At 43.0% G+C, this 917,179-nt stretch overlaps 2 protein-coding genes, 7 long non-coding RNA genes, 1 other non-coding gene and 2 pseudogenes across 25 annotated transcripts; 4 read left to right on the forward strand and 8 right to left on the reverse strand.

Annotated features, from left to right (window-relative positions):
* Positions 1 to 30,386: 30,386 nt before the first annotated feature.
* On the reverse strand, positions 30,387 to 34,151 carry LOC143660745 (uncharacterized). Of its 3 annotated transcripts, none has more exons than XR_013164224.1 (3): positions 33,049 to 33,388; positions 32,183 to 32,305; positions 30,387 to 31,436 (listed from the first exon to the last, which is right to left on the reverse strand). It is a non-coding gene; the product is annotated as an uncharacterized LOC143660745 (long non-coding RNA). The 3 variants fall into 3 exon arrangements; XR_013164225.1 differs by having other exon boundaries at positions 31,897 to 32,305; positions 33,049 to 33,386; XR_013164226.1 differs by lacking the exon at positions 33,049 to 33,388 and adding an exon at positions 33,474 to 34,151 and having other exon boundaries at positions 30,387 to 32,305.
* On the forward strand, positions 32,920 to 98,421 carry LOC143660747 (uncharacterized). Its single transcript, XR_013164227.1, has 3 exons — positions 32,920 to 33,337; positions 97,297 to 97,348; positions 98,289 to 98,421. It is a non-coding gene; the product is annotated as an uncharacterized LOC143660747 (long non-coding RNA).
* On the forward strand, positions 33,223 to 33,315 carry TRNAI-UAU (transfer RNA isoleucine (anticodon UAU)). The gene is given in 2 exon segments: positions 33,223 to 33,260; positions 33,280 to 33,315. It is a non-coding gene; the product is annotated as a tRNA-Ile (tRNA).
* LOC143661650 (inhibitor of growth protein 1-like) lies at positions 33,551 to 50,017 on the reverse strand (annotated as a pseudogene).
* A 117,624-nt stretch (positions 98,422 to 216,045) lies between the features above and the next one.
* Positions 216,046 to 224,043, reverse strand: LOC143661498 (uncharacterized). The gene is made up of 3 exons (XR_013164639.1): positions 223,816 to 224,043; positions 218,768 to 218,863; positions 216,046 to 216,144 (listed from the first exon to the last, which is right to left on the reverse strand). It is a non-coding gene; the product is annotated as an uncharacterized LOC143661498 (long non-coding RNA).
* Positions 224,044 to 236,838: 12,795 nt separating this feature from the next.
* Positions 236,839 to 241,398, reverse strand: LOC143661499 (uncharacterized). The gene is made up of 3 exons (XR_013164641.1): positions 241,111 to 241,398; positions 237,717 to 237,820; positions 236,839 to 237,467 (listed from the first exon to the last, which is right to left on the reverse strand). It is a non-coding gene; the product is annotated as an uncharacterized LOC143661499 (long non-coding RNA).
* A 56,995-nt stretch (positions 241,399 to 298,393) lies between these two features.
* LOC143660748 (riboflavin kinase pseudogene) lies at positions 298,394 to 299,109 on the forward strand (annotated as a pseudogene).
* Positions 299,110 to 301,904: 2,795 nt separating this feature from the next.
* LOC143660751 (uncharacterized) lies at positions 301,905 to 396,726 on the reverse strand. 3 transcript variants are annotated; one of them, XR_013164231.1, is made up of 7 exons: positions 396,478 to 396,726; positions 394,886 to 394,942; positions 311,673 to 311,753; positions 310,927 to 311,090; positions 309,233 to 309,289; positions 308,772 to 309,141; positions 301,905 to 304,890 (listed from the first exon to the last, which is right to left on the reverse strand). It is a non-coding gene; the product is annotated as an uncharacterized LOC143660751 (long non-coding RNA). The 3 variants fall into 3 exon arrangements; XR_013164230.1 differs by lacking the exon at positions 396,478 to 396,726 and having other exon boundaries at positions 394,886 to 396,300; XR_013164229.1 differs by lacking the exons at positions 394,886 to 394,942; positions 396,478 to 396,726 and adding an exon at positions 311,915 to 312,167.
* On the forward strand, positions 349,458 to 352,279 carry LOC143661500 (uncharacterized). The gene is made up of 3 exons (XR_013164642.1): positions 349,458 to 350,758; positions 351,632 to 351,767; positions 352,096 to 352,279. It is a non-coding gene; the product is annotated as an uncharacterized LOC143661500 (long non-coding RNA).
* LOC143661501 (uncharacterized) lies at positions 387,251 to 388,308 on the reverse strand. The gene is made up of 2 exons (XR_013164643.1): positions 387,939 to 388,308; positions 387,251 to 387,568 (listed from the first exon to the last, which is right to left on the reverse strand). It is a non-coding gene; the product is annotated as an uncharacterized LOC143661501 (long non-coding RNA).
* Positions 396,727 to 399,822: 3,096 nt separating the features above from the next.
* ZFP36L2 (ZFP36 ring finger protein like 2) lies at positions 399,823 to 403,251 on the reverse strand. Its single transcript, XM_077134095.1, has 2 exons — positions 402,910 to 403,251; positions 399,823 to 402,388 (listed from the first exon to the last, which is right to left on the reverse strand). Exons 1-2 carry the CDS (start codon positions 402,958 to 402,960, stop codon positions 400,949 to 400,951), a joined length of 1,491 nt encoding a protein of 496 aa, XP_076990210.1. The 5' UTR covers positions 402,961 to 403,251; the 3' UTR covers positions 399,823 to 400,948.
* Positions 403,252 to 405,228: 1,977 nt separating this feature from the next.
* On the reverse strand, positions 405,229 to 861,879 carry THADA (THADA armadillo repeat containing). 12 transcript variants are annotated; one of them, XM_077134100.1, is made up of 38 exons: positions 861,720 to 861,879; positions 858,740 to 858,839; positions 858,358 to 858,452; positions 857,385 to 857,515; positions 854,476 to 854,624; positions 854,323 to 854,355; positions 852,086 to 852,134; positions 842,043 to 842,230; positions 837,711 to 837,805; positions 836,584 to 836,804; positions 834,561 to 835,252; positions 831,779 to 831,930; positions 830,745 to 830,900; positions 829,912 to 830,034; positions 826,642 to 826,765; positions 815,075 to 815,226; positions 810,245 to 810,458; positions 806,250 to 806,385; positions 805,177 to 805,310; positions 788,330 to 788,488; positions 785,804 to 785,961; positions 771,622 to 771,731; positions 754,389 to 754,521; positions 729,484 to 729,597; positions 723,215 to 723,337; positions 695,596 to 695,687; positions 653,287 to 653,376; positions 652,013 to 652,144; positions 582,722 to 582,890; positions 511,357 to 511,472; positions 491,211 to 491,305; positions 463,892 to 464,271; positions 463,198 to 463,316; positions 462,793 to 462,865; positions 460,434 to 460,584; positions 456,945 to 457,076; positions 408,726 to 408,895; positions 405,229 to 407,657 (listed from the first exon to the last, which is right to left on the reverse strand). In XM_077134100.1, the coding sequence occupies exons 2-38, from the start codon at positions 858,813 to 858,815 to the stop codon at positions 407,262 to 407,264; spliced, it is 5,832 nt and encodes a 1,943-aa protein (XP_076990215.1). In that variant the 5' UTR covers positions 858,816 to 858,839; positions 861,720 to 861,879; the 3' UTR covers positions 405,229 to 407,261. The 12 variants fall into 12 exon arrangements, 9 of the variants coding, with proteins under 9 accessions (XP_076990215.1, XP_076990214.1, XP_076990213.1 ...); XM_077134099.1 differs by having other exon boundaries at positions 805,177 to 805,313; positions 861,567 to 861,879; XM_077134098.1 differs by lacking the exon at positions 861,720 to 861,879 and adding an exon at positions 861,396 to 861,560 and having other exon boundaries at positions 805,177 to 805,313.
* Between the last annotated feature and the right edge of the window lie 55,300 nt (positions 861,880 to 917,179).

The following is a 917,179-nucleotide window of genomic DNA, read 5'->3' on the forward strand; positions in this document are numbered from 1 at the left end:
CCCTCCACAACCTATTCCCATGTGTTTGGTGGTTATTCTTTAAATAAATGCATACATTGGAACTGTAGATTTCTGATAATGTCTGTTGTTAATCAGCACGTGTGTCCACCCCTTCTGTAAAGAAGAGCAAAGGAGCTTGAGCAAGCTTTAATTTCCTTCTGGAATTCCCTGTCAGGAACTTCCATGTTGCTATTATTTGGGTTATTATTTAAAGTTTTTATACAAGCAATATCTAGATGTCATTATATATTTTACTAATGTATTTGTTTTTGATTGTTTCTTGCATCCCATTACTTTTTCCTGGATTCATTATTGTGTGTATGTCTTTCTTCAAGAACTTCTTGACTTTTTTTTTTTTAAACATCATTTCTTATCTATTCTGTTATCAACTTCTGGAATTCTGTGGATGAATGTCGGAAATTTTTCATCTTCATGTCATTTAACTCCTTTTTTTTCCTGTTTTCCCATCCCCTATTGTTTTGCATTCTGACAATATATTACCTAATCTTCCATCTTCTTGTTCTACTAGTCAGTCCATCTCCTAAGTTTCAAATTTCAATGGTTTCATGTTTTTATTTACAAAACTTCTCGTTGGTTCTGTTTCACACTTGGCTTTGGTTCATGGATGTGATAATCTTCTTTATTTCTTCAGGGAAATTATCTGTTTGAAAGTGTAAAGTCTATACTAGTGAAGGTTACCCTAGCTGCTATAACGGGGGGAGAAACATGCCAGACTCAGAGGTTTAACATAACGGAAGTTTATTATTTTCATATAGTCCAATGGGGCCGTGGCGGTGCTCCACACAGCCATTTAGGGACCCGATGGGACCGAAGCTGACGGAGAATCCTGACTCCTCCATCACGTCGCTTCCAGCTGGCAGAAAGGGGAAAAGAGAGAGTGACAGTTCTTATGGGCCAGGCCTGTGCAGAAGTGGTGTGCATCGCTTCTGCCCCCTTTCCTTTAGTCTCCCCAAACTTCAAAGGAGTCTGGGAAAGGTCCAGCTATGTTCCCAAGAGGAAAGTGAAATAGGTTTGGTGAACAACTTGCCAAATTTGCCACGTAGTCCTGTTCTGGTTGTTTTTTTAATCTTCGGCTCCCCCAGGTATATCTTTCATCTCTTGTCTCTCTCTCTTCCTCAAACGTTTAAAAGTTTAATGACACTTGTGCAAAGCCATCTTTAAGTTGATATTCTCTCTTAGACTATTTGTTGCTGCTACTTGCACAGCCCTCTTAGGAAAAGAGGCAAGGGTTGCACTCTGTGCTGTTTTCAGAGGGAGTGGTGACAGGCAAAATCTGCCACCAAGTAGGGCTTCTCGGCAGCTGGCCTTCTGGGCTTGGGCACTCCCAGCTTCTCCTGGGTGCTCCCAACCGGGTGTTTCTCTGTCTCTCTGCTCTACATTCACTGCTTCCTCCCAACACCCCAACACAGTTGCTGGACCATGAAGGGGACAGTGTGGGGGTCACACACAGTGTGACCTCCCTGCTCTGGCTTCAGTGCTCTAACTAGCCACCCTAGCAGCTGTCCCTGGATCCCCTTTCACATCTTCATCCTCCGTGGGTGTGGGCACCCTCACCGATGCTCCCATCCTCCTTGGGGGGCTCTCCTCTTGGTTCCCCTGTGCATTCTGGGCAGAAGTCTTTTTCTTCAATCTAATCTTGCCCTCTTTTAGTCATTCCTTGCAGTTTCAGTTCCTTAGTTTCTTACAGTTCTTGGTCTATTGAGATTTTTCCTCATGTTCTAGTACAGCTATGTATTTATTTTTAAGCCTTTCATTCATTGGATTTGGTGCAGAAGGGAAAGATTGCAGCATGTGCTCACCCTGCCATTTTTTTTTCAATAGAAAAATATATTTTTATCAACAAATCTTCACACACATATAGTCCATACATGGTGTACAATCAGTGGCTCACAATATCATCACATAGTTGTGTATTCATCACCATGATCATTTTTCAGAACATTTGCATCACACCAGAAAATGAAATAAGAAAGAAAAAAGAAAAAACCCATATATCTCATACCCCTTATCTCTCCCACACATTGACCAAGTATTTCAATCTACCCAATTGATTTTACCCCTTATCCCCCTTATTATTTATTTTTTACCCATATTTTTTTACTCATCTGTCCATGCCCTGGTGTTCACAATCACACAGGCACACTGTCAAAGCTATATCGTTATACAACCATCTTCAAGACTCAAGGCTAGGAGGCGGCCAATATGGCAGCTCAGCGCGGTGTGGGATTTAGTTTGTCCTCCAGAGCAGCTACTAAATAGCCAAGAACAGTACAGAACAACTGCTGGGGCCATGTCAGTGACCGGACACACAGCGTACCCCAGTCTGGACCAGCTGGACCGGCTGTGAGCCCCCCCAGAACCGTGAGTTCCCCAAGCTGTGGCAGCAGGCGCCCCTCCCCCACAGGGTGCTTCCCAGAGGGGAAAGGAAAGGGACTTTCCCAGCAGCAGGGGCTGAGTGCAACCAGGCTTCAAGTGTGAAATTAGTTCACAAATTCTGACTACTGAAAATAGGCCCCCAGCTCAGCTGAACCTTGACTAAAAGCTGAGGTTGCTGTTTTTCCCCTGGCCCAGAGGGGGCAGGGCAGATGGAAAAAAAAGAAAAAAAAAAGACTTTTTTTTGGATCGGACAGGACAAAATACCTGAAAGGGTCTGGGCCCTGAAGGAAAGGAAGGGGCACATAGGACCTGAAAATATACAGAGCAACCTATTAACACAAGCTCTTGATTGGCAGATCCGAGGAATGGGGGTCCTGCTGTAAAAGGACTTTTTTCTTTTGTTTTTTTGTGGCTGTGTTTCTATGGCTTGACTGCTCTTTGCATACAACTGCAGGGCTTCTCAGGCTCCAGCTGCCCCAGGCAAGGGCGGAATTAGCTTGCCTGAGAGGCAAAGAGGCTGGTCAAGGGAAAGGAAGTAATTCCCTGGAGGCTGTACCTTCCCAGGAGAAGAGCAGGGCCCAGCTCAGGTGGAATCCCTCCCTCAAAGAGTTCAGACCCAAGGGTCTGGAAAAGTGAAGTGATTAAAGCCAGCCTACAACCTCTCCTCTGTCTCGACCATGCCCCCAGTAGGGAGAGTCTGCTGAATTTAAAGATTCTGCATCAATTTAGGCTGGTGAGACCCGCAGGCAGACAAGTACCACATACTGGGCAGGATAGAAAAACCCATTCTAGACACTTCATAGGAAAGTCTTTCAACTGCTGGGTCTCATCCTCAGGGAAAACTGATGCAGGTGACTCTTCCCTCCTGCGAAGAGGCCAGTCTGGAATGGGAAAATCAGACTGGGGTCTGTAATACCTAAGTTGAACCTCCTAAGAGTGGGGGGGAATAAAAAGGCACCATACAGGCAGGGCAAGAAACAAGAACTGAAAAATTATGATCTGTTAATACCTAAGCTAGAGGTCCAGAAAAAGCTGAAATGAATGTCAAAATACAGATAGACAACAAACTCATCCAGCAAGAAAATCCTAGGTAAAAAAAAATGAAAACAATCTCCAGAATAAACTAATTAAGGAAATTGAATGTCTAGATGCCAGCAAAAAATAACAAATCATACTAGCAAAATTAAAGATAAGGCCCAGTCAAAGGAACAAACCAACAATTCAAGTGAGATACAGGAGTTGAAACAATTAATTCAGGATGTTCAAACAGGCATGGAAAACCTCGTCAAAAATCAAATCAGTTGTCTATAGATGAAAGGGTCTATATCTAAACACTCTATTCGATTCCACTGGTCAATATATCTATCAAATAGAGTGTTCAGATATAGACTCTCTCACTATGGACAATTAATCTTTGATAAGGCAGTCAAGCCAACTCACCTGGGACAGAGCAGCCTCTTCAATAAATGCTGCCTAGAGAACTGGATATCCATATGCAAAAGAATGAAAGAGGACCCATATCTCACACCCTATACAAAAGTTAACCCAAAATGGATCAAAGACCTAGGTCTAAGACCATAAAACAGTTAGAAGAAAATGTAGGGAAATATCTTATAAATCCTATACTTGGAGGTGGTTTTATAGATCTTTCACCCAAAGCAAGAGGACTGAAGAAATAAATAAATAAATGGGAACTCCTCAAAATTAAATACTTTTGCACATCAAAGAACTTCATCAAGAAAGTAAAAAGACAACCTACACAATGGGAGACAATATTTGGCAACGACAGATCAGATAAAGGTCTAGTATCCAGAATTTATAAAGAGGTTGTTCAACTCAACCACAAAAAGACAGCCAATCTAATTACAAAATGGGAAAAAGACTTGAACAGACATTTCTCAGAAGAGGAAATACAAATGGCCAAAAGGCACATTAAGAGATGCTCAAGTTCCCTGGCCATTAGAGAAATGCAAATCAAAACCACAATGAGATATCATCTCACACCCACCAGAATGGCCATTATCAACAAAACAGAAAATGACAAGTGCTGGAGAGGATGCGGAGAAAGAGGCACACTTATCCACTATTGGTGGGAATGTCAAATGGTACAACCACTGTGGAAGGCAGTTTGACAGTTCTTATTGAGGAATATAGAATTGTCATATGACCCGGCAATACCATTGCTAGGTAACTACTCAGAGGACGTGAGGGCAAGGGCACTAATGGACATTTTCACACCAATGTTTATAGCAGCATTATTTACGATTGCAAAGAGATGGAAACAGCCAAAATGTCCATCAACAGATGAGTGGCTAAACAAACAGTAGTATATACATATGATGGAATATTATGCAGCTGTAAGACAGAATAAAGTTATGAAGTAAGTAACAACATGGATGGACCTTGAGGTCATTATGCTGAGTGAGATTAGCCAAAAACAAAAGGACAAATACTGTATGGTCTCACTGATATGAACTGACATTAGTGAATAAACTTGGAATATTTCGTTGGTAACAGAGACCATCAGGAGATAGAAATAGGGTAAGATATTGGGTAACTGGAGCTGAAGGGATACAGATTGTGCAACAGGACTGAATATAAAAACTCAGAAATGGACAGCACAATATTACCTAACTGTAATACAATTATGTTAAAACACTGAATGAAGCTGCATGTGAGAATGATAGAGGGAGGAGGGCTGGGAACATAAATGAAATCAGAAAGAAGGATAGATGTTAAAGACTGAGATGGTATAATCTAGGAATGCCTAGAGTGTATAATAATAGTGACCAAATGTACAAATTTTAAAAATGTTTTTGCATGAGGAAGAACAAAGGAATGTCATTACTGCAGGGTGCTGAAAATAGATGGTAACTAATATTTTAAAATCTCACCTTATGTGTGAGACTAAAGCAAAAAATGTTTATTTGGTACAAAATTTATATTTTGACTAGTGCATTTCCTAACATAATTTATGTAAATAGTTTGATTGAACACCATAAATACTTGGAATCTCAGGTAGGACATGAGATTTTGTTGGTATGTCCAGAGTGATGCTCTGATGAATCACAGAGTGATCGATCAGTGAATGGAAAAGTATTTGCAAAGTCCCTTTTGGGGAATGGTGAGAATGGGGAGAAATTCAACTTCAAGTTGAATTCTTGATATTCTCACAAGCAGTATGGACAACCAAAGCTATAGGCTGAGCCCCCAGTCTTGGGGTTCGTTCATATGAAACTTAACCCCACAAAGGATAGGTCAAGTCTACTTAAAATTTAAGTAGGCCTAAGAGTCACCCCCAGAGAGCCTCTTTTGTTGCTCAAATGTGGCCCCTCTCCAGCCAACACAACAAGCAATCTCACCACCCTCCTCCTGTCTATGTGGAACATGACTCCCAGGGGTGTGAACCTTCCTGGCAACGTGGGACAGAAATCCTAGAATGAGCCTAGCCTCAGCATCAAGGGATTGAGAAAACCTTCTTGACCAAAAGGGGGAAGAGTGACATGAGACAAAGTGTCGATGGCTGAGAGATTCCAAATAGAGTCGAGAGGTTATCCTGGAGGTTATTCTTACACATTAAGTAGATATCACCTTGTTAGTCAAGATGTAATGGAGAGGCTGGAGGGAACTGCCTGAAAATGTAGAGCTGTGTTCCAGTAGGCTGTTTCATGAGGATGATTGAATAATGATATAGCTTTCATAATGTGACCGTGTGATTGTGAAAACCTTGTGTCTGATGCTCCTTTTATCTGCCTTGTCAGTAGACAAGTAGAACATATGGAATAAAAATAAATAATAGGGGGAACAAATGTTAAAATAAATTTAGTTTGAAATGCTAATGAAAGTGAGGGGTAAGGGGTATGGTATGTATAATCTTTTTTTTCTGTTTTTGTTTTGTTTCTTTTTCTGTTGTCTTTTTATTTCTTTTTCTGAATTGATACAAATGTTCTAAGAAATGATGAATATGCAACTAAGTGATGATATTGTGAATTTGTTAAATTTTTTAAATTAATAAATAAATTTTAAAAAGTGAGGAAAAAACAAAAATAAAAACAAAAAAAATCAAACCAGTGAATTGAGGGAGGATATAAAGAAGGCAAGGAATGAACAAAAAGAAGATATCAAAAGTCTGAAAAAACAAATCACAGAACTTATGGGAATGAAAGGCACAGTAGAAGAGATGAAAAAAATGGAAAACTACAATGTTAGATTTCAAGAGACAGAAGATAGGATTAGTGAACTGGAGGACCAAACATCTGAAATCTGACAAGCAAAAGAAATTATTGGGAAAAGAATGGAAAACTATGAGCAGGGACTCAGGGAATTGAATGACAAAATGAAGTACACAAATATATGTGTTGTGGGAGTCTCAGAAAAGAAGAGGAGGGAAAAGGAGGAGAAAGACTAATGGGGGTAATTATCACTGAAAATTTCCCATCTCTTATGAAAGACTTAAAATTACAGATCCAAGAAGTGCAGTATACCTCAAACAGAATAGATCTAAATAGACGTACTCCAAGACACTTACTAATCAGAATGTCAGATGTCAAAGAGAAAGAGAATTTTGAAAGCAGCAAGAGAAAAGCAATCCATCACATACAAGGGAAGCCCAATAAGACTATGCATAGATTTCTTAGCAGAAACCATGGAGGTGAGAAGACAGTGGGATGATATATTTAAATTACTAAAAGAGAAAAACTGCCAACCAAGAATTCTATATCCAGCAAAATTGTCCTTCAAAGATGAGGGAGAAATTAAAACATTTTCAGACAAAAAAATCACTGAGAGAATTTGTAGCCAAGAGATAGGCTCTGGAAGAAATACTAAAGGGAGCACTAGAGACAGATAGGAAAAGACAGCAGAGAGAGGTGTGGAGAAGAGTGTAGAAATGAAGACTATAAGTAAAGGTAAAAAGAAGAAAAATTAGATATGACATATAAAATCCAAAATGCAAAATGGTAGAGGAAAGTACTCCCCTTATAGTAATAACACTAAATGTTAATGGATTAAACTCCCCAATCATAAGTCATAGACTGGCAGAATGGATGAAAGAAACAGGACCCATCTATGTGCTGGTACAGGAGACACATTTTAGACCCAAGGATAAACATAGGTTGAAAGTGAAAGTTTGGGAAAAGATATTTCATGCAAACAACAATCAGAAAAGGGCAGCAGTATCTATACAAATATCCAACAAATTAGACTTCATATGTAAAACAATTAAAAGACACAAAGAAGGACACTATGTATTAATAAAAGGAATGATTGAATAAGAAGAAATAACAATCATAAATATTTATGCACTGAGCCACAGTGCTCCAAAATATGAGGCAAACACAGAAAAGAGAAATAGACACATCTACCATAATAGTTGGAGACTTCAATTCCCCACTTTTATCAACAGACAGAACATCTAGACAGAAGATCAATAAAGAAATGGAGAATTTGAATAATTCAATAAACAGACTACACTTAACAAACATTAGAACATTACATCCCATGACAGGGGGATACACCTTTTTCTCAAGTGCGACCAAATGTTGGGTCGCAAATCAATTCTCAATAAATTTTTAAAGTTGAAGTCATAAAAAACACTTTCTCAGATCATAAAGGAATGAAGTTGGAAATCAATAATAGGCAGGGTGCCAGAAAATTCACAAATATATGGAGGTTCAACAACACAGTCTTAAACAATCAGTGGGTCAAGGAAGAAATTACAAGAGAAATCAATAAAGATCTTGAGACAAATGAAAATGAGAACACAACATATCAAAATTTATGGAGTGCAGCAAAGGCAGAGGGAAATTTATTGCTCTAAATGCCTATATCAAAAAAGAAGGAGCAAAAATCGAGGAATTGACCGTTCACTTGGAAGAACTAGAGAAAGAACAGCAAACTAACCCCAAAGTAAGCAAAAGGAATGAAATAACAAATATTAGAGCAGAAATAAATGAAATTGAGAACATGAAAACAATCGAGAAAATCACACAACCAGAAGCTGGTTCTATGAGAAAATCAATAAGATTGATGGACCCTTAGCAAGGTTGACAAAAAGAAGAAGAGAGAGGATGCAAATAAATAAAATAAAAAAATGGAGGAGGAGACAGAACCACTGACCCCACAGAAATAAAGGAGGTAATGAGAGGTTACTATGTACAACTTTATGCTAATAAACTAGAGAATGTAGATGAAATGGACAACTTCTTAGAAAGGCATGAATAGCCAACACTGACTCAAGAAGAAATAGATGACCTCAACAAACCAATCACAAGTAAAGAAATTGAACGAGTCATTAAGAAGCTCCCAAAGAAGAAAAGTCTAGGACCAGATGGCTTCACATGTGAATTCTACCAAACACTCAAGAAAGAATTAGTAACAATCCTGCTCAAACTCCTCGAAAAATTTGAAGAGGTGGGAAGGCTACCTAACTCATTCTATAAAGCCAACATCACCCTCATACTAAAACCAGACAAAGACACTACAAGAAAAGAAAACTACAAACCATTCTCTCTAATGAATATAGATGCAAAATCCTCAACAAAAATCTGGCAAATTGAATCCAGCAGCACATTAAAAGAATTATACACCATGACCAAGTGGGATTTATCCCAGGTATGCAAGGATAGTTAAGCACAAGAAAATCGATTAATGTTATACACCATATCAACAAATCAAAGCAGAAAAACTACATGATCTTCTCAATTGATGCAGGAAAAGCATTTGACAAAATTCAGAATCCTTTCTTCTTGAAAACATTTCAAGGATAGGAGTAGAGGGAACTTCCTCAATATGATAAAGGGAATGTATGAAAAACCCACAGCTAACATCATCCTCAATGGGAAAAACTGAAAACTTTCCCTCTAACAGCAAGAACAAGAGAAGGATGTCGACTGTCACCATTGTTATTCAACATTGTGTTGGAAGTTCTAGTCAGAGCAATTAGACAAGAAAAAGAAATACAAGGCATGAAAATTGGAAAGGAAGAAGTAAAACTCTCACTGTTTGCAGATGATATGTTACTATATGATGAAAACCATGAAAAATCCATAGCAAAACTACTAGAGCTAATAAATGAGTACAGCAAAGTGACAGGTTACAAGAGCAACACTCAAAAATCTGTACTGTTTCTATACACTAGTAATGAGCAATCTGAGGGGGAAATCAAGAAAAAAAATTCCATTTACAATTTCAACCAGAAGTATAAAATATTTAGGAATAAATTTAACTAAGGATATAAAAGACCCATACAAAGAAAACTATAGGAACTTGCTAAAAGAAATCACAGAAGACCTAAATAAATGCACGGGCATACCATGTTCATGGATTGGAAGACTAAACATAGTTAAGATGTAAATTCTATCTAAATTGATTTATAGACTCAATGCAATACCAATTAAAATCCCAAAAACTAAGTTTTCAGAAATAGCAAAAACAGTAACCAAATTTATCTGGAAGGGCAGGGTTCCTTGAATAGCTAAAAATATCCTGAGAAAGAAAAATAAAGTCAGAGGTCTCACTCTACCTGACTTTAAGGCATATTGTGAAGCTACAGTGGTCAAAACATCATGGTACTGGCATAAAGATAGATATACTGATCAATGGAATTGAATAGACTGTTCAGATATAGATCCTCTCATCTCTGGACAATTGATCTCTTTTTTTTTTTTTTTTTGCTGTTAAAAGGAGGAATTTATTAAGTTGAAAGTTTACAGTTCTAAGGCCCAATCTAAGTGTCCCAATTAAAGCAAATCTATAAAGATGTCCCAATTAAGGCACCACCAAGAGGTTACTGTCACTCAAAAGAGGCCAATGAAGTTCAGGGTTTTCCTCTCAAATGGAAAGGCACGTGGCAAACATGGTGATAACAGCTGACTTTCTCTACAGGCTTCTTGTTTCATGAAGCTCCCCCAGGGGCATTTTCCTTTTTCATCTCCAAAGGTCTCTGGCTTTGTGCACTCACTCAGCTCTTGTAATTTTCTTGGCTCTGAAGCGTTCTCCAAAATGCTTCCTCATTTAAAGATCCCAGTAAACTAATCAAGACCCCCCTGGAATGTGTAGAGTCACATCTCCCTCTAATCAAAGGTTAAAACCTACAACTGGATGTGTCACACCTCTGTGGAGATAATATAATCAATTCTCCAACATACAGTGAATAGGGATTAAAAGAAATGGGTGCCTTCAAAGAAGGATCAAGATTAAAACATGCCTTTTTTATGCCACTTAATCCTTTCAAACTGGAACATGTAGAAACTGAATTTTACTTCAGATCCTGTGACATTCTAAAACTAATATATAGACTCCAGTTTTCTTTTAAAAACTGGATAGTCTCTATATACCTAACATGTCATCTTCAGTTTCCTTCTGTTCTCAAGTTTTCTGCTTTTTCTTTCCATTCTTAGACATACACAGGTCTTCTCATGTCTGTATGCAATGAAAGTTATGAAAAGTCAACCACTTCTTGGCCTTTTTTTAAAGGGAGATCAATCAGTTCTTCAACATTTCATAAAATATAAGCTGTAGTGCTGAGTACAGAAATACTTTTAGTGTCCCCAATTTCAGTTGGAAAGCATTCACCAGTCATAAAATTAGGAATATAGCTGGAGAATCTTCATATATGCATGCTCTGGACAATAATTCTTACAAAATTAATCTCAAAGACAGGATTTCCACATTTGGACTATTATAATGGCATTGCCTCTGGGATGTTGGAATCTATTAGCTCTTTGATTATTAAGATAATTATTTCAGCAGGTTTACACTGATACTCCCTAATGGGCCACTAGTGAGGGGAAATGGGAACTTTCTGGACCTCTGCTTGACTCAATGAACTACTGTGTGCAGAACACTTTCACCCTGATAAACACTGTTGTTACTTAAATAAAGTACTGTTTCCTTTAAGATCAGAAACAAAGCAAAAATATCTGCTCCTACTCTTCAGATACTTAATCACTAACCCCCCAAACTGCCCAGCATTGTTACATTAGACAATCAGAAAGCATATTTACTCTAGAAACTCCCAAATCACAGACTTCACATTGTCCTATCCCCAAACCTATAGAATTTTGACCACTGATCTCTATAACTCAGCCACCAAATATCCAATTTGTCATATCCCTCAAACAGTATTCCAATATTGAGACACAATAGCACAAGCCTACAACCTCCCCAATTCTTGAATAAATGATTTCTCAAGATTTTACATTGAATACATTCTCCATCATGAAATTTCTGGATCTCCCCCAAAGGGGTTCATTCTACCAATAAAGACTTTCTCCTTTAATTTCATGTTTTGGTGACTTTTCCATCTAATTTCCTATTATCACAGTTATCCATAAACTAAATTTTTTAGCATACCAAAGCTTGTGTTTCATTGAGTGACAGCACACCTAATTACTTGCCTAGTGATTCATTCCAATGGAGTTCATTCATTTTATTTAAAGCATAAATTACATATTAAGGTGCTCTACTATTAAGAGCATAGAATTCCTCACATGTAATTTATCTGGCTAGTTTTCAGAGACATACATTAGGATTTTCCATTTCTATTGGATTTATATTCTGAGTTCTCTCATATAATATATCATCAGGCCAACTACTAAACAGTTTGTTAATGGTATTCATATGGATGTTCTCCCATAAAAGTTTCCTTATTTTACCAACAATGGTACTGATGACTAAAGCCAATACCATGTTGATTTCAGGCAGTTTTTCTTCAGCATGTGTGTTTTAAGTTTAAAACTATGGCTGAAACTTCTTTAATTCTAGGTATGTGATGTGAGTTCTCTCATTCCAACTATAGTTAGAATATTATATAATATTGGAAGGCTTCCCCACATTGATGACATTCATAAGCTTCCTCTCAAGCTTGAATAATTTCACGTTGTCTAAGGTTATGGCTTCTGTTCATTGGGCATTATCCCATGTTGCCTAAGGGCAGAACTATGATTGAGAGCTTTCCTACATAGATGACATTCGTGGGGTTTTACTCTAGTCTGTGTTCTTTCACGTCATCTGAAGGTATATCAATCAATGAAGTCTTGCTCACATGTATGGCATTCATCAGGTTTCTCTCCAGTGTGAATTCTCTCATGTCATTTAAAATGAGAATATTGGCTGAAGGCTTTCCCACATTGAGGACATTCATAGGGTTTCTCTCCAGTGTGGGTTCTCTCATGTTGTCTGAGGACATGACAATGAATGAAGGCCTTTCCACATGTCTGGCATACATAGGGTTTCTCTCCAGTGTGAGTTCTCTTATGTTTTTGAAGATCATTAGATTGACTGAAGGCTTTTCCACATGTATGGCATACATAGGGTTTCTCTCCAGTATGAATTCTCTTATGTTTGTGAAGGTGGGAAAATTGGCTGAAGGCATTCCCACATAGATTACATTTATAGGGTTTCTCTCCAGTGTGAATTCTCCAATGTTGTCTAAGGTCAATAAATCTAATGAATGCTTTCCCACATAGAAGGCATTCACATAGCTTATCTCTACTTTGCGTTCCATTGTACTGTCTGTAGCCAGAGCTTGCAATGAAGGCTTTAGTACTTTGTAGGCATTCATTTGATTTACTTCTAATGTGAATCTGCTTATGTTCATTAAAAGATGACTGGTCACTGAGGACTCCTCCAAGTGGTTTGCTTAAATATGGTTTTCCTCTCATGGGAATTAATCCATCTGGAGTTACTGAGGATCTGAGAGTGGACTCTTCTCAAAAATAAATACATTTAAAGGAATTCTTTTGAGTGTGAGATATCTGCCATGACGTGATGTCAGAATTTCCATTCCTGTAGGTAAATTGCATTAATATTTCTTGATTTTCATAGGCAAAGTTCCTGCCTGGACTCTGGTTTTGGAGGAATTCCATTCCTTCTCTCCAGACTGTGTCTTCCTGTTGCAACTGGGAAAACACAACTGATTTGCAGACTTGACAACCCACTGAAACCAGATGACTGATATTCTCCTGCATCACTTCTCTGAACAGCTTTCTCTGGGATGTGTTTAGCAATGCCCACTCTTCCTGAGAGAAGTCTACGGCAACATCTTTGAAGGTCATCAACTCCTGTGTTGGCATTGTCAATAGCTCAACTGAAGAGGTTTTCCTTTGGATTTTCACTCAAAACCAGACCAACAGTAGGTGAGTAAAGTATTGAAAGGACAGTGATGTCATCTGGCTTTCCACCTCTCACATTCAATCCATTGTCACATGAGAACACTTTTCCCGGCACTTCTTTTGCAAAGGGGAGGTCAGGTTCTTAGGATGTGAGACTGAGGTGTTTTGGTAGTGAAGGGGGAGAGGTTTCCCAGGAAGCAAGAAGTTTTACAATTTGTAGTTTTCAACTTATTTAGCTGTGGGGAATATGCAGAAGTGCCCTGAACTCAAAAGATATAGCTGCCGTCACCATCATATGTCCACTGTAGCCGCCTTCCACGTCGAGCTGCTTAACTCCCTTGCTTAACTCATGCAATCTCCACAATTGATCTTTGATAAGGCAGTCAAGCCAGCCCACCTGGGACAGAACAAGCTCTTCAATAAAGGTGCCTGGAGAACTGGATATCCACATGCAAAAGGATGAAAGAGGATCCATATCTCACACCCTATACAAAAACTAACTCAAAATGGATCAAAGACCTAAGCATTAGATCTAAGACCATAAAACTTTTAGAATAAAATGTAGGGATATATCTTACAAATCTTATAATAGGATGCGGTTTCCTAGATCTTACACCCAAAGCAAGAGCACTGAAGAAAGAAATAGATAAATGAGAACTCCTCGGAATTAAAACACTTGTGTGCATCAAAGAACTTTGTCAAGAAAGTAAAAACAGCCTACATACACAATGGGAGACAATATTTGGAAACAATATATCACATAAGGGTCTAGTATCCAGAATATATAAAAAGATTGTTCAACTCAGCAACAAAAAGACAAACACCCCAATTACAAAATGGGCAAAAGACATGAACAGACACTTCTCAGAAGAGGAAATACAAATGGCTAAAAGGCACATGAAAAGATGCTCAACTTCCCTGTCTATTAGGGAAATGCAAATCAAAACCACAATGAGATATTATCTCACACCCACCAGAATGTCCATTATCAATAAAACAGAAAATGACAAGTGCTGGAGAGGATGTGGAGAAAGAGGCACACTTATTCAGTGTTGGCAGGAATGTAAAATGGTACAACCACTGTGGAAGGCAGTTTGATGGTTCCTCAGGAAGCGAGTATATATATATATATATATGATGGAATATTACACAGCTGTAAGACAGAATAAAGTCATAAAGCATATAATAACATGGATGGACCTTGAGGACATTATGCTGAGTGAGATTAGCCAGAAACAAAAGGACAAACACTGTATGGTCTCACTGATATGAACTAACATTAATGAATGAACTTGGAGAATTTCATTACAAACAGAGGCCATCAAGAGATAGAAATGGGGTAGATTTTGGGTAATTGGAGATGAAGGGATACAGATTATGCAAAAGGACTGATTTAAAAAATTCAGAAATGGATAGCACGATACTACCTAATTGTAGCACAATAATGTTAACACACTGAATGAAACTGAATGTGAGAATGATACAGGGAGGAGGGCTGGGGACACAAATGAAACCAAAGGAAGAGATAGATGATAAATACTGAGATGGTATAATCTAGGAATGCCTAGCGTGTACAATGATAGTGACTAAATATACAAATTAAAAAAATGTTTTTGCATGAGGAAGAACACAGGAATGTCAAAATTGCAGGGTGTTGAAAATAGATGATCATTCATATTTTAAAACTTTAACTTATGTGTGAGATTAAAGCAAAAAATGTTTATTTGGTACAAAATTTATATTTTGACTAGTGCATTTCCTAATATGACTTATATGGACAGTTTAATTGAACACCATAAGTACATGGAACCTTGAATAAGGCATGAGATTTTGTAGGTTTGTCTAGAGTGATACCCCTATAAATCCCAGAGTGATTTGAACAGTGAATAAAGAGTATTTGCAAAGTCCCCTTGGGGGAATAGTGAGAAAGGGGGAAAATTCAACTTCCCCATTTGGAGAATCCCTGATATTCTCACAAGCAGTGGGGACAACCAAATCAATAGGCCAAGCCCTCAATCTTGGGGTTTCTTCATATGAAACTTATCCCTGCAAGGGATAGGCTAAGCCTACTTAAAATTAGGCCTAAGAGTCACCCCCAGAGAACCTCTTTTGTTGCTCAGATGTGGGCTCTCTGTCTCTCAGCCAACATGGCAAGCAAACTCATCGTCCTGTGCCCCGCGCCCTGCCCCCGCCCCAGTCTATGTGGGACATGACTCCCAGGGGTGTAAACCTCCCTGGCGATGTGGGACAGAAATTCTATAATGAGCTGGGACTCAGCATCAAGGGATTGAGAAAACCTTCTTGACTGAAAGGGGGAAGAAAGAAATGAGACAAAATAAAATGTTAGTGGCTGAGCAATTTCAAACAGAGTTGAGAGGTTATCCTGGAGATTATTCTTATGCATTTTATAGATATCCCCTTTTTAGCTTAAGGTGTATTAGAGAGGCTAGAGGGAAGTGCCTGAAACTGTAGAGCTGTGTTCCAGTACCCATTTTTCTTGAAGATGGATGTATAATGATATAGCTTTTGCAATGTGACTGTGTGATTGTGAAAACCTTGTATCTGATGCTCCTTTTCTCTTCAATATTGACAGATGAATAAAACATATGGATTAAAAATAAATAAAAATAGGGGGAACAAATGTTAGAATAAATTGAGTAGATTGAATTACTAGTGAACAATGAAAGGGAGTGGTAAGGGGTATAGAAAAAAAATAGGGGCAACAAAGGTTAAAATCTATGGAGTTGATGGAAATGCTAGTGGTCAATGAGTGAGAGGGATAGGGGTGTGGTATGTGTGTTTTTCTTTTTTCTTTTTATGAAATGAAGCAAATATTCTAAAAAATTATCATGGTAATGAATTTACTACTATGTGAGGATATTGTGAGCCATTGATTGTACACCATACACGGAATGTTTGTATGTTAAGAATGTTCACGTTTGTATGTTGTTTTAGTTTGATAATACAAAATAAATTAAAATTAAAAAACCCCCTTTAACCACTGTAATGCTTCCCAAACACCTTCTATGCAATAAGTTAAACTATTTTAGCACCTTACTTTTACAAGGTGAAAGAACAAATTCTTTGTGACAGTTTTTTCCCTTGAAAGTGAGAAGACTTGTCTTCTGAAATAAAGGATGATAAAGCCAACATAAATAGTTAACAAGGAGATTATTTTAATGTAAAATCTTTGTCTTCTAGACAGAGTATTCACGTGATAAAGAAAAATTTTTTTAAAAAACTTTTTATTGAGAGCAGACTAACAATCCACATTATTTTAATATTTGAACAGAGAAAACTAAACATTAGTCTTGTATGAATACATTGTTTGATACAAAAGCCTATTAAAAATTATAAACAGGCTTATTAAATTTTTGGTCAGCACTGACTAGGACAGACAGAATCACTTTTATAAACCTTCTATAACTTTCTATATTCATTTAGGGTTTGTCCGCATACAAATGAAATTTACTTTAATCCAAGAATATGATCATCTTAGTATGGGAAATAATAAAAATAATATATATCCCAGCTATAGTTTTTATTTATCCAGCCTGCATCCAATCAGAAATAAATTTGATAACAAATTCACAAGCTCTTTGACAATGCACACTTCCTTCCAATAACTGTATTCATGAAGGGCAGAAGAGACAGAGATACGACATAATGGAAGAAGGAAGAAATTTATGCATGCATTTGGGTCACAGCCAGGCCTCTACATACTTTATACTCACAACACACAAATGATTACTTTGCAATGTGCCTAAAATCTCTCAGTCCAATCCAGCATTATTTTCAAAGTTCAGAAAAGCTCCAAATTTGAAATATAATCAGCTTTTCAATATTTAAGGAATTTATATCCAGAAAAAAATTCAATTTTTTTGTCAACATTATTCCCAAGTGCTAAATAATACCAGTAATATGTTAGTTTACAGAACTAAGTTATGGCTTCCAAAAAAAAAAAAAAAGTTCAGAACTGTTTTCAAATGCTGCTTCCTTATATAAAGGTCTTACAAGTGTCATCTTTTCTGTGAGGTCTTCTTAGGTCATTCTTTATCGATCTGCTTTTTAAATTCTTCCAGCACTTTTGTTCCTTTATTACTATTGTCTTATACTCTGCTCTGATACTAGTATATTTTAACTAGAATATAAACTCTCTGAAGCTAAAATGATGTCATCCCTATTCATGACAGCACTTACTAAAAAAAATGTACAGATTGACATTAACAAAGTCACTCCAAATTCAACTTTTTTCACATACAAAGGTAACAAATGGCAAAGTAACCAAAAAGCCAAATTATTTGAAATCCGGGTAATAAAGTTTATACAAAAATGTCATTTATATTCCTTACTAAACTTAACTGATTTCTTACATAAGGTATATTTGAAACATCAGCATATTTTCATTTTATTACTCAATTTAAAAATTCATCATAAAATTCCTTCTGTTGGAGGTGTAAAAAAACTCTTTATAATCCTAAAATTATGAGCAACCTTAAAAGTACATTGCTATCAAATTTTTGGAAACTATTCTGCTATTGTTTAATTTGTGCCAAGCCTAAATTCAGGAAAACTTTTCCACAGATCTCACAGACCTTTCATCTTATTTACTGAAATTTGGTAATTAGATATTATTCAGTTACTCCTATCCTAAGGCTATTCATATTTTAATAATGATCTGCTCACTACAATTACTATTGCAAAGGCATTACTAGAAAAAAGAATAATTTTAACAAACATGGCCTATTCTACAGCATTAAAAAAATTTTTTTTTAATTTATGAAAGGTAACCACATATAAACACATTCTTACCATATGATCATTCCATTCTTGTTATATAATCAATAACTCACAATATCATCACATAGTTGTATATCCTTCATCATGATCATTTCTTAGAATATTTGTGTCAATTCAGAAAAAGAAATAAAAAGAGAACAGAAAAAAATTCACACATACCATACCCCTTACCCCTCCCTTTCATTGATCACTAGCATTTCAATCTACTAAATTTATTTTAACATTTGTTCCTCTTATTATTTATTTTAATCCATATGTTTTACTTGTCTGTCGAAAAAATAGATCAAAGGAGCATCAGACACAAGGTTTTCACAACCACACCCTCACATTGCGAAAGCTATATCATTATACGATCATCTTCAAGAAACATGGCTACTGGAACACAGCTCTGCATTTTCAGGCAGTTCCCTCCAGCCTCTCCATCACACCTTAAGTAAAAAGGTGGTATCTATCTAATGTGTAAGAATAACCAGGATAACCTCTCGACTCTGTTTGGAACCTCTCAGTCATTGACACTTTATTTTGTCACATTTCCCTCTTCCCTCTTTTGGTTGAGATGGTTTTCTCAATCCCTTGATGCTGAGTCTCAGCTCATTCTAGGATTTCTTTCCACGTTGCCAGGAAGGTCCACACCCCTGGGAGTCATGTCCCACGTAGAGAGGGGGAGGGTGGTGAGACTGCTCATCATATTGGCTGGAGAAAGAGGCCACATCTGAGCAACAAAAGAGGTTCTCTTGGGGGTGACTCTTAGGCCTAATTTTAAGTAGGCTTAGCCTATCCTTTGTGGGGTTAAGTTTCTTACGAACAACCCCCAAGATTGGGGGCTCAGCCTATTGCTTTGGTTGTCCCCACTGCTTGTGAGAATATTAAGAATTCAACATGAGGAAGTTGAATTTTCCCCCTTTCTCACCATTCCCCGAAGGAGACTTTGCAAATACTTTTTTATTCACTGTTCAAATCACTCTGGGATTTATCGGGGCATCACTCTGGACTGCAGCATTTTTTATGCTCACCATTTCTAATCTCCAGGCCTTGTAAAAAGAATTCTAAGCCATACCTCCCTGATCTTTCTGCACCAGCCTTCTTCCCCATAGCTGCTTTTGGTCATTAGGCTCTGGGGGGCAGGGGTAAGTGAGACAGAAAGAATGGGGCCTGGCTTGCTGAACTTGGATTTAAAAAGTTTAGGTGAGGGTGGTGGGATTTACCTATGCCCTTTAATAATTTCCAATTATTAGATCTATTTCATTTAAAGCTGTGACCGGACAATTGGAAAAGATCTTTGCCTTTTTCAGAGGCATCCCTCTGACAGCCTTTTGCTGCCTTAGGGAAATTCCAGGGGTGGTTTCTTTCTAATGTTCAGGTCTGTTTACAGTAATTACAAAACCAAGGCTTTGAAACTTGCTGCCCAGAGGGCTTAAAAAAATTTTTTTTTTACTGAGAAATCTTCACACACATACAATCTATCCATAGTATACAATCAGTGGCTCATAATATCATCATATATTTGTGTATTAATCACCACCAGAAGGTTTTTCCACCTCCTCTTCAGAAGTACTAGTTTATATATTTATATAAAAATCCTTATTTATTTTTTAGGAATTTTAATAGAACTCTAAGAATTTTTTGTTAATTTGCTATTACCAACCAGAGGTATGAGAAAATGAGAATATACATTTAGCAAGCATATAGACACAAATAGAGGGTTAGTTACACAAGAAACAGAAATGCAGAAATACTTTTGAGAAGGACAAATAAGGGGTTGAATATACATCATCTCATCCTGTATCTGCCCTTTTGCAGACAACTTTAGTGTAATGTTTTTGGTTGTTTTTCTTCTTCTTCTTCTTCTTTTTTTTTGCTTTTTTTAAATTCCTTTTATTATTATTTTTGACTGTAATATTTTAACTTTAACTGTAATGGTAGTATCTTTCCATAGAGCCATTGTCAGACCATTTCTCTTTTGATTTTAAAGCTTGTTGAGGCCAGATTGTGTTATAGAAATAAACCTTTTTCTTATAGGCTCATAACTAAAATCTTTCCAATTTTCAGTGCAACCTAATCGTTCCCATTTAAAAACAGTTGTTTGCAATCAGTAACCAATCAGGAACAATTAAGCAATACAAATGCAGGAACATACCGACTAATAAATTTAAACAGACAGTTAAGCCATATTATATTTAAGATCACACCAATTAATGACTAGACCAAACACACCTACTAACGATTAAATACGCATTAAATGCTTAATATACTAACAATTAAACAAGCTTTAAACACTTACTATAACTAAGTTACACCAGCTAACAGTTAAACAGGCCTACTTAACTTCATTTAGCACCAATTAATTGTCTTACTTATTTTGCAGGAGTAAACGCGATAGACAAACTCAGGTCAGGGCCTCAAACCCTGTACAGAGTGGTACCCAAGAAACAGAAAGGGGTAGAGGTCAGGGGAAAGGGGATCGTTCTGGAAGCAGGACTGGGCCTCAAAGCCAGGTCCAGGGGGACTCGAACTGCCATATTAACTCCCTGACCCACCTTTACCCTGATCACCCACGTACCTGGCCAGATGTTCAAACTTGGAACTGGAAAAGATTTCTCTTTTTGATGCTTTTTTAAGACACCAAAAGGTTCTGGTGTGCCAGCAGAACAGAGGACAACCCAGCTGCCGGGCATCTAGATGAGGTACAGAGCAGTGGCTGCAGCAGGCTCAGCTGCGGTGCTTACCTGGGGTACCAGGCCCCAGAGCCTCAGCATCGTTCCTCTGGGGGTCGCCAGATTGTTACTGGACAAGGGCAGTGGATTATTTTGCCTGATGCACTCAAATAACCAATTCCTGAGACACCAGGGTTTCAAAGAGAGAAAAAGTTTTATTGCTAGGCACAAGACAGCAGATCAAATGTCCTGTTGGCCCCAAAATATGTCTCCCTGAATGGCAGTAAATCTGGTAGTTTTATAGTATCAAAAGGTGGGCAGGTTTTATGATAATGAGCACAATGGCCCCAGATGATGTAATGAGAGGTGATTTATTGAGCATGCACAGATTGATTGCATGCTTAGTCAGAGAACATGTGTAAGAAAATGGTGGACTTAGTATGATGATGGGCATGATTTTTAGTATTATAATGAGGGATAGGTGATTTATAAATTAGAGTCTAAGCTACTGTGCATGTCAGGCGGGCCCATTTTAGTTAAATTCAGCTTCAGTTATCAAGATCACCTTGGACTTGAGGTGGGTTCATTCTGAGCTGATCCAAGACCATTCATTAATAAACGTTAGGGGCTGGCCTTAGTGAGCACCAGACTCCTAAGCCGAAAAACCAGATAAAATGAGTAGTAAGGGTCAGTCACAAGGTTTTTGTAATCACAAGGTCACAAGATAAAGGCTACACAATCATTATTAGGGATCAAGGGACTTAGATTACAGTACAAAGATTTCAGGTATTTCCTTCTGTCTACTCCAGTATACCAGAAAGCAAAAAGGAATATCTATATAATGATTCAGCAACTATAATCATCCCTTAAATCCTAATTTATCAGTTACAGAACTTCATCTATGTTGCAACACTTACCAGTACTTCATTCCCTGTTATTCCTGAATAGTATTCCAGTTACTACATTTTATTTATCCTTTCACCAGCTGATGGACTTTTGGGTTGCTTCCATTTTTCAGTCATTGTGGATAATGCTGCTAAAGTCTTTTGTGGACATATATTTTCATTTCTCCTGGGTAGATACCTAGTGCAATTTCTTGGCCCTATGGTAACTGTATGTTTTAACATTTTGAAAAGCTGCCAAAGTGATTTTGAAAATGGCTGAGCCATTTTATATACTCACCAGTAGTGCATGAGTTCCACTTTCTCTGCAGCCTCGCCAACATTTGTTATTGTCTGTCTTTTGTGGTCCCAGCTTTTACACTCTTACACTTTCAATCCTATACTCACGTTTGGGAATTCAATGAAAACTGTCGAGAAACTGTTGCCATTGGACCTGCTAACTTAGTACTGCTTTCCTTAGCCTGTCCTCTCTTCAAGTAATCAGCAAGGCACAATTTCTCCCTGAGACCTGAATGTGACGTGAGGTCTAAGGATCATCACTACAACTGTAGTAGCAATAACTACTGTCTCTGGTTACTACTTATTGAGCAATTACTACCTGGCAGACCCTGTGCTAAGCACCGTGCATTGTCTCATTTAATCCCCCTTTCCAGATTAGAAACTGAATCCAGAAGCTTGAGTATTAACTAGCTGCTCAAGTTACACAGTTGATGGGCAAGAGCACCAGGATATAAAGAAACTTGTGCCTATATGGCACTGAAGCCTGCACTTCTCCCACCTCTGGGAAGCACTTATGTGCTGCCCTGTGAGAAGTGCTGCTTCTTAAAGATCTCTGCCTGTAGTTGAAGTCAGTGGGGTTATAGTATAGGGAAATCCTAGGGGAGCTGGGGAGTTGGTTCTAAAGTTTGTTCATGTGCCAGTTTGAAACTGTTGTGTACCCCAGAAAAGCCATGTCCTGTAATACTCCTTCAATATTCTTAGGTGGGATCTTTTTGAATTAAGTTGTTTCCATGGGGATGTGACCCACCCAATTGTGGATGGGACCTTTTAATTAGATGGTTTCAATGGAGATGTGTCTCCACCATTCAAGGTGGAGTTGCTTACTGGAGTCCTTTAAGAGGGAAGCATTTTGGAAAAAGCTTTAGAGCCCACACAACCAGAGACCTTTGGAGATGCAGATAGAAAACGCCCCCAGGGAAGCAGTTTGAAGAAGCCAGGAGAGAAAGCTAGCAGACGTGCCTTCTCAGCTGAGAGAGAACCCCCAAAAGTTATCGGTCCTTTCCCTGGATGCCTCAGTTTGGACATTTTCATGGCCTTAGAACTGTAAACTTGCAACTTTAATAAATTTCTTTTTAAAAAGCCCTTCCATTTTTGGTATATTGCATTCCAGTAGCTCTAACAAACCAAAACAGTAAGGCAAATGTCGCATATATTCAAAATTTAATTAGCAATTCTTTATATCACCCATAAAGTAGAGCATGCAGTAATTGTTAGACACTAGAGCTTGAGAGGCACTGAGCTAGAACCACCAAAGGAAGTGACAATAGGAAAGTCTATGTGGCAGATGGTTTATTTGGTTTATTCTTGCTCTTAAGGTAACTCTCACATTTCTAGGTGAATAAAGGATGGGTGAGTTAATCTAAAACCCCCCTTGTTTGCCTGCAGGTTTACTCCCTTCTATATCCTTTGCGCCAGTTATTAAGTTACTTACTCAGGTCCAAATTCACTTCCGATTTACTGCTCTACAGTGCTGGGACTGGAACTCTGCAACTACCCTTTGCCAGCTGGTTCTGTGTTAGGCTCTGACTAGAGGAGGTAGTAGAGGAAAACGTGCTCCTCCCCAATTGCTTCCTGTCTGCCAGTGGTTCCTGGGCTCATCATACCAGCTCTTTCGCTCAGCAATTTCTAAATACAATTTGCAGTTTTCCCAACACTTGCAGAATCACCTTTAAATACCCTTTCAGAAATATTAGCACCAGATGCTGGTGCCCCCTCCTCAGAGGTCTGAGTTTCAGTTCTGCAGAGCCCTTGCACCAAATTCTAAGTTTTAGTAACCGCCTCTTCCCTGTATTCCCTCAGCCCCCAGGGTGAAGCTTCCTGCAGTTGCTTCTTCTGTAATACGGCGGAATTCTCATCCGCACAGTGGTTAGTGCCAGCTTTTCAGGGGTCTCTTCAAATAGAACGGGGTGTTTATGGCTCCTTGTCATTTCACAGGCAGAAAATCCCTTGGGGAGACTTGCACAGGCCAGTGTGCTAAGAGCTTCTGATTAGGACTGTACATGTGCTATATTTCCATTCTTCTCCTGCTCCCTCCTTCCCTGCCTCCTTCCCTCCCTCCTTTCCCCCTCCTTCTCCTCCTCCTTCTCCCCCAACCCCCCCAACCACAGTGCATTTCCTTCATTTCCCACGTGCCTCAGGTGGGAGTGGTCATGCATGTTTCCTCGAGTCCAGGGCATCGTGGGCAGCGGCCAGGCTCGGCATTTCTTGCAGCCCCTTGCGTCACACTTGTGTAGACACTCGTAGCCCCAGACAGGTCACACCCGTCACTTACAAATGAGAAATATCAGTGACCTGCCCAAAGTCATTCAGCCACTCCTACAATTTAATAAAAAAATGACCAAAACAACAAAAACCCCAGCAAGACAATGGGCAAAAAAATTTTGAATGAACATTTCACAACATATGAATGGCCAATAAGCACATCCAAAAGTTGCTCAACATCATTTACCTTCGGCAATGTACAAATTAAATCTACAATGGGCTGCTATTATACACCCATTAGAATGGCCAACATTAAAAAGACTGAGAATAGCAAACATTAAAAAACTGATAATAACAAGGATGTAGGGCAACCAAGACTCTCCCACATTGCTGGTTTGAGGATAAAATGGTGCAGCCACTTTGGGAAAAGGTCTGGCAGTTTTTTAAAAACTAAACCTAAATGTGCTCTATCCCCCAGCAATTTGACTCCTGTATGGACCCAAGAGAGATGAAAACCAGAAGACTTGCACAAAATGCTCTTAGCAGCTTTATTCATAATAGCCCCAAACAGGATCCAGCTTAGATGTCCACCAACAGGAGAATGGCTAAGTCAATTGTGGTGCAGATGTATAATGAACCATTATTTAATTCACTCAGCTGGTTGTTGGCTGAGCAGAGACATGAACATGGGTAGTTTGACTCTGGTTCCTCGTCCTTCCTTGGCTCCACAGAGTGGTCTTTTCTACTCACACCCACAAATTCTGCCCTGAGTGAGACAGAGATGGTTCTGTCTGTTCGGACTCTTCATTCTTCCTCTCAAAGGGAAGTCCCCTCACTGTCTGTGCTGTTCTCTCCTAGAACTTGCCATAGTGCATCTGGTTCGTTAGGTTTGGGGTCCAGCCATCACCAGGACTGACAGAGGAACCACATGCGCTCACTCAGCAGGCAGGGGCTGGGCATTCGGGTACCCCGGTCTGCTGCCTGCTAGTTCTAGCTGATCTTCCCCGAATTTCAAGTTGGATCCTTTGGCCACCAAAATGTAGAGTCTCTGTGAGCCTGACCAGTGCTTCTATGACGACAACTCACGAGAGGCACAGTTCTCAATGCCAGACCCCCTTGCCGGCCTCCTTTCTCCAGACGGCAAATTGAGCAGTCTTTCCTGTATAGTGTTAAGGGCATGGGCACTTTTTACTTTTTAATTGTGGAAACAACATAAATACACACACATACGTATCTATACACACATACACACATATGCATGTGTACACATACCATAAAATTTCCCCTCTTAACCACTCTCAAGCATACAGTTCAGTGGCGTTAATCATATTCAGTGTTGTGCTACCTTCACCCCCATCCATGACTAAAACTTTTCCATCACCCCAAACAGAAACCCTGCACCATCAACTCTGCTTTCGCTCTCTCTGCCCCCCAGCACTCTACACTCTGTCTCTATGCAGTTGCATATCTGGTTATTTCATATGAGTGGAATCTTACAATATCTGTCCTTTTGTGTCTGGCTTGTTTCACTCAACGTAATGTCAAGGTACATCCATGTTGTAGTAAGTATCAGCGCTTTGTTATTTTACTATAGTTGCTTATTCTGTTGCATGTATATACCACTTTCTGTTTATCTGTTCACCTGCTTTTAAATATTGTGAATAATGCTGCTATGAACATAAGTGAATAAACATCTGTTTGAGTAAGGGCATGGACTCTTTTTTTCTAAAACATTTTTTATTGTGAAATACATATACAAAAAAGTAATAAATTTCAAAGTGCATTTTAATAAATAATTATAGAACAGATTTCAAAGTTTGGTATGTTCTACAGTTCCACAATTTCTGTTTTTTTCTTCTAGATGCTCAAAGACACTGGAGACTAAAAGAAATATCAGTGTAATGATTCAGCAGTTATTTGTTGAAGCCTATCTTCTCTGTTAAACTTCCTACTTCTCCTTTGTTCTTATCTCAATCTTTGGGTGTATTTGGGCCATGCTCGTCTAACTTTTTCACCTTGAAAAGGGGTATTGACAGTATGGGATAGAGGGATGGAACTAGTTGATGTTCTGGAGAGGCTGGCCCCTCTGGGCTTCAAGATTTATTTGGCCTAGGAACCAACGGAAGGTTTTAGGTTTCTGAAAAGTAAACTTAGTGTGTGGAACTTTTGTAGGATCTCAGGTAGAACCCGGGGTGTTCTTTAGGGCTAACAAAATTGATGTTGGTTGGAGTTTAGCAAACTGTGGCAATTAGCAATATCTAGCTGAAACTTGCATAAGAGTAGCCTCCAGAATAGCCTCTTGACTCTATTTGGATTCTCCTTGGCCACTGGTACTTCAATTTGTTACATGTCTTTTCCCTTTTTGGTCAGGATTTGTCAATCCCATAGTGCCAGGGCTCATCCCTGGTAGTCATGTCCTATGTTGCCAGGGAGATTTTCACCTTGAATTCATGTCCCACGTAGTGGGGGAGGGTAATGATTTTCCTCTCTCTAAATTGGGCTCAGAGAGAGAGAGAGAGAGGCCATATCTAAGCAACAGAAGAGTCTTTCTGGAAGTAATTGTTAGACACAATTATAGGTAGGCTTAGCTTCTCCGCTACAACAATAAGTTTCATAAGAGTAAGCCTCAAGATCAAGGGCTTAGCCTATTAACTCGGGAGTCCCTAATGTTTGAGACAGTATCAGAGGTTATCCAGGTGAATATGTTTAATAGTTCCATATTTTTTATCCAGTTCCTCAAGGGATTTAAGGGCATGGACTCTTAAGTCAAGTAATTTATAAATCTGTATTCGAGTCCCAACTCCACCATGCACCTGAGTAAATTATATAACTCACCAAATTTCTGTCTTCTTATCTGCAAAAGGAAATAATAGCGATACGTACTTCATAGGGTTGTTGTGAGCATCAGATTTTGTTAATAAGGTGTAAAGTTCTTAAAGCAGGTCTGGCACATGGCAAGCACTGAATAAATATTTGTTATTTTTACCCGCCTGCTACCATATCCCCCATATCCTTTAAAGGATGTTGTTATCAAACAACAAGGGAGAGAAAATAACGAATGCATCCTGTGTCATCCAGGATCCAGTCCGGAGACAGAAACCACAATAGTCAGAGCTTTTAACTAGTAAATGGGGATTATCTACCAGGAGGAGTAAATAGAACTCTAAAGAATCCAGGAATAACAGATAAAGCAAGCAGCCACTAGCTCTAGGACAGAGAGAACCCAAAGAAGGGGTACATTTGAAATAAATCCCTTCCCCTCCCCTGTCAAGGCTGAGGCTCGGAATTCATTGGCGAGGTGGTGGCTGTGGCCTGCTGGGTGGGAGAGCAGTTTGCTGAGGTGCTGCAGGCTGGAGCTGGCCAGCGGGAAGTTGTCTGCTGGGTGCTGGCAACAACGCCCTGGGAAGCCGCCCACTGGCATCTGTGCTGCAGGAACCGTGGACAGAAGCCTGGAACCGTCGAGAGAAGCCCCTTCAGTGTCCCTCTAGCACCCTCTACTGACAAGGCCTAACATCGGCACCGGAGAAAGAAGAAATGTTTCAGGGTCTAGCTAATGGAGAATGATGGGTGTACTTGGAGCAGAGAAGTGACACATTGATAACTGGCATATCACCCCATCTATATTCTTTTAATTAAAAAAACATTTTAACAGGCAACCACCTCTGTTTGTGTTTATGTATTTATAGTAGTACAAAAGTGAACTATGATTAGGATGACCATATGTTCCAGATTGTTTTAGGACAGTTTCAATTCATGCCTGTTGATCCAGTATTATTTTCAGTCCCCCCCCTTCACTATTGGAAATGTCACTATTTGGAGCATAATTATACGGCCATGCTACCTATGGATGCACTGCGTTAGTTTCTTGGGCTGTTGAAGCAAATACCGATGCAATCATGGTTCAGCTTAAACAATGGGAATTCGTTTGCTTATGGTTTTGAAGCTAAAAGACAAGTCAAGGCACCATAAAGGTGATGCTTTCTCCCCAAAGGCAGTGGGATTCTGGGGCTGGCTGCTGGGGATCCTGGGGTCCTTAGCTTGTCACATGGCACACGGCAGCGTCTCATCTCTGCCTTCTCTTCTGGCTCAGCTTCCTGTCTCCTGTAGTTTTGTCTCTCTTTCTCTGAATTTCATTCCCCTTATAAAACACTCAGTAATAGGATTAAGACCCATACTGATTGAGGTGGGCCACACTTTAACTGAAGTGACCTCATCAAAGGGTCCTACTTACTACCGGCTCAGGAATGGGCCAAATTTAAGAACATGTTTTCTGGGGTACCAACCACCACATGTACCAACTTCTATCAAACTAACCTTCCCACCAAGAGTAGCTGGAAATTCTGTAAGCGCACACACACACACACACACACACACACACACACACACACACACTTCTGTTTGAGGGGCCAAGTTTACAGGCGGAAGAGAAATACATTGAGGACAGCCTGATACCTCAAGCTGCTTTTCTCCTTGATGCATTTGCTGGTTTATAATGGGAGGATTCCAAGAAGCTGAAAATCTGAACAGAAAGCAGTGGCTTGCAAGAGCAATACATAATTTAAAAATGTACATCTGAGTCAGACTAAAAGAGCTCATTCAGGAAGTATAAAAATCCCGTCATATGAAAGCAGTGCATCAGAGTTAAAATGGCAGCATTTTTCTTTCCTAATGGTACATTACAATTTAGAACATCTTAGATTTGATGAAAAATGGCATATCTGTACACAAGTATGAGTGTTACTACAAGAAAGAGTCCTAGAAGTGGAACTGCTGGATCAAGGACATACGCTTGTAAAACTTTGAAAGATATTGTTAAATTACCTCACCAGTGTCCATTTCCCCACACACCCACCTGCACTGGGTGTTATTAATCTTTACACATTTTTCCATCTTATAGACTCTCACTGCTTCTTCATTTCAATTTCCTCCCAGAGTGAAGGGTTCTGTGCCTCCCCAAATTATTACTGTGCTCCACTCTTATGTGTAATTGGTTCAAATCTGCACCACACTTTCCTGGAGCACACCTAGGGATGCACACATCATTCTACTCCTAAGAGAAAAGAAAGCGTCATTTCCCCATCTGGTGCTGGTAGGGACAGGATGGCACCTGAGACACTGCCCAGCTCTGGAGGTTCTGAGAAGCGTGCAAAACGGTCCACACTGTTAAAGATGGCAGAGGCATATTTAGATACATATCATTTTAAAATAACAAGTCAGACATCCCCTGAATTAAAATGGAATCACTTTGGGAGGCTTTGAATCCATGTGGAGCAGCACATGGAGCTGAAGCCAGATATAGGTATATATATGTGTGTGTGTGTGTGTGTGTATGTGTGTGTGTGTGTGTGTGCAACTAGCTGCTCAGGTTCATCATGCAGGTTTTGACTACTCCACAGCAATATTTTAAAAGTCATATGCTGCTTAACATATGTCCATAATGGACCTCTGGCTAAAATATGAAATATAAAAAGTTTTCTGAAATAAAGTGCATGGGGACCATAAAATGATAAGTCTACAAATGTGAAGCAAGATGATCACTGGACCCACAAATTGCATTCGGCTGATTAAAGTGTTAATATGGGTCATCATGATGTCTCTTGTATGTCAGAAACCAAATTCATAAAGAGAAAATATAACGGCTATTCTATTCAATTTGGTCTTTCATTATAAGGAATAAAGAGAAGCGATATTCCCTAAGTGTTATTTGGATGGTGCTTGCATCACAAAGTAACAAAAATAAACCAGTTATTTCTTAAAGTGCAAAATGTATAATTCCAAGCATTCAGTAGGAAAGCAGTTTTTGTCTATTTTTGATAGCTACAATGAGTCATTAAATTTCATACATTTTAATATACATTTGTCCCCAAACCAAATATATTATTTTAAAAGTTATTTGTTAACAAAACATGATTTTTCTTACATAATTAATTTAAAGTAAATTAAACATTTTATATTACTTGGTAAATGGAAAAAGGCTAAGACTAGTCTTTTTATGTTATGGATATTATTCAAGATTGTTTTGAGATTATATACGGGTCTAAAATAAATTTTATTTTATTTAAAAATCACTTATTACACATCACATGTAAATTATTAAAATAATTTCAAGCTGTTGGAAAAAGTACCCATGTTGAAAGGGGTTCTCCAGTCAAAATAGTCTGGAAATAAAAAAGTTAAATGCAGAATTGCCACATGACTCAGCAAGTCTATTCTTAGATATACACCCCCAACAACTGAAAACAAGGACTCGAGCAGATACTTGCACACCAGTGTTCATAGCTGTGCTATTCACAAGACCAAAAGGCAGAAGCAACCTAAGTGTATATGAACAGATGAATGGATAAACAAATGTGGTATACCCATACAATGGAATATTATTCAGCTACAAAAATGAGTGAAGTTCTGATACATGCTACAATATGGATGACCCTTAAAGACATCTTGTTGAGTGAAATAAATCAGACACAAAAGAACAGATGTTGTGAGAAACCACTTATATGAAATGACCAGAATAGGCAAATTCATAGAGCAACGTTACCAGGCCCGGGGGAGGGGTGTGTGTGTGGGGGGGAAGGGTGAATGGGGAGTTATTACTTCATGGATACAGAGTTTCTGTTTGGGGCAGGAAAGTTTTGGTAACAGATGGTGGATGTAACTCATGCCACAATAGTACATTTGAAAATGGTTACAATGACAAATTTTGTTATATACATGTTACCAAAACAAACCAAAAAAAATAAAAAAGGCTGCAAAACTGATCTGGTCTAGATTCCACACTGTATATATGAAGAAACTGAGGCCCAGAGCAGATGAGAAGCTTACTCAAATTCAGCCCATGAGTGCTGGAGCTCAGCCTCCTAGTTCATTGCTCTTCAGAGTCAATCTGTGCAATCTGAAGTGATATGAAGGTGTCAGGAGACGTCTCCTTGCTGTAAAATATCCTGGCAGGAGAGCCAGGTTCAGCGCAGCCCGTAACGCGTTGCTCCCTTAGAGCTACAATGTCCTTGGGAGGCCAAGCTATTTAAGTTCCCAGTAGCTTTTTCAGGTGCTGCCTTCCCCTTGCTCACAGTCAGGGATCAGTCAGTTATCTGTTGAACCAAGAAAGGAGTGGATCCAGGAATGCCGCAGTGGGAGGCGGGACCACCAGAGGCCAACTTTGTTATTTATCTGGTGGGCTCTGCCTGGGGGACTCAGGAGGGAGGAAGGGCACATTCACGCAGCTACCTTAGAGAAGACACTGTGGGCCCACAACTTCCTAGTTTACCAGGAAATTAACCCCTTACAATTTAGAAGAGAAAAAACATTATATCCACCCACCTTATCCTCCTCTGCCCAGCAAACCATGTACTGACTCTTCAGCCCATTCCACTTTAGGGAGGAACTTATTTCAAAGGATCACTGTCTGCTGCCCTTGATTTATCCTGGACGTGCTCCCGCATTCTCCCAGGATCCCTAACCCTGCCATGCTGTCAATACTGCCTTCTCCCCTGCCTGGTTGGCCTGACCAGGTTTTGGGGGTTGGTGAGCCTCTCCTTCCTGAGCTCTCACCTTTCAGTGTATGTGTCTCACTGTTGACACAACCACCTGTCTTTTCTCTGGGTGGAAAATCTAGTCTGCACAAGACATGAAGCTTCCTTAAAACACCGCCTTCAAGAAGCCTGGTCCTTGTGTATAATCTAATGTTGTCTCTTCATTGTCTAGCTGATCACTGTAACTTCTTCCACTTGAATTTCAAGGCCATCTACAAGCTGGTACCATTGTACTGCGCCACACCCATCAACAACCCGCAACTGTGTGGCCCTGCTCCCATCACACCGACAATACACAGGCCTACATTGTGGCTCCATCGCTGGCTCAGGCCAGCTCCCCTGTCTGGTGCCATAATCCCAGGAGAGTAGAGGTCACCAAAGAGTGGCCAAGAGGGGTCCAGGAGACAGTCAAGATGAACGAGGCAAGCCTGGAAGAAGAGAAAGGGGGAAGTGGACGCTTTGAAGAGGTGGCTGCTGTAGAAAATCCATCTTCCCAGGAGGGGGAAAACAGGGTCCCACAAAATTATCAATTAGGTACAGCAGACACGGAGCCAACGGCCAACACAAATGTTTAAATATTACATTCTTTTGAAATTAGAAGGAAAAAAATGAATATTATGATGATGTATCATCGTGACTCCTGCCTGGATTATATCAGTCTTTATACCAGCACGGTGGTAAAACATAATTTATATTCATATAATTGAATGGCACAAGGAGCCGCAGAGCCCCTGGACGGGGCGCCCTGGGAAGGGAGGCCGTCACCAGTGCTCTGGGCCCGCGCCCCCGCCCCCGCCCGCCGCGCGGGAGGAGGGTTTTCCGGCTCCTGCAAGGGCGCGACGGCCGGGGCCGGGCGAGGAGTCTGCGTCGGGTCCTCGGCGTTTCCTCTTGCCTTGGGGCGCGGGGCGCGGAGCGGCAGCCCCCACCGCAGCAGCCAGCCCCGCCTCCCGGGTGCCGAGGCCCGCCCCCCCCCGGTGCGCCGTGCCCTTCGCGGGGCCGCTCCCGGGAAGGGAGGCCGCACGGAGGCTACGTCGGGGGCCGCCGGTGCTGGGCCCGCGCCTCCTGCGCGGCAGGGATGCGGGCTTTCAACTCTCCAATGGCCCGCCCGTCACGGCCATGCTAACCGGCAGCTCCACCTCTGAGCGAGACATTGGCCTCACGCCCAGCTCACCTCACAGGCCGGGACCTGCGGGCCGCGGCCGTATTCGCCGTGTCCGAAGTTCTCTAGGGCTGGGGGCCCGGGTTCTTTCCCGGGGACCCGTGAGCCCGAGTGCGCATGCTCCGTGGAGGCCAGCATTGGGCGAGGGAACCTCTGATACAGCCTTCGCGAGCCGGGTTTCGCGGAGCTCCAGTGGCGCAATCGGTTAGCGCGCGGTACTTATACAGCAGTACATGCAGAGCAATGCCGAGGTTGTGAGTTCGAGCCTCACCTGGAGCACGACGCTTTTGGATAAGCGTTGGTAACCTCTTTTATATCTTAGCCCGAAGAAGGAATTTCCCTTTCCCTTTCCCTTGTCTTAAATTCCTGCTTCCTACCGGCTTTGGGTGCAAGTTCCACTCGCCGCCGAGGGGAAGCAGCTCACTGGAATGCATTACCTCCTCATTCCAAGCCTTTTGGTGTCACCGCGCGTCTCCCAGCCGCTCGATCCCGGACATGGATTCATTTCTCTTTCCTAGTTCGCTTCTCGCGCGGGTTCGTTGTCGGCACCCGGGCCCGGCTCACAGTGCGGGGATGCGGGACGGAAGCCGGGGGCGCCGTACCGCCGTGCGGGGCCCTGCCTAGGCATCGGGATCGAACATCTCAGCGCGCTACCTTGGGCGGGGCGCGGCGCGTGCGGGGAGACGGGACCCACGACCGGCCGACCATTCCCGGGAGTTTGGGCCCGAAGCCCGTGGGGGCGCGGAGTGCAAGTAGAGGCTCCGATGCGCGATCGAGGCACCTCACCCCTCCCTTTTCATTATTAGTAACTAGTTATTACCCCTTTCCCTGGGTTGAGCAGAGACGCCTACACTGCAGGCCTTTCTTCCCTACCAGGCACCCAGTCCTCCGAGGGCAGAAGTGCAGAGTTTGGGAAATGTGCCAGGGGTGTTTCTTTTCTGCACCCTTTCTCCCTTGTGCCGCTTACTCCGCTGAGTGTGCAATAGTGGAATTGCCTGGCAGACCCGAGAGGAAGGGCTTCCTCCTGGTGGGTGTCATTCCATGCATGTCCTAGAACCCGGGTTCCGAAGGCTGCCCCGGGGTGAGGGTCGGGAGATCCGGCGTCTCCACCCGCACCCCCCGCCCCGACTCGGGAGGCCAGCCCAGGACAGCGCCACCGAAGCGCGGAGGCTACTTTTGCAAAGCATGGGTGGGGTGGGGCCTGCCCCATAGCCCCAGGAGGCGTGGGCCAGGTGGGGAGCAGAAGGGCTCAGAAAGGCTGTTTTCACGGCGTGGCAGTTGTTAAATTCTGGAATGATTCTACCGGGAGCGTTCAGAGAAAGTAGATGGACAGCTCAAACCCCAGCTTCCTCTCACCCACTCCAGCTGCAGACTCAGAAAGGAGAAAGAGCAGGCGGAACTGTGAGACTCGGCCTGTGTCCCGGGGCCTCGGCAGCCAGAGCTTTTCCCAACCAAAGGTTACCTGTGGCTTCTGGACTCACTGCCTCACCCTTTAGAAATCCACACACAGCCTGGAAACACAATCTCCATCTATTTTTGAATGATGCCGAAAATGTTGGGATTTCCAAAGAAAAGTTGCTGAACAGCCTGGAAACACAATCTCCATCTATTTTTGAATGATGCCAAAAATGTTGGGATTTCCAAAGAAAAGTTGCTGAAAACCGCTTTTAAAAACTTTTTTAAATTGTAAAATACAACATGTATAGAAAAAAAGAGAGAACGATAATTTTCAAAGCACATTTTGACAAGAAGTTACAGAGCAGATGTCAGAATCTGGTATGGGTTACCCTTCCACTCTTTCAGATTTTTCCTTCTAGCTGCCCGGAAACACTGGAGACTGAAAGAAATATCAGTATAGTGATTCAGCAGTCACACTCATTTGTTAAATCTTCTCTTTGTAATAGCTGCTCTTTCTCTTGTGATCCTTCTCCCGATCTATAGGAATCTTTGGGCAATGTCCATTCTAACTTTTTCATGTTAAAAAGGAGTGTCCACTGTTAGGGATAGGGGGAAGTAATTAGTTGGTAATCTTGGAGAGGCAGGTCTTTTTCTGGGTTTCAGGATTTATCTAACCTAGGAACCCTCCAGAGGTTATAGGTTTCAGGAAAATAAACTTAGTGCCTCAAACTTTTACAGAGTCTCATTAGAGCCCTACATGTTCTTAAGAGTTGACAGTAATGATGTTGGTTGGGGTTTGGCAAACCATAGGAATTAGCAATATCTAGCTGAAGTTTGCCTAAGAGTGGCCTACAGAATAGCCTCTTGACTCCTCCTGAACTATCTTAGCCACTGATGCCTTATTTTGGTACACTTCTCTTCCCCCTTTGTTCAGGAAGGCATTGTCAATCCACGATGTCAGGACCAGACCCATGCCTGGGAGTCATGTCCCACGTTGCCAGGGAGTCTTTTACCTCTGAATATCAGGTCCCACATTTAGGGGAGGGTAAGATTTTCCTTGCAGAGCTGAGCTTACAGAGAGAGAGAGAGAGGCCACATCCGAGCAACAAAAGAGTGAAAACCACTTTTAAAAGGGAATTAATTAAAAAATGTACAAAGCATAAGTGCAAGTTTTGACTTTCAGGGGATACTCCCTGCAGAAACTGGTCAGGTACTTCCCACAGCAGGTTGCCCACATGGACACAACTAAATGAATGGGATATCACTTTGCCCATCTTTCCAAAAGAGAAATCCCGTCTATTAAACCCCAGCTCCTGTTTGAAAACTTCTTGCATCAGAAGCTTGCTTATTCACAAGCCAACCCATTCCATTTTCTGACAACTCTCATGCTTAGAAAATTCTTCCTCTTAAATATTTTGTCTCCCTGCTGGTTACTGTGGGAACTGTTGAGGAAACTATTTTTTTTCTGGTAACATGGCGGGGTAGGGAAGAAGGTGACTAAACTAGTTGCCCTTTCTCTAATCTAGAAATCTCTGGTTAGGAAACAAGCAGACTCCTGGCAGGTTTGAAGCCTAACATCTTGATTGGGTTTTTTCGGGTTGTGGTGAGTGATAGAGATGGAGTCAGAAAATTATGGGAAAAATGCTTTGAAAACTGTAAAGTGCTATACAAATGTAAGGCAGTGGCATTATTATCACTGCAGGGCTAGTAGATTAAACCTGTGTACAATGCATGGTGGTTTCAAAGAGTGAATGGATATATAGGGGTAGACAAACTTAGAAAGTAGGTTGAAGTTTGAAAAGTCACAGACGCACAGTACACAAGGAGCCTGATGCATCTCAGGCTGACTTTAAGCCTTGTAGATGGCTTTGATAAAACCTCACTTATCAAAACTATGGGTGATACAAAGCTGGAATGTGGTGCAAATTCAGTGAAACTTGGAGGAAAAGTAGAGTCAATCAAAGGTCAAATGTTTCTGACAAGTGACAAGACTACAATTTAATGAACGTAATTGTAAGCCTATGTTTAGTGTAAAATTCGGTGTGGGTGGTGCCTGGCTGGACAGCTGTTTGCATGTAAAAGATCTGGGTATTTCAAATGCGTGCAACCCCAGTTGTGTCATCAGTGTGACCCAGCCACTAAGAATACCAACCAGTTAATTAATCTATCACTCAGAACATGGTGTGGTGTCAGAGATCACAAAACAGCAGTCTGTTGAACAAATCTAGCCTGCAGACTAGAACAAATCTAGTCTGGCCTTCCAGCATGACTTGCAAAGTGGTTAAAATGTTTTGAATATTTGCCTACATATGGGGGTATTTCTCATAAATGCCCAGATTCCCAGCTTCTAATGAAAAACCGTAAGTCCTAACCATCCAGCTCTTATCCCTACATGGCAACAACTGACTGCCCATTTTGGGTGGGTTTGTGATCTTTGGTTTGTCATAGTCTCCAACAGTCTCCATTAATACCCAGCCTGGAAGTAGGTGCCACCTCCAGTGAGCCTCCTGCTCGACTTGTTCTTTCCTTCACCTCTGACTCATTTCATTCCTTTGCACCCTGCAGATGTTGAGTGTATGGTCTCTATATGGATGAAGGGAGAGAACACTTCTGCTGAACTCTCAGTGTGTTCATGATCAAGGACATTTAAATTCAACCAAACCAAACCAAATCCCAATGCTTTATTAAATGAAAAAATTCAAGTGTGTACAAAAGTAGAGAGAAGAGTATGTTTTACCTCCACATATCCATCACCAGTTTCAAGAATTGCCCACATTACTTTATCTATCTTCTTTCCCACCATCATTATTGGAATATTTTAAAGGCAATCCCAGATACCACGTAATAGAACTTGTAAATACTTTGGTATGTATATCCAGCAGGTAAGCACTTTTAGAAACAGCATAATCACAGCATAGTTATTATACCTAATAAGATTTACAATAATTCCTTAATTATACCTAATACCTAGTCTATGTTCAAATTTCCACACTTGTCTCCAATAGGTATTTAAAAAAAATTTTTATTAATAAAACCAATCAACATACAATATGAACATTCTCTTTTTCTTTGATCACATACTTGTATATTCATTATCATGATCATTTCTTAGAATATTTGCATCAATTCAGAAAAAGAAATAAAAATAAAACAGAAAAAAATTCATACACATCAGACCCCTTACCCCTCCCTTTCATTGATCACTAGCATTTCAATCCACTAAATTTATTTTAACATTTGTTCCCCCATTATTTATTTTTAATCCATATGTTTTACTCATCTGTCCATAAGGTAGCTAAAAGGAGCACCAGACACAAGATTTTCACAGTCACACAGTCACATTGCAAAAGCTATATCATTACACAATCATCAAGAGACATGGCTACCAGAAAACAACTCTACATTTTCAGGCAGTTCCCTCCAGCCTCTCCATTACACCTTAACTAAAAAGGAGATATCTATTTAATGCGTAAGAATAACCTCCAGAATAACCTCTCGACTCTGTTTGGAATCTCTCAGCCATTGACAATTTATTTTGTCTTATTTAACTCTTCCCCCTTTTGGTCGACAAGGTTTTCTCAATCCCTTAGTTCTCAGTCCCAGCTATTCTAAGATTTCTGTCCCGCGTTGCCAGGAAGGTCCACACCCCTGGGAGTCATGTCCCACGTAGAGATGGGGAGGGCGGTGACTTTGCTTGTTGTGCTGGCTGAGAGAGAGAGGCCACATTTGAGCAACAGAAGAGGTTCTCTTAGGGGTGACTCTTAAGCCCAATTTTAAGTAGGCTTAGCCTATCCTTTGTGGGGTTAAGTTTCATATGAACAAACTCCAAGATTGGGGGCTTAGCCGATTGCTTTGGTTGTCCCCCCTGCTTGTGAGAATATCAAGAATTCTCCTCTTGGGGAAATTGAATTTTCCTCCTTTCTCACCATTCCCCCAAGGGGACTTTGCAAATACTTTTTTATTCACTGTTCAAATCACTCTGGGATCTATCGGGACATCACTCTGGACAAACCAACAAAATCTCATGCCCTACACAAGGTTCCATGTACTTATGGTGTTAGATTAACCTGTCCACATAAGTTATATTAGGAAATGCACTAGTCAAAATATACATTTTATACCAAATAATTTTTGCTTTAGACTTACACATAAGTCAAAGTTTTAACATTAAATCAATGTATCTTTTAAATCTCTTTAATCTGTACCAATTCCCTCTCACCTACCCCCTTTTTTGACAAATCACTTGTTGGCCTATAGAATTTCCTATAGAATTTGGCTAATTGCATCCCCAAGGCTTTCTTTAACATGCTTCTCGATCCCTCATACTTTCCATAAGGTGGTAAGTATGTCTAGAAGCTTGATAATATTCAGACTCAATTTTTTTTTTCAAGAATACCAGTGGTGCTGGGTACTATTGCCTCACAACAGGAGGTACATAATGTATGTTTGTCCCACATTTAATGACGTTAATTTTTTTTATTTGTTTTTCCTTTTAATAATTTTATTGTAAACAACAAACATACATTCTTTTTTTATTAATTAAAAAAAATTAACAAAACATTTAGAAATCATTCCATTCTACATGTACAATCAGTAATTCTTAATATCATCACATAGTTGCATATTCATCATTTCTTAGTACATTTGCATCGATTTGGAAAAAGAAACAAAAAGACAACAGAATAAGAATTAAAATGATAATAGAGAGAAAAAAAAAAAAAACCTATACCTCACATGCAGCTTCATTCAATGTTTTAACATAATTGCATTACAATTAGGTAGTATTGTGCTGTCCATTTCTGAGTTTTTATATCCAGTCCTGTTGCACAGTCTGTATCCCTTCAGCTCCAATTACCCCTTCTCTCTTTTTTTTTTTTTTAATTAAGGGAAAAAATGAAATTAACCCAACATTTAGAAATCATACCATTCTACATATGCAATCAGTAATTCTTAACCTCATCACATAGATGCATGATCATCGTTTCTTAGTACATTTGCATCGGTTTAGAAGAACTAGCAACACAACCGAAAAAGATATAGAATGTTAATATAGAGAAAAAAAAAGTAATAATAGTAAAAACAAAACAAAACAAAACAAAAACCTATAGCTCAGATGCAGCTTCATTCAGTGTTTTAACATGATTACTTTACAATTAGGTATTATTGTGCTGTCCATTTTTGAGTTTTTGTATCTAGTCCTGTTGCACAGTCTGTATCTCTTCAGCTCCAATTACCCATTATCTTACCCTGTTTCTAACTCCTGATGGACTCTGTTACCAATGACATATTCCAAGTTTATTCTCGAATGTCGGTTCACATCAGTGGGACCATACAGTATTTGTCCTTTAGTTTTTGGCTAGACTCACTCAGCATAATGTTCTCTAGGTCCATCCATGTTATTACATGCTTCATAAGTTTATCCTGTCTTAAAGCTGCATAATATTCCATCGTATGTATATACCCCAGTTTGTTTAGCCACTCTTCTGTTGATGGAGATTTTGGCTGTTTCCATCTCTTTGCAATTGTAAATAACGCTGCTATAAACACTGGTGTGCAAATGTCCGTTTGTGTCTTTGCCCTTAAGTCCTTTGAGTAGATTCCCAGCAATGATATTGCTGGGTTGTATGGCAATTCTATATTCAGCTTTTTGAGGAACCGCCAAACTGCCTTCCACAGTGGTTGCACCATTTGACATTCCCACCAACAGTGGATAAGTGTGCCTCTTTCTCCGCATCCTCTCCAGCACTTGTCATTTTCTGTTTTGTTGATAATGGCCATTCTGGTGGGTGTGAGATGATATCTCATTGTGGTTTTGATTTGCATTTCTCTAATGGCCAGGGACATTGAGCATCTCTTCATGTGCCTTTTGGCCATTTGTATTTCCTCTTCTGATAGGTATCTGTTCAAGTCTTTTTCCCATTTTGTAATTGGGTTGGCTGTCTTTTTGTTGTTGAGTTGAACAATCTCTTTATAAATTCTGGATACTAGACCTTTATCTGATATGTCATTTCCAAATATTGTCTCCCATTGTGTAGGCTGTCTTTCTACTTTCTTGATGAAGTTCTTTGATGCACAAAAGTGTTTAATTTTGAGGAGCTCCCATTTATTTATTTCCTTCTTCAGTGTTCTTGCTTTAGGTTTAAGGTCCATAAAACCGCCTCCAATTGTAAGATTCATAAGATATCTCCCAACATTTTCCTCTAACTGTTTTATGGTTTTAGACCTAATGTTTAGATCTTTGATCCATTTTGAGTTAACTTTTGTATAGGGTGTGAGACATGGGTCTTCTTTCATTCTTTTGCATATGGATATCCAGTTCTCTAGGCACCATTTATTGAAGAGACTGTTCTGTCCCAGGTGAGTTGGCTTGACTGCCTTATCAAAGATCAAATGTCCATAGATGAGAGGGTCTATTTCTGAGCACTCTATTCGATTCCATTGGTCGATATATCTATCTTTATGCCAATACCATGCTGTTTTGACCACTGTGGCTTCATAATATGCCTTAAAGTCAGGCAGCGCGAGACCTCCAGCTTCGTTTTTTTCCTCAAGATGTTTTTAGCAATTTGGGGCACCCTGCCCTTCCAGATAAATTTGCTTATTGGTTTTTCTATTTCTGAAAAATAAGTTGTTGGGATTTTGATTGGTATTGCATTGAATCTGTAAATCAATTTAGGTAGGATTGACATCTTAACTATATTTAGTCTTCCAATCCATGAACACGGTATGCCCTTCCATCTATTTAGGTCTTCTGTGATTTCTTTTAACAGTTTTTTGTAGTTTTCTTTATATAGGTTTTTTGTCTCTTTAGTTAAATTTATTCCTAGGTATTTTATTCTTTTAGTTGCAATTGTAAATGGAATTCGTTTCTTGATTTCCCCCTCAGCTTGTTCATTACTAGTGTATAGAAACGCTACAGATTTTTGAATGTTGATCTTGTAACCTGCTACTTTGCTGTACTCATTTATTAGCTCTAGTAGTTTTGTTGTGGATTTTTCCGGGTTTTCGACGTATAGTATCATATCGTCTGCAAACAGTGATAGTTTTACTTCTTCCTTTCCAATTTTGATGCCTTGTATTTCTTTTTCTTGTCTAATTACTCTGGCTAGAACCTCCAACACAATGTTGAATAATAGTGGTGGTAGTGGACATCCTTGTCTTGTTCCTGATCTTAGGGGGAAAGTTTTCAATTTTTCCCCATTGAGGATGATATTAGCTGTGGGTTTTTCATATATTCCCTCCATCATTTTAAGGAAGTTCCCTTGTATTCCTGTCTTTTGAAGTGTTTTCAACAGGAAAGGATGATGAATCTTGTCAAATGCCTTCTCTGCATCAATTGAGATGATCATGTGATTTTTCTGCTTTGATTTGTTGATATGGTGTATTCCATTAATTGATTTTCTTATGTTGAACCATCCTTGCATACCTGGGATGAATCCTACTTGGTCATGATGAATAATTCTTTTAATGTGTTGTTGGATACGATTTGCTAGAATTTTATTGAGGATTTTTGCATCTATATTCATTAGAGAGATTGGTCTGTAGTTTTATTTTTTTGTAATATCTTCGCCTGGTTTTGGTATGAGGGTGATGTTGGCTTCATAGAATGAATTAGGTAGTTTTCCCTCCACTTCGATTTTTTTGAAGAGTTTGAGGAGAGTTGGTACTAATTCTTTCTGGAATGTTTGGTAGAATTCACATGTGAAGCCATCTGGTCCTGGACTTTTCATTTTAGGAAGCTTTTGAATGACTGATTCAATTTCTTTACTTGTGATTGGTTTGTTGAGGTCATCTATTTCTTCTTGAGTCAAAGTTGGTTGCTCATGTCTTTCCAGGAACCCGTCCATTTCATCTAAATTGTTGTATTTATTAGCGTAAAGTTGTTCATAGTATGCTGTTATTACCTCCTTTATTTCTGTGAGGTCAGTAGTTATGTCTCCTCTTCCATTTCTGATCTTATTTATTTGCATCCTCTCTCTTCTTCTTTTTGTCAATCTTGCTAAGGGCCCATCAATCTTATTGATTTTCTCATAGAACCAACTTCTGGCCTTATTGATTTTCTCTATTGTTTTCATGTTTTCAATTTCATTTATTTGTGCTCTAATCTTTGTTATTTCTTTCCTTTTGCTTGCTTTGGGGTTAGCTTGCTGTTCTTTCTCCAGTTCTTCCAAATGGATAGTTAATTCCTGAATTTTTGCCTTTTCTTCTTTTCTGATATAGGCATTTAGAGCAATAAATTTCCCTCTTAGCACTGCCTTTGCTGCGTCCCATAAGTTTTGATATGTTGTGTTTTCATTTTCATTCGCCTCGAGGTATTTGCTAATTTCTCTAGCAATTTCTTCTTTGACCCACTCGTTGTTTAGGAGTGTGTTGTTGAGCCTCCACGTATTTGTGAATTTTCTGGCACTCTGCCTATTATTGATTTCCAACATCATTCCTTTATGGTCTGAGAAAGTGTTGTGTATGATTTCAATCTTTTTAAATTTGTTAAGACTTGCTTTGTGACCCAGCATATGTTCTATCTTTGAGAATGATCCATGAGCACTTGAGAAAAAGGTGTATCCTGCTGTTGTGGGATGTAATGTCCTATAAATGTCTATTAAGTCTAGTTCATTTATAGTAATATTCAGATTCTGTATTTCTTTGTTGATCCTCTGTCTAGATGTTCTGTCCATTGATGAGAGTGGTGAGTTGAAGTCTCCAACTATTATGGTATATGAGTCTATTTCACTTTTCAGTGTTTGCAGTGTATTCCTCACGTATTTTGGGGCATTCTGGTTCGGTGCGTAAATATTTATGATTGTTATGTCTTCTTGTTTAATTGTTCCTTTTATTAGTATATAGTGTCCTTCTTTGTCTCTTTTAACTGTTTTACATTTGAAGTCTAATTTGTTGGATATTAGTATAGCCACTCCTGCTCTTTTCTGGTTGTTATTTGCATGAAATATCTTTTCCCAACCTTTCACTTTCAACCTATGTTTATCTTTGGGTCTAAGATGTGTTTCCTGTAGACAGCATATAGAAGGATCCTGTTTTTTAATCCATTCTGCCAATCTATGTCTTTTGATTGGGGAATTCAGTCCATTGACATTTAGTGTTATTACTGTTTGGATAATATTTTCCTCTAACATTTTGCCTTTTGTATTATATATATCATATCTGATTTTCCTTCTTTCTACACTCTTTTCCATATCTCTCTCTTCTGTCTTTTTGTATCTGACTCTAGTGCTCCCTTTAGTATTTCTTGCAGAGCTGGTCTCTTGGTCACAAATTCTCTCAGTGACTTTTTGTCTGAGAATGTTTTAATTTCTCCCTCATTTTTGAAGGATAATTTTGCTGGATATAGGAGTCTTGGTTGGCAGTTTTTCTCTTTTAGTATTTTAAATATATCATCCCACTGTCTTCTAGCTTCCATGGTTTCTGCTGAGAAATCTACACATAGTCTTATTGGGTTTCCCTTGTATGTGATGGATTGTTTTTCTCTTGCTGCTTTCAAGATCCTCTCTTTCTCTTTGACCTCTGACATTCTAACTAGTAAGTGTCTTGGAGAACACCTATTTGGGTCTAGTCTCTTTGGGGTGCGATGCACTTCTTGGATCTGTAATTTCAGGTCTTTCATAAGAGTTGGGAAATTTTCAGTGATAATTTCTTCCATTAGTTTTTCTCCTCCTTTTCCCTTCTCTTCTCCTTCTGGGACACCCACAACACGTATATTTGTGCGGTTTATATTGTCCTTGAGTTCCCTGATACCCTGTTCAAATTTTTCCATTCTTTTCCCAATAGTTTCTGTTTGTTTTTGGAATTCAGATGTTCCATCCTCCAAATCACTAATTCTATCTTCTGTCTCTTTGAATCTATCATTGTAGGTATCCATTGTTTTTTCCATCTTTTCTACTTTGTCCTTCATTTCCATAAGTTCTGTGATTTGTTTTTTCAGTTTTTCTATTTCTTCTTTATGTTCAGCCCATGTCTTCTTCATGTCCTCCCTCAATTTATCGATTTCGTTTTTGAAGAGGTTTTCCATTTCTGTTCGTATATTCAGCATTAGTTGTCTCAGCTCCTGTATCTCATTTGAACTCTTGGTTTGTTCCTTTGACTGGGCCATATTTTCAATTTTTTGAGCGTGATCTGTTATCTTCTGCTGGCGTTTGCGCATTTAGACAGATTTCCCTGGGTGTTGGATCCAAAAGTTTGGAAGATTTTTCTGTGAAAACTCTGGGTTCTGTTTTTCTTATCCTGCCCAGTAGGTGGCGCTCGTGGCAAACGTTTGTCTGCAGGTCCCACCAGTAAAAGGTGCTGTGGGTCCTTTAACTTTGGAAAATTCTCGCCGTCTGGGAGGTTCGCTAGCCGAAGCGGCTTGGAAGAGTGCCAGCCGGCCCGGGGTCCGAATGCGGGGAGGGTCGCTGGCTGCCGCAGCCCGGGAAACCGCCCATCCGAATTTCCTAGTCGGCCCAGGGCACCAGGCGTGGCGGGAGGGCGCCAGCCGCAGCGGCCCGCCCGGGAGAGTGCACGTTCCCTGGGAATCACGGGTTTGGAAGGGGCCACCGCCCCGTCACCATTCTCCGCGGCCTGGGGATTTCCGATCCAATTCTCTCAGTTGGTCCGGGGGGCTGTGTGTGGTGTGGGCGCCAGCCGCCGTGGTTTGAGGGGACCGCCTGTCCAATTCTCCCAGCCGGCCCGGGGAGGGGCAAGGGAGTGACTCCGGCCGCTTGCCGCCCCGCCCGGTGAAGCCCGCCCCCCTCGGCGATCTCACCAGAGCGGTTTCTCTCAGCCAGCGAGACGTTCCAGGATGGGGTACGCTGTCTTTTTTATCTCTGTCGTGGCTTTGGGAGCTGTTCTGTATCGTTTCTACTCCCCTAGTAGCTGTTCTGGAGGAGAAACCAAGATCCGCGCATCTTACTAAGCCGCCATCTTCTCCGGAAGTCTAATGACGTTAATTTTGATCAGCGATTTCAGATCTGGTTGGTTTAATCCATCCATTATGAAATTCCTCATAAGCCTGTAACCTAATGATTTTAGCAGCCATTGATGATCTTTATTTATACCATGGTTGTTTTCTCATTCTATTATTCCTTCTGCATTTATGACTGTGGTTCTAAAAAACCCTTTCTGTCATTAACTATTTGTTTTCCTTAAACCACAATCAATAGAGAAAAGACTAGATAATTGCTTGATTTTTCTCTTCCTTTTTTTAAAAAAAATCTATCTTTAGTATAACAAGCTGATGCCCTAACAATTCCCAAAGGTGACCAGTTCTTTATTTTAAGCTCTTTTTTTGTTGTTGTTGACATATAATAAACTTCATAAATAATCTTGAGTAGCATTTCATGTGCAAATTAGACCTGTGTCTAATTAGACATGTGTCTATTCAAATCTTTCTTCTGTTTTTTATTGGGTAGTTTGCCTTTTTATTATTGAGCTAAAAGCACTTTTTTTTTTTGTATATTCTAGCTCTAAGTCCTTTTTTGGACCGAAGTTTGCGGCCTGGGTTTTTCACTTTCTTTCTTCTTACTCCTTCTCTTCCTCCTTCATCCTCTCCCCCTCCTCCTCCTTTACTTCTTCCTCCTCCTCTTCTTTCTCTCCTCCTCCTCTTCCTCCTTTTCCTTCTCCTTCTTTGACAATGAGGATCTGGAAGGACCTGAGTCTCTAGGGATTATGAAGCTGTCTTGCCCACTCTGGACTGCTTTAAATGGACACTTCTTTCCCACGAAAGAGAACTAACTTTTTTCCCCTTTTAAACAACTTTTATTTTGCAGTGTCCTGTCTTACCCCAAATTTAATCCTAATTAATATGGACCTATGTAGCTCTGTCCCTAGCTTCACCTTTACCCATCTCTAGCTTTATCTGTCTATATTGATGTAGTGATGGATATTTAAATTACTTGACATCAGGCACATAAGTTGAACCATGGTTTGAACCGATGTGTTTCTGGTGGTTCCTGAATTCATGCTCATTTCCATTGTTTTTTTTGTTTTTTTTTTAACTGCCACTCACCCTCAATTGAAGGAACTTCAGTTGATTACTTTATTGATTCCGTGATATTTTCTGTCTTTATGGGAGAAGGCAATGTAACACCGCAAACTCAGCTCCCAAATTTAAGGTTTCACAAAGTTTCTGTAATCCAAGCCCAGTTCTATATCGCAACATTATTAAAGTTCCTTCCAATTTAGCCTCACCCCTCCATACACACACACAAAGTAATAACATGTATCCCATGATAGGTTTGGTGACAGTTATTACGACATCTTGATAATGGGATAGAAAACCCAATTTCTAAGCCCATCTGAACAAAAATAGGACTTTTTTCATCATTTCAGATTCCCCCTTTTTAAGCAGTTCAAAATTTGTTATTGAGTGAAAAGTCAGGCACAAAACAATATATGTAATGCAATCCCATTAAATAATTTTTTTTACACTCTCCTTCCCCCCCCTCCAGCCCCAGCAACTTCTAATCTACTTGATACCTCTGCAAATCTGCTATTTCTAGTCATCTCTTATAAATGATTTTATACATTTTTTCCCTTATTTTCTTGCTCATTTCACTGAGTATAACGTTTTCAAGGTTCTTTCATGTTGCAGCATGTTGTATAGCTTTATTCTTTCTTATGGCTGAATAACATTCCATTGTATGTATACTACCTTTTGTTTATCCATCCATTTGTTGATGGGCACTTGGGTTGTTTCCAGCTTTTGGCTACTATGAATAATGCTGCTGTGAACCTTGGTGTACAAATTTTGGTTTGAGATTCTTTTTTCTCTTTCTTTGGGTATATACCTAGAAATGAAATTACTGGGTCATATGGTAATTCTATATTTCCACAGTGGCTGCACTATTTTATATTACCACCAACAATCCACTTGAGTCCCAATTCCCCACATTTATGTCTAACACTTACTTTCCATTTTAAAAATAATAGCCATCCCTGTGTGTGTGAAGTGATATCTTATTGTGGTTTTGATTAATATTTTTCTAAAAGCTAGTGATGTTGAACAACTTTGCATGTGCTTATTGGCCATTTGCATATCCGTTTTGGAGAGATGTCTATTCAAATACTTTTTCATTTTTTAACTGGGTTGTTATTCTTTTCATTGTTCAATTGTTAAAGTTTGTTTATATTTTAGATATTAAGATATATGATTTGCAACTGATATATGGTTTGCAACTATTTTCTCCCATTCTTTAAGTTATCTTTTCACATTCTTGATACTTTACTTTGATGCACAAAAGTTTTTAGTTTTTAATGAAATCAAATTTATCTATTGTTTCTTTTGTCACCCATGCTTTTGGTGTCATATTTAAGAATTCATTGCCAAATCTCAGGCCATGAAGATTTGTCACTATGTTATCTTCTGAGAATTTATTAATATTAGCTTTTTATACGTAGATCCTCCATGTTGAGTTGATTTTTATATAGTGTAGTAGGAATCTAACTTCATTCTTTTGCATGTGGATTTCCAGTTTTTCCAGAACCATTTCTTTTATTTTTTAATGAAAATGCATTGTTTAATTTTAAATCCTTTTACTACCTTTGACATTCCTCTTAGTAAACTATGAGAGCCAACTATGTTAGTATGAATTGTGAATTACAACACACTCACCTTTATTGAAGAATTTTTTAACAATTCAATGATAAGGGGGTGGGGAAGCTTTATTTTATGTATAGGAATACTGATGACATAGATTATCAAAACATTTCACATGTAAGAAGAACATAGAATTACTTTTTTTTTTTTTAAAGATGCCTAGTATAGTGTTTTTTGTTTTTTTTTTAACTGGCCAAGTTTCATTTATTTCTTAATGTCACATCAGTACAACTCTCATATGTACCAGAGGAAACACACATCTTGGTTTCACAATAGCATCTGGCTGTATTTCCAATTATAATACAGCCAAGGGCAAGTTCACTTGGAAATGTACATTTATACAGCTTATATAACTTAAAGACTGCTATGCTGTGATCTGTGATGTAAAAGCATGATTTGACAGGACAAGGCCACTTCCATTTGGCTTAATATAAAATGTACTCAAATCATTTAAACATGGCCATTTGGGAAATGGGCCAGTATATAAAGTATTTGTCAGTAAAATTTAACCATTTTTCCTTTTAGAGAATAATCTTCTAACTTCAAACCTTTGTTGCTGAAATATCATATGGATATACATTATGGCAGCAAGGAATGAATTTGCTATGGGTTTTATTTTTAGCAATTGGCTAATTAAAAAAATGTGTTCAGGAAATGACAGTACTATTTTTATTAAAATATCAAATGAAATCTTTTTCTTTCTGCATTTTAATGCATTAGGTTGCTTCTGGTCACACACACACACAAAGAAAAAAGGAAAAAAGAAAGAAAAATCAGTCTGAGATTCACTTGATTGTTTAATTCAAACTTATATTTGTAGTTTCTAAAATGTTGGTCCACAAGTCACTTTCTTGTTACACGTGTGTACCAGTGAAAACAAAAGGGGGAAAAAACCACAGCTATTTCTGTAAAAGAAATGGATCCTTTTCTAACATTCTTTAAAAATATACCTTTTAGATTTCTTACACCTCAACACAGGTGGCAATGTTGTAATAAATACACTGGTCTGTTTTGTTTTCCTTACTATTAAATGAATGTCTACAAACTCCCTGTTATATGCTCTCTCTGTTTTGGATTTCTCCAGTGCTTTGTCCATTGTTTTTTCATTTTCTCCTTTACGTTTGGGCCAGTACCACCTGCCCTTTGGTTTATGATTTAGTCCCTGAAGGAGAAATGAAACCACTCGGTGGGGCCCTCATCACTGTCCCGGCCTCCCATTGCTCCGTGGGGGGCCAGGCTGCACAGACAGCGGGTGCGTTCATTGGGGTGATGGGAAGATCGGCAGGGGATGCTTCCCTCTCTGCTTTGGCCTCAAAGCGTTTCTTTTCCTTTGACGTTTTTGCTTTCTTCTCCTTCGGCGTTCCCGAGGGGATGTCATCGGGATCCTGATTATTAGATGCATTCTCTCGATTCCCACTGTTGCGTGGTTGCCGAGATCTTTCACTATCGGGCTTTTGTGCTTGCGCGATGGTCTCGTTGTTGGACTCATCTTGGCTGGCTGTGGCACTGATGCCAGTCGGGTCGTTGATCTCTTGATGTGCCTCAAAAAGCTCCGCATGACTGTCCGCTTGTCGGGCCGGGTTCGCAGCGAGCTCTCCGCTCTGACTCACCGTCTCAATCTTTTCCTCCCTGGCTCCGAATCGGCGGTGCTCTCTGAACCCGTGAGAACTCCCCTGTGTACCGTCGGCCTCACGCTTGCATTTCTCTTACTATTCATCCACTCCCTTTAGAATCTCATTCTCGGGGTGGGAATGGCCGGCGCCAGTGATCGCGTCGGCAGTTGGATTTTGCTTGTCATTTTATCCTGGGTGGCTGAAGGGTCGTAGTGGGGCCAGCGGGCGGGCGGGGCGGACGGCGAACTTGCCCAGGAGTCTCGCGCTTGGTGGCACAGCTGGTCCCGTGGCTGCGTCTCCGCCGAAAGTGGACGGCCGTACACCCGCCGCCTCCGAGACCTTCGGATGTATCAGCCGCTACCTTCGCTCCAAAAAGCCCCCTCATTCTCCTCGAGAGGCCTAGTATGGTCTTTTTTTAAAAAATATATTTTTATTGAGAAATCCTAACACATACAGTCCAACCAAAGTATACCATCAGTGGCTCACAGTATAATCCCATGGTTGTGTTTTCTTCCCCATGATCATGTTTAGAACCTTTGCATCACTCCAGAAGAAGAAATAAAAAGAAAAAAGGAAAATTCATACATCCCATGCCCCTTACCCGTCCCTCTCGATGACCACCTGTATTTCAATCTAATCAACGTATTACCCTTTATCCCATCCTATTCTTTCTTTAGTTCTGTTTCTATTTATTTATTTAAAAGGAACATCAGACACAAGGTTTTCACAATCACCCAGTCATATTGTGAAAGGTATATAATTATACAGCTGTCTTCAAGAATCAAGGCCACTGGAACACAGCTCAACAGTTACAGGTACTTCCCTCCAGCTTCTTCAATGCATCATAAACTAAAAAAAAAGCTAACTATATAATGTGTAAGAATAACCTCCGTGATAACCTCTCCACTGTGTTTGCAATCTCTCAGCCACGGACACCTTGTCTCATTTCTCTCCTCCCCCTTTAGGCTTTCTCAACCCCATGGTGCGGCCCGGCTCATCCCCGAGAGTCCTGTCCCACGATGCCAGCAAGGGGTTTCTTCTGGGCACCTTCTGGAGGTACCTCTGGGGGTGCAGCCGCTCTCACCGCCTTCACTGTGGGTGCCCCGAGATTGAGAAGGGGGCCTGCCACTCCTGCACCTCGGGGAGGTCCCACAGGCGGTGCTTTCCGCACTCTCACCCCTCGGTGCTGAGTTCCCGTCTCAGATGTCGTAGTCACCGCTTCCCATCTCCCGAGGGCTGTCACCACTTCCACGTTGGGCTCGTTCGGTTTCTCTCTTACTACCCGGCTCCCGCTCCTTTCCCCCCATTTCTGAAAGAGCTCCTCTTTCCCCCCTGCATGCACTTAGTATCCTTGCTCTAAATCTATTGACCATAGATGTCTGGGTTATTTCTCAGCTGTCATTTCTGTTCCATTGGTCTATTTGTCTAACTTTATGCCATTATCACACCATTTTCATTACTATGGTTTTGGAGTACAATTTGAAATTGGGAAGTGTGAGTCTTCCAACTTTGCTTTTCATTTTCAAATTTGTCTTGGCTATTCAGAACTCCCCCTTTTTTTCCATTTCTGCAAAAATGGCTGCAGGAATTATGACTGGGATTGTACTGAATTTGTATACTGCCTTGGGAAATACTGACATCTTAATACAAAGATGAGCATGGGATATCTTCTCATTTATTTCAGCCTTTCATTTCTTTCACCAGTATTTTGTGGTTTTCAGTATACAAATATTTCATATCCTTGGTTAAATTCATTCCTAAATATTTTATTTTTTTAGTTGCTTTGTAAATGGAATTGTTCTCTTAATTTCCTTTCCTGAAATCTTAATTTCAGATTGTTCATTGCTAGTGTATAGGAACATAATTTGCTTTTGTGTATTGAACTTGTACCCTGCCACTTTGCCGAACTCATTTATTAGCTCTAATAGTCTTCTTGTGGATTCTTTTGGATTTTCTCTATATAAGACCATGTTGTTTGCAAATAGAGATAGTTTTACTTTTTCTTTTCCACTTTGGATACTGTGTATTTCTTTTTCTTGCCTAATTGCTCTGGCTAGAACTTCCAATATAATATTAAATAACAGTGGTGGAAGCAGGTATCCTTGTCTTCTTCCTGACCTTGGGAAAGTTTTCAGTCTTTTACCATTGAGTATGATATTAGCTGTGGGTTTTTCATAAGCGGACTATATTGTGTTTAGAAAATTTCCTTCTATTCTTGTTTTTCTGAGTGTTTTTTTATCAAGAAAGGTGCTGGCTTTTGTTGAATGACTTTTCTGCATCTATTGAAGTAATCATGTTCTTTTTCTTCCCTTCATCCTATTTATGTAGTGCATGTATTGAATGATTTGCATATGTTGAACCACCTTTGTATTCCTGGGATAAATCTCACTTAGTCATGGTTTATAATCTTTTAAATATGCTGGGAGATTCGGTTTGCTGATATTTTGTTAAGGATTTTTGCATCTATATTCATAAGGGAAATTGGTCTGTAATTTTCTTTTCTTGTTATGTATTTACCAGGCTTTGGGATGAGAGTAATGCTGGGCTCCTAGTATGAATTAGGAAATGTTCTCTCCTCTTGAATTGTTTGAAAGAGTTTGAGAAAGATTGGTGCTAATTCTTCTTGAAATATTTGGTAGAATGAAGACATCTAGTCCTGGACTTTAATTTGGTGAAAGGTTTTGGATGGTTGATTCAATTTCCGTACTTGTTATAAAGGTTTGTTGAAGTTTTCTATTTCTTTCTGAGTCAATTTAGGTAATTAGTGAATTTCTAGGACTTTTTCCAATTCTTCTAGATTATCTTATTTATTGGTGTACAATTGTTTATAGTATCCTCTTATAATCTTTTTTTTCCCCTTAGGGTCAGTAGTGATATCACCATTTTCCTATCTGATTGTAGCATTTTTGTGTCATTTCTTTCTTTGTCAGTCTAGCAAAAAGTTTGTCAGTTTTATTTTTTTTTAATGTGTCTGTTAAACAGCAAAACTTAAACATTTGTATGAAATTTGTTCATAAATTTTTTCTGTTATGGATTGTATTTTTGGTGTCGAATCTAAGAAATCTTTGCTTAACCCAATGTCACTAATACTCTATCCTATGTTTTAGCTCTTACATTAAATTTATAATTTTTGTGTATGATGTGAGGTAAGGATCTAAGTTCCATTTTTTCCACATTATTATCCAGTTTTGGCACCATTTGTTGAAGAGATTATTCTTTCTTGATCGATTGCTTTAGGATCTCTGTTGAAAATAAATTGACCATAAATGTGTGGGTTTAGTTCTGGACTCTCTATTCTGTTTCATTGATCTGTAGGTCTATACTTATGCCAGTGCCACAGTGTCTTGATTACTGTAGCTTTATAGTAAGTTTGAAAGGTAAGTTTTCTGTTTTCCTAGTAAAATAGATTCTATAATTATTGCCGGAGTTAAGTGTGTGGGAAGGGGCTCATCTCTCAATATTAATAACATTAATACACATTTATCAGATTTATAAATTCATATCTGTTTACATTTGTTGTCAGTGACTCATAAGCTACTTATTTAAATAAATGAAAGCATGTTTGAGTTTTCAAATGCTGTGATGAGAGCAGAATAAATTTTGCTGCAGAGAAACTACTCAGAAAACACTTGCTTGTACTACGAGTAAGTCCTCCAGCTTTGTTCTTTGTTTTCCAAAACTTTTTGGGTATTCTTGGTCCTTTGCATCCATACAAATTTTAAGCTTAGCTACCTAGTTTCTATGAAAATATTCAGTGATATTTTTATAGGGATCTGTAGAATCTATTGATCAATCCAAGGAGACTTGTCTTCTTAAGAATTTATGAATCTTTTGACACCATGAACCCACTATATCCATTCCCTTAGGCTTTCAATTTCTTTCAGCAATATTGTGTAGTTTTCAGTGTACAGGTGCATTGTTTGTGTCTTTATATGAACTGTCAGGTATCTCAAAGACAAGTGACATGAGAGATGCATGAAAGAATAATTCATTAGTACCCACAGGTCCTAGAACAGTGTTCTGATTTGAAAAGATTATGCGACCTAGAAAAGCCATGTTTTAATCCTGACCCATCTTGAGAAGGCAGCGTTTCTTTTAATCCCTAACAAGTACTGTAGGTTGGAAATTTGATCAGATTATCTCATGGAGATGTAACATACCCAATAGTGGGTATTAACCCAGATGGACTCCTTTAAAAGAGGGGGAAATGTATTCTCTCATAGTTCTGGTGGGTAGAAGCCTGAAATCAAGGTTTTGGCATGGCCATGTTGCCTCCAAAGGCTTTATAAGAGGATCCTTCTTTGCCTCTATCAGCTTCTGGTGGCAACGCTTGGTGTCCCATGACTTGTAACTACATCATCCCCATCTATGCCTTTGACTTCATATGGCCTTCTCCCTAGTGTATCTCTGTGTCTCTTTTCCTCTTCTGAAAAGGACACCAGTCATATTTAATTAAGATCTCACCCTACTACAGTGTGGCCCCATCTGAATGAAAATAATTACATCTAAAATGGTCCTGTTTCCAAATAAGTTCGTACTCTGAGGTAGTGGGGGTTAGGACTTTGTGATGGCTGACAGCTCTATGTACCCCAGAAAAAAACAGTGTTCTTAAAGTTAACCTTTTCTTGTGGGTGTGAACCCATTGTTCATAGAACTTTTTGATGAGACTACTTTAGTTGAGGTATGGCCCACCTGTGTCTTAATCTAGTTACTGGAGACCTTTATAGGAAAATGAATTTCAGACAGAGGGAAAACCACAGGAAGAAAGAAGAGAAAACAAAACTAGAAGAGGAGAGACCAGGAAATGCCACCATGTGCCATGCCACATGAGAGAGGAGCCAAGGATCTCCAGCAGCCAGCCCCAGAATGCCATAGTCTTTGGGGGGAAGCATCACTTTGATAATCTCTTTATTTGGGCATTTTTCCTGGTGAATAAATTCCCATTGTTTAAAATGGAGAAAAATAAATAAATAAAAGAGGAAACATTTTGGAAAAAGCTGTAGATCCACGAGAGCCACAAGTGCCCACGCAGTCAGCCCTTTGGAGATGAAGGAACATGCCCCTAGGGGAGTTTCATGAAACAAGATTGGAGAGAAAGCTAGCAGATGTTGCCGTGTTCGCTATGTGCCTTTCCAGTTGAGAGAGAAAACCCTGAATTCAAACGTCTTTCTTAAATGAAGACAATCTCTTGTTGGTACCTTAATTTAGACATTTTTATTGACTTGCTTAATTGGGACATTTCCATGGCCTTAGAACTGAAAACTAGCAACTTATTAAATTCCCCTTTAAAAAAAAGCCATTTAGTTTCCAGTATATTGCATTCTGGCAGCTATCAAACTAGAACAGGGTCCATCAATTTTATTGATTTTCTCAAAGAAAACAATTTTCAGTTTTGTTGATTCTTTCTATTGTTTCTATTGTTCCCCAGCTTGTTTATTTCTGCTTCAATCTTTGTTATTTCTCTCTCTCTCTCTCTCTTTTTCCTTTGGGGTTAGTTTGCTGTTTTTTAATTTCTCCAGGTGAGCAATAAAATCTTTGATTTTTCCTAGTTCTTGTTTTTTTAATATAGGCATTTATGGCAACAAATTTCCCTCTCAGCACTGCCTTTACCACATCCCATAAGTTCTGGTATGTTGTATTCTCATTATCATTTGTCTCCAGATATTTACCGAGTTTTCTAGCAATTTCTTCTTTGACCCCCTGATCATTTAAAAGTGTGTTATTTAATCTCCATATATTTGAGAAAGCTCTGGTTCTTTGGTGTGATTAATTTCAGGCTTCATTTGTTGTGGTCAGAGAAAGTTATTTGGATAATTTCAACCTTATTAAATTTATAAAGACTTGTTTTGTGTCCCAGTATATGATCTGTCCTGGTGAATGTTCCACGTGCACTAGAGAAGAATGTACATCCTGGTGTTTTGGGGTATAATGATCTATATATGTCTATTAGGTCTAATTCATTTATCACATTGTTTAAGTTCCCTATTTCCTTGATGATCCTCTTTTGCTTGTTCTATCTATAGAGGAGAGTAGTGTATTGACATCTTCCACTATGATTGGTGAAACATGTACAGCTCCCTTCAGTTTTACTAATGTTTGCCTTATGAACTTTGAAGCTCCTTGATTAGGAGAACAAACATTTATGATTGTTATTTCTTCTTGGTGAATTGTCCCTTTTATTAATATGTAGGGTCCTTCTTTGTCTCTTAAGATGTCTTTACACTTAAAGTCTATTTATCTCATAATTGTGTGGCTACTCCTGCTTTCTTTTGTTTACAGCTTGCATAGAACATCTTTCTCCATCCTTTCACTTTCAATCTGTTTGTGCCCTTGGGTCTAAGAGGCATCTGTTGTAAACAGCATATAGATGGATTATATTTTTTAATCCAATCTGCCAATGTGCATCTTTTAATTGGTGAGTTTAGTCCATTGATGTTCAAAGTTATTACTGTAAAAGCAGTTCTTGAATCTACTATCTTATCCTTTAGTTTTTTATTTGTCAGATCTATATATTCTTTTCCCTCTCTCTCTTTTTTCCTTCAAGTCACCTTACCTGTACTCTTCAATTCTGTGCTCTTCTCCAAACCTCTCTCTCCTGTCTTTTTTTTTTTTTTTCTTTTTTCAGCTGACAGGACTCCCTTTAGTATTTCTTGTATGACAGGTCTCTTGTTGACTAATTCTCTCAGTCTTTGTTTGGCTTTGAAGATTTTAATCTGTCCCTCAGTTTTGAAGGACAACTTGGCTGGATTAAGAATTCTTGACTAGATGCTTTTCTCATTCAGGATCTTAAATATATCACATCACTGCCATATTGCCTCCATGGTGCCTATTGAGTAGTCCAAACTCAGTCTTGTGCCTTTCCCTTTGAATGGAGTAGATCACTTTTCTCTTGCTGCTTTCAGGACTTTCTGCTTCTCTTCAACATTTGACAGTTTTATTAAGATGCGTCTTGGAGTAGGCTATTTGGATTTATTCTATTTGGGGTTTGTTGGACCTCTTTGATTTGCATATTTATGTCTTTATAAGGGTTCAAGGCTTCAACCCTTTGCGGGATCAAGGGTTGGGACATTTTCCCTGATTATATCTTCAACTAACCTTCCCATCTCTTTACTCTTCTCTTCTCCTTCTGGGACACCAATGTTTCTTATATTTGTGCACATTTTGTTGTCCTTCATTTCCTTAAGATACAGTTCCATTTTTTCATCTTTCTTGCCATTTGTTCTTTTGTGCACTCTAACTCAATTGTTCTGTCTTCTAGCTCACTTATTCTTCCTTCTACTTCTTCTTCCTTCTACTTCTTTGAATCTGCTATCATGTGCCTCTGGTATATTTCTAACTTGATCTACTGTATCTTTCATCTCTGTGAGACCTGCCATTTTTCTATTTAATCCTTCAAATTCTTCTTTTTGCTCTTCTAGTGTCTTCCTGATATCCTTTATTTCTTTAGAAATATTCTTGAGTAGTTGTTCTATATTCTGTGTTCCCTCCAGTGTTTTGATTTGGTTGTTTGGCTGGGCCATTTATGCTTGGATTTTCACATGCCTTGTGAGTTTCAAATCAGGGCAACTGATTGTCTTAATAAGTTTATTCATTTTTAAATTTTTTAAATTAATTTTTAAATTTTTAAAAAATATGACAACAAAGAAACACAAACATTCTTAAGATATGATCATTCTGTCTTACATATGTAATCAGTAATTCACGATATTATCATATAGTTGCATATTCATCATCATGATCATTTCTTAGAACATTTGCATCAATTCAGAAAAAGAAATAAAAAGACAACAGAAAAAAATTCATACATGCCATACCCCTTACTGCTCCCTTTTTAATTAATTAATTTTTTATTTATGAAACATAACCACATACAAACACAAACATTCTTATCATATGATCATTCCATTTTTGCTATATAATCAATAACTCACACTATCATCACATAGTTGTATATTCATCATCATGATCATTTCTTAGAACATCTGCATCAATTCAGAAAAAGCAATAAAAAGAAGACAGAAAAAAATTCATACGTACCATACCCTTTACCCCTCCCCTTCACCAATCACCAGCATTTCAATCTACTAAATTTATTTTAACATTTGTTCCCCCTATTATTTATTTATTTTTGATCCAGATGTTTTACTTGTCCATCAATAAGGTAGACAAAAGGAGCATCAAACACAAGGCTCTCACAATCACACAGTCACACTGCGACAACCATATCATCATGCAATTATCTTCAAGAAACATGGCCACTGGAACACAGCCCCACATTTACAGGCAGTTCCCTCCAGCTTCTCTGTTATCCCTTAAATAAAAAGGTGATATCTATTTAATGCATAAGAATAACCTCCAGGATAACCTCTCGACTCTGTTTGGGATCTCTCAGCCATTGACACTTAATTTTGTCTCATTTTGCTCTTCCCTCTTTTGCTTGAGAAGATTTTCTCAGTCCCTTGATGCTGAGTCCCAGCTCATTCTAGGATTTCTGTTCAATGTTGCCAGGAAGGTCCACACCCCTGGGAGTCAGGTCCCACATAGAGAAGGGGAGGGCAGTGAGTTTGCTAGCTGTGTCAGCTGAGAGAGAGGCCACATCTGAGCAACAGAAGAGGTTCTCTTGGGGCTGACCCTTGGGCCTAATTTTAGGTAGGCTTAGCCTCTCCTTTGCGGGATTAAGTTTCATATGAATAAACCCCAAGATTGGAAGGTTGGCCTATTGCTTTGCCTATCCCCACTGCCTGTGAGAGTATCAAGAATTCTCCACTTGGGGAGGTTGAATTTTCCCCCTTTCTCACCATTCCCCCTAGGGGACTCTGCAAATACTTCCCTATTCACTGTGCAAGTTGCTCTGGGTGTCACTCTGGACAAACCTACAAAATCTCATGCCCTATGCAAGGTTCCAAGTACTATGGCGTTCGATTAAGCTGTCCACATAAGTTATATTAAGAAATGCACTAGTCAAAATGTAAATTTTGTACCAAATAAACTTTTTTTTGCTTGTCTCACACATACGTTAAAGTTTTACAATATTAATTACCATCTATTTTCAACACCTTGCATTATTGACATTCCTATGTTCTTCCTCATGCAGAAACATTTTTAAATTTGCACATTTAGTCACTATCATTATCCACTCTAGGCGTTCCTAGGTTATACCATCTCAGTCTTTATTGTCTATCTTTCCTTCTGATTTAATTTGTGCCCCCAGGACTCCTCCCTCTATCATTCTCACATTCAGCTTCATTCAGTGTTCTAATATTATTGTATTACAGTTAGGTAGTATTGTGTTATCCATTTCTGAATTTTTAAAATCAGTCCTGTTGCACAATCTGTATCCCTTCAGCTCCAATTACCCAATATCTACCCTATTTCTATCTCCTGATGGTCTCTGTTACCAACTAAAATTTTCCAAGTTCATTCGCTAATGTCAGTTCGTATCAGTGAGACCATACAGTATTTGTCCTTTTGTTTCTGGCTAATCTCACTCAGCATAAAGTCCTTAAAGTCCATCCATGTCGTTACATGCTTCATGACTTTATCCTGTCTTATAGCTGCATAATATTCCATTGTATGTATATACCACAGCTTGCTTAGCCACTCATCTGTTGATGGACATTTTGGCTGTTTCCATCTCTTGGCAATTGTAAATAATGCTGCTATAAACATTGGTGTGCAAATGTCCATTTGTGTCCTTGCCCTCATATCTGCTGAGTAAATACCTAGCAATGGTATTGCTGGATCATATGGCAATTCTATACTTTGCTTCCTGAGGAACCGCCACACTGTCTTCCACAGCGGTTGTACCATTTGACATTCCCACCAACAGTGAATTAGTGTGCCTCTTTCTCCACATCCTCTCCAGTACTTGTCATTTTCTGTTTTTATTGATAAGGGCCATTTTGGGGGGTGTGAGATGATATCTCATTGTGGTTTTGATTTGCATTTCCCTAATAGCCAGGGAAGTTGGGCATCTTTTCATGTGCCTTTTAGCCATTTGTATTTCCTCTTCCGAGAAGTGTCTGTTCAGGTCTTTTGCCTGTTTTGTAATTGGGTTGTTTATCTTTTTGTTCTTGAGTTGAACAACCTCTTTAATATTCTGGATACGAGACCCTTATCTGATACGTCATTCCCAAATATCATCTCCCATTGTGTAGACTGTCTTTTTACTTTCTTGACAAAGTTCTTTGATGCACAAAAGTGTTTAATTTTGACGATTTCCCATTTATCTATTTCTTTCTTCAATGCTCGTGCTTTGGGTGTAAGATCTAGGTACCACCTCCTACTTTAAGATTTATAAGATATATCCTTATATTTTCTTCTAAAAGTTTTATGGTCTTAGATCTAATGTTTAGGTCTTTGATCCATTTTGAGTTAGTTTTTATATAGGATGTGAGATATGGATCCTCTTTCATTCTTTTTCATGTGGATATCCAGTTCTCCAGCCACCATTTATTGAAGAGACTGTTCTGTCCTAGGTGAGCTGGCTTGACTGCCTTATCAAACATCAATTGTCCATAGATGAGAGGGTCTATATCTGAACACTCTTTGATTCTATTGGTCAGTATATTTATCTTTATGCCAGTACCATGCTGTTTTGATGACTGTAGCTTCATAATATGCGTTAAAGTCAGGTAGTGTGAGACCTCCAACTTCATTTTTCTTTCTCAGGATATTTTTAGCTATCCTGGGCACCCTGCCCCTCCAGATAAATTTGGTTATTGGTTTTTCTATTTCTGAAAAGTAAGTTTTTGGGATTTTAATTGGTATTGTATTGAATCTGTAGATCAATTTAGGTAGAATTGACATCTTAATTATATTTAGTCTTCCAATCCATGAACACAGTATGCCCTTCCATTTATTTAGGTCTTCTGTGATTTCTTTTGACAATTTTCTTGTAGGTGTCTTTGTATAGGTCTTTTGTCTCTTTAGTTAAGTTTATTCCTAAATATTTTAGTCTTGTGGTTGTGATTGTAAATAGAATTTTTTTCTTGGTTTCCTCCTCAGATTGTTCATTACTAGTGTATAGAAACACTACAGATTTTTGAGTGTTGATCTTGTAACCGCCACTTTGCCGTAGTCATTTATTAGTTCTAGTAGTTTTGTTGTGGAGTTTTCAGGGTTTTCGAGATATAGTATCTTAATAAGTTTACTTTGTAAGTTGGTTTCCTTCACTCATCTAAAGTTTTGTATTTACTTGGTTTTGTGCTAAAGATTCCCTTTTGCACTCATTTTATCAGTAATTCCCCACCAAACCAAGGCCTGGATCTCATGTATGTGGACAATTCTACTTGAGGGTATATTAAAAACTAACAGGGGTGCACAGGTATATCAGTGGCAGAACCCCCCCCACACACACACACCATACGGAAGACCTGCCTGGCTTGATTCCTGGCCCATGCACTCCAAGTAATAATAATAATAATAGTAAAAGACAAAAACAAAAGCACATCTCAGCAGTTGTAGGCCCCAAAGTCAGAAGGAGACACCACAAGATATGTTGGAAATGAACTCAAACTGGTGCCCACAGAAGTGAGAGACATAAAAAAATAAATAAAAATCAACAAAATATAAATACATTAAAATATATAAATGAAAATAAATAAATAAAAGTAATAATGCTAACAGTAAAACATACAGAAAATTTTATTAAAAAAAAAAAACCTAGGCAGAGGTGTTTGCCAGACTGTACTTACTTCTTCTTTCCAGCTGGTGGCGCTCATGAGGCTCCTCCCCTCGGGCCTGCCCCTCCACCACTCTAGCCACTGGCTGCGAAGATGATGTGCGTGATGGGGGGGCTGCTCTGGATGCAGCCAGTCCGGGCCCGCGGGTAGGGGAGATGATTGCAGGGGAACAGCTGATCTGCAATGCCCAGTGCCAGGCGTATCCACCGTTCACCATGCCTGATGGGATGGCTGTTCGCGGCACCCAGCCAGGCAACAGATCCTGGCCCCCCCGGGGTGATGGGTGGCTAGGTGCACCTCTGGGCTCCCCACTGGTGCTGCCAGCTTCAGGGCCACACAGGGAGGTCTCCCCGGCCAGCAGCTGAAGCAGGCTAGAGCAAAGAGACCTCCCTGTGCGCTGCTGCTGGCCCTCAGTGGGGGGAATCACAGCCGACCAGCACCCCCTGCTCTCCCGGTCCTGAACTCTCTGCCTCTGTCCTCCCTATGAAATACTGGAGAGTGTCTCTGATCACTCACCCCTCAAGGACTGCTGTCTCGGTAATTTTTTTCCCCCATTCCCTATCTTGTCCTATGGAACAGGGGTGAATCCAGTCTACCCTACTCCACCATCTTCCCAGAACTCCCCCCAATTTATTTATTTATTTATTTATTTATTTATATTTTTAAATTAATTTTTAAATTGAAAAAAATTACAAGAAAGAAACAAACATTCTTAATATATGATCATTCTGTTCTACATATATAATCAGTAATTCACAATATCATCACATAATTGCATATTCATCATCATGATCATTTCTTAGAACATTTGTATCAATTTAGAAAAAGAAATAAAAAGACAACAGAAAAATAAAATTATATATACCATACCCCTTACCCCTTGCTTTCATTTATCACTAGCATTTCAAACTAAATTTATTTTAACATTTGTTCCCCCTATTATTTATTTTTATTCCGTATGTTCTACTCGTCTGTTGACCTGGTAGATAAAAGGAGCATCAGACACAAGGTTTTCACAATCACACAGTCACATTGTGAAAGCTATATCATTATTCAATCATCCTCAAGAAACATGGCTACTGGAACACAGCTCTACATTTTCAGGCAGTTCCCTCCAGCTTCTCCACTACATCTTGAATAACAGGGTGATATCTACTTAATGCCTAAGAATAACCTCCAGGATAACCTCTTGACTCTGTTTGGAATCTCTCAGCCATTGACACTTTGTCTCATTTCACTCTTCCCCCTTTTGGTGGAGAAGGTTTTCTCAATCCCTTGATGCTGAGTCTCAGCTCATTCTAGGGTTTTTCTCAATCCCTTGATGCTGAGTCTCAGCTCATTCCAGGATTTCTGTCCCACGTTGCCAGGAAGGTCCACACCCCTGGGAGTCATGTCCCACGTAGACAGGGGTAGGGTGTTGAGTTTGCTTGTTGTGTTGGCTGGAGAGAGAGGCCACATCTGAACAACAAAAGAGGTTCTCTTGTCCCCCCAATTTATTTTTAAATGATTATTTTAAAAATGTGCTGTTGAGAAATGGGATGTGTTGACTGGTGAAGGCGTGTGTTTTTCAGCTTTAAAAGTGATTGCGTAGAAGCTGGAATATTGTAGAATGGAGTTCTGGATTGGTTGGGAAATTGGTGAGGATTCCAATTCTCTTGGTTAGAAGATTCTTAGTTCTCTTTTTAGAAGAGTGATATTGTGCAGTATATTTTATTACTATCAGCCCAGCATCATTTTCATGTTTTTTTCTGATAAAACACCTAAGTCCCTGTGACTACAGGGAGCACATGACCAGCCTGGGCCAATCAGAGTGCATCATTCTTCTGGCCACACTGGTTGGTTTAGAGAGCATCATGTGACCAGAAATAAGCCAATCAGAATTCTTCCGCGAGATTTTTTTTTTTTTTTTTTTTTTTTGAGCTGGCAGGGAAGGCTCGCCTTTGCTCTCTGTTTAGAAGCATAAAGGATATAAATCCAGAGCTCCCTGGAGATCCCAGCAGCCACCTTTCAGGCTGGTTGAGATATTTGTCTGGGGAGAATGAAGGCTCTGTTCAGAGATCCAAAAATGTTTGTCTCTGATTCTTAAAACTAGCTTTACCCTTGCCCCTTCTGGGTTTTGATTATGTGAGAAAAAACAAAACCAACCTCTTTTTGCATAAAGCCATTTAGACTTGCTTGCCATCTGTAACCAAAGGAGTCTTGACTAATGCAGTTTTCATTGTGCAAAATGTCATTACTTTGATGATCAATTTTCTGAATAAGAATTCCTATCAGAAAGCAAAAGAAGCATTCTTTTCTGGCTAGACTAAAAGTTATTGTAACCTTGTCAATCTGTTAAACTGACCTGGGAATAAAGTTAACATCTGGGTATCTGTGCCCTTGAGCAAACTACAGCCCTCTCCATCTGTCCACTGGCCATCTCCACTTAATTGATTTATAATGGAACATATTCAAACAGAACTCTTGAATTTTTCCCTCTCAAATCTACCCCCTCCCCAAGTCTCTCATCCCTCACAAAATGACCCTGTCATTCATTCGCCTGAATTCTCAAGTGGAAAACTTAGGAGATGGCTTTGATTGTATGCTTTCACTCCCTTTCATCAGCAAGCCTTGTGTCTTCCTCCAGTATGTATGTGAATCTGTGCTTTTCTCCATCTGCTTGGACTATTGCAGTCACCTATTAACTTGCTCTCTATGTCCACTTCCTGGCCCCCTCTCCCATCCCTTCCCCACTGTGCTGGTTTGAAAGGAAGTATGCCCCCTAAGAAAAACCATGTTTTAATATAAATCCCATTTCATAAAGGTAGAATAATTAATATTCAATACTGTATATTTGAAACTGTAAATATACAGTTGATGTGATTTAGTCAAGAATGGTTGTTAAACTGGATTAGGGGATGACATGTCTCCACCCATTTGACTGGGTCTTGATTGGTTTATTGGAGTCCTATAAAAGAGGAAATATTTTGGAGAATGAGAGATTCAGAGAGAGAGCAGAACGATGTAGCCATGAGATGCAGAGAGTCCATGAGCCAGCAACCTTTGGAGATGAGGAAGGAAAACGCCTCCCAGGGAGCTTCATGAAACAGGAAGTCAGGAGAGAAAGCTAGCAGATGATGCCTTGCTCACCATGTGCCCTTCCAGCTGAGAGAGAAGCCCTGACTGTGTTCGCCATGTGCCTTCTCACTTGAGAGAGAAACCCTGAACTTCATCGGCCTTCTTGAACCAAGATATCTTTCCCTGGATGCCTTAGATTGGACAGTTCTATAGGCTTGTTTTAATTGGGACATTTTCTCGGCCTTAGAACTGTAAACCAGCAACTCATTAAAGTCCCCCTTTTAAAAGCTATTCCGTTTCTGGTATATTGCATTCCAGCAGCTAGCAAACTAGAACAGCCACACAGGAGCCTAAATGAACCTTCAATGACCCAGATAAAATCCTGTCACCCTCTTGTAACTGTTGATGACTTTCTATTGCACATAGAGTAAAATCCAAAGGTCTGCAATGGTCCACCTGGCCCCACGTGCCTGCACTGATTCCAGCGGCAGCCCCTGTCACTGTCCTGGATCACTCAACTTCCAGTCTTTCTATTCCTTGTTTCCGCTTTGGGGCTTTTGCAGTTGCCGTTCCTTCTGGAACACCTTCCCCCAAACCTCAGGGTGGCTGGCTCAGCAGCCTTCAGCTGTCAGCTCAAACATCACCTTCTCAAAGATGTCTTCTAATGTAGTCCCTTTTGTCTCTTTATTGTTCTACTTACTGCTATCTAAAATTATCAGGATTATAAAGTGTTTATTGTTTATCTCCCATCACTAAGGGTGTCAGCTCCTACTACGCTAAGCCTCGAGGTGCTCAACTAATACTGAATGAAAGAAAATACAGAAGCAACATGTGGGTACAGGCTCCAAGGCTGAGTAGAGAACATATAGCCGGTTGCTGCTCGTTTACTTTCCAACTGCAGATTTGGAGCCTGAGTTTTAGAAAGTTCTTTGGAGTATTGCCAAAGTCTCACCCCCGATGCTTGCTGTGTCTCGGGGAGCTTACGGTGTAGCTGAGGAACAGAGCTCATCCTAGAAACCAATGAGAAAACGCAAACCCAGAGTGTTGGATTAGGAGCTCGCAGATGTTTTTGTGAAAAGCGCATGGGGAGTTTGTTACAATGTGGATTCCTGGTCTGCAGCGGCAGGGGTTCTGTTGTCTATACTTAAGAAGCCCTAGAACTGGATGGTGAGGGCAGCTAGGGATGAGGGCAACCAGCTTGTTGCCCTTCCCCAATTTGAGGGCTCAAAGCCTGGCATCCCAGGAGCTCCTTCAGTTCCCAGCAAAATGGGTGCTTTGGTTGCCCTAAACTGAAGAGATTCAGAAACACAAATTGGGGATGGATGAAGGAGCTAGGAGTGGTTTCTTGGAGGAGCTGAGACAGAAAAATTTCTCACCCTAGGCCTTGGTTTTTGGCTGCCTCCTCGATCCTGCTTCCGAATGTGTCTAAGTTTCTCAGGCTCCAGCTCTGACACAGAAGGGAAAGGAAACCATTGTTTCCTGAATGCCTGCAAGGACCCAGGAACTACTCTGGGTTCTTTATTACCTGATCCCTCCAGCAGCCTTTTTATTACTCCCATTTTAGAGACCAGGGCGCGAAGGCTCAGCTGAAATTATGGAATTGTATAGCTCAGGCATCTGCTAAACGGAAGTAAGTGACTCAAAGTCCAGCCCTTCTTAGGTGTTTTGCTGTGGGTCTCGAAGGTGTGGCCGGGGCCTTAGCTTGACCACCGTCCCTCAGTGCTCGGGGCTGGGGCTCCCTTTCTCTCCCGGAAAGAGCCGGGTGTCGGGATGGAAAAGGGAAGGAGGCGGCGGCCCGGGCTGCGCAGGCGACTCTCCACCACCAGGTGGCGCTGAGGCCCTGCCTTAGGAGGCGCCTTTCCGCGCTGGAACCCGCGCAACGCACCTCCGGGCTGGCCACGGCGGGGAGCTTCCTTGGCAGCCTCCGGGGCAGCCTGGAGCCAGTCCGTAGATTACTCTCTTCTCCAGACTCCGCCAGGTCAAGATGAGAGGGGAGAGAAGGGCACCGGGTGGGATGGGTGCAAGGCCTTGGATGGGATGTTCCGGCAACCAGGTGCTTTGCGGCAGGGGGTCTGGAGTGGCGGAGGCTGGGTCGGGGGGTGGCCTGGCAGAGAGGTGACCCCCCGGCGCGGCTCGGCGGGACCGACAGCCGCATACGGCTGCCCCAACCCATCTCCCAGAGTGTGCAAAACGCTTCGGTGAAAGTGCCAGGTGGCCTCACTGTGGCGCGTGTGGATGAGCCGGGGCTCGGGCAACGAAGCGGCGCTCCCAGCCCCGGGCTTGCAGGCTGCTTCGGCGAAGTGACGGCCTGGGGATGCGAGAACCAGGGGAGCAAAGAGGAGAGTCGGGAATCCGGGGTGCCCTGAGTTGGGGAAGAGATGCCCCTCACCCCCACCCTCTGGCCGCCACTTGCTGACCACAGGGCACCCTCGGCTGTAGCTGCGGAAGAGGTGCCCAGATGTACTCCAGCTGGCCCTCCCATTTGGGAAAATGCCTCCACGGCCCCTCCTCTAGGGGTTGGCTTTACCACCTATTTTGTATCCCAGGCCTCATCCTATGGCCTGGCCCAGGACTCAGTCCTTCTAGTTTCTCATTAATAATAACAACAACAATAATAAATAAATAGCAGCAGATCTTCGCAGTCCGCCTTAGGGCCCGGTTGCGCCTTGCGGCGTATCTGGCTGGCAGGCCCCACCCGAGCGCTGATGCCCCAGGAGGAAGCGGGCCTGAGCCCAGGGGCGTCGCTTTGCTCTGACAGCCTGGTGAGCCCACCAGAGAGCAGGTTGTGATGGTAAAAGGTAGTGAAGGAGACTCGGGGGTGGGGGTGGGGGGCTTTGGGAAAGAGGAGTGCCTGGAACTGGGGCAGGGAAGCAGCAAGTAGAGGGTGGGGGCTGCTGAAGACAAGTTTTGTCAACTTTTTAAATATATTGTTCCCTGGTCTCTAGGCTGAAGAGTTGTGGCAGAAATTTCCCTTTGGAATATTATTATCATTATTATTTTGGGTATCGAAGTTTCATTCATTCAGTTCAAAAAGAATCAATTAAAATATTTTGTTTGATTTTATTTAAAATACATTCATCTTTTCTTTTTTTTTAATTCAATAGATAATACGATCAGTTTCAAAATTAAAATAGGTAACCTTTTGCAGTTTAATACAGAAACAAACCTAATATCCCCGATAAAAAAGCAGCAATGGCATTAAAAGACAATTAATGGGGCAAAATGTTGAGTGTTGCAAAAACTCTTATCCCGAAGGCTGCTGCCTTTAATTTTGACATATTTAGCATTTCCTGAAGCTTCAACTTTTCACTAAGGCATGCCTCTCCAGTGTGATCTTTTGACATATTTAGCATTTCCTGAAGCTTCAACTTTTCACTAAGGCATGCCTCTCCAGTGTGATCTTTTCCGTGCTTGGAAAGTCCTTGCCGGTCCTGAGATCGGTTAAACAGTCTTTGTCTTCAGTTGCTTTCTCATGGCTCCCTATTTCTGCCTCTAATCCCGCCCCCCCCCCCCCCCCCCCCCCCCCGCCCCGGGACTGAGTGGCCTAACTAAGGGATGGAGGTGGGGAGGGGCTGACTCCCTCAGGATGGGGCCTCGGGGGAAGTGGCCTCTGCCTGCAGCCCTGGCTCTGTCCACGCTGTTGCCCCTCGCCACTCGGCACTCGCTCATGGGGTGGCCCTCCCGGTGGGGAGCTGACTCAGCTGCGGGGACCAGGATGGGCAGACTCTGCTCATAGTCTGGGCAGACTCTGCTCATAGTCTGGGCGTCCTTGTCTGGGGGGTACAGGGCATGGGACTGAGTGTGGGGAGTCTGTGTAATTCCGAGGGTTCCTGTCCTCGGGTCTGCAGGGTCCAGCCAGGATGCAGACCCTGGGAGACGGGGGCCGGGGAGCAGGGCGCCCATAAGCCTGAGGTCTCTGAGAGGGGACCAAGGGGCCCAGGTTGGATGGCAGCGGCGCATATGGAGACCACGCATGCTCAGGGTCCCCTGGCCGCCTGCCCGTGTTGCATTTCAGAAGTCAGCGCTGGAGATGCTGAGGCGCCCTGTGCAGGGACAGGTGTGCCGATCCTTAGGAAGCAAAGTCACTCCGTGTGGCACCTGCAGGAGGGTGTCCGTGACACTGCCCCCTCACTTGGACTCCCTGGGTGTAGGGGATGCCGTCCTGTACCGCCCACTCCTCCAAGCCTCTTCCCTCCTTTGCTGCGAGGCAGGACGCCAAGTGTGAGCTTTAAGACACACTGGGGCCCGAGACCTCAGATGCATTCCGCTCTTTCTTGGGTCTCGGTTTCCTCATTCACAAAATGGGATGGTGATGTTGCACAGCCGATGACCTGATGGGGGAACAGGTGAGAAAGCGCTTTGCAAAAAGGGAGTGAAGTCTGCTGGAGGCTCAAGGCCCGTGGCTCCCTGGGCTGTGCCTCCACAGGGCGCCAGCAGGTGGCAGCATCGCCCTCCGCGTGCGCGAACCCCCCTACCGCCCGCCCTACCGCGTCCTCCCTCCGCCCCTCCCTGCGAGTGGCCCCTTGCAGCGGTTCTTCCCTCAATTCATGCCCCATATCCACCCTCCCTGGACAGGAAGGGGGTCAGGGGAAGGAGGGACCCACACAGCCTCTGAGGCAGCTGCCAGGGCTGGGAGTCCCATGCAAGCTCCCCTGGCTGGAGAGGAAGGGCCTAGAAAACATGGAATCGAAATCTCACTCCCCCACCCCACCCTGCACAGAAAGGCCGCTGACCCTGGAGCGAGGGGCCGCGGGGGTGTGGGAGCCAGGAAGGCTGAAGGGCAGCCATGGTCCACAGCCGTGTCTCCAGCACGTGGCGGGTGTGTGTGGGGGGCCCAGAAGGCCAGGCTTGCCCTCCTCTGGGGTCCTGCCTTAGCTGGGTCCTGCCTGCTGCGTTGGGGTGGGGGTGGGGCTCTAATTTTGTGTGCGAAACAGGGTGAAAATTTAACTCACACTGCAATTCGTCTGTGAGGGAAAAAAGGGTAATATCCTTATTTTATCAGTTATCTGGCCTGACTTCCAACCCCTTCACTTGACAAGTGGGGAGAAAAACAGTTACGCGTACAACCTGATTTCCACGCAGTGGGTCCAGAGACTTTAACCTTCCGCGTACATGGCGTTCACTTTCTCCCCAGTGAAATTGCTCGGTTCTCAGGTTGCCTCGCCTGGCTTCTCCCGCTGGGGCTGGGATGTGAGGGCGGATGAGCGCAGTGCACGTGGCACCTGGCAGGGGGAAGGAGTGGGGACTCTGGGGTGCGGTGGGCTCCCGTCCCCAGCAAGGCCCCTTCTCCCTGGGGCTGCTGATTGTGCCTGAAGTTGAGTTTCTAACTTGCGGTCTGGCCCCTCTTGGCCTGGCCAGAGCCCCGGCGCTGCCCCTGGCTGACAGCCCCTGCCCCAGGGCTTTTCCCGCTGCAGACTCAGGGGGTGTCCCCCCACCCCAGGCCCGGCGGCCCTGCCCGCCTCTCCCGTATTCCCCCACAGGCCTGTGGATGTCCCACACGGCTGCCAGGCCTCCGACACCTGACGGTGGCGGGAGAAACCTGAGCTTGGGGGCTCCTCGGCCTTGTCCCGAGCCCGCACTCTGAGGCCAGGCCTGTGCTGCCTGCTTCCTCCCCGAATTCCAGGGCCAGTGGGGTGTGAGTCCCTCCTCCTGGAGCGCCTTCTTTGGGAGCACAGCCTGGAGGAGGGAGAGGTGGCTGGAACCGCCTGCTTGGCTGCCCTGGTTTCCTTTCCTCCTGCTGCCACCACCCCTGGGCAGGCGGGAGGGGGGCCTGAAGCGCTTCCCCTTCTTGTCTGAGCCCCCACTGCACAAAGCCCCGTGGTCACACACGAGGAGGGTAATAAAGGAATCCTGAAGAAATACTCCCTCATGTTGCCCCCTGCATTCCATCTGAATCAGACCCTACTCCTAGTGTCTCTTTAGGCAGAGCTCAGTGTCTAAGGCTGTTGAAAATGAAGGTCGCATGCTCATGGCAAAAGAGAAAAGCACATTCACACTTTTTCAGATATCACCCCTTTATACTGAAACGTTGCAAACCCTGGGTAATGGAACCAAAGGAACCACAGCGCGTAACATGCGAGGCTTTATCCGCCTGAGAAGTCGCCGTCTTGCCAGCGTTAGACTCTGACCTTCCCCGGGTCGGCACCCAGCGAGGCGGAAGTGGGTGTCACATAGCAAAGAGCGGCCCACGCCGTTAGGGGACAGGCCGGCCCGGTGGGCACCTTCCCGGCGCGGGGACCTCGCCCGGGGCCCAGGCAAGACGGAGCCTTTCGCTCGCGGGTGAAGGGCGGGCCGCGCTGGGGGCGCCGCTGGTTTGGTTTCAGGCCCGGGTTTGCGCCTCCCTGTTGGGGGACGGAAGATGCCGGCAAGTGAGGCTGACAGGAGCCCCGGGGCGAGGGGCTGGCCGGTGGGCGCCCTCCGCAGTCTCCCCGCTGGCGCGGAGGCCCCGGCAGCCCGTGGTGCGTCGCTCCCACAGCGGGCAGGAAGGGGTGCGCTGGCACGTGGAGCCGGACACGCTCAGCCCTTCCCGCTCACACCTGTGTGCGTGTGTGTGTGTGTGTGTGCGCGCGTGTATGTGTGTGCGTCCCCGCGAATGCCTGCAGCACTCTCAGAGTAGTACCCGGCACCCGGCAGACTGTCCCTAGATGCCAGTCGTTCTTGTCACATGTGCACAGACACGGTCTCCTGGGCGTGGGCACGCGCGGGGAGACCCGGGCGCCCAGACACGCACGTCCTCGGCCTCGTAAAGACACCAGCTATCTTTGTGCGGGTCACTCATTTCTACACTCACAGATGTGGACATGCACACTGCTTCACTCATGACAACTTGAGGAGGTGGGTGCTCGTGTCTCCTCCTCTCGCGTGGGGGGTTGAGTCACGCAGAGGTGGGCAGCTCAAGGTCGCCAAAACGGCGGCTGGTAACGTCGGGGCTCAGCAGCAGCCTCCAGTCGCCACGAGGCCACACGCCCTTGCTCACAGGCGCCCCCCAATCGCAGCCCTCCGCTCACATGCAAAGAAACCCTTTTTGTACAGACAGACACACCCACACTCACAAGACAGGCGCGAACCTGCGCTGTGTGCAGGCTGGGGCCAGGCGGCTCGGAACCCGGCGGAATCTTCCCGGTCTTTGGCGGCGCTGGCGGCGGCCCTCGGCCAAGGTGTGCTTTTGCTTATTGCGTCCTCGCGCAGCCCCCAGCCCGCACTGGCTGCAGCAGCTGTGGGTTCACAACCCCGACTCTTTTTGGGGAGCCCAGTGCAGATTCGGGGAGGAGGCGGGACCTGCCTTCACTTTCAGTGGCTAAATCCAGCGCCAGCCTGGTCTGCGGACTTCAGGACACCTGACCTCTTCCCCGCCCTGTCACCCTTGGTGGGGGCTGCGAGTGCTGCCCACGGGGGTCTGTTGTACTTTCTCTTCCCTTGTGCCTGTTTAAGTGTGGCGCTTGTGCTTCACCTCCCTCTAGGGCTGGGTGCCCCCAGCAGGAGGCTTTGTGGTGGGCCCAGTTTGTACCTTGGGTTCCCTGGGGCTGGGGGAGGAGCCTGTGCACAGTGGGGAGGTGGGCAGGGCTCAGCCAGGCCCTGGAGACCCCCGGGCCGCCTTGATGTCCGCACGGGCACTGGGCTGGGTGCGGTCCTTTCTTCCGGCGGTCAGGCTGGGCAAATGGCAGCAGAGCCCCAGAATGTGAGGGTGAGTGTGTGTGTGTGGGGGCTTGGGGACCATCAGGCCAGCCCCCTCATTCTACAGGCGAGCAAATCACATCCCTGAAATGGGAAAGAATGTGGCTGAGGTCACCCCACACACGTCGTCACCCCCAAGCCTGAACCCCGGATCCATCGTTCAGTGCATCTTAGCATGAGGCTCTGTGGAGGCCCAGGTGAGAAAGGGGCAGAGAAAGGTCCCGGGTCTTGCACCAGGGTGAGCTGCCGCCCACCCCACCGCTCCCGCTGTGCCCCTGGAAAAGCCCGGAGAGTCTCACCCGCAAGCGGCTCCACAGACCAGGAAGGAGAGAGCAGAGCTGCGCATGGGCCAGCGCGGCCTGTCTCAGGGTTCGGATCAGGTGCCTGCCCTGCCCTGTGGAACGGAGGCTGACCTGCCACCCTGGCCACACACACGTCCTGGCTTCCTGGTCTTCAAGGAGTGGCTGCTCCCAGCGCCTCAACTCACCTCCCCTGTCCTGCTTTTCTCTCCTCTTCTCACTACGCTTTTGACTCAAGCCCGGAGAGATTTCTTTCCCCTTAATTTTGGCAAGAAAATGTTAGACTTTTTCAGAGATGACTCTCAGGAGGGAACTGCGGGCAAAGGAATCACTGTAAAATGGTTGAATGTGGATACCCAGCAGAAACAAATCCAGCTCGGATTGCCCGAGGACCTCCTCTGGGGCCTGGGCCCAGACGTGGGGGCCTTGGAAGGGTCAGATGTTCCCCAGCACGGGTCAGGCCTTACACTGGGTGGCGGGCACGGCCGGCCCTGTCGTGACCTCTCACCCGTCCGAGGCCAGGCCAAAGGCCTCTCAGACGCCCACTGGCTCTACAGATGGGGCAGAAGCTGACTTGGCATCCTGCTCCCACGCTTGTCTCTTCGGGGTGTCTGTCCAGGTGTTCATTCGGGTACCGCTGCATGCCTGCCTTCCCCGAGGGCTGCTGCAGCCCTGCTGTCCTCGCCTGGGTTAGGCACCATTTTGTTAGTTTAAGTGATATTGACTTTGGGGGAAGAGTATGAATGGAGGCCCACAGAACATATGTGTAAATATTTAAAAGTTATAAATCAAGCTAACAAACTATTAAAATAAAACACGTTCAACCCTCCAACCTTGACAAATGTCCTTCGGAACGATAAAATTGAAAAATGTGTGTAAAGTTATGATGTTTATATGACTGAAAGTCTGAAAAATATTGAAGACAACTGAATTTATTATTGAGTACCTCAGGGGTTCTGTTGATGAGCCAGTGATTGAAAGCAAAAGGAAATAAAGGCATTTATCTTTAATAAATTAGCATATATTTATTCTTTAAAAATTTGCTGGAATTTCAGTAAAATTATGAATTATTTTGTAATAGAGAGTTTTCATATAACCAGTGTTTTAGTGACAGTAATGATCTAAAGAATTAAAATAAAATGCCTTTGCATTCCAAACTGTTTCACTTATCTATTGCCACATAACAAAATGTAGTGGCTTAAATAAGTCATTTTATTATCCTTCTTGGTTCTGTGGGTTGATTGGGCTTAGCTGAGCACCTCTTCTGCTGACCTTGCTTGGGAATTCTCAGGTAGTTGTGGTTAGGTGGTGGATGGAACTGGAGTCAGCCGCAGGCTTGACTGGGATGCTGGGACAGCTGGTCCTTTCTCTCAGGTAATCTTGGAGAGATAATCCCTCTTCACGTGATTAGTCCAGTTGGGTGGATGGACTTCCTTCCTGGCAGCCCTGGACTCCCGGAAGTGAATATTCAAAAAGGAAGCAGTGGAAGCTGCCAGTCCTCTTAACGGCTATGTCCAAAACTTAGGCAATGTACTTCTACCACATTCCATCAGTTAACTTGAGTCACAGGCCAGCTTCGATTCATTGTGGGGGGACCACCCAAGACCATAAATACCAGGAGGTGGTATTCATGGGGCCTTCTTTGGAGACCAAGTACCGCAGTGCTGGAAGTGGTGTGTTGTAACTAAAACTTAAATCTGTGGCATTTGCTTCGGGTCAGATGGAGGGCAGTAGCTGGAGAACCTTGAGGAGATTGCTACTAAAGTCTTGAAAGAAAGTGGAGAAATTGTTGTTGAAGGCTGGAGAAAAGGTGACCTGAGAGATTCAAAGGCAGAAGAATTAAATGAGACCATAACCTTCAAGAATGTGAAAAATAAAATGGGTATCTAATGAACTTGTAGGACCTGGCTAAGGAGATTTCTGGGCATAATTTTGAAAGTGCTAGTTGATTTCTTTCAGGTGACGATGACAAAAGTAGGAAAATTTAGAGATGACCTAAGAAGGAACTGTTCAGATTTTGAGGAGAATTTAGGAAATCTAGGGAGCCCAGGACTATTGTTCCTACCAGCAAAAGGTTCTCAGAGTGAAAAACAGCCTCAAAGCAAAGATCAAAACCAGAGTTTTTGTGGTCAAGTGTGGTCTCAGGTAAAGTGTGGCTGCAAGAACCTTTGTTAAGACCTCAGAAAGATTTAAGGGCATGTGCCCTAGATTGTATGGATAAAAAGTAAGACTTCTAAAAATCTTACTAGCAGAGAGATACACCCAGTGTATCTCTGTGCCTGACAATAGGACTTCCAAGAATCCCATGACAATCTCATAGTTAGCCTAAAGTAGAGAAGGGCTTGTCTTAGAAAAAAATGGGGCTGTGAGTTTTGTCTAATGGAGTAGATTATAATTTTATATATAAGAAACCCACAAAATCTTTGAAAGAATTATGTTGGCTTGGATTGACAGGGACAGAGACAGTTTAAAATTAAGATTAACCTTTTTTATTAGACGTGAAGCAGACTGAGAAGTCTAGTTAGCTATGAATACTGGCCATTTATTATGGAAAACAAAGGGTGACTCAGAGTGTGAAACCAAGTGTCTAAAGGGCTGAGCCAAGAGCCACAACTATTCCCAGAGAGCAGGACTGGCGCTTAATGAGGGAACTGGCAACTTGTGCCTTGCTTGATCTCAGAGCTGCTCTGCCCAAGTTTCTCCTCTTCTGAATGGGGTGTCTATTGCTGTTACCTTTGTGCCTATCCCCTTGTTTTATTTTGGGTGTGTTGGGGAAGATGACTTATTTCTTTGGTTTATGGATCTTCAGCTCAAGAGGATACGTCTCTAATGACCCTCATCTGAAGACTCATCTATACCTGGACCTGATTTAGAGGTTGAGGCCTGTGCTGGTTTGAAAGGAAGTATGCCCCCTAAGAAAAGCCATGTTTTAATATGAATCCCATTTTGTAAAGGTAGAATAATCTCTATTCAATACTGTATATTTGAAACTGTAATGAGATCATCTCCCTGGTTGATGTGATTTAGTTAAGAATGGTTGTTAAACTGGATTAGGGGATGACATGTCTCCACCCATTTGAGTGGGTCTTGATTAGTTTCTGAAGTCCTATAAAAGAGGAAACATTTTGGAGAATGAGAGATTCAGAGAGAGCAGAGAATGCTGCAGCACCACGAAACGGAGAGTCCACCAACCAGTGACTGTTGGAGATAAAGAAGGAAGACGCCTCCCAGGGAGCTTCATGAAATAGGAAGCCAGGAGAGAAAGCTAGCGGATGATGCCGTGTTCGCCATGTGCCCTTCCAGCTCAGAGAGAAGCCCTGATTGTGCTCGCCATGTGCCTTCTCACTTGAGAGAGAAACACTGAACTTCATTGGCCTTCTTGAACCAAGGTATCTTTCCCTAGATGCCTTTGATTGGACATTTCTTTAGACTTGTTTTAATTGGGACATTTTCTCAGCCTTAGAACTATAAACTAGCAACTCATTAAATTCCCCTTTTTAAAAGCCATTCCGTTCTGGTATATTGCATTCCGGCAGCTAGCAAACTAGAACAAGGCCCTAGATTTGAAGGCTAAACTTGATGGCTTAAGGCGATGAGGCTTTGGGAGTCTTGGAGAGTGGGTGTGTTTTGCATGTTGGAGGGTATGTTTCCTTAGGGCTGGAGGGCAGACTGTGGTGGCTAATCTTCAAAGAGAGCCCCACATGAACCCCACTGTCAGTATTTATGACCTCATGTAGTCTCCTCCCTTTGAATCTGGGCTGTTCTTTTGACTCACTTTTGACCAACAGAAAGCAATGATAGTGGTGCTGCCTGACTTCTGAGGATATTTCATAGGAAGGCTTTTGGCAGTCTACTCCTCTGACACTGCCATGCTGTGAGAAAGCCGGGATAGCCAGGTAGAAAGCAATATTCTCACCCAGTACCCTATTGTTGCAACAATTCCAGCTGAGGGTGAGCCAGATAAGTGGGTGAAGATGCCGCCATCTTGGACGTCCAGCCGTGTTGAGCTTGTATTTGATTTTAGACCCTGCTGTCATGTGACTGCAACCACGTGAGAGACCTCCCCAAGCAGCCAAGCTCAGTCCACCCACTGAACTCTGAGCGAGAATAGTAATTCAGGTTACGCCATTAAGTTTTGGGGTTTGTTATGCAACAATAGATAACTGAAACAATACAACATTTGCATTTATTTTCATCAAAAAAGAAAATTAAGTACAGTGCAAAAGATAAAAAATTAATATTACTTTTCATGTTTTTAAAAGATATTTTTCTTTAAAATACACAAAAATATTAAAATTAAATTTAATTAACTGATATAACTAATAAATTCTATCTCATATATTCAGATTTTAAACAAAATATTCAAATAAAGCTGGCTTTTCAATTTGAGCTTTGAAAATTGAATTAGAGCATATTAAACATTTCTGTAAAAATAAAATTATTCATAGAGCTAGCATCCACTGTTTATCTAGTTGTCAATGTAAAGAATCAGTATCATACTTTATGCATGTTACAGCTTGACTTGCATATATGCAAACTTAGGAGAATTATGAATTATTTATACTGGAAAATGTTCCTTAGCTGCCATATGCAACTGTAGCATATACTGTGCTAATTTGTGAGTATCACTGGCACCTCAAAGAGAAGAAAGAAGATGCTTGCTTGCCACTATTGGGATATGCTACTTCTATTGCATTCTTGGTATCTGTAAGGAAGGATTTGACAAATTAATCTGTCTCTGTTCTTGCCTAAGTGCTTTTGCCATTCAATTCTTCTTTATACTCCAGAGCAGGCTCCATCTGTGATATTAGCAGCAGCAAAACCCTCAAATCTTCATAGCATTTAGATACGGCTTCCTTTTGATCCAAGGACATAACAAAAGAGATATGGAGAAGCATTTCCTGGGGGCCTGAATGGTTTTACTTAGGAGGGTGGAGGTTTAGGGTTGGAGATGGTACAGTGATAGTACTGAGTCCTCTATCTCAAGTGACAGAGGTGTCCATGCATTCTTTAAAAGTGTGTGTGCAGGCTTGCGCCTGTGCATTTGCATGTGAAATGTGAGCTTCCAAGGTGTGGGGCCCAGAGCAGCTGTCTCTTTTGCCTACATCTAAAGGCAGGACTGCTTCCAGCTATTCTGTACAGATCTGGCAGCAGCAGCCTCTCTTTTTCTTCTTTCCTGGAGGTCTCTGGAACTCTCTCACTCTTAGTTCTTTGGTTTGATCTATATTTCATAGCCTGGTGTAGTAGTCAGGACATTCCCAGCTACAAGTGACAGAAGACCAATTCAACAGACTTGAGCAAAAAGGGCTTGTGTTGGCTCCTACAACTGGGAAGTCCAAAAGCAGAGACCCAGGGCCCAAACTTTGTTTTCAGGGGTGGGAGATGGGGTGACATGTGAGTGCCAGAACAGAACTGGTGGCTCTCAGAGGTAGAAGTCACTTTTAGACGGCCTCTCACAGACGTTCACTTTACACAAAATCTCCAGGAGGAGCCCTCAGAAGCTCAATGAGTAGGACAGCTCACCCTCCCCAACGGTCCCCAGGGGCCCCTCTCCAGCGTTCCCTTCCCTCCATTCACTTCCCACTGGTTCTTCCAGCTGAATGTAAGTGCTGCTCCTTCCTCATCCCTCCCCGTGGGTCCAAAGTCCCCAGTGTCTTCCCAAGGCTTTCTTAGAGTCTTAAATCTGAGAGGAAAGAAAGGAGGGCCTGGGAAGGCAGGTCCTCAAGTCTGGTTGCCCAGGTGCCATCAGGCCCGCTGTCAGCCTGCAGGGCCTGGGCTCCACCTCAACCGTGGCTTGGGCTGAGGCTGACCTGATGGGCTGGGTCCTCTCCTCTGAGGCTCAAACCTCTGCTCAGGTGGGGCAATGCCTTCCCCCACCCTTCTTCTCTCTGTTTCAACCCTTCTCCTTTGTCCTCCTTGGGTCTGTCCCTATTTCCCTCCTCTCCTATCCATTTATTCTCTCTCAGTCTCTCCCTCTCCCTGCCTCCCCATTGTTTTCCCCAACTGTCATGGTCAGGTTCATGTGTCAACTTGGCCAGGTGGTGGTGCCTGGTTGTCTGGTCAGGTAGGTGCTGGACTGTCTGTTGCAACGAGGACATTTCATGGACTTAAGTCATGACCACATTGGCTGCATCCACAGCTGATCATATTTGTAATCAGCTAAGGGGAGTGTCTCCTGCAATGAGTGATGCTTAATCTAATCACCAGAAGGCTTTTAAGGAGGATTCAGAAGAGACAATCACTCCTCCAGCTTCACCAGCCTCTCCTGAGAGTTCACTGTGGACCTTCATTGGAGCTGCCAGTTTACGGCCTGCCCCACAGACCTGGGACTCTACATCCCCAAGGTTACATGAGATGCTTTTATAAATTTTGTATTTATGGATATCTCCTGCTGATTCTGTTTCTCTAGAGAACCCTAACTAATGCACCAACTGAAATGAGGTCGGTTAAACAGAAGGGGATTCACCCATGCCATGAGCATCCTAAGTCAGATTATGTTTTAGAAAGATGTCTGATGGCATGAAGTCATCCATGATGGACTGTGGAGGGAAGAGAGCGGCTCACAGCACATGGAGGAGTGAGCTCAGTTCTCTAACTCCTCTCCTTCCCAAAAGAGGCGCAATGAACCAACACCACCCAGAGTCCTAGCTGCATCTAAAATCACGTGTCCACTGTCTTTCAACTCTGCCCTTTGGGATCTGGGCCCAAGTGCTGGAGTCAAGGCCCCAGGAGGATCCCGAGGCACGGGACGGCAGACCCAGCTGGGTGGGAATGCGTTTCAAAGGCTCGCCTGTCCCTGGCCTGCTCGCCCCACTGTAGTGTTTGTCACTTCCTCCCCCGCGAGCATCCGGACAGCCTGGCCTTGGGGAGAGATGAAGGCAGAATTGTTGGTTCAAAGTCCAAACACATAATAAAGGCATCTCCCAGCCCCACCTAAGGACATGATAATGTGTGTTTACTCGTGCAAACACAGAGAGCAGCGGGCTGGCCCGCCATAAACCATCTCTTATTACCAAGCCAGAATCTTTTCCATCTGTGTTTAAGCTGCAGCCTATGAAATAATGTCTATAAAAATAAGTTTGGAAACGAAAATATCAACTGCAATAAATTATGGCTACATTGTGTTCCCTCCTAAGGGACACTCTGGCCAAAGAGCCTTCAATGCTTCTATCTAGGACTGTGCTTTGTGTTTGCCTCATAAAACATTCCATTTGTTAACAGGAGGAAAGGGCTTAGATGGCTGAGGTTTATTCAACAGGGCTGTGGTGCTTGGCTGCCTGTATCTGCCTGACATCTTGATTTCTCTTCCAAAGCAGAGTTGCTGTTGAACTGTGGAATGAAAGCCAAAAGGGAGGTTGTCCAGGGAAAGATTAGTTGGCAGGTTTCCAGCACGATTGCCCTCTCCTTCCTCCCCACCCCATCACCACATCCCAACCATGAGCATGACCATTTTCCCGGATACGGTCACCAGCTCCTTTGCTGGTCCCACACACCTACCATTTCCTAGGCACAGGATAAGGGCTGGGGAGGCAGGGGCACCTGGGGGTTCACACAGCATAGACATGCGAGCTTAAAATCTCAAGGCGAAGAGAAGCCAGGTATCCAAATTACGTGGAAGGAGAGGGAAAATGATCAGCAAGGTACTGAAAACTTCCCCCAGACTTTAACGGAGGGAGAGACGAGTCTCTCCGGAGGAAGTGACTTTTGACTGGAGCCTGGAAGGGTGGGTTGGCTCTCGACCTGCATAACTGGAAGGAAAGTCCCCACTGGAAGAGGGATTGATGTAAAGGAAATCACAAGACTGTAACAGATGGATGAGGAGGGGAGGGATGAATTCAGTTCACTTGGACCGCGAGGTGTGTGAGGAGCAGGGAGGAAATGAGGTTGGAGGGTGAGTGGGGTGAGATCAGGGAATATGATGGACAAAAGAAAAGACCCCTCTGTCTAAGGACTCTGGCCTCTTCCATGATGGAAAGTGGGAGGCCAACTGAAAGTTGGTGAACTCTGGAAGGACCGAGCTAGTTTTGTAGCTCATCACTGTAATGTGATTGTTGGGCCAGCAAACAGTCCCCTTTCCTTACTCTCTTCCCCGAAAAGCTCTCGTGTCTTCCCCTCTGTTCACTGTTTCAAAAATTCAACGGAAACCTTGAGTGTTTTCCATATGCTTCAGATTCTATGATTTTGTGGCAGAGAGGAGGGAGGGGGATAAGCATGAAACGTAGAAAGCATTAACTACCACTCATTCCTGGGGTGAACGGAGGCATCTTCCTAGAGTCCAGGCTTTGCTTGGGAAGGGCACGGAGCACAAGGGGGATTGGCAGGCACCATAGAAGTAGAAGCAGAGAGATGAAAGGGCAGACTTGGGGTCAGCTAACCTGTCCTGCCCTGTCCTTCTCTGTAGGGTCAGCAGCGATGTGGCTCTGAAATATTAAACTCAGAGGAGGGAAATCCAAGGGCCAAAGCCAAGGGCAGCCCCAAGGGCCCAACGGGGGAAGCCCAGCAACCTGGGCCCTGGATGACTGTCCAAGATTTCTGTCCCTTTCTGTGGTCCTTCCATTCATCTACTCCCCCAGCGATTCTCAGGTGGACCATTGGACTTGTATCAGGCAGGCGTTTCTAAGCGCGTTTTGAATTCCTTACTTGGCTATATTTAATAGCCCGGGTCCCAGTGCGTATATCCTCTATTCCCATCTCTTTGGGCCAGGTAAATGTGCATTCAATGCAGAGGGAGGAAAATGGACCAGCTGACGCACTGGAGTTGGCATCGGCCCTCATTCTCTGGCAGACATTTAGGATCTAGAAGTGGAATCTCACCCTCCAACTCCCTCCAAGCACCGAGCTTGAATCCAAGGAGTGAGGAACTATTGGAGAAGAGAGGCTTGCCCCCCCACCCCCCACCCCCACCTCATTATTCTCTGAAGACAGGCAGAAAGGGCTCGTCCAGGCCGCGTTTGTGGTAGGCCGTGTTTATGTGAACGCACAAATGTTTATGCAAGATTGCCAAGCGGTTATTTATGAGTCTCTCAGCCCTTCCCCAATAAAAGCTGTTCCCTCCGTGTTCTGACAGGTCCCGCATCTGTAACTAATGTGTCACTCCCCCGGCTAATGGAGTTCACTTGTGTTTATTTTTGCACAAAAGCAATTTATCCAGCCGCTCACAGAGAACGGCCCGCTGTCAGGGCGCCTTTTTTCGAGCAGAGTGTTTTTCCTCAAAAGAGACTCCAAATGGCTCCCAGAGCAGGGCAGGCTTCCGTGGCGTTTGTCTGTCTGGGCTTCTGGCCGTGTGTCCGAGGGTGTGTTCCCATGTGAGAGAGCGGGCCCTGGCTGCTGTCTCTGAGTGTATGGGTGTGTATCTTAGTTCTGTCCACCTGGGACCGTGCAGTTTGTGGGTCTGCCTCTGAACCCGTCAGCTCTGCCTGCCTGTGTTGGGATGGACTTCTAGAAAAAAGGTGTTGGGTGTGGGCTCTGGTCTCACTTGGCTCTCCCCCTAGCGGGCATACCTCAGTGCTGGCAAAGTGGATTGTTAGCAGTTAAGGGGGCTGGAGGCAGGAGGATGAGGCCGAAGGGTAAAAGGGAGATGGCCAGCTTCAGGCAGAGGCTCGGGCCTGTCACTATAAAGCTTGAGGAGATTGCTTCAAGTCCCTTCCCCTCTTTGTTAACATTGTCAGGCCTCTCTGCTTTCCTTCAGCTCTGGCTGCCAGACTTTGGAGGGAAAAGGCTGCGCTTTTCACAAGGACTCTTGTTTGGGGAGCAGGAAGAAAGGCAGCTGGTGGCTGCACCCCCAGATTTCTGGGGAAAGGACCACAGGGGCTGACGGCAGTGACCAGGTGGGCCTGGAGCCTGCCCGAGTGCTTGGGGACAGCCAGAGGGAAGGCGAGGCACCCACTGGGGCTTGCCCAGCAACTGGCGGCCTCTGTGCTCCCCCTCCCCACCCCGTAGGGGGTCACGTTGACCCTGGTCAGCCAATGAACCAATTGGGCTGGGCAGGAGAGCCCAGAAGGTTCCATACAGCCTCCACCTGCTGCTGGAAGCCCCCCCAGCAACCGGCACAGAGGGGAAGGCCCGGTGGCAGACATGTCCCTGGCTGTACCTCCCCACAGCCAAGCAGTCACCACAGACGGACCCAGGGAGCTGGCCGCCCATTAGCTGAAAGCTGTCTTCTCACCGCAAGACCAAATCGTGGCTGCTGTGTCTCATTGGCAGGAAAATATTTAGTTCATAGCTTGAAGTTTATCACTCTTGAGTTTCTCTCCAATTAAAAGTCATTAAGCTGTTGGCGTTTACCAAATGAATAGGAAGTAGATAGATATTTGTGTAAACAGAGAAGCAGACGACGGCGCCTGGCCCGGAAGCTTGTTTCTTGGGGACCTGGGCTGCCGCCGCCGCCATCTCCGTGCCTCCCAGGGCCATGGGCTGCGGTGGCCAGGCAGGGAAGCCGTCCGTCCATCTCTCTCTTTCTCCGGCCAAGTGACAGTCACAACCCACCCCTGGCCTCCATGTGCCCAGACCAAACGTGACTTTGGGGACAGCTTTTCCTTTGGCGGGGGCTGTGCCGGGTGGGGCACGGCGGGGACGGCCGTCTGTTCTCTGCTTGCCAGCCAGGGAGTTCCTGGGGCACGGCCGCGAGTGGGGGGGCCACCCTGCAGGCCCTGGGGGGGGGCGCTTCCTCTGACCCCCCTCGCCCCCGCCCCGTTGCCTCCCTGCGATGCGTGGGCCTTCTCTCTTGGAAACCTGCAGGGCAGACACAGGCCTCTGGCGAGGGTTGTAAGTTCCGGCGCCCCCCTTCTTCCCCAGGACCCCCCCCCCCCCCCCGCATATGGGGAGAATTTAAGTTGGGAGGTGGGGAAAGGAGGCTCAAGGGGTCGCGCGTACTCTGGGAAGCAGCTTACTTTAGAATCTAAAGAGAAATGGTTGATAATCTCACACAGTGAGAATTAAACCCCATCCCAGGGCCCTCACCTGGCCTAACCATCAACTCCCCCCAACCGTGACCCTCACGGCTTCCTGACTCTTGGCCGAGCACAGGTCTCCTTCCTCCTTGGCCTTGTGTTACCTCCCGAGGTTGTCTTCTCTAAGGTGCCTTGGAGTGGCCGCCATCCAAGCTGTCTCTCCTAATTCTCTGGCTCTCCCCTCCCACCCTCACTGCTGCAGGCTGGGGCACAGGTGCACCCCCCGGGCAGGGATCATGGAGCCATATTTTCCACAAGCAACGTTGTCCTCAGGTCCTGTGATGAGGCATCACATGTTCCGATGCCCAGAGGGGCTGGAGAAGTCATGTGGCGAGAGGAGGGGCGGCACCCAGGAAAGGTGATAAATGGCTCCGGGCCTTGGGGTGGAGAGCAGTGAGGCAGGGTGGGGACCGAGGCACACACTCCATCTAAAGGGGCCCCCACTTCTTTGGGGGAAGGGAGTTGCAACGGGGGAATGCTGGCCCTATGAGCTAGTTCTTCTATTTTGGAATTTGGATTTTAATGTGAACTCTCCTAATGTCGACTGTTGGCAAGAAATTCCTGTTTAAAACGTGGTGTGGACCCAGCAAAGGTGCCTGCTGGCTGGCTGTGGCTCGTGGCACTGTGTGCTGTAGTGGAACGTGGTAGAACTGTCGTTCTGGATATTCTGAGCTGTGCACCGAGTCCCAGCTCTATACCTCAGTAACCCGAGACCTTGGGCAACAGCTTCCCCTTCCCAAAGGGCTTCGGGACGCTCATCTGTAGACACATCCAGCCAGTTGATCTCTGAGCTTCCATCTAGCCTCTGGGTTCATGACAATGTCTGCTGCCTGCTGCTACCATCAGTCGATTTGTCACGTCTTTTAGTGCAAGGACTTGGACTGCTCCTTCGCCGCCCAATCCCCAACGTCCATGGTACTCAATACATGTTTATTGAATGAATGAACAAGATCAGATCCCTGACTGCAGGGTGAGGGGACATGAGTACGAACCAAAGGCAAGGCAGGCGGGAGGCCTGGGCAGACCCTGTAGGCAGGGAGCCCTCTTGCTGAGCCTCTACCCCAGCTATATGGGGGATGGGGGATGGGCCCTGTAGGACGGGGACCCATGGGCCTGGGGCCAAGAGGTCTCAGCCCAGCCCCTCCTATAGCCTGGTTGATGGGTGCACCCCCTCGGTGCCAACCTTTCCAAGTCCTTCCACGTCTCCGAATGGTTAAAGTTTTTCAAAAGCAAACCTTTAGGGGATTTGCTGGGAGAAGCTGGGTTCTGGGCCAGCTTTGGGGGTGCTGGAGAGGGAGACCCCAGCTAGGCCCGCAGGGAGTCGTTGGGTCTCTGGAGGAGGCAGGAAGGGAGCAGGCCCCAGGCCCAGACTCTCAGTTCTCGGGGGAGCAGAACAGGGGCAGGAGGTGGTCAGACCCTGGGGCCCTCTGGGTAGCTCTGGGTTGGCAGCTGCAGCCGCCCAGGCCTGGGTATGGGTCAGTATGGCCTGTGGGGCTCTGCGTTTTTGCATGGAGGGAGAGGGAGCTAGCACGAGCTGAGTGGGTCAGTTCGTGGGGTGACAGAAGAGCTCAGGGGCCTCTGGCAGGGATCCGGGGGCACCCTCCCTCACCTGGCCTTGAGCACAGTGGGGGCTTCGCGTGCTTGCTGCCAGCCCCTCTGAGTTCTCATCCCCTCCCAGGTGGGAGGCCTTTCCCAAGTACCTTCTTCGGTGCTAGAAGGGCAAAGTGGGTGTCCCCCGTGGGTGCATTTTCTTTCCCCCTGGGTGTTGACACGAGAGTCACTGAGACATGAGGCGGCTCCTTGGGGATTTTGAACCTGGGGCGATATGGGATGTGAAGCTGGACAATTTTCTTTCATCCTCTACCCCTCCCTCAGGTCTCACTTTTCTAAAAATATTGCTATTATAGAATAATTCAGGAATACGAAAACAAATATTGAAATAAGGAACACCCATGTAGCCACAAACCAGCTACAAAAATACAAGTACAAAACCTCCACATGCACACCTCAAATCTGCCTCCCTTCCCCTGCACCGTATTGTGGGGCTGCTACCTTATATTTGACATGTCTTTTCATCCTTGCAAATTTCTTTACCTTTTTTACTACTTATGCAAATATTCACCAAACATTTAGGGTGTTGTTTAGCATGCTTTGAAACTCTGCATAAAATGCACGGTCCTAAAATGTAGTCTGCAATTAGCTGTTTTTCTCCCCTTAGTATGTCTATGAGATTTGCTTCTCGACATGCATGACACTGGCTCATTTACTTTCAACGTGGCGTGGAATTCCATTGTGTGAAGTTGTCGTTTCTCCAAGGAGAGCTCCTGGGGCCTGGAGGGGGTGGAGGATGGGCGGGTTCCGGGGTGGGGGAGGTACCTCTGCTCACTGAGCCTCCGTGGAGCCCCCTCCCCCCAGCGGATGTTGGGGTCCCTCCCTCCCAGCACCATTGCTTCAGGAGGAGGAATTCAAGTGGCTTTCAGGCAACCTTGTGTTTCCCATAAATCAGTGGTAAGAGTGAAGGCCCAGCGTGGGGGCCAGCTGCGTGCAGACAGGAGGGCTGATTGGAGCCCGGCCTGGATGGAAGGACTTGAAGCTCCAACAGACACATGGCCAAGCCGTTCTCTGGAACCAAGGAGAGATCTTTTTCTCAGCCCCAGACTGTGTCCTAGCACCCCCGCCTTGTCTTGATGCAAGGGTCCCGCCCTCTTCTTTGCGCTGACCTTCTTGCTTTGCCCAGGAGGCGCTGGGGTGAATATTTTTATTCCTGAAAACCTTGTTTCCATTATGGAAAATTTCAAACACATCAAAGTAGAGAGGCTTTGACCCTAAGTACCCATAACTCGGCTTCGGTAATTATCAACACGGCAAATTCCTTAATATCATCAAGTAAAAATGTCCCCGTGGTCTCACTTGGCTTCCAGGGTGAGCTCTGCCTGGCGGGTGTCAGGCGGGAGTGAGGGGACACGTGCTGGGACCTGCTAGGGCCAGCGAGCCCCGCTGTCACCCAGACCCCGGCACTTTTGCCTGTGGGAGCCCCTTCCTCCAAAAAACAAAATATTTCATGATTGCATCAGCGTAGAGATGAGCAGCAATCCAGATTGGATTCACCATTGTATAGTCATTGTTATTAAATCCATTTATTTCTTCTGATTTTCAAAGAAATTAAAATGGAAACATTTTGGGGGGCCCTAAAACTCTTGTGGGCCCTCGGCTCTGGTCCTGCTGTGGCTGATGGGGAAGTGGGCCCCGACAGCTCGCACGGAGGCCTCTGTGGCGGCTGCAGCCCCTCTCCCCTTCCCTGCTGGCCTGGCGGGCCCCACCCTCCCCAGACCTCTCCTTCCACAGGTCGGGGGGCTCGGGTGCCACGTGACGTGACCAGCGAGCTCTGTGTCTGTGGCCTGCCTCAGGGGAGGGGGTGGGGGGCGGACGTCTGGGTGGGCCCGGCTCGGGGCTGCGTGGGGTTGGATGGCGCTGGGGGGTCGTCACCCGGAGCCCTGCCCCTCCCCATCCCCCTGGGCCGGGACTGTCAGAGCACTGTGGCCTGGGAGGGGACAGCTCTGCCCCAGGCATTTGCATTTACGGGGTGAGCGGATGGGCTCCCTCTTCCAAGGAGTTGCATTTTGAGGAAGGCCCTGGGTCTGTGTTGGGTTTGGGGGCCCAGGACTGTTGTGGTTATTAGGGAAGGGGTCAGAGCCCCTGCACAGGGCACCACGCCTAAGGGACACTGTTCATGGCGAATAGCATGCCTATTTTCATAACCATTTTGTCAACCCCAAAGGTGGATGATTTATGACCAATTTCCAGCCGTTAAGTGCTTATTCCAACAAAATTGGTGTATTGTGATTATTTTCTGCCCAATGCAAAAAAAGTGTCTTGGAAAAAGAGAGCCCTCTCCTGCATGCAGGTGCCGTGTTGGGCTGCTGGGGCCGGGCCGCGTGACGGCCGGCTCCGGGCTGGGGCGGAGGAGACCGTGTGCCTGTCAGACACAGCCAGATCCGCCGAGTTGGGGCCAGGCCACGTGCCTGCCGTATTTCCAGGTACTGAGTCTAAGGAGGGGGTCGCGTGACTCCGGCCGCCTGTGAACTGGGCTGGTCCTGTGACTCTGGCTTCTCTTGGCCTGGAAATGACCATGGTCTTGAACATATGGATAGGACCTACTCCTCCGGTAGAGTCCAGTCTGTGGAGGAAATAGGGGGCCGGCCCTAAACCATCCTCACTCGGTTCGTCCTGGGGCAGCCTGGTTGTCCTGGGCTGAGGCTGGAAGCCCGTCCGCTCCCCCCTGGGCCAACAAGGCTTCTGGAACCTGTATGTCATAGCTCTGTGGGCAGGGCCACCCATGTCCCTCATCACCCCAAACCCAGGGGCGGGCTAGTCCAAGGGAGGCTGGGAGATGAGCAGAAGTAAGGGGCAGAGGAGTCAGTGGAGCCAGGAGGGCTCCAGAGGGGGTGGCAGGGGCCGTGGGTGGGTGGGGGGAGATCTCCCCTTCCTCCCGGAGCTGACCCACAGTCCCCGGGGTGAGCGCCACGAGCCTGCCACGCAGAGGTGACCCCCGTGGCTTGTCTTCCTTGTCCTTGTCCTGATTACCCCAGCAAGGCCCACGGGCCTTCTGCAAAGCGGGGCCCAGGAGGGGAGAGCACGAGGCTTACAGAAGCTTCTCAGCACTTCTGGCTCCTGCAGAGAAGCACACCCCGTTGTCTCTCTGGGCTGAGGTTCTGATCTCCCCAACGCCAAAGGTCTGCTTCAATCAGATGTAGGTTCAGACACAAGCTCAGGCCGTGCTCCCTGCCCCAACCTCACGTCCTGGGAGGTGACTACTGTCGCCTTCATGTCAAGCAAGGCCAAACGCAGGCTGGGACCCAGCCCCATCTGACTCCAAAGCAGGGAGTGAGACGCCCGCTCGGTGCTGGAAGCAGCAGCTGGGACGGAATGAGCGCAACCAGGGGTGACGCCGAGGGTGTGTCCCCGCGTGCCGCCGCCCTGCCTCTACCTCCCTGTCCTGTCCCCTGGCTGCCCCGCTGGGCCACGGGCATCAGAGGCGGGAGATGCCACCACCTGTCCCCTATTTCTGCCTCTCTCCTGCCATTCCAGGAGGTGGGATCCTGACATTGTCACTTCCGAGCAGGGCAGACCGCACCCAGGTCCTGAGCACGTTTTGGGGGGACTCTGTGAGGCCCTTTCCGCAGTGCGGTCCGGGTCAGCTGCGCCTCGCGCCCTCCTGCTGCTGGCCTCGGGCCGGCTCCCTCTCCCCACGGCCTGCCTCTGACTGCGCGCGTCCAGTGTGGTGGCAGCTCTTATCCTGTCTTTGCTAAAACATACTCTGTCTCTCTGGCTGAGGTTGTTCGAAGGTGAACAGTGAAGAATGACTTTGCCATTCATTGCTGCCCCTTTCCCAACAATGCTCTGGAAGCGGGGGGAGGGCTTTCTGCCAGAGACTCGGCCCACCTCTGGGTGGGCTGGGGGTGGCAGTACAGTGCGTGGGTGTGTGCTGCTTCCGCGCGTGTGTCTGTTCAGTGTGTTTATATGAGTTTTGCCCAGGCATATGTGTTTGCACGCATGTTTGTGTCTGTGCCTGCGTGTGCTTGCACGTTTCCGCGTGTGCCTATGTGTGTCTGTGCCCGCATGGGCACTCCGGAGCTGGGACCGGGTGAAGACGAGATGGCCGAGGACAAGGCCTTAGGCCTTGACCCAGGTTTCCAAATAGCCCCAGATGCGTGCGACCCTTTGCCTCCTTCTGTGGCTGCCAAGTTCCTTGCCCCCAAGATGGAGAATTTCCTTTGGAACCACGGGGCCCTCGCTGCCTGGGCGGGTGAAAATCTGCTTCCCCAGCAAACAGGATCACCCTCGTCCTGGGGAGCTTGGAGCCGGCGGGCCCTTGTTTAATTCCGAAGGAATGTGTGTGGCTCCCACCCAGTGGGGCAGGTCCGGGCCTGACTGCAGCCGAATGCACCCGCCAGCAGGAGCTGCCTTTGAAACGGTCCTTCCTTTGCCAAGGGGAGCTTGGCAGGCCCGGATAAAACCATTCCAGGGAGAGATAGTCACACAGACTTGTGCGGCTGGACGGGGCTGGGGTGGGAGAGGCTGCAGGGATTTCTTTAGACCTTGCCGGCCAGTGTGTCCAGCACAGGGGATAACGGGTGTCAGGACAAGCAGGGAAGAGGAGACCGCACAGCCCCGAGGGAGTATGGGATCTGGCAGGGGAGAGCAAGTTCCCAGCAGTGGGCAGTCCAGGATGGTGTGTCATGGGGGACAACACGTAGTGCAGAGAGGAGTAATCCCTGGGGACCGTGATCATCAGGGAAGGCTTCTTGGAAGAGGTGGAGGCTTGGCTCAGCCTTGAAGGTGGGGAGGGTTTTGAGGGAAGAGGTTGTTCTGGGAGGGCTTTGCAAAAGATGCTGGGATGGGAAAAGGCAAGGTCTTTGTGGAATGACAGTGCAGGGAGTTTAGGAAGAGAGAAGGGGATAAGGCAGGAAAGTCAACTCCTGTCCATTGGCACTGGGGAGCTATTGAAGACTCTTGAGAGGAGGGTGTCTGATAACTCTGGGGTTTAAAGAAGAGAGATTGGCCTGAGGTTATATGGTGGGTGGGGAGGGAGGCTGCGAGAGCTGGAGGGAGAGGTGAAGGGGGAGCTGGAGGTGACGAAGCTTGGGGCTGTGAAAGGATGAGTAGCTGAGGCCTGGGGAGTGATGGTGGATTGGAAGCCACGTCACATTCTGTGACCACTGAAGATTCCCCAGGTCTTATCTCTGCATTTGGATCCCCTCGACCTGACAACAGTCAGCCCAAGCTGGAGCCAGTCTCTCACCCACGAGCCTGGGACAGATGAGCCTGGGAGACAGAGGCCTCTGGGCGTCTCACCTATTGACACCAAAAAGCAGCATCTGTTATTGGCGGCAAGGGCCTACCCCCGGGAAGGCAAAGGCAGGAAGCCAAGGGAACCCTGAGTGTGAACACAGCCAGTGTCAGCAAGTGTGTGGCGGTCAGCACAGCCCAGGCTGGCTGTGAGCACGACTAGTCCTCTGGAGAGTGTGCAGGACACTTCCCAGCCCAGATGTACACACGATGTGGTTTGAGCATGTGTGCAGCACATAGTGTGAGTGTGTGCACAGCCTGCCCTGGGCCCGCCCACAGCCTGGTTCATGGTGGGCACTCATCAATGTTTGTTGAGTGAATAAATGTGAAGGTAGGCACAGCTCAAAGCCCTGGGGTAGACAGAGCTCCAGAAAAGAGGCGCAGCCTGCAGAAACCGTCTCCACCAGAGGCCCATGTCTGTGCCTCCCGCTGGGTGCACACTGGGTTCTGCCCCACCCCTCCCCAGACACCCCGCGCTGGCCCGACAGGGCATCACTGGGGCAGGGGCCCTGATTCCATCTCGCCCCTCCCCAGCGCCCTGGCCCCTGAAGGCTGGAGGCTCGGCCTCCCCCGCCCTTCCTGAGCTCAGCGCTTCCTGACATCGTGAGCTAAGACAGTTGAGGACATCCCTGGACGACGGCCTTGGCTTTGAGGCGGGGTTGGCTCCTGCCGCGGGTAGGACCTGGGATTCTGGGGGAAGGAGTCCAGGCCTTCTCTGGTCTGGCTCAAGAGACACAGGTCGCCTTCTGGAGGTGAAGATGACTTTAAAGAGAATTTAAAAGGCAGTGTCAGGAGCCGGCTTGAACTTAAGGAATGGAGAACTCCTCTCTGGCAGGCGCGATGGGGTGTCCCTGGGTGGCTGTGTGCGCACAGGCCCCGCCCTGCTGGTTTGGCCACTCCTGGAAGCCCCACTGGCTCAGACTTGGGGGTCTGCTCAGCCCCTGGTGCCCACCCCTCCGTGGAAGGGGTCTTCAGGACCAGATGTCCTTTCCCTGAAGCACCCCGGTGGTCCTGGGGGAAATGGAGGGGGCATTTGACGTGAGCTCTTTGTGTCTTACCAGGCATGAGTTATCTGAGCGGGCCTGCCCCAGCAGGCTCAGGGACAGGGCCCAGGAAGAAAATACCACCCACCCCCCCCCACTTTCCCTCCTCCGCCGCTGCCGCTTGCCTCCCCTCCCTTCACAGGCACCCGTGGAAGCCGGAGTTTACAGCCTCGTCCTGGCCACATGCCAAAGTTCTATCAGGTTCTAGCTGCTTTCCGGGCTGTGTACTCTTGGGCCAGTGAGGCTAACTGAGCCCTTTCCCTTCGCGGGGGCAGCTGCACTGAAGGGCCTGGGGTGACAGTTTGCTCAGGTCCCCCTGCAGAACTCATCCTCTGGCCACGTCCGGAGCCTTCTTAAATCCACCCTGAGCGGTGTGTTACTTCATCCTTTTGAAACCATCTTGTGATGGCTTCATCTTGAAGTACAGTCAGTGCAATGCACCAGGCCGTGCCATGTTGGAGTCTGAGCAGAAGGAAAAATCAGTAATAAAACTGTGATATTTTGTTTGGAGAGGATTTTTTGATTTTTTAAAAAAAATATTGCACTAAAACATTATTTATCTTGACTCCTGAGGTTTTGGGTACACCTTTAAATTTTGTACCCGTGTCAATTGCCTCGCTTGCCTCACCCTAATACCAGCCCATTGACCAGAGTCAATGACAAGGCTAAGGAATGTCAAGAGAAAGGACCCTTTGGTCTATGCCCTGGTATGTCCAAAGTCAAAGATATTGAGGTCTTTGAGGGTTTTCCCTGCAGATTTGGGGTGGGATGTGCATTGCGTGGCGGGGGTGGGAGTGTGTGATATAGATAGTGGATTGAGGAAGAAGAGGAAGACTTAGAGAATTTCAGAGCTTCTGCCAATGTTTCGGTGGAGCCGAGCAGGGCCTTCTCCTGAAGACTCATGGTTTAGCAGAGCACATTAGTCAATCTGTGGAGGTGGGAAGAGAAGCAGGGAGCAGACTTGGGGTGGAGGAGAAGAAAGTTCTTTGCAATCAAGCAGAAGGAAATAGCTCCTGTGACGGGAGCTTGAGGGCACGGGACTGAAAAATGGGGAAGCTTTGAAAGATGACAGGGGACAGAGCAAAGTGGTGTCACAAACCCTCCTGCACCCAAGACCCTCAGTGCCGTCTGCGCCCCGCCTCCGCCCCCCACTATCACCTGCCTTGCGTGAGTGGCCCTTTGGCGGGGAATGAAGGGAAGGGGTGGGCTCCAGGTTTTGACCTGCCCTTAGGGCAGCGGGACCATACACACGGGTCAGCGTCAGCGACGTTACCACCCATGGAACAAATTTGGCAGACGCTGGTGCTAGGAAAAGCCTAAGTGATAGGATTTGAGTCAGTTCTCCTAGGACCGCAGAGGTCTTCTAGGTCAGCTGCGGTCTGCATCATGTCAGTTTGAGGACTCCCAGGGCCTCGGCTTGCTGCTTGCTTTCTGAGAGCTTTGCATGTTTTCTTCCCCATTAGCTCCTCCTCCAGGGGGCAGATGGGAATGCATCTGGGAGTCACAGGTCGAGCGCCAAGGGGACGAGGCAGCTGGTGGGGCCTGCATGGGGTGTGTGCTACTCCCCAGGGCCACGGCTGCTCCCCTGAGTGCTGGCCTGCTGGCCTACCCCGCTGCCCTGCATCCTCAGCTCCCAGCCCTGCCTGGGGCTGCAGACACAAGCACCCAGCTGTGACTGAGGAGCACCAGGAACTCTTGACCCCTGTACTCCACTGCTCTTTCCTCCGGCTGCTGCTCCCTCCTCCATCCACAGAGCTCCGGGCACACCAGCCAAGGGTCCCTCATGGTGCACCCTGCAGATGCTGAAGGTGAGGGGAGAGGCTGCCTCGGGCTTGGGGTGGAGGATTTTGGGGGCCTGGCTCCCATTTCCTCTGGTCGGATGCATCCAAGTCACCAAGCTTACGCCTTACCCTTCAGGCTCAAACCTCTCTCTCCACCTGGGGGATCCTCCTGACTTTGACCTGGGTTGGGAAGGAGGACCCCCCCTTCTGTCTCACCCTTGCACCCGCCCTGCTCATTGGCAGGCAGTCCCAGGCCTTGGCTCCGGCAGAATGAAAGGTCAGGCACATGCTCCACCCCTGGTCCACACATTTCCCATCTTCTGTTTAGTTTGATGTTTCCGGGGTTATAAGCCTTATTTATATTCATGTGGGAAGCATGGGGAATTCAGAAAGCATAAAAAAGGGAGCACAGGTGTGGCTTCACCCCTGCACTTAGAGAAGCGATGCCCCATGATGCCTGCCTTCCCCACGGTTCCTCTGTCCCCTCGCTTTTAGCAGCCCCCCCACCCTCATCAAAGTCACTCTCCTCGCAGGGCCTCAGCAGGACTCATCAGCAGTGGCAGGCTCTCCTTTGCAGAGGAGTGAGGACATGCCATGGGTCCGGTCAGCCGAGGCAGCCCAGGCCCCGACGGCACCGTCCAGTTGCAGGTCTGTGTGCCACTGAGCTGGGGGCCGCCAGCCCCCCTGCCCGGAGCCCACTCCTTCAGCAGCTGCGTCCCTCAGGGCCCAACGCCACAGGTGGGCTCCCTTCCCTGCCCCCTGCCTGCAGCCCACTTGGCCCCCTCCCTTGGGGTGCTGCAGCACAGGCTTCAACGTTCATGCTGGGGCCACCGGGAGGGGGCAGATTTCAACCACGTGCCTCCTGGAAACCACATCAAATGGAGCAGCTAGGAATTAATAAATAAATTTGGGAGACAAGTCAATTATCCTCCCCTGTGCCCCTGTCCCCAGAGGCAAACAGCAGCATGCGATCCCCAGCCCAAGCACGCCTTCCCCGGGGGCAGGCCCGGCGCTGCAGCTGGCTTCTGTCAGCTTAGCAGGGGCGAGACGCAACAGGCCTCTGTCCTCTGGGGCGATGGCACCCTTCCTAGGAGGTGGTGAGATCAGCCTCAGGTTGCCCTGCTCCCACCCTCTCCCTGCACCTTTCCCTGCCTCAGTCCCTTTACAGGCGCCCCAAGCAATGACCTCTTCACTCCCCACATGAAATCTCCCAATCAGCTTGTCACAATACCTGAGATTCCACCATTATAGTTCTCCCGGGTGAAATGGTGCCTTCAGAAGATACTTGCCAAATGCATACACTTGCAGGAGGACTGCCTTGCTAGCATCTTCCAGATGCATTAGCACTACTATTCTTATTTTAAAAATCGGATTAACTACTTGTTGCATTAGAAAACATTTATGCACTCAGCATAATGTCTATACTTAAAGTATTAAAGCCTGCTCAGTGGCAGAGCTTGCTGAGTCGTGGAGAAACAAAGCTGCTCCCCTGCCCCTACAGAGCAATATGCAGACATCATTCCATGGGGCACTTTGGGAGGGGAAGGGGGACTCTGAGCTCAGCCTGGAAGATTCCCCAGGGTGGAGATCCTGAGCTAATGATGCTTGGACCATGTCCTGAGGGATGAGTTATCATGAGTCGGGGAAGGAGGAAAGGGCTGTGTGAGATGGAGGGAACAGCATTGCAAAGGCTCAGAGGTAAGGGAGCGAGCTGAGGGGAAGAGCTGTGAAGAGACTCGTCTGGCTGGGTTACAAGGTCAGAGAGAGGCTGGAGGGGGTAGCAGAGGCCGGCTCATGTTAGATCTTGAGATGCAGGGTGTGTGTGTGTGTGTGTGTCTGCTTTCTATTTATATGCAACAACACAACTCTATGGAACTCAGCAGACAATGAAAAGAAAGTAAGTGGCCTTAGACCTATCAGAGGGAAGCATCATGGAAAATCAAGTCTCAGCCACTGAATTTTCTATGAGTTTATTAACTAGGTATGTCCTTTAGATGAGTACTTTTAAGTTGTAGTATGCATGAAGAGCACTTAGGAAATGTATTAAAAATACGGATGTTTGAGATCTGCCCTCGAGATGCTAATTCGGTGGGGTCCAGCAATGTGCATTTTTAACAAGTTTTCCTGGTAAATCAGATGCAGTTGGTTGGCAGGTTATGATTTGAAAAAACACCACCCAAGAACTTGATTATTTCCTCTTGGGGGAATTTGCTTGCAATTCAGAAGGCTGCCACCAGATGGCAGTGGTGCTTTGTGATAGAAGAGAAAACCAGCTGGGGCGAATTGCGGGAGACACAATTCTCCTTTATTGTAAGAATGGAAGGGGAGAGAATAAGTGATTTCTAAAAGGACTTGATCATGAAATCGTAAATTTCAGAGCTTAATTTTAAATTAGGGTTTAAATCTCAAACCATAGAGCTGCACGTTTCAATACTGTGTCCACAGTCATGTGTGGCTTTCGAACACCTGAAATGTGGTTAATCTGAATTGAGATGTGCCAAAAGTGTAAAAAACACGCTGGATTTCAGAGTCGAAAAGGGATGTAAAATATGTTAATTTTTTAATCTTCATTTTACAAAATATTTAGAATGAAATAAAATGACATTATTAAAATGGATTCCACGTGTTTCTTTTTACTTTTTTAATGAGTACCAAAAATAAAATTACATACGTGGCTTGTATTAGTGATTTGTATTCTATTTCTACTAGACAACACCGCGTTAGAAATCATCTAAATTAACTTCTTCATCTAGGAACTGAGGGAGTTTAAGAATTGCAGTGGCCTCGATTGACAAGAATGAAAAAGAGCTAGGGTTGATGTCAAAAGACCTGCCTTTATTGTCCCATCCAAAGGCTAACTACATGTCTTTGAGCGAGTAATGTAACTTCTCTTGCCCTCCATTTCATCATCTGTAAAGAAGGGATCATTACAGCAGCGCCACTTACTTAAAAGAATTATTTAAGAGACCAAGTGGGGCAACGGGTATGAAGGAGCTTGCGTTAAGACTAAAGCATCGAACAGGTATCAAACTACTGTTGTGCAATTACCAGAATCCAGGTCAAATAAATGTCACAATTAACCAAAGCACTCACTATGTGAAAGGTTCTTACAGAACCTTAGCAGTTTGCGACTGAGTTGAAGAGTTACTATATAAACGTATGAAATGTAAGATGGCAATTCATGATTAAAATAATAATCCAAACAAGTAATAGAAGACCTGTCAGAAGGCATATGTGTTTAACAGGGAGAGCCATTCCTTTCTTTTTGAAACAGGCATTTATTGAGCTGGGGCAGCAGGACTTTGGAAGGTTGGAGTAGGGGAAGAGGAAGTAACAAAAAAGAATGATGTGTCGTTTCTGTTTGCAAATGGGTCTGTCATCTGGGCGGGGAATAAATGCAGACATGAATGGGACAGGAGTGGGACGAGTGTGCAGGCCGCCAGCCTCAGGAGGCACTATTGGAACATCGGTGATAGGAATGTGTGACATGGGTTGCCAGCTCCTAATCTGCTCTCTACTCCCCTTACTAATAGTATCTTGTCTTTGCTGGGGGTTGGAAATTGGCCCAGTTAAAATGCCACATTTTCCAGCCTTGTTTGGAGATCAGGGTAGCCACGTGAGGCAGTTCTGGACAGTGTGATAGAAGCAGAAGTCATTGGATTGGACCTCTAGGAAAGCTCCTTAAAAAGGGGGCACATTCGGCTGGCTCCTGGCTGGACTGTGGACATGATGGCAGTGACTCCAGCAACCATCTTGTGAGTGTGAGTTCAAGAGTCACACCCTAGGGTAGCGAAAGAGAAAGCTGGAGTGAGCCCAGGACCTGGATGACATCACAGAGATGTTAGACTTCCCGGAATTTCCAGATTTTGATCATCCAACTATATGAAAGAAAACGAACCCCCATTTTGTGTAAGCCTCTTTTGTTTAGGTTGCCTGTTCTACTTAGCCAATTCAATGCCTGAATGACACTGAGCATGTTGATGCACGTCTCAGGGCTCCTGGCTTCCATGTGCCTGTGGCGGGGAGATCGTTAGAGGATCTTATTGGGGTCTGGGGCCAGAGGGTCACACAAGCCCTGTCCCGGCAGGCTGGGTGGTGGTGAGGGGCCCTTCTCCTCCTGATGAGGATGTAGGCGATAATTGCACTAAGACTCCCAAGGAAGAAGATAACAGAAATAGCACAAGGAGCAACATTTATGAGAAGAGAATATTTTAGGCTGGTGCCCGCCCACCCTACTTCACGTCCCTTCTGCATATGGATGTAGGCAATGTAAGGGGGAAATTGATTGGCAAATTATATTGATATTAAGCTGATTTTTTTTCTTTCAGATGTTGGCATGGGCAGGCTCTGGGAATTGAACCTGGGTCTCCAGCTTGGCAGGTAAGAGTTCCGCCATTGAACCAGGTTGTACCACCCTAAGCTGATTTCTTTTTAATATCATCCTCTGATTCACATTTTCTTGCAGCCTTCCACCTCTGTGAGGATTGTCACAGGAAGGACAGGGAAGGGGGTCATCTTTGGGGCTCAGAGTTGACTTTCTAGACCTCAGTATTGAAACAGTGGCCTGGGGGGTGGACAGGCTTTGTGGAAATGGAGGGACTGCTAACTGACCGTCTCCTCTAGCCTTGGTCTGGGGCGACTCAGGTAATGAAAAGGAGGACGGAGAGGTCCACCCCTCCCCGACTCAGGGATTGTGGGGAGCTTGGCAAGGGTGGCAGGGGTGAGATGTCGTTTCTGATTTCTTCCTCCCCGCCCCACACCCTGGCAGAAAGAGGCGTGCTATCCGGGTGAGGGGGCCTCTCATAGGGGCAGCACCTCGAGGTCTGCCCCTGCACCCATCTGTGGGTCCACATCAGAGTGGAGATGTACGCCAGGGGGTTAGGCAGAGGGACAGCTGCACCAGGAGTCTGCGCTGTGTGGATAGGATCTAGAAGTGCCCGTGTGCACCCAGGATGGGCTGGAAGTTAGCTGAGGGGGTGACTGGGGAGTAGACCAGGCTGCAGCAGTAGGGGGGAGTCGCCCTGGGGTCGGAGGGCAGTCACAGCTGGAGCTCAGAATCCGAGGCGGAGATGAGGCCTCTGCTCAGCACGAGGGGAAGAGAGCAGGAGTCTCTGGTCGTGAACTTCAGCCTTGAATGCCAGAAGGGGAGCCACCTCCAATGGATGAGAGACACGACACCGGATTAGTCAGCTCTGCCAGGTTGTGCTGCAGTGACACTGGATTAGTCAGCTCTGCCAGGTTGTGCTGCAGTAACAAATGGCCCCATGCCTCCATGTTTTAAAGCATAACCGTTTTTCTTCCCTTGGTTTGTTTTTCTCAGTCACAGACCCTGTTGATGGCTCTGGTCATCTGGGTCCTCTTGCTCTGGGACCCACTGAAGGAGCAGCTCCCATCTGGGATGTGCAAGGGGGAAGAGTGAGCGAGATGGTGGGTCTTTATCACAGGTCAGGGGCTGCCATCGGCCAAGGTAAGTCACAAGGTGGCCGCAGCAGAGGGGTCGGGGAGGCGCCTCCTCCCCCGCGGCCCCAGGCAGGGATGAGGGAGCCTGAGGGAGGACGAAGCCTCTTTCCTGGGGGGTGAGCGAGCAGTCGGCAACAGGACGCTGTGCCAGGGGGCCCGGCCTCTTCCCCCCGTACCCGCCCCTACCTGCAGCCCCCTCCCTCCCTCTCGAACACCCAGGCTTGCTGGAGGAGGGTGCTTGGAATTTGCCTGCAGAGGCTGAGCCCCTAAAAAGGACAGGCTGGGTCACTGGCGGGGCCGGAGTTTGTGGGGCGGGACCAGTGCGCGGAGAAGGGCCCCGGAGGGCCACACGGCCAAGAGCAAAGGGGCCTGCGGTCTCCTCACAGCAGGCTGCGGCCTGAGCTCCTGCTTCCGGCTGGAAGTGGGAGTCCAGGGCAGGTGGGGCCCGGTGGGTGTGTCCCCACCCCCACCCCCGCCCGCTGGGGGGCTGTCCGGTCCCTGTCACCCTGCCTCATGGGGCTCCCAAGTCCCTCCCCCCAGAGGCAGAAGCAGGCTCCATGGACTTCTATTGCTGCGGGACGTATTTTCCCCAAGTGGACAGAATCAACCTGTTCTTTACATCAAACCTGTCTTAAAAAGGGCTCTCCTGTCTGTTGGTTCTTTTCTTTCCTTAATTACAGAGCATTTTTATAATATGCTTGGAGCAATATGAGCAGAACCCAGCAAGCAGTTACTAAAGAACTGAAAATTGGTTTCCCCAAGCTTGCCGTCTTTTAGTCCTTCCCTGTTCAGATGCCCCAGGGTGGTCAGGGCTGTGTGGAGTCAGCCGTCTGCACCTGCACCTGGGGTGCACGGGGGAGCCCCAAGGCGGATGACCTGGGAGCTTGCGAGGGGACCTGGACAAGGAGCCTGGCATCCGGCCCTGAGTCCAAAGCAGCTGGGCACTCCCTGCCCCCCGGCCCTGCAGCAAACTCTCGCGCAGCCACTCTTTGTTGTTTAGATTGCAGAGAATGCTGAGCTCTCTGCTCCTGAGGCTGCAGGGCTGGGCTGATTTCACCCGGGGGTGCAGGTGGAAGCGGGGCCATCTCTTTTCCCTTCACTGCAGCCCCCCCGAATGCCATTCCCACCCCTCTTTCCGCCATTTCAGCCCTGGGCCTTTGGGTCTGGCCCTGCAGCTATGTCCTGGCTCCCTCTATGACAGTCCCCCGTTAAGCCACAGAGGCGTAATGGGGTCCCGTGACCATCAGAACCAGGGTCTCGGGAAGGCACTGGGGCTTTGGAGAAGGGTGGAGAGCTTCCCGGAGGCGGGAAAGGGGTGGGAGAGTGATGCAGGTGGGAGACCAACCCTGCTAACTGCTTCTCTTGACTCCAGCTGGTCCTGCCCCCCACCCCCAGCTGCACCCAATAGGGCCTGTGGATGAGTCAGCCTGGCCTGCATTTGCGTGAGGATGGAAGTCAGGACTGGGGGGCACCTGGGGGTTAGCTGAGTCTCCCTCCTCAGCCCACACCTCCTGGAAGGGTCTGAGCAGCCACAGTCCTTCCTCCCTGGTATGGTGTCCTTGCTCGGTGCAGGGGGCCGGGGAGCCAGACGCAGAGAACTCTCCCTGGCCGGCTGAGGTGTGTGGTCAGGGTGGGGGAGGCATGGCGGGGGGTGCTTCCCTGTTCTCAGTTGGCCCCATCCCCGGGCCTCCAGGGTGTAGAACTGAAGGGAAAACTTCCAGGGCACCTGCTGGGCAACACTTCACGTGGACGCTGCTGCCACTGTCCGCCGGGCACCTTCCTGAGCCCCAGGCAGCTGATGAACTCATTTACTCTGGGGAGCTCACGGCTCATAATGTTTTGAGGTTTCCCTTTGCCCAGGAGGATCTGCCCTTTGATAAAGTGAAACGACCCACTAGAAGTTAGAGGGAAGAGAGAGAGGGAATTTGGGCAGGAGCCCCTGTGCCCACTCCCAGTATGGGAGAGGATGTTAGAATTTACAAAGCCATTTCACACATGGCACCTTATTTGACTCTCCCATCACCTGACAGAGGTGGGGAAGCGAAGGACTATTGCCCTCATTTGCAAATGAAGAAACTGAGGCCCAGAGAGAACACAGGGGTTGCCCAAGGCCACACACCCAGATGGCGGCAGAGCTGCAACCGAGACTCCATCCTCCTGGCCCTAAGTGGTTCTCTTCCACGGTGCTGGCTGCAGAGGCTCAGCCTGGGCACGTGGGTGCAGGGAAGGCAGAGCCCAGAGAGGCCCGTGGAGATGGGGGACCAGGCAGGGCGTTTGACATCATGGAACCTGACTTAGGATCCTCACCTGATCACTCACCCATCAGTTAGTCAACAGTTCAGAGCCCTCAGCTTCCTCACCTGGAAGATGGGGATAAGGACCCCTTTCTCCCCTCCCCCCGACAGGGTTATTGTGAGGATGAAAATGAGATAATGCGGTTGGAAAAGACCGGCAGGCTGCAAAGTGCTGCACACATGCTGTATTCCAGGAAGCCGGGGCAGGCCTCCCTGCACTTCGTTCACGCCCTTCCTTTGGGGGAGGTGGCAGGCTCCGAAATAGCCTTCAGTCTTGTCCTCCCTGTTTCCCCTGGGATTAGAGCTGAGTGTTTTCTTATGGAAAAACAAAAAATCAAAACAGATGCAGAAAAACCCAAAGCCTGTTTCTGCTTCCCCTGGGCTGCCCTCCTGCTCTCTGAGTCCAAGAAGAGAGGCTGGGGCCTGCCAGAGCCCTCGCTGCCCCCCTAAGGGCCACAGGAGAGGCCTGCTGAGCATTCCCCATCTGTCCAGCTGGCCACAGAGGGCAGAGGCCAGCACCGCTACACCTCTGGGTCTGGGCCCCTGACCCACCTGGGGAGGTGGGGTAAGGAGGAGAGGAGCCCAGCTCCTTATGCCCAGGCCACCGCCGCCCGTGAGCCCCAAGGGATTGGCCTGGATGTGTCCCAAGGAAGGAATCCTGCCCTCTTAGCCAGAAATAATTAATTTCCACAGGCACCTTTCTGGCCATTTGCAAATGGAGTTCAGCATCCTGTGAGTCTCTTTTTCTCCCCTTTAATGAACAGCAGATGAGTTTTCAGGGCATGTTTACCTTTCTCTATGAGACAGGGAGAGACCAATTTGGGGGGGAAACAAACCCCACAGCACCCATGTTGTGGGGCACACCCAGGCAAGCACAGACGGGAGTGGGCCTGGTCCCAGCCCTCTGTGGCATGTGGGTGGCTGCTGGCCCTACCTGCTTGCTGAGGGCCCTAGATCCGGGGTTGAGATGGGGAGGTGGGTCTGCTCGCTGAGCCGTGTCTCCTCAACTATGGCTGAAGGAGGTCTTTTTACTCAGAACTTGGTAATTGCAGCAAAAGTGATGCATGGAGTAGAACCTAACCTATGTTACAGAATGAACTGCATATATCCACAAATATGTCCACACAACCTCAGATAACATAAAGTATGTGTCCAGTGGTAATTATCAATCCCTCCTCAATGAGAAGGGCTCAAAGGAATGTTCTAAGCCAGGTTCTAGCACAGACTTCCTTTCTGCTAGTGTCCAAGTTGTGTCCTTCCTTCTGACTGTCCCTTTGTCCCAATGCCTGTGAGTCCCATGTGGTTCCATTCCACCTGTTCCCTTTCCTCTAAGGAGACTCGGCTCAGGAGCTCTCAGTTTCTCTGTGGGTAATTTCCCAAGCTTAGACTTTTGAATACAGAGTTCAGCAGGCATGTTTTCATAGCTCTAGTTCTTTGCTATTTGTTCTACCACAGGCTTGTCTGAAGACTGGAAACACACTGGGTGGGGCACTCAGCCAGTGTACCTTCTGCTAAATGAGCTGGCTGTGCCAAGAATCTTCTTTCTGCTACTGCTGTGGTAGCTACAGTTCTACTGGCAGCCTTGGATTTTGATAGGAAAGGCATGACTTCTGAGATGAATACTGTATCAAAGAATTTCCTTCTATTTTACAATAAAATTTTTAAAACTAATTAACCTATGACTATTCACTGCCAGCCACCCACATGCATGTACACATACAATATGCAGACACACAAATGCCAGTTATGAGATGAAATGGGAAGCTATACATTTCTCTCTCAACACTTATTGTAAGGGCCAAGTAGAACATCACCAGAGACATGTCAGGAGGCCTGAGCATGTGGTCAGAGGATTTTGTTTGAGGGGCTTTGTAATTTGTTAGGGAATGTGAGATAGTGGCTGGCAAACACATCTACCTGATGGGGCTGCAAGAGGAACGATTAAGGCAAAACCCAGTATTTATTCAAGTCAATTCATTTGACAAATATAGGTGGGCATTTGTTCGGGAAACGGTCATAAACAAAACAGATAAAAATCAGTGCCCTCATGGGCTGAGTTTCCAGTACTGGCTTGTGACTCCATTCATTTGGCCCTGGGGTTTAGGTTTCAAGGTCCTCACCTCATCAGCCTGGTTGGTTGTAAATGACTTCCCTACCTCATTTCCATCTTCATCAATCCAACCAGGAGTTATCATCCTATTCTTCAGTGGTCAGGCCCAAGGATCTCCTTAGGCAAGACCCCATGTCCTGGTGGCCATCAGCATAGGGCTTCTAGGTATATGGTGACCATTTCTCAGGGGTTCCCTTAACCCTTATGAAGAGGAGATCTCTGGATCGGAACTCACTTCCCATGATTTCTTCTTGCCACTTCCAGGGAGACTGACTGCATGTTGAAAAGCAAACACCATGAAAAAATCTTAAAAGGGGATAGAAAGAAAGACACACAAGACTGACAACTGATTTCCCAATTAAAACAATGGAAGCCAGAAGACAATGAAACAATATCTTTAAAGCTCTCTCAGGGGGAAAAAACAACTAACAACTATAGTTCGATTGCAACAAAAATATTCTCCAGAAGTAAAGGGAAAATAAATATATTTTTAGAAAAACAAAATCTGAGAACTCTCATCCCAAGCTGAGCTGCACCAAAGGAACTACTAAAGGGTGTTCTTCAGGCAGAAAGAAAAAATGATCTCAAATGTAATCTGAAAGATGCAGGACAGAACGAAGAACAATAGAAATAGTAACTATGTTGGTTAATCTAAATGCTCAACCTCTTATACAACAACAGTGGTAGCTTGTGGGTTTAAAATGTATAGAGAATTAGGGGTGCAAGGACAGTTCAGTGGTAGGATTCTTGCCTGCCATACAGGAGATCCAGGTTCAATTCCTGGCCTGCATACTTCCAAAAAAAAAAATATTCAGCAAATGGTGCTGTAACAACAGCACAGTCACATGGAAAAAGAATGAAATGTGACCCCCACCACACAGTATATTAAAAAAATGTACAGAGAATTAAATTAATGTTAGAGGGTGGTGGTAAATAGAGTTAAATCAGTCTGAGGTCCTTGCATATTCCAGGAAGTGGTAAAAATAATTAATCGTATCAGACTTTGATAAAGTCAAAGATGTATATTATAATATCTCCAGTTATCTTTAAAAAGAAGCAAAAACACCTAAGAGTACTGATGTCAAAAGAGTGGGTCAAGATTGACTGTACCAATCCAAAAGAAGGCAAGAAAGGAGAGAAAAAGGCCCATAAAACAGGAAGGACAAATGTAAAATAAGTAAATTGTACATTTAAACACCATAAAATAGTAATTACAATAAATATAAAACGATTAAAGATCCCACTTAAGATACATAATTGTCAAAGCAAATAACATTGATGGAACCTAACTATATCCTGCTTACAAGAGACATGCCTTAAATATACGTATGCAGAAAGATTGAAAGAAAAATGATGAAAGATAATGTGTAAAGGAAAGTTGAGGGAGCTATTTATATATAAAATGAAATATATTTTAAGACATAATTCTATAACTAGGGTTTGTGATACTTCGTAAGTAATCAAAATCCAATTAATCAACCAAGAAGATAAAACAATTCTAAAGTTGTATGAATCTAATAATATTGTCTCAAAATAAATAAAGCAAAAAAAAGACAGAGCTAAAAGAAGAAATGGACAAATCACAATCATATGGTGGGATATTTCTATAACTTTCTCCCAGTACATAACCGATGGATAAAGCAGAAAAAACCCAGTAAGGAAACAGAGTATTTGAACATGATTAACAAACTTGAGCTCATTGATATGTTCATAACATAGCTTCCAATAACTGCAGAATATATATATTTTTCTAATGCAGATGGGACATTTATAAAAATTAACCAAATGTGAAGCCATAAAGCAAAATTTCATTTTTCTTAAATTTCAAATAATTAAAAAAAATAGAGTATATTCTCTGACCCCATAGGAATTAAGCTAAAAACTAGCAAAAAGAAAAAAAAAAAGACAGAAAATTCATAAATGTTTGGAGATTAAGGAAATAACTGATGGTCAAAGAAGAAAGCACAGAGCAAATCAGAAAATATTTTGAACTGAATGATGATGAAAATGCTACACTGTAAAGCATGTAGGTTGCAGTTAAAGCCAGACTTATAAGGAAATTTATAGCCTAAAATGCTTATATTAGAAAAGCAGACAGGCTGAAAATGAGTGATTTAACTATCCAATTCAGGAAGCTAGAAAAATAAGAGCAATCTAAACCCAAAGAAATATAATAAAAATATTAAAGATGAGAGCAAAAATCAATGAAATAGAGAACAAAGAATAGAGAGTATCCACAAAGCCAAAAAAAATTGGTCCTTTAAAAAGATTAATAATATTTACAAGTCCTGGTGAGATTAGCCAGGCAAAAAAAGAGGGAGAGAAAAGATATAGTTAATATTAGCCATGAAACAGAAGACATAAGTATAGATTCTACAGGCGTTAAAAAGATTAAAATGGAGATTATAAACAATGTTATGTCCATGCCTTTGAAAACTTAGATGAAATGGACAAAATACTTGAAAAATACAACTTTATCAAATCTGACCTAAGTAGAAAATCTGAACACTCATAACTTTTCAAGAAATTGAATTCTTACCAAATATTCTTCTCACAAAGAAAACACTAGACCCAGATGACCTCACCAGTGAATTATACTAAATGTTAAATAAAGAAATAATAGCAGTATCATCAATCTTTTCCAGGAAATAGGAAGAGGGAGCACTTCTTGACATCATTTATCAGGCCAGCAAAACCTCGATACCTAACAAGGACATTACAAGAAAGAAAAATTACAGGTCAATTTCCCTCATGTTGATGCATGCAAAATCCCCTAGTAAGACATTAGCAAACCAGATGCAGTAATATACAAAAAGGATGTTAAGTCATGACCAAATTGGGCTTGAGAACTACAAGTTTGGCTTAGCATTTGAAAGTCAATCAATTTAAGTCATCACATTAATGGAATAAAGGAGAAACAGCATAAGATCACCTTAATTGCTGTAAGAATATTATCTGGTAAATTTTAACATACATTAATGATAAAAATTCTCAGCAGAATAGGAGTAGAAAGGAACTTTCTTAATCTGAAAAGGAGAATCTTCAAAACACCCTCAGTAAAGAGTACACTTAACAGTGGAAAGTTGAAAATGTTTCCTCTCAGATCAGGAATGGGACAATGGTATCTTCCATCCCCACTTCTCTTTAACATTTTTCAAAGATCTGGGCAATGCAAAAAGACAAGCAAAAAATATATAATAGTTAAAAAAAAAAGCATGGAAAGGAAGAAATAAGAGTCATTATTACAAAACAATTATTTTATATATAGAAAATCCAAAAGTGAATCTACAGATAAATTATTAGAATTAGTAAGTGAATTTAGTGAAGCTGCTGGATACAAAGCCAAAATACAAAAATCAAATATATTTTTATATTCCAGAATATACAGAAAATGAAATTAATGAACAATAGGATTAGATAGATAGAATACCTAGGAGTAAATCTAATGAAATATGTATAGGCCTTCTTCACAAAAACCTATAAAACATTATTGGGAGGAAATAAAGAAGATCTAAACAAGTGAAAAGACATATTGTGCTCATGGATTGGGAGAATCAATATCAAAAATATGTTAATCCCTCCCCAAACTGGTCTATTGATTTAATGCAATTCTAATAAAAATCCCAGCAAGTCCTTTGTGTGGGTGGGAAATTGACAAGCTGATTCCAAAATGAATATGGAAATGCAAAGGGCCAGGTATAGCCAAAAAAATTTGAAGAACAAAATGGGAGGACATATTTGCTTGGATATCAAGACATTTCATAAACCTACAGTAATTAAGACAGTGAGGTATTGGTCCAAGAACCAAAAAGAGGTGAAAGGAACAAAACAAAGTGGCCAGAAACAGTTACTTGCATATGTGGGCAGGTGGTTTAGGAGAAAGTGGGCCTGCGGAGCTGTGGAAAATGGATGGACTTTTTAATAAATGATGCTGCAGCCCTAGAAAATCATTTTGAAAATGAAGAATCTAGATACCTCTCTCTTTCTGTACTTAAAAATCAATGCCAGGTGGATTAGAGATTGAAATGTGAAAGGTAAAACAATAAACATTTCTAGGAAGTAAACATAGGAATATTTTTTATGACTTTGGAGTAGGGATAGATTTCTTAAACAAAACAAAAAGCACCAGCCATAAAGGAACAGATCTATGAATTGGACTACATTAAAATAAAAACTTCTGTTGGTCTATTAGAATGCACAGGCAGGCGAGGAGTGGGAGAAGATCTATACAATGCATGTAACTGACAAAGGGCATGTTTCACCTAAGATATTTATGGAGCTTTTCAATAAATAAGGAAGAAACAGACATCCCGATGGAAGAAAGGGCAAGAAATCTGAACAAGAACTTTGCAAAAAAGGAAAAAGGATATCTAAATGCTCAATAAATACATGAAAAGATGCTCAACCTCCCTAGTGACCAGGGAATTGCAAATCAAAATGACAGGCGCTCCCTCTCTGTAATCACCAGAATGGCCACCAGGAGAATGTGTGACTTGTAATACCAAGTGCTGGCAAGGATGTGAGGCAATAGAACTCTTAGACATCGCTGGTGGAAGTGCAATTTGGTACAACCATTTTTTTTTTTTTGACATGGGCAGGCTCCAGGAATCGAACCCGGGTCTCCAGCATGGCAGGTGAGAATTCCATTTTTAAAAATTATCTGAGCATATACATACCCTATGACCCAGTCATCCCGCTCCTAGGTATATATCCCTCAGAAATGCATTCACAGGACACCAAAAGCCACATATCAAAATGTTCTTCTGAGCTTCACACAGTCACCCCAACCTGGAAACAATCTAAATGTCCATTCCAGGAGAATGGATAAATGAACTATGATATATCCATAGGACAGAGTACCATTCAGCAATGGGAATTAAAATAACCACACCCAACAACACAGAGGAAACCCACAAACACAATATTGAAAGACGCTAGATACAAAATCATAGTGTCCGGTTTCATTTATACAGCATTCAAAACAGGCAAAACTAATATCTGGTGTTAGCCGTCAGCTTTGTGGTCACCTTTGGGAGGGAGGTGGGCACTGGAGAGTGGGGAGGGGCTTTGAGGACCGGTCATGTTTTATTTCGTGATCCTTGTGTTGGTCACACGATGCGAATCCAGAAGGAGCAGCAGGGAAGTGGACTGGACATGGACAACTCTCTCTAGAAAGTTCGGTATAAAGGGGAACGGGTCAAAGGCAACTTTTTTCTTTCCTTTTTTTAGAATGGGAACAACGAGGACCGGTTTGTATGCTGATGAGAATAAACCAGTAGAGAGGGGGTGAACGGATGATACCGGAGGGAGAAGAAAACTGCTGGAGGGATACCTGTGAGTGACGAGTGGGAGTGGAATATAGCATGAGTGGAGGGTGGGGCCCACACAGGAACCTGGACCAGACACCCAGAGCCTCAGGGCAGGCAGGGTGGGCCGCAGGGACCTTGTGGGGGCTGCAGAGGGGCGCTCGCCCAGGGTTCCCCTTTCTTTGCGCTCAGGCCTCCTCCAGCCAGGGACCCTCCTGCACAGCTCTCATTCCCAGTCTAGGTCACCAGGTCTCTGCTTCCTGCAAGACAGACGGGGACTCGGAGGCCGGAGCTGGTGGCGGGGCCTGGGGGCCTTGGCAGAGACTCTGGAGGAGCGCCGGCCGCCCGGGAGCGGCTGGGGGAGTTGGAAGTGGACGTCTGCCGCCAGGAGCTTGTGTCCCGGGTGGCTGGTCCCGGCTCCCTGCCTTCTGCCCTCTGGCCTCTGTCCCTTCCCTGACCCGTTCTGGGGCAAGTGGCCAGTCGGCCACTCTCACAGGACCCCAGAGCTGCCCCTGTGAGCAAGGGGAGGGGACCTCGGCTTCAGGGAGGGCAGGAAACCAGCTTTAAAAAGCACATTCCTTGGCAGGTTAAAAACATTTTTTTTTTTTGTAAGTGTGAAGACTTAACCTCTGCTGGGAAACGGTTGCTGTATTTTCTTTAATTGAAAAGAGACCGTTGTGAGTTGCACTTTGGAAAATACACAGCATCCTGGGGCTGTCTCCAGGGCCGCACGCAGGCTGGGGGCTCTGGCCTCCCCCCCTGCACCCCGGGCCCCTTACAGTGTCCAAGCGAAAAGTGGGGCGCAGTCACTCAGGGCCACCCCCCCACCTCCATCCCAGAGACCGCTCGGCCCCTCCCCAGCAGGGGACCTCGGGCAGAGGGGCTTCTGGTCGCCTGTGCTGGCCTGTGCTCCGGCCGCCCCATGATCCGTGAGCCCAGTGCAAAGTAGGACCACGGGGCCTTGGTTGGCAAGGTAAGAATTTTCAGGCGGCGACCACGGCAGGTGGACCCGAGCACGGGCCCCTGGGAGTGTGCGCCCCCCCGGGCCTGGCAGGGGACGCCACTCTCCTTGTGCAGACCGGCCCACTACCAGCCCCTCCTGGGCTGCACGCAGACCTCAGAGGGTAGAGGTCAGGGCTCAGGGCTGCCTTTTGGGGACTGCCCCCACCCCCGGCACCCACACACCACCCCTGGCAGCGAGTTCCCAGCCTGGCCCTTCCCGCAGATTTGTTCCCCGGCACATTTCACAGACAGTGATCCCCAGTGGTGCTGTGCTGGCTGTCACTGGGGCGGGGTGGGCATGGGGAAATCCGAGAGCACAGGAATGCTGTGTTGAATGCTCCCTTACTTGCCGATCCTTGAGCTGTTTACAAACCTTCTGGTAGGATCTACTGTCAATAGGAAAGTGCAAACACATGCTGAGTTTGCAGCAAATTGGAGCTGGCCACTGCTTTCCCGAATCTTACCTCGTAGAGTTTGTGTTTTGCAGCGTGGATACCTTGCACGCCCCTTGGAGGCTTGCACAGGCCTCTGCTCAGCTGGGCCTTAGCATTTGGGCACTGAGGGTCTGGGACGCCCACCACCAGACTTCCCAGGTCAGCCGGACCTCAGAAATCTACGCCTCAGACAATGGCCCTTGGCCATGTGTGGCTCTTGATCAAGTGCAATGGCTGGAGTCAATTGAGATGGCTGTAGGCATAAAATAAACTTAGTCAACAAAAAAAAAAAAAAGAATTTTTAAGACAGTTAAAAAAAAGAATATACAATATCTTGCTAATTTTTTACATCATTATATGCTGAGATAATATTTCTTATATAATGGATTAAATAAAATATATTATTAAAATTATTTTCACAAGTCTCTTTTTACTTTTTAACGTAGCCACAGAAAAGTAAATTTATATATGTGGTTTGTCTTTGTGGCTTGCATCATATTTCTTTTGTACAGCACTGCTCCAAAGCCTCTGCTGGTGGTATTTCCATGTCCATGCATGCCTATGTGGGTTTCACACACACACACACGCGCACGCACGCACATACACACACACCCTGAGTGACTGGCAACCTTGGGAGGAAATCTAAGCCTAGTGAGATCATGTGACACAACAGGCAGTGCCATCTCCTCCAGGAAGACTTGTCAGGCTGTTCTGCTGCTGCCACTAAAACTGTCAACCAGGGGGCCTTTGTTGGCTTATTGGTGATTGGTCTGCCTTGTTTTTTTCGTCCAATACATATTTATTGAGCATCTACAGCTGCGAGGCAAGATAGCAGAGTGACTTCAGATGAGCTGGACTCTGGTGCATGCCTACTGTTTACATAGTCCCCTGTCCAAGAGCACATAGTGCTATGGACAGGGGACTATGTGCTCTTGGACAGGGGACTATCCTTTTCATGCCTCATTTGTAAGATGGGAGTGATACCCGGTGCAGAATCAGGACTGTGGCTCAGGTGTCTACCTCGCAGACTTGCTGGAGATGAAATAGGACACAGCACGTACAGCCCCCTGCATGGAGTCCTATCCCTACTGTGAGCCGCCTCCAGCAGCTGAGGGACCCTTCTGGCACCTGGACTTTCTCAGGGCTTGGCAGCCTCCAAAGAGGGAACAGGACGGAGGGTATCTGGAAAGGCACGTGTGGGGACCGTGATCCTGGGGAGGCTCCAAAGCAGAGTGGAGAGACCCTGTACTAGCCAGGACACGATGACAAATGTTGGAACCCAAGCTGTCCAGTTGGGGTGCCAAGCTGCAAGGCCCAGCATGGATGGGCTGGTGGGGCTGGGGTTGATGATGGGGTGTCAAAAGGGGCCTGAGGATTCCATTCTGTGCTTGGTTCTTTGAACTCTAAGCGTCCCCTCACTGGGTCACTCACTTGGTTACATACACAGAGCCCAGGGGTGCCAAACCAGTGGGCAAGGCTGAAGGCATGGGCTGGGCTCACCTCTCTAGTCCTAAATTGGGGTCAAGTAGGCCGTTATGGGGGGTTGGGCCCATTTTCTCCTTGTGGTCTTCTTGCCCCTAGAAGGCAAAAGAATTAGGGCAATACCTGTTAGCAAAACAAATAAATCCCAATTGTTCAGTGGCTAAACATAACAGACATTAGTTCTCACTCAGAGCAGCTCAGCGCGTGTTCCTGGCAGAGGGGCTTCCTGTGGTGGTTCGGGGGCCCATGCTCCTTGCACCCAGCACTTCTGTTCTCCCTGATGGCCTCAGCCCTCTGCAGACGGACAGGGAGGGGAGCGGAGGAGGCACATCCTCTTTAGCCACCTTGGCCTGGATGTAACATGTGTCATTTATGCTCATACTCCACCGGCAAGAACCAGCCTCGTGGCCCCACCTAGAAGTCTAACCCCTGGCTGGGCAGCAGCTTCCCAGGATGACTCTATGCAGCGGAGGGGAGGGCGCTCCTACTTGGGGGACCTCTCTGCCAGCTCCCACCCTGTGGGGAGACCTGACCCAGCAGCCAGGCCTCTGGCCGCTTCCCTCTGCTCCCTGCCGGTCACGGTACCCAGGCCAGGCTCCGAGAGGGCTTCTGCAGAGGAGCAGAGGGAAACCCACGGACATTCCCAAGGGGCCCACATGCCAAGGTCTGGCAGTTAGGGCATCCCCGGTGATTGCAGAGGATCCCTACTTCTCAGAGCTTCAAGCTGCCCTGGGCTCTGCCCTCTGGAGACACCCAGTTCATGAGCCAAAGGCCTGCAGTTTGGGTCTGATGAGGATGAGGGCTGATGGACACAGGACCCACGAAGGTTTCTAGAGCTTCTCGTGTTCTGGCCAAAGGCAGCTCAGAAGGAGCTTGGTGGGATCTCCTGGGATCTTCTGGCAGCCCTACCTGTGTCCCGGTTACTGTGCTGCCAAGTACCCACGTCCCACCGGTCAGGACCGGATCACAGGGGAGAGGTATGGAAAAGTCATGACTCATATCTGCCCAGGCCTTGTACCTTCAACCAGTGCTTTTTATACATTGACTGATGTGGAGATCATAAGAAATAAAAAGGCAGAACAGGCTTCAAGGAGCTTGTGATTTGATGGACAAGATGACTGGACATGTGACTATCCAACGCAGGGTAAGTGTAGAGCCCCTCACAGAGGGGTGAACTGTGAATGCCAGAGGGGCGCCCATGAGTGAATGAATCCTTCCTCTTGGGGCAACCAGGGAAGGCTTCCTGGAGGATGAGGCCTGGAGGCTGGGGCTTGAAGGATGGGGAGGGAAGAAACTCCCTGGGATTCCCAACAGTGCATCCACCTGGGTGGTGCTTTGTTATCTCCACAGCTAGCGAGGCAGGCAAGTCAGGAAGGAAGGCAGGGACAACCACCCCTGCTGGACAGTGGAGGAAGCAGAGGCCCAGAGAGGCTGAGCTCCCTGCCCCAAATTGCACAGGAGCTTGTGGGCGAGAAGGCAGATGCCCAGCCTCCCAGCTCTGGGCTCTTTGTATTAGCTTAGCATGTTTCCCCCTCAAGGCTGGTCAGGGCTGGTCTCCAGGTAGGGATGGGAGATGGCCACTCAGGGAGCAGGCCACCCTGGGAGCTTCTTGGGGCTGGGTGCTCAGCCTCCCCTGCAAAACATGTGTTTCCTGTTTTCCTTCCCCCTCTGGCTGAGGACAGAAAACAGGGTTTTCCTGAGCGGAAGAGTCTCAAAGCCCTGGCCTCGGACCAGCTCGTTCTGGCCTATCTGCCTGTCCACGGCGTTTTGCTCAGGGTGACAAAACCCCTCCCCTCCTTGTGCAGTGACATTTGGGGCCATTATCCCCTCACTTGCCCCAAACTCCTGAGACCTGGGGCTTTGATTCTCACCTGGGTGTTCTTTGAAGAGTCTTTACTGATCCATTAAGCTCCTTGGCAAAACCCAGGGGATTGGGCTGCTCTGGGACCGAGAAGTTAGGAATGGGGGGCAGGTCTCTGGGCCCCCCGGCCTGGGAGAGGCCAGCCAGGCCTTCGGCCAGCCCTGCAGCCCCAGGAGGTCTGCAGCCCCCCACAGTGCTTTCCCACGCGGCCCGGGCTGGCCAGCTGGCTGTGGCCCCCGGCTCCCCAGCCTGCGGCATGGTCCAGGGGCCGGGTGCCACAGTGCTGTGACCCACAGAGCCTTGGGATGCCAAGTGACCGTCTCTGCCCACTGTCTGGTCCAGGCCTGTCCCTACTTCTTGGATGGAAGAGACAGACTGAATGAGTGAAAGAGCGCATGAGTGCTCCCAGGTCTGCAGAGTCTTGGACAACCTTAGGTGCTGGGTGTGAGCTGGTCCGGCCGCCTGTGCTGGGCGAGGTGAGCTTCCGGCCCTGCCGTGGCCTGCAGCCCGTGGACAGGCCTGGCGCCCAGAACGGGAGAAAACCACCTCCCAGGGCCCCGCCTCGAGGCTTTGAAACCCTCCTTCCTAACGAGGGCCCCGGGGCACAGCGCGGGGTGGGGGTGGGGGTGTTAGCAGGTACAGGTTTATCTGAGGCTAATTTAACTAGTTCAGATAATTGTGTCAGAGGCCACGGCTCCAAGGCTGCCGAGGTAATTACACTTCTCCTGGTCTCTTTCATCTCTGCAGCCCCATTTGCAGAGCTTTGGGGGGCCCCTTACTTGCCCCACTCCCTGCAAGATCTGGGGAGGGGTCCCAGCAATGCTCTCCTACCCTCTTATGTTTTTATAAAATTTGCAAACATAAGTTATTTCAACCACAGCCATTTAGGGCTGCTGTTTCTTTTCACCCTGGCTTCTCCTCTGTCACATTTTCCCTCTTGTCAAGCGGTATTATTGGAATAATAGTGCAGTTTTGGGATCCAGTTGAGGGAAACCTGAGTCGGGCGAAGGGGATTGATGGCTGTGGGATGGAGTCTACATATATAGTATTTCATAATGTGACCTTGGCCACTTCTTTGTATCGTGACAGTTCCTGGGGAAGGAGCGGCTTCTGGAAACACAGGGTGCTGACCCGCCGTCTATGATGTGGTGCGAACACGTGCTCAGCTCCCCGAGCAGGAAGCTCGTGGGAAGTGGGAGACGCACGAGCTGTGAAACTTCCAGAACCAGTTTCTGGAAGGTTCTTTTAAATCTTACAGCTCATGTATGAAGCTCGCCAGGGGGTCACCCCCGGTTGACCACAACCCTCAGCATTTTAAAGGCATTGGTTGTGAAGCTGAAATAAACTTTTCTGAACCCCCAATTAACAAAAGACAAATTTGGACCAACTATTAGAGAAAAATCTATTCTGTTCTCTCTACAGAGAATGTGGTAGAATCATTGGCCTGTGATGAAGTGATTGAAGAACATGTACATCCAAAAATGTAGTTGCTAAGTGTGGCAGGGTGCTCATTGAGTGAAATATTACTTTTCTGGATTTTGCCGTATTTTCAGCTTTTAAGAATGTATGAGTTGATGTGGTTTCTAGAAAAGAATGAGGACCATTTTAAAGAAAGAAATATTCATTTTGGGGGCCTAATTTTGGGTTCTGTCTCTTAAAGAGGGCCCCATGAAACCTAGACCCACTGAAGGTGTGGCTGACGCACCCGTCGCCACGGGGAGGGAGAGGAAGTGGCCTTGAGATTTCCCGGGGTCAGGGAGGCAGGGCTGGGGACGGGCCGCGGGCTTGGCCGCTGTCGACGTGCTGTCTGGGGCCTCCAAGGCGCCCGGGGACCTGCTGCAGCAGCTGGGCCCCTTGGCAGGCCCCTCGGGCTGCAGGCAGAGGCTGGAGGAGGCGGCATCCCAAAGACCCTTCCTCCCCCCTGCCCCATATCCATGTGTGAGCAGGTCAGGAAGACCCAAGAGGGGGGAGGAGTCTTTTTTTGCCGTTACAGACAAGTTTTTGTGTCTAGTAATTCTTTTTATTTTGTTTTAATTTTTAACATTTTTTTCCGTAGGAGTATTTCTTCTAAGTCAGTCTCTCCTGCCAGACTCTGTCAGCTCCACGAGGACGGAGGTGTTGTTTCGTCTTGCTCACCACTGTATCTCCAAAACTTAGCACAGTGCCCGGCCCAGAGTTGTACTTAATACACTTTATCCAAGCAATGAATTGAGTAAATGAATGAATGAATGGCGGCAGGTGGAAGGAGCCAGGCAGGGCGGCAGGAGCCTCCCCTCCCTGAGTCAGGAGTTCAGGGAGCAGCCTTGCTTGTAAATGGAGTGTGTGTGTGCATGTACATGTGTGTCCACGGGGACAGCCTCCATAGGGACGCCGGTGCGGGGGCGATGGGAAGGCCGCAGCAGGTGGCGACGGTGGGGAAGTGAAGGTGGAGAGGAGAGTGACCGTCGGAGACGAGGAGGTCAGAGGGGATGAGGGACAGGGAAACCAGGAGGACCTATGGGTCCGTAAGAGGCCGACAGCAGTGATAGGGAGTTTCTGAGCTGGGTCTTGAAGGCACAACCTGTCTCATGGAAATTCAGAGCCTGGAGGGCCCCGGAGTTCCCCTAACATGTTGGGTTGCTCTCCATGGAGGCACCATGGGCATGCCCCCCTCCGCCACGTTAGTGTGTATGAGTGTGAGTGTGTGTAGGTGACGTTTGTGTGTAGCGGTGGGGAGGTGGCGTGGGAGCTGGGCCCTTTCACCCACTTGGTCAGGGAAGCCCCCTCTGCTGGTTCTGTACAGCCAGGTTCTACGGAGGGTCCTCACAGTAGGAAAACTGTGGAAACCATTGATCTAGAATAAGTCATCACAAAGCCAGTTTTTATTTGTGAGTGTGTGTTTTAAAGTATCCCAAACCAGTTCTTTTTTTTTTTTTTGGTGTAATGAATATTGGAAAAACGTTTAGATTCATATTTTGAAAAATCTAAAATCAGAGAAATTTTTGTCTTGAAACCACCAAGAGAGTTCTATGCTATGTTAAAATTTTAAATAGAGCAAAGGGGCACTAATTTAGAAGCTTGTACGTTTGTACATTTCCAAACTTCCCCAGAGAGGAGAGAAACCCATAATTAACACTGCAGAGCTTCTCCTGTGGCACTACCACGAATTCAAAGCTCTTCCATCAGGGACAAATGAAAAACCCCTGCAACCGATAGCATGAGGAGAGTAAAGCATATTTTGTTTTTTTTAACAAAAAGAAATGGTTACTATTAATAAGAAGGATCAGAGTCTCTGCTCACCCTTTCCCACCCACTCCCCCCAAAAGTTTAAAAGATTTTCTGTAACTTATTAACAAGGAAGAGATTTCTTTTCCACAATGATAGTGTCAAAGGAAGATATTAGGTGTTAGTTTATATCTCTCTCCTTGCAGTTCTCTGGAATGATGTAGAAGCAGAAAGAGCTTTTATAGCAGTGAGGAAGTTTTGCACAGAAAATATGCTTCCCTTAACAACCACGCCTTCAATTTTTTTTTTTAAGGATTGTGCTAAAAAAATCAAACAATAGCAAATTAAAAACTTTCATGGTTAATGACATTGTCCTCATTTTAACGTAGTGTTTATCTTGCCATCTTCTGAACACTCCTTTATTTTGATAATTTTTGACTCCCGAATGACTTGTGCTGATACAGTGTTTATACTTTTATAAATGTGTTTACTTCGTGTTTCATAACATGCTCATTCATTTTTTGAAACTAAAATGAACGAAATGCTTCGTTTCACTGGTTTAAAGCATTATTAATACTTCTGAACATTGAAAACAAAGTTCTGGTATGAACTCTGTGGTTTGGGGTTATACAAAGCTACGTACGGCCTGGATTGCAATGGCTGTGTGGAAAATAACCCCTCGTTACACAGGGGACAGAGCTGTGTCCCGGAGGAGTCAGGGGAGCTCACCCCAAGGCACAGGGCGGTTTGGTGAGGGCCGGAGGGTGGCCCCTGCGCCCGGCTCTTCCTAGGCCATGTCTAGAGTGTATGTCCCCCCAGCGCACTGCCCCTGCCCCCTGGCCCAGGACCCCAGGGCCAGTCCCAGCTGACAGCCCAGCAGAGCCTTGAGCCATTCCCGCTGCTCTCTGCGCCGCGAGACCCCAGGACCCGGCAGCCACTCTCTCTTGTCCACCAGTGTCCAGGAACCCACAGGGCCACGTCGGGGTGTCAGGGGTACAGGGGCCCAAGAGGAGGAAGACTTGGGGTCAACAGCCAGTAAGTCAAAGAGGCAGGTCTCCGCCTTCTGTGAGAGGGGCAGACGCGCCTGGCCTCTGCCTGCACGTGGTGTGGGGGGCGCTGCGGTGTGTGCTGCGGGGGCCACGCTCTCACCACAGGGTGTGTATGGCCGGGAGCGGGGGCCGTGGCTTGCTGCCCGGCAGGGCCCTCAGGAGCCACGTGGGTCCCTTGAGAGCCCTGGCCAAGAGCCCTTTCCCAGAGGCTCCCTGGGGCTGGTCCTGTGACCCTGATCTATGCCCCATGGCCCCTCCCGGCACGTCCCCCGCCCTGCACCCCCACTTCCTGAGCTCAGGGCCCCTTTCCCTCAGCCCCAGCTGCTGCCTGTCCTGCTAATTAATGCCTGTGATTGGCCCGAGAGGCGCACTCATTATGCCCAGGGAAGATCAAAGCCAGGCCCAATAATCTGCTAAACGAGATGTCAGATTAGGGCATTCTTCTGGGCCATTAGAAAGATTTTTCTCCCTCTGTAAAGGCCTGTCAGGGCATATGACCCTGTCACCCTCCCTGAGCTGAGCCAGTGGGCAGCTCGGCAGCCTTCCTCCTGCTTTGAATGCGGCTATTTAATGGGGTAGCCTCACCCCACGGGCCCAGGACTGGTCCGTGGGGAGGTGCCAAAGTGGGGAGACACCCCTCCCCAAGCTCCCCAAAAGTCAGGTTTGTCCAGGGCACCTCTACTTCTTCATTCCTGGGCCTGCTGGGTGATTAGGGGGTGCCACAGACCCCTCCCTGTGTCTCTGTGCTTTCAGCTAGATTATGGATATATTGCCTCAGTTTACCTCCTGGGGGCTGGGGATCAAGTTTTATGTTAGTAACGCCTTCTCCTCTCAGAAGCTAACCCCAGGCTGACATTCATTTCAAACTGAGAGCCCCAGCAGACCCTTCCTCACCCCAAGGTGGGAAATCAAGTTCCAGTAATTAGTTTTAGTGCTGATAGCAGATCAAATGCAGTACGTCACGCGCTATGCTAAGTGATGAAATGCTTATTTTATTTATTTGAAAACATTACAAGGTAGGTGTTATTCACATCCTCGTGATGGGAATGAGCCTTAGTAACTGTCCAGTCCTCCAGCTTCGATCAGCTGTGGCTCCAGGGATGGGTCCCGATCAGTTTAAGTCCATCAGTGTCTATCCACCTGGCCATAGTGTTTGGCTTAGACATGGGCACATGGCCTGATGTTAGGCAATGAGAGACCATGAATCACAGTGCTTGTGAGGGAGGCCCTGGGAAAGGAACTCCCTTACTCCCTGGATGGTGTGGCATGAGCCAGGGAGGTCTGGAATTGCAGAAGCCATGTTGCCAACAGCGGAGCCAGAGCTGTTGGGAGGAGAAGTGAAATGGGACCAGACACAGTCCACCCTGTGGGTCTTTGGAACCATAGTTTGATTGGTCAGGAAGGCATTGTCAATCCCATGGTATCAGGACCAGACTCATCCCTGGGAGTGATATCCCATGTTGCCAGGGACAGTTTCACCCCTGGTGTCATGTCCCACATGGCAGGGGAGGGTAATGATTTCACTTGCAGAGTTGAGCTTCGAGAGGGAGAGACCATATCTGAGCAACAAGAGAGGTCCTCCAGAAGTAACTCTTAAGGCATGCCTATAGGTCAGCTCTGGTAGCCCCTTACCCTGCTGGCCGCAGTCGTGCTGCCACCCCCAAAGCCAGCCTGGCTATGGCCTCATCTTTTACCTCTACTTCTCAAGGCCCACATTACCTGATCACTTGTACAGACTCTGTTAATTATCTCCCACCATCCTCCATCCTGTCTGGCCTAGTTTGGATGCCTTGACCCAGCTCTTGTCCGGCCCCCTTAGTTGGTTAGGATTAGGTTTGACCTCAAGAAACAGATATTCAAAGTGACAGTGGCTTAAAGGAGATAGAAGGCTATTTCTTTCCCATATAACAGTTCTGGAAATAGGGAGTCTGGGGCTGGTATGGCAACTTGCCTCCACAAAGGCAATTATAACTTCTCTATTTTTATATTGGTTAGCCGTGTCAGAGGTGTCTCTACTGAAAACAAAGAACCAGGTTTTGGTTTTGTCAATGCCTGCTATGCCTGTTTTCTCTTTCATTAGTCTCTGTACTCATCTTTATTATTTCTTTCCTTCTACTTTATTTGGGTTTATTTTGTTGTTTCTCTCCTCCCTAATTTCTTGAGCTGGACACTTAGCTAAGTTCTAAGTTCTTTTTCTGAAAGAAAAAGATTATCAACAAAGCATTCTATATCTAACAATACTATCTTCAAAAATGGAGAAATTAAGGCACCCCCAAATAAACACATATAACAGAAATCACAATAAATCTAAATGTTCAGAATCTTTTACCTTCATTTCTTTTCTTTTGTAAGCTATAAATGAAGATTACAAGTTTCCCTCCAACATCCCTGTAGCTACGTCAAGAAATCTAGAGATTTCCTTATTTTAATTATTGTTCATTTCTAAATATTTTCTAATTTCCATTATTATAGCTTCTTTAATACAAATTATTTAGGAGGTTATATATGAATTTACAAAATAATGTGGTTTTTGTTGTTGTTGTTTTTGTATGCTGTGTGGTGGGGCACATTTCATTCTTTTCCCATGTGAGTATCCCATTATTGCAGCACTATTTTTGAAATTTTTATTGTTTGTTTGTTTTTGTTGGTTTCTTTTGTTTATTTGTTTTGGGAAGTGCATGGGCCAGGAATTGAACTAGGGTCTCCCATGTGGCAGGTGAGAATTCTACCACTGAACTACCCTTGCATCCTCTCAAAGTAATGTTTTAAAAGTTATTTATTTGCTATCAGTTTCTAATTTGTGCACGATATATGATCAATTTTTCTAAATTTTCTAAGGGAAAAATATGAATTTTAAAATTACTAAGTAAAGGGCCCTTTATTTATCCATTATATGAAGATTTTTCATTTACATTATTGCTAATGTCTACTTGATCTCTCAGTTATAGAGAGATCTGAAATGATTGTGGCTCTATCAGTTTCTTTTTTGTTATTCTGTCTGGCTTTATATATTTTTAAATCATGTCATTAGGTGTCTGCAAACTTAAAATTGTCATGTCTTCCTGGTAAATTTCCTTTCATTATTATGTATTGACCCTCTATATCCCTAATTATACCTTTTGCCTTAAAGTTTATTTTACCTGATATTGCTATCACTGTAACAGCTGTCTTTCAGCTGTTATTTTTTTTTCTATTACATCTAATTACATCCTTTACTTCACCTTTTCCAGGTCCATATATTTTAGTTGTGTGTCTTAATAACATAGCTAGATTTTAAAAATCCAATTTGACAATCTCTAGCTAGATTGGTTCATTTATATTTATTGTGATTTCTGTTGTAAGTGTTTATTTGGGGATGCCTTAATTTCTCCATTTTTGAAGATAGTTTTGCTAGATATAGAATTCTCTGTTGATAATCTTTTTCTTTTGGAACTCTGACTATGATATCCCATTGCCCTCTGGCCTTCATGGTTCTAATGAGAACATAGCTGTTAATCTTATTGAGAAGTCATTATTTGTGATTAGCTATTTTTATCTTGCTGCTTTTAAGAGTCTGTCTTTAGCTTTCACCAGTTTGTCTATGATGTGTCTAGGTACAGCCCTCTTTCAGTTAATCCTAATTGGAATTTGCTGAGCTTCTTGGAGGTATTGATTAACATTTTTCATTACATTTGGGAACTTCTCAGTTGTCATTTCTTCAAATATCTTCCTGCGTCTTTCTCACTCAATTTTCCTTTTTGCATATGGTGCTACACTTGATGATGTGCCATAAGTCTCTGAGGCACTGTACATTTTTCTTCCTTATTTTTGCTTTTTCATTCTCAAACTGGAGAATCTCAATTCATCTACATTCAAATTTGCTGATTTGTTCGTCTGCCAGTTCAAATCTACTGTTGAACCTCTCTACTGAATTTTTCATTTTAGATATTATACTTTTGGACTCCAGAATTTCCATTTGTTTATTTCTCTAAATTTCTATTTCTTTATTGATATTCTCTATTTGATCATCAACAGAATATCAACATAAGTTCCTTTAACGCTTTGGCACAGTTTTCTTCTATTCTTTGAACATATTTAAATGGTTAAACTAAAGTCTTTTGTCTAGTTAAGTCCAACATCTGGGCCCTCTCAAGGACCATTACTATTGATTACATTTTTTTTTCCCTGTGTATGGGCCATATTTCTTGTTTCATTATCTGTCTGTAATTTTTATTGACAACTGGCCATTTTGGATAATATAATGTGGCAACTCTAGTAATCACATCCCCCTCTTTGCCCAGGATTTGCTGTTCCTATTTTGTTGTTGGTGTTGCTGCTGTTTGTTAGTGGTTTTCCTGGGATAATTCTGTAAAACCTGTTTCCCCTGTGTATACAGCCACTTAAGTTTTACTTGGCCAGTGATTTCTTTAAATGTCTTAATGATTGGTTAGAGACATCCTTAAATGCCTTAAACCAACAAGTCTTCCATGATTTTCCAAGGAGTGTGTGTATTGGAGCATGCTTTCAATGCTTAGCTAGTTTACAACTCTGACTAAGCCTTACTTCCTACTTACACAGGGCCTCAAGGTCAGCCAGAGGCGAGAGATTGGGATGCTCTCAGCTCTTTCCTGGTTATGTGCATAGCCCTACACATGTGTATAGCCTTATAGACCTCCAGATATATGTGAGAACTTTATAAAGACCCTGTTTTGGTTTGCTAAAGCTGCCAGAATGCAATATACCAGAAATGGGTTGGCTTTTACAATGGGGATTTATTGGTCTACAAATTTACAGTTCTAAGCACATTAAAAGGCTCCAGTTAAGGCATCAACAGGATGATAAGATTGCTGAAGAAAGGCTAATGGCATCTGGGAGTCCTCTGTCACATGGGAAGGCATGTGGCTGGTGTCTACTGGTCTTTCTCTCCTGGGTTCCTCTGTCACATGGGAAGGCATATGAACAGTGTCTGCTGATCCTGCATTGCTTTCAGAATCTGTTTCTCTTGGTTTCTGGGGTCCTTGCATGCTTCTCTGGGCATTCTCTTTCTCCAAGTTTTCTCAGCTTTTCTGTCTTTCATCTTCTTGTAAAGGACTCCAAAAAAGGATTAAGACCCCATCATGAATGTGCTGGGTTACATTTCAGTTGAAACAACCTAATTGAATGGCCTACCCACAATAGTTCTTCCCCCACAGGGTTGGATGGCCTTTCTGAAATATATAACAGCTTCAAACCTAGCAAACTCCACCTCTGGACCTCAAAAAGACATGTTCTTACTCTTTTATTGCTCAGATGTGGCCTCTCTCTCTAAGCCAACTTGGCAGGTGAACTCACTGCCCTCCCTCCTACATGGGACATGACTGCCAGGGGTGTAAGTCTCCCTAGCAATATGGGACAGAAATCCCAGGATAAGCTGGGACCTGGCATCAAGGGATTGAGAAAGACTTCTCAACCAAAAGGGGGAAGAAAGAAATGAAACAAAATTAAGTTTTGGTGGCTGAGAGATTTCAAACAGAGCAGAGAGGTTATCCTGGAGGTTATTCTTATGCATTATATAGATATCCCTTTTAAGTTTATGGTGTATTGGAGTGGGTGGAGGAAAGTATCTGAAAATATTGAGCTGTGTTCCAGTAGCCTTTATTCTTGAAAATGATTGTATAAAGATACAACATTTATAATGTGACTATGTGATTGTGAAAAAAAATTATTGAGTCTTTTTTGTTATCATAAATGATGTTGGAGTGAAAAAAAAGACATGTTCTTTCCATATGAAAAATACATTAATTTCATCACAATATCACAAAAGCATTAAATCACTTCAGTAATAATATTAAGTACAAGAGGGTGTGGCCAAGATGGCGGCTTTGCAATGTGCGCATTTTAGTTTGTCCTCCAGAACAACTACTAAATAACCAGAAACAATACAGAACAGCTCCTGGGGCCATGTCAGTGATTGGACACACAGCGTACCCCAGTTTGGACCAGCTGGACTGGCTGCAAGCCCCCCCAGAACTGTAAGTTCCCCAAGCCGTGGCGGCCGGTGCCCCTCCCCCACAGGCTGCTTCCCAGAGGGGAAAGGAAAGAGACTTTACCAGCAGCAGGGACTGAGTGCAACCAAATGCCAATTGTGGAATTAATTTAAAAATTCTGACTACTAAAAATAGGCCCCCAACTCAGTTCAACCTGGTCAAAGCAGAGGTCGCTCATTGGGCTGACAGAAAAAGAAAAAAAGAAAAGAAACAGAGGTTTTTGTGGCTGTGTTTCTACAAAGGCTTGACTGCCTTTGGATACAGTGGCAGGACTTCTCAGGCTGCAACTGCCCCAGGCATAGGCAGAAACAGCTCATTTGAGGGCTTGTCTGGAGCCTGTGCCTTCCCCAGGGGAAGGGTGAAGCCCAACTCAGGTGGAATCCCTCCCTCAAGGAATTCAGACACCAGAGCTTGGTAATTTGAAGCCATTAAAACCAGCCTACAACCTCTCCTCTCTCTCCACCATGCCCCCAACAGGGAGAGTCTGCCAAAGTTAAAGGTACCACATCATCTTATGCTGGTGGGACCCGCAGGCAGAAAAGCACCACATACTGGGCAGGATAAGAAAAACAGAGTCCAGAGACTTCACAGGAAAGTCTTTAAATTTGCTGGGTCTCATCCTACGGGAAAACTGATGCAGGTGACTCTTTCCTCCTCCTCCGGAGGCCAGTTTGGTATGGGAAAATTCGGCTGGGGTCTATAATACGTAAGTAGACCCTCCTAAGCATGGGGGTGGTGGGGGGGAAGGCACCATACAAGCAGGGCAAGAAACAAGAAAACAAGAACTGAAAAATTCTCCTCTGTTAACAAAACCTAAGCTAGAGGTCCAGAAAAAGCTGAACTGAATGTCAAAGAACAGATAGACAACAAATTCATCCAGCAAGAAAACACTAGGTAAAAGAGGTGAAAGCAATCTCCAGAACAAACCAGTTAAGGTAATTAAATGTCTAGACACTAGCAAAAAATGACAAATCACACCAGGAAAATTGAAGATATGGCCCAGTCAAAGGAACAAACCAACAACTCAAATGAGATACAGGAACTGAAACAATTAATTCAGAATATACGAACGAGACATGGAAAACCTCATCAAAAACCAAATCAATGAATTGAGGGAGGATATAAAGAAGGCAAGGAATGAAGAAAAAGAAGAAATGGAAAGTCTGAAAACAAATCACAGAACTTATGGGAATGAAAGGCACAGTAGAAGAGATGAAAAAAAAAACAATGGAAACCTACAATGGTAGATTTCGAGAGGCAGAAGATAGGATTAGTGAACTGGAGGATGGAACATCTGAAATCTGACAAGAAACAGAAACTATAGGGAAAAAAATGGAAAACTATGAGCAGGGAGGCAGGGAATTGAATGACAAAATGAAGCACATGAATGTACATGTTGTGGATGTCCCAGAAGGAGAAGAGAAGGGAAAAGGAGGAGAAAAACTAATGGAAGAAATTATCACTGAAAATTTCCCAACTCTTATGAAAGACTTAAAATTACAGATCCGAGGGGGGCCACGGTGGCTCAGCAGGCAAGAGTGCTTGCCTGGCATGCCAGAGGACCCGGGTTTGATTCCCGGTGCATGCCCATGTATAAAAAAAATAAAATAAAATAAATAAATAAAATTGGGGCAGTTCCATTTTTTAAAAAAAAATTACAGATCCAAGAAGTGCGGCGTACCCCAAAGAGAATAGATCCAAATAGACATACTCCAAGACACTAACTAATCAGAACGTCAGAGGTCAAAGAAAAGAGAGAATCTTGAAAGCAGCAAGAGAAAAACAATCTATCACATACAAGAGAAACCCAAGACTATGCATAGATTTCTCAGCAGAAACCATGGAGGCGAGAAGACAGTGGGACGATATATTTAAATTATTAAAAGAGAAAAACTGCCAACCAAGAATTCTATATCCAGCAAAGCTGTCCTTCAAAAATGAGGGAGAAATTAAAACATTTTCAGACAAAAAATCAGTGAGAGAATTTATAACCAAGAGACCAGCTCTACAAGAAATACTAAAGGGAGCACTAGAGACAGATATGAAAAGACAAAAGAGAGAGATGTGAAGAAGAGTGTAGAAAGGAAGACTATGAGTAAAGGTAAAAAGAAGAAAAATTATATATGACATATAAAATCCCAAAGGCAAAATGGTAGAAGAAAGTACTACCCACGCAGTAATAACACTAAATGTTAATGGATTAAATTCCCCCAATCAAAAGACATAGACTGGCAGAATGGATTAAAAAAAACAGGACCCATCTATATGGTGTCTACAGAAAACAAATCTTAGACCCAAAGATAAAGATAGGTTGAAACCAAAAGGTTGGGAAAAGATATTTCATGCAAATAACAATCAGAAAAGAGCAGGAGTAGCTATACTAATATCCAAAAAATTAGACTTCAAATGTAGAACAGTTAAAAGAGACAAAGAAGGATACTATGTACTAATAAAAGGAACAATTCAGCACAAAGATATAACAATCATAAATATTTATGCACTGAACCAGAATGCTCCAAAATACATGTGCCAAACACTGAAAACACTGAAAAGAGAAATAGACACATCTACCATAATAGTTGGAGACTTCAATTCCACACTCTCATCAATGGACAGAACATCTAGACAGAGGATCAATAAAGAAACAGATAATTTGAATAATATAATAAGTGAGCTAGACTTAACAGACATTTATAGGACGTTACACCCCACAACAGCAGGATACACCTTTTTCTCAAGTGCTCATGGATCATTCTCAAAGATAGACCATACATTGGGTCACAAAGCAAGTCTCAATAAATTTAAAAAGATTGAAATCATACAAAACACTTTCTCAGATCATAAAGGAATGAAGATGGAAAACAATATTAAGTACAAAGTCTCATCAAAATCGGTTACAGGCATGGTCTTTCCTCAGGGAAAATTCTCCTCTGGCTGTGGACCTGTGAAACTTAGAACAAGTTATCTTCTTCCAATATACAAAGAAGAGACAGTCATAGGATAAATGCTCCCATTTCCATAAGGAGATATTGGAAGGAAAACAGGGGTTACTGGATGCAAACAGTTCCAAAAACCTGCAGGACAGACTTCATTAGATTTCAAGGTTTGAGAGTCATCTATAGAATGGGGCTTTAGAGAGCAGCAATCACACCCTCTTAAAGGGCTTACACAATGGGCTTGTTTTCTCCAAACACTGGGGTGAGGGCTCTGACATCTCCAAACATTAGGGAGACCACCATGTTCTCCATTTTGTCTTCTTCTTCAAGCATTGGGGCAGCACCCATACTCTCTGCCATTTCTGAGACACAGACTCACCTCTCCCTGAACAGTGGGGCTGTGATTAGGCTCTCTCTAATCCCCAGGGAAGTGCTCCACCTTCTCTGAGGCCTGGGAGCATCAGCATTTGTCCTGAACAATGGGGAGGCCAAAGTCCCCTCAATTTCCCAGAAATCTGAGAGCTCTAGGATGGTAACACTCTTCCTGAGCAATGGTGTGGAAGGCCTACCCTCTGCAAACTTTGGAGCAAACTCACCCTTTCCACATGTCCAAGATTTCAGAACCTCAGCTTCCATGGTTCTGCCTTTGAAGTAATTTTTCCTTCAATCTGTCCCTTTTCTGTCTCTTTCAGTCCAGACTGTCAGTGGTTCCGTTTGTACAGACCCTGCAACAACTTGTTGGTTTCATGTGCAACATACAGGAGTCCCAACCATCAGACAATAGGACTTTCCACAAATCCTTTCTGGATAACTCCATTTCCAATCCCGTCTTGTCCTGAAATGGCTGGCTGGTGCTATGTTTGGTTAAATCCTCACATGGGACACTATTCCTCTGGGGACTTGCTCTCCAGAAACTCAAAATTTTCTGCTTTTTTTTTTGTATCCAAGAGTTCAATTCTCAGCTTGTCCCTTTCCTCTCATATTTTACTATAAGCTGCAAGGAGAAGCAAGGTTGCATTTTCCACATTTAATTTGGAAATCTCTTTGGCTAAGTATTCTAGCTCATCACTTTCAAGTTCTCATTTCCATCTGACATCAGGACTCAATTTTGCCCAATTCTCTGCCACTTTAAAACAAGGGTCACCTTTCATCCAGTTTGCGATGACACATTATCATTTATACCTAAGACCTCATTGGAAGTACCTTTAGCATACATATTTCTACCAAAAGCCTCTACAAAGCAGTCTAGGCCCTTTCTATCAAGCTTCTCATAATTCTTCCAGAATCTTCCCCTTATCCATTTATAAAGCAGGATGTTTTGGTTTTTGCAAATTGTAGCACTCCATTTCTCTGGTACCAAAATCTGTTTTGGTTTTCTAAAGCTGCCAAAATGCAATATTCCAGAAATGGGTTGGCTTTAACAATGAGGATTTATTGGTTTATGAATTTAGAGTTCTAAGCCTGTGAAAATGTCCCAATTAAGGCATCAACAGGATGATATCTTCTCTGAAGAAAGGCCAATGGCGTATGGGAAGGCACATGACTGGTGTCTGCTGGCCCTACTCTCCTGATAGTTTGGTTTGCTAAAGCTGCCAGAATGCAAAATACTAGAAACAGAATGGCTTTCAAAAGGGGATTTATTAAGTTGCAAATTTACAGTTCTAAGGCTAAAAATGTCCAAACTAAGGTGTCCAGAAAAAGATATTTTGGTTCAGGAAAGGCCGATAGGTCTGGAACACCTTTGTCAGCTGTGAAGGCACATGGTGATATCTGCTAGCTTTCTCTCCAGGCCTCTCATTTCATAAGGCTTGCCCGGGGGTATTTTCCTTCTGCATCTCCCAAGGTCTCTGGCTGTGTGGGCTCTGAAGCTTTTCCCAAAATGGTTCCCTTTTAAAGGACTTCAGTAAGTAACCCCACCTTGAATGGGTGGAGACACCTCTCCATGGAAACCACCTAATCAAGAGGTCCCACCCACAATTGGGTGGGTCACATCTCCATGGAAACAGCTAAATCAAAAGATCCCACCCAACAATATTGAATGAGGATTAAAGAACATGGCTTTTCTGGGGTACACAATAGTTTCAAACTGGCACCCCCAGGTTCCTCTGTTACTTTGGAAGGCACATGCACAGTGTCTGCTGTTCCTTCTCTCCCAGATTTCGCTGCTTTCGGGTTTTGGCTTCTTCAGTTTCTTGCTTGCTTCTCTGGGCATTCTCTTTCTCCAAGCTCTCTCAGCTATTTTATCTTTTATCCTCTCATTAGGAACCCCAATAAAGGATTAGGACTACTTTGAATGGGCTGGGTCACATCTCAATTGAAACAACCTAATCAAAAGGTCCCACCCACAACAGGTCTGCCCCCACGGGGATGGGTTAAAAGAACATGGCCTCTTCTGTGATAAATAACAACTTCAAACTGGCACAGTTTCAAACCCCTATGGACAGCTCATTCCCTAGATCATCGTTTCTTGCCAATCTCTTGTTTGACCCAGTTGTTGTCACAATTTCAGGCAGCTGTGGTGTTAAACACTTGCCGCTTACTGTTTTTAAAAAATGCTCTGAGGATAGGATTCTTTTCATCTCAGAGTCCAGACTAAGATTATTAAGTTTACAGGTTGTCTTCCTGTGCCAGAGACAGATGCCCTCCCTCAGTCCTCTGGAAGTATAATGCTGTAATGCCAGCTTAATGTGACTATCTCACTTTTAACAAGTTTAACTCTTTTTCCTTTGATTATCAAGACCTTGCCCCTCACCAGCCTCTGTAGCATCAACTCACCAGAGATTAAATTTTTGTTTTTCGTTGCTTTTTGCTTTTTTGTCTCCAGGAGAATTTTCTTTACTTTCTTGTGAGTTCAGCTATGTATTTTTTTTTTTAATGTAATATTTCACACAGCATTTCTAGAGAAATTACAAGACTTATTTTCTTAATGACTTTATTCCAAATATACAGAAAACAATGGATAATATAAAAAATCCATATACATATTCCCTAGCTTTAAAAATATTCATATTTAATTACAGCTAATTTAATTTTAAAAAGAATTAAAACATTAAAAGCACAATTGAAGTCTCCTTTATATTTTTCCTTATCTTATGCCTCTCCCTCTCTTCCCAGAGTGGTCAATATTCTGAGATTAATGGTAATGTTTTCTTCCTATATATTGATTTATTTGCTACATAAGCATGTTATTTTGTGTATTTAGAACTTTACACACATGGTATCATATTTTAAATATCCTCTGTAATTTTTTTTGTTCAAAATGGCTTTCTAGATCTCTCCATATTGATACATAAGCTTTAAAACGTTAACTTATGTATAGTACTTCAATATATTAAAAAAACCAAGTTTTTTCATCCTTTTAGTGGGCATCCTATTAGTGAACATTCAGGTCATTTATAATTTTTTGATATTACATAAATTATCTTTGTGCATGTTTCCTTGAGTTTGCATATGAGATCTTTCTACTGTACACACCTGGAAGTGTCATTGCATATCTTCAAGGACAGTAGATAGCACCAAATTGTTCTCCAAAGTAATTATATCCATTTATATATCCATTATTGGTATAACCTGTTTTTTTTTTTTAACTTGGCTTTAAAGCTTATCTCAAAAGTCTACTCCTTCATAGAGCCTTTCATGGTTCTATGGCTGAAAGTAATCTCTTTCTCCTGCGTCACTGTGGAATGTTGTTTATTTCTATTCTATTGCTTTACCTTCACTTTGTGTGTGCAATTATTAGTATGGATGTCCCCTCTCAGCTACCAGAATCGATATCCCTGGAGGTCATGGACCAAGGCTTATTCCTTGGAGCATCACCTCCCAGAGAACCAGGAACACAATAGTCATTGAATAAATACCTACCGAATTGAATTCTTCACTATGGCAATGCCTGTTCTCTGGCTCTGGTACAGGTCCAGTGCCATAGGGGAGCCTTTTGCTTTCCTTCTTTCTCCCCTGAGTATTTCAACTCAGCTAAGTTCATCAACTATTTTTGAGCACTGAAGTCTGGAGATGAGAACCTTCAGATAGGTTAGGGGTGGGATCAAGGTTGTCCATGTGGAAAATTTGGCTAAACTCTACTTCCTACTGTGAAATGCAAGCTTCCTCGTGAGCTTCCAACTCGGGTAAAGACCCCTGATTGCGGCGAGCTAGTCATCTGAGGTTTGAAATGATTTGGACGTGGCTGGGAGGAAGTTAGCCTCTGCTCAGCCAACGGAAACTCAAAAAGATAGTGAGAAAATGCTTTTGGAAGAGACATTCAAACAAGACGTTTAAAAACATATCTGAATGCTTACCCACTCCTGTATAAACAACTGCTTTGCTGGTTACAATTCATTCCTATGCAGTCCTTGAAGCGTTCCCCAAAGGACCTTTCTTGATCACACCTGGCTCCCATTACTATATCTACTTGTAGTAATAATACTGCTGTTCTTCAAAAGTATTGTAAAACCCAAAAATTCACTGTGACCTGCCCTTACGTTGTCCAGATAAGCTTGTCTGACAGATTCATGTAATCACAGTTATTCACAATCCCTCATGAAGGCATATTCTGTCTAGACGAAAACAATTGGCCTACTAGTTTAAAATGTCAATGGGATACAGTGCACGCCTCCTTGGGCAGATTGCCCTGCCCTGCACACTCTGTGGGCAGCCTCTGATCATGCTTCATCCCTGGGTGCAGGCAGGCACATCCCTCTTGGGTACAAATGGAACTGCTGCTGCTGCCTGGGTCCCTGGGTAGAGGAAGTTCCATGCTCCTGGTCAATACAAGAGTTGGGTGAGTAGGGATTTGGTGATCTCTGGGGGCATGTGCAGCTCTCATAAAGAGAGAGGCTATTCCTCTCCTTCCAATGGAGAAGGGAAGAGAGAACTTTCTCTTTCTTGAAGTCAGACAAGGAAGGGGCAGGCTCCAAAAACTTAAGAACTTAGGATGCTTACAAAATGAGAGAATGAAATTTCCAGTCCACCGCTGTGTGACTTGAGCAGAAGAGAGGAGAGTGAGAGAGAGATGGCAGAGTAGACGTGGAGGTGGTATAGAGCAGTACTTCTTCCACTAATTAGCAAGGTTGGGGTGTCTGCATTTCCTGGGGTTGAGTGGATGCTGGGAAGGTGGCTGGCTGTGAGTGCTGTGGCCAGCACATGCACTCTCACAGTGGGCTGCCTGTCAGATGAGAAGCACCAGCAGCAAAAGGCCGTAGTGGTGACTGCCTTGGGTGCTTGCAGGATTTCCTAAAGGGCCAGGACATGCACCCCATGGGAGAGCCAGCCTGTGGATTCCTGCACCACAGAGGGCACGAAAGGCCATTGGGCTTGACTAATAAGCAGTATTGACCAACTAGAAGACTGCACCCTAAGTTAGGAGGCATTCGTCTTTCTCCCTCTTTCCCTTCTTCGTCCTGAAACGCCAGAACAGCCGGGCCTAGGAGGTGGTGGAGGGAAGTGTATGGAGGTCAGACCAGGTCCCTTCTCCATTCCAAGTAGCTGTGGCCAGAACTCTGGCCTGTCCTGGGAGAAGGAGGAGAAGAGAAACAAACAGAACTGTGTCTTAATTATCAGAATTAGATTGTTCTAGAAACTCAAAGTAATTGAAAAGTTATGGATTTTACTCTCTAAGTTAAGAGAGAAAAGAAATTGGCTATAGCATACAGATGGGTTAAGATAGAAGAAATAAAAATATTTTCATGTTTATCCTCTACTAAATTGAGACTCTTCAATAAACCAGTTATATTTGTGGTTTCCTTAAGGATCAGCATATAGTTCTATAGATACCATAAACCCTGAACCTGATAACGGAGTCACAAATGTGAGGCTATGATGAAAAGTCAAGAACAGGTTATGGCTAAGTTTTTTAAAAAAACAAAACAAAACATTTTTATTGTAAAATATGACGTATGTACAAAGCAAAGAAACATTATTGTGCCACAATTAGGTAGTATTTTGCTATCCATTTCTGAATTTTTACAATAGTCCTGTTGCACAGTCTGTATCCCTTCAGCTCCAATTACCCAAAATCTACCCTATTTCTATCTCTTGATAGCCTCTGTTCTTAACTGAAATTCTCCAAGTTCATTCATTAATGTTAGTTTGTATCAGTGAGACCATACAGTGTTCATCCTTTTCTTTCTGGCTAATCTCATTCAGCATAATGTCCTCAAGGTCCATCCATGTTGTTATATGTTTATGAGTTTATTCTGTTTTACAGCTGCATAATATTCCATCGTATGTATATATCACAGCTTGTTTAACCATTCATCTGCTGATGGACATTTGGGCTGTTTCCATCTCTTGGCAATTGTAAATAATGCTTCTATAAACATTGGTGTGCAAATGTCCGCTTGTGTTCTTGCCCTCACATCCTCTAATAGATACCTAGCAATGGTATTGCCAGATCATATGGCAATTCTATACTTCGCTTCTTTAGGAACTGCCAAACTGCCTTCCACAGTGGTTGTGCCATTTTACATTCCCACCAGCAGTGGATAAGTGTGCCTCTTTCTCCACATCCTCTCCAGTACTTGTCATTTTCTGTTTTATTGATAATGGCCATTCTGGTGGGTGTGAGATGATATCTCATTGTGGTTTTGGTTTGCATTTCCCTAATAGCCAGGGAAGTTGAGCATCTTTTCATGTGCCTTTTGGCTATTTGTATTTCCTCTTCTGAGAAGTGTCTGTTCATGTCTTTTGCCCATTTTGTAATTGGGTTGTTTGTCTTTTTGTTGTTGAGTTGAACAATCTCTTTAATATTCTGGATACTAGACCCTTATCTGATACATCATTTCCAAATATCATCTCCCATCGTGTAGGCTGTCTTTTTACTTTCTTGACAAAGTTCTTTGATGCACAAAAGTGTTTAGTTTTGAGGATTTCCCATTTATCTATTTCTTTCTTCAATGCTCGTGCTTTGGGTGTAAGATCTAGGAGACCACCTCCTATTATAAGACTTATAAGATATATCCCTACATTTTCTTCTAAAAGTTTTATGGTCTTAGATCTAATGTTTAGGCCTTTGATCCATTTTGAGTTAGTTTTTGTATAGGGTGTGAGATATGGATCCTCTTTCATTCTTTTGCATGTGGATATCCAGTTCTCCGGGCCCCATTTATTGAAGAGAATGTTCTGTCCCAGGTGAGTTGGCTTGACTGTCTTATCAAAGGTCAATTGTCCATAGATGAGAGGGTCTATATCTGAACACCCTTAGATTCCATTGGTCAGTATATCTATCTTTATGCCAGTACCATGCTGTTTTGACCACAGTAGTGTCGTACTATGCCTTAAAATCAGGTTGTGAGACCTCCGACTTCATTTTTCTTTCTCAGGGTATTTTTAGCTATTCAGGGCACCCTGCCCTCCCAGATAAATTTGGTTATTGGTTTTTCTCTTTCTGAAAAGTAAGTTTTTGGGACTTTAATTGGTATTGCATTGAGTCTATTAATCAATTTAGGTAGACTTGACATGTTAACTATATTTAATCATCCAATCCATGAACATGGTATGCCTTTCATTTATTTAGGTCTTCTGTGATTTCTTTTGACAATTTCTTGTAGTTTTCTTTGCATAGGTCTTTTGCATCCTTAATTAAATTTATTCCTAAATATTTTATTCTTCTGGTTGCAATGTAAATGGGATTTTTTTTCTTGATTTCCCCCTCAGATTGCTCATTACTAGTGTATAGAAACAGTACAGATTTTTGAGTGTTGGCCTTGTAACCTGCCACTTTGCTGTACTCATTTATTAGCTCTAGTAGTTTTGCTGTGGATTTTTTAGGGTTTTTGACATATAGTATCATATCATCTGCAAAAAGTGATAGTTTTACTTCTTCCTTTCCAATTTTGTTGCCTTGTATTTCTTTTTCTTGTCTAATTACTCTGGCTAGAACTTCCAACACAATGTTGAATAACAATGGTGACAGTGGACATCCTTGTCTTGTTCCCGATCTTAGGGGGAAAGTTGTCAGTTTTTCCCCATTGAGGATGATGTTAGCTGTGGGTTTTCATATATTCCCATTATCATACTGAGAAAGTTCTCTTCTATTCCTATCCTTTGAAGTGTTTTCAACAAGAAAAGATGCTGAATTTTGTCAAATGCCTTTTCTGCATCAATGGAGATGATCATGTGGTTTTCCTGCTTTGATTTGTTGATATGGTATATTACATTAATTGATTTTCTTATGTTGAACCATCCTTGCATACCTGGGATCAATCCTACTTGGTCCTGCTGTAGGTGCTGGATTCGATTTGCATGAATTTTGTTGAGGATTTTTGCATCTATATTCATTAGAGAGATTGGTCTGCAATTTTCTTTTCTTGTAGTATCTTTGTCTGGCTTTGGTATGAGGGTGATGTTGGCTTCACAGAATGAGTTAGATAGCCTTCCCTCCTCTTCAATTTTTTTGAAGAGTTTGAATAGGATTGGTACAAATTCTTTCTTGAATGTTTGGTAGAATTCACATATGATGGCATCTGGTCCTGGACTTTTCTTTTTGTGGAGCTTCTTAATGACTAACACAATTTCTTTACTTGTGATTGGTTTGTTAAGGTCATCTATTTCTTCTTGAGTCAATGTTGGTTGTTCATACCTTTCTAGGAAGTTGTCCATCTCATCTATATTGTCTAGTTTATTAGCATAAAGTTGCTCATATTATCCTCCCATTGCCTCTTTTATTTCTGCAGGGTCAGTGGTTATGTCTTCTCTTCCATTTCTGATTTTATTTGCATCCTCTCTCTTCTTCTTTTTGTCAATCTCACTAAGGGTCTATCAATCTTATTGATTTTCTCATAAAACCAACTTTTGGTTTTGTTGATTTTCTTGATTGTTGTCATGTTCTCAATTTCATTTATTTCTGCTCTAATATTCATTATTTCTTTCCTTTTGCTTGCTTTGGGGTTAGTTTGCTGTTCCTTCTCTAGTTCTTCCAAGTGAACAGTTAATTCCTATATTTTTGCACTTTCTTCTTTTTTGACATAGGCATTTAGGGCAATAAATTTCCCTCTTAGCACTGCCTTTGCTGCATCCCATAAGTTTTGATATGTTGTGTTTTCATTTGCCTTGAGATATTTACTGCTTTATCTTGTAAGTTCTTCCTTGACCCACTGGTTGTTGAAGAGTGTGTTGTTGAGCCTCCATATATTTGTTAGTTTTCTGGCCCTCTGCCTTTTATTGATTTCCAACTTCATTCCTTTATGATCTGAGAAAGTATTTTGTATGATTTAAATCTTTTAAAATTTATTGAGAATTGCTTTGTGACCCAGCATGTGGTCTATTCTTGAGGATGATTCATGAGCACTTGAGAAAAAGGTGTATCCTGCTGTTGTGGGGTGTAATGTTCTATAAATCTCTGTTAAGTCTAACTCATTTATTGTATTATTCAAATTCTCTGTTTCTTTATTGATCCTCTGTCTAGATGTTCTGTCCATTGATGAGAGTGTGGAATTGAAGTCTCCAACTATTATGGTAGATGTGTCTATTTCTCTTTTCAGTGTTTGCATTATGTATTTTGGAGCACTCTCTCTTGGTGCATAAATATTTTTGATTGTTATGTCTTCTTGTTGAATTGTTCCTTTTATTAATACATAGTGTCCTTCACTGTCTCTTTTAATTGTCTTGCATATGAAGTCTAATTTGTTCGATATTAGTATAGCTACTCCTGCTCTTTTCTGATTCTTGTTTGCATGAAATATCTTTTCCCAACCTTTCACTTTCAACCTGCGCTTATCCTTGGGTCTGAAATGTATCTCCTGTAGACAGCATTAGATGGGTCCTGTTTTTAAATCCATTCTGCCAGTCTATGTCTTTTGATTGGGGAATTTAATCCATTAACATTTAGTGTTATTATTGTAAGGGCAGTACTTTCTTGTACCATTTTGCCTTTTGGGTTTTATATGTCATATCTAATTTTTCTTCTTTTTACTTTACTGATAGCCTTCATTTCTACACTCTTCTCTACACTTCTCTCTGCTCTCTTTTCCTATCTGTCTCTAGTGCTCCCTTTAGTATTTCTTACAGAGCCAATCTCTTGGTCACAAATTCTCTCAGTGATTTTTTCCGTGAAAATGTTTTAATTTCCCCCTCATTTTTGAAGGATGGTTTTTCTGGATGTAGAATTCTTGGTTGGCAGTTTTCTCTTTTAATACCTTAAACACGTCACACCACTGTCTTCCCACCTCCATGGTTTCTGCTAGAAATCTATGCATAGTCTTATTGGGCTTCCCTTGTATGTGATGGATTGCTTTTCTCTTGCTGCTTTCAAAATTCTCTGTTTCTCTTTGACCTCTGACATTCTGATTAGTAAGTGTCTTGGAGTATGTCTATTTGGATCTACCCTGTTTGGGGTATGCTGCACTTCTTGGATCTGTAATTTTAAGTCTTTCATAAGAGTTGGGAAATATTCAGTGATAATTTCCTCCAGTAATTTTTCTCCTCCTTTTCCCTTCTCTTCTCCTTCTGGGACACCCACAACATGTATATTTGTGTGCTTCATGATGTCATTCAATTCCCTGAAAACGTGCTCATAGTTTTCCATTCTTTTCCCTGTATTTTCTTTTGCTTGTCAGATTTCAGATATCTCACCCTCCGGCTCACTAATCCTATCTTCTGCCTCTTGAAATCTAACATTGTACGTTTCCATTGCTTTTTTTCATCTCTTCTACTGTGCCTTTCATTCCCATAAGTTCTGTGATTTGCTTTTTTCAGACTTTCAATTTCTTCTTTTTTGTTCATCCCTTGCCTTCTTTATATCCTCCCTCAATTCATTGTTTTAATTTTTTATGAGATTTTCCACATCTGTTTGAACATCCTGAATGAATTGTTTCAACTCCTGTATTTCATTTGAATTGTTGGTTTGTTCCTTTGACTGGGCCATATCTTCAATTTTCCTAGTATGATTTGTTATTTTTGCTCGCATCTAAGCATTTAATTACCTTAATTAGTTTATTCTGGAGATTGCTTTCACTTCTTTTACCTAGTGTTTCTTACTGGATGAATTTGTTGTCTATCTGTTCTTTGACATTCAATTCAGTTTATTCTAGACCTCTAGCTCAGGTTTTGATTAACAGATAAGAATTTTTCAGTTCTTGTTTTCTTGTTTCTTGCCCTGCCTGTATGGTACCTTTTTTTTCCCCTTAGGACAGTCTACTTAGGCATTATAGACCCCAGTTAGATTTCCCCTAACTGGCCTCCAGACTGGCCTCCTCTCAGGAGGAAAGAGTCACCTGCATCAGTTTTCCCTGAGAACAAGAGTTGCAAGTTGAGAGACTTTCCTATGAAGCATCTGGACTCTGTTTTTCCTATCCTGCCCAGGATGTGGTGCTTATCTGCCTGCGGGTCCCACCAGCATAAGATAATACAGTTCCTTTAACTTTAGCAGACTCTCCCTACTGGGATGTGGTTGAGACAGAGAAGAGGTTGTAGGCTGGCTTTAACCGCTTCAGTTTTCCAGATCTTGAGGTCTGAACTCCTTGAGGAAAGGATTCCACCTGAGCTGGGCCCTGTCCCTCTCCTGGGGAAGGCACAGCCTCTAGGGAATTACTTCCTTTCCCCTGACCAGCCTCTTTGCCCCTCCGGCAAGCTTAATTCCGCCCTTGCCTGAGGCAGCTGGAGCCTGAGAAGCCTGGCAGTCGTATGCAAAGAGCAGTCAAGCTGTAGAAACATAGCCACAAAACAGAAAAGAAAAAAAATCCTTTTCAGAGAAGGAACCCCATTCCTCGTGTTTGCCAATGAAGAGTTTAAGTTGGCATGTTGCTCTGTGTATCTCCAGGTCCCATGTGCCCCTCCTTCCCTTCAGGGCCTAGGCTTTTTCAAGTATTTTGTGCCGTCTGATCCAAAAAAAACTCTGTTTTTTGTTTGTTTTTGTTTTTTGTCTTTTTCTGTCAGCCCTGCTTCCTCTGTGCCAGGGAAAAATCCAGCAACCTCAGCTTTTACTCAAGGTTCAGCTGAGCTGGGGGTCTATTTTTAGTAGTCAGAATTTGTTAATTAATTCCACAGTTGGAGCTTGGTAGTGCTCAGCCTCTGCTGCCTAAAGTCCCTTTCCTTCCCCCTCTGGGAAGCAGCCTATGGGGGAGGGGCGCCGGCCCCCGTGGCTTCGGGGACTTATGGTTCTGGGGGACTTGAAGCTGGTCCAGCTGGTCCAGACTGGGGTACACTGTGTGTCCGGTCACTGATGTGGCCCCAGCAGTTGTTCTGTACTGCTCCTGGCTATTTACTAGCTGCTCTGGAGGACGAATTAAATCCCACACTGTGCTAAGTCCCCGTCTTGGACCGATTTTCCCCAGGTCTCCTTAGAGGTCAACAGGAGTGATGTTGATTAGGGTTTAGCAAACTATGGCAGTCAGCACTACTAACTGAAGCAAGCTCCAGAACACCCTCTTGTCTCCATTTGCTCTCTCTTGGCCACAGATGCCTTATTATTATTATTATTTTTGGCATGGGCAGGTTCTGGGAATCGAACCCAGGTCTCTGGCATGGTAGGTGAGAATTCTGTGACTGAGTCACCATACCACTCTGATGCCTTATTTTATTATACTTCTTTTCCCCTTTTTGGTCTGGAAGGCATAGTCTGCCAGAGCCAATTTCATCCCCAGGAGTCATGCCTCTTGTTGTCAGGGAAATTTTAACCCTTGAATGGCTTGTGTCACATAGTGGGGAGGGCAACGATTTTCCTTGCAGAATTGGCCTTAGAAAGAGAGAGAGAGAGAGAGGCCACATCTGAGCAACAAAAGAGGTTTCCTGAAAGCAACTCTTAGGCCTTGTTATATAGGTAGTCTTAACTTCTCCAATACAAAAATGTTTCACAAGGGCAAGCCTCAAAATTAAGGGTTGGCCTATTTTCTTGGGAGTCCCCAGTGGTTGAGAGAGAACCCAGGTTTCCCAGATGGGAAAGTTTAATAGTTTAATAACGTGGCTCTTTCGAACCAACACACCAAGGAACCAGACCGCTTGGCCACAGCTTTTTAAGTTTAATAGTTCCATATATATATGTATTTTTTTCCCTCCAGATTCTCAAGGGACTCTACCAATACTTTTTATTTATCAGCCCACCATAGTCTGAGATGTATCCTGTTATTAAGCTATACAGAATTACAAGGCCTCATTCCTGTCTGGACTCAGGAGTTTAGGCTGTTTAAATGTGCTATCCAGAAAGGTTGATTTAGATTATGTGTCACCTAAAATTTAGGTTCTAGACATAATAAACCTCTCTGCCTTTGGTCTCATACACAGTGGGTGGAGGTCTGGAGTACATACACTGTCATCTTTTTTTATTTTTATTATTTATTTTATTTTATTTTATTTTTCATCTTTTACCCTGCATGCTAATTTACCCTAGACCCAGCCAGATTGGCTTCATTTTTAACTCTAATGGAGGCCTGATCTCTTTTTCAGTTACTTTAACTGTTATTATATTTGTTTATGTTAACTTTCAGGGCTGCTAGGACTAAGTTTTAAAGATAAAAAAAAATTTTCCAGAAAGAGACTTAAAGGTTATAATGCGAGCAAAGCGGTTGAGTAGAAAGAGGAAAACATTGTGCAAAGAGAAGCCAAGAGGCCTCGAGAAGGAGGCTTGTCTCTGCTTTGCCTGCCCCAGTTGCCATTCCTTTCCATATCTACCTCCACAAATGCGATACTTAAAAAGCTGCGGCCAAGCGGTCTGGTTCCTTTGAGTGTTGGTTCGAAAGAGCAGAGTTCAGACACCAAATGCTGCGTTGTTATGCCTTCAGTTCTTTCTTTGCACGTCTCAAGCATCATGAAAGTGGATAACAGAGTGAGCCAATGCTTCTTAATCCACCCTCCATTTCTTTCTCAGTCTCTGGGCCTGTAGCCCCAGCCCTAGTCCAGCGACTCTCTGATCTAGTTCTCCTTTCTCCGCTTCCTATTCTGCATTTCGGAGGACCAAGGAACTATCAGGCAAAGCAGGGTCCCCTTCAAAGGTGGGAGGTGAAGAGACTGAGTGTAACAGTCGAAATTCCCTTAGCAGGAAAGGGAAGGGCCAGGCTGAAGGGAGTCACTGGCTAACCATTTCCAATCCCACCAAACAGTAAGTATGCAGGTTCTTTGCAATCTAATGACCCTGAAAAGGACACTGTGTGACCCAGAGTTAGTGCTTTAGCCTCTCTGAGACGTCGGCTCAGGGGACACAACTCCCTCAGCACCCCCATCCCACCCCAGGACTGAGGGGTCAGCCCCTGAATCCAGCGCCTCTGGGGCCAAGCCCTCCTCTCAGCAGCTCTGGGCTCTCTCTCTGCCTCTCCTACCCCTGCCTCAAGACCCAGCCCAGCTGTCTGGGAGATTTTCTCCTGCATTCCTCACATGTTGGAGGGAGCAGCTATTTTGCCTGATTTCCTGGTTAATTGGCTCATCGTGTCACCTCTTTTGTCTCTCTAGTCCTGTCCTAGGTCCTGCCATGGGAGCCTCAGACACTGGTTTTTAGAGGTATCAATGTGGGCGCCTGGTGGGGAGACCTTCCCTCTTGGACACCCAGGCAGAAGAGCTTCTTTGCTCTGGTCAGTGCCCCGAATCCTCAGGCCAACACCCTTCCCTGGGCCCAGGACCCCTGCACTTGCTGCTTCCCTTTCCCTGCTCTGCATTGGTCAGTTCACCTGGACCCTCCGAAGGCTGGGTCCCAGCTCCTGACCTCCCAGCACCCTTGCCTCCTGCCCAAGACAGGGGCCCTGAGGTCAGTGTTCCTCCCTCCTCTGACACTGCCCTGGGATTGCCTGGAGATGTGGCTTTTGGAATAAAAGTGGCAATCTGGAGGAAAGGAAGGAAGCCACCCGTCCATCACAGGGTTGTGATGTGAGGTTCACAAGATTCTCTCTGTAAAGGGCGAGCCCAGGACGTGGTACATAGTCAGCGCTCCACAAAAAAAAGGTAGCAGGGTGGTGATTGATCTAACTTGTCCGTTTATTCATTTATGTGAGTCAAAAGGGGGGAAATACCTGCAACACCCTTTCCTTGGTTTGGCTTAGGACAAACCACACAAGCCCAATAGCAAAACCGTGGAAGCTCTGCCATTCTGCAGGCGCTCAGCCAGGACGCAGAGCTCTTCTGCCCGGGCTGGGCATGAATTCCCCTTCTTGCGGCTGGGCTAGTGACAACAGGATGGGGAGGCCGGGAAGCTGCTCAGCCCGCCGAGTGAATCTGCTGCTTGGAAACAGAAAAATAATGAATGTGCTAATTACTAATGATAATAAGGTTTTACAGTTTTCAACATATATCAGTCATCTCATTTGAATCTCCCGGCAGCCTGTGAGAGAGGGCAAGTATTGTCCGTGTACCTGATTCATGGACGAGCTAACTGAAATCCGGAGAGGTTAGGAAACATGTGCAAGATGACACAGCTGAGCTCAAGTTCCAGCCCAGCTCCGTGTGTCACCACCTCCTGGGCCAGGCCGCTTTTGCTCGCCATCTGGGGACCTCATTCCAGCTGGTCCTCGGTCAGCAAGGGAGCTGGTGGGCCTTTGGCTTGTCGCTTTCTCCCGTTGGTACAGAGGTGACCACTCTCCACTGGGTGTGCAGATCCCACCCCAGGGTGGTCCCAGGATTTTCACCACCCTCAAGTCCCCAAAGGTGCCTCTCCCCTCCTGCTGGCCCCAGGCCCCTTATGCCCCGGTTGTCATTCTGTTGGTGAACTGGGGGCTCGGGGTGCTGCCGGGACAGGAGCACAGGCCTGGGGACCAGGCAGCCCTGAACTGTCCATACACAAGCTCTGCCGAGCTGTGACTTTAAGCAAGTTGCTTCCTGTGCCTGAACCTCTTTTCCTGTAAGATGGAGCAGGACGGGGGGTCGGGGGTGGGGGGTCGGGGGTGGGGGGTGGGGGGATGAGGGGGTGGAGGGAAGAGGCCTAAATATTCCAGTTTCTTATAGTTGTTGTGAGTGGGTACTCAGCAAAGCTTCTTTTATCTCTGTGGCCACAGAGACTTCTCAAGGCCACCCAAGAAGAGGCCGTGCGAGGAGGAGGCCTTATGTCTGATGGCAGGTGAGGAAACTGCTGAGGATACAAGGCGAAAGGGAATAACCTCCAGAATCCTCCACTGGGTAACTGTTTAATCTCATTTCCTGCTGAGGACACTGAGGCTCAGAGAAGGAGAACTTTTGCCCAAGGTCACACAGCTGCCAGAAGGTGGGAAGGAGGATTGATGGCTAGCAGGTGAATCTAACTATAAAACCTTTGCTCACTCTGCCCATGTGAGGCCAGGACAAGCACCCTGCTCCAGGCCAGCACTTTCCTTGGCCTTTATTCACCTTGCCTGCCCAGAAGCTTCAGAGGACACTAAGCAGGGAGCAGATGGCTTTGCTTTTGCCTCTTCGTGAGGTTGCCTTTTCCGTGGGCTCCCACTTGGTGCTGACTTGGCTTCTTGGAAAGAAAGGTCAGTGAAAAGTCAATGCTCCAAGGGCCGACACTGGAGCAGCTGAGCTCCGGGGGCTTGCTGCCTCCTTCTCGGGAAGAACCATCAAGTTTGCACAGCCCTGTTTCCCATCTAAAAGCCCTTCCACTTGGCAAGCGTTGGTCAGGTGGACCCAGCAGTGAAGCTGGGTGCCCCTCCGTTATCAGCTCCCGACCCTCCGGACTGCTGTCCCTGGATGGGTTAGGTGCTTTAGAGCAGGGGGAGAGGAGAAGAGGGTGAGAAAGAGTTAACTGGATTTTGGCAGTTATTCCTATTTGGCATCTGCAAGTCAACTTAATAGGATTTCAGCTTTCCTGTTGCCTCACCAATGAAACAGAAACCAGACCTCAAGGGGGTCTGGAGATGGTTAAATAGCATTGCCTCCTGGTGCGCAGGGGGGCCGCCCCTGAGATAGCGCCAGAAAATGGTCGTCCCCCAAAATGCCGTGCTGGGTTCCCCTGCCACCAGGGGGCGGGAAGGGGAAGGGAACTGGGGCTCCCCAGAGGGCTGGGTCCCAGGCAGAGGTGAAAGAAGGCAGGTGCAAGGGTCCACAGAGTTTTTCTGGGGTCCTGGCCCCACCACCAAGTGACTTTGCATCTTTGAGTCTCAGCCTGCTCACCAGCGTGGCATGGAGATGCTAGCTGGACGGCTGGCTGTCAGGGCTCCTGAACTTCTGGTTTTTCTTTCTCCCCATCCCGACTGCCCAGAGCCCCCCAGGCCTTTGTAAGTCCTCTTCTCTCTTCCTGAAGCACCCTTCCTTCTGTTCATTTCTCGGCCAGCTCCTACTTCAGACCCTAATTTGAATGTCACTTCCTCCAAGAAGCCCTCTGAAATCGGGCTAGAGACACTGAACTGTGGGTCTCACAGATTTGTCCTCCCCAAACCGTGTCACTCTGGTGCCTCTTCCCAGAGGCTGAAGCCCTGTGGGACAGGGGTTGAGAGACGCCCCTTGGCCTTGAAGCCCTGGCACCCGGCAGAGGGCCCCATAGGGATCCACTCCAACGGTGGATTTAGCCAACCCTGAGGTTGGGACTCTCCTGCTAGGATCACTTTTCTCTCCACATTGGTTTTCATTATTTTTCATTCCCAGACTATTTTGGAAGCTGGCTGTCATGGGAACTGAGTCTTTGGAAAGCCCCGGCCTCTTTTTTCCCTCCTCCCCCCATCCCCCAATCTCCATTCCCTCTTAATTGGTTTTTAGTTCCCTGGCTTTCAATCCGGTCTGTTTATTTTGATTGCAATGCTACAGAACAGATCTTTAATGAACCAGCTTGTGGGGAGAGCTATTAGCTGCCGCCCGCCTCGGGGGAGTGGGGAGAGGCGCCTGGCCAGGGGTGCAGTCTCGGCCTCCCCAGGGAGGGAGGCAGTGGCCAGGTATCGGGTGGCGGTTGGTGCTTCAGGCCCAATCTTCCTTCAGGTACAGTCCGGAGACGAGAAACCAGGGCTTGCCCTCTCCTAGCTGGCTGCAGCTTCTGCCAGAAAGACCTCACAGCTCCTTTGGGCACCCCAGGGCCTGCACATGGCTCCCCAGCTCTCCCACCAGCCCTGAGGGGTGCGCCTGCATACCCTTCCTCTGCAGATGATCCTCAGAGAAATGGAGGCCCACGTTACCGGGTCAGCAGGCCTGGGCTTCAGGAAGCCCTGATCTGGAGCCCCACCAACGCGCTGATGTTTTGCGTTGTTGTTGTTGTTTTTTCCAAATCGGTGGCTGAGTGTCCAGGCTGGGCTCCTTCAGGCGCTGGCTTCCTGGAGCAGATGCCTCCTTGTGTGTCTCAGTTTCTCCATCTGCAAAAAGAACTATCTGGGCCCTACACTACCTGTAGGACTTCTTCTTGGCCGAGATGAGATCCTTTGTGTCCAAGAGCCTGACAAACGGGAGAAAGTTGTACCGATGTGGGTTGTTGTTATGGGTGTAGAACACGGAACAAGGTAGGCAGCGTTTCCTAGATGGACTCCTGTGGCCTTGGACTAACTCCACCTCTGGGTGGCCTTAACAGACGTGGGCAATTTTCTCTTTCTTACTGGTCCCATTCTACCAGAGCCGTTGACTTTAGAAGCGAGCCCTATGGTTATGGGAGAGGGAAGTTGCTTCAGAGACGAAGCTGGTGGCTTTCCGACTGGTATAGAGAGTGCCGGGAACCCAGGGGTGGTCTCCAGCCTCCTCCCCACTAGAACTTCAGGCCAAGGGGCTCTGCTCTCATTTGTTCCATACCATAGGGTCAGGGGGCATTTGTTTAGCAAGGAGGGCTCCCTTGCTGTGGTGGTCATGGGGGACACTCCAACATATGGTCACACTAGGTGGCAGTTTTTTTCCTTTTCAGTAGCTGGCTTAGGAATAGGCTCTTCTGACCCATGAGAGGTAAATGGAAGTCTGGTGAGACTTAACGGGAAAGATTTCTTTTTCCTAAAAACAAAATATAAGAAAGAAGGACTCTTTTCTTCCTTGGCTAGTTGGCTGCCTGCTGGTGAAGTCTGGTACAGTGGCAGCCATTCTGACCCATGAAGGAAGTCAGGTTGAGGACAGAGCTAGTCCCTGGGGAACTGCAGAGTGCCTGATGACACGGGTGGGCGGCTGACCATACAGCCCCTGGAGTGGGCAGTCTCTGGACTTGTTGTCTTAAATGATAAGGTTTGAATATGCTGTTTTTTAGGGGGAAGAGTGTTTTTGTTTGCTTTTGTTCATTTGCTTGCTTTTGTTATTTACAGCTGAATGCAAACTAATTGATAAACTTTTAAAACTGCCCACCTGGCTCCGACTTCACATTTTATAGACAGGGTAACAGAGGCCCTGAGAGGTGGACAGGGACCTCAGGGCTCCTGAATGCTGGCTTCAGGCTCTTTCTTTGGATCTACAGTCTGGGATCTGGTGAACTGGGGTTGTCCCATTGATCACTGCCCCATGGCTCATGCTGGAGAATCTAGGCAAGCCAGGGAGGCCCTATAAGCCTGCGAGAGAGGCGGACAAAGGTGGGCAGCACAGACTGAGGGAGCTCTTCAGTTGTCCTTGTGGGCAGCTTCTGAGAAGCTCTAAGTGAATGCATGACCCATTCCTGCACTAAGTTGTAAGATCCTGAAAAGAGGGAGAAACTGAGGCATTCGGGGTTGCCTTGCATATCAGTTAATGATGACATTTGGCTACTTAAAATAAACCTTAAACAAATAATGCATTATTTTTCTCACATAGTAAGAAGTCTTGAGGTAGACAATCCAGGCTGGTATAGCTGTTTGGGGGTGTCGTTGAGACTCCCGCTAGCTTCCTGCTCTGCCTCCCTGGCTTGTGGCTTTTGTCCTCATAGTCCCAGATGCCTGCTCCACTTCCAGGCACCACGTCTGAGTTCTAGGCTGGAAGAAAGCGTGGAGAAAAAAATGTATGCCAGCTGGGCCTATATCTCTTTAATAAGAAAAAATTTTGGGAAAAATACTTTTTCCCAAAAGCCCCACCATAAATTTCTTTAGGCAACTCATTGGCCAGAAATGGGTTGTGTGAATATCTTTAGCTAGATTTGAGGGAGATGAATATTTTTAACAGGGGATTTTGCTGTCCCAAACAAACTGAGGATTCTGCCTGAAAGGAAAGAGGGGGAAATGGCTATTGGGAGGCAACCAGTGTGTCTTCCACAGCATGATTTGCAGTCTTACTCAGCGGGGCCACTGAGCCAGGAACGAAACTCAGAGGGTGTGAGCCCTTCTCTGAAAGCTCTGAAGCTGCTCCAGGCCTCAGTTGGCTGCGTCCAGGGCCCCTCCCTCCAGATGATCTCTCCCACAGATGCCAGAGTAATCCACAGCACCCTTTCTGTCACATGGGTTCCCGGCTTGAAATCTCCCTTTGGCCACAGGATGCGGCCCCAGTTCCTTGGACTGGTATCTCAGGTCCTCCCAGGTCAGGCTGCAAACCACCTTTCTGGCCCAGTTTGTGTCCACTCCCCATCCTCAGCTTGGCTTCTGCCCCATTTAGACAGGGCCCCTTAACTAGTTCTCCCGAGCCTTCTCCTGTCCTTTCTGCCTGATGGAATCCTGCACCTTAGGGCCTACCTCATTTCCAAAGTGTGCTCTGAACCTTCCCTGCAGTTCCCTAGAGCATGATGATTTGCGATATCCAGACTGTGCATTCAATACGTAAAAACCAGCTCGGAATTTAAGCTCCCTTAAGGGTGAAAATGGGCCCCGTCTGTTTATATAGCTGTGTCTTACATGTCGGAGATGCTCACTAAATATCCACATTTTCATTTAAAACTGTTCGTCTCTGACAACCTCAAGCCCGGGGGTCTCTGAGTACCCTTGGATTACTGGTTGGTTTCAAAATACAGAGTTGGCGGTATGCTCCCAGGAATTGAAAGCCTTGGCAGCATCAGAGTTTCCTTGAACCTTGCAGTCAGCTTGGTGACGGCAGGGAGCCCTTCTGTTGTGACCTCCTCTGTGTCCCCAGCACACAGCATTGCCTTCTGGCTTCACTCCTCGTCATGCCTCTCTTGACTCAATCTTTGCCTGAAGAAAAAGAATCATTCTAAATATTTGCCCCTCTTCTGATTAGTCACCTTTTCCTGGAATAATAAAAATTGTTGCCTTCCTTGTTTGAAGGAGACATGGTTTTGGGATTGCCTGTGTGATAGTCTCCCTTGTTGCAGTAAGTCAAGGAAACTCAGTAAGTCAAGGAAACTCATGTTTTGGGGGAGGACACTTTCCATGGGAGTTTTCTGCTTTAATATCTTACACATTTACCAATATCTGGCTTAGAAACCTCTGAAAAAAATCACATTCAGCGTCCATAGAATAGAAACAAGCATGAATTTCCCTTAGAAAAGAGCTGTGTGAATTTTGGACACACGGACGTACTGCAGCAGCAGGGTAAAGGGCGTCTGCTTGAATCCTGAAGGAGATCCAGTATATGTGCATTAATTAATTAGCCAATTAATTCACTTGTTTATGTAACAGGCATTTCAGGTACCTACTGCACACACGGCCCCAGGCTGGGTGACAGGAATACAGCCTGGAGCAGAACAGAAGTGGTGCTGGCCTCGGGCAGCGCACAGAGGTGTCCCTGGAAGCATGAGGGCAGTGTTTGGGCTTCCCAGTAGTTCAGCCAGCTCTGCCTGGCCCATGGCCCTCAGGACTTCCCAGGGGAAAATGCACTCCTTGCTCTCCAGCCCCTTTACCCTGCTGCTGCAGTAAGCTTGTGTATCCTGAATTTATTTTTAATTTCATAGAATTAAAGAGCTGAAAAGACCTTAGACATATTTTTCCAACTTCTTTATTTTATTGATTAGTAGCAAAGCCCAGAGATATTAAGAAATTTGTTCAGGATAGCAAAACGTGTGTGTGTGTGTGTGTGTGTGTGTGTTATGCAATTTTATATTTTAAATAAAATGAATCAGAATCAAGGAAATTAAAAGTGAACTTTCTGAAAGAGCTCTGATTGATTATGAACCCCTACGATTTTTTTTTTTTTAATAGAAGTTTGTTCCGTTTACATATTGAAACATCAGTGTTTCCGCTGCTTTGGAACATTAGGGTTTTAAAAGCTTGGATTAAAGAATATCATATCAATTGCTCAAGAGTGTCATCTGTTCTCTAAATAAAGCCCACATTTCTTGACCACAGTGGGTGGAGAGGAGGGTAAGACATTTTGGAGAGGCATCAGGCTTCTTCCCCCCAGGCAGACAGCCAGTTCTGACGAGAGCAGACCCCATGGAGACAGAGGCCCCTCTACCCACCTCCTCTCTGTGTACAGCGAGGGTCAGTCCTCTCAGACTTGCTGACCCTAAAGTGACCTTTCCAAATCCACATAATTCTCTCGGGGACAGCCCCAAAACACATCACTGGCAGCTCCGTCAGAGCCTGAGAATATCATGGGCTGGGGTGAAGGAAGACTGGGGGGAGCCTGAGACTGTCCCCCTCCTCATCAGTGGGGATGGTCTTTTGGGGCAGGTGGGGGGACCTGGCAAGAGGGGCACCCGGCCTTGGAGACAGGAGGCCCTCTTCTTTCCCACGTTGGGGCTGTTGAAGGAAAGGGAAATCCGCATAGGAGCCAGCCTGGACCAAAAGTTCCTTTGTTCTTTTGGGATCTCTTCTGCTTTGCCAAGAGGCACTCCAAATTGAAGGATGAAATGGCACGAGGGGGGTGGAAATTCACAGGAGAGGTTAAATCCTGGAGATGCAAAGCTGATCCCAGACAGGAGAGTGGGCTGGAGAGGGGACCAACAGAGACAAGCTGAATCCCTGTCCACAGAGAGACCTGCCCCGTGGGCTTTAGCAAAAGCCTCTGTGCTTTTTTCTCTGTTCCTGGAGAATTTAGATCAAATAGCCTCAAGCCCCATGGGATAGGGGGAATAAAAGGCCCTCTCCAGGCTGGATTGGCAGTCTTCGAGAATCTGATGGGCTTTGGGGTTGGGGTGAGCTGACGGGGGCTGGCAGGTGGGACCAGGCCCTTTTTTGGGGAGGGAGTCCGGAATGTCTGTAAGAGCTGGAAGGAAGCTTGGTGGTCATCTCACCCAACACCTCTGCGGTACAGGGATGGGTGCTGAAGAGCCAGAGGCAGAAGGGAGACCCTTCACATTTCCAGTGCAGGACTCCTGACTCCCAGGCTAGTCCTTTTCAGATCTCAGCCTGAGTGCAGGTTTAGGGTTCGCTGTGGATTTGTTTGTTTACTCCTTCATCATTCAATTATTCATGTGTTTATTGAGTAGCAGCTTTGTGCTTAGCCTATGGGCGAGATCTGTGCGAGAGTCAGAGGAGTTCTCCATGTAACCTTTATACTCCAGGAATTTAAACTGTAAACGCACACACACACAATTAAGTGTAATAGAGAGCAGTATATAGTCTCTTCCATAAGGAACCACATGGACAGAAAGTGTCAGGAAATCAAAGAATGAGGAATCAGGGTATGCAGGGGTAGGGGCCGCTCTGTAGTTCTCTAAGAACCTCAGTGAGTGGATTTTTTTTTTTGTGGGGAGGGTAGTTTACAATTCCGCACTTTTAGGCTTTATTTCTAGCTGCTCTAAGGTACTGGAACCTAAAAGAAATATCAGCGTAATGATGCAGCACTCATATTCATTTGTTAAACCCTACCTTCTCTGTATAACTCCACCATCACCTTTGACATTTTTCATGCTTTAGGGGCATTTGGGCTATGCCCATTCTCACTTTTTCACGTTGGAAGGGCTGTTGATAATATGGGATAGGGGGATGGAACTTGTTGATGTTCTGGAAAGGCTGGCTCCTCTGCATTTCAGGACTTATCTGGTCCAGGAACCCATCTAAAGGTTGTAGGTTTTGGAAAGTTACCCTAGTGCATGGAACCTTTATAGAATCTTATATAATGCCCTAAGTGTTCTTTAGAATTGGCAGGAATGGTTTTGGTTGGGGCTTGGCAAGTTATAATAGGTAGCAATGTCTAACTGAAGCATGCAGTGGGTCGATTTTATATGTTCTCTCTGTGCATCTCCCAGGCCCTGCCTTGCACCTTGCCAATATTGTTGGGATTGTTTTGAATTGAAGTGGGACTGCTCGAAGTGGAAATGAGTTCCCTTTTGAGTATGGGGAGGAGGCCATGGGAGGTGGAAGGGGGGAACTGAGGGGACTCTCTGCCTGGTCCCCGGGATCTCAGACCCTGTCTAGAGCATGGGGCCTTCCTCCTGGGGTCCCAGGCCCTGGTGAGATTGTAGAGGACCCAAAGGACATGAATGACAGTGGCTCCAATCTGCACCTGTGATGGCGGGTGGCCAGAGAGGGGCTTCTCCAAATGGGGGACCGTGGAGTTGACCAGATGGCACTTCTGAGTCATTTGCAGAATTGTGGCTATTCTCCAAGGTTCTCACTCAAGAGAAGGAGCATCTTTCATCCCCTCATTTGCCAAATGCTCACCAAGCACAGCAGTCAGCAAAGAGCCACAAAAGGAGGCAGCCTGGTCTTTTCCCAATTGTTAAGATAGGGGTCGTCTTTCATTCTTTTGGCTATTGACATCCAGTTCTCCAATTATTGAAAAAACAATTTTGTCCCAGTTCAGAGGATTTGGGGGCCTTGTCAAAAATCAGTTGAGCATAGATTTGGTGGTCTATTTCTGCACTCTCGATTCGATTCCGTTGGTCAGTGCTTCTATCTTTGTGCCAGTACCGTGCGTTTTGACCACTGTGGCTTTATATTAGGTTTTAAAGTCAGGGAGTGTTAATCCTCCCACTTTGTTCTTCTTTGTTAGGATGCTTTTAGCTATTCGGGGTCTCTTTCCCTTCCAGATGAATTTGGTAGTCGGCTTTTTCAAATCTTCAAAGTAGGTTGTTGGGATTTTGATTGGTACTGTGTTGAATCTGTAGATCAATTTGGGAAGAACTGACATCTTAACTATGTTTAGCCTTCTTATCCATGAGCGGGGAATGTCTTTGCACCTATTTAGATTTTCTTTGACTTCTTTTAGCAATGTTATATAGTTTTCTGTGTACAAGTTCTTTATGTCCCGAGTTAAGTTCATTCTTAAGTACTTGATTCTTTTAGTTGCTATTTTGAATGGAATTTTTTTCCTTAACTGACTCCTCAGCTAGCTCATTGCTGGTGTATAGAAATGTTGCTGATTTCTGCACATTAATTTTTATATCCCGCCATCTTGCTGAATTTGTTTATTAGCTAAAGTAACTTTGCTGTAGATTTCTCAGGATCTTCCAAGTACAGTATGATATACTCTGCAAACAATGAGAGTTCTACTTCTTCCTTTCCAATGTGGATGCCTTTTATTTCTTTGTTCTGCCTGATTGCTCTAGCTAGAACTTCTAGCACAATGTTGAATAGTAGTGGTGGGTCCTTTCCCAGTTGGAAAGAAAAAGAAAAAGTATCAAAAAGTGAAAGATATTGTGCTGTGCTTTGAAATTTATTGTTTCATATATATGTTATTTTTCACAAAAAAGTCGATTGTGGTGATAAAAGAAAATACTTATTCCTTCTAGCTTCCAGTGTTCTGGAGCAGCTAGAAGGAAAAATCTGAGATGATGGTATGATAGGCCATGACAAACTCTGGGAGCTGTCCTATTACTACTTGTTGAAGAGTGCTTTGAAAACTTATTTTTTCTTTCTCAGCTTTGTATACATGTTATAGTATACAATAAAAATTAAAAAAAAAAAGGTGAAAGAACAAATTGCAGATAAATAATTAAACAGGCTTTGGCTGGTGGCAGCTTTTCCTCCAGAGCGGAACTGACCCTACCTCGACTGTCCGGTGGGTGCCCCGAGAAGAGACACGGGGGCCATCTTTTTAAACATCATGAGTCTTATTTGGGGACTCGCCTTTCGAGCCTCAGCGCATTTTTTTGGTTATTCTCAAGAGCCCAATTTCTACCCTTTGTGGGTAAACAGAATTTTGGGAAGAAATCAGAAGTTGTCCATAGCCAAAGCAGGCCATTCAATTCAGTTCATTTCAAGTCAGCAAATGTTGATTGAGAGCCCGCGGCAGGAATTAGATGAAGACTGGCTCTTCCTGGTTGGAGATGACAGTTTGGTGGGAAAGACAGACACTCTGAGTGTAAGGACAAGCAAAGACACGTGTAGTGAGTCACAAGGGCGGGTGTGACGGGAACGTGGAGCAGGGTGTGGTCGTTGGGAAGGAGGAAGAGTGTTCTGGGTTAACAGGATAACAGAAAGGATAACAATGCCAGCCGTTATTTATTGAGCAGTAATTATGCACCAGGCACTCTTCTAAGTAATCTACCTAGAGGATTTCATTTGATCCTCACAATCCACTTATGGGAAGGTGCTATTATTTTCCCCAAATTATAGACGGAAAAAGAGAGGCACAGAGAGGACTCTTCCCATCAGTATGTGGCAGAACTGGCATTTGAGGCTGGGCATTGCTGGTTCCAGAGGCTTCTCTTAACTGCTGTGCTAGAGAGCTTCTGTGCTCTTGAAGTAAAAAGCACCGTTTGAGTTAGAAAACGAGAGCTCCTCTCAAGAGCACAGGGCAGGGCATCTGTGGAGGTATAAACTGGTACGCTCTTTCTGCAAAATGATGTGTTAACATGTGAGAGGCCCTTGATATTCTCCATCCTCTTTGTCTCAGTATTTCCACCTCCAGAAATGCATCCAAAGGGAATGATCAGAAATGTGCAGGACAGACTTGGGAAATGATCTAAATGCCCTCCAGGAGGGATTGGCTAAATAGATTATAGTATATTTACACAGCAAGTAAGCATGCACTCTTTAGAAAGTACAAAGTCACTATTTATAAGAAATCTTCTAGCAGCCTGAGTAGCACGCTACATGCTTAATATTATGATAGTAAATATTTTATTTCAATTGAATTGACTGATAATTTTCTATTAGTATGCCCTCTGTTCCACCTCAGTATATTGGATGATCTCTTTTACAACGCTGATTAAGTCAATCCATTGTTTTTTTGTTAATATTTAGATATAACATAGAGAATGAAATAAACCTTCGAGTATCTATAGGCAAGGGACTGTCCTCAGTCCCGTGAGCCCAGATTACAAGTATAATTAAGTCCTTGATTATAAGTGTCATGTCTCTCTCTAGGACAGTGGTTCCCAAAGTGTGGTTCCTGGACCAAAAGCATTGGCATTGTCCAGGAACTTGTTAGAAATGCAAACTCTCACCTCTCCCCCAGCCCTAGGCCAGGCCAACTAAATAAGAAACTTTGGGTGAGGATCTTGATAATAATCTGTACTTTTACAAGCCTTCCTGGACATTCTGGTGCACTGAAGTGGAAAAGCCACTGACCTAGAACATAAGCTTCACGAGGGCGGAGGCACATCTCTTTTATTCAACACTAAGTCCCCAGTCCCTAGAATAATGCTTGCATTTTTTAGACACTCAATAACGAGTCATTGAATAAGTGACTGGATCAATGGATGGCTTTATCAGTACCTTTGAGAGAGAATAATTTGCTCACAAATAGCAAAGAAAAAAGTAGGAGCGACAGCAAATATAATGGAAGATTGTAACAGAATCCCTATGTTTAAAGGGTGGATGGTATGATTTGGCAGGTCTGGTGAGAATCAATTTTAGCATGGATAAACATAGACGTTTAGATTTGGGTAAGAGAAAGAAAGGCTTCTGTACAAAAAAAAAAAAGTTAGGAAAATATGATTTGGATGCAGCATATAAAAAAGGAATTGGATTTTAATTTTAAAATGAATTTGATATGAGTCAATAGTGAGTAGAGTTGAAAAAATGCTGATTAATCCTGAGCTGCATTATAGAAAGTATGATATTCTGTCTTGACCAAGGAAGGGCCGGATCGTGCCTTTATAGAATTCATTTTTGAGAGGGAAAACAACACTTAAAGCATTGAAAGAGGAATAACTGGGATTCATCCATGTGTTTAAAAATAAATAACAACAAAAGTGCTATAATTGGGGCTGGGTGCTCAGAATGCAAAGATGAATGAGACCCCAGCACTAATTAAAAGAAAAAAATCACGTTTGTTTCTCTTGGGTTTGAGGGGTTCTCTGAGGAGGCTTGAGGTGGGTCTCTGTGTCAGGACAGCAAACGGCTGCAGCTAGGAGCCTGGGGAGCTCTGGGGGAGGCCGGGCGCCCAGGCAGGGGTGAGGCCCGCAGTGGGGTGAGACGCGACTCCAGGTCAGCCTGCGCTGGGCTGGGTGGGGGCAGCGGCCGGTGAAGTGCGGGGCGGCCTGGGCCCTGGCACAGACTCCAGGCTCGAAGTTTAAAGAGCTTTAAAAGCTTATTAAAAAGTTTCCTTAGACATCAAATGGCTCTTAAAAAATCAATATTTTGATGATTTAAGTGCAAGAGAATCAGAAACATATGGGTCAAATTATACACACTATGCAAAAATGTGTTGGTCTTTAGCAATCCCCAAATATTTGAAAAAGAGAGAGACCTCCTCCCCACCTCCAGACAGACTGGGTCGGCTTGAAGTTCCCAGAGAGGAGGTCGGAGGGGTGGGGCAGGCCTCGGGGAGGAAGCCTGGGGATTCCTCTTGCTGAAGACACCCATGTCTCTAGACCTGCAAGGGGCAGCTCGTGTGTGCGCAGGAGTGGGAGTGTGTGTGTGTGTGTGTGTGTGTGTGTGTGTGAGTGTGAGTCGACATGTGTGCACATTCACCCCTGGGTCTGTGGCCCACTTCCATGGCTGGCCTCTGCCCTCTGTGTCTTGCAGATGTATTGGTGCGTCCGTACTGGACTCACTGAGGTCTGAGGGGCACGCGCCCTTGCACAGCTTTCAGTCCGTGTTTCCTGGGTCTGCCCCTCGGCCCCGCAGCCCAGGTGCTCCTCCGCTGGACATGGGCTGCCCATTTTACAAGGTTCACGCTGGGAAGGCCGCAGGGGCCACCGGCCCAGTGGTGGCCCCGTGTTTCTCAGCTGTGGGCTGGGTCTGAAAGTGAAATCTGCAGAGGAGGCCTGGGGCATCACTGGTTCTCCCCCATAGAATGCTTGAGCTCCCAAGGAGAGTTTGAAAACTCTGGTTCTCACTCCAGATCCTCATTTCACCAAGGAGGAAACTGAGGACCAATAGGAAGGCCAAAGGCACGCCAGCAGGGCAGGCGGCAAATCCACCATGCAAATCAGTCCAGCTTCTCGCACTCCAAACCAGGGGATACTTACTGCCCTGACCCCTTCTGCCTCAGCACAACCCCCTGCCTGGGGTGGTGGGTGGCAGAGCCCATGGGACCTGGTCTGGTGGTGTCGGAGAGGTGGGGCGCACTGTCTTGGAGAGAACTTTGGCTATGAGGCCCCTCCTGTTCTCCTTTGTACCTCTGGGAGAAGGAGGTACAGGCAGTTGTGTTGGGATGGGGGCTCCAGCTTTTGAACTCTGTGTCTATCAGAAGAAGGAGGCAGCCGTGCCTGGAGGTCCTGGGCTTATGACAGAGTGGCTCCAGAGGGCACAGGAAGGGGGCCAGCTGCCTCCCCACCCCCAGCCCCCCAGCCTCTCCAGTAGGGGTCTTTCAGGTTCCCCATCCCTGTTGGCCAAGGGTATGTCCTCGTTGAGCTGTGCATAGGGAAGGGATGAGAATTTAGTGCCTGGGAAGGGAGGATTGTGACTCAGCAGGCCCCTAGGGGGATCCTTGGGGCACCCCACCTCCGTAGCTAGACCCATTTCTGGGCTGGGATTTGGCCCTTCCCAGGAGACCCCCTGAGCCTCTTTTATCTTGCCAAAGAATGTGCTGGGCCCCAGGCCTTGGGGCAGCTCAGGAGGTCAAGGGGCTAGCTTTCTCTTCCAGGCCCCCGAATGGCTTGGGGAGCACGGGCCTTTCTTCTGGGGGTCTCACCCACCCAGCCCATTAGTGCTGGCCCTGCTCTGTCTGCCTTCTCCCTCCTACCCACACCAGTAGCTGCAAAGGCTCATTAATTATTGCAATGATTTCCACCTCGATGGGCAGGTCTCATTGGCCAGAATCGAGGCTTGGGTCACTTGCCCTGCACCCCATACACACACGGGCGTCAGCTCAGCCTGAGATCGTGGGCGGTGGGGAGGCAGAAGGGACCCGGAAATGTGGATGACACAAGGACAGAATGGAGGGAAAGAGGGCAGGGCGGGTGCAAGTGTCACAAAGGGGCTGGGGCCAGCAGCTGGTACCTGAGGCTGCGTGAGGACAGGTCTGTGGGACAGAGAGGACCCAGCCAGCCACTCCTTAAGAGAGCTGGGAGGCGTGGGAGAAAATGGGCCGTGCCTGCTGGGCTGGTGGACTCTTTACAGCCCTTTCCTCCAGGCTGGCGTCGGAGAGAGTTCCAGGCTGGGTCACAGGCCTGCACTGGGTGGGAAAGCACCGGGCCCTGGGAGAAGGGCTCAGGAAGACAGGGTCCCTCGAGCTACACTGAGAGTTTCCAGAAAAGGGTCTGAGAGCTGGTGACAGATTCTTGAGGACCACCCCTACCGTGGCTGGGACAAGGTGGTGTGTGCAGCCTGCAGAATGCAAAGAGGGAAATGAAGAAAGCAGTCACGTTTTCTCTTCAACACTGAAGAAAGGACAGGGAGTGCAAAGTGATGCCCCGTTCGAAGTTCCCAGTTCTGGGCATGTGCTTTCTCCCTGTCGCATCCGTGCTTGATGCCTGGAGACCCCAAGGTGGAGAGAAACAAGAGACTGGGGATCCCAGGGCCCCGGGTTGGGCCAGACCCCCTCAGAGGGGCACCCCCTAAAGCCTCTGGTCACGGTGTCAGAGTGGGCAGAGGGGAGGGAGTCATCTCGGCATCTGGCCCTCGGCCCCTGGGGCTCCCAGTAGGCCCCTGAGCTGCAGCTGAGCCCGAGCGGGGGCTTCTGTTTGGAACAGCATCTCCTGAGTCCTGCCCTGCCCTGAGCTCCCTGTGGAAGGTCCTCTCCCCCATCCCGGTCTACCACCCTTCGAGGTTGGCGTGAGTTCCTCTCCGCCCCGTGTCCTTCCTGAGTGTTGTAGGCACGGCGTGGGAAGATGTGAGCCTTGAAGGATGCAAAGACCAGCGGACAGCGAGAGTGAGAGAGGGGCAGCTGTCTTTGGCCCTCTTGTCTTGCACCACTCCATCTGCCCGGCTGCCTTATCCTTTCTCCGGTACGGACCAATGTCAGGGTTCAGACAACCCCAGAGCTCCAGCCCAGGACCCTGCCCTGAGCTCTGGCCCCACCTTCCTAACAGCGGCCAGACCGGGTCCGGGGAGGACACACCCACCTCTCCCTCTGGTTCCTGCCAGCTGAGCTGACCAGAAACCTGACGTTGATGCTTGACAAAGCCCTTGTCCTCGTCCACCCAGGCCGGTTCACCACAAGCCTCCCCCACACCCTCCTAAACGTCTCATATCTGTCCCCTCACCTCCATCCCGGAGCCTCCTAACTTGTCCTGTCTTGCTTCCCACCAGCCTTTCCTCCACATTTCTAATACAGTGAGCTTTCTAAAAGTGTATGCCTTTCCCCTCTTAAAAGCCTTGGCAGGGGGCGTGCCGGGTAGTTCAGGGGTAGAATTCTTGCCTGCCATGCGGGAGACCTGGGTTCCATTCCCAGTCCATGCACTTCCCCCAAAAATAAGCAAATAAAAATTCAACAAATGTTGAATAAATGGGATACTCACGTGGAAAAATAATGAAATGTGACCCCGCCATATAGTATACAAAAAGTAAAAAAAAATTTTTTTTAAAGCCCTGGTAGGCTCTCCACTGCCAACCAGAGGAAGCCTTGGCTTTGGGAGCCAGGGACTTGCCCTCTGAAACTTGGCCCCAGCCCTTCTCCAGCTCCTTCTTCGGGTGCTCCCCTACCTGGACCTTCTGATCCCAGGCCCTCTCGGTTCTCTGTGCCTTTGCACATGCTGTTCCCTGTGCTGGCATGGGCCCCCTGCTCAGCCCCAGCCTCGGCCCTGGCCTGATCTACTTGCCATGTTGTCTCTGACATCCCCAGCAGAGGCAGGGCTCTCCCTCTCTGCTGAGACTGAGCACTAAACACCAGCATTGCTTCTTTGACCTGGGCACAGCCCGAGGGCAGCCACCACGTCCATGAACCCAGTGCAGTGGGGGTAAAATGTCCATGGAATGGGTGAGTAAATGGAAGTCTCCAAAGGGAGCACGTCACCCACCTCGCTGTGCCCTCCTCAGGGCAGGGCTGCTCCCCTCTCACCATCGGGGGTGAGCCTCGGGCACCCGTGCACCTGGTATCTGGTCCTTGCATAATCAGCAGGCAGTACAGCTGGTGCATCTGGCTTTTGTTTTAAGTTTAGGCTGTTGGGGGTACAGCTCAGGCCGAGTGCACCACTCGCCCCTGTCATGGAGGGATTTTGATGGGGTTGGGAGAAGCAAACACCAGGCCAGGTGGGGCCAAACAGTGAGAGACAGGGGTGAAGAGGTCAGGTCACTATAGGAGCTAAGTAGACATTCATTTATTTATTCATGTCACGGGTATTTATTGAGCACCTACTGTGTGCTCGGCACTCTCCCAGAGGCTGGGATACATGGCAAGCAAGCAAAAGAAACTCAAAACCCTTCCCTTCCCTGCTGTGGGAACAGGCGTCAAATAAACACCCAAAATCAGCTCGTGCCTGGAAGGAAAAGAACCGAGAAGTTGTGAGGGGCAGGCAGCTCTGACAGTCTATTTTGCTTGCATGGAGAATGTCACATCATTGTGCTAATGACAGGCTCAGCCACTCCTCCCTGAGGCTGTGATGAGGAGTCTCTCCCGAGAGCCAATTTTCACAGGACCAGAGGCGTGGGGCCTGGGACAGAGCTGGTCAGCCAAGACCCCCACTGACCGACCGGGACTCCCTCCAGGGTCACCCCCAGAGCCGGCACAGGGCCTGGCACCGAGCAGCCGCTCCTATAGGCTTGGGGAGGGAGCAAATGCCTTTACGTCCTCACTGCACAATTCCTACTTTCAGACATGAGACTCCCCTGGGGTCCCTTCTCCCTTCCTCTTGTCCGTTCTTTCTTCAGTTCTTCTTTTCAGCCTTTCCTCACTTTTCTCCAGCATTTTAGTGGTATTCGTTTTCTCACTTTCCCAGCAGACATTTGGCCAGGCCAGAGGGATTGTGTGTGTGTGTGTGTGTGTGTACACGCACACTTGTGTGCGTGTGTGTGCGAGCACAGTCTATGAGGGGGCTGGAGACAAAGGTCCCAGAGTGAGATTCAGGGCACAGCTGAACTGCCCCGAACTTTCTTTTTTGTTTTCAAGGAAATGCATAATCCAAGAACCACCCACGGCCCTGGCAGCCTTGCTAAGCAGGGCTGGAATGTGCTGCCTTTCCCGTTAGTAATTGTTTTTTCTGGTTAGCCTGTAACCCTTCCCCTGCCATTCCCTGCCGCCGGGGCAGGGCTCCCTCCTTTCCGCACAAGCAGGGGCCGGCGGGGGCAGAACCCACACTGCCTGTGCAGTGCCCCCTGAAACCCTACTGCCCCACTGAGCGGGCCCTGGCGGGGGGGGGGGGGGGGTCCCGGACCTGACCTTGACGGCCGCACCTGCCCGTACCGCTGCTCCCCTTTCCTCTCGCTGGAAGGCACCGGGCCGCCAAGGGCTCTGTCATCCCAGGAGGCCAGGTCGCCCTTCCTTACGTATCTGTCCGTAGCTGTGATGTGGTTGTGAACATGTGTCAGCACGAATGGTGTGGCAATGTAAGTTTGTGCTTGTGGCTGTCACCTGGGTCTCCAAGGGCCCACTTGTGGCCTTGAAGTGTGTGTATTTGTGTGACCACGCGAAGAAAACAGGAATAGATTTGCCAAAGCAAAAGTATGGATGTTTTTGCAAATGTGTGTGTAAGTTGGTGTGTGTGTGTGTGTGTGTGTGTGTGTCCCGGGGAGAGAGCAGAGGCCCTGCTCCCAGGCTGACCTAGCAGCTCTCGTACGTGCCCACCCCGGTTGCATGCCTGAGCTTTAGCTCCGTGGAGGGGGCAACACCCTCTGCCCCCACCCCTTGGGACAGGAGGGGCTAGCACAGGACCCCGGGCTCCGGGTGCAAGTGGGGATTAAAGAAGTCGGGGTTTAGGCTGTTTCCTCCTCCCTCCCCACCGACCTGGGGTGAGCCTGGAGCCCTTTGGCTTTCATCTCTCAAGGTGGCTGCAGCCCAGGCCCAGGCCGCACAGACACAACTTACTCCACAACTGCGGAGCAAGATGCCACCACCCCACCCTGTCCCCTGCACCCACAGCTGCCTCGTCCTTGGAGAGGACTGGCAGGGCATGGGGCTGGGGCAGGCCCAGTCCCCCCAGCCTCCCAGGGAGCTCTGCACCCTCCAAAAGCAGGGGCTCAGGGTCACGGAGAGGTTGGGCAGTCAGTTCACAAGGAGGGTGCAGCCTCCACCACTGAGTCCCAAGTCTCGGGGTCTCAGCCCCGGGGCAGAGGCCTGTGCCCTGAGCAGCTGGCAGGGGAGGCCGGGCTGAGGCCGGCCCAATGTGGCTGCTGAACATTTGGTGTGAATTAAGGGCCTTTTCCAGCCAGGAGATGAATGCTCCCGAACAGGATCTGGGAGCCGGCCTGGCAGGGCAAACACTGTCCTAATGGAGGCGCTTCTAGACTCTTAATTATAAGCAGTGTTTTCCCAGGCTTCCCAAAGTGACTGTGGAGACCCGCTAGTGTTCGTGCCCATGCCAGGGACAGAAAAAAAAAATGCTGTTGCAGCTTTTTCAGTGAGGTTCATTTTGGTGAATGTTTTGAGGTGGAAGAACTCATCCAAGGAGGAGACCAAGTCATTTTTCTCAGAGGGTCACGTACAGACCCAGAGACTGAGGCTCCCGGGAGTGACCTGATACACGGATAAACCAGCCCATGCACAGACACTCGTCCACAGGCACAGAGGCCTGTAGGGAAAGACACGGACAGACGGACGCAGCCCCAGGCCCAGCTGCAGATGCCCAAAACACCAGGCTGGAAGCCCGCCCAAGCCCCTGGAGCACTTTAGAAAGGAGCGCATGCTTTCCCGCTCCAGGGGCGTCCCCCCTTTCCCTCCTCCTGCCCACCCTCCCCTCCCAAAAGCTGGCCGGGCCTGGGCCTGCTTCTGAAGTTCCGTCCCCTCTGCAGGACCCAGCACGGTCTCAGCTCCCAGCTGGGTGGTCCTCAGGCCAGGGTCCCACCATCACAGAAGCCTTTGTCCCAAGTTTGCTCCAGTCTCCTGGGGAACGCTGCCTGTTTGGGAAGGCAGGCCACGCATGCATTTGTGGCCTGTGTTTGCGGAAGAAAGGACCCAAGTTTCCACATGCCAGCTGCAACTTTGGGTCACCTTCCATAGGATTCCAGGGAGCAGCCGTACAGGCTACAGGTGCAGAAAACCGAGCTGTTCTGGGAAACATGGTGCCCTGAGAGGAAGCTTCCCTGGAGCACTGATCGCCCAGATTTCATGATTCCCCAATAGCAACAAAATCAGGATCCCCACGGCCGAGGTCTGGGGGTCTGGGAATCTGTGCTTTATATTATGGCTCACCTTGTGTCTGGACACTGAGTGCTCATACGTGTTGGCTGGTCCAGGAAGGGCTCGTTCCCAGAGATGGAGCAGGTTCCCCCAACACGGGTGACCAGGGAGGTACCGAGGAGCCCCCTCGCACCCTCTGGAGACCCTGCCACTGGCACTCCCCCCCTGTGGGGCCTCCAGAATCCCCTCCCCTTGTCCAACAATGGGTCCAGGAAGGGCGCACAGTAGAAACGGGCAGGAAAAGGGTCCCCAAGAGGGAGGAGGCCAGAGACGACTCTGCCTGCTCGGACATCTCGCCAAGGGTCTGCTCGGGCCGGGGCGGTGCCCAGAGGCCGGGGTGGGGGTGGCTGTGCCGGCCAGGCCTCCAGCCGGGGCTCGGGCACACGGGCGTCGTGGCGGCCGTTACCGGCCGTTGCTATCGTCCCTTATCTGGGGCTCCGGGCTCTTACACCACGTCCCCAACGGACCCTGGACTCAGGGCCCCTGCTGCTCCCTCCCCAAGAGACCGTTACTCCGTTTCCGTTGCTGGGGGAGGAGGGGGTGCTGTCTGCTTAATTAATCATTTCAGGCCACGCTGGGAAACTCATTAAGCCTCCTCTGCGGGGTTGGGAGCAGGAACACCGCTCTCAGAGCTGGGACTTTCTGGTCTGCCCCATCGGGGTCCATTTTCCCTCCATGCATGTGTACACGACTGTGTTGAGAGTGTGACTGTGTGTGTGTGTGCGTGTGCTTGAGCGAGCAAGAGAGCGAGAGAGCAAGAGAGAGAGAGAGAGAGCGTGTACCCTCATCACTGCAATTGTGTGTGTTTGTGTTTCCTAGATTCTGCATGGAACTTCCCCTGATTCTTCTTAATTACTAGCCTAGAAGCAATTCAAGATGCTTAGAGCAAAGGTCAAACTCCACCTGTTTTCCCTGCATTTCATTTTCTGGCAGTTCCCACAATAGTACAGATAAGTAAAAGATTAAGGCAATCTTTTCTAATTAAAGTAATTAAAAAACGGCGATGATTGCACCTTTCATCTGAAAGGGAAAATATTTACTCATCCAAACTGCAGGCCTTTAAAAGCATCCAGGAGGTCTGTTCTGACAAACGGGCCTTCCTCTCCTCCTCCAGCCCACAGCTCCCTCCTCCCAGGCGTGAACACACACACACACACACACACACACACACACACGCACACGCACACACGCGCGCGCACGCACACACACACACACACACAGAGGCTGATTTATTTAGCAAGAGGTGGCTTGACAGGGGCACCTTGAAAGCTGGGCCAGGGAGGGTGGGAAGTTGGGGTGAGCTTTGAGCAAATGGGCACTTGAGCCCCACCTCTGCTGGGCCCTGGTGAGATGGTTTCTTGGGCCCTGGGAGTTCAATTTGGCCTGTCAGTGTTGTACCTTCTTCCTTCCCCAGGGGCAGACACCCAGGGGTCCCCTGCTGCCCTCCGACAGCTCTTCCCTCTGAACTGGCTGGGATGGGAACTGAAAAGAAAGACCGTGCGCTGACCTTCCCAGGTTCCTATCCTTTAATCCAACAAGTTGCTATAGTGCACAGTCCCATGTGCATGATCTAGAAATACTTAATCACCGCCAAAGGGGGTGCCAGGCGCCTGCGTGACCCCAAGAAGAGTAACTTCTGGCAGCCTATGGAGCAAACCACTGTCGACTGCCACAGGAGAAATCAAACTGAATGCAGGCCTCTGCAGCATTTCACTGTGAGTGCATGAAGCGAATATTAGGATCCCTCCTCAGTTTCTTGGAGAATGGGGCTGGAGTTCCCAAACTGGTGGAACTCCTTCGGTGACATGTGACACGAAGGACAGAGTTGTCCAGGCACTCCAGGGGCAGGACACTAGGGAGAGGGTCCTTTGGGGAGTGGGAACAGTGGAGATGCTAATCCTCACTCCCATTTGATGCACTCTCTGCCCCACACCCCCTCCTGCCTCATCCCCACAACCAGGGGATGGGACAGGCTTTGGAGCTTTGCAGCTGGAGCTTGGAGAAGACTCAATGGGCTAATCCCACTTAGAGGCTGTTCCCAAAATCCCAAGAATATGAAATGAAGGAACATTCTGGGAATCAGCTCCAGGAACAGCCGGACCCAGCTGTCCCTAGAGAAGGGCCTGGTTCCTCTGCCTGCCCCAGGCCAAGCTAGACAGTGTCCTCAGCATGACCCACAGCCCCCAGCTGTCCCCCATGCAGGAGCATAGCCGGAAAGGGCCAGTGTGGACAAATCCTTTTCTGCAGTGGAACCTGCTGTCCAGGGCGGGCACTGCGGGGAGAGGAATGGGACGTGTGTGTTCATGCGTGTCTGTGTGCACACATGACTGTGAGCGGATGTGTGTGCCATGTGTCTGGCCTGTTTGTGAACCCCAACAGCCTCATCAGAGGTTGGGGCCAAGCATCGGGCACTTTCCTCGTCCCGCGTGCTCACCCTGCCAGGGGCACCACTTCTGGACTCTGAATTATGGCAAAGTCACCTGGGACTCTCCCTCTCTCCTGGCCTTGCCTCTGTGGTCATCACCTCCAGAATGATATTCCTCATCATCACCTCCCAACCCAGCCCCCAACCGTGACTCCCCACAACAGGTGAAACAGATGCACTCATGCACCCAAAGCAGAGGGTCCCTATATCCCAACTTACATCTCGGGGGCAGCTTGGTTTGTAGCCTGACTTCAAGCATACTTTTCCTGCTCTGTTTCTAGCTTCTCCCGTACACCAGGAAAGCCCACTGGGCAGCTGTGGGAGCCGGGATTCGCTCTCTGGAAGGTGCATACCTGAGCATGCACAGCCACCACCCCCCACCACCACCCCCCACACACTATGTGCAACAACTGCAGGGGTCCGGGGAGCCTCAAAGCCCATAACTGCAGCCAAGGTTGGGAATGCTTGTCCCACAGGCCCAATGTGCTGCCTGGACACCCTCCCCACCCCACCCCCACCTCCCCCCCACCCCTGTCTCCTTCCCAACCGTAATCTAACCTCCTTCTCCCCGGGAAGCTTCCCAATGCCAGGCCCCTCTGCCCTAATCCCCTCAGGCCCCTCAGGAGACCCGGGGCTCCTTTCACAGCCTCAGCTGGACTCAGTGGATGTGTGTGACCCAACCCACGCAGTTGGCAGTTAGGGTGCTCAGTGGAAACGGTCCCCAGGGGACTGGAATCCTTATTGCGAAAATAAATTTTCCCTCTGGACCTCGCTTTCCTAAACTTGCTTTCTCTGCACTCTAGCTTTTCTTTCTTTCTTTCTTTCTTTTTTCTTCTAGTCTCCCTGTCTTTCTAGTATCCGGCCACTTTTATCTTCTTCCTTTTCTCCCACTGAGATCCAAACAAGCCTTGGGTAAACAGGCTCTCCAGCCACGGGAGGGGCCCTGGCCGGCTCTTAAAGCGACAGTGCATTTCTTCTCGCCCCCGGGACTCCCAGCTCTGCCTTCACTCTGCAGAGATGAGCCTGGCGGATGTGAGAGCTCAGTTAGGAGACTCTCGGGATGAAGTCTGCTAAAGCAGTTCACCAAAATAAAAGAATCACTCTAAGAGTTCCTCCAGCAAAATGAGCCTCTCCCTCCCCATACCTTTCTGGAGACACAGAACAGGCAGGGACAGTTTGGGGTTTCCTTACAGCAGAGTTTCCCTGCGTGGTGTGACTAGGGGACAGTTCCTGTTGGGGTTGTGCTCTGAGAAGGATTCTTTCCTTCTTAAGTGTGATTAAAAAATATATATTTTTTCACATCAACCTCCCCCTACCCCAAGGGAACACATCTCTGAAATGATAATATCAGACAAAGGGAATATAGGATAGGAGGGACAAATTTCATTGGCACACAACTTTTCTGGAACTTGGCTTCTTTGGCACTTGGCTCTGGTCTTCATATGTAATTGTTTGTGCGTTGTGGGTTGGGGGGGCCACAGTCCCTGTGGGGTGGGGGTGTCTGAGTGTGTGTGTGTGTGTGCATTTGTATGCACATCTGCAAGTGTGCCACACAGCTGCCTGGAGGGGTTTCTGCCCCTGCAGGGGCCCTCCCAGCTCTGGGTAGGTGGGCGATGTGAGGACAAACCTGAACCATCTGAGGATGCGCTTCATTTTCCTCCTGGCTTGTCTGAATCTCAAAGACCGCAGCTCCTGGGGGGCCAGGCTGCTCTGTTTGACCCCCCCAGTGGTAGAGCCCTTGGCCAGCCCAGATCCAGAAGGCACCCGGGTCAGGCCTTCTCGGACTTTCCTGGGCGCACGAAGCACCTGAGATCCCATTCAGTAGGTCTGGACAGGCGGAGGCTTGTGCATTTGTGACCAGCTCCCAGGCCCCCCCTCCCACATGGCGCCACGGCTCAGCTGCCCCGGAGGAGGCAGGGCCGCCCCCCGCACCCACCCTACCTGCCCGGTCCCCTCCTGGTCTCCCCCTGCCAGGCCCCGCCGCCCAGGCACCAGCACCTGGAGGGCAGGGCAGCCGACCTGACAACTCCTCCCACACCTGACACCCGGTGGAACAAACAAGACCTCACAAAGGTGGGGTTTTTTCCTTCCCTTTTAACAGAATACATTCCTCAGCGGGTCAGTTGCCCCCAAGAGCTTCTCTCCCACTCCCACTTGGAAGCCAGGCCGAAAAATTGCCTGATGGGCAGGATTAGGGGATTAATCAACTTTCCCAAAACAGACCCAGAGGCTCTGGGTCCGAAATGAGTTTTGGTGTGAGCCCTTCCCGGTGATTAGTGACAGATGTGTCAGTCGGGCCCCTGGCCCAGCCTTGCCTTCCCGCTATGCGCTCCTAACTCATTGTGTTGCCTCAATCGCAGGCTCCAGAAATTTGGGGGAAATATGTTCCAGAGAAAATTAGCCCCAAGCTCAAGGAGGGAGACATTTGTGCTTGAACCAACAGTCCAGCTTGGCCAACCCCTCCTGATTCTCCCAGAGAGCAGCAGCCCCACCCCCCAGCACACCTTCTTAGACTGTGAGGGGCCGTCCAGCTCTGGCCTCAGGTTTCTGCTGACCCTCTGTCCCCGCTCGCCTCTGGGCCCAGCTCCTAAGCCGTGGAAGGCTGGGCCGCCCGAGCTCTCCCTGACCTGGGCCCGCCCTGCAGTCTTAGTTAGTTTGTCTGCTGACCAGTCCCAGAGCTGGCGTTTCCCAGGAAACAGGCCCTAAAGACCTGGCAGCTTTGGCCACCGTGCTGGGACTGGGCCTTCTGAGGATGTCACTGTGGGCAGATCCGGGCTTGGCTCTAAGCCAGGGAGAATGTTGTGCCACTCTGTGCCTGGGCCTAGGGGCCTTGTCTGAGTTTAGAAATTCCTTGCCGAGATTCCATGCATTCATGGCTGGGGTAGCCACAGGGGACGCTCTCCTTGGAGCTTTCTTCTTTATGTACAGGCTGGCAGCAAGGAAATACAATTTTGGTTCTTTCAGTAATGCCTAGGATCCCTGGAGCCTGCCTGATTCCTTTCTAGCTCTTCAGCTGCTCAAAAACTTCCTGGCAGAGCTGACCTGCTGGTTTTTCTGGAGATATCTGCAGCCACAGGGGGCTGCCTGGTCTCGGCTCTTCTGGGTCAGTCCTGAGCCCAGGGCAGGGGCTGCCAGAGCAGCACAGGGACACTCAGCTTGGGCCAGCCATCACATACATTCAAGGAAAGGGCTGGTCCTTCATTCAGGGGCACTATATGCCTGTGAAGTAAATAGCTCTCACGGGTAAAAGAAATAAGACTCATAAACTGCAGGAGCTGGAGACGGGTTTCTGAATCCCTACCTTTGGCTTTTCTGTCCAAGTCACCTGGGGGCTCGTTTAAGATACCGATTGCTGGGCCCAGCCTGGGAGGGTCTGCCCCCGCAGTGCCGGCCTGAGGATCTGGCAGGCAAGAAGAGACATGCTTTGAGAACTAAGCCGCCAGTCCATTGCTGCCATTCTACAGATGCAGAAATCAAGGCCCAGTGGCGCGAGGCAGCCTGAGCCGGGGGGTCAGGGGTGCTGCTGGGAGTGGAGTTTGATCCCCAGCCCTGCCTCGTGGGCCGAGACCTGGGCGGCCCCACTGGCTGCCTCGGGTCACTGAGCACTGTGACTTCGGGTCTGGCCGCGACTTAGAAAATGGGGTGGTGCCTGTAGCACCCAGTGGGTGCTGGAAATGAAAGTGGCGTGTTTTGGCGCGTCCCGGCCTTCGGGCTGAGAGCAGTTTATTTGGACAATTAAGAACACGGCTTCAGTGAACCACAGAGTCAGCCGGAAGCCTTTATCTTGGGTGGCACGCTCCGGTTTCCTCCATGTCCTTGCAGGCTTGGGGCCCCGGTGGACAGGGTGGGTCTGGGAAGGGTTCCAGGGGCTGCGGCGAGCATCTGGAGAGATCAGCCAAGCGTGGCAGGAACGAGCTCTCACGGCCGCGCTTTGTGCGGACGATGGGGGTGAAGGGGGCTCTGCAATCAGGGGTGCTATAGGGCCTCTGGGGTCCCTTGAGGAGAGGGTGGGGCTTTTGTCCACAATTGACCACGGGATGTAGTATCTGTTGGGCCATCTTCCACTTGCCTCCGAGATTGTGATCTCGCAATAGCTCTTCTCCCTCCTCTAGCCAAGACGTGGGTGTGCTTACGTCGCCCCTCCCCCTCCTGCACCCCAGGGGGGGCCTCTGCTCTGGCACCACCTGTGCCACACATCGGCCCCCTGCCCCCTGGGCGTTCCTGCGCCTCCACCCCAGTGAGGGGCTCAGGGCCAGGTGAGCCAGACATTTGCTTATAGAGCCTCCTTGAGGTTTAAGCTTTTCTCATACCAGGAGTGAGGCCTGAGGCCCTGGGGCGTCCGCTGAGGATTACGGGTGGGGCCGGGGAACCAAAGATAACAGCCCCCTGCCCATCCACTCCCCCCGGACTCCCAAATCAAATCAAAACAAACAGAACAAACACCACAAAGCGAAGGGGAGCTGAAAGGACCTGTTCTGAGAATCTGCTTCCTTTGCTACACCCTGGCCTGACCACACCAGGCCTGTGGGGGCCACAGGGACGACCCAGACAGTGGGGAGGGAGCCCCAGAAATAACCACATGAGGAGCTGGCCCTGAGGTCCAGAAAAGGGGCCGTGGGTCAGATGAGGGCACGATTGCGTCAGTCTCAGGCTTGGCCAGAGGGGCTTAGAAGGGAAAAAAGAAACCGAACCCTCAGCTCCACCCCCGCTCTCCCTCCCACAGCGCAAATCCCCAGTGGCTCTGCCCAGGTCACAGCTGGTCATGGGCTGGTCACCATATTGAAACACAGTCTCATGACCCGGCACTGGGTCTGCGTGGGGGCTGCCCTCTCCCTCCAGCGCCCGTGCGCCCTCGTCCGGCCCCCCCTTCCCCACTGCAGGAGCAGAGCAGGCCCTACCCTGCTCTCACACCTTCCAGGGCTCCCTACTGATGGAGAACAAGTCCAGATGATTCAGCCACCTCCCTGCTCTCCCTCGGGCCTTATGCCTGAGCCTGTGCGCAGGTCACATCCTCCTGCTCACGGCCCATGACCTCAGGCCTGGCCCTCACCCAGGAGGCCCCCTGCTTCTCCTCCAAAGGATGCCGGACCTCCCTCCAGCTCCCCCGTCACGGTTTCCTGCTGGGCTCTCTGCAACAACAACAGAGCTTGCTTCCAGGCCCTTGGACTTTAACGTCCTGCATCCTATTCTGTTCCTAACAGATTCACACTGCCAAGCCTGCCTCCCTGGCTGCAGACTGCAACAGCTTCTTGAGCAGGAGCTGAGTCTCCTGCCAGGCACGAGCCCCCTCTACCAGCCCCTCCACGGCCACCCTGGGGTCTCTGTTGTGGCTGATGAGTGCCTGTGGCATCCACCACCTCGGCCGTGACCCTAGTCACAGGGTGTGCATGTGAACCTGGGGTGGGCTGGACCCAGGTGATGTCGCCGTGCTCCCTTGGGATGCCCTCACCCACCCACAGGCCCTCGGGGCGGGATACAAGAGGGTAATTTTCCCTTTGGGAAGCGCTTCACTCCAGAGGATTCCAGCAAAGGAGGCAGAGGTTGGGAATATCGACGGAAGCAATAAAATCCCCAAACAGTTTCCCCATCCTGGTTCCCATTCCACAAATTTTCAAAAAGAAAATAACTGCACCTGTGTTTGTAAAAGAGATGGGGGGCCCAGCCTGGGCCTGATTTGAGGGTGGGAGAGGTGTGCAGTCCAGGGAGGTAAAAATGAGCTACGAGTGTGAAGAATTCTGCATTGTGATAAAATTGGTAAATAGCTTCCATATCGATACGGGAAGGAAGATGTCAGGATAGAGTTGAGAAGAGACAACAAAACACAACATATACCTGGGGAGAAAACTGGCCAGAAGCCAGGAGGTGAGAGCACACCCCTGTCTGCTCTCTTCGCCTTTCCCAGCCCGCTGCTCCAGCCCCCTCCCCTGGGGCAGCCCGGAGGCTGCTCCCCACCACTGCCAGCAGAAGACATCCCCCTGCGCTGGGGCTTGCCCCCTCCCATCTCCTGGAGATGGGGGTAGTGGGAAGTTTTTCCAAACTGCTGGCTGAGGACATTGGGGACATGACGGAGGCCTGCCTGACAGTGGAGGCAGGGGACGGAGGGCTGAAGGGCTGTGGACTCTGTAGGCCCCTCTCGGGAAGGAGGTGAAGTGGGGCAAAGAGGCAAGAACTCAGCCCATCTCCTGAGGAGATGCAGCTGGATTGGCTCAGCCATTTCTGTCCTGGGACCTGACCCGTGGGAGGTGGCTCCCTCCACCCCTTGTGCTTCGGGGAAGAGGCCAGACTGCACCCAGTCGGTAATAATAACTGCTTGTGTAACTGAGGGAGCACAGCGTCCCGGGCCCTGGGCGCCGTGCTTGGCACAGCATCCCAACCACAGGTGAGGGTTGGTGCTGTCCTTTCAGAGCAAGAGGCAGTCGCAGGCCCAGGGCTGGCGCGTCGGGGTGCTGGGCCTGCAGGGGAGGCCCTCCCGCCCAGTCGGCCCCGATTACCCCTTTTGCAGGGGGGCTGCCCCACGGAACCTTCCAGGGTCGGCTGGGGAGATGCCGGCCCAGCTGTGGGCGGGTGGACTGACAATGGGCCTGGCCTCTCCCGAGGCAGGGTGGACGCTGCATGGCTGCTGGGAGGCAGCTGTGCTGTCCACGCGCTCATCACCCGCGTCTGGCCCCGCGCCTCGGAGGTGTGGACGCGCCCGGGTGGTGGGACTGTAACAGACGCCTTGAAATCCGTTTGCGAGCAGAAAATTGCCCCAGTCCCCGGGGCCATTTTCCATCATAAATCTAAACCATTTGACTTTGCAGATCCCCAGTGCTGGAGCTATATCTAGGGCAGCGGGAAGACTTGTGGGAGCTTGAACCGGGCCTGAGGCCCAGGGAGGTGGGTACAGAAGTCTGGCCCCAGTGTAGCGCCCTGCACCCTTGCCCTCCTCACACCCTCCCACCCTTGCCATGCCCAGTGTGAGGCTCTGCCCCCTCCTTAAAAGTCGGTTCTGGTCTTCTGGGGTGGGCACTTGGCCCATTCTCCTTGGACCATTAAGCTGGCTCCTTCCTGTCCCCTCCTGGCCACTAGTTGTACTGCCTCCCCCAGGTTCTATCTCAGGGTCTCACTTTTGGGGGTGTCACTTGTGCCCAGAGCTTCAGGGATCAGGATGACTTTAGAGCTGCGTCTCCAGTCCAGACTTCTCTTCCATGAGTCTGCCTGTAGGCTTCTCAGTCGGGGCGTCTCATGGGCACCCGAAATTCATCCTTCTCTTCTCACCCACCCCATCCCCCAGCAGGCTCAGGCTTCTCTGGTAGTGCTACTGGCTCCTTCCCCTGGTGGCCCCAGGCCTCACTTCTCTACCCCAAAAGGTTGTGCTCCCATCTTCTCTTCCCCATTCCTCTTGAAATCCCCAGTACTGCCAGATCCGCCTGTCTGCCTCCTGCCCACTTCCAGGAGCCCGGCTCCTGAGCGACCGCCCCGAAGTCAAGGCCAGAGCACGACGCTCCTCGTTTCAAACACTCTCGATGGCTCCCCAGTGCTTCCAAAGCAAAGCCCAGACTCCTTCCCCTCCTTGAATTCCCTCCCAACCCACTGTGGGCCTGCTAGCCCACTCTCCTTCCTCAGAACCCCTGGGCTGTGGCTGGCCCAGACTCCAAATCAGCCTTGTTCTTGCTGACAGCATGGCTTTGCATGCCCAATAAAATCCTTCCCTTTGTTCAAGATCTGGCCTGGACACCAAATACCCGAGTCAAAGGATGGTTCAGAGCATGGGATCGAGAGCCAGACTAGCCAGGTTCAAAATCCACCTCTACACTGCCTATTGCTTGATAGTTTGGGCAAGTTACTCCACCGTTCAGGGCCTGGGTTTACTCCCCTGTAAAATGAGGGTAGCAGTAGCTGCAGCTGCGTCACTGGGTATGGTGAAGATTAAATGAGACTGTATGCACAGCCCTGGGAAGGTGCCTGGCGTGTCGCCAGCCCTCTACTAGTCAGCTCCAACACAGACTGGAGAGGCTCCCCTGAGCTCCCGGGCCGAACCGGTCCCCGTCTCCTGTGAACCTCCATGGGATTTTCGTGGACATTGCTAGCACTCGCCACATTTGTGGCCTCCACTGCTGGAGTTAGAGTTCTCTGATGGCAATTGGGCAATTGGCAGAAACCCCCTGGAGCAAACGGGCACGCGGGCAGGACTGACAGCAGTCGAGGGCGGGAACACAGCGAGCACCTCAGGACGTCCCGCATGTGGACTGCTGGCAGGAGCTTGGCCAGTATCCTCTCTCTGAACTTCCATTTAATTATTCTCCTTGCAGACTGTCTCACAGACGTGGCTGGAATCAGTTGCCCACAGCACTCACGGGTATGGGACACAGGTCCAAGGGGCGGAGGCAGAATCTCTTTCTTAGTCCTGGTTCAGGAGGTCTGATCAGCCTCTCTTGGGTGAGGTGGGCAAGGAGAGCTATGGTTATATAGAATTATTGCTGGGGGTGCCCCATATGGCTGAAGGGGTGCATTTGGAGGGAGTGCGGGTAATCCATGGCAGAGACTGCAAGTTAGTGCCTAATAGCTGGTTCTCCAGCTTTCTTAGTGATAGAATTCAGTTTCTTGTAGCCTCAACGAAAAAACTACATTTCCCAGCCTCCCTTGCAGCTGAGTATGGCCATGTGAATAAGCTCTGGCCAAACTGTCATTGAAGGAGAAGGAATGCCCATTTCTTCCTGTTAGCTGGATGCTGGAACTACGTAGCCTGAGTTCAAATCTTAGCCTTGCCAACTATTAGATGTGTGACCTTGGGCAAGTAACTTAACTCCATCATGCCACCATTTTATTGTCTATAAATGGGAATAAAAAGAATATCTATGTAATAGGAGTACTGTGAGGATTACACGCATTGACATTTGAAGAGCAATTAGAGTGGTTCCTAGCACAAGGTGCATTCTCTATAAGTGTTGCCGTGATGAAAAGGATGATGTTAATGAGGATGAGGGTGGCAAGGCTGGAGCTCAAGCAGTCATGTCAGCTCATGAGGTAGAAGCCGTGTGTTGAGGATGACCTGGATCCTTAACGATTGTTGAGCCAGAAAAACCAGTCCTGGGCTGTTAACCGCCTGACTTAGAGAGGAAAATTCCACCTTAAGCCACTGCCATTTTGGCTTTTCAGTTACATACTTGTAGACTCCCCAGTCTTAAATGACACAGGCCTTGCATGTTCAACACACACCCGTGTCCACTGTACCATGTTGTAGATTTTGAGACTAAATCTTATTGATCTTACACATGTTGTGAGCTCCTTGAAGACAGGCAAGCTTTCCAAGCTATTTTCATTTCTCTATATATTCTTTTATAAATTCCTGCTGATAGTGGGTGCTCAGTAAATAAGAATCAAATCAATGGAAGAATGATGCTAAAATCGTGGTTCTCATTAGGTAGGTCCTGCTAATATTCTGAAATATCCAAAAGGTTCTTTAGGTTGGTTGGTTGCTGAAAATTGGTGATAATAATAGCAACATCTATCAAACAATGCCTGGTGTCCTGAGTCCTTCCTGTGCATTATCTCATGTGACCTTCTAAACACCCCTAGGAGAGAAATACCATCAGCAACCCCATTTCACAAACTGTGAAACTGGGCTTCAAGGAGATCAGGTCAAGGCCGAAGGTCCAGCCATTAGAACCGGGATTCAAATTCAGGCCCTCTGACTCCAGGGCCCAGGACCTGAATAATCTGACTGTGAAACTTTCTTTGGGGCTTTTTCTTCCGGGAGCCCTTTAGGACGGAGGTTGTAATCACTGAAAACCAGTATAGGCTGATAGGGACCACCACATCAGGTGGTCTTGCTTCTCTTGAGAGTTTTGAAGGTTTGTTTGGAGGGCCAAGCTGAAAGGAAACGCCAGGGTTTTCCAGAGGTTAATGGAGTGAAGAGCCACAGAGATTAGGAAGCTTCCCCTGATCCCTTGAGCCAAACCAATTTCCCTCTGCTCCCCAGCACCATAGCGGTTTCGTTGACACCACCGGTGGGTGGTCGAGCTGGCCGGTCTGTGGCAAAATGGTGGCTTTGGTAGACATTGCCTTCATCTGCTTCTCACCCGCCTGCTATTTGATTTACTGCAACTTACATCTCAGTAGGACCCTTACATGTGATCTCAGCAAGGAAAACGAAAATAGGGAAAGTAAAACCTAACCAAGTAAAATCTTAGTAGAGGGTCTTAAGGCATTAGAGATTTGGGGCTCTAGGAACTTCCTGTTGCCTCTTAAATCACTGGCGCCGACTTCTTCTTTCCTTTCCTCTCTTCCATCTTCTGCCCTTATTATTTATATTTTTTGAAACATTTCTCATCCTCCCTCGCTTCTTCCTGATCCCAGGGCCCGTGCATCCTTCACAACCTCATCCAGAGGCCTTCCCTGCCTTGGCCCGCCCCTCCGCCCTCCTGGTCACACTGCCATCCCTGCTACGGGCACAGAACCTGGGGCCACACCTGAGCTCCCGTGGTGCCCTGAGCCTGTGCTCCGAATGCTGCTGGAGAGAGACCAGTTTTTGTTTCGTTGACGTGTTAGCTCTCAGAGGGCCTCAACCTCATGCAACCCCGGGCCGCGGTTGCAGGAATTCCCGCTTGGAGAGAGTGTCTTGGCCAACGTGCCCTCTGCCCTAAGGAGTCTCGGCTCTCCCCGCAGTGGGGCACCAGGTAGGGGCCTGGGCAGGATTTATTGGCCTGTTAGAGTTTCCTCTTCCAGGAAACAAGCTTGAGACCAGGGTAGGAGGATAGTGAGACCAGAGTAGGAGGGTAGTGAGACCAGGGTAGGAGGCAGTGGTGGAGAAGCCCTCCCGTTTTCAAAGATCTCTGAACAAGGTCTTCCTGCCTCGAGCCCAGACGGCCCCTTTCTCCTCTCCTGAAGGGGAAGCAAGACCCTTCGGGGCTTCCAAATAGCATTTTCCACCCACCAGGCCTCAACATGACCAGCTCTTGGCTGCCCTGGAATGGAAGTTCTGGTGCCCCTGCCAGCCGGGCTGACCTCGGTGTGCCCCTCGGTCCAGTCTCCGGGTGGCTTTCTGGCCTGGCCTGGGAACCACAGTCAGTCCTTCCTGAAATGACACCACATCCACCTCCAGGTCCAACTCAACTCTAGTCTCCCCCGGCCCCAGGCGGCCAGTCTGCACACGGAGGTCCTGACTTCTCTCAGAAAGAGCCCGCCCACTGCCGACAGGGACAGCCGTGCCAGGAATTCCTTAAATTCCATAACGCGGTGGATTTGCATTGCCTGTCCCCATGGCCTCGCTCTGTGGCGCTCTGTGATGCTGACGTGGCACACAATGCGTATTTTCCCCTGACTTTTCCACCACGAACCTGCTGGGTGTGGGGCGGGGACAGAGGAGGCTGAGCCTCTGCAATTGGGGCCAGGGCCAAGCATCCTGCTCCCGTGGGTTCACCCTCGGCCCCAGCATCCTTGGAAAAACTCACTCCTCAAGGAGCAACATTCCAGACAGAGCCAGAGGAGATGTTTCTACCTGGGTTTGAGTTTGCATGGAGGCCTGCTGCCTTGGGACCTGGGGTTGAGTTTGCATGGACGCCTGTTGCCTTTGGTCCCCTAGGAGATGGAGCCCATATTGCCAGCCTTCAACTCAAGACCTTTCCATCTCCCATCTTCCTTTCTCCAGCACTTGGGACCACAGTGTGGACAGATTTATGACCGAAGATTCAGTGAAAGCAAAGAGCTCACTCTTCACATTTGCTTGACGCCCTATGACTTATCCCCTTAGCACCCTGAATCCCCTGCCTGCAACAGCTTCCAGGACCACTTTCCATCCAATTCCTCCCCTCCCAGCTCCCCCCGTGCAGCCATCCCATCCAGTCCTCCCACTAGCTCGCTGGATCCCGACACTGGATCCCTCGGGGTCCTCTTTCTCTCCCTCAAGTTTGTAACTCTGGCTGTCCAAACTGCTCCTGTGTGGCATTAGTCCACATCCAACATTGTGACCTGGTGGCCTCCTGGGCCCTGAGGTGGGCTAGGGGTGCGTCTTCCGTCCCAAGATGCCTTAAACCAGCACTGCCCGACAGCAATACAGTACGCGCTACACGTGTAATTTTAAATTTCCCATAGTCACATTAAAATAATACCAAGAAACATATGAAATTAATTTTAACAGCATTTTCTTTGGCCCAATAGATCCAAAATATTATCATTTCAACATGGCATCAATTTTTTAAAATTATTAATGAGATAATTTACATTCTTGGGTACAAAGTCTTCAAAACCTGGTATGTTTTACAGTCAAAGCACATGCCCATTTGGCTGCTAAATTTTCACAGAAACTCTTGATCTGTATTTAGATTTAATAGTGGCCTCTCCTTCTCTTCCAGCTGCCAAGAATCGGTCAGGAACCCCTCCTTGGTGGTCTCTAGATGGAATCACACGAGGAGAAGGTTCCTGAGAACGATAGTTCCCAGCTTCTCTCGGTGCCACAGAGGAGACCTTGGAAAGGGGTAGAGGACTTGCTGGGCTGACAGCAGAGCGTGTGGCCCATTGTGACATGGGTCGAGAGCTCCTAGGAGTAGGTGGGTGTGAGGTTTCAGGAGGGAAGAGCGGCAGATGCAGAGCACACAGGGAGGGTGGGCACAGGGGGCACTGGGCACCCGAGGGGCAGAAAGCAGAGGAGTCTTTGGAGTGGTAGGAGAAGCTGTCATAAGAGAAGCAGAGGAGGAGGTTGTCGTGGAAGGAGGAGGTCGGTGGGTGTCTGTGGGGCCCCCAAATGCTCTGGTATCTAGATGTTTTAGTGTCGTGTGGTAGCCAGGGCGCCATCTAATGACACCCACGTTGGGGACAGGGCTGCTTACAGCAATACCTCCACCTGCCTTTGGGTGCTGAAAGCAGCTGGGACGGGGGGTGACCTCCAAGGCCTCAGATGCTCTGTGGACTCGGGGGCCACAAAATCCCAGCAAGGCTTCCCCATCAGCCCTTATTTTGACTCTTGATTATGCATCTACCATCACGACTTGCTCATTGTAGTGCATGTGTCTCTCCCCCCACGCACCAGCCGTCCTTTGGGGCAGAGGCCCAGCCTCAGTATCCCAGAGGACGAGAGAACGTCTCTCTAGTAGCCATAGCTTGCATCTTAAGCAAGACTCACTGTGTCAGGTACCTATCTCCAACCAATCACTCGGCCGAGAGGGCTGTGTACTTGGAACGGCCACCTGGATTCCACACTTGTCATAAGAAACAGCTTCGCCAAGAAGTGGGATGGCTCCTCTAGTAAGAATGGGGAGCTATGACTAGGCAAAGAAGGCTCTGCACGGACAGACAGAAAGAGCAGGCACCCACCACAAATGGTGCTGGGAGCCCCACACAGCGCTGAAAGCTGCTCCATACACGAGCTGAGCCGGGAGAGGCTGCAAGGAAGGATCCAAGAGCAACGGCAGAGCCACCAAAGCTGCTCCCGTCTCTGAGGCCAATGCTCTGGAGAAGGGACAGAGAGGCCCAGCCAGGGACACGTCCCTGCATCCCCTGGCAGAGATGGAGGAACAAACCTTGCGGACATGGACCTCAGAGGCACAAAGGAAATCACAGATTGAGAGGCTGCTGAAAGGAGCCAGGCAAACAGCACATGCAGGGGTGGTGGGGGCCCTGAGGGCGAGAGGCTCCATGAGGCTGGGCCCGAGCAAGGATGGAGTACTTTAGGAGACGCTTTCCCGTCACACAGAGGCTGAACTGCCAGCAATGCGGAGACCCCTGATTGCCTCTACCTGCCAGACGCCTGTGAGGGCAACTGCTCCAGACCAGAAACTAGAGGGAGCACGACCTTCTTCTTAAGAATCGCAGGGTGAGGTGGGGGCTTGAGATCCCATCTGGTCCAATGCCATCATCTTACAGATGAGGAAACCAAAGCGAGTCCCAGTTCAGCTTAGAGGTAGTGTCTAGTCTTCTCGTGCCTCCTCGAGGGTTTTCCCTTCTTCTCCAAACTTCCTTTGGTCCTTTCCACTGGTCCTGCTGTGTATTCTTTCTTTCAGCTCCCCCCACCCCCGCTTCTGGCCCAGGGTCCCATGACTGGGGTATATTTTCCTTATATATCATCTTCGGAAGAGTTAGCACGCCCCACAGGTTAACTGATTTTAGCAGTATCAGAGCAAGTTCTGAGTACTTGGGGTATCTGATGGTCTAATGAGTGGTTAGTCAAGCTTTGTCTAGTGATCTGGAAGGGGCACACCTGGGGCAGATAATCAGACCCTTCATGCCTGTTGAGCCATCCAAAGTCAGATGGTAGTGCTTGAGGCAATGAGATGGGATTGATGTGACAAGTCCTGGAGGCAGATTCCTCCAGAGTTTGTACATGCAATTCCTATTTTTAACACCAGATGGCAGTGTTGCTCTGTTATGAATTACCACTATTTTGAGATTCAGAGAAAAGCATTTGATTTCATTTATTTATTTATTCAACAAGTTTTTATTGAAATTTACTATGTGCCAAGCATTCTTCCAGGTACTTGGGAAACAACTGTGACCTGAGTACAAAAAGCCTCCAGAACTGTGAGAGAATAATTTTGTTGTTGTTTTAAGCCACCCAGTTTAGGGCAATTTGTTATAGCAGCTTTAGGAAATGAACACACGTGCAGTTATCATGCAGCTAAGTCATGGTCAGTGGAATATCACACCGATTCCAAACCTGGCCACTAAAAATCTTCCTGTGCAATCCCCCTGTGTTTTCCCTTTCCCCATCTGTGCAGCTGAGAGTGCAGCACTTCACATCCGTAGAGAATGACGAAGCCACTAAAAGGAGGGAGAGCTTGGGGTCTGTATGGAGAAGATCCCCCCCCCCATCACCCTGCTTTGAGCTGTGACATGAGCGAGTTTGTTGTGTTAAGTTGCTCTTTGGGGGCTTTGTTATAGCAGCTAGCTTACCCTGATACACCCAGCATGAATGAACCAAACTTAGTACATGTCCTACTCAGCCTTAGCTGCCAGCACTGTTTGTGGTGTGTGCCTGCTCTTTCTGTCTGTCCGTGTGGAGCCTTCTTTGCCTGGTCACAGCTCCCCATTCTTACTAGAGGAGCCATCCCATTTCTTGGCGAAGCTGTTTCTTTGACAAGTGTGGAATCCAGGTGGCCGTTCCAAGTACACAGCCCTCTCGACCGAGTGATTGGTTGGAGATAGGTACCTGACACAGTGAGTCTTGCTTAAGATGCAAGCTATGGCTGCTAGGGGGAGGTTCTCTCATCCTCTGAGATACTGAGTGATGAAGACCAAGGGAGGCTGCGGCCGGTGCCCAAGGACAGATGGAAGAAGCACCTAGCCGTCCAAACCCAGCGAGGAAATCTGAGTCGACCGCATCATTCTGGTCTTGCCCGAAACTAGGCCTCCCTTCAGGTTTCCCGGTTACGATTGCCAGTAAATTATCTTTTTTTTTTAATTGATTCATTCTGGATTTCTGTTACTTAGGACAGAAAGAGTCCTGATTAATAAGTAATTATTGAACAAACATGTGTTGAGCTCCCACTGTTCGTGTTATGACCGAAAGACTGGGATAAACGATAAATGCTGAAATGATGAGCAGTTCAGACACCAGCTCCTACGGTCTCCTGCCTGCTGGGCAATTATAGTAGGATTCATTAAGAAAGCATGCAAAAATCCATGGCAGGCAGATTTGATGCGGATCTATAGTGGCAGAACGCTTGTTGAGAATTGGGTTCTCCTTTTTCCACTTTTTAAGTTGCTAGCTTAGCAGGTTAAAGGGGAAAATATGCACCTTTTCCATTACTCTTCTAGAGAGTCTGGCTTTTGAGTTCTTGAGGTTTGAGCTTTTCTCATCACCAGGAGGGAAGTCACGACCTTTAGTGTGTGTTTCTGGCCAAATGGAAAAGTTGCCAGGCTGCCCGTGATGTGGACGGCATTGGGTGGGTCAATGGGTGCCTGTCAGGCAGGGCCAGGGGACGAGCCAGACCTTGGAGTGGTGGGACCTCTTGCATTGAGTAGGGGTGTTGGGGTCCTGTGGGGCGCGGATGGGGACACCAGAAGCGTGCCCCCGTCCCCCATCGTTGCAGGGCCTGTAGAGAGCACCTGGGATCAGATGCTGGACCCAGACCAAACCTGGCTCAGGGTAGAGCCTGCCGCTCTCCGCGGACCGTGTGGGCAGCACCAGGGGCCAGCAGGGATTCCTAAATCCTGCCTGCCTGTTTTCATGGATGGAGCAAATCCTAGGGTCTCTTCATCAATCTTCTACAACCCTGACGAACGAGGGGTTTTAGCTGGATGTAACTTAATCTGGAAAATTTAAGAAGTGTAACATTTTTTGCATCCTAAATTTTGTGGAGTGATTAATATGTATGATACATTTAATTACAAATTTTCATATACTGCGATGGACTATCACTGGGCTCCATGAAGCCATATGGCAGGGGAACCCTATCTATTCAGTGGGAATAAAAACTGTTTTGCTCAAAGAGGGACTTACTCTTGGTTGCCATTTAGTCTTAGGTTAAATGGACTTTGGAGACTCACAGTTCCTGGAATTGATTTTTTATCAAGACAAACAATCACGACAAAAATTTATTATGTGCAAGAGCTTCGGGCTCTCTTGACCCTTAACACTGAATATCCTAGAGGAAGAGCGAGGCTTGCTCCAGCATCCATAGACCAAATCTTGAACAGGACTCCAGTGGTATCTGGAGCTGTGACCATCATTGAGATTGCAGGGGAAGATGGCAAGAAAAGGAGAGACCCGACCCAGAGACCTGGCATCTTAGAGTGGCAGAGCCAACTTGGAGACTGCCCCCTACCTCTAGAGCTCTTAGAGAGGAACCAGCAGCTCTCCTTCCAGCTGAGGCCCTTTCAGTCTGGGTGTCTGTTACTTGCACATAGGCCTGTGAAGCCAATGGGCTGGCACCATCCCTGGAGGACAGATGAGTCCTAGAGAGGTGATTGGGGACTTGTCTATGATTGGAAGGACATCCTGTCTCAGGGTTGGCTGAGCAGAGAGTGGGTGAGCGTGGGCCGGCTTGGAATGGGATAGAGAAGATGGCCTGGGACCGCAGGAGAGGAGTAAGGAGCCAATGAGAGTGTCTGAGCATGAGGGAAGAGGTCTCCGTCAGGGGCATGAGGCAGGTTGGGAGAACTTTGGCCCAAGGACCCACATGCAAGCTCACAAGTGAAATAACAAAGGACAAGGCCTCCTTCCAGCCTCCTGAGGGCTATGCTCCAGAGATCCTAGAGGAAGGAAGGAAAGGCCGTGGCCAGGATGCAATTTAGACTAGAAGGACCTAAATTTAGAGCAGGCATCAGGGAGATGCCAGGAAGCCCACTAATGATGATCCCTCAACTCTGGGCAAAGCTTTGCCCTATGGGGGGCATGTCCACTTACAGTTTCTTACTGGACCCCCCGCCAGGAGGCAGGGGTGAGGACATTCATTTACAGGTGCGGGAACAACAACAGCTCAAAGCAATACAGTGTCCACCAGCGGATGAAGGGACACAGAAAACACGATCCCTACACACAATGGAATATTATGCAGCTGCAACAAAGAATGATCTTCTGAGATGTACCGTAAGGGGGAAGAAACTTGAAAACATTATGCTTGGTGAAATAAGCAAGGCATATGGGACAAATATTGTGATGTCATATATAAGAGATGTCTAGAAATAGGAAATTCTCAGAGACAGAAAGTAGATTGGAAGTTACCAGGAGACAGGAGAAGAGGGGAAGGAGAAGTGTAGTTTTAGTGGGTACAGAGTGATTGTAACTAAAATTAGCAAAACAGTGAAAATGTAAAAGATAATGATTTAGGGCAAAATTGGGGAATTTAAAATAAAACGAGCCATACAGTGGAGAAAGACGAAACCCCTGGTCTGGGAGCCCGGTCTCAGCTGTCCCTCAGACCAGTCTCCTTGGAGGAAGGAGTGGTTGGGAAGGCCCCAGTTTGTAGCATTTGCTCATTTCCATGGTGTAAATACTCCCATCCTGACCTTACTTTCCCAACCTTTAAACAACTTTTAACAAAATGGCTGAATGTTGAACAGTAGGCCCTTCGCCCTGGCCCTGGGCGAAGTCAGCCCTGCGCCCTCACAGCCTCCACAGCTGCCCACTGTCCCCTCTCCCCTCCCCACCCAGCCCGCCCTCTGGGGTAGCGGCTCTTGACCCCACCACTCAGTGCTGCTCCCTGTCACTCTGGCCTCATCTCTGCCCTGCCGCATCTGCTTTCCCCTACTCCTGCCCCCGGCCCCGCTGGTAACTGCCCCGGAGGTTCGGGGTGGGGCCCCTTCCCTCCCACGGCCACCCCTCGGCCCCGCAGCCTGCCCAGTGGTCCTGACGCCTCACGTGGGGGATGCATTCACGGCCAGGACACGGCAGGGGCGCGTCCGGATGGCCACAGATAAAGAAGTCCTGGGAGCTCACTCACGATCTCGTATTCTCCAAACCCTCCTGTCTTCCCTCACAGAGTTCTGAGACCCGCTTATGGGCCGGATTCTCTCCCATCTTCTCTCTCTTTTTTTTTTTTTTTGAATATTGTTATTGATAAATCTTCGTACGCATACATTCCATACATAGTACACAATCAGTGGCTCACAGTGCCATCACATAGTTGTGTATTTATCACCATGATCATTTTTTAGAACATTTTCATCACTCCAGAAAAAGAAATGAAAAGAAAAGCTCATACATCCGATACCACTTACCCCTCTCTCTCATTGACCGCTAGTATTTCCAGCTACCAAATGTATTTTATCCTTTGCCCCCCCCCATTATTTATTTATTCTTTATCCATATTTTTTTACCTACCTGTCCATACCCTGGATAAAAAGAGCAACAGACACAAGCTTTTCACAATCACAGTCACACTGTAAAACCTTTATCATTATACAATCATCTTGAAGAATCAAGGCTACTGGAACACAGTTCGGTGGTTTCAGATACTTCCCTCCAGCCATAAACTAAAAAGGGATATCTATATAACACATAAGAATAACCTCCAGGATAACCTCGCAACTATGTTTGAAATCTCTCAGCCACTGAAGCTTTATTTTGTCTTATCTCTTTCTTCCCCCTTTTGGTCAAGAAGCCTGTCTGGTTCCCATGATGCTGGGTCCCGGCTCATCCTGGGATTTCTATCCCATGTTTCCAGGGAGCTTTACACCCCTGGGAGTCATGTCCCACCTAGCGGGGAGGGCAGTGATTCACCTGCCGAGTTGGCTTAGAGAGAGAGGCCACATCCAAGTGACAAAAGAGGTTCTCTGGGGTGACTTTAAGGCATAATGTTTAGTAGGCTTAGCCTATCCTTTGCAGTAATGAGTTTCGTAGGGGCTGCCCTTAAGAACGAGGGCTTGACGTATTGATTGGGTTGTCCCCAATGCCTCCTAGCTTCATAAGTGCAAGCCTAGATTCCTCAAATCTCTTCTGTTCCTTCCTTCCCCAAGCAAAAGCAAAACAAAACAAAACCATGACCCAACTTGACCCTAAGTTCTTCCTGCTCTCTGGGTCCCTTTGCCCTTCTCAGCCCTCACTTCTGGATGTGTCCTGTCTGGAATCTGCTGCCCTCTGTCCCCAGTCTATTCCTCAGTCTCCTTTCCTTACCTTTGAGATCTCCTCACCGTTGGTCCCAACCACCACCAAGGCTCAGGTCACATTCTGCCATCCCCAATCCCACCCTCTGAGCTCCTACTGTACTTCCAGCCAAACCCTGGCACCTTCAAGTGTCCCTTCCTCCAGGAAGCCTTCCCTGATCTCTTCCCCACTTCCCTGGGAGCTGGGTGCCCATTTCTGCATGCTGAACAGACGTTGAATGTAATGGCTGTCCAACTGCTATAGCCATTGGTTGCTGGTCTCTCCCATCAGGCATGGGGTTTGAGAGGAGAGCTGACTCTGGAGCCCCCTACAGAGCTTAGCACTCAGGAAGTGCCCTATATACCTGGGTCATTTCGTGACTCCGGGGTGAAGGGTCGTTTGCCTTTTAGCAGTCCCTATTTGCTTCCTCTGGGGGTGCCTCCTAGCTCCCCTCCCAGTATGGAAGTTTCTTGAGGCTGTGAATGTGCCCCATTTCTCAAGGCCCCTCGCAGTGCCCGGCCTCAGACAGGTCCTCCTGCCGGCGCAGGGGAGGCTGGGCAGACTTAGGGTGACTCGGCTTCCCTCAGGCATACCTGGCTGTTGACTGACGCCTCCCCAGAGGCAATAATGTTTAAAATAAAGTTTTTACTATGCTGACAAATCCTCCCCGATGGCGAAGACTGTTGGAGGGGCAGGGGGTGCAGCCGTCTTTGAAGGACAAACATCTGAGGTGGCCATGCACTTTCAATGGGAGCTGGGAGGCAAGACCGTCACTTTGAGCAAAGGCAGGAGGGTGGGGGCTGGGCAGACCCATTCCCAAATGACCCCCCCTTCCCCCAGACCTGAGCTCCACTGAGGGGTCGGAGGCCAGGGGACTCTTCAAATCTGTCCGGGGTGCTGGGAATGATCTTGAGAGGGGAGCAAGTCCTTGGCTCCATTCTGCTACGCCAGCACCCCACCCCCTCACCCCCAACATACACATGGCCTCCCTCCTTGGAGGCCGGTTGCGCCCACTGATCAGCCTCCTTAGTGGGGAATCTGGAATCAGGCTGCCAGCTGGAGCCTCATGGGCAGAAATGTTCTTTGGTTTTCCTGTTGGAATCCCACGAGCAAGAATGTTCTCGTGGTTTTCCTGCTGGAATCCTCGGGGCAGGAATGTTCTCGTGGGTTTCCTGTTGGAAGCCTATGAAAAGGGCTTTCATTCTTCCAGCTTCGCGGCCCTGAAACTTGGGGCGCAAGGGGTTCTGGGGAGTTCCCAAGCCCTGCTCCTCCCGGTCCTGGCCACAGCTTCTGGACATCTCATTAGTGTGGAAGCGGGTGGAAGGAGGGCACCTATGTCCCCAGATGCTGGTGGCGCCAGGATGCCCAAGCTAAGCTGTGGTCATTTCTATTCTGTTGCCAGCAACAGGGTCCACTTGAAGGTGGCCAGCCCCGATGTGGGGAGAAGAGGTAGGATGGGGTAGTGGTTAGATGGAACTGCGTTGCCCGGCTCTGAATCCTAGCTATTTGTTAGCTGACTGCACAATTACCTGAATTTCTCTGAACCTCAGTTTCTTCTTCTGGATGATAACAGTATCTGTGTCATACATAGAGCTGGGACAATAAATGAAGTAACTCTCCCCATCTCCTTCCGCTGGGCCCAGACCCACGTCCCCCCCAGCTGCACCCACGGTGTGGTTCAGTCACCTGCTGCCTTTGCTGGACAGACTCTCTCTTGCTCTTTCCTAACATCCTATCCAGCCCAAACTTCATGTTTCTGCAACCCGCTCCTGCTGCTTCCAGCTCCAACCAGGCGTCAAGGTCCCCCAAGGCTCCCCCCACCCCCCACCACGTGCAGACGCCTCCCCTGGAATGCTGGGCAGGCGGAGGGGTCTCCCCGGGATCACAGTTATTTGAGGAAAGGGGCCAGTGCAGAGGCCACTGCAAGCCGAGCCCAGTCGGTCTGTCTAACGTCACTGAGGCTCAGCTCCTGGGACGATGGCCCCGTTTTCCTAATCCCTCCCGAACCCTCATTAGGTAGATGGAACCCGGACCATTTTTTCTCATTTAGGGAAGAAACTGAAGCTCAGGCAGAACAATGATAGTAGTAACTCACATTGTTAATTTTTTAAAAGTTTCGGGATGGATAATGTGCTCACATGGTAAATGAATCAGAATTACGGGAAAAAGGTTTGCAGTAAAAAGTGTCCTTGCACCCTGCTTCCCTGTCGCCACCCCCGCACAAGATAACCACATCTGCTGGTGTCTTACGTATCTTTCCAGAATATGCTTATGTAAATCCAAGCAGCTATGACCACGCAGTCTGGTTTCCCCATTTCCTGCCCGGACAGCAGGTTCACACCTACTGTGGTGTCTCAAAGATAATTGAGACGAGGAGAGCTAAGCTTGTCCAGGTTGCATGTCATCTGGCTCTAGACTCAGTGCTCCCATCTGCCACGCTCACTCGAGGTTCTGGAAGGGCCGACCTTCGCTTTTGTCCGTGAGGATTTTGTCCAACCCGCAGTGAGCGGACTTGCCCTGTTCAGCCCAAGGCCACGGACAAACTGGGACTTTAGATTGTCCACTAACACACTCCCACTTGTGCTGTTTTTCCACCTACGAAAGGGACAGGTCAGGACGTTATCTAAGTGTTTATATATACATGTGCCATTGTTTCATGACTCCTCCGACATGTAAAAATTATTACCTCCGTTTTCCTGTTGAGGAAAAGGAGGTCAGAGAGGTTGAGCGGCGTTTACAAAGGGGCCGAGGCAGGGCTAAGTTCAGGTTTCTGGGCGGCCCCCCCCCCCCCCAGCAGCCGTGGAGCCCAGCTCCCCTCTCTACCTGGCTGCCGCCCCGTCCACCAAGATGCGGGAGGTATCCGCCGACAGGGCCCCCCTGGGAAGGGAGGTGGGGGCTGGGCCGGGGCCCCACGGTGGGCTGCTTGAGGAGGTGCAGGCCCTGGGCCGGCTCAGCGGGGTAGGGGGAGAAGCTTCTTGAAGTCTGGGAAAGGGACGCACCCCACTCCCCTCCGGAACCCTGATGGCGACACTGGGGCTGGCCAAACGGGTGCTGGGAACGATTCCTCCCCAGGTGTGGGCGTCTCCCAGGCAGCCAGCATGGTGGCCCTTCCTTGCCTCCTGCCTGCCCATGTGGATGTGTTGGGGTTTAGGGTGGGCCTTGTGTCCCGGCCTCTTGGTAATGGGCAGATGCTGCGCGGCCCCTGGCAGCTGAGCTGCTCCTCTAAATGCGGTGTTTCTCAAGCGCCTCATGGAAGGAACCATCCCTAGGGTGGGGAGCTTTAGGGCTCACAGAGCGAGGAGGCCTGGAGCCACGGAAATCTAGCCATCCCCAGGAGGGCCTGCTGCCCCCACCCTCTGGCCCCACAGGATGTCCCTGGGGGAGTCAGGGAGGTCTCAGGGCCCTCCAGGCTTTGGAACATTGGCCTCCCCTACCTCTGCAGTGTCTGCCGCACGTCTTCTCCCTGCCGGCTGCCTGCCCCTCTGTCCTCAACATCCCCTGCCCTGTTTCTCCCCAGAAACACCAGCCACGGCTGCTGTCTATTGGCCCCACCCCATGTGCTTTAGGGCTGCCATGGACCAAGCTCCTGGGTGCAGCAGGCATGTGGGAAGGGTTTCCCATACGCTCTGCAATGAACACTCCCCAGGAGGAAGGGGGAGTGGGGGGCACTGCTGCTCTCTCCATCTCACAGATTGGAAGACTGAGCAGCGGAGAGACTCAGCCAAGGTCCTCCAGCCTACAGGTTTAAGAAAAGCCTGTGGGACTCAAACTGGGCTCTGGCGGCTGTAGCCTGAGCTGGAGGTCGCAGGGGAGGGGAAGGAGACAGGAAGGTGGCTTCCCGTGGGCCTCCGGAGTCTCCCCTCCCCTGACTCCCCTAAGACCTGCCATCGCCCCTCACCCTGCTTGCACCCCACACTCAACTGTCCACGCTGCAGGGGGCCAGGAGGTGGGCCTGCCCAGATGGCCCTCGGGTCCCACCAACGGGGCCATTCCCCCAGGACCAGGCCCAGGACAAGGTGGGGTCCAGGGGTGATGGAGGTTTCCATGGACTGCGTCTCACTGTCTCTTTGTCTCTTTTCCTCTCTGTGAATCTTGCCCCGTCTCTGTCTTCCTCCATTCTCCCTCTGGCCCGCCCCCACCTCTCTGTCTCTCTCCTTTCCCCCTTTCTGGCTCTCTAGGCCTCTCTGTCCTGATGGGAGCTGGCGGGGGGTGGGGAGGGGACTTCTGAAGCCTGGGTGGGGTTGTGCTCCCCCAGCAAAAGGTCTCGGGGGGCCCCGAGAACAGAAAACCCCCGTGGTTACAGCTGGATTCTCTCAGCCGAGTAGGGGCTCTGCCCCAGATGAGGCAGGTCCAGCTGGCCGGCACCCTCTCTTAGCTGGGCAGCACCCTCTCAGCCCACTGTCCAAAGCGCTCCACCCCACAGGTTTGTAAGAGCCGGATAGCCATCATGAAACCATTTCTTCTGTGCCTGACCTCTCGCCCTTCTTTCCTGAGGGTCCCAAAGGGCTTGTTGCCTCATCACCCTGGGGCTCCCTCCGGGCAGGGTGTGTGACCCCCCCACCCCTCCAGTCAGGGACGCCATCCTCTCCTCTCTCATCTCACACGTCGGCCTTGCCCCCTTGCTCCTTCCTATGTCACGGCCTCTCCTTTCGGCCCCCTGGGCCTTTCATTCCGTATCTCTGGGACAATGGGGTGCTGCGGGGGGGGGGGGGGGTGCTGCTTTCCCAGACACACCCAAGCCAGCGTGCCCCGCACGACAGGCGGACAAGTCCAGCAAGAGAGATGACACTTTGAGAGCGTTGCCTTTTTGGCTTTTCTGAAAGTTGCAAAAATGTGGCTTTGTCTGAGCAAGTTAAAAAAAAAAAAAAATCCACGCCACCTCCCACAAATGGTACAGTTTCTCAGGCCTGGGAGCCGCAGTTGGTAGACAAATAGGATATTAAAAATAGCCTTGTGTTTCCCAACCTTACGGCCTCTGGGGGCTGCAGGGCGAGGCCTTGGCGAGTGGGGGTTTTCTGGCCCATTGTTTGCCTGCCCCGGGTTAGGGGTGGGCGTGCGGGCTGGTTGCTGGTTGCAGGAGCAGTCATTCCCCACGGAGAAGGGAGGGGAGGGAGTTCTTGGCGAGGATGAGCTAGATAACGCATACTTGAAGGGAGTAGCTGTTTGGTGTTTATTTTTCTTTTCCCAGGCCAAGAAATATAGCACACTCCATTTTGAACTTGCATTTCCACCAACTTTTTTTTTTTTTTTTTTCCTCTTCGTTTTCTTTTTTTTTAAGAGTGTGCAGGGGAGACTGAGATACAAGGTCTTATTTCCATCTGGGCTCTGGCCCAAGAGTCTCGACCAAAACGTTACTTAAGTCATATTTCCAGCATCTGCAGATGGCCATGTATTTATTTCTCACCAAAGTAAAATCCCAAATGGACTGCAGATATTTGCACGAGTCAAAACTGTTTCCTTCTGGCAGGGATGGGATGGGGCTTTGATCCTTCTGAGAAAACAGAAATGTTGGCCCTATACCCGGCAAAGATGGTGCATTTAGTTTCCCAGAACTACCTGTGAGCCGGGTCCAGAGGTGGGTGCGGGGCCTTTGAGAAGCAAACTGGAGGCGGCTGAGCGATGGGTCATGGGCTGGGGGCGGGTGAGAGACATCAAGGCAGGGAGGGCCGGCGGACAGGTGACCGGCCCAGAACATCCCCCCAGGGACAGCGCCGCGGCCTGAACTCTGGGGGCAGCACTGTGTGCCAAGGGAAAGCCGAACTGTGGAAAATTACCTGGGGAGAAAAAGCAGCCCCTGGACGCAGACAGAGCTCTGCAGTTAGGTCTGTGCTCGGCCGGCCCCCGCCCTTTTGCACCCCCGCGGCGCCCCAGGGCGCTGAGCCTGGCATGGGGAGGTGGCCCCTGGCCTGTGCGTGGCCCGGCTCAACCCTGGGTCAGACCCCAGACCCTGGCACCCGAGAGGAAGGGGCCGGGGGGAGGACGGTGAGGGGCTCTCAGCCGGGAAGGGGGCCGCTCAGAGGTCAAGGAGGGCAGAAGTGGAGAAACCAGGGACAAATAAAAGGCTGAAGCCAAAAGCCTGCTTTCTAATCTTTTCTCTCCTCTCCCCTTTCCTCGGTTTTCATTTTCACTGATGGCCACTGTGTGTTTCCACTGCTGCTGCTCTCTTTCCCGGCTTTTGTGCTTTGGGTGCCCCTCGCCTCAAAGAAAAGCTCCCTTTGGCAATCGATGTTTTAGAAAGTTCTGTAAAGTGGCTTGCACACCTTCAGGTGTGCTGCGTGGCCATGGGGGTTGCTGCGTGGCCGTGGGGGCTGCGGACCAGAGCTGCCTCCCCGCATGGGGTTGAAGACATCGGAGGAACAGACGCTACCCAGGGAGGAGACAGTGAACCGCGAGTGCCGTGGGACCACTTTCAGAACTTTCTATCCCTCCTCAGCCGCACCCTGTTTCAGCCCCACGCAGTTTCCCCAGGCCGGGGCTGTGTCTGTGTCACACTCCCTGCAGAGCCTGTCCGGGTCTGAATTCCGGGGTGGGGGCCCCTCGTGGTAAGGAGAGCGGCACAACCCAGTGGCCGGCGTCCCGCCTGCGTCCTCGCGGCCAGTCTGCAGGGCTGGCCTTGGCCCTCCCACCCGGGCCCTCGCGCTCCCCCACGGCGGGGCGCAGCACACTGTTTCCTCTGAGCCTTTCCCGGCGTGCAGGGGGGCCACCGCGTCCCACCGGCCCACCTTCAGGCCCGACCTTGATGCCCGGCCTGGCGGGCGCTCAGCCCTGGTCTAGAGAAGTCTGGGCTGCAGAGTCACCAGCCATCTGCGCCCTCGTCTGCCCCCCCGGACGTTATTTTTGTGTGTGGCTTTGTCCTCGCGGTTGCACGCGGCCTGGGTGAGGGCTGCTCATGGACACTTTGAGAAACGAGCTTCCCTCCAGGGCAGGGACAGGAACCAGGAGCTTGTTTCTAATGGGGGGGCTGAAGGCCGCAGATTTATCCTGCTTCGCACGGGGCTGATGCGTAAGGAAGCCAGGGGAAGGGGCCGGCGGAGGCACCCGCCGAGGCGGTTAAATAAAGCCTGTTTTGTGCACGCAGATTGTCGTGAGGGCAGGAAATTCTAAATCAACTGTGCTCCTGGGCCCTGGGGAGGAGACAGGCGGACAGGAGGGTCTGTGTGCCTGTGTGTGTGTGCATGTGTGTGCGTGTGTGTGCGAGTGTGTTGGCAGCCTGTCGTAGCTGCCCGTGAGAGACGTGGTGGCGTGTGCTGGCTGTGAGGAGACGGGACACAGGCCTGCTGCCCCCATGACGAGATTTGGTCATCTGTGAAATGGGACTAGCCCTTGCCTGCCTCCCTCACAGGGCCATGGCCCTGACCTGTGACATGAAGGTCAGCTCTGGATTCCTCCAGCTGGCTACATGGTTATGGTTCTCCTAAAGCTGAAAATGACACCTGTGAAAAAGGGAGAGGCCGACTTCGGGGTTTCACTCCTCCTCGGCTTCCCAGCCGCAGAGCCCCTGATTGCCCCCAGCCCCATGGATGCTCTGAGGAAGGGACCGGCTGGGGCAGGGCTGGGCCTGAGCTGAGCCCCGAGGGGCCACGGAGGGGCTGCGGGTATTTACAATCGGGACTCCACGCTCTGCCTCAAAAGTGCCATTGACGGGAGGGCCCAGGCCTGCGCTCCGCCAAGCTTCCTGTCAAAGCCGAAGGAGCCCAGAAAACAAAAAAATGTATTCACAGCCCTGAGCCTGCCCAGCTTCCCAGGCTAATTTCATTTAAAAATATTCAGAGTTGGAGAGCGGGGAGGAAAAGGAAATGGAGTCCAGCACGATTCCTTAGTGAGCGCATCTGCTGGGGGGCTGGGTGACTGCCCCAGCCTCACATCCATCAACTCACAGCTCACCCTGAGGAGTGGGGAGGGCCCCAGGGAGGGCAACTGGGGGGCGCCGAGAGGGTCCCCTCCTCCGGCCTCCTCTCCTTCCCTCCCTCTCTGTCCCATCCCTTCATAACGGCCCAGACAGCCCAGTATCTTTCAACAAACGGACCCAGATGGACCCAAACAATAACGAACCTTAAGCTGAACAGAATCCAAATATTCGTTTTTCAACCTGATTCGTTAACGAAGTGGAAGTCTGTGTGTGTGCGACGTTCTCAGCTGTGCGTTCACAAGCCCCCTGGTGGTTCTGAGGCAGGCTGGGGTGTGAGACCGCTGTTCTAGAGCATTCCTTTGCTCCGTGAGCCTGCAGGGAAATCATCTGTGATTTGGAGGGACCCTCTTCCCCATCCGGTGGGGCTCGGAGGGAGGCTCCTACATCCAGAGGGACCCAGGAGGGAGCGCTGGTGCCTCCTTTGGCCGCCTCCTCCCACTCCGGAGCTTCCCTTGACCTTTGTGGTCACTGAGCTCCGGACCGGGGAAGCTGCCTTCCCCTCTGGGAGTGGGGAGTTGAAGCCATCCTGGGGGCTCAGTGTGGGGCTCCCCTTTTTGGCCCACCTGCCTCCTCAGCCTTGAGGTCTGGAGAGGACCGAGGGTATTTGTCAAATGTTTCTCATCCAGGGCCCTCTCCCCCACGTCCCGGCCTGGGATCAGCAAAATAACCTGTGTCCCCAGCACCCTGGGGTCCCCAGCCTGCAGACACACCAGAATGGTCTGCTGCAAAGAACACTTTCTATACCTGGGCTGCCCAATTCAGTAGCCAGGCAAGATGCAGCTGCTGAGCACAAGAGATGGGGCTAGTCGCAGCTGAGAAATGAAATTTTTAATTTTCTTTCATTTAAATAAACAAAAATTTAAAGAGATACTTGCAGCTGCCATACTGGACAGTAACGTTCTAGAACCTCCTTCGATGGTTTGGCCTCTGAGCCTGCCATTTCTGCATCCTTAGCCTCTGCTCCAGTCCTACAGAATCCTCACCCATTTCATGGCAGGAAAACTGAGGCCCAACAAAGGGGAGCACACTGGGGTGTCCAGGAGGCTGGGGTGGGACTGGAACCCACGGCCTCCTCTGTCTCCCGGCCCAGGCCACTGGCCAGCCACCCCATCAGACCCTGGCCTCTGGCCGAGCGGTGGGGAGTGTGATATGATGAAACCCGAGCCCACTTGGCCGGCACCCAGCTGTGGTTTCACACCTCAGCTGCCAGGCGGAGGTGGCCGGAGATGACCGTCACAAGATGGGAATTCGGGTGGCCTGGCCCAAGAGGAGTTTCCGGGACACGTGGACTTCCAGGTTCTGGTGGTGCCTCCTGGTGGCCAAGGACCCTCCTGGAGGCCCCGCTGTGCGGAGGGACAGAGGGGACGGTGGAGTTGGGCAGGAGGACATGTGATTGTTTGAGGCTAGGGAAGAGTGAGTGATGGCACCAGCTCTTCAGGGGAGGAGACCAGCCAGCCCGCTCTTCCCCACACGTGTCAACACGGGGCTTAGGGCAAAATAAACACACGAGACCCCTTGTTAAGAAATTATTAAGAATTTCAGGACAGTGACACCAGAGTGTTAAGCCAAGCAGAGGGCCCTTCTGAGGTCACACAGCTGTCCTGCTGCCAATGCCTCAGACCTTAGAAGCTTTCAGAAGCAAGGGACACTTACCTTCCGGGCCAGGCTCAGGACAGAGGCAGCCCGTCCTGGCTTTGGCCTGTCTCAGAGGCCGACCAAGAAGTCTTTGAGCTGCTGCCCCATCTGCTCACGTGAGCCTTTGGGGGGTCCACTGCCCTCAAGCTGGGGGTGGAGGAGCCTTCGGAGGGTCATCTTCACATGTGCCCTGGTGCCTGGCGCCACTTTAAGGAGGGGGCAGGGAGACAAGGTGTGCCCCAAGGTGATGACAGGAATGCATGTCTGTTGGGTGCTTTCCTTGCTCAGGTGCTTTGCTAGGTGTCCTCGCTGGGGGAGGGCCTGTGCTCCTGCAGCACCCTGCAAGGAAGTGTGCTTTGTCTTCCCCTTTCACAGGTGGGAGAAGCAAGTACAGAGCGAGGGGTCATCTGGGGTCAGGGAAAGCCCTGCATCTTGGTTTTGGTTGTTAACCGAATATGCGCACTCATCAGAACTCATCAAACTGCACTTAAAATCTGTGCCTTTATCGGAGGCAAATTATCCCTCCATAAAGGTGATTTATTCAACAACATTTTTTCAGTCGAGGCACAGAGACTCCAAGCAGCCTCCCCAAGGTCACATTCCCCATGAGTGACAGAGCCAGGCGCTTTGACACAAGTCCTTGGGCGAGCCCCGTGCCTGTGCCAGGTTCCCAGATCGTGGGGTCAGAGGGACGAGCTTTCAGACCGATGTGGCTTCTTGTCCTTGAGGAAGTTACGGAGCCTCTCTGAGCCTCAGGCTCCTCATCTGTGGAATGGGGGCAAAGGGAGCACCCGCCTCGCAGGTTTTGGATCAGGACCATCAGGGACCCACTGGCCAGGGGCGACCCCACTGTCCTCTTCTGCTATTCATGCCTCTGGGCCGGGACAGAGCTAAGGGCGTGGAAACCCGGCAGCCTGTCCGTCCTGGCACCTCCTCGCACCTCCCAACGGCCCCCGGGGCTCTCCCAGCTCGGGCCCTGCCAAGTCACCAGGAAGTGGGGTGAGTGGGTGCCCAGGCAGAGGGGATGGGGGCATGACTGGGGGTCTCAGGGGCTGCATGTGAGGTTTGGATGTCCTTCTGTGGGAGTCACTGATGAAAGCTCAGAACAGGAACTGATTTGGGTTTGGGAATGCGGCCGGGTGGGGGGACGATGTCTGGGGGAGTGGGCTGAGGTCTCCATCTCTCTGGGAAGGACGATGGATTCACTGGCTTGCTGTGGACTTTGTTAGAAAAAATATCAAGAAAATCTTAAGGGCAGCCCCTAAAAGGGTAGAAATGGGATGTATTACTTCCATCCTCCATCCTCTCCCTGTCCACTCTGCTCTCTGCTCCATGGGGCTGTATCTGTTTATTTACTTGTGGACCCTTCTCTTTTCAGAGTCTTGGACACACAATGTGCTTAATAAATGCTGGGAGATAAAGACCAGAGACCTGGGGTTAGGCCCAACCAGCACTTAGGCCCACGCTCAGGTCCTACCAGGTGGAGGCCCTCCCTGATCCATTGTTCAGGCAGGAAAGGGACTCTGAGCCTCCACCACCTCCTGGCATAGGCCAACTCCGGTGGCCGCATCTCTCTTCGTTCTGTTTCTGGAAAATTCTGATACTTTTATCCCTAAGGAGCCACATTGATCCCAAAATCCTAATAATACCCCCATCAAATAGTAACACATTTCATGGATGAGAAAGCTGGGGCTCAGAGAGGTTAAGGGCCTCCCTGAAGGACACACAGCAAGGTCTTGACAGAACCAGCCCCAGAACCAAGGCCTCCAGACCCGAGTCCAGCTCCTCTGCACACGCCGTTGTCTTTCATGCTCTCTCAGCACCCCCCACCCCCACCCCCACCCCCGTCCTGGAGCCTGGCTGGGTGGGGTCTGCTGCTGAAAGGCTTGAGGCTGAGCTCGGGCCAGCAGCTCATGGAAATTGGGCCGTTTTCCTGGGGCGGAAATGAGAAGCAGATGTGGCTCCGGAGCTGGGGTGCAGACTCATGCCGCGTCAGGGGGCTCAGGTTACCAGAAGGGACACGTGACCACAGTTACCAAAACAGCCCCAAGAACCCAAGGCCCAGCCAGACCCCTCCCCATACCCCCTTCCCCTCCTGCCTGGCCCCTGTGATCCTGGAGGGGACTGGGGGAGAGGGGAGGGGATGGGGAGAGCAGAGGCCGTGCCCGCTGTGCCTTCCCCCAGCTGCCCCTGCGTCTGGAGCCCCAACACGACGCCCTGTCCTCAAGGGGTCCCAGGAAGGGCCAGACCCCCCTGCCGACGCCCAGCAGCCTCCTGGCCAACTCCTTTTATGGCCTCGCACCACACCTGATGATGACTCACTTCTTTGCTTCCATCGTTCAGGTTAATTCACATCATTTTCTAGGAGAGCACCAAGGGGGCTTATGCAGTTTTCAAACAGTCACTCGGTTTATCAACTCCTTCCAGGCAAACGGCCGCTGGGGACAGGTCCCCAAGGAGGAAGGGGTGCGGTGGGCTGTGGAGGAAGCGAGGTCCTGGCATGGGACAGCAACCCGACCGTTTGTGTGGAGGGGTCTCGGATCTGCCCAGGCCTCCTTCTCTCCCTCAGCCAGTGGGGCTCGGGCCAGGGCCACATCATTCATTCATTCATTCATTCATTCATTCAAGAAATGGCTCTCACACTCCCACTGAGCAGGGCAGTGCACTAAGCTCCGGAAGGGACTTAGCGTGGATTCCGTCTGACCACGGACTCCTCACTGGCCACCGAGGGTGTCCCCTAAGAGACAGCCAAGAGCTTTGATTCATTGCTTCGTCCATTCCAGGGCGACGGCAGTGGAGAGCCACGGCCACCCAGGCCCTGCTCTCAGCCGTAGGATACCTCAGTGGACACAGTAGGCAAAGCCCCTTGCTCATTTTTCAGGGGAGACAGACAATAAAATACAAAAGTTAGCAAGAACTAGTACATTCGGGAGGAAACATGAGGTGACAAGTTCTGTAGAAAGAAAAATGGAGCAGGGGGATCTGGAGGTGGGGGCAGTCGCTAGGGCAGGGGGTGGGCTCCACTGAGAAGCGAGGCTTGAAGCGAAGCATGGAAGCCGGTGAGGGAGAGGTGAGCTGGGCGGCCGGGGTGGCCGGGCAGGGGAGACAGGGAGGCCGGGAGGGTCTCTAAGATGCAGCTTCTCCTCTGAGTGACAGGGAGCCCCTGCAGGGTTGGGGGCACAGGCGTGGACGGGCCGGTGATTTTAAAGGGCCTTTGGGCTGTGGCATCAGCAGCGGCTGGTGGGGCTGGGCAGGGGCAGGGGACATGCGCAGGTGAGGGGGGCGCTCGGCGGGGCGGCGGCGGGGACAGCGCCCCTGGAGAGCCTGGACAGAGCTCTGCGGCCGCAGGGACAAGGGAAAGAGTAACTCTGACTAAGGACATTTTCCCAGAGGGGATGACTCAGTCCGGATTTTGAAAGATGAGCCGTTCAGCAAGCGCTCAAAGGGGCTGGAACATTCCAGCACCATGCGTGGCAGGGCCGAGGGGGCGCGGGCCAGGCCTGCTTGGAGAGAGCCCTGGGGTAGCTCATCACTGCTGGGGCAGGAGGCCCAGGCCGGGCTTGCCCGGGACTTGGTGAAGGATTTCAAACCTGGGGACTAGAGATTCTTAAGACCCGATTTCCAGTTAAGAAGCCACGAGGAGATTTCTTCGGGGTGTGTGTGGTGGGAGGGACCAAGTAGGACGGAGAAGTCGAGGACCTGACCCTGCGCTGTGGCAGAGAGAAGGAAAAGCTGAGACATATTTAGGTGGAACAGAGAGCCAGAGAGTTGTGGGAATGGTGCAAAGAGGAGCAGGCTGTTCGGGGCAAGAGGATGAGTCCATTTTGGCCAGGCTGATGACAGGTGTCCCTGGGAAAGCAGACAGAACTCCTGGAGGCAGCCGATCGTGTGTGGGGTGCAGCAGAGGAGATTCAAGAGCCCCCCAGGGAGACCCCAGCAGCCCGAGGCCATCTCCACTTTTTATTCTGAAGATCTGAAGAGAGGTATCCCTCCCCCTCTTTGCCTCAGCCCCGAGGTCCTTGAGAGCCGAGGTTACAAGAGTGACCTTGAGAGTGAAGAGGAAGGCTCCAGGAGAGGGTGGGACTCCTGCCCTAATGCTGAGGGCAGCTGCTTCCTGAGCAGGATGTTTGTAGGGTGGGCCTGCGGTGGGGGGGCCGCGGCTGCGCCCTGTCAGGGCCCTTGCATGAACGTTTGGGCCTCATGTATGCATGTGCCGTGAGATGACGTTTTTTAGAAGAGTGAAATGGTGTATTTTTCATGCCCCATAGTTCTAGTTCTCCTGTGGCCCTTCTCTGTGAGCCGGGGACGGGAGGTGGCATTTAAGACATGGAATAGGGATGAAGTAGGATGTGATGCAGAGAAGCAGCTGCTGAGGGCAGCGGGACAGGGAAGGGGCAAGACCCCAGGGAGGGGGGAGGACATGAGACGTGGAAGTCGGCGCTGTGCCCACCCAGGAAGGATCTCAGAGGCTGTGTGGGAAAAACTCTGGGCCAGGCGTGGGGGTGAATCTTGCTGCAAGGGAGCAGGGGGGCCTTGATGCCTAGACTGTAGCCATGGGAGAGCTTCGCAAAGCCCCTGTGATGGGTTGAATATTGTCCCACTATCAAAAGACACGTTCAACATCAGCTAGTTCCATCTCTCTACCCCATATTATCGACAGCCCCTTCCAACACAAAAAAGTTAGAATGGCCATAGCCCAAACACCCCTAAAGAGAGGGATGGAAAGATCAAAGGTGATGGTGGAGTTATAAAGAGAAGATAGGGTTTAACAAATGAATATGAAGGCTGAATCATTAAATTGGTATCTCTTTTAGTCTCCAGTATCTTAAAGAGGCTAGAAGTAAACACCTAAAATTGGGGACTTGTAACCCATGTCAAACTCTGAAATATCTCCAGCAACTAATTGTGGTGCTGTGCTTTGCAATTTATTGCTTTTTTGTATATATGTTATTTTTCACAAAAAAGAAAAAAAGTCATTTGTGATTATAAAAAGAAATATTTATGCCTTCTAGCCTCCTATATTTGGGAGGAGTTAGAAGGAAATATCTGAGAGGATTGGATGGTAGCCCATGACAGACTCAGGGATCTGTCCTGTAACTACTTGTTGAAGAACGCTTTGAGAACTATTGCTTTTTTATTTCTTTGTTTTCTATATATGTTATACTATACAATTAAAAAGTTGGGGGAAAAAAGATACATTTGAGTCCTTATCTTATTTCTCTGAACATGGCCTTAATTTGGAAATAGGGTCTTTAAAGATGTAATGAGTGAAAATGAGACCAAATTGGATTAGGGTAGGCCCTAATCCAATGTGGCCAGTGTCCTTGTACAAAGGGACATTTGGACGCACTGGCACAGACAACAGGGAAAGAGGCAGAGATTGAAGTGCTGTAGCACAAGCTAAGGAGTGTCAAAAATGGCCCGCAGATGACCCAATAAATCCCAGAGTGATTTGAACAGTGAATAAAAAAGTATTTGCAAAGTCCCCTTGGGGGAATGGTGAGAAAGGGGGAAAATTCAACTTCCCCAAGTGGAGAATTCCTGATAGTCTCACAAGCAGTGGGGACAACCAACGCAGTAGGCTGAGCCCCCAATCTTGGGGTTTGTTTGTATGAAACTTAACACCACAAAGGACAGGCTAAGCCTACTTAAAATTAGGCCTAAGGGTCACCCCCAAGAGAACCTCTTTTGTTGTTCAGATGTGGCCTCTCTCTCTCAACAAACATGACAAGCAAAGTCACTGCCCTCCACCTGTCTAGTGGGACATGACTCCCAGGGGTGTGGTCCTTCCTGGTAATGTGGGACAGAAATCCTAGAATGAGCTGAGACTCAGCACCAAGGATTGAGAAAACCTTCTCGACCAAAAGGGGAAAGAGCGAAATGAGACAAAGTGTCGATGGCTGAGAGATTCCAAACAGAGTCAAGAGGTTATCCTGGAGGTTATTCTTACACATTATATAGATATCACCTTGTTAGTTAAGGAGGAAAGTGCCTGAAATGTAGAGCTGTGCTCCAGTAGCCATGTTTCTTGAAGATGATTGTATAATGATACAGCTTTCGCACTGTGACAATGTGATTGTGAAAACCTTGTGTCTGATGTTCCTTTTATCTACATTATGGACAGATGTGTGAAAAATATGGATTAAAAATAAATAAATAATAGGGGAACAAATGTTAAAATAAATTTAGTAGATTGAAATGCTAGTGATCAATGTAAGGGAGGGGTAAGGGATATGGTATATATGAATTTTTTTCTGTTTTCTTTTTATTTCTTTTTCTGAATTGATGCAAATGTTTTAAGAAATGGTCATCATGATGAATATACAACTATGTGATGATATTGTGAATTACTGATTATATATGTAGAATGGAATGATCATATGGTAAGAATGTCTGTGTTTGTAGGTAGGAATGTTTAATAAATACAATACATTTTTTAAAAATTACAAAAAAAATTGCCCACAGACCACCGGAGGCTAGAAAGAGATAGGGAAAGACTCTCCCTACAGACTTCAGAGGGAGCATGGCTCTCCAACACCGTGATTTTGAACTTCTAGCTTGCAGATATGGGAGAGAAACATTTCTGTTGGGTTAAGCCTCATAGCTTGTGACACTTGGTTACAGCAGCCCTAGGAAACTGATGTATTTAGCAAAGCGGCGCCTGGGAATGTGCCAGTGTGATTTGGTGCTGCTGGGAGGTGATGTAGAAAGGGCTGAGGGGTGGGGCATCCCCTGGTGCTGGGGAGAAGGTAGTCCCATGTTCCCAGGTCCCAGGGGGTAGAGAGGAACTGAGGCCCGCAGAGGCAGGGTTTGCATGACAGGATATGGGAGGGGCCCACCCGCTCCAGCAGTCCCCTCTCCCCCCAAACCCCCAGCCCCACCGAGAAGCAGGCTCAGAGAGCTCCAGGGACCAGACCTCGCCCGCCCTGTCCCATCTACCTGTAGAAGAATGAGGACGCCACAAAGACCTTGGACCCCCTCTTCCAGCCACCACGAGGTATCACAAATGTCTCTGCATCAGAGAATTATGTTGGCTAGGAGAAATGGGGTGGGGCGAGGAAATCCTGGAAAATCGATCACTATACTCAAAGGAGATGGATTTAAGCATGCAGAAATGAAAGCACTTTGAATGGTCAAATTAAAGATTTCCCTTTTTCGGTGTTTTGCTTTTTGTTTTTTGTTTTGCCTCTATCACTAATAGAAATGGTCTCATCATATAACATGAATACAACATCCTACAAGTCAACAGCAAAAAGAAAAATGACCCAATTAAAAAGTGGTTGAAAGACTTGCATAGATATTTCTCCACAGAAAATATACAAATGACCCATAAACACATGTAAAGATGCTCAAAATCATTAGCCTTTAGGGAAATGCAAATTAAAACCACAAGGAGATACCACTTCACACACATGAAGATGGCATTATGGCTAGAACAAAAAATAATTGTGTTCTTCTTTTTTTTTTTCTGGTTCAGGATATATCTAAGATCTCTTGCTATACTTAGTAGTCATGCTTTCTTTCCTTTATTCTGGAACAGTTTGTCAGTCTTTCTTTCTTGTCTTTTTTTCCTTTTTTTAGTCTTTCTCTCTTTTTCCAGGTATTATTATTTTTTTATTACAGAAGTTGTAGGTTGATAGAAATATCATGCTGGAAATGCTCCTACCTATATCATATACTCCTCCCTATTCCCCAGCTTTCCCTATTATTAACCCTTTGTATCTGTGTGGTACTTTTGTTACAATTGATGAAACAGTATTATTATGATTGTAACATAAACCATAGTTTGCATTAGGGGTCTCTTTTTGTTTTGTACAGTCGTTTGGTTTTATTTAAAAATTTTTTGTTCTAGTAATAACCTAAAATTTCCCTTTAATCACATAAAAATACATAATCCACTGGTGTTAATTACATTCTCAATGCTGGGCTACCATCACCACCATCCATTACCCAAACTTCCCATCACCCAAATAGAAATTCTGCACCAATTAAGCATTAACCCCTCATTCTTCATTTCCCTGGATAACTCATATTCCAGTTTCTGACTCTATAAATTTATTTATTCTAATTATTTCATGTCAGCGAGATCATACAGAATTTGTCCTTTTGTATCTAGACTATTTCACTTAATATGTTGTCTTCAAGGTTCATCCACATTGTCGCATGTATCTGAGCTTCTTTCCTTTTTGTAGCTGAATAAAAATCCATTGCATTGGCATAACACATTTTGTTTATCAATTCAACTGCTGATGGACACTCGGGATGCTTTCATCTTTTGAATAATGCCACTGTGAACACTGATGTGTATTTAGCAAAAAATGGGATAAATGGATCGTACATTAACTCTATATTTAACTTTCTAAGGAACTGCCAAACTGTTTTCCACAGTGGCTGCACCATTTTACATTCCCACCAACAATGAGTGAGCGTTCCCATTTTTCCACATCCTCTCCAACACTTATAATTTTCTGTTTTCTTTTTGAATAAGTCATTCTAGTGGGTGTGCAATGGTATCTCCTAATGGCTAATGATTTGAACATCTTTTCATGTGCATTTTGGCCATTTGTGTATCTTCTTTGTAGAAATGTATACTCAATCTTTTGCCCATTTTTAAATAGGATTGTTTGTCTTTTTGTTGTTGAGTAATAGGATTTCTTTATATATTCTGAATATTAAACCCTTATCAAATATGTGGGCTCCAAATATTTTCTTCTATTCTGTAGGTCATCTTTTTACTTTCATGATGAAGTCCATTGATGCCCCACAGTTTTTAATTTTCATCTAATTCCATTTATCTGTTTTTTAAACTATTGCTTGTGCTTTTGGTGAAAAATCTAAGAAGCCATCGCCTAATGCAAATATCCTGAGGATATTTCCCTACATTTTCTTCTAAGAGTTTCATATTTCTGGCTCTTATATTTAGTTTTTTTTTAATCTATTTATAGTTAATTTTTGTATATGGTGTGAGGTAGAGTTTCTTTTTCATACTTTTGCATGTGGATTTCTGTTTTCATAGCACCAATTTTTTAAAAGATTATTCTTTTCCCACTGAGTTGACTTGGCACCTTTGTCAAAAAATCCATTGTTGGGAGAAGATGGCGGCTTAGTAAGACGCACGGGTCTTAGTTCCTCCTCCAGAAAAGCAACTAAAGAAACAGAAACAATACGAAACAGCTCCCGGAGACACGACAGAGACCAAAAAGACAGTGTACCCCATTCTGGAACAGCTGAACCGGCAGGGAGAATCTGCTGCGGTGAGATACCCGAGGGGCGCGCGTTTTCCCGGCCGGGGCGGCTGGCGACTGGGGTCCCCTCCACGCACGTGGCTCCCCGGTCTGACTGGGAACGTTGGATAGCGGGGCCCTCCCGTCACGCTTGGCGTTTCGGGCCAGCTGGGCAATTAGGACCGGCACTCTCCCAAGCCGCGGCGGCCAGCGACCCCCGCCTCCACGCGCGGTTTCCCAGGCCGACTGCCGTGCAGACAGACGAGCGCCATGAGTGCCACCTACTGGGCAGGAAAAGAAAAACAGAGCCCAGAGATTTCACAGAAAAACCTTTCAACCAGCTGGGTCCCACACCCAGGGAAATCTGATCAAATGCCCAGACACCAGCAGAAAATAATGGATGACGCTCGGAGAATTGAGGATATGGCCCAGTCAAAGGAACAAACCAATAGTTCAAATGAGATACAGGAGCTGAGACAACTAATGCTGAATATACGAACAGAAATGGAAAAACTCTTCAAAAACCAAATCAATAAATTGAGGGAGGACATGAAGAAGACATGGGCTGAACAAAAAGAAGAAATAGAAAATCTGAAAAAACAAATCACAGAACTTATGGGAGTGAAGGAGAAAGAAGAAAAAATGGAAAAAACAATGGATACCTACAATGGTAGATCTAAAGAGACAGAAGCTACAATTAGTGAACTGGAGGATGGAACATCTGAATTCCAAAAAGAAACAGAAACTATAGGGAAAAGAATGGAAAAACTTGAGCAGGGGATCAGGGAACTGAATGACAATATGAAGCGCACAAATATACGTGTTGTGGGTGTCCCAGAAGGAGAAGAGAAGGGAAAAGGAGGAGAAAAACTAATGGAAGAAATTATCACTGAAAATTTCCCAACTCTTATGAAAGACCTAAATTTGCAGATCCAAGAAGTGCAGCGCACCCCAAAGAGAATAGACCCAAATAGGCGTTCTCCAAGACACTTATTAGTTAGAATGTCAGAGGTCAAAGAGAAAGAGAGGATCTTGAAAGCAGCAAGAGAAAAACAATCCATCACATACAAGGGAAACCCAATAAGACTATGTGTAGATTTCTCAGCAGAAACCATGGAAGCTAGAAGACAGTGGGATGATATATTTAAATTACTAAAAGAGAAAAACTGCCAACCAAGACTCCTATATCCAGCAAAATTGTCCTTCAAAAATGAAGGAGAAATTAAAACATTTATAGACAAAAAGTCACTGAGAGAATTTGTGACCAAGAGACCAGCTCTGCAAGAAATACTAAAGGGAGCACTAGAGTCAGATACGAAAAGACAGAAGAGAGAGGTATGGAGTAAAGTGTAGAAAGAAGGAAAATCAGATATGATATATATAATACAAAAGGCAAAATGGTAGAGGAAAATATTATCCAAACAGTAATAATACTAAAAGTTAATGGACTGAATTTCCCAATCAAAAGACATAGAATGGCAGAATGGATTACGACCCAGCAATACCACTGCTAGGTATCTACTCAAGGGACTTAAGGGCAAAGACACAGACGGACATTTGCACACCAGCGTTTATAGCAGCATTATCTACAATTGCAAAGAGATGGAAACAGCCAAAATGTCCATCAACAGACGAGTGGCTAAACAAACTGTGGCGTATACCTACGATGGAATATTATGCAGCTTTAAGACAGACTAAACTTATGAAGCATGTAATAACATGGATGGACCTAGAGAACATTATGCTGAGTAAGTCTAGCCCAAAACTAAAGGACAAATACTGTAAGGTCCCACTGATGTGAACCGACATTCGAGAATCAGCTTGGAATATATCATTGGTAATAGAGACCAACAGGAGTTAGAAACAGGGTAAGATAATGGGTAATTGGAGCTGAAGGGATACAGACTGTGCAACAGGACTAGATACAAAAACTCAAAAATGGACAGCACAATAATACCTAAGTGTAATGTAACTAGGTTGGAACACTGAATGAAGCTGCACCTGAAATATGGTTTTTTGTTTGTTTGTGTGTTTGTATCTTTTGTTTTTGTTTTTTTTCTTTTTCCTTTTTTTATATATATATTAGTAGTATTATTATTTTAATTCTCTTCTCTATATTAACATTCTATATCTTTTTCTGCTGTTTTGCTAGTTCTTTTCCTAAATCGATGCAAATGTACTAAGAAATGATGATCACACATCTATGTGATGATACTAAGAATTACTGAGTGCATTTGTAGAATGGAATGATTTCTAAATGTTGTGTTAATTTCTTTTCTTTTTTTTGATTAATAAAAAAATTTAAAAAAAAATCCATTGTCCACAGATGTGAGGTTTTATTTCTAAACTCTCAGTTTGATTCCATTAGTCTATATGTGTGTCCTTGTGCCAGGACCATGGTGTTTTGATTTCTTTAGCTTTGCTATAAGCTTGAAAATCAAGACCTATGAGTCTTCCAACTTTGTGCTTCATTTTCAAGATGGCTTTGGGTATTCAGGGTCCCTTACCGTCCTATATAAATTTGGTGGTTGGCTTTTTCATTTCTGCAAAGAACGTTGTTGGAATTTTGATTGGGGTTGCATTGGTTCTGTAAATCGCTTTAGATAGAATTGACATCTTAACGATATTTTGTCTTTCAATCCATAAGCACAGAATTTATTTAGATTTCTTTTAGTAATGTTTTGTAGTTTTCTGTGTATAAGACCTTCGTATCCTTGGCTAAATTTATTCATAGATATTTGATTCTTTTCATTGTTACTGTAAATGCAATTTTTCTTCATTTCCTCTTCAGATTGTTCATTGCCAGTTTATAGAAACACACTACTGAATTTTGCCTATTCATCTTATACCCTGCCACTTGGTTGAGTTTATTAGCTCCAGTAGCTTTTTATTGATTTTACAGGATTTTCCATACATATAAGATCATGTCATCTGAAAATAGGGAAAGTTTATTTCTTCCTTTTCATTTGGATGTCTTTTAATTCTTTCTGTTGCTAATTGCTCAAGATAAAACTTTCAATGCCATGTTGAATAGCAGTGGTGACAGTGGGTTTTCCTAGTTCCTGGTCTTACAGGGAAAGAGTCCAGTCTTTCACCATTAAGTATGATGTTAGCGGTGGACTTTTCGTATATGCTCGTTATCATGTCGGGAACTTTCCTTCTATTCCTAGTTTCCTAAGTGTTTTTATCCAGAATGAGTGTTGGATTTTGTCAAATTACCTTTACTGAATCCATTGAAATGATCATAAGGGTTTTTCTCTTCATTCTATTATGATGCTGTATCACTTAAATTGATTTTCTTATATTGAATAACCCTTTCATCCTTAAGATAAATCCCACTTGATTTCCTCTTTGATCCTTTGATTAAGAGCATGTTGTTTAACATCTACGTATTTGTGAATTTTCTACTTCTCCCTCTGTTATTGATTTCTAATTTTATTTCATTGTGATCAGAGAAGATCACATTCAATATTTGAATTTATTGAGTCTTGTTTTATGACTTAAGATATGGTCTATCCTGTAAAATGATCCATGTGCCCTAGAGAACAATGTGTACTCTGCTATGGTTGGGTGAAGGGCTCTGCAATCCAACTAGACTAACAGACATGTATAAAATTATTAATGTGGAACTGTCTATTTCTGTCTTCAAATCCATTAATATTTCCTTCATGTATTTTGAGGCTCTGCCATTAGATGCATATATATTTATAATTGTGATGTCTTCTCATTGAATTGACCTCTTCACCAGTGTATGTGACCTTCTTTAACCTTTGTAACTGTTTTGACATAAAGTTTATTCTATCTAGTATTAGGAGAGCAACCCCAGCTCTCATTCGGTTGTGTGTATTTATAGTGTGTGTGTGTGTGTGTGTGTGTGTGTGTGTGTTTTGTTTTGTTTGCACGGGCAGGCACCAGGAATTGAACCCGGGTCTCTGGCATGGCAGGTGAGAATTCTGCCACTGAGCCACTGTCGCACTGCCCTAGTGTGTGGGTTTTTTTTTTTTTTTTCATCTTTTCACTTTCAACCTACTTTGACTTTGAATGTAAAATGAGTCTCTTGTAAACAGCTTAAAGTTGGGTTGTGCTTTTTTATACATGCTGCCCATTTCTGCCTTTTGTCTGGAAAGTTTGATTCATTTATATTTAAAGTAACTACGATTAGTCAGGGCTTACTTCTGCCATTTTGCTATTTGTAAGTCTTATACCTTCTTGTCCCTCGATTCTTCTATTAATACCTACTTCCTGCTGATTTGATTTTTTGTGTGTGTTGCACCATTTTGAGTAGCTTCTCATTTATTTCTGGATATATATTTTTTGTGGTTAACATGGGGCTTAAACAGAACATTCTAATTCTGTAGCAGGACTGTGTTATTTGATACTAACTTCAATAGCATACACAAATACTGTTCCTATACCCCTCTGTCCCTTCCCCTTTTTGTTGTACTTGTACAAATCATGTCTTTATACATTGCATGTCAAAACCATAAACATCATTTCTTTTTATGCATTTGCAGTTTAAAGCCTGCACAGAGTAAAAAGTAGAGTTACATACCAAAAAATACAACAGTACTGGCATTTATAATTCTCCATATGGTTATCTTTACTGGAGGTCTTTATATGTCACTTTGATCCATGGTCTAGTGTCCTTTCCTTTCGGTCTAGAGAACTCCCTTTAACATTACTTATAGGGCAGATTGAGTGGTAACAAACTTCTTCACCCTTTTTTTTTAAATCTACGAATGTCTTCATCGCGCCCTCATTTTTTTTTTGAATTGTGAAATGTAGCATATATACAAAAAAACAATAAATTTCAAAGTGCATTTTAACAAGTAGTTATAGAACAGATTTTAAAGTTTGGTATGGGTTACAGTTCGACAATTTCAGATTTTCCCTTCTAGCTGCTCCAAAACACTGGAGACTAAAAAGAGCTATCAATATAATGATTCAGTAGTCTTGTTCATTTGTTAAATCCTAACTTCTCTGTTATAACTCCTCCTTCTCCTCTAATCCTTTTTCCAATTTTTAGGGATATTTAGGTTATGCCCATTCTAACTTTCTCACGTTGAAAAGGAAGGTCAACAATATGGGATTGGGGATGGAACTGGTTGATCCTCTTGGAGGTATTGGTATCTCTGGCTTTCAGACTTATCTGGCCTAGGGACCATCTGAAGGTTTTAGGTTTCTGAAAAGTAGACTTAGTGCATGCAACTTTTGTAGGATCTCAGAGCCCTGGGTGTTCTCTAGGGTTAACAGGAATGATATTGGTTGGTGTGCTGGTTTGAAACTGTTGTGTACCCTAGAAAAGCTATGCTCTCTAATCCTCGTTCAATATTGTTGGGTGGGATTTTTTTTAATTAAGTTATTTCCATGAAGATGTGGGTGGGACCTTTTGATTAGGTGGTTTCCATGAAGCTGTGTCTCCACTCATTCAAGGTGGGGTTGCTTACTGGAGTTCTTAAGAGGGATCCATTTTGGAAAAAGCTTCAGAGCCAACACAGAGAGATGTTTGAAGACATAGAAAGAAAATACCCCCAGGGACGCTCTCTGAAAACCAGAAGCCATAAAACACCAGCAGATACCAGCCAGCCACGTGCCTTCCCAGCTGAAAGAGGTGTTCCGGACCCATCCACCTTTCTTGAGTCAAAGAATCTTTCTCTGGATGCCTTAGTTTGGACATTTTTATAGCCTTAGAACTGTAAACTTGCAACTTAATAAATTCCCTTTATAAAAAAGCTGTTCCATTTCTGGTATATTACATTCTGGCAGCTTTAACAAATCAAAACAGATGGGGTTTCACAAGCTGTAGCAATTAGCAATACCTAGCTGAAGTGTACGTAAGAATAGCCTCTGAATAGCCTCCCAATTCTGTTTGAACTCTCTTATTCACTGATACTTTCTTCTGATACCTTTCTTTCCCCCCTTTTGGTCAGGAATGCATTGTTGATCCCATGGTGCCAGATCAAGGCTCATCTCTGGGAGTCATGTCCCACATTGCTGGGGGCACTCACATCCTTGGGCGTCATGTCCCATCTAGCAGGGAGGGTAATGATTTTCCTTGCAGAGTTGAGCTGAGAGAAAGGGCACATCTGAGCAACAAAAGAGGTTCTCTGGAAGTAACTATTAGGCATAGTTATAGGTAGGCTTAGCTTCTCCACTAATAATAAGTTTCATAAGAACAAGCCTCAAGATCAGGGAACTTGGGAGTTCCTAGTGTTTGAGAGAATACCAGGGGTTTCCCAGGTGGGAAAGTTTAATAGTTCCATATTTTTTCTCCAGTCCCTCAAGGAACTTTGCCAATACTTTTTAATGATCTGCCCAATATACTCTGGGATATATCCAAGTGTTATCTTAAGCTATCTCCCTCATTTTTGAGAGAAAGTTTTGCCAGGTATAAAATTCCTGGTTGCCTTATTATCTTCATGGTTTCTGATGAGAAATCAGCACTTAGTCTTATTGGGACTCCCTTTGTACATAACACATTGCTTTCCTCTTGCAGCTTTCAGAATGCTCTCTTTGTTCTTAACATTTGACAGTTTGATTATGATGTGTCTGGGCATGTTTCTCCTCAAGTTAATCCTGTTAGGAGTTTGTTGAGCTTTTTGAATGTGCATTTTCATCTCTTTCATTGAATTTGGGAAATTTTCTGCCATTATTTCTGTGAATATTCTTTTCTCTCTTTCTTTTCCTTCTGGGACTCCCAAATTGCATGTGTCGGTACACTTGATGGTGTCCCACAGGTTTCTTAGGCTTTGTTTACTTTTTTATTCTTTTTTCTTTCAATGTCTCAGCCTGAATCATTTCAATTGTTTTGTCTTTGAATTCACTGATTTCGTTTGTCAGCTCCAGTGTGCTGTTGAAACCTTCTAAGATAGTTTTCATTTAAGTGTCTGTGGTCTTCAACTACAGTATTTCTATTTGGTTCCTTTTTAAAATTTCTATCTTTTTATTGAGATTCTCATATTTTTTATCCATCATTTTCCTGATATCTCTTAGTTCTTTCTTTGTTTTTTTTCCCTTTATCTCCTGAGCATATTGAGGTTCATTTTTTTTTTTGTCTTTGTATGTCCAAAGTATGGTCTTCTTTGTTGATGGTTTTTGAATTTTTATCTTGTTCTTTTGGATGGGCTATCATTTCCTCTTTCTTTGTTTGCCTTCAAATCATTTATTACATACTGTACATTTTAATATTTTAAAGTGGCATATCTGTGGTTTAGTACCTGGAGGTTTGTTCTTTGAGTTTGTATATAGCCACTGATATGACAGAGATTTCCTTCAGTGCCAGTAACTAACAAAAACAACCAAGCCAACCCCCCCTACCCCAACACACACACACACGCACACACACACACTCACTCACTCACACACTACATTTCAAGTCTTTGCAAATTGGTTCCACATTGGCTGGTGCTCTCCTTCAGAGTTTAGCCCTCCTACCAAGAAGATGAACCCAAGGTAAATGTGAAGTGCAGGGCCCTTTCTTTCTTTTCTGAGCCTTCATTTTGTCCTTGGCATGTACTTTTTTGTGGTCTTAGGAATTCCCCAGGCTTCAAGAATTTGAATGCTCTCTTTCCTCCTATGAAATAGACTTTTTCTCATCCTGGATCTTTTATTGTATGATTTAAAGCAGGTAATCCTTTGCCCCAGGATGTTTTGACTTGTTTCTTATACTGCTTTACTGTCTGAAAGTTGCTTTTGCCTGTAGGGCAAGTTGGGAAGATGACCTGCAGAGGTGTTTCCTGGCTCTGACTTTCAGGCTGCCACCTGATAGTTTTGGCACTGACATGCAGGCACTGCAGTATGTGCAGAGAGGTTGCTCTGCTCCCTCCAGAACAGGGCTGGGGATGCACAATGGAGCACAGGATGACTCCATATGTGCTTGGGAGGGGGTGGAGGAGGCGCCAGCCTTTCCTTAGTGGTAAGGGAGCTTCTCTTACCATTTTTTAAAGCTACCTTTTCTTGATTTGGCAATTTCCAAGGTACTGCAACCCTTTCACTGTTTACTGGAACTTTGAGGAACATGACTTTGCCAGTTTTTGCTTGTTGTTCAAACATTCTGTGAGGGAATGGCACTCTGGAGCATCCTACAGCACCATGTTGGTTGACCAGAAGCTCCCTACTGCTTTTAAGTAGCCATTTTCTTGATTTGGTCCTCATCCGTTACTGCAGTCCCTTAACTGATTCCTGAAGCTTTAAGAAAGATGTTTCTGCAAGTTCTTGCGAACTGGTCAAAGTTTCTTTTGTGGGACAGAGCCCTGAATTGTCTCATTCTGCCATCTTAAACAGAGCAGGGCCTCCAATATCTGTGTTTTTGATGGTTATCATCTTGAACTGTTTTTCCTTTCACCCGTTTGGTGGCTAATGAGTTAGAGACACTTGCTGAACCTCAGTCCAGTGTTTTAAAACTGACATCAACAATCTTCCCCTTTTCATCCACTTAACTCTATAATTTCATTATAGCATCACAAGCCAGAGCCCCCACCAACCCAGTTCTAATGTTTTGGTGGTCTTCAGAAGGCCTACATTTCTAGGAGTTTCATAATGATCACCAACCTCCTCATGATAGAACTGGGCTGGGGCTGACCGCTTCCGGGAAGGCAGGGGCTCCAGAGTGGCGGGGCTGATGCTGTCCACTCTAGGTGGCCCACTCCAGCCACCGCCATCTTACATTTCATAGTTTCTGCCAGTCATGAATTTGGAAACAGCTTTGCCAGAAGTTCTGCTCGAGGTCTCTCCTGAGATTGCAGTGAAGGCGTCAGCGGGGCAGCAGTCACCTAAAGCCTTGACTGGGGCTGGAGGATCTACTTCCAAGATAGAAATGAACTGGCTTTTAATAGTGGGGATATATTAGCTTACAAGTTTACAGTTCTGAGACAGTGCAAATGTTCAAGGGAGCAGCAGGAAGATACCTTCTTTCTGAAGAAGGGCTGCTGGCAATCCGGGGCTTCTCTGTCACACGGGAAGGCACGTGGCAGCATCTGCTGGTCCTTCTCTCTTGGATTTTGTTGCTTTCTGCTTCCAGCTGCTCTTTCTGTGGCTGTCTTTCTGAGCTTCTGCGTGTTTCTCTCCTGGCTTCTGTGTGTTCTCTCTCAGCGTCTCTGACTTTCCTCTCTGTTTCATGCTCTCACAAAGGCGGGGCACGCCTCAGCTGAAATAGCATAATCAAAAGGTCCCACCCACGATAGGTTTACACACACAGAAGTGGATTACCTTTAAGGACATGATCTTTTCTGAGGTCCGCAAGAGCTCCAAACCATCACAATTTGCCCGAGTGTCCTCATGACCTGGCATCTGGCTTCCTTCCAGGTCGAGGGACCTGAAGAGCAGGGAGGAAGCCACTGTGTCCTTTATGACCCAACCTTGGAAGTCACACTTTGACATTTCTGCCAACATGGTACCTGCGCTCAAAAAGGTTGTGACATGGCAGCCTCAAAACAAGACGTCCGAAGTCCAAGCCATGGGATGTGGGCTCTCTGAGGATGGAGCAAGCCACTCAGGTGGGAATCCAGCGAGGCTTCCTGAGACCAGGCAGAGGAGCCCCTTCCTTTGTCTTACCCTGAGTGGCCCCTCCATGCAGACACAGGCCTGGTGTCTGTGAACTGGCCAGATGGGGAAGCCCAAAGGGGCCCCTCCCTGTGAGAGCTCCTTCTCCAAGCGGTGGGGGTGGGATTCTTGGGTTTGGGAAGAGACCACAGGGAGCAACCAGAGGGGAGGGGGGGGACCCCTTTGGGATTTACTAATGAGGCGAGGAAGGGAGAGGTCAAGTGGGGGATAGATCTCAGAGAGGAAGGAAGAGGCAGGAAATCCAGGGCTGAATCTTATGGGTCTCCACTTAGGCTGTGCCAGTTTTGGGGGGCTGACATCCCTGGCCACAAATTCCATCCTTCATTCATTCCTTTACTCATTCCTGGATGCCTGCAGTGAACCAGCCCCTGTGCTAGGTCCAAAGCTGCAGAGAGAGAGGTCAGTTCCGTGTCCTCTGTGGACTTACAGTCTAGCGGGGAGAACACTAAGTACGAAGGTGCCTTCTGTGAAGTGAGAGAAGTGCAATGAAAGAGAGGAAGGAGCAAGGGGGCCCTGGGAGCATGAGGAGCACATCTGCCCCGGGGGCGGGGGGCTAAGGCGTGGTGTCAGGAAAGGCTTCTCACAGGAGGTGAGGTCTGGGCAGTTTCGTGAAGGAATTAGCTAAGCAAGGGAGCATGTTCTGGGCAGAGAAACCAGCAAATGCAGAGGTCAAGAGGTGAGCCAGAGCGCGAAGCCTCCCTGGCATGGCAGTCCCGGAGGGTGTCTGGAGCACGGCCCATATGCGAGTGTTGAGAGATGAAGAGGTGTGGCCCTGCTAGCTGGGTGGGGTGGTTTGGATTTCTTCCAGAAGACAGCATGGAGATTATGCAGGAATTTCGGCAGAGGCATGATGGGATCGGATTTGTAATTTGCAGCAGGGAGAATGGTTTGGAAAGAGTGAATCCCAAGGAAAACAACAGGCACCCAGCCTCCACCTGCAGAAGGAGAAGCAGGGATAGAAAGGAGACAAGTTTCAAAGGTCTTCAGAAGGACAAGCAGTCCCGGATCATGCTTAAAGGCTGACCCACAACCCAAACCACAGACTGATCCCCTGTCTTTGCCTCAGATGAGCTGATTCAGGCGAGGGACTGAGCCTCAGTTTACCCCACACTGGCCCAGCCCACCCCAGCCCCAATCTGCTGCCTTCACTCTGAAAGGGGGAAGCCCCTTGCTCTCCGCCCCCAGTGCTCACCCTTGTCCTCCTGGGGAAGCTCTTGGCTGCAGAAATGAGGCCTCATTCTGCTAAATCTTGACTGCCTAGCCTGCCAGGCATGGTGCTAAGTGCGGGGTCTTTGACTTGAGTAAGAAGATACGCTCCCACTCCAGTGGATGCGGAGTCTGGTATGACTCTACCTGGAAGGAGGTGAAGATCTGTGATGTCTGTGAGTCGGGGCAGACAGGGTCAGAGCTGGCAGGGGGCAGGGTTGCAAACACTGGAGGTGAGGCCACAGCCTGAGGACAGGAGGCACTGGGGGTGGGGGAGGGAGAGAGCCAGCCGAGACCAGAAATAGGGCAAGTTCCAGGGCCCTTTTAGGGCGGACCCGACTCGTGGTATGGAAACCTAGAGAGCGATGAGGAAGAGTCTGTCCATCCAGCACATTGGCTGGGGGAATGGGGGGGTGATCCCATATTGCAGAGCAGCTGCTATAATCCAAAACAGAGAGATGGGGAGCTACTCAGGACCTAAATTCTCAAACCCTCTCTGGACAAGATGTGCTGCCCCCTCCCCACAGCAGGTGGCGCCATCGAGCTGGAATTGGGGATTCAGGGGCCTGTGGGAGCCCAGGCTAGGGCAGCAGGAGAGAAGAACTGCAGCCTGCTGCCGGGAGCTGCTGGGGAGGGCACCCCCAGGCCTGCTCCCATAGGGCCCCACCTTTGCAGCCCTGGCAGCCTGCTGCTCCTGGGCCCTTCACCTCGTGCCTACCTGTTTGTCACACCTCCCCACAAGCCGACCTCATCTCCGCTCTCCCCACCTCTCCCTCTGTCCTTGCTTCCCTGCTCTCCTCTCCCCACCCCTCCATCCTTGTCCCCAGCTGGGGCTTAGGGAGAGGGTCTGGTGAGCTTTGAGGTATCATCACAGGATAAAGGACTCCAGGTCCATCCCGGGGAGGGGGCATAGTGGGGGTCGGTGTTTGGCAATGGGGATATTACTAGTGGTGTCTTCTCGGAGCGGCACTCAGCCCACGACACTTGCCCACATCTGGGTGCAGATATGCATATGCGGCAGGAGGTGCTCAAATTCCCTTAGCTAGGCAAGGAGGGTGCCAGGCACCAGGGACATTTGCTCGCGGCAGGGAGTGTGGGTGTGTGTGTGCATGCTTTCTTCGAATGAATGACAAAATAAATTTCAACAACCCTCAGTATGGTGGGAAAACTGCCGATGGACCTGCCTTCATCTTCTGATCCTCAGGTCTTCAGTCAAAAAGGAAAGCTTAGGGATCCCAGGACACCCCACTGGGCCTCACCAGCCCTCATGATGCCGCTTCTCCCCCCATTTCTTCATGTCTTGTCCTTGGGACTGGGTGGGGGTGTCCTACCCTGCTTCAGGTAGACACACCCACAGCCGCTGGTGTCGCTGATCGGGGAGCAGGCTGAGGGGTTGCGTCGAGCTGGGACGGGGCGGCAGGGAGGGCAGGTGGACGTGGCGCCGAGCTGGGACGGGGCTGCAGGGAGGGCAGGTGGACGTGGCGGCCGAAGGAGCTCACGGCAGAAGGACCCTGAGGAGGAGCAGAGGAGGGTTGAAGGGGAATCACTCAGAGAAAGTTCCCAAAGCACCCTGCAGTTCCTAGGTGGAGTCTTAGGGGCCTCTGGGGGGAGAAGGGCAGAGGGCAAGGAGCAAAGGGTCTGGCTGGTGTGTGAGTGTTTGCTCATCCAGAGAGGTCCTGTGCCCAGCTCAGGGACCCACGGCCCCCCTCCCGCACCTTCCCCATCCTGGACTCCTCATGGAATGCTGCCATGTTTCTTAGTCTCTAAATTGGGGTCGTTGGTCTAATGAGATCAAGGTGATTTATGAGACAACAGGGCGGAATATTTTAAAGAAGCGTTGTCAGGAGCGCAGGACGGTGCCCAGGAGGCTGCGGGGAGGGAAGCGTGAGCAGGGAGATGAGAGACTATCCAAGAAGGAAGGGCAGGCTGGACACCCAGGAAAGGCAGTGATGGGGCTGCCCAGGCAGAAGGGGATGAGGGTGCCCTCACAGCTGGGTCGGGTGCACAGCCATAGAGGTTAGTCAGAAGACTCCTCATCTGCTCCAAAAAGGGCAGCGAGCTGGGTTGGGCTGGGCTGGGGGTGCGGGAAGAAGGGGATGGTGGGTGATAAAGAATTCTTGGACATCTTGGGTAGCCAGCTCAGGGGGAGGACCTGGGCTGGCAAGGCAGATTTTGGAAACACTACCGTGCATCTGGAATCTTCTGACTGCCATTGAAGTTGTGTCCTAAACTGCAGTAAAGTAACTTCTTGCCTGACTTGTGCTGAGGGTAGCATTTTTCTGAATGACCTAACGTTGCCCACTGCCCATGGCGGGGAAGTCGTGGCTGCCAGCTTGCAAGGAGCTCAGCATGCAGCTGGGGGGGAGGGTGCAGCTAAGACATGTGACGAGAGGAGAAGCAGCAGGGGAATCCACCTGTAGGAAGTGCCGGGAGGATGGGATGAGGGTGGCCCAAGGAGAAATCTTGGAGGAAGGCCTTCCAGCAGGAAGCAGACAGAGGGAGAGGAGGCGTTCCCAGACGTGGGAATGCTGCGAGCAAGGGCACTGAGCCAGAAAGGAAGCTGGTGGGGGGGGTGTGGAGAGATGGGGGGCACTAAGGACGGGGCTCACAGAAGACACTCAGCACATTTGTAAGGAAGAAAGGGTAAGAGGAGGCAGAGGAAGGAGAGGCTGGCCAAAGAGCTGCTCTCAAGGAAGGTCAACCCCCCTCAATTCTAGCTGGTAGCCCTGTGGTACCCCCCTCCACCCAGTAGGCCTGTGGCACCCCCCTCCATCTGGTAGGCCTGTGGCAAACAGCCGCAAAGGCCCCCTGCACTTGGGGAGCCCCCGGTGGGCCTGCGCCCCGGCAGCCTCATCCTAAGCTTGGACAAGGGGAGCCAGGGGGAAACAAGAACATGACCCCGCCCTCCCCGTGGCCCTCCCCACTCAGGGGGCATCTTCCCCCAGATCCGTGGTGGGTAGGAGCAGACACCCCAGCTCCCCGCTGGAGGTGGGGACGTTTGCCACCTGAAGTGATTGAGCGGTTGGTAATTCTCCTCCCCCGTCCACTCCCCGCCCCCCCCCAAGATGGCAGCTCGGCCCGACAGCAGGGCCTTTGTCTGCTCCTGACCCTGCTGGGAGGCCCCTGCTTGCTCGGCGTTAATTATTGACCAGGTCCCCAGGGACCGGGCTCTGCAGCCAGCTGGATGGACGGCACCCGGGGCCGGGCCTTGCCTCCCATAGCTTCAGGTGTGGCTCACCCAGGGGAGGAGAGGGGCCCAAATGCCTCTCCACCTCTCCCCAGCCAGTGTTAACTGAGCGGCAGAGAGCGTCCAGCCCACCACGGGTGCAAGTCCTCTGTGGTGGGCCTCCTTGGTGCGGCCGTCCAGAAAGACAGGGAGGAGCAGGAGAAACACCTTTGGAGATGGAGAACAGAGAGAAGACTGGGGAGGAGGGCTTAGGGCCTCCTGGAGGGACGCAACTTCTCTCTTCGGTCCAGCGGCCCCAGCCCAGCTGCACGGGCCATCTGATGGAGGAGGTCGGCTCAGGAGGGCGTGGAGGGAAGGGCCGCGGCCGGAGAGATCCCACTTATTGGAGCCCTAGCTCCAAGTCCTGGTTAGAAGCACAAACAATCTTGTTTGATCCTCGGAAACAACCTTGTGAGCTGGGGCTGTGATTATCCTCATGTTACAAATAAGGAAACTGAGGCCCGTCGGTCCCCTGTCCACATCACAGAGCTGGGACACAGCAGGGCGGAGACCATCTGAGTCCAGACACATGAAAAATTCAACTTTGTTATCTGCTGGGGTTGGGGGGTGGCGGGAAAGGGACACAACCCCCGCCCCCAGCTCCTGCTACTGCAGCAGTGAGGAGAGGAGACCCGAGCCTGGGTCCTTGGCTCAGGGCAGGTCTTTGAGGTGGAGGCAGGGTTGGGAATCAGTTTCTTCAGATACCAAAGCTGGTCACCCAAAATCCTCCAGAAGGAAGAGGCTGGGTGGGTTGGCCCCTGGGGTCAGGCAAGTGAGTCTCAGCTTTCCCCCCTCCCCAGCCCCTGCTTTCCCTTCCCCTCTGGCTTTACCTGTGAGTAGTCAATATTAACATTTTATGACCCAGGATAAACACATTTTTCTCCTCCCATGGAGGGGTTATCTGGTCTAAAAGGTTAATCAGTGACCACTTCGGGGGTGGGGGGTGGCCTGAGAGAAGAAAGCAACTATTCAGTTCAGTCCCCTCAGCCCTATGGGTGGGGACAGGACATTTGGGAGTCAGAAGCAGGAGTCGTGTGGGTGCCTCTCCCCCACTGGGTCTTTTTTATGTTTGGGGGTTTCTTTTGCATGGGCAGGCACCGGGAATCGAACCTGGGTCCCCAGCATGGCAGGCGAGAACTCTGCCACTGAACCACGTGGCCCGCTCCCCCACTGGGTCTTACCATCCCTGAGTCTTGTACTTATAAAGAGAAGAAAATGCAAAGGCCATTGAGATCCCATGGATTTTATCCTCCTCTGCCTTCTGTGGGTAGGACATAATTCACCTAAGGGTAGATGGTCCTTCGGCTTAGGGAGACGCTGAGCTGGGCCTTTAGGGTTTGAAAGCCTGAGGTCCCCTGACAGCCAAGGCTGAGATGTAGCAAGAGCAGAAGTGCTCTGCACAAATGAAGCAAGAGGAATTTTTGATGCTTTGTGGGCAGCTCAGGAGAGTGTTGAGGAACCCAGGAATGGATGAAGGTAGAGAGCCAGCAGGCATCTGGCAAGAGGGGCCTGTGGGGGCAGAATACGAACACGCCGTGGGGGCAACATACGAACCAACGGAAGGACACAGCCAATGAGACGCTCCTGGGGGGTGGGAAATGATCGACCCACTTTTTGGCATGCAATGTGTGACCTGACCTTGAATTTGAAATTGCTTGCCACCCCATCCATCTCTCCTGCCCTCACTGAAACGGCTGCCACACTAGGGAGCCGAGGATTCGTGGTGTGCTGGGAGGGACAAGGGAGGTGAGCGGCACCAGCTTAAAGCAAGTCGGCACAGAGAGGGGATGACAGGCACAGGCTGAGGGCTATGACCAAGAGCCAAAAAACTGCAGCAAGGCAGGCGGAGTCAGGAGAAACAAAATATCCACCTTCAAAATCCCTCATGGGTTTTAGGACAGGGGTGGGTGATGGAACCACTGAGAGGAACACAAAGGTGATTCCATGGGTGACTCTACAAGGCTGGAGAACGTGAAGACGTGCAGGTGAGAGACACCTGAATTACAAACATGCAGATGCTTTTTGAAGCATGATTTGAATATCAGTTGTGATGGGATTGGATTATGGTCCAGGAAAACGGACTTTTAACGTAAATAGTCTCCTACCCTGTGCTGGACACTTGATTGGCCCTTCTGATGGTGCAGATGTCAAGTAACTCAAATGTTCTCTCAAGGGGAGGCAGGCTGGGGCAAAGGTGACGAATTGGCCCTTGTGTCTCTTTTTCTCCCTTTTTTCTCATCGTGATAGAATGCCCAAGTATTTATTCATGGTGGCCCAGAATAAAGAATGCATTTTACCAACTCCTTTGTAAAATTCAGTACACCATATGATGAAGTTGTAACCAAAAAGAGGTGAACAGAAGTGGTGGGCCCAACCTTGAAGTTGCATGCTCCCCACCCCCTCTCCCCATTCCTGTTCCCTGGTGGTGGGCTACAAGGGCCACGTGGATGAAGACAACACCCCAGAAATGGTGGAGCAATAAGACACAAGAAACCTGAGCCACCCCAAACTGCCATGCCAGCTCAGACTATCTTAGGAGAGAGAAGTAAACTTCCATCACGTTTAAGCTACTGTTATGTTTGAGCTCCCATTTAAAGCAGCCAAAATCTATACCATAACTCATTTAGAACACCTGGAAATAGAGTGCTGTCATAAAAGGTTCTAAATACGTGGCATTGACTTCAAGTCAGGTAGAAGGTGGGGCAAACACAGATAAAGCAGACTGGAAGGCTGGTGAGTGACCCTTGTGATGCTCTGGTAAATGATTTTGCAAAACTATTTTCTGACCTACCTTGACAGGAAGAGCACATGTCTGCTAAGCCTGTGTCTCTAGAAAAACTTGAGAGTTGGTGCGTACTGACCACTTCTGGATGCTTTCAGCAAATTCCTAGAAGAGAGAGGTGAGCTCATGTTAGATCTATTCAGTTTGCAAGCTGCAAAGGAAGGGAATCCAGCTCTGCACAGGGAGGACCTCTGCCTGCTGCCTGGAATCGAAATTGACTAGCAGTCTGGTCATTTGGAGCCTCGAAGAGTTTCAAAAGCCAACTGCTTCTGTACCCCCAGGCTGAGGCAGTGACCTATGTTGACTCTGAAGAGACGGACCTAGTAGGAGTTAAGGGTACGGCCCCAAGCCTTTCTCAAGCTTTCCCAGTTCTCTGCCAAACAGTGAGAGCCAGCTCAGCAGCCAAGATCAGATTAAGGGTGTTCAGATAAAGGGTATTCCTTTTCCACACAGCCTATTGTCTCAGATGGTCCAAAGATAACAGCCCTAAATAGAGAGAGAGGAGTATGAGCTGAGCATAGAGGCCAGTTAAAAAAAAAAAAAAGAAAAAGAAAAAAAAAAAAACAGCCTGAATTTTCAGACTAACAACTAACTCTGTCAAGACAAGATCTTTGGCTGGAGTTACCTGCACATGGAACATACTAGAAGCAAATGGGTTGGCGGAACCACGTGCGTGTGTATCCCTGCAAGCCTGGCCTTTAAAAGCCTGTGGTTATTGGACCCTGGCAAACCTGTGCTCTCAGCTGTGTAAACTGAGTGGTCCCCGAGGAAGGCGTGTTCTTCAATGGCCACTTCAGATATGGTTATGGAAGGTCCTGGAGCCTCCCGGAAGGCACAGCCAAGGGTCATTTAGGATAGTGGACAAGGGAGTTACTTCCAGAAAACACAAGTTCAGGGAGTCTTTAGAATGCCTAGCCAGCAGGATTTGGTCATTGCTAGGGAGAAAGGCCATCTGTATGGTTCCTAGTATTTTATTTTTCTTAAAATTGTGGAATGTAGTTTTTGTTCCATCACTGTGTGTTGGAGGTGGTGGCGGGGGGGCCAATAATTGTCTTTAGGTATGCTGGTCTCCAGGCCACAGGTAACCACATCTGATCTGATTAAGGTGTTGAGTGTAGGACATTTTAGTACTTGAGGTTGTTTGTCTTGTAAGGGGGCGATTGTGTTTTATGTATGGGAAAAAGGATGGTCACACTTTAGTTGGATGGCTAAAGGGTTGGACTGTGGCAGAAACTATTTTACCCCAAGTTCCATTCTTCCCTTCTTTCTTATAATACTACAACTCCCTGACTTTTATGGAAGCACATGGCCACCCAGAATAAAACTGCATTTTGTAGTGTCCTTTGAATCTAGATGTGGCTCTAAATCAGTACAGGCCAAGGGATGCAGGTAAAGTGACGTGTACACACTGTAAAAAGTCAGGGACCGCCCCCCTGCCCTTCCCCTTTTTGCTGTGCTGATTGCTGGAAGGCACACATGTGGGAAAGTCATCTGGGACCATGCCCGTGAGGGCAAAACCCTGAGGGTGGTGGAGCAACTAGATGGAAGGAGCTTGGAGCCCCACAGCATTGCCTGCCGAGCTGAGCCAGCATACGAGTCAGAACTTTTATGTGCGAGAGAAGTAAATGTGCTTAAACCACTGTTCCTTTGGGTTTCTTTCTGGAGCAGCTGAACTTCTAACCTAACTAATGCAGACGCATCTTAGTTACTGCAAAACACTGGGATGAGGGTTCTAGTAGAGGCATATGCAAGGCGCTATGGGAGAACAGTGGAAAGAGTGACTAATCCCGTCTAGGGAAACCTGGGAAGTCTTCGGAAATAGGGTGATATTTGAAATGAGCCTTGAAGGATGAGAGGTACAGTGAGGCGAAAGGGAAAGGCATACCCGCAGTTGGACAGTCTGAGAAAGGCTCAGAGAGGTGAAAACACCTGACAGATGGCTGAGATGCAGAAAGGAAAGGACAGGATCAGTTGGGAAAAGCCTTAATGCCAAGCTCTGGAGTTCACACTTTACCTTTTGGAACCACAGAAGTGTTTAACGGGGAAGTAACACAATCTGATTTTTGGTTTAAAAAGAAAGAGAGAGAGAGAGATGATAAGTCTAGCAACAGTGTGTAAGAAGGATTTGAGAAGAGAAAGCCTGGGGAACAAGGGAAGGCTCTATGCAAATGTAATGTAAGTCAATTCTGACTTTCCCAAAGAAACGATATTGTAATGGAGGATTATGTTCCTGGCCTTGGGCATGATATACAAATGTTTATGGTAACTGACCACAAAACCAAACACAAGTGGTTATAATGGTACATCCGTAATCTGTACATTATAAAGCTTTCTAAATAGTATATGAATAATTATATGAGGCCACACAGTAACTAACCACAAAAATGTATGTATATGGTAGAATACAATGTTCTTATTCTCATATTCTTGCCTTTTAAAATTTATTGTTACAAAAGTAGCCTCTTAATTTTTTACAGCTTTATTGAAATATAATCGACCTACAATAAACTGCACAGATTAAAGTGTACAACACAATAAGTTTTGACATATTTATACACCCTTGCAACCATCACCACAATTAAGAAAATGAATATTTCCATCACCCTAAAAGTTTCCTGTCATGTAAACCTCCTTCCTGTCCTTTCTCTTGACCCATCCCTAGGCAATCCCCAGTCCGTTCTCTGTTGCTATGGATTTGTTTGCATTTTCTGGAATTTTATATAAACGGAATCATGCAATTTGTACTCTTTGTTTTCAGCTTCTTTCTCTCAGCATACTTATTTTGAAAATTATCTAAGTTGTAACCTGTATCAATATAATTATTTTCTGATGCTGAGTAGTAGTCCATTGTATGGGTATATTATGAATTTGTTTAATCGTTCACCTATTAATGGACACTTGGGTTGTTTCCAGTTTGGGCTATGACGTATAAGTCTTTGTATGGACATATACTTTCCTTTCTTTGCATAAATACCTTGGAATGGGATGGCTGGATCACACGGTAGGTGTATGTTTACTTTTTAAGAAACTGTCAAAATGTTTTCCAAGGTGGTTGGTGGTATACCATCTCATGTCCTAAACAGCCATGCTTGAGCGTTCCAGTTTCTCCACCTCCAACTCACCAATTTGTTCTTTTATGGCTCATGCTTCTAGTGCTATATCTAAGAAATCTTCACCTAACCCATGGCCACATAGATTTTCTTCTAGTTTTACATTTTTAGATTTTACATTTAGGTCTGCAGAACATTTTGAGTTATATTTTGTATACAGCATCAAAGTGTGCATACGGAGCTTACTTTTCTGCTTGTGGATGTGTTATGCTTTCGGCACCATTTATTGGACGACTATCCTACATTCGCTGCATGGCCTTTATGCCTCTGTTGAAAACTGTTCGTGTAGGTGTAGGTCTATTTCTGGATTCTCTATCATGTCCCATTGACCTACTTGTCGATCTTTATGCCAGTACTATATGGCCTTGATTTCTGTAGCTTTCTAATGAGACTCAAGATCAGACAATGCTAGGCTTCCAGCTTTCCACCCCAGCTCCCAGTCTTGCCAAAACGCTTAGACCGAAAGCAATCCTTGGACGGAAAGACCTGTTTGAGGGGCTGTCTCAGGAAGTTTTCAGCTGCAAGCGATAGAAATCCTGACTTAGGCTGGTTTAAAAAATGAAGGCATTTATCAATCTATGTAACAGGAACTCCAAAAGTGCAACAGGCTCAACGCGGGCTGTTTCACAAGCTCAGGGAGGCTGTTGAGGGTCTTTCTATTAAAATGCTCACAACCGTGGCAGTGATTGAATACACCGCATTTTAAAGAATCGTGTTTAATGCACCGTGATAGAACAAGATGAGTGTCTGCTTCAATTTATTTTAAATCTTGGTTTTCAGAATGATTGTAGCTGAAAAAGATACTTCACCAAATGAGAGACTTGCACCCGTCAGATCGCGGCACTGCCATCCACCAAGTGTGTACTTTTGTTGACACTTTTCATATTTCCTGATATCAAACAGCTCTCCTGGCTAAATAATTTCAAGGTTTCACATTATTATGTTTTAAATAAGTGGTTGAAATGTCTCTGAAATTCCTTATTTGGAAAATTTTCCAAGCTTATTTTCTTAATTGTGTAGATAAGATTTTTATAGGTGACCTACTCACATAGTTTTCAGCAAGAGCGCCTTACGATAGAAACATTTCCAAAGAACCATTTCCGCTCCATAACGTCTTTCATTTAAAAAGCTGTTCCTGTCTCACTTATCGTTAAAATGTCCCCTCTAGCTCAATAGGACAGAATATTTTTGTCTGAGATATCCACTGGGGTCGCACACTAGTAATAGCCTCTTGTCATAGAAGTCAGCAAATCTAAAACCCATTCATCTCCCTGTGAGAGAAAAATGGCCAAATCCTCTTTAAATGGGATACCCAGAGGACCTCTGGTGGGCTCAGGAAAAGTTTCCCATTACACCTCTGTTATTTTATAAGGCATGTAAATCCCCCTCTGTTTAAGGCTTTCTTTTATAAAACCAACCACACCCGTGACAAGCAGTAAACACTGCCATGCGCTCAGAGTGAGCTGAAGTGCGAAGGTGCCACCAGACCCCCACTGAAGAGCTCATCCCTGGGATTCCTGGAGAACCTTCCAGAACTCAGGACGGTCTGAAACTGGGACCAAGGGAGGGTGCAATGTCTATCCATGTATTAAATATTTGAGAAGGCTTTTAAAATGTCTAGATAAAGAAATAAGTGGCTGATAATATTTTTTCACCTCACACATAGGATCATATTGCACCCTTCATTTTGGGGATCAAGATACAGGGAAAGACCTTCAATGGGATAAACCAGGAGATACCTGCCCCAGCATTCAACAGTTGCAGACCTGCCAGCTATGCTGGACTCTGAGGACAGTGGGGCCAGGCCCCTTGTGGAGGGAGTAATAGTTTTCCCTTCTAATAATGAGAAAAGCCCAGGTACCCAGATTCCTCGTACCACTCCTGAAATGCCCTGGTGGAATTCTCGGGAAGATTTCCATCAGCCATCCGTCCCCCTCTTCCAGTTACCTCTCAGAGCGATCCTTGGTGCCTGGCTGGTGCGAAGAGGGTAGCAGAGGTGGGAAGGGTTGCCAGTGCAGTGGGGGCTTACCTCTGGGAGACTCCCCAGGGCAACCCTCTCTGGAGAGGGTCTCAGTTTTGGGTCAATTGAAGGAGGTGGGAGCTGGGGGTCTGCAGCAGCTGGGGGTGTTGTTAGGGAGCAAAGCCTTAATGTGGGGCGTCCTTGCCCTGGTCCCTGGAGGCAGGGCCGGGAAAGGGCCTCTCCCAGTCCACCTAGCTTTACGAGCCTTGTGCTTGGAAGATCCTCTGCAAATATTTGTGGATTCAGTTGAATGGAGTTGAAATCTCATTTCCTGATTCCAGTAAAGTTGGAAGTTCAAGCTGGGCAGAGTAAGCTGGACTTTCTGGGTAGAGTGGGGCGAGAGGAATGCAAGGCCTAACTGGGGGCTCAGTCCCTGGAGGGATGGCTTAAACCCAGAAACTTTGGCCATTTGTGGCCTTCAGCCTGCTTCTACTTATCTAAGGGTCCCCACACCCAGCCAAGGGACCCCGATGTCCCAGGACACAGGGAAACAGCAGAGGGGAGAGGCCAAGGCCAAGGAGATGCTATGGGAAGGGGGCAGCCAGGCCCAGAGCCCCCAGGGGCATCTGGGCGCCTATTACCCTACCAAACCCCACTCCCTGGCCCTCTGCCCCTCCCCCCAGATGTGCGTGTGAACGTGTAAGAATTATGTGTATGCATCTGAGTGAGAGTGTGACTGTGTTTTTGTGTATATGGGTGTGTGAGTATGTATGCATGAGAGAGAGAGCAAGTGTGTGTCTCTGTGGGAGTGTGGGAATGTGTGCGTGTTTGCATGTTGCATGTGTGTGTGACGTGAGTGTTGCAGCAGAGCCTGAGTCTCAACTGGATGGAGCCTTGGGCCTCGTCTTGAGGCACTTTTCTTCGCAGCCAGTTCTGCCCTCCCTCGTCTGGTTCTTGGGGAGGACGCCCTGCTTTGGCAGCAGAGAAGATCTAGGTACGTGCGCTCCCCCGTGCACAGAAGCGTTACCTGCCCTGGGTGCACGCACAGCCCCTCGTGGATTTGTACCTGCAGACTCGCCAAGCAAGCCCCAGGCACGCTTGTCTCCACCTGCAGACATGTCGGCACACACGCTCCCCCGCACCCATCAGACCTCCTGGCGGGCACACGTGGGTGTGCACCTGCACAGCCAGTCCGCCCCAAACATGTCGGTCTCTCAGGCACAGAGGGCCAGTTCACAGGTCCCACTCGGAGGCCCGTGAAGCGGGCGCCCCAGGCCTGCGCGCCTCTCCAAGGCCGGTGTCTGCCACAGGCGGAGCCATGCACAGCTGCTGGCGCGACACAGGCTCCCATTGTGCCACCAAGGCCCAGGCGGACAATGGGGGCCTGTTTCCTCCAAGGAGCCCACACATCCCTCTCCCACAGCCACCCCCGCAGCCTGGGGTCTGGGAGCTTAGCAGCCTGTTTCAGGGGGTCGGGGAACCCCGCAGAGCCACCTCCCATCTGAGGAGCTCAAGGGGGAACCCCAGGCGGATGGGGGAGGTGGGACCCAGTGCGACACAGTGCTGGGTTCCTGTGCGAATGCCGGGCCTCTCTGCTCTTCAGGGGGGGTCGTGGAGAAGCAGAGCTGATACGTGGCCTGCCCCTGGGGGCAAGTCGGGTGGGGGCCTGGGGCAGAAGTCCCAGGGAAAGGTGGGCCTGGGAGCCCCCCCACCGCTGCCCCGCTTGCTGCCCGACGTGGGCCCAGCCCCTTACAATCTCTGGGGGAAGAAGTTTGGTTCTTCGTCAAATAGGACATGGCCACTCTGTGGGTCTGAGTTTTGGGGGTGCGGAGGCTGAGCCTGCTGGTTGTTCGACCCCTCAAATGCCCCCAACGAAAGCTACTCCAAGCCTCCATTCCTGTTTCGACATCTTTGCCTTTTTTGCTGGCATTTAACCTGCCCCCTCCCCATATGTCTATTTATTCAGTCTCTCAGTTACTATTCTTTGAGTACTTCCTAGGTGCTGTTCTGAGCACCGGGGTACCAGAATTTTCTTCTTTTCTTCTCCATGACATCACTGCACAAGTCTTATGTCCCAGGCAAATTGATTTTTCTTACTTTCTTCCAAATACACTACCTTGTCCTTTCTCTGTGCTTTTTGCTCCTTCTCATATTGATTAATGCAATAAACATTTACTGAGCATGGGGTTTACCGGATTAAATAAAGCAATATTTTTATTCATTCTTATGATTTCATTATTATATTCATTGTCTATCTGAAATTCAAATTTAGCTGGGCATCCCGTATTTTTATTGACTAAATTTGGCAGCCCTCGCTGAGCACCTGCTATGCTCTGGAGATGCAGGGGTGGCAGACCCCCCCCCCCATCTCAGGGAGCTCCACGTCTGTCGGGGAGACAGACGGTCCCTACCACAAGGAAGTGGGTGCTGTCATGGGGGAACTTCTGGGTGCTGTGGGTGCTCAGTGAAGGGGAGCCCAATCCGGCCTTGTGAGGTCAGAGAAGATTTCCTAGAGGAAGGGTAACTGAGCACCGGAATGGGGCAGACGGGGCACAATTCTGTGCAGCAGCCCAGGAACCCCCACCTAAATGGCTGTCAGCTGGGTGTGTCAACTGGTTCAGGTGTGTGAGAACGGGCAGGTGGAGAGGAAGGAAACAGAAACCGTGTGCTGGACACCACCTGGGCACCCTCCCTCCCACGAGCCCCCTAGCTAGCACCCGGTTAGCCAGCCCCTCGCCGGATGGGAGGGAGCTGTGGCCGGGCACAGGTGTGAGCCTGACATACAGGGGATGTATATGCGAGCGCACGTGGCTGTGTGACGCGGCTGGCTGCTGGCATGCACGACGCTGCTTTATGGCTTTGTTGGTTTGGGTTTGCAAGATTAGGGCAGCAAAGAATGTAATGGGCACAGGTGTGAGCACTAGAGAGACCCAAGTTCATATCCCAGCTCTACCGATTACCAGCTGGGTGTCCACCTTACCCCCAAAAACCAAAAAGACAACAAATAAGTAAGTAGAACTAACGCTAATTTTGTAGCATTTTATAACGATTAAGACAATACAGGCACACAGTAGGTTGCTTTCTCAGCGCCGCAGCTGCACTCGCCTGGCAGTGGCCATGTAATAATAACAGTAATGATATTTCTATAACGTCAACCAGCCAATGGAGATTCTCTAAGGTATTGATAATTAAGAGATGGAATGTAGTCCTCTTTTTCTGAGTGAGCTTTTTCTATAATTACAGCCTCTCCTACACTCAGACTGCTCACAGGTGGTAAAGATGTAAAGAAATGCAAACACCTGGGTACAGTCAGGTATCGCCATCATTAAGTGTTCACTGACAATCAGTGACTGCAGAAGCTGTTTGCCCCTATTCCAATTTTGGAATTTCTCCGGAAACTGTGCTCAGAGCTCCCAAGGGGCCATTTGCAGCTCTGCTTCTGCTGCCAGCGCTAATTGCCCCAGAAGGACTCTCCCTGGTCTGTTGCTAATCCGGGGAAAGGCCTTAGGTCCTTGCAGACTACATTCTCTTGCCTCTGCTTTGCACACTAAGAAGCCTCTGTGCTTCTCCTATGCCTCTTCTGCCCTTGGCAGCTTTCTTTGTGACCTGTGCTGGTGCATGACATGCATGTGGAGGGTGTGACTTCACTGCCGTGGCCCCTTTCTAATCAGCGGGTTTCCCCAGCAACCAACCTTCCACCATAGGGCCATTCCCGTCCCTCTAATCTTTATTGAATGGGCCTCTTTACGTGCAGCTCTGGGGGCAGCAGGTTCTACAAACTGGTACTCTCTGGGGACTTTTCATCTTTTGAGTGACCCATCTTGCTCTTTTTTTCCAATTCTGTATTTTAAAGCACGCTCAAAGCGCACAGCAGTTTTTAAGTGGTGCTGGCAGTCAGCGTCTGCCGAGCACTTTTGCTGTGCGCCCCAGGTCTCGACCCGGCAGGCGCCTCGCCATGGGGGTGGGTGAGGACGGACTGACACCTGCACCCCCGCCACAGGCCGGGCTCCTGGGGGGCTGCCACGCCTTCCACTCCTCAGGATCGCTTTCCCCACTCCCCACCAACTAGTCCCCTCCCAGGCTCGGGCCATCCTGCCATTGCCGCTTCTTGGCTCCCAGGTTAGATCATTGGCTGCCTGTGGGTGGTGGCAGCGCCAACCTCGCCTGGGTGAATGTGATTTACTGAGGACCCGCTATGCGCCGACAGGCTGGGTGCTGTGCTCCGTGCCGGCATGCACGTGTTCTCTCTTGCAGTGCTCAATATTAGCCCCCCACCGGGCATTTACTCCCATCATCCCCATTCTCATAGCAGAGCTGAAACGGCTCATTGAGAGCAGGAGAAGGAGCTGGGGTTCACAGTGGGCCTGTGAGGGGAGCATCCGCATTGCTCCCTCGGCTCCAGCCCAGCCCCAGCCCTAGAGGGAGGTGCCCTGAGCAGAGCCTTTCCCCACAGGCCTCCCCACCCCTCACCCAGGTGCCGTCTTCACAGCTTTCCGTGTTCTAGTACATCCCATTAGAACATCTCCAGCACCTTCCACAGAGCCTGCACCGTGATGGGTTGCCTACTACATCTGATGAAGGAATGAATCACTTCCCCCTAACTAGACAATGTGGGTGCCTGGCTCCTGCCACTGCACCCGGCGCCGGCCCCGGGCCCCTTCCCGCACCTGCTCCCCGCGTCTAGCCCTGCCTCCAGCTGCTTGTTGTTAGAAGCCCAGGGGGACAGAGCCATGCCCTTGACCCCTGCCCCTGCCGCTGGAACTGACTCCTGCCATGATTGTTATTATTTCTCTCCCTTTTAGAAATCTGGATCAACATTAGCTTTGCACCTCCCCTCCCTCTGCCCGATAAGTGTGGGGCGAGGCATCTGCACGAAGTTGGGGTGTGCTTTTCTTGCTTTGTCAGAACGGCAGCGCCTATCGGGCCGGCGATGGGCGGCGGGCCAGGCCCCGACAATGGAGGCCTTGTGTGGCGGCTGGGCGTGCTGGGAGCCGCGGCTCAGCACACACGGCCCTTCCTGGTGCCACCTTCTTATCTGCCGCACGAAGCCATCGCCAGTGCTGGGCTGTAACCCAACGCCCTGTAATTGCCTGTCCCAGATAGAGCATTCCTGGGCTCGGGCCACGTTTAAACATTGACTTAGGGTGCCGGCAGGCTTTCGCCACAGACGGTGGGTTCTCCCCCCTGGGGGAGGCGCTGCTGGGGGCCCCCCACTCTGCTCGCAATGGTCGTGGCCCGGTGGTAAGAAGCCCACTGCGTGGGGCGGGCCACCTCAGCTCCCCGCAGTCTGAGTCGGGGTGCTGGGGGGGCGTCCCCTGGCCCTGTCAGTAAGAATGGGGTCTCTTCTCCCTCCCCTCAGCCCACCGCCTCCTCTCCCCAGGTGCCTCCTTGTCTAGATTTCTCTTTCCAGCCTGGTCTTCCTTTGCCCATTTTATAGTCCTCTCTTTTTTCTCCAGCTGTCTTCTTCCTCCCTCTCCCCATCGTTCTCTCTCTCCCTGGCTCTCCTGGAAGGGCTGCTCTGGGCCTCTTGCCTTAGTCCCTGGGAGTCTCACCTCTTTGTGGAATGTGAGGGGTGGGGGGTGGGGATGGGGGCAGCAGCCAGCTTCCCCGCCCGCCCGTGCCTTGGCGTCTGTGACTGGGGGCTGGCCGAACTCTCCTGGGGCTCAGGGCCCTGCCCATGCACCCGCTCTGGGCAGCCTGGCCTGGGCTTCTGGTCCCTTCTATCTGGACTCGTTGGCCTAAGTCCTGGACCACCCCCACCAGGCCCTGCGCCCACCTTCGAGGTTCCCCAGTGGACTCAGGGTGGCTCTTCCTCCCCCAGTGCACAGTTAGCTCCATGGAAAGAGCGTCTCTCTCTTCTGTGCCTCCAGTGCTGGTCTGGGGACTGGGGCCGAGCCATGGGGTAAGCAAGAGACTCGGTGTATGAGGCATCTATTGCTGGGTAACAAGTACCTCAAAAATGAGTAGCTTAAAACAACGAGAAACATGTATTGTCTCCCAGTGTTTCTGCTGGTCAGAAATCCGGGAGCAGCTTGGCTGGTGATTCTGCTCAGGGTCTTTTTGAGTCGCAGTTAAAACGCCAGCCAGGGCGGTCCGTCTGCAGGCTTGACCAGGCTGCGACTTCCGTTTCCAAGATGGTGACTCTCATGTTGGCTCATGTGGCTGGTTTGGGGCAGGAGGCTCTGTCTCTGCCCGCACGGACCGCTGTTGTGCAGGAAAGGGACTGCGTACCTTGGGAGATTGTATTTTGCCTGGGGAAACAGGAAAGGCCTTTTCAGTATTTGACATCTAAGCCAAGACCTAAAGGGTGAGCCCAGAGTAGGTGACTGTGAGGGTGAGTGAAAGGGGCATAAAGCAAGCAGTGGGGAAGACATGCACCAAGGCCCTGAGGCAGGAGGGGATCTGTGAGGAAAGGAGAGAGGCTGGGTGTCTGGGGAGTAGTGACCAGAGGCAGGGAAAGGCTGAGGAGGGAGGCGGGGATTTGTCCTGGTGGGCAGTTTGGATTTAAGTACAAGAGGAGCGTACCTCAGGGTTTTAAACGGGGAAGCTGGGAGGTCATATATAAGTTTCGAAAAGATACCTCTGGAGGCTGTTATAAAAAAACAAAAACAAACCAACAACTAAAAGAAAACCAGCAGCAGGGTGAGAGAGAATGAAGGGAGACAGGGAAGAAGAGGCCATAGGAATGGTGCAGTGGCTGGCTCTGGCTGGGTGCTGGCAGTGGAGAAAATGGAGAAAAGGGACTGACTCAAGAGCTCTCGGGGTGTTAAATCCATCGGAAAAGTTGGGACGCTGGGAGTGGAGGGACAGAGGTCTTACAAGTAAGTGCCTTCCTGGCCTGAGCAGCTGGGTAGATAGAGTGTCATTTATCTATTCTGTAAAGAGCAGAGGTGGCACATTTTCATGGCTTCATGGGGAACCGAAAGTTCAGCTGTGGACATGTTAAGTTTGAGATGCCCAGGAGACAACCCAGCCTGCCTTACCCTCTTCTTTAGTAGCAGCAGCCCACTTTTCCTTAAGGGCATGGTGCATTCCCCACTGTGGTGACTCTCCATGGACTGTTGAGTCCATGGCCTCACTTTCCCCAGCACTAAGTAGGGCGTGAGTCAGGCTGGACACAGAGATCGGTCCTGGGGTGGGCACAGAGCCTCTTGGGGGATGCTGAAGAAGAGAGGGTGCATTTTTTTCTCTGAGGCTGTGAGATGTAAGAAAATGTAAACCTAGACCTGTCAGTAGACTCTCTGTCACCCCATGGCACGATGCAGCAGAAAACGAAGCCGAGATAGAGGAAAGTGGAGTCAGGAGATGGAGAGAGACTGAGTTCTGATGACATCATTTGAACCTTTGGATCCTTCCATGCCTAAAGCTAGACCCACTCTGATCAATTACATGAGCCAATAAAATCTTTGTATTTGCTGTGAGTCCATTTGAATACGGTTTCTTTCACATGCAACCCAAAGAGACCATCCAATACAACCAGCCCAGTGGCCAGGAGGAGACAGGTGAGCAACCTTGGGCAAAGGCAGTGGCAGAAGGTTCTGAGGAGGAGCAGACAAATGGGACAACGGCTGGAGAAGGACTTGTAAACAAGGGAGATGTGGCAGACACTCTCAGATGGCCCCGATATTCACTGTCTTCTTTCTCGGAGTCGGGGTTTTCAGCTGGGCTCTTGGCCCCTCAGCTAAAAGACTGCATTATCCTGTCTCCTTTCCAGGCAGGTGTGGCCATGTGGCTAAATCTGACCAATAAGCCAGGAGCAGAAGTGGTGTAGGGGCTTTCCATTTCTTTCTGATGGACAAACCCGATCGCGAGAGCCAGAGGCAGGCCAGTAGGCGCACTGCTCAGGTCCCCCATTCAAAACCGGGGCGCTCACTCCTCAGCTGCCAAGAATATTGTTTGCTGATGGCTCAGCTGAGTCTTTCCTCAGAGATAGTTCTGCCCAAAGCTATGCACCCTTTCTGGGATAGCCTGGTGAGGTACAATGGGTCAGCTCTTGGTCTTAATTGAGACAACTTTGAAGGGCACCCCAGTTCCAGAGCTCCCTGTGGGATTGGCTGAGGTCTTTACTGCAACTACATTCCTACATTTATATGGAAATGCAAGGGACAGTCCTTTGAATGAGTATATCCAGTTGTGCCAACACCATTTGCTGACAAGTCTGTTCTTTCCAGTTGAATTGTCGTGGCACCCTTATTGAAAATCGATTGACCAGAAATCTAGTCCGTTGATCCATACTTGCATGTCTCTCCTTATGCCAGTACCATATTGTCTTGATTACTATAACTATGTAGCAAGAGGGCTTGGATTTCGAGCTGTCTGCAGTAATGGATGGGATTTTGTGGATATCTGATTTAAGAAGGGGATTAGCATGCTCTGTGTTTGGGAAGGAGGTGTGCATTTATTTGGGAGGCCGGAGTCTGCCAAAATCTGGATTGTGGCAGAGATTGCTGGCTTTTCTTCAATATACATTCTCCTCTTCTTCCATTGTGGCGAAATTTTTAACTGCACTCATTGCTGCCTGGCTGAAGACGGTATTTCTCAACTTCGCTTGCAACTCGGTGTGTCTTATGACCAAGCCTGAGGCAATAGGACATGAGTGCACATGATGTATGCAACTTCCAGAATGCACCCTGCAAAGGAAGTAGGCATATCTTCTCCTTCCTCTTTTTCCCTTTCTTCTGGCTGGAAGGTAAGCATGTTGTCAGGGTCTAGGGCAGCCATCCTGGAGGGAAACTGAGAGGTAAAGATGGCAGTGCAACAGATAGAAGAAACCACCATGCTACCCCCTTCTTGGCTTCCTAAACTTTTCATGCAATAGATCAACTTCTACTTGTTTGAGACACTATCTTTGGGGCTTTTTTTGTTCAAGTAGCCTGACTTTTATCCTCCTTCAGGCAGCTTGTTTGTGCTTTTAAGATGGGAAAGACAACAGCATGTTTGGGTGCCGATGGAAATGGCCCATTTGAGACGGAGAAATTGATGAGAAAAGAGAGAGACGGGATGATCAAAAGAACAAAATCCTTGAGAGGATGAGAAGGAATGGGATCCAGGGAACGCGTGGTGGGATTTTCCTTGGACTGATGGGAAGGAAAAACGGAAAAGATGGCTGCAAATGCAGGGAGAGTTGTGCATTCAGTGATGGGAAGATGAGAGCCGTTAGGTACTTACAAGACCACTACACTCAACAAAAGCCTTGACAATGACCAATATCTCACTGTAGGGCTCCCCTCCCGGTCCCATTCCCTGGTTTCCCTTCACCCAGGATGGCCATCATCCTTCGCAGTGTGTACATCGCCCTGCTTTCCTTTTTATATAGTCATGGTGCGTATATATGTATTTTTTTAAGTTACATATATTTTTATATTAGTTGTTTTTAATCTCATGAAAAGAGTATCATGCTCCATGTCATCTTTGGGGACTTATAAATTTCTTTTAATTTCCTATTGCTGAAATTACACCCACGTCGTTGTATGTTGCTGTGGTTCATTTGTCTTACCTGCCGTATGATATTCATGGGTGAAAGCATCATGGTTTACTCATCCATGAGCCATAGATGCTGAGCTAGAGAAGGAAAGACATGAAGGCAGGAGGGGGCTGATGGATGGAGAGAAGGTGAAAGAATCAATGGACTGGAGGATTCTGTGAGGCCAGAGAGAAAAAATGCAGGAGCACTGAAATGCAGGAATAGAGAAACCTAGAGATTAGGGATGAATGGTGGAACGTGAGAATTTCTGATTTCAGAAGTGGAGAGGTATTTGGTGATCACAAAGTCCTCAGGGATAAATGAAGTAATGGCTATATAAGGTGGGAATTACCAGAGAAGCAGGTGAAGAAAGCAAGAGGTCAGGCAGTGGACACAGGGCATTCTATTAGTCCAGAATACTGGCAGGAGTTTGGTGTGGAGAAAAAGATGATGAGGCTGGAACTGGAGTCTTCGATGGGGAAGGGAGCATGCCTGAAGGGCTGGTAGATGACAAGGACAGAGGGAGAAGGACATAGCTGACAGCAGGAGCATCAGTGGCGCAGGGTTTTGCAAAAGGATGTGGAGTAATGGGCTAGAAGCGACAATGAGAAGCAAGAAGAATCCCAGGTCTTAGCCTAGAGGTGCAGAGAGTGTGTGAATAAGCAGCGGTGGCTCGGGGCCAGGAGAAGGAGGGAACATTCCAAGAACAGGCTGAAGATAGAGAGGAGCGTGCTGGCCACAGTGCAGGAGCAGCAGAGTGCACTGTGCAAGAGGAGAGGGGAGGGGGACAGGGGCCTTTGCCAGGGCTGTGGGGGAGGAGAGGTGATGCTGCTGCATCTCACACATGCGCAGCATCGGCCATATGTCACAAGCTAGGAGAAGCCACATGTTCCTCATAGAGGCATGGGATGGAAGGTCAATGTCCAGCCTCTTGTCCACTGCCATGGGGCCACCAGCCCTGCCTATCCTTCAGCTTTGATGTGCCTTACGGGACAGAGAACTGGAGAGTTGATGTTCCTCCCCTGAGAGCCGTGCTGGGGTCAGGGGAGACCAGAGTGGGGAGTTGTCCTCATTGGAGATGAGAAGAGGTCTTGGCTCCATCTCTGAGGATATCCAAGGATGCAGCCTGGAGACCCAACACTGTCTTCTTGAAGGTTCAGGTGAAACTTTATGGCTCCCATGGCTCTGGGATCCCAGCTTCCCTCTGAGCAGCCTTCTAACTCCAGTCTTAGAGATACCACCTTGTCTTCTGGGGCCCCCAATAAAAAGATAGAGATTTGAAGAGAGAAAAAGGGATGAAGCCAACCACTTGGGAGCCAAAGAAGGCTCTAAGAAGGACGTGGGCCTGCCCACCATTGTTCTTAAACACATCAGCACAGAAAGAAGAGCCCAGCTCAGCAGAACAGCCTGCTTCTGTAGTTCAAGTCCACATTTCCTTCTGGATTTTCCCAACTGGGCGCAACTCAATTGTCCTACAATTACCAGAGTTTGGAATGAGGATAAGGGATCATTAGATGCAAAATCACTCAATTATATTCTGTACTTCATCTCCTATACTGACCTCAAACATAGCACAGGCCTCATTTCCCAGCTCCAACCCCCAGAACCGCAGGATCGACTGGGCTATGCCCTCGAGGCCTCTGACCCTTGATCTTCCACCGTGGGCCTCAGTGGGTCAGGTGGGAGCCCAGGACCTGGAACATTCCCAGGCGGCAGAAGGAGAGGCAGTTATCAGTAGTTTCTCCTGAGCCCTCCATCGCTCAACTCCCAGGAGCTATAGGCCCCCAGCTCCCTGCCTCAGGGGGACAGGCTATCTGCTGTACTAGCTTTCAGATTGATAAGAGGATGTAGCACATATCTTAGGAGATGGAGGGACAATAGCTTTTCTATTTTTTTTAATTGTGTAATATAACATATATGCAAAGCAAAGAAAGAAAAAAGCAATAGTTTTCAGAGTACTCTTTAACAAGTAGCTACAGGACAGATCCCAGAGTTTGCATTGGGCTACCATACCATCATCTCAGATTTTTCCTTCTAGCTGCACCCAAATATAGGGGGCTAGAAGAAGTAAATATTTTTTATCATAACAATTGACTTTTTTTCTTTTTTTGTGAAAAATAGCATGTATGCAAAAAAGCAATAAATTTCAAAGCACAGCACAACAATTAGTTGTGGTACAGATTTCAGGGTTTGGTATGGGTTACAATTCCACAATTTTAGGTTTTTGCTTCTATCTGCTCTAAGCTACTGAAGAGTAAAGGAAATATCAATTTAATGATTCTGCAATCATATTTGTTTGTTAAACCCTACTTTCCCTATATAATTCCACCCATGACCTTTGATCTTGCTATCCCACTCTTTAGGGGTATTTGGGCTATGCCCATTCTAACTTTTTCATTTTGGAAGCGGCTGTCAATAATATGAGGTAGATGGATGGAACTAGCTGATGTTCTAGAGAGGCTGGGCCCTCTAGGTTTCAGGACTTATCTTGTCCAGGGACCCATCTGGAGATTGTAGATTTCTGGAAAGTTACCCTAGTGCATGGGACCTTTGTAGAATCTTATATATTGCCCTAGGTGTTCTTTAGGATTGGCTGGAATGATTTTGGTTGGGGGTTGGCAAGTTATGATAGGTAGCAGTGTCAACTGGAGCTTGCATAAGAGCGACCTCCAGAGTAGCTCTCAACTCTTTTTGAACTCTCTCAGCCACTGATATTTTATTAGTTACACTTCTTTTTCCCCCTTTTAGTCAAGATGGCATTGTTGATCACACAGTGCCAGGTCTGGACTCATCCCTGGGAGTCATCTCCAATGCCACCAGGGAGACTTCCATCCCTGGATGTCATGTCCCACATAAAGGGGAAGGCAACGATTTTACTTACAGAGTTGGGCTCAGAGAGAGTGAGGCCACATCTTAGCAACAACAGAGCTCCTCCAGAAGTACCTTAGGCATGTCTATAGGTAGGCTAAGCTTCTCCACAACCTACATAAGCTTCATAAGAATATACCTCAAGATCAAGGTCTTGGCCTATTGATTTTGGTGTCCTTGCTGTTTAATAGGCAGTGGTTTTATAATTCCCTGTGCTTCCAGCACTCAGGAGCCCCCAGTTTGATGAGGGACCCATGGCCTCCACCCTATAGAAGTTCCCCTGCTGGCACAGAGACTGGACTCGTCCACATGTAAATCACTTTGGGACACGAGCAGTGAGAGAGAGTCAGGATGTGAAGGGAAAATGAAAATAAAATAAATACCCTTCTCAGGGTAGAGAAGTACATCTGGCCTCGTGTGGTGTGTCTTGTGACACTCTCAGCAAATGTTGGGCTGGGCACAGGCAGAATTTTTCTGGGTCTGGAAGAAGGCACACAAGGGCAGGGAACAAATTTCTCACATACTTTTTCTCCATCAAGATGGTCACAGTTTTTTTTTTCCTTTTTTCTATTAATGTGGTATATTATATTGACTAATTTTCATATATTGAATCATGCTTGCACTTCTGGGATAACCCCCATTTGTTAATAATGTACAATCATTTTAATAAGCTGTTGGATTCAGTTTGCTAGTATTTTATTGAGAGTTTTTGCATCTATAGTCACAAGGGATATTGATCTGCACTCTTCTTATAATGTCTTTCTCTGGAATAGGGTAACGTGAGAGCTTTAGGGTGGGTTAGGAAGTAGTCCCTCCTCTTGAGGAGGCAACAATTTTGGTCCTTGATATAAGATATAGAGTTATCAACCCGCATCAGTTAGTACAAGAGAAAGTCCCAAGGTGTGTTAGGATATAAACCTAGCTGACGCAGCAGAGATCCAAAATGAGAGTGGGTCACACAAGATGGATGCTTATTGACTCTTGCATAACATTCCAGGCATAAAGAATTTGGGGCCAAAATGGCATCAGGGAGTCAGGCATCTCCCAGCTGGTTGGCTGCTGTGCCATCCCTACGATCCTGCTCTCACTTGTGTGATCCAAGATGGTTCACCAGCAACATGGGCTTCCAGCCTACATGAAGGGGTGAGGGGGGCTGAGAGGGGCCAGCCCCCTTCTTTTAAGGGCACCCGCTGTTAGTTGTACACGTTGCTTCAGCTCCCATCCCGTTGGCAGAACTCGCAGGCCCATGGCGATGCTTCACTGCAAGAGAGTCTGGGCAACCACGTGGCCAGTAACACCTTTTTTTTTCTATGAGAGAAAAGAGAGACATGGTTATAGGGGAACAATTAGCAGTTCTGCCATACAAGGAGACCTCAAAAGCACAGCGAGGCGGTCCTTAAATTGTACCCAATTGCCCCTGGCCTCAGGGTTGGACAGTCGGGACCATCAGGGACAGCCGCAGCCACGCATCCTCCTGGCCAAGGCAAGTGGTCCAGAATTGGAGCCACGTGCCTCAAGCAGAGCCCATCGGAGTCCTTCCCCAGGATGCTTCCTTACCAAATCTGGTAGCGGATGCTCTCATTTCCTTTCCGGTCACGAGGCTATACGGGTGTAATCGTGAACCACCCACGGTCATTTTCCCTGGCAGTGGCAGGTGGGGCCTGAATGGGAAAAGAGGGACAGCAGCCTCTGAGAGATGCAGAGAGGAGACAGAGGAAGGGTCCTGGGGGGCTGTGGAAGCCTTGCCCCCGGCCTCCTTGGGGCCTGCTCCATCCTTGCCCTGATGGGGCCAATTAATCAATGCCCCCTTTTTGCCAAGCTGATTCAAGTTGGGTTTTGGCCATTAGCTACCCAGAGTCCTGATTTAGACACCACTGAAAACGATGGCTTTTCTTCCTGAGGGGATGGATGGTTTGGGGAAGACCATACTGAGATTGCGAGAAAAGAATGTGGGCTCAGCCAAGCAGGATCTTTCTTCGGAACATTTGCCCCGAAGCATCTTAACGTTCCAACAAAGTATCTCACGGTTTGCAGGAGGCTGCTTGCTAGGTCTCTTTGCATTTTCCCAGTCAGCCCTGTCTCCTACAAAGCAGTGCTCCTCTGAGGCCTGCACGAGCCGGCCCGGCTGCGAGCGGGGGCCTCGGAAGAGGCAGCCCTCACAAAGAACCCATTCTCTGCTGGTGGGGGCTGTTATCAGCCAAACCTAAACTCTGCATCACCTGCATCAGTGGGCAGCCCCGTGGGTGGGGCTGCTCTGTTCCCCTCTGGGCCTCTCTTGTCGGGACCTGTGAGTGGGGGCGGACTCACTGGAGGTGCATTGTTTTCTGTGCCCTCGCACTGTGAAGGCTCCGTCCCAGGCCTTCCTGAGGCCCCTCACCCTCTCCCTGGTCCCTATCCGCCTGGCCACCATCCCGCCCCCACCCACCTTTCTTATCAGCATCAACCCCCCGGGGGAAACAGGCTGGGGGCTGAGGAAGGAGCTGGGTGCTCGTGGCACTGTCGGGATGGAGACCAAATCTGAAAATGTCCTGGGCTTCCGAACCACTAACTCCCCACTTCCCTGGGGCCTCCCGAGTCCCCTCGCCAGGCGCAGACAGCAACCAAGCTGCCCTGGGCCCGTGGTGTCACCTGCTGGCCAGCTGTGGGGACAAGCTGGCTCCCGGCAGGCTCCTCCACCCATCTTCCCTCCTGGGCTTGAGGAATGAGGCCACACATGCAACACAATCTCATTTTGGTTTGGTTTTCTCTGCTTCCTTCCTTCCTTCCTTCTTTCCCTTCCTTCCTTTCCTTCCTTCCTTCCTTCCTTCCTTCCTTCTTTCCCTTCCTTCCTTTCCTTCCTTCCTTCCTTCCTTCTTTCCCTTCCTTCCTTTCCTTCCTTCCTTCCTTCCTTCCTTCCTTCCTTCCTTCTTTCCTTCCTTCCTTCCTTCCTTTCCTTCCTTTCCTTCCTTCCTTTCCTTCCTTCCCTTCCTTCCTTCTTTCCTTCGTTCTTCCTTTCTTCCTCTCTCTCTCTCTTTCCTCTTTCTCTCCCTGTCTCCTTTTCTTTCTTCCCCACTATCAGTTCAATTCAGTTCTATCTTCTGAAGCCATCTTTAAAGTCCAAATTACACATGTTTGAACCCTCTTCCTTCATCCTCCATTCTCCCAGCTCTACCCCACAGACCTCAGGAGAACCTTTTCCGTGATTTATTCTCTATCTCTGCCCGAGTGAACCTGGCCGACTGAGGCTCAGAATAGCACAAAGGGACCCCTATGTCAACAAAAAGGAAGGCCAAAAGTCAGAAAAATAAACTTGAATATTGAAGAGCACAGGCTTTCCACTTCCAAAGCCCTTGAAAAACACCTTGAAGTTTCCTCAGAATCTCCTACTGGTCTCCTCATACTCTTCTAATAAACCCGCCTTCCCTCAAGCACCAGCTTTCAAGAGAAAACAAAGAGACTTTTCTAGATCAGCACAATTTTTGTCCCAGTTCTCCCTACAGGCTCGCAGCAGTCACGTTTTCTTTACTATTTCCCCCCATGCAGGTGTGTCACCTCAGCCTTATGACAGGACAAATGGGAATTTATGGTTCAGCTGGGGAAACTGGGCCCCAGCGATAACTCTGTGTCCTCAATTTTCTATTGGCCCATTGTCTGGAATGCCAAACTGCTTGACAAAAAAATAAAGTTTTAAATACAATGCATTGGTAAGTTGGGGTTGCCTGATTTTAGACATTTAATGGAAAGATAATGAAGGACTTTCTCAGACAAGATAATGACTGCTTGTTGTGGTTTTTGTTATGGTTGTTTTAAAACAAGATGATAGATGAGAATTATCTGATGTTTCAAGAAGTAGAAATTCTGACCCTGCTAGGAGCCCGGAGGCTTCCACAATGAGCTGGGCCCATGGGCTAACTGACGTGAGGGATGGCATGGGGTGGAATGGAAAACTAAGTGTTGCCATGGGCACCGAATCCCATGTAGGGAGGGTGTGAGAAGTCTTAGGGTCCAGACTGGAGAGGCAGACCCCTAGCATGTCTGTGCGCCTTCCATGTGCTGGGCAGGGTCTAGGGGAGACAGGTCGGTGCCTAAGTCAGGCTGATAATGTTGTATCCCTTCAAACCAACTGTCTTTTAGTATCAGTTTGACTTTAATTTAGTGGAGATCGATCACTGCTTGGAGGAATAGGAGAGTGGACAGAGAAGCAGCTCCGCATCGACGACACCCGGCTTCTCCCGAGCAATTCCACTCTGACCCCAGACTTGCATCCCCAGATTAGCCAAACAAAAGCCCTGCAGACATCCCGCTCCACTCTCTTTAGAAAACAGCTTAGAGACCACCTGTTGTTATTCTAGCTCTTTCAGGTCCCCTCCTACCCTCAATCACCCCATTGCAAGTAGCCTGTTAAAGCAGAACAGCCAACTTAGAGGAGTTCCGGACGTGGCTTTCTTTTCATCTCACTGTATTCGTGCTGATGTTTCAGCGCCTCTTAGAGACAGTGCTTAGGCAGCCTCCTGGCTGGCTCACCACTTAAGCCAGCTCTGGGGCTAGGCACTATGCACGTTATGTCATTTAGTCCCCCCAGCACCCTGCTGTTTAAGTATCATTGTCTCCATGCCACCTGATGGAACCGAGGTTGTGGGGGGTTAGGCTAGCTCCCAAGGGCCATAGCTGGTGATTCAATCCCACCTGTGAGCTGAGGCCTAATCCAGGTTCATTGTCTCATTCCAAAGCTCAGCTCTACTTCACTCTCCCCCACCCCCAGGAGGAAGGGGAAAGATGAAGGCATTGAGAGCAAAGGGTGGGACCTCCCCGGGCTAGAGGAGGTGGAGGTTTGAACAGGGAGCTACAAGCCGAGTCAGAAACCCAGTGGGTGGCGAGGCGGCTGGGTGCCCGGCAGTGCCACGAGGTAGTCCAGGTGGGGTGGCCGGAGCAGGGTTGGAAAAGCACAGGCTCTTTGCCAAAAAAATCTCACCTTTAGCCCTGGATTGGAGGCTGCAGGAAAATGATCCCAGTGGAGGCAGGAATGCTGAGTGCCTGGGAGCTGGCTCTGGTGTATCCCTCTTCTCTCCTTATTCCTGCAAGCCCAAGGCCCCTGCAGCTCCAGGGCTGAGGAGGGCCTGGCAGCCCCTTCCTGGCTTCACCAGCAGATGTCTCCAGAGCAGAGCTCGGAAGGGCTTAGGATGGGGGAGGGAGCCTCAGTCTCTCTCCCTGTAAGGAGCACAGGCAGCACCAGGTGCTCTGCCTTGCTCACCCAGGGCCCTGTGTCCCTGCGCCAGGCGGACTTACCGAGGTCTTTATTTAGGAGTGAGCCTGCGTATGTGTTTGCACTTCTGTGCATCCGTGGGCTTGTCTGGTAGGTGTAATTGTGTAAGTATACAATTATACAAAAATTACACAATTGAGCAATTGTGTAAAGCGGGTATATCTGTGTTTGTCTTCCTGTAGATGTCTGCAGTGCATGTGCACAAATGCAGATTTGTAAGTGAGTGGGGTGGCAGCTGTGCATGTGTATCTGTCCGCTTCCTCTTTGTACACATCAGTGCCGTTTGAGGCCCTGTGTATCTCGTGCGCACGTGGGTGTCTGTGTGATTTGCACATGGGTATTATTTGGGCTTGTAGTGAGAGAGAGTCAAAATCTGACCATTCTCAGGGATGTGGAGGTGGAGCATGCTGTGCTGCCACGTGTACACTCACCCCTGCCTGCCTCTCACTCCGCACGGCCCCTGCACGAGTTTGTTGAAACATTTACAGCAGGTGTTGCTGACATCCAGTCCCCAGGGAGCGGAGCCTCCCAGAGCTGAGTGCATCTCCACCCCCGCCTCTGATTCCTTCATTCGCTGCCTGTTGCCTTCAGGCGGAGTGGCGCCCCGGGACAGCACACGCCCGTGTAGGTTTCATTCCTGCATCCAGGAGGCCCGGCCGGGAGCCTGGGGGCCTGGACGGGGCCTCGCTCTGCCACCAGCCGGAGGCCCTGCTCGGTGGGAAGTGGCCCCCCAGGCCTCTGTAATGTGGTCTGCGCTGGCACCCAGCCCTGGGCTGTGGAGACAGGCCAGACTGGAAGCTGCCCCCACCCTGGGGTGCCATATTGAAAAGACCCTTGTAGCAGGAAGCGGGGCAGAGTCCGGTGCCCACTGAATGATGGTGTGTGTGCGTGAGTGTGAGTGTGTGTGTGCGTGTGCATTCGTGTGTGCATGTGTGTGTGTATCTGTTTGCTGTGGCTGCTTTAACGAATTGCCACAAACAGAGGGGCTTCAAACAATGCCACTTCATTCTCTTAAGAGTTCTGGATTCAGTCCCCCAGCAGTCTTGCTGGGCAAAAGTCAAGGCCTCAGTGGGGCGGCTCCCTCCGCAGCCCCAGGGCAGCGTCTGTCTCCTCGCCTCCTCGCCTCCTGGAGGCTGCCTGCTCCCCTTGGCCACGACCCCCTAACCCCACCTTCAAAGTGTATTTGTAGCATCTTCAAATCTCGTTCAGTCTCTGCTTCTGTCACCAGGCCCCCTTTCTCCTGCATCTCTCTTACAGAGACACTTCTGCACACATTTGGCCTACCCAGATCATTTTTCATGGGACAATCGCAGGCACAAGAGGAGGCACCCGGTGGGGACCCACACCCTTGCCGTAGGGCCTCCAGGCCCAGGCAGTCCCAGTCACCGGGACCAGGGCCCGCTGGCTGGGTGGATGGGGCGCACCCACCCCACCCCCCGCCACCCAGGAGCCCTTCCCTGGCTGGGCTCCAGTTAGTACCAGGCTCCGCCCGGGCCCTTGGCTCTCAGGGTCCCCCCACCCTCCCTGCTGGCCTCCCGATCCAGCGCCTCACCGAACCTCCCTTGGGTCCCCTTTCCCCCTCATAATTCCTTTCTTGGGAGGTGGGGCTCCCAGTCCCTACCCCAGAGGAACTCTGCCACCCCTTGCCTGGGGGGGTTCCAGCCTCCAGCTTCAGGAGCCCGCCCCACCCCCCCCCCCCCCCCCCCGCCTTCCCCACACGTGTGAAAACCGCACTCAGGAGCCCCCACAGAGAGCCCGACTGCAGCACCCAGCGCGGGGGAGAGGGGCCCCCGGGGGCGTGGGCCGCTGCGGAGGTCCGGGGTCTCGCTGGCCTCCCAGATGCCCTGCCAGGCACAGCGCCCCTCACAGAGTCAGCCCCACATCTGGAAGCAGGCTGGAAATTCCAACCGCACTCTGCTGCTAAGAAATGTGTCAAATCTTCCCAGCAATTTCGTGGAAACAGAAGCCGTGTGTTTGGGGGCGGGACTGGGTGAGGGGACTAACTCCCCAGGATCCAGAGAATTTTGGGGAAATCCAGGGGTCCCAGGGCGCCCCAGGCCCTCGGCCCTGCTGCCTACCCGGAGAAAATTAAAGATGCCTGGAGCCGGCGGGTGAGCACGTCTCTCACCCACAGCCACGTCTTGGGAGCGTGTGTGAAACTGTGACTTTTTTTTTGCTGGAAATTGAGTTATTTTTTCCTGGAGAGAAAAATGTTGACATGTCTTTGGAGGATCATCTGCCCAGAACCCCCCTGATGCGTGGAGAAGATGTGTTCTTCTCTTAGCACACACTCACACACTTACACACTCACACCCCCTAGACAGCTGGAATCTCACCACATAGGCTGTAGGCCCCCATGGGGGGCTCACCGCCTCCTCTAACCCAGCCCCCCCCCAGTGTGGGGTCGGGACAAGCCAGCCCCCTGCCTGCGGGTCCCAGAGGGGCCTTGGCCGCTGGCTCCTTCTGCATCTCTAGGCGAGTATGAGTTTTCTGTTGCTGCTGAAAGACCACACGTTTCATGGCTTAACACAACACAGAGTTATTATCTTACAGCTGTGAAGGGTAGAAGTCCTAAAATGAGTTTCCCTGGGCTAAAATCCAGGTGTAGGACAGGTCCCCACTGGAGGCTCTAGGGGGGAATCTGTTTCCTGGGTCTCTTTCAGCTTCTAGGAGCCACCTGTGTTCCTTGGCTTGTGGCCCCTTCCTCGGCCTCCAAAGAGCATCACTCCCAGCTCTGTTTCTGCAGCCCGCCGCCTCCTCCTCTGACCCCGACCCCTCCTGCGTCTCTGTTATAAGGGCCCACCTAGCTAATCCAGGCTCATCTCCCCGTCTCAAGATCCTTGACGTCCCCCCTTTCCCCATATGAGGCAGTGCTCACAGTGCTGAGGGCGGGGACAGGGATGTGTCTAGGCCCCTGTTCAGCCTGCCACAGCAAGTGAGCTTCTCTGGGCCTCAGTTTCCTCACCTGTCACTTCTGAGGGTTGCTGAGTCGCTGCCTCCCCGGACCTCTGGTGAAATGGGCCCAGCCCCTCTGCACCCTGCTCATTGCTGAGAGTCTGGACCTCGTCTCACCCTCTCCCGCCCTGGGCAGGGAAGCCCTCACTTCCTGCCTCCAGTGCCAGGAGCCTGATGTCCCCAGCAGGGCCTCACCCCGCCCCCCCGTCTAAACCCAAGGGGCAGCGCTGACCCCCAAGGAATTCACTCCAGCCCCAGCTTAGTTTAGGATTTTAATTACAACGCCGTCCAAGGCAGGGCCCTCAGCCGCCCATCTGTGACATGGGGAGCAGAGTCCTGGACTCTCGCCAAGGATGTTGGGTGGGTTTATAAAATGTCAGAAGGGGAGGGAGCAGGAGGTGGGAACTCTCTCCTGATCGACTCCCCATTGGCTCAGCCTCCCAGATTCAGGCCTGGCCTCAAAACTCACTCAGTGGGGAAAGCCAGAGATGGACGATAGGGTCTCATCCTGGACAGCCCCGTGGAGCCCAGTTGGAAAGACTGGTGCCCTCAGAGGCTCCCGGACGATGCTCCTCTTTGACCCATACCTTCCTTAATTTCCTTCCTTCCCTTTGCTTCTTTCCCTTCCCCCCACCCCTTCCCTTCCTTTCTTCCTATAGGAAGAAAGGTGTTTGCGCCTACGTCAGTCTCTGGGAATAGAGAGTGGAAAGGGTCAGCCTCCTGGCCTGCGGAGAGCCCACTGCCCAGTGGGGAGTTAACCAGGCAAATATCCTCTCCTTCAGCAGGGTGCTGGGCACTGCCTGTGGCAGCCGTGTGAGGCTGCTAGATGTGTCAGCAATGGCTTCTTGGGGCAGGTGGTTGTGTTCTTTATGCCCAGAAACACGGAAAGGCTGAGTCTACCTGCAAATACACATGGGGAGAGGCAATCATGGTTTGTCTCACGCCGTTTCTGCTGCTTGATATTTTCCCATGCTATTCTCCTGGATAACTCAGACTCAGGTGCCACCTCCTCCAGGAAGTCTTCCCTGAAGTCTCAGGAGGCTAAATCCCCTTCTTGATGCCCCCAGAATCCCTCAGAGAGACTTATTGTGTCTAACTGAGAGGCCAGACTTCATCCTGCAGAGAAGGGAAAACCACTGCCCTGGGGGGAATTAAAGTGGGGAGGGACAGTGTCTGGTAAGACAGCATCGAGTTCTTCTGAGTCTGTCCACAGAGCACCCCCACCCCACCCCAACTCATGCCTGGCAGAAGATGCCTCCCTACTGCCAAGAGGACCCAGGTGCTGGTGCAATGACTTGATGAGCTTGAAAAGACAGAGTTTGTTGGAGCTAGGGCTGGGTCGGTTTGCCTTCTCTTGTCTGTCAGACAAATGTTGCTGCCAAGTTGCTACAGAGCCTAAAGCTAGATGGATGGCTACCTGACTCCAGTACCAGGTACCAGCAGGGGAGCATCTCTCTGCCACAGGGCCTTTGCACCTGCTCTTCCCTCTGCCTAAAGTCTTCTTCTCACTCTGACCCCTACCTCCAGTTTCCTCTGGGCTCTTATTTATTCTTAGGTTTCAGATGAAATGTTTCTTCTGAAGAGAGGTCTCCATTGGTTTAGACTCAGTCTAAATCGGAGTCCCTCTCTACACCCCCAAACCACCCTATTAGTTGCCATTGGAGCACTCAACACAATTGCAATTAATTAATTAATCAGTGAATGGTCCTCCACCATCCTCTCCCATTAGACTATAAGCTCCATGAGGGTGGGGCTCTCTCTAGCTTCAGCATCATAGCTCAGTGCCTGGGGCTAGAAATACGTGCCCAACTCCCAACTGCTGATTCTCAATGAACAGTTGCCTCAGTGGGCACCTGCTCTGTGCCAGAACCTGAGTGGGAGGCTGGGAGCATATACAGGAGCGTGAAGCCACAGCCCATTGGCTCCTTGAACATAGATTTGTGTCAACAAGCCAGCACATGCGGAAATGTAGGAGCCGGAGCAATCAGATGGTCAGGGTCTGCCTTTTAAGAGCAGATGGGCCCCAAGAGATCACCACCGGCCAGTCCCCTCTTTGCACAGAAAGCGGGCTGAGGCCCTGCACAGCTCTGTGGGGTGGTGCTGGGACCAGAAGCCCCTCTCCTGTTCCTCTTATCCCTTCCGTGGCAGAGGAGTTATGTGAAATCTAAATCTGAGTCCAAACTAACTGTGTGAACCTTTTGTGCTTCCATTTCTTCATCAGTAAAATGGGGACAGTCTCTGGACTGGCAGCGGCGTCTAAGGCATGAGTCTGTGGGCGTTATTTTCTGGCACATCCCCCCTTTCCCCATTCTCTCTTCACTTCCTCATTCTACGGTTACAACTTTCTGGTATCAGGAGAGCAATCTGATTAAACTGAGGCACAGAGCTCCTGCCCTAGCTCTACCCAGAAAGATTCTTATTCACTGGGTCTGGGACGGACTCCAAAACCTTTTATTTTTATTCATCTTTATTTTTAATAAACATCCTGGGTAATCCTGATGTTTAGCCAGGTTTGGCCACCACCAGAATAAATGATCATGGGATTTTATTTCAGTAAAGGCCAGCTTGGGTCCTCAAAAGCTGGGGAGAAATTTCACATGAAGGTGCTTTCCCTTGGCTTCTGGAAACACAGCTGGGGCCCTGTCACCTCCCATGGGGAGGGTGGTGTTTCTCCAGCCCAGCTCTAGAGGAGGGGGCGGGCAGGTACCAGCTGTGTCGTCTCCTGCAGCTGTTTCGTGCCATGGCCCAGTGGGGATCACCGTGAGGTCCCCGTTCTCCACAGCTTCCAGAGCTGAACCAGGCAGCTGCTGGCTGGAGGAGCCGATCCCACCAGTCAAAGGGCCTCTGCAAGCCAAGGAAATAGATCCACCCAAATCCACCCAGCACAGGGCTCCCTTGAATCCTGCCTTCCTGGGCCAACACGTGCCTTTTGTCTCTAATCAGTGCATCCCCCTCACCAGGAGACTTCACTTCCTTTGGCACCAGGAGGCACCCAGCTCTCGCATCTCTGCATATATACTCAAGGCTGCTTGGCTTTGGAAGGTGGTCACGAGTGGGACCTTGGCTCAGGGAGACCACAGAGCTGCTTTGGAAAAAAATGTGAGGAGAGAAGAGTGCAGCTCGAGATTAGGGCTAGCACAGCCTCTGCAGATTTCACCCATCTCTGCGAATAACAGGGGCGGGAGTTCTCGCCGCATCAGGTAACAGCCTTTTTATTAGTTGCAGGGAGGTGCGGCAGCCAGGGGGAGGCCCAGAGTCCCGGCACTGCCCTTGGCCAAGGACGCGGCTGTTGACGGGGGAGAGCTGGGCGCAGCCTCTGGATCTAGTTCAAGCGGAGGAGGAAATGGTTTTCACTGAAAAACAAAGTTGAAAAACAGTTTACTGAAGGGAAGAGAAAGAAGGGGGGGAAAAAAACCCTCAAACTCTCTGATCATCAAAATCACCTGGGTAACTTGTTAAAAATACAGATTCCAAAACTTGTTCCAAATCAATAAAATATTATTCTTGGTAGTTCTGGGTTTCTTTTCCCGGTGCTTTAAAAATGTCGATCTCAACTAACAAAGTTGGGAAGACCCCCGCACGGCTGCGTGTCCTGGGGATCGGCAAGCGGTACCTTATGGAATCAATAAAATGGATTATGTTTCTGATTTTCCTGACTGGCTTTAGGGAAGGAGGGAGAGAAGAAGACACACGGGGGCCAGGAGAAAAAAAAATCTTTAAGAAGCCACTTCCCTCCAGCCAACCTGGGTCTTTAGCAAAATCAATCCCACCCCTCTTTTCTTTCTTACTTTCCTGATGAGAAATGAGTTTCTTGAGGGAATTGTGTCCACTTGCCCTCTTCCCTTCTCCCTCTTCTTCCTCCACCATCAGCCACTTGCCCTCTGTGATGGGCTGGGTAATGGCCCCCAAACTTCCCCATCCTAATCTGCAGAATCTGTGAACGTTACCTTACGTGGGACTCTGCAGCTGTGAGGTCCTGAGATGGGGAGACTGTCCTGGATTAGCCAGGTGGGTCGCATGCACTCACAGGGCCTCTGCTAAAGAGGAGGCAGGAGATCGAAGAGAAGGTGGCACTGTGGAGATAGAAGCAGGTCTTGGAGTGATGCCCTTTGGAGATGGAGGAAGGGGCCACAAGCCAAGGAACATGGGTGGCCACCAGAAGCTGAAAGAGGAAAGGAGATGGACAGTCCCCTAGAGCCTCCACAAGGAACCAGCCTGTGGACACCTTGACTTTAACCCAGGGAAACTGAGTTTTAAAAAAAGTAATAAAAAAAAAATTTTTTTTAATTAGTTCCAAACCAGTCCAAAAGTTTGACCCACTATTTAGGAAACAAGTGGGTCATTACTGAAATAAAAATATTTGCCTCTAGAAGAGGTAAAAAATAATATGAAGACAAATAAATAAATAATGCCACAGTTGGCATTAAATGTGTGTATGTGTATTCATGGGCATGTGTATACATGTGCGTGCATGTGCGTGCTTGTGTATGCTTGTAAACACCAATAGTGGTTATCTCAGTTTATTGGGATGAGTATGGGATATTTTTATTTTATTATTTATACTTTTCTGGGGTTTTCGTATTTTTTACAATGAGTCTATATCCAATTTTTAGTTGCTTTTAATTTTTTTAATGGGGTAAATAATTCATTGTTCATAGTGCCTTCGTTGGGGCAGAAATTTGGAGGAATGGTGCTAAGAAAAGATTGGGGAAAATCAAGCAAATGCATTTACTCCTCAAGTCTGTATGCGTCCTGAGTCCCTTATAAGTGTAAGTGTAATTCCATTGAAATTAATTCTCTGGCTTTGATGGTGCTTTGAGATATTTCTCTCAGCAAGCCTGAGCTGAGGACTAGCTCTCTCTCCCCTTGTATCATGAGTGGGGTCTCCCCGAAAGGAGAGGCCAACCTCAAGATCAGGTCCCTGGGGAAGAAATGGTCTTTCATGATGGAAAGGGGTCCTGGGGAGAAGAAGCTGAGGATTAAGGTAGGACAGAGAACTCAGAGGGTGAGGTCTCTGTGCCTACTGGGCCTTCCAGAGGATGTGATGGGACCTGGGAGCCCTCGGCAGGAGGCTTGCCAAGGTAGACCAGATGCCCTCTGCCTTAGGAAGCCTGATTGCTTTTAAGAGTTCTCCTGGACACCATGTTTACTTTCCTTTTATCTCCTCTTAGGATTTATGTTTTAGTTTCCTGGCTACTATAACAAATACCATACAATGGGTTGGCTTAGCAATAGGGATTTATTAGCCCACAGTTTCAGAGGCTAGAAGATTTGCTTCCTCTCTGGGTCAGTATCTTCTGGCTGGCCAGCAATCTTTGTGGTTCTTTGACTTTTCTGTCACATGCGAGGCACATGGTGGCATCCTCTCCTTTCTTTTCTGGGTTCTGTTGACTTCCAGCTTTTGGCTGCTCCCTGGGACTCTTTTTGTGTCCAATTTCCTTAGCTTCTAAGGACTTCAGCCACACTGGAGTTAGGCCCACCCTCATTCTGCTTGGGCACGCCCTAACTAGTTACATCTTCAAAGGTCCTATTTACAAATGGGCTCACACCCACGGGGCCAGGGGCTGGGACCTGAACATGCCTTTTGTGGGAGACATGATTCAATCCCCAACAATTTATTAAGGCCATCTGGTACGATCTTTCCAGATTTCTCAGCTGTGCTCCGCAAAAGGAGTCTAAATAATGGGTTTGTATCTATGCTTGAACCACCATATTTAAAAGACAGGGGTCCCCAGGGGCTAATCAGGGGGAGGTAGTGGCAATGAAGAAAAGAGACCCAAAGGGTGATGTGAGCAGGAGAAAAGGTTGGGGTTGTTTAATGCAGCTGTCCCTCCCCCTGGAAATTCTTTCTGAGAAGAATCTTAGAGGTTCTGGGTCCTGGTTTATAAAATAATAGCAATAATAACAACTTTTATTATTTTTCCCTTGTGTATAAGATAAGTACATGGGTATAAAACAGAAGGAAAAATCTAAGATTACCCATTATCTCACAACTACTCAATGTCGGAGTGTTTATCTTTCCAACATTTTAAATGAATAGATATATTTTTTCATTGGATTATTTTATATATTTATCAACTTTTTATTTTTATTCACCATACTATAAATTTATTTCTAGGTCATTAAATGTCCTTTTACAACATCATCTTTTAAAGGCTTCATTTTATTTTATTCTCTGGATGTTTCATAATTAATTTAACCAAATCCCCTCTTGTTGGACATTTAGCTGGCTTTGTTTTTCAGGCTTAAAAATAATACAGCAAATAACAATCTTGTGGCTAAATCTTTACAATGCCAAGCATATTCCCTCAGAATAGAGTTCCAGAAGTGGACTCCCTAAACTAAATGATACTAGGTTTTGCTTTATTTAGGCATGTGACATTCCCTTCCACCTCTTTCTCTAAAACAGGTGGATTCCCTTCTATCTCTTTCTCTAAATGTTTTCGCAGGGGAGCTAGAACAGGAAGCAAAGTGAGCGGATGGCCGATTAGGAGCCGTGTGAGCCTCTGAGAGATGCCCGGGCCAGGGAATGCCAGCTGTCCTGGCGGTCTCGGCGCGGGGCCTGCACACCACAGGTCCCCAGGGTCGCAGGTTTCACGGCCCCAAACCACACAGCTCTCCCCGTCCCCAGCCGCCCCAGCCTGCGGCTCACCCAGGAGAATGAACTGCACCCCCCAGCCAAACACGCGGCCATTTGTCTTGCACTCTGGAATCCTGAAGAGAGAAAATCTGGGCAGGGCACGTTTATTTATTGAATGCATTTCTGGGCCGGCCAGCCCTGGCCATCGGGATCACCTTCTCCCGACTTGGGTTTACAGTGGGGAGGAGCAGACAGCCCTCAGGGTGCACCCCATGCAGGCCAGAGGGGTGCTCCAACTTCCCCATCATGGGCCAACCCAGCCTCCCAAATCCTGCCTGTCCCCACCCATCCCGGGAGACTTCGGCCACCCGCGTCTCATCGTACAGCTCTGCCTGGCAGCAAGGATCCGGCTCCTCAGAGAAGGAACTGGGCACCCAACAATGCACCCACATCTCACCTCAGACCCCCACTCTTGGGTTCTGGCTATCTCTGGGGGACCTCTCTGGTGTAGGGCCCTGGAGACGGTCTGAAGCACGTACTGCCAGGACGCCCCACCTGTGGGGCTTTAGCCCTTGTTTTAGGCTCAAACTCTGCAAATGGCACCTTGAGACCCCCTCAAAGTCCCAGCATCCTCTTAGCCGCAGACACCAGAACCCACCTCCAGACCCTACCTGCTGCCCACCATCATCTGGCCTCTTCAGGTTCGGTGTCCCCAGGTGCTGCCTGGGGAGTGTGCTCCAGGCTAGGGGTCCCCCATGCCACCAGATCACCATGGAGCTTTGTAAATATGCAGATTCAGGGCCTCCCCCAACCCCAGACCGATTCTGTAGGTCGGGAGTGATGCCCAGGAACCTGTATTTTTACAAAGGGTGATCCTTCTGGCTCTCACAGGGAGTTGTCTTCTTATCCCTCGCCTCCCCTTGTGTGGGGGACAGGGGATCATGTCCTCGTGGGTAGAGCAGGCCCAAGGCAGGCCAAGTGATGAAACGCGGGACAGGGGGACAAAGCTGCTTCCTCAGGTAATCTGAGTTCAAGAGGTTTGGCAGCCAAAGCAGCTTCTCCTGGCGGACGAACTGGGCCAGAGGCAACCTGAGCAGCTGCACAAAGCCGTCCTCACAGGCAATCTGGCCGCCAGTCCCTGGTGCTTGCTCGCTTGCAGGGAGGGGTGGGGACATGCAGGAAGGGGCGGGGCATGCAGGGAGGGGGAGGATGCCGGGAGGGGTGGGGGATGCAGGGAGGGGTGGGGGATGCCCGGAGGGGTGGGGAGATGCAGGGAGGGGCGGGGGGATGCAGGGAGGGGTGGGGGATGCAGGGAGGGGCAGGGGGTTGCACAGGTACCCCTCTGGACCAGCCAGGCCTGGAGGGATTTGTGGCCGGGTGGACCCTGTGGCCGGGTGGACCCTGTGGCCGACCCCGCTCCTGCAGATACTTCCTCTAGAAGGCTCCAGTAACAGCACACCCAGGGTTGAGGAGAAAGGGCCTCTGTGGGCCAGAAGTGGGTCTGTGCAGACAGAGGCCCACACACCGGCCTCTCCCAGTCTAACCCTACCCCCTGCCTGGGCCTCAGGACTCCTGTGCCAGGGAAGGAGACTCAGGTGGGCCAAAGCCTGCTACACTGCCCTCCCCCACATGCCACCGCAGGCAGGAAAGTGAGCCTCCCTGTTCCTCCTCCCAGGGCTCCCAGGGCCTCTTAGGACTGGAGTAGGTGGTGTGAAGAGCCGGGGTCCTAGTGGACACTGACCCCACTGGTGCCCTACTCGGTTCTAGCTGTGTCTGGCTTTGGACTTTTGAGAATAAAAGCACTTGATTAAATGTATAGCAAATATGTTCCCATCCCAGCTAATAGCCTTGGAGTCACCCCTGACTCTCCTTTGCTCAGACCCCACGTCCAGTCCACCGTCAGCTCTGCCCTCAGGCCTAGTCCAGCATCCACCCCTCCCAGCATGGCCGCTAGGTCATTCCTGCCTGGGTTAAGGCAGCAGTCTCCTCCCTGGGGTCCCTGCTCCACAGGGCAGCCGGGGCAGGGGCGGGGGCAGGGGGCAGGGGCAGGGGATGGCTGAGTTGGGTGCTGGTAGGGAGAGGCCCCCCGGCCCACCCCAGGTAAAGCGCAGCCAGTGGCCCGTATGTGTTCAGGATCCCCCAACCCAGATTAGATTTCCTGCTGGCTCCTCTTATCACGAACAGCAGTTCATTAGTCACAGGACAAGGTCAGATTTCTTTGCACACCTTTATAAGGTATCACAAATCCCTAAAATTCCCTGTCAATCTCATATCCTAATATGGGGCTCATAAACTCTGCCACCCTCATAAGGACCCCTCTATGGCAACGGGACTTTGAGCTGTGATCCAAGAACGAGACGCTCTAGCTCCCTCCTCCCCCCAGCAACCCTGGGCCCCAGGTGACGCCGAGACCAGGGCCGGCCGGCAATCAGCTGGGGGTGACTCTGCAACAGATATGGCCGCCCCGTGAATGTCATGGGAGAGCTGGGTGCCACGCCTGTGGGGACACTGACCCTGTCCGCCATGCTGTGTCAGCAGGAGCTAGATCGTTCCAGGAGCTTGCAAAGGACCCATCCTTCTATGGGATCCCAGGCTCGGTGATGGAGGATACCATCAGAAAGAGGTTTTTCCTTCAACTCTGTGGTGTGTGTTTTTGTGTGGAGGTGGATAGAGGTGCATGGGGGGTTGTGGAGGTGTGTGTTTGTGTACAGAGGTGTGTGGAGGTGTGTGTTTGTGTGTTTGTGTGTGTAGGTGCGTGGAGGGGTGTAGAGGCAACAGTCACCAGGCTCGAATCTTGCCCTGCCCACCTCCTGCCCCTGCCCCACCTCCATTGAAGACCCAGCCTTGCAGGGGCCTCGGAGGGCAGCTCTCAGGCATCTCCCAGACAGGCTTCTGCTTAGCCTGGTTTCCCAGCTGCCACCATCAGATTGGATTCCCTGCTGTGGCTGAGCATCCCCCAGATTCAGGGCCAGGAGGAGTCAGGCCAACTGGTCCAAGTGATGGCTTGAGGCTCAGAGAGGAGAAGGCAGCAAGTCCATGTCACACAGCAGGTACACGGCAGAGGGGAGATCAGAACCCAGAGCTATCTTTCAGTCTAGGCCAGGCCTGCTGAGGAAAAGCAGAGGGCCAAGGAAGGAAGGAGGAGCAGACAGCTGGTCAGATTGGGGTGCTGGAGTGCTGGACGCAGGCGCTCTTACCACCCCAACTTAGCCCTGAATCTGCTCAGCCTCCCTACCCCCAGTGGAGCCTCCTCTGTCTTTTCCCTTTTGTAGTCTTGTGACCATCCCCTGCAGCTCCCTCCTCTTGGCTGCTGCCTTTGCAGGCTCCAGGCAAGTGAGTGAGGGCTGATGGGGGGAGGTTGTGCCAGACTCAGCCAGACTCACTTCCTGCCAGTCAGGCTGCCCCTCCCAACGCCAGACTGCCTAGAAAGCCCCCCCACCCCCAAACAGAGATCCCCCCACTCCGTTAGCCCTGACTCAGCCCATAAATTACCTGGGGATGGTCGCTGACTAAGACAGGAAGCCCAGAGCCCCCATCCCCACCCCCCCACCCCCAGCCTCGGCCCCACAGCTGGCTCTCATTCCAGCCTGCCTTGGCCCCCTCCTCTCAGGAAATTCCTGGAAAATATCAGGCTTCTGAGAGGAGAGATCTAACCACTGCCCCAGCAGGGAGGGGAACCCCCGGCAGCCCCATCCATCAGCCTGCGCCCTGCCCTCCTCCCCCAGCCATGTGTCTGTGTGGGGCTGGGCCGGGAGGCCACAGTCCCCATAAAGCGACAAGCACATGCTGCAGGGGGGTGGGGGACAGGGAGGGGGAGAGGCCAGCGTGGGAGGGGCTGGCAGGGCTAGCCCTAGAACAGATGGAGGGAATGACCTGAGCCGGGAGGGAGGAGGGAAAGAGCGAGCGGGAGGAGGGAGACTGGGAGGGGGCTGGGCAGGGGAGCCTGGGCTGATGAGGCTAGAGGAATTCGCGGTGGATCCCCAAAGCAAAGCCTGCGAGATTATTGGGGTCTTGTGAGCCCAGGAACTGAAGGGGACGGCTGGGGGCCTGAATCTGGGCAGAGGTGAATCTCTGCCAGCGAGCCCCAAGGAACTGGGCTCCCGGCGACTCCCGGGCTGCCCTGGACTCCCAGGGCCTGCTCAGATCTGCGGGGTGGGGGGGGGGACGGGGGGGGGGGGGCTCTGCATTTCCATGCTGCAGTCAGAGGGCAGAGGCAGGGGCCCGCAAGGAGCTGGTCTGAGAGAGGAGACGAGGCCCTGGCCCCAGGGGCGCCTGCAATCTGAGGGAGACCCCAGTCTAAGGAGAGAGAGGCCTCTTGCACCTTTACTCCCTCTCCTGGGCCCCAGCGCTCCCTTAGACCCGCCTCAGAAGTCCCATTGGCCTCGGAAGCCCCATTGGCCTCGGAAGTCCCATTGGCATGCGAGGGAAAGCCCAGTTCAGTCCTCAGAGAAAACGCCTCTTTTTTGGCTGCCTCCCCTCAGACAATAAAAACTTTTTAAAAAAAGTACAAAAATTCCTGCCAGCCTTCCCCCCAGGAAGGATGGTGTGGTGATGATGTGGCTGTTGCCACAGTAACAGAGGCAACAAGAAGAGAAACAAAATACTGTAGGTGACCCGGCTGCTCCACCCCTTCTGCCCTGGGGGGTGGGGGGATGGGCAGGGGGGTAGCCGGAGCACTGCCCTTCCCTTCCCCAGGCCTCGGTGACGGGGCACTCAGCCGGGGGGCTGCAGGGACAGTTCTACTGAGTTTCTAGCATTTATTCACCTTTCCTGGGAGTGACAATTCCATGGTGGCACGGCAGAGAATAAGGGATAGTGGGTACAGAGGCAGAGAGCAAGAGAAGGATGGAGCCAGTCAGATAATAAGAAGGGAAAGAAAGAGATGGAGAAGCAGAGGAGACAGGAAATTCCTTGAAAGCAAGAACTAAGCCCAGGGGCCTGAGCATTTCCTCAGCCCTTAAGCTGGGAGGGCCGCTCTCAGGGGTCTGCCCCAGGATGGCGGTCCCTACCCCCAGTCTGGACTAGGCACCTTCCTTAAACATCGTAGCCACATTCTCGGCTGCGTGTTGGACACCCCCTCCCCAACTGTCCCTCCCAGCTTCCCTCCCCCAGGACAGATCTACCCCGTTCACTGCGGGATCCCAGCACCTAGCGCTGGTCTGTTAAAGATACGAGAGCAAGACCCGGGGCTGGGGGAGCCCACACAGGCCCACCTCGGGGTTGGGCCTCTAGGGTGATGCGCGCCCCTCCTTTCCGGCCCACTCAAGACTCCTCCATACCAGTCCTGGAGGCTGAGGTGGGGAAGGGGCCCTGCTTTCGACCAGGGCAGGGCCGGCCTGTCGGAGTTCACCCTTCAACCTTGGCCAAAGCCCCCACAGTGGGGAGGGCGTTCGCCCAGCGTGGGCCTCTGCCCCCAAGGGGAGCTGGGCCTACCCTCATGCAGGCAGGCCTGGAAGAGGGGGTGCGGGTGGGGGGTCGAGGGATATACATCCTGCCTCATTGTCACTGGTCCAACTGTTTCCAGAAATTCTTCCCTCCAGTAAAAAGAGGAAAGAGAGGTCTGGGCAGCCTCGCTGTCGCCAGGAAGGGGGTCCCCACGTGGGAACCAGTTCTCCCAGAGCTCTCACGGGTAGGAGCGCTGGGACCAGTGGGATGGGTTCACCGTGGCCATCCTGGGCCGTGTCCACAGGTCAGAGGCGGGAAGAAATGGCCTGGAGGTCGCTGGGCTCCCCACAGGACTCATTTATCTCCCCACATGAGAGAAACTGAAGCTCATATTCAACGCAGAGGGTTTATTGCTGGTCCCCCCCATTTTGGGGTCTAGCCCCACACTGGGTCTTGAGGAGAAGACACGGCAAAATATTCCTACTGCCACGATGATTATGACAATGCGATTCCCCCTTGTGCTTTGTGCCACTCCAAGCTACAGGGGTGGCTCTTGAGAAAGTGGGCACGTCTGCAGGATCAGCATGCCAGGTGCCCTCCCAGAGGCTCCCAGGGCACTATGGAAATAGCAAAGGCTCAAAGAACTCTTGAAAAGACCCCATCCACTTTGGTTAATTAGATGTTTCTCAAACTTATTTGACCATAGACCTTTTTTTATTTTTTTTTTAATCTGACACCTAATCATGAGGTAGAATTCTCAGAAACATATTTTGGGAAAAGCTGCCGTAAAGCTTTTGTTGGGCACTTTTCTAACTTTGCTCCAGCCAAGTGCCCCAGGGTTGGCATAAGGAAAAAGGGGGGATGAGTCAGCTGAGCCCTGTGTCCCCATTCTACCCCGCACACCACAAGCCAACCGGCAGGCCCTCTTTTATTCTGCTGTAATTGGGCTTCCGTGAATACATTTTTATTTCCATGAAAGGGCTCTGCTGCTAAAACGAAGCTTGAGAGACATTACTTTATGGTGGCTATATGAAGAAAAAGAAAACAGTAGGCAGAATTACAAAAAACAATCTAGGAATGAAAAATGGTAGGTGACACAAAAAATGCAATAGATTCAACAACATAGAGTTCCAGGAAATCACCCAGGGTGTACATCGCAATCAGACTGCCTGGTTGTTTATAGCCCCATTTTACAGTTAAGAAAACAGGGGCAAGAGGGGTTGAGCTACTTGCCCAGGCCTCTAACCTGATCTCCCCACCCAGCACGGGCTGTCTCTCCCCTGCACGCTGGTTAGGACACGGTGTCTGCCCCCAGGAAGCCCCCAGCCATATGCGGGGGCAAAACTTTCCCACCCAGAATCACACTAAGACCCAGGATAGGGGAAAGGGTGCCGTGGCCAGGGCTGTAGGAGGTCAGAATAGAAGGATTTGGGGTGTAATGTTTAGGTGTTGAGGACACATCAGAAGGCTTGTCTTTGAGATCTAGAATCGCACCACGTCCCAGAGCCTGGCATGATTCTTTTCTCTGGAAACTGTCCTGGAATTCTACCTGCCGTACGGTGGACCTCATTCTATTCCCCACGTCTCTCAGACGCTCAGTCCTGTATTCCACTGACGCTGCATTTTACGTGAATTCTCAGTTCTCATTTTCCAGCTTTGTTTAACCCACTGAGGCTGTTGTTGTTGTTGTTTTAACCTCAGATATTTATTTTATTGTTAGAAGTACCACAGTCTGACTTTCAAAAGTCAGAATCCGAGAGTTCTAGCCCATTCCCGGAGGCAATAAAAGCTCAGTGGCCAAGCCCTGCCTGCCCAGGGGAAGGCTGGCAGCCTCAGCCGGGGTCCCAGCCCCTCCAGGAACCCCAGGTCCTCCCACCCTCTAGGCGTGCCCCAAAACAAACCAGCTAAGGGATGCAAGAAAACGTCAGGGGAAAGCACCGGGTAATATTTTTAAAACTCTTCTCCCACCATCCCACCATATACACGAGATCCTACGTGTGTTATCATCATTAATGTTTCCTGGTGGGCTCAGGGTGCCCCGTTCCTCTCTAAACTTTGGTTTCCCCACGGGGTGCGACCTCAGACGCATTTGAAGTTTGATTCTTTTCCTCCTGGGCCCCCCCAAACCTCTCCCACCCCCCCCACCCACCCCCACCCCAAGGCCTCCTTCTCCTTCCCTCTTCTCGGTGCAGGGTGGGATGCGGCCTGGCCCAGCCCAGCGCTGCTGGCACAGGGACCTGCACGAGGGCACGGGAAGTGCGTGGCCTTCGGGGTCGAGGGGCTGGAAAGGAGCAGGAGGAAGCACGACAGCCGGACAGGCAGACACGTCCGCCCCCAGCCCTGCCCTGGAAGCCCTGCCTGGCGGAGGGTGGAAATCCCTCTGTTTCTCTTGGACGGTGCCTCCCGGGCCACTCATTCATCCCCCGGTTATTTACTGGATGCCTACCGGGCCCAGGCCCTGGGCCAGGGACAACCCTGCCCCTCGGGACTGTCCCTTCCATGCTGCAAAAACACATCCATGGCCTCCCGGCTCACGGCACAGGCCTGGGGGGCAGGAAGGACGGACAGGCACAGCCTGTCTGGATGAGTTGGAAACTGAGGCTCAAAGGAGGCCGGTTCCGGTTCCCTTCCAAACCCCTGGTCTGGAGGCAGGTGAGAGAGGTGCATTTGGTTCCTACTCTCACCAGCACATTCCACCGAAAGAGTCATTTTGTGGCCTCCAGAGTTCTGGGGGCAACAATCCTTACCGTGGATAGTTGTGCGGGAAGCTCAGACTGTCAGTAAATTCTCATTTTTCTTAAACCTGCCCCTTGGCTGCCACAGAATGAACTTTTTTTTTTAAAGGAAGAAAAAAAAAGGCCCCAAATCCATCCCGGAAAGTACTCAACTTTCCAATGAAAGACTATTGGGAATCTTTTCCCGCTTTGCCCAAGGGGAGCAAAGGTCTGCGAGCTTGATGAGCCGTTTTTCTTGGGAACTGCAAGCTGCAAGCTTTTAAATCAGACTCCACGAGTTGGCGGCGGGGTTTCAGCTGGATTCCAGTCACTTTTCTGCTTGTTTGGATTGCACAGGGTGTGAAACAGACCACGGAAATTCCTGATTTTTCCTGGAGGAGCTAGTCCCCCCCCACACACACACACAAAATACAAAGCTCTTTGCTCTCATTTTTTGCTGTTGCTCCAGGGCAAGCTGCTTTAAACTCTGAGTTGCCTCACATCTTAGCCAGTCCTTGGTCAAGGCCAGCACGCCCCGGAGCAAGGACGCCACATGCTTACCTGGAGCACACGATGCCCACACAGTCATGCACATGCACGCCACACCGATCTATTCTGCGTATTGAGTATAAAGGATATGCCCACTGCATGCACCCCACGCCACTGACACCCAAACGCAGACACAGCTCCAGGTGGTGCAGACATACCTGCTGCTAACTCCCCACACACTCTAAACACACACACACACACACACACGCGCGCGCGTGCGCCACATTTATACTACACAAGCACATGTCTTGGGCATCAATGTGCATTATGTACATAGGCTGCATATAAACACATATACATCGAAATTCACACAAAGAAATACACACATGCCATAAAAATACCCTGTTTTCTGACGAAGATTCTTCTCAAGATTTCAGTCTCTATGTAAGTGCAATTATACGACAAATCAACTTCCCTTGGTCTTTTCTTTCTTGACAATACTTACAGATTTTTTCTGTTACAGCAAGCAACAGAAAACAAACAACAACTAACAGCAAAAAAGAAAATCATTTTTATTAGCCATAATAACTTTCTTATTTTATTAGCTAAAAACCTTCATATTAGCTATAAATAAAGGTAGCTGGGCCTGGGTAGGGGCAAAGCCTCCCTGGGGGCTGAAGGAGAAGGACCCCAGGGAAGCTTGGCCAGGCCCGAGACCCCCCTGGTCTAACCGCTGCCCACCCTCCGGACAAGCCAAGGGCCCCTGTGTCTCAGGTACAGCTCCCGGGGGCCTGGATCCTCTGGCCTCCAAAATGAAGGCGGGGAGCAGGGCCCTTCCAGGGTTCCTGGACGTCCTCCCTCTGCAGAGCTCTTCCCTCCTCCCCCCTGCCTCCCACCCCCTCCTCCAGCCCCTCCAGGGCTTGCGGACGCCCCTCCCAGTAGCCGCTCGGTGCTTTCCGGGCACCAGGCGCGGTCCTACCACAAGAACCGAAATATGCCTTCTGACCACCAGGGCTCTGCTCACCTCCTCCCCCTGCCTCCCACCCATCCCTTAAGACCCACCTCAGATGTCAGCCTGCCTCACCCCCAATGTACAGATGTGCCTCACACGAAGCCACCAGAACTGGGTCTCTGGGATTTTCTCTCCATCCTGATCAAGTCCTACGTGCTGTGGCCATCAGAGCTTATGGCATCCGTTCTTTCTCTCCTTAGTGCGGTGGTTTAGAACTCCTAGGAACCCACACCGCCCTCCTCGGCGGCGCCCTTCCCGCCCCCCACACCTCAGCAGCCCCCTAACAGCTGGGGTCTAGTACGGGAACTTCTGCTCACCCACACTGAAAGCTCCTTGGCCAGGCCTGGCTGGTTCTCCTCCGTGGCCCTGCTCCTGGCCACAGCGTAGGTGCTGAGGACACACCTGTACCCTGCCCTCTGGGGGTCTCCAGCTGATCGCGTGCCCACGGACTCACTGCCCGGCCTCACTGCCCGGCCTCCAGGCACTCCCTCATGGGGTAACCTGGCCCTCAGGGCAACGGCTGCTGCAGGTAGCACTATGGGGGACTTCAGAGGGCTGGGTGTCCACCCCCTGGGGTCCTGTCATGGAGCCAGCTGGACACAACACCCCCACCTGTGCTGCTGCTTCCAGCCTGGAGTGGGCGCTGCGGCTGCCAGGGACATTCTTTCCCCTGGGAATGCAGCTGCTTCGGGATTGCTGCAGGGCGATGGGGGTGGGGCCACGTGAGCCTCAGCATTTGAGTCACAGCCCACACAGACAGACAGATGCTTATGCACACAGACAGACGGACCAGCAAGCATGCTCATCACACACTCATGCAGGCACCCTCACCCAATTCCACACCACACAATGGCAACCCGCACTGCCAGCTCCACCAGGAGTCTGGGCAAACCCAACACACTGGAAGGAGCTGAAGTTGCTTCAGACGGTGAAGGACGAACACGTAGCAGTCCAAGGCCCAGCTGGAGCAACTGCGCCTTTACCAGTGGGACAAACACTCTCAGCCTATGGTTTCCATCTCGGCTCAGAGCCAGGGACTTTAAGGATTGTTCTCTGACTCCAGAGCCCTAGGGCCTGAGCTCAGCCCAGAAAGCTTCACGAGCTGCCCTGTGCCGACACGATGGGGAAAACGTCCGGAATCCAGGAAGCCTGGGCTCTCCAAGCTCAGCCAGGACCAGCTGTGTGACCTTGGACAAGTCCCTTAACTTTTCAGCTTCCGGGTCTCTCTGCAAAAGGCGGCTCCAAAGTTCTTTCAACTTTGAAGTTACGAGGAGTGGGTGGGGAGTGGGGGTGCAGAGCCAGAAGAAGGAGCGGGGGTGAGGGTGGGTGGGACGGGAGCTTAGTTAGAAAGGGGGAGCCTCTGAGGGTTGGGTTTGGGGATCACAGAGTGCACTGCAGACCGCCCTTGAAGATTTCCAACAGCAAAGACGGGCGGGCGGGGATGGAGGCTGCAGGGCGAGAGGGGATGGGGCACGGCCTCCCAGCCCTGGGGCACTGCTGTGAAGGCGGGGGTGGTTCCAGGGCTCTCCCTGCCTCCAGGACTGGGCTAAGAGGCTGCTTCCTGTGGGGATCCCCTGCTCCCAGCCCCCCAAGCCCCAGTTTGCTTCTAACCGAGAACCGACTCAGGCTGGGTCCCAGATTCAGGGTCAGCCTTTCATTGTTGTGGCACCTATTCTTACATGCCTCTGCTTTGTTATTCCCGGGAACTTGTCCACCCCCATCAGGGCTGGGGGCTTCCTGAGGTCAGCACCCCATCTGCTCTGTTCATAGCTCTATCCTAAATGGCACAGGGCTGGACACATGGCAGAGGGCAGAACCGAACTTCCTGTTGGAGGCTGTCCCGGGGAGTGCACCTGGGGGCAGAGGGAGGCTTTAAGCCTCACCTTCCCAAGCAGCCCGGGGCCCCCTGCCTGGGTGCCCTCCATGCCCCTCCCCGCTCCCCGGCTGTGATGGTGGACCCCCTCCAGGCCCCTCTGCTGGGTCAGTCCCCACCGGTTCTGTGGCTCGAGCCCTCAGAGCTCTAAGCCCCTTACCAGGCAATCTATGCTTGGGTTCCAGAGACCTTCCCGGCATCCCTGATCTCTTCCTAGGACCTGTGGGAACCTCAGCCCTAGTGTTGGTGGGCAGCGTCTCCCTCTTGGGACCTGGCCACTTGGGGATGCAGCGTGGAGACTCAGGTGGACTCATTGCAGAGCCAGACCACTGTGGGGGGGCAGGTAGAGCAGCAGGGTGGGCACCCGCCACCCCCACCCAGAAGGCAATGCTGGAGGGCGGAGGTGAGTTCCTGCTTTCACAGAGAGAGAGCTCAGTCTGCTCCAAGCTTCCACCAACAGATTTTTGCAATGTCATGTAGGAAATGATCATGCAACAATAACCACATAGGAGCAGCTGGTGGGCTTGTTGGCTGTTGGGTTGTTTTTAAGCATTTCCTCTGTGCCCAGATTACGCTACTTGTCTCATACACGATCACCTTTTATCTCTGCAGCACCCCTGCATTAGAAACCATTCTTCCCACTGTTTTAAAGGCAACACGCTGAGACCCAGAAAGGTTAGCCGCCTTGCCCCAGTTCACACAGTAAGTGACGAGCTCAGCACTCGAACCCAGGATCACAGACATCAGAGTCCATGCTGCGTCTCCACAACGGCAAGGGCAAGCATGCTTTAGAGGCGCCGGGGTGCTTTAGCAATATACCAACATGTTTCAGATCATTTGCTCCCTTGATTCTGCCAGAGCCTTGCATGGCAGGCATTACTTCCCCATCTGGCAGATGAAATGAAAACCTGGAGAAAATCACCCTTCTAGGGAATGGCAGCATGAGGATTTGAACCCCAGACATGGTTCAAATCACACGCTTCTTCCTTCTGCCAAGATAGTAGCCAATGTAAGAGAGAGCAAGAAACAGCCTCCCTGCCACAGACTGGCTTGTGGTGGCCTGTGAACCAGGGAGCCTCATAGGGGAAGCAGGGCTAACTTTTGAGGAGGGATGGCCAGCACTTGGTTTGCAGAGGGGTTGGGGGGGAAGAGCCAGGCTCTGTGCAAACCTTCTAAGCCCAATCACCTCGTTCCCAGGTCCCTGCAGCTGGGAGGGGTGGCCTCTGTCCATCTGAGAAGGGGCACAGGTTTCTCCCACCCCAACTTCTTTTTGTGCACAGTTCCTCAGGACACTTGGCCTCCTCTTCAGCATCTCTCACCCAGATTGGTACAGTTCATCAGAGCGCTCCTCTGTGCCTCCCCAAGGCTTTCCTTCTCCAAATTGCTGGGAAGGGTGATCCTGTAGTCAGCTATATAGGGAGAGGGGCATTAGAGAACACAACTGAAGAGGTGGGGCGTGGAGGGAGAGAAGGGAAAATGGAGGGGAAAGAGGAAGGGGAGAAAGAGATAAGGAAAAGGAGAGAAGAAGGAAAGAAAGGAGGAAGGTAAGGAGGATAGAAAAGAGGGAAGGAAGCAGAAGGGGAGAAAGCGGGGTGAGGGACTGTGTGCAAACTCACCACCTAGAAATAGCTACTCTTCACATTTTAGCGAATAACCTTTCAGACTTTTGCACATACAAATAAATACAAAAAATTATGTTCCTTTGTAAATAAAAACAAAATTAAATTATCACACCTTTAGAGTTCTGTGTTTTTGTTGTTGTAGTTGTTTTGTTTTGTTCTGCTTTTAGGGATCCAATCTTTAATAGGTACTAATGTATACTACTCACCATGCCAGAAAATTTATACAGACTACCTGCTTTATTTCTCATAACATCCTAATAAAGCATGATTCCCAATTTCCTGATAAATGAATTGTTTCAAAGTATAATAAGTAACACACCTAAATTCACACAGATGAAATGTCAATTTTTCCTCCTAGTTTCCTCTGGATTTCAAAATTACATCTTGATGATTAATTTGTTCTCACCCCCAGGATCTTTGAAAAGCATGGTTTTATGATTCTTTTTGTCAGAAAATATGCCCCTTAGATAAGCTAGTTTATACTACTTAACAATCTACCCCAAAACTTGGTAATTTAAGACACGCATTTATTAGTTTCTGATTCTGTGGGTCGGTGTTGGGACTGGGCTCAGCAAGGTGGCTCTTCTGTTGGTCTCACCTGGGCTCATTCTTATAGCTCCAGTCGGTGGGTGGGCCAATGGGGCCATTTGCTCTAGGATGTTCTCCCATGTCTGGGGATTGGAGCTGGCTATCTTTTGGTTATCTGCTGGGGTAATACGGTGACTGGACCACATGTCTCCAGCAGGTTAGCACGGGCTTGTTCACATGGCAGTTCTCACAAGTTTCCCAAAAGAGCAGCAAGTGGGGCAAGTCTCTCAAGCCTCTGCTCTCTTCACATTTGCTAGTAGCCCATTGGCCAAAGCAAGTCACAAGGTTGGGTCCAGATTCAAGGGGTGGGAAAATAGACCCTGCCTCTGGATGGGAAGGGCTGTGCGATCACATTGGGAAGGAGTATGCATGCAGGCATGGCAAGAGTTATTTTTACCCATTTTGCTAACAATTTCCTGCAAGTTTTTTGGTTCCTCTCCACATGCTACCTTATAAAAGTTTACCACTAGACCACAGGATTGAAAGTCTAGTCTTAGTTCTTCCCTATGTGACTCTGGCTCCATCACCCGCCCTTGCCACCAGACTTTTGAATCAAAGTTGGAAGGAATCTTGATGCGTAGCAATTCAGTATGCCACACAGTAGAGAACCTCTATGCGCTCTCTCTCACAAGGACCCCTTGTTTCTCTTTATAATGATGCAATCAGTATGAGAGCTCATTTACGTGGCTGGCCTTCAAATCCTTGAGAATAGCTGGATCTAAGTTTTCTCTTTTCCACATCAGATAGTCCTAATTTCTTTAATTGTTTCCATTTTATGTGATTCAATGAGGATTCTGCCTTATCGTGCTCCTCTGGATATGCTATATTTTTTTTTCCGGAGGAGACAGCAAAATTTGTAATCAGAAGCGACTTCAAAATGTTCAATAAAAGTAGTGATTAACATTTATCGAGTATTTTCTATGTGCCAGGCCTATGCTAAGCATTTTCCAAGCAGTTTCAGTGATTCTTTTTATTTTTTTTTTACCACACGAACATTCTTTTTTTTTTCATCACAGGGTTGTATATTCATCATCATGATCATTTCTTCGAACATTTGCATCAATTCAGAAAAAGAAATAAAAGGACAACAGAAAAAATTCATACATACCATACCCCTTGCCCCTCCCTTTCATTGATCACTAGCATTTCAATCTACTAAATTTATTTTAACATTTGTTCCCCCTATTATTTATTTTTAATTCATATGTTTTACTAATCTGTCCATAAGGTAGATAAAAGAAGCATCAGACACAAGGTTTTCACAATCACACAGTCACATTGTGAAAGCTGTATCATTATACAATCATCTTCAAAAAATATGGCTATTGGAACACAGCTCCACATTTTCAGGCAGTTCCTTCCAGCCTCTCTGTTATGCCTTAACTAAAAAGGTGGTATCTATTTAATGCATAAGAATAACCTCCAGGATAACCTCTCAACTCTGTTTGGAATTTCTCAGCCACTGACAATTTATTTTGTCTCATTTATTTCTTCCTCCTTTTGGTCGAGAAGGTTTTCTCAATCCCTTGGTGCTGAGTCCCAGCTCATTCTAGGATTTCTGTCCCACGTTGCCAGGAAGGTCCATACATCTGGGAGTCACGTCCCACGTAGAGAGGGGGGAGGGCAGTGAGTTTGCTTGTCGTGTTGACTGAGAGAGAGAAGCCACATCTGAGCAACAAAAGAGGTTCTCTTTGGGGTGACTCTTAGGCCTAATCTTAAGTAGGCTTAGTCTTGGATATGCTACATTTTTTCAGTCATTCAGGATGTAGTACTCAGAGCTATAATATTTAGTTTCCTCACAATATACAATTGAGTTATTTCTTATATTTGTGCAATGGCTTCTATCTACTTTGAATCCTTTTCAAAGAGTACCACTCTGAAAAAAATTTTTTTTTAATTAAAAAAAAGAGTACCATTCTGAATAAACTACATATATTAGGTTAGATTAATAAGAGGTATGTTGGCACATAAAAGGATGGTTAACATCACTAGTAGGCAGGGAAATGCAAATCAAAACCACAAGTAGATAATGCTTCATACCCACTAAGATGTCTTGAATTAAAAAGTAAGATGTTAATAAGGGGTGGCAAAGATGTGGAGAAATCGGAACCCTAATATACTTCAGTGGTAACACAAAATGGTGCAGTTGCTTTGAAAAACAGTCTGACAGTTCCACAAATAATTAGACACAGAATTACCATATATCTTAGCAACTCTACTCCTAGGTACATACCTCCAAAAAATGAAGACATATGATCACACAAAAAATTATACATGAGGCAGTATACGAGGGTGGCTCAGCAGGCAGAATTCTTGTCTGCCATGCTGGAGACCCTGGTTTAATTCCCGGGGCCTGCCCATGCAAAAAGAAAAAATATATATACATGAGTGATTATAGCAGTATTAGTCATGATAGCCAAAGATGGAAACAACCCAAACGTCCATCAACTGGCAAACTGATAAACTGTAGTATATACATACAATGGGATATTATTTAGCCATAAAAGTAATGAAGAACTAATAAACACTACAATAAGGATGTACCTTATTCAAAATGGAGACATTGTGCTAAGCGAAAGAAGCCAATCACAAAGACCATGTATTATATGATTCCATTTAAATGAAATGTTTGTCCAGAAGAGAGAAATCTATAGATATCAAAAGCAGATTCGTGGATGTTTAGGGCTAGAGATGGGGAGATGGGGAAGCTAGGGGGTGATAACTAAAGGGTACTGGGTTACTTTTTGAGATGATGAGAATGTTCTAAAGTTGACTACGGTGATGATTGCACGTGTCTGTACATGTACTAAAGAACATTGAAATTGTATACTTTAAACATTTGGATTTTATGATATGTGAATTATATCTCAAAAAACTGCTTTAAAAAATGAGATACTTTGGGTTCTCAGCAAGGAAGGACTTACTAAGGAAGCTCTAAAAATCCACTGAGTTTTGCAACCTGCCTTTTACACTGAATACATTTTGAACATACTTCCAGGTTAATCGATATAGATCTGTAACATTTCCTTTTTTGGGGGGTAAACATATATTTCAAAATTTCTATTGAGGTGTACATTGCATATGACAAAATGCGAAGTATTAAGTATCAGTTTGGTAAGTTTTTACATGTATTCACTTGTTAACCACTAACTAGATCAGGGTATTGAACATTTCCAACACTCCAGAAGGCTCCTTCACTCCTGTCCTAGTCGATACCTGTCCCCCAACAGGCAACTATTCTGACTTCTATTGTATTAGATTAGTTTTTGCCTGTCCTAGAATTTCACACAAATAGAATCATACAGTATGTATTCCCTAGCGTTCGATTTCTTTCACTCAACATAATATATTTTGAGATTCATCCATATGGTTGCATGCATCATTAGTTCCTTTTTATTGTTGTTTATTGTTTATTATTTTTTATTGTTTTATTATAGATTTCCATCATATAGACATACTGTGATTAGTTCATCTTTTTTCCTATTGACATAGATTTAGAAATGCAGACTAAAACCACAATGCAATACCTTTACTCCTCTACCAGAAGAGACCAAATGAATCAGTCTGATGACACTAAATGTTGAGGAAGATGGTGGAGCAACTGGACTCCTCAAAAACTGCTGTTAGGAGTGCTCGATGGAATGACCACTATTTCACAGAACCAACTCAAGTGGAATATACACATACCCTTTGACCCAGCAATTTCACTTAGGTATCTACCCCAGAGGAAGGCCTGTTTATGCCCCACCAAGACGTGTTCCAGAATGTTTAAGGCGGCTTCACTGATAATCTCATCAATGTGTAAATGGCTGCCAAGTTCTCCATTGTGTGTATGTGCCAATCTCCTGCTGACGGGTATCAGTTCTAAGCAAGGCTGAATAAGCATCCTTACACATATGCCTTCTGTGAATGCACTATTATTCCCTCGGATCAATTCCCAGAAGTGTGATTGTTGAGTCAGAAGGTATGTGCGTTCCTAGGGCTTGGGATCTACGTTGCAAAACTGTCCCTAGAGGGTTGCCCCAGGTCCCCTCCCACCGTTCACGTGTGTCAGGCCGAGGCTTTCACAAACCCAACAGTCGCGCCCTGTTTCCCTGTTTAAACATGTCTTGCCCCCTCCCTGGAGCCCAGGGAGCCACGGCTTTCCTGGCAGGGAGAGGAAGGAAGGTTTGGGGTAAACAGGCTGGACAGCACAATGGCCACAGCTCCCAGGACCAGTCCGCTGGGGCCACAAGGCCACCACCCTCCTTCCGTCTGCTGATCCCAGCCTTATCAGAGCAGCCACGGAGGCCAGAGTGTCCGCTGGAGCTGGGGGTCCCGGCCTCAGGGCCACCCCACAGGCTGGGCACAGGAAGCAGTGACCGTGCCACTTAATAAGCAACCAGCTACACTGGCCAGGGGCGCCGGGCAGGCCAGTACCCGGGAGGCTTAGCAGTTAGCAAATGCTCTTCCTCCTTCTCAGCTGTGGCCCTCAGCTGGACCCCTCCTCTCAGCCCCCTCCAGATTTCATTTCCCCAAATACCCAGCAGTGTGTCCCCAGATTCAGGCGGCCAGGAGGAGGCCAGGGTGGGCCTAGTGTCAAAGCCTTCCCCTCCTCTTTAAGTTCAGGGCAAGTAATATGTGAAGTGATGTGAAGTGCCTCTGCCCTGAGAGAGCCCCAGCTTGGCCAGTATTAACAGTGCCTGAAATGCATCCCCCTTCCACCCGGGCTTTTGTATCCAGTGCTGCACGGGCCACCTGCCCAACCTGGGAGGGGCCCAGCCAGCCTAAGGGAAGTTACGAGACCCTTCCTCCCAGCAGGAAAGGGGAAGGAAGGCTGCAGGAAGTCTGCTTCCCCAGCTTCACAGCTGTCAGCTGGGTGGGCCAGGCCAGCTGCTCCAGCCATTCTAACATGGTCAGACCCTTTCTCTACTCCAGGAGAAGGCCCGCGACTCTATTTCCTCCAGGTTCTTTTCTGCCAAGAGTCTGGCTCCTGCCAACTCTCCAGGGCAGGAACTGGGTGTTGGGGGGGGGGGCAGGGGAGGGGCAGTGAGATGGACACAAGCTTTGGAGTCTGGCAGGTGCATTCAATTCACTGGGTGAGCTGAGGTTTAGAGAGAGGACTATTTGGCCTTGGTCATTTCATCTGTAAAATAGGACCGATAATGTCTGGCTCCCAGAGGCCAGGGTCAGAGAGTGGCCCAAGGGAGATGAGAAGGGGTGAGCCCCTCCCCTGCCCAGGTCCCGGTCTCAGGATTCCCTCTGTCTGCTCTGAGCTCCTGCCACCAAGGGCAATGCATACCTTGACCAGCTCTTGCTGGCCGATGGGTACACACTCCGGGGGCAGCAAGGTCTTCCGACAGCTTGCAGGCCGTGCCTGCCATCTCACGTTAGAGTCCTAGGAGCAGAGCTTGAGATGGGGATCCAGTGGGGAATGCTGCAGGATCAGGGGAAGACATCGAAGCAGGGATGTGGCCCATGAGGAGCTCTGGAGCAGAACTTGCACCCCGGGATTGGTCCTACCTGGAGACAAGAGCCCAGCCTAGGCTACCCGGGCTCAGTCACTGACCGCAGGCTGTGGCAACTGCAGGGGGTCCCAGGGGAAGATAATCTCCTGGCCTGTTGGGCCAGAAAAGCAGACGGAAGTAAGCTAGGCTTAGCAGCCAGCTTGCACAGTAGCTGGGCCAAAGATCGCAGGCTGGTAAAGGGGAACTGGGCAAGGCGCCGACAGTGGCCGCTCCACCTACCCCACTCAGAGTGGGGAGCTCAATTCGGCCCGGCAAGGTGCCAGCCCACAGACTCCCCTCAACCAGTCCTTCCCGCCTCTAGATGAGCAAACTGAGAGCCTGGGAGCAGTCGAACACCCTTGCTTCTGGGGCCTCCCCTGAAACATCACACTGGCTGCAGTATGTGCACAGCAGGACTTCTGCAGAGAGGACTCAAAGGCAAGGAAACCTAATCAGAGACTCCTCCTTCGTGGTCCTCACCATCCCCACGAATAATTCCAGGGGGTGGGACACGGATTCTGAGCTCAGGCAATGCCCAGGGACCTGGTGGCAGGTTCCCCTCGGCGGTCCCCTCTGCCCTCCCTTCCAGGGCCTGGAGAGAGGACACGCAGGGCCCTCGCTCTCCAAGAGCTTGGCTGGCTTGGCTCCTCTCCTCACCCTGGGGTAGGGCCAGGCAGAGGCACCTCCGTGGGTGCCCTTGGGCCAAAGCCATGACGCCAGAAGGCAGAGCCTCCTCCCTGGTCCCAGCGTCCAGACCAGGCCACCACGTACACACACGACGCTCTTGTGCAAATTAGAAAAAGACACTCTCACCACAGGGACAAATCACAAAGAGCGAATTCCTCTAAGGCAATGAACTTCCACCATGCCCTGCCCCCTGCTCACAGCCGTCCCTCCCGCTGCCCTGTCCTGCCAGGTCTCTCCTCCTAGGCTGGTCCCTGACCATGCCCTGTGGGAACTACCCCTCTGTCCCTCCCTGACCCCCAGAAACTGAGGCATGTATGGCCAGGGAGAAGAGGGAGCGGGAAAAGGCCAATGGGTGATGCGAGGCCCTGAAATACGCAACTGGGGCAGTGCTGGGGCAGCATCTCAGCGAAGCTGCTGATGGTCTGGGCCCTGAGCCAGCGACAGGCCAGACCTCTGTGAAGAGCTGCCCAGAGGGCGCAGAGGCCGAGGGCTGAGGGTGGTGGGAGGCAGGGAGCCTGTGCTTCCCTCAGCGCTGGGACGGCGACTGAGCCCTGCCAGGGGAGGTGGCCGCCACGGAGATGCATCGACTCTGTACTGCCCCAAGGGAGCTGGACGTCTTGTCCCCTCACCTCACCACCCTGGCTGCCCACTCAGGGCTCCTGTGGGGGCCAGGGGACGTGCTAGCGGAGACCTCCGCCAAGTCTGGTTCCTTGGTTCTCACCCTGGCCTGCTCACAGAATCACGTAGGCTTTACCAACAACGCAGCTTCCGGGCCCCACCCAGAGGCTCTGATCCTGTTAGGCTGGAGTGGAGTCGCGCATGAGTAATCTTCTTTTGAGCTCCAGAGAATTCTCCTGCACAGCCAGAAGGGATGGAGAATTACTGAATTGGTCATCAGATCCAAGACAGCCTGCTCTCTCCACAAGAAAGGGACCTGAGGTCAAATAAGTTTGGGAAACACCTTATAGTTTATCTCCTCTTGTTGATTCACAGTGCACATTGATATAGGGAAGACCTTTTCAAGCAAAGAAATCTATATCTGGAAACTGTCTAGCCCAGCAGGTCCAGACCTTTCAGAAAACAGTGTTCCAAACTAGGGTCCCCTGACTTCAAGATGGGAAACCTGGGTCTAGGGTTACAGCTCCACGACCCCTGCCCCTCCCCATCCACTCATGTTTCAGCCAGTTGGTTGATCACTGAGGATGCTGGAGGGAGTCAGACCAGGGCAAGCTGAGGGCAGGCCATTGGAGAGAGAGCAGGGATGGAGCAGACAGGAGAGTTGGTCTGAGGGGACCCATCCAAGCTCCCCTCTCCTCTCCTCAGGCTCCTCCAGCCCCACTGCTATAGAGGCTGCCTCCCAAACATCTCTCCCCAGCTTTGCTCACTTCTCTGAGGTCCAGACCCTTACAGCCCACTGCCTCCTTGACGTGTCTTTTGGGGTGTCGCCGACACATCTCAGGCTCAACATGTCCCACTCAGAACCCTACAGATGTGACCCGCTTCTGGGGATGTAGCATAACCACCCATCCAGTGGCCACACCAGAAAAGCAACCTGTCACCTCTGAGTTTGCCTTCTGTCTCCAACACCACATCCAACCTGTCACTGGCTCCGTTCATTTCACCGCCTTCATGTCTCCTGAATCCATCTACCTCTCTCCATCATCACTTATGACCTCCCAGGCCCAGCCACCATCTTCTCTGGTCTGCACAACCTTCCTAACCAGTCTTGCTGCTTCCCCCAACCTGTTCCAGTCCTGCCCTGGATCCCTCCATTCCATTTGGCACACTTCACATAGAGAAGTTTCTTCCAAGACCAAACTCTGCTGAAGCTCTCTCCATGGCTTCCCACAGCCCGTGAGATGAAGATAAACTCCTTACTATGGCTAACTAGCCCTCCCTGCCCCTGGGGCTTCACGTGGCACTCCCCCACATTATTTCTCTGCCAGGCAAGCTCATCTCCTCTCAGCCTCTTCTACTCACCATGCACAGGGCCTTTGTACCTGCTGTTTCCTCTGCCTGTGATATCCTCTCCTCCTCTTCACCAGTTAAGTTGAACTCATCCTTCAGATCCCACCCCATGTAGCTCTGCCCCAGAAACACTTTCTCTGGCCCCCTTGGGAAGTCAAATCTTCCTCTTATAGGCTCCGAGCAGCACATGCCTCTCCTTGCTAGAACTGGTCACAATGGAGAATCAAAGTGTGTTGTGTCTCTGACTCTGTGAAGACAGGGCTATGTTGATCATTTTCATGGCTCTGTCCCATGTACCCACACAATGCCTTAGGGCTAAAGCGGGCATGTGGCAAAGACTTGTTACCCTTACCAGAGAAGAGTAGCAAATTGCCCAAAGTCGCTGAGCCTGTATGGGGTGGAGCTAAGAATCAGCTCTGCAGCTCTTTTCCCCACTGCCCGGTGGGGCTCATGATGGCTATGCATCGTCAGGTCCGGACTGTGCAGCAGCCCTCTCAGCCTCAGTTTCCTTATCTGTAAAGCAGATGTCTCTCATGGTCTTACTCATGGGTCAGGGCTTTCATGCAGTTGGTGAGGGGGGACACTGGCCTTGCCTTGCTGGCCTCCCAGCTCGCTTTAAACACCTCTGAACTGGCCTGGCCTGGCCTTGGCTTTTAGGCACCCTCACCTGTCCTTTAGCCCTTGACCTTGACGCAACTCAGGTTCCCTAATCTGCCAGCGCTGGGCCAGCTCCTACCAGCTGTTCTTCTGCTCAGCACCCCAGCAGCCCTACGGGGGTGGTAGGGATGGTGTGTGCGTATGCGTGTGTGTGCATGTGCATGTATGTGCACACACAATATTATCTCTACATTCTAAACAGAACCCCAGGAGGTTAAGGAATCTTCCCAATCTTGTCACCACGGTCAGCAGTGGCGATTTACACCAGGGGCTCTCTCCACTTCACACACTCCCCGCCCAACACACCCTACACCTCCAGAAACAGGGGGCCACAGCAACTTCTCCTGGGAGTCAGGTGGCCCATCTGGGGATGTGGCAGACTGCCTCACACTCGCTCTCCCAGCTGGACCGAGGCGCCTCCTCTTCCTGCAGCCAAGCAGGGTCCCACTTCCCGCCCAACCCACTCTGCTCGCTACCCTTCACCGGGCACAGCGGGCACTGCAAGGTGCTCAGTGCCCCCCACCGCCCAGGGCCTCCCAGCCAAGGATCTCAGCCCTCCTGCTCTCTGCCTCCCCCGAGGGGGTGGGAGGGGCGGATACCGTTTCCTAATTCTCTTCCTGCCGCGTCAGCATCACCAGCATGGTTTTCCCAGTATTCAGAAGTGGGTCACTCTTCCTGGTGGTGGAATCGGAGCCACCAGGGAAGACCCAGGGCCGAGCTGCTGGCGCGGGGCGGGCATCTCCAACAGCGCCCCGGGCCCGGCAGCTGTGAAACCCAGGCTGCTCTCACTGAGCCCCACCTGCTCCCCGTCTGCAGGGCTGCTGTGCCACCCCTCAGCCTGGGGCAGGGGGCAGGGGGCTCCCCTTTCCCGGGCCCCTTGTGCCTTTGGGGAATTTCAATCCCTTCCTCAAGGCCTGCCTTGGTTTGAAAGCTCTAAGAAGGGGGTGTCTCTGTTCCTATAGCAAAGGGGAGCCCCGAGAGCTGGTGAAACTCGGGTAGTGGGGTACAGGCTGAAGGCAAAGGATTCCTGAGCGCTCGAAACAGAAAGAAATATGCGGGAACATCACTTAGAGGATGTTTGCTTTCCTCTGGCTACACCTAATTAAGGGGAAACCCTAGCCTCCTGGGAAGCCTCTGCCTGCCATCAGGCCTGAGAAAGACTGGGTGAAAATGCTCCTGCTTCCCCGCAGCAAGGCTCCCCTGTAATGCACCTCTTTCTCTCTGGGCTATTTCAGCCACTAAATCGGCGTCTCCCCACAAGCTGCGTGGAGGACAGGGCTCCCGTTCCCCAGGGTCGTTTATGGACTGAGGCTGCCCCGTCCTCCAATGTGCATCCTCCTGGGAGCTGTTTCTTATTCCCAACAGCCCAGCCCGCGGGCAGGCAGAGCCAGCGAGGTGTGGCAGGAGCCAGGGGCCAGGGGGTCTGGTCAGGAGTGGCGAGGGAACAAGGCCCACCCCACAGGCAGAGCTTGGTCCCAGGGGACGACTGATAACACACGTCCAGCAAGGCTGGCTGGTGGGATCTGGAAATCTGATGGGAGCCCCTCAGCCCCAAGTGGCCAGGCCAGGGTTGTCACTCTAGAGACAAGCCCTGAAAGGAGGGCTCGGCAGGAGTGCCCGGAAGACTGACACCCTGGCTTCGTCGATTAAGCATGCACATGTCAGGTGCTTTCTGCAAATTAGCTCATTTAATCTTCACAGCTCTATGATAGCTACTACCATTAGCCCCATTCTGCAGATGAAATGACTGAGACCCAAAGAGTCTAGGGACTTGCCTAGACTCATACAATTGGTATGCAGTAGGGTCAGGATTTGAACCCAGCTGCCTGGTTCCAGAGTCCCTGTGCTAAACCCTCAGACCATGACTCAAGTACAGAAGAAAGTAGAGTCCTGGGCACAGTTAGCAGATGTCTGGGCTGCTACTGCCATGTAACAAATCACTCCAAAACTCAGTGGCCTAGAGCATCATCAATCACCTACAGTTTGGTGGGGAAGGGTCACTTCTGCTCTTGAAACATCAGCTGGGGCAGTTCAACTGAAGACTGTGGAATCCACTTCCAAGATAACTCACACTGCCAGCAAGCGACCACTGGCTGGCTGGCTCCATTCCTTCCTCATAGACCTCTCCACGGGCCACTCAAGATGCCTCCCAGCATGGCAGTGGGGTTCCAAGCATGAGAGTTCCCAGAGATGGGAAGTAGAAGGGTATTGTTTCTTTAAAAAATAAAACAAAACTTTTTTATTAAGTTGTAAAAAAATAAAACACAACTTTTTAATTAAATTGTAAAATACAACATAGATGCAAAGAAAGAAGCAATACTTTGCAAAGCACACTTCCACAAGCAGTTACAGAACAGATCCCAGAGTTTGTCATGGGCTGCCATTCCACCATCTCAGATTTTTCCTTCTCGCGGCTCCAAAACACTGGAGGCTGGAAGGAATACTAATATAGCAATTCAGCAGCCATACTCATTTGTTACAAGGAGACTGTTTCTGAAGGCCTTGCCTGGAAACTGACCTGGCTGCCTTTTCCCACATTGAATGGGTCAAAGCAGTCACACAGCCTGGATTCAGATGGAGGGAACATGGACCCTAAGTCTAGATGGGAGGAGGGTTAGAATGTGGGGGGCTGGGTTCTAGAACTGCCATATCAGGCCTGAATCCAGGGCAAGGACTGGACCCCAGGGATGAGGGAGAAGCAACCGGCTGTGAGATCTGCTAAGGGACAGGTCAGGAGGAAGGCAAACCGGCCAAAATCCTGGGTTCCCAGTGTACACCAGGCCCTGGGCCTCAAGAGTGTTGTCTTGACCTACCCCCTGATGCAGGTTTTCTCACCGCTTTATAGATGAGCACATTGAGGCTCAGAGAGGGTGTTACTCTTACCCAAGGTTACACAGCAGCTAAGTGGCTGAGCTTTTCTAACTCCAGAGTACTGCCTTTAACCCTTCTGCTGGGCTGCCCCGAGGTGAGAAGGAAGGCAGGTCCCAGAGGCATTATGGGGTCTGCTGGATGCAGGAAGGCAAAGGCCAGACTCTTACTCCTCACCCATGCACTCACCTCCTCCAGAAGCCCTCCAAGAACAGGAAAAGGCTCCAAGACACCTCTCCCACGTATCCTTTCCCTCTCAGCAGCTCCTTTCAGGCTGGGGCATGTATAGACCTTCCTCCTCGGCCCAGTGTTCCAAGCTATATTTCTCAATCTTGAGGTTCCCGAAATTCAATCTGTACTTCCTGGAAACCTCCCCAAAGGGCTCCCGATTCCACCTGTCTCAACTATACCAGGAGCCATAATCTTTGAATAACCACCAACAGAAAGAAGAGTCCTGGACACAGTTAGCAGATGTCGCAACATAAGCAGCCTTCCAGTTTTCAAAACTAAACTTTTGATTTTAGAATAATTTAAGATTTACAGAAGAATTATGAAAATAGTACACAGAGTTCCTGATAGCCCATGCCGAGATTCTCCAGGTTTGGGGGTGTCTGGGACCCTAAGCCTGGCTGGCCCTGCTTTGGCCTGGTGGGGTGGGGACCAGCCACGGTCCACCCACCACTGACCACCTCCCTGGGAGCAGGGTCGGCAGAGCTGGGCCAGGACCAGGCTGATGGGCTGGGCAGGTGAGCTGGGTGGAGAGGTGGAGAAAGGTCACACAGGCCTCTCTGTCCACCCAGATGCCACACACACCTCCTACACCTTCCACAGCACACACCATACTCACCTCACACACCATGGCCCACGCTCAGCAAACACACTCACAAAAACCCCAACTCCCAGCCTCGAAGCCACTGGGGGTCCTGCAACCTGTCCTTCTGACATGCTTCTCCTGTTTCCTCAGGCCCTCCTGCCCTGTGAGGCTAACACAAGCCCCCTGGAGGTCATATTTTGTCCCTTTACTCCTTTCTTGTCCTCTTAATCTGAGCAGCCACAACAACACTGTGTTAATCTGTGATTTATGAACTCACGGAACTCACTAAATTTCTCCCCTCAACCACCTCCGTGTAAAGGAGCCTTTGAGTTTCTCTGTAGGGTCAGGATGACCCTACGTCTCCTCCCCCAGAGATAGACCACCAGTCCCAGGCCGGAAACGCACCCCACCCCTTCCCCGGGGCGCGGCCGGGTTTAGTTGTGGTTTAGTTGCCGCTTGTTCTTCAATGGTCACTATTGAGGGAAAATCCCTGATGGTGGTAAGGAAAAGATAAGAAAAACAGGGACAAGAGGAGTTTCCCTGAGCTCAAGGCTTCCTGCCAGCCCCTTCCTGGCCACCGGCCCTGGGTGAGTGGTGCTGCCACCAGGCCTGGTGGGCCTCAGCATCTCCCGTGACCCAGGTCTAAGGGCCCCCCGGAGGCTCTGGTGGGAACTTGCCCCCCAACTCAGCCACTCGCCTGCGGTGGGAGCACCTGATGCGGCTTCGGGTTTCCACCCCAGCCGCACCAACTCGGGAGGCCTCCTCTGACCAACCCCAGCTCCCCACCCCCTTCCTGGCTTTACTTTCCCCACAGCCCCTTCCTTCACCTGGCAGCCTATCTTAGCTTGTTTCCTTGTCTGTCCCCTCGCTCTAGAAGGTAAGACAGGGATCTTGGTTTTGTCCATGGTTTCTGGACACATAGTAGTCACTCGATAAGTATTTGTTGAGTGAATGAATGAATGTTTCGCACCTTAAAATGTTCAAAGGGACCCATTCTGTGGCTGGCCCAGACTCCTCTGACCACGCACTCCAGTAGGCTCTAGAAGAGCAGCTGTCCGGACTCCATGGTGTCCAAAGCCCTACGCCAAGGACAATCCAGGCCCTCTCCGTGGCCACCCCCAGTGAGGCTCGGGGCCGCCCGCAGGCCCGGATTGAAGCGCTGCCCCTTTCTCTCCAGGCACAGGGCGCCATCAGCGGAGCCCCCTGCGCTCACACGCGGCCGCAGGACCCCCTTCCCTGGCTCAGCTCTGGACATCTCGGGGGTTTCTCACTACCTTGAGCCGCAGCCTCTAGAAAGGGCCTAGGCTTCCCCCAAAGCCCTCAAGGGGCACCGGAGCTGCCTTACAGGGAAGGGGCCCCGGCGGGCCTGAGGCGTGCTGCACCCGGGCAGCCGAGGCCCCCAGGGACCCCGGCCAAGGGGAAGACACCGGGAGCAGAGAGAGCGCGCCGGAGAGCACAGGCGGAGGGGGGCGGCGCAGAGCGGGGGCGACAGAGATAAAGTGACAGCGGGGCGGCCGGGGAGGGATGGAAGACGCGGAGCGGCGGCGGCGCGGCGAGGGGGGCCCCCGAGGGCGGAGGCGGGGCGCGGCGGGGGGCGCAGGGGGCCGCGGGGGCGGTGACCCGCGGGCCGGTCCCCGGGCCGCACTGAGGGGCCTTCTTCGCGGCCGTGGGAAAGCGGTGGGCGAGCGCGCGGCCCGCGTCGCCATGTGGACGCCGATTCGCCGCGCGGCCGGGCCGACCCGCCGGGAACAAAAGGCCCCTCTTTGCCCGCGCACACGGCGGGCCGCGGGGTCGGCGGGGCGGGCCCCCCAGGAGCGGGCGAGGGGCCGCGGCCCGGAGAATGGGGCCTCTGTGCACCTGGCGGCGCCCCCAGGGGGGCCGCAGCTCGGCTTCGGGGGGGCAGGAGGGGAGCAGGCGAGCAGAGAGGAGAGGGGCAGGGGCAGAGGACGGAGGCCAGAGGCAGAGAGACCACCCGGAGGAAGGGACCTGGACGCTCTTGTTAGAAATGGTACTGGTGGCATGGCCAACATTTATTGAGCACCTGCTGTGTACCATCTCCACGTCAAGGCCGGGACATACGCACACGTCTCATTTAATCCTCATAACAACTTCCTGAGGTGGATCCTGTAATATCCCCATTTCACAGACAAGAGAGGTAGGGCGCAGAGATTGTGACTTGCCCAAGATCACATGGTATAAGTGATGCCTCACACGTTCACTGGCGCTAGTAGGCACTGGACAATTATGTGTTGAATGAATGGATGGATGAAAAAGGTCGGCCATGTCTGGGAACGGCAGAGACACAGAAAGCCCCTAACCTCACCCTGTGGTCATTCACAGCCTGGGGAGGTTTGGGAGGTGGGCCCTCCCAGGCTAGCATGGAAGTTGCTCTGGGGCATTCCTGCTATCCCTAGACCCGCAGTGTGGGGAAGTCTGGGCACTGGAGACAGAGGTTCAAGGGGTGGAAGTATGACCACCTTACTTCTTTTCCAGCAGCCCCAGTAGAACCTTACCTCCCTCGAGGCCGCCTTGCAGTCCCTAGGCCCCTCCAATGCACAGGAGGGTTGAGTGTCCCTCATGGGGCAGGAAGAGGTGGACCTGGCACTTCAGAGGATCCCAAATGCTCCAATTTTAAATGAAGAACATTCTTTAGGACTGCAGGTATTAAGCCCCAGCTGACCAAGCATCTCCTCTTAGAGGAGGCGGTGGCAGATGGGAGGCTGGAGAGCACCAGCGGCCACACACTCCTGCCCACTGTGGCCAGCAGGTGATGATGGGAATGGGAGAAGTGGACGGGTGGACCCAGTGGGGACAGCAGCAGAGCCCATTACAAAGGTGGCAGTCACCGCTTGTGCTGACCCATTGGTGCCAGGCTGGAACTTTCCAGGGAAATAAGAAATCCAGCCTTTTAGGAGGCATTGCCAGGTTTGTAAGCGTGGCATGGGCCACCCTGACATGGGTATGGGCTGCATTCAGCCCGCAGGCTGCCAGCGTGCAGTCTCCTTCCTAAGAGCAGTGACATGGTGGAAATGCCCCCTGCACCCTGAGCCACAGAAAGAAGGGGCACCCCATCTTTCCATCTCCAGTTTCCTCAGCGTTAGGGATGGTGGTCGACGGTACCGGGCACCAGGCTGTCCCATGATGGAAATGCTGCCCTGGGAGACCCTCAGGCAAGAGGTCTCAAGGCCCCTTGGGTCTGGGTGGCCGGGCACCCAGCCAGGAGAACAAAGTCTGTCCTACCCAGCAGTCTGAGGAAAGCCCACTGAACCATAAAATGAGAGTTTTTCTCCTGGGACGGCAGCACGGAGAAGCAGGAGGAAATGCTTCCTTCTGCCCGGCTCTTCCTCACGCAGCTTTTCACCCCAGCTCTAGTCATCCTTGTCAGCGGTAGGATTATGGTCATCCCCCTTCTCAGATGAAGAAACTGAGGCACAGAGGACTGGTGTAATTGTCTAAAGGGAATGGAGATTGGGCGTCTGAGGGCAACAAGTTGGCTACGTTTTTGAAGCCTTGTCCTTTCTCAATAGCTGATGTGAGGTTTGCGTTCTACTTCGTAACATCCATGGGGCTATTTCAACATAAAAACCGTAGGGGCTTCTCCCCATAACCTGGTGAACCTGGCACTCAGGGACGTGAGCCTTGTCAGCCCCGGTGTGAACCAGGGAAGGGCACGGGCACGGGCATGAGGGAAGCGGTGTTGGGGGGCTTGTCCCGAGTCAGCTCATGGCAGAGGGGACCCGGTCCCCAGAGCCCTGGCCTCCTCGGGGGCATGAGAGACGTGAAGGACATTCTCTCACTGCTTATTGCTCTCTTCGGGCTCCTTTTTCCTCATGGAAAATTGGGAGGTGTTGGGGTGGGCAGCCAAGCCAGGCTCAGAGAGGAGTCCCTGACACCAGCAAAGCATGGCCAGTCTCCTCTTTCCTCCCCACCCAGCTACCTCCACGGTCTCTCCTTTTCACAGACCCAAACTTCTACCATGGCAACTGCTGCCTTTAGGGCTAGGCAGGGGCTGGACACGAGGAAGGCCAAGAGGTGGTGGTGAGGAGGGAAGGGTCCAGACAGACAGAGGCCAAACGAATGGGTAGCCAGAGGAAGCGAGGGAGGCATGAGGGGTGGCTGCCTTCAGAGAGGATCGGAACACCGGGTGGACACCACAGGGGCTGAGTGAAGGAGCTTCTGAGCCTGAGAAGCTGGAAGAACTTTCTCCCTTCTGAGAAACAACATCCATCACTGAACCTCCCCAGCCCAGTGGAGTGAGCTGGGTGGGGGGCGGCTGGGGGATGCTTTGCCTTCACTCTGCTCCCCAAGGCTTTTCCCACCTTCCATTCCGGTAGCTGGTGTGGTTTTTAGAGCCAGCCAGCCAGCATATTTAACAGTGTGGTGAATGCTGGCTTCCTGCCTCTCCCCTCACCCACCCACATCCCCCTCCCTTCAGGCTCAGGGACACATTTAGGGGGAAAGATTACTCAAAAGAAACTCAAGTTCTGGTGAGAAGGCCCTCAGAGAAATGTGGGAAACATTTGGAGCTGTTCTAGTCCCTGATCAAATTTCTGAACTCTCTGTTCCCAGCTGGGCCCAGAGCGGGGGACCCGCCGAGTCCCTCTCTTTCCCCCGCACATAACCAGCTCCTGGGCTCAGGTTCCTGCCTAAGCAGAAGGCAACAGCAGACAGGGAAGCATTCCATTCCGAGGTTTACACTTAATTAAATTGGCCACTTATTCAAACCTCCATCTTCGCAGAAAACCAAATTTCCACAGGCATTTCTCCTCCCCCAGCCCTCGGCGCCCCAACCCCCATCTTCTGGGTCAGACATGGAAGACATACTTGGGTCTCCTGGCCCAGAGCACTCAAGATGGCCCAACTGCAGCACAGATGCCAGGTTAGGCCCAATTCTTAGGAGAGGACACAGAGGGCAGCTGGCTCTGCCCACCAGAGAGCTTGCTGGCATGGAGCTAGGCACGCACACGGAAAGATAGGTTTGTGCATCCAAAATTCAGTAAGCAGTGAGCTCAGGGCCCCTTCCCATCCTGCTGAGCGGAGTTTCCCGAGGCTGGGTTCCGGCCAGCCTTTCACGGCACTCTTTTGGACCTGGGAGGGCAGAGGGTCCCGTGTGAAAGGCTCATGATGCCCCAGAGATGGCCTGTGGGTGCGTGGCAGCATGGAGGGACCTTCTTAGGAAGCCTTGGTCCTGGGCCCTCCAACCTGTATACAGATGTGCGCGGAGGATTTCTCCACACTGCGAAAGATAAAAGCTGAAAAGGTGGTGACTGCACCAAATGAAAAGAAACTTGGATCAGGAAAGATTTGGTCAGGCAGGGTGGACGGGCCATACTTAAAGCGGTGAGTCTGAAGGGAGTTAAGTGTAAGGATCTGCTTGTTGAGTCCAAGAAATAACTGCCTCAGCACATGTAAATATAAATAAATACATAAATAATCCAGGGGTTTTGGGTATTCGGCTCAGTGCCAATCAGCTGTGACGAATCTGCACAGATCAGCAGTGTGATCTGTGGGTGCACTAGGGCAGTCTCATCTTTAGCCAATTTCTTGTCAGGCCTCTGCCCAGCCACGGGGAAATCCTTTGGCGCTTGTCACGAATGCACATTTCTGGGCCTACCCCAGATTGTGCAATCAGACTCAAAAGGGATGGGGCCCAGGAATATGCATTTTCAAAAACCCCTCCAAGAGAATTAGTGAACATTTGCATCTCCTCCTCCCTCTTCAGCCCATGCTCGGCCCCTCCTGCCAAGACTGTCCCATCCTTGGCAAAGAAAGAAACCCCCCCTGTCTAGCAAAATGTCCCCCACTGCCAGAGCTTCCGCCCTCAGAGCTTTGCGCCTTTGGATTGGAACCTCGCCCCTGCAAAGGGCCTCATCAGCAAAGATTTTAGAAGATAAAGACAGCTGGCTTATAGCAAAATTTTGTTGGGGGCGCTGGGTGGGGACACAGGCTGAACTTCCCAGACAAAGAACAAGGCTTAATCACGCCGCCCGAGGGCCACAAATCTAGCTCAGCCTGGAGCCATGGAGAGACTGAGAAACAAGTTGTTTGTTCCCACTGGCGTGGGAAGAGCGCAAGCCTTGCGGAGACTGACCTGAGTGTAAATCCGAGCTCTGGCCCCTGCCAGCTGTGTGACCCTGAACAGTTACTTTCACTTCCCTGAGGGTCACAGTCCTCCTCTGAGATAGCAATGTTCCTTACACAGCTGTTGCGAGGGGTAGATGGAGTCACGAGTATAAAACCACCCTGGCTTTGGCGCACAGTAGGTGCTCAGCATTGCTTGTTGAATGCACGAGTGGATGAAAGGATGGACAGACAGATAAACACCCTCCCTGAATCATTCTTTCTTACTTGTGGATGATCAGCCTCAGCCTCTGAACTGATTGTCCCCACAGTTTGCCCATCCCAGGGTTTCCCTGGTGTCCCTGCCAGCTCACAGATTTTGGGTCCCTGTTGTGACTCCTAAGAAAAGCCCCTCTCTTTTTCCCATATCCTCCCCACAGTGCCCTTCTCCGACCCGCATCCTAAGTGCCCTTCTCTGAGCCCGCATCCTATTGCCTGGACATTCCTGCTGGGAGGGGCAAATCTCAGGGCATGATGCTCCACACTCCCCCGGAGCAGCCCCCAGCATGCTGCTGAAACCAGCTCCGTTCACACTTTCAGCTGGCTTCTAGGATCAGCTGGCCGGGACATGTCCGGGGAAATCAGCTCCATGCAGCGCAGCTCTTGCCCTCTTGGAACCTGGAGTCAGTCCAGGAGGAAAACTAGGAGATGGTTAAAAATGATCATTGCTGAGCATAAGAAAGTGTTCTAGGCTGGCAGGATTAGGGAAGACTTCGTGAAGGGGGAGACATTGGCGCTGGATCTTAAAAGATGGATACATTTTGACAGGAAGAGGTAGGGGAGAGAGCACTGCAGGAGAGGGAGCAGCCTAAGCAAAGGCCCAGAGAGGGCAAAGTAGAGGATGGCTCTTCCCAGCAAGAGGAAGGCAGAAGGTGAGGTCTGAGGCTGGTGGCAGTGGTCGGGGGAAGACATCAGGCAAGGCCAAGGGTTTCAAGCTGGGGCGTTTATTTGACTCCCCAGATGTCCATCGCAGCGGGAGCAGGGGCTGGGATTGGGTGGGGCCGTTCTCCCCCTCCCCGCCAAGCTCCATCCACAGCCTCCTTCTGTACTTGCTGCCTTCTCTCCAGGAAGGCAGGGAAGGATCATACCTTGGGCCTTCAGTGATTCATGGCTGCCCCTTCTGGGGCATTTGCAGTTACAAAGCTGCACACGTTGCCCACCGCTGGCCCCAAAGGAATGAATGGAGGAAGTACAGGGCTTACGCTGGCTGTGGGGGGTTCTATTGACGTCTGTGCTAAGGAGAGGGGCTTCTTGGTCCCAGGTGCGTGCAGCTGCTCTTTTAGTTGTAGGTCACCCCTACTCCCCACCCCCACCCCTCCCATCCCTCACCCCCCCTTCCCCCCCCCCTTCGCCCAACCTCTCCAAGCAGCCTGCAAGCGGCAAGTCTCACCCCTACAGCTTCCCCAGCTAATCCAAGCCACACAGAGAGCAGCCAGCCCACAGCGGGTCTTGTTTCACTGGAATGTTGGCATCAAACTTGAAATCGGAAATGAACTCATTATCTGATTATTTTTATTTATGAAAATGTAACTGCTCTGGGAGAGGCCTTTCTTGAGAAGTCCTCAGAGTAGATGAGTAATTCTCTCCCCTTCACACACATGCTCAGACACATGTTCAGGCACACACAAACACACACGTCCAGACCCTCCTTCAGACCCAAGCGTGCACACACGTAGAGGCAGAACACACTCCGGCACACACATGCCTTCAGGCATGCAGCCGCACACAAGCACATGGAGACGTGAAGCTCTTCCAAGGGCAGGGACCTGGGCTGTTATAGTTACTGCAGAATCCCCAGTGACCCATAATAAGCAACCAGTAAATATTTGTAGAATGAATGGCTAGATAGTGGATGCACACACAGCCATCACTCAGACACACACACCACACGTGCGTGCTTGCACATCCAGCCTCACTCCCTTCCTGGAGAAAAGCAAAATCAAAGATTAGAACAGAGATTAGCAAAGTCAGGGATTAGCTGGAATTCCTGATTCCATCGTCTGAAGGCTTCAGGCGATGAACTACCTCTGGTATTAGTTGTGAACCCACCAATCAGAACCTTCCAGTGGAGATGCCTGTTGCCAGTTCCCAGAAGGCCAAGGCAACCCCTCTGACCTGCTGAGGCCCCACCAGGTGCTCGGAGCCACTCCAGGCCTCACCAGCCTGAGACAACTGTGCTGTTCTGACCGAGAAATCTGGTGGTTGAGCAGGCAAACTGTTTTCCAGGAATGTTCTTTAAGGCCTGACCCTGCTTGCCTCTGGCTAGGACTCGCTGGCAGGTCCTGGCATGGGGTCTTGGGCTCTGCCAGCCCCCAATCCTACCTCTCTTCTCCAGCTCATGGCTATGGGTGTGGACGTCCTATGCCTGTGACTGTCTCCCTGGGAGGGGACTGGGCTGGGAGCAGAGCTGGTGGGCAGGCAGGGTTGGGGAGTCCAAGAGAGGGCTGCCTGAAGCCTGGTCTCAAGGCAGAGTCCCTAGCAGGTCCATGAGCCTAACTGGCCCTAAATGCCTCCCCCACAGAGAGGTAAGTCTGCTGTGGTAGACCAAAGGAGCACCTGACTCACATCTCTCCTTGACCACTTTCCGGCCAAGTGGCTTTGGACCGATCAGTGGTCCTAGAGCTGCAATTGCCTCCAGTGTCATTAGCCATTGCATCCTACCTGCCTCACAGCCCTTGGCTCCAGCCTCTCTTGACCTCCCTTCTGCCCCTGAATGAGAATCTACAATTCCTGTAGCATTTCAACAAGTGGCCTTTGGAGGCACAGAGCCCTCCGTGGTGGGCCATCCAACTCATCCTTGCGGTGTGCAAGAGCTGCCTGATCTTCCCAAAATAAGCACCTCAGAGGTGAGAGTGCACTGAGAGAAGGGGACCATTTAGCCAGTGAGAAGAAAGGACCATGAATTCTTAAAACTCCAAGACACCCAGAAATTCCACCTCTAGTTACATACTCAAGAGAAATCAATGCATGCATCCATGAAAACACATGTACATAAGTGATCATAGCAGCTTTATTCATTGTACCCCAAATAGCAAAAACTCAAATATCTATCTACAGAAGAATGGTTCAACAAACTGTGGTATATTCATATACTGGAAAACTACACAGCTATTAAAACAGCAACAACAAAAGACTTCAACAAAACAACTTCTGCTACATGCAATACCACTGATGAATCTCCCAGACATTATATTGAGTAAAATAAGACAAACACAAAGAAATACATGATACCATTTATATGAAGGTCAGCTACAGGCAAAATGAATCTAAGGTGATAGAACTCAGAACAGTGGTCACCTCTGGGGGTGGTATTTACTGGGGACCCTTCTGTGGGTCTGGAAATGTTTGCTATCTTGATCTGGTGTTTACAAGGGTATATGCACATAAGCAGCAACTCATTGAGCTGTATACTTAAGCCCTGCTAAGTTATCCTGGAGAAGGGGGGAGGCCCAAGTCACAAAGGATCTAACCCCGTGGAGAAAGGGAGACTGTCTTAGTTTGCCAGGGCTGCTACAACAAATATTACAGACTAGTTGACTCAATAGGAGTTGATTGACTCACAGTTTTGGAGGCTGGAAGTCCAAAATCAAATTGTCCACAGATTTGTGCTTTCTCTGAAGTCTGTAGGATTCTGGTGATGACCTGCTGGGAATCCAGAACCCAATAGCTGCTTCTGTCACATGGCATCTGTCTCCTTTACCTCTTATTCCTACTGTGTCCAATTTTCTCTGCTTATAAGGACTCCCCTACCATAAGGCCTACCCTGGTTTGGCCTCACTTTAACACATATCATTTTCAAAGACCCTATTTACAAATGAGTTCACACCCAAAGGCCCAGTGAACAGGGACAGGGTGAAATCAATAGAGGAAAAGAGAAGGGCACAGCCCAGCACGTTCTCCCCAGAGAGACTGAGTAATGGGCCAAGGAGGATTGCCATGACGGAGGCTGACCCAACGTGTGCCAGCCCAGGCTGCCCTTCACAGGCTCTTCTGCACAGGGTTGGTGATTGGGATGCAGACCTGGGGGCCCAAGGGGGAGGCAGCTCTTAGCTGTGCCCAATATAGTTCCCCTCTTTCTTCCCTGTCCACAAGCCTCTCTTTTAGCCCATTGATAGGTGAGTTCAATCTGCCCAAATGTGCTTAAATAAAAGATGTAAAAGAGAAAGCAAATTCATTCTGCCTTGCTTTATCCCAAACCAGACTCCTGGACAGAACCTCTCATAAGAAAGAACATTCAAGAAACCTACCTGCTGGCCTACAGCCCCTGGACCTCTTGATGATGCTCTGTGGGCCTGTGAGTAGGCAGGAATATACGTCTAGGTGTGTGTCTGCCTGTGAGCTTTGGGGATCCTTATCTCAGGGGCTTCTGGTTTTATTGTCACACTCCTTGGCCCCTCCTTGTTCTGCTCTCTTGCCCCTGTTCAGCACCCCTGCCCTCTTCCATGGACACCCCTATTCTTCCTGCCTTGACAGTGGGGTCTGATTACCTTTTCAGACTGATGTGGAGAGATTGAGTCTACATCCTTCTCAGGTATTTTTAAGGAACCCAGCAAAAGCAAAATTAACCCTAAGGCATTACTTCCAAGTGACAGGCAACTCAAAATCTCATCACCTTGTGGGCTTTGAAGGCTGATCCCTGGTGGCTGGCGGCATTTTAGGGCCAAGACGCTGAAGGTCATGGCACGCACAGCCCCACCCCAGGAGCCCCCACAAGGGCCGGACTCGCTGTTCCCTCCCTCCCCCCATCATCTGCATGAGTGACCAGATGAGTTCAGTGAAGGGAGGCTGCCAAGCCTTGGACTGGTCTGCACACATCTCCCCAGCCCCATCCTCTCTGGAATGATGGAGGAGAAAGGGGCCCTGGGACTCGGTTTCCTTTCCAGAGCAGCCCCTGCTCCAGCCAGACTTATCTCCTTCCAAGGCCCCAGTGGGCCTTTCTCCTCCCTCAATCCTGAGCCAATGAAGGCCTTTAGTGCACATTTACCATGGCGCCCAGCAGCAGTATGCGGTGAGTCATGTACCTATGAGGTAGGTGCTGTGATTGTGCTCACTCACAGGTGAGGAAACCTCCATTGAGAAATTGAGAGGCTTCCCTGAAATCACACAGCTGGTGGATTTGAACTCAGGCAGTCTGACTCCAGCGCCTAGCCCTGCCAACTCCCAATTGCTAACCCCTGCCCCAAAGCACAGTCTAGCTGGTCCTTTCCCAAGGGCTGTAGGGTGCATTGGTTAGTCAAGGGCACATGCCGAGGCATCTGGCTGCCTGGGTTCCTGTCCCAGCCCCTCCCCTGCCTGTGCAGCCTTAAACATATTCCCTAACCCCTCTGTACTTCAGTCCCCCGTGTGTCGTCTGAATGGGGATTGGGTTGGGTTGGGCAGTGGCTCCTGCCCACTCAGAGCTCCTGCCCAGACCACCTCCCCGAAGGCCGCCTCTGGCCCATCTGACACGTGTGAGAGCGGGTCAGAGGTATGCTGCAAGGCAACCATCTACAAGGCCCTGTTGTGCAGCTCTCTCCCAGCACCCAGCACCTGCAAACCTCTGTGCAAGAACCCTGGAGCTCACACCCACACTTCTCCAGCCCACAGCCAGCTCCTGTCCCTAGCCCCAGCACCACCACCACTTGCATCCACTGCACCCTGTAGTCTACTCTGCCTATACACATTTCCATGGATCTCATCCTTCTATTTTGTTTCCCTAGCTAAGCTGGTGAGCACCCAAGGGGCAAAAACCTTAGCTCCCCCTGCAGCTCCCTGACAGCCCCTCATAACAGGTGGGGGCACTTATCAGGCTTACAACTCACACCTGAGGCAGATGGCCTTTGCTTTGGGGCTTTGATGCTGCAACTTTGGAGTTGTGTATTAAATATTTAGTCTTAATAGAGGGATAAAAAAGCAGGGGGCAGGGATTGTGGGCTTGGATGCAAATGTATGCAAATCACTGTGCAACAATATACAGATGATGGGAATTCTGGGTCGGCACTGCTCTCTCAGGGGCTCCACGCCTGCTGGAGGTCTTGCATAGAGGTGCCGGGAGGGGCCCCTGTGACCATTCCAGCGGAGGGTAGAAACCATCTGGGGGTCAATGTCTGCTTCAGATCTTCCGTGAAGCTACTCCCACCCACCAGGGCAGACTAGCCCAAAAAAAGGGCACATAAAGCAGAGGCCTGTGCTGGGAAAGGGGTGGGAGTGGAGCTAGAGCTGAGGACAACACCCCTGGGTTCCCAGATACTGCTCACTGGAGTACAGTGTCTTTTCCTGGCTTCCCAACTCTGCCCCAGTGGCTGCCTGGAGCTTGCCACCACCACTCCCAGTCCTGAGCCGTGCTCCCTGCCAGAACTCAGCCTGTACCCGGGTGGTGGATGGGCCATATAACTGGGGAGTCTAGAGGCTACCCAACTCTCAGGCACCATGATGGGGCTCCCCTTCTGAGCCAGGCACTTTGGTTAAGCACTTTAACCATGTTTTATCACTTAATTCTGGTGACAGCCCTACCAGGAAGACACCTCATGACAGCCCATTTTACAGATGAAGGCACTGAGGCCAAGATCCCCAACCTGCAAGTTGCAGAGCTGGGATTCAAACCCAAGTCTGTCAAACCCCAAAAACGGCCTACTTAACCCCATTCCCTCCCCACCCGTGCCACAGTGACTACTGTGCACCCGGCTCCCAAGTCCAGGCTGGGTCACCAAGTCCAGGCCTGGGAGGGGGAAAGTTCCAGTGTCATGACCCTAGCTTCCCTCCATAAGATAAGCAGGCAACCATCGCGATGAAATATGCTGCCCACCCCCTAGGACCTCCCCACGCCACTACACGGGTGTTTGCAATCCCACCATTAGAACCTCGGGCCTTTGGGACAAGCACTGCTTTCCGTAGCCTCCTATTTTAAAAGACACATCCTCATGCAAGGCAGGAAGACTCAGGTCAGCAGGAGGCCCTGGTGCCCGCGGGTATCGAGGAGCTCGGGAGACGGTTCTGCCTTGCTGAAGGCTGACCCTGGGATGATGGCATCTGTGACCAGGACCTGCTGAACCTCCCCAGGGCACCACCTACTCTTTCCGAGCCGTGCCACATCATCTTTCACACCCAGTGGACACTTGATAAGTGGCTGTTACTCCAATTCTAAGTAGTTGTTCTAATTAGAAATAGTAGTGGGGTAACCCTGCAGGAAGTAGGTAGCAAGGGAATCATCGCCGCACCCCACCCAAGAGGCTGTGACCACCGCAGGCCACACAGCAGGTTGGGGTGGAAGCAGACGGGTGCCCAGGCATCTGGGGCTCGGGGCGGGGGGGGGCGCTCCTGACGGCCCGGGTGGGTGGGGTCCACGGGGCAGCACAGCCTGGGGGCCCCATTTCCTTCAGGGAAGCCCCGGGTGGGGAGGCTAAAGGAGAGGGTCAGAGCGAGGTGGGCACAGAGAGGTGGCTCAGTGGGGGCAGGCTGGGAGGGCAGGGGCGGGAGCCCCAGCGTTTGGGGAGCTTCAGGGGGCTTTGCCAGGCAGCCGGAAGTGGGGTTTCCACAGCGGCAGGTGCGCTCAGGCGGCCCGGGCCGGGCAGGGCTGGCACCAACTTGGCTGGGGTGGAGGCGCCAGCTCTGGCTCTCCCGCCGACTGCCGGGTGGGCACACTTAATTAGAATTCCTCAGCCCTCCGACCCCTTTTCTCCAGGCAACGGGATGGCCAACGGCCCCTGGGCCTGCTGGGGGGCGCAGGGGGCAGGGGGCGCCCTGACAAGCCCAGGCAGCGCTCCTCTGCCCTGTCTTGGGGTAGAGAACCAGCCCCCAGCGTGACCCCACATTTCCCCAAGTCAGAGACCGCCTGCCTGGCTGTCGGTCCGTTCCCTCGGGGCCCGGGGGAGGCTTGTGAGTGTGGACAGACAGACTCAGGCTGTGGGAAGCCTAGTGATTAATGGGTGATGAAAAGCAGACCCTGTCAGGATGGGGTGGGAACGGGGAGGCGGAGAGAGGCCGTCTGTTGAGCGCTTGGCTCGGCTTCCAGCCCGGGGCCGGGAGCGGGGGAGGGGAGGGGCCGAGGGCCGCGCCCTGCCCTGGCCACAGAGGCCCCCGCTGCCCGCCCGCCCGCCTGGCACCGCTTCCGCGCCCGTCCGCGGAGGCCTCCCTGACAGGAACTGGCTTTGCTCCCCGAGAGAGCCTCCTGCAGAGCGCCCCGAGACTCCATCTTCTCTGCGGGGAGCAGCAGAGAAAGCGCGGCCAGCCCACCCCTCCGTCCCTTCTGTCCCTTTCCTCGCCGTGGGGCCAACCGTCCTGGGCCCAGGCCCCGAGGCGCCCCCGGGCCCTCACGCCCCAGGCTCAGACAGCCCCGCGGCCTGCACCCCACCCTGAGCTCGCCCTTGGGACCTGCCCGCCGCTGTCCCGCACCAGGGCCACCAGAAAGTTCAAAGACACCCCACCGGCCCCACCCCCGCCAGAGACCCCCTGACAGCTGTGCGGAAGAGGAATTGGAGAAAAAGCCTCAAAGCTCCAGGCACGCATGAAGAGAAACCCAGGCAGGAGTGAGGTGTGCACAAGGCCGTCTCATCCTTTCCAGCACGCAGACACCTGGGGCCCTCCCCTGCCTGAGAATATTCCCGCCCTGCCTGCCTGGGCTGGGGGTCACCACCCTCTCCTCAGGGCCAGGGGCCACCTTCCCTCACGCTTGCTGAACTGTAAAGGCGCCTTCCAGAGGCTTCGCAGCTGGACACCTCCAGTGCCCTGGGGTCTGGAGAGGGAGACCCTGGAAGAAGGAAGCGGGATACAGATAGAGGAAGTGGCTTTGGGAGGGTGGAGCCCAAAGGCAGACTTTGCTGACTAAAGACTTTTGCTGCTGGCTAAAGCAGGCCCGCCTGCCATCAGAATAAAAATTATTCTCTGGTGGTCAAAAAAATATCTCCAAGGGTGGAACTTATGTTGTGGCAAGGCAGGCAGATAAGTGAAGTAATATTTATCGCTTCCCTCTTGCCTGCCAGGCACCAGATGTATGCTTGTTCTCTCACCACGTCTTAGGACATGTCCTTCTGAAGAAACTGAGGGTCAGGGCAGTTGCTGACCCCCTCAGGGGTAAGTGACAGAGCTGGGACCCCACAAAGCTTTGGGCCCTCCACAGTCCCACCCTGCCGAGACTGGGGAGAGAGAGCAGGGCAGCATCTGGGAAGAATTAGAGAAGATATTTTGAAAAGGCCTCATGTGGGAATGAGAAAACCTTTATTAGGGCATTTTAATCAATAAAGCAGAAACATAACCTTCCTCCTTTCAGGCATTTCTGGATGCCCAGGGGATGCCTGGCTGACTATATGCTCCAGATTATTAAGGAAAACATGTATAAAATTAAGAACTGACCATCCCGCCTGGCCACAGGATGCTTTTTTCTGGGGGTGGGGAGTGGAAGGCTGAGCTTTTTTTGCTCCTTAGACCGCAGCTCCCATCCCTTGTTTCAGCAAAGTCCAGATGGGAGGAAGGTGGAGGTGGTGGGCACTGCCCAGAGCTCTGCTCTCACTCTGAGAGTTCTTACAAAAGGGTTTGGGAGGTGTTGGTCCCTCTTACTGAGCTGGGAAGACACGACAGTCTTGGCCAAGGCCAGGAGCCTGGCTCATTTTTGGTCATCCAGGTGGGAGAACCGTGCATGACACAGAGCCTTCAAATCAGCCAGGCCCAGGCCCGCGCCCATTTCCAGGCTCAGTCCCTCACCTGGCCTGCCCCAGCTGCAAACGGGGAGTTATGGACCCTCCCCATCCACCTCCTCTGAGGATGAAATGAGAAATGAGAAGTTTATTCGTTTCTGTTATATTGCATTTTATTTCTGTTGTAACAAATGACCACAAATTTAGCAGCTTAAAATAATGCCTGCTTACTAATTCACAGATCTGTAGGTCAAAACTCTAGGAAGGGTCATCAGGACAAAATCAAGGTATGAGCTGGCTGGGCTGTTATCTGGAAGCTCTAGGGAAGGCTCTGCTTTCATGCTCATTCAGTTCCTGCAGATGCAGGATGAAGGGCCCTGCTTCCTTGCCAGCTGTCAGGGCCAGGGGTCACGCTCAGCTCCTAGAGGCTCCTAGAGGCTGCTTTCTCTCAGGTCTTTTCCGCACGACCCCCTCCAACTGCAACGGCACATCAAATCCCCCTTGTGCTTCAAATCTATGACTTCCTCTTCAGCCACCAGCCAGAGAAAACTCTCATCTCTTAAAGGACTCCTGTTATTCGATTAGGCCACCCAGATGATCTTCCTGTTGATTGACTCAATGTTACCTGATCAGTAACCTTAATTATATCTTCAAAATCCCTTTTGCCATGTGATGCCACATTGTGGACTTGATCTCATCATACCTGGGGATAGGGTGGGCCACGTGTAGAATTCTATCACAATGAACCAGAGCACTTTCTCATCTGTCAGGTGCAGGACTTACCATGGGGCCTCCTTCCGTCTCCCCAGAAACCCAGAGGATGGTGCTGGGCTGGGTAGCTGGGAGCCCCTACCCCTTTATTTTCTCCTCCACTTGGGCCAGCCTCTGGGGCTCTTCATCCCCTAAGGGAGGAGCCCAGCTCCAGGACACGGGGTCCTTGCTCCCAGTCCATGGTCCCTTCCAGAGCTCAGCCTCTCCATCCCACCCAAGGTCTTGCCTGGTCTCTGCCTTTCCCTCTTGCACTCCCTCAGCCTGGCACTAGCTCTGGAACCTGGGCTCCCCTGATCCCAGCTTCCTCAATCTGCTCTCCCTTAACCCAGTGCACACCTTCCCAGCTTTATTTTCCAGTCTTACTGCAAGGGCAGGGGAGGGGTCTGCCTTATACACCATTTTAGTCCCAACGCCCACCCAGAGCCGGGCATGCAACAGACATTCTTGTCGCTTCTCTGCACTCATGTATCTGTATCTGTGGGGTCCTTCTGCAGAAGTGCTCCTCTCCCTGCTCCAAGCACAGACATGTGTCCCCACCCATCTGCACCCGAGAGCTGCCCCATGTCACTCTTTCCTCACCCTAAAGCAAGGGGCTGAGTGTGTGTCCATCAGGATGAAATGAAATCGCTGACCCCTTCTGTCACACACATGTAAGATGCACACACGTGTGCATGTACATGCACACACACGCCAGAGATAGTTTACTCCCTTCGGCCCGCGGCGGCAAGGGCAATAGTCTCCCCCCCTCCCCCCAGGCCTTCTGCCCTCACTATACCTGGGCCTCAGCTCAGCCCGTCTCTCTAGGAGTATACTTGTGTTGGCCTTGATCTTTTTTCATTCTGTTTCTGACTTTGGGCCTGTGTTCTCCCCCCAAGAGACCCACCCACTTCCTCTTGGGAATCCAGCCGAGGACAGTGTGGTTTGAAGAATGTTCTAATCCCAACCCCAAAGCACTGAGAGAAAAAAATGACTAAAAACCCTGGAATGTGGAGCCTGCTGCTTCCTGCAAAGCATTTTCAATGAAACACGTAACCAACAGCTGCGGTGCAGAGAATGGAAACTCTGAGGGATGGCACGCTCCAGGCCCTCAAATAGCACGCTTGTGAGCAGAACAAGCTCTTTACTTCACTCCAGCCAGGACACCCTCGGTGCCCACCCCCGCCCTGCTCTCCTTCCAGGAACCAGGCCCTTCATTCCAAGGACACCCTCCTGTTGCTCACTTACTCCCGATACCGCGAGGCGCCCCAGTAGCCCCAGGCTTTGGGGTTGGGAGGGTGGGGTAAGGTTGGCTCCCCTCTCACCAGCTCCCAAGAGCGCCTAGCACCCCACAGCCAATGGCTCTGCCCTCTCTGAAGCAGGAGGTGCACACATCGCCCAGTGCAACCTCCATCCCTGAGCTGGACCCCCCACCAGGCCAGCTCATGTGTCTGTACCCAAGGCTGCTATCAGGGTGGGCTTCCTGGGCTGAGTTCATGGGCCCCATAAGGGTGCAAAAGGCCTGGGCTCCTGACAGAAGGGAGGACACCTAAGATTTCTCATCTTCTATTTATTGAGGTATAAACAGTGTAAAGTGCACTAATCTTTTTTTTTGTATGCTGTATGGCGAGGTCACATTTCATTATTTTTCCATGTGAGTATCTTGTTATTGCAGCACCACTTGTTGAATTTTTGTTTGCTTTTGCTTGTTTGTTTGTTTTTTGGGAAGTGCACCGACCAGGAATTGAACCTGGGTCTCTCGCTTGGCAGGTGAGAATTCTACCACTGAATTACCCTCACATCCCCTAAATGCACTAATCTTAAGAGCAGGGTTTGGTGAATGTTGCGTGCATATTCACCAGCTGGGTCAAAATACAGAACTTTTCCAATACTCCAGAAGTTTCCTCGGAAGCCCTTCCCAATCGACATTCCTCTTGTCATTTCTCTCACCATCAATTATTTGTCCTGTTTTGGGAAGTTCATTTCAATGGGGACACAGATAAAGAGGACGCACTCTTGTGCCCGGCTTCACAGCTCCACACGGTGCCCGCGGGACCCAGAGCTGTTGCAGGCACCCTGCGTCCCTCAGGCCCCTACCAGGTACCTCGCGCCGTGCAGAGGGCAGCATGTTTGTTTCCCACCCTCAACCCTTGATAGCCAACCATTTTGCAGACATGGAAGTTGGTTAACGCGCCAGCTCCATGTCACACCATCAGGGCGCAGGACGTGGAGGAGCTGGAATTCCAACCTAGGACAGGTAGGCTCCAGAGCCGATTCTCTCTTCTCTTTCCTTTTGGGAGCTGCTCCCGCTGCACTGGGAATCAAGAAAGCATTGTCCTAAAGATCAGCAGCCCAGAATTCCCTCAGAAAGGAAACTTCCCTGTCAGGCTTCAAGAGCACCTGTTTTAGTTTAGACCCTCTGCTCCAACAAGGAAAGTACAAAAGGAGAGGACGAGGGTGGCCAGGGGGCTAGAAGGGCATCTCAGAAGCACAAAGACCAGAAGGAAAAAGGTTTAGGAAGAAAGGAACAAAGAGGGTCATTCATTTATTCAAGCACCTACTATGTGTCAGGCACTGTCCTAGGCACTTACTTTCTGGTTATTATAACTGCTATGTAACTACCCTCCCTAAAACTAAGTGGCTTAAAATTAACAGCAAATATGTCTTCTCTCTCAAAAATCTGTGAGTTGACTGGGAAGTTCTTCTATTGATCTCACTGTAGGGTCTCATGCTGCTAGGGCAGCCAAATGGCAGCCAGAGTGCAGTCATCTGGGAGCCAGGCTGAGCTGGCGGATTCTAGATGGCTCATTCCCATTTCTGGCCCCTGGTAAGGATTCTGTAAGGCTGGGCTCAGAGGGACTCTGCGGTGGCAGGGGCTCCCTCGCCCTCCATGGACTCTCTCAAGGCCTCTCCCTCTCCACGTGGCATTTCCACTTAGAGGTAGTCTTTCTACGTGGCTTACAGCAGGGGATCCAGGCTTCTTACATAACAGCTCGATGCTCCCTCAAGTGCCCAAATGGAAGCCACTGAGCCTTAGAAAAGCTTGCATCACTCTGCCCATATTCTATTGGTTCAGGTGAGATTCAGTACGGGAGGAGATCACACAGGGCATGAGGGCGCTTCCTTGGGGACATCTCTGGGGACTAGCTACTACACACACCAAAAAAAAGTTTTTTTTTTCATTTATTCAACTAATAGCCACCGTTAGGCACATAATTTCTTCTTCAGTAACGCATACATAAACTAAATCTCACTTGTATTTGACTCCCTGTTAACATCCAGGATACCAGCCACTGGGAAACTCTCTAAAGGCTAAATGATATTCCTTGAGCCTGAATGAATAAACACAGACCCTGAGCTTGGGGATTTATAAAATTTAACTCACCTACTCCCTTTGAAGTAGGTATAACACTGGCTTTACTTTATAGATGAGGAAAACAAACAGGGCTTAAACACGTTGTCTATTGCTTAGTAACAAATCACCCTAAAACTTAGTGGCTTGAAAAAACAGCAATCATTCATTGCCATTCACTGTTTTGGGGGCTGAAGAGGTAGCTCAGCTGGCAGTTCTGGGTCAGGGTCTCATGAAACTGCAGTCAGACGGCGAAAGGGGCTGCAGTTATCTTACAGGCTTTCTGCACTCACATATCTGGGGAGGACTGGACAAAGCCAAGGCGGGAAGACCTGGGGCTACTCAAGCCTCTCTTTCTTTGAATGATCCCTACACCTTCTCTCTCCTGCACGGCAGCTTCACAACAGCTGAGCTTCTTCCATGGTAGCTCAGGGCTCCAGAGGCATGTGTCTTGACAGAGAGAGTGAGGCAGAAGCTGTGCCACCATTTCTCCCTTAGCCTTGGAAGTCATGAATTGCCAGTTCCAGCACATTCTATCTGTTGAGGCAGTTTCAGTGGCCTGCCCAGGGGAGGGGACATTGATTCTATCTCTTGATAGGATACATGTCAACAAATTTGAGGCCAAGTTTAATACCACCACAGTCCACCCTCTGAATAAAAAAGGTTTATATTCCTCCTACATGCAAAATACACTCATCCCCTGCAAAGATCTCCAAAAGTTTCTATTTTGGAGTCAGGGTCAAGGTAGAAGTCTAGGACACCATCTCTAAACCATAGAGAGGAGGTTCCTCAGATGCAATTAATTCAGGCACCACTCCTTGAATACTATTCCCCTTTAACTAAGGACATGTATGAACAAAAGAAATGTCATCTTCTCCATATCCACCCAATGTACATTGACGGAATAGCATAGGATAACCATTATAAACACTCTCATTCAAAAGGAGAAAAAAGGGCGGCACACAGCAATCACTGGCCCATAACAATTCTGAAATCCAGGCAGGCACATTGGCAATTTCCTGATTAGGACTTAGTTCTACTGCCTAGGAATGATTCTTTGTGGCTCTTGGCTCCATTCTCCGGGACGTTGGTTACATAATCTGTAATCCCTCCTTTTCCATTAAAAAAAATGGCTGGTGTTTGCAGATGAACAGTTTTCTCAGCTTGCCTTCTTCCCACAGAAGTTTGGGAATCCAAAGGTTTTTCATTTTGCACTACTCTGTGCCATTTAGTTCAAGCTGGTGGTGTTCCTGACGATATAGTTCTGTTTCAAACTTTGTGAGTTTCCCATGACACTTACTGAGGTTCACTCAAATAGTCAGACTATTCCACAAATCTCATCAAGATAAGTGCTTCTCGGCCGAGACGCAACCTTTCGAGCACCCGGTAGCTTCCGCTGGGTCAGCGCCGTGAGGGACCCGCCGCGGCGCATGGTCGTAGCCACGCGGCCAGTTGTGCGCGCGAGTGGCCGAGCTCCCTTCCGTGTCTTCTCGTGGGTTCGGGAGGCTCCGGGCACCGCCTAGACGGCGACTCCGCCGGAGGCGCAGACTGGGCCGCACCCCGCCCCGCAAGCGGGTGGCGTCATGAGGCACCTACCCTATTTCTGTCGCGGCCAGGTTGTGCGGGGCTTCGATCGCGGCTCCAAGCAGCTGGGCATCCCTACTGCTAACTTTCCTGAACAAGTAGTCGATAATCTTCCAACTGATCTATCCACTGGCATTTACTATGGTTGGGCCAGTGTTGGAAGTGGAAATGTCCATAAGATGGTGGTGAGCATAGGATGGAACCCATACTACAAGAATACGAAAAAGTCCGTGGAAACTCACATCATACATACCTTTAAAGAGGACTTCTATGGAGAAATGCTCAATGTGGCTATCATTGGTTACCTCAGACCAGAAAAGAACTTTGATTCTTTAGAATCACTTATTTCAGCAATTCAGGGTGATATTGAAGAAGCTAAGAAACGACTAGAATTACCAGAACACTTGAAAGTAAAAGAAGACACTTTCTTCCATGTTCCTAATCGCAAAATAATGAATGGCCACTGCTGAGAAAACATCTTACTTATTCATTCACTGTTTTCTTGTATTTCACTGCTCATAACTACATAGTCTCATGTTGGTGATATTTTCAAAATCAATCATTTTCCTGTAGCTATGAATTAGTTTAAACAGTACAATGTAATTACTATATTTATGCTTCAGCTATTAAATTAAAGCCATCATGCCACAGTAATAAAAAGATTTCATGTAAAATTCAAGATTGTTTTTATGTAATATGTTAATTAAAAACCCAAAAGCATCCTAAAATGTACCACTTAGGAAGGTCTTAAGTTTCTTATGTTGAAAATAAAACATATATATAATAAGTGTGGGCCACAGTGGCTCAGCAGGCAGAGTTCTTGCCTGCCATGATGGAGACCCAGGTTCTATTCCCGGTGCCTGCCCATGCAAAACAACAACGTATATATAATGGGTAAAAAGTTTGAGATGAGGCATGATTCTTAAAATACCAGTATGTAAGTAGGTACTTGTAGAGCATATGCTGCAAAACAGAGAGGCTTGTACAAGTAAATGCATTAAACAGGTTTGGTAGTCTATTATGAACCTAAGAGGAAAAAATTCAGACTTTGTATTTTTGATAATTGTGTACTGATATTTTTTCACATTAATATAGTTTATTATAGGTATGAAGACTTGTAAAATTTCATTTCAGTCATTTCCTTCATGAGATGAAATCATTGTACTCCATTTTCCATTTTTATATTAATCTGCCTCAGTTGTAAATGGTCTTCCTCCATCCACTATTTTTTTAAAATTTTTTTTGTTTTTTATTTTTTTTGTATTTTAAGTCAAAGAAAAATCTAGTTTTCAATTCTGTAGTTCTCATTTTTTGTGCTGGATAACATTTTTCTCTTTAAGAGGAGATACTCTTGTTCTTCAGCATTTTTGGGGGGCGGATGGGTTCTTTTTTCTTTTAAATAGTTGTCAGTGTCAAGTTTTTCATTTTGTTTTTTCCATTTAGATTAGCTTACAATTGTACACTCACAGGAGATTGAACATCTGCGTTGTACTTTTAGGAGAAAAATACCAGTTTCTTCAAGATTTGGCTGAACATATAGCTGTTCATTTATGTATACCATTTATATATGCCAGTTTCTTAAAGAACACAAATTCTTGGGACTCCTCTCCCCTGAGAATATTTAAGAGCCAGTTCAATTATAAAAAAGCTTGAAATAAATCTTTTTTATGTTAATTACAAGCCTGAAAAAATCTAAACTGTAGTGTATGTTCAATGCCAGACTAAAGAGTGCTTGTAGTTTGGGGGAAAAGCATAAAGTTCTAGTTAAATCTATATCTCATACATTTTTCTTCCTGCTAACTGAATTTTGGCTGTTTGAGGCTTTGTTTAGGTAGGGAGAAATTTGAAATTGATATTTAGGAAATGAAGGTTACAGATTGCTTTGGGCCTCTGAAATACTACATTGTATCATTTTTCACTTGAGCACTGAATTTTTTGGAAAGGAGGAGCAGTATATGGAAGGTAATTGTAAAGATGTAAACAACCCATTATAAATAAGTTTCCCTAATTTGCATAAGTAAATTAGAATAAAGTATATAGAAAAACATCTAAAGTCACATTGGATTATCGGGAAACATGGATATTCGGTTGTATTTTACTTGATGGTGTATGACTGGCAAACAGTAGTATGTGTCTTTTTTCATTTATAAAGATATTTAGATAATGTAATTTAATGTTAGAAATAAAATGCTTGAACAAAAGATGCCTCAGTTATTTTATGAAGCAGAGTTAAACATCCAAAATGTGAAGACAGATTTCTGTTTATTTTATTTGACTAGTTTGCTGCTAATTATGTCCTCATTTAAGTATATGAAAGTTCTTTGATATTTTATTGTTGCCTTGTATTTTTTAAATGGCCATTGTTTTTGGAAATCTGTGTCAATGTTTTCAAATGTTTTTTATGAAGTTTATATTTATGTATTTTAAGAAGTTACGGTAATACCATTTAATTAATCTGAATGTTTCCAGGTATTGAAATAAATCTTGACTAAGGTAAAAAAAAAAAAAAAAAAAAAAGATAAGTGCTTCTCGACCTTGAGCTTCTTGTGAGGCTGCTGTGGGATGATTCCCTTAAAATTCTTGGAAGCCTTATTCTTTAATGAAGGGGAGCGATATGGCACTCTCCTGAAATCCTTAGAGGGCTTTTTGTCTATAGGAAAGATATTGTGAGGCATTAGATCTCACAAAACAAAGGTCCTCATCATTCCACCTGGATTTCATCTTTGTCCTGAAGTCCTTTCATACTTTAAAAATCTTCTAACAACTGAGGAGGCTGAGAATGAGAAAGCGTTTTATTTTCAAACCCTTCAAATCCATGAATCTTTTTTATTTCCTATAAATTTTAGTTGAAAATTGAGGCTTTCCCTTCAACTCATCTTTCTCTATCTTTATCATATGTAGCTAAAATAATCCAGTGTGCACTTCCAGCCGTCTACTTAAAATTCTCCTTGGCTATTTTAATCTACTCATGAATCCTTCCAGAAGCCTTAGAAAGCTTCTTTCCTATGTGTTTTAACAAATGTGTGCATGTGTACATGTGGCTGGATTGGACTGGCCTGGGATGGAGTTGAGCCAGGGGGAGATGTCAACTTGGGAGCATTGGATTCATACCTACTGAAATTCTTGACTTTGAGCAAGAGCACAATCCTAGAAGATGACCAATATTATGCCTGCATTACTGAGTGTTGCTGAAAATGTGGAGCAACCAGAGCTCCCATACACTGCTGATGAGAGTGTGAATTGGTAAAAACACTTTAGAAATATTATTTGGCAGTATCTATAATCAGCAACTCCAGGTATAGACCTAACAGAAGTGCATATATATATATATATATATATATATATATATATATATATATATATATGTAAACCAAAAGATTTGTACAATAATTTTCATAAAAATATGATTCATAATAGTCAAGAGTGAAAATAACTCATGACTGATGACAGTAGAACAGAGAAACAAATTATGGCAACTTTTCACAGTAATGTGCTATTCAGCAATGAGAAAAATCAACTATTGCTGCACACAACTCTAGGTATGAATCTCACAAGCATCACATTAAATTTAAAAAGTCAGACATAAAGGAATACATACAGTATGATTCCATTTATATAAAGTTCAAAACCAAGCGAAACTAATTTACGTGTTGGAGGACAGGAGAATAGTTCCCTTTGGGGAGGAAGAGGCACAAGAGGGCCTGGGCCTGGTCATATTCCACACTGATCTGGTCATAAGAGTGTGTGCACTTGGTAAAAATTCCTTGAGATACATTTACAATTTGTGCACTTTTATGTATTTTATACATTGATAATTAAAAAAAAAAAAAAAAAACCTCCTTAGCCCAGATCATCAGTTCATGAGGCACATTTTCTATTGTCCACATCACTTCAGGTGACAATGTTGCTGAACTTTCTGCTGTCACATAATGAGGGTCCCTTTTCCTCCTGCTTCCAACAAGATTTTCCTCACTTTCCGTTAAGCCCTCACCAGCAGCTTCCTTTATATCCTAAGAATATCTTCAAAGCCCTTATGACTTCCAACTACTTCCCAATCCTAAAGTCACAGGATTTAGGTTTTGTGACAGCAGCTCTCCACTGCCAGAGACTCAAAAGTGTGCATCATTTATTTATTGCATTATAATAAACCATCCCAAAACAGCGATCTTAAAGCAAAAACGGTTATTATTTTGCTCATGAATTGGAGATGACTGAGCTTAGGAAGATGGTTCTGGTTCAGCATCTCTCGTGAGTTTGCAGTCAAAGGGGACGGAGGCTGGTGTCAGCTTGAATCTTCTTCCCGCACATGTCTGGGGCCAGGACTGGATACCTGGGGCTCCCCAAGTATCTCTCTCTTTGAATGTGCAAGGCAGGCTCAGGGTAACTGGATTTCTTTCACAGTGGCTGGAGGCTCCCAGATTGAGTGTCCCAAAGAAATCATCACAAGCTGCATGGCTTTTTCTAACCTGGCTTCAGAGATAGTGTTATTTCTGCCCCATTCTATTTGTCTAAGCATTTACAAAGTCTCACCCAGGTTCAAGGGGGAAAGGACATAGCCACTGCTTCTTAATGGGAGGAGAGTCAAAGAATTGTGGACATGTTTTCAAACCATCACAAGAGGTTAAGTAGACTGCCTATGATCATACAGTTAGAAAGGGACAGAGTTGAGATTTGAACCCAAGCATTCTGATTCTAGACTCAGAGCCTGTACTGCTAGTCTACACTGCTTCCTGTGCTGGCAGACACAGAGGTTGACGGTGCATGATGCAGGACTGGGTGGGTCACCTGTCTTGGGAAAGTCCCCGACTTGCTTTCTATACTTAGCTTTCAGAAAGTTTGTGGGAAACTCATGTTATCTCCAAGTACTTCTGACAGTAAGCAGCTCTCTGCCTGTCAAATGAACTGAGGAATCATATGAAAGAGCTCGAGCAGCCTCCTCTCCAGGCTCTTTCTCCTCCACGAGATGGCTGCTTCCCCATGCCCATCAGGTCTCTGGCTTCCTGAGCATGGAAGCCTTGATTGTGGTTTCCATGTCACTCTCACTGCAGCCTGCGGACACCTGCTTGTCAACTCACTCCTGCGCTGTTGCTCGCAACACTCTTACTAGGCTTGTTCACTTAAGGGAAAGAGGAGTATCCCGTGACATTTCAAGAATGTCTGCCAGACTGTTTGATGGAAGGCTTCTTCTAAAGCCTATAAATCATTTATCAGAAAGAGATGAGGCTTCCGCTCACTTAACCAGGCTATGGAGTTTTCCTAAATTTCCTTTAGGCTTGACATTGAACAGAATTCCAGGCACAAATATGAAAAATTACATCACTATCATGTAGGTAAAAATCTTGAATAGGGTATGCATGACAGACCAGCTCTTCTGGTAAATCTTGTCTGGAGTAATGCTTCATATTCTAGATAACACCTTGATGCAGAGGCCAAGTCAGTGAGGAACAAATGGCAGATGGGGAGGGGGGACACCGTGATGGATCCTGTGGTCTGTGCATTGCACAAAGGGGCCTGGCCAAGGAACTGGGAGGAAACCCAGCCCCACATTCCACTGGCCAAACCCCGACTCTGGTGAGAGGCTGTGTCTGCCTGGAGGAAAGAACAGCTTTTTCTCATTTGTCCACCCAGAGGGGCATCTTTTTCTAAGACAACAAAGATACCGTGTGTGTTAGCAGCAGCCTTAGGGGCAGGCTGGAAGATAATAAAATAAAATATATTAACCTATTCCACAGGACAAGTAATAGAAACCAATTCTGGCAAATAATAATAAATGTATTAAATTTCAAGAAGGGGTTGAAGAGCTGAGCCTCAGGAAGAGCCAGAACCAGGGCAATTCTAAAGATCTAAGCATCTGGAGTCAATGAACCTCCTCCCCAGGACACGTCCACTAAAGCAGCCCCAACCCAACAGCTCCCGGTCTCTGCCTCTTAGTTCCAAATTCCAAAGTCATGCGAGAAAGAATATGATTGGCCCAGATTGGTTCAGGGTCCCCTCTGAACTGTCAGTATGGCCTGGGACCACAGAGTATGCACGCACGCACACACACACACACACACACACACACACACACACACACACACACACACACACACACACACGGTGGAGACTGCAGCATAGAATCTATATTATAGACACAGCTGTAGAAGGCCCATCACTGATCAATGATCTTTTCAGAGTCCTGAGAGGCGGATCTGATCCAACCAATCAGAAAAAACTATTCCCAAAGCTGTTCATCCTTTTGATTGCACTCTATCAGTGACTTTTCCCACCCACCAAAGTTCTTACTTAGTGCTTTTCACATCGATGGAGAGTCAAATTCTTCATATTCTTCTCCTTATTTGGGCCTTGCCTCACTGACAGACGAGGGCAGCCATTCATTTCTGTAAAAGTATTCAAAGGCCAAACTGCAATCAGAAATGAGTTCTAGCAAAAGTCACACAGTTACTTTGCAGTGTCTCAACTGTTGATCGTTTTAAACACTTTCAAAAGTATGATGTATTTAAAGTAGACAAAAACAATCTCACAAAACCTACATGTCCACTCCCCATATCTAGGCGGTGTTAACATTTTTGCCATATTTGCCTTATCTTATTTAAAGAAATAAAGCATTACAGATACAGCAAAATCCCCACCCCATACCTTCATCCCCCAACCCCCAGCCAAGATATGAGCCCCATTATGAAGTTGGCAGAATCACTTGATCTTGTTTGGACTTCGGGTGCAGAAGTTGAATTATTCTCCTCAGAGTCACCCTCATCCGTGCAGAGGCCTCTTGTTTTATTTATTTATCCCTTTAATTCCGTTCACCACCTCTACCCCCACTAAAGGCAACCACATCAGTGTATTTGGTATGTATCTTTTGCTTGCACATGATCCTATAAAGCATACACTGCTGTGCTGCGTGCGTGTGCCTTTAGTTTACATACATATTGTGCACACCTATGTCTTGGGTGTACATCTAATTGCTTGTGCATCCATCACACCTTATTTATCTCATTCCCCCCAGCGAAGGGCATCCAGACAACCCTACCTCCCCATCCCCCAAAATGAGCATTCTTGTATATGTCTCCCTCTGGCCCTGTGCATTGGATGTCCCCTGGCCCTGCCTCACACCCGCTCAGACCTTCTTTTGCTTGACAGGGCTGCAGCAAACAGCCGTGTGGAGTGTACCTTGCCAAGCAGCGCCACGTGTTTCTTGCTCTCTGCGCTAGGGCTTCTCCTACACAGTGGCCTGGGCTGCAGAGGGAACCCACCCACACAGGCACACTCAGGAAGCGCAAGTGAGGTGACATCCACGGGGAAGCCTAGACCAGTAAGGGATGGAAGCTGTGAAGAATGTGCCTTGCTGTTGAAGGTACTCAGACAGCCCCTGTGGGACTGGACCCCAGTTTCCCAGCTCAGCAACACATCCTTCTGTTGGCTTTTCCTCCCTCACTGGACCCTCTCTCTGTGCCCCTGTGCCTTGGAACCACTTCCCACCTGAGGGGAATGGAAGACTCTACTCTCCTGGGAAAATGTTCAAATCCTTCTTCACTCACACGCCTGGGGCCCAGGCTGGGAAGGCAGACATCTGGGGGACTTTCTCTGGATCGTGAGAATCTCTCTGGACTATGTACGTATACAGAAGTGGAATTTGGAATTCCCGAGGATACATACCCATGAACTTGACGTGCATATTTTAGTACGTTCACTACACATTTTAATCTATAAACAATGGGTACTGTCTTTTCACAGATTGTATATTTTTAATAGATAACACCAAATGATAGTTACCCTTTTTCAATCTACCTATTCCACTTATTATGTTCTCGAGATTTTTTTTTAATGTTGCTATATGTGGCTCTAGTTCAATCATTTTGACTGCTGAACAGTATTCCTTTATCTTCCTTCCAAAGAGAGTTAATGTTGTTTCTCCTTTTTAACTAAGAAAAGCACAGCTGCAATGAACACTGCTGTACATCTCTCATTGTACATTAAAGTTCAGATGAAAGGGAATTCCTAGGTAGGACACCTACATCTTCAAGACAAATTGCTCTTTAAAGTTCTTTAAACTTTAAAGTAAGTGTATTAATTTACACTCCCATCAGAAATGTAAATGATGGTTTTAAGTAGAGGTTTTTTTTGTTTGTTTGTTTTTTTGCATGGCCAGGCACTAGGATTCGAACCCAGGTCTCCGGCATGGTAGGTGAGAACTCTGCCTGCTGAGCCACCGTGGTCTGCCCGAAGTAGTTTTTAATATCTGCCCATCTCATGGATATAAAATGTTATCTTGTAATTTAAATTGCACTCCTGATTAGTGGTACATTTAAGCAACTTTTTTGTATGTTTATTCAGCGATCGGTTTCTTTTTCTATGTTTTCTGATGAAGTTTTAAGTCTGCCTTTTCACATAGAGGACTTTAATCCATATATAGATCAAGTTCAGGATGTAATTTTACTTTTTTTTATATGTGTAACCAACTTCCCCAGCGCTATTTGTAGAAGAGTCCATCTTTCACTGCTGAACTATAAAATAACTTTGTCATATATTAAGCTTCTATATTTGCATGAGATCGTCCTAGTTCTTTAAACTGTTTCATTGTTTTTTACCAAAGTATGTGCTAACATCACACTGTTTCAATTATGGTCACTTTAAAAAATTATTTAAATCTATTAGGGCAAGTTCCTCCTGATTATTCTTCATCCTCAAAAGTTGTTTTTGTCATTCTTGGCCCTTTATTCTTCCGTATAGTCAAGTTCCATGAAAATCCTTTCAGAATTTTGATGACCATTACACTGAATCTGTGGGTTAAATTGGTAAGAATTGATCTCTTTAGTTATTGCATATTCCCACCCACAAACATGATATATCTTTTCATTTATTTATTCTTCTTTTATGCAGCTCAGTAAAATTGTATTATTTTCTCTGCAAACATTTGAATGTCTTTGATTAGATACATTCACAGGACTCTTTCATGTTGGCATTGTAAATGGTATTTAAAAATTTTATATTTATTTTTATTTATATGGCCTAATCATAGGTTCTCTTTGATTTTCAGCATAGAAAATCAGGTCATCTATGCAAAATGACAGTGTTATTTTGTCCTTTTTAATTTTTATGGTTTTAACTTGTTTTTCTTCTGTTAATGGGCTGACAAGAACCTTAATAAAGTATCAAGTGAAAGTAGCAATAATGGGCATCCTCAACTCATAAAGAGAATGTACCTAAGATTTTTATCATCAATTGTGATGCATCTATAGCTTTCCACTATATAATCTTTCTTAGACTAAAGAAGCTTCCTTCTAGCTTTTTTGTTTAGTTTGGCTTTGTTACTTAATCACTAATGAGATTAAGTTTTATACAATGCTTTTGCCGCATCTTTTAAGATGATGTGGCTTCTCTCTTTTAATCTGGTAAATTACATTCATGGATTTTATAATAACACACCACCCTCATATTTCTGGGATAACTTCCATTTCACATGATGTATTCTGCTTTTTCTACCTTGCCGGACTGATTTCATTACTTTAACTTTTTAATTTAGGATTTTTGTGTCTATATTTATGAATGTGAATGGCCTATAATTTTCTTTTCTTCTACAATCCTTTTCCAGTCTTGATAATAAATGTGTATACTATGTACTTTTCACTAGCTGTTAGCCCTTTGTCCTTTTTGGAGAAGGAGGGAATTATAATTTTCCCCTAATTTTTTTATTTAAAAAATTTTAAAGCATTCAGAAAAGCTGTAAGAAAAGTATAATGAAAACTCTCCACCTATTTTCAACAATGGTTGCCATCTTGCCTTATTTCATCTCTCTACATATATTTATCTTATTTTAATTTTTTACCACTTGAATGTAAGTTGTAGACACGATGTACTTGACAACTAAATGTTTCAGCATGTATCTCCTGAAAATAAGGACAATCTCCTATATAACCATTGTCATTCTTAAGAATATTAACAATTAGTCCATAATATCATGATATTCAATCCATATTGTCTCCTATTGCCTCAAGAATGACTTTATAACTATTTGTTTTTTAAACCAAGATCCAATCCAAGTTCATAATTACATTTGGTTGTTATACCTTTTTAGTCTTTTTCAGTTTAAAACTGTTCCTCCACTTTCTTTTTTACAATATGGACATTTTGGAAACCTTATCCAAGCCTTTTTAAAGACCATTTTGGTTTTAAATGCCCAAATTCTCTGTTTTAGTTTCTCAGCTGCTAAAACAAATACCATAGAGTGGGTTGGCTTAACAACAGGAAGTTACTGGCTCACCATTTCAGAACCTTGAAGTCTGCTTCTTCCTAGGTTATATCTTCTGCCTGGCCCAGCAATCTTTAGGATTCCTTGGCTTTTCTGACACATGGCAATGCACCTGTCATGTCTTCTCCTCTGTTTTCTGGGTTCTGCTGACTTCTGGCTTCTGTTTGCTCCCGTGACTGCTCCTCTGTGCCAATTTCCATTGCTAGTAAGGACTTCAGCCGTATTGGAGTAAGGCCCTCCCTCCTTCAGTTTGCACACATCTTAACTTATTATATCTTCAAAGCTCTTATTTACAAATGGGCTCACATCCACAGGACCAGGGGTTGGGACCTGAATATCTATTTTGTGGGAGACATGGCTGAGTCCCCAGTACTACCTTTCCCTGAAAAAACAAACAGTGTAATCAGTGCAATGAATTACATTTTCTAATAAACATAATTTATGCTTTTGGTATATTAGAGATAAGAACACACCTGATTAGAGATGGGTATAAATTTTGTTGTTGCTGTATAGCTTTGTCGATCTAGGATCTGAAAAAGATTTGATTAAACATGTGCACATTCTGGGGCACGGATATTGCATAAGGCAATATCCCCATCTATCCTCATTTTTCTGAATTCATCCTATTCCGGTCACGCTAGATGAGTCCATTTTCAGTTTAGGATGAGTACCTCTGCCTCTGTCTTCTGCCAGGAGACTAGAATCTATGTCATGAGGCAACCTTAAGAACCCAGTTCTGTTGTGCCACCTGGGCTCACAATCCTGTATAGGCCACAGCCTTCTGGTCCCCACAGCCCAGGTGGCCCCCAGCCCTCCCCACAGTGCCATGCGTGTCCCCAGTGATTACTGTATTCAGGGCTTCTGAGATCCAGCAGGAGTGACTCTTTGTTACACACACGCACATGCATGCAGGCACACACACACACACACAAAGTGCAGAGCTGGATTTTTCTTGCCTCTGCTTAACACCTCTGCTGTGTCTACACAATTCATTCCACCTGCTCCATGTCCTCCTTCTGTAAACACAGCATCCTGCCCCAGGGCTCACCCATCACCTAGAGATAGCATGCCTCCTCTTCAGTTAGTCACAAAGCCAGCTCAGCTGGAGGCTGGGCGCAAGATGTGGGCCATGGAACATGAGGCAGCTCACTGTGTGTCTGCGAGCAAGATGCTTAACCTCTCTGAGCTTGCTTTCCTCATCTCCAAATTCCTAGCAAGGCTTGGTTCTAAGCATAAGTGAGACACTGCACATGGGAGCACTTTAAAACCAGTAAGTTATCATAGGCATGTATGTGTGTTAGGTGCTGTGATCCTCAAACACAACACCACCAGGATGCTGCCAAGGAACCAAAACTGTGAATCACAAAATGGTAGCAAGGAAAAGGGCCTTAGGGGCCTCCAGTCCAATGCTTTTGGCTAAAAGCCAGGAAACTGGTAACCTCCAAAGTTGAAGAGCCCTCACCCTGTGCTCCTCCACTGTCCTGTGCACGTCTCCACCTTGGCCTTTGTACATCATATGAAGATGGTCACACATTTGCCTCTCCCATTGGCATCACCTCCTCAGAGGCAGGAACCACATCTTTGTCATCCTTCCACTCATCTGTGCCTAGCATGGTGCCTGGCACAGGGCAGGCCTTCACAGGCACACTTTAAGCTGAAATGATTTGCCCAAGGTCACAGGCAAGTTGGCAGCTGGTTCTAGTGTCCCTTGGCCCTGGGCCCAGACACAGCCTCTGAAACACGCTTGCTCCATCCCCATCAGAGAGACTGCTGGGGTCTTGGTGACAGTCCGCACTGGGGAGGCCATTGATACGGCCATACACCAACCCATGGCTTTCTTCTACATATTGATACGTGGTCATGGGGGCATTTGTGGGGCATCTTTGCTATATGCTTGAGTCACAGCTAAATCTGTCTTTGTAACAAGTTCCCAGGAGGATTATATGTGTGCTATTTCACTGGCATCCTCTGGGCTGTTCGCTTACCTTGCTTTGGGATGCCCAATGCTGGGGCATTCATGGGCATGATCTGGTGCCATCATCATGGGGTTCTCACATTGTGTCACTATGTCATTTTTGAACATGGTTTTATGCCTTCACCTCAAAAGTCCTTCTGGACTTCATGGCTGCAAACCATCACCACAGTACTCCAGCTGTGCGAATCTCACCTTCACTGGGCATGTCATCCACTTATGCCAGAGCCCCCAGTGTTCAATGAGATGCCATCATCCTGCCATGTGATCACCAGGGCAGCAGTGGTAACCTGCAGTCACCATGGCAACATACAATCCATTCCTGGGTACCATCATTAGCCACAAGCATTCCCTGAACCCTGAAGGGGAGAAGGTCAAATTGAAGAGATTGGCCTCTCTCTTTCCCCTCCCCTCCCCCACCCCATCCAATGATCTTCATCTGGGGTCTGACAATGTTGGGGTGGACAAAAGCAAGCCTGGAATTCTGTCAGAGAAGGACCTGTCCCAGAGCTCTGGTAATCCAGGTCCGCCTCCTGCCCTGACATCCCCAGTCCATGCTCATCTCTCCCCTCTCTGGAGGTTGTGAACTTCATTTACTCATAAACTATCTCCCTAATCAGACTGTTACTTCCCCTTGGAGGGAGAACTTATCTTATTTTCTTTCTTTTTTTTTTTTTTTTTGTCTCTCTTGCTCAAAGCCTCGTCCAAAGAAGATAGGCACAGGAGTGAGAAGTTGAATAGTGATTTCATTTAATTCAGGCCTCCACTTACTCTGCCTTGGTGGGACTCTCATCTTTAAATGAACATTTATGTACTGGATTCTTAGAAAGCCAGAGAGGAAAGTACACTATCCCGGCTCTCAGAGAGCCCTTCTTATGGGGGAAGCTGACATCCAAACATGAAGTTTTTGGATAACATGGAGAGTACTTGGCTGTATGTACCTGGATACAGACAAGGAACTTCCAGCTCAGTCTCGGGGGAGGTCAGAAGGCTTTCTAGAGGAGGTGACATCCAAGCTAAACCTGGAAAAAGGAGGTCCGCTTAGAACTAGGAATGGCATAAGGAGAGTGTAAAGCAAGATTGAGAAGCTGAAAGAAACATCAGTACTGGGTGTGTTCCAGTTATTATGGCCGTGTGATAAGTCATCAGAACATTGGTGTAAACCAACAGTTATCATGTTCACCGATTCTTTGGCTCCGGAATTTGGATAGGGTACAGTGGGAAAGGCTGTCTCTGCTCTGTTGCCTCAGGCCTCAGCTGAAAGAATTGAAGGCTAGGGATGGGAATCATCTGAAGTCTCATTCACACACAAATCTGATGGCTGGCACTGGCTGGAGGTTGGGGCCTCAGGGATCTGTATCCTTTATATAGCTTGCCATTGAAAGTCATCATTTCTGCCATGGTTTCTCTATTGGGCAGAGTAGTCATTAGCCCTGCATACATCAGGTCGAGAAGGGGAGACAGACATTAATAAAACAATCATAAAAACCAATGTACCCAACTAATTGGGGAGGAGGGGCAAGTGATAAGGAGCAGTTTTGGCTTGACATTTGGTGAGGCTGTGTTTGTTGGTTCTTTGTCTCTATGGACCAGTGAAAACTGTCTAAAATTGAGAGTGCTGCTGACAGTACAACCAAGTGAGGATACTAATATATGGTTGGTTTATTTTGGACATTATCCATGATGCCCAATAGATGGAGGGAGCCGAAGGGTACAATGACTGAGAAGCAGAAAGGCGAACTGTGATGCATTTATATGATGGAATATGGTGCCGCTACAAAAAGAAAGGACATCAAGAGGCAGGCAATGGGGTGGGCCACGGTGGCTCAGCAGGCAAGAATGCTCGCCTGCCATGCCAGAGGACCTGAGTTCGATTCCCGGTGCCTGCCCATGTTAAAAAAAAAAAAAAAAAAAAAAAAAGAGGCAGGCAATGAACTGAATAAATCTTGGGGACAATATGTTGTGGAAAATAAGCCAGAAACAAACGAGCAAATATGCTAAGGTATTTTTCAGAAAATACCGATAAGAAAATTGGAGCCTAGATTGTAAACCCTTATAGCAGCCACACTGAAGTCTGAAGTTGTAAGTGTATTTCCAGATTCTGAGACACTGAGCTATATATGTATCAACTATAGTTTTCCTGGAACTTCCAGTAACTCTGTGGCACCTAAGACCCAGAAGTGGAGTGCTGCAGCCCTGAAAGTTAGCTTAGCTACATAAATAACAGACAAAGTAACAACAAAAAAAAAAGATCAGGCCTCAATTAGAGATAAAAATAAAGCCAATCTGACTGGGATTAAGTATGATAGTGTATGTACTCTAGACCTTCACCTCCTATATAAGGCCAAAGGCAGAGAGGTTTATTGTGTCTAGAAACTAAATTTACAGCAGCACACAATCTAAATCAATCTGTCTGGATAGCTCATTTAAACAATCCGAACTCCTGGAGTCCAGAATGGGAATGAGGCCCTGTGATTCTGTATAGTTTAATGTAATAGCAGGACTCATCTCAGACTAAGGTAGGCTGATAATTAAAACATACTGGTAGAGTCCCTTGAGGGTCCAAAGAAAAAAAAATGGGACCATTAAACTTTCCCACTTGGGAAACCCATTACCCTCACAACCATTGGGGACTTCCAAGAAAAGAGGCCAAGCCCTTTACTTTGAAGCTTGCCCATATGAAACTTATTTCTGTAGTGGAGAAGTTAAGACTACCTATAAAAAGGCCTAAGAGTTGCTTCCAGGAAGCTACTTTGTTGCTCAGAAGTGGCCTCTCTTTCTCTCTAAATCCAACTCTGCAAAGGAAATCATTACCCTTCCCCCAACATGGGGCATGAAATTCAGGGGTGAAAGTCTCCCTGACAACATGGGACATGACTCCCAGGGATGAATCTGGCCCTGGCACCATGGGATCAACATTGCCTTCCTGACCAAAAGTGGGGAAAGAAATATAATAAAATAAGACATCAGTGGCCAAGAGAGATCAAATAGAGTTGAGATGCTATTCTGGAGGCTGCTCTTACGCAAGCTTCAGTTAGATAGTGCTAATTGCCATGGTTTGCTAAATTCCAACCAACATCACTTGATTCTTAAGAACACCTAGAGCTCAGACTGAGACTCTATAAAGGTTTGCCTTCCTGGAACATATAATTCCCAGAGAGTTCCTAGGTCAGATAAATCCTAAAACCCAGAAGGACCAGCCTCTCCAAGATTATCAATTAATTACATCCCCCTATCCTTTGGTGTGGACACCCCTTCTCAACATGAAAACGTCAGAACAGGCAGTTTCCAAATATCCCTATTGACTGGGAGAAGGATTAAAGGAGAAGAAGGAGGTATAACAGAGAAAATGGGATTTAACAAGCGAGTATGGCTGCCAAATCACTATATTAATATTTCTTCTAGCCTCCCATGTTTTGGAGCAGCTAGCAGGAAAAACCTGAGATGACTGAATGGCAGCCCATGACAAACTCTGGGATCTGTTCTGTAACTACTTGTTGAGGTGTGCTTTGAAAATTATTGTTTTTTTTCTTTCTTTGCTCTGTATATATGTTACATTATTCAATAAAAAAAAGTTTAAAAATAAGGCATCAGTGGCTAAGAGAGATTAAACAGTGTCAAGAGGCTTTTCTGGAGGCTGCTCTTATGCAAGTTTCAGTTAAATAGTGCTGACTGCCATGGTTTTCTAAACCCCAACCAACATCACTCCTGTTAACTCTTAAGAACACCTAGGGCTGAACCACTTTGGAAAACAGTTTGGCAGTTCCTCAAAAGCATAAACATTAGAACCACCATATGACCCAGCTATTCCACTTTAAGGTATACACACAATAGAAAGGAAAATAGATATCCACACAGAAACTTGCGCACAGATATTCATAGCAACAATATTCATAATAGTCAAAAAGCAGAAACAATTCACCCATCAATAAATGAATGGGTAAATAATATATGACACAAGGAAACAAAAATGGAATAATTTTCTTGGCAATAAAAAGGAATGCAGTACTTATGATGCATGCTACAACATGGATGAACCTTAAAACATTATGTAAGTGAAAGAAGCCAGTCACAAAAGACCAAATGATTCCATTTTTATGAAATGATCAGAATAGGCCAACCCGTAGAAACAGAAAATAGATTAGTTGTCCCTTAGGGCTGGGAGAAGGAGATTTCGGGAGTGACTGCTAAGGGGTGTGAGGTTTCTTATTGAGGTGATGAAAATGTTCCAAAGTCAATTGTGGTCATTCAAATTTGTAACTATACTTAAAGCCATTGACCTGTACACTTTAAATGAGTGAATTGCATGGCATGTGAATTACATCTCAATAAAGCTATTTAAAAACAGAGAGAAACAAACTTTTGATCCAAGCAAGAGCACAAATGGACCTCAAAACAGTATACTAGATAAAAAAAAAAAGTCAGAAGCAAATGAGTATATACCGTTAGGATTCCAGTTACACGAAGTCCAAGAACAGGGAACCTTAGCAATGGCAATGGCACTTAGAACAGTGGTGGCCTGCGGGATGGGGTGGAGTGCAGAGACTGGAAAGAGGCCCCAGGGAACTTTCTGGAGTGATGGAACTGTTCTATATCTTGATGGCTTATAGTTACAAAGACGTGCATCTATGTCAAAACACATGGAGCTATACACTTAGGATCTGTGCATTTCAAGGATTATGCTCTGATTTTTAAAAATAAAATTATCTGGACTCCTTGTTAAAATGCAGCTTCCTGAGCCCCACGCCCCAGACCTACTGAGTCAGGAACCTGCATTCTAAAGGGACTCCAGTTTTGGAGAGGGCATCACACTTGAGGTCCATTTCCCAGGGCCCTTCACTCCACTGCCTGATGGCTGGCCAGACCCACACTCTCCTCCCAGACCCGGGGGGCCGGGCAACCCTCTCTCCCCCACAACCCACACAAGCCCACCCCATACTTGGCGCCTCCCGCTCTCGCCAAGCCCTCTGCCCAGTCGCCCCTGGTAACCAAGAAAGGACTTGAAAATCCTCAAAGTGCAGCCGCCCGGGGAGGGGCCGTCCACAGTGTCAGCGAGACAAGGGCCCGGAGCGGCAAATACAAAACGCGAGGTAATTGCGGGTTTTCTAATGCGCGGCCCTTTGTGCGGTGGGCGCGGAATCCGCGGCCGCGCTCCCAAGCCCGGGCCATTCAGCCGCGGAGGGGCCGTCCGGCGCCCGCGCTGCCCTCGCTCCGCGGCGCATAATTAATCGGGCTTCACAGGGCCCGGGACAAAGGCGCCCATTCAGCCCGCCGCTCCTCCCCCCGGGGATATTGTTATTTCTAAAAACTGCAGCCAGCTGGGCCACAGAGAAACGTCAGCGCTGTTGGAGAATGAGCGGACAGGCCGCCGAGGAGAGAGGGAACTCTGTCTCCCGGCCTCTGGGCGGGATTAGAGCTGGAGAGGGAGCCCGGGGTGGGCAGGGGGCCCGGGGTCTTTTCTGAAGTCTGCACGATTCCTCAGAAAGCCCTGCGATTTCCATGGGGCCCTGGAGGAGAGCACCATGGAAATGGTAATGGAGGGCATTGAGGCAGGTTCTTGGGAGAGGAGAAGGGGGTGCATTCAGGCTGGCCCGACCGGGGTACGGCTCCCGAGGGGTAGGGGTGGGGGTGGGGTGGCGGCGGCGAGAGATGGCCCAGCGGGAGGCCAGGATTCCTCCACCTGCACCAGGCCACCCTGCAACCAGGAGAAATGCACCCATGCCGAGCCTACAGTTAGGTCAGGGCCTGTGGATGTGAAGACCCTTAGTTATCCCTGGCCTGGCCTCTGGGGAGCTGGTTCAAAAAAATCCCCACTTTATTTATTTTGCAATATAGCACATACAATCATTATTTTAAAAATTCATTTGCCCATGTTTATACGGATCTACCTCGGTCTGTTTTGTTTTGTTCCAGTGATATATATATCTATATATAATATAGATATAATACTACACTGTCTTAGTTAACGTACCTCTACTGTAAATCTTAAAATTGGGTAAACCGCAATGCTAATGGTCGATAAGGGAGAGGGGCAAGGTATATAGGATGTATGGGGTTTTTCTTTAATTTTTTTTTCTGGAATAGTGCAAGTGTTCTGGAAATTATCATGGTAGTGAAGACACAACTATCCAATGATATTGTGAACCACTGACTGTATACTTTAAATGGATTGTATAGTGTGTACGGGTATCTCAATAAAATTATATTAATATATATATACAAGCTGAGGCCTCACCTCTGGAGATTTGGGCTCTCAAGGTCTGGACAGGGCCCCACCCAGCTGTATTTTCATAAACTCTCCTGGTGCCCCGGAAGCCCATCACATTAGATTGCCACTCAGCACTGCCCGGGGGAGATGGTTCAGGTGCTCCACTTCCCATTTCACAGATGAGGAAACAGGCCAAGGAGATAAACTGCCTTGCCCAAGGTCGCAGGAACAGGGCTGGGACTGGATCCTGTGCATCCTGATTGTGTGAAGGGGCAGAACAGAAAGGAGGCTTCTGGCCTCACCTCCTTCGGGAAGCATTCCCTGACCGCTCAGGCCTGTGCTCAGCTGGCCCTTCCCTGGCCTCTCCTTGCACAAAACTGATCTGCCTGGTCAAATGTCTCCAGCATATTCTGTCTTGTGGGTTCACGGGGTTTCTCCTGTCTGCTCCATTAGGACCACCCGGAGTTCAGGCCCCGCGGCCCCACTGGCTTTGTGTCTGCACCAGTGTGAGCAGAGCTCCAGCTGGGTCTCACCAGGTGTGAGCAGCATCTGATGGCTCCAGGGTCCAGGTCACACCAGCATCTAGGCTGCGTTCCCCAGGCCCAGCAGAGGCCTTGGTTCCAGGTTAGCAGGGCTGGGCTTCACCCTTGCCACGGAGCCCAAGGAAGCCAGCACCCATCCATCCCTCCTCCCAAAGCCAAGAGCAGCCAGGAGCGGCCAGGAGCAGCCAGGAGTGGTCAAGAGCAGCAGTGAACAGCCACCATGGATTTCCAAAACCTCAGTATCCTGAACACCTCCCAGAACAAGCAGGGTCTTTCCAAAACACTGCCCAGCCCAGCCCATCTTGCCGAGACGTTCTGTCCCTCAGTCGTACCCTGGAAAATGTTCCCTGAGATTGCCAGTCCTGAGCAGGACCATAGGCCTTGGAGCCAGACCACACGATGGAGGCCTCCTATAATTTCAGAGGAGCCCAAGGCCCAGAGAGGGTGCCCAGCCAGGCTCACTTCTCCTTCCCCCAGGCCATGCTGGACACTGGAAAGCCAGCATCACGCGACAGTTCCATCTGTGGGTGGGAGAGTGTGTGGAACACTGAAGGAGAACAAAGTGGAAGGAGAGCACAGAGTGCAGCCAAGACCTGCCAGGACAGGAGCAGACCAGCTGCCCAGTCCCAAGCAGACTCAGGCACAGCCGCTGGTGCCCCCAGGGTTTCCTGGAAGGACCCTGTGACCCAGGGCGCCCTGTCAGCCCTACAGCCAGTCCACCACCGTGGCCTCAAGCAAAAAACCAATCTAGCTGTCTCCCTTTAAATATGTTTAGGGTATTGAATGACCCAACACTGTCAGAAAACAAGAGGAATAAGCTCAGCTATAAGGAAACCAGACCATATGAAGAATGTCCCTGAAACACAACAAAGAGTTTAGGGGGAAAGGGGCAAGATGTCTCTGACTTTTTCTCAAATGAGTCCATCAGATGTAAATAATTGGTGAATCTGTGAAAAGGGTCTACAAGAATGGCTTAAATATTTTGATAACTTGCTGAAATTTGAAATTAAAAAAAGGCAACACACACAAATATCAGGGATGGGACTCGACTCCCTACTTCCTCCCCACCCCCTCCCCCCACCCCCCTCCCCCAGCATCTTTCACCATCCTCTCTTACAGCACTTTGTGAATGGGAGTCTGTTTGAAAATCCTTAAGGGTAGGGGCCGCGTGGTTTAAGTCTGTAACCTTTTGTCGCTGGCCCCGTGCTTTGTAAAGAGCAGGCAGTCCACCAAACCTGGAATCCTGTCACCTGGCATGGAAGGCTTCTGGCCCCCTGGTGAGGGGGAGGGAGGAGGAAGAGAAGGGGGCTGGCCGCTGAGAGAAGGAACCAAGAAGGATGGCGGAGTCTATTAAGATTTCCCAACCCAACATACTCACGGCAGGACGGATGTGTTTTATTTGAGGTATTGACAGTCGGGGCCAGCCGTCCTGCTGCAAAGCTCAGGAAATCACTCAGCTGTCACGGGGCTGCAGTGGAGTCCGCCAGGGCGTTTACAGCCTGCTGCCCACTCAGTCCGAACCCAGCCGCCTTCACTTGCACAGGCGGCTGTCAGAGGACCTACTGCGCATCGCCTTGTCCCCAGGTGTTTCACATGCGTAAATCGTGTCTCCCCTGGAGCCCACAGTGCCCCCCGGGGAAGAGCCTTGCCTCCCTCCACCCCTCGCATCCCAGGGCTCAGTAGACAGAGACCCATGATGTGCAGACTACAAGTCTCATGAGGGCAGAGGCTAGGACTGCTTTGCTCTTTTCTCCATGCCCAGCTCTGAGCGTGGGGGAGGCACACCATCAGGCTCAGTAGCACTCAATGGATAATGGAGTGAGTGGGAGTCACGAGTTGAATTAAGTTGAGTCGGGTTAAGGTGCCTTCTAAGCAGGGTCTTTGAGAATCATGCTTCTCCTCTCAGATGCTCAGCCGTGGAGTCAGACAGACCTGCCTCTGCTCTAACCGCCGTCCCCAGAGCAGGACCCTCTGGCTGCCGACTCTACCATGCCCTGGAGAAAGATACTGGCACTGTCTCTGCAGCAGTGTCATGTGGTCACTGTAGGACAGATGGACCCTGGCTCTAAGGTCCTCACAGCCCATGGAGGTGGGGGCTGCCTTGGGCACATTTCTGATTTGGGCAGGACCTTCTGTAAAAGAAGCCAGAGTTGAATTTATAATCCTTCCCCCCACCCCATCATCCCATCTCCACACCACACAGGGATGGACACGGCTTGGGGGGTAGTGGGGAGCAGTGGCCATGGTAGGGGCTGGGAGAGTGGGAAGACCCAGATGGTCATCAGGGGCTGCAGTTTCCTCTGGAACTTGCAGCCCAAGGCACTTGTCACCGGGCAAGGGAACTGCTCCTCCCTGTTGCCAGCCGGAATTCGAACCTGAGACTTGGGACCATGGATCAGGCTCTCTGGGCCCTTCCAGGCCTCCTCCCCCAGCACCCGGAGACTTGGGCAGGAGTCCTCCCTCTGTGGTGGCCTGAGCCCCAGGCCAGCCCAGGGAAGAAGCATTCCTGAGCCTAGGATGGGACATTTCAGGCTGTCCCAAGAAATCTCTGTACATCTTTGGTGAGAAGGGTATTTCCCTACCACAGGGCTGGCCATCCTGACAGAGCTTCCCCTTCTCTTAGCCCCCTCACCATCTCCTTGTGCCCCTTTAGAGAGTACCACTGCTGGGCCTTTGGAGCAGGGCCGGGCATGCTCTTAGCACACTCATGTTGACTTCTGATTCAAGAAAAAAACCAGGATCCCTGGCTGGGAACTCATTCTCCCTGCCCCATCCCCCCTTCCTTCACTTCCTCCCTCCCCTTCACTCCTCCACCCCAACTTCCACCACCCCAACCCCAAGAACTTCCAAAGTGACAATATGTGGGCCCAAATCAAACCCTTGTCCTATGGTCCCTGCTGGTGTTCCTCCCAGATACCCCACCTCCCTCCCCAGGCTCCCCACCCGGCCCACCCTCCCCACCCCACCCCCGCCATTCCTCTTTGTGCACAACAATCTAAATGCAGCCAAACTTCCCCTTTCAGTAACCAGGCCCCATGAAACAGCTGCACCAAGTCAGCTGCTCTGCAAAAGGTTTCTTGCAAAGTTTGGCTGAAACTAACTCGCTCAAGCTCTGGCCCTTGCTCCCCCCCTTACCAGGCTGTAGAAGCCCAGTCTCCCTCCTCCAGGAGACAGTAGGTAGGGGCCACCCCTGCCCCCACCCCCTACCCTGAACCCCATCCCAGAGACACACTCTCCCCAACAATCTAATCGAAGGGGATTTACCGGAGGGCCCAGCTGGGTGGGGTCAGTGGGATGAGGCAGCAGGAGGCCCTACTGACCCTAGCCACCCCCTCATGGGGGCCTGGGCAAGACACTTACTCCTGCTGAACACACCCCTCTCATCTGTAAAATGAGAGGATGGATTGGTGATTTTTCAGGCCCTAGAAATTTGCCAATGACGTGTCTATGAAGCCTGTGCACCCTCTCCCAAGGCAGAGCCAACATGGAGCCCTCCCCGCCCAGACACCCTTAGACCCCCAACAAACTCAATTCACCAGAGCCGGGGGCTCCTGTCGGGCATATGAGCAAAATCAGTTGGTCATTCCTAGATCAATTGGATCAGATCCAATTCCTGGGACACTGGACGTCACAGCCAGGTGATCCAGGTGATGCCACTGATGAGCTGCAGGAACTTGTGGAAGCTGCCTCCTGGCCCTCTCTAGCCTCAGCACCCTACTCTTGTCTGCCTTGCTAGGAAGTCACATTCAGATGGAAGGGGTGCCGCTGTAGCCCAGGGGCCAATAACACTCCCACACATACACACACTTACTAGCAACTCTGTGCCTCTGTTTCCTCATCTGTAAAGTGAGAGTTAATAGCAAGATGACAGAAAGGGAGAATACAAGTCTAGGCCTCTTTGGGGTTAATCTGTAGAATGCACAAGGACCTCCCCTTGGCAAGTCAAAAGAAGAAGATGGCAACCCCCATAGAAAGTTGGGCAAAGGATGTGAACAGGCAATTAGCAGAGCTGCAAGAATACATACAAACAGGAGGATACAGTCATTGCGTCAGAGAGCTTTCTATCCGGGACGGGGATGGGAGTGAGGAAAGAGTACAGAGGGGACAATGGTTCTCAATCTGGGGGGAATTTTGAACCCCAGGAGACATTTGTCAATGTCTGGAGACAGTTATGGTTGTCACATGTTTGGGGGAGGGTGCTACTGGCTTCTAGGGAGTAGAAACCAGGGATGCTGCTAAACATCCTTCAGTGTCCAGGTCAGCTCCCTGCAGCAAAGAATTATCCAGCCCAAAAGGTGCACAGTGCTGAGATTGAGAAACCCCATAATCAATACATAGATAAGCAGATAGATGAAGGGGCCTTGCTAGACTGATGATGAAGCCATGTCATGAACAGAGGCATAGGATTAACTTAAAAATAAAATAAAAAAAAATAGGGATAATAATCATTCCCAAATGTTTGGCACAGACTGGAGTGTTCAGGTCCTATCCACTGCCCTATTGCTGCTCTTTGAGCGAGAGGTCTGAGCTCCTCAGCTCTCTTCTCATTGCTCCAGCAGAAAATCTTTGGGCCTCAGACCAGGGAGACTCACCCTAGAGATTATTAGCAGCCTAGCTCATACTTCAGTGCCTACAGTGGGCTGGAGGGAAGGCGAGGCTGTGGAGGGGCAAGGCACGGTTTGTTCAGAAAGAAAAAGGATGGGTGGGAGTGACTGGGGTGGGGAGAGAAGAGGAAGAGAAAGGAGACACTGCAAGTTTCAGTGTTTCACAATGTTACAGAAATACCCAGAAAGCCTGGTGGGGGCAGGGGCACGGGGAGAAGTTCAAATTGAGCAATGACTGTGGTTCCCTTTTCAAATCCATGGAGAATCCTCCTTCTGCACCCTCTGGCTCAGTGAATCCAGATCCTTCCCCACAACCACAGTGGTCCAGAAGGGGCTTCTACAGTCACCATGATGTGTGCCATCTCCTCCCCGTCACTTCTCCCTTGTCCTTCTCCCACTCACTTGGGTCAATTCTCCATCCCATGATTTCCAGGATGCAGATTATCCTATTTACTTATTCCCACCAAAGCTCCAAAGCAGTTAACAAAATCATCATCATCATTATCACCACTCTACAGTTAGAAATCAGCATCTGAAAAGAAACCAGCTCCCTTAAATAACAGGCTCAGAGTTCTTGGGGAATTCTTACAGCTGAGCCCCAAATTTAGCTCTGAGCTTCCTGGCAGCCCAAGAGAAACGGGAATTGGGTTCACTTTCATGAGTCACGTTGTCTGTAAGTCAGAAGCCTATCAGTTCCTCTGAGGATCCACAGTCTTGTCGGGAACTGGATCTAACATATATTCTGCTCATAGGTCTTGGTATAGAGCACACGGGCTGAGGTGGGGAATCACAGTGACGGCAGCATCCTAGAACAAATGCAGTGGCAGGGCCCCTCTGGCCATTTTCCATAAAGCCCCCATCATAAGGGAGGAACAGAACGTCCAAGCCCCATTGAATAAAGATTGTGTGGGGGCCACGAGATGTGATCCAGGAAGGGCCCAGCTTCGTGATAGTCCAGCTCAGTTCAGGGATAAGACTCATCTGGAAGAATGGATGGAATGCGTGGCCTTTAAATAACCCCCATGAACTTTATTTCTCTCAACTAAGCTTTTGATAAAACTTGGGCAGCAGGAGGCAGTTGGAGGGTGTAACCGCTGACAAGGGGCTGGCAGGCTGTGCTCTGACACTGGGTGCTGGGGGTGGGGGGGTAATGAGGGCTGGGGCCCTGGCACCTGCAGAGGCAACATGTCTGGGCTCAGCTATTCACAGACTCCCCCAAAGTCCCAGAACAAGCAGGGCTTTCTCATTTTGCCGTGGCCTGAAGTGGCACTGGGCTGAGAGAGTGAAAGGAGCAGGGACAAGGTTCCTGGCCTGCACCCAGGGCTGGCCACCCACTTCACTCTGGGCTATCATTGAAGGTGCAAGTGGCTATCACTTCTTGTGGGTCCAAGCCCTAGGCCACTACCACAGTTTATCTTCCCAACCAAGCTACAGGCAGATACTGTTATTGTCCTCATTTTACAGAAGAATAAACCGAGGCTCAGAGGGCTCTACCTGACGTACCACAACAAGGGAGAGTGGACATGACAATGTTCATTCAAGCCTGACCGATACCAAAGCTCACACGCTTTTAGCCACCACGCTAGGATGCCCTGTCATGCAGAGTGAGAGATAAACCTGTGGGAAAAACTGAAAAGGCAATTTAGTTTGTGCATGAAAGCACAGGAAACACATGACTCTCGAGAAAATGTGATTTGGGAGAAAGCTGGAAGCCTGCACCAATGTTTTGAATTAAGACCGTGGGGCTTCTCGAAGACCTGTAGACAAAAGCACTCTCAGACAGCGAGAGTCTGCTGGGTTGCAAAAGTCGGGCAACCTTGGTTCTGTGAAAACCTGGGGGCTGGGGGGGGGATGGGGTGTTGCAGAGAAGAAGGGACCAGCTTAAACAAAGGCTGCAAGGCAATAGGTGAAGGACACCCCAAAACCAAGCTCAAGACACCCCTAGAAGCTGCTGAGAATTTCTCCTGTACATTAGTGAGTGAGCAAGGCAGAGTCAGCATTCCCTGCCTGAAAGCAGGGCCATGCTGGTTTGGGGCAGAAGTACCTGCCTGGCACACCTGTGCAAGTCCCATCACTTCCCAGGGAGTCAGTGGTACATCAAGGATGGAAGACAGCCCATGAAATTGTCTGGACGACAGCTGTGAAAACCTGGTTGCCTGGAGCTGGGCTCTGAGTCCTTCAGAGCAGGGCCAAGTGCCCACTTGACTCTCTCACAGTCTATAACATCAAAATCCCCATCTGTTTGGGAGGGTCGCTCCTCTCTGATTCTCTGTCTCAACTGGGTTTGATCCCACCTCATTCCAAGAGGCAGGGGAAGGCCTTTTGAGATCTGACAATCCTGCTTTTCTGAGGCAGCCCAAGCTCTTCTCCTGACCCAACCACAGGTGGCAAATGCCAGCTGGGATGAAGTGGGCAAAGGTGAGAAAAGGTCTAGGAGCCTGTGGTGGTTTGAAGTTGTTCTGAATCCCAGCAAAGGCCATGTTCTTTTAAATCCATCCCTGTGGGTGCAGACCTGTTATGGATGGGACCTTTTGGTTAGGTTGTTTCAATTGAGATGTGACCCAGCCCACTGAAGGTGGATCTAAATCCTTTACTGGAGTCCTTTTTGAGAGGATAAAAGACAGAGACATTTTGGAAAGAGCTGAGAGAGAAGAGAAGCTGGGAGAGAAGAATCAGCAGTCTCCAGCCATGAGCCTTCCCATGTAACAGAAGAGCCCTGGATGCCAACAGCCTTTCTTCAGAGAAGGTGTCATCCTGTTGATGCCTTAACTCACATATTTTCATAGCCTTAGAATTGTAAATTTGCAAACTAATAAATCCCCATGATAAAAGAAAAAAAAAAATCCCCATCTCTTTGATTGCAAAACACTTGGTCTTCCTTAGAAGGTCTCTTTTGAAGAGGGGACGGGAGTGTCTAGACCACACAGAAGCTTCCCACATCAGTGAGTGATATGCTGACAAGAAGGAGAACTGAGCTCAGCCCCATGAAATACTTATCAGTGACTCAGGCCAATGTGCATTCACCCCATAGATGTTTTTACCAGGCACTGGGCCTAGGCCAGCTGCGAGGCTAAGGAAAGGAGTCAGGCCCAGTCCGTGCCTTCATGGGGCTTATAGTCTAGAAAAGAGCACACAGGTGGAAACACATCAGCGTGTCTTCCTAAGTCCCTTCTTAAAATATGAGAAAGGAAGAGAGGGAAGGAGGGATATACCTACAAAATAGTCCCAGAATATAACCACTGACTTCCCCCACCTCGACTGCTGCCACCATCATCTCTGGCCTTGATTATCACAATGGTGTCCTGAACATAGCAGGCCTGCCCTGCTTGCCACAGGACCTTTGCATTTGCTGTTCCTGTTGCCTTTCCAGAAGTATCCTCATGTTTCTGCTCTTTGTTTTTGTTCAAATAACCCTTCTCAAAGAGGCTTTCCCCAGCCACACTACAAAGCTCACAGCAATGACCCTCTTCACCAGTCCACAAATATTCTATGAAGTGTAATACAGGGAGACTTTGCTCACTAACTCCTCACAGCCCACTCTCTTAAGGAACTCAGGAAAAAGTTTCCCATGGGCCTTGGCTAGAGGCTATTTCTGTGGCCCTATAACAGAATACCCATAAGTGGCCCTCCCTGCCAACGATCAGCAGTGTCCTGAGATCGAGCCGAGCTTCTTCAACTTCCTCATTGCCAGGCTGGTCCTGACCCCTCCTAGGGAAATTCCAACAGAGTTTAAGGAGCCTTTCTTCCCATCTTGACCAAGAGCTCTAGCCCCAAATGGACCTTCCAAGAGCCTTGTACACGCTTTTCACCAGACTCCTGACCTGGACATTCAGAATATGGAAATTGGCTCTGACCTGTTGCAGCAGGACTGGATAGCTGGTCACCAAACTCATTTTCTCTTCTTCCTGGGCTCCCATCTAATTATTGTCTCCCAGCTCCTTGGCCAGTAGCATGTGGAACAGAAGCAATGTGGCTAACCCACCCTCTCTTTCCCTTCTGCCATGACCCCACGGTCTAGAAGATGGCAGTGCCACAAAGCAGAAGGAGCCTGGTGCCTGCACCTCCACTCAGATGAAGGCTGCCTACCAATCAGAGCACCCCTTCTGGACTTAATGTGGGTGAAAAATAAACTTTGCAGAACACCTTACATTTAGGGAATTAGTTACCATGTGAATCTGGTATTCATTTTCATCAAGGAGCAGGACCTGCCCTCACTCCACTCTCCTCTGCCCACTGCCCCAATTACATTTCCCACCTGAACACTGTCCTCTCTAAACCTGCTCACGTCTCCACTGATGACTGAAACATAGATGAGAGGCAGGGCTCAGCTGGGTGGTTCTCTGCTTCAGCTGACATTAGCTGGGGTCTCTCATTCAACTCTGAGTTGGGCTGGAAAGTCTAAGAAGGCTTCACTCAAATATCTGGTGCCTCTGCTCCTCCACGTGGCCTCTTTCCATGCGCTGCTTTCTCACCCACTAGTCCACACAAGCTTCTTCACAGCTTCCCAAGAGCGTTCTAAAAGGATGAGTCCCAAAAGGATAAACAGGCACTTATCACATCTATGCTTGCTTCATACTTGCTAATGTCACATTGGCCAAAGCAAGTCACGTGTGGGAGAGGACTACTCAAGGGCAGGAATACAGGATGTCTAGCTAATCTGAATGTCTGACAAATAGTGAATAATTTTTAGCCTAAATATACTCCATGCAATATATAGGGCATACTTCCACTAGAGAATTATTCACCGTTGATGGGGGATCCTGCTTTCGAGGAGCCTTTTCCAAGAAGAAGCCCCTGCCTCGGCCCAGCTGGCAGCTATGCTGGATCTCAGGCTCTCTGCAGAGACTCCAGCATCTGCCCAAGGTCCAGCCCTAGAGAGAGACCATCCAGGGTGGGGAGTATTGCCTCCCAGCAGCCTACAGCCCAGCGCTCCATCCTCAGGCCACTCTCCATCCCTGGCTGGGTTGTGTTCCCCCATCTGTAAAATGAGAAAATTAGTCTGGAGTAGAAATCTAACCTCCTCCATTGTTCAGAGTTAGATCTAGCAAGGAATGGTCCAGGAAAGAAGAATCTTTAACCTCAGCCCGTATGAAAAGGGCATTTCCAAGTCCATCACTGCCTCCACACCCAGACCCCCTTCAGCAGCAAGCCTGTCCCCTCCTCTCTCTGTAGTCCCCACAGCCCTCCCCTCAAATGAGGCTTCTACAAATTCAAACTGTAAGAACTTCACTGGAAAGGACCACAAAGCCAGGTACCCACATGCAAAAAAAAAAAAAAGGCAGCAAAAGCACAGGGTCACACAAACACGCTCACTTAGGTAACAGTGAGACAGAAGATCCTGGAGGGGCAGTTGCAGGGAGAACCACTCACATGCACAGGCCAGAGCAAGGCCTGCTCAGCACACACCCATCACACACAGAAACACACTACCTCTGCCCGGAGGACACGCCATACACACGAATGCACACCCAGACAGAGCACACTCACACTCATTCACCTTCATTCACTCTTACCCATATGCCACCTTAAAGGCAACAGAGACACAGGCAGTCTCAGCTGCATCCCAGCCACCCCCACCTGCAGTTCTCATCCTGAATCCTAAATGTCAAAGGTATTTCTGGAGCTAAAGCTTCTCTCCACTGTGCTTCCTCAAGCTGCTAAAAAAAAAAAAAAGAGAGAGAGTGCACCCAAAGACTTTTATTTTTCAGATAAAGTTAAGGCAAAGCTTACCCCCAAATGTGATCACCACAACTGCCAGCATTTACTGAGCACCCGAGGAACCTTATTTGACCCTCACAACAGCCTATAAGGAAGAAACTGTTCTTATGTCCTTTTATAGATGAGGAAACTTAGGTTCAGAGAAATTAAATGAGTATCTCAGTTGAGATTCCAGCATCTGACCCCAGGGCTCTCCAACTCCAAAATGCACCCTTGTCCACAGCCCCACAATATAAGATCCACAGACATTCCAGCTCAGTGTCCATGCAGTGTATGCACGCACACGCCCCACCACGCCACGGTAGCTGCTTGGGCAACATTTTCATTTTGGAAAACTGCTGAAGCGGCCCTGACTGGCAGAGGGGTTTCAAGCCAGTTGCGCCTGCTGCTTATTCTCAGAGGCCAATCTTTTCCCTGCTGGGATTCTGGGCTGAATCACCCTCTGTGAGGCAGTTCTGTGCATCCTGGGGAGGGCCTTGCTTAGGGTCCCTCTCAACCAGTGACCAAGGCTTCTCTGGGATAAGTGAGCTGGGAGGGCCCCTAGCTCACATGCCCTGGCCTTCTCCAGGACCCCGGCTCCAGGGAATCACAGCCTGGCCCCTCTCAGAGAAAGAACTCTGCACGAGAAGTGAGAGTCACCTCCACCCAACTGCCCAGAGGCCTGTGCCAGCCGAGCCCACCCAGTGAGTAAGCAGAGAAGAACCTTAAATAGCCCCCAGAGAGGGCTGTCTCCTGGTGACCAGCCTGTGAGACATTCTTAACCCCAACCCCAGGGTGAGCCACCCTTGGCAGCTGCCACCTCTGCACTGGGGCCTGGCTAACAGCTGGTCCCAGCTGGGGCCTCTGTATGCCCCCTACCCAGCCAGTCCCCCGGGGATATGGAGGCAGCTTTGATGAAACCTAATCAAAGCATTCTAGCTCCTCCAGCTGTTTCCTGGGTAGCACATATAGCCCCAATACCTGCCCCCCACCTCCTCAATCTGTTTAAGGGGCTGAAGGTTGGAACTCAACCCATCAGCACAGGGAAAAATGTCTTGTGCATGTCCAAGAGACATGATGTTGGGTCTCTGACCGATAGAACTGGAAGGGGCCACCTGTCTCCATTTTACAGATAACTTGAACTAAGGCCAAGCCAGCCCCTGCTCTCTTCATAGAGTCCACTTCCCATGGACTCTCCAGTACACCTGGCTCCTCCTTCTCAGACCCTGGATGCCTCCACTTACAAAGGCACAATTGGCCCAGGAAAAGGGGTTGGTGGCACGTGAGGTTGTAAAGGCCACACGGAAAGGAAGCTAGTGTCTGACCTGAGGTGCCTGTGCCATATTCTTTGGTGGAATGAAGGAATCTCCTACATGAGCCATTGCCAGCTTCTTGGACAGTTTATTAATACCTGCCTATGGATGCATTTAAGTCAGGGCTTCTCGACCTTGGCACTATCAACATTTTGGCTGAATAATTCTTTGTGGGGGACTGATATATGTATTGTAGGACGTTTAGCAGCATCTCTGGCTTCTACCCTCCCATCAGTTTATGATAACCAAAAATGTCTCTGCTGATTGCCAAATATCCCCTGGGGACAAAATCACCCTGATGGAAAACCAGTGATTTATATTGACCTAAATGAGCATGTATGGATGTCCCCCAGATCCTGCCTTGAGTAGGGTGGGAGGGATTGTGCAGGGAAGGAGATGACATAAGTCTTCCCTCTTAGAACCTGGAGCTTCTATGAGATAAACAGCATAAGGCAGTGTGTGCCAGAAAATCCTGCAGAGGTCTGAAGCCAGGAAATTTGCTGTGGCTAAAGTCCATCCAGGCAGGCTTCCTGGAGGAAGGAGTAATTCAATATCAGGCAATAGGTGGAGGAAGCAGTTGGAGGGAAAGTTCAAAGACAGTGAGCAGAGCCCAAGTGGAGTGACACATGGGAGACCTTCCAAGGAGGAAACCTGGAGGGTAGCCACAGCTGCCTGGAGTTTTTTTTTTTCTGAAATGTGTCTGTTCATCAAGTCTGTCTCCCTCCTGGTGTGGGTCCTGGAACCCAGGGAGCAGGGAAGACCTTGGGGATGAGGGTGGCATATATAAGATCTGGGGTAAGGAGGGTGGGGACGTGCAGCTAGGGGCTTGTTTCTCCCCAAATCCCCAGAACCCCCACAGAATTGGGCCAAGGGAATGCAGAGGGAATGAAGCTGCTGTTTATCTGGAGAAAAGGTCTGATGGGGGAAGTAGGCAGAGCTAGCTTCAGGGGGCTGGGACCACCACTGGGTGCTGCAGGTGCTGATGAGGGTGCCTGGCCCGAGGGCAAGCAAAGGACCCATCAGCCCCTCGCTGTGATTTCTCAGGGTCTGCCCCTGCTTGGTGTCTCCCTCCATGGTCCATCTGAGCCTGGGAAGGCAAGGGAAGCAGCCCCAATCAAGGGGTAGCTGCTGGGCTTGGGGCAGCCAAACCCAGCTTCCTGCCAGACTGCAGTCACTTATCTCCAAGAGAGATACCATCAGGTTTATCGGAGAACAGTAAAATTTGTGGCCCAGGAGGCTCCTTTCTTAGGCAGAAGCCCTGGTACATGTCCACACTCAGACTGAGGCTCCTTGAGGACAGAGGCGACCCTTTCTCCATGGACATTGCAGGGGAAAGCAGAGAGTGGGGCTGTCGGAAGAGCTGGTGCTGCCCACAGGGAGCTTCTGGGCTGGCCTGCCAGCAGGGGGCGCTGCGGACTTAGGGACAGGGCTGGGCAACCCGGAAGGAGGCAGCTGGGAAGGTGGTTTGGCCCTCCTCGGGCTCCTCCCATCACATTCTCCTCCAGGGCCAGGCTTGCTGCCTAGTACAAGGCAGCTCTGCCTCCTCAGCTTGCCAACCTAACCTCACTCTTCTGCTCGCTCTCTGCTGCGTGCCCATTTTGCAGATGAGGAGACTGAAGTCACACAGATGCTTTAAGAGTGGAAGGGAGCAGCTGCAGGGCAGAATGGAAAGAGTCTTGGCTTTGGAGTCAGAAGACCCTGGGGGTACTAGCATGCCAGTGCAGCTCTGTTGCTTCCTATTGAAACGGAGCTCGAAGGATATTAAGGAATGATGAGAAAAAAAGAAAGGAAGAAAGAAAGAAAGACACAGACGGGCTCAGGGGGTCTGAAGTCTGTCTGAAGTTGCTTCCTATTGAAACGCAGCTCCACACTCCCTGTGCAAGCTTTGGAGCCAGCCCACTCTGCCCCCAAAAAGAGGAGAAAAATTCTACACTGGGCATCACAGCCCCCTGAGGACAGTCCTGAGTCCTGGGTGGGAGGACTGGTAAAGGTGGAAGCAGCAGCCTTGCCCAAACCACATCTAGCTGGGGAGCGCAGACCCCAGGAAGGGAAAGAGCAGGGGAGTCTGAGCAAGGGGCCATGCTGAGGGGCTCGGTGGGAGAGGGGGATGCCACCCCCGCTCTGAGGGGCTGGGCCTCAGGGCAGGTAGCCATTGCCCTAGTGACCTGCCCTTCCTCTCAGGTCCTCATAATTAGTGACTGTGGCTGTCAGTTGCTGTGCCCTGCTGGTGTGCCAGGCTCTGTGCCAAACACTTGGCAGTAGAGGTGAGGAAAGGAAGGCTCAGAGAGGTTTGGGACCTTGTCTGAGGTCCCCAGCCAGAAGGAGTAAACCTGGTCACCACCCAGGTCTACATGGGTCTTACCCACCATGCTCTTGGTGGAGCCAGGGAGGTGGGAGGTGGGAGGTGGGAGGTGGGAGGTGGGAGGATGAAGGTCCTGTGTGTGGCCAGGCTTGGGGCTCAGGCTGCAGCTGGGGAAGCACACAGGGAGCCATGAAATCAGTGTAGAGCAGACAGAATGGAGTTGGGGTGCTGAGGAAGGAGCAGCTGACCATCTATACCCAGTCAGGGAGACCTCCTAGAGGAAGAGGATGTTCTCCTCTTGGATAAGGAAGCAGGGAGGGCCCAGCCAGTTCCAGTGGCACATGGGCTGTCTGCATCCAGCCGTGCAGGGAACCACCAAGCGGGGAGGGCACCTTTGCATCAGAAGAGATGGCAGCTGGGTGGAGGGTGGACGGGAGGTCTGCTTGGTTCGGCCAGCAGTTCCCAAGGAAAAACCTGAAAACGAAAGCTATTTCAGAAACTGGAGTGGAGTGGGGAAGAGGTGATGAAGCCTTAAGATACCAAAATGTTAAAATCCACAAGATGAGATGGCTGATCCCATGTGGCGGATAGAGGGCAGTGGAAAAGCATGACTTAGCCTTTGCCTTGGGGGATGGAGAACATTACCATGAACTTAGCCAGCATTCGAGTGGAGAAATGGGCTGGTGGGAGAAAGATAAGTTCAGTCTGGGATAAATGAGTTTGAGGTACCTAGGGGGTATGTAAGTGGGAGGTGAGCTCTGCACTCATATTTAAAGGGGTACAAAGGCTCAGACTGCAGCCAAAGTCAGGTCATACTCTTCAACTGAGGAAAGCAGTCAGAATTGACTACAATTTGAGCTTAGTCTGAGGCCAAAGAGTGAAATATAACAGCAGGAACACCTGTTAGATCTGGCTGTGCTCTAGAACTTGGAAAAGGATTCAGGGCCTGAGCAGACCACAAGCTCCATTCAGCAACGGTGCCCACTACTTTCAAGGACCATTAAAAAGAACTCAACTCAGGGTTTAAAGAGAGCCTAACAGATTTAAGACAAGATGTAGACCTCTCTCTAACTCCATTTTCCCTTGGACCCCCAGCCTCTCGGCTGGCTAATGAAAACTCCCAAGAACTTTCATATTTATTATTCTACTGTTCCCTCAATGGAATAATAGACGGTTCACCATTAGTTGGGGGTGGGGGTGGGGCAGGAGGGGAGACCCAGAGAAATGGTGGTGGTTTATGGGGTTGAGCCCAGGCTTGCTCCTCCAGGCCTCTCTCTGGGTCCATCTGCTCCTTACTTGGAAAAGCATTCTACGATGTCCCAGGAGGCTGAGGAGGCAGCAGTGTTTGGGTGCAGAGTGGTAAGGCAGACCTCTGATGGCTTTCCTGGGGACTGCTGACCCCGGGATGGGTGAGAGGAGGACTTGCCCTGTTCCAGGCATGCTATCTACAGTCAGGATTTGCTTTTCAGCTTGATGAGGTAATAGGAGAGACCTCAAAGTGTGTGCGTATATGTGCTTTCTGAGGAACAATTAGTTTTGGTCAAATAGCTAGAGTAAAAGTGATAGCCAGTATGGGGAAACCTCTCCCTTCCCGTTGCCTGGCTCCTGACAGTGACATCAGAGGCACTGTCTCCTGGGGGTCCAGAGGATGCTGCCTGGGCAGCTCAAAAAGTTGGCTCTTCTTCCTGCCCAGCGCCACCCTCTTCTCCTGGCCACCAACCTTGTCTGCCGAGCAGCCCATCCGCCTTTAGCCTACCTCATATGGTGAGGAGGGGGTAGAGGGGGACAGTGTGGGAAGAGGAACGGAGCCCCTCTGCTTTGTGTCCATCTGGTCACAGAGACCAGAGTGAGGCTGAAGTGGAACAGCACATGTCCCTGGTCACATCTCTCCCTATTCCTCTGACCCTGTGGCATCTTCCATGTGCCACTGACCACAGGACAGCACTGGGAAGGGTGACAAGGTGAGGGAGTTGAGAGGGAGAGCTAGGCTTTGGAGGAGAAGAGTGGCTTGAGCCTAGAGGGCTGCCCAGGGAGACAGGGGCAGAGGAAGAAGTTGGGGGGCCTCTGAGGGAGCTGGGTCCTGGCAAGAAGGTCAGCAGGGCAGCCCAGTCTGAGTCTGGGGAACGTCGGAACCCAAAGGCCCATCATGAGGGCTCAGAGAAAGCTGTGCCTGCTCTAGTCAGGACTTAGGCGCAAAAACCTTCAGCAGAGGGCTGGATTTGGGGGCCACACTCCAAGGATGCAGTCAGTTACACTGCAGGGCAAGTGGCTCCTCTTCTGAGAGATCCCATCTGAACAAGTGGAGCAGTAGGGAGAGGGTCCCTCAAGGTCTGACCCCAGAGAACATCTCCTAGGAGGTAAACTGAGGACACTGTACAGCCAAACAAAAAACTAGGCCAAACCCTTAGAGCTAAAGGCCAAGTAACTTGAAGCCTCATTCACCTGCCCACCTGCCATGGTAGCTTCTGGCAAGAAACCGCCACCCGCCTTCCCTTCCAGGATATGCCAGGCTGCAGGCTACAGTGCCGAGAAGGAGTAGATGGAGGTGGGTGGTGATGTCAACCCAGGAATTAAGTAAGCAGAGGAACTGATAACATCGCCCAGCAAGGCTCGCTGTGGGCAAGGTGACTCATCACAGGCAGGCCTACAGTCGATCACAGGGTGGTGGTGGCTGTGCCCAGCCTATGGGCCTGGGAGGAGGAAGGGGGCAGGGCCGCCGCGGCTGCAACAGGTTCCTTGCCGAGTCCTGTGCTCTGCGGAGAGCCTCAGAACACAGTGTCCACCCGCCCCCGGAGCACTCCCTGGGCTCCGGAAACTGCCCTCCTCCCACACCTGTGATTATCTTCATACACAGCAATTAGTGTGTGTTTGTGGGGTGCATTGGGGTGATTTCCCCACATGTAGCTTGCTGGGTGCTCCAGGTACTAGAGAGTTCTAGCAGCAGAACAGATGCTCCCCCTGGTTGAACCGCCTCTAGAGACAATGCTGGATGGCAGACTGCTAACCGCGACCACATGGTGTCCTCGTGGAGGGTACACCCTGTTCCTCCGGCGGCAGGCACCTGCATAGCTAACCTCACTCACAGCCCTCTCGGGCCCTTCTAAGGGGGGCCGAAACTGCTGTGAGCCTGGCAAAGTCATCTGCCAGACCATGTGTGCCCTTCCTCATCTGCAGGGGCACCATGCACTGCTGTCCTAGTTGAGGACTGCACAACTCGAGGGCACCATTTCCTTTGCAGTCCATGTGCTGGCTTGCATGGACATACACAGTGGCCTTGCTCCTTCTCCTTTCTAAATCACCGCTCATTCCCCAACTCCATTCAAAACTCTCTATTTGACTTGCCCTTAATAAGTTGGTCTCCACACCAAGCTCTCTCCCTCTTATGCTTCTTCCTTCACCACCAGACTTCATTCATTCATTCATTGAACAAAAAATGATTGCATAGCAGTTACTATCCCAGGGAAGTGAACCAGACAGACCACCCTCTTTGCCTCACGGAGCTTACATTCTGGTTGGGGCAAGAAACAATAAATAAATAATTTAACTCATAGAACTGCAAGTGGCAGCGAGTACCATAAAGAAAAATAAAGCCAGGCCAGGAGATGGAGAGTAATAGGGCTTGACCTAGGCCAGAACTGTCCAGTAAGTCTCTCTTAAGAGGTGACCCCTGAGTGGAAACCTGGAGCCAGCAAAGGAAGGGAACTTCCTGGCACAGCCCCTCCTCCCGGGCACGCTATGCCAAAAGGAAGTTCTGTAACCCGCCTTGTTCTGCCAGGAGCCTGTGGTGTAGCCCAGGGTGCTCACTTCCCAGCGCTGGTTGTCTGTGTTTCCTCCTAGGCAAACGACAGGCCTGGGTGCACTGGCTCCCAAGGTTCTTCCAGCATGAATTCCCTCCCCTGTGGGTGTGAGGAGCTTCATGACGGGAACCTGCTGAGATTGGGCGCTGGCATCATTTCCACCTGGGTTGCAAGGTCAGTTCAGCCACTTGCCAACTGTGTGACCTCAGCCACATTACTTGGCCACTCTGAGGCAGCTTCCTGGGTAAAATGCCTACCTCAGAGTGTGGCAGGAGGATTAAATGAGGTTGTGGATATGAAACCACTTGACATATAGCAGGTGTTTCACAGATATACTCCAGGGCCCAACCTGGGAGAGGTGGGGAGACAGGGGTGTGAGATGAAGGGATGCTGTGAGTAGGGGTCCGGAGAAGGCAATATTGACCCAAAGACACACAGCTCAGTTGGCTGCCCAGAAGTGCAGAGGAATAGCCCAGGGGGCAGCACCCAGGCTGGGGCCTGCCTCTGCAGGTGAGACCTGGGAGGCAGGGGTGCTCCTGCACTCCCCCTGACGTCAGCTGGCAGAGGCAAGAGAGGAGCTGCGGTATAGGCCCTTGAACTGTCACACCACAGCCCAGCTTTCAACTTCCTCTGGGGGCTCAGGGTGTGCTCAGCTCATCCTCTCTTCCTTCCTCCCATGGGCTCTGTTCTTGGGGTGAGCGCCACCCACCCCCAAACTCCACTGGCTGTGCTATCTCTCAACCCAGAGCCCAGGGAGGGGGTGGAAAGTTAACTTGAGTCCATCCTGGTCAGCAAGTTAATCCTGTGATGTGGGCGTTTTTTATCCTCTTTTACATTTAAGAAAACAGGCTCCAAGAAGTAGGGGCTGTGGAAGCTCTGGGTAGCAAGGTTCATGGGTATTGCTCCTATAGGAGGAGGCTTGAGAAGCCCTGCAAGGCAGAGAGGACTTGGAGAGGCAGCAAGAAGAGGGAGCGTTGGGGTGGGTAGAGCTGTTCAAGGCTGGCAGGAGGGGCTTTGGGGAATTCTGGCCCCCAGAAGTGGGAGGCCAAGGTGCCAGCCCCCATCCCAGCCCATCCACACTTACTGCATTAGATCCCCAGGGTGGCCCAAGATATTGAATTTCTGACACACTCCCAGGTGACCTGGAAACAGCTGGTGGAGCTGGGAGGCCAGAAACTGTGCTGGGGAGCCCGATTGAGTCTATTTTCGGGGGGGGGGGGGGGAGGTGGTGGCCTCCCAGCTTAGAATTAGGAAACAATAATAGTAACAGCTAACATTTATTGACAACTTTCTAGCATTCAAGGTGTGGTGCTAAGCATTTTGCAGATATGAACCTATTTAATCTCAAAACAGCCCTACCAGACAGGAAACCAGAGCCCAGAGAGGTTAAGTGACTCGCCTAAGTCATGCAGACCTGGCGTTAAACTCAGGATGCCTGGCCCAGATGCCACCCTCACTGACCCCTTGCAGCGGGGATTCCTGAAGTGGGGAAGGCAGCAGTAATGGAGCTCGAGGGCCAGGCCAGGGGGTTGGAATTGACAGGTGTCTGAGCAGGGGACGGAATGTTCCCCGAGATGGGCCAGTGTGTGCGTGATGGACCACAGGGGCGGGCAAGCTCCTCCCCTCCCACCAGGATGTGGTTTTGACATGAGGAGGCAATAGAGGGCAATGCGTACCCCAAAAGAAAGAACTGACAAAAAGGCTGTATACCCACTGCCTGGCACGGAATATAAGAGCAGCCAGCCTGGTGGGGTTGCATGTGAGCACGTGTGTGTGTGCATGCGTGTGTGAGGAAGCTGGAAAGAGAAGGCTGCATGTGCTCGTTCCCAGAGGGAGCCCATAATCCACCTCACCTGCTGCTGTAGCCGCAGAGAACAGAACACCCTGACTCTAACCTGCACCTCTGGGGCCTCAAAACCACAGCCACATCAGTGGGGCATGCAGAGGGCTGCAGGGCGGGAGGCGGGGGGGCACAGACACAGGGATCAAGGCTGTGTGCCACCACGTGTGTGCTGGGTGGGCAGGGGTGGGGCTGGGGTTCTCAGGCCTGGGAGGAGGGCAGTGGTAGGTGGGGGGAGCTGGACTCCCCTACCCCAGGCCACGGGCCCAGAGTTCAGTCCCTCTGACCTCAGCTCCAGCAAGCACCCTTCCCCGCCCCTAAGGGGAGCAGCCCAGGCTTTGGGGGAGGCAGCTCCCATTTTCTCCACGAGATTCTCTTTCTCTCTTCTATCGGCTCCAGTTCCGGTAACAACAAAAACCCATGTCTAATGAACATTGTAAAAGGCCTGACACAGATCTAGGCACTCGGGGTAAGTCAATGAACAAAAAATCATGGGGCTGACATTCTTGTTGGGAAAACAGATAATACACAGAATAAGTAAATTGTGTCATATATGTAGGAGAGGAGTGCTATGGACAAAGAGAGGAACAGAGCAGGGCTGGGGGATGCTGGGTGGGCAGGAGAGTATGGGTATGTGAGAGAGAGAGAGAGAAAGAGAGAGAGAGCAAGAGAGGGGGGAGAGAGGGGGAGAGAAGGGGAGAAAGGGGGAAAGAGGGGGACAAAGAGAGGTGCACCACCCCCACAAAGCCTGGCCTCTGCTGACCAGGGCTGAAACCCCAGGATTCTAATGTGGTCCATGGGCAGAGGGGGGGCTAAGGCACCAGGTTAAAATTCAGGCAATTCAGGCTAAAAGCAAAGGCCTACTTTCTACTGGTTTAAAGAGTAAGGACCCTCTGGTATTCACAAAAGAACCAATATCAGGGGACAGAACCCCTTAGTTCTGGGTGTTCCTGGAGGGGAGTGGGGGGTGGAGAACTTGCAGGGACCAGGCTTTCCCAAGGCCCACAGGCCTCTCTGAGGGGAACAAGTTTCTGAGTCCCCGCTGCCAACAACCCAGCCCCGGGAGCTGAGAGTGTTGTGAGTTCTGTCCCCCTGCCTGGAGAGTCAGCCGGCCACGGGGGCAGGGCACACATCACACAGGGAGGAAGGAAACCTGGGGTGCACCAGGCTCTGCCCACTTGCCCCTCACGCTGGAAACCACCAGACTCGCCTGCCAGGCAGTCTCTGCTGGGGCCGTGCGCTGGCTCCGTGGTGGAGCCGTACCCTGCAGGCCTAGTGTGGGGAGCAGACAGAAGGGGTGGCAGGAGGTCAGGAAGGGGGAACTTCTCAGGTACTAGGAGACTGGGGAGGCTTCCTGGAGGAGCTGGCCTAGGCCTTTTAGCATGGGAGCAAATGTAAGTGGGTAGACAAGACAGAGGATACACCCATACACTCACACATTTGCACGTGCATTCAGCTAGCTACGCCTCACACACTCACACCCATGCCCACTCCCTTAAGCTCTTCCACATGTAGGCTCTCAGAGCCAGGGCAGTGCAGGTACACCTCATGCATGGCCTCAGGCCCATGGTCCAAAATGACACCCAGGCACACTCAGACACGTATACAGACATGTCAGTGCCACAAGGGTCCCATACGCACACACGCACACACACACACACACACACACACTCACACACACACACCCTCTCATAAATGTGTGTTGGTTCAGCCAGCACCAAAACCATCCAAGCCCCTCTGGGAATGGGTTTGGGAGAAGCTGGAACTATGTCTGCAAAGCAGAGCACAACCTGAAGGTCAGAGGGGATGGGAGAAAAGCATGCCGGACAGATACACCCACAGGCGGACACACATGCCCTGTTACTGGGTGGCCTCCAACAGACCCCACAACCTTCCCGCCTTCCAAGAAGGTGCCACCACTTAGCCATCATATGGCACTGTACAAGTCACTCGGCCTCTCCAAGGTTTGATTTTCTCTTTTATAAAATGCAAGCTGGATAATACCTGCTTTTCATGCCAAACGGATTCTCCTCCAGTCACTTCTCCTACCTCCACCACCACCACCACCCCAGTCCCGGCCACCATTCCACTGGGCCCCCCATGTCCTCTCTTGCTCCCTGCTACAGTCTGGCTCCATCCTCTCCTCCAGACCTTCCAGGGTACTCTCACTTCACCCATAGCAAGGCCCAAGTCCTTACAAGCGTCTACATGGCCTGCCTTCCCACCCCCCCACCTTCCCCTCGCTCACCCTCTCGCCATTCCTCCAACAACCCAGACATGCCCACCCTGAGCCTTTGCACTGGCCAGTGCCTCTGCCAGGAATGTTCTTAGGGCTCACCCCTCGCCTCCCTTGGACATTTACTCCACTGCCTTCCCCTTGGCGAGGCTTTCCCTGGTTGCAGTGGCTAACCCTGCAGCCCCCACCTCAGCATGCACCATCCCTCCCTGCTTTTCCCTGTTTCTTAGCAGATTTCACCATCCAACACACTATATCTTTTATTTATCTGCCTCATTTACTATCTTGACTCTCATAACAAAATGTGAGCCCCATGTTGGAAATAGATGGTGGTGATGGCAGCAACACACTAGGACTGGAATTCGCTGCACTGAATTGTATATGTGAATGTGGCTAAAAGGGGAAATTTTAGGTTGGAAAATAGAATAAAAAGATAAAAGAATATAGGACTGTAATACAGTGAACCCTACTGTAAACGAGAGACTATACTCAATAGTACAATTACAAAAATGTTCTTTCACGAATTATAACAAATGTACCAGACAAATGTTCATAATAGGGTGGTACATAGAAAAAAATACACTCTAATGTAAATGATGGACAATAGTTAATAACACAATTACAATAGACTTTCACCAATTGTAACAAAGTTCCATACTAATGCAGTGTTAATAATGGTGGGCGTGGTATATGTGAATATTGTATTATTTACATGATTTTTCTGTAAACCTACAACTTCTCTGTTCTACTTTGCTAGCTGCCAGAATGCAACACACCAGAGACTGATTGGCTTTCAATAAAAGGAGATTTATTTAGTTGAGTTCTTCAGAGGAAAGGCAGCTAACTTTCAACTGAGCTTCTTTCTTACGTGGGAAGGCACAGGGTGATCTCTGCTGGCCTTCTCTCTAGGCCTCTGGGTTCCAACAACTTTCCCCAGCGTGATTCCTTTCTGCATCTCCAAAGGCCTAGGCTGAGCTGCGAGTGCTGAGATGGGGTATGCTGAGCTGCTTGGATTGTGCTACGTTGAGCTCTCTCATTTAAGCACCAGCCAATTAAATCAAACATTATTCATTGTAGCAGGTATGCCTCCTAGCCAACTGCAGATGTAATCAGCAACAGATGAGGTTCACACGCCATTGACTCATGTCCACAGCAACAAAACTGGGCACCTTCACCTGGCCAAGTTGACAACTGAATCCAACCACAACATTTTCTAATAAAAAAAAAAAATCAAGTTAAAAAAATAAAAGTGCCACGTGGGCTGGGGATGTTGTCTTTTATTCTCTGCTACAGTCCCCAGCTCCAAGAAAGATGCCTGGCTCAAAGGATGCAATAAATATTGAGTGAATGAACAACATGAAATCATGAGCAGGTAAATGTGAATAAAATAAGATTAAAGAAGGGGTGGGACCAACTCGGAGTGAGCCAATGCCATGCTCCCAGAACTATAACCAAATATTTTCTTATTCTCAAACAACCCTGTGAGGTAAATACATTATTCCCATTTTACAGATGAGATGACTGAGGCTCACAAAGATCCTCATATACAACCCATGGTGGTTGTATATTGTCTCAAAGATGGCCACCAATTCCTCCCAGCTCTGTGTTTGAATGCTGTGCTTCCTTTGAGAGGGAGTGTTTTAGTTTGCTAAAGCTGCCAGCGTGCAGTAACACCAGAAATGAACTGGCTTTTATAAAGGGGATTTATTTAGTTACAAATTTACAGTTCTCCAGAGGAAAGGCACCTAGCTTTCATCTGGTTTTCTCTGTCATATGGGAAGGCACACAAAGTCTGCTGGCCTTCCCTCCCAGCTTCTGTGTTCAAACGGCTTTCTCTGGGGCGTGTCCTCTCTGCATCTCCAAATGTCTGTGTCTGAGCTGCTGAGCTCTCTTCTGACCTCTCCTGTTAAGCCTCAGCTAGTTAAATTAAAACATCACTCACTGTGGAAGGCATGCCCTTAACCAACCTCAGACAATCAGCCACAGATTAAATCAGTGCTGATAATTTAAGTCCACAGCAACTGAACAACTGGGCACCATCACCTAGCCAAATTGATACCTGAACCCAACTACTACAGGGAAAGTCTATTTCCCTGCCCCTTAACTCTGGGCTGGCCTTGAGACTGGGTCTGACCAATAGAATGAGGCAGAAGTGACACTATGTCAGTTCTGGCCTAGTCCTTATGAGACCTGTCAGCAGTGCTGGCTATATAATTTTCAGGTTCCAAAGCAAAATGAAAATATAGGGCTTCTTGTTCAAAAAGCAAGAAAAGAATGGTATGAAAAGTTCTAAAATATGAAGCTCTTTCCTTTCTTCCATGGTCTCTCTCAAGTCATCATCATGTTTTAAATTTGCTGTTTAATGTTGTTCTAGGTAAGGAAAAAGTAAAAATTTTAAATATCAGCATGAATTTTACCATTCAACTTTATATTGTGCAATGTCAGTTTTAAGTGCAAATATATGAACATTTAACTTGTATATAAACCACCAAACTTATGCCATTCATATTTCATAGCTCATACATGCATATGTATTGCATTATCAGAGCAGTTGAACTGATGCCAAAAACTAACTCAACTTTTTATTCCTCTTCTTGACATGTATACATTCTACCAAAGCTCTATACCTTCACCTTACTGCTGAGTCAGGAAGGACTGAGGGAAAAGGAACTAAGGGCTGCCCTGGCTACATAATGGGGAGGCAAGGAACAGGCTGTACAATTCTTCTCCTTTCCTCATCCACATGGCTCCACTGTCCCATCAGGCTTCAGTTACAAACACAACACCCTATAGAGCATAAATGCACTGTCCTGCAAAACCCTGCCCCAATGTCAGAATCAACAGCAAATAAACAGTTGTTTTGAGCCACTAAGTTTTGTGGTGGCTTGTTACACAGGAGTCGAGGACTGATACAATGGTTGAGATCACCCCAGCTTCCTCACAAATGTTCCTTGCTGTTCTTCTCCTGGGTGAGTAGGTTTAGGATTGAACTAATAGGTGAGGGTGTCTTGCCACTACAAATCAGAATTATTAATGGAACTTGGAAGAAGCTTTATCTGGGTTCCATGCAGGGAGCAGGGCATTGGTGAGTGGGGCAGAGCTGAGAATAGGCCCAGCTCCTTGCCTCGGATAAGCCTGGACCCAGCTGGGTGCTTAGACATCTGTTTTCAATCCTGATTCAGTAAATAAAGCTGCTTTCCTCTGCCTACCCCATCCTCCCTCTCTACTGACCCTACAGGAAATGGGAGTCAAAAGTCCGGCTGGCCAAAAGCGGGCCTTTCCTCTGATCTGAGCCTCCCACATGGTGGGACAAGATGCAGATCCCAAGGCCTCAGGCTGCTGCTCTCCCTCTTGCCAAAGCAAGGGACCAGAATTCTCAGGGCCTCTTTTAGGTCAAGGAATCAAGTTTTCCTTATTTAGCCAATGGCTGTTCCCACTGGCTGCTATTAGCCTATCAAATTAGTATGTTGAGGATTTATTCTTTTGCTCTCCCAGTTCATGCATCAGAAAAGATGTTTACAGCAGCAAGAAACCAAGAACTCCTATTGAGATGGTTTAAACAACAAATAAAGTGTATTATCGCATGCGACATGAGGTCCAGAGGAAGGGCTAACCCCACAGTCAGCAGCAGCATCGAGGACCTAGGCCATTTAGTCTTTCCTCTCTGCCATCCTCAGCAAGTTGCCTAACCCTTGGCTAACTTCATGGTCAAAAGATAGCTGCCATGCCCCTAATCATCATGTCTTCATACAACAATGTCAACAAGAATAATATGTGTGGGGGGGGGCATCTCATCCTTGGGTCCCAATTTAAGAGCAAGGAAAACTTTTCCCAGAAGCCCCCGGAGAATGTCACTTACTGCACAATGGCCAGAATTGTGCCATACCCCACACCTGAATCTATCTTGGGCAAGGGGACTACTGCCTCTAATACTGCCTCAGCACATCCCTGACCCCGGAAAGGAGAGGGGTGAACACCTGGAACACACCTGGGCTCCATGGGTGCTGAAGGAAGGGTCGGCAACTGCCCCTGCAGGCTGCAAATCATTTGTTTGAACCCTGGGGTTTTTAGAGGTGGGGGAAGAGAAGGGGAGGATTAGTTTTTTACAAAGTGAGCCAGGTCCCCAGATTCTATTATTCGACCACATAGCCTCTCAGAGTACTTAAGAGAAATATATCTTGCTTAAACCAAGCACTCATGAGAAATACATAAAAGCTCAGGGGTTGAGGCAGAGACCTGTCTGTCATTCGAGCTTCTTGTTCTTAAGAACAACCATTTTGGAGTTAAACAGACCAAATTTTAGTACTGGCCTACCTATGTCTGGTTTTCTAACCTTTATACATTATTTAATTTCTTCGTCTACCTTTCTTTATGTATAAAATAAGGATAATAATACGCATTCCCAAATAGTTTTATTAACCAATATACGGCCTGGCATAGAGAAAAGGGTCAAAAAAAGATTTGGGGCAGATGGAATCGTGGGTTCCCACGTGGCTGTCTCCTTGCACGAAGCCGCCCTCCTCGCCTCCCTTGAGCTCGTCCCCCTCCTCAAGGCCCTGACTGGCACCCACCCCTCCTCAGGGTCCAGTGCCAAGCTCTCTTCCTCATACGGCTCCCCAGCCCTCACCCACAAGCACCCCTGTCAGCTCCCCACCCAGCAGCAGGACACGCGTCCCATCCACATTCCAGACGAGGAAACAAGACTCCTCCATGGCCGTCCACCCCACACCATCCCTGCTCACAAAGTCCCGGCGTGTCCGCGGTCCAGGCCCTGTGAAGGCTGTGGCCATGAGACGTTTACTGACTTCTCTGGATTTACTGGTCAGGGTTCTTGGTTGCAAGCAACAGAGTTCCCACAGATCCGTGGGCTTGCGGGAGAGGGTCAGGAAGCAGGGAGGACTGGCCGGACTCCTCAGGGCCCGACCCGGGAGGACAACAGCGCAGCTGGCCCTGCGAGCAGCCCCCGGGGCCCCAGAGCCCCTGAGCTGGGTGCCGCTCCCACTGCGGCCACCACCTCGGGTCAGCCACATCCCGCCTCTGCTTCTTCCGCCTCCTGCTTGAGAGCGCGTGCTCCTGGGTCAGGGCCACTGATTGGCTGATCCAAGTCACATGCTTCCGTCGCAGCTGCAAAGGAGGCTGGGAAAGGGAGGTCTGGTTCGCAGGGTAAGAGGCCCAAACTGTGCCTCCCACCCAAACTCAAAAGGTAGGGAATGCTCCAAACAGACGCTGGGGAGGCCTCTCAATAAAGACGAACTCTGCTGGGGGAGGAACCATTTGCCCAAGCGGGGTACAGGACCTGTGGCTGCTCGCCCGGCTCCCCCCACGCCCAGCATTGGGATCAGCTCAAGGTGTGGGAAAGTCTCAGGTGAGTTGACTCCTGTGGGATCAGAGAATATCCGAGCTGAAGGGTCCATACCCTGGGATTTCTGCAAGAGAAGTTTTAGAACTAACATAAAGCCCTAAGCAATAATATAAAAAAAAAACGAGTACCACATAAGCCACTTTCCACCCTCACCTACATTTCATAAAAGAGGAGCTGCTTAAACACCAACAAAAAAGAAAAAAAAAAGGAAAAGGGACAGCATGATTTTGGAACGGAAGGCAATCCTTTAAGCTAAATGCATTAGCTTTAATAAAAACTCACTGTTGTCCCGATTTTTTTATATCTGCTGCAAACCTGTGAAAAGGTTATGATATAACTGAATTTGAACATGGACTGTGGATTAGATAATAGTATTGTGTCAATGCTAAGTTTCCTGATTTTGTTAACTGTGCAGGGGTTATGTAAGTCTTACATTATAAGGGACTACCCTTGTTCTTGGGAAATACACCCGGAAATATTTAGGGTGAGGGGTATGCTGTGTGCAAATTTACTCTCAAACAGTTTGAAAAAGATTATACACATGCATACATATACACACACATATACACACATACACATGTATGTATGCATAAACACACAAGCATGTGCATACCTTAACATACTGCATACACACATACATTTATATATTCACACATACATATGCACAGAGAGACTAATAAAGCAAATGGGGCAAAATGTAAACAATTGGAACATTAGAGTAAACAGCAGACCAGAATCTTTGTACTATGCTTGCCACTTTTTTGTTAATTTGGAATTATATCAAAATTAAAAGCTACCCTAAAGAAAAAAGTTACCAGGAATTCTCATATTACCTATCCTGGTACTACTTGGCTTTTCGTGCACCTGTATGATGTTTTGTAGTCAGAAAGAAAGACAAAAATTGTAGAAATTAAAGCTGAGAGGAAAAGGCCATGCTGGCCTCAGTCCAGCATTTGAAACTTGCTGATCTGGCCTGAGATCCTACAGAAAAGGAAACTGAAGCCCAGACAGGGGCTATGACTTGCTCCATGGCACACGGTAGGCCATCAATCAAGAATGGGCCAGCACAGACCCCTCCCATTCCAGGATGCCATCCCCCGAAGCTGAGTTGGAGGGGCTGGTCAGAAAGGCCAGGCGGAACAGGGAAGCGTGCTGGGAATGTCCTCTCTGAGAATGCTGTGTCCTGAGAATGTACGGGTCCCATTGAGTCCGTGAAGATATACTCCTTCAAATTTTTATTCCCATAAAGTCCCTTCAAGCCGAGGAGGGTCATCCAGAATTGCTCCCTACACATCTACCCATTTCTTAGGTGGGGAAACAGACTTGCCCAAGACCATACTGCAAGGTCCAGACTGTGTAGTGAAGAGGGCGTAATTGGCCAGATTTGGCTAAATTACCTCAATCCCAAATTAGAGGGGAGCAAAGAAAGAGGCCTTACAGATCGAAGGGAAAAAGGGAGTGGGAAGGCCTGCAGTGTCAAACCTTATCCCTCACACTACCGAGGTGGCATCACTTCTCCTGAGCTTAGAAGAGGAGGAAACTGTTTTGCAGGTGCCCTCTGTCCCACAGCTTCAGGGACATTCCTCACATGGCAGTCTATGGAAACGGTGCCCTCTGGAGTTGTGCAGTGTACAACCTGTACAGCTGTACACAGCAACCCTGAAAGTGAGATAGTCATTTGTTGTTGAGGGGTAGGGTGGGGAGAGGATGGAAGACTAACACTGCGTAGCCTGGATTAACCAGTCACTGATGCCATCCATTTTTGTCAACTATTACTTGTTGCCAAAGGTTGTAAACCAGGTACGTTGCTAGGGACTGGGGCTTTGCAGGCTTGAAATAAACTTCCACTCCGGGAGAGAGCTGGGGGTAGAGAGGAGCTTGGAGAAGCAGCCCTCCCAGGACGAAGCTCCGTATTTCTTCCCCCTGCCTAACCTGCTTCCACCCTTCTGGCTAACCTGGGGCCAGGCATCCTCACTCCTCCTCTCTCCTCCTCCAGGCATACAGACTCTTGGGTTTTCTGCCTTGTCTGTGCAGTCTCCTTTGCTGGGTGCCAGGGAGCCCCTTGGACGCCAGGCTGCGGTGCAGCTACTTCCATTCACTTCTTTTTTTTTTTTTTCTCTTATTCCACAGACATTTTTCTAGTCATTTGTTAACTGACTAGAATTTTATTTGTTAATGAGTAAAGAGATCTATTCTCATAGTTTAAAGAAGAAGTTTCTTTAGGGCAAAAGAGAAGTAATTCTTCCTCCATCTCAGTTCCCCTCTCAGTGACAACCGTTCTTCCCAGTCCCTGAGTCTCCTTCCAAATATGTCTAGGCATTTTCCTAATATATAAATATAAATATATGTGTATCCATACGTAGTTTTCCTTTTTTCACAAAAGAAATCATACCTTATGCATTGTTCTACACGCTGATTTTTTGCACTTAATGCTGCATCAAGGTATGTGTTCTGTACCAACACCCCCACACAAATACGCACACACACACACACACACACACACATATTCTTCACAACTGCATACTACTCCATAGTGGGGTGTCTCCTATTTAATATCCACAAAACATAATATTATATCAACTTCATTAACTGTTAAAACTACGTTAACCCGGAAATCATAAACATTTCATTACATTTGAAAGCAATTTGATGACTTGGATATTCTCATTTCAAAGAATTCTCAAGTATCCGTGATGATGTTCAAGAAATCATAGCCAATCTTAAATAAGTTAATTGTGGTTGGATAATTTAAAAATCTTAACTATCAGAAAACCCTTTTAAATTATTATAAAATTACATTGAATGTGGGATCAGAGTGCATTTAAGTATGTTTAATGTCATTTGGGAGTGGCTTCTGAAATAAGAGCATCAAGGGCCTATGGGGATTTTATTTTAGATGTCTGTAAGCCTGTGAACCAGTAAGACAGGTCTCGGCCCTCATGGAGCTCACATTCCAGGAGCGAGTGGGTTTTCTCAGCAAAAGCAGGAAGCAGTGAAGGGGATCAGAGTCTTGGGCCCCTGACTTCTTTCCCAGTCCCCCAGCTGTCACAGAGAAGAGAGCCTCCTGTGTGGTCACCCTCCCTCCCAGCCCAGCAGCTCAGCTCTGGACACAGGGGCCCGTGCAGGAAAGGGTGAGGGTGGAGGTGATGCTGCCTATGGACTGGGGTGGGGTGGGGGACATGGAGATAGGAAGGAGAGGAGCAAATTGTCTCCAAATGACGTCTTGAGACATCAGGACAAAATGTGTTTTTCTCTTTCATACTCTCATCCCCTTTTAAAGGGAAATAGAGTTCATTCCTTGAAAGGGACCATCTGGGGTTTAAGTCACAAGTGTGAAAGTTTTAAGACTGGAAGGTGAGTAGTTCCGCACCTACCCTCTCCTCCCTGTCTGTCTTCCCTCCCATCTGAAATCCAGCGGGGAGAGGGCCCGGGAAGCCCCCCCCCCCCTTCAGCAGAACCAGGTTTCAGAACCGTGTGTGTGGGTGTGTGCATGGTGTGTGTGCTGGCCTTCTCCACTGGCTCGCTCTGTCCCTGGGCCTTGGCATAAAGCTCAGCACCAAATTACATTCAATAAAGATTTATTGAAGTTAGTTTAACTGAATGGCACAGCGGGTTCAGATAAGCCTGGTTTTGAATCCCAGTCATGTTATTTAATAATAGCTGTGAAACCTTGGGCCAGTTGCTGTCCTCCTCTGAGCTCACTTTGCACATCTGTGAAAAGACAGTGAGGTGGGCAGCGGTGGCTCAGTGGCAGAGTTCTTGCCTGCTTCACCGGAGACCTGGGTTCGTTTCCAAGCACCTGCCCATGCCAAAAAAAAAAAAAAAAAATTAAAAAACGACAGTAAGAAAGCCTAGCTTGTGGGGACGTCATATAGATGAAATGAAAGAATCAGTCAGTGAGGCGCTTAGCTCAGAGAATATGTTTTACCCTTACCCTTAAGTAAGCTGAACTTGAGGGGAAGCCACACGAGAAGAGTATGGAATGCTGAGCAGAAGCAGACATTTGCCTTGTTGAGACGGTGCTTACAGGGGAGGAGAAGGTGGGAGGGCAGGAAAGGCTGCATGCTGCACAGAGAGCGCTTGGAGCTTTCCCTGGTAAATACCTATGGGGAGCCACTGAAGGTTCTGTAGCAGAGGAGGGACCAGAGGATGGGAGGTGCTGGGTGCTGTCTTCTCTGTCCCCTGGCTAGATTCAAAATATGTCTGTCACTCCCTCCTCCTTTTGCCTCCCTACCTCTAGGAGGGGCCCCCACAAAGGCCATGGCTGAGAAAAGAATGGCAGAGAGTGAGTCCCAAGGACAAAGCCAGGCCAGGGCTTTGAACCCCGATTCTGTACCCTCTTTGCTGGCTGAGCCATAGCTTTCTCCCTGTAAAATGAGGTAACGGTACTGGTCTCACAGGGTTGTTGTGAAAGCTAAGTGAGATAATATCTACGACGCACTTAGCCCTGTGCCTCGAATACTGCTGGTACCAAATGCACCTTGTTAATTCGTAGAAAGATGGTGAGAGAGAGAAGATGAGACAAAATGGATCACAAAGAGAGGGGAGAGAATGAGGAGGTATTCCAGCAGGGGAGAGCGACAGCAGGCATCTGTCTGGATGGTCCACCTGCAGCCAGCAAAGAAGCCCCCTGGGAGGGGAGGGCAGATGGAGGCGCCCAGGCGTTAGGGACAAGGGAGGTCATGCCGGAACCACTTCCTTTCTTTCCTCCCACCTCCAGCCCAGCCTGGCCCACCTCTCCAGGTGACCCCGCTGAATATGGTGGGCCAGCTACACCCCAGGGGGTCGCAGAGCTGGGTCTCCTACAGAAGTGGCCACTCCTGGGAGACAGGCCGTGGTTGTAGTGCATGGGAGCTGGGCCTCCCTAGCCACCCTCAGGGCCCCCAGGCACATCCACCCCGGTTAACTAGAGGCCGCTGTGCTTGGCTGAGACAGGCTCACTCCCCAGGCAGGCGAGCGGCCGCTCACCTGAGCAGGTGGGGTGGGTAGGGGACCTGCAGCCTGGGAGTCAGCCCTATGGCTGCCACACAGCCTCACCACCTGGCTGATAGGCGTGCGTGTGCCAGTTCTTGGGCCTGCACAGGCACACGTGGACTCACTTGCTGGCACAGAAGCCGCTGGACCCACTGATGTCCCCCAAGGCACACACACAAGTTTACACAGTCTCACCTAGGCCTGTGCACATGATCCGGGCCATGTAGACGCCCCTATCCACATACTCTCACAACACTCACACTCACCAGCACATGCTGACACACACGTTCAGACATGCACGGACAGAACGGCAGTGCTGTGCTGGAATTCTGGGTGGGGAAGTCCCCCGTGGGAGAGACCGGTGTGTTGTGCCCTGTCACCCTCCCAGCACCCTGCTCTGAGGGAGCTCCAGGTCTCAGGCGGGTCCCTCCTGCTGTAGTGCTTGGCCCTGCTCTCACAGGCAGAGGGGCTGGTGGGGATCCCCCAGCCACAGGTCACTGAGGCAGATTGAGACGTAGGGACACACAGCCAGAGCACGTGGCGGGTGGGGGAGCCCATGGCCGGGAGGTCAGGGAGGACTCCCTGGAGGAGGGAACATCTGGACTGTTGAGGGAGCCTCAAGCCTGTGCTAGGACCTCATGACACCCACTGGGGTGAAGCAGAGACTGGGCGGCCCGAGCACCCAGCATGAGGCGGGTGTGCTGTGAGCACGGGAGCTGTGCAGGGGGCAGGACAAGGCCCGTGAGGGTGAGATGCCAAGGGGGCAGGAGGGCCAGTGGAGAGATGCAGGATGATGGAGGCCAGTGGATGGACAAGTGGATAGACTGACAGATGGACTGACAGAGGAGGCTGGCTGACTGAACAAATGGAAAGACAGAAAAGAGAGATGAATGGACAGTTGGGTAGGCAGACAGGGACCTGGGGCAGGAGACAGACCAAGAGGGCCACTGGCTCCATCTCCTCTTGTCTCTGAAGCCCCAGCCACCCCTACCCCAGGCCCACCCATCCTTGCCCCGCTCCCTGTCTTCTCCCCAGGCTAGGCTCCCAGGGAAACTGACACCTGGTCTGGTGCCCACAGACACACTTCCCAGCCACGGCTGTCCTGTTACTGCTCCTGCTGCCACCACAAGCCCAGATGCGGGACTCCCTCAGGTGTGGTCACCTGCACAGGCCTGCCTAGGGGGTGGGGGTGGGGGGCTGTTCTCTGTGGGCTGACACCTTCAGAAATAGCCCTCCAGCATCTAGGGAGCAACACGACCAGGGAAGACACACACACACACGTGTGCATGCGTGGGCGCTGACTGACACACACATACAGGTGAGTCCTCAGATGCGTGTTGCTACCGACTCCGGGGTGAGCAGTCATGTGGTCTACACGGCAGCCTGGACCCCCAGCTCCACCCCAGCTCTGCAGCGGCCTAAACCAGTAGGGGTTCACTGGACAGCGCCTGAACCAATGCGGGATGCCGAGAACACTGTCCTCATCCTCTAGACGGTGAAGGAGCGCCTTCCCCAGTTCCCCAGCACCTTCCAGAGAACATACTGACCCACCCTCGATCTCATAGGCCCTTCCCGATCTCACCCTCGGGTCCGGACTCCCGCCCCGCCTCCTCACATAGGCCTTCCCTCCAGCAAAGTGTCATACCTCACACAGGCTGTCCCCTCTACCAGTCCTTCACCCACCCCGTTCCCATGCCAGGAACCCCTTTTCCATCTCCATCCTGGACCACACTCACTGATCCTATCATTCAAGACAGAGACCTCTGTATACCTAAAGCTCAGCACACAGTAGGTCCTCAACTCTTGTCTGTTGACTGACTGACTGACTGGCTAGGTGGATTAAATAATTAACAGTACAAGTCAGCTGAGAATTGGGTGCTAGATGGGATGGTGAGGATTGGCTGCTGTGGGGCTTTTAGCAAAGCAGGGGATAACCCCCAGGCTGGAGGGCCTGAGCCCCCACAAGCACGCACTCATCACAAGCCCCATGGAGGAAGCCCTGCAGCCCACTCCTGCTTTCTGCAGAAAAGATGCACGACTGGACCCGGGAACCAGCCCTAGCCCCCGAGCGAGGACTGGAGAGGTCAGCAGGCTGTGGAAGAGGCCTTCAGCCAAGGCTGGGGCTCCCCAACCCCTGTCCCCTCCATCCACTTATGTCTTGGTAAGTTCCGGCAGTTTTCTAGGGTTTTCTTCAGGACTAGGGAGTGCCAGGGCAGGCTCCTCTGCCAACTCAGCAGCTCGGGGGACTTTGGATGTGCTGACGCCAGCCGCCCAGCCACACCCCACGCGGGCCCAGATGGCCAGAGCTCAGCACTGGCCTGGGCCTGGGCCTGGCAGTGATTGGTTGATTGGCAGGGACGCTCATTCCTTCAGCAAGGACTGGCCACACCTGCGTGTGAGGCACGTTGTAAGCACTGTATTTACATTTGTTCATTTAATCCTCACAGTGAGCCTGTGAGGTGGATACTGTTATGATTCCTATTTTGCAGTTGTGGAAACTGAAGCACAGATACAGATGAGCTATTTTAGTTACTTGGAGTCACATTAGCGAGGAGGGGGCAGAGCAGTCAAGACTCCAACCCAGGCAGGCTGGCTGTGGAGGTTGCACTTGCAACATGACATGATACCCTGTCTCCTCTTAAGCTCATTGAAAAAAATAAAATGAAATACTTAGTCCAGGCTGCCGATTCCTCCCTGCGCACACCCAGCCTGCGCTCCCCGCGGTGGCCAGGCTCCTGTGCCCCCACCCCCATCCTCCGCGGCCAGGCTTCAGGCCCGCGGGAACACTGCGCTCTCTGATTTGGGTCCGTGTCTGTCCTGAAACGCACCACCCCCCACACCCATGCCCACGCCGCCAACCTGCTTCCAGCCCTGGCCAGCGTTCCTGGAAAGCTCAAAGGAGGCTTCTTTCAGGATCGATGTTTGCACAGGACTGGGGACAAGCTGAGAGGGGTCCTACCCACAGCTCCACAGAGGCTGAGCCTGGGGGTCTCGGGCCCTCACTCGGCCATCAGCCTTGGACTCACCTCCAGGGCCTCATCCTGCTACTGGAGGGACCCAAGATCCTGCCCTGTCCTGCATCCTGACCCCCTGCATCCTGACCCTGGGCCTGCATCCTGACCCCCAGCCAGGGCTGGCAGTGGTTTTGGTGGCAGGAAAGTCCCGGCTCGGCCGCCCTCCACCCACGCTGAGAGTGGGGCCTGGCAGCCCGCCGTGCGGCAGGTCACAAGTACAGGCTCTCCTTGGCTGGCCCCTCCTGGTCCTCTTCGCCCAGCCTGAGTCTCAGGCCGGTCAGCTCCCCCTGCCCCCAAGGCCCAGCAGATCTCAGGGGGAGAGAATGTCCAAGTGCCACGCTGTCATCCCTCACTGCCCTGACCTGTAGCTGGAGCATTGGAGCATTTCCTGGTCTGGAAATGCCACACACACACACATACACAAACACACACACTCCTATTGAGATACCCACCCACCCACCTTAGCCCCCAAAAGAGAGTCTCTGTCCAGCAAAGCCTTGGGCCCCTCCCTGGTCTGGAAGTTGAGCCCTGGTGGCTGTGTCACAGGGAGATGACCCGCTCTGGTCCACCCCATCACCCCCATTCTCTGTTGGCTGGACCTGGGGATTCCCGCACTGGCCCCCGCACTCTCCACTGGCCCCCAGCACACAGAGAGTCCCCACAGAGCTCCAGACCGCCGCCTACCACCCACTGCGCTGCCACCAGCAGGGGTTGTGTTCTTTGGTTTTGCTCCTCCTTATACGTGCTGCTGTCGCGCTGTCGCTCTGCCCCCAGGGTCCTCCCCACTTCCCGTCCGGGCCATCAGCTCAGCGGTCAGCAGGGCCGCCAGGCGAGCCTGTACCATGAGCGGGGGCTGGCTCTAGGAGCGTTACATAGATAGAGATTCATTTAGTCCTCAGCAAGCCCGTGAAGAAAGGACTGTAGCAGGTGCCCGCTGTTCAGAGGAGGAGATGGATGCTGAGAGAGGTTAAGGAACCATGCTGGCTGCCCATCCCTCAGCAGTCACTGTGGGCAGGCAGGGACAGATGAGTAAAAAAAATGAGGATAAAAATAAATAATAGGGGACGATAAAGGGTAAAAAAATTGGATAGATTGAAATACTAGTGGGCAATGGGAGGGAAGGGTACGGGGTACGGGATGTATGAGGCTTTTTTCGTTTTCCTTTTCTGGAGTGATGCAAATGTTCTAAAAATGATCATGGTGATGAATACACAACTATGTGATGATATTCTGGGCCACTGATCGTATACCTGTATGGACTGTATGTGTGTAAAGATTTCTCAATAAAAATGTTGAAAAACAATAGCATTTCAAAACAAACTTAAAAGATTCACTGTGGGCGTTCTCCTGAGACTGCCTTCCCCTGCCATGTCCCCGCCCGCTGCCCCGGGCAGTGAAAACTGCTGCTAGCCTAGAGCCACTGTCCCTTGGAGCGACTCAGTGGAGGCTCTTACTTCAGCAGACAGGCATTGATTTGTGTCCTTCTCCCGCTGTTGCGGGGCTGGGGGACGTGGCGGGCGGGACTGGGTCTGATTCGCGGCCCTGCCCCACCTGCCTGCACCAGCCTGGCAAGCTGGCAGCACAGGGAACTCTCTGCTGCCTGGAGAAGCGAGCCAGAGAAGGCCGGTAGGGCCCTCATTCATTCCTTCTCCCTTTCTTCCGACTCACCTATTCCCCAGCCACATGGCTCCACTTCCCACCCCACATCTGCCCCCCCACAAGCCCCAGAGTGGATACCTGCCCTCACCTTTCCTACAAGTTCCCAAGGAAAGTAACCGGCCCCTGCCAAGCTCGCAGGTTGAGCCTTGCTGATGGGAGGCAGAACCTGTACAAGCTGAGCCTGAGAGAGGGATGGGGCTGCTACCCCAACAGGCCCCAAGCTCAGGGCAGGCCCAGCCTGGATGTGAACATGGGGCGCCCCAGCTCAGCACCCCCAGTCACCTCTGGGCGGCCACTTAACTGTGCCTGGGGGTGGGGGTGGGGAAATAGGAAAGGATGGCCCACGGGCCCAGCCCCCCACAGCATTTGCCAGTCACCAAGTTAAAAATAGACTCCGAGTGCCCGGAGGAGCGGGCAGCAGACACAGCGACCTCCGGCTCAGCTGGGGAGCAGGACTCCAGGGGGCCTGCCTCGGGCCCTCTGCACGGCCTCCCTCCCCCGGGGAGGCTGCTCACTGGTTCCGTCAGCAGCACCCACGTCCCTGCGAAGCGGGGTGGCACTGCATATACTTTCTGGGCTGTTTGCAGATGGCAGTGTTTTTCTAGTGTCAGAGTGTGAACTTTAGACCTAGACGGAATTCCCGTATATTACTATATAACTGCCCCGTTTCTAGCCTCCCCCACCCCCGCCCCTGCCCCCATTTTGCAGAGGGAGAGATTGAGGTCCAGAGAGAAGTGACTGGATCAAGGTCATGCAAAGCTAGGCTAGAATCAGGTGTCTCAGCTACTAATCCAGGGCTCTTTCCACTGCTATATCAATGTAATCATGTTACATTACACAATGCCAGATTATATTTTATTTTGCCTTATGTTATATAATGCATTGTAGGCGGTGGGTGGGGAGATAAGGGTGGGGGTGGGGAGGTAGTTGGAAGGAGGAGGTGACAAAAAGGCCAAAAGACACAGGGACAGGCCATGAGCCCATCTCCTCCCCCCACCTGAGCTCTCCCCCCACCTCAGGTGCGGTGGGCGTGGCTCAGCACCCAGTGCCCTAATTAGCACCTGTTGACAGTTTCTGGCTTGTGTGTTATCACCTCGGACCCACTTATCTTTATCAGAGCCAAAGGTTGATTGGAGCATTCTGGCTGGGGCTCAAAGCACTGCCACTCCAAATCTCACCAAGCACTTAGGTTCCCTGTAAATAACAACCGTCTTTCCTCAGCTAGCACACCTGATTTCTCCCAGAGCTGCCCTATGGAGTCTTAGGCTTGATCTTCACTCTAACCTGCCAGGAAGGTGCCGCAGCGTCCTTCTCCCCTTCGGCCAGGGGAGGAGCGTGCTGCCTGGGTGAGCGGCTCTGGGACCCAGGCTCCCAGCCTCCAGCCTCGCCGGGCACAGGCCCCCCGCGCAGCCCCGCAGCCCCTGCACCTCCAGTCACTCTTGATGGGACAAAGGTTCCTGGGCCTTATCAGCCGAGGAGGTAAAATATTAATCTAGCCATCTATGCCCCAGCCATGACCTCTCGCAGCCGGGCCTCTGCGCTCGGGTGGGTGCCAGCGTCCACCCAGCAGGACAGAACGTGGCAGGGTAGCAGGTGACCAACGGGGACCTGCCTGGAGGTGGGGATGGGGGGCTCCGTCCCGGTCCCCTCCCACATCAGCCCCAAAGCCAGGCCCTGAGGTTGTTCCCAGTCACCCCCTGAGCCCTGGGGGGACTCCCAGCCTGGACAGTGTCAGAGATGACTTGGGTCCTACCCCCAGCTCCATGGTTGCCTCCCTCCCCGGGGCCCCAGGCAAGACTCTGCCCGCCTGGGCCTCAACTGCCTCCCCTGTAAAATGGGAGCGGACTTTGGTGGGTCCTAGAATTGTCTCTCTGCGCCCCCGCCCCGTTCCACCAGCAGCTGGGCACAGGGCCCTGGGTGCAGCGCTTTTGCATTTTGCACCTCCCCAAGTTCCATTCATGGCCCCAGAAACTGCACTCCTTCCTCTCTAAGCCAAGTCTTCAGGGACTTCCTGGGGCAGCAGGGGTGCCTGGAAAGGGTGGCCTCAGAGAACTCAGGTGGGGAAAGGCCCCTGGGCTGGCAGATGTGTGTGCGTGCATGCGTGTGCATGTGTGTGTGTGTGTTTGCACACTCACCCTCCCAGGGCATTGTCTGGAGGGGACATTGTCCGGAGGGCTGGGCAGCTGCCTTTACGGCCAGGCATAAAAGGTAATCATTGACCACAACAATGCCACCCAGCGCCTTAGCGCCTGCCCAGGCTCGGAGCTGCCAGCCCCGGATTACTTTACAGTCACATTAAAGGTGCCTCCAGACTGGTCCCTGGGGACTTTGGCCCTTGAGGGGGGAGCAAGAGGGAGCCATTCCCGAAGCTCTTCTTTCCTTTTGTCCAGCATCACAGGGGTTGTCCCAGCCCAGCCTGTTCAAGGCCCAGAGTCCCGGCCCATGGGGGCCTCCCCTCTGCCTCCTTCTCAAGAACCACCAGCAGCCTAGAGTCACCCAGTGAGGCCCCTCCCGAAGCTGGGACCCAGGGCGCGCCTTGGAGGGTTTTTTCCTTTACAGGCTGGATCTCATTGAGCCCTTGAGACCCCATGAAGTGGGCACCAAGTAATTCTTGCTTTACAGACAGGAAATCATGGGCTCAGAGAGGTTAAGTGACTTGCCCAAGTCCCACAGCCAGTAAATGGCAAACTTCAATCACTCTCCATCGTCTCTATGGCTGCTGTTTCCAAACTTGTTGAGTGTGTGCTATTATAGTCAAAAACTACTGTTAGCACACACCTTTGCTACTTTTATATGGATCCATAAATCATATGTACAGATGACTGAAGAAGCTGTAAAAGTATTAGCTAATATTTGCATTCCAATGGAACAATCTTTTTTTTACCCCAAACCAGATTAAAGTCGCTCAACAGGCGATTCCCAAGACTGGATTCCAGGAGGGATATTTGGGGAAGAGAGAGAGAAGGTGGGATTTGCGCTGAACTTTGGAGGAAAGGCAGGCCTCGGGCACATGAATATGTTGGGAAGGGGCATTCCAAGCAGAAGAAACAGCTTGAGCAAAAACCAAGAGATAGAAAAGGACAGAAAATGTTCAGACATAAATAATGCATGTAGCCAGAGTCACCACTAAAAAGGCCAGAAGGGGCCCAATGGAGCTGGCCTGAGACTGCCAGACCTTGTTTAGAATACAGTTGGGAGCCATGGAAGGTTCATGAGCAGGAGTGTGACTTTCCCAGAGTTACGTTTTAGAAACGTCTCTCAGGTCACAGAGTGGAGTATGAACTGTATTAGACTGTCATTTTTGGAATTGTTGAACGCAGCCATTTTTTTTGGAAGCACTAGACTGAAGGCCAGTTAGGAATTGTCATATGCCATGTCTTTGCACATTGTTCCTTCTGCCTAGACTGGGGAGCCAGGGGACAGCACGGCAGAGCACAGAGAGCATGTGCTGTCAAACCATACGAACCAACTCGACCATTTGCCACCTGCCCAACCTTGAGTGAGTTCCGTTGCCTCACTGGACGTCGATTTTCTTGTTTATAAAATGCAGATAACAACAGTACACACTTCAGAGATATCGCTGTGGCTCGGAGAGTAGGAGAGTGCTGGCTGCAGCTCCCGAATCAGTGCCTGGGATAGAGCATGTTTCCATGAATGGCATCTGCTATCATGGTGAGAAAGCACCAGGCCCTCTGCTCTGCCTGAAGAAATCAAACTAACCCTTCTATATCAAGTTCAGACTTGACTTTTGAGGATCCCAGTAGACTTATTCCTCCCTCCCCTGGACTCACCTAGCTCTGGATTCATACCACAAATAGGCCTCTAGTACATCAGGTGACATTTACTTGAATATTGGTCTGTCACCCCACCATCTCCGTGCTCCCGTACCTGACGCTTAGTGGACCTGGGTAAGTTTTTGTGACTTGGTTCAAAATGGCATAAAAAACGTAATATCATCCAAAAAAGAGGGGGAGGAGGAAGCAAAACACATATTTAGGGAGCATGGTGCTAAGCTCTTCACATGCCTTATTTTGTGACTCCTCTCTTCAACCCTATCGGATAGGTGTATCAGGCAGAACAGGCAAGTGTATGCCGCAGTAACAAACATCCCAACATCTCAGTGGTTTGCCACAGTTAAAAATTGATTGCTCTTTCATGCCAAGTGGAATTTGTAGGTCTCCTGGGGAGTTCTAAGCTCTATCATTGTCACTTGGGGACCCAGGCTGAAGGAAGCCCTGAATCAGCATTGCTGCGGTGGTCGTTGCGGCGAGAAGCAGGTATAAGAGAAGCAATAAGAGCTCTTATTGTTGGTGTCTGGAAGTTGCATATATTGAGTCACCTTTCACTGGCTAGAGCAAGTCACACGGCCACACCGCCTTCAGGGAGCAGCAAAGTGCCGTCCAGCCAGGCCTGTGTTCCCAACCTCTGTCATGACAGCCACACAAGGCAGGTCAGGTCCCTTCCCAGCTAAGGGAACCTCTGCCACTGGGACCACCTAAAACCCCCCTGTGGCAAGGAGTCACCACCTCTAACTAAGGACTGCCCATTTCCCTCCTGCCCTGGAATGTGCCCACTAGCATCAACCCACAAGAATCTGGGTCAGTTCTTATCTTCCAGTGAAGCTAAACTCATCTAGCAATGTGGCCTTGACTTTGGTTAGGCATGGAAATCACAACCATATTTCATATCCGATGCTGGGACATTGTGGGTCTGGCAAGGAGCATGGGAGAGAGGAAAAAACCCAGGGACAACTGGCTTGGGGTTGGAATGTGATTTATTACCAAATAATTATATGCTATCTGTGGGCTGGAATCACACACTTGAGTTGGACGCAGGGGGAGAGCTGGCCCCATGCATTTCCCAGCTCCTGTTACCAATTTTTTTTTCCTATTGTTATTTGCAACAGGGATTTTGTAGGCTCTGAGAGCAAATCAGCTATGGCATGTTGTGTGTGTGTGTGTGTGTGTGTGTGTGTGTGTGTGTGTGTGTGTGTGCTTGTGACAGAGAGAAGCCAGCAAGATAAAATAGAACAGGAGGGTCTCTTGTGCCATGGCCCCTGCAGGGGCCAAGGAGAGGGGAATGCGGGTCTCCTGTTTAGCTTGGACCCCAGGTTTAAGAAAAGTCTTCCACATCTGAAAGCACGTGCTGGGCCTGGCTCCCTGAGGGGATAAAGCAAATAGAAACTCTCTCACCACCGGCAGACTTCATTCTGCTCCAGGGGCAAGTTAAAGGAGCGGCAGTTAGGGAAAGGGGCTGGGCGGGGGTGGGGAGCAAGACAGCCAGAATCACGCAGTGTTTCAGGCAAAGCAGAGCGGAAACTCAAAGCCAGGGACCAGCGAGATTCAGAGGGCTAAACTGGGGAGAGGCAGAGGCTGCTGAGGGGTGGGGCCGGGGGCAGGGCAGCACAGTGGGGAGAACAAGGCTCTGAGGCTCGGCAGGCCTGAGCTCCTGGCCCAGCCCTGCCACCTACCAGGTCGGTTCCCTAGATTCTCTAAGCCTCAGTTTCCCCAGCTGCAAACTGAGACTAACGAGAGCCCCCGTCCTGGGCCTAGGCTAGGGGTGCATGAGCTCATGTAGAAGATTAGCACAGGCCTAGCACTAGGCAGGTGGCCCGTGGACAAGGCCCGCCCTGCTCTCTGGGCCGCCTGCTGCTGTTTTCCTGGGCCTTGGGTGCGGGGTGGGACCCAGGGAGATGTGTTTGCACCACCACCCCCAACCCCGCCCTGCATGAGCTGGGAAGGGGAAGGAGCCCAGAGCGACAGGTCCAGAGGGAAACCAGTGACCCCGAAGGAGCAGAGGCTCAAGTGGCTCTCCCCTAGCTCAAGTAGCGCTGCCCAGTCCCTAGGGGCCATCTCTCAAGAACTTACTGAGCACTGTCTGGTTTCCAGCCCCCTGCAGGGGTCTGGGATGGGCATTCTGGAGCCTTCCTTTAACAGCTCATATTCTAACTGCGAGGGGCTGCTCACTACCCAGAAGAGAAGAGAAAGGAGCCAGGGAATTGCAGAGCAGAAATTGCTCAGGGCCACGAGGCGGAGTCAGGGAGGGGGCGGAGCCGAACAAAGGAGAGGACAGGTGGAGAGGTGGGGGCTGCAGGGGGCACAGGTGGAAGAAGGGGCTGCAGGTGGCACTGAGTGTGACGTGTGCAGTGGTTGACGGGAGCCGTTCGGTGCTGAATGCAGATCCCAGGGCTGGGAGCCGCGGGGGAGCCTGGCCTTGGGATCAGGGCAAGGATGCCGAGATGGGCCCAGGGCGTTGTTTGGGCAGTGATAGCAAGTGCGGCCGATACCACGACATAGGTACCCTGGAGATAAGACCGTCGGGATGGCGAACTAGGGTGCTGAGTTCACACCGCAGGTGCAGACACGGGGAGCGCAATCGTCTGTGGAAGGGACCCTGCCGTCCCATGGCCAGGTCCCGGCTGTGCTGACACATGGGCCCTTCCTCTGGCCCAGGGGCCGAGATGTGGCATTGTTAGGCTGGAAGTGAGTCACAGAGCCTTTCCTTCCTTCTCTTCCTCTGGGCTCTGCTTGCCTGACACCCCGTGCACGCTCTCTCTCTCTCTCTCTCTCTCTCTCTCTCTCTCTCTCTCTCTCTCTCTCACACACACACACACACACACACACACACACACACACACACACACACACACACACACACGCCAGCCTTTCTAAATCCATAAGCTATAAACATGTGGTCGCCCCAGGCTGGGGGTGGGTCGGGCCTTGGCCCTGGGAACTGGGGCCCCATGCCTGCAGAGCGGGTACCGTGTGCACGTGGAAGCAGGCGTCTGGGTACCTGGCGAGGTAGATGTTGCTGAGTGTGCAAGGCCGGGAGGGGTCTCTGTGCAGGGGCTGTGGGCAGCCGTGTACCTGGGAGGCTGTGGCAAGGAGGGAGGCTCCCTTGGGTCCGGGAGGTGGTGGGGACGGGGACAGGTGCCTATGCTGCAGGCCTGCGTCACCTAGGTATGGGGTGTGGGTGGCAAGCACGTGGTTGTGCAGGAGGCGGGGGTGGGGGGGTGGGGGGTTGGGGGGTGGGGGGTGGGGGGGTGGAGTAGGGCAGGGAGAGGAGGAGGCGCTCCTGTCCCTGTGTTCCTGCGGGTGGTTCTATGGGACATGACAGGCCTTGGGCTCCTGGGAGGCGAACGTCACACCCTCCAGTTATACTCCCCTCGCCCGGACCAGGGGAGCCAGCCCGGGGCGCTGGGGGGCTCCATGGCCAGTGCAGGTGGCCCCCGGAAGGAGCAAGGGGAATGCCGGCCTGCCCCTCGGCCTCTCCAGCCCTCCCTTCCAGGGGGCCCAGCCAGAGAGAAGGAACCAGGAATGCAGGGCCCATGGCAGGCACCCCACATTGAACACCACTCCCCCAGCACATATATCTGCCCCCCCACTAATGAGCCCCTCCTGCCTGCCCCTGCCCCCCAGCTAAACTGTAAATCCCAGAAAGCAGGGCCTCTGCCTCCTCTTCCTCCACCCAGCCTCAGTCTCCCCACATGTAAAAGGAGGACCATGATATCTACAGAGAAGGGGTTTCCTGCTCCCAGGGGGCCAGGAGCAGAGTTCTGCTGTGCACCCCCCATCCCCCACCCCCTCTCCTCCCTACCTCCAAAGAAGCAGCCAGTGGGAGCAGGCCAGGGGTGCAGGTCCCTGAGCCAGCTCCAGGGGGTGCTGACGGGCAGCCAGAGCGTGCTGCACCTGTCCAGCGGATTAAGTGGGTAAACCTAAGTAAACACCGAGGGCTGGCCTTGGAGAGGGGAGAGGGCCTGTGGACAACGTGTGAACGGGGGTGGAAGTTGAGTGGAGCCTGATGAGAGTGTTTGTCTGTGTGACGTGTGACTCCTGTCACCCACAGGCCTCGGGGAGAACACCAGGGCACCTCAGAGAACAAAGCCCCAGGCTAAGGAAGGGCTAGGCGGTGGAGGGGGGGCAGCATGTCCCTGGACGCTTATTTAGGTCCCTCTCCTCCTGGGCTAGTGGAGAAAGGGCCTGCCGCTGCCTCCTGGAGCTGAGGTAGCCAATTCTCCTCTCCTCTGTGGCCTGGCCCAGCTGTGCTCTCCTGCCAGAGCCCCTCCTGGGATGGGAAACCGCTTTCTCAGCTCCAGGAGGTAGCAGCAGGCAGAGGGCTGGGACACTGTCCCAGCAGGGCCCTGGAAGAACACTCACTTGGGGCACTCCAGCCTCCCAAACCTGTCTGCTTCCTCCTGGGATGAGGCCCACGATTGGGGTCTCAGGTGGGGTGGGGTGTGCGTTTGCGGGGGGTGTGCAAAGCTGTGTCCCTTCATGAGACCAGGGCGCCTGCATTGCCAGCAGGGGGCTGCTCCCATATCAATTCTGAGCTCTGGGGGCTGCTCCCGGCAGTTGGAGGTGCAGCCTCCCTCCAGCACTGCCCATCCATAAAGGGCATTTGTGCCCAGGCAACACCCGCCCACCTGGGGCCGGGGTGGGCAGGGGTTGCGGGGAACACAGTGCTGCAGTGAGAGCTGGGACAAACGCGCCTGTGTGCGCCCTGGCCGCGGGGCCGGAGGAAGTGCGAACCGGCCTCCTTCCTGCCCTGCCCCTGCCAGCTCCTCAGTGCATCCCCTCTCCCCCAAAATGCCAGCTTCCGCTCAAGTCCCCGCGCACTCCCTCCGCGTCCCTGGCTGCAGATCTGTCCCGCTGGGCCTTCGGGTTTATGGCTTTTCCGTGCGCCTTGTTTCATGTGGTTAGAACCGCTCTGGCCCCCACCCCCACCCCCACCCCACCCCCCGCAGGTCCTTCCCCAGTGGAGGCTGGCCTGGGGTGGAGGCAGCTGGGGCAGGGAAAGGGGGCTGGCCTGGCCAAGGAACAGTAAGGGGAGCCTGGAATCTGCTCTCCAGGAGACCCAGCCAGGGCATGATGCAAGAGAGGCACGTTCAGCACGGCAGTCTCTGTACGGAGGAGGGCCGGTGGGGGTCCCTGCAGAAGGCTGAGCCTGAGGAATGGGGAGGACAAAGAAAACCACTCCAAAAAGAGATAGCATCAGCCCACCTCGTGGCATGCAGCAACTGCAACAAAGGAAGCAGGGGTCACTGTGGGTTTGTGTTTATTTTTGTTTTGAACGTAACATTTATTAAGCATTACCTGTGCCCTGGGCTAAGTCCCATGCATCCATTTTCTCATTTAATTCTCACAAAAACCCTATGACGTAGACGCCATCCTCTTCTCCATTTTACAGATGATCAAACTGGGGCCCAGAGAGGTTAAGTAACATGCCTCGGTCACAGAGCTAGTAAGTGGCAGAGTGAGGCCTGCCTTTAGCACCCAAGTGTTAGAAATAAGAAACCACTATGCTGTCTGCATTCTTTCAGCCACTGCTGGGTTTTCCTATCTGGGGGGGGGGGGGGGGGGGGGGGGGGGTATGAGCTGAGTCCCGGGCTAAGCCTCAGGAGTGCCAAGGAGTAAACATCCAATCCCAGGGCTAAGGGTGGCCTTCGAGACCCTGGGACACCCCAAGCCTCAAGCCCCCTTAGGTAATAAGGACCCTTTACAAACTGATCTCTCCCACCTAAGGGGACATATTTTCAAGTGCATGTAGAGGCTGTTGAATAAAATATACATTCATTGAAAAGCATTACTGAATGTATACTTACTTATGGTCATTTGTATTATTTTATCAATCAAAGGATTTTAAAAGTACAGCTCCTATCATGGAGAGCAGGGAGCTAGCTGGCCACAAAAAGTTTAGACTCTTTAACAGATTGTTTGTATTAAAAAAAGTCAGGAACCTCTACTTATGAGACAGTCCCACTGCTTCACAGACAAAGACATAGAGTCATCTTGGCCAAGTTCTAAAGCAAGCTGGGGCCCTGGACCTATTCTCAGGGAGGATAATAAGCTTGGCAGGGTTCCCTTTCTGTCTGGCCAGGGCAGTCCCCTTCCACCCCCATCTTGTCAAAGAAGGAGACCTGCCCCAGCGCTGTTGGGGTGGGCTCCAAGAGGTAACACCCAGTGAGGCATGGAGCTTCAGGCTCTAAGGGGCTAGGAGATATTCAGGGGCAAGCCTAGCCTGCCTCCCAGCAGAGCAGGGACAATTCCAGGTACCAAGAAAGGACCACAGCCTTACCTGTCATTGACTCCTGAGAGCCTTTCCTAAGCCCAGTGTTTGCAGGTCCTGCTCAGGAAGAAGCCAGCTATGTATGCAAAGCAGGAAACTGGGGTCTCTGTCAATAGGAAAGGTTCCTCCCCCATACTACTGGGCTAAAGTCACAGACCCCATTGAAAGGGAGCCAAAGAAACACAGTTCTGGAACCCTTACTGTGTGCCCAGTGCTGTGTTTTTACAAGTTAGCATTTTTGTTTTGTTTTGTTGTAAATTTCAACAACCCTTTAAGGTAAAACTGATGACCACAGATGCACCTCAGCAAGGCTAGAAGCAAAGCAGAGCCAGCACCTAAACTTGACCCCATACTTTGGGAGGTCTCATCTGCGTTCTGGGGGGCTCTGGAGACCCAGAGCTGCTGAGGGGAGAGAGGCTGAGGGAGGAAGAGGACCTGCTTCAGCCTACACAGCCCCAAACCAGGCGAACATCCTCTTTGCCTGCCTTTATTGTTCACAAAACGAAAAAGTGATGATGGTTTTCCTTCCTCTCTTTAAGAAAACAACAGAACCAAAACAAACAGAGAAGGGGAACTCCCCTCCTGCTGCTTTTGCCAGAAATAAAAGGAAGAAAGAGTCCCAGGCATGACCTGGGCTGCCCCACTTCTGCGACAGGGTCTGAGAGGAAGAGAGAGTACCTCTCACTAAAACCTAAAGCGTCAGCATTCCCCACTTCCTGATATTGCTCCTAGCTCTGCTTTGCCACCAGCAACACTTCCCCCTTGCCTCAAGCCCAAGATCAGATCAACTCTGAGGCACACACACACAACTGAGGCAGCTGCCACTTCCCAGAGGACTTTAGTAAATCCCAAGGAAGGGCAAAGAGGAAATAAAAACATCCAAGTCCAAGAATCAGAAACAGCCTCTGAGACACATGTCAGCACTTTGTACCTCCAATGGCCAGTTTCCACTCAGTATTCCCAGGCCCTGCACCATTTCTCATCTTGAACTAACACACTAAGCCCCCAAAGGGCAAGGAATAGCCTCACAGGGGTCTCTTCCTTCCTAAAGCTGCTACCCCAGTTGCCTCAACAGTCAAAGTCTAGGGCAGCTTTAGGGTCTTGGTAATACAGGATACCCACCCCCAGCCTCACCAGGGCCCTCCCATTCATTACCTAGCTTTTGTTCAAGGTAGTTTCTGTTAATTGGCTTGTTTGAGGTGACTCAGCCTTCGGGAGATCTGCCCCTTGTATACTGCGCTGTGGCCTTAAAGGCTCATCAGCGTTGTTGTCACTGAGCCCACGTGAGAGGGTTGTAGTCTCACGGTATGAGCCAGCTTGGCCAGCCTCACACTACAACAGGGACTCTGGGGGCAACAGCAACTTTTGAAAACTGTCTGGATTGATGAAGGAATTTGTCTGGGGTTTAGGTTCAAGGTCAGACTGTGGCTGGAGAACATAGATTCTGTTTATTGGAGACTAGTCTCAGAAAAAATATTAAATGAATACTTATTTATAAGTTCAGTATTGCACCTGGTCCTATGGGAAAAGTAGGGAGATAGATGAGTCTGAGAGTCTTCCAAGGACGTGAGAAAAATGGTAGTGGGGAGGGGATTGCACCTAAACAATTACAGCAGCATCAAAATCAATTGTGGCAATGAATGCACCACTCTATGAATATCCTAGAAGACAATGATTGTACACATTAGATGCATTTTATGGTATGTGAGTTTATCTCAGCAAAACTGCTTTTCTAAAAAAACAAACTCCTCAACTCTTCGAGCTCTGGGAAATTAAAGGGGAGAAAGCTGCCTATGTGGTGTTGATATCTAATTAAGCATCACTGCACAAGATCCTCTAAGAACAGGGACTAAATCTTACTCCTCTTATATCCTAGGACTGACCAGTTCTGCACTTAGTAGGTGCTCAGCTGGTGCTTTTAGACAAATGGCCACTGCCTGGGCTTCACTGGTAGCAGATGGTCAGGGAAGGTCAAGCAAGGACCACACTATTAAAGATGAGGCCAGGGCAGGACTGAAGCCTGATGTCCTCCTCTCTGAGCAATTCCTCTTCCTCAGCATCCCACTGCCCCACTCAGCCTTCATCCTTCCATGTCTGGACATCACAGTGGTCATCTTCTTTGCTTTGTGCATTTAACACAACCTCCAAGTGGTCCCTAGAGTTATTTTTCCAAAACACAAGTCTTACTGTGTCAGCCCTCCCTCATAAGCCTTTGCTGGCTCCCCATAGGCCATCTGATGAAGTCCTGCCTCCCTGGCACAAGAATCAAGTCTATTGCAACTGCCTCCTTCCCCCCACCTGGAGTGAGCACGTAGATCAAGGGCTGGGACTCCACAGCCAGTCCCCTGAGCTCAGATCCTGGCTCCAATCCTGACCAGGTAGGGACCTAGGACAAGTTGCTGATACTTTCTGAGCCTCAGTTTCCTCTCTGAAAAATCAGGGTAAGAGTATCCACTTCATAGGGGGTTTGTGAGGATTGAAGAAGGTGCATAAAGATTTACAGTGGAGCTCCCAGCACTTGTTGGCTCCTGTCATCACTATAAGGATGATGGTTACGTTTTCCCCACTGGCCCAGGAAGCTTCTTGAGGGCAGACAGCATGTGACAGTTGCCTTTGCAGTCCCCTACTCTCCCCCAAGGCCTCAGTTCAGTGTTTTGCCACTACGTATGTTCAGAAACACTGGCTTTGTGGTTCTGTAGATGAGGATATAGTCCCCAAAGGCAGGTTGTGGATTTGTTTTCTCTCTGATCCAGAACACCCTCCTCTGCCACTGCCCTGCATTGGCATACTTCTACTCTGTCTTTAGGACCCAGATCTGTCACCTCCTCCAGGAAGCCTTCCCTGACCCTCAGGTTGGGTCAAATCCATCAATGTTCTCCTTGCATGCATGTCAAGTAAGTCTTGATCAGTGTAGTATTATAGAGCGTTTATTGGTTTATGGACTCTCGGGCTCAGTAGCAGCCCGATAAAGGCTTTGATGAATGAATTAATAAATTTGTCCTGTGACTTTGAGCAAATTTCCTCTGTCCTGTTCTTGCCAAGGGAAAGGCACTATCTTTCTTGGATAGGTGGGAGGAAGGATCTGGAGGTGGCAGGGTCAGGGGAGGAATAGAGTGACTTGTGAGGCTTACAGTGGCCAGGTTGGATGGGTCAGGAGCAGCCACATGGCTCATCTGATGAAGGCCAGGATAGAGTTATCTTGTCCACTGATGTGCCTCTTCTGGGGAGCTCGCTCCAATGGGGGTGGAAGGCCACGGTGCCTGGCAAGGCAACATAAAAAAAACGAGGTCTCTGTTGGCAGCCTCCTCCCATCCTGTCACCGGGTCCAGGAGCCCTTCCCACTGAATCCTATCGCCCTGACCATCAGCCACCAGCTGAATGACCTTGAGCCAGCCACCACCTGTCCCTGGACCTCCAAGTTCTCATCTCTACCGACCAGGGGTTAAGGTGCCACCATGGGCCATGCGGTGTCTGGGAAGGAGGCCAGGGTGGAAGCCTGGCTCGCTGGTCACCTCCCTGCTGGGGTGTTGGCCCAGGCCGCCGGGTTTCAGCTTTCAGAGTGTTTTCCTGTCTAGAGCACTTTCTATTTTTCAATACTTTTCCTATCACAGCCAAACAACAAAAAAGGAAATTGGTTGAGCCTTCTACGGACCGAGGGCTGGGAGAATGGGGGTGGATGGAACCCACCCTGGGAAAATCCTAACAGGCTGGAAGCAGGGCCGGAGGGCGAGAGGCCCCCCCACCCCCATTTCCCAACCTCCCATGCCTCCCCCTCCGGGCTGACTCATTGTTTTGCAACAAACAGTGGGCGGCCAGGCCCCCGCAGGTCGGCAGTTCCCGCGGGGCAGTCCGGCCCCAGAGCTGGCTGGGTTCAATCCCAGGCCTCCCAACGGCCCGGCCCGGCCCGGCCCGATTGGGTTATCTCCGCCCGCATCCCCTTTGTCTGGGGCGGCCACTTGCTCATTTGAGGTAAACAAACTCTGGGCAAGTGAGGAAAGAAGGGCCGGTTATCTCCGGAGGCCCCGCTGGGGACTGGACGGAGCAGTGTCCCCCACCCCGGCCCCCCAGGATTTCAGAGCGCAGAATCCAGAGACAGTTTGCTGGGGTTCAAATCCCAGCTCTGCCAGTTACTGTTGGTGTCCTTGGACAAAACTGTATGATAAAGCACCCACTGGGTAGGGTTGCCTGAGGAGCTTTTTGTAAAGGGCTAGACAAATAGTGGTAGGTTTTTAAAAAGTGTATGTAGAAGTGACGCCACACGGGAAAGGGGGCTACAGGTAATAGGAAATAGGCTAAACCCAACGCCCGGGATTTCCCTGGCCCCCTCCCCCTCCACTGCTCCCCCACCCCACCCCCACCCCAGCCCAGCTCCCTCACTCTGCATCCGAGCCCGGAGTGCATTGACGGGCCCCAGCGGGATGGGCACCGAGGCCCTGAGCTCCTTTTCAAATGGAAGTTGTGCGGGGAAATCCTCGAGGGAGGTAGGCGCCAGCCCAGGAGCGATTGGCCGCTGGAGGGGCTGCACTGGGAAGCTTTTTTATTTCTCTAAGAGCCCTTGGGGTTTTAAATAGATGACCCCCACCCCACCCCCTACAGACCGGCCCAGCCCGCAGGGGTGAAGCGATGGCGGGGATGGGGGAGGGGTTGGGGGGGCATGCTGCCACCTCTCCCTGAAGTCCTGCAGTGGGACCTATCCTGTCTTTTTCTGGGTTGATTTTCCCAATTAATTGATTTCCTAGACTCATGTTCCAGACTCAAATCCTGCCTCTGGTACTGAGGAGTTGGAAGGTTTGGGACATGTTACTTTCTCTCTCAGGCTCCATTTCCTCTTCCGTAATGAGAGATGATAATCCCTGCCTTGCAGGAGGGGTGGGGGTTCAGGAGGCAACACAGGCAAAGCTCTTAGAGCAGTGCCCGGTGCCCATTAGTGGGTGGCCTCTTCCCCCTCGGCCAGCCCTGCCCCAGGTGACCCCCCAGCTCCACTCCTAGACCACTTGGTGTTGTGACCAGGCCCTGCCTTGATGTTTGGGCCCCAGTACCTGAGAATCTCTCTGCTCTCCCCTAAGTCCTTTTGGCATCCAGGCCACATCTCCCTGGGATTGGTCTCCCCTCCCCACCCTGCTTCCTGCACCCTTTCTGGTGTCTGGAGTTGAAGGGCCTGATGCCCGCTTCTCGGCCAGTTCCTTTCTGGTTCTCCCAGTAGTGCAACCTTCTAGAGTTGAACAGCGTGTCCTTCAGAGCCTGAGGGACTGGGACTTATGTCCAGGCTGCCATTCACTAGCAGTGTGACCCTGGGCAAGCCAGGCTCCTCTCGGAGCCCCTTTCACTTAGTCATTCAGCACACATTTCTGTGCACGTGCTCCATGCCTGACACCGTGCAAGGTGCCGTAGGAAAAGTGGTTAATACAACAGATCTGAACCCTCCCTCAGTAAGTTGTACCGTCTAGAGGGAAACAGGCATTAAATACATACTCAAATGCATAATTATTGATTACCACAGAGGGTAAGGGGTGCTGTAGGAGCGTAATATTTCTTGGAGGGGTCAAAGCAAGACATCCCTGAGGTTTAAGCCAGAATCTGAAGGAAATCTAGGAATAATAGAAGCTAGGGAAGTAGAGATGGGGAGACTATTGCCCACAGTGAAAACAACACGTGCAAAGGCCCTGAGACCAGACAGAGTTTGGTCCTTGTCTGGAAAGAAGGCCAAAGTGTGAACGCTGCAACAATGCATTTGGTCAGCAATTACTCATTTGCAAGTGATAGAAATTCAACCCAAGTGAGTTTCAGAAAAACTCAAAGAATTCTGGGACAGCTCCCCAAATCAGAGGAAGGACTGAATTCCCAAGCCACATACAGGGCGGGCAGGAATGCCTTGCTTTCTGACTCTCACTAAGCCCCTCACTTCTGCTTCTTGCTGGGATCAGCTTCGTTCTCTCCCTCATTCTCTCATGTCCCCCATGTGACAGGGAACAGGGCTGCTGGCCGGGTCTGAGTCCTCATCTTGCTGGTCCCACCATCAGAGAAAGACTTACTCGCGTTCTCTGATCCTAAGTTCACAAAATCTCAAGGTGGGACTCTGAATAGCTCAGCTTTGCTCAGGCACCTAACCCTGGACCAATCTACGTGGGGCCAAATAGATTGGTGTCTTTGATGATGTGGCAGTTCTGTATTGGAGAGGTGGGGGGAGTTGTTTCTAGAGGGAAAGGAGGGCCTCCAGGCTAGCAAAATGATGGACGTCACCTCAGATGATTAACCTAGTCAGGTGCTTACTCTACAGAAAATGGGCTAATTTAGTACCATTAAATTCCTAATTTACGTACTCAGTACATTACACTGGGCTATGCTTTAGTCTTGTTGGTCGTGATGTGCCCCTAGAAAAATGACTCTGCTCCTGTCTTCCCATTCACCTGGGCTCACCAACAATCTCCCCTAGTGCATGGCGTCTCCCTCCCCTGCCCCACGCTGTCCCTTCCAGAGGGAATTTCCTGGCCCTCCTTTGTAAGGGGCTCCTTCTTTAGAACTTTCAAGGCCATCAGGGACCCCAGAACAGAGGCAGGATTGCTTGGCGTGGCTTCTCCAACCTTTCCACCTCCTTCCAACATCGTGGGTCGGTATCAGCTCAGGCCCAACCTCCTCAAGGGAGGCTCCCTTGACCTCTGTGGCCTTCATGCCCCTCCTCACTGACCTCCAAACAGCCGGCGGCAATAACCATTGGCTCAAGTTTAGGGAATGCCCTCTCCAAACTGTACGGGCTTGTGTCGCTTAATCTCTGAACAACAGACACCACTGCCCCACTAGACTGAGAGCAAGCAGAGGCTCAGAGAGGTTAAGTAACTTGTGCAAGATCACAATGGTGGTTAGTGAAATAACCAGGACTTGAATGGGAGACTGACCATCTCGAAGGCCAGGCTGTAAACCAGGGCCTGGCAAACTCTGGCCCACAGGCCACATGCAGCCTACTGCCTGTCTTTAGGTAGTCTGGCTTTTTGATACGTTTGGAAAGAAAAATTGAAAGAAGGATAAAATTTGGGTACACATGAGAATTATATGAAATTCAAATTTCAGTCTCCCTAAAGAAAGTTTTATTCATTGAGTAACTGTCTATGACTGCTTTCATCTTCCAACGGCAGAGCTGAGCGGTAGTGACAGAGACCAGAGACTGTGAGCCCACAAAGCCTAAAAGTTGTCTGTCTGGCCCTTTACAGGAAAAGTGTTCTGACCCCTGCTCTAAAGGGCTCTCCCACCCAGCCCGCCTTTCCTGGCTGTCCCCCAGCCCCATGGGTCCCAAGTACCCCCCATCTGCCTTGAGGACTTACTGGCTTTCGGAGTGAGCTAAGCTCCTTGCAGGGACAGCAAAGCGAGTCTGAGCCCTCTCTGGCCTGCCACGTACTCAAGACTTGTCCTGGATGGGCCAGAGGGTTTAAGACCTGAGAATGCCCCCCAAATGCTTCTAAACCAACCCTATGGGCCTCCCCTGCTTCCTTTCCCACTACCCTGGCTGAGCCTGGCTGTCCATCCCGGGGTCAGCCGTGGGAGGCCTTCTTCCTGGCAGGACCCGACTCCTCGGGAGTGCACGCTGGATCTTGTTCGGTTTTCAAGGAACCAGCTTGGCGGAAGGGATAGTCTTAACCTGAAGGATGAGAGGGACAGCTGTCACAGGACTAAGTGGGATAGTGAAAGATAGCCCTGAGGCTGCCCTAGTAGGTGCTCTGGGACCAGCAGCCTTTGTGAAAAGAAGGAGGAGGTAAGAAACGGGGAATTCTAGACCTCCAGGATTTGGCCTGCCAGTGTAGCGCTTTTGTGTAAATTCTAAAAAGCACTCCACCCCCCACCCCGCCCTCCTCCAGCATGCGCAACCCTGCCCAGGCCAGGACACTGGCTTTAACAAGCAGGGTGGGAGCTGCACTTCAGCCCCCACTCCCCCAGGACCCCGGGCCCCTTTGTGCAGCTCACACCCCCTTACAGCCGTCTGTGCTGGCCCTGCTTGACCTGTGAGTAGGGAGGCCCTGAATGGGGTGTCTTGAGTTTGCACCCCAACTCAGAACTAGCTCAGGCCGGTCCACAAACATTCCCGGGCCTCAGCCTCTTCTTCCATATTATGGGATGCCTGCCCGCTCTCCCCGGCAGCAGTTTGGAGGATGGAGGAGCCGATGTGGAAACAAGGGCCATCCACGGGCAAGGTGTTTGATGGCGGCCAAACGGAAGCCGCCATTTGGGGTCCTCCAGAAGCAGCTGTTTACAGACAGGGCTTTGTGGCTGCCGTCATCTTTTTTGAGATGATACGAAATTGTGCAGATCCAAAAAATAAATTGTACAAAGTTTGAAAAAAAAAGAGGGGCGTATTGCCTATAATCAATCATCTCCACACTTTATCCTGCTTTTCTGGGGAGGGCCAGGGAGATCTGGGGAAGGGAAGACACCACAGCCAAGTTTCTCATCCTTCCCAGACTTCACCTGGGAATCTTGTTAAAATGCGGATTCTGGGGTGGGGCCTGAGAATCTGCATTTCAATAGGCTCCCAGGTGCTGCCAGCGGAGGACTGCACTGCAAGGGCTCAGGTCTCCCCCTGCCCCCGGGAGGGGGCTGACGTGTCCCAGCCCTGCGGGGGCGCGGGAGCCCTGACAGCTTCCCCCGTCCCAGGAGACCCAGACCCCGGGGTCTAGACCTAGCCCGGCCAGCCCCAGATCTGGAGAGTGTGGGAGTGAAGCCATGGAAGGGCCTGAGCCCTCAGCGGAGGACCCGGGTATGCAGGCAAGAGCTGGGTTTCTCCAGATCAAAGCGGGCTCCCCAGCCTTTGATTCCCGGACAAGCAGCCTCTTTGGAGGATGATACGGAGTTTGGGGCGGCGGGCTTTGGGGTCTGGCGAGAGTGGTCAGAGGGCCCCCGCTCCCCTTTTGCATAACAGCTTGGCTGCCTAACAAAAGGGCCGTCCTTGAAAGGCCTTACGGGGCTGTTAAAAGCTTCCGGCAATGGTTTAATTGGGGGTGATTAACGTGGCCTCCCCAGGAAGGCCCTTCAAAGGCCGACCAGGCCTGCGCCCTGCCCTCCGCGCCCCCCGGCGCAGCCCCTGCCGGCGGCCTCTCCCCTCCCCTGGCCCCGACCACCCCCTTCCCCGCGGCTCCCTGCAGTTCGAGGGAGTCGGCGGACAGGGCCCTTTGGCCAGCCTGTCTGGGGGGATTCCGTCTCGGGCCCCGGACCCTCAGCACCATTTGTTCGCACAGTTTGGTCTCGTGGCTGAGTCGGGGGGTGCAGTGGGGGTGCTGAGTTAGAGACTCACACAGCCCAGGAACCAGGTCTCTGTCCGGTGACATCCTGGCTGGCCTCCCGCCACCTGCCCTTCTCCCCGGGAGACCTCCGCGGTCACTGCTGGGGTCCCATCTCCCACCACACATGAGTCTTCTGGGCATCCATGGAGCAACCTGGGAGGCGCTGGTGATGATCCAGAGGTGACCAGAGGGGGGCTGCGAATTGCGGGGAGACGCTGGATCGGTGAACAGGCAGAGGCGACGGGGCGCACCTGAGCTCAGCGGAGACGCACTGTAAGCCGGGACCTACTTTGAGCTGGGGAGACTGTCTGGAAGAAACGGAGCACGGCAGGCTCAGTGTGGCCCACCTGCCAACCCTGATGTTATCAGCAAGACCACCACTGGCTTCTCTGACGGACTTTGCAGAACCAGCCACTCGGGGACCCTCGGAGGAAAGTGGGTAGACTGTCCAGCAGATCTAGAAAGAGTCACTTTCTGGGCTTCTGGTTCAGGTGCCCAGGGATCGTGGAGTCTCTCAAACATAGGCTTTGGCCGAGTCAAGTCACAGACACTGGCCTTTTAGGGGCTGCTTTTAATGCCATTTTCCTCTCTTGCCCCTTCAGACCCAATCCCCAAACAGAAAGCCCAGAGGCTTTTCCCCTCTGGGTGCTCTACCTTGTCCTCCAGACCCTGCCCCATGCCCCCCTCAGGCCTTGGTCCCAGGAGGACTGGACAGCGCCCCTCTGAGGATGGGGATGCTGGGATTTCTGGGTTTTCCGCACTTGTCAGCGCAGAGTCAACACAGCCCATCCTTTTCACCAGGAGGGGCTGTGGGATAAAGCCACCCCTGAGGCTGGGAGATGGGGAGACTGAGGCCTGATTTGGACTGATGAAAGCCTCTACGCTGGCATCCGGTTCTGTTCTGAGTCCCCTCGAGGGAGGTGTCCCTGACCGCCTCCTCTGTCCACCCCACACAGCTTTCTTCCCTGCCCCAGGAACCTGCTTGGACCCTCCATGGCCCACTTGGGCAGGGCCAGGTAAGCAGGCGCTGGGGGACAGGGTAGGCAGCACAGCCCCTGAGCTTTCTGACTGGGTCATAGACAGCAGGTAGGTGCCCTGACTTTGATTTTCAGCCATTTCTGATTGCAGAGATCTGGCCGCCGTTTCCGTCATCAGCCCTCCTGGCTGCAGCAGCTCACAAGCCAGAGCTCAGGCAAGTTAGGAGGCAGTGAATGAATCCTGAACCCCAGCTCCACCTCTGAAGGCAGAAGACAGAGGAACAGGCATCCAAGGATCCCCAGAAAGCCAGGTCTAGAAAAGCCATAAACCCACCACTGCTCCGGCTTCGGCCTGGCCCAAAGTCCCTCTGTGAAGTGTTCAGGCCTCCAGACGTGTCAACGCCAGATAAAGCATGTGTTGAGGACAGAGGGACATGAGATGAGAATCAGAGATACACAACCAGGCCAGGCCCCTTGGAAAGGAGGTGTCTGCTCCCCGGTCCTGTTCACTCCACTTGCTTACCTGCCTTCTTGTCCTATACCCGCCCCCAGACTTACTCCTGTGCCCCTAGGATGACCAACTGTCCTGGTTTGCCTGAAAACCAGGTGTTTCCCAGGACACAGGACTTGCAGTGCTGAAACTGGGAGGCCCTGGGCAAGCCTGGTTGAGTTGGTCCCTTCCTTTGCTCCACTGACTGCCCTCTGCCCCCATCTGAAACAGTGGGCTAAGGCCACCAGCAGCCTTCAGTAAATGCCAGTCCCTGCGGCCCTTTTTCCTCCTTCTCCCCCATGGAGTGGTGGCCGGGCTAGTGGGAGCCAGTCTGGAGGGAGGGATGGGGGTGGGGTGAGGAGGAGGGAAATAACTTCCCCCAGCCCCCCAGCCTCGTCCCGCTTGTTCCCCCCTTCTCTCTGAGCTGGCTGCAGGGCCGGTGCCCTTTATCACCCCCTCGCACCATCAAGCCGCTGAAGGAGTATCTCCTCCTAGCCCACCCCAGCTCTGCCCTGACTCTGATAAGCAGGGGCCGCCCCAGGAAGACGGAGGCAGCGCTGCAGCTGGCTCCTCCTGGCCCTGAGTCTCCCTGTGTGAGCCTCGCCTGGACCGGGCCACGGGGGCAGCAGGACAGCCATGTGCGGCGTATGCGTCCCACGCACTGGCGCCAGGCCTCCTCCTCACCGGCCCTGTGGCGCACCGTGGACGGGGGCTCGTGGCTCCTGTGACCGAGGAGAAAATAGAAGCCCAGAGAAACTGAGAGACCTTCCAGGGTCACTGGCCAGACCCATAGAATGTCAGGGCTGGAAGGGGCCCCAGAGACCTTTCCCACAGGATGACGGGGCTTCATGAGGGTATTCATGCCAGAAGTAGTTCTGGGTCCCACCAAGAGCAGACCCACAGGTAGAGATTCAGCACCTGTACCCTCCTGCACGCCTCACCCAGCCTCCCAGGGCCTCCCGCCAACAGGGTCTGCTCTTTGCTGCCAAAACTCTGATTCAGTGTTGCTGGCCCTTCCCAGCCTCCCAGGGCTCCCACTGCCCCAGCAAAGCACCCCAAAAATCATGCCACATCCATCCTCCTTCCTCAGTGGGTTTAGCCCTTACCACCCGGCTGGGCCCTGGAGCTCATTTTCCCCTTGCAACAAACAGAAGAGACAAGTGCTTTACTCTTATCCAGACAGCAGTGGGGTTTGGCTCCTGAGGGCTCCAGCGGCTCCCAGGACCTCCAATCCCTCTTCTTCCCAAAGACCTCCGCCCTGCCTGCCTCCTCCAGGAAGCCGTGCCTGCCACCTCCACCTGCCCTGGCCCAGCTCCACCGGCCCCTGCTGCCTGCCTTCTGCCTGATGGTGGGTGTGTTTCTGGCACACTTGCACACTGGAGGCCCACCTGCAGCTCCCCTCACCCACACGGCCTGAGCCCACTCGGGGCCCAGCCAGAAACTCAGCTGCAGGAGGCAACGGAGGGAAATGGACTCAGCTTGGGGGTGAACATTGTGGCTTCTTGATGCACCCCGAGCCCATGATATATTTCTTGATGCACTTCTGAGGACTCCAGAAGACCCCAGAACTCTCAGTATGTGTCAGGCAGCCCCAGAATGTGGAGGAAGTGGAAAACAGAGACCCTGAGTTAGTTACCCAGAGAGTCTGAAGGCTGGGGTTGGGAGGGGAGGCTCGTGCAGGCCCGAGGGGACCCGCGTGCATCCACAGTGGGGCATGGAGATGGTGTGCATTCACGTGTATGTGTGTGTGTGCGTGGCTGACTCCTCCAAGTGGGTGTGATTCATGCACACGCGTGGAACAGGCTTTGTGTCTGGGTTCTCTGCTTATGTGCTTGAATGCGTGTGAGGAGCACCCTCCCTACGTGAGGGCACGCATGAGCCCCCACTCCCCCTCCCCTGGCTCCTACTCCACCTCCAGGGTGCTGTCCCCACCCCCACCCCCCCCAGCCCCCACGGCCCTCCCAGCACCCCCGCCCTGCAGCCCTGGCCCGCTGGCCCACCCACGAACACTGCCCATCTTGTTCTCCCCTGGCCTGGAGGCTGCCACCCCACCGAGGGTGGGGGGGGGCGACTCCTTCCCAAATTACTCCTGAAGCCCAGCACAGGACCAGGGCCCAGCCTGGTCAATAAACACCTGCTGAACTGAGTTAGACCCCATTAAAAGGAACTGCGTTTAAGTGAATGGAAACAAGAGCCTACTAGCTTTCCTCTTTCAACCTTTTCTTCTCTGTAGCTTTCCATCCGTGCCCTCTGAAATGGGTTTGCTGTCTCAACCTTCAGTTTACCGAGTACTTCCTTGTTCACCCTTGTCTCTTAAATCTCGAGAACTTTAGGCTATGAAGTATTATCCTCGTCGCACAGAAGAGGAAACTGAGGCTTGGCGAGGCCAAGGGTCTTGCCCAAGTTCACATGACCTGGAAGCAGGGAGCGGACACTGGCATCCCGGTGCCCAAGTGGACCTCAGCCCCCGTCCCCAGCTCCCTCCCCACCATTGAGGGGAGTGGGTGGGTGAGAAGGTGGATCCCAGGGCCTGGATGGGGTTCCTTCTAACCTCCTCGCACCCTCTCCATGTCCTGAGGTCACCGTGGGAAGGAGAGAGGTGAAACAAGGCCCCCAGAGCCAGGGGTGACCCCACCGGGCCAGCACTCCCTGCAGGGAGAGGGGGAAGGAGATCTGTGGACATTGTTCCCCGGCCTGTGGTTACTGATTTGAAAATAGCCCTGTTCCTCCCGTGTCGGCCAGAGAGTTAATGATTAAGGGAGGGATTAAATATTAACCACCTGTCGGGCCATGGCGTAATGTCTCCGTCTGCACCTGAGCCTACCTAAAAATACACCCACAGCACAGAACCAAGGACTTTTCCTGGAGCTTGGCAGTGCGAGCCCCACCCCCTCCACTGGAGGTATTCCAGGTGGGCTTTCTGGGGGAGGAGGAGGAATTGCTGCTGCTGTGTTCCCGGGGCTTGGAAGGCAGCCTGGGTCAACAGGTTACATTCCTACATATGACCCAGTTTATCAGTGTGCTTATCTTCTTTCCTAAGTCCTTCCTCCACCTGAAGACCCCTCTGTGTTTACACACACCAGGTTCCAACACCCTGCAACTGGGTTTCTACTTCACTAAAAACAGAAAGGAGTGGTGCCCTCCCCACCCGAGCCATTCTTTTCTTTCTTCGAGCATATGAAGGACCCTCCCAGGCTAACGGGGCCCTCACCACTCTGAGGGCCTCCGCCCCCTCAAGCTTCTCTCAGCACTGGGGGACTCTGCCCGCGTGGGCCATGGGCAGCTGCAGGAAACTGGCTGCTTCTGTTGCAACAGCTCTTTGAAGTTCAACCCTGCAGTGCCTGTGGCTGGGGCAGGGGCAGTTCCAGCGTTCCCAGGCCCCAAGTATGGCCTCGGGGAGCAAGTCTGTCCGAGGGCAGCACGTCTGTGGAGCCCGTGCTCAGCCCCCCTACAGCCCACAGTGGCAGGGCAGACAGTGTGACTGGGCTCATGCATTCTTTTGCCAGAGAAGCTGAAATCTTTATTCGAGGAACGAGCATACTCATAAGCTCTTATTTCTGCTTACGGGGAAGGCTGAGTCTGCCGAGGGTCAGCGTGGGCCTGTACTAGGACCCATGTGTACCACACTGAACTGAATTGGCCATCGCAAGCCTGTGGACAGGCATCGTCCTTCCCATTTTACACATGGGGAAACTGAGGCTGGGTGAGGTGAAAGGACTCAGCCAGGCTCAGCCAGGACATGGCAGCGCTGGTCTCCTTGGCTCAAAAGCCCCACAGTTTAAAGAACCTTACACTGTTCTTTGCCCAGCTGCCTCAGCTCCAAGCTCTGCTCTTGTCCAGTCCCAAGTGTGGCTTTCCTTTTAACTTTTTACTTTCTCTCGCCTGCGCCTGAACACTGACAATGGCACAAGGCCGTCCCTCTGTAGGGAAAGATGACTTCAGCTCTTCTCAGCAAAGGCCTTGTCCTTGAGTACCTGGTATGTCATCTGAGAAGACTCCACATGGAGCCCTGGGCTCTGCATGGGGTCCTCCCAGGGCTGCTTCCCTCTCCCTGGTGCTTCTGACTCCCTCTTAAAATAGGGCTCATCACTTTAGGGCTTTTTGCTAAGCTTCTTGCAGAAACTTCTAGAAGGATCCACCATTCTCTTCTTCTTGCAGGCTGTAAATCATCGTGCCTGAACAGGACTGCTCAGGGCCAACACTGCACGGGGATTTCCTCACGCCATGGCTGTGTTTCCAGATGAGAAAACCAAGGCTCCTGGAGGTCAAGTGCCCCACTGGTCGGGTGGCTCCCCGGTGAGTTCCTCAGGGCAGTGGTGGCCCTGAGTGGGGCTGGGGGAGGCTCAGTTGGTACCAATGGGGGCTCCTAGGCCGACAACTATGAAGCTTTCTTTAGGGGCTGCTCCCTCTTGTCTCAGGGGAAGTAGCCCCTGTGTTGGCCTCAGCAGACCCACGTGCTCCCCCCCGGCCCCAACACCCCTCCCTAGGCTGCTGGCTCGAGTCCAGTGCTCCCTGTCCTCGACGGTGACCCAGGCCAGGACTGAAACATGCACTTCTTGGCCATAACAGAGTCCCATTTCCCACTGCCAACACGTCCACACACGCTTGTGCACACACACACTTGCGCATGCCACACTGACTCTGGCTTTTCTGTGGGAAGAGAGCTCAGCCCAGGCCCTATCCTCCTGAGGGGCGAGGCCTGCCCTCTGACCCGCACACACCCCTCTGTTCCCTCACTCAGGCCCAGGGGCCCAAAGCTCCATCCCCTGGCCGCCGCTGGGGCCCTCCACCCTGGCCTTTCGCTCTGCATGTCTGTCTGTTTCGGACTTTCTCTCTTCACGCAATCACATGCACACAAGTTCAGATGAATCAGGCAGGGAAGAGGGAATCAACAGCCGATATCCAGACAGATTTTAATTGCAGATGCTCAAATTTTATTTGCTTCTCTTTTGCATGTGTTTGCAAAGGCTGCTTTGGCAACTCACCATTTTCCCAATTAGCACAGAGAAGTAACGGATTTGTGGGCACAGGGGAGGCATGGAATCTCCAAAAGCCTGGGGTGAGCCTCAGGACCTGGGTTCCAGAGCACAGAGGGAGTAGAGTGGAGACAGGGCACCTCGTTGAACTGAGCAAGGCAGGGAAGTAGGGGTGAAGCAGCAGCCCCTGTGTGGGGTCTAGAGGTACCTCGTAGGTCTGGGCTGCCCCCTGCCCTGTGCACCCTTCCCGCTACCCAGCCAGGCTGGGCTGGGCAGACTTGGGCTTTCAGAAGGACCCAGTGCACGGTGAGGCACAGAGGCTGGGGGCTAAGTACGAAGACAGACCCTGAGGGGGGTGGGGTACAAGGGACACCCAGGAGGAGAAGGCCCCAGGACTGAAGGTGCTGGGGAGGCTGGGTCCCACTTTTCAGGTGAATGCAGACATCAGTGGCCCAGCACCGTCTGCCCTCCCTCCTTGCAGCTCTCACTCTGTCCCCCACAGAGACCGAGACAAAGTTCCAGGCAGTCAGGGTGCTGGCTTGACTCTGACTCTGACTCTGCCCTTGCTGGGTGACTCTGGGTAAGTCCCTGTCCCTCTCTGGGCCTTAGTTTCCTCCTCAGAAACTGGGGGAGGGGGAACAGATTTCCTTGGCCCCATCCAGGTCTGACCTTCTGCTCCACATGACCCAGCCCCTGCTGCCTCCCTCCTTGCTCAGGAATCTTAAGAATTATCCTCCACCTGTAGCACCAGGTTCAAATTCCAGTATGGAGGACCTGTGAGAAAGTGGCATCACCCAATCCAGTCAGCCTCATCTCTCCCTGTCTCTTGGGGCAGTCCAGCAGGGCCAGTTCCTCTGGATCTCTGCTTGCTGTAGCCTCCTTTCCTCTGCCCACGCAGTGGGCGCCTTCTGGAACCCCTGCCCCCTTCCCCAGGGCTTGCATCAGGGGCCTATGCTTGGTTTACTGCTTTGCTCATACCCTCCTGAACTCAGTACATTTTGAAAGGGGGCCCCACATTTTCATTTTTCATGGGCTCCACAAGTTATGCAGCTGGTCCTGCCTTCCCGTCTTCCCATTAGCCCCCCCTCTGCCCTCCTCCCCATGCATCCTCACGGACCCTGGGAAAAATGGGAGGCCTGGGATGCGTAGCTCCGCGTGCCCTGGGAGAGGGACCCGGATCCTTTGCATACCATAGACTCAGGCTTCGTGTCACCTGGGAGAATGGCTCAGGGACTGCAGAGGGGTGTCATGGAGCACAAAAAGAGGCAGAGACTCTGTCTTTGAAGGAGACCTGAGTGTGATGGGGGAGCCCAGGCACCTGGCCCAGGGATCCCAATCCCATTGGGGAGGCAGATCCCTGCAGGGCACAGTGGGTGTGACGAAGCCCACACTCTGAATCTCCTTTTCTCCTCCCAGAGGTCTTATTGGGGGGCACAGTGGCAGGAGGAAATGTGGGCTGCTCCTCAGGCTGGAGAAGCACAGGTTGGACCCCTTGTCCTAGTCCTCAGCCTGCAGGGCTCCCACTCTGGAAGCACTTCTTTGTGTGCCCCAAGAGCGAAGCCTCTCCCCTTACACATCCCACTGAGGAAACTGAGGCAATGCCTTTCCTGTTTCCTGGACATGCCTTCCTGGCTGGGCCCCAAGGCCTCCCTGCCTGTCCTCCCTGGCCCTGAGGGTGTGTGGTCTGGCCTTCGGGGCACAGAGCCTACTTCCCCATGCCCCAGCTGGGGGGGCCTTGTCCCATGGGCCCTGTGAGTCAGGCCCCACCCCAGCCCTGGAGCAGGGAGGTTGGACAGTGACCTCAACCTCTGCTCACCTGGGGAGCCTGGTTGTCATGTAGGCAGGGGGCAGAGGATGAGCCCTCAAGGGTTGGATGGGGCAGAGCTGCCCTGTAGGGGCTGAGATCCTCCCCCTGGGGCCCCAGGGGGCAACAGAGACCCCGTCCAGCCCTGGACCCTAGGGACTGGAGTAGGGGAGCTGGGACCGATGGGATGGAGTGTCCTGACTGGCCTTCTGGCTTTTCCTCCCACCGCCTTCCCCGTCCACAGCCCTGCCCACAGGTGCTTGCCTGCGCCTGGGCCTGCGCCGAGGGTCCTCCCCCGACCAGAACACCCTTCCCACCTCTCTCAGCCATGACCATCGCACCTGAGAGCCGCGTTCCCCAGGTGCCCTCCCGGAACCCCAGAGTGGCTTCTGCCTCCCCTGGCCTTTCTCACGCGGCTCCTGGAGAGCGGCACTTAGCAGGGCACTCAGATAGTATTTGCTGGTGGACCTCTCTTGCTTTTCTCAGACCTTGGCAGGTCTAGAGCTGGGACCAAGCTTGCAGGTGTGGCAGGGAGAGCAAGTGTTGTAGAGGGTGAGGGGCAGGTGGCCGCGGGGGGCGAGGTTTGGTTTTTTTCCTTCCGATGTGTCCAAAGTGTGTGTTGCACGCGCCGCTGTGTGAGACCCTACATGGAGTGGGTGCGGACAGGTGATGAAGCTGGGGCTCGGCGAGATGAAGCGGCTTGCTTAGTCACACGGCAGTCAGCCCGGACAAAGTTCAGCCTGATGGGCTGTACTGGGTCAGTATGATGTCCGAGGCCTGACCTGCCTGGCCCAGATAAATCCTGCACTGAGGCAGGGGGCTGAACTAATTGACCTCTCAAGGGCCTCTAAATCTGAGGAGCTGAGTACCCAAGCTGATTACAAGCTGAGGCTGGAAAGGGCTCCCAGCTCCCCCCGCCTCGAGCCAGCACCCCTGTAACCGCGGGCTGCTCCCTCCCAGCAGCCTAACCTGCTCCCAGTTCAGCTGCACAAACGGCCAAACGTCTCTCTGGAACCCAAACAGGAAGCTGGGGAGAAGGGGGCCAACGGCTGGGCATCTCTTGAGGCTCCTGCAGGAAATGTGGGGGGAGGAAGGTGGGGGCAAAGACAGGACGTGCTCACTCCACGGGCCCCGGCCTGGCACTCGGCTAAAGCCTCTCTGGGCTCTCCCTTCCAAAGGGACTCCAACCCACCTCCCCAGCACAGGGACCAGGGAGGGCTGTGGGGTACAGAGGCCTCCTTATGGCAGGCAATGTGGAGAGGGACTCAGGAACCCTCACCCCAGGGTCACTGTTGAGGCAGGCTTTTTCTCAGATAATCCAGGAGATGCTATTAACTTCGTTTTTTTATCATCCCACCCTAGAGGGTCAAGCCCCCAGGATGGAGATACCTGGACTCAGGTCTGTTCCGTCATGGGTCAATCTGGGCCTTGGCGAATCCCTTCACTAAGCCAAACCTTGATTTCTTAGCCCATGAAACGGAGCCCCCAGTGCTCTTCCCACCTGAGCAGGGCAGGGCCTGTCTGTGCACCAGGCACGTGGGCAACGCTTGGCATGGAGGTCACGTCCAGTGTCACCAGAGACCTCAGGCTGCCTTGCCCAGGTCCTGGGGGAGCGGTGACCACAAACCAGGAAATCCATGTGGCAAGTCTCAATGAGAGAATTGGGGTGTCACCTCCCTGTCCCTGCCACCCCACAGATCCCCAGGCCCCCCAGAGATCACAAGCAGGTGTGGCACCTGCCCAGTGTCACCTGCAGGGATGGAGCAAGGCTCCTGGGAGAGGACCTGAGCACAGGACTGAGCTTGGAGGGCATCTGCCCAGAGCATGCTCCAGGGCCTCCCGCCTCTGCCTCTCGCTTAGACTGGGGACCAGAGGGTCAGAAAGCGGGAGGCCCCGGTGGGCTGTGCAGATTGCAGGCACACAGGCAGAGCTCCTGGTTCTCGCTCCACCGGAAAGGCTGCCTGCGCTCTCAGGGGTACAACAGGCGGGAGAGGGGGAGAATCAGCAAGGCAGGACGCCCTGGCCCCCACAGAGAGTCCCCTTGCCCCGTCAACTTCTCATCCCCAGCCAGGCCCTATCTGAACAACACAACAAAACCAAGGCCCCCCTCCTCACCAACTGTAATGGCCTCTTTCTTTTCCAACACTACAGGAAAAGAAAATGACCCGTAATCCCAGATGCTCATATAACATCTGTTGACATTTAAAAGATAATTATTATGAGCACGGTAGGAAAGTCAAACAAAAGGTTTCAAGTAAAAGTAAAATTCCCTCTTTTTAGGCTTCCAACCTGCCTCTGATAGTGACCAGTTAACACTTTCTGTGGAGCTGGCTGGAGAAAAAAGTGTTATGCTCACACTAGCCCATGTGGACGCATGTGGGAAAAGAGGCGGTGCTATAACTCTGGCCTCTCACCTCTGCAGCGTGGCTGAGAGGGAGGAGCTTGTGCAGAGCAGCCCCCCTGCCCAGCCGGCACCCGAACTGGTGCACCTCACAGCACCTCGACGTGGGGTCTGATCTCCGGTCGGAGCAGCAACATCTCACTTGCCTCCTCCCTAGTCACTTCTGGTCACCTCTGGGCCACCTCAGAGCCCAGAAATCAGAGAAGCCCTGGAGGCCGGGAGCACTTCTCCGGACCTCGGTTCCTGCCTCTCTGATGTGGGGTGACCCTGCTCTCCCAAGGTGGAGGTAGAGATGACAGAAAGACAGTGGGGCCTAATAAATGGCCTTCTTATGGCCTTTTGGAACGCAGAGGCTATTTGAGAGGCAAAGTTGCCCACATGAGCTCCAAGGAACAATAGAAGGTAGAGGAGTAACAGATGAGGAGACAAGAACAGAGAGACTGGGAAACTTGCCCAAGGTCACACAGCTGGTAAATAGGAAAACCAGGAGGTGATTACTCTGGAATACCTGGTGGACGGGATTGCTGTGGGAAGGCATGGCTGCGTTGGAGTGTGCAGAGTGGGGGGAGCTAAGTGGGCTGGAAGAGGCTGAGGGGAGAAGGAGCAGGAAGTGAACAGGGTCCTTCCAAACTGGCCGAGGTGTGAGAGCTCACCTACCCTCCAGCCCAGGGACTCAAGCCCTCCTGCAGCCCTTCCCCTCCCTGGAACCCTGTACCAGCTCTCTGTGGACTCTGCCAGAAGGAGTGACCATGGGGAGGAGTGCAGAGAATGGGGGTGGGGAGGGAGGGAGGCCCTGACATTATTTAGCACCACTGTGTACCAGGCACGGTGTAAAGTACTTCTGTATCTGATGTCATCATTTAATCCTTGCACAACAGACAATTTTATTGCTAAGGGAGGCTAGATATTCCAGGACCAGACTCTCCCTCTCTCCCCACCCAGGAAGCCTTCATGGGGGCTGGGTGGCCACCTAGGCCCAGTGGGCAGGGGGATGTTGGCGGAGATGATAGAACCTTGCAGGCCAGCGTCAAGGTGAAGCTGGGGGGCGACCACCACGGGGCCAGCTGTGGGCTGCCTTTCCCCTCGGCACCATCCTCCTTCCTGCTGCCCTGTCCTTATCTTCAGCCAGGACTACAGCTGTCCCCTGAGTCATCAGGGCTTTCTAGTTTTCTGGTTTTCACACATCTGCCTCTGGTTTGGGTTTCCACCTTGCTGAAGAGAAATTTCTCCCTTGCCCTCCCCTTCCTGTGCATGCACAAGGACACATGCTCTGCTTGGTGACTTCTCCAAAGTTCTCTTGGGGTGGGACCCCCAGGGTCCAGGGGATCCTGAAGCCTGCAGGGCTGAGCTGTGGCCGAAGGGTCTCTGGATCAGAGGCTGGCTTTCCTGGGGCAGTCCACTGGGGTTCCAAGATACCTCCTACTTCAACTGTGGGCTCCCCTGCCACAGGCCTCACTCAAGAGGAAGTTGGAGGAAAAGTTATGTCAAGACAGGAAAGTATAGGCCTCATCTCCTGCCTTTGGGCAAAGGCAGCAGGTAACAGGAGCCCTGGCCTCACGGGGTATGAAGCCACCCATACCTGGTCCCTGAGAAGGAGAGAACAACTGGCCTGACACCGTCAGCACTGTGGTGAGGTCAGAGAGGGCAGCTATGCTGTGGGCAGGCACAATCCCGGAAGTCTTTCTGCAAGAGGGAGCATGATTCAGCCAGGCATTGGGAAGGCACTGCTGGTAGGGCAGAGCAGGGCAGGACGGGGCGGATAACTAACCCTTCGGGTATTTGTTAAGTAACTACTTTGGCTCTGTTCTAAGAACTGGGGGCACAGCAAAACAGATTAAAAAAAAAGAATCCCCAGAGCTGACATTATAGTGGGAGACAGACAATAAATAAGACAATTATTTAAATCATGTAGCATGCTGGATGGTGACAAATGATTGGGAGAAAAAAAAGCGTTGGGGGAGAGGGAGTGAGGAGGGGGGGCAGGTTATGTGTAGTGCTGCAAGGTTAGCTATGATAGCAGGGAGGGGGCTGTATGTGGTGGGGACCAGGCTTGGGGACCCTGGATGGCAGATTAGGACTTGATTAATGTGCACACGGAATGATGGAAATGGGGTTTAGGGTGATTCTCCCCCAGCCCTGAGAAGGGAAGCAATGAGGCACAGAGATGGTACAGGGGCAGAGGGTCAAGGAACAGCCTATGGCCCCCCAGGCCAGGCCAAGTCTTGGTGGGCTGCCCTGGGGGTGGATTCAGCAACCCCCATGGGGAGAGGTGCCCCCACACTTGTGAGCATCCCCGCTGGATCGTGATGGCTGGGTAAGGGGCTCACCCTATGAAAGCCAGGTCTGTGGCCCCGAGTCTGCAACAGAAGGAAACCCAGTGCAGGTAGGGGGGGGCATGGAGGCCCAGGCCAGAATAACCTGCCCTCCAAAGATCTGCAAGTCTGTGACAGTGTCTTTCTTCTTTCAGGGGGCAGCGCTGCCCCTGATGCCCACTTCTTTCTGGAAGCCCTCCCTGATTAACCCTTCCTCTCCCTGGGGTGGGAAGATGTGCATACTCAGCTTTCTCAGAAGATGCTACTTCTCGTGCTGGTCAGGTCCTATTTTAAGGTCTAGAAAGATATTCTCCTTCAACCGACCCCACAGCCTCTATTTATATTGACCTAGATAAAAATTCTTATCTGTTTTTTTTTTTAAGGGTTCTGGACTAGGAATCAGCAATTTGCAGTTGTAGTCCAGACCTAACAGACTCTTGGGGAAGCTATTTCTCTGGGCCTCAGTTTCCTCTCCTGTAGAATGTGCCTGCCCCACCAGAACCACTGAAGGGACAGCATCAGCAGTAACTGTCACTCACTGGCCCCATGGCCATCCCATTTTGCAGATAAAGAAACTGAGGCTTAGAGGGCATACCTGAGTAGTGAGACTCCAGACACCTTGCTCTAACTCATTATTCAGCCAAGAAGCAGTGAAAAGGCACCAACTACACGCCAGCCACTGAGAAAGCCACAGCCTTTATTTGAGCATCCCGTGGGTGTCCAGCCTGGCTCTACACTGCAGAATGTTTGGGGGAGGAGGGTGCAGGTAGAACACAGTGCCCCCTCCGAGGTCCCGGATGGTGCAGGGAGACAGGGCTTGCCCACCAGATGCTCGTAGCGTGTAGCTGTGTAACTGCGAACAATGCACTTAACCTCTCTCTGCTCAGGTTCTTATCTATGCTTGGTGGTAAGAAGGCTGCTTCCTAGGGCTGGTGTGAGGATGACACACGACGATGAGGGCATCCTGGGGGCCTGGGCTTGGTAGAGTGCGTGCTCTGTAAATTATGGCCATTATTATTAAAATGAACAACCAGAGAACAAGGGAGAACACTGGGCATGGCCAGGTGTCAGACTGGGGGTCCATGGGTACCTAGGAATTCAGAGCAGGGAGAGGGGCCTGCGGTGTGGAGTGTACAAGGGAGGCTTCCTAGGAAAGAGAAAGGAAGGTGTTTGGGCTCGGGGCAGGGGGGAGGTGTCTCGTGTGTGTGTGTGTGCGCGCGCGCGCGCACATGTGAGAGAGAAAGAGCGCAAGAACGTGGCCAAGTGTGCTGAGAGGGTCACCCTGGCTTTTCACAGAGGCCTCAGGGACACAGCCCCAGAAGGCTTTACAAAGAGGCCAGCTCCGGAGGTGAGGGAGGCACTCACCTCCTCCCTTTGCCAGGGAATGCCTGGCTTGTGGTAGGCCTGAGAGAAGCCGGGGTAGCCCCTGCCCGGGCCCTCCTTTTGGTCCTTCCCTCGGGCAAGGCCCCACGGCTGCAGACGCTCACTCACTGGGGAGCTCCTTGACCCTCGGCCACTGTCCCTCCCATTCCGGGGATGGGGCGGCCGGAGGGGCGGCCCGGAAGCGCTGCCCAGGGCCTGCTGTGCAGGAGGGGAGAGCACCGGCCCACAAGGGTGTTTACATTTTCCCTCCTTCCCTCCCGGGTGGCCCAGCCGGCGGGGCAGTTACACCACTGCGGTTTGTTGGCCCCGGGGAGTGCCTCCATTACACAACGCCTGACACAACGGCCCCACAGCACGCCCACGCGCGCGCGCACGCCACTCACACGCCCTCACGCACACCCGCCCCCACAGCTCCCCCTGCCCCCGCCCCCTCGCGCCCTCGCAGCTGGCCACGCTGTCGTTTTGGGAGGATTTCGGCCGCCCCCACCCGCAGGCGGGAGGGCCAGGGCGTCCTCCCAGGGCCCCAGCTGGCGGAATGTGACTCCCCCTTGGCCCCTCGCATCCCAGGGGCCCAGAGCCCGGTGGACAGACCCAGGCTAGTCCAGAGGCTCTGGAAATAGCCTCCGTTTTTTGGCGCCAGCCCAGGCAGTGTGTGCTGTCCCAGGACAGGGACACAAAGATAAACCAGACCCCAGGGCGCAGTGCCCGCTGCGTGGACCCCAGAAGCTCAGACAAAGCGCAGAGAGAAACAGGGTGGGAAACAGCCTCTCCAGAACAGCGGCTGGGAGGTAATTTAGGGCAACATGTTTTGGAAGATTACTTGACGGCAGCATGTTTCAAGCTTTTAAATGCACGGTTTCTCTCCACGGAAACATGTGATCACCTATGACCCAGAAATGCTGCTTCTAGGGATTCAAGTGATAGAAAAACTCACCCAAGGGGGTGCACAAGGATGTTTGTGCAGTGTTGTTCATAAAAGTAAAATGATGAAGAGCCTCCATCGATAGGGCCCTCATGATATGGAATTCCAGGCAGTCATTAAAAGAATGTGCCGGAATACCGAGTGAAGACTGCTGGCCACTGGACAAGGGGTACAATATGACCCTATTCCTAGAAGATATAGGAATGTGCGTGCATAAATATTTATAGCTGCATAATAAAATGTCTGGGACACCCCATGAAAAATTACCACCAAACAGTCACTTCAGCTTGAGTGGCTCTGAAGAGGAGGGGAAAGAGACTTTCTCATTTATACCTATGGAAATTCAGTGGAGGCCGTTTGGTTAGTCCTAACAAGCATGCATACGTTTGGAATGAGAAAAAAAATAAACCGGAGGTGACCTCCTCCAAGTAGCAGAGTGTGTCTTCCTCTTCTGCACCGCTGGGCCCTCCACTCTCACCATGGGGGGGTGCGGGTGGAGGTGGCTCCACTGTTTATGAGCTGGGAGGCCCCGGCGAGTCTGTTCATTTCTGAGCTCCATTTTCCTCATCAGTACAACGGGGAGAACAATCCCAGGTCATAGGGTGGCCTAGTTTTGTTGTATGAAGCTACCGAGCCTCTCCTAGGAGCCAAGCTTGGGGAGTTCAGGGAGGATATGCCGTTCTTGCTTTGAGGGCCTTAGTGGCTAGAGGAGACAGATGCAACTGGCTGTTGTAGGACGATGCGAGATATGCCAGGATAAGCGCTTGCACAGGACCCTGGAGTGGGCTGGGAGGGGCTGGAAGGATAGATGTGAGGTGGAGATTTGGCCTGTGCTGAGTGCTGAGGGAAGAGCTGGAGGTGCTCCAGGCAGAAGGCACAGGGAACGCGAAGGCCCAGGGGCGGGAATAAGCATGCTCCAGCACAGGGAGGGGCAGTGAGCATTCAGATGCGGGAGGTAGGCCCAAAGTCTTGAGGGAAGGGCATGTTTGGAAGCTTGGATTTGCACTGTGGGTGATGGGATTGTTCACAGGCTCTCAGGACTGGAAGGGCATGACCCCTAAGTGTTTTAGGTAGCCTGCCCTAGAGGAATGCTGGCCAAGGGGAGGACCAGCTGGGGGCTGGGTCCAGGTGGGAATGGGGGAGTCCTGAGTTGCCACGGTGATCGAGACAGAGAGAAGGGGGTAAATTCAAGGTATAGTTAGAAGGCAGCATCATTAGATTTTGATGACTCACGAGGGGAAGGGGAGAGGGAAACTGGGCTAACTGGATGGATGTGATATCATATTTATGGTGAAAGGAACAACTGGAATAGTTGTAGGGGTTTGAGGTGGCTCTGAGGCAACCAAAACGAGGCTGTCAGGTGCAAATGAGACCCGGGCAGGCAGTCAGGTGGAGCTCAGCTCTGCCTGGCTCTTCCCCTCTGTGGGCATTTATAGTTCGCCCCAGGGAGCAGTTTTGTAACGTTCTGGATTCTCTTGGTTCCAGGAAGGAGGGAGACCCATCAAGGGCATCATGGGTGTGTCTCAGGGCCTGCACTGAGAAAGGGCAGCCCTTCAAGGTGTTAGATGATGAAGGCTTCCTTCCTCATAGTTGTTTGCATTTTACTGAAATATTCTAGACCAGTAGTGCTGGCCAACAGGACTTTCTGCGATGAGTGAAATGTTCTGTACTGTTCCATACAGTAGCCCCTAACTCCATGTGGCACCTGAGCACTTGAAATGTGGCTAGTGCAACTGAGGAAGTGAATTTTAAATTTTATTTAATTAACTTAAATAGCCACATGTGGCTAGTGGCTACCTTAATGGACAGATCTAGAATTTCCAAAGGAAAGCAGGTGCCACTTTCATCTTAAAGGCCAGGTGATTGGGGAAGGTCTGTGGGCACAGGCTGTGGGGGTCTTCCTGACTCCCCACCCCTCCCCTCAAATTCGGTGCCTATTGATTAGATGTGAAAAAGACTGGAGTAATAAACTCTTTTTGTTTTGGGATGCATGGGCTGGGAATGAAACTCTGGTCTCCCACATGGCAGGCAAACATTGTACCACTGAACCACTGGAGTAATAAATCTTACACCAGGTTCTAGTGTTACTGCTTTACACGGATCGATTCACTCATGATAACCCAGTGAGGACGGCTGTGTCATCTCCAGCACTTCACAGATGAGGAAATCCCGGGAGCGTGAGGAGCGTGCAGGGTCTCACAGCTGGTCGTGGAAGAGCTAGGTTTGTGCCCGGGAGTCGGGGCTGTTAACCACTCTGCTAGCCTGTCCCTAGTTTCATCTGTGGGACCCTGAGCCAGGCCCTCTCCTGGACACTTCACCCACGGTGTCCTATTTTGACCCTCACGGGGGCTTGGTGTGGCAGGAGCTACATCATTACCCCTATTTCATAGGCAAGGAAACTGAAACCCACAAATTTGCTCAAGGTTACACAGGGAGTGGCAGAGCAGTGAGAATTGAACCAGAACTACGGGAGGCCCTGCGCGTGACCCCTGCACTACCAGGCCTCTTCCCACAGGGTGGTTGGTGGTGCCAGGGGCGAGGCCCAGGCTGGAGCTCCCTGGGGCTCTGGGCTCATAGGGCCATGGTGTGCAAGCACCTGGCCAGGTCCACCCCACAGACCCTCAAGGTCCTCCCTAAAATTGCCGCTAGACAAAGGTTTGGGTCTGCTATGGTGAGAGCAGTTACTTAATGTTGCAGTTCACACTCAGGGAGGACACTGCCCAGGGCTGCTTCGTTTCCCGGTGCTCATCTAAAAAGTTAGAAATTGAGAAGTCTCTGGGGGAGCCCTCCCACCCTGTTTCCTCATCTGTGGAATGAGAGGCCTACATTAGATTAGTGGTTTCAAAACTTTTTTTTAGCATTAAAATTGTTTTTATAAGGAACCCACTTCTTTCCAGCATACTGTTGCATAACCACCACAGAGTTTAAAAACACAAATGTGGTTATCTTACTTCTCGGCTTAAAATCCTTCAATGGCACCCCCGTCCCTGCCCTCATGAAGCTTAGGGTCCAGGAAGAAAGGACAGTATACACATAAGCAAAGCCATTTAAAATGTACCAGAGGGTGACAAATGCTAGTTAAAAATAAAGCAGGATGAGAAGAATGCCAGGTGGAGCTGTTAGAGAGGATGGTTTAGACACCCCGTGAAAAAGGAATAGTTCAGCAGAAACTTGAAGGAAGAAAGTTATCTTGAAGAGCATGACAGAGGGAAGAGCAAGTGCAAAGGTCCTGAGGCAGGGAGCTACCCAGGATATTTAAGGGTCAGCAACCAGTGGGTATGGTTGGAACAGGTTGAGGAAGGGGATAGCAAGATCAGAAAGGTAAGAGCCAGAGGGGTGGGAGGGTGGAGGCAGATCATTTAGGACCTTGTAGACCATTGAAAAGATTTAGGATTTTATTCTGAGGATTTTGAGAACAGTGATTTGAACTAAATTGTGTTTTAAAAGTACAGACGAGGGGATGTAAGGGTAGTTCAGTGGTAGAATCTTGCCTGCCATGCGGGAGACCCGCGTTCGTTTCCCGGTCCATGCACTTCCCCCAAAAAACAAACAAACAAAATCAACAAATGGTGCTGCAAAAACAGGATACTCACATGGAAAAATAATGAAATGTGACCCTGCCATACAGCATACAAAAAAAAAGCACAGATGAGGCAGGACACAGTCTACCCTGGAATGAAATTCCAGGCTTCTTAAAGGATCTGGACTTTATAGACAGGGTGGGAATAAGTCAGGTTGAGAAGAGTCAGAAGTAGCAAAAGCTCAAATTTTTCTGAATTCTGTTTCAGGAATTTCCTAGCAGTGCAGCCTCAGGCAAGTGACTTAACCACTCTGGGCTCAGTTTCCTCATCTGTGGAATGAGGATAGTAACAATACTTCCTTCTTGGTTGTTATAAGGACTGTCATTAACATCTGTAAAGCTTTAGTATATAATAGGAACTCCACAAATAGCAATTCAAATCTGTAAGGTATCCCAACCAAAGAGACCTGTGGCCATGAGCTGGGGGGGGGGGGGGGGGGGGGGGGGAGGGGAGGTAGCAATAATAATAATAGCCAACTGATCATTGTTGAACACCTACCATTCATACTAGGCACTGGGCAAAACACTTCATATTATCTCACCTAATCTTTACAGCAACAGATTAATTCACTTTTCAGATGAAGAAACTGAGGTCCAAAGAAGCTATAAACTGTGCTCAATATTGCACAGCAGGAAAGTGGCAGCACCAAGGACTCATTCCCCATGACTGACAACAGAGTCCCAGTTTTTTCTCCTCATGATAACCTCTTGGGCTCTTAAGTGAAAGGTCCAACTTAGTCTCCCTGCCGAGGGTGTTCTGTTTTAAGGAGTTTCTCTGGTGGCAATTTTTTTAAAAATTGAAAATGTTTAACTAAAACATAGTTAAAAGGATAAATAACAGTACAGAAATCCTTGTCCCAAAGACAAGATGCTCTTAATAGATGAATCGGTGGTGGTTTGGGAGGCGGGGGGCAGGCAAGAGATCTCTTGGGGATACGCCCACCACCCCAGCTCCATCCTGTCCCACCGTGCTCTGCTCTCCACCTCCAGACATGCTGGAATTGTTTCCTTTTTTTCTGGAACCAAGTTTTCTCCCACCACAGGGCCTTTGCACTAACTGCTCCCTCTGCCATGAAAGCTTTTCTGCTGGCACTTGGCCTCTTTAACCACAATTACCCTTCACGTTTCTTACTTCATCAGATGCTTCCCAGACACTAGGAGAGGTCAGTTTCCCTGACCAAGCTCCCTCAACAGTCTGTTCTTTCCAAACTTCATAGCCTGGATTTTAGCTTGTGAGTACAGGTTAAAAAAAAATTAAGATATGATTCACATACCATAAAATCAATTTAGACTGTACTATTCAGTGTTTTTAGTATATTCACAAGGTTGTGTAATCATCACTACTATCTAATTCCAGAACATTTCACCACTCCCCAAAGAAACACCATGTCTATCCTCATTCCCTCCTCCTTTCAGGCCCTGACAACCACTAAACTGCTTTCTTTTTCTACAGTTTCAGCTATTCTGGGCATTTCATATAAATAGACTTATACAATGTGTTTCTTGTGTCTGGCTTTTTTCAGTTAGCATGCTTTCAAGGTTCATCTGCATTGTGGTATGAATTACTACATTCCTTTTTGTGACTGAGTAATATTCCATTGTACAGATAAATCACATTTTATATATCCATTCATCACTTGATGAATATTGGGTTGTCTCTCCCTTTTGGCTATTATGAATAATGCTGCTATAACATTCATGCACAAGTTCTTGTGTGAACATGTTTTCAGTTCTTTTGGGTATATACCTGGGAGTGGAATTGCTGGGTCATACGGCAATCTGTTTCAACTTTTTGAGGAATCACTAGACTGGAACTTTTTTTGCATCTTTTAATTATTATTATTTTAATTAGAGAAGTTGTGGGTTTACAAAACAATCATGCATAAATACAAGATTTCCATACACCACCTCATCACCAACTCCTTGCATTGGTGTTTAACACTGGTATACTGGTTTTTAGAATTATTTTATTGTTTATCAGTCTCCCCTACTCAAATGGATACTCCACGAAGACAGGGCTATCTGTCAGCTCACCTCTGTTACACCAGTGCTGGCATTTACTAGACATTCGAGCAAGAACTATCTGTGGGATGAGTGAAAGGTCCCAGTCAGTGGCCCCAGCTTCCCACTTCTAGGATGTCCAGGCTGAATCCGGGGGGCAATGGAGGGGGATCTGCCAGCACACCCACCCGGGTCCTCGGCAAAATGTGCCTACTGCCCTGCAGTGTCTCTAATTCCCGTCGAGTGAACACATGGGCTTTGGGGGTGGTCAAGTTCGGCCCAACTCTGACACATGGGTACAGGTCTGGGTATACTGTAGGTACACAATAAAGCCTGGACACATTGGCCTGCTTGGACCTGAAGCCTCAACAGTAGCCAGACCAGGGAGAAAGAACCAGATAGGAGAGGCTCACCCAGACAGCATACCTTACTCCATTTCCTCTCCCTTGAAGCGTCCGCACCTCTCTCCTCAGGTTATGGGGGCTGGAGGGGAAACAAACAGGTTTACAATTATCCTTCTCAAGTGGCAGTGCTCAGAGACTGCCTAGCTAGCAGCCTTCCACCCCAGGCTCGGCGGGCAGGATTTAGTCACGCACTGGCCTGCATTTCAAAGGCCCAGGTCCCTCTCCCCATAAAACCTGCACTGGCTCTATAGAGGGGACTACAGCCTGCCCTGCCTCATGCAAAGGGGTCACTGGGAATTCTGTGTTTCATCAAATATCGCTGGGCCATGGAGTTTTATTTGAAAATAATTTTAATTAGCCGGAAACTAGGAGTTTAATAAATGGAAAACAGAGAACTTTCCAAGGCCACAGCTGGGAAACACTTGCTTTTCAAAAAAAATTCTGCCTGGCTTCCCAGGCCAGCTTAGCACCCTGACTGGAGGGTATGACTGCCAGAGGAATCCACAAGAAAAACAAAGCTTATTTTTAGAGAAATATTTTAAACTCAGTTTCAGGGAGCTCAGGAGTTTTCTTGTCTGTCTCAAGTCCTTAATATCTTCCCTTCTATTTCAGAGCTGCCTCTCACTCCAGAGGGCACCAGAACTCCTATCTGACAAGAGCTATTTTCTGCCCAGATGAAAATAAAAGGGTCCCTCCCCGCTTCACCCAGAGAATTAATTGTTTCTAAAAATGTCTGTGCAGGGTGTGCCTGCCCTTAGCTCTTGGAAGGTGTGCCCAGCCGTGTAGGTGGGTCTGGGGTCCCTGGTCACCCTCCCACCCAGCCCACTGCCCTGCGAGGTATAGGTGACTGCCAGGCTGCCACTTTCGGGTTTTTTAAGTAGTTTTTAAACTTGAAAGAGGCTGTTAAAAAAACGACTGCTGTTCCTCTGTAGGTGTCTGTAACATGTGCACACAGGCACAACCTGCACGCCACAACAGTGCACCCTCAGACCTGCGCACACAGGAACCAGAGACCCTCATACTTACCCACCCAGCAACACCTACCCACTCCCCCAACAGACACACCCAAGCCCACACCAATCACCACACACACACCCCACGCTGCACAGACACACCCACACCCACAGCAACACTCACTGAGCCTTACACCCACATGTGTACACAGCACAGACCCCCCTCCCCCCAAACACCTGCACACAGAGCTGCACCCACAAACACCCACCAGACAGACAAGGACACAGAGACACACATACAGACACACCCATCCACATCCCTCCACACACACACACAACACACCCTTAGAGACACACACTCATATACTTTCTGGGTCTAGCAAGAACGGTGGGGAGAAGTGGGGAGCACCGGCCTAGTCGGGGGCGGGCCCCGGCTCCGAGGCGCGGGAGGCCTGTCTGGCTCTGGCCCCGGCCCCCCGGCCCCTCTCCGCGGCCTCGCCAGCAGCACAGAACTGCAACCACTGTGGGGAGCAGGAATACTATTAAATGATGTGGCCGTGACGAGCGGTCACGGGGTCCCTGAGTGGAAGGTAAGCTCTGCCAGGCCTCGACCCAGCAGCGGACCGGCCTGTCAGGGCCGCACCGGCTCCCCTCAACTTACAAGGAAGGCGCAGAGACCCGACTTCCGGCTGCAGGACGCCGCGGCCGAGTCACATCCGCCCTCGCTCCTGGCCCCACACGCAGAACCGAGGGAGCGCGAGGGCCTGGGGATGGCGCCCAGTTCCAAGTGCAGCTCCCGACGCTCTCCAGCGGGCTTCCTCCGTGCGCCAGCCCGCACTGGGGTCTTTTGGAGACCCCCGGGCAGTTTGTGACCCTGAGCGTCCGAGGGCCGGGCCCGTGTGCGCTTCCGGCCTCGCGCCCGCGGGGGGGTGGGGGGGGGGCGCGGGGCCGTCATCCGGGTCCCGGAGGCGCTGTCGGCTCTCCCCCAGCCGCTCCCCGGGCGGGCGCGGGGCTTGAGCCTTCTTAGTAGGTATTGTGTGGCGCCTTTCCCCCCACCCCATACCCCTCCCGGCTAACACACACTTCCAGCTGTAGATTCAGACGGAGTGGAGGGGAGGAAATGTGCACAGGCACACATCCTTTCTATAAAATAATTCAGAAGGTGGCACACGCAGATTGGGGTACTTAGGAAATTCTTCCAACAGCCAGTGGAAGCGCCACTCTGAAGACATTGTAAAACATCGCATTCTGTGTTCATTTTCACAACCGACTACAACAGACTTTAATCTTGAGTATAACTCAAACTTGGAGCCAGAGTCAGATTTAGTTGCGCTCCCCAGCCCGTGATGGGAATTCTGACTTGTCTTTACTTACAATTTCTACTTTCCATTCCCTTAATTTAAAAAAAAAAAAAGTTTCCGAAGGGCGAACCAAGCAATAGCAGAAATCTGTTTGCTGTTAATTCCAGCCGCTGCACAAAGACAGTGACCTACGTGCCCTCCACTGACCTGTAGCAAGAGGAAATTTCTGAATGACTCCCCTCCCCCCCAGCTTTCCACGCTCCACTGGGTCTAACACACAAAACTTCAGATCCCAACGGTCGGGCTTTCAAACAAACTCATTTTTTAAAATGGATGTGGCTGACCCCAAAAGAAGTCTCTAACATTCCAGCTGATCAAAAGTACTTGTTTAGAAATAAAAGTTTTGGAATGAAGTGGAAACAGAGACTTTGAAATGCTGCTTGGCCTAAATAGCACCACATTTTAGACTTTTCCTCCCCATTGCACATTCTTTATGGTAAAGAGGCCAGGGAGCCAGCAGAGTGAACCCCGGCCCCAGCCTTCCCAGGCCTGCGCTTCCCCTCCCCCACAACTGCAGCTCTCAGCCAGGGGTCAGGCATCTGGGAGGACTTTGAAACTGTTCCCCATTCCCTTTGGCAGCGCTCACCAAGCGCCAAAACGCTCCAGTTAACACCAGTGCAATCACCATTCACGTGAAACAGCTGCCCCAGGCCTGGCGGGATCCACTAAACTCTACCCCTACCCCCACCTCCACCGCCAGGGCCTCCTGGCTCAGCTGTGAGTCACAGGAGACCCTGGCCAATGCAGGACCGGAGAGGGAGGGGCGGGTGCAAGTATTGGTTGATAAGAGTCCAGCTGTTGGTAGATAAGAAAACAAACTATTGCTAAATCTCTTACCTACTTTGGAAAAAGTGTCTTGAACTGTCTCTCTATGAGGGAGGAAGCTGGAGAAGGTAAAGCATGAATTGATTTATGAACCCAATTTTAAGGTTTGAAAGTGAGTTGTAGAAAACAAAGTCACCATAAGAATTTGTTCAACCAGTTTAGAATCAGCAAAACAATAGTTTTTTCCTTCCTTTTTCTAGGGACCTGGGTTGAATCGACTTTGGCCACTTGTAGGCCTTTTGCATAAATAACTTGTGTACCCAACTCCTAGAGGAAATTGTCTGCGTAAACAAACACCACCCAGATATAAGCTCAACCTGTTTGATCTTCCTTCCCTTCCTCACCTCTCTGGGCAAAGACAGTGAGACTTTTAAAACTCTGAGCAAGGGTGCACGGGTGGCTGAGTGGTAGAATGCTCACCTTCCTTGCAGGAGACCCCAGCTTGATTCCTGGACCCTGCACCCCACTCCCCCTCCCCCCAAAAAAGCCCAAGCAAAACTCCGGCTCTCCCACAAGGAAGACCTGTCCTAAACCCTTCACCTCCAGCTCAGCACTTACCCTCTGCAGGCCCATGGGCTGGCAGAAAGACCCCCCACCCACCCTTCAACTAGTTCTCTTTCCAGGGAAAAGAGGCCCCTCCGGCTTCTTCTGCAGCCACGTGACTCACAGGGTGGCCACACCCCTTCAGCCTCCCAGCCTGGCCCAAGCCACTCAGCCAACATTGGGATGCATCTTATTACCAAGGGGAGCAGCAAACCAGTGCCCTTGACATTCCAGATACACTTTTTCAGCTAAAAGAACTTGCTATAAAATACGAACAGGTAGAGTGGACACAGGCCCTGCCTGCTCTCCAAATTCTCCCCAAGACCTGGGAAATGCCAGACGAAATGATAAACTAGAAATTGCTGCGTAGAAAAAAAAATAGCCATCTTACACTATACCTTTTTTTCCCAAAAATTTTATTATTGGGGGGAAAGCTACAAAACATTTACAGTACAATGTTTACAGTCACAATTTGTAGTGAACTGATTCCCCAAAATATATTACAACTCAAGTTGACTTATCTTGTTACATTCAAAAACTTACTTCTGTCAAAGTAGTCCAGAGAATACATACATACATAGTGCTCCAACTGTACCTACGTACAAACAATCTACAGCTACTGCTCATTCATCCTGTCCAGGAAAGCTTGGGAAACATTCCTGCCTTTCTACATGGCAAAAAAAAATGGTACAAGTTTTGGATTTTCTGTAATGAAACAAGGCATATTCATGTACTACATAGCATTTCAGCACTAAGAGGTGGTGGCCTCTTCACTTTATATCTGTGTTCAAAAAGAAAGTGGTAAAATCTTTTTCTTTTGTGCAGTTGAACCCATCCTACATTCAAATTCTCTCAAGCACTAAGAAACAAAATACTTATTTGGTTGAGGAAGATTAAGGCAAGTTCTGGCCCTTCCAAAGGCACTGTGAGACTAACCCCCCACCCCCCATTATTGCTACATGTTTTTATACTCAAGAGTATGTCACAGTAGAACTGGTGGACTATGCACACACAAAAACACTTTTTGCTGATTTTATAAAGTTGGAATTAGAAAAGTATGCCACTTAAGTCTGATTGCAAAGTACGTGGTCATCCTTTTTTTTCTTTAAAGTTGGATGGGCTACAACCATTATACATTCTAAGAAAACTCATATAAGATATTCCTCAAACTACTTCCACAGCATCGAGATAGATTTCTGTGAAGAAATCACGCAATCTTTCAAAAATTTACGTAAACAAGGAAAGAAATTAACAAAATAAATATTACATACAATCTCTTAAATTAAGATTTTTTTACTCATTTACAATAAAATAACCAAGTGAAGTTACAAAAGGCATATATTACTGTGAAAAGAACATACACTCCACATTTTGCCGATTAATAATGGCAATCATAATTTAACATAATAAAAGAATATATATCTATTGCTTTTCATCATACCTGATAAATACAGTATGAACAAAATTTTCAATGTATACTTTTCACAAGATAATAAATAAGTTAAATAGTTTTTTTCATATCGAGTTGTGGTGCAGTGGTGCGAATCAACTCAAGACAGCTAAAAATTCAGCAGTTATTCCCCAACAATTACAAACTAAGCTCTGCCTGAGGCTTCCAGAGAGCAGACAAAATGGTTCTAAACTAAACATCCACTAAGTGGTGGCAATGAAACCAGTAACCAGGTTGAAACTTTTGGAATGCAAAGGTTTTCTTCTTCTTTCCAGAAATATGTAACTTGGTAAAAGGGGGGAGTGGGGGTCAACCTATAGGGGTGAGGGCTACATCAAGGCATATTCTTGGCAGATCCTGAAAAGCTTAAGTTTAGTATGGTGGTGGCTGGCTGGTTTACGGTGGTCTGAAAAACAAAACGACAATTAGGAACTTCTCTCAAGATAGAGTTCCCACATCTGGACTGTGACTAATGCTTTTTCAAGTTAAGAGATGGAATGGTAGTTGGTAGCTGCTGGTGCTGGGTTGATTTTTCCTAAAGTCCCAAACTCATCGGAGACCTAAAAAAAAAGTCAAGTGTTTGGTTGTTTGTTCTATTCGCATCACAACTGCCCTGTTGTGAATATTTTGTTCATCAATACAAAAAGTTCGTTGGCTTTTTATTTTTTTGCTCAACAATAATGAAGCTTCGTAATAATAATAATAAAAATAATAATAATAAAAAAAAACAAAAACGAGAGGAAACCGAAAGGGGAGGGGTGGGGGCCCCCCTCCCAGCACAGAGGGCGAGCCCAGAGCTCGGCCGGGCCAGCCAGCAGTCCGCCGGCGGTGGCCTGGGTCTCACCCCACCCCGGCACCCCAGCAAGGGGCAAGGCGGCCGGGGCGCGCCCTCCAACACCCCCAAGGAGGCCTTTCCCTTCCTTCCTCCTCCTCCTCACTGACATCTTCTTGCCTCAGTCGTCGGAGATGGAGAGGCGGCTGAAGATGGGCAGGCGACGGCCCGGGTCGAGACTGGGGGATTCGGAGCCGCTGAGGCTGCCCGAGCTGAGGGAGCCGCTCAGGTAACTGTCGCGGTCCGACAGCGAGTCCGGGGGGCTGGGGGGCGCGTCGAAGACGGGCGACTCCGACAGGCGGCGCGGCAGCTGGAAGCTGAAGGGCGGCGAGGGCGGCGCGGCGGCGCTGGCAGGGAGGGGCGCGCTGGGCGGCGCCGGGGGCTGCGCGGGGGGCGCCAGACCCTGCTGCTGCTGCTGCTGCTGCTGGCGATAGTAGGCGGCGGCAGCAACGGCGGCGAAGTTGTGGGTCTGGATGGCGAGCGGGGTGATGAGGCTGCTCAGCTCCGGGCCAAAGGCGAAGGCGTTGTTGGCGCACGAAGCAGCCGAGCAGGTGGTGCAAGGGGCGCCGGGGACGAGCAGGTCCTCCGCGCCCCCCGCGCCGTACAGCAGCGCAGCCGCTGCCGCCGCCGCTGAGGCGCAGCACGTCGGGGCGCCCGAGGGCGTGGAGGCCGCCGAGGCGGACGAGCAGGACGAAGCCGACGAAGAGCAGGATGAGGCCGAGGAGCAGGAGGGCGGCGGCGGCGTGCGTGAAGTGGGGCTGTCGAGCAGCAGCGGCGACTCGAGGCCCCCCGGGGGCTGGTGGTGGCCCGACGGGAAGCCCGAGAAGCTGAGGCTATGGTGGAGCTTGGGCCGCGGCTCCCGCGGGGGCGGCGGGAGGCCCAGGTGCAACGCGTCGCGAGGGCTGAAGGCGCGCAAGTCCCCGGAGGCGCCCCCGGACGGCGCCGACCGCCGCTCATCCGCGTTGTGGATGAAGTGGCAGCGCGGCCCGTAGGGGCAGAAGCCGATGGTGTGGAAGGTGCGGCACAGCTCCGTCTTGTATTTGGGGTGCCGCGTCAGGCTGCGCAGCTCATGGTAGCCGTGCGCGAACTGACACTTCTCGCCATACTTGCACGTGCCGCTCTCCTCGAAGGGCCGGCAGAGCTCAGTCTTGTAGCGGGTCGAGTTGATCTGGGAGCCGCCGCTCCCTTTCTGCTGCTGCTGCAGATGCAGGAGGTGCTGGCTGCGCTCGCCGTTCTCACTGAACGAGCGGTCCCGGAATTTGTTCTCCTTGTTGAGCAGGGCCGTGCCGCCGCCCCCCGACGGCTCCTTGAGGGCACCGTAGGAGGCCGGGCCGGCGGCCGCTGCACTACCGCAGCTGCTGCTGTTCGCGGCCCCTGGGAACTTGGGCGAGCAGCTGCCGGGGCTGGGCGCGGGGTGGGCGAGCGCGTGCAGATTGCTGGCCGAGTGCCGTCGGAGGAAGCCCGGCGTGAAGCCCGAACTGGGGGCGGCGGCCACGGGTGTGCCCACCGCCTTCTTGTCCAGCATGTTGTTCAGATTGAGGTTGGCCAGGGATTTCTCCGTCTGCCAAAGGGAGGGGAACGGGGACGGGATGAAAAAGGGAAGGGGAGGGAAGAGTTGGGGCGTGCTGCAGAGGAACTTCCAGCTTTCTGAGTTTTTTTTTTTCCGGCGGATTTCGACTCGGCCCCTACTCTCCACCCTTACGACACGCGCAAAAGCAGCAGATTCGCGTTGGGCGGAGCCGGACGGCCGAGGACGCGCACCCCCGGCCACGCTCGGTTTCGACATGTGATCTGTGGCCGCCAGGCTGGGCGGTGCAGAACCCGTCCGGGAAGCCCCGGGCAGCGTGGCCTCAGCAAGCTCCGGAGAAACTAAACAACCACAGCGGCTCCCTCTTTCCCTTCCTCCCTGCTCCCTCTCCCCGCCCACAAGGCGCTAGCACACACTACTGCAAACTCCAGGATGTTTCCTGACTCGAAAAGTCAAGGTGGGGAGGGGTCCCCAAAGGCCTGGGGAAGAAAGCCAACTCTGAAAACTCGAAGGGCGTCCTGTCTGTCCTCTTCCCTCCCTGCTATCCCGCGTACCTTGCACAAGAAGTCGATATCGTAGAAAGCGGACAGAAGTGTGGTCGACATGTTTCTGGATCCTGTAATGGTCGAAACTGCAGGCCGGGAGGTCTGGAGAAGCCCTCGGGGCAGCGCGGTCGCGCTGGAGCCACGACGAATAACGGGCGAGGGGCGGGGGTGGGACCGAAAGTTTGCTGGGGGGCTAGAAAAGAGGGGGAGGGAAGCAGCGTGGACTGGTTTGAGAGCGCCCTGGAGTGCGGAGTGGGGGGAAGTTGAGAGAAGCAAAGAGCGCTCCTCCGCGCCCCCGGGGTGCCCGGCCCGCCCCCCCCCCCCGCGCGGAGCCGATGGCAGCTCGCACACTGCTGGAACTCGGTGGCCGGCGAGTGCGCGCCCTATATAGAGCCTCAGAGCCCCGCAGTGGCGGGGCGGGCGCGCGGGAGGAGGAGGTAGAACGCTGACCCAGCCGGGGTCTCCAGGCAACGCCGCCCGCCGGCTCCCGGACGTCAGGCGCCTTTCCGGCCTCCCATTGGCTGCCGCCAATTTTTTTCTTCTGGGGGTGGGGGCGGAGAGGGCTTGGGGCGGGGCAGACTGCTGGGGCGCGCCGGGCGGCGTGGAAACTCGCCCCAGATGGGTGCTGCTGGGTGGCGGCGGGAAGGTGCTGTTCCCCGCAAGTATTGCTGCCGTGTCGGAAAGCCCCAGCACGTTTAACGTGACCCGGGTTCTTCAGCCTAGAACGTGTCTTTCCCCGTCGCGTCCTACTAGGCGAACTTGTGGAGCTTTTATCTCCCACCCTCAGTTTTGTACAGGGCGCGGGAATTGCAAAATACATGAATATTGCAACCGTTCGCGTGGCCCGGCTGGTTTGCAAAGAGTGCTCTGGCCTGAGGGGCGGGGGCCCTGGGTCTGAGTCCCGCGGGTGGCGGCTCCGGCCCAACTGCACGTGGAGACACGGCAGGGTTTGAGGCGGGGGCGGCCACGCGGGCGGCTGCCGCGGCGGTCTCGCAGGCCAGAGACGGGGCCTGTTTCTCCGCCCCCTCCCCGCCCAGGCTGTAGTAAACAGGGCCTGAGCGCCGGGGCCGCCCTGGCAGGGCTGAGTGTCTGAGGACAAGGCGCTGGCTTTGCTAATCACATCACAAGACCTTGAGCCAGGGCCAAAGGCGCGGAGTGGCGCGGTGCGTCCAGGGCGGGGGAGACGGCTCAGAGGACCGGGGAAAAGGCCGGGAGAACCGTGCAGGCAAGAAAACGATTTTCCGACCCCCCCGTCCGTCTGCTGTTCGGCCCGGCCGTTTTCAAGCCCTCTTAGGGTTGGGGTGCAGCTGCGGACCGAACCTATCCGCCCTGGCGCAGCCTGGGTCTGGCGCGCCTTCAAAGGCCCTTCTCTCCCCGACCGTTGGCGGCGTCATGCCCTCGCGTTAGCTCGTTGCGGCCCGCAAGCTTCGCTGGGCACCGAGGACACGAGGGTGGACGCGCCTTCCCTCTGCTTCCCTGGGAAATGCGCTTTGCCAGCTCGGCGCGGCCAGGCGCCCCGCCCCCGCCCGGGCATGGGACAGACATCCCCCTCTAGCGCCCAGTGCGGCGAAAGCCGCCGACTTCTCCAACCGTAGGGCCTGCTTAGGGACGGCTCACTCCACGTCTGTTCGGGCTGTCAAAAAGCTGGGGCGGGACCTACGATTCCGCACACCTGGCAGCGCTGGCCTCATTTGGGTCTACTATCGGCCAGGGAAGGGGGCCACGCGAGCCACGTCCCCTTCCCAAAATGACCTTCCTTCTTGCTGTTTTCCTGAACGCGCACCCCCCGCCTCCCAGGTGACTTGGTCCGGAAGGAACCAGGCCTTCACGTAGGGAACCGACTCCTGAGAGGCCAGGTAGGTGTGCAGCTCCCACTGCTGCCTTCTCCACCCGTGGGCCGGCGCGCTGGAGTCCCGACCCAGCCAGGGCTTCAGGATTCGGAAGGTGGGGCTCGAGTTCTGGCCCTGCCCCTTACAAGCCATGTCACCATAACTTATTTGGTACTTAGGTTTCTTTACTTGTAAAACTAACATAATCCTTACTTGACTCATCGCTCACTCTTGTAAAGGTGCAAATGAGGTATCTGAGGTGTTTGAACAATAAACAGGTATAAGCCATCGTACTTATTAAAACAAATTCACAAAGCCTAAACATGGAGAAAGCCAGGCCTCTGGCTAGGGTCAGTTGGGTGGGGGTCCTCAGGATCCTAAGTGCAGAGCCAACCATAGAGCCTAGACTGCTCTAGTCTTTTTAGTAAACTAAACTTTTAGCAAACTAAACTAAACAGTGGCTGGCATGCGCAGGAAAGACCTGGGTGCTCAAGAGCCCTGATTGTTTGGCTTTGCTCTCTGTTGAAGTGGCTCCAACTGCAGAGAGCTTCAGGATGACCCCTGGAGCTGGGTGTCTTCTAAGCTTCCCCTGGGAATGCCTCAGGAAGGCCTGAAACAGTCACTTCTCAACCATTGTTATTAGGTCAGTAAAAAGATTCCAGATATGGAAACAGTGGAAACAACTGTCCACCTCCCAGCTCCCAGGTTGACCATGGTCATTCAAGATCAAAATCAGAGGTAATTCCTCTTCACCCACCATGAGAATACCCACTTTGCAGGCTTGTTAGAAAGGCTTCTGGAGATAACATGTAAACATGTTATGGTACATGCTTCAGTACAGAGTACCTGCCAGTGTAAAGTATTTTTATTATTATGTAACTGCTTTTATTTCATTTTAAATGGAGGGGAAAAAAAAAAAAAGGAACGCTGGCCTTTTCCAACGTGCTGGGCTTTGTTGGAACCAGTTTAATAATTATTCTCCCATGGTTATCAGCAACAATTCCTGGCTTCTCACCAGCTAGGTCTTCTCAGAACAAAAAGTGTCAGGTTGGCAAGTTTCCATCAAGTGTGGACTCCACAGATGCCTAACCAGGTAATTAACTCAGGATCACAAAAACCACAGTTGGGGCTAACTGGTGCAAAACCACTCAGGGAATTTCCTGATCTCTTTAAAACAAACCTTTAGATACTGAGTTAACTTCTTTCTCTGCCTCTTTCCACTGAGCCTTTTCTCTATATTTTTACTTTTCTCTATACTTACATAGGTGTGTTTTCAGAGTTAGATTTTTTTTTTCTCAGAGAAATAAATTGCATTTTGAAATATCAGCTCTTCTGCAGTAGGAAATGATCATACTAAACTCTGTCTCCTCTAACCTGCCCCTTCGGACCCTCAAACACCAATAATTCTAAGCAATTGCTCATCTAGGAAGTATTTAAAAATGTTTACCAACCCTAAAAACTGGAACAAGTTTATACACTATGACTGAAATGGCTTTTTCAGATAAGTGGGATGAAAAATGAATGTGAGTGAGGATAAGGACCATCCAAGCTGTGACTTTCAAGGTAAAATGTTTGTGGGTAACACTTAACTCTAAAATTATGAATTTGAAAAAGGCAAGCTGATGAAAAAACGGAGCACAGCAGCAATATGTATGCAAGTGCGACACCTGCTGGGTGTTTGAGGAACAGCTGGATTAGACTTGGAAAAGCAGAAAGAAAACCCTTACGGTTTTATTTTTTGAAAAAATATAAATGTGATTACTGGCATCTTAAATGAGAATCTTCTTGTAACTGCCACCTAGAAAATGACAATAAACAGTGTACGTATCAAACAAAAAATTTATTCTGGCTCTCCTTTCTTTCCATAGGCTGCTTCTGATGGCCAGAGTCGGAGCTTTCACTGGGTAGCAAATCAGGTTTCCTAGCATTAGCACAAACGCTTTTTCGGGGGGTTAGGGAGAGCGCTTTTAATAATTAGGACGGAATGTGTAGGTCACTGCAGGCAATAAAAAAAATTATCTGTATGAAGTTGACCCTCAATTCTCTCAAGATTCAAATTTGGAAAATATTTCTGCCTTGCTAAAATGGAATAAAATTTAGAAATCTGGGTAATCCAGCCCCTATATCCAGCCAACAGGGGGAAAAATATATACATATATATGTGTGTGTGTGTGTGTATAAAACGTGTTAAAACCCTACTCTATGTAGTCAATTTACAGAAAATGCAGGCAGGCTGTGGGCTGGACATTAGAGGTCCTGGGGGATGAAGGAGGCCAATTGAGGTCTGCAGGTGGTCTGCACCTGGGAACAGAGTAAACCTTCAACATGGTAGCCTCACTTCCTACAGTAGCTACAATAAACCAGGCTGACTTGAATGAGTCAACTGAAGAAAAATTCCTCCGTGGGGAAGGACATAAGACTCGACTCACAGAAGTCTGGGAGGCATGAAGGGGACAGGTTTTTGAATTTGTGTTCAACACGTTTCCTGCAGATTTAATGGAGGAATAATCTCCGCTCCCCAAATCTACTTTCTCAACAAGCTGTTTCTCTTGTTGGAAGACTTAATTGACTTCCTTCTACAGGGGAGTCAGAAGCACTGAGCACTAGGTTGTCTTCCCCTTTCTTTCCTTCCAGAAAGGCCAGCAGCCTCAGGCAAGCTGAAGTCCTCTCCTCCTGAATGCGCATTCTTGTGAGCTCCGTGGTCTTCAAAAACTCAGCACTTGGTGGCAGTTCTCTAAAGAGCTGGGAGAGGAGGCAGTACTGCTCTGATGCTGTCCTTTGAAGGTGATGGAGACTTCCAGGGCTGAGGGGACGCCAGCCAGACTTGGAGAGGAGATGGAAGAGGTGCTTGCAGAGGTACTTCACGAAGACCAGGGTCTCAGACCAAAAGTTGACTTCTGCTTTTTCAAATAGGTGGTCTTCTTCCACCTAAACGAATGAAAAAGCCGAGAGGCAGCCTCAGAGGAATGCTGACAAGTCCCAGCCCAGGCCAGACATGCAGAAGGGGTGTGTCCCCTCCCCCACCTGACAGAGGACCCACTCTCTCCTGTCAACACCCACATATACAAAGCACTTGCAGTCTTGAAGGTCACCTTCTATTTTCACTCATTGTACATTTCTACCAGAGGGGAATTTTTTTTCCAGACTTAACACGACTTTTGATAAAGATGTGTTTGTGGTTCAAAGCCAAGATATTTTGGGGGTCTGATGCTGAAAACTGAGGCAACCGTTGGACCTCAATGTGGGAGTGGGCCCTAGACCTAAAGGTACATCTGGAATCAGAGAGGAGAGAGGAAGGGAAATCTCAGCAGCAAAACAGAGTAAGGAATTACCAGCCACAGGACACTAGTCTCTGAGTATGAAACCAAAGTTCTATGATGCTGTGGGTTGGCAAGGTCATTTTATCACAGACACTTTATCATGTCTTCAAATTCTTATAAACAGGCTGCTTTTTGAACTCTTGGTCTGCGGGGGATGCCAAAAAGGCCTGCTGAGTCAGACCCTGGTGGATATGGATTTCGGTTCTCAGAATGCTTTTGTTGCTTGTCTTAGTCTTCAGTTTTCCTATCTGCTGAGTTCTCTCCCTATCTGGAGGGGGCCTCCAGTTTTCTTCAAGCAGCAAGGACCCCAGGAAGACCCTGATGCCTCTGGATATCTTCACCCTCAGACCTAACCTTGGGGAGTCTCAGGCAATTCCAATGCTGACTAACAAGTATTCTCTGCACAGTTTCGAAGTGGCCTCTTTCAAAGTCCTCTTCCTGGGCTGATCTGAAGGCTTATCATGAGAACCCCAAGGCCAGCCAGCAGAGTGAGCACAGCAACACCCAGCAGGCTGCCATGATCATTTGGAGACTTGCCCAACTGTTTTTTACCCTGTACTTAAAAATCCAGAAGCGTGCTTTCAACAGGCACATTAAGCTCTATGAAACCTAAGTGCTACATTCAGTGCTAGGACACTCCGGCCCAGCCTCCCTTGGCCCTGAGACACGGGGTTACCTGATGTGTGCTCTCCACACAGGACATGAGGTCGTCACCGTCTCCCAACAACCATCCCATGAGGACAGGTAGTGCAGGGGCCAGCTGGTCCCACTGCTGGAGCAGGTCACACAGCACGGCCAGGGCCAGAGCTAGAGCAATTGAGGCGTCTACCTGGCAGAAGGCAAACTCTGCAGAGGAGAGAAGCAAGCAGTGAATGTGCTGCTCAGGGCAAGCCCTGGGGGTCTCCAGAGGACTCTGGAAACATGAGGGACCCTAGGTAAAATCACTGCGAGGTAGGGAAACTGGCCGGTTGGGTTCACTGAAGGCTATTGATCCACTTCTGAGTCCTGCTGTCTACCCAGCCAGAATGAGTCACAGGCCTGAATCCAACTGCTTCCTGCCCCGGGCTTCCTATCCCAGTGAGTAGAGAAGCAGCCTCATCTGCAGGACTGGACATTTAGCTCCCCCTTTCCCCTACAGTGAAACTGGAAGTATATCAGGAAAGCTTCCCTACCAAATATTCCGGCTATAGGCCACCAGCCCCAGGTTTGTTTTCTCCTCTATGCTTTTCGTAACCAAATCCACTTGGGCACATAACATTACATTTCTAACATCTTAGAGCTGTGGGTCAGCAAACTTTTTCTTAAAGGGCCAAAGAGTTATTATCTTAGGCACTGTGGCCTTATGGTTTCTGCCATAACTATTCAACTCTGCTGTGGGAGCATGAAAACCATAGGGAATATGTAAACAAATGGGTGCGGCTGTGTTCCAATACAATTTTATTTATTGACACTGAATTTCATATAATTTTCATGTCATGAAGTATTATTCTTTTGATTTTTTTTCAACCATTTAAAAATGTAAAAACCATTCGTAGGCCATCGGCTGTCCCTGGATCTGGCCCACGGACCATAGTTTGCTGACCTCTGTCTTAGAATGAATTTGTTTTTCTGATTCTTTTCTCCCTGGCTGCCTGGGGGAGGGGTGCTAAAAAGGTAGAATAGGGTACAGAAAGAGGAAGTGGGGTGCCTTGTGGAAACCATAGCTTACTTCACTATTTTGCCTCCAGCAGTCCTAAATATGGATTTGTAGGGAGGCTCAGGGTATTGACTCATTTCCGCTACCAACCCTGCCCCTTCCTACCCCCACCTGGAGGAGGTGAGAAATATTGGCACTGGGATCCCTCCACTCAGACAGTGAACCTCTGTAGATGTATCTGTGCGCCGGTAACTGTCTTTCAATGATCCATTTCTGCTAAGTCCTCATTTCTCCCAAACCCACAGTCTCCAAACTCTAGCATACAGACCTGTCCTTGATCATGTGGTCCCCTCCAAAGAGACTTGCTTGGCACACAAGGAGAAGACTTCCAGCCGGAACGGAAGGCTTACTTCCCCGGGGTCCTGAACCAGGCCTACCCAATGGCTCCACGCGAGGGCCTACTGTGTGCCAGGCCCTAACTAATGGCTTTATCGCTAATCCTGCCAATGGCCTATGGGTTGGTTATGAAGCTTGTTATGAGAGATGAGGAAATTGAGGCATAGAAAGTTTAACCTAGTTGTGCACAGTCACAGAGCTCTAAGTTGCTATAAAAAAGTCAGAATCGGCAACAAGTTTCAAGGTGCATATGGGGCACAGATTTGAAGACTTAACATCAACATTCCAGAGAGACAGGTTTTTATGCAAGATGAGCAGAGCTGGTGACCCTGCAGCAGGGCCAGGATGACCTAGAGGCCACAGAGTAGAACCTGGATTCAAGTAAACAGTCAGAAGGACTGATCAGAGTCTCAGTTGTATCCTTAGGAGACCTGTCCCTTAGCACCCCATTCCCTTGCTGCCAGCTCTGTAGCTGGAGAACAGGATGTAAACTGGAAACTAAAAAGGAGGAGGAAGAGGTGGTGGCAGTGGTGAAGGCTCATTTCGGCTGTAGGTCTCAACTATGTTTTGGTGTAACCAATATAATACAATATAGTATCTGTTTTTATTTCTCCCTGATTCCTCTGTGTAGTTCTCAACTGGTTTAGAATGTGTAGGGGCAGGGGGTACAATTAATTGGCCTCTTATAAACCTAAGGAATTGAAAATACATGCGAAGATGAACCTAGGATTAAACACACAGCAGATGCTCAAAATATACAAATTTATGGCTTGGGAGGATCATGAAATCTTTTCCTTTACTCTACTTGATTTAATTTGAACACTTGCATGGAAACTGGCACAAAGAAAGCATTCAATAAATGCTAGTATTACAATTGACAATAATGAACATTCACTTCTATTCAATCATTAATTGCTCCCACAACCTGATGAGGGTGGTATCCCCATTTAACAAATGAGGAAGCTGTATTTCAGAGAGGTTGGGTAATAGTTCCATGTTTGCACAGTTAGCAATGTTGGCATTAGGCCAGGTCTGTCTTCATGCGCTGACTCCTGCCTGCCTCCTACCTGCAGCATGGCCACAGAGAAATGCTCCCAGCATTCCATGGGTCCATACAGAACACATGGAGGTGACCAGAGATGCCACTAGGAAGGCAAGGCTGTAGTACCCATCACACCTGACAGGACAGATGTCCCATACCCTGTACCATTTTGCCAAGAATTATGCTTAGGAAAGGGAAGGAGAATGGCAGGAGTGACAGAGGCACAAAAGGAGGGCTAGTGTGATTTGGCTGGAAGTGGACCTAGATAAAATTACAGTCACCCAAACACTGATTATCCTAAAGGGGAGGGAAGTGGAAGGAAGGCTGGGAGGTTGGGGAGGAGCAGAGGGAGAAGGATGTGTTGGATTCAGAGCTCCTAGTTGAAGGGCAAGATGTACCCCACTGAGTTCCCTCTTTTACTACCTTGCCCTGGACTATGGCTGCTCACCAGAACAGCCTGAAGCTTGACTGGCCAAATGTTTTGTGAAGTAGAGGCTGCAGAGTGGGGAGAGGAATTTTTCATCTAAACATGCAGACTGATTAGGCTCTTATGGGCTTGCTAGTACATCAATGAAACACTAAGGCAAGAAAGCAAGTGATCAAGCAAACAGCATGTTTTCAGGATCTACTGTGTGCCCAGGATAGCCAGAACAAAGGAAAAGAACAACGTTGGAAGACTTTTAACTTACTGATTTCAAAGCTTACTATAAGGAAGTAATCAAGACAGTGTGGTAATGGTGTTAGAACAGACATATAGGTCAATGGGATAGAATTGAGTGAACAAAAAAAAACCTCACACATCTATGGTCAACTGATTTCTACAAGAGTGACAAGACATTTCAATGAGGAAAGAATAATGTTCTCAACTCATGGTTCTGTGATAACTTGATATGTGCTTGCAAAAGAATGAAGCTGTACCCTTACCTCACACCAAACACACACACACAAAACTCAAAATGGGTCAAAGACCTAAATGCAAGAGCTACAATTATAAAACTCTAGTTCAGTGGTAGAATTCTCGCCTGCCATGTGGGAAACCCAGGTTTGATTCCTGTGCACAAGCCCCCGTGCCCTGGAAACAAACAAACAAACAAACAAACAATAAAACTCTGTAAAAAATACGGAAGAGTAAATCTTTGTCATCTTGGATTAGGCAACAGTTCTTAGATCTGACATCAAAAGCATAAGCAAAACTATAATTGCACTTAAAATTAAAAACTTTTATGCTTTAAAAGAGACCATCAAGAACTGAAAAAGAACCCACAGAATGGGAAAACTTGCAAATCCTGTATCTGATAAGGGTCTACTATCCAGAATATATAAAAAACTCTTGCAACTCAATAATAAAAAACAAATAACACAATTAAAAATGAGCAAAGGATCCAAATAGACATTTCTCCAAAGAAGATACACAAATAGCTAATAAACACAAGAAAAGGATCAACATCATTAGTCTTAGGAAAATGTGAATCAAAACCACAAGACAACTCTTCACACCAACTATGATAGCTAAAATTAAAAAGACTGACAATAACAAGTGTCAGCAGGATTTGGAGCAACTGGAACCTACATAACACTGCTTGTTGGTAGGAACATGAAATGGTTCAACCACTTTGAAAAACTGTCTGGCAGTTATTCAAGAAGTTAAATACAATTACCATATGACCCAGCAATTCCACTTTTAGGTATATACTCAGAGAAAGGAAAACATGTCTGCACAAAAATTTGTACATGAATGTTCATGTACACTGAATGTTCATAGGAGTATTATTTATGATAGCAAATAAGTGGAATCAACCCAAATGTTATCACCTGATGAATGAACAAATAAAATGTGTACTATTCATATAATGGATATTATTGGCAATAAAAAGAACTTAAGTACTGATATAAGCTATAGCATGATGAATGTTAAAAATATCATGCTGAGAGAAAGAAGCCAGTCATAAAATACCACATTTTGTATGATTCCAATGACATAAAATGTCCAGCATATTCGATTCCCGGTGCCTGCCCATGTTAAAAAAAAAAAAAAAGTCCAGCATAGGTAAATCCATGGAGACAAAGTAGACTGAGGTTGCCCAGGGCAGAGTGGGGTGGGGAGTGTAGGAGGTAGGGCAGTAATGGCTAGTGGGTATGGGTTTCTTTTTAGTGTGATGAAAATGTTCTAAAATTAGTTGTGGTGACAGTTGCATTACTGTGAACATACTAAAAACCACTGTATTATACACTTAATTATATCTCAATAAAGTTGTTATTTATATAAAAAAATCCACTGTGTGCCCCGAGTTGGTGCCAGTTGCTCAGCAGAAGCCTGATCACAGTGCCTGCCTTTACAGAGCCCTCGACCGACCTAAGGAGCCTGGACAAATGCGTAGAGGCCTGGTGCTTGCTTATGGTGTCCAGTTCTCAGGTGGTAGAGGGTTCTGTAAGGAGTGAATGGTTGGTGAGCAGGGTGGAGAGGGGAAGGAGAAGGCTCCCTGGAAAAGCTGGGACTGTGGCCCTTCACCAGATATTCAGGAGGGAGCTATTGGCAGTAGCCTGCACTGTGCTAGGGAATGTGGGAAAGCAAGGTCTTCAAGAAGCTGGTGACCTAGATGGCAAGGAAAGATTAACTCCCAAGCAAAGTGAGGCCATCAGGTACTTGGTGGGTGGTTCAGAGCCCAAGAGGAGGTGTTCCATGGGGACTGGAGCACTGGAGGAAAAGTCGCCTCCGAGACTCTTCCTTCCACTGGCTACACAGGTAAGGCAGGTGTGAAATATACCACAGAACCCCTCTGGAGTGCTTAAAACAGGTGAGGTTTGGTGACCCACTCATGGCTGTGGCTGGCCTACATGAGGGTGATTAAGATCCATTCATTAGGAGGTGAGCTGGAAACCCAACAAATCAGCTTGTAGAATTGGTGAATCCAGTGCCTTCCATCTTTGTGAATGGTAATCAGAAACGGTTACTTGTTGATACTCCTGCTGTGAGCACAAGATAGTCCAATTTCTCTGTACCCATCTTCTTTCCCACCTCCATGAAGAGGCCCACCCACCTCGAGGCTGGGAGCTCAAGAACCTGACTTCACAATATGTGCTGGATCCACCACTGCAAGTCCTAGCTTTTGTTCTCCTCACTAAGCAGGTAAATGAGTGAAGTCATAGGCTTTGAGTTCATTGAACTGTATCAGTTAAAATGAGAATACCACATGCAGGAGACCTGGGTTCGATTCCCAGACCATGTACCCCCCCACCCCCAATATACCAGTGTGGATTTTTTCCATGTGCCAACCTTGAAAACGATTTCAGACCACAGATTACAAACCCAAAATCTTATTTTGAAGTATTGTTCTAGTTTGCTAGCTGCCAGAATGCAAAATACCAGAAATGGAATGGCTTTTAAAAAGAGGAATTTAATAAGTTGCTAGTTTATAGTTGAAAGGCCAAGAAAATGTCCCAATTAAAACAAGTCTACAGAAATGTCCAATTTAAGGCATCCAGGGAAAGATACCTTGGTTCAAGAAGGCTGATGAAGTTCAGGGTTTCTCTCTCAAGTGGAAGGGTACATGGTGAACACAGTCAGGGTTCCTCTCTCATCTGGAAGGGCACACGATGAGCATGATGTCATCTGCTAGCTTCTTCTCCTGGCTTCTTGTTTCATGAAGCTCCCCGGGAAGCATTTTCCTTTTTCATCTGCAAAGATCGCTGGCTGGTGGACTCTGCTTCTCGTGGCTATGTCGTTCTGCTCTGCTCTCTCTGAATCTCTCATTCTCCAAAATGTTTCCTCTTTTATAGGACTCCAGAAACAATCAAAACCCACCCAAATGGGTGGAGACATGTCGTCACCTAATCCAGCTTAACAACCACTCTTGATTACATCACATCTCCAGGGAGATGATCTAATTACAGTTTCAAACATACAATGCTGAATAGGGATTAGAAGAAATGGCTGCCTTTACAAAATGGGATTAGGATTAAAACATGGTTTTTCTAGGGGCCATACATCATTTCAAACCAGCACAAGTATAATGGGGGAGATTCCTTCTAGGTTAAGGTCAAGTCTCCTTAGTTCTTCCCAAGGGAGGTCAAGTCAGTAGAGTATCTACTCAGTAACTGGTGATGGGTTGAATTCTCCCCGCTTGTAGCTCTAGAGAATACTGTTTTAGACATTTTTGGAAATTCCCTCAGCTTCAGGGAGTGAACCAGGGTGTTGGATGGTCCTGCATGTGTGTGGGGGACTGAGGGACACTGCGAGAAACTCAAGGAAAATCCCCGGTCTTCTCTCTCAAAGAGTGACTAGTTTAATCAGAGGCAGACTGACATATATGCAGTCAGGGAAGAGTCCAAGATGGTGTATGATGGAGGTGAATTATACCATTAGTAGTGGTGATGAAAGGTCAGAAAAGGGAAAAAAAAATGTAGGGAAAGGGAGGCAGAAGATCTATAAAGAAAAAAGGCAAGCATGGCTGGGATGGGATTTGAATAGCTTGAAGAATGCACTTGCCCATTGAAGAGGAGCCTTTGTGAAGGTGAGGCTGGGAAAGGTTTGGGAGACAAAAGCAGTGTTTGATTGATTATTACTATGCCTTTTTTTTTTCTTCTGGAGAACAATATTTTAAGGTTGCTGTTGGCTGTTCCCTACAACCTCATTATTTCCAGCATCTTCTCCATAGACTTCCTCACTTCCCTGCATTTTAATTATTCATGAGAAACAAGTGTGGAACCAAAAGCTTGGTCCAGCTGCTGACTCTGCCTTTCAACTCTTTCTGGGGCTGCCCAGAGGCCTCTCTGCCCTCAGCCTCCCCTCATCTGCTACCCAGAGAGCCCACCTCTCTGCCCACCAGGGCCATGAGAGCCAGGGCACAGAGGTGGGATTTTCAGGTATGGCAATCAGTGAGTGGACTTCATGGCAAACCATCAAATGCTAACATCTCAACTTTTATCACCAGAGTTCCCAGATAATCCCATGGAGACCAGGGGCCCCAAAGAAGGTCAAAGTCCTAAGAAGGGCGTTCTAGACAGAGTTCTGGGCCCTTGGATACAAAACCTGACAAGCAGGTAGTGCTACAGCTACCTCTTCCAGTCATCTCCAAGCCAGTAGCCATGCTCTGGCCTTAAGGTTGAATGGAGCAGGGAGATTAAATGGAGAGGGGTGGTCTCGCTAGATATAAAGAAGAGAGCAAGAAGACTGGATGGGAGAATATGGGTGTTTGAGTATTGGTCCCTGTTTTTATCTAAATATTTAAAATATTTCATCAGAGAAGAACCAAATGTGCTGGTTTGGTTCAAAGTATGCACCCTAATAAAGCCATGTTTTAATCCTAATCCATTTTGCGGAGGCAGCTTTTTCTTGTAATCCTTATTCAGCACCACAGATCAGAAACTTGATTAGATTATCTTAAAGGTGATGGACTGTTTAGTCTTCTTACAAGTTTGGTATAAGCTCACTTTTTTTTTTCTTTTTTTTTAGTTAGGAAATTTCTCCTAAAATTCATATTCCTAGCATCTTCTGACTATTAGAATCTGGTGCCACTGGGTCTGCAGAGCAGTACCACACTCTGCAGAAGTAGGGCTTCTACTTGGGAACCACCCTTTACCCACACCCCTTTCACAGGTGTGCATCACTTCACCTCTTTCACAGGAGTGCACTACTTGCTTGGCCCCTGTGAACCTTAGAGTTGTGATCCTCATGCTAGGGCCTCAGGCCAGCCCCTTGCCTTGACAAATTAGAACACTGAGACCCTCAACCAGCTCTTCTCTCAACAGTCTCACCCATTGTTCTCCTGGGCCTTTTCTCTCCCTCTGACTCTCCTTGGCTTTGATTTATTCACCAGTCCCTCTATCTGGCCTGCCCTTCCTCCTCTTGACTTAGCCAGGCCTACCCATCCTTTAGGTAATGTGGTCTGGATTTCTCCAGCCCACTGTGATTTCTTCCTCTGCCCACATCTGTACTGCACTCAGTGTGTCCACACGTGGTGAGGGAGGGCATTCTGCAGCTGAACCCCATTTCTTTTCTCCTCCCAAGCTCGCCCATAAAATAGTACTGGACACAAACCAGATACAACTCACTTGGTTGTGGTCTTGTACTAAACAATTCATTTGTGACTTCTGTTTCCCCAATGGAAAACTTTAAGACAGAATTATCACTACCATTTTATATTTAAGGATATTGAGGTTTAGAGAAAGTGACTTGTCTAAAATCACAGAGATTGTAAGTGTCAGAGCCAGATACAAATCCAGGCTTGTCTGACTTCAGAGCCTTTGTTCTTAATTGTTTTACAAAGCTGCCTATAATTGCTGAATAAACAGATAGATAGATGAATACATGAAGCACTGATTATTCTGTTTTCCCCCTAAATCCATTCTCTGCCCTTCTCCACCCTGCTTGGTACTGCAGTAAGTTGACCTCCATGGACAGCATCACCCAGGTTTCCTTGCCACTTGGCTTCTAGGTGGATTCATCTAATGAGAAGGAACATTGACATATTGAAGGGTAGGAAGAGAAAGAAATCAGGGTACTTCTTCTCTGCACCCTTCCCCTGCGGTGGCTGTGATCCTCCATGCCCAGAGCACCCGTTGGGCAGTCCCCTCCTCCCCATGTCAATTCTTACCAGCTACTGGTAACCCCATTCCCCCTCTTTTCAGGTGTAGGGGTAGTAATAGCCTCCTACTGTTGCTAGTCTCTAAATAGCTCAACTTTACTTGCTGCTTCCCTTTACCCTAATAGTTCTCAGTCAGAGGTGATGTTGCTCCCTAGGGGACACTCATCAATGTCTGGACACATTTTTGGTTGTCACAATTAGGGGAAGAGGTGTTGCTACTGGCATATAATAGCAGAGGCCATGGATGCTGTTAAACATCCCAAAATGCACAGGACGGTCCTCTGTAGCCAAGAATTATCTGGTCCAAAATGTCAATAGTGTGGAGGTCAAGAAATCCTGCCTTAATCCTACTGACACAACTGTAAATTGTAAATAATGCCTTCATTAAAATCTCTTGAACTGTCTAGTAGATGGACGGGTGGAGATATGCAGTCTCCATCAGCAAAAAGGAGGGCCAGGCCCCTAACTGAGGCAGAGAAGGATGAGCATCTCTCATTCCTTTTTCCCAGGGAGGCATCCGCTAGCTCCCCCACTTCCGACCACTTCCCACCAGAGCAGGGAGGTGACAAGAGGTAAGAAGCAGCCACTTCAGATGAACAGTTTGCTACAGAGCATTTTCTGTCCACAGGTGGAAACGTGTTTCCAGGTTTGAAGGGAAAGGTTAAAAACACCATCATTTGAAATGTTAAAAATGAGTGGGAAAAACACCTTCTTCTAGTAATTCACATTTTCTAGCTATTTTTGAATGGAAGAAATGGCCCAGCTTCTCAAAAGTTCCCAGCTGTAAAATCTCTGAGCTGCTAGATGTAAACATTTTCCCCAGTGACCTATTATGAAAACAGAAATACTCTAGCAAATTTTTTTTCATTTTAGAGAAAAGATTTTTTAAAAAAAATCTTTATTTTTAAAGTTAAACAAACAAACAAACCCTACAATTAAAAACATGTAGGCCCACCTCAAATCATTGGGTAAACACATTTCCCCCCTAAATGATTTTAAAAATGATGAATACAGGGGTGCACGGGTAGTTCAGTGGAAGAATTCTTTCCTGCCAGTAGGGAGAGCTGGGTTCCATTCCCCACCCATGCACTTCCCCCACCACTACCAAAACAAAACTATGAACACAATTCCTTATGATATATATATATATCACATATCTGCCTCTGCATGTGTATATATAGATCTAGAAACACATATATGTAGGGAGATATAGCTAATATGAATGAAAACAAATAAGTATTTCCTAAGTGTTCAACCTGTGTACTTAATTCAGTATGGCCATACTTCACCAAAAAGGGACTGATAGAGTAAATCACAGCTGGTTAATAATGTGCACTTCCTCACTTCCAACCCACCAAAGAATATAGAATGTTTTCAAACAAACATTGCCCTCAAGCAACAATGCTAGTAAAAAGGACCTGGTTCTCTAAAGGGCCCCAGCCTGGGAGGCAGAGCCGCAGGCCACCAGCCTCAAGCCCCTTAAGACAGTGCAGTTATATCAGGTTTGGGTACAACTCACTCTCCTGGCCATCTCCTCCTGAGCTCAGCAGGGGAGGGGAGGCAAGTGTGGGTTCTGTTCCTTGGCTGTCCCAGAGCAGGACATCCTGGGGTGTGAGGGGGCCACAGGGCGAAGAGTGAGCTGAGTCCAGGCCGGAGACGTCCTAGGAAACTGTGTGGCCTTGGCTTGTGCTCGGCATTCCTCCATTTGGCAAGGATTCCTTTGCCTGAACTAGGTGAGGCCCTTTGTGCAAAGTGCAGCGACCCTGCCCCGGTGCCTCCACTGGATAAGGCCGGCTCCTAGGCAGATGCGTCTGCTCCACCTCCCAAAGTGTTCAACTGCCACCTTGGGGATGGGAAACGCTTTGTGCTTCATTCACCTCTGCGTGGCCACTCACCCAAAGTGCCCCCTGAAAAGAGCAATCTGACCCCACCTCTTCTCCCACTCAGTGAGCCCGTGATGGTAGCCTGGAGAGCCCTGGACAGAGGTGGGGTGTCATGAGAATGCCCACAGACTGGGAAGCTCTCCTGGGAGCTCATGGCATCAGCCTCCTCCTTCCTCTGCCGGAGTGGTCAGTGGCTCTGCAGAGACATCTGACATTCCTCACTGACCAGCTCTTGCAATTTAATTTTCCTTTCTTTGAAAGCATTCCACTTTTCTTTAGCCTCTTCTACTACTGGAGCTTCTTTCTCTCACAGGGAATTTCTTCTCAGCCTGAGCAATTCAGACTGACTATTCCTCCTGAATTCTTTGGACAGCTTCTCGGGCTTTCAGCGTCACCCTCTCCCCCTACACCCCCCCCTGCTCCCCACTCCCACCCTCAACCCTTTCAGCTTACTCAGGGCTCCAGGTGGGGGAGAGGAAGGAACCAAATCATAGATTTATTTCAACAAAGTTGTCTTGATTCACAATGATACACTGTGAATGTAATTAACACCAGTAAATTTTATATCTAAATGTGGTTAAAGGGTTTTTGGTTGTATGTATGAAGAAAAAGGAACACAAACATATTTGTGTATACTACTCAATAACTTTTCAATAATTCCTTTTCTACTCAAAAACAAACAAAACTGGCATGCACGCCAGGCACTGTGCTGACCAGGGCCCACTGAGGCCCTGCAGCTGAGTCCCGACCCAGGCGCAAGATGGGTGGCCCTGTCACCCCCCATCACAATGGCGGAATAAGGGGGTTGGTGGGTGGGGACAGTCCCTTCCCACCCCCAGGTCTTCACAGCTTAAAGAAAACAAACACAGTAACTGATAATGGAAGGAGCAAATCAAGCTCACAAAGTGACTTCTAAACTCACAATGTGATTTTTAGATTTATAAACAGTGCTCAAAATGTCAGGTGCCTGTGTATCAAAGTTTTTGGGAATCTTGAAACTGTGCCCATTCCTGAGGTCTTTTCTGCTTTAGCCTGGGACCAACGTTGCTTGTCCACCTCCCCAAGGCATCAGGAGCCGCCTGCTGCCAGGGCTGGGCTGATGGAAGAGGGCTGGCTGAGCCAGGAGAGGCCCATAGCAAACATCCCTTTCAAATACAAGCTAAGGAAGAGATAATGATTCAGAGAAGGGTTTTCAGCCAACAGAAAAGGAGAAAAGATCAAACAGCTGCGGGCTGGACTGAACTGTGCTGTTAGGGAGAGCATCTGGGTCTTAAGGGTTTGGAGACCCCAGAAAAGTTCTCCTTTCAGTACTAGTCCTGCCAAGTGGAGAGAGTAGGAGGAAGTATTAGGGGAAGGAAGAATTCTAGGAGAAGGTTTTTTTTTTTTAATTTTCAACATGGGAAAAATATTTATATGTTAAGTACAAAAAGGGACATAAAATTGTATACACAGAAGAATAACATCTATATAAACACACCAAAAACCTATGCACAGAAATGTCTAGAGGAACATTTAACACTAAAAGATTAACAGTAGCATTTGGGTGACAAAATGGTTCTTTTAAAAAATCTCCAAATTTTCCTTAATAAACAAGAATTATGGTTGCAATGGGAAAAGTTAAAACAAAACAAAACAAAACCCACCGGCTGATGATTGAGCAGCGCAATGTTGCTGTTGTATACAAATAGGTGGCTTTGGCCTAGACTCTTAAAAGGGTGGCAAGCAGCCCCTGCCCTCTGAAGAGAGCCTGAGACCCCTGGGCCCCACTGAGTCCATCCACCCAGCCCCAGCCTCCTTTCTCCCTTTATTCTCATCACCCACACCACCTCTCTGCTTGCTCCCAGCCCCATCTTTTCCCTTTCTCCCCAAGAAGCAGGCTCTTTTTGACCTTGAGGATGTTCTGATCTTGCCCTGAATGTAAAAATATTCAAGACGAAATTAAAACAGCAATGGCTGAATAGCTGTGATAAAATTCATAAGTAATGGACCAAAGAATTCATTTTGTTAGTAAAAAACTACAAATACCAGCCACCGCCACCACAGCAAAAACTGGCTTGGTGAGAAGAAACAGTAAAGAAAAACGGACAAAGTCTGAAATCAGGTATGGTAAAAGTCGGATGGACTAAAATTTTTGACCCCCAAATCAAATCTTCATTTAAATTCACACATAAAAGAACTGATACTTAAAAAAAATAAGGGGGAAAAGATAAGGGAAAAAATCAGAAATGGTCTAATGGCTCTATTTAGAAAATTGATCAAGAAATTAAAATGGCTTCAATGATACTGGAAATTATACTAGAAAATAATTTCTTAATGAAAATTAACCAATATTGGTTAGTTAACTTAATTCAGATTTCAAATTTGTACTTACATAGGGTCACACTGTCAAGAACAAAATGGTGGGGTGGAACATACTGATTTCACTTTGAAATGTCTGATTGCCAGAAGGGAGAAAAAGGAGGCGAGGCTCATCTCCATATTGTCTTTTCTAAAGAAGGATGTAATCTGGCCTGACTCCACGAGCTTCCTGCCCCTCAGGGTACATCCTTTTACCCGCTATCTGACTTGGATCTCTTGTCAGTGTGTGCAAACTTTGGATGTCTTTGAAGTTTTCTTTATTGCTTCCCAATTTGCCCTTCACAGCAGCAACTTGTCCTTTAGCCTCACCTGTGAACCCACACATACCTGTCCTGACAATTGTACCCACTTAAATGCCTCTGAATTTGTCTCTTTTCCATCCCCACTGCTACTTCCTTAGTTTGCCCTTACCAGTCTTCCTCTAGGCACAGCAGGAAGCCTTCCTTGCTGGTTCCTCAAAATGTTAAAAACAGAATTACCATGTGACTCAGCAATTCCACTCCTCAGTATATACCCAAAAGAACTGAAGATAGGCACGCAAACAAATACTTAATAAACAAATGTTCATAGGAGCGCTATTTGCAAGAGCCAAAAGGTGGAAACAACTCAAATATCCATCAGCAGAAGAATGGATAAACAAAATATGAAAAATGCAGACAATGGAATACTATTCAGCTAAAAAGGCATGAAGTCCTGATTCATGCTATAACATGAATGCACCTCAAAAACATTATGCTAAAAGGAAATAATCCAGGCAGAAAATTTGGCCAAGAAGGCAGATATGAAATATCCAGAGTAGGTAAATCTACAGAGAAAGAAAGCAGATTGTTGTTAAGCCAGATGCTAGGGAGAGGAGGGAGTAGGAAATGACCACTTAATGGGTTGGGATTTTCTTCTGGGATGATATAAATGTTTGGAGCTAGGCAAAGATAGCGGTTGCACAATATTGTGAATGCACTGAAAACTGCTGAGTTGTACACTTCAAAATGGTTCATTTTATACTAGTTAATTTCACCTCAGTTTTAAAAAAAAAAAAAGAAAGGACCTCAGTGAGACGGAGGAGGAAAGCATGCCAAAACCAGAGGGTGATTCAATTCTGTGCCCCAGAGGCTTTAAAGAAAAGAGGTGGGTAAGAAAGCACATGCTCAGTGATTACTGCTCCCCAGGAAACAGTCCCCAAAGACTAACGCGGAGAAGAGACATGAGGGGTGGACAGCTGAACATGTGCACAGGGCATGAGAAAGAGAGCTGAGAGGACCTGGTCCTCTCTCCCTGCTCCTGGGGCAGGAGCTCATATGAGGATAAGAGGTTTAGGACATGGAAGACTACAAAGTTTGTAAGCCTTGGAGGGTGGCCAAACAACCCCTGAAGAGGGAACCCTTGGTTTCTGGTCCCTCGTTGTACAGGAAAGCAAGACATTTCATGTATAAAATCATCTGCAAGGTAAGACTCATATGTAAGTAGATCCCATGAAATAAAGTTTTATGCAGAGAGCAGAAATCAGATCACAAAGCTGCAAAGAGAAATCTCTTTACCCAAACTACACAAACCCATTCGTCTGGTTTCCATTTCATTGCCTAAGTCTGTTTTATAGTTGTGTTTTTTTCATGAAAGCTTTTAAGGAAGGCCATTCCCTGACATCATGCAAAAAAAATGCCCGGATACAATTACATTACAGGGGAGCACTCTGGAGAGAACACAGCCCTGAAGCTTGCTGGTGTCCTGTTTCCTTCCCTTGAAAGCCATGTGTGCACTCTCTGCTCCCACAGGTAGAAGCCCTCAATCCCAGCTAACCCAGTCCCTCTTTCTGTCAAAAGGCTCAGTGGCACCGATCAGGGAAACACAGCAATCTGTGGTACAGCGGAACTGTGCATTCCCCACTGTGGGAGACGTGGTCCTGCCTTTGGGGAGTTGTGTCCAGCATGCCTGGCACAGAATCATCAGATGTCCCACATTTTACCAGTCCAGGTGAGGGAATGGACTCTCCCTTCAATGGCTTTCTCAGGAACTGACTCTAAAATCTCCTTTCCACTACCTCCATACCCTCAGTGCCCTGTTCTGGCTTGCTCCCCAAGCTCAGGGAATGGTTTCTCTTAAAAGCTATTATGAAAAACGGCTGTTCTCAATCAAAGTTTGTCCTATTGTGAGCAAATTCTCCATATTTTTCACCCTTTCTGTGTTTCTTCCTTCTCCTGGAAGAAGCTACCATATTCCTAGGTCATTGGTAGAGGCTGTGCCTCCTTTCCCTCCCCTTAGTGGGAGGGCTACACAGACCTGCTCCGCATCACTCAACAATCTCTCCTATTTTGAAGTCCACAATAACCACCTCCCTGTTTTAGCTCCTCACAGCTAGAGACCTGGACTTGCTCAGCGATTACGGTATGTGATGCAGTCAGCACCACCCCGTCAATGACTTCAAAATCCATAGTTGTCTCTTCCAATATTTGGATTCACTGTTCTTCAACTTCCTCAATTCCAACACTTAACACCTCCAATTTCCTTTTACTCACAATAACCATGGCACTCAAAACCTTGTTACTAGAATTGTTTTGGGTGGGCCATGGTGGCTCAGCAGGCAGAGTTCTCATCTGCCATGCTGGAGACCTGGGTTAGATTCCTGGTGCCTGCTCATGCCAAAAAAAAAAAAAAAAGAAAAAGAAAAAAATTGTTTTGATTTCAAGATTTCAAATTCCAAATTTTATTACTTTGAAATGAACCTCATTACCAGCACCACCACCACTATCACTTGTATTAAGCCCTTATTACCTACAAGGCACTGCTATAGAGCCTCATATGTATTAATTAAAACCACCTTTTGAAGTAGATTTCAAGAGTCCCTTTTTATATATGAGAAAACAGAGACACAGTTAGGTTTTGGGATTTAACCACATAGTCTACACACTATGGCTCCTACACCAAGTGGTCTCTCTAAAATCCCTACTACAAACGTCTAACTACCTCTTAGCTGATCCTGACCACATCGCTGGCCCTGCCTGTTCTCCCAGGCCATCACATGCCTCTCCCCACACATCCTGAACTCCTGCAGTCAGTGATGCTCTTTCTAGCCCCAATCTCCTTGTCATCCTGGCCTTCTGCAACCAGGCTTGCCAGTGTCCGCAAAACACCTCTTCCCAGGCCCAATCTACTATTCCGTTTTGAGCCACTGATTCTAGCTCAAGAGGGCATTAGTCTGTTTAGGCTCTCTAAAGTTCATTTTATTTCATCTCTGCTGGACTCTCACCGCCCCCTGGCCACTCCTTCATTCTTTTTTTTTGGTGACTCCTAAACTGTTCCAACCTTCTCCCTGTCCCTTTATCCTAGTCCTTAACCATCATTCTGATAGATAATCTTGTCTTCTACAAATGACATCCAATACAAGCTCAAACTTCTGTCTTTCTCAACTTCAAAATTTCTCTAATAAATGACTCTTTTGAAGTAAGAGCAAGGTCCAGAAAAAGTGCTTTGAGGACAGGTGAGTAATGTAAATATTTGTATGAGAGGGAGCCAATGGAGAAGGAGAAGGAGAGGCTGAAGACAAATGTGAGAAAAGGGAATTGCTGAATAAAGGTCATGCAGCTTAACTGAACACCACAAGTACATGGAACCTTGAGTAGGACATGAGATTTTACTGGTTTGTCCAGAGTGATGCCCTGATATATCCCAGAGTGATTTGAACAGTGAATAAGAAAGTATTTGCAAAGTCTCCTTTGGGGAATGGTGAGAAAGGGGGAAAATTCAACTTCCCCAAGTTGAATTCTTGATATTCTCACAAGCAGTACGGACAATCAAAGCTATAGGCTGAGCCCCCAGTCTTGGGGCTTGTTCATATGAAACTTAACCCCACAAAGGATAGGTCAAGCCTACTTAAAATTAGGCCTAAGAGTCACCCCCAAGAGAACCTCTTTTGTTGGTCAGATGTGGCCTCTCTCTCCAGCCAACACAACAAGCAGACTCACCACCCTTCCACTGTCTATGTAGGACACGACCCCCAGGAGTGTGGACCTTCCTGGCAACATGGGACAGAAATCCTAAAATGAGTTGAGACTCAGCATCAAGGGATTGAGAAAACCCCTAGAATGAGCTGAGACTCAGCATCAAGGGATTGAGAAAACCTTCTCAACCAAATGGGGAAAAGCGAAATGAGACAAAATAAAGTGTCAATGGCCGAGAGATTCCAAACAGAGCAGAGAGGTTATCCTGGAGGTTATTCTTACGCATTAAATAGCTATCACCTTGTTATCTAAGATGTAGTGGAGAGGCTGGAGGGAACTGCCTGAAAATGTAGAGCTGTGTTCCAGTAGCCATGTTTCTTGATGATGATTGTATAATGATAGAGCTTTCACAATGTGACTGTGTGATTGTGAAAACTTTATGTCTGATGCTCCTTTTATCTACCATATCAACAGAAAAGTAAAACATGTACTAAAAATAAATAGTAGGGGGAACACATGTTAAAATAAATTTAGATTGAAATGCTGGTGATCGGTGAGGGGGTGGTGGGGGGTATGGTATGTATGATTTTTTTCTGTTTTCATTTTATTTCTTTTTCTGAATAGATGCAAATGTTCCAAGAAATGATCATGATGATGAATATGCAACTATGTGATGATACTGTGAATTACTGATTATATATGTAGAATGGAATGATCAAAAGTTAAGAATGTTTGAATTTATTTGGTGTTTTTGGTATTTAAAAAAATTAAAAAATAAAAAAAAAGGGTCACGGAGGAGGCATAGGGTGCTGCATAAAGAGTGTATGGAGGAGAAGGGACATGATTTTTGCTTAGTTTGAAGGGGGGAAGGGTGAGAAAAGACTGCTGGTGTTGCAGAGTAGTCCACATTTGGGCCCTTCATTTGCCTACCTCGTACTTACTTCTGAACTCCTAAAAGTTGTGTTCTGACCTCCTTACTACTGAACATTGTAATTTTCATCCATGCCATTCTGTCAGTCCTTATTCTCTTTGATCTGACCTTTGGCAGGATTTGGTATGGTTGACCAACCCTGCCCTCTTGACAGCATTTCCTTATGTGGTTTCACAGCAAAGCAACCTATTGGTTTTCTTGATGTCTCCTCTACTTCCTTTGCTAGCTCTTCTTCCAAACTATTGTAATGGCCATCTAAGAATACTCCCCATTTTTAATCTCTCTTCCCCTACCTATCCTTTTATTTCTCTTTCTTCATTCATTCATACTATATATGTTTTGAACCCCTACAATGTGTCACACACATGGAAACTATTAAACTGTAGCTAAATTAATCTTAATGCATAGCTGTAATGATGCCACTTGTACAAAAATTTTTACTGGTTCTCTGGTGCAAATGGTGTTCGGATCCTTTGGCTCAGGATTCCAGGCTTTAGGGGGCATCTGTTGGTTTTGCGGCCCAGCTTCTATTCACTCCCCTCTGGATAACTGTACCCCAATCTCCCACTAGGGAACCAGCCCCTTCCATCTTTCAGTCATGTGATTTGGGTGAGGGTAGCCATCCTCACTGCAGGCATAGGCATTTGCTCCAGGTCTAAGCCAATCAGGGCATCATATTCCTTGACTCCTGAGATAAGTTCCAGGAATGAGCCTGGAACCCAATTAGAGCCAATAACATGCAATGGGACTTTACTGACACAGGTCTTGGATGAATGAAGATATAATGGCAAAAGATGCTATAGCTATTTTACAAATCCAAGGGGAAGAAGAGTTTATTTGAAAACAGAACCAACTGAAAAGGAGAGGGAGAGATGTGGCAAGAAACCAAGTCCTTGGGACACTGTTTTTTTTAAATATTAGAACACTTTTTTTTCAATAATCTTTGTCATCTAGGCAGATTACTCAAGTGGTTAAAAACCTTTTATACAGACTTCTGGGCCAAGATGGTGGCTTAGCAATGTGTGCATTTTAGCTCGTCCTCCAGAACAACTACTAAATAACCAGAAACAGTACAGAACAGCTCCTGGGGCCACGTCAGTGACTGGACACACAGTGTACCCCAGTCTGAACCAGAAAGACCAGCTGCGAGCCGCCCCCAGAACTGTGAGTTCCCCAAGCCATGGCAGCTGGCACACCTCTCCCACAGGCTGCTTCCTAGAGGGGAAGGGAAAGAGATTTTACCAGCTGCAGGGGCTGAGCCCAACCAAATGCCAATTGTGGAATTAATTAACAAATTCTGACTGCTAAAAATAGGCCCCCAGCTCAAGTGAACCTGGTCAAAGCTGAGGTCGCTCATTTTTGCCCCAGCGCCAAGGGGGCAGGGCTGATGGAAAAAGAAAAAAAAAAAAAAAAAAGAAACAGACGTTTTTGTGGTTGTGTTTCTACAAAGGCTTGACTGCCTTTGGATACAGTGGCAGGGCTCCTCAGACTGCAACTGCCCCAGGCATAGGCAGAAACAAGCTCATTTGAGGGCTTGTCTGGAGCCTGTGCCTTCTCCAGGGGAGGGGTGAGCCCAACTCAGGTGGAATCCCTCCCTCAAGGAATTCAGACCCCAGGACTTGGTAATTTGAAGTCATTAAAACCAGCCTACAACCTCTTCTCTGTCTCCACCATGCCCCCAGCAGGAGAGGATGCCAAAGTTAAAGGTACTGCATCATCTTATGCTGGTGGGACCTGCAGGCAGACAAGCGCCACATACTGGGCAGGATAAGAAAAACAGAGTCCAGAGACTTCACAGGAAAGTCTTTCAACCTGCTGGGTCTCACCCTCAGGGAAAACCAACACAGGTGACTGTTTCCTCCTGATAGGAGGCCAGTTTGGTCTGGGAAAATCTGGCTGGGATCTATAATACTAAGTAGACCCTCCTAAGGGTGGGGGGAAAAAGGTACCATACAAGCAGGGCAAGAAACAAGAAAACTAAGAACTGAAAAATTCTCCTCTGTTAAACAAAACCTAAGCTAGATGTCCAGAAAAAGCTGAACTGAATGCCAAAGAACAGATAGACAACAAATTCATCCCTAGGTAAAAGAAGTGAAAGCAATCTCCAGAATAAACTAATTAAGGTAATTAAATGCCTAGATGCCAGCAAAAAATACAAATCACACCAGGAAAATTGAAGATATGGCCCACTCAAAGGAACAAACCAATAGTTCAAATGAGACACAGGAGTTGAAACAATTAATTCAGAATGTTTGAACAGACATGGAAAACTTCATCAAAAACCAAATCAATAAATTGAGGGAGGATATAAAGAAGGCAAGGAATGAACAAAAAGAAGAAATCGAAAGTCTGAAAAAAACAAATCACAGAACTTATGGGAATGAAAGGCACGGTAGAAGAGATGAAAAAAACAATGGAAACCTACAATGGTAGATTTCGAGAGGCAGAAGGTAAGGATTAGTGAACTGGAGGATGGAACATCTGAAATCCAACAAGAAAAAGAAAATATAGGGAAAAAAATGGAAAAATATGAACAGGGACTCAGGGAATTAAATGACAATATGAAGCGCACGAATATACATGTTGTGGGTGTCCCAGAAGGAGAAGAGAAGGGAAAAGGAGGAGAAAAACTAATGGAGAAAATTATCACTGAAAATTTCCCAACTCTTATGAAAGACTTAAAATTACAGATCCAAGAAGTGCAGCATACCCCAAAGAGAATAGATCCAAACAGACGTACTCCAAGACATTCACTAATCAGAATGTCAGAGGTCAAAGAGAAAGAGAGAATCCTGAAAGGAGCAAGAGAAAAGCAATCCATCACATACAAGGGAAGCCCAATAAGAGTATGCATAGATTTCTCAGCAGAAACTATGGAGGCGAGAAGATAGTGGGATGATATATTTAAATTATTAAAAGAGAAAAACTGCCAACCAAGAATTCTATATCCCATAAAATTGTCCTTCAAAAATGAGGGAGAAATTAAAACATTTTCAGACAAAAAATCACTGAGAGAATTTGAGACCAAGAGACCGGCTCTTCAAGAAATACTAAAGGGAGCACTAGAGACAGATACAAAAAGACAGAAGAGAGAGGTGTGGAGAAGAGTGTAGAAAGGAAGACTATGAGTAAAGGAAAAAAAAGGAAAATTAGATATAACATATAAAATCCAAAAGGCAAAATGGTAGAAGAAAGTACTACCCATGCAGTAATAACACTAAATGTTAATGGATTAAACTCCCCAATCAAAAGACATAGGCTGGCAGAATGGATTTAAAAGTGGGACCCATCTATATGCTGTCTCTACTCAAAGGACATGAGGGCAAGGACACAAACAGACATTTGCACACCAATGTTTATAGCAGCATTATTTATAATTACCAAGAGATGGAAACAGCAAAAATGTCCATCAACAGACATGTGGCTAAACAAACTGTGGCATATACATATGATGGAATATTATGCAGCCGTAAGATAGAATAAAGTTATGAAGCATGTAACAACATGGATGGACGTTAAGGACATCATGCTGAGACTGACCAAAAGCAAAAGGACAAATACTGTATCATCTCACTGATGTGAACTGACATTAGTGAATAAACTTGGAATATTTCATAGGTAACAGAGACCATCAGGAGACAGAAATAGGGTAAGATATTGGATAACTGGAGCTGAAGGGATACAGATTGTGCAACAGGACCGAATATAAGAACTCAGAAATGGACAGCACAATACTACCTAACTGTAATTCAATTATGTTAAAACACTGAATGAAGTTGAATGTGAGAATGATAGAGGGAGGAGCGCTGGGGGCATAAATGAAATCACAAAGAAAGATAGATGATAAAGATTGAGACGGTATAATCTAGGAATGCCTAGAGTGTATAATGATAGTGACTAAATGTACAAATTTTAAAAATGTTTGTGCATGAGGATGAACAAAGGAATGTCATTACTGCAGGGTGCTGAAAATAGATGGTAATTAATATTTTAAAATTTCAACTTATGTGTGAGACTAAAGCAAAAAATGTTTATTTGGTACAAAATTTATATTTTGACTAGTGCATTTCCTAATATAACGTATGTAGATAGTTGGTTGAACAACATAAGTACACAGAACCTTGGGTAGGACATGAGATTTTGTTGGTTTGTCCACAGTGATGCCCCGATGAATCCCAGAGTGATTTGATCAGTGAGTGGAGAAGTATTTGCAAAGTCCCCTTCAGGGAAGGGTGAGAACGGGGGAAAATTCAACCTCCCCAAGTTGAATCTTTGATATTCTCACAAGCAGTATGGACAACAAAAGCTATAGGCTGAGCACCCAGTCTTGGGGTTTGTTCATATGAAACTTAACCCCACAAAGGACAGGTCAAGTCTACCTAAAATTAGGCCTAAGAGTCACCCCCAAGAGAACCTCTTTTGTTGCTCAGATGTGGCCTCTCTCTACAACCAACATAACAAGCAATCTCACCACCCTCCCCCTGTCTATGTGGGACATGACTCCCAGGGGTGTGGACCTTCCTGGCAACATGGGTCAGAAATCCTAGAATGAGCTGAGACCCAGCATCAAGGGATTGAGAAAACCTTCTCCACCAAAAGGGGGAAGAGTGAAATGAGACAAAGTGTCAATGGCTGAGAGATTCCAGAGTCGAGAGGTTATCCTGGAGGTTATTCTTACACATTAAGTAGATATCACCTTGTTATCCAAGATGTAATGGAGAGGCTGGAGGGAACTGCCTGAAAATGTAGAGCTGTGTTCCAGTAGCCATGTTTCTTGATGATGATCGTATAATGATAGAGCTTTCAAACTGTGACTGTGTGATTGTGAAAACCTTGTGTCTGATGCTCCTTTTATCTACCTTGTCAACAGACGAGTAGAACATATGGAATAAAAATAAATAATAGGGGGAAGAAATGTTAAAATAAATTTAGTTTGAAATGCTAGTGATCAATGAAGGCAAGGGGTAAGGGTATGATAGGTATAATCTTTTTTTTTTTTCTTTCCTGTGTTCGTTTCATTTCTTTTTCTATTGTCTTTTTATTTCTTTTTCTGAATTAATGCAAATGTTCTAAGAAATGATGAATATGCAACTAGGTGATGATATTGTGAATTACTGATTATGTATGTTTCATTTTGTTTCTTATTTTTTAAATTAATAAATAAAAAAATAAAAATAAATAAAAATAAAACAAATTTATTTTGAAATGCTAGTGATTAATGAAAGGGAGGGGTAAGGGGTATGGTATGTATAATTTTTTTTTCCTGTTTTTGTTTTATTTTTCTGTTGTTTATTTCTTTTTCTGAATAGATGCAAATGTTCCAAGAAATGATCATGATGATGAATATGCAACTATGTGATGATATTGTGAATTACTGCTTATATATGTAGAATGGAATGATCATATATTAAGAATGTTTGTGTTTCTTTCTTGTAATTTTTTTTTAATTTTAAAATTAATTAAAAAAAAAACTTTTATAGTTTCTCACTAAGAGCAAACAAATAATCCAAGAAAACGCTGTCATTTTAAAAGAGTGAAAACCAAATCCTTGTTTTTCATGAAGACACATCTGATAAGAAAACTCTTAAAAATCTTTTAAGAAAGACTAGGAAATCTTAGCCAACTTTAACTTCAACCAATAAAATACACTTCCAACAAGACTTCTACAACTTTCTATATGAAACACTGAGTCCCTGAATTATAGCATGTATAAAGCCCATCTTAGCTTGGGAATTCTCAGTTATATTACCCAATATGCTCCCTCTGCTGAAGGTAACTGGGTTGGATTTTTTTTTTTACATTTGCATATGAAAGAATCCTGCTTGATACAAATGTTCTGTACTTCATCCAACTTCATCTCATCTGTCTGGTGAGCAACCCCACCCCCACCCCACCCCCCACCTCACACATTTGAGTCTAGTACCATACTAGGTTATCCTTTCTGGACAGGCCCCACTTGCCGCCCTGTCTTTCTGGAATGCTCCCTATCCTTCCTATCTTTGCCATTAAAATTATACCTGTCCTGGAAGGTTCAGCTCTGATGGCTTCCCAGCAGCCCTCTTTCTCCAGTGATAAATGTTTGCCAAATAAATGACTGACTGACCAATGCTGGCACAGGGCATCGGGGTCCAAGAGGGAGGGGCTGCTCGATCCTGCTGCGCAGATTTGGGCCTCCAGCAAGGGTGCTAATCACCATCCCGGGCTTGGGACTTGTTTTCTCCATCCTCACTGGACTAAATCTCTGCTTCCTACTCTCATTGGCCATCATTTCCCAAAAAATTGCCCTTGGAATGCTAGCTTTTAGGATATTGATAGATATTTCAAAGAGAACAAAACACAAAAACTCCAAGTTTCAAAACCAAATGGAAAAAAAAGATTTGACTATTAAATGAGTTTGGGAAATTCTTGGTTAGACAGATTTTTTTTTTAAGTGGGGGGGGTACGGTATATAGTAGCCTTTCCTCAGCTTGCTCATGAAACAGACATCAGTGCAAAGGGAAGTGCCATATATATTTTTACCCTACAAACATGTTTGAATATAAGATAGATGTGGGTTATTATTTTATATACACATATAAATATCTTACCCTTTGTTCAAGGTGCCTGTTTGCTCTGCACAGTGACTGTTATGAACAGAGAGAACTGTTCATTGTTAAAAATGGTATGCTGAGTGGTTTTGCTTTCTGGCAAATCTCCAATCCATAATTATTAAGGGACTAGAGCTGCTGAGGAATTCTTGGGTTACCAGAGGCTTTGATCCTGTTCCCACCTTCTTCCAAGACGTGAATTTCCACGGGTGTGGCTGCTTTCCATTGTTTTTCACTGTTGTCGTGCTGCTGCTAGGTGAGGGACTGAACAGAACTTCAAGATGACAAGGGGCTTGGGCCCCTCAGTGATTGCTGAGAGAAGGCCCTGACTAAATTTTTGTGCCTCTCAGAGCTCGAAATGGCTGTAACCAAGGGGATGCATAAGCTGCATAAGCTTCGTCCTAATATTAGAGTCAGAATGCTATGGCCTCTGAGATTCGGTTTCCCGCACACTCTGGGAAGCCCAGATTTCTTTGGCTTCCCTCATTATCAGGCTTCCAGGTGGGGTCGAGCTCTCCACTTAACAGCTGACAAGACTTTGCTCAGCAAAAAGCTATAAGCTCTGGGTATGTGAGGCTTTGTTATTTCATTCCGATCAAAGCTGAGAGATTGATCCAAAATTCTTTGGGGAGCTACAGCCAGTTGGCAAGTGTTGCCGTCAAACTCATGCAAGTGCCTCTTTTACAAGGGAAGATATCTCAACTCTGCCACAAACCATTAGGTCAAACTTTTGAAAAGAGCCAAACTCCTTTCCATTGAAACATATGATGAGACGTCAAGGAGACCATACCTATTCCTTCAGCCTCTTTTAAATCATTCCCTGTCTGAAAAGAGATAGGAACACCCAGGTGTTCATGATAGAATAAAAAGACCCTGCCAAAAGAAAGTATTGAAGTTCTCTGATCTGGTGAATGAAAAGGATTCTACAACAAAAAGGACATTTCTGGTTTTTCTGCTTTAAAAGATTCCATTTGGCATTCTGATTGGGGATGGAAGCTTGTCACTTTTAAACATTTGTTTTTATTCATATTTTATTACAGATATTCTGTGAGATCTGTGTTCACCCCTATTTTACAGATGATAGAACTGACCCAGAGAATAGCATCAACTAGTTCAGGATAGAGGTGATTCCCTGACTCCCACATCACTATTCCCTCTCCAAGATGCCATCGCCCTTCAGGGATCTCCTTCCCAGAAGGGAAAGTGGTTATGGGTAGAGATCCCTCTGTTGGCAGGCAGAGAGTGGAGATGAAGAAATAAAGGCAGGGACAGAATGGGAGAGAAGGCAGGGATCTCAGTCCCTCAAGGCAACAACTAGAAGGTTCTAATGCAGTGGGAAGTGAGAGAATTGCCCAGACACTCCCCTGTTTTGTGGTGGGAGCAGAATGGAGTTTTCCCTAAGTGTGAGGCCCCATCAAGAGAGGCAGAGAATGAAAGCAGAAAGCCACAGGGGCCCTAGTCATTAGCCCCAAACTATATTCCTCACTTTTGGAGGCTGCTTCCTGCTGGAAAGAGGCTGCTGACGGAGCCCAAAGAGAGAGTGTCACTCCCTCCCTGCCAGCTGGGCCCAATCCTTAAAAGCTAAGCTTAAGGGTGGTATAGGGGCTGGGCTTCTAAGCTTCCTTCTCTGAAAAGGCCCACTGATCAGGATGCCCCTTTGCTTCCCTACCTCAATCTATCCCACTTCTCCACTCCCCTGTTGGCAGATGTCTAGGGAAGGTGCACATGAGTTCATTCCAGAAGTAGGAAGCTTTTATTGCTACTCAAAGCAAAGCTCAATGTTTCACTGTCTAAAAATAAACTTCAGCCACCTATCAATAAAAGGAAAATTAAACACATGCAAAAAGTTAAATTCCCTTATTATTTAAATTACAGCAAGGAATACAAACTTATTTAATAATTATAACCAATACTCAAATATGTAAACTTTATTAGCTATATGTTATGGCCCTGTGAGAGCAAAATGAGGAAAAAGGAGGAGCGGTGAAGGTGGGGCAAAGACAGATAAAAAGACAGCCCGGGGCAGGAAAAGAGGCTTGAACTCAGAAGCTGGGCAAGCCAGCGAAGAGGAGGGGAGGAGGCACAGAGGTCAGAGTGTGGGATTCAGTAGGTTCTGGGAGTTAGGTCAATTTTTAATGGCTTTGGCAATGCTTATTAGTGGGTTAACTGTTATTTTTAACTCCCACTGTTCTTTTTTCCAGTAGATTTTACTGATATTACTTCATGTTATGATTTACAATATTCTCAACACACTCAAAGTAATTTTACCTAGGTGATTTTAAGTTTCATTATTTATAACATTATGACCTCTGAGTAAACTGAAAATCATTACTCCAACTTATTACAGAGAAAAGACTAATCGTAACACTTGCTCAATTATCTGGAAAGTATTTATCCACTATTTCTCTCATTTTTGCTTGATGGGTGTGAAGAATGGAAGGTTCAAAGAAGAGGATCACGTACAGCATCACAGCTTGATTTCCAGGGCGGTGCTGCGATACTCTGGCAAAGGATAGGCTGAGACCTGGTTGTAAGTATCATCAGATCTTAGTCGACCAACGACCATACTAATGAAGGACTCACTGAGAGGCACGCTCTGGAAATAGCTCTCTGGATAGTTGGGAGGTCTTTTGGCTCCTGGTTGGCTGGAATAACCTGTACTTCGAAGCAGCTTGCAAATATCATCCATATTTGAATCAGGAGAAGATGGAGCAGCACTGTATCGACAGTAAGAAACCAGCATTCTTTCTCTGACTTCTTCTATCTTCTGGTCGATGACCAGTAGTGTAACTCCACACAAGCACACTGCTTCACATAGACGTTGTTTTCCCTCTTCATTGAGAAGCACAGTTTTTAAGGTTTGCTGAATATAAGTCCCTTCATTGAGATCATTTAGATAGCTGTTTAAGTCTACAATATATTTATGCACACTTTGAAATGCTAAATAAAATCTGGTCACAATTTCTATGTTGTTTTCACGAAATTCTTCATCTAAATCCTGTAGCTCTGGCTTAGCTTCCAGTTTGCTTTCCCATAACTCTGGACCCTTAAAATAGCTGAAATCACATATGATATCTCCATATTTCTGTTGATCAGCTTGGTCTTTTAACGTAAACATGGCAGGAATAAATTCAGAGAGTAGCAAAAGTTCAGTAATGATGGCATTGCCACAGGAAACAATTCTCAGGATTGCCTGGCCACACAGGTTGTTCTCAGCTAGAAAACCCAGCATAGTGATAATGAATAACTACTCCACGTCTGGCCAGTGGGAATGTTTAGATGCCTTCAGAGATGGGGACTGTGGATCATTAGCGGAAACCAGGCCTGCTGATAAATCGGCTGCTCCATTAAAAAACCTGTCACTGGGGCCACACCAGTAGCGCATGAGCTGGGTAAGTGGTCAGACGCGGAGCCGGCACCCCTGTCGGCTGCCTACCTGTCCCGCAGGTCCCCCTCAATCCCCAACCCCGACTGTAAGCCGGATGGGCCCGGACTTCTGCCCCTAGCACTTCTCTTCCCAATGTTCTACTTAAACTTCTAGATACCTACTCCAAATGGGAGAGGCACAGTAACTCACTAGACTAGGATTCCTAGAAAAATTACAAGAAGCCCAGTTAAATCTGAGTTTTAGACAAATAATGAATAATTTTTTTTTAATGAAAGCATATCCCAGATGTATGAATAAAAATTATTCACAGCTTATCTGAAATTCAAATGTAACTGGTGTCCTGTATTTTCATTTGCAAAATCTGGCAACTCTATACCAGAGGCCAAATCATTCTTTGGACTGCAGCCTCTCTGACCAGGCCAATATTTACACTGAGGGTCAGGAGGGAAAATCAAGTTGAAGGTCATGTTTAGAAGATAAGGGTGAAGTAGCACAGACTGTGTGCAGAGCAGGAAGAAATCAGCAACTACGAGAAGGGATATCACTCTTCAAAAGTTTTCTTTCTCCGTTAACTGTTTCTTTCCTGCTGCTCTCCTCTAGTACAGTTGACTGTCTTGAGTTGCCCTGCCAAGAACTGCAGACTTAAAAGAACAGCCCTGCACAGGACTCACGTTGGGCCTGTGGTAAGACGCCTGTGTGCTGATCTGTGGTGGAGGGTAAGCTGGCAGGCACTTTTAGGAACCAGCAAAGTCAAAACAAAACACCGTCCATAAGTTCTAGGGTGTTAAAAAAAAATGAGCATAATGAACTCAATTTTAATGACGATAACTTTCAGAGTGATAAGACTTAGTGCCCCCGACATCATACTAAAGGGAAAGGGTAATGAAGCTGCCCTCAACTAAGAGCTCCAGGTTCAACCAGGACTTGTTGAAGAGGATTTATATGGATTATGGCTACTGCTCTTGCTAAAAGGCCAGGCACACAGAATGGCTGCTCCTGAGTCCTGGACCATGGACGCTGGTTGGGGAAACCTGGCAACATTACTAGTAGCAACAACTGGTTTCAGTTGAGATGGCAGGTGCTCTTTCTTCATAGTTCCCTGCATGCCTACTACTCACTGTGACTAAACACCCAGCCAGCACATGCATTTATGTTTCTTCCTAAGCCCCTGAAGGCATCAGAGTTTGCAATCCATGATATGCATAGTCTTCTAGACTTTAAAAATAAATAAATACATGTATATATATATATATATATATATATTTCCTTTGTCTATTATAAACATTAACATGAATAATGATGTCAATTCTACCCAAGTGATTTACAGATTCAACACAATCCCAATCAAAATTCCAATAGCTTTCTTGGCAGAACTGGGAAAGTCAAACATCAAATTTATATAGAAGGGCAATGGTCCTGAATAGCCAAAGCCATCTTGAAAAAGAAAACAAAATTGGAGTGCTCACACTTCCCAATCTTAAAACTTTTTACAAAACCAAAGTAATCAAAACAGCATGGTCTGGCACAAGGATAGACAATATAGACCAATGGAATTGAATTGAGAGTTCAGAAATAAACCCTCACATCTATGGCCAGTTGAGGAGGGCCAAGTCCACTCAATGGGGAAAAGAATAATCTCTTCAACAAAAAGTGCTGAGAAAAATGAATATCCACATGCAAAATATAAAGGCAGAGCCCTATCTCACACCATGAGCAAAAATTAATTCAACATGGAAAAAAAAGACTTACATATAAGAACCCAAACTATAAAACTCCAGAAGAAAACACAAGAAAAACTCTTCAGGACTTTGTATCAGGCAATGGTTTCTTAGACTTTCGGTAGACACCAAAAGCACAAGAAACAAAAGAAAAATAAATAGGATTTCATCAAAATTAAAAACTTTTGTACAAAGAAATTTATCATGAAAGTGAAATGATAACTTATACAATGGGAGAAAATATTTGGAAACCACATATCCAGTAAGGGTTTAAAATCCAGAATATATAAAGAAATCCTACAATTCAACAACAAAAAGACAAACAACCCAGTCAAAAATTGGGCAAAAGACTTGAACAGATACTTCTCCAAAGATATACAAATAGCCAAAAAGTACAAGAAAAGGTGCTCAATATTATTAGCCATTAGGAAAATGCATCAAAACCATAATGAGATACCATTTTATACCTACTAGAATGGTTATTATTTAAAAACAAAACAAAACAGGAGATAAAAAATGTTGGAGAGGATGTGAAGAAATAGGAACATTTATTCTTGTCCGTGGAAATGTAAAATGGTTGCAGCCACTATGGAAGACAGGTTAGTGGTTCCTCAGAAAGTTAAATATAGAAGTATAATAGGACCTGGCAATTCAACATCTAGGTATATACCCAAAGAACTGAAAGCAGGGACTTGAATTGATATTTGCACACCAATGTTCATAGCAGCATTTTTCATAACTGCCAAAAGATAGAAGTAACCCAAGTGTCCCTCAACTGATGAATGGATAAACAAAATGTGGTAAATACATACAATAAAATATTATTCAGTTGTAAAAAATAATAAAATTCTTATACATGTAACAACATGGATGAACCTTCAAAATATCATGTTGAGTGAAATAAGCCAGGCACAAAAGGATATATATTGCATGATCTCACTGATATGAAATAATTAGATTAAATAAATACATAGATTCAGTAACTAGATGTAAAACTAGATTCAGGTCATCAGGGGATGGGGTGAGGGAGGGGGTAGGGATGGGGAGTTAATACTTAAATTGACAGAGTTTCTGTTTTGGATGATGGAAAAGTTGTGGTAATGGATAGTAGTGATGGTAGCACAACATTGTGACTGTAATTAACAGCACTGAATACACATTCGAATGTGGTTCAAAGGGGAAGTTTTAGGTTGTATATATGTTATTAGAATAAAAATTAAGTAAAAATCCACAGGACTGTACAGCACTGTAAACCATGGACTATGATTAATAGTGCAATTATAAAAACATTCTTTCATCAATTGTAACAAATGGACTGCATTAACACAAGGTGTTAATAAAAGGGTGGTATATGGGAACTCTAAATTTTATGCATGATTCTTCAGTAAACCTACAACTTCTTTAATAAAAATTTTCTTAAAAAGTTATTGAGTTACTCCTAGAAAATCTCTTTTGTTGCTCAGATGTGATGTCTTCCTCTCTATCTCTAAGCCCAACTCTGCAAGGAAAATCATTATCCTCCCTGCTACGTGGGACATGACATCTAGAAGCCAGTCTCCCTGGTAATGTGGGACATGACTCCCAGGGATGAGTCTGGCCCTGGCACTGTGGAATTGACAATGCCTTCCTGACCAAAACAGGGAAAAGAAATGTAACAAAATATGGTATCAGTAGCTAAGAGAATTCCAGTAGAGTTGAGAGGCTATTCTGGAGGTTACTCTTACACAAGCTTCAGCTAGATACTGCTAATTACCATGGCATGCCAAACCCAACCAATATCATTCCTGTTAAACCTAAAGAATACTTAGGGCTCTATCTGAGATTCTACAAAAGTTTCATGCACTAAGATAACTTTCCAGAAACCTACAACTTCCAGATGGTTCCTAGGCCAGATAAGTCCTGAAACCCAGAGGGGCCAGCCTTTCCATGAACATCAACTACTTCCATTCCTGATCCCATATTGATGACACCCCTTTCCAACATGTAAAAGTGAGAATGGGCATAGTCTAAATACCGCTAAAGATTGGGAGAAGGATCAAAGGAGAAGGAGGAATTATAACAGAGAAGACAGGATTTAATAAAAGAGCACGACTGCTGAATCATTATATTGATATTTCTTTTAGTCTCCAGTATCTTGGGGCAGCTAGAAGGGAAAACCTGAAACTGTGGAACAGTAACCCATACCAAACTTTGAAATCTGTTCTATAACTATTTGTTAACAATGTACTTTGAAATTTATTGCTTTTTTGTATATCTGTTATATTTCACAATAAAAAATGTTGAAAAAAGTTATTGAATGAAGAATAAATAAAACTCAAGCTCAATCATTAGAATGCCTTTCCCTATTAAATCTACGGAAAATTTAAAATTGACCACTCTTTTTTTCTCCTTTGTATCCCCATTGTATTCTGAATAGTTTCTTATCATATCTCTTCATGACATTACTACCCTAATTTATTTTAGTCTGTCTTCCCGTATTAGCTAATGAGGAAAGGGAGCTTGCCTCTCAGCTCTTGATACCTATAAAGCACTCAGTAAATGTTGGCCATGACTCACTGGATGAATGGATGATGACTGCATCCTTGGAGTGTAAGGGATTGCCCAGGTCTTCTAGCCTCTGCCCTTGCCTAGGATGGCTGTCAAACTACCTGCTACTGTCTCTGTGATCTTAGAGCCCTCAGATGACTTTGCTGAGCTGTTCTGTCCTCCTCCCTGAGTGCATGCCTTCCAGCTGAGAATCCCACAGGAGAAATCCAAATAACCTCAGCTTCCCAGAACTCTCAGTCCCAGGCCTAGGTTAGAAGTAGAGGGGTTTGTTCATCCATTCTTTCACTCATTGAAAATAATCATTACAGTCCACTATGTAATACACCTTAGCACAGCCATGCTGTCTCGTCAGTCTTTCAGGTGTGGCCAAAGCTGTTCTTGCTGTCTGGTGGACTGTTTCCTCTGCTTTCCCCTCCCACCACGTATGGCCAACATGCACTCACCCTTCAGATCGCCACCTCCAGACCACACTTCCTCCGGATGCCATTGTGACCCCCTTAGACAATATCAGGTGCTCCTGTTATATGTTTTCATGGCATGCTGAACACATTGTGTGCCACACTGTGTGGTGGGGATTTGTTCAGTTGTGGCCTCTACTACTCTACAGACTCTGAGAGGCTGAGGATGGCTCTGTACTGTTCTTCTGAATCCCCAGTGCCTGGCACAGAGGAGATGCTGAATCAAGACTTGCTGAAGGGTTGAGGATTGGATGAATGAATGGGCTCATCGATGGAATTCAGTTTTGTTCACTGCTACGTCCCCGACACCTAGAACAGAGCCTGGTGTGTGGTGGGCTCTCTCCCTTCCAACTCTGAGAATCTTCTTCTCTCTCCCCCATTTTTCCTTCTTCCCCTAATCTGTTTCAAATTTCCTCCCTTTTTATCTCCCCTTTAATTAGTATATGGAATTGAAGTATGTTTTAACCCATTAGTTATATTATACTATATTCTTTTTTTTTAATTTATGGGAATAGTTGAGTTAAACTTTTATTATGGATATCTCTCCTGCTTCCCCAATTCTTCCTCAAAACCAGATCTACTACTGTAAAAAAAACAGTGGGTTTTCAGTTATTTGCGCCTCTGACATTATTTTCCTCCGTGGGTGAAGGCCAGCTAGTTCCAACAGAGGCAAACCCATGTCGCTCTTCCCCTTCCCCAGCCCTGTCAGGTGGCTGTTTCCATCAGGCTATGTCATTGACACTTCACCTATCGAGGATTGATTTTTAAATTTCTGTGGTTTCCTGGTGAGTGGATGTTGTGAAATGGAGTGAAAAGAAATTGGAGTTTTAAATTTGGTGAACTTTTTCCTGCCCCTTACAAGTGAATAGTGACTTGCTGGTAGGCTCAGCTTTTTCAAAGATGAAAAACAATCTAAGATTTATGGATAACTGTGCTTAAAAAAGGGCAGTGTTGCTTGTAACCAAGGTGTAAATATCAACAGGAGACTCCTAGATAGATCTATTCTGGGTTGGAGGAAGGGGAAGAGGGGCCAGAGGAAAAAAGAGAAGACAAGGGGATAGAGGGAGGATCTGCTGGAACTGGCTAGAGAACACAGGCAGGCTAGCACTTAGGGAGGTCTCTTATGCTCATTCTCTGAGTTTTACAGTAACGTGAGCATGACAACCACTGCTAGCAAATGGAGTCTGATTTGCTGGCTGCTGTTCTCACCTAACTGCCTTGCTGCACACACCTTGTGCAGGGCACTGGGGACAGGGGAAGGCAGGGGAGCTTTGCATATGGAGATGAATGAAGCTTTTATCTGAAACTGGGAATGCTGACCCTTCATTGTGTTCTTGGGAAGCCACCAACGGATATTCCTGCCAAATTCTCAGAGTCAAACCTAAAATACTTGGCAAAGATTCTGTTCATGTTTCGACCAGCCTCTCACAGCAACTGCTGTCCCTCGTCTCTCCCCAGAAGGTCGGGGTGGGGGCAGGGGCACCTAGCAAGGCTGCTAGGAGCAGCTCTGACGTGGTGCATCTGGACCACCTCCTGGGCCTTGTGGGTGCAGAGCCAACATTTTTGAGTGTGTGTTTTATAACCACAGCTTCAGAGTATAAAAATAGAGTGTGAAAAATAAAAACAGTACTCACAATCAGAGCCTCAATCATCCTACTGGTAAGGAGGCTAGAGAAATAATAAAACTGCAATAACCAAATTTAAAACATTAAGAGCGTTCACTTGCCTTGGCATGGAAAATCCAGGGGCCAGACTTTCTAAGTGCTAAAGGCTGCTCAGCCCCTACTTAAGAAGTGCTGTTAGCACTCCTACCTCCCTGGGGAGTTATTTATGACAGCTGCCCAGTTATATGTCCAGCCTGCCAGGCCAGGCATCTTTAACAGGGATCCCACCCAGGCAGGAGGAGCTGAATGAGAAGCCCACAAAGGCTGCGGGTCGAGGTGCTGCTCAATCCTGCTTCACCCAACATGCCTAAATTGTAACTCAAAACCTGAAAACAACCCAAATCCTTTTCCAAACACAAACCAAATCTCTTATGTCAGGCTTCATATATTTTCCTAACTTAATACCCCCACCCACTCTCCATTCCACAGCAGAAATCAATTTACTTAACAGAGTAAGTTCTTGGGCGTTTTCCTCCTGAAAGTTCTCATTTGGAAAAGATTAAGTGGGGTGGGGGTGGTGAGTACAATGTACAATGTTTTTTTCCTTTTCCTTAAAAAAAAAAAGCCACATTTGAGGCTCTGAAGCAGAACCACAATGCTCTATGACTGGCTTTTAAAAGAAGAAAATTTCACCCTCTGCTTTGATGGGACTGGTTTGCTTGGGGAGCTCCTGAATCCTGCACCAATCTAACTGGGCCCTGCAGGCTCGGCGCTGGCCCACTGGGGGCCCAGGAGCTCCCCCTGAAGCTGGGAAGGGGACTTGGCTCCATGGGCTGCCTATCTCCAACCCCACCGTCCACGTTCATCCCCTCCCTATCTCCCCAGGGTGCCAAAAAAAAAAAAAAAAAAGTGCTCTATAGAAGCAGCTGGCCAGCCAGAAGTGAGCTACTCTAGAACCTACTAGGCCCAGCAAGGCAGTAATGAGGGCCCTACCCTTAAAGAGTATGGTCCTGGAGGGAGGCTATGACTCATCCCTAAGAAACAATACAAGACAAAAGGAAAGAGAATACAAAGACTTGGAAGGCTCTGAGGAAAAGGAAGGCCTGGGGCTGGGTCCTGTGGAATCTGCTGCGTTTCTGTAGCAGGAGGACACACCGGGCAAAGGAGGAATGTGCACAAAGGCCCTGAGGCAGGGGTGGCGGGCTGTATGCAGACAGACAACTTCAGAATCTCTCCTCCATTTCCCATCCCTGGGTCTCTTCTAAGTGCGTTCTACCACATTCATTCGATAAATTCTAGCTATGGGTAATGCATTTGGCAAGGCTTCTGGTCTTGTGCTCAAATGAAGTTTTTGGAGAGGTGGGGGCAGGGAGGTCAGAACTGCCATCAAGGCAAGTCTTCTGTCTCTGAGTCTCACCTGCCTGTGCTCCTGCACAGCAGTCTCACAAAAAATTAACTTGAAAAGCTGAAGGACTAAACTACTGTGAGGATTTCCTCATTCAGACATTCAGGGGAACATGTCCTTCTTTGCCAATCATGATCAACAGTGAAATGGCCAGAGCATACGCCCTTTCCTCTGGTCAGTCTTTTTACTCTCCTCCTAATATCCCATTCTCATAAAATCCATATATGTGCTCACACCCAAACCGGCTCTGGGCAGTCTTTACAAAACTGCACCATGAAATGCATACAGACTTACAGCACACCAACCTATACGCTCATCTACACGCATATGCATGCACTCTCTAGGATGCCTTGGCCACCACCAAAGCCACTTCCCATTCTGTTCTTCTGCCTACAAGAGCTCCTGCCACGTGAATGCATGTAGTCAGAAACGAGCCAAAAGAACAAGGAAGCTCAAGCTCTCATACCCCAGCAAGGTTATCTTTAGAGACTTGAGAACAGAATGTACAGGTTTTGTAGGTAAGATGAGGGTTTAAAGGTCTCTGATGTCACCTTCTGCTCCTCCCTAGGTAATGGCAGAACCTTGAAGAATGAAGGGCTACTACGGGCACCTGATGAAGAGACCTTGCTTGAGACCTACCCTGCCTTGAGAACTTCTTGGGTAGTAATTATGTTGTGACAGTCAGGGGTTGACAATAAGTTGGTAGTTGTGATTGGAGCAGGAAGAATAATCCTCTGACAAGTGTGCAGGTTGATGAAGGGAGTGGAAAAGAGCTCTTGTTAGCACCAGATGAAAGGAGTGTCTGGAATGCAAGAAGCACTATCCCTAAAAAGTCAGGCCTCTGGCTGGACTGGGGTGGAGTGGGGTGGGCTGGGCTGCTGGTGGCAGGACTTCTCAGTTACTCTAATGGGCCAGGGCTGGGTGAGAAGGGGGTCCCCTAACTCCTGAAGCTGGCTTTGGTTCAAAGAGAAAAACTGTTCCTAATAGTGACAAAAGGAATCCTGTATCCTGATACGGCCATGCTGAGGAAAGATATGGCTCTTGAGGTCAGAAAAGGGAAGCACAGAAAAGGAAATCTGAGGCCACAAACAGGAAAATGAGGGTCACTGGGTACTGAGCTTGTCCTGACTAACAGGGAAGACAAAACCCTGCCAGCAACGTCAGCACCAGATGGCCTAAGCCCCAGACTGTGGGTTTATTATCACCCAGAGGGGCAAGTCACCTTGGGCCCAGGGAGCCTGGCTTCCAGGCGCAGTGACAGTACAGGCAAAATGATGTAAAACTGACCCTCACTTCCTAAAGGAGCCTGTTGTTATCTCTCTGGGGCTTAGTCACTGGGAGGCCATGGAAACAATCCCATCACCCCAGCAACCAGGCCCAGCCAGGGTACACACTGGTACTTGCAATGTGCTCCCAGATTAAAGATGGGAGCATTAGTTTGCATCTGCCTTTGCACATAATGGGAGCCACTGCTGCTGACGCACTCACTGAGATGCAGGTGAACATCAGGGGCTCAGGCTTGTTGGGAATAGCAATTGAAGGGAAAAGCTATGTGGCATGTAGCAATTGGAACACCACTGACAGTTCACTGCAGCTGGATCTAATAGGTGAAGAGGAGGGAGTTGGCGGGCAGGGGGGCAATGTTCCTGCCTTGATTGAGCATCATTGTTTGGAATGAATGACTAAACAGATCAGGAATTACCCTCCTTCAACAGCTATTTCCCTCACCCTCCACTTGGGCAATGCCAGAGGGTCATGTGGGAGTCAGTATTGCAATTCCTAACTCCTTCTGTGCTCTCCACAGGGGCCCTAGTGACAATACAGATGTGCACCCAGGCTTCCCCTGGGAGTGAGGCCCTGGAGAGACCCAGGCAGTGGAATCTCAGGGCTGACTCCAGGGTGTGGTTTCTACTCCAGCGAGATGCCTGGTTTCATATATAGTCTTCCCACTCTTGTGCCACTGAAGCTCCTCCCAGCTTTCTCTTCAAGGCAGTGTTCCATCATCTCTGCTCATGCCCACAGCACCCTATTCCACTCCGTATTAGGTTCTCTCCACCCTTGGAGTCTGGACTGCTCTGTGTGGGCAGCTCTACAGCTCTGTCACTTCCTTTCTATAAATCAAGATATAGAAAAGACCCAGTGGATCTGTGTTTTAGACCTGATTTTTCCACCAATTATGTGATACTGGGGAAATCATTTACCTTTCCTGCACTTCAGTTTCCATATCTGTAAATGAGAGGCTCTAAAATCCTCAAGTTATATGAAAATAAGGTCAGAATCAGCCTTGATGTAGGACCTTCCACTCTCTCTCACTGAAACTGCCCTCCCAACCACAATGCCTGTTTCTTTCCCTAAGACAAACTCTCTTTATCTGAGCTCTTGTGTTCCCAATCCATTTTTTTTCGGTTATGATTCCAGTGTATTCCTTTTAAGCACAACAGTAAGATTTCAGAGGATTTCACTGTTCCCCTTTCCCTTAACTCCCAGGCTCCAAACATAAAGGCCAGGTTCAGGACTCCTTTCGTTCCCTGTCTTTGAAGAGCTGTAAAATGCAAGAACTTTGCCCTCACAGGTGCCTGACCTCTGACTCTGGCTCTGATACTCACTTTCTATGGGATCTTGGAACTTCAACTCTCGGAACTTCGGCTGATTCATATTTAAAATGGGGAAAGTAGTAAAATATCTCACAGGGTGGGTTGTGGGGACTACATGAGGTAAAATGAAACAGGAGCTTTGAGACGGTGATGTCTCTTCTAAGTCTGGACAGAAGCCCCAGGGGACAGAGGTTCCAGGGGGAAGGGGGTCCCACTCTCAGAGCTGCCACCACCTGCTTGGGCCTTCCAGACTGAGTAATTCTGCATTGGCCCAAATCTCTCCAAGGGGTGAACAGCTGACAAGTCTCCTCCTGCCAAGTACTTCTGAGTGCCCAGTCCTGTGCTAGGCCTGTGAGCCATGCATGAAACTCTTGCTCAAGAAATGATCTGAAAACTGCATGAGGCAGAATGGAATGGTGAGGGAGAAGTGGAATTAGTCCAGGGCCTACCACAGTGCCCAATAGCAGCAGGTGCTCATTCAGTTCCTTGTTGAATTAAAGTCACCGGGAAGAGGTGGGCTCATCTGCCGTAACAAGGAACTACCAGCTCAGGACAATTTTACTCTTCCCCTTAGTTTGATTCGAAGAACACTAATCTCTTTATTGTATTTAACTTCTGTGATTTTTACACCCCTCCCATCATTCATTCACTCATTCAACAGTTATTTTGTGGAGCATTTATCATGTGCCAGACTCTGGAGATACAGTGGCAATCAAAAGAGACACAGATCCTATTCTCTGGAATTTTTACTCTGGTGGAGGGAGACAAATAACAAATAAAAAGGTAAATAAAAAAAATTCAAGAAAATGATAAGATAATGAAAGGAATATGCAGAGAATGAAGATAGGGTTAGTAAATGACTGGGTGGCTATTATAGATGGGGTAGTCAAGGCAGGCCCTCTGTGGAAATGGCACTGAAGCTGAGATGGGAATGTCAAGAAGGAGTCAACTAGGCAGGATCAGGGAAGAGCACTCCATGTAGAGGGAGCAGCTAGTACAAAGGCCCTGAGACTAGGAGCTTGGTTAGCTGGAGAAATCCAAAGAAGGCCAGCTAGAGTAGCTGGAGCAGGGAAGGACAGAGAGGACATAGCAGGAGTTAAGGTTGGAGAGGGAGGCAGGGGCTAGCTTAGGGGCTCTGTATGCTAAGTTAGGAGTTTAGATTTTGGTCTAAGCTAGGAGGGCAAGGGAAAATTCTAAACAGGAGAGCAACATCATCCAATTGATTCTTTAAGAGGAGCCCTCTGATTGGTACATGGATGATGGACTACAAGCAGACAAGAGTAAAGGTGGGGAGACCAAGAGGAATGTTTTTGCAGAAGTCCAGGTGAGAGAATATAGTGGGGCATGGAATATTGCACAAGGCGAGCCTGGTATAAGGCACTTTGTAAATAGTGGCTGAATGAATGAATGAATGAATGAATATGCTTGATCTGACCACTTCTTGCCTCATACTTGAATAATACAGAAAAATGTGTGGACACTAGGTAAAGGAGGAGTAAGAAAATAATTTAGTATTCAAAATAAGTTAATAAATTAAATTGATTAATTCCCCCCCAGAAGAATTTAGATATGATCGTACATTCTAGTAAGGCAGTTCTTAATTTTTTTGGTCATTCTCTCTCCAGAAAAAGTTTACAATTTAGAAGCTCGAAGGCCCTCTAAAACCGAGCCTGGTTGGCACCACAGAACAGAAGGCCATTTTCTTAGTGTATCTGAGTGATTAGGGAAAGAACCTACTGGAAGGCAGAGGGAGGAGGCAGGCCATACTTGGAGAGTCCTTCCACAGCCTGCCCCTGTGATCTTACAGGAATTGAAAAAAGCACAGGATGCCCCACTGGGCCAGCAGCTGGGTGGGCAGGAGGCCTCGGTGAGCAGCTCTAGAGGTTCCGGGGTGGAACTGCCTGTGACTCAGCACCAAGACCCACAGGCCAGGGGCTTTGCTGACTGGCCTGTCTTACCGTACGGCTGTGGTATAATGTCACAGTGACCCAGGACTCCCTATCTCTCCTCCCAGACTCCTCCCTGTTTGCTTGAAGGTTGTTCACGTGAGACATGTTCACACTCTCATGCTGGCTAACAGGCTCCATGTGGGTGACAGCGGCACATGTGCACAGAAGTGTGTGAGAAAATGGGGTGGGATGATGGGGAACAGCAATCAATTTTTTCGTAAATTGATTAAACACTAGTTTTTTCTTCTTTGCCTTGCCCTGGGCTACCTGACTGTTTTGATTCTTCAGCCCCACAATGCTACTTGTCTACTATTTGATGCTCTAACCTCTGAGTTTCGAATTTCTGTATTCTGTTAAGTGCCATCATTACTCCAGGTTTCTAAGGTCATCACACCAAGCACAGGACCTGAGGTGCCTCCAGTTTAACACTGGGCCTTTGACCCTGCAGCTCCATGCTGGCTCGCTGGTCCTGCAGTCTAGGACTGAGACCTGAGAGCTAAGAGTGGGGAAGGGCCAAAGATCACAGGGCTACCAAACTCTTCCCCTGAGAAACTCAGCCAGCAAATCACTCAGGAAGACTGCCATGTCAGTTTTTAAGAATCAAGGAAAACCACAGCCTCTTGAGCTGTTCTAGCAGTGAAGGTCGAAGAGCAGGCCCACTACTCGAATCTCCTTAGGAGACTGAGGACTGCCTGATGCAATGACTGACGGTGAGGTGCCCTACTGCAGTAAAAGACCCATCAACACAAACTGAGCACCTGCTGCGGACCCAACAGAAGACAAACTCTAATTTTTAAGCTACTCCTGGGCTACTTGGGAAGCTAAAACTAAAGCACTGAAGAGAAATAAATAGAAGTAGAGAATCGAAGGATATGAGGGATGACAGAATAACTAAATGCTGGAGCGAGTCAGAGAAAGGGAAGATCTGGAGGCTGGAAAGGCTGGAGTGTTGTAGAGGAGGTGGGATTTAATGTGTCACCACTAAAATTTCTATTTTGCCAGAAGAGCAGAAGTTTCACGTGACTTTTGTGGGTAAGGGGGCTGGGGGCAGGAGGGAATAAAAGTATTTGGTGCCAGTACTCCAAGGAGAAGGTCACAGTTTTTAACAGTCCTTTAAATCTTTTTCATAAGGAAATTTCTAATCAAGAAGTCACCCTCCTTGAACCTAAACAATAACAATAGTTATGAGGCCTTGAGCCCCTTAAAATTCCTTGTTAAATGTTTTCTCTATCTTGCTCTGCGCATCAACCCCAGCAGGCTGCTGGCAATCAGAAACTCTCTCCTGAATCTCACAAATGGAAGCAGGTGAAGGGAGGAGATGAAGCCATCTGAGTCAGGTGGCAAACACTGGCCGAAACTGAAAGAGGAGGAGAGGGAGAGCCAGTGCAAGATGGCAGGTGCGGGGTAGGATTTGGCAGGGAGGTTAAGAAAGCCAGGTTCCTGCCTCCCTTTCTCGCAGCCCTTCCCACCCTGGGCTCTGCTTCAGCTCCCAGGGAACATCTGCCTGTCTTTCTCCAACTAGGACATCTGCTGAGAAGGCATGTGGGGTTCCACCTGGGAACCTCTAGACCTAGCCATCCTTGGGGGCCCCACAGGTCTGTGCTGTTATCTCGAGTCCTTCTGGGAAGTCTGTCTCTATCTACAGCATATCAACCTAAACTACATTGGACACCCAACATCAGAGTAAGGGGCTCTTCAAAAGGGAAAGGCTCCTTCCTGCTTGGAGGAAAGGTTATGGAATAACCCAAACATAATAATCAGTTAGAGCAGGGAAAAGAGAAAGGTGTGGCTTCATCTGCAGTTCTGCTCATACACTTTCTTGCCCTAGATGCAAATTTCAATCCCTTTCCCTTAAATTCTAGAAATGCCATTTCCTCTTTGTCTTTGCCTGCTCTGCAACTAGTATTGCAGAGTGGGGGAAGTGAGGGGTTAAGAGGGTTTCACAGCTGGTGCTGCCTAAGGTCAGACTTCCAAAGGCTGAGTGGAACCTCAGTGGTACCCAGAGATCTGTTCATAGGTTGTGAGTTTCATGCTTCCAGGTGATCTCTGACAAGTGGAGGACGGCAGGAGACTTTGGCATCAAAAAGGTGAACAATAAATCCATCCTCACGAGGACTATCTAAACATGGAATTACTTTCTTCAGGCCTTCTAGAATCATTAACTAATTCCTACCACAAATATATACCTAAAGCTAACTGTGTGCAAAGTAGCATGCTAGGGTGAAGTCTGAATGGATTAGGTTTGGTACTTGCCTCTTCTTCTAACAGTTCTAGCCACTGCTCACAGGAAACAATAACTGGGAGTTCTGGGACTCCAAGGATAATTATGCTATGCTCAGGAGAGGGGCAAGACAGAGCCTGGACAATTTATTCTGTTCCTAAAGCAGATAAAGGTCCCCCTTTGCCCTCTCAATTTCCATTGCCGATCTCCCCAAGGTCTAATGAACACTTTGTCCCAGATCACAATGACTTGTGGCTTGTATGTGCCTTTCCTGATTGCTGGTAGTTTCTCTTCCTCGAATGTTACTGTCCAACTTTTACTTCAGTGTCAGAGGCACTTCTAAGGTAATTTCCTTGGATAGCCTAAAAGGTTTGAAACCTTGACATCATTTCACACCCTTCTCTCTCTCCGACTTCCACCAGCATCAGTCCTCAAATTCTAACCTCCCCATACTCTCACAATTGATTCTCTCCACTGTCTCCTAGCACCACTGATGGCAGCTAGTGAGAACTACTGCTACCAGCTCTCACAGGTTTCTCTGCCTCATGATTTGCCTAATCACCTCCAGCTCCATCCATCTCATGCACGGCTGCCAGAGAAGGCTCCTCAAACACATGTTCTGAATAACATCAGTCTCCTGCCTCCTAGCACATAAGAAGTTTCTTGGTTTGGCATTCAAAGTCACCCCTGCCTTTCTAGGTTTATTTCCTGCTCCTCTTCTTGGGTCCAACCTGGCCCCTGCCTGTGTTCTGGCAGCACCAGTCCACTTGCTGTACCACAGTCAGCTCACAACTTCCATCCCCTCCAGGTTCAATTCTGGCTTTTCCCACTGCATTGAATGTTCTGCTCAGGCTGGTCTCCCACTATCCTTACCAGTCTCTTCTCACTTTCCCCAAGAGCCTTCCTAGACTCCACAGTCAGGATGCACCTTATACTTCCCCATGTTTCCCCAGCAGGCTGTTTGTAAGCAAGATGAGATCAAAGCTATTTCTTTCTGTCTCCAGCCCTCATTTAGTATGAAATATCAGAAGTAGGGAGTCCTTGTGTTTTACTTTTTCTTAGGAAGAAAAGTAAGAATTAATTTTATTCTTATTTAATTTGCTCACTATAATTTTGACTTCTCAAAGAAGACATTAAATATTACCATTACTTAATAATATTTTACTCTCATGTTTATTAAATCACTAATTTGGGGACAAAATAATAATATGTATTTTTTAGGTATTTAAGATTCCAAAGTGATAACCAACTTGCAACATCAAAGAAGAAACTATCAGCAATGTATTCTACAAATGTCCTACAAATTAGGAAATACAAACCAAAATATTAAGGGGTCTTCAATTTACTCTCAAAAAAGTAAAAGTATATTTAATATAAAATATTAAAAATGTATAGACTTTGCCGTATTTGCAACTTTGTTTGGAATCTCAGGTAGGACATGAGATTTTGCTGGTTTGTCCAGAGTGATGCCCCGATGAATCCCAGAGTGATTCGATCAGTGAGTGGAAAAGTAGATTATACAACCCATATGCTGAAAGAATGTGAAACATTACCATCAGCTTGATGTCCTTGGGAGATGTTAAAACAAGACAATAATGTTCTGATGAATCAGTTGGCTAACCTGACTATAGCAAAAAACCATTCTTAGTCCTCAATGTTACTTTTCAGTCCAAAACAGAAAGATCTGCATTTTATGCAGAAGAAAATTAGCATCTTAACACTGCAAATCAGGCAAACAGGGAACTCATTAGGAAGTAGTGCTTAGCCTGAATAAGAGCCATTGCAATGGAGACATTAGCTTGCTGAGATTTTTGATTTGGGGAAGCTGATTTGAATTTGATTTTTTGGATGCAAAAATTCACTCAAAATTAGTGATAAAAAAAGGGATAATGCTTTCACATAAATTTGGAAGGAGAGAGTTGTGGATAAAACAGTCAAATGTTCTATTAATATATATGATTATTCACAACTTCTCTAGTTTTGAAATTGGATTTTTTAAAAAAACTTTTGATTTTGAGATTATTTCAAACAAAGTTGCAAATACAGCAAAGTCTATATACATTTTTTAAATTTATTTATTAATTAAAAAAATAAACAAAATAAAACAACATACATAATCAGTAATTCACAATATCATCACTTAGTTACATATTCATCATTTCTTAGAACATTTGCATTAATTTAGAAAAAGAAATAAAACGAACACAGGAAAGAAAAAAAAAGATCATACCTACCATACCCCTTACCCCTTGTTTTCATTGATCACTAGCATTTAAACTAAATTTATTTTAGCATTTGTTCCCCCTATTATTTATTTTTATTCCATATGTTCTACTCCTTTGTTGGCAGGGTAGATAAAAGGAGCATCAGACACAAGGTTTTCACAATCACACAGTCACATTGTGACAGCTGTATCATTATTCAATCCTCCTCAAGAAACATGGCTACTGGAACACAGCTCTACATTTTCAGGCAGTTCCCTCCAGCCTCTCCATTACATCTTGAATAACAAGATGATATCTACTTGATGCATAAGAATAACCTCCAGGATAACCTCTTGACTCTGTTTGGAATCTCTCAGCCATTGACACTTTGTCTCATTTCTCTCTTCCCCCTTTTGGTCGAGAAGGTTTTCTCAATCCCTTGATGCTGGGTCTCAGCTCATTCTAGGGTTTTTCTTAATCCCTTGATGCTGAGTCTCCGTTCATTGCAAGATCTCTGTCCCACGTTGCCAGGAAGGTCCACACCCCTGGGAGTCATGTCCCACGCAGAGAGGGGAGGGTGGTGAGACTGCTCGTTGTGTTGGCTGGAGACAGGGGCCACATCTGAGCAACAAAAGAGGCTCTCTCGGGGGTGACTCTTAGGCCTAAATTTTAAGTAGACTTGACCTATCCTTTGCAGGGTTAAGTTTCATATGAACAAACCCCAAGACTGGGGGCTCAGCCTATAGCTTTCGTTGTCCACACTGCTTGTGAGAATATCAAGAATTCAACTTGGGGAAGTTAAATTTCTCCCTGTTCTCACCACTCCCCAAAGGGGGCTTTGCAGATACTTTTCCACTCACTGATCGAATCACTCTGGGATTCATCGGGGCATCACTCTGGACAAACCAGCAAAATCTCATGTCCTACCTGAGATTCCAAACAAAGTTGCAAATACGGCAAAGTCTATACATTTTTAATATTTATATCCACACATACTTTTACTCTTTTGAGAGTAAATTGAAGACCCCTTAATATTTTGGTTTGTATTTCCTAAGAACAAGGGTATTCTCTTTCCAAATCACAGTACAGATATCAAATTCAGGGACTCTAACATTAGTACAATACTTTAATCTACAGAAAGGATTCCAATTTTGTCAGCTGTTCTAAAATTTCCTTCTGGCTTTCTAACACAGGATCTGGTCCAAGATAACATATTGTACTTAGTTGTCATAGAATTCTTGTCATCTTCTCACCTCAAATACCTTTTTTTTTTTTTAGACCAAGATAAGGAATACAAAAATAAACAAGTAGCCTTCAACATTCTTCTATTTCTCCAGAGGCTCTCACACATTTAATATATAGTAACTGAATTAAATTGTTCTCTATTTCTCAAGAAAAGACAAACTACTTCTTGGAAGAAAGAAGATGATCTTTTATAAAAGAAAGAAAGAGAACATGATAATATATTTTTACAGTAATTGAACTTGGAAAAATTCTGAAAGAAATACAAGTAGTAGGGCAAATATTACAGATTAAAGATTAAGAGGAAAGAATCAACTATGAATTCCTCTATGAAATAATCTTTTGCATCTTTGGGTGAGAAGGTCCGAGGGAAATCTAGTGAGTGCTATTACATTCTATTAGATGAATATTGAGCATTTGTGGGGTGCTCTATGTTTCCTTTTAAGGGAAACCCACAGTTGGAAAAAAGGAATGAATCACTAAAGGCAGAATTTTAGATATCAAGGAAGTCTGACAGGCTGCGAGGGGATGCGGGAGAGGTCTGCTTGTACACTGCATATAGTACCAGTCTGAATGCTTTCCTACTGAGAAGGAATGTCTATCCTAACTAACGTACCCAGAGTATCACTGAAAAATTATTCAAAAACTAGCTTCTCCCATATAATCAGAGAAAAATACACAGATTATTACAACTAAAGACTTGGATACAGGAATTTCACATATTCCAAGGGAAGCATCCAGGGACTGTAGTCCTGTGTGCCAACTCAGTAAGCAGCCTGAGCCTTGGTACTGAGAGGTCACAGAGTCAAAATACACAAATGGCCGAAAAGATGCTCAATATCATTAACCATTAGGGAAATACAACCCAGAACCACAATGAGAAACCATTTCAGATACCATAGGCCCTGAATCGGTTATAAGCACTATACGGCTATTCCCCTCTTATTCTGGCATCCTCATTCAGCTTGTGACCACTTGCCTCAAAAGGAAGAAAAAGGAAAAATAGATAATGGATCTGCATCAAAATAAAAAACTTCTGTGCACCAAAGGACTTAATCATGAAAGTAAAAATGCAGCCTATGGAATGGGAGAAAATATTTGGAAACCAAACATTCAATAAGAGTTTAATGACCAGAATCTATAAAGAAATCGTATATTTTGACAAACAACTCAATTAAAAAATGAGCAAAAGACTTAGATAGACATTTCTCCAAAGAAGATAAACAAATGGCCAAAAAAGAACATGAAAAGATGTTCAACATCATTAGCCATTAGGGAAATACAACTCAAAACCACAATGAGGTATCATTTTACATGTACTATAATGGCTACAATTAAAAAAAACAACAGAAAATAACAAGTGTTGGAGAAGCAGGAACACTTATTCATTGTTGGTGGAAATGTAAAATGGTGCATCTGCCCCCTCAGAAAGTTAAGTATGGAATTATTATATGACCAAGCAATCCCACTTCCAGGAATAAATGAAAAAGAATAGAAAGCAGGGACTCAAACAGATATTTACATACTCATGTTAATAAGATAAGAAGCAACTCAACTGCCCAACTTCTTTGATGAATATATATGTAGTATACACATACAATGGAATATTATTTAGCTGTAAAAAGGAAGTTGATATGTACTACAACATGGATGAACCTCGAAGACATGATGCTGAGTGAAGCAAGTGAAAAACAAAAGTAAGTGATTTTACTGATAAAAATAATTAGAATATGTAAATACATAATCAGAAACTGGAATACAGGTTACAAGGGGCCAAGATGAGGGTAGGAAACGGGGAGTTAATGCTTAATTGGTGCAGAGTTTCTGGTTGGGGTGATGGATAAGTTTTGGTAATAGATGGTGGAGATGATAGTACACATGTGTAAATTTAATTAACAAGACTGAACTGTATATTTAAAAGTGGTTAAAATGGGACATTTTAGGTTGTATGTATGTAACTAGAATAAAAAAAATCACAGCTAGAACAAGACAACGCAAAGAATGAGCCCTAATGCAAGCTATGGACTATAGTTAATTGTATAATTATAATAATATTGTTTCACTGAGTGTAACAAAGTACCACACCAATGCAAAATGTTAATAACAGGGAAAGCTTCAGGGGTAGGGAGTGTATATACAGGAACTGTACTTTCTGTGTGAAATTTCTGTAAACCTACAACTTCTCTAATTGAAAAACAAACCAAAATACAAGGTACCTGTTGATTGGCAGGTATTTCCTTGGGACAGGGCAGTCGTCACAATTTCTGTGGCTGTATCTCTGACATCTTGCTCTTCACTCTGCAATAGGGTGAAGACACATCTCCAGAGAGAAAGCGTATCCTGCAACCCTGAGAAGACCAAAAGGAATGAAAATCACCACCAGGATGCAATTTATAAACAGATATGAATAATGCTTCAAATCCATAGTGTAAGATAGCAGCAATAACGAGCCATTCTCTTTTTCCTGGATAATGCAAGAGAGGAAGATCTGAGAATTAGATAATCACTGGGGGAGAGAGGGCCCTAAGAGGACAGGTTTGAAGAGGCCTAAGGGGAAGGGAGGCCTGCTGGAGGCAATCAGTCCTGGGCTGGGTCCCCAGAAGGTACCGCCTGGCTGACCAAGGCTCTGGCCCCAGTTGTCCCTTATGACTCATGATTCTCCAGAATGAAACTTTATGCATAAAGTGTGCTTTGGGGAAACCAGCCCAGCGTTGATCTGAGTGACTGTTTTAGCTTATAAATTCTAAAAGGAAAGTTTTCGATCAAAACTATGCTTGGGGTGGGGGGAAGGTCAGAAAATGGAAAGAAACCATGAATAAGTCCCAAGCCTACAGCTCAGCACGTAAACCATCCTTACCCATGAGAACAGACTCAGTCTGGTCAGCCTGTGCTAAGTGCTCTCATCATAATGAAAAGGAAAAGCCAGTGGCCCTGAGCAACCGAAAGCAACTTGAGCTAAAGAGCACAAGGCAATGAGATATCAAGGATGAAATCATGTGGCTGTGACTTAAGACGGGGAAAGATCAGAGTGAACTGGTATGACTGAGACAGGCCTCCTGAGGGAGGCGAAGCGTAAGTAGGGAGTGTGGGCCCTGGAAGGGGAGCCAGGGAGGGTGGGCACACGACGGGGAGCCAGGCTCATGGAGGTTGGCAACGGAGGGCCACACACACACCAACCCTTCAAGGGGAAAACAACCTGGTCCTCAGAACTCCCCTCTGTCTACAGAGAACCGGATATCAGAGTCACTGAGGCTGAAGTCATAGCAAGAGCTCAGTTTGGGGTTTCACACTCTTCTTTCTGTTACAGATCTGGCTTTAAATTTTACTCATCTTTCTGAATTGATCTTTTCTAAATGTTCTCTGAGGTTCAACATCTCCTTCTCTATCATGGTCATTTGTACCCTGCAGGCCCTCAATTTTGCCCCTGTAGTTAATTTCTGTTTTTCTTTTCCCTTAAATGCCGTTGCTTTGCCTTCTACTCATCCTCACACACTTTTATGCCCTTTGTCTCTCAACTCAGTACTTATTTTAAGTTCTCATAGGCCAACGGCTACCCCTGGTCTCCCTCTCAGTTCCTACAGAGCTATAACCAGCATCAAACAATCAAGTAATTAATTACGAACCAACATTTTTTGGCTAGGTCCCAATTTCATGCAAGACTTCCAGGTTATTCAACACATACTTTGCCTGTTATGCTAGGATTATAGTGGCACCCAAAGTCATCCAGAAAATGTGCTGCAAAATGATAGTAACTTTATCTGAAAAGCTTGACCAAAATTTATAAACCTTAGCTCTTATTCCTCTGGGTCCCGTGATTAAGTCACAGTCACAGAATGTCCTCTTCTCAATCCTCTTTTGGATGAAAAAGAAATGTCTGGAAGTGCTTAAGGGAATGTAAATCACTATAGAACAAAGAAGTAAAAGGATATCGGAGAAAACTTTGTTTCCCAGGCAGATCTAAGGACATGAGACACTCCACTGATATGAACTCTTATAACTTAAAATTTTAATCTCACCATCTAAGGAACAATTTTTCCCTTTATTCTGTAGATCCTTTCTCCACAACAATACCAAAAGATCTTTGAAGGCAGGAACCATGTCTTATTCTCCAAGGCTGGGCACAGAAGAGGTGAAGAAAAACAGAGTTCTAATAATGGATGGAAAGAGAATCACAGTACAATAATATGGGATTAAACACGGCAGGAGAGGACAGGATCAGGATTGAGGCACAGCTCTAATTAAAGCCATGCTTTATGAAAACCTATTGCTTTCTCAATTCTTTAGGATTTCCTAAAGCTTGGTTTTCTTAAATATCAATGAACATGATGATGCTCTCTCTTAACTATTACTCTTGAAGGACAGGGGATGGCCATGGGGAACGAGACACGGAGGCAGAGACAAAGGTTGGAAGCCAGCTTAATTCTGACATCCATTTGATTTCAAAATACCTCCAACTTTATGCCTCAAAGACACTTCAAATATAAAACTAAATTCAGTGAAAGGAACCAATAGCGCATCCAGTCACTTACATATGAAATCTGGAAATCATCCATGAATTTTCCTTTTACATTAACCTTAACACCATGAAGACCTGTTGATTCTACTTCCAAAATGCCATTTGAACCTGTCCTCCCTTTTACCTTGCTTCCATGACTTGACACAGACTCTTTCATTTCTTATCTATATGACTACAGTAGGTGTGTTAGTTAGATTCAGTTGTTAACTTGGCCAGGTGAGCATACCTAGTCTTGTTGCTGCGGACATAAGCCAATGGTATGTGAACCTCATCTGTTGCCAATTACATCTGCAGTCAGCTAGGAGGCGTGTCTGCTGCAATGAGTGAGGTTTGACTTAATTGGCTGGTGCTTAAATGAGAGAGCCCAACGCAGCACAGCCTAAGCAGCTCGGCATTCCTCATCTCAGCACCAGCAGCTCAGCCCAGGCCTTTGGAGATGTAGAAAGAAGTCACCCCAGGGAAAGTTGTTGGAACCCAGGGGTCTGGAGAGAAGACCAGCAGAGACCATCTTGTGTCTTCCACATAAGAAAGAACCTCAGTGGAAGGTTAGCTGCCTCTCCCCTGAAGAACCAACAAAATAAATCCCCTTTTATTAAAAGCCAATCCGTCTCTGGTGTGTTGCATTCCGGCAGCTAGCAAACTAGAACAGTAGGCTTCTTGGAAGAGGTGATAGTTAGATCAAGCATTGAAAGACAAATCAAGTCAGTCAATTAGGCAGGAGTTTGTTTAGAGAACTGTTCCCTACCAATGACACATAGGGTCTTGTTGGGAGGTGGTGGACAATGAAGTGAAAGGGATGGGCAGGGTCTGCACAGGAAGGGCCTTAGGAGCCATGTTAAGGGTGAATAGATTATATCCTGAAGGCAATGGGAACACATTCAAAGGTTTTAAGCAATGGAGTGAAATGATCAGATTTGTATTTCAGAAAGACCACAGAGGTTCTCTGGAAACTTTGTGGACAATGGCTTGGGAGACAAGACTGAAAGAAAAGCGGTCATTTAAGAGGCTGTTGGTAAAAAAAAAAAAAAAAAAAATTGTTAAAGTATGAACTAAGAGAGCAGTAATAGATTTGGAAGATGTGAAGATATGATGTACATTGCCATTTTTCTCTCCCCTTTCTTCACCAAGAATATCTATGCATCTTTTAGTGTATTGGGTGCAATGGACTATCGCCCCTTAGCATACTTACCAAGAATTGGATGGGGGTTGGTGAGGAAAAGTGGTGTGGTGCTGGTGAGGACTTCTGCAGCGGCCAATCTGGATTCTGTGGGAAGATGGTCTCCACAGGATGAGGCCAACAACTGGACCCACTGCTTCAGCTCGGGGGCTGAGTCCCTGTTCTGAAAGTACAACATGTATCAGTAGCTCAGAAGACACATCCACAGGCTGATGTGGAATTAGGGAGGAGCCACACAAAACTGTCTGCAAATTAATTCTAACCTCTCTTTTGATAAAAGTGCTTTTTGTTTTTAGTTGTTTTTCCATCCAAACCAGGAAGAACTAAACAAGCCTACTGAAGAAAATCTGACTTGTTTTTCAGTAATATGGAGTAATGATAATTAGAGGACAAATTTCTTTTGTCTTTTCTGATGCAAATCAGGTCACAAGAACACTGTTGTATTTGAGAGCTTCAATAAAGACAAAACTTGTGGGAAAAGACTAGCAGCAGAGAATATTAGTTGTCTCCAGCAACCAGGTACTCCTTCCTTTAGGAATAGAACCCTACCCAGCTAAAGCCTACATTTTCCAGCTTCCCTTGCAATGGGGAGAACCATGTTCTGATGAGTGGGTTGTCATTGGAAGTGGTATCTATGCACTTTCTGGTCATGCCTGAGGGAAGGGAAAGCTGGAACATGGACAAGATGGTGAGACCTGAAGCAACCATTTGGAACCATAAGTCAGAAGCCATTTTTTCTGACAGAAGAACATCAAGGTAGAAAGGTCTACGGACCCAGCACTGCTTTGGACTGCTTCTATCTGGTTGAAGCCACTGTACTTATACATTTGTTTTACATATAAAATGTTGCCCTAATTAACACATTGTTTAAACAAAGTTCCTTTTTTTTAAATGTTTTCCAGAAAATGGATTGTTGTTCAAGTGTACTTTACTTTCTCTATCAATTGAATTTCTTTAAATGTTCAAAATGCAAATATTGGTTCCTTTGATCACCTATGGGCACTTAGAACTAACTTTGATGAGCATCTTAGACCTTGAGGAAGATGGTGACTTTCAATGTACAAAGAAACCTATATTTTCCCAGGAACTTCTTTTATGTGTTTTTCTAGAGTTTTGTCAATCTTTCTCTCCTAGGAAAACACCCAGTTTTCATCAAGTATTACTTCATTCAAGTACCAAGTGGTGCCTTTGAGATGCTTATGACAACTGGTTAAAATTAGCTTTAGATGAGATTTCTACATTTTGGCAGACTTGTTGAGCTGCCTTGTGACTACTTTTTCAGAACCAGATGCTTCTCCTCGCACCCCCCCACCCCCAACTGTAGTTTTTAGGCAAATTCCCTCTCTTCCTACAGGCCTCTCACTACGCTGCCTACTATCATCTCCATGGCTTTTCTGACTTTTTGCATCTCCTAGCTTGGCTACCTGGTCCACGTTTGAATGACAGACCCAAGGAAACTGTTTATATGCTTATTAATTGTTATCCTCTAGTTTTCTCTCTGCTCAGCCCCTGGTTCTCTGAACTTAACAATCTCCTCTATTAAGTCTTTCTCAGCTTCCCCAGACACTACCTCCCTCCTCTGGATTTTTATAGTCCATGTACACATTCATATTATTTAACATAATTATTTTACACTCCTTTTCTCTCACTAGACTGTACTTCTCTCTAATCTTGGTTCATCTTTGTGTCTTCAGTATCTATAGTGCTGGGTTTATAGTAAGGACTCAGCGTTAGCTATGTTATGCCATCACTATTACAGTGTGCAAAGGTGTAATCAAGATCTTTGGGTAATTTTACTGTGGTATTGATGGACTTATAATGATAATAATTCTCGGATGGTACTATCTTTCTTGTATGTATCTAAGTAAGTATATCTGTTGATTGAAGGCATCTTCCCAGGAAGCTGCTTAGCCTAACCTCAGGGGACATGTAAATCAGGTGGGGCACATCCAGGCTTCCATCCTGAGCCAGTCTGGCCATGTTCTGGGGGAATATTTAAGCTTTAGTGATACATTTTCATACTTAGTTCACTTGGTGCAATCCTAAATATTCTTGGAATTGATAGCTTTTTTCCCTCTTTAAATATGGGACAGTCTAACTAGATAGAAAAAGAGGGGAAGGTTATGCTACCCTCATGGACTCTAACTAAAAGTGCCCAATACAAGAAAAAAGAAATGCCAAAAGTGGTGCTCAAAAATTCTTAACAAGTTACACGCAAAGTGAACAATCAACATGAACAATATTTTTGTAGAGGCTAAACAAAGATGTCACAGTGATTCTGCCTTCTGAAGCAGTTCACATTTACTGACACATTCCAGGTAAACAAGAGCTCAACAGCCCAGACCCAGGATGGGAAAAGAATCAGCCTTACCTCCTCCCACGTCTGCATGTGGTGGGCAAGCACTTTGGAGGCAAGTCTCAGAGCTACACTGTGAATTTCAGACCTAGAAAACATAAGCCAAAAACCCCACAAAAATAAAGTCAAACATATTTTATACACGGATGGTTTTTGCAGACAGTTCCATGCAAATGTGAACACTGGAAATCTCCACCTCCTGGCTATATGAATGCCTGCAGTGGCAATTACCTTTTGGTTATTAATGTGAAATGGTGACATTCTATTGCTTGTGCTTAGAACAAAGACTCTAGGCTGAGACTTAGAAAGCAATATAGGACCTGTGTCCTTAGGCCAGGACCTCTGGGTGAGCTCATTCCAAACCTGATCAACAGGACCATACATTGTACCAAGTTTACACAGGAGAATCAGGAAGCAAACCTTTCATTGGCAGCAATATCCATTGTCCAGATCAAGAACTCCTTTGGGGTTAGATGGACACAGTTCCATGTCTGGGGAAGCCACTCACTAGGGTCCATGCAATGGAGAATTTTCAGAATCTGTATGTAGAAAGTAAGAGCCAAATCCATACAAAAAAAGAAATACACAGGAAAGTTTCCAGATGCTAAGAAAAATCAGTTACACTGCCAAGGGGGTCTATCTTTCAAAAAGCTTCAATTGACTTATTTTCCCCATTAATACCTTTGTGAGATAGAGGCAGGGTAGATCAATGCTAAACCCGAGGGTCCCTAGTGACCTAGGTTTGGAGCCTAGATGCCCAGATCCCTAAACCAGTGCCCTTTCCTTCTGATTATTTCTTCCAAGTAGCCATCTGCCTCCAAATAGCCATGTCAGCACAGACTACCTGCTGACACATACTGCAACCAATTTTCAATGATCTGTTCCCTGAACATCCCAGAGTTAATCTATCATCAATACCAATATTGTGATATTTTCATTTCTGTGCATGCTCTTCTGTGCGTGAAGCCATCCCAAGCACCATATAGAGACTGAATCTACTTTCTGTTGTCCCTGGAGAGCCTTAACCTGATACTGCCTTCATGATCTTATCCTTCTGGTAGGCTTGCCAAAGAGTGTGAGGAGTGGAAGGGGATGGTCAGCACACAGACTTTACCTTGCAGAAGCATTCTGAGTGATTTTCCTTCATAGCCAACATCAAGAACTTCTCTCCCATATTGCATAGCAAAGGTGGCAGTCCCTCCTCTCCAAACCCAGAGGCTGCTGACAAGAACCTTTCCAACAGGGCTTGCAGTGTCAGTGAGCGCACTTCAGGGAAGGCAGATTCCAACAGCTGAGAGAAGGAGATGGGAACATTCCTTGACTGTTCTCCAGCCTTGGTTGCCACTGCCCATATTGCTGCTATGGCTAGTTTAGTGAGGCTCTGGAGATACTGGGGCAGGCCTGGAGCTGTGAAGGTATAGGGGAACCCCGTGATCAGCTCTGATCTTGAGATGATCCTGCTGACTTCTTCCCAGAAACCCAGGGTCTCCAGAACTAAAATGCAAAAAAGCAAAGGGAAAGAGGTAATCACAAAAGCACAGGGAAAGAGGCAATTGCTTTATTCAACTTTCCATAAAAAAACATGAAAAAATGGAAGGCTCTGAATATATTATTAAATGCTTTCCTGAGTATATTTCAAGTGAACAATGTAGTACGTGACTAGCCCACCAGAAGGGTCTGACTTCTAGCCCAGAGATAACTTCTATTTGGGCAATTTGTCATTTCTCCCCTAGGGGGCAAAGGCAGTCCTATCAGAAGATGCACTCCTGGACCCCTCCCAACATTCAATAAACATGAACTTAGTGATCTCTTGAGTCACCAAGTCTCAAGGTTGATGAGGATCTAAATAAGGTATCTAGACCAAATTTCCTTCAGAGGCTTGGGTCTCTTTACAACTCTTTCCAGCAGCTTAGTTGAACTCTACAGGGACTTGGAGTTCACAAGGCAACCTACTGCATTGTTTGTAGATCTGTGAGGAGGTTGTTTTTGGAGTTTCTAGGCATTGGCCTACTTCTGCATTTTGAGGCTCCCAATAACAGCTCTTCAGGTATTTAAATGCAGTTATTATGCCCCCATGTCTCCTCTAGATGAAATACCCCTAGTTTCTTCAACTGTTCCTCACGTGTTGGGGCTCACTTCTCTCTATTCTAGGTGCCTTCCTTTGGAGATGGTTCACCCCCTCTTAAAGTATGGCCATGTACATTGGAACATGACTCTCCAGCATGATCCAACCGACAAGACTATGACACTCCGTGAAGGCAGTTGTACCATGCTGCTGACTCACATGGCGCATACCCATGGCACACACAGACTTCTTTCTTCACATGTTCTACTGATGGTGGTGAATCATCTTTTTCCCACATTATACTTAGATTGAGACATGTTTTCTTTGTTTATTTGTTTTAAATGTGAGTATATTTCTGTTAGATTTTATCATTAAATTTGGCCTGCCCTTAAGATTGCTGGAGATCTTTTTGCATTCTCAGTTTTGATAGAAAACATTCACTGCTTATTCTGCGCTGGGTTCTGTGCTAGGTGCTGAGTAAGATAAGATCACTGCCTTTAAGGAGTTTATAGTTTGAGAAAGGGAAATAATGAACAGATAATTTTAATCTAGCAGTGTAAATGATAATCTGACTCTCAAAGGGAAAGAGAGCCCTGAAGGCTGCCCAGAGGACTGGGAGAGGAAAGGGCAAGGTGGATTAGGAGAGTGCAAACACAGAGAGGCTTGCTGAATTAATCTGTCAACAGAGGGGCAGCAGAAGACAAGCTGGGAGTGGTTAATTGAAACACACAGGTAGAAAATGACCAGATACCATTCACTTAGGTACCTTCTCCATACCGTGGCTTTGACAAAATATTCTGTTTTATGGCAAGTATGCACCAAGGAGATGCCCTACAGCAGAGTTTCTCAATCTTGAGTGTATATAAGCACCAACTGGAGGGCTTGTTAAAATACAGATTGCTGCCTGGGCCCCACTCCCAGAGTTTCTGTAGGACTAGGGTGAGGCCTGAGAATCAGCATTTCTAACAGGCTCACAGGTGATACTGACCCTGCCAACTCAGGGATGTATTTTGAAAACCACTGCCTTTACTAAAGTGGTGATTTTTAGTCAGAGTTGTTAAGATTACACATGCCTGAATCTCACTTTGTAGATTCTGATACAGTTGGTCTCCAATTGGGCAAAAATATTGGAAGTCTTAAAAAGCCAGCAGGTGATTCTGCTATGCATCACAGAGGAAAACCATGCTCCTAAGGGACGACTTCAATAGGGGCTTGTAGGGTTAATAGATGGGAAAGTGAGTTCCAGATGGGACTCAGCTGATTCCAGGCACTTTTCCATAGCGAAGAACTGGAAAATTCACTATACCCTGTGTTCTTCTCCAAGTAAAAATGTCAAAGGAGGGGAAATCACCAAAGTTTCAGAAGAATGATGAAGCACTATAAAGACCCCCATTAGACAGGCAGGCAGGCCTTCAACGATGTAAACACTGGCTCATTACATGTCAGGCTCTGTTCTAGGTCCTGGGGATGCAGTGGCGAATTAGAAGGACAACGGTCCTGCTCTAGTGGAGCTCCTGTTTAAGTGGGAAAACAAAACATACCCCTTCTAGACCCCAAAATGAAGAGGGTCTCGAGCTGGAAGAAGAGGAGGGTGGAGGTGGAAATGTCCAACATCGCAACAGAAGCAGCTGTAGTGACTAAAGAATTGCTTCCTCTTGCACAGTGATTCTTGGCCCAGGATGCATGTTATTTTCATCTGCAGAGCTTTAGAAATACACTCATATCAGGGGATATGTCACCACTTCTTTGGAGCAAGTCCTGGAAGTGCATTTTTTAAAATGACCCAGGTGATTCTAGTGTGCAGCATGATTGTCAGGTGCCGTTTCAGGAACTCTCAAGCCCACAGCAGGCATAGCGCATCAAAGAGTCTGCACAACAGGCTTTCTCCCTGCCATACCAAATGTACCTCCAAGTCTCGATCGAAACGTGGTACTTATTTTCATTTCCATGGGAGACTGTTGTCTGCAGCATGAAGTTAGCTCTTTGATGGGGTTTTTCAGCCTGGAGTTTAGTAACTCCCTTCTTCAGAAGACAGTTATTTTTAAACCTTAACTCTTCTACTTGCAATCTGAATTTTAATTTCCTCAGACTTCTTCCTCCCCTCCTTCCTTCCTACCTTGCTTATAAAGCCCAGGGTTAAACTGAAAGAATCTGAGACTGGCTTTAACAGTCTCATGTTATTTTGTATAAATTGGAATGATTTTTTGCAAGGCCCTATTTGTTGGATCTCTTCTCAGTTCTTGTTTGGAAAGTCTTTGGATTTTCCTATTAGCCTAGTCAACTTTGTGTGACTGATCTACACATTCAATTTGCTTTCATTTTTGGAATTAACTTTTTTTCTCTTCAGAGCAAATGTATTTCTAGCCTTCAAGGGAATAGCTTAATGGCTAGATTCAGATGGGAAGGCAGTAAGTAACTCCTACTGTGCTACTACTGTGCTAGTTTGATTTAGAAATAATTCTCAAGTTTGGCAATGAAGTATCAAAAACAATGTGACAGAATAGTATAAGTTGCTAACTTTTTATTTTGCAAGGTAAGGATGTTAAAAACCTACCATCTATTACCATTTTCTTAACGTCAAAGATGGAGGAATTTCATGGAGTGATAATAAAGGACAATCTTTAAATTATAGAAATCTGGCTTTAAGTGCCATTTTGCTATAATTTTCATTTTGCCATGGGCTGATGAACACATCAGCAGGACCCAGCATTTGAAACTACAGTTTTGGAGAATCTGATGAAAGTTTCCTGAGGTTGGCCTGTTTAGACAGCGTGAATATCATGAACAGCGATTTCCTAGGAAGGAACCCACAAAATTTGCATAGTTCCCTCACAATGCTAAGCACAGGGTGTGTGAAGGAGCCCAGGAGCCCAGTTACATAATTTTCCTCCAGCAATCGCAGATGTGTTATCTGAGCAGTCGTTGGTTCTTCGGCAGGTTGCCGATTTCAGTGTTTTGTTTGCAACCTGAACAGTGACTGCTAAAGTTAATTTTGGGATTTCAAAGCTGCTACCCCCTAACTAAGAAAGATAGAGTGCTGAGATTGACCAGGTTGAATTTTGTCAAATGCCTTTTCTGCATCAGTCGACTGTGGTTTTTCTGCTTTGATTTGTTGATATGGTGTATTACATTAATTGATTTTCTCACATTGAACCATCCTCGCATACCTGGGATGAATCCTACTTGGTCTCAGTGTATAATTCTTTTAATATGCTGTGGATTTGATTTGCAAGAATTTTGTTGATGATTTTTGCATTTATATTTTTAAGAGAGATCGGTCTGTAGTTTTCTTTTTTTGTAATATCTTTGTCTGGCTTAGGTATGAGGGTGATGTTGGCTTTGTAGAATGAGTTAGGTAGCTTTCCCTCCTCTTGAATTTTTTTGTAGAGTTTGAGTAGGATTGATACTAATTCCTTCTTGAATGTTTGGTAGAATTCACATGTAAATTTCTGGTCCTGGATTTTTCTTTTTGGGGAGCTTCTTAATGACTGATTCAATTTCTTTTCTTGTGACTGGTTTGTTGAGGTTGTCTATTTCTTCTCAAGTCAATTTTGGCTGTTCATGCCTTTTTAGGAAGTTGTCCATTTCATCTACATTGTCGAGTTTATTAGCATAAAGTTGTTCATAGTATCCTCTCATTATTTTTTTTATTTCTGTGGGGTCAGTGGTTATATCTCCTCTTCCATCTCTGATTTTATTTATTTTCATCCTCTCTCTTCTTCTTTTTATCATCTTCGCTAAGGGTCGATCAATCTTATTGATTTTCTCACAGAACCAACTTCTGGTTTTGTTGATTTTCTCAATTGTTTTCATGTTCTCAATTTCATTTATTTCTGCTCTAATCTTCATTATTTCTTTCCTTTTGCTTGCTTTGGGGTTAGTCTGCTGTTCTTTCTCTAGTTCTTCCAAGTGAAGAGTTAATTCCTATATTTTTGCTCTTTCTTCTTTTTTGATATAGGCATTTAGGGCAATAAATTTCCCTCTTAGAACTGCCTTTGCTGCATCCCATAAATTTTGATATATCATGTTTTCATTTTCATTTGCCTCAAGATATTTACTGATTTCTCTTGTAATTTCTTCCTTGATCCACTGGCTGTTTAAGAGTGTGTTGTTTAGCCTCCATATATTTGTGCATTTTCTGGCACTCTACCTATTTTTGATTTCCAACTTCATTCCTTTATGATCTGAGAAAGTGTTTTGTATGATTTCAATCTTTTTAAATTTATTGAGACTTGCTTTGTGACCCAGCATATGGTCTATCTTTGAGAATGATCCGTGAGCACTTGAGAAAAAGGTGTATCCTGCTGTTGTGGGGTGTAATGTCCTATAAATGTCTGTTAAGTCTAGCTCATTTATTGTATTATTCAAATTCTCTGTTCCTTTATTGATCCTCTGTCTAGATGTTCTGTCCATTGATGAGAATGGGGAATTGAAGTCTCCAACTATTATGGTAGATGTGTCTATTTCTCTTTTCAGAGTTTGCCTCATGTATTTTGGAGCATTCTGGCTCAGTGCATAAATATGTATGATTATTATGACTTCTTGTTGAATTGTTCTTTTTATTAATACATAACATCCTTCTTTGTCTCTTTTAACTGTTTTACATTTGAAGCCTAATTTATCGGATATTAGTATAGCTACTCCTGCTCTTTTCTGATTGTTATTTGCATGAAATATCTTTTCCCAACCTTTCACTTTCAACCTGTGTTTATCCTTGGGTCTAAGATGTGTTTCCTGTAGACAGCATATAGGTGAATCCTGTTTTTTAATCCATTCTGCCGGTCCATGTCTTTTGATTGGGGAGTTTAATCCATTAACTTGAGTGTTATTACTGCATGGGAAGTACTTTCTTCTGCCATTTTGCCTTTTGGATTTTATATGTCATATCTAATTTTTCTTCTTTTTACCTTTACTAATAGTCTTCATTTCTACACTCTTCTCCACACCTCTCTCTCCTGTCTTTTCGTATCTGTCTCTAGTGCTCCCTTTAGTATTTCTTGAAGAGCCGGTCTCTTGGTCTCAAATTCTCTTGGTGATTTGTCTGAAAATGTTTTTATTTCTCCCTCATTTTTGAAGGACAATTTTGTTGGATATAGAATCCTTGGATGGCAGTTTTTCTCTTTTAGCAATTCAAATATTTCATCCCACTGTCTTCTCACCTCCATGGTTTCTGCTAGAAATCTATGCATGGTCTTATTGGGCTTCCCTTGCATATGATGGATTGCTTTTCTCTTGCTGCTTTCAAGATTCTCTCTTTCTCTTTGACCTCTGACATCCTGATTAGTAAATGTCTTGGAGTACATCAATTTGGATCTATTCTCTTTGGGGTACACTGCACTTCTTGGAGCTGTAATTTTAAGTCTTTCATAAGAGTTGGGAAATTTTCAGTGACAATTTCCTCCATTAGTTTTTCTCCTCCTTATCTTTCTTTTCTCCTTCTGGGACACTGACAACACATATATTCATGCACTTCCTGTTGTCATTCAATTCCTGAGTCCCTGCTCATATTTTCCCATTCTTTTCCCTATATTTTCTTTTGCTTGTTGGGTTTCAGATGTTCCGTCCTCCAGGTCACTAATCCTATCTTCTGCCTTTTGAAATTTGACATTGTAGGTTTCCATTGTTTTTTCATCTCTTCTACTGTGCCTTTCATTCCCATAAGTTCTGTGATTCGTTTTTTTCAGACTTTTGATTTCTTCTTTTTGTTCATTCCTTGCCTTCTTTATATCCTCCTTCAATTCACTGATTTAATTTTTGATGAGGTTTTCCATGTCTGTTTGAATATTCTGAGTTAATTGTTTCAACTCCTGTATCTCATTTGAATTGCTGGTTTGTTCCTTTGACTGGGCCATATCTTCAAATTTCCTAGTATGATTTATTATTTTTTGCTAGCGTCTAGGCATTTAATCACCTTAATTAGTTTATTCTGGAGACTGTTTTCACTTTTTTTTACCTAGGATTTTCTTGCTGGATGACTTTGTTGTATATCTGTTCTTCGATATTCAGTTCAGCGTATTCTGGACCTCAAGCTTAGGTTTTGTTTAACAGGGGAGAATTTTTCAGTTCTTGTTTCTTGCCCTGCCTGTATGGTGCCTTTTTTCTCCCCTTAGGAGTGTCTGCTTTGGTATTATAGACCCCAGCCAGATTTTCCCAGACCAAACTGGCCTCCTCTCAGGAGGAAAGAGTCACCTGCATCAGTTTTCCCTGAGGGTGAGACCCAGCAGACTGAAAGGCTTTCCTATGAAGCCCAGTATGCGGCATGTTTCTGCCTGTGTGTCCCACCAGCATAAGGTGATGCAGTACCTTTAACTTCAGCAGATCCTCCCTGCTGGGGGTGTGGTTGAGATAGAAGAGAGGTTGTAGGATGGCTTTAATGCTTCACTTTTCCAGACCCTGGGTTCCGAATTCCTTGTGGGAGGGAATCCACCTGAGCTTAGGGCCCCACCCCTCTCCTGTGGAAGGCACAGGCTCCAGACAAACACTCAAACAAGCTTAATTCTGCCTATGCCTGAAGCAGTTGAGATTGAGAAGCCTTGCAGCTGTATCCAAAGAGTAGTCAAGCTGTAGAAACACAGCCACAAAAAAGAAAAATTCTTTTCAGAGCAGGACCCCATTCCTTGGGTGTGCCAATCAAGAGCTTAAGTTGGTATGTTGCTTTGTGTATCTTCAGGTCCTATGTGCTCCCTCCTTTCTTTCAGGGCCAAGACCCTTTCAAGTATTATGTGCTATCTGCTCCCAAAAAACCTGTGTTTCTTTTTTTTCTTTTTTCTTTTTCTGCCAGCCCTGCCCCCTCTGCACTGGGGTAAAAACCAGCAACTTCCACTTTGACTTGAGGTCCAGCTGAGCTGGGGGCCTATTTTAGTAGTTAGAATTTGTTAATTAACTCCACAATTGGAGCTTGGTTGTGCTCAGCCCCTGCTGCTGGTAAAGTCTCTTTCCTTTCCCCTCTGGGAAGCAGGCTGTTGGGAAGGGGTGCCGGCCGCTGCAGCTTGTCCAGACTGGTATATGCTGTGTGTCCGGTCACTGATGTGGCCCCAGCAGTTGTTCTGTACTGTTGCTGGCTATTTACTAGCTGCTCTGGAGGACGAATTAAATCCCACACTTCACTAAGCCGCCATCTTGGCCCAATCTCTATTATAGATATCACAAGATGGTTTTTTAGTCCACCTAATCTTGCACATGCTCTTCCCTCTGCCCTAAGTGAATGAATGAATGAATGAATGAGCAAGTGAATGAATTTCTCTTTCATTCATTGTAAAGGATCTGAATTGTCTGATAACACTAGGCCAAGAAAAGTTTGCAAATGTAATCATTCTAAAGTTTCCTCTATCCTCCCCCTCTTTCCCCAGCTCTTCTACCCTCCTTAAAAAAGTAGGAAGCATAAAAATACTAAGCAGATTTTCCTTTCAATGCATAGTGAGATGGCTGCTTTTTCTACTTCAAAGAATTGTAGCTCTGGTCGGAGAGCTCTATAATCCAACCCAATAAAGTTCTTATCCGGAATGGACCACAGTTGATAAGCTGGTCCTAAAAATAATCACAGATGATAACTGTACACTGTGAATATTAATGTCCTATTATGCAATTCTCAGTAAAAAAATTATATTTGGAGAGAAAAGGAAACCATGGAAACAACAACAAAATCAACAGATTTAATAAATCTTGGCTTCTCCTTATCGAAGGGAAATTCCATTCTTATATTTAATCCTTTGCCCCTCCTAGTAAACTGTAATCCTGTCCCTAGGGGCCCCTCCAGTTACAAACATGTAGAATGACCTGGTAGAGGGATATGGAAACTAACTTTATCTTGAGAAGCACCCTGAATTGGTACTGGTTGTCTATTTCTTGCCTGCTTTTGAGTCTAGGTTTTCAAACCCCTTCATTCCTGATTACACAGGCGTGCCCTTCCCCTATTCCCCCCACCACACACACAGAATATTTGCAAAGGCATGCATTCTCTAACTCATAATTCTTTATCTGCTGCTGAGGAAGGAGGGTGCTGTGGAGGAAGGAGGGTTTACTTCTGTAAATATGGAGAAAACTATCCTGTCAACCATAAAATAAAAACACAGACCCTCTGGCTTGGGATATAGCAAGTCAGAGCTTGGCAAACACATGGGTAGGCTAACAGTGAGCTAATCAGGCACTGGGTGGAACTAATATCTTTTATTTTTGCCTCCACCCACCATCCCATTCCTCTCTTTGCCCAACACAGGCAGGAAGCATGGGAATACTTGCGGATAAACACATGACAACCCAAAGACACAAACATAAAATTATTGCTAAACATACACTACTTTTGGTTCTTTGTCAGTGAATTGCTCCAAAGGACAAGATTGGGAAATCAGAAATTTCCCTACCATCACACGTTAGGCATCTCTCTGTTTATTTTAACCTCTTAAGCCACAATGGACAAAGGACCTGGTCTTCTCCTTTTCCTTAGGAAATTGGATACCTTATGAAAATCAATTTGAGAGTCAGTGGCTCACTGAAAAGATTCCTTTAAATAACCACTGTGGCTTACTTCTGTTGCCTTACCTAGAGGCTAGGACTACCCCTCTTGGGCCCTGGCAGACCTTACATTTTATGGTTCTAGGATTGCCCCTGGGTTTCTCAGAAAGTCCAACCTTAGAAAACAGAATTTAAGAGTGAAGAGGTTCCCAGGTGCCACTGGACTGCAAATCAACACCTGCAAGAATCATGTTGGAGGGTGCAATTTAAGGCTGGCAGAAGCAAACAGAACCTGGTTGGACAGGGAATTTTCCTATTTAAATGTGAAGTCTAGTCCCAGTATGGAAGAAGCTGCTAAGTGAATTCTACGAGCTGAGCATTGGAATTTAGCTTGGAAGTAAGTCCACCAGGCTGTTGGACCAGCAGAAGTGCTGCCTTTTACTCTGCATGTGAGCTGGATGTGAGGACCACTCATTTCTTTCCCTCCTTCCTTCTTTTCTTTCTCTCTCTCTCTCTCCCTCTTCTGTCTTCTTCTTCCTCTTCCTCCTCCTCTTCTTCACCTCTCAATAACTGTTTTTTCCCCAACATTGGATTTTTCTTTTCTTGTAACATGAGTACCCAATCCTTTGAGGATATTACCCCCATTTTACAGCTAAGGGACCAAGATGTTTCAAAACAAGGCAATGGAAGTGAGTTTCACTTCCACCTGTGAAGGATTAACTGCTATAAGTATTGCCCTTCTGCTGTAAAGAACTAGAAAACTGGACAGTGAGTATGAAACTACTATTTTAAATGTTGGAATAGGCAATGCAGACTGTGATCCCTAAGAGAAGGGAAACAAACAAGGTAACCCTTATGTTTGCCTAGTTGACTACCCAGAGGCAGTTCCTAAATCTCAGCACAGAGAGGGTGAACCTAGACAAAGACCAGCAGTCTTGCTGAGTTACAAAGATGAGAGAGAGTCTATACAGAGTTTAACAAGTTTATATAGATTTGCATTCGTTTGTGTTCCCACCAGTCTGAGTACAGAGTCTGTAACACATGGGGCATTAGGCAGAGACCTCAGGAGGGTATCGTCTTTACCGTGGGGTTAACTTTGCCCTAAACTAAAGGCTCCTCTTTAGGTTGGACACACAACAAAACTGCTTAAAATCAAGTCTTGAAAGAATCCAACTGATTCTAAGTTGCTTAACAATGAGCCAGAACAAAGCCTAAGACTTTAAATGAATAAAACAAAATCCAGCGCCCAACAAAATAAAATTAATATTGTAAATGATAAAAATTATCAGTACGCAAAGAAGGAAAATATGCTTCGTAGCATGAGAAAAGCCTATCAAAAGAAACAGACCCAGAAATAATAATGTTAATGGAATTAGCAGACAAGGATCTTAAAAGAGCTATTATAAATATGTTATATATAGTAAAAACCTAGAGGAAAACTAACATAAAGAGAGGAAGATATAAAAAAAACAACAACAAATGAACGTTCTAGAGATGGACAACGCATGAAGTTTTAAAAAATACACTGGATAGGGTGGGCCATGATGGCTCAGCAGGCAAGGATGCTTGCCTGCCATGCCAGAGGACCCGGGTTCGATTCTCGGTGCCTGCCCATGTTAAAAAAAAAAAATACACTGGATAGAATTAATAGCAGATTAGACACTGCAAAAGAAAAGATTAGTGAACCTGGAGACAAAAAAATAGCAACTAACTAAAGTGAAATACATAAAAAATGACTGGAAACAACAAAAACCAGAGCAATCAGTGGGACAACTTGAGGTGATGTGTACATGTAAGCAGACTCCCTAAAAGAGAGGAAAGAGGGGAAAGGGATGGAAGAAATATTCAAAGAAATAATGCTGCATCAACAATTAGATATAGATATGCAAAAAAAAATTGAACTTTTGCTTTAAATCATGATATACACAAAATTTAACTTGTGGTGGTGGTTCATGGGAACTCTGTTTTCTGCAGGATTTTTTCTGTAAACTTACAACTACTCTGATGAAAACAACAAAATTAACTCACAGTGGGTCACAGACATAAATGTAAAACCAAAAAATATAAAACTTCTAGAAAGAAACATGAGACCATCTCTGTGACCTTGGGATAGACAAAGATTTCTTAGCTAGGGGAAAAAAAGTATAAACAAAAGAAAATGGGATGTCATAAAAATTAAAAATTTCTGATCTTCCAAAGACACTTTTAGGAAAATGAAAAGACAAGCCATGAATAGGTAGAAAGCATCCATATGTATAAAGTACTCATATCCAGAATAAAGAATTTTTACAATTCAATGATAAGACAACTGTTTTTTTTTTAAAGGTAGAAAATATCTGAATAGACACTTTACCAGTTAAGATCATGATTGGCAAAGAAGGCACATAAAAAGATGCTCATTATAATTAGTCATTAAGAAAATGCAAATTAAAATCACAATGAGACACCACTACACAACCCTAGAATAGCTAAAATTAACAACACAGACAAAACCAAGTCTAGGCGAGGCATGTGCAACTGGAGCTCTCATACATTACTGGTAGGAAAGCAAAGTGGCACAGATACTTTAGAAGACAGTTTGGTAGTTTCTTATAACACTAAACAATCCTCATTGTATGACCTAGTAAACTCTTTCCTATGTACCCAAGAGAACAAACATATGACCACACAAAGACTTGTAGTGAATGTTCAAAAACACATTATTCACAGTTGGCAAAAAGTATACACAACCCAAATATCAATCAACTGATGAATGGATATAAACAAACGAAACATACGATGAAACAAAAAAACAATAAAAAGTAAGGCATCTATACCACATTAATAGAATAAAGGACAAAAACTACATGATCATCTCAATTGACACAGGAAAAACACTTGATAAAATCCAACCACAACCTTTCATGATAAAAACACACAACAAATTAGAAATAGAAGGGAACTCTTCACCCTGACAAAGAGAATCAATGAAAAAAATCCCAGAAAACATTATCTTTAATGGTGAAAGACTGAAAACACTTTCCCTAAGATGAAGAACAACAAAAGGATGTCCACCTTCATCACCCCTATTCAATACTGTGCTGGATGTTCCAGCTAGAACATTTAAGTAAGAAAAAGAAATAAAAGTTATCCCGATTGGAAAGGGGTAAGTAAAAAGGAAAATCTATTTGCATATGACATGATTTTGTATATAGAAAATCCTAAGGAATCCACAAAAAAACTATTAAGAGCTAAGAAATAAGTTCAGTAAGGTTGCAAGATTCAAGATCTATATACAAATAATAATTGCAATTCTATGTACACTAGCACTAAACATTCCAAAATAGAAATTAGGAAAACAATTCCATTTATAATAGCATCAAAAGGAATAAAATACTTAGGAATAATTTAACAAAGGATATACAAGATGTATATACTGAAAGCTACAAACATTATTGAAAGAAATTAATGATCTAAATAAATGGAAAGAGCTCATGTTCATAGATTGGAAAGTTTAATATTGTTAAATTGGAAATACTCCCTAAATTAATCTACAGGTTTAACACAATCCCTATCAAAATTCCAGTTGGCTTTTTTTTTCCTTTGCAGAAAAAGTTAAGCTTATCCTAAAATTTAAGTCATTCTAAATAGCCAAAACAATCTTGAAAAAGAAGAACAAAGTTGGAGGACTCATACATCCCAATTTCAAAACTCACAAAGCAACAGTAATCAAGAGTGTGTGGTCCTCACATAAGAATAGACATGCAGATCAATGGGATAGAATGAGAGTCAGAAATAAGTTTATACGTTTATGGTCAACTGATTTTCAGCAAGGAGGCCACGACCATTCAATGGAGAAAGAATAGTCTTTCCAACAAATAAATGCTGGGACAATTAGATAGCCACATGCAAAAAAAAGAAGAGGTTGGAGCCATACCTTGCACCAAAGACAAAAATTAATTCAACATAAAAGCTAAAACTTAAAACTCCCAGTAAAAAAACATGGGTGTAAATCTTTATGACCTTGGATTAGGCAAATGTTCCTTTCAAAAGCACAAGCAACAACAGATAAATTGGACTTAATCAAAACTAAAAACTATTGTGCTTTAAGGACACCATCAAAAAGTGAAAAGATAACCCACAGAATGGGAGAAAATACTGTGAATCCTATATTTGATAAGAGTCTACTTTCCAGAATATATAAAGAACTCTTACAGCTCAACAAAAAAAAAGACAAATAACCTGATTTAAAAATTGACAAAGGATCTGAATAGACATTTCTCTAAAGAAGATATACATACGGCCAAGAAACACTAGAGAAGAGGCTCAAAATCATCAGCCATCAGGGAAATACAAATCAAAAGCACAATGAAATAACCCTTCCTATCGACTAGGATAGCTTAAAAAAAAGTTTGACAATAACAAGTATAAGTGAGGATGTGGAGAAACTGGAACACTCATACACTGGTGATGAGAATGTAAAAATGATGCTGCCTCTTTGGAAACAGTCTGGACGTTCCTCAAAAAGTTAAACACAGAGTTACCATATAACCCAACAGTTCCACTCTTAGGTATATTCTCAAGAGAACTGAAAACTATGTTCACACAAAAATTCATATACGAATGTTCCTAAGAGCTAAAAAAAGGAAATAGCCCACATTCTATGGTCTGATGAATGGATAAACAGTGGTATATCTACACAATGGAATACTACTCAGCAATAAAAGGAATGAAATGCTGATTTGCTTCATGCTACAAGAGGGATGAACCTTGAGAACTATGCTAAGTGAAAGAATCCAGACATGAAAGGCTACATAGTATATGATTCCATTTATATGAAATGTCCAGAATAGGCAAATCCAAAGAGACAGAAAGTAGATCAGAGGTAAGGGAGGATGGGGAGTTATTGCTAATAGGTACAGGTTTTCTTTTTAGGGTGATGAAAATGTTCTGGGGTTAAAATGTTCTGGTGACTGTCACACAGCCTTGTGAATATACTAAAACCACTGAATTGTTTACTTTAAATTGGTAGACTTCATGGTATGTGAATTATGTCTCATAAAAATTAAAATATAAAAATTATATATTGTATGATTCCATTTATAAGACATTCTAGAAAGGTAAAACTACAAAGAAGAATCAACAGTTACTAAGTGCTGGCATGGGGGAAGAAACTGACTATAACTGGGCACCAATGAATTCTTTGGGGTGATGGAAATGTCCTTTATTTTGACTGTGGTATATATTTGTCTAAATTCATCAAAAACAGACAGTTAAAATGAGTGAATTTTATGTCATGTAACTTAAACCTCAATAAAGCTACTTAAAAAAATAAAGGGAAGAGGTGAAATGAGTATGGCAAATAGTGATTGATAAAGTGGCATGATGTGATTTCATTATTGGCCATTCTCAGTACTCGACTTTTGTAAGTGTTTGGAAATTTTCATAATAAAAAGATATTTAAAATCCCCTACTATGCTGTGCTCTTTACTTCCCCTTATGTTACTACTCATTATCATGCCTTGTGATTGTTTTTGTAATGGCTGTCTTTCCAACGTTGTAAACTCTACGAGGACAAGGATCAGGAGTATGTCCAGTGCCTAGTAAAATGCCTGGCACATGATATACCCATAATAAATATGAATTTAATTGAGTTCAAGTCCTTCATGTCCGGCCCAACATATTTGACTTTAAATCTTAGTACTACACATTCGTTTACCCTCTCACCATTTAAACAGATCTATTTTCTTACTCTTTCCCATCAGATTTACTCCGACTTTTGAGCCTCTGCTTGGACAGAGGCTTACCCTCTCCCCATCCAAACTGGGGGTTCTTACTAGTAAGAATCCCTCATTCCTTACTAGCAAAATGCCTGGCACATGATATACCCACAAGAAATATGCATTTAATTGAGTTCAAGCCCTCCATGTCTGGCCCAACATATTTGACTTTAAATCCTAGTACAACACATTCACTTACCCTCTTCTCAACCAAACAGATCCATTTTCTTACTATTCCTATCAGGTTTACCCCACTTCTGAGCTTCTCCTAGGGTATAATCTGGAGTATTATATCCCATTCTGTATGCTTATTCATCCAAGCTATTTACTCTTCAGGCCTTAGCTTGACCCCCAAGCCCATCAACTCTAATCCATGGGCTCTTCCCCTTTCAGCCCCATCCATAATACTTGAGGTTTTATTCTAGGATTTTGGTACTTCTTATTCTCTCCTTTATAGTTCTATAAGTATCTTCTATGAGTCAGGTGTATCTCTTCAATTGCACTCTTAAGTTACTAAAGGGCAGACATGGTATCTTCTTCCACAACTCCTAAGAAGGAGGATCAACTCTCCTGGTTTGTCTGAGACTGAGAGGTTTTCCAGGATGGAAGAGTTTCCTGCTAAAGCCAGGACAGTCTCAGGTGAACTAAGATGATTGGTCATCCCTAACACAGCACAGGGAGCAAAGGAGATTTCACAAACTACTTAACTAATTTAATTGACATGGACAAATTGTCTCTAATGAGGGAGAGGTTGGTGTGGGGAGGGGCAGCAATACACAGAAAATTGAAATTCTCAGATGTTCTGAGACCCTAGTGGCTCCTTTGAACAGTATTTTACTCTTGCGGTGAAAATGTAGGTAAGAGGGTTTCATGACCTGATTCTGTCACAGATCTGGGATACTCAGCCCAACTCCCACACTAGTATGAGACCCTTAAACTAGAGTCATGGAAATGGGCAGTAGACCAGGAGCTGGGAAAGCTTGCCTTTTTCACTAACCATTTGTGTGACCTTGGGCAAGTCACATAATCACTAGTTTCTGTCCTACCTAGTGGTTAAATGATCTCTAAACTCTAAAACTCTTAAGGATTGTGGGCCTATGTACTCAGCACTAGGCCTGGAATTAACGAGGGATAAACACCACATTTAACACAGCAATCTAATAACACACCCTGTATTATTGTGACTTCCAAAGGGCAGCTAGGAATCATCTGCTTAGTTTGGGAGCTCACTGATCCCTGGGAAAGATACTTTTGGCAAAAGCAGCAGTTCAGATGACAGTCTAGTGTTTTGGAGAAAGGCAACTAATTTATTGACCACAAAGCCTGTTTTTTTCGTTTTTTGCTTTTTTTCTTTAAGATTTCATAGCTGTAGGCACAGAAATACAAAATCCTCAGAAGATTCTAAAAATATGTTCTCATTCCCTTTTATCTACCACCCAGAGCTGAGAGAATAGCATCAACTGTGTCATATTAAACACATCTGCATCCAACACTGATAAAGTGCATGACCGAGGGAACAGATAAGAATTGTTTTCAATTTTTTCAGATGGAATTAGTTAAATTTAACCTAATTAGACCAAATAATCAAAGCAGGTGTTTGTAAGTTGCCAATGTTTTTTATTCTCTGTAATTGTTTGGCTATTTCCCAGGAACTTAGGCAGAGGAAGGTAATATGTCATAAAAATCACTGACAATATTTATTCATGCCACACACATATAATACTTGTTCTGGACAGTACAAATACAAGGTATTTTTGAATACTTCTCACAGATTTTATCATTTACCCATCTTCAACATCTAAACTGACCTTTGGGAGAGCTTTTATTACCTAACTTCTATTACATAAATACAAGGAATAATAAATGAGAGCCTGCCTTCTTAGACTGATCTAAAAAGCATACTGCCTGGGCATTTAAACTATTTAGGGATTCAGGCTTCACTTTCAAAAGTTGGTCAATTTTAAGGCATTTAGAAGGAAAATAATAATAATAATATTGATAGTATTAATAATAACAGTTAAATTCCAGTTAAAATGTTTATTGCACTTGGCAGGAAGATAAGATCTGAATGATAAATCGCAACAACAAAGAAACCACAAAAGAAGTCACCAGTAATATGGCATTGGTAGGTTTTTTGTGCAGCGGCCACAGATCCACTTCTAAGGGATAAAAGGGCAGGTGGCTACCTGGGAGTGGTAGAAAGGCACTTTTTATTTCTAGTAAATGTCTGCCCAGTCCCTGGTTTGTCTTCATATTATTCTACACTCCCATGGGATGGAAAACAGAAACAGACAAGAGAGTCCATGTAAAAGCTTTGGGAACTCCTGCAAAGGGACTCCCTCTCTGAGGCCTGAGGTTCTGCAGGAGGGGCAGAAGCCCGGGAGGCTGAATCAACAGAGAGAGATTGGGGCTTCCTTCCCTGAGACAGTGATGGGCTTGTCCTGACGCTGGCCACGATTATGCTGAAGGGCCACAGCATGGGTGGTAGGGGAACTTAGGCTCCGCCACCTACTTCGCATATAACATCAGGCATTTCTCTCTATGCCCTGGTTTCCTCAGGTCTAAAATGAAGGAGCACCAGTACCTTCTTCGTTACTGCAAGCAAAACACGCAGCACTGTGCTTGGCATAGTGTTAAGTGCCCAATAAATGTTGGCCATTTTTATTTTAATCTCTACAAGGAAAATGATATTGAAAATGTTTCCTAGAAATGAGAGTATAATGGGCATCTTATATATATTTACAGGGTAGGGGTAGAACAGTCTCTGAGATAACTTGTATGATAGGCAGTGGGATGGACAAATCCTTCTCTATCTAAAACATTTCTATAACATTGCTATTACATGGTTTCTTTATTTCTTTTGGAATAACTAATCCCCTTCAATACATTACACAAATATATATATATATATATATATATATATATATATATATATATAATTATGAAACAAAGAACCATGTGGGATAAGATTAGTAAAATAGAGACTAGGAAAGGAAAACCTCCTCATAAATCCAGCAAGAGAACTTAAACTGAAGGTCTGAAAGTAAGATATTTGTTTAAATACATGGTAAAGGAAAATGTTTAATTCAACAGCTTGAAAAACAGATTTAAGGAGTGTGAGGATAAGAGAAAAACAGAAAGTCTTAGAAGAACAGAGGTGAATATTTAATCAATACTCTGATGATATATATCTTTAATTAATTTTTAAAAAATATAACAACAAACACAAACATTCTTAACATATGATATTTCCATTCTATATATAATCAGTAATTCACAATGTTATCACATAGTTGCAAATTCATCATGATCATTTCTTAGAACATTTGTATCAATTCAGAAACAGAAATAAAAAGACCACAGAAAAAAATTCATACATACCATACCCCTTACCCTTCCCTTTCACTGATCACTAGCATTTCAATCTACTAAATTTATTTTAACATTTGCTCCCCCTATTATTTATTTTTAGTCCATATGTTTTACTCATCTGTCGATAAAGTAGATAAAAGGAGTATCAGACAGGTTTTCACAATCACACAGCCACATTGTGAAACCTATATCATTATATAATCATCTTCAAGAAACATGGCTACTGGAACACAGCTCTAAGTTTTCAGGCAGTTCCCTCCAGCCTCTCCATTACATTTGTTTATTTATTTATTTATTATTATTTTTTTTTATACATGGGCAGGCACCGGGAATCGAACCTAGGTCCTCTGGCATGGCAGGCAAGTGTTCTTGCCTGCTGAGCCACCGTGGCTCGCCCTCTCCATTACATTTTGAATAACAAGGTTATATCTACTTAATGTGTAAGAATAACCTCCAGGATAACCTCTCAACTCTGTTTGGAATCTCTCAGCCATTGATACTTTATTATGTCTCATTTTGCTTTTCCCCCTTTCAGTTGAGAAGATTTTCTCAATCCCTTGATACTGAGTCCCTGCTCATTCCAGGATTTCTGCCCCACGTTGCCAGGAAGGTCCACAACCCTGGGAGTCATGTCCCACGTAGAGAAGGGGAGAGCAGTGAGACTGCTTGTTGTGTTGGCTGGGAGAGAGAGAGGCCACATCTGAGCAACAAAAGAGGTTCTCTTGGGGTGACTCTTAGGCCTAATTTCCAGTAGGCTTAGCCTATCCTTTGCAGGGTTAAGTTTCATATGAACAAACCCCGGGATTGGGGGCTCAGCCTATTGCTTTGGTTGTCCCCACTGCTTGTGAGAATATCAAGAATTCTCCACTTGGGGAAGCTGAATTTTCCCCCTTTCTCACCATTCCCCCAACCAAGGGACTTTGCAAATACTTTTTTAGTCACTACTCAAATCATTCTGGGATTTATTGGGGCATCACTCTGGACAATCCTACAAAATCTTATGCCCTACCCAAGGTTCCATGTACTTGTGGTGTTCAATTAAGCTGTCCACATAAGTTATATTAGGAACTGCACTAGTCAAAATATAAATTTTGTACCAAATAAACATTTTTTTTTGCTTTAGTCTCACACATAAGTTAAAATTTTAAAATATTATTTACCATCTATTTTCAACACCCTGCAGTATTGACATTCTTTTGTTCTTCCTCATGCAAAAACATTTTTAAATTTGTACATTTAGTCACTATCATTATATGCTCTAGGCATTCCTAGATTATACTATCACAATTTTTATCATCTATCTTTCTTTCTGATTTCATTTGTGCCCCCAGCCCTCCTTCCTCTATCATTCTCACATTCCGCTTCATTCTGTGTTCTAATCAGATGATATCTTCGTAGATAGAGTTTCTGTGGAAAATTACCAACTTGGAAGCAGATAATTTAAGTTGGGTTTAAAATGAGAATTAAAGCCCTCTATTTCCACATCCCTGCCCAGAACTGTAACAAGGACCCAGCCTCTGAGTTCTCATGGCAGTTGTGCTGTTTCTGTCCCATCCCCCCTATTCCGACTGGAGGCTATAATTTTCTCTCCAGCAGGAAACTGATATATACTAATGATGACAGCTGGATTTAGCAAAGGAAGAATACAGGGGACAGAGAGTCCTTGTGGGTTTAAATCACTTTAAAACTCAAAACAAAACCCTCAGATTTGGAATTTTTAAAACCTAGTTAATGGCTGAGGAAACCTCAAAGGATTGGGAAGTACTAAGATAAATGCTTAAATTATACAAAACACATCATTATCTTAAGCTTTTCTAATCATCTTCTCTGCCTTTTCTCCTTCCCTGTTTATGCCCCCAGCCCTTCAGTGTGGTTGTTTCTAAGACATTTTAGAGGTAGGATTAGCCTTCCAAGGTCACTTGTAGAAGATAATTTGAGAAAGGATGGGTAGTTATGCCTCCATCCACAAAAGTTTCCCTGAAATTGCTTCTTTTTTTTGGATTAATTAATCCCCCCCAAGATTCATATTTAGATACATTTAATGTTTAAATACATCTACATATAAACATATGAATGAAACAGAACTATGTTAGTAAAATGGAAAAGAGGGAGAAATGCTCCTATTATTTCATCAGTCTAAAACAACTATTTTTAGCATTATACTGCTTTCAATTCTAGTCTGGTCCTCTACTCCCCACCTCATATCTCCCAAATCCCCAATATTGACTATCACATTCCTGGGCAAATCCCCCTGACATCTAGTCAATGAATTTTTCAGTTATATTCTTCTTGAGCAATAATAGGAACTTGGCTCCACAAGGGTCCTAAGAATCCTGTGAGGATGAAGGCAGAGAAAGAGAAATGTCACCTTGTCTTAAAAACCAGATGATATCACTCTCTTATATTCTCCAATAATCCTCCTTGTCTACAGGGTCAAGTCCAACTCCTCAAGAGTTTGGCCTCTGAGACTCTCCATGATTGAGTTCCTGCCTCCCCAGCCTCACTTTTAGTTACAGCTGCCTGGCTTGAACCCAACATTCCTGCCACACATTGAAGGCTGTGCTGACATGTGCTTCTGTGGCTTTGGCCATAATCCTCTTCTATCTGTAATACCTATCTCCATTTTGCTTCTGGAGAGTCCCTATTCATCTGTCAAAATGCTGTTCAATCAACCCCTACTCTAAGAAGTCTTTCCTGCTCTCCAAGTAAAAACAACCTTTCTTACTTTAGAGCCTCAACTACATCTGATACATGCTTATTTCCTTTTAGCATCTATAATCCCTTACTGTACCTACTTGTCAGCCCCAAACTATGTATTCATCTGTATCTCTAGGTATGGTGATTAAAGTATGTTTGATGTCATGTCTGATGAATCAGTAAGAGGGGCAGGGGCATCCCCAATGTAGCGGATTCTAAAGATGCTGGTTATAGTTTATGCAGGGGATGTTATGCTTCAATGTTTTCCTGGGAAAGCAGGCATTTCTTCTTCTCTGAAGACGTGTAAGAATATGAGGAGATTTGTGAATATGAGGGGTGAGCACAATTCTGCCAGGCTGTAGGGGACTGGATTAGATACCATACTTTCAAATAATGACAACGGTGATGATGATAATAGCATTAATAGCAGCTATTGGGCACTTACTTCGTGCCATACAAAACACATTCTTTATGTAGTGCTTTATATGTATTAGTTGACAGCCAACTGCAAGCTCTAGATACTATTATTATCCCCTTTTACAAATGAGAAAAAGTATCTCAAAGGGGTTAAGTAACCTGTCTAAGGTCATAAAGTCAGTAAATAGCAGAGCTGGAATTCAAACCCAGGCATCTGGCTTCAGAGCTTTCGTGGTGTATTTCCTACTCTGAGTTTTGCCAGATAATAACAGAAGTTGAAATTTTTACAAATATATAAGCATAACATAAACAAAGAGACATTCTGAAAATGAATTTCATCTGATTTGAGGCATGAGTTTAAACGAGACTTGTATCTTAATGATAATTGTTACCATTCTAAAAACTGAGGAACAGGAAGCTAAGTATAGAATTGCCATATGACCCGGCAATACCATTGCTAGGTATCTACTCAGAGGACATGAGGGCAAGGACACAAATGGACATTTGCACACCAATGTTTATAGCAGCATTATTTACAATTGCCAAAAGATGGAAACAGCCCAAATGTCCATCAACAGATGAGTGGCTCAACAAGCTGTGCTTTATACATACGATGGAATATTATGCAGCTGTAAGACAGAATAAAGTTATGAAGTATGTAACAACATGGATGGACCTTAACGGCATTATGCTGAGTGAGATCAACCAGAAACAAAAGGACAAATACTGCATGGTCTCACTGATATGAACTGACATTAGTGAATAAACTTGGAGAATGTCATTGGTAACAGAGACCATCAGGAGATAGAAATAGGGTAAGATATTGGGTAAATGGAGTTGAAGGGATACAGAATGCACAACAGGACTAAGTGTAAAAACTCAGAAATGGATAGCACAATACTACTTAAATGTAATACAATTATGTTAGAACACTTAATGAAGCTGAATGTGAGAACAATAGAGGGAGGAGGGGTGGGGGCACAAATGAAATCAGAAAGAAAGATGATAAAGACTGAGATGGTATAATCTAGGAATGCCTAGAGTGTATAATGATAGTGACTAAATGTACAAATTTAAAAATGTTTTTGCATGAGGAAGAACAAAGGAATGCCATTACTGCAGGGTGTTGAAAATAAATGGTAATTAATATTTTAAAATTTTAACTTATGTGTGAGACTAAAGCAAAAAAATGTTTATTTGGTATAAAATTTATATTTTGACTAGTGCAATTCCTAATATAACTTATGTGGACAGCTTAACTGAACACCATAGTACATGAAACCTTAAGTAGGGCATAAGATTTTGTAGGATTGTTCAGAGTGATGCCCCAATAAATTCCAGAGTGATTTGAACAGTGTTGTAGTTTGCTAGCTGCCAAAATGCAATACACCAGAAACTAAATGGGTTGTAAAAAGGGGAATGTAATAAGTTATTAGTTTACAGTTCTAAGGCTAAGAAAATGTCCCAATTAAAACAAGGCTATAGAAATGTCCAATTTGAGGCATCCAGGGAAAGATACCTTGGTTCAAGAAGGCTGATGACATTCAACATTTCTCTCTCAGCTGGAAGGGCACATGGCAAACATGGCGGTGCCTGCGGCTTTCTCATGGCTCCACCAAAAGGGACTCTCTCCAAAATGTTTCCTCTTTTAAAGGATTCTAGTAAGCAACTCCACTTTCAGTGGGTGGGGACCCACCTCCATGGAAATCATCTAATCAAAAGTTACCATCCACAATTGGGTGGGTCACATCTTCATGGAAATAATCAAAATGCTCCCACCCAGCAATATTGAATGAGGATTAAAGGGCATGGCTTTTCTGGGATCCACCACAGATTCAAACCAGCACAAACAGTGAGAAAAAAGTATTTGCAAAGTCCCCTTGGGGAATGGTGAGAAAGGGGGAAAATTCAACTTCCCCAAGTGGTGAACTCTTGATATTCTCACAAGCAGTGGGGACAACCAAAGCAATAGGCTAAGTCCCCAATCTTGGGGTTTGTTCATATGAACTTAATCCCACAAAGGATACTCAAAATTAGGCCTAAGAGTCACCTCCAAGAGAACCTCTTTTGTTGCTCAGATGTGGCCTCTTTCTCCAGCCAACACAGCAAGCAAACTCACTGCCCTCCCCCTCTCTATGTGGGACATGACTCCCAGGGTGTGGACCTTCCTGGCAACATGGGACAGAAATCATAGAATGAGCTGGGACTCAGCATCAAGGGATTGAGAAAACCTTCTTGACCAAAAGGCGGAAGAGCAAAATGAGAAAAAATAAAGTGTCAATGGCTGAGAGATTCCAAACAGAGTTGAGAGATCATCCTGGAGGTTATTCTTATGCATTAAATAAATATCATCTTGTTAGTCAAGATGTAATGGAGAGGCTGGAGGGAACTGCCTGAAAACTTCGAGCTGTGTTCCAGTAGTCGTGTTTCTTGAAGATGATTATATAATGATATAACTTTCACAATGTGACTGTGTGATTGTGAAAACTTTGTGTCCGATGCTCCTTTTATCTACCTTATCAACAGATAAGTAAAACATATGGACTAAAAATAAATAATAGGGGGAACAAATGTTAAAATAAATTTAGATTGAAATGCTAGTGATCAGTGAAAGGGAGGGGTAAGGGGTACGGCATGTATGAATTTTTTCTGTGGTCTTTTTATTTCTTTTTCTGAATTGATGCAAATGTTCTAAGAAATGATCACGATGATGAATGTACAAAAAAAAAGTAAGCTAATAAATTCCCATTATTAAAAGCCAAAAAATCCCCAACAAAACTGAGGAAAGTGATGCATTTCAATCATTTAGTTAATAACAAACCCATTTAAGGAGGGCTTCTATGTGCTTAGCTAGAGGGCAAAGAGTCCAGGAAATGGTCTATTCTTTCAATAAATTTACAAGGTAAAATTATATTATCATGATATTATTTTGGAAACACGCCAAAACCTACACATACAAACAAGTGGTCACCTTGTTTGATGATATACTTATCTACTCTCAAATTGCCTTTGGAAACAATTTATGAAATACACGAGAATAGATTTCATTACTTTAAGCTCAGTTGATTTTTACTCTAAACAGTGCTATCCATCTTAAACCATCATTTTACTTGTCATTTCTAAACTTCTAATCCATACTCAAAGGAGGAAAATTTGCTATTACTGTTTGTGTGTGTCTGTGTATACATTCGTGTAGATAGACAGAGATATGTATACATATACCTATACAGCCAGTGTTTTATGAGGACAATTCCCAAAGGCCTGGGCAATATTAGTGCTGCCCAACAGGTATACAATATCAGCCATAAATGTAATTTCAGGATTTCTAGTAGCCATATTTAAAAGTAAAAAGAACAGGTGAAATTAATTTTAATAATATATTTTATTGAACTGAGTACATAAAAATATTATCATTCAACATGCAGTCAATATAAAACTTATTATTAAGAAAGTTCACATCTTTTCTTTCATATTAAGTCTTCAAAACTTCTTTCATATTAAGTCTTCAAAACCCAGTGTGTATTTCACACTTATAACATCTTAATTTGGACCAGCTACACATCTCAAGTGCTCAAGAGCCAGATATGGCTAATGACTGCTGTACTGCACAAAGCAGGAAAAGATCTTGAAAGCCTTGGCTAGATACCCGACTAAGAGGAAAAGCAGCTTGGACCCCGCTCATCTTATTCTGCAAAGTAACAACTTTAAAAGGAATAATACTTATATGGATGCAAGTGAAGCACTGTCAGAATAATAAAAGACAGCTTATGATCCCATTTAATTGGGGTGTAAGCTCTAGATAAGGTAGGATTTTGGAGGAAAGGATCATTCAAAAGGCCAAAGTCACTTGCAAAGAGGAGCCCAGGCCAGTAAAGACTAGCAGTGGGGGAGGAGAGAAGGCATTTACAGCATTTAAGGGTTAGCATTTCCAGACAAGGAATGATGGTGTCAATAAGTCAAGAAAAACTTGGTTCAAGTAAACAAATGATTATAGACAACTACATAACTCTGAGAGGATCCCAGTGAATAGAAATTGTAAGTAGTGAGCAACTCTTTTTTTTTTTTTTTTTTTTTTTAAAGGAAAGACAGAGAGAAGGAAGGAAGGAAGGAAGAAAGGGAAACATCTTTAAACATTTTCTTGTTTTATTGTATTTTGTTTTTCCGTTTTTTGTTACATGGGCTGGGGCCGGGAATCGAACCGAGGTCCTCCGGCATAGCAGGCAAGCACTTTGCCCGCTGAGCCACCGCGGCCCGCCGTGAGCAACTCTTTAATAGCCAAGGCCCTTTACATACATAATTAGAGAAGTACGAGAAAACTATACAGAATTTGGAAATGAAATTTGGAAATGGTGATAACCTAAAAAAATTTACTTGGTAACATCTGATTCATAATCTCTGCACCCCAAGTAACTGAAATGTAAAGAGGATGCAACTCAGAGATCCTTACTGAAGTTCTTATATATAGGGAGACCATAATTTATTGTCCAGGCCTGGACACTTTGAAGAGTTAAAGAGAGTGGTATTAATAATTATGCTGGGAAAACAGGCATAAACAGGTATCGTTTTATAGCTATACAACTACAATTCTATTTTACCAAACAGATATGACGGCCACCCCTATCCAGAGATGTAGAGCTGATGAAGGTCAAAGCATGTTCTTACTGCCTCTGAGTGACTCCCCAGGGGCTTTTGTGGGCTAAGACACCTCAATCTGGGTGAGGCTGTTTAGCACTTCCCCCCACGCCAGCATTTTAAATTGGTTTGAATTTGGAAACAAGGTTCCATATGGACAGAGCTGGACTCTGACAGCCTGAATGTATTTACTGAAGACAACAAATCATTAAGGGACTAAATGTAACAGAGGAAAGCCTGGCCTGCTTGTACTCAGAATCTGACTTTGTAATTGTAGCCTCCTTTAGACAGGTCTAATCAATTAGAAGAGGCTGATTTTAACCAGTTGCAGGCTCATTATCCTGCATTCCAGGTTGTGTTGATGAAAATCACTTTCAGTCTGTGGCCTGGAACTTATGTATGGTACTTCCTGAGGCCTCTTCTATAAATACATACATTTTTTTGTTTTATTGGGAGTAGCTCTTCTCCCTTTTATTTTAAGAAATCTTGTGAATCAAGATTAAAATAGAACAATTGCACATGGGTCTGCAGCCCATGCTCAGAAACACACACGACCAAGACACATGTATGAAGTCAGAGCTTGAGGCAGCAATTCATACATGCTTTGGTGTAGGGATGGATTTGAGACAATTTCAAATATCCAGGCTCCACCATTAAATGTCCCACCTCAGTTATCTCCACAGAATAGAACAGAAAGAACTCTCAGTTATTGAAAACAATGAGCTTTCAAAGAAAATGCTTGAAATAGAAAAGAGCCAAGGTCTTAGAAACACAGATGGTATCTGAGAGGAGTTCACACTCTTCCCTGAATGACCAAATAGAAATAAACAGCCAATTTCCAACTCAACAAGGACAGGCTTACTTGATAAGCTTCTATGAGGGAACACAGAACACATTGTTGTTCAATTTTGGTGTGTTAGTCTTACAAAAGTAGAGCGTGGGGGGGGGGCGGGGGGAAGGTGTCATAGAGCTGCTCAAAACCCCACCTAATTTCAAAGCCCTGCAACCATTAAAACATGTGATGAAACTATGAATCATACCTGGCTGGTTGCCCCTTGTGGGTTTGTTGAGGTAGTCAGTCAACAGTAAGAGAATATCCATATATACAGCTCTGGTCACCAAACATGGATTTTGCCTAGAAAGGTGAAGAACAGAAAGTAAATTGAAATTTTCTCTCCTTGAGACCTGTTCATATGAAGGAGGAAATGAATATTTTCTACCAGGCATGTCAGGGGTCTCCATGAATTATGGTGAATGCTAAAAAAAGATGGACAATCATCAATGGAAAGAACATCAGCAATTCAAGTAAGAAAATAAAATTCAAGGGCATATTGTGGAGTCATGGACCATGGGTGGACAAAACAGATAAAACCCTACGCTCTGGTTCCAAAGAAAATAAACTGAAAACAAACAAAGCCTGATAGCCTACTGCAGTTGTTATTAATTTTTTTTGTGTGCTATATGGTGGGGGTCACATTTCATACTTTTTCCATGCGACTATCCTGCTACTGCAGCACCACCTGTTGAATTTTGGGGGGGGAATGCATGGGCCAAGAATTGAACCTGGGTCTCCCGCATGGCAGGCAAGAATTTTACTACTGAACTACCCTTGCAACCCCTCAGTGCAGTTATTCTGAAAAGAAGTAGGAAGACTATGTTTTATTATTCCCCTCTTAAGTGAACAAATTTTGGGGAAAAAATCACCGGTCATAAAAATCACTGATTTAGCATTTTGGAGGAGAACAGTACTTATATACAACAAACAAGCTTATACACAACAAGCTTAAAATAACATGCTGTACAACAAACACAAAAACCTTAACAAACAATGGCACTAGCATTTCTTTCCCAATAAGTGCATTTTTTTCTTCCTTCCATAAATGGAGCAGCTTATTTTACTCTCTGAATCATACACTGGAAAAAGTAACTGAGCTCAGATGTTGGGGTCCAGATAAAAAAGGAAGAAGAGCAGTGCTCAAAGTCCTGGCTCTGAGCTCAGTTCATACTGGCCATGAAAAGGACTAAAACCTCCCCTTAGTGTACTAATAATTCTGCACAATTATTTAAAACAGTAGGGACAAACCTGGGTTTGAATCTCTGTGACTAAATCAGATTCTTCCCCTGTAAAATGGGAACTATAATCTCACCTCACTGTGAGTCAGTGTGAGCATTCAATGTGGCACAGAAAAGTTTAAATGCCCACCTCAGTGTCCGGCCCATGATAGACGCCCTACAAATGTTCATTCCCTGTCCTTCTCCTCTGCTTCCAACATAAGGTTAGGCATTGAAATTGGCAGTGTCCTGGCTAGTGGATTTCCACTTGGCTTTATTCCTAAGCCAAACCTTCTCATACCTTGTAAATTAACAGTTCTATCATTTCCCTAAAGCTTATTCTCACCTCTTTCCTAAGTGCCCTTATGCTGGGGCTGGTATATGCTCTAGCATATCAGATCCTTCTGAATGAAAGCAAAAATGTCTTATTCCAAGATCTTTGTTGTTGACCTGCCTTATTTCTGTCCTACTGACTCTTTTCACTTATAATAGTATGCGCTTGTTCCATAACTCCTATCTTACCATAATCACTGGCTTATATGGATCCTTAGGTATGCCCTAATTTCATACCTACAACTGGCTTTTTTCTTTTAAATTGGTTTTAAAAAATAGGCAACACAAGCACATGGTATAAAAATAATTCATATACTACAAAAGGGGATGCAGTGACAAGTAAGTCCTTTTTTCCATACCTTAGACCCTGTTCATATTCTGTTCCCGTGAGGCAACTCCCATTACTGCTTTCTAGTATAACCTTCCAGGCATATTCTATTCATTTACAAACACCTATCTATAGCTATCGCATTTGCATATTTTTACATAAATCCTTTTTTATTACATACAAAATTCTTAGCATTACATTTTTTTAAGCAAATATATATATTTTGGATCTTCTATTAAGTGAACAGAGATTTGCATCATTTTGTAAATGGTTATGAACTGCTCCATTTCATAGATTTATCTTTCTCAAAATAATTCAGATTAAGATACTTTGCTACTAAAAACAATGCTGTAATAGATGTATCTTTATATTCGTTTTGTGAATATGAATGGGAGAAATTCTTAGAAGTGGATTTATCGGATCAAGGTATTTGCACATTGAAAATTTTGGTTGATTTTGGCAAGATGCTCCCCAAAGAGGCTGTACCAATTTACACTTTCACCAACAGTGTCTAATTATTAGTTTCGCACAACCTAATGAACATAGTGTATTATTAAACTTTTGGACCTTTGCCAAGATAAGTGAAAAAAAATCTGGTTTTAAATAGCAATTATTTTATTAAGATCAAGGTTGAGTACCCTTCCATGTGCTTAAAAGACATTTGAATTTCCTTTCCTTTGAACTGTGTTCAAATCTTCTGTCCATTAGGTTGTTGGTATTTTCATTATTGATGTGTAGGAGCACTGTATATAAAGGAAATCTGCACTTTGTCATGTGTTGCAAATATGTTTTCCCAGTTTGTTATTTGTCTTTTAACATTCTTCATAATATACATTTTTTTGCAATTTAGAAATGTTTAGTTTTATGCAAATAAATTAATATTTCAAAATTTATGTCTTCTGGGTTTGTGCCATGCTTATAAAGTCTTACTCTTCTCCAAGATTATATATTTACAAAGTCCTACCCTTCTCCAAGATTATATATTTATTTAATTTATTTAGTTTCCATGGGCAGGCTCTGGGAATATATTTATTTTTAAATTCCATATTTTCTTCTAGTAACTTTCAGTTCCATATGTTTAAAATTTTTATGTATTTGGAATGCATTTTATTGCCCCCTCACCCCCCCATCCTGACTCTGTGTTTCATCTCTGTTCAGTTTTCCTCAGGTCTAACTTCCTGTCCTTACCCTTCTACCCACCATGGAAAGGCCACAGTATGTGAAAACTTGTTTAACGAACCACTCCCAATAACAGGACTTTCACTGTTTAGTAGTTGGGATGTCCCCACCAAAGGAAGGGTGCCTCAGGGACAGTTAAATCTGGCACGGGGCCTGCAAAGAGCTGGTGGCGTGTGTCCTGTGCATCAGTCTGAGCTAGGTGCTGCGAGGGTATGCACGCAAGGGGGTTTCTGACCTCAGAGTACTTTGTCTAGTTATGGCAAAAACAAAGGCAAATTTTGGGACAGAATATAAGAACTTAATAGAAAGAACACATCAGGACAGACCAGAGAAATAAGGTTTATGAAGATGTAATTCCAATTCAGACAGACAAAATCGACAAGGGAGGGCACTTCAAAAGGGGGCAATAGATGTGGCAAGAATTAGTTTGGTCTGTCCAGCGATCTGAGGGAAGCCGGCTGGGAACAGCAGAGAATGTGTTAAGGAGGCAGGAACGGGAGGAAGGCAGGCCAGGCTTTCGGGAAATGAGATACTTCATGCTAACTGGTGTTCCTTAGTGAATAACTTACTGCCTGCTCCGATGCGGCCTCAGAGTCAGAGCTTCTTGTCCGGGTTGTTTTTCCGCCAGTGGAACCATACCGAACCATAAAGGGAAGTTTTCAGGAAACTGACTTTCAAGGCTGATGAGGAGCCGAGTTTTCATGAGCTTTTTACCTAAGCTAATTTTCTTCTAAATGTCTAAATGAGTAGAGGAAAGGCTGGCAATTTTTACAGTCCCCTGCCAGGCTGAAATGTTCTGCATCTTCCACAGACTTGGTATGGGCTGACTACCTTGCTGGCCTCTGGAGACACTTTGGGGACCACTGTGACTGTGGGGCTTGGGCCCAGTTCTGATGTAGCCAACTAGAACATGGGAGGCCCCCTGCAATTCTGCTGCTTTGGGTTCCAGGAAAAAGAGAGGATCTGGGGCCACAAAGGAGTCTATCCATAGTCTTCCTTCGAAATTGACTCAGAGAGAAATTCCGGCCTGGAGCCCACTGTTCTTGGCTCCACCTTCGAGGACAGCCACAGCCATAGCCACATAACATCCCTGTCTGGAGTCAGAGTTGGGCTTCATTCTAAACTGGCTTCTAGGCCAGGAATTTTTTTTTCTTTTTCTCTTGCTATTACTTGGTGTTTGTTCTGACTTGGGAATGGTACACTGTGAGTTCAGGGTGAGCCAGAGGTTTGTTCTCAGCGTGTCAAGCCACTTTGATGATGGGAATGAAATCCTGGGGAACAGCAAGCCAACTGGACAGGAAACCAAGCCACAGGGGTTTTGGTGGGCTTGAGGATTTTTTTCCTACCCTCAAATGGAAAAACCTGGGCATAGGGCATGGTGTAATGAAGATTTATAGTGTTTGAACAAAATCAGAAGTGGCCAGGCTCTAACAGATGGGCTGAAAACAGCATGATAATGCTTTAGAAGGAGTAGGAATCAGGTACTATGAGGATTAAGTTTACATATACAGAATGAAATGAAGGGCTTGGCAAGACTCTTGCTTCCCATCACTGTTTCAATCACTTGACAAATATCTGCCCTAGAACCTGATTAATGTGTTTTTGACTTGGGAAATCTCTGAACTTCATTAAACCTCCTGCCCTCTCTCCTGGAAGGGGGTGGGGGGGGGGAGGAGGCAGAAGGCAGGGCAGATGGAGCAGGGCTTCCCAGACACATCCACAATGGCCCTAGTGTCTAGGGGACAGCAGGAGCTCTTGGGAAGTCTGTAATAAATTATTCGTTCTCCCTGTTGCTTCCGGAACCAGTGCCTGCAGATCTTTTTAACTGAGGCCTATTCATTCAGAAAACATTTACTAAGAGGCAACTGAAAGCCAGGAATAGTGCCAGGATTTGGGAATATGAAAATGAAATGATTCAGTGTCATAGTCACTGCCCTCAAGGAACTTAGAGTCCTGAACAGCGTTTTTCAAAGTGCAGGCTATGACCCATCTAGTTGGTTATGAAATCAACTAGTGGTTGGTGACCAGCAGACAAAAAAGAAGTAGGTGATTGAATGGACAAGCCTGGAGCTTAAGGAAATGATAAAGCCCAAATATATACATTTTTGGGATCACTGACCTTTAGATGATTTGAAGCCACGAGACAGGATGAGATCACAGAAAAGAGAAAAGGAGAGGAGAGAAGTGAAGAGAAAGAGAGGAGGGAGAAAAAGGGGAAAAGTATAATCAGAGTACATTATCACAAGTAGTAAGGGTGAGCATGATTTTGAAATAATTTCAATTCTATATGGAATCTATCTATCAAGTCCTTGGGCAGAATGAATTTTTCATAAATTATCTTGATCTAAGATACAGTTTATGAAATAAAGCAATTTAAATTTTTTAAATCATTGACTGATTTGTTCCAACTTCTTTCTTTTCTTTTTTTAGAAAATAAACCACCCTACATTATATGGAATGGTATCAATAGGGTTATGCTTGGTATCCAAAATGACAGCGGATATACTGAGACCTAACATTCCTGAAATTACATATGATAAATCTTGAACAAATTCCCTGTCTACTGCATTTCTCTTACAGACTATTCACAGATAACATTAATATTTCAAACTGTGCAAGATTTCTTGGGATGTATCTAGTGTGCCTATGTGTATATGTATACACAGCACACAGAAACACAGAAACACCTAATACTGGTCATAGGTAAAATGTATTTCTTGTTGTGAGTGGTTATCAAGAGTCTGAAAGCCTCTAGTTCAGTAGAAGAATCATACAACCCATCATCCCAGAGTGTGATGGGTGTCCAAGGAGTAGGAGTGGGTTTTTTTTTTTTTTTTTAACAGAATAAAAATTAAGGACAATAGAAGAGGGGTGAGCCAGGAAGTAAGTGCTGTGGCAGAGAGCTGGAGGATGAAGACGAGTCTGAGAGACAGACCTTGGGCATTGTCCCCAGCAGAGGAAGCAGTATGTCCACAGACTTGTGCACATGATATGAGAATGATAAGAAGTAAGAAAGGAGGAGGGAAAAGAAGGATGTGGGGAGGTAGGACAGCAGGAAATGATGAAGGATGGGTGAATAGGGGCTCAAAATGGGAGTGTTTAGGAGGAAGCTTCGAGAGTTCCAAAAGTTTCAATGAGGCACTGCTTGAATCCCCAGAGGACCCCCCATCAGCTAAGCCACACTGCACAGCTCTGGTCCCCATTCAATTGCTGAAGGCCTCAGTGGGCTCCTGGGAAGAGACAGACCATTCACTTTGGACATACTAAACTCTTCTAGAAGAATTTGTCATCTTTAGAGCACTAGAAATAGCTGTTCTGGCTTTAGGCTGCCATTGCCCATTAAGGTCTTTAAGCCAGGAGACATGATCTCTGGGTTGGGAACTGTCCTGGACTTCACCAGAGTCAGGGTCCAGGGTTATTCTGGTCCCCAAGAAACTACTTCCCCAGAACCCTGACTTAGACCCATGGCTGAAACTTATTAATCTAGGAACATATACTAAACACCCAAGTGGGATATCCTATTTGGGGTATAAAGGTTCTGAGCTTTGCAGAGCTTGTGGTCTTACTGAGGTGGGGTGGGGGTGGGGGTGGGGTGAGGAGAGCAATTATGTAGAGAAAAACAAAATACACATAGAACAATCAGAGGGAATATCATGAAAATCAAATGAGTACAGCTGTCAGACAAGAAGGGGTTATCCCAGCCCATCCTAGCCTCTTAGCTTTGATCTTGGCTCCTGCCCAGCTCACAGAGATCACTTCCGTTCTTAATTATAATGAGCAACAAGCAGTTCTTGCTACATAGCCTTCAGGGGCTAACGAAGTAATGTTATGGAGACCCAAGACAGGCTGGGGAGAAGAAAACTGGAAAAAAGAGAGAAAGTGACTGGGAGTAAGAGCAGGCAGGTGAGAACAGGGGGTGGGGTGGGGAGAAGAAGGGAGAGAAAGGAATAATGGGAGGGAAAATGGTACAAGAAGGAGAGGGAGAATCAGTACACAAATTATTCCCATATCCTACTATGATGCTACCACTCTACACATGTCCAGCCATGTTTAAACAAACTCAAATCATGTTTTAAAGCACAGTTTAAAGCTCACAACAAAACTTTGTTCTCAGAAAACTGCCTCCAAGGACAATCCGAACTGCTCACTTGACACAAGCTATTTTGTTGACCTTCCTTTGGTGTCCCAGAGATACTGTTGGCCATCTATGTAGTCCTAGGAGTTCGAGTCTCTGCAAGGGTAGCTGTGGGCAGACCAGACGCACCTCTTTACATTTGGTTATAAAAAGAAGAGCTGCTGCGGTTAGGAGTTACGAGGTACTTCTTTGATGCAGGACACGTTAAGCCATGTAAATGAAGAAGTGTAAATCAAATATAAAGAACCTTCCCCTTCCAGTCTGATTTCCATTTTTACCATAGCCTCCAGTCAAGGAATGATCATATGGGATTCTATGGGAAAATAATAGGGGATTTGTTTAACCAAGATGCCAAATGGTCACGAATTACAGAGTATATATTTTTAAACAAGTTATTTCCCTTACTGTAACATCCAGAATTCAGATCTGGATGTGGGGCCAGCTGGCAGCAGCACACAGGGCCTGGCTGCCTCCCTGGAACTGCTCGTTTACCTTGTCCTCCCCTGTGGGGTGGGATGGCAGAACTGGGCTTTTATGGTATGCTACAACATCCATGCTAGCCTTTCTTGGTCTGGAGCTTTGCAAGTGTTTATACTCCCACCCACACATATAAGCTGCCCCACGGACCTCCCTGTTGGATTTTCCTTTTAAAGTGAAGCCATCCTATGTGCCCTACTTTGGTGGTAGGCCAGTTTATGGGGTGTTCTTACTGAATAGCCCTGTACAAAGCTAGAGACCACGAGCTGTGAGTTTGTCCAGAAAGGGACCAGGCGCGCTGTGCTTCCCCTGGAAACAAAGACTTTGTGCTAGAGGATGGCATTTGTGAAAGCAAAAAACCTTAATGGCTTTACCAGGGTTCTGGGTGGACACTCAGCAAAGCCCAGGGCACCTATAGGAGGCGCTGGGGTTTCCTTCTCAAGTTAGGGTGGAAGCCACTGGCTTCTCTGTTTCCCCCTCGGAATGCTGCTGCTAGAGAGAAAGGCCATAGTCTCAATGCCATAGATTCACCTTTTCCCTCCATGAAAGCTTATCTGTCTTTTCAGAGAACCACCCACACCCCCTAGAGGCCTTCATATTTTTCCATCTTTCTATTAGGCATCTTTTTCTCATTAATGCACGAACGCTTAAGCTATGTGCAGAGAATGATGAACAAGAGACCTTGTGTGGGGCTTGGGATCTGCTGAAAGCCTGGAGAAACTTGTTTGAGAGGGTACATGTTTTTTATTCCTTTTATGAGAGATGCATGTTCCTCCCTACCCCCACCCCCACCCCATGTCTTGTTAAAAAGTTTAATATGCTGCCAGAGAAAGTGCTGGTTAAAAACATAATAAGCTATATTCTAGGAATTATGGGAGAAAAGTGGTATTCAAGAAAACTTTCATTGTACAGTTTGGAGCTTGGAATATATATAACTTCAGTTATGATATAGAATGTTAACAGAAGTTCCCTTTCTTTTCAAACCTTCTTTTCCCCTAGGAGTTATAAAAAAGGATAAATAAGTAAGGTGAATGAAAACTTCTGGAAGATGCATGAGAAGTCTGTATGTATGATACAGAGGGAGAATTTCTAATAGCACAGTCAATGCAACTGTGCTAATGTGAACTTGGCTAATCATACATTTGGAAATTACCTCTGGCAAAAACAGTAATAATGATATTGTTAACTGCATTTTGTCAAAAGTTTTATCTTCAAAGGAAATTCCTATTTCAATTTATCTTTATAAAACTCCTAAGATGGAAGGAAAACAGGCTTATTATTCCCATTTTTACAAAAAAACAAAGTTACTCCTATAGCTTAAGTAACCTGACTGCAATCAGGGCAAAAAACAAGAATAGAATCAAGGTTTTCTAGACAAACAAATTGTATCATTGTGTCCCAAACACAGCCAGATGAAAAGTGAGACATCATGCCAAACAACCAGAGTATTTTAGTTTGCAAGACATCAGCAACCACGTGTTCCGGTGCTTTGTCCACAGTGTGGTAAAAAGCAAGGCTCCAAGTTCAGCCTTCTCTGAGAACTAACATAAAGGCATACTTAAACATGGTCCTTTATGTTTAATGGTAATGACTTAATTATTTCGACAACAAATATTTCCTATATTTGCTTAGTTCTTTTGTACTTTCACCTTCAGTACTCATCAGTTATAATTACACCTTCATTACCCCCTACCCCCCACCTGCCACTGTCACCTGGCACACAGGGCCCTCAGGCTTGTGAAGGTCCTTTCTGGCTCAGAGAGCCCTGGAAGAAGCCCCTGAGCTTGCCCTGGAAGATGCAGGCCTGCAGGCTGTCCAATTAGAGAAGCTTGGGTGTCACTGGCAGATGAGAAGAAATAAGTGAGGCTTCTGATGGCCTCTCTCAGAGCTCAGCTCCTTCATGTAAGAACAGCTCCAGTTCTCCACAGCCCTTGGAGGCAGCCTAGAGCCTGGCCTGCACAGGACAGAAGTACTAGAGCTAAGTCAGTGAGCCACGGGGGAGGAGAGGCAGGATGCAGAGAATGGCCTAGAGACGTGCTCTGCTAGGTCTATATGTTTCTGGAAAGCATGCCATGAGTTACTGACTTCAGATAAGGTACTGTCTCCAAAAGATCACTTCTAAGAAACAATGTGTATGTGATCCAGTAGAATGTGCTTATTTACTTATTACAATTTAGTATTCAGTTAGCACGGATTTGTTGGTCAGAATAAGTGGCAGTAACCAGTGAGAGATTTCTGAGTTCAGAATGACTCAGTTTTGATGGCAAAAAGCACTGGAGCCTGGGCTGTGTCTAAGGAGGGCCACTCCTAGGAGAGGGCCATTGGTGGTGCAAGGCAATGGAGTTGTAGAATTTTCTGTGAGATTATCAGCCTGAGCTGCAAGAAGGAAACAGGATAAGAGGCAAAAAACAAACTTACTACTTACATCTAACTTGAGCCATCTTCTAAGCTAGCCACATCTGTCAAGTAGGGAAAAGTCACCCGCTCCCACTGAATCTACTTCCTATTTGTAGAAAATGTCAGTTTGGATTAGATCAATTTTTTTGAACTAATAGATTTATTTTTTATGATCAATAAATTTGGAGTAGGGAGGCAGGGAGGTCCTTTTAGTTCCTTCTGGGGCTCCTGATAGGAGGGAAGTCATGCAGGTGGGCCTCCATGACCCCACGCTAGCTTGGACCATATCTACCATTTCTACTATCTTTATATCTTGAACTTCCACTTGAGCTTCTGTTCAAGGAAAGCATTCCACTGGATTAGATAACCTCTAAATTCCCTTTCCTGCTATAAATTCTGTGGCTGTATGCCCTCTCAATCATTTTGGGAAGACAAAAGTCATGTGGTGTAAAATGCATACAAGCATATCTATCCCATCACTAGCTTTCCAGGTGGGCAACAGAGACTTCCAGGTGATAGGGATTGAGAGCTGGTAGACTGCTGCTATGGAGCTTTTAGTTAACCATCAGAAGAGGCTGGAAATTTTGTTGACCATGGGGGGACTGGAAAGATTTAAGACACTTCCCAGTGTATCTTATATGCATACTGACAGCAGTCTGAGCCTGAGCTTATTAGCTTCCTTTCAGCTCTTGGATCAAATCCAAATTCTTATCATGGCATTTAAGGCCCTCTATAACTGGTCTCTGCACAGTTCTCCAAAATACAACATCTCTTCTTCAGCTCTGTCCCCTCACTGGCTCACATGCATTCCCTCAGGTCTGCCTAAGGGGTCTGTCTACCATCTTGACATGCTCTTTTTTCCACCATTTTTGGTGTTTCCAAATCACTCCTATGCTTTAAAGCTCATCTTCAATGTCTAACTCCTCTAGAAATCCTTCCCTGATTATTTCAGTCCACTTTCTTTTCAGAACTTTTATACCTATTAATACTATAGAATTAAAACTTCTATATGTACTTCATTGTTGGTTAATTATTTTGCATGGATAAGCTCTCTCTTTTCAATTAGACTGGACCATAACTAAACTCTCATGACAAAGACTTCATTAATTACATCTAATGTGGCTCCGAAAATGCTGAATGCTGTACTAGAATTCCTTCTTTGTATTCAGGTAACAATTTACTTAGCAACAAAGGCTCTATACCAGGATAACTCCACTCACTTTCCACTCTAAGAAAATTAACTTTATGTTACAAATAATCTCACTCAGCCTTTAAAGACTTCTGTCTCTTTGTAGTAGACTTCCTACCCCCACAAACTGGCATTTTTCTCTCCTTTCTGAGCACTACCAACATACTTTGTTCTCATTTTAGCCTGTACCAAATTCTTTTTTTTTCACATAAATCTTTTTTTAAAAAAATTTTTACTAATGAAACCAATCAACATACAATATGAACATTCTTTTTCTTTCATCACATAGTTGTATATTTATCATCATGATCATTTCTTGGAACATTTGCATCAATTTAGAAAAAGAAAATAGAAAAAAAATCCATACATACCATACCCCTTCCCCCTCCCATTCATTGATCACTAGCATTTCAGTCTACTAAATTTATTTTGACATTTGTTCCCCCTATTATTTATTTATTTTTAATCCATATGTTTTACTCATCTGTCCATAAGGTAGATAAAAGAAGCATCAGACACAAGGTTTTCACAATCACACAGTCATGTTGTGAAAGCGCTATCATTATACAATCATCTTCAAGAAACATGACTACTGGAACACAGCTCTACATTTTCAGGCAGTTCCCTTCAGCCTCTCCATTACACCTTAACTAAAAAGGTGCTGTCTATATAATGCGTAAGAATAACCTCCAGGATAACCTCTCGACTCTGGAATCTCAGCCACTGACACTTTATTTTGTCTCATTTCTCTATTCCCCTTTCGGATGAGAAGGTTTCTCAGTCCCTTGGTGCTGAGTCTCAGCTATTTCTAGGATTTCTGTCCCATGTTGCCAGGAAGGTCCACACCCCTGGGAGTCATGTCCCATCTACAGAGGGGAAGGGCGGTGAGTTTGCTTGTCCTGTTGGGTGGAGAGAGAGGCCACATTTGAGCAACAGAAGAGGTTCTCTTGGGGGTGACTCTTAGGCCTAATTTTAAGTAGGCTTAGCCTATTCTTTGCGGGGTTAAGTTTCATATGAACAAACCCCAAGATTGGGGGCTCAGCCTATTGCTTTGGTTGTCCCCACTGCTTGTGAGAAAATTAAGAATTCTCCACTTTGGGAAGTTGAATTTTCCCCCTTTCTCACCATCCCCCCAAGAGGACTTTGCAAATACTTTTTTATTCACTGTTCAAATCCTTCTGGGATTTATTGAGGCATCACTCTGGACAAACCTACAAAATTTCATGTCCTACTCAAGGTTCTATGTACTTATGGTGTTCAATTAAGCTGTCCACATAAGTTATAATAGGAAATGCACTAGTCAAATTTTGTACCAAAAAAACATTTTTTGCTTTAGTCTCACATGTAAGTTAAAGTTTTAAAATATTAATTATTTTCAACACCATCTATTTTCAACACCGTGCATTATTGACCTTCCTTTGTTTTTCCTCATGCAAAACACTGGACCAAATTCTTACTTGTGCACAGTTACTAAATACATACCTGCTTCACCCACTTGGTTTTTTAAACAGACACAATATTTTATTCAGTTTTATTTCCCCCCACTGTGCCTACTACATTGCCTTGCACTGCTGAATCTGAGTTGGCCTGAATCATTGGGAGTGGCTCACTGATGGTACCCAAGGTATTGATTTATCTAAAAGATGCAATATGTTACATGCCAAAGGATTAAAAAAAAACAATCCAATATATTAGGGCTATACATATTATGAAAATGTAAGAAAGGCATTTAAAGCCTGCACTGTCTTGCAAAGCTGGGCAATGCCAACATTGCCCAAATTTTCCAACACCACCCCAATATGACAACAGCTACAAGTAGACCAAGATGGATATTTCTGAGCCCTCTGTTGAACTATTTCCATCTCCATGTTAGGTCTTCAGATTTCTATATTTAAAAAGTAGAAGACATCAGCAGCTGGGGGTTGAATTCATAGTGTGCAGTTGCGTAAAGGGACTATTTTTACTTCTCTCTGCAACACGAAGAAGCTTTGGTCTTGGGCAACTTGCGCAAAGGCTCAGTTTAAAGTGTTGATCACTTCTGAATGCTTTTACCTAAACCAGTTTCCATAAACTCAATCTGTCAACAAGAAACACATCATATAATTTCAAACTTCACTTCTTCTTGAACAACTTATTCCTTTAAGACTTGAAGCTGTATTTTTAATAGGAATATCTAATGAAAAAGATATTTTGACCTTGTTCCATTGGTTTGGATTAAAATGTAATAACTTAAAGTTTCCTTTGTTTAAAAAACAACAACAACAGGATCTCATTCCAAGATATCATTGCCTTAAACATTCCTGAAAAGTTTAAAAGGTAAGCAAACAAATGTCAACAAACTTGGATCTAAAACACACCTTCTTTTATTTAAATCTCCTTAGAACTCCAGGAGACTTTCAAGTAGGCTGAGATGGAGGTTTAAAGGGTTCTAATGAGAACCTCTCTCTCCCAACAAAATCTAGGAATTGAAAGAAAAGTTGTCACCCTCCCTCTTTTTTTTTCTAAAATTAAAGTCGGGGCGGGGGGGTGGTGGAGTGGGGGTTACTGGGAAAACTTTTATTTTGAAAAGAGAGAGGGAGGAAGAAGAAACAAACCAAAAGCAAAACACAACCTCAAGCAAAGCCTGGAAACCAGCTATGTCACTAACCATCCCCATTAAGACTTGCTTCCCTTAAAGTTTTGGCAGGGACCACAAATGAAAGCCTTAAAATGTCACATGAGCATCTGAATATTTTAACCATCCTTCTGGACTGGATTCATTTCAGTGGTATGGGAGTGAAATGGCAACCTGCAGCTGTGGCAAAGGGCTGAGACCTCACTTTACTTTTGTGCTTCAAGTAGTTGCGAAAGAAGGACCTCTTCTTTGGGGAAGGGGGCCAGTCCGGAAGGCACAAGGGATGTGGGAAGAGACTAAGGGACTGTGGGAAAATTGAATCAGCTATAAACCCCAGTATTTCTGCCTGGGAATTGTAGTTTAGTCTCTTGTGTGAATAAATCTCGTGGTTAGAAAATAAATGCTGTCTTCAGCTGAAAAGCAAAACAATATCCTAAACCAGGACTTCAGCAGCTGGCCACAGACCCCCTAGGGCATAACTGGGATTGCCACACAAAAGCTTAAAGAGCCGCAAATCTACAAGCACATTTCCTTACTCATTTCAGTCAGCAGGATCCTGAGGAGCATACACACCCTCAGCTTAGTGGGGACAAGAGAGAAAATGGCGGGAGCAAGTGGGAGTGTGGATATGGAGGTGGGAGGGGAGAGAGCTGGAGAAGTACTTGGTAGTATATGTGCCAGGAAGGTGGAGGAGAAGAAGAGAACATGAAAGAGTGGACAGGGATGTTTGGAGTCCTGATAGGAAGTGGAAAAGGGAAGTGAATGGAACAAATAGTTAATAATTTTTACAAATGAGAATTAACTTCAGGCAACAGATCATTAGGTCTGGCACACAGAAAAGGTGCTCAACAAACATGCGCTTTATCATCATAGCCCATATCAGCATGGTTTTATTAAAAAATTTATTTCTAAAGGTTGCTTTTCTAGTAACCTTGGGATCTATTCTTCTATTCCTGAGAGCCTGTTTTTTCTCACCAGAATATCATAATGTTATTTTTCAAAATGATAAATACTCACTGCATGCCAGTAAGCACTGCTCCTAGTCCAGAAACGGAGGCCACTGGACGATTGCCCAGACAAGGGAGTGTGGATTTCCCACCAAGGGGTGGGGCCATGGACTCCTTGCTATGGGTGACCCCAGATGGATGGGGAAAGAACTCTGAGCTGACCTCTTCAGCGATCTCAGACCCCTCCTGTGGTTCCACACTACAGCAACAAGCCCACGTGACTGAGTGCATGGGGGTGGATGTATTCCAAACCAGGCACCATAGCCAGCTCTCTGACTCTCATTTCTCAAAGGATACACTGTGATCACAGAACCAGCAACCAAGGAATCCCTTGGAGCTTGTTAGAAATGCAGGATCTCAGGCCCCAGTCTAGACCTACTGAAGAGAATCTGCATTTTTAACAAGCTCACCAGGTGATTCATGTGCACAGCTAAGCACTATTCTAGAGGATTCCTCAGTTACCACCGTTCAAAGCCTTCTGTGAATAGATGGAGGCACCGTGGCCCAGTAGAGAGAGAGCCTCTAACAAAGAGCTGAGCACTAAGTCCTCAACAACAGTCAATAGCTGTCAGCTGCTACTCCCAGTCAGCTGTGTGACTATGGACAAAGGGCCTGGCCTTTCTGAGCCAGTTTCCCATCTGCATGGGGATGGAAACGGATATAATAAACTCTATGAATCTTTCCAGTTCTAAAATTCTAGGACTATGATTCTATTTTGTTAAGACTCTGGTTTTTTGCCTTTTCTTTACTGAAGTAGGGGTTTGGATAAATAGTTGCAGTATTTAATAAAGTCTGGCACACAGTAGAGCTCAATAAATATTTGTTGAATGAAGTGATACAGGTGTAGTCTATTCTATTTAAGCTTTGAAAAATAGAAATGTGCCATGTGCTTCCACAACTACACGAGAGTATCAGGTTTAAATGGTACTTATCAGGGCAACTGACATAATTTAAAATATCTTACCAAGGTAGTTTATAAGTACCCAACCTTTGACATTCACTCATTCATGAAACTATACGATGGTTTGCCTCTTACACTGACACGACTGTGGAATGTTTCAGGAGCTATTATCTCCTGGGTAGCAGGCTAAAGAGACAGCCAATTCGACTTTTTTGAATGAATCTTTGGCCTGAGGAGAAACATGCAAGCACCTTGAGCATGACCGTTGTTTTACTCAGTGCTCTAAGAGGCCTGCTTTCCACCATGCCTGCTGGAATTCTGTAGACTCCAATGAGCTTTGTGGTGGTATACAGGATCAATGGTTTCTCAGGAACAGAGTATTTTAGCAGCTGGGTCCCACTCTTGGTGGATCTCAGACTTTCTGAATTTTGGAGGGGCAAGTGGCATCTCATCCTTTTCCTTCTCCTTCAAGGAACTGGCAGGCAGAAAATACACACAAAAGCATCAGTGGTTCTCAAATGGACTGCATTTTAGAATCTCTAGGAGAGCTTTGAAGAACTACGAGTGCCTGGGACCCATCCCAGAACAAGTAAATTAGAAATTCTGAAGATGGGACCTGGCATCAGTAAGTTTTAAAACCTCAGATGATTCTAATATGCAGTCACCAGTATTGAGAACTCCGGTCTAGAATAAAAACTCACCATCAGCCAATCTGGTACCTAATAAATGCAATACTAAGAGTCACAAACTTTTTCTATGAAAAGAAGTAATGTAATGAGAGAAGTGGCTGGGAAAGTATGGTGGTGAAGCAGAATGAGCATGCTTCATTGGGAGAACGGCCAGTACTGAGCTGGGGCCCATGGTGGCCATGTGGGAGGGTGGGCCTGGTCTTGTCAGATCTTCCAATTTTTCAAGAGAAACTGGAAATCTTGATTTATTGTGAAATTTCATTATTTTAAATACTAGAAACTAATCAAAAAATTTAAAACCCTGTACAGGTCAAACAAAACATATCTATGGCCAATTTGATCCCAAAGCTCTGTCAGTTTGATTTGTCTGGCAAGAGTGCACAGTATGCCCAGGCCTGAGCACGGGCCCTGTGGACAGCCCAGGACATGGTTCTTTACTGAGCCAAGAAACAGAACGCTAAAGTACAGCAGTTTATGTGCAAGATAAAAAGGAAAAAAAAATCTATCCATTTGACTTATCTGTTAACTCAAGCCAAGCTGAAATGTTGACTATGCTGAGTGTCTTACACACAGGGTTTGACTGCACGGTTATTGTACACTGCAGAAAAGCAGATTTTCTTATAGTAATGGAATTTTGAGATGAGTTAATGAAATAATGTTTACAATTCTAATACAGAGCTTGGCACAGAGTAGGCAACTCTAAAACACAAGCTTCCTCAACCTAATTTAAAAAATCTTAGTCAAAATTTTAGTGGCGGCTTCCTGTGCACTGTTGATGGGAAGAACTGACAGACCCATCCCTTCTGGAAAGTAATCTGACAGTGTATATCAAGACTCAAAAATATTTAGATCACCTTGATCAATTTGTTCTATTTCAAGAACTCAACCCTAAGGCAATAATACACGAACACACAAAATCATGCACAAAGAGTTTCCTCGGTACATCATTTATGACATCAAACAATGGGAAACAAACTGAATGGCCAGCAATGGTTAAATAAGCTTAATGACTGATTATTCAGGCTACTTTTTAAAAAATAATGCTTTCAAAGAAATTTTTAAAATTCAAAACAAGGCAAAACTATCCTATTTTTTGAGAATAGGTGGTAAAGGTGCATAGGTGGTAAAGCTGGGAAGAAAAGCAAAGAAATTACTATGAAAAGTCAGGACAATGATTACCTCTAGGGACTTGTGATAGGCTACAGAGTTTTAAATAATAATAGCAAATACTCTGATGATACTGGAAAAAGCAAGCTATAACAAAAAATACTATAGTATATAATAGTATAACCAATTATGTAAAAAAAAAAAAAGAGAGAAAAAATGATGAAAGTAATAATACCAAACTAGTAATCAATAATACTGGTTCCCACTGGATGGGATAAGAGTAGATTTCTATTCTCTTCTTTCCTAAATTTTGTATTTGACTAATTTTCTTTGATAAGCATTTACTATCCTCACAATCAAGAAAAAGAAGTGAAAAAGAGTTCAGTAGAATACATTTTTCTTCCTGATCATCACGCCATCCATCACACTTAGTCTGAATAGTCCATTTAGTTCACTAAGTCTACTAAAAGGAACACAAATACACACACAATCTTTTTTCTTTTTATGCCCGAAGGAAACACTAGATAACCAAACTCATTTCTGAAAATGTTAAGCCCAATAGAGCAGTAATTTCAACTCTCAACCAAACTATTAAGCCTTTTTTTCCCTTAGTTCTTGACAGGGCTTTTTAAAATTCCCTCCTGGGCAGGCCACGGTGGCTCAGCAGGTAAGAATGCTTGCCTGCCAAGCCCGAAGACCCGGGTTCGATTCCCGGTGCCTGCCCATGTAAAAAAGATAAATAAATAAAGAAAAGAAAAAAAAAATCAAGATTTAAAAAAAAAAAAAGCCCTCCTATTCAGGCGGGGCCTGTGACCCAGCTGGGGCAGCTGAGCTGGAACTTGCAGACAGCGAGGTGGCCGGGAGGGCCGTAATGGGGACTGTGCTGGTTCTTCCTTCATGGCACCCACAGCCAGTCTCTGAGGGCCAGCGGCTGACCCCCATTCTCACTCAGTTCCTGGCCAAGGTCGGCTTGTTTCCTGCGGTGGTAAACTGCTTTTGCACCATGAGAGAGACAGTGAACAAGACTGAGGAGGGAGGAATGGAGGCAAAAAGGGAAGGGACTGGAAGGATTAACGAGCTGACTGCCATAAGGACTTTGACATCTTGGAATGAAAAGTGGCCTGTAAGAGTAGAAGTCCAGTCCTTTACTCAGGCCATGTTGCCAGCTGGCCATTCATCACCCCAAATTCCCCAACAACTCCATGGCTATTGCTTAATCACCTCATATAAATCCCTGTTAATCTCACAAAGTCAAAACACAAAACACAGGAAAAAAAAGTCTTTCTTTTATTTGCCCTCAATTTCAGGGTCAAATTTTAAAACTGAATCAGCTATCAAATACCTCCAATGAAGTTTATTTTTTAAACTTTCTTTGAGCATAAGAGGACAAACAAAAGATACCCCTACTGTTTTTCTAATTATTGGACAGAATTAGTTCAGGCTAATGATCAAATAAACTATAGAAGGAGAAGGGTATTGGTGTTAAAATTTAAAGCTTTTTTTTGCAATAAGATTAATGTTTCATAAGATTAATGTTTCTGTATCAAAAGATATGGAAAATCTGTAGTAAGTTCAAAGGAACATTTATTCCTCTTTCATGTGTAAATTACTAGGGACACAAAGAAGCCTCTTCAGCAGTTGAGTTTTGAATACCCTGCATTATAATGTCTTCCCTGGGAAGGCAGGTGAGAATGCCAACCAGCTAGAGAAGAGGCTACAACCCAGAGTGGGCCCACCTGAGCACAGAGTTCCTAGTGTAGACAAACACCTCCCAGGGCAATACTCCCAGAGAACCTCAGGGACAGGGTGGGTGTGGAGCAGGCTGAGGCTTCATTACTTATACCCAATTATATAATTTCCTTTTCAGGACCCTCAAGCTCATCCTGTCAATGACGTGGATGATAGAGAGAAGCTGGTATATGGCTTGGGAACGCACTGTGCTTTGGCAGTGTTTTCTTCCCGAACTCTATTCCAGGCCCTGAACACATCCTGATTAATACTAGTAAACCTGTGTTGGGGAGCAAGAGGAAACGTGGTGTTGGGAGCCATCTACAGACCACCCACAAGGCATAAAACTCACACTTGGATAATAGAGAGCTGACTGAACTGGAAACAGTGAGGTGGCTTTCCTGGACTCTGGGCAAAGGAAGGCGAAAACCCAGTGAATTGCCAGTGATTCATGCCTTTGTTTTCTAGGGCTGGAAAATCATGGAGAAAATCACAGGGAGGAAGAATGATAATGAAAATGGCAAAAGGGACCATGGGGAAAGTTAAAAGAGGCCAGGAGGACTTCTCCAGCTGGTGGGGAGGCTGAGCGGCAGCTGTCATCTGTCTTCAGGCAGTGAACACTGTGGAGGCTCCTATTAACACCCTAACTGTCCCTGGGTGCCTACTACTACTGGATTACACCAATCTCTAATTTCCTAATTGCCATGGCACCTGTACCATACGATTTCGTCAAATACTGCCTTTCTTACTCTAATAGCTAACACAAGGCTGGGCACAAAGCAGGTATTAATAAAAACAGACTGACTATTGGACAGATATAAAGCCATATTACATGCCCCCTGCCCCCGTAACTCAGCAGTTTCAGAAAAACTGTCAAGAAAATATTTTTCTTTCCTTACCACAACCCAAAGTTCTAAAAGAATAAATACTCCAGTGAGTTCAGAAAATTCATGTCAGTGACTTTTAAGACTCCCCACAACTAGAAACAGCAATTCTCTAATGTATTCCTAACCCCTGATAACTCCTTGCTCATGTGGGGTTTTAACATACCTCTTGGCCAGCCAGAGTTTGGCTTTGGTGCAAACAGTGATGTCAGTCAGCTCCTGCTGGAAGTCTGAATTTGTTCGGTGTTTGGAGTCTGAGTAGGCTTGTAACAAATGAAAAACCTAAACCAAGAAAAGAGAAAAAGCAATATCCTGCTGTGAAAATATATTTTTCCTAAATGCTCAGTTTCTCCCTTGGTTTCCTCAAAATATTCCCCTCAAAGGAAACAGACACCTGCAGACTGTGGCTCTGGTCTCTTTGCAGAAAAGCATGTTGGTTTTGGAGAATGCAGCAGTGCTGAGAAACTTACATCCTCAATCCATACCTGTGCCATTGGTTCCTTGTACAATTCCAAAAATGGCAAAAGGGACCATGGGGGAAGTTAAAAGGGGCCAGGAGGATTTATCCAGCTAGTGGGGAGGCTGAGCGGCAGCTGTCATCTGTCTTCAGGCATTGAACACTGGAGGCTCCTATTAACACCCTAACTGTCCCTGGATGTCTACCACTCCAGGATTACACCAATCTCTAATTTTCTAATTGTGACCACACAATCATTTGATATGAGTTTATTAGTTACAAACAACCTATACACTGATTTCAGTGAAGAAATGCAAATATCCTTCTCTATGTTAGCTGTCTCACATGAAAAGTAAATGTGTCTTTAAAAATGAATCTTAAAAAAAAATGAAAGTCTTACTACACAAGAAAAATAAACTGCCTGAGTGTCTAAACTGGTTCACATGTCTGTTTTCATCAGAACAGGCCTGGTTAAAGATGCAGGCCAGAATAATGTTTGCCTTTGCAAATACAGGGCAGGCATATTTGTAAATTATCTAGTTTGTTTTTGTTTAGCAGGTCTTCCTGGATGTTAGGGGTGGAAGCAAGCAATGCAGACCTGCCCTGCTGCCATAAACATCCAGGGCATTAAATACTAGAATTAAGTGCAATACTACCAATGAGCAGAGAAAAACAGATCCTGTTGTCTCTCTAGCTGCCTATATTTAGAAAGAAGGTCACAGTTCCAACAGATACATGACACAGGCCTTGTGCGTGTGTGTGTGTGTGTGTGTGTATGTGTGTTTGCGTTGGATTCACACTCTGCAATGACATCAATAAGGCCTCTGTGAGTACAAATCTGCAGCTGGGAAAGAAAATGGATGAGAGTGCAGAGGAGATCCTCTGACCTTAGCTAGTGCCAAGGAGAAAGATGCATGTCGGAGAAATCTTCAGTCTCAGGCCTACTTATCTAAATCAAGAAGGAAGAGGTAGGTGGAGCAAAGCAAGTACAGATAAACGCAACAAGAACTTTGAAAGTCTACTTTAATTAATCAGGTTATTTTCTTTCCTTATCATACCCTTCACCAGAGCAGCAGATATGATTCCTTCTAAGCAATCAAATTCAGTTTTCTTTTCCTCTCTTGTCAATGAGGGGCTATCAGCAGTAAAATAATGGAAAGTTAGCTATAAAAGGGGGTAAGGAGAAGAAGTAGGAGGCCAAAACAAAATACATCCAGAATCATCAGACCCTAAATGGGTATGAGCTGGAAGGTTTTCCTGGGCCAGACATCTGCAATTATCAACAACAAATACATATATATTGAGCACTTATTGTTTTAAGAATCAAAATACATTTTGATTTATTATATGTAATGCTTTTTTGTGTTTTTTCTAAACAACAGTAATTGCACAGGAGAATGCATACAAGTTCTGAGGTGGAGACTGAAATGCTGTCTCTAATAATGGATCTGTTATTTCAGCAGCAACAGATCAAATGTTATTAGTTCACCACACCTCCACAGGGGCTCAAACCACCCCTCATGGAGTCTGGAGAAATGGGTATGGCTAGGGTTTCTGTTCTTATGTGGTAACTGCCAGAGTAAAAAAATACCTCCCTCTGCCCAAATCCCCACTCTCCTGAAAGAGCTGGCAAAGTCACTAGGCCTTGCTTTACTTTTCTCCACAGCTGCACAGAACCAACCACCAAGGCTTTTCATGGTGTCACAAGATCGTAATTAATCAGCAGACACCAGCAAAATACATGACTTTTGAATTCACTTGTAAAGAAAGCTGTGAGAGTTTCAAATGCCTCTCATTTAGAAGAAATCACTTCAAAAATAACTCTTAATGGATGTTTAAACTTAGTCCTATATTTGCTCACCTTACTTGGCAAAAACAAGACTGTTTTTGAAATGCTTGGTAACTCTGGTTTATGAAAATCAGCCTTTGGGCCCATCAATTCTGTCACCTTGGGCACAAACCAGACAACAATCGTGACCCTGGCTATTCACCAGGAACAAAGGGTGATCTATTTGCATCAGGAAAGTGGATGGTGTGGTACATTTAGACACACCTTGGTGGAAATAAGCACGTAGAGGAGACAACAATATAAAGGAAAGACAGGGTCAGAGAAGTCAAGAAAAAAAATTGGCCGAGAAAAGGAGAGAAAGGGGGGAAAATGAGGTTTTTTTTTTAAAGCAAATGTTCAAAATAGGTTATTGTTTGCAAAATAGATTTTTCTTCAAGAGAATTAACGAAAATATTTGAATTAATGAAAATATTTGAATATGCAATTATCCTCATATGACATTAGATTGTTGGGTTTAATTTGTTCAAGAAAAATGAGGCCATCTTTTGGTGTGAAAACCAGAAGAGAGGGCAGGCCTCTGGTGCCAGGTTCCTCAGGCAGCAGCCAGGAAAGGTCATTTGTCCTTGGGCTCCTAAAGAAAGGGAGGAGCCAGGCAACTCCTCCTTATTCCCCTCCTTTCCAAAAAGGCTGGGCCCAGAAAAAGAGTGCTCAGGTCCAAGACTGGGGTAACCCAGGACAGTATTAAACCAAGCACAGAGAAACAACCTGCCAGAACCAAAGAGGATGATTAACTGCATGCAAGAACTGTGGAAATTTAGTTGTCATTATTGGTGTCCCTAATGTCTCTTTTTTGGCAATGGGAGTCAAACATTCAGTTAATAAATATTTATTTACCAACTATTATTACCAAACACAGTTTTAGGGGCTACAGCAAAGAACAAATAGACAACAGAGCCCCTGTTCTACAGCAGCTTACATTCTAGTCATTGATAAATTGAAAATCTATAGCTTCCCTACCTCTGCCTGGTTAAGATTTATAACCTGAACAGCAACACTGCCATCATTTTCCTTCTTATGCTTGACTTTACCCTTTACCATGTCGGGTGCATGTTAAGAAATCAATAAGCATATGCTGAATTGAACTGATGTCAATATTTGATGGTGTCTTTCTATATTAACTTTTTGCCTTTACGACACATGCCCCAAATCCAGTCAATTACATCTGACAAGGGTTCATTGAGCTGCTCTAGGAAACAACCCTGTATTAGGAATAGAGATGCAGAGTTGAAAAATGCCAGGCTCCTCACACCAGCGGATTCTTTTTTTTTTTTGAGTAAATGAGTTTATTGTAATCTAAATTCTAGGAAAAATAAAAGGTGCTGGAAGTCAGAAAAAAAAAAGGCACGATTTACCAGTTCCATTTTTCTTAAAACACTCACACATCACACATACGTATGCATATGTGAAGAATATTTTGGAAGAAATAGTTTAGAGGGACCTAAACCCAAGAATCACAAGTGGCTACCTTTGGGAAGTTTGCATCACATATGGTTTTTTTTTAAACAGCGTTACTGAGATATGATTCATATACTATACAATTCACTCATTTAAAATGGTACAATTCAGTGGCTTTTAGTATATTTACAAAGTTGTGCAACAATCAACAAAATCTAATTTTAAAACATTTTCATCACTCAAAAAAATAAAAAAAACCCCAAAACACCCCCCCAACCCATTAGCAGTCACTCCCCATTCCCCTTCAGCCCTAAGCAACCAATAATCTGTTTTGTGTCTCTATAGATTTGCCTATTCTGGACATTTCATTTCAATTAACTAATGGATTCTTAATCATTGGTGGGAAGCAGGACGGTATAACAATCTTGCAAAGTGCTAGACTAGTGGTAAAAATCTAGCCCTTTGGGAAAGAGTGTGGGAGGAGCACCAACTTTGGGACCAGATGGACAAAGTGTAAATTCAATTACTAGTTGTGTAACTGCAAAGTTAGGGTTCAACAAATGATTATGATTACTGAATCATTATATAGATATTTCTTTTTCACACTCAAGTATATTAGAACAGCTAGAGGGAAATACCTGAAGTAATTAAACTGTGGCCCAGTTGCCCTGATCTTAGATAATGATTATACATTATCATGTATAATTGTATAATACAGCCTTTATCTTATGAATGAAAAATCTTGTGATTGGTCCTCATTTGTAGCTCCTAATACTGTTTTTCAACATTAGAGTTTTATAATTACAAAAGACATCTCCTAAGGTTTATTAATGAAGGAAGTGGAGTCAACTTGGAACGAATCCATCACGATTCCTAAACTATCTTGCTAAGCATGTTATCAATCTGTGTATGCTCAATAATTACATCACCTCTAATTACAACATGTGGAAAAACTGTGCTCATTTATCCTAAAGCCTGCTCATCTTCTGATACTGCAGAGTTACTGCAGTTTGGGGAGAGAGATTTTTAGGGCCATAGTTTATCCAATCTCCTGCTTCACTCTTAGCAATAAACTCTTTCTCTCTTTGAAACCCTGTTTTCTCAGGAATTGGTCATTTGAGTGCATCAGGCAGACAACCTACCATTTTTGATCAGTATAAATTTGGCAAGCAGGATGGGACCAGGTTCCTAAGAAGCAAGGAGTCTGACTGCTGAAGTTCTGAAGCCCCTGAAGGTCAGGTAAGCACAGCAATTAAGCCCTTTGTGGCCTCTACAGTCTTTTAGTCTAGAGGCTCAGCAACTGGTTTTTTCTCTGCTCTGCCAGACATCAGACCCTCAGTGCTTTAAAAAACTTCAAAGAGTGAACACTTCCAGTTCTAGGTCTGAATATCTGACAGGATGAGGGGTCATCAAGGTAAAAACGGACCAAGTTGTTGGCAGAATTGGTCCCTTCAGAGCTTGTAGCTCTGGCAATTCTTGGCTTGTAGCAGCATCACTTCAATCTCTGTTCTCATCATAATGTGGGTGAGTCTTCAAATTACTTTACCCCCTTATGTCTCAAATCTCCCTCTGCCTTTTTCTTATAAGGGTGCTTGTCATGAGACTTAGGGCCCACCTTAAAGCCAGGATGATCTCATCTCGAGATCCTTAATGTAATTACAACAGCAAAGATCCTTTTCTCAAAATTTTAAGGTCACATTTAGAGGTTCTAGGAGTTAGGACTTGAACATGTCTTACTGGGGCCACTATTCAGTTTTATTTTATAGACAGCGAATGTCTCTTGAGGTAGAGATCTTCTGTGATCAGATCTATAATTTGTAGAGTCAAGTTCAGGGGCAGGGTAGAAGCAACATTAAAGGGGCAGTATTACCAGGACAAGAGTTGGTGAGGGTCTAAATTAGTGGCTGAAAACTGATGGCCCATGGGCCAAGAGTGGCTGAGGATGTTTTAATTGGCCCAAACAGTATTTTTCAAACCAACACGTATGAACTGGGAGATGTCACATACAAATCATTGCTATTTCCAACTTCTTTTGGAAAACTGAAAGATGTGACAATAGTAGGCTCAACTTCATGCCTGGCAATATAGTGACCTCACTGGAACTGAGGAGGGTTGGCCCCTTACATGGGAAATGCATTCCCTGCTTCACCACAGGCCCCATTATTCCTGTCACTTAGGGTCACTAAGGTGGAGTGTCAATGTCATTTATTACTGCTCTACTGCTATTTTTTTCCTTATGGAGAATCAAGAAACAAATGAAATATTTCTTGAACCCAAATCTCCATAAGAAGTTGGAAAGCAAAGGATGCACTGAGAGGGCCACATGTTGATACTCATCCTGCTTTAGTACTACCTGCCAGACACCAGTGGGGCTCTTGATTTTGTAAACTTGCCCTGCCAGTAACCTAGTTTAAACTATAACAGCAGGGGAATGGAGAGGAAAGAGGAAAGGATACACTTGAGAGGCATTCTGGAGGCTAAAGAGCTTGGCAACTGCTTTTGAGATGGAGTTGAGGCCCAGGAAAGACTTTCAGTTCAGGCAGCTGGTAAATGATGTCCAGGCTTCAAGACAGGTATCATGGGAAAATAAGAAGCAGGTTTGGGAATGAGGGAGGGGATTTACTGAGTTTGGTTGGGAATACTATGTAATGAAGGCTCTAGTGAGGAGGACATAATTTATTGTCCAAACAAGGACTCTGTGGAGAGTCAAAGTGGGCACTGTTAATAACCATGCTAGGACAAACTAGGACATATGGTTACCCTTAGCTAGAGTGGGCCCCTTGGAAAAGGTTAGAGGTGGATTTAGAGAATCTGGTGTCATCAGCAAAAGAAACAGGAGATAGCTTTGTTGACATACATAGTTGTGACCCAGTCAGGAGGAGGCAGAAAGCTCACCACAAACCAGCCGTGCACTATCATGGCCTGGGGCTGCAGAGATGGGGAGGGCAGTCAGCCATGCCCAGAAAAAGCTGGTAGTTATGCAAGCAGCAGGGAATGCACTGCAGGAGGGTGCCATGGAGTCAGCAGGGTTTTTTGCCCTTGATGCATGCCTTTATGAAACTCCATGAGGATCTGAGAAAAGTCTGGAGAACCTGGAAGCAGTTACCCTCTTGTCCCACCCCTCCTCCCCCTCTAAACACAGACAGACTCAGGGGAGCCCCAGGCATCTGTGTAAAGCATAGAGTCCATTTTTGGCAGCTTAGAATCTTAAAAGGCACTCAAAGGAGCAAAATGTATTGCTCTTTGAATAAATGCCACAGGCCTAAAAAGAGTCATGAGGCAGATGCCTGAAAAAACTTGTACTGCACCAGTAAAATGTCTGGTTTATGCTGCTGAACTAAAATAGTGACTTGTGTTAGACAAGACCAAGATGATATATGGTTGTTTGGGAATGCAGTGCTGAGATGGGTTTTCCTCTTCACCAAGCATGGCTTCCAGGCAAATTTCTCCCTTATAAAATCAACAGCAGCTGAGCTCCAGAAACTAGCAGGATCCAGCAATAACAGAAACAGGTTAGGTAGGCCATGAGAAAGGACAAGTCCAATGAGAAAAGATATGTTCATTTTCAAGGTCAGATATAAACAGGTTGAATGTATCTAATCGTTAACAATCCCAAACTCTAAAGATTAATAAATCTATCCAATTCTGCCATTGTATTTTCTTAAAAACAGGTTCTGGTTTTTCTTTTGCAGCATGCAGGCTGTGTGTGAGCAATTCTGGCCCAACTATACAATTTCTCTATCTGCCATTTTGCCTGGTCTTGTCTTCTCCCGGTGTTGCTCCAACCCCCACAGCTAAATTAGTGCCTCATTTTTCCAGGCTCAGTGTTTACAAAGGATTTTATTTCGGCTGGTAAAACATCTGTATTTTTTCAGGGACTTAAATAAATGATCTATGTCGGGAATGTACAGTATAGGGTGATGTCAGGCCCCCTTTTTTCTCGACTCACTGGGCAGAACAGGCAAACATTGTTCCAGCCTGTAGTTGGGAATGTGAATATTTATCCTGTCGACTTACTTCATACAAACAGAACTAAAGGCAGGCAGGCAGGCGAAGTATTTTATGGCTTTAAGTCAGACTAGAAGGGGGGTGGGATGGGGGAAAGCTCAGGGAGGAATCTAAACTTTCTAATTCACAAAAACATGCCTAATCGTATAACTGCTGGGAAACGGATACAACAAAAATTAAGTAAAGGGCAGCCTGTGTTTGTATGTATGAGGAGAGAGGTGACAAAGCAGGAGACAGAAGAGTTCTCTAACTTACATGCCATTTCTAATCATCACCATATGATTTTGGATTTAATTGTTTTCTGCTTCAAGAATATTAATCTTCTCCCCAATGAGGACACAGGCTTCTCAGCAGACACCCTCCCCACCCTACTAAGTTTCACAGCACTGGACACGGGGCTTGATGGTATGTGTTCCTGCCTATGTCAGCTATACTGTGAGCTCAATGTATTTATTTATTGTTTTATTTTTAATGCAATTTCAATGAGATATAGTCACACACTATTCAATCCATCCAAAGTGTACAATCAATGGCTTATAGTATCACACATGGTTGTTCATTCATCACCACAATCGATTTTAGAGCATTTTCATTCCTCCAGGAAAATATATTCATTTTTATTGACAACTCAATCACTACCAGCCTTAGAGGACAGAAGCACAATCTTGGATGTGTGGCTGTGAGAGTTCCTCACCTTGGTTATCCCCTAGAAGAAAGAGGTTAGGGGACATGGGTCACCATAGCTACTCACCAATCTAACCCATAGTGGTGGCAGATGAGGAAGCACTGCAAGTGGTTGCTCCCCCAAACCTCGACTTGTTTGTCAGATTAGAACATATCCTAGGAAGGTCCTGGTAAGTTCTCCAAAAGTGACACCTTACCGTGTAGTGCTGTTGCTGCCAGGAAAGGGATGCTGGTACAAAGTATAATTACTTCCTAGCTCAACCAGGCGTAGCGAAGAGAATCATAGGAAATAGCCTATGGATATAGTTCAAGGGCGGGTTAAATTATATTTTAATATGTACAAAAATACAAAGTCTGTGGAAGACTGGATATTGACTTTGAATTTCAAATCCATTCTTTCCTTTCTACTAACACTCCCATTGTCCTAGATCAGGAACCCAAAGACCTTCTACCTAGATGATGAAGATGCTGGTCTCTGCTTCCTCAACTTACTTTTACATGTGGCTTTCTGAAAGCCAAGTCCTGATCATATCACCTCAAAGTTCAAAATCTTTCAATGACTTCCAGCGTTTGAAATCTGCTGGGCACTCAAGGCCTAACCACGTAGTTTTACCTCCTACTTCCTCCACTTCCCTGAAGGGATCATGTCCCATTCCTGACAACTTAGAAGTGCTTTTCTGTGCAGGATATCCATGTCTGCCCCCACTATCTCCCAACTCAGCCTATCAAAATTCCATTCAGACTGTAAGTTTAAACAAACACAACCTCCTCCATAAAACTTTTTTCCACTTTCATCAACCATCCCTTCATCCTCATCCTAAGACTTGCTCATTTCCTACCCCTTGTAGCAGGAGCAAACCTGCCCTCTGACAGCAGCTGGGCTGCTAAACTCTTTAAACCTAAATTCTCCCTGCACAAAGGGGTTGGGGGAAAATATATAGTGTTAACAGGTGAGTTAGTATATATTTGTATCAGACCATCTCTGGCCCAGTGCTCCAAATTTTGCAGTGCAATTAGTAGTTCTATCCCCCAGAAGTATCAACAGTACCAGAGCTATAAGGTAAGGGCAAGGTTTAGAAACTGATGTCAAAGATAATCAATCTTACCTTAGGCTTGTATGTAAAGAATTAATATTTTACTAAAAACTGAAGAAATATCTGTTCTAACTAAAGAGTTTCTAACTTTAGAACACAGATACATTTCTGAAAAACTACATATAACATTTTAAAAATGATAAATTATTTATTTTAAAAATAAATCCTAGTTTAAATTATCTAGGAGAGGCTTTACTATATTTGCTAATTTTATCTTTTCTATAAATCTAGATCTTCAACTATTGAGTTTTCTTAAAGACAGTACTGAGATCAATAAGGAATTCTTTACTAAAGCAAAACATACTACTGAAAACTAATACAGAAAATGTATTCAGTCAAGACCCAGTTAATGTCAAGGCAATATAGGAGAGGGAAGTTGGTAGGAGTACAAATGAATCAAGATTAGTCATGACTGATAACTGTTGAAGCTGAGTGATGAGTACATGGGGATTCATTATATTACTGTCTACATTTGTATATATTCAAAATTTTTCCATAATGGGAAATTAAAAAAAAAGATTTAAAGAAAACAGCTAAATGTTCAATATATAAAGATTAAATCAACACAGGAAGACCTTACAATCTAGTGCTGAAAATAAAATATGTAATTAAATAATTGTGATTCAAGGAAGAAAATGCATTGTGAGAGGGAGTCTAGAAATAACATCGATGGAAATTTTGTATTGGAAATTGAGTAGATGTAAAGACAGTATTTAAACAGTAGTGAAAATATTGATTTATTCAATAAATTGTATTAAGGTGACCAACTGGTCATTTGGGAAATATACTTGGGTCCCTACCACGATCCATGAATGTGAACTTTGGGATAGAGAAAAGACTCAAGTAAAAAAAGTGAAACTATAAAAAATGCTAGAAGAAAATGGGAAAATATTTTTTAAAGTCAAGGTAAAGACAGGCTTTCTAAGAATGAACAAGAAGTCGAGAATGAAATATGCCAACATAAAAACTGAAAACTACTATGAGCAATTAATACAATTCATTATTTTAGAACAATCAAAAGGCAAACCAGGGGTAAAATAATTGCTAATTCCCCTAAGTGATAAAGCATTTGCAAATCAGTAACAGAAATGAAGATAATTGAACAAAAATACAGCAAAGATCCCCTAACTTTCTGGATCCAGAGCACCTTTAGTATTTCGTTAATCTTTTCATGGTGACCCTAGGACAAAACAAATACCCAGGAGTTCCATTTATTAAGAAGCTAGAGCCAAACTTAAATAATAAGTATTTAATATCTAACACTTGAGCTGTTTTTTTTTAATACACTAAATTGAAAGAAAAAATATTTATATTTCATTCTCAGCCACAATGATTTACTAATGGAATGTTTGTGCCTGCTGGATACTGTACAACTCCTCAAGCCTTACAGTCATTGGATCCACCACCCTCATTCCTGTTCTACATTGATTTTCCCATGACACTTACGTTTTATCACAACTACCACCAAATAAATTTCTCAAAGATATAGCAATATCAAAAGGAATGTAGTATGATCTAATGTTGAAACTATAAATTATACATTATACTGAGTTAGTAATTTACATGATGTCCAACAGATGGCAAGTATCACTCTGCTTCTGAAAATTTAAAATATCCCACAGAGCATTGGCACACACTTTTGGGAACTACAAATATTTAGCAAAGAATATAAACAAGCAATTCCAAGTTGAAATACAAATAGCCAGTAACATGAAAAACGTTTCATTTCATTAATATTTTTAAAAGTGGAATTAAAATTCCATTGATTTGGCACAGACTTTTTTTTTTTTAAAGATAAGACCAGGGTAAACAAACAGACTTTCATTCATCATTGGGGGGACTGTAAATTGTCACAATCTGAAGGGAAAACAGGAGGGCCATGTTGTTGTACATAGAATGTATTCAATACGAATGGCAACCCTGGGAGGTTGGCAAAGCAGCTGCCTGGCAGTCTGGCAGTTGCCATCAAAATTGAAAACATGTATTTCCTTCAATCTTGTGATACCCATTTCTAGGAATTTATCTTATATAAACACTTACAGGTGTGGGCAAAGAAAAAGATGCTGAAGGATGTCTATAGCACCACTGATTTTTTTTTTTTTATATTTTCGAGAAGAATTATTTCTTTTATTATTATTTTTCACTTTTTTTACCCAATTTTTAAAAAATTTTTTTAATTAATCAAAAAATAAGAAAAGAAATTAACACAACATTTAGAAATCATTCCATTCTACACATGCACTCAGTAATTCTTAGTATCATCACATAGATGAATGATCATCATTTCTTAGTACATTTGCATCAATTTAGGAAAAGATCTAGCAAAACAGCAGAAAAAGATATAGAATGTTAATATAGAGAAGAGAATTAAAATAATAATACTAATAAAATATATATATATATAAAAAGGAAAAAGAAAAAAAACAAAAACAAAAAATACAAACAAACAAACAAAAAACCATATTTCAGGTGCAGCTTCATTCAGTGTTTCAACATAGTTACATTACACTTAGGTATTATTGTGCTGTCCATTTTTGAGTTTTTGTATCTAGTCCTGTTGCACAGTCTGTATCCCTTCAGCTCCAATTACCCATTATCTTACCCTGTTTCTAACTCCTGCTGGTCTCTGTTACCAATGATATATTCCAAGCTGATTCTCGAATGTCAGTTCACCTCAGTGGGACCATACAGTATTTGTCCTTTAGTTTTTGGCTAGACTCACTCAGCATAATGTTCTCTAGATCCATCCATGTTATTACATGCTTCATAAGTTTAGTCTGTCTTAAAGCTGCACAATATTCCATTGTAGGTATATGCCACAGTTTGTTTAGCCACTCGTCTGTTGATGGACATTTTGGCTGTTTCCATCTCTTTGCAATTGTAGATAATGCTGCTATAAACACTGGTGTGCAAATGTCCGTCTGTGTCTTTGCCCTTAAGTCCTTTGAGTAGATACCTAGCAGTGGTATTGCTGGGTCGTAATCCATTCTGCCATTCTATGTCTTTTGATTGGGAAATTCAGTCCATTAACTTTTAGTGTTATTACTGTTTGGATAATATTTTCCTCTACCATTTTGGCTTTTGTATTATATATATCATATCTGATTTTCCTTCTTTCTACACTTTACTCCATACCGCTCTCTTCTTTCTTTTTGTATCTGACTCTAGTGCTCCCTTTAGTATTTCTTGCAGAGCTGGTCTCTTGGTCACAAATTCTCTCAGTGACTTTTTGTCTACAAATGTTTTAATTTCTCCCTCATTTTTGAAGGACAATTTTGCTGGATATAGAAGTCTTGGTTGGCAGTTTTTCTCTTTTAGTAATTTAAATATATCATCCCACTGTCTTCTAGCTTCCATGGTTTCTGCTGAGAAATCTACACATAGTCTTATTGGGTTTCCCTTGTATGTGACAGATTGTTTTTCTCTTGCTGCTTTCAAGATCCTCTCTTTCTCTTTGACCTCTGACATTCTAACTAGTAAGTGTCTTGGAGAACGCCTATTTGGGTCTATTCTCTTTGGGGTGCGCTGCACTTCTTGGATCTGTAAATTTAGGTCTTTCATAAGAGTTGGGAAATTTTCAGTGATAATTTCTTCCATTAGTTTTTCTCCTCCTTTTCCCTTCTCTTCTCCTTCTGGGACACCCACAACACGTATATTTGTGCGCTTCATATTGTCATTCAGTTCCTTGATCCCCTGCTCAAGTTTTTCCATTCTTTTCCCTATAGTTTCTGTTTCTTTTTGGAATTCAGATGTTCCATCCTCCAGTTCACTAATTGTAGCTTCTGTCTCTTTAGATCTACCATTGTAGGTATCCATTGTTTTTTCCATTTTTTCTTTTTTGTCCTTCACTCCCATAAGTTCTGTGATTTGCTTTTTCAGATTTTCTATTTCTTCTTTTTGTTCAGCCCATGTCTTCTTCACGTCCTCCCTCAATTTATTGATTTGGTTTTTGAAGAGTTTTTCCATTTCTGCCCGTATATTCAGCATTAGTTGTCTCAGCTCCTGTATCTCATTTGAACTATTGGTTTGTTCCTTTGACTGGGCCATATCTTCAATTTTCCGAACGTCATCCATTATTTTCTGCTGGTGTCTGGGCATTTGATCAGATTTCCCTGGGTGTGGGACCCGGCTGGTTGAAATGTTTTTCTGTGAAATCTCTGGGCTCTGTTTTTCTTTTCCTTCCCAGTAGGTGGCGCTCGTGGCGCTTGTCTGTCTGCGGGTCCCACCAGTAAAAGATGCTGTGGCTTCTTTAACTTGCCAATCCGAATCTCGCAGTCGGCCCAAGAAACCGCGCGTGGAGGCGGGGGGTCGCCGGCCGCCGCGGCTTGGGGGAATGCCGGTCCAAATTGCCCAGCTGGCCCGAGATTCCAAGCGTGGCGGGAGGGCCCCGCTATCCAACGTTCCCAGTCAGACTGGGGAGCCACGTGCGCGGAGGGGACCCCAGTCGCCAGCCGCCCCGGCCGGGAAAACGCACGCCCCTCGGGTATCTCACCGCAGCGGATTCTCCCTGCCCGTTCAGCCGTTCCAGAATGGGGTACGCTGTCTTTTTGTTCTCTGTCGTGGCTCCGGGAGCTGTTTCGTATTGTTTCTGTTTCTTTAGTTGCTTTTCTGGAGGAGGAACTAAGACCCGCGCGTCTTACTAAGCCGCCATCTTCTCCGGAAGTCAACCACTGATTTTAACAAGAATATTTACAAACAACTAATAGAAGGCCAGCTAAAAAATTATGGTATCGAGTCATATTCAGCATACTGTTCAGCAGTGAGAAACAAATGTCATAGATTTATATGGATTAACATAGAAAGGCCTGCAAGACATACTGGTAAGTGAAATGAACAAATTATAAAAATATTATAATTCCAATTTTACTGATATCAAACTATAAGCAAAGGGGGTAGGATTCTAACATTTAAATTGCATATTTCTGTATTTTACAATAAGGACACATTTTTCTTTACTTTTTATTTTGAAATAATTATAAATTCATATGCAGAAAAAATTAGTAGCTGGAGTCCCATGTACCTTTGACCTAGCTTTCTCCAATAATGACCAGGAAATTGACTTTGGTAGCAAGTACTGTTAACTAGACTACAGACCTTATTCAGTTTTCACCATTTTTTACATGCACTCATTTATGTGTGTAGGTATATAGCGTTCTACACAGTTTTATCACATGTATGGAATTATGCAACTACTACCACAATTGAGATTCAGAACTACTTTAGCCCATGAAGAAAGAATGTATTACTTTTTGGAATCAGACACAACAAAACCTAAAACTATATATTTTTTATTGGGTATTCCCAAACTCCATACTCAATGTGAAAATTTGCATAGTAATTATAGGGAAAGGTAATTGTGTGGTATTTTTCATCCAGAAATTGAAATAAAAGAAAAAGAACTTTTCAAAGCATCATTACAGGGACGATATTATGATTTTTCCAAGGCTCCTCCGTGGTCTCCTCTGTGCCCAATGTGGCTGGGAGAGTGGGTCAGAAGAGAAACCCACTGAGGGTAGAGGAGGCTGCCCCTGAGGGAAGTGGGGGACAGCATTCTTTTAGTAGCTGTAGGAATAGATCCAATGCTGTCTCTTCAGCAAACAAGACAAAGAAACTATGTAAAATTATTACATTAAATTGCATTTTCCAGATTTTATAGCATCTATAAAATCTGCCCAGTAAAATGAGTCTGACCCATAGAAAACTGTTGGGGTTTTGGCATCTGTCTTCAGTCTGGTAATACACATTACTCTGAGCTGCCAAATGAGAAGAATTGGGACAATCAGACTTAAGAACAGCACCAAAACACCCCATAAACTCCGGCCTGGGCTGGAGGCAGCCTCAAGAGTCTGCTGGCTTCCTGTACACTGTGGTAACAGACTCCTCTTTTTGAAAAATGATGGATATTTTTTTTTTTTATTTTTTTACTGTTTTGGTTGCAGCTTATTTCAAAGGTCATCAAAGTAAACAAAAGGAAAAGACTGTGAATCTTTAAAAGTCAAAAAGTGACAACTGTTTATAAAGCGACTGTTTATGTTTTTGCATGGAGGAGGGAAAAAAATGACTCCTTAAGACCCTAGGAATGGGGATTTTGGTGGTTCCCCAGCACCCTCCCCCAAGTTTGTTTGTTCATTTGCCACTTGACACCTCCAGCAGCAAGGTCCAGGAATATCTGTTGCATCCATTTCATGTGGAATTGAGAAAGTCTACAGGGTAACTGGGATTTGTGGAATAAATTAGGCAGTGCCTTAAGAAACAAGAGCCTCAGTAACCTATACTTTATTGATAACCATGCCCCCCGCCCCCTAAACCTTATGAGAATGTGTAACACCCAAAGTTATATAGACTTTGGTCTTAGTAAGATATCTCCAAATCTTGAGTTCAGTTTCCAAAGTGCATTTTGTTTGGAGAATGTTGATTTTGTGAGTCTATGAGAAGCAAAGCATCAGTGAAATCAATCCTCATGAGCCTTCTCTGTACCCTGAGAGTAATAAAAAAAACTCTTTACCCTTATGATTTTTCTTGGTTGAGCTGACAGGGAACTTTGGGTAATCATCATGGATGAGCTACTAAATGGATTTTATATATGCTATTAGATATATTCCAAAATAATGAGATTAGATGGTATTAGAATAATAATCTAAAAGGTTTTTTTTTTTTCCACATGGGATGCTGGGCAAATTAATAAAGGTGAGATCCCCACTCCATTATAAAGATTGCATATTATTTCTACCTATCTTTAAGGTTCAGCTCACCAACTCCTCTTGTGAACCTCTCTCTGACAATTGCTGGTCATGGTAATCTCTCCATCCTCTCATCCCATACTATTTATTATCTGAGGCACTCATTTGGCACCTAAGATATGCTGCCTTGATTGCTATTTATCTTTTTATGTAAACCATGTCATTTTATCTCCTACAGAGCCTTGCTGGAGTGCACAAGTTTGTTGATTTGGTTTTAAATTTAAAGCAATTACCATGTGGGCTGAAATAAACAGAACTTTCAAGGCAATAGTTAATTCAATAGTGAAAGTAAACACCAAGACTGCTTGCAATTGGGTGAGTGTACAAAGTAAGATGACTAATGAATGCAGGTCCCTGAGCTTGGAATATGTTTGCGACAATGGGCCACTAGCCGGCTGCTACCAGCCTACTGACAGGCCACATCACCTACATGAAATTCATCATTCCCCTAGCTCATCTCAAGAAAATGTATAATCTTCCCTCTAGGCCTACTTAAGCTCAAGCAACTATGCTTCTGTGAAACCTTCCACCATTCTCCTAGGAACTGTTAGGGTTATTTGTTGAGCATATAGTTAAATAAAATTACTCTTTCTCTTATAACCATCTACTCATCCATCCATAATCTACCTCGGTATTGCACTTTTACTATTTTGCTGGAAGGTCATGAGGACCAGGTTTAAGAAAGTTCTAAGAGAAGTTGTTATGGGTTTTTCCCATTAACAAGCCCTCTTGGCCAAATGTTAGGACTGAATGCAATGAGACCCAGGGCACTCCTCTTGACCCCCAATGCACAAACACACTGATAAACTTTAGTCTGTAGACCAGTGGTTCTAAACTGGGGAGGATTTTGCCTCCAGGGGACAGCTGGCAATATCTGGAAACAAGATCGAGGACTTCACCTATTAAATTGGTTGTTCCCAACGCTTGAGAGAATACCAGGAATTCCCCAGATGGGGAAGCTTAATATTTCCTATTTTCTGGGGACTTTGCAAATACTTTTTTATTCTTTGTCCAATTTACTCTGGGATATATGAGGGCACCATACTAACTTGTACAAGCCAAGAAGATCTCACTTCCTATTCAAGATTCCATGTAATTATGGTGTTTGAGTAAACTGACCATACAAGTTAAATTAGATAGTGTGCTATGAAAAATATAAATTTTGCACCAAGTAAACATCTCTATGTTTGGTCTCACACAGAAGTTGAAGTTTTACAATATAGCCCATATCATTCTTTACCCTGTATTCTGATTTACATTAGTCCCACCCAGATCAGTTTCATTCATAGCCTTACTTGAAGTCTAATTGCTTTTTCAACTTTTTTACCAGTTGCTGTATGGGGTAATGCTGACTTTCATAGCTTCAGAGCTCTAACTTGAGTCTTAGGTGTCACACAAATACCCAAAGCTCCAGGGAACAACCAGGTCATACACAAACAGCTCAGCATCTCAGAATTCACAAATAACAGTTACAACTCCAGAATAGCTGTGACTGCTGTAAGAGTTTATAATTTAGGAATCTTTACAATAGGTCTTAACCTGATAACCTATGCTCTTGATTTCAATTCTCTGAGACTGTATATTATAGTTAGTCCATATGAGTGAGACTCATGGCATGGTAATATTTGTCTTTTTGTTTCTGATATTTCATTCAACATACTGTCTTCAAGTTTTATTCACCTAGTTGCATGCCTCACAACCCGCTTATGTTTTGCTTTGTTTAGTTGGCAGATATTTTTGCTTGACACTATCAATTGCAGTACTGTTCCTTAGTAGTATTTTTCTTAGTGTTTCTGACGATTTTCCCAGAAACTATGCTGACTAGTCATTTTTTTAACACAGCCCATAACAGTGACCAAGTTTAAGGCCAGGATAAATTAGTGATTATTCCGCAGGTGCTTTGAGAAGTGTAAATATAATATTTGTTATCAAGTTGGTACTTTTTTTATGAGCTAAACTTTTTCCATTTATGATTTACATCAAAGACTAAGTTGTGCCATTCAGTATCTCCGAATAATAATCTGGTGAACCTCATTACATCATTTGTTATGACTCCCAAGAATTTTATCCTTAATTCTCTTTCCAACTGAGCATGCTCCATAAATTCACATATCCAGAGAGAGAATTTCCAACTCCTTTATCCTGCCTTTGAGAGGATAATTCTTTAAAAAACAAGTAAGCACATTCTTATTTTCTTATGTATTTCCCAGATGACCCAAAGGATATAACATTTTAATAAATACTTTAGTTTCCACGCAGGTCATTTCCTGGGTGAATCTTGTCAGTTTGCTTTCATTTTATTCAAAGAAAGCAAAATGGGTATTTATATAGTAAAGCCTTGTGGATACAGAGTATTTGGTCTTATCTGAAAGGTGTATAAATATGTGCATTTGAAATTCCCCAACTTCTTGATAAAAAAAAAAGCCAGGATGGTAGGTAGTCCCACTCTTCTAAGAATTAACGGTGGACTCTCTATAGAACAAATCATGTCTCTATTACAAAAAAGAGCAATCATAAAAAGGAGCTTATCACTCAGAAACCTTTCAAGTGAGTAAAGGAGAGAGGGTAAAGGAGAGAGGGCAACTTCTGATCCAGAGGGGCTCTTTGTATCTCTGGCGATTAGTGGTCATTTTCTCATTGGAAGAACAAAGGGAAAAGCTGCATTCGGTTTAGCATTGTATGGAAGCAAGCATGATAACCACCAAGAAGAGAATTCTGGGTCATCAATTCACCAATCAGGGGTATTAAACCTTGTGGAATAAGTAACACAGAGCTCCTAAGGACGTGAGAGTAAACCTCATTCATGGGGATTCATTTTCCTTGTATTAAACAGACTTTTTAAAAAATAATGTGACAGACTTGAAGGATCCGACAGAGCTATTATAATTGACCTTTCCTAACTCAAATACATGAGCCTAAAGCAGCATCTCTCAGCTCACCTTATTGACATTCAGAGCCAGATAATTCCTGTTGTGGAGGGATGCCGTCCTGTGTACTGCAGGATGTTTAGCAGCATTCCTGGCCTCTGCCCACTAGACGCCAGTGGCACTTACCTCGGCCCCTCCCAACTCTCCCCAGTATGACAACAATAATATCTCCAGACATTGCCAAATGGCCCCCAACTGAGAACCTGCACTAGGCTTTGCAGTCCATGTGATGATACCATGTACTATGTTATTTGGGGGCAATGGCACTTAGGGCAGTATAGATCCTTAAGAAGCTTCACACTCATTCATTTACTCAAAAGTTATTTGTTGAACACCTGGTTATGCGTCTTCCATGCAGAGTGAATAGCATGTGCCAAGATCCTGGGGCAGGACAAAGTTTGGGTGTTAGAGGAAGGCCTAGGTGGGAAGGCTGAATGAAAGGAGGAGAGCAGATGAGGTGGAATTGGGAAGGTAGGCTAAATCAGGTCATTCTGGTACTTATAAGCTATGGTAAGAAGTTTAGATTTAGTTTAAGTACAATGGAAAATGCCTGAAGGGTTTTAAGCAGGGAATTAAGTCTGTGTTTTAAAAAAGGTCCTGTTTTATATAGAGAATAGAAAGAAAAGGGCAAGATTGTAAGTAGAGAGGCCAGATATGAGGCAAGTGTAGTCATCCAAGCAATAGATGAGGTGGTTTGGACAAGAAGAGGGGTATATGGTACTGGTAGATTAGAAACCAAGCTAAAGAAAGGTTAAGAATCAAAACTTGACTCCCAGGTATCATCTTGAGAAACTGGGTGAATGGCAGTGCCATTTACAGAGAATGGACAGATCAGAGGATGGCCAGTTTGCAGCTGGGCCAACGGGTGAAATTAAGTTTACAATTGCTCAGATGGGCAGGCATGGATTCTTGGTCTAATGTGGGTGTGAGGGAGATAACCCTTACTTCCTAGGAACTCATAATTTAATTAGAGTAGTTTTAGGTTTACAGAATATATAATATACATACATAAATGTATATATCCTTGAATTGTATATAACACAGCCAGAAATATTAAAGCGACCATACATTCCCAATCCCCATCTTGTTGCTCATTCTAAGGCCCACACTCACTGAAAGAAAAGGCAATATTGAAACTGTTAATAGCTTTTTGCCCCTTTATTTTTCTATGTGACACAAATTTAGCAAGTTAAATGGGTTCTATGCAATTCTTCTAAATATAAAATAAAATTAATTTCACTTAAAAAGTAAAATACCAACAAATGAAAACCATCTAGTAACCTACACATAAATGCACAGAGAATCATCAATGAAAGATCTAAAGAGGGTGGGGTTAAGAAGGAAAGGCTCATTATGTGAAGAATGTGGAGTTTTAATTAGGAAAAGGTCATAGAAAAAGAGACCAAGGTGGATTTGGAATTGCATATGTGCAATTGGTAGTCAACGTCTATGACCACCTGATCTGTACTTTTTATTTCTCATATCTCCAAACAATTTCAGTGAAAATGATGGCAGATTTAACTGTTTCAATAGGATTGGGGTATAAAAGTGGAGTGGAGAGGGGAGATGTTTAAAACACAATGTTGGAATACATATGAGAAAGCAGAATATTGGAGGAAACTGAGGCCAAAAAGCAAACCATCAAGGTTTCTAATGAAGCTACCTTGTAAACAAAACATGTTAAGATTTCCTATATTCAGGTCAACAATATTCAGTTTTATAATATTGTGTTCAGTACTATTTCTGGGCCATGTTTTGGATTCTCTGATTATAGAGCTCCCCAATTATTTAGATTATCAACTGGTATTGTGAGCCTGCATTATTTAGTTGCTCCAACTCAGAACTCCACCTTGATTTCTTTTAATTTCTTAAAAATAAAAAAGTAGCATCAGGTGCTAATTAAAAATGGCAAAAACTAGCTAGATGGCTGTGCTAATGAGACAATTCTCAGGAGACAATGAAACACTGGGACATAAGAGCAGATGGTAAAGAGCTGTTGTACTGCATTCCAAGTACTTATACTTTTCCAGTCTCTCTGCTACTATGGAAGGGGAAAAACCATAGATCAAAATCTTAGGCAGAAGTTAAATAATTTTTTGAAACTCTCCACCGCAGACTATTTTAAAAAGTATTAAGCTTACCAGAGAATAGGTGATTGAGACAATTATTACGATCAGTGTGTCACCTATAAGTCATCTTGAGGCACAAAAGCTTGCTTTCTACCATACATTTGTGCACCAACCTTACTTCCCACACAGTGGTTACTTTTTCTTTGCTCACAACTAAAAGCCCTTTCAACATGTTCAGCCCCTTACCTTCATTATCTCCACTTACCACCACCTTTTGAAACCTGAGAATAACTCTTTTTCACTTATCTATGCTGAAATCTGCTCACAATTTTTCAACTAAATGCACCACTTCAATTTAACATAAGATAGTACTTTTCTGCTCTTCTTCTTCCTCTCAACTTTTATCCAATCTTATACCACCTTAAAAAACCTATTGGTTTGAATTCTCTTATTTTCTTTTCTATTTTGCTGTCTATGGCAAAGACATCCCCTCCTCAGCTGTAAAACCCTTCCCTCCATCTCTCTAATGAGAATGTCCTGAGGATCAAGTCTGTGTGCACTGCTGACCTCCTTGATCCTTAAAAGATGTGTCATGCTCATGCACAATTATTATTGCTATCTCTGCCCTCATTTCCCACAACTCTTACTTCATGCCCCTTGATCGTGACCACAAAACATTGTGTTACTAAACTGCTCATCAGTCTCCTACTTCCTCCACTTCTGCCTTTGGGTAGCCTTGCCAACTGCCCTTTAAACTCGGAAGGGCCTCTGCTTGCATCTGCCAAGCAAATACCATATGATATTTCAAGCACCTTCTCCTTACTCAGGTTTCCCTGCCTGCTCTCAATATGAGTGAGCCGGAGTACTCTTTCCTAGAGTGCAACAAGCTTGGAGTAGAAAATAAGTGATGAAATGAAATCCAGAATACTTTGTGCCCATTATATATTTGAGCTTAGAATTTTCAGAATTTTCTTTTTCTTGGTCCTTAACCCCAATGGTAAATTACCTAGTGATATCTGTCACTTGAGGGATAAATGTGTCCTTTGTTATCCCCTGGACATGACACAAGAATCACTTGTCTTTTATATTAACTCAATTCTGTACATAGATTCCCTCCCCCTTACCTCCTAATTTAATCCACTGTTTTCCAAACAGATTTTGTCTGATCATAAAAATCACTTCGGTTGATCATTAAAAAAGGCAGATTCTGGGGTCCTACCTCAGTCCTAAGCAATCAAAGGATCCATATAGTGGCCTGGAAATTTGTTTTTTAAACAGTGAGACAGGTGACTCATGTCAGGTAAGTTTGGGAAACATTGGCAGTCTATCAAATCTTCCTGTGTCCTCACAGCAGAGGTCTGAAGGCATATGGCCAGATAGCTTTAATTATTTAAGGTATGAAAGATTATTTAGGTGAGAAAGATTCTGTCTACTCCCAGTCATGCCGATAATTTGGACTTAAAATTTGGACGTCTAATGTTTGTTGATTGATCTCACCAGCCATGCCATAAGATTCTAGTGTTAAATGTATACTGCAGTATACCCATGGAGTGCTTAATTAGCACAGTGATGAGCATTTGGTTGGAGCGCAATTAAAATCTTGCTGATTCAAGTCAATAGGCCAAGCCCTTTGATCTTGAGAGAAAGATCAAAGGAGAAAGTGGGATAATAACAGAGAGATAGGATTTAACAAATGAGTATGACAGCTAAATCATTATATTGATATTTCTTTTAGTCTCCAGTGTCTTGGAGCAGCTAAAAGTACAAACCTAAAATTGTGGAATTGTAACCCATACCAAATCTGATATTGTTTTACAACTAATTGTTGCAATGCACTTTGAAACTTGTTGATTTTTTGGTACATATGTTATTTTTTCACAATTAAAAAAAAATCCATTCTGGAAAAAAAAAAGAAAAAAGGGAGATATACCAAATCAAGTGCTTTTGGAATTTGAGCTTTTAGCAGGGGAAATTTATTTTCAATGAAAACATCTGATTCACAAAAAAGCAGCCACTGACTTGGCTCTTAAATATACCGACAAGGCTCTTAAACAATTTACAGAATGCTATAGTAAGTATTTTTAAAAATCTTCAAAACTCGAATTAGTACAAGGATATATAGTGCAAATATCCAAATTTGGAAGTGGCATGTATGTATACAAACACTGAAACTGAATTCATTGTCATTTACTTCATCCCCAATGTTATGCAACTGTACCTCAATTTGTCTAACAATGTTTTGACAATGTCAGTCACAGGGTTGCAGAAGAATTTCAGTAAGCTGAACGCAAATCTAAATCATTTAAGAATGTCACAGGGTCATGAGAATCTGTCAAATATAAAAATTCTCTCAATGCAAAATTGAATCACCTAAGAAATTTATTTTAGAAATATTATTGACTTTTTGCTTCTATTAAAGTCAATATAGTAAAATTATAACAAGACAAACAGAAAAATACTCACTGATAAGTACTGGTATCATCTAACTACAACAAAACACAATCCCTAAAATTCCATGACTTAAAGACTACCCTGATAGTACTGAACCCTTCTCTCACCATCAGGAGAATGAGAATACACATTTAGAGTTTATCTCTCGGCCTGAAAGCAGAAGGCAATTGTTCAGGGACTTGGCCAGATTTCTAGAAACTCTTGTTATGCATGGTTTGACTGCCTGGATTTCTCATAATAGAATCAACTTCCTTTCATCCCTTGCGGATTACTGCGTTGACCCAGTGTTCTTTCCACCATTATGCTGGGAGGTGGAGGAGTTGGGGAGTGCTGGGTTAATGATTTGCATCTCATAGTGCATCATGAAGAACTAAGTAGAAAATTTAAGTACCTCGGGCAAGGACAACAGGAACACCTTTCACTGAAATGGACAGAAGTTTCATGTTGAACATAGCAAGTGATCAAGTACACTTATTTGAAAACATACTTACTTGAAACAACAAAATCATTCTAGATTAAAAAATAAACGAATTCTATCAAATAGAAAGAAATGTAGGCTCCTCTCTAAAAACTGAAAGATCATCCTTTATATAATGTCCAGAAAACCAAAGCTGAGCAAATGATAGGAAGCCAATTAACTCAAGAAGGTAATACTGAAAACAAAAGTTTCAATGGAATTGCACCACAGCTATGTTAAGTATTACATTTTTAAAAAGGATGAAACTCTTCTCTAATAAATAAAAAGTCTCTAATGTAATCAATGAATAGTCCGTATGATGAGATTCATCCCTGAAACTCAGCATATTTCTAAATCAATGCATGGGCTATTTATAAACTTTACTTCCCATCAACCTCAGCATGATGTCAACTAACAATAACAAGTTAATGTTTTCCAGTAATCTTCACTGTGCCATTTAATTGCTGGCACTCAGGCCAAGGTAAACTCACAATAACAAAGGAGCTAACATCACAAGCAAAGAACAAGGTTAATAATATTACATTTCTGCTTTGAAGTGAACTCTGCAAAATATGCCCACAACATATTCTTTTTCACTTTATAGAATATTTGTGCCAAATATTTGAAGGTACATTAAAAAAATTCTTGCTATTTTTAATTAACCACAAACTTCAGTCCTCAGGAAACATTTTTAAAAAGATAAAGAACATCCTCTTTATAGTATTATAAAGTATATAATTCCTCAAATTACCATAAACAATTCCTAAACCCTGACCAGCATTCTAAAGTTTTTTTAAATTTATACTAAAGTGCCAAATATTAAGTGTACCACTTGATGAGTTTTTACATGCGCCTAATTATATAGTTTTTACTTGTAAAAAAACTTAACAGATGATTCTATTATGTAGGATTATTATAAATCATCCAATTTGTTCTAAAAAATACATTAATTCATCTGTAGATACCGATTGATTAGATATAACAAATATCAGTGCTCACTTTTTGTGGAAGGGGAAAAATGAGCCTTCAGAAGTAAATAATTTGCCTCTTTAATATTAAAAATATTCAGCAATAAAGAAGGTATATAAAACGAAGATAGAAGAAAAGAAATGTGTACCTTTTGCTATAAAGGAGAGAAATCACTGACTCTTGATTTTCACACTCTTTGATCCTTTTATTAATCTACCATGGAAATATATCAACTTCTCAGTAAACAAAATAAATCAAACCTTTATAGTTCCTTCCTTTAAAACTGTTTTACTGTCCACAGACCTAACCACTTCAGTCTGTTTTCCAAGCCTCCACACCCAATTTGGCCACTTAACTGCTAAGAGGGTCTGCTATCAATTTCCTTTTTTGGTACACTAAGAAATCACTTGTGATTTTAGCAGTTATGTGTATATGCTAACTTTTCCCCTTGTTTAAATATCTACCACCCTAGCCAATGATGGATTACAAAACCCAGGTCTAGGATACACAACTCATCCTGAATTTCTGATGGTTGAGATAACTCGTCCCTAGGTGTTGGGCTTTTGTCACCACTTATCCAAACACATTCTTCCATCTTTTAGCTGCCTGTTGCCACCTCCTCACAATACAAACTTCCTCCCTGGTAGGCAACAATGACAACATGACAACGTGCTCAGCTAAACAAATGTGAACAGCAACATATCCTGGATACCAAATAATTAGCAAAAGAGAAATTTGAATGCACAAGAAATCTTTTTAAACAAAAGAACTTTTAAAGAGCTGCTGGTTTATTATTTCAAATATAGTCACTAACATGACAAAACAAACAAATGACTGCAAGTAGTGTTTCAGATGATTCATTTGTAATGAACACATTCATGGAGGAGGGTAAATTTTTGTGTAATCCTAACATCAGAATTAAAAATTCTAAAACAGTAAAGTTCCAAATAATGAGATTTTCTCTTTACTCTAGAAAAATCTCATTCTTTTAAATGAATAAAGTGAGAATAGAAGTAGCTAATAAACTAGAGTTCCTAACCATTCAGAACTTTGTAGCCTGGTTGAAGGTCCTTAAATCTCCACCAACTCAAAAAAGCTGAAAAACGAGAGTTTTCTACAGCATGTATTCATTCTGCTGTTCAGCATTCGTGTTTCATGTCACAAAAAGGAAATAAGCGATCGAAATTTCAAAGTGATAGAGATCAACGTCATGTGACCTTCAATGTGACAAAAGTGCATGACAATGTGGACAAAAGTCTAAGTTCTTAAAATCTCCACTAGATTATCCCAGAAACACTTAATTTCCAATGCTACCATTAGGAAAATATAGAGGAAAAGAAGAAAACAATATTACGCCTTCTGAGTGATTAAAAAACAGATTTAAAAAAACAGCATTAATCTAACTCAGGCATTCAACAAGCCTTTATTGAGAGGGTTAAGTTAAATGCTATGGAAGTGCACAAAATAATTATGACAAGTCCATAGGGTATTTAAACTATAATATACAGTATATTAAATAATAAATGATGGCGGGCCGCGGTGGCTCAGCGGGCAAAGTGCTTGCCTGCTATGCCGGAGGACCTCGGTTCGATTCCCGGCCCCAGCCCATGTAACAAAAACGGAGAAACAGAATACAATAAAAAACAAGAAAATGTTTAAAAATGTTTCCCTTTCTTCCTTCCTTTCTTCCTTCTATCCTTCCTTCCTTCTCTCTGTCTTTCCTTTAAAAAAAAAAAAAAAAAAAAAATAATAATAATAAATGATGATCTAATAATGAAAAGAAAAAGCCCAACATTTTCTGTCATCCCCTATAAAAACCATAAACTTTAAAACAACTAATAGAAATGCTTACTCTACCAATAGAACTTATTATTAGTATTAAAAAATTTCTACTTCATAGCTAAAATTATGTTAATCATTGATTAGGTTCTTTTCAAGAAAAAATTTAAAATCCTATAATAAATCACTCTACTGTTAACATTCTAGATTGCTTCCTTTCAGATACATTCTCTATCTGGAAAGTTATGTGAGTACCTGCATCTGTACTCTGATATTCATGTTCTCTTTAATATTGTAGCATATTTGCCTCTTAATAAAGTGATATATTTTTGAAGCAAACATATTGAATATCTTATAGTGAAATATATAAATACTTCCCAGTGTAGTTTTCTTGCTGGCATTATAATGCTTTTAAAGTCATTTCCTATTTATATATCTAAAATCATCTACATTTTCTTCTACTATTTTCCAACATAGCTATAATCCATTTGAAATTTCTGGTGAGGATCTAACCCTGTATCTATCAAACCACCAAATTTTCCCTGCACTGTTGATTTTTAATTTTTTTTTCTTTTTGGAGGGGAAGGGGAAGACCATTTCAGTTAACCTTTACTTTTCTTTTCCAGTAGTTCAACTCAACATTTCCTGGGGTTTGGATCCACTGCTGCCCAATACTGGGTAAGATCTGGTCTGGTAGAGCTGGGTCAGAGCAGCATTTTAAATCTCATAAGATCTTCTACAGAGAAGTTTTTCTTCTTGGAGAGGGGGTAGAAGATGCTGTGCTCTGCCAATGAGCTCCTCACTTTCTTCCTTTTATTTTAACTATGGTAAGGAACATTTTGAACAATGGATAGTTAGTAGGGGATGGCAAGCATTCTAGGTAGGCAAAACACTGCTGTCTCTTTCCAAGAGACAGAATGCCAAAATAAATAGTAATCAATTTACAGTGGTCAAAGCGTGCCCTGGAAGAGTAGGGAGGACGAGGCAAGTGATGTACAATAATCTAAGGCAGGATCCTGGGTAAGGCACTATAAGAGTGCATGTGTGTGCATGAGTGTGTGTGCACATGTTTGTGTGTTAGTCTACGTATAAGCATATGTACAAGCTTACATACCTACAATGGAAGAGAGAGTGGTAGCTAGATCACATACTTTGCAATGCTCATTTTGTTCAAAGATTCCACAATGATCTGTTGCTTAAGTGTAGTGTTTCTTTGGATCTTCCCTCAATTTTACTTGCTACACTCATTATTCAGAAAGGACTAGCTAAAAGATTTATATAGTATGTACTCCAGAATGGGAATGCTCCCAAAGTAATATACCTGGGTGTAAACAACTGTTTAATCTTGTTCTTTCAATAATTAAGTTATTTGGCTGTTCTTCTATTCCTTTTTTCTTCTTTTTATTTCTTATTCCTGGTTTACAATTATGTATTTTTTATGTATTTGTTACTGTTAGTATTCTGCCTCATTTAAAAAAAAAGTTTTGCCATCAATTTTAAGTTCCTTCAATAATTCTCCTTTAAGTAAAAAATAAGTGGCTTCTGTGTCCTCTAACATCCAAAAAGAAGTTGAAATTACCAAAGAATTATCAAATAAAGCTCAGAAAATATACAGCCCTACAAACAGGAAAGGAAAAGGGCTTTTATCTTTTCCTGACCAGGCTGGCTTCCAGCAGATGTGTCAAATCTTCCATTTCCAGGAGGAAGTCACTATCTGGTCATCCTCAGAATATCCTTAAAGTGAGTGCTCTCCCTCTAATAGCCTCTGCTCTTTCCAACTTGTTGTGATAGGTTTTGGGTCAGACCTTGCAGAGAGAGGAAGACCATTCAGCTCATTTTCATACTCCAGAAACTTCTCAACTTTGGGTATGAAGAGAAAAAGGGGACCTGGAAAGTCTCTGAGGTGGATGGAAATATTCATGGATCCAATGATTCAGAAGGCTGGAGCGATCAGTGGGATCTGGAGAACCAGACTCTAAAGTAGGAGAACATGATGGTCATTCCCTAAGGAGCCTGACTGTATGCTGCTGGGACAACCTTGCAGAGAAGAGGACTCAGCAGATTTGTCCTTCTGATTTTTTTATGATAACCTTATATACTAACTTTTGTTTATACCTGGGTTTGTGCCTAGTGTTTTCATTTTGTCCTTTGATCATTCTAAAGGTGAGTTGTGCCAGGCTTTTTACTAATGTAGAAGCACAATAAATATTAAAGTACTTTTATAATATGTTTTAGGATTTGATATGGCAAGTTTCATAATAATTGATCTTTTTAAAAAAATTTTATTGATAAAACAATGTACAAGCACATACATTCTTAACATTCAAACATTCCATACGTGGTGTACAATCAATGGCTCACAACACCATCGCCTAATTGTATATTCATCACCATGATCATTTCTTAGAACATTTGTAATTGATCTTCTTTTATAAAAAATTTTTTGTCTAGATGCAAAAGCCCTTAATAAAATATTAGCAAATCTAATCCAGTAATATATAAAGAGGATAATAACAACATGAAGATATGGGGTTTATCCTGGGAATGCAAGATTGGTTCAACATTTGAAAATCAATGAATGCAATTCACTGTATCAACACATTCAAAAAAGACTGCAACACATGATCATCTTAAGTGCAGTAAAACCATTTGACAAACTTCAACATCCACTCATAATAACATTTTTTTTCTAGCTAGGAATAGGAGGAAACTTCCTAAACCTGATAAAGCTCATCTAGGAAAAATCCACAGCTAATATCAACATCATAATGAAAGACTGAATACTTTCTCCCTACAGAGGACAAAGCAAGGCTGTTTGTTCTCATCATTCAACATTATACTGGTGGTCCTAGCCAGTTCAATAAGGCAAGGCAAGGAAATAAAAGGCATACCAACTGGAAAGAATGAAATAAAAATGTCTTTATTTATAGAAAATATAATTGTCTATGTAGTAAAATCACAAAGAATCTACCAAACAAAAACAAAAACAAAAACCCAGAACTAATAAGTTCTAATAAGGTTGCAGGATACAAGGTTAATATATAAAAGTTGACTTCATTTCCTATAGAATAGCAGTAAATACTTGGAATTTGAAATTTTTAAAAAGTATTATTTCTAACAGCATCAAAAACATGAATTTAGTTCAACTCAACAACAAAAAGACAGCCAACCCAATTACAAAATGGGAAAAAGACTTGAACAGACACTTCTCAGAAGAGGAAATACAAGTGGCCAAAAGGCACATGAAGAGATGCTCAACTTCCCTGGCCATTAGAGAAATGCAAATCAAAACCAAAATGATATATCATCTCACACCCACCAGAATGGCCATTATTAACAAAACAGAAAATGACAACTGCTGGAAAAGATGTGGAGAAAGAGGCACACTTATTCACTGTTGGTGGGAATGTCAAATGGTGCAACCACTGTGGAAGGCAGTTTGGCGGTTCCTCCAAAAGCTGAATATAGAATTGCCATATGACCTGGCAATACCATTGCTAGGTATCTACTCAAAGGACATAAGGGCAAAGAAACAAACGGACATTTGCACACCAATGTTTATAGCAGCATTATTTACAATTGCAAAGAGATGGAAACAGCCAAAATGTCCATCAACAGACGAGTGGCTAAACAAAGTGTGGTAATATACATACGATGAAATATTATGCAGCTGTAAGACAGAATAAAGTTATGAAGTATGTAACAACATGGATGGACCTTGAGGACATTATACTGAGTGAGATTAGCCAAAAACAAAAGGACAAATACTGTATGGTCTCACTGATATGAACTGACATTGGTGAATAAACTTGGAATATGTCGTTGGTAACAGAGACCATCAGGAGATAGAAATAGGGTAAGATATTGGGTAACTGGAGCTGAAGGATACAGATTGTGCAACAGGACTGAATATAAAAACTCAGAAATGGACAACACAATACTACCTAACTGTAATACAATTATGTTAAAACACTGAATGAAGCTGAATGTGAGAATGATAGAGGAAGGAGGGCTGGGAGCATAAATGAAATCACAAAGAAAGATAGATGTTAAAGACTGAGATGGTATAAACTAGGAATGCCTAGAGTGTATAATAATATGACTAAATGTACAAATTTAAAAAATGTTTTTGCATGAGGAAGAACAAAGGAGCATCATTACTGCAGGGTGATAAAAATAGATGGTAATTAATATTTTAAAATTTCACCTTATGTGTGAGACTAAAGCAAAAAATGTTTATTTGGTACAAAATTTATATTTTGACTAGTGCATTTCCTAATATAACTTATGTAGATAGCTTGACTGAACACTGTAAGTACTTGGAATCTTGGGTAGGACATGAGATTTTGTTGGTTTGTCCAGATTGATGCCCTGATGAATCCCAGAGTGATTTGATTAGTGAGTGGAAAAGTATTTGCAAAGTCCCCTCCAGGGAATGGTGAGAACGGGGAGATTTTCAACTTCCCCAAGTTGAATTCTTGATATTCTCATAAGCAGTGTGGACAACCAAAGCTATAGGCTGAGCCCCCCACCCAGTCTTGTTTGTTCATATGAAACTTAACCCCACAAAGGATAGGTCAAGTTTACTTAAAATTTAGGCCTAAGAGTCACCCCCAAGAGAACCTCTTTTGTTGCTCAGATGTGGCCTCTCTCTCCAGCCAACACAACAAACAAACTCACCACCCTCCCCCTGCCTACGTGGGACATGACTCCCAGGGGTGTGGAACTTCCTGGCAACGTGGGACAGAAATCCTAGAATGAGCTGAGACTCAGCATCAAGGGATTGAGAAAAACCCTAGAATGAGCTGAGACTCAGCATCAAGGGATTGAGAAAACCTTCTCAATCAAAAGGGGGAAGAATGAAATGAGAGAAAGTGTCAATGGCTGAGAGATTCCAAACAGATCGAGAGGTTATCCTGGAGGTTATTCTTACGCATTAAGTAGATATCATCTTGTTATTCAAGATGTAATGGAGAGGCTGGAGGGAACTGCCTGAAAATGTAGAGCTATGTTCCAGTAGCCATATTTCTTGATGATGACTGAATAATGATATAGCTTTCACAATGTGACTGTGTGATTGTGAAAACCTTGCGTCTGATGCTCCTTTTATCTACCTTGTCAACAGAGGAGTAGAACATATGGAATTAAAATAAATAATAGGGGGAACAAATGTTAAAATAAATTTAGTTGGAAATGCTAGTGATCAATGAAAGGGAGGGGTAAGGGGCATGGTATGTATGATCTTTTTTTTCTGTTTTTGTTTTATTTCTTTTTCTGTTGTCTTTTTATTTCTTTTTCTGAATTGATGCAAATGTTCTAAGAAATGATGGATATACAACTAAGTGATGATATTGTGAATTACTGATTATATATGTAGAACGGAAAAAAAAACATGAATTTACTTAGGGACAAATTTAAAAAAATGTATAAGATTTGTCATCCAAGGATTATCTAGCTCAGTGGTTAGGAAACTTTCTGTAAAGGAAGAGAGCGTAAATATAAGTTTTCGGAGTCACACAGTCTTTGTTCCAACTACTGAACTCTGTCATGGTAGTATATAACAGCCATAGAAAAGATTTCAACAAATGGATGTGACTGTGTTCCAATAAAACTTTATATAGAAAAACAGGAGGCCCTCTGGATTTGGCCACAGATCACAGTTTGTCAATCCCTGGTCTAGAGGAAAGCGCTCAGTTCATCTCACTGTTTACGACTCATTGAAGATCCCAGACTTAGTGAAGTTACTTGTGAACTTGTAGACTTCTGTGTGGCAAAGATGCAAATAACTTCTGTCCTGTGGAACAGGAGACTCCCAAATATATGATCTCTGGGAATTAAACAGTTTTATATTTAACTTGGCAAACTTATCCTAACATTTTTTGTTAACTTGCCTATAAACACCCTAGCTTCTCAGCTGCTGATCATAATAACTTCCTGGTTCCCTTATTGTGGTGGTTTGAAGATGCATGTGTCCCAGAAAAACATGTTCTTAAATTTAACTCATTCCTGTGGGTGTGAGCTCATTGTAAGTAGTCTTCTGGAAAGACTACTTCAGTTATGTGCCCACCTCACTCAGGACTGGTCTTAATCCTCTTAATAAACACAACAAATACATGGGGAGAGAGAGAGAGAGAGAGAGGGAGAGAGAGAGAGAATGAGAGACAGAGAGAGGTCAGAGAGATCACTGGCAGCAGCCGGTCTTTGCGGAAGAAAGCATCGCCCTGATAATGCCTTGATTTGAGCATTTTCTTGGTCTCAAACTGTAAGCTAATAAATTCCCATTGTTTAAGCTAACCCATTTCATGGTTTCTGCTTTAAGTAGCCTAGGTAATGAAAACATTCAGTAATTCATAAGTAAAATAAAATCTGTTATAGATGTTCATTTTATATTTATCTGAGATTGATGATTTTGCTCTTATGAAATTAACTTCACAATGTCAATTCTCCCCCAATTGCTCTATGGATTCAATGCAATCCACAAAAAACTGTCTATTCTCTTACTATTTATTCTTTCATATGGACTTTGGAATGGTACTGTCAAGTGAATTTTTTTTAATTTAAAATTTTGACTGGAAATGCATTAGGCCTATATTTTAATTGGAGAAAATTGACATCTTCATAATATTTAGTTCTATCAGAAACATGCAATAACACCCAAACCATAAACAACAAAAGAAAAAAATAGACAAATGGGACTTCATCAAAATAAAAAACTTTTATGCATCAAAGTTCATTTTCACTATGAAAGTAAACAGCAACCTATGGAACGAGAAAAAAAATAGAAAATCACATACCCAAAAAGGATTTAAAGTCCAGAATATATTAAAAGAATCCAATAATTCAACAACAAAATAAAAAAATGGCCAAAAAACTTAACAGATATTTCTCCAAAGAAGATACATAAATGGCTAAAAAGCACATTAAATGATGCTCAACATCATGAGCCATGAAAGGACTGCAAATCGAAACCACAATGAGATACCATTTCACATCCACTAGAATAGCTATTATTAAAAAACAACCAACCAACCAAAAATGGAAAACTACAATGCTGGAGAGGACATGGAAACAGAAACACTTTTTCATTGTTGGTGGGACTGTACAATGACACAGCCACTGTAGAAGACAGTTTGTCAGTTCCTCAGAAAGTTAAATATAGAATTATCATATGACCTGGCAAGTCCACTTCTAGGTGTATAACACAAAAGAGTAGAAAGCAGGAACTCCGAACAGGTATTTGTGAAACAGCAGTGTTCATGGGGCATTTCACAATTGCCAAAAGATGGAAGTATCCTGAATTTCCAATAACCAATGAATGGATAAACAAAATGTGGTATACACACAGAGACACACACGCAAAGGAATATAATTCAGCCATAAAAGGGTAATACTTTTTATATTACTTTGTGTGTGTGTGTGTGTAGACCACATTCATGTTGACTGAAATAAGCCAGACGATATAGAGCAGAGTGTACCATCTCACTGATATGAAATAATTAGAATAAGCGAATTCTGAGAGCCAGAAACAAGTTAAAGGTTACCTAGGGAATAGGGAGAATTGATACTTAAATTGTACAAAGTTTCTATTTGAGAGGATGGAAGAGTTTTGGTAACTGATGATGTTGATGGTAGCACCAATTTGTGAATGTAATTAACAGCACTGAATCATATGTTTGATTGTGGTTAAAAGGGGGAAATTTTAGGTTGTTTACATGTTACTAGAATAAATATTTTTTATATAGTAAACTCTAAAGTGAACCAAGGATTATAAATAATAGTACAATTATAAAAATATTCTTTCATCAACTGCAACACATGTGCCACACTAATACAAGGTGACAATAATAAGATAGTACATGGGAACTCTGTATTTTATGTATGTTTTTTTGCAAGCCTACAACTTCTCTAATAACAATTAAAAAAACATGCAATAGCTCTCCACATATTTTTAAATTCCCCTCAATAATGTTAAGTGATTTTGTATTCTAACTAATAATAATTAAAATTGATAGTTACCACTTATTAAGAAACTATACTATGCCTAGCAGAATACATGGAATTTGTACACATAATATCTCTACTCCTACGTAAACCTTGCAAATTACACATTACCATTATTTTACAGATGTGTAAACTTCAGTTCAGAATTCAAATGCATGCCCTAGGCCAAATATTTAGAAAGTGGGGAAAGAGAATGTTAAGTGCAAGTCTGCCTGGATCCAAAGTCTTTTTCTAATATGTCATCCTCTGTCCACAAAATAATCAGGTTTGTCATTGAAACTTTATGAATGTAGCAATACAAACACTGCAACATAATAAACTGTTTATACCAAGTTGCAATGAAGTAACTGCAATAAAACAGAATATTTTCTCTCTGAGTTTTGGTTTTAAAATGGTAAATACACTTGGGGCCATGCCTTATATATAATTTGTAATGGTAGTCTTTTGGCATTTCAGTCATTGGATGGCATCCAAGATGAATCTACCTTGCACTAAATTGTTTCCAATAAAGAGAAGAGTTAAAATAAAAAGAGAAGAGTGAGCGTCTATGAAATTTTACACAGAGGAAAAATGTTTAACTTTTCATGTTCTTTATACAAGGTCTCAATGTGGGAAACTGAAAATCTGTATGCCCAAACAACATAATGCTGGTTATTCTGACCATCGTCTGCTGGGCATTATACCTCTTTCTTGAACTTCCACTTTTGGAAGATGAGGTATCCCTTTAATCCTGTCGCAGAACTGCTGACAGTGGGGGTAAGACAGCAAAGGAATATCAGCATGGGGCCTGTACCAGTAAGGGCTCCAAGAACAGAGAAGAAACAAAGTGCACACAAGCTAAAGTATTTTGCAAGAGAATTTTGTGAAATTGGTGTCAGGGTTCACAGCCCATCACAAGAAATGCCACCCACCTGCAAGCCATTTAGACTAAAAGGGGCCCCTGAAGCCTGATCAATGTTATGAAACTCCCAGAACCAATATTGACAGCATGGTTACAGCTGTAATTGTAGAAAACAGAACAGATCTTCTAAGTGTCCTCTCCAAGGATTCCACACAGAATCAGCTATATCCTCTTCTACTTTATCTGGTATGATTTTTAAGGCATGGGATCATGTATAAATAGATGTAGTTCAGAAACTGCAGGCCTTCCTCTACATTTATACTGTCAGCATGCAAAGACACTATGTTGCTTACCCTCCTGCAGTAAGACCCTACTTATGCTGAGCCATTTTCTACAAGAAGTTGAAACAAATGAGCCAACTTTTTAAAAATTAAAAAAGAAAATCACCTGTTCTTTGAAAATGGCTTTCATTTTGCTCAAGTCATTTTTAAAGTTTTCTTTGATCTAAGGCTGAAATTACACAGAACTAATGTCCCTTCCCTAAAAAGGAATTTGACATTAGAAATTTACTAGGATGCCCTACCCCACCCCCACGGCAAAAGGACAAACATCCATATTCTAAACACTCAGTCCCCGTTATTGAAGGCCACATGTTAAATGCATGAAGCCTAATTTTGGCCTACTTAAAAGTAAAACAAGAAGCACCTGTTTGAGGACAACAGCGGGAACTCGGTGCTACTTGTCAGATAGAGGCCCAAAGGCCACACTGGAGTCAGAAGCCAAGAGTTGTGGACACTCAGAAGAGGCTTTTCAGAGGCTGTGGCAACTGAGATACACACATCATGCTTCCCTCTACCTACCAGGGGTCTATGAGAAAGAAAACCGGCAATTCTAAGTGAAAAGACTAGAATGTAGGGTATACTTTGAAGAGTTTTTCCTGGGAATTAAGATTCATGTGTATCCAGCCCCTAAATTTCTCTGTGACCTGACATCTAAGAAACTTAGGGAGACCGTCCTTCGTGCCAGCGTGAGACACTGAAAATTTAAGAAATGAAATTGGCACAATCTTTACTCTTAAGGAATTGAGGACTCTTCCCTAGGCCTGTTTTCCCATTTTCAGGGTTAGCAGCTGGAAGATCACCGACAGATTTAAAATTCTGTGATTCAAAGGATCTTTTCTTGGGTAGAATACTGTTCTTGAGTGATATGATAAAGTGGAAACAGAAGTCAGTGCTGAATTAGCAAAACAGAACATACTCATATAGCTGCTTGAACAGTTCTGGAGCAGAACGGTTTAGAACTATTTATAGAGCTTATGTAATTGGCTTTCTCTCACTTGAATATTTGATATACTTTCATATCTTCTTTACCATAGGTTTAGAGAGAGAGTCAACTTGATAACCTCATGCACTTCAAGGGACTTAGAAATTCAGTCAATATGCCTGACAGAGCTGACACCTAAAATCTTCCCCTCTTGCTTTGAAATCATAAAAATTACAGATAAATAGGGTGCATGGGTGGTTCAGTGGTAGAATGCTCGCTTTCCATGCGGGAGACCCCAGTTCAATTCCCAGACCACATACCCCCCCCCAAAAAAAAGGTACAGATAAATAACAGAAAAAATGAATTAAATACACAATGTTCAAAAGCAAGAAAGAGAATCACTAGATATCAAAAATAAAGAAGGAACCCAGAGCAAGAGCAGTTGGTTAGAGCTGAAGCAAAATGAACCATGCGGGTATTTGCTGCTAGCTGAGATCCCTCCTTAAAGCCTGCACCATGAAGAACTGTTCCACCCACTGGAGAACTCTCCATCCACTGGTCAGGGGATCCGGCAAGGCATCTAGTTACACTTGAGGCAAGATGTGGAAAATTTAGTTTCCCATAGGAAATAAAAATCTCAGTATCATAGGGGAGGATGCAGTATGGGAACTCTAAGTAAAACAATGAACAGACACCGAGTTTGACCTATGAAACCACTAGGGAAGGTCCTGAAAGATTAAGCACAAAAGCACCCCAGAGGACTGCTTCCACCACCGAAAGCACAAGGGAGTGCCAGGAAAAACAAGTACCCCTGACGGTGAGCTAACAAGCAACTACTATACACCTTGGGAAAGGCATCAGACACATTAACATGTGGAATTCATGCGCTAGGAACTACAGAAAATCAACAACTTGAAAAAGATTAAACCTAAGTGTGCTTAAAATAATCAAAGAGATAATGGAAGGAATAAAAGTCATAAAGTAAAAACAAAATTATTATAAAGAAAGAAGAGGTAGATTGGAGAAAAAAATTCTAGGCCTGAAAAGTGACCTTCACTGAGGTAGTAGTGTCCACAGTGAAGTGAAGAATATACTGGACCTGCAAACAGAGCTAGTGAACTGGAAAATATATCTGAAGAAATATGCAGACTACACCTTAGAGAAAGAAATAAGATTTCTGAAAGAGAACTTCAGAGACTAGAATAGATTAATAAGAGTTATAGTTGGAAAATGATCATGATGATGAATATACAACTATGTGATGATATAGTGAGCTATTGATTATATATCAATGGAATGATCATATGGTAAGAATGTCTGTGTTTGTATGTTGTTATGTTTAAATAATTAATTAATTAATTAAATTAATTAATTAATTTAAAAAAAGAGTTATAGTTGGAGAGAATGGAGAGAATTGTGAAATGGCCAAATTCAAACAGACAGAGGTAACAAATTTTCTAGAATTTAATAATGACATGAGTTCAAATTAAAGGAGTTCAAGTTCTGAACGTGATAAATAAAAATAATGAATAACTAGGAACATGATAGTAAAACTGCAGACCATTAATAACAGAGAAAAATCTTAAAAGCCATCAAAAAAAAGGGTAATCTACAAAGGAATGACAATCAAAATGAAAACAGTTTTCTCGTTATAACAATAGATGTCATAAGACAATGTAATAGTACCTTCAAAGTGTTGAGTGAAAATGTGAGTCAACCTAGAAATCTATACAGAAAAACTATCATTCAAGAGTGAAGGTAAAACATTTTCAGACTTACAAAGACTTAAAGAGTTTATTACACAGACATTTGCTGCAAATTTTACTTAATGATGTATTTGAGTTAAATGAAAACTGCAATCAGAAGGAAGAAGGCTGCAAGAAGCAATGGTGAAGTAAGAAATTAGTTGAGCGTGCTGGCTAATAGAATTAAGTGTAAAATATACAAATAATGACTGGTCGATTAAAAACAAGGAGGTCCTACTAGACAACAATAGCATGAAAGACAGGAAAAGGGAATTTGGATTTACAGTATTCTAACGTCCTTATCTTCTGGAGTGTAGAAATAAACATATCTTTAAAAACTTAAGGGTAATCTCTAAAAAGATAGGTATAGAATACATAACTTCCAAAAGAATAGAGAAAAAGATGGGGGCAATGTGTGAATTAAAAATAACCTATTTAATACGATTATACAAAGGAAAGGAAAAAAGAAGCAAAAGAAAATGCAAATAAAAACCACAAAATAACATGACAAAAAAAACATTCAATGATATCAGTGACCATAATTAATACAAACAGATTTAAATGATCTATTAAAAGACAGGGACTTTAAGATGAGCTATCACTATACACCTACTAGAATAGTTAAAATCCAAAAAAGCTGACAATACCAAATGCTGGTGAGGATGCAGAGCAATAGGACTCTCATTTATTCTAGTGGGAATGCCACTTTGGAAAACAGTACAGCAGTTTCTTATAAAGTTAAACATTGGCTTACCATATGACCCAGCAAGTAGTTACCCAATTTATTTGAAAACTTATGTACACACACACACACACACACACACACAGACACAGACACAAAACCTGCATGCGGGTATTTATAGTAACTGTATTCATAACTGCCCCAAACTGGAGGCAACCAAGATGCCCTTCAGTAAGTGAATGGGTAAACAATCTGTCTTTACAATGATTAGTATCCAGCAATAAAAAGAAACAAGCTAGTAATTCATGTAACACCACAAATGAACCTTGAATGTATTCTGTTAAGTGAAAGAAACAGAAATAAAAGGCTACATATTGTTCAATTTCATTCACATATTATCAAAAAGGGAAAACTATAGGTACAGAAAACATATCAGATTGCCAGAGGTTTGAGGAGAGAGAAGTGTTTGACTAGGGGAAGAACAGGAGATTTTTAGGGTGTGGAATTTATCTATATGGTACTGTAGAGGTGGATATATGATACTATGCATTTATCAAAACCCATAGAAATTTACAGCACAAAGAATGAACATTATTTAATGTATGTCAAGTTAAAAAAAAATCAACCAGGAAGCTGAGTGACAAAAGAATCTAATTGTATTACAAAATGTAGGCTTTATAACCTCACTGAAGGAGATGGGGAAAAGGTGTTGACCTATCTAACTTGGAAAACACTGTTTAACTGGAAACATTAGACTAAAAACAAAAAGAATTGTATATAATCACTGCCCTCTAGTTGGTAAGGTTTTTCCCCCACTGGTACAGGTTGACAATTCTAAAAGCTGTAAAGATATAGTGAGATTGAGGAAATAAATACATGGATAGATGACAGGAGTCAGCTTTCTCAGTGTTGGAGAGAGAGGTTACAGTTAAGCAAGGGAAAAAGCCTGGAATGAAACAGTACTGGATTAAAGTTGAAGACATCAGTATGAAATAATATTTAGCTTGCACAAATACAAATGGACAGCTACAGAAATCATTACAGATGTGTGTGCATATATGGTTAACCAGCTCCCAAGTGACGTCAAGGCTGCGGGTCCGGCACCGCACTGTGCAGGGACAGGGTCTCCAGACTGCGCTCAACCGCCCTCCGGGACCAGCGCTCGCTCCCCTTGGAGGCAACCTGCTCCATCCATGAACAGCTTAGTCAGGAAAGGAACACACAAAATGAAAAACGTTTTCAGTGCTCGAGGGAGTCACAAATACTAAAAACAATCACTTGAACAGAAACTCTGTGGCACATAGGAGAAATTTGTATTGTTTTAACTAAATTATAGATCTTTTTAGGCATCCACCACCTTTCCCACCCAACCTGAGACACAGGCACAGGCCACACAAAATTTCTATTTATGAATTTTAAAATGACAACACTTATTGTGACTGATGTAGTGATAGCTAAGATTTAAATTCTGAAATGGAGAACAGCTGGGAATTGGGCATCTCTACACATTCTGTGCTCTTTTTCAGGAGAGAAAGAGTAAAAAATCAGAGAAACAACAAAGGAAGAAAACAAGAACAGAGAAAGTTTAACAAAGTAAATTAGATGTTTATTCAAAATGGATGAAGGGATGACCATGGAGACATATTTGCACATCAGCCTGGTCCTCATTCTCTAATGAGCCTGTGGGGGTCTTGGGGAGAGTCAGGGTGCATGAGGGTGAACCCCACCACTGCTCAGGGACTACAGGCTGACATTTTCTTCAGCAAGCTGCCATCTTGGACCCTTTGAATTGTTGGCCATGTAACAGTATGACCTTATATTACATCTCTAATTTCCTTTGAAGAACATGGACTCAAATTTCTAAATTAAAAATTAAACCTAATGTACATACGCACACATATATGTGTGTTCAATCATGAATTTTAATATAAATACTGCCTTTATTCTCTAAATATATCCACAAATTAGACCTGATGATTATTTCAATTTTCTCTCTTAAATAAACTCACCAATAAATACTTATTTTCAGTGTAAAGAGAACAAAAGCTAACGTGATAAGTAACTGCCACATACATATATTTTTAAATCCAATTATAAAAACAGGGATCTCTGAAACTTCATTTTAGAAACAACACAATAGGTAGAAAAATTGCTATGTATCCTGTAATCTGACAAGAAAGGAAAGGCATTAAGTCTATCTGCTGCAAACTGACTTCAACTTACAAGCAAAATCTGTCTTATCACCTACTAGAAATAAAAACACTTCTAAAAGGCTTAAGTAGTAAACAAGGAAAAAAGTGCCAAACAACAAATTTAAGATGTTAATTATCCTGATCTCTTTGAAGATTAATAAAGCTGATGGAACTTTCTGACGTTTTAAAACTCTTCAGGGTCACACACAAAAAAACACATTAAATCCATTTGATATAAAAAAATAACTCCAAACAATTTTAGACACCTTTTTGGAAATATGATTCCTAAAAATTAATGAAAAATGTCCCCCTTCACTGAAAATTTCACTTTACTAAAATTAAAAAGGCATCTCAAATAGGAGATTAAGATTCTAGTGAGAACAAAGGATTACCTCTTCAGTATGAAGATATTAAAACTTCTGATACATCAGATTTAAAACATACCTGACAACTGTTCCGTAGGTAGCTAATACATATAACATATATTGTATATGATGCATATCCCATTCATTAATAAGGAAAAAAAGGAGATGAAGTAGGAAGCCAATAGCATACCTTCACTTAGTGAGAAAAGTGAACATATGGAGATTCAGACTTGCTAGGAATCCAAGACAGGATGCTGCACTCAAGAGAGTCCCATATCCCAGAGTGATCATAAGGAGTAAGGGATTTATCTTTTTGGAGCCATGAAAATGTTCTCAAATTGACTGTGGTTATGAACGCACAACTCTGATTATACTGCGATCCACTGATGGCATGCTTTGGATGGACTGTTTGGTATATTAATAAAACTGCTAAAAAAAAAAAAAAGAGTGATCATAGACCTCATCTTATAGAGAAGACCACAATCTATGAGACTTTAGAACAGTTTCAGAAGATTCAAGGCCTGCCCTAAAGAACATTCCCAACAGAATCCTCTCTCCTGAACCAAAGACCTGGCCATTAAGAGTCATTCTATTTTATCTGATTTGATTTTCACGAATACCCCCAGAAAAGTGATAATAGTTTCTTCAGTAAGAAAAATGGGCCAGATCAATAACTGTGTACCAAATACTAAAGACTGTGTTGATCTCCTCCAGCAAAAAGACAACATTTGCAAAAGCAGTAGAAACTGAAGTTACTACCTGATGAATTTTATAATAATCCAGCTATTCCCCAAGCTTTCTGCACAAGAAACACAAAAACTTAGAGCTGTTAAAAAAAAAAAAAGATTATCTTGACCAACAAGATGGAGTGAGAAGTTCCAGGTTTCTGCCAACTGAAAGAAGATTTTGACACACAAACACTAACAGAACCTCTTTCTCACAGCAGTTAAAGGGTTGCAGAAACAGGGTGAGCCCCAAATCAAGAAAAAGGCAGCTACTTAGCAACGGCAGCAAAACTTCGTGGCACCCTTGTTGGCCCTTCCACTACCACTTCTCCAGCTTATTGTGAAGCTGGCCCATGCTCCCAGTGTAGGACCCTGGTCCTGCATCCAGAGGAAGCAGAGTAACCCTTGGGTGCACACTGGAATGCAGGCCAGACTTTATCAATCTGTCTGGTGGCAGTGTGAAAGACCAAACCAGGACATTTGTTATAGGCATGCTGTTCCAAAATATGCCTTGCACACACATGTGGCTCACTGGACAGCAAGAACACTATAGGAGAAGATCAAATTGTAGCTGTTTGGGGTAAAGGATTTCTGGATGTGGGACATATAGTATAGCACCTGGGACTGGGAGGAAATTATATTTCCAAGGTAAAAAGAAATATTCACACATGCCCATGAAAGAATGCATGCTCAGAAGAGATTGGGAGGTCCCTACATTTTCTGTTTGTGTTTGCTTTAAACTAATTGTTAGGCACTTGCACAGGACAATCTGCAAAGAATGGGAAAGCTGTTTTTGTTTTTCCTTCCTTTTTTTTTCTTGGCTAGTTTCTGGCATTCAAGGAACTCTGTCATGAAACTAGCTGGGTATAAACTTAAGGAACACAGGCCTCAGTGAATAAATTCCAGGTATAATTTATTAAAATATCAAAATGTCCAGTGTGCAAGAAAAGATTACAGAGCATGCAAAGAAATAGGAAATTAAGGCCCATGCACAAGAACCATTCAAAGTCTGGACATACCAGACAAAGGCTTTTAAAAAATTGTTCCAAATATGCCTAGAGAACTAAAGAAAAATACAAAGAACTAGAAACCTGTGGGACACCATCAAGTTTACCAATATATAACCACATTATAGGAGTCCCAGAAGGAGAAGAAAATGGCAGAAAGAATATTCTAAGAAATAATGGAAAAAACGTCCTAAAATTAAATTTAAAATTTCTCAAATTTAAAATTCAAGAAGACATGAATACATACATCCAAGAAGCCCACCATACTCCAAAAAGGGTAAACCTGAAGAGATCCATGCCCAGATATATCATAATCAAATTGTGAACAAAGACAAAGAGAGACTCCTGAAAGCCGCAAAAGAGAAGTAACACATTATATACAAGGGAGTCTCGATAAGATTAAGTGCCAATTTCTCACTGGAGACAAGAAGGCACTGGGATTATATACTTAAGAGCTGAAAAGAAACTGCCAAACAGGAATTATGTATCTGGCAAAACTGTCTTCCAAAATGGAGGGAGAGATTAGGACATTCCCAGATAAAGCAAAGTTGAGGCGGTTTGTCATTACTAGACTAGTCCTACAAGAACTGCTAAAGGGTCTTCAGGTTGAAAGGAAAGCAACAGATCAACACCATATGAGAAAAAAGATCTCCAGGAAAGGTAATGACCTGGGTAAATATAAATGTCAGTATTATCATATTTTTGGTTTGTATCTCCATATTTTATTTCTTATAGGATCTAAAATATAAATGCATTCAATGTAATGATAAATCCATGGTGTTGAACTCACATGTAAATATGTAATTTGTGACAAGAACTACATAAAGGGGGGGTAGAGGGTACAGGAACAGTGTATCTGAACGTTACTGAAGTTAAGCTGGTATCAAATCAAACATGCTTGTTACAGATTTAGGATGTTAAATTTAAGCTTCATGGAAATGACACAAAAAATTTTCAGAAAAATATGAATAGAAGGAAATGTGAAGGGATTCTAAAGGGTTCACTACAAAACATCAACTAAATACAAATAGGCATTAACTGAAGAACAAAAAAGGTATGCTGTACAAAAACCAAGGAGTAAAATGACAGAAGTCCTGCATTATATCAGTAGGTAATTTAAATGTAAACAGTTTAAAATATTTAGTCAAAGGGCAGAAATTGGCATAATGGATTGTTGGGGACCAGAGGCTAACCTAAGATGGCGATTAAGCCAACATGGCCACCCCGGCTGATGCAATAGCACCTACATATTACAACAAGGTTCTTCACGGAAATAGGTTCCCGCCAAGAGTCTGTTCTGCCCCTTTTTCCCCTGACAATAAGCGCCACCAATCATCTAACCAACCCTTCCCGCTGGCGCGAACTCCCTCCTATCATAATGCTCCACATACCCTACTTCCCTCCCCAAGCTGGTATATATACACCCGGCTTGCTTAATAAAATTGGCAGCTTGATCAGAATCCTGTCTTGCTGTCCTTCTTGCGTCTCTCTGTCCCATAGCCATTCTTCCCTCAGCAGGTGGCAGACCCCGTTGACTGTCCTGCGGGTCGGGACAATGGATAAAAAAGCATGATCCAACTATATGTTATTTATAAAAGACTCACCTTAAAATGAAAGACATTGGTAGGTTGAAAGGATGGGGAAAAAACCCAAAACATTCCATTCAAAGAATAACCAAAAGAGAGCTGGGGCTGACTATCCTAATATCAGACAAAAAAAGAGTTTAAGCTAAAAACCTGTTAGAAGGGTCAAAGAAAGACACTGTATATTGATTAAAGGGTCAATTCCTCAAGATGATATGATTATAAGTATGTATGTATGAGCTATAAAATAGATGGAAACAAATACTAACAGATTTGAAGGGAGAAACAGTTCTACATTAAAAGTGGGAAACATCAATACACTATTTTCAAGAATGTAATAGAACATCCAGACAGATGATCAATAAGGAAATACAGGATGTGAACAATACTATAAACCAACAAAACCTAAGAGAGAAAAATAGAACACTTTATCCAAAAACCTCAGAATACACAATGTTCTAAAGTATACACAGATCATTCTCTAGGATAAAGCATGTTATCTCACTATAAGTCTCAATAAATATAAAAAGAGTGAAAGCAGACAGAGTATATACTCCAACTGTGCTGGTTTGAAAGGATGTATGTACCCTAGAGAAGCCATGTTTTAATCCTAATCCCATTTTGTAAAGGTAGCCATTTCTTCTAATCCCTATTCAGTAATGTTTGAGACTATAACTAGATCATCTCCCTGGAGATGTGACTCAATCAAGAGTGATTGTTAATCCCAACAACTTATTTTTCAGAAATAGAAAAACCAATAAGCAAATTTATCTGGAAGGGCAGGGTGCCCCGAATTGCTAAAAACATCTTGAGGAAAAAAAACGAAGCTGGAGGTCTCGCACTGCCTGACTTTAAGGCATATTATGAAGCCACAGTGGTCAAAACAGCATGGTATTGGCATAAAGATAGATATATCGACCAATGGAATCGAATAGAGTGCTCAGATATAGACCCTCTCATCTATGGACATTTGATCTTTGATAAGGCAGTCAAGCCAACTCACCTGGGACAGAAGAGTCTCTTCAATAAATGGTGCCTAGAGAACTGGATATCCATATGCAAAAGAATGAAAGAGGACCCGTATCTCACACCTTATACAAAAGTTAACTCAAAATGGATTAAAGATCTAAACATTAGGTCTAAGACCATAAAACAGTTAGAGGAAAATGTTGCTAGATATCTTATGAAACTTACAATTGGAGGCGGTTTTATGGACCTTAAACCTAAAGCAAGAGCACTGAAGAAGGAAATAAATAAATGGGAGCTCCTCAAAATTAAACACTTTTGTGCATCAAAGAACTTCATCAAGAAAGTAGAAAGACAGCCTACACAATGGGAATCAATATTTGGAAACGACATATCAGATAAAGGTCTAGTATCCAGAATTTATAATGAGATTGTTCAACTCAACAACAAAAAGACAGCCAACCCAATTACAAAAAGGGAAAAAGACTTGAATAGACACCTCTCAGAGGAGGAAATACAAATGGCCAAAAGGCACATGAAGAGATGCTCAATGTCCCTGGCCATTAGAGAAATGCAAATCAAAACTGCAATGAGATATCATCTCACACCCACCAGAATGGCCATTATCAACAAAACAGAAAATGACAAGTGTTGGAGAGGATGTGGAGAAAGAGACACACTTATCCACTGTTGGTGGGAATGTCAAATGGTGCAACCACTGTGGAAGGCAGTTTGGCGGTTCCTCAAAAAGCTGAATATAGAATTGCCATACGACCCAGCAATACCATTGCTGGGAATCTACTCAAAGGAATTAAGGGCGAAAACTCAAACGGACATTTGCACACCAATGTTTACAGCAGTGTTATTTACAATTGCAAAGAGATGGAAACAGCCAAAATGTCCATCAACAGACGAGTGGCTAAACAAACTGTGGTATGTACATACGATGGAATATTATGCAGCTTTAAGGCAGGATAAACTTATGAAGCATGTAATAACATGGATGGACCTAGAGAACATTATGCTGAGTGAGTCTAGCCAAAAACTAAAAGACAAATACTGTATGGTCCCAATGATGTGAATCGACACTCGAGAATAAACTTGGAATATGTCATTGGTAACAGAGTTCAGCAGGAGTTAGAAACAGGGTAAGATAATGGGTAATTGGAGCTGATGGGATACAGACTGTGCAATAGGACTAGATACAAAAACTCAAAAATGGACAGCACAGTAATACCTAATTGTAAAGTAATCATGTTAAAACACTGAATGAAGCTGCATCCGAGCTATAGGTTTTTGTTTTGTTTTGTTTTGTTCTTACTATTATTACTTTTTTTTTTCTCTATATTAACATTCTGTATCTTTTTTGGTTATATTGTTAGTTCTTCTAAACCGATGCACATGTACTAAGAAACGATGATCATGCATCTATGTGATGATGTTAAGAATTACTGATTGCATATGTAGAATGGTATGATTTCTAAAAAAAAAAAAAAAAATGGACAGCACAATACTACCTAATTGTAATGTAATTATGTTAAAACACTGAATGAAGCTGCATCTGAGCTATAGTTGTTTTTTTTTCTTATATATTTTTATATTTTTTATTTTTATTTTTTCTCTATATTATCATTTTATTTCTTCTTCTGTTGTCTTGCTATTTCTTTTTCTAAATCGATGCATATGTACTAAGAAATGATGATCATACATCCATGTGATGATATTAAGAATTACTGATTGCATATGTAGAATGGAATGATTTCTAAAAAAAAAAAAAAAAAAAGGAATGAGGTACCAAAACGTTCTACAAGATGGATGAACCTTGAAAACTTTACCCTAAGTGAAATAAGCCAGTCACAAAAGACCACATATTATGCTTCCATTCATGTGAAATGGGAAGGATTTGAGGGAAATCAGGAATGACTGCTGAAGGGCATGAGGTTTATTTGGGAAATCTAAGATTTGTTGCAGCAATGGTTGTACAACTCCGTGGCTATACAAAAACAAATCAACATATTTACTTTGAATTTATTGTAGGGAATGTGAATTATATCTCAATAAAATTGTTATAAACAAACAAACAAACAAACAAACAAACAAAAGACAGCCAACCCAATTACAAAATGGGAAAAAGACTTGAACAGACACCTCTCAGAAGAGGAAATACAAATGGCCAAAAGGCACATGAAGAGATGCTCAATGTCCCTGGCCATTAGAGAAATGCAAATCAAAACCACAATGAGATATCATCTCATACCCACCAGAATGGCCATTAGCAACAAAACAGAAAATGACAAGTGCTGGAGAGGATGTGGAGAAAGAGGCACACTTATCCACTGTTGGTGGGAATGCCAAATGGTGCAACCACTGTGGAAGGCAGTTTGGCGGTTCCTCAAAAAGCTGAATATAGAATTGCCATACGACCCAGCAATACCATTGCTGGGAATCTACTCAAAGGACTTAAGGGCAAAGACACAAACGGACATTTGCACACCAATGTTTACAGCAGCGTTATTTACAATTGCAAAGAGATGGAAACAGCCAAAATGTCCATCAACAGACGAGTGGCTAAACAAACTGTGGTATATACATACGATGGAATATTATGCAGCTTTAAGACAGGATAAACTTATGAAGCATGTAATAACATGGATGGACCTAGAGAACATTATGCTGAGTGAGTCTAGCCAAAAACTAAAAGACAAATACTGTATGGTCCCACTGATGTGAACGGACATTCGAGAATAAACTTGGAATATGTCATTGGTAACAGAGTCCAGCAGGAGTTAGAAACAGGGTAAGATAATGGGTAATTGGAGCTGAAGGGATACAGACTGTGCAGCAGGACTAGATACAAAAACTCTAAAATGGACAACACAATAATACCTAATTGCAAAGTAATCATGTTAAAACACTGAATGAAGCTGCATCTGAGCTATAGGTTTTTTTTTTTTGTTGTTGTTGTTGTTTTGTTTTTTGTTTGTTTTTGTCTGGTTGTTTTTGTTTGTTTGTTTTTACTATTATTATTACTTTTATTTTTTTCTCTATATTAACATTCTATATCTTTTTCTGTTGTGTTGCTAGTTCTTCTAAACCGATGCAAATGTACTAAGAAACGATGATCATGCATCTATGTGATGATGTTAAGAATTACTGATTGCATATGTAGAATGGTATGATTTCTAAATATTGGGTTAATTTCTTTTTTTTCTTTTTTCCGTTAATTAATAAAAAAAATTAATAAAAAAAAAGAGTGGTTGTTAAGCTGGATTAGGTGGAGATGTGTCTCCACCCATTTGGGTGGGTCTTTATTAGTTTACTGGAATCCTATAAAAGAGGAACATTTTAGAGAATGAGGGAGTTCAGAGAGAGCAGAGCAGGATGACATAGCCTTGAGAAGCAGAGTCTACCAGCCAGCAACCTTTGGAGATGAAGAAGGAAAATGCTTCCCAGGGAGCTTCATGAAATAAGAAGCCAGGAGAGTTAGCTAGCAGATGACGCTGTGTTCGTCACATGCCCTTCCACATGAGAGAGGAACCCTGGTCATGTTCCCCATGTGCCTTTCCAGATGAGAGAGAAACTCTGTGTTTGCCATGTGCCTTCCACTTGAGAGAGAAATTCTGAACTTCATTGGCCTTCTTGAACCAAGGTATCTTTCCCTGGATGCCTTAGATTGGACATTTCTATAAATTTGTTTTTATTGGGACATTTCCATGGCCTATAAACTGTGAATTTGCAACTTATTAAATTCCCTTTTTTATTAAAAAAAATTAACTAACACAACATTTAGAAATCATTCCATTCTACATATGCAATCAGTGATTCTTAATATCATCACATAGATGTATGATCATCATTTCTTAGTACATTTTCATCGATTTAGAAAAAGAAATGGCAAGACAACAGAAAAAGAAATAAAATGATAATATAGAGAAAAAATAAAAATAAAAAATACAAAAAATATATAAAAAAACAAAAAACAAAAACCAACCAACAAACAAAAAACTATAACTCAGATGCAGCTTCATTCAGTGTTTTAACATAATTACATTACAATTAGGTAGTATTGTGCTGTCCATTTTTGAGTTTTTGTATTCAGTCCTGTTGCACAGTCTATCCCTTCAGCTCCAATTACCCATTATCTTACCCTATTTCTAACTCCTGATGGTCTCTGTTACCAATGACATATTCCAAGTTTATTCTCGAATGTCCGTTCACATCAGTGGGACCATACAGTATTTGTCCTTTAGTTTTTGGCTGGTCTCACTCAGCATAATGTTCTCTAGGTCCATCCATGTTATTACATGCTTCATAAGTTTATCCTGTCTTAAAGCTGCATAATATTTCATCGTATGTATATACCACAGTTTGTTTAGCCACTCGTCTGTTGATGGACATTTTGGCTGTTTCCATCTCTTTGCGATTGTAAATAATGCTGCTATAAACATTGGTGTGCAAATGTCCGTTTGTTTCTTTGCCCTTAAGCCCTTTGAGTAGATACCTAGCAATGGTATTGCTGGGTCATATGGCAATTCTATATTCAGCTTTTTGAGGAACCGCCAAACTGCCTTCCACAGTGGTTGCACCATTTGGCATTCCCACCAACAGTGGATAAGTGTGCCTCTTTCTCCACATCCTCTCCAGCACTTGTCATTTTCTGTTTTGTTGATAATGGCCATTCTGGTGGGTATGAGATGATATCTCATTGTGGTTTTGATTTGCATTTCTCTAATGGCCAGGGACATTGAGCATCTCTTCATGTGCCTTTTGGCCATTTGTATTTCCTCTTCTGGTAGGTGTCTGTTCAAGTCTTTTTCCCATTTTGTAATTGGGTTGGCTGTCTTTTTGTTGTTGAGTTGAACAATCTCTTTATAAATTCTGGATACTAGACCTTTATCTGATATGTCGTTTCCAAATATTGTCTCCCATTGTGTAGGCTGTCTTTCTACTTTCTTTTTTTTTTTTTTTTTTTTTTTTTAAAGGAAAGACAGAGAGAAGGAAGGAAGGAAGGAAGAAAGGGAAACATCTTTAAACATTTTCTTGTTTTATTGTACTCTGTTTCTCCGTATTTGTTACATGGGCTGGGGCCGGGAATCGAACCGAGGTCCTCCGGCATAGCAGGCAAGCACTTTGCCCGCTGAGCCACCGCGGCCCGCCCTCTTTCTACTTTCTTGATGAAGTTCTTTGATGCACAAAAGTGTTTAATTTTGAGGAGCTCCTATTTATTCATTTCTTTCTTCAGTGCTCTTGCTTTAGGTTTAAGGTCCATAAAACCGCCTCCAATTGTAAGATTCGTAAGATATCTCCCTACATTTTCCTCTAACTGTTTTATGGTCTTAGACCTAATGTTTAGATCTTTGATCCATTTTTAGTTAACTTTTGTATAGGGTGTGAGAGACGGGTCTTCTTTCATTCTTTGCATATGGATATCCAGTTCTCTAGGCACCATTTATTGAAGAGACTCTTCTGTCCCAGGTGAATTCCCTTTTTTAGAAGCCTTCCATTTCTGGAATATTGCATTCTGGCAGCTAGCAAAGTAGAACACTGGCCCACAAGAGAATGAAGCCAGAAATCAAGACCAGAAGGAGAACTGGAAAATTCACAAACATGTATAAATTACACAATACACTCTTTTGTTTGTTTTCTTTTTTTTCTTTTCATTTTTTATTGCTATATATTATATATTCACATACCATGAAATTATTCTCAGTGGTTCACAGTATCATCAAATAGCTGTACATTTATTATCACAACTGACTTTTTGTGTGAAAAATAACATATATACAAAAAAGTAATAAATTTCAAAGCACATCACAAAAATTAGTTGTAGCACAGATTTCAGAGTTTGGTATGGGTTACAATTTCACAATTTTAGGTTTTCACTTCTAGCAGCTTGCTCTAAGATACTGGAGACTAAAAGAAATATCAATATAATGATTCAGCAATCATATTCATTTGTTAAACCTGACCTTCTCTGTATAACTCCACCATCACCTTTGATCTTTCTCTCACTCTTTGGAGGACTTGGGCTATGCCTATTCTAACTTTTTCACATTGGAAGGGGCGTTGATACTAGGGGATACGGAGATGGAGCTAATTCATATTCTGGAGAGGCTGGCCCCATTGCATTTCAGGACTTTTCTGGTCCAGGGAGCCCTTACTGGAGGTTGTAGGTTTCTGGAAAGTAACCCTAGTGTATGGAACCTTTGTAGAATCTTATGTAATGCGCTAAGTGTTCTTTAGGATTGGCTGGAATGGTTTCGGTTGGAGTTTGTCTAACCAAAGCTTGCATAAGAGTGCCTCCAGAGTAGCCTCTTGACTCAATTTGAGTTCTCTCAGCCACTGATACCTTATTTGTTACACTATTTCCCCCACTTTTGTTCAGGATGTCATTGTTGATCCCATGGTGCCAGGCCAGATTCATCCCTGGGAGTCATCTCCCATACCACCAGGGAGACTATCACTCCTGGATGGGCTCAGAGAGAGTGAAGGCACATCTGAGCAACAAAAGAGGTCCTCTGGAAGTAACTCTTTGGCATACCTTTAGCTAGGCTAAGCTTCTCTGCTACATACATAAGCTTTACCAAAGCAAGCCTCAAGATCAAGGGCTTGGCCTATTGATTTGGGTGTTCTAATGTGTGACTTAGTATCAGGGGTTTTGCTGGTGGCAAAATTTAATAGTTTCATATTTTTTTCTCCCATCCCTTAAGGGACTTGGCCAATACTTTTTGATTATCTGCTTAACATACTCTGGGATGCATTCCAGTATTACATTAAGCTATACAGGATTAAAGGTCCTCATTCTTATTCTGGGTTCCCTGTGTTTGGATTGTTTAAATGACCTATCCAGGCAGGTTAAGTTAGATTATGCGCTAGAGAAAATTTAGGTTCTGGACAAAATAAACCTTTCTTCCTTTGGTCTCAAAGAATAGATGAAGGTCTAAAACAAGGTCTTACTTACCCCTGTGTTCTGAATTACCTTAATTCCAACCTGACTGGCTTCATTCTTATCTCTAAATACCAGGTTGTACATAATAAAACAGCCTCTCAAAGTCCAGAAATAAAAATTACTGCTCTGGACTAAATGTGACTGCTATAAAAGCTCTAGGCCCTTGTTTTCTTATAAGTATTTTCTAAATCATACTATACAATATTTGCTCTTTTGTTTCTTGTTTATTTTGCCTTACCAAATGTCCCACAGGTTCATTCACAACATGATGCCTCACTACTTCGTTCCTTTTTGTAGCAGCACATTATTCGATCATTTGTATACATCATTGTTTGTCAATCTACTTCTCAGTCAGTGCATCCTTTGGCCACCTCCTTTCATTGGGCATTATATATAAGGTCCCAAGTCAAAAGTCCATCAACACTCTCAATTTTAGATAATTTCATTGTTTCCAAGAGAAAGAAAACCAATAAACATACCCTCACCAAACAGAAAATCCAAACTTCCCCTTAACTTTTATCCCTCCCCCCCATTATTTACCCCCAGTATTACTGTGGTATTATTGAGTTTTCCTGTTAAACATGGCCCATAGCATTCAATAGCATTTTCCCCCATACCCCCAAATTATACAATCTTTGTACAAGATTCATACCTTTGTATTAATTCATGCATGAACTTATTTATATTTGTAGTGTTAATTGGTGGGACACATGAGTCTATAGAAGCCCTTTCACTCATGTTCACCTTCAAAATGGTAATATTACTTATAGACCCACTAGTGAACCACCTTCAGTTCTATCTATTCCCTTATAGTTAAGTTCAATTTCATTAGATAACTGTTCGCCCATCTCTAGCTTCCATGTATCACCAGGTACCCTATATTCTGTATTTTAAGCCTCTGATTTTAACTTTATCATGGTCATAAAAGTGAAATCATACAGTATCTATTCTTTTGTGTCTGGTTTATTTCACTCAGCATTATGTCCTCCAGGCTTATCCATCTTGTCATGTGCTTCAGAACATTATTTCATTTTACTGCTGCGTAATATTCCATGGTATGTATATACCACATGTTGGTAATCCACTCACCTCTTGATTTTGGTACTTAGATAAATAAAACACTCTTAAAAAACAAATGGGTCAAAGAAAAAATCACAAGGAAAATTATGAAATAGCATAACACTAATAAAAACAAAAACACAGTATACCAAAGCTTATGTGAGAGAGCAAAGACAGTGTCAGAGTGAAATATTTAGCTGCAAATGCTTAGAGTAAGAAGAAAGATCTTGTATCAATAATTTAGCATCACACATGAATAGTAAAAGATGAGCAAACTAAATCCATCATCAGGAAAAGGAAGGAAATAATAATATTAGAGGGAAGATAAATGAAATAGAGAACAGAAAAACAATAAAGAAAATCAACAAAACCAAAAGTTGGTGTTCTAAAATGTTCAATTTAAATAACAAACCTTTAGCTAGACTGACAGAGAAAAAAAGAAAAATGGTACAAATAACAAATAGAAATGAAAGGGGAGACATTAATACCAACTTTACAGAATTAAGAAGGATTCTAAGAGGATAATATGAGCAACTATATGCCAACAAATTAGATTAACCTAGGTGAACTTGACAAATTCCTAGAAACATACAAATGTCCCACGGTGATTCAAGAAGAAATAGAAGATCTCAACAGACCAATAACAAGTAGAGATTGAATCAATAATCAAAAGTCTAAGATCAGATGGTTTCATTAATGAATTTGGCAAACATTCAAAGAAAAATCAACACCAATCCTTCTCAAGCTCTTCAAAAAAACTGAAGAGGGGACACTTCCTAACTCATTCTGAAGCCAGCATCACCCTAATACCAAAGATGGATAATGAAATCATAAGAAAAAGGCTATGATCAATAGTCCTTATTAACATAGATGCAAAATTCCTCTACTGAAGTACTAGCAAATCAAATCCAACTGTACACCATTATCAGTGGGGACGGGACGTAACCCAGGAATGCATGGATCATTCAACCTAAGAAAACCAATGTAATATACCACATAAGGGAAGGGAAAAAACATATGATCATCTTCATCTCAACTGCTACATTAAAAAGTATTTCATAAAACAAAGAAAAGCAGGAACACAGGGGAATTTCCTCAACATGGCAAAGGACATGCATGAAAAACCCACAGCTAACATCATACTCAATGGTAAAAGACTGACAGCTTTCCCCCTGAGATCAAGAACAAGGATCCCCAGAGTCATCATTGTTATTCAACACTGTACTGGAAGTTCTAGCCAAAGTAACTAGGCAAGAAAAAGAAATAAAAGTCATCTGAATGGAAAAATATGAAAGGATTGTATGGTAGCCCATGAGAAACTCTTGTAACTGTCCTATAATCACTTGTTGAAGAGTGCTTTGAAAACAATTGCTTTTTTATTTCTTTGCTTTGCATATATGTTATACTATACAATAAAAAAAGTTAAAAAAAAAAAGAGTTATCTGAATTGGAAAGGAAGATGTAAAACCTTCCCTACTTGCAAATGACATAATCCTAAATATAGAAAATCTAGAAGAATCTACAAGAAACATACTAGAGCTAATAAATGAATATAGCAAAGATCAATACATAAAAATTAATGGCATTTCTATACATCAGCAATGAACCATCTGAAAAAGAAACCAAGAAAACAATTCCATTTATAATAGCAACTTAAAGAATAGAATGAATAAAATAAATTTAACCAAGGATATAGGGACATATACACAGGAAAATACAAATTATTAATGAAAGAAATTAAATAGGACCTACATAAATGGAAAGATAATCAGTACTCATGCATTGGAGCATTTAAGAATGTTAAGATGCCAATATTCTTTTTTTTTTTTTAAATTTTTATTGATACAACAATGTACAAGCACATACATTCTTAACATACAAACATTCCATACATGGTGTACAATCAATGATTCACAATATCATCACATAGTTGTAAATTCATCACCATGATCATTTTTTAGAACATTTGAAGATGCCAATATTCTTGAAAGCAATTTTCAGATTCAACACAATCCCAATCAAAATCCCAACAGCCTTCTTTTCAGAAATGGAAAACCCAATCATCAAATTCATATGGAAGGGCAAGGGATCCCAAATAGTCAAAAACATCTTGAAAAAAAAGAAAAAGATCAAAGTTGGAAGACTCAAACTTCCTGATTTCAAAACCTATTACAAAGTTATGATAATCAAAACAGTGTGGGTCTGGTATAAAGACAGACATATGGACCAACAGAATAGAATTGAACCCACACATCTATATATATATATATTTTGTATGCTGTATGCTGGGGTCACATTTCATTCTTTTCTCACATGACTATCCCATTATTCAGCATCATTTTTTGAATTATTTTTTTGTGGAGGAAGTGCATGGGCTGGGAATCAAACCTGGGTCTCCTGCATGGCAGGTGAGAACTCTACCACTGAACTACCCTTGCACCCTCACACATCTATGTTTGACAAGGTGCCAAGTACATTCAATGAGGAAAGAAAAGCTTCTTCAATAAATGGTGCTGTAAAAACTGGTTATTATATGTAAAAGAATGGAAGTGGACCCTTACTTAAAACATATACAAAAATTAAGTCAAAATGGATCAAAGACCCAAAATATAAGAATTCCTTGAAGAAAACATAGAACATCTTCAGGACTTTGTATTAGGCAATGGATTCTTCAACTTCACACTTAAAGCACAAGAAATGAAAGAAAAAACAGATTAATTGAACATCATCAAATTGAAAAATTTTGTGCATCAAAGGACATTATCAAGAAAGGAAAAGATCCACAGAATGTGAGAAAATATTTGGAAGCAATATATGGAATGAGGGCTTAATATCTAGAATATATAAAGAACCTCTAGAGGAGCTGATGTTTAATTTGCACAGAATTGTTAATAAGGTTGATTGTAAGTGTTTGGAAATGGACAGAGGTAATATTAGCACATTATCGTAGCGGTATCTAACAGCATTGAATTATGAGTATGATTATAGTTGAAAAGGGAACTTTAGGACTGTGTATGTCACTAGAAGGAAAGCTAGAGGAAAAAACATGGGAATGTCATGAACTAGAACAAACGTATGTCACTATTACAAGGTGTTAATAATAGGTTGGCATATGGGGGAAAATTACAAATAGTACAAACTATGGACTAAACAGTATTATTGTAATATTCTTGCATCAATTATAACAAAAGTACTATACCAATGCTAAGTGTCAATAATATGGGATATACAGGGTATGGGATTTTTTTTTTTTAGAGCAGTGAGAATGTTCTCATTGATTGTAGTGATGAATGAACAGCTTAGCTTTTTGATTATACCAAGAGCAACTGATTGTACACTTTGGATGGACGACAGTATGGTATGTGAATAAAACTGTTAAAAAAAAAAAAAGAACCCTTATAATTCAACAACAAAAAGGCAAAGAAACCAATGAAAAAATGAGCACAGGACTTGTACAGACAATTCTCCAAAGATAAACAGATGGCCAATAAGCACATAAAATGATGCTCAACAGCATTAGTTGTTAGGGAAATGCAAATCAAAAACACAATGAAATAAATACCACCTCACACCAACTAGAATGGCTATTTCTAAAAAGCCAGAAATTTGGAGAAATAGGAACTTTCATACATTGTTGGTGGAAATGTAAAATGATGCAGCTGCAGGGGAAAGCTCTTTGGTGGTTCCTCAAAAGTTAAATACAGAACAATCATATGATCCAGCAATTTTACTTCTAGGTATATACACCAAATAATTGAAAGCAGGGGCTTCATCAATTATTTGCACACTGATGTTCCTAGTGGCATTTTCATGATAGCCAAAGGTAGAAGCAAGCCAAATGTCCTTCAGCAAATGAATGAATAAACAAAATTTGCTATATACCTACAATGGGATGTTAATCGGCTATATAAAGGAATGATTTTCTGACACATGCTATGACATGGATGAAACTTGAGACATCATGTCGAGTAAAATAAGCCAGATGCATGATTCCATTTACGTGAAATACCTACAATGTGAAAATTCATAGAGACAGAAAGTAGAGTATAGCTTACCAAGGGGTAGGGGAAGGTATATGGGACTTAATGCATAATGAATGTAGGGTTTCTGGTTGGGATGATGGAAAATTTTGGTAATGGATGGTGCTGAGGATAGCACCACATAATGAATGTGATTAATCCTAGTGAACTGTATGATTGGGAATAGCTGAGATGAAAATTTTTATGTTGTACGTATATTTCCACAGTTAAGAAACAAAGGGTGACAAAGAAATGATGAAAAATGCAGTACACAATCCTGGACTGGATCTCATGATGACGGAGTAAATGCCCCAAAGGACATTACTGGGAAAATTTTAAAAACTGGAACATAGACTGTAGACTATATCAATTTTAAATTTCTAGAGTTTGATAACTGTATTTAATGTGGTTACACATGTGAATATCCTTGTTCTTATGAAATACACATGCAAGGAGTAAGTGTTCAAGGGGCTGACAGATGTAACCTTCCCTCAAATTTTAGAAAACAGACTGATGTTGATAATGATAGAGGGAGGGCGGGAAGGAGGGAAGGAGGGAAGGAAGGATGGAAGGAGGGAAAGAAGGAAGGAGGGAGGGGGGAAGAAGGAAGGAAGAGAAGGAAAAAAGAAAGAAATATATAAGAAATGTGATAAAATGGTTAAAAGTTGGTATATCTGGGTTTGGGGGTATTTTGGAGTCCTCTAAATGTTTTTTGTATTATATTTGAAACTGTCCTGAAAGGTTAAAGCTACTTTGAAATTAAAAGTTTAAAAGAAAAAAAAAAAAAAAAAGATAGGAAAGTTAAGTGACCTAAGCAAAGTCATCTAGTCAGAGGCAGTGGAGCTGGGATTTAAACCCAGCCTTCCCTCTCAACCACTGTTACGTTAAGACAGAAGTATTACATGGAAGAAGTAACACAAGAATAGCACATTTAAACTCTAATAGCATGAGAGTAAAGATTAAAGTGTAGGATTAACACTGTAAAGATTAAACATGGTAAAGATTAAACATGGAGTGAGGAGGGGGGGTCCTGGTGGCCAGGGAGTCAGAATGGCGGACACTGTTCTAGAACTTACATGCCCACACAATTTTGTTGAATAAATAGATTACTATCTGAGGGCCAAATGCAGCACAGGAATAAACAAGGCAAAGAAGTAAAGTATCTACGTAAGACAAATGAACTAACTTTTCTTTCTTACTAATTTATATAGGAAAAATCCTGCAGTTGACATTGGTGGAGCTTATTTATCCAAAGGTTGTTTACATTTGGGAAATATATGTCGATGTATGTGTATTTCAATAGCAATAGTGGACCACTGTATGGCCCACTTGACTGGGGTTTCTGTTATGAAAACTGAGAAGAGGCTCCCACTCTACATGTGTTTGTTCTAAGGATTATAATTGAGTTTGGCTCTGTATTCTTACTGATTCTTTATATTTTAATGCCAACACCTGTAATTAATGTAATAAAATGACTGATAAAGTAATAATGCAAATGCCAGAATTAAAATTAATGAAGATATTCCAAAACATTCACAAGTGAAAATCCTTCTCCCAATTATCAATCACATTCTCTTGAGTTATAGAGAAGGTGCAGAAAATGAATGTTATCAAGAGTAAGAAGAGGGAAATTAAGATTTACTTTGCTTATTTTTAACTGTGTGCCTTTATTAAAAACAGAAATGTTCCATTTTAATATTTGTAGTTATCCTTCTCTTTTAAATAGACAAAGAAAATACAAAACAGTTATTTGACAATATCTAAAAGAGGTATTAGCAATGTGCTTTAACAACTCATTTTCACACACCCTATTGTTTTTGAGAGTTGGGTCACAAATTTAATATTGGCTTTCTAGCTATTAACATATCTGAGAGACGCACAACTAAAATTAAGATAACTACTACCCCCATTATGTATTTTTTAGCATCCTCACATAGGTTTATCTTCTAAGTTTCCTTTTTGAGGCCTGAATTTGAGAATCTACAGAAAGCTTTATGTTTAACTCAAAATTAAAATTTTAATGCCCTAAGTCAAGTTTTCAGCAGAACCTCTTTTCTCAGAGATTTATCCACACAGCCCCTTGGCCCCCTCCACAACACCCCCAACCAAGAGAGGCTGAATGAAATTGACAGCAGTTATACCCAGCAATAAATCAGCTTTTCAAGTAAAAGAAGGGAGAAAATTATAATTTTGGGAGAAAATTATAATTATGTGTTATTTTCCAAAGCTTCCCTGGGTAAATATGCTCCCTGTGTTCGGGGAGGGCAGCATTAAATTTCAACTATACATTATGCAAGTGGATCAGAGGCAGGTTGGGACAGGGACATGAAGCGAACTATAAAAAGCTAGGATTATAAAAGGTTTACATGTTCACATCACTTTTGCAGCAGAGAGAGAGAATAAAAATACTTCCTTTGTGATTTACAGGTCGAGTTTCCTATTTCCCTTCCTGTTTTCCTATTCCCCTGCACAGCTGAGTCACAACTTGCTCCTGGGTCAGGAATGGCATCTCTCATGGCCACCAGTACTCCCAAGAGCTGCATCACACCTTGTCCACATGAGATGATGGGGAAAATCCACAGATCCTGTGGAACAGAGGTTCTCAACCAGGGGCAACTGAGCCCTCAGAGGACATGTGACAATGTCTGGAGACATTTTTGGTTGTCAAACCTAGGGGAAGGGTACTGGCATGTAGTGGGTGGAGGCCAGGGATGCTATTAAATGACCCACAATGCACAGGATGGCCCCGCACAACAAAGAAATTACCTGACCAAAATGTAAGTACTGAGGCAGAGAAACTCTGCTCTGCAAGGACAGGGGGAAAGCAGTGGAGAAGTACAGTACAGAGAAATAAAAGAATGCCATGAACAATAACAGAGCTTAAAATCAAAGAGTTCTGTTACTGAAACTTTCCTTTAGGCTGATGGATTGATTTTACTTCAGGTCCCTGGGGTATGAGAGCAAATTGTCTGGCTTTTAAACGTCCAAGTTCCTTAGTAACTGAAATATACTGGGTGCTCCAGCTAAGTAAATCTCAGAGCTATGTGACAGGTACATATACTCTTCAATCTCAAAAATGCTACCCCAATATTGTTTCTTTTTTCCTATTAGAATGGCATACTCTAAAAACAAATAACAATAAAGATTAGATGAAGAAACCTCAAACAAATACCATCTCATAATGTGAACACATACCATCAACTATTTTATAGGAATTCTGGGAAATGAGAGAAGCACATAGTGTGATATTTTGCTTTGTTGTATTTTAAAAGTAAATTCAGAATTATACTTAGCCATAAGAAAGTCTCAAACAATAAGGGCAGAATGGCTGGACTGGGCTGTAAAGCATGTCTTCTAAGGTGAAAGATGAATTTAGAAAATGCTAGATTAGTCTATCAAGTAGGAACCTGTATCTCCCTTTCATTTTATGAACTTCAAATTTCCTCCTTCAAATGGTAAAAGACTCCTTTGTCTTGGACAGTGTGACAGTGTTCCTTTCCTGATTCATCAAGTTTCTGATGGGGTCTGAGGGAGGGGATGTAATTCAAAACAAAACAGGTGCAACAAATAACAACCTGACAGGCAGGCACTCTACCCTTAGAAATCAGTACTCTTTCATCTCAGCTCTTATCAATTTTAATATGACCTATAAGAAAGTATCAAATACAGTATAACTGCTCAGAGGCACTTCTAACAAATAGAGTCAAAATTGCTAACAAATAGAGTCAAAATTGTTGAAAAGGCTTTTTAGTTCTCTCTTTTTTACACACACGCACTCACATCTCAGTAGAAACCCTCACATCCTTTATATTACTTTGATGTACACTGCTTCTTCTAAACCACAGCTTTCTTTAGCTCACACATCTTCACCAACTCCTTACCATCTACCTTGGTGGTCTTCACATTTCTGGTCATCAGCAGTGGTGGGCATGATGCTGGTGGTGGCAGCAGCAGCAGCAAACAGTACTAGAGCAGTTCATCTTTGCTGAGCACTTACTATGTGTCAAAGACCTTGCTAAGAATGACTCATGTATTCATTCATTTAATCCTCACAACCACCCTAGAAGGTAGCACATCATATCATCATTCGTTTTAAAGAGGAAGAAGAAGAGGCACAGAAACTAAGAAACTTTCCCGAAGTAATACAACCAAGAAGCAACAGAACTGGGATCTAGACAGAAGCAACCAGCTCTCTGGAGATGTGATGGCTCCAGAATACAGGGGATGACCTCTTCATGTACATGTTCCCAGCATTTATATACTTATTTAGAAATTATAAAAATGATTGACTAATACATTATATAGCACATGTAATGTTCATGAGATAAATAACAAAGTAACACACATTACTGGCTTGCACACCCATTTTGAAGTCCATAGGCCTAGAGGCCAAATTCTTGGCCTGGTATTTGCAGTTTCTCACACACCAACCTGCACATTCAATCACACATTCTGACATTCCCCAAACCCACTCCTAGACTGAAAGGCTGGATTACTCACAGCCCTCTGCAAACACCTGCATGTCCCCTCCCCCCACCCCTGACCCTGTGCCCTTGCTCACACCAAGCCTCTTGCTGCAACAAAAGAATTCTAGTTTAAAGTTTATTTCAAGACGCTACACCCCCACAAACCTTCTCTGATCACTCCAGCAGGTCCTGATCTCTTTCCCTCTCAGACATGGTCTCTGCCACTAGTTTGACATATATAATATGTAACCACATAGTTCTAATTAATTGTTTCGAGGGTGCATGACTTATTTCCCAGGAAGCTTCTTGAGGGCAGAAAGCACGCTATATGTTAACTTTTCTTTGCATCCTCCATAGCACCTGTCATAGTGTTATGCGCTTAATAACCACTCAATAAATGTTTGCCATATAAAAGAATACATAAGCATTCTCGTCTTTACTCCACATTTCTAAGGTTCAGGTACAGATAGTTTTAAAAGGCACATATCATTCTGGAGCAGAGGAGGTGATGTGATGGATACTTTTCTCTTTGCCTAAACTATTGGGAACTGTGACTGACTGAAGGGCTTCATGCAATCACGCGATAATCCTAGGGCCTACAGCATAGGGATTTCACTTTACAGACTTCTTAGGTTTCTAAAGTAAAAGCATCCTTTTTGATCTTGCTTATCCATTACTGTCTACTCTATGGTGGAAGTGCAAGTATTGTTGGCACTGTTCTATGGTTAAATGTTGTCTTAAACATACACTCGGCTTACCTGCTTATAGATACCTGTAACCAACCCAGTTTTGGGTGAACTGATATAATATACTTTCTATTCTATACACAGTTTTCCCTTGTGTGTGCTCAGATCCTCTCTTTTCAACTATGACTATTCTGACCATTCCATTTAATACTGCCATCTGCCTTTCCCCATGTACCCAAGCCTGATTTCTCTCATACTACTGGTTCTTTTTGTTCCTAGCGTGCTACCTTTTAACAAACTACATAATTTCTTTGTTTATTATATTTGATTATAAGTTATATTTTATTACAAAATTTATTACTTTCTGTCTCCCCCTGCTAGAAGCCCAATGAGAGCAAGGATCATTGTCTCTTTTTTTCTCTGATGTATTTCAAACACCTAGTACTGTGCTTGGCATATAGTTGGTGTCTATCAACAGCTGGAGAATGAATGAATGAACTGACAACATTAACTTCCATTTTACTTGACACCTTGAAGGCCAAAGAGGGAGTCAGCCTTCCCAGAGAATGTTCTTTCCCTCCTCTCGGGGAGCAGTACAGTATAGGGGTTTACTGCACAAGCTTGAAAGCCAGAAAATTCTAGATTTCAATCCCAGCTCCACATTTAACCATATACCCTTGCATAATTTTGGTTCAATCTCATAATCTTCTAACTCTGTTTTCTTATCTGTAGTGGGAATAAAATTCACCCTCCTCTAGAGCCTCTGCAAGTACTCAACTGAGTGCTCAATTTTATATATATGAAATCTCTATGTTCCTCATAGCTCTGATGGATACTATGAGTTCAGAGCATTACAAAAAACGAGTGGCACACTGCCTAGTACCACAGTCAATACCCCAGAACCTGGCAGCCAAAAGCTGTCCCATACCCTGCTAAAGCTCCCTAGGTAACATACACTAAATAAAAGCTTTGGGGTGTTTTGCATGGAGGGATTAATTCATCTTCAAAAGTAGCATTTTAATTAAAAATGACTTTTCTGGGCCTATATCTAGAATGGAATATATTGCCAAAAGGTAAGATTTAATAAGGTTTAGTTCCTTAATTTTTTTTAAGAATCTAGTGCTTCCCAATACTTTTCACGTCAAGGCAAATATAGAAAATAATCTTTCTTTGGCACTCTGGGATAAAATAGATGAGGCTGCTCCCAGCTGCAGTGACTTCCTGGTCCCCTTAGGCCTAACTTGGAGTCCCTGAGAGCTGAGGGATTAAAGATACCTCAGCACACCTACAATCCTGCCAATTAGAGGATCTGCCTTAGCCCTTCTTCAATTAGGGACTTTTCTAGCAACTTAGACTTTGGTCCTTTCAAATTAACACAAGTCCTCAGGCAGAAAGAGAGAATCTGGGCACGAACGACAACAGTGAGAATTTTCTGTAAATTATGACTCATTCAAGGGAAAAACACATTGACTGGTAGCCCATTTATAACTTAAAACATCAGCATAACTGCATGCTTTTGTTTCTGATTTTCCATTCTGAAATTCTATTTTCTGTGTATAAAATAAATAACAATGGGGAGATGCCCACATCTTAGGTCACCAAATGGAATCTATCAAGTAATGTTCCATTTCTGGACAGCTTGGATTCTCTACTTCGTGTTTCACAATTTTGTACTTTCAAGAAATATGAAAAAGACATTAAAATTCTTAAAGCATAAGCTGCTCTTTTATAGGGTGATATTTTTTAAGATGCAATGTATAATTTTTTAACTCACATTTAAGAAAATATTTTTATTGAGAAATAGCCAAATATATACAGTCCAACCATATATAATCAATGGCTCACAATAGCATCACACAGTTGTGTATTCTTCACCATGATCATTTTTAGAACATTTGCATCACTCCAGAAAAAGAAATAAAAATAATTCATACATTCCATACCCCTTACCACTCCCTTTCATTGACCCACAGTATTTTAATATGTCCAATTTTACCCTTTATCTCCCCCTATTATTTATTTATTATCCTTATTATTATTTTTTTATTCATCTATCCATTCCGTGGATAAATGGAACATTAGACACAAGGTTTTCACAATCACACAGTTACACTGTAAAAGCTATATAGTTATACGGTCTTCTTCAAGAATCAAGGCCACTGGAACACAGTTCAACAATTTCAGGTACTTCTCTTCAGCCACTCCAATACACAGTAAACTAAAAAGGATATGTATATAATGTCTAAGAATAACCTCCAGGATAACCTCCTGACTGTGTTTGAAATCTCTCAGCCACTGAGACTTTATTTAGTTTCATTTCTCTCTTTTCCCTTTTAGTCAAAAAGGCTTTCTCATTCCCATGATGCCGGGTCCTGGCTCATGCCCAGGAGTTAGGTCCCACGTTGCCAGGGAGATTTACACCCCTGGGAGTCACATCCCACAGAGGGGAGGGCAGTGAGTTCACCTGCCAAGTTGGCTTAGAAAGGCCACATCTGAGCAACGAAAGAGGCTCTCTGGGGGTGACTCGTAAGCATAATTATCAGTAGGCTTAGCCTCTCCTTTGCAGGAATAAGCTTCACAGGGGCGAGCCCCAAGATTGAGGGCTCAGCATATTGAATTCGTTGTCCTCTCTGCTTGCAAGAATATCAGGAATACTCCAGATGGGGAAGCTGAATATTTCCTCCTTTCTCCCCAGTCCCTGAAGGGGACTTTACAAATACTTTTTTATTCTCTGCCCAAATTACTCTGGAACATATTGGAGCATCACACTAACCCGTTCAAACCAACAAGATCTCACTCACACCCTATTCAAGATTCCATGTACTTATGGTGGTCAACTAAACTGACTGTACAAGTTAAATTAGGAAATGCACTCCCCAAAACATAAATTTTGCACCAAACAAACATCTCTCCCTTTGGTCTTGCACAGAGGTTAAAGTTTGAAAATATGGGCCATATCATCCTTTACCCACTAATTTACATTTAATGGTAAATTCTGATGCAAAAATATATGTAAAAAACATCTTTTTCATAAATATTCTTTTGTATCCTTATTTAAGAAACCACATTATAGAGTTTACACTTCAAGCTGCCTCTAACACTGACTTTCTATTTGCTTCCTTCTACTGTTTCTCTCAGAAGCAGAGAGCAAAGGATGATTGGTCCAATCCCTGCTTCTTTGAACAGTTATTCCTTCACACAATTAGCTGGCTGAACTGGACTAACTTTACTTCTTTCCTGTTTTTCTGCTTTTCTTTCCTACAAAGGTAACACCAAGATCTGCCCATACGTCTGTCCTCAGACTGTCCCTGCCAGCTCAGCACCCTGTTTCCACCCACATAAAGATCCTGACTCTTGCCCCAAAGCAAAGCATATCCAGTGACCATTCCAGATATTCTAAAGCAGAAATGGCCTCGGTGTGGGAGTCTGTCATTTTCTGCCTGATGCCCTGTCTAGATACTTTCTTTCTTTTTTTTCTGGTCTGCATTTCTGTCACTTCTGTGCTCCCTGGTCCCTGAGGGCTCACTTGGCTTTAGACCACAGCTCCCCCCACTGGGAGGAAAGAGCCTGAAGGGCAAACTCCTTGAGTTTTCACCAGAGCTCAGAACCGGTCTGGCTGAGACCAAGCCAGTGTCTGCTGAACTGACCACTTTTTCATTAACTCACTGGTTCCCATGCCAAGGCAGCCATAATTCCTATGGTTGCCCAGGACACAGAGGTTTGTCAAACTCTAAAGAGTAACAGTGCTGGGGGAACTGTGGACTTGGCTACAGCCTAGGTCCTGACAGAGGATTCTGTGTTTCCAGATCAGGAGGATTCAATGAAAGACCAAAGAGAAGTGATGAAAGATGGATGAATGGAGAGAGGGAAGGTACAAGTATTTTAAAGGTCTTTTTCCATTTGTAGGGTGTCAGGGTTACACTGACTTCCTCTACCCTTCTGTATAATACTGATGGGTATACTCTGTGCCCACATTGCAGTGTCACATCAAATTACATTAAAGGAGACCAACCGAATGACAAGGGACAAAACAGAGCAGAGGTAGACTCTTGGTTTGTTTCCCCATAGGCATAAAAGTTGGTCTTCACATCAATGATCAGAGAGGCAGCATATTCTAAAGAGAAAAAGAACGCATGCTTAAGAATGTATGATCTTATCACCATCATTTATGAACTCTGTGACTTTCCACAAGTCATGCTCTCCAGTTTACTTCAATCTCTTCATTAAAAGAGAGAGAGAGAGAGAGAGAGAGAGAGAGAAATAACACCACCTCCTTTGTAGGACTGCTAGAAATAACACCACCTCCTTTGTAGGACTGCTAAGAGTGCTAATGAAATCACATGGGCAACTACAGTGGAACCCAGGAGGTGCTCAGCAAATGTTAATTCTACTTCTCTTAGGGGACACTTCCCAGATGCAAGGACCTAGGCCACCAGAAGTCCCTCCCTGGCTAATATTTCAGGTTAACCCAAGCGTGCAGCATTGCTACCCAGCTCCACAGCCAGAATAGAAGAGCCATTTTGACTCAGAATTCTCAAAGTGAAGAAACTAAGGCGCCAAACTGAGGAGAAAAATAAAAATTAAAATGTTCAACAGGTTCTGCTGGTTAAAACTGAAAAATTTACACTTTTACTTCAAACTGGCATACATTTTCTTATGAAACATCAAAATGTGAGTTAAGTACCCAGAAATCAGAATAAATCTTTCCACATGATTGCTGCTCAAACTCTTCCTCAACACAAAGGAACTTTTTGAACCCAAATATGATTTCCCTAGAGTAATAAGCAGCCTAGTACTAACACTAAGTCCCCAACATGAAGAGTTTGGGCAGCAAAAACAGACGGTTAATTCTACTTAAAAGACAGGGCAGCCCTGCCAGTGCTGTTTCCAAATGAGGTAATGTCCATGGCTCTTATCTAGCCTTTATTGAGATTTAATGTCATTTACCTCGGGCTCTTATGAATCTGCTGCGTAATCTCACCTTTCTAATGTGAGTTACTTCTATCCATTTCAACGTTGTAATTATGAACCTCTGGTTTTTAAAATGATTAAGAAATGAATCCCATATGTTCTTTCATTTTTCTGCATGTCCTTTAATTAGAATCTTTCTTCTATACTGCCAGAAAATGCAGAGGTCAGCATCTTTCTTCTTTTCAAGGTATAGTATAGAAATACTCTGGAGCGTGATGTATTTATGTAAATATTTTTCAAAGAAGTCAAAATGTATAACTCAAGAAAATGTTCTGTGAAAGAATTTGTTTTCTGATTACAAAATGATTTCTTGCTTCTCAAAAAATAACAATTTTATTTTTTACTTAGCTGGCTCCAAAGGTCCCAAGGAGATTATCATTCCTACATCCCAAACACCTCTTTTTCAGGTATAGATCTTTGACTGATATCAAGGGTGGCTTTATGTGAGCATGGAATCTATAAGCTACAGAAAGGAAAGAGAAAAAAAATCCTCCCCATCATAAACGTTTGTACCTTCTCAATCAAGAACTGGCCATAATAGAATTACTACAACAAAGATGTGACACCTGAATGGGCAAAACCAAAAGACTTTTCACATGCCTATGACTTCCTTTTCTCAACCACAGTATAAACCAACCTTGATAAAGACATTAAGCTGTTTGGCAAACACAAACACAATATCCAACACCCACAGTGCTTTTTTTTTCAACAAGCCCTTTATCTTACTAACACTCAGGAACAAGAGCAACAGCCACAACAATTCAAATTATAGTGTTTTTATCTTTCTACACTGTTTCCACATCTCACATTTCATCTAGCAGAAGTAAATCTGAGAATATCAAAGGCAGCCCAGAGATCAAAAGATCATTTTTTGTGGTTGGGCAGACTAATGAAACACAAGCCAGACTTGCTGTGGTACGTGTGAGAAACTAGGCTGAGAGGCTTGTTTGCACAACTGGTGAAAGAGCCAAAGAAGCAATCCCAACCCCACGACCTCTGACAAAGTTCAGCCCAGAGTGGATTTAAGGAAAGAAAGTCCAATGGTGGAACTGCCTGACAATATGCTCTCCCTGCTTATGCGGCTGCAGAAAATAATGGTTCACATTTTGAAAAATAGTTCTGCATTGCTTATTATTGGCAGCCTCTTCTTCAAAGAAGGAGAAAGGTCTGACAGACAGAATCAAGAGATCAAACTTGTATGAGCAAATAATGATGTCCATGGGGCCTCAGTGGCCCACCACTAAACTAAAATAATAACATCCATCCCTCTTTTCATCATAGGAATATAGTGATGACTCAAGGGAGATGAGTGCTTAAGCTCTATAGAAGAATTTATATTGAAGAAACCACCAAAAACCCATATATATATACAACACAGACCAGAGATTCTCAAAGGACTTTTGGGGGGCTGTGTAATCCTTTCAGGAGGTCTGCAGTAATAAGCAATTTTCAAAAAGAAACTAAAGCACTAGTCTCCTCTTTTACTCTCATTCTCTGCAGTGGAGATTTCCAGACACAACATAACATGTGATGATGTCAACAGGCTGATGACTAATGGAGTAAGTGCTGTGAATCTTATGTGTTTGAAAATTTTCTTAGCTTTAATTTCTAATTGACAGATATGACTCACAAAAAAACTCTTTAGGATCCTCAATAACTTTTCAGAGTTCGAAGAGCTCCTAAGTCCAATTTGAGAACCACCAAACCTAGAGCCTCAGCCCCACTCACATCTGTAGTTCCCATGCGGGCTGATTCTCTCCTACCCTGAAACATTCTATATGCTGTTTTCTTCACACAGGAGTCACTTCCCCACTCTTAACTTGGCTAACTTCTTCCAGTTTCTGCTTAGATGTCACTTTCTCCCAAGACTCCCCAGAGTAGCTCTGTTCCCCCTGCTACGCGCTCCCCTAGGACTCAGCACATGACAGTACATTTGCCTACTTTCTGGTCTTTCTTTGCCTACTACTCTACTGGCTCCTTCAAGGCAAAGACCGACTTAGTCACTGCTTTGATTGTGACACATTAGTATGCAGTAAGTACTCAATAAAGACTTGTTGAATATATAAAATAGGGAAAGAAGAAACACAAGAAGCAAGTCTACCACACATTCTCATCTAGAAGTAATAGTTATTAGAAAATACTCACCAAAATTATAAGAGCAGAAGTACCTATATATATATATATATATATATATATATATATAAATCACATGTAAGATGTATCAGACACTATTCTAAGTACTTTGCATGCATCAATTCATTTAATCTTCACAAAATCCCCATGAGGTGTACACCACTCTTATCCCCTTTCAAAAATGAAACAGATGTGCAGATAGTGAGTGGTGGACTGAGAGTTATACTAAGGCAGTCTGGCTGAGAGTCCTGTTCACCACTTTATATACTACCTCCTATGCCATAAGTGTAGACCTCAAGCTTATAGCATGGATTGAGATCCCAAAGCCATCTCTCAGCTCTGCTCATAAACTGGGAGCATGACCAGATATGCTCCAATACCAATATAACTGCCCCCAAGTTTACAATTAGGATTTTAAAAGGACAGTTCCAATAAGAAGTCTATTTCTCATTCGTTTGTTGTATTTTAGTCTTTTCTAAAAGAAATGCTAAAGAAAAAACACAGTAAATGAATGCATATATTTATTCAAAATGAAAAAAACTTCATTTGCAGCCCAGAAAATAGGAAAGGAACGTTTGCTATTTCCATCTAATGCACCCTGATGCAAATCATCCTGATGTGTATAAGAAGCTGTGCTTCTTGGGCTAACCTCTCTTTTGAGGAATATTCACAGCCTCACCCTGAACAGGGTATGGCCCAGAATTTCATCAAGCATAGCGTCTTTTTCTGGCTTGGAGAGGTCAGTAAGTCCAAGTACAAATGTGTGCTGTAGAAAACATAGGCCTTAAAACAAAAAATGATCTGACAGAATCACAGTATAACACTGTACTAGTGTTTGTGATGAAAAAAGCACATGTAGGAAATACATTCTCTTTCAGCGACTGAAAAGAATTTTGTTAAAAGTCTTTATAGCAAGACTTCAGCTAATAACAGTAAATGAAAAAACCCAAGTTCACCCTGTGGTGGTTGAAGGAAGCCACACAAAGTAGCATTACTTACCTGGAGAAGTATCCCGTGAATATGGTTTTGCCGGAAACACCGGTCAGTGCAATCGGGTAGTCTGGCCAAGAGAGTTCGGATGGTATTTGGGATTTGGTCTATCAAAACAAATGGTACCAAGGCCCGAGCTGCCATTTCACGGGACCGGTAGACAGGTGAGCGGCCACACCTGGGAAGAAATAAAAACACATGACCATTCAGTACTCAGCTCTGCACCCATGCCTTTGTATATGCTGAGGTTCTATCTAGCTCTGGTTGGAGCATCAAGGTGGAGGGGAAGGGGTTTGCTCTTTACTCCAAATGATATTTTTTGTGTTTCTATTAGCTCTATTGGTGACTTTGGTTATAAACATCATTCCCATCTTTAATTCTATCAAGGGATAAATGTAAATAGGCTTTGGGAATAAGACAATGAGCAGGTAGTAGCAAAAATGACTCACTCCTCCACAATCAAACAAGTTTTCTTTGGGAACTTACATTGAGGTAAAGCACCATGATATCTGCCATAACAAATAAGACAGTCGCTATTGTCTTTGAGGACCTTACAATATGGTTGGCAAGATGAGTAGTATATTTGAAAAGATAAGGAAAAGCACAAGACAGTTTTGAAAAAAATGATAAGCAGATGATTTTGACATTATGGCTGCAGGAAGTCAGAGGAGGGTAAGATTGTTGTGGGTTGTGGTGTTTAGGACAGAACTCAGGAAAGCAGGCCTGATTCAAGCAGGACAAGAGAAACTAGAAAATTATTTCAAACAGGAACAACAGTACAAAGCAATAGTAGAAATGCACAAGATATGTTTGAGAGGAAAGAGTTATATATGTGCCTAAAAGCTCATGAACAACAGTGGAAGTTATGGCCGAGAAGCAGGTAAGACCAAACTGCGGAGTGCCACAAATGCAAAACTAATATGGTCTGAACTTTTAAGAGAACGAAAGATGGACCTTCAAGTTATCAAATACTTGACTCTGAGCTTATTCACACCCAAAGAGCTTGAATAGAGGCCGCCAATTCTTAAAATATGAGAAAGTCACGAACAAGTGGTATTTTGAGATTCTACAAAGGTCATTGGAAAGGCAGGTTTGTCTAAGAGCCTCTTGGTTTTGTAAACACTCAAAACCCAAGAATCCATAACCATTTTGTTGAAGATGTACACTTAAGAGCCTCCACAGATATAGGAATATCTGAGAAGAAAGTCCAAAGTCTTGACTAGAACTCTTAAGTCTGCATGATCTTCAACACAATTAAGAAAATAACTCAACTTACAGAAATGTCTCTGTGCTTAGATGCCAAGACAAGAAGGGAAAAGAGATATTCTCCTGTTTTTTTCCAGAAGTAAGCAGTGTTCCAGCTATTGATATTTAGAACAGGAAGGAATTACTTGTAAGAACTGAGTGATTAAGGCCATCTGTCCACACAAGCTTAGCTTGTAGAGGGACAAAGCCTGTTGAAATGTTTCTAGTACTCCAGACGTATCACACATTCTAATAGTAAATAAATAAAAAAAAAAAAAAACGAATACAATTTCTGTACAAATTGAGCAACCTAAATAGAATTTCATCATGGTAGATGGAGAGGGGGATGTAGGAAGAGAGAGAAGAAGGAGGTAAATCTTTCCCTAAGAGGGTACATTCATCAGCGGGAACTTTCAGGATGATAAACTCATCTGATGCCATTCCTAAGGAAGACACTGAGGGCTAAGGTAGCTAGAGATTCCCCATTGATCACTGACTAAGTTCTGACAACTCACTCATTTTCTTACATTTATTCTCCTTTAAAATGATTAAAGGTATAATCTGTAATTGGCAAATGCAATAAAATGTTTGCTTAGCAGGGATGGGGGCAGTATGAGAAAACCTCACTTGACAAAAAAAAAGAAAATACTTTGAAAATGCTTTGTGATATAATTAGCAAATGACCTCAGTGCAGCACAGTTATTTGTCTGAAGCTTCCCTGTCTTCCCCCATCCCTTTAACACACACTCTGTGTTATAGTGTGTTTTATGTTACCAAAAGGGCTCTTGTATATAAATGTTTCTTTTCAAATACAAATAACTTTGACATGGTTACAGATGTTTAGTTTCCAATTAACAGTAACTGTACACTAAAAAATGCCCCTCCTTCTGCTCCTGACCTTTGGCAAATGATGATTTCCCAAAGGAATCTGGCATTCATACAGGAGAAAGAATGGAAAGTGGAAAAAGTGCCAGAGTTTTCTGCTTTCGGATACCCTGTGCTAGGGTACTTTCCAAATGCACACAACCAGGTTAAAAAGCAAAACAAAACTTCCCCTTTTGAAGGGGAGAGCCTGATAAGAAAATTTAGCTTTTCCCTAGGTGTTTGTGGGCTGGGGTCTGAGGGGATCTACACACAGTATTTTCAGCCACAAGTGGAGTATATTTTAAGCTAAAATTTATCTTTTCCCTTGACAGTCTTCTAGCTTGGCTCAGTAAAAAAAATCAAGCAGAGATGCCCTTCAAGGACATAACAGAATCTAGTGGCTATCAGGACTGAAGATTAGAATATCTGGATTTTCACCTGCTTTGGCCACCCACTGACTCTATAGTCATAAGAAACAAGTCACTGCATAAATCTCTCTGAGAATCCCTCCAGGAGCTGTCAATGAGAATACTCTAAAGAGAAAGATGTTTTGGAAATAAAAAGTTCTTAGAGTGTACTATGCCTATATTTAGTATAGAACCAGCATATATTCTAGGATGCATAGGCCTCCAATGACCCCAATAAAACAATTAAGACTATGGGATGAATTTTATATTATTTTAATTAGAAAATGATAGAACAACAAATTGATGACATTCAGAGATAGGATTTCTCCCTCTCCAAAATAATTATGGGGAAAAGTCTCAAGCCCTGATAAAAAGAAGTGGAACACCCTTTATCTCTTTAAGTCTCAATTTCTTCTGTAAAAAACAAAGCAAATATTTTGGGATTTCAAAGTCACTTCTATTTCTAACAATCTTTAAAACCATTTCCTCAATAGCCCTGGCTGTGCTTTAGGCCTAAATATCATCAGGCCCTTCACAGAATCAGCAGGCAAAGGAAGACACAGATCTCTTTAAACCTCCGGCTCTCTCACTCCAATAACCCTTTCCACATTCATTTTAATCACATATTTATTGATTGCCTCCCATGTTCTCAGCACTATGAGATAGGAGAAATAACTCGTGTACCAGGAATACTTGCATGCCATAATTGTATAGCTCATGGCAATTTGTAAAACACCTGCACACAAATTATCTCTACCATACAACACTCCTATCGACGGCATTATAAGTCTAAATTAACAGATGAAAAATAAATGAAACTCAGAAAGGCTTAAATGGATTCTCTAAAATGTGTAAGCATCAGTGTCCAGGCCCAATATAGAGGTTTTTTTTGACTACCCCAAGCTGTAGTTCACATCTGGATATCAAGGGAACATAAAGAAATACCTTTCAGCTAATAAAAACATAAACTTTAATTTACAAGTATGTGGAAAATCTCTAAATGAATGACTTTTTAACTTTTTTTTTTTTGGATCATGAAAACATTTTAGTCTAATATAAACTATGAACCCTCTCACAAGGGAAATGGACTTATGAACATATACACATAATTTCCCATACAAATTTGGGAGATTCATATGTAAATTTTGATGTACATCCAAAACCCATGGGGCAGTGTTTCCCAGACCCGAGGTCAAGAATCTCCAGCTGTTCTTTGGCACACACTGGATGACCACACGGTATGGCTGGCAGGTTATGTGCTCTACTTTAGAGATGGAGAGGTGAAGAATAAGATGCTGTTCACAGGGCACTAACAGTTTAAAGGTAGAGACAGATAGAAAACCTGACGATGACAAATCAGGGCCACCCACGATGTGGAGCAGCACACAAAAAGGCAGCTTGTAGGGCAAGCTGGAATAGCTTTCTCAAGGTGATAAAGGACCTTCAAATGAGGGTGATACACACCTTTAGGCTTAACCCTTAGGAGCCCTGGTGAGTTCAGGAGGCAGTGCTCTGAGCAGGAAGGGACCATTCTGCTGGGATGACCCTCCACTGTGTCTCCTTGCCCAGAGTGGTGGCTGAGCTTTTTCTATGAGTTTCTGTCTTACATTTACTCTCAGAATCTGTTTCAGTTCTCCTTAAAGGTTTCATATGTAAATGGCCAGACATCACCAAAAGTGCCTCTGCTCACCCACCCTGTAGGTTAGGCACAGGAGGCATCCTGAGTGCCAACCACAAGCATGCACTGAGTAAGGTATCAGAGAATCATAAAGTCCCTCCCAGGCCACAAGGAACCTACGTCTATTAGGGAAGCTGGGCAAATCAGCCAATGATTCTCAGGGCCATGGGAAGTAAATACAGGCTAGACACCCTGAGAGGAGGGAGGTGGTCTGGGAGATCATATCTAGCTGTGCCCAAGTAGGGTCAGGCAGAAAGAAGACCTGTGTGTGACAAGCAAGAGGTGCTTTCCCAGGCCTGCACCCTTTCCTACATGAACCCCAACTTTTCTCAGTGCAAACAGTCAAAAGGAAGGGAACTGTGCACCAGGACTGGCTATGTGCTTTATTTATAAACACTACTTCATTTACTTCACTAATTCTTCACTATAAGATCAGTAATATTATGTCTATTTTAAGAACAGAGAAAGTCAGGCTTCCTAACATACTTTAGGTTATAAAACTTGCAAGTGACATCCAGCATTTTAATTAGGGTCTACTTGTAAAACAGTTTTTCTAATGTGTTTTTATAGTAGAGTTGCCGCATATCCTCGAAGTCTTGGAAAAGTCAAAGCAACCTGATTCAGCCTAATCACAGTGAGTTCTGAGTGACTTTGAACCAACCAGTCTCTACTTGGTAACATGTTAAGCAGAATAAGAGAGATGCTGCTTTATCAGCAGCTAATACCTACCAAACATTTATTTAGGACCAAGGAGTTCTAAAAAGTTTTACCCAATTTAATCCTCACAAGTAAAATGGCTGAGAGAAAATTTTCAGGCAATATGGGGGAAGCGGATTTGAACTGAGAGGACTCTGTAAGGCCCAGTGCCTCGAGTGAGCACCCCCAATGCACAGGAAGCAGAGAGTCCTCAGAAAAGTTTCAGAGCAGCTTCAGGATCTAGCCAATATCCTTCTATTCTTCCTCACTGACATAATCAATGTTCCCCCAGTTCCTCTCCATTCCCAGACCCGGGTCCAGTCTAATTCTTGCTTTCCAGAGGTCAGGCTACACGTTGTATGCTGCACATAACAGCGCCAAACTTCTGCTGCTGGTGAGAGTCACTTTTTGCTGTCCCATCCCCAAGCCCCTAACTGAACTTTCTCAGGAATGCCTTGTCATTACGGTGTGTTTCTCATATATACCATGGCCATTTGCTCTTGGAAAATGATCACCTACTGACAACCTTAAAAGTTTGAGATGGCTCTACCTTTTGATGTATCTCTGAAAGTTGGGAGAGAAGCAGCAGGCTGAAGCCTCTGCTTTAAAAAAATTGTACAATTTTTTAAATTGTACAATTAAAAATCATTCTATATATGCTTGGTCAAGCCAATTATTGTTTCATTCCTCTGTACGTCACAGGTCATTCTAGATGGGCCTGTCCTTTCACCTTGTTCCCTTGGGGAACTCCTCTTTATCCTCTGAGTGCTGCTCAGTTATTACCCTCTTTATGAAATCATACCACATCTTCTCTGGTGGGAATCAATCACTTCCTTTTTTGTGCCAAGTTACTGTGCTGCATATTTCGCCCTGTCAGAGCAGGGCACAGCTTACTGACCTTCAGCTCCCCAGAGCCTAGGATGCCTACAGTAGTCTGGGGCATCTCAGGTCTTCCAGACTGAAATGACCCTGGGAACAGATCAGAGTCATTATAGTCCTTTATAACACAGAACACAGGAAGGGCATTAAGAATATGTTTTGGAATCCAGCAGAGTTAAATTTAACTCCAAGTCCTGCCACTTACTAGCTGTGAAACCTCCCAAGTTTTTATCTTCTACAAAAGGGGAAGAATAATTACCTCTTAGGGTTGTTGTGAAGCTTACATGAGATAATGTATGTAAAACATAAGGACTATCAGACAGCTAATTGATGTGTGGTACTAATAACTGACTCCAGTAGGTAGAATAACATGGAAACTTGAAAGCACTGCCCACATGTACAAATTCGTTGTTTTTCTACAATGTTCTCATCTCAACTGGCTGAGGATACAGAAACTCACCTGCACCAAACATACTCCAAGTTGTCATAAAGACCTACCACCCCACTCCAAATGGAGCTGGAAATAGGAGAAAGAGGCGTGAGTTTCTCTGGGGCCTTACTGGCTTGTTTATATGAGGCCCACTGCTTTTATTCTCTAGGTTCAGAGCCCAATTATATTTTTGTCAATTCTAGTACTATTTCACCAAAGATTTCTTTTTCCTTTTTGTTGCATGTGGTTTCTAGATTCAAACAATGGTCTTCAGGAAAAAAAAAAAACATGTGTGGGTATGTATGCATGAATAAAAGACAGAAACCACTAAAAACAATAAGTTTTTACCCAGAGGATTTGCAAAAGCAGACATTTCAGCATGTCTCGTGACTATCAATATGTTTTTGTTATAATTGTGGCTTTCCTGAAGCCCTTCTCCCATATTCTCAGGTAAGTTCACTGACTTACCTGCTGGATTTGGGGCTGCCAAATTCTCTACCTGCCCCTCCTCCACCAACTTTCAATTCATCAAAGGATCTACAACTACTACCACTTGAACTACTTGCTCCTTTTCCTATAGATCAAAACACTAGCACTTAAAAGTTGCATTTATTATAATCTTGCCCTCTGCAAAGCTCATGGATTTCTTTATCCAAATACATTATTTGGAAGGCTAATAGGTTTAGGACATTTGAAGAGTGATTTTTAAAAATCCTTGGTCTGGATGGAGAGGGAGAATAAAAGCAGTAGATAGTAGTTATGCTAAAAATTATACATTTCCAGCTCTCCTGGACAAAAAAAATACATTAGTATCTGCAGTTAGAATATTCAGTTAAATATCTTTACCTACCCAAACAGCTCAAAGCAGTAGTTGCTCTCTGTAAATTAACTCAAATCAACACATTACAACCTTTTAAAAAATATTTTTATGAAGGAGTATCAACAACAAGACACACTGAATATCTGAAAATTGCAATGTGTAACCACCTGGGACAAGCCCAAGCAGAAGTCTAAGCCTTAGAAGACACAACCTTTCTAGGGCCACCTCCACCCTGCCTCCAAGTTATCAAGGCTATACCCAGGCTGACTATTCACAGGCCATTAAATCCCAATGTAGTGAAAATGGCAGCTGCTGAGAGTTGGGAATCTGCCTCCATCACCTTAACTGCCCTCCACTTGCTCATGTAAGAACTAGGCATGACACAGCCATGTATGAAGCAAGAACACAGGATCACAGATGCAATGATCACCTGCACTCATACCATTACAATAAGTATTAGGAAATAAGGGAGGGAATTTTCCAACAAGGAGGGGAGAAGATATCCAGTGTAGTGCTTACTCTAAGAAGCTCTTTCAACAATGCTCTTCAGTCAAAATTACAAATATTTCTTAAATAAATGAAAGGATACATGAGTTTGTATCCTTTGTATCTCTAGAGAACCCTGACTAATACAAACCCTTTTAATGATTCAGTGGCTGCCTGAATGCACTCGTCTCTTGGTCTTTTATGGAGTCAGGGCAGATCAGATGTGAAGGATTTTGCTGTTAAGAGGAATGTGCAGCGCTTTCACTCAGTCTGAATAAGCAAGAGCTGAGCCTTCAGCTCCTGACCTGCACATGATTTAGTCCAGCCCTGGAGCTCTGGGGATAGATGCATGAGTTATGAATGCAAATCCCCAGTTACTTGCCGATAATGAACCACAGAGATGGAGTATGAAAATTTTATTCCATCATGAAATTTCATTTCATTCTTTAATCATTTTTGGCCAAGAAAATAACAAATACAATTTGAAACTGGATTTCTCAGAATCTAAGTAAACATTGTAGGCAGCTAGAAGTAAAGTTTTCCTCTGGCACAATGAAACTGTATACCTTAACAATGATTCTTTCCTAACTCTGGACTATACACAAAGAAGATTTTTTCAGCAACATAAACACTGGAAGTCCTAGAGATTAAATGGGAATCATTAATTTCAGTCTTTATCCAAAATAAAATGAAGCATTTTAAAGTGAAGAACTATAAATATCTACCATAAACAGTATAAAATTTTCCTAAGTAATAAAAACCTCTAGATTCAGTTTTAAATTTTAGCATAATCCTCCCTCCCAATCCAGCTGCGGGATTTCTTTCTGATCCTGTATCAACAAGCCACATACTGGTCTACTGATCTCTTCATGCTACAACTGGAAAAGTGTTCTGGATCTATCCCTGGAGTTAGTGAAGATGTTGTGAAAATTCTCTCTTCCTCCTTAAAAACCTTCAACTGACTGGATTAAATTCAACTGATTGGAGTCTCTCCTTGCATAAGACACACCCTTAAGTTGATCATAGATGTAATCAGTGTCTGATGCAATCAACTGACTAATGATTTTATAAACTAGCCTTCTGGTTTATTAACCAGCCACGATATATGCTTGCAGTAATGGTTAGCCCAGTGCTTTCCTGACCGGACAACTGGGCACCATCACCTGATCAACTTGACCCCTGAACCTACCATCATAGGGTTGAATATAATACTTGGCCTCAGTATGTCTCTCCTTTCCTTGCAAACAGTGGATGGGCTGGAGAAATCAGTCCTGAACATTCTTGTCACTGCTCAAAGGCCAAGTTCGCCAAGTTATTTAACACAGTTAAATTCACCCCACTAACCATTAGAGCATGAGGTTTAACATTTACAGTGAGTGGCTGTTTAGTTCAAACACAGGGATGGATGGTCAATTTAAGAAACTGTACAAAAGTATAGACAGATTTTAATTTCTTTTTCTTTTTAACCCTTACAAACACATGGGGAAAGAGTTTGAGAAGGAATGCTTCTGTTCCCATTTTTATCTTTACAAGTTTTTCTTTTCAGCTTTCAATATTTCCAAAAAGTATGGTAACTCCCAAATGCCACATCAAATAGAAATTTCTCTTTCTGGATTTTAAAATACCCTAAATCTAGCCCAAGACTTGCTGGACACATAGGTACAGAGTAAATCTTTCTTTGCCCAATTGAACTTGATTTTTCAGGTGACTGTTTATCTCTGAAAAGGTATTAAAAGCTTGTAAAATCTAAGCATGCTGTGAGTCAATTATAGCTCAAGTGAGGGCTCAAGATACACTGAGGATAATTTAAAAATAAACACTTTAAATAGAACAATTTTATTAACGTTCCTTTTGACAAGAATTTGTGACATTTCTGGAAGATTCTAATAACCATGCTAAAACCCACGGAAGGAAAGAGGAAGGGAATGTAGGAACATTTACTGAGTATCTGCTAGATGTCAAGGCAATGTACTAGGTATACTCTCAAATATTTTATCTCATTTTTAGTACTCACATACTCACATAAAATCAAGTGAAATACCTTGTTCTAATTTCCTTCTGTTGTGGTAATGGATATAGAATCCTTTATATGCAATTTATCCCACTAATTCCAATGATCAGAATTCATATTTGCAAATGCCATACACAATGAATTGTAGTCTAAATGTGTTTCCTATGACTCTAACCAGTATTTAACAAAACAAAATCCAAAGCTTTACAATGTACATCTCTAAGGAGGACAAATAAGCCACCAAGACATAATAACGTATTCAAAATCATCCACCAAATTGTATAGTCTTTGTAGGACAGCCATCAACCAAGAGTTTCTGATAAATCCCATCTCAGACTGTGGCAGTGTCCTCTACTGGCCTCTATCAAGATTGATCACCTTGGTTCAAACTGTCTAGTTATTCAAAGTATATTATCTGTTTAGAGACAAGTTCTAACTGTCCAAGAATAAAAATCTTTAACAATTTTAATGATAAGAAGAGACACAACTGGTCTGCAAACTGGCTCAATCCTCATGGTCTTAAGGAAAAAGAACACAGGTAGCCGTGAGCTTTAAGAGTCTATCTTAGTGAAGTGAAACCTACTGGGAAGCAGAAACTTCTGCATGGTTCCCTTTGCATGGCTTAAGTGAGGTGACATTTAAAACTCACCCACAAATTAAAATACCAGTACCTAGCAATGTGGTCACAGGCAAGTTACGTAATGTCCCTCCACATCATTTATAAAAGTAGATTAGAATAAGTGATATCTAAGGTCTCCTTCAATAACAAAATCCTGTAGTCCAATGGACATACCAGGCAGACAGCTATCTTTATTTTAAAATATCTTTATGACCTCTCTTGACTTGTTCCATTGTTTAATCTCATCCCATATTCATACTGATAATAAAAGTTTTATGTCTAATACTAATCACCTTCAATCCTTCTATACTTGGAGCCAATTTTCTCCAGTTTGAACCTCTGTGGAAGTGGAGAACAAATGACCTGTGTTTTCTACCCAGGAAAACTCTTCATTTACTATATTGGAATCCTGTCATTAAATTATCCCTTCCATGTCCCTCGCGCAAGCTAAAAAACAAAAGAAAAGAAAAAAAACAACTCCTTTAATCATGTAGAACCTCTTCTCTAACAACCTAGTTAATTATTTTGCCTCTACATAGAGTTGAATGAATCTTCCCAACACTATCAGCTAAAAAGATGATTGAGCTACTGCTGGATAAGAGATACTTGAGCAATTCCTTTAATTTGAAACTTCTGCAAGGACTGCAATTCGTCATTTTAAAAAATAATATTTTGCTATTTTTTCTATGGGAGAAGATGTAGATTACAGGAAAATCATGTAGAAAATAGAGTTCTCTACTATTAACACCTTGGCATCTTTGTTACAATTGATAAAACAAAATTATTATAATTACACTATAAACTATAGTTCACAGTTTACATTAGAGTTCACTGTTTGTGTCATACAGTCCTATGTATTTTTTTTAAATTTTTATTCTAATAACATATACACAATACAAAATTTTCTCCTTTTAATCACATAAAATATTTAATTCACTGGTGTATATTACATTCTCAATGTTGTACGATCGTCACCACCATCCATTATCAAAACTTTATCACTCAAAAGAGAAACTCTAAACCAATTAAGCATCGACTTTCCATTCCCTACTCAATCCCAGTCCCTGCTAATCTGCATTCCAGTTTCTGATTCTAATGAATTTGCTTATTCTAATTATTTCACATAAGTGAGATCATATAGTGAGGTTGTCCTTTTGGGTCTAGTTTATTTCATGCAACAAGATGTCTTCAAAGTTCATCCATGTTATCATCTGTAACAGAACTTCATTCTTTTTTTAACAGTTGACTAATATTCCATCTTATATATGTACCACTCTTTTAGTTTGTTAATGCTGCCGGAATACAATATATCAGAAATAGAATGACTTTTAAAAAGGAAATTTACTGCATTACAAGTTCACAGTTTTAAGGCTGTGAAAATATACAAATTAAGGTACCAACAAGAGGTTACCTTCACTCAAGAAAAGCTAATGCCATCTGAAACAGCTCTGTCAGCTGGGAAGACACGTGGTTGGCATCTGTTGGACTCCTGCACCTGGACTCCACTGCTTGCAGCCTTTTTTCTGTGGAGATTCCTCACTTGGTTTCTCCAGGGCTGGGTTTCATCTCTTGGCTTCCTTTGGCTCTCTCCAGGTTCTGGTTTGTTTAGCATCTCAGGGTAAGGCACATGGCAATGTCTGCTGAGCCCTGCATCGCCAAACATCTGGGTCTTGTGTTGGCCCCGTCAGCTCTGTCATTTCTGATCTTCAAGCATCTGCATCTGCAGTTTCTCCAAAATGTTTCCCCTCTTAAAGAACTCCAGTAAACTAATCAAGATCCACCTTGAATGGGCACAGTCACATCTCCATCTAATCAAAAGGCCACATCTACAATTGGGCATGTCATATCTCCATAGAAGTAATCTAACCAAAAGGTCACACCCACAACTGGACATTTCACACCCCCACAGAAACAATCCAATCAAATTTCTGATGCTAAAGAGTAGGTCTGGCCCCACAAAATTGGATTAGGATTAAAAGATGTCTTTTTCTGGGGTATATAATAGTTTCAAAGAGGCACAATCACAGTTTGTGTTTCCATTTATTTGTTGATAGAAATTTGTGTTGCTTCCATCTTTTGACCATTGCAAACAATACTGCTATGGACACAGGTATGTAAATATCAGAGTGAGTCCTACTTTCAATTCCTTTGGGTATAAACTTATATATATATATATATAAGGTTGTATGGTAATTCAATACTTGATTTTCTGAGGAACCATCTAACTGTTCTCCACAGTGGCCACACCAGTTTACATTCCTATCAACAATAATGAATGAAGGTATTTCTCCACATATTCTCCAATACTATGTTTCACTTTTTAAAAAAAATTTTATTAACTAAACCAACCAACCCCCATATGAAATGAACATTCTTAATGTATGAACATTCCACATTTGGTGTGCAATCAGTGGCTCACAATATCATCACACAGTTGTATATTCATCACCATGATCATTTCTCAGAACATTTACATCGCTCCAGAAAAAGAAATAAAAAGAAAAAAACAAACAAACTCATACATACTATACTCCTTACCCCTCCTTCTCACTGACCACTAGTATTTTCCCCTACCCAATTTAACATTTGTTCCCCCTACTATTTATTTACAATCCATATTTTTCACTCATCTGTTCATACCATAAAAAAAGGAGCATCAGAACAAGGTTTTCACAATCACACAGTCACATTGCAATGGCTATATCATGATACCATCATTGTCAAGAAACATGGCTACTGGAACACAGCTCTACAGTTTCAGGTACTTTTCTCTAGCCTCTCTAGTGCGCCTTAAACTAAAAAGGGGTTATCTATATAATGCGTAAGAATAACTTCCAGGATAACCTCTCAACTCTATTTGAAATCTCTCAGCCATTGACACTTGATTTTGTCTCATTTCTCTTTGCCCTTTTGGTCGAATAGGTTTTCTCAATCCCTTGATGCTGAGTCCCAGCTCATTCAAGAATTTCTGTCCCACGATGCCAGGGAGGTTTACACCCCTGGGAGTCATGTCCCACGTAGAGAGGTGGAGGGCAGTGAGTTTGCCTGCCATGTTGGCTGAGAGACAGGGCACATTTGAGTAACAAAAGAACTTCTCTGGGGGTGACTCTTAGGCCTAATTTTAAGTAGGCTTAGCCTATCCCTTGCGGAGGTAAGTTTCATATGAACAAACCCCAAGATTCAGGGTTCGGCCTATTGATTGTGTGGCCCTCACTACTTGCAAGAATATCAGGCCTTCTCCAAATAGGGAAGAAGAAATATCGATCTTTCTCACCATTGCCCCAAGGGGACTTTGTAAATACTTTTTTATTCACTGTTCAAATCACTCTGGGATTTATCAGGGCATCACTCTGGACAAACCTAGAAAATCTCATGCCCTAGTCCATATAAGTTATGTTAGGAGATGTACTAGTCAAAATATAAATTTTATACCAAATAAACATCTTTTTCTTTAGTCTCACACATAAGTTAAAGTCTTAAAATATGAATAACCATCTATTTTCAAACCCTGCAGTATTGACATTCCTTTGTTCTTCTTTATGCAAAAACAATTTTTAATTTCTACATTTAGTCACTATCATTGTACCCTCTAGGCATTCCTAGATTATATCATGTCAGTCTTTATAATCTATCTTTCTTTCTGATTTCATTTGTGCCCCCAGGCCTCCTCCCTCTATCATTCTCACATTCAGTTTCATTCAGGGTATTAACATTATTGTATTACAGTTAGGTAGTATTGTGCTATCCATTTCTGAATTTTTACAATCAGTCCTGTTGTACAATCTGTATTCCTTCAGCTCCAATTACCCAATATCTACCCTATTTCTATTTCCTGATGGTTTCTGTTCTTAACTGAAATTCTCCAAGTTCATTCACTAATGTTAGTTCACATCAGTGAGACCATATAGTATTTGTCCTTTGGTTTTTGGCTAATCTATCTCAGCATAATGTCCTCAAGGTCCATCCATGTTGTTACATACTTCATAACTTTATTCTGTCTTACAGATGAATAATATTCCATTCTATGTAGATACCACAGCTTGTTTAGCCACTCGCCTGTTGATGGACATTTGGGTTGTTTCCATCTCTTGGCAATTGCAGACAATGCTGCTATAAACATTGGTGTGCAAATGTCATTTGTGTCCTCGTCCTCATGTCCTCTGAGTAGATACCTAGCAATGATATTGCCAGATCATATGGCAGTTCTACACTTAGCTTCCTGAAGAACCACCAAACTGCTTTCCACAGCAATTGTACTATTTTAACATTCCCACCAACAGTGGATAAGTGTGCCTCTTTCTCCATATCCACTCCAACACTTGTCATTTTCATTTTTATTGATAATGGCCATCCTGGTGGGTGTGAGATGATATCTCATTGTGATTTTGATCTGCATTTCCCTAATAGCCAGGGAATTGAGCACCTTTTCATGTGCCTTTTAGCCATTTGTATTTCCTCTTCTGAAAAGTATCTGTTCATGTCTTTTGCCCATTTTGTAATTGGGTTGTCTTTTTGCTGTTGAGTTGAACAATCTCTCTCTATATTATGGATACTAGACCTTGATCTGATAAATCGCTTCCAAATATTGTCTCCCATTGTGTAGGTGTCTTTTTACTTTCTTTTTTTTTTTTTTTTTTTTTTTAAAGGAAAGACAGAGAGAAGGAAGGAAGGATAGAAGGAAGGAAGAGAGGAAGAAAGGGAAACATCTTTTAAACATTTTCTTGTTTTATTGTATTTTGTTTCTCCGTTTTCGTTACATGGGCTGGGGCCGGGAATCGAACCGAGGTCCTCCGGCATAGCAGGCAAGCACTTTGCCCGCTGAGCCACCGCGGCCCGCCTCTTTTTACTTTCTTGATGAAGTTCTTTGATGCACAAAAGTGTTTAATTTTGAGGAGTCCCATTTCGTTCTTTCTTTCTTCAGTGTTCGTGCTTTCGGTGTAAGATCTAGGAAACTGCCTCCTATTATAAGATTTCTAAGATACTTCCCTACATTTTCTTCTATAAGTTTTATGGTCTTAGATCTAATATTTAGATCTTTGATCCATTTTGAGTTAATTTTTGTATAGGGTGTGAGATATGGATCCTCCTTCATTCTTTTGCATGTGGATATCCAGTTCACTAGATATCATTTGTTGAAGAGACTGCTCTATCCCAGGTGATTTGGCTTGACTGCCTTATCAAAGATCAACTGTTTATAGGTGAGAGGGTCTACATTTGAACACTCTATTCAATTCCATTGGTCAGTATATCTACCTTTATGTCAGTACCAGGCTGTTTTGACCAATGTAGCTTCATAATATGCCTTAAAATCAGGTAGTGTGAGACCTTCAATTTCATTTTTCTTTCTCAGGATATTTTTAACTATTCGGGGCACCCAGCCCTTCCAGATAAATTTGGTTACTGGTTTTTCTCTTTCTGAAAAGTGAGTTTTGGGGATTTTAATTGGTATTGCATTGAATCTATAAATCAATCTAGGAGAACTGACATCTTAACTATATTTAGTCTTCCAATCCATGAACATGGTATGCCCTTGCATGTATTTAGGTCTTCCGTGATTTCTTTTAGCAATTTCTTATAGTTTTCTTTGTATAGGTCTTTTGTATCCTTAGTCAAATTTATTCCTAAATATTTTATTCTTTGGTTGCAATTGTAAGTGGAAACTTTTCTTGATTTCCCGCTCAGATTGCTCATTACTAATGTATAGAAACACTACAGATTTTTGAGTGTTGATCATGTAACATGCCACTTTGCTGTACTCATTGCAGTCTAATTTGCTGGACTGCTCTTTTCTGATTGCTGTTTGCATGAAATATCTTTTCCCAACCTTTCATTTTGAACTTATGTTCAAATGTTTCTATCTCCTGATAGTCTCTGTTCTTAACTGAAATTCTCCAAATTCATTCACGAACTTCAGTGAGACCATATAGTAACCTGAAACCAAAGGACAAAATGCATCTCCTGTAGACAGCATAAAGATGGGCTGTTTTTCAATCCATTCTGCAGTCTATGTCTTTCTTTTTTTTTTTTTTTTTTTGCATGGCATGCACTAGGAATTGAACCCAGGTCTCCAACACGGCAGGTGAGAACTCTGTCTGCTGAGCCACCATGGCCCCAGTCTATGTCTTTTGATTGGGGAGTTTAATCCATTAACATTTAGTATTATTACTATATGGGTAGTACTTTCTTCTCCCATTTGCCTTTTGGATTTTATATGTCACATCCAATTTTTCTTCTTTTTAACTTTACTGATAGTCTTCATTTCTACACTCTTCTCCACACCTCTCTCTTATGTCTTTTCTTATTTGTCTCAAGTGCTTCCGTTGGTATTTCTTGCAGAGCTGGTCTCTTGGTCACAAATTCTCTCAGTGATTTTTTTGTCTGAAAAAATGTTTTAATTTCCCCATCATTTTTGAAGGGCAATTTTGTTGGATATAGAATTCTGGGTTGGCAGTTTGTCTTTTAGTATCTTAAATATATCATACCACTGCCTTCTCACCTCCATGGGTTCTGCTGAGAAATCTATGCATAGTTTTATTGGGCTTCCCTTGTATGTGATGGATTGCTTTCCTCTTGCTGCTTTCAAAATTCTCTCTTTCTATTTGTCATCTGACATTATGATTAGTAAGTGTCTTGGAGTACTTCTATTTAGATCTGTTCTGTTTGGGGTATGCTGCACTTCTTGGATCTGTAATTTTAAGTCTTTCATAAGAGGTAGAAAATTTTCAGTGATAATTGCCTCCATTAGTTTTTCTACTCCTTTTCCCTTCTCTTCTCCTTCGGGGACACCCACAACACCTATATTCCTGTGCTTCATTTTGTCATTCAATTCCCTGAGTCCCTGCTCATATTTTCCCATTCTTTTCCCTATATTTTCTTTTGCTTTTCAGATTTCAGATGTCCCATCCCCCAGTTCACTAATCCTGTCTTCTGCCTCTTAAAAAATCTAACATTGTAGGTTTCCATTGTTTTTTTTCATCTCTTCTACTGTGCCTTTCCTTCCCATAAGTTCTGTGATTTTTTTTCAGACTTTCTATCTCTTCTTTTTGTTCATCCCTTGCCTTCTTTATACATTTCTTCAATTCACTGATTTGATTTTTGAGGAGGTTTTCCATGTCTGTTCAAACGTTCTGAATTAACTGTTTCAACTTCTGTAACTCATTTGAATTGTTGGTTTGTTCCTTTGACTGGGCCATATCTTCAATTTTCCTAGTATGAGTCATTATTTTTTGCTGGCATTTAATTTCCTCAATTAGTTTGTTCTGGAGATTGTTTTCAGTTTTTTTACCTAGGATTTTCTTGCTGGATGGCTTTGCTGTCTATTTGTTCTTTGACGTTCAGTTCAGCGTATTGTAGACCTCTAGCTTAGGTTATGTTCAACAGAGCAGAATTTTTCAGTTTGTGTCTTCTTGTTTTTCACCCTGCTTGTATGGTGCCCCCCCGCCCCTATTTTTTCCCTTAGGAGGGTCTACCTAGATATTATAGACCCCAGTCAGATTTTCCCAGACCAAACTGGCCTTCTTTCAAGAGGGAAGAGCCACCTGCGTCAGTTTTCCCTGAGGGTGAGACCCAGCAGGTTGAAAGTCTTTCCTATGAAGCCTTTACACTCTGTATTCTTCTCATCCTGCCCAGTATGTGGTGCTTGTCTGCCTGCAAGTCCCACCAGCATAAAGTGATGGAGTACCTTTAACTTCAGCAGACTCTCCCTGCTGAGGGTATGGTTGAGACAGAGGAGAGGTTGTAGGCTGTTTTTCATAGCTTCACTTTTCCAGACCCTGGGGTCTGAATTCCTTGAGGGAGGGATTCCACCTGAGCTGCACCCCACTCTTCTCCTGGGGAAGGAACAGCCTCCCAACAAGCTTTCAGAGAAGCTTAATTCCACCCTTGCCTGGGGCAGTTGGAACCTGAGAAGCCTTGCAGTTTTATTGAAAGAGCAGTCAAGTCATAGAAACACAGCCACAAAAAATAGAAAAGAAAAAAATCCTTTTCAGAGCAGGACCCCGTTCCTCGCATTTGCCAATCAAGAGCTTAAGTTGGTATGTTGCTCTGTGTATCTCCAGGTCCTATGTGCCCCCTCCTTTCCTTCAGGGCCCAGACCTTTTCAAGTATTTTGTGCTGTCCAATTCAAAAACACCTGTGTTTTATTTCTTTTTTTCTTTTTCTATTAGCCCTGCCCACTCTGTACTGGGGCAAAACCCAGCAACCTCAGCTGTTACTGGAGGTTCTGCTGAGCTGAGGGCTTATTTTTAGTAGTCAGAATTTGTTAATTAATCCCCCAAATGGAGCTTGGTTGAGCTCAACCCCTTGCTGCTAGTAAAGTCTCTTTCCTTTTCCCTCTGGGAACAAGCCTGTGGGGGACAGGTGCCAGCCTTTGCAGATGAGGGACTCACAGTTCTGGGTGGAACTACAGCTGGTCTAGCTTGTCCAGACTGGTGTATGCTGTGTGTGTCTGGTCACTGATGTCGCCCCAGCAGTTGTTCTGTACTGTTCCTGGTTATTTACTAGCAAGGATGAACTAAATCTCACATCTCACTAAGTCACCATCGTGCGCCGTCTCCATTTTTCATTTTTTTAATAAAGTACACATTCTAGTGGGTGCAAAATGGTGTATCACTGTGGTTTTAATTTGCATTTCCCTATTAGCTAATGATGTGGAGCACTTTTCATGTGCTTTTGCCATTTGCATATCCTCATTAAAGAAATGTCCATTTAAGTCACTGACGTTTTCATAATTAGGGTGCTTGTCCTTATGTTGTTGAATTGTAGGATTCCTTAAATATTTCTTATAAATAGTCTGGATAATGAACTCTTATCAGATATGCACCTTCCAAATATTTCCTCCTATTCTTTAGGTTGTCTTTTTACTTTCATGATGAAGTTCTTTGATGTACAAAGTTTTTAATTTTGATAAAGTCTTATCTATCTTTTCTTTTGTTCCTTGGGCTTTTGGTGCAAAGTTTAAGAAATTTCTGCCAAATGCAAGATTCTCAAATGCTTGTCTATGCTTACTTCTGAGAGTTTTATAATTTCAGTTCATATTTGTAGGTCTTTAATCCATTCGAATTAATGCTGTATATGGTGTGGGGTATGGGCCCAACTTCACTTTTCATATATTTCCCAGTACCATTGATTTAAGAGACTATCCATTTCCAATTTAGTAGACTTAGCATCTTTGTCAAAAACAAACTGGCCACTGGGTGGGCCACAGTGACTCAGTAGGCAGAGTTCTAGCCTGCCATTCCAGAGACCCAGGTTTGCTTCCCAGTGCCTGCCCATGAAAAAAATTAATAAACAAATAAACTGGCCACAGAATTGAAGATTTATTTCTGAACTCTGAATTCAATTCTGAATGGCTATATGTCTGTCCTTGTGGTAACACGATGTTTTGATTAGTATAACTTTGTAATAAGTTTTAAGACGGGTATTGTGTGTGCTCCAATACCATTCTTCATTTTCAAGATGGCTTTGGCTATTCAGAAACTCTTATCATTTCATATAAATTTGATAACTGGTTTTTCCATTTCTGCAAAGAAGGCTGTTGGAATTTGACTGGGAATGTCATGAATCTACAAATTACTTTGGTTAGAATAGAAACCTGAACGATATCCAGTCTTCCAATCCATGAACACAGAATGTCTATGTGTTCATTTAGGTTTTCTTAGATTTCTTTTAGCAATATTTTGCAATTTTACACGTACAAGTCCTTTAGATTTTTGTCAAATTTATTCCTGATATTTTATTCTTTTGTTGCTATTGTAATTGGAATTGTGTTGATTTCCTCTTCAAATTGTTCATTTCTAGTGGATAAAAACAATACTGATTTTTGCATGTTGATCTTCTACCCCACCGCTATACTACGTTTGCATATTAGCTTTAATAGCTTTGCTGTGGATTTGTTTCTGGATTTTCTAAATATAGGATAATGTCACCTGCCAACAGGGAAAGTTTTGCTTCTTCTTTTCTAATATGGATGCTTTTTCTTTTTTCTCTTGCCCAATTACTCTGGCAAGAATGTTATGTAGAATTTTGAATATAAGTGGTGACAGTGGGCATCCTTGGATTGTTTCAGAACTTAGAGGGAAAGCTTTCAATCTTTAAGAGTATGATGTTAGCTTTGCGGTTTTCATATATACTTTTATATGATGTTGAGGAAGTTTGCATCAATTGCTAGTTTTCAAAGCACTTTTATCAAGAAGGGGTGCTGGATTTTGTCAAGTACATTTTCTGCATGAACTGAGATGATCATGTGGTTTTTTTCCCTTTGTTCCATTAACTGAGTTAATTTCATTAACTGATTTTCTTATGTTGACCCATGCTTGTGTATCTAGGATAAATCCAACTTGATTATAGTGTATAATTATGGTAAAATTCACCAGTGAAACCATTTGGTCCTGGGCTTTCTTTTTGTTGAGAGATTTTTGAGTACTGATTTTAAACTCTTTACTTATTATCGGTCTGTTGAGACCTTCTATTTTTTTTGAGTCAGTGTAGACAGTTTTGTGTTTCTAGGAATTTGTCCTTTAAATCTAGGTTATCTAATTTGTTGACATACAGTTATTCATATTGCTTCATATAATCATTTTTATTTCTGTGGGGTTCATTTTTATTTTAGCTATTTGTACCTTCTCCCTTGTTTTCTTTGTCGGTCTAGCTAAAGATTTGTTCATTTTACTGATCTCTTCAAAGAACCAACTTTTGATATCAGTGGTTCTACTGTTTTTTTTTTCATTGTTCTTTAAAATTCTCTATCTCATATATCCCTGCTTTAATTTTATTTTCTTCCTTCGACTCACTTTGGGTTTAGTTTGCTCTTCTTTTTCTAGATTCCCCAGCTGTGAGATTAGGCCTCTGAATGGAGGTCTTTCTTCTTCTTCTTCTTCTTTTTTGTATGGACAGGCACAGGGAATTGAATCTGGATCTCCGGCATGGCAGGTGAGACCTCTGCCACTGTGCGGCCATTGCCTCCCATCTTCTTCTTTTTTAATGTATGCACTTAGAGCTATACATTTCCGTCAGCATTATCTTTACTGTATCCCAAAGTTTCTGTATGTTTTGTTTTCATTTTTATTTGAATCAAGGCATTTTCTAATTTCACTCATAATTTCTTTTTTGACCCACTGGTTGTTTAAGAGTACATTTTAAAATTTCTACATATTTGTGATTATTTCAGTTCGTTATTGGTTTCTAGCTTCATTCCATTGTAGTCAGAGAAGATAAAATACACTATTTCAATTTTTAAAAAATTTTTATTTTTGGCAAGGGTAGGCTCCGGGAATCAAACTTGAGTCTCTGGCATGGCAGGTGAGAATTCTGCCACTAAGCCACTGCCTGATTTCAATATTTTTTAATTTATTGAGATTCATTTTGTGACCTAACATATGGTCTATCCAGAAGAATGATTCATGCACACTAGAAAAGAATGTGTGTTCTGCTGTTTTAGGGTGAAGTGTCGTATATATGTCTGTTGGGCTTAGTTGGTTTATAGTATCATTCAAGCGTCCTACTTTCTTACTGAACTTCTGCCTAGACATTCTATCCATTAGGAAAGTGGTGTGCTGAAGTTCCCTATCACTAATGTAGAAACCCCTATTTCTCCCTTCCAATCTTCAATATTAGCTTCATATATTTTGGGATTCTGCTATTAGGTGCATATACATTTATAATTGTTATGTCTTCTTCTTGAATCAACCCCTTTTATCAGTATATTGTGACTTTCTTTATCCCTCCTAACAGTTTTGAACTTGAAGTCTACTTTATCTGTTATTAGTATAGCTACCACACAGCTTTCCTTTGGTTACTATTTCATAGTATATTTTTTTCTATCCTTTCATTTTCAAACCTACATGTGTCATTCCTTAAAATTAAGGTGATTCTCTCACAAACAATATATAATTGGGTCATGTTTTGTTTTCATTCAGGATTCAAACCCCTGTCTTTTGACTGGAGAGTTTAAACTATTTACATTTAAAGTGACTACTAATAAGGCAGTAATTTCTTCTGACTTTTTTCTCTTTGGTCTTTGTAAGTCTTGTATCTTTTTCTGTCCATCAATTCTTCCCTTAATGTTTACTTTCATATTTATTTGATTTTTTTTGTAGTGTATCATTTTGAATCCCTTCTCATTTCTTTTGGGTATATTCTTCATTCATTTTCTTTATGGTCACCATGGGGTTTAAGTTTAACAGCCTAAATCTATAAAAATTATGTTTGATTTGATATGAACTTAACACCAATAGTATACATGAACAGTGTTCCTATACCCCTCTGTCCCCCAACCTTTTTGTTGCAACTGTTAGAAATTTATCTTTACATAATTTATATCTGAATATTTATTATTACTTTTTATGTATTTACATTTAGAACTTGTAAGATATAAAATATGACGTTACATACCAAGAAATACAATACAATAGTTCTGGCATTATAAGTCCCATATGGTTACTGCTGTCAGAGGTCTTTATGCACCTTCAATCCACTGTCTAGTGCCCTTTCTTTTCATCTAAAGAAGTTGTTTCAGCTTGCTTGTAGGGCAGGTTGAGTGGTGACAAACTCCTGTTTGTGTTTATCTGGAAATGTTTAAGTTTCTCCTCATTTTTGAAAGACAGGATTACTGGATATAAAATTCTTGGCTGCTGTATTAGCTAGGGTTCTCTAGAGAAACAGAATCTGCAGGAGATATCTGTAGATTTTAATTTATAAAAGTGTCTCACGTAACTGTGGGAATGTAGAGGCAAGGCCTGTAGGGCAGGCTACAAGCTGGTAACCAATGAAGGTCCTCAATAAACTCTCAGGCAAGGCTGGCTGGGCAGCTGTGGGAACGTAAGGGTCCAGGGTCTGTGGGACAGGCCACAAGCTGGTGAGTCCTGCTCACCAGGGTCTGGACAAACTTCACAGGAGAGGTTCACTGGCTGAAGCAAAAAGAGTGACTGTCTCTTCTGAATCCTCATTAAAAGCCTTCCAGTGATTAGATTAAGCACCACTCATTGCAGAAGGCATTACCCTTAGCTGATTACAAATGCAATCAGCTGTGAATACAGCCAACATACTCATGATTTAAGTCCATGAAATGTCCTCATAGCAACAGACAGGCCAGCGCTTGCCTGACCAGACAACCGGGCACCACCACCTGGCCAAGTTGACACATGAACTCAACCAGGACATTTGCCAATTGTTTTTTTTTCTTTTCAGTACTTTAAATATTTCAGCCAACTGTCTTCTTGATTCCATGGTTTCTGGTGAGAAATCTCACTTACTCTTATTGTGGCTCCCTTGTACCTAACATGTCGCTTTTCTCTTGCAGCTTTCTGAACTCTCTTCACATCGCTGGTGGTTGCAAATTTGATTAGTATGTATCTGGGCATGGTTCTCTTCAAATTAATCCTGTTTGAGATACTCTGGGATTCTTGGATGTTTATATTAATGTCTTTCATTACATTTAAGGAGTTTTCTGCCATTATTACCTTCTGCTCTTTCTCTCTTTCTTCTCCTGATAGTATTACCACAATGCCTATGTTGATACACTTGATGGTATCCCATAGTCTTTGTTTACTTTTTTCATTTTTTTTCTTTCTACCCCTCAGCCTTAATTAATCACGTCAATGGTCTGTCTTTGAGCTCACTGATTCATTCTTCTGCCAGCTCCAATCTCCTGTTGAAACTGTCTAGGGATTTTCCCATTTCAGGTATTGTGGTCCTCAACTCTGGTATTTTGTTTGGTTCCTTTTAAAACTTATTTCTCTTTAATGAGATTCTTATATTGTTCATTCATCATTTTTCTGATATATATTTGCTCTTTCTTCATCTATTCCTTTATCTTCTTCAGTATATAGAGAATCATTTTTAAAAGTTTTTGTCCAGTATGTCCAAGGTCCCATCTTTATTGATGGTTTCTGGATTTTTATTTTGTTCCTTTGGATGGGCAATCACTTTTTGCTTCTGTTTGTCTTGCAATTTTTTTCGTTGCACATGGTACACTTTAATATTTTAAAGGATTAATTCTGGGATTTACTCCCTGGGCTGTCCATTCCTTGTTTGTTTCTAGCTAGTGATATGACAGAGATTTTCTTGAGGCCAGGAGCTAATATTAACAAATAAGCCAACGCAAAAAATACCTTTCACAGTTTGAAAATTTTGGCTCTGCATTTCCTGTTGCACTCTCTCTCAGAATTTAGCCTATTAATCACAAAGATCACCCTAGGACAATATGAAGTGCAGCTCTTCTCCAACTTTTCTGAGTCTGTATCTGGTATTGGGCTTGTGCTTGCTCTAGGACTTTCAAATTCTTCCATTTACCAAAATCTGAATGCTCCCTCTACTTATGAAAGACTTTACACCCTTACTGGGTGTTGTATTGTACGATTTACAGCTGGGAATCCTTTACTCCACAGCACTGTGACTCAATTGTTTCTTATACTGCTTTAACCATCTGCAAGATGCTTCTGCCTGCAGGGAAAATCTTGGGAAGGCAAGTCGTAGATAAATTATCTTGGTTCAGTTTTTTTTGCCTGTCACCTGAAAAGATTGGCACCAGCATACGGGCACACAGAGGTTACTCTGCTCCCTCCGCAACAGGGCCAGGGACCCACCATGGGAGTATAGGCTGGTCCCACATGGTACCAAAGGGAGGGTGAAGAAAAGGCCAGCAAGGGCACCATGGCACTCTCCTACTATTTTTCATCACTGCATTTTCTTGATTAGGCACTTGCCCAATTACTGCAACCATTTACTGTTTTCTGGAGTTATGAGGAAATGGTTTGCCAATTTACATTAGCTTTGCAAAAATTCTGTGGGGGAATGGCACCCTGGAGTGTCTTACACCACCATCTTGATCTCCCGGAAGCCAGGCAAGTTGATTTTATTAAAGCTAATTAATGCACCCCTCATGTTTGCTAGCGACTCTTCAAGCTAAAATCAGAAAGAATAAAAATTAAAAAGAAAAAACATAAAGTACATGGAAACTTTTGATAAATTCCACAAAACTGTAACTTTCTTTGGCCTGGAAGTATACCACAAAAGAGCATGGGATATTGAAATATTAGCAACAGACCCACTCCAGGGAAAACATCTTTTCTCAAATGAGGGCTGCAATTAAGTAGGTTGCATCATACTTCAGAATGCCTACAGCATCCCAAACAGATCATTGTCAGTCTTATTTTTAAATACCTTCAGGGAAAGTTTTACATCTTCCTTTTGTTGCCCCAATGCCCACATTTATTCCCTGTTAAAGTGAAAAAGTATTTCCTTAAGTATAATTATACTCTTTCTTGCTGCAATTTAACTTTGTTTTTCTGGTTCTGCATGTCAGGGAAACAAATGAATCTATGCCTAAAATAATAACCTTTTGGTTTGTGCCTGGAATATGTTGAGCAGAGTAAGAAAACAAATAAAAAAAACAATAAAAAATTGGGTAAAACCTTTGAACAGACAGTGAGTGTTCTAGTTTGCTAGCTGCCAGAATGCAATATACCTGAAATGGAATGGCTTTTAAAAAGGGGAATTTAATAAGTTGTTAGTTTACAGTTCTAAGGCCAAGAAAATGTCCCAATTAAAACTAGTCTATAGAAATGTCCAATCTAAGGCACCTAGGGAAAGATACTTGGTTCAAGAAGGCCAGTGAAGATCAGGGTTTCTCTCTTAAGTGGAAAAGCACATGGAAAGCATAGTCAGAGTTTTTCTCTTATCCAGAAAGGCACATGGCAAACATCTCACTCATCTGGAAGGGCACATGGCGAACACGGCATCATTTGCTAGCTTCTTCTCTCCTGGCTTCTGGTTTCATGAAGCTCCCTGGGAGGCGTTTTCCTTCTACATCTTCAAAGGTCGCTGGCTCGTGGACTCTCTGCTTCGTGGTGCTGCAGCATTCTCTGCTCTCTCTGAATCACTCTCATTCTCCAAAATGTTTCCTCTTTTATAGGACTCCAGAAACTTATCAAGACCCACCCAAAGGGGTGAAGACATGCTGTCACCTAATCCACCTTAACAACCACTCTTGATTTAATCACAGCTTCAGGGAGATGATCTGATTACAGTTTCAAACATACAGTATTGAATAGGGATTATTCTGCCTTTATTAAATGAAATTTAGATTAAAACATGGCTTTTCTAGGGGTCAAACATCCTTTCAAACCAGCACAGTGAGTAAGGAAGACATATGGACGGCAAATAAATACATGCAAAGATGTTCAATGTCATTGATCATTAGGGAAATTTATTAAAACCACAAGGAGATATCAGTACACACTCACTAGAATGCCTAAAATTTAAAAGTTTTAGCATATCAAGTGCTGACAAGGATGTGGAAACAACTGGAACTCTCATACACTGCCAGTGGGAATATAAAATGGTACAATCACTTTGGAAAAATATCTGGCAGTGTTTTGAAAAGTTAAACATACACCTACCTTATGACCCAGCCCTTTCACTCCTTGGTATTTACTCCAGAGAAATATATCCAAATGAAGACTTGCACATGAATGCTGCTAACAGCTTTTTTTGTAGCCCAAAACTGGAGACTACCCAAACATCTACCAACAGATAAACGTGTAAACAAATTTTGGTATAGCCATACAATGGAATACCATTCAGCAACAAAAGAATTTACTGATACACAGAACAGTAAGGATGAATCTGAAAATAATTATGCTGAGTGAAAAAGCCCAGCAAATAAATATAGAATTGCCATATGACCTGGCGAATACCATTGTTAGGTGTCTAATCGGAGGACATGAGGGCAAGGACACAAGTGGACATTTGCACATCCATGTTTATAGCAGCATTATTTACAATTGCAAAGAGATGGAAACAGCCCAAATGTCCATCAACAGAAGAATGGCTAAACAAACTGTGGTATATACATACGATGGAATATTATGCAGCCATAAGACAGAATAAAACTACGAAGTATGTAACAACATGGATGGACGTTAAGGACATTATGCTGAGTGAGATTAGCCAGAAACAAAAGGACAAATACTGACATTAGAGAACCGACATTAGAGAATAAACTTGGAATATGTCATTGGTAACAGAGACCATCAGGAGTTAGAAATAGGGTAAGATAATGGGTAATTGGAGCTGAAGGGATACAGACTGTGCAACAGGACTAGATACAAAAACTCAAAAATGGACAGCACAATACTACCTAATTGCAATGTAATTATGTTAAAACACTGAATGAAGCTGCATCTGAGTTACAGTTTTTTTTTTTGTTTTTGTTTGTTTGTTCTTTTTTTTTATATATTTTTTTGTATTTTTTATTTTTATTTTTTCTCTATATTATCATTTTATTTCTTTTTCTGTTGTCTTGCTATTTCTTTTCCTAAATCGATGCAAATGTACTAAAAAATGATGATCATACATCTATGTGATGATATTAAGAATTACTGATTGCATATGTAGAATGGAATGATTTCTAAATGTTGTGTTAGTTAATTTTTTTTAATTAATAAAAAAAGGACAAATACTGTATGGTCTCACTGTTAGGAATTGACATTAGTGAATAAACTTAGAAAATTTCACTGGTAACAGAGACCATTGGGAGACAGAAATAGAGTAAGATATTGGGTAATTGGAGCTGAAGGAATACAGATTGTGCAACAGGACTGATTGTAAAAACTCAAAAATGGATAGCAGAATATTACTTAACTGTAATACAATTATGTTAAAACACTGAATGAAGCTGAATGTGAGAATTATAGAGGGAGGAGGGCTGGGGGTACAAATGAAATCAGAAAGAAAAATAGACAATAAAGACTGAGCTGGTATAATCTAGGAATGCCTAGAGTGTATAATGATAGTGACTAAATGCACAAATTCTAAAAATTGTTTTTGCATGAGGAAGAACACAGGAATGTCACTACTGCAGGGTGTTGAAAATTGATAGTAATTAATATTTAAAATTTTTAACTTATGTGTGAGACTAAAGCAAAAATGTTTATTTGGTACAAAATTTATATTTTGACTAGTACATTTCCTAATATAACTTATGTAGACAGCTTAATTGAACACCATAAGTAAATGGAACCTTGAGTAGGGCGTGAGATTTTTTTGGTTTGTCCAGAGTGATTTGAACAGTGAATAAAAAATATTTGCAAAGTCCCCTTCGGGGAATGGTGAGAAAGAGGGAAAATTAAACTTTCCCAAGTTGAATTCTTGATATTCTCACAAGTGGGGACAACCAAAGCTATAGGTTGAGCCCCCAATCTTGGGGCTTGTTCATATGAAACTTAACCCCAGAAAGGATAGGTCAAGCCTACATAAAATTAGGCTTATGAGTCACCCCCAAGACATAAATGAAATCAGAAAGAAAGATAGATGTTAAAGATTGAGATGGTATAATCTAGGAATGCCTAGTGTATAATAATAGTGAAATGTACAAGGTACAATTTTAAAAATGTTTTTGCATGAGGAAGAACAAAGGAATGTCATTATTGCAGGGTACTGAAATTAGATGGTAATTAATATTTTAAAATGTCACCTTCTGTGTGAGACTAAAGCAAAAAATGTTTATTAGTTACAAAATTTATATTTTGACTAGTGCATTTCCTAATATAACTTATGTAGATAGTTTGATTGAACGCCATAAGTACTTGGAATCTCAGGTACGACATGAGATTTTGCTGGTTTGTCCAGAGTGATGCCCCGATGAATCCCAGAGTGATTCGATCAGTGAGTGGAAAAGTATCTGCAAAGCCTCCTTCGGGGAGTGGTGAGAACGGGGAGAAATTCAACTTCCCTAAGTTGAATTCTTGATCTTCTCACAAGCAGTGTGGACAACGAAAGCTATAGGCTGAGCCCCCAGTCTTGGGGTTTGTTCATACGAAACTTAACCCTGCAAAGGATAGATAGGTCAAGTCTACTTAAAATTTAGGCCTAAGAGTCACCCCTGAGAGAGCCTCTTTTGTTGCTCAGATGTGGCCCCTCTCTCCAGCCAACACAACAAGCAGTCTCACCACCCTACCCCTCTCTACATGGGACATGACTCCCAGGGGTGTGGAACTTCCTGGCAACGTGGGACAGAGATCTTGGAATGAACAGAGACTCAGCATCAAGGGATGGAGAAAAACCCTAGAATGAGCTAAGACTTAGCATCAAGGGATTCAGAAAACCTTCTTGACCAAAAGGGGGAAGAGTAAAATGAGACAAAATAAAGTGTCAGTGGCTGAGAGATTCCAAACAGAGTTTGAGAGGTTATCCTGGAGGTTTATTCTTACACATTAAATAGATATCACCTTGTTATTCAAGATGTGATAGAGAGGCGGGAGGGAAATGCCTGAAAATGTAAAGCTGTGTTCCAATAGTCATGTTTCTTGAAGATGATTGTATAATGATATAGCTTTCACAATGTGATTGTGTGATTGTGAAAACCTTGTGTCTGATGCTCCTTTTATCTACCTTATCAACAGACAAGTAAAACATATGGAATAAAAATAAATAATAGGGGGAACAAATGTTAAAATAAACTTAGATTGAAATGCCAGTGATCAATAAAAGGGAGGGGTAAGGGGTACAGTATGTATGAATTTTTTTCTGTTGTCTTTTTATTTCTTCTTTTGAATTGATGCAAATGTTTAAGAAAAGATCATGATGATGAATATGCAACTATGTGATGATATTGTGAATTATTGATTATATATGTAGAACGGAATGATCATATGTTATGAATGTTTATGTCTCTTTGTTGCCATTTTTTTTAAAAATTTAAAAATTAATTTTAAAAATTAAAAAAAAGAAAAGCCCAGCAAAAAAAAGAGCAATTACTCATTATTTCATTTTTATAAAACTCTTTAAAATGTAAACATGTACAATGGGAGAACACAAAACAACTGCTACCTGGTGACGGGGGTAGGATGATGAAGGATTACAAAGGGCACCAGGAAACTTCTGTAATTTTGTTATATTGACTACCTTGATAGTGATGGTTGTATGAGTACATAAACATCAATTCAAATGTACGGTTTATTTTACATCAATTAGACCTCAATTAAGCTGCTTTAGAAACAAATAACTTCTCATATACATTAGAAAAATTAAGTTAAAAATTCTGTCTTGTTTTCCCTTCTCAGACTCCAACCCTAACTCCAAAACACCCCTAAATCTTTTAGGATTTATTCCTCGGATTAAAGAAACTCACCTATTATCTTTTTGAACACTTACAGACAGAATTAATATTTCTTGCACCTTCTTAAAGAATCAAGTCAAGAAATATTTAAATGTTGACAATTATACATGGAATTAAAAAACAAAACATGGGCGGTACGACAGTGGCTCCATGGCAGAACTCTCGCCTGCCTTGCCAGAGACTTGGGTTCAATTTCTGATGTCTGCCCATGTGAAAAAAAGAAAGAAAGAAAAAAGAAAAGAACCCAAAACAGCTGTTGTTGTTTTTCAGGAAAATAATTCAAATCTTCCACATACTCTTCTAGACAGGTTCAGAGAGATAAAGTGATCTGTTCAAGTACAGAAGGGAGTAAACTCCAGAGCTGGTGCTAGTTCCAAACACCAAGTGTTTTCCCAAACCATAAGATATTTTTGCCACAATGGGTCTGAAAAAACTTATCTAAATTTTTTAATTTTATTACTTTTAAGTATACTTAACAACTCAAACCATACAACCAAGCAGTGCCAAATTTGTTAGGTCAGCTTCAATAACTCATCTGCATTAAGATGCATGATTTTCCATGTGGTTATAAAGGTGAAACAGATTTTTATTTTCCCACTGAAGTAGACTAAACCTGCTTCCTAATATCCTGAACACTTTTTTAATTTGCTTCAGAGTGAAAAGTCAATTTTCAACTCATCTCGACTTAACACAATCAGTGCACTATTTTTTCGTACAGTCCAAATGAATGCACAATGGAGACCGCTGTGCAAAGTTTGATGAAATGAAACTGATTAAACACATGTGTATATCTTACCCCTAATTAAAAATATACTAGTGTTACAAGTATTCAATTTCATTGGCAGTGCTATCATTGTTCAGAAGCAAGGTATATAACTAAAGGGCTGAAGCCCTCTGGCATTTAATTAGGTTACTAATTATAAGGAGACTCACATTACCTTCAAGTCCTTCCCTGGATTGTGACCAAAACTCAATATATTAATTTCATGGTGATTGTATTTTAAGATGGGGGAACATGTCAGTAAAGAACCCTGATCACATCCTCTATGTATCCCTGTGACTGAAGGATGTGGCACCATTTGAGACATTTACTAGAAGAAAATTCACAGCTGACTCCCACTGCTAATTTTAGTGGCCAGGAGATATTTCATATTGCATTTTAAGCTTAAGTAGCATTCAAAGAAAATCTTCACAGAAGGTATATATGTGAATATAAAAACAAAGCAGAATTACTTTATTTCATTTGATTCAATCAACAATAAATTTAGCCTCTATTTAGTATTATCTTACCCCCAACCCCCAGCTTTCCTCCTTGTCCATCCAAAAAAAAAAAGTTTGTACAAACTGTGTGAGTCATTTTTCAATTGTGCCAAGGATATAACCTGCAATCTAATAATAAAACTAAAGTCCTATGTAAGAAATTCAATACTATTTAAAACTATTGGCTCAAGATCTAATAAATATAACATTTCAAAAGAAAATTAAACAATCTGGATGGCTTCATTCATTCTCATGATTTCATCAGTTTTCTATGACTTTGCCTACATTTGCTAGTATTTAGATTCTGTATGAACTGGTGGAATTTGGCATCATTTAGTTTATAATCCGTATCATCAGTTCGTACAAGGTCCCAAATGTTCTCCCCTCCCCTATATACTTCAAACCATTTAGCTTATCATACAAATGGTTATTCTGACAAAACCATTAGTTAAGAAGAAAGAAATCTTATTTTTTAAGTGGAGATTTAAAAAACACACCTTTCACCCCCAACTGCTTTAAGCATCTATGCTATGCTTTATTTCCTAAAGAATACATTTTCTTCTTTTTTTTAATTCCAGTTTTTCTTTACTATAAAGAGTTGGGGCTTATTTTTACTGGTTTTCGCTCAGTGAATTTTTATATATTTTAAAACTACCTTAACTTCTCCTTAAATCCCTATATTTTCTTGCCTTTTCTCAGGGAAGGCCTAAACTTAAATAAGACAAAACAGATATTGCTGAAATCATGGTGAATGTCTCACAACTACCTTGAAATGAAGACAGGAATAAGCATATGTGCACACAGACACACATTTACAGTAAAAAAAGATATCTCTAGTCACAGCTTTGACAGATTCTCAGGGCTAATAAGAAAAAAGTTTCATGATTTGGGTGGAACAGAGCTATTTTCATTCTTTCACTTGTTCTTTTTTTTTTCCTACCCTGAAATCCATACTGCAGTTATGCCACCGGTTAACATGTTTGAAGGGTCTGAAAAGTTTCTTAGCTTAGCAAGAAAAATTCAACAGCCTAATCCTCAAAAAGAACTTCCATCAGCAACAAAGCTGAGAGGGATGGTTCTATCTGACAATAAGACTCCTAGGTCAGCAGTCTTATTAGCAAAGATGGGTTAGGTTGAGAATAGAACCTAACAGAACACAATATAAGGTCAGCTGCAAATTTAATTTAGCGAAGAAACACATGCTCAACCACTTAATGGTTGCCAGATACCTAAGATGAAGTTAATGTCTTACTACTACATCTAGTCATGGGGCACTTGAATGCAGTAGGTGCTTTTATTTCAGTTATAATGAGACCCTTCTCCCCCTGTCTTTTGAGCCATTTGTGGAAGGAGAATGGTTATAGTGGTTCTGAGTCAATCATTTCCAAGATAGAAGGGGCTCTTTTCCTATCCCACACTTCTCAATATGCACATATGACGACTGCAAAACAGTCTCTTTCTTTCATGTTCGTTATGGCCCTCTGTGCCTTTTTTTTTTGCATGGGCAGGCACTGGGAATTGAACCTGGGTTTCCAGCATGGCAGGCGAGAATTCTGCCTGCTGAGCCACTGTGGCCCATCTCCCCACTGTGTTTTTAACCCTACAGTTCTTAAAAAGATGAACAGTATCTTATATGTCACAGCCATCTCATTCAAAACAGACTATGTGGCCCCACCATATGGTATTTTCAACTGCGACCAAAGTACTGGCACTGTCAGGAAGCAAGCAGTTTAATTTTAGATTCAACTGGGCTCTCTCTGGTCTTCATGTCTGGAGATACAGTTATTCGCTGACTGATACTGATGGTTTTGAAAAGGTGAACATCATTCTATGTCCTGCTGACTTCTTAGCTAAAAATTCAAATCTAGAGATAATTCAACACAGTAGGGTTTATATGCTTGAGGTGAAGAATGAACTAACAAAATGAAGCATTTATTCATTTCCTTCCAGATGGGAGAAAAACCTTGATATTCTCTTCCTTGCCATTAAATCTTTCAGAAAATAAGAAATCCACTATTCCCTGACCTTTGGGACTGTTTTTTTTTGTTTTTTGTTTTTTTTTTTTTTTTACAAACTTTAAACTACAGTTTAGAACACAGACAAGAAATTATCCAAGGAAAACATGTACCAAACTAACAGGATATAAACAAAATGGTAACTAAGTAATTATTTGTAAGGCCTTGACTCCCCTCACTTGACTTCTCTGATACCAATCTGGCACTTTATCAGCAGGAAGGATTCACTGTGTTCTGCTGCCTGGAAGTATTCTGGGAGGAGACAACGATAAGCTTTTATCTTAGAAAGGAAACTGAACTACATCAAGAAGGCGTAAGGAAGAGTCAAAGCTGTAAGAAGACTTCCATGTCTTTCCCTGCCAGATGGAGAGGTAAATGGAAAATGGGAAGTCCTGTTTCACTGAAAGGATGGGAACAAATTCTAGGGGGAAAGAAGTCACATCAGTCCTCACTCAGGCCAGAAGTGGGATGGTAGCAACTTGCTTTCTGCCTCAGTTCCAAGTTCTGTACTGTTCCCCTGCCATCCCAGCCTTCTCCTATCTAACACTTTACCTAGTCAATGTCTTCACCTTCTATTCCTGCCAAAACCAAAGGAACCTAAGCTAATTCACATTAGGAACTTAAGCTAATTCAAGTAAGGCATAAATAACTAATAATAATCTAAAATAATAGATTTCACAAGGGGATTTCCATTTTAGAAGAGATTAAATCATATACCAAAAGAATGAAAGTCTACCCACGAAACTTCAAGATTCAGTTCAAAATGGAATCGTTTCACATTGGTATCAATTGTCCTATGGGTAAAGCTCATCCTAGTCAATGGACGCCCAGGAATACTGAGAGCACGCTATTACACTAATACTATAGCACACTGCGTGTCAATCCTGGGGAGCCCCCTTGGTCCTTATCCAGGGCACTCATGACAGTTCACAGGGGTGCAGTAGAGGAGTGGGCACCAGGAAGCCTCTCTGCTGGCCAGCCTTCAGGGGGAATTCGATCAGTTCACGGCATTCTAATGCTGCTCCTTAGCGGCATGTTCAAGCATGTAGCAGAATACAAACCCCTCTCGAATCCTTTCGAGTTTTTCCTAAGTCCTATTTTTAACTGGCTGTGAATTAAATTCTGATGTCTTAGATTATGTAGGACAAAAAAATGGGTATGAAGCGACTAAATTATATTAATTACATAACACAAAGGTCTGCTAGAAAATAAGAATGACATTTCTTAAGTTTCTCTTCATTAGACTTGAGCAAGCTGTAATTAGTATTAAATGAATTTTACTTTTCATTTTGTCTAAACTAAAAAGCAGTTGAGCCTTTCACTCCTACTTTACAAGAAAATAGGATTCTTCTGGGGAAAACAAACAAACAAAAAATGAAAACACAATCAAGCAAGAAACAAATGAACATTACTCACCCATCACCCAAAAGGATAGCTCAAGGGATTCACTTGTTTAGTGTTTGAAAATATTTTCTTCCCATTGCTTTGTAAATTATTTTCTTGCCTGTGTGACACATCTTTTGGTAACAATTCAGTTTTTCCTTGGCTACTTAAATTTATTTCCATAGTTTCTACCAAAGCAGATGGCCCTTTCCTGTCTGACTACAATAATCAAAAAGAAGCAGGCTTAATTACATAGTAACACCCTTCATGCAAATATGTATTTTGTTAGTGCTTTGGACATTGTAGAAACTGAACACAAAAATTTCATTAATTTGGGCCCATCTAACTTTGATTTATTTTGTGATTATTTGGACTCCTTTTTGTAAAATTTGTAAAAGTGTAAAATTTGTAATTTTACACTTGGGACTGCAAGTTTTCATATAAAATCGGGAGAAATGTGGATCTCTCTTGGGGGCTGGTGACCAGGGCACAAATGTCCCAGACCAGGAATTCTCCTTGATGCAAAGAACCCCCGGGTGATAAAGACCATCCTCGTGTGCCTTCCAAGCAGGTTCCAGGTGGTTGGTGAGGGGGTAGCTGGGACAGGAACGTGCTCACAAAAAATCAAAACAAAATTGGGTAATAAAAGGGGATTTTAACCTATTTCCTAAGTATTGTGGTACAGATTATCAACGGATATGTTAATCTAATGCTACTGTTATCTAATCATTAAATAGTTCCCTAAAGTTATGATATGTGATTTGGAGTAATGAAATTTTTATTTCATAATATTCAGTAATTTAAACACTCCACTGATTCAGAACAGACTTTCTTCCAAGTCTGTTTAAGATCACCATGTAAGAAAATGTTTGCAATTTTTAAAATTTTCAACATGTATTGATATGCTTGAGATTCTTTCTTAGAGAATAAAAGTAGGGTTGATCAAGTAAGTTACAATGTGTGAAGGTACTTTGTAAACTTCAAATTTTATTATATAAATGTTTATTACCACTTTTTTATTTTTCTTTCAGGAATCCTGGAAATTTTCAAAACCACATAAAGTTAGAACAGTGGAAATTTAAGATAACACAGTAAAGACAGATAAACAACTTATTTTCTAATGGTTAAAAAAAAATGCTTAAATAGCAGCCCACAACTAATCTCATTGAGATTTCATGTCTCTTAGCTTCAAGACATATTTTTTCTTTACTAAGATACTTATAAGTATGCAGTGACCTATGATTTCCTATTATAAGGAAAATTTCTATTGTAAGAAATTCTCAAATTTCCCAAGGATCTCAGAACGTCAGTTAAGCCAGTTTTATTTAGCAACCTGTCACAACCACTTGGGATTAACTGCAAGTTTTTCTTCCTTTTCTGCTGATTTAAGATTAGAAAACTGAGACCTTTGCCAATGCAATGCCCAAGGTGGGTAAAGATGTCAAGTAAGTAAAGCAAGTCCAAGTGCTTGTTATTGAAAACTGCAAGTTAACTTTGGCATATTATATCTCACAGACTTAGTATTATAAACAGAAAAGGAGAATGGTGTATTACAGTGGGAAGCACTAGTATAACTAACAGTATGGCTAAGAGTAGGGGTTCTAGAGCTAGATTGCTTGGGTTCAAACCCGTTTTAGTACTTACTGGCAGTATGACCTAAAGGACATTTCTAAACTCCTTACTGCCCTCCTCTGCTCTCTGTAGGATGTGAATAATGATGGTACCAACCTCATAGGGTTTTTATGATGTTTAATGAATTAATGTATGTAAAGTTCTAAAACAGTGACTGGCCCATAGTAAACGCTTGCTATTATTGTAATTTACCATTAATTAGATGGATAAAATCAGTACAAAGAAGAAAGGGACAAGAGGCAGCACAGCTTCATTATGCCCAGAACCCCATCTGTCTGATTCACCACTGTATTTCCAGTGCCTGACACATAATCAATGTTCTCAATAAATACCTGTTGAGTGAACACATACACGAATCAAACCCCGATTCCTTAATTAATTACTTTTTGATTGTGGACATATTATGTTTATTCATTCTGAGCTTTGGTTTCTCCATCTCCAAAGAAAGGTACCAACGCTTGCCACTTGCTACCTCAAACTTATGATAATCACTGTAAGAAAAAAGCAAAGTATTTCAAATCTACAGGAGCATTTTCAAAAGTCAAGATTTGTTACACCATCATTTTGGTTTTATGTGGCATGAACACAGCACATCACAGCAGGAGGATCTTCTGTGATATCCTGAGTCCTGATTCTAACATGCTTTCTTTCAAGAAGTCCTCTGGCTATAGCAGGCCGGGTTCAAGAAGTCCTCTGGCTGCAGCAGGCCAAGTGACATGTGATACCACACATAGTAGTAGACCCAAAGAGAGTGCTGTTCGAACCTCAGTGTACAAAAGAATTACCTTGGGACTTGTTAAACTGCCTATTCCAAGACTCTTGCTCTAGAAGTTCTGAGGCAGTAGGTCTAAGAAAACTCAGTAAAGTACACTTTCAGCAAGCACTCCAAGTGGTTATATGTTGAGAAGGACTACCTCAGGACATAGAAATGAAGAGCACAGTCTCTAGTTTCAAACATGTGTGCGGTTTAATGAGGAGAGCCAGGCACTACAGTGCTAAAAACGAGGGCAGCAATAGGAGTGTGTAGCACAGAAGAAGGTGGGTGTTACTCTGGGTTTTCAGATTGGCATCCTCTAAGGAAGGGTGAAGGAAGACTTCATAGAGGAGGTGATGTTAACTAAGTTATAAAAGATGAATAATGGGAGAAAGGGTAATGCAGGCAGAAGAAACAGCCTATGCAAAGGCACATTTGGGAAAGGCAAGTGTTTCAGCATGATTACATGTTTACTGACAAAGGGAAACAGAAGGCAGGTCACAAAGAGCTTTTTCAGCTATACTAAAGAGTACCAATTTCATTTTGTGGATGGTTAGGATCCTAACCAGGGAATCAAAATCAGATTTGTTTTACTGGCAGGAGTGAGTCAAAGTTTGGAAGGGAAAAAGAACAGAGGCAGGAAAACCAGTCTGAAAAATACTGAGAGAAATTAAAATCACCTGAGCTAGACAATAACAAGGAAGATGGAGAAGAGAGGATGGAGTCAGAAGATTAGAAAGCCGACTTAACAGAACTTGATAACATAGTAAATTAAAAAAGGAGACGAGAAAGAAAATACCTAGGATGGCTTCTGTGCTGGTCTGATGCTGCTATGTTACTCCACAAATGCCATGCTCATTTAATCCATTCCTGTGGTGCAGACCTACTGTGGGTGGGAGCTTTTGGTTAGGTTATTTCGATTTGAGATGTGAACAACTCCATTCAAGATGTGTCTTAATCTTTTTACTGGAGTCCTTTGAGAGAATAAAGGACAGAAAAAGCAGAGAGAGAGAGCTTAGAGAGAAAAACCCCAGAGGAGCTAAGAGAGGCCCACAAAGGAAGGCACTGGAAGCAGAGCTGAAGGCAACAACACCCAGGAGCAGAGGACCAGCACATGCTAGCCATATGCCTTCCCATGTGACAGAGGTGTCCCAGGTCCTGACAGTTTTTCTTCAGAGTCCAGGAATCATCCTGTTGATGCCTGAAATTGGGATATCATCATTGCCTAAGAACCGTGAATTGTAAGTTAATAAATCCCCATTGTAAAAGCCAACCCATTTCTGGTACATTGCATTGAGGCTGCTTCAGCAAACCAAAATAGCTTCTATACTGATGGCTTTGGCTCTGGATGGTGCCCAGTTAACTGAAAAAGGGGCTTCAAAATGGAACATGTTTGGGGAGAGGCAAAGAGAATGAGTTTGGTTTTGAAATTGCTGAATTTTAGGTGTCTGGCACATGCAGAAGGACTTGCAAATAGAAATGAATCTATGTATTCTGTACAAGTTCTAGATCGTGGACTGATTCCTCAATGTATATGAGCAGCAACCCCCAAGGAGTGCATGTAAACTGAGAGAAGAAGGCTGAGGGCACTGACATTTGAGAGGCAGCAGGAGGAAGGGTGACTACCAACAGGAGAAAGAAGCAATGACCAGAGAAGGCCAGAGAGAAGGAGTGTCATGAAGAAGACAGTGTGCAACAGTGTCAAATTTCACAGAAGGATCATGAAAGATGAGGACTGAAAAGCATGTAGGGGCTTTTGTAAAACTAGGAGGTCATTCCTCCTCAGCCTTTATAGGTGCAGGGAAGAGGTTAAGGCAGCAGTGCTGCGGAGGGTTAAGGAACGAATGGGGGGGAAGAAGTGGAGACTATGCACAAAGGACAATTTTTCCAACACTGTGGCTATAAAACAGAGAAGACAGCTTTGGCGGTAGTATGGGTGTCTCCATGGAGAGAGTGTATGCCTCTACCTTGTCTTGTAAATAAGAAGGAAGGGTCGGGTACAAGATGGAGGCTTAGCAAGGCGTGGGATTTAGTTGTCCTCTAGAGCAGCTAGTAAATAGCTAGGAACAGTACAGAACAACTGCTGTGGCCACATCAGTGACTGGACACACAGCATACCCCAAACTGGACACACTAGACCAGCTGCGAGCCTACCCAGAACTGTGAGTCCTCCAAGCCACAACAGCCAGCACCCCTCCCCACAGGCTGCTTACCAGAGGGGAAAGGAAAGAGACTTTACCAGCAGCAGAGGCTGAGCGCAACCAAGCTCCAACTGTGGAATTAATTAACAAATTCTAACTACTAAAAATAGCCCCCCACCTCAGCAGAACCTCCAGTATAAGCTTAGGTTGCTGGTTTTTGCCCCAGTACAGAGGATGCAGGGCTGATGGAAAAGAAAAAACAAAAAACAACAGAGGTTTTTTTGGATTGGACAGCACATAATACTTGAAAGGGTCTGGGCCATGAAGGAAAGGAGGGGACACATAGGACCTGGAGATACACAGACCACCATACCAACTTAAGCTCTTGAATGGCAAATGCGAGGAACGGGGGTCCTGTTCTGAAAACGATTTTACTTTTTCTTTTTGTGGCTGTGTTTCTATGGCTTGACTGCTCTTTGGATACAGCTGCAGGGCTTCTCAGGCTCCAGCTCCCCAGGCATGGAAGAATTAAGCATGTTGAGAGTTTATCTGGAGACTGTGCCTTCCTAAGAGCAGGGGTGGGACCCAGCTCAGGTGGAATCCCTCCCTCAAGGAATTCAGACCCCAGGGTCTGGAAAAGTGAAGCTATGAAAATCAGCCTACAACCTCTCCTCTATCTCAACCATACCCTCAGCAGGGAGAGTCTGCTGAAGTTAAAGGTACTCTATCACTTTATGCTGGTGGGACCTGCAGGCAGACAAGCGCCACATACTGGGCAGGATGAGAAGAACACATAGTCTAGAGGCTTCACAGGAAAGTCTTTCAACCTGCTGGGTCTCACTCTCAGGGAAGACGCAGGTGGCTCTTCCCTCTTGAAAGGAGGCCAGTTTGGTCTGGGAAAATCTGACTGGGGTCTATAATATCTAGGTAGACCCTCCTAAGGAAAAAAATAGGGGCGGGGGGCACCATACAGGCAGGGTGAAAAACAAGAAAACACGAACTGAAAAATTCTGCTCTGTTAAAGATAACCTAAACTAGAGGTCTACAATACGCTGAACTGAATGTCAAAGAACAAATAGACAACAAAGTCATTCAGCAAGAAAATCCTAGGTAAAAAAACTGAAAACAATCTCCAGAATAAACTAATTAAGGAAATTAAATGCTTAGCCTCCAGCAAAAGATAACAAAACATGCTAGGAAAATTGAAGATATGGCCCAGTCAAAGGAACAAACCAACAATTCAAATGAGATACAGGAGTTGAAACACTTAATTCAGAACATTCGAACACACATGGAAAACCTCCTTAAAAATCAAATCAATGAATTGAGGGAGGATATAAAAAAAGGTAAGGAACAAACTAAAAGAAGAAATTCAAAGTCTGAAAAACAAATCACAGAATTTAAGGGAATGAAAGGCACAGAGGAAGAGATGAAAAAAAAAATTGAAACCTACAATGTTAAATTTCAAGAGGCAGAAGACAGGATTACTGAACTGGAGGATGGGACATCTGAAATTCAACAAGCAAAAGAAAATATAGGGAAAAGAATGGAAAAATATGAGCAGGGACTCAGGGAACTGAATGACAACATGAAACACATGAATATATGTGTTGTAGGTGTCCCAGAAGGAGAAGAGAAGGGAAAGGGAGGAGAAAAACTACAGAGGAAATTATCACTGAAAATTTCCCAACTCTTATGAAAGACTTAAAATTACAGATTCAAGAAGTGCAGCATACCCCAAACAGAATAGATACAAATAGATATACTCCAAGACACTTGCTCATCAGAATTTCAGATGTTAAAGAAAAAGAGAGAACCATGAAATTAGCAAGAGAAATACAATCCATCACATACATGGGAAGCTCAATAAGATTATGCATAGATTTCTCAGCAGAAACCATGGAGGAGAGAAGACAGAGGGATGATATATTTAAGTTGCTAAAAGAGAAAAACTGCCAACTAAGAATTCTATATCCAGCAAAACTTCCCTCTAAAAACAGGGAGAAATTAAAACATTTTCAGAAAAAGAAACACTGAGAGATTTGTGACCAAGAGACCAGCTCTGCAAGAAATACTAAAGGGAACACTAGAGACAGATAGGAAAAGACAAGAGAGAGAGGTATGGAGAAGAGCGTAGAAATGAAGACTATCAGTAAAGGTAAAGAGAAGAAAAATTAGGTATGTCATATAAAATCCAAATGCAAAATGGTAGAAGAAAGAACTGCCCTTACAGTAATAACATTAAATGTTAATGGATTAACTCCCCAGTTAAAGATAGAGACTGGCAGAATGGATGAGAAAACAGAACCCATCTTGATCCTGTCTATAGGAGACGCATTTTAGACCCAAGGATAAACACAGGTTGAAAGTGAAAGGTTGGGAAAAGATGTTTCATGCAAACAACAATCAGAAAAAAAGCAGGAGTAGCTAAATTGCTATCCAACAAATTAGACTTCAACTGTAAAATAATTAAAAAGAGACAAGGAAGGACACAATGTATTAATAAAAGGAACAATTCAACAAGAAGTCATAACAATCGAAAACATTAATGCACCGAGCCAGAGTGACCCAAAATACATGAGGCACACACTGAAAACATTGAAAAGAGAAATAGACACATCTATCATAATAGTTGGAGACTTCAATTCTTCACTCTCATCAGTGGACAGAACATCTAGAGAGAGGATCAATAAAGAAACAGAGAATTTGAATAATACAATAAATGAGCTAGACTTAACAGACATTTATAGAACATTATACCCCACAACAGGAGGATATACCTTTTTCTCAAGTACTCATGGATCATCCTCAAGGAGAGACCAAATTTTGGGTCTCAACACAGGTCTCAATAAATTTAAAAAGACTGAAATCATACAAAACACTTTCTCAGATCATAAAGGAATGAAGTTGGAAGTCAATAATGGGCAGAGGGCCAGAAAATTCACAAATATATGGAATCTCAACAACACACTCTTAAACAACCAGTAGGCCAAGGAAGAAATTACAAGAGAAATCAGTAAATATCTCGAGGCAAATGAAATGGAAACACAACATATCAAAATTTATGGGATGCAGCAAAGCAGTGCTAAGAGGGAAATTTATTGCCCTAAATGCCTATATCAAAAAAGAAGGAGCAAAAATTGAGGAATTAACTGTCTACTTGAAAGAACTAGAGAAAGAACAGCAAACTAACCCGAAAGCAAGCAAAAGGAAAGAAATAATGAAGATTAGAGCAGAAATAAATGAAATTGAGAACCTGTAAACAATCGAGAAAATCAACAAAACCAGAAGTTGGTTCTCTGAGAAAATCAATAAGATTGATGGACATTTAGTGAGGTTGACAAAAAGAAGAGAGAGGATGCAAATAAATAAAATTAGAAATGGAAGAGGAGACATAATCACTGATCCCACAGAAATAAAGGAGGTAATGAGACGATACTATGAACAACTTTATGCTAATAAATTAGACAATGTAGATGAGATGGACAACTTCCTAGAAAGACATGAACAACCAATACTGACTCAAGAAGAAACAGATGACCTCAACAAACCAATCACAAGTGAAGAAAGTCATTAAGAAGCTCCCCCAAAAAGAAAAGTCCAGGACCAGATGGTTTCACAAGTGAATTCTACCAAACATTCCAGAAAGAATTAGTACCAATCCTACTCAAACTCTTCAAAAAAACTCAAGAGGAGGGAAGGCTACCTAACTCATTGTATGAAGCCAACATCATCCTCATACCAAAACCAGACAAAGACATTACAAAAAAAAGAAAACTACAGACAAATCTCTCTAATGAATATAGATGCAAAACTCCTCAACAAAATTCTTGCAAATCGAATCCAGTAGCACACTAAAAGAATTATACACCATGACCAAGTAGGATTCATCCCAGGTATGCAAGAATGGTTCAACATAAGAAAATCAATTAATGTAATACACCCTATCAACAAAACAAAGCAGAACAATCACATGATCATCTACATTGATGCAGAAAAGGCATTTGACAAAATTCAAAATCCTTTCTTGTTGAAAACTTTTCAAAGGATAGGAATAGAACAGAACTTCCTCAAAATGATAAAGGGAATATATGAAAAACCCACAGCAAACATCAACCTCAATGAAGAAAAATCAAAAACGTTCCCCCTAATATCACGAACAAGACAAGGATGTCCCTATCATCATTGTTACTCAACACTGTGCTGGAAAGTTTTAGCTAGAGCAATTAGACAAGAAAAAAGAAACACAAAGCATCAAAATTGGAAAAGAAGAAGTAAAACTCTCACTATTTGCAGATGATATGATACTATATGTCGAAAACCCCCCAAAATCCACAGCAAAACTACCAGAGCTAATAAATGAGTACAGCAAAGTGACAGGTTACATGATCAACACTCAAAAATCTGTAGTGTTTCTATACATTAGTAATGGGCAATCTGAGGGGGAAATCAAGAAAAAATTCCATCTATAATTGCAACCAAAGAATAAAATATTTAGGAATAAATTTAACTAAGGATACAAAAGACCTATACTAAGAAAACTATAAGAAATTGCTAAAAGAAATCACGGAAGACCTAAATAAATGCAAGGGCATACCATGTTCCTGGATAGGAAGACTAAACATAGTTAAGATGTCAATTCTACCTAAATTGACTTATAGATTCAAAGCAATACCAATTAAAATCCCAAAAAACCTACTTTTCAGAAATAGAAAAACCAATAACCAAATTTATCTGGAAGGGCCAGGTGCCCCGAATAGCTAAAAATATCCTGAGAAAGAGAAATGAAATTGGAGGTCTCACACTATCTGATTTTAAGGCATATTATGAAGCTACATTGCTCAAAACAGCCTGGTACTGGCATAAAGATAGATAACTGACCAATGGCACTGAATAGAGTGTTCAGATGTAGACCCTCTCATCTATAGAGAATCGATCTTTGATAAGGCAGTCAAGCCAACTCACCTGGGACAGAATAGTCTCTTCAACAAATTGTGCCTAGAGAATTGGATATCCACATGAAAAAGAGTGAAAGAGAATCCATATCTTATACCCTATACAAAAATTAACTCAAAATGGATCAAAGACCTAAATATTAGATCTAAGACCATAAAACATTTAGAAGAAAATGTAGCAAAGTATCTTATAAGTCTTATAATAGGAAGCGGTTTCCTAGATCTTACACACAAAGAACGAACACTGAAGAAAGAAAGAACGAAATGGGAAATCCTCAAAATTAAACACTTTTGTGCATCAAAGAACTTCATTAAGAAAGTAAAAAGACAGCCTACACAATGGGAGACAATATTTGGAAACGATATATCAGATAAAGGTCTACTATCCAGAATTTATAAAGAGATTGTTCAACTCAACAACAAAAAGACAACCAATCCAATTACAAAATGGGCAAAAGACATGAACACACACTTCTCAGAAGAGGAAATACAAATGGCTAAAAGGCACATGAAAAGATGCTCAATTTCCCTAGCTATTAGAGTGAAATGCAGATCAAAATCACAATGAGATATCATCTCACACCCACCAGGATGGCCATTATCAATAAAAATGAAAATGACTGGTGCTGGAGAGGATGTGGCGAAAGAGGCACACTTATCCACTGCTGGTGGGAATGCCAAATGGTACAATCACTGTGGAAGGCAGTTTGATGGTTCTTCAGGAAGCTAAGTACAGAATTGCCAAATGATCCGGCAATACCATTGCTAGGTATCTACTCAGAGGACATGAGGGCAAGGACACAAATGGACATCTGCACACCAATATTTATAGCAGCATTATTTACAATTGCCAAGAGATGGAAACAACCCAAATGTCCATTAACAGATGAGTGCTAAACAAACTGTGGTACATACATAGAATGGAATATTATTCAGCCGTAAGACAGAATAAAGTTATGAAGTATGTAACAACATGGATGGACCTTGGGAACATTATGCTGAGTGAGATTAGCCAGAAACAAAAGGACAAACACTGTATGGTCTCACTGACATGAACTAACATTAGTGAATGAACTTGGAGAATTTCAGTTAAGAACAGAGACCATCAGGAGATAGAAATAGGGTAGATATTGGGTAACTGGAGCTGAAGGGATAGAGATTGTGCACCAGGACTGATTGCAAAAATTCAGAAATGGATAGCACAATACTACCTAACTGTAATACAATAATATTAGTATGCTGAATGAAACTGAATGTGAGAATGATAGTGACTAAATGTACAAATTAAAAAATGTTTTTCATGAGGGAGAACAAAGGAATGTCAATACTGCAGGGTATTGAAATAAATGGTAATTCATATTTTAATACTTTAACTTAGGTGTGAGACTGAAGTAAAAAATGCTTATTTGGTACAAACTTTATATTTTGACTAGTGCATTTCCTAATATAATTTATGTGGGCAATTTAATTGAACACCAAAAGTACATGACCTTGAGTAGGGCATGCGATTTTTGTAGGTTTGTCCAGAGTGATGCCCCGGTAAATCCCAGAGTGTTTTTAACAGTGAATAAAAAGTATTTGCAAAATCTCCTTGGGGGAATGGCGAGAAAGGGGCAAAACTCAACTTCCCCAGCTGGAGAATTCCTGATATTCTTGCAAGCAGTGGGGACAACCAAAACAACAGCTCAAGCCTTCAATCTTGGGGTTTGTGCATATGAAACTTCTCCTTACAAAGGACAGGCTAAGCCTACTTAAAATTAAGCCTAAGAGTCACCCCCAGAGAACTTCTTTTGTTTGCTCAGATGTGACCTCTCTCTTTCTCTCAGCCAACACGACAAGCAAACTCACTGCCCTCCCCCTCTCTATGTGGGACACGACTCCCAGGGGTATACACCTTCCTGGCAATGTGGGACAGAAATCCTAGAATGAGCTGGGACTCAGCATCAAGGGATTGAGAAAACCTTCTCAACCAAAAGGGGTAAGAGTGAAATGAGACAAAATAAAGTATCAATGGCTGAGAGATTTCAAACAGAGTCGAGAGGTTATCCTGGAGGTTATTCTTATGCATTATATAGATATTTCCTTTTAGTTAAGGTATAATGGAAAGGCTGGAGGGACGTGCCTGAGAGTATAGAGTTCTGTTGCAGTAGCTATGTTTCTTGAAGATGATTATATAATGATACAGCTTTCACAGTGTGTCTGCATGAATGTGAAAGGCTTGTTTCTGATGATGCTTTTATCTACCTTATGGACAGATGAATAAAGCATATGGATTAAAAATAAATAAATAATAGGGGGAACAAATATTAAAATAAATTTAGTAGATTGAAATACTGGTGATCTATGAAAGGGAGGGGTGAGGGGTATGGTATATGTGAGTTTTTTCTTTTTTCTTTTTATTTCTCTTTCTGAATTAATGCAAATGTTATAAGAAATTATCATGATGTTGAATATACAACCATGTGATGAAAGAAAAAGAGGTAAGGAGATTAGGGGCATCAGTTTGGGCGAGGATACACAGTGTACCCTTGTTAAATATTTTCAGTGGAGGATGAACAATAAACTGGTGAAGAAAGGAGCTCATAAAATCAGGTGGAGACTAGTAATAAAAGGTGAAAAGAAAGTGACTGTGGCTGGTTTGGAAGGAGGCAAGATAAGTGGTCAAGAATCTCAATGTTCAAGGAGTATGAAGAAAATAAGACAGAAAGGAAAAGGCAGAAGTTTGTGAGGGTGAATGCATCTTGTGCGGTCACTACACTAACGAAGCTGTCTTATCTAGAACAGCATATAAACTCTGGTGAGGAGCCAGGCCCAGACGACAGGGAGGAAAGGACCACCTGGCAGGGACAGATGACCCAAACACACCATGTCGTTACTACTTGGCCCCATTTTAAGCCAGCTATAATTAACCTTTAGCTTCCTATTCCAGTCCTTAATTTTCTGAATGAAGAAAAAAAATCCACTTTTGATCTACAATGTTCTCTAATATGTAGAATAAGATGAGTGCATATTTGTTGGCATTCAGGATTTAGTACTGTGAAATTCCTTCAATTCAGCATTAAAAATGACTACTGAGCATCTTGGTCACCATTTTTGAGAAAAGATTTAAGGCTAAGGAAATAAAAACTGCTTATTCAAAAATATTTAAATATTATAAAAACTTGTAAAAAATTTCCCCCACTATAATTTATTGTTTCCATAATGACTAGATACAATACTAGGAGCAAGTACTACTCTTTACTAAAATTAGCAAAAATTCACCATCAATGGTTTCTCCCTAATTGTGAATTTCTTTGGATCAAGTGCAAGCAAAGCTTTTCATGACAATTTCCAAATTATGAATCATAAAAGTGTCACAGTCACCACTCTGTCTACAGACTGGCTATGACTTTTCTCTCCTACTGTGTGCCTTCTTACTCACTAAGATGGTAGACTGAATTCCCACGGGATATTCCTACCTCACTGGACTTCTCTCACACACTAGTGCTCTTCCCCTTATTTACAGGCCTCAGTTCTTTTTTTTTTTGCTTTTTTATTGTATAATACAACATAAATAAAAAGCAATCGTTTTCAAAGCACTCTTCAACAAGTAAGTTATAGGACATGTCCCATAGTTTTTCATAGGCTACCCATACCATGATCTGAGATTTTTCCTTCTAGCTGCTCAGAATATAGGATGCTAGAAGGTTAAAATATTTTTTATTATCACAATTGACTTTTTTCCTTCTTTTGTGAAAAATAGCATATATATACAAAAAAAGGTATAAATTTCAAAGCACAGCACCACAATTACTTCTACAATATATTTCAGACGCATGGGTTACAATTCCACAATTACTCTAAGATACTGGCGACTAAAAGAGATAACAATTTAATGATTCAGCATTCATACTCATTTGTTAAATCCTATCTTCACTGTATAACTCCACCATCACCTTTGATTTTCCATCCCTCTCGTTAGGGGTATTTGGGCTATGGCCATTCTGAATTTTTCATATTGGAAGGGTCTGTTACTAATATGGGGTAGGGAGATGGAATTATATGATGTTCTGGAGAGGCTGAGCCCTCTAGGTTTCAGGACTTATCTGAACCAGGGACCCATCTGGAGGTTGTAGGTTTCTAGAAAGTTACTCTAGTGCATGGATCCCCTGTGGAATCTTATATATTGCCCTAGGTGTTCTTTAGGATTGGCTGGAATGGTCCTGGTTGGGGTTTGGCAGGCCAGCAAGGTCTACCTGAAGCCTGCATAAGAGCAACCTCCAGAGTGGCCTCTCAACTCTATTTGAACTCTCTCTGCCACTGATACTTTATTAGTAGGCCCTTGGTTCTTCATGTATATATTACATAATTAAGTGATTAATATACAGTACCTCAGGTTCATAAACGTGTTTTATCTCTCTCATGAGAATAAGACTGCAAGCTCTTCAAGGATGAGGACCTTTTTCTATATTCTGCATCTTACCCAAGACCTAACATTAGCTAAATTTAACAAATACCGTTAATCGATTAACTGATCAGATTCTAACTTTTAGAGCAAATGAACAAGAGCCCATGGATCATTATCATTGTCAGAAATTTCACCTGAGAATTAGGTTGTTTGCAGAACAAATCACTTGCTCTAACATGACCTGAATCAGCCTGTTGAAGTAACAGATAACACTGAAGAAAAGCTGGTCCCTACAAGTTTTGTTTTTCTAGCTTGCTTGTCAATGCATTCCAGAAGAGGTGAACTCCTCATTCTTTTGCCTAAAAAATCTATTTAGAAAGTGTTCTTAAAAGAGATCTGAGAAAAATAAAAGATTAAAAAAACAAGAGATGGGGTTGACTGGGCCCTGCTTTAGGCACTGAGAGATAAAAATCAGTGACAGATGACAGAGTATACATTTTATGCCAGAACTCTTTGCAAAAAGCCACACAATGCATTCTACATGCTGAATCACAGCTACTTCTGGGTGGAATTTGGAAATTTAGGAGGCCATGAGCATAATCCTCCAAATGATATACAAGGATCACAGTAAAAAAGGGACTGAATAGGTAGCTGACAATACAATGCAATTTCACCAGTATAAGGAAACAATTATTCCTGCTTTAAGTTCTTCCTTATGTAAGGCTTAAAATTTTACCATCAGAGCTTCATCACTTTATTTCAAAAGGTATATCTCTAAAATAAAAGACATAGTCTCAAGGAAGGTAACACTGGGGTCATTTACATGTCTGTATGAAAGGAAAGAGTCGGCACAGTTTGGCTTATACTAAAAGAAGAAAACTGGGCAGCAAAGAAAAGCCCTGAGAAGAACTGAACAACTACACCTTGATTATCTTGCCCAAAGCCAGATCTGGCATCTGGAAACCAAAGGTTAGAGTTTCCATACCTTGATGGGATAGCAGGTTCTTTCTTTCACACAATAATGGTTAGCAGAGCAAGAAGGTAAAAGTAGACTCCTCCCTTTAATCCCATTCTTTAGGCCCCACGGAATTTAGTGGTAACCATAGAGGGGTGGATACAGGTACTTGGCATTTGGGACCTTTAGGCTGTTGGCCAGGCAGGGGCAAGTTCTACATTAATAGCAACATCAAAGCCCTATTTGCAAGTGTTTCTACTTGTAAAGGGTTAAATTTGGGGACTCCTGTACTCTCTCCAGGCATTTCTGCTCAAAGAAGATCCTTCTGGAAATTCAGACAACAAAGTTATCTGTTTTAATCACTCCTCAGAAAAGCATCTCTGACTTCTCAAAGACTCACATGTTCCTTGTACTTGTCAGAAAACAATGTGAATTAAGCCAACATCTGGAATGTAGTAAAATATAGCAACCATAAAAAGATAATTAAATTAATAAGGAATGCCTTTCAGACATAACATCACATAGGTCAAAAAAATGTCTTCAGGATTAGATTCAATAACAAAGTTATAGAAGTTGCTTAGAAGCGAAAGGTCAGTGGATTAATTCCTGGAGGGGGCCACTTAGGAGTAGACCACTGTGAACTCAAGGAACATGCCATGAATGGCACCCCAACTTCACTTCTTTGGAAGACAAAGGAACTCATATGTAAAAATGTACAAAATGTGTAACCGATTTAAAGGCAGGTTTATCATTTTTCACTGAGATTTACAATCTACAATTGATTTCTATGGCTCTTCCTAAATAAGACATCCCAAATAGATACCTTGATGGCCACACAGCCTAAACTCAAGTGTACTGTAGAAATCCTTTCAAAATTATGCCTAACATGTGGTCAGTTTTCCTTGAACACTTTTGCTGAGCACTATGGAAATCTGTTCATTCTCTTGATGGAAATGAACTTTAACTTTCAAACAGTTCTTTACACTAAAAGCTGAAATCTATCTCCTAGTTTCTCACTGGGGGCAAAAGAAAGAAATTATGTGCCTTCTGCCAAATGGCAGCCCCTCAAATATATAAAGACCAATACCATGTTGCCCCCAACTAAGTCTTCTCTGGTCTAACCGTTTCCAGATGTTTAGCTTGTCTTCATCTTGGTCACCTTGCTTGGATAAATAATAGTTTACCAGTGAACCTCTTAAAATGGGGGAGCCCAGAACTAAGTAGAATAAGGTGGGTTTGATCAGGCCAGCAAAATTCAGTGGGACATTAGCTTCCCCACATCTGGAAGCAGCTAGAGTCACATTCGCATTTTTAGCAATTGTGTCACACTACTTCCTCATGGCTCAACAGGAAATTCCACTCCCAAGATTTTTTCATAAACACTGCTATGAAGGCAGGTAACTCTCATTCTGTATATATACAACTTTGATTTGTTAAAATAAAAATTGATAGACATCCCTATTAAATGTCATATTGATAGTCTCAACTCACCAATCCAGCCTTCCAAGGCAATTCTCAATTTTATTTTTCAATTAAGGAGTATATCAGATACCTCCCCCACCCCCCAAATATAACATTAAACCATGTGCCTAGCAGTGAGCTTAAGAAAGCATCACATACAAAATTGAAACGCCTAGCATATGGCTCCTCAAATTTATCCCTTTCCTCCTGAACCACAGAGGTAAAAACCACTAGCCTAAATTTGTGTTTCTCACTCCCATGCTTGATCTTATTCAGAATTTTGAGTTCATCAACAATTATATTTATATCATATACAAATCGAACAATCATCCTAAATGGGGAGCACAGAGCTAAAGAGACAAGGTAGATCACTACACCCTCCTGTGTCCTAGAAGCAGCCTAGAATTGCATTCACTGGTCCATCTTCATTTAAGGAACTGATTCAAAGTGGGAATAAAGTACCACTGTCCTCACCTATCAGAGTAGTAATCCCATAAAAAAATCAAGTTCTGGTAGAACAAGATGGTGGTTTAAGACGTTCAGGGTGTTATTCCCCACAGAATCTTTGAACAACGAGGGAGGAGGAATGGGGAGTTTATGCATAATTGGTGTATGGATTCTGTGTGAGAGATGGGAAAGTCTTAGTATTGGAAGGTGGACAGTGTGCTGCAACACTATAATTATAAGTAACATTGACTGAAATGCTTGAGAGCAGTAGAAATGGGAACATTTCCCTTATATATGTTGGTACAATTAAAAAACTAGAATGAGCAAGCAAGATAAACACATACGGGAGTTCCAGAAAGACAAAAGGGACAGAAGGAATATTCAAAGAAAACTGCCCAAATATAACTAAACACATGAATGTGAAAATTCAAGAAGCCCAACATATCCTATGTTAGTTTGTAATATGCAGGAATGCGATGTGCCAGAACTAGAACAGCTTTTGAAAAGAGGAATTTAATTAGTTACAAATTCACAGTTCTAAGCCTATGAGTCAGATACGAAAAGACAGAAGAGAGAGGTATGGAGAAGAGTGTAGAAAGAAGGAAAATCAGATATGATATATATAATACAAAAGGCAAAATGGTAGAGGAAAGTATTACCCAAACAGTAATAACACTAAATGTTAATGGACTGAATTCCCCAATCTAAAGACATAGACTGGCAGAATGGATTAAAAAACAGGATCCTTCTATATGCTGTCTACAGGAAACACATCTTAGACCCAAAGATAAACATAGGTTGAAAGTGAAAGGTTGGGAAAAGATATTTCATGCAAATAACAACCAGAAAAGAGCAGGAGTAGCTATACTAATATCCAACAAATTAGACTTCAAATGTAAAACAGTTAAAAGAGACAAAGAAGGACACTATCTACTAATAAAAGGAACAATTAAACAAGAAGACATAACAATCATAAATATTTATGCATCGAATCAAAATGCCCCAAAATACGTAAGGAATACACTGCAATCACTGAAAAGGGAAATAGAAACATCTACCATAATAGTTGGAGACTTCAATTCGCCACTCTCATCAATGGACAGAACATCTAGACAGAGGATCAATAAAGAAACAGAGAATTTGAATATTACAATAAATGAGCTAGACTTAACAGACACTTACAGAACATTACACCCCACAACAGCAGGATACACCTTTTTCTCAAGTGCTCATGGATCATTCTCAAAGACAGACCATATGCTGGGTCACAAAGCAAGTCTCAACAAATTTAAAAAGATTGAAATCATACACAACAGTTTCTCGGATCATAAAGGAATGAAGTTGGAAATCAATAATAGGCAGAGTGTCAGAAAATTCACAAATACGTGGAGGCTCAACAACACACTCTTAAACAACGAGTGGGTCAAGGAAGAAATTACAAGAGAAATTAGTAAATACCTTGAGGCGAATGAAAATGAAAACACAACATATCAAAACCTATGGGACGCAGCAAAGGCAGTGCTAAGAGGGAAATTTATTGCCCTAAATGCCTATATCAGAAAAGAAGAAAAGGCAAAAATTCAGGAATTAACTGTCCACTTGGAAGAACTGGAGAAAGAACAGCAAACTAACCTCAAAGTAAGCAAAAGGAAAGAAATAACAAAGATTAGAGCAGAAATAAATGAAATTGAGAACATGAAAACAATAGAGAAAATCAATAAGACCAGAAGTTGGTTCTATGACAAAATCAATAAGACTGATGGGCCCTTAGCAAGATTGACAAAAAGAAGAAGAGAGAGGACGCAAATAAATAAGATCAGAAATGGAAAAGGAGACATAACCACTGACCTCACAGAAATAAAGGAGGTAATAACAGGATACTATGAACAACTTTACGCTAATAAATACAACAATGTAGATGAAATGGACAAGTTCCTAGAAAGGCATGAACAACCAACTTTGACTCAAGAAGAAACAGATGACCTCAACAAACCAATCACAAGTAAAGAAACTGAATCAGTCATTCAAAAGCTTCCCAAAAAGAAAAGTCCAGGACCAGACGGCTTCACATGTGAATTCTACCAAACATTCTAGAAAGAATTAGTACCAACTCTGCTCAAACTCTTCAAAAAAATCGAAGTGGAGGGAAAGCTACCTAATTCATTCTATGAAGCCAACATCACCCTCATACCAAACCAGGCAAAGATATTACAAAAAAAGAAAACTACAGACCAATCTCTCTAATGAATATAGATGCAAAAATCCTCAACAAAATTCTAGCAAATCGAATCCAGCAACACATTAAAAGAATTATACATCATGACCAAGTAGGATTCATCCCAGGTATGCAAGGATGGTTCAACATAAGAAAATCAATTAATGTAATACACCATATCAACAAATCAAAGCAGAAAAATCACATGATCATCTCAATTGATACAGAAAAGGCATTTGACAAGAGTCAACATCCTTTCCTGTTGAAAACACTTCAAAGGATAGGAACAAAAGGGAACTTCCTTAAAATGATAGAGGGAATATATGAAAAACCCACAGCTAATATCATCCTCAATGGGGAAAAATTGAAAACTTTCCCCCTAAGATCAGGAACAAGACAAGGATGTCCATTATCACCACTATTATTCAACATCATGTTGGAGGTTCTAGCCAGAGCAATTAGACAAGAAAAAGAAATACAAGGCATCAAAATAGGAAAGGAAGAAGTAAAACTATCACTGTTTGCAGACAAAATGATACTATACGTTGAAATCCTGGAAAAATCCACAACAGAACTACTACAGCTAATAAATGAGTACAGCAAAGTAGCAGGTTACAAGATCAACATTCAAAAATCTGTAGTGTTTCTATACACTAGCAATGAACAAGCTGAGGGGGAAATCAAGAAACGAATTCCATTTACAATTGCAACTAAAAGAATAAAGTACTTAGGAATAAATTTAACTAAAGAGACAGAAGACCTATACAAAGAAAACTACAAAAAACTGTTAAAAGAAATCACAGAAGACCTAAATAGATGGAAGGGCATACCGTGTTCATGGATTGGAAGACTAAATATAGTTAAGATGTCAATCCTACCTAAATTGATTTACAGATTCAATGCAATACCAATCAAAATCTCAACAACTTATTTTTCAGAAACAGAAAAATCAATAAGCAAATTTATCTGAAAGGGCAGGGTGCCCCGAATTGCTTAAAGTATCTTGAGGAAAAAAAACAAAGCTGGAGGGTCTCACGCTGCCGGACTTTAAGGCATATTATGAAGCCACAGTGGTTAAAACAGCATGGTATTGGCATAAAGATAGATATATCAACCAATGGAATCGAATAGAATGCTCAGATATAGACCGTCTCATCTATGGACATTTGATCTTTGATAAGGCAGTCAAGCCAATTCACCTGGGACAGAACAGTCTCTTCAATAAATGGTGCCTAGAGAACTGGATATCCATATGCAAAAGAATGAAAGAGGACCCGTATCTCACACCCTATACAAAAGTTAACTAAAAATGGATCAAAGATCTAAACATTAGGTCTAAGACCATAAAACAGTTAGAGGAAAATGTAGGGAGATATCTTATGAAACCTACAATTGGAGGCGGTTTTATGGACCTTAAAGCTAAAGCAAGAGCAATGAAGAAAGAAATAAATAAATGGGAGCTCCTTAAAATTAAACACTTTTGTGTATCAGAGAACTTCATTAAGAAAGTAGAAAGACAGCCTACACAATGGGTTACAATATTTGGAAATGACATATCAGATAAAGGTCTAGTATCCAGAATTTATAAAGAGATTGTTCAACTCAACAACAAAAAGACAGCCAACCCAATTACAAAATGGGAAAAAGACTTGAACAGACACCTACCAGAAGAGGAAATACAAATGGCCAAAAGGCACATGAAGAGATGCTCAATGTCCCTGGCCATTAGAGAAATGCAAATCAAAACCACAATGAGATATCATCTCACACTCACCAGAATGGCCATTATCAACAAAACAAAAAATGACAAGTGCTGGAGAGGATGCAGAGAAAGAGGCACATTTATCCACTGTTGGTGGGAATGTCAAATAGTGCAACCACTGTGGAAGGCAGTTTGGCGGTTCCTCAAAAAGCTGAATATAGAATTGCCATACGACCCAGCAATACCATTGCTAGGTATCTACTCAAAGGACTTAAGGGCAAAGACACAAACGGACATTTGCACACCAATGTTTATAGCAGCGTTATTTACAATTGCAAAGAGATGGAAACAGCCAAAATGTCCATCAACAGACGAGTGGCTAAACAAACTGTGGTATATACATACGATGGAATATTATGCAGCTTTAAGACAGAATAAACTTATGAAGCATGTAATAACATGGATGAACCTAGAGAACATTATGCTGAGTGAGTCTAGCCAAAAACTAAAGGACAAATACTGTATGGTCCCACTGATGTGAACCGATATTAGAAAATAAACTTGGAATATGTCATTGGTAACAGAGACCATCAGGAGTTAGAAATAGGGTAAGATAATGGGTAATTGGAGCTGAAGGGATACAGACTGTGCAACAGGACCGGATAAAAAAACTCAAAAATGAACAGCACAATACTACCTAATTGTAATGTAATTATGTTAAAACACTGAATGAAGCTGCATCTGAGCTATAGTTTTTTTTTGTTTGTTTGCTTTTATATATATTTTGTATTTTTCATTTTTATTTTTTTCTCTATATTATCATTTTATTTCTTTTTCTGTTGTTTTGCTATTTCTTCTTCTAAATCGATGCAAATGTACTAAGAAATGATGATCATATATCTATGTGATGATATTAAGAATTACTGATTACATATGTAGAGTGGAATGATTTCTAAATGTTGTTAGTTAATTTTTTTTAATTAATAATAAAAAAATCAATCTGTTATCTACAAGGCAGCCACAATAAGATGAGATGTAGATTTCTCATTAGAAACCATGGAGGCAAGAAAGCGGGGGCACAAAATATTTGAAGTGCTAAAAGAAAAAAACTGCCAAACAAGAATTTTTTATCCAGTGAGAATGTCTTTCAAAAATGAGGAAAGATTAAGACATTCACAAAAAACAAAAAACAAAAGGTCTCATCAGCAGACCTGCCCTCAGACTGCAAGGAAAGGACACTAAACAATGGATTGAAGCAGCTTAAAGAAAAAAATATCTCTGGCAAAGGTAACCATTTGAATAATTATAAATGCCAGTTCTATTATACTGCATTTTTTTGGTATCTATTTCCATTTTTTACTTCTTTCAGATTCAAAAATGCAAATGCATAAAAGGTAATAAATGTATGGCTCTGGACATACAATGTATAACGATATAATTATAACAAATACAACAAAAAGGTGGGTGACAGGGAAGTATAGGAAGTGTTTGTATATGCTGTGGAAGTTAATAAAGATGGTATCAAATCAAACATGACCGAGATAGATTTAGGATATTACAACACTTAAATCCCATGGGAACCACAAAGAAAATATATGAAAAATACATGCAGAAGGAAATGAGAAGGGACTCAAAATGGTACACTACAATCAAATAAATAAGAAAGCAGGCATTAATGTAAGAATTGAGGCCCAAAAAAGGTACAAGATGTACAAAGACCAATTAGCAATGACAGAAAAGTACTGCATTATTAGTAATTATTTTAAATATCAATGGATTAAACTCTGCAGTCAAAAGCCAAACATTGGCAGAATGGCACCCGACTATATGCTATTTACAAGAAATATATACTAAATTCAAAGTCACAAATAGGTTGAAAGGGAAAGGATGGAAAAAATATACCAACAGCAGAATAACACATCCTTCTCTATTGTACATGGGTCATTCTCCAGAATAGACTATATGTTAGGTCACAAAAAAACTCAATATTTAAAAATATTAAAATTATACAGTGTATCTTCCCTGACGACATTGTAATGAAGCTAGAAATCACTAACAGAAGGAGAACCAGAAAATCCACAAATTTGTGGAAATTAAACACTACACTCAAAAAACAAGGAGTCAAAGAAGAAATTGCAAGAAATTTGGAAATATCTTGAAGTGAATGAAAATGAATCACAAGATACCAAAACTTATGGACGGAGAAAAAAAAGGCAGTTATGAAAGGGAAATTTAATGTAATTAATTCTAATGTAATGCTTACATTAAAAAAGAATACCTCAAGTCACAGAGCTAACCTCACAACTGGAAGATCTAGATAATGAAGCTCAAACTAAACCCAAAGTGGGCAGAAGGAAGGAAATTCTAAAAATTTAAGTGGATATAAATGAAACACAAAATAAAAAAAATATATATATATATATATATATAGAGAGAGAGAGAGAGAGAGAGAAAGAGCGAGCGAGAGAGAGAATCAATGAAACCAAACCTTGATTCTTAGAAAAGATCAGTGGAATCAGCAATTTAACTAGACTGACAAAAGGAAAAAAGAGAGAAGGCACTAATAACTAAAATCAGAAATAAAAAGGGAGACATTACTACTGGCTCTACAGAAATAAAAAAGGATTATAAGAGGATACTATGAACAACCATTATGACAACAAACTAGATAACCTATGAAATGAACAAATCCCTAGAAACAAAAAATTATCTATACTGACTCAGGAAGAAACAGAAGCCCTCAACAGACAAGTTAAGAGATGAATTAGCAATCAATAACCTCCAAGCAAAACCCAGGACTACACGGCTTCACTGTCGAACTGTAGCAAACATTCCAAGAAAAAAAACCAATCCTGCTAAAATTCCTCCAGAAAACTGAAGAGGAGGGAACAAACTTCTTAACTTATTTTATGAAGAAAACATCACCCTAACACCAAAGCCAGATAAAGACACCACAAGAAAAGGATACACCAATACTACTTATGAATACAGACTTAAATATCTTGAACAATATATTAGCACACAAAAAAACCAATAGCACATTAAAAGAATTATTTACCATGATCAATGGGACTTTATCTCAGGTATGCAAGCATGGCTTATCATAAGAAAACCAATTAATGAAATATACCACATTAATTGAATAAAGGAAAAAACAAACAAACACATGATCATCTCAATTGATGCAGAAACAGCATCTGACAAAATCCAGCACAAAAAAACACTTAGGAAATTAGGAATAAAAGGAAACTTCCTCAACATAATAAAGAACATGTATGAAAATTCCACAGTTAACATTACACTCAATGGTGAAAGATTGAAAGCTTTCCCTCTAAGATCAGGAACAAGATAAAAGATGCCCACTGACAGCACTGATAGTCAACATTGTACTGGGGAGTTCTACTCAAATCAGTTAGGTAAGAAAAAGAAATAAAAGGAATTCAGATTAGACAGGAAGATGTAAAACTTTCCCTATTTGCAAATGACATGATCATATATTTAGATAATCCATAAAAATCCACAACGACGTTACTAGACTAAAAAACAAGAACTCACTCAAAATCAACAGTGCTTCTATACCCTACTAATGAACAATCTCAAGAGGAAATCAAGAAAAAAATCCATTTATAATAGAAACTAAAAGAATCAAATGTCCAGGAATAAATTTAACCAAGGATATAATGGACTTGTACACAGGAAACTACAAAACATTGCTAAAAGAAATCAGAAAAGACCTAAGTAAATGGAAGGAAATTTCATGTTCATAGATTAGAAGATGAAATATTCTTTAGATGTCAATTCTACCTGAAGTGATATACAATACAATCCCAATCAAAATTCCAACAGACTTCTTTGTAAAACTGGAAAAGCCAATTGTCAAATTTATATGAAAGGTAAGGGGGCGCCAATAGCCAAAAACATCTTGAAAACAAAGAATGAAGTTGGTGGACCAAGACTTCCCAATATTAGAGCTTATTACAAATGCTCAGTAATCAAAACAGCATGGTACTGGCACAAGGGGAGACACACAGACCACTGGAATCGAATAGAGAGTTCAGAAATAAACTGTCACATTTATGGTCAATCTTTCTTCAACACTAGTGCCAAGTCCACTCAATGAGGAAAGAATAATCCCTTCAATAAATATGCTGAGAAAACTGGATATCCATAAGCAAAATATTCTGGAGGACCCCTATTTCACACTAAAAACAAAATTTAGCTCAAAATGGAAAAAAAGACCTAAATATGAAAACCAAAACTGTAAGACTACTAGAAGAAAACATAGTGAAGCCTCTTCAGGACCTTGTGTTAAGCAATAGTTTCTTGGGCTTTACACCCAAACCACAAGCAACAAAAGAAAAAGAAGAAAAAAAGAAAAATGGGACTTAATCAGAATTAAAAGCGTTTGTGTATCAAAGAACTTCATCATGAAAGTAATAAGACAACCTACAGAATGGAAGAAAATATTTGGAAACCAGCTATCTGACAAGGATTAGTTTAATATCCAGAATATATAAAGAAATCCTACAACGCAACAACAAAAAGACAACCCAATTTAAAAATGGAGAAAAGATCTGAATAGACATTTCCGCAAAGTAGTTCTACTTATCTAAGATGCACATGAAAAGATGCTCCACACCATGAGCATTTTGGAAACGTAAATCAAACCCACAATGAGATACCATTTCATACCCACTAGAATGGCCACTGTTAAAAATACACAGAAAATAACAAGCATTGGAGAGGATGTGGAGAAATAGGAACACTCATTTACTGTTAGTGGGTATGTAAAATGGTGCAGCTGTTGTGGAAAATTGTTTGATAGTTTCTCAGAAAGTTAAGTATAGAATTATCATTTGACCTAGCAACCCCCTTAACTAGCTACATATCCAAAAGAATTAAAAGTAGGTACTTTTGAACAGAAATTTGCACGCCAATGTTCACAGTGGCATCATTGGCCAAAAAAGTGGAAGCAACCTTAGTGTCCATCAACACATGAATGGATAAATAAAATGTGGCATATACATATAATTGACTATTATTCAGTCATAAAAAGGAATGAAATTCTGATGTATGTGACAACATGGATGAACCCTAAAGACATCAGTTTTAGTGAAATAAGCCAGAAACAAAAAAACAAATATTTTATGATTTTACTGATTTGAAAGAATTAGAAAAAGCAAATAGATAGACTCAGAAACTTGAATACATGTTACCAGAGGCCAGGGTGGGGGCAAAGAAAGGAAGAGAGTTAATGTTTAATTGGTACGGAGTTTCTATTTTTGTGGTGATGGAAAAGTTTTGGTAATAGATGGTAGTGATGGTAGCACAACATCGTGAAGGTAATTAACACCACTGAATTATATATTTATGTGATTAATAGGGGAAATTTTAGATTGTATATATGTTACTCAAATAAAAATGTTTACAAAACATAGGCCTATACAACACAAAGAGGGAACCCTTATATAAATTGTGGACTATAGTTAATAGTATAACTATAATAATATTTTTTCCTCAAATGCAACAAAGTAATACCAAGTGTGAATAGGAAAAACTGCATGTGTGAGGGTGTATATGGGAGCTTTGTATTTTCTGCATAGTTTTTCTGTAAACCTGTGAGTTCTCTAATAATAAAAAAATAAAAGAAAATCAGGTGACTCAGGCATAACTTAGTCTTAAGGAATCCTTACTAGCTCTCTATAAATAAAGTGGGAGGCACTTGTAAATAATGTGTTTAAGGATCCAATCTAAAACAATAACAATATAATTTTTTTGGCCACTGATAAAGCATGCCTTTTTCCCTCTCTTTCTGAAAATCCTTCAGTAAGCTCTTTGCACAATATTCCCAGTCTACAATACCTAAAACTCACTGTCATGGTTCTGGGCTCACTTGCACCTGAGGCTGAAATATGTTTCGGTCCATGGATTTACCTTCTCCCATGGGAACCAGCACTCTTCTACTCTTGCCTCATCTACATCTGGCTTCTGGGCCATGCTTCCAGTTGACTGACAGACAGGTCAAAGCAGTTGAGAGAGTCCATTCTCTATCACAATTATAGTATCAATCCCTTTCTTTTTCTAGAATTTTCTTAACAAGAAATCAAGGAGCTTTAATCTGCTACTCTGCAAGCAGAATTATCCCTACCATGTAGATGGACAACCTAAAGGACAAAGAGGCTCTCCTGTATGGGTCCTCCATTCATACCACATTAATTGAGGAGGCTTTCCTCCACTTGTCTTGGCCTCTTCATAATTTTATTACTTTGAACAGAAAAATGGCACTCTCTCTTCTGTTCTTACCAATCCAGGCCCCTCTCAGGTGGCTCTAAAGTTGTAGCTGCCCTGTGGGCCCTCAGAGCCACTCAGAGAAGGCAGCCAGGGTAGAAGAGTTCACAGCCCAGATGGCCAGACAGGACCTCACCCAGTCCAACACTTTCATTTAGTAGAAGTGGAAACAGAGAGTCAAGGAGGTGAGGTCACAGTAAAGCAAATGGCAGAGCTCATATCAGAACACAAGGCTCCCCAGAAGCCAGGTAAAACACCAAGTCCAGCCTAGCCTCTTTTCCATACACCAGTAATCAGAATAGGAAACATGGCTCCAATGCTGTAGGACTATCAGTCACCTGAGTACTTCATTGATACAAAGATCTGCTTAGGCACAGAAAGTTTCAGTTTACAATGAGTTTCATTTCTATATTAATAATTTAACCCAACTCTGGGCCTACCAACTTGTGCTAGACAGGGAAGGGTTTCCCTTCCCCCCCACCCTGCCCCAGTGCGGGGTCATAGCTGCCTGGACCTGGAAGAAGCTTAAGATTTATTTGGAGGGTATATGTGTTAAGTACATAAATTTATACTACATAGTAATGATGAATAGCAAGACAGAGGTCTAAGTAAAAAAATGCTCTTGATATTGAGAGGAAGGAGAGATGACTGGGAAATGATGTGGAAAGAAAGGGATGAGGATGTCTTCCTTTCCAGCAGTTTTCACTTCTCTCTATCTCACTCATCTTTCGATAAGGTAAATCTTGCCGTCTTTTTATCTACAAGGATTCTGGGAAAACTAAGTTGTGAGAAATGTGATGTGCAGCCTTGAAGGAAAATTCCTGGTATTACAACCAAAAATGAAGATAGAAGCCAATTACTGTCTCCTACAAAAACCCAACTTTATACCAGGGAACACAAATTCTTTCAATTTTATAATCTGGGAGAAAGAAGCAAAGTGATAATCTCTGAGTTTTGTAATTCTCAAGGAGAAAATACAAACAAGAGTGAACCTTATTTCCCAATGTCATAGACTTAGAAGGACCAACTAATTCTTAGTTTTTATATACCTTACCCTCTTTTTTTTTTTTTTTTAAGACTGGAACAATCAATAGGTTCCATGAAATATTTTTGAAATGTATAAAACATACACTTTCTAATTTTTTTTATTGTTGGCTAAATCAACTTTTTATTTTCATATCTTAACTAAAAAGTTTCCACTGCATAGGTCCCTATTAGTAATTTTCTTTGCCAAATGGTTAATTAAAATTGTATTGGTGTTTGTATGTCAATATTTGTCAGAAAGAAGAGAAGCAAAGTTCAATTGACATTTGTCTAAAGAGAACAATGACCAAAACGGTTTTGAGAAAGACAAACTGAAAGTCATTTGCAATGGAAATAAAAAGAAAGAAAAAATAGTGTGGGAGAGTCTTCCAAAAACACCCAAAAGACCAAATAAAAAGCAGTGGAAAGGGTGGGCCACGGTGGCTCAGCAGGGAGAGTTCTCGCCTGCCCTGCTGGAGACCTGGGTTCAATTCCTGGTGCCTGCCCATGAAAAAAAAAAAAAAAAAAAAAAAGCAGTAGAGCAATTCCTACCACAAGTATTAATCATATACTAAGAGAGCTCAGTATCATCCACAGAAGTGGCATTCTGTCTCAACTGATACCATCCCTATGCCCTTACCTCCCCACTACAGGTAACTACATTGGCCCAGAGATAGTCAAGAGACTTGTCCAAGTGTCAAAGTTGTGAATAAGTGGTACAGCCTGGATAGAATCAGGTGTCTTGAGTCCAGAGCCTTCGCTCTGCCCAGGACCCGATGCTGGCTCTGAGGTTTGAGGCATATATAGTATTCTACAGTTTCTCCATTCAAATTTGAAATTCACTTATGCAAGAGAATTCAAAGATGCCTAGCCAGAGACTTCGGGCCCTATGAAGGGCCTGGATGAGTGGGTACTTGTAAGCTGTATTCAGGGATCCAGTGTGGGCCCCATTTAAAACATAGTATCACTCTGCTTTGTGGTATTTGAACCGAAGGGCAAACAGTCTTAAAGTGAAGGCATCAACTGCCTGACACACAATCTCATATTTACATGGTGAAGATCATATACCTAGATCCAGCACAGCACTAGGTACATAAAATACATTGTATAAAAAAAATTGTAAACAAGATGTTGGATCATTTGTGTTCCAAGATGATGAACAAACAGTAATAACTGCACGCATACATACCTTTGGAAAATCCAAATCAGTAACTTCCGTGATTTAAGTCAACAAAGAAAATCAACAGAGGAATAAGCTTGGATGTACTCCCAAACATGAGATATGGGACTAAATATACAAATAATATGAACAAATATCATACCAGAGGAAGAAAAGAGCAGGTAAGTATACATAAATCAAGGGGAAATAAAACCGCTGTTGGGGCTCTTAATCCTTTTCTCATTGTGCAATTCATCTTAGCATGGTCAGAGCGACCTTTGCGCTACTCCCACCAGTTGAAAAATTCCTCTTTAGCTAAATGCAGAGCCTTTGAGAGCTTGATTAGAGCTCTTCCAAGTACATAAATTACCATTAACGATGCTACAAAAATAAAACATGACCCATTTGTGGTGTACACACCCATTTTTTTCAGCTATTACCCCTCGTCAACAACAGCCCAATCTTTACCATGACTGGAACCACAGACACTTACTGCAATGACAGTTTTACAATCTGATCTTTCACTTTCTTCATGAATAGTTTTCTCAACAACGATTTAAAAAATTAAATGTGTACAGTCTTATCAAACTCACTATTTCTTAAAAACCCACTTATAGCTCCTTTCCCCACTGTGACTGTAAACATTTTGGGATAGCACAGAGTTGTCCCTGTAGTAGTAGGTAATGAAACCCCAAACTGGATTTTCTAACTGTAAGTCCAGGGTCCTTCCATTTCACCACAGAAGGTGGTCAAGAAAGAAAGCCAGTGTTTCTCTGTACATGGCCACAGAGGAACCCTGTTAGCCCAGGGAACTGTCTTGCAGATGTGAGTCTAAGAATGTGCATGCACCCCATCAAGCTACCCTCACTACTGGAAAAGCAAAGTAAGGAGCAGATCCCACTGCTAGTGGGGACATTACTTCTACTTCCTGACAACAGCATGAATTCACATGCACTGAGTGTGGACAGGTTCCTCCTTTCTCTTAGCTGCATAACTTTAAGGCCTTGCGGGCCCACTTGGTGTAGCTAATGTTCTCAGCTACACAAAAGGAAGCTGATTATTGTGGTGTAACAAAAAGCAAACAACAAACATCCTTGACAAGCCACCACTCTTAAGTGGCTCTATAACTGACAGGGTCTCTGAACCTCAATTTCCTCACCAGTTAAAATGGGAATGATTAGGCCTCCCCCTCAGAGACTTTGTAAGCAAAATGTCCTGCTGAATCAAAATTAACAAATTCCCCAGATGATACGTTTACTCATTGAAGTTTGAGAGGCACTGTTCTACAGTACAATGGACACTTAATAAATCTAAGCCTACTGACTTTCTAAGTTATAAATTGTGATACTTCTCCATTGCTGGTACTCTATGAATCTTTATTTAAGTAGAAAGCAAATACAGACAAAGGCATTTGCACTGGAAAGAGGGGATTAATTATCTAAGTCTTACTTTGTGCCCTTTGAGTTTAAAAAACAATGCACTAATATACTGGTAATTTTTAAATCTTCTATGTTATTGCAATCTTAGTTCCACATAATAGGTGCTTTAAATATAACAAGCAACTTATGTATTCTGATAACATGTAAACTAATAAAAGTTTTGAAGCATATTTTCAAATTAGTAATTTCTGGTTTCTAGGATGCAATAAGTAACAGACTGATTAGTAATAAGTTTCCACAAGTTGAACGTTCTCAACACAGGATGACAAGATTCTAACACTTATCTTTGTTTCTAGTGTATGCTGTGATTCTGTGCACAGGGCTTTCTCCCTCCTTTCAACTTCCTAAAACATTTCTAAGCTCTTTACGGTTATATATGAAAGTACTTTTTTTTAAATGCCCCTGAAAGTAAAATTTACCAGTCAAATTCCTAAAATGAATCACCAAACGTTATACAAGGGCGACTGGTAACTGCGTATCAGGAAACAAAAACCAGTCGACTGAGTGAGTCATTTCTGTGATCATAGATAACACAGCCACAGAGCTTGGCACAAACAAATGGCTATAGCAATCACATGCCAGAATCTTGTGTTTCATGGTTTCTCACATTAAAATGCGTAAGTCAGCTCTGTGAAACCAGGAAGTGGAACCCAGGACACCACATAAACGAGAGATATACTCTCAAGTTTGGTATTCTGCTCCAAGTTCATTTCAATTTTTGGTAGATACATAAAAATGAAGGTGCTAGGCTGTCAAGAGGTAAGCAGACAGTAAAAGCTAACCAATGTGACAAGGCTTCTGAAATGATCTACAAGAAATTTTTGATACTTTTTGGAGGCCTATTTATTGAGGCTTTTAATCCAAAATGATAAAGGTGATCAGAAGTTGGGAGATGCCTAAAAAATACAACAGAAGTGGCAACAGGCTCCAGAAGCAGGAAAAGCATATTACCATTTATATTCCATATAAAATCTACATTCACAGCTCATTCTCAGGGACTCCAAACTTGCAGGCCACCTTTTAACTTTCCTGACAAAGTTCTTTGATGCACAGAAGTGCTTAAATTTGAGGACATCCCATTTATCTATTTCTTTTTTCACTGCTCATGCTTTGGGTGTGAGGCCTAATAAACCACCTCCTATCACAAGGTTTCCCTACACTTTCTTCTAAAAATTTTATGGTCTTAGTTCTAATGCTTAGGTCTTTGATCGATTTTGAGCTAATTTTTTTATACAGTGTGAGATATGGATCCTCTTTCATTCTTTTGCATATGGCTATCCAGTTCTCCAAACACTACTTATTGAAAAGGCTGCTGTGACCCAGTTGGGTTGGCTTGACTGCCTTATCAAGATCAATTGTCCATAGATGCTAGGGGTCTATTTCTAAATACTCAATTCTATTCCATTGGTCAGTATATCTTTCTTTATGACAGTAGCAGGCTGTTTTAACCACCAGAGCATTGTAATATGCTTTAAAGTCAGATAATGTGAGGCCACTCACTTCATTTTTTTTTCTTAAGATATTTTTACCTATTCAGGGCACCCTGCCTTTCCTTCCACATAATGTTGGTTATTTGTTTTTCTATTTCTGTTCAGTATATTTTGGGGGTTTTTAATTGGTATTGTACTGAATCTATAAATCAATTTGGGTAGAACTGACATCTTAACTATATTTAGTCTTTCAATCTATGAATATGGTTTGCCTTTACATTTATTTAGGTCTTCCATGATTTTTTTTTAGCAATTTCTTGTATTTTTCTGTAACAAGTCTTTTGTGCCTTAGTTAAATTTATTCCTAAATATTTGATTCTTTTGATTGCTATTATAAATGGAATTTTTTCTTGATTTCCTCTTCAGGTTGCTCATTACTAGTGTATAGAAACACTACCGATTTTAGGTGTTGATCTTGTATCCTGCCAATTTGCTCTACTCATTTATTAGCTCTACTCACTTTGCTGTAGATTTTTGGGACTTTCTACAAAAAAAGTCAAGAACTGACTAGAGCTGACTAGAACCTGAATAACAATGGTGATAGTGGGCATCCTTGTCTTGTTCCTGATGTTAGAGGGAATGTTTTCATCTTTCCCCATGGAGGATGATGTTAGCTGGTGGCTTTTCATATATTCCCTTTATCATGTGGAGGAAGTTCCCTTCTATTCCTATTCTTTGAAGTGTTTTCATTAAGTAAGGATGTTGAATTTTGTCAACTGCCTTTTCTGCATCAATCAAGATGATCATGTGGTTTTTCTGCTTTGACTTATTGATATGGTGTATTACATTAATTTATTTTCTTGTGTTGAAACCATCCTTGCATACCTGGAATAAATCCCATTTGGTCATGGTGTATAATTCTTTTAATGTGCTGCTGGATTCAATTTGCAAGTTTTTTGTTAAGGATTTTTACATCTATATTTATTAAAGTGATTGGTCTGTAATTTTCTTTTCTTGTAGTATCTTTGTCTGGCTTTGGTTTTAGGGTGATGTTGGCATCATAGAATGAGTTAAGTAGCTTTCTCCCTTCTTCAATTTTTTTTTAAGAGTTGGAACAGGATTGCTACTAATTCTTTCTTGAATGCTTGGTAGAATTCACATGTGAAGCCATTGGTTCCTGGACTTTTCTTTTTTGCGAGCTTCTTGATGACGAATTTAATCTGCTTACTTGTGATTGGTTTGTTGAGGCTGTCTATTTCTTCTCAAGTCAATGTTGGTTGTTCATGCCGTTCTAGGAAGTTGTTCATTTCATCTACATTTTTTAGTTTATTAGCATATAGTTGCTCATAGTATCCTCTCATTACCTCCTCGATTTCTGTGGAGTCAGTGGTTATATCTCTTCTTCTATTTCTGATTTTATTTATTTGTATCCACTTTTTTTTTGGTCAGCCTAGCTAATGGTCCATCAATTTTATTGATTTTCTCAAAGAACCAACTTCTGGTTTTGTTGATTCTTCTATTGTTCATGTTCTCAATTTTATTTATTTCTGCTCTGATCTTTTTATTTCTTTTCTTTTGTTTGCTTTGGGGTTAGTTTGCTATTCTTTTCCTAGTTTTTCCAGGTAAACAGTTAATTCCTCGATTTTTGCTCTTTCTTTTTTTTTCAATATAGGCATTTACAACAATAAATTTCCCTCTCACAACTGCCTTTGCTGTATCCCATACCATATATATTTTTTTGGCATGGGCAGGCTCTGGGAATCAAACCTGGATCTCAGGCATGGCAGGCAAGAATTCTGCCACTGAGCCACCATTGCCCATCCCATCCCATACATTTTGATATGTTGAGTTTTCAAGTTCATTTGCCTCAAGATATATACTTATTTCTCTTGTTATTTCTTCCTTGGCCCACTGATTGTTTAAGAGTGTGTTGTTTAGCCTCCATACATCAGGCAGCACTGCCATCTAACATACTACCCCTTGAATTCACTAACAGACTCCTAGAAAGGCATATACACCAGGGACAGGCCTGACACTCATGGAATGACTGAGCAGAGATGGCTGGAGGAAGCTGCATGCCCATGCCGGTCAGACTTTCCCGTCAATACGAGGATAATGCAAACATTCAGGCTATGTTTTACAAAAGGGGATATCCCTTATCAACTACCACATGCCCATTGGCAGACAAGGCTCCAAGGAAGATTGCCTACACAGGTCCTAATAAGCTGCTACAGACAGGATATAAGCACCTTCCTCTGAAACACTGAAGACCAGTTGGGGACAATAAGCTGCAGGTCCCTGCCTTCATAAGACCCCTCCTAAAATAAAATACCTTTTATGAGAAGAATACAACACACCCTTATTGAGTTGTCACCCCCATTATGTCTATAAAGCATGATCTACCTCATAATGAAGGAGACAAAAGGTGCCATGCTGAGAGCAGAGGAAGTACCATCCATCGGGGAAGGGTAGAGTCTCCCCAATATCAAAAGTAAGAGAAACATGCTTGGATGGCGGTTTAGTTCTCCTGCATCACTGGAAAAGAAAAATTGAACATGAAAGATTTAAAATTTAAGAGGTAAGGCAGTATCTTCAAACATTCTTTCTCATTAAATAAATATGCATATGAACTGAGACTCTATGATGAAGGGGCAGTTTTTCTATTTTTACTTTTTCAATTCACTTCATATCTTCCTGATGATAGTAAGGAAGAACTACTGGCAAAGCCAGGCATCAGAGTTTTGTACCCAATTCTATTCTCAGTGCTAATCATTTGCTTAATTAAAGTCTGCTGTTTTGATTAAAGTTGTTCACACAGTAGAGAGGTGTCAGTTCCAGGACACGGAATGTGAAATTTTGAAATCTAGACAAACTTAACAATTATCATGAACAGTCAATCACTCACTTAAGGCCAGAAAAGCTGCTCTGCACAAACTACTAATGAGAGAAAATATATCAAAAAACCACAAGTAAAATTCATTAATATAATTTTTTTCTAATCATTGAGAATTCACATAAATTCAGACCAAATGCAAAAATTGCTGGAAGAGTATAAAAACACATGTTCTAAGATGTCAATACTAAAAATTCCCCTACCAGCTATAGAATGTGATCGAGAGGACAATGGTGAAGCTTTCCTATCTGCCCTGATCAGATGGGAATCCCTCTTAATGGTTTTGTTTTGTGCTTTCAGGGTTAATGACCATCTTTCCTCAGGTAGACCAATACCATTTCAGGTCATAGGTGACAAGATTAGACAGCTACCTGCTATAGTTCCATAGTGGTCAGCTATACTAGGTCAATAATAAAAAAAAAGAAATAGGTATATATTAAGGACACTCAATATGAAAAACACAGATTTTTAAAATAATAGGAAGAAAATAATTCCAAACAAAATAAATCACCTTATGATTCTAAAAAGCTAGTTCTTGTATACTACTGTAAACAGGACTAAATTTTTTAAAAGTTAATTTAAAATAGGATTTTTACACTACTTTTCAGGTACACATCTACTCTAGAGAGCCAGGTAACATGACGTGGTAAAGAAGCACTTAAAAAAAATCTACCTATGTTATAAGGAAGAAGTGATTAAAAACCGTTCCCTAGAAAGAAAATCTCAAACAGTAAAGTAATTCATATCCTTGAATTCACTGTGCCCTACCCTATTCTCTTCTTACCTGTCCACAGCATTGGCTACAGCTTCCAATTGCTTGAGAAGAAATGGATAAAGTTCAGGAAAACGAGAGAAAAACTCTCTCCCTGTCATTCTGTGGAAAGAGAAAAAAAGAATAGAGGAATCATTATCATTTATTTCCTCTTACCTGATAAAAAAATTGCCTTTTTTTTAAGGAAGAAAACTGAGGTCATCTTTTTGGATATTTAATGAAATAAAATGAAGAACAAAACTTGTAACATGTCAAGAACTTAATGATCAACACAAATGACACATAATTTTGATTTTGGAAATGTTTTTAATACATGGAATTTTATCTAAAAAATAAGGATTATATGTTTACAAATGTTTGGCATTAAATTCCAACAGGGAAGAAACATGTAATTTGTAAAAACACTAAGTCTCCACAATTGAGTTGAACAGACTGAGGCTGATTCAGCTTCAGCACGAATGGCAGATCTAGAGCAGAGTTTTCAACCGTGGCACTACTGACACTTCGGACAAGTTAATTCTGTTGTAGGGGGTTTGTCTTGTGCATTGAAAGATGTTTGGCAGCATCCCTGGTCTCTACCCACTAGATGTCAGTAGCACACTTCCCCCCACCCCCATGTCTTAAAAAATCAAAACCATCTCCAGACATTGCCAAATGTTCTCTGATTGGCAAAATGGACCCAGCTGAGAACCACTAGCTTGGAGTACAGCTCCCAGAAGTACAGACTGGTGTGTGATGTTCTGGAGATCCAAATTCCAGAGGGCATTTTTCATCTTTATAAGCACTACTCTTGAATTCTGAAAGACTCAAATATAGTTCCTCATATTGCACAGCTGACAAAAAATTCAAGCTAAATATAGCATTTAGTAAATTTTTTTGTTTCCATAACTATTAAGGGACTACTCTAAAGGGGTGGCATAAATATTCTCTAATGTTTACTTTTATCAATTCTAGAGATATGTTTCTATTGGTGCAGATCCAGAAGATAATATTTTTTAATTGAGGTATTTTACATATAGTAAATGCTCTGATCTTATGGGTACCATCTGATCAATTTTTACAAATCCATACTCATGTATTAAATAGTTCTATCAAGACTGAAAATTTCTATCATTCCAGAAAATTCCCTGGTCCCCCTTACTAGTCTACTACTGCTTCCCACCTCCTCTCCACATGCCCCCAAAGCAACCAGTAATCTGATTTCTATCACTACAGTTTGGTTGTGCCTATTCCAGAAATTTATATAAATATAGTGAGATATTATACAGTTTTTTCTGTATCTGGATTTTTTTTACTTGACATACAATTACGAGATTCATCCATCCTGTAGGATATATCAAAAGTTTGATTCTTTTTTTGTTGAATAGTATTCTATTTATGAATAGACAAGTTTGTTTCTCCATTCCCCTGTTGACGGACATGGGCTGTTGCCATTTTTTGGTAATATCAGCCCTCAGCTAACCATGTCTACACTGTTTTTTATGGTTGTACTGAGTAGAGAATCACCACTTATAATAATGCCCCTATGTGGTGGCAGACCATAGGTTGTATACTGCTCATAGAGGTTTGTAATGTCGTCTTACTTTAAAAGGCTCTCTCTCTGGCTATTTCAGTCCATATTTGAATCTCCCTCCTCTGAATCCTAGAATATATGTCAGTCTTATTAACTACTTTATCAAAACTGTAAGGTGATCTATACTTTTCTCAAGAAAGTAGCAAATATTTAAAAAGCTCCTATATAACTTTATGTTGGGAACTGTGCTGGGTCCTATGACAGGTACATACAATATAAGACAGTCACTGTTGTTGAATCTCAAATCTGGTTATCAAGACAAGGCACACACACAAAATAACTAATAACATAAGGCAAACCATTGTAAGGGTCAAATGAGTGATATTTACTTCACTACCCTCCCAACTTCCCAAATCAGAAATTCTCCACACACATAATCAACTGGAAAACTGTGCAGTTTATACTTCCAGAGGATCTGCTGAGTCTACTTCTCTATGTCTCCACTACTACCATTCCAAGTCTGAATGCTTTTATCTCTTGTTTAGACACTGTAACAGCCTCTTTCTTACCTGGTCTCTGCTTCCCATCTTCCCCGTCCAATTTTCTCTCTGTTGCAATAAGAGTTCTCTTTCTAAAACAGAAATCTGATCATGTGACATTATGAGGTTAATGCTTCCCATCTACTTTTTGGATAGTCTAAACTCCTTAGCCTGATTTATAAAGTTCTGTTTAATCTGACTCACTTGCCCAGCTAATTTTGCCTCTCCATGTTCACAATTCAACCCTATAAGGTTCTGTCAACATTCCATGCTCTCTTTAGCCTTCAGAGCTTGACAAATGTTGATCTGCTGCTGAGAGCACTTTTCCCCTTCCCCACCCTTTTTTTGCCAGACTAACTCCAAATAATCCTCCAAGTTTTGGTTTAGTCAAACTTCTTCCAGGACACCTTTCTCAACAGCACCTGGTTAGGTTCCTCTCCTTAGTGTTACATTAGAACCTACACTCTCCCCAGCAAGGCACTTATAATGTATCATACATGGAAATGCCTGTTTAGTTGTTTACTTCTTCTACCAGATTATATTTTCAGCATAGGCAGAGAGTATATGTATATTATTTTTCCATAGCATTCCAGGTGTTAAGTACGATGCCCGGTTCACCATGGGTACCCAATAAACGGTTGCTGAGTGAATGAAGAAAAAAGCAAAAGGACAGAGTCCTCAAGACAGACAAGGAGAAAAGAAATTGAAACTACGATGATAAAAATAATTACTATATATACAAATTAATAATATTTCAAAGTGCATCATTAGCTTTATCAAAAGGCCTTGGAACACCATTTAAGTTAATAAACTGGGTATCCTGCCAGGCCTTGAAATTTTCTAGACACAAATAAATTAAATGCCTCATGGTTTGCAAACAGTTCCAATTCTTGTTCACCTAAACTATCAAAGAGGTTGATATGTTACCTCCACAGATATAGCAACCTTGGGGGTAAATTCTCCAGTGACAGGAATTTCACACCTGTCTATCTATGTGGCTATAAACAAGCTCAATAATTTATAAAAACAAGAAGTTCGATAACCAAAAGGGTAAAACAGAACTTCTGTAAGCTCAATTTCCTAAGAAGAGAAAAGGAGACCATCAAAACTTGTGAACAGGATGAAACAGAAAGACATAGATAAGACTAAGCCAGGACCAAGGGTAAGAATAAAGCAGCTTTAAACTTGCGACCGTCAGACATGCAAAAGATGAATTATTCCCAGTCCCACCAAGTAAGAGTTATGCAGACACAAGTGACAGAGGTCCTTAGGGAAACCTATCTAAAGAAACCTACTTGCCTAGCATCAAGCACAAAGAATCTGGAACACAGAACAGCTGTGAGAGCCACAAGAAGGCAGTTCTTTGCCTGCCCAGTTCAGCGCTGGTTTCTCGGAGCTAGCCAGGACTAGGGTGCACAAAAAAGGTTAATGAATGGATGGAAATGACTGTCTGATGCTGTGGGTTTTTTTTTTTTGTTTTGTTAAGGTTTTTTTAAAAAATCCTAGCACTACTTGTTTATTGAGGAAAAAGAAGGTAAAGAAAAATCTAAAGATCACGACAAACTCGCCACCCAAAAACAGTCACCAGTCTAATGTTTTGGCATGTGTCTATCCACACCATTGTCCTTACTTTGTTCTAGCAATTGTTTTTCAAATTTAGGAACTTATCAAGAACACTGTTTCCTACCAACAAATTTGAAGTCATTTTAACGTAGTAGCCTCCTTGTGGTACTCTCTGTGCTTCTCCTACGTTGGAACTTAAGTCTCTTCCCAGGGCCTTCCCAGGCCGTAACCCAGGCTCCAAGCCAGAACACCTACCCCTGCCTGGGCTAAGCCTTGCGCTGCAGGAAGTGTTTAATGCAGCCAGGTTTGGAGCTTCCGCTGTCTGCACATGCCACTTCCAGTCTGAGTAATGTCAAGAGTCTAGTTTGTTTTTTTGTTTTTTTTTTTTTCGCATGGGCAGGCACTGGGAATCGAATCCAGGTTTCTGGCATGGCAGGCGAGAACTCTGCCTGCTGAGCCACCGTGGCCTGCCCCTAGTTTTTGTATTTTGAAAGTACCTGAACTTTGGCCATTTTGGGTAAGGCATGGCTTTGAAGCCAGTCTGCCATCTACCAGTCTGAAAAGACTTTATCTGAATCAAGCTTCAATTTCTCTTAGATACCCTGTCCCTAAGATTTGCTACACATATGAAAAGCTGAGATTCCAGAAGTGCATGTTTCTGAGCTTAAGAAAAGCATACTGATGAAAACTGCCATGCAGTGAAATGTGTTAAAAGTAAAAATAAGGTATCCCTGCCCCTAGTCCCTGTATAATTTCCCCTATCATTTTCAGTCTGTTCAGGAACAGGGATTAACAGAGTAATATACAAAGGTATAAAAAGAGAAAGCTAGCAAAGGCAAGCAAAAACACACAGGAGTCAGGAACTACTTAGAAAACAGTAGGAAACAGCTGCAAAGATGTAGGCAGGACCCAGTTGTTTGTTTGTTTTTTTTCTAAAAAGGGACTTATTCACAGGCCATGGAACAAACAATGTAAATCTGGTCATTGGATGAAAACAAACGCTGAAGGCAAAGCCTGGAAGCTTTCATTTGAAATTTCAAATGGAAACTCAATAAACTATTAAATCTAGCTACTCCCCCAAATTCTGCCCTATAAAACCACCCAAGGGAAGAGAAATCAGCTAAAGGTCTATGTCTCCTTGCCAGTGATTGCTGATAAAAACAGTAAGCTCACTGTGAGAAAAACAATATCCCCACACATGGAAACAAATCAACAAAGAAGAGAAAGCACACACACACATTTCAAAGGAAATGATCAAATAAAATAGAAACTAAGAAAAAATAATTTTTGGAGGCCCCACCCTGATCAATCAAGATGGCGGTATGAGATGCTTCAGGGCTCTGCTGCCTCACAGAAGCTATGAACAACCAGCAAGAACTGATGGAAACAGCTTTCTCAAAGCTCTAGAAAACAGTTAAAGGACTGAAGCAACAAGGTGAGCACCTAATGAAGAAAAAGGCTACTTTAAAAGTGATAGGATGTTGTGGTACCCTGGCTGATCTCTACCCCACCCCTCAGTGACTAGGCATAGAGCCAACCCACGCTCCCAGGATGGATACCTGGTCCTGGCTCTGGAGGGAGCAGAATACACCCCTGCACAAATTAGGAGCATGTATGTCTGGCCCACCTGGTGATAGCCTAAGGTACTCACAGTCCAAGAACCTGCTCTGCCTACAGAAGGCAGCTCATCAAGCTCTCCTACAGAACATTGTGGGAAAGCAGTCAAGTTCATGCTACCTGGGGCAATGGATTGCTGGCGGCAGAACACACAGTGCAGTGCCCACCACCATAATGAAACTGTTTCCTAGGAAAGAGGGGGCACTCAGAACTATGCAAACGGAAAAATTCCTAAAGTCACAGGCATATGCCCAATATAAGGCACATGCACAGATAATTAGATAGACAGACAGACAGTGAAATGAACTGATAGTCTGATAGACAGACATATAGAATTATATGGCAAATGTACAAAATGTTAAAATCAGTGAATCTAGGTATCTGGGGGATAGGGATATACTGTAGTTTTCTATATGAGGTGTATATTATTTTTGTAACTGTCCTATAGTTTGAAAGAATTTCAAAATAAAAATTGCTTAATTAAAAAAAAAAGAAATTTAGATTTGTATCCCACCAGGAGGACCATTTCTGCCTCTGTACCTAGAATCTTCTCTCCCATCTTTAGCATGGGCTGACATCAGGATTTCTCCCTAGAGCACTAGGTAACAAGAGAATGATTGAATGGAAACTAGCGATTTTAGGTATTCCAGAGACAGAATCTCACACTTGGCAAGCCCTTGTAATCATAGCAATGGTTCAACCAGCAGTTCTTTTTATTAATCTTCAGGAAACCACACAGGAAGTTAAAGGGAAACATCTTCTTCAGGGCCTCTATTTGCACACTGACTTTGATCAGGTCTCCCAAATGTCTCATTTCCCTTCCTATTTTCTGTTGATAGCTGTGTGATTCTTGGACTTTTGAACGCCTTTTTAACCCTTCTGTTTCAGGAGGTGCTTTCTAAATGGAAAATTCCCCAAACCACTAATTGGCTATCGCTTATATTAGACCCAGGGAGGTAAGTACCAGCCATTGGGTCTGGAAGTGACCGGCCATTCCCCAGGGTGGCCTAGAAATACACTTCTACTTATTACACAGCCAGTTCATGAATAAACACACATTTCTTGAATTTCTCATGTGTGCAAGGTACTTATATGTGCAGCTTAAATATATATTTTTTCCCACCAGAATTTTTTCTTAGAAAATATTTCCTGTACAATCCACTCATGAATAAAATCTCAGACCTGGACCATTTCCAACAGTAAAATTCAATTTGGGTGGTGGGTTGTTTCCAATAAAGGCCCTGAACAATTTCTCCCCTCCCTGTATGTGTATGCCTCCCTCCCTTTAAGAGATTGGGTGTAGTTCCTCTTCTCTGGACTTTGGATTGGCCTTGCGACTTGCTGTGATCAATTTCAGAAGGCAGAAGAAATGGCACTGCACCAGTTCTGGCATGGGTTCTGCCTTCTTGAAATCCTGAGCTATCATGTAACTGATCTCTCTTTTTTGGAGAGAGAGAGATCCCACCAGCCACCAGCATTTCACACCCCATTTGAGGCTACAGACATATGAATGTGAAGCCATCCTGGTAGGTTCAGCCCCAATTGAGGTCTCAAATGAAGGTAGCCACTTGAGACTTCATTTGATATCACATGGTGAAGAAAAACCACCCAGCCAAACCCAGCCAACACGCAGAATCATGAGAAATAAGAAATCATTGCTATTAAAAAAGATTACAAGAAACAAACACAAATATTCTTAATATACGATCATTCCATTCTACATATATAATCAGTAATTCACAATATCATCACATAGTTGCATATTCATCATCATGATCATTTGTTAACATTTGCATCAATTCAGAAAAAGAAATAAAAAGACAACAGAAAAATAAAATGAAAATAGAAAAAAAATTATACATACCATACCCCTTATCCCTCCCTTTCATTGACCGCTAGCATTTCAAATTAAATTTATTTTAACATTTGTTCCCCCTATTATTTATTTTTATTCCATATGGATTAATCATTTGTTGACAAGGTAGATAAAAGAAGCATCAGACACAAGGTTTTCACAATCACACAGTCACACTGTGAAAGCTATATCATATAAGCATCATCAAGAAACACGGCTACTGGAACACAGCTCTACATTTCAGGCAGTTCGCTCCAGTCACTCCATTACATCTTGGATAACAAGGTGATATCTACTTAATGCATAAGAATAACCTCCAGGATAACCTCTCCAGTCTGTTTGGAATCTCTCAGTCATTGACACTTTGTCTTATTTCATTATTCCCCCTTTTGGTCAAGAAGGTTTTCTCAATCCCTTGATGCTGGGTCTCAGCTCATTCTAGAGTTTTTCTCAATCCCTTGACGCTGAATCTCAGCTCATTCTAGGATTTCTGCCCCACGTTACCAGGAAGGTCTGCACCCCAGAGAGTCATGTCCCACATAGAGAGGGGGAGGGCAGTGAGTTTGCCTGTTGTGTTGGCTGGAGAGAGTGGCCACATCTGAGCAATAAAAGAGATTCTCTTGGGGGTGACTCTTAGGCTTAATTTTAAGTAGGCTTGACCTATCCTTTGTGGGGTTAAGTTTCATATGAACAACCCCCAAAACTGGGGACTCAGCCTATAGCTTTGGTTGTCCACATTGCTTGTGAGAATATCAAGAATTCAACTTGGGGAGGTTGAATTTTCCCCCGTTTCCTGCACATGCAAAAACATTTTTTAAATTTGTACTTTTAGTCACTATCATTGTACACTCTAGGCATTCCTAGATTATACCATCTCAATCTTTATCGTCTATCTTTCTTTGTGATTTCATTTACGCCCTCCTCCCTCTATCATTCTCACATTCAGCTTCATTCAGTATACTAACATTATTGTGTTACAGCTAGGTAGTATTGTGCTATCTGAATTTTTACAATGAGTCCTGTTGCACAACCTGTATCCCTTCAGCTCCAATTACCCAATAACTTACCCTATTTCTGTGGTCTGGTGGTCTCTGTTACCAATTAAATTCTTCAAGTTTATTCACTAATGTCAGTTCATATCAGTGAGACCATACACTATTTGTCCTTTGTTTTTGGTTAATCTCACTCAGCATAATGTCCTTAAGGTCCATCCATGTTGTTACATACTTCATAACTTTATTCTGTCTTACAGCTGCATAATATTCCATCGCATGTATATGTCCACAGTTTGGTTAGCCACCCGTCTGCTGATGGACATTTTCGCTGTTTCCATCTCTTGGTAATTGTAAATAATGTTGCTATAAACATTGGTGTGTAAATGTCTGTTTGTGTCCTTGCCCTCATGTTCTTGAGTAGAGACAGCATATAAAGATGGGTCCTATTTTTAAATCTGTTCTGCCAGTCTATGTCTTTTGATCGGGGAGTTTAATCCATTAACATTTAGTGTTATTACTGCATGGGTAGTACTTTCTTCAGCCATTTTGCCTTTTGGATTTTATATGTCATATCTAATTTTCCTTCTTTTTACTTTTACTCATAGTCTTCCTTTCTACACTCTTCTCCACACCTCTCTCCTGTATTTTTGTATCTGTTTCTACTGTTCCCTTTAGTATTTCACGCAGAGCTGGTCTCTTGGTCACAAATCCTCTCAGTGATTTTTTGTCTGAAAATGTTTTAATTTGTCCCTCTTTTTTTTTTGTGTGTGTGTATGAGTATTTTTATCTCTATTCTTTTTTTTTCAAAAACTTTTTATTGTAATAACTAATGGAGAGCACAAAATACCTGATTTTAACGACCTCCAAGTGTACAATTCATTATTATTAGTTACATCCATAACCCCTCCTTTTTCATCACTTCAAACAGAAACTCTCTCCCATTAAGCCATAACTCTTCCCACCCTGTACCCCTCCCCTGCCCCTGTCAACCTGTAACTCACAATCTATCTCTGTGACATTTGCTTCTTCTAGGTATTTCATATAAATGAGATCAAACAGTATTTGCCTTCCTGTGTCTGGCTTATTTCACTCAACTTGATGTCTTCAGGGTTCATCCATGTTGTAGCATGCACCCGAACGTCATTCCTTTTTACAGCTGACTAACATTCCGTTGTGCATATATACCATATTTTGTTTATCCAATCCAAGAGGAAAGCATCACTGCATTTCTTCAGTGCCTCTCAGTTCATGTGCAATGATGTATTCATCTGTTGATGGACACTTGGGTTGCTCCATCTTTTGGCTATTGTGAATAATGCTGCTATGAACACTGATGTACAAATACCTGTTTGAGTTCCTGCTTTCAATTCTTTTGGGTATATATAGAAATGGGACTGCTGGGTCTTATGGTAATTCTATTTTCTGAGGAACCACCAAATTCATTTCCACACTGGTTGTGCTGTTTTGCAGTGTCCCCCAGAATGTACGAGTCCCCACTTCTCTGCATCCTCACCAACACTAATTTTTTTTCTACACCCTAGTGTGTGAAGTGATATCATTGTGGTTTTGATTTGCATTTCTCTGACGACCAATGTTGAGCATCTGTTCATGTGCTTATTGGCCATTTGCATGTTTTTTTAGAGAAATGTCTGTTTAAATCCTTTGCCCATTTTTGAATTGTGTTGTCTTTTTGTTGATGAGTTGTAGAAATTCTTTATATATTCTGACTACTAAATCCTTGTCACATATATGATTTTCACAATTATTTCCCCCCAATCTATAGGTTATCTTTTTATTTTCCTGATAGTGTCCTTTGATGTTCAAAGTTTTGAATTTTGACAAAGTCCATTTTGTCTATGTTTCTTTTGTTGCTTGTGCTTTGGGTGTCATATCTAAGAAATCACTACCAAATCAAGGTCAGGAATGGTCCCCACCTATGTTTTCTTCTAGGAATTTTATGTCTTTAACTTGTAGGTTGAGGTCCTTGATTGACTTAGAGTTAAGTTTTATATACGGTTTGAAGTAGGGCTCAAATTTCTTTCTTATCACATGTGGATATCCAGTCTTCCCAACGCCATTTGTTGAAGAGATCTTTCTTTCCCCAATTAATGTATTGGGCAAACTTGTCAAAAATCATTTGGCCATAAATGTGTGGCTTTATTTTTGAACTTGCAATTTGTCCCTCATTTCTGAAGGACAGTGTTGTTTAATATAGAATTCTTGGTTGGCAGTTTTTCTCTTTTAGTAATTTAAACATATCATCCCACTGTCTTCTCACCTCCATCGTTTCTGCTGAAAATCTAAGCATAGTCTTATTGGGCTTTCCTTGTGTGATGGATTGCTTTTCTGTTGCTGCTTTCAGGATTCTCTCTTTCTCTTTGACCTGTGACATTCTGATTAGTAAGTGTCTTGGAGTACATCTATTTGGATCTATTCTCTTTGGTGTACGCTGCACTTCTTGGATCTGTAATTTTAAGTCTTTCATAAGAGTTGGGAAATTTTCCTCCATTAGTTTTTCTCCTCCTTTTTCCTTCTCTTCTCCTTCTGGGACATCCACAACACATATATTCGTGCGCTTCATATTGTCATTCAGTTCCTTGAGTCCCTGCTCATATTTTTCCATTCTTTTCCCTGTATTTTGTTTTGCTTGTCGTATTTCATATGTCCTGTCCTCCAGTTCATTAATTGTATCTTCTGCTCCTTGAGTTCTAACATTGTAGGTTTCCATTCTTTTTTTCATGTGTTCTACTGTGCCTTTCATTCCCATATGTTCTGTGATTTGTTTTTTCAGACTTTTGATTTCTTCTTTTTATTCCTTCCTTGCCTTTTTTATATCCTCCCTCAATTCATTGATTTGGTTTTTGATGAGTTTTTCCATGTCTGTTCGAACATTCTGAATTAACTGTTCCAACTCCTGTGTCTCATTTGAATTGTTGGTTTGTTCCTTTGACTGGGCCATATCTTCCATTTTCCTAGTGTGATTTATTATTTTTTGCTGGCGTCTAGGCATTTAATTACCTTATTCTGGAGACTGCTTTCACTTCTTTTACCTAAGGTTTTCTTGTTGGATGAATTTGTTGTCTATCTGTTCTTTGACATTCAGTTCAGCTTTTTCTGGACCTCTAGCTTAGGTTTTGTTTAACAGAGGAGAGTTTTTCAGTTCTTGTTTTCTTGTTTCTTGCCCTGCTTGTATGGTGCCTTTTTCCCCCCAACCTTAGGAGGGTCTACTTAGATATTATAGACCCCAGCCGGATTTTCCCAGACCAAAGTGGCCTCCTGTCAGGAGCAAAGAGTCACCTGCATCGGTTTTCCCTGAGGGTGAGACCCAGCAGGTTGAAAGACTTTCCTGTGAAGTCTCTGGGCTCTGTTTGCCTTATCCTGCCCAGTATGTGGTGCCTGTCTGCCTGCACGTCCCACCAACATAAGATGATGTGGCACTCTTAACTTTGGCAGACTCTCCCTGCTGGGGATGTGGTGGAGACAGAGGAGAGGTTGTAGGGTGGTTTTAATGGCTTCAAATTACCAAGGCCTGGGGTCTGAATTTGTTGAGGGAGGGATTCCACCTGCGTTGGGCTTCACCCCTCCCCTGGGGAAGGCACAGTCTCCAGACAAGCCCTCAAACGAGCCTATTTCTGCCTATGCCTGGGGCAGTTGCAGCCTGAGGAGCCCTGCCACTGTATCCAAAGGCAGTCAAGCCTTTGTAGAAATACAGTCACAAAAATGTCTGTTTCTTTTTTTTTTTCCTTTTCCGTCAGCCCTGCCCCCTTGGCACTGGGGCAAAAGTGAGTGACCTCAGCTTTGACCAGGTTCACCTGAGCTGGAGGCCTATTTTTAGTAGTCAGAATTTGTTAATTAATTCCACAATTGGCGTTTGGCTGGGCTCAGCCCCTGCTGCTGGTGAAGTCTCTTTCCTTTCCCCTCTGGGAAGTAGCCTGTGGGCGAGGGGCGCCGGCCGCTGCTACTTGGGGAACTCAGGGTTCTGGGGGGGCTCGTAGCCAGTCCTGCTGGTCCAGACTGGGGTACGCTGTGTGTGTGATCACTGACATGGCCCCAGGAGCTGTTCTGTAGTGTTTCTGGTTATTTAGTAGTTGTTCTGGAGGACGAACTAAAACGCGCAGATTACTAAGCCGCCATCTTGGCCCAGAAGTCCCAATCATTGCTATTTTAAGCCACTAAATTTTGAAGTGGTTTGTTCTGTAACAATAAGTGTAAACTTAGTTACAATATTCAAGGCATTAAGATGGATGCTGTGGAGTTTATGCTAAGGGACCCTGATAATAAGAAACATATAATTATTTGCCCTAACTACCAAGACACAGGAATTAAGGTTCTAACATGGATTGTACACTATTTATGGACTATAGTGTGTGAAGATTTGTCAATACAAATATTTAAGAAAAAAAAAAAAAGAGTTAAGGCTCTAAGGTGCAAGAACACAATTTTTTTCCAGGACAGTTATCTTCCAAATCTTTAAAGCAATGGACCATTATTTTCAAATATAATCCCAATAAAATCAAAACAAAGCAAAAGCAGAGATGTTATAACTGAAGCAGGTTTACGATGAATGAACATCAGTTTGCCCTTCCTCTTATCCCTAGCAAGCACAGGGCTTGAAAAATCCTAGGTGAGCTCCAGAAGCACAATTAAGAGTTTGAATGCTTTGGAGGACAAAGCAAAGCTCAAAAGTTATCCACACTCTCTACTTACTTCTATTTATTCCCATTTTTCCAAACTGTCTAGTTAAAAAAGCACACCCATCATCCACCAATGCCCATTAAACTCTATGTTACCAATTTTCTCTCTTTCATACTATGCAACAGTACCAGTCGTGGATTTCAAAAAAACATGTTTAAAGTCTCCCTATAATGTTAGCTCTTTGAGACCAAAGACTGTCTTGTTTTCTGCTCTACCACAAGCACCTAGAACTGTGTTTAGTACATAGGAGGCATCTAGAAGATATTTGCTGGCTCAGTTACTGTTTTCTCAGTCTTTCATTCAACAAACACTGCCCCAATTAATAGTGGGCCATCTTTTTCAACCACAAAGCTCCTATACCCAACAGCTTGACTTCAAAGATATGTACAGATTTGAAGAAAAACTCTTATTTGGTAATTCTAAAAAAGTGTCACATAAGCTCAAGTACATGCAATAAATATGCAAACAATTTTAGACTGCTGAATCTGCCTGATCTAATATGCTAGCAAGAAATTTCTTTCCATGTGTGTTTCCCCTCAACAGCCAGACCCCAAATCCTTCAAAGGCAGAGGCTGTGTTTGCTACTTCAACTGTATCACCTGCAGTATCTAGTAAAGGAAATAGACATAGCCTGGGCTTCTACACTTTTAAAAATAAATGAACAATAAATCAGGTCTCTTTTATTCCCCTCTTTTTATTGACTTCTATAACTATAATTAACATATGCTCATTATTTTAGAACTCAAAAAAACAAATGTGCAGAGAATATGACAAAAAAAAAATACTCACCCTATCTCATTCTAGACCTTTCCTATGAGCACGTGTAAATATATTTAAATTACACATATAACAGATACTTTTTTTCAGAGGCATAGCAAACTTAGGTGTACTGCTCAAAAACTGTTCAGCAACTCGTTTTTGAAAAAATATCTAGGTGTCGCACTTGCTTATGTTCTGGAAGGAGGTAAAGAGTAAAAAGGTCTAAGTTTCCTTGTTCTGATTTTTTTAAAAATGTTTAAATAAAAGTACATTTTCTTTATTTTTTCTCCATGCTTGATGAATAGTTTGGCTGAATACAGAATACCAGTAGGAAAATTATATTACCTCAAAAATTGAAGGTAATGCTCCATTGACTTCTAGTTTCTATTGCTGCTATCAAAAACGTCAATGCCATTTTGATCCTTGATTCTCTGTACGTGAACCATTTTTTAAAATGTTGTCTAGAAGATTTCAGAAAATTCATAATAGGTTAGTGGTTTGTTATTTTATTATTATTTACTTTGCTGGGTCTCATGTGCTTCAGTTCTAGGAAATTTCCTTGTGCTGTTTCTCTGTCAATTTTCTGTCCTCACTTTTCTCTGCTCTCCCTTTTGAACTCCCTTAAATTGGATGTTAACTGCCTAAGTTAAATCTTATAATTTTCTTATCTTTTCTCTCTCATGTTCCATTTCTCTCTTTCTTTTGTTTTTTTCTAGTTTGTCTTTCATCTTATGTTTTGAAATTTTTATTTGGGCTCACATATTTTTAATTTCTTGCAAAAGAGCATCCTGTTTCTATTTCATGTAACAAATTTCATCTTAACTCTTTTGAGAACGTTACTTTTCTTTTAAAAGTTTTCTTCTGGTTCCTATATTATATCTGCCTCTACTGAACTCCCTTTTTTCTGTTTGTTTTTATCTCTACTTTTCTTCTACTACTGATTATAAATTTTAGGCGGTATGACTATACTGAATTTCTGTTGCACAAACATCCTCCTTGCCTCCCTGCCTCCCTCCCTCTCTTCCTTCCTGCAATGCAAATAATAATTCTGTAAGTTAAAAACAGAAACACGTTAAGTGCTATAATGCGTTAAAGAAGGGTTAAAATGCAGGCCAACCAGAAGAGGACACAAATGAAGACTACTCTGAATAAGCAACATAGCAGAAACACACTTGGTTTATACTTCCTCACCAAAGCTTTCCACTGTGTGAATCCAAATTATAAATGCAAAATGTTCTACTTAAAGGATTTTCCTCTTCTTTCTAATCCTGCTATGACTAGAAAGAAACAGAAACATAATAATTACTAAGGAGGCAGGAAATCCTTCCAGCTGACCAGCTTTTACATAGTGTTCCTTATGGTCAAAATGTTGACCATATTGTGGTAACTCTTTTTGACTTTATGAACTTACTACTAAGACTGTCAATTATATTCAGCATTATTTGAGTGGAAAAACTGCTTGGATGCCAAAAGACTACTCTACAGTGCTATTTAACCTTTCCCAACAGAGACTCATTGAAACTGGGAATGAGTATGGTAAAATGTTTCACCTAACCTTACAAAGGCACTTTCCAGTAAATATTTGAAGTATATAAATACCTCCAAATAAAGTCTTAAAAATGTAGAAAATTCACAAATGTTAAGTCAAACACTCATCTTAATTATATAATCACATTTAAACTAAAATAATGCCATGGGTTCAGACAAAGGCAATAACATGCTCTATAACTACAGCAGTTGAAATGCTACTCATCTGTCTACATTAAGTCTAGTTTCAACAGAATTTTTTTTTGTATATGATACACAGAGCATTTTATCTTAAAAAAAAAGGCTGCTACTACATGATAGAATAAAATTTGAAATAATGTCTCAAAAACTACTGCTTAATATTCTGCAGTGAGATAGGAATGAGGGAGCACAATGTGGAGAAAGAAAAAAGGTTTGGAGTCAGCCAGGTCAGAGGACTACTTATTGGCAGTGTAAATTTGGATGACTATTCAAACTTGCAGAGGACTTTTCATTTTGTTTTCTATAAAACAGGAATAACAGTACCTCCTTTGCAGAATTACTGTGAGAAATGAGATAAAGCATCAACAAAGTACTGAAGGTTTCTCAACAAATCACACACACATTATTCCTTGGCATGGCTACTGGTACCCAGCCATCTTCCTTCCCCTTCCCTTCTTAAAGAGATGAAAGAGAGACTGGTATAAATTACAATTAAGGTTATCACCCTCTGAGATTCTAAGATCCAAGAGGACCAAAGAACATAAATTACATTCACTCTTGTAATGCAAATCGTTTTTTAAAATACATGAAGTGTAGGCAATGAAGATATGGTTAAAATTTGAGTTTGATGCAACAAATTTTACATAGTATTCTGAATATGTTATTAACTATATTCTACAGGAATCATAAACTAAACGATATAGCTCAGCCAAATTTTTATTAGTATAAAAAACATACTTGGGGGTGTCTAAACATATACTCACAAATAAAAGACAAAGGGTAGCAGGAGATACAAATGAAACTATAGCCAAAGTGTTTTGATGTGCCCATTTTACAAAATAAAAAATAATAGTAAAAGCAGACACTTCCACAGATGTAGATGGTTCAAGAATAAGTATATTTCATCACTGGAAAAGGAAACCATATTCCTTATAGTTTTTCGTTATTAAAATGGACTTACTAGAGATTGAGTCTGTAATGAAGCAATTTAAAGTGACTCTAATAGTTTTCCAAAAATCTCTTTAAATTTGCCAGAAAACAAGGAGCCTACAAAATAACTGTTATAAAAGCTAAATAAAAATAACTAATTGAAAGAACAGTTACTGATAGTTTTCATATGTAAATTTTGGCATTCCACCTTATTTTTAATTAATTCCATTAAACTGATGTTTCATAGGTCAGAGGATTTTATGACTACAAAACAAAAATATTGTTTATAAAGGCATGTACTGGGAACTGCCCACAAATATTGTCTAACACATTTTTTCCTTTTGTCCAATTCAAATTGTTATTGCTTCATTTTTTCCTCCTTTATGTCCAATTTTATTCTTTTTATCGACTTCTACCTCCTTTCTTTGCCCTTCAACAAGGGGTTGTCCATTATAAAGTCTATTCCATTCTTGCTGGAATTTACATAGCACCAAATTACTTTAATCTACAAGTACACTAAGGGACAAAAAACAAAACAAAAATTCACATGTTAGGAGATAAATACCCCTACATACACACAAACCTCATGCCCTACCCACTTACTCCCTAGCCTCCACCACAAAATATAAATTGAGTAGTCAAGCCTTATTTATAGAAAAGACAAAGGGTAGCAGGGGATACAAATGAAACTACAGCCAAAGAAACTTGTCTACAGAGGAAACTTAAATAGGAACTCGGGTTCGTGGATTAGTAATGGATGATGGTACAAAATAAGGATGAATCAAAGAGTCATCACTAAATTATTGTTTTATACTAAGGATGGATTATTTCATACACGTTGCCTTAAAAGACACGATTCACAGGAAGCCCAGGACTCCTTTTCCTTCCTTCTCTGAAATATGAGTAAAACTAAAGCGGGGTAGGATGGGGGAGCCATATGTCTAAAGTTCCACATCACCTATGAATGATGGTTTTAATTCTGCTATTACTGAGCTATACTTACTACTTAGGTAAGTGACCTAGCTTCTGGGTTATAGTTTCCTCATCTATTAAATGGGGATAATTATACCTGACCTAACTACCTAACATGGTTTATCACTAGGATCAAAGGAGATATGAGATCTGAAATTGCTTTAAAATCACAAAGTTCTGCTGACTCTATCTTCTGACTATCTCTCAATTCTATTCACTTCTTTCAATCTTCATTGTCACTATCCTAATTCAGATCAACAACATTTTTTCCCTAGCCTAGAACACTGGTTTACAAATACCAGACCATGTACTGGTACCCACTCACAAGGAAAATAAGAAAAACCAGGACAATATGATAAATGTTACATAAAGCTAAATAATTCTATTTATATGTCTAACATTTTTTGGGGTGTGTGTGCACACGTGTGTGTTTTTGTAGCTATGTATGCTAAAATGTCCCTTATTTTATAAAATTATTCTGGCAGTTGGTGGATTTTCTTTCTTTTTTTTTTTTTTAAGTTTGTTGGCTTACAGGGGTTCATAGAAGCCTCTTATACTCCTTTTTTATTTCTAAGGGGTCCATGTAAATACACACCATTAACTCTGATTTTATTGTTTTGCATCTCCTCTAGTTTTTACTTTGTCCATTTAACTGTTTCGTGTCAGGCAGGACGTTCGCCGGCATGGTTCCCTGGCAGCGGAGATCGATGACTTCGTGATCGCCACACCGATTGGTCTCTGCCTGCCAGAAGCACCGGCCCGCTGGAGCGGTGGGGCACCAGACCATCCCTCAGGTTCCCTGAGTTGCCGCCAGCGCGTCGGCGGCCGGGGGTTGGAGAGTGGACGGGGCCTCGTGCTCAGCTATCCCTCCCGTGGACCTGCACCCCGGCTGTCTGCCACAGAGCTTTGTGAGGCAGGAGCTGTGGCCTGTGCCTTTTAATTTTTTTTTTTTTTTTTGCAGCTTCATTCAGTGTTTTAACATAATTACATTACAATTAGGTAGTATTGTGCTGTCCATTTTTGAGTTTTTGTATCCAGTCCTGTTGTACAGTCTGTATCCCTTCAGGTCCAATTACCCATTATCTTACCCTATTTCTAACTCCGATGGTCTCTGTCACCAATGACATATTCCAACTTTATTCTCGAATGTCCGTTCACATCAGTGGGACCATACAGTATTTGTCCTTTAGTTTTTGGCTAGACTCACTCAGCATAATGTTCTCTAGGTCCATCCATGTTATTACATGCTTCATAAGTTTATTCTGTCTTAAAGCTGCATAATATTCCATCGTATGTATATACCACAGTTTGTTTAGCCACTCGTCTGTTGATGGACATTTTGGCTGTTTCCATCTCTTTGCAATTGTAAATAATGCTGTGGATTTTCTTTTAATGTCCTTATTTAACAAAGTAAAAAGGTTAGTTACAAAATTGAAATAAAAACTGTTCATGAAATACAAAAGTCTGAGTAGCACTAGCCTACATTATTCTACAAACTCTGACTCCCATCGCCAATTTTCACTTATAGTCCAGCTACAGTGTATTCACACAGCCACTAAAATGATCATATTAAAACAAACTGAATCCTATTATGCCTGGGATATACCTTCTCTTGTTCCCATATTCTTGAGTTTCAGGCCATTCTGTGATACCTGATTTTTACTCCTAGACTTTTGCACAGGAACAGTTTCCCATCTAGTCCCATTCCTGGCTAAATATTGCATATTTTTCCTCTCACTCTATATATTTCTTGCCCTTAGGTGATTTCCTTGATTCTCCAAGCCCTGATTACATGTATCTTCCAGGCACTCTTATAGCATCAATATTTGATAAATATTTACTGAGCTCCTGTACCTGTCAGGTACTTCCTGGGAAATACAGCAGTGAATGAGACCCAGACCTACTCCCAAGAAGCAGACATTCTAGCAAGAGGAAACAGACTATAAATTAAACATTATAAATGAAGATTATAAATAAATATAACACACACACACACACACAAAAAAAAGAAATGAGGGAAGAAAGAAAGAGGAAGGAGGGAGAAAAAGAGGAATAGAAAGACAATGAGAGAAAGAAAGAAAAAGAAATCTGGTGATTGTTCATCATCATGAACCTAGTACAATGTTTGACTCCTAGTGAGTGTTGAAAAATATCTGTTGAATGAATAAATAAAGGAGTGTCAAAAAAGCACTATATGAATGAGAAGGACTGACTACCATGTGCATAGGTCCATACTGGTCTATTAAAATCTCTTCTCAGAGTCTGGTCCCAATCTCTCAGAAGCCTAAATCATGCTGTATCAGTGATACCAGGGTATTCACTATTCTAAGACTTGTTTTTACAGTTGGTGAAAGTAGTAATTTTACCAGTAATTTTCAGATCAAATGAGTTAAGCACTGAAGTCTCCAAAGTCCCAACTTGGCATAGCATGCATCTTCCTCAAACTCAAAACACAAAATGTGAATAAACTCATTTTCTTCTATGGCTCTGATGCCAGGATGCTGGCTTTATCCTCTACCTAAAAGGTTAATGTTAGAAAAGTCGCTAACTACCCTGAACAAGGACCCTGTCAGGTAAATGTCAGGTATAAACCCACCTGAGTCATCACCTGCTAAAGTGAATTAAAGTCAAGAAAATAAACATTTAATGAAAATTCTTTTGCCTTTGGTACAGGAAAGATCTTAGAAATAAGCTTTCCTTTAATTAAAAAGAAAAGTAACCCAGAAAGCTGAAATGAGATCTGAGGAAACGAACTGTGGGTCAGCCAGTCAGCATTAGAAAGAATTGGCAGGACCCAGGTGAAACTGCTCCAGGGTGTGACTATAACACCATTTTGTTCATGCAAAGACTTAGAAAATAGATTTTCTGGACAGAACTGGACCTAACATCTCCACTTACCAAGCTGACAAGCCAAAAAATAAACCTGAGTACAAAGGTACCCAGTGGCTCTGAAAATAGCTCTCTGCCTTTACAGAATGCAAATACATCAAGTCCTGGGCCTGAGACACACACCAACCAATCGACCAACTGACAAATATGCATTAAGCATTGTGCTACATGCTCCAGTAGACACCAGCACATACAACACATAATTCTAAGCCTCAAGGAATTTAAAATCAAGTTTAAAAGTTAGGACAGAAACGAATGGGAAAAAAACAACAAAAAAAACATGGTTGAAAGGCTGGTATGGTAAGAGCCAAAGAAGTGGTATAAGTAACTTTGCTTTGGAGGCCAAAGGGGTAGGGGGAGAGTCCAAAAATGCGCCAGGAAGGCTAATATCATCAGAGGTGGGGCCAACCGGACTGTTGACAGGTTTGGAAAGCAGAAGAAGAGAGGTCCTCTTTAGATGAGACTCTGAGGGACAGCTAGGACTCACCTCTCCTCAGGAGTACCTAGAATTGCCTGGAGGGAAACGGTGAAGAGAAGAGGAAAGTGTGTGGAGGAGAAGGGAACTCCATGAGGACAGGTGTAGGCAGAGATGTATTGACAACAATGGAGAAGCCTGGAGCAAAAAGCTCTAGTAAGACAGCAGGCTGGGTTAAATTAGGGCCAGATGTGTAGAAGGCCTTAAATGCCAAGCTAATACATTTGAACCTATTTTTTTTAATACTGAAAAACTATATTTGAAGTTTTGGACAAAGGAGTATCATGATGAACCACATTTGGATCTGTTCTAAACAGTTTCACAGAAGACTACACAGCTACACAAAAGAAAGAACAAACTTAGTTCTTTTCAACTATGTGCCAAAAGTTTAACAACCAATGTATTTTCCTAAATACTTAGATAAAATCCTATCACCATGACTAAATTTTAGTTCTTTCAATAAATCACATATACTTGAGTGAGTGCAGTAACCACTGAAGAGCCCATTTTAAGCGGCACTGAAATATGGCTTTTGAAAGGCAAACTCCATCCTAACTATATCTACTTCCTTATTTCAACCTCCCCTCAAATCTACCTAAGGTCTTTATTTTGCTTTAAGCATTACAGATGTCCTTATGTATCCGCAGGGTAGAGCTGTTAGTCAGCTATCCGGATGCTGTGGGTTAATAGGGTTTTGTTCACAAAAATTTAATTATAGGTTTGAGCCTCAGACAAAGCGAAAACGAAAACATTGGCAGGACCCCTCTCCTGCTAATTTGCACTAAGCAACACCATCCAACTTTCTGGACTGTTCCTGTGTGCATCATTTGAAAAGACAGTTTCTTCCCTGTGTCTGAGGTATGGCAGACCCTATTTTACCCCCTATCACTTATTTGGCCTAATCTCTGGCTGCTCTGCATCACTCTTAATTTGAAACCAAGGTTCTACAAGTTGAGGCCTGAGGATGCTCAAGGGTAATTTTGACAGTTTCATATATTATGCTGGCTCCGGATGACCCCAGAACTTTACCACCTTTGACCCCCAAAAGCTGCACAAGGGAACCTGAGAGTTTAAAACCAAGCTTTAATCTACCTTAAAGTCTAGCAAATCATTTACTCTGGGAAGCAATGACTTGAGGAAGGCTGCTGAACCAAGGGTATCACAGGTTGCATTTTATACTTTGCTGATTATTGTATAGATGCCAGCTTTTAGAAACAATAAAAAGGAAACTAAATTAATAGCAATAATACCAGCTAAAGATACTGGATTTTGAAAGCTTTCTGAGCAACAAAGCAAGAAGAGAATTCTGGTTAATACAAGATTTGCCTTCTAAATCTTCAGGCAGCCTCCCACAGAAAATCTAAGATTCATGCCAGTGTCCAAAAGGGAAAGTTTCTGACCAAAAAAATGTCAGTAAAATCAATACAAAAAGCATAAAGAGAATTTCCTAAAGTAGTATGAAAAGCCTAAAGAGAATTCCTAAAGTGAACTGCTCCAAGTGTCTGAAAATCTCTAAATTAGTTCTTCAGAAGCATTATAGAGTGATGGTAAAATTTCTAATTTAAAAAAGATGGGGGTGAGGTGGGCATAGAGGAATCGTCTTCATTTCAAAAAAAGTTAAGAAGCTCTCCAAAGATGTTCAAACACTGAGATTTCCAGAGAAAAGTAATATGTGAATATAACATATGGGAATTATTAGGGCAACATTTAATTGAAAGGTGAAAGAAACAAAACTCAGAACAGGTCACTCTGAAAACAAGACCAAAGAACTTATTTCTCTTGATTTCTTCCACTCTTTCATTCACTGAGCACTTACACCAAGCAAGGCACTCTTTCTGGCATTGTGGGTGATTGAAGATGAATTTGGCTTTCAGTTTCTCCTCAGTGTTGGAAGGAAATTCCAAGTCAAAATCCCAAAACAAACAAACAACCACAAGCCACTTTTTTTTTTTTTTGAAATCTGCTTAAACATTAAAAAGCATTTCCAGTTCAAACTGCAAAGGTAACTATTCCCTCTGAGAGACAATCATTTGGACAGAGACATGTGGTAAACATTTCCTAGGGAAGGAGCAAACAAAAAAAGGTCAAAGGCAAAAGGCAACTGAGAAGAGCCACAACGTCCCAGCTAATTTACCAACTTAGAGGAGAGCAACAGTTTGAAGAGTGAGGGGCACACCCACCACTGCCATTCATCATAAACTGAGCTTTAAGAGAAAATCTCTTCATTCTTTGGGGTGAATACCACAACATCTGCTCTCTTGTCATAATAGTAACTTAGTTGATTTAAGAAAATATTCTTTTTTAAAAAAGCTATTGGTGTATAATTACATGACTTCTCTTGAACCTTGGTTTCCTTAAAAGAAGTGTTTATTCTGCACATCTGCTCTCCTCATACCTGATTACACAAAGGTACCATAAATAGCAAAGCAACAGGTATAAAAAAGACCAGCCCTCAAAACAGATCAAAGCAAACAGCCGTGGAGTCCTTTGGAAATCTTGGCTGGCAGCTCTTGTAAATAAAAGTGCTTCTAAAGCAGAAAGCATTCAACTACCGTATTTATATAGGGCGTGATTGACAGGTCCGTTATTAACTTCATAAAAACACAGGCGATGTTAACTAGCAAGAATGTTTGTTCTAGCTGTTCTATCTGAAGGAAAATGAAATCCAAGATAGAATGGCTTGCTCTCTGTTTCTTTTAAGTATTTATTTTAGAACCGTGCAGTATAAAAGAATGTTTTTTCAAGTCAGTGAACTTAAGCTATTTTGCTTACTGTTCTGGAATTTAAGTATGTTGTTATAATTCTTTAGAAAACAAATGTTACATTTACTAAAGGCAAATTCCAATGGTGCAGAGATCTTTTCAACCCTTCAAAATTTTTTATTCTTTCAAATGACTAAAATTAAAGAAATTTTACATAATTAAACCTTCTAGGAACTAAGTGTATCAAATCAGGGGATCAAAGAGCAGAAAAAGAGTCCTCCTACTGCTCTGGATGAAGACAAGGGATCCTTGGACTGCTTATGATAGCAAGTCAAAACTTTGCCAGAAGGAGATCAGAACAAAACTCATCTGTATTTTTTAATATTATTTTGAAGTTTTCTCTTTATTACTCGTACATTCTAGCATTTATGATCATTTATTTCAAAATTATAATGCAGTATATTTTATTTGAAAAATTCTCTCAAAAAATGATGTCAGTTGCATGCAGTTAATATGGGTACGAAGTCCTGAGGAAGGACTAAAATTCACTTTTGCATCTAGCAGTGTTTATTCTTGAAGCCTAATATCTTTAGCCCCCATCCTGACCCCAGTGGAGAGTAACAAATGGCAGCCTATGTTTCCCCACCTTGAAAAGCAATTTCTGTAATAGTAGCCTTAAGTAGCTATAAAACAAAGAAACCTGAAAACTTTGCATTTATCCAATCTATACTCTTATTCATTTATAAAATGATTTAAAAACTAAAAAGCAAGAAGGAAAAAGTAAAAGGAATAAAGTCAGAAGCATAAAACAAGTTTTGCTTTTTTGAATCAGCCAATAATTAAAAAATTGAAATTATATAAAGCTGGCGTTTCCCAGCCAAAAAATGCTTACAAAATTTCATGTATTTATGCATACATGTTTATTTATATGCATTTAATATCTTCAGGCCTGAGGGGGGTTTCATGTAAACATAAGTTTTGTTAAATGCCTCTTAATTACATTAAAAAAAGCTATTTGTTATCCAAATGTTTCACTCTTAGCAAAGACTGTCATCCTGTGAGCTGAATACCAAACACTGGAGCAAACAAAACAACCCCAGAAAATCCATCCTTGTTCACGGGTACACTTAATGTACCACAATCCTGTTTCTACTAGCATTCCTACAAACAGTCTTTCAGAACACTGAATTCTTATGAAATAAATATTCAGACTTAGAACATGCCCTGGCTTCCTCCAGTATCCACCCCTTTCCCTTCCCCCACAGGACTATATTTTCAAACTAGAATATTTGTTTTGACAGACTTCTGCTTGCTTAATTCTCTGGCAAAGAATTTCTTGAGCACCCCTAGTCAGTAATGAACATTTTGCCAGAAATATGCAACTCCTGGCATGTGGCATGACTAGAATGGGTCAGGGGATGCAGGGAATGGGGGGGGGGGGGCTGTCAGCAGAGACTCCCAGAATTAAAGATAAAAGCAGGCACACTGGATGATCAGAATCCTTTCCCTTAATATATTATAATTTCCTTTTGTTTTCTCTACTTCTCACTATCATAAGGAAAAATTCCATTTGGCAGTTTCACATATCTTCTCTACACTATATAAAGCAATGGGAAACTATTCCCTAAATAGTGGTTTCTAATTAAAGAATTACTTAACCAAATGAAAACCATAGGTTAGCTAATGCTACTCAGAAAGTAAATCTCCAAAACAATTTCTTAATAATAGTTTCTCAAGAAAATGAAAATCCACTGAATTTGTTAAATCCAGTGGAATGCTTCTCTTTCATTACTGCTCTAGTTACATTTCAGGACTGAACTCTCAAAAAGTTAACAGTGCAAGATGATTCCACCTTCTCCCACTGAGCTCAGAAGGGTTGGGCAGGTTATCACACAGCTCTCCTCAGAGAGTTTAGGGAATGGATGAAGTGCCTCCTTCTATAGCCACCCAAATTTTTGTGAGAATGAGTAGCCCACAAAGTAGATTTCCTGCATGGGTGGATTCAGGCACTTACCCAAACAAAACAAAGCACTCAAAGATCTTGAAAGGAGGCATAGAAGAAGACAAGCCTATTCCAAAGAACACTCCCTCTCTGCTGAGTGATCCTCTTCTCCACATGTCCATTAAATAGTGATTCCCCCCTACCCACACCCCTCCCTGAGTTACCCTCAGCCTTCAGGAAGATCTCTTTCACTCTCCCAGCAGAAAACCCCATCTCTACACTAATGAATGCATCCAGGCCAGACCTAGCTCCTATGCTCCCGACAAAATGTTTCTAATTGCCTAATGGATTACGTCCCATTGGAGGTCCCTCAGGCATCTCAAACACAGGTGCAAAACTGAACTCTGTATTTCCACCCCCAACAATCTGTTCCTCTTCAGTTCTCACCTCTGTGAATGGCACCACTATGCCCAGAAACTGTCTAAGCCAAAAAACCTGTCATTGTGTCACTATATCCTCTTCTTCAGTTACATAGTTTTTTAAATTAAGTCCCATCAAATCTACTGCCTTTTTATCTCTGATCAATACCCTTCTTTCCCTCCTCCTTGCCCACTTCATTTCTGCCCTATACTCACATTCCTCACTTCTCACCACCCATTCCATTCAGTTTCCCAAAGTGTGTTCCCTAAAACATAGTTTTAAAGTTATCCACAAGATACTTCATCAAAAAGGAGTCCATAACACAACAGTGTAAATGGAGTACACTACACTGCGGCTGAGGAGTCATGGTGCATGACAGCATATTGTCTTCTGGAGGTCCTGGATCAAAGAACCACATTCAGGCCAACCTTTTACCAACTCCACACGTCCTCCTGGTTTACCCTTCCCCTTGTTTTTCTTCACTTGTCTAACTTCTATTCATCCTTCAAGCTCAGGCTGACTCTAATAGGAAGCCTTCCCTGACAGTCTGTACATCCAAATCCCTCCTTGCAAGCACCCATGACAGAACACTCATCCTACTGGCATACAGTTTGGAGTATATGACTTCCACCTGATTGTGAGTCTCTTGAGAGCAAAGGCTTTGACTTATTTATCTTTCAGTGCCTGGCACATTACAGGGCATATAGCAAAAGATCAATAAATCCAGCTGAGTAAATGAATGCTCACAATAGCTAAATGTGCTAGACTCTCTTCTGATCCCTTTTCATGCATTAACTCAGTTAATCCTCACAAACAAACCTTTGAGGTTAGTACTAGTATTATCCCCACTCAATTTGCAAGATAGCTGAGGCAGAAAGAATGAATGTATTTCATTATTCTTTCAATATGACCTTATTTTCTTATCTCCAGCAGGGCAAAGATTAGTAATTTTACTCCTCAGGAAAGAAGACATGATTAGACCAACGGAAAGCTGTTTAGTAGAATTTTGTTACTTTTGGAAATACTGTATATTATAGAACAAAAAGCTGTAGCATAATGGAAAAATAACTGAATTAGGAATCGTATCTTATTTGGTGAACACCACTCTGCTTCTTACTAGATATGAGATCTGGAGCAAATACATTATACAACTTCCCCGCGTGCCATCTAGAATGGGAACAGCAGTAGTTTTCTTACTGAGTATTCCTGTGAAGGATCAAGGTATAAAAGCCTTAATTCATATATGACGTGAAAGCTCTTTGCAGCCTTTAAATTACAAAGTTGAGTATACTGATGCTATATCTATCCAGAACAATACAATGGACTAATGTTTGCCTCCCACTTGCAAATATTTATTTTTATAGTTGATTATTGTGCATTTCTAATTTTATTTCTGTGGATAAATTCATCCAGATAATTGGAAAAATTTTCAAATCTGCCTACACAATTCTTCTGAAAGTTAAGAAACTAAATTGAACGAGTCAAACTACATCTGTTCTGAGAACACAGTACAAATCGGGATATTAAAAAATGTATATATTGACGAAAAAACTTTGACAACAGTCTTTAAAATTTCAATAAAACAATGACCAGCACAACTGACTAAATTAACTACACTGTAAAGACTGCCTACACTCTCATGTCACTAATGGAATCTTACATAATACAGCCAGTGCTCTCAGCCCTAGAAACTATGAACAGCTCACTAGATAAATCTCAATAAGCCTCCACATCAAACAGACTGGAAGAAATCAAAAGACCGCTGAGCTAAGCCAGACCAGGCTGATATTTTGGTTTATTGGTTAACTGTTATGCTTGGAAAGGCATAAAGCTTAATTGCAAAGCTTGAGGTGGATGTCAAAAATGCCTGACTTAAGTAGAAATTCTGATCATAGCATCTGTCACCAGTTAAAACACGTGGAGATCTTTATCCAGGGTATTTTTCTGTTGTTTTTATTTTAAATAAATAGAAATAATTCAGTCACATGTTGACTGAATATGAATCATTGTTTCAGCTTTTTTGAGAAGGTTTGGAAATCCCAGGTGTAAATTAGAGAGTAATATTGCTGTTGATCCAAGTCACGTGAAAGTTAAAAAAAGGGGAAAATCTGGTTTAGTTTATGACTTTTTGTGGTATTAACCATAGTTATTTCACAAATGCTAATGAATACAACACTCGGAAATACTACGTGGAAAAGTGAAATCCAGTAGTGATATTTAGATATTTTTATCACTTTCTACTGAATAACTAACTCAATTTGGGTGAAAGGCAACAAAACTAAACATTTCTTTAGGGGCTTAGCAGAAAGCCCCTTAATTGGTCCAGGAAAGGCTTTAGGAAAAAAAGTGAAAATGAAAGCACAGCACTGCTCTCACATTAACTGCTACCAACAGGAGTCAACTATACTCAATCAACTTTTACTATGGTGCTTTAGGACATGCAAAAAACCTTAAAATATAATCCCTTCCCTTAAGAGCTCATAACTAATTCACAAGAAATAATAACAAAAACAAGATAGAGACAGTACACATACTCTGGAGTACAACAGGAGGAGTCCTAAGGAAAGAAAGGGAGAACAGGGAGGGCTGGATGACCAGTTTATTAATTTAATTAATTAAAACAATTATTGCTACATGAGAGCATCTTATGTTCTAATCAATACACTATCCTTTTATAAGCATTATCACATTTACCCCTTAATCAATTAAGTAGATGCTATCATCATCCCCATTTTAAAATGCTGAAATGAGGAAGCTGAGGCTCAGGAGACTAAATAAATTGTTCAAAATCAGACCAAAAGTTAAATCTGCTTAACTCAACGTTCATCTAGTGACATCATACCATCACTTCTTTGCCAATGTAAGGCATTAGGATCAGACATAGGCCCTTCACCAAGGGAGCCACTGGTAGGTGAGAGAAACTTCCTAGAGGGAAAAAGATTTGTGCTGTACCAAAGATGGAAAAAACAGCATACTGTAAGTAGAAGAAGAGGAGCAGGCATCTAGAAACAGAAAAAGTATGAATAAAAGCAGCAAAAAGGAAAACTATAAGGTATTCAAGGAAATAGTAGGGAAATAAGTTTGATTAGAATGTATGTGCTTGTTGGGGTAGGAAAGAGTAGTTGGTAAATGTTTAATAATATTTATGGGTTTGAATAGTAGGAGTTAAGGTGGAAAGGGCAGGTCCAAATTATATAGGACCTTGAAAGCTAAGCTGAAGAAAATACATTTAACCAACAAATAATGTGGGCAAACGTTCAACCTCACTAGTAATAAAAGCAATGTAAATTGAAACAATACAGTAATTTTCCCTTCACATTCCCTTAAACCTGCACTAAAAAGCATAATTATACCCAGTACTGGGAGATTATACATTCTGGTAAATTTGTAAATTAATACCATCTTATTTTTAACAGCCTGGCTAGCAGTTTCTTGGAATGCTTATATTCTTTAACTTGGTATTTCCATTTCTGATAATTTATTCAAAGAAATAATAAAAAAAAATGGGCAAAGTTCAAATGCATTAGGATATTCACTGCACTACTTTTAATAATGTGGAAAAATTAGATGGATGTAAATGCTCAAGGATAAGTGAATGGTTAAAATGTTTTAGAAATGTTTTAAACAGAAAGGGAACAAGCCAATTAGAGGGGTACGGACTTTGGTCTGTAGACAACAGACGGCTAGTGAAATTTCTGAGCAGGAAGGTGAAAAGGGGAAAATGGTTTTTCAAGAAGATCAATTTATCAAGAAATACGACAATACAGAAATAGAATTTGAAGATTCATTATATTCTGTGACCCAGAAATTACACCCAGATAAATCCATCTGAAAGAACCATATATGTGTAAAATATTTCATAATGATGTTCACTACAGCATTATTAATAATTTTTAAAAATTGGAGGGAAAAATAGCCAATAGTAAGAAAATTAAGTAAATTTGTTCATTATAATAAATGTTACTTAAGCAATTACAAGAAAATAAAATACATGATGATTATATAACCGAAATGCTTATTAAAAGTGAAAAGGAATATTACAAATTGTGTGTATGTGTGTACAGAACAATTACAAATATATTTTATAAAAGCTTAACACTCACGGCTGAAAAAAAATGGCAGGCCAACACAACAAGCAAACTCATCATCCTCCCCCTGCCTACCCGGGACATGACTCCCAGGGGTGTGGACCTTGCTGGCAATGTGGGACAGAATCCTAGAATGAGCTAAGACTCAGCATCAAGGGATTGAGAAAACCTTCTTGACCAAAAGGGGGAAGAGCAAAATGAGACAAAATAAAGTATCAATGAGAGATTCCAAACAGAGTCGAGAGGTATCCTAGAGGTCATTCTTAGGCATAAAATAGATATCACCTTGTTGGTCAAGATGTAATGGAGAGGCTGGAGGGAACTGCCTGAAAATGTAAAGCTGTGTTCCAGTAGCCATGTCTTGAAGATGACTGTATAATGATATAGCTTTCACAATTTGACTGTGTGATTGTGAAAACCTTGGGTCTGATGCTCCTTTTATCTACCTTATCAACAGACGAGTAAAACATATGGAATAAAAATAAATAATAGGGGGAGCAAATGTTAAAATAAATTTAGTAGATTGAGATGCTAGTGATCAATGAAAGGGAGGGGTAAGGGGTATGGTACGTATGAATTTTTTTCTGTTGTCTTCTTATTTCTTTTTCTGAATTGATGCAAATGTTCTAAGAAATGATCATGATGATGAATATGCAACTATGTGATGATATTGTGAATTACTGATTATATATGTAGAATGGAATGATCAAATGTTAAAATGTTTTGGCTTGTTTGTTGTTATATATTTTTTTAAATTAAGAAAAAATATATAATATGGGATGTGTTCAGGCATTATATTAAACTATACAGTATTAAAGGTTCTCATTTAAAAAAAAAAATGGCAGGAAAATAATCCAAAATGATAACAAAGATTCAGCGTTTCAGTGAAGGGAGTAAGACTCTAGCTTTTCCACCGCCTCCGAGTTTTTCTTAATAAGCATATACTACTTTCTGTTTGTTTTGCTTTTTTTTTTGCATGGGCAGGCACCAGGAATCGAACTCAGGTCTCCGGCATGGCAGGTGAGAACTCTGCCTGCTGAGCCACCGTGGCCCACACAGATATTACTTTCAACATAAATAAAAGAGAACATTGAAATAAAGAGAAGCAAGAAAAGAGTTCTGGAGGCCAATGAGGAGACTACATCATAATCCACTTGTCTACCTGGTTCTGAAAGACTGTGTGATTCTAACCAGACTTAAGTAATCTGTGAAATCATCAGTGTAAAAAGAGAGTTTGGCACTACAGACCTAATGAAAATGTCTGGGTAGTTTTCACAATTGCACCTAGGTCACTAAAGGTCCAAGGTTCTCCTAAGTAAACAGATAACAAAACACAGATGAGGGGAGCACAGACTATTGCTCTAATATCATTTATTGTTTTCGGCAAAGGAATAAAAATACAATTAAATCATGGAGTGTCTCTGATTATAAAGAATACACATAAAAAATTAGATAATTTTCCTGAGAAGTAGAGAAATCTTTTGTAAAGAGTAAGCATAGCTCCAAGCATTTTCTAACATATAGCCTATGGATATATATCAAAGACAGAACATATAACCTTTAAGAATAATCTAACGCTTAATTCTTGGATTATATTAGAATGATAATATAATCTTTGATTGCTAATTACGGATCAGCCCTTACTCTTCCTTTTTACAGACATTGTCACTTCACATTAAGTATTATTACTTAATAATTTGGGGCCTGAATGTTTTTTATTTTTTTCCAAGCACATTTTATATTCCATATGAGTAGGTTTTCTTGTGTCCTTCAGAACATCCAGTACTAAGTGGGGCATACACACAGGTGATGCTTAACACATACATACATACTGAGAGATATCAGATCATGCACATATACGCAAAACTAAGATAAATAAATGAAGAAATATGATTCCTTCTGCTATTTTGATTTTTTCAAATGCTAGAAAGAACGCTATTATACACAAAACCCTGAAAAGTCAATAAACTTCCATTCAATGGAGGCTAAGGGCAGGAAGAGATTTCTAGTGAGGAACATCTCCACAGAAGAGGGTATGGGCCCCACAGAATTCAATTTTCATGGGCAAGCCAATCAGTTTGGCAGTGCATGAGACCACAGTTTTGAAGGCAGCCAGAGCTGAAAACAGGAAGAACAAAGACACAAGCAAGTATTTAAGAATGGTATGTCCATCTGTGGAAAGACCACAATTTATAAATGGTTATATGGCGTTTGAATACATTTTTCCAAAGAGACAAATGTTATACATGGTCACAGGCAGACCACAGAAATTATTCATTCTATCACTGAGGCATTATACTTTTACAATGAAATGTTCTATTACAATATTAGTTATTAAAGAAAACAAGATAACAACACTTTTAAAAGAGAAATCTGATATTATTTTCCTAAAATGTTGACATGTAAGGAGAAATTGGCTTAGAGCATGAAGGAGAAAGGATGATGACCTGTACTGGGTTTCTGAAGAAAACTGGGTACTTGATATCTTTAGAGGCCTTTGGAACTGTTTTTTAGAACATATAATTTCATTTCCAAACAAACACAGGAAAAGCAAAACACTAATACTGCTCTGATAATTATCAGCCATAATATTAATAGCTGATTGCCACATATATACAACAAGAGAAGGAAGCAGGAAGATAAAGAAATAGCCAGGTGAGCTTTGATCGCAGGTACTGAGGGCATCAAGTGAATTAAGGGGAGGAAGCGTGTAATTGATCATTAAATGTATCTAAATTCCTTGTTTATAATCTGAATGATGACAGACATAAATAGAACGTAAAAACGTACTAAGAGCAATAGGTGGCTCAAGAATTGTGCTTATAGGGTGGAAAATTCTAGACCTCCAGGATTTAGCAGCTGGATCAGACTTACCAATCCCTGCCAAACCTAGCTACTTTGGCCCAATCTTCTGTCGAGTCTAGCTGGTTTGCACTGACCCAGACGGCCACATGTTCTACCTCTATAGAGGCAGACTGTACAGAACAAAACAGTACAGCTTAGAGGAGGGAAAAGAAATTGGCAGATAGATAGATAGAGAGAGAGAGAGAGAGAGAGAGAGACTGTTTTAGACAACTGGCCCAATTTCAATTCAGAGGCCAAAAAATTCCATCAGACTATTAAACTCAATTTAAATAGAATAGGGATTTTGGTTCATAAAGTAATTACCAATTCCAACAAATTTATAAAGATGACTTGGCTTCACACTTTTTGGCCTTAGAATAAGATAATCAGTGTTGTAATATATAAATATATGGGTCAAGCTGCAAAGTCAAAGTTTGTAATTAAAAAATGTTAATAGTTTGCTTCTTAGAAATTAGCTTCAAACCAGTGAGACATTTCAGAATAACATATTTTTATGTAAAATGGATTACACTTTATTCAGAATCTCTACTTCAATGCCCTACAAAACTTTTTTCATGTATGACGATATATACTTTATTCCTGGGTGAAATTAATGTTTACTTTTTTTATAATATAAGTTGCCTGCAGGAATGAATTACACAGAACCACACATCTAGACACTTGCACTGCTTCATATTTTTTTAGAAGTATAAGAAGGAATACATAAATAAAGGAAATAAAATCATACTCTCCTATTAAGCTAAAATGCTACATATACATATCATTTGTCTTTCTATTTATGTCATTGCTTTTAATGAAAACATTTTCAAAACTTTTGAGATAGCCTACTAGAAGAATGCAGCAGCAGATAACATTAGTTGCCTAATCAACATTCATTCCCCATCCCATTCTTCCTTTAAATAGAACTTGACTTTGGTTGGGTGTTCACCCTTCTCCAAGTAGTCATATGCTTCAAGAAGGGCTGGCACTGACCCCAGTTCCAACTGCAGAATCCTGATTAGCCCAAGCTAACTATAGTGGATCCAGGGAGAAGTTGGGACATGCATAGATTTAATTCTCTAGAGGGCAAGTCTGTAGGGGGTGGTAGTGGGAACATGGAAACACATACTGGAAGTGTTAAAAAAGAAATAGAGAACCACAAGGCCACTGGATATTGTACCTAGACACCGCTGCATCCGGATGTGATCATGCAACTATGAAGGAAGCTTGCCTGGGACAAATATCCATCATATCAAAGATGGCAGTGTAGAAAAATGAAAAGCACCTGGGCCTCTGATGATGTTATCAATGTAGAAATGACTCAATCTGCCTTAAAGCTTCTCGTTATATGAGATTATAAAATATCCTTATTGTTTATATTTTGATTTTGGTTTTATGTTACTTACAGCCAAAAGCATTCCAACAGCTACAAGTATGAATTATTTTAAGCCTCTATTTCAATAGTGAGCTATTTGAGAGCTAAGGGAAAATAATAGAGTATGCTGCTTAATTTACTAGCAGAACAGACACTGTCTAAATGTATAGAATTCAGTCCCACTAGTAGATCCTAAAGTCTTACCTGTTGCATTTCAAAGTGGTTAATATTTCCTTCCCATCTTCCTATCTCCTCTCTCTCTCTCTCTCTCTCTCTCTCACACACACACACACACACACACACATCAGTCATAGGTATTATATTTGCTGTTTGGTTTATCAGCCTTACTATAGGCACTATTTTCACCATACCAATGACTGTAAGGCTTTGGGAAAATGGAAATTATCTCATCCTGACAAAAATGCTAGAAGATTATATTGTAGAATATAACTATAAAGTTCATTTTTCCAAAGAGGCACTTTAAATACCATAGGATTTTAAAGGGTCTGAAATGATGAAATTTTCACTGGTTCATAATTACTGACTATCTACTATATGCTAGGGTATTGGTTTAAATTTTAATCTGACAACTTGGAATAATTTATAGTGTATTTCAGGGCAACTTAAACTAAGCCATTCTGCTGCTGTCAAGATCTATTTGAAACGAATATCCTTCTTTCTCATAAATGGCTAGCTCCTAAGGATCCAAAGCATGTCTTTTACCTGCTTCCCATCAGTGTTGCTAATAGATGTTCTTAAAAAAATTTTTAAGGCATTTCATGATCAAATAATTTGGGGAAATGCTTTATGCTATATCCCACTCTTGACAATTCACAAAGCACATTATGGAATATTAAATGTTCTAAGAAGTCCTGCCATAAGAAACTTTTATTTAATGCAATGTTTCCCAAACTTGCTTAACTCTGGAATCTATTTTTCACTGAATACCTTTTAATATCTTGGAGAAATCAGTATTCCTTAAAATATATGACATACCCCCCTCTAGCATAGCCACTATTTAATTCAGAAGAGACAAAAAAAGAATAAATGCTGAAATAACAGTGAGTTGGAACAAATCACACATGAGAACTGTATTCCAGTGCTCTGCATCATTTTCTCTAATCCCACCAGTCAGGAATAACACAGAATTCAATCACTTCACAAATGATTCCTAAACCAATTCTTTTATTACAGAAAACTTGGATACAAAACTTCTAACCAATCCCTAATGTCACATAAAATCCAAACTAGTCTCTTTGGCGTATCTGTTTCACTCACTGATATCCCCAGAACCTAGTATATAGTACCTACCCAGAGTAGGTGATCAATTAATCTTTGCTCTAGGAATGAATGATGCTTCCATCATGTTCTCTCTATCCCAGCCTGCTTTCTCAGGCTTGTACAGTATGTGTTCTGATTTCTGCATCTTTGTTCATGCTAAATACCCTCATATGCAATGCCCCCCTCACTACCTATGCAAATCCTGCCCATCTTTTCAAGTCCAGATTAAGCCTGGCTCCTTCGTGGAGCCTGACCTCACCTTCTTCTGAAATCCTACCCCTTGACATTCAGTCCTAGAGAGTTTGTCAGTACAAGAGAGTTTGATACTCATCTTTCCTTAAGCAGTTCACAAGTTGGCTTAATCTCTCAGTAAATGATAAGCTCCTTGAATTCAACAGCATGTCATAAACTACTTTTATACATCTAAAGTAACAAAGCACAAAATTTTATTGATTAATTTATAAGAAGAAATTCAGTATGTAACAACAATAACCAGAAACTCCTGGAATTTCTAAACCATACATTACTAAAATCAATAGTTAAAAGGACCAAATTCTGAATAAAAAATAAATATTATCCAGTTTTTAAAGAAACTGTTTCCTATGATTTTTTCTTTTACTCCATTTTCTCATCTGGAAAATAACTCTATGATATTTCTCTACAGTTACTGAATGAGAAATGAATAGTGTTTGTAAACCTGCTGATAAATGCAAGACTTTATCTCATAGTCCTGGAAGCAATCTTGGAGTTTAAAATTATGTAACCTTATTACATTATATTAGCTTGGTTCATATAACATGTAAGCAGCAAAAATACCAAAGCTAAGAAAAAATATTTACTCATGCTTTACTAAGATGCAGAAAGAGGATGCAGGCATTGCCAAAAATTCCATAGAACATGCTCAAACTAAAACAACAATGCCTTAGTTATTAAAGAAGGCTATAGCCTGAAGCAGTGCTTAGGAACAAAGATTACTTGGTCCATTCAAGAGTCAATATTTAAGAATACAATGACTAATTCTCACTTCAAGTTCATGAATGTATTTTTTTTAAGAACTTCTTTTGGTTAAAAGTTTTAGTTGTAGTTTTTCTATATGATCAATGAGCCTAAGAATGAACAAAAACTTGAAATATGAAACTCTCCAGTAGGGCAAAGGATCAGTATAGACTTAATTCTGATTTTAAGAACTTCTCAACAAGGGTTCACAAGACTTGTACTTTACTTCTCAGTCTCCAAAAATGCTCATTATCTACCCTGTCTAAAGAACCAGACTGAATGTTCTATAAACAACTGTGGAAAATGCATGAATGATACATTCAGACCATATCAAAACACTGGGTGTTTAATTTCGAACAATTTGAATTCAAACTAATACTACTGTTGTTAATAGAAACCCCACTTATAGATAACCACCTATATTTTAAAAATATTCTGGCTGAGACTACTGTGAGCTAAAAATAACCATTAAGTTATATTTCTAGCATTAGCTGTATGACCTAGAACAAACTGTTTGACTTTTCTGTACCTTCATTTTCATGTTTGCAAAACAAGAGAATGGGACTGGGACTAGAGGACTTCTTAGGGTCCTTCAAAGATAAAAACAAATACTAATAGTTGTTGTCATCTCTATAATTTTTATTGACAAGCTGAATGAAAAATATAAGCAAAGACTCTGAAAAACAGTAGACTAAGCCTACAAAAATCACAGTATAGCAAGAATTATCATAAAACCCCCAAATCCTCTGCCCATAGCATCAAACTCACCAAACACAAGAGTTTTACAGAAATAAATGTTTTTTTTTTAAAAAAAAAAAAGTAAATTTTTCAGTGGCCACACTAATTACCCTATTGGGGTAATTTAATTCATTCCCTACTTGCCAAGCAGAAAAGGAAGATTTCTACCTTCTTGGCTTTATAGCATGTCATCAGAAAACTTGAGACCCACTCTCCTCCATTGCCTCTGTCCTCTGTCCAACAAGAAAACAGAGCATGAGGCTTACTGAGGATAAGAACATTCACGAGCCAAAAAGACACCCAAACCATATTACCATCTACCATCCACAGAAAGGGTTTTAAAGTCACCTCAAAACAAATTTCTCCTCTGGCCTCCCCCACCTTTCCTCCTAAAATCAACCTACCATGTGTGCAAAAGTAAGATTATCTGGTCTATATTCAGAAGGCTCTGGGTGAACTGGATCATTTTCCACAGAGTCTGATGATATAAAATCTAAAGCAAAACTTAGAAAAGGTGACTTTCTGCTCCAAGAGGTGTGGTAAAAATTAGCATGGGCTTTTGCAGACAGAATTAGATTCCTCTTCTGGATCTGCAAATAACTCAATCTCACTAACCTTACTTTACTCCTCTGTGAAATGAGGCTAACACTATACACTTTACAGAGCCGTGATGATGTCTAAATGAGATGTGTATAAAGGGTCCGGCATGTGACAATCATGCAAATAAGCATTAAAGAAATGCCACCTCCTTAACAACTTCTCCCTTCCTTTTACAGTAGCGGAATAGAGACACAGCACAACAGATATTAGCCATAGTCTTCGTTAGACTGTCAGTTTGTCTAGAACAGAGTATATCTAATTCATCTTTGTTTTCCCAGTGCCCAGCAGAGGGCAGGGCCCAAGTAAAAGCATAATATACGCTTAAGTGGAGCAAATGAGAATCCTTTGATCCTTTGAGTCTGAGTATGTTAAGATTATCCTGGCTATGGTCAAAGAAAATTCTGATTTTCAGCTTAGCACAACAGGCACTTGCTCCAGCTACTATATAGTTGAAAGCAAATAAACTATTCTGAATTTTAATAATTACATTCTCTAAAATAGCTTTGAAAATTCAATTCTTTCCTAAACAATGGAGTGGGTAACCACAGAAACTTGCGGAATCTCTTTCCTAGAAGAACAGGAAAAAAGCAAGTCTGCTTGGAAATTCCTTCAAGCTCTGTCTATAAGCAGAGTGCTGGACTAGATTAGATGATCCTAGGAAGATCCTTCCAGACCTACACCACTAAGACTTTCAAAGAAATAGCTAAAAGAAGTCTCTGTCATCTACATCCAGGAAAATTCAATAGCTGCAATATAACATCTCCTAACATAGCCACTGTTAATACTTTTATTCAGATCTAGTGATACATTTACAAACACGTTTTCTTCTTAAATTATACTAAGCCGTGCTAGGCTATTAATTTGAACATGAGCTCTTTCTAACAAGACAGAATAGAGATTAAATTTAACAACAAAATAAAGGAGATTATTATTTTTTGTTCCTCTATTCAATCTATGAATTTCAATAAATCCAAATCTACTCATGCCCAAAGTCTTATAAGAAATACACTGGGGGCCCTCAAATATTCCACTTAACTGTTTCATTTAAGAATTCATTTTGCATTTATTACTTATATCACATTGTCCAGCTGATTACTATACGTTGTCTTTCATTTTCCTGTTTTACAAATGATTTTTTGTCTCCCTAGCTGAACCTTGAACAAGATTCAAATTTTATATATTTCGTGTACTCCTTTATCATGGTAATACTAAGTTCACGTAAGTGCTTACAAATTCTTATTGACTATTTGAAAATGAAGGGAGAAAGTGAAAGTGATAGAACACTCCTTACACTGAGTAACTATATGAAGCTTTGGCAAAGCAGACATTCTAGCAAATCTAAAATAAAGTCTATGCTGACATTTGTCATTTGGTTGGGACTAGCATAGTTGAAGGTTAATAGATACAGCAGCCAAAAGGAAAGACCTAGAATTAAAGATCATTTAACGCCTGCTCAGTAAGGGATGAATAACTATCAAGGTATAGATAGAGACTATTTTGAAAGACAGACACATTCCCCAGATCACAAAGCTGTGTTGGTTCTGATTCTATATAGGATCAATTATTCATTGTCAGGTCAAGTCAGTCAGGTGACAGTAACAAAAAAGGAAAGGAGTTTTAGATAATTAAAATGTAATAACATTATTTTAAAATGTCCAAATGAAACTTGTGTTTTCTCATTCTTCATAATCCAAAGAACACAAGTAGAACAAGACTAATGGGCTCAACAGTTGTTACAGATGCACTCTGCATACATGTAAGTGGGGAGGCAGATTCCTGCTCTTCTCTTTAAATATGAAAAGGGAACTGTCAGTTTCTAGTACAGGATGGGTTCTGTTGTTGTACTTAACTGGGAATACAGCAATTTATCAAACTCGCAAATCTGGTAACAATTATGTAAAGCCTCAGCTTAGTGTTTTACAGAAAGAAAAAATCTCAAGGACAGTCCAAACCTCTTTTTTTATAGAAAAGGAAACTGAGGCCCAAAATTACGTTAAGTAACTAGTCTCAGCTGGCCATCATGGCTATATAGCAACAAAGTCAGGAGTAGAAACCAGATTATGTGCCTCTCCCTCAGTAACAAAAGTTACTTCTTCATTAAGAAAGGATTTATGTGTCAGACACTATGCTAGGTACTAGATATGCAAAGACGAATAAGACATTGAGCATATCTTAAAAAAACATAATAGCAAGAAAATGGGATGAGTACAATAATAGAAGTAGAGCAGTAGCAGAGAGAAAAAGCAAATCGTATCTGTATTTGCCTTCCAATATTTTCAAAGACAATGAACTGTTAATAGTTTGTTTTATCCTGACAATAGCTTTATGAGTACAAAGTGCAGACCTTACTGTTACTGTTATACAGATGCAGAAACTGAAGTGCAAAGTGGATGAGGGTGTCTATTAAGGTCATTTCCAGGGCAGCAAAAAGCCTAGAAACCAAGTCTATTTACTCCAAGACAGACATTTTTTTCACTAGATGGAAAAAGCAAATGTTCTTTTTATGTCCGTTTCCTTTCTGACCAAGAGCACACATTTGCAAGATGTTGCAGAGAACAATCTGTGGCTGTGGAAGCTAGGTTACCTGGGCCATAAGGTATCATCAGCTATAGTCAGTTATTTGATGGTTGAGTAGTCAACCAAGACAGCTTTATTACCAGTATTCTTAAAGTGCCCATTATGTATACACAGAATAGATGGAAAAAGTTAATTCTGCAGGGAACAGACATGTAAACATTTCAACAAAAAGTGACATAATTAAACAAACTACAACAACATGAACCACCAGTACAAATAACTGCAAATTAAGATCCTAAAAGTCTGGGCCCATGACAAACTTTGGGATCTGTCCTGTAACTACTTGTTGAAGAGTGCTTTGAAACTGCTGCTTTTTTATTTCTTTACTTTGAATATATGTTATACTATACAATAAAAAAGTTAAAAAAAAAAAGATCTTAAAAGTTTGGGAGGAGCAAATCTGGTGGGTGCTGCCCCCAAAATACCCTGTAAGCATTAGAGAATAAAAGACCTATGAACACAATGATAAATACCAGTCTTCAGAATATTTTCAAAAAGGCCCTTGCCAAAAATATTCATCACATTAAAAAATATATATTAATTTCCTAATTCCTTCAACTCACTTTTCAACTTTATCCAAAACAATTATAAGACTATTCTGTTTCCCTCTTTCTAGTAAAGTTATATATTTTGCAACCTTTCATATTCAAGAGGAATGAATTTATAGTAGAGGTTCCCATCAACATGGCTTTGGCTAGAAGATTAAAAATGTGGTTCCGCTGCCCTATTCTTCCATCCTCCTTCAGAGACAACCTAAATGAAATGAATCTAATAATTTTCTCCTCCACATACGAAAATTTGCATAAACATCCAAGAATCACTTCATAAAAACTAAAAGAGAAAAGCATTTTCTTCAGTTTTAAGTTGTTTTAAGCATTAACTTCACTTGTGTGATAGTCTTATACCATGTTCTATTTATATCACTACTTATCATGGCCTTATAAAATGTTTTAAACTCTAGCACATTGTAGAATTACTACAAAACAGACAAAGCTAAGGAAAAACAATTATTAGTGATTTCAAGCTATTTGCAAGAAGAATTTCTTTAAGAACAGGCCAAAAAATAAAAATTATAAACATTTTTGCTCCAAAGGAATAATTCTTTCATCATTTAAAAAACACAACTCAGTTTTCTAAAAAATTAAAAACTCTCAGTTATTTCCTGAATGTACTGAGGGGATTCATATTTACAGCCAGTTTCCTTCCTTTTTAATATTTGGCGAATTTTATAAGTAGCAATTTAAATGACAATTCTGAACTGCCTCAGGTTTCATTAGAGTTATTACCATCAGTTGCATCATAAAATTATTTCAGAAAATTTTCTAATTCCTAAGCCAGAAATACCACAGAAAAAGAAATTTTTAATAAAAAACAGTTTAAGATCTAAATTTCAAATGCGATAATTAACTTTTTTAAGTGGGAGGGAATCAGACCTAATTCATCTCTAGTTCCCAAAACAAAGACCACTGGGCCAAACTGCAACCTAGATGAAGTCAATGTAATTAGACATGCAGCGACAGTGACATCTAGTGTTAACAACTGCAATCCAGCTAGACCACCATCAAATCTTCCCAAGTGCTATAGAAAGCTTCTCTTTACAAAAAACAAACAAAAAGGACTTAAGCATTATATTTTAAAATTTCCCATAATCAAAACGTTTTCATAGATTTCCTTCCAGGTATTTTAAAAACCTTGTTAAAAGAAGTTTTCTCAGAAAGTAAACAAAATTTAAGGCCTACAAGTTTAAAAAGCACTGCTTATTCTTTGTGGTCAACACCTGTAACTGTTCCCATTCATGACAGAGTTTAATGCAAAGGTAATCTGGGACATGTTCCAGTGACTGTATCATTTATCAGACATTTAAACTTCCAGCTGTAAAAATAAAGATATTGCACAAGACATTTTTTTGATGACACATCAAGAAAAAATAATGTAGAACTTTTCAAGAAGATCTGAATATTCAAAAAAGGACAAAAAGAAAAACTATAGCTGATGCACTGAGAAATGAATTCTGCATTTCAACCCTTGCTACTTAACTATATTTTTGTTGCTTTCAAAGACCCATTTATTAAATTACTTTTGTCAAAGGCTTAAGATTTGGCACCATACATTAAGTTATTAAAGTCTTTTTATAATTTTATGCTGTAGATCAATCTACAGAAGTAAGCAAAATTCCAAAAATTATTTTTGGCCAGGATAATGTTTTGTTAGTACTAGATGGAACTTACCTATTTTTTTTGGAAAGTTCATCCTTTCCTCTTTTAACTCCAAAAATTCTTGTGATCAAGGTACTAAAGAGAAGTGTGGATGAATTTCTCACCTAGTGTGAAAATAAACATACAATAAGCGTTAAGAAATAGTCACGGCACGAAACCAACATCTACAATATTCAAACCAGACATTCAAACTCATTACTCAATTGGTAATATGGAGCTAAAGAAAATGTGGCTTGTGTTCATAAAATAAGATGATTTTCAAAAACCTTTACAGTAATTGACCCAATGACTTTCTCTTAAAGCTGAGCTCTACAATACAAGCACATGCACAAAATGCAGCCCATTTCTATACATCTAACATTACCACCATTTTCATTATCTTTGTACTCGTATCCATCAAATAACATCTAGTAAAAAAATGAATTCATTTTTCTATATCTTTTCTGACCACTAATATTCCAGTAAAGACCTTAGTCTTTTCTATCAATTTCCTGCAATTGTTTACCTACTGAGAATATATTTAAGTTCTAATTTCAAAGAATCCTTATTAACATAAACAAGAATATATTTCATGATTTAATATTTAAAATGCTATGCTACTCCACAATTCCAGTGACTTAATCAATTTAGATACTAAAAAAAATTTTGAGACAACTAGTTCATAAAAATAAGAGAGGCAGGAGCTATCATTAATAAATATGAATTCTTTCTTTAAGATGATGATAATAGAGGACAACTATTTCCAAACCTGAGTATCTATTTCCAAACCAATGCTTGGAATACCAAAATGCTTTGGAATATCATAAAAATGTCTTGAATTTATGATATCTTGGACATCTTCAATTATCTCACCAATTCTGAGTAGCAATTATAAATATGTACTGGCTTCTCTACATTGTATAAAGTACTATGCCAGCACCCTGGAAAATATTCAGAAAAATAATTCAGAAACAGAAGACACACTAACTTTCATCACAGAGCCAATATTCTAATTAGGGAGGTGTCATAATCATATGATATATTAAACAAGAATATAAGAAAAGTCATTAAAAAAATGACACAGGTTTAAGAACAGTTTCCTGAAACCGCTGGAATAAGTTGTTAAACTCAAATGCCCACAAGGACCAGTAATGGAGGTAGCAGGGGATGGGATTTAACAAGACACTGTTCAGTGTCAGCTGAGTTATTGCCATGAGAGACTATAAGTCCAGTGTTACCAGATATTCTGTTTTTTTAAAGAAAAGTCAGAAACCCTGATTTTTATACTGTTCCCTTACAATTTTGAAATATTAGAAATGAAGACGAACAAGAAGAAAGAAAAAACATCACTTGGGCAACATATGGCCTATAGGTCACCAGTCCGCAACCTCTTCTCTAGAGATCTGGCTCAGTCCATCCATGGTGACCCTGGAAGGGACTTAATAGATACACTGGCATATTTATGACAAAATTCCAATGAAATCCTAAAACTGGACAGATTCACTGATGTCCATTCAACAAACATTAATTGAGCCTCTACCACATTCCTTGTCTAATGTTCCCAAGCAACGAATTACATTATCAACATCACCTCAATAAGCCTAGCTCAAGCCTTGATATGGTCTACTGAAATGTTCCCGAATTGCCCAGGTTTACGCTGATGTGGTAGTCAGATCCAGGTGTCAACTTGGCCAGGTGAACATGCCTACTTCTACAGCTGTGGACATGAGTCAATGGCATGTAAACCTCATCTGTTGCTGATTACATCTGCAGTCAGCCAGGAGGCATGCCTGTTGCAACGAATGATGTTTGGTTTAATTGGCTGGAGCTTAAATGAGAGAGCTCAATTTAACACGGCCCAAGCAGTTCAGCATACCTCATCTCAGCACTCACGGCTCAGCCTAGGCCTTTGGAGATGCAGAAAAGAATGACTGTGGGGAAAGTTGTTGGAACCCAGAGGTTTGGGGAGAAGGCCAGCAGACATTGCCCTGTGCCTTCCCAAGTAAGAAAGAACCTCAACTGAAAGTTAAGCTGCCTTTCCTCTGAAGAACTATACCTTAACTAAATAAATCCCCTTTTATTGAAAGCCAATCTGTTCTCTGGTGTGTTGCAGTCCACCAGCTAGCAAACTAGAACAGGCGACTTAGTAAAGACATCAAGGATCCCTTCTTCTCTCGGAAATCTCTCTGTCATGAGCACGCATACACACCTCCCGACACCCCCCACACACACGAAAGGAAACTCCATATTCCAGTAACCTTAAATATCTAATGAAGACTAGCAGAAGCAGTAAAGTTAAAACAGGAGTGGCTGGAGTTGTTGAAAGCTGATACCCGCCAAGACACACCTTTAACAAAGCCATAGAAGACAGCCTTATAAACAAGGCCTGGAACTGGGGTAGTTAAGGTGAACCAACAGTGCAGCAGGGAGAACTGATCAGAACCACAGCTCTCCTGGACTGGTCAGGGGCTGAAGGTTGTTAGCGTTGGGGTGGAGCACCCCAAGACAGCATTATATTATTCCACCTACTTCTATGTGTCTTTAAAATTCTCCATAATAAAAATTGTTTTAAAAGCCAAAACCAACCAAACATCTTTTTTAAATTATAGCCATTCTAGTGGGTGTGAAGTGGTATGTCATTGTGATTTTTTATTTCTATTTCTCTAATGACTAATGATGTTAAGTGGCTTTTCATGTGCTCATTGGTCATTCGTATACCTTCTGTTCTAGTTTGCTAGATGCCGGAATGCAACGCACCAGAGATGGATTGGCTTTCAATAAAAGGGGATTTATTTTGTTAGTTCTTCAGAGGAAAGGCAGCTAACTTTCAACTGAGGTTCTTTCTTATGTGAGAAGGCACAGGACGATCTCTGCTGGCCTTCTCTCCAGGCCTCTGGGTTCCAACAACTTTCCCTGGGGTGATTCCTTTCTGCATCTCTAAAGGCCTGGGCTGAGCTGCGAGTGCTAAAATGAGGTATGCTGAGCTGCTTGGGCTGTGCTACAATGAGTTCTCTCATTTAAATACCAGCCAATTAAATCAAACACCATTCGTTACAGCAGGCACACCTCCTAGCCAACTGCAGATGTAATTAGCAACAGATGAGGTTCAGTACCATTGGTTCATGCCCACAGCAACAGACCTAGGCACGTTCACCTGGCCAAGTTGACAACTGAATCTAACTACCACACCTTCCTTGGGGAAAAATCTTTTCAAATTTATGGTTATTTTTTTTTTTTTTTTTGCATGGGCAGGCACCAGGAACATGGCTAATTTTTAATTGCCATTCCATGGGTTGTCTTTAGTTTCTTGATATGCTTTGAAACAAAAATTTTTAAATTTTGGTGAAGTTTAATCCATTCAATTTTCTTCTGTTGTTTGTGCTTTAAAGTGTCATAACTAAGAAACTTCAGTCTAATCCAAGATTCCAAAGACCTGAAGCTAAGTGTGGTTTTGTTTTGTTAGTTTTAACTCTTACATTTAGGTTTTTTATTCATTTTGAGTTAATTTTTGTTTATAGTGTGAGAAAGGATGCAACTTGATTCTTTTGCATGTGAATATATAGTTGCTTCAGTACCCTATATTGAAAAGACTAGTTTTCCACTGAATTGCCTTGGCACCCTTGTCAAAAATCAATTGATTATTAAATATAAGAGTGTATTTCTAGAATTGCGATTCTATTTCATTCATCTATATATATCTATCTTTCTACAATTACCACCTTGTTTTGATTACTATCACTTTGCAGTGTTTTGAAATCAAGATGTGCAAGTTCTCCAGCTTCGTACTTTTCAAGATTGTTTTGGCTATTCTGAGTCCCTTGCAATTCCATATAAACTTTAGGATCAGCTTGTCACTGTCTGCAAAATAGCCAAATGGCATTTTGATAGGGATTCCGTTCAATCTATATGTAGATCAATTAGGACAGTAATGCCATTATAACATTATTACATCTTCCAATCCCTGAAGACATATTTCCGTTTAAGCTTTTCTTTTTCATGCAACAATGTTTTATAGTTTCCAATGTACAAGTCCTGTACTTGTAATAATTTCCTTCTAAGAATTTTATTCTTTTTGGTGGAATTGTAAATGGAATGGTTTCTTTAATTTCATTTTTGGATTGTTCATTGTTAGAGGAAACACAACTGACTTTTGTCTATTGACCTTGAATCTTACCATCTTGCTGAACTTGTTTATTAGCACTAAAAGTTTTTCAGCATGTAGATTCCCTAGGGTTTTCTACATACATACCATGTAAATAGACATAGTTTGCATCTTCTTTTCCAATCTGGTCAATTTTTATTTCTTTTACTTACCTAATTGCCCTGGCTAGAACCTCCACTACAATGTTAAATAGAACTGGTGAGAGCAAACATTCTTGCCTTGTTCCTGATCTTAGAGTGAGAGCTTGAGGTTTCTCACAATTGAGTATGGCACTGGCTGATGGTTTTTCACACATGCTCCTTATCAAGTTGAGTTCTCTTCCATTCCTAGTTTGTTGAGTGTTTTTATCATGAAAGGGTGTTGGATTTTGATAAATGATCATGTGGTATTTGTCCTTTATTCTACAAGTGTGATACATTAATTGACTTTCACATGTAGAAAAATATATATTTATGTCAACTATTTTTAAACCTATAGAAAATTTACAGTAGAGCATTAAAAAAAGTTAAAAAGGTAAAGCAAAATTTGACGCACATGAAAAAAGACTTCTTGTTTCATAAGACTAAAAAGAGCGACACTATCTAAATATCTGAGTAATAGAATGAATGTTTCAAGGACATGTTTCACATACCATTTTTTATTTTTTAACATTTCTTCCATATTTTCCTTCCCTTTCCACTATAAAGCTGATGAGCAGAGAGATCAAATAGAAGCAGAATGAAAGATGTGTGACTGACAAATTGTATTACTGACTCCTAAATCATCGAGTAAATGCTAATGTGCATCACTGACATAAATGTTAAAGTGGGTAATGAAAAGATTATGAATGGTGCTATAATATATTTAGAAAAAGCCCACAGTAGTAACATCAATGAAAACATGTCTCAAGAATGTGCCAAGATGGCCGCTAAGCAAGGTGTGGGATTTAGTTCGTCCTCCAAAACAGCTACTAAATAATAGGAACAGTACAGAACAACTGCTGGGGCCACGTCAGTGACAGGACACACAGAGTACCCCAGTCTGGAACAGCTGCAAGCCCCCCCAGAACTGTGAGTTTCCCAAGCTGTGGCAACCCGTGCCCCTCCCCCAAAGGCTGCTTCCCAGAGGGGAAAGGAAAGAGACTTCACCAGCAGCAGGGGCTGAGCCCAACCAAATGCCAATTGTGGAATTAATTAACAAATTCTGACTACTAAAAATAGGCCCCCAGCTCAGGTGAACCTGGTCAAAGCTGAGGTCACTCACTTTTGCCCCAGTGCCAAGGGGGCAGGGCTGATGGAAAAGGAAAAAAAAAAAGAAACAGACGTTTTTGTGACTGTGTTTCTACAAAGGCTTGACTGCCTTTGGATACAGTGGCAGGGCTCCTCAGGCTGCAACTGCCCCAGGCATAGGCAGAAATAGGCTCGTTTGAGGGCTTGTCTGGAGACTGTGCCTTCCCCAGGGGAGGGGTGAAGCCCAACGCAGGTGGAATCCCTCCTCAACAAATTCAGACCCCAGGCCTTGGTAATGTGAAGCCATTAAAACCACCCTACAACCTCTCCTCTGTCTCCACCACATCCCCAGCAGGGAGAGTCTGCCAAAGTTAAGGGTGCCGCATCATCTTATGTTGGTGGGACTTGCAGGCAGACAGGCACCACATACTGGGCAGGATAAGGCAAACAGAGCCCAGAGACTTCACAGGAAAGTCTTTCAACCTGCTGGGTCTCACCCTCAGGGAAAACCGATGCAGGTGACTCTTTGCTCCTGACAGGAGGCCACTTTGGTCTGGGAAAATCCGGCTGGGGTCTATAATATCTAAGTAGACCCTCCTAAGGTTGGGGGGAAAAAGGCACCATACAAGCAGGGCAAGAAACAAGAAAACAAGAACTGAAAAACTCTCCTCTGTTAAACAAAACCTAAGCTAGAGGTCCAGAAAAAGCTGAACTGAATGTCAAAGAACAGATAGACAACAAATTCATCCAACAAGAAAACCTTAGGTAAAAGAAGTGAAAGCAGTCTCCAGAATAAGGTAATTAAATGCCTAGACGCCAGCAAAAAATAATAAATCACACTAGGAAAATGGAAGATATGGCCCAGTCAAAGGAACAAACCAACAATTCAAATGAGACACAGGAGTTGGAACAGTTAATTCAGAATGTTCGAACAGACATGGAAAAACTCATCAAAAACCAAATCAATGAATTGAGGGAGGATATAAAAAAGGCAAGGAAGGAATAAAAAGAAGAAATCAAAAGTCTGAAAAAACAAATCACAGAACATATGGGAATGAAAGGCACAGTAGAACACATGAAAAAAAGAATGGAAACCTACAATGTTAGATCTCAAGGAGCAGAAGATACAATTAATGAACTGGAGGACGGGACATATGCAATACGACAAGCAACACAAAATACAGGGAAAAGAATGGAAAAATATGAGCAGGGACTCAAGGAACTGAATGACAACATGAAGCGCACGAATATATGTGTTGTGGATGTCCCAGAAGGAGAAGAGAAGGAAAAAGGAGAAAAACTAATGGAGGAAAATTTCCCAACTCTTATGAAAGACTTAAAATTACAGATCCAAGAAGTGCAGCATACACCAAAGAGAATAGATCCAAATAGATGTACTCCAAGACACTTACTAATCAGAATGTCAGAGGTCAAAGAGAAAGAGAGAATCCTGAAAGCAGCAACAGAAAAGCAATCCATCACACAAGGAAAGCCCAATAAGACTATGCTTAGATTTTCAGCAGAAACGATGGAGGTGAGAAGACAGTGGGATGATATATTTAAATTACTAAAAGAGAAAAACTGCAAACCAAGAATTCTATATTAAGCAAAACTGTCCTTCAAAAATGAGGGAGAAATTAAAACAGTTCAGACAAAAAATCACTGAGAGAATTTGTGACCAAGAGACTGGCTCTGCAAGAAATACTAAAAGGAGCAGTAGAGACAGATAAGAAAAGACAAGAGAGAGTGGTGTGGAGAAGAGTGAAGAAATGAAGACTATCAGTTAAGGTAAAAAAAAGAAAAATCAGGTATGACATATAAAATCCAAAAGGCAGATTGGTAGAAGAAAGTATTGCCTGTACATGTTAATGGATTAAACTTCCCAATCAAAAAACTGGTAGAATGGATTAAAAAACAGGATCCATCTAAATGCTATCTACAGAAAACACATCTTAGACCCAAGGATAAACATAGTTTGAAATGAAAGGTTAGGAAAAGATATTTCTTGCAAATAACAATCAGAAAAGAGCAGGAGTAGCTATACTAATATCCAACAAATTAGACTTCAAATGTAAAACAGTTAAAAGACACAAAGAAGGACCCTATATATTAATAAAAGGAATAATTCAACAAGAAGACATAATCACAAATATTTATGCACCGAGCCAGAATGCTCCAAAATATATGAGGCAAACACTGTAAAGAGAAACAGACACATCTACCATAATAGCTGAAGACTTCAATTCCACACTCTCATCAATGGACAGAACACCTAGACAGAAGATCAATAAAGAAACAGAGAACTTGAATAATGCCATAAATGACCTAGACTTAACAGACACTTATAGAACATTATACCCCACAACAGCAGGATACACCTTTTCCTCAAGTGCTCATGGATCATTCTCAAGGATAGACCATATGCTGGGTCACAAAGCAAGTCTCAATAAATTTAAAAAGATTGAAATCATACAAAACACTTTCTCAGATCATAAAGGAATGAATTTGGAAATCAATAATAGGCAGAGTGCCAGAAAATTCACAAATATGTGGAGGCTCAACAACACACTCAACCAGCGGGTCAAGGAAGAAATTACAAGAGAAATCAGTAAATATCTTGAGGCAAATGAAAATGAAAACACAACATACCAAAACTTATGGGATGCAGCAAAGACAGTGCTAAGAGGGAAATTTATTGCCCTAAATACCTATATCAAAAAAGAAGAAATGGCAAAAATTGAAGAATTAACTGTCCACTTGGAAGAACTAGAGAAAGAATAGCAAACTAACCCCAAAGCAGGCAATAAAGAAATAAATGAAATTGAGAACATGAAAAGAATTGAGAAAATCAACAAAACCAGAAATTGATTATTTTCTATGAGAAAACCAATAAAATTGATGGGCCCTTAGCAAGACTGATAAAAAGAAGAAGGGAGAGGATGCAAATAAATAAGATGAGAAATGGAAGAGGAGACATAATCACTGACCCCACAGAAATAAAGGAATTATTGACAGGATATTATGAACAACTTTATGCTAATAAACATGACAATGCAGATGAAATGGACAACTTTCTAGAAAGACATGACAATCAACATTGACTCGAGAAGATATAGATGGCCTGAACAAGCCAATCACAAGTAAAGAAACTGAATCAGTCATCAGAAGCTGCCCAAAAAGAAAAGTCCAGGACCAGATGGCTTCATATGTGAATTCTACCAAACATTCCAGAAAGAATTAGTACCAATCCTGCTCAAACTTTTCAAAAAAATTGAAGGGAAGGGAAAGCTACCTAACTCATTCTACAAAGCCAACATCACCCTCATACTAAAACCCAGGCTAAGATATTACAAAAAAGGAAAACTACAGACCAATCTCTCTAATGAATATAGATGCAAAAATCCTCAACAAAATTCTAGCAAATCGAATCCAGCAATGCACTAAAGGAATTATACACCATGACCAAGTAGGATTCATCCCAGGTATGTAAGGATCGTTCAACATGAGAAAATCAATTAATGTAATACACCCTATCAACAAACCAAAGCAGAAAAACCACATGATCATCTCGATTGATGCAGAAAAGGCATCTGACAAAATTCAACATCCTTTCCTGTTGAAAACACTTCAAAGGATAGGAATAGAAGGGAACTTCCTTAAAATGATAAAGGGAATATATGAAAAACCCACAGCTAACATCATCCTCAATGGAGAAAAACTGAAAACTTTCCCCCTAAGATTAGGAACAAGACTAGGATGTCCACTATCACCACTGTTATTCAACATTGTGTTGGAAGTTCTAGCCAGAGTAATTAGACAAGAAAAAGAAATACAAGCCATCAAAATTGGAAAGGAAGAAGTAAAACTCTCACTGTTTGCAGATACTATATGTCTCAAACCCTGAAAAATCCATAGCAAAACTACCAGAGCTAATAAATGAGTACAGCAAAGTGGAAGGTTACAAGATCAGCACTCAAAAATCAGTTGTGTTTCTATACACTAGTAATGAACAATCTGAGGGGGAAATCAAGAAAAAAATTCCATTTTCAATTGCAACCAAAAGAATAAAATATTTAGGAATAAATTTAACTAAAGAGACAAAAGACCTATACAAAGAAAACTACAAGAAATTGTTCAAAGAAATCACAGAAGACCTAAATAGATGGTATGGCATACCGTGTGCATGGATTGGGAGACTAAATACAGTTAAGATGTCAATTCTACCTAAGTTGATTTACAGATTCAATGCAATACCAATTAAAATCCCAAAAACTTACTTTTCAGAAATAGAAAAACCAATAACCAAGTTTCTCTGGAAGGGCAGGGTGCCCCGAATAGCTAAAAGTATCCTGAGAAAAAAAAATGAAGTCAGAAGTCTCACACTACCTGACTTTAAGGTATATTATGAAGCTACAGCGGTCAAAACAGCATGGTACTGGCATAAAGACAGATATACTGACCAATGGAATAGAATAGAGTGTTCTGATATAGACCTTCTCGTCGATGGACAACTGATCTTTGATAAGGCAGTCAAGTCAACTCACCTGGGACAGAACAGTCTCTTCAATAAACGGTGTCTAGAAAACTGGATATCCATATGCAAAAGAATGAAAGAGGACCCATATCTCACACCCTATACAAAAATTGACTCAAAATGGATCAAAGACCTAAACATTAGATCTAAGACCATAAAACATTTAGAAGAAAATGTAGAGAAATATCATAAATCTTATACTAGGAGGTGGTTTCATAGACCTTATACCCAAAGCAAGAGCATGAATAAATAAATAAATAAATAAATAAATAAATGGAAACTCCTCAAAATTAAACACTTCAGTGCATCAGAGAACTTCGCCAAGAAAGTAAAAAGACAGCCTACACAATGGGAGACAATATTTGGAAATGACATATCAGCTAAAGGTCTAGTATCCAGAATTTATAAAGAGATTGTTCAATTCAACAACAAAAACAAAGCCAACCCAATTACAAAGTGGGAAAAAGACTTGAACAGACACTTCTCAGAAGAGGAAATACAAATGGCCAAAAGACACATGAAGAGATGCTCAACTTCCTTGGCTATTAGAGAAATGCAAATCAAAACCACAATGAGATATCATCTCACACCCACCAGAATGGCCATTATCAATAAAACAGAAAATGACAAATGCTGGAGAGGATGTGGAGAAAGAGGCACATTTACCCACTGTTGGTGAGAATGTCAAATGGTACAACCACTGTGGAAGGCAGTTTGGCAGTTCCTCAAAAAGCTAATACAGAACTGCCAAATGATCCGGCAATACCATTGCTAGGTCTCTCTACTCAGAGGACATGAGGGCAAGGACACAAACAGACATTTACACACCAATGTTTATAGCAGCATTATTTACAATTGTGAAGAGATGTCTGTCAACAGATGACTGGCTAAACAAACTGTGGCATATACATATGATGGAATATTATGCAGGTATAAGACAGAATAAAGTTATGAAGTATGTAACAACATGGATGGATCTTAAGGACATTATACTGAGTGAGATTAGCCAGAAACAAAAGGATAAATACTGTATGGTCTCATGGATATGAACTGACATTAGTGAATAAACTTGGAATATTTCGTTGGTAACAGAGACCATCAGGAGATAGAAATAGGGTAAGACATTGGGTAATTGGAGTTAAAGGTATACAGATTGTGCAACTGGACTGAATGTAAAAAGTCAGAAATGGACAGCACAATACTTCCTAACTGTAACACAGTTATGTTAAAATACACAATGAAGCTGAATGTGAGAATGATAGAGGGAGGAGGGCTGGGGGCACGAATGTAATCAGGAAGAAAGATAGACAATAAAGACTGAGATGGTATAATCTAGGAATGCCTAGAGTGTATAATGATAGTGATTAAAAGTACAAATTCAAAAAATGTTTTTGCATGTGGAAAAACAAAGGAATGTCATTACTGCAGGGTGCTGAAAATGGATGGTAATTAATATTTAAAAATTTTAATTTATGTGTGAGACTAAAGCAAAAAATGTTTATTTGATACAAAATTTATATTTTGACTAGTGCGTTTCCTAATATAACTTATGCAGACAGCTTAATTGAACACCAAAAGTACATGGAACCTTGAGTAGGTGATGAGATTTTGTTGGTTTGTCCAGAGTGATGCCCCAATAAATCCCAGAGTGATTTGAACAGCGAATAAAAAAGTACTTGCAAAGTCCCCTTTGGGAAATCGTGAGAGAGGGGGAAGATTCAACTTCCCCAAGTTGAAATCTTGATATTCTCACAAGCAATGCAGACAACAAAAGCTATAGGCTGAGCCCCCAATCTTGGGGTTTGTTGATATGAAATTTAACCCCACAAAGGATAGCTCAAGCCTACTTAAAATTAGGCCTAAGAGTCACCCCCAAGAGAACCTCTTTTGTTGCTCAGATGTGGCCTCTCTCTCCAGCCAACACAACAAAGAAACTCACCACTTTCCCCCTGTCTGTGGGATTTGACTTCCAGGGTGTGGACCTTCCTGGCAACATGGGACAGAAATCCTGGAATGAGCTGAGACTCAGCATCAAGGGATTGAGAAAACCCTGGAATGAGCTGAGACTCAACATCAGGGGATCGAGAGAAACTTCTCCATCAAAAGGGGGAAGAGTGAAATGAGACAAGATAGAGTGTCCATGGCTGAGAGATTCCAAATAGAGTCATGGGGTTATCCTGGAGGTTGTTCTTATGCATTAAATAGATATCACCTTGTTAGTCAAGATATAATGGAGAGGCTGAGGGAATTCCCTGAAAATGTGGAGCTGGGTTCCAGTAGCCATGTTTCTTGAAGATGATCGTATAATGATATAGCTTTCACAATGTGACTGTGTGATTGTGAAAACTTGTGCCTGATGCTCCTTTATCTACCTTATCAAAAGACGAGTAACATATGGAATAAAGATGAATAATAGGGGTAACAAATGTTAAAATAAATTTAGATTGAAATGCTGGTGATCAGTGACAGGGAGGGGTGGGGGGTATGGTATGTATGATTTTTTTTCTGTTTCCTTTTTATTTCTTTTTCTGAATAGATGCAAGTGTTTCAAGAAATGATCATGAATATGCAACTATGTGATGATATTGTGAATTACTGATTATATACGTAGAACAGAACAATCAAAAGTTATGAATGTTTGTGCTTGTTATATTTTTTTAAAAAATTAAAAAACACAGAAAAAGAAAATGTCTCTCTGTGGGGAAGGATGTACCAAGTGAAAAGGAGAGCAAAAACAGAGAAGAATATGTAAAGTTGTAGAAAATTTTGGAAATGGAAAGATAATAAGAGCTGCCAAATAATTCTACCTCTAAATGATCCTCCTGACTAGGGCAATACCATAAACCTTCTGCTCTCTTGTCTCCCCTCCATCAAGCTACCTGTACATGATTGTTAGGGACTCGGTATTCACCTGCAAACATAATTACTATAGACTTTTCCCCCTTCTATTCACTGAGTATTTATAATATATAATATACACATACGTATATATGTATACACACACACACAAACACATACAGTTTCTTTTCTTCCTGGAATAATATATATATATATATATATATATATATATATATATATATATTTTTAGAATGTACTGCCTAGTATGGGCAATCACAGTGCTAGACAGTTCTGGAAAACAATAGCATTTTCTTCCTCTACTCAAAAAAACAAGATATAGTATAGAGCCCTAGCAGGCTTAACCCCCTCTGTACTTGGCTAATATCTCTCTCTCATGTTCTTTATGATTGTTGACTATGTGGTATGATTAACCCATAAACTCTTACCCTTAATAGACAGTTGAGTCCTTCAGGATGGGATCCACTTATCACATTTAAAACCTACTGTGTCTAATGTACATGGCCCTAGTTTCTAGCAGAAAGAGTGATTTTCTGAAAAATTTAAATGAGATTGCGGCTCTAATTTGCCTTCCATCACTTCTTAGCCGTGAGACCATGAAAAAGTCACTTTAAAGCTTTAGGCCACAAGTCCCAAAAACTGTGCTGGGATTTCTGATCTACAATTAAAAAGGACAGCCATCTATGTTCTGGACTTCCTGCTGACCCTCTTCCAAAATTCTAAGACACTTCTCCCATAAGAAGTCAAGAGAAGAGACGGGGTGTCCATTAGTCCATACAGCACCTTTGCACTCCTTTCAGTAAATGAACGTCCATGCCAAGGGAACAGCTCAGTGCCCAGAACACAAGTCAATTTCAGCCCTACTCAGCCTGGCACCTAAAAGATAGCATTCACAATTATCCACAAGCCCCAGAGATGTTGGGGCCAACAAAGGCACAAAGTAAATATGGCAGCCCTACTAGGCAGATATGAAAAGATCTTCTCCCCACCTTTTTCTGGAACCCACTTTATGCTGTGAATCAGAGTTGGCCTGAGTGGAGCAAGCTAGAGATATACTCGGATGAAAACATATACCCAGTGTGGATTTTAGAAAGACCTTGAAGTGGCATACACAATGGAAGTAAGCTGGAAGGCTGAGAGGTATCTGTCCGACAGGGGGGATGCAGGAAAGGAAATCAGATATCCCATAGTCACTGAACATACAAAAGGGGAATGAATGATATTTCAAAACAAAAACCACCTGGAAAATTCTCAGCTTCCATACATCAGAGAAAGAATGTTTTATCTACTTATCTATATATAACTTTTTATTACCTACTTTTTAATGAAACTAGCTTCATGTCCAAAGTAGATGACAAAGGATATCACTCTTTATCATCTTTACTAATATTTCTCTATGTTCTATTCTACTCTTGGTAAAACAATAACAATAGCTTCATGGTTGATCTCTCCGTTTCCTTCTTCCACCCTACAATCCAGTCTCCACTTTTAAATACATAAATCAGATGCCATCACTCCCCTGCTGTGAAACCTTCCACTACAGAGGGTCTTAAGAGTGCCACAGTCGGCCTGCTTGGACCCAACGGGCTTCTTCCGCCCTGGGAAGCGGCTCTTAGGGAAGTGAGGCCTCTATAGAAACGAGGCCTGGGCGCCTGGCTCATGCCGCACGTGGAGCGCAAGACCCGCGCCGGGCCTGGGGCTTTAACTACCACGCTCGTCAGCATTTCAGAAAAGGAATCAAAGCAATAAAAACTTCCACCTGGATATTTCCAAGATGGCGGCTTAGTAAGGTGCGTGCGTCTTAGTTCCACCTCCAAAGCAACTACTAGGTGAACTGAAACAGTGCAGAACAGGTACGAGGGCCACGACAGGGAATGGACAGACAGCATTCCCCAGACTGGACTGACTAGTCTGACTGCAAGACTCGGCTGTGGTGAGATCCCCGAGCGGCGCGCGATTTCCCGAGCAGTGGCAGCTGTGGCGGCCGGAGCGCCTCCCTCCCTCCTTCCCGGGCCGGCTGAGAGTCTCGGAGAGGCAAGATTCCCAAGCCGAGGCGGCCGGCACCCCTCTTTTGCGGGCGGCTTCCTGGTCCGGCTACGTGTCTCGGATCAGAGGGTGACCCAAGAGGCGGTGACCCTCCCCCGTGGGCGGCTTCCTGGTCCGGTGGGGAATTCCACAGGCCACGGCGGCCGGTGACCGACGCCCCTCCCCGCGGGCGACTTCCTGGTCCGGTGGCGAATTTCCCGGGCCCGCTGTGGCCAGCGACCAGCCACAGGGTCCCCTCAAGCCGCGGCGGCTGACGCCCCCAACATGCGCGGCCCCCCGAACCAACGGAGAGAATTGGATCGGAAATCAGCAGGCCGCGGAGATTGGTGACTGGGGGGATCCCTTCCAAACACGTGAGACAAACGTGTGCCACGAGCGCCACCTACTGGGCAGGATAAGAAAAACAGAACCCAGAGATTTCACAGAAAAATCTCTCAACCTTGTTGGGTCCAACACTCAGGGAAATCTGACTAAAGGCCCAGACGCCAGCAGCAGAAGATAACGGTCCACGCTCAGAAGATTGAGAATATGGCCCAGTCAAAGGAACAAACCAATAGTTCAAATGAGATACAAGAGCTGAGACAACTAATGCTGAATATACGAACAAAAATGGAAAACCTCTTCAAAAATGAAATCGATAAATTGAGAGAGGACATGAAGAAGACATGGGCTGAACAAAAAGAAGAAATAGAAAAACAGAAAAAACAAATCACAGAGCTTATGGAAGTGAAGGATAAAGTAGAAAAGATGGAAAAAACAATGGATACCTACAATGATAGATTTAAAGAGACAGAAGATAGAATTAGTGATTTGGAGGATGGAACATCTGAATTCCAAAAAGAAACAGAAACTATCGGGAAAAGAATGGAAAAATTTGAACAGGGTATCAGGGAACTCAAGGACAATATGAACCGCACAAATATACGTGTTGTGGGTGTCCCAGAAGGAGAAGAGAAGGGAAAAGGAGGAGAAAAACTAATGGAAGAAATTATCACTGAAAATTTCCCAACTCTTATGAAAGACCTAAAATTACAGATCCAAGAAGTGCAGTGCACCCCAAAGAGATTAGACCCAAATAGGCATTCTCCAAGACACTTACTAGTTAGAATGTCAGAGGTCAAAGAGAAAGAGAGGATCTTGAAAGCAGCAAGAGAAAAACAATCCATCACATACAAGGGAAACCCAATAAGACACTGTGTAGATTTCTCAGCAGAAACCATGGAGGCTAGAAGACAGTGGGATGATATATTTAAATTACTAAAAGAGAAAAACTGCCAACCAAGACTCCTATATCCAGCAAAATTGTCCTTCAAAAATGAAGGAGAAATTAAAACATTCTCAGACAAAAAGTCACTGAAAGAATTTGTGACCAAGAGACCAGCTCTGCAAGAAATACTAAAGGGAGCACTAGAGTCAGTTACGAAAAGACAGAAGAGAGAGGTATGGAGAAGAGTGTAGAAAGAAGGAAAATCAGATATGATATATATAATACAAAAGGTAAAATGGTAGAGGAAAGTATTACCCAAACAGTAATAACACTAAATGTTAATGGACTGAATTCCCCAATCAAAAGACATAGACTGGCAGAATGGATTAAAAAACAGGATCCTTCTATATGCTGTCTACAGGAAACACATCTTAGACCCAAAGATAAACATAGGTTGAAAGTGAAAGGTTGGGAAAAGATATTTCATGCAAATAACAACCAGAAAAGAGCAGGAGTGGCTATACTAATATCCAACAAATTAGACTTCAAATGTAAAACAGTTAAAAGAGACAAAGAAGGACACTATATACTAATAAAAGGAACAATTAAACAAGAAGACATAACAATCATAAATATTTACGCACCGAATCAGAATGCCCCAAAATACGTGAGGAATACACTGCAAACACTGAAAAGGGAAATAGACTCATATACCATAATAGTTGGAGACTTCAATTCACCACTCTCATCCATGGACAGAACATCTAGACAGAGGATCAATAAAGAAATAGAGAATCTGAATATTACTATAAATGAGCTAGACTTAACAGACATTTATAGGACATTACATCCCACAAAGCAGGATACACCTTTTTCTCAAGTGCTCATGGATCATTCTCAAAGACAGACCATATGCTGGGTCACAAAGCAAGTCTTAATAAATTTAAAAAGATTGAAATCATACACAACACTTTCTCGGATCATAAAGGAATGAAGTTGGAAATCAATAATAGGCGGAGTGCCAGATAATTCACAAATACATGGAGGTTCAACAACACACTCCTAAACAACGAGTGGGTCAAAGAAGAAATCGCTAGAGAAATTAGCAAATACCTCGAGGCGAATGAAAATGAAAACACAACATATCAAAACTTATGGGACGCAGCAAAGGCAGTGCTAAGAGGGAAATTTATTGCCCTAAATGCCTATATCAGAAAAGAAGAAAAGGCAAAAATGCAGGAATTAACTGTCCACTTGGAAGAATTGGAGAAAGAACAGCAAACTAATCCCAAAGCAAGCAAAAGGAAAGAAATAACAAAGATTAGAGCAGAAATAAATGAAATTGAAAACATGAAAACAATAGAGAAAATCAATAAGACCAGAAGTTGGTTCTATGAGAAAATCAATAAGATTGATGGGCCCTTAGCAAGATTGACAAAAAGAAGAAGAGAGAGGATGCAAATAAATAAGATCAGAAATGGAAGTGGAGACATAACTACTGACCTCACAGAAATAAAGGAGGTAATAACAGGATACTATGAACAACTTTACGCTAATAAATACAACAATTTAGAGGAAATGGAAGGGTTCCTGGAAAGACATGAACAACCAACTTTGACTCAAGAAGACATAGATGACCTCAACAAACCAATCACAAGTAAAGAAATTGAATTAGTCATTCAAAAGCTTCCTAAAAAGAGAAGGCCAGGACCAGACGGCTTCACATCTGAATTCTATCAAACATTCCAGAAAGAATTAGTACCAACTCTCCTCAAACTCTTCAAAAAAATCGAAGTGGAGGGAAAACTACCTAATTCATTCTATGAAGCCAACATTACCCTCATACCAAAACCAGGCAAAGATATTACAAAAAAAGAAAACTACAGACCAATCTCTCTAATGAATACAGATGCAAAAATCCTCAATAAAATTCTAGCAAATCGTATCCAACAACACATTAAAAGAATTATACATCATGACCAAGTAGGATTCATCCCAGGTATGCAAGGATGGTTCAACATAAGAAAATCAATTAATGTAATACACCATATCAACAAATCAAAGCAGAAAAATCACATGATCATCTCAATTGATGCAGAGAAGGCATTTGACAAGATTCAACATCCTTTCCTGTTGAAAACACTTCAAAAGATAGGAACACAAGGGAACTTCCTTAAAATGATAGAGGGAATATATGAAAAACCCACAGCTAATATCATCCTCAATGGGGAAAAATTGAAAACTTTCCCCCCAAGATCAGGAACAAGACAAGGATGTCCACTATCACCAATATTATTCAACATTGTGTTGGAGGTTCTAGCCAGAGCAATTAGACAAGAAAAAGAAATACAAGGCATCAAAATTGGAAAGGAAGAAGTAAAACTATCACTGTTTGCAGACGATATGATACTATACATCGAAAACCTGGAAAAATCCACAACAAAACTACTAGAGCTAATAAATGAGTACAGCAAAGTAGCAGGTTACAAGATCGACATTCAAAAATCTGTAGCATTTCTATACACTAGTAACGAACAAGCGGAGGGGGAAATCAAGAAACGAATCCCATTTACAATTGCAACTAAAAGAATGAAATACCTAGGAATAAATTTAACTAAAGAGACAAAAAACCTATATAAAGAAAACTACAAAAAACTGCTAAAAGAAATCACAGAAGACCTAAATAGATGGAAGGGCATACCGTGTTCATGGATTGGAAGACTAAATATAGTTAAGATGTCAATCCTACCTAAATTGATTTGCAGATTCAATGCGATACCAATCAAAATCCCAACAACTTATTTTTCAGAAATAGAAAAACCAATAAGCAAATTTATCTGGAAGGGCAGGGTGCCCCGAATTGCTAAAAACATCTTGAGGAAAAAAAACGAAGCTGGAGGTATCGCGCTGCCGGACTTTAAGGCACATTATGAAGCCACAGTGGTCAAAACAGCATGGTATTGGCATAAAGATAGATATATCGACCAATGGAATTGAATAGAATGCTCAGATATAGACCCTCTCATCTATGGACATTTGGTCTTTGATAAGGCAGTCAAGTCAACTCACCTGGGACAGAACAGTCTCTTCAATAAATGGTGCCTAGAGAACTGGATATCCGTATGCAAAAGAATGAAAGAAGACCCATCTCTCACACCCTATACAAAAGTTAACTCAAAATGGATCAAAGATCTAAACATTAGGTCTAAGACCATAAAACAGTTAGAGGAAAATGTTGGGAGATATCTTATGGATCTTACAACTGGAGGCGGTTTTAGGACCTTAAACCTAAAGCAAGAGCACTGAAGAAGGAAATAAATAAATGGGAACTCCTCAAAATTAAACACTTTTGTGCATCAAAGAACTTCATCAAGAAAGTAGAAAGACAGCCTTCACAATGGGAGACAATATTTGGAAATGATATATCAGATAAAGGGCTAGTATCCAGAATTTATAAAGAGATTGTCCAACTCAACAACAAAAAGACAGCCAACCCAATTACAAAATGGGAAAAAGACTTGAACAGACACCTATCAGAAGAGGAAATACAAATGGCCAAAAGGCACATGAAGAGATGCTCAATGTCCCTGGCCATTAGAGAAATGCAAATCAAAACCACAATGAGATATCATCTCACACCCACCAGAATGGCCATTATCAACAAAACAGAAAATGACAAGTGCTGGAGAGGATTGCGGAGAAAGAGGCACACTTATCCACTGTTGGTGGGAATGTCAAATGGTGCAACCACTGTGGAAGGCAGTTTGGCGGTTCCTCAAAAAGCTGAATATAGAATTGCCATACGACCCAGCAATACCATTGTTGGGAATCTACTCAAAGGAATTAAGGGCAAAAACTCAAACGGACATTTGCACGCCAATGTTTACAGCAGCGTTATTTACAATTGCAAAGAGATGGAAACAGCCAAAATGTCCATCAACAGACGAGTGGCTAAACAAACTGTGGTATATACATACGATGGAATATTATGCAGCTTTAAGACAGGATAATATTATGAAGCATGTAATAACATGGATGGACCTAGAGAACATTATGCTGAGTGAGTCTAGCCAAAAACTAAAAGACAAATACTGTATGGTCCCAATGATGTGAATCGACATTCGAGAATAAACTTGGAATATGTCATTGGCAACAGAGTTCAGCAGGAGTTAGAAACAGGGTAAGATAATGGGTAATTGGAGCTGATGGGATACAGACTGTGCAACAGGACTAGATATAAAAACTGAAAAATGGACAGCACAATAATACCTAATTGTAAAGTAATCATGTTAAAACACTGAATGAAGCTGCATCCGAGCTATAGGTTTTTGTTTTGTTTTGTTTTGTTCTTACTATTATTACTTTTATTTTTTTTCTCTATATTAACATTCTATATCTTTTTCGGTTGTGTTGCTAGTTCTTCTAAACCGATGCAAATGTACTAAGAAACGATGATCATGCATCTATGTGATGATGTTAAGAATTACTGATTGCATAGGTAGAATGGTATGATTTCTAAATGTTGGGTTAATTTCTTTTTTTCCGTTAATTAATAAAAAAAAAAAAAAAAAGTGCCACAGTCTAAAAACCCTGGTCTGTTCCAGCTGTCTCCTCCAGCCATTTTCAGACTCAGACGAGATGCTACACCACAGGGCACGGGATCTGGCTCTTTAAGCAGCTGCCTGAAGGCCAGTAAATTCCCCAGAATTGCTCAAGTTGTCTTAACACCCCAAGTGATGAACTCTGACTAATAAATGACAGGAAACAGGACTGTTTCAAAAGGTAGTAGTATCAGATGGGCTGAAGAGAGGATGTACTAGGTGACCAGACAACCAGCTCAATTTTCCCCACAAAGCCAAGGCCAGCTTGGTAACATCTTTCCTCTTTTCTTCCTTCACTTCCAAGGAGTTTTCCCTTCACTCTTGTAGCTTTGGGTTTATACCACCCAATAAAACCTTAGCACCAAGCTTTAACTTCTTTAGCTGTAGGAAAGCAGGGCCAAAACCCTACGAGGTAGGTAAAATATCCCTCCTCTATATTTCCAAAACCCCCAATTTTCCTTTATAGTAGAATGGATTCTGGAGTTGGACAGATACAGTTTTGTGTCCTTACACAGTTATGTGACCTCTTTAAGCTTTGTTTTCCTTATCTATAAGTAGATTATAATAGTGTCTACCTTGTAGGGTTGTTCTGAGCAATAAATGAGAAAGATAATCAATGTAAATGATGCCAAGCACATGGAAAGTATTCAATAAAGCAGCCATCATTACAACTGACTTATTTATCTTTGCATTCCCAGTGCTTAGTATATTGCCTGCAGCAAAGTAGGCATGCCCTAAACATACATTAGTTGAATGATATGATATTAATGACCATGATATTAATGGCTAATATGTTAAAAACAACAATGTCCCAGTATTATAAAAATATCTAATAGGTGGCAAAGATAAGAGATTTTTCAACAAAAAAGGTAGAGGAATTTGTAAAAATAAAATAAATTACACACATAAATGTTTCCTTTAAAAGTCCTCTTACTGCATAATTAAAATTAAACCCATTTTGTTTTTTTCCTCTCTCTCTAATCAAGAAGAAAAATAAGTCAAAGGACAGACAAAGCCAGTTTTAAGCACAAGATATATTCCTAAGATGTGTGCAAATTAAGTTTCTGTAAATCAAACCATAGTTTACATGCCCTAAGAAAAAAAAATCAACCTTTAAATTATTTTAATAGTAATGCTGTGGTGAATTGTTTTATAAAATGAAGACTTCCTTATAAACCCAAGCCAGAAAAACAGAGGCAATGTATCAGAATGCTAATAATGATTAGCATTTATTAGCTAATAATTAGCTATGTGGTGGTTTAATAGCTGATTTTTACTTTTCTTTTTAAATTTTTCTGTATTTTCAAAATTTCTACATTATCAAAGATGATTTTTAAAAAAATTAATCTCACCCATTTCTGAACTTTCAGTTTTGTTAAAAAGTTGGAAAGCTCATCAGGTGTCACTCTCTGAAACCACTTTCACAGAGAACATTTCTTTGTTCAGCTTGAATTACTAGCTTGAAGAAAACAATACTAATACTTCTGGCAATCAGTTTTATGATCTCTAGTTTTCTTGATGGCCAAGCCACATTCCTTCTACGACTCTGCTGACAGTACACAGGTATTGCTCTGTTTCCTGTAAATGCAAAAGGTAAACACTATGTCCTCAATGATAGTTATGCAATGGTCCTAGACAGAATTTCAGAAGCTTATATCTCTTACAGGAAGATGCCCAATTTTCCTGGCAGGAGTTGGCAACCTTGAGGATTTTTCTTCACATGGGAGTCTGTGCCCTGGCCACCACTACAATAAAATAACCTCTGTGGTGAGCCTCTGATTAAGCCTCTTAATCAGAGGTATGAAATGGCTTGACAGCTTCCTAACTGTAAAGCCTGCCTTTCTAGTAAACACCCACTCTATAGGTAACACTCACTTCTTTATTTCACTCCCTTTAACAGTTTCTTTCTTTTTTTTTTTAAGTAACACTTCAAGTATCTACAAACCACAGGTTATATGCATTCATTCTAGAAGACACAATGAGATGGGAAAACAAACCATAGCACTTTTCTCTTAATCATGAGAAAAGACTTCAAATTAAAGACTTTCTTTCTCAGACTCACTATTGTATTGAGTATTTCCCACTAACTTTAGAGTTCTTTAAATAAAAAATTTAATGAGAATTAAAAGGATTCCAGACAGTGATCATAATGGGGAAAAAAGAGAGATTCAATAATAAACCTTACATTTTAACATTTTATGAGTGTTCATTTTTTCAGCTTTTGATAGAGTATATTTGCAGCCCTCACAAAAAAAATATCAGACACATTAAGATACTAAGAATTAAACTTCTGCTTCCAGCCAACAAGCAGGAAGAGTCTGAAGCTGTATGCACCCCAGAAAGCTATACTGTTCAAGTTAACCCATTCCCCTGGGTGTGGACCCACTGTAAGGAGGCTCTTTTGGCAAGAAGGATCTGAAGATGTGATTCACTCACTCAGAGTGGATCTTAATCGTTTCACTGAAGTCCTTTATGAGAGAATGTGATTCAGACAAAAAGAGAAAAGGCCACAGAAGCAAAAACCTGAAAACAACAAAACCTGGAAGACAAGAAAGAGGTCAGCAGATGCTGCCATCTGCCTTGCCATGTGGCAGGAGTCCAGTATCACTGGCGCCATTCTTCAGAGAGAAAGCATTGCCTGATGATGACCTGATTTGAACATTTCTCTCAGACTCAAAACTGTCAGCTTGAAAGCTAATAAACTCTCATTTTTAAAAGCCAGTGCATTTTATGGTATCTGCTTCCACAGCTTAGCAGACTAGAACACAGGGAGAGGATTTACTCTCCTAACTGAAACAACTGAAAAAAAAAAGGCAAAATACTTGAAACAACTGTTTTCAAGATACTGCACATAAAGCAATGAAGGACAGCGATGTCTGAGAGATGAGAAACAAAAGGGGTAAGCGCTACAATTGCTGTGGCTTCCTGATTTATGAAATTTCCAAGCCACTGAATTGAGTTGAGTACTGATCAGCACATGCATGTAAAGAAACTACAAGGTTTGGGTTAAAAAACACCTGAAAGGATTAGAGAGCCCTACCCCTCCCACACAGGATTGGGAATAGTATGCATGCCTACAAGCCAGAATGGAAAAATCTCATAGTCCACAGGGAATTGGGTAGAATACACAGAAGAATCTTGACTCCATAAGGTGGAATAATTATTCCTACAATAAACTCTACTCCGGACTGGCCTAAAAATGTTTTAATTAAACTCAAAAAGATCAAACTGTTCCTAAGTAACTTATCATGTCCTAGCACGAAGTTCAAGAATGTTTATAGCAAAACAAAAATATCCAGCACCCAACAAGGGAAAGTTCACAATGTGTGGTGTCCAGTAAAAAGTTACCAAGCATCCCTGGCATCATGTGATCAACACGCCTTTTGGCCAAAAGGGAAAAAGAAATGGTGGCTCAGAGAGTTTGAACAGAGTCAAGAGGCTATTTTGAAGCCTACTCTTATGCAAGCTTCAGCTAGATATTGCTAATTGCCACAGTTTGCCAAACCCCAGCCAACATCATTCGTTAACCCTAAAGAACACTTAGGGCTGCATATGAGATTCTACAAAAGTTTCATGCACTAAGTTTACTTTCCAGAAACCTATAACCTTTAGATGGTTCCTATACCAGATACGTCCAGAAACCCAGAGGCCAACCTCTCCAAGAATATTAACTAGTTACATCCCTCTATTCTATAAAGTTGACACTCCTTTTCAACATGAAAAAAGTTAGAATAGGCATAGCCCAAATAACCTAAAAATTGGGAAAAGGACTAAAGGAGTTATAACAGAGAAGATAGGATTTAGCAAATGAGTAGAACTGCTGAATCATTATATTAATATTTCTTTTAGTCTTCAGTGTCTCGGAGAAGTTAGAAGGAAAAATCTGAAATTCTAGAACTGTAACCCATACCAAACTGTGAAATCTGTTCTATAACTGCTTGTTAAAATGTGCTTGGAAATTTATTGCTTTTTTTGTATATGTTATATTTCACAATATAAAAAAGAAAGAAAGCAAAAGTTGCCGGGCATTCCTGTCAATCCTAAAGAATACCTAGGGCATTATATAAGATTCTACAAAGGTTCCATGCACTAGGGCAACTTTCCAGAAACCTACAACCTCCATATGGGTTCCAGGATCAGATAACTCCTGACATGCAGAGGAACCAGCCTTTCCAGAACATCAACTAGTTCCATCCCCCATCCCATTATTATCAATAGCTCCTTCCAACATGAAAATACTAGAATGGCCAGGGCCTAAATACCCCTAAAGAGTGAGAGAAAGATCAAAGGTGATGGTGGGATTATACAGAGAAGTTCAGTTTTAACAAATGAGTATGAATGCTGAATCAGTATACTGATATTTCTTTTAGTTTCCAGTACCTCAGAGCAGCTAGAAATAAAAACCTAAAATTGTGGAATTGTAACACAATATCAAACTCTGAAATCTGTTCTACAACTAATTGTTGCAATGTACTTTGAAATCTATTGCTTTTTTGTATAAATATTATTTTTCAAAAAAAAGAAAAAGAGTAGGAGGAATAAAATAGAGAAGATAGGAGTTAATAAATGAATATGACTGTTGCATCAATATACTGATATTTCTTTTGGTCTCCAATGTCTTGGAGCAGCTGGAAGAAAAAATGAAAAATCATGGAACTATAACCCATACCAAACTTTAAAATCCATTGTATAACTAGTTGTTAAAATGTACTTGGAAATTTATTGCTTTTTTTTTGTATATATGTTATTTTTGCACAATAAAAGAGTTAAAAAATAAATAAGCAAATATATATATTTAAAAAAGCATAAGTGAATGTGTATAATGAAATCCAATCCTGCATAATATGTTAGGCCTATCTGTAATAAAGGAAAGTTGGAAGAACTAGAACAGGGATACCTAAAGTACCAGCACTTCCAAAAGGGATATACCTCCCCAATACATTACTGTCACAAAAGAGTCATTGCATTTTATTGTATGCTGATATGACTGTTTAGGGTGAGTTTTGAGGTTCTGTGCAAACTGGATATTGGTTCTAAGAAGAGAGAGAGGTATCTGACTCCCAAATATTAACATCAAGCCAAATTCATATGATTTATCTGACAATACTAAAACGAAAATATGTCAAAGGGATAAAAGGAATATGAGTTAAATCTTAGGGAATTAGGTGATTTTGTTCTGAAATCTCCTGCATTGTTACATTAGTGTTTCTATGTATTTGAAAATTGGTATTGACCGATATAGTTGCTTTTGAAAATGATTCAGTTCCAAGAGATACTACTAAGATCAGTACATTAGGTATAATGTAAAATGAATTAGTATGGTACTTGATATATTCTTCTCATCCAAGTTTCTATGATGAAAATAAAGTATTTTATTTATTTATTTTTGTTTTGTTTGCTTTTTTTTTGGTACTTGGTCCTGGAACTGAGCCTGGGTCTCCCTCATGGAAGGCGAGCATTCTACCACTGAACCACCCATTAACCCAAGAATATTATTTTAATTGGCATTTTGCTTAGAAACAAAAAAGTAACCAGGCATGTAATGAAGCAGAAAAATATGACCCATAATGAGAAAATCAATCATCAAAACTGACCAAGAACCAGCAGAGGTGTTAGAATTAACAACAAGGATATGAAAACAGTTATCATAAAGTTAAAGATATGGAAGATATTAAAAAGATCTATACTGAAGTTTAGTGATAGAAACTACACAGGTAAGATGAAAAATACCCTGGATAGGATTTACAGCACAATGTACATTGCAGAAGAAAAGAGTAGGCACATTTCAGACACAGTAATAGAAACTATTCAAAATTAAATGCAGGAAAGAAGAAGGGAGAAAGGAGGGGAAAAAAAGTAGAGGGAATAAGAAAGAAGGGGAGGAGAGGAAAAGAGGAGGAGAGAGGAGGAAGAGAATGACAACACAGCAAAGTGGGCCGTGGAAAATTTCAAGCAGCCTAATACACAACAACAACAAGAACGCATAAGTGAACTGTGGGAAAATTTTAAGTAGTCTAATATACAAGTAATTGAAGATGCCAAAGGAGGGGAGGAAAAAAAATATTTGAAGAACTAATGGCCCCATATTTTTCCAAATTTTATGAAAATTATGAGTCCACAAATACAAGAAGCCCTATAAACTCTGAGCACAAGAAACACGAAGAAAATGATACCAGGGTGCATCATAATCAAATTGCTAAAATCTAACGAAAAAGAGAACATCCTAAAAAGTAGTGAGAGGAAAAGAAAACAAGTTACATCAGAGAAACAAAGCCAAGGATGACAGCAGATGTTTCAACAGAAACAATGCAAGCAAGAAGGCAATAGAACAGCTATGAAGTACTGAAAGAAAAATATTGTCAACCAAGAAACCTATACACAGAGAAAATACAATTCAAAATGAAGGCAAAATAAAGACTTTTCCAAGGCACACAACAGTGAAATTAATATGTCATGAAAAGATCAATACAGGAAATAAGTTTAAGGAAATTTTTCAGGCAGAAGGAAAATGACACCAGAAGGAAACATGGAAGTATATGTACCACTTTGAAGGTAACTACATGGGCAAATATATAAGATTAAAAAAAAAAATCATTGTTTAATTTTCATCAAAAGATAATTAAATGTTTAAACAAACATAACTATGGGTTTAAAACATATGTAAAAGTGAAATGTATGACAAATAATAGTACAAATAGTGGGAATAGAGAAATAGAAGTACACTATCATTAGGTTCTTATACATTATACAAAATGGTGTATCACTTAGGGGTAGACTGAATAAGTTAAAGATATATTGTAATAAATTTTAAAGCAGCCACTAAAATGAGAAAATAGCATTATGGCTTATAAGCCAGGAAATTATAAGATACCAAGAGTCGCAATGTAACTTGATCCAAGGATATTTTTCCCTTAATGAAAATGCTTGATACAATGCAGTATGTACTTTTTTTTTTTACCATCAAGTGAAAGGTTCATTTATTACAGCCTACTAAGAAGCATAATTAAGTCAGTGAAAAAAAATGACAAAAGCACTTACTGCCCAGACTGGGGATGTAAAGCCCAGAATTGCAACCTTAGCTCCATCAGCAACATAAGGAATAACATTTTCTCCCAGACGTGTATCTCTGAACAAGGCTCTCAGGATGTTTAAAGCATGAACCTAGAACAAATAGTTCAGTATTAGTTATGTGCTGAAAAACACAGTAACTATAAATCTGCACATATCCAATAGTGTGGCCTCTAAACAAAAAATTATAGAATTACAAGAACAACCATACCATCCACAAATGAACTCCCAATAACTGATAAACTAAAATTTTAAAAGTTAGTAAGATGTAAACAATCAACAAAAAGCTTGACCCAATGGAAATATGCAGAATCCAGCACCAAACTAATAGAAATAACACATTCTTTTCAAGCACACATGGAATATTTATTTATTCATTTTTCTTTTTGTATGCTATATGGTGGAGGTCGTTCTTTTTCCAAGTGAGTATCCCCTTATTGCAGCACCACTTGCTCAATTTCTGTTTATTTGATTTTTCATTTGTTTGTTTGGGAAGTGTATGTGCCGGGAATCAAACCCGAGTCTCCCACATGGCAGGTGAGAATTCTGCCACTGAACTACTCTTGTACCCCTGGCATGTTTCTTTTTAAAAATGACTTCAGCACTGGGCTGGAGGGGAAGCCTCCATAGATGTATAAAGTTCCTCATAATTTTCGCTTGTTGGAAGAACTTAAAGAAGGATAAAAAGGAGTAGGCGATGATACTGTCAGCTGGAGCCTGAAAGATGATGAAGATATGACATTTACAAAGTGGACAGGCATGATTATTGGGCCACCAAGGACAAATTACGAAACAGAATATATAGCCTGAAAGTAGAATGTGGACCTAAATACCCAGAAACTCCCTCATCAGTTAGAATTGTAACAAAAAATAATATGAATGGAATAAATAATTCCAGTGGAATGGTGGTAGCACAAAGCATACCAGTGTTAGCAAAATGGCGAAATTCATATAGCATTAAAGTTGTATCTCAAGAGCTAAGACATCTAGGGCGGGCCACGGGGCTCAGCAGGCAGACTTCTCGCCTGCCATTCCAGAGACCCTGGTTCAGTTTCTGGTAACCGCCCATGTAAAAAAAAAAAAAAAAAAGCTAAAACGTCTAATGATGCCCAAAGAAAATATGAAGCTTCCACAGCCACCAGAAGGACAAATATACAACAATTAATTTTAGTGGCTCTCAAATTTGTCTTAAATCAACAACCTTCTAATCATGTTAGTATCTTGATTAAGTATCACAACGCAAAATAGCCACACATTAAGTAAAAGGATCCCAGGTGGTAAACATCACCTGAACATTCGTAAGAATATATTAATATGTGTACACCCATTAAGTTTTCAGATAACAGGAGAAAAAATGTACAACAATTCTTTTTTTCTTTTATCAAGGTACTGTCATTTAAGCATAAACCTGGAATACTCAAAGTAGAATTCAAGTTTATAAGATGAAAACATGACAAGAAATGGGATATGTGTCTGAAAACTAATTTCAAGAAGCAAAAACATACATGGCATGCTTTATCCATTTATTTAATTAAAGAGCTGCAGTTTAAATTGTTTGAAGTATTAATTTTTGAAGTACTATGAGTGCTGACTACTAGCAGTATGAAAAATATGTTCATGATTGCTTTGATACCTGTATTTATAATAATTTATAGATAAATTCTACTAAACATTCAAACAACAGAGAATCCCAATCTTATATAAATTGTTTAAAGAAGAGAAAACTCCAAACGTATTTTATGAATCTAGTACAACCTGGTTATGAAAACAGGGTAAGTACAATTACTTTGGAAAAACGTTAGTAGCTACTAGAGCTACATACACACTAGGATCACTCCTAGCTATATTACTAGACAGAAAATGCATATATATGTTCAACATCAAGTATGTACAAGAATATTCTTAATAATTTCCATATTTAAAGCTACCCATATATTTATCAACAGTAGAATGGCCAAATATTGTACAATATAATACAGCAATGATAACAGATAAACTACAACTATATATGGCAATACAGTCAAATATCATAAACTATTTGGTTGACATATTGTATGTTTTCATATATGAAAGTCAAAAGCAGGTAAAACTAAAACAAAAGTTTTAGAAGTTAGGCTAGTTTTTACCCATGGCTGAGGGTGGTGAATGGGAGAGCACGAGGGGATTTTTGGTACTAGATAAATTCTGTTTCTTGCTCATTACACAAGTGTACTGACTTTGTGAAACTTTATAGAGGTACACATATGATTTGTATACTACTCAGAATGCATGCTATAATTCAATAAGAATATATACATTGAAAAAACAGGACAGCATGACAAAGGAAAACCACAGACTAATCACACTTATGAACTTACTGAAAATACACGAAAAACTTTTTTTTATTTTTTAAAGTGAGCCAAGCATGTACAAAAAAAAATAGAAAATTTCCTATCAAAGCTGGGTTCATTCTCAGTATGCAAATACAGTACTACATTAAAAAATATAACACACCATAGTTACAAATTCTAGAAGAAAACACATTTATCTCAATAAATGGAGAAAAACATTAAAGAAAATTCAATTTCCTTAATGAGATAAAGGGTAGATAACACTACAGCAAATATGAGAAACAACCTAAGGAAGCTTGCTATCTCCTTTTCTATGCACAATGTACTGGAAGTTCCAGCCAGCAGAATAAGATTTTTTTCTAATTTTTAAAAATAAAGTATAAAACAAAATTAGCATTATTTACAGAAGCTATTCTTATCTACAAAGAAAATCTACCCCAAATGTACAGACAAATCATTAGTTATATTAGAGCTGTTAAGGGAAGTTGCTGAATATAATAAAACAACATTAAAAAAATCAACTGCATGTATGTTACCAGAATAAAAATTTTGGAAGAAACCATAAAAATGTACAGTTCAAACAGTAAACACTAATGCAAACTATGAACTACAGTTAACAGTATAAATATAATAATATTGTTTCATCAATTGTAACAAACGTATCACACCAATGCAAAGCATTAATAATAGGGAAAACTGGGGCAGGGGAAGAGTTCTGAAACCAAATTAAAAAAGAATTTTTAAATTTCACATAAAAAAATTGCTTACATTCCTTATACCAGCAACAAACAATACATTTTTTAAAATACCAATCTGATAGAACAACCAGACAGAGCTTTCACAAATATATGGAGATTAAACAACACACTCTTAAATAATCAATGGGTCAAGGAAGAAATTGCTAGAGAAACTGGTAAATATCTAGAAACGAATGATAATGAGAATGCAACATATGAAAATTTACGGGATGTAGCAAACGCAGTGCTGAGAGGGAAATTTATTGCCATAAATGCCTATATTAAAGAACAAAAAAGAATGAGCAAATAGTTGAGGACTCAACTACTTATCTGGAGAATTTAGAAAAAGAACAGCAAACTAATCCTAAAGCAAATAAAAGAAGAGAAATTCAAAGATTAAAGCAGAGATAAACCAACTGGAAAACAATAAAACATTAGAAAAAAAAACAATAAAACCAAATTGGTTCTTTGAGAAGATTAATAAAATTGATGGACCACTAGCCAGACCAACAAATAAAAGAGAGAGAGGACAAAAGAAAAAAAAAATCAGAAATGAGAGGGAGATTGTTACCACAGATCATGAAGAAACTGTAAAAAATCATAACAGAATATTATGAACAGTTTCATGCCAACAAACTAGACAACTTGGATGAAATGGACAAATTCCAAGAAACACAAATTACCTATAATGACTAAAGAAGAAATGGAAGATCTCATCAAAACAATTACAAGTAAAAAGATGCAATCAGTCATTAAAGTTCTTTCTACAAAATAAAACCCAGGTTCAGAATGGCTTTACAGGGGAAATTCATCAAACATTCCAAAAAGAACTGACACCAATATTGCACAAATTCTTCCAAAAATTTGAGGTAAACAGAGTGCTACTTAACTCATTTTATGAAGCTATTATCACTCTGCTACCAAAACCAGATAAAGATGCAAGAACTGGGAAATGACAGACCTAAAATTCTTAACAAAATACTAGCAAATTGAACCCAATGACACATTAAAAGAATTATACGTCATGACCAAGTGGGGTTTATACCACGAAGGTAAGAACAGTTCAACACAAGAAAATCAATCAACTGATGCAGCATATTAACAAATCGAAAGGGAAAAATTACATATCGACTGATGGTGAAAAACCATTCAACAAAATACAACATCCTGGCCTGATAAAAACACTGAAAGGTAGGAATCGAAGGAAACTTTCTCAATATCATAAAGGGCATATATGAAAAACTCATAGCCAGCATCATACTTAACAGTGAGAGACTGAAAGCATTTCCCCATAAGTTTGGAAATGAGACAAGAATACCCATTGATACCGCTATTATTCAACATTGTACTAGAAATCATAGCTGGAGCAATTAGGAGAAAGAAAAAAAGACATCCAAATAGGAAAGGAAAAAGTAAAACTTTGATTATTTGCAGATGACATGATCCTATACTTAGAAAACTATGAGAAATCTACGACGAAGCAACTTGAACGAATAAACGAATTCAGCAAAGTGGCAGGATACAAGATTAATGTAAAAAATCAGTAATGTTTCTATGCATAAGCAATGACCTATCTGAAGAAACACTTAAGGAAAAAATTCCATTCAAAATACTGACCAAAAGAATCAGGTATCTATGCATAAGCCTAACCAGGAATATCAAGGCCTTGTACACAGAAAATTATAAAAAATTGTTAAAAGAAATAAAAAATGACATAAATAGAGGGAAGACATTCTATGCTCATGGACAGGAAGGTTGAATGTCATTAACATATCAATTCTACCCAAATTTATCTCTGTAGATTCAATGCATTACCAATAAAAATCCCAATATCCTATTCTGAAGACCTGGAAAAGCCGGTTATCAAATTTATTAGGTAGGGAAAGAGACCCTGAATAACTAAACATATCCTAAAAAAAGAGTAAAGTGGGAGGACTATCACTTTCTGACTTTAAAGCTTACCATTAAGCCACAGTGGTCAAAATAGCATGGTACTGGCACAAAGACAGAAGTATCAACCAATGGGGAGTGCAGAGGTAGATCAAGTATATGGACAACTGATCTTCAATAATGCCCCCAAATCTACAGAATAGTCATTCCAGAGTGAGAGAGAGAGAGAGAGAGAGAGAGAGAGAGAGAGAGAGAGAGAGAGAGAATGAGGACCCCTAACACCGTAATTTTTAAAAAAATTAATTCAAAATGGATTAAAGACCTAAACATAGGAGCCAGTACCATAAAACTTCTAGAAGAAAATGCAGGGAAACGTGTTCAAGATCTAATAATAGGAGGTAGCTTCTCAAACTTTACACCTACACCACAAGCAGTGAAAGAAAAAATAGACAAAAGGGAACTCTTTAGGATCAAGAGCTTCGCGCCTCAAAGGACTTTGTTTAAAAGGTGAAGAGACAGCCAATTCAATGGGAGAAAATATTTGGAAATCATATATTGGAATTTGATATCCTGTGTACATAAAGAAACTATACAGCTCAATATCAAGAGAACAAACAACCCAATTATAAAATGTGCAGAGGATATGAACTGAGATTTTTCTGAAGAGCAAATACAGATTGCTAAAAAGCACATGAAGAGATGCTCATTTTCATTAGCTATAAGGGAAATGAAATCAAGTTGACAATGAGGTAACACTGCACACCTATAAAAATGGCTATTATTAAAGTAAACAAATAGAAAACTACAAATGGCAGAGAGGATGTGGAGAAATAGGAACACTTATTAACTGAAAACTGTTCTGTAACTACGTATTTAAGTGGGCTTTCAAAATTATTGCTTTTTTTTCTTTGCTTTTATATATGTTATATTTTACAATAAAAAAGTTTTAAAAAGTACACATGAAATTCTAAAGTGAATACATTTTTAGATGCAATAGTAATATTAAAAAATATTTAAGTTGGATGTTTCATCAGAAATTTAAAATAGCTCATTTTGATCAAAATATATCAACTCAAGAAATCATTTATTTTGTAAACAGGACAGATAACAACAATAAAAATCGCAACAATCTTCGAATGTTTGTCCTATTTTCAAGAGTTCTATGAAAATGAATTGTACATATTTAGCAGTTTGTTGTTTTTTTTTTAGGTTTAAAAAGTACAGCAAAAATTTTAAACCATGGCCTTCCTACCAGAGTTTATGTACTTGCATTATTTATTACCTGGGGAACTGTGCTCTTGGAGTCATCTGTAGGCCCAGACAATGAGATTAACTCTCTCATTGTTATTTTCAGCAAATCCATTTTGCTCTTCTTTGATTCAGATGCCAACAATGCCTACAGAAAAACAAGGTGAAAATTAACAGGGCTATTCTTTTTTTTTTTTTTTTTTGCATGGGCAGGCACCAGGAATTGAACCTGGGTGTCCAGCATGGCAGGTGAGAACTCTGCCTGTTGAGCCACTATGGCCCACCCAGGGCTATTCTTTTATATACATCTATTTGCTGTTTTCCAGAATCAATCCCAAAATGCAAAAACCTTTTTATATAAGCATGTGGTGATAAGGCAAACAATGCAGTCTTAGGTAGGTTGCTTAACATCTGTAAAATTTAGATGATGAACGTGAAACTTTATGATTTCTAGGGCTATTTCCAGTTTGTTCATTGCGTTAATTACATAATTCTAAGCAGCTGAGAAACGGCTCTTGTTGAGAACTCTTTAAGGACCATAAATGTGTAGTAGATTTCATATACAATAATCAAAGCAGTTTTAGTAACAAATTTATAGACCAAGAAAATTAAAATTGTCTTTTCTTAAAAAACAAACAAGCAAAACCCATCTGGATTAAATTTTTCCTAAGATTTTTTAACTTCTCTGGGAACTGATCAGTTATTGAATTCTCCTTTGGTAAAGCATCTGTACCTGGAAGAACAATCAATCTGTAACATTCAAAACTCCATGGGATAAAAGGAAATACTACAGGGTAGGCAATGGAGGCTCAGTGGCAGAGTTCTGGCCTGCCACGCTGGAGACCCAGGTTCGAGTTTTTGAGCCTGCCCAAGTCAAAAAAACAAAAGGAAATACTACAAATTCCAAAACAGTCCTGTATTTGAACTTTTAAGGAGCAGTCTATTTACTTTGGGTCTAGCACTTTCCTATTATCCAATTAACATATATAAAACAAATAAAAAAAGGATACCAAAACCATCTAAGGTCATAAAAAGGACTGAAATATTCATACATGCTACAGAGGAACACTGAAAACATTATGCTAAGTAAAAAGAGCCAGTCACAAAAAAACCACATATTATATGATTCCATTTATATGAAATGTCCAAGATAGGCAAATCCACAGACAAAAAAATAGATTAATGGGTACCTAGGGTTCAGAATAGCCGAGGTTGGGGGAAGGGTTATTGACTGCGAGTGGGTATGAAATTCTTTGGGAGGTAACATTCTAAAATCAGGTTTTGGTGATGCTTACATTGCTCTGTGAATATTCTACAAACCAATTAATTGTACACTTTAAATGTACAGGATGTGAATTATATCAAAAGAAGCTGTTTAAAAAAAAGCACTTTAAGTCACATTCTAAGACTCCATTTGTCTGTATCTGCTTTTCATACACAGCTACTAGCACCCAAGGAACTTTCGATCTACCTATCTTCTTCTGAAGCACTTATAATCCATAAGGGAGGGGGCAAAAGGACACACAAGAAATGATTAGGTTTAAAATAAATTTCTACTAAGCATATATTATTTGCTTAAAGTCAAGTTTAAAAAAATATGTTTGTGCCTATCTACTCAAAAGTAGGCAGTTTTTCTCCATAGCTATTAAGAAGGAGGGATTTTCACCACAACATAGTATATAACTTCACTGGTAAGTTATACTAAAAGAAATATCGATTCTCTCTGGGCAGGTTGTTATAATTATTTAGACTTTCTTTAAATTTAAAAGAAAGCAGCATGTAGTTACTGCAGTGTCTTCTGAGAGCCATGACTTCATTTTCCTCAAAACACTGGACATAGTTATGATCCTCTTATGAAAGATGTGGCAAGAAAATACATCTCCTGTTTGCTCTACCACTATGACCAATATTTGTCATTAGTTGAAAAACTAATAAGGACACAGCTCAGAACACACCACAAGACCTTACTATTTGTTGCCTTACCATGTGTCCTCAGAAAGATGAATGAGGCATAAACACAGGAGGATAAGAACAAATTACAGGCAGAAAAATGAATCACACAGAACCAGGAGAGGTCAAAGCATACAGAAATTAATTTCTGAGTCATCAAAATCTGCCCAGGAACACTAATCCCAGATGATTTGGTGCTTCAAATCAGCAACCCTGCAATTGGTACCCATTACCATAAAAAAATCATGAAGGAGACCCACATGGAGATGAAACTTGCTTCAAGGGGCTGTTCTCTGAAGAAAAGGTTTGAACAAAGAGCAAAAGTTAGCAGAATCTTCCTCAGAGCCCCGGAAAATAGTTAAAGGGTTGCAGTAACAGGGTGAGTGTCAAATTAAGAAACCTCAGTTGTAAAGGCAGCTGTTTCTTTTAATCCCTATTCAGTATTGAATGTTTGAAAGTGTAAACAGATCATCTCCCTGGAGACGTGATTTAATTAAGAGTGGTTGTTAAACTGGATTAGCTGGAGGCATGTCACCACCCATTTGGGTGGGTCTTGATTAGTTTCTGAAGTCCTATAAAAGAGGAAACATTTTGGAGAAAAAGGGATTTCTTAGAGAGCAGAGAATGACCTAGCTATGAGAAGTGGAGCCCCTCAAGCCAGAGAGACCTTTGGAGATGAAGAAGGAAAATCCCTCCCTGGGAGCTTCATGAAACAGGAAGCTAGGAGAAGAGGCTAGCAGATAACACCACATTCACCATATGCCCTTCCAGGTGAGAGAGAAACCCTGTGTTCACCATGTGCCTTTCCAGATGAGAGAGAAACTCTGACTGTGTTCACCATGTGCCCTTCCACTTGAGAGAGAAACCCTGAACTTCATCAGCCTTCTTGAACCAAGGTATCTTTCCCTGGATGCCTTTGATTGGACATTTCTATAGACTTGTCTTAATTGGGACATCTTCTCAGTCTTAGAACTGTACACTCGCATCTTATTAAATTCTCCTTTTTAAAAGCCATCCGTTTCTGGTATATTCTGGTAGCTAAAAAACTAGAACACTTGCCCTCTCAGAACTTACCCCACAGGCAGAAGCAGCTTCTGGACAGCTGAAGCAGTATAAGAAATAACTAAGGAGAAGCAAACTTGGGCAAAGGATTATGTGCTTTAAGTCATAAAACAGAATACTCTGGAGAGGACGAAAGTCTATTTCTTAAGAAGTACACAGGGCATTCATTGTAAACGGGGGAATTCCTAAGGTCACCATCAAGCACAAGCCTAGAACAAGAATTTAGACTAAGAAAAGACAGAGAAGACACAGCACTTCACATTCACCTCAGGCTGATTGTGATAGGAGGGCTGAACTTTGAGTACCAACAAATGCAGAGCAAATTTGCGAAGACTGCTAAAAGTTTTTTCTGTTGTTGAATTATCTCTTTTTGCTAGGTGAAATCATACAGTGCATCTTTCCAATTTCAATGGAATGAAGGTACAAATCAATAAAAGAGAGAGAAATGGAAAGTTCACAAATATGTGAAGGGGCAGAAAAAATATTTGAGGAAATAATGGCTGACAACTTCCTAACACTCATGAAAGACATATCCAAGAAGCACAACCTCGAAGGACTTGCAGGGAAGATGGCAGTGTAGGGAGCTCCAGAACTCATTTCTTCTACCAAAACAACTATTAAACACACAGGAATTGTCTGAAACAATTACTCTGAAATTCCAGAAGCCAAAAGAACACTATACAGCATCTAGGGAAGAACAGAAAGAAGAGACTGATAAATCAGGGTAAAAAACTGGGTTTCAATTTGCTAATACTACTGTACTATAATATACCAGAAAGGGGTTGGCTTTTATAAAGGGGATTTATTAAGTTACAAGTTTACACTTCTAAGGCCATAAAAATGTCCAATCTAAGGCATCCAGAGAAAGATACATTTTTGAGTCACTAAAGGCCAATGTCTGTCACATGGGAAGGCATGTGGCTGGCATCTGCTGATCTCTGTTCCCAGTTCCAAAGCTTCTACAATCTGATTCCTGTGGCTTTCTCTTTAGGTGTCTGTGTGTCCTGCCTTAAATGCTCGGGGGCACAACTGTGGGTTCCATCTCTTAGCTTAGCATTTCATGGAATGGTACATGGCAATATCTGCTGGGCTCTGTTTCCTGTCTAGTTTCTGCTGTCTCTCCACCTCCTGGTGTCTCCTAGGGCTTCATCATTTCCAAACATCTGCATCTAAGCTTTCTCTGTTGGCACTACAAGCATCTCCAAATGTCTACTTCTATGTTGGCTCTGAAGCAACTGGCATCTCCTGAAGATTCTGCATTTCCAAACATCTGCATCTGTGTCTGCATCTGAGGTTTCTCCAAAATGTTTCCCCTTTTAAAGGATTCCAGTAAACTAATCAAGACCCACCTTGAATAGGCAAAGTCACATCTCCACCTAATCCAAAGGCCACACCCATAACTGAGTGGGTCACTCTCTATGGAAACAAATTAAGCAAAGGTTCCATTAGGTCTGGCCTCACAAGAGGATCCAGTCCCTGGCTAGCTCAAGGCTGATGAAAAGGGACATAAAAATCCTCTTTGTTGGGGACCAAAGGCTAACCTAAGATGACGATTGAGCCAACATGGCCACCCCGGCTGATACAATGGCATCTACATAGTACAACAAGGTTCTTCACGAAATAGGTTCCCGCCAGGACCTTCCCGCCGGCGCGAACTCCCCACCAACCATCTAACCAGCCCTTCCCGCCAGCGCGAACTCCCTCCTATCATAATGCTCCACATACCCTACTTCCCTCCCCAAGTCGGTATATATACACCCGGCTTGCTTAATAAAATTTGCAGCTTGATCAGAATCCTGTCTTGCTGTCCTTCTTGCGTCTCTCTGTCCCATAGCCATTCTTCCCTCAGCAGGTGGCGGACCCCGTTGACTGTCCTGCAGGTCGGGACACCTCTTCTCCAAGAACAGAGGTGGGCATGGCCGATTGCTGATCACAGGTTGGATTAGTGAAGTTAGATCACTGGGTCATGGTTCTGACAGCAGCTGTTATTTCAACTTGCCCTGGACAAAGGCAGCAGCAGCCATTGTTTCAATCTCACCTTAACAAGGCAATGGCAGCCACTGATTCAACCCTGCCTGGATCAGGCAGAGGAGGTGGAGATTTAAAGACAAAGCATTTCCTCAGGGCTGCAGAAGACAGTTAGCTGAAGGGCTGCATTTGTTGGGCAGACCAGGAAACCTCAGCTCTGGGAAACAATTGGAAAAGATTCTGGTGCCTGTTACAATCCCCTTCCCCCTGGTGCTTCCGGGCCAGTGTGCACCCTCACCATGGGTGCCTGGCCCTAACTTGGGAAAGTGCTCTCCAGGGTGACCATCTCTGAGAATGTGTATAATTGTCAAAAGCAGCATAAGACAACAAAAGGAATGTGAAAACTATAGAGGCGGACAGTCTGAGATAAAAGCTGCCAACCTCAAACACCTAGGAGAGAGAGCTCTGTTCCAGCGATGCAAAGGGGACAACCAAACTCCTGTAAATCAAAAAATCTTTTGATTCCAAAAGAACTAACAAGCAAAAGCCCAGGATAAGACAGAAGCAATAAATACAGGGAAAACCCTACATACAACATTTGCCTTGGACAGACCTTCCTGAGAGGAGGGCTAAAGCTCAAGAGATTTTCTGTCTTATCACCAGCTGGTTGCAAAATAAACAAACAAAAAAACAGATATCGCAGGGAGTAAATCAGAGAGTTACTATTTTAAAATATTGACATGTACAGTGAGCAATGAAAGAGTACAAGACAAAGAGACAGGAAATGATGGCCCATCGAAAAGAGGAGGATAAAAATACAGAAAACACCAACAAAGAAGACAGGAATGTAGACATACCAAACAAAGCCTTTAAAAATTTATTTTCAAAATGCACAAGGAAATGAAGAAAAGTACAGAGAAAGGAGTAAAGGATATCAGAAGAACAATGCATGAACAATAAGAGAGTCTAAAGAGATAAAAATTTTAAAAAGGAAACAAACAATTGCTAGAGCTCAAGACCACAATAACTGACACACAATAAACATGAAGAAAAATATACCCCATCATATACTGATTACACTATCAAATCAAGGACAGGAAGAGAGTTCTGAGAGTTACAACAAAAAAGTACCATATTATACTCCAGGGAGTCCCAATTAGACTGAATACCAATTTCTAAACAAAAAACATAGAGGCAAACGCAGTGTGTTAAGGAAAGGAAAGGAAAACAACTGCAAACCAAGAATTTTATGTCCGAAAATACTTTTTTCAAAAATGAGGGGGCGATTAAGACATTCTCAAATAAACAAAAGCTGAGAGAGTTCATCATCACTAGACCTGTTCTACAAGGAATGCTAAAGGAAGTTCTTCAGACTGAAAGAAAAGGACACTAGACAGTGGTTGAAAGCAATATAAAAGAATAAAGATCTGTAGTAAAGGTTATCATTTGGGTAATTACAAATGTCAATATTGTATTGTTTGGTATGAACTCCACTTCTTACTTCCTATAGGTACTAAAATGTAAATGCAAAAAAAAAAGTAATGTCAAATGTAGCTTTTTGGACGTATGGTGTACAAAGATGTAAGTAAGGGGTAACGAGTACAAAACGGTGCAAGGACAAAGGTGTACAGGACAAGCATATGTGCATATTACTGAAGTTAAGTTGGTTTCAAAAAAAATATGGTTGTTATATATTTAGAAAATTAAATTTTAATACCATGGTAACCACAAGGAAAACATACGAAAAATATATCCAAACAGAAATGAAAAGGCACACCATATGGTAAAATACCAAAAAGCAAATAAATACGAAAGTAGGCTTTCGCGAAGTAAAAGACAAAAAGGCATAAGACTTACACAAACTACAAAAAAATCCTATTATTATCAGTAGTGATTATAAATGTAAATAGATTAAATTCTCCAGTCAAAAGGCAGAGATCAACAACATGAATAAAAAAGGGTGATCCAACTATTTGCTGTCTGTAAGTAAGACTAACCTTAAAGTCACAGATACAATTATGTTGAAAGTAAAATAATGAAAAAAACTATACCATGTAAATAGGAACCAAAAGAGAGCAAGGGTAGCTATACTAACATCAGATAAGATAGAGTTTCAGTCAAAAACAGGTATGGAGAACAAAGATGGTCATTACATACTGATAAAGGGGACAATTAAACAGGAAGATGTAACAATTATAACTATATACATACCTAACAGCAGAACCCAAAATACATGAAGCAAATACTTCATGTATTTGAAGGAAGAAGCTAATAGTTCTACAGTAACAGTAGGAGACTTCAACATACCACTCTCAATAATGGTTAGTGAATCTACTCAGAAAATCAAAAAGGAAGTATAGGGCATGAATGATACACTAAACCAACCACATCCAATAAACATATACAGAACACTGCACCCGACGAGAAAAGAATATATATTGTTTTTGAGTGCATATGGATCATTCTCTGGGATAGACCATATATTGAGTCACAAAACAAGACTCAATAAATTAAGAAATATTGAAATCACACAATGTATATTCTTTAACCACAGCGGAATGAAGCTAGAAAGAATAGGAGGGAGAGAAAGGGAAAATTCACAAATATGTGGAAATTAAACAACATTTTCTTAAACAACCAATGTTTTAAAGAGGAGATTAGAATCAGAATTAGAAAATAATTTCAGGTGAATAAAATGAAAATACAACATACCAAAATTATGGGATACAGTGAAGGGAATGCTGAGAGGGAAATTTATACCTCTAAATGCTTATATTAAAAAAGAAGAAAGACTTCAAATGAGAAACCTAACCTCAAAACTGGAAGAACTAGAAAAAGAAGAGCAAACTAAACCCAAGTTGAACAGAAAGAAGGAACTAGCAAAGACCAGAAAGGAGATAAACAAAATAGAAAACAACAACAACAAAAAAAAACAAGAGAGAATAAAAAAAAAAAAACCCCAGTATATCACATTTACAGAATGAAGGAAAAACGAAACAAAACAAAACATGATCATCTGAGACTTCCGGAGAAGATGGCGGCATAGTAAGGCACGCAGGTCTTAGTTTCTCCTCCAGAACAACTACTAAAGAACTAGAAACAGTACAGAACAGCTCCCAGAGCCACGACAGAGACCACACACACAGTATACCCCATTCTGGACCGGCTAAGAGACTCCGCTGCGGTGAGGTCCCCGAGAGGCGCACGTTTCCCCGGGCTGCGGCGGCTGGTAGCCGGAGCCCCTCCCTCCCTTCTTCCCGGGCTGCCTGGGAGCTTTGGATCAAGTTCCCAGGGCTGCGGTGGCTGGCGCCCCTCCCCCACGTGCGGCACCCCGGGCGAGCTGGGAGCCTCGGAGCGGCGGTTCCCCAAGCCGCGGTGGCCGGCGACTGGAGCCCCTTCCACACACACGGCTTCGCGGGCCGGCTGGGAGCTCTGGATCGGTGTTTCCCCAAGCCGCAGCGGCCGGCGAACCTCCCCCAAGCGCGCCTTCCTGGCCCAGCTGGGAGCCTTGGAACAGTGGTCCCCCAAGCCTCGGTGGCCGGTGACCACAGCTCCTTCCACACACGCAGCTTCACAGGCCGGCTGGGAGCCTCAGAACAGCGGTTCCCCAAGCAACGGTGGCTGGCGATCCTCTCCCACAGGCGACTTCCCGGAGGGAAGGAAAGAGTCTCCAACATTAGTAGAGACTGAGCCCAACCTAACACCAATAGTGGCATTAATGAACAACTTCTGACTACTAAAAACAGGCCCCCACCTCAGGCGAAACTGATCAACGCGGAAGTCGCCCATTGGGCTAACTGAAAAAGAGGAAAGGGGGAGAAACAGAGCCTTCTGTGGCTGTTTCTATGGAGGCTTCGTTGCACCTGGGCTCAGCGTTGCGATTACATAGGTTACTACTGCCCCAAACGCAGAAACAGGCTGCTTTCAGGGCTCTCGGCCACCTGAACCTTCCCCGCGGGAGGGGTGAAACGCAACTCAGGTGGAATCCCTCCTCAAGGAATTCAGATCCCAGGACTTCACAATTTGAAGCCATTAAAACCAACCTACAACCTTTCCTCTGTCTCTACCACACACCCAGCAGTGAGAGTCTTCCAAAGTTAAAGGAGCCACAACATCTTTTGCTGGTGGGACCCACAGACAGACAAGCACCACATACTGGGCAGGATAAGAACAACAGAGCCCAGAGACTTCACAGGAAAGTCTTTCAACCTGCTGGGTCCCACACTCAGGGAAATCTGATTAAATGCCAAGATGCCAGCAGAAAATAACAAATCACACCAGGAAAATTGAAGATATGGCCAAGTCAAAGGAACAAACCAATAGCTCAAATGAGATACAGGAGCTGAGACAACTAATTCTGAATATACGAACAAAAACGGAAAACCTCTTCAAAAACCAAATCAATAAATTGAGGGAGGACATGAAGAAGGCATGGGATCAACAAAAAGAAGAATTGGAAAATCTAAAAAAACAAATCACAGAACTTGTGGGATTGAAAGACATAGCAGAAGAGATGAAAAAAACAATGGAAACCTAACAATGGTAGATTTAAAGAGACAGAGGCTAGAATTAGTGAACTGGAGGATGGAACATCTGAATTCCAAAAAGAAACAGAAACTATCGGGAAAAGAATGGAAAAATTTGAGCAGGGGTTCAGGGAATTGAATGATAATGTGAAGCGCACAAATATACGTGTTGTGGGTGTCCCAGAAGGAGAAGAGAAGGGAAAAGGAGGAGAAAAGCAATGGAAGAAATTATCACTGAAAATTTCCCAACCCTTATGAAAACCTAAAATTACAGATCCAAGAAGTGCAGCGCACCCCGAAGAGAATGTACCCAAATAGGCGTTCTCCAAGACACTTACTAGTTACAATGCCAGAGGTCAAAGAGAAAGAGAGGATCTTGAAAGCAGCAAGAGAAAAACAATCCATCACATACAAGGGAAACCCAATAAGACTATGTGTAGATTTCTCAGCAGAAACCATGGAAGTTAGAAGACAGTGGGATGATATATTTAAATTACTAAAAGAGAAAAACTGCCAACCAAGACTCCTATATCCAGCAAAATTATCCTTCAAAAATGAGGGAGAAATTAAAACATTCTCAGACAAAAAGTCACTGAGAGAATTTGTGACCAAGAGACCAGCTCTGCAAGAAATACTAAAGGGAGCACTAGAGTCAGATATGAAAAGACAGAAGAGAGAGGTATGGAGAAGAGTGTAGAAAGAAGGAAAATCAGATATGATATATATAATACAAAAGGTAAAATGGTAGAGGAAAGTATTACCCAAACAGTAATAACACTAAATGTTAACGGACTGAATTCCCCAATCAAAAGACATAGACTGGCAGAATGGATTAAAAAACAGGATCCTTCTATATGCTGTCTACAGGAAACACATCTTAGACCCAAAGATAAACATAGGTTGAAAGTGAAAGGTTGGGAACAGATATTTCATGCAAATAACAACCAGAAAAGAGCAGGAGTAGCCATACTAATATCCAACAAATTAGACTTCAAATGTAAAACAGTTAAAAGAGACAAAGAAGGACACTATCTACTAATCAAAGGAACAATTAAAAAAGAAGACGTAACAATCATAAATATTAATGCACCGAACCGGAATGCACCAAAATACGTGAGGAATATACTGCAATCACTGAAAAGGGAAATAGACACATATACCATAATAGTTGGAGACTTCAATTCGCCACTCTCATCAATGGACAGAACATCTAGACAGAGGATCAATAAAGAAACAGAGAATTTGAATAACACAAAAAATGAGCTAGACTTAACAGACATTTATAGGACATTACACCCCACAACAGCAGGATACACCTTTTTCTCAAGTGCTCATGGATCATTCTCAAAGATAGACCATATGCTGGGTCACAAAGCGAGTCTCACCAAATTTAAAAAGACAGAAATCATACACAACACTTTCTTGGATCATAAAGGAATGAAGTTGGAAATCAATAGTTGGCAAAGTGCCAGAAAATTCACAGATACATGGAGGCTCAACAACACACTCTTAAACAATGAGTGGGTCAAGGAAGAAATTACAAGAGAAATTAGTAAATAACTCGAGGCGAATGAAAATGAAAACACAATATATCAAAACCTATGGGATGCAGCAAAGGCAGTGCTAAGAGGAAAATTTATTGCCCTAAATGCCTATATCAGAAAAGAAGAAAAGGCAAAAATTCAGGAATTAACTGTCCACTTGGAAGAACTGGATAAAAAACAGAAAACTGACCCCAAAGCAAGCAAAAGGAAAGAATAACAAAGATTAGAGCAGAAATAAATGAAATTGAGAACATGAAAACAATAGAGAAAATCAATAAGATTGATGGGCCCTTAGCAAGATTGACAAAAAGAAGAAGAGAGAGGATGCAAACAAATAAGATCAGAAATGGAAGAGGAGACATAACTACTGACCTCACAGAAATAAAGGAGGTAATAACAGGATACTATGAACAACTTTACGCTAATAAATACAACAATGTAGATGAAATGGACAAGTTCCTAGAAAGGCATGAACAACCAACTTTGACTCAAGAAGAAACAGATGACCTCAACAAACCAATCACAAGTAAAGAAATTGAATCAGTCATTCAAAAGCTTCCCCAAAAGAAAAGTCCAGGACCAGACGGCTTCACATGTGAATTCTACCAAACATTCCAGAAAGAATTAGTACCAACTCTCCTCAAACTCTTCAAAAAATTCAAAGTGGAGGGAAAGCTACCTAATTCATTCTATGACGCCAACATCACCCTCATACCAAAACCAGGCAAAGATATTACAAAAAAAGAAAACTACAGACCAATCTCTCTAATGAATATAGATGCAAAAATCCTCAACAAAATTCTAGCAAATCGAATCCAGCAACACATTAAAAGAATTATACATCATGACCAAGTAGGATTCATCCCAGATATGCAAGGATAGTTCAACATAAGAAAATCAATTAATGTAATACACCATATCAACAAATCAAAGCAGAAAAATCACATGATCATCTCAATTGATGCAGAGAAGGCATTTGACAAGATTCAACATCCTTTCCTGTTGAAAACACTTCAAAGGATAGGAACAAAAGGGAACTTCCTTAAAATGATAGAGGGAATATATGAAAAACCCACAGCTAATATCATCCTCAATGGGGAAAAATTGAAAACTTTCCTCCTAAGATCAGGAACAAGACAAGGATGTCCATTATCACCACTATTATTCAACATCGTGTTGGAGGTTCTAGCCAGAGCAATAAGACAAGAAAAAGAAATACAAGGCATCAAAATTGGAAAGAAAGAAGTAAAACTATCACTGTTTGCAGACGACATGATCCTATACGTTGAAAACCCAGAAAAATCCACAACAAAACTACTGCAGCTAATAAATGAGTACAGCAAAGTAGCAGGTTACAAGATCAACATTCAGAAATCTGTAGTGTTTCTATACACTAGCAATGACAAGCTGAGGGGGAAATCAAGAAACGAATCCCATTTACAATTGCAACTAAAAGAATGAAATACCTAGGAATAAATTTAACTAAAGAGACAGAAGACCTATACAAAGAAAACTACAAAAAACTGCTAAAAGAAATCACAGAAGACCTAAATAGATGGAAGGGCATACCGTGTTCATGGATTGGAAGACTAAATATAGTTAAGATGTCAATCCTACCTAAACTGATTTACAGATTCAATGCAATACCAATCAAAATCCCAACAACTTATTTTTCAGAAATAGAAAAACCAATAAGCAAATTTATCTGGAAGGGCAGGGTGCCCCGAATTGCTAAAAACATCTTGAGGAAAAAAAACGAAGCTGGAGGTATCGCGCTGCCGGACTTTAAGGCATATTATGAAGCCACAGTGGTCAAAACAGCATGGTATTGGCATAAAAATAGATATATCGACCAATGGAATTGAATAGAGTGCTCAGATATAGACCCTCTCATCTATGGACATTTGGTCTTTGATAAGGCAGTCAAGCCAATTCACCTGGGACAGAACAGTCTCTTCAATAAATGGTGCCTAGAGAACTGGATATCCATATGCAAAAGAATGAAAGAGGACCCGTATCTCACACCCCATACAAAAGTTAACTCAAAATGGATCAATCATCTAAACATTAGGTCTAAGACCATAAAACACTTAGAGGAAAATGTAGGGAGTATCTTATGAAACTTACAAGTCGAGGCGGTTTTATGGACCTTACACCTAAAGCAAGAGCACTGAAGAAAGAAATAAATAAATGGGAGCTCCTCAAAATTAAACACTTTTGTGCATCAAAGAACTTCATCAAGAAAGTAGAAAGACAGCCTACACAATGGGAGACAATATTTGGAAATGACATATCAGATAAAGGTCTAGTATCCAGAATTTATAAAGAGATTGTTCAACTCAACAACAAAAAGACAGCCAACCCAATTACAAAATGGGAAAAAGACTTGAACAGACACCTCTCAGAAGAGGAAATACAAAGTGGCCAAAAGGCACATGAAGAGATGCTCAATGTCCCTGGCTATTAGAGAAATGCAAATCAAAACCACAATGAGATATCATCTCACACCCACCAGAATGGCCATTATCAACAAAACAAAAAATGACAAGTGCTGGAGAGGATGTGGAGAAAGAGGCACACTTATCCACTGTTGGTGGGAATGCCAAATGGTGCAACCACTGTGGAAGGCAGTTTGGCAGTTCCTCAAAAAGTTGAATATAGAATTGCCATACGACCCAGCAATACCATTGCCAGGTGAACTCGAAGGACTTAAGGGCAAAGACACAAACGGATATTTGCACACCAATGTTTATAGCAGCATTATTTACAATTCAAAGAGATGGAAACAGCCAAAATGTCCAAAATTTCTAGGATGGACCTAGAGAACATGATGCTGAGTGAGACTAGCCAAAAACTAAAGGACAAATACTGTATGGTCCCACTGATGTGAACCGACATTAGAGAATAAATTTGGAATATGTCATTGGAAACAGAGACCATCAGGAGTTAGAAATAGGGTAAGATAATGGGTACTTGGAGCTGAAGGGATACAGACTGTGCAACAGGACTAGATACAAAAACTCAAAAATGGACAGCACAATACTACCTGATTGTAATGTAATTATGTTAAAACACTGAATGAAGCTGCATCTGAGCTCCAGTTTTTTGTTTGTTTGTTTGTTTTATATATTTTTTGTATTTTTTTTATTTTTTTCTCTATATTATCATTTTATTTCTTTTTCTGTTGTCTTGCTATCTTTTTCTAAATCGATGCAAATGTACTAAGAAATGATGATCATACATCTATGTGATGATATTAAGAATTACTGATTGCATATGTAGAATGGAATGATTTCTAAATGTAGTGTTACTCAATTTTTTTTTAATTAATAAAAAAATAAATTAAAAAAAACATCATCTCAATTGATGCAGGAAAGATATTTGACAAAATATTGCACCCTTTCTTGATAAAAATACTTAGAACATTAGGAGTAGAAGTAAACTTCTTCAACATGATAAAAGTGCATGTGCGAAAAACCTATAGCTAACATCATACTCAATGGTGAGAAGACTCAAAGCTTTCCCTCTAAGATCAGGAGCAAAACCAGGATGCCCACTGCCACCACTGTTTTTTAACATTGACTGGGTAGAAAGTTCTAGCCAGAGGCGTTAGGTCGGAAAAGAGAAATAAAAGGCATCCAAATGGGAAAGGAAGAAGTAAAACTTTTACACTATTTGAGCATGACATAATCCTATGTACAGTAAGTCCCAAAAAATCTACAACAAAGCTACTAGAGTGAATGAACAAATTCAGTAAAGTGGCAGGGTACGAGATCAATGCTCAAAAATCAGTAGTGTTTCTACATAATACTAATGTGCAATCTGAAGAAAAAAATCAAGAAAAAAAAATCCCACTTACAATAGCAACTAAAAGAATTAAATATCTAAGAATAAATTTAACCAAGCAAGTAAAGGACTCCATGTTCAAGGATTCGAAGACGAAACATTGTTAAGAAGTTAATTCTACCCAAGGTGATTTACAGATTCAATGCAATCCCAATCAAAATTGCAATAGCCTGCTTTTCAGAAATGGAGAAGCCATTTATATGGAAGGTTAAGGGGCCCCAAAAAGCCAAATCCATCATGAAAAAATTAATGATATGGGAGGATTCACATGCCCAATTTTAAAATTTCTCATAAAGCTATAGTATTCAACATGGCACTGGCACAAGGATAGACATATACATCAATGGAATCAAATTAAGAGTTCAGAAATAAACCCTCACACCCTATAGCTAACTGATTTTTGACAAAGCTGTCAAGTGTCCTCCATGTGGAAAAAAATAGTCTCTTCAACTGATGTTCCTGAGAAAACTGACATCCATATGCAAAAGAAAGAAAGTGGACCCCTAGCTCACTCACATACAAACATTAACTTAAAATGGATTAAAAAAAAGCAATAAAATTACAAAACTCCTACATGAAAACATGGGGAAGCATCTGCAGGACTTTGTGCTAGGCAATGGTTTCGTAAACTTTACACCAAAAACAAGAACAGGAGAAAATATAGATAAATGGGACTTCATCAAAATTTTGTGCTTCAAGGGACTTTAAGAACCTAAACAATGGGAGAAAATATATTCAGATACATAAAGAAATTGTACAACTCAAGAACAAAAAGAAGAAAAAAACTAAAACATGAGCCACAGACTTAACTAGACACTTCTCCAAGGAAGATATACAAATGGCTAAAAAAAACCTGAAAAAATGTTCAACATCATTAGCCATTAGGGAAATGTAAATCAAAGCCACAAGTTACCACATCATACCCACCAGAATGAGTACTATTAAAAGAACAGGAAAAAAAACAACAACAGAAAATAGTAAGTGTTCGAGCAGATATGAAGAAATAGGGGCACTTGTTCATCATTAGAGGGAACATACAATGGTGCAGCCATTGTGGAAAACAGATTAGGGTTTCCTCAGAAATATGATCTAACATATGATCTTGAAATCCCACTTCTAGGTATACACCCAAAAGAATGAAAAGCAGGGACTCGAACAGATATTTGCACATCAATGTTGATATCAGCATTATTCACAGTGGCCAAAAGGTGGAAGCAACCCAAGTGCCCATCAAAAGATCAGCAGACAAACAAAATGCAGAATATACACACAATGGAATATTATTAGCCATATAGAGGGATGAAATTCTGATACATGGGACAACATGAACCTAGAAGACATCATGTTAAGTGAAATAAACCAGACACGAAAGGATATATATTGCACAATTTCACTGACAGAAAATAAACAGAATAAGAAAATTCATAGAGTTAGAAACTAGAATACAAGTTACAAGGTGCTATGGTAGTAGGGAATGGGGATTTAATGCTTAATTGGTACAGCGTTTCTTTTGGGAGTGATAAAAAAGTTTTGGTAATAGATGATAGTGATGGTAACACAACTTTGTGAATGCAATTAACACCACTGAATTACATACTGAATGTGGCTAAAAGGGGAAATTTTACATTGTATATATATTACTAGAATGAAAATTTTTTTAAAAATCCAAAGGCTATAAAACACAATCCTTGAAGCCTAATGTAAACTATAAACCACAGAAAATAGTGTAATTATAATAACATTATTTCATCAACTGTAACAAAAGAATCACATTAATGCAAAGTGTTAACAGGGAAAACTGCATGTGTGAGGGAGATATACAGGAACTCTGCATATTTTCTGTAAACCTACAATTTCTCCTTAAAAAAAAGTACAAAGGAGCTTGGGAATTTGTAAGAGGTATAAAAAAGGGAGGGGGAAAATATGGAGGTACTACAAATTAGAGACTACATTTATTTTCATTGCTTCTAATATACCTCTTCATTCCTGGATTGTATCTTAATGACTATTAAACAGAAAACTTCATGATACAGTCTGATTTATTATTGTGAAGACTTTGGGTTATTTACTTTGGATTCACTGAAGTGAGAGCCCCTTAATTTCTTTTTTTATATATATATATACTTTTTATTAATTAAAGAAAAAAAGAAATTAACACAACATTTACAAATCACTCCATTCTACATATGCAATCAGTAATTCTTAACATCATCACATAGATGCATGATCATCATTTCTTAGTACATTTGCATCGATTTAGGAAAAGAACTAGCAAAACAACAGAAAAAGATATACAATGTTAATATAGAGGAAAAAAATAATAGTAAAAAAAAGAAAAGGAAGAAGAAGAAAAAAAAAGACAAACAAACAGACAGACAAAAAAAAACCCTTTACCTCAGATGCAGCTTCATTCAGTGTTTTAACATGATTACTTTACAATTAGGTATTATTTTGCTGTTCATTTTTGAGTTTTTGTATCTAGTCTTGTTGCACAGTCTGTATCCCTTCAGCTCCAATTACCCATTACCTTACCCTGTTTCCAATTCCTGCTGGACTCTGTTACCAATGACATATTACAAGTTTATTCTCGAATGTCCGTTCACATCAGTGGACCATACAGTATTTGTCCTTTAGCTTTTGGCTATTCTCACTCAGCATAATGTTCTCTAGGTACATCCATGTTATTACATGCTTCATAAGTTTATTCTGTCTTAAAGCTGCATAATATTCCATCGTATGTATATACCACAGTTTGTTTAGCCACTCGTCTGTTGATGGACATTTTGGCTGTTTCCATCTCTTTGCAATTGTAAATAACGCTGCTATAAACATTGGTGTGCAAATGTCCGTTTGTGTCTTTGCCCTTAAGTCCTTTGAGTAGATACCCAGCAATGGTATTGCTGGGTCGTATGGCAATTCTATATTCAGCTTTTTGAGGAACCGCCAAACTGCCTTCCACAGTGGTTGCACCATTTGACATTCCCACCAACAGTGGATAAGTGTGTCTCTTTCTCCGCATCCTCTCCAGCACTTGTCATTTTCTGTTTTGTTGATAATGGCCATTCTGGTGGGTGTGAGATGATATCTCATTGTGGTTTTGATTTGCATTTCTCTAATGGCCAGGGACATTGAGCATCTCTTCATGTGCCTTTTGGCCATTTGTATTTCCTCTTCTGATAGGTGTCTGTTCAAGTCTTTTTCCCATTTTGTAATTGGGTTGGCTGTCTTTTTGTTGTTGAGTTGGACAATCTCTTTATAAATTCTGGATACTAGACCTTTATCTGATATGTCGTTATCAAATATTGTCTCCCATTGTGTAGGCTGTCTTTCTACTTTCTTGATGAAGTTCTTTGATGCACAATAGTGTTTAATTTTGAGGAGCTCCCATTTATTTATTTCCTTCTTCAGTGCTCTTGCTTTAGGTTTCAGGTCCATAAAACCACCTCCAATTGTAAGTTGCATAAGATATCTCCCTACATTTTCCTCTAACTGTTTTATGGTCTTAGACCTAATGTTTAGATCTTTCATCCATTTTGAGTTTTTTGTATAGGGTGTGAGATATGGGTCTTCTTTCATTCTTTTGCATACGGATATCCAGTTCTCTAGGCACCATTTATTGAAGAGACTGTTCTGTCCCAGGTGAGTTGGCTTGACTGCCTTATCAAAGACCAAATGTCCATAGATGAGAGGGTCTATATCTGAGCATTCTATTCAATTCCATTGGTCGATATATCTATCTTTATGCCAATACCATGCTGTTTTGACCACTGTGGCTTCATAATATGCCTTAAAGTCCGGCAGCGCGATACCTCCAGCTTCGTTTTTTTTCCTCAAGATGTTTTTAGCAATACGGGGCACCCTGCCCTTCCAGACAAATTTGCTTATTGGTTTTTCTATTTCTGAAAAATAAGTTGTTGGGATTTTGATTGGTATTGCATTGAATCTGTAAATCAGTTTAGGTAGGATTGACATCTTAACTATATTTAGTCTTCCAATCCATGAACACGGTATGCCCTTCCATCTATTTAGGTCTTCTGTGATTTCTTTTAACAGTTTTTTGTAATTTTCTTTGTATAGGTCTTCTGTCTCTTTAGTTAAATTTATTCCTAGGTATTTCATTCTTTTAGTTGCAATTGTAAATGGGATTCGTTTCTTGATTTCCCCCTCAGCTTGTCATTGCTAGTGTATAGAAACACTACAGATTTTTGAATGTTGATCTTGTAACCTGCTACTTTGCTGTACTCATTTATTAGCTGCAGTAGTTTTGTTGTGGATTTTTCCGGGTTTTCAACGTATAGGATCATATTGTCTGCAAACAGTGATAGTTTTCCTTCTTCCTTTCCAATTTTGATGCCTTGTATTTCTTTTTCTTGTCTAATTGCTCTGGCTAGAACCTCCAACACAATGTTGAATAATTGTGGTGATAATGGACATCCTTGTCTTGTTCCATCTTAGGGGGAAAGTTTTCAGTTTTTCCCCATTGAGGATGATATTAGCTGTGGGTTTTTCATATATTCCCTCTATCATTTTAAGGAAGTTCCCTTGTATTCCTATGTTTTGAAGTGTTTTCAACAGGAAAGGATGTTGAATCTTGTCAAATGCCTTCTCTGCATCAATTGAGATGATCATGTGATTTTTCTGCTTTGATTTGTTGATATGGTGTATTACATTAATTGATTTTCTTATGTTGAACTCTCCTTGCATACCTGGGATGAATCCTACTTGGTCATGATGTATAATTCTTTTAATGTGTTGTTGGATACGATTTGCTAGAATTTTGTTGAGGATTTTTGCATCTATATTCATTAGAGAAATTGGTCTGTAGTTTTCTTTTTTTGTAATATCTTTGCCTGGTTTTGGTATGAGGGTGATGTTGGCTTCATAGAATGAATTAGGTAGCTTTCCCTCCACTTCGATTTTTTTGAAGAGTTTGAGAAGAGTTGGTACTAATTCTTTCTGGAATGTTTGATAGAATTCACATGTGAAGCCGTCTGGTCCTGGACTTTTCTTTTTAGGAAGTTTTTGAATGACTGATTCAATATCTTTACTTGTGATTGGTTTGTTGAGGTCATCTATGTCTTCTTGATTCAAAGGTGGTTGTTCATGTCTTTCCAGGAACCCGTCCATTTCATCTAAATTGTTGTATTTATTAGCGTAAAGTTGTTCATAGTATCCTGTTATTACCTCCTTTATTTCTGTGAGGTCAGTAGTTATGTCTCCTCTTCCATTTCTGATCTTATTTATTTGCATCCTCTCTCTTCTTCTTTTTGTCAATCTTGCTAAGGGCCCATCAATCCTATTGATTTTCTCATAGAACCAACTTCTGGTCTTATTGATTTTCTCTATTGTTTTCATGTTTTCAATTTCATTTATTTCTGCTCTAATCTTTGTTATTTCTTTCCTTTTGCTTGCTTTGGGATTAGCTTGCTGTTCTTTCTCCAGTTCTTCCAAGTGGACAGTTAATTCCTGAATTTTTGCCTTTTCTTCTTTTCTGATATAGGCATTTAGGGCAATAAATTTCCCTCTTAGTTCTGCCCTTGCTGTGTCCCATAAGTTTTGATATGTTGTGTTTTCATTTTCATTCGCCTCGAGGTATTTACTAATTTCTCTTGCAATTTCTTCTTTGGCCCACTTGTTGTTTAAGAGTGTGCTGTTGAGCCACCATGTATTTGTGAATTTTCTTGCACTCTGTCTATTATTGATTTCCAACTTCATCCCATTATGATCCGAGAAAGTGTTGTGTATGATTTCATTCTTTTTAAATTTGTTAAGACTTGCTTTGTGACCCAGCATATGGTCTATCTTTGAGAATGATCCATGAGCACTTGAGAAAAAGGTGTATCTTGCTGTTGTGGGATGTAATGTCCTATAAATGTCTGTTAAGTCTAGCTCATTTACAGTAATATTCAGATTCTCTATTTCTTTATTGATCCTCTGTCTAGATGTTCTGTCCATTGATGAGAGTGGTGAATTGAAGTCTCCAACTATTATGGTATATGTGTCTATTTCCCTTTTCAGTGTTTTCAGTGTATTCCTCACGTATTTTGGGGCATTCCGGTTCAGTGCGTAAATATTTATGATTGTTATTTCTTCTTGTTTAATTGTTCCTTTGATTAGTAGATAGTGTCCTTCTTTGTCTCTTTTAACTGTTTTACATTTGAAGTCTAATTTGTTGGATATTAGTATAGCCACTCTTGCTCTTTTCTGGTTGTTATTTGCATGAAATATCTTTTCCCAACCTTTCACTTTCAACCTATGTTTATCTTTGGGTCTAAGATGTGTTTCCTGTAGACAGCATATAGAAGGATCCTGTTTTTTAATCCATTCTGCCAGTCTATGTCTTTTGATTGGGGAATTCAGTCCATTAACATTTAGTGTTATTACTGTTTGGATAATATTTTCCTCTACCATTTTGCCTTTTGTATTATGTACATCATATCTGATTTTCCTTCTTTCTACACTCTTCTCCATACCTCTCTCTTCTGTCTTTTCATATCTGACTCTAGTGCTCCCTTTAGTATTTCTTGCAGAGCTGGTCTCTTGGTCACAAATTCTCTCAGTGACTTTTTGTCTGAGAATGTTTTAATTTCTCCCTCATTTTTGAAGGACAATTTTGCTCGATATAGGAGTCTTGGTTGGCAGTTTTTCTCTTTTAGTAATTTAAATATATCATCCCACTGTCTTCTAGCTTCCATGGTTTCTGCTGAGAAATCTACACATAGTCTATTGGGTTTCCCTTGTATGTGATGGATTGTTTTTCTCTTGCTGCTTTCAAGATCCTCTCTTTCTCTTTGACCTCTGACATTCTAACTAGTAAGTGTCTTGGAGAATGCCTATTTGGGTACATTCTCTTTGGGGTGCGCTGCACTTCTTGGATCTGTAATTTTAGGTCTTTCATAAGGGTTGGGAAATTTTCAGTGATAATTTCTTCCATTAGTTTTTCTCCTCCTTTTCCTTTCTCTTCTCCTTCTGGGATACCCACAACACGTATATTTCTGCGCTTCATATTGTCCTTCTGTTCCCTGATCCCCTGTTCAAATTTTTCCATATTTTTCCCTATAGTTTCTGTTTCTTTTTGGAATTCTGATGTTCCATCCTCCAAATAACTAATTCTATCTTCTGTCTCTTTAAATCTATCATTGTAGGTATCCATCGTTTTTTCCATCTTTTCTACTGTGCCTTCAATCCCATAAGTTCTGTGATTTTTTTTTCAGACTTTCCAATTCTTCTTTTTGTTGATCCCATGCCTTCTTCATGTCCTCCCTCAATTTATTTATTTCGTTTTTGAAGAGGTTTTCCATTTCTGTTCGTATATTCAGCATTAGTTGTCTCAGCTCCTGTATCTCATTTGACTACTGGTTTGTTCCTTTGACTGGGCCATATTTTCAATTTTCTGAGCGTGATCCGTTATCTTCTGCTGGCGTCTGGGCATTTAGTCAGATTTCCCGGGGTGTTGGACCCAACAGTTTGAAAGATTTTTCTGTGAAATCTCTGGGTGCTGTTTTTCTTATCCTGCCCAGTAGGTGGTGCTCGTGGCACTCGTTTGTCTGTGGGTCCCACCAGTAAAAGATGCTGTGGATCCTTTAACTTTGGAAAACTCTCGCCGTGGGGGAGGTTCGCCAACCGAAGCGGCTTGGAAGAGTTCCAATCCGAATCTCCCAGCCGGCCCGGGTATCCAAACACGGGGAGGGTCGCCGGCCGCCGCAGCCCGGGAGAGCGCCCGTCCGAATCTCCTAGCTGGCCCGGGGCGCCAAGCGTGGCGGGAGGGCGCCAGCCGCCGCAGCCCGGGGAGTACACCGTTCCCAGCCGGACCGGGAAGCCACGTGTTTGGAAGGGACCCTGGTCACCGTTCTCTGCAGCCTGGGGATCTCCGATCCAATTCTCCCAGGTGGTTCGGAGGGCCGCGCGTGGGGGGGGCACCAGCCGCCGCGGCTTGAGGGGACCACCTGTCCAATTCTCCCAGCTAGCCCGGGAAGGAGGGAGGGAGGGACTCCGGCTGCCTGCCACCCCGGCCCGGGGAAGCCTGCGCCCCTCGGCGATCTCACCGGAGCGGGTTCTCCCAGTCAGTCAGCCGTTCCAGAATGGGGTACGCTGTGTTCTTGATCTCTGTTGTGACTCCGGGAGCTGTTCTGTATCGTTTCTACTCCCCTAGTAGCTGTTCTGGAGGAGGAACTAAGACCCGCGCGTCTTACTAAGCCGCCATCTTCTCCGGAAATCCCACCATCTTACCAGGCCTCTTTTTAATGAGGGAAGAGATGTCAACTACACGTCAGAGCCTCGAGCATGCAGCTTTCACGAAACCAGTGGCTGCATGGTCAACAGCTCAGCTGAGAATTGTCTTCTTCTGGGTGGGTTTACACTCATAACAAGATAAGCACCAGCTAAGCAAAATGATGATGCTTTCATCAAATTGCACACTCAGAGGTTCTTTCCCAGTCTAGAAAAAGTAACATTTTCATGGAGGACTCTCGTTTAATGAAGTTGACAGTGTGATCAATCTGTCATGCTGGAGCCCTCGGTTCAATTCTTGGTGACTGCCCATGCAAAAAGAATACTGCACGTGGCCCAAGTACTCCACGAGTTATGGGCGCCTCCTCCGTGGGTCCCACAGGAAGAAATTGCCTGTCCTTCCTGTGGTTGTGGTGCCTACTGGAAGAAATCGCCCCTTAATTTCTATACTGTGGAAATAAAATACCTTCCTAACAATGGCAGTATCTGGATGTACGAATATGGAGCAATCTTAAAGATACAATGTCGGTTTATAGAGTATGCTTTTGTTTGTGTTACAAAGGAAAATGCTCTCACAACACATTCTTCTTTTTTTTTTTACATGGGCAGACACTGGGAATCGAACCCGGGTCCTTTGGCATGGCAGGCGAGCATTCTCGCCTGCTGAGCCACTGTGGCCCACCCTCACAACACATTCTTGAATGCAAAAGGGACAGGGACTCAGTCTGACTGGACTCAAGGCTTAGCTCTCCACCTCCCCTGGCCTTTAACATGTCATTGAAGTTTTCTAAGTCCCAGCTCATTCACCTACAATATATAAACATTCATCTAACAAAAAAATTACCTGTTTTAGTTTCCTAGCTGCTAAAACAAATGCTATACAATAGGATGGCTTAACAACAGGATTTATTGGCTCATAGTTTCAAAGGCTAGAAGGTGTGCTTCTTCCCAGGGTCAGTATATTCTGGTTGCCTGGCAATCTTTGACTCTGCTTTTCTGTCACATGGCAAGGTACACAACGGCACTTCTCCTTTCTCTTCTGGGTTGTGTTGACCCCCAGCTTCTGGCTGTTCCCCAAGTCTTTTCCTTTTAGATCCAATTCCACTGCTTATAAGAACTTCAGACATACTGGATTAATCTCCACCCTCATTCAGTTTGGGCACAGCTTAACGAATAACATCTTTAAAGGTCCTATTTACAAATGGTAGGCTTATACGTAGAGGACCACGGATTGGGACCTGAATCTGTCTTTTGTGGAAGACATGATTCAGTCCCCAACAGTGTCATAGGATTTGGGGAAGATTTAATGAAGTACTATATGTATAGTAACCACTAATAACTGTTTACTGCTATTATGATTGTGATTATTTGATGGAAGGATTCATAAGGATCTGGTAATACTGATTGGCTCCAAAGGGAGTCTTGAGGGTCTTGAAATGGGAGGAAGACTTATTTTTTCTAATTAAAAAAAAAAAAAGAAAAAAGCAATATGCACATTTCCAGGAAGTGAGCAATGAGAGAATACAAGACAATCTTGCCTGAAAATGTGCCATAGTGATGTCTGCCTACTCAGTCCACAGGCGGAAATCTATACCACACTCTGTTCATATTACAAGACTGACCTCTTAGAGAGTTTGTTCCAAGAACAGATATTTCACAAGAACACACTGTCCCCATATTAAAATACAGCCACAATGGTACTAAAAAGAAAGAAATGTCCCTTTATGTAATATGTTCACTCACATGTCAAGGGGATTAGGATGTACTATTATCAAAATAAACAAAGAAATAGCTCTGGTTCTACAGATAAATACCTGTATGTAGAAAGGAATTCCAGCACTACGCCTTGTAGCACAGAGTTTAGATGAAGGATCACTGCATTTAATTTCCTCTAAAACATTCCATAACCACTGTTCCAGTAGCTTTTGCAGACCCACATTAGGGCACCTAAGAGGCATACATAAGCAAACATTTAGAATTATTAGATACCAAAAGGCAAATGTACAAAGTACTGATACACATTAATAGACAGAAAAGATAGGCATGGTTATGTGAGTATACCAGGAACTAGTGATTTTTTTACTTAGATTGGAATGTACAATGTATGAATAAAACTGTTTAAAAATGACAAAAAAAAGTTAGAAAAGAATAAACATCCTTATATTTGGGGGTGGGGGAGAGTGTGAAATATATAAATATCTTACTTTCTACTTTTCATCTACTTTTCTCTTTATTATGGGTCTTAGCATCTGAAGCAATTACAGGCTCCATATATAAAAGCATGTCACCATAACTTGGTCTTGTCTGAAAAATGTTTTAATACTGTATTCATATTCAAACTTTCCTAAGGGAGGTTAATATTTAGCACTCTAAGACTAAAGATTTTCAACAGAAAGACTATAACTTTATAGTTTACTGTAATTTATGTTCGACATTTATAGAGATTATATACAAATACAAAGAACACTTTATTTTAAATATATTTTTAGGAATCCTTCTCATTTCCTCAAATTTGGCATATCACAAAAATAAAATTTTCAAACAGATCTTATGATCTTAGTAAAGCAGATTATCTAGGAAGAAACATAAATGTTTTAGGTTTTTTTTGAACATTAATGTCAGTGATTTAATGCTCTATAAAACTAAGCATTATCTTAAGGTTCTTAAAGACAATCGCATTTCATTTTTAATTTTTAAACTTATGCCCTGTAAGACCATATAATATCTTCCTAGAAAGTAGCATATTCAGTGGTAGAAGGATACAATTATCTTAGGAAGTAACTGCATTTAGCTTAAATTAATATATGAGGAAGATGGCGGCTTAGTAAGACGCGCGGACCTTAGTTTCTTCTCCAGGACACCTACTAGGGGAGTAGAAACGATACAGAAAGTGCCCAAAGCCACAACAGAGATAAAAAAGACAGCGTACCCCATCCTGGAATGGCTGGCTGGCTGAGAGAAGCAGCTCGGGTGAGATCGCCGAGGCGCGTGGGCCTTACCGGGCGGGGTGGCAAGCGGCCGGAGTTACTCCCTTCCCCCTTCCCGGGCCGGCTGGGAGAATTGGAGAGGTGGTCCCCTGAAACCAAGGCGACTGGCGCCCACACCACGCGCAGCCCCCGGACCAACTGAGAGAATTGGATCGGAAACCCCCAGGCCGCGGAGAACGGTGACCCCGTGACTCCCGGGGAACGTGCACTCTCTCGGGCGGGCCGCTGCCGCTGGCGCCCTCCTGCCACGCTTGTTGCCCAGGGCCGACTAGGAAATTCGGACGGGCTCTTTCCCTGGCTGCGGCGACCAGCAACCCTCCCCGCGTTCGGACCCCGGGCCGGCTCAAGCCGCTTCGGCTAGCGAACCCCCAGGACGGCGAGAGTTTTCCAAAGTTTAAGGTCCCACAGCACCTTTTACTGGTGGGACCCGCAGACAAACGTGTGCCACGAGCGCCACCTACTGGGCAGGATAAGAAAAACAGAACCCAGAGATTTCACAGAAAAATATTACAACCTTGCTGGGTCCAAAACCAAGAGAAATCTGAATAAATGCCCAGACGCCAGCAGCAGAAGATAACTGTCCACGCTCAAAAGATTGAGAATATGGCTCAGTCAAAGGAACAAACCAATAGCTCAAATGAGACACAAGAGCTGAGACAACTAATGCTGAATATACGAACAGAAATGGAAAACCTCTTCAAAAATGAAATCGATAAATTGAGGGAGGACATGAAGAGGACATGGGCTGAACATAATATATGAAAACAAACACCTAAAAATCCAAAGGAAAAATGTTCTCTCTTAAATTGAAGAATATATCTTGCAGAAAGATAACTGATTTTCAATTTATGTGAGAATTAGATCTCTTAAAACCACCTATGAGATTTTTTTATTTACTCTAATGCGGTGAAACTTCAGTTTGTCAGTAAAAATTAAAAATAATTCAAATTTAGTTGTATATCTGACATAGAACAAATTTAAATTAATGATACTACTTTAAAGAAAGCATTTTTTAAAGTTTGAATGGACCTAAAAAATACGATTTCAACCATAAATGTTACAATTAAATCTCCCCAATCCCCGCAGGCTCTGTGGTTTAAGGTTTCCTTTTAGCACTGTAATATCCAGTATGACACCCCATCCCCTTAGCCACCAAATCCAGCAATCAAAAATGTGAGCCACTAGATTAAAAGAAGCAAATGCAATATGTGGACTTTATTAGATACTGATTTGAATAAACCAAAAATTTTTAAATTCTAGACCTTAGAAGGCACCAAAGAATTATTTCTAGGGTGTGCCTATGGTACTGTGAACAAGAAAGAAAGCGTCCAAAATTTTTAGAGATGAATTCTGAAGTACATGGGGTAAAAATAACAGTTACAGGATTTTTTAAAAACCTTAAACTTTTATTTTGAAATACTTCCAAACATAGAGAAGAGTTACAAAATTAATATAAACCCAGAGAACACCAACAGTCGTCTTCTTCCCAGATACCAAACTGATCAATTTTAACATTTTGCCATATCTGCTGTATCATTCTATCCATCCATCCATTCATCCTTCTGTATATCTATCTATCAAGCCAATTGCTGACCACTTGAGTGTTGGTTGTATACACCATCCTCTTGAACACATATCCTAAGAACAGGGTTAATCACTTATGTAACCCCCTCAAGTATAGTTATCAAATAATTTAACATTGATATAAAGCTTACAGTCTATATTCCAATTTGTTAATGTCCCAATAATGTCCCTCTTAAGCCTTTTCTCCTCCCTTGCTAGGTTCCATCCATTCAGGATCATGTATTACACTTGTCATTGTTTCTTTAATTGCCATTTCTTTTTTTTTTCTAATTGTGCGAACATATATATATATATATATATACACAACATAAATTTCCCAACTGAACCACTCTCAAGCATACCAGTAAATGGAATCAATCACATTCACAATATTGCAGTACCCTCACCACTTTCTATTACTAAAACTTTTCCATCTCTCCAAACAGAAGCCCTGTAACTCATTTTGTATTAACTCTCCATTCCCCTTTCCCCCTGCCCCTGGCAACCTGTACTGTAATTTCTGTCACTATGAACTTGCATATTATCCACCATTTTCTTTGTAGTTACCATGAGATGAAATCTAACATCCTAAATCTATAACAATTTCATTTGTTTTGACACCAACTTAACTTCAACAGTATATACAAACTATGCTCCTATACCCTTCTGTAGTTCTTATTCCTTTTTTTTTTTTTTCCAAAGAGAGGAAGAGTTTATTACTACTGGCACAGTAGGAGAGCAGATGGCCTAGCAGCCCAAGATCTGTCTCCCCAAGTTTAGGGGGTTCAAGGTTTTTAAGGATTTTACCAAGGGGAGCTGAGATCATTTCACATAGCAAGTTCAAAGCAGAAAAGAAGACAGTGTTATCATTATCATATTATTGCATTTTTATACATTATACGTCCAATTTGTCTTTTAGATTCTGTGAAAAAAAGAAAGTGGAGTCACAAACCAAAAATACAACACTACTGGTATTTATATTTGCCATGTAATTGCACTCACAGGAGATCTTTATTTCTTCATGTGGCTTCAATCTATGTCTACTATCCTTTCCTCTCAACCTGTAGAACTCGATCTATCATCTTTTGTAGGGTTGGTCTAGTGGTGAGAAAATTCCTCAGTTTTTGTTTATTTGGAAATGTCCTAGTCTTGCTCTTACTTTTGATAGACAGTTTTGCCAGATCCAGAATTCTTGGTTGGCAATTTTTTACTTTAGCAGTTTTATGTGTCTTCTGAATATCTTCTCGCCTCCTTGGTTTCCACTGAGAAATTGGCACTTAATCTTATCAAGGCTCCCTTGTATGTGACACACTGCTTCTCTGTATGTTTCTTCTCTATATTTGGCATTCAACAGTTTATTTTAATATGCCACATTGTGTTTTTACCTGGGTTTATCCAGTTTGGAATTTGTTCAGCATCCTAGATTTCTATATTCATGTCTTTCATTAAATTTTGGGAAGTTTACAGCCATTATTTATTTGAATATTCTCTGCCACTTTCTCTCTTGTCTTCTACTTCTGGGATTTCCACAATTGGGCATGCACACTGTGGTGTCCCACAGGTATCTCAGCCTCTATTCACTTTACATACTTCTTTCTGTTGCTTAGACTGAATGATTTCAACTGTCTTATTTTCAAATAGTCTAATATTTTCTTCTGCTAGATCCAGTATACAGTTAATTCCCTCTACAGAAATTTTAATTTCTGTCACTGTGGTCTTCAGTTCTGTTTGGTTCCCTTTCATAATTTCCATCTCTCTATTGGGATTCTCTTTATGGTAATCTATAATTTTACTGATTTAGAGAAGAGCTCCAGCCCAAAGAGTAGGGGCCTCCTTGATTCTTTCTGCATAGGTGTCTTGGGCATGCATGTGTGGCCCTAGAAATTCCCCTGTGTACATGGTTCCAAATGCCCCTTCTTCCTTAGGAAACAATTTCCTCACAGTCTGGGCACTGCAGTGTATGTCCTACAGCCAGTAATCCCTTGCCCCTGAAGCACAACTTCATTGCCCTCCCATAGCATCCTTTAGGAAAGCTCAATGACCTGCCTTCTACAGGTAGGGCAAGGTCTGGGACAATCTGTCCTACGCTTTTATATTTTTAAGGATTGATATTACTTCCCAATCACTGGATTTTACATATTTTTAAAATTAAGGTAAATGTCTAGTGTTTCATTAAGTACTTTCTCTAGTTGATTACTAATTTCCTCAATCAAAAACTGAAATCCAAATTCCTCAGAGTAGTTATTAAAATGCAAATGATATAATGGATTATTGCCTTCTTTTGCTCCTTCTTCACTGATTCTTAAGTATTTCTGGGTTAATTCACTCCAAAATGGGTGAGGGCAAAGACAAAGAAGAAGAGAAGAAAAGAGAGAGAGAATTAAAACAGAAGACAATTTTTTGTGACCTAACCACCAAGAAAAAGTTGAGGAAAGTAAAAGCTACTTGCTCTGTGATTATCTGTGATTTTCACTTTCTTGTACTTTCTTCCTTATCATAGTACCATGGGCAATTTCGGACTGGCATATAGATAATAATGCAATCTAAGGTCAAATCTCCTATAGGGATTTACTGTGCTTGAAAAACCAAGGGGAGAACAATTCAGGAAATGAGTAGCATTTTCCTATTTCCTTATTCTTCCTATCAAAGTGCGCTGAAATACTAGTACAACAAATACTAGTTTGGGAGCATTCTCCAAAACTGTCAGTGAGCTTTCCCTGAGCCTCTCTGAGCAGGCCACACCAAGGTTCTATCTAGCAAAGCCAACCAATTAAGGAGGCAGGCAAGCCTGGAATTAGAGTTGGCCACCTCACCATGTGTCACCCTCCCCTATTTGAAATTAGAATGGTTCTTGACTCTTAACGAAATCTTGATCTAACAACTAAAAAATAGAATCAGTAAAACAAGGACAATGTCAGAGACACACAATACTATTTATATAAAGCTTTAAATCATGTAATACAATATTGTATATTGTTTATAAACCTATTATGAAGTAACATTATAAAAATATTCATGGGAATAATAAATGACAAATTGTAGATGGTAATTACCTCTGTGGAAGGAAAAAGAGATATAGGATTGGAGTTCATACACAGAAGGCTTCAAGAATATCTGTAACATTTTACTTTTTAAAAATCTGAAATAAATTTGGCAAAGATATTAAAAGCTGGTTTGTGCCTACACAACTGTTATTTCAGTATTCTCCATATTCTTATACAGCTATTAAGTGACAGAGCAAGAATTAAAATATAGATTGACAAAAGTCCTTGCTTAAAAAGAAGGCATTACTTCAAGGTGTCTGCTCTAAAGGCTCAGACACACATTTGCCTTGATCTGACTCATGATAAAGGTACCATTAATTCTCTATTGTTTGCATCAGTGAATTTCATTCATTCATTTTTTTTAAAAAAGATTGACAGAGTACCTAATGGTTACTTGACACTTTGCTGTGCTCTGGGAAAGGAAGAATAGAATGATAATTTCAAATTACACATAATTTAGAAAGTGCTGTCATGTAGCTTTGGAATATATTACAGAGCATATCATTTTTTAAAAGCTACCTTCCTAATCACACTTTATTCAATTTACCATTTACATTGATTTCAAGTCCTGAGTGTTGACCATCAGTGGGGTGGGGGATACGGGGAGGAAGGGGGGTGGTGATGTGGATGAAAAGCTAGGTGGAAAACTGAAATATCCTACTGAAAATTCACATAGCTGATAACCCACTTATGACTGCCTTGGAGTTAACTATATCTCAGTTCATTTCTGGAAGTCCTTCAACAACCCTGGGCAACTGGGGAAATTTATAACAGTTAATACACTGTTTTTTTTAACTAAATGATTCACCACTGGCTTAATGGAATTATTTCAACTGCAAACACAAAGCAACTAATTTTATCTTTAAACATAGTACATTTAAAGCCAATACATGAAGCAAAATTCCCATAATTTTTATTATCAAAACTGGAAGCACCAGGAACCTAACCATGTACAACCATGAAATGCCATACTCAAATGAGTAGGGAATAAGCCTCTGTTGAAATCTTTCTCAAATAATAGTTTACTTACCAAGCTGTTATCAAGGGCTCTTAGCACAAGAAAGCAGAAAACTATTTCCTTTCCCCATAAACACAAATTTTCATTTTGTCAGGTTTAAGCGCAACTCCAAATGAAAATTCAGTCCAATAAATAAGTTACTGGGTTGAGAAAAATGTTACTTATTTGCTAATTATTTGCTAATTGTTAATAAACTTGTATCTTATCATGGTTCCTCATTTTTCTTCCCTTATTTTCATTAGTCAATCTTTTAAATAATTCTAGATAATGCAAAACAAAAAAACAAACATCATTTTACAGACTAAATCAGAATTTGTACCTAATCTTAACACTGAGCAAATGATGTGTTTACTCAAGAGCAACATCGTATGTCATCACTATTATCATCTGAATGAAAATAGCAATAAACAACAATCTTAACTAACAGCCTGGCTAATCAGAATAACATACTTTCTGATTCCTAAAACACTATGCAACACATATCTAAGAGAATGATATATAGGCAATCAAGGGAAGAATAATTAGTACTGGTCTGATACACAATACAAAGACATAAGATTTGACTATTTTTTACAGCTGAAAACAAGAAGAAATTGAAAAACACCTATTTACATATTTAAAAAGGTTGAGGCTTTTAGGGAAAGAAGATGAAAATATAATCTAATAATTTTAGAATCACTACCAAATCTCTACTATATTACTGTTTCGAGAATTCCATTTTTCTCGAAAACTCTCCCAAATCCAAGGTTTTGCAAAGCAAAGTTTATCTGCATAGAACATAAAAAGCAATAGAGGGCGGTGCAACAGTGGCTTAATGGCAGAATTCTCACCTGCCATGCCAGAGACTCAGGTCTGATTCCCAGTGCCTGCCTATGCAAAAAAAACTCAACAGAATCTATTGTCTTTGAACTGGGATGGGAAGGCTATACACCCTTATACTTGGCTACAGCAAACCCTCTAGGTTTGGAGGGAAAATATCATCTACAATGTGAAAAAGAAGTGTCTGCTTTCACAAGCTACGTGCTTGTCTATGGACTAGTTTAAAATTATTCATTGATGATACTGGATAAAATGATCTAAGATACCAAATACATGTATTTGAGAATAGGATAAAGGCAGCTTGGAGAGGACAAGTACAATTTTTGAGAACAGAAACTTTACCTCAATTTATTTTATACATTTATGTAGTTTCTCCTTTGTCCCATCCTCCCTTTTTCCCCCTTTCCAAGCAACTCCATAACATACATCTATGTATGTTATTCATAATCTTAAAGCTATTTACCATGGCCCATACATATTAACGTCTGTACGGTTCCCAGGATACCTTTTATTTTTATACCTATGTGGCTGAAGGCTCTCAGAAAAAAGGATTTCCAGGGAGTATAAAAATCCAAACTCCTCTTCCTGGCTCACAAAGCCCTACATATCTGCAGCCACCTCATTCAACTTCATCTTGTACCATTTCATTTTTAAATAAACCAAGGGCTTTTGCATTAGTTGCTCACATCACTTGGAAAGCCCCTTCCTCAGAAATCTTTGCTTCTTGAGATTCAGGCTTTGGCTTAAATATTACTTTAGTGTATGAGGAAAGAGAGACTTTGCCATCAAATTCAATCACATCAACTATATACTGCCATGTGTATTGAATTGGAAATTAGATGGTTTCTAATTATGGTATATCCCCTTCTCTTAAAATATAAGGGACATATCCCATGAAATCAGGGACATTCCCCATCCTAGTTACTTATCTATTCCCAACATCTCAAACAGGACCTGTCACCCAATAGGAAGCTCAATTAAATATCTGTAGAATAAATAATATTTATTCATTTATTCTATAGATATAAATTACCTGTTGAGTGTGGCATTCTGAAAAACCAAGTTGACAAAGAAAGGGTATTAAGCCTGGAAAAGAAAGTATAAGCAATGTTTGGGTTCTAATGATAAGAAATGCCATCAGCGAGTTAGCAGGTGATTCAGCACCTTAGTTTCCTCTAATAGGTATAAATGAATTCAGCAAATTCTCATATACCAAAGTCGCCATATGACAACATTTTCTTACTGAAATTAACAAATAACCTATTAAAATCTAATATATTTGCCTAAAATTTGCCCCAAAAGATAATTTTTCTAAGATGCAAGAACAAAACCAGTTAGAGGCTAGTTCAGGTTCATGTACAGTTATTGAACTGAGGTCTGTACAGTTGTGTGTGAACATGAGTTAGAATCATGTTTTGAAAACTAAGGTTTCTGAGATTTAGCTATAGATACAGCATTTAATTTACAGTATAATCTTACCTTCTTAATTAACTCTCTCTAGGATATACCCTTCAGTTTCATGGTTTCAGTTATCTCCTCTGTGTGGATGACTCCAAATACACACTTCCAGCCAGAGCAGCAAACTGATTCTGTTGGCCCAGGACTGAAGTTTTCCACAGTGCTAGACTTGCAGTACTAAAAAAGCCGAGGGTCCCAGGGCAAATCCAAATGGCTGATCACTCTCAAGCTCCTGCCCTATATTTTGAACTGTCTGCTATCCCTCTAGATAACCTACCAGTCTAAAACATCATCCCACCTCTTATCAGGCCCTAATTCTTGACTTGATTTTTTTGTTAATGGCATTAATCACTCTTCCCATCACCAGGGATAGATATCTCAGTGAGTAGATCTCCCTCTTGACCTTTATTCTCTTGAAAATTATCTAATATACTTACCTAATCCCAAATATAAAATGGCAGTCTGGAATATCCTTTCAGAACAAAAGATCACGTTTTACAAATCTTTTTATCCTCTATCACAATTCCTTATATAAAGCAGGTGATCAATAAACTTTTGTTGAACCACTAATTTTTTAAATAATTTGAAGTACCAGAAAAATATGTGGGTTCTAGTGCTAGCTCTGCTACCAATTAGTTCTGTGACCATGGACAAATCATTTGATGGCTCAGTGTCTAAGAATTAAAATGATAACTATAAAAATGCTTTGAAAATCAATGAGATATTATTATCTGGGTTACTATTAACAAATGGGGAAGACAATGATCCTAAACTATATAAACACTGGAAGCTTCTGATGAGAATGTCCCCAAAACACCTCATAATGGCCCAACACAAGCCTTCATTTCTTGTTCAGGTCTTCTCTTAGTTCCAAGGAGTTAAATGTTTCAGATTCAGATGCTAATACAGGGTCACAACTCTGCCCTACCATATTATACTATCAATTATCAAAAACAGCTCTTCTAGCACAGCATGTAGCACACTGTAGATGTTCAATATTTTGATAAATGATAAATAGGGCCATTTCGTGTGGGTCCCAGTGGTTGCACATTAGCTGTGTCTTCAATTAGGCAAAAAATTGGAAAACCAAGTGTAGAAAAGTGGGACTGTACTTTAAGACCTATCAATGGTGAAGTCACTGTTCCTGTAAAAACACAATAGCCAAACCTAGAGTTCTAAATATTCAAAGAACCTTCTATCTACTCCCCAGCAAGGGAAGATTACTTTTTAAGGAAGTGATTTCAAAACTCCAAAGTTGCTGGGGTTTATGATAATGAAGGAATTGAGAGGTAAAAATGGAACCATGCAAGACTTCCAGAAATAATGCTGTAAACCTAGTTGTTTGTTTTGGTTCCTCACCATAGGTCAGCAAGGAAAAGGGAAAAGTTCCCCAGGAAAGCAGTCCTTGGTTCTTGTGCCAACTGTATGCAGTCATCAATCACCGCCTGGGGGAATTCCAAAATCCTGCTTTTGTTAGCAAATGTCTTTCTACTAAAAGAGCCGACATCCTCTCTGTCTGGAGACTCTTCTGTTTTATTTCATTGTGTCAAATTAATACAAAATGCACAGTGTCTCTGGCCTTTGAGTACATCATAAAATTGCAACTTTCTTAAAAGGAGTTCAAAGTTCTTCATAAACAACTCACTGACACTAAAAGTTATGAATCTACAAAATATTCCTATGAGATCACTTTACCAGTTTTAAAAAAAATTTTACTGAAAATTTATACAATTTCCCTCAATCTTTCATACTCTGAAATCCCCAAACTTTCCCAATAAGAAACAAGAAAGTAGCATCATATAATCCGCAGAATGTTCAAAGCTGAAAGAAGCCTTAGCGTTAACCATCTTATTTTATCAAAGGGAAACAGCAGCCTAAAGAGGTTAAACAGTTTGCTTTATGTCAGCAAAGCTGGGAGGTAGAGCTTAGCTTTCATTTGCAGCTCAGTATTCTATTCTCTACACTCCAGGAAGAGTGGTGGTTGGGGACCTGGAGTGGGAGAGAACATATTGGGGAGCGATGACACCACTGATTTTCCTCTTCATCACAGTCAAGAATGGGTCACAAATTAGCAAAATTCTCAGTAAAGACGCAGAGATGTTCTTTTTGCTTCCTATGCTAAGTGCTATGGTCTGAGTCCCTATTAAAAGTAACAGATTATGGCTGCTGTTCAGGCCTTTGTGTTTTCTTGAGCAGATCACTGAAGCAAATTATTGTTCCATAAACAGATTAGTCCAACTTCTATCCACACAGCACTCACTTGTAGTGGGTAAGTATTCTAAGATAAGCATAAAACCCGCAGACTGAAATCAAATTACAAATGCTCTATGCCCAACTAATTGGTCATTAGACTATTTTGTGCCAATAAATCAAGTGCCCTGACTATAAGTGGTTTTCCAACGGCTTCATCCAGAGATTCATTCTCCAAGGTTTAGTAACACAGTTATTTTTTGTTGAGTTCTGATTAGTTACATTATTATTGTTAATTGAGAAATGTTCCCTCCATTTCCTCAAACTCTTCTACTATGGTATTTTTCCTAACTTAAGAGATTTTCCAATCTCCAATTATTTTATAAGCTAAACTCTACTCCATTCATTCTTTCTTTAGTCTAGTATTATGTTTATTATTTCAAGGTTCATATTTATTATTTCAAATTAAACTAAATACTGACAGATGTTCTGGGAGGTTGTGTGCACATTTTCAAAAGGGAACATAACCCTTCGAAGCATGGAGAAACTTTAAGCCTGAAAAATGATTTGCTTCAATGAGATCCAGTGAGAAAGTGGCCTATCAATAGAAGCCATCTTAACCTCTCTTACCACCACCAAAAATTGTTGAGGTTTTACTCCAGGCTAAAACTCAGGGAGCTATTTTAAAGCCTCAGCTGCAGGCACTGGCAATAATAACAATGATCAAATCTTAACAATTACCAATCAGAGGGCTCTGGCAAGAAACAGTGAATTAAAAGACGTGGATAGAAGGATGCACCAGATAGATGGTTTTCATAATATTCGAAATCATTGATCATTGAGACCAAGGAGAAAAATTAGTATTTCGAAACTCTGGCACTAATAAAACTAGGATTCAGCTTACTGACTGAGAACAGGCTTCCTCTGCTGTTGTGTCTAAAGGACAAAGCATTATTACGAAGACCTTAAAAACGAGTGATCAAAGGAGATCTGACTCAACTATAGAAGGAGGCTGAAAAACAAAAATAAAAACTCAGGGGTCAGTAGCAACTCACAGACCAAAGACACAAAACTTAGATTTTAAAATCAAGACATTCAAGCTTTTCCCAAATCCTTTTAATCTACTACAGAATGGGAAATTAAAAAGATTTTTCTCTATATAAATTATTATATGGCTTCCCAGGGTGGATCTTCACTTAATTATTCTTAATTATTAACATTTCAAGTAAAATTAGTAAGACACTTCAGTGAAAAATAAAAGATGTCTTATTTAGGCATGTTTGCCAAAGGAAATGAAAATAAAGCTTTAGACAAAATTATATATTTTTTCATATAGAGTTGAATGATTTTCCCCCCAAATCTGACATTCTACATTCTACATTTATTTCTAGTTTCAATTTCATGCTCTTTAGAGACTCAGCCTTTCATTCTCCAGAAAGGTAGAGAAAATTATTTTTTCATTATTATATTTCAAGTGTTCACTAGACATTTTCTGTTGAATTTGAACGGCAGTAGCTATAATTAACTGTTCAAAGTTTAAAATCCATATTCAAATCACTCTGCCCACCATATAATTGATGCCATCCACAAGTCAGCACTAGTTTTTGTTTTGTTTGGCATGGGCAGGCACCGGGAATCGAACTCGGGTCTCCAGCATGGCAGGTGAGAACTCTGCCACTGAGCCATGGTGGCCAGCCCAAGACTAACTAGTTTTAATGAAAAAAAATAGCTAAATGTCAGCTGTCTATTTTCTCAGAACAATAATGCAAAAATGAATGTATTTATTGCCATCAGTATTTGTAGGTTAAGCTATATTTCAATAAACAACACAATTCAAATATACGAAGAGTAAGACAACATCAATTACTCATTAAACTCCCTTCTAGATTTACACTGTAGTCAACAACTTTGACCCTCTGTAGTGAAGTTTTTAATTTAGAGTTGCTCAGATGAAAGCCTGATTTCCCAACTCAATGCCCTAGTTTAGAATACTGTTCATGATCGCTGAGCAAATGACTTGAGACACTAAGATCATAGAAAATGAACATATGCTTCATCAGAAACTTAGATTTAGAATTATGACCATAATGCACTTAATCATTCCATGCATATACTGAGATAAATAATTATGCAGATAAGCAGGTAATCATATGCTTCTTTAAAATGAGAGTATGAATCTTACCTCAAATTCTAAATTGAAAACACTATATATATAAAAAAATCAGATTCTAGAAAATTAACTCAACAAATTGTTTTATCTGTATGTGTGTGCAAGCACTGCTTCAGAAGAGTCCCAGAGAAAAGAATAGTGTCTCACATTCTTTTTTATTCTTCTATGATTGTTTAAGAGTGAAGCTGGTTTACATTTAAAGACATTTTGAATAATCCTATTAAAAGCCAATTCAAACAAATGTGGTTCATGTTTAACTCTTCAGTTATTTATCCATTAATCTCTTTAAGTACTTCCTTCTTTAACATAGCTGTAGTTCAAGAGGTGGCCAGCAGTTGGCCTCAATTTCAGTGGATTTTCATGAACTCCCAGATTTCTTTTTACAAACTTTTAAAATGTTGTATACCTAAATAACTTTTTCATAACTTAAGAGCTTATAAAAAGGACTGTGAATGAAGCAAATTTTGTTTTCAAAATAAAAACCAAACAAAGGTAAGCCACACACAGTATAAAGATATTCCCAACAAAACATTCTGTTCAACAGATTTGAAATGTCTCCACATGGTTTGGAAGCAGCAGTTGAGAACTCATTAACAGGTTGGTTATAAGCCAATATAACAGCTATAAGTTTCTTAAAGTAGCTTAGGAAATGTTGATATATCAACATTTCTTGAGTTCTTCTCACTCCACGTAACTGGAATGCCATCAAAGCACCATTCAACCAGTTGTTCAAAATCTGCGTCCTTAGGCCTCTTTCTCCTTTCATGCTCTCCCCTAAAGACTGCAATTCTCCTAACCATGATGTTTATGGAGACAACTTGCAAATCCACATTTCTGTTATATTATTGCCCTTTCTCAAAATAGTACTCTATCTCAAACTGCTGACTTGAATTATTCTACCAAGATATGCCATCATCAACTCACATTCAACACAGTGAAAACAAACTCATTCATCCATATCTAACCAATTTCTTCTTTCAGCTTGCCTACCTTTGTTAACATCAATCCCATTTATCTGGTCACCACGGCTTAAACCAAGGAATAAACTTGGACTCCCTGGTGTTCTCCATTATCTGCATTCAGTTGGTTCTTGTGGCAGATTGCATTTTTTTAAAGATGGAGACCACAATCTCACATTTCATATGCACTTATGCAATATAATCTTGCCACTTCCCCATCAAAAAGTGGAGTCTAATTCCTTACCCCTTGATTCTGGGCCAGCCTTCTGACTCACCTGCAACTAAAAGAATGTGACTGAAACAATGCTATGAGACTTTCAAATGCTATGAGACATTCTCTTTTTTCCAGAAAAGAGGATGCAGCTTCTGCCTGGTTCTCTTGGAATACCCCTCTGGGGGAAGCCAACTGCCATGTAAGATGTTCAAGTACCCTGAGACTGGAGAGGCTACGTGTAGGCATTCCAATTTACAGTCGCAGCCAGGCCCAGCCTTCTACCCATCCCTAACAAGATGCCAGAAATATGAATCAATCTGGACCTGGGACCCTTCAGGACCCTTCTGAATGTCTCATCTCCCAGACGAATGTTGTCAATCAACTTCAATAAAATACCCTGAAAAGAAGACACCCAGCAGATTCCTGCCCCAATTAACATTCTAGATCATACAATATTATAAAATATGTCCACAGAGTTGTCACCCTGTAGGGCCAAATGTTAACTGAGATGCCACTTCTTTCTCTCCATTCCCAGAGTCATCATCACAGGAGAAGCCCTCATTACTCACATATGGATTGCTATAACTGATTCCAGGCCCTCCTCACTATATTCCATCATCCCAATCCACATAACTAAACATCTCCAACCTAAAAACTATTTTTACGCACCAACCTCACAATCAACACTAATCACATAACTCTTAACATTTGTAAGATAATTTATAATGCAAAGGATTTTCATGAAAAACTATTTCATTTCATCCATGTAGCAAAGCCAGAGAAATCTGTCAGTAGGACATTCTTCTCCTTACTTTAGAGATAAAGATGTCAGAGGATAAGGAGAGTAATAAACCTCTGTACAATCTCACTACCAATAAATGGAATTGATGTATATAAATGAAGACACTATTTTATAGATTACTATTACTCCTCTATTTTATTATGCCTCTTATGTCTGATGCCTCTTTCCATCCCTACTACAGTAAATCTGCTTTCAAGGTATTCCCTAGTCTAGCCTCAATCTATCCAGTTGTACTGTGTTTCCCACTAACCCTCCATGCCCTCACTACAGTGTGGGCAGATTACTCACCTAACATGACATCCTGATTCTAGTCTCTAAACATCTGTCCACAATGTTTCCCTTGAAAAAAATGTCCTCCTTTCTCCTTCTATCTACTTAAACCTTACTCATGCATTGGCATAAATTCCACCTCCTCCATGAAGCCTTTGCTAGCCTAATCCTGTTGCTGTTTCACTCAGTTATTCCTACAAAATTTGTAAATTTCACCTCAAATTTGGCAATTAATTATACTACATTGTTTACCTGATTCAAGTCTTACTTTCTAGATTGGTATACAGGCAACACACATCCACACATACAGCGATGCTGGGTGTGTACAGCCAGTGTCTGTTCTGATTAGCCAGTGCCCATGGCATACCCTTTGTTAAAAAATTTTTGAATTTCATCACAGCTTATTTTGCAAACTAAACCATAAACTCTTTAAAAACAGGATCAATGTCTTATAAAGAAGTGCCATATCCTCTAAACTAAGCACATAACTAAGCACACAGGTAGCGTTCAATATATATTTGCTAACTAGTTTGGGGAAAATGGAGTGTGCTATGTTGTCAATATATACAAATATTCACAAATGTAGAAATCTACACTGGAAACAAAGAATTGAAAAGATAAAATATTGTCAAGATCTGCAGTTAAATGATTGGGACATGTTTGCAGTATCATTTAAAGACATTCTGTGCAGCACACTACTGCCAAAATGTTTTATTAAATGTTTTTACCAGGAGCATGAAAAAAGTGTTTCAAAAACATTCAAGGAGTAGATGTCTTAGCCCAAAATAAAATGTTTGCTGAGACTACAAGGCTGGCAGTACTGTGCTTCATTTCAAAAAGTTTCCAGGCAATGGAAATGTTTTCCTGGAAAATACTACCTTTTATTTAGAGAACACTTGCCATGAACACTTAGTCATTAAGTAATTTAAGGTTTCCTTACAAGCTGTTTGGAGGAAAGCTATTACATGAATGAATGAAATTATCAGCACCTATAATATCTTAAAAAAAATACATTTAGCTAAATATATGGAACTTACTTAAGTATTTTTCCAGGCTAAGAGGTGGGGAAGGAAAGGGTGAGAGCTCCTATTTTTTGGTGGTACTCTACCTACTGTCCATTCAGTTTTTCTATAAGATAAAATTATGAAGGAAAACACAAAATCCTTAAGTGTTTCTTCGTCTGTAATACACACAAATCCAAAAAAGCTGGAAAGCTTATTTTATTCCAAATGCCAAGTAATTTTTAAACAGACAAAACATTCATTTTACTCAATGAAAAAATAGCAATTTCAAAACTATTTTTAGCAAAAACATTGCATTTGCTTCAAATCACCTTTCAATGAGTGAGCAACGTGGTTTGGACATTTCACTCAATCATCTGCAGTAAGTCACACAATGAAACCTAAGAAAACAATTTCTTCTAAGAGTTTTGGAACCAACTCAGTCTAATTCTTTCAAACATCAAAAGACATAACTAAATTCTACCTCAAGCACACGGCTTGTACATTTAGCCTTTAAAAAGCTTACACAAAAGGATACTTGTTTTGTTTTACCTGTTGAGTACTTCAGTGAGTTTCACAAAGCCAGTGTAAGCCAGTTCAAATGCTCCTCTGTGCCTCGACTGTAAAAGGTGTTGTTTAAAGTAATCTCCTATGTCTTTTACCTTTAAAAAAAAAAATTCAAAAAAAAATGTTTAGTTTATACTTTACATTTACAGGTATATTTATATCAAAATATCATTTGAAATCCAGGATATTTGAGCTAGACATCTTTAACTGCTACACTTGAGCTGTGTTCAAGACCAGAGTCACAAACCTCACTCTGTATTTTCTGTTAGCTTATGACATTCAACAAAATCAGCCAATCACTCGAGGACACAATCCTCACACACCTAGGTCCCTGCAAAATAATTACTTCTTATAGATATGCAAATGCTAATGGGGATGCAAAATTAGTGCAGTCTCCTGAAAAATTAACAGGAGTCAATTAACTTTGAGTCAAAACCACAGAATCTGCCAGAATGCCATTCAATCACTTTTCTACATGTTGCCTTTTTTCATGCAAGATTAGATTAATAACAAAAATGGCGATTTATTTTAAAGACAATGTGGCTAACAATTAGCTGTTAATTGAGGATTTTGTATGAAATTAACTGTTAAATTGTTTGGGCTGATGGCACATTTCTATCATTAGATTTGGTGACTATTAGCTTTAGAAAATCCAGGTTTTGAATAAAACCCAGGACCAACGCTCTCTTGATTTGGGTTTCTGTAGCATATCACCAAATGGTAAAAAGGCAAGTTGTGCCATTATTCATTATTTCAACCTCAGCACAGTCACTAGATCAGACTAACCGCATAAGAAGCAATACACAGTATCAGGAGTAATTAAACATGTGACCATGGGCAAGTGTCTCAGGTTTCTCATTTGTAAACTGGGGATTCAAATATCAGTACTTGCCTCAAAGGTTGTTATATTAAATGAGTTAATTCAAAAAGCTCATAATAGTCCTATAACCTATAACCCAATTTAGTTCAATACTGAGCTCTGTCTGAGGTTCCAGATAGAGGAAAATTAAAGACATAGTCTACACTCAAAGAACATCTGATTAGAGATGAGTGAAAGATTTATAGGCACAAAAATCAGTAAGAGACCAACAAAGAACCGGAGAAGCAGCATATGATGAAATTCAACATTTTAATATCCCAGAGCTTAACATGTTATGATCTTCAGCTAAAGTTTTCCTGTAAAGACCAGATGATACACATAATTTTTAATGTTTTTAAAAAGGTCACATACTACTAGTTGTCAAAAGTTAGACAAGGTAGCCTTATCATTTTACCTCCAATACAGTAATTTCAGATTACATTTCAAATAGAATTACCACACCTTAAATCTGAATTCAACCCTTAAGATACAAGTAAAGCTCAATAATTCTACAAAATGGAGACCAGAAAAAACATAAATTAGCTAACTTATGATCATCATTTCTATTATTAGAGAAACAAAGGGAAACCTCTAAGAAGGTATTTCAAGCAGCAGAAAATAAAAACAGGAAGCCATAAAGATGGGTTTCTCCAATTTCCTTAATTTTTTCAAAATTCTGCATATATTAAAACATGCTTCAGGAAAACACTGATGATACTGATAAAGTTCACAATCTACTATATAAGCTGAGATCAGATTTTCATTGCTTCCTTTATTTTACCTCCCTTCAAAGGGGGCCTAAACCAGAGTGTGATCAGTAGCTGGCCTTTTTTAAGGTAGACCTCAACACTGAGGAGAGTTTTCATTTCATTTTGTACTTAATAACCTCCTAAAAAACACATGCTTAGTATGGATTTTTACCTTTACAGGGAGTATGAAATTCCTGCTAACCAGACAATAAGTATTTCTTTAGTACTCTAGAGCACACGTTCATCACCTTGGAGAAAGAGAAGAAACAAAACAAATCTCTGTCCTCAGGAGGCTTTAAGTTCAGAATGGCAGAGAAAACTAATATGCCAGGTGGTACCCAATAGAAGCATAAAAGTTCCAAGAAATGAAAAAATCCTTCGGTACCGGAATACTTATTAGAAAAGTTTCATGTTGAGACCCTGAGAGTGGATCAAAATGGGTGGATCAGAACGGAAGAGTGCTTTTCAGGCAGGGTAATTAACATGAGAAGAGGTATGGAGGCTGGAACAAATGGATAAACCCTCTTAACCACCTGCCAGAAACTTACCTGGGTCATTTATATGAATGTAAATACAAAAGAGAAGGGTTAGCAGATCTGGCTGACAGACAGATGTTTCAAGCCAGAAAAGAGCAGAAGCCAGCATTGCAAGGAAAAGATGTCCCCAATATAGGCAGTTGGAGTCAGCAGGATTGTGTGGACTTTGGGCAGCTAAACAGAGGAAGGGCCATGCTGATTCCCTGTCAGTAGATAATCAGGCTTCAGAGAGCAGAGTTGACACAAACACTTAGAAAATTAGTGGCAAGAGTCACATCAGAAAAAGAATTTTTCAATTAAATTTTTTTTGTAATTTAAGGCAAATTTTAATATTTATAAAAATCATATATAAAAAACATACTAGACTAATCACCTTTGCTATAAAATACACTATTCACACATCATGATGCCCACTTTAACCTGGGACACAGTATCTATCCATGAGCTGAGACATCAGCACCACCATGGGGGGCCCTGGTACCACGGCAGCTCTTCAAGGCCGATGCCCACGGCTGTGCCCTCATTCCTCCCTGGCCTCTCCTTCCAGGGGGCTGAGACCCTGAAGTGTACAGAGCCCTGGCTCACAATTTAATTTTTAAAATAAAAATAAAAATTTTAAAATAATTAATAAATTTTTAAAAATAAAAATAAAATTTGGAAGGCTTCTGAAAAAAAATTTTTTTTAATCCAATTCAAATCGCCACTCAAGGCCACAGAGTTCCTATTTAAACCTCAAAAAAAAGCATTCCTTTTTTGATATTCTCACAAGCAGTGGAGACAACCAAAGCAACAGACTGAGTTCCCAGTCTTGGGGTTTGTTTTTATGAAACCTAACCCCACAATGGATAAGTCAAGCCTATTTAAAATTAGGCCTAAAATCACCCACAAGAGAACTCTTTTGTTGCTCAGATGTGGCCTCTTTCTCCAGCTACCACAACGAGCAAACTCACCGCCCTCCCCCTGTCTACATGGGACATGACTCCCAGGGGTGTAAACCTTCCTGGCAACATGGGACAGAAATCCTAGAATGAGCTGGGACTCATTCCCATCAAGGGATTGAGAAAATCTTCTTGACTGAAAGGGGAAAGAGAGAAATGAGACAAAATAAAGTGTCAATGGCTGAGAGATTCCAAACACAGTCGAGGGGTTATCCTGGAGGTTATTCTTATGCATTAAATAGATATTACCTTCTTAGTCAGGATGTAATGGAGAGGCTGGAGTGAACTGCCTGAAAATGTAGAGCTGTGTTCCAGTAGCCACAATTCTTGAAGATGACTGCATAATGATATAGCTTTCAAAATGTGACTGTGTGATTGTAAAAACCTTGTGTCTGATGCTCCTTTTATCTACCTTATCAACAGACAAATAAAACACATGGAATAAAAATAAATAATAGGGGGAACAAATGTTAAAATAAATTTAGATTGAAATGCTAGTGATCGATGAAAGGGAGGGGTAAGGGGTATGGTATGCATGAATTTTTTTCTGTTGTCTTTTTACTTCTTTTTCTGAATTGATGCAAATGTTCTAAGAAATGATCATGATGATGAATATGCAACTATGTGATACTGTGAATTACTGTTTATATATGTAGAATGGAACAATCATAAGATAAGAATGTTTGTGTTTTTTTGTTATATTTTTCTAAAAAATTAAAAAATTAATTTAAAAACCTTTTTTAAACATGGAAGATATCTTAATTTAAAAAAATAGCATACATATTAGGCATTTTTTTTTTTTTAAACATTTTCTTGTTTTATTATATTTTGTTTGTTTGTTTGTTTTTTACATGGGCTGGGGCCGGGAATCGAACCGGGGTCCTCCGGCACGGCAGGCAAGCACTCTTGCCCGCTGAGCCACCGCGGCCCGCCCCATATTAGGCATTTTTAAAGGAAATAAGGGAAAAACAAAAAGTTTGGCACTGATTAATGTTCCTAAAATTAAATTTAATTTCTAGCCATTATCTTTTTTTTTTTTTTGGCATGGGTTGGCACCGGAAATCAAACCCAGGACTCCAGCACGGCATCTATGAACTCTGCCTGCTGAGCCACTGTCGCACTGCCCTGTCTTTTTAAATCTAGCATAACATGCATCTAAGTTATCAAAAAAAACCTACTAAAGAAAAGAAAACCTATTTCTATAGGCAAATTAACATGCTTTGCAGACTTACAGGGTATAAATGTCCACAGAGGAGAACAACTAGCTACACCAACAGACTTATGAGGGAAGCTACATGCTCACCTTGAACATAAAACCCACAAAGAACAACATAAATACATTTTTATTTACCTTTTATCTATACAGTAAAGAGAAATACAGTCGAAAAATCAAGGGTAATTCCACCCACTATAAACTAGATAATCCCAAGAGAATTTACATATAGATGGGACATATAGTATGTTCAGTGGCTAAGAAGTATAGTATGTGCAGTGGCTAAGCCCTGGAGCAAACAGGACTGAGTTCAGAACCCTACTATCAGCCACTTAGTAACACAAAGCAACCATGGTTCCCTCAACTGTGAAATGGGGATAACTAGAACTGATCTCACAGCACCATTCTAAGAAATAAATGAGATTATGCATATAAGCATTTAGAGGACCTGGTCCAAAACAGCAATCAATAAAGATCCATTTTTGTTTTTATTTTATATTATAAAGTACTGAGATTGAAGCTCTAAACCTTAATTGAAATTCTGACCTAAAGACACAGTCACTTCTTATAACCTTGGGAATGTCAATGGCTAGGAGTTTCTAATTCCACTTTGGATAAATGGGATAGTTTTTAAAAGTTTAGCTTTCGGTAAGAAAACTGATGTTCTAAACCGTACATTCTTTACTTTAATGCTTTCTTACTAACAATTGGGATCTCTTCAAAATCCAATTTTGTTCTCCTACATGATAACAGCAAAGGAAATAGTTTTCTTGTATTCAGACATTTTACCAGAATATTTATTCTATGCTTTCTAGCAAATTCTTAAACATAAGCCATTTTCCCATTCTTTTCCCTATATTTTCTTTTGAGTGTCAAATTTCAGAAATCCAGTCCCCTAGTTCACTAATCCTTTCTTCCGCCTCTTCAAATCTATTGTTGTAGGAAAAAAATATTGTTTTCTTCATCTTTTCTATTGTCTTTCATTCCCATAAGTTCTTTGATTCGTTTTTTTCAAACTTTTGAATTCTTTTTATTTGCCCAATGTCTTCTCTATATCCTCCCTCAACCTACTGATCTCACTTTTTTTAATTTAAAAATTTTTTTTAAAATATAACCACATATAAACACAAACATTCTTACCATATAATCATTACATTCTTGGTATATAAACAATAACTCACATTATCATCACATAGTTGTATATTCATTGCCATGATCACCTCTCAGAACATTTACATCGATCCAGAAAAAGAAATAAAAAGAAAAAAGTTCATATCCTCCCCCTCACTGATCACCAGCATTTCAATCTACTAAATTTATTTTAAAATTTGTTCTCCCTATTATTTATTTATTTTTAATCTATGTGTTTTACTCATCTGTTGATAAGGTAGATAAAAGGAGCATCAGACACAAGGTTTTCACAATCACACAGTCACATGCGAGAGCTGCATCATTATACAATCATCTTCAAGAAACATTGTTACCGGAATGCAGCTCTACATTTTCAGGCAGTTCCCTCCAGTCTCACCATTACACCTTAACTAAAAAGGTGCTGTCTATATAATGCGTAAGAATAACCTTCAGGATAACCTCTCGACTCTGGAATCTCTCAGCCATTGACACTATTTTGTCTCATTTCACTCTTCCCCCTTCTGGTTGAGAAGGTTTTCTCAATCCCTTGATGCTGAGTCCCAGCTTATTCTAGGATTTCTGTCCCATATAGCCAGGAAGGTCCACATCCCTGAGAGTCATGTCCCACGTAGAGAGGGGGAGGGCAGTGAATTTGCTTGTCGTGTTGGATAAGAGAGGCCACATCTGAGGAACAAAAGAGGTTCTCTGGGGGTGACTCTTAGGCCTAATTTTAAGTAGGCTCAGCCTATCCTTTGCAGGGTTAAGTTTCATATGAACAAACCCCAATATGGAGGGCTCAGCCTATTGCTTTGGTTGTCCCCACTGCTTGTGAGAATATCAAGAATTCTCCACTTGGGGAAGCTGAATTTTCCCCTTTCTCACCATTCCTTCAAGGGGACTTTGCAAATACTTTTTTATTCACTGTTCAAATCACTCTGGGATTTATCAGGGTATCACCATATGCCATTTTGACTTTTGCCCTTTAGTCTGAGTTTTAAAGATGCATTTCTATCATATATTCCTATTGGATTTTTAAGCCCTTTGAGTTTACAGAACTGCACATATACTTCTTTATATCCCCATAACAGTGACGTAGTAAGGCAATCAGTAATACATAATAAATGATGTGGTTACGTACTTAACTTCACTTCAAAGCTTAAAAGTACATTCAGTACAATTCAATGAATTCTAATTCATAATTAAAAAAAAAAAAAAACCTTTGGCAGAAGAAAACACAAAAGACAATTTCTTGAAAAAGTTAGAATGGCCATAGCCCAAATACCCCTAAAGAGTGGGAGAGAAAGTTCAAAGGTGATGGTGGAGTTATACAGAGAAGGCAGGGTTTAAACGAATATGATTACTGAATCATTGATATTTCTTTTAGTCCCCAGTACCTTTGAGCAGCTAGAAGTAAAAGCCTAAAATTGTGGAATTATAATCCATTCTGAAATCTGTCCTCCAACTAATTGTTGTGCTGTGCTTTGAAATTTATTGCTTTTTTGTATATATGTTATTTTTTACATACACACAGAAAGTTGATGGTGATAACAAGAAAAATTTATTCCTTTTAGCCTCCTACATTCTGGGGCAGCTAGAAGGAAAAATCTGAGAGGATGGTATGGTAGCCCATGACAAATTCTGGGATCTGTCCTGTAACTATCTGTTGAAGAATGCTCTGAAATTACCATTTTCCTTTCTTTGCTTTGTATATGTTTATATCATACAAGTTAATAAAAAAGAAAAAGAAAGAAACCAGCATTTGTGAGATTGGAAACAAAGAGACTCAATGTAACACCAAAAAAAAAAAAACCAGGCAATTTCTTTTAGGACATGAATGAAAATTAATGCATTTCCCTTTTTGTAGTCCATTACAGAAAATCTAAAACATTGATAAAAGACACTGAAGGAATGTACAAGCCTACTTAGCCATGTATATCATGAAAGTTACAATGCAATTTAAAGTAGGAGCAAGAAAATAGCTAATTTATAATAATTGGCAATTATTTTTAGTTATGTCATTTCTGTGACAATTATTAAGGAAGGGAAAAGCTGATCATTAATGAACCTATCCAAAAGATGATTTTTACAAAATTATCAATGGAAATATATAAACATATAAAATGATACTCCAGGTAGAGGAAGTTGTTTCAAAAAATCAGGAGGCATGGGGTATCGTATATCCCATAGAAAGAGGACCAACCAAATGTATCAAGCAAAAGCTCTACATCAGTGAACCATCAAGCTTGAAACCAAGACACATACCAGTATGGAAGTTGTGAGATAAAGTTGCATGCACTACACACTCCTTGAGAGTATCAACTTACACCCCTCAAAGCTGGTTTTAACTCTGCCTCTTATGGAGGGACATTATGAAAGAACTTTTCATTATGTGATTACAGAGGAGGAGGAAAGTCAGACCTGCTTTCATCTCAGTGAAGCCAGTGAAAATTCACTGTTTCACAAGAAGTGATGTAGGAAAATGAAACTTTTTCCAAAAAGTACACTAGCAAGTTACCTTACCATTGTGCTGTGTGCAAAAATTCAGTTTGGTATTAAAAGTGGAAAAAACTGAAATGAAAGAGTAATTAAATGAATAGTTCAGAACAAAGGAAGAAGTGATGTTCTACATTAGAAGACAGGCTGGGAAAGAGAACTGGGTTATTGTCCCAGAGCTGTCACAAACCAGGTTTGTGATCTTGGGCAAACCAGGTTACATCAAGGGCTTCAATTTCCTCTTGAACAAGGAAGATGAACAGTATCATCTCTGTGATTCTCTGGCTGTAACAGTTTGTGAAGATAACCCTGAAAACTCAATATTATAAACAAGCACCTGTTCTTTTCCTTATACAGCACCAAAAATCCCCAAATTGTATTCTTATTACCTGCCAACCTGTAGGAAATTATACTAACATATGTGAGATTTAAGTGCTTACCCATTTAACAAAAGGCCACAAAATTAGGGTGAGCTTAAAGAACTAGGCAACAAAAGAAATCTTCCCTATCTTTTCCATTCAAAGTATAATAAATCTCAAATTACAATAAAACTGTGCCACTTTTTCGGGTCAAGGGTCAGTGGAAAAAAGGAAAAACATCAGGCTGAATACCAGTGTCTGAGGCTACATGGATGTATGCAATAGTTTCCTACATCCATTGAGAGAAAAGGAGATCACAGTAATTATTCTTACTCTTGAGAATAAGAACTCCACGTTCCACGTTTTCTCCCACAATGGGCACCAGTATGCCTGTGGATCATTTCACTGCCTCTGCCTCTGCAGATCTGTTGCAGTCACACTCAACATATGGTATTTACATTTGAATTCTCAGCTTTGCTGCTAGATGCACTGCAGATCAGACCAACTATGACCTTGGAAGGAAGGCTGCAATCTAGGTATGGCCCAGCCATTCGACTATAAAGGATATTTTTTCTCTGTTATTTATATTTTTAACTCTTAAAAGCTTTAAGTACATTGAGGTACTTTTTTTATTATTATTAATTTTATTATTTTTTTAAAATACAAAAAAACACCTAACAAACACAAACATTCTTAACTTTTGATCATTCCGTTCTACATATATAATCAGTAATTCACAATATCATCATATAGTTGCATATTCATCATCATGATAATTTCTTGGAACATTTGCATCTATTCAGAAAAAGAAATAAAAAGAAAACAGAAAAAAATTCATACATACCATACCCCCACCCCTCCCCCTCACCGATCACCAGCATTTCAATCTAAATTTATTTTAACATTTGTTACCCCTATTATTTATTTTTATTCCATATGTTCTACTCATCTGTTGACAAGGCAGATAAAAGGAGCATCAGACACAAGGTTTTCACAATCACACAGTCACATTGTGAGAGTTATACCATCATACAATCATCTTCAAGAAACATGGCTACTGGAACACAACTCTACATTTTCAGGTAGTTCCCTCCAGCTTCTCCATTACATCTTGGATAACAAGGTGGTATCTACTTAATGCATAAGAATAACCTCCTGGTCAGGCCACAGTGGTTCAGCAGGTAAGAATCCTTGCCTGCCATGCCCGAGGACCCGGGTTCGATTCCCAGTGCCTGCCCATGTAAAAAAAAAAAGAATAACCTCCAGGATAACCTCTGGACTCTGTTTAGACTCTCTCAGCCATTGACACTTTGTCTCATTTCACTCTTTTCCCTTTCGGTCAAGAAGATTTTCTTAATCCCTTGATGCTGAATCTCAGCTCATTCTAGGATTTCTGTCCCACACTGCCAGGAAGGTCCACACCGCTGGGAGTCATGACCACGTAGACAGGGGGAGGGTGGTGAGTTTGCTTGTTATGTTGGCTGGAGAGAGAGTTCACATCTGAGCAACGAAAGAGGTTCTCTTGGAGGTGACTCTTAGGCCTAATTTTAAGTAGGTTTGACCTATCCTTTGTGGGGTTAAGTTTCATGTGAACAAACCCCAAGACTAGAGGCTCAACCTACAGCTTTGGTTGTCCATACCGCTTGTGAGAATATCAAGAATTCAACTTGGGGAAGCTGAATTTTCCCCCTTTCTCACCATTCCCCGACAGGGACTTTGCAAATACTTTTTTATACATTGAGGTACTTTTAATTTAAAGTAAAATCTTATTTTAAAAGCAATATGAATTTTAAAAGTAATATGAATGACACCAATTTCTTGATGACTTCAGATTTTCATGGACTAAATGCTCCTAAATTGAGGCATTTCTTTAAAGTCAGCAAGACCACGAATAAAGTTTGCCATGGAAAGCAGAGTTTCAACATTAGAACAGTGCTATCCCATATATTCTTTTTTTTCCCCCTGTGGCCCACTGGCCAATTGATTTTTTTTTTATAATTTATTTTATTTTTTTAAATACCAAAAACACCAAACAAATGCAAACATTCCTATTTTGATCATTCCATTCTACATATATAATCAGTAATTCACAATATCATCCATGTTTATATTCATCATCATGATAATTTCTTGGAACATTTGCAGCTATTCAGAAAAAGAAATAAAACAAAAACAGAAAAAAAATTATACATACCATGCCCCTTACCCCTCCCTTTCATTGATCACTAGCATTTCAAACTAAATTTATTTTAACATTTGTTCACCCTATTATTTATTTTTATTCCATATGTTCTACTCGTCTGTTGACAAAGTAGATAAAAGGAGCATCAGACGCAAGGTTTTCACAATCACACAGTCACATTGTGAGAGCTGTATCACTACACAATCATCTTCAAGAAACATGGCTACTGGAAAACAGCTCTAAATTTTCAGGCAGTTCCCTCCAGCCTCTCCATTACATCTTGAATAACAAGGTAATATCTACTTAATGCGTTAGAATAACCTCCAGGATAACCTCTCCACTCTGTTTGGAATCTCTCAGCCATTGACACTTTGCCTCATTTCATTCTTACCCCTTTTGGTCGAGAAGGTTTTCTCAATCTCTTGATGCTGAGTCTCAGCTCATTCTAGGATTTCTGTCCCACGTTGCCAGGAAGGTCCACACCCCTGGGAGTCATGTCCCATGTAGACAGGGGGAGGGTGGTGAGTTTGGTTGTTATGGTGGCTGGAGAGAGAGTTCACATCTGAGCAACAAAAGAGTTCTCTTGTGGGTGATTTTAGGCCTAATTTTAAGTAGGCTTGACCTATCCTTTGTGGGGTTAAGTAACATATGAACAGACCCCAAGACTGGGGACTCAGCCTATAGCTTTGGTTGTACACACTGCTTGTGAGAATATCAAGAATTCAACTTGGGGAAGTTAAATTTTCCCCCATTTTCACCATTCCCTGTCCCATATATTCTTGAACAGTCACTCAATTGTCAGTTCCTTCCCAAACCTATGCACGTGAGGACACTGCAAGAACTGAAACATGGAAAAATGACTGTACATCATTAGAGTGGAAACTATGGTGTCATAGATAAACAGTCAGGGTTCCATATTTTTATGCAGGAAAACAGCCATTAGAAGAGTTTTCTGGCTCATATAAGCCTCTCTTTTTTCTTGTTGTTGCTTGTTGTTGTTTTTTTTAAATAAACATCTTTTTTATTTTATATTAATTTCCAATTTTAACATGTTTACTCCACATAAAATAAAATTCCTAAGACTCAGTTCAGATGCTGTATTAAAAGGTGTCAAGGCAAAATTATTTTCATGGAAGTTTTTAGTCTTTCTCGGTTACAATGAAAGCAAAATATGCTTCCCGTAACGTTTTTTAAAACACTATCCAACAAATGCAAAAAAAATTGATGTTTTAACATGTCCTTGGAAAGAAAAGTTTAGAAGTCAAAAAACTTAAGTTAGCACATGTTTACTTCTTAGCAAGATGGTGACCATCAGTGAAGTAATCATTAATCATAGCTGTAATCCTCAGGCGAAGATGTTGGAGTTGGCACCGCAACCAGTCACCAGCAATGACTACAAGTAACTCTAGGACATTGACGCCTATTTGATTTGGAAGAGAATAAAGAACATAATGATGCTGGTAGTGTACTGTTCTCCTGTGCCTTTCTTCTTCTCAGGGCTTGCACAAGGCCAGCTGTTAACCAGATGCAGGCACATAAGCCACAGAAAGTGTGAGAATAAAAATATTAGCATTATTTCCATGGTACTAGTCACATGGCTATTACAGAATCATTTATCAGCATGCTACAATACTTATTTGGTTCTTCAGTGTTGTAACATCCTAGGGAAAAACTTATCTTTATTTCAAAAAGGCTAAAAATGAAAGTATGTATTAAATATCTTCTGGAAAACAGTGGGAAACGGATTTGTTGAACGCACATGGAAAGGAAGAGGGAATCAATTAAAAACAGAAATCTAGTAAATCTAAAATATTTCCAAATGAAATGCTTGTGGTAAGCTAATTTCTTGTAAACACTGCTGTCAAGTCACTTGAACAGTCCCAGATGGGGAACTCATTTTGTGGTCTTAAAATAAAAGTCAGCCAAAGTGACTGCAACTTTATTATCAAGCCATTGGGAAATACGAAATCCATAATAACCAATATGTTGTTCTTTTTTCTTGAAAAATTTAAGAGGTTTGTGGAGTTTTACTAAATAGACAATTTTGGCTAAAAAATTTAAATTTATGTATGCTAAAAATAGAAACAGAAATTAAGATGACCAATGGACAAGTAAATCATATGGATTAAAAATAAATAATAGGGGGAACAAATGTTAAATTTAGTAGATTGAAATGCTGGTGATCGGTGAACGGGAAGGGTAAGGGGTATGGTATGTATGAATTTTTTTCTGTTTTCTTTTTATTGCTTTTTCTGAATTGATGCAGATGTTCTAAGAAATGATCATGATGATGAATATACAACTATGTGATGACAGTGTGAGTTACTGATCATATAACAAGAATGGAATGATCATATGATAAGAATGCTTATGTTCGTATGTGGTTATGTATTATAAATAAATAAATTAATTTTAAAAACTAAATAAAAGAAAATAAATCCTCAAAAAAAATAATCAAATAAGAAAAAAACAAAAAAAAATTGTATCTTTATACATTTTATGTTCAAAACCATAGATTTATATTCACTTTTTATGCATTTGCATTATACAGCCTGTAAGAAGTCAAAAGTATTAAGCTAAGCCCTCAATTTTGGAACTTGCCCCTATTAAACTTATTCCAGCAAAGTATAGGCTAAGCCTACTTAAAATTAGGCCTAAGAGTCACCCCCCGAGAACCTCTTTTTTTGCTCACATGTGGTCTCTCTCTCTCTCTCTTGCAGCCAACACAGCAAGCAAACTCACTGACCCCCCCACTTCTACGTGGTACATGACTCCTAGGGGTGTAAACCTCCCAGGCCACATGGGACAGAAATCCTAGAATGAGCTGGTACTTGGCATCAAGGGATTGAAAAACTTTATCAATCAAAAGGGGGAAGAAAGAAATGAGACAAAATAAAGTGTCAGTGGCTGAGAGATTTCAAAGAGAGTCAAGAGGTTATCCTGGAGATTATTCTCAGGTAGTATGTAGATATCCCCTTTTTAGTTTATGGTGTATTAGAGTGGCTAGAGGGAAGTACCTGAAAATGTAGAGCTGTGTTCTGGTAGCCATGTTCCTTGATGATGATTGTATAATGATATAGTTTTCACAGAGTGACTATGTGATTGTGAAAGCCTGTGTCTGATGCTCCTTTTACCTATGGTATAGACAGATGAGTAAAAAATATGGATAAAAAATAAACAAGTAATGAGGGAGCAAAGGTTAAAATACATTGAGTAGACTGAAATATTAGTGGTCAATGAGAGGAAGGGTTAAGGGTATGGCATGTATGAGTTTTTTCTTTTTTCTTTCTTTTGCTAGAGAGAAACAAATGTTCAAAAAAATGATCATGGTGATGAAAACACAAGTATGTGATAATATTGTGAGCCACTGATTATAACCATATCAAGAATGTTTGTATGTTTGTTTATTGTTCATAATAAAAATATATTTAAAAAAAATTAAGATAACAATATTGAAGTTTAAAGTGAAGCAAAATGCATGTTTACTTATATACCTTACTCAGAAAAACTAAAATATTTCTAAACGTGCCACATTTTTGAAATGCATTGCAAGGTTTAACTTCCTAAACCACCATGAATTTTCTTCAACATCTGTAGAATTTTACCTAAGAAAAATCGAAAACTTTTTTAAGTTGGGTTATAAATATAAGCTTGTGATTTATGCTTTGACCAGAAATTACACCAGATGGAATAAACATCTCCCCTACCTGCCCCACGGTCAATAATCCATCAGAAGATTCTTGCACAGGCCGCATGGGCAGAAGCTGGCACAACGTGCCTAAAAGTAAAGCAATTTCCTTCATACTTCTCCAGCAACATACCAGCACCATCTGAGCAGTTACATCACATGTTTTTCCTTCTTTACCTTAAAAAAAAGAAATCTATTGCAAAACAAGGCATTACTGATTATTCACACCCCAGATTTCTTAGAATAAGCTTATTCATAATTTCCCCAAGAATAATCCACTTGAACAAACCAATTTGTCATGTTATTTTTATACAAGAGAAAATAACCAAGCTTTGTTGAGCATGGGCTATGAGAAGGAATCATGCTAAGTATTTTTTTATACATTATTTTAAAACATTTAAAAATAAAACACAATATTATTTCAAAACTTGAGTCTAATGTTTGGAAATTAAGGACATTTAAGCTCTATCTGACTTCTCATGATCCATAAATTATGACTATAATAAATATACTTCATTATCAATTTTGGCAAGGATGGCTGTTATAAACATTTATAAAGGACGAGGATAGGATTTTTTAAATTAAACGGAAATACACATTCTCTCTCAAGATTTATTTTAATCCAATGGTCAATGGTCTTCTTTCAGTTTTAGGAGTATTTTAGAACTGACAAAAAAAAAAGAAATCCAAGATGTATTAAATTAAAAGCAGGTTAACAAAGTGATAATTTTAGTATTAGCTCACTTGTGTGTTTTCTTTAAACCCACTAAACAAACAGATAAATGTACATACACATAAATATATGTACTAGGACAAAAGAGGATATATACTAAAGAAGGAGGAAATGAGATTAGGGAGGAAATAAAAGAAGACTTTATTTGTTTCTAATTTATCTACCACTGTACTGTTTGAAACTATCACAATGAGCATATATTTGTTATTTTGTATAATTAAAAAAAAATTTACAAAAGTGAAATTTCTTCAAGGCAATATCCCCATCTAGTGGACGATGTAGAACAAAATTAATTAAATTCCTAAGAATGTACTGTTTCTGATGACTGTTTACAACATTACAGAAAATCATATAATAACAACTAATGATAAAATAAGCAGTAAGAAAACAAATTCTTGAGGCTTGGTACATTAGCGCAGCTCACAGTTAATGGAACACTAGGGTTCATTTCCTTTAAAAGGCTGCATGATTTGAAGGACTCCCCAGCAGACAACAAAGAACCAAACTGCTGGAAGAAACCAACCACTGCCCAAACCTAGGTTCATCAGGCATCACTGCTCTTGCAACCCTTTGGCTGGCAAGGTGGGTTTTAGTACTCAACAGCACTTGGTTGTAGCACCTTACTTATATGCTACACTGGGGCGGTGCACCATTTCACAAACTCATTTCCCAAAATAAATCATTTATAAGCTCAAAGAAAACTTAAGCTTTGAGATACGTCCCACTCAAATCTACAGTCTGATTTACTATGTAAAAAGGGCATTACAGGACAGGCAACGGTAGCGCAGTGGCAGAATTCTCACCTGCGATTCACAATGTCTGCCCATGTAAAAAAAAGGGGGGGGGGGGGCATTGCATGCCATCCTGACCAAAAGGGGGAAAAGAAGTGTGACAAATAAGGTATCAGTGGCTGAGAGACTTCAAATGGAGTCGAGAGCCAACTCTGGAGATCACTCTTATGCAAGCTTCAGTCAGACACTGCTACCTAGCATAACTTCCCAAGCCCCAACCCAAACCATCCCTGCCAATACTGCAGAACACCTAGGGTAATATATAAGATTCTAAAAAAGGTTCCATGCACTAGGGTAACTTTCCAGAAACCTACAACCTCCAGATGGGTCCCTGGACCAGATAAGACCTGAAATGCAGGGCCAGCCTCTACGGAACATCAATAGTTTCATTTCCTATGCCATATTATCAACAGCCCCTTCCAACATGAAAAAGTTAGAATGGGCATAGCCCAGATACGCCTACAGAGTGGCAGAAAAATCAAAGGTGATGGTGGACTTATACAGAGAAGGTAGGGTTTAACAAATGAGTATGATTGCTGAATCATTATATTGATATTTCTTTTAGTCTCTAATATCTTAGAGCAGGTAAGAGTAAAAATCTAAAATGGTAGAATTGTTACCCATACCAAATTCTGCAATCTATTTTACAACCAATTGTTGTGATGTGCTGTAAAATTTATTGCTTTATTGTATATATGCTATTTTTCACAAAAAAGAAAAAGAGTAAAAAAAAATTTTATGGAACCCAGAGTATAAAATAAGGACTCCACATGACAATATACCATATGGTATAATAAAGTTGTCTCTGCTGAAGGGAGTTGAGATTGGGAAAAAAAAACATATAAATCTATAGCAATGTATGAATCTTATTTGGATCCTGATTTGAAAAACTGTTTTCTAATTTACGAGACAATTAGAAAAATATAAACAGTCTGAGTATGTGCTATTAAAAAAACAGGGGGGCATTACATTTTATTTGTCACTTAAACACTGACTACAATACTGATTTTAAACACATTACCTTTGATTTCTGAAGAGGAATCAGTACTCGGCATATTAGCATTCAAATCCTCCAAGTCAAAGGCATCACGTTCTTTCAGTATTTTGGTTTGACTGAAGTAATCATTAGTATCTCGTGGCTGAATCTCATTCAAAATCATCTGTAAGCGGCTTGCTGACTCTGAGGGAGAGAGAGAGAGAAAAGCTTATGAAATGCCAGTTCCACAGTACATGGAGATTTTCCTTGGGGTACATACCCCCAAGTTTTGTAATTTCCAATACTTGATGACAAGCTCTGTTAGAAGGCACTCACAGAATGTGAAAATTATTTACATAGAATATTCATAAAGTTTGGGTGTACTTCTAAAACTATGGCAATTAAAGTTGCAGATCTAACAATAAAACACCACCGTAACTGTCCAGAGGACAAAGGCTGCCATCTCACGTGCAATGCTTTTCTCAATGCTGCCTCAGAATCTCAGACAGTGCTCAATCTTAAGACAGAAGAACAGTAAACTTCAATGAACTTTTTAAAAGATTGTTTCACTATCTAAAGCATAAATTATCAAGGTTTAAAGGTGAAAGGATAAAAACTTAAAAAAAAAAAATCTCACCAATAACTACCTCTTATAGTCCAGGAATAGCACTGGCCCCATATTAGCTTTTTTAATTTAATTTTTTTTTTTGCATTGGCAGGAACAGGAAATGAACCTGGGTCTCTGGCATGGCAGGCGAGAACTCTGCCTCCTTGGCCTGCCCCATGTTAGCTTTTAAATGTATCCTGTATTGTACTGCTTTCTAAGTATGTTCTACAATCTTAGTATTATATTCAGCTCCATTTTAATTTTCTGAGCACTCACTAGTTAGGAAGCGTAACCTCCACAAAAGCAAGACTTTGTTCACTGCTGAACTGCCAAAGGTGAGGACAGAAAATGGCTCATGAGAGATTCAATAACTTTGGCTGAAGGAATGAATGGACGGCTAGAAAATAAGGAGTTCGTAGGTTCAAAATTTTTTAAATTACAACAGGTAATCATCTGCGATCAATTAACAATTCAAAGAACAGATATTTACTGTATACCTATTACATATACTTATTTTGTTGTTTTCTCTTCAGATTCTTTTCATTTATTTTAAATTGTAGAAAAATACATGCAGCATAAATCTTCCCATCAACACCTCCCACGTAGCCCAGCAGTGGAATTAATCACATTCATAATGCTGCAGTATGCTCACCACCCTCCATTACTGTGACTTTCCCTTTACTCCAAACAGAAATCCCACACTCATTTTGCATTAACACTTCACTGACCCTGCCCCCATCCCTGGTGACCTATATTCTATTCTGTCTCTATTTTTTGCATCTTTTCTGAAATTTTCCTTGTGATTACCCTGGGACTTAAATTTAACATCATAAATCTGTAACAATCTCATTTGCCTGGACACCAACTTAATTAACTTCAGTAGCATGCATAAACTATATTCCTATATCCATCCATGCTCCCAATGTTTCTGTAGTTCTTTTCACGTTTTACATATTTATACATTCTAAGCCCAAGGCCTTTGATTTATCATACATCTTACACATTTGCTTTCTGAATCCTGTAGGAAATAAAAAGTGGAGTTACAAATCAAAAGTACAGTAGTACTGGTATTTATATTTACTCATGTCATTATCTTTATTGGAGATCTTTAGTCACATGGCTTCAGTCAATTGTCTAGAGTCATTTCCTTTCAGCCTGCAGAACTTCCATTAGCATTTCTTACAGAGCCAGCCTGGTGATGAACTCTCTCAGCTTTTATCTGAGAATGTCTTAATTACCCCCTCATGGTTGCAAGACAGTTTTGCTGGATACAGAAATCTTGCTTGGTAGGGTTCTTTTCGTTTGCAGCAGTTTAAACGTGTCTTCTCACTCCTTCTTCGCCTCTACAGTTTCCAGTGAGAAAATGGCACAAACTTATTGAGGCTTAATAAACTGCTTCTGACACGTTGTTTCTGTCTTAAGGTTTTCAGAATTCCCTTTATCTTTGGCATCTCACAGTTTGATTATAACATTGCGTAACCAAGAAATCATGATTTAAGGGATGATTTTGATTACTGAATCATTATATAGATATTCCTTTTTGCTTTATGGTATATTGGGGTAGACCAACAGAAATACCTGAAATCTCTAAACCGAAATCCAGCTGCCTTGATCTCTGATAATCATTGTACAGCCTTTATGTTCACCCCGGTGATTGTAAAAACCTTGTGACTAACCTTCATTCATATCCAGTTAACCAGTTTTTTCAACTTTAAAGTCCATGTAATCATCAAAGACAGCCCCTAATGTTTATTAATGAGGGGTTTGGGGTCAGCCCAGAACTAACCTGCCACAAATCCAAAGTTATCTTGATAACCAAGACTGGATCTAAAAAGTGGGCCTGCCTGACATGCACAATACCTTAGAATTTAACATAAAAGTCACCTAGACGTCATTCCATCATTTTCTTACATATGTTCTGTGACTAAGCATGTAATCAATCTGCTCATGCCCAATAATTAGATCACTTCTAATTACATCACCTGGGGACACTGTGCTCATTATCCTAAACCCTGCCCATCTTTTTCTCTAATAAAACTATCAGAATTACTGTAGTTCAAGGAGACATTCTGGACTGTTAAGGCCATCCGCTCTCCTACTATGGACCTAGTAATAAATTCTTTCTCTCTTTGAAGCCCCAGTATTTCAGGAATTGGTAACTGAGCACTTCAGGCAAAAGAATCCATGGTATTTGTCTGGTAACAATTGCACAGTGTGGGTCTATTTGAGTTTATCCTGTTTGAAGTTCACTGAGCATATTGGATGTTGTATATTCATGACTTTCATTAATTCACACCAATCCTTTATGGCCAGTTATAGTAAAAAATATGCCACCAAGGGCATCCCAGACACTGAGCTTAGTTCCCATCCTTACAGGAATTTCTCATTCATTTATTCATTAACAATAAATATTCACTGCATGTCTACTTCTACCAGGCACTGTAATGAGCACAAGAGAACAAAACATAGACAGGATCCTAACAAAATTACCAAACTTCCATGAAAGAGGACGCCCTGGGAAAGGGAGAATGGTAAGAGATGTGGCTGGTGAAGTAGTAGGAACCAAACTGTAACAGGACCAGTTCAAAGCTCTCTAAAGTATTTTAAACGGGGATGGGGAGTTGGGATGAGAGGGGGCGCAGAGTACGGGGTTAAGTGAAGATTATGCATAACATGATCATTTATATAATTACAAAGGGTGACTATGAATGCAGTGAGAAGGAAATGGAAGGAGATAAGAATGGATACAGAGAATCAGTTAGAAGGCTACTGGAGTATTCCAAACAAGATAAAAGGCTGAAGTAAGATGACAAGAGGAAGATGAAGACAAAAAGAAAAGAGATTTTGGACATTTTTTAGGGGTAACATTGAATGATTGAGGAGATGGGCTGGATATAAGGAGCAAAGGAAAGATACAAGGCTGTCCTAGGCTCCTGACTTGCATAAATAGATCTTTCATGGGATTATTCACAAAGAGACAGGTGTCAGGAGGCAAAAGGCCAAAGAAAGTTAATTTGGGGTATTAACTGGTCTTTGTATGTTAGATGGTGTTTACACATCCCAGATTCCTAACAAGTTGCCCGGTGTCTGACTAAACTCCATTAACTGCACACCTTGCTAATTTATACTTCTGCTCTCCTAATCCCACCAACTACCTGGTAGGTTGTATTCTCAAATAAAAACATTATAAATTCCGATTCTTATTTCAAGGAAGGAAAATCCTTGCTCATTGTCTGGTTATTTTTTTATTAGTTAATAAATTGTAGTAACAAGGCAAAACTGCCATTAATAATAATAATAAGGAGGCAGGGCAAGATGGCAGCATAGGGAAATGTAGAATTTAGTTGGTCCTTAAGGGCAACTAATAAATAGTCAGGAAATATCTGGAACAACTGTTTGGGGACTTCCACGACTGGACACACATTGTATACTAGTCTGGAACAGCAGGAGAGCAGAGATCAAAGCGCAAAACTGTAAGTAAAATCTCCCAAACAGTGGAGACTACAGCCCTTAATCCACTGTCACAGCAGGCTGTTTTGGAGATAATTCCCTGTGGGAGAAAGAAGCAGTCTCTACTAGTAGCAAGGCAATGAGATTCAAGCAAGCTCCCAAGGATGAGCCTTGTTCTGGCATCATGGGAGTGAGTAAGACTTCTTGACCAAAAGGGTAAAGAGAAACGAAACAAAATAAAGTCTCAATGGCTGAGAAATTTCAAATAGAGTCAAGAGGTCATTTTGCAGGTTATTCTTATGTCATCTATAGACATTTCTTTTCAGTTTTTGGTGTATTGAAGGACCTAGACAGAAAGGTTTGAAACTGTTGAATTGTAATCCAAAAGCTTTGATTCTTAAAGATGACTGTATACCTATATAGCTTTTACAATGTGACCATGTGATTGTGAAAACCTATTGACTGTCACTCCCTTTATCTAGTGTATGGAGAGAAGAGTAAGAAAAATAAATAATAGGGGGGCATAGGAATGTTTGGGGTGTTCTTTTGCTATTTACATTTTTATTCATATCTTTATTTTTTTGAAGTAATAAAAATGTTCAGAAATCAACTGATGATGAATGCACAGATATATGATGATACTATGAACCACTGATTGTACACTTTGGATGATTATATGGTATATGAACATATAATATATGTCACTAAAATTGCATTTTTTAAAAATTCAGAAAACCTGCCATAGATGACAAAAAAAAAAAAAAAAATCCCAACAAAGAAAAGCCTACGACCAGATGGTTTCACAAGTGAATTCTATCAAAAATTAGTACCAATCCTGCTCAAACTCTTCAAAAACACTAGAGGACAGAAAGTTACCTAACTCATCTTATGAAGAAAACATCACCCTAATACCAAAGCCAGATAAAGATAACACACAAAAAAGGAAATTACAGACCAATCTCTTTAATGAACATAGATACAAATATCCTCAACAAATACTTGCAAATTGAATCCAGCTGCACATTGAAAGAATTATACATCAAGAACAAGTGGGGTTTATTTCAGGTATACAAGGCTCATTCAATACAAGAAGATTAATTAATATAATAAACACCACATCAATAAATCAAAGGGGAAAAACTACACGATCATCTCGATTGATGCAAGAAAGGCATTTGACAAAATTCACTACCCTTTCTTGACGACAACACTTCAAAGGATAGGAAAAGATGGGAATACCCTCAACATAATAAAGGGAATATATGAAAAATCCACAGCTAACATCATACTCTGAGGAAAGATTTAAAGTTTTCCCTCTAAGATCAGGAGCAAGCAAGGATGCCCACTGTCACAGTTGTTATTCAATATTGAGCAAGAAGTTCTAACTAGGGCAATTAGACAAGAAAGACAAATAAAACATCTAAATTGGAAAGGAAGTAGTAAAACTTTGTTAGCAGATGACATGATCCAATATGTAGAAAATTCAAAGAAATCTGCAGTAAAACTACTAGAGCTAATAAATGAGCACAGCAAAGTGGCAGGATACAATATAAACAAGCAAAAACCAGTACTGTTTCTATACAACAGTCATGGGCAATCTGAGGAGGAAATCAAGAAAAAAAAATTCCATTTACAATAGCAACCAAAAGAATAAAATATTTAGGAACAAATTTATCCAAGGACATAAAAGACCTATACACAGAAAACTACAAAAAATTGCTAAAAGAAATTAAGGAAGACCTAAACGACATATTGTGCTCATAATCTGGAAGACTAAATATAGTTAAGTTGTCAATTCTACCCAAATCAATTTATAAATTCAATGCAATACCAAGTAAAATTCGAACGACTTACTTTGGAGAAACAGAAAAACAAATAATCAAATTTATTTGGAAGGGCAGGGTGCTGCAAATAACTAAAAATATCTTGAGAAAGAAAATGAAGTGGGAGGTCTCACACTATCTGATGTTAAAGTATATTTACAAAACTACAGTGGTCAAAACAGCATAGTACTGGAATAAAGACAGGCATACTGATCAATGGAATTGAATCAAGTGTTTTGAAATAAACCTTCTCGTCTCATCTCGATAAGGTGGTCAAGTCAACAAATGGTGCCTGGAGAACTAGAAATCCATACCTTTTTAGGAATGAAAGAGGAGCCCTATCTCACACCTTATACAAAAAAATTAAGTCAAAATGTATCAAAGACGAAACATTTGAGCTAAGGACATAAAACTTTTAAAAGAAAATGTAGGGAAATATTTTGAAGATCTTGTGATAGGAAGTGGTTTCCTGGATCTTACACCCAAAGAATGAGCGATCAAAGAAGAAACAGATAAATGGGCTCTCCTCAAAACTGAATACTTTGCAAATTAAAGGGCTTTGTCAGGAAACTGGAAAGGCAGCCTACGCAATGGGAGACAACATTTGGAAACCACATATTAGAAAAGGATTTAATATCTAGAATATATAAAGAGAGCCTACAAGTCAACAATAAAAAGACAAACAACCCGATTTAAAAACCAGCAAAAGAAAAGACACTTTTCTGACGAGGAAATAACAAATGGCACAAAAATATATGAAAAGATGCTCAACCTTACTAGCTATTAGGAAAATGCAAATCAAAACCACAATGAGATATCATCTTACACAACTAGAATGGCCATTATCAAAAAAACAGAAAATGACAAGTGCTGGAGAGGATGTGGAGAAAGAGGCACACTCATCTGTTGAACAGAATGTAGAATGGTGCAACCAGTCTGGAAGGCAGTTTGGCAGTTCCTAAGGAAGCTTAGAATTGCCATATGATCCAACAACCCCAATCCTAGGTATATATTTGGAGGAATTAAAGGCAGGATATGAACAGACACTTGAATGCCAATGTCTATAAGGGCATTATTTATGATTGCCAAGAGATGGAAACAGACCAAATATGTCCATCAACGGATGAGTAGCTAAACAAACTGTGGTATATACAATGGGATATTACAAAGCTGTAAGACAGAATAAAGTCAAGATGTATGTAATAATGTGGATGAACCTTAAGGTCATTATGTTGAACGAAACTGGCCAGAAACAAAAGGACAAATACTGTAAGGTCTCACTACTATGAACTAACTATTATGAGTAAACTTGGAGAGTTAAAGTTAAGAACACAGGTTATCAGGAGACAGACAGAGGGTAGAGATTGGGCATTTGAGGGCGGGTCACGGTGGCTCAGCAGGCAAGAATGCTTGCCTGCCATGCCAGAGGACCCAGGTTCGATTCCCGGTGCCTGCCCATGTAAAAAAAAAACGAGAGAGAGAGATTGGGTATTTGATACTAAAATAGTAAAAAATGTTCAACAGGACTAACTGTGCAGATCAAGAAATGGACAGCACAATACTATCTGATGGTAGCACATTATTACAAGTATAATGAAATAAGCTGAGTCTGAGTAGGTTTTAAAGAGGGAGGCTAGGGACATGAATGACATCAGAAAGAAAAGGGTAAAAACTGGGACTATATAACTTAGTGAAACCTAGAGTGGACAATGATGGTGATTAAATGTACAAATACAAGAAAAGTTTTTACATGAAGGAGAACAAATGAATGTCAACATTGCAAGGTATTAAAATGGGATGGTATATGTAAAAAACAAAATTAATGCAAACTAGGGTCTATAATTAAAAGTAAAATTGCAATGTGTTTCCATTAATTGTAACAAAGGCAATCCACCAAAGCTAAAAAAATGTCAGTAACTATGGAGGGTATGGGATTCTTGTTGTTCCTATTTTTTCTTTCATTATTTAAAAATTTTTAATTTTCTTTTTATTTTTTTAATTTTTAAATTATTTTAATTTTTTTCTTCTTCTTTGCAGAAGAAATGGAAATGTTCTCTTAAAATTCTGTGATGAATGCATAACCATGTGATTATATCTGAGCCATTACTGTTCCACTTAGGATTGACTATATGGTATGTGAATAAAACTGTTTAAAAAATAAATAAAAAGACACAAGTGCTGGAGAACAAGATAAAGTAGGGAAGCAAAAGAGTGCAGCCCCTGTAGTGTGTGGCTCCACAGGAGGCTAAGTAAGTATAGGGTTGCCATATGATCCAGCAACCCCATTATCTGGTATATCCTTAGAAGAAATGAAAGCAAGGACACAAATAAACATTTGCACACTGGTGCTTATGGCAGCATTATTCACAATTTCCAATGGATGAGGGTAACCTAAGGATACATCAATGAGTGAATGGAGAGGTAAAATGTGGTGCATTACATACAAGGGAATACTGAGTGGATGGACGTAAGAAGGAATGAAGTTGTGAGGCATGCAACTAGGTGAATTAACTTTGAGGACATTATGTTGATTGAAATAAGCCAGAAACAAAAAGACAAACATTGTAAGGCCTCACTAATATGGACAAATTAAATTATGCAAACTCTGAGAATTCAGTTAGAAAACCCAGGTTATCAAGGGATAGAATGTGGGCAAAGATTGGGCAGTTGACAATTCAGGAGTATAGAATGTTCAATAAGGTCTTACAGTCTAGACTGTAAGGTCTTACAGCAGTCACACCTGTTCTTGAGTTTTAACTGTTATTTCTAAATTATGAAATGCTAAGCTCTTTGTGTATAACCTAGTAGTTTCTTGGAACTTCGGATATCTGTGTGATATCAGAAACTCAGATAAAGACTTCTGCAGTTCTGAAAGTCAGCATTACCCCATACAGCAACTGTTAATCTGAAGAAGGTATTAGACTTTAATGAGAGATACGAATGAAACGGACTTGGTTAAGACTAGGAAATTAGAATGCAGGGCAGTGGATTTTAGTGACTGCAGTTTAAAACTTCAACTTCTGCATGAGACCAAAGGAAGAAATGTTTATTTTTGCACAAAATTTATGTTTTCTGTATCACATTATCAAATTTGACCTGTACGGTTAGTTTATTTAAACAACATAATTACAAGGAAACTAGAATAGGTAATGAGATCTTGTTATTCTGAATAGGTTAATGTAATACCCTGATACATCCCAGAGTATTCTAGACAGAAAATTAAAAAGTATCTGCAAAATCCTGTTGAGGGACTGGGGGAAAATGTGGAAATATTAAACTTCCCCACCTGGGGAAGACCCAAGCATTGGGGACTAACAATTTAATAGGCCAAGCTCTCAATCTTGGGGATTTGGCCTATTAAGTGGATATGAAATTTACCAATTTATTATGAAAATAATTAAATATTTAATTAATTATGAAACTTATTCTTGCAAAAAATAAGCTAAGCTTACTTATAATTATGCCTACGAGTTACTCCTAGAGAACCTCTTTTGTTGCTCAGCTGGGGTGTCTCTCTTTCAGTCAACATCGCAAATGAACTCACTAACCCCACCCCCAACATGGGACATGACTCCCAAGGGTGTAAATCTCTCTGGTAACAAGGGATGTGACTCCCATGGGTAAACCTGGCCCTGGCATCATACGACTGGAAAGGCTTCTTGACTAAAATGGGGAAAAGAAATGAAACAAGATAAAGTTTCAGTGGCTAAGAGATTTCAAATAGAGTTGAGAGGGCATTCTGGAGGTTATTCTTTTTTTTTTTTTTTTTTATTAATTAACGGAAAAAAAGAAATTAACCCAACATTTAGAAATCATACCATTCTACATATGCAATCAGTAATTCTTAACATCATCACATAGATGCATGATCATTGTTTCTTAGTACATTTGCATTGGTTTAGAAGAACTACCAACACAACAGAAAAAGATAAAGAATGTTAATATAGAGAAAAGAAATAAGTGTAATAATAATAGTAAAAAAAACAAACAACAACAACAAAAAAACCTATAGCTCAGATGCAGCTTCATTCAGTGTTTTAACATGATTACTTTACAATTAGGTATTATTGTGCTGTCCATTTTTGAGTTTTTGTATCTAGTCCTGTTGCACAGTCTGTATCCCTTCAGCTCCAATTACCCATTATCTTACCCTGTTTCTAACTCCTGCTGGACTCTGTTACCAGTGACATAATCCAAGTTTATTCTCGAATGTCCGTTCACATCAGTGGGACCATACAGTATTTGTCCTTTAGTTTTTGGCTAGACTCACTCAGCATAATGTTCTCTAGGTCCATCCATGTTATTACATGCTTCATAAGTTGATCCTGTCTTAAAGCTGCATAATATTCCATCGTATGTATATACCACAGCTTGTTTAGCCATTCTTCTGTTGATGGACATTTTGGCTGTTTCCATCTCTTTGCAATTGTAAATAACGCTGCTATAAACATTGGTGTGCAAATGTCCATTTGTGTCTTTGCCCTTAAGTCCTTTGAGTAGATACCCAGCAATGGTATTGCTGGGTCATATGGCAATTCTATATTCAGCTTTTTGAGGAACCGCAAAACTGCCTTTCACAGTGGTTGCACCATTTGACATTCCCACCTACAGTGGATAAGTGTGCCTCTTTCTCTGCATCCTCTCCAGCACTTGTCATTTTCTGTTTTGTTGATAATGGCCATTCTGGTGGGTGTGAGATGATATCTCATTGTGGTTTTGATTTGCATTTCTCTAATGGCCAGGGACATTGACATCTCTTCATGTGTCTTTTGGCCATTTGTATTTCCTCTTCTGGTAGGTGTCTGTTCAAGTCTTTTTCCCATTTTGTAATTGGGTTGGCTGTCTTTTTGTTGTTGAGTTGAACAATCTCTTTATAAATTCTGGATACTAGACCTTTATCTGATCTGTCATTTCCAAATATTGTCTCCCATTGTGTAGGCTGTCTTTCTACTTTCTTGATGAAGTTCTTTGATGCACAAAAGTGTTTAATTTTGAGGAACTCCCATTTATTTATTTCCTACTTCAGTGCTCTTGCTTTAGGTTTAAGGTCCATAAAACCACCTCCAATTGTAAGTTTCATAAGATATCTCCCTACATTTTCCTCTAACTGTTTTATGGTCTTAGACCTAATGTTTAGATCCTTGAAACATTTTGAGTTAACTTTTGCATAGGGTGTGAGATATGGGTCTTCTTTCATTCTTTTGCATATGGATATCCAGTTCTCTAGGCACCATTTATTGAAGAGACTGTTCTGTCCCAGGTGAGTTGGCTTGAATGCCTTATCAAAGATCAAATGTCCATAGATGAGAGGGTCTATATCTGAGCACTCTATTCGATTCCATTGGTCGATATATCTATCTTTATGCCAATACCATGCTGTTTTGACCACTGTGGCTTCATAATGTGCCTTAAAGTCAGGCAGCGCGAGACCTCCAGCTTCGTTTTTTTTCCTCAAGATGTTTTTAGCAATTCAGGGCACCCTGCCCTTCCAGATAAATTTGCTTATTGGTTTTTCTATTTCCGAAAAATAAGTTGTTGGGATTTTGATTGGTATTGCATTGAATCTGTAAATCAATTTAGGTAGGATTGACATCTTAACTATATTTAGTCTTCCAATCCATGAACACGGTATGCCCTTACATCTATTTAGGTCTTCTGTGATTTCTTTTAACAGTTTTTAGTAGTTTTCTTTATATAGGTTTTTTGTCTCTTTAGTTAAATTTATTCCTAGGTATTTTATTCTTTTAGTTGCAATTGTAAATGGGATTCGTTTCTTGATTTCCCCCTCAGCTTGTTCATTACTAGTGTATAGAAATGCTACAGATTTTTGAATGTTGATCTTGTAACCTGCTACTTTGCTGTACTCATTTATTAGCTCTAGTAGTTTTGTTGTGGATTTTTGCGGGTTTTCGATGTATAGTATCATATCGTCTGCAAACAGTGATAGTTTTACTTCTTCCTTTCCAATTTTGATGCCTTGTATTTCTTTTTCTTGTCTAATTGCTCTGGCTAGAACCTCCAACACAATGTTGAATAATAGTGGTGATAATGGACATCCTTGTCTTGTTCCTGATCTTAGGGGGAAAGTTTTCAGGTTTTCCCCATTGAGGATGACATTAGCTGTGGGTTTTTCATATATTCCCTCTATCATTTTAAGCAAGTTCCCTTGAATTCCTATCTTTTGAAGTGTTTTCAACAGGAAAGGATGATGAATCTTGTCAAATGCCTTCTCTGCATCAATTGAGATGATCATGTGATTTTTCTGCTTTGATTTGTTGATATGGTGTATTACATTAATTGATTTTCTTATGTTGAACCATCCTTGCATACCTGGGATGAATCCTACTTGGTCATGATGTATAATTCTTTTAATGTGTTGTTGGATACGATTTGCTAGAATTTTATTGAGGATTTTTGCATCTATATTCATTAGAGAGATTGGTCTGTAGTTTTCTTTTTTTGTAATATCTTTGCCTGGTTTTGGTATGAGGGTGATGTTGGCTTCATAGAATGAATTAGGTAGTTTTCCCTCCACTTCGATTTTTTGGAAGAGTTTGAGGAGAGTTGGAACTAATTCTTTCTGGAATGTTTGATAGAATTCACATGTGAAGCCGTCTGGTCCTGGACTTTTCTTTTCGGAAGCTTTTGAATGACTAATTCAATTTCTTTCCTTGTGATTGGTTTGTTGAAGTCATCTATTTCTTCTTGAGTCAAAGTTGGTTGTTCATGTCTTTCCAGGAACCCGTCCATTTCATCTAAATTGTTGTATTTATTAGCATAAAGTTGTTCATAGCATCCTGTTATTACCTCCTTTATTTCTGTGCGGTCAGTAGTTATGTCTCCTCTTCCATTTCTGATCTTATTTATTTGCATCCTCTCTCTTCTTCTTTTTGTCAGCCTTGCTAAGGGCCCATCAATCTTATTGATTTTCTCATAGAACCAACTTCTGGTCTTATTGATTTTCTCTATTGCTTTCATGTTTTCATTTCATTTATTTCTGCTCTAATCTTTGTTATTTCTTTCCTTTTGCTTGCTTTGGAATTCGTTTGCTGTTCTTTCTCCAGTTCTTCCAAGTGGACAGTTAATTCCTGAATTTTTGCCTTTTCTTCTTTTCTGATATAGGCATTTAGGGCAATAAATTTCCCTCTTAGCACTGCCTTTGCTGCGTCCCATAAGTTTTGATATGTTGTGTTTTCATTTTCATTCACCTCGAGGTATTTACTAATTTCTCTTGCAATTTCTTCTTTGACCAACTTGTTGTTTAAGAGTGTGTTGTTGAGCCTCATGTATTTGTGAATTTTCTGGCACTCCGCCTATTATTGATTTCCAACTACATTCCTTTATGATCCGAGAAAGTGTTGTGTATGGTTTCAATCTTTTTAAATTTGTTAAGACTTGCTTTGTGACCCAGCATATGGTCTATCTTTGAGAATGATCCATGAGCACTTGAGAAAAAGGTGTATCCTGCTGTTGTGGGATGTAATGTCCTATAAATGTCTGTTAAGGCTAGCTCATTTATAGTAATATTCAGATTCTCTATTTCTTTATTGATCCTCTGTCTAGATGTTCTGTCCATTGATGAGAGTGGTGAATTGAAGTCTCCAACTATTATGATATATGTGTCTATTTCCCTTTTCAGTGTTTGCAGTGTATTCCTCACGTATTTTGGGGCATTCTGGTTCGGTGCGTAAATATTTATGATTGTTATGTCTTCTTGTTTAATTGTTCCTTTTATTAGCATATAGTGTCCTTCTTTGTCTCTTTTAACTGTTTTACATTTGAAGTCTAATTTGTTGGATATTAGTACAGCCACTCCTGCTCTTTTCTGGTTGTTATTTGCATGAAATATCTTTTCCCAACCTTTCACTTTCAACCTATGTTTACCTTTGGGTCTAAGATGTGTTTCCTGTAGACAGCATATAGAAGGATCCTGTTTTTTAATCCATTCTGCCAGTCTATGTCTTTAGATTGGGGAATTCAGTCCATTAACATTTAGTGTCATTACTGTTTGGATAATATTTTCCCTTACCATTTTGCCTTTTGTATTATGTACATCATATCTGATTTTCCTTCTTTCTACACTCTTCTCCATACCTCTCTCTTCTGTCTTTTCGTATCTGACTCTAGTGTTCCCTTTAGTATTTCTTGCAGAGCTGGTCTCTTGGTCACAAATTCTCTCAGTGACTTTTTGTCTGAGAATGTTTTAATTTCTCCCTCATTTTTGAAGGACAATTTTGCTGGATATAGGAGTCTTGGTTGGCAGTTTTTCTCTTTTAGTAATTTAAATATATCATCCCACTATCTTCTAGCTTCCATGGTTTCTGCTGAGAAATCTACACATAGTCTTATTGGGTTTCCCTTGTAGGTGATGGATTGTTTTTCTCTTGCTGCTTTCAAGATCCTCTCTTTCTCTTTGACCTCTGACATTGTAACTACTAAGTGTCTTGGAGAACGCATATTTGGGTCTAATCTCTTTGGGGTGCGCTGCACTTCTTGGATCTGTAATTTTAGGTCTTTCATAAGAGTTGGGAAATTTTCAGTGATAATTTCTTCCATTAGTTTTTCTCCTTCTTTTCCCTTCTCTTCTCCTTCTGGGACAACCCACAATGTATATTTGTGCGGTTCGTATTGTCCTTGAGTTCCCTGATACCCTGTTCAAATTTTTCCATTCTTTTCCCGATAGTTTCTGTTTCTTTTTGGAATTCAGATGTTCCATCCTCCAAATCACTAATTCTATCTTCTGTCTCTTTAAATCTATCATTGTAGGTATCCATTGTTTTTTCCATCTTTTCTACTTTATCCTTCACTTCCATAAGCTCTGTGATTTGTTTTTTCTGTTTTTCTATTTCTTCTTTTTGTTCAGCCCATGTCTTCTTCATGTCCTCCCTCAATTTATCGGTTTCGTTTTTGAAGAGGTTTTCCATTTCTGTTCGTATATTCAGCATTAGTTGTCTCAGCTCCTGTATCTCATTTGAACTATTGGTTTGTTCCTTTGACTGGGCCATATTTTCAATTTTCTGAGCGTGATCCGTTATCTTCTGCTGGAGTCTGGGCATTTAGTCAGATTTCCCTGTGTGTTGGACCCAACAGGTTGAAAGATTTCTCTGTGAAATCTCTGGGTTCTGTTTTTCTTATCCTGCCCAGTAGGTGGCGCTCGTGGCACACGTTTGTCTGTGGGTCCCACCAGTAAAAGGTGCTGTGGGTCCTTTAACTTTGGAAAACTCTTGCCGTGGGGGAGGTTTGCCAGCCGAAGCGGCTTGGAAGAGTGCCAGCTGGCCCGGGGGTCCGAACGCGGGGAAGGTCGCCGGTCGCCGCAGCCTGGGAGAGCGCCTGTCCGAATTTCCTAGTGGGCCCGGGGCGCTAAGCGTGGCAGGAGGGCGCCAGCCGCCGCAGCCCGGCAGAGTGCACCATTCCCAGCCGGACCGGGGAGTCACGTGTTTGGAAGGGACCCCCCCGGTCACCGTTCTCCGCGATCTGGGGATTTCCAATTCAGTTCTCTCTGTTGGTCCAGGGGGCCTTGCGTGTTGGGGGCGCCAGCCGCCGCAGCTTGCGGGGACCGCCTGCCCAATTCTGCCAGCTGGCCCGGGAAGGAGGAAGGGAGGGACTCCGGCTGCTTGTCGCCCCGCCCGGAAAAGCCCGCGCCCCTCGGCGATCTCACCAGAGCTGGTTCTCCCAGACAGTCAGCCATTCCAGGATGGGGTACGCTGTCTTTTTGATCTCTGTCGTGGCTCTGGGAGCTGTTCTGTATCGTTTCTACTCTCCTAGTAGCTGTTCTGGAGGAGGAAAGGTGAGGATGGCAAGGCTGGAGAGGACGGTGGCGGAGGAGCCGGTGAAGGCGGAAGAGGGCACGGTGGTGGTTGGAGAGCTGCTAGCCCTCAAGATTGACATCACTGTAGACCACTGCATCTCTCACTGCGCCTCAGTTTGGGCTTCTGACGCACAAAGGGTGGATGGTTCTTTCCAAGGAAGAGAATTTCGATGTTCCAGAAGCATCTGATTAAAATGTACCTTGTTCATCCTTTAAACATTTGATTCTGGTTAATCCATGAGCACCACTCCGAGACCTGAATTCCAGAGGTGGCCAGTGCTCGTCGTCCTTAGCCCCAGTCACTTAGCCTCAGTTTCCCTTGCTGCAACCAGAGTGGTAGGTGGGAATGCTTAAAACAAAACAGTACCGGCCCAGTCCACCTCGCCGTCCTGTGGAAGGGATCAAACGTCACCCCGCGATGGGAAGCCTCTGGCGACCGGCCAAGTGCCACGCAGCAGTCAGTGAACACTGGTCGGACTCAAAAGTCTAACAAGCTGCTCAACTCCATCCTTCCAGTCCTCAACTAGGGTGGCCGCGACGAGGCCGGCTAGGAAGCAAAAAGCTCCGTGGCGGCCGCAGAAGGGGCAGAGGTGCCGGGGCTGGAGGTTATTCTTATGCATTACATAGATATTCCTGTTTTAGGTTCCAGTGTATTAGAATAGCTAGAAGGACATACCTGAAACTGTTGGAACTGTCATTCAGTAGCCTTGGTTCTTAAAGATGACTGTATAACTATATAGCCTTTATGGTATGATCGTTTGTGAAAATCTGTGACTGATATTCCCTTTATCTAGTAGATGAAAACCTTGTGACTTACACTTCTTTTATCCACATAGATAAATAAAAAAGTAAAGGCAATAAAAAAATAATAGGGGGGATAAGGCGTATGGGATGTTTTGGGTGTTCTTTATTTTAATTTTAATTTTTTGGGGGTAAAAAAATGTTCTAAAATTGACTGTGGTGATGAATGCACAACCATATGATGATACTGTGAACCACTGATTGTTATCTTTGTATGATTATATGGTATATGAACATTTCTCAGTAAAATTCCATAACATAATAATAATAACAATAATAATAATTCCTTCTTTTTTTTTCCTCCATTGGGCTTTAAAAAATGTTAAAGGAATGATATAAAAAAGAAAAGAAAAGAAAAGATAAGAATCAAACCATAGCCCACTAGCCTTCTTTGTTTGCTGACCTGAATCCGTGTCCATTGGGATGAGGCCTTCTGGGGAGGAGCTCTGAATGACTGGCGACACCACAGCAGAGAGCCTGTAGGACATCAAAAGGAGCTTCTCCACCACAGGCCTCCACTCACTCACCAACTGCAGGCTGCTGCAACAAGGATGTTAGGGAAATTTATTCTAAAAGCAAAATTAATTTTTCAAAATGGAAATTAATACATAAAAGAAGTTGAGAGGTCTGTGTTTCAAAACTTTGCAATCTATGAAACATCTGATACCTGTGTGGACACATGTGCACTGGTGTGGAACTGTTATGTACCCCAGAAAAGCCATGTTTTTAAAATTCTAATCCAATCTTATGGGGGAGGCCATGTTCTTTTTTGTATGCTGTACAGCCAGGGTCATATTTCATTCTTTCTCCATGTGAGTATCCCGTTATTGCAACACCATTTGTTGATATATTTTTTTTAAGTGCATGGGCTGGGAATTGAACCCGGGTCTCCTGCATGGCAGGTTAGAATTCTACCACTGAACTACCCTTATACTCCATGTTCTTTTAATTGTGATCCAATATGGTAGGATGGGACCTCTTAATTAGATGGAGATGTGACTCCACCCATTCAAGGTAGGTCTTGATTAGTTTACTGGAGTCCTTTTAAGAGAGGAAGACTTTGGAGAAAGCTCAGACATAGACATTTGGAGATGCTGGGAGACAGACAGAAGCTCAGAGAGGAGACCAATGGAGCCAGGAATTGTAAGCAATGAAACCCAGGAGCAAAGGTCTCCAGTAGATGGCACCATGTGTCTTCCCATGTGACAGAGAAACCCTCAACAGGAACGAGCCTTTCTTGAGGGAAGGTATTCTCTTGCTGAAACCTTAATTTGGACATTTTCATGGCCTTACAACTATAAATTTGTAATCTAATATATGTCCATTGTAAAAGCCAATCCATTTCTGGTATATTGTATTCCAGCAGCATTAGTAAACTAAAACATGTATGTACATTTTAAGCCTACTATTCAATTATCTTTAAGGCAATAAACTACATTCCTTTCCCAGGGTACAGACAGCTGTGGATATACATACTTTAAGGATAACTTCTGCAGAGCTCCTGTTATACAGTGGACCCGCCCATACATTGGAAATGATGCCGCTGCCTGAAGCAAAGAATTTTCAGCCTGAAATATCTCTTCCTCAAGATTTTCCAACAAGCATTTGATAACTAGAAAAAACAAAAGGAAAGCAGCAGTAATGCCAACTTAAAACCACTTTTACAAATTTATGAACAGCAAAACAGCTCTCATCAAGTATGAGATTTTGTAGGTTTGCCCAGTGTGATGCCCTGATAAATCCCAGAATGATCTGAACAATGAATAAAGACGTATTTGCAAAGACCCCTTGGAGGAATGGCAAGAAAGGGGGAAAATCCAACTTCCTCATTTGGAGAATTCCTGATATTCTTGCAAGCAGTGGGGACAACCAAATCAATAGGCTGAGCCCTCAATCTTGGGGTTTGTTCATATGAAACTTATCCTCACAAAAGATAGGCTAAACCTACTTAAAATTAGGCCTAAGAGTCACCCCCCAAGAACCTCTTTTGTTGCTCAGATGTGGTCTCTCTGTCTCTCTCTCTCAACCACATAGCAAGCAAACTCACTGCCCTACCCCTCTCTACGTAGGACATGATTCCCAGGGGTGTAAACTTTCCTGGCAATGTGGGACAGAAATCCTAGAATGAGCTTGGACTCAGAATCAAGGATTAAGAGAAACTTCTCAACCAAAAGGGGGAAGAGAGAAAAGAGACAAAATAAAGTGTCTGTGGGTAAGAAATTTCAAACATAGTCAAGAGGTTATCCTGGAGGGTATTCTTATGCATTATATAGATACTCCCTTTTTAGTTTAAGGTGTATTAGAGAGGCTAGAGGGAAGGGCCTGAAACTGTAGAGCTGTGTTCCACTAGCCACGTTTCTTGAAGATGAATGTATAATGATATAACTTTCGCAATGTGACTATGTGATTGTGAAAACCTTGTGTCTGACATTCCTTTTATCTATGGTATGAACAGATGAGTAAAAAATATGGATTAAAAATAAATAAATAATAGGGGGAACAAATGTTAAAATAAATTGAGTAGACTGAAATATTAGTGATCAATGAAAGGGCGTGGTAAGGGGTATAGAAAAAAAATAGGGGGAACAAAGGTTAAAATATATTGAGTAGATGGAAATACTAGTGGTCAATGAGAGGGAGTGATAGCTTTTTCTTTTTATTTCTTTTTCTAATCTAAAAAATGATCATGGTGATGAATATACTACTTTGTGATGATATTGTGAGCCACTGCTTGTACACCATGTACGGAATGACTGTATGCTAAGAACGTTCATGTTTGTATGTTGTTCTGGTTTGTCAAAAAAAAAGTTTCCATCAAAACACCTAAATCATTTGAACTATTATACTAGAGATTTTTTTAACTTCTTTTATTACATAATATAACATATATACAAAGAAAGAAAGAAAAAAGCAATAGTTTTCAAAGCACTCTTAAACAAGTAGTTACAGGATGGATCCCAGAGTTTACCATGGGTTATCACACCATCATCTCAAATTTTTCCTTCCAGCTTCTCCAAAACATTGGAGGCTAGAAGGAATATATACATATTTTTATCATCACTTCTTTTTTCTTTTTTGTGAAAATAGCATATGTACAAAAAAGCTATAAATTTCAAACTATAGCATAACAATTAGATGTAGAACAGATTTCAGAGTTTGGTATGGGTTACAATTCCACCATTTTAGGTTTTTACTCCTAGCTGCACTGAGATACTAGAGACAAAAAGAAATATCAATATAATAATTCAGCAATCATACTCATTTATTAAACCCTACCTTCTCTACATAACTCCACCACTGCCTTTGATCTTCCTTCCACTCTTCAGGGGTATTTGGGCTATGCCCATTCTTACTTTTCCACGTTAGGAGGGACTATCGATAATACGGGATAGGGCGATGGAACTAGTTGATGTTCTGGAGAGGCTAGTCCCTCTACATTTTAGGACTTATCTCGTCTAGGGACCCATCTGGAGGTTGTAGATTTCTGGAAAGTTACCCTACTGCATGGAACTTTTATACTAGAGATTTTGAATCAGAAAGGGAACTTTCAAGATTATTCAGCCTGTTATCCATTTCTAGTTAATACTGGGTGTCATAAAAGTAGAATTGAGTGTCTTTCCCTAACTCCTCGAATCCATTTACAGCATTCATTCTGTGGACCAATCACGCCTCCTGAGCATAATCTACCTTGGGTCTCAAATCCCCCATCTGTGTGGCACATGCCATTTGGTCAGAAGGTGTTTCTTTTTTGGAATTTTTTTCTCCCAGAAGGAGGAAGTTATATTTTAAATTTTACAAGGGTATATAATCAATAAATTATTAATATTAATAATATAGAGAAAACTTCTAATCAATAAGAAAAAAAAATCCCCAAAACAGGAAAATGAGCAAAGGACATGAACAAGCATTTCAGAGAAGGGGAAAAATGAATGTCTTATAAACACACAAAAAGATGCTTAATCACATTAGTAATAAGAAAATGTTAAGATGATACCACAATAAGATAACCATTTTCTATTCTGCCACTGGCAACATCTTTAAAACCTGACAATAGCAAATTAGGTGATAAGTCAGGAAATACAATTCTCATAATTTGTGGTGGGAGGATAATCTAAAAACCTTTTAGCATTATCTGTGAAAGTTAAAGATGGATATACTTTATGGCCAGGCTATTCTAATTCTGCATTTACCACAAGGGAATTCTTAGTTGTGTGCATGAGAAGATAAGTACAAGAGTGTTCACATTGGCATTATTTACGTATTAGGTGAAAACAATGTCTGCCAATGGAAGATGGACTAATAAATAAGTGCTAAATTTGCATAATACATATAGTAATGCATTTATGCAAAATTCAAAATCATAAAAACTAATATATTGTTTTATTATACATACAGATAGTAAAACTACAAAGAAAAATAAAATGAAAGATTAATAGAAAATATAACCTAGTAACCTCAGGAATGGGGATGGTGATAAGGGAGCAGTTTTGAAGGTATGCATGATGTTCTATTTCTTAAGCTGGGTGGAAGCATCTAGCATGTGCACAAACTTGTGAGACTTGATATAAAGCCTTTTATATGTTTAAAATTTATTTTGCATGTTTGAAATATTCTGTAACATTGTTAAAGTTTTAAAATATTTTAAATTTGAATGCCGTTACATGAAGCATGCACTCCCACATCACCCCATCAGCAGATCTCTTCCTACTGCTTTATCTAGGGCCTCCTTGTAAATTTAGTACCTGAAGCAATTCCAGTGGGCAAGCTTCGTTTTCCTTAATACCTCTCTACTCCCAGTTCTATGGCCATATTCCATAAGATCTACTCGCTGTCTCTTACTTTTCTCCCATTTTTGGTTCTCTTTTTCATGGCTGTCTTCTTAGAATCATTTTCAACTCTTTCTATATCTGGCCTTCCTTTTCTTCTATAAAAGTCCACATCTGTTCTTAGCTTTAAACAACTCCAAAATGAAGATTTACTAACATAGAATTAAGTAAATGAATCCCCCAAAATATCTCAGACCTAGGTTTTGGAACTGGCTTTATAATAAGGATGGAGTTTAGGGTTATTAAAGCCAGTTAAAACACAAACCCCTGACAGACAAAGGAACTCTGCTCTATTTAAAAACTACGCAGATGATCTTGATATAATCATAGCAAAATTTTTGCTAGAAAAAAACTATCCCTTGGTATAGAAAGAGATCCTCTTTAATTAAGAGTTTTATGAATGTATATTTACATATTTACTTATTTAACGTGACTCCTCTTGAGAAACAAATGGTATGGAAAGCTTATATCTGAGTAAAATATTTAGTTGCAGAAGAGAAACTCTTGATATTCTTATATGCTGGTAAATTATTAAATGAAAACCCAAAAAAGTAAATGCTAGATGTTCTAACCACATGAATAGTAAGAGGGTAAGATATACGGTTTTGATAAATAAGAACTAAAGGTCATTTACTCAATACAAACCCATTAATGTGTTCCTTTCCACTATAGCAGCAGATTTATCTCCATCTCCGTACGCAACTTGCTGGGTTTTTATGTAGGCAGACAGGAATGGTGGTAGAGCATCCTGCCAGATTAAGAAGTTCAGTAGGTAGGAAGCTGTTACACAGTCATATGGTTTGGTGCTTATGCTGAGCTCCAATGCTGCCTGGAATAAGCTTTGCAATTTCTCTGAATCCTAGAACAGAGTACAGTCAGTAATCGTCACTGAAACATTTCCTCAATTTGAAAGAATAATAGATACTCAAAAAACCGAGCCCGCCATAAAACCATAACTCAATATTAACATTAATTTCTCCTGTAGATATGTTATTTTTGACAATGTGACTACTACTATTTGCTTGGGTATGGTTCTCTATAAATTTATCCTGCACTCTTTTTGGGCTTTCTCAATGTACATATTCACGTCTTTCATCAAATTTCACGTTTTCTGCCATTATTTTATTTGAATATTCTTTCTTCCCCATTCTCTCTTTATTTTCCTTCGGGGACTCCCATAATCTGCATTTTGGTGCTTTAGTATTAAGGTGATGTTGGTCACTTAGAACAGACCCTAACAAGTCAAGAGATTAAATCAGTAATCAAAGACTTCCTACCAAAGAAAAGCCCAAGAGCAGATAGATGGCTTCACTGGTGAATTTTATCAAGCATTCTAAGAATTAACAATCCCGCTCAACTTTTCCAGAAAATTGAGCAGGAGGGGATGCTTCATAACTCATTAATTCATTCTAAGTGACCAATATCACTCTAATACCAAAGTCACATAAAACAACCCAAAAACACAAAGTTACAGAACAAGATTCCATATGAACACAGATGCAAAACCTTGAACAAAATACCAGCAAATCAGATTCAACAATACATTAAAAGATTTAAACATTATGATCAAGTAGGATTTATCCTAGGTATGTAAATGTGGTTCACATAAGAAAATCATTTAATATAATACACCACATTAATAGAATAAAGGAAATAAAACCACAACCATCTCAACTGACACAGGAAAGGCATTTGACAAAATCCAACACTCCTTGATACAAACACTGAAAGCTTTCCCTTTAAGATCTGGAACAAGACCAGGATGCCCATTGTTATTTAACACTGGGCTGGAAGTTCTAGCCAGATGAGTTAGGCAGGAAAAATAAATGAAAGACCTACAAATTGGAAAGGAAGAAGTAAGATATTCCCTATTTGTAGAGGACATGATCCTATATATATAGAAAATCCAGAAAAATCCAGAACAAAGCTAATAAAACTAATAAATTCAACAAAGTGGCTCAGTACAATTAACATGCAAAAATCAGCAGTTTTCATACACTAGTAATGGACAATCTAGAGAGGAAATCAAGAAAACATTCCACTTAACAATATCAACTAAAAGAAGCATATATTAGGAATAAATTTTACGGAGGATATAAAGGACTTACACATGGAAAACCACAAAACATTGCTAAAAGAAATCAGAGACCTAAATAAATGGAAGGACATTCTTTTTTCATGGATAGGAAGACTAAATATTAGAATGTCACTTCTACCCAAAATGATAAACAGATTCAACACAATTATATAAAAATTCCAAGAGCCTTCTCTGTAGAAATGGAAAAGCCAATCATCAGAGTTATATGGAAGGGTAAGGGGCCCCAAATAGCCTGAGGCATCTTGAAAAAGAGAACAAAGTTAGGGGACTTATATTTCCCAGCCTTAAAACTTATTACAAAGCTACATGTTCAAAACAGCATGGTACTAGCACAAGGACAGACACATACACCAACGGAATTGAATTCACAGTTCAGAAATCCACCCTCAAATCTCTGGCCAATTGTATTTTACAAGGGTACCAAGTTCACTCAATTGGGAAAGAACAGTCTCTTCAACAAATGGCGCTGAGAAAATTGATATCCCATTTAGAAAAGAATGAAAGGGACACCTACCTCTGACTATATATAGAAATTAAGTCAAAATGGAAAAAAAAAAAAGAACTAAATATAGGAATCAAAACTATAAAACTCCTAGAATACATAAGGAAGCATCTTCAGGACCCTGTGTTAGGCAATGGTTTCTTAGCGTTTACACCAAAAGCATGAGCAACAAAAGAAAGAATAGATAAATAAGACTTCAACAAAATTAAAAACTTTTATACATCAAAGAACTTCATCAGGAAAGTAAAAAGACAACCCACACAATAGGAGAAATACTTGGAAATGACACATCCAATTAGAGTTTAATATCTAGAATATATAAAGAAACCTTACAAATCAACAACAAAGACAAACCCACTGTTAAAATGGGCAAAAGAATAGACATTTCTTCAAAGACAATATGCATATGGCCAAAAAGCACATGAAAAAAAGCTCAATGTCACTAGCCATTAGTGAGATACAAATCAAAACAAAATATCATTTCAGACCCACTAGAATGGATACTATTTAAAAAATAGAAAATAACTAGTGCTAGAAAAACAGGAACACTCATTCATTCTTGGTAGGACTGTAAAAATGGTGCAGCAGCTATGGAAAACGGTTTGGCAGTTCCTCAGAAGGTTAAGTATAGAATTAACAAATGACCCAGCAATCCCACTATTAGATTTATACCCAAAGGAATTAAAAGCAAGGACTTGAACAGTTATTTGCATATCAACGTTCATATCAGCATTATTCACAATTGCCAAAACATATAACAATCCTATTACTACATGATCCAGCAATTCCCTACTAGGCATATACTCAGAAGAACTAAAGGCAGGGACACGAACAGATAATTGCACACTGATGTTCACAGGAACGTTATTCACAATTGTCAAAAGGATAGAAACAATCCAAGTGTCCATCAACAGATGAATGCATAAACAAAATGTGGTATGTAAGTACAATGTAATATTATCCAGCTGTAAAAAGGAATGAAGTTCTGTACATCCAACAACATAAACCTTGAAGATACCATGTTGGGAAAAATACGCCAAAAAAGGACAAATGTGGTTAAGATTTCACTGATATGAAATAATTAGAATAAGCAAATTCATTGAGTCAGAAACTACATTATAGGTTACCAGGAGTCGGGATGGAGTAGAGAATGGGGAGATAATGCTTAATTACTGTAGAATTTCTGTACAACACAATGAACCCTAATAGAAACTATAGACTATAATTAATAGTACAATTATAATAATATTCACAAAGGTACCACACTAATGTAAAGGGTTAATGAGAAGAGTATATGGGAATGTGTATTATCTGCATGATTTTTCTATAAACCTAGAACTTCTCTATCTAAAAAAAAAATTTTAAATAAATATAAGCACTTATATATAGGACCTTAGAGAGATTAGGCTGGCATTCAGAAAAAAATGCTTTAAAGTTAATTATATTTAAAAATTAATTATATAATATAGAATATATCCAAATAAAGAATTTGGAATGATAACATAATATTTTGAACTCTTGAATGGCTTATTCCTATGGCCATTCTATTAATTTATAAGATAGACTAAACAGTATGACCAGAATTCTCTAGTATATCATGTGTCATATCAAATTTCCTAAATTTTACAGGTAATACTCACATACCAAACATATGTTTATTAAACTAGAGATGTTGAGACTCTGTAAGGGCCCTTCATAGTTCATTTAAAGATCAAATCTTTCATATATGTACTATAGTACACCTTCTCCACTCCAGACACTCTCAAAATATTTGCCAGAAGTGAGACATAGCTAAATACAAGGCTAAAGTGAGATGAATGGGAAGGAAAGGAAAGCAAAAAGAGATTAGAAGAAGAAAAAGTCTCTTTCTTAAAATGTTATATGGGACAAAGTTAGCAGCCTGAGTACCAGGCTGCTCACCAGGGCACTGAAAGACCACAAGTTTAGATGAGTGTTACAGAACAATTCCCAATCTGGACCCAAGCCAGAAAACATATTCTGAGATTCTGCAATGCCATCTAGAAGCCAGAGAAACAGATAATTTCCACTCTCTTAATTGTTCTGCAGAACCCCAATGTACCTAAAAGCTGGAATGTGCTAAATAATGTGCCTTCCCTGTGGGCACCTCTGCTTCTACAGAGCTACAGACAGAAAACCATAGCAAAGATACAGAGCCAGTACTCTGCTGACAGCCCCACAGCCCCAGAATGAGCCTCAAGGACAGAGCTGAGAGCCTGGTTTTGAAGGCTAGGGGTACCCTGCAGATCCATCCCCATACTGTGCCCTCACTCCCGAATACATCTTTGGTTCCCACCGCAAGGTCAGAGCAGAAGAACAAGGTACCAGAAAGAGGAACACAGGGTCAGAGGATAGGGTAGAGAGCTGCTGTTAACCTCAAGTATTCTGAGTTTCAGTCTCAGTTTAGCTATTGCTTGTTGACCAGAAACACATTACCTACCTCATTTACACTCAGCTTCCCAGTCTACTAAGTGCAGAGATTATCTCAAAAACTCCAAATTACTGTAAATGATGGGTTTTGATCGAATATGATCACATCCAAGGGAACTGGGGAAACCACAGTTAACTGAAATCTACCAATGATCTTGTAAACAATAAAACCTACTGCCTCCTACACCTCCTTTTTTATCAGAGTACACTGAGTTGGATTTTGTTTTCTTTTACTATAGTTCTTTCTTCCCTATCATCCCTCCCCACCTCCTCCCTCCCAATATTGCAATAGCAGAGTATTAATGATAAGTCTTAAAAGACGTTAAGAAGGAAGATACAGTGAGCCCAAATAATCTATCTGCTGTTAAAACATAAAGATTTTCAAGCATATACCACAATTACATTTGCATGGGAAAACTCTAAATACCTGAAATTTTATAGCTGTTTTTGGTAACTTCATCAGAAGATCAAATGCTAAAATTTTCACATCCTCAAAAGTGCTGGTAAAACATTCCAAAAGTGTTTGGAAACGACCATCATCAACATCATGACTCAGCTGATATACTGTTTGGGTTCTACCTAAAAATACAAAAAAGCAAAAAAATAATGACTTAAAAGTGAATAAAAGGTAAAGAAAATCAAAGTTTCAAAGTTATTCGGGCAGGTTTATCAAAAATTAGTACAAAAATTCACACTTCATACTTTATCCACAATAGCATAAAAGAATAATTTTCCCACTAGCTTATTTGCTAAAGTGACAAAATAATAGGCATTACAGTTTTTGAAGTAGGAAATGAATATTTTTTTTAAAATGTGTTTAAAACCATTCCATTTTCTTTCAAAAGGAATTATACAAAATATTCCTAAATTATTTTAAAAAATAAAAATAAAACAAAAATTTAGGAACACATCTTTTTAAAACCTCCATAAAACATCAACCTGGAATTCAAAATCCTACACCATGTCTCAGAATGAACTGACGTAGAATGCCTAGTAAAAGTGACATATCCTAATAGATTAATGATTGTCAAAGATAAAAAAGGAATCTGTTGGGCATTCAAACAAAATGCTCAATTCATCTACAAAGCTCAACTTAGGCTGACTTTATTATCTGCCACAACAACATTTAATGCTAGAAGATAGTGGATCAATACTAATAAAATCCGATGGGAAGGAGGGATGAATTGTATTTTAAACTCTTTTTCAAATATAACAACAATGTGAACATTGCAAATGTTCAAAAAATCAAGGACTATATTTCTCTAAAAACTCTTCTCAAAGAAAGACAATTTTCAGACAACCAAAGATGAACAAAAATTATCACACACAAAAAAATGAAAACCACCAAGTCCATTTAACTCTAGGGATAAGACTATGCAATGAGGTAATAATGGATTTCTTAGTAGAATGAGAGCATTGTAAATCACGATGAGGTATAGAGGGTGCAAAGGCAGCTCAATATTCAAACTCTCACCTGCCTTGAAGGAGACCCAGGTTCGATTCCTGGCCCATGCACATCCCACCCCAAAAAAGGAAAAAAATTCAACAAATGGTGCTGCAGTAATGGGATACACACATGGAAAAAGAACAAAATGTGATCCCTATCATACAGTATACAAAACATAAAAATAAATTAAAAATTAAATTAAATTAAACATTTTTTAAAAGCCTTTAACTAAAATTTGAGAAGAGGAGATGAGGAGGAAGTAGCATAAGTTCATGTATTTCTTTATCCTTTATAAAAAATGAGGGGTAGAAAGAAATGTTTAAAGACAGCTAATAAATCAAGGAATAGAAATGTAAGCTTTATATTCAAAAGAACAAAGAAGAAAAATAAAATCGACTCAAATTTGGTTATGGAGGGAAAGGAGCAGGAAATAAAATACTAATTTTGTCACTGCTTATACTAGAGAATAACAGATACTGTGTACAGAAATATCAGATGATATAGAAGTAAGAAACCAAAATTCAAGTCTTGTTTATTATCAGAAGAAATCTATACAAAAAATAAAGCAAAGACCCACAGGGCTTAGAGTGAGAGATATTTTTGTAAATAGCCATAAAAAATAAAGTAAAAAAATGACAGAACTAAGGCCAAATATCTGTCATTTCAATAAATGTATATGTGCCAAACTAGCATATTAAAAAACTCTTAAATGGGGTCACAAAGTAAAACTTCCATATAGCGTTGTGTACGTTCTGCATGGTTTGACTTTACATACACCGTGACGTGAATGGCACCTCAGGCTGTTCAGTAGACATCATGTACCTTTAGGTACATAAGAGACGTGAAACATTTTAATACACAAGAGATGCACCTAAAACGAGTGGTTTAGCAAAATTAAATTATAGTACATCCATACAACAGAATACTCTGCAGTCATTAAAAAACCATGAGGCAGTGTCATATGTACTGCTATGAAACCATCTCCAACACATACAATTAAGTGAAAAAAGCAAGATGCAGAAGAATGTGCCTACTTAGATAACATTGATACCTATAAAAGTAAAATGCATATCTCTTAGATAGGTAAAAACTAGATCTGGAAATACCATCAGGAAAATGGAAGTCACTCCCCTCTGGGAATGACTGCACTGCATACTTAAGGAAAACGGATAGGAGAGACTCTTGTCATTGTATATCCTTCACTACTTTTTGAATGTTGCACTATGTGCAAATACTAGCTATTTTAATTATATAGAAGTAACAATATTATATAATATATAACATTATATATGTATATTTTAAAGCAGTATTTATCTAACTAGGAAAAAAAAAAACAACTAAAGCCAAAGCTAGCAAAAGGAAAAGAAATAATAGAGACTAAAATGGAGATAAACGAAATGGAAAATAGAAAAGCAGAAACAACAAAAGAAAAAATTGTTTTCTTTAAAGACCAACAAAATTGACCAACCTTTACCTAGGCTAACTAAAAAAAAGATGATGCAAATAACTAAAATCAGAAATGACATTATCACCAACATCATGGAAATAAAATGTACTATAAGAGAATACATAAACAATAGTACAACAACATATTAGATAACCTAGATAAAATGGGCAAATTCCCCAAAACACACAAACTACAAATGACTCAAGAGGAAATGCAAATTTGAACAGATTCATAACAAGTAAAAAGATTGAAACAGTAATCAAAAACCTGCCCTGAAAAAGAAAATATCCAGGACCAATTTACTTCACTGGTGAATTCTACCAAACACTGAAAGAAGAATTAATACCAATTCTCCTCAAACTCTTTCAAAATATGGAAGAGGAGGAACTCATTCTAGGAGGTCAGCATTACCCTGATGTCAAAGACAAAAACAACACAGAAAGAGAAAAATACTTATCAATAGCCCTTGTGAGTAAAGACACAAAACTTCTAAAAAGTAGTATATAAACCATATATAACGAAGTATACACCACGGCCGAGAGGGATTTATCTCAGCAATGCAGTTCAACATAAAAATAAATAAATCAATATAATACACCACATTAACAGAATGAAGGAAAAGAATTACATGATCTTCTCAACTGACACAGAAAGATTGCTGGACAAAATATAACACCCTTTCATGACAAAAACATTGAAAAACTAGGAATAGAAGGGAACTTCCTTGACATGAGAAAGGTTAACAGTGTACTCAATGCTGAAAGATTAAAAGCCTTCACACTAAGGTCAGAAACAAAACCAGGATGCCCACTTATGCCACTTCTATTCAACATAGTACTAGAAATTCTAGCCAGAGCAAATAGGCAAGAAAAAATAAATAAAAGGCATCCAAATTGGAAAGAAGTAAAACTATACATATAGAAATATAGAATCCTAAAGAATCTACCAAAAAACTTCTAGAGCTAATAAACAAATTCAGCAAAGTTGTAGGATAAAAGATCAATGTGCAAAATCTGCTTTATTTCAAAACACTAGCAATGGGCAATCAGAAAAGAAAATTCCACTTATAACAGCATCAAAAGGAACAAAATACACTGAAAATAATATACCAAAAGAAGCGTGTCTTTGGTTCAGCAATTGTTTCTTAGATACAATGCCAAAAGTAAACAACCAAAAGAAAAAATACATAAATTGGACTCCATTAAAAGTAAAAATTTGATACTTCAAATGACACTACCAAGAACGTGGAAAGACAATCCACAAAATGGGAAAAACTATTTGCAAATATCAGATATCATATATCTGATAAAAGACTGGTATCCACAGTGTATAAAGAATTCTTACAACTAAATAACAAAAAAATCTATAACCCAATTTAAAAGTGGGTAAATATTCAAATAGACATTTCTCCCAAGAAGATAAGCAAATGGCCAATAAAACATGAAAACATGCTAAATATCATGTTATTAAGGAAATGTAAATGAAAACCACAGTGCATCATCAATCTCACCCGCTAGGGTGACCATAACAAGAAAGACAGACAGGAGGATGTGGAGGAATTAGTACCTTCATACACTGCTGACAGGAATGTAAAAAAATGGTGCAACTGGTGTAGAAAACGGTTTGGCAGTTCCTCAGAATACTAAATATACAGTTACAATATGACCCAACAATTCCACTCCTAGGTAGAAAAATTTAAAAATACATCCACAGAAAAACCTATGCACCACTGTTCCTGGTATTATTTGCAATAGCCAAAAAAGCAGAAGTAACCCAATGTCAAACAACTGATAAATGGACAAACAAAATGAGGTACACATGGGCGGTGTAATGGTGGCTCAGTGGCAGATTTCTTGCCTGCCATGCCGGAGACCTGGTGCCCGCCCATGCAAAAAAATAAATAAATAAATAAGGTACATCCATACTAAGGAATATTATTTGAAATACAAAAAGGAGTGACATTCTGACACATGTTATGATGTGGATAAACCTTGAAAACATGCCATGTAAAGGAAATCAAGCACAAAAGATCACATATTGATGATTTTAATGATATGAAACGGCCAGAATAAACAAATCTATAGAGAAAGAAAGCTGATTAGTGCCTACCTAGGATCGGGAGAAGAGGGGACTGGGAATGACTGCTAGTGGGTATTAGGTTTATTTTGAAGGTGACAAAAATGTTGTTACATGGTAGTGATGGTTGCACAACTCTGAATATATGAAAACCGACCGAATCGTATAATCTAAATGGGTAAATGTTATTGTTAGGCCAAATCCCCCACCCATAACTTCCACGAGGCCGCTTGTAAAATCAAATCTGCCCCTACTCTCGTGGCAGTCCCATGACTATCCTTGCATCCACCATCCAGCATTCCTGTAATAGCTCCCCTTATCAAACATCCATTCTTCAGCAGTTACAGTCCCTGCAATTACAATCTTGCAATAATAATTCCCCTTATTCAGTATTTTCCCTCTGGCAGCTCCAAGCTTGCAATAACTCCCTCCTTAGCCTGCCAATTTCTTGCTCCAAGCTAAACAATAAAAATACACCTCCCTCTCCCTATTCCTCCCTGCCCCATCACTGTCCCGCCAACTTCGGGGCTGTTGCCACTTTAAGCATCATCCTGCTTGTGCACAGCCTCACAATAAAGCTCCTTTAATCAAGTTTTGGTCTCCTTTCCTCCTTCCTGGTCGAGAAACCTATCAGTTATGGTATGCAAGTAACATCGCAATAAAACTGTTTAAAAAGTAAGTGTGAAACTGATACTATCAAACTATAAAACATGTATAAAGAAATCTCGTGTTCATGGACCAAAAAGCGTAATATTGTTAACATGACCATACATCCCAAAGTGATCGCTAGATTCAATGCAATTCCTATCAAAATTTCAATTGTCTTTTTTGCAGACATGGAAAAGTCAATCTTAAAATTCACTTGGACTTACAAGGGACCCCAGACAGCCAAAACAATTTTGAAAAGAACAAAGGTGGAGGACTAGTACTTCCCAATTTCAAAACTTATCATAGAGCTATGGTAATCAAAGCAGGGTGAAATGGAATTAGGATAGACATATTGATCAACGTATAGACCAAACATCTATATTCAATTAATTTTGGACAGCAGTGCAAAGACCATTCAATGGAGAAAGAACAGTATCTTCAAAAATGGTGCTAAGACAACTGGATACTCATACCCAAAATAATGAAATGGGACCTTCATCTCACATAATACACAAAAATTAACTCAAAATGAATCAAAAGCCTAACCTAAATATATGAGCTAAAACCATAAAATTCCTAGAATAAAGCATCCAGATATATCTTCATGACAATAGATTTGGCAGTGGTTTTTTAGATATGACACTAAAAGCCCAAGCAGCAAAAGAAAAAAAATAGCTAAATTGGACTTCATCAAAATTAAAAGTTTTTATGCAGACTGTAGGAAAATGGTGGAGTAGAAAGTTCCAGGAATCAGTTCCTCCCCAGAACAACTATTTGAAGGCAGGAACTGTCTGAATCAACTATTTTAAAACTCCAGAACCAGTAGATACTGTAAAGCACCCAGGGAAGAACAGAAGAGGCCAGTAAATTACAGCAGATACCAGTAAATTACACTTTCTGTACAGCAATTACCATCACTGATCTCCCTCTCTTATGACAGGAAGCAGTAAGGTCTGGTCTCTGATGTAGCTTGCTGGTGCCAGAAAGAGCTACAAAATCAGTTTCCAAGATTGTGTTTTGCGGGTGGGATGGTGGGTGAGGGAGTATAAGCTGATTGCTGGTCACTGCTTTTGACTATTCTTATTGTTTAGCTACTTCTGATTTCTGGAGCCCAGCTCTGAGGGTAGCCATTGTTCCAACTCTCCCCAGACAATGGCAGTAGAAGAGACTTAAAGACAGGAGCTTCCTCAGGGCTGCAGCAGATAGTTGAACGGCTGCATTTGAAAGGCAGGGACCAAGTTAAAAAAGCACAGCTTTGGGGAGCCATGAAAGAAGCTCCTGGCATTCTTCCAGGTCCTTTCCTCATTACTTTCCCAGGGTACTTTGCAGCCAGCTACCTTTGTGGAGCCCTGGGCTTGTTTCACCTAGGAAAGACTGTTTTGGGGAACTCCTCACCAGAGTGCCCTTTCCTCCAGAATCTGCCCTCTATTAAAAGACAGCTTTAAAAAAAAAAAAAGCAATGCTATAAACAAATGAGGCAGATGGGCTGGAGTAATAACTGAAATGAAAAACTCCCAGGAGGGTTTCAACAGCAGATTGGAGCTGGCAGAAGAAAGAATCAGTGAACTCGAAAACATGACAATTAAAAATGAGTCAGGCTGAAGAGCAGAAAGAAAAAAGAATTATAAAAAATATCCCTCCTCTTCTATTTTTTAGAAGAATTTGAGAAGGATCACTGTTAATTCTTTTTTAAATGTTTGCTAGAATTCACCAGTGAAACTTGTTCTGGACTTCCACTGTAGGGAGGTTTTAATTACTGATTCAATCTCTTTACTTTTATATAGGTCCATTTAATTTTCTATTTCCTTTAGAGGCAATTTTTGTCATTTTTGTGTGTTGTGGGTTTAACGCATTCCCCAAAAAGACATGTTGAAGTTCTAAACCCCAGTATCTGTAAATGTGACCTTATTTGGAAACAGGATCTTCACAGACATAATGAAGTTAAGATGAGGTCATACTGGAATAGGGCTGGCCATAATACAAAGACTGATCTCATAAGAGAAAATTTGAACACAGAGGCACACAGAGAAGATATGTTGGTTTAAAACTGCTATGTACCTCCAGAAAAGCCATGTTATTTTACTTCAGTTTTGTCAGGGCAGACCTATTGTTGGGTGGGACCTTTTGATCAAGTTGTTTCTATGGAGATGTGACCCCACTCATTCAAGATGGGTCTTAATATGCTTACTGGAAGACATTTTGGAGAAAGTACAGACACTTGAAGAAAGAAAACGTCCCAGCAGGAACTAGAACCCACAGGAGCTGAGGGAGCCATTTTGAAACAACCCAGGAGGGAAGGGCCAGCAGATATCACCATGTGCTTTTCCATGTGACAGAGGAACCCACATGAAAATTGACCTTTCTTCAGAGATGCAATTGACCTTTCTTCAGTGATGCCTTAATTTGGACATTTCCATGGCCTGAGAATTGTAACTGGTAATTAAACGCCCTTTGTAAAAGCCAATTCATTACTAGTATATTGCATTCTGGTAGCTTTAGCAAACCAAAGCAGAAGAACACCATTTAATAATGAAGGCAGAAACTGAAGTGATGCATCTAAAGCCAAAGATCACAAAGGATTGCCAATAACCACCAGAAGCTACAAGAGGGCATGGAACAGATTCTCCTTCAAGGGCCCCCATAAGAAATTAACCTTGCTAACACTTTGGTTTTGGACTTCTAGCCTCCAGAACTGTGAGAATAAATTTCTATTGTTCATAGCAACTCATTTTGTGGTACTTTGTTAGAGTAGCCCTAGAAATTAATCAAGTGTGTGTCTAGGAATTTGTCCATTTCATCTAAGTTATCCAATTGGTTCCTGTACAACTGTTCATAGTATTCTCTTATAATCCTTTTTATTCCTGTAAGGTTGGTAGTAATGCCTGATTTTACTTATTTCTTATTTCAGTTTTTTGTGCCTTAGTCCAGCTAAAGGTTTCTTAGTTTTATTGGCCTTTTCAAAAAACCAACTTTTGGCTTCACTGATTCTTTCTTGTTGTTATTGTTTTGGATATTTTTATCTCTATTCTAATCATTAGTATTTCTTTTTTTCTGCCAGTTTACTGAGAGCTCTTCTTTTTCTAATTCCTTGAGGTGTAAATTTAGGTTAAGAATGAGATCATTTAAAATGCAGGCTTTTACAGTTACCTGTTTCCCTCAGAGCACTACTTTTGCTGAATCCCATAAGTTTTGGTATGTTGTGTTTTTGTTTTCACTCCATCTCAACATATTTTCCGATTTTCCTTGTGATATCTGCTTTGACCCATTGGTCATTTAGGAGATCTGTTCAAATTTGAAACTTTCTCTGACCCTACTGTTTGAATCAGTTGGCACTCCACATTCCCCTTTCCCTTCTTGAAATTTTTCTTCATAGTACTTATCTTCATCTGAAATTCTATGTATTTACTTGTTATTTTATCGTCTGTCTCTCTCCAAAAGGGGAAGCACTTTGTTTTGTACAATGTGAGCCTTGGCTCCTAGTACACTACCTGACATATAAGGACTGAATAGGTATTTGTCAAACAAACCTTTTTAGTCTTATTATTATTGGAATCCAAATTTTCACCACGGATACTGTGACATTTGATTCCAAGTAAGAAATATGCATATGGATTTTTCTTAGTCCAGGGCACACTGGAGAAAAGGCAGAAACTATTTTGACTAATTCCAAATCAGTGTGTTTCTATAAAAAAAAATAAAAACTCCAAATTAAATTCCTTGAGATGAAGTAGAAGGATACATTTACATTTCATTTCCTGTATTTCCTTGTCATGTCTCTTTAGCTTCCTTTAAAGGTAAACAGTATATGGTATGGCTTATTCCATTTGTACTACTTTCCAATTGTTTAATGATCATAATTAGTATGACATCAGTCACTGCCCAATTATGTGACTCATTTCAATTGGAAGATAGACTCAGGTTTCTCATTGTCAAGGACATTTAAATATATATAAAATTTTTCTCTTAATTTAAAAATTGCCAGTATAATTCAGCCTAGTGTTATTTCCTGTACACCTAGGTCTAGTACAAGTACATTAAATGTGAAGAAAACTTTTTGATAATGAATAAAATAATCACTATGAGGTTAAAAATTTATTGTACTACCATCAAAATTCCCTAAATTAAAGGCTATCCCTGTATTTAAATGGTTGTTATAATAAATTACCATAAACCTGGTGGCTTAAAACCACAGAAATTTATTCTCAAAGTTCTGGAGGCCAGAGGTAAAAAATCAAGGTGTGTGGGCAGGACACAGTGGCTCAGCAGATAGAGTTCTCGCCTGCCATGCCAGAGACCAGGGTTTGATTCCCGATGCCTGCCCATGCAAAAAAATAAAAAATAAAGGTGTTTGCAAGTCCACACTCTCTCCAAAGGCTCTAGAGGAGTCTGTTCCTTGCCTCTTCTAATTCCTGTGGCTGCTGGCATTCCATGGCTTGTGGCCACATTGCTCCAATCTCTACTTCTGTGGTTACAATGCTACCTCCTCCTCAGGGTGTCAAATCTCCTTCTATGACTCACATATAAGGGCATTTGTGATAGTAGCAAAGGCACAACTGGATAATCTAGGATTTTCTTAACTCAAGATCCTTAACTTAATCACATTTACAAAGATCTTTTTCTAAATAAGGTAACATTCACAGGTTCCATGGATTTGATGTGGATATCTTTTGGAGGCTATTTTTTTGGCCTACTATGCTCATCTTAATCAAGTGATCAAACTTAGCATCATGAATAATGAGGTAAGCTGGCATCATACACCTCCTGATAAAATGCCCTGAGAAGAGCACATACCCTATGCAGTATTTTGGTCAAAAATACATATCTTGGGTGTGCCATGGTGGCTCAGCAGGCAGAGTTCTTGCCTGCCAAGCCAGAGACCTGGGTTCATGTTCCCGGTGCCTGCCCATGCAAAATAAATAAATAAATAATACATAACCGGAATCAATCAAGACAAAAACAATCAGACAAACCCAAAATGAGAGAGACACATTCTTCCAAAATGTTAATGTCATTAAAGATAAATAAAAATTAAAAAAACATTCCAAATTAAAGGAGTCTAAAGAAGCCTGACAATGAAATACAATGTGTGATCCTGGATTGATTCCTGAATCTCACAAGGAAAATAAATTTTCCTTTCTTTTTTTTGTCTATAAAAGGTCACTTATTGGGACAACTGGCAAAATTTGAATATGGAGTATACATTAGATAATAGCAGTGCATCAACATTAACTTTTTTTGAATTTTATCATTATGTTGTGGTTATATAATTAATGAGACGAGAGATAAAACAAATGTGGCAAAATATTAATGTGATGAATCTAGGTAGAGGGCACATGGCTCTTTTTCAAACTCCTTTTGAAGCTTTGCTGTTAGTTTGAATTTTTTTCAAAATAAAAAGTTGAAAAAATTTTTCTTCCCATGAAGCAAGACTGTATGTACAGCCACTAATATCCCATTCCTCGATAAAAATTACACCTCCTCTAAAAATTTAAATTAAAAAAAAAAGAATCCAACATAGTAAAAAGTTCTCTAGTCCTCTGATCATTTTCCCAGAAAAAGCAGCTGAGCAGGGTATTTTTCTTCTGATACACACACAATCAAGAAAGACTGAATATAAGCAAGAAATTCACATTAAAACACAAATATAAGGGAAGGTCATGGTGGCTCAGCAGGCAGAGTTCTCGCCTGCCATGCCGGAGACCCAGGTTCAATTCCCGGTGCCTGCCCATGTGAAAAAAAAAACAAAAAAACCCCACAAACATACTCATGTGGGGATAAAAAGAATTATTTCTTGTCAAAAAGGAAAAAAGAAAAAAAAAAAGACTCAAAGAAGGAAGTTTAAAGTTCATTCTCTGGGTACCCCACAGAAGGAAAAACAAAGGGGACCACTAAACCAGAATGCTTGGAAATGACATTCTCATATTGCCTTTCCAAAACCAGAATTGAGCCTTATGAAACAGTAGCGTATAAGAGAAACCACATTTTAACCAAAGAGAAATGTTATACATAAAAGAAACTATTATTAATTTGGTTTTTAAAACTTAATTAAAGAATACCTTAGGTGCTATCTTAGAACAGCAACAAAAAATTAGGGGAGTGAGAGCAGGAACTCTTCCCCTAATAAGTGTAATCCATGAAACCTGTTATTTGGGGTTGGGGAATAATGATTATTGAAACGGTTTCTCTCTCTCTTATATCCCCTCATTCGCAAATTTAACTATGCTCAAATAATAATTATAGAGTGAAAATAAAACCTCCCAAAAGAATCCAAACAAAAGATAACAAAACCGAAACTTCAAAATAAAGCAAAATGTTGAAAAATTATGTGTTTTGAAAGAAAAAAGAATATTCTCCTGAAACATTATTAAAAACTTACCTTCTGGGACAGGAAACACTTCAGCTATTGAGCCTAAAATGGTTAACGCTGAAAATCTAGTTGGATAGGAAGATCCAGGAAATAATGCTCCAAAAAGACTGTTGGTAATGGATGACATGAAATTCTAAAAAATATATTAGAGTAAGTACAATTACCTTAATTCATAAGAGATTATCTTCAGAGTATCACCTTTGGGGCAGTTTTTTTAAAAATTAAGAAAGCAGAGATTTTTAAAAACAATACTGGTTTCTCACATAGCTTAATAACCCAGCTTGGCACCCCTTGCCATGACTTAAATGAACCCTATCTTTTTAGGGTCAACAAGAAGTACAATTCCATTATAATCTAGACAAGAATATATTTTTCATGAAAACAAGATCCCTTGTATCAATGGAAGGCTATATGAAAATTGATTTTCCCCACCAGAATCCAAACTGATTTTAATCCAGGCTTCAAGGGTGTGTTCACTTTATTTTGGGGGGGAGGGGGGTGCATGGTCCAGTAATCGAACCCAGGTCTCCTGCATGGAAGGTGAGCATTCTACCACTGACCCACCAGTGCACCCAGCTAAAGGTATACATTGTAATTGACCAATGGCATACCCGGTATATACTACTGGGTAAATGTGGCTATAATGACCTAATTCCTAGAAGGATCTGACTATTCCACTGCCTTGCCCTGTCTCTTTAAGACTCCTGTTAGGCTGTTCTGTTTATACAAATGATAAAGAATGAAAACTTGAAAAAAATACAATAAAAAAAAGCAAAGCGAGAAATACTTTGTCCAGCATAAAGTCATCTTTCTCTATTTGAAAGAATAAAAAAGGAAGGTAATGCCTGTGTGAGACCAAGGAGAAAAACTGTAAGGAAAAGCTGTGATCCTCCAGTATCTTGACACTGCTATGTCACAGTAGCATATACTTGTAACTGAGCAGCACATAGGCAGCCCTAGTTTCAGTGGACTCCAAACAGGATCCCTATACTCATTTTTCTGGTCAAGGACATACAACCTAGGCAATTTATCTTTTAGGTCTTCACAAGCCCTAAGAACTTATGAGGTCATTCATTGCATTGGTTTCAAAGGAATAGTTAAATGGCTAAAAAGTGTTCCAGTTAAATATGTTTTAATTATAAACAAACAGTACTCATATTAAAGGACAAGTTCACCTTTACAGAATTATTTTATGCTAAATGTATTGTCATTTATATTTTAGGCATAGTTCTTCTTTCCCTCAACCAGACTGTCACTGCAGTGGGGGCAGGGAGCCCAATTTATACGGGTAGACTCCTAGTCCCAGGCAGACCCCTCAACAACCCACTCACTTCCCTCAACACAACCACCGAAGAAGGAACTCATACACTCTCTCATCAGTTTTAATGGCTCATACTGACACTTCCAAATGCCTTAGACTAGCATTCAAAACTTTCCACTACCCATCCACAATTTGATTTTCTAAGCTCATTTCCCATTACTCAACTACTTCATCCCTATCCTCCACTCCTTCATCCCCAGTTCTTAAAATGTCATTCACACAGTGAATTCCCTACTCCCCCAATTTTCCCTGCACTTTCTTACCTCTAAACCACCAACTGCACTGGTATAGAGAAAAACCACTCGGATTTTAGAGTCAAGAACTGATTTGAATTGGTGCCCCAGTTTTACCGCTTCCTAGCTGAGTAACCCAGGAAAAGTAAGTTCAGTAACTTTTCTAAGCTTCAACTTTTCTCACTTGTTGAGTGGAATAATAATGCCTACTTCACAGTGTTATTATTAAACATCAGGTAAATACGTGGATAAAGCATTTTGAAATTTAAAAGTAGTCTGATTATTAATATTAGTTATTCAGATATAAAGGCACTCATCCAATTCTCAGCCTCCTCCTCTCCTCCCAGCATGTTGTCAGCTGATAGGTAGGTTGAGCCTACCATACACTATGCATGGTACCCATTGTTAGGATGACGAGGATGACATAATACCAAGGTCACAACCTCTGAAAGCCACAGGTGACAATCAGCTGGGAGAAAACATCAGAACCAAGAGATTGACTCCGATTAAGACTTCAAAAGACTAATTTTCAAAAAATGAATATCCATAAGCACAAACTGATAAATCACATGTGAAAATTCACAATCTGAATCTAAAACATAGGTACCTAATTGAACGTCATCTTACCCCTCAAAAAATGAAGCAAGATAGAGATGTTTTCTAGTACTGACCAAAGATAGGCTAAAAAATAACTTCCATTTTCAGAGTGATTTATAGTTTAAAAAGCGTTTTCTCATTTAGCCCTCAAAACCAACCTTTAAAGGAGTGTTATTAATCCCACTGTATAGGTGAGAAGACCCAGAGACAACCAACTAATTAGTGGCAAAAACAGGACTTGAATCTATGTCCTTCAAATTCAGGTTGTAACTTTTAAATCTTTAGAATTGGGACTGTGAAAAGGTGAAGCTGATTTCAGCCTTAGTATAGGAATATTCTTCTTTAGATGATTTTCTGTCTTTTAAACACAAAATTAAACCAAGGCAACTTTACTGATGCTTAGAGTAGGTAGTGGGTTTGTCATGGCTCAAACTGTCGTTAATCTATTATACCGGTTTCCCTAACTGAGATAAAATAGATGCACTTTGTCCTCTACCTGAGCCTTACAAGAAAATAAAGGTCTGCTTCAAAAGGCCAGATCTGGGGTAAGAAACCAGTGAAAAGCTCATTCTAAGGTCAAGCTGAATCCTGGTCTACATGGGCACTGCTGTACTTGGCATTCATCAACCCAACTAACACAGGGTCCTGAAACCCAGCACTACTCCTCTAGTTCACTCCAAAATGGGATAGATGGGAACCTTTAAACCTGGACCATGGGCCAGGAGTCATGAGCCTGAAGTAAGCTAACAAAAGCCACATTAGTCTAAAGTTTAAGCAAGCCAGACAGAGCAGTTTTCCACCCTGGGGTGGAGTAGAGGAGTTCAAGGCCAGGCAATTAGCTTTTTGTTAAAGTACTAAATTCATCTGGCCCATGTACGCTGTAAATTTTTGAGGTTAGTCCATTAATATTATTCTGTAACAGCCCTCAGGCCGGCATGGGTTCCATTACCCCATGCTACCATAAAAGGGGTACCAAGCGCCAGAAGGAATATATAAAACTCAGCTTGAAAGGGGAAAAAGCACAGAAACACCATTAACCTAAAGACTTCCATTTCTCTTTCCTTAATGTTTATTTATAATTGCTTTAAGTTTCTTAAACATCTGTATGTCTAGAAATATATCACCTACCTTATATTGCTCTAAAGAAACAGATGGATGCTGTCTGGTTAACTCATTCTCTGGTTCATGTTTGGATTTGCTTTGCTCCAATTTATAAAGTACCTGAGAACTTTCCTGTATTCTACAAAACAGCTTTCGAGAAAAAGAAAAACGAAGCATATGTGAGCCACGTTACACTTAAAGGTCAGTTTGAAAGGAAAGGGAAGAGTTTCCTAAATTCTTTAGAATAAACTTCAGGCAAAGGGGATAGTAGTATTTACATGTACTTAATATTTACATGATACTTCTTTTTTGAGAGAACAGTAACATTTCTATTTTAACAATCAAAAACAAAGTATTGCTACAAACCAGAATACAGTCATTAAACCACACAGTTCTCTTATTTCCTTGAAGTCGGCATGAGTCTGAAGATGATACAGTCATTTCTCTACTCTGCCAATTCTGTACCCAATAAATGTGCCATCTGATTAATTCAAGTTGAATTATTCAATAATGAGGCACTTAAAAATGCAAGGATTTTCTTCCGTCTGTTGCCAAACTTTTCTTAAGTCACTTTACACCCTGAGAACTTGAGCGCTGGATTTTTTTGTTCTTTAAAAAAAAACAGAGCTCAATGTTGATTTACTACACCAAAATGAAAGGATTTTATCCCCAAATATAAACATTATGGAATCACAGAACAGGTCACAGAAGGGCCATGAAGAAATATGGTGGGCCAATTGCACAATCATTCCCACACGCTCTCAAAATCTGGGCTCTTTTTAAAAACGATTGCCAAAACAGAATTCATCACTTTCCTAAAGATTCAATAACCATTCCTCTACTTTGATGGGTGAGCCTACCTTTTTAAGAAGAGAACAAATCTGTTGCCGCACTCCTGGAGACTGGTTATTAAGATTATATGTAATAAAGAACAGAATCAACTCCATTTCTTTTGTGGACACGATTTCTGTGCTTCGATTACTTTCACAAAGCAAGCCTAAAGTATCTATCCGTACCTAAAATAAACCAAACAATAAGATGTTAATTTTTCAATGAAATAAGTAAAGCTTAAACAAACCACTTAAAATGTTTCATTTACACAGGTTACCTCAGTTCACCATATGTAACTTTTAAAAGTTCCCTAATACCACAAATCCTGTGGTTATTTCCCATATTATTTTTATTAAATGTGTGAACTGAATATGTATAAAAGTCAACAATCTTAAAGATTCTTATTTCACAGTAATTCTCAGCTTCACTCCTTTTTCTCTTTTACCTTACCACCTCACTCTTAGATTACTACCATGCAGGTGCTCTCGCTCTTGGCCCACCATTATCATCTGTTTCCATTAATGCCATTTCCTTGCTGAAGACTCTGGAATGGCTCTGGTTTTCAGTTACAAACTGAATGAAATCAGAAGTCTTCAGCCTAGCATTAGAGCCTTCCATAAGGTGGATGTTTTTCCATTCTTGCCAAAACAATATATTTAATCATCCTCTGGATCTTGTTTTCTCCACCCTTACCTTATGTGTGCTTCTCAAACACATCTTCTCCTCTAATCACACCTATCACTTTCCAAACCAATCTCAACCTAGTCTGATCACTCTCTCCTTCTGTGCCTCCTAAGTCCTGATGCAAACACCAGGACACATTTGAACTGTGTTGTCTTCTAAGAGTTCCCAATTGTTTCACGCAGGTTTTCTTAGCCCCATAACTAATCTTTAAGTAGCCTGAGTGTAGGGTCTACACCGTTTACTTCCTATTCATTCTCTCCATGGATCCTATAAAACAGGGCAGAGCACAAAGTAGGGGCCTCTATCTTAGACTGCTAAGTGAAGGAATAAATCAGACAGCTATCACATATGTGAATTCTCAGATACTTTGTTTACTTACTTGGCTATGCTGATGGATTAAGCCTTGCTTTATTCTTGCAGTGGACACAAGACTCCCCCAGGCATCAGCTGCAGACTGGAGATGCCCATGAGCTCTAGCTGTTCGCAGACAAGCCATCAATGCTCCCAAAGCCCCTCTGCTATTACAAGACCCTAAAGATGGAAAAGATTGCTCTTATCTAAGAAGCACTACAACAAAGATCACTACTATGCTATGCAACAACTGCTACAATTCCAGTAGCCAGTGTTCATAATGTGTCTATCAACATTATATTTCAAAAAACAAAAATGACATTTTAAACTAAACTCTAACACAATTAAAGTAGCTATCATAAAATTATTATAAAATTAATTTAATAATTCTTGGGTCAATAATTTCAAAGTAGTATAATTCTTTTATTATGAACTTAAAAAAATCATATTTATTTGTTACTATGTTCACTTTTAGCTCGACACTTTAGAAAGTGAATTGGGAGGGAAAAAAAGAGGTGGGGAAATATTAAAATCAATTTAAAAATTAAAATGACTCTCAGCCAAGAATAGGAAAAATACTTCAGTGACTAGAGACTATTATTTTCTTAATAGATAATGAACCTCTGCATATTTTGGTATTATTGTTTCTCATTGGTAAAAAAAAAAAAAAGATAAAAAGACGATCACCAAGAAGCTGATCCTTTGAGAGGTTAGGACATTAGCTAGGAACAGGGAGTTCTGGCTCACAGGGTACCTTGATATAAAAAATAGGCTGCTTCAGAACAGATTCATGAATTCTAGACTTGGATGGCTTCTCAAAAAAGCGAGAAAAATTACTGTTAAAATAAGCAATGGCTCATTTTTGCCTAGGGAAACCAAGTTTTCCAGATATCTCATGGTTATTCTTTTAAATACTGAAAGTTTTTAATTATTTTAGTTGGAAATATTTCTTAAAATAGCATATTCATGCATTGTTCAACAGAATATAATTTTAAGATTTACCTGATGAGTCAGGATCACCATTTTGCACATTAATTACTGAATTATGCTTTAACATAGTGGTTTCTCAAGACTACTAAGTTTTGGGGCGGGCGACGGTGGCTCAGCAGGCAGGAATGCTTGCCTGCGGTGCCAGAAAACCGGGGTTCGATTCCCGGTGCCTGCCCAAGTTAAAAAAAAAAAAAAGATTACTAAGTTTCAATAGGAGATATGCCCCTACGCTAAATGACTACAGTCAGCCATTCTTGAGGCCATGCCTGAAAAATGTAGTGTCTTACTGGGAGACAAAAACTTGTTACAAGGAAACCTTCTTGACCAAAAGGGGAAGAGTAAAATGAGACAAAGTGTCAATGGCTGAGAGATTCCAAACAAGAGTCAAGAGGTTATCCTGGAGGTTATTCTTATGCATTAAGTAGATATCACCTTCTTATGCAAGATGTAATAGAGAGGCTGGAGGGAACTGCCTGAAAATGTAAAGCTGTGTTCCAGTAGCCATGTTTCTTGAGGATGATTGAATAATGATGTAGCTTTCACAATGTGACAGTGTGATTGCGAAAACCTTGTGTCTGCTGCTCCTTTTATCTACCTTGTCAACAAACAAGTAGAACACATGGAATAAAAATAAATAATAGGGGGAACAAATGTTAAAATAAATTTAGTTTGAAATGCTAGTGATCAGTGAAAGCGAGGGGTAAGGGGTATGGTAGGTATAATCTTTTTTTTTTTCTGTTCTCGTTTTCTTTTTCTATTGTCTTTTTTTTCTTTTTCTGAATGGATGCAAATGTTCTAAGAAATGACGAATATGCAACTAAGTGATGATACTGTGAATTACTATTTATGTTAATATTTTATTTCATTTGTTAAATTTTTTAAATTAATAAATAAATTTTTTTTAAATCCATGAGCTTATTAAAAAAAAAAAGATTAAATGGAGAGGCTGGAACTGCCTGAAAATGTAGAGCTGTGTTCCAGTAGCCATGTCTCTTGAAGATGATTGTATAATGATACAGCTTTCACAATGTGACTGTGTGACTGTGAAAAACCTTGTGTCTGATGCTCCTTTTATCTACGTTGTCAACAGAAGAGTAGAAAATACGGAATAAAAATAAATAATGGGGGAACAAACGTTAAAATAAATTTAGTTTGAAATGCTAGTTTTCAATGAAAGGGAGGGGAAAGGGGTGTGGTATGTATAAATTTTTTTTTCTATTTGCATTTTATTTCTTTTTCTGAATAGATGCAAATGTTCCAAGAAATGATAATGATGATGAATATGCAACTATGTGATGATATTGTGAATTACTGATTATATATGTAGACTGGAATGATCAAAATAGGAATCGTTGCATTTATTTGGTGTTTTTTGGTATTTAAATAAATAAAATAAATAAATAAATAAATTTGTTACTGCCAATTTACCTGTCTTCAACCTTGCCTAAACCAGTTTTTAAATACTGTCTCAACCATTCAAATGAGCAACTTATATAAAACACACAAATTTTCACTCCAGTCTGTTAACAGAATAGACAAATGAGAAGTTGGTAAAATGAATTAAAACCTAGGAGCAAAGAAAACTTTATAAGCATAACTGGAATCTCACTCCTTAGCTTGCAGAAATTACTTCACCCAACAAAAGAACTGTTCAGCTATGTAGAAGAGTAGTCATTTCCATCTAGAATCCCCATGACTAATATTCTTCTTTACCATTTACAAAAGTGACGTTTAAATTTTAAAGCAGTCAACATACGCCTAGGTATCCACATTTAAGCATCATAATTAGAAATTACTACAACAAAAATTCATTTCCTTACCAATTTTAGCATCAGCAGAAGTCTGAAGAATCTTCACCATGTAGCTTACGCTTTCAGGGCTGCAATTCAGTAATTTTGGCAAGTAATAATCAATCACATAAGATTTTTGATCTAGATTTCCTTCACAAAGTATAAAAAGGAGAGGAGAAACCCAAGTTTCATGCCACTGGTCAATCCACATGCTGTCAACAGTACGGGATTTCAAATGACTCCTGTGATTTTTAAACATGGTTTCCAAGAGGTCACTTGCATAAGGTACCAATGACTGGTCCCCCATCACCTCTAAGATTTGAGATGGAATAGTTTTATCTACTGCCAAAATATGTTCAATTCCTATGCACTCAACCAAACAACCGAGGCATGTGTACTTTCCTTTAATGTGCCATTCTAATCGCAGAAGACTCTCAGTCAGCCCCAAAAAGAAAGGATCAGTGGCAGAATGTGACCCTTCTGTAGTGAGCCAATGCATTTGGAGAAGATTTTTGAATATGATTTTGGTTTGGTGTCTCAGAGCGTCCAAAGGATGTTCCCAGTGGGTATAGACATATTCTAAAAGTCTCCCAACTATGCTTGAATTCCCATTGAGACTGCTCTTTAGGCTTGCAGAACTTGATTCAAGGGCACATATAGCTGAATTGGTCCAAGATGTCAAGATTCTAGACAGAAACATTTCCAGGGTGGATTCCTTGATCCTAAAAAATAAAACAAGCTACATTATTGTTGATTTTAAACTTATTTAGACTTTAAAAACATAAAATACAAAAAATTATTAGAAAATTGAATCATTATTAAATTTAAACCAAAAACATTACATATAAGGCCAAAAAAGATATCAAATCTGTATATGAATTTTTCCATCTTCTAAAAATAGCCCAAAAGGAGGCACAAGAAAGCAAAAATGATGGAAATGTTCACTATCTTGATTGTGGTGATGATTTCAATAGATGTTTTAAAACAAAACTGAGGGCGTAGGGTTGTGAAAAGGGAGCTAGGGGACATGGGAAGGGTGACTGCAAACTGGTATGGGATTTCTTTTTGGGGTGATGAAAATGTTCAAAAATAGACTGATGATGGTTTCTGGTAGATGTAATGAATGTACTGAAAAATACTGAATTGCATACTTTAAATGGATGAATTATATGGCATGTGAATTATCCTCAATAAAGTGGTTATAAAAGATATGGTGAAGATTTTTTTTTTAATTTCTTTAAAACATACAGTTTTAAACACATATAAACTAAACAACATATTAAAAAGTTAGAATATCATAATTTTCTTTCCTCATCCATATGCTCAGTACTATCAAGCTATATCTATGGATTGACATTTTTAAGCACATGATCACTTTCAGCCAAAAGAAAATGAAGACCAATGTAGTCAGAAGACCTGATTCAATTCCGGCTCGGGTTCTTATTAGCAATATGCTATTAGTTCTGCTCAGGTTCTTATTAGCAACATGCTCTTAAAAGTAAATACTCAGGGCAGTGCAACAGTGGCTCAGTGGCAGAATTCTTGCCTGCTATGCCAGAGACACAGGTTCGATTCCCAGAGCCTGCCCATGTAAAAAAAAAAAAAGTAAATGCTCATTTACTTTTCTGAGCTTCACTTTAGCCCTTCAACAAAATAAGAAAATTCTGATCAATCAGACATATGAGGATAAAATTAGATCATCTATGTTGAAATTATTCATAAACTCTAAAGTATTTTCAGTTTTTAAAAATGCTAGCATATATTCTAAGTGTTAAAATTAATTTTAGAAATGCTCATGACAGGTTAACCTAACACCAATAATTCCTATAACTCTCTCTCTCCAATCATCCTTGGAGAAGACAACAGTCTTCTCTTGTTCTACTGTCACATCCACTTCGCTCACTATACATAATCATTTTCCATACAGCTCTTATCCTGACCATCTTCCATTAAATCACTAAGTATGTTGGTTCAGGAGGCACCTAAAAGCCTCCAGTGATGCCTTACAAGCAAACAACCCACAACTAAAAAATGAGACAGCATCAAAACTCACTGTGAACTCAAGGTGAATAGAACATGTGCAGTATCCAAGAGCAAAGCTTCCCATCTCGGGCTCATGCCCCCGTTCTGCCAGTCCAGCATGACGAGTGTTCCCTGACACAGGAATAAGAGAGCGGACCCAGGGACCTCAGCACAACAAATGATCCTGCAGCTCTTCACAAGCCACTCAGGGAGGCAGCTGCAGTCCACCGAACAGAGAAGCAAACTACTAATCTGGAAAAATACAACACAAATAACGCATACAAAGCCTCTAAAACTCTTCAGAGCTATTTCAAAATATAAACCCAAAATTTCTTTCCCCTGAAACATCCCAGGAAAAAAATAACTGAACCTAAAGGTAAGAAAAAAAAATTAAAAATTAAAAAAAGCCTTGACAAACACTAGAATTATTATACTAAATTTTCAAAAAAATCAAAACCATGAATATGAACCATTTTGCCATTTTTAATGTACTAATAGATTGTAACACAGCAGCACCTTCAGGTGGATAAGTTTAACTCATTTTTTTTGAGTGGCTATTTGAGAAATAAAAATCTTAAATTTCATCCAATGATAATTATTTTCATGTGATCTCATAGGATAATAACTAAAATAAGTTTCTAGATACCAGAATAAGGGAAAAAGATCTTTAATGGTATAAATACAAGGATTGTGGTCTAAATTATCAAACTATATTTTCCATATGGAGCAAATTCACTGAAAATTGACTCTAACATGCTTACCATTTACATAATTTGGGTTATCCTTAATACAAAAAATATGTTTATCAGAAAGCTATTTCTGTGTATAACTATACATTAATCTCAGCATAATTTTACTGATATATATTATAAATACTTTTATGATATGAATGAAAGATGGAACTGAACAAATACATTAGAAAAAAACTGGAAGGATAGTCACCAAAAATGTTGATGGTGATTACCTTTGTAAGATGGATTATTACTATCTTCTTTTGACTTTGTCTGGATTTTTATCTTTATTACAAGAGAAAAAGGTCATCAGAAAAATTTAGACTACACCAAAAAAAAAAAAAAAAGGATTTCACTTCTTTAGAAATACTTTTAAAACATATGTCCAAGTCTCAATAAAGCACAATTCTTAAGGAGATGCACTTACCAAATCAGGAATCTTTTCAGGAGGATCAAACATAGTCTTAATAAAGAGAATAACAGCTAATCCAGATGTGCTCTGAATTGTTTGTAAGAGGTCATCTATTCAGCAAAGAAGCAAAAAGCATGTATTAAATGATGAATATTCTAGTACAGTGGCAAAAGTAGATGCTTTGGAGTCAGACAGTCCTGGGTACAATTTCTAACTCGACCACTTCCTAGGTAAGCAGGTCTTGGGAAAGTTATTTAATTACCTGGGAAGTTTCTCTTACGTATAATGGGAAAAAGTTACACCTATCTAATACAATTGTTATAAGGTATAAATGACTTTTATGCCCAGTACATACATATTCAATAAATGTGATTCCTTCCTCTCTCTTCTATCATCTTTCTTTTCATCTACTGTCTTCCAGCACACCTAGTAACAACATCTGTCCCTTCTCCTCCACCAATGCCTTTGTATCCCATATACTTTATCTTAAAGAGATTTTAGGGCTTATACAAACAGCCTACATCAATGCTAATTATAAAATTTGCTATCATTACCACTGTACCCAATGCAACCAGTCTTGATTAGACATCTTCTTTTTTGTTCTACCTCTTTTAGCTTCCATTTGTGAGAAAGTATACAAAATAATATGATGAACCGTTCAGCATAAGGCAAGATGTATGACAGACATATAAATTACCTACTTAATAAACATTCTACCCTTCATCCTTGCTAAAAGAGCTGTGATGTTGACTGGGACAGCCATGTGCCCAGCCAAAGACAAGAAGATACTTGCTTTATTAGTTTTCCTTGCAAGGAAACACATGGCAAGGCTCAAGCCATAGGGTACTTTTGTTTTTCCAGATGAAAGGTAAAGATGCAGCTGGCCCTCCTTCTTCCTGCCATGAGTACAGGCATGACATCTAGAGCTGCCACAGTCGTATGGTAATCATAAGGCAACAAGCATGAGGATAAAAGTCACTAAAGATGGCAGAGCAGAAAGGCAGAAAAAAATCTGGGTCCAGACTGTGCACACACGTTTTGGACCACCTGTCATGTGGGGCAGAGGGAAAGCAAATTTGCTCAAGTCCCTGAAGTTGGATTTTCTGTTACTTGCAGCTAAACACTTTATTGATACATGAAGCCTTAACATTCTGGGGAAGAATAGGTATCAGCAACTTTTCATACTGAAATTGTCTTTCCTGTATTTCACTAAACAGGCTTTCTTTTAGATTTATGAACTGAGATTAACAAATTCCTCTTCTAAAAAGCAAATGTCCTCTGAAAAGTTAACCATAAATTACGACTTAGTAAAAGTAACATTAATTGCTTTACCTTCCTTTTAATATCTATCTGACATTGCAGACAAGAAGAAAAATGGAAATATTAACTGGATAGTAAGATAGCTAGGACTTACATTAGCTAGCAGAGTTAAAAATAAACAATGAGATAATATTTTTTCCCATCTGCCTAACAAAACCAGAGTCAATTCTTGTCCCTTATAAGCAAGAACCCTGAACAGAAATCACTTAATGCTTTTCAAAGTTAAGTTAATATCAGTACATACGTCCTGATATAAAATAAGAGGTGAAGAAAGGGTAATTTAATTTTCTACATGAATACTTCTATGTTAAGGATCACTCCTTATGGTAGTCTTCTTACTACAATATAAACACAGAGAAAACTACCAAAAACAATTATATAGCTTAATGAATTATTAGAAGACAAACAACCTTGTACTCACCACACTAGGACAAGAAATAGAACTTGGTCACCCAGCCCAGAAGGCACATCTATTTTCCTCATCCCAATCACACACCATCCCTCTCATCCTAAGCATTATTCTGACATTTATAGTTATCATTTCCTTATTAATTTTCAGTTTTATCCATGATAAATGCATTCCTAGACTCTATAGTTTAGTCTTGTCTATTTTTTCTTTATGTCTTTTTTTTTTCCCCACATGGGCAGGCACAGGAATCGAACCTGGGTCTCTGGCATGGTAGGCAAGAATTCTGCCCCTAAGCCACTATCACATTGCCCTTGATATGTCTTTTAAGTTACTTTTAATCTAAGGGTGCTCCCGCCATCTCTTTATTTTCATTAACAAGGTTTCTCTGTTGACAAACACTGGCCATTTGACCTGCTGAGTTTCCACAATTTGGATGTTATGGTTTGCTTACTCCTGTTGCAATTCAAGATGTTACTCTGTCCTTTCTGCAAATTGGCAGTAGTTTCTGCAAATTGGCAACCTACAGACTGGATCATTCTCAAATTTCATCCCTTTGGGGAAAGACTACAATGATGACACCAAGAGGCACATGTTATCTGGTTGTCTCTTTTAATGTCAGCAATTGTTGATGCTTAAGGCCTGTATTAATTCACTGGGGTAACAAAGTGGTAATGTTTTAATGTTATCATTTCTTTTTCATATATTAACTGGAATATTTTTATAAAGAGATATATCTCCTCACCTGGTTATTCAGTAGTACAGTTCATGTGGATAGAAGCAGTATATGAGATATAAAAAAAGGATTTGGACCACCTCATAGTCAGCAACTATTGTTATTATTTGAAGATAACACCTCCTACTAAGAAATGTACGGGCTATACTACCTTTCAAGAGCTTCCCTCCAAATTTGAAAATTTCCTCTGAAGAATTTAATTTTGCTATTTAAAGTCCATGGCTCTTCATTTGTGCATAATCTGGTCATTCCCTGGAACTTTGGGTATTTGAGGGACACCTGAGACACAGAGATAGAGCCCTGTAGCTATGAAAATCAGCATTACCTCATATAGCAACTGATAAAAACATTGAAAAAGTGATCAGACTTCAACTAGAGATATGAATGAAGCTGATCTGGATAGGATCAAGTAAATCAGATATAGGGTAAAGGATGGCATGGTCCCTATTTTAAAACTCCGACTTCTGTGTGAGACTAAAGGAACAGATGTTTATTTGGTACAAAATTTATATTTTTGGTAGCACACTATCTAATTTAACTTGTATGGTCAGTTTATCTGAACACCATAATTACATGGACTCTTGAATACGGTGTGAGATCTTGTTGGTTTGTATAAGTTAGTGTAATTCCCCAATACATCCCAGAGTAATTTGGAAAAAGAATAAAAAAGTATTTGCAATGCCCCCTTGAGGGACTAGGAAGAAAGGAGGAAATATTAAACTTCCCCACCTGGGGAATTCCTGATATTCTCACAGCATTGAGAACAACCAAGTTCATAGGACAAGCCATAGATCCTGGAGCTCATTCCTATGAAACTTACTCCTGCAAAGGCAAAACTAAACCAACTTATAAGTGCCTAAGAGTCACTCCCACAGCACTTCTGTGGCCTCTCTCTCTAAGTCAACTCTACAGGTGAAATCACTGCCCTCTCCTCTACATGGGGAATGACTCACAGGGGTGTATATCTATCTCCCTGGCAACGTGGGACATGACTCCCAGGGATGAGGTGAGAACCAGCATCATGGGCTTGAGAAAGCCTTCTTGACCAAAAGAGAAAAGAGAGAAAGGAGACCAAATAAAGTTTCAGTAGCTGAGAGAGCTCAAATAGAGTCAAGAGATTATTCTGGAGGTTACTCTTACATATTATGTAAATATCCCTTTTCAGTTTTTAAGTGTTTTAGGTTAGCCAGAGGAAATACCTGAAATTGTTGAACTGTATTTGAGTAGCTATGATTCTTGAAGATGACTGTATACTATACAGCTTGTATGTGTGACCATGTGATTGTGAAAACCTTGTGACTGACACTCCCTTTATCTAGAATATGGACAGATGAGCAAAAAAATAAGGAGAAAAAAATAAATAATGAGAGGTGGAAACAAGGAGTAAGAAAAATTGGGTAAACTGCAATACTAGTGGTCAATGAGAGGGAGGGATAAGAAAGTATGGGACATCTGGGGTTTTTCTTCTTTCTTTTTATTTCTTTCTCTGGAGTGATGTAAATGTTCTTAAAATGACCACGGTGATGAATATACAAGTCTATGATAATGTGAGCCAATGACTGTAAATTTGGAATGGACTGTATAGTGTGTGAAGATATCACATAAAAGTATTTTAAAAAATAAAATAAAGTCTATGCTCATGAACACTAAGATCGGGTTTTCTGCTTTATATAAAACATACATACATTTACAAAAATCCTCCATATTATTATATTGATACCTTTAAAATCATGATACCTTTAATGATACCTTTTCTTTCTTTAAAAGAAAAACCATTAAAACCACTATAATCCAAGGCCTTTAACTATCATATATTTCATACAATTATTAGGAAAAGTTGATTGATACACAATTATAATCATCATTTGTACATTGTTACACTTACCATCACTTAAAAACTTGGTAAAAATACTCAGCAAGGTACACATGCTTTGCCATAACGAAGAATTGGAAGCTTTCCAAAGATTTTCCTGGAAACCTTGTACTTTCTGTACTAACGTCATTGAAACTCTAATGCCTACCAATAAGTCGTTCATCAACTGAGTTTGAACAATATGATTTCCAGTAAATTTTCTACAAAGAAAAGACAATATTACAAAAGAAGATTCAAACAAAAGCATCATCATTTTCATCCCTTTCCAAAATAAACATACTCCAAAGGGCCAAAACTAATTTTAGATTATAGAAGATACTCATATCTCTCCCTTTCATTCTCATAAACATTCCAATTATGTGGCATTTATTGCAACCTTTCAATACTCTTAACTTACCTCAATATTTCTTGTTTTTCTCAGTCAGTGACTAATTTCACTTTTGCATTTTAGAAATCAAGAGTGAATAACACAAATTTACAAAGTTGACCATTCCACTGACCTTCTATATTCACCTTCATCTGTCTTCCAAGATGGCAGACTCTCCTAGATTTTGCCCTCCTTCACTATCACTCCAACTCAGATACCTTGGCTAGTTCTTCCTCTTTTTCCTGATCTTTTAATGTTAGAGCTCCCCAGAACTCAATCCTTTGTTCTCTTCTCTTTCTCATCTAATTCACTTTCCTGGGGCTGATCTTCCCTAACTCATGAACTATAATTTATGATCTACATGCTGACAAATCCCAATTTTTTATCTCCAGCCTAGACCTCTCTAATTTCAGACCTATATATCTAACTGCCTAATCAATATCTTCACTTGGATATATGAACTTATCTTTAACTCCATCCTTGATGCCTCTCCCGCACATCCTATCCATAAGGAAATCCTGTTGACTGCAACATGAAAACATATCCAGAATCTGGCCACCTCCACTGCTACCATCCTGGCCTGAGCCACTTGTATCTCTCCCTTAGACTAAAGCAACAGCTAGCCAACTGGTCTCATAGTTTCTATCCTTGCTCCTCTCAACACAGCAGCCACAGTGATTCTATTAAAACTTAAGTATGATCAAGTCACTCTGCTGCTCAGAACCCACACTGGCTACTCATTTTACTCAGAATAAAAGCCAAAGTCCTTCCTATGTCCCAGAACTCTTACGGTCCCATCACTTATCACTTGTTCCTTCTCACTCATTCCTCTCTAGCTCCACTTCGCCCTTGCTGCCCTTTGAACACAACAGGCACACTCCCACCCCGAGGGTCTTTGCACTGGATGTTCTCTCTGAGATACACTGCAGCCAGATATTCGCATGGCTCACCATCTCTCTACTTCAAGTCTTTGTCCAAACATCACTTTCTTAACATCCTATCTTCACCATCTCTCTGGATCCTCTTTACCTTGTTTGGCTTGTTCTTTTATTCTCACAGCACTTACTACTTTCTAACATACTATATAAGTAACTTCTTCTGTTTAGGTTTATAGCCTGACACTGCCAAGTAGAATGAAGCTCCACAAGGGCAAAAACTTGGCTTTGTTCACTGCTCTATATCAAGAGCCTAGAATAGTTCCTGGAACATAAGAGGGGCTCAAAAAATATTTGTTGAATGAATGAAGGGATGCCTAACATCTTGCTCTTCTTCCCCATAAAGACTGTCCCTACAAAGTTCCTTGTATCCAAATCATCTCTAGATCTTTCTCTCCTTTCCCAGTGGAAGGACCATCCATCTTACTATCTGTGATCAATCATCATATCTTACATCTGCACAGAATGTGCTCCCTCAGCAATCTCTCCTATCCTGAACCTCTCTTCACCCTTCTCCCATCTATTTCTTTTTTTAACTGCTCATACTTTCAGTGTAATGCTAGAAAACCACCTCCTATCGTAAGAGCTTTAAGATATTTCCCTACATTTTTTTTCTAAAAGTTTTATGGTCTTAGCTCTAATATTTAGATATTTGATCGATTTTGAGTTAATTTTTGTGTAGGGTATGAGATATGGCTCCTCTTTCATTCTTTTGCATATGGATGTTCAGCTCCCCAAACACCATTTATTGAAGAGGCTGCTCTCTTCCAGCTTGAGTTGGCTTGACTGTCTTATCAAAGATCAACTGTCCATAGATGAGAGGGTCTATTTCTGAACACAATTTTATCTTACTGGTTAGTATACATATCTATATGCCAGCACCATGGTGTTCTAACCACTGTAGCTTTGTAATATGCTTTAAAGTCAGGTAGTGTGAGACCATACAATTCATTTTTCTTTCTAAAGATATTTTTAGCTTTTTGGGGCACCTCTGAATAAATTTGGTTTTGGTTTTTCTATTTCTGCAAAATAAATTTGGGGATTTTAATTGGTATTACATTGAATCTATAAATCAATTCAGGTAGAACTGACATCTTAACTATATTTAGTCTTCGAACCCATGAACACGACATGCCCTTCTAATTATTTAGATCTTCCACGATTTCTTTCAGCAATTTCTTGCAGTTTTCTGTTCATAGATCTTTAGTATCCTTAGTTAAATTTAGTCCTAAATATTTGATTCTTTTGATTATTATTTTAAACGGAATTTTTTTATTTCCTCCTCAGATTGCTCATTACTAGTGTACAGAAACATCATTCATTTTTTTGTTGAACTTGTACCCTGCCACTGTGTTGTACTCATTTATTTGCTCTAGTAGCTTTACTGTAGATTTTTCAGGATTTTCGAAATATAGTATCATATCATCTGTAAACAGTGAGAGTTTTACTTTGTCCTTTCCAATTTGGATGCCTTTCATTTCTTTTTCTTGTCCAACTGCTCTGGCTAGAACTTTCAGTATAATGTTGAGTAACAATGGTGACTATGGACATCTTTGTCTTGTTCCTGATCTTAAGAGGGAAAGATTCAGTTTTTCCTCACTGAGGATGATGTTAGTTCTGGGCTTTTCATATATTCCCTTTATCATGTTGAGGAAGTTCCCTTCTATTTCTATCTTTTGAAGTGTTTTTGTCAAAAAAGGATGCTGTATTTTGCCAAATCACTTCCTGGGTCAATCAAGATGATCATGTGGTTTATCCACTTTGATGTGTTGATATGGTGTATTACATTATTTGATTGTCTTATACTGACCCATCCTTGCATACGTGGAATAAATCTTTCTTGGTACTTTTAACATGCTGCTGGAATCGACTTGTAAATATTTTGCTGAGGATTTCTGTATCTATATCAAATTAAAGAGATTGGTCTGTAATTTTCTTCTCTTTGTAGTATTTTTGTCTGGCTTTAGTAGTAGGGTGCTGGCTGTTTCACAGAATGAGTTAGGTAGCTCTCCCTCCTCTTCAATTTTTTTTGAAGAGCTTAAGCAGGATTAGTACTAACATTTTTTTGAATGCTTGGTAGACTTCACAAGTGAAGCTATCTGATCCTGGACTTTTCTTTTTCAGAAGCTTCTTCATGGCTGATTCAATCTGTCTACTTCTGATTGGTTTGCTGAGGTCATCTATTTCTTCTTGAGTCAATGCTGGTTATTCATGCCTTTCTAGGAAGTTGTCCATTTCATCTACGTTGACTAGTTTATTAGCATATAGTTGCTCATAGTATCCTCTTATTACCTCCTTTATTTCTGCAAGACCAGTGGTTATGTTCCTTCTTCCATTTCTGATTTTATTTATTTGCATCCACTCTCTTTTTATATTTTGTCAGCCTAACTAAAGGTTCATCAATTTTATTGATTTTCTCAAAGAACCAACTTCTGGTTTTACTGATTTTCTCTATTGTTTTCATATTCTCAATTTCATTTATTTCTGCTCTAGTCTTCATTACTTCTTTCCTTTTGTTTCCTTTGGGCTTAGTTTCCTGTTCTTTCTCTAGCTCTTCCAGGTGAACAGTTAATTCCTCAATTTTTCCTCTTTCTTCTTTTTTTAATATAGGCATTTAAGGCAATACATTTCCTACTCAGCACCACCTTTGCTGCATCCCATAAATTTTGATATGTTGTGTTTCCATTTTCATTTGCCTATAGATATTTACTGATTTTTCTTGTAATTTCTTCCTTGACCCACTGGTTGTTTAAGTGTGTGTTGTTTAGCCTCCATATATTTGTGAATTTTCTGGCCCTCTACCTGTCACTGATTTCTAACTTCATTCTATTATCATCTGAGAAAGTGTTTCGTATAATTTCAGTCTTTTTAAATTTATTGAGACTTGCTTGTGACCCAGCTTATAGTCTATCCCTGAAAATGATCCATAAGCACTTGAGAAAAATGTGTATCCTGCTGTTGTGGAGTGTAATGTTCTGTAGATGCCTGTTAATTCTAGTTCATTATTGTATTTTCAAGATCTCTGTTTCTTTATTGGTCTTCTGTGTAGATGTTCTATTCATTTACAATAGCAGGGAATTGAAGTTTCCAACTATTATGGTACAGGTGTCTACTTCTCCCTTTAGTGTTGTCAGTGTTTGCTCATACATTCCAGAGCACTCTGTCTCAATATACAAGTATTTATGATGGTTATAGCTTCTTGTTGAATTCTTCTTATTATTAATACATAGTGTCCTTCTTTGTGTCTTTTAACTGTTTTACATTTGAAGTCTTATTTTTTAGATATTGGTATAGATACCACTGCTCTTTTCTGATTGTTTGCATGATATGTATTTTTCCAACCTTTCACTTTCAACCTATTTTTGTCCTTGGTCTAAAAGTGAGTCTCCTGTAGACAGCATATATAGATGGGTCCTTTCCTTTAATCCATTCTGCCACTGATGTCTTTTGATTGAGAAGCTGAATACATTAATATTAAATGTTATTACTATAAAGGCAGTACTTTTTTCTACCATTTTGAGTTTTGGATTTTAAATGTCGTATCTACTTTTTTCTTCTTTTTACCTTTACTGATAGTCTTCATTCCTATACTCTTCTCCAGACCTCTATCTCTTATCTTTTCCTATCTGCCAGTAACGCTCCCTTTAGTATTTCTTGTAGAGGCGGTCTCCTAGTCACAAATTCTCTCAATGATTTCATTTGTCTGAAAATATTTTAATCTCCCTCTCATTTTTTGAAGGACAGTTTTGCTGGGTATAGAATTCTTGGTTGACAGTTTTTCTCTTTCAGAATTTTAAATACATCATATCACTGCCTTCTCACCTCCATGGATTCTGCTAAGAAATCCACACACAGTTTTATCAAGCTTCCCTTGTATGTGATGGATTGCTTTACTCTTACTGCTTTCAAAATTTTCTCTCTTTCTTTGACATTTGACAATCTGATTAGTAAGTGTCTTGGAGGAGGAGTATTCGGTTCTCTTTGGGGTATGCTGCACTTTTTGGATCTGTAATTTTATGTCTTTCATAAGAGCTGGGAAATTCTCAGTAATTATTTCCTCCATTAGTCTTTTTGCTCCTTTTCCCTTCTTTTCTCCCTCTGGGACACTCACACACATATATATTCATGTGCTTCGTGTTGTCATTCAAACCCCTGTGAGCCTGCTCATATTTTCCCATCCTTTTCCCTATATTTTCTTTGTGTGTTGATTTCAGGATATTCTATCCTCTATTCACTAATAATTTCTTCTGCCTCTTCAAAACAAAACACTCAAATATAAGAATCATTGGTGTCCCAGAAGGAGAAGAGAGGAATAAAGGGCTAGGAAGGGTAGTTGAGAATATAATGGGGGAAAACATCCCAAACCTTATAAAAGACATAAATATACAAGTTAAAGAAACCCAAAGAACTCCAAACAGAATAAATCCAAATAGACCTCCGCCAAGACACATACTAATCAGTCTGTCAAATACTGAAGAGAAGCAGAAAATCCAGAAAGCAGCAAGAAAAAACAATCCTATATACAAGGGAGTACCACAAAGGGTAATTTAAATAATACGAAGAAAAAGAGGGAAAAGAATATATAGATCTGACAAATAAAATAAAAAAAAAGATAAGATGGTGGAATCAAGAAACGCCTTCTCAGTAATAACTTTGAATGTTAACTGACTAAACTTACCAATTAAAAGATACAGATTGGCAGAATGGATTAAGAAACATAATCTAGCTATATGTTGTTTATAAGAGACTCATCTTAGACACAGGATACAAATAGATTGAAAGTGAAAAGATGGAAAAAGATTTTCCATGTAAGCTGTAACCAAAAGAAAGTAGGAGTAGCTATATTAATATCAGACAAAATAGAATTTAAATGTAAAGACATCATAAGAGACAAGAGAAGTACACTATATACTAATTAAAGGGTCAATTCACCAAGAAGATATAACAATCATAAATGTTTATGCTCCCAATCAAGGAGCTCCAAAGTACATAATACAGACATTGGCAAAACTGAAGGGAGCAATAGATATTTCAACAATAATAGTAGGAGACTTCAATACACTACTCTCCCCTATAGATAAAACAACCAGACAGAAGATCAACAAGGAAATAGAGAAGTTAAATAACTTGATAAATGAATTACACCTAACAGACATATATACGTCATTGCACCCCAAAGCACAAGGTTATACATTCTTCTTTAGTGTTCATAGAACATTCTCCAGGACAGACCATATGTTGGGGCACAAAACAGGTCTTTATAAATTTAAAAATACTGAAATTATTCAAAGCACTTTCTCTGATCACAATGGGATGAAGCTGGATCTCAATAACCACCAAAGAACGAGAACACTCACAAATATAGGAGATTAAATAACACACTCTTAAACAACCAGTGGATCAAAGAAGAAATTGCTAGAGAAATCAGTAGCTATCTGGAGATGAATGAAAATGAGAATACAACTTATCAGAACTTATAGGATGTGGCAAAGGCCATGCTGAGAAGGAAATTCATTGTTTTAAATGCCTATATTAAAAAACAAGAAACAGCATAAATCGAGGACTTAACAGCAAACCTGGAGGAACTTGAGAAAGAACAGCAAACTAACCCCAAAGCAAATAGGAGAAGAGAAATAATAAAGATTAAAGCAGAGATAAATGAATGGGAGAACAAACGAATAGAAAGAATCACTAAAACCAAAAGTTGGTTCCTTGAGAAAATCAGTAACATTGATGGCCACTAGCGAGACCGACAAAGGAAAAGAGAGGATGCAAATAAACAAAATCAGAAAAGAGAAGGGATGCATTACCACAGACCCTGAAGAAATAAAAGAAATCATAGGAGGATACTATGAACAACTATACACCAACAAACTAGACAACTCAGATGAAACAGACAAATTCCTAGCGACACACAAACAAGCCACACTGACCCAGGAAGAAATAGAAAATCTCAACAAACCAATCACAAGTAAAGAGATTCAATCAGTCATCAAAAATCTTGCTACAAAGAAAAACCGAGGGCCAGATGGCTTATGGATGAGCCTTGAGGACATAATGCTGAGAGAAATTAGCCAGACACAAAAGGACAGATACCGTATGATTTCACTTTTATGACCAGCATAAAGGTATAATCAGAGGCTTATAATACAGAATATAGGGGACTTAAAGAGATACATAGAAGCTAGAGATGGGTGAACCATTAGCTAATGAGGTTGAACTTCAATGTAAGGGAATAGATAGGAGCGAAGGTGATTCTCTACTGGGTCTAGAAGTAATATTACCATATTTGAAGATGAACAAGATAGAAAGGTATCCCACTAACTCACACTAGAAATATAAGTTCTCATAAGAATTACTTCAAAGACTTCATTCTTGTATAAAGCGTGTTTAAGTCCAAGATACAGGAGGAAAACTGCTATTGCATGCTATGAGCTATGTTCAAAAGGAAACCATCAAAACTACCACAGCAACAGCAGAGGTAAATAATGGGGGTGAGGGGTAAGAGTTAAGAGGAGGTTTAGATTTCCTATCTGGTGAGGGTGTATTTATTGGTTTTCTGTCTCTTGGGAACAATGAAATCATCTAAAATTGAAAATGTTGATGGACTGTGGACTTTGGGTCTTCAACACGATGCCCGATGAATGCAGGTGGCTGAAAGATGCACTGACGGAGTAGATTGGCGAACGAAGGTTGTGCTGCTACAAAAAGGGAACAACGCCGTGAGGCATCCAACAAGTGAATGAACACGCGAGACATTTGGTGAGACAAAATAAGCCAGAAACAAAAGAACAAAAATGGCATGGGCACCTTTAGAAAATGCTTATAAAAAACAGGACCTAGATTATAGGCTTTTAGAGGGACACATTAAGTCTGGACTGGTGATTATTTCTGGATTTGAGTGGCTGTTTTATATATATAACCTGATGTTTAGAGATAAGAAAGAAGCCGAACAGGTTGGGGTTAAAGTAATTCAGAACATAGGGGTAAGAAGACAGTGTCTTTATTTTAGAACCACACATATTCTTTGAGAGCAACAGAAGAAAGGTTTATTTGATCTGGAACTGAAATTTTCTGTAGTGCATAATCTAATTCAATCTATCTATTTAGCTCAACTGAAACACACAAAGCACAGAATAAGAAAGAGGTCCTTTAATCCTATACAGATTATTGTAGTGCCTGGAAACATCTTAGAATATATTAACCGGATAATCAAAAAGTATTGGCAAAGTCCCCTGAGGGAAGGGAGAAAGATTATGGAACTATTAAACCTTACCATCAGGGAATTCCATGATACTGTGTCAAACTTTAGGGATACCCAAATCAATAGGCCATGCCCTTGATCATGAGGCATACTCTTGCAAAGCTTATGTAGATAGTGGAGAAGCTTAGACAACTTATAGGCATGCCTAAAAGTTACTTCCGGAGGACCTTTGTTGTTGCCCAGATGTAGCCTCAGTCTCTCTAAGTCCAACTCTGCAAATAAAATCATTGTCCTCCCCTCTACTTGGGACATGACATGATTCCTGGAGACATGGGAGATGACTGCCAGGGATGAACCCAGACCTGGTACCGTGGGATCAACAATTCCACCCTGACCAAAAGGGGGAAAAGAAGGGTAATTAATAAAGTATCAGTGGCAGAGAGAGTTCAAAAAGAGTCAAGAGGCTACTCTGGAGGTTGCTCTTATGCAAGCTTCAGGTAGACCTTATTACCTATCATAACTTGCCAAGCCCCAACCAGGACTATTCCAGCCAATCCTAAAGAACACCTAGGACAATATATAAGATTCTACAAGGGTTCCAGGCACTAGGGTAACTTTCCAGAAACCTGCAACCTCCAGATGGGTTCCTGGTCCAGGTAAGGACTGAAACCTAGCCCAGCCTCTCCAGAACATCAGATAGTTCCATCTCCCTATCCCATATTAGTGACAGACCTTCCAATATCAAAAATTTAGAATTGCCATAGCTCAAACAATCCCAAACAGACAAATGGAAAGATCAAAGGTGATGGTGAAATTACACATAGAAGACAAGACTTAACAAATGAATATAAATGCTGAATCATTAAATTGATACCTCTTTTAGTTTCCAGTATTTTACAGCAGCTAGAAGTAAAAACCTAAAATTGTGAAATTGTAACCCATGTCAAAGTCTGAAACATGTTCTACAAATAATTGTGGTGGTGTGCTTTGAAATTTATAGCTTTTGCTTTTGTATGTACGTTATTTTTCACACAAAAAAAAAAGGAAAAAAAAGTTGATTGTGATGATAAAAAAGTATTTAAGCCCTCTAGCGTCCTATATTCTGGAGCAGCTAAAAGGAAAAATATGAGAGGATCATATGGTAGCCCATGACAAACTCTGGGATCTGTCCTGTAACCAGTTGTTGAAGAGTGCTTTGAAAACTATCAGTTCTTTATTTCTTTGCTTTGTATATATGTTATACTGTACAATAAAAGAAGTTAAAAAAAAAAAAGAATAGGATGCTACAAAAAAGGACACTCAGTGGGAGCAGAGGGGAGAGTGTCTCCTTTTCTCATTTACTCTTATAATAATTTATTATTTGTTAAAATAATACTTTAACCTCTTAAACCCCTAAAAATTAAATTTAAACATTGAGCTCTAACATCAATGAAGAGGGATGGAAAGGAGTATATTCTGGAAACTTTTTAAAATTTTCTTTTATAAAAATAATGTATAACTACAAGTATGCATGCACATATGCACAGATATATAAACATGTAACACTTGCCTGTTTTCTTCTGTGATTTCAATTAAACTCCTCTGCAGGAAATGAAGCACTGAAACAAAAATAATAAAATGACAAACCAGAAAACTAAAACTTGAACCTTAACTTCAATACAAGAATATACTTTAAATCACTATTATCTAAAATGATTTCTAGAAATAGAAATTTAAAAGGAAGGAGCACGACGTACCTTAGTTACCTGCAATATATACCCACTGTAATAATGGGTATGAGACACAGTTTAAAACCAACATGGAGATCAGCTGGTTTATACAGGTTAGTGTGATACCTTAATATATCCCAGAGTAATCTGGGCAGAAGATAAAAAAGTATTTGCAAAGTCCCCTTGAGGTACTGGGGGAAAATGTGGAAATATTAAACTTCCCCACTTGGGGAAGACCCAATATTCTTACAAGCATTGGGAACAACCAATTCAACAGGCCAAGCCCTTGATCTTGGGGCTTCCCTCATGAAACTTATTCTTGCCAAGGAAAAGCTAAGGTTACTTACAATTATGCCCAAGAGTCACCCCCCCCAGAGAACCTGTTTTGTTGCTCAAATTTGGCCTCTCTTACTCAGCCAACTCTACAAATAAACTCACTGCCCTCCCCCTTACACGGGAAATGACTCCCTGGGGTGTAAATCTCCCTGGCAATGTGGAACAGGACTCCCAGGGATGAGCCTGGCCCTAGAATCGTGGTATTAAGAAAGCCTTATTGACCAAAATGGGGGAAAGAAATTAAATAAAACAATGTTTCAGTGGCTAAGAGATTTCAAAAAAAGTCAAAGGTCATTTTGGATGTTATTCTTATGCATTATATAGGTATTCTGTTTCAATTTTTGGTGTAGTGGAATAGCTAGAGGGAAATGCCTAAAACTGTTGAATTGTAATCTAATAGCCTTTATTCTTGAAGATGAATGTAAAACTACATAGTTTTAAAGTGTGAAAACCTACTGGACTGACACTCCCTTTAACCAGTGTATGGGCAGATGAGTAAGAAAATAAAGACAAAAAAACAAATAAATAATAGCGGGTAGGTCAAGGGTATGGGATGTTTTGCGTGTTCTTTTTTCCTTTGGTTTATTCTTTTTTTTTTTTAATTAAGTAAAAAAATTAACAAACAAAACATTTAGAAATCATTCCATTCTACATACACAATCAGCAATTCCCAACATCACCACATAGTTGCACATTCATCATTTCCTAGTACATCTACATCAATTTAGAAAAAGAAACAAAAAGACAACGGAAAAAGAAATAAAATGATAATAGAGAAAAAAAAAAAACTATACGTACCATACCCCTCACCCCTTGCCCTCATCTACCACTATTTCAAACTGAATTTATTTTAACACCTGTTCCCCCTATTATTTATTTTTATTCCATATGTTCTACTCTTCTGTTGGTATAGTAACTAAAAGGAGCAACAGACATAAGGTTTTCACATTCACAGAGTCTCATTGTGAAAGCTATATCATTGTTCAATCATCATCAAGAAACATGGCTACTGGAACGCTGCACCACACCCTCAGGCAATTCCCTCCAGCCCCTCCACCACACCCTGAACAACAAGGTGACATCTACTCAATGCGCAAGAACAACCTCCAGGATAACCTCCCGACCCTGCCCAGAATCTCCCAGCCACCGACACTTTGTCTCATTTTACTCTTCCCCCTTTTGGTCTTTGGTTTATTCTTATCTTTATTGTTTTTGGAGTAATGAAAATGTTCAAAAATCTATTGTGATGATGAGTGCACAACGATATGATGATACTGTGAACCACTGATTATATACTTTAGATTATATGGTATGTGAATATATCTCAATAAAATTGCATTAAAAAAAAGAGCAAGAGAGTGAAGAAGTTGGATTTAGCTACATATCTGCTCAGATTCTTCCCTCACAAAATGGGGACTTTCATTAGTCAAATGCTCCTCACCTCGATGTCGAAAACAAGACTAAATATTCATTTAGGACATTGCTTGAAAGAGGTACAGAAGAGGACATGTTATAGAAGATCTATATACTTAACTGTATTACTTTCATTAAACTTTACAAAACGTTTCCAATTTTTACCATTGTAAGCAAAGCTCTTATGTACATTCTTAAATATTTGACCACATGTGATTATTTTCATTTTTTAACCCAATATAATAAAGATGTCATTTCACTATTTAAAAAAAAAAAATGACTCCACAATTAGTCACTTCTCAGAATAAAATAAAATAATACAACTTACCATTTTTAAGCAGATTATTAACACTTGCCCTACCTGTGGGGGAAAAATTAACATTGGTAAGGAGTTTCAGGACCAAAGCTAGCGTCATTTAAAAATGGCAATTATTGGTGGCAGATATTAATTAGAAAAAGAACCAGAAGAATGCTGGCTTACCCACTTTAAAGTTCTCCAGACAGGAAGATATATTGCCCATTACTTTCCTGTAGGAGTACAGATCAGTAGTATTCAATTCTTCCTGAAGATGACAAGTAAAACTATGTACTGCCTCAGTCAGAAAACATTCAGGTAGGCCATTTAGTGAGCTAGAAAAAGAACCAAAAATTAAAATTCTGACAACCTAGTACCACAGTAATATGTGAGAAGAGAAGGGAAATCACACAACTGTAGGAAAATTGAACTAAATTTTCATACTACAACCAAAAAACGACAACTTCATGCCATTATTGGAACTCCCTGGTCTATCATCTCTGGCCTAGTCTCTCTGCTTCCATCTTGTCCCTCTGCATACCCCCAAGCCATTCTCAACAGAGTATCCTGAGTGACAGCACTGTAACACTGGACAAATCATGTTACTCACCTGCCTTAAGCCTTCCAATAATCTCCCCTCTAAAGCAAAGTAATAGCCAAAGTGCCTGGGGACCTGAAAGACCCCATGAGATCTGACTCCATCATAAGATCTCTGATCTCACTTCAATACCTAGATACAATAACCTTGTTCTTTTCCTACAACACACCAGGGTCTTTGCTCTTGTTATTTTTCTCTACCTAGAAGACTCTTTCCTTAGATATCACTCCCTCACCCCTTTAGGTCAATCCAAATATCACCTTATCAATAATATTTGAGCAAAGATAACTAAAGTGACCACGATTTTTTAAATTGTAACCCTTACCCCATCACTAGCACTCCCTTTCCCCTATCTCTGCTTTGTTTCTCCACAGCACTTACCACCATCCAATATGCTACCTATTCTATTCATTCCACCTATATTCTATTTCCCCCTTAGAATACGAGCACCATGCTAAATAGTTTTGTTCCCTTGTACCCCCAACACCTACAAGATGCCTGACATATAACAGGCAGATGATAATAATTCATTGAATGGATAAATTAAACTTATGTCAATTTTACCTAAATGAATCTAAATCAATCAAATAAGTGCTTTTTTTTTGGCATGGGCAGGCTCCAGGAATCGAACCCGGGTCTCCAGCACAGCAGGTGAGAATTCTGCCACTGCGCCACTGGTGTACCACCCAAGCAAGTGCTTTTTTAAATGACTAAGTTCTAAAACTTCTCTAGAAGAATATAAATTCAAAAACAGGAAAATTCTGAAACAGCAATGAGATGACTTGCTCTGAAACATATTAGGCCATTTTATTGAATCACTGAAAATAAAAGTGTGGTATGAATGTACGAACAAACAGACCCAAGTCTAAAAACAAACCCATGTTAACATAGGAGCATAGAACATGACAAAGATGCATATGTGGGAAAAAATGGACTATTCAACAGTTTGGGACAAATGGCTCCTCATATGGAAAAGAAAAACTAAGTTGTATCTATACCTCACACTACACTCAAAACTTAATTCTAGATGGATTAAAAAATCAAACAACAAAAAAAATAAAAGCAGTATAAGAAAGTACAAGCAAATATTTGTATACAGTCCTGTTTTAAAGAAAGCATATCTGAGCAAGATATGAAACCCAGAAATCTACAAGAAACAGAGAAAAATGTTAAAAACAAGTTAAAGTAACAAAATTAAAGAATATATTTGGCACATAATCTATGTGGAGCTCCTATAAATCAAGAAGATGTTCTAAAAAATGTACAAAGGATATGTAATCAAAAAAATAATAAAACAGCCAAACTCAAAAAACATTCAAAAAAAAATGTTCAATTTCACTAGTAATCTGGGAAATGTAAATTTTATAACAAGATACCATTTCTCGCCTATCAGATTATAAAAGATTTAAAGATTTCCAGTACAGGAAAGAAATGAAGAAATAGACCTTTTCATTCACTGCTGGTAGGAGTGTAAACTGGAATAGCTTTCTGGGAGGACAATTTGGCAAGATCTACCAAAAATTGTACTAGGCACAATTTTTGGTCCAGAAATTACATTTTTAGGAATTATCTTAGAGAAATATGCTTATATAATATTACACATGGTTAAGAAAATCACTGCAGCATTGTTTGGAATAACAAAAACTCAGAAACAAACTAAATATTCATTAGTGAGGAACTGGTACGTGTAATACAGTACATATAAATTTTGGAACATTATGGAGTATTTATTACTGTTAAAAAGAATTAGGGCTGGGCAGGCAATGGTGACTCAGTGGCAGAGTTCTTGCCTGCCATGGTAGAGATGCAGGTTTGATTCCCAGTGCCGGTCCATGTTAAAAAAAAAAAAAAAGAATTAGGACCATACTGATATGAAACTATCTCTAAGATTCTTTGCTGAAAAAAAAAAAAAGTTACAGGCTACGTAAAATACAGTCCAATTTATGTAAAAAATGAAAATTCACGCACATACACAAAAGTCAAAAAAAAAAGTCTAGAAAAACTGACACAAAAAACTTCTATCAAGTGAGATGACTCAGAAATAGTGAAAGAGGAGTTTCATTTTTTCATTTACGGACATCTATATTGTTTGAAGTTTTTATATCAAGCATATACTCCTATATTACTTTTGTAATTTAAAATATTTTTAAACCCAGAAGAGATGGGACAGAGAAAAAAAATAAAAGATTATAGATTTAAACCTAACTTCCAACAATCATATTAAATATTAATGGACTTAACAAGAGTCAACAAACTATGGCCAATGCCCACAGCCTATGTTTATAAGGCCTGTGAGATAAGAATGCTTTTCACATTTTTAAAGAGTTATAAATAAATAACTAAATAAATAAATCACAAAACAAATCATCAGAATAAATTTATAGGCAATACATTTCACTTCAGTTTTATTAAACTAGGAAAGAAGCTTTAAATATTGGTTACTTTTTGTCAAATTCAGCATTTATAATACCCCCACTACTCTTTTTTTTTTCCTTACCTCACTAATACTTTCTTCAAGGGATTCTTCAGACTCAAAGAAAGATAGATGCCTGTTAAAATATCCAAACAACTTCGAGTAGCAGGATCACACATGCCATTTTTATCTGCCTTCTCCAATAAAGGCACAATCTATAACAGAAAAAATTCAGAGCCATGGTAATTTTTTCTAGTATTAAGTATAGAAGAAAAATGGTTCCAAATACACTTTTAAATCTCAATGGTAATATGTGAAATGTTTTCTACACTAAACTACTAAAGATACTGATTGAAACACCTATTTCAATTGTTTTAACCTTCTTAACCCATGTCCCTAACTCCAACTTCCCCCTCCAAACCTCCACACCTACCTTCATTAAGAATTACAGACCTGATAATGGTTTAAAGCTTAAGAATATTGTAATTCTATTGAAAAACCAATGATACATTTAATTACTTTCTAAACATATTTTGCAAGTTCATATGGCAAATCCAAATAATAAAATACTAATGAGAACAATCTACATAATTTTTTATTTTATTTTATTTTATTTTTTTGCATGGGCAGCCACCAAGAATTGAACCCAGGTCTCTGGCATGGCAGGTGAAAACTCTGCCTGCTGAACCATCGTGGACCGACAATCCACATTTTAAATTAATTTTAAATGTGCCTATCAAAAAGTTTTGAAGATTCAGAAAAATAGAAATGATACTTTTTTAATCTCCCCAAAAAACGGTATGTATTACTCTATCTGATTTATAGCTACAACTGTGATGGAAGCCTAAATACGACTTCTATTGCTTCTTTGAATAAAAATATATTAATCTTCTATAATGAAAATATAAATTAATAGAAAAGAAAAACCTATTCTTTTATGACACACTGATATTACATTGATACACTGATATTAAAGAACTGGCAACCAAAAATAGTATGTCATTTAAAAAGTCTGTAACAGCATGATAATCTTCAAAATGTATCAATTCAGTCTTACCTGCTTGATATCATGGATTTGTGACACTCCATCCGTCAACTGTACACAATGTAACAGTAAAGAAGCTAGATTTTTCCCTTCCATATCAGCAAAAGCTATATAACACACACAAAAAAATTTCTTCAATGATTTAACAATATATGCATGAGTTTACCTATGTTATACATTCTATAAAATTTAAATATCTATAAACCATAAAAGCAAGTAGAACTTAGAACATAGAATTTTAAGAAAACAACCTTAAATCCAAATCTGAATCTATGAACATGGAAAAACTAAAGAGTTTGAACGTTATGTGATATGAGATTCCCAGAGATTGAAATGTTTGCTTGTAAACTGAAAAAAGAAGTATAATAAACAAGTAAAGTTAGAAATCACTTACATCTCAAAGTTTCAAGGTCCTGATGACAAACTGTCAACGCAGCAACTTGCATTTCTTTCTTCTTTTTAACTCCCATTTTAAACAGAATTAATAATAGTCACTGCAAGAAAGAAGAGCATAAGGCATTATTTAAAGTAGGGTTTCTCAAACTTGGCATTGTTATTTTGGACAAGATAATTCTTTGTTGGGAGGAGGGAGGCTGTCCTATATTGCAGGATGTTTAACAACATGCCTGGCCCTCTACCCACTAGATGCTAATAACAAACTCCCCACCTAACACTCCTAATTATGACTACCAAAAGTTGTTTCCAGATAATGCCAAATATCCCCTGGGAAGGAAAACTACTCCAGGTTGCGAATCACTGGCACAAGGACTTCTGCTTTGACAAAAAAAAAAAAAAAAATTAAGCTCAAAAGAGTTTATTCTTGTCTAAAGTTACTTTTATCTACTGTTCCAGTTTTTGTATTTTAAAATACAGCAAACCTTCATTTTAGTAAAAAGAAAGAAACAAAGGTGGTTTTTCAAAAAATAAACTGGGCCAAACTAACCTCAATGACTTACTAAGCTGACAAATTAGGAGGTGCCATAACACACTGGATCTTGATTTCTGCAAAATATTTGTTAAAGGGAATTCTTGCATACTATCCTTGTGAATTTACTTTTAGTTCGATCAATGGATTCACAATGGGCTGAACAACTATATTTACAGACTACACATTAAGTCTTCTAGAGAGGAGTCTCAGCAAATGTTACATGGCTCTTTACTTAGTGCTGCTAGCATTTTTAGCAGTGTCTGTGATACAGACATTAGGCATAATGAATTTACAAAAGGCACAGATCTGGGAGATGCTAAATGACAGAATCAAGATTTAAAACAGCCCAAAACACCTGAATAATGAGATAAATGACATTTGCCAAGATGAAATGGATATAAATGCTATGTTTAGATTAGAAAAAAATATACAGAATGGGATAGCGTGGGAGGCAAAATGTGGTTTGAAACTTCTCAATTGCAAGCCAACAGCACAACATTGCTGCTACAAACCACATTAGAAGTCATTTACATCAAGGGAGTTTACAACCCCTGGGTCAACTCACATAGGCCAGGCAACATGTGGCCATACTTTATGAAGAGGCCAGAAGAAATGATGGAGTTTCCAATGAAAAACCAGATTTCCGAAGGGCCTAGAGAGCACCTCTTTCAGAGAGCACCTCCGTTAACCAAGGGTGCTTTGGCCTGGACAAAGGAATAAGAGGTGCTTAAGAACAAGTACCTTAAAATAGTTGCTGGACTATTATGGGAAAAGAGAGAGTAGATTTCTTTCGTATTGCCATGGGATTAGGCAGCAAATGCTTCAAGAAGGTAGATTCCAGCTCACTACAAAGGAATAATTCTATGACCTAACTATGGAATGGGCTGCCTTTTAAACACAGAATTTCCCAGCACCAGGAATGTCCAAACAAAAGCTGAACGAACACTTTCTTTTGACCTGGACCCCTTCAATGCCTCCCAACTGGGCTCCTCACTTTTATCCTTGTCTCCGAAGAGTCCCTTCTCTTCACAATGGCCAAAGGAATCTTTTAAAAACCCTAATAAAATCTAATTGCTCTACTGCTTAAAACTTTCCAAGGACATCCATTTATGCTTAGAATAAAATCCAAACACCTGACCATGGCCCTCAAGACTCTAAATAATCTTGCCCTGTTTTCCTCTGCAATCCATCTCGAGGACTTTGTACTTTCTGATTCTCTTATTTCCATCTAAAGGGATTTTCATTTTGCTGATCTTTCTGCCTGTTAATGGTCATCCCACCAGAACTTTGCAAAGCTGACTCCTTCTCATTATCCAGGGCCCTGAAAGACTGTCACCTCCTAGAGAAGCCTTCCATAATCACTCCATTTTCTACACATATGCCACTCAAACACACAAACACAGTTTTTTTCAGTAGCACTACTACCTGAAAGTACTTGTATGTAGCCGTTTTCTTTATGTCTGCCTTCCCTAGAGGCAAAACCCATGAGGGCAGCAACTTTAATCTATCCTGTTCACTGTTGAAATTCTCAGTGCCCAAAATAGTGCCTGGGTCATAGTGAGTGCTCAATAAATATTTGATGAAGCAAACTGATTAATGCCTTCAACAGTAAGAAGGTGGGCCACCTGGTAACTAACGTCCAATCATATCTAAGTGACAGTCGAAGGTGGGCCACCTGGTAACTAACGTCCAATCATATCTAAGTGACAGTCTAGTCCCTGACAATGAAAGCCCTATGGTACAATCGGGAAGCAAGAAATCAATACAGCAACGGCATGTGTATAACCACTTAACTGAGAAAGGAAATAAAAATGTACACAACTAGAAGGGCACTGACAAGAAAGGAATTTTAAAAGTGACATGATGAGATCTTTAGGAGAATAATTGAGGATCGCTTCCTAGGAACATAACAGTTTTGTATAAAAGTTAGAAGAGACCGAAGAAGATAACTGAGGAGACTATCCTCTGCTGAACGTAGCACGATCGTACCTGGGAAACCTCAGAACTGCACAAAAATAGGCCCGTGCTTCGGGGTACTCAACGGATGTCTAAATGGATCAACACGTGTCCTGATGAACCGGGCCTCCCCAGTGGAGAAAATCCTGGGCCCAGCAAATCATACCCTCTCTAGGTCACACTGGCTGCCTCCCTTTTCAAAGCTCCTTCGCTCCCAGATACATCTTTCTCCTGATGCCCGCAAACATTCCCCGGGTGACTTCTGAATCACGTGGAGTCGGAGAAGCAAGAACGGAGGTAAGTGGCTTAAGTGCGGTCACCATGGAAACATAGCTACCGGAAACCAGGTACACCATAGCCAAATTCTCGCGATACTGAAGGCTGGGCACTACTGCACAACGCCGGACGGCCCTGACAATCCGGCCGCGATGAGCGCCAGATAGTCACGAGCGGCGCCGGCTCTGACGGACAGGATGCCTGGGTGCCAAACCTCGTGCCCGTGGACGTCTGAGAACAGCTGCAGCTCCTTGGAAAAGTTCCGGAAGCTGGTCGAATTCTGCGGCCTCTCCGAGGGTCCCAACGTGGTCGGTTGTAGACTACCGGGTCGGGGCGGAGGTTGGAGGTGCGCCTGGAGGAAGAATCATCGCGATAATTGACCGAAGGCAGCTCCGCCAATCACGAATTCGAAGACGTCGTGATGTCAGCGGGGAACTGGCGTTCTCGAGCAGATTTAAAGTAAACGCTGGGCGGTCCTGCAGGTGTGGGGCCAACAGATCCCTGTGGGGTTATTACCCATCTCGATCGATCTGTTTGGGAGCCTAGAGTATAGCCTCCACCTCCCTGGCTCCTTTGCCTAATCTAGACATTACAGTCTTTCTCCGACTCACTTTAACCTGCCCCCAAACAGAAAATGACGTCCGGGTAGCGGGAAAGAGGAGTCCAAAGACTTGAGAGACAACGAGATGGAATGAGGCGTGAGGTGGGACTTGAACTGAAGCCACAGTAAGGATATTAACTAAAATGAAAAGTGCTGAAAGGAATTAACGCGTGTCAAAGTGCGTTTATTCACTCAACAAATAGTTACTGAGCTCTATATTGGAAGTTGCCAGGCTCTGGCCTTGAAAGTTGTTCTTCTAATTAGGACAAATATATTTTATGCAAATATAACCAAATCGTCAGATGACTCAGCCCTTACAGAGATGCTGTGAACTTTGTTTGTACATGTGAACTCATGAGTGTGTGCAGAAATTCTCTACCGCAATTTTTTCCAAATATTTTGTACTTTGGAACCGAAAACAATAGGAACATGTAGGTATAACTGAAAAATTTCTTGAAATATTTGTCACTTTTAACAGGAGTTATTGTTCTGAGATTTTCTTTTTATCTTTTATTAAAATATATGTGGTTCCAGGGTGGTGCAATGGTGGCTCAGTGGCAGAATTCTCGCCTGCCATGCCAGAGATCTGGGTTCAATTCCTAGAGCCTGCCCATGCCAAAAAATACACATACATGTTAAATATATGTTGTTTCAGGCCCACTCAAATAATTAACCATCTGTGAATGAAACCTTTTTTTTAATTATTCTGGCTAAGCCATTTAAAGGAAGGAGCAGAGATTGTGACTCTCATGAGAAGGTTGGCTAGGAGGCAAACATACACAACAAACATGTTGTGTTGAAAGGTGTTTACTAATCTGGAAAAAATGAGAAGGGAAAATGAGCGTGGAAGGGATAGGTGTTGCAATTTTAAATAGGGTGGCCAGGTAGGCCTCAATGAGTAGATGGCATTTGAGCAAAGGTGTGCAAGAGATGTGGACACCTGCAGAAAAGTATTCCATACAGAGGGAAGAACCAATACAAAGGCCCAGGTGCTGTCTGTTGGGCGGACAGCAAGGAGGCCAGTGTGGCTGGAGCAGAGTGAGCAAAGAGGTTCAGACTATGTAAAGCCTTATAAGAACAGTTGTAAGGACTTGAATGTTGACTCTAAGTGAAATTGGGGAGCCATTTGGAGCAGAAGTATAGTAGGAATTCCTGGAGGTACTGTGCTGAGAATAGACTGTAGTGGAAGCAGGAAGACCAGCAAGGAGGCTATAGCTGTAAGGCAGGCAGGCAAATTGATGTTGACTCAGACCAGGGTGGTGCCAGTGAATGGGATGAGGAGTGGACGGATTCTGGATATAACCTGAAAATAAAACTAACAGGATTTTCAGAAGGATATGATATGGAGGGTGAGGAAAAAGCACTTAAGGATGACTCTGAGGTTTCTGGCCTGAGCAACTGAAGGGATAAAGTTAACATTGGTGGGCTGGTAGGGACAAAAACCTGCTTGGAGCAGATTTAAATGGGTTTTAAAAAGACTGGGGGTAAAGGAGTTAGGGAAATGAAAAAACCCTTTCGAGTACACAAAGGGCAGATAAATGGGGTGGTAGCTCCTAGGAAAGCAGGAATGAGAAGGTTTTGATTTTAAAGATTGAAATAGTAACATGTTTACTGGTAAAGATAGCCTTTTTTTTTTGTTAGTCATCTAGCAACACTACCAACTTGAGACCAGTTTAATTTAACTTATCTTGAGTTTCTTTCAGAACACAGAAGCATGAATTTGGACCACATTAATTAGTTAATGTATTTGTAAAATTTTATTCCAAGGGAATTTTTTTTAAATACTTTTTGAGAAATATCCACACATGTACAGTCCAGCCATATTATTCAATCAGTGGTTAACACTATCATCATGTAGTTGTGTAGTCTTCACCATGATCATATTTAGAACATTTACATAACTCCAGAAAAAGAAATGAAAAGAAAAAAAGAACTCACACCTCTTACCTCTCATTGACCCAAATATTTTATTTTGATCTACCCTATTTTACCCTTTATCTCCCCTATTAATTTTTTTTTTTTTTTTTTTTTGCACAGGCAGGCACTGGGAATTGAAACCAGGTCTCTGCCATGGCAGGCGAGAACTCTGCCACTGAGCCACTGTGGCCTGCCCTCCCCTATTAATATTTAATATTTCCTCCTTTCTCCCCAGCTCCCCAAGGGGACTTTGCAAATACTTTTTGTGTTCTCTGCCCAGATTACTCTGGGATGTGTCAAGGAATCACTAACCTGTACAAACCAACAAGATCTCATGCCCTATTCAAGATTCCATGTAATTATGGTGTTCAAGTAAACTGACCATACAAGTTAAATTAGACAATATGCTGTCCAAAATATAAATTTTGCACCAAATAAACATCTCTCCCTTTGCTGTCGAACAGAGACTGAGGTTTGAAAATATGGGCCATATCCTTTACTCAGTATTCTAATTTACCTTAGTCCTATCCAAATCAGCTTTATTCATATATCTAGATGAACTATGATCACTTTTTCAGCTTAACGGCTGCTGAGTGGTGTAATGCTGACTTTCATAGCTCCAGTGCTCTGAGTCTCAGAGTTTCAGGGAATGACCGAAGTTTCAGGGAATGTCCAGGTATATACAAATACCTCAATATCTCAGAATTTAGAAATAACTGTCAGTTACAACTCCAAAATAGATGTGACTGCTGTAAGAGCTTACAATACAGGAACCTTTACAAGACGCCCCAATCTGATAACCCACGTTCTCAACTTCAGTTCTCTGAGTTTGTACATTATAGTTAATCCATATGAATAAAGAATGACAATATTTGCCTTTTTGTTTCTGACATTTTATTCAACATACTGTCCTTAAGATTCATGCATCTAGTTGCATGCCTCACGACCAAGGAAATTTTTAAAGGCTCTGCATTCCTCAGTGTAAAAAGTGTAAATGAAAACACACTTAAATTACATTTTATAGTAAAAGTATACTAAATAGATCATGAAAAGTAAGGTGGTTTTCGCTCTATATATCCATATATGTATGTTTCATTCAATATTATTCAGCTTTATAAATATGCATGTCTTAATAATTTTTTCCCAATTAGGGAAGGGAACACTTTTTTATAATTCACATTTTCATCATATATATTTTTTCATTTGAAAAGACATTTGAGTAAATAAAATTTGACCTTTAAAAGCCACAAAAAAGGCTTTAACTGCCTATACTCTGTTCATAAAGTTTTCATAGTAGCCAATACTTTAGAAGCAGTGCAACTGACCAATCCAAGATAAGTTATCCTGCAAATACTTTTTTATAACAAAAAAGCATATTAATATTTCTATTTTCAAAGTCACCATCCTGTCCTTAAAAAAAGAGGATATTATGGTAATCTGCCAGCAATGCATGATGATTTACAAAATTAACCCTCCCCCCATAAAAAGTCTTACTTAGGTTTCACTTCTAAAATGAAGTAAAAAAGCATGTCCTAGAGCTATGAATATGAATATTTTGTTATATATGTTAATGTAAGATGACATGCATCACTGTTTATCCCAAAGCCAGTGAAAGAAAGCAAAGTACATCTATTATTTATTTGTTATGCTGGTGCATAACAAAATACCCAATAACTTAATGGCATAAAACACTAATCATTATCTCAGTTTCTGTGGGTCAGAAATTCTGAAGCAAATTGGGTGGTTCCGGTTTGGGTTCTCTCATGAGGTTACAGTCCGGATGTCACTTGGGGTTACAGTTATCTGAAGAATTGGCTGTCCCTGGAAGATCCACTTCCAAGATGGCTTACACACTGGTGGTGGTTGTTGAAAGGAGACCTCAGTTTCTCCCCAAGAGGACCCCTCTCCAGGCTGCTTGAGCATCCTCACAACATGGTGGTTGACCTTCCCCAGAGGGAGTGAGAGAGAGCAAGGTGGAAGCTACAGTGAGTTTTATGGCCTAGCCCCAGAAGTCACACACCCTCTATACCCTATTAATTGTGGAGGTCAGTCCTATTCAGTGTGAAAGGATGCCACTCAAAGGTGTGAATACCAGAGGGAAGGATTCTCAGGGTGCCATCTGGGAGCTGCTACCACAAAACTGCAACACATCTGCAGATTTCCCTTGATGCTTACAAGGTACTTACTAAGGAACCATGACTAAGGAATGATGCATTTGAGTTGTCTGCATATAATTTCCATAGTGCATCTTAAGGAAACATTCATGCTCCTATTTTCTTACAAAAGTTATTTTCCTTTAATGACACACATTCTCATAGAAAGCCACAGAATTTAAACATAAAACTAGATTTATTATGAGTAAGGCACAGTGTAGAAGTTCTTTAAATTTTCTGTTTCTAAACAGTTCTAATCTTATCCCTTCCCTGTTTAAAAACACACAGTGGCTGTCCTCTATAGCGCGTTCCTCTTTCCCTTCCCTATATACCAGACTCCTATTAGAGGGAGTTTCCCAGTATTCCCTGAAGGCACAGTTCTTTCACATACTGTGCTATGCTGTCTAAGACAGTCTTTCCTATTTCCACCTGGAAAACTTCCTCACACTTGAAGATCCATTTCAAATATCACTCCTTAGTGAAACCTGACAAGGAATCTCTATTCTTCTACTGTACTTGGATATTTGTTTCTGTTATGTGTCATCACTTTGCTAGTGCATGGGAGTTATATGTGTGCTTGTCTGTCTTCTTGCTAATCTGTGAACACTCCCCAGGTAGGAAGCACCTTTCAGTACCTAGCAGAGGAGCCAGTGTGAGCAGCTCAGCTAACGTTTCTTGGGTTAGAATGAGAGGGCTACCAAGTTCATGTGCAGTGGTGCTGACATCACTATGTGACACCAAACTACAAAATTATTTCCACTTTTTTTTTTTAATTTTTTTTTATTAATTAAAAAAAGAATTAACAAAACAATTAGAAATCATTCCAATCTACATGTACAATCAGTAATTCTTAATAACATCACATAGTTGCATATTCATCATTTCTTAGTACATTTGCATCGATTTAGAAAAAGAAATAAAAAGACAACAGAATAAGAATTAAAACAATAATAGAAAGAAAAAAAAACAAAAAAAACAAAAACAAAAAACCTATACCTCACATGCAGCTTCATTCAGTGTTTTAACATAATTGCATTACAATTGGGTAGTATTGTGCTGTCCATTTCTGAGTTTTTATATCCAGTCCCGTTGTACAGTCTGTATCCCTTCAGCTCCAATTATCCCTTCTCTTTTGTTTTTTTTTTTTAATTAACGGAAAAAAAGAAATTAACCCAACATTTAGAGATCATACCATTCTACATATGCAATCATTAATTCTTAACATCATCACATAGATGCATGATCATCATTTCTTAGTACATTTGCATTGGTTTAGAAGAACTAGCAACATAACCGAAAAAGATATAGAATGTTATTATAGAGAAAAAAATAAAAGTAATAATAGTAAAATCAAAACAAAACAAAACAAAACAAAAACCTATAGCTCAGATGCAGCTTCATTCAGTGTTTTAACATGATTACTTTACAATTAGGTATTATTGTGTTGTCCATTTTTGAGTTTTTGTATCTAGTCCTGTTGCACAGTCTGTATCCCTTCAGCTTCAATTACCCATTGTCTTACCCTGTTTCTAACTCCTGCTGAACTCTGTTACCAATGACATATTTCAAGTTTATTCTCGAATGTCCGTTCACATCAGTGGGACCATACAGTATTTGTCCTTTAGTTTTTGGCTGGATTCACTCAGCATAATATTCTCTAGGTCCATCCATGTTATTACATGCTTCATAAGTTTATCTTGTCTTAAAGCTGCATAATCCATCGTATGTATATACCACAGTTTGTTTAGCCACTCTTCTGTTGATGGAGATTTTGGCTGTTTCCATCTCTTTGCAATTGTAAATAACGCTGCTATAAACATTGGTGTGCAAATGTCCGTTTGTGTCTTTGCTCTTAAGTCCTTTGAGTAGATACCTAGCAATGGTATTGCTGGGTCGTATGGCAATTCTATATTCAGCTTTTTGAGGAACCGCCAAACGGCCTTCCACAGTGGTTGCACCCTTTGACATTCCCACCAACAGTGGATAAGTGTGCCTCTTTCTCCGCATCCTCTCCAGCACTTGTCATTTTCTGTTTTGTTGATAATGGCCATTCTGGTGGGTGTGAGATGATATCTCATTGTGGTTTTGATTTGCATTTCTCTAATGGCCAGGGACATTGAGCATCTCTTCATGTGCCTCTTGGCCATCCGTATTTCCTCTTCTGAGAGGTGTCTGTTCAAGTCTTTTTCCCATTTTGTAATTGGGTTGGCTGTCTTTTTGTTGTTGAGATGAACAATCTATAAATTCTGGATACTAGACCTTTATCTGATATATCATTTCCAAATATTGTCTCCCATTGTGAAGGCTGTCTTTCTACTTTCTTGATGAAGTTCTTTGATGCACAAAAGTGTTTAATTTTGAGGAGTTCCCATTTATTTATTTCCTTCTTCAGTGCTCTTGCTTTAGGTTTAAGGTCCATAAAACCGCCTCCAGTTGTAAGATCCATAAGATATCTCCCAACATTTTCCTCTAACTGTTTTATGGTCTTAGACCTAATGTTTAGATCTTTGATCCATTTTGAGTTAACTTTTGTATAGGGTGTGAGAGATGGGTCTTCTTTCATTCTTTTGCATATGGATATCCAGTTCTCTAGGCACCATTTATTGAAGAGACTGCTCTGTCCCAGGTGAGTTGGCTTGACTGCCTTATCAAAGATCAAATGTCCATAGATGAGAGGGTCTATATCTGAGCACTCTATTCGATTCCATTGGTCGATATATCTATCTTTATGCCAATACCATGCTGTTTTGACCACTGTGGCTTCATAATATGCCTTAAAGTCAGGCAGCGCGAGACCTCCAGCTTCGTTTTTTTTCCTCAAGATGTTTTTAGCAATTCGGGGCACCCTGCCCTTCCAGATAAATTTGCTTATTGGTTTTTCTATTTCTGAAAAATAAGTTGTTGGGATTTTGATTGGTATTGCATTGAATCTGTAAATCAATTTAGGTAGGATTGACATCTTAACTATATTTAGTCTTCCAATCCATGAACACGGTATGCCCTTCCATCTATTTAGGTCTTCTGTGATTTCTTTTAGCAGTTTTTTGTAGTTTTCTTTATATAGGTTTTTTGTCTCTTTAGTTAAATTTATTCCTAGGTATTTTATTCTTTTAGTTGCAACTGTAAATGGGATTCGTTTCTTGATTTCCCCCTCAGCTTGTTCATTACTAGTGTATAGAAATGCTACAGATTTTTGAATGTTGATCTTGTAACCTGCTACTTTGCTGTACTCATTTATTAGCTCTAGTAGTTTTGTTGTGGATTTTTCCGGGTTTTCGATGTATAGTATCATATCGTCTGCAAACAGTGATAGTTTTACTTCTTCCTTTCCAATTTTGATGCCTTGTATTTCTTTTTCTTGTCTAATTGCTCTGGCTAGAACCTCCAACACAATGTTGAATAATAGTGGTGATAGTGGACATCCTTGTCTTGTTCCTGATCTTAGGGGGAACGTTTTCAATTTTTCCCCATTGAGGATGATATTAGCTGTGGGTTTTTCATATATTCCCTCTATCATTTTAAGGAAGTTCCCTTGTATTCCTATCTTTTGAAGTGTTTTCAACAGGAAAGGATGTTGAATCTTGTCGAATGCCTTCTCTGCATCAATTGAGATGATCATGTGATTCTTCTGCTTTGATTTGTTGATATGGTGTATTACATTAATTGATTTTCTTATGTTGAACCATCCTTGCATACCTGGGATGAATCCTACTTGGTCATGATGTATAATTCTTTTAATGTGTTGTTGGATACGATTTGCTAGAATTTTATTTAGGATTTTTGCATCTGTATTCATTAGAGAGATTGGTCTGTAGTTTTCTTTTTTTGTAATATCTTTGCCTGGTTTTGGTATGAGGGTGATGTTGGCTTCATAGAATGAATTAGGTAGTTTTCCCTCCACTTCGATTTTTTTGAAGAGTTTGAAGAGAATTGGTACTAATTCTTTCTGGAACGTTTGGTAGAATTCACATGTGAAGCCATCTGGTCCTGGACTTTTCTTTTTAGGAAGCTTTTGAATGACTAATTCAATTTCTTTACTTGTGATTGGTTTGTTGAGGTCATCTATGTCTTCTTGAGTCAAAGTTGGTTGTTCATGTCTTTCCAGGAACCCGTCCATTTCCTCTAAATTGTTGTATTTCTTAGCGTAAAGTTGTTCATAGTATCCTGTTATTACCTCCTTTATTTCTGTGAGGTCAGTAGTTATGTCTCCTCTTCCATTTATGATCTTATTTATTTGCATCCTCTCTCTTCTTCTTTTTGTCAATCTTGCTAAGGGCCCATCAATCTTATTGATTTTCTCATAGAACCAACTTCTGGTCTTATTGATTTTCTCTACTGTTTTCATATTTTCAATTTCATTTATTTCTGCTCTGATCTTTGTTATTTCTTTCCTTTTGCTTGCTTTGGGATTAGTTTGCTGTTCTTTCTCCAGTTCTTCCAATTGAACAGTTAATTCCTGCATTTTTGCCTTTTCTTCTTTTCTGATATAGGCATTTAGGGCAATAAATTTCCCTCTTAGCACTGCCTTTGCTGCATCCCATAAGTTTTGATATGTTGTGTTTTCATTTTCATTTGCCTCGAGGTATTTACTAATTTCTCTTGCAATTTCTTCTTTGACCCACTGGTTGTTTAAGAGTGTGTTGTTGAGCCTCCAGGTATTTGTGAATTTTCTGGCATTCTGCCTATTATTGTTTTCCAACTTCATTCCTTTATGATCTGAGAAAGTGTTGTGTATGATTTCAATCTTTTTAAGTTTGTTAAGACTTGCTTTGTGACCCAGCATATGGTCTATCTTTGAGAATGATCCATGAGCACTTGAGAAAAAGGTGTATCCTGCTGTTGTGGGATGTAATGTCCTATAAATGTCTGTTAAGTCTAGCTCATTTATAGTAATATTCAGATTCTCTATTTCTTTATTGATCCTCTGTCTAGATGTTCTGTCCATTGATGAGAGTGGGGAATTGAAGTCTCCAACTATTATGGTATTTGTGTCTATTTCCCTTTTCAGTGTTTGCAGTGTATTCCTCACGTATTTTGGGGAATTCTGGTTCGGTGCATAAATATTTATGATTGTTATGTCTTCTTGTTTAATTGTTCCTTTTATTAGTATATAGTGTCCTTCTTTGTCTCTTTTAACTGTTTTACATTTGAAGTCTAACTTGTTGGATATTAGTATAGCCACTCCTGCTATTTTCTGGTTGTTATTTGCATGAAATATCTTTTCCCAACCTTTCACTTTCAACCTATGTTTATCTTTGGGTCTAAGATGTGTTTCCTGTAGACAGCATATAGAAGGATCCTGTTTTTTAATCCATTCTGCTAATCTATGTCTTTTGATTGGGGAATTCAGTCCATTAACATTTAGTGTTATTACTGTTTGGATAATATTTTCCTCTGCCATTTTGCCTTTTGTATTATATATATATCATATCTGACTTTCCTTCTTTCTACACTCTTCTCCATACCTCTCTCTTCTGTCTTTTTGGTTCTGACTCTAGTGCTCCCTTTAGTATTTCTTGCAGAGCTGGTCTCTTGGTCACAAATTCTCTCAGTGACTTTTTGTCCGAGAATGTTTTAATTTCTCCCTCATTTTTGAAGGACAATTTTGCTGGATATAGGAGTCTTGGTTGGCAGTTTTTCTCTTTTAGTAATTTAAATATATCATCCCACTGTCTTCTAGCCTCCATGGTTTCTGCTGAGAAATCTACACATAGTCTTATTGGGTTTCCCTTGTATGTGATGGATTGTTTTTCTCTTGCTGCTTTCAAGATCCTCTCTTTCTCTTTGACCTCTGACATTCTAACTAGTAAGTGTCTTGGAGAACGCCTATTTGGGTCTAATCTCTTTGGGGTGCGCTGCACTTCTTGGATCTGTAATTTTAGGTCTTTCATAAGAGTTGGGAAATTTTCAGTGAAAATTTCTTCCATTAGTTTTTCTCCTCCTTTTCCCTTCTCTTCTCCTTCTGGGACACCCACAACACGTATATTTGTGCGGTTCATATTGTCCTTGAGTTCCCTGATACCCTGTTCAAATTTTTCCATTCTCTTCCCTATAGTTTCTGTTTCTTTTTGGAATTCAGATGTTCCATCCTCCAAATCACTAATTCTATCTTCTGTCTCTTTGAATCTATCATTGTAGGTATCCATTGTTTTTTCTATCTTTTCTACTTTGTCCTTCACTTCCATAAGTTCTGTGATTTGCTTTTTCAGTTTTTCTATTTCTTCTTTATGTTCAGCCCATGTCTTCTTCATGTCCTCCCTCAATTTATCGATTTCGTTTTTGAAGAGGTTTTCCATTTCTGTTCGTATATTTAGCATTAGTTGTCTCAGCTCCTGTATCTCATTTGAACTATTGGTTTGTTCCTTTGACTGGGCCATATTTTCAATTATTTGAGCGTGATCCGTTATCTTCTTTTGGCGTCTGCGCATTTAGACAGATTTCCCTGGGTATTGGATCCAAAAGTTTGGAAGATTTTTCTGTGAAATCTCTGGGTTCTGTTTTTTCTTATCCTGCCCAGTAGGTGGCGCTCGTGGCACACGTTTGTCTGCGGGTCCCACCAGTAAAAGGTGCTGTGGGACCTTAAACTTTGGAAAACTCTCGCCGTCCTGGGGGTTCGCTAGCCGAAGCGGCTTGAGCCGGCCCGCGGTCCAAACGCAGGGAGGGTTGCTGGTCACCGCAGCCAGGGAAAGAGCCCGTCCGAATTTCCTAGTCGGCCCTGGGCAACAAGCGTGGTGGGAGGGCGCCAGCGGCAGCGGCCCGCCCGAGAGAGTGCACGTTCCCCGGGAGTCACGGGTTTGGAAGGGGCCTCCCCCACCCGTCACCGTTCTCCGCGGCCTGGGGGTTTCCGATCCAATTCTCTCAGTTGGTCCGGGGGCTGCGCGTGGTGTGGGCACCAGCCGCCTTGGTTTCAGGGGACCGCCTCTCCAATTCTCCCAGCTGGCCCGGAAAGGGGGAAGGGAGTAACTCCGGCCGCTTGCCACCCCGCCTGGTGAGGCCCGCGCGCCTCGGTGATCTCACCCGAGCTGCTTCTCTCAGCCAGCCAGCCGTTCCAGGATGGGGTACGCTGTCTTTTTTATCTCTGTTGTGGCTTTGGGCGCTTTCTGTATCGTTTCTACTCCCCTAGTAGGTGTCCTGGAGAAGAAACTAAGATCCGCACGTCTTACTAAGCCGCCATCTTCCAGGAAGTCCCTATTTCCACTTTTTAATAAGCAGTTCAGCCAGGATGAATATGCACCACATTATAGGCAGTAGTTTTGCTGGAGGTGGAATTACAGGGGGAGCCCTCTTTCCATGGTATGCATTTCAGCATTGTTTGAATAATGTTATATATACAGAAAAGCACATAAAACAAATATTGATAGAGAGATTTTAGCTTTCTAACTTCCTACTAGGAAGTTGCTTTGTTCATGAAAATGGCTTAATGTTTTTTTTTAAATTCATCCATGTTGCTTACACTTTTAAATCTAAAAAGCACATATTTAAACATTGAAAGGAAGTTACCGTGGTAGAGGATAGTTCTAGCACAGCCTGCCACATCTCTCTGGGACCTACAAATACATCTTGTGCTCAGGGCTAGATGTGTTGGTCTGGCCCCAGTGGGATAAAACACAATCCCCTAGTAGATAAGAGCGCTGCCGAAACATAAATAAGTATTGTCCCAAACATAAAAAAATTCAATGGAGACAGCTTCTGGTAGGCATGTTTTATGACATTCAGCTCACACACCAGTCATATATCTTTCCCTGGTGGGGGGGGGTGGGGGGTGGGAATGGGATTCCTCCACTACAGCACCCAAATACGAGATATGGGTGCTTCACGTAGAACATCTCCCTGCCACGGAGTGAGACCCACTGGCTATGGAGAACCAACACCCACTGATGAAGCTGACCTTGCCCTATCTCTTCTTTATATAATTAAGCATTATTCCATCTCGCTGTGTGGGCCGCACATCTGTTAGCAACCCCAACACTTCTATTGGAATAGATTGACATCTCCTTAGGTGTCTCTCCTTTTTGACTAAGACTTATAATATCACCTGAAAATACTAGAACAGAAAATTATATATACGCATTATGCTTTCAACTTCATAAAACTATGGATTTTATAAATAAGATTTATTAAACAACATGTTTGGAAAACCAGTTTGTCAGGCTGGTAAAATTGCATACTTTTTTCCCCCCTTAAACTTTAAAAGTAAAAAACCTAAAGTTGTGGAAGTGTAACCCATGCCAAACTCTGAAATTTGTTCTACTACTAATTATTGTGGTGTACTTTGAAATGTATTCCTTTTTTGTATATATGTTATTTTTCACCAAAAAAAAGGTCTTGTGCATTTGTGATGAATGCACACCTATATGATGATATTGTGCATCACTGATTGTACACTTTGGATGATTATATGGTATGTGAATATATAATATTAAAAAATGCATATGGAAAGAAAATTTGTGTCTCTGTTTCCTGTTGCAAAAAAGCAACCTCATTGTTTCCTGCATTATTTTGCCATCCAAAATTCCATCATTCTGAAGCACACGTATGAATTTTATCTGAGAATGACAAATGAGGAAGATTTGCATTGTCCTGACCAAAGGGCAGTTCAATTCTCAGCCCACCCATAGAAGGGACCAGAAAATACCTACCATGGTTTCTGTGGGACATCTGAAGAAGGAATCCCCAGGATGGGATGAGATGGAAAAGATTGAGATAAATTTTAGAGAGGACTTGACTCTACGGGTCCTGTAAGAAGAGAAAACAAGGTTTGTAAACCATAGCGCCGATCTTTTGGAAAAGGTCAAGATTGTTGTTAGGTTTTTAATATCCATATATATTAATATTATCCACATGAGGTTTCTGGAACAGTACAGATTATTATTTCCATATAGCAAACAACTACATGTTCTCCAGTGCCCCAATTCTTACTACTGGATGAATAAAACCCTACACATATGGAGTTCATATTATAGGCAAGGAATTCTGAAAAATGAATCTGGACATTTATACAAAAGGAGAGGCAGCTGTACCTCTCCCAGCTACCCCCAACCCCAATTCTTCTGAGAGAGTTTCCTTGGAAAGCAATGGAAATATTCTGGGTTCTTACTCTAACTCTGAAATATAGCATGTTCCTCCAAGGGAAAGAGAAGCCCAGCACTCCAGCTTTACAACCCAGGATGTCTCCACGACCCCAGGTCCCATCCCCTTTAAAATATAAATATATACCTCCAAGAGGTAAATCTCTATCAAGTCCTCTCACTATTCAGTTATAAATTACCTTCCAAAGTTTGCCTAATTTAGTCCAGGTCCCAAGTTTCAGTATACTACTCAGAAAGCCCTAACTGTGCAGAAACATAAAAAATATTCCCTCTACAACCCCACAGATTGGTTAAAACATTTCAAATCCTCTCTGTCCAAATTAGTGTGCTTCTTAAAAGCATTATTTCAATCTTGTTGCAACTACTTAAAATTTACAAAACTGTCCTTTTGCTATTATTTTGTGTTATTTTGAATATATAAGTAAAACAGCCTTGTTACTTTATCATCTACCCTTGCTTTTGGTCATTTGATCAACCTATCACTCCCCTTGATCGTACCTTCCATGTCCTAAAATTACTCTTGGTTTCCAAAAATCAAATCTAATTCCAAAGAATAAATATTTCTATACCATCGAGAATGCCGAAGAAAACATTTTAAAACACATCCAACAACATTTCCAAAAATATTATGAGCTATGCTAATGTTGGAAGAAACAAGTATATGGGCTCCAATGGTAATTTCTTTGAAGGGGACTATTCCCATTTGGCTATGCAAGTTCTGAAGTGTTTTGGTTAAATATATATATAACATACATATACATGAATGTATGTGAATTTGTACATGTATGCCTATATGCGTATATGTTCACATTGCTTTATATAATAAGCAAGTAGGTAAAAGTCTGTGCTAGTCCTGACTTGATCTACTAGCATTAATCCTCAACTTACGGTGACCCATAAAGTTAACTTTCAATCCTGCTTTTTTTCCAACCTTACTTAAAGGAGAATGGAGTATTCTTTTTCCAAATTCACAATGTATCATTCCAGGAGCTGCTATACTACCCTGAGGTGTAAGTAAGACACCCATAAAGATAGCTACTCAATCTGATGTTGGTGAACTTGGGTTTGATACATATAGATGATGATATCATGGAGGCAAGAATCCCAGAGGCAGACAATACCAAATGGACATGAGCAACTCTCCATTCACAGCAGGCTCCCAACTAGTACCGGGGTATATGGAGACTAGGGCCTGGCCTCTGGAGTGAGGGGGATGCCAAGTGAATGACAGATTGGACTTCAGGGCATGAATGCAGCTATAAAGTAGTGGACAACAGAGAGGTAGAGGCTGTATGTCCTTAGTAGACTGGCAAAGGAACCCAGGGCTCATGCCCATTGGCTATATATCATTCCTTTTGAAGATCCAAGTGTGGTCCAACCATCAAAGGAATGGATTAGCTCTGAGCTTCCCAAAACTGTGCCTAGCAGACTGGTGTTGCAAATGGGCAATGATGTACCATGTTAATGCGCCCTCAGCCTTCAGAACAACCAGGCCAGGGCTGGACACCCCACACATACTACTTTATCTATTTATCTGTGTGCTATGCCATTTGAGAAGCCCCAAACAAGTTCTTTCAACCTTGAAGACAGGAGCTAGGCAGCTCTGGATAATTCTTTGGAGATAAAAAAGTTCAATACCACAATTATCCTCCAATTGCCTTATTTATGAGACACAGTCACAAAAGGTACATAAATGTTTTAAAGATGACTAGGAGGCCGGATTGACAGAACTTGTTGACTAGTTGTGTAAAGGCAAAAAGTGAAAGGCAAGAATTGAAGATGATTTCTATGATTCTGTTTGAGTGAGGTGTGTGTGGTGATGCTGGGTCCCTGGTGGGACTGCATAAGGGCCTGCAGAATAGCTGCTTGGAACCCCACTGGGTGTGAACTAAACATAATTAACCCCTTGAATCTTCCAGGCAAAACCCAATTCACCTCTGGGGACACTTCCAGAAGAAAGTCTATAAAACAGCGCCATTCAACTTTATTTAAGAATATCACACAAAATATAATGCAAATAATAGTTTCTTCTTTCTTCATTTGAATGCGCTGATCTAGAATGTCATGGTACATTCTGTACCTGCACAACTAATTTCAGACACCACCACGTAAGATCAGCCTACTTTGGTCAGAATTGGCTTAGTCCTGGGCCCTTCCTGGGCTCACTCCCCGCCCTTAGTTTTCAGAACTCCCTGTGGTAGGCGAAATAAAGGGTCCCCACAGATGTCTATGTGGTAATCCCTGAACTTTATGTTATCTTATGTGGTGAAGGGATTTTGCAGATACGATTAAGTGACTGATTTTAAAATGGGGAAATTATCCTGGATTATCTGGGTAGGCCCATCGTATTTCCAAGGGTCTTTATAAAAGGGAACACAAGGGTCAGAGTCAGATAAAGGAGCTGCGACAATGGGAACAGAGATCACAGTAATGCACTTTGAAGATGGACAAAGGGACTACAAGCCAAGGAACGCAGATGGTCTCTCGAAACTGGAAAAGGTGAGGAAGCTGATTCTCCCCTGCATCCTCAAGAAAAAGCACCTTGATTTTAGGCCCCATAAAGCATATTTCAGACTTCTGATGTTGGAACTGATGTAAGATAATAAAGTTGTGCTGTTGTAAACCATTAAGTTCATGGTATTTTGTTAACAGGAACAATAGATAACTATGACATTCCTTTGTTCTTCCTCATGCACAAACATTTTTAAAATTTGTACATTTAGTCACTATTATTATACACTCTAGGCATTCATAGCTTATACCATCTAAATCTTTAACCTCTATCTTTCTTTCTGATTTCATTTATGCCCCCAGCCCTCCTTCCTCTATCATTCTCACGTTCAGCTTCACCATTCAGTGTTTTAACATAATTGTATTACAGTTAGGTAGTATTGTGCTGTCCATTTCTGAGTTTTTATATTCAGTCCTGTTGCACAATCTGTATCCCTTCAGCTCCAATTACCCAGTATCTTACCCTATTTCTATCTCCTGATGGTCTCTGTTACCAACGAAATATTCCAAGTTTATTAACTAATGTCAGTTCATATCAGTGAGGCCATACAGTATTTGTCCTTTTGTTTTTGGCTAATCTCACTCAGCATAATGTTCTCAAGGTCCATCCATGTTGTTACATACGTCATAACTTTATTCTGTCTTAAAGCTGCATAATATTCCATCGTATGTATATACCACAGTTTGTTTAGCCACTCGTCTGTTGATGGACATTTTGGCTGTTTCCATCTCCTTGCAATTGTAAATAATGCTGCTATAAACATTGGTGTGCAAATGTCCGTTTGTGTTGTCTTTGCCCTTATGTCTTTTGAGTAGATACCTAGCAATGGTATTGCTAGGTCATATGGCAATTCTATATTCAGTTTTTGAGGAACCGCCAAACTGCTTTCCACAGCGGTTGCACCATTTGACATTCCCACCAACAGTGAATAAGTGTGCCTCTTTCTCCACATCCTCTCCAGCATTTGTCATTTTCTGTTTTGTTGATAATGGCCATTCTGGTGAGTGTGAGGTGATATCTCATTGTGGTTTTGACTTGCATTTCTCTAATGGCCAGGGACATTGAGCATCTCTTCATGTGCCTTTTGGCCATTTGTATTTCCTCTTCTGATAGGTGTCTGTTCAAGTCTTTTTCCCATTTTGTAATTGGGTTGGCTGTCTTTTTGTTGTTGACTTGAACAACCTCTGTATAAATTCTGGATACTAGACCTTTATCTGATATGTCATTTCCAAATATTGTCTCCCATTGTGTAGGCTGTCTTTTTACTTTCTTGATGAAGTTCTTTGATGTGCAAAAGTGTTTAATTTTGAGGATTCCCATTTCTTTCTTTCTTTCTTCAGTGCTCTTGCTTTGGGTGTAAGGTCTATAAAACTGCCTCCAAATATAAGATTTATAAGATATTTCCCTACATTTTTCTCTGTTTTATGGTCTTAGACCTAATGTTTAGATCTTTGATCCATTTTGAGTTAACTTTTGTATAGGGTGTGAGATATGGGTCCTCTTTCATTCTTTTGCATATGGCTATCCAGTTCTCTAGGCACCATTTATTGAAGAGACTGTTCTGTCCCAGGTGAATTGGCTTGACTGCCTTATCAAAGATCAAATGTCCATAGATGAGAGGGTCTATATCTGAGCACTCTATTCGATTCCATTGGTCGATATATCTATCTTTATGCCAGTACCATGCTGTTTTGACCACTATAGCTTCATACTATGCCTTAAAATCAGGCAGTGTGTGATCTCCAGCTTCATTTTTTTTCCTCAGGATACTTTTAGCAATTCGAGGCACACTGCCCTTTCAGATAAATTTGCTTATTGGTTTCTCTATTTCCAAAAAGTAAGTTGTTGGGATTTTGATTGGTATTGCATTGAATCTGTAAATCAATTTATGTAGAATTAACATCTGTGGTAGTTAGATTCAGTTGTCAACTTGGCCAGGTGAAGGCACCTAGTTCAGTTGCTGTGACCATGAGCCAATGGTAGGTGAAACTCATCTGTTGCTAATTACATCTGCAGTTGGATAGGAGGCGTGTCTGCTGTAATGAGTGATGTTTGATTTAATTGGCTGGTGCTTAAATGAGAGAGCGCAATGTAGCACAGCCTAAGCAGCTTGGCTTTCCTCATCTCAGCACTCACAGTTCAGCCCAGGCCTTTGGAGATGCAGAAAGAAGTCACTGCGGGAAAAGTTGTTGGAACCCAGGGGCCTGGAGAGCAGACTAGCAGAGACCATCCTGTGGCTTCCACGTAAGAAAGAACCTCAGTGGAAAGTTAGCTGCCTTTCCTCTGAAGAACTGACAAAATAAATCCCCTTTTACTAAAAGCCAATCCGTTTCTGGTGTGATGCATTCTGGCAGCTAGCAAACTAGAACAACATCTTAACTATATTTAGTCTTCCGATCCATGAACATGGTATGCCCTTCCATCTATTTAGGTCTTCTGTGATTTCTTTTAACAATTTCTTGTAGTTTTCTTTTGTCTCTTTAGTTAAATTTATTCCTAAATATTTTATTCTTTTGGTTGCAATTGTAAATGGAATTCATTTCTTGATTTCCCCCTCAGATTGTTCATTACTAGTGTATAGAAACACTACAGATTTTTTATTGTTGACCTTGTAACCTGCCACTTTGCTGTACTTGTTTATTAGCTCTGGTAGTTTTGCAGTGGATTTTTCAGGGTTTTCAACATGCAGTATCATATCATCTGCAAACAGTGAGAGTTTTACTTTTTCCTTCCCAATTTTGATGCCTTGTGTTCTAGTTTGCTAGCTGCTGGAATGCAATATACCAGAAACGGAATGGCTTTTAACAAGGGGAATTTAATGAGTTGCTAGTTTACAGTTCTAAGGCCGAGAATTAAAACAAGTCTATAGAAAAGTCCAATCAAAGGCATCCAGGGAAAGATACCTTGGTTCAAGAAGGCCGATGAAGTTCAGGGTTTCTCTCTCATCTGGAAAGGCACATGGCGAATGCAGTCAGGGCTTCTCTCTCGGCTGGAAGGGCACATGGCAGACACGGCGTCATCTGCTAGCTTACTCTCCTGGCTTCTGGTTTCATAAAGCTCCCCGGGAGGCATTTCCCTTCTTCATCTCCAAAGGTCGCTGGCTGGTGGACTCTCTGCTTCGTGGTGCTGCAGCATTCTCTGCTCTCTCCAAGTCCCTCTGAGTCTCCAAAATATTTCCTCTTTTATAGGACTCCAGTAAACCAATCAAAATCAAGACCCACTCAAATGGGTGGAGACATGTCATCCCCTAATCCAGTTTAACAACCGTTCTTAACTAAATCACATCAACTAGGGAGATGATCTCATTACAGTTTCAAATATACAGTACTGAGTAGGGATTATTCTACCTTTAAGTAATGAGATTTATATTAAAATATGGCTTTCTTAGGGGGCATATATCCTTTCAAACCAGCACACCTTGTATTTCTTTTTCTTACTAATTGTTCTGGCTAGAACTTGCAACACAATGTTGAATAACAGTGGTGATAGTAAACATTCTTGTCTTGTTCCTGATCTTAGGGGGAAAGTTTTCAGTTTTTCCCCATTGAGGATGATATTAGCTGTGGGTTATTCATATATTCCCTTTATCATTTTAAGGAAGTTCCCTTCTAGTCCAATCCTTTGAAGTGTTTTCAACAGGAAAGGATGTTGAATTTTGTCAAATGCCTTCTCTGCATCAATTGAGATGATCATGTGGTTTTTCTGATTTGATTTGTTGATAGGGTGTATTACATTAATTGATTTTCTTATGTTGAACCATCCTTGCATACCTGGGATGATCCTACTTGGTCATGATGTATAATTCTTTTAATGTGTTGCTGGATTCGATTTGCTAGAATTTTGTTGAGAATTTTTGTATCTATATTCATTAGAGAGATTGGTCTGTAGTTTTCTTTTTTTGTAATATCTTTGTCTGGTTTTGGTATGAGAGTGATGTTGGCTTCATAGAATGAATTAGGTAGCTTTCCCTCCTCTTCAATTTTTTTGAAGAGTTTGAGCAGGATTGGTACTAATTCTTCCTGCAAAGTTTGTAGAGTTCACATGTGAAGCCATCTGGTCCTGGACTTTTCTTTTTGGGCAGCTTCTTAATGACTGATTCAATTTATTTACTTGTGATTGGTTTGTTGAGGTCGTCTATTTCTTCTCAAGTCAGGGTTGGTTGTTCATGCCTTTCTAGGAAGCTGTCCATTTCATCTACATTGTTGTATTTATTAGCCTAAAGTTGTTCATAGTATCCTGTCATAACTTCCTTTATTTCTGTGGGGTCAGTGGTTATGTCTCCTCTTCCATTTCTGATCTTATTTATTTGCATCCTCTCTCCTTCTTTGTGTCAATCTTGCTAAGGGTCCATCAATCTTATTGATTTTCTCATAGAACCAGTTTCTGGTTTTGTTGATTTTCTCAATTGTTTTCATATTCTCAATTTCATTTATTTCTGCTCTAATCTTTGTTATTTCTTTCCTTTTGCTTGCTTTGGGGTTAGTTTGCTGTTCTTTCTCTAGTTCTTCCAAGTGGACAGTTAATACCTCAATTTTTGCCCTTCCTTCTTTTTTGATATAGGCATTTAGGGCAATAAATTTCCCTCTTAGCACTGCCTTTGCTGCATCTCATAAGTTTTGATATGTTGTGCTTCATTTTCATTTGCCTTGAGATATTTACTGATTTCTCTTGTAATTTCTTCCTTGACCCACTGGTTGTTTAAGAGTGTGTTGTTGAGCCTCCACGTATTTGTGAATTTTCTGGTGCTCTGCCTATTATTGATTTCCAACTTCATTCCTTTATGATCTGAGAAAGTGTTTTGTATGATTTCAATCTTTTTAAATTTATTGAGACTTGCTTTGTGACCCAGCATATGGTCTATCTTTGAGAATGATCCATGAGCACTTGAGAAAAAGGTGTATCCTGCTGTTGTGGGGTGTAATGTCCTATAAATGTCTGTTAAGTCTAGTTCATTTATTGTAATATTCAAATTCTCTGTTTCTTTATTGATCCTCTGTCTAGATGTTCTGTCCATTGATGAGAGTGGGGAATTGAAGTCTCCAACTATTATGGTAGATGTGTCTATTTCTCCTTTCAGTGTTTTCAGTGTTTGCCACATGTATTTTGGAGCATTCTGGTTTGGTGCATGAATATTTATGATTGTTATGTCTTCATGCTGAATTGTTCCTTTTATTAGTACATGGTATCCTTCTTTATCTCTTTTAACTGTTTTACATTTGAAGTCTAATTTGTTGGATATTAGTATAGCTACTCCTGCTCTTTTCTGGTTGTTATTTGCATGAAATATCTTATCCCAAACTTTCACTTTCAACCTATGTTTATCTTTGGGTTTAAGATGTGTTTCCTGTAGACAGCATATAGATGGGTCCTGTTTTTAATCCATTCTGTCAGTCTATGTCTTTTGATTGGGGAGTTCAATACATTAACATTTAGTGTCATTACTGTACAGGTAGGACATTCTTCTACCATTTTGCCTTTTGGATTTTATACATCATATCTAATTTTCCTTCTTTTTACCTTTACTCTTAGTCTTCCTTTCTACACTCTTCTCAACACCTCTCTTTTTTGTCTTTTCACATCTGTCTCTAGTTCTCCCTTTAGTATTTCTTGCAGAGCTGGTCTCTTGGTCACAAATTCTCTCAGTGATTTTTTGTCTGAAAGTGTTTTAATTTCTCTCTCGTTTTTGAAGGATGATTTTGCTGGGTATAGAATTCTTGGTTGCAGTTTTTCTCTTTTAGTAATTTAAATATTTCATCCCAATGTATATTCTCGCCTCTGGTTTCTGCTGAGAAATCTACACACAGTCTTATTGGGCTTCCTTTGTATGTGATGGATTGCTTTTCTCTTGCTGCTTTCAAGATCCTCTCTTTCTCTTTGACCTCTGACATTCAGATTAGTAAGCGTCTTGGAGTACGTCTATTTGGATCTATTCTCTTTGGGGTATGCTGCACTTCTTGTATCTGTAATTTTAAGTCTTTCATAAGAGTTGAGAAATTTTCAGTGATCATTTCCTCCATTAGTTTTTCTCCTCCTTTTCCCTTCTCTTCTCCTTCTGGGACACTCACAACACATATATTCATGTGCTTCATTTTGTCATTCAGTTCCCTGAGTCCCTGCTCATATTTTTCCATTTTTTCCCCTATAGTTTCTTTTTCTTGTCAGATTTCAGATGTTCCATCCTCCAGTTCACTAATCCTATGTTCTGCCTCTCAAAATCTAGCTTTGTAGGTTTCCATTGTTTTTTTCATCTCTTCTACTGTGCCTTTCATTCCCATAAGTTCTGTGATTTGTTCTTTCACACTTTCTATTTCTTCTTTTTGTTCATTCCTTGCCTTCTTCATATCCTCCCTCAATTCATTGATTTGGTTTTTGATGAGTTTTTCCATGTCTGTTCATATATTCTGAATTAATTGTTTCAGCTCCTGTATCTCATTTGAATTGTTGGTTTGTTCCTTTGACTGGGCCATATCTTCAATTTTCCTGGTGTGATTTGTTATTTTTTTTGCTGGCATCTAGACATTTAATTACCTTAATTAGTTTATTTTGGAGATTGCTTTCACTTCTTTTACCTAGGGTTTTCTTGCTGGATGAATTTGTTGTCTATCTGTTCTTTGGCATTCAGTTCAGCTTTTTCTAGACCTCTAACTTAGGTTTTGTTTAACAGAGGAGAATTTTTCAGTTCTTGTTTTCTTGTTTCTTGCCCTACTTGTATGGTGCCTTTTTCCACCCACCCTTAGGAGGGTCTACTAGGTATTATAGACCCCAGCCAGGTTTTCCCAGACCAAACTGGCCTCCTATCAGGGGGAAGGATTCACCTACATTGGTTTGCCCTGAGGGTGATGCCCAGCAGGTTGAAAGACTTTCCTGTGAAGTCTCTGGACTCTGTTTTTCTTATCCTGCCCAGTATGTAGTGCTTGCCTGCCTGCAGGTCCCAGCAGCATAACATGATGCATTACCTTTAACTTTGGCAGACTCTCCCTGCTGGGGGCATGGTGGAGACAGAGGAGAGGTTGTAGGCTGATTTTAATGGCTTCAAATTACCAAGCCCTGATGTCTGATTCCTTGAGGGAGGGATTCCACCTGAGTTGGGCTTCACCCCTCCCCTGGGAAAGGCACAGGCTTGAGACAAGCCCTGAAACGAGCTTGTTTCTGCCTATGCCTGGGGCAGTTGCAGCCTGAGAAGTCCTGCCACTGTATCCAAAGGCAGTCAAGCCTCTGTAGAAACACAGCCACAAAAACCTCTGTTTCTTTTCTTTTTCCGTTAGCCCATTGCACGACCTCTGCTTTGACCAGGTTCACCTGAGCTGGGGGCCTATTTTTAGTAGTCAGAATTTGTTAATTAATTCCACAATTGGTGTTTGGTTGGGCTCAGCCCCTGCTGCTGGTAAAGTCTCTTTCCTTTCCCCTCTGGGAAGTAGCCTGTGGGGGAGGGGTGCCAGCCACCGCGGCTTGGGGAACTCATGGTTCTGGGGGGGCTAACAGCCAGTCCAGCTGGTCCAGACTGGGGTACGCTGTGTGTTCTGTCACTGACGTGGCCCCAGGAGCTGTTCTGTACTGTTTCTGGTTATTTAGTAGTTGTACTGGAGGACAAACTAAAACATGCACATTGCTAAGCTGCCATCTTGGCCAGCACATACATTCTTTTTTTTTTTACACGGGCAGTCACCGGGAATCGAACCCGGGTCCTCTGGCATGGCAGGAAAGCATTCTTGCCTGCTGAGCCACCGTGGCCCGCCCCATTCTTAACATACAAACATCCCATACATGGTGTACAATTAATGGCTCACAATATCATCACATACACAGTTGTCTATTCATTACCATGATCGTTTTTTAGAACATTTGCATCACTCTAGAAAAAGAAATAAATAGAAAAAACTCACACATACCATACCCCTTACCCCTCTGCTCTAGTTTGCTAGCTGCCAGAATGCAATATACCAGAAACAGAATGACTTTTAAAAGGGAGAATTTAATAAGTTGCTAGTTTACAGTTCTAAGGCCAAGAAAATGTCCCAATTAAAGCAAGTCTATAGAAATGTCCAATCAAAGGCATCCAGGGAAAGATACCTTGGTTCAAGAAGGCCGATGAAGTTCAGGGTTTCTCTCTCAAGTGAGAAGGCACATACCAAATACAGTCAGAGTTTCTCTCTCATCTGGAAGGGCACATGGCGAACCTGGCATCATCTGCTGATGGCTTCTCCTGGCTTCCTGTTTCATGAAGCTCCCCGGGAGGCATTTTCCTTCTTCATCTCCAAAGGTCGCTGGCTGGAGGACTCTGTTTCTCTTGGCTGTGTTGTTCTGCTCTGCTCTCTCTGACTCTCTCTCATTCTCCAAAATGTTTCCTCTTTTATAGGACTCCAGAAGCTTATCAAGATCCGCCCAAATGGGTGGAGACATGTCATCACCTAATCCAATTTAACAACCACTCTTGATTAAATCACATCTCCAGGGAGATGATCTGATTACAGTTTCAAACGTATAGTATTGAATAAGGATTATTCTGCTTTTATGAAATGGGATTTAGATTAAAACATGGCTTTTCTAAGAGATATACATTCTTTCAAACCAGCACACCCTCCCTCTCATTGATCGCTAGTATTTCTATCTACCCAATTTATATATTTTTTTAATTTTCACATTTGTTCCCCCGTTTATTTATTTATTTTTAATCCACATGTTTTACTCATCTGTCCATACTGTAGTTAAAAGGAGCATCAGACACAAGGAATGTTTGTTTTCTTGGTTTTAATTTCAGAGCAGATGGCTGTGCTGTGGAAATACCATGCAGTGAGGGTGCCTGGCAGAAAGTAGGTGCTTAGTAAATGTTTCTTTGATTAAACATTAAAAAAATGAAGGTTGACCCTTAATCTGATATGCTAGTGTCCTTACAAGTAGAGAAGAACTGGACACAGAGACAGGCACAAGGGAGAATGTCATGTGACAACTGAGGCAGAGATTAAAGGCCAAAGATTTCTGGCAAACACCAGAAGTTAGGAAGAGGCAAGGAAGTATTCTCCCCTACAGATTTCAGATTTCCAACCTCCAGAACTGTGAGACAATGCATTTCTGTTGTTTTAAGCTCTCCAGTTTGTGGTACTTTGTTACAGCAGTCCTAGGGAACTAACACACTCCCTGCCCAAAAAAGGAGAGAGTGGAGCTAGTCTGCACGCTGCCATCACCTCCATGCTTCTCACCTGTGCTGTCTGCCCTCAGCCTTTAGCTCAGAGAGCTTCAGGGCTGGCAAAACTAAACCTGGCCGCACCTAGGGTATCAAAGTTTGCTGGGTTTCCTACTCTAGACGCTTCCCTCAAGTAGATATTGACGTGGGAATGAGTGAATTCAGGCCGTGAGGCAAGGGCCATCCGATAGCAGTGCTAGAAACCCATCTGTGACTTACTCATGCTTTTATGGAACCCACAAGGGAGAGGGCAGGAGTTGAACACTCTTGTAAGAAATAAACCATACTGTCTGCACCTCAGCAGGCAGGAAATCTGCATGCTGGTCTAGAAGGCAGTAACATACTTCGGAGAGCCCCACAATGAGAGGAATAACTGCCTGTATAAAAAGTCCTATCAGGAGAGGCTACAAAATTTGCAGGGCCAAATCCAAAATAAAAGTGCAGGGCACCTTCTAATTTCTCAGGTCCAGAAGTCCAGCTGGGAATGGAGTGTGAGAATCAGGAGTCGGGCCTCCTTCGAGAACACCAGTCACACCTGCTCCGCACTCTGGGAGCCGAGATGGGGTAGGGGTGGGGTGGGGGCTTGGAGCCCAGGCACTGTCTCTCTGCCCACACAGACTTGATCCCACCGGGCATCCCCGGAGGTCCTCTGAGCAAGAGGGGAGAACATGTGGTCCCTGCAACCAACCCCCTCCCTCCTGCCCACTCATCTTCATTGATTCCTCACAGCAGAACTTGAGGCTGGAATTCTCATCCTTGTGCTGACAAAGAAACACGTTCAAATGGAACAAGCGGCTAGAGTGCAGTTATTCTCATACTTAGTCCAGGGCTCTTTCCATCCCATTCCAAACTTTCCTTTTTCTTTGCAAACGAGACCCACTTTGGTGACACTTTCCTACAAAATGTAATGATGCCCTAATTGCAAGGGCTCAGGAATTAATAGTGCTAACTGGATAATTCGGGTTTGAAGTTAAATCCTGGAGTAGGTCACCCAGAGCCAGCAAGAGTGGCTTTTCAAAGTGTCACCTCTGCCATCTAGTGGTCAAATGATGATATATAACTAAAACAACCAGGTATTTATACGATCATCGCATAAAACCATGCGTGACCCCGAGGTTGCAAGAAAGATTTATGTCTGAATTCTGCCTTGTAGGGCCTGAGATGGCAAAATAAAATATTAAATATACAAATAAAGGTTAGAGGTTTTTCTGCAATATCTCTGCTCAGGGAGAAGAGCTGCATAGTTTACAGTAGAAGAGCCTGTTTATCCAATTATTCATTTGCTCAACAAATATTTATTAGACATGTCTTAGGTCAGTTCCCCAGAAAACAGAATCTAGGCACAGACTTGTGTGAAGGGGAGTTACTGGGGATCTGAATTTGGCTTGGCGAGGGGACCAGCCTTTGTCTTCCTGCACTCACTAGTGATTGGGTGCCCTGGGAGGATCGGCTGGCATGAGCGGCTGGGGGGCGGGAAGTAATTGGTTCTGAAGGGGGATCCTGCAGCGGGCTTTGAAGGGGGCATCTGGGCACCACGCCACAGCATCGACAGCAGACACCCCCTATGCATTGGCCACAGTGCCAGGGTCTGGGAACAGTAATGAGCAAAGCGCCATCTCTACCTTCAAAGGCAGCCAGGGGTGCCGCACTGTAGAAAATAAGAGGGCTAAAAGAAAACACAAAATAGAAAGCAATTATCTTCTGGTTGGAAAATGCATCCTAAGAGATTAAACAACAAAGAAAAGCTCTCGCCTTTTATTGATGGCAAAAAAGAGTAGGGACGAAAATATTTGGGGTGAAAACTAAATTCACTTTCAGCTGATAAAAAATTTAAGAAGAAGGGAAAAAAAAAAGCAACTCCAGAAAAAGCTCCAGAGAAATGTGCCTTTGAGACTTAACCAGAGCAATGGAAGTTACTTTGGTGCATGACCAGACTGGGACGTGGCTCCCTTTGGTGCTCCCCAAGAGCTGGTGATGGGTTGTCCCTGTATCCTGGGCCCGCACATATTCTGAGCTCCGGGAAAGAAGAGCTGCCCGTAGGAAGGTGTCGTTCCTGGAGAAGGCACTGGGTGCTGACTCCGGGCTGTTTCCCTGAGACACAGTGCCTTGGTACAATCAGGAAAGGCAGCCCCTTGGTGCAACGTGCCTGCTTAGGGGGAGACAAGGTGGTCTTAATCCTGCTTTGGCCCCCGGCCTATGTGGACCCTGCTGTCCTAATACTCGTTGTCCCAGACGTTCCCTCCTCTGCATCCCCTTTCTTCCTCCTCTTTCCCGACTTGCGGAATCTTTATCTCCTGTCAAAATACTTTGAACCTTGCCTGTTAGACCCAGCCTGTTTGCTTATAAAGTGGCAATGAACGCTAATAAATTTGGAACTAAAAAAAAAAAAGCCAAAAATGGCCTTCCTTGTCCCCTGATTTAGCTGTGGTGTCTGTGCTCCAAGACTCGGCCCAGAGGTGTTGGCTTGGCAGAGGAACCACAATAGAGGTGAATGCCAACACCCAAAATCTATCTCCAGAGCTTCAGGTGTCCTGAGGATGTCCTACCTCAAACTCCTACCTCTTTTTCCTCACTCCTGCTTAACTAGCCTCTCCTCTTCAATCTTCTCTACCAGCTTGTGCCCTGAGCAAGTAAAAACTCTGGGGGTCTTTTTTTTTAAATTTATTTATGAAACAGAACCACATGCAAACACAAACATTCTTACCATATGATCATTCCATTCTTGTTATATAATCAATAACTCACAATATCATCACGTAGTTGTATATTGGAATCATCATGATCATTTCTTAGAACATCTGCATCAATTCAGAAAAAGAAATAAAAAGAAAACAGAAAACAATTTGTACAGACCATACCCCTTACCTCTCCCTTTCATTGATCACTAAATTTATTATAACATTTGTTCCCCCTATTATTTATTTATTTTTATTCCATATATTTTACTCATCTGTCCGTAAGGTAGATAAAAGGAGCATCAGACACAAGGTTTTCACAATCACACAGTCACCTTGCGAAAGCTATATCATTATACAATCATCTTCAAGAAACATGGCTACTGGAACACAGCTCTACATTTTCAGGCAGTTCCCTCCAGCCTCTCCATTACGCTTTAACTGAACAGGTGATATCTATTTAACGCATAAGCCTAACCTCCAGGATAACCTCTCGACTCTGTTTGGAATCTCTCAGCGAATGACACTTTATTTTGCTCTTCCCCCTTTAGGTCAAGAAGGTTTTCTCAATCCCTTGATGCTGAGTCCCAGCCTATTCTAGGATTTCTGTCCCACGTTGCCAGGAAGGTTCACACCCCTGGGAGTCATGTCCCACGTAGAGGGGGGAGGGCAGTGAGTTTGCTTGTCGTGTTGGCTGAGAGAAAAAGGTCACATCTGAGCAACAGAACAGGTTCTCTTGGGGTGACTCTTAGGCCTAATTTTAAGTAGGCTTAGCCTATCCTTTGCGGGGTTAAGTTTCTTATGAACAAACCCCAAGATTGGGGGCTCAGCCTATTGCTTTGGTTGTCCCCACTGTTTGTGAGAATATCAAGAATTCTCCACTTGGGGAAGTTGAATTTTCCCCCTTTCTTGCCATTCCCCCAAGGGGATTTTGCAAATACTTTTTTATTCACTGTTTAAATCACTCTGGGATTTATCAGGGCATCACACTGGACAAACCTACAAAATCTCATGCCCTACCCAAGGTTCCAAATATTACGGTGTTCAATAAGCTGTCCACATAAGTTATATTAGGAACTGCACTAGTCAAAATACAAATTTTGTACCAAATAAACATTTTTTTTGCTTTAATCTCACACATAAGTTAAAGTTTTAAAATATTAATTACCATCTACTTTCAACATCCCGCAGTACTGACATTCCTTTGTTCTTCCTCACGAAAAAATATTTTTTAATTTGTACATTTAGTCACTATCATTATACACTCTAGGCATTCCTAGATTATGCCACCTCAGTCTTTATCATCTATCTTTCCTTCTGATTTCATTTGTGCCCTCTGGGGGTCTTTTTTTTCCACTCAAACTCCACCCTTTCCCAACTGAGGAATCATCCGATTCTAAATAGCTCTCAAACCTGTTTTCTCCTTTCCATATTTTATATGACTGCCCCAAGTCAAGACATCATTAACATCCTCCTTGTCACGTTAAAGCTGAGTTTCTCAACCTTGGCTCTATCGTCATTTGGGGCTGGACAATTGCTTCTCCTGGGAAGGCTGTCCTGTGCAGTGTGGGCTGCTTACAGCACCCCTGGCCTCTGCCCACTAGATGCCATCGGCGCCCTCTAGTTGTGACAGTCAGGACTGTCTCCAAACCAGTGTTGTGCCAAACCATATTGGAGCTTGAGGAAAAAAAAAAATGTTTGTTTTATATATATATATATATCAAAGTATCTTCCCATATTTCGAACCAAGTGGAAAAAGTTAATAAAAGCTCTATAATAATAATAATAATAATAAAGCACATGACTATATATAAAGCCTTTCCAGGACAGGATACATAATTCAGAGGGTCCAGTGCAAAATGAAAATGTAGGGCCTTTTCTTCAAAAACAATTGAACATTTCAAGGCAGCAACGTTAGAGCATTAAAGCACATGTGGGACCCTTCTGAGTGTGAATGATTTTTCCAGAACACAGAGCCCAAAATAAAAAGATGAAAACTCTTCCATGGGTTCCTAAGGCCTATAGAATGTAGTAGATGCTCCTTGGCACAGCATATGTTACCTCTGTGGGCCACTTTTCCAGCTTCCGCCCATGCCCTGCACATGAGGCTCTAATAATATGGAACTGGCTGGCTGTTACTCATCCTTTCATGCTCAAATCAGCCGCCACCGCCTCTAGAGACCTTTTTTTTAACCCTCCAGATAGAGCCTGTCCTTTGTCCCCCCAATAGCACATGAGATGTACCTTTCTGTTAACATAACTTTCTGTTGAAATTATGTTCGTGTGAATGTCCCTTAGACTGCAGCATCCTGGAGAACTCGGACTATCTTTATTCCTCTGGTCTCTGGCAACGAGTGCTTGACTAGCATTTAGTGATAGCATTTAGTTCTGAGCAGAACTGACCAGACGCCTTTCTGTTAGAGCCTGGTATAAACAGAGAAACAAAATACAAACTTAACAGACAGCTAGAGCTAAGTGCATGGGGAAGTACAGCCGAGTCACAACAGTCTTGAGGATTAAGAATATATTTTTAATTGTCCTTAGGAGTCTAATGATTTTTTCATGCATTTAACTCTTTGTGTTCTTGGTAACCCTTAGATCCCATGATATCAATATCCATATGAACTGTGATAGAAAAGAACTAGAAAAGAAAAGCTTGAAACATTAGTTGGAACAGTAAGGAATGCAGTAAAAAAGGAAAAGTAACAGAATAACAAAGGCAAAAAGAGGAGCAAAAGAAAAAATTTTAGATTCAGAGGAAAAGTCTTTTCAAAAAAAGAGTAATTTTGTTAGTACAATTCTTCAGTAATATCTATGTTAGTGAAAATGTTTCAAGAAATCAGATGGCTTTGTTGCTTTAAAATAGATTTGAAGAGGGCGGGCCGCGGTGGCTCAGCGGGCGAAGTGCTTGCCTGCTATGCCGGAGGACCTCGGTTCGATTCCCGGCCCCAGCCCATGTAACAAAAACGGAGAAACAGAATACAAGAAAATGTTTAAAGATGTTTCCCTTTCTTCCTTCCTTCCTTCCTTCTCTCTGTCTTTCCTTTAAAAAAAAAAAAAAAATAGATTTGAAGAATGATTTTATAGTACAAAAGTATGGGGATTTCATATGAATCAGTTTAAGTAACATTTGTTTGGATAATTGGCTCCTGCTGTCATGGAAAAAGTGAAATTCACAGTACCTCAAAGAAGAGAGTGAAGTGATGTGCAACCTGCATGGAAAAAGTTAGATGTCTTTTGGAAAGAAGCAAACCAAGATTCTGGCACAAAAATATTGCCCATCACACTTAAAGAAAGGAAGCTGCATGGCAGTGCTTCCAATTCCATTAATATCCCTCAAAAAAATGTCATTGTCATGTATTTCCAAAATACTGATTTCCATCACTGCAGCTTTGATGTTTTCCACACGTATTTTTAATACACATGTTCTTTTAGAGAAATTCAAACACATTCCTATCATATTTGAAATTATAACTAAAAGTTTATGGAATAAGACCAATGGATACTGAACCCCAGACCCCACTTCAGGGAAGAACTTATTGTCTTGGCTGCAAGAAATGCAGCCTCCAGCTGCCAGTCCCTTCAAGGTTGGTGTAAACCACCCCCAAGCCCAAGACACACCCTTCCGGGTAGCCCACATCCAGGGGCTGATGGCATCTGGCTATAAAGCCCTGATTATTTCACATCCCAGTGAGACGACCGTGACCTGGGTTTGTGGATGCTCCAGGGCTCTCTGTGGCATTGGCTGAGGCTTATAGAGCTTATGCTGTAGTTCAGCTTTTCCTTCTCACCAGTCCCGTTTCTGCCCCTTTCCCTTCACAGATCTTGATTCCAAATTAATACCTTGCAGGAGTTCAAGTGTAGCTCAGTAGTAGAACTCTCACCTGCCATGCAGGAGGCCAGATTTGATTCCTAGCCCATACACTTCCCAAAACAAACAAACAAACAAAAAAATTCAGCAAATGGTGCTGCAATAAGGGGATACTCACATGGAAAAAGAATGACATGTGACCCCTGCCATATAGCATACAAAAAAAAAATTTAATACCTTGCATGCCAAACTCCATCTCAGCTTCTGCGTTGAAAGAACCTAACCAGAGACAAATATTAATAAATTCATGAAATAACACAAATTCACATTTATTGGGGATTAAATCATATCCCCCCCAAAAGGCATGTCAGGCCCCATTTGTAAATAGAAGCCATGAAGATGTTATTAGTTAAGGTGTCCTCACATTGAACGAGGGTGGGCTTTAATCCTATGTGTGCAAGTCTTTCTAAGCAAAGGAATGAACACAGAAAAAGAAGAAAGAAGACACAGTCATATGCATTGCCATAGTATGGAAAAGCCAAGGGACCTCAAAGATTGCTGGCCCATACCTGGGACATGACTTTCAGGAGTGAAAGTCTCCCTGACGATGGGAGATATGAGTCCCAGGGTTGAGCATGTCCCTGGCACTAAGAGATTAACAATGCCTTCCAGACTACAAGGAGGAAAATAAATGTGACAAAATAAGGTAACAGTGGCTAAAAGAGTTCAAATGGAGTCGAGAGGCTATTCTTGACGCTACTCTTAAACAAGCTTCAGCTAGATATTGCTAATCGCCATGGTTTGCCAAATCCCCAATAAGCATCATTCCTACTAACCTTAAAGAACACCCTGGGCTCTGAGACTCTACAAAAGTTCCATGTACTAAGTTTACTTTATTGAAATCTATAACTTCCAGAGTGTTTCTAAGCAGATAACTTCTGAAATCCAGATGGACCAGGCTGTCCAAGAATATTAAGTAATTCCATCCCCTATTCTATATTGTTGACACCCCTTGTCAACCTGGAAAAAATTAGAATGGGCATAGCCCAAAGACTCCTATAGGTTGGGAATAGAATCAAAGGAGAAGGTGGAGTTATATCAGAGGAGATAGGATTAATAAACGAGTATGATGGGTGAATCGCTATAATGATATTTCTTTCAGTTTCCAGTGTTTGGAGCAGCTAGTAGGAAAAACCTGAAAATGTGGAATGGTAACTCATATCAAACTTTGAAATGTGTTCTGTAATTATTAGTTCAAATGCACTTTGAAAATTATTGCTTTTTTGTATATATGTTATATGTTACAATAAAAAACATTTTTAAAAACGATTGTTGGCGAGTCAGAAAATACCAGCCATAAGAGGAAGCAAGCCTTCTAGCCTCTGAACCTATGAGTCAATAAATTTCTGTTAGTAAGCCAATCCATCTCATGATATTTATTTTAACAGCTAAAAAACTGAAACAGCGGTTTTTCATTTTCTTCATTACTCAAGCAAGGGCGAGAATAAGAGCTAGAAGATATAGATAGATGACAGATAGAGACAGTTAGAGAATAGATAGGGATGGATAAGTCGATACAGAGAGACATCTGAAAAGGTATCTGTATATTAGTTTTGGCTCTTCAGACGTATGGCACTGTCATTCTTTTCTTTCTTTCAGAGAGTCCTGGGATTTTTCAGTCATTGTTTTTTTGTGTTTTTTTTTTTCAGAACAACTGTTTATTTTGAGAAAAGTTAGTGACAGGGAGGGAATGCAAGGAGGCTTCTCAGATGCTGCTGTTCTATTCTTGATTTGGGGGCAAGTGACAAGGGCACGAGGCCATGCATTTTTTTTTCTTACAAATAACTTTATTGTCCAGCTGACATTTCAAAACTACACATTGTAATTCATTTTACTGTTTGCCTTTTTGTGGACAGTATGGTTTTCTTTATATTGTTAACATTATGAAAAAAATATTGAGAAATACAAACTTATTTGCTTAAGATTTCCCAATATTCCTTATTACTGAGAATAAGGAGTACTGGGCCAAGGGAGATAACCATTTTTTTTTTTATTAATAAAAAAAAATTAACTAACACACATTTAGAAATCATTCCATTCTACATATGTAATCAGTAATTCTTAATATCATCACATAGATGTATGATCATCATTTCTTAGTACATTTGCATCGATTTAGAAAAAGAAATAGCAAGACAACAGAAAAAGAAATAAAATGGTTTTCTCCGCCCACGGCGCTCCCGCCGCCAGCCAGCCCTCCTCTTCCCCTTCTGCTCCGGCAGTGCTCCCGCCGCCAGCCAGCCCTCCTCTTCCCCCTTTTGCTCCGGCGGCGCTCCCGCCACCATCTTGCCCTCCTCTTTCCCCTTCTGCTCTGGCGGCGCTACATCCACCACTGTGCCCTCTTCCGCCTTCACCGGCTCCTCCGCCACCGGCCTCGACAGCCTTGCCACCCTCACCTTTCCTCCTCCAGAACAGCTACAGGGGGAGTGGAGACAATACAGAGCAGCTCCCAGAGCCACGACGGAGATCAAAGGCACGGCGTACCCCATCCTGGAACGGCTGACTGTCTGGGAGAACCAGCTCCGGTGAGATCGCCGAGGCGCGCGGTATTTCCCGGGCGGGACAGCAAGCGGCCGGAGTCCCTCCCTTCCTCCTTCCCAGGCCAGCTGGCAGAACTGGGCAGGCGATCTCCTTGGGCCGCGGCGGCTGGCGCCCCCACTACGCGAGGAACCCCGGACGAACTGAGAGAGTTGGGTCGGAAATCCCCAGACCACGGAGAACAGTGACTGGAGGGATCCCTTCCAAACACGTGACTCCCCGGTCAGGCTGGGAACGGTGCACTATCCCGGGCTGTGGCGGCTGGCACCCTCCCGCCATGCTTGGCGTCCCGGGCCGACTAGGATATTTGGTCGGGTGCTCTCCCGGGCTGCGGCGGCCAGCAACCCTCCCTGCATTCGGACCCCTGGGCCGGCTGGCACTCTTCCAAGCCACTTCGGCTGGCGAACCTCCTCCACGGCGAGAGTTTTCCAAAGTTAAATGACCCACAGCACCTTCTACTGGTGGAACCCGCAGACAAACATGTGCCACGAGCGCCACCTACTGGGCAGGATAAGAAAAACAGAACCCAGAGATTTCACAGAAAAATCTTTCAACCTGTTGGGTCCAACACCCAGGGAAATCTGATTAAATGCCCAGACGCCAGCAGAACATAATGGATAACGCTCAGAAAATTGAAAATATGGCCCAGTCAAAGGAAAAAACCAATAATTCAAATGAGATACAGGAGCTGAAACAACTAATGCTGAATGTACGAACAGAAATGGAAAACCTCTTCAAAAACGAAATCGATAAATTGAGGGAGGACATGAAGAAGACATGGGCTGAACAAAAAGAAGAAATAGAAAAACTGAAAAAACAAATCACAGAGCTTATGGAAGTGAAGGATAAAGTAGAAAAGATGGAAAAAACAATGGATACCTACAATGATAGATTTAAAGAGACAGAAGACAGAATTAGTGATTTGGAGGATGGAACATCTGAATTCAAAAAGAAACAGAAACTATCGGGAAAAGAATGGAAAAATTTGAACAGGGTATCAGGGAACTCAAGGACAATATGAACCGCACAAATATACATGTTGTGGGTGTCCCAGAAGGAGAAGAGAAGGGAAAAGGAGGAGAAAAACTAATGGAAGAAATTATCACTGAAAATTTCCCAACTCTTATGAAAGACCTAAAATTACAGATCCAAGAAGTGCAGCGCACCCCAAAGAGATTAGACCCAAATAGGCATTCTCCAAGACACTTACTAGTTAGACTGCCAGAGGTCAAAGAGAAAGAGAGGATCTTGAAAGCAGCAAGAGAAAAACAATCCATCACATACAAGGGAAACCCAAGAAGACTCTGTGTAGAATTCTCAGCAGAAACCATGGAAGCTAGAAGACAGTGGGATGATATATTTAAATTACTAAAAGAGAAAAACTGCCAACCAAGACTCCTATATCCAGCAAAATTGTCCTTCAAAAATGAGGGAGAAATTAAAACATTTTCAGACAAAAAGTCACAGAGAGAATTTGTGACCAAGAGACCAGCTCTGCAAGAAATACTAAAGGGAGCACTAGAGTCAGATACGAAAAGACAGAAAAGAGAGGTATGGAGAAGAGTGTAGAAAGAAGGAAAGTCAGAGATGATATATATAATACAAAAGGCAAAATGGTAGAGGAAAATATTATCCAAACAGTAATAACACTAAATGTTAATGGACTGAATTCCCCAATCAAAAGACATAGACTGGCAGAATGGATAAAAAAACAGGATCCTTCTATATGCAGTCTACAGGAAACGCATCTTAGACCCAAAGATAAACATAGGTTGAAAGTGAAATGTTGGGAAAAGTTATTTCATGCAAATAACAACCAGAAAAGAGCAGGAGTGCCTATACTAATATCCAACAAATAAGACTTCAAATGTAAAACAGTTAAAAGAGACAAAGAAGGACACTATATACTAATAAAAGGAAGAATTAAACAAGAAGACATAACAATCATAAATATTAACGCGCCGAACCAGAATGCCCCAAAATACATGAGGAACACACTGCAACACAGAAAAGGGAAATAGACACGTATACCATAATAGTTGGAGACTTCAATTCACCACTCTCATCAATGGACAGAACATCTAGACAGAGGATCAATAAAGAAAAAGAGAATCTGAATATTACTATAAATGAGCTAGACTTAACAGACAGTTATAGGACATTACATCCCAAAACAGCAGGATACACCTTTTACTCAAGTGCTCATGGATCATTCTCAAAGATAGACCATATGCTGGGTCACAAAGCAAGTCTTAACAAATTTAAAAAGATTGAAATCATGCACAACACTTTCTCGGATCATAAAGGAATGAAGTTGGAAATCAACAATAGGCGGAGTGCCAGAAAATTCACAAATACGTGGAGGCTCAACAACACACTCTTAAACAATGAGTGGGTCAAAGGAGATATTACAAGAGAAATTAGTAAATATCTCGAGGCAAATGAAATTGAAAACACAACATATCAAAACCTATGGGAAGCAGCAAAGGCAGTGCTAAGAGGGAAATTTATTGCCCTAGATGCCTATATCAGAAAAGAAGAAAAGGCAAAAATTCAAGAATTAACTGTCCACTTGGAAGAACTGGAGAAAGTACAGCAAACTAATCCCAAAGCAAGCAAAAGGAAAGAAATAACAAAGATTAGAGCAGAAATAAATGAAATTGAAAACATGAAAACAATAGAGAAAATCAATAAGACCAGAAGTTGGTTCTATGAGAAAATCAATAAGATTGATGGGCCCTTAGCAAGATTGACAAAAAGAAGAAGAGAGAGGATGCAAATAAATAAGATCAGAAATGGAAGAGGAGACATAACCACTGTCCTCACAGAAATAAAGGAGGTAATAACAGGATACTATGAACAACTTTATGCTAATAAATACAACAATGTAGATGAAATGGATGGGTTCCTGGAAAGGCATGAACAACCAACTTTGACTCAAGAAGAAACAGATGACCTCAACAAACCAATCACAAGTAAAGAAATTGAATTAGTCATTCAAAAGTTTCCTAAAAAGAAAAGTCCAGGACCAGATGGCTTCACATGTGAATTCTATCAAACATTCCAGAAAGAATTAGTACCACCTCTCCTCAAACTCTTCAAAAAAATCGAAGTGGAGGGAAAACTACCTAATTCATTCTATGAAGCCAACATCACCCTCATACCAAAACCAGGCAAAGATATTACAAAAAAAGAAAACTATAGACCAATCTCTCTAATGAATATAGATGCAAAAATCCTCAACAAAATTCTAGCAAATCGAATCCAACAACACATTAAAAGAATTATACATCATGACCAAGTAGGATTCATCCCAGGTATGCAAGGATGGTTCAACATAAGAAAATCAATTAATGTAATACACCATATCAACAAATCAAAGCAGAAAAATCACATGATCATCTCAATTGATGCAGAGAAGGCATTTGACAAGATTCAACACCCTTTCCTGTTGAAAACACTTCAAAAGATAGGAATACAAGGGAACTTCCTTAAAATGATAGAGGGAATATATGAAAAACCCACAGCTAATATCATCCTCAATGGGGAAAAATTGAAAACTTTCCCCCTAAGATCAGGAACAAGACAAGGATGTCCACTATCACCACTATTATTCAACATTGTGTTGGAGGTTCTAGCCAGAGCAATTAGACAAGAAAAAGAAATACAAGGCATCAAAATTGGAAAGGAAGAAGTAAAACTATCACTGTTTGCAGATGATATGCTACTATACGTCGAAAACCCAGAAAAATCCACAACAAAACTACTAGAGCTAGTAAATGAGTACAGCAAAGTAGCAGGTTACAAGATCAACATTCAGAAATCTGTAGCATTTCTACACATGAGCAATGAACAAGCTGAGGGGGAAATCAAGAAACGAATCCCAATTACAATCGCAACTAAAAGAATAAAATACTTAGGAATAAATTTAACTAAAGAGACAAAAGACCTATATAAAGAAAACTACAAAAAACTGCTAAAAGAAATCACAGAAGACCTAAATAGATGGAAGGACATACCGTGTTCATGGATTGGAAGACTAAATATAGTTAAGATGACAATCCTACCTAAATTGATGTACAGATTCAATGCAATACCAATCAAAAACCCAACAACTTATTTTTCAGAAATAGAAAAACCAATAAGCAAATTTATCTGGAAGGGCAGGGTGCCCCGTATTGCTAAAACATCTTGAGGAAAAAAAACGAGGCTGGAGGTCTCGCGCTGCCGGACTTTAAGGCATATTATAAAGCCACAGTGGTCAAAACAGCATGGTATTGGCATAAAGATAGATATATCGACCAATGGAATCGAATAGAGTGCTCAGATATAGACCCTCTCATCTATGGACATTTGATATTTGATAAGGCAGTCAAGCCAACTCACCTGGGACAGAACAGTCTCTTCAATAAATGGTGCCTAGAGAACTGGATATCCATATGCAAAAGAATGAAAGAGGACCCGTATCTCACACCCTATACAAAAGTTAACTCAAAATGGATCAAAGATCTAAACATTAGGTCTAAGGCCATAAAACACATAGAGGAAAATGTAGGAAGATATCTGATTAATCTTACAATAGGAGGTGGTTCTATGGACCTTAAACCTAAAGCAAGAGCACTGAAGAAGGAAATAAATAAATGGGAGCTCCTCAAAATTAAACACTTTTGTGCATCAAAGAACTTCATCAAGAAAGTAGAAAGACAGCCTACACAATGGGAGATAAAATTTGGAAACGACATATCAGATAAAGGTCTAGTATCAGAATTTATAAAGAGATTGTTCAACTCAACAACAAAAAGACAACCAACCCAATTACAAAATGGGAAAAAGACTTGAACAGACATCTCTCAGAAGAGGAAATACAAATGGCCAAAAGGCACATGAAGAGATGCTCAATGTCCCTGGCCATTAGAGAAATGCAAATCAAAACCACAATGAGTTATCATCTCACACCCACCAGAATGGCCATTATCAACAAAACAGAAAATGACAAGTGCTGGAGAGGATGCGGAGAAAGAGGCACACTTATCCACTGTTGGTGGGAATGTCAAATGGTGCAACCACTGTGGAAGGCAGTTTGGCGGTTCCTCAAAAAGCTGAATATAGAATTGCCATATGACCCAGCAATACTATTGCTTGGAATCTACTCAAAGGACTTAAGGGCAAAGACACAAACGGACATTTGCACACCAATGTTTATAGCAGCATTATTTACAATTGCAAAGAGATGGAAACAGCCAAAATGCCCATCAACAGAAGAATGGCTAAACAAACTGTGGTATATACATACGATAGAATATTATGCAGCTTTAAGACAGGATAAACTTATGAAGCATGTAATAACATGGATGTACCTAGAGAACATTATGCTGAATGAGTCCAGCCAAAAACTAAAGGACAAATACTGTATGGTCCCACTGATGTGAACGGACATTCGAGAATAAACTTGGAATATGTCCTTGGTAACAGAGTCCAGCAGAAGTTAGAAACAGGGTAAGTTAATGGGTAATTGGAGCTGAAGGGATACAGACTGTGCAACAGGACTAGATACAAAAACTCAAAAATGGACAGCACAATAATACCTAATTGTAAAGTAATCATGTTAAAACACTGAATGAAACTGCATCTGAGCTATAGGTTTTTTGTTTGTTTGTTTGTTTTACTATTATTATTACTTTCATTTCTTTTCTCTATATTAACACTCTATATCTTTTTCTGTTGTGTTGCTAGTTCTTCTAAACTGATGCAAATGTACTAAGAAACGATGATCATACATCTATGTGATGATGTTGAGAACTGCTTATTGCATGTGTAGAGTGGTGTGATTTCTAAATGTTGGGTTAATTCCTTTTTTTCCGTTAATTAATAATAAAAAAAAGAAATAAAATGATAATATAGAGAAAAAAATAAAAATACAAAATACAAAAAATATATATAAAAAACAAAACAAAACAAACAAACAAACAAAAACTATAGCTCAGATGCAGCTTCATTCAGTGTTTTAACATAATTACATTACAATTAGGTAGTATTGTGCTGTCCATTTTTGAATTTTTGTATCCAGTCCTGTTGCACAGTCTGTATCCCTTCAGCTCCAATTACCCATCATCTTACCCTCTTTCTAACTCCTGATGGTCTTTGTTACCAATGACATATTCCAAGTTTATTCTTGAACGTCAGTTCACATCAGTGGGACCATACAGCATTTGTCCTTTAGTTTTTGGCTAGTCTCACTCAGCATAATGTTCTCTAGGTCCATCCATGTTATACATGCTTCATAAGTTTATTCTGTCTTAAAGCTGCATAATATTCCATCGCATGTATATAGCACAGTTTGTTTAGCCACTGGTCTGTTGATGGACATTTTGGCTGTTTCCATCTCTTTGCAATTGTAAATAATGTTGCTATAAACATTGGTGTGCAAATGTCCGTTTGTGTCTTTGCCCTTAAGTTTTTGAGTAGATACCTAGCAATGGTATTGCTGGGTCGTATGGCAATTCTATATTCACTTTTTTGAGGAACTGCCAAACTGCTTTCCACAGTGGTTGCACCATTTGACATTCCCACCAACAGTGGATAAGTGTGCCTGTTTCTCCACATCCTCTCCAGCACTTGTCATTTTCTGTTTTGTTGATAATGACCATTCTGGTGGGTGTGAGATGATATCTCATTGTGGTTTTGATTTGCATTTCTCTAATGGCCAGGGACATTGAGCATCTCTTCATGTGCCTTTTGGCCATTTGTATTTCCTCTTCTGAGAGATGTCTGTTCAAGTTTTTTTTCCATTTTGTAATTGGGTTGGCTGTCTTTTTGTTGTTGAGTTGAACAATCTTTTTATAAATTCTGGATACTAGACCTTTATCTGATATGTCGTTTCCAAATGTTGTCTCCCATTGTGTAGGCTGTCTTTCTACTTTCTTGATGAAGTTCTTTGATACACAAAAGTGTTTAATTTTGAGGAGCTCCCATTTATTTATTTCCTTCTTCAGTGCTCTTGCTTTAGGTTTAAGGTCCATAGAACCACCTCCTATTGTAAGATTAATCAGATATCTTCCTACATTTTCCTCTATGTGTTTTATGGCCTTAGACCTAATGTTTAGATCTTTGATCCATTTTGAGTTAACTTTTGTATAGGGTGTGAGATACGGGTCCTCTTTCATTCTTTTGCATATGGATATCCAGTTCTCTAGGCACCATTTATTGAAGAGACTGTTCTGTCCCAGGTGAGTTGGCTTGACTGCCTTATCAAATATCAAATGTCCATAGATGAGAGGGTCTATATCTGAGCACTCTATTCGATTCCACTGGTCAATATATCTATCTTTATGCCAATACCATGCTGTTTTGACCACTGTAGCTTCATAATATGCCTTAAAGTCCAGCAGCGTGAGACCTCCAGCTTCATTTTTTTTCCTCAAGAACTTTTAGCAATTTGGGGCACCCTGTCCTTCCAGATAAATTTGCTTATTGGTTTTTCTATTTCTGAAAAATAAGTTGTTGGGATTTTGATTGGTATTGCATTGAATCTGTAAATCAATTTAGGTAGGATTGACATCTTAACTATATTTAGTCTTCCAATCCATGAACACGGTATGTCCTTCCATCTATTTAGGTCTTCTGTGATTTCTTTTAACAGTTTTTTGTAGTTTTCTTTGTATAGGTCTTTTGTCTCTTTAGTTAAATTTATTCCTAAGTATTTTATTCTTTTAGTTGCAATTGTAAATGGAATTCGTTTCTTGATTTCCCCCTCAGCTTGTTCATTGCTAGTGTATAGAAACACTACAGATATTTGAATGTTGATCTTGTAACCTGCTACTTTGCTGTACTCATTTATTAGCTGTAGTAGTTTTGATGTGGATTTTTCCAGGTTTTCGACGAATAGTGTCATATCGTCTGCAAATAGTGATAGTTTTACTTCTTCCTTTCCAATTTTGATGCCTTGTATTTCTTTTTCTTGTCTAATTGCTCTGGCTAGAACCTCCAACACAATGTTGAATAATAGTGGTGATAGTGGACATCCTTGTCTTGTTCCTGATCTTAGGGGGAAAGTTTTCAATTTTTCCCCATTGAGGATGATATTAGCTGTGGGTTTTTCATATATTCCCTCTATCATTTTAAGGAAGTTCCCTTGTATTCCTATCTTTTGAAGTGTTTTCAACAGGAAAGGATGTCGAATCTTGTCAAATGCCTTCTCTGCATCAATTGAGATGATCATGTGATTTTTCTGCTTTGATTTGTTGATATGGTGTATTACATTAATTGATTTTCTTATGTTGAAACATCCTTGCATACCTGGGATGAATCCTACTTGGTCATGATGTATAATTCTTTTAATGTGTTGCTGGATTCGATTTGCTAGAATTTTGTTGAGGATTTTTGCATCTATATTCATTAGAGAGATTGGTCTATAGTTTTCTTTTTTTGTAATATCTTTGCCTGGTTTTGGTATGAGGGTGATGTTGGCTTCATAGAATGAATTAGGTAGTTTTCCCTCCACTTCGATTTTTTTGAAGAGTTTGAGGAGAGGTGGTACTAATTCTTTCTGGAATGTTTGATAGAATTCACATGTGAAGCCGTCTGGTCCTGGACTTTTCTTTTTAGGAAGCTTTTGAATGACTGATTCAATTTCTTTACTTGTGATTGGTTTGTTGAGGTCATCTGTTTCTTCTTGAGTCAAAGTTGGTTGTTCATGCCTTTCCAGGAACCCATCCATTTCACCTACATTGTTGTATTTATTAGCATAAAGTTGTTCATAGTATCCTGTTATTACCTCCTTTATTTCTGTGAGGTCAGTAGTTATGTCTCCTCTTCCATTTCTGATCTTATTTATTTGCATCCTCTCTCTTCTTCTTTTTGTCAATCTTGCTAAGGGCCCATCAATCTTATTGATTTTCTCATAGAACCAACTTCTGGTCTTATTGATTTTCTCTATTGTTTACACGTTTTCAATTTCATTTATTTCTGCTCTAATCTTTGTTATTTCTTTTCTTTTGCTTGCTTTGGGATTAGTTTGCTGTTCTTTCTCCAGTTCTTCCAAGTGGACAGTTAATTCTTGAATTTTTGCCTTTTCTTCTTTTCTGATATAGGCATTTAGGGCAATAAATTTCCCTCTTAGCACTGCCTTTGCTGCTTCCCATAGGTTTTGATATGTTGTGTTTTCAATTTCATTTGCCTCGAGATATTTACTAATTTCTCTTGTAATATCTTCTTTGACCCACTCATTGTTTAAGAGTGTGTTGTTGAGCCTCCACGTATTTGTGAATTTTCTGGCACTCCGCCTATTGTTGATTTCCAACTTCATTCCTTTATGATCTGAGAAAGTGTTGTGTATGATTTCAATCTTTTTAAATTTGTTAAGACTTGCTTTGTGACCCAGCATATGGTCTATCTTTGAGAATGATCCATGAGCACTTGAGAAAAAGGTGTGTCCTGCTGTTGTGGGATATAATGTCCTATAAATATCTGTTAAGTCTAGCTCATTTATAGTAATATTCAGATTCTCTTTTTCTTTATTGATCCTCTGTCTAGATGTTCTGTCCATTGATGAGAGTGGTGAATTGAAGTCTCCAACTATTATGGTACATGTGTCTATTTCCCTTTTCAGTGATTGCAGTGTATTCCTCACGTATTTTGAGGCATTCTGATTCGGTGTGTAAATATTTATGATTGTTATGTCTTCTTGTTTAATTCTTCCTTTTATTAGTATATAGTGTCCTTCTTTGTCTCTTTTAACTGTTTTACATTTGATGTCTAAGTTGTTGGATATTAGTATAGGCACTCCTGCTCTTTTCTGATTGTTATTTGCATGAAATAACTTTTCCCAACCTTTCACTTTCAACCTATGCTTATCTTTGGGTCTAAGATGCGTTTCCTGTAGACTGCATATAGAAGGATCCTGTTTTTTAATCCATTCTGCCAGTCTATGTCTTTTGATTGGGGAATTCAGTCTATTAACATTTAGTGTTATTACTGTTTGGGTAATACTTTCCTCTACCATTTTGCCCTTGTATTATATATATCATATCTGATTTTCCTTCTTTCTACACTCTTCTCCATACCTTTCTTTTTTGTCTTTTCATATCTGACTCTAGTGCTCCCTTTTGTATTTCTTGCAGAGCTGGTCTCTTGGTCACAAATTCTCTCTGTGACTTTTTGTCTGAGAATGTTTTAATTTCTCCCTCATTTTTGAAGGACAATTTTGCTGGATATAGGAGTGTTGGTTGGTAGTTTTTCTGTTTTAGTAATTTAAATATATCATCCCACTGTCTTCTAGCTTCCATGGTTTCTGCTGAGAATTCTACACAGAGTCTTCTTGGGTTTCCCTTGTATGTGATGGATTGTTTTTCTCTTGCTGCTTTCAAGATCCTCTCTTTCTCTTTGATCTCTGACAGTCTAACTAGTAAGTGTCTTGGAGAATGCCTATTTGGGTCTAATCTCTTTGGGGTGCGCTGCACTTCTTGGATCTGTAGTTTTAGGTCTTTCATAAGAGTTGGGAAATTTTCAATGATAATTTCTTCCATTAGTTTTTCTCCTCCTTTTCCCTTCTCTTCTCCTTCTGGGACACCCACAACACATATATTTGTGCGCTACATATTATTATTCAATTCCCTGATACCCTGTTCAAATTTTTCCATTCTTTTCCCTATAGTTTCTGTTTCTTTTTGGATTTCAGATATTCCATCCTGCAGTTCACTAATTCTAACCTCTGCCTCTTGAAATCTACCGTTGTAGGTTTCCATTGTTTTTTTCATCTCTTCTACTGTATCTTTCATTCCCATAAGTTCTGTGATTTGTTTTTTCAGACTTTCCATTTCTTCTTTTTGTTCATTCCTTGCCTTCTTCATGTCCTCCCTCAATTTATTGATTTGGTTTTTGAAGAGGTTTTCTGTTTTTGTTCGTATATTCCGAATTAGTTGTCTCAACTCCTGTATCTCATTTGAGCTATTGGTTTGTTCCTTTGACTGGGCCATATCTTCAATTTTCCTGGTGTGATTTGTTATTTTTTGCTGGCATCTGGGCATTTAATCAGATTTCCCTGAGTGTGGGACCTAGAAGGTTGAAAGACTTTCCTGTGAAGTCTCTGGGCTCTGTTTTTCTTATCCTGCCCAGTATGTGGTGCTTGTCTGTCTGCGGGTCCCACCAGCAAAAGATGTTGTGGCTCCTTTAACTTTGGAAGATTCTCACTGCTGGGTGTGTGGTGGAGACAGAGGAAAGTTTGTAGGCTGGTTTTAATGGCTTCAAATTGTGAAGTCCTGGGATCTGAATTCCTTGAGGGAGGGCTTCCACCTGAGTTGCGTTTCACCCCTCCCACGGGGAAGGTTCAGGTGGTAGAGAGCCCTGAAAGCAGCCTGTTTCTGCGTTCGGGGCAATTGCAACTTGTGTAATCCCAGCGCTGAGCCCAGAGGCAACCAAGCCTCCATAGAAACAGCCACAGAAGGCTCTGTTTCGCCCCCTTTCCTCTTGTTCAGTTAGCCCAATTGGTGACTTCTGCCTTGATCAGTTTCGCCTGAGCTGGGGGCCTATTTTTGGTAGTCAGAAGTTGTTCATTAATGGCACTATTGGTGTTAGGTTGGGCTCAGTCTCTACTACTGTTGGAGACTCTTTCCTTTCCCTCCAGGAAGTCGCCTGTGAGGGAGGGGTGCCGGCCGTCGTGGCTTGGGGGACTGGTGATCCAAGGCTCCCAGCCGGCCCAGGAAGCCACGTGTGTGGAAGGGCTCCAGTCGCTGGCCGCCGCGGCTTGGGGAACTGCCGCTCAGAGGCTCCCAGCCGGTCTAGGAAGCCGCGTGTGGGAGGGCCGCTGCAGCTTGGGGAACTGCCAATCCGAGGCTCCCAGCTGGCCCGGGAAGCCGCGTGTGTGGGAGGGGCTCGGTCGCCGGCCGCCGTGGCTTGGGGAACCGCCAATCCGAGGCTCCCAGCTGGCCCAGGAAGCCGCGCATGGGGGAGGGGTGCTGGCTGCCGTGGCTTGGGGAACCGCTGATCCAAAGCTCCCCACCAGCCCAGGAAGGAGGGAGGGAGGGGCTCTGGCCACCAGCCACCACGGCCCGGGGAAGTACGCACCTTTCGGGGAGCTCACCGCAGCGGAGTCTCTTAGCCGGTCCAGCCGGTCCAGAATGGGGTACACTGTGTGTCTGGTCTCTGTCGTGGCTCCAGGAGCTGTTCTGTACTGTTTCTAGTTATTTAGTAGTTGTTCTGGAGGAGGAACTAAGATGCGCGCTCCTTACTAAGCCTCCATCTTCTCCGGAAGTCCAGTCATTTGTTTTTTGTTTGTTTGTTTTTTTCTCCAAGTAATGGAATCAGGAAATTACATTCAGAAAGCTAAATTAATTATTCACTCATTCATTTAATGAACATTTACTGAGTGTCTATTCTATGCCAGGCCCTTTAGTGTGTAGGGATACAAATTATATAAGACATATTTCCTTTCTGTAAGAAAGTACATATAGTGATTGCATATGTAGAATGGGATGATTTCTAAATGTTGTGTTAATTTCTTTTTTTTTTAATTAATAAAAAAAGAAAGAAAGAAATTTCATCTAATGTTGGAGAAAAACATTACTAAGGGTTATAATGAAGGAAAGTACTGATTCTAGTAAGGGAACAAAGAAGGAAGTGATTACTTTGGTTTATATAAGTCAGGAGAAGCCACACAGTGAAGGGCTTTTTCAGAGATGATTATGAGAGACAGTGACATCCCAGCCATTCTAGACAGTGGGAACATCACGTGCAAAGACTTAAACATGAAACAGATCAGTGCATCTGGGGAGGTGTAAGTAAGAAGAACATTCAGTGCGTTTGTGAGAGGGGTGGGACAAGAGGTTGGCCAGGTGAGCAGTGGTCAGGTGTGTCTACCTATTCCTTGCGCTGCCCTTCCATTACCTCCACCACATTGTATGTGTTAATCACTGTCACATATAAGATCTCCAGGCGAGATGCCACTTCTGACTTTAGACTGTCATGTTGTGTAGGCTGAATTATGGGCCCCCCCCCCCAAATGTCCACATCTGAACACCCAAAACCTGTGACTATATTACCCAAAAGAGGTTTTGCAATGTGATTAAGGTAAAGGACCTTTAGATGGAGACATCCTGGATTATCTGGTTAAGTCCAAACTAATTACATGAATCCCTACAAGCAGGAAATTTTCCCCAGCTGTGATCAAAGAACCAGAGAGAAGACAGCATGAGAAGATTCGGCCTGCCCTTGCTAGCTTTGGAGACAGAGGAAGGAGGCTAAGAACCAAGGAATGCAGGCAACCTCTAGAAGCTGGAAAAAGGAAGGAACTGAATTCTCTTCCGGAGGCTCCAAAAGGAAACTCCACCTTAACTTGAGCTCAGTGAAACTGTTGGACCTCTGACTTACAGAACAAGATAACAAATTTGCATGGTTTAAGCCACCAAATTTGTTGTTACGGCAGTAATAGAAAATTAATACAAACCTCTAAGTGCCCCCTAAATGCCTGCTTGTCCCAGAGGCAATTCAAACTAAACGAACGTGTAACTCTAAACCAATCTCCTCCGCCCAATGTTTCCTATTTTGTCATCTACTCTGCCCATTTCTAACACTGGATATATCTTGACCCTCTTTCTCACCACCACCCTCCCATATCTAATGAATCACCAAGTCTTGGCAAGCTTCTTCCTCAATTCAGTTTTCAGATCTATTCATGTGTCTGCATTCACCATGAACACTCTCTGAGTTCACCATCATCTCCTACCTCGGTTACCATGTTGTCTCCTAACTGCTCACCTTGCTTCTAGCCTCTGCTCTCCAATCCATTCTCCACCTTTGACCAGATCCTTCTCCTGCTCAGAACCTCTCAACTATTCATCATTGCCTTCAGGATAAAATCCAAACTAAGATAGCTTCCTAGGCCCTTCAGGTCCTGGCTGCTGTGTACCTCTCCAGCGTTGTCTGTGCCCCCGCCCCCATGTTCCTGTCATGCTCCCACCACTCTCCTCTCTCCCCCTGCTCAACCTTTCCGCAGACTGTTCTCTCTGGAAACACTATTGACTCTCTCCTGATTTTTCACCTAGATTAACTCCTTATTAGGACATTATTTCCTTCAGGAATTCTTTCTTGATTCCCTCAAGACTGTGCTAGATACTTCCGCTATATGGTCTCACTGCATCTATATATTGCAGAATTATTTGCACTGTTGTTTTGATTTTTCTATTTACTTGTCTGTGTTTCCTCTGAGGAGACTGTAACCCTCTTGCAGGCAGCAGTTAGTTGCCGTTGATCACCATATCTCGTGATATGTGCCTGAAAAATAGAAGGCACTGTTTATGGAATGAATGAATGAATGAAAGCTGTCAATTACAATGGAGTTAAGAAGACATTTCATTTATTTAATAAACACTTATTTACTGTTTATTGTGTGCTAGACATCTCTAACTACTGGAGATAATAGGGATGAACAAAAAAACCCACATGGGGCTTACATTTTTGGGGGGAAAGACAGACCATAGCCAAACAAATCATTCTAAAGAAATAAAAGCAGGTTGGGGTAGGAGAATGATCTTATTTCATATAGGTGGTCAAGAAAGACCTCATTCATAAGGTTATATTTGAGCAAAGACCCAGAGAAATGAGGGAATGAGATATAAATACTGGAAAATGATATGTACATTTTGGAAACATCTTTAGCAATATTCTTAGAATTGGGTTCCTAATCATGGCTAATTTCTTTCTGCTATTGTGGGTAATGTCATGAAGGATTTCTGTTAAACTCTTAGTTTCATTGTGGCTATCTCATGGAATAGCAAAGATTCTCGAAGTTCTTAATTTCATTGTCCATTATATAGGGGTTCTGTAGTAGTCAGGAAACCTTTCTGTTTCTAAAGTATTTCAAAATCATATACTAACCCAGATAATACCTAATATCATTCAAATATTTGTTAGCTGGTAGATCTGGGCAAGAGTAATTAGTTTGGCCGTTTGAACTGTTTACTTCTCATGAGAAGTTTTAATTTCAAGAGTAAATTCAAGTCTGTGATAGTCTAGCTGACTTGGGCAATTTTTAGTTTTTTTTCTTTATCATATGAGCCATTAACAAATGAAATTAAATCAGGGACATCCAAGGGAGTCTCTAGAAGATCTTTAAGGGGCATTGATAGTTCTCTAAAATGGGGTTAGTTAATTAATCACAGGGTTCTCCCTTTCCAAGTGAGGGAAGGAGGGTTGCAGTGTTACAGCAATGTGTGAAGGGCAAAGCAACGATATTTTATAAAAGATTATGTGATTAGCTGAAAACTGATGAGCATTTTCTAACAACAGAAGAGTCTCCATAACATGGGAACCATTAATTTTAGTGGAGACCTCAAATGAAATCAAGTGAAATATTTATAATTTCGCTACTGCTATTACAACAGATGGCTATGTCTCAACTACTGAATGAAATTCTGAAATAAGCAATAGGTCTCTAAAAATCAGCATGTATTTGAGTTTATACCCCAAATGCATTTTCAGACTTTTTATGAACAACAGGGAACAAGGGATTGTGAATTTAGAATTCTGTACCCATCTGTGCTTAAACATGAAAGTATACAGTCATTAACCGTTATTCATATGAGCATATTTTACTTAAGTAAAAGAAGGAAGATAAACTCTCTTTTTAAAATGTTCAGGGTTTTAAACCTAAGTTTGGTAAAAACAGCTTAAAAAAGAATTCTCATACATTTTTGAACTAATTAAAAATCGGAAAACTTTAGACATACCTAATTACTCCTATTTTCTTTCCTGTTATAGGATGAAAGAGCAACTATTTGTGTTATCTTACGTCCATTTTAAGAAACTAAAAGATAGGTTAGGCATAAAAAGCATTTTAACAGTTTAATTATTCTTAACTTGAGGCCTGAATTTAGGAAAAAACAAAATCAACAACGGTTGTTAGAGGAGACAGATATAAGTCATGTCTAAAGACAAAAATAATTGCACACAGCAATAAAAAACAGTTATTAGGAACAATTTTTGTAAGTAAAGAACCTTTTAAAGGATGATTTAAGATTATGTCCAGAAGAATCAAAAGTTAGCAGAAAAATTTGGTGACTAACAGAAACCTCTACAAATCTGTGCATTAAATAATTTAGTCATTTCACAGATAAAAGATCCAAATTCTAACTTTGCTCCTTTGGTATGTTATTTGTGGAACAATTTGCAGTAGATAATTTATTGATATACCTTTATATGTATACACTTTAATATAAAGGTATATATTTATTGATATACCTTTATATGTATACACTTATACATACACAAATGTATATGTATACTTATTTGTATATAAGTATACAAATAAATATTAGTTTAAGGTTGTTAACTATACTTTCAAAATAGAACTTAGCAGTATATTAAATAAAACAATGTATACATCATATCAAATTTACCATCTAAGCAAACTGTAACAAATTTCTTAAACAAACAAAATAATATGCAATATTTTATAAATAATTTGTATTTTTTAAATATAATTACATCTGGAGTAATTAAACATTTATATTCATTGTCGCCCTTAACTGAAGTAACCAACATTTCTTTTCTCCAAACACAAAAGAAAAGTAGAGAACAGAAAAGCAAATTCTGTTTAGCCACTTTTTTCTTCTTTAGCACTCATTTCATATCATTCAACAATTTTGAAGAGCCATAAATAAATATATTATCAGCCAGATGCATCTGCATATTTGGTTAATCTAGTGTCAAATTAAGATATAAGGTTAAATTAAAATTGTTTACTGACCAGTGTTTTATATCTGTTTCTGTCTTAGAAATTGTCTTTGCACCCAAATATTATTAATTAACCTAATCATCTGTCTAAGATTTTAATGTTGAAGTTCTGGAAATCACAATTTAGTTAACACACTAAATCCTTATGTTTGTAGTACTGTAAGAATTTCATAAAATTGAACCTTTTAAATAGATAGCTGTTATTATTGCATTTAATTGAATAAATTTCTGTGCCTATAGTTTTTTACATTAAGAAAGTTATGGCAGGGACAACCAAATCAATAGACCAAGCTCTCAATCTTGGGGCGTGCCCCTCTGAACTTATTCTTGCAAAGGATTGACTAAGCCTACTTAAAATTAGGTCTAAGAGTCACCCCCAGAGAACCTGTTTTGTTGCTCAGATGTGGCCTCTCTTTCTAAGCCAATATAGCAGGTGATCTCACTAGCATGACTCCCAGTGGTATAAATCTCCCTGGCAATGTGGGACAGAACTTGGGGGATGAGCCAGGACTTGACATCATGGCATCATCTTGACAAAAGAAGGAAGAGAGAAAGGAGACAAAATAAAACGTCAGTGGCTGAGAGATTGCGAACAGTTGAGAGGTTACCCTGAAAGTTATTCTTATGCGTTATATACATATCCCTTTTTAGTATATGGTGCACTGAAGTGGCTGGAGGGAAGTACCTGTAACTGCTGAGCTGTGTTCCAGTAGCCTTGATTCTTGAAGATGATTGTGTAACAATATAACTTCTACAATGTGACTGTGTGATTGTGAAAACCTTGTGCCTGATGCTCCTTTTATCCAGGATATGAGCAGATGAGTTAAAAAAAAAAGTCTAAAAATCAAATAAATAACAGAGGGGATAAGGGGTAAAATAAATTGGGTAGATGGAAATACTATTGGTCAATGAGAGGGGTGGGTAAGGGGTATGGGATATATGAGTTTTTCCTTTTTTCTTTTTATTTCTTTCTCTGGAGTGATGCAAATGTTCTAAAAAATGATCATAGTGATAAATATACAAATCTGTGATAATTTTGCGAGTCACTAATTGTACACCATGTATGGACTGTATGCATGTGAAGATTTGTCAAGAAAAATATCTTTTAAAAGAAGAAAGTTATGGGAACAGTAATAATTTACTTAATTCATAGAACTAAGGTAGGAAATTTAAGAAGTATGAATTACAAAAAATTAGCCCTGGCCTGGTACAAACCAACTGTTGTGCTGACATTATTTTTATATGGTAAACTACTTTTTAAAGACTCTGAATCATGACAAAAACTCTTCTTTTATCTTGGAATGAAGGCCTTTCTTCTTATCTCCTAGCTGTTATGTAAGCTATTATGTAAATACACTTTTCCTGTCCACAAAAAGAAATAGAGCTTAACGATTTTTTTCTTTCTTTTAGATATTTCTGATTGTTTATCTGGACTCTATCCCTAGAATGAATGCATAACCGAATGCTTTTTAGAAATTAATTAATCTCTGAAAATTCCCCAAAGAAGAAAAAAAAAAGAGAGGAAAAGGAACAGAAAAATGAGAGGACACCAGCTTCAGAAAAATATGAAATTATTTTCATAAAAAAAGCAAATTATGCTTGCTCTACAAGGATAAGGAAGAAAAATCAGATATAGAAAAACAATTTTTATATAGATTCACACAAAAGAGAGTGACATACATTCGGTTTTGACATCATTTGAATTCTTGACAATTTTATCAAGCCGAACAAAAAGTTAGCTCTTATTAATCCCTAAAGTACAGAAGCAAAGGAGAGGATATCTTCTAGATTAAACAAAATTATCCCTCTTTGAGACCAAGAAGACAAAATATCTCCTTTCGATAGTTTATTTTTCTGTTCTGAGGTACTTCTCGATAAACAATTCTGTTCAGGTCAAAAGTTCCTCAAATTGGCCACAGCATTCCAAATATTTCCTTGTGAAATGGTGCCAGAGAGAGAAATAAGTGTACACATTAACATTATAATGAGAACACAAAGAAAGCAGGTGTTTAGCTCAGAGGAGGTGCAGGTTTAGATGGAGAAAACCTCCAGAGAACTGAATGGTCTATAAGAATGGTCCTTGGGTGACTTCCTGTTTCTGGAACTTGGTTAAAATGCCAATCATCACTAACCCAGAGCTGGACAAATCTCCCAATTCTGGGCAGATGAAATTAAACAGTTTTCAGGGAAACAAAGATGAGACTGAGGAAGAGATCCTTGTAAGGTTTTGTAAAGGTGACCCAAGGGAAAGTTTATTTAATAGACACTGGTCTGTGGAGACCCTCTGAACTACTTAGCCCCTAAAGACTGGTTTGAAGCTGAACTTATCAGACCTTTGCCATCCTCTCCCTGCAGAATATTTCTCTTGTAGACGACACTCAAGATGACAGTCAATCAGACAGACCACAGGAGCAGGTGTTAGAGGGCTAGAAAATAATTTTGCCAAAGAACAATGTAAATGTGGATAGATAATAAAAGACATCTCAAGGCACCTTATTCCTATGAAAACAATATTCCAGTGACATATTGAAACTCAATTTAGCATTACTTGGTAGAGCTACATGGGGTCTCAGATGTGTACATTATTACTGGGTTGAGGGTCCTGGTCAAAGACAGTGAAGACTTCAGCTGAACCTTGATGGAACGTCTATTTCTTTCAATGCCCTCCAGCCAAAGACCATCAGGAACACACTGGTACTTGAAGAAGTTGGGGATTGCAGCAAGGATCAACACACACCATGAGGAACCATAGGATATCCTAGTAAAAATGTGTAAAAAGGGCTTTTAGGATTTGGGCTTTGACTAAGTGATTTGAGGAAAGGTTCTAGGGAATAGGATTTTTGCTCTTGATTGGATGCAATAAAGAAGCAGGGATAATTCCGGTTGGGTGTTTGTTGTTGGTTGAATTTTGTTTCCCCACAAGATATGTTGCAGTTTAATCTCCAAACCTGTGAATGTGATTTATTTGGGAATAGAGTCTTTGCAGATGTAATCAAGTTAAGATGAGGTCATACTGAAGTAGGGTGCCCTAAACCAATATGATTGATGTCTTTATAAGAAGAGGGAAATTGGGACACAGACACATAAATATAGAGGGAGTGTGGTTGTGTGAAGATGGAGGCAGAGAATTGGAGTTATATTGCCACAAGCCACGGAATTGGAGTTATATTGCCACAAGCCACGGAATGTCTGGGCCTGACAGAAGATGGAAAAGGCAAGGAAGGATCCTTCCTTAAAGATTTCAGAGGCGAAATATGCCTGTTAACATCTTGGTTTCAGATTTCTGGCCTCAAAAAAGTATGTAAGAATAAATTTCTATTACTTGGAGCCGCCAAGTTTGTGGTTATTATAGTCCTAGGAAAGGAATACAGTATTTTACATCTTATCTGACAGGAGGGACTACTAGAGCAAGACTGAAGCTGCAATTGGCATAGAAGCAGCAGTCATTCATAGCATCCAGGAGAGGAGGATGTTTGGTATTTCTGTGGTTCACATTGTGACCTTTTTTGGTCTGTGCTTTGTCAAAATTTTGTAGAGGTCTTTTTCCCTCTGTGATTGTGAAAAAGTCACAGTCACAGAGTGACCATGCTTGATTTTGATGTCCTATGAAATTGTTAATGTCCAATAAGAGAATTTCTTGGCCTCGCTGTGAAAGCCAGCTCTTTATAACCCTGAGGGTTCAGTGTAATATTAGGCTGGCTCTCAGATTTTAGGGTCTTCTTTTCTCCTTCTCAGTAGGAAGTGATCAATCATATGAAATACTGCTATTAAGTCAATTAAGATGAGAACTGAGAACAGAACATTGAATTTTAACAAAGTAGAGGTCATATAAAATAGGATTCTTTCCTCCTAGATTTTTAAATCCAGTTAGATGGAAAATCCAAAACGAGGAGCATTCTATTTTTAAAAGGTAGGAGGAGGGCTTGTCTTTATGTCCTGTCATAAAAAAAAAAAAAGATATACTTTGGAAATTCCAGAAAAGTAGATTAAAGAGTCATGACAAGTGAGTACATTTCCTAAATCTTGACAGAATTTTTAACTGGAGGGAAAAAATGCTGCAAAGACCATTATTGGATCAATTGAGAAAACTGGAATATGAATGATAGGCTTGATAAAACTATTGTATTAATGTAAAATTTATCAAAGTAGGTAAGGGCACCATGTTTAGATAAGAGAGTATTCTTATTGTAAGAAAATACACTGAAGTATTTAAAGGTAAAAAGCTATGATGTATGAACTTTACTATCAAGTGATAAAGAAAAAAATATGTAGATCGAAAGTGTGTTAGTTTTCCTAATACTGCTGTAGGAAATTACCACAAATTTAGTGGCTTCAAACAATGTAAATTACTATCTCCCTATTCCGGAGGGCAAAAGTCCTAAAATCAAGATGTCAGCAGGACTATGGTTGTT

Source organism: Tamandua tetradactyla, chromosome 17 (genome assembly GCF_023851605.1).
Source record: "Tamandua tetradactyla isolate mTamTet1 chromosome 17, mTamTet1.pri, whole genome shotgun sequence".
NCBI lineage: Eukaryota > Metazoa > Chordata > Mammalia > Pilosa > Myrmecophagidae > Tamandua > Tamandua tetradactyla.

Excerpts from the sequence above, each read along its gene's own strand:
- ZFP36L2 (XM_077134095.1), bottom strand. The coding sequence starts at position 402,960 with ATGTCGACCACACTTCTGTCCGCTTTCTACGATATCGACTTCTTGTGC. Across the intron at positions 402,389-402,909 it reads ATATCGACTTCTTGTGCAAG|ACGGAGAAATCCCTGGCCAA; the intron begins GTACGCGGGATA and ends TCCCTTTGGCAG.
- THADA (XM_077134099.1), bottom strand. The coding sequence starts at position 858,815 with ATGGGAGTTAAAAAGAAGAAAGAAATGCAAGTTGCTGCGTTGACAGTT. Across the intron at positions 857,516-858,357 it reads AAATCCATGATATCAAGCAG|ATTGTGCCTTTATTGGAGAA; the intron begins GTAAGACTGAAT and ends TTTCTGTTATAG. Across the intron at positions 810,459-815,074 it reads AAACAGCTATAAAATTTCAG|GATTCAGAGAAATTGCAAAG; the intron begins GTATTTAGAGTT and ends ACTCTGTTCTAG.